This window comes from Xylocopa sonorina, chromosome 11 (assembly GCF_050948175.1).
Source record: "Xylocopa sonorina isolate GNS202 chromosome 11, iyXylSono1_principal, whole genome shotgun sequence".
Lineage (NCBI taxonomy): Eukaryota > Metazoa > Arthropoda > Insecta > Hymenoptera > Apidae > Xylocopa > Xylocopa sonorina.
Window position 1 is genome coordinate 3,665,318 of NC_135203.1, and position 1,091,912 is coordinate 4,757,229.

The 1,091,912-nt window shown below is 46.2% G+C and overlaps 13 protein-coding genes across 23 annotated transcripts; 3 read left to right on the forward strand and 10 right to left on the reverse strand.

Annotated features, from left to right (window-relative positions):
- Nucleotides 1-3,236: 3,236 nt before the first annotated feature.
- LOC143429416 (uncharacterized) lies at nucleotides 3,237-27,765 on the reverse strand. Of its 3 annotated transcripts, none has more exons than XM_076905078.1 (4): nucleotides 27,486-27,765; nucleotides 8,754-9,004; nucleotides 4,540-4,790; nucleotides 3,237-4,000 (listed from the first exon to the last, which is right to left on the reverse strand). In XM_076905078.1, exons 2-4 carry the CDS (start codon nucleotides 9,000-9,002, stop codon nucleotides 3,997-3,999), a joined length of 504 nt encoding a protein of 167 aa, XP_076761193.1. In that variant the 5' UTR covers nucleotides 9,003-9,004; nucleotides 27,486-27,765; the 3' UTR covers nucleotides 3,237-3,996. The 3 variants fall into 3 exon arrangements, with proteins under 3 accessions (XP_076761193.1, XP_076761191.1, XP_076761192.1); XM_076905076.1 differs by lacking the exon at nucleotides 27,486-27,765 and adding an exon at nucleotides 12,826-12,965; XM_076905077.1 differs by lacking the exons at nucleotides 3,237-4,000; nucleotides 27,486-27,765 and adding an exon at nucleotides 12,826-12,965 and having other exon boundaries at nucleotides 4,536-4,790.
- An 11,978-nt stretch (nucleotides 27,766-39,743) lies between these two features.
- Vps20 (vacuolar protein sorting 20) lies at nucleotides 39,744-40,879 on the reverse strand. Its single transcript, XM_076905072.1, has 4 exons — nucleotides 40,709-40,879; nucleotides 40,520-40,629; nucleotides 40,016-40,449; nucleotides 39,744-39,923 (listed from the first exon to the last, which is right to left on the reverse strand). Exons 1-4 carry the CDS (start codon nucleotides 40,772-40,774, stop codon nucleotides 39,877-39,879), a joined length of 657 nt encoding a protein of 218 aa, XP_076761187.1. The 5' UTR covers nucleotides 40,775-40,879; the 3' UTR covers nucleotides 39,744-39,876.
- A 12,414-nt stretch (nucleotides 40,880-53,293) lies between these two features.
- Nucleotides 53,294-773,956, reverse strand: Rbp6 (RNA-binding protein 6). Of its 5 annotated transcripts, XM_076903949.1 has the most exons (16): nucleotides 773,185-773,956; nucleotides 770,482-770,522; nucleotides 477,036-477,117; nucleotides 356,261-356,345; nucleotides 326,749-326,790; nucleotides 263,571-263,663; nucleotides 185,333-185,381; nucleotides 103,098-103,180; nucleotides 102,213-102,297; nucleotides 95,246-95,278; nucleotides 93,983-94,063; nucleotides 62,755-62,859; nucleotides 60,952-61,017; nucleotides 56,021-56,298; nucleotides 54,430-54,494; nucleotides 53,294-53,619 (listed from the first exon to the last, which is right to left on the reverse strand). In XM_076903949.1, the coding sequence occupies exons 1-15, from the start codon at nucleotides 773,247-773,249 to the stop codon at nucleotides 54,453-54,455; spliced, it is 1,230 nt and encodes a 409-aa protein (XP_076760064.1). In that variant the 5' UTR covers nucleotides 773,250-773,956; the 3' UTR covers nucleotides 53,294-53,619; nucleotides 54,430-54,452. The 5 variants fall into 5 exon arrangements, with proteins under 5 accessions (XP_076760064.1, XP_076760067.1, XP_076760065.1 ...); XM_076903952.1 differs by lacking the exon at nucleotides 56,021-56,298; XM_076903950.1 differs by lacking the exon at nucleotides 62,755-62,859 and having other exon boundaries at nucleotides 773,185-773,955.
- A 37,732-nt stretch (nucleotides 773,957-811,688) lies between these two features.
- Nucleotides 811,689-813,086, forward strand: LOC143429271 (phospholipase A1). Its single transcript, XM_076904801.1, has 2 exons — nucleotides 811,689-812,001; nucleotides 812,283-813,086. Exons 1-2 carry the CDS (start codon nucleotides 811,689-811,691, stop codon nucleotides 813,032-813,034), a joined length of 1,065 nt encoding a protein of 354 aa, XP_076760916.1. The 3' UTR covers nucleotides 813,035-813,086.
- A 2,763-nt stretch (nucleotides 813,087-815,849) lies between these two features.
- On the reverse strand, nucleotides 815,850-824,129 carry LOC143428812 (T-box transcription factor TBX6). The gene is made up of 5 exons (XM_076903954.1): nucleotides 823,774-824,129; nucleotides 822,259-822,409; nucleotides 818,346-818,655; nucleotides 816,463-816,609; nucleotides 815,850-816,356 (listed from the first exon to the last, which is right to left on the reverse strand). Exons 1-5 carry the CDS (start codon nucleotides 823,871-823,873, stop codon nucleotides 815,880-815,882), a joined length of 1,185 nt encoding a protein of 394 aa, XP_076760069.1. The 5' UTR covers nucleotides 823,874-824,129; the 3' UTR covers nucleotides 815,850-815,879.
- An 8,624-nt stretch (nucleotides 824,130-832,753) lies between these two features.
- On the reverse strand, nucleotides 832,754-886,039 carry Sytbeta (Synaptotagmin beta). The gene is made up of 9 exons (XM_076903968.1): nucleotides 885,765-886,039; nucleotides 840,052-840,115; nucleotides 839,161-839,404; nucleotides 837,392-837,628; nucleotides 837,129-837,224; nucleotides 836,035-836,308; nucleotides 835,608-835,841; nucleotides 835,123-835,287; nucleotides 832,754-832,933 (listed from the first exon to the last, which is right to left on the reverse strand). The coding sequence occupies exons 1-9, from the start codon at nucleotides 886,029-886,031 to the stop codon at nucleotides 832,754-832,756; spliced, it is 1,761 nt and encodes a 586-aa protein (XP_076760083.1). The 5' UTR covers nucleotides 886,032-886,039.
- Nucleotides 886,040-920,044: 34,005 nt separating this feature from the next.
- On the forward strand, nucleotides 920,045-973,796 carry LOC143429184 (uncharacterized). 3 transcript variants are annotated; one of them, XM_076904670.1, is made up of 15 exons: nucleotides 920,045-920,325; nucleotides 966,559-966,688; nucleotides 967,954-968,050; nucleotides 968,200-968,333; nucleotides 969,480-970,655; nucleotides 970,742-970,958; nucleotides 971,033-971,140; nucleotides 971,211-971,305; nucleotides 971,383-971,449; nucleotides 971,533-971,858; nucleotides 971,957-972,089; nucleotides 972,170-972,424; nucleotides 972,592-972,711; nucleotides 972,820-973,033; nucleotides 973,484-973,796. In XM_076904670.1, the coding sequence occupies exons 2-14, from the start codon at nucleotides 966,609-966,611 to the stop codon at nucleotides 973,000-973,002; spliced, it is 2,991 nt and encodes a 996-aa protein (XP_076760785.1). In that variant the 5' UTR covers nucleotides 920,045-920,325; nucleotides 966,559-966,608; the 3' UTR covers nucleotides 973,003-973,033; nucleotides 973,484-973,796. The 3 variants fall into 3 exon arrangements, with proteins under 3 accessions (XP_076760785.1, XP_076760783.1, XP_076760784.1); XM_076904668.1 differs by lacking the exon at nucleotides 973,484-973,796 and having other exon boundaries at nucleotides 972,820-973,148; XM_076904669.1 differs by lacking the exons at nucleotides 920,045-920,325; nucleotides 973,484-973,796 and adding an exon at nucleotides 966,327-966,387 and having other exon boundaries at nucleotides 972,820-973,148.
- A 5,823-nt stretch (nucleotides 973,797-979,619) lies between these two features.
- On the reverse strand, nucleotides 979,620-980,280 carry LOC143428917 (uncharacterized). Its single transcript, XM_076904193.1, has 4 exons — nucleotides 980,204-980,280; nucleotides 979,960-980,123; nucleotides 979,751-979,882; nucleotides 979,620-979,624 (listed from the first exon to the last, which is right to left on the reverse strand). Exons 1-4 carry the CDS (start codon nucleotides 980,278-980,280, stop codon nucleotides 979,620-979,622), a joined length of 378 nt encoding a protein of 125 aa, XP_076760308.1.
- A 231-nt stretch (nucleotides 980,281-980,511) lies between these two features.
- Nucleotides 980,512-982,005, reverse strand: LOC143428817 (uncharacterized). The gene is made up of 4 exons (XM_076903961.1): nucleotides 981,751-982,005; nucleotides 981,375-981,532; nucleotides 981,138-981,314; nucleotides 980,512-980,736 (listed from the first exon to the last, which is right to left on the reverse strand). The coding sequence occupies exons 1-4, from the start codon at nucleotides 981,933-981,935 to the stop codon at nucleotides 980,579-980,581; spliced, it is 678 nt and encodes a 225-aa protein (XP_076760076.1). The 5' UTR covers nucleotides 981,936-982,005; the 3' UTR covers nucleotides 980,512-980,578.
- Nucleotides 982,006-982,613: 608 nt separating this feature from the next.
- On the reverse strand, nucleotides 982,614-984,592 carry LOC143428815 (uncharacterized). The gene is made up of 3 exons (XM_076903958.1): nucleotides 984,216-984,592; nucleotides 983,305-983,634; nucleotides 982,614-983,027 (listed from the first exon to the last, which is right to left on the reverse strand). Exons 1-3 carry the CDS (start codon nucleotides 984,423-984,425, stop codon nucleotides 982,626-982,628), a joined length of 942 nt encoding a protein of 313 aa, XP_076760073.1. The 5' UTR covers nucleotides 984,426-984,592; the 3' UTR covers nucleotides 982,614-982,625.
- A 389-nt stretch (nucleotides 984,593-984,981) lies between these two features.
- LOC143428816 (uncharacterized) lies at nucleotides 984,982-985,971 on the reverse strand. 2 transcript variants are annotated; one of them, XM_076903960.1, is made up of 3 exons: nucleotides 985,667-985,971; nucleotides 985,489-985,570; nucleotides 984,982-985,325 (listed from the first exon to the last, which is right to left on the reverse strand). In XM_076903960.1, exons 1-3 carry the CDS (start codon nucleotides 985,940-985,942, stop codon nucleotides 985,027-985,029), a joined length of 657 nt encoding a protein of 218 aa, XP_076760075.1. In that variant the 5' UTR covers nucleotides 985,943-985,971; the 3' UTR covers nucleotides 984,982-985,026. The 2 variants fall into 2 exon arrangements, with proteins under 2 accessions (XP_076760075.1, XP_076760074.1); XM_076903959.1 differs by having other exon boundaries at nucleotides 985,489-985,609.
- A 26,621-nt stretch (nucleotides 985,972-1,012,592) lies between these two features.
- Rhogap102a (Rho GTPase activating protein at 102A) lies at nucleotides 1,012,593-1,035,908 on the forward strand. Of its 2 annotated transcripts, XM_076903942.1 has the most exons (12): nucleotides 1,012,600-1,014,609; nucleotides 1,019,487-1,019,643; nucleotides 1,020,681-1,020,797; nucleotides 1,025,343-1,025,524; nucleotides 1,030,012-1,030,227; nucleotides 1,030,615-1,030,765; nucleotides 1,031,683-1,031,873; nucleotides 1,032,333-1,032,559; nucleotides 1,032,999-1,033,110; nucleotides 1,033,704-1,034,031; nucleotides 1,034,423-1,034,711; nucleotides 1,035,352-1,035,836. In XM_076903942.1, the coding sequence occupies exons 1-12, from the start codon at nucleotides 1,012,732-1,012,734 to the stop codon at nucleotides 1,035,692-1,035,694; spliced, it is 4,191 nt and encodes a 1,396-aa protein (XP_076760057.1). In that variant the 5' UTR covers nucleotides 1,012,600-1,012,731; the 3' UTR covers nucleotides 1,035,695-1,035,836. The 2 variants fall into 2 exon arrangements, with proteins under 2 accessions (XP_076760058.1, XP_076760057.1); XM_076903943.1 differs by lacking the exon at nucleotides 1,034,423-1,034,711 and having other exon boundaries at nucleotides 1,012,593-1,014,609; nucleotides 1,035,352-1,035,908.
- Nucleotides 1,035,909-1,042,165: 6,257 nt separating this feature from the next.
- LOC143428814 (uncharacterized) lies at nucleotides 1,042,166-1,080,605 on the reverse strand. Its single transcript, XM_076903957.1, has 6 exons — nucleotides 1,079,160-1,080,605; nucleotides 1,052,400-1,052,507; nucleotides 1,051,659-1,051,823; nucleotides 1,050,532-1,050,629; nucleotides 1,044,839-1,044,998; nucleotides 1,042,166-1,042,655 (listed from the first exon to the last, which is right to left on the reverse strand). The coding sequence occupies exons 1-6, from the start codon at nucleotides 1,079,350-1,079,352 to the stop codon at nucleotides 1,042,411-1,042,413; spliced, it is 969 nt and encodes a 322-aa protein (XP_076760072.1). The 5' UTR covers nucleotides 1,079,353-1,080,605; the 3' UTR covers nucleotides 1,042,166-1,042,410.
- Between the last annotated feature and the right edge of the window lie 11,307 nt (nucleotides 1,080,606-1,091,912).

Below are 1,091,912 nucleotides of genomic sequence, written 5' to 3' on the forward strand. Positions count from 1 at the left end.
TTAAGCCATTAAACGTTTAAAGACGTACGTGAAACGTGGAAACCGCTAAGACGCTGCTTCTGCTAAAATTGAAAAATGGAAAAAAAAGTGAGAAACCGACGGCTAACTTACTTATAAATTACCTATCGCGTACTTATTACCGCTAGATACTATTATTACTACGTATCGTCACTGTTACAACCACCGAGATCGTTTTTAGGACTAATCCAGTCATTATTATTATTATCCTTATTATTATTATTATTATTGATTATGACCATTATTATTATTATTATTGCTACCACTACTCTTACTACTGTCTGATATAGGATTATAGCGACGAGTATACCGACGCATTTATATAATATTATCAACGAGTCTACGAAAAGCTGAAATCGATGCAACACGTTGTCCATAGTGTGTATATAGTCGACAAAGACAGAGAGAAAGAGAGAGAGAGAGAGAGAGATTACGAATATTATAACGAGCGTTCGGCGAAAATCGCTGATCCACTTGGCTAATTGTGCGCGGAATGATCGATGGGGTAGAAAGAAGAAGACTTTGCCGCGGGAGAACCTCAAAGTGTAATAACGACACGGATGCACGCGAGATCGATTCGTGTGTTCTGTTTCAAAAAAGAAAAAATGATGTCAATCGCGAGCTCACGGTGTATTTATCGAATTTCCAGGCGTTTAAGGGTGTGTCGAGGGTTGACGGAATTCGTGCGACCGCGAGGACTGTCCTCGATCCTCGTGCTCGTCGTGAGTCGTCGATCGATCGGGTCAGGACGAAGGACACTCGTTCTTTTGTGCAATAGCTTCGAAACGTTCTGCGTTCGCGTTTCTTTCGTTAAGCAAACCTCTTGCGTGGTATATAAAACAGAATCGAGCGGGCACAGCACGATCTCGAGGCCACGCGAATTGTTACGCGTATAATTTTTGTCGACGCTTTCGCGTCCCTACATTGTAAGTTGGCGTTTTTTCTTTCCTTTTTTAACGGGAACCAAACATGTAAATATCGATGCGTTCCCGCCAGCAAACATTGCGAACCGATGGAATATCTTCCGCCTCTTGGACGCTCCGCGATCGAGGACTCGCAAAAGGGGGTGGTGCGAATTTTTCTAACGATACACGCGATCGAGAGTCAACGCGGAGTGTCGTTGGTCTGTTCTTCTTGGCATCCATACGTATACGAGAAAACGAAGGGAGAAGTAATCGTGAACGTTCATCGAGTGACACGAGGAACTAGTTTTAGAGGAACAGGATAGGAAAGTACACGAGACGGCCGAGAGGGGACGAAGATATTTTTCGCGCAACCCTTTATTGTTTCGCAGACTGAACCAATATCGTCGCAGTAGAACGAGACAGTGTATATAATGGAGGGACGAGAGATTGGAGATGGAACAGGGAAGGATCAATTGAGCCCGTCTGTTTCGTGGACGGATAGAGTGAAAGGTACCGTGGGAAGTGGTATATACTTTAACCGAACACCGTGTAGTGAGAGTAATAATAAATTATAAAGAAAAAAAAAAGTATAGCGATAGTCGGCCGATGATTACGATTAATCTCGACGTTATCATTATTCTTGTCATTGTCATTATCATTACGATTATAATTACCATCGTCACTGTGATTAGAAGTATTATTTTGCTCAACACGAATCGAATACGTACGGCGGGGGGTTGAGACGAGCGTTCGCGATCAACAGGCGGCTTGTTCGTCCCGCTGGGTTACCATTCTGACTGGTATTATTGCTATTATTGCCATTACTACCACTATTGTCGTATTGTTACGTTCTCGTCATCATTACGATTATTATTGTTGCCGTTGATAAAGTTGTACGAATATATAAGTTCAATGACATGCTTTAAGTAAGTATAAATGTTACTCCGATTGAATAAAGGGTATTTATCGATGAAACCTAAATATATATTAAATATATTCATTCCTCGAGGAAAAAAGAGTGATATCAGGCTAGCTTTTCTAGGGAAACTTGCAGCAATTTCGATGTATTGTATCCAATGTCCTATTTCTTTAATCGATCGCCAGAGATGATCCTTGTAATTTTCCACCATGATCGAAGTGTGTATTATTTATCGTGGATTTCCTTATTTATTTATTCTACTCCGTCACCACTTTGCGTTGCTTACTCGTATCTATTCTCGAGAGGAAAGCTTCCAATTGAAAATTCTTTTTCTATACATAGTATATACTATTCTTATAATTCTTCAGTCGTTTGTTGAAAATTGGATCTTCAAACTACATTTAGAATTCTTTCTGGACATTTAAGATTAAATTTTACTTACCTCAATAGCATTAATTCGTTTATGATCCTATTCTGAAGTTCTACCATGCGTTGGATTAGAGATATAAGGATTATTATTTTCTTCGATATGTCTGTGTTTTTGTCATTGATCAGAGATAAATATCTTTTATTTTCTATTTCCCGGTTAATTTATATCACTGTTGTTAAGATAGCATTATATAAATGGATGAAAACAAACGAAACATCTTTGCATATCTCACTGACTCATTTTATTTAATTTCATTCTGATTCTATCTTACACGCTGTCGTTTTCCTTAACTGGAGCGAGCAGTTTTCCTCATTCTTTCTTCTTCGTTTGTCATCCTTTCCTAGTTCAATACCATGAAACGAGCTGCTTCTTCGAACGAATGCTTAGTTGTAATCGCAAAGGAAATAATTATGTGAGATTAATTTCCTCAAGCTGATACTGAAATAACTAGCTGATACACTGTCCAATTAAAGATTAAGGAAATATTTAAATTGCCTGCCTGCAAATTCAATAATACTATATCTAACATTTAATAACTCCATTGCTGTTATCGTTGTTGCGGGAGGATGGGATAAGAAATGGTCTAGAGGAAAAACTCGTTGATTAAAAGTTGCTTATCGGTATATTTGCATTTCCGTTATAAAAAAAAAGAGTCTTGTCTCACAAAGCAATGTCTTACTCGACACACAGTGACGTATCATATGATATCTGCATCATCATATATATCACAATAAAATTGGACGTGCGAACATGTTTCGCATGTGGTATGTACATCGTGTAAAACGACAATCATCGAAATCATATATGGCAAGCAAACGTATCTCCTCTACTTTAAAAGCCGTACGATTGTCTTCTAAAGCGATGACACTCGAAACGTGTCCCCGTTTCAACACTCTAGGGCCTCTCTACATTCCTCTCCCCAGCTCTGTCTCTCTAAAAATCACTGAAATCCTTCGACACCGAATACCTTACTCCTCGTTAATAATTAGAAACACGATTACTTTGCGTATAGATAAAACGTATTAAATGCACGAAGTGTACCGAATATCGACGACTCGTATCCGCTAGTTTAGACTCGCTCTAAATCAGCCGAACGAAATTGACAGATGTGCTCGTACGAGTCTATGGGCGAATACCACCGAAGCTTCGTCATCTTCTGGAGCTTCTTATCGAAGTAATGAGTATTTCGTGCATAGAATTAGGCTCGTGTCTCTTCGACGAGGCGCTCTACGGAAGGCACAATGGTCGTCGCGTCTCCACCGACTCCCTTAGGCTCTTCGTTCCACGAATTACTTCGGCTCTTGAACAATCCGACGATTCGTCATCCCCTCGTTAGACGTGAGATCCATCAATCGACGCAATGACTAACGTAGTACGCTCTATCTTCGGTTCTAACTTCGATCGTGTCGTTGTATCGGTTCAGTGACAAAAGCGGAGTCCTGCATGGAGGACCATCCGTTTGATTCTTTGAACACAAACATTTTTTTTTAGTCGATCGAACGAGCTCGCACGAAGACGGACAGCCGTGCGTCGCGTGCGACCCTTCGACGACTGCTACCGTCACCGACGGCGCTTCTGTGGCAGGTATTAACGAACGACGGAGTCCTCGCATCCTCTTCACGCTTTTGTACTTGGTTGGGTTTTCTTTTGTATCGCAATACGCTGGACATCCAGCACGCCGCAAGTCTCTCTCGTTGCGATCGTGATTACCTCTGACAAAGATCTCACCTGCAACAGAAGATAATCATACATGTGAAATCTGAACAGAATACACGAGCGTTAAAATTCGTTAGGTTCACAGAGGAAGCGTACTTTAGCAATAATTAAAGAATCATTCTTGGTAATTCTATTCAAGGACTAAATTTCTCGTCAAGGTACATCGAAACAAAACTTCAACCCAAAATTAAATCCCACGCGTAACGACTAAGCTCTCGATTCATTTCGCGTCGTGACATCATCGAGCTTTATATAGCAACCGGTAACGTCACTGAAAACGAACCGGGAAAGTGGAATCACGTCATAGTTCCACCACGTGTACACAATCTATCGACCGTGATGTCTCGCCCCTCTCTGTCGCCTATGTGTTCCCTGTCCATCCTCCACGACCACGGCCAGCCCGAGTAATTCTCACGAACGAGTTCTAAACGAAGCTGTACGTCGGACGCGGATCTTTTTATATCCTCCTCGCGTAGGAATCCGCCTACGTCGTTCCAGCGGGCGAAAGTTTCATTCAAAAGGAAGCGCACGGGTGGCGGGCAAAGTGTTACCTCGCGTACGGCGGCGGCGGTGACGGCGTCGGGTCCCTAGAAACGATCTCGACGGTCCTAGGTACCATATTGTGCACGGTTGGCAGCGACAGCATCCCGCTGTTATTCGGCCTAAGTAGGTGACTAGGATTCAGCTTGATGGCATCGTCGTAGCTAGGTGGCGCGTCCGTGACCGCCTCGTAGTCTGGCGGCTTTTGTCTGGATCCACTAGATGGTTCCTCAATGGAGATTACGTGAATCGGATCGTCTATCTGCAACGTGCAGAATTTTGCCAATCAACGGATTGAATTAACCAGACAAAATTATTGGAAGTAAATGTAATTATAATTCTTAAAAGAAAAAGAGCAAAGACTCGACGTACTTCGTTACATCGATTTATAGTAAAACGTCATCGCGATCGTAAAAGACACGCTATACATTAATAAAGATAAATTGCGCATGAGTCAGTCTACGATTGGTGTCTTAGCAAAAGTGATACGTACTGTACAACAGTTTCGAGAGTAAAGTATTTCCAGTTCCCTCTGCGCGCGTGTACGAATGACACGTATGATCCATCCCCGCCCGTTAGAAATGGCCCCCCTCGTCGCAAACCGGCTTCTGTCGGGCCTGATACTTTACGACGACATTATGCGACCGACCGCAAGGATATTAACCCCGAAATGGTTATTCCTCTATATATATATACACCGCGGACCGTCTATAGATACCCACCTACGTGTTCGCCTCGACACTCTTTAGAAACTTTATAGCTGGCCGGATCTAAGTCACGAAAGGGCGCGCGTTTACCGCAGAGCTCTACTGTACGGCGGGCGCAGAACAGGATGAAAATAGCGCCGGTTATTCGAGGCTATAAAGAAAGCTTCGCGGAAAATTGCATAATCGTTTCGCCGGACTGAATCGCGCAAGGTGAATGACTGAGAGAGCCGGGCTGATTCTACTCCTCGCCAGAAACGCCGGTTTTTCCATCCGCCGCCGGAGTTAACCGCATCGTACGCGCCGCGCCGGTTTCGCAACGCTCGCTAACAGCCGTTTCGGCGATGCTCGTTTACGTTTTGCCGTTCGTTTCGTTTACAATCGGCTTCTTTACATATTTTTTTTTTTTGTTTGCCCAGAACACTCTTTTTCAATCGAGACACGGTTAACCTTTCGCCGCATGAATTACGAGCTGCACACGCCGCAGAGGAGAGATTACGGCTGAGTAATTCAATTGTGGTTTCCGTTGGGGGATAAAAAATCAAGTAGAAATGGAAATTTAAGAGGAATGGTGCACAGAAAAATTTAACGTGCTTCGTACTGTAAATATATAATTTAACCATGTTAATATACTGTTATTAATATTGAAATGCAGCCAGCAAAATTTCCTAAGTATCTCTCAGTTACTACCTCGTTATCGTATCGTTTTGTCCTGTATTACATTTTACGTTTTATAAATATTCAGTTTATTGGCGTTCGTGAAAACATGATGAACGCATCAACGTGTAAAGCGACACAGACATCTGTGCATGGAATTTCCATGGTATGTCCAAGATGAAGATTGGCAGCCACGTTACGCAGGCAAACATGTCAACCGCGGTCCGCGATGTGGCAAGCAATGGCAGAGTAATCGAAGGATGGCCGTCGATAAATATAGATACGTGCTTCCGGGTGAATATCCTTACGGCAGTAGATAAGTGCGCTGTTACTACCGGCGACCTCTTTTATGCATCGAGCAGCAGACAGACCCCTCGCGTTTCTATTGTTTCCCCGTGTGCGACGAAAAGAGGAACGCCTGCTATTCTCAGCCACGCGACTATACTACGCCTACATACCGTTTTAGAAACAGAACGGACGAAAAAAGGAGAGGAAAAAAAAAAAATGTGAAAGCGATGAAAAGATGGGCAACTTCGACCAACTGTCTTTTACGTTTTTCGCGCCAGAGCAAGATGAAAGCGTATGCGCGTACAATGCCGCGGAAAGCACGAAGGGGAACCAAGATGAAATCGCGGCACGATGAGGGAACGCGTGATAAAGAAACGTTCGTCGGATGGCAATTAGAATTCTCATCGACTGGTTCCCAGTATTTAAGCGACTCCTGGGAAACAGAATGGGATCGCATCCTGTGGTACGCGAGGCCAACTTCAACGCTAATTATCTTTGGAGTAACTCTTTTATCCTTGCAAATTATTTTTCGATACTCCCTATGTTTCATGAAAATAAAAAACACGAATTGTTTTCTTCTGACTGTATTATAATATAATACAAATATCGAGAATAAATTATGAAACGACGGAAAGTAACGGAGCTACTTCGAGCCATGAACGAATATGCCATGATGTTACGGCGCGGCTGAGAACGATTCCTGAAATTTATCGATCCTGGCGGATCCGCCACTCAACCAGGGAGCCCGAAACGTCGCGCATAAATTTTCACCTCGGACAAGGCCGTCCGTGGCAAAAGTTCGAAACAATTAACGTCGATTTACGAAAGGCCGCACGACGCGTGTTAACTACGACGACGTCGAGCGTCTTGCGACGCGGTTCACGGGGTGAGGACATTCCGTGGCAGCGAATTCGATCGAAGTATATTATTTTTATCACGCAGCCTGTTTACAAACGTCAGTAATTGCGGCTACGTTGTATACTATTACCCGCTCCTAAGACGACCGGTTCGCGGTCTATAATAGGGGGTTGACCCGGATCGATCTGAGAACGTAGTAATCTTCGCCGGGTCCGACCAAGAGCAACGGTTTCGAAACTCTTAGGCTGGCGCCACGTTTGCGTTTTGTCTGTACGAAGGAGCCGCTTAAGTTACAGCTGTTCGCATTTGCCATTCGCCGTTTACGTTTGTCCGCGCGAAAGAACCCCTCTTTATTAAACCCTTTGATGTACGGACAACGCGTGACACACGGTGGACTCGAGAAATATTGCGAGGTACGTGTATCTTAACTCGAGAATTGTGTGAGTTCCGTAGAAAACGGAACGTTTGCATTAGCGGATGTCACGATATTAATAAAATGTAATTGAAGATAATTTGGAGAATAATTTTCGTGAACCGGTCTTCAGGTTCGTCTGGGGGTTGATTTATTCACGAATGAATCGATTAAAAATTGATCAGTTTTCTGAGAATAGAAACGCTTTAATAGTTTCATTACATTTCTTCCTTCTGCGATTGTTTCTGATAAATGTCAGTATTGGTTCGAAGATTTTGCAAAAGTATATTACGGTATCTACTGTCCTATGAGTCTCGAAAGGATTATTTAAAATTGTGTTTGTGCGACTAACAGTACATGTTGTACATGGATTTTCAGGAATGGAAAAGAAAATCGATGTGCCACTTCTCGCAAGAGTTAGAGTCCTGTCGCAGTAGACGCGAACGAATAGCGAACGCGAGGCCAACTTTAGAGCGCGGCGAATTTTTGCTACTGGTGAACCAGCGGCGGAGAAAATGAACCCTCTGGCGCGTGAAATGGAGTCGCCAGGTTTAATTACTCACTCCGTTGATGGCAATTATAGACGGTTGCTAAGTACTTGGATCTTGAAACGCCACGGGAGAAATACTTCAAATATCTAGCAATTTTTAAGTGATCGTCGCGAAGTTTTAAATGCACTTCTGACTTTGGATGGTATCGAACAATTTTTATCTCCAGCAATTATTTTCATTCTTATTCGACAGTTTCCGTCTTATTTATCTCCAACAGTTATTTGTCGGCTGAAACTTGAGGATGTTATTGAACGCGAAACATTTTAACTGACCTAAGCTATTGTATTCCAACTTATGTGCGCGCACAGCGTCGGGCTAAAATTTTCTGGCACGACTGTTTTGGCAGAGACTCGAATTCTACTTTTCACCGGTCAAATAAAATCACGTAACGCGTTCATAAAGTGGAATTGTAAACAATATTACATTTTAACACGCCTTCATCGAGTCGTTTTCCGTCTCGAATTAAATTCACCCCATCCGTAAGAGATCGCGCGAGACTCTTACAGAGTTATTGCATTAATTTTCATTCAGCGTCGCGCTTTCGGTCGGTCGCCAATTAATTTCGTCGAAACAAGCCGACGACATTCAAAATCTATTCCCGGACTCGTTTTCAATGCCCCCGAATGATAAATGCGTCTGCCAGACCGGTCTGGCATTTCACGATTACGCGAACACATTTAACCGCTCTCTCCTTCTTTCTAGTTAAAAAAAAGAAAAGAAAAAAATGGGAGAAAAAGAAAGAAACGAAGACTTACCTGTGCCGTGATCGGATGATTCGTGTGTTGTGTGTGCATGGTTGCCCTACTTGGCGGTGCGTGCAGCCAACAACACATTGCGGCACATATGAGAAGAGCGCCTGCGATTATGCAAGCAACACCGACATATCGTACCGGTTCGACGTAGTTCTCCGCGAGACCTAACCAGTTTATCAGCGCACCGACGCAAAGGAGAACCATCCCGTACCTGTACGGACGCTGCGAACGCCGTGACTCCTCCAAGGACATTGCTGAAATCGCAAACAGAGATCAGTATCGACGCTGGTCCGCGGGGCTTTCCTCTCGCGTGCATCTACCGCGCGATGGACGCGACGATCGGTCACCGTTCCGCGAAACGATCTACGGGAAAAGTCGCGGTACTTTCCTGGAGATTCTTGTCTAGCCGTTGCGCAACGATACTTTGAAACGGCTGTTTCAGAGAACGGGAGCGACGCTCGCGATCTAACAGGAGAGTTGAAATTCAAGAGCGTTCGAGCGAAGATCGGTTGGAACGAACGACGACCATCAAAGTTACTGGTCTTGAACGTTAAACGATCGCGCGATATATTTGCCGATCCCCGCTGCGAAGTTTCCTTCTCGCGATTTCCGATCGCTCTTCTGTCCTCGCCGTGGGATTCTTCCGAGAAACCGATGACGGAACTCGCTCGAACGTGGAGTTAAAATTCCCAAGTGGAGATAGAATATTTTCAAGTCGAATGTTCAAATGTCTCGCGCACGAAATTTAGTACGACTCGCGTGGATTTTCAAGAGAGCCGTCCGTTTGTTCGAGAAATAGAGGACCCTGTTAGCAAAGACGAGGAGACAGGAAAATCTCCCAAGATATAGTGGCATTTACGCTATAACGCGAGACATAAATGTTGGAGCTTCGAAATCCCTATTTTCAACAGAATTTCTTTCAGGCACGTCTCTCTATAAATAAACGCGGAGCACGGTTCGCAACGAAATGAAACGGGCTTAATTATTATTAGCCTGTACGCGGAAAGAAACGATTTCGATGGCGGATAAGGCTTTAGATACATCTAGAGACTATTCCTGGATAATTTTCCGTTTCCGTGAGTCGATTAAATTGACGTACCCACGCGAACGGTGAACACTGATGTGGCCCTCCCATTAATCGCTGCTAAATGAATATCAGACGATATATTGTTTATCGCGAGATCTCAGTTCCGCCTTCGTTTCTATACGATAGAAATTCTGACCTGCCCCTCTAACATCGAGCTTCTTCGACGAAACGTTATTCGTCTCTCTTTTCCATCTCACCCTTGTCACACGTACGTTCACAGCACACACACACACACACACATACGCTACACCTGCTATTTGTGGCGTTGGTCAATTTTAGAAAATACGGCTATATATAACTGCGGTCAGGATATTGCCACGTACTTTATTTCTAGCTATACGGTATTGATTGGCGTGGTACACGGTGACATGCGAGGAGAACACTGAACTTCTCGAACCACGGATATATCTTGAGCAAATAGAATTGTTCAGAAGTACTTTTTCACTCCTATTACGTCGCACTTTTTCGACACGAGGAATAAATTGAAAGAATGCTACGTTAAAGATTTTTTTTATACTAAAAATGCGATTGGTACAGATGGTAAGAATTTAGAGGTTTACAATGGAATATGATGTGAAAGGATACGTTTCGTTTGAATTATTCAAGAGATATATATATTCTGACGCGGCTGCAGGAGCTTGGGGGCATTTACGTATAGGTTAATCGTTATTCAGGCGTGAAAATGGAACTCGATGGATATAAGTGGCAGTAGGATCATTAACGCTCCCGCGTGTTCGACAGGTAAACGGGACGATCCTCATTTGACGAACTGGGTCATTCGTACGTAGCAATTCTCTATTCGGGGTCATAGTAAGTGACGTCGAATAAAATTGGAATTACACGGACGATGAATAACGGCTTCTACGTGCGAAGAACGAACATTGGAAATGCCAACGATCAGACTGACGTAATCTTAATCGACGTGCTTTCTCGGTTCTAAAATATTCATGTACGTGCGATATGTTATTCTATTTTTGTACTTCTGTAATGTATGCCGTGGACAATCATTGTGCAAAGGTCTTGGTAGTCAGATCACTCTTATTGTTCCTCTAATGTTGACTGTAACGCATAATTTTAGAAGTATGGGGGTTGTTTGGTAAATTCTACTGTTTTACAGACTTTTATCGTCAATACCACTAATTTGTCACTTGTATTTCACTCGAAAATGAAGTTTTCAAACGTGGTTTTATTATTTTTCACGTAGATTTTATTTGAGCTTCTATTAACAATCCTTAAAATTTCTTCCAGATGTGGCAAACGACCAGAGCAGTGTAACACGCCCAAATAAAATTCGAAATATCATCAGATAATTTTTGAAACGAACAAGTCTCTCTCAGACCTCTGTTATTATCATTATAAAATACGTGGAGTATTACTCCGAACGAGTAATGGATCAACGATATCGAGGAACGAGATAAGCCTCTCAAATTGATGGCTCATGATGGCACTAAATGCCAAACGGGCTTATCGCAAAATTAATCTCCAAACTTCATTCTCAGAATTTAACGACGAGAACCCATGCGTTAACTCTTTCCTAAAATAACGAAACATTTGTTTGACGATGGGAGATGACCTCAGATTTTTGTAGCCGATTCGATATATTATGCATCGCGTACATAAATTAACAGCAACTCTCGCGTTTCCACGACTCCTTTCGATCCAAACCAGATCCGGAGTTAATTACGCCCGGTGTTTAAACAAATGTTGCAGTTTGTTGATGAAGTTCAGTGACGCTGAACGCGATCGCGGCGCGGAACGCGCGTACACGGCGAAGGATATAAATCGATCACTGGCCAGTTTGTTTTGAATGCTAAAGAAATATCCTTGCGCGAAGTAAAAGTCTATAAATATTCCGCGGCACCAGCAGAAAGAGGAGCGAGGGTGGATGAAAACGAGCGAAGGAGAAAAAAGAAAGTAGGCTACGCGCGAATGAACACACCGCGGGGTTAGGCCATCCCTGTATCGGCAATCACGTGATCGATATCTGTCAGTCCTTTGCCGCATCGCATGCTATTTTAGAAATAAGAAGCGATCAAATATTAACGCGGCCATTTCGCTGATACGACCGCGTCACGGCAGAAACGCGAACAATGTCCTGCAATTGGGTGCACGTAGCCGTACCCCCGCACGAAACCGACTATTTCTACGCACGATCGAGAATAACTGGAGTGGAATTAACTCTGACGGATCTCTTCGTGTACCGGGAAATTTATGCACGCCTAAACACGTGCGATTTAATAATGAACACGCGTTGTTTCGAGAAGTGTGTGACACCCTGTCGCTTGCACGCGAACAGTTTTCGCAACGCGAGACCGAGGCGCAGTAAGAGTATTACCGCTAGGCTCTGATTACAAGAAGACAACGTTCGGAGAATCGAAAACAGAGTTATCTAAATATCTGCAAGTCATACTTTATGCAACTTTTACGAATTCAAATAGAAAATGTATTCATAGTCTACGTTTTTTTTGGCTAAAAAGGGGATGAAGGGCCCATGGGAACACAGCTGAAGTACCATTAACGAAAATAACAGAATTGGCACAAAATATAGGTATTGAAGAGACATTGAAAAAGGTGTTGAAAAGTGTGATCGTGTATTTAAAGGAAATACGAACAAACTTTTTAGCTATGAAGGAATCGAACCTTTAATGTCTTTACTTTCTAATTTCCCATAAAATGGAGGAAAGAAGTATGTCTTCGGGACGAGAATAGTGGCAAGAGTGTTCACAAGTAAGGGTGTCAAAGAAGGCGAGGATAAACGAAATGAAAATCGGATATTATAATTTAGAAAATTAGAGAATCTGTCGCGAATTAAATTGCGAAGTTGTGACACGAAACACTTTGAAATACGTGTACTTTTGACAGGTGTCGACTTCAGTACGTTGCACAACCGATATAGAATCGCCGAACAATCTGGTATTAATCGGATTTAGCGATTTTAAGCGTGAACGAATTGTTAAGACTCGTCGAAGTTCGGCTCGCAGAAATTACCATTGATCTCGTCCATGTCCTGATATTGCAGCCGGACACTTGGCAAGTTCGAACTTTGATATGCATCACACTTCCCGAATAACTAAAATACCTATCCGCGGCACACAGAGTTACGTCTTTATACCTCAGGATTACATCTGATAACGAGGCAGAAATCATAAAGATAAGGGATGATATTTTTGAAACTTATCGCGCTCCGCTCGTAAATAAGTTTGCATATATCCACGTGCAACGCTTAATAAAAGTCATTCGCTTTGCTCGTCTCCCCAATGGAAGTAGGCGTGTTTTCTTCGTCGCTTTGCACGTGATTAATTTGAGACGGTAACGTGACCAACCTCGATCAGACGAAATTGAACGAATGAATCTCCAGATTTTTAGTAAATTAAAAATATCGATATTCGTACTGATACACGTAGTACAGATCAAACTTGAAAACCATTTACATTTTAATCGTAACGTTTGGAAGTGCGAACACGGATTTTGAAATCAATTGAAGAAGCGGAAATACAACTGGATGTATTTTAAAAATAATTAAACACTGACACTTAAATGAAAGAATTCAGCCAAGCAGTTGTGATATATAACTGCGAAAGCAATTTCTTGATACACAAATGGCATCAAACGAACACCTAAAAATAGAGTACATTCCAGCCATCTGGTTTCTTCCAGTATATCCAACATCAGAGTAGTTTCTCGTGCGGTAATTACAAAAATCCAGTACGAGAGAACCGGAATTAGTAATGCGAAAAAAAGTGGCTACCTCTCCTTCATCAACCGCTAACGAACGCTTGCCGATCGCTATATCGATGCGAAACCATTAACGATCAACAGTGCATCAACGATGCAGCTATGCGATAAACTTTCAAACAACACGTGCGATTTATGTGCAATTTACCATTTATCCTTGTAACATGTTTGTAGGTCGTGCGATAATTTGATGCCAATTCCAATTAATCTATCGTTCAATGAATATTGCGCGAGAAGGAACATCGTAACTATCGTTTTCTGTAATCAACGCGATTTCCACGAGGGAAACGAGCAGAAAAAAAATCGCTTAGAAGCGAGTCCTGATTTTAATATCGTGCACACGTGGCGCTTTTCTTTATTTTCGCGCGAACAATGAAACGATCCCCGTGCATACGTGTGAATATTCCCAACAGTAGAATCGGACCGTACTCGCCAGACAGGCCTCCCGTCACGTTTTATCACCGTTCTTCCTGCTCGAAGCGCAGTTCAGCCGTTATTTTCGCTACGTTGCAGACTTGTCGGGGGATTATCGAACGAGAGAGTGAGAGAGCGAGAGAGAGAGAGAGAGAGAGAGAAGGTATTTAATCAACCGTGGCCACGTTCATTTATTGTTTGAATGAAGGATGTTTTCAAATTGCGCTGATAATATTTCGATGAATAATAGCGGTATCGAGGCGGCGATACAAACGGAATAACGAAGCTGAAACAGCAGAATCTGTTTAATAATACATACATTACAGGAGGAGTGTGCGAATAAATTAACTTTGTTTCAACGCTCTTGAAGGGAAACGATAAATCATCGTAGCTGAATCGTGTGTTAGTTATAGATGAGCGTGTGTTGCTTGGATGTACGTGGAAGGTGTACCACGAGCTACCGTGTTTTTCTTCTTATATCGTTTTTTAAATATATCTCTGCTAATGTTGTTTCATGGTAAACCATCTTGAAGATTAATAAGTTTAATACTACAGATGTGCGAGACAGTAGTAACAAATAAAAGGAGAATCGATTATTTACGCGTATGGGTGAGGCGTCGGGTTCAAAAGAAGCGAAAAGTATTCGCCCGCGTGACTCATCGATACTTTTGTTTCCCTGAAATCACACTCGAGAGAGGTTTACGAGTTTTTCTGACAATTTGCAGTTCTGCTAAATGATAGGTGAATAACCATTTTATACGTATCAATGGACAAATTGAATTATGTAACGTGTCGTTAAAGAAATTATCAATAAAATGGGGAATAACCGCGTTTTAATTGGCTGTAAATAATTCAGTTCTTCCCATGCGAAATAATCTATTCACGATGCAGAAGGGAAAAAATGGCTCTACGAAGAGATAGCGCGCGATAGTACGCAGCAAAGATAAAGAGGAGTATCTCTTATCAGCAAGAAACGTAGCAGAAACACGTCACGCGTTCCAGATGATAGACATATCTAGGCGTCACGACGTAAGTGGAAAAAGTGAGTCTAATTTAAGATATCACTCGTGGATGCAACTCTACGCAAATATTTGCCGGTCTCACGGTGTTTCTCGTTGAAACGCCCGCTCCTCTTGTTCGCCCCTTCGCGACCTGTCGCATGCTCGAACACCTACGAAAATCGATACGCGTCGCTCTGAGTTAATCCTAACTCCTCGATTTAATCCACTCGATGCGGATCGCGGGTTTGCGATATCGCGTCTCGATAGATCTCTACTCTAGATTACTTTTAATTGCCGTTTAACCTCAAATTGCGCGAAGCGTAGGACGCTTCGCACGCGTAATAACTTTATTCACTTTCGTGATATGCCATGGAACGAGCCGTGATCAGAAAGTTAAACGTGCGGTTCCGTTTCTTAGCGAACGTTCTTCAAGTTCTACGGGATACAGTTTTTTTCTTAAGTGCCATTAACAGTTTAACATCGACTGAGTCGATCGGTACGATATCATTATAGCATGAAGAATAAATGTTATATATACATCCTGTCTGGCTACGCGAAACGAAAATTTTATGCAGCTACATCCGGACACCTGCATCGCATGGATGAATGACTTTAAGCATTAGTGCATATCGTATCCTTGATGGATCGAATAAAATTATAATATTCCTAATTTTTATTCGATATTAATTTGTAAAGTCAAATCTGAAGTGTTCTCTGTACAAGGAAAATTTACTAATCGCAATTTTTAGCGTACAACTGCGATCGATTTCATTCTTTAATAAACGAAACTATTTTTACAACGTTATCGAGGAGACTTGATTTGATATTCTGCTATTAATTATTTCCTGTTTCAAACTGCTGATTCAATCATAGAGCTCGTGCGATTTTCCTCGTGCACTCGTGCAATATGTAAAAGCAATAGTCGTTGTCTCTGCGTGGTATTTATAGGAGACAATGGCGTTTGTGTTATTTTAAGATGCCATTTTAATTATCAGAGGAATGTTAAAATCTGATTAGAATGCAGTGCGGTGCATTGAATTAATAATGCTCGGTTCTGTGGGGCATTTAGTTGATTGCAAAACAATGGGCCAACGGCGCGACCGGCGCGATGGAAGATAAAACCTTGAGTAATTGCGCGACGTATAGGCAGCCGTGATAGATTGAAATGAATGAAGTGCGTTTATCGTAACGACGCCGATGTAAAGAGGAGCAGAGAGGAATTACGTGCGTTCGCGTGGAAATTGCAATGGGACTGCGGTTAAAAATACGCCTTTCGAATCGAAGTCAGAAGCGCAAAGTCCAATATAAATTCAAATGTAAAGTGAAATTCCACCGCGGGATATAATTACATAAAACAGTTCCTTTCTAAAAAAAATTTCACTGCGTTGCTTTCCATACGTCTGACAAATATCGTAACAGGAAGAAAATTAGTTCAGAAATTATTTCATCAATCGTACACTTATTTATATATTCTTAAATGCATTCGAAATAATTGTTGGTCTGTTAATCTCCCAACACACGAAGCTAGAGTTCTCTCAAACTTTAAGTAGAGTTATCTTGTTCGTATCATTTGATGACACGTACTTACTACATTATGCGAAATTGTTTCGCTTCTCTCGCTTTTATCTACAATTTGAATCAACTCGTGTATATGCATCAAGAAATGTAAACTCATTCGTACATATTAAACACGATATTTGTAAGTATGATCACGATCTGTACAGGAGGTAACTTCCTCCTACAATTATGTTTCTTTTTAACTTGCGTAAAAGAAGAAGGCAAAGAAAAAGGATACTAGTTTTCCTCGTTCCAACAAGATCAAACATTTAAAGGACAAACGATGGAAAATCATCGTGATTCGTGCAACAACGTCGCGAGCAACAATAACACGCGTGCCACATAGTAGTAAATGCGATTCTCGATGTGAGAGGCGTGAGCACAATGCGCGATTCTTAAACCGAATCAAAGTCTGTTTCCATTCTCGTTCCCGTATTTTAAATATTTACCTCGCAATAACGTGTTCTTCGACAATATATCATAAAATACGATCGTACAATCTTCGATTATCATCGTATTATCACTCTTTGACGTAACAAAATGCTCTTAAACAAAAATCAAATAATCCGTACCAGTACAACCTGGGCGAAAATACGAAGAAAAAGTGCGATACCGAGATTATCGATATTTTCAGTTTCCAAATGGCGCGCGTGACAATCACGCTGGCCAAGAAAATTCCCACGTGCACGTAAATTATTAATCCCATCCACGTACACGCGAACAGCGTGATTAGAGGTATATTTTTGCGTTGTTTCAGCCAGATCGATGAGTACCTGGTACTATTACGTTGGGGAACATTACGCCTCCGATTGAAAGGAACATACGGCGCTCGCAGCTGCGTACAATTCACGTCTGCGAACTGTACAACTCTCTTCAGGTATACTTGTACATAAACAATTCTGTTATTCAACCGAAACGACATTCGTAGACCTATCGAACGGAATGAACATTCTCAAACGCACTGAGAGCACAGTTAATCGGATCGTCGCGCATAATCGTCGACTGGACATCCATCGCTTCGTTCCGCCTCGCGGACAAGGTACTCGCGTTCGTATTCGCGACGAACTCGCGCGGCTCGCTACTATTCCTCCGAGTGGACGCGCAGGAATGTGATACGGGCTGGGCACGTGCACCGTTCGCTTCTTCTCTTCTCAGCGATCGTCCCCTCGTTTCGCGTCGCGTTCGCGAGCGGTTTCCGGCAAAAAAATCGATCCGCCGCCTCGAAGTCCCTCGGTTTCACGCGAGGCGACGCGTAATCGCGTGCTGCGCGGCGAACGCGTCACGTTCGAACACTCTCCTCAGCGTTCGACGCGCCGCTGCGCCACCCTTCCGCCTCCGCGTCGCCAACCCCCTCGTGAATTATGCATGCACGAGGCAGCTCCATCGTCCGCGCGGACCCGCGTTTTCGACGGCCCGATCTCCGATCGCGTCGACGTGGGCTGCGACTGGTTGCACAGCCGACAGGGCCGGTTGCGCGGCTTAACCTTAACCCAATTTCTCACCTCGCGCCGCACGAGTATCGTCTAATGGAGGAAAAGCAAACGATCGACTACAGAGTCAGCGGAGTACGCTCAGCTGGGACGCTAATGGACCGTTTAGCGTTCGAGAGATTGCTGTTCTTTCCTGGTCTGTTGGTGTTCGTTGGTACGTCGGAATGCAGGCCAGAAAGCGTGCCGGATTTAATGTACGATTGTTTGGGATCATTCAGGATATTCCAAAGGGTTTCACCAGGCATTTGGAATGAGAGAAGCGATTGGGTTTGCGGTGGAGCGTGTGGTTTGCGAGAGGAGTTATTAATTTTGATGCTGTGGGCGAGATAGGAAAGTTCGCGTTCGATGGGAGGGGATTTATAAGGTGGTACCGGTCCACTGAGTCATATTTATATTTAGTTAAATTTCACGTTGCACTCTCTCTTCGAGAAGTAAAAAGTTTTAAAGATAGAAAGCGACGGCAGAAAGTTTTACTTGCACGGCGACGATAGGATCGCGTGTATTATTTAAATAGCAACATTTAAACTTCGAATGTGGGAACGCTTTACGCAAATAATAATTCAAGGCCGCAGAGGAAAAACACGACAATTTTATTTATATTATTGCGTAATTAGATGGTTAAAGTGAAGTATTTTAATGTGGCACGGTTGAAATAGAGGAAAATTGGCTAGGTCACAAGATAAGAGTGTTCTGAAAAATAGAGGAAATGATGTAATACGTCCACGAAAAACATAAAAACCATTTACTCGGAATATTTACCGAAAATGAACAATATTGATATTCGTGTAAATTTAATGGTATATGAGGTAATTATATGGTAGATTGGATACAATTAACGAATTGCTGAATATCTAAAAAATATCCAGGTGTGGGAAGGCTTTATTTTTATTCAACGACGACCTGAATGATAGAGGCTTATCGACAGTTAATTAATTTCCTGGCTGCGACCTTCGTATCTCATGTGGGTCCTGCCATTAGATGTTTCATTGACGTCAGCAGATACGAGCGCACGTAATTGCTCTTTTATTTTATCGGGCAATCCCTATGGGTGGCGATGTGTAAGTGAGAAATCCTTATTACTTTTGTATGTTGCATACTTTTATTAGCGGAAATTTTTATTCCAATAGTCATAAAACGTTATCTCAAGGCTTTAATGTGCGAACTCCATTCTCTCTCGGTCTCTTTATTCTTGCCTCTACTCGCGCTGCAACTTTTCATTGACATTGTTACCATTTTCATTAAGGTTTTGAGGACACGCTGATGAGATCATTAACATCATTAATTCTTTATAGGTCGTTTGATCGTAATACGAATGATTAATCACTGACCGCTTCTAACTCGACGCTAAAAGTTACATCTTCGAATAAATAACCATAAAGATTTGAAACTTCCTCAAGCACAATGAAAAATAAATAAATTGCGCTTATTGTAAAAATCATTATCACTTGTTAACGCGTAGCAGCTTCCTCTCGAACGAAGTCACGACTTCGTCTCGAATATCGATAGGAATTTTACGGATGTGGTGAATCATCAGGCCTACGTGTTTTATCGCACCTAAATTTAAACAAATAATTGCTGGCCACGGATAATCACTCAGCTCCCGCGAATTCCCGCTAAGAAAGCGGATTCAGCGCGGGAATACAGAAACGTCGTCGCAGCAGCCTGTTGGAGGCGCGACGGATAATTGCGCAAGCAAACACCCTCTTGATTATTCGAGTATCAATCTTCATCCTCGCGCAATAAGTGCAAGGAATCCTTTTGAACTCTGACCGGTGCGAGGCCACGCGGTTCGAGACAGATAGTAACAGAACGTTAGAGCATCGTCTCGATGCTCGCGACAGAGGTCATGGGTACCTAAACACGTGACGCGTAACTCCGTAACCATCGAAGCACCTTGAAAGTACTTCCATTGAAGAAGCTAGCCGAGCAAGTGGTAAAGGATCAATAACAATTGTTATTACTACGCGTTTCAATCGTACTGGCGATGAAAAACGAAAGGATTAAACGTCCAACGATGGAAAATCGTAGATAGCTTGTTACTCTTAAATCCAAGCTGATTTTACAACAAATTCGAGTGGAATTGTAGCAATGAAGTGGAAGCAGAAAATGTTATAATTAATTCTGAAGGTAATAATTGCTGTTGCTCACGAATTCTTACAATTCCGAAAGGATTAAATACCCAACGATGGAAAATCGTAGATAGCTTGTTACTCTTAAATCCAAGCTGATTTTACAACAAATTTGGGTGTAATTGTAGCAATGAAGTGAAACAGAAAATGTTATAATTAATTCTGAAGGTAATAATTGCTGTTGCTCACGAATTCTTACAATTCCGAAAGGATTAAATACCCAACGATGGAAAATCGTAGATAGCTTGTTACTCTTAAATCCAAGCTGATTTTACAACAAATCGGAGTGGAATTGTAGCAATGAAGTGAAACAGAAAATGTTATAATTAATTCTGAAGATAATAATTGCTGTAGCTCACGAATTCGCACGATTCCATCGATATCCCACGCGTCGCTATAAAAAATCAACGAAAACGACAGGATATTTTTGAAAATGTACTTACAATCTCAGCTACAGCACATATCCACGTATATACCGTGTATTATACGAAGAGAATCTCAACGTATCGATCGATAGTCAGCTGCTATAAATAATTTACCGTCTCGCGAGTGACATTACGTGAGCGGCCGAAAAGAAGGCGGCGAAACGAACGTTTGCACACTAGGGGCTGTTGGTTGTCGCAAGAAAACAATTTGCGTTACCGATACCGCGAGAGTTATTGCCAGTCTGTAGACAACAAAATCGACCGCGCCAAGATTTCACCCCTCGCCTTCGAGCTTCGCGTTCACGTGCCAATCGAGACTTTCAGGGGATCACGAGCGGCGGGCAAGTGAGTCACGGGAGCGAAAGACGAAACGGGGAAGCAGACTTGGCTGCTGTCGCTCTCAGGGAACGGACTCGCACCAAAGACGCTTTGTCCGTCGAAGACGTTTTGGCATCCGTAAGCCGTTCTCGTGTTTATCCTGGGGAAAATACTCGTTGTTATTACAATCGCGTTTTCTTCTATTAACGTAAATAATCGCTGCGGATTCAGATGTCCCCGCTTGTTTGTCAGTTCGCTCCTTTTGCTCGAACTTTTTTACTCAACGCCTCGGTGGATAACTTACGCAGGTAATAAAATGGTGTTTTCTTAGAACGCTGCATTCCTATGTAGTAATTCTACAGTTTTGACTGATGGTTATACGTTCTTGTTCTTTCTTTGAACAATTTTTTGTACGTCTTTTCTAATCTTCTCTAAATTACATTAATTTTAGTTGGGTCAGATGTATCGTATTTATTAGGGTAACGACGTCAGTTTTCAAGAAATGGTACATCAGAGATACCTCCTCGCCTATCATGTTCTCCTCGTACAAAGTCCAGAAATCGAGGTCTCGATCGAAGAATCCGAAAATTGGCATTTCCTGGAAAGCGACGTCACTTCTAAGAGTTGGTGAAATTCTTGGAATACCAGTGAGTTCTTTAAAGTGAGTCATTTTCCATGAAATGGCGCGTCACGACTATCTCCTCGGTCATCATGCTCTCCTGATGCAAAGTCGAAGAATCTGGTCTCGATTGAAAAATTTGATTTTGTATCAGAAGAACATGACAGTCGAAGTAGTATCCTTAATGTACCATTTCTTGGAAAATGTCAATTTTTCGGTCGACACTTCGTTTCTTTAATTTTTTCTTTATGCTTGTACAATATATAATTCTTCAGCTTAACATCAGTAGTTCATTTTCCAGTTTATGAGAGGGGTTTTCCAAAAGTCTCTTATGGAACTGTGCGCCTCATAGTGACGTGGCGTTTGGCTACTCTGCGCATGCGTATATAGGAGGCTGCACGCGAGGCTGCGAGGTAAAGAAAGCACTGTCGCTCGCGCAGTGTCGACCCTGGCGTGTTAGAGGAAGGTTGCTCCCATTCTACTCCGCGTGTGTCGTGCTTAAAACTCCAAATATGTAAAAACTAGGATTTTATCAAGTTTCTGCATAAATTTTCTTCTTATACATGTTCATTTCTATCTGCATAATTTTCAACCAAAGGCTAAACATTTTCTGATGCAGCACCCCCATTAATTTTAGCCACGAGGCGCCACTACTTCTAAGGCCTACTAATCATTCCTACGAGTATCATTTCAGCTTATTCTAGATTTCATTCCGTAAATGTTGATTACTGCCAATATAAGAAAATGTGTCCAATATTTTTAATTAATTTACAAGGGTAATAAGTTTCAATAGAAACGGTGAGTAATACGAACGCAAGTTTACTTGTTAGACGAATGATTGTTCGATTATTTTAAGCAGTGTGTACGTACGCGATGATTCTCTGGTCGATTCAGTGGAAATTACATCATTTCAGTTGAAGATACGTAACTTCATCGCATTTCTCTCACTTTTTCTAATCATCTAGCCTCGTAACGTACGAAGTAACATTAAGCAGAATCCGATTCCGTACACGAAGAACTTGGTTTCCTTAGAAGTGGAAGAGAATGAAGCTCAAACGAAGTATCGACACGCGGATATCTAATGACCAAGGCTCGAGACATTAACGGAGCTCATTAACGTGTTGCGCGACTCACAGCGGAATTCCCTGAACCACCAGCGACAACGAAACAATCTTATTCTCGTTTTGCGTCGCGTTGCGACGAAATGCGTTATCTCCGGGTGGAAAAATTTCGCGCGAGGGACGTTACACTCTCTTCACCTCTCGACGAGTCGCGCGATGCACGGAAATATTGGGCTGGCGTGAGCGTCATGCAAATTCGGCGCTTAAGAAAAGTCTCTCTCGAGCGGGAAAGAAAACAGGCCGTGGCGAGGAGGGGGTGAAAGATGGGAGGTAAAAGTAAACTGTCTGGTTCCCTGGATAAATGAAGGATTTAGATGCGAGACGATAGCGACGGAATTTCACTGCAAAATTTCCTTGCTAATTTCTGCGAGACCACTCGTTGGGGATCCTCGTTTTAATCGATGACAAATATTGATTACAAACATTAAATCTGATCAATATTTAAATAGCTCAGGTATTTTGGTATACTGTACCGTTAATCCCCTGTGGCGTTTGCTCTTTAAACACAGCTGGTTCGACAGACGGGGCGTTGCAGTTAATTACATTCAATAGTGGCGACGTTCAATGAAGACATCAACAGAAGTCGTTGCCACTGTATCAGAGTCGCTAGATAAGATTAAATTCATTCCTCTGTTACTAGTAGCACATGTGGCTGCTTAGCTTCGTCCGCGAATGCGTCGTTAGCGCTAGTCTAAAATGGCACGGAAATGTTTGTCAGCTTTATACGAAGCGAGACAGTTTATACGTGCGACCTCCGGTATACAAACATCGAAATTACAGCGTACAATGTTCGCCAGCGTGGACTGTTTGTCCACGCGAAAGAGTCAGGTTTCGAGTAAGCTTTAGTCACTAAGTCTGTTTAATTCAATCGAGCAGTTGCGCAAGAAGACACGCATCAGCCAACAAGTCAGCGATTCTGAAGCTATCGATGTTCAAGAGGATCTACATTGGGAAATTTTTCGCCTGACATCGATAGAAATTGGAGCACGAACAGGTAGGTAAATAGTCTAGTGAAAGTCGTATCGTTCGATCGAGATAAATACGTTTTCCAATTGGAGAACATATGTCTTGGTTAAAATTGGAGCATTTAATTAACCCTCGAACTGCACAGTTTGAATGTGCACTTAATTATTACTGTGGATGATTTAAATTAGACGTGTATGAAATTCGATAAGAAAAATTTGGTAAAAGCACGTTATTAAATATTTCTGTGGCATTTTCGAACGAGAGAACGATTTGTAACGCTGACATTCATTAGTGCTCGGTCATTACTGGTGTCTTACACTAATTTCGATCCGCTATATTCCAAGATCGTGCAACGACATAGAAATTGTGAAACAGTGAACGGTCTCTCACGATTCTAAAGTCAACCTCGAGCAATTCTTGTCTGTACCCAGCAAATTTCCGTTTCAATTAACCAAATTGCAAATTTCATTCCGACTGGAGTTCGAAATTAACTAGTTTTCGACGAGAAAATTAATTAAGATTAATAACGACATCGATGGTAATGGTAATTTAGTTACGGAAAGGGTACGTTCTAAATAATCTAAAAAAAAGTATGATTTACAGCTTGTCGTCGCGTAGTTCATGTGCGACAACAGTATTTGCTGGCTTAATTAAATTAGTATGCCCAGTCTAATTTCCTTCGGCAATTTCGTACCTCGGAACGTGATTAGTTGCTAACAACAAGATCAAATTTGCCGCACTTAACGTGTGTTTTACCGTAGGTACAATAACGGCGATTTATTAGTTAAATAACCAACGATCGCAATTTTCAAATGTACCCAAGGCTGTTGTAATCGTAATGTTACGTATCACATATACTTATTTTATGCAGACGAAGTTTATCTTCGTTACTTGAAAAATCGAACGTGAACGTGAGCACTCGTTTTCAAATTGTGTCGCTATTGTTACAACAAGAAAGCGTATGCGTGTATTCGTGTGTTTGCCACGATAAATAATTAATTGTGACAAGGAGGCAAGGTTAAAAGAATTCGAAATTTAGATTTTCTTTTTTAAATACAAATTGTTGCTAAGACTATAATTTAGATTCACTATGTTTATGGTGTATATCACATCTCTGAGGTATAATTATACTGATACGATAAATGTGACTTTCGCATTTGAATTCGTAAACAAATTAAGCTTGAGATAGTCCACGGTTTCCTTCGAATATTATTAAATATCGTGTCTGCCAATGACAAAGAGAAACGTAGCCAATAATAACAAAGGACGATTAACAATATTTCTTTCATCGATGAAATTCTATTATTATGAACTAATAATATGTTTCAAAATATCTATGAGGTATACAAAAAAATTAAATGAAATCGAACGTTAATTATTCAAGGAGCGTGACACGACAAATTACCAATATCATTTCGAATAAAAGATAGAACGAAGGATGATTAATTGGTATTTAATTACTTTTAATTGTACATCTATTGTAGACAAGCAAATGTGTGTCTCTAAGTGCACCAAACCATTCATTAATGCTAATCTATCATTATTAAATTACGATAGAATAAAACTTCCTTCTATTGAATACAATGTAGGAACAGAATACGAAGAAAACATCCAGGACAATGTAATACAATCAATAGTCGACTACAGAAGATAAAAATTCCAAATTAATTTCATTTCTAAAGAAAGAAGCTGAATAAATTCCTTCGAGTCGTTCGACCCTTTATGTAAAATTAAAGAATTTCGCTTTCGATGTAATTCGAAGTGACCAGGATTATTAATACTTCTATGTAATTTTATGTGAGTACAGCAAACAAAATCACGAAGAATCGCGGGGTATTTCCAATCATAAACATGTGAGGAAGGTGTGCCGTTAATTCATATTCGCCTATTCGAACCGATTCGTAATTATACACGTTGTTAATTTTTACCTGTGTTTCTCACTACGAAATAACAATCGTATTTGTACGCGTTGTTCGACCAGAATAAAAAAATCATTATGAAGCATACGTGTAAAATGTTGATTAGTTACTTGTAGTTATAATGCACCGTCGTGGCCACGACCAATCACGTTCATCTATTCGACTTGCATCGATCCACGCCCTCGAAACGTTTTTCTTTTTTTCTTTTACTCTATAACTTACTTACAAACAGCTCATTGGAATATTCTTTGAATTTTTCATTTTTCACTACAGTGTGTTAGTTAATTACCGTATAGATAATGATACGCTTAATGATTAATGGATTTGTGTATTCGAACGGTTCGTTAGAAATCGCCACGATTATTGATCGTCTCATTGTGTCAGTAGCGTGCATATGTAATTTGATGAATTATGGATATTAGCGATCGAGCGTAAAATTTAGTAGCATAATTAAGCCTTTCGAAAGCCAAATCGATTAATTCCGCTTTCTATAGATCTTGTCGAATTTCGCAGAAATTTAATCAGACGATTGCGCAGAGATGATCAATTCGGATCACTTTGCATTTGATTTTCGAGGTAAAAGTGCTCGAGATACTAATTTAATGTAGTCTTAATCAATTTCAGAAATAATTTCTCTGTCATCAATCGCAAATAGAAGTTTAATCAAGGATCGTGCAACATTTTATAACTCAAAGTCCTCACTTTTATTCCCGATAAATAGTGTAATTTTCTAAACAATCTTTGCAAGCTAAACAGAATTGTTTTTGACCACAGAAATTGCACCAAAGCGAATTCCTATTCTGTACTTCCAATCTAACCTGCTTCTATGAAAGACTTTCATAGGCATAATTCAAATAAATTGTATTTAATCAAATTGCGTAATCAAAATACGTACATATTTTCAATACGTTCGCAAGGGGTGACGCGATGTGTACTCTAATTTAAAACCAGTTTTATCCAATGCGAGCACAGCTGATCGATTTAAAATACGGTGTTACGTATACGCGCAATGTCGAGCGTGGAAGAATTTTTACTTACGAACAGTGTAAAGATTAATTACATTATAACGCGGCATAAAACGGTGGGCGAAAGAGAAGCGTTCGTAGCATTTCCTCAATTGAAAAGTGGATTTGCATATCCACGTTTTTTGCATACAAATCGACGTTAGTTACCGATACGTCGTCACGATAACTGTTGATGTCGACGAGAAATCGTTACACTATTGAAATTTTACTCGACAACCTTCAACGGTACTTTACTGCACGTTTTAACAATTTTTTACGCCGACGGATGTACTCGATCTTTGTTCAAGACGTTCGACAATCCGTATGAAAAGAACAGCACTCCAATCGTAGATGACGATATGTTTACAGCTCGATATTAATTATCAGAATGTGATTCGTCGCCTAGGAATCTATCAGTAAAGCGCGTAGATGCCTTCAGCAGTTTAGAAAGTGTTTTTAATAGATAGCAATCTGTTCGTAGTAGCTCCGTCTATCGCGTCCTAGTTTGTTTCGCTAATAATAAGTTGTTTTCATTCGTTTTATTACACTTTTTAATAGATAAAAATAGCGTTTATAATAGGGTCTCGTGCCGCTTCAAATAGATGAGCTCAAGTTATTGAAACAGATAATTCTAACCAAACTTTGACTAACGGGTCTTCAGAAATTCGTTCGCCTAAGGGTCACCACGACTTTTTTCAAACAAATTCAAGGCTCTACCCGATACACTCTACGCTCTTGAAATTCTGTATATTCAGTAATCGATCGATTCTATCGCCACTTGGAACGGTATATCATTTAAAATGGAGTTGATCTTCAGTAGAACGTTCTTTTTTTTTTTTTTTTTTTTTTAAATAAAATACTTCACGAAACGCCACTTCGAACAACACGGAGGCTACTCGAATATCTGCGATCAGGGTCGCGAGACGGGAGAAAGAACGCGAAACACCTACCTCTGGACTGAATATGGTGGTTTAGCCGCTGCGTGGTGACGGTTCTTGCCTCTAACTGTTCCTCTCACAAAAACTGAACTCACTGAGCCCCGTATGCTTGATCGCCAAAGCTCTCGCCTCTCCTCTGTGCATCTGGAGCCTCGTATCGCACGGCCACCCTAATTAACCGCGTATAAATCAACCCCCGCGCAATGGCACCAAGAGAGCGCAGCTCCCGTACGGAGAACCCAGCGCGAACTGACGCGGTTCCCGCCTCTGCGGACTGTTTAACCCACGAAGCCACCGGTTTTACCGCTCGAAGCGGCTCTACAGGACTATAGCGCGTGTCATTGATGTGAACGCAGACCTGCGGTTGCGTTCAACATCCCCTCTCTTAGCTGTTCTTGAACATCGTGTATATGCGCTACGTGCAGACCGATCGAAAGCATTTTTTTTCTTTTCCACCGCGCTTTCCCCTCCCCCGCGGCCCTTGCGTTCTCTGAGGCACATGTAGCAACGTTTGTTGATAAAATTATGCAAGTATGTTGTGATTATGACGAAACGGTGAGTAACGCGGATCGCACTGTGTCAGACACTGGGGCTGGCAATGGCCAATCTTTCTTTCACCGCTGTCGATAAACCATCTTCTTATGACGCGCTATGGATGTTAAAAATTACATTTTTTTTTTATATGTAAACTGCAATAGGAGAGTCGTTTGAAAGAGTTATATATGGAAATCGTAGGTGCCAAGTGTTAGACGCGAAAGTTTGAACGATTTTTAGGGGATGAATTTGAGAATAGACAACGTCTAGACAATTTGAAGCGAGCTCTTGTTTCGTGTTGTGAAACACCCTGTACCGTCTTCGAATGCGAGCTGCTCCGTTTTATTGCTATTTAATCCTAAGTAGATTTGCTGTTTAAGCGAGATAAACACTCTATTGTGTATAGCTACTGGATGTGATTACATGTAAAGGCGCGTATGATACATGTCTGACTTCGGTCTTCTGAATCTACTGAACGTCCTCGACCTTTTAAGAAGCGATCAGAGTAAGGAGATACGCGAACTTTCACGCCAGATCATTTTGTATACCCATCATAAAGTTCATTTATGCGATCGCAATTTAATCGTTTCGTTTAGTCGGTATATTTACAGAAAAAGTAAAAAATATATCTATCACGTCGAATCCACGGAACACATGAAATTATTACGAAAGAATTCGTATTACTGTGAACAGATAAGACACAGTTCCGGATGATCATTCGTTCAACAAACTGGACGTGATAATTCTCTTGAATATTCTCAATTGCTCGAAACTTCACCTTCGATTTTCCTCCGCATCGACCATTCGTATATTTACCCGCCTCTTCCAACATCACGTGCGCCTCGCTGTGCACACTCACATCTGCAAGTATGATTCATTTGGGTTCTCTCTTTTTTCTTTCTTCTCGTACCGACAATTAACTTTCAACCAGGCCATTATCTCGCGAACGATACAAGTGGCGTTCGAAATATTTATCTGGGACTGTAAATAAAAGTCGCGAAGAGATAGAGGAACGCGACGGGTCCGCGCTGATCCGGCGCGCGTTTTCTGCGTTCGTGCGCAGCGGAGGCCCGCCACCGCGACGAGAACGCAGACATTAATTTCAATTCATCGTCTATTACCGCTTCTCAGTTGACCTGTGCCATCTAATTGAAACGAAAGACACCGAGCGTTTCTCGCGCGATCGAATCGACGAGGGGAACGAAAAAAACGAACCGCTGAGAAAGACGTGTCCGAAGCGATGGAACTCCCCTCTGGATCTCGTCGTTTTTTCATCGTAGACTCGTTTCATCGTGAACAACGTCTCGAGCAACGGTACGATTAAGCCTCTGTCGCACAAAAGAAAGGACGCTGCAGCGAGCGTCAGGTTTGGCAGATGTCGTGGACGTCTTTAGAAAAGAAGACGGACGAGCGAATGGTCGATACGACGAAGCATCCGAATCACCTCGTACATGATTCATTACTTCGTAATTCTCGAAAGTCTTCTTCGTGAGTTTTGAGGGTTTAATGCATGCGCGTGTAACTTGAAAATGGTGATTTTCTGGGATACAAGTTTTGCAGAAGAGCACTAGATACCGGAAGATATTCGTGGCAACATCCGTTACTCGAACGAACGCACTTGTGACCGAGGCTTTAACGTTCTCCAGTCGAGATGACTGTTTCGTGTCTGGTTCTATTCGCAGGTAAAATCACGTCGATGTATCGGCTTCGTCGCGCCCCAATGCACAGCTCTACGATGAGTCAGCCGATTCCGCAATGTGAGCAATTTTTGTAAGCCATTAAACGTTACAGAACTTTACTCGACTCGTTACCAGACGCGCGTAATACGTATTTTACGTGTCGTTAAAGAAGCGCGGTGTTTTAACGCCATTTCCCAGCCTTGAAATTTGGTCTTAAGATAATCTCGAAAAAGTCCTCGCTCGAATAGAAGACGACGGTGACATTGCCATTGCATATTTCACTGCGACGGTTAATCGTTCGAGCATTCAAGGAATTTGCGATTATCATGATATGAATTAAAAAAAACTCGCATAATTGCTTTAAAATTAGCAGTAATTGAAAAAAATGGTGGAACGCCGTGATTTTTTCTAGTATTATGGAAACTGCAAAAAATGGCATAAATTAAGATACAGTTAAAAATAGGAAATTTCCACGATGCTGAGTTGTTTTCCTAATGCTAATTAAAAACTTCTTAAATGGTCGGATTTTCTTCTTCGCTGTGTTTTACAAAGTCCAAGAGCAAGATATCGAGCAAAACCTGGTAAAACTGTTTTTGCTCTACTTACGTACCAGTAATATCTTTCTCAATTTGCATACGTCTAAAGGATTACTATACGCATTTCATTTCGCCAAGCTCGAAGACAAAAGTTTGCTACTTTAATTTTGTCCTTTTATCGTCTAACGACAAAACGATGACGTCGAAACTTGTTATAATTCGCGACACGGATTGAGAAAGTTCAACGTATCAAATGGCTGCGTTACCGCTTGTATGTTGCAACGTTACCATTCGAACAGGCTTCGTGGGTCGCCGTACAAGAGAAGATATATATCAATCTTGTTACCAGAACCGCAACTGTGAAAATATCGTTTCCGGCGTTTTAATCAAGCTATTTAAACGCGCACGGTTAATTCGATTCCACAATCGAATTCTTCCACGCGCTCATTCCTTTTTATTTATCGAAAATTCTCATCTCAGGCGTTTGTTGCACAATTATGCAACTTAAGGATTTTAAATCCCTTCACTTTAAATGACGTCTCAGGCACGTCGCGTTATACTGAAATATTACTTCGACTGCAACGGTAACCGGAACAAATTTATGCGCTTTACACTGATTTGGGCTAAGATAAGTTACGTAAGGTGTAGTACTGCGTACAATACAGTGCAAAATTAGTTAAATATTATGTATGGCAATTAAATAATATCTTAGGATTGAACGAACGTGGTTAGCTCCAATTTGGAAATAAGAACGAGCCTCAGACGAGGCGCAGAGTAAAATAGAAATGACGTTTAAGAAATGTATGACACGTCCTACTTGGTAAGGTGTCCCCTTACGGAGGTGGTTTCTATAGAATAAAGAGTTAACAAAGTCGCTTACTTTGCTACGTCGGGTGTCTCACCTTGTACGTATAAGCGTATGACCCACATTGACCCGTCATACAACGCCTTGCGCCATTGTTCTTCCTCCCAATTAAAGTATTTTCCCCTTGGCCTTTTTTTGCTGGATTCAACAATGACTTTCTTTGACCATTTCTCTAGACTACACTGCAAAACGACGCTTTCTCTTCGTCATCGACACGGATAAAATTATATTTCGCAATATATCAACTTTCTCTATCGTTGAATATCACCGAGAGGGCTATCAATTTTGCTTCGAATTTATTTTTATGCAGAGGAAAATAAATCCCATCTCGCCTGGTGATCTTTGAAAAAAATCTTTAGCGAACAGCAGAAAAAACACAGCAGCGGACAGAATTATTGGTAACATATAAATATTACTGTGCGTGGCTTTCGCATTCCTATTATTCCATATAATTTACATATCCATGATGAATTTACTGTTGTTATTTTCCGTAAAATACAACTTCTTCCCTGGGAAATTATGATGTTTCTGTATCTGCCGCCGTGCATATTTTTAGAGATGATTGCTCGACTATCATCTACAATTCACCACAGTCGAACGGTTACTTTAAATTTCATTTTTTCCTCGTGCCACAGCGTTCGAAGCAAAATATTCGGATAACATTTTTGATTAATGTCTAGTGAATATTTTAAACCGATCCTGTTCGCAGTCAAGGATAAGAATCCATATCGAGACATAAAAGGGTAAACACCTAAAAAACGTAACCGTTCAGCAACTGGTAATAACAGGAACCTGATTTAAACACTAAGAAATCGTGTCTGAAATGAAATTCGATCAAGAGCTACAAGATGAAACGATGGAACAACAAGGAAGGCTTCCACGATGGGAGTCGCTCGGTACTCTCCCAGAAGTTTATTAGTTTCGCACTAACGAACGTGTACTTGAAACTATTCCTCGCGTATTCTGTTGCGTGAAATCGTACGCTCCTTTTGATACGCACAATTTAACCATGAACGAACTGCTTCCGTCTAGAGATGTTACGAGACAATACGCGATCTCATTGTCGCGAGAAGATCAATTTGCAATACGTATCCAGTTATTCGAAATGAAATTAATCATTTTATATCTCTCGCAACGACTTCCGCAACGTTCGAGGAGTATATTTACACGTGATACTGTTACACATTGTATAAGACGCGTAATTTGTACTTGAAATGAACGGGATAGGTTTAGGTGTGGATTCAATGTGAATTCAACGGAGGCACACAGACGAACGCGAACCGATGTGCCCAGTGTCCTTCTCGCCTCGCAATAGCTCGGTTTAAATACGATACGACGCTTTTGTTGGTAGAAGAATTAGAAAATCCTTGGAGAATAGTGTCGAAGCTAAAAGAGGTAACGTATAAATTACGATTTCAATTTAATTCTCATATTTTGACTCTGGTTAGCCTTCCGCTTTAGATTGAAGCTTAAATTCATGTGTAAATTTTACTTAGAGTTCTGTTTGATTGTACATTGATTCATAAACTACGATTATTGAAGCTTTAACTATCAAGAATCAATGCTGCCTTTCAATTTCCATTTTTACGAAGCAGGTTACTCTATCCATCATGGCGGCCAGTGGTTTCCGGGGTGCAATTCCAGGTAGTTCTACCGGAACCGTTGCAAGCGTGTCCTTAGGCCTATGATGAGTCAGTGATTGTCGATTAAGAGAGTCAGGGTGTTATAATACGTGTCCCTGCAAATTGCACGGCAATAGAACTTCGAAGGCACCAATAGCAATATTGGTTTGCGAATACGTCGTAAAATTTCTCCGATTCAAAGCCCTGTAAACTAACGGATCGCAGGTATTCGAATTACAAAGGCGGTCTTTAGAATCCTAACAGTAAAAACATAACGCTAAGTGTATAGAGCGTAAGAATACAATGTTCCGCGCGCAACATTGTATGCAAATTAAGGCAACGAGCAATTTAAGTTAATTGATGCATTGTTCCTGTTACTCCGACGCGATTCGTTTTCGGGTAAAAGTAACAGAAGGCAGGGAGGGACGGTACGATCTTGATGGAATAATGGACTGTTTTTTATACAGTGCCGGGCATGGTTTTGTCTAAAAATAACGTAATACGCCTCCATGAAATAGCTCGCGATGAAAGCTTCGAAAGGAGACGAAAATATTTACCTCGAACTCGATTTTAACGCGCAAATGCAACACACAACTCACAGGTTGTTAGGATACGCGATGACTAAAGCTGATCTAAAAAAAATGTAATCTACGTCGTTTAACTTAATCAAACTTGGAGACCAGACGGTGCTATGCGGTGGCTGTAAACATGTACACGAAATGGTCGTTCTCGCGAGAAAAAGCAGTCAGGTTTTTCATTTAGTGGCAGCGATTTTGATATGAGACAACATACAAATCATTTTTGACAGTGCTACACAATAAGTATCGAAGAAGTTTACGTAATCCGCACAATAAATAATTGTGTTTACGGACTAGGTGAGCAAACGTGTAGCCTCTCGGTAGGGAAACACGTGTTTGCTTTGATAAACGGAATTTAAAGAGGTCAGACAGCAAAGGAATTAGTAAGTCGAGCGCAATATGAACAATATGAAAGTTTTACGTGCACGGTGTCGCGTAAGGAGGCTTAGATAAAGTTTATCTATGGTACTGCCGATGAGCTAATAGATATATCTATTTCTGTCTAAGAAATATATATGCAACAATGATTATACAGTAAAATAAAATCTTAACATGTGAAGCTATTTACAAACGGACGCAGACGTCGTTATGAAACTTGGATTCACTTTTCAATTTTGAAGTAGCTTGAAGTTTCCACAATGACTGCAAAAATTCATTTTTTCTGCAGTGAAGCTTGAAAAAGATTTGTAAAACATAAGATTCTCGGACGTGATACAGAAAAAAACTGTACACTAATCTGTTTTCCGATCACTGAAACTCATTAGAACACGTTAGAGATCTAATATATTCCTTGCTCGAAATGAAGCAAATATCCCACGTAGAACGTGCCTATCCGCATTATCTTTAATAAGATGTTTTTATGAATAGCAAACAGAGACTGATCCTGCATTTCTACCTGAAACGAACAACGTCGTGATTCGTCCCTTGACAAACAGGAACGAGCGCTATATTTAAAGGCGTAAATCATTTGACAAGCCTTCGCGTTATCTGCAGAGAATGCACGTCGAAATTGCGTCTATCTTGTTTTCCGCGAGTTTCGTGCTTCGTATCGTTCGGTACGGCAACGCCATTGCTAACAGACAGAAATTCAACGCTAAGTAGCAGGATTGACAGCTTCACAGGTTCCCACCGTCGTTTCCAAGCGTGAAGAGCTCCCAGCACCGAACACGTAAGAAAGACGCGACTCACCCAGTGCATTTTCGTGCTCCTTGAATTCTCCGCGGATCCGCGGAAGCGGAAGACGCAACCAACCCGCACGTACACGGGTAAACGCATTAATAATTCATTTTTATATAACGTATGATTGAAGTTATGTCAAGTATAGAATTTGGTAGAGGCTAATGAAGTTAACCAGCAAGCACCAAGGAAGTAGTAGGTCATGAACGGTATCTGCAAAGGTGTTTGACAGGATTTATTTGATAAAAAGTAGAATTTTTTAATTTCTGTAATTTTTGCTTCGAAATGTGGAGAGGGAACCTGCGAAGTTTCTTCTCAGATTAATAATTCAAAAGATAGGATACAGGATCTTATAAGATAGATGCTTTAGCCACATACCTCCTCGATGATCTGTGTATCATTTTTGGACGATGAAATCACTGGGAGACACTCTAGAAATCACGAGGTGATAAAGAAAAAGTGACGATGATATAATTGATAATAGATATCAGACACTGTGGATGTGATTGACAGATCGATAAAAAGAAAATTACACGGAATTTCAAAATGTTACTTGTTCTATACGATCAAACGAATAATCATCCGTAACATCTACTTAATTAAGGGGGGTAATCGCGCGAACGTCTCTGAAAATGAGCATCTTTCACGAGTTTCTTTTTTTTTTTGCATTGAAAAGTACATACACTTCACGCTTCACATATTAGATTATTAATACGCTACTGACATTAGCGCATCGTTGCATCCAACAATGAAATATATGTACCTTATAGACATGTTAATGAGAAGTCACTTTCAGAAATTCATTCCTCGCGTTGACGTAATTGCGCTTGTTGTAATCGTCAGAAATAGACACATATAATTATTTTTATTTTATCTCTTGTTTATTTCGCTGATTGTAGACGAGGAAAAAAAAAAGAGGTGATCGTTCAATTAGAGGTCCAGATTTTATGTAAAATGTTTTACTCTAATTTGATGATAATAGAAGACTGCAGATATTTATACCAACAGTTAAGAAATATCGAGAACGATAGTCCTTCCAGATGATAGTTCAGGTATGATATTTCTTTTATATGTAGTACACATTGCGTACAGATAGATGTTTCCATGTACTGGTAGATAGGCATTTTTAAATATTAATTGCTCGCCTTGATTCTTCTTTTTCTAGGTTTTCTATGAAATAAACTACATTTTGCAAAAATATCTGCTATTTAAACATATACGCTCGGTACGATATGTTTTATGCATTTAGAATGTGGTAGTAACAACGGAGGAAGTTTATATAAAAGATCTACATATAAGTCTGTGTTAATCTACTTATCATTTTCTGGGAAATCATGCCAATCAACTTGAAAAGTATCGTACATTCTAGAAACTTTACTCCAAGTTTCGTATTGCATCTTTTTATTGCTAGATGTAAGCTTAACTTCAAATCCGAGTAGAATGTTCTCTCAGAATTTACAGATTGTTGCAGCGCACAGAATACTTTTACAAACAGTACACATACGTTAATCAAACATTGGACACGTAGAAGACGGTCTCTTTCAGTTAAATTCCAACGTCAATATCGGAATACCATCCATATCTTTGATTAAAACGATAAAAGAATGATCATTTCCGTTGCGCAGAAAGTTTCTATCAAAGTTTCCGCTACCACAGATCAAATTAATCTTGACGTAGCTCCGTGGGTTTCTGTGGTGGGATCTTTTCGATAAGAGATAGACGTATAATCTCTTCCTGATTATGACTCTGTGTGGGTTCTGGCCAGCTCAGAGCAAACAATAAATACGTGCGTCCTTCGTAATAAATTCTAGACGAATATCTGCTCTATTTTTATATTTAGAAAAATTACCCATTTTTCGTGAGAATTAAACACACGCGATGATACCACCCAACGAGGAATCTTATCATTACCACGAAGTATCACAGCTTAGTTTAATTAAAGCAAGTTTCTACTGATTACATCATCGATTTAAAATGCAATCAGGGAAAGAATAAGGAAAGGAATTACGTTCCAATTCTGTGACAAGACTTCCTCAAGCACTAATGACCTTACATAGCCTACCCACGAAAAAATGGTGATCTCAGACGCGTTTCAAACGAACCTCTAGGTCATCGGGAACGCACCAGCTTGGCTGTTATCTGGAAGGTCCATGGCTCACCAGAGTCACGAATATATATTCACGTAACAACACTTTGCGTTACGCATTCTTTTTTCTTATTATTAAGAATATACTATTTACGTGTAACACGTACAATAATAACAAGTAAATAACAAGTACACTCATACTTTAATCTCACACATAACTATAACGCTGAGTTCGAATTGAAATTCACTGAATAATTCTGCATTCGTAATCAGTTACAATCAGCGCTAAAAGGGGGATCCTGTTTTCCTGCGACGCAGCGTCTTTTGCGTGCGATATTATGCAACGCGTGACGTCAGGATTCGTCTATCAGTCGAACGGAAATCGTTGAACCTGCTGAAATATACGGAGAGGTGACCAACTCGCGAATAAATCGAGCTACACCGCATCTCCGGCTCGGTAGTAGAAAAAGAGAGAAGAAACGAAGGTTTCGCGGCCGGAGGTTAGTCAACCGGATACCGTTCTTCCTTTCACATCGTCTCCCTTGTTCCGCGAAGGTCATCCGGTTTTAAATGCGGAATCGCTGATCCGCACAGGCGTCATTTCGAGCAACAAGAGGCTGCGATACTTCCTGCGATTTACCTTGCGCCAGGATAAAACCTGCGCAGATGGTTCGCCAGCAACGCGCGAGCGCCATTTCGCGTGGCCACTTTCCTCCGTGTTTCCCAGTCTTCCTCGATGTCCCAGCGATTTCACGATCTTCCATCGTTGACCCTGCGATCGACGTTCGAATCGAGCACGTGAAGATAACAATGATCGATGTAACTTTACATTGCTCATGAGGTTACAGTTTATTCCAGTTGGATATTTTGCTGATGTATTTCTATTTTTTCCGCCGATTTCTTCAATCTCGATACGTTCATCGAAGCTATCGATATAAGGGGATTTTGTAGTGACATGCGTTTAAAAAATGTTCCAAGTCCATAACTTTCGATATGTCACGTGAACAGTGAACTCTATAAAATGCAGTTCCAGTTGGTTTTTGCATTTTCATTGATAGTCAACTACATGTGAATTAATGTAGGGGCGGAGCTTTTTATTAACTCGCATATAAGAGATTGAACTCAACTTTCGTTTCGTCTAAAGTTTAACAATTCATTGTTCACTTTCTCTTCTCTATATACGTCTAATTCGATTCGTTTAAGTAATTACGAAACGATAATAAAAGCTGAATCATTTAAATACCTAACAAAATGTTACTCTCGATTCGTTGTTTTTACAGCCGTGGGAATGATTGAATATTTAAGACAGACCATCGCGAGCAAGCGGTACGACAGGCTGACTAATGAACGTCTGAATCTCCTTACAGGGGACAAGATCAGAATGTACGTTGAATTGATCAGAATTGGTACGTTGATTACTAGGCGTGAATCTACCTTTGCGTGGACACATCGATCATCTCGATTAATTGCCGACAATAATCAATTGATTATCAGTGATTTCTCGGTAATGACATACAAATTACAGTATCGCGCCACGATCGTCCCTGACCATTGAAATCGTGTTAATCGTAGAACGGCTTCGGAATCGTTCCACAAGCGCCGTACGATTTGTTAAAACAATTTGAACGTCGCTATTGGCGCCGTAAGCTGGTCTTATCTGGATTCGACAGACCAAGTTAAATGCATCATACATCGCCGATTCGAGCGACGTTTCCCGCAATACAAACGCGTCTCGTTAAACCTAAGTCGTGGCGTGTTAGCGTTGTTCGTCGCGAGGCGAGGAGTGCAAATATAAATCGAAACGGATGCATCATATGGAATAATAAATAAACGATTCGTAATTCGATTTTGAAATGGATGTTTCGAAATTTTGAGAAAAGAAAGAGGCTCTCTTTTGATTACAGGTCCTGTAGAAGTAACCGAGTGCCCCAATCTTGTAGATTTATGAAGCACCACGCTGTTGACCCCAAAAAGGGAACATTAATAAAGAAGACATTTTTCTAACTCACATAGACAATCTTCACGATACTTAATACATACTGTTGCGAAGTGTTTGTCTAATTATGTAAATTGCGGTGAAGCACACGGGTCAAATTGAATAAAATTATGACGTACTGTAGGATACTCTCATGGCCCAATTTATAGAGCACTGTCTACGAACTTGACTAATTTACATCATGAACTAGGTTCTGAATAACAAACTTATCGAGTGAAAATATAATGGTATAAATTTGCAACGTATTATTGATGTTCTGTATTCAAAATTCTTCCAGATCGATTGAATTCGACGAGTGGAAGCAACCTCTCGATTGTAAAGTTAATAAATATAACGGGTTACTTTCTCCTTCGACTTTTAAGGGAAGTGTTCAATATATGCAAGTGGAAAATATTTCGAAGAAAGGTAATAAGACGTATTTAAGTATACCTCTGCGGGTGGTTTATCTTATCGGTCTCTGAGTAATTTTCGCTGACTCGATACACGTGACCTACTGTTTTACGTTTCTTACGGTTAAAAGCAGAAGACCGTGCAAGTTTTTAGTTGCGAGCGAAATTAAACTCAGTCCTTGAACAACGAATGTGACAACATACAAATTCTTTTTATATTTTTCCTCGCGAAAGAAAGGTTTCGACGTAGCTACAATTATCAATGACATTGCGATAAAAATGCAAATATAAGTACGAACTTGTGACTGCGTTAGTTAATACTGTGCTCTCCATTCGAAAATAATATTTACAAAAGTGCAAGAATCGAGACAAATATTTTGTTCCGTTTCAATTCAAAACAGTCTCGCTTGCGTAAAAGGTATTACGATGTTTACGAATTTATTTTCCGACTATATATTTACGGGGACTTTTATATAATTTATTGTAGGATTAGAAGTTTAGTAATTCGTGCGGCACATTGTAAATAAACGTATATTTATTAAAAGACTTTAATGCTTCTGTACTTCTTGTATAGCTACACGTAAGAGAGAGGCCAATGATACGATTGAAAGGTACTTGTACGTACAAGGCAGTACAAATATAATTAACATTGTTAAACGTACATGGCGCGCGTGTAATATGCGAAAGGACAATGTATACTTGTCTGATTTACGTACCTACTACACCCGACATCTTTGTTCACTGCATCGGAATCACGCACTTCGTGATAAGAGGGAATAGTCTTTGATAGTTAAAAAACCTCTTCTTAATAAAAATTAACTTCCATAGTTTATGATCACCAAATGGAAATAACTCATAGACAATGTACTGTACATATATACACAGACCTCCACGCAAAGTTATAATGGGGTACAAGTTATATTAATAATATTTATCACCCTTTTATGCCTCCAAAGCGACAGGCTCGCGTGCTTTTTCTTTCGTACGTTCTGTAAAATTAGAAAAGAAAATCGGCTCGTTAAATAAGTTTTTAAATATATTCCATGTCTCATAAGAACTTAATTCAACAATACAAAGTTACCTTTTTTCTTTTCTGGTAATTCCTCTGGCACCTCTGGCAATGTTACATTCTCTGGTACCTCTGGTAATGTTACATTCTCTGGTACCTCTGGTGCATTCTCTTTGATGTCTGCCGCTAACAGAGCATCAAGCTCTGCCTCAACTTCACTCTCATCTTTCTCCGTAAGTTCTCCAGACAATATATCATCGATTTCTCTTTGTTTCTCGATCCCTTCTCTGGTCTCATCCATTACCTTCTCGATTTCATCAATGGACAACAAATCGTGTAGTTTCTTCAGTGCTGCATTGCCCACCTTTAGGCCATCTATAACCTTTATTTCTACTTGTGCGTACTCTAAATCGTGCACCATATGTTCTAGGTTCTCTAACTGTCCATCAGTCTTCGATAGTATTTGTTCTTGGAACTTCTTCTTCCGCAAAAGAAGTAAAGCACGACTGAAAGAAACGTTGCAATATGTAATAAATGTATTAAAATGGTACGCAAGTGAAAATATTTGACGCTTACTCTTTCTGTTTGTTTTGTATAAGTTTCTTCGCCATTAACCTCTCTTTCTCGAGATTTTGCTCGATTCTTCGTTGGTACTGTTTGATTTTATCCCTGGTTTGCTTCAGTTGCTGCAAAAAAGCATCAAACATAGCAATTAACGTTTAAAACAATAGTGGTTGAGGTTAGAAAATTTCTACGACAACTTACCAATATAGCCTTGTCCTGTTCGGTGACACGACTCGGTGGCTTTTTCTTCGAAAACAAACTACCCATTTCGTTCTAAATAATGGATAATTTTATTAATCAGATCGTCATAGAACGCTCGCGAAATAATACATGTCACGTTTGACAGTTACACCTTATCAGAAGGATGGACGACGCCATGTTCAACTAATCGACTTTATCGATAGTCTCGTTTTCAACTTAAATTCAAAATTTAAATGGCAAAGTGTTTTGCCGCGCCGCGTTTTTTACTTCTATCGATTGCAGAGTATTATTTTGCGAAGCGAAGTTTCCTGCCGTGAAATTTAGCAACGAAAACAAACGAGCAATAGTCATAAATAAATATAGAATTACTTTGCTAACATTTTATGTTATAATTGAACTATACAAGCAAGAGAATAAGATGATCGTAAAATCATATTTATTGCAATTTTAATGCACTTGATTACAGAGGGAAACATCTAAAAATAAAAGAATATGTATTTAAAGGAAGTAAAGGAAGCTTAATAACACGGAACAAGTGTTTCTAATGGTACGAGGATCTGTGATATAAGAGCAGAAATAAGGAAAGAGAAACAACAAAGACGTTGGATTGAATTGAACAATGTCCATTATATTATATATTTTATTCCCACATACACACGGCACGTTGTGAACCTTTTCTTAAATATTAATAATATTATCATAATAATAATAATAATAATAATCATCATCATCATCATCATCCTCGTTATCATCGCAATGATAATAATTTTAATAATAATAAGTAAACAATAATAAACATAATAATGTGAATTCATGAGATATATTTATATTTATGTATATATATTTATAATAAATCATATAGTAATATATATATAATCATCGTATTATAATATATATTTGTATGTACAGAGGGGTACAATGTTGTTATTCTTTGTTAGTTTAATATTTATAATCGCAATATTATATTTATTTTTGTCTGTATACATACACAATGAATTAGATTATCGGCCCTTTCTTACGCCACACATCTGCAGCGGATAAATTCTCTCACTTTCTATCTTTTATTTCTATTTTGTTTCGCTTTTGTTTATTTTTTTTTTTTTACTTTTTTTTACTTCTTTTTGCTTACTTCTCCGTCTTCGTTTAAATTTCAAGGACCGCGATTTCGCCCTTCGACGGCACATCTGTCGCTACACTCGAATATATTCGCGGAAGAAAAGAGCCGCGGTATCCGTGCTTCCTCTTCGTTCATTTTTTTTTTTTTTATTCCTTTTCTAACTGTTTTCTTTTTCATACTCCTCCATCGAGAAAGACGTCGTCGAGTTAATTCGAGCGATCTCGAATACGCAATCGACTGTGCATTTCTCTGAACGCGATCTCAATATAATCCATGATCGTTTTGCTTTATCTTACAAAACATCCATTATAGTCTGGCCGCTTTTGGATAGAGAGTCGCGCGTTTGTTCGTTCACACCGTGTTCGGTGTTGGAAAATTTATCGACGACTCCAAATCACGACCAATTCGAACAATTTTATTGATTACGTGTGAAACGTCTACCATTTGTCAATACGTGTTTCTCTCTTTTTCTCACACCGTTTGTTCTCGCTCTCCCCTCGGTTTGTCTTGGTTATCTTTTTGTTTTACTTCATAATTTTTCGCGTTCGCGACTGACGAACACAAAGAAACGCGCGGCTCTTTCGCCAGCAGCGAAGCCTTTTCATAAATATTCTGTACAACGTTATAATTATTATAAATCATCATTATATCTTATATAGAGCCTTACCGTTATGTCATTATTATCGGTAGTGTAAAATTGAAACTTTTACGTACTTATGTAGATTAGACATTACCGTCTGCGCGGCGATACTCGCCCGCAGCCGTACTGTTCTTTTTTTTTTGCATTTTAAGTTTAATAATTATTTATTTACCATTTTTTTTTTTAATCTGCTCTTTTAAATCGATACATAATCGTATAATTCAGTATGTCGCTATACGTATTGTAATCGTTTACGATTAGTAAGAATATGTAAAATTGGTATTTCGTCTTAGTTCTTGGCTTTTTTTTGCTCGTTTAATTCAATAAATCTCATTAAGCATCCACATAATCGTTTAATATACATGGAATTAAAAGTGGCTTATTTATTGCTTGTTTATATTGCAAGTTTCCTCATTGCAAGCTGTACCATACCGCCGAGCTTCCGTTCGTTCTATCATGCTATTCACCAATCCGCCATTGCTCGTCCTAATCCTAGGCGCGAGGCGTTGTAAAAAATATTCTTAAAAACCCTTTCGCTCCGTTCCATTTCTAGAAAGTTCCGAAAACAGAATCGCGGCTACTAATAATGGCTCCCCTAATTTGACGACGAGCGAATTCACGACGAGACTCCCTCGGACTCCCGGGTAATTCGTAACAACATGCCGTGTACACAGAACACTCGGTTTTGTTCCTCGCGACTGATCCACGCGACAACGGAAATACGTATCACAAAAGTAAAGGGCAACGACGAACAGGATAAAGCGAGAGCGTCTTCTGAGACTCGTGAACTCTTTCTTATTCCTCGCACACGCGCACAACGATCGCGATGCAGTTTCGATAGGAGGCCATCGATCCAGCGAGATCGACGTCGATCTCAGACTTCTTGTAATTTCGTTCGTTCGAATTTTTACTGTTCTCTATTTTCTCTTTTTTTTTCACGGGAAAAGACGAATGAAATTGTGCTCGTGTGGGGATTATGGGTGTTACGTTCGTACGATCGTTCACGTGATTGCGAAAGAAACTAACAGAACGCCGCGAAACAAATCGATCGACGCATCAGCCAATGGGGGAGAAAGAAATTCGAAAGGAGGAAGAAGTATGCGGGCCCGCGAAAATCGACGGTCAGTGGACAGACACGACGCTAAAACGCGAAACAATTTTTAGATCTCGTAGATCGACACGATATGTAAATTGGAGAACAAGCAATAAATACGTTTTGACGAAGTAAGCTCGAATTAAACGGTTGTGTGTTACCGATCGCTACTGTTACGGATGTTTGGGATTATCAACAATTTCGAATGGCAATCGTCGGGCTGTCTATTGGATTTGTTCTACGAACGAGTATTTAGAGTGCAACAACTTTTGTTTCGTCGATTCGAACACACTCGTGCGATAGGAAATAGAATCGAGCCGAGGAGCGAGCGGTACGGAACGTTACATAATGGCCCCTATCGCGTTTTCTTTTACGAGTTGCACAAACGGGAACGTTCGCAATAAAACTGGGACGATGGCATAATAGCTTAAACGAAGAACGCCACGATAGTACAGGAAACACGAAACCGATATCGTAAAATAACGCAGTTAAATAACATTTCCAGAATGTTTATGCAAATTCCTATTTTTATAAATACGCAACTAAGGAAATGGAGTTCGAATGTATTCAAGTTATTCCTCGAAACGTAACCGCGCGCGTTCTCTAATTATTAACGAATTTAAATTTCCCAAGGACGCGTAAACATCGGCAGTAAAAACATTATCGAAATTAAAAATATACGCAACGGAATAAATACGAAAAATACACGAAACGAAAACGCTCGTAACGTCCCTCGATGCTCCTCGCGACTAAATCTTCGTTGATAACAGAAATTCGATCGTGAAAATTTCAACCCTCGTGACAATACTTGAACGTATACACAGAATTTAGTACTTAACTGGACGTTTTATGATCGATCGTTTGCACACAACGATCGATGCATAAAGCATTGAGTTCGACCGTTATGAATAATTATATTCGAGAAGAGTAATTAAACAATTCGATAACAGTGGGCAACGAACTGAGAAATGGTATCCTTACGGGTGTTAACTCTATATACCGTCATTAGCAAAACTTCGTCGAAGCTCGTGGCTGTAATATCCTTTCTCTGCACGTAGGAAGTATATCAACAGATTATTTGTAACTGCGCATCCGAACGTGTGCACGTGTAATTACATGATTATATATACTTATCGTAATATCTTATGCTTTGCGTACGCGTATATATATAATATGTATATATATAATATGTGTATATATATCTCTATATACATATACATATATTGTATGGGGTTCTTCACATTTCATTTAAAGCAGCGGCTCGAGAGAATCGGCTGGACGTCCGTTCAATTGGCTAAAAATGGTTTCTAACGCGAATTCAAATTTACACAGACAATATCTCATCTCGATCTTGCGAAACAGCATCGGTATCGTCGAGCAAGGTGTACTTCGACTATCGGATATGCTGGAACAGAATATTCCAGCTGGTATCTGCGACGCGTTGGCCGATTTCCTCGAGCCGCATCTCTCTCTGTTCAATTAAAAACTCGAATTAAACGAAATGATCGGCTCAAACGCAACGACGACGCGTATTCGTGACGCAGCGGTTTATTGCCGTCGCGACGAACGGAAAATGATAATAAGGACGCGTTGCGATAATACTAAACGACGATAACGCGGCTCGACAGCGATCGAGCCGTAGCGATAAAAATCATATCGTTACAATAGAATATCATAAGTCAACAGAAAAGGAAAACAAGAAAATAACGATAAACTAAGCGAGCACGCGCTTGTTGGCCCGCCTGTTCCCGTGGCGCCACAAGGAAAATAACTCCTAAAGTAGGATCCTTTAGCCTACATACATCTTTGGCTGCGACGTACCATAAAAAAAAAGAAAAAAAATACACCGATCGAGCGCCACGATCGCGATCGATCGATTATATTACAACTGACTTGAGTCTCGATCCGATCGAATCGTGCACTCGTTGATGCGCCTCCCTCTGCTCGCCATGGTTTCAAACGAACGCGGCTTCGAACAGGCGTGAAACTCGAAATCGAAACTGAGGTTAGCCAGCTGGTTAAGTCCCGATCAGTCAGAGGGAGACGCGCACAGACTTTTTCGTGTCAGGTCGCAGCAACGATCTTCTCTCGTACGCAACGAAAACGTTGTTTCGAAAATTGTCTATCTATCTACGGACTTCTGCGAGTACATTGCATACACTCTTTCGCTCCCTCTCTTTCTCTCTCTCTCTCTTTCTTCTGCTTTTACTCTTTTTTTCACAATCTCACTCTCACACTCTCACTCTGTCTCTCTTTCTTACTCTCGATCTATTCGCATCGCGCGCAGAACGACGGGGGTTGTTTCTTATTTTTTCTTTTTTGTCTATTCGCTCGAATCATCGTGCCATCGTGTCTCTCCGGCGTTTCCTCCCCTATTTTTTCGTACAAGACGGAACGCATCGCGCGTCGTCCGTCGCGCCAGCTTTCACTTGAGGAAACCAAAAAACGGAAATGCGCAGATTCGTGTCGCACAGCGAAAGTACGCTAAACTAGCCGTTCTAGGAAACATGTATTCAGCACTCAAGAAATAGAGGGTGCGTAGAAAGTGATCGAAGGATCGATATCGACGAATCCGTGAGACGAAGTGAAACATTTTGGATCGTTTCTGGTTTTTCTTTTTTTTTCTTTTCTCCTTTCTTCGCCTTGATAGTTTGTCTCCGTGTGTTCGTTCGTGTTAGTATATAACGGTGTATATTATTATTTAATGCAAGTTTTAACTTGGACGAGATTAATTCAATACGTGTGTATAACAAGTGTTCTCGTTAATGCTGATGTGTAGATACGTTTGTTTCAAATAGTTCTCGTTGTATCATAGGAAAATCAGTGAACAATTCGTGTCTCTGTATGTTGTGTACGTGTTTGCGTGTACGTGTACGGAACAATTGTACGGTTTAGAAGGTGATATAATTAAAAACAGTGTTCGTAAAGTCTAACGTTTGAATCGTTACTTGGGCCGCTCTATTTCGCCGATTCCATGTACGGAACCCGTTGTATCGTTATCACTAAGAGAGACTGAAACGCGAAACATTACCTCAAAATGATGAACGATCATTTATTTAGACGCGAGCAACTATTGCTGTTGGGTCAAGCGCGAACAGATTTGACTCTAAGTGAACGTTAGCGTCGCGTGTTCAAAAGTCCGCGTACCTATCTCACGTATGAATATTTCGCGTGTATTATCATCTGATCGCACAATAAATAGTTGGTTAATTGCAAACTGGTTTAAATGCGCTTGATTTACGAGTCGAATTTGCTCGCCGCGGTTTCGTTAACAAATTATTACTCGACATTGCTTTGTTCGCTTACGAAATATCGTACGATCGAACGACGATCGCGATACCTTCGACTTCGTCGAACGCGAGGCGGTCGAAGCCGGAAGCGATCTCCACCGACGAGAAAGGAAAGAACGATGTGTAATCTCTCCACCGCGTGTAACGAGGAAAAAAAAAGAGAAAAAGAAAGAGAAATTAGAACAAAGATTCTCGTTCGCATTCTCCTTTTGCTCTCACCGTAGAAAAACGATATTCTCACGATAACGATAGTCGTCAACGATAACAAGAACAACGGAAACGCTACTTATTGACCGCTATATTGCACTCGAGTGCCGATAAGACTTAAGTATCGTAAAATGGCTGCTAGTTCACTGCACTCATACTCGTATCATTTGTACACGCGTCTCGCGTATACCTACATCGCTCTGTTCTGTTCAGTTGTGTTCTACTAATTTCAATTTCGCCGTACAATCACGGAATGACAATAATCGATTATCCAATTGATTAACATCTTCCTCGCACTCTCTTTACAAATTGTTACCACCGTTCCCTTTCCTCCTAACATCTCCTCGCTGATGTATATTATTTATATATATATGTACTGTATATATCTACACACGTATACATATACATATGCATATATATAATATATATATATATATATTTCTTTCGATTATCGTAATTATTACTTATCATTTATACGCGTGTATATTTATATTTATATATTTATATACGTGTCGGTGTCTGTACGTGTGTTCATTATACGTGTACAATGTGGAAGTGTTCGTGTGAGCGTGTTAATTGCGCGACGAGTGGTCGAGCTCGGTCGATCAGCGTGTCACGTCTTCCAAACTTTTTCCCCAATCGTACCCCTAATATTTCTCCTTCCTCCTACGTTCGAATCATCGGCAACGATTCGTCGCGAGAACCGAATCCCTTCGTGTAAAAAACGAAAGATCATCGTAAAGTGTGAGAAGATCGGGACTGAATCGCACAACGAGCTCGCCTCCCTCGCGTTTATTTTCCCTCCACGGCGCCTCTCGCGTCCCTCTTCGCGTCTAATCATCGCCCACCCTGGTTAAACCCCCGTTCGGTTCCCCTCGTCCCCAATATGTACCCAAAAAAACCCACCCACCCTCCCCTCCCCTTATCGATCATCGATGGTGATCATCGAAAAATTGTTCAGTACAATATTATATTAGCTTTTAAAACATCAATAACTATATATTATATACAAATGCATAAAACAATGTTTCAATATATCTGTTCATCTTCCATAATCCTCATATTCTTTTATTTTGTCTGGTAGTCGCCTTAATCAATTATTATATATATATATATAGCCATAATATATTTCTTGCCTTTCTTAATCGCGTTCAATATGTATATTTATATTTATATATATATTTATATTTATATTTATATATATATATTTATATATATATTTATATTTATACTAGATGTAGATATAGACGTAATATTTCTCAATATTAATGTAATTTCATATTTATAAATATAAACGCGTGGACTGTACTCACATATATATTTTGTTTGCTCTTGTTTCATCTTTTTTTCCCCCTACGCTTGTCTTTACCCCCTATCGTTCCCCATTTTTTTTTGTTTCTCTTTGTTCACGTTCGCATTAACTCGCTTGTATATCGATCGCATTTTTGTTTCGTTTCGTTCTAATTAATAATTGATCGTAGATCTCTTTCGAATATGTATATATTTATATATTTATATATAATTCTCTTTCTCTCAGAGGATTCTCGTTAAAAGTCGCTCAGGTTCCTGCGTTGCGATATCTTCGATTTACTCGTGAAAAGTTTGAAAATCAGTTTGAAAAATGAACCGGAAATTCTGTATATTTTATTCAAGGATGATAATAGGTATCACATTGTTTCATTATCTACGCTGGAAATTATCAAGTCGAAACGATCCGTTAACAATTAATATATTGTTTGCTTTAAGGGGTACAATAAATGATTATCATCAGGAACCCAAGATCCTTTCCACACGCTTTTCACTCTAACTGCGAAAAGTTACAACTTGTACACTTACATAATTATAACTGTCATCCCGTTGCCTATTTCCTGTGTACGAACGCACCTCGCGTATATCCTTATTTCATCCCTCTCCTACCATCTCACGCCTCAACATCCCTTAAACCTACGTACGACGAATCTCATTATATGTTACGTTCTTTGAGCTGGTGTTTCTCGTGTATGTGTTTCCCGTATTTTTTATTCTCTTTCCCACCGCCGCTTTTCGTCCGCGGGAATCCTCCAACTCTCCGTCTATTTGAACAATTAGCGCGGTTTCGCGATGCATCAAGCGTCCGACGCGACTATTTAACTAGCTCGTTCAACAACTCATTTGTCTTTTCGCCGTATCCAACGAACGTAACGGAAGAATAAAGGCAACCGAAGGTGTTCGCGAAGCTACGACCATTGAGTGCACCCTACTCCCCGTCTTGTTTACTGTCGTGTTTCGTTCATAAAACCCCCGCGTAATTTTGCGTAAACCTGGAGAACGAATCCTGCGACGATCGAAACGTAAAAACGTAGAATCGAATATCGTTTCTTCGCGCTCGTTTGAAAGCAGCATCGCTCGGTATGTATCGCTGATAAAATTTAAGTTCTTTTCCTTTTTTTAGTGTGTACGTGTGTATCTTTTCCGTGATTTATTGTTTCATTTGAAATTTGCTCCACTGTTCGGATTACTTTTCACTGGATGCCAACCGGTTTGGTCCGATGCGTACACGTCCGTTCTTTTTTTTTACACGCGTTTATCTTTAGTCGTGGGGCGTAACGAAGCAGCTACCATTTTGTTTCGCTTGCAAGAAATCGGCATTTGCAGCGATGAAGAGACACGCGACCGCAACTCGTCCAACCGTACGCCCCCCTCGTCCAGGGCTGGTGATTCGTTCACGTTCTACATTTTTTTGTCTTTTTTCAGTTTTTGTTTTTTTTGCTTTTTTTTCTAGAACGAGCGGGACCACCCGTCACGCGCGTACGCGTCACCAACTTAAGGGTACATGTAATTTATCCGCGATATATCCGTGTACATAATTATTACTATTATTATTATTATTATTAATAGCTTTCTCCCTCCTTTTTTTCGTTCATTATTTGCCATTTTTATTTTTTGTGGTCATGAAGAAGTATTGCTAACGTTCGTAAGAATTGACTCGTTTATTCATTCGTTCTTCTTTTTTTTTTGTTTTTGGTGTTCTTTTTTTTCATTGCGCGCTCGCACACCCGCGCATAGGAAAACAAAATGGCCGCCGTTCGACGTGACACGCGTCCCAATTTTTAAAGCAATCCTTATTCCTCGAATTTCACTTTTTCTTCTTGCGTTTTTTTGTTTTACCCTGTTGTTGAATACAATAATAACCGTAACTAGAATTGTCGCGCGTATATCCGTCGTGTCGCAATTAATTACGATTAATAATCGCTCGTTGACTCTTATTTGGCGAATCCAATAATAGCAACAATTGTATCGTACGAAAACAGCGTTGATCAGCGACGTTAACAAAAGGCGAATTACAGTCCGCGGAACAATTTTAAGCACGAAGACGGTCCGTCACTGTCTCTCTCTTTTTTTCTCCATTCTCTAAAATACTTTTTCCCCTCTCAGATGCAGGGAGCCCTGAATCGAACGTCCTCTGGTAGCTCGACAAGGTTTCGCACGAGCTTCAAACAGAACTGATTCGAGGTAAAGTATCTCCCTCGTCTCGCGCACGATTATTATACTTCACGGCAGATTTAACCTAGATCAATTACGAATGGAACATCTCCGTTCTAGCCTTTCTGCTTATCTAATCAGCAAAACATGTACTTCGAAGCGCGAAAGAACGCAAAAAATTCTTGGTGTCCTTGATGTCCCATGATTAAGGCTCTCACGTTTACGTCTTTCCATGCTAGCCCGCGATTAAACTTTACGCCTTTTTTTTCTCGTTTTAATTCGGGAATGGCATTTTCAGATGACCGTGTTGGTAAATCCTAAAGAATTTAATGACTCTTTCTCACCATCTCTCACTCTCTCCCTCGCACACGCATACCATCAGGTTCTCTCTCTCTCTCTCTCTCTCTCTTTCTCTCTTTTCTCACATACACCTGGTGTATATAGTTGACGCATGATCTATCTCGATTTACGTCGAAGTATCATTCTTGTCGCACGCGTTCCTTCAAATCGGCGATTCGCAATCTCGCCTTTTAATTAACGGTCTGTACATATACGGATGCACGGTATAATAAATTGCATACATGCGTACGTGTGAGTGCGTGTGTATATATATATATTTTTTTTCTTCTCCCGTTTTTCCTCGCAACGCATAATTTCTGACGTATGATTAATCCTGGTGTTGCCTGTTGTGTCTATCCATGTTTATATTGTATGTATACTTATCTCTGTACATGTGTGTTCATCCGTAAGTAAAGGGTGATTCGTTTAAAAAGTCGGCGTGTGAAAGCGTATATATCATATCGTGTTTAGAACGCGTATTCGGGACTGTGCACATGTCGCGCGTGTACGTAGGAGTGTGTCAGTGTTTCATGCGCGTTTACAGCGAGCCAGTGTGAAATGCGTGTCGGTGAACGTTGCCTGTGTTTCCCTTGCTGGCTCCTCTACAGGGTCATGCATATACGCCATTATGGTAAATCAATGATACAATAATTCGCGTACGGGTAATATGTGTGTATGCGCCGAGGTTAATGCAAGTAATCGATTGGACAGCTGTACAATAGCCGATTAAATTCAACGGTCATCGTTTCGGCATTGAATGAGGCCAGACATCCGACGACGCAACGCTCGGAGCTCAGCGTCCCCTCAATCACGGATCTCGCGATCCTCCGCGTCCAACTTCCCCTTTTCCTCCTCTTCCGCTCCCCAACAGCGTTCCACGCAGCTTCGATGACTACCTTCCTCCCTTCTCATCGACGAGCGCCGTCTCTTAAAGACGAACGGTGTCTCGCATCCATCTTCCACTGGTTGTTCTTCCACTGGGTGTCTCCGTTTTCACCCCGTCGCTCTTCTAAACCGCGCAGAGCTCCGCGAGCGTTCTTCGTCTGTCGATCTCGTACCCGCAGCCATCTGCGTTCTCATCCCTCCTACTCTCCCTCGGCTTTTCATCCCTCGCGCGATAAGCAATGCAAACAGCGTCACGTCATCCGTGTAACACGCGTGTCCTACGTCTACGTACGCGATCTCCTCTGCCCACCACGCCTCCCGTTTCGTTCTTCATCCGTCCTCTTTGCACCCCGGTTGCACACCCGGGAAAAGGGGGAAAAGTGTTTCGACGACGTCAGGGGCGAGAGAGAAGTGCCATTCCCGGCATTCAGTCGGCGAAGAGCACGCTGAGAAGTGGCGGACGCGAGTACGAGCGCGCGTGCAAGAAACAAAGAAAAAGGGCGAGGCTCGCTCTTGGCCAGCCTGGCGCGCCCTCGTCGTCCACCCTTCTAAATCTCCCGCCCCCGTGGCTGCCGTTCGCACATCCGCGTCGGTTCCGCGTCGGTTCCCCGCGTCGTCGACTCCCGCGCTGCTCCTCGAGAATTCCTTCCAACGCCCTTCCCGATTCTCCTCCGCTCTCCTCTCCTCGCCCACCCGCTCGCATCCGCCTTTGCGCGCCTAAAAAAACCCGAAAGCCCAATCACCATGGGGGAGAGGTGCCTCGTTTCCCGGGTGCGAACCTGTTCAACGCGTGTAATATCATAATAATTATATTTTTTCATTATTTATATTTATATCTTGTATTTATATTTATATTTATATCTGTTGTGTGTTTTTGTGTGTTCTGTATTTATATTTATATTTATATATTTATATATATTTATATATGTATATTGCGCGCGTGCACGCGGCGCGTTTAGCTCGCACGGCGTACACGGCATCCACCTTTTTTTTTTTGTTTGTTTGTTTGTTTGTTTGTATTTGTTTGTATTTGTTAGTTCAATTAGAATCGCCATAATGTTATACAGTAATAACCATTAATCATAATAATAATATTCGTATATAAGTTGGTATTCTTCCCGTCACTTTTCGTCTTGCTTAAATACTAAAGATCCATACGTTATCGCGTCTAATATTTATCAATTATTTATATATATATATTTATATATATATATTTATATATTTATGTATAATATTTATATATGCTAGACTTAGTCGCTTAATTATTTAGCAATTAATAATATTAATTTATTTCATTATTATTATTTTATTATTATATTATTTTTTATTAATGTCGGAGAACGGGCATTAATACGCAGTTTCGGCCACATCTAGCTTCACGCAGCTTCTGCCCCTCGCGTTTTCCCTTACTTTCAGCTTATCCATTCCCTTTACCACCCCTCGTTTTCTCGCAAAACCATCTGGACGTGTATCGCGATTTACAATTTCTAGATATCCCTGGTCTTATTCCCTCGTGCCTTCTATCCTCGCTTCATTCTTCTTTCCTTTCCGCTTTTTTTTTTCTTTTTTGTATTTTATTTTAGTCGGCTTGTTTCCATCTAATGCGAGCAACTTTGGTTTCTTTCTCGACGTTTCTTTGCCCGCTCGAAACTCGCAGTCGTTCTCTTTCGATGGATCGCGTTCGCAAGCTCGAAAACCCCTCGCCGTTGGAAACCATTATCCCTGTACCTAAATCGCGATTCCTCCGTTTATTGCTGGTAATGGTACGCGTCCTCCTCCGTCCAGAGATCGTTCATCGTGGTAAGCTATCCCAAGGCATTTTTACATCGCTCATTGTACCGTCAGTCGACCGCGCTGCGCTCTGCCCTCTCGTCCATCCTGATGGGAAGAGAAAAATCGAGGTCTCGTTAGCGATTAATTATGATAAGCGAGCGACGAACACGCTGCGCGTGATTCGTCAAGTCGGAAGCCATTATATTATTCGTGGCATCAGCGCAAGCGAGTAGTGTTACTGTTGGAGTATTCAAAAGTAAATGGTAACAAATCAAATATCGTTCTGAAAGATACAATCCTTTCGTGAAGTTTGTACAATCAAGGGTATTTAGTATTATTAATATCCATGCTGGTAAATTTATCGAAACGGACGATTCACGTATCGCTCAATTCACGAAAGCATCTTAACTTTTCAGCTCGCTATTAATCGTTGTCACTAGTTGTCACAGTTAAATGAATTAATGCAATTAATCTCAGACAGCATACTAAATTGAACCGTTGAATAAGAATCTCTGTAAAATATACTTGAAACGTAGTGTTTCTGTTATATTTATTTTTTGGTGAACGTGTTTGCATTTGCTACAGAAGGATGAAATTAGTTCGTTACCGTACTCGTACGATAATGCGCTAAATACGAAAAAAACAATAGGAAGTATTATAATCTTTGAATCACTACATATTAACTGAGATAAGGTTTGATGAGAGAAAATGATGATAACAGTTTTAATTATACACCGATTAAGCAATACGTATGCATACTTTGCGTGCGAAATTTAAATTCGATATCATTAAAGTTTCAGTACTAGCTGATTACTTTCGTTGAATCAAAATATTTGCTTAATATTAAATATCACGAAGCATGAAACACTTAAGAAGATGATTTAAAAGCTAATGCCTGAGAACGTGACTACGTACCTGTTATTAGGTCTTAACAAGGCTCAATGGTAGCCATTAGTGAACGCCGCTGGTATTAGAGGACCCTAAAATGCGAAGAGAACGATTTCATCAAAGTTTAAGTGCGATGGCATTAAAAACGTAAATTGAATAAATTTTCTAAAAACGCCCCAAAAAACTACGTGCAATTGCGATAATTGATCCTGGAAGTTTGCATCGATCAATTTGAAACCTTCATCTAAATCATAAAGGAAGAGATAAAAATTGAAGGATCGTAGAAAAGAAGATAAATGAAATGATAATTTGTAACACGGGCAAAAACTGTGAAGCTCAGCGTTGAGAGCTGCTTTGCGATCGAAGCTGCAGCAACATAAGTTACAAACTCGAATAAAAGAAAAACTTGCACCACACTTTCGAATTCCTTAAAGTTTTCTTTCTTTTTTTTTTTCCTTTCTTCTTTCGTTCAAAATATCTTTTCTGAAATACATTCAATGGCAGAAGAAGTATCACAGACAAGTTTAACAATTCGATGCAGTTAGTATGGTTAGCTGTTGGAAAAGTAATTCGTTCAATCTGCCTCTCTCGGAGTGAAAAGTTTAATTGAAATCTATTCGCTCTTTACTAACGTAGGAGTAAAGGAAACCGTTAAATGAATACCAATTAAATCAGATCTCTTGGGGATCAAAGGCAATTTTTAACTCCGTTCAAGAATCCGAAATTCATTGCTTCTGAGATATGATAAAACATTCCTCCAGATAGCAATATTATCGAATACAAATATACAATGAAAAATATCACGGTTACGATAATCAGCGAATTGATACGTAACTATATTGAACGATATTAAAATTAAAATAAATATGTAAATAAAACATTTATTATTAACATTTCAATCACGTTTTGGACAGCCTCTTGCAACATTTTATATGAAACGACGTATTGAATTATTTGAAAATACGATGGTTTACTAATACTATTTCTAGACAGTTACGCGTGCTCAGTAGTACAAGTCAACCATTTCCGACCTTTACCTTTAATTTCCACAAGAATTTACATAAAAATTCGAAAAATTTTCGTTAACACTTCTATTACAAGATTCAATTAATAGGATTCTTCCCTGCTATCCCAAAATTTTCACATTTTTTCACAATACATCTCCTCTCAACGGATCCCTAATAATCTACTTGTACTACTTGGCATCAAGAAGACTGAACCCTGGAATACTAATAGGTCTGCAAAATTCTCAAATACCATCAATTACATTAAAACCGAACACTACCAATGTAAATCATATACTCAACTACATTTTCAAGCTAATCAATTTGCAATAAGCACCATCGTCACAAATACTAATCTAATACAAATCTTTTATCTTCAACATCCCTATTCTTTTCGATCGCAACAATCAACGACTCAAATCGTCGCCTATTCCCACGCCATTCTAATCTAACAAAGTCTGAAAGGACTTGACAACAAAAATATTGCATCCACGTTAGGATCCCAGGGCGAAAACAAAATCTCCCACTAGAGGATTACGTCGTGGACCGGTGCAAACCCCCTGCGGGGGTTTCTACGTCGTCGTTGAAGGAGGATCGTAGCCGGATAGACTTACGGGACTGTAGTTGAGCGGGGCACGGGACACGGCGATCGCAGGGAACGCGGTCGTAGGGGGCTGCGGGCTAGCTGCGGCCTGGACGTAGCTGGCGACTGCTGAATCCGCGGCTGCGGCTGCTGCTGCGGCTGCGGCGCTTGAACTATACATGTCGATGGGGCCCGGGGAGTTGGCCGCAGGAAATGACCGGCCCTGTGGCCCACCGTGCCCGCCGGCCGCGTGCGGCGACGCCGGCGGAAATCCGGCCTGCGCTGCGGCCGCCTGGTAGTTGTTCATCACTGCAACGAACGCGCCGACATTTTTATCATTCCCGGTTGCGCGCTGTCACCGGCCGTGAACCGGCCGGCCAATTAGAACCGTGTTGCTGGTGCGCGCGTCCTCCTCGCGCTGTCGCGGTCGCGCGCGTACAACGCTAACGAACCGCGTCGCGGTTTGGCGAGCTAGAGCCGTCGATCCGCGAGATACCCCGCGAGATATGGTCCAGGTAGAGAAAAAGTGTCATTGCGTGAGACGTGCGAACGGACGAGACAGTCGAGGATTTCTTACTCGAATAGAATATTTAACGCTTCGATTTGTCTCGAATCAGATTTTAGAATTGTTGGATGTGATCTCTTGTGAGATTCTCGACTGTCTCGTTGGTTCGCATATCCAGTGAGATGTATGTATCGTGTAGCTAGATAATGTTCGTCTATCTGAACATATCACGGGACTATGGGTATCTCGCTGTATCAGATGCTGAGTAAAGTATCCACGTCTGTTACAGTTGAAAAATTAAGGGGATGTGATAGGGGGCGTGTCTCCGAGTAGCGATTCTGTGTGCTGTCCCAATTTCTTGGGAGCGTTTCGTTCCCGTGTAAACGGGGACATGGTCGAGTACAAGTTGTTCGTCTTCTCTAAAGGGGTGAATTAATCGCGAAACGAGCCGGGATTGTACTCGTTCCGGCGACTTCAATTTTTGGTACAAAAACAATCGGATCTACCGTAGCTTTTAAACGAGACAATACACGAATAAGAGTACATTACTTAAAGCACAGTGAAACGTTTATGCTACGAGAAAGTATGCCTCACGGCTATAGAGAATACATAGAAAAGGAGAAAAGAAAAGAAGATACACAGAGAAGAGGAAAGAATTTCGAAGGTATGTACGTTTAATTAAGCGAGACAGAAAAGGATGTTCGCAAACTCCGATTGCTTTTGAATAATTAAATGATATATCGAGATCTCACACAGTATACATATTTGTAGAGTTTGTAACAGCATGCTAGAAAGACAAGTAGATTGATTGACTTATTCGTAATCATTCGCACAAATAATCCTCACCAAATAAAATCATCATGGTGGCCGTCGTAATATCACTATGCGTTACACCTATATACGTTTGCACTAATGACAAACATATTAAGACTAATCGTGTGTCTCTTAAACAGTACGACTATACTATAATTAAAACACGCTTTACAATGTCAGCAACAAACTCACGCAGTCAGCGCCACGACAACTAGCATTTCTGTACATGTGTATATCCCGCAGCACATGGAACATCCCGATCGTACAACAAGCGACGCATTCATCGCGTGAAAAATAAACATCTGTACCCCTTACAAAATGTTAAAATTAAAGAAAAAAAGAGGAACCAGACAGAATATGTTCGACAGTCATCTACGTTTCCATTGTCTCTCGTGTCGTTAATAAACGAGAATCAATTACTGGCGATACACATAGAAAAAGAAACAGAAAAAGAAATAAAGGACACGTGAATATTGTAAACAGACATAGAGAAGGAGAGAGATAGACAGATAGATAAATAAAGAGAGAGAGAGAGAGAGAGAGAGAGAGAGAGAGTGAGTAGTACAGCAATGTCGTCCCTGTCAGTGACAAATAATCGTGACACGCGTAAAGCGTGGCAGAAGCAAATAAAAGGAGACACTCAATAAGCGGATTACAAGACAGCTTTTGCGCGTAATGGAACAACAGAAAACCTCCGGAGCACGGATACGACGACACAGCGACGCGCGTCGCCAGGACAAGCAACGCAATCGCGCGAGACAGTAACGGGCGGGCAGCGCACAAAAGAACTATCGTCGAGCGGGTGCTTTTTAGCTCCAAAGTGACTCGGCTGCTCATAACCGCGCGCATTTTCTTCCCGAGTGGAACGATTCCGCTCCCGACTGGCGTCCTGCGTGCTCTCGCGGCTGATGTTAGTTCGGTTACGTCAAAAAACGAAACGACATGCTACGAGACAGACAGTGACAAAAGTGTAGACAACATGAACAAAAAAAAAAAAGAAAAAGAAAGAAAGAACAAACAGAAAGAGGTAAAACAGTATTGCTCTCATACGTTCCACAACAAGACAGAGTAAAGAGAGAGGACACGAAAGTCGAGCGTACAGCGATCGGTTTGTAAAATAATAGCCACTCGAGAGCGCAAAAACGAAACTGATGCGGCAGCCGACCGTACGCAGCGATTCTGGATAACACTTAATCGGTTAAAAGTACACGGGAAACGATTCTCGCGGGACTCTCGATATAACGAGGTGAACGAAAGAAAACCGCGATGTGTTCGATCTCGAGGACTTCACGAGCCATTCATTCATCGGTTAGATACCCGATATCGCCCTCCTGTCTATGGCTACCACCGCAGACGGATTAAAATATAACCTGGAATCGTTCGCGCAACGTCCACTGGACCGATGAATAAATTACCAAGTTGTCATTCGTGCGTTCGCCTGGAAAGCTGTAGTTCAGGTACCGTCTGACTGTACGAAGCGACGCGAGGGATAAATTGATACGCGCCGCCATTTTTTCCCTCAACACCAGTTCGTGTATCAACATCGACAGTTCGCAGGCGAAAAAGGAAGAAGAAACGGCAACAGCTCGCAAGTGGCGATGGCGGGAGGCGAAGATAACGGAAAGATTCCGGACAGCGGTTGAAGAGGAACGCGCGAAGAATTCGAAACTCGCCGGGGGTTGAAACGGGGCGGGGTGCACGGAGTACGACAAACCGAGAGCGCTCGATGTACAATCTAAAACCCCATTCAGCTTTTAAACTCTTGACAATGGCGGCCGGTTACAAAGTTTCCTGCCGGATTCGTCGATGTGGAGCGTGGGGTGGCCGGGGTGGCTGTGGGCGGGTCGAGCGCGATTCAAAAGTTTGATTTATTTGAGAGAAGATTGCGGACGGCAGAGGGGGTGGGATCAGGCCACGTTCAGGCGAGATCGTCGAGGGAACGCGTGGAAGAAAGTAAGAGAGAGAGAGAGAGAGAGAGAGAGAGAGAGAGAGAGAGAGAGGAAGGAGGGGAGAGGAAGCGAATAAAAATAGAAAAAGAAATAAAAAAATAAAAAGGGTTGGAGACTCGCTGGGTGTATTTCGCTGCCGGCATCCAGCCGTCCTACATGTGTGACACTTTTCAGAATTCCGTGCCGCCTTTTCTTCCACGCTGTCCGGATTGCTTCGTCCGACCCCCCTCGTGAGCTAAGAAGAAAGTCCTTTCACGGCTGGTGTCGTGAAAAGCGCTCTGAACCGTGGCCATTCCCGAGGAATTAGCGCGGATTCTGGGAGGGGAGGATTTTACGCGGAACTGCGACGGGGTTTCTCCTTCCCCGGTTCGGAACAAGAATCCCTCTGATTAATCTTGCTCGCGTAATTCATTCCAATTGATATTAATTCCTGTTAGAAGATACGGTTGATTGCGTTCCTTGAATCCGGCACAGTTTCGTAGCGGTGGTGTAATTTATGAACTACACGAAACACGATCTTTAATTCCTCGGCTACGATATTTCATCCCCCTCGCGAGATTCGAGCGCGACAAGTTGGCCAAGGTAACGAAGAGATGCGTCGATTGGAGGGCAGGAATTTCATGCGTCGAAACGACAGAAGGAACACTGCGACAAGATAGCAATCGAAGAACCAGAGAGAGGGTACAAACACTGCCTCGAACGAGGAGCAAGTCGGCCGCTGTTAAACGTATCCGCAGTTAACCTTCGTGGAAGTTTGGTAGCGGGCGGAGGCGGGGGCCACTCGAAGTATACGAAGGAGCCGAAGGCAGCCTCGCAATTTGCCATTACGCCGTAATGCAAAGCTTGTTTCTGTTAAAACTCGAGAATCGAATCACGAAAGAGGATTGAATTACACGAGTTCCAAGTCCCGTTGCGAGGCGCGTGGCGTCGTAATACCGGTTCCCGACCGGCTATATCGTTACGTCTCGATCTAACAATCACGGAACGGGCCTCCGTGGTAAGAAGCAGGCCAGTTGTCCGTCGTTATTCTCTCTCTCGTCGTTATTGCTTCTATCGCGTGACTCGATAATGAAAAGCCATCAAGAATCGAGAACCGTGCTTCGTTTTCGGCGAGCCTGTTGGCCGTGCATTTCTGATCTGCACGTACGCAGCACGTCGATAAATAACGGGCTCGACGATACGGTTTGATCGAGCTTCGATTATATTCGTAAAAATCTCTGGTTTTATTCGATATATTTTCTTTCAGAGTTAATGCAACGCTGAACGTGTTTAATTATGTATAGATAAATGTTTTTGTAGATTTACTTCCGGTACTGTTTAATTTAGAATTCATTTGCCGCCTTTAATAAAATTTCTATCGTTCGAGTATGCACATCTACTGAGGATATAAATAGCGATATGGAAAACAGAACACCAGAGACCTGTTTCTACGTTTAATTGCGTTTAGTTTTGCATTAGTGACTAAAGAGAATACCTTGAATAAAACGAACGATCTTTACAAACACAACTACAGAGATATCCTCGACCCCGTTACTTCTCCGACACACCGTGTACGCGTGAATGCTAGTAAACATGTAATAACGCATATAGAGACTATGTACGTGACCCTGAAGACCCTTTTTAACAAATGCGAGAGAAATGAAGAAAGCGGCAGGTAGGATCGAAGCCGAAAAGAAAGGAAAACTTTAGACGTACCAGAAAGAGCTTGCGTGAGCAAGGGCGTGTTGTTGTTGGGGGTGAGCTGTCCGTTGGTTAGATCCACTGAAACATAAAACTCTGATCACAACTGCTCCGCGCTTCAAGCTATCATACGCGATACGTGGCGCTTTTTTTTCGCTACTCTTCGTTCTTTCTCGTTTACGCTCTGCCGCTTAGACAGAGGCAGAGGAACAGAGAGAAAGTGAGGTAGTACTGTCTGTGGCTGATTAAGGGAGAGAGAGAGAGAGAGAGAGAGAGAAAGAGAGTGAGACAGAGAGAGAGATAGAGAGTTATAAAAAAAAAGAAAAAAAGAAGTAGAGAGATATCGTATGACGTCAAAGTGACGGCCGAATGGAAGACAAGAGACGTGATCTTTCCGTGTGTGTTGCTTTGTCGCTGATCCACTCTGTACTCCGTGCGACGACCGAGCGAGCACGTTTTCCTCCTGCCTCGTGACTCTTTCCCGCGATCCTCGGATTAAACGTCCCCTTCCTTTCATTCTTTAGCCTCGCTGGACCCCTCTACCACTGGCCCTGACTGGGTCGAGGCGATTACACTCGCAAACTCGCCGTTACCGTCCATTCTGGATGCGCTGTACGAAAACACTTCGCAGCACAAAGAGCATGGTATGCTTCCTTCGTCGACCGCCCATCCATTTGCACACCCGTTCACTCCCGTTTTCACGACCGCGTTGCGTTACGCGCGCGATATTTACCTGAAAAATGTCCCGTGGAACTCCTCGCGGTCGCGTCGTCGCGAGCGACTGAATGACACGTCTGTATAGGCGCGTCTGGGGCCATTTCGTTAAATTATATCTGGCGCGATAATCGACCCTGTTGGGCGTCGATTCGCGCATTGGCTAGAGATGGATGCTCGCAATCGTCGACGCGAGCCTCGCTGTCATTTCACTCGCAACGCGGGACCGACGAGGGGGCAGAAACGTACGAATCAATGACACGGAACTGAGGAAACGGTCCCCAGCCGCGGGAATCGTAGAGTGTGACGATAGTGATGGATGCGTCGCGAGAAAGTGAGACGAAGATGAGGCGGACCGTACCGCGGATGTACGATTGAAAGGGAAAGCGAAGCGGAGAGACGTGAATATTAAACGTGCTGTTAACAATCGTATCGACGTGTCATCGATTATTCGATATGGTAATAATATCATTGAAATATTAATTTCAGCTTTTATTGTATAAGCGATACGATAAAATCGCAGCTGCGATTCTGACAGCGATGGCCTCTAGTTTTTGGTACAAACGCGTGGCTGTCCGATTGGATACGGCTGCATCTACTGTCGTCACTTCTCGTCGAATGGACATGGCCATCTAATGGAACTCTATCCACTTCTAAGTAGATCGTTTCTTACTGGACAGCCATTGCCACGCGTTTGAATTACCGAGGCTAACAGGGTCAGAATTAATGCTCTCGTTCGTACTGATCAATTCGAGTGAGGCGAACGAGCTACCGATTCTTAATATGAAACCATTCATTACGGAAATACGGAATTTACTTTCGTACGTTTGTAGATACGTTTGTATGGAAGCCAACGAGAGCAAAATTGTGTTAAAGATAACGCTTGAGTTTAATTATTAATAATCTTAATGATATTATTCATATATAGTACATCTGACAACCTGTCGATAATCGTTATCAGCACTTTTCTACAGCAGAGATGAGCGTGTTAAAAAGAAAACCGTAGAAACGTAGGGACAGACGGACAGACAGTTAAGAGAGGGAAGAGAAGCCGTGATGCTTATGTCTTTCCACAGTCCAAAAGTGAATGTGACGACTTCATACATTTCTTCCGGAGCGCAGCCCGTTGGACGTGTTGCATCGGTGCCTCCGTATACGCGCGGCTTGCGTTCTCGCTTCCTGTTCCGTGGTAGTACACTGCCGGCACTCCTGACATTAATAAAGAACAAGAAGAGGCTGAGAATGTGGGGAAAAAAAGTAAAAAAACGGGGACGATTGGTGGCGGTGATAGATAAATAAATGAGATTAATGTCGGTGGGCGTCGCTGGTTCGATTGTGCCAAGTACAGAGATAACTGAAACGACAGTCGACTCAAGATGGTAACAAAATTGGAAAATGTCATTCACGTTGCACGCTATTTGGAACAAAGTATGAAATTTAAATCTGGACAAGCTGATAGCGCTAAATGGTCGGGCTCTTTGGGGGGAAAAATAAAATAATTGCACGCTCAGCGGAGAGTTGCGAATGGTCCGTTGGGGATGACGGTAAATGCAATTGAAAACGAACGTTACAATCAAATACTTCTAACTAGATAAGAAAGTTTCAAGATATAAATTGTAAGAATTACTTTTCAATGGCGAACAAGTCTCTAATTACTCTAGCAGCAATTTACCATCGCAAAACGAATGACTAAATAATTACTCAAAGCCTTACTTTTACCTTCAAAGATATCATCTCTAATCTTGTACTCTCATACTTTAGACCAATATCGTTAAAACAATCGACTAAGAAGAGAAAATTCAAGAACTGTCAAAGCATCAATGAACTCAAGAATCACGCTAATAAGACCAGACGTTAATAAATAACCGAGCGATATTTGCAACAGAACTCTACTGAACAATCCCATGGAATAGGAACGCGCCAATTACAACAATTTTCGCGTGTCGATTACTTCAATTCAATCGATATGCCGCGGAACATGTTTCGCAGGGCGAGCGAGAGAAAACCAGGAGAAATGCACGAGGGTGGGGCGGTGGCGGAGAAAAGAAATGGGGAACTTTCATGGCAAGAACGGCCGGCAGAGAAAAGTCGGGGATCCTTTAAAACCGTTCAAACAAACGGCTTGTTTTGTGCCTCCCGATGAATGCGGATGCACTGACGTCACGCGCTCCCCGTCATTTTTTCCTCGAGCTCGCCGTTCCTCGAAATGAACGCGGCGCCTACGCGCGCGTATTACGCTGGCCTGGGCCATTTTCCGTTCCGGATCAGAGGAAAAGGTAAGGGAAAAGAAAAAAAAAGGGAACAGAGGGGGGTGCAAAAAAAAATATCGCACAAAGGTCCGTGTAGGTAAATGGTTTAAAGTCGGGTAGGTCGCAAAGGTGGTCCCGCCTTCACGCGGAGCGTAACGCGCGGTTAGAGCGGCGCGTGGAAAGCGGAAAGAATGGACGGGGGTGCCCGAGGAAAGACGGACGGTGAAAATGGGAATGCACGCGGCGAATCGTGGCGAACGTTGAATTTATGCTAGCCGGCGCGTTCACGGGGCTGGCTCGTTCGAAATTCGCGTGGACTCGGGTTTCGAGGGGGGTTGAATCGTTATCGATACTGAGGGTAAACGAAATGGAAAATAAATCAGGATGGCGCATGGGTGTTCCGGACAAGTGGGTACCGATTTGTAGCTTGAAAACTGGTGGAGATGGAAGAAAATTACTGAGCTGTCAGTAGTACTCGCGTAGGAAACGTGAAACGTACAATTGAGTTTTTAATTAAATTATGCGCATACGGTGCATTGTTTAACATAATTTGTTACTCAGTTTACCGTAACAGTATAAAAATACTGATTTTAGAAGTCTAATGAGTTGAAATAAAATTTTCTGTGGTATAGCATTATGATAAGTCAGACTGATAATAAATTTTAGATTATACTGTATTGTAAAATGTCTCAGATTGTTCTAATTATTTTTTAACGTAAAGATGGAAAGTTGACATTGTATCACTATGATTTTCACATAATTAAATAATTAAATCGAAATCAAGCTTTGTGATATCTATTTTCTTCAATCTCCAATTGTTTCAAGGCTACAATTCAACGATCGAATGATCACTCAGAGATAAGCGACGAAAGTACAGAACAAATTTCAAGACAGAATTGTGGACAGTAGCTGAAGGTCTCAGCGCAAGAAAAAACATTGCGATACGTCGCCAAAAGCCGGTTCCAGGTTAATTGGGTTAGTGGCTTCGAGTGCAGACAAATGAGTGAGCGAGTCTACGGTAGCTAAAGGAAATATTGGGAGCTTCGTGGTGATTGAAGGGGAGCTTTAAACGGATTTCTCGCGATAATTGAACGAACGAACAACTCGAAGAAAGAGCTCGATCATCAAAATAGTTGAAACCATAAATTTCCGCGCTCATCAACAATTAATCTTCGAATGTATAATATCAAATCAATTTGAGTCGCTACATAACACTTTGTATTTCCAAATTAAGAGTCGGTAACACCAAGGAAATTGCAATGTTCACGGAAATGAAACTTATCCTATCAGCAGTCTCGAAATGATGAGCCTTCGAACTTAGTGGGGTATCGAAAAAATTGTCCTCGTGACGTCGAGTTAACGCGGAGGAGAAGAATCACGGGTCGGACAGCGTGAAAACAGAGCGCAGCCGGAATATGGAATCTCGTTTCAGGGACGGTAACCGGCGGGACTGATAACGCGATAGCGTGAGAGGGTGAACGGACCATAAATCGCGGATCGACGTGATTTGTATGGGGTATCACGCCGCTTAATGGTGTGGCCTTGTCTCTATCGGGCTTGGTCGGCCTCCAGCCGGAAGTTTCGAGCCACTGCCTGGGCTGCAGAGGAATATTCGCCGCGTGTCTCTATCCCGTCACGATTTACGTGACTTCATATCTTTTTCCCCGGCCGTATCCTCGGCTATAAATGGGAATAGCGCGGCCAAGACGCGGTTGCTACATGGGAACGCGTTCGTCACTGGATTATAGTGGACAATTCCGGAGCGGAAACGGTGGACAACGGAAATAATACAAAATCATTGGGCGATTTTTCGCGAGCGCGCGTTCACTAGAGAAGAGAGATACGCTTTGGAAATTCGAATCGTTCGCGATTCGATTAGCCGATAGGGATTAAAAATGTTCCGTTTCACGTTTCGAAGGTACGTGGTCCAGTCTTGGTTACAAAAACATGGAATACGTAATGGAATGGTGATTGTAAGATTAAGATTATTGTTGCATGGAAATTTCATAGGTATTGCGTAGCTGTGTTCCTTTGCAGAGATCAGATTCATGTCTCGTGACTCTTTTAACGAACACGAACGATGTTCTTCTTCTTTAAGAACATCACGTCGATTATAACCGATTATAATAGAATAAAATGCAATCCCAATCTTACGAATCGAACCAGGTTCCTTCCAGTGGTAAGAAGGACGCGCATCGAACCTAATGCAAGCGGTCGAACAATGGCACTTTTGCGAGCGAGCGTGGCATAAGGGATGCGAGGACATAAGAGAAGTAAAGGACGAAAAATCGGAGCGCTGTCAGTGGCTGGTGACGAATGAACCGCGGGAACCTCGCCTGCAGACGTTTATCGGACGTTTCGGTAAAAAGAAAGAGGCCACGTGTCGAGATGGCTGTGGCTTCGAGCTTCTGGTTTCCGCTCGCTCGCTCGTTCGCGAGAGAAAGAGAGAGAGAGATAGAGAAAGTATCGATAGCGCCTGGGGGTCTTTTTGGTATCCAAAAAAGAACGAAGGAGGAAAAAATGGCCGGCTACGTGCACGCGATAGAGCAGCGGGCGTTTGAAAAGCGCGAACACTCGGTTGCACGCGCGACAACGTCTGCTAGCGAGATTCTTCGCGCCAACGAAGTGATTCGATCGTTTTCATCGAAACGACGGACGCATAAAGATCTGGGCCAAGAGTTCATCTATTTCGAGTGTATCTCCAGCTGACGTAGATGCGATCGAGAGTCTGGATAACCGGGGCTGCGTCACGAAATCCATTCGTAGGATATGAAATATCGCGGCGAGGAAACTTCGACGTCCTGACGGACTTCGAACGATTGCGCCCCAGCTGGGACGCCAAAGTGTTCACAGAGGGCAATTAATTTTTCGATACGTTTAACGCTGAGGAACAGCTCGAAGAACGAGAGCTCGAATTGGTGATTGCAGTGATTGCAACTGGATGAAATTTACGTGGACGAAGAAACTCAAACGTTTCGAAGATAATCCTCTTCGTTTTGATCTTGATTTTGAAAGAACCAGGAAGCTTAATAGTTCACTATAACTTCAAATTATTATAAACGAGCAATGTTAAAAATTTTGCAAATAGATCAATTATTTAGAAACCAACGAACATTTCGTGAACTGGAACAACTAATAGGGTAATAGCAGCTACAGAGGCGGATACTGAATCGTCCAAGCGATAGAAGCAAACGATACTTCAGACAGAAGGAATGAAAATCGAAACTTTATAGTGTTCCTTGATTCGAATGAATATTGGACTCGTAAATATCGTCCTAAACTGAAGAGTGGAAATCAAACGGGCCATCTATCTGGCTATACGTTCACCGGGGAACGAAACTATTCCACGGATCGATCCGACGCCCGGCAATTCTTAGAATGGGCAATAACACGCATGTGTTTCTCTAACAGAATATTTCTGTACGCCTCCACGTACGTATCTCACGTGTTACGTTAGCACCAGCGCCGATTCGTTTCCTTTGGACAGGATTCGGCGCAGGAAGACATATATCCCCGGCCGCTGATAAAATACGTCTCCCCTGAAATATTGGCACGGGTTAAGGCGGGCGTTGTTGGGTAATGTATGCGGTGGAAAAATAAATATGACGTGGTTTACGGGGCGATAAGAGGGATAGAAAATGGTGATCGATTAATGAAACTTACGCGCGACGTGCGCGCGATCTACAATGGATGTTTCACGGCGTCCAGGCATTTAAGCACGACGAGGGAAGTCGTTCGAGGGCGACTAGTTCCGCTCGTGTTTAATAAATGCGTTTAGTATGCGACTATACCCGGGCCTGGTAACGTAACGCAACGTGATTCCGCCGTGCGCCGTTTATTAATGCATGATTTAAGCGTTCAGCGATCGCGACTCGATCGTTCGCGCGGCGAAAAAGCACCCTCGTTACACCTGAAAAATGTTGCAAGCGCAGAGGCGATTCTCGACGAAGCAACACACTGGGACGGATCACGCGCTCGATCGACAGTGACGTCGATGGTCAATAAGTTGATTAACACAGCGGGCTTGTTACTTCGGTTGCTTGCCCTCGTGCAGCGACGAGAACGCGAAGCGTCAACAAAGGGGAACAAATTTTAACATGGTTCAATCTGCACATCCTAAACTACACACAGGTATCAACGAATAAATATATACCGATTGATGGTCATCAATCTTCGAACAAGTATAATAGTATAGGCATAAAAATTGCGGTGAACGTGAGTACGTACAGGGTGTTTAGCCACGTATGAGAGAAATTTCGACGAGCGATTCTGCGCGCCAAAACGAGACGAAAGTCAAGAATAACGAAATTGCGTTCGAAGTTCCGTTTTCGAGGAAGCGGAGTTTAAAAATCTGTGGGATGCGTGTGCACCGCGATGGTAAGAGCGTATTGAAAGCGCGACGCGAGCTCTTCGCAGACTTTCGACATCGGTTTTCTCGCAAAACGAAGGGTCAAACGCAATTTTCTTGTTCTTGATTTTTATCTCGTTTCGAGCTCCGGAATCGCCCGGCGAAATTTCTTTCAGAAGTAACCGAACGCTCTGCACATATCGAGTACCTTAAACGTCGAAACTGTCTAAGAACTACGTACGCGTTCAAAAAACTGCGTCTCACTCGGCTAATATTAACTAAAATATAATCAGCGTTCTAACACACTAGTCAAGTAAACTCCAACGGTATTTAAAAAACAGTAACAACGGTTATCGTAAGGTAACAGGTATCCAAGTGCTAAAAACGTGTCCAAAAAACATACTATTCGCAGATACAGCAGGTTGGTCAGTACAATAGAAAAAGGATAAGTAATGTAATGTATATATATATATATAGATATGTACGTATTAAAATGTACGGACAGTTAAAAAATCTGCGGATATACACACGACACACAAAAGAAAGGTTTCACTCTCATACTATCTACGCACTAATCTACTGCTCTATGAAATTGTTCTATGAACTATGAACTTGGACGAAGCGTCGAGGCCGTGGATCTCTGGCGATCGTTCGTCTTTCATTTTCCTTCGACCCGTCGACGATGACGATCCACGAGCTCCAAGCTCGCCTTTTATCGTACTACTGTGTCTATAACCATTTAATCAAACTGAGACGACACTTAAAAAATTCTCTTTCAACGGATAAAGATACTGTTTACGGTCGGTCGACGTGTTCTATTTTAAGTCGAAATTCTGACTAGTATAGCCTAAACACCGCTAAGGCTGCCAACTACCCTTGTTCCCCGTTTACACTTGCACGCGCGTCTCCTCGTAATTCAGACAAATTGGATCGGTACTATTTTGGCGGTGGAAATTGCAATTAATTCGTGGCGAGGGTAGGGCACGCTCCGTTGGCAACCTTACACTCTAACTAGATCAATTTACTGTAAACGTTAAATTACAAAAGTCAAGTTGACAACGAATCTCTTTTACTACTGACTGCTTCTAAGTAGAGGCTATTTATATCCGTTCAGCTCGATTCGTCTAAATAGTCTACGTTTTCGTGCCACCACGGGACGATCTCCCCGTTGATACAATAACATCTTCGTAATTACACAATCATAATCGAAGAGTTCAACGGATGAAGGGCTTCTGTTGCAAATACTAAATTTCTTTGATCTACCAGTTACGTCGGTACAACACCTGTAACGTAGATTACGGTCGAAATCAAATATGGACGTGCTGCATTCGCAACAAGCTTTAATTACAACTCCAACGGTAATTACAATTTATACAGCAAAGAGGATTACTAGATGCAAATCGCGTGTAATATATACGACACAGAATTAGTGCGATAAATACATAAAGACAAGGAGTTAAAGTTCATCTATAAATTCCGCGACATCCGACGCGATCCATAAAGTTAAGGAACGAGACCTTCACCTCCCAAGCTCTTCAACCGCGCTACCCATTTTACCAAGCCAAGCAACAAGATTAACGAGACGATGGCAACGATCGTCCCGCGGTGGCCACGCTAGATCTGATTACTATGAATAATGTATAATAATAAAAAACCACTGTATATACGACGACGTTTCTAAAGAGACAGTAGGTTTAGGTAGATGGTAGATTACTCGCCCCTAGGTGACTGCATCTTCGGGGTAGTCTTCGTCATCGGTCTCGGCAACACAGTCCTGTCCCAGGCGTCTGCCCTCCTCATTTTGCGATTCGACTCGACTCGAATTCTAGCCGCGCGTCTCACGCGGTACAAAAAAGTGACCCATAGCCGGTGCAAACGCGGCGAACAGAACCAGACGCGACAAATTCCGCCCGCGTATACGGAAGCTGGCGGTACCGCGAGGCGTTTCCGCGGGGCGAGAACAATGCCTCGTTTCCGGGGGTTTGGTTTCGAGGGTGGGCGTGGGCGGCAGGCGTGGGATCAAAGAGCGAATAAACCGTGGCGCGAACGATTTCCACGGCAGGAGAAACGATGTAAAGAAAATTCGCGCGAGCTTCACGGTTCGATACGCGAGAGACGACGATTCCAGAACGGAAGGAAGCGAATCGAAGGTCCTCGACGACTTCGTCTTCGGCGCACTGTCGTCTCTGGCTATGGGTCGCGCGGCCAAGGAAAGAGCTTCGGTTTTCTCGTTGTCAGTTTTCACTAGAACTACAGACATCGAAATCCGAACGCATGCATCCGTTCGATTTGGAAGTAGCGTCGATCGAGAGGTGTTCGCGAACGAGAGAGAGTCGGGGCCAGACCACGTCCGATTACCGACGAAGGTCCTCCCTCCCCTCCCTTCTCACGGACTTAACAATCTTTTCGAGAGGCACTCGAAAAGCCTCCTTTCCTTCTCCATGCTACACGTGTGCATCGAGATTTTGTACACGCGTGTCGTACATGTACAGAGAGAGGTCTCTCGCGGTTACGTTTTCGGTTTCGCGGAGAGAGTGAAAATAAACAGTAGAGAGAAGAATAGGTCTAAAGACGTTAGGCTAAGTTCTAGTGAAAACTAATGGCAGCGGTTTAGGCTTCTTTACTCATTACGAATAATTAAACTGGAAGTCTTGGAAAGTAACTATGTACTATGAGCTAGGCAGTCATCCAACATCAGTACGAGATACGGGAATTAATGTATATATGTATAAGTATATATATAGATATGTATATTTATACACATTGGTTAAATGTCTCTCTGTTACCATTACTTTAGGCTATTCTAAACACTATGGAGAAGAATACCACACGTAGAGAAGTAGAATATAGGAAGATTTACAGCTCAACGAAGATACCTTACGCTATCTCTGTTACTTTGTGGAACGACCATCTTCTCTTACGGAAGTACACCACGCGAGTAACAACGTGTCTAATCGTTGCAAAATTAACTCGATCGGGATTCCAACGCGTACGTCGCATCTGCGACCACTTTGGACTTGGGGCGATGCGCGAGGAAAAAAATTAACAAATTTCATTAACCCTCTATAGCCAGAATCCCATTTACTTGAAAGCAAAACGAAAAACGTGGTAATAATGGTAACGAAAGTACCAGAGATAAGAGAAGAAATATATTAATACGTGAACACGCGAAATCGCATTCGTAATTTCCAACAATAAATAACATAAATTCATAGAGGGTTAACGCGCGATATTGAACAAACAAAAAGGGGAACCGTACGCAATTTATATTCCTGCACGTAGGATTAATCACGTCCTGAGACGTAATTTATTTTCGAACGTGAAATTTCATTTATTTGGCCGCGATGGACTATCAAAGAAGCGGAAGGGATACGACGTCAGACGAGCCCGTGAAAGGGACGTCGAGGCCGAATGGAAAGTTTCGGAAATCCTGTATCAATTCGGGTAAATAGAAATCGCTCGGAGAAACAGAAATGTATTACGAACAATGGGGACGGCGGAAGTAGGGCGGGAAGCGAGGAAGGCGAAGATTGAAAAGAGCCGAGGAAAAGTAATTCAAACTTTCGACGCACGGACGGAGCCGTTCGTTCAAGCGACCACCCCCTAAATCGCTTCTTTGATACTCACCGCTGCCGGAGCGCACGACTCTTCCGTCTGAAATACTAATTACAGCGACGATTAAGAGGCAACCCGATTCAATGGCTGGTGTCCCAAAAATCAGTCCCGTTTCGTGGTGAATTTCGCCGATGTTGCACACCCCAACGTAAACGAAACTATCTACACTAACGAACCAATAACAATCGAACAATTTAAGGGGGATACTCGGCAGGATACGAAATCTTTAGTAATACCATGCAAAATATATTCAAACGAGCTTAAATCTATATTATGTTTGAAGATGGTAATGGATATCCGATGAATACAGTTTCATACGTTAGAATTCCAAATTTCAGTAAAAAATACTTGTTTTTGGGTCTCTTGGAGGTTAATCGAGAGGAAAATACGGGACTAATTTTTAGGACGCCATTTGCGAACACCAGTTAGGCGTCAACGGGTCGCATGATTTATTTTATCCACGATTTTCTTTATTCCCGTCCTCGATGACTCGACGAGCGACCAACGTATCGCGGAAATTGTTGAAATTCACGGTGATTAATCGACAATTCTATTCGCCGCGCGTGTCGAATTCTCATTCCGCGTACGTCGTACGTAGATCACACTCGAAATTCCATTACGTTCCTTTTTTTTCCAGTTTTTTTTTTTTATCACCTTTAATCGTCGATACGAGCGAACGAGAGCGTGTTATCGTTTGAACAGACCCATGGGCAGTCCGAAAAACAGCCAGTCGACGGACTTCTCAGCGAATTAAATTCCGTATAACCGCGCGCGTAAAATATGTGTTTTTCCTTCGACGCGGACGCGATCAGAGAAAAAAAAAAAAAAAATAGAAAAAGAGGATACAACCGATCGCGAGCAGATCGAATTGAGAAGACGCTTTCGACTCCGTTCTAATAGGTTCGATATTAATATTGCCGGAACGCGACGAGGATTTATACCAGCGAGCGTTCAGGATTTTCCTCGCGTAAATCAACGAAACGGTGTAATCCAATTACATTAAAAAACTGGAACGGCCCGGATTCTTTTCTATCATTTTCCCACACCCCCCCACTCGCGATGTTCCACGCTCTTTCTGATGTTTTCGAGCCGACAAAACGTCCGGGTGTCCGCGTTTTTTCGTTAGATTCGTGTCAGGGAACTCGGAGCGTTTTCTCGGGTCGACTCGATTCGTTTCTCGGTGAATTTTTCAAAATACATCGTTGCAGTTTAACTACGCGAATGCGTCGGCAGCAAAAGTGATCGAACATCGGTTCTCTTTTGAACGCCTAAGGTTTACGCCTCGAATAAATATGCAACGATCGACAAAAGTGTATAACAGTGCACTGTGAAACAACAGTTTTGACTCTGCTCTTTATACGTGCGATATGTAAAATTTTATTTGGTCGATTGTTGTTTATTTATTCAAAATATAGGGTTCAAAGTGGTACTGATATATTCGATTACTTTTGCGATCGACTATCGTACGCTTAATCACGTCTTCGCGACGACACGGATCGTCCGTCTCGCTGACGAAATGGTTACAGGCGGAACAACGAACAAACGGATGCACAACTATAATAACAAATACGACGTTCTGTCTCCTAAGCATTCCATAAGAATATATATAATATTTATATATATATATAGCAATATATATGTACCAAAATTCCTACCAATTCAATATAAAACACTATCGGCAACAATGCTCGAACTATGGGTTACCTAAGACAACTAAATTGGTAACAACGACTCGTATCCAATTAATTAAGAACAAGTAAACGTGGACCGTGTAAGGGTTGACATGTTTCTCGTGGTTAATCCGGTGTGTGTAATGGCTGCGAATGGATCGGGGGGCTGTGAACATCTGTTCGAATTTAGAGTTCAGTGACCCAGCAAACGATTTCGGTTGATTTCTAAGCGGCGAACACGATTCAGCATAGAGCAGACACGCGTGTATTTCCGCTGACCATTGGTTAAATCGAATCGTTAGTTCCAGTTCGATTCGCAATCTCCACGGATACTCTGTTGTTGTTTAAAATTCGAGTAGAATATAAAACGAAAATAATAGGACAGCTCTATGTACAGTGTACTTTAAATCGCGGCTGCGCGCGATAGAACGAACAGTTACATTCATTTCTCTGTCCTTCTTTCAATCTTTTTCACTTCGTATTATTCGTTTTTTTATTTTTTTTTATTAAGGGGGAAGCTACTCAGACGTGTCTTATTTAACGGATTTTCCAACCGGATATCGGAACGGGATTCAAGCTCCGCGTGCGCGCATTAATTACCGAACAAAGGCTTGTTTAACAACCGCTCGTATTCCGCAACGTGATTTTCATACAAACGAAAAATAACGTCGTTATAATTTCAGCCGACTAATTATACCCCGCATTTCGACGATCAACTTGGCTCCCATTGTACTTCAACAATTACCGTATCGATCCGGCGACAATACCGTTGTCGCTTGCCGCCGCTCGTACAAATTACTAACATAAATTAAAAAAAAAAAAAAAAAAAAGATAGGAAAAGAAGACGAGAGAGGGAGAGAAAACTTTTTAATCACCAGAACGGTCGTCTATCAAAACGACCCCGCGGAGTCGAACGTCCGATTCGAAACGCGCGGGATTATCGTTTAACCGGGTTCGAGTCGATGATTATCAGAAATTCACGGTGTCGGGTGAGCGTGTTGTATCGTGGATGAATTTCGATGCGATTGCGTTGGGGGTGGACGTGTACGTGGACGTGTCTATGTTCGTATACGTGATATTTGGGTACGTGCTACGTACTACGGATTACGGTTACCGTCAACACGAGCGAGAACACGAGAACTTGGTGGAACAACCTGGCACTTTGGGGTTGAAGCTTACCGGTGCAACCCCCGCTGGGGCTCACGGACACTCGGCCTACCCTTGGCCCCACTGCGCGGTACACGACCGCTCCTACCCAACAACAGACATCACCGATCTTACATTATGCACACTTTTCACCGGGGCATCGCGATTATGGAACTTTAACATGTATTACGTTATGGTTACATTAAGTCTAAGTTCGTCGGAGTTACTGTTCCGTTGCTGGATTAAGCCCCATAGGAGTGTCACATTTTCACACGGCTCAGATTCTAATTTTCTTCTTTAGTTGCTGTCCGTGCGGGGAATCGTTCCAAGAAATTTGCAATCTCAGAGTGTCTATAAACATTCGTACAATTGTGTGTACGGTGGTACTATAGTTTTAGATTCCTTTCTGTCGAAATGAAGCATACGTTAACACCTTGCGTGGCCAATACAATTTTAAATATAATAAATATAAGTAAAAATACGTAATTGATTGTTAAATATGAAATAATTTAAATGCTATTCAGTGTATGCGCGTCCAATCAGTCAATAATTATTATAGGCTGGTCACGTAAGGGTTTGATCAATTATTCACGTTAAGTATACCCGTTAATCTCAAGTTCTTTTAACGAAGAAAGTAACGCGCAACGCGTGCTTGATTAAAATGATCATTCGAGGAACAATTTTTTTCCTGTAATTCAACTAATGATATAGAAACTGAATTATTGAAGTTCCTTGTAATTGGTAGGATACAAGTTGCACAACATTCGATATTGTTACGTCGACGAGGCGCTTAATCCAGCATCGCAAGTTTCGAGCACCTCCTAGAAAATGCAAGTCAAAGTTGTTAGCTGCCCTCAAATCAACCCGTAATAGCAGAACTGCACTCGTTCGGAAAGTACGCGATGCAATTGATTTTTGCTGGGAGAAGTGCAGTGTGGTAAAGCTCGACGGTAAATTTCATCGTTCTACGAAGAAACTTTATGTCAGATGATACCTAGCTCATAGTAATTCGAATTGAGAAGCATTATCCTGTATTAGAAGAAACAGTTGTCGTTCGAATTTCGAGTAACCATCGTCAGCATCCTTTGATTGCGATACTATGTAATTGAGATATTTTCTTCTAATACGAGATGCGATAGATATACTTTCTCCGTCTCAATACCATCGGTTTGCGTGGTAATTTTTATTTATTACAGACATTCATTATTTATAATCCTTAATCATTATAATAATAGAGCTTCAGCGAATTATTACATTGTGTCGTTAATATGTACGCACGTGTAAATAAACTTGTTCTCTCGTTTTGCTTCAGAGCGATACCTCTGATGGACATTAGATGTTACGTTTATTTTCTTATCTTTTTTTTTGCTAGTTTTTCTTCTTTTTTTTGTTCATTTTACCGAGTACCCATTGAAACGTTTACAAAACTCTCGTGACTGCAGATTTCCACTTATCAATCATTTTTTTTTTTTGTTCTCTCGTCTTATCGTTGGTGTTTTTTAATAAATTGCCCGAACCCTGATTGGATAGTCTCGGAAATTCGGTAATACCTTTACAAGAGCATTCGTTTCCAAGGCGCATCGTCGTTAGAGCGTAGAGTTTCAAAAAGGAAGCGTTTCATTTTCTTTGTTTCGTATTTCTCCCCCTTTAAATTTACATCAAGAAAGATATATATATACGCGTATGTATAATATACAATTCTCATCGGCCAATGAGTCGAACGTCGTCTGTAAGCATGGGTAAGAAAACTTGAAGTGACTTCCTGAGAAGGTTTCCGTTTAAATAGCACTTATATCAACACGTAACGATAAAAAGCAAGCATCCCTTCTTCTGTTTTGCTTAAACGGAATAAAAGTACAGATATCACAATAATAATAAAGTTATCCGTAACGACTGTTAAAATATATATATACATACGTATGTACACCTCAAAAAACAACGACGATAAAACATTTCCGATCAAAATTTATCGAGTAAATCAGCAGATATGAAACTCTCGTCTCATCCCAACGCAAAGGTCCTCGTGTTATCGAAATCTCTTTGTTTTTTTTTTTTTTTTAGACAAAGATTTCACGTAACACAAAGAGGGAGAGAGAGAGAGAGATTGAGAGAGAGAGAGAGAGCGATAGATCAGGAGGGGCATAAAAAATTGAGAATCAATGCACGAAACGCTTATTCATTTTTCGATCGTCATCAGCGACTTCTCATTTAAACATTTCAACATCATCATCATGGACGGTATAATGTTTTGAACGTTTCCCCAATTTCTTTTTTTTTTCTAACTTATACGAGTTGACTTTGAACGACGCGTGTCTTCAAGTATTCTTACGGATGCCGTGCCTTATTTTTTTTTCTGCCTGTTTCCAAGCACTTCTCTGTGTACTCGTCGTCGACGCAAATAATTCGGGTGGATAAAGTGCAAAAAGGCGGTCGATCGATCGGATTCCGGATCGGGCAACGTATTATAGAAACCCACGCGCGATCACAGCGATATAACAACAATTCTTACGAATAGCAACAATCGGACCATAGCTCGATAACGTTAACCACGCCATTGCTTGCGATCGAGGTGTATCGAGGGAGAATTTCTTTTTTCTTTCGACCATTCGTTCCGTTCGCCTTTCTCACGTTTCTTCTTTTTTCTTTCTCGATAGCGAATGATAAATAGCAACGTTCGACCGAATGCACGAGCACGGTGATAATGATACATTCAAAAGCCCCACTCGATGCCAATTTTGAGCCAATCATTTTAACCGAATGAGACCGATAATCCTATTTCATTAACAGAAACGACACAGTGGCAGTCGTCCAATGGAAAATTTCGATTCAAATACGCATCGTGCACGCGAAGTTACGGTCTGCCTCGAAATGAAACTTTTGTATACACCATTATTTTAGTAGTACGAATAAAATAGCAGTATATAGCAACTGAAATAAGTATTCGCTCGCTGCGAACACTTGATTTCTACTGAACGTATCTCGAACAGGGCGATGTCGAATCGATCAATAACCATTTGTACCATTGCGACTTAGAAAAATGAAGATCTAATTCTTCTATAGAAACGTATCAATTAAATATGCATGAAGGCTTCAATTTTGTGTGTTACAGAAAGAGATGCGATTGAATAGAAATCATGAGTCCAAGTGTACGAATACTTGTTCCAGTTACACGGTATCTAGAATCGAAAGTACACGCAGAGTGACAGTGGCGAACAGTTGTCTGTCTCGCTTGCCTTAATTTTTACCTGCTGTTTTTCTTTTTCTCAAAGAGGACGGTGACGTTAACGCGAGCGAACTATAGCCACGCATAATAAAAGTATCAATAATATTGTTTAAGCATCGTGTCGTTAACATATATGTATAAGCTCAGGACAGATGTGTCTTCTCTTTGGTATCAGCTTAATTAACACCAGCGACCGATTTCGTCTCTCTCTTTCTCGCGAGAATCCTCTAGAGCCTAGACGTCGGCTAATTTCCATCCCTCCTTCCTTTCTTCGTCCCGTGTCTTTCGTTTAACACCCTTCATTTACTGCCCGTCTCTCTCTTCTATACGATGCACGTCGCTGGCTCTATCGAGAAATGATAAGTTCATGCAAGCGAGCGTTTAAAGACCTGATTCGCTCTCCTCGTGAATTGCTCGTTTTTTTCTCCACTTAACGACGTAAAACGGTACAAGAGACCGCCGGGACGGACGACTCGGTCCGTGTCCACTTTTTGCTCTCGCGCACGCAAACCTCGAGGTTGTACGTCGCGCGCCCGTCCACGCGGGTCGTTCGCGCGTGAACGCGTTGGTGGAACGCTGGCTCGCGACCCTCTGCGGGATTATCGTTCCCCTTTTCATTCTCTCAGCTTCCTTATTACTATCACCAGTGTTCCTCGAGTTTTTATTCTGTCTCTCGTTTCTCATTCATCGACGACGAAACTCGCGAAAAAAGGAGCACAACAAAGAATCGAAACCACGGATCACAGCTTTCGCGAACGCATACTACCTCGCGCAACCTGCGTTGGGGAGGGTTTCGAGGGTGGTTGCGGGGGTTTAAAGTATCGCGGGTAGGTGGGGAGCGGGATCGAGAAAGCAAGGCTCGAGAAAGGACTCGACGGAGACGCGGATTTTTTCGAGTCTTGTCGCGGTTAATTAGCATCGTTGAGCCCTCGCTCGTTGGCTGCATCGCGCTCTCATCTGTCGTGAACGGGCCGCAGGAAACGGTGCCGGTACGTGCTGTTTGCTGGCGTTAATGCGATATCGATGGTCCCATTAAGGGGCCACGGTTGGGTCGCGATTGTTTTTGAAATCGCCCGCCGGGGGCTGAATATAATTACTCGACAAGCGCAACAATAAAACCCACGGAAGCATTAAACTGCTTTATTTATCGGATCAATTGAAATCGAGCCTTAATTACTAACGTGCGTGTTTCGCGATCGTTGGTCGGCTAAGTGTTCGTGCTTGCGAGCGCGACAAGCTCACAGGGCGTCCTTTCTCGTTAGCGAATATACAGGGTGGTTGGATGGCTACTTTCCTTACGTCCCAGTTAAACACTGGAGATATGTCCAAATAATATTCGAAAACTGTTATTCGCTAAATGATTTCGAGTCCCTTTGGAAATAATCTAGATAAATTTTGTTTCGAAATTCATCAATATTCTGTGCTTTGCCTGAACTTCTGGTGTCTCTACTTAATTCTTAAACGAAATCGTACGAGAAGCTGACTCTAAGGAAACTAATGTATAATTAAACAATAAGCTATCTCGTATACTTTGAGGAATATGAAATTTTCAACTTAGAGTAACTTCGTACCCGCTCTATACATAGTTGAAGTAAAGCATTACAAATGGAACGTGAACGAATTAACCCCACAATACTGCACCCCCGTGTTACAACCTCTTAACACTCTACTCAGAAGACACAAAGTATACTCTAACTATAAAAATAAGTAACAGCAGTGTTTAACTGGTTGAAAGACACAATCGAGTGTAACAGAATACAAACAATAAACTGTTACTGTCTCTTAAAAATAGCAAATGAAAAAAGTGAACAGCAAATGTAGCACCCTGCTATGATATTCCAGGGTTAAAATTGCAACACACGAAGGGAGACGTAACAAAAACGTGGCAATCGAAAATTCAACGTTAGTAATTAAGGTACCAAACGAGCGTACAATTCACTAGACAAGTAATTATTGCTTAGAAAAAGAGAAAAAAGGAATGCGAAGCACAGTAGCAGCGTGTGTGAGGGAGGTCTCGGATGCGTCTTTCTCACGACGTCGTCCTTGCTCTTACGTTCCGTTCTCAACGTTCGACAGGAAACCAGCGGAGGGCTGTAGATAAAGGACATCGAACAGGCGTGGAAGGTAAACGGGAGAGCGATACAAAAAGCACAATCTTCTCGTTAACTGTCTTTTGGGCGGTTTGCTTCGGTGCGGTAATCTCTTCTACGAGGGTCGGTACTCTCTTTCTTTACGTTTTCTTTACTCTCGCCTAAACTTAGCGGATGCCTTACTCTACGTTTAGCAATATGTAGTTTGCTCTGGATAAGAGACAGCGGTATCGCGGCTTCGGCATCCTGCCGATTTTCAAGCGACTCTCCGTTCCCATCGATCCGTTCTACGCCTGCAATTAATCGCGAGAAGTAACGCCGATCGAACTGAATTTTCAAAATGAACGTTCTATACAAGAATTTCGAGTGAAATAAACTCTCTCTCTCTCGCGCGCGCGTTCAAGCATCGTGCCTTCAACATTTATATTCAATCCATCCAATCAATTAAAGTTCTATATTCAATTCATCGGCCGTGTTCGAAAGCACGAGACTTACGTTCGAAACGAGATCCCTCCAATTTGAATATACAGGCTCTATACAGTGGTTTGGTCAAAGCTTCGCTAGAAATTGCGGCGCGTCCGATTAAGCGGCCGCTTATTCCACTTATTTTAAAATACCGTTTCGAAACGAACCATCCCTCGATACTTCAGAATCGATTATTCTAAATAACAAATTAGGATCGCGAGCGGTTCGATCGAGCTCCCACCGCGTCTCGTTTGAACACCGGCAGGACGCCTCAGCTTGAACACCCGGAAACGCCTATACTGTTTTATATCTATACGACCTACGCTAAGTGTTTTCGATTAAAAGTGTTTAGCTTAGAGATTACATAGAACGTGACTACATCTCAACCACTACAGAGATCAAACGACTACAAGAGAGAAACACGTTAAACTTTCTTCCAAGGCTGACAGGGATCAGTGGTGACAGGAATGGACGTGACGGCGGTGAAAAAGGGAAAAGGACGTGTTTTGGGGGCTGAAGGAATGGGTATACAAGGAGAAGAGACAGAGATAGAAAGAGAAAGATAGAAAGAGAGAGAGAGAGAGAGAGAGAGAGAGAAGGGACTGAGGGTATATCGTAATCGTAAACGTCGATTGCGACCTACGCACAAATTCTCCTCTCGGTGTGAATCACTTTTACGATTATACTCTTTTTCTCGCACAAGTGTCTACCCCGATTTTCTGCGACTACCTACGTAGCGTTGTACGTCTTCGAACGGACTCGTTTCTCACTTCGTTACAACTTTCCCACCCCACGCATACGCGCGCGCAATAACGAAGGGGCAAGAATGATCTTGACAGTGATCTCTTGATCTTTCTTTATTTCTCTTGCGCTAGATCGTCGGCTTTAACCCTCTACGGGGCTACTGTTGGCTATCAGCTTGGCTGGCTGGCTGGCTGGGCTGTCGCGCGTCGTCGTTGACATTCTCATTGGGAAATGGCACTTTAACGCTCGTGTTCAACTTCGATTCTTATGACCGTGTTGGCATTTCCAAAGAGACACGCGTAACTTTAATCTCGTATCAGTTGGTGCGATTATATTTTCTTTAATTCAAAGTTTGGAAAGCTGCGAACAATTGCAGAAAGGGTGGGCTTTCTCTCTTCTCGTTTCGAATTTATTGTTCCAACGAACGATTTCGCGCAAGCCAAACGGCAGAACGCGCGCCAACCCCGCCGTTGGGCATCCTAGATTCGGACGTGCGTTCATCTCTGTACTCTTTTTCCGTTTCTCTCGTTATGGTTTTCCTCTCGAGGTGTGACGGTATATAGGAGAAGATACACGTTAACTACCTACGGCTCTACTCGGTGAGAGAAGAAGAAGAAGTAGTAGTAGTAGTTGATGAAATGGAGGAGCAGAAAAAAGAGAGAACGTCGGGTGTGGGGTGGTGGTGGTGGTCGGGGGTTGGGGGCCTCGATGCACTGGCGAGCCGGATAAATCGCGCGGCCCCGTCTCGCGCGCGAGCGCTCGTCGATTTCTCTCTTTTCCCTTTTCTCGTTTCGGTGTTTACGTGTTTTACCCGTTTTCTTCCCTTCCAGGGACTTTCCTTCGTTCCTGTCTGTTCGAACGTGAAACTTTTTTTTTTCTGCGGAAAGCAGCGCTGCACTTTCGCAACTAATCTTTCTCCTCGCATCGCAGCTATTCTCCTCTGTGTGTATGTGTACGTGTGTTTGTGTATGCGTGTGCACGTGTGTACGTATGCGTGTGTACGTATATGCGTTTTTTTATGACATACGTGATAACATATAGGTATCGACAAACGTCGCGCGTGTATGCGTATAGACGTGTTGCGTGCGCGTGTCTCGGTTTACTTTTTCTGTTTTCTGTCTTTCTTTTTTTTTTTCTCTTTTCGATATATCTTGTGGGTTTTAGCAGTACCTAATGGAATGGGGGTAGAGGCAGACGACGCTTTGCTTGACGAAGGACCACAGAGTTTGCCAGCCATGCGTCTGTGAACATTTTCGTAACTTCCAGTCAAGAGATCCACGTGAGAAGCGGGTGTGCATATTTTATATACGTGTATGTCTTTTTTTTTTGTTTTCTTAATTTTTACTCTATCTCCTCTTTTCGTTTTATATTTTCCGTTTCGGTTATTTCTGTATACGAGGGCTTTAACGGATATACCAAAGCAATTAAGGGGCTCGGTGGTTCGTTGTTGCTCAGCGTTGAGGAAGCGTGTAGCTGCGATTTTCGCTTCGCTCCGTCGTGAAAAATATTCGGCAAACGAGCGTGCAGTGAAATCCCCGCTTGTTTCGATGCCAGGTCTCGCGCTTACGCTTTCCCAACGCTGTTTTCTCGGCTGGCAGAAAAATCGTGACCCATCGACGCATGGGAGTGTTCGACCGCAAAGGATCGCCAACTTTTCAATCACGCGCAGCTTGTTACACGATACAATAAATTCGTTGTGTTTCAGGTCGCACACGCTGTGACGGCCGTTCTGATCGTACTAATATGATTAACAGGACCAAAATAATTGCTCCCACGTGTTCGTATCTTAAGACTAAATTTTTTCGAGTGACATTCGCACGCGTTCAATTATAATCGACAGAAGAATTGGAGAAACACTTGATACGAGAACGAATCGCTGTCAGACATTAGACTCGTTCAAGTGGGTTAGAATATTTAATCGGTATAATGGACCAAGATGCGAATCGAGGATCTCACGCGTCGATCAGTCACGTATCCATCGATGGCGTACACACGTCTCAAAGATATAGATAGAAATGGAACAAAAAGACAGCTTTCCAACGAGACAATACGGTCGTTTTTACCGATTGGCGAGCGTGTTCGAAAACGTGGCCCGAGCCAATCGCGGACGAACAAAAGCCGGCTTGTCAGTCAAATCGTTCTTTGTAATTAGAAGCGTCGCAATATCGCGTTGTTTGCGACAACAATCATTGTTCGACACCCGAAACACCCGGCGCGGTATAAAACGGAATGGGGAACGAAACAAGAAGAGGCGGAACGCGCACGGAATAGAAAAAAAAAAGAGAAAGAAGTGAGAGAGAGTATCAACGATCGTGTTACCGGTGGAAAAAAAAATACGAGAGGTCGATCCGACGAATAATGTCGCGTATTACAGTGTTGCGATACTTATTGTATTTGATCAATGGCGGTTGATCGTCGTCCTGTAGAAATGTGTAGTAATGCTCGATCGACGATCTATATACCATCCGTATTTCAACAAATATGAACAACATTAATTTACATAGTTCCCTTTGTATATTTATATATATATTTATATTTGTATGTATATAATTCTTCTTATTTATATGAATCGTGTATATATATATTCTTTTTATGTATATATATAAGTATGTATATTTCCGCGGGTACGCGCGTGTACGTGTGCGTGGATCGCGCATACATGCGCGTCGTCGAGCTATCACTGGCCATACTTTTGTAAAAATTTTCGCGCTACCATTATTTACAATTTTATATATATATATATATACTTCGCACAAATTACTTCCAATTGATATCAATTTGATTTCAGTTTACTTCTGCAGGGACAATCAACCAATGTAATTGAAATCGTCTGGGTATGGCCAGTTCCTCAACTTCAGCGGCGTGTAAAGCGCACCCTGCGCACCCACGCACGCACCCACCCGTTCATAATTAACTGTATAAACGCGCGTATGTACACGCTGGTTCGAAAACGGCTCACGTCGCGCGAGCGGCGTGCATGGCCGCCTTACGAGCCACCCCCGCGTATTCCTGCCATCTCGAACGTATTTCTATCGAACACGTACAAAGACGCGATTCCGTTCGTCCTGAAAACGAGCGGACACCGACGCGCGTGCACGCGACGGTGTATGGCGTCGCGCGTGTCGCGTGTAAGCCTCGGATACTTGGGATTCCCAACGCGAAACCTCGACCCACCCCCCTCGGTTCACAACGCTCCTGCTGATGAAAGCTACATTGCGCAATATGTACAACGGTGTTTTCCGTCCTGCACGCGTGTATCCTCGTTCGTGGCACGGTGACACGTGAGAGTGATGCGACGGTAGACGATGAAACTTCGCGGGAAAAACGAAGAGGAAGACTGGAGTCGCGCGAGCGTACGTTCGAAGTTTACTAACGTGAGTATAATAATGGAAAACGCGAACGAAGATGTGTGAATCGGTGTTCGAAATCATCGAATAACATAAGGATGAATAAAGATACAAAATAGTCAACGAAACAACGAAACCATTCACATCGAACTTAATATTTACACCTTCTACAGGTAAATTGTGAATGCATTATAAGTATTCGCTAAATCTGATGTGAATTTTGGTACCATCAATTTTCCAGGATATTCGAAAGCCTGGAACAGCAAGAACCCCGAGGTAGGCAGTCGACGCCGCGCTACGCCCACCGGAAGTGGAAAACAAAGTTTGCCTGCCGGGGCAAACGAGAATGAATCCAATATACAAAACGAAAGGGAAAAAGAAGAAAAGGTGGCAGGCGGAAGGGGAGAAATACCATACGTAACGTCGGGAACGCGCGTGCACGCATTCGCAACCCAATCATCTCAAGTTTCGGAATCGAATTCCAGCGCGAGACCATAGGGAGCCCAGGCGGGGCTCGATTTCTCAACGAGGCGCCAGGTGAGAACGGGAGAAAGAGAGGAAAAAGAGGTTACGATTGTTACGAACAGATCGCGTCGCAGCGTACGCTCGAGGGCCGATACCAGCGGGCGGGGGTGCGCGGCGCCACAATAACCCTAGGCCACCCCTCGAGCGCCACCCCGTTTCACCCCCTTCGCACCCGCCGTCCATGGTAACGGTAACCGACGATTTATTGCGTGGCGCAACGAGCGCGCACGGTAACACGTTACGGTAATGACTGTGAAATACGACGGTGCACCTCACCCACTGTGCAGCCCCCGCATCCTCAACCCCCGTTTCGCTACCGCCGCCCCCCCAATGAAAGGGCGGGACTTCGATTCAACGTGCGCGCGTAACCCGCGCCGCGTGTTACACGCGTGTACAGACCCGGGTCGTGCATCGAACTGCCGTGGAAATATATCGCCCGGTTGAAAGAGTGTTCTCGGAGAAACCCCCATCGATCGCGAGTTTATAGCGTTGGCCTATCGTGGCTGCTGCGCGTGTCCTGCCTGACGCTAAATAATGCACGCGTGGAGGTGTCAATCGAGGAGCACCTGTTAAGCCGGCTGGTATCATTTGCGGGGCTCGCCACGGTTGAAATTGTAATTGGCTTTCAGAGTTCTTTACGAGGTGGGGCGGTGGTTCGATAAATATTGAAATCAATGGTAAATAATTTGATGAAATTTTTTTCTAATTGGAAATGTGCTTTTTGTGGTTCGATTGCGTGGCTATAAATCTTCTGACACGCAAACGTAAACTATCGTGACATTTTTTTATTGGCAGAGGTCAGTTAAATATTGCGTAATGTTCGTATAATTTTTTCGAACTTGATGAATTTCTGATTGAAAATGCGCGGTTGGCAGAGAAAGGTATTAACCGTAAATTGAAAACGATTATTTGTAGAAGAGACAGTTCGCAGTCCTTCGCTGGGATAGAATATAATTTTGAATTCGGCGTTTAAGAGCGTTGATTGTTTGAAAGGGGCGAGGGATGTGCTCTGATAAACAGCACGGTAGAATATTTCGCTGCTTAAAGCGCTGTATCTCGTTGTTTATTTAACGAATCGTAACGGCCATTAATTTGCTATTTCCCACTGAAAGCGGAAATTTCAATTAGCGCGAAGATTATAAGAATTAGGTTAATACGTGTTCACAATTGAAACCGATTAACTCCAAATTTAATCAACTCTCGACGTTCACCTTGCATTGCGTCGTGCATTGTACATTATGCGTAGGGTAAACACAAAATAACTGTCCATCTCGAGCTGCGCTCGCAATCGCACCATTCAGGACACGTGACTCCTACCGTACAAAACGATCAACTCAAACGGCAACGTAAAATCACCAATTAACTTATAATACTGATAAATCTAATCAACTAAGGGTAACGAGTTGCGCGCAAGAAAGAAAACATATGAATATCTGAAAGAACAACAACTGTATTGTATCAACGTAGTGCATAATAATCCAAACAATAAATAAGATAACAAAAGTTCGCAATCGGTGTACAATTTAGCCGTCGACGCGAGGACGTCGCGTGTACGCGTGTACGCGACGTGTACCTTCGAGACTACACCCACATTCAGACACTTTCCGCGTCGCAGAAACACCAAGGAAGCTGTTCGACGTCGTCAGTATTCGCGCGAAAGGAAGGGATGAAAGATGAATGAAGTTCAGCGTTCAGAACGAGCGACGGAGATGCCGCGCGAAAGAGAGAGAGAGAGAGAGAGGAAAGGAGCTGAAATGAAAGGGAGAAAGCGCGGAGAAAAAGACGTCTAAGCTTGTGTCAGCGTTCCGTGAGATTTCGTGGAAATTCATCGAAGCCACAAGACGACGAGGCGGGGTGCACGTTCGAGGCTTCTTCCGCCTCAGAAACGCAAAGGTGCTCGAGAGAAAAGAGAGAAGGAAACTCGTTACCGCGATTATGGTCAGGAAAGTCATCGTTACGTCTGTCTAGTGGAGCAGCGTCGACCCTGCGAGAGGCACGAGGTGGCTCTGTGTCACGTTATTAGTCGGGGATGGAAGGGCACGGTAAGAAGAAGCGGTTGACGTCAAAGGGGAACCGGATCTTGTTTCGTCACGAACGGAGAAGTACGTATTCCAGTTGCTCGTTTCTCGCAACCCTTTCCCTGTCACTCTCTCACACGACCTATATTTCACGCGATCTAATCTATTTCGTTGTTCACGAATCACAAAACAGACCGACGTAGTTTTCACAGAGTGGTTCACCTTGTTCGACGCGTTCAAGTTACTTGTGAATTATTTTCTGCAGACAAAAATTGCCACCAAAAGGAAAACCAAAGGAGACACGTATTGAAACAATTATTCGTTTCTCTTCTTCTTCATCAGAATCGAAATAGCATTTAAAGTTATGCGCATAATTGATAAGGCAGGATAAAATAAGAAGTTATTCAGAAGTAGTTATTCAGAATGATATTTGCAATGAAAGTTTATTGTAACGGTAACTATTTTTATGGCTTATTATTAATAGAAAGTTAATCTCTAACAATGTATTATAAAGATCTATACAGAAACGCTAGCGAAAAGTGTTTAAATATCGTTTACTAGGTCCGTAGATATCTGTATCAGTATCGCCAGTAGTACAAATCAAGCATTGATCAGCCCAGTAGTATTTCTATGCAATATCACTGTAGACATCTCAATAATTACTTATCCTAGATGCATTATGCCTTAATATTTGTTTAATCAGATTTAAATTATCTTCCAATTTCCATAAAAAATAAGACAACACAATTATTTAAAACTCTCTAAATATAAAAAAAACAAAGTATTGTCATATGTATCCTGCTCAGAATCAAACAATTTTTTATTCCATACAGCAAATACTTCACGAATAATTTAAACCCGTAAATTTAGGTGAACGATCTTGTATTCTCATTAATAGAAAAAAAGAACAAGCTACGTCCATTGCAACCCTCATGAATTCAACAACATACGCGCACCCCTTTTTTATTGTCTCCTTCCCATTTCAGGCATTTGTTCATTAAGAAATTATCACGATTACGATTACACGCCACTCCTGTCGATCTTTGTACCACACACACACACACACACAGCCACACACACTCGCAGGCGTTCCACGATTTTACTCGCATCGGTCCGATCTCCCGTTTCGACTTTCGTTTCTGGGGCTCATTGTTCGGGAATGATTCTGTACTCTGCGGAGAAGCTGTGTAGCGACGTGTCTCCGGCTGATAGGGGCGGTAGTCCCAAAGCACCTGAAAGTACCACCAACCCCCTCTGAGTCCCATGGTCTCACTGGGCGGTCACACGTATTTTTTTTTAATTCGTTTCTTCCTTTCTCTCAGGCGACTCTTTCTTTCGCGTTCCTTTCCTTTCTCTCGCAGCCCGCGACGACACAATCTCCCCCGCAGCCTTTCTCCCTTTCTCATTCCTCGGTTCCAGTTAGAAACGATCGTAACGTCATAACATTCGCACGGTTCCTCAGGGTCAATACGGAAGTTGTCAGGGAAGTTAGGTATACCCGACAGCTGGCGCGCAGCACACCGCAGGGTGACAAAACTAGCGCTAGACGCGACTGGCACGTCGTTACGGAGAAACTGCGAGCATGGTGCCCCATGCGCCCGGCTCGGTTGGTTATTTGCTCTGTTGAACTCGATCGCGATCGCGCCTCAACTTCCCACCGTGTGCATCGAGTCCACGGAGAAACGTAATAGTTTCTGATAACTACCCGCGGCAATATTATTCCCACGTCACTGAATTAGACCAAGTTTCGAGCGTCTGCGGGCGTAACGTCAGTCACCGGTTCGGTTGTTTAAGCGTCGACGCGACTCTACACTCCGACCGATTAGGCGCGCGGATGTTATTGTTTCGCAGCGACACGAGAACCGGATGCCCCGTAATTAATAACAGATCGCGTAGAAGAATTTCAATGGACGCGATTCGATTGAACGGGTTAAGCCGGAACACTAATCAAGCGGAGCGAGAGTACTCGCGAAATATGATCGCGGCGGACTAGCGCATCGTTCAGCATCTGAGTTTCTCCGCGGGACAAAGAACTAGCCCTGGCACGAGGAAATCTTTTAATCTCCCTTGATGGATCGGCTGGGCGAACAAACGATCGCTCCGTCGCGAGCGATTTCACGCGAAATCACTAACATCACTCCACCCGCGCGGAGGGTGAGAGAGCGAGACGGCGGTGCCTGCACGTAACCCACCCCTTCGCGCAGCAGCGGGCTTCTAACGCGAGTCTAACTGCCGCCCACGGTCGAACGAGAATTCCTCCCGTGAATGCAAATCCCGACGCGGCGCGGGTTCGACGAGATCGAACCCGGAAAATATCCTCTCCTGCAGGAGGGAATTCGTTCTCGCGCGCGCCAACCCTCTACCCTGTTCGCCTCGAACTACGTCCAAGTGAGAGAGAGGGTGGCTCTGTCGACGAATGTTTTTCGGACATTGGGAACGTGTATGTATATATACACACATACATATGTATATATACGGACGGCTTTAAGGCGGGAAGGTTTTCGTTCGTAGTGTGATCAATCATCGGTGGCTGTTATCCACGTTTTTCCGTCTACCGCCATGCCTCGTGAACCATACGCAAAAGTACGAGAGAGAAAGTATAGGGGAGGGGAGGAGCAGAGGAAGACGGAATTAGTCGAGGATAGGGTCGTGTTTGGAGGAATGCGCGATCGTCCTAATTTCTGGACGAGTTTCTATTCGAGTACGTTAAATAGCGGGCTGCGAGAGGAAATTGGGTACGATTTTCGGGTAGCATAGATGCGAGGTCTTTGGAGGATGGCAAAAATATTCCGGGGAACGATTTCTTTTCGGAAAAAGGGCCGAGGGGAACGACTAGAGGGTGGACCAGGGTAGGATGTTCGTTTTGAGGGATAAGCCAACGTCCGAAAAACATTATGCATTATTTATGAGTTCCCATTCTGCCCGTTCACGTGAATTGTTCTTCTCGTTCGAGTATGTATAGGCGGCGCGCAGAGATTACGCGTTCTCGGTTGGATCGGCGAGAAAACGCGGAACTCGAGGATCGTTCGTGGTCTATGTATACATGTGTTTCTATATACATCGCGTGCGTTGTTGTCGTCGATGCACGTACGATGCTTTTAGCCCTTTTCGCCCACAGAACGGTGTCTACGTCTCTTTATTGGTCGCTAATTTACGTCTGGTCCGACGTGCGGCATGGGACACCTGTCGCAGTTTGTCCGCCTCTATTGGCGTTATACGTTACTCGGTCTCGCTATCTTCGTGTCACGCTTAAACGCAACGTGAATGACTGTCGCGAGTCGAAAGGGGTGAATGGAAGGGGTGCGAGCGCAAGCGGTGGGTCGAAGAAGTTCGAACTTTTCCCCTCGAAATTTCCTTGTCGAGGTGCGCTCGCGGGTCGTGAAGTGAAGAAGAGAGATCAGCCAGAGAAAGAGAGAAAGTTAGGGCGATAGAGTGTGTGTGTGTGTGTGTGAAAGAGAAAGAAAGAGAGACGGTGAAAGAGCGCGCGGAGAAAAGACGAGCGAGACAGACAAATGGTCAGAAATGGACGATAGAGAAAGGAACAAATGGGCTAGTAAGACGTGTAGTGAGAGCAACGGCCGAGCGGCAGACAGAGGGCAAGGGTGAAGTAGTTACGGGGATCGAAAGAAGCTTCTCTGAGACTAGTGTTACGTCTACGGAAGCCCACCACGGAGGACGTGATTAGTGTATTGTACCTCTCTGTTTCCACGACTTCGCGCGGACCTGTTCCCCATACATCTTCCCCCAAACTTCGACGCAACGCCACTTACAAAGTATATATATCAAAAAAGAAACAAAAATCAAACGAAAACAGATGGAAATAATATATATAGAATGGAAATAATAAAAGGCACGGGTGATAAAGTAATAAATCGATGGAATCGTTGATGATCGTTCGAAAAGCTCGAGAATGGTCTCCGTGTCCCGCGAGCCGATCGAAGCGGATAATAAGCGTACGAAATCCCGTCTGATGGGGCCGTCTGGCTATACAGCGACACGGTCGAAACTCCATAATAGGCGTCTTCGTTCGCCGCGCAGCCGCTGATTTTCATTTCGAGTCCGAATTTCGACATGAAGGGCGCTTGACCCCGAAAACTTTGCCCGCAACTACCTCCAATCAACCGGTTTCGATTTAGATCACAACCGATACCCGAGATACGGACGCGTTCATTTTCCCCTATTAATTGCTCTAGCCAGCGCCTGTGTGCGGCGTGTGTATCTACGCGTGCAGGGTCAACCGCGATGAGGTTCCCCTCGCGTATCGTTCGCAATCGATACCAAACTCCCCGGGTCCCGTCCCCCCTCCAGCCTGATATTTAACAATGACATTTTACCCCGTCCCGCGACCACGCGATTAATCTTAAATTACGATCGATCCGGTGGGCTGTCGGCTCGAATGGTATTCGGTTGGAATTGAAATCCGGCCGTCGTAGTCCCGCGCGCGACGTCCGTGCACCAACGGCCACCAACTTCCACGAAGGTGGTTTTCCCCAGTGGTGTATCGCGGCGAATCGTAAATAAGTAGATCCGTGCACCGCGTTACAGCGGCTGGTTAATAACGATCGCGAATTTATTCAACGACGGGGGTGGTGTTCGCGTCGCGGTCGTACCTTTAACTAATTCCCTGAAATTTTCATTTTGTTCGTTGGCTGATCGCGCGGGTCGGTTCCGTTCGAGTGATCCGATCGATCGGGTTCGATTTACTTTTTAACGATCACCGCGGGTAGAGATAGATAGATAGAGAGGGTGGGTAATTGAAATTGATTAATCGATTAGCGGAAGCAATTTTAAAGCGGTTCGCGGATCGCAAAGCCTTGGCGCTTTGAAAGAAAATTCTCCGTGGCAGCGGGGGTTGTTTGTTATTGACAGTCGAAGGCATGCGAGCTGGTATCGAGCGCGGACGGTAAGAAACGCCGGCTCGGTTTAACGGCGTAACTTCTACTCATACATCAACCCCTTATTATCTTGTCCTAGTTCGACGGATTCAATTTTTCTATCAGCATATTTACGTCGCGGAAGTTTGCGCGAATATTTATTCGGCTGAGCCACGCGAATTGCGATCGCGTTCGAAGCTCGCGATGCAAATTGCTTCGAGAATAACTTGCCCGTTGCAGCGTGTTATAATTAATTGCTTGTCTCTCTGGCGTGTCCGGTTCTTTATCTGATACACGCGACGGCGAGTTTCATATACGTGACGATATTCGAAATGTAAGGGAACCTTTGAAACTGAAAAGAAAAACTGTTATCCGTGTTACGTATAAAAATTCGATACAAACTGAACGGTGCGATTAAGTGATATGTCATGGGGTTAATGGATGCTTTTCACAATTTTGCGCTTTGCCAATGATGGTCATCGCAGATAAGTGTCACCTGCAGAAAGCTTTTAAGTTGAAAGTATCCCGCACTCAAAGAGTTAAAAACCGGCCAAAGTGGACTCGAAACGTTCCCTCTGACGAATAAACACAGTACAAAAACGTAACGTCTAACGCACGGTCCTTTTACACGGAATATATCAAACGCAAGACTTTGCGAACCAGCGGTAACAAATTTATTACACGCCAAACACTCGATCCCGATTACGGTGGCCGTAAACCATCGAAACGGCATCGTCGACTGGTCTCGAATGTCGCGGACCGTAGAATAATTCAAAGGGGGCCATTCGACGAGAATTCCTGCGCGAATTCGACGAACACGAGGTGCACAACGCTGTACACGGTCGATCGTTCGTTCGTTGAAACGTACCGTCGAGTAAACACGGAACGGGGTAGAAAGTTGGCCAAGAGAGTCTGGCCACCAGCTTATCGCTATCTTAAATCTTAAACCTCGACGAGATTATACGCGATACGATAATTCCTAGCGATTTTGTACAACGTTTCACCAGTGCATTCGCGTCGAGTGAGAGACCGGCTGTCGACGCTGCGGCGATCGAGACCTGTCCCGGAAGTCGCTGATCGCCGTAGCCCGAGCGTACGTTGCTCAATAATGTACAGCGTCCTTCGCGGAGGACGTGGAGCGCACAACCGCACCGTTCACGACTGAACGTCTGTCCGCGACGCGTGTCGTTTGATCGCTTTACTCCCCCGAGTGTCCGTCCAAAGATAAGCTCCCCCGCGGAAACGGATTTCCAGCAGTTTCTATAATACCATAAATAACCCGATAATCATCCTGCGCATCGATTTTCGCACCCATTTTTATCCTCGACGAGGAAGATCGATCTCGCGGTCGTCGTTTCGCCTGTCAGAGATCTCTGAGCTTCGCGACCACCTCGAGGGCCGCTTCGAGGGAGCACGAAACGTACCACCCAACGCTGTGTGAATTTGTCAATTGTCTAGCCTTGAATTCAGGGAGCCATTGCTCTGGGAAACGTGTTCTCGAAACAACGACTCCGCCCTTCGAGGCTGTTGTGCGCACGAGGTCCGTACTTACAAATCTGTTCTCCACCCTTCGAGCGGAACACGTTCTGGTTACCCACTACCCACGCGCGAGTACCCGCTCGTGTTCGATCGACGGCGTGACGCTGCGGCGGGCAGCAACGACGAGTAACGACAGCGAGAGCACAGTTAGTAAAATGATGTATATAGCAATGGGTGGCGGGTTAGAGATGTGTGCGCATAGCTCGAAGTCGAGTTCTTCTTTTTTTTTTTCGTTTTTCTTTTCATTTTTTTTCTGCTTGTTTGTTTGTTTTTGGTTACTTCAGATACGTATGTAATTTAGTTAGTTCACAGAGGCATGGCGTTGTAGAGGTCCAAATTGGGATGGTAGAAGAGGGGTGTCGGAGTGGGCGGGTTATGGTGGGGCGCAGGCTGTGCCTGTATCAGGTTCAAGTTCAGGTTCAAGGGCGCGATGTGGGCCGCATTATGGTGGTTAAGGTGGTTAAGGCTAAGGTGGTTACCTGTCGGGTAGGGCAGTCCGAAACTAGGGTACCCAGAATAGCCGCGGCTTGCCGCGTATGCCGCGTACGCCGCTGGGAAACCTGTGAACAGAGCAAAAGAGTTGGTCAGCCTTTTTCGAACGCACGGGGTCACCTGCGAGGTAGGGCAAGTTTTCAGAGGCGAGCGGTTGCAACGGGTTTAGAGTGTTTCGTTCACGTGAATCGTAACCATACGTGTGTAAATGGGGGGGTGTCGAAAGTTGATAGATCAGTGTTCGTCATGGACTTCTATATGTTAGAGACTGATCGATATGGTGTCTAATATTACTCGTGTAGTAACGTTATCCGTTATCTTTCTAGGTAATACAGAGTGTTGAAAGCGTCTCATTATAGTATGGTAATATGAATGTACTCGTACTTATGCAATTAATTAAATGGAATCTAAACAGAGATTTATTACATCCTCTACGATATCTCGAATATTTAACTCTAGAACACAGGTGAAAACGATCTCTGACGTAACAACCATGTTACCGATGCACTTCAAATACTGTACAAAGTTACTCAGTTTAGTTAACATTAAAAGACTGTCTCGAATGATTACTGTAGATGTTGTAAAGAAGAGAAAAAAAAACAGGGAAACGTCGAAAAGTGTAACTCAATCAGTAATATCTATCTACGAAATACGTTCTCTACGAGCTACCATCTACATGCCTCCCTTGCGAGAGAATATATACACTGCATAAAACATTTCCCAAGTACGTACCCGTGTCGCAACTACGAGGGAACATTTTGAAACGGAAACGCGATGAAACGACCGGCCGAGCGATTTACCGCGGACAAAGATCCTCGCGAGTTTGCCTTTAACGTAGCAATTTTAATACGGACGCAATTAATAATATTGTAGCGTCCGCGCGCGCACCCGGCGTATCTCTCCCGTGTAATATCGAGTGACGCGTGACGAGTTACGCGTTTCAACCGAGTAATTACATTAATGAACCGGCGTATTTTCACAAAGGCGAAAGTTTACACGGCTCGCGCGATCCGGCCGTGTGTCTCTCTGTGAATCATGGATGGGGCTTGGGGGTGGCCCCGGCTCGCGCGAGTACGCGGGCAAGTAGCAAATACGGAATTTCGATTCCCTTTTATGATTGATCGCCACGTGAATATTACAACGACGGTATTACGTCAAACGTGATTGAACGGTTGTTACGGAACGGTGGGCATGTCACTGGACATCGGAGTCGTTTTCTTGTACAACGCTCGTGCATATTTCATACTCACCATCAGGTAATGCTCCCAGGGACCACATAAAATCTATAAGGAAAAACAGATCACATTAATACCGGGCCGAGATTGATCAGAACGGGTGAATAATTGCTTTTTCTTTTCGTTTTATCATTCTTTTCCCTTCACGTTTAATCTATTCTTTTTTTTTTTTTTTTTTTTTTCTTCCTTCGATTGCCTCGATTGGTTAGTGCAAAATGGTATCGTAAGTCTGAGTACAGAAATTTCTGCAACCAAGCACGAAGAAAAGTACTGGGACGATCGATGCGATCCGGAGAACAAGGCTGTTATCAGATGGAAACATCTGAGGGAGGATGATGAAAAATAAATACGCGTCCAGGACTGGTGCGAGTGGAGCGAATGATCGATTCACGCGCGGCCCTAACCGGGACCGGTGACCGTGTGCAATATTTTTCTTCGTGCAGGCGAAGGTATGCGTTAGACAATTAAGATATGTACATGGAGACAAGTTAAGTAGAAAGCGAAGCGTTGCAGAAATTCGTCGGTATAGACTGTTCGAGTGTAACGGATGACTAGGTTTCAAACAATGAGAGAATGGTGTAAACAAAATTAGAAAAAAAAAATAGTATAAAATGAAATAAAATAAATGTAGATATAAAAAATAACAAAGAGACGAAACAAGAAACCGGATTAAAAGCGTTCTAGGTTAGACAGAGAAAGTATGAGAGAGAGAGAGAGAGAGAGAGAAAGAGAGATAGAAAAGGAAAAACTGAGAATTATAGATAGAAAGGCAGAAAGTCAGAGACAGAGAGACAAAGACACAGAGTGTGGAGTATATAGAAGTATAGATACAGAGAAAGAAAGGCATCCATGAAATTTCATAATTTGATACTAATTTAAAAAGACCACACAACTAAGATTCTGACTATTTATAGTATGTATATCGCATCGACTATATAGCGCATCGACTAAATTCTGTGATAAGGTACTAGTAACTACGCGCGGCCGAGGTGTTTCCAATCTACGACAAAATAAACCCTCCTATGATCTATGGTTATTGTAGCCTTCAAGGTATTGGTTAATCATTTACCGTTAAGTAATATTTGCTAGGCTGACTATGTAGCTTATTAGATATTGACTAAGGGTCGTTAATGTGTCGTGCGATCTCGTGGATGATCGAGACGTTCGCGAGATTGCCTCGAATCCCGCCGCGTTGGGAAATTCTCGATTCCTGATGAAAATCGGACGATCAACGGCGGTACGTTCGTTAAAAACGCGTGACACATTATCGACGCCACTACCACACTTAGATCGACGATACAATATTGAAAAAAAACACCGACCACAATACTACACTACTGTTTCACTATTCTAGTGTCCATATTGACGCTGCTCTCACAATATACGCAGATGGAAAAGTATAAGAGCATTTATTCTAGCCATTAAAAGATACACTGATACATATTAATAGTATTAGTGGTTTTTCGTACCTAAAGTCTCTCTACCGGGCTGGTTTTGATTACGTCAAGCACGCAACACAACTCTAGACATATCATTTCAGTGCGACATCGTTTTTTCGTTTCTTTCGTTCTGTCTGTTTGCTTTCTTTAATGCTCTTTCCAGCTTTCTCTGGTTTTCTCTTTCTGCGTTCTTTTCAATCAAATGTCGCTCTCTTTCGTTCGAAAATCCGCTCGATCGACAAAATGAATAAAGCCTCGCAATTGTCCCGAACAATGTTCTCGTGTTTATTTAAACACCATTGACTTTACCGTCGTATCGATATAGATGCATCGATTGACGTACGATACGTAAATATAGATTCGACTATTAGACGTATATATTATCTATATATATATAATATTTATTTATATATATATATATTCATTTATTTATATAAGCATTTTAATATGCACACTGAAACGCGTACCGTACTTTTTCATGATACTTGACAGTTGTAGCGACTTCGTGCATTATATGTATAATATAATAACAATGCTAATAATAGTAATGGTGTAGTAATAATAGTAATACAATATAATATACGTGTACTTTCTCAGATGCAACAAATCGATTTCACGTAGAGCAGACGTTTACGTACGACATTAACATTAATAGTCTCTTACAGTTTCGAGGAGCGTATAAAAGCTCATTCCGCTCGAGTTTACGATCGAGTTGCCGCCCGATTAACATTTACGTCACATCGATAGCTCCGGCAACATGGAATCCCATTGAGCTACTCTTTCGGAATTTTACGGATATTTCTTTGATCCTTTCTCGCTGCTGGATATGTTCCCCAAGAGAGAAAGCGAGACGGAGAAAGAAAGAGAGAGAGAGAGAGAGAGAGAGAGAGACATGAACAGAATGTTGCGAGAAACACTTGTCGAGGAACGCAAACATCTGTTCCCCTTTTTTCCTTTTTCCTCGATATTTTCTTACGTTTCTTTCTTTTTCGTCGTGTTCCTTGTTTTCTCTTCCCATTATTTGTTTTTTTTTCTATTTTTTTCTTTTTTTTTTGCTTTCTTTTTTGCTTTGCTTCATCTTTTTCTTCTTTCGTCTATTTCGTTCGTAGTTGCGTAGTGCGCGCCCATCGATCATTACGGGGGTTAAAAGGGAGACGCATATAAGATAGTGTATGTACTAAATCGGGTTCTCTGTCTAGATAAAGGCGCAACGCTACGTTCCCCCGTGTACGTAACAAATCAAAAACCGGCCCAACAAAGCACATTACAAAGGTATGAACAGAAAGATAAAACCGCATGTTAAGATCTGGTCTACTTACGAAACTGACACTGTTGAGCCTCTCGGGCAAAGTACGTACTTTCTAGGACACACGTCTCACGTATTATTATTAAGGTAAATGATGCTATATAGCTTAGAAGAGTTAAATACTATGTAACGAGTAATAGTAGGTTCACGTGGGCGTGGGAGAGGGTGGTACGGTTAGGGGTGGGTTCCGGTTCGTAAGGTATAGGTGTAGACGGGTATACGCACGATATATATTTTAAGTATATATCCTATAGAGAGGTATAATATTACGTGTAACGTAATATAAACGTACTATGTAACGTAGCTTGTTAAGTAATAGGTACATTGTAATAGGTCTCTTTGAAGCCGCTGGTAATATGCATTCTTCGTGGAAAACGCTACGGTTTCTCTTTCTTCTTCTTCTTCTCTTGTCTCCCGCTTATTTTCTTTCCTCTTGTATTATATATATATTTATATATATATATATGTATTAAGTTTATATGTATTTATATATATTCGTTATTTTATCGTAGATACGTTGCGGGTATTTTAAAAACGAGGAACGATGCGAAAGAGTGGACTAGGGTGTCTTCCACGAAGAAACACCTAGAGTATATTTCTAAACTAACGGTATCATAGTGACTTCCCAAAAAAGCTATAGTTAACTAGTAGTCTCAATGGTAGGAACGTATACATAGTATAATAATTCGTCAAAAATTATATTCGCTCTAGCTAATTCAAACCTAGTTTCACCTAAAAAAGTCTCATTAAGTAACTAAGGTTTTTAACAACACAAATGTTTACCTAATTACCTAAATATATATATATGTATGTATAAATAGAGAGAGATATATATATAGATATGCTCCGATATGTATAATCTGTAGGTCTATTACAAAAACTAGAAGGTTGTAATGCGGCTCTCACAAAATATATCGATATCAATATCAAATACTATATGGCGTTTTACCAAATACGTAGATACAAAACAATATATAATATATGTATATAATCTGCTGTTATCTAGAATGGATTAATACTTTTTGCACATATCATTTTTTTATCATTTTATTATCCTTTTCTTTGTTTATCTTAACGTTTTCTTTTTTTTTAAAGGTACGTACCGTATATTCATATAATTATATACGTAATATGCGAACGAGTATTCCATGTATATGTATATAGATTCGCTCGTGCATTTATATACATATAGATAGCTTTTACCACGCGTCCTTTTTTTCTTTCCTCGTTTTTTTTTTTTTTCTTTCTTTTCTCTATCGTACACGTGTACACCGTGACGGTGCACGTATGTACCTCTTCATTTTCTCGACATTATGAAATTTCATGAAATTCATTGCGAAAAATACTCTGAAAGGCGCGACGAATGAGAAATGCTTATCGCCGACCATTTGCCGCGCGCTCTCGACGCGCTATCCGCCCCTCACCATTCACGATCCACGGCTTTATTTATGCCACTCGACATATCATCCCGCGCAAATCAGAAATTCAACTCCTTCTGGGAATAATACACGGCGTGCCGCTACCTGGGAATGTACTCTCTCCATCCACCTTTTCTCCCGTTCGATTATTGTATATTTCTCATTTTCATTTTCATCTTTTTTTTTTCACTCTTTCCCTATTCCTTTCGTGTTTTCTGTTTCGATGAAATTCTAGCACGATCCACGATTTCAACGACGACGGGCGACCTCGCTCTCGACATCGAACAGCCTTCACCCCCGTGGAGAATAAAAAGCGTCGCAAGACCCGACGACTATTCTCCTCCTCGTACCTGCCGACGCCATCGCCGATTCCTTCGCGATCGCCGTTCGGATCGAATCCGTTGCTCAACAACGCGAATAACCATAGCGAGCGCTATATTAAATCTTCGATCGAGTTGCTACGAAATTATCTAACGTCTACGAATCAATTGACGTGTTGTCGCGAACGCGAAACGTTCGAGGCAGGAATTTGTATCATTTTCAATTCTTTGACCGTCGAAAACTATCTAAACGTCTGTTTGGTATCGTGACCTGATTGCCTTTTACTTGCGACTATTCCCTCCTCCCCTAACAGAAATATCGCCCGTGTTCTAATTGAAGTGTGTACGCGCGTTACTTTGGCCATTCAAGATTGATTGTCTTTTCTCTACTGTTTTTATACTGATTAGTTTGGTTTCAAATGTTACACTTGTTTAAATTCGAACGTGTATTGGAACCAGGCCGCGAAAATTAATACGAGCGCGATCAGTTTTTGTATATTTCGATTCGATTGCGTACAAAATTTGAAATACGAAATTCGTTGTAAAATAAATAATTGTCTCTAAAGAGTCATCTCTTGGGATTCGTTTCTAGGCTGGTCCCTTAATTTAAAGCGCGATACATCGATCGATGAATTACGTTTGGAACGATGTAACGTTTAGCAAAGGGAGGAGTGTCTACTGCAAGAGGTACGTCCGATTGTATGAGCCTACTATCGAGTGCTGCTCGCCGAAACGAACTCGTTCCTCTAAATTTGAACACTTTCTTTTATTGTCCTACTAATTCTCGTGCTAGTCGACGTCTAAATCACTACCAGTCTTTTTGCGATTCAAGTTTGTTTCGTTGCTATATCTACGTAAGTGCTACTCTTTGGCTACGAGGGAAACGAGGCCACATAGGTAACTAACCGAGTTCTGTCGAACAGACCTAACATCCGCCCACTACTTCTATACTTTTCTTCGTCTCTTTTTCTTCTCTCACTACGATCACAGTTTTACTGAACTGAGCCTCTCGAGCAGTCTCGCGAGAATTCGCTTATTCCCGCACTCGAATCACGGGAATAAAAAAAGGAATGGTTTCGTCTAGGCTACGTTATTGCACTTCTCGATATGTCCTCGATTCGCTGCTACGACGAGTTTTAAAGTCAACTGCTAGTACTTTCTGATAAACGAAGGCGATTAGTACTAATCGTGGAATGTTCGACGCGCCACGACGGGCACGCGGTGTCTTGTTTAAAGAAGAAAAACCGTTTCTATTTACACATTTAACACAGGATGCCCCGATTTGAGCGATGAAACTTTACTTGAGCTCTGAAGACGACTACAAAGATATTGTTCTATCGAAGAAATCAATAACGAGAGATACTTGTACGATCAACTCTAACAGTTATGCTAATTGGCTAGCCTCTACAAATTCCTTCAATTACTTTCGTCTCAACTGAGGCATCCTGTATAAAAATGGTTCCTTGTAAATATAAAGAAAGTAATAAAATAGGAATTGTAAATATAACTTGCAAAGAACACAACGATAAAACATACGAGATACCAACACGTCATCCAACCTAAACGCGACCACCTACAAGGTAATATAAAGGAACCAAATGCCCGCTCAACATCCTATGAAACTATACATCTACACCTCCAAATTTGTACGATTTTAATTCCTTGTAAATACATCAGAAATATCCGACCTAAACTATTCTCCTCGACTATCCCTCAGACAGATCCAAGGCAAATCGATATTCAAAATAAATACATAAACAAACAATTCCTTCAAATACATCCAGAGAAAACTAACTACCATATCAACCCAAATTATACTCCAAATTATATCCTCCAACCAACATCAAACGTTCTCCATTCCACTTACACCCCCTAAAAACCTACCCAAACTCAATTCCACTTAACCATCTCAAAAAACCAAGAAACGAAACGAAAAACCAGAATCCAAAGAACAACCACCGATCGTCAGAAATGCCAGTGCACCCTAACCGAACCTTCCACCCCTTCAGACCCTCGAACGACGATAACCGTCTTCTTATTGCGGTCTGGAAAGGGGCGTGAGGATCGTTGGTCATAGCCCAATCGTCGGTATCGGATGGTAGACGGCGCCCATGTCGAGGCCCTGGACGCCCAACAGGTCGCTCATGGAGTAGGTGAGAGTGGCGGCCCGCGAGGCCGCCGCCGCCGCGACCGGATGGGGCCTGTAGGAGGCGGCAGCAGCGGCTGCTGCCGCGGCGGCGAGGGCCCGTTTCACGTCGTAGACGGCCGCGGTTGTGGCCGCGGCAGCGGCCGCAGGGGCGGTCGCCCCCGCTGCGTACTGGTAGGTAGCGGCAGCGCTGGGTGCGGCGGTAGCGACTATCGGTGCGAGCAAGTGGTGGTGCGGGGTGCCGGCGGTTGCCGCCGCAGCCGCGTGTGCGGCCGCGGCGGCCGCCGTCGGTAAGGGATACGGCGCGTAACGATAGGTGGTGGGGGTGGGTGTCGCGACCATCACCAACTCACCGTATGCGCCTCTGTTGGCCGCTCGCGTCTTCGCCAGGTTCGCCGGGAGCATCACTTCCTTCGGCTGTGCTTTCTTGCATTCGACCTTGAAACGTGAAAGAGGAACCTGGTCAGTTTGGTCGCGTAGGGGTAGCTGCTGCGGGCGCTCGATGGTTTTCGGGGGTGGAGATCGTTAGATGGAAGTCGGTGGAGGCGTGGTTGCGGAGCACTGGGAGCTGGGTTGTAGATCAAGGTTGAGATGGAGGCTGATGATGTTTGTACTTTGCAGGAAATTTAAATGGCTGGAGAGGTATGGAGGTTGTATTGTGGGGTTGATTGTATAGAGTGTATTTTGATTTTGATTTTGGACTTACTTAAGTTTGTGGATGTAGGTAATTAGGAAGATTTATATCGGTGGGAGGTGTTATCGAATTGGCGATGAGATGGAGATTGTGTATGTTGGATGGATTTATTGGTACCGAGAAGTGGCATCGTGGTAAATCCCTGATCGACGTCGACGAAATTTTGTTGGCGATAGACGGCAAACAGAATTGTCTATTGCCGTAGAACTTGTGCGATCTCTCTAGCATGACGGGCTTTCCAGAAACCGCTTTTCATCTTCTGCTAGGTGAACGCGAGCGCGCACGTGTGTGCATGTGTCACATGCGTGCGTGTCAAATGCAAATAACCGCGGGAGCCCTTCTCAATTATACGGAAAATTAATTCCGCTCGACGCCGTATCCGCAGACGGAAAGCGGAAGGCAAATACCGTTTGATACCACCTCTGCGGCCACGTGGTCGTGGGTACGAAGGGAATGCAGTGATGGAAAGAGAGAAAGAGATAGAGAGAGGGAGTGTGCTCTCTTCGTTCGACAAACAGGCTTTGTTGGCCACCCAGCGACTCACCATTTTGTTGTTGATTTCGTGGAAATGAATCTCGCAGACTTTGTCGACCACGTCCTCGCTTTGAAACGTGACGAAGCCAAAGCCTGGAACAGAAAGAACAGGTGTCGTTTAATAATCAATAATGGAATGTGCTCCGTTTCGTGCAAACAGATACTGTGTAATTATGGGAGAATTCAATCGAAGGTTGGTTATCGAGGTTCTGGGCATGTTATTAAAATGAAACGGGTTGTAAAAGATATATAAGGGGATATCTGATTACTAAAAATGTCACGACTCAAACGGCGCATAGTCTTGATTAATAAAATCATTAAAAATGGGAATACTAAATATGACTCCATTAAAATGCGAAACCCGAACGTTTCAATTCTAATTATTACCAGGACAACCATTTCGCTACGAGGTAAATACTCTTCAGTCAGCGCCTAGGGGATTACCAGGGATCGGGAGCGAATCTAAACCGACACTTTAAATACGTCGCACGATTCCGATGAATGCCTTTTATTCACCGTAATTCGCCCTGCTTAAAAACCGCCCCGAGTTAACGTAACCTCCTCGCGTTCACCGCCGCGAAGATAACTATCCCGGCCGATCTTCCATTAACTCAACGGAGTCGGACGAGTTTCGTTTCCATTCCCAACCCCTTCTCGTTCGAGGGAGAGCGAGCCCGTTCCACTCGAACGCGGTCTAAGCATTTCTGCTCGAAATTTATTTCTCGCTCGAGGACGTACGGAGGAGAGAAGGTGGAGTCGAAGGAGGGACACCGAGGACGGTGAAGAAGACGGAGTAGAATAAGGGCGAGAGGACGATGAGCCGGCGAAGAGTCATAACTTAATCAAGCATCAAGGGTTATTAAAAACTTTGCATTGGTCTCCAGGTGATTTTAATCTCGCCCCGCCGCGTCGCTTACTTTTCTCTCCCCTGCCCCTCCTCATCATCCCCTTTCTCCTTTCGCCCCCTTATACGCAAAGGGGGGGCGTAGTAATTCAGGCTCAAGTTATCCAGCCGGTGCGCGCGAGTTATACGAATCCAGTGCCGCGATGTCGCTTAAGATAACCAGGAGTTAGTGCTTCCGCGATGAAGCAAGTCTCCGCGAGGAGCGGCGAGAGTACGCCAGGCGACTCGTAATTAAACATAGCCGATGGATACCGGAGCCGAATGCGAGCCGACAGCCTCGCGATTCTTCGAGCGTTTTCCCTTTCTCTCGCCTCCCTTCTCCTCTGTCTCTCTTAAATTTTACACCGGAAATGGAACGGGCGCGCTGAATTAAATTACATTCGAGTGCACACCCGCACAGAACGCCGGAGACACCGACAAGCCGCCCTCCCTGCCCCTCGAGCAGTTCGAATAATTAACGTCGATCGATTTTTGTTTCAATTCCCGGCTTTTTACGTCGATTAATATGTAACAAAAATTGAAATTTCTCTGCCATAAATTTGAAGTCTTTATTACCGTGTCATAGTTGTGGCCATAAGAAACGCGTGAAGCAAGTTTGAACAACTCATGCTGCTCTTTCTCAAAGTTATCTACCGCTATATGATTTTTATAATATAGTGGCCAGATGATAGAATTAATGATAATAGTATACAGGATCATTTTTATTCCACCACTGGTTGGAATGATAATGCACTGGAAACTGCGGCCACAAATTATTTGATTTCCCACGGAGACTAGCTTCACGGGGAATAGAGGGCGGATAAATTTCCCAAATTGATGAATGTGACATTCGCAAGGAAGCTTAGTCTGGCACTTCATTTCGCGCGCGAACAGCGGTGTTTAATGATTGGCATAAGATACTATGCGCTCATAGGACCTGCCAATAAAACGCGCAACTTGTTCCATCAAACCCGCGAACCACGCGTGGTCCTAAAATCCACCGCTTTATAATTTATTGATTTTACGCTCGCTCACTTTATTCGCCTTTATAAACTTAACCGGGGCTATATCCAGGCTAAAGTACGCGTTACATTTAATATCGCGAATGGCCTACACCGAGAGAAGTAACGACGGCAATGAAATTTAATATTCCAGTTGTACCACCACGTACTGCAGAATTCAATATCGTGAAGAGTGTAAAATTAATAGGACATTAATCAAACGGGAGGTGGAATAAAATCAATGAAACCCTCCAGTGAAATTGACTGATAATGTTTTCATTTCTTCTGATTCTCATCGTTTTCCCATCGGTTGACCTTTTATATAATTATTACGTCCTTGGAAATACTTGGAAAATCTACAATCGTCCGATCTCAACTGCCCTTCGTTTCTTCTTTCCCACGTCGAGCCAGCCCTCCGCAATCGCTTTCGCCAGCGTCTTACACTAGCGGTCCTTAGACCATTAAGCTCCTCCGCCGGCATGAAAAGCACGAGTGATTAAGTTATAAACTTGGCAAGACGTCCGTTTGAGTGAGGAAGGGGCTTATTTCATTTATGTAATTTATAGTACTCTGCCAGTCAGCTAACTCCATGGAGACCGTGCACTCTCTCCCTCTGCCTCCATGGCACAAAGGCTATGGTGCCCTGACACTGGTAACATTTAACTACTTCCTGTCGGAGTCTACCGTGGCGGTGCGCGCAGCGTCCGGACAGAGGGACCAAGCCGGCGGTATTCACCGTCCCGATATTATTCGTCTCTTAAAGCGTGCTCTAATATCCTGCAGGATATTACAAAGTCGTCCTCCTTTAAGTGGCATTAAAAAGTTATGACAGACTGTTCACGCTGAGCCCACGTCCTTCACTCACTTTTCCGCGGGAATAAAGTCGGCGCGGTATGCACCCGGCTCTACGATGTATGCGAAATATCGCATGAATTTATAATAGGACCGACACCGTATAAAATACTGCTCGGAGGGCCGTGCCACGGCGCACGCGTGAAATGAAATTACATTGTTTCATAAATTCCGCCCGCGTTACCCGGCTCGATGATGGTGTTCATTAGCGAGATAGAATATACTATACCCTGTATCGGCTGTAAGAATGTTTTCCACCCATTCCACTTCCAACATTTTAGCCGAGGATCGTGGAAACGTCTTTCGTCTTTTTAGTTTAAAGCGCCCGCTTCCGAATTGCGAATAATTTATAGCCATTTGCATACGAACTACGGCACGTCGAAGCTGCATCGACCGATCCAAGGGATGATCATCGAAATAAACTTCGAATATGTTAAAACGGTGAAATACAACGATATCCGTGTGTCGTGACGAGGAAACAGAATAAAGTCCGGGGATTAACAGAAATTCCGTAACACGTCTCACCTCGTGAAACGTTTTACTTTACGCGGTTGAAAATGTTTCACTTTACGCGTCGCGGGACAGCCTCGTTCGAGCATATCGGCACGGCGGAACGTTTACTTTTATCATCGATAAAACACGATTATACCGCGGCACCGCGTGCGTCGTTGGGAACGGTGGTCGGTCGAGGGTTACGCGTTTTTAGGGTCCCGATTATTGGACGGGATCACCGGGAACGGGGTGTGAAAGAGGAAAAGAAAGGAAGGTAAGGTCAGCGCGGTCAGCGATCCGCGAGCGGTCTAATAAATTTCGAAAGAAAAACTAGCCCCGGTGCTCGAATTTTCATAAGGGGATTTATTTCCACGGTCGGATCCAAAGGTCCACCGGGGTCTCCGGAAACTCTCATTCTCGCGTCGTCGAGGTAACTGGCCGCCACCCACCCCCTCGCAGGGGGTTGGGAAACGCGGCCAGGAGGAAAAAGTGCGTGCTCAGCTGTCCGACCCCTCGTTGGACGCCAGATGCTCTCATTTCAATAAAAAACACACCCCGAAATATCCTGCGCCCCTACCCCTGCCAGCGTCCTCTTATCCTCTTACCTCTCGAGAGTTTCTTAAACGATCCATAAACGGTCCCGCCGGTGTGAAATTACTGTAGAGTCGGGCCCGGTTATCTGACTATTTTTCGCTACCTTTCCGCTCCGTAGAATTATGGCCGGCTTTATCAGCCGAGGCCAGCGAATCGAATGAAAATATGCTTCAGATAACGTTGCCTCTCAAAGATATGGCTTTAAGGAGAAATTCGGTTCGCTTTCGGTACGCTCGATGAAATGAGTGTCTCGACTCGACGTTGCTTTAATTGATTCGATCTATTAATGGTGCATTCGTTGAATATAATAAATTCATTTTTGTTTTACATTTTGTAGGTAATGCTTTCTTTTGGAATTACTCGCGCTAAAACGTTTTCTCCAGTGATGTAGATAAATTTTAGCCACGAAGAGAAACCGATCGGAACGCTGTCTATTATTGCTTGGAACACAGCGAACCGATACACCGTGAAACGACGCCTGGAATCACGGCGACGAGGTTGGACAAGTATTAGCGACTTTCTAGTCTAGGGTTAAATTCCCTTGACGAGAGGAAAAATGGAGCTTGATGGCTCCAAGTGGCAGGCGTTGACGGAAGAGAGCAATTCTTCCTCGTCCTCCCCTGCGCGTCTTCGTCTTTCCACCGGTCTTTTCCTTTCGCCGTCGCTCTCTCTCTCTTCCCCTTGTCTTCCCTCCTTTCTCGCCCCGTCCATTCCACCACTCGACTCTCGAGCATAATGCGACCCCGTCATTGTACCAGTGGCCATGTTAACGTTTAAAAGCCACGCTGTCGCTAAGCGCGTTTCAGAATTTTACCGTCTATTGAGAATGGTAAAAGGTTTCTTTCAAAAGCCTCTGCCGGCAGAACGATTTGAAACTTGTAAATGGATACGGCTTAAACTTTCGCTGTTTCAACCGTTTCGTCCTCCGCGTCTCCGCCCTTTCTGCCGTTTTTACGCGCCTCCGCCGTTTCTATCTGCCAGGCGGCCGACTTTCTCGAAAGCTTGTTTGTCTTTGTTAATGCCAGCGTCGCGCGATCGTCGAGGGTAGTGGCGGCTAGCATATAGGCACTGTAGAACTGCAACACCCCCTATTTCTGCTTGATATTATCGATAACGTTTAATATAAAGAGTCTTGTCTTCTTTAAATCTTTCTTTATTCTTGTACAATATACAGTCCTTTGACTTAATGTCAGTAGTCATCCCCGAGTTTGTGAAAAAGATAAGAAAATCTCTGTATGAAACTGTGCAGCACCCCCACTAATCTTAACTGAGAGTCGTCACTGAATTTCACGAGTCACCAAACGATGGACCTCGATGTCGTTCGGCCCAGCAACAGGCTAAGTGGAATCGGTCGTTAAATTTAAAATTGCAGAAAATTTATAATCGGTTCCAATTAGACTCGGTGCGCGACGGAGCTCGTAATCCGTTTTGCGATCATTTTTTCCAAAGAACACTTGCGAGCAGTTGGCGCAAACGGTGGCTGCAGTAACGTAGTGCTCTTTCAGAGCGGAAATTTTCATGTTGCAACTTCTTTCGTTCTTATTTAAACTTGGAGAGCTGTAAGACACATTTTACGTGTGTAGTAAAAATGAATATTCCATGGAATGCGAATGTAAGGAACTGAACGAACACGAGGTGTCTGGCGTTAACAAAAATCTAGGGAAATGAACGACGATTGTTTTAAGACGAATAGAATATCGCTAGCAAGCCTCGTAATAATTATATAGTTCCTAGGAATCGCTTAACGGCACACGTATAAGTCCAGGAATATTTACTTTAATATACATCTTTCGAAATCGTTAATCTCCGTCGTACGACCTGCCCGGTTGTTACGAATTTAATGGCCGCGACGTAATCTACGTTTTATGCGTCCAGCGAAAAATCCAAAGCATAAAAGTACGATCGTAAAGATTGTAATCTGTTATCAAATTTCCGTTTCTCCGCATTCGCAAACTCCCATACTTTCACGGAACGGTTATTAAAAAGAGCGAGAGATATGACGAACACCAAATTCGTTTCTGCAGACTTTTTTTTTTACAGAAATTCAAAAAAATCATTCTCCTTTTTTCTCCAAACTTTCTTTATCTCGTTATTATTGCAATCATCGTTACCACCCTCGTTACATCGATACTAATCATTAGAATTTCGATTGCGATAAGTAGAATTGGACGTCGCGAGAAGACAAATAGTGTATTTCAGGTGTCACGTAGCGCGCGCGCCGAACGGATGCCAGCAGACGCCATTCACGCCACATAGATTGTCTCTACACGTAATGTCGTTATTATTATAGATTGATGATCGTCCTAGATTATTGATTAAGCAGTTTAGTGCGTGCTACCCAATTACCGATCGGAGTGCATACCAATAAATCAAGACCGCGATATACGGGTGCGAGGCCAATTTGTAGACCGCCCTCCATACCGTTTCGCCCCCGTCTTGCGCTAAACCTAATCGCCTCTCCCGGTAAAGCGAAGATGACCAAAGTTTCAGCAACAGTGCTCACGGAGCCGGCCGCGATAACATCGTTCCCGAACCGTGTTTTCTTCAAGTCAGACGCAGTAACGAGCGGTGTAAACTGCAATCCTATACGGGAACTGATCGTTATCGATGGAAAGTTCTCCAGCAGATATACGGTTGTTAATTGCCTCTTTCAGAGTCCATTGCTCGGAACTGGTTCGCTCGTGGCAAGATTGCCGATCTAAAAGAAACGCGAGGCCCGAAGGAGTCGGAGAAACTGTTACCGTTTCAATTTTAGTGCTCTGTGATTGCATAATACTGTATTTTAACAGCTATTCCCGTTTCGATTTCCACCTGTCCTATAATTTACGGTAGTACACTCTGTTTTATAGACCAGAGTTCTTTGCGGTATCACGGAAGACGAATGGAACGCAGAAACGAGTTCAACTTCTTAGAAATGTGTCTTGGAATTCTATTAATCCGCGTTAAGCTTCAAAACTGAAACGGAAAGTCTCTCGCGTCGACGTAATCGCTTCAAGCCGATTTCACGACACTTCGCGTGGTCGCCGTCAAAAAGAATTCCGTAAGAACTGGGAAATCGATTAAAGATCACTCTTCGCATTTGAATTTCGAGAGACGCGCGAGCTGTGCGCGTTCGAACGAATAAACCAGCCCATCCGATTTTGCGACGCGCTGAGTACGAGAAAGCGCGAGACGGAATCGTTGCGAGGGAGTGGAAGAGGACAGCCGTGGACCGATCTTCGATTAGCCTTCCAGCAGAATTTCGCGATGTTAGAATTTCCAAGCGCTCGTTAGCGCGCCAATCGCAAATTCGCGATCGCGAATTTCCGGCGCACTTGCTCAGTCTGGCGGTCCGCGTGGCTGCCGGGGGTGGGATTCGCGCCGGATTACCGGAGCGGACGTGCTCACCCTGTTCCTGACCAAACTTTCCGCGCGATAATGCGGGAAAAGCTGACGTTAATTTTACATCGGACACGCCGGGACGCGTGATTGTTATCGCTCAGCCGGCTCGCCCCGTTTTCAATCGCATTTGCGGCGGGCAAGGGTGATATTTTTGAGGAAACAGACACGCGTATTTCAGCAATATCGAGTTTCTTGCTTCGAGTGGACGGGAATAATTCATGCGTTCAATTCTTAGGATCGTTCGTTCGTTCCTCAATATTTTTGCACATTAATTGACAGAGAAATTTCGTGAATTTATTAGTCGAGGAATATAGAAATATTTTGATTTAATGTAATATGAAATATTAGGTAGACAAAGTATTTGATTAGGGAAAATGAATCGTATATTCTTCATTTTAAGTGATTAATTTTTATCGTGTGTGTCTGGACTATGATTTGTTTTATTACTATATGAAACTTTATACATCTCGGTAGTTTTCAGCGGGAAATATTAAGGAAGAGGCATCGTTATCTTGTTCCACATGTCTTAACTAATATTACCGCCTGCGAACTGAAAACAAGTTGTAATTAACTCTAAGTACTAATTTAATTAGGCCGTATCTTCATCTCTGCTACACGACTCGATTCAAGTTTGCCATTATCGAGTTTGCAAATTAGCAGAACGCAGAAGCACCGAGTATCGTTTTATAATCTCATCGAACATGGTCTTGCCTTGTAATACGCATACTGGAAACAGTAATTAGAAAATTTTGAGCCAGACGAATATCATTAGTAATACGTCTCTGTGGTAATAGTACAGCAAAAGGGTTAAAAAACATTGGATAAAAAATATATAATAGAATCTATTTAGTATTCAAGAAAAATATGTATATGCCTCTTCGATTACACTTTCTGCGCCGTATAAAATTAGTGGTATGAGATAGGAGTAGCCAGACGCCAATGACAGGGCGCTACCATTTGTCTGGTCGCGTCGTTAGGTCACGATGGTTTTTTTAAGAAGTTTCGAAAAAGGTCAGCCAGTAACGATTACTGCCGAGCAACGTCGAGCTTATCCGGGAAGGTAGTGGCCAATAAAGGCCAGAAGAACGTTGCCAGTGACCCGAAAGTTAAGACACCCTCGGTTCCACCAAACGTACAGCCTTATCTATAATCGATTAAAACGTTATCCCGTTGCTTTTCATCGCGCGCGCTTCCAGCGTCGTTGAAACCGCTTACCCGATGCTTGAACGTTTATAGCAGAGTAGCCTCAACTACACGACGGCGTCGTAAAACAAATGAACTTTTAAAATTAACGTATTCGAATTTCCACGAGGAGAAGCTGCGAGCCGCAAACTTTAATTACAGCCTATATTTTTCTGTCGAGCTTAGGGTGCGAACTCATTTTAATCCACGGTATCATTTAATCTTTCCGCTTTAAATTTCGCTGCATCGCGCAGGCAACTGTTTCCGTTACATAACATCGTATTTGAACATGAATTCGGCATGGAACGCGGAATCGAACGTCGAAATATTTAATGCCGTATCTCGAACACGTAATACCATGATAATGAACTGAAATCAGTAATACACCATTAATCATGATACCGCTAATAGCACGGCTATAGTATTATTATAATTATTACGCAAATTATTCGCGCCGAATGATACCGATTTTCTTATGGAATAGACGAGTGTACACGCGAACGCCCATCTCGGAGCCTGCGAAACGATCTCGCGATACTTTCCAGCTAATAACGCCGCCACGCGATCCTGTTAATACTAGCGTACGATAGAAATATCTTCGTATATCGATTGGAGTTCAGTTAAATTCCACGCGACATAGAACGTCGAACCGATCAATTTGCTTAACGAAACAGTGACGCGCGAAGAAGCAATTAAGGTTGACAATTAGAAGCCTTCCAATCGCCATCAGATCCAGCTCAAACAAAAAGGAATCTCATTTACAATTCTGAAAAACAGACTCCACCATTTAAACAAACACAGCTGATACCCTAGGATACGCTTGAAATGATGCAAAATGATCGATATAACGAACGATTTCAGGTCGCACGGCTAAACAACCTCGCTAATATTTATATCCCGAAATTAGTCTCCTCGGGAGCAGACTATTATCCAACTGTTGGGAGCTTCATTCGGTCAGATGCGGTCTCAGTTGAAGCAAGTAACGGGCATCAACTTGTTGATTTATAACGCCAGCAAGGGAACTGCGGTCGGGGCTCCCTTGGAGAGCCATCACTTCCTAATGGCCACCCTAAAACTCCCGAACACCCGATGCCCCGTCGTTCCGTCGCGTCGACCTGTTCACCGAGCGAACTCGCGAATCCTGGCCAGCGCCGGGTCGTTGTTCCCGCGGAAGTTCGCGGACACGGGTTCCCTCGCGTCGAGGGCTGCGATCGATCGATCCGCAATTTCCTCGTAGCCTCGCGGAAAAACCCGTGGACCGCGTTCGCGTGTGAAGGCACGCGAACAGCCAGCGCGCGCGAACCACCGTCGGCTCGCAACGGGGCAATTAAACCGGGGCTATGAATATTTAAACGCGGTAACGCGATACGGATTTCCAGTTTATTCTATAATCGTTCGATGGGATCGGTAACGTTTGATCCTGTTCTCGCCGCGTCAAAACACGGAAATTAGCTATTATACAAGTTAATTGCGACCAAAGCCGAGAATAATTGGGTTAAACGGGCTGCGTCCCGTTAAAATCGTCGACTCGTTATTAGAGGGTTCGCGTACTCGGTTAACGCAAGTTCAGAGAGAGAAAGAGAGAGAGAGAGAGAGGGTGCTGGAAACTTTTCGACATCTTGGTGGGCTCACGGGGGACGCTTTGGCACGCCTCGAAGTAGGACTCCGTCGGGCTATCGATGCTAATCAAGCCGTTAATGCGATTTTTATACGCAGGCAAGGACGCCCGGGCCGGAGATGATTCTGGGGTGAAAAGAAGTTTCGCCGGCGTAGTTTCAGCCGAGTTTTAAGTGGTGTCGTTACGTTATTTTATCTGCGCGGAGCTGTCGAACTTCTGGCTTCGTCGCGGCTTTCCTGCCCCCGATAACACTCGATAATGGAACGGGTCGATTAATTATTTTAAACCTCCGCCCGCTAAAGTCAACGAGGAACTAAATTGAGTTCGAGCCGAAGACTCTAAATATAGTCGGGTACGGTTGTGTTGGTCAAAGTGTAGTCGCGTAATTAACTTCTGTGTACAGTAGTCTGATCATTAACGGGACAAGTTGAGGAATAATTAATTTTTTCCATCGAAATATTCGAAGCGTTCGATATTACTTCGTCAGGAGTAGTTACTCGTCTTAATATTTAACATTACTTCGTACCTACTTTCCAACGTCACTCGTTACGTTATACAATTACAAATGAAACCCACTTCCATTTAAGAATACCGTTAGCATATCCGCGCAAATGAAATTAAGTTGGAATGTATTCACGAAATTGGAGAAACTGTATCGGGAAATTAATGAATCGCTGAAGTTGAAGGAATCGCGGCCCAAAAACTGCAACGAGGCCCACGATGGGAACGTCTCCGTTCGACGATCCACGGGCAACGAGCGCGGAAAACACCGGGAACACGCGAGAGATTTAATTAATCACGGTAAATGAGATGTAAGCTCCTTGGCCTGACTCGGCTCCTTTTTGCCGTACAGCTGACAGACTTCATCAGAGATACGCGGAACTGCAAACTGCACTTTACCACGTTTTGCAATTCGCTTAGCATGCAGCCCCGCGTTGCCATCAGCCTCCGCACGCCCGCCTCTGTCCTGTACTTCCGTCTTCCGTCTTCGCTCGCCCGGAGTTTCGTCCTCGCACCCCCCCTCGTTCCTCGCGTGCAAAGCAGATTAAACGAACGAACCAAATTGAGGTACTTAAGTCGTCAGAAAGCAGCGGGGGATAAGACAGGACCAGGGAAAGAGAGAAAACGGGGATGGATCGAGCGAGATAGGGGGAGATTAGGCGAAACTGTGCATTTAAGTCGAGCTGCTTTATGAATGGATTCATCTGACGCCTGAAACTTCACTGTCTTCTCGTCGACGATCAAACGAGCCACGAGAAAGAACTTAGAAATCGCTAAACAGCTCGAGTTCGTCGCCCTGCGAGCCGAGTTTCAAAGCGGTAATAAATTCCTCCAAGATTAAACGCGCATTACGAATTTCAATTCGTGTAACTATCAGCGCTGGCTATTAATTCAGCAGGTATATGTTTTATTATTTAAACGTTGGTTAATTGAACGTATGAGAGATACGTTTATGCGTAGCCATGAATAGAGCAACGCGCTAATGGTAAGTATCTGTGCAACAGAGCTACGCGTATACGTGGTCAAATAGGATTTCGTCATACGTCGCATTATCGCGTGGACGTTATCCATTAGCGCATGATCGACAGGTTCTCAAAGTTATTTTCCTCTGACGTAACGTTCCAAACGTAGCTTCGTTATTCTCAATTTTCATTCTATTTCACGTTGCTATCTTAAAACCAGCTCGATCAGTCATTCGACGGGAATGAATTACTTCGAAAGTTTCAACTGATTGTCAGCACGGAAAATCACACATCAAACTGCGAACAACCCTTCGTTCCACACAATGATCACACCCTAACTGACAAAACTTTCCCCCTTTCTGTCTTCCACCGACTTTACATCGCGTCGCGCGGTTAAATCGCGCCATCCAGCCCCAGATAAATCTCCATCTCTGCCCACTTCATCCCCTCTGCTTTCTTAGACCTGCCTTTCGACTTTTCTTCCCTCTGCTTCATCCCGTCGAACAGGGTTTCACCCGTCGAAAATCATGGCGAACGTGACGTGGAGATGAGCGAGCAGTCTCGAACATTATTGTCCAGAACATTGCCATATGGTATAATTGAACTGAATCTCTTTCTATGAAATACGACCGTCAAATGGTTGCACCCTTTTCTCCAACGATCGAGGAGAGAACAATTCTGAAAGTCTTTCAAATACTAACACAAAGCAAATCTCACGAATTTTGGAAATTGTATTTCTAGAAAACGAGGCCTCTCAAGTTCCTTCATAACGATAACAACGAATCCGTTGTATTACAGCATCCGTTATATTAGAACACATCAGCATAACGTGGCATATCAGCGTAAAATCAGGCTGGCCGACAACTCATCGAGGCTTTGAAAAGCTTCCCCGTCCCGAATGAAATTCAAATCGTTGCGAAACTTACGACGTAAATTTCGAAGCGGAGCCCATCGGTACCGTTGATACGCCCCGCTCGTAGCCCTGCTCCCGCGGCGCGCCCTTAACCTCGGGGGTACCCGCATTCCCGCGCGAGACGTCCCGGAACGGTTACCCGTGTATCGTATTTGTCAGACGCCGTGGAAAAGAGGGCGAGAGCCTACATTTCGTATGTAAGCCACATCCCCGGCCCTATCCACGAAATTGTGCCGATTTATTATCGTCCCTTCGCCGAAAAGTGGCCCTCCACGGGCGTACCTAACTGTTCGCCTCGTAATGCGAGTTGCCTACCTTGATGGATATCTTTGCTACTTTCCTTTTTTTGTTCCCGCGCGGCTCTTTCGGCTGTTTCGTGACTCCCGTTGATGACGGCACCGGGGATCGTTAGAACGTGGAACGCCGGATTCCGTGATTTACAGACGAAAGAGGGTGGCGGGTGGAGGGGGTTGCGCCGTGAAAGAGGAAATGCGTCGGGAGTGGATAGCGTGGGTAATTTGGTCTACTTCTGGGGAAATTCCTGGTAAAAATGAGGCGTATTTCAGTGAAGCGCTGACGATGTTAGCTTTATGACGGACATTAAGTATGGAAATGCCCGATGCGATGTGTGCGTGCGTCTACGTGTACACACGTATCCTAACTCTTGGCTTTTATATATCGCGTGACGGTGTTTCAGTTTTCTCGATAAGAATATATCCTTGCTGCTTTCTGATTATTATTGATAAGCTCTTTCAGCTGTGTGACCAACGACGACTGAAACCACTACGCCAACGAAACTTTCGATGAAATCAGCCCGCTGTATCTCCCTGGTTTTTCGACCAGTTTCATAATCGAAGACGAGGAACGCCTAGGAGAAAACACGAGCTCGACAAATCGAGCGAACATTGAACAAGAGCCATGCGGCACCTTGAAACGTCGAGACGTTCGAACGACTTGGTAGAAGTATGCAGCCACCAGGTCTTGGCGCGACTGTTCCTATTGTAGCGCGTTGATTATGAGCAATAACGAGGCATCCCCGTTCCTTAATCAAGCTGGCGGGGTCGAGCGTCTCTGGGTTGTCGAATCTCGTGCCAAGGCTCTCGATTCGGGGGCTCGGCCGCGAAATAATGAGTCTCGCAATCAGCGCCCCCGGAGGAAATGTTTACGCTGCAATTACTGCCGCCGCTAGGTACCGAGTCAGCTGTGAGAAAGCGGGCCGTGCCGATTCCGCGTACATATGTACGGTAGCTGAGTCGCGTATATACCGAACTTGGCGACAAATTGAACGGCCGACAGGGAGGAACGCCTTTTCGCCGGTTTCGAGCAGCTCGCGTCTTCGTTCGAACGGATTTCAGTGTGACGACGCGCTGTTAATGAAAGCCAGGCTGGGCACCAGCTTTTCGACGCTCCTAGATTTTTAATGGCGACATGGGACTGCTCGCTGTTTGAATTCTAGTATCTTCTATGACCGCGAGATTCATGGAAAGGATTCGACAGTGAGTAAATCGAGAAGCGACGGGTACGTTGATGAAGCTTCTTCGTCGGATGACCTCTGTTGCACCGCGAATTCGAGGACTCGAAGTGATACAATAATTCTAATATGAATCTTCCGCGTTCCAACGCGACGTTTTTCAACTGGAAATCTTTCCTCGCGCAACTGAATTATTGCGAGGCGAGCTGAAAAAAGTTCCCAAGTATGTACCTAAAGAGCGCGCGCTTTCGATAAATCAGCCGGGCGTCGGGGAAATTAAAAAGGGCGCGGGTCTCGGGCGCATCTTTCGTTTCATAAATCGCCTGGTCCCCGATAAAACAACGCGTTCAGAGTTTTCCCGATAGTTCCTCCACGTCCCCGTTCTCCACCCCCATCCCGGAACGGTCGAGTCGTTCTCCCGCGAGGAAATCGACGTCGCGACGCTCCGCGAACTTTTCCACCTTCGCCAAGCCAGGATGGGATCCCCACGAAAGAGCTGAATACGGACGAAAATCAGCGGAGTATCTTCCCGTCAGATTTGTAAGATCGTAAACCCCCGACCACCGTGGACCTTTATCGCGCCGCTCGTTTCTTACCCTTTTTCTTCTTATCCTACGCCGTATTCCTCCGCAACCCTCCCGCGTTTCTTCGATCCACCGTCTATCCGTTTCTCTCCAGGCTCTTCTATCGACGCCAGGCAGCGAAAGTTTTATTATGAAATAATAAAATACGTGAGAATCCAAGTGCTACCCATGTGGCTCGTGCGCGCAACGGGTTAGCCTTTGATTTACAGCCGAAGTTTTATCGTATCGGACCACTGAGGGTGGAGAATGGCTGCCTCTGTCTAACCTGGTAATATCGCACCCTGCATTTTGCATTAAAAAGTTCAAGCGGTTCCGGACGTCGTCGTCGACGACGATGACGGCCACAACGGCGTCACGAACTGTTCGAGGAGCAGTGAAAAGTGGAACGCCAAGAGTTTCGCTTCTTAACTGGGCTACGATCCTTGTTTCATTATCTACTTTGAATACTTCGTTTCCTGGACGAGTCGCGGGCCAGATCCCGCGTCAACTTTTCAATTGCGAGATTCGCTCGCCGATGAGACGAGCAATCTGCGACGATCGGTCCTTTCGCGAGTCTAACGAACGATCAATTTCACGGGGTTTCTGTTCTTTGAAACTTTATCGGAAACGCACAGTATCGGAATGGGAGTTTGGGTAAACTGTAATTGAATTTTGATCGAGTTAATGGAGCTTTTTCAGGTATCGTCGTGATATTTCAATTATGGTGATAGTAGGTTGTTAGCGATTTAACAAAATATTTTGAAAGTCTAGCACGTGGATTGCGAATCGATTGCCACGATATTTGAGCTGGTTTTTTGATGGTTCGTAAAAAGTTTATTGGTATCAGGGGAGGTACATATTGACGCGAATAAACGGTGATATTTTTGATAGATGCACGTGCGGGAGATATGTAAAAGTTAAATTTTATTTTTGAAATATCTGTGTAGAATTTGTAAGACTATTCAAATACCTTTGTAGAATTTGTAAGATTATTCAAATACCTTCAGATAGCTCAATTCTTTAAATCCTTCAATACAAACGTCCTTTTCTCTCAGAATTCATTAAACTGTCCATTGGTGCTTTAAGAAACGCGCGATAAAAGAATGATTTTCCATTAACATTCTACTTTATTCACGATAAATATTTTACCCGAAATCGTCAGCAAGAGTTTAACATAAATAGAATAAATTCTATCAGAGTCACGAATTAATTATCCAAATCCTTTCATTCCTTAATCAACAGAAAGTTAAGAGCAGCTTAACCCAGTTCCGATAAAACCCACATCTCTAGTAGAATTCCCTCGGATTTTATGTATAGAAACTCGCCGGAAAACCACTATAAAATTACGCTTTCGAAGAAGTATCCAGGTCCGATAAATTAGTTGCAATATCCAGCCAGCGTCTCCGCCCCGCCCCTCGCCGTAACTTTCCGAACGCGAAACTGAATTTTCATCCCCGGTTTCTTCTCGAAGACAAAGAAAACATTAACACCGCCGTTTCAAAACCGGGAAACGAACGCGGCCCGTTTCGACGTGATTGATCGTCTCGCTTCGGTTCATCCGATTTATCAGCGAGACCATCCACGGTATGCGTGTTTTCTTGCAGCATCACGAGATTGCCCGCTTACTTTCTCCCTCTGTCCCCTCCCCGTTCGACCCTCCTTTGCCTCCATCAGTGATTCTTTATCGTCCAGGCATTACCAGGCTCTCGTGCGGCGAAAAACCCGCTGGTATCCATCGGGAGGATCACGAATCGAACGTAGCGCCGTACAACTCGATTACATAACACCGTAAAGAGAATAAGAGCGTGAAGGGGTGGACAAGAAATGAAAGGGTGGCGCGCGAGTGGTGAGACGGGCGAAGGAAAAGAAAGACAAGTACCCGGTTCAATTATCGGTCGGTGGTAGCGAGAGGACTTCTTTTCTTCCTACTGCTTCGCCGCACTCTGCTCTTTGTTTCTCTGGGCTTCGAGAGAAGAAGAGAGCTGATTTCGAGAGTCGCGCTAGCCTCTCGAGTACTCGTTGCGCTGTTTTGCCAATCAGAGGAAGAGTACCCGGGATGAGGAAGGTGTCTTTAGGTCTGGTATCGAGCAGGATTTAGGACGATTGGCAAAAGTATGTCAGTAATTGAATTTGTGATTCGTGAAGGAAGAGAGAGAGAGAGAAAAATTGAATTTCTTTGAGATCCTTTTTCAACGAAGTAGTAATTAGAATTGAATTTAAGGATACATTTTCCAAATGTAGACTAAGCGTCAAACATTTTGCGTGTTCTAATTAAATATTTTGATATTCTTCATTCGCGAAGTGTCTCCATACCTGGCATGCTCGTTATAAGCATAAAAGAAAGACGATTGCGCTGACAAGAAATGCATACATACGGAAGAGTGCGCGAAAAATATTTCTTTCGAAACTAGATTAAAAGGAACGTATGGGGGTGAAAACACCGCAGACAAAACAGAAACTACACCCACCGCATAAAGGCAAGTTAGCGACGAATAACCAACGAACGCATAGGATGCCATGCGAGGACAGAAACTTTTTATTAGGATAGAAGAATTCAGCATACAAACGGCCAGTTTCGTAGCAAGGAGTTTCCTTCATGAATGCATTTAAACGACTTTTACGACTGCCTGGAATTACGAGACGCTTTATGAATATTGTGCAATAGCATTGCCACTTCCAACCCAAACATTTACCGAGCCCAAACCTTCGATTCAGCGTGCAATGTTTCAGGTACGATTTAAATACCTGGCCTATACGAAAAATATATTTCGAATTAACAAAAAGTTCGTTAAAAGGTGGAATTATCGATGAGAAATATTGTAACGCGATCTAACACGACAATACCAACAGTTCTCACTTTACGACGTCGTGTATCTAAATTTCCACACTTCCCACCACGGTGGACCAATCAGAGCGTCAACGACACCCCGGTACACCCCAATATTTCTCGCGGCACATAAAACTTGCCCTGGCGTAACGGAACGGTAAGAAGGAATCGTCGAAACGAGTAATGATCGCGAGCGGCAAGAGGTTCCTGGCGAAAAAAGAAATATCACGTGCGTGTGAGCGATGAGGAAGCGGTTGCGAGGGTGGCGAGGGCAAGTCCGTGGGGGATTTCGAACGTAATAGAGGCGGATACTCGAGCAGCACGCATTATTCTCGTTACGGGGCTGAGGCTGAGGTTTATGGCGTGGATGGTTATAGTCCGTGATAGCGGTTTATGCCCCGCATCGCTGCTTTCCACGGGCTTCCAAAGTCGACTGATGCCGCGAGTTAACCTCCTCTATACACCGACCCTACCGCGCCCCGCCCTGCCTCCGGCCCGCTCGAGATTTCTTCCTGCCTCCCCCCTCCGCGGCCTGTTTCCTTTTTGTCCTGGCTGCCTGTTCGTCGTCATTTTTCTCGTGTTATCGCCGCGACTGCTGCAAGTCATACGGATATCCTTCCTCTACGTGGCGCAATAAAACGGGAGGACTATCGACCGTTACCGGCAGAGACCACCCCCGTGCGCCGGCCAATGCGTTCGTCCACGTAATCGGGGGACGTGTACGATTTTTTCCCCTCTTTCGTTCCCCCTTTTTTTTACTCGCTATTTTATTACCAGCCTGAGGTGAATCGTCGTGAATCGTGATCGCGATATCCGTGTGACTCCTCGCGGCGCGATCGATCTAAGAGATAGAGAGGCAGTAAGTCGGTGAACGGTTTTACTGAGAATTCTTCTACTGTGCCCCGTGTAATGTGTGTTAATGTTTGAAGGAACGAAGAGATGTAAAGGTAGATTGAACGATGCGGATGGTTCATCTTGATATCGAACGGACAGTGTTTTATCAAGAAAAAACTGATTTATGTCAGTGTTTGTCACATTTCTGTTTATCGCTTGTCGCTTCGATCTTATTTCCAACTTTGAGATACGTACAAGTAATTGTTATATGAATCTGCTCAATCTTAATGATAATTATTGCAAGTAACTCGGCTGACGTATAAGTGTGATAAAATACAATGCTCGAGAATCGCGGGTAATAAACCGTGGAAACGGCCAGGCTCCGTTGCGCCGTCGTTATTATTCCCGATCACTGGCATCGCGAAACTAATACACGCCCGTAATTCACGTAATTTGCGTTATTAATTGGCGCGAGACTGCACGCCCGCGTATTCCCCGCGTCTCGCCCCCAGGGCGACGCAGCGGGGGCAGAGCGCCGCCGGTTCGTTGATAATTTTTCCAGCCTCGGTAATTTCCGCGCACGACCGATAAAACGGTCGTACATATTAAAGAATTATAGGTAGTATCGAATAATAAAAGCGCGCGCCTAAGCATCGCGCGATTATTAATTACCCGCCCGCCTGACTACCGCCGCCGGTTAGATTACACCGGCGCGCACCCTGCCGATGATAAATCAGCCCTGCCGATGTCCTACGTTGTTTTTCCTCCTATCGAAAACGATTAAAACCGGGCCCCGGCTCGGGATTATGATTGGTGCGCGCAATAAACCGGTCGCATAATTCTCGTGCTTAACGGGATTTCTCGTTTTCGAAGATATCGTCGACCGAAATAGAAGGATCGCCGGTGCTATTAACGAAACGCTTGCTCATTGTCGATACTACCTTTCTGTGGTATCCCCTCTATGGATCTCTCTTCTATATGGACGGCTCTCTTTCTCTAGGCGACCTCTCTCACCCTTATCGTCACCCTCACCCTACCTCTTCTCCCCCTCTCTCTCTCTCTCTCTCCTCCTCCTCTTGTAAACGTCTTCCTACCAGCATCATTGTAACAGCCCGTAGGGCGGCATTACATTAGGCCATAGTAGCCGCAGTAATCTCAGCTATGTGTATCCATTTAGCCCCGGGCACATAGTACGGCCTATCCAGTGTAATCCGAGCTTAATTGCCCGCCGAATCAATGCCATCCCCCGTGTCCCCCTCTCGACCCTCTTAGTGCTGTTGCACTACCCCTACCTGCCCGCTGGTACTTATTACGCATTGTGCGTGGGCCATGCATGCGTGGCAATCGGGGGTGCCCTGATACGATCGGGAGGAAAGAGTGTTTCCGGGGCTTAAGGAGAATTGGTTGGTACGACGGCGGGAGGATGCTCGGTGATTGTGCGTGTGACGTGGAGTGATTGTCGATTTATTCGCATCTTCGTGTGTTAGTTCGACGATTTAAGGACACAATATCTGTTTATCCTGTTAATCAGAGATAACTCGATATCTCTGAAATCGACATCTCTCAACTCGATATCTTTGAAATAAATACTGAATATATGCGAAAGATATATTAAACGAAATTTGGAGTTTGTAATGTTAATTTGGAGATTTAAAGGAAAACAGAATTTAAAAAGGACGCTGATTTTGTAATCTGACTCGTAAAACTCGAGTTCTGCTGATTAATCGTCTAGTCCAAGGTATTCCCTCGTTCCACGGCGATTCTTTTTCTTGTCCAACCGGACACCTAATTTAAAATAGAATCTCTCGCGTGAATCTTGCCGCGCGAAGATTTCTTCGATACTTGTTGCCCGGCTGAAACGTCGACGAATGGGAACAACACCTGTTGCAGTAATTAATACCGAGTTTTATCAGGACACGGCAACATTTTTACGGTACGGCTTGTGTAATTGCGCTCGGCCCCCATGCTCGGCAACGTTATTAGTAGAGAAGCCAGGCCGCTCTGATTAAAAACGTGGCTTAAGGTGACGTTAAGGATGGTCGTTAACGTCTCTGCTGATGTACTCGGGAGGGACGAACGAAGATGGTAACAACCCCTTTGGGTGATACGATCCTTTAAGCACGATAATACCCAGCAATGAACTACCCGACGTACCTGTGGGAAATTATCGTATACGCTGCTCCCGATGATGGGACAAATCTCATCCGGGCGATCGGATGCGGATATGGATACCAATTTGCGATCCACTCGGATCGATCGCAAAAATAATGCAATTAGAAATGATTCCGCGACGGGAAATAAGAGAACCGTTGATTCGACGGTATTATTTTCATTCGTTGAAAACTTTCAACGATTTAATTTCCAAACGTAACGATTCCTTAAGAACGATGACTTCGAGTTAAAATAAAAATTGAACAAGAGAAGTAACATTTTCTCTATCAGCAGCCGCGGCCAACTTCGTTGAATCGTAACCTGCGAGACCGCACAAAGGAAAAGATAACAACGTCATTCGGTAAATATGGGTAGTAAATTCCAGACACGGGCAGAGGAGGGTGGGGCGAAAGGGGTGGTCGAAAGAAACGAGCGTACCTTTCGGAACTTGACCTTAGAAGCGGTCAGGTTTTTCGCGGCGGGGTTCGCAGTACGGAGCCCGTTACAGTCGACCCGAGTTTATCGCTCGTAAAACGAAGGAAATGAATAAAAGCGCCAGTAAAAGGCGGGAGGCTGTATCGCGGCAGTCGTACGGCCGTGTCCCGCTTCATCTTTCCCCGGTTTGTCGTCGTGCCGTGTACATCGTTCACTCGGGGACTCCGCGGAATTCTTAAACGTCCATAAACGATAAATAAGTGCCGTTAAGGAGAACAGCGGTAACAGCGTCGCTGAAATTCCCGGTGCGCGGTCGCGAACGCGCGTTTGCGATCGTGCAAATACATTTCTGCGGCGCAGCGTACCGTCCGCCGATAGGATCAGTCGTTAACTTCACAATCGTTCAATCTGAATACAAATACCCTCGCTCGCCCAGCCAGACGTTTGTTTTGCTATTTTCGTTATTTGTTGACAATTATATTTCGCGTTTCGGTTATTTGATTTGCGAAAGCGGGCAAACAAAATGAAACGACGCGCGATTTCCCTCGGAAAATAACGGAGCCCTGTAAACTGAACAGTGAACAGCCGAGATGACGTTGCTGTTGATTGTGCCGCACGGAATGTTTCGCGGCATTTTTTATCGTCCCGCGAACAAGCTAATAGAGGGGCTCTACCTCTGATTCGAACGTATTCGCTTCGTCAATTTCGTTTAAATTAGAATTAAAATATAACAAGATCGGTGTACGCGTATACAGCTTTTATAATTTTCACAAATCTACTTGTAGTTTACGAAGCGCAGCGTTTCTGATGACTATCGAAATACCCTCTGAGACTATTTTTTATCGACGATATTCGTTACACAAATTTTAAAGTATACCTCTTGTACAAAGTAGGTAATTATCTTTGATAAATTGCTTGGTTAGAGATTGCGTTTATCTTTTTCTCTTCGAGCATCAGAAAATTATTCCAACCCCATATACAAACACTACAGGATAAACAACAGGAGCAACGCGAAATTTTGCAGGATAGCCGCGGAGATGTATTAGTATCGATTGATTTACCGAGGCCTATACTCGGTGGTCCGCCACTTCGGGGATGCTTTCAATTAACCCTCCGCGCAGCCAGTGATGGACGAACTGGAATTCCACCCGTTTCTTGCCTCGCCTTGACAAATGGCTCTCTACCAATCAACCTCATCCCACCATCTGCCCCCTCCTTGTCCACCGACTCTTCACCCTCAAGAGCGAAGGGGTTGCGTTCGAGGCGCGCACCACGCAATATCGTCTGCGTAGCTCCGTGTGGCGAATCCGTTTTTCCATCCGCGGCGCAGACGCGTCGCGTCTCTCTTCGAGGCTTTTTTCGCGTTTTAAAATCGTGTCGGAGGTATTTCTGCCGCCCCTCTCTCTCCCTCTTCTTCCTCCTCTATCTTTTTCCCTCGACGAATTGGTATTCGCGCCCGTGCCACGGCGAGAGTATTCGCTAATTAGCGACATTCATTCGTCACCACTGACAGACGGAGTGATTACGTCGTCTGCTGGAATCAGCACGATTGGGCACGACCAATCTGTCCGTTTCTCGCCGCGGAGGAAAAATTGCTTGGCTACTGTTAACCCTTCTAATTAATTTCGTCCCCGATCCTCGGCGAATTTTTGATCCGATGAATGGCGCACGGCTGGTGGCTCGACGCTTCGCGACGATAGAGAAAAGAGAAAAAAACGAGGGGTACCACGGGGCGAGTGTAGGGGATAGAGGGAAAAAAATACAGCATAGACAAAGGGCTGGACCGTGAAACGGTATTATATTATTCCCTTTGATGTCTGGCTCTTTGTTAACGTTAAATCACTCCCGGACCACCAGACAAGCGCGTTTAAACGGAACGATTGTTTTCACGAGTTTTCGAACCCTCGACCAGGGGGTTGCGATGCCGCTAGAAGAAGGATCCCTTATTTCTGACGCTTCGAAAATAGCCCCTCCACGTGCTACGGATGAATCGGTGCCCGTTTTTTAAAACCCTCGCCAGCGCACGAATAGTGTAATTAACCTAAATCCTCGGTATCTTACGGTTGCATTGCATTTTACTTAGAGAGGCAACTCGCTCGAGCTTCGTTTTTTGCAGGCTGCGCTTCCACCTTTAACGAGCTTATTGCTATCGCTTTGTCTCGCGCGCTTAGCAGACTTTCCGTACTCGTTTCCCGTTTATATAAAGCACACCCGAGTATATCAAAGGACTGGAATTTTCTGATACCTTAAATGGTACGTGAAACTGAATGAAAAAATAAACCCAATAAATCTGCAATTGCTAATACGAATATATAAAACGTTTAAGGGATATATTAATTCACGCTCGTGCAATAATTCTTTCGATTCGTGCGAAGAATTCAAACGCTTACTTCCCCAAAGGGGAAAGAAAATTGCGAGGACAGGTATTTACCAAAGAGAATGAAATTATTTCCCAGCGAAGCTCGCGGCAGAAGTGCTAACAAACGTATCGCGAAGGAACGGAGGATATAACGCGTTAAAGATGAAACCCAGGAAAAATTCAGTCGACGTTATTAAATTCCACCGTTGGCCCCGCGTCGGACGCACCCCGGTAAATCGTCCGCCGCGGGGGCGGCGATAAATTAAAAGCTCGCACGTCGCCAGGCGCGGCAGACGGCGAGGAGTCGCGCGAGGCAACCGAAGCGGGATCTAACGTTAACCGATATCAACAGCGCGGAAATATTTGTCGCGGGGATTACACGGGCTGGCTGTTGCATCGTCGCAGCCGTCATGCGTCCTCAGACGTCGGAATTATTCATGGCTACGAAGGAGACGGTCCCCGAGTGCACCGCGGCGGGCTACACGTGACTGAAATGCTCAGCCAAATTGAAATTCGGTCGTGGCACCTTCGGGAGGGAGGCTGCTCCCCGTGTCGCAAATCTGGAGCACGCCCGTGCACGTACACGACACGCTCGCGCGTCTACAAACGGACAATCTTGTTCCTGTTTCACGCGCAGTCGACTGCGACGAAGGTGCATCGCGACGTCGCGCATCGCTCATTTAGCGAGCGGCGAAATGTCAACGATTAAACGTCACCCGCGCGAGCTGCTTTACGTTCACGACACGATCCCTTCGGGAGCGATTTCTTCGTTATCGCTCGTCTAGCTGGATTCTGTTTACTTTTTACGGGACGCTGTTCAACTGGGCTAACTATCGAGTGAATGGTGAAAACATTCGAACGGGAATAAGTGGTTTAAGAATTACAGGCGAGTAGTAACGTTGGTTCGTTACTGAACGAGAAACGACATTGTTCGAGGAATAAGAAAGGTGTAATAAAACTTCGCGACTAACGTTCGCTATTTGAAGCAACGTTGTAGAAGATTTAAAAAACAGGTTACTACGTCTGAACGAAATTATTAAATTAGCGAGGGACGTAAGATCGTTTCTGCCGCGCGGCAGAAAAGTTCCAAGAGAACGTTTTAGGGTGGCACGAGTGGCAAGCTGTCAGGAAATTAACATTTTTTTCCATGCATAAAAGCCGCGGAAGTTAGCAGCTCAAAGGACCGGAAAAGCCGTCGTTGATGCCACTTGTCGTCGACGTCGGTGTCAGCCGTCGTCGTTTCTGACGTCGATGATGCTCATTTTTGCTGGTGTAACGTCCTTAAACCCACACAACAATCGCTCGTTTCACTTTAGCCAGCGTGTTCCATCGCTAACCGCTTTCAAAGAGCTTCGTCGCTGCTTGGCTGGGCTCGGAAAAAATTCATCCATTTCGACACACAGTTGGTGCGTATTTCAAAATTCGTTGATCGTTCTCGATCGCTGACACGCGACACCGTCGATCGCCGTCGTTTCCCTTCGTATTTTTCATCCAACCGGTGGAAGATATATTTTACAACGAGCCAGTCTGGTCGCGAGAGATTAATACCGCCTTCGTACGCAATTAATTTGATTTAACGCTCGGACTAGCGCCGCGAGTGCTCGACAATGGCGCTCGCGCGTGCGGCCGTATTAACGATGCAGAAGTTAAACCGCTTTTAACTGTTTGGAAAAAGTCCCGGAAACGAGCAGCCGGCCATACATTCATCGGACGCGCGGCAGCCACGGCGAACGCTCTCGCGTAATCGCATTGTGCGCATCCTCTATAATTAAGCGCGTCCAAAGTGATAATGCGATTCCGATAAGCGGCCGCCATTCGCGCTTTCTATTAGTTCTTCGGGCTGATATCGAAATCGAACTCGCATAATTGAATGTTTTGCGTAACACCCGGCTATTTCCGGGATCCGTTTTCGTACCTCGAGCCCGATAAAGCGCGGCGATTAAACTTCGGGGCACGCCGCGCGAGGTCCGTAATTTCCATCTCTAACGAACGCCAAGCGAACCCGGCTACTTATTAATGTATCAGAATTCAAACGCGCAGATCCTCCGACCGATACTTCGTTCCTATCAAACATTCAAAACTGTTCGACTAAAAATCCTCGAATCGACAAGCCTTCGAACAGTCCAGTTGTTTCAAATTTGCAAACTTTTCGATTATCCAAGCCTCAGCATCGTCAAACGTTCGAGTCGAAGTTCGCAGCCAACAAAATACTGAAATATTTAAGATTCCAAATTCCCTACCATCTATCACGTTCCGTATGCACTCGCGAATTCATTTTAGTCTCAGTCGTGCTCGACGAAAAAGTACATAGACGAACGCCAGATTCCCTCGCGTTGCCCTACACATGGAACACACGCGTATCCAACGACGGAGCTGAAAAACTCGTGGGAAATCGCAGCGAAAAAAAAAGCTGGAAGCGGGGAGAAACTTGCGGACCAGGGTCTCGGAGCGAGAAGAAGCCTGAGACCACTCCAGATGACATAAACCGGCGAGATGTCCGGGGATGGAGATCGGACAGTATTTCGCCTTGTCCTCAGGGCCGTTTCCGCTTCGAGTGGAAGAGCGGTAGGCGGTCGAGAAGGAAGAGAATGGGAGGAAGCACGTTCGATCGTGTTTCCTAACCGTGGCACCTCCAGATCCCCGGGATTATGCGGAGCTGACACGAGACGTTACTATACGGCTCGGCTGGCGATATACGCGGGGTCCGACTCGAAGGACACTTCAGCGAACGGTACACGCCGCTAAATCCAACCGGATCCCTGGGCCGTACCCAAAAACCTTCGAATCCCTACTCGGAACACCGCAGGAAGGTCCGACTGCAACTGTACGGAACCGTTGTTTAAGTGGCTTAGAATAAGTACTGCGGACTATCCCCGGTCGCTTTCAGCTAATGACTTTCATGGCCCGCCATGCAGGCGGACCTTTAAACCGAAATTGTCTACGTAGTTACGCGGATGGTTAGGTGACGAGTTATCGGCGGTTTCGCGTTAGCGGAGTTTCGTTTCCCTCTTCTGGCGCTCCTGAGGAAACGTGGCCTTAGAAAAACGAGGTACTTGCAGTGGCGCGTTCTTTTCTTTCAATTTTTCGAAGGATCATCGAGTCTTTGTGATATCGATTGCATATGTCGATTTAAAGAGTTCGATTTCCTTATTGTTTTCCTCGGTTAGAAATTAATTTCCATCGTGTATGACTGATGACATAGGCGGTGCGATAATTTCGAAGAAGAATGGCTAACCTTGTAATCAGAGTCGTACGCGAAACTACCAATTACCGTTATTCCCAGAGTCGTGATTGCACAGAAGAGGCAAATGCTTTTAAAGTCAGTTCTTATCAAAACATTAAATCCTTTCCAGCGTTGCTTTTCTTACTCCCACTCTGAGGGGCCGTACTTACACAATCTGTCCTACTTACGGTACGTGCTTTTTGTTACGTACATGCGAAACGATAGAACTCCTTGTTTTCATTGTCCCGCATACCGCAATAAATCGTGGCTAATGCTTGTGACGTGAAATTGGATTCCGGTACACGAGACAACTCCATCCAAGCGAACGCAGCGAATAAGTAATTATTTTTACTTCAAGTACCACGGAACACCGCTCGTTCATTAGCGTAAGTGGAGATACGTTATTTTTCGAAATAACGGCGAGAGGGAGAGACAAAGCGAGAGAGAAGTTCGCTGCGAGGTGTTTCACGAATATTAAAACAGGTTCCTCGAAAATTCACGCGAGGAACGCGCGGAAACAGCTCGCTAGGTGACTACGGGACGACTGGCACGTTCGAATCCACTGTCACCGATCTGACAGCCCCAACTGGGAACGTTTCAATCGACACCCTTCCGACAGCGCGGAAAACACCAGCCGCTGGTTTGCTTCGAATATTCCAAGGGAAGCACGGACCGAAGGGCGAAATGGAAATCACCTTTGGCCCGTGAAAACATCTCCAGAAGGGGCAGGGAGCTTGAACAAACACCTTGTTATACGCTCGCTGCATATCTATCATCGTGAACAAAGGCACTGCTATCGCGAAGAAACTCGCTGGAATGGATGTTACGAGTCTAGGAAATTCTCCGTATGATCTCGACGATCGATCGTACGTGGGTGTTTGACAGTTTCGTTATCTACATGGCTTGTAAATATTAATACGTTTATAATAATTCTGGTTTTGAGACGCTAGAGAATCTGGTTATTTGATAATATAAAGTACTGCTTAGTTTATTTAGTAAATTAATTAAAAACTTTACGTCCACGACTAGCAGAAGTTTCAAATTCAGTTTACGCGCGGTTGTAAGTAGAACATCTCAATGTGTGGTCAAGACACGACGTTCACAAATTCAACTGCATACATCTCTATTATTATCGATCATAATATTTTTCATTTTATCGTAATTATTTCTCCATTTATAGATATTAATTTTGATATAACAAAATTGTATCGTTCGAGTTCGAATCATTAATTTTCTTTCATAAATATTTAACGTGCGCTTAAAATGGATTTCAGTATCGTCTATGTGTTCCCTACTTTATAATATTTGGACGAAGAACGTTTGTTCGCAATTTAGGGGAGCTTGTTTCGCACACAGCGGGGAAACACTGGTGGAGTTTTGCAAACTTTTTCAGCACAACAGACTACGTAAAGCGTTGGCAGCCGTTCACGGGGCATTAAGCGAATCATTCAACAGCTGGCACTGGCGTCGGATAATTTATATCCGAGTGTAGCAAGATGAAGTCCGCAGCAGCGATACGAATGAAAATTAATGAATTTTAATTAACGCAACAATACGGAAATCGATACAGAAGACCGTGCGCGGCGGCCAGTTTTCCTTCGAATTACCCGAGACAATAATGCCTCCAGTATTTGTTTCAATCCGAACGATTTGCGTCAGCAATCGCTCGCATTCTATTATAAGAACAAAGGTATTATCTACGAAATACCCAGAAATACTACTCATACAATATTCAGAACAACTCACTCGTTGAACTTTGCGGAACACTTTTAAAACCTCTTGAATTTTTCATCCAAAAAGGAAAATCGAATAACCCAATTCCAAATCCACAAGCGATCCACAAAATGTACAAATTTAATGCGGATATGATATTTGCGTTGCTAATCCGATTTACGAACGAAATACCTAAGATAAAAACCCAAAGTATGACAAAATGTTCCTAATATTACTACATACATTAAGAAACCCAGAAACTGAAAAGAAATTGGAATTTCATTATTATCCGAAGAAACTCTTAATCGAAGAGTCTCTAAAATAAAGAAAATTATATTCCACGTTTAACCCAAGCTTTCCACCATTCCAAGTTTAAGAGAAAGAAAAAACCTGATAAAATTTCGGAACAGAGCCTCGAAACTGTGACGGTAGATCACGCAGGGAGCAGTAAATTAAATAAATGTTCGTACGTTACGAAGCAACGAGTGTCAGTCGACGACATTTAGCCACAACGGTAGAATAGGGCGACACGGATTCACCTATTCAGGGTCCCGGGAGTCCATCAAACGAAACGACGTCTGTATCGTTCGAGAGAGGGTTGGTAATCGGTCCCAGTATCACGGGCCAATCCAACGTCATTTAATATGTTTGTCGTGCAGGGGAGGCGAACGCGCCGCTCTCAGTTATGGTTTGTATGCGAATTACAGCCGGGGGATAATGCGAGTAGTCAGCTGTTACGCCAACCCTCGCTTTATTGTATAGAGCACGGCGGCTGCACGTTCTACGATAGGATGAACAGTACCCCAGAGCTCGACGAAGGCGGGCCCTTTCGATAAGCGAATCCGCGATAAAGATTCATTACGATCTCTTCCTTTTGCTTCTTGCTTTCACTCCGTTTTTATTCTTCACCCTCGAATATTAGACAGTCGTTTCTCTCGTTACGACTGCGCGAAGGAAACATTGATGGGAAATGTTGTTACCATACGAAGATTTTTGCGTGGAAATGTAACGTAATAGTAGCGTATCGAATGTTGTGTTAGATTTTAATTAAAAAATTCAATGAGAAGAGCCTCGTGGTTTCCGTTTCCATTTCTGTAAGGGAAATGAATTTTTATATAAAATGTTATTCAACTTAACTGTAACGAGGTATATTGATAATAACTTTTCTCAAAATTCGAACAGTGTTCGTTATTGATAGATATCGCGTACGTGTGTAGCTATACTTTTGAAAACTGTATCAAACTGTCTATAATATTTTTAATACACCACCGGTAGCCTTTCATTTTATCGACACTTGCTCGAGAAGAATCAACGACCATCGCATCGAGTCACGAATTCTACGCCATAGTGCCGAGAAATTCGAACGTTTATTAGAAAAACAGCCCTGCTCAGGGCGCGGCATGCTATTTCCGTCAAGCTGTCGGAAGCTGTACAGGGAACAAGGGAAGCTGACAGAAAGGCCAATATAAATAAAGACAGCTTACCGTGAATCAACCACGATCTGGGTGCTCCCGAACGGAAAGACGGGCGAATAACAAAAGTTAAGAAGACCGTACCCAGCTACAAAAATCATTCTACGAGCATTAAGACACCCACGCGATGCTACTATCTGACTACGACCAAGAAATTACGCTCTCCCCGCTAGCAACCCACGTTTCCATTTCAGCTCGTCGTTAAATAAAGAAATATCGTGCAGATTAACCAGGAACAATCTGTTAAACACGGATAAATCAATAGTTAAACATCGTATTTGCACAACAGCTCTCTCCTCAAACATTGAAACACCTACGCGTTATCGTTTTTCCGGATCCTTGCCTAGTAAACAGACGTCAAACGTCCGTGGAGAAAATAGAAGACACTCGATGAACAATCGACGAGAAATCCACGGTAATTCTTGCCTTCGGGAACGTTTCTGCCAAATTGGACGAGTCCCTTGAAGCGTCCACGGGTGACGCGCTATCGTCACGTATGAAGCGTAGAGGCCACGCGTGAACGCGCTTTGGGGGTGGATCTCGACGCGGAGGATCGTCGTTGGCGCTAGTGGCGGAAAAATCCCCGTTGTCAGGATAGCGTAATCCAAAATTTCCGGCTCTAAGCTCGCCGCTGGCGACCAGCCACTTTTTCGGACGGGGAGAAGGGTCCGTTCTACCTGTGTGAGCCGCTTACACGTCCACGACAAAGACGTTCGTCTCTCTGGCTCCAGTTCCCTCTCTGAAACGCGAACGGTCTTATCTGAGGCCATCGCGACGGTGGCCGCCTCTATCAGCGGACGGAGATGTATCAGTTTTTGCCAGCGCAGTTTATCCCCACTGTGGACGTCGCGGACGTCCGTACAATGGAGACGGTAACAGTTTCTTGTTACCACTGTTATCGAGTATTTCGGTTAAGCAGTTCGGTGGATTCGCTTGCGTTTCACATTCTATCCGTTTCTATCTGGTTTTGGTAGCTGTATCGACTTTTTTCGAATCGCGCCTTCTTATTCTGGCAAATTGAAAGTGTCACGTTAAACTGTGACGAGCAATCTTTGTAAATTGTTTCATAAACCGCGAGCTGTTAAACTGGGAAGATTTGTTTAAGATGATTTCACGACTATGGAAATGGGCATTTAAAAAGTAAAACAGAGATGGAAGTGTACGTTAATCAAGCGAGTCGTACTATTCCAGTTAAGAGAAAATACGAAAATATCCAATTTAATTTCCCGCGGACATAAAAAAGTTATTCCTGTACCTTCAATTTACTTTTATGCAAGGAATCATTCCTTGCTACGATTTAGTATCCATCCTATGTAAAGTAGGTCCTCGTAGATGAGTTGGAGATTCGCTCCCGAAAAGTTCCCCGAAAGTTTTTATAGGTCGACTTAAAATGAAATATATAGAATCTACTCAAAGGTATTGGGTGAAGTTAGGATGAATGAGTAAGAGGAATTTCATTCTGAATTCCGGCAACATTTTCGTTCCCTCTGAGAACGTACAAATCATTCGCGTTACTCTCAATCTTGAAAGGATATGAAATTAAAAGGGTCGAAATCGATCCAGCAGCAACTATCGAAAGAGAATTTACCTTCGACGGCCTTTTATGCTGTAGATTATCCATACATTTATGCATACAAAGCCATCCATGTTAATTGACTTGGACTTTCGAATCTTGGAAGCTTTCGAGGGTTCCACGATTTTCGAACTCTCGAAGTGTTAACGTTTCAAACTCCCTCCTTCGAATTTTCACGCTATCGAATCTCGAAGATTTGAAATTTCCATCTTTCGTAAACTCCAAGATAACAAATTGCTGCGCCTCTCGACTTGGCGAGCTTTAACTCGATTCCGTCGAAGGGAAATGCACCCAGCGGAACCTTCCAAGAGTGCGCGCACGTTTGTGCGTAAAAGGCTATCAGATAATTGACTTACGATACCAGCGGGGACAATTACAGCGGCGGGCAAATATTTACCTGGAACAGACAAAAGCAAACGTCTCGGTGAGTAAACGCGTTAGAGACGGGACGGTTGACGGGGCGCGTTAAAGCAAATAATTTCATTTCGCCGCGCGAACTTTAAGCCGTGGGGGGTGGTGGGTAGAATAAACGGATTAGAAGGAACGGCCTTCTTCGTACGGCATTTATCTAAGTCCGTTTAATATCGAGGAGATATTCCCCCCGTTTCTCGAGGAGTTCTCGTGGATAGAGGCATTTATACCGATCCGACGGTTTCGCAGTTTTCGCCGAGAGATAGATTGTAATCCGATAAGACCAAAAGGGCTACGTGGCGCACTTACTATGATTAAACTCGACGTGCAGCTACATGGATACGCGCTATCTTCGCGCTCATGCTCGAAGAGCGTGGATCTTATATCTACACAAGAAGAGAGAGAGAGCGAGAGAGAGAGAGGGAAATCCTTGCCAACGATTCCGTTGTTCGCGACCGTTATCGCGATTAGATGCTAAAACGGTCGTCCGTTTGCTGGGTGGGGGAAATACTTTTGGTGTATCAATCGTTCGTTCCACTTTTTCGAGACCGCGCGCGCGGTCTATCTTTGATATACCAGTTCAGTCCGCAGAGGGAAATATGGGTCAACGAAATGAGATTCTCGCTGTTATCGTGGAAACGATTTCACCTCCCTCCATCTGGGCGATAAACGCGGTAGGGTTTCTTTCTTTCCTTCCCTTTCCTTCAACCATCCCCCCGCCAGTTCGAGATCCGCCGCGATACCGAGTGACACTAATTGTACGTGTCGTTCGATGTAAAAACCTCGAGACATGGAACGAAAGGGACATTTCTCTGTCCCTTTAATAATAGATCAACGTAGACGTCGCACGGGGATGTTATCGATTATGCAATTAATACGGGGAGGTAGGTGGTGAAATGGTCGACAGATCGAACAATACGATTTCGCGACGAATGACGGTTGCCTTCGTGAGTAGAGCTCGATCGTTAACCGACGGAACGCGATCGGCGCCTCTGTTGCGTTCTAATGGTACGAAATGTTGCTACGCTTTCCAGCGACTAATATTAAAATATTCACCGACAATAGCGAGCTACGCGAGTGCTAAACGTTCAATCGCTCGATTTCGAATTTCTGTTAAAAACCAGCCAGCTAACAAGTCCGTGTCTTGACCCAGAAAATGGTACGGTTAAACGAGTGGCTGGAAGAATAAAAATTTTACGCGCGTCGTAAATCCTTCCATCCCCTGAAATCAGCACAATCGATCGGGGGGAAACGAGAGAGATACAAGCGACGAAGAAAGCGGAGGAGGCGCTAAAGAAGAGGATCCGTGTACGCGAGACTCTTGACATAATTAGGGAGCGACTCGGTGCTAATGACGTGAATTACACACTTGAAAAGGTGGCGATCGATCGACCTAAACGAACGTACGCCGCGTGTTAAAAAGTTTCTCGCGCCAGCGCGGTCGGTGCCGAAAGAAACGTGCGCGAGGGGTGGCGGCGGTTGCGAAATTAGATGGACGGGGCGGCGCGGGCAGGGCGGCGACGTCACGAGATTCGTGTGCACGGTTACTTAAATTAAATTTTCACCGCGAACGGCTCTCTGCCACCGTCGTCCGGAAACATTATAAACGTGTCAAGCGGCGCACGGAAACAAAGGGAACGAAGTTGCCCGCGCAATCGAACACACCTCGCGGGGGTGAAAGCAATCAAATTAAGCCACCGCCGATGCTCGATACGCGGAGGCGGGGCGAATTTATTCCCGATGATGACGCGTAACTTCGTACTCGATACGTGTCGACTCACCCGGACCCACCCTTTCCCGCGTTTTTACCACCGCGAAATCACGATTAGACGCTTCGTTGATCCTCGAACGACGCGTCGACTATGCCTCGTCGTAATTCAACCGCACGCAGAGATGTGGAACGAATTTGAAAGGAGTATTAAAACAGCGAATATCCTTAATAATTCTTGATCCTTTTCAGTTTCGAACCACTTATCACGTGGCCATGAATTGAACAGGTATTTCAGAGGAACTTAATCTCGTATTTCGAGTTCCAATGTGACACCAGACATACGAATCGATTCACAATTTGTTAGTATAAGGAAGGAGAAGATCGCGAGAAGGGAGCGAAGCAACGTTTCAACTGTCAAAACACGTAACTCCACGATTTCTCGAAATCAATCAACGAGAATTGGCAGCCAGAACGGGGGCTAGTTAAATTCGCAGAAAACCATTTAATAATCCAGACGTCGACGAGCCGGTTCTCGAAGTACGAGGAGCCCCGTGCGCCTTCGCATGATTCGATTTCGTTCACCGACAGACGGCGGGGACCGTGCGGGGCAAGCAATCAGCGGGAAATTTCAAAATATGGCCAGACACGAAGGGGAGACAGTTGGTCAGGGTTATCGTCATTTCCGAGTCGATTTCGATAATCGAATAATCAATCGAGCCTGGAATAGGACACGCCATCCTGCCAGCTCTTTCCGGTAATCTCTGCTGATCGGAATTCGATGAAAAATTAACGGTCCACGCGGATCTTTGCCGCCACGCGAATCTTAAGTCAATGCGCACCAGCGACGGACGTCATTGCGCGATCGTTTCGATTTGTCTCGACGCTGCGCATATGAAATGGAAAGCAGAAATTGAAAATTGTGAAAAATAATTGGACGCGTAAGAGACAATTAGAAAATAATTGAGAGCTCGAGGGACGATGGAACGTGTCGCACTGACGCGGCTGGAAAATAAGCCCAGGCCACTCCACGCCGAATAATCTAAGGCGTGGGATTTCGAAATCGCGAGCCAATCAAGGTTTTATTTGGGGAACGAAGATAAATGAGCGCGCCCCGCCAATTACCGGTTCGTTAGAGGAGCGACGCCATAACGCTATCAATTTACCCTCTGGTATCCCCTGTCTCCCGTCGATCGTCTTTCGTCAATCTCGCCGATTTCCTCTTCAGATGCAATTTGCTTTTATTCCCCGGATAATTGCAGTTTCGATTCGAGATCGAGGAATTACTGGTCTGGGCGGATCGGTGATCGATGAATTAATGAGGAACTGGGATGTTTTATTCTATTAAGTTCTGTCGTTCCGCTGGTTGTAATTATATCTTCACCTCGCTAATGTTTCAGTAGAAATGTTTAGCTCGCTTTTAACGCGGTACTCGAGATCGTGCTGTATGCATTATGGTTCAAGAATTAATAGAATTATTAGACGAACAGAAATAAAGGAACTGAATTTGTTTTACTCGATAAACTGAAAGTAGTTACATTAAATCTCGCGATTCTTACATAATAAAATTGGAACTAAGAATCGAACTTCATAAACCCTACGCTCGGAATTAATAAAACCATAAAATTCACGGGTACAAAAGTTTGAGAACCTGGTACTATTATACGTTCGCAATTACAATCGAGCAAATTCCCGAACTTCGATCCGCAATCCCAATCTGTAAACCGAGCTTGCATTTCCATCGGAGCCCCTAAATTTTCCCCTAACTTTTTACAAAGTAGAAAAGTCGAACACGAAGTCACGATTGCCAAACTTTCGCCTGTAACGTACTAAAAAACTTGCTGAAAGTTCCTGCACAGCCCTGAAAGCCAAATAAACGAAGCGCGGGACCGTATACACGGACCTGTTACGAATACCGAATTAACTATTGAATGGACCGCTGACCATTACAGTCGAGAGGAAAAGCTCGACCTTAACCTTGCCGGATTTCAGATGGTTAACGAGGTTACCGTTATGAAACGAGGTCGTTCGAAAGGGAAAAGGACAGGGTTGACGCGCTGGCCTGTCTATTCGAGGGGTTGCCGCCGGGAGAACGTGGCCGACGGGTGTCAATTAACGTTGACCAGGCATCTGGTTGGCTAGAAAAATGGGATAATGAGCTTCTCCGTGAACGCGTACGCGAATCCTGACACATCAGACTCGCCATCAATATCAATTACACTGGCACTGATCGAATTATCGCGTACAAATTACTTTTGTCCCGTTACCTATCGATTCTCGAATATTTTCACTGCGTGCGAGCTCACGATTCGATGCATCTTCGCGGTGACTGGAGCATGATTAATTCGCGACCTCTCGAGAGCCTTCGTTCTGCTTATTACCCTCCATGATATAATTTACCGCGTTATCAAGATCGCGCGGATCCGCGGAGCGGATGCGAATTAAAAGAGACGCGGGACAAACAAACCGTACGGTTTATTTTAATTACCAACACTTTCCGTGTACACTGGAGGCCCAACCGTGTTCGAACACTCCAATTAACCAGCGCCGATACAATGTAAGATGAATGGCGCCCGGTTCGATTGGGCGTCGCGTTCGTTCGGTAAAACCAACGCCGGCTTCTATCTGGGTGACATTCATTAACGCTACTCTCGTTAATTAACACCGTCAATACGAGGTCGTCATTACACTCATTGTGTTTTGAACAACCGTGGCTACGCGATATCTCTCTTATCGAGCGCAATGGATACGGAAGCTGGTCTCGGGGGCCATCGCGTCACTTAATTAGCCCCCACCCCCCGTTCAGAGTGGGGCTCTAGAGAAAGGTGTCGACCGAATTATCCGCGGCCCACTCCTGACCCCGCCGCATTATTTGACCTCGTCGGGGGATTCTTCGCGCGCATACCAAAAGCGAGAGACCGAGAAAAGGGTTAGGGGCGCGTGCGGAAAAGCGAGTGATCCGCCAACCCCCTCCTCTGGCTGTTCGACGATGATAATTGTGACCCAGCCGAACGGAATCTCTCTTGTCTCCGTGTACAGGCCGTCGAAAGCACCGAGCTCGACAGAGGCCGGGATAAGTGAGCCACATTGAAGTCGGACGTGACTCTGATCAATCGGCTCGGGCCGATGTTTCCATAGAATTTCGAAAGCTACTCGAAGTAGTTTTCGCTTTGTGACTCTAGCTCGCTCGACGCTTGTTAGGGAAACGTAACGAACGCATTGTTTGCTTTTGAGACGCGCCCTCTTTTCTGGCTGCCACCCCCTACCATCGAGGAAGTCGATATCGGTAGATTATTTCTTCTCGTCGGTGTTCCACGACGTGGCAACACGCCGATGAGACGAGAATCTCGCTTAACAAACCTTTCATTTCATCGTTATACCATTGGCGCGCGAAATGCACCGTTCGCGATTGAACGGGGGACACTTCAATTTTTGGAATACCCTCCCCCTCTTCTACGTGCTTGATTTTTACGAACGCTCCTGTGAACCGTGAAAATCACTATTCTTCTTTACTATCGAGTGAATCAATCGCTTGCTCACCGTCAGACGTGTCGAATACCGTACCCTCTCGAAACGTTATTCCCTTTCCTGGCCATCATTGTCAGCTGTTCGAGCGTTCGGTACGGATCGCGGTAATATCGAAATGCGAGTAATTATTGTAATACCCTCTGCGATTGCACGATCGACCACTATATTCTGCTTACGTAGCTTTATTGACATGTAGGCCACAAGTTTCAACAGTTACCACGAGATGGCATACGGGACAAAGCAGATTTGCATAAATTCTATAGATTCATCCGTACGCCATAGCGGCGCGCATCCCCTTAATGATAATACCTACAATAACGATAACGAAACCGCTATGGTGTTCCGATAAAGTTATCGTCGAAAGTGCTCCCGACTAATGATCGGCTCTGAATCAACTTGAGAACCATTTCCATTTTATAACAGAACCGATCGCCATGCAAGCGTTCCAGCTGATACTAATGGAAGCTACAATATTGCTGTATTTACTGCTGACAAGCTGCATATCCTTAATGAAATTTTATCGTACGGCGTTTCTAAATTTTTTATCCGGCAAAAACTATGCAACGCTGAAAAAACGAATTGGTAGAATTTTAATTAAAATACAAATGTATGGCTATACGCGTAATTCGATGAAACATGAATATTCAGGATCTTCCGAAATTCATTTGCTCGATAGAAAAGGATGGCAATGCGTATTTTGGAAATAGGTACGACTGATACGAGCTCGAAATTATTACGAGAGCGACGGATTTACGTAACAGGGAATATTATAATGTAAAATTTCGCGCATTACGATTTAACAGCATTAATGTAGTAGGCGTGGAAAATTGAACCGAGACCTGTCAATTTCCAGCGATTAATCCACGAAAATCTGATCTCCGCGCGCGTGTGTAACTTCTGATAAACATTTCGCTATTTATAACGAATAGATTAATTGAGGCTTAAACTGTCCTGCAGCCAGCGCGTCCCCGTTCCAGACATATTAATTACACGATGCTCTTTCCGTGTAACGTCGATTTAAATCGATCGATTTTAATGTTAATCTCGGCACTAGAACGCCCGTGGATTCTGTGTCACGCGTATTTCCGCGCGTCCTCTGTTTTATCTCTTTGTAGCCGGTTTTATCGTAGATATTTAATCACCGCTAGCATCGTCGCGCGTCGACGGCCCTTTTTTTTTTTGCGTCGCGTTACTACTAAAATAAGCAAACCGATAAATACAAGTTCCCATCTATATTTGAGCGAGGGCAATTAGCTGTTCGTAACTAAATTTACGACTGAACGCAATAAACGTTCGCGATTTGTCCGCGTGCAGAAACGAGAAACGTTGACAAACTTTTCCACGGTGGAAGATTGAATTCCTGCTAAAATCCACGATGCCATAACGTTTTTGTAAGGTATCAAGGGACGAGCGTCGTGAGGGATTAAGAGACGTCTGTAAATCACCGTTTCGCGTATGTCTCAGAGCAAAATGTTTCGGCAATAAAAGGCATCTTTACGTCATCATAACACTCTCAACAATAGCGGAGTGTGGGAACGCGTTTATCTTAACGCGGGTACACGCCGCGCAGCGTCGAACGGAGAAAGCGAACCGGCTCGAGATCCTCCTTCGGCTACGAGGAAGGAGCGTTTTATTATTATACATTATATTGCGGCCCGATGTACGTAACATGTGCTCTTAATCTCCCAGTATATCAGCAATAATGGGCCTGGAACTCAAAGGGATATAACGCTCTGTAAATCTCTCGTGAAATCCCATATAAACGAGCAAGATGCTATCCCGCGCTATCCTCCAGAAAATGTTCGCCTAACCCACTGGTTGATCGTTAAATAATTCCGCGTAACTCACGCCAGGATAACACAGCAAACATTATCTCGCGTTACGTGTGATTTACCGTTACGAAACAATTTCCATTTAAGCGGGCCGATATTATTCCGATAAGGCGATAATCAAATTTCGACGCGCAAGAGTGAAACAAATGATCGCGCGAATTAGCAGCGAGCTGACGGAGCGACGAGCGAATCGAGTGTAACTTATATTAATTACCCCGCGTTTTCTATGTATTCACGAAAACGTCTGCTAACAGACGAATTAAACGGAGTCGAGCCATTAATTTAGAAAAAAAGGTACTACTATAATCGCAATGAAATCAAGAGAGATTAATTCCCTCTCGAAATGAATCGATACCTATAGATAAAATCCTACTCTGCAGCGACATTCCGATACGAATTCAATGAAATAATTAATACATTCTCCGCTCACCGTATTTACATAGCACGCCACGCAAGTTTACGTTGAATTTGCATATATGCAAATGCGTACGCGCGTGTATACGTACGCGTAAACTGTAACGGGAATAGGCAAAGTGATTTATACGTACGTACACTCGTAGCCAAACTGGTAAACGATAAATGTAAAGAAAAAAACCGATCGACGTGATAAAAATTGCAGAAATACGTTCGAGAAAGGTTCGAGACGCGTACCAGTCTGGCCGGGACCGCGCGATACCGGGTCCGCTTCCGGAATAACGAAGACAGGAAGCGACGAACGGCCCCGGGGGAAAGTTCCGGGCACACGCAACGCCTCAGGTGGTCTAATGTCTTATCGATGGCGAATGTAACTCGGATAAGCATCCGAACTTTCCGGTATTAATCGCCAGGTGGCACGTGATGGATGCGATAGCGGCCGAGAAAGTCTCGGGGTACTCCCACGGATGGTGCCGTCAGAGGCACCTAATTACAATACCGATGGCCCGCCGTCGTCTCTCCACCGTCCCGCCTATATTCAAGCGAGCGTGTTATTAATCGCCAATTACTCAACCCGGATCTAATCTAATCCGACGTTCGAAACTCGAGAGTCATTGGCAAAAGCTAGGCCGTCGTTGATAGGATAACGGGCCGCGGCGGCCGATAACTTTGGATTTCCATTAAGGTTACGCCGTGTTCAGGGATCGGAGCCGCGGTCGTTTCTTCGAAACACGCCTGACAGGATCCTGGTAAGAGCGATTGGAGAGCAGGGAACGGAGAACTTCTTGCTGTTCCTGGATTCTGCGGTCTGCGCTGTCTGCTCGTCTGCTATCTTCGGTACTAGATTACCACTCCGCGAACCGAAGAAACGTTCCAGGGATGCTCCATGAGTTTATGATAATTCTCGATCCCGTGGAATCGCGGTTTGATCGAGCTGTCGGGTGATTTAAAATTTCATGTATCAGAGAGCGAAGCTAATCGATTCTGAGCGTAAATGATCGAGAGTGATCGTTAGTCTCGTGTGAATTTTCGAAGGGGGTTGTTCCTTCAAGCGATTAGCACGATTAGCAAACTTCGTCCCCCGTTTGGATTAGACTGTACTAATCTGCTATGTAAAGACTGGTGTGTTTAACCAAGTTCTTGAAATTACGAGGTTTACCGTGATCTATTGTATAACCAGGTATTCGTTTGAACTATGACCAAAGGAAAAATTAGGATTTCTAACGGAGGCAATAAATTGAATATTTTTCGGTGAAATATATATCTTTTTTCTTTTTTTGAAGTAGACATTTTTTTAACAGAGAGAGATAAAATTTTCACGAAACGGAAAGATGAACTTCTCCTCTGGTCGTGAAAATTTATGTGTGTCCGGTAATAACGAACAAATTCGTTCCGTTTTACTACTCCGTGACTCGTTCCACGGGGCCAGCAACAAAAAAAAAAGAGAAATAAAAAAATGAAAAAAAAAAAGGAACAAAGACGATTACGGCAACGGTTCGAAAATCGCCCCGCAGTAAATCCCAGGGACAAGTTTCGAGTTTCTAAAGAAAGAATCTCTTGATTGTTCCGCGAAGTATTGTCTCGAAACTCGTTTCGCCGCGTCGCCGCGGATGAAAAACGGTCCCAGGTAATGAGCGTCGAAGTTCGCCTGGGAATAAAATAAACTACAGCAAGTCTGAAAACTGCTGATCGTCGCGAGGCATTAACGTAACTTCGCGAAATCGTTATCGAGTTTTAATTGAGATTTCGTAACGATCCATCCATCCTGGCTACGGGCTGACGCGATACGTATCGAACTTGGACGGCAATTAAACTTCCCGGTTGCCAGTTTTCCCTTTTTCTTTCGGTATCACAAGAATCTCAATGAACCCGATACAGAAGAGGAAACTTCTCGCGAATCACATCTTCTCGTGCAATAATAGCCAGCTAATTAAACGGTATAATTCGTAGCTAGGAAATCTCTCCTCGAACTCGTCCGAATCTGAGGCGGAGATTAAACGAGCGAATTATCCCTGGCCGAGGTGAAGCGAAACAATTTATCGCGACGGTAAACACGTAGCGGAAGCACTCGGACGATTTCAATATCACACGAATCAGAGGATCGATGGAAACGGCAGCAGCCACGCCACGGCACGGCAAAGACGGGGCGCTATCTGTCTAGCGTCGAGAGGAGTTTAAAGAGGCCATCCAGTGTGAGGGATGCGACGGACGAATGCCGCAAAGCGGTCCAGAAAGGGGGGATTATTCGAAAGGCAGGCGATAATTGATACCTAAATGGCATCCCATTCCGGAACGAGCAGCCGACGATAGCTGCTAGTCGGTCTGTACTGTGATCGCGCACCGTCAATCAGGCGGCTCAGTCGCACGTACAAATACATCTACCCGCGTCCCCGTCCTAATCGATTCACACTCTCGAGGACAAGGCGAATTTACCAACGCTCCGCCGGTTGAACAGGGGTGGCACAGGCATCGCCGGGTACCATCAGCACCAGCGGCGGATGAGCCAAGAGGCGAGAGAAACACCGGTAGAACTGGTCGCGCCGGTGACTAGGCCCTTAGCACCCATACAGAGGTGAAGGTAGGGAGCCAGCCTGGCTGGCGGAGAGCGTCAGCCAGCTGGTGTTCCCCGTCGCTGATTGGTAGTAGCAATTAACGTCCGGTCCTGATCTAACGGCCCTGTGCTGCGCGCACCAACACGGAAACTGGTCGTGCTACATAGATCATTGTTGCACGAGATGCCATGGTTAGAGGAACTCCTCGTGATGCACGAGGAAGCTGCGGTTTCAATAGATGCCTGAACGTTGTAGCGGATTAGCATAGTGGCGTCGACCACAGAGGAAACTGGGTTAGGTTTTAGGAAGCATCGCTCTATGTATCCCGATGAGGTTAGCCGGGGGGTGACGGTGGATGGGGCGCAGGGCCAGAAAGAGAGGAAAGGGACCCCCGTCGGGACCGCCGACTGCCTTGTCAGTGGATAACGAAGCCTTTTGCTGGAATTTCACCGTCCCAGACCACCCAGGCATTCACCTTCCTTCATTCTCCGCTTGTGGCTATTCTAAATTGGGGCTCCAGGGGTGCGCACCTCGATGCAGATCCCGACGGACACGTCTACGGATCTTCTTGATGAAGTCCTTTCCCGGTGACCTTGACTAATGGCCACCGCAGCCTTGAACCGATTGACTTCCTGCGTGGTCTGCGAGCGAGTAGACCTTCGAGGGTCCATCGCGGAGGGATTGGAATGAAAGTTTGTCGATTGGGGCTACATTTGGGGAGGATCGAAGGGTGGAGCGTTATGAAACTGTGGTTCGAACGTAGCTTCTCTCGAGAGCTGTCATTCTGGGACTAGAAATATTTCCAAGATGATGAATAATTTTCAGTTGTGAACAAGAGATAAATAAATGTTGTGTAATGTACGAGGTAGAAATAAGGTAACGTTCTACAGTTAAATGAAACTCTTCCAAGTGCGCGTAAGTAAATTGAAAGCCGCGCGGTCATAAAAGTAACGTTCGAAAAAGTGTTTCGCGGCGAAGACAATTGCGGCTCGAGAGAAGAACCAGGTTCCGCGAGAACTATCGCCTCCGACGATTACATCCTCCGCGTGGGAAACAAAAGCAGGGAACAACGGTTCTGCCGAAGAATCGGTTTCCGAACGAGCCCCGCTCGAAAGCTGACGTTAACGCGAAGCGTTGGCCCGCGATCGCAAAAAGCTCCGTAACAATTAACGTCGGGCCGGGATCGCCGGCCGGAAGTTCAAATACGGGCGGAAAAAACGCTGAAAAGAGCCGAAACGCTTTGCCCGTCGCAAAGCGGTCGCGGCGCTCTAATGCCGTTTGAAATTCATTCCCGCAGTGCCCCGAAGTTGGGAAATCACCGTCTTCGTCCTCCTATTTCCCCGCCCACCCTCCATTTTCCCGCCCTCGCCAGGGTACGCTCGGCTCACGGTAGTTTTAACCCGGTTCGTACTAACGAGCAAACACAGCCCCCGCCGCTCGTTTGTATGCAATCGCCTGACCCACTGACATGTCCCGGATGAGAACGTGTACGGGGTTGGGGGGTGGTTCGCGCGTAGAACGTGAATGGTGGGACGGGCCTTCGATAATGACGACAGTGCCCGGGACGCGGAGGACGAAGCTTAACCAGCCGGAGCCAGAGATATCGAACGAGTTAACGATACGTTAACGATTCCTGGCCCCGTCGCCGTCTAACAGAGCCGAGCTAACAGAAGCCAGGGGACGAAGATAACGCCAGCCGTGCGCTGATAACGCTGCGGACGAGGATTAGAGGTCGCCTGACGTGCCGATAAGGAATGCATCGACGTTTTACAGTGACCCTCGAGCCATGCCCAGGATACAGCGAGGGCGACCTGTCGGTACTGGCTGGACCGATCGAGTCTCCGCTTGATATCGTATTCGACCAGGAGTTCCTTCAGCGGAAAAGAGATTCGAGTTTCTGGTCAATTTTTTGCTTTTTTAATGCAGTGTGGGGAATATGCTCGTCGTCGTGTTTTGGAAGTACGTGGAGCGTGGAATTTTTAGATTTTCTTTCAGGGATATAATAAGAGACGCGGTGATGTGTGTAAGACAGGATTAAAAGCTTTTTGGGTTATACATAAATTAGGTGTATAAAAAATGTCAGAGTTTCGTAATGGAATTGTTTCACTTTGGACGTTTTCGTGGCGTGCCGGGGAAACGGAGATTTTTCAAGAAATATAGAAGACTATTATGGGAAACGCGAGGTATTAAGTATGTAATTTAATGGAAATATCGTACTATATTTTATTTTATCTATGCTAAGAGCAGTTCCCAGACTTGTATTAAGTGAACATTTTTTATTTACGTTTACGAGTACTATACGCTGTTAAATTATGCGACCTCTTTCTCAGATTACCCGGCATCAGCGGACGTGAAACAGTTTTCGTGCAGACCGGGTATTTTATTAGAAAAGGGGCCATTAATTTTTAAATATGTAATGAAAGAATTATAGCGAGATGAAATACACGTAAATTGCCAGTCACGTTCCCGATAATTTCAATTATTATATCATTCTACATTAGACAGACAGTTTTCACGCATTATTAAAAGAAAAGTTCAAATCTGGCCTCTGATGATTATAATAGTACGATACAAGGATACATTAAGAAGCGATGCAGAATATAACCGATCACCAAGTCAACCCAAGTCAAATTGAGGTGCCTGTACAACGCACGGAGATTAAGCGTCTGACCAGTTTTAGCCTAAGCTACTTAACCGCGTCAGTTCAAGAACCTGTTGCGTAGGGTCCAAAGGGTCATTGCTGATCTTATTCAATGGCGTGTGTAATTACTGATAAATGGGAGATGTTTATCGGGTACGATACACAATACCGACTGCGTCACGATACAGCATTTCATTACCATTTCTTCGTCGCGTTAGCCTTCTGCGCGATGTCACTCCGCGATAAGCAAAATACCAACGAACGTTCCATTTTCACGAAACGTACAAATGGCTGCAATTATTATCGCAAAGCTCTCGCGCGTTTCAATTCGTTCGCGTTCACTGCGTCCATTTTACGATTATCAATCAAGCACCGTCGCTTTCCGCGAAAAGAATCGTTCCCTGTCGCGAAAGGACATCATCGATCAGTTTCTTGCGCACGGTAATTAGAACGGCCGGTTTCTCGTCAACGCGAGCGGATCGGTAATGAAACCTGGCTGTTGATACGCTCAAACGCATCCATGGAAAGTTTAGATTACGATCCGATGAAAGTAAGAGAGCGTACACCGTCTACACCTGCGAACCCTTCCAGTTCGCTGGCAAGTTTTCAGGTACACGTCCCTTTCTCTTTCGCCGTGGCTGATGTATCCCCGTTCTCGAAACTGCCGCGATACTTCGACGCGGTTAATTACCCGATCGTTGCGCTATCCGAGAGTTCTACTCAAACACCGGCGGAAAGTAGTGACATTGTTAGAACGTTGGTTAAATAAGCTCAACTTCGGGTATAAATTGAAGTTTGCCGAGCCCGGCTCCGCGGTAAACTTTAAACCGTTTACTCGGCTATCAGACTTGATATTTAAATCCGCGCAACCAAAGGTTCCCGATAACGAGATGTAAAGCGTTACGAGCGAAATCAATTTACGTGGCTGTTTACGTCGAGATTAATCTTTCCTGACGTCCGTTTGATCGTCGCGACGTCGCGGTCTTTGAAAATTCCTTCCACGGTTCATTATTAACGCACCCTCAAAGCCGGATGCCCTCGTCGGAATCGAATTTCCATCGACACCTCATAATGACCAAAGGGGGCCATCCACTATTCATCAAATAATTGCCTGTTTCCCCTTTTACGCGTCCCCGTGTCCTCGAAAACAGGATGACACACGCCCGCCTCGGCGAAAAAGCCCGACCGTCACCGAGATACGTGCACGGCGTTAATTATCAAAGGATCCTCCTTCATCCAATTAGCTGGCCCCGCGAGAATGACTTGGTAGCTCGCCAAAGTCACACGGTCGGCCATCTTTGCCGCGCACGACTTTGAATTTGCATCATCAGCTTGCACAGCTTGTGACTGTTAGCCTTTATTCGGCACTCGTGTGCGAGACGCGCACACGGCGCGAGGTAGATGGTTAGATGGAAAGGGGTGAAAAGAGGGTGCTACGGGAGGAGAGGAGATAAAGATAGTAGACAGAGAGAGAGTGAGAGAGGAGGCGAAGAGGAGGGACTTCCGTGCTGAAGCCGTAATCCTTTGCTCTACGGCTTAACGGTACGGTGGAGCAGGTCAAATGGGTGGGGCGAAGGGTGGCTGGCGATGCTTGTAAACAGCTGAAACAGCAACCACCGATACCGATACCTCCATCCACGCGTTATACCTTGGGAATCGGTGCTACCCGGAACCGAAGTGTTCCCATAACTTTCGCGCCTTTTTCCCTATCACGAGCCGTTCCTCTGATCGTCCACGGAATGGCTATTGCCCTTCTTTTTTTTCTGCCCCAGCTATTCTCACCGCGTTAACCCGCTCGTCAGCTTTTGTGGGACTGTTACGTCGCGATTATGCGCCAAGTACTTTGGCGGAAGCACCTGCTTCGCGACGAATCGCGAATGATTCCTCGATCGAGCGAGTGGAGATTATTTCGTCCGTACGTTATAGTCTGGAGGCGAGAGGGACGAAAGTAGAATCTTTGGTCAAGGTTCCGAGCGTTATATACCGTTTGAACCTATCGGCAACAAAGTTTGATCGATATTCTACACGATTAGCCCGGAAATTCTGGGAGCAACGGCAGGTGTGTACCCGTATGACTAATGTCCCAGTTCGAGACGATATGAACCGATGATGCCTGATCAATCACGTCTATCTACCCATCGGAATGGTCGATTTCACCGATTTGCTGTCCCCAGTAACGTCAAACGGCCCGACAATCTAAGTTGAATTATCGTCATTACGTCGCTACGTCGTCCGACACGCGTGTCTATCAATCCGCCTGTATAAATATTACATCCGCCGGGCGTGTGCTGCCTCGTAGAGTAAATAACAAGTGGAACAACTTTATGAAACGCGAGACGTACGAAGGAGTTCGTTCGAGTTCCACTTTGGCGAAGTTTCGAATTAATATTTCAATGCGATATTGGAAGAGAAAGACAGAGAGAGAAAGGGAGAGAGAGAGAAAGAGAGGTAGAGAGACGCTTCGATTCCCTAGCACCGTCTATACGTAACGTCTGTTTAATCATTAGCGCGGTGTAATCAGCGTGTCATTAGCGAATATTTCGGTCGAGCCGTGGTTACATTCCCGTAAAAGTCACTGTGTATTATGCAAATTCTAATTTGGAACTACAACGCGGATATACAAACACGCGCGACGCCCGCCTCTCGTTTCGGCTGGTGACGATAAGAGTGCGCGGCGGAAAATACGCGATAATTAAGTTAGCAATGTCTGTCGCGAAATAGAGAGGAGCTGTTCGGTTTAAACTAACTTTCAGCAGAAGCTCCGCCGGCGGTGGGACGCGTAGGGGTTGGATATGGCCGGAAGTCACGTTCGCGTTGTTACGTCGGTATTAACATATAGATAAACTCGCCGAGCGGATTCTAGTGCCACCTTAGAAGGGAGCGGTAACTTTTTTAATAAAAGACAGAAACTTCGACAGCATCCGGCGTTCTCGCCTCGGAGAACGACTATCCCCCTCCGAGCATGATTAATTATGTAACAGGTAAAGCACTCTTAATCGTTTGGATATGATCGTTCTCCTTGCTGGCCGGCTTATGGGCTTTGCATTTGATAAATGTTAACGTCGGGAAAGTTCAGCGAGTTGCCTCGGAGATTGAAACGCGTTGGAGGAGCCGCGATTGAAAAAACAAAAAGAAAATCACGTCGAGCCAAAGTTGGATATTGTAAACACCGAGTCGTTGAAACGTCATTAATTAAAATTTAATTATTTCTCGATAAACGGAGAGTGGGCACCGTAATTACAGTATACTTTTCGACTCCGTCCTTTTGTCTATAGCGATACCATTTTCGTTTACTCTGAAAGGATGGAACAATACTCACAGTTAAATGGAAACTTCGGTTATCAGAGTATAGATCAAATGAAAGTATTGCGAAATTTCCAGTGCCTTTCTCATGCAAAAGTCAGAGTTGTTCAATTATCGGGAAAATTCGATTACTCTAACGGCGTCTGCCACAGGATTGGCCCGGATAATCGAGGGTCTACTCGTGCCTCATCGGAATGTTGATCTTACATTTTACATTCAATTCTGAATTTCCATAATTTATCAAATCACGTATTCACGGCGCAGACGCAAGAGATTTTACCTCTGTAATTCGTCAACTGTAACGAACAAGAAAACAACAAAATTGCCAAATTTATCAACAGAAGAACGTTCTCCATGGTTCCGTCCGTTCTCCATCAGACTCTCCTTCGAACGATCTGGCCCTCAGTCGAATAACTCGATCGTATCGGCCGCGGGACACGGAATGTCCCGCAAAGACGCGAGTCGCTCGGATTTCTAGCTCGCACGATCCTCGAGGCAGTCTCGTGACACGAGCGCCTAGGAAAGGGCCCTGTTATCAGCCAGGGAGGCGCGTGAACACGCACATTACGTTTAATGTACCTCGCGAACGTGCGTACGATAAGGGTGCTTGCGATCTCGAGGCCTTGTACTACGTGCAACACGTTGCGCGCGGGTCTAACATTGTAACCGAGCGGCGGTAATTGGTCAGATGCACGTAGACCGCGTGCAGGTGCAACGCATGATCGCCGTTATTTATTAACGTCCGGCGCAACGATTGAGATATCGCGTATAGCGACAATTCAATCGGTTAATGCGCGTAATCAACTAAATTATGCTCCCTGCTTCTTGAATAGCTTATTCCACGCAGCCCGTTCGTTCTGAGCTGTACTTAAACAGACGTACGGCTCGCTGCAAACGATTGTTCGAGACTGTTACGCTGTCTCATTGGTTTTCTTAAGGGATTGTATTCTATGCTTCGATGTGCATACGATTGCATGAGATAATTATCAATGAAATTGATGTTTGTACGTTACATTGTTGGTTGAAAACAGTACTGAATCTTTCGTTACGTGCTATTTCTTACGTTGTAATTAATTGTCAGACGTTATCCAAAAAAATCGTACATCGAGTAGTTTTAACCAGGAGACCTGTTTTAATTCCAGGTATTGGTCGAATGAAAAGGAAGTCGTCGCAAGATGCACGGCAATGGGAGGGCGGAATGATCGATTCCAATTTCCCAATGTTTCAATAACTTGAACGTCATCGAGGAACCCGGGGCGAACCAATATTTGCGGCATTCACGGCTTTATCGACTGATGAAAAGTGTCTCTCAAATGTAATCCAATGAATCGAGCCATTTGCATTATATTGTCCCCCAACAATTCCGCAATACGAGACGCGTCTCTGCTGACAGGTGAAACGTTCGAGAAATCGACAACGCCTGGCGATCGATTCGAAACGCAAAAATCTGCTCGAAGAGCCGATCGTCTTCGCAGAAGGGTAGTACGATCGAGGAAAGCGACGATGCGGAGTGATAAGTACAAAGTGCAAAAGAATTTAACGACACAATCGCGGCAAACGGACCGCCGCAGATAAATTCGTTCGATCGCGCAATTAACGTCTTTCGTCTTTGATTAAAAGAGGGTCCTTCGTCTGCAGCGTCGTCGCCCCGAGAGTTCGGCTTGCCACGCAATTTTTAATCACCCTTATCGTTCGACCGAGCGAGGAGAGCGGGCTAAGGAAATATCCAAGACAATTTGCGCTACAAATAGGCGGGGAATGGCGTAACAGGTAACAAGAAGAAAACTAAGCGATCGCATTAATTGCGTCCAAGGAAGTCTGGCTTCTTTTACCTGGCCCCTCCTCTGTCGGATTGCTGAGGATAGAGAGGATCGCGAGCGATATGATTTATTTCGTTTCTCCGTTAACTCGGTTGAATTCGTACCTCGTCGAACTGCTTCGCGTTCTCGTTTGATCCTGGCAAGGAAGCAACGCTTTTCATTAATCCGCGTCCGCGAGAGGAAACGTTTTCAATGCTTTCAATTTAATTCCGAAGCGATTAAAAGTAATATCGGACCACGAAATTTTCTGTGACTTGAATCAATGTAATCAACATTTCTTTTAACTCGTACAGCAATTATAAACGTTGTCACTTGACGCGCGGTATTTCGAGCGTACGTTCCGTTGACGCGCAGGTGCATACGTGGAAAATCCGAGTCATGGGCAGACGTTAAAAATGATCGTCGCAGGCCTGATATAAAATCCGGTGGCTCTAAAGGGGACGGTCGATGTCACTCGCTTCTTACAATCGCGATCCGTTCGAACGCTCGTCGATAACGATTTGACGACGCGAAACCGAGTCGTCACGATTTTTCATTTGTTCGAACCGGGGCGCAATCGTTCGCATCCACGTTTTTCCGGCGTTTCATGCGCGCCCTGCGATGCCGTACGCCGCAGCCTAATACGACGAACCGACATGATAAATCGATTTTTTCGTGCTGTCACGGTAGCTACGCGGAACGAGATCCACTGCGATTCTATCTATTTCACCCTCTTTCTCTATCTCTCTCTCTCTCCCCCCCTCGCTTGTGTGTACGGGAGCGCTTTAATGGGAATCGATCTGACAGGAGAACCCGATTGGAAGCCGGCCGAGGAATCACGCGATGGATTTCACGGTGGATGTTCGCCATCCTATCGCATTACGATTAATATTTCAATAGGAAATAGCCCGGTAATACCTGAATCTAGGTGGAGACGGCGCCCTCTCGCTCTGACTACCCCCTCTGCCCTTTCGCGAAGCCACCAACGTGAAACCGCGTGTACGTTAATTGCCTCATTGAATATGAAACACGCATCGATTTGCATGATGCCGATTGAAATTGAATATTATCGCCACGGTCCTCAGAACCGCCGCACGGTCAGCCAGATATTCATCCCTTCCAGGGACGCGCGCGCTTGTACGAGCTATCTGCAAGAGATGACGATCGGTTCGACCTGATAAAGAAGTCGACCCGCGGCAGTCTGACGCGGTGGACAAAAACGTGCTCGATTCGAATCGAATTGATTGGATTCTCAAGTTCGACGCTCGCGAGAGATTCGATGGAAATTCTATGATTTTGTACCACTGATAGCAAAAATTTGTGACAGTTAGATTAGGGTATTTAATGTGTATTTGTAGGAAATTTTGGGAACCATTTATGGTATCTATCTGATCGTACACGCGACGTAAATTCTAACGAAATATGGGCTAGGAATTTTTCCATCGATCCTTCATAGAATCGTACATACCAGCAGATAATCCACGTAAACGACACTACCATAAATATTATAGACTCCAGTCACTCCAGCTACGCGGCAGACTGTCAACCGGCTTATCAGTAAAAACTTGAAACGCGTCGTTTCTCCCACGAGATACGCTCGATGCCCGATTCGACGGACGTTAACTATTTTTGCGTCACAATCCACCCGAAGAGTTCGCTCACAAACACACTGTACAAATAGCGTTAAGGTTACTCGAAAGCCTCTACGTTTTTGCACGTTTTTTGTTTCAGAAAAAATCTTGCACGATACGAACGCCAAGCGAAAAACGGGGGGATGTTTTCGAGTAATTTATGCACGATGAAAAATCTCAGCTAAACCTGAAGACAAGTACCTTTTTAATACTCCCAGAAAAGCTCTGCGTTAAAGAATATCGTATCGCTCATAAACGTGCAGGAAGAGCGAAAAAAATAGTAGCGCACTTTACAAGGTGTGCTAAGGGAATGTTTATAACGTCATTAACGTCTTCAAAAAAGAAGAAAAAAAAGAAGGAAGATAAACCTTTAAACCCTTTTCATAGCTCCCGCAAACTTTTAAATATCTCTCGAGGCCTTTAAGACATTATTTGTTCCCCCCTGAAAAAAGAAGCAACGCGCAATGTTAACAAGAAGTTTCCCACGGAATAATTTCACTCCTACGCGGCGGCGGGGAGATACGAGGCGTTCCCATTGGGAATGTCGTCCGTTCTCATTTCCGAAGAAATTGAACGTCCATCGGAATAAGTTTCCGCCGCTCTCTCGACGCGTCAATAAGTAATATAGATTATTATTTGAATAAGTTATCCCGCGAGAAAGCGAGCCAGCCGGTTGGCCGTGGCGAGAACTCCCGAGAAATTAAAAAGGGCCGAATCCTCTTCCATCCGAGGCACCCCCCGCTGCTAATCGCGAACATTTCCCTCCGCAAAGTAAATTCTATCCGCGAATGCCTCGTCAGCTGGTCCACGGCCACTTTATTATTTCACATTTTACGACAGGATTTACCTACTTCGCCTTTCCGCTGAGAATGGGAAATCTCGTTTCATTCCGCCGCTGAACTCGCCCGCGCCGGAACGAGAGCCAACAATTAGCCGTATTTATCGAGAAAACGGACGCGGAGGCGAATCCCTGGGAAAAATCCGGCCTTTTCATACGTATCCCCCTAATTGTCCATTCCTTCGAGGAAACTACCTTTCAGCGGACGTTTAATAATGTGCCAACAATAACCGTTGCCCGCCGAGTTTACTCTCCAATTGTCAATAACAGCAACCAGTGATTTAAAAAGCCATTTCTTGTATCCTATATATATATATATACATCCATTTTAATTGTTTACGCTTTTGAATTCTACTATACAAAATTGTTAACTGGAACCCTTTTCAAGCCCTTCAAAGTATTGCATTCCTTCTCCGTTAAAATGAAAACTACCCCTCTCTCTCCTTCTACTTTCGTATAATTGTTTCATGGCGAACGATCTGCGCGCATAAAAAAATTTCCCTGCCGCAAAAATTATTGTGAAAACTGAAACCACCATCGAGAAAGGGGAAAAGAAAGGGGAAACGGGGCGAAGAAACGGTGGCACGAGAATTCGCGTTTCCGTGGGACCGCGGTTACGAATCCGTAGGGCGGGGTGGTGAGACGGGGTGGTAGAATCGGCGAATTGTTTTAATAAAGCGGCCGCGGTGCGCGCAGGACGGTGGTTGGATCCGGTAATTGACTTGGAAACTCACGCCCGGCCGTAGAACGTGCAGGGGGTTGGCGAGGCGGCGGGGGTGAAATATTTAAATTCCTTCATTACTCGCCCAAAGAATCGCTAATGCTAGATGGAATCGCGCGGAATATGATTATTCTACTATTTTAACAGCCACCACCGTTCGCCGTCCACCGCGTCGAGTCGAATTACCCTTTCGTAGAATCATCCGAACGTTGGGGTGATTAGCCAGTGTCCTTCGTAGAAACCTTGAGATTAGAGTTATAGGGTGCAATGGCGTTGCATCGCGTGGGAATTTCAATTTCGAGTAAAGAATTTTTTACTCGATTCTACGAGCGATACGGTGATATAATTTTTAATTCACCCACTAGTACTCATTTGTACCTGATAAATATGTACCGTACGATTAGAAGTGATTCGTGTGCAATTTCGTAGTGCCAGAGGAAATACTTAGCGAACCTAGCTACCTGCATTCAGTTCGCAGTAATCGCGCTCAGTGAACTGCAATTTTCTTAACCGTGTTTCCATTCAATACGCGTCGCGTATAACAACCGGTGAAAAACATGGCGTGCGAGGGAACAGTGTGGACAAGTAGGAAAGAAACGCGAAGGCGCAACCGCAACAATCAACCGGGCGGAAAGGCAATTTGTTCCAGATTAACGGGTAGATACCAAAACCGCGATGGTAAAAGAGCTCCATCGTCGCGATTAATCGCGCACAATGGTCCCGCGAAATCCGCGCGAATCACTCCCGCCCTCCGCTCCGGTTACACCTTTACATTAGCTGCATCCACGGGTGCTCGCGTCGGTGATTTCGCCGCGAAACGTTCAGAATGAAAGGCGGTGCGGCGTACGGACGCGTCGCGAGTCGTAGCAATTTGAAAAGACGAGGAGCCGCTCGCAGGGGTAGGAATCGCCGCGAGTGCCGCTCAGCGAAACCAGGTTACAGTAAGCACCTTTGTTTCGCCATTTTGCACTCGTCACCGGGCAAATATCAAACGGTTAACGCTAATTGAACTGCGTCCGCGGGTCGCGAGCCTCCACCTCCTCCCTTCTCCCCCTTAATCGTAGTACTTATTCGACTTTCTATGTTGCGCCCGCTGTTGCGCGACCGAGGGAAATCGCGGGAGAGCCACTCGACGCGCGGGGCAAGAAGCAAAGAAAAGGGAGGGACTGAAAGAGTGGAATTGTTGGAAATATAAATGCGTCGGGGACGAGCGTCAGTCGGCTCGACGATCGATGCCCCGCTCATTTCCCTGATATCCTTAAGCTCGTTCGCGTTATTATCATTGTTATCGTTATTCCCATTCTTGCCGGGTCCCGGAGATGAATAGCACTTGTGGATCGTTCCGTTACGAAGGAGGAACGGTAGGAGCGCCCTGATCCTGTTTTAATCGGGTCAACTGTTTTTCATGCGGCTCGACTCGTTTGCTACCAGCGGCGAATGCTCGACGCGTACGCGTCCGGATTCCCCTGCTCTCAGCCGTGATACGTACGGATGAATCGCAGCCGCGCCACGCGAGTGCTATTGATTCTATTAATTTCACGGAGAGGGCAATCGATTACGGTGTATCGGAAAGTTAATTAAACTCGAGACCCGACGCGAAAAATGAGAACCGGCTCGAGTAACCGGCGATATCGACGGTGAACGAGCTTCGATTCGTGGGATGATAAAAAAATGGAAAGATAATTGAGAGATTCCTTTGCCAATTGCGCGTTGTTTGTTCGCTGCGTTCGAGTAACGTTGGGAGACCAATTTGCGATTTTTTTCTAGCGATACTTGTATCAACATTTCTTCGTTCATTCCCAGAAACGTGGAGTTCTCGAGGAAATCATTGCTTCTGCAATATATTAGCGTTAATGAGAACAGTGTCGTAAAGTAAATGGTGCAACACTTTCGGCGAGAATCGTTTAAATATTCAGCTCCGTTGTCTCTCGATATTTAACTATCGAAATTGTTCGTTTTCCATGCGACTCGAAATGTCAGCGAGAATTAAATCCATCGAGAGAGTTGATTCTTTCGAGTCCACCTTCCGAAACGAATTCTTCGAATCCGCTCGAAGCGCGCAGCCATTTTTCTTCCCTTACACAGGGGACGTTCGAGCGGAATATCAATTTGGATAATTTCGAGCAATAACCGGAAATAAATTTAATAAACTCGAACGTGCGTCGCGTGGATAATTGGAACCGCGATTATTCCAGGTGAAACTGAAATTCGCCCACGATGTATTTTACCCGCGGTTATATTCCTCGCTCCTCGGACGCTGGAGGAAGAAAGGAAATCGCGATCATCATCGGGTCTCATTTAATGCTCACCGAGCCGAGTTACCGTCGGGCTCTAGCCGTTGATTTAACGCGATTTATTAATTAAACTCGTATCGCGGATATTAAAGGTGGTTAACCGGGGCGAAAATAATGATGAGGTATGAAAATTGAGTAAAACGCGGCGTAGAACGAGATCGACGGCCGGACGAAGAGCTACGGCGGGAGAGAAACGATGGAGAACGAAACGGTCTCGCGAAACGATCGATGAAAATCTATTACCGACGAAATCCGACGTGAGCGCGACAAATTAGAGAATTAATTGTATAAATCCCTTGGCCCGCGAAGTAGCGCGAGGGATGGGCTGGGTAGGTCGAAGGGGGTAGGACAGGGTTTCCACGGCCGTGGCAGGGAGTGGTAATCCCTTTTCGAATTTCCACGGACGCTCTCGTCCGCAAATTGCCGTACAAACCGTCGGAAATCGTTCGCGAAGCGTTAATAATACAATTTAATTTTAATAACCAGCGGCATCGGAGCGTTCCCTTACGAGAGACGGGCCGCAGTTTGTCCGATTTATCGGCCGCCGTGGAAAAGGAAACCGTTCGAGGAGCCTTTTGTTTAATATCCCCTTGGCCGTGCGCGTCTTTTGTGCGCTTCCGTAAATATATCGCGTGGAACCGAGTTCGATCGTTCCCAGGGAAAAATGAGGGATGAAAATTGTCGACGAGCGGACGACAACTGGTGGCTGCAGCGGAACTTCGTGCAGTTGTGCTCAGCTACTCTTGCTGTCGTTGAATATTGTTTAACGATTGGTAGCTTCGTAAAAATTGTGCGGCAAGATATTCTGTAAACTTTGCGTCTTAGAAATCAGCAACGAGAAATATTCAACGCAATAAGAGATACGAGAAGATGTAATAATAAAAATACAGAAACGAATGTATAATTTTCCATGTATCGTCGCAATTAACCGAAGTTCGACAGTAGCCGTCGAGACAGCCTTCGATTCTACGAGTTTATCTCACGTCAAACCTTCGAAACATCGATCTGGAACGTATTTCCCAACGACGATATTTCACCGTGCTTCTCCCTTACAATTTCTCAACTTCCCCGAAGTCAGTACACGTGTACAGTTCCCACATTTTACCCCTAAAACGAACGCTCCTTGTTCTTTCCTCCGACTGTCTCCGGGTGCCGAAATTCGAGGCGAGTTCCAAACAGATGGGAGGCATTAATCAGAAAACAACAATTACGAGTATTAAGTAACGTGCCTCTGCTCTCTCTCTCTCTCTCTCTCTCTCTCTCTCTCTCTCTCTCTCTCTCACTCACGTTTCTCCGTGGCAATCAGTGTTCTCTGGTCCCGGGTCTCCTTCACCCTCGCGCACGTTTGGACACGAAGGGAACAGCAACGCGGGGACCGGGATGGAGAATTAATGCGACAGAACTTCAAAGCCTCGCGTTTTGACTTGCCGGCTTAAAGCGAGCATAGGCGGGAGCTAACCGATCGTTGGTAATCAGTGTGCAACGTGTCCGGATTACCGGCACGAGTGGGACCGGGCCGCTGTAGCGGCGGGTCAAACGGGTAAGGGGTTAATTTGAGTTAATTCGCGTAATTAGTCGGGATAATTAAAGTCGTGAACTCCCGGCGTAGAAATCAAGCATTTCGCGGCGACGCTTTGCGCTGTTCGCGACACGCACTTTGACATGCAAAACCGGCTCCCTTAATGTTTCTTCGCCAAATGTGGAATGAAGTGGGTTAACGGGCGGGTTTATGCTAATGCGAAAATGTTGCAGCGTTGCCGGTGCCGACCGACGGTTGCGCCGCGAACGTTCCGCCGTCGCGTGATTTCGGTGGGATAAATTTAATTAAGGTTCCTGGTAAATTCGAAACGAAACGTGTGATTGATTGCGTATGTAGTTTGTAATTGGACCGAGTCTGGTACTCCAGCGAACCCAGCCATGTACCCGATCTCGAACGCTAATCACACATGATACTTTGTACTAAAAATATATCAGTATATCAAAACAACCCCTATTTTATTATTTGCATCTATCGATGTCACAATCAACGAGTTAATTCAATTAACTTTTTATGTCCCTTGGAAGGTAATAAATTACACATACTCGCGTGCGCGAATCTAAGAAAATACCTTAGAACATCACTCTTAATCTCAGCACCTGGCGCTCGATCCCCAAAACCAGTCCAGGCGCCACTCGAACGAACAATCTTTAATCGATCGTACAACTTTAACTGGGCCAGCGGAATCTTGTCACGACCTAATGAAAACCTTCGAGAATCGGCTGCTTCTAACCTTCCCCTTCGCAGAGCCGCGCAAAATGACTGATTAAAACTGCCCGGGTGCCTGGCGACGAGCTCTGGGGCGCGGACCAATACGCCAGCAACGGTTCGATATTACAATGTCCGCTGACAGGGCACGAGCGGACACTTACCCTTCGTTGCCCGCGTCTTGGCTAAGACCAATCGTTATTGCGGTCCGTGGAATTGCTCTTTACGGTTAATGCGCGCCCGTAAGGGCGTGAATTCGGCCCTTAATACGAACGCACCCGGTCGTGTAGACGCTCGTAAAATGGTATTATGAGTTACGACCCGGCGAGATTAAGCCCCGATCGCGTTTTCGTAATTCCGCCGCGGCTGGTGACGAGTGCCGCCCGCGTTTTAACTGCATCGTAACGACGATCACGCGCTGTACATTGTCGCTGGTGATTCGTACGATGGACGGTTTAAATATGAACGCGCCGTTTTACGACGCTGCGGTACTGTGACGCGCGAGAATGAATAATAGCGAAAGATGTTGCTCGTGGATCGTGGCGAAGTTTGTCCGCGGAACTATTTGTGTTAACGTTTCCCTTGTTCGTGCCAGTCGCTCGATACTACGGAGCTTTCGTCGGTGAAGTAAAATACAATTTCCGCGTCTCTATTTTGAAATAAAAAATACGATACGCCAGGCAGCAAAGAGCAGCGCATCCAGTGAATCAAAATGTTGGGACGAGAGACGAACGCCACCGTCCAGATGTCCCAGAAAGTTATCTCACATAACTCTGTTTCCCGACGGTATCGTTAATATCGTCCCCACGTTCTTTGAGTTTCTTACACCGCATTGGGAAACGGGCGTGGAACGTGTAAGATCAAAAAGTGGACGAGGTATAAGATCAGAAAGATGAAGGAAAACGTTGGACGCGTAACGGTTGAACAGTGAAGCGGAATGAATTGCTTCCGTGCAGACGGTGTTCTGTAACTGATAGCTCTGTCTTCATTTCTTCCTGACACGACAGCCACGCTTCCTCCGCCCTTATTGTCTCCTTTGACTCTTTTCCACCGCCCAGCCACCCCCAACGCCCGCTCCCCACACGATTCTGTCCGTGTTTCTTCTTCTGTACCGAGGGAAACCGAAACGCCCTGCGACGAGCAGGAAGAAAAGTCGCGCCCAATGCTCGGGCGATCGTTTCACCGTGGAAGATTAAATTTTTATCCTGATTGTTTATCGACCAGTGGACCTGTACTAGTTAAATACTTCCACGACTTCTCACTTGCAAAAAGTCGACGATACATTTTATGAGCCTCGACTCTTCTGTCGACAGACGAATTTTTTATATTCCAATCGACGAAGAAATTGTTTAACATTGTTCGTGGTTATTGGTCGTATCGATTATTTTCTCCATTAATTACAGAACATATTGAAACGAACTATACTAGAATAAACGTTGCTCGCGTCGAACGAAACGAAAAACTAAATTGTGATATATTTTCCAATACGCTTGCTACTGCTCCGTGCCAGTATTATTCTGTCGCTCGTTTCTTCGAAATATTCCCAACGAAACTCAATATGTTATTTAATAGGTAAACAATTATATCCGCGTAGCAATAATCGGGCAAGTATACCCGGGAACCGTAACGGTTCGCGGAACAACGTCGAATCGAAATACCCGCGGACCCGACTAATTGACTTTTTAACTAATTGCATTAATAACACGGCCGCGTCCCCCAACGCGCGGGCGCGAGTTTGCACAGGCTGGCCGCAGGAAAATGAACCACGCCGTGGTCCCGGGAATGAATCATGGATACGCATATAAATACTAGGCGGTCCCTGGCTTAGAAAGGAGCGGGCAGCTCGGGATGCGTATTTAATATGCAAATTGAAGAAATGGGATTGCAGCATGCTGTACGCGAGCCCGTGATATTTCGAGCCGGACCACCGCGAGGATTATATCCTTGCGACCTGCCTATATTGATATTATGCAAATCCACGGGGCCGCCCGCCAATGTATCGAGTGCTTTTAATGTCCCTTTGTTCCGCCCTCGGACGCTGCCGTCCCGTACTTTTCGATTCCCGATTAACTGGCTGGATTATTCCAACAGTCGATCCAACTCGTCCGGCACGCTCAAATATTTGCCCTGGTAATTGAAATAATTATTAGCCACCGTGGGCGATAGAAAGTGGGGGGATATTAACGAATTGCCCCGCGGTTTGTCTCGCGACAAGTGGTGGTCGCTCGATATTCCCGCCAGAGGGGAATTTCGAAGACAATTCGGGTATTGCGCGTTCTTGCTTCCTGTATCTTTCTTCTGAACAATTCTTCCACTTCTCCTCTGCTTTATTTTACTATAGTCATGTTACTGTAGTTGTTTAATTCCTGGATGATCTACGAGGAATTAAAGTGTGTCATTTATTGATAGAATAAGAACATTGAACTGACTCTATCGAGAAGTAATGGTACGAAGCGGATGATGTGGATAATCGATACAAGAGAGTTTGAACGCAGTGTCGTTCAAGATTCGATGGCGGACTTGAGCGCAATAAAACTGTTTCATTCGGTTCTGTAAGAAAACGTTTAATGTCTGTTAAAGATCGTAAACCTGAAACGCGTCGCGCTTCCTCGCCCACCGAATTATGCACTCCCGGTTTACGACCGTTGAACAACCGGAACGAACGTTCTTTCTAAGAATTTTCACTAGCGAAGTAGTAAACTCTCGCTGTTGATCAATGTTTGATTAAATTTTTTGAAGATCGCCAGCAGTAAAACAAGATTTCAAGAGCAATAGATTTATAACTCTTTTCGTATCCGTCGACGCACAAATCGATAGTGGACCGGACTTAACACGGAGCACGCTCCTTTTTATTACCATCCTTCATTATTCTATATCTCATGCACATCCATAAAAATACGTGATCAATTTGCGGAACGAGCTTATAAAAGACGAGAATAAAAAAGTTGCTTCTCATTGCTAAGAATAAAAGTCTGTAGCTTCAAGCAAAAAAAAAAAAGAAAAAGAGAAATTTACGATTATTGCCAGCGACGATATATCCTTCCGAGTAGCTGCTGCGTAAACTTCCACCCGCAGCATAATAAGTTTACACGCACACGGGTGAATGGCAAACCTTAAACCAGAGAAGCGATGAAATATAGCGCGGGAAAAAATGAGGGGGGAGGAAAGTTTTACTCAAATTGTATCGATGCACCCAGCCACTGGGAGAGAATTAAAATTCCGCTCGACAATCCATCCGCGCGCGTTCTATTCCTTATCAATTTCCACCGCCTTCCGCTCCGCCCCCGCGCGAGGATAAAGAAAAACGAAACGGTGAAATCGTCACGTTGCTACAGAAAATCGGCTGCTGTCGCTGGCCTATGATTTATAATCCCGTTCCTGATTCGTATCGCGCGACGCGCGGCAGTGACAAATGTCACAGGTTGTACCAAAAGGATTCCTCTATCCGCGGCGGTCGGGAAAGCGAATCGAACGGCGGGCATTCGTCTTTGTCACGGGGCAGCGCGGTTATTTCGAGGCGCGCATCGGTCAATGAGCCGAGTCACGCGCTCGAAGAAAACCGGGCCCAGGCGAATTTACGCACGCCGTTCGCTCGTTTGGAACGAGTGTTCCCGCATTAGCCGGGCCAAATGGGATTATTTCATGACGGACGGAATTACAGCCACGCTCTATTCAACAGCCTCTCGTGTGTTCCTCGGTTCAGACGCCGCTGAAACACGTCTACGCTCGTCGTTCCGGATCGATCAACGGGGGAGACGAATCTAATCGAGTCGTTGGATCGCTGGTGTTTCTAATCAGCGACGAAAACGGCCCGCTAATTTTAATGTGCATACCATGTCGCGATATTTTACAGGTTTGCTGTGTTGAAGCTTTAATTATTTTAAAGACACGGCTCCACGTGTAATTCTGACGAGCGATAAATTCCAGTTTCCCCAGGTTCGTATCTCTGGTTATTCTAATAATTATGAACGTAATTATGATTCTTGGGTACGCTGCGGTATTAATATATTTCTAAAAGTATCGCTGTTAAGATATTGATTGGCGAACCGAGACAGGTGGTACCCTAATTATTTCGAGCGTTCTGCGTATTATACAACGAACGAGGAGAATAGCTCGAACGTCTAATGACTGCCCTAAATATCTTAAAAATCTAAAATATCCTATGACGCAAACGGCTATCCCCTGAAATAGATACTAAAGACCCCAGTCTTCCTATATCCAACGAACCTTAATATAAAACTACGTGCAACCATCAGTTATTCATAACCATTCTAAAACGAACAATCACACGTTCCTGACTTCCCCGGAAGACTTTACCATCGAGTTCCACTAATTGTTGGCTAAATCGAATAAATAAGAACTACTGCCAACTCGAAAATAATCACTCGCGCTTCTGTGCCGCGCAGCAATCCGTCGCGTAGTTCATAAATCATAAATACTTGGTAACTCAAATGTTTCTCCTGCAACGAGAGAACTCCCAGCGATCCTTCGCACGTTCTTATTCACAATTCAGAGCCGTCTTCCGGCGACAATGCCGTCGTGACCACTTACAAACTTAATTACTCCCGACCGGCCGAGCCGTGCTCGAATTTCGCGGCCGCGGACGCATGCAGCTCGCAATCAGGCCTTATTAAAATCGTCGCGGCGCGAAAAGAAAGGGCGCGCCTGTAGAACTGGGCAGACGTGCGCTGATTTAAAGGCCGCTCCCCGGGGATCCGTCGCGACCTTAACTTCGTTCCAGCCGGGAGTCAGGTAACGGCACGCGCGCGCACTTGGCCGAATTTAATATGTACCCTTGGAGGGCAATTTGGCCACGGGACCCTGCGGACGTCGTGGACGCGGTTACCGTGCGGGGACCAGAATTTAACTCGCGAAAAGGTTGCAAGGATAAAACGATCGTCCAGCTGGATCCGCTTGCGACACTCTTGGGCTTAGTTTAGATGGATGCGTGGAATATCCCTTTGCGCTCGACGAATTCTTCGGTCAGGCGGTGCTGTGAGTTGAGACGACTTCCCGCGTAAATGAATTTATAGAAAAATTAACATATCAAAGTGTTATATTTTCATTGAAATTCAAGTTCTGTAGTTGCGTTTTGTGTGATGTTTTACAAAACACTTACCAAAGCATTCTGAATTGCTAGCATCTTGTGGATCATCGCTGCTACTTCCGGATTCACTGTCTATTACTTTAATTTTATCTATTTCTCACACCTGATACGTCGTCACTGTTTACACTTGCTCTACCACCACCTTCATCGTGGACAGATAAGTTTCTGATCAATTCTAAATCAAACTTGCTTTAAAACTTTCAAACGAGTGGTGCAAAATTTCGCGATACGTGTGCTCGCTACGATCGTCGAAACTGTACTAACGCTAGACACATCGTATTCAGGACTACAGTCGTAGAAGAATTTTATCTTAATCCTCATTTGACGTCACAATGTCACTTTCCAATCGAAGACACAAACAGCCTAATACTTCGCTTCTATTAACTGGAGATAACGAAATTCAGCATAAACAAAGTTGCCACGCGAAATATCGTGGCGAGTGAGAGTCGCCATTCGACCGCAAAAGGCTAATTATAGTCGTGTTCGAAAATATTTGGACACATGCTTAATTACGATAATCCATGGGGACTCGTAACAGAGGGAGTTCGTCCTCCATCGATGGATGCAACTTGGAGGATCGTAAAACGGCAACCAGGATGATTAAAACGCAACGTTCTCTCCCTTCCCGCGGTTAAACGTGCCTCCTGGACAACAGAGAGGAGAAGGCGCTAAGTATTTAATCGGTGATCAAGAGACGCTTCGTGAACCCTCGTAAAATCACTCGATGGATGGACAGTTTGATCTATCGAAGCTGTCCGCGGAATAGGACACGTGTGAAATGAGTTTGGAACGACTGCTAGGAGAACCAGTAGCCAAGTATTTTACGCGATTTAAAGAAGAACGCGAGCTAGAAGGGATTAATAAAGTTTAGAATCGCTTGGCTGAGTATAATATGGTCGCTGAACTGCAGATTTTACGTCTCTTGTCAAATCTATCCGTCACGATTTCAATTCGCTCTCGTTTACGATGTAATACGCATTAACATCCGCAGTAAAACTTTTTATATGGAATCAGATAGTAACCGTTGAGGTACCTAAGTAGGAGAGAGATGCCAGTTCGAGGAATGATAGAATCGACGCTATAGGATATTATTTTACGACCCATAAGACGCGTTTCATAACGCTGGGAAATCTCACGAAAGACGAGAAGATCGCAAACTTATCGGGTGACTCTAAGTGAAAATTTCAAGTCCTCTAATGCAGACTAACACTCGTTCCCCTTTTCACGTGGAACTGTCTTTACTTTCTTCGAGGAGAGGAACAAGCGGCAAGAAGCCAGAAGAACAGGAAATTTATAGGGAATCTTTAGGGACGTGAACATCTAATGACAAGTTAACAAAACGACCTCTATTTCGCTGAGTGGTAAGCACGGTTTTCGATGTTTCCACTGGAAAGCTCTCTCGCACGAACCACCGCTATCCGTCTCGTTCCCTCTGCTCTCTTTTCCTCTCAATCTTCTCCCTCTCATAGCCGCGCTCTGTCTTGCTCTCCGCCAGTTCTCCATCCCGGCGTAGCAGTCGAGTAATCCAGGAATAATGAACAGCCAGCTGTCACTCGCAATACCCGCCCTTCCAGCAAATACGACCCTTGACGAGTTTGCGCAACTTCTGGCCTAGCTGCTCCCCGACGGGGAAGACGAGAAGAGGGCGAGATATCCGGGCGGAGAAAAAAACTGCTGACCTATGATCGCTGCGAAATCAAATTTACTTTCCCGCTGACTTTTTGAATATCCAACTTCGGCTATTACTTCGCGTCACGAGCTCCGCCGCGCGAATGTCGTCCAAGTCGCAGCCACGCGATCTCACCGTCACGGGAAAGTTTTATTGCGCCCCCGCGAAACAATCAAGATTGTTTGAATCGTATCGAGAAGTTCCGTTCGCAAATTTAAACGTTCTTTCGACGCGATTTTTCCGGCTCGTTCGAGCGTTTTGCTGTCGCAACCATTGCAGTGCTGTTTGGGATATTTTCTGAACAGTATTATCCAGCGGAAATGTGTCTTGTGCAATTAAAGATCTTGCGAAGGGTGTATCGAGGATGGAGGACTGTGAAACGGCTGCTCCATCTTCTAACTTTGACAAATTCTAAGTAATGAGGAATACAAATAACAAATTTTTTAAAATTTGACTAAGAAGTTGCTCGTTGATATTTCAGTGCTCTGAAAGAAACTAATTACGAAATAGACACATAATAAGCCTCTGAATCTTGCGTGAACGTGAAGCATGGAAACTTTGTTTCGAAACAACTGAAAGATTTGTCAAGAAACATGGGAACAGAAATACGCCTCGAAACTGTTTTTAAGCTCTGCTACCAGGCAATTAAATTCACCGTTCTCCCTCGCTGCCTTCGCGTTGATTCGTCTGTTTAGCAATTAAAGAGCGGAATTGCGTCCGAAGATATTCTGTAGCGAGGTTTCATAAATTTTACTGATTAACGCGTTTCAATGAATCTTGCGCAACTATTCGAAGCAATTTCCTGCTCATCTTTGTTCGCGCGAACCGGTCTAATCCGGGCTATGCAGTTTTGCCGACAGTTAACAAAGTTTTCATTACTCCCGCTTCTGGCAACGTCGGCAAATTGCTATTCTCATTTAGCCTTTGTTCATTTTGAAATTCCGAACTGTACACTCAGCCCGCGTGGCCCCGTTAATATCGATAATCGTCCCCGTTGCGAAACCTCCAATTACCAATAAATATTAATCAGGTGTCCCGGGCTGTTGCACGCGCAATTTTAATCGTCGCTTGTTATTTTTCGTGCGGAAAATCGCTTCAGTAGAGTCTTGATTAAACTGCTCTTTCTCAGAAGTAGGTTAGCGATTAAATCGAAACCACGTCATTAACGTTCGCTTATAAAATTGTCCGGCAATTCTTAATACTTTCAACCATAAAATAGCTCCGTTCCACTACAACATCAACGTTAGATTTAATAAATTCATGTCGCGTATGCAATTACCTCATTCCAATTACCGACTCTTACATAAAACCTTAATTTTCCTTCTCACTCATTTTCTATTCGATAGTTTCCACTCAATCTCCCCTAACAAAGCTCTCTTAATACGTACATATAAATTACATACCCGTTTACCAACAAAAATATAAGTATTAATTACACAAATGATATATTGTCGTCATTGAAACCTATTAAAAGTACAATAACTTTGATCTCGCATATCTTACAATCTACGCAGTCTACGACAATCATACGTGGATCGTAAGAAGCGTAGAAGTCTGCCCTTTAAAATGCATCCTGTTTCATCTCGATACGACTTACCGTTCCCGAGATATCGTCGTTCATAACCGAGCGTAATTTTTAATATTTCCGCTATTTGCCTCTCGCTCGCGCGATCGGGCCTCCTTCTCTCGCTTTCATTCACTGACCTGCCCCAATCGCTGCGCACGTGCGCTGGTCAATGACAGCTGTTAGACGGCCTTGGTTTTTACTATTACTACTAGCGCGTACGCATTTCCAGGAAAGGAACTGGGTCACGCTTCCGGGTTTCATTCATGGTTTGCGTTTTACGCGCGAAACTTTGAACGCCTGTATCTTCGGAACGGATTGAGATATCGGGATGAAACAAAAACTGTTTTCATCAGGGCGGTGTTCTCTATCGATTCATGTGTATTTTGTATACTGTTATTTAGTTATTTTCTACATGTATTTTTGTGTAACGTTACGTTATTAATGAGGCAATATAACGTGTATAATATTTGTATGTGATTGGTATGACGTTGATCATATCGCACAAATGTTTTGTAGCATCGATGTCACACGAACATTGCTTTAAAGAAATAACGAAAGTTGAGGAAGTGAATGTTAAAACGGGTTTTGTCTATTATAAAAGGCATTACTTTGGCATTGTTAGAACCCACTCTCGCCAGAACGTATCAGTTTTTATTTAAACGTGGCAATTATCTTTCTCTTTTATGTCGTCTCCGTGGCGACAGCCGCCGCGCTGTTACACAATGGGAGACATTACATTTTTAAATACGTGCATAATTTTTAAAAGGATTTAAATCTGACACCTTTCAACGTTTTAACGCGATAGAGTTTCACAGAGCTCTATGGAGCTCCTCGTCGACTTTAAATCGAATCCATGTATTATGATAATTATTCTATTTTATATTCAATTACGAGGTATATCATGGTATACCTTTTGCTTTTTAAAGTTTCATTTAGATTGCAAGATCCTACTTTAATTATCTATTAAACGTAGCTGCAACAAGGTATTTCCAAATTGTTGATATATCTTCGTCTTGTCGATATCTTCTGAAATAATCCTGTATGAAATTAATCTAATTCGATACGGTGCGTATCAATTCCTCGTTATTCCTCGTTGTAATCGCTGGGAGGGAAGGGAAATCCATGAACGCGACCCTGTCAACCGCATTATAAAAGAGCGTGTATCGTGAAATCTGGTCGCACGGCAGGATGGCGCTTTCTAAGCTGAAAATGATTGAACTGCTATCGCATATTGCATCCAACAAGCATGTCGAGGTCTCGTCAAAACCTGTTAGGTAGTACTCGGAACTCCTCGGGATATTCTCATCCTCGTGGTACGAAGCAAACGATTGATCGATCTATTCCGATAGGTAAGCATATCTCCGATGCCGAAGATCGAAGAGCGCGTTTTAACAAAGCGCTCGCAATCTCGAAACACGATCTCGAACTCGGGATATCTGTTCGAGGCTTCGAATTCAAGGGGCTATGACTTTCGAATGTCATCAATTTTTCTACGTATCTGAATAACATTTCTCTCTCTTTCTCTCTCTGAATTTAGAGGTGGCAAGCAAACACCCGCGAATCGAACACTTTGGAATCCATTAATAGTATATCGATGATAAATCTCCTCTCGCCTCGACTCGTTATTCGAAACTCGTGTATCTCATCTATTCGTAATCTGCACATTATACGATTCATTGATGACGATTAATATTTGTCTCTACAATATCTATTAATATTATACTAATTTAATTCGAATCGGGTTTATATCCGCTTAATTAGAATAATATTGGTTCAGCAACCATTAGTATCCTGTAATAATCGTTCAAGTCAAACATTCGCCGGAATAATGAGAGCAAAACGAAAGAAGAAGCGTATCGATCGTCGGCTACCTTGCACGAGGAAATTAAAACGAATCCTATCAACCACCCGCAGAGTTCGCAACTGGTTACACCGCTCCCTGGGTGAACTTTTCTCTGTCCCTCCATCGCGCTCCCGATATTTCGCGTAGCAAATTTTAAACGCGTATTATCGAACAATAAACAAATATACTTTGCAATTTTCAAGCTGAGTGACGCGCGGCTACGGCCGCGGCTAGCTGCACAGAGGAACAACGCGCAACTTATAATTCACGGTGTCGTTTGAATAAAGCATGGCCGAGCGGGCGAATTCCACGTTTTACAACTTTCACGCGGCGGAACGTCGTCCTGTGTTTGGTAAAACGGAACTGGGAAACAGGATATACAACGCCTGGGCTAACTTTTACGTCGCTCCACGCGTAGGCGACACTCGACTACAATAAGCATATTTTCCGCGCTGTTTCGAGAGGATTCAAAGGCAGTGCTCGTTTCCTGGCCATTTCCCCGCCAAAACTGCCTGAATCTGGTGATCGATACGACGCTCGTAGAATAAAAAAACGCGCGTACATCGTGGTTCATCGATTAAGCTAAACTTTCTATCTGTACTCGGCTAATTTGCGCGTTGATCGCGACGCGACGACCAAAGAATCTCCTCCAACGATAACGACGCGATAACGTCGAGAACGACCTGTGCAACTCGAACGAGAATCGGAGCCTCTTACTCCAATTCTCCTCTGCGCGCGAGTCGTTTTCAAACTCCCGAAGTGTATCGCGAAATTGGATCAGTGAATAATCAGGAAATTAATTAACGATTCGCGCAGGGTCGCTGTGTACAGCCTATCTTCATCTCAACGGTACATTGTTTATCCGTGGAGAAGAGGGTGGAACGAAGCGGAGAGAGAGAGAGAAAAAAAAAAAAAAAAAAATCGAGGTGTGTCCGGGCGCAATGGAAGAGGCGCGCACCTATAGAGAAAGGTAGGAGAAAGAGCGGCAGAATGAACGAGAGGTAGCTACTAGGGTGGGTAATACGGGGTGGAACGGACGTAACGAACATTGCGCTTATTTATCCGGCTGTTTTTCATCCGCGGCGCTCGGGTTACTTCGATACCTCGACAACGGATGGCTCTACGGGCCCTGTCTGCCGCGCGCTTGACACAGATACACATCCAGCGCACTTTTTAATTCTGTTTTAATCTCCGAGTTATTGCTACTCCAGAGCCCGCCGCGCGGGTCTCACCAGCCATTCATCGGCCGTGTATCTCAAATACACCGCGTACCTATACGATCTCGCTTCGACGACGGGAATAATGGACCACGGATACATTATAGCGCACCAGTATCGCGGCTGACGTGGAATACCTACGAACACGCGCGCCTTCGACTTTTCACTTCCTTTCTATCGTGTTCCATCATGTTCGAATTTTGTACGACGATGACGACGACGACAATGGTCGCGCGATGATCAATTCGTGAAATTTCGAGGAAACGACTCGACACGGTACTTAGTCTGGTACCGTTTCTCTTTACCAGTGTTCTCTTCGCGAGGACAATGCATCCCTTCCTTTCTATCGTGTTTCGTCATGTTCGAATTTTGTACGACGATGACGATGACGATGATCGCGCGATGATCAATTCGAGAAATTTCGAGGAAACGACTCGACACGGCACTCAGTCCGGTACCGTTTCTCTTTACCAGTGTTGTCTTCGCGAGGACAATGCAGCGCGTCGCGGATGGCGCCGCGTCTGTTTGATTAAAAAATATATCGCGGTTTCTTCTGCCGCCAGGACCTCCGCTCGCGATATTAATATTCCTGGGCGGTAGCAGGGTGCACGCGCGCCACCGCCGCCACTCCCGTCGTAATTGTCCAAACGCGCGGTATTGTCGAAGATTAATGTTACTCCTGGGATCGGGTTAACTCGGCGCAATGTGAATCTGCGGCCGTGCCGCGGTTTAGCGTACGCGTAACTACTTTGCGGAACACGCTCGAAGAACCCGGGCATTAGAAGTGCGCCGGGTGGTTGTGTTTTGTTGTTGCCGGTGTTTGATGTAATTTCGCCGGTTCCCGTGGCCGTAATGCTTGAGTAAAAGCGTATCAACTTCCGCGCGGCGAAGTCTAATTCAAGTGAAACGTGTCGCAGTCGCTGAGCATCCTACAGGATACCTGCTACTTTTAATAACGCGGTGCAACGGGTATTCACGCGACCCGATAGATCGAGCACTCTATCAGCCAAACGCTCGCGTGATTGATTTATCGTACGCTTCCTTTAAACGAAGTAACTCTACGACTTCCGTGCTCAATTTATAATTCACAGATCGAAAAGTAATTTCTGACTTCCCTTGAATTGAATTCGATTCAATTCGAAATTGATTAACCCTGAAAAACAGCGATTACTTTCGCCCACATAAAATTCATTTCTTTCAATCTGGAATTAAAAAACTGGCTTATGAATTTTTCACGTAGCGCCAGAGAGTGAAAATTAGAGCATCTAGATGGTCGAAGCTGTAAAAGCGTCGCGGTGTCTATGATTTTTAAAACGATCCGGCTATCCAGCGGCGATGTAACAGTGGCCACGGTGCGCGCGTTCAATTTCCGTCTGGCGTAACACCATCGACGATCATGACCGTCTCGTCCTGGACTTTTTCCCTCGTCCGGCGTTAAACACGCCGCGGGCACACAGAGACGAGCACTCCACCCTTCGATCAACAGAGCCCCGGCAGCCAGGAACCATTCGGTAGAAAGGGGCGCGCTCATACGTTCGGCTGTTTGACAGCGAAGCGTTTAAACGCGAAATGCGATCGGTTAAGTGTGCCAATCATTGGCAGGGCGTTCGAGAGAGTCAAATAGAGGTTCGGAGCTCGAAATCGCGCCGTCATACACGGGCGTAGAATTACGAGCCTCACTCTGGGGGGATCGGTTATGGGGTTGGCTGATAGAAGAGGGTGCCGGATGGGTCGAGGCGGATTCGTAATTCTGTCGCGACTATCTCTGCAATCACGAGGCTGCTGCAGTTTACGAGAGCGGAGTGATTCGTGTTCGAAATCAATTAATGGAAGAGCAATTTTAGCAGACTCTGCAATAGTTGGTAGTCTTTTTTTTTAGGAAGGAAGTAAAGCGTAACAATCTTTAAATAGACTCCAGAATCGACGAAGCGAACGCGTGCGAAGGGAATACATATTCCGGATTAGCGCAGTGCGCGTGGATTGTTTACACGTTGTATTAGTCGGTAATTCCACTGTATACTCTTCCATTCAATTGCGTTCTAGCGGCGAACCTGGAACTCCTACGAAAATCCGGCTCCTCGAGCGATTCCCTGTTGTTTCTTCGATTGATTAAGATCAACTTTCCCCAGCACTCCTGTTCTAAATCAACAGCAAGTTACGCAAGATTATCGCGTCACGAGGTATTTGAGTACAACCAATTCAATCGAACAATCAGATAAAAAATACACTAAACGTAGAATATACAATTTTCTAAATCAATAAACTCAAATACATCGATTCCTTCACCGTACGTCTCAGCCACAGAAGTACCGTTATTCGCAGCAACTGCAAGAACGCTCGCCACAACGATAACCCCAAAAAAGAGGCGACATCAAACCACGATAAATCAAACTAACCTCGACAGCAACAAGGATTCATCGCATCCCAAACTGTACTAGTTCGCAAACGGTGCACCTCGCAGCCCCCAACGACGTGTGCACCGCCAGTTTCCAAGGCTCCAGCCAGCACTAAAGACCACGTACAGGCAATATATATGCCGGATCGATACTTTCCTATCTTCATCGTGCATGATACGCGCCATATGTCCCGCGCGGTGCATGATCGAGAACCGCCAGGCCACTTGGACGTCCGCGTGTCGCCTCGAACTCGTACGAAGGTCCGCGTCGGAGGAAACTTCGCCTGGGACGTTCTCCGTCGGTCGCTCGATCGATTCGTCGATTCGAACGAGGCTGGCAAGAGTTTCGAGGCGACAGCGGCTAGCCGCGGGCGCGGTAACAGGACGCCTGCAGTCAATGCGAGCAACTCCATTCACCTGTACCTTGCCACTGCTAATCGAGCAACTCCCCCGTGGCTGCTACCCCGCGCGCATCCCCCTCCGCAGCCCTATTATTATACTTCCGAACGTCTCGAGATGCTGAGCTGTTACGCGCGCGGATAGTGATTAAGCTAACGATGGCCACGGCTGATTCCGTACGCGCGATCTCCGCCTCGAGTCCGATCGGATAGGGGATGCTCTTTATGCGTTTGTGACAGTATCGTTGCGATGGCTCGCGAAATTTGATCGTTTTGGTAGCCGCATCGAGACAGTTGAGACGCTGAATGGAGATTGCGCGGGTTTCTGAGTTTGGAGCACGTGCTTTGTAGGGGAGATTAAATCTGAATGGCCACTGTTGTGCGTTCGACCGCGGGAGGAGGTCTGGTGATTAATTATTGTTATGTGTATCTGAATTGGCGGTATTATAATGGTAACGCGATACACGGTGGTGGAGCTGGGATAGATTGTATTTAAATGAGCGATTAGTGGTTCTATCTTTCTTGAGAGAGATTTAGAGAGGAGCATGAGGGTGCATTTTAAGGTATGAGTATTTCTTACGAGCATTGAACACTTTAGTTAAGCAGAGTAGAGAATAGTCATCGTTCTCTACTAACCCTATTGCTTTCCATTGTATTTGCGTTCACCGAATCGAGCAGATCCCGTTGAATAGTAACGCGTACAGGAACGGTATGTTTGACAATGAATATTTATCGTCCCCCAGATCGGGCTTAATGAGAGGGCGAGAGGAAATCGCAGTCGAATCGGGGATGCAATTCGCGCCTGTTCTGCATGTCGCTTTTCAACTTCTTCCTTTGAATTATTTAAAGAAATTTCATTTACCAGGGCTTCGAGCATCCCCAGCGCCTCATCCCTCATTGCATTCTATTACCCGTGATTACTTTTCAATCTACCAAACAAGCTGTTACTTAGTATTCAAGTATGAACGCACGATTGTTTCTACAATCAAATGGATTTCTACTTCGCAGCGAATTAGACGTTTACGGGTGTTATCAAAAACATCGTTTCGTATATTCCATTCGTTCTCTACGTTCGTTGGCTTAATTCATTTCCGGAATCTCAGCAGCTACACGTTTCAAGGCGGGATTTACCTCGAAATAATCCCAACACTAATTCCGTCAGTCTCCCGGCGTTTCTCCTTCCTCGTCCGCGACACTTTTTTCCTCCGCCCGGTGGAAGCGAGCCGTGCGCGAGCTGCGGGGGCTGCAGCTCGAAATGCATGCATCTGGAACGACCACGCCTCGAGGGTGCCGCGCGACGGGCTGCGACGTAGGTTAGAAAAGAGGGATCGCGCGAACCAGGACGACAACGACGACGACGACGACGACGACGACGGCGACGACGGCGACGATGACTACGACAACGACGACGACGACTCGAGAGGGCCACTTACGTTTGAATTTTAAATTCTCCCCTCTGGATGGAAGATTTTCCGGAGGCGAGGCATACGGATGGCAAAAGGCAAAAGAAGGAGGACACCACGGCGATGGATTAAGCTCGCCGAAGCACGAACGAGACGAAGGGGTCAAGTTGGTACGGATGAGACCAGCATTCTGGATAGAGGCGGGCACAGACGGACAGAAAGCGAAGAGGACGGGAAGGAGACGGAAGAAAACGACGATGGAAAGAGCTGCCGCGCGATAGAGCTAAGGGAGAGACACTTCGCGACCTTCCGGTCCTCTGCACACCGCTCGAACCGATCTACTCTTCACTCTCTTCTCGGCTACAGAGAGAAATCGGTGCCCTCCGTTTCAATCTTCTTTCCTGGGTTCTCCGTCTCTTCCACGCTTCCTTCTCCGCTCCACGCTTTGACGGAGTGCCTACTCTTCATTTTCTTCTCTCCTTTCTCTCTTCCTTTTTCATTCTCCCGTTCTTTCTCGATTACATCTGACTACCGTTCGGATTCTATCCTCTGCTTTCTCGCTTCGACTCGATACTCGCAACGGCGTTGTTCTTATCTGGCGTTCGAAAGACAGTCCGATAGACCTCGAGCTGAGAGTCGCGAGCTAACGCTCGATCCGGCGCAGGCCTACGAAATTGCAGTCGGAGCGGCTCGATTGAATCGCGCGAGGTACCTCGCGCGTAACACCCCCGGGGTACGAGGCAGGAGGACGCGGATGGGCGTACAGGGAGGCACGGGAAATACGTTTACGTCTATGGGATCGTGGATTATGCGGCAGACGGGGCGGATCCGACGATAAATATGTGCGACTGTGCGTGGCCTGCTGCGAGACGGTGCGAAATGCCGTTAAGGATGAGATTCGGGGAGGAAATTGAAAGGTGTAGATTGTGCTGCTTTATACGTTGCTTGTTGAGTGCGAAAATAGAAGAGCATTCGTGTGCCCGGGTTCCGATGTCAATGCGAGAATTTGTAGTCTACCTGTTACAGTTTCCGACATATTCTCGATGCCATTACACCTACACTGAAACAATACAAATCTGTAAAGACATAAATACATTTTCAATAATATTTTCATCCGACATCACGAGTAAAAGTTGTTGAATTTAACTGGAAGTCTTCAGATATCGATAAATATATCTTTTCCATGGCAGAGAAAATATTCTATTATTATTCAGGCAATTATTCTGAAACAACAACTCGTATCACTCAACGTGGGAAGGATTAAGAAAGAGGGCGGAAAATAAAGCGAGCGAGAGTTAAACGGCAGTATCTCGAGGATTTCATATCGAGGAGGCGGGCCAAACTCCGATGCAATCGCGCGCGAAATGCGCGCTGCGTCTGGCAGTCGGTTAAACCGGTGTAGCTCGAAAAAAGGGACGCGAAGAAAATGGCACGGTTGGAAGGGGTGGGTTGTACGGGAAGGAAAATCGCGGCGGTGGTAGTTCGAGGAAAAGTGGCGGGACCGTCTTCCGCGTTTCAATATTTCAGAATCTCCTTGGCCCATCCCCTTCGTCTACTCGCGTCTCTCTCTCTGCTGTTGGTCGCGCGACGATTCTCTCCGCTCCGAATACAGCGTGACGGACGGTCGTAATGCAGGTGGCAATTGGAGCGTGTCGATGCGCCTTTCTCCGACGGATCCTCGATCGTAATAGAATGGAAGGGAACCGCCCCTCCCTCTGCGCGCGGACCTTTTTCTTTTCAACCCCGAAAACCGTCCGGATTATGTTATGCATGCTGGGCGTCGCGCGTTCCCTATCTCGCTGATAAAGATTCCCTATCTCGTCGGTGGATCTGGATTTAAGGAAATCGCTGGAAGCCCACCCGGACGGGGACGTCCGATCGTCGACGCGGAAACGCGGGGATCAGTGCTCCTTCCCTCGACAATGGTATATTGCTTGCGTTGTTTTTCGGTTCAGACCTTTCGTTCTCGTCGGAAATGAAGACACGGATATTTATTGGTTAATATCGACGGTCGTTCTTCTTGACTTCTGAGTTCGATGCGCGAGCGTATACGAAAGGGTGCATGAAATATCGTTGAAAAATGCCAAAAGTTCATCGTTGAATTTTGAAAGAGCTCCTGCTGTTAATAGTTAAGGTGAAGATGTACGTATTCAATGTTTGAAAAAGTTCGTGGGGTAAAAGGAATAATTATTGAGAAGCAAAGATGAATATGGTGGGAAGGAATTTGTATTCAACAGAGTTCTGATTATGTATGAAGAGCAGATGATTAATATTTATTTTGGTTATAGAAAATGTATTTTCTTTAAGTTCAGCTACACGAAACTTCAGTTTTCTTTGTTAATAAAACTTCGCACCGTGGAGGAGCATTAAAACGAACAAGTTTATATACTCCTTTTGTAACTTGCACACTGTGAACTTTGGACATAAAGGTAGATATGCTATGTTACTCTTCTAACTTTCAGACTCTTTTGAATCGTGTCATTTATGATGAAAATAAGAACCAACTCCATTATTATTGCAATTAAAATAAAAATAAAAATTTAACGATGGCGTTACAAATAAATGTTAAAAATAACAATTGTTTAAAAATTCCTAACAAGAGAAACGTAATGTTACGTGCGTCAACTAATTTCGTAAAATAAATTGTAACGAAAGAGCGCGTTGTACCACGAAGGCGTAGGAGTTTCCGAGATCCTTTATATAACCTTTCCCCTCCATAGAAAACGTACGAGCGAAGTTCAAATAGAATACCCGCCTACTCCAGTTACACTCGTATACCAATTTTACATGAAACGTATTTACCGTAAAATCTCACGGAGAGCCCTCGACTCGTAAATCAAGGAAAACTGCTTATTTCTCAATCCCGTTTATCGCAGTGTTGTACCAATCCTTAACCAATTCCAAAGACTCCGGCCAGATCGACGATCAGATAAACGAACCTCGAGCGTTCCTCGCGCGCTCGCCGATAAGGCGGTCCGCGTTTCCATTTGAAAGGACCGTCGGAGTCCGCCTCGGCCGGCGTCGGCTCTCGAAATAGGAAATCGTCGATAACTCAGGGCGAAGGGGCGCGCGAGGGTGGAATGCCGCGGCGGGGCGGAACGGAAGCAGCGTCGCGTTTTAGGCTGGATTCGGGAACGCCGACCGTGCGCGCGCGATCCTTTACGTAACATCCGTGACCCGCGGACCATCCATCGTTCAGGAAAGTTTCCGTCCGTCGGCTGGTCGACTTCCGCCGCGCGGAGTTTTCGAAAGTTGCAACGACGCGCGAAACCATCCTCTGATAGCGGCGGCTCCGAGGGAGAGATATTCACGTTGCTGGATGCTCCCAAAAGGCGATGCCTTGAGAGTTTCTTTGGCCGACTAAAGCCCGGCTACCCGCCGGCAACGGAGGGGAAAAATTTCGCCTCGCGACGCGGAGGGCCCGCGGATCCTTCATAAAAGACACGATATTTTCATGAGAGCGCGGCATCAAGCCCTGTGCACCGTGGGGAAAACTTTTCGACACGCTTCGCCGAATACGGGAATTTTTTAAACCCTCCGCAGACCGATGCTGAACGCGCTAACATTCCCGTAACAACGTTTACCAGCCTCTGTGCGGAATTTATTTCCAGGGTATCTCGTCGTGTTCCCGACGATACTCGAGATTTCTTCTTTCCTCAATTTTTTTTTTACAATAATATGCTCGCTTTTTCGCGATACGCTATAGGTTTAATTTTTCCGGCTCGTCGAGTCGTGACAAAAAACCTTCGTACTTTTACTTTTACACCGAAGTGGAAGTTGTTAATTTTCGTGTTCGGAAATACCGCGTTAAACAAATATAAATTCGTAACAAAACATTATTGTATTAATTACGGGCACTACGTAAATTGGCAAGTGATACAATAAGTACTCCGAGCGCCGCGGAAGTCGTACGCGGCTACTAATTATTTCATTTGAAAATCTAGCCGCAAAAAGGTCGTAGAAATAACCCGTGCGCCAGGAACTCCTTTCATCTCGCAACTTTTCTCATTCATATCGCCGAAAAATAAACACCCACGACAGCGGCTACGCTTTCAACCCCTGCGACACCGTCCCTACAGATCCAAACTCCCTCGCATTTCCGTGAAAGGCGTACGCACCAAAATCGCCGGCAACGCGGCGTGAACGTTCCGTCGCGACGCTCTCTCACTCTCTCTCTCTTTCTCTCTCTCTCTGTCCCTCTCTTCCTATATACGCGTTCCATGGGGTTATCGATCGCGGTCCCGCAATTACCAATCAAGAACCAGCAACGCGGAACTCTCCCGTGGAAATCAATCTCAGCTTTCCGCTCGACTACGCGCGTCGTACCAATTCCGTGATGCTGTGCGGACAGACAGAGACAGAGAGAGAAAGAGGGAGAGAGAACACGAGATATAGATAAAGAGATAGAGTGAGAGAGAGAGAGAGAGGGGTGATCTTACGAGTTACCTTAGTACGAGTTACGCGCACAGAGAGCCGTACGGTAACCGAAGCGCGAGTGCTAGAAACAGCTTCGAAACTATTTCCAACCGATCCGTGGGCAGAGTTGCGAACCCAAGCTGCAACTATTCGAAGCGATGGGTGCGGCTGGGTGCATACGTGAGCGCGAGTTCGAGTCGAAACCGGAGGGTTCGCCGCGCGTCGCGCGAGTTGGTTAGAGTCGCGAAATTCCCGATGACTCTGACCCCGGAACCGGAAACGGCACCCATGCCATCCGATGCCACAGCGGCGCGGGGATTACCGTCAAACTGGCATAACGTATCCGGTTGGCCCGCTGACACTGGCCGACTTGCGTAGCCTCAGCAAACTTCTCCCGTCTACGCGGAGATTCTCCCTGACCAGCGAGGAGGAAACCTGGAGACAGCCTTGGGTAATTGCGTCCACCGCGGACCAAGCCGCCACTTCGAGACACGTGGGATTCTCTAGCTTCGTTAAGTCGAGACTTTGCGACGTGCCGCGTCCGCCATGATTACACCGTTCTCCCCCGTTGGACGAGGTGGAGACGTCGGCGGTGGCGCTGGTCTGCGTTGATTGCGAAGAACGAGTTGTTTCGTCGGGGCTGGCGTGAAGTATTGCGATGAGAATCTTGGACGGAGACGGCTCTTGCTTTGAACATTCGCACGGTCTGTTTTAATGAATCGTTCAAGTCTCGCCAAGTTCTAGTCACGTACAGATTGATACGCAATTTGCTGGATACGAAAGATTCGAGCTATTCTTTCATCTAAAATTTTCGAGATATTTCTTTTCACTTCACTACCTACGCACGTTCGAAATGATGAACGTCGAATTGCTGATAAGAGATCCATCTGTACCTCTGTTGGAAAAAAGACAGACCATCAGGGGACTCTATAAAACATGGAATTAAGGATCCAAGCGCGATTTCCTTGAGGCCCGTATCCTATCTACCCGATCATCGCCGATGCGCGAACCGAAAAGAGAGGTTCGTCGAACGATCGACCAGGCTGGACGCGTTCCTTTGACGCGCGTGTTCACGCATGAGCGGGCACGTCCTTCTTCTTTTGGACCATCGCCGGTAGGCAATCAAGGAGGACCATGGAAGCGGTCCTGACCGATGCAGGAGCGCACACACCCCGTCCAGAAGCGATGCGCCAGCAATTTATGACAAGGTACACGCGCAAACGCACACGTACGTACCCCTAGACCGTCTATACAAACTCGATCGCGTGCACGCGCAAACATACACACGGGCAAGCGTTCAGTTTGCTCCCGTCCGCGCGCGTACACGTACACCTCTGTGTACGCGAGTGTTGGCGGGGTAGCTACGGAACCGTGGCGCTCGTCTCTACCTTATAGGTGCCCCACCGCCCCATCATCCCCTTCAACCACCCTCGAATCCCACCGCGTAAGGGTGGAGCTCACCAAGAGAAAATCCTTTGGCCAGCGAAGCTTGGATAATCGCGCCTCCGAGCCATAGTCGCGCCTCCGAGCCGGAGAAAGGCCAGCGCCGTGCAGAGGGAAGACACGCTTTGCTGCAATTGCAGCGGCTGCCCATCCGCGTGGAAATCATAGCTCGCTGCGGGACTCGAAATTGTCCGGAAACGCTCGGATTCTTCTTTCAACGGTGGCGCGGTGAAACGGGCGGCGGTGGCGATGCGACGGCGATGCGGCCAGAGGCGAGGCGACTCTTCTTCGGGGATTTGAACGTGAACGGGTCGCGCCATCGACCACCATGTCTCTCCGCTCTCTCTCTCTCTCTCTCTTTCTATCCCTTTGTAATTCCGACACGGGCCACGACCGCTGTTCCGCTTCCTGACGACCTCGCTCGCGTTGATACGCAGTTCCTCCGTTGATCGAAATCGAATCTGGGTTAGGGAGCGACGTTTTAAACGACCTTGAACGAACAACCGCTCGTTCCTGTCACTGGGATGGCTGTCGGAGAAATGGTGTCGGATAGTCGTAACCGTGACGTCTACCATCGTCCCTTTACACGACCATTCACCAGCACATTCGTTTCCTGATTCCAGTGGATGTAAGGGAGACGTTTTCTGGATTGTCGCTCCTCGCGTTTGAATCCTTCTTGGTCCCACCTTCGAGTGGGAGATGCAAATCTCGAGTATCGCTTGAGAACTCTCCTCTTACCTTTTTAAAGCTCTTGTAACGATCAGAAGTAAAGGAAGATGATTTCATGTTTCTGGCGAACACGAAATATTTTTTTCTTTCTATGTCAACATTCAGTAGATATTTTCATCGCGTTAAACACGAGCTACGTATTCTAATGCCGATTATTCACGCTCGAGTATACCGCACATTTTGCCACAGCCGTGCAGCCGAAAGGGGAGTAACGAGCGGTAAAATAAGATCCATCGCTGTTTCCCTTGATTGCGTCCGAGTGGTTACTCGCGCGTCGTTCACAGAAAATCCGACGATAATCCCCTTAGGGGTCAGGGACCGGCTACGGAAGTGCCATATTGTGAAATCTGCCGGAGAACAGTGATGTTCGAGGTTTGAGGTTCGCAGACTCGCCCGACGGGGGATGGTATTGGATGTCATCGCGAGAGAGATTACGCGCCGCTTTGAAAGAGCCCCCGCGCCAACCCCCTCGGTTCTTCTCTTTCTCCTTCTTCCCAGCCGGTTTTTTCCTCCCCTTTTCCCACCGTCCCTCGCCTCTCTTTCTCCGCCAGAGGTGCACACCGCTATTTCACCCGCTCCTTTCCACGGTGTCGTCCGTTTGCTCAGACGCGCGACGCTCGTCTCGCCCGCGCCAGCCGTCTTCTTCTCTCACCCCCTCCGAGTCGAGGCGGCAAGAAACCCCTGTGGCATTGAAGGGAGCCAGCTTTCATATCCCATTTGCCCCTATTTTTCATAAGCGATATTAGAATCTATCACCGGGACCCGGCAGGCACTCCACTCGAGAGCAGAAGGGATGAAAACGAATCGAGGGCCACGGGCGCCGCGGTGGGGTTAAAGGGGCGACGGGGGGCGGCTGGAGGACGCGCCTCGGATACCGTTAAAAAAGATAGAGAGCCGCGCGATTATCGGTCGGGTGGGGTACCTCGATCGCTGACGATTATCGACCCTATTCAGCCGACGATGTGAATGGATCCAGGGCTCGCGACAGCGAGGCCCTTGCCATTCGTATTCCCTCTCTCCCTTCCCCGCGTCGTTCCCTGAATCTCTTACTATGTCTGTTCCTACCGCCAGCAGACGGAGGCGGGAGTCGAGCTGGCGCATACATTACACTAGCGGCCTGATATTTCATTCATCCTAACGCTCGAGAGTTCGACTTTAGATTGCCGCATAGATTGAAGTGTTTCCTATTTGGTTATTCAAGATCCTCCGCAGAGGTGTCGTTAAAAATATTTCACGACATCCGTGTAGCGTTAGAAGAGTAAGCTTGACGGATGTTTGAGAAATTTTTGATAACCGAAAGTGTTTGCGCCATGACTTGGAAACGTAACGACTGCTTACTAATTAATTATGCCACGTGTCCTTCTTTCGAGTCTTGGTGACAGTTGAATCGAGTACATCTTTTATTCGAGACGTACACGTGCCTGATAACTAATGCATAGGAGTGTACTCAATTTCGCTGAATCGTCTCGAATCGAATATCGTATCAATCATCCGGCACGTCCAGGCCAACCGCTAATTTATACTGACCTCAACGAATTACCGATATTAAAAGAAAATCCTTCATAGCGCCCACCACCCTCTGCCAGGGAGTCCGAAACGGGAACTAGTTCCCTCTATCGCTCGGCTCGTTTCGTAACAATTTATTCATATCGCCTCGTTTATCTCTTAATCTACGCTATCGTACCGCTAAGTCGGAAACGTAGGGTGCCGCGCGAAACATTCGGAGCGACCTTTGCCAGCGCGGAAGGAAAGGAAAAAAAAAGAAAAAAAAAGAAAGGAAAGCGAACGATAACAGATGGTGTTATGCTAATTTTATAGGCCCACCCACGTTCTCGCTCCACCCGTTCCCGCCTCCCCACCCTTTTTCGTCTTCTTTTCGCCCGGTTCCTTTCGACTTCTAATCGAGCCACGATGAATTTACATTTTTCGTATTTCCCTCCGCGGGAAACGGAATTCCTCCGGTCGTTTGTACACGTAGTACGCGCGTCGGATGTAAATGCTCGGCCGTTTCGATTCCTGGCACGCGTCCCTTCTTTTATTCTTTATGTTAATAGCACCTGAATAAAAACCCGCGTAACCGACCGCCGCGATCGGCCCATTGTTATGCGTGACGCGATCCAATGAAATTCAAAGTCGCCGCCGCGTTTATGCCGCCCTGCAACTTCGCGTAGACGACATTGATAACGTTACCGACATAATATTTGGGAACGGTTGGCTGAAGACAATTACCATGACGAAGAATCATGTCCGCTCAGTATAACTGCTGAATGTTTCAACCAGCGAACGAAGTCGTTCTCCTTGACATAAGGGGATGTTCATCGAAATGATAATTGCTATCGTTAATATTTAATCTCTTGAAAATTCATGGAATTTAATTAGTTACCATGCTGATTTTGTATCGCTGGTTTGTACGGAATTACTGAAAAAATATTTCACCAGCGAACCCTCCTCATTTAGCGACCTATATTTTACAAATTTGAGGGATTTTCCAATTTATCTCAAAGTTTCAGCTATATTTGAAGCGAGGAATTTATCTGGCACACGGATGTTCCGATCGAGCGTTCATCGGGTTCGATGAAAAACGCCGGGAAATTTCCCCAGCCGGCGTCGCCCGATCGGAGAGGGTTGGATCGCGCGTCGCGTCGACGAAGTCGCAAGAAAGGCGCGCGTTAACGTTGAATCACGCAATCACCGTCGTGATTAACGGGCCGATATAATCGATCGCGGCGTCAAATTAATGTTATTTATCTTCGGCCGCGCCCGACGCTGGCGCATCGGCGTCGCGCGTATCATACGTAATTACTAATTATAGTTTCGAGCCGGCTCGTTAATTACTCGTGCCCGTGATCAGCGCGAACGAAACACGCCGGTGTTATTGACTCGCTAAACAGAGAATGGTCTCGGCCATATTTTCAGCGTATTTGCGAACACGGGGCGGACTTAGTCGTCGCGCGTGCACGCGTGTGTGCCGCGCGCGACGCGCGAACGAAATTTCGACGCGCGATGTCGCCGGTCCTCTCGCGTAACAACGATCGCCGGTGATTAAACAGCAATTAACCGAGCCACAGGCATCGAATTATTATATCGCGATAGGAACAGACCGGTTCCCATAGACTGGAGAAAATTGTAAATTTCACTCACCTCTGTGCCTGTTGGTCTGCTTGTCGAACATCAGCATGGCATCCTCGATCTGGAATTCGAAACGAAAAAAAAAAACACGTCAATTGATATTCTCGTGAGGATTAATTTCGACTAACTTAATTTATTGTTCGTTAGGTATGTTGGAACGCATATGGAATTTAATTTAATTTTTTTTTCTCTAGATCCATAGAAGGGTGGTAAAGAAATATGATAATTATATGGTAACGCATATGTGTAATTCCAACAGACCTAATGTATAATCGTTTCAGTATTCCAGAGAGCAGCTCGTAATCACGTTACAAGCAACCGTGGTAAATATACAGCGTAAGTAAAGTACAAGTAAAGCTCAACAAGACGTCAGAGTTTAACGTCATAAATTAGTAGCGACCCTTGCTCGATGTTACTGAAAAAAGCAACCCCGTCTACGTGTCAGGAGTCTAAAGTGCTCCGTTGAAAGCGTTATGGATCGTAAACAACCCTGTGGAAACAGCGTACCAGAACTTGGGGTAGCGCGACAAATTTTTGAAGGGCGATCAGCTTTCCTCCCCGAGAAAATTAGAGTTATACGATCCCGTACTACATAAAAAGTCCAAACCCTTAATTCTCTTCCCCTGCACTATTTCTTATCGCCACGATCTCATCGTAAATTAATCTCTTATCCTAATATAAACTATCTCCACGAATCCAACGATGTACCAACATCCTAAACAGTTCTTGTTTCAATAAAACATCGAAGATACACATTGCCACTTTTATTCTTTATTATTTTCCACGCGAAAGAGAAAATAATTTCCACATCTTTCCGCGATCACGTTGTAGCAAGTTGCGAGCAAAACGAGAGAAAATTCCAAGCGCTTCCGGATCGAACGTTAACCTAACTCTCGAGCGATCGTCGCCCCGGCGAAGGGATGAAGCCCCGATCTCGAATCGTAGATAGGATCGCTTGTATTCTTCCCGGAAGTACATGTGTGCCGTAAAGCACAGCTGGACCGAGATTTACGAAGCACCGTGGCGAGAAAGGCGTAACACGGGGATCGAGAATGGCGGGGGAGTTTGTAGCGCGGGTCGGTGGGGTTGCATGGGGGGTGGTGTGTTGTCGGTAAACGAAGTGCGAGCGGCGGAGGCGGGAAGGCGACGCGGCTAGTAGGATTTATGGGACAGTAGAAACAATAGGGATTACCTTTACCCCCTGCCAACCCCGTAGCCCATCTCCCTCCCCCGCTTTGTTCCTCCCTGCTTCCTGCGAAAGGACCGCAAGCACGAAACGATAGAAGTAACGGTCGCCCCGTTACCAGCTCGTGAAAACGCCTTGAAATTACATATTGCAGAGGAACGAGGACGCGCTCCATGCCTTGGAATAAGCTCATCATTGTTACCGTTGCTTCTCGCGTTGTCTCGCGACGCGTCGACTTCTGGTTCGCGCTCGACCATTTTGCTGGTCACGATGAAGAACGTAAGTCTACTTGCAGAGTTTTCGTTGGTCGATTTTACTGGCTACATCTGACAGAATCGAACGAATACGTGTTGTTGATTTGTGTAACAAGATCGTAAGGGGTGAGGGCTCGCTAAAGCCAGATGACATGGGTCAAGTAAAGCGTAAAGTACTTGGAGACTGGAAAGAAACCGTAACGTGGTGTACGTGGTAACGCTGTAGGAAATATTAGATTATGCGATTAACATTCGATGGACTTCGTGTCGCGAACGCGAGGGGTAGTTTCATCCCGTTTGCATCTGTCAACGGCGACGTAATTCCGTTCGCCGTTTCGAGTAATACGTTCAGCGGTGAAAGTAACATCGGAGGGGCGTGTCCGGTTAGGGTCGCGTTGATTTAGGGCGCCGTTCGAAAATGTTGGTCAGTGGAAGTAAAAGTAAGCGGACGGATGGCTGTCCCTTGTCATGTGTGTTGTCGCACAAGCGAGAGGTTCGAAATCAACCCTTTGCAATTTCCACTTTGTTTCCCTATGAGTGCGAGAAAAATTGTAGTCGATCGCAGTATTCTAATTCGATTCGTGCTTGATGCTGATGCAACGGTGTAGCAATGAAATATAATAATAAAATCATAAGGAGATAAAACATTACGTATCAGCATTATAGTGGATTAATTGCAATGGGAAGAATGCGGTAGAAATTCGAGTGGAATTCTTTTCGACCTCATTACTGAAAGTTCCGCAAACTCATTGATAATTACGAATAATAACGTACATTTTAAATCCATCTCTCAGAACAACGTTACGTATTCCACATCATTTTCATGCGTTACCATTCAGTCAATTTTATCATTTAATTTATTATTGCACGAACGTTCGATATCTCTCTTTCTCTCTCTGAATTAAATATATTTCCCTTTGTAATCCGTTTTTCTTCTCCAGGTCCGTCATGTTTATTACGCGGATGAAGATTGATACCAAAACATTCATCCGAGGTATCGTCTGGATTACGAACCGTGGTCGTTCTCGACACAGGGAGGTTTGTTTGAATATCGTTAACTGTTTCATAGTAGCAACGAGAGGGGGTTTCGAGGGGCGGCGAAAAAAAGCTCCGACCAACAGGCTCGCTCCTTCAAGACCCGTTCGCTCAAACTAACGAGAGCGCAGTCAGGTGTAAGTTTTGCAGACGCGGCGGCGTCTTCGATGAAGAATGATTCAAAGCGCGATCGTTTTATCGCGGGACCCGCCCTCCCTTTCTTTCCTCTCGTCCCTCCTCTTCACCCTAGCCCCTTTCTTTTTCCTCTTCTGCCCGCGAAAGAGGAACGCCGCGGCGGTGAATCGATCTTTTAAAGGCGAGGAAACACGCCCGCAACGGCGTGCACACCTCAGGGATGATGATTATCCATCGAAATAATTCACGTTCCGACGCTTTGAAACGTCGCACGGAACACGGCAAGGAATTGAGTCTCTTAGACGACATTCGCCCCGTTTTTCAACTTTCAAAAGAACGAGTAATATTATACGACGAATGGAAAGGACGATGAGCGAGAAGGATAAAGGGAGACGGAGCGAAGCTTTTAATGAAAACAGAAGAGGCAGCGCAGCGTAAGACAAGACTGACACCAGGGACCCTTCGCCATCGCCAAGTCTTTTACACCTCCCATGTTTTTCACAAAGTGTACGTCTTTCCATTATATTTCTCGTTCTTGGTCGCTCTCTTTTCTTCTCTTTTTTTTTTCGTCCACACCTTTGTTGCGGTACGTGATACGCTTCTGCCAGTTAAATCAAAGCCTGAACAGTCCTCGTTTGATGATCCCGGTCTCGTTCCGTCGAAATATTTTTTTCTACCCGCTGGCGAGGAAAGATGCCATCAATTAAAACCGGTGTGGGTAACGCGTACGAATTTCAGAACGCCTAGTCGCGACCATATTCAATGGCAGGTTTGCCAGGGTTTGCGGAGTAAATGATTCGTGGGTGGACTTGATTCGCGCTGCAGGTACAAAGAGACGTCTGAATAATCGATAGGCGTGGGACGCTGGGCGAGGCTGAAACACGAAAAGAGGATGATTCGATCTCTGCATTGAGGGAAGAGTAGATTCTGCGGATACATTTCAACCCGATGAAAGCCTACAAATTGCGACGGTGGACGGAAAATAAAGGATAGGGTTCGCAGTGAAATCGTAGCAACTTCGAACAGCGAATACCTTTATGATTTAAGATCGATTTCTCGATTATGAAAATTGCTTGACGACCGTAAATTATAATGACATGCGACGGACGTGTTAAACTATACGTTTGGATCCTTTTAGAAAAAAATCTAACGTGCTCTGGAAGGTGTATTTCATCGTCCCCTTGACGAAAAGTTTCCATTTGTTTAAAATTTTAAGCGGATCGCGTCGAATTAATACGTAACTTCGTGATATATTAAATTAATAAAATGAATAATTTAATATTGTTAAAATTTAATAAAATTGTTCATTTGGTATTATAATTAGCAACGTAATGCATGTTTTAACACTGACTTCTCAATTATGCAGTACCCTTTATCGAACGCAACCTCTAATCGCGCATAAATAATTTATTAAACGCTTTATCCGACCGTTTACTCGAAAATAATACCGTCCGCGGAGCGTGTTTTATTTCTTCGTTGTAAAAGAAGAAACGCAGCGTTTCCACCAATTCAGCCTGGCTAAAAAGTCACCAAGAGACAACAAAGTCTATCGGGTATCAATTATATCGAGCATTTCTCCCACAATCCTTTTACTGAAAAATAATATACCTCGCAAAGTATATTTATCTTTCCCTGGCGAAGAGAAGACCATACGGTTCCCATCGATGTGAAATTTTAAAAGGATCAAGAATTTCACGGTTTCGTTCGGACCTCCTTATACCCGGTGTAATTAAAAATAAACACTGGAAATGAAACAATATAAATTCTTAAAAGAACCCTCTTGGCCCCCGGGTTGATCCCTTTGATCATTCCAATATCTGGCTAGTCGCTTACTGTTCCGTTAAACAAAGAAGATTGTACCACATTTCCCCGTCGCGGAATTATTTCAACTTTTCTGCTCTTTTGCCTCTTGCTGGCCCGCGTAATATCCTCGAGGCAAAAGAACGGCAAAAACCCTTCCCGATATACTTTGATGTCCTCGAGTTGTTCGACGGAATCAGTCCCCGGCTTCGACTCGTGGAATCGATATTAATCTCCCTCTCGGAGATTCCTCGCGGTTTTCTTTCCTCGAGCGCGAAAATTATTGCGCTCCACGTCCGAGCGACGATTATACGAGGCATTTCACTTTCCACTGAATGCTCGAACCGAAAATATTTGTTCTGCGTTAAGAGTAACAATTTGGCCAGCTCGCGCTTTTCGACTGAAAACGAACGATATCAACTTTCGGGTCTGCTCGACGCGTCAATTTCCTCCGCGCGATGCATTTATGAAACGCCCGTTTGAAAATATAATTTTCAGCAATCGACATCGCACCAGAAATCGAGACGATTATTATTAACTGACATCGGGATAGTGCGAATTGCAAAAATGATTGTACCTTCGATAGATAGATCGTTCCGATCAAATTCATTTGTTTGCTTGATAATTAATTTTAATGAATCAGTGAAAAATTAATCGAATTGGTTGAACGCGAAGAATACGTATTATTTGAATTTATTTTAACCATGGAAATGTTCAATTTTATGCGGATATCGATTACCATTTGGTATTTCTAGAAATTTTTAAGTAGTAACGATCTGTTATTGGTCAGACATCGTGATAAACTCCATTAGATTTCGCGTATAGATGAATTTATATACAAATTAACATACGAAAGTGTTATATTTGAATATATTATCTGTGATTACATCTTGAAGAATATAATTATCGGAGTTCAAGTTCTGTAGTTGCGTTTGGTGTGATATTTTACATAAGCATCACTGCCACTTCCGGATTCACTGTTTATTACTCTAATTTTTCTATGCCTCACACCCGATACCACATCAGTATTATGGATAGATACGTTTCTGATCGATTCAAAATAAAACTCGCGTTAGAACTTTAAAACGAGTAGCACAAATCTACGCTATACGTGTGCTTACTACGATCGTCGAAGCTGTACTAACGCTGGATATGTATTCAACACGAGGACTTTTATCTTAATCCCAATTTTACGTCAGAATGTCACTTTCCAACTGAAAGCATAAACAGCCTAAGGGACCTATTCTCGAACCAATACTTCGCTTCTATCAACTGGAGATAACGAAATTCAGCAGAAACAAAGTGACGAGTGAGAGTCGTCATTCGAACGCAAAAGGTTAACACCCGTATGGAAAATTCGCAACACTCCTCATTCAAATATAAATTAAAATCGCAACTGTATATAATTTCCTATACAATCGCGTTTAAAATAACTATTGCAAAATTAATTTTACGGCTAACAATCACCATCCATTTGATCCACAACTGACCTGTATCACAAAACCGAATTCTAACCCATACATAATATCAAATTGCTACGAACGGCGAACAAATCTCTCATAGTTTATCCCGTCGAACAATATTTCAGCCCGTTTTCATTTCAACGACGATCGCGCAAACAAACAGAATTAATAACAGGAAACAGCGGGGCCGTATAGTAGGATTCAAAGCAGAAGTGGCGCTTTTCGACGGGTTCTCGCGTTCCACGCGTAGCAGACCCGCGACGGACGAACAACACCGAAAGGTTGTAGGAAGGTACACGAGCGAAAAGCAGACGCGAAGCAGGGTTGTTGTCCCTGCGGAGCAATCGACTTCCGGCGAGTGGGCGAGGTGTACCTTATTACAAGTTCGATTCTAGCGGCGTTACAGCTCTCGGTGGACCGTGTTGTAGATTGGTGTCTTACGAGCCCTGCCCTTTCAACCATCGCCAGCTGTTCCCTTTCCCGACGGCGCACCTCCTATCACTCCTCGCGGCACCTTTTTATCCCTCTGCCCGTGCTCGCCGTCTTGTTTGGCGAACTAATCTAAAGGGCGCCTGGAACTGGGTCAAGAGTGTACCCTTTGCTCGAGCTTTTTGCATTTCGCCTTCCCTGACATTTATAACAAAGTTCTCGGGCACGAGGAACCCCGTGAATCGGTCATCCTCCATTATCATCGGCCAGCCGGTCAAATTATACGTTGACGTTGAATTATGCGACTCGAGGAATGAGAAATACCGGGGATGTCTTGGTGATGATGTTTTATGATGCTTGTGTGGGACGAGGCGTGGTTTGTATGCTCGATTCTAATAATGATATAGCGTATGGTATTTGGAACTTGACTTTTGTTAACTTTGATGAACGAATACCTTGCGAACTATTCGGTTAAAAATTTCGAATGAATTTAATATCGATGCGCGTGACAGCTTGGGGTAGTGTAGAAATAAGAGCACGAGCAAGTAGATACAGACAAGCTGAAGCTACTTTCGTCCTACTTTTGACAAAATATAGAACTTACTCTATGAAACTTGCAAAAAGTCTACTTCACTCGTTAAATTGTACGTGTAAATAAATTTACTTGAAACAGTTTTACGAATAAAATGTTTACGATGCGCGGTAAAAAGTTAACCGTGAAATGAAGCACGGCCAAGTGAAAGAAACGACGTATGGTCAGACATGCTCCACGTCTCAATGCACACAGGATTTTATTCGACTTGTAAAAAATCTATTTCCTTCTTAATACGTATCTGTAAGTAGATTTTACTTGAGATAACTTCTGATACAACGTGTAACTCTGTAGTGGATCGTAAACGTGCCAGTGGAGGAGGACGGTCGATGATCAGACGTGATCCCTTTCCCCAATAAACACGCGGTTCTTTCGCGTGTTTCTCTCTGAGAAAAAAATGCATATCATTTCTTTATACGCACGTCTTCCCCTTCTCTCAACCGATAACGTTACAACGCAATCTGTAATTCGTATCCACGGCGCTGTTTATGCCCGCCCAAACCCAGCCGAGAACAACATTTCAATTTAAATTCCCGCTTGTTCAAGAAGCCGACGCGTCCGCGGGATAATCTAATGCGATAATCGATTCCCGCGGGGAGACCGTAATTGCATTTACAGAGACGAACGAAGCATTCTAAAATAAACACCACCAGGCGTAGAAACGGCTGCGCGGCCGCGCGCCCTGCCCGTCTGGTGAAAGGTTTCCCGCTCTTTTCTCTTTTCCTTTGTTCGTTTTTTTCTTTCCCTTTCCCCTTTCGCTCTCCTTGCTCCACTGCTAGCTCGTAAAACGACGTGGATTTAAACGAAACGATACCGATTTACCCCTCCGGTAACAGAAGCGCCGCTACAGAAGCAGCTCTAGGATTTCCAAAGAATGCCGTGCGCCTCACCCCACCTCGTGCCGCGTCTCGTTCCTTCCTGCTCGCTCGTTTCCTGTTTCGTTCGCCTTCTCCTTTTTTCCACCCCCCCCCCCCCCCTCCTTTACTCCGCCGCCGTCCCCGCCGCTCCATCAACCTGCCGCCGCTCCCTTTACGGACGATCGAGGGTAAAAGCGAGCCAGCAGCCAGGGACTTCGATGAGACCCCCCTTTTTCTCCACGGCCATTTCGCGTTTCGCGTCGCGCGCCCTATCGCAACCGCCGCTACTCTCTCTCTCTCTCTCTCCCTCGCAGATTTAGTATGCAGCGAGCTGTATTAAATCTCCGCCCGTTCGAGGGATTCCGACCTCCCGCTTCAGCCTTGTTTCTGATTCCGAACCGCGTTCTATTCGCGACAGAGAGAGAAAGAGAGAGAGAGAGAGAGAGAGAGAGAGAGAGAGAGAAAGAGAGAAAGAGAGAGAGAGAGGGAGGTTTTCGCTCGCACAAGCCGCGTTACCAAGCTCCCACGGATTTTCGCTTCCCCCCGTTTCACGCCGGGATCCGTTTCTCCGAGTGCGTCCGCGATTGTCGCGCGACAATTCCGATTGAGTGTAACGCGCGACGATCTCGCGCGCTCAGTCCAGTTACAATGGCATTAGTTTAGCCGGGTTTACCGGGGACTATCAGTCACGTGCGCCGAGTTTTGTACCAGTTAGAGTTTGGACAAGTAATTTATAGCTCGGCTTTACTCTGAATAGGAACGACGGAAGACGCAGCGTTTTGGTATACGGCATCCTTTCTGGTTCCATTTTTTTTTTAAATCCACCAGGATATTATTCCACGGACGTGTATCGTTTAAGGAAGAACGTACGCGAATTTCAAGGACTGACTTTCCTGAAGATCGATAAACCCTCGATAAACGAACGATCGAGGAAACTGGCCTCGCGGAAAAGACGAAAATCGGCGAGCCGCGCGGAATAATTTCAGGCAGCGCGAAAGTTTGGTATCCGGAGGCAAGTAACCCGGGCATGGGACGAGAGCAAAGTTGATTCTGCGTTTTCGAAATTGTCCCTTAGCGGCAGCTCCCGGGCCATGAATGTTACAATGAGTCGCAGCTATGACAGCGAATAATTCCAGCCGGAACATCAGCTGCGACGACACTCGTGCACAATCAAGCGAATTCGGTTAGCTACACACTTTTGATGTGACTCGTTGATGAAACGAGAATTTCACTATCGCCTCCTCTTTGCTCAGGATTACTCGAAACGTTGTTAGGCACTAATGGGATAAAGTCCAGGCCAAACGGAACGGGGATGAGTTATGCTGTGTACAGGGGGGGATGAGGGGGGGGGGGGCGAACTTTGTGTGTAGTCCAAACACCAACTTTCGTATACACAGCGACAGATTCGGTTCGGAAAAATAGTGCGAACACCGCCAAGTAACGTAACTCGATTTAACCGCGGATACGTTCGACGCTCGCAGGTGTATTCGTGCCTTTGGATTATAATTATGTTCTCGTTCTGTCTACCCTAATTGGAATATTGTACGTTCTCTGATGGTTTTGATTAAGAGCACTCGAACGCTCGCTCGCGATCGTTCGTCAGCCTTTATCGTCTGAAGGAAGCTCGAAGATCGGCAGATTATTTATGTTACCTCGTTCAATTACGCGCAGCCTTTGAAGGCCATTAGCGTTAATTGAATAAAGTTTTCATCGAGGTACCATTAAATTAATACCGTGCAATTAAAACCAGCGTACCAAGTGTTTCCGTTTCCTACTGCGAGAACCGTCTGTATTTCGGTAACCCATTTCGCAATTGCCTCTCGCGTGAGATTCGAGCACGTCGACGTTAGAATTTTGCGTTCCCCCGTCGCTTCCCGTCGACATATTTTATCGACAAATAAACGAAAAAAAGAAGAAAAGCAAAAAACAATGGCATTTTATTTCGCCCCTGTCCTTAATTCTGCAAGGTTATATAAGAACGGTATTTAATCAATCCAGCTGTTTGTTTCAGACCAATGGACCTCCTTGGCATACGAATGCTTTCCATTTTTCTCTCGTTCCACCCCGGTTTTTTTTCCATTCATTTCGTCCCCCCAGGTCGTTCGCTGTTCGCGTGAATTATAATTGGCCGGCACGATTCGATTGATTGGACCGAAACAGGAAATAATAGGTCCGCGGACGGACACGAAATTTCTCGGTTCGCTCAATTACTCGCGGCGAAGAGGCTAAATATCGCTTAACGAATTTATTTTCACGGTGAACCCGATTTCGCCTCCCTCATTCGCGCTCTCTCGCTTCTCCCCCTGCACCTCCTCGTCCCGCCTCTGCGTTTTTTATTTCTCTCGCGATTTCCTTCGTCGTCGGTTAATAATTAGAAATAATAATTATCGACGGATGAAAGAGGCTTTGGCTAGAAGCCTGGGCGTAAACCGCGGCGCTCGGAATAATAATAAATCGCCGCGACAGGCCTGAGGGAAAAACCGGCGCGGTCGGGTTAATTTGAGAGGCGCGCCAATTAGAATTTTTCCGATCGCGTCGGTAAAAACATAATAATCGTGAAGCACGCGGGTGAAAGAAACCCCGCTACCTGATGCAGTTTTAATGAAATATGTATAATATATCGTGGCCTAACGATTAATTGCTATTTCGCTTAATTATTTGCCTCTCAAACTACCCTTAAATTCGGGGGAAACGCGTAGCTCTGAAATAACTAACATTCGTACCGAAACGAGAAACTGGGAACTACATTCGTACAAGGAAAATACGAACCTTGATTCAAGCAGAGATCTATCTCATCATCGCAAGAAATTCCCAGTTTCACAATCACGATTATTCCTTGAACCTTCGCCTCGATGTTCGTCGCGACAATATCCAACTCGCACGAGAAACTCAAAGAAAAACGTCGAGAAAAGAAATGCCAGATGCACGTTAAACGCACCTATATAGCGCGCGCACCCTTTCACCGTTACGTTACGAAATTTTATTTCCCTCCCACAGCCACGCTCGCTCCAAACATCTCGCGCGAGCCTAAAAAACGGGCGCGCTGGCGTACATCCGCGCGGCGAACGACGCGCAGCGGAACCGAAAAAAATTCGTCTAGCGGCGGGTGCGCATTCAAGAATTAAATAGAAACGAGCCTGGGCTCGGCTCGCAGCCGTGATTCTTCCTTCGCCGCCGCGAGAAAAAAGGGTAGACAGGGGTGAGAAAGAGAGAGACAGAGGGAGAGAGAAATGGAGGGCGTCTGGCTACGTCAGGCCAGAGACTGTACGCGCGCATCTCACATAATTTTTCGCGAAAGTTTCCGGCGCTCCGTGCAGGCATCGTTCAGCTTAAATTCATTTTTGAGCACCGGGGCTAGGCAGCTCGGGTTTCCGCGTTTGCGTGCGCGGAACTCGTTCCGCTTCTCCCTACCGTCTTGTCTCCCTCGCTCTCCGTTCCTCTTCCGCTGACTTCATCGCTCGCGACTTGAAAGGTAAACTCCGCAGTTTCGCGGACGACTTTTTCCATCGGAACGCGAACCTTTTTTTTCACCCTCGACGAACGGGAAATAGTCGACGGGGGTCTGGTTACCCGCGCGCATCCGCCGGAAACTTGGGATACGCCCGGTGTCGACGCGATCTCCGATCTCTGAATAATTCGTGGCGTTCAAAGGATCGTCGTGGTTCGTCGTTAGGTAGATCGGTTTATTATTAGTAGATTTATTTCCGCTCGTATCGGTCGACTTTCGTCATGAAGGAAATATAATGGAATTAGGTCACGTTTCATCGTGTTCAATGTTTGACAGCTACGAGGACACGTTCGTGACGATTATATTTAAGATTTATTTTCTACTAGATACGACAAGTATCGTATATCTCGTTCCAATTTAGCGCTTCTGACACAGTTACGAACTAATGTTAGAGAATACAAAATTTCTCTGGCTTTACCTGTCACTGAATTTCTTCATTGTATAGTCTAATTCATTATACAAATTTCCATACTACTAATTATATAGTGAAATAGGTTACAAAAGGTCATAGCATCAAATTAGGGAGTTACGAAAGGTCATGGTGTCAAATTAAGCTGCGCGATATAATTTCTCTAATTTATACAGAGAAGGAAAGAGCGAAGTTTCTGGCTGACACACCACAACGTACTCTCACCCAAAAATTAATTTTCTAACATACTTGCGATAACAAAATATTTTACAAAAAAAAAACCACCTAAAAACCCTGCGGAAACATTCAAATTTCAGTCCCACGTTCGACTGTCCATAAACATTCTTCACTCCATTCCTATTGCCCTTCGAGGGGACAGAAAAATCGTTTAAACAATCCGACTGACCAATCCCAGGAACTACGTGTTCTTCGTGCGAAATTCATGCGACATCGAGGCTGCCCATCCCGCGGGCATCCCAGCGAATAATGATGCGGAAAGACGAGGGGACGGGGTTGCAGCGGCGGGCAAAGAACTTAAGTAGTCTCGCGAAGAGACGCGAGCGCGCTGGAGGGTTGATCCGTTTATTCAGGGACACGTAAGCCGACTCCTGGTTCCTCCGTCTGCGCGAGGGGCGCGTCCCGTGGTAAACTGTCACGGAAAATTCGATGTTTCGTGCAAACAAGCCGCCGCTGCGACGACTATCAATACACGTCGCCTGTGTTGGCTGTCGTTCGATGCTGGATCGATAGCCGGTACCGTTGTCCCGGCAGTAAGAAGTCCTACGCCGAGGAGCGCATCCCGCTCGGATAGGATGCTTTTTCTCGCGGGGATTACTTTCTTCGAGTCGAAGAAACGGAGTTGGAAAGTGGACGAGAACGTAGGGGGAACGAAAGAGAGATACTGGTGGATCGGTTGATTAATTTATCAGACGCTGAAAGTAGTCGATGGTCAATTTGAAATAACAAATCGTAGTGTAACGAAAAATAGTGGATTAAAAAATAAGATACGTATGATTGCAATAGTGAATAATGATGCGAATGGTTCTGAAGTGGGAAGGATTGAGAAAGAATTTGGAGAGAGTTGGACAAACGGAATGGAGACGAAGAGAAAAATGGTTGGAGTGAGAAGGAGAGAGAGAGAGGAATTCTAATTCGAGCGTTACTGGAACGAGCTCCGTCGAATCATTCTGAGGGGGTGATCAAGCCTTGACTAATTATTCCAATGTAATTCCGAAAGTTTATACGAGTGCTTAAAGACGTGGCTCCTCGGTTCGTAAAATGGGTTCTCGGTGTTTTTCGTATTATGTGCGCGAGGCTGGGTGCGGCGGTGAGCATTCCCGTTCGAACGTTCCCAGTAAATTGGAGAAGAAATTTGACCAGTTGAGTCGAGAAAAGTGGAAGCTTTCGGAGACAGTGATGGATTTTAACTCCTCCAGATACGGAGGTGGAGTTTTTGCGCCGCTTCTATTTCACGATTGCATTGCGAGACGAGAAATATATTGGAAATGCAGGTATTCCTCTAAAAGAATAGTACATAATCACGTACTTACGTCTCAGAGAAAAGAGGATGCCTCTTAAATTACAGAGAGACTTTAATTTACATTCTATCGCAAATTTCTCCACGATTTAAGACTGCGCCACGAATCGTGCGCTTTTCGTCGACGAAACATCCTCGCGGATCCATTATTAAAGATGCGACTTCGTTTAAGCGAGGGAAGGCAGCGGTGGTTAGGTGACGGGAGGATTGTCAAGCAGAGCGCGAAGATTTAATATCGCAGCGGATTTCTCGACGAACGATGGGAAACCGGGCTCATATTTCAAGACTTGATACATAAGAATTCTATAACGAGCCTTCGTCTCGCAGCTGGCACCGCGCGACCCGCATTACCATATTCCCTAACAGTAATTGCTGCGAGGATATTTCTTTTTCAGATAAACAGTCGGTGGTTGAACGTTTAATCAATCAAGCTGAATTAACGTCTCTCACGACTGCTAGCTATAAGTCAAAATACTAATAATTTTCACTGCAAAAAGACTGAAATGCAATTCGATCAAAGAGGCGCAAGTATTCCTCTGTGATCGCAGAAAACAATCGCGATCAATCAAATTTGTATAAGAAAGTCATTCGCAGAGGTCTAAACCGCGCGTTCAGAGGCGTGAAAAGGTCGCAATGAAAGCAGATACCGAACCCATACTACTTACTACTTATTTCTATTCACGGTTATACATTATTCACCCTTTCACAGTTTTCGCGCGGGGCTTCCACGCGTTCCGCGTAATTTGCCCGGCCTCTTTTTCGACTGTCAGCTTGTCGCTGGCACGTGCATAAATAAAAGCCGAACTGGCTGTCCGTAGAATACGAACAGTGGTTTATTTATCGACAACGATCCCAGTCCCATTTATGAAACGCCACCCTCTCTTTTTCTCTATCGCCAGGTTTTTCTCCGCCGTTTCTCCGTCGAGGTAGTTTCGTACGGCTAGATAGCGAGTTCGTGACCCTTGACGTGCCAGGCACGGGTAAAACCATCGTGAATACGCGGTATGAGGCTGCTGTCTTATGTATCTCGCTTGGTCCTAGCCAAACGACGCGTCAGAGTCTTACAGAACTTGTTGTCCCAGCTGTTGTTCTTTCCATACGTTGTATCGGTATTTTCTATCCGTTTTGCAATATTACCATTTAAGTAGCTAATATAAGTCGTACAACTGGTGCAAGTAGTGCAAGTAGCGTAAACCGTTTATGCGGTAACGCGAGTAATCTTCTGACAAATGAATCGAATGTACTTTTCTCAGAATCGTTGCGATATTATTCCGCTCGTAGCACATTCTTCCAAGCGTATTTTCATAGATGTTAATCTAATCGCTCGGATCGAATACGAAACACATCCGCAAACTTGCCTGCGTTTTCCATAAATTTTTCCAGCATTGTACGGGGCATAATATCGGCGTCACGTGATGCCCAGGAGTTCCGCGGAACGTTTGATTCCGTGTTCCGGCCCGTAACAACCCTATCTTTCCCCCGTACGGTCGCGGAATATTCAAATAGCCGGACGAATTCGCGTGTCATTCGATGCTCGTCCGCGTGCACACACGCCATGCCAGGTGGCGTGCACCGGAAGATTTACGTTATCGGATATCGTTTTCCGATTGGCTTTCGGCTTAACTTCCGACGAGAAGTAATGAAAGTTTGTCAGTCGGAAGTATCGTCATTCGAATGTTCCTTGTAACTCAACCGGTTCGTTCTCCACGCGATCTCTAGAAAATTTTCGACGATTAACCATCCGTTGCTTCGGTCTACCTTCCCCTTCGTTACTTTCGTTCGATGCAACGAACGCCGCAAAGGCAGCAATAACACTCGAGAAAGATGAATGGAATGTGGTCGATGATAAATTAAATTTAGAATTAAATAACGATATCTCTGGATTTACTCGAAAATGAGATGTAGAACCAGTATTGTAAAGTCAATTTCAAACATCACAACTTGATAATCCAACGTGGTTGGTTTTCTGGTGATTTTCAGAATACACTACCCACAAATAACTATCTCTCAAAAATAGGAGAAGAACGAAACAGATAACTTTGATATTTATTTCTTTTCTATCGATCGTTATATGTGGCTCTTGTCCAGTAACAAATCGAGCAATTTTTCATGGTTACTGATGAAGGATTTCGGCTAAGAAATTGTCGTCAAATATTAATATACCATGGTAACCGTACCGCCACGGTTTTGTTGGATGAGATTAATTATGGACTTCGAAATGGCTCCGCAAAGTGGACCGACTGTACATCGCGCTTCGTCTGTTCACAAACTTCAGCGAACAGTTTAACCAATGTATATTAAGACGTTAACTTTACCACCAATTTGCACAAAGTGCTCGTAAACTGTACCGGTGGTAACGTGGCTGCGTGCGGATCCGATGGGCGTTGCGCGGGAAAAATCTTATGGTTGTCTCGATGGCGCTTGGAAGTTCCTCGAGTGATGTAATTAGGTCGGGTGAGAGTAATTGGTAACTGCGTTCAGGTATTCTCCGCCGCGTGGATAAGAAGGCACGACGCGAAGTTTAAAATTGCAATATCGTCAGCAGTGAACTTCCGAAGCCGGGAGTTCACCAAGTTCTCAAGATTGCGCTGAATATTTAATTGAAAAACACGATGATCGGAGTAATGGTTAATCAGGTAATCGGGATATCAGTTTAGCGCGAAAGTTCCACCTAGTCAAGAAGACTTCCGCCACATCCTTGCTTAAAAATTGAATCTGGACGTAGGAATAAAATAATAAGAGGCCGTAACAAAGATACCACCCTCTGTAACCTCTGAAAACTAAGTCTCCGATCCCATTCTTGCAAACGGTCGTAACTTCAAACGTTACGTCAGACGTCCGCCATAAAAATTTAATAAATCTCCGCACCAACTCCCATCTTTCATCTCTTAATATAACGAGAATCATATTTTACAAATCAGTAGACCTTGAGAGGGACTTCATTCAACGTCCCCCTAAGAAATACTTCACACGTCGCGCTTCCCTTTCTCTTTCCGCCCAGCGTCCTTTCAGTACACGCGCGCCTCTTTTCTCTTTCAGATCTCCAAGCTCGCGAGAGCAAGTCCGTTCGTTAACTTTAATGGCGCCAGGCATTCGAAGCCAGATGCGACCAGGTGATTATCCGGCCTCGACATCGCCGCTCGCTACCAACGATCCACCGCCCGTCCTGTGTACAACTTGATCGGAAAGAATCTGATTCCTCAACCCTTATAAGATCGTCTTACGCGGACAGGGAGTCGGATCTGGTTAGAGAGGCGCAGACAATGGCTCCACGGTGAAGTCGTCATTGTCGTTGTCGCGGTGGTAGCGACGGTGATTTGACTGGTCGTGGCGAGGCGGAGGGTGGAGTCGAACAGGGTCGGGGATGGTCGGCTAACAGTTAGGCGGCTGCCGTCTCCAGCCTTCAGGGGCTTCTTAATGCCATTACTTCTGGTTTCGCCCGTTGAGACCGTGGGCCGCGAGCTCCCATCGAGTTTCTGATAGCGTGCTCGCGCTCTCACCCCTTTTCTTCCGCGAACCGCGCGGGGGATGCTTGCTCCCGATAAACGAGTTACGTGGCACCGGGAACGCGTGTGTCTCTTGTCCGGGGACTCGATTAGAACTTCACTCTCCGTGCGTTAACGGGGGATTTCCGCAAATATTAGCCGCTCCGCGTGTTTTTCCACCGGGGAGCCAGAGAACTCCGGCGAAGTGCTCCGCGCTGTTCGAAATCTTCGTGTAAAGAAAGTTTCCGTCGAACGATGTTTTCTTTGGTTTAACGTGCTGGTATTATTGTAGGGTTGAAATGGATTCTCGATAACAGGATGAATTATACGTCGCTCCCGAGGGTGAGGCGGGAGCGCCGCGAAACGACAATGTTATCGATGGCTATCGATAAATTGAATTTATCTTAAAGTCTTATGCCTGTCGTTTCTAATCGAAACGTCTTGTCTATGAACTTTCATTTTGTACAACGCGAGGTTACACGCAAGATTATCCGTCGAACGTTGCTCTTTGGAGAGGGCGTTTAAATATCGCGGTGTTACCGCGTGGGGAAAAGGGGGCGCGAAAGATTCGTATCTATTCAAATTTTTATTGACGGTGCCGCGTAAATTCCGCGATAAACGTCAGACTCTTTACGCATCGCGGATTTATCAGCGCGACGATCGTTCGTTGGTCTCGCGTTGCGCGCAATTCTGGCTGGTGATTTGTTGCCGTGGAACGGCCGCCAATTCTCACTCTATTACCATTGTTATTATTATTTGCTAATAACTTAACATTTATATCAATTATCGGGCAGCGCGGCATATATCATTCATCGTGTCCGTTGAACCGTGCCATTGTCAAATGCGGTTACGAAACGGTCTGCTGCGAAATTTACCGCCCCGCTTATAATGCATTCATCCCGTCCGGTTAAATATTGTAAAGAACCGGCCATTTAAACGCGTCGATTTCTATATCAGATACACTCGTCCCGGCCGCGAATTACGATTCACCGAATGGAGACGTGAAATGGCTGATTGTTCGAAACCGGGCCGCTGGAAATAGTCGCCGTGTCAATTCCAGCTTGCCGAGTTAACGGTGAAATAATAAAACGTTCCTCTTATTCAATGATTAACGAAACGCTGTAAAAAATGTATACGTTGCATACCAATATACCGCGATTTTTTCCCGATTTTTTCCATTAAACCATAAATCTGTGCCACGTGAATTCTTATAAAAAAAAATGTTCAATGTCAGTTCGCAAAAATATTCTACGTTAAATTGTATCATTGATGCGGCTCTCCAAATAAGCGAGTAAGAAAATGAAAATTTCTCAGCTAACCGAAAACGAATCACGAACGAGTGTTTATCTGATCTCGTCTTCTATCGATCGATAGTCGAAGATGCAAATCGAGTCCGCTCGTTCTTTCCGCGTTTTCATTTTCTTTGCTCCGACCATGGTTTATTCAGCATAAGTCAACCTCGTTTGCCGGCCCCGTAACAGGATAATCGTGTCCCAGCCAGACTGCAGCAAACACACGCGTTCCCGTTCCGATGGATACCGAGGCATGAAGTATTCAGCATGCGACGGTGCCGTATGTCGAAGCGAGGCATCGCTTAAGTAAAGAGTATTACAGATACTCCGCCAAGAGAGAGTGAGAGAGAGAGAGAGAGAAGGAGAGGCGCGTTCTTCCGACGTCCACCACCCGCTGGTGTCCCTGGCTCTGTTCTAACTCCCCTGCAAACCCTATCCAGAGAACGGCGAACACGCTTTGGGCTTGTCACGCTAATGCCGTCTCTAACTCCTGAGTGAATCGCTCGTAAAGCCGCTGCCTAAAGTCATGGTCGATCGATAACTCGTGGTATGCATAGGTGCACGGTTATCCTCTGTGCCTACACGCCGTGTGGACTTTACGCGTGGTATATACGCGTGCTCGCGTTATACAGGGCGCCCCGTGACGGATGGTACAATAAAACTCGAAATGGGACGATTTTGTACGATATTTTCGGTGGATCCGTCTGGTCCGCTCGTGAATGTTATACCTCTCTCTACTTCATGTGGTATTTGGCAATTTTTCTCGAATTGAAACATTCGTTTTGCTGGCAAGCGATTGTAAAGTTGTCGTTGGTAACAGATCGAGTTGGGATTCTGTGAGAATTAATAAGGCAAACGTAAACGAATGTCATATTTTGGTACAGGATCATGCAAATATCTTGTCTTTTAATATCTTTGTCCATTTGCATCCTCATTTTTGACTTCCAGTTTCGTAGAAAACAATTTCACACTTCAGGATCGACTCAATCCTCGGTAATACCACTGCGGAACACCCTGTACGCGTTTACGGGTGCGTAAGCGTGGCAATCGCGTACACGCGTCGTGACTTTGCATCGAACGGGCAGCTCCGGGCAATGGCCAGCCGGAAATCAAGCCACGCTAATAACGATACCGATATCACCGCTCTGGACAGCACCGTCGTGTGTGCGCGTGTGTGTGCATTGCGGCTGATCCCAGCTCGTGTCGCGTGGATCATGCGCGTTTAGGATGGCGCGTTTATTTGCTAGCAGGGATATTATACGCCGAGTCGACGGACGCAAATTGAGATTCAACGACGCGAACCGCCGAGGCCAACAGGTAAGAATCGCTTGTAACGAGTTCATTACACGCGTCGACTTTTCCACTGGATTTTTCCTCTCCTCCCTCGTTCATTTATATCCCTGGACGAGCTGCAGGTGTTTACCTTGCATTAGCGTTATCGAATGACCGCGTCTGCGAGCTATTCATTCGCCAGTTTCATGGAGAGTAACTCTGAGAGGCAGTCGAATTGTTAGACTCGCGGGAAGAAAGTGAATGATCGCTCTTGGTTATCGTGAGAAAGATTGTTAATTGAAGTTGATTTTGAAAGAATGAATTCGTATGATGTGTGAGTTATACCTTAAGTATAATAAGGTTCATCGATATTCGATGCATTTTAATTTTCAATTCGAACGCAACGTATGCATGGAAGTCCCCGAAGTGTGCTTCGCTATTAGCTCTGTGAAGTAACAGGATTATTGATGTAACAGGTTTATTTTCCGCATCAATATCGCTCTACGTAGTTTCCTCGTTATCCCAGCTGAGAGCCTAATAAAAATTGCCCCCGACGTTAATGGAGGAAGTTGCGGAGGCGAGGTGTGCAATTCTTCGCGGCGGAAACTCGTGACAGAGCACTAATCTTCGATTTTACATTTTGCTGCGCGGAGCGAAGGCCTCGACGGGCGTTGGTCGTGATTTGAAGATGGCGGGTTAGCGATCGTTTACGATCGATAATCGATACTTGGTCGCAACTCGGGCGTGAAGTCGTATAATAGTTAAATATTGAAATAAGAGGAAAAGTTCGACGAAGGCGGCGGCAGCGACGCTGCCCGGAAAATATCGCTGCCAGGGATTAATTTTTACTGCGTCGTAAAATTCTTAGATGATAAGAGAAGTGCAAAAGTATGGTGATTTATGTATGATACCTCTGGATTTGCCTTCCCTAATACTTTTCAAACCGAATTTCCAAGAAGTATGGGACTTGGGAATTTATAGCCGACGGCACTCGCTACGCTTGGCGTTGCCGTGAAATTTTTAGAAGTAATCAAACCGAGCACCGTGGACTTCCAGAACAAACACGGACCGTTCGAACCCACGATGTAATAATAATGAACTGAAAAACAGGAACGAACGAAACGCGAAGTTCGGACTACTTTATCATCATCGACCGCCCACAATTTCTAATCAAAGTTCAATAGTATTCCTTTGAAAAAATATTATCGTTACAGTAGAGCGTATGAAAATTTTCGAACAAATAGTCAGCGATCTTTTTCAATTGTCCCGATATTCGGGTCTCTATCGTATCCGCTTTATGTGCCATCAGATTTCGACGACGATTCATTCGGTGACTCGACGAGTTCGTGGGACGTGAAACTATTGTAAAACTTGGTTCTCGCTCGCATATTATCTGAAACTATTAGAACAGGTCTGAGCGAAAAATACGTATGACACTTTTATCCCGTGGTCCCTCGCGGTAACAAAGTACGCGCGGTCCCGATCCGAACTTCTTTTGTAGAAACGGCCAGAGAAGAATTCAATAAAATTCCGGGTGCGCGAGGGCGTTAAGTCGAGCGTGGAACCACGATTGTTCGTGAATTTCAAACGAACGAGATACAGGGAACGTCAGAGGTCGTGGAGGCGATAGATTAACGCGCGGTGTAAGGTATCGACGAACGGCCATCGCCGCGAATTCACGAGCGAGCCATTCGAGAACGGTCGAGTGTAAGTGGACTCGAGGGAGAAACGCTGCGGACGGGGAATTCGGTCTGGCTCTGCACCTCATAAATTTGAGTTATTCTCTTGGCCCTCCCACCGTTTCCTTTCTCTCTTTCCGTACCGACTTCGCCTAGGCGCCCTTAAGGATTCTCCAGGAGGTGAGTTATCGCCTCCGGTCCGTGGCTGCTCTCCGAGCCGCTCGAGCCGTGCCGCCGCTACGAAAAATATTAGCAATGATACGGCTGATATTTTACTTCGCGGCTTTCCGGGGCAAGCCGTACCCGTATTATCGGCTCGTGAACGTCGCTACGCCGGAAGACGAATATTACGCGCGGCTGATGGCTGCGAAGGATACACGAGAGAGGGATCCTCGTTTCAATTTGAGGCGACAACGCCAAGAGGATCCTTTGCGTGTCGCAGGGTGTGAAACGAGGCTCTGACGTAGTTGCGACTAGATTTATTTCGAATTAATTTCGTCACTTGTATTTTAAATGGAAAATGAGGATCGCGTTATCTTTCGATGTATATTTTTGATCGTGATTAAATAAGAATCGCTCAACATCGTAACTTAAGTTATACAAGCTGGAGTGGAATATATCCTCCACGAAATGCATCGAAATTGGTATGTGTATGAATATGTAAAATGTCGTAGCTCAATGTAAATATTGCTTGATTGTATTCCAGACGTAGACTTGCGATAACTTAATCAATTTTGCGTAAATTAAACAATAATAGAATTTATACTGCTAGATGAGAATGTAAAAGATCGGGATAAAACATTAACCACAACGTTCTGACATTACGGTTCGTCGTTCCATTAAAATATGAATTACTAGCTGAATCGAAAAATGAAACTGATATTCAGAATAAATACGCACGCCTGATATAACCGTTAACAATTGATACCATCGAGGGAAAAAGCTTAACGCGTCCGTCGTCGCATCGTTACGGCGAAATACGTCTAAGGAAGATGAATAAGCCAGCCGTTCGTGTACATTGGAAGCGCAGTTTCATCCTGAAATATGTCGCAGGTGTCGCGTGTTCGACGGGCCGGGTGATTCCACGCGAGGCGCACATTTAAATATGAAAGAGGGATTCTTGGGAGTTTAAGATCTATTTCTTGGGCCGTGACGCGACCGGCGAAATATTCCGCGAAATATTGGTCAATGGAAATCGTGAACGGACTAAAAATATTCCCTAGAGAACACTCGGTTCCGCTCGCGTCCCGATGTTCGTCCAATTAAAATATTTATGAAAGTTCAAAATATTCTAGAGCGAACCGTTCCCGTTTCCCCTTTGCTCTTCCCGTTGTTACTTAAAAACGCGATTGCTTTCCTTAGGAATTGAAAATTCTCGAGAGCTTTCAAATTTATAAGGGCCACGCTTGAAAAGCGATTTCCTACTTCCCCCTTCCGGCGATTTTTGTAAACATCATGGTGCACCGAGGCGAACGTGTTTCATCGAAATTAATGGACTCGAGATTTCATCGGTGTCTAAATATTTTCTAAATACCCGTCGACAGAGATATTTAATATCGTCTCACTGCTAGCTAAAATTGATATTGATGTTACGCGCGAGTATGAATATGCATTCGAAAACGTTTGAATCTCGGAAGTGAAACAGAACAGAAGCAATCTCGTTGAATTTTAAACGGTGTCTCCTCACCGAGTTTCATATCGAATAATTCATATGCGACAAACAAACTCGTTTGCAGTCCATTAAACTCGAGCAAAAAGTGAAAGTTGTTAACGACACTCGAGAAATCCATAATGCAAAATCTTGGGAGGAGAATCGTCGCGTCGATCGGCACCGCCGCGATCGTCTGCGCGCGCGAAGAATAGGATGATCGCGTGTGCGTACGTTCCTCCGCGAGACGAGCGGGTTGAACCGCCTCGGAACGGAACGGAACGAAAGTTTCGCCGAGTGGCGAGCCCGAGCAAACAGCAGGGAAAGTATTACGAGGTTAGAAGCGTAAGAAGGCACTCGGCTTCGGTGCAAGTCCCTACGGCGCGGGCGTATCTGGCCGTCCTGTTGGCCGATTGGAAGACAAACAGAGCCGGCCGTACGACCAAGTAAGAAAAAGGCTTCGCGAAGCGCCAAGTTAGGCCGGCTGCGAGCCGTTCGCGCTGCAAACTTTCGCAATCTTTTTAATTGTATTGCCGGTGAGAGTCGGTGATAGAAAAGTTCGCTCGCGACCCACCGTTCGTTCTGATGGGATCTCCGCTCGGTGTATGTATTTCTCTTTTTATCCTCTTCCTTTCAACCGTAGTACATATATATATCTCCACCACCCGTCCCATCGGCGCTCGCGTGCAGCCCCTTTTTATACCCGCTGCTCCTTCCGTCTTAACCGAACGGAGCGCGTACCGGTAAGTGTATACCTGGCGTACAACGGGTAAAATGTCCCGCTAATTTTCAGAGTACACTGTAGTCTACAATACGTTAGGTACAGAGAGATTGGGGGGAGCGGGAGGGGGAGGAGGACGAGGAGGAAGATCCGATTTGAGCGACGCTAAGGCTCCTCGGAAAGTTACGAAGTTGCACGTAGAAGCGTACCACGGATCCAGCCTCGCTTGGTGGCTGTTCCCGTTTTCTAGAGGGCAGCCAGCTCGCTCCCGGCCAGCCCTCGACTGCTTTATGAAGATTTTTATTACTGGATGAGCTTCGTTAACGTCGAGTACAGGGAGCAGCGGGGGGGAATGTGTCGGTCGCGCTTACTTACCCTTGTCGCTCGTCGCACAAGGACGAGGCACGAGGTGTATATAGAGGAGCGGGCGGTGGGCCGGGGACTGGAGAATCCAATCTCGCGGAATGCGAATCCGCCGCTGTTTCGTAGGATGAGTGTATCTCGAGGGTAGCATTCGACGGTAGCGCGCGCGTTCCTTTGTCAAGATGGCGACCGACACGGGTCTTATTCAACAGCTTCATTTCGCCTCGTCTTTCTAGCGTCGCGTTGGCTTATCTTTCGCGTTTCCGTACAGTTTCCGGTTAACGAGCATCGAAATTGGTTTTAGACGTTTCCTGTCCACCCCTCCCCGCCCCCTCCCTCTTTCTCTCCTTCACTCTTTTTGCTACGCTTGTTAACCGTACGGGCGGGGCAGAGCTTTACTGCCGTAGGTCTCCGCCGGTGATTCCGGTAATTGAACAGCAAGGACGTTTCAACGCTTTTATTGTCGTCGGGGATAAATAAAATCTCCGTTTAAATTGGATGTTGATACATTGAATGAATCCGCGAAAGTGGAATTCAGTGTTTCCTTCCTGTAGCACCCCTCCTCCCCCTCCCCGCCACCACCCCTCCCGGACCCGGCCACCTGCGGATCCCTGCGGAAGTGTACTATTCCGAGGGAAATTAAAAAAATTCCCGAAGCGAAATCGTGATTTCGTTTAAAGTTCTAACGAGCGTGTCGAGGAGCCTTGAGTCTGTCTGAATTCAGGATTTAATTGGTTCGCGAAATTCTACGAGAGTTCCCTCGGCTGCGATGCCGCGATGTAAAAGTCGAACAGCGTTCCCGGAATTTCCGTCGGGATTCTTGACGCTCGGTCTTGTTCCTCCGTTCCCTCCGGTGTACAGCCGGAATATTTCGTTCGGTTAATCGTGCAATTACGGGAATTAGAAACGAATTCTTCAAAACTTCGCTCTTCTTCGATCTCACGACTGACATCGAAGCAATAAAACAGGCTCGCTTCTCGCGGGGAACAAATCAGCGGACAATTAACGCAGACACCATTGTTCCGATTTTGTCAACGAAGATTCATTTCTTTCTTGTTTTGGAATTCTTAGTTTCGCGCGTGGAATGTTCTCGTCGTTCGTTCACGATGTGTAAATCCGCGCGAGAAAGCAAGAATATCTGCCTCTGGACGCTAAAAATTGCGTACGAACGTGACTTCTCGATCAATTTCGAGGGGCTGAACGAAAAACGAAATCCGGAACTCTTTGCAGGGGTTACAACGCCTTTGGCAATACATCACGTGGCAATTATAGCGTCAGCCCTAGCGACGTTTCGTCCCTTACGCGTTCACTTTTCTGTGACTCGATTCTCCCCCATCAAGCAGCCACCGCCCCTGCTGCCAATTTCGTCGTCCAATTTATCCGCTCGTGAAAATCTCGCGCCGGAGGCTCGATTTCGTAGGAAATTCTCGTTCGTCTGCGATGACGGCGCCGATAATGCCCAGGTAATTTATTCTCAATATTGCTCATTGATTATTTCCATAATCGATCGTGTTACTCGGGGCACGAGCGAAGCGATTTGCTAATCGTAAGTGACAAATACTTGAGTCGATCAAACTTTCCATTGTTCGAGAACTGTAAGCTCAAGTTTTATTCCAGCGTTATCGTCACACGCATTCGCTGATCCCTTGATTCACACGTAAATTTACCTGGAGATATGTTTCGCGTGCAAGTACGAGGTATAAATACTTCCTTCGTTTACATTTTTTGTAACGCGACGTCAGTTTCCTGCAATCTCATTTCGCGCGGTTAAAAAATTACTTTCCGCGGTACTTAAAATTTTCATACGAACATGGAATCCAGTTCCACACGAATTCTTGCAATGACGAGAATAATAACTACGAACGGATTAAAAGCAGTAGGCTGGTTGCCTTAGAGCATCGCACTGACAGCCGTAACGAATAAAAGTTAAATACGTTTCCCTGAACTTTCATTACTTATTGCGTGCGTGCAAACATGTGATATAAATATTTTTACAATATGCATGGCTCTTTTTTCTATTTCTATTTTTTTTTTCCCCTGTGATAAACTCAATTTATATGCAGTCCACCTACTGCATACGTGACTCTGAACCACGTAAAAAAGAGAGAGCGCGCGAGAGAGAGAGAGAGAGAGAGAAAGAGAGAGAGAGAGAGAGAGAGAGAGAGAAGGAAAAATACGCGTAATAAAAACATTCCATCCGAACCACGAAACGAGCGTACTCGCATCCGACAAACATTGGCATCGACTAGACAAAACGACCGAACCCGCGGCATCCCTCTCAAGACACCGAATTCCCAACCGCCTCCCGATTAATCAAAAGTATTAATTACTCCGAAACCAGAGGCGCTTCCGTTCGAATCCGACGACTAGGCGGGATTTCCGTCGCGAAAGTTTCTCGCGTGACTGGCGAGCACGCACGCGGGCCTCGTCCGTGGTTAATAAACACGAGCACCGGAACGAATTCGACGACGCGACGTCGTCGTTAATTCAGTTTACCCCGTCGCGTTGCGGTGTCGAACGTGCCCCTTCTTTCCGAAGCCCCGCAATCTCCCGGAACTTTCGTCAGCGAATTTCACTTGTCAGACGAAGAGAGAGAGAGAGAGAGAGAGAGACAGAGAAGATTCGCGACGATACCATCATTGAAAACGCGAAGGGGGTGCGCGAGACGAGGCCGTTCTCCACCCTCCTGCTGTAGCGGTAACAGCCATCCTAGCAACACCTGTATCTGGTCGACACCTGTAGCGCACCCCAACGACGATCCTTCTCCCCCAGCTCCCCATTTCCCTTTCTCCCTCCTCCAGCCTTGGCATCCTCTTCCCGTTCGCGAGGGTTGAAACGAGAACGGGTTACCCTGGAAGGGAGAGAGGCGACGTCGTCGAACGAGAACCGAGCGAGAGGGATTACTACCGTGGAAACGTTGAAGGGGAAGGAAGGTAGGAAGGAAGGGGAGGGGGTATAATAAATTGCGACCACGAGCGGAGAAACAACAGGATAATGGGAGAATCGGAGGATTATACCGAGGGCGGCGCGAAAAGGCCATTCTTATACCTTTTTCGATCTCATATTCTTTATAGCCCCGCGTTATACCTGCAATCTCTTCGCCTTCGTCTCGGTCCCGTTTCTCTATGGATTTCTGCCCGCAGGCAGGGAGCTGCTGGCTTAGACTTGGCGCGCACCAGCGGATAGGGTTCGTTCTGCTGATGCGCTCGAACCACGCTTGCGATTTCAATTATTTTCTTCTATGTTCGATTGAATTTTCGTAATCGGGGCGTGCGTGATTAGAATGGTACGTAAATTGTAGCGAGCTTACGAATTTTTTTAATGAGAAATCAGGCAACTGTACTCTGTACTTAAGAATACTTTCAACTGGAGAAGAAAATAGGCACGTACGTTGATGTGATAAATAACCGTGTGTCTTCGTTGAGGCTAGCACAAACGCTAGAATCTTTCAATTAAAAATAATCTGCTTAGTCAAGTAGATAGAGCCGGTTTTAATTCAGACAACTGCGACGAACGTTTATGCCAATTATTACTAATAACGCTAGCCGTGTGGATGACACTGCAAAACGACGCGTGTTCCTTGCGTGTACCCGTGCTTCGCATAGCGCTACTAAATTCGTGTAAGCCATAGAACGCGGGTGGCATTTAACGACGTGCACGCTCGCTCGCTAAAGAGATCGTAAGGGACTCGTTAATCAGTGTTTGAATGTAATTAGAGGGGACGACGGTGTATCCTCGTCCCGACGAGCTAATGAACAACGACGGGTGAAAGCTTCGCGAGGAATTATTCGGACCAAATTAACACGAGAAGATGCTGAAGATCGCGACGCGGCCTGACCACGTACATTGCTACATGAGACGTCTCTGTGCCATTTAACGCTTCATGATTCGGACGCATCGCGCAGAACAATTAATTAAATGTCTAATGAAACAAACACGCGGAAAATTTTCCGCAATTTTATACTTATTAATAGCAACGTGTTAAGAACGTGTTATCGGAATGTTAAGTATGTGAATGGAAAAGGATTACAGTTGGACATTTGGTTTTTTTTAATAAAAACCTTGCAAGGATGCAATAAGCATCCCTCTTTGCTAAAAAGCAAAGAAACTGTCCTTATCAAAACCTCGTTAAATGTTGCTCATAACCATCTTGTAACGAGAAAGAAGCTTAAAAAAATATTAGAGTCCCCTTTTTCTTCGAGAACGGATTACTCTTGATTCGAAAATAAACCGTGTGTTTCTTGTCACGTCGAAACTATCGTGGCATAAAGTCTTAATACAAATACGGCTGATAAGTGAGAAAGGCTGGTCGAAAACGGGGAGGCCCGAGAAGTAGCATGATCGCGCTGTTCGTCAGTCATAACAACACACGTCGAAAACAGAGTAACAAATCATATAGTCGGATATACCGGTGACCATTGGCTGCGGCGAATAATAGACGGGCATGGCTGATGTCGAGTATCGATGCGCCGGACAATCGAAACGAAGCGCGGCACGGACCGTGAAAGCGGACTTGACCAACCCCCTGCTCCACGGACAACAGACTGGGGGATTGCGATCTCCCTTCTGTGTCCTCCACCCACGTGGAACGCGATTCGATTACGAAACGTTATTCGCGTCCTTCTCCGTCGGTTAGTAACTATCCACCGCAGCGTTCCTCCCTTTCTACCGCGTGTTGCGTGTACCATCCCTTCGCGTCGCGGTACTTACGAATTAAAATTCACTCTGATCGCCTCTCGATTTCGATTCTTGCTACCTTACGTTAACCGTCGTCTCGTCTTTTTTTCGTTCGTCTCGCTTCGTGGATAACCAGAGTTTCTCTTACCGAATTTTGCGCTGTTAGGTTAATTAACAGTACGGCGCTCGCTGCCACTCGATAGTATATTGTAATAAATTTTCGCAACAATAATTACTCGAGGTTTACGTTTGCTTGGCAGTGATTTCAAATTAAACAGTCCCTCGTTGTTGTTATTTAAGCTACTGTATTGTATGAAATATTCCGCTTTGTGCCGGCACAGAAAATACCGGAACAAAATAAATAATCCTTTGGAGCCGACAAAAGGTACATTCATTGCTCGAACGTTTTTCGAGCAACCTACTTTGCGCTCGCGGTATGACTAAGCGACTTCATCGTTTAATAACTTCCAATCCTCTTAGTTAAATTCAAACCATTACTCACGACAGGGCGTCCAGCGTGTTTCAACGCAACGAATAACAAGTGCTTACCTGAAACAAAAAGGAAACAGGAAATAGGTCAGGCTCGATGTAATCTAGAACGACATGACGTTTTAAGAAATACAGCTGTTTAAATCGCTGTACCGCCAATATATCTCGCACGCACCTCATTAATCACCCGAGTCGTTAGCTTGTAATGTACTGTAATGATCATTACGGCGATATCATTACGCGAGCGACGTTTTTGAGGACCTTTATTGTTCGCTAAGGTGATTAACAGGAGTGAAGTTTTAATCAAGAGACTAATCACGTAACATTACTCTTTACACACAGCATAAACGAGTCAACAGAAATTACCACCTATAAATATACCATGAAAGTAAGAGAAAATAACTTTTCCAAGAGAAACTCATCGTAGAGCCATGATTACATTCTCATTCTAGCACAAGGCGGCTATTCTATCGCGCGGAAGTCTCCAGAATCGAGAGCAAAATCCTCCAACGAACAATGGCCGCTAAATTGTAACCCTATCCCTACAAAATTGCTGATAATCGACGTGAAAAGGGCCAGTAGCCCATCGAACCGGTAGGGTAGGCTCGCGCGCTGCATTCGTCGCAGCCCAAAATATGCAGATGTTACACCAGGCGAGGGGCAGGATATATGTAGGGAATAACATGCATAACCTTCGCCGCTCGACAAACGCAGAGTCTGGCGGGAGCGATTCCCCGCGAACCAGTTAGGTACGTGTCATTCGTTGCATGATTAATCGTTTAATTAGCGGCAGTGTTATGGCAGCGTGGATCCAGTTCGTTCCCCTGTCTCTCCCTGTCCTCTATCCCCCTTGTTCAGCCGGCCTCCGCCGCTGCAACCACCGTGTCACCCCCCTCCGTGCATCCCCTTGTCCCGCGATGGAGCACACCGAACCCCTGGATCGGCTGGCTGCTCGTCCTGGCCTGGCATCGAGGATCCAACCAACTATTAATCGCACGGTACGGTCGTAGCCGCTTCCGGGGCGGAAGTTGGCGAGGCTGCACGACTTCCAAGTCGCGGCTGCCGCCTTCGTAACCGGGTATAAACGAGTATCCGCAGAGTCGTGGAGGACCAGGACGAAAATCGAGAGACTCGCTGGAGGCAATCTTTGCACCGGCTGACCGGCTGCCTTGAGTCCAGGTTCAATTAATTGGGATTTATGGTAATGAGGAGGATAAAGGATTTCGTTCGAGAGATTACCGGAATTGCCTCCCAGGGACGTGAATGAGATCGCCGGAATGGGCGGACGGCGGCGGTCGGAATCATGCGGACGAGATTTACGTACGCTGTTGACTGCGTTGATGACGCCGCGATAGGAGGGTTAACTCTGTTCGACGATCGATCCGAGCGGGACACTCGCGTTTGCGGGAAGGACAAGTGTCTTGGCTTGCGGAGATAATAACGCCCGGCTGAATTATATACAGCTTTCAATTTTATAAATAGCACGGTGGTTATCCCAAAGGCCTGAGCCGTGGCGGTTTTTTTCCTGCCTGTATATGCGGACGTTAATATTTCAGGCGTGTGTAAAGACGATGTAGAGGCGCGAGGGCGTGCCGCTGTCTGAAAGTTGCAGGCGTAGGAAAGGGACGATTGAATTCGATCCTGGAATTTTCGACGCGTGTAAAGATTACGGAATGGAGATTGTAAAGAATGGGTAACGTAAACATGCAACTTCGAAAGCAGAGCTTTGTAGAAGAAAAAAAAACTTTGCTCGACTTGTTTCTGTTAATTCTATATCGCTGTGCATATCTTTGAAGTTCTAGAATTTGTTTGGTAATGCTTGCTTATATTTTGTTAGACAAGGGGATATTACAGAAGATAAATTAAATTTTTGAATTTAAATAGTTTGAAGAAACTAAAAATTTAATCATGAACAGTATGCACCATGGCTCACTCGATTATATCAAATGTTTCAGAAATAGCTTGGTACTTTGTTTGTAGAAGCTGAACTGCATCGATTAATACATTAAGAAATACAGATGGCATTCAAACTTAAAAAACGAAGTTGACCTTTGCCCCTCGTTAATCTTTGCCAACAGAATGAAATTACTATTGTTACACGCTTGTAGCTCGGGCAATTAAAGATTTTTTTGAACGAATCATTCTTGCAATTATAATAGAAACGTTTCAGCTAGTAATCTTGTTAAAAACAATAAAAAAAAAAAAATACGTTCGGTATACGCGTTTCGTTCTCGGATTTTCATCGAGGCAAACAAAAATACGGAAATAGTCACCAAATTGAGAATGGAGCGGGCGCAGGGGTGTTTGCGTAGACTGCCAGTGAAATCAATTACAGCAACGCATTCGTGTGATCAAACGCGAGTCGTTGAAAAAGTTTCGCCCGTTTAACACTCGCTTTCGAATATCGAATTACGCGAAGTTCAACTTGCTCGCTGACTACGCATCGATGAAACTAAACGGGACTCGTTTGCGCGATGTCAATAGAGAAGAGAGGACCGGAACGGTAACTAAACGTTGTAAAAATTTCTGCGCTTCCTCGTAATCCGTAAAAAACAGGCCGTCGGCGAAAAAGCGTACAAAAACAAAAAAAAAAGGAATCGAGCGTGTCTACTAACGTTGATTTTTCGTGAAAATCACACTCGTTGCTTGCCAGTGTTTGAACGTTATTAGCTTGGATGAGCTTACGGAAGCTGACTATTTAAAAGAAAAAAAAACACACACACACAGTAAATGTACAGCATTTTGCAGTACCTTGATAACTTTCGTATTAAGCGATTCGTTTAATTGACATGTAACGTACGACTCGTAACGGAAACCTACAATTAAATGTATTTTGATTACGATCACGTGTACCATCATCTACGATGTTTCTATGATGAAATTAAAAAAAAGTTGAAGCTTTTAATCAAGCTATTTCGAGGGATAAAAAAATAATTTATCAGACTGGTGGATATGATGGTGGTTTACACGTAATCGTTGGAATTTTGGTCTCCGAAGCTTATCGAATTACGCGGATGCATTTAACAGCTACCCTTTGTTCTATTATTGGTTTCTGGTTTGTCAAGCAACGTTCGATCGAGCCTCGTCGACATACCATCCGTTTGATTTCGTGGTTTCATTCGGCACTGCACACTTCAATTATGTCTCGATTTACCAAAACATTTTCGAATCACTTCTTCAAAACGCTACATTGATACGATGTTCCATTAGAATGCTTTTCATCTCACTTAATAGCATTGTACATTTCTTATCCCTTCTTCATATTCATCTAGCTTACTAAAAAATTGTAACCCTTCTTTTTCTGTTTTAATTTTGAAAACAAATAGAAAAAAACTAATTTCGTGTCTCGAAAATTCCGACCATCGGCGTAGTTACACGTTCATCGATTCAGCTTATTAATTGACGTTTCCTTAACAGTTGTTGCCGACATATATGCCGTCGAATATGCCGTTCCGGCTTCCAATAATCGTCGATGCTTTAATTAATATGTATAAATCCAGCGGGTGGTCGAAGAGCTTTAGTCGAGCATCGATTTTTACGGACGCGTCGAAAGAGGGTGCCGAAGGTGGGGTTTCGATGGCGTTCGAGCGGTCGACTCGTCGTTATGTCAATAACGGGGGTTAAATCGGCGCTGCTGTGTGTAGGTTCCGTGGTCGTGCGAAAAAAAAGGTGAAAAAAGGAGGGAAAATATAACGGGAAGAAAAATGTGAATCGTCGACGTTCAAAAGGACGGCAGACCCACGGAATTTCGCAATTAATACTTTCCTCTGACGCGCTATAAAAAATGAATCGATGGAACAAAGAAAGAATGTGAACGCGGCAGGGTGTTCGGAGTCGCGGGGCGAATCTCGACTGTTTGCGCCGGCGGGAGGATCGGTATTTTTTATGTTACGTTGGTGAAGTTAACGAGCGCAGCCGGTGGGATTACTTGGTGAACGAAAAAAAAAAAAACCCCCCGATGAAAGAGCGCGCAACTGAACATCTGAAATTCGAAATTTCAGAATTCGTGCTCCGAAACTCCGAAATGAAAAAAATGTTTGATTCGAAATATTTTAATTCGCTCTCCAAACTTCGAAATTACAAACCGCTTATAATCGTCGTAACTGTTTCATATTTAACGTTTTCACGTTGAATTAAAATTTAAATATATTCAGCTCCTAGCCATAATTGTTACTAATTGCTACATTATCGCAACGACTGGAATCCATGAAAGGAAACAAATGGGCAAGGTGCGCGAAAAACTGCTTCACCGCAATAGAGTTAACGAGTAAAAGACAAGTTGGTAGCTCGTGTTTTGTCCAGCAGAAAATTCAATCGACTTTAAAATTCGTCCATACCACCGGAAAGGCAGGAAGAAGTAAGAGAGCAGCAAGAAGCAAGAGGGTGGGGGTAGGGGGTTGGAGGGTGGATGGGAAAAGAGCGGAAAGTTTCCATCGGCGAGGAGAGCGATCGATTGGTCGGGGAAAAGGAGAGACGGCGAGCTTCGAAGCACTTCGAAAATGCGTGGGCCATTTTTCCGTGACGACGACACCGGCCCACCGATAATAACGAGAACGAGGGACGCGGCACAATGGCGATTACGATCACCGTGCTCATTGTACGCCGGTGGTATTCCACCTCCGCGAAATCGTTCCATTTTTGTCATTGCACGGTTACGCTCGCCGTCCTCTTTAACTCCCCCTTCCGTTCGCGCAATCTTTCTACTTCCTTTCCCTTATGAAAGCGCCTGACCATTCACGCATACAGCCTTCGTTTTCCGATAGACCAGCGAACGCTCCTGGAGTGAAACAGTCTGGTACGCTCTGAGAAATTGTACGACCAACCAAGATTTACTGGCTACAGGGATAAATTAACCGAACGATTCGAGATATGTAACGATTGCTTTCGTTTTTTAATGATAAAAAAGAATTTCATTTTACACAGCCGTTCTCGAGAATCTGAGTTAATCGAGTAGTTTATTCGTTGTTCTTGCATTTCGCGAAATATTTTGTCGGAGAAGACGACGAAGAGAGAGTTCAAAGTTGCCTATTTTCTAAGTCGAGCTGGGAAATTGTAAACGATTATAATTCTTTTGTGTCACGGTTCAACAAAATTTTAATTATAGAGACGTCTAAAATGTTAATCTTTCAGTAAAATTGTTGTATAAGGAACGTTCGCTTTGGAACGACCGGTCGATGAATGTTGCAGCTAAAAATTAGTACAACTGCGCGTATATACTGCAACAGAGCGCGTAACACTCGGCAACTGGCAAAATCAGATCCACGACTTGGACTGCCACGGCCTCGTGGCTAAAATTACCAACGATCGATTCGATTGAACGTTTAATTTAATCGCGAGCCGCTACTCGCGGCATACTTCCGCGGGAATCAAGAAATTCCCGTCGACCAGAAACTGCGCAACCTGAATTCCACGCCGCTAACGCAACCAACACCCCAAGCATATTTTCCAACCAGCGGAAAAACAAGAAGAACCAATCCAGTGGGAGCGCAACAAAGAGTAGCAGCAGTTGCCAGGAGGGAAAACGAGAAAGAGTTGACGGACCCGGCTGTCTGACCGCAAGGGATGCTTCCGTTGCACATAAAACCGAGTAACACCGGCGCGTACCTCGAAATGCAACAAAAAAAATAAAAAAAGGTCTTACAGCGAACAGGTGGCGTTTTATCCGCGCGCGCATGAATATTGCACCTGGTCGCGTTACCTTCAATTTATGTCACCGTTACAAGCCGAACTAATTTCGGTAACAATCGCACAGGGTCAGATCGAATGAGCGCCGGTTGCCCCCTGGGAATCCTCGACGCTGTCCAGCCGCTGCTGCAACCGGAACCGTTGCCAACGGCGGTCCACTCCGCTGTCTATGTTTCTACTTTCCTCTTCTCCGCTACTTTTTTTACCTCATCGTTTTTCTGCACTTTTTTTTTTATTCCACGTTCCATATTGGCGAATCGAGGGGCAGAGGGGGAGAGAAAGAAGGAGCCACGAACGTCCGTACCGAACACGGTCCAATTTTCATATTTTATTGAGCTGCGTGTCGGTGGTTACGGTCACCTTTTAACTATAGCCGTACGTAAGGGGAGCATTAACGTCGATGGATTGACGCTTCGACGGCGGTTGAATTTAAAAAGTTCGCCCGTTCATTCGTTCACGTCGAACCGGGAGTGACGTTTCCTGCGCGGCTCCGGGTAATAAAAAGCGCAATTACCGGGGAATTAAACGCGGCCGCGCGAGGAAACTTCCTCGTTTCTATTATTTTCACGGACAGCCTTCATCGCCGGCGATGGAACGAGCGGCTTTTGATTATACGTATCGATCCGGGATTTATTTGCAATCTGTAGACCTCGTGACTTCCTTCCGATAGGGTTTCCACTTGATAAGTTGTTCAATTTTACGGGTAACGAGAATGAAATCGAAGTTACGTAATTTTAACCTCTTAGTGCCTGCTACGGGAGACTGAAATTGTACATACTAAATGCCTGCACTTTACGAGAACGGATTTACGAGTTTAAATACAAAAAAAAGGAAAATTAGTACAGTGATATACAAAGAATATTCTGTTACATGAAGATAAATAGAAATTCTTGTCGCATCGTTTTCTTTACAAGTTTCTGACTCTATTAAAAAAGTCTAGAAATAAGTTGCAGAATATTTCTATCTTTTACATAAGAATTTCATTGTTTAAACGTCGAGAAAGAAAAGAAGCTTAGAAATTAAGCAAAACCTAAGCAGAGCGTTCAATCTATTAGAATATGTAATAACTTCCCGTAGTATTTTTTGTATGAATTCTTTAATATAATCCCCCGTTTTCCTAGCACCATAAAAGTTACCCTTACTGCGCAGCGATCGTTTGGAACAGTTGAACAAACCTCGCGCCCATTAGCATTTTAACTAAGCGACCAAGCACCTCGAGCGTTGTTCATAAAAACAATCTTATCGCGAGCCATTTATATTGCTGTACGCAGTATCTAACCCGAGCTAAACGCGTTCCGTTCTCCGCTATCCAGCGAGTTTTACCATCCCCTCTAAACTTTAACATCGAACCGCTTGAAATCTTCCGTTTACACTCCAATGAAAATAATTCGAACGTCACTCTAGAACCAGTTACATCGCGAAATGACTGTTAAAATTAAAACGTGCACTCGTTTCTCGTTCTTTTGAATAATTCCATCACGCGTAACAGTGCCCATTCACTTTTGCAGTTACCGTCCACAAATTACTTCTATAACTCTCGCAGGTTCCAATTTCTCAGACTGGGGGCGCATTAAAATCCACCAAATACGCTTCCAACGGCAAGCTGAAAATCTAGGAGCAGAAAAATTGCCCGGTATCATGCTGGTACCATAAACCACCGCGCAAACGAGCCGTTCGAGCGTATTCAATGGAATAGAATCATTTCGTGGGTCCTGCGAGATCGTCGTCTATGAGCGTAATTACGCCGGTCGGTGGAGCTATTTCGATAAGCTATTCCGGCCGGTTAAGGCGATCCAATTTTAAGTTGCACGGAATGTGAAATGCAGCAGCTGGCGCGAGAAACGCGTACTCGGCGCGAGCCAAGTGCCACTGGCACTGATTCTCTCTGCCTCTGTACTTTGAAACTTGATAAACTCGCGGGCTCGATTATTGCGGCCATGTTTCTGACGAAGATCGATTCGCCCGGCCAAAACGGCTCGCTTCGTTGCACAATCCACCCGGATTAACCGGGCATTCCTTCGTTAAAGTCGAACAATGAATTTCCTACACTTGTTCGAGGGAGGCGCAATTAACACCGCAGGATGTGTCCTTTTATTTCGCGGGGTCAGTTCGCCAGGGGATGGGAAAGCACGGTGTCTCGCAAACGATGACGGATTGCTCTGAGTCTTTGAACATGTGGAGGCACAACGAATGATTCTCCATTCGCTCTGTACACGTTTCAGGGTGAAATTAATCTCTCGAATATTCTTGAAATTCGTGGATCTCCTTCCTTTAGGTATTAAGGATATTTACTTTGTAGTATTTAAGCTCTGTTCCTTACGCAACGACTTTGATTCAGTGATCGTTCTGTCCGCCTGGTCAGCGCGGAAAAATTTTGATTAAACTTCCAGCTCGACCCGACGCGTGTAATTACACTGTTTTCTAGACGCAATTATCGGATATTTTCGTTCACAGTGCGCGCTTATGCAGCAATGATATCGACCTCTCTCGCGAAGAGTGCATACTACTGCTTGAAATTTAATTACAACGCTGTAGAGGTCCCGCGGGCTTATCGCGGTGAAAAAACGCTTAATAAAATCGCACGGATATACGAGGGCTTTTACTACGATGCTAATATGAGGGCTGGGCACGGGAAGAGATTGAGTCACCGAAAGGTGGAGAAATCTGGTAGCATTCGGTCGTCGTTTCAACTCGCATTCAACGCGAATGCATTGCAAACGGATCGCAAATAAATTCTCCGCTTAATTTCACGGAGACTAGATTCATTTTGCACGAACGCTTTCGCATCTACTTTTCCTTTATTATCAACGAAAGAATTTGCGGATTAAGTTGTTAAAAGATATATCCAATGTTTATTTATCATCTATTCGAGGCACTGATGCACTACGATCTTTCAATTTCTTAAGTAAAGGAGCCGTTTGATATAAACTATCAGTTCGTATAATTCCAGTCGAGCACATTACACCTTTATATACCTAGCCGTGCCGTTTTATTGGGTTAAAATTCGAATCGATTCCATAAAATCGTTCTTAATATGGTTTATACGCAGTAATAAGCGGTTTGGAGTTCGACGCACGAAGGGGTTCGCGATAACAAGGAGTAATTTCGTTCGCGTGTAGTAACTCGAAAAATTTAATGTATCGATTGCCGGTGAAATAAATTAATTGCGACCGCTCGCCCTCCGCCCTCGTACTTTCTCGCTTTCTCGATATGAGGGTAGAAATTGCCGCTCCATGGATTTAATGGAAAAACGAAAAACCGAGGGCGAAAATGACGATAATAAAAGTAACTTCGTTAAAACTAATTTAACTAGAAAGTTTGGAATAGTACGGGTCTTTCCGTTGTTTCTCTTCTGCCTCGTTTCTATTTTTTTTCTCTCTCTCCTCCCCCCCCCCGCCCTCTTTTCTTTTTTTCGGAAAATTCCCCGTTAAGAGCTGAACTTTTTAGCGGAAAAAAATGTGGTTCGGACTCCAGTTTTAATTTACCGGAGCTCTCCTTTACTTTGTGAACCAATAAAGCTAAAGTTATAGATTAATAATGAAGAAACTTCGTCGTCGTTGTCGTCGTTTTCTCCCTCCTCTTCTTCTTCTTCTTTTGCCTCCACCTCTTCTGTACAATCTAACATTGTCAATTATCGGGCAAGAATGAATTACCGTTATTTTTCACCCTCTTTTAGAAGTTCTCCGTGTTACTTTAACGAGCAAGTCTTCACCTAACGAGTCCCACAAGATTGAATAAAGAGCGAAATCGTCCTTCGAATCCAAATTCGATATTGCAAGCCAAACCAGGTACTGTCTGAACTGCAAACTCGCATTATTCCACCCTTTCCCCTCATTTACTTAGCAAATGAACCGTAATTTTCTATCTGATATAAACGTTCAATTGAGACCCCGTAGTTTCTAACAGAAAAAACAGACAAGCCAAGACCGAAAGTATTCCAATGCACGAGGAAAAACTTTTAACACTTTAAAACCCCAAATACGAAGGCACATTATCTTCGCCGCGCTTCTTTTCAAAAAGAAGTGAAGAGGTGTCATCCGCAAATTCGTCAAGCGAAAATGCATTATAATTTTCAATAAAAAGAAAATTAATAAAAAATAGTCGACTTGCCCATTTTTTCTCGACCACTAAGAGGACCGTCGCGTTAAACAGGCGGCTGGTCGGTTCGCGTGGCGGTCTCGGTTCGTGGATCCATCGCGTCGAGGTATTTTTACACGACGAGAGATATCGTTCGACGGCGCGTCCGCAGGTCGGCTCGTTAAGTAAGCGACCTTCGAGGGGGCGACACGTGGGACGGCATTCGATGGGTATCACGGAGCCACAAAGTGTCCTAAAATATCACGGGCGAACGCGGGGGGGGGGTAGCGGCGGCGCGAGGGCCGAGAATTAATAGCCAACGACACAAATTGGACGGGGGGCCTGCAGCGTCGCGGAACGACTACGTGATTACGGGTTAATCAGAATTAATTAAGTGCCATGGCATGCGCGTCACTACTTCGTTACTGTGACGCGTCAAGTGGCGCACCCCGCGCGCGTCCACCCCGGGGCCCCACCCCCGTCGCCCGGCTTAGTGTGTGATCCTAATGAATGATATGCGCGTGCATGCTTCCGTTGCGAGGCTTCCGAGGGTTTAGCCGTAAGTAAGTCTCTCGCTCATTTGGAGGTGAGCGGCTGGAGCGAGATAGGGAAAGAAGGACCGAATAAATGAGCCGGAAGGGATAAGCAGGGGTATCTCGAAACGAGCGGAGAACCAAGCGATTTTCTGCGATTCGACAGCGCCTCGCTTATTCTGACAGTTAATGGGATGGAGTATAGCGAGCTGTTGTCGAGCTGGATCGATGCTTGCTCTTCTATGTGTATCGTTTGGATGTTTCATCTTGGGGTGGGAAACGGTGGATTAACGTGTCGTACGATGTTCAAATTTCGCGTCTGATATAAAATTTTCGAGAGATACCAGGAATATTTATTATTCTAGCACCGTGAAATGTGAATATATCGATAATCGAGAGGACCAAAATGAAGATATTTTCAGCTACTTTAAATCTGCAGCAGTTTTCCTGGAGGGATCACCAGTGCTCGTTCGGATACTTAAGGGTTAATTACCAAAGTATTATCAGCAACTTCACCCCACGGCATTATTATCAAACTGCTTCCAACTCGTAACTTCGTACCACCGTCGCGACTTCTATGCTTCAATTCTGGGTATCTTTATCATTCCCCTGAAAAAGCACAAACTCTGCCAGGGAATAGAAATCTGGCGCGACTAATTTCCATTTCGCCTCGATATCATCAAGCGGAGGACTTTTGATTTCCCCTTATCACTGGCTCCTATTTACACCGAGGAACCGGGTATTTATCGTCGCAGAAACGAGGCAGCCGGTGGCGGCGGTACGAACATCGTATTAAAACAGATAGGCGAATCTCGAGCCGCTTAGAAGCCGCTTCCGTGGAAATTCGTATCGCCTGTGTCGTTGACTACGCCCGGAAATTCCCAGATATTACAGTCCGCGAAACAAGACGCGCGGCACAAAGTGCTTTGCGACGCATTCTTAACAGATGATCCGCCACAATTCTGGCGGCGAACAGACCGGGCTTATAAAGTTCCCCGCCGTTTCCCTCTCAGCGTGACCCGCATTTCCATGCGGCTACGCGTACACGTGCACGCTGCGGGCGTAATTCCTTTTCAGAGGCAGCTTTTCCTTCCGGTCCCACCCCGTTATGGATGTTAATCGAGCGCCACCCGCAATCAACGCAGCCAGCCGACGGCTCGCCGCGCGATTCATCTGATTGATTAGACCGGTTTTCTTCGTCTCGGTTCGTGAATTCGCCCAATTAATTCGCTTTCACGTGCTCGATCGGGGAACGAAAGAAAATTAATCGTGCCAACCATGGAGCGGAATCGGGACGAGCATGTTTTTTTTTTAGAGTACATTAGAATTATTAGAAAAAAATGGGGAGTGATTGTGATGGGATCTAGGCTGAATGGTACATATATGTTCGTTAAATGCGATATTTGATGAATTATTTGCCAAATTTGTTGAATTACTAATTCTTTCAAGTATGTCTCGCGAAATGTGCGTAAAAATTATTTTAATGGTTTAATGGTGGAACATTTCAGTTCGGGCATTTTAATTAAAAATCGTCGGTTTTTCAATTTTAGTTGAAATTCTCCTAAAATTCGTTTATTTTTCACGGTAATTGAGAACGAGTACGAAAAATATCAGTTAAACGTTGGAATGAAAATCTGTATCAATCAAACTGAAGCAACATCAATTATAGAATTCACTTTCATCGCGGAACAAGGAGAAATATCGTGTTCCTTATTGGCGGGGGGTGGTTGGCGTCTCATCGCCATGGTTGTCGAAATTCTGGCTGCGAACGGTATAAACAGGGACGAGTAACGAGTGCTCGCTGCCGGGAACTCTTCATTAAACGACTCTAAAATTGACTTCGCCGTTTCCACTTGAGAAAGTACTCGAGCACCAATAGGGGGATGCGCGTGTACATCGCGGCGCGCGCCATTAGAATCCCGGATTTCTACCAAGACCAGGATTATGGGATTCGAATCGAGTCCTCCGGGGTCAAGAGTTTCGTCGTGCGTGAAACTACGTTCCGTTCCCGGCGGTGAAACCAGCCAAGAAACCGGAGCAAACATTTATTCAGCCGCGATTACAACAAAGTGAGACTGAATTTCTCTATCGAGGTGAAAATACACGATCCAACTTCGATGATCCCAATTCAAATTAAGGGCAAAGCGAACGATATAATTCAGTTTGTTCTCTGCGCCTTCAATTTTAATTAACACGTTGACGCTCACTCTGAATTCGATGATGGACGTTCGATGAAACTCACTGAATAAAATTATTACTTTATCTAACAAATTCTTGTGAACATAGACAGACGTCTACAGCCGTCATTTGCGTCTACAATCTCAAGTATTGGACACGTCTGTAGATGGCATTTACGACAGCGTGTTAATCAAATAACTCATTAAAAGGGACCATATCCAATCACTGATGTCTGTAGCAACTAAAACGAGGGAAAACGTTAAGACGCAGGGGCCGTTAAAAAGCGGCATAATCCAGAGTCGCTCATTGGCCAGGGGCCAACTTGAACACGTACAGGGTTGCATCGAGGATACAGCGGCGTGGACGAGTACCACCGGGGCGAGTCGCCTCGACGATGCCTAACAATGCCGTCGAAAGGTGTCTAATTAAATAAGACGTCCGGAAATACGCGGATCTCGCCGGCTAACAAGCCGTTTCTCTAAGTGCCCGCGCCATCGTTGACTTTGTTGGCGTTGTTGTTGTTGTTGCCGGGTCAACCGAGGAGGAGCCGCCCAGAAGGGCTATCCACGCGGAACCTAGAGGTTTCGTATAATTGTAGTGGCGCGCTTAGAGAGAGTGGTATCTCCGCGATGACGGGGATACTGGCTTCGTTCCTTATTTTCATTCTTCTCTTGTGGCTTGGGAATGGAATATCTTATAGGAAAGCAAAGAAACCGACTTTTCCTCAGACATTTAATGTACGATGTCTTTCTTAAAACAAGCTATTAAATTGTAAGAAAAAAATTAAACTTTTCTGTAAACACGCACAGATTTCTCTGCATTGCTACTCGGCGAAGATAACGTAGATGATGCGATTTTATTTTAAACAACAATTTCAGACACTCTTTCGCGATTTTTACGCGATATCGATTTTCGAAATGGTTCGAAGCCAAAGCAGAAGAACCATCGAAGTTGTTAAAATAACCGAAGGACGCGGCCCAGAAATCGGCGCGATAAATAAATCAGGTGTTACGAGATGCCCCGGGAACAAGATCGAATGAATGGAATCTCGTTTAACGAGCGAGAACAGCGATACACAGCGCTAATACCGATGTCGCCGCGTCCCCCCTCTGGTTCGAGCCGTGGCTCTTACGTCGAGCGGAGATTGCGAGCAGGGTGGATGGAGGAAACGTTTTCCCCGAGGGGTGAACTCGATACGCGGGCGGCGTCGCGTTTTTACCGTTCGTCCCCCATCGCGCGGTGGAGTGGTATCGCGTCTCTTTGTTTACCCTGCTTTCGAGACGTTGCGACACACAGCCGTGGAAGCGCGCGTGCACGCAATCACGCGATTCCCTTGTCCGTCGGAAGCGAAATCACGATCGCGTGGAAAGCTCGGATGGCCGACAACGAGAAAATAGCTTAAGCGTGTCATCGTTGCGTGTCCCGGGCGAAATTAACGATACTATCGACGCCAGGTGAGAAAGAAGCACGCGTTCAGATACAGCCGCGATAGGGTGACCTATGGTTTCTTCTGGCCGATCTTATCCGGCACGTTTTATCGCGAGTGATTCGAAGACAAATTTCTAATGCCATGTAAAATTGTATATACGTACGCGCTGCGTAATCGCTGTTGCGTGTACGTGTCGTTAACCAACTTCCTTTATGCGCATATCTAATCAAGCTTTTCTACGATCAGCCGTTGTTCCAGAGAATTGCACAGTTTCTACAATGTCAAGGATGATCGATGGTATTTAAAATCATCACTCGCAGCGTGCCACGAATTTAAATAATCGTAACTAGAGAGAAGTCTCATCGTTATCAATAGGCAACAAAATGTAAAGGAAGGTCGAGGAAGAGGTAACCACGTTTCAAGAGATCGTCTTGAAAAGGCTGAACGGGGATTGCTCGCGGGGAGCACGCAGCATGTCAAAGGAATAAAATAAAACGGCGGACGATGACGTTTAAATCGCGAGAACGGCGCGCGGCGCGCGGGGCGTGGAACGAGGCTAATGCGATAAAAGGAGAACTAGTTGGATATAAGTTCCTAAGGGGATAGGAAGCACTTTTGAGGAGCAGCCACCGATTCTAAAATCCGACTGGTGAAAGGACGGTCGTGTTACGGCCACTTGCTACCGTCTAATTCCGCAAAGTGACGTCTAAGCCTGCTATATGCAGGACGAAAGCCGAAACTCGACACTGACTGAATAATGCGAGGGGATGTAAAGCAGAGAATCGTCCGGGGCACGTTTGCGGGGCAGGGGGGGAGGGGGGGAGGTGCCACGATCGTGGGACGCGGTCTGTCATTTGGATTACTTAAACGGTCTATCGCGAAGATCGATGATAATACCTTGCCAGCGTCTCTGGTCTCTTTCGATATTCCACGGGGATTTACGTGGCATAAAATTCAGTTTCTCAGAGGATGACGCTCGAAATGGTTATGGAAACGTAGCGGGGGTGGTTAAAACGTAAGAGTATTCTTCGAGACTTGAAATACGACGTAACGTTACGTTCCACGTGCAACGAAACGTCATCGTGCCCCGACTAATCGCTTAATCTATGCAACAATCACTTCGAAAACCAACGGAACCTCTGCCAGTCCCTAAACAATCAGCGAGGCGCAAACACATTCCCGAAAAACGACGTCCTACGATTCCAATTCCACCGCGTCAGCCCCTAGCCTCCTCCTCTGGTTTGGGCAAACGATTGGAAACACCGTTTCGGGTGCCGTTTCGTATGCATGGCATTTTGGGAAAAATTTCAGCCGGCTACGTGAACCGAATCCAACAGGCCTGTGTGGCCACCCTTCGTCGACGCAGCAATGGTCGCGAAAATAAAACGCGCCAAGAATCCAAACAACGGCCAGTGTGACGCAGCGACGCAACACAGCCGCACGTTCGTCGACTCGAATCGAGGAAGATTTCCGTAGAAATAGAGCGAAACGCACGTGTGATAAGCAGCGTCGATGGGGTTGAAAAATGTTTGAACGTTTTCTAAGTGCTTGGGAACACGAAAAATAACTATCAAAGCGAAATCGATTTGTTGTAGAACGTGTACGAGGTTTTTACGTGAACACTGACAACTGTCTATAGCGAAGTAGAATTGATACTATACGAAACATACTCAAACCCCTTTCACAGGCAAGTAGGTCAACGAGTGCTACAGCTACGGTAGCTTGTACTTTTGCGCGGCTTGTGAGCCACGGTTCGCCCACTGTCTTGTTCACAACCTTCTACAATCCATATCCGAAACTTCGTATTACACCATTTATCATTCCAAAAGTTTAACCCGTATATTTTTAATCCAGATTTACTATATCCCGCCCTTTACACCCAAGCTATAATTAATATTTCCGGCTACCCCATTAATCTCCCGCTAATCAATTACCCAACCAACTTCTTCCCTTCCAAATACCCTTGCTTGCGGCTGTTCTACTTACAGGCAGGTATCATTATCGCAAATTACAAAAGGAAAATTGTACACAAGTAAAACTCAGATATGTTAAAAATGACTAAGGCTCGCGAGCACCTATCAAACTACCCCCCAAACTTCAGACCATCGGATTATTTCTATCAATACATCCTCGAACTCTAAACAATCCAGTGTAACTTCGTTACTTGGCAAAATACGCGTAACGAAGCACCATCTGGCAATATCGAAACGCGACGTACATTAAACTACCCCACGGATCCGCGAGCATCCGTATTGAAGTACGATCTTCACCGTGGCCCGTCGCTTCCGGCGTGAAGTCGACTGAAGTCTGCGGCCGTTGCGGAACGCCCTCAAACGAAACTGTCCCCCGCGGCGGCGGATTCCTTTGCGCCGTTGCTGAAATTCCGTGCATCCGGTAAATACGGTGAAGGCGTCGCGGTGGAATTCAATCATTATGCGGGCCGCCTCGCCGCGGCCGCGGTCCGTGCACGCCGCTTTACTTCCCGCCTATGCGAGCCGCGTCGCATTGTTGGCCAGTGCCTGCGAGCGGATCCAGCCGGGTGGATATCCCCGTCGGTGGCGAACAAGCCGTACGACCCTCGTGAACGTCGCTTGGCATTCACCGCGGCGCTACGTGCTCGGCCATCGCCGGACCATGCAAACGAGGAGCGGGGGCCTCGTCTGTTTTCCTTTCTTCTCCGTTTTTCGTTTTTACTCCCCCCTCGCCGCCAGGTTTCCTCCTTTTTCCTGCGGCATTCCGCGCGTTCTCGCGCCGCGCACGGAAGTCGAATTGCTTGTCGAGCCGTGTTACCGGGCTGCCGCCGCGCTCTCTCGGCCTCTGAGGTCTCGCATGAATTTTTCGAACCTGTTTGCGGTTTTTTCGACGCCGGTTTCCGACGGTGTTGCGAACTGGGATTTGGATGGACGTTGTACATACTTCTAGTTGAGTATGTAACAGTGACATGTACGTAGCTTAATGTTTGTTCTAATTTAATGGATACTTTAAACGGACAGTATGTAACTGTTTGAAACTGGAACGATTCGACACCCGTTTCTCGCTTGCGTTTCCATTCATAGAGCACCAGAATTTGAATAATTTCCTACGATAATTCAAGCTAATAATGAATCAGAAAAATGGTAATTCCAAGACAAATCCCTTCGATTTTCTCTACCAGCTAATTAAATTCAATGTAAATTTCGCGATCATTATACTCCAATAACATTATCTATCTATGTACCTTGTAATACAGCTATCGTGTCGAACGCTACGGTTAGACGTTCCAGGCGATTATCATTTCCGCGTGAGAGCTCGTAACTTGCCGCAATGTAATCATATCGACGGAATATCGAGAGCAAGAAAATGGTACGGTTCGAAGAAGCGGCCCGATGAACGGGAATATTTACGCGTTCTGGCAGCCGCGTTTCATAGCCACCTAGGAACGTGGTCGTGATTAACGCGCTCTTCCATTCTCGGTCGGGCTGTGTTCCAGCATTGCCTATAAACCGCGGTTTACAGTAAATCCAGCACGCGTTGCTAGCAGCAGCCGGTATAACACGTTTGCATTAAGGCTTTGCAAACCGCCCGTTTCTGGGAACGGCAGTAAATTTTATTCTACGTGTTTTTCTTGCCGCGTCGTCCCGCGTCGCGCCGCCCTCGTTATCGACGTATCCGTGTCATAAAATTCGAGAAGAATTCCCAAAAAATTCTACTCTTCGCGGATCCGTTTCTGTGTCGCGATAAACGACGAGAATTCTGCGATTTCACGCCAGAAAACTTAGCGCATAGTTCAACGCTTCGTTCGAGTTATTTTTCAATTACCCTGACGTAATCTTGAGACTTCCACCTTTACTGTAACAACCACTGAACCTTCTTTTTGAATACACATACTTTACTAGTAAAAAATAGCGAGTGTACATCCACAGTCGCGAAGATTGCAACGACGGCATAAAAACCGGTAGTCGTTCGGTTCGCAGGACCAAGTAAACGGCGACGCTCCCTCTCGCGGGTACAAACGATATATCTGCCGGCTGTCTAAGCGCGGGATGTGTACACGGGTGGCGAATCGTCGTCCGTGCGGCTCTATTGACATTGATGGGGTGACAAGCAACGGCGATGGGTGCCAGGCAAGTAGTCGGTCGACGTCGAGAACCGGGGCAGCCTGTATTAGTGGCGGCGGTTAACGGAGGAAATGGAGGGTGTTGCCAAGTCCCGACATGCCTCGCTTCGATTAATCAATGGGAATGGCATTTCGGAGAGGTGTTAGGCAAAGGTGACGGCGAAGGAGGTGACGCGAGCACTCGAGGAACGGGCGCTGAAGAGGCGGCTGCGATGCCTAGACGGATTGAGCGCGGAGGAAAACGCGAAGATGAGGTCGGCCTGGACACTTTTGATGAATGGTGTCTATGATGGACCCCCGTAGGCTTCCGTTCGGTCGTTTCGACCCCTCCACCGCCACCCTTGGCCTTCCGTCCTGTCTTCCTCGGTCCCGTTCGCCTCTAACGTTTGCCCTCGCCACCCCCACCGGCACCTATCGTCCTATCCCACTTGGGTATTCATATCCTAGCGGTGAAACCGCTGAGACATCGAGAAGCTAAGAAGCCGTGACGTGAATTATCGTCCTGTCCCTTGTACGTCGGCAAACATTAGGATCGATTCGATGTAGGCCGAACGAGGAAGGGTATAATGCTCCAACAGGATGTTCGATATTGTTTAGGCACGGGACGTGTCCGTGCTTACACGGGGATAAGTAACGGGGGAGACAGGATCCCAGGTACCTTGAGATGCTGGTTGGCTCGAATCTGGCCCTGTTAATTGAAGACGTTCAGAGACGCTCAGATGGGAATTTAATAAAGCAATTAGGTACGGCAGATATCGCGAGTCGTATCATCTACGATAGGGTAGAGGGGAGATTAGAATGACGTTTTCTGTAAAGAAAAATGTAGCAGAAATGACGTTAACACATGTTTAAATAGTTCGTTTATACGTACGAGTAGATCACCTAGGAATATTTGATAAGACACGAAGGTTAAGGTGCATAGAACTTTAGGATAGGGTTAGCTTGTTTGAGTAGGAAGTGTACAGTTTATGGTAACATGTGTCACGAAGTTAAAAGATGATTAAGAGCAAAAGACTCATGTACTTGAATATTAACTTGATCGCTTAGACGTTCCCAAAGAAGCATCTCCAGCAACCAGCATATTACAATGCACGGTTCGGTTTTTACGCTTCCTGATTTCACGAGCGACTCGGAAAATCCCGCCGCGGTGTTCCTCCGACATCGGTAATTCACTACAACGACGGAGATTCGGAGCTTTCTTCCGAAATTACCTTTTCTTTGGCTTATTGCCTTCGTCGCGGAGGACGGGGACGATTCTAATTCTTCGTTAATTAATGGAACGACATCAGACGCCACGTAAGAAAGGAGAAGGGTACTACGCTTCGAGAGTTTGCTGAAAGGTGGCCTCCATTTATCACTGTCTAGGACAGAAGCAGACGGGAGGAAAATCGATCCCTTACGTGTCATCCTTCTCTCCTTTCCACTCGGTTTCACCAAAGAAGACCGGGCCAGCTTTCGCGTACGCGTACTTCTTTCCACGTTCTAACGCTGCCCACCCCTTCCGCACCGCGAGCAAAACTTATTTTATATATATTTTATGATAATTGCGCTGGCCCGCACCGTCGATTCGACGGCCAGGCATTCTTCTATGCCAGTACCACGTTATCGTCCCGAAACTTGAGGTATTCCCCGTCTGCTTTTGGCTACCGAGCGAGCGTCCCATTTGAATACCTCTCTCGTTGTCTTGTATATCATGTCGTAAACAGGGAATATCGGCTGATCGTAATTTTATTCGAAAACGAGGGCAGTTAAACGTTCGAGGATGAGGTTAAGTGATAGAAACATATCTGGCTGGTAGGAATTCGCTAGAATTCTTAGCATGGAATCTACGCGATGCATGGCGTTTATTAAATACTCAGAAACGACACAACGATTCTCTGTCCACGTGGAAACAAGCTAGATCGAATTAAAAGCCTGATGCTCGACGAGCAATTAACATCGATCCCTCTTGGTATCGACAGGGCCGCTTTCAGCTAGAGCGGATCCGTTCTGACGCAAAAATCGCCTCGATCCGCGGTAGTTTGCCAGTTTCCCAGCCAGATTGCTGCAGTACCCACCGACAACAATATGGCCCGTACAATGAACTCCATTCTCCGAGGCAGCGAGCAAGTGCAACCCGGTTCTCATCCTAGGTTCGCGCGCAATAGGCAACAGCCGTTCGCGTTTCTTCCCTGTCCCATCTCTCCCTTCGACGGACTCTCCCCATCGTCTTTGCAAACGCGGAGAAACGCGCGGGATGAACACACGGCTCGGCTCCATTTTCCTTCGTTCACGAGTCGCGGTTACGAACCCTCTTCGGCTGGTTAACCGACCGCGCCATCAGGGGATACGAGCGAAGGTCGAAAGAATGGGAAGGAAGGCGCGCAACAAGAACGACGAAACGCGGATTGAAAACGGGCCCAGGGATAACTGCGAGCGGGTACGTGTGCAGCGTCGATTCGAGAAAATAAGAAACCGAACGGTGGATTGGGGTGAAAGTGGGAGGGGTACGCGTTATCGCGAGTTTTCCGAGAGTTATCCGGACACCCCGACCGAGGGTGTTAATTACCAGCCCGTTCCAGACCGGCGAAAGGGTGTACGGGGTTGGGGAGGGAGAGAGGCAGCGCTGGATGGGCGGAGAGTGGCTGCCTTAAGCTATGGAAACGGGGCGAGGGTCGGCGAGGCGGCAGGCCCGCTGTTAGGAAAGGATGGAGACTCCCGGGTGCGAGATAACGTTTTCAATTACCTGCAGGATGTGACGTAGTTATGAGTTAGCTACCTAGAGAGAGAGCGACGGGAACTCTAGCCAGCCAACTGGTTCCAGAAGATGATGAACCAAGATGGGCAGAGAGCGGCGAAGAGAGAAGACGCTGCGCCGGGAAATAGACGCGGATACCTAATGCTTGTACAGCACGTGTCCTCGCGAGATAAACTAAACCTGATTAGTACGTAGAGAGCGGTTTGGCGCGTCGAACAGGAGCGTTATTCGAGTGCCTGTCGGTTAGTCCTGTCCCGTGGTACCGCTGGTTTTTCGACTGGTTTTACGACGGGTCGAAGGAGAACGGCTGTGACGAGAAGAGTCCCGGAGAAAAATGAGAGGGAACAGGCGCTGGGACAAGGATCCAATTAGCAAACGACCTTAATGCAACGAAGGTGGAAGAAAGGGCCGGCCCCTGGTAATCCTCCGAGCCTCGTCTCCATCGTTCAGCCACCCCTCTCGCTCGCCTGACTCGTGGATCCTTCGAATCCCTTCTCGAAGGATCTTCGAGGGTATCGCGAATGAATTTGCCGGCGGTAATTTTACGGCGACTACCTTCGGATGCGTTTTAGGAGAGGATAAACGCGTCACCGTTTCCGAGAGGAGGAAGATAATCGCGGCGGATAGCGGCAATGGGCTCGGAGGTCGCGCCGGAACGGACGAGGGAAAATATTGTCGGGCTCGATGGATAATCCTTGGGACGTCAATTTTTTAGGGAGCTTTGCCAACGTATTTTACGACACAATGAAATCGCTTCCTCTTTCGCCTACTGCAAGAATAAGTTCAAGCATCTTTCGCGGTGAAATTGCTTGATTTTTCATTTTAAAGAATCTAGGAAAAAAACTTGAAATGAGTTCAGAAGGGTCAATTACTGTTGATTGATCGTGTGAATAATTCTTACAAGTATTTTTCAAATGTTAATCTAAACAATTTCAAGCACGTTACAGACAATAAATGGTTATTTGAAAGTTAAGTACGAGCCTTGGGTTTCATTCTGCATTGAATCAGACGTAGCAATATATTAATTAAGCCGTATCTGTTGGATCGAAATACTCTGTTATCTTGATATCGCCTGGAATGATAAATTTCCATGGTTCGCAGGCGGACGGCGAGTTAGTCAGGCCGGAAGACATACTTTTTCTTAACACATGCACGGCATCGTTGGCCGCTGTCACTGACATCATATTTATCTCCTTAACTGCACGATTATAGCGTAAAAACTGGCAAGAGAGGAATGCCGTGACGCCGTTGGCTGCCGCTGCCATAATGTATTATAATGTATACAACGGGAAGTTCAGGCCGTTCATAATAATGCGAACGAAAATGATGCATCGCGACTGCCCCGGCAGTTGTTATTAATATACGATATTTGGGGATAAATCTCAAAGTTTCGGAATACGCCTCTGCACGTGAAATTGCTCGCAGAACGTTCTGAACGCGAGGCAAACAAGTTAAGTTAACCATGTCTCCTCGCCATACACCAAACGAGGACAGAGAAAATTGTATGTTTGAAATGAACGGAGATAAAGAAGAAATTAACGATCACAAGTTGAGAGATTCTGGATGTTCTCCACGTTCTCGCGTTACTTGGACGCGTTCTTCTTCGATTCTATTACAAAAGAAAATTGCAACAAGACTCAACAGACACGATATCCATCACAACAACGAGCCTGCATCGCGACGACCACGAAATCTCGCTTCACCTCAGAAAGAATCCCAGCATTTACGAGTCGCGTTATCGACTCCGGAGGAGCCACGCTGGCGTAGATCGAGGTCGACATCTTGCCTCCCGTGCATCACCTTAATCAGAGAAAAAGCGACCGCGGTGCAAAGTAGCGAGCGTCGACCGGCGCGGCGCGGCTCAGGCAGAAGGAGGCGAAGTGATGTACGAGGGAGCTCTTTTCCGTTTTCCGGCTGCACGAGTTTCGAGTTACGCGAGCGCCAGCAGAAAACTTTCCGCCGCCCTTGCCCGAGGGACTTCGGCTCGCGGCCCTTCTCTCTCTCTCTCTCTCTCCCTCTCTCTCGCAATTTATAACCACCCTAACTGAATTCAGCGTCGCGCCCGCGCGTACACGCTCTTGCGACCCGCTTCCCTCCTCGTTTCAAGCCGCGTGTCCGCCGCCTTTAATCCACGCCCGCGCGACCTATAATACTCGCTGGTGCCCGTGCAGAACCGGAGACCTTAATCGCCGCGATGCTAACTGGAACACGCGACGCGTCTTCCACGAGTCCGCGGCTTCCGCTCTTTGTTGCGTTTCCGCGGGAAATATTTCGAATCAAAATATGTACCAGCCGCACTCTCGTTGCCGCGGCCTGTTTCGGAGTTTCGAGGGTGTGTGCTTCAACTTTCGATGGATATCTCGTATTTACCGCAGCGGTTGGTTGCCGCGTGCACGGTGCCGTTTTAATTAATTCCACGAGGCTCTTTCGGGTTGAACCGCTGCGGCTCGCGGGTTTCATTCACGGCAGGAATTTAATAATAGAGCCAGCTAATGGATGTCGATTGTCAGCAAATGTTTTCGCAAACGTACGAATACTTTTCGCGAAGCTCCCCTGTATCTCTACGGCTGTTGCAGCTGGTGTCGTAAAACGATCAAGAATAATATCGAAGTCGTGCGAATTCGAATCCGATTCGAACGTACTGCTCTGTGAAATTTATAAAATTACCGTAACCGATATACCGCGGGGTCTCCGAATATCTCTCTGAAAGAGCAGTCGAATAAATTGGAATTCATCCGGGCTCTTAAAACGATTCGCGAGGGGGTGGAGCGGCTATCCGGTAAAAACGCGCAACGATTATCGTCGGCCGTGCGAACGTTTCAATATCTACGAAATTATGATCGGTCCACTATTGGATCGTCCGCGTTTCACTTATCGAATTTGCAGTAATTTCGATGCGGAAGAAGGGTGGGTGGTAGCAGGGGGTGCGCGCGGGGCGGTCACATTCCGACGGGATCGAGTGCAGTTCGTTCCGTCGGCCGCAGCCTCACCTCGGACGCGCAACGTGATCGCAATGTTCACGCCATATTGATCACGTAGCGCATGCAGATGGCCCATGCATACCGGCCCTCCGCTTGCATATTTACAAACACCAGGCCGCAGCGCTACCACGGGCTGCAATAATAATGGCCCGTAACGAGTCGGAACCGTGGCACGAGCCCGATCTCCCCCGCCGTCCAATCCTTCGCCCCATTATTAGAAACGTCAGTTGGAAACCGAGGCAAACATTTCGGGGCCGCTCGAGGGAGAGGGTTGATCGGTCAATTCGCCCGTGTGACAGAGATCCGAACCGTGGACAGTCGCTGAGCTCAACTATTTAGAGTCCTGGGTTACAGGCTACGCCGTAACACCGTGGCCCGTTATGGGGCCGTTGAATGGGGGGTTGGATAAGTTGCCACGATAGCGGGCGAATGCATTAGTCGGTGCTGTTTGTTTCTGTCCCGTCACTTTTCTATTCCACCCTTAAGCGGAGATTATAGATTGGCAGGTTTGCAGGTTTTTAGAGGAACGGTGAATATTTGTTGGATGCTATTAGGGACGGAAAGAAGTTTGCTATTTATTCTTAAACGCAGAAAGGCAATATCAGTGTCGCGCGTTATCGCAACAGAAAACTAAGTTTCGTATTAGACCGAAGTATATAAAAATTTCATTTTCTACGGGTCTAACGGAGAAATATTCTGCTCGAGCCAATACATTTGCTTCCTACTATAGTCCAGTCACGAGCAACTATTTCTAGAGCCGAGAGAGATACAGGATTCCCTTGAGTAGACCACTACAGCACCAAATATCCAGTCCGAAAGCTATCAATATATTCTCGTACTGACATATCCACTTTCCCTCTAAACTCGAAAACCCATTGTTCACTTTGGTCTAACAATACAGTAGATTCAACTACGTTCAAACATATCTAGAAATTCTCGTTCAATGCGAGACTTAAATGCAACAATTCGTTATCACATTTGCCATATTTGCAATTGCAGTTTAATCTTCCACAAAAATTGTCGCCAAATGTTAGCTGAACGTCTGAGAGTCGACTCGAACTGCCACTATGTCCAACGCACGGTCTACCGCCAATGTCAGATAGCGCAATTACCTTTATTCGATGCCACAAATAACGATGGTGCTTCTGGCTCGATCTAGCCCATCGAACAAAGCGACCGCAACCACCTTGGTTTTCATTACGATCGCGTTTTCTCCGCTCAGCGTGGCGATCCAGGGCTACGCACTCTTCCGATGCGTTTGGAATGGCCAGATCTAAAATTTATCCCCGTTTGCCGTGTTCAAGGGTTAGGGCGGGGAGATGTCGCGGGGAAAGGAACGAAGAAGGACGTCGCGTCCTCCGCATCTGCATATTTGGCTAAGGGTAGCTACTGCGCCAATTGGAATTGCAAAATCGCAAATTGGACTTGTTCGCGGACCGACCCTCTACACAGTTCCCACCCTAATCCGACGGAGACGGTTTTCGTGGAAAAGTATTCCCGGGGAAGCTTTTCGTTACGCTTCTCGTGCGTCCCTTTCACGTGTTTCCCTTGTACACGGTGTCCCACTGATTTTGTCTGCGAATTATGCGACGGCGGTTGTTTGACTGGGTGTGGCAAATAAACCACCGGTCTAACGTTGCCTTCCTTCCTGGGGCGTATGTGAAACAAAGTTTCGTCGAAAATACAGAACGACCCAAACTGTGGTTAATTTTTTTTATCCCACAACCGAGAAACTTTTTAATTTTATAAATTTGTTGTAAAAATTCAATGAAATAGAAACTGTGATATTCACGCGTTTCATAATTTTATTCTACTTGTCAGAATCGTCTCTCTTCGTCAGAATCCCGACAATTAGAGGGGTGGAGAATGTGGATGATTAAATTCTACCTTTCTATCTTGAATTCTTCTCTGGAAATCTTCGCTCGGAGGTATTCACACTCGACTGACGTCGGACTAGATTTCCAAATAACGAGCAGCACGATTTCGCCTCCGTGGCGAAAGAAAAATGACGAGGATCGCCTACATTAGGGGACTTCCTAATAGCAGGAGGGTGGCTGCACAAGTGGCGGGGGCCGAGCCAGGAAAGAGGGTGGAAGATTTGTCAGGCTGACGACTGCACGGGTTATCCCGTTAATGCGCATTAGAAAAACCGCCTCAGTGTCCAATATTCCGCGTTCGCGGTTTCCTCGTCTTCCCGTGGATTGATGAAGATTTATTGAGAGCTTTTCACCGTGTCGCCGCGGCGAGCCACGACGGAAGCGCGCGCGAGGGAAACGAAGTTCGCTTCGCGGCTGCAAAAAAAGTGCACGCGTGAAGAACTCTGCTGGCACGTGAGGTTCAGTGCTGACTCTTCGTTGCTGACGGTATTATTAATTAGAAATTGGCGAATTCGTTGCTGAATTAATATAGAAGTTACCCGTTTCGACGAATGCTGCGTTGCATTCGCACAAATGGCGAAAATTAACCCTTAAATCGGTTGCATACGAATATCTATTAGTACAATTATTACTCACTTCATTCTGTCTCACGCTTAGATTGTAAAAAGCGAGCTCCCTCGCGTAATTGTAAGATATCGCGACGAAAATCAAACTGGGGAAGCTCGCGCATAATTGCGTAGCTCATCAACTCGGCGCAACTAATTTCCAGTTAAATTACTTTTGCTTTCGGCGTCTTCGTTATTCCCGACGTTTTGTACTATCTCGCGCGGTACACAAACTTGTGTAATAGAAGCTGAAAATGATGTAGAGAAATACGCTCTAAGATTATTAAATATCGCGGAGGCTGCTGGCCCCATCGATAACCGTACCTCCAACTACAAGTCGTATGAAACTCGGAAATTGATTTCAACAAAGTTTGATGTCTCCCGCTTCCGCGGGAGCTGCGCTCGCCCAGCGAAACCGGCGAGATGATCAATTTCAAAATAGACACTACCATCTCTGGAAAGTCTCCGGTATCCCTTTAAATTCGCGAGTTATCCCGTTCGTCGTTACGCGAATCGTTACAGGTATCGAGGATTTCCACGATGCGACGAATAAACAAGCCGGAAGTGCAACGTAAGATCCTCCTCGAACAACGACGAAGGAGAGGGACGCGATGGATCCTCGCGTTAGTCACACTCTCGAGCCTCTTCAGTGGGCCGTGCTTTTCGGTGACCCAGCCACTTTAAACTTACTAGCCGCGCAATATCAGAGTCCGGGGCTCACCGCCGCAGGCGTTTCTCCCGCTAGTATCAAAATATTTCAATATTATGCAACACATGTCGACGTATACCGAGCGCGGTGCCTGTACGGCTTAGAAAGCTGCTCCGCGTCGGAAGGAGCCTGACGAACGGCGCGAGGGGGCGAAGGGGGCCCGGCGAGGGGCTGCGAGAGGGTGCAGAGGCCATGCAAATGGAAAGTTATACTGCAGAAAAACGAATATTGAATCAGCAGCTGGGTCGGCGGAGGGTGAATCGAGCCGATGCTTGCTTTTCATTCTTGGACCAACGTCGGCGGCAGGATCTCCACCGGAGATATGCATGTGGATATGTTTGCGGTTTTACATCGACCTCCGCTTCCGCTCCCCCACCACTTTTAGCCCCTATTCGTTACGGCCGCAATCGACGAAACAGCACCGAAGTGGATATCGTTTCTCCTTCGATATCCGAAAGGAGGACCGCCGGTTCGCCTCCGCCGCCCCCCCCCCCCCCGCCCTCGGCCAGATACAAATATTTGCCCGCCGGGATTTGTCGGATTTGAAATTCTAACTAGCAGACTCGCCGGATCCGCAGCGATTGTTGATTGAAATTGTTTTTCCTCCGCCAACTAAGAATTATATCGATCCGGATTTCAGGCTTTTCAGGAGAGAACCACGAGGGGGTTGAAATTCGCCGGAAGGGGTTTATTGAAACGGTAGGTCTCTGTGTTGACGATGGAAAATAGTATCTACAGTTTCCGTCAACAGCCAGCGGAAAGTTTTCTCAACGTATTGAGAGCTTAATTTATGTAGCGATAAGTATACGTCCAATTTAATTTCTAACGCGTTGAATCCTTTGAAAACAGAACGCGTCTCGCGCGGTTCTACGAAGTGAACACCGTGCTAACCGGAAACTGGCAGAAGGATTATATCGTGCGACGAAACGTCGAACGAGCCATTCAGGGAACTCCTTTTCACAGCAGCCAGTGAACGATAGCGTCGCGTAGTGGAAGGAACCAGCGATGATCAGCCCGTACAAAGACGCGCGAGGGCGCGGAGTCAAATAATAATTACCACCGCCGAATTGGTAGGCGGGGGTTAACGAACTAGTGCGTTCATTTAAAATCGCTGGTGTCGCTGGCTGGCTTCCTAATAAGGTTCTCTCTTAATGACGGGACAAAGGGGCCAAAGAAGCGGAACGGCGGAGGACAAAAGAAATTCAGCCGAGTCACGATCGAACGCATGCGGCAGCCTAGTTATTCTTTGAAAAACAATAGATATATATACGATGCCTGGCTTGCGCGGGCTGGGCTTGATCGATCGATCGCAAACACGACCCAGCGGGTTAGGCAGCCATTGTAAAGGCAGAGCGAGCGAGCAAGAGAGATGAGAGAGAGGGAGAGAGAGAGTTTCGCAAACGCGTGAATAATGGACACCCGTTTGATAAGAGAAGCGCCCGTTCGCGTGAGCTCGTCCGATTCGTTGAAGAGAAGGACGGGCAGAAACACAAAGAGGGATACCAGAGAGTGGTACGCGAGGAAGAAAGGGAGAGTGTGAACGAGAGAGAGCGAAAAGGAGTACCGTGGAATGAGAATGATAGCGGAGGGAAAGAAAAGAAGTGGCGGAGCCGAATTATTTATCGGCGAAAAGGTCGAAGCTAAATAAACGTCTGGGGTAGCGGCGCCGATTTCCACGCGGAGCTTATCCGCGGCACTGGCTGACGCGTTACCGCGATCCCTCGATCCATGAATCACTATTATCCCCCACCCCCAGCTACGACTACTTTCGAAGGTGTTACGAGGCTCCAGAGTGGTTTCCATCGTCGGTTGAAACTAATCGAAGGGACTCGTCGGGCTTCCATCCCTCGTCGCCTCCTTAAATAATTGAAATTCAATTTTTCCGCCATTGGCCGCGACGTTATTATGACCCGTCCAGTCTGGCGGCATTTTCCCAGCAGGAATCGCGAGTGGAAATGGGATCGCGCGGGATCGTTTCAATCTGGATGGTGGGAAAACGCCAGCGGTGGCGTCCGCGCCGTTTTCAGAATGCAACAGCGCCCGCGACCTTTCGAAACGGAGTTCGACTATAAATGAACTCCCGTGGACCAGTGACCTCCGGTTTTACCTGACCTGAAAGCGTTCTGTCGTCGAGCGTCCTCCTCCGCGTATCGACTCGGGAGACAGCGCGATGGAATTTATAAAATATCGAAGAAGATGGACGACCGATGTGGGGCAGAGATATCCACGATTAGATCGTTCCACGATCTTCGTCTGGCACGTAAGAGCTTCCAGTTGATGTTGAATAAGTTAAACGATTAACAAGCACTCGTTCAAGCGTTGCACAACAAGCGGACGAATCCTGAGTCGAAGGTATTTCAACTGGAAGCCGCTCTTCTTCCCTCAACAGGTCCTTCATCTGTCAAGGGAACAACTATCTATTCTCGCTTCGTGTGCCACTCTCCAACGTCCCTCCACTTGCCTTTATGCAGTTTTCATGGTTTCCCCGCGGTCGTACATTCTCCACGACGAGGCACGGGCCTTTCCAAGCCCTGAATATACAGCCAGATATGACCAAAGACGACCGTTCCCGGCAGGAACCGAGGAGAAGCGAGAATGTAAGGCCTAGGCCCCGCGACTGGTGTCGCGCCACACGCTGCAGGGTTAAAGGATTTTCCGAAATTTCCCGGGGGCCCTCTGTCTCGACCTTCGCCATCCCTCTTCCTCTCCAGCCCAGCTTTCTCCGCTCCGCTCTACGCGCCGCTAACGGTTCGTTCTCTCGCAGTGTTCCGGCTTTTCCGCTAATATTTCATCGCGGCCGCACCAGCGTGGCAGCGGCGGCCATCTTGCTTCCGGGCCCGGGCGCGCCGGAAGCGGCCGGATGTGCCGCGACAAAGCGCCGTTGCGGAAAAATCACGGGACTATGAAGCGTGGATAAACAGAGAAGGAATAATCTCTGTTCTAGGCGCGCCGCCTCGACGCCGCGTCGATGAAAAACATCGGCGCGAAACTATATTTATGCAGCCCCTGCCGGGATTTCGAGCGCGCGCTCGCCCAAACACTGGCTCCGCGATCTCTCGCCGATCGAACGACCGATCTACGAGCGATCTCCACAGAGTCGCTTCATATCGCGCTGGGATCGCCAGCGTTATCGCCACGTGACGATAATATCGATGTTTTCCAACGAAACGCGGTGTTTCCTCGCGTTCGATTTTTCAAAGGGATCGCGATGAAAAAGGATCTGGTCAGCGATTAGTTTTACTATCGTTGTTATTACCGATTCGATCGATTTTATCCCTTTCAAATTTTTCTTCCTTTTTGGGAAGTGCAGATGTGTGAATGAGAAGTGTCAGTAGTGATACAATTTTTCAACACAAATCCAGGTACCTTTACTTAATCCTATTAGCTAGCTGTGATAATGAAGAGTGATAAAAATTGCACGCTGGCTGTTGAAAGAGTTGAATTTCGCGAGGCGAAGTTCCGTGCGCTCTCGCACCGCGTTCCTTCGAGTAATTTCATTAAACACTGCACCGAAACCATCATACGAGCCATTTCTCAACCATCAAACGGAATTCCTCCCCGCCCAGTAGAATCCCAGAGACCAAACCGGGACGCTATTACTTAACGACCGGTTCCGGTTTAATTTGTCAAGGATTCCGCGGGCTTTTTCGTCGGGACTCAAAGTTTCTGGGTCAACGTGTGCGAAAAAAGAGAGACGACCGTTGCGCCACGGACGAGCGGACGGGGGCAGGAAAAAGACGGGGGTGGAAATAAAAATAAAAGACTCTCTTAAGGTAATACAGCGCGGCCGGGTGTAATTTGCAGTATCCCTGGCTCGCGTTAATCACGCTAGATTTAGCGGCTGGCAAAAACGTTCCGCGCGCGCACTTATCGTCTCCTGTTTCTTATCACTTTCGCGTCGATGCACCCATCGTTAGGCGAGCGCAATTTTTACGGACTCCTCCCCCAACGCCTCGTCCGCGCGATTTATTTAGCGAGATCGTTGCGTCTTCGTTTTATCCCCAGCGAAGACAAACGCGCCGGGGCGACGGGAACGCGCGACATTATTTTCCGCGGCGCGAACAACAGACGGAAGTTGAACGAGGGAGACGGAGAAACGGTGCGAAATGGAGAAGACAGAGAGCAGGGGACAAAAAACGCGTGCGCGTCGTTTCTCGATAATAGCGGATTCTATTGCATTATCCCGCACTTTCCGACAAACAGAGGGGCTAGTCAAATTTGTACGGGTGAGCGTGTATCGGTTCAATTTGCTCGTTCAGTCGTACCTGGCTTATCACCGCCGGTTTTCCCGGCGGTTTTCAATAGCTACAAATTGTTCCACGGCCTCTCTCGTCTGTGTTTGCTCAATCAAGACGGTTATTAAATTGTTACGCGTAGAGAAAACTCGCGAACGATACGAGGAGAGATATCCGTCCCGTGTTGCACACGAATCTCAGCTGCGTCGCAGTGCGAATTGTTGTACCTGCAAGGTATGAAAATCGTGGAACGGAACTTCGCGCAACACGCTGAAACGATATTCCACTCAGTCACCGTACCAGTCTACAGCGCGGAGGCTATTATGCAAATCGTTCGACAGGTGCACGCGTCTCATCGAAATGATCGAACCCAGCTCTCTGCGACGAGAGAAGCCGTGGAAAGATTCTACATCACGTGAATCGTAACGCGTCCCACCGAAAGCTTTGGCTCCAAGCACCTGTTAGTAACCTCTCTTTGATCGTTACGAACTTCAGCGTCTCAAACGAATTCAGATTTCGCTAAATCACCACTTAAAGCGTCCTTTTCTTTCGAGCATTGTAGAACTCGCGAAACTTTCTACCGTCCTCCGACAGGAAACCAAACGGAAATACCAAAGATCCAATCCGCGCTGCGCTGGCAACGGTTCAATTATCGAGTCGTCTTGGAAGAAGGAAAAAACACACGGTTTCGTCACGCGACACGCGGCGAATGATCGCCAGGCGGGGCGAAAAGTGGCACGAAAAATGGAGAATTAGACGATCCTGTTGTTTACCGTGTACACTGGCGATAATATAATCCGGGACGCGTAAATGCGCATCCTGGCTGTTATTACGCCTGGGAACAGAAACATTCGAGGCGTCTCTGATGAGCACGAGGAACTGCTTTGTTTGCAAGCAGAAACTTAACCCGACAACGAGTCTTGAGAAGGCTCAGCTGCGGGTTAGACTTATTCAAAGGATGCCAGCATCAACGGCTTCCCCCTCTGCTCGCGTGAAATCCTGCCGGATACGCGTTCGTGTATATACGGAAATTAGTCGTTAATTAACGACACGGAATTTCGACGCGCTCAGCATCTTTTCGTCAACGATTCTGTTCAGACGCGAGCGAATCAAATGTTCGATACGAAAGAGCAATCTTTTGGATAGTGAAAAGTATAACGCAATAGTTGAAAGGTAGAATGATAGTAGAAAGTTTGAACGAACTTCCTTCGATAAGAATTCATACCTCTCGCGATACTGAAAAGTCTGGTTTTACGAAGTAGAATACGCAGAAGTGGCAGAAACTTCTATGCAAATCAGGGACGTTTGAGTGAAGGCGATAGTACGAGAAGAATAATCAATTAGAGGATCAAGCGGTGAATAGTTAACGATAAAACGAAGTATGGAAGTTGAAGTGCTCCATTGAAATTCCCGCAACATAAATTCACGGTAAAGCAATCTTCTTGTTTCAATTCCTGTAAAATTCTGCCAGGACATCTACGCGACTGAAATATGTTCGTCTTTCCTGTTTTCCTGGCCAAGAATTTTTAAGGAAGTCCAGGAATAAAGAAGCAATTACCGTCTGCGTTTCTTTCGTACGCCAGACCGCGTAGAAGCCAAGAGAGAACGCTTGTCGGGAGGAGTAAGGATATGCGAGCGGAAGGATAAAAGATTTTCAATCGGGACGCAAGATTGCGTTTCAAGAACGCCGCGCACGAATCCGCGACACAGGGTAATCAAACTCGTTTCGCGATGTAAAATCGAGTGACGCGAGGGACGCTGGCGCCGGTCCAGGAAAATCAAAATTTCGTTGAGGGGCGCGACCCCATCCGCGCTCGTCTCCCTCCTCGGGAGTGTACCGGGGCCAGACTATTAGATTTTAACCTCATCTTCGTCGGTGGCTTCGATTTCGCTCGACGAGCACCAACGCTCTCAGAACGTCATATCCCCGGAGGAAACGATTTTTCGGCGTGGTAGGCTCGCAGCCTAAATCGAGCGTGAGCATTGCCAGAAGAAAATTCCTTTTCTGCGCGACGTTTTAAAGCCTGCTCAGCGTGGGAGCCGCCTTGCTCCAAATACGGGGCGGATCGGGCCTGAGACTTTGGCCGACGGGGAGGAAGTTTCGCGTTCCCTCGTTTGGTTATCCCAGATCGGGAATGGAATTAAATTTTTCCGCGTTATTGGCGTTCAGATGACAACTTCCGAGCCTCCAAGGGAACTGTTTGAAATATTTAAAACGAATTTCAAGAGAAATCTGGTGAAAGCTTAAAACCATTGTCGATGAAGTGGTTATTTCACGAAGTCATTCCATTAAGGAAAACGAACAATATTCGAACGAATATAGTACACGTTTGTGAAGATTGAGAAAAGTGTCTTTTATAATAGCACTCTCCACTCTAAGCGCTCGTAAATAACAGCAATAACAATTTGTGAGAAATAGGTCCTTCAATTTTCATAAACGTCGTACGTACACAATAACTACCCTCGTTTACACGCTGAGCTACCCCTGACCGGCTCAACTTCGAAGGCAGCCCATCTCACGGATGATAGAGAGATCTCTTCCTGGCGGTAGCTTTATCCCGAGGACACAATTTTCCCTGTCATGAAACCATAAACATTCCCAGCCCACGGGCATACCTTAGCCGTGCCCTGCTCGCTCCCATAATCTGGCCGCTACTCTAACGTTGCCCCCGCGTTTCTAGCGCCATTTAGATAAACTCGTAATCTAGACGCCGTTTCCTACGGTGAAATATTCCCCTGAGGGTGTTGCGAGCCGCCACGGTCCCGTCTCCCTGTGCACCTACAGCGAGCAACCCTGAGCCAAGGGTGCGAAACCCTTTCGCGTGGAGAATTTAAAATCGATCCAACGAACGATAACGACGAGCTGCGGAAATGTTTGATCGTAATTTCACCAGTTTTCTATCAGCATTGCGAAACAGTGGAATTTCAGATTTTAGAAATGGCGCGGATTTCGATGAGCACGCGTCGAGGTCTCGAACGACGACGAGTCGCCGGTCGAGGCGATGCATCAAACGCGCACCAGGTTTAATACAAGCCTGGAAAATATGTTTCGCCGCCCAATGTGATTCACGGCAAGTGTAAATCTGTCGGTTTTGCACCGGGAAACGCGTGCCTTAATGTTGACGTGTTTCATTTGTAGCTGAAACCAGCCGCACGTGCGTCTTTCCCTTGCGAATAGAACGTCGTACGTCGTTCCGTTCGTTTCGAATTGTTCACAGTGTTCCTGTTCTTTTTTTTTCCTTTTTCTTTTTCTATTTTTTAATTCTTCAGTTACAACGAGACCCGCAAAGGGGGAGGATTTCATTTCGAGGGCGACACGCGAAAGACGGATGAGTCGAAGAATATGACTGCGTCGCGGACGTCCCCATTTGAAATACAAATGGACGATGGCAACGCGGGAAGAGAAAACAGGCGGATACACCTTCGCCGACTTTGTCGCTGCTGCGAATTATTTGCATAAACAAATTTCGACGGAGGCGAAACTCAACGGCGCCAGTAGTGTTCCGCTGTCCCAACTATGCAGAGCAGCTTCGTTCGAACCGCCCGCCCTCGTCCCATTTCCGTCCGCATGGCCCCTGCTGGCGACGACACGTAATGATTTCTGGGCTTGTTACGTTGACTTACGCGTGATATTTTGAACAAACACGGCCAATTTTATTTCGACAGCCCCGCGACGCGAGTTTCACGCGCGCGTTCTTCTTGTCTACCGTACAAACCGTCGCACCAAGCGTTGTAAAACATAAATTCTGAAGGACGTTTGAGGTATGAAGCAATGTAAATATAAAAAGTACGAAATATCCTGAAATTATTCCAACGCTGTGCAGATCGGAAAAGAAAAGAATCCCATTGGCGGGTCTCATCGAATAGTCGTCACGTGCAAGGGTGAAAAGGACGCACGATCGGTCAGGATTATTCTGTCGAATTATCACAGTCGAGGACATGCTATCTTGTACCGTAAAATTGCTCGTTTAGTATCGAGACCCAGGTTTAATCGGCCGGGGATTCCACGGGTTGTATCTCTTTTTTCGATGGAGCGGACCAGGAAAGGGCGGAGGGCGGGCGAAAGGGACGCAGAGGTGGAGCGGGAAGGAAAAAGCGTCGTCGAAGCGGTGAAACGCAACGAGCGTCCGGAGCAGACGGTCGAATGGACAATCAACGATCGAATGCCTCGTGCGGACAGACCATTATTCGCGTCCAATCGGCATTGCAACATGAAACACCGACAATTGCCCGGTAAAATCATTATACGCCTCATTACTTGTCAGCTGCAAACGCTCGTTGTCTGCCTTTTAATTTACAGCCGGCTACGTTGATCGCAATTTCAACGGTGCCATTGTGCTTGATCCCCTCCTTGTTCGTGGGTGCTGGAGCACCTTAATAATTTTCAACGGTGACAATCGAAACGACTGTTCTTGCTCCCTTGCTCCTGTAAGGAGATTAAACCTGTCTGACTAACACAGTCTTTCGGTGCCTTTGCGCTGGTTGTTCTCTTGTTGTTCCCGCAACTCCTGCTGTCTGTTTTCGCGGTTACTTTATTGCCGTTATTCCCTATCCGCTACATGCATACACGATTCTTCTTCTGACTGCAATAAAATTTTATATTTTTATCACATCTCTCTTTGGTGCTTCACCACTGAATCGATTAATTTGCTCGATACTTCAAGGCAGATTGTCACCGTATAGTCGAAAGCAAGCGACCAATCGAATATAAAGACGCGCCGTGTGGTTTAACGAATAATTGGCCCAACTGGCTGGCAGATTCCTGTAGAAATAAATGGAGCAAATTGCCGCGACTCGTTCACGTCTGTGTCGCGATATTTATTTATTCAGCCGGCGGTGGTTACGCGATAAATCAGCGCGCGCTCGTCACGAGTATTCAGCCCGTCGGCGCGGGACGTGAAACGGGCCGCGTCGATAACAGGATTTCAGGGCGTACGTTCCAACGATTCCGGCCGTTATCCGGCCCGATCGAAGAGATCGCACCCCGTCGCCGAGCCGTTTAATGTACGCGCGCTGACAACGCTCGCCGTGGCGATGTCCCTCTTAACCACGTAACTCGTAAACCGCAAGACACAATGCGTTCATTAATCGCATTAATGGATTCCACGCCCGGCACGTAATGTCGTCATTGAAATGCCGCGCGATCAACGCCCGTCCACGTAGCCCCATTGTCGTTTCCGATTTGCACGCGACGACAGCGTTGAAAGCCGTGACGGGGGGGCCCCGCGGCCGCGGCGAATAAAACACCGGCGTTGATGATGGCCGTCGAGACGATGCCCGCGGCGGTGTTTCGCCCGATAAAGCTTCGGTTAATTGCCGAATGAAATTAAACAGCAGTTAAACCCTCGAGTCTTGAGTAATTATAAGAAGTTATAAGATGCCTCCCGTAGTCTAACTCTCCATCGCGCCTCTTCGCAGCCTCCCCGTCTGCAACGCTCTCAGCCTCGCCACCTTCATCAACCTTGCCCCGCAAGCCCTCCCTCCCACCCCTTTTAAAGGCACTATCCCTAGGGGCCGTTAACTGCAATCAAAGTTAACCCGGAGTTATAGGGGAAAACTGCAGAGCGGCAGTTAATGTTTAACGGCACTGTTAAATGCAGGCTTTCTCTCTCGCCACGCCTCCCCCACCCGTGCCACCCTCCTCGCCACGACTCCTTTTATCCAACCCTTCCACGAACGCCACCCTGTCACTCTTTCACCACCACCACCCCTCCTCAACCCGGCCTCACGATCTTCCCGTTCCTTGCGACCATTCCGCGTCAGACGTTTAGGCCATTTCCGCTGGCGGACGATTCGACCAGGGGGTCTAGATTCGACTTTAGTGCTCGGACCATCCTGTCCTTCCTTAAGTGAACGGCCATTTGGAAGATTGCACGGCCCTTACTTCGGCTGACCTACTTCGTGATCCGATTCTGTTTGACACAATGCCACCGGCGGCTCGGTCCGTGCCCCAGGTGGAGGGACTGGCTGTTCGTCGATTAGCTCGTCCCAATGTCGCCTATCGAATCCAGGCGAATCGAACCTTTCGTGGCGCATCGGACGATTACGTGGCGCGTTGCGTTGCGATCGAAACGAGTCGCTGAACGACGGAAATTTTTGGCTCGTGGACTCGCTGTGATCGCACTCTCTTCTCGAGAGTTATTAAAAACTGCTGATAATAGAGATCTATTTACATCGAAATGAGTTGACACGGGCTGCGTTTCGATTAATTTCTTCGTCTCATACTTCAGCTTCATCTTGAATTCCCAGAAATTATCAGTAGTTCTCGCCTGTTAGAACCGAGTGAACTTCGAAGATCGAGAAACAGGAAGTAACAAGAACAGGACGAGTGTACTCTCACCTCGAATGTCTCGCGAATAAGCACCAGCGGTATCCGAGAATTGGAATACCTCGCACTCCAATAATACTCGATTCTGGTTAAACTTCCTTGACCTTTATTTAACATTTACTACCGCGGAATCTCGTATCAGACCGGGGAGGTCTCGCAAAGGGCCATCTCATAATCCGTGGAGCGTACCCGGTCTCGCATCCGCCGATCCAATATCAAGACGCTCGGCACGACGTTCAGAGGGCCAACGGGAATATCGTCTCTGATAATTGCTCTGTAACTAGCGGAACGCTGCTCGCGATTATTATACTCGTCGCTTAGCGGGTCCTGTTTTGAGGCAACTTTTCCCGCGCGAAACGCCAGGAATTCGGGCTGGTAACGATATTTACGGGGCGTTCACGGGCTCGTGCGACCCTGCGACGATTTCGCGATGCAAAATTAACGAGGAAATAAGAGACGAGGGCGAGGTGGGGCTCGAAACGGGGCGAGCTTCGTGCACCGAAACGGCGCGCCGCGGGAAATGGCCTGCGCGCCCTAAAACGACCGAGCAAATACCCGGCCGCGATAAACCGTTCCCCGGGAATGCAAATGGCCATCGTTTACGCCTTACTCGACCTATCTACGGAAGTGAAATCGGGTACGAATCAATTCTAAGCAGACTGCTCGAATGGGGTTGAAAGAGGAGTATCTCTTCGACTCTCTCTCTCTCTCTCTCTCTCTCTCTCTCGTTGTTCAACAATTTCAGCTTTCCGCCAATTTCTATCAGAGTTATGGAAATAAAAGTAAATTCGATTGTGCAATTGGTAGGTCAAATATTACTTAGTTTAAGTTAATTACGAAGGAAAGAGATGGATGTGGACAATAATTGTAGATAAAAATACGAAAGAAGGAAGAATGGGTGCAGCGTAGCCAGTGACAATTAATTAAATTCACGTCGGGTAAAGGGTGAAACGTGTCCTTGGCAATATTACCGTCAACGCGGCGCAATTATGAATCGTCGTAACAGATAATTATGGTAATACGTGATTACGAATTAGCGGTAACGTAACGCGAATTTATGTAATTATTACAGCAATGAATCTGCTGGGCAACATGACTAATGCAACGGATTTCCCGCAACGGACATGACAAATACGTAAATCTGTATCACGATAATTACTGTAATCAAGCAAGCCTGTTCAGCCGCCTGTATTGACGGCGTGCCGGCACGCAAGACCGCGAGAAGTCGTGGTCCGAAAATTCGTCCACGCGCGACACGCGTGCCGAAATATTTTCCCTCTGCACGCTTCGTTCTGACGAATTTTACGCAGCAAACATCGCGCAGCGAATTAGAGAAGCGTTCGCGGTTTGCTGTTTAAACAGGGGACCAGCGAAGGGCGCGTAGACTTTGTCAGATTAAATTTCATTCCCTTCACCGTTCTACGATCGATCAGATTTTCGATGGACCACGATTGTAGCGCGCCTGTTGCCATTTCGGATTTTCTATTTATCCCGTTGTGTTATTTTAATCCGCTGTTTCGGAAGAATTCGAATATCTCCCGGCGTGTCGGTCCCGCTTTATTGTTTCAAAACTGCGCGTTTTGACGCTGCTAACATTTTTTGTCAATTCCCCGGTCGGTCAATGTTGGCTTAAATTTCAAAGCGTAAAAACCTTGAATAGAATTTTGCGAGGTATCAATTATTAAAGCTTCCCATAAAGAATGAATATGAAAAAGTATCCATTTGTTCTGTGTGGAAACAAATTTCATCAATTTTCCTTTCGATATCGATAGCATTACAGAACGAGCAACGAGACAGCTGAAGATATAACTGTTAAAATCAGTACTATTAATATTTAGAGTGTTCAGTTTCTCTTTTCTAATCTCACAATATTTGCAAACCAAATGTTTCATTTTAACGCACAGAGAAACTAAACGAAGAAAATGAATTGCCTGAGGAGTCGAATCTGACCACCATAAGGGTAGTTCGGGCGCTCGATTTTCCACAAAATGAACGTATCGAAACGTGAGTCATATTTTACACGAGACGAAGGGAAAGCTGCGTTAATGAGAAAAATCAAACCGTACGATTCCCTGGAACAGACAAAACAAGAATCGGACGATTCAGACGCGACAACAGCCACCCAACCCTCGGACCATCCTACGCTCGCGCGTTACCCGTGGGGGAATCGCTCCTCTCCCGTAAATTTCTCCGCGCACGTACTCTCCTTTCGCGTGCACTTCTGCCACTTGCCCTCGCCGGTTTTTCCCTCTTGCCGCAGCCGTCGCGTCTCCGACGGAGGCGCGATGCTTTTTTTCGTCAGCTACTGGGGGGGTGCTTCAACCACGGCGCAACGCAGTCTGTTGGTGATTAGTGTGCTCATTACGCCCGACGCTAATGATGCTTGCATCGCCAGACAAAAGCTGTGACAACCGAGCATACGAGTTGCGAGCCGCCGCGACGTCTGTCGTACTCTTTCTGTTCCCCTTTCTCCTCGTACGCGGCTGTTCCCTTTATTCCACAGTTATTCCACGCCTTTTTTTTCGTCGAGGAACCGCGAAGCTGCACACGCGGCTGACGCCTTCGAACGTGGCTTCGCCGTGCAGGGCTGCTCTCCAGCGTCACTTTGGCGTCGTGACGCGCGCGGTTGCATCCCCGAGACGTCACTAGCGACGCCCACGCGAACGTGTGGGCCGAGGGTCGTACTTGACCCACTGTTGCGATTTTTTGGCTGGCTTTCAGCCTCACGGAAAAGGAATCGCGTGGAGTTGCATTTTGAACGATCGATGAAGCGGGTTTGCGAAGAGGTGTGTTTTTAAATGGTTATGGAAAATTTGTGTCCGTTTAGCGATATGTAGTTTCGTAGTAACGTGGATTGATATAAGAAAATAACTAGTGTACGTGTAACTAAATATCTACTCATTTTCGTTGATCAACTTGTTTAACTACTGCTGCCCCAAATTCCATGAGTTTACTTTAAGTCGTTTGGATTTAAGTAACTTGATTTCTCGAGTCTCTGCTTATCATTTTGAAGTTCACTTGAAGCGAGTGAGGATACGTCGAACGAGTGTGCTGGAATTTATTTAGTAATTTACAAAGTCTTGAAATAATATAAATTTCATCGAATTCTTGATCAATTTTAAGAAACCTAGGATTGTGTAACTTGACTAACATGCCACGAGCCTTTAAACGAAGGTTAATTAAACAAATGGGAGTGAAGTTCGTTTATTATGTTTATTCGATAGATTAAAAGCCGACGTGATAAGTTTTGCGATGAAAGGAAGCTGTAGATGTTGGCGGGGGGAGGAAATTTGAGGTAAAGAGCGTATTCCATGTGAAATAGGTATTTTAACAAACGAGTAACCGTCAAAGTTAATTGCGTTCCGTGAAAAACGGATTTGCGACGCGGTTTCTGAATTGCAACGCGAAATAATGATTGTACGAAACATTGGGAAGGCAACGAACGGATGAAGAATCGCGCGCGAAGAATCGGGAGGGCCGAGATAAGGGTTCGAGGGAATTAATAGAACAGTGGTTCGATTATACGAACTAATTAGAGAGGATATGAATGCAGGCGAAGCAAAACGGCCGACGCTTTAGAGCGTGACACATTTCCATTTTGAACGAGCAACATTTTAATTACGACGCTCTAGAACGTAATTAGGATAATGTTTTTAATTTTTCGGCTGGAAATTTTCTTGCCTCGCCGCGGCTCTAAAACGGGTAGGCATTTTTAATGAAAAGATTCGTCGACAATAGAATATTTTAATCGTTATCGAATACGTCACTCTTTCCTCCGTTTTGTGTTAATTTTATAAATTGTTCTTTCATAGAAATTTCCCGGGAAATTGTCGCTAACGCGGCAATTACGTGACGATTTCATAGTCGCGAAATTGTTACGAAATAATATTTTTCTCTCCTGGCCAGCTGCAGTTGAATAAAGAATTTTCAAAAGCGATATTAAATTGTCTTTTCAACGCCATTAATTTAAAATTCTTTCTGAACATGGAACGAATATTTTAACCGTTCTAATTGGTTTTACACTATTTCCAAGAGTCGGAAGATTAACGCGAAAGTGAAAATTATCAATGCGACAGAATTCCTCAGTTAATCATGCCTCTAGCTACGACTACATGTCAATTTATGCGATAATTCAAACGAAAGTCTGCGAAACGCTTCAAACTGATAACGCAATCTCGTCAGCAAAAGGGAAAAGGGGCTTAACCAGTTACGAGGAAAGACGTTCAACTTGCTCTGAAGGCGATCTCTTTCTCAAAGGGTGGAATAGGCCGCGCGAAGGCGGTGGTAACCGAAACGCGAGGAAATTAATAAATTGCTCAAACTTAAGTCGACCCCCTAAACGCTGGAATAAAGGACCTTCATAAATTTCATTCCACGCGCCCCAACGCCCACGCTCGGCCGGTTCCCTTCATCCCCGAAGAAGGAATGCTCTCGCCTGGTCGCATAAACGCGCGACGTTCATCCCCCCTGCCTCGTCCTCGCCCGACTTTTCAGTGGGCGAGGGCAGGGCGGTAGGAAAAAAGAAGCAACGCACCGGCGAAATTAGTTCCAGCCGTCCAAGAAGGAGGCAAAACACACTGGACGAAACGTCCGATCCTGAAAAAGGGTAATCACTTTACACGAGTACCGTTTAAATCCTCCAGTTACTTTCTTCTCGGTTCGCAATTAAATTCTCTCGCCCGGGTGCGGCCGCAAAAAAAAAAAGAAAGAAAAAAAAACGAAGCAATAAGAAACCGGGCCAACGAATTGTTTCCCTTTCCAGGCGATAACGTTTCGGGAACGGCCGGCTGGAGAGTCGCGTTCGCCGCTGGGGAGAAACAGACGGAAACAGGAAGAGGGCAGGGGGCTGGGTGGGGTTGGTAGACGGTGGTACCCGGCGTCCAAAAATGTTAATGGTAAAATCGATGCCAGGCTAGGCGTCTCGCGGAGCAATTAAACCGCGAGCCGACCGCGATAATAGCGGATTTATTGCGAGCCATTGGCAACCGACAGATTCCCTCGTTACACCGCCACGCTTCAACGAAGGTGGCAATTTTTCCACGAATAACGGGGCTCGATTGTTTCCACCGAGCGGATCGACGAATATCCCGCTGGCCCGTTGGTAAGGTCGCCATCGAGGATGAAGCGCACAATAACCCACCCCCAGCGGGCCGATGATTCGCGCCTTATCGAACCGCCTTAATTGCGTTTTTTTATCGCGATAAAAAATGAATCGTGAAAATGACAGAGTGCGAGCCGTGCGCGCGCTATCAACGACAACAGCCGACCAACGGTGGTTGGTTGGTTCGTACGGTTGGCGTTGGTCGGACGATGCTGGTGTCGGGCGGATATAGAATACGGGGGGAGTTGGCGAGCTGGAGAAGGGCGGCGAGGGTGGATGGTTGCAGAAAGGGCGAGAGAGGAAAGGGGTAGAGCAGAAGGGGGGCGCGACGGTTGGGGGCGCCGGAATGAATAGCAACGTGAAACAAAAGCACCGGGTTACAAATGGCGTGTATTCGCGACGGCATTGTTTTAAATGGCTGTCAGACGCCCGGAATTTATCCCGTTTTGCTACGTGACAAGCGCCATTAAATTTATTTATTCACCCACGCAGGCGCGTCGACCGCCGCCGCATTCGAGAAATCCCGCTCTGCCCTGAGCACGACTTGGCTGGACCGTGTTCTACAGGTGAGAGAGGGCCGAGCTGAACAATTATTAGCGATTCATGTAAATGACCTGCTGTGTGTATATATACACGTGCGTGCGTATATTGCGCTGCTCGTGTTATGTCAGCGACGTAATTTCCGTGTGCCTCTCGATGTTCGTGCGAAAGATTATCCCCTTGCAAAATGTACATGGTTTGAGATACGTTTTTTGAATTATTGTTAAGACAGAGCGCTGTTTGGTTCTTCGTCGAATGCTTCCTGGAAGAAATGTGGGAATATATTTAATGGTATACTAAATAGCTTGCTTGAAACGAGACTGAGTTTTCTAAATACATATATATATAATGAAACAGTTAGATTGTGAATATTTAGGAACGTGAGAAAGTTTATTTATGATGATTTATTTATTAAAGATGAAATCTTCATTTCCGTTGCTTTCTTCCTCTTGAATTTGTAGTAATAATCAAGCGATGGCGAATCTAAGCCATCAGAAGTTATATAAAGAAACTTCAGTTGCAAGAAGTATTTATTGGAAAAACAGAGGCAACACTTTTAACACGACAAACATTCCATAAAAGATGCGAGGTAAAAAAGAAAATAGGAACAAACGAACGAACGAAGAGCAGATAAGCTAAAGCGTAAACATTTCGTATTACCGCTTCGCGTCTGACCAACAGAGTCCCCTACTACTCGCTGCTGTCTCGAGCAACCGCCGTTGTTCCAACCAGCGGGAAAACCGTTTCCATAATAAATCTCCAGCTTTCTCGCGTAACACGCAATTATAAACTCGACACTGTCCGAGCAAACGAATTGATCCACGGCGATAAGTAAACGCAATACATTACAGGAGGAGTCCAAGTTCCTACCGAGCGTAGCCCCGGTGAAACGAAGCAATCTTCGTGCCTCGAATCGACCAATCTCGGTGACGTAATTGTCTTTTCAGCGGGCTTAGGGAGGCGAAGGGTAAACTTCCCGGAGGCTTCCAAGGCCTGGTCGGGGCCCTTCATCGATAAACGATCGCGCGGATGCGAAGTTCGCTTTGCGGCCTGGAATTAAACGAGCTCGTCGAGACGATCGCTCGAAGGGGGCGAGCGCGAGGCAGGGGAAGAAGGAAGAAGAAGCGGAAGAAGGCAGGAGGAAAAAAATAGAAAGGATTGGCCGACCAATCCCACGACGCGTTAATTCTTAATTTCTTAATTTCGAGTCGTCCGTTAAGCACCGCGTCTCAAAGAGATCCGCCGCGCCAACCGCGCAGCCGTTCCGTTCCCTCTTCTCGCGCGATCTCCGCTCTAGAAATTATCGAACGAAGGATGTCGAAGACTTTGAAAGCGGACGCAATTAAGCCGAGCCTCTTCTGGGGATGTCCATTCATTTTTCGAATACCCTCATCTAATTTTCAAATCGTTACTTTCTACGAGGTACCGTGAGTCGTCCAACGGTGGCCGCGGTCACGATTTATGAGAGGCAAGTTAATTATGCGCGACAGGACAAATTATTGAATAGAATATTTGAACTGGGATATAGCGGTACGGAATAATCGTTTCTCTATTTTATCGCTGTTCTAGCTACACGTGCCGGAACTTGAAACATTTCTTCGTCCTTGGTACGATTAGCATTATCGATTGCTTCGAAGTTGGAAAGAATTCTGAATCCAATGTCGGGAGGAAATCGTCGGTTATTGATCGCGAAAGGAGTCCCTATCGCGCGGAAGTTGCTACGCTCTGCTTGAGGAGCAACGCGATGTGCAATCGCGTCGAACGAGTCCCTGTTTAAACGCGAAAAACGCATTACGCTCGATATAAGACGGCACTAATCCGTGAAAAACGCGCTTGTCCCTTTCGCCGATCGACAGGGTGGATTTATAGGGCAAAACCGTGATAAGGTTACGTCCGCGGAGTGATGTCTGTGTTTGCCATCGACCTTGGGTCCGATACACGGCTTCTTTCGCGTGAAGGAACTCCGTGGAACAAATAAATATAATGCATTTACTGGAAATATCATCAGCTCGCTCGGACGACCCATAGTTCCGTCGTTTCAAGGATAAGGATTTATTCTCTCCGTTCTTTTTCACCGTACCGCCTCTCCTTATCTTCCTTCGTTTCGACCATTTTTATCGAACGGTTAGAAACGAGGTTAAGGAACAAAAAGTTCCACGAGATGACGCGGGACTGTGATAGAAAACCGAATGGAAATTGGTTTACTGCGCGACGTGATATAAAAATGCCGAAACCACAAAAATTAACCGCACTCGCGTCGTCCTCCTGAATTATGATAGCTTGTAGTTAATATTCTGAATTTACTTTTATTACGGCCATTAAAAATTCCTGGGCGAAATAATTGCCAGTTATGTAGTAATTTAATTCTCGAATTAAATAAAATAACACTTCCTCCGCAGCATAAATTTGTTAGAAAAAAAAAAAGAGGAAGTATAAAATACAATTCACCTCCAATTGTAATCAGCCAGAATAATGCATCAGTTGGATTCGTAACTGCAGCTGGTTTAAAAAATCGATGTAAAGCTTGATCTCGAAAGCATCGTTCGTCGAACTCAGACCAGCAACCGTGCAGCAACATTAAAAATAAAAATTCGCTTCCCCTTTTCTACGAGCCCTTAAAATCAACGGCGAGCTAACTCGAGCGAGGGAAAATAGAGCCAGAAGAAATTCGTTCAGGAGTTCCATCCAACGGTATCGCGAAGAAACTGAATGTAACAGAATGTAAGCAATACCATTAGCTTTATCAGCCGACTCATGCCGCGGCTATTTCATCGTGGAAGACCTCGGTCTCGCCCTTTTCGTCCATCCCCAGCCGTGCGAGGGATACCAAGGGTTGCCTGGAATTCAACTGACCTGAAACGGGCAGCAAACGATATAAGGATACGCCTGAATTTGGCCTGCAGTTCGTGTATTTGCGAACCGAGCACGGACGCGGCTGTTTGTACAGCCGTGTATGATCGACGTGGCGAATTTGCGAATGCGTGAGTGTATTACTCGCGCGTCAGTTGCTGACGGACTAGCTGCAGGAAGAACTGCTAGGTTTGATCGATGATAGTCTGTTTAAACTAGCGATCCTTGGATTGCTACCAATACCAGATAGAGTTACGGTATAATTAAGTATGCGAAATGTTCTCAATGCTCTCGTTGTGCTACCTGTCGGCTATTCTGAAACGTACTGTTTGCTATACGAGCGTGGAGGGAGCTATTCCAATCTAACCAAGAGTTCGACCAAGTGCCTACAAATGGAAATTCTTGCGAGAATATCTTTTAATCGTTCGTAAAATAAATAAAACGTTTTTTATATAATATTATTACCAATTCTTAGTATTTTATATAAATCACTTTACTGTAATTACTGACATCCCTCTCTATCGGATAATGAAATAAAAATAGCTGTCGTAATAATCAAAATTCCGTAGCACTATCTAAATCTTTCGCACAAATTCAATTTATTCGTCTCACCGCGATACAACTTTCCACCGTTGTCTGTTTGCGATCCTATAATCGAACAGGCCAACATACACACACACACACACACACACATACACACAGACCGCGGTGCACTTTTGTGCGCATCTGAACGCGATGTGTGTCCGATCCTATCTCCGTATGTGGGTCAGGCACACAAGGGAGGCGAGCACGAACCGCCTGCGAGCAGGAAGCTCCGCATTCGAAACCGGACGGGACTTTCAACGGCTGGCGAACGAAAGAGAAGGTTGGAAAAAGGGAGAGACTCGGGCCGCGGTTGGGTTGAGTCAAGAGGCCAGGCCGGAGATAGCACCCACGGCTCTGATATCTCAAATCCATTTCTGGCTCGTGCCACCGACCGCGGACAACCGTCGACCTCGCCGATTTTCCCTACTTTTTTCTCCTCCCTTTCGCCCCTCCGGCTCTCCAACGTGTCCCCGGCGCTTTAACCGCGCGCGCCCAACCCCCTGTCTCGCACGCAGCTTCGACGACACTCTCGAGAAACGTCGACCGAGAAACGGGAACCTTTGTCGCGTTCAGAGCGAGCTTTTTCCCGTGGAATATCCGCGTCTGTCGCGAAATGCGATCGGACGAACGTGTGTTCCCGCGAAATTTCCACTTTCGAGTGGTCCCCGCGCTCACGACGGACGAGAAATCCTTTCTTTGCTCCCGCGCGACGATGTCCTTAGCTTCGACGGAAATTATTTAGCCAACCCGTGGAGGATTTGGAAGCAATTGGATAAACGAAACCTAGATAGAGATTTACTTTGTCTTTTAAATATCACTCGCGATGACATTCCACTACTGAAGATATTCTTGCGTCGTATACATTAATGTTAAAAAATCATATTAATATTATACAAGTACTTTCGATACTTCAAATTTTTCATAAATTTCCAGACATCCATGGTCATTATCCACAACTGTAAGATTGAGAAACATAGTTATCGATTTCGTAATTGTATGTGCGTGTGTCGTTATGGAATTATTATAAAGTCGTAACAAGTCTGGCGGAGATAGAACTTTTAGTAATATTTTAAGTAAGGACTGGATCCCTTTAGACGAACACGGTGCATTACATACTTTAATGGATTTCTCCGCTTTGTTCTCAGTGAGATAACCCATTCTATTTTCACGACGGTCTACATTGTTTCACTTGTACACGGTTTTCTTTTATTAATCTCGTTACCGCTATACCGTCGTATATTCCATGTCCTTTATATTATCATAATAACAGGGATTCCTCGCGTCGAGAAATCTTTCAGTAAATCAACGCGCGCAAATGATTTTACATTCCACGCGATATTAACCCACTAAACGAACTAAATCCGAATAAACGAAATCTAAACCGTTAAATCAGTTGAATTCGTTCATTACAAATTCATAGCGCATAGAATCGAACGAATAATAATTATCTTCGTACATGCATTATAATAGCCGAGAAGATAATTCGAAATTAATAGCGAAATCGAGTATTGTTCGTACACGCTAAACTCCACAGCCACGAACGATTTTCTATTGTCTAACGCTCGGGTGCGTTAGACGGGTGCGTTCACGAAACATCCTCCGTCGTGTGTAAAAAAGCAAAAGTGCGAATCGTGGCTGTTACTATCAATTACCAAACCGTTATTTCTATTTACGTTATCGGCAGAGACGCGAAACGATTTCGTTCTAGCGGCATGGCGGCCATAAATCAAGCTCAAGCACCATTATCTGTCTCATACACCGAGGACCGATGAATCGCGACGGCTATTACCGCGGCTGGTCGAGTTCGGAGGGAAGTTCGCACAATAACGCGTAATGGTCCACGGCAGTCTCGCCCAAAGGTCGATAAAGGCTAATTAGCAGAAATCCTCGTCTCAGGTGGTCCACTTCCACCCGATTCCTAATCACTTAACAGCCGGCGGGAGCGGCGCGTCTCGAGAGCGTAACCGGAAGCGCACGGCCACGCCGTTCGGTTGCGATGGGGTTTTAACGCGACGTACGTGATACGCGGGCCACGTTCAGCTGCCAAAATTTCGATTGGCCCTCGACAGCTTGCCGTTCCCACCGTATTTGCCAACGATTCGACCGTGAGACAACACGCCGCGACGAATATCGAGAGATTGCTCGTTCGTCGTGCTGCTCGAGATCCTCACAGAATTATCACGGATAATAAAACAGTTGTTTCCGTTTGAAGGGTGAAAGAGGGATTTCAAATTATTGAGCCAAAGTGAAATGTACATTCGAATTATACGCTGTGGAAAGAGGTTAGTAACCAGAAATAAAATAGGAAACATTAATTTTGAAGATATAATCATCAATAAATAGAATAATGTATTAAATTGTATCGATGCGATGTAGAGTGAAGAAATATATCACAAAACGCACACAAGATCGAAATAATAACGTCTACGGTAGATAAACAATTTAGAGAACAAACTGTCACAGTGGTAACGCGATAAAATCGGACGTGAACGCATCAGGAACGATTCGAAGCGATGAACGCGCGGAATTACGCGAATCGCGAGCCCTCCACCCCCGTTGGCGCTGTCAAATCTCGCGCTCGGCTCGAATTAGGGTGCCGCGCGAGAAATAAGCGAAACGCTGAATCATATCGACCACGGGTCCCGCTGAAAATAATGACTGCTACGGTCTCGCGACAATGATCACCAACAGGCTGTCCGTTCGGTAATCGCTCGATGATTCCGCTCGCTCGCGGCTCCTCTGACGCGCGACAAACTGTCAGTGATATACGGCCCCCGGTTGTCGAATGTTTGTCACGGGGTGCGTAGCCGCGAAGCACCCCGTGATTTACGCGTAACGCTCGTTAATCAGCATCACTCGTTGCATGTACTTACCGGGCCGAACTGTTCGAAGTAGTTTTTCACGTCCTCCAGCGTCGTCGGTGCCGATAGTCCACCGACGAATATCTTCTTTGTCCTTGTCACCATCTAGAGACAAAAAGAAAAATGGTGGACTTTAGTTACGATGTCGTAGAACGTGAGAGCTTGAATATATCCTGTGGAAACGTGTCGATCAAATTTAATCGGAGTTTAAATATCGTCCAAGATATATAGAAATTTATTTATTTAGCGATAATATTAGTTTAACACCCTTGATGATTCCATTCGCGGAATTAATTATACTCCATGAACGACGTATATGTATGCTCGTGTTTTATAATGTCGATATATCATCTCTTTTGTTAACTGATACGGTGTAATATTGGACGTTCTCAGGATATAACAGCGTTTACTCGATACAATTACGTACTGATAATTCCCATTTTATTTGTGTGATTAAAACTGAGATGCGTTTCTCTGAACGTTTCTCTTCACTTTTAAAATTCGCAGATAAACTGTTCGTTAAATAGATGCAGAACGTATGACATCGAATTAACTAGAAAGAAGGTACAGCTATGTGATTTTAAATAATGTAAAATAAAAATATACATTTACCTAGGACACTATCGAGCGATGGTACCACGAACCCGTGCTACGCATGTTCTCATTTTCATTCTGCGACTAAGTTCGATGTGTAAGTGTTGTAGAAATTAGTGTACACGTCTTTCTTGAAGCTTCGCAATATCGAATAAATACACTGACCCTAGGATTCTGTTTTTCTTCCTATTACCTTCCAGTCGTAAATAATGTTTTCAGACAAGCTTGCTTTTCAACGTGGATATGATAAAATAGATTTATTATACTATTAATTGATGTTAAATAACAGTATATCACACTATATAACAATAGTAGAATTTGTTTATTGTCAGGTAGAAATTTTCTGTGGGAGATTTTGTTTTTTTTTTCTTTTTTTGAAAAAGCGAACAATGTAATTAGATTACCTTTCACACATCGTACCGTGAAGGTTCCTAAATGTAAAATCCGAATTTCTGGACACGTATAGACGGCTTTTATAAACAGCTATTGATCGATACCCATATATTTACGTCAACGTGGCCGCACACAGCACCGGGCAATCGTACGTGTTCATATTTGGCATGAAAAATGGAACGTACAGGAAACAGGAACGATATTTATTTCCTTCGCGAAAACGCATCGAAACTCGTTATCATATTTTCAATAAGTTTTGTTAACCCGATCGACAAAATACATTTTGTAAACGGGGCGTGCATTAAAGCAGCCGCGCGAAATGATGAATGGGCGAGCCCGTTCGCGAGCCGTTACGTAGAATACCAATTGTCAAGAAAACAATATTCGCCGAAAATTTGTGTCAATTGAAAATTCAGCGAATTCTATTCGCAGCCTCAAACGACGCGTGCGATTTTTCAATGAAACTGGGCGAAGGGGGGGAGAAAAAGAAAATCGTGGAATTTAAAGAGGAAGAATTGAATGCGCCCGCGCGTAACAATTTATTTCTCGCGGATCCGCGGAGAGTTCTCGTTTCTATCGAACTCTTTCAGCAACTTTCCTGTTGTGGTTAATAAATTCATGCCTTGGAAACTCCTGAAAGCGTTCCACCATACGCCGCGAAATATGTTTACTTTGTGGACTAGCGGGCACAAAAATGCTCTGTTGAATGTGTGTTTTGGGGGAGAAAAGAAGTGGTAGGCGACGGCGCACAGAGGGAATGCCAGGGACGACTGAGAAATGGTACGGTCGTGGTTAAGAAATTGATAAGGAGCCTGATAAAATATGAATGGCCTCGCGTCGGGCACACCGCGCCGTTTCCACGGGAAAGATCCTTTCATCGACGACATTTTTCATATTTGTTCGAATCGGTAATGCCGATTTTGATCGCCGCTCTACCAACCCGTTTCCTATCTCCAAAGTGAAAGGGCCGTTGCTCAGCGTCGTGGAACGTCCGATAAAATAATTAACGCGCAGCACTTTGTATTACCCAGTGAAATAATTCGTAGGAAATACTGTTGCACGTGCGTGAATTAAACCAGAGAGCTTTAGTAGTTCCAATTCATTAACGAGCGCATAATATTTCGAAATAACTATCCACATCGCAAACCCATAAAGACAGCAGATATTGAAGAGTAATTATAATTTTATGAATGTTATAAACGCGACTGCGTTTCGCTAAAGTTCATAGAATCGTAATTTCCATTGCGATGCGCGTAAAAGAAATCGGTGCGGATGTAAAAGTATAACAAGCCCTCAAGTTTAAATAATGTAGAATATTAATACAGGATTACCTCTCGGTCACGATCGCAAAATCGAGTGTGACGTAGCTTAGAGATGCGAAGCGAGAGGGGATAATTTTCAAAGTAAATAAACTACGACGCGTTCTATTTGTGTATTGACGCTCGAGACACAGAACAATTGCATGAACAATTAATAATATATATTTATTGGAGAAGATTGTCCTTTTTTCATCTGATAAATGATTTAAGTATAGATCGATAAATAGAATATATCCCTATGTCCCAACCATTCTCGTTATTCACTGTGCAGCACGATCGCCTAACGACCAAGAAGAAGAAGCCACCCCAGATACATCGAATTGGCCAGGAGTATCGTCGCATAAACGACAACGAGGAACCATTTCGGTGGAATCACAGCCGGAGAAACGTTCCACGGTGGCGAAACTAATTACCAGCGGCCGTTTTAACGAGGCGGAGGAAAAAAGGGAGAGGGAAACAGGGTGAAGCGGTATTCAGACGGAACATCTTAATAACACGATCGCAATGTAATAAAGCTCGCCTCGTGGGGAGAAAATTTCGCAGCGGAGAATCTACTCGACGCGCAGGGAAGAGAACGGGAACGGCGTACGGCGTTGTGGTAGAAAGCGCAGGATGGTAGCGCGCGCGCGAAAGAGAGAAAGAGAGATAGAGAGGGAAAAAAAGCGAGAGATCTGAATGCAGCGGAAACAGCGGAAGAGGTAAACTCTGGTAATTTCAGTGATGGCTGGGCTTAGACCTCTCTATATCCGGTGAGTAATGCAAACCCCTTGGCGCAAGTCCTTCCACCCCGTGGGTCCCTGAAACTCGACCCGTTCTTTCTCTCTTTCTAATCCCGTCCCACCGCTCGGCCGCGGTTCGCGCTCATCTCGTGGGAGGGTGGCGGATGGCTCGCGAGCCACCGGGGCTGCCTGGCTAATCAGCGAAGTGTATAAAGTCCCGGGGATGAAAATAAAACGGGCTGGATCCCGAAAATTAAATAAATGACTCGGCCCCGATCTCGTCTCGGCGGGAGAACGCGCCTCTCGTGAAAGAAACTCGAGGGAGAGTGACAGACGAGGGGAATATAGCGACTGGAGAACGGACGAGAGCGTAACGAGACGAAGAGAGCGAGATAAAGAGAGAGAGAGAGAGAGAGAGAGGAAGAAAGGGAGCCGAAAAGATCGGTGGAGGGCTAAGCTGGTGGCGGAGGATTGCCAACGCAGAGGGGGGTTGGAAGAAAAAAGGGGAAAAGACAGAGAAGCTGCACTGGGTGGACGGACCGTAGAGATAGAGACGCGGATAAATAACCAGGAACGAGGAAGGTGGATGTACACGAGGCGAAAAGGGAACCACTTATTCGAATGAAGTTGCAGCGGCGGTAGCGCGGCCGCTGCCAGCTCGGCCGGAAGTGCCGAAAGAGGGAATTGAAGTTTCCTGATATCCAGCACTGGACTACGCTCGCCCAGCCTACGGGAGCCGCGCCTGCTGAGCTGCTGAAATTTTATTACGCTCCGCTACGCTCGGTCTCGTTTCGTAATGAGCGCATTGTCGTGCAAACGAGACGCTTCAACCGGGGGCCAGAACACGGGGGTGTCTCCCCCTTTACCCCGTTCGGCTGGGAGACACCAGTCAGTCACCTCTTCTTTCATCGCCGCGAACTCTTTTGTCCCCGTTACACGGACGGGAAGTCGGATTGGCCGCGGATGCGCGCTAAGGAACGAGGAACGCCGCGGACTTACCCCTGTAATTGCTTCGTGGAAGTTTCACGAGATTTCGCGACGGAATACCAAGTTCCGCGGCGGGTGCTTTGAGCTGTATAGGGAACGGAAGGGAACGCGGGACAAGTTTGGCGGATCGGGGAGTCGAGTGGCGAACAGTGAACCGCGCTTGTCCCGCGTGAAGAATAGGGTGGTGAAATATAAGTCGCGCGGAGGTTGAGGAGCGAACGGGGAACAGTAAGCTCGAGTCGTTAGCGGAGATAAGGGTGGATAGCGGCGGAATGGTAATGGAAACTCGGGGAGTTCCACTTATTATGCCGTAGCATTATGTAAATACCGGAAGACTATTACAATTTTACAACTTACTAGCGGCTGGGTTTATAGTTTCATCGCTACGGGGGCCGTCTCATTCGCGTTCTTCGTTCCCAACTTCCTGGCGGCCGAAACCCACCACCGCCTCCCGACGACTAACGCCGCGTACCCACGCCCTCCTGTCTCGCTTCTCTCGTTTACCTCGCCCTTTCTTCGCGGTTACAAAAATGAAATTGTCGCGCGACGGAAGCCGGATCAATTTTCTCCGGGCTTTAGAAAATCCCTCGCGAGAGAACGACCCGGTTTTTAGTGATTTTTTAGTAGCTGGTTTATGGCTGAATCCGTGGTATCACTTCGTGGCAAATTAATCTTTAAGATATCTTACGATTAAAATCTTCTCGCATACCCGGTTCGCGATGCAACTTCGATTTCTGTCCTCGAGGAATGCTGAATAACTGGATGGCTTGTGCAACCAGATTCGGTCGGTTTGAAAATCGCAGATGCAAGAAGGAACGTAAGAGGTGTTGGAAGGGATGAAATATCTCTGAGAATACTGTCAGCGTGTACCTGCGTCACAGTTCTTAATGTCAACCGGTGTACATGCATTCAATAAATTCCAGTGAGAGGCAATTTCCTTCTGGCAGCCGATTAATCTATCCCTTTACCAGCCGCACTCGAGCAGCGTGTGGTCATTTTTTATCATCAGTTCTTGAAACTTCGCGGAGATAAAGCGAGAAACTTCATCCCGACCGGGGAGGCTATCCATCATGTGGCTTCAAATTTCAAAAAACTACGGGAAATTGTAGATGCTACCAAAGATTTTAACCTTTCGAGAGGCGCTATCAATAAAATATTACCCCCTTATCGTTTCCACTTCACTTTACGCAAGCCTGCGCAAGCAAAATCAATAAAATATATTACCATTGTCCATTCTATCGCATTAGACTATCATTTAAAAAATTCCAGTTACCAGTAAATGAAAAGAAGCTTCTGAAACTAACACCTTAATTGAACTGAAAATCGCAGAATCCATAAAAAATAAAATCGAGTCGAGGAACCTCGAAGGAGAAGCTCGTTTCTTTAAAGCATAAATCGTGCCAGGCATAAATCACGTTGCTCCTCGACAATGGTCCTCAAATGTTTTTACACGGCGGGAATATATCCATATTAATCTCATAATCGTCCGCAACGCGGAGGAGAGTGCGGGGCGCGAGAAGGGGAACGTGGCTGTGTTGGAACAAGGGAAATGGGTAAAATAAATATTGGAATAAATGTCGGTGAGTGGGCGTGCTAGTTTGAACGGGCCCAAACCGTTAAATCTGCCTCGCGAGCGAGCGCGGATATTGTCGCGTGGAATGGCAAGGAGAACGCTTTGCTCGTTCGCAATTATTGTGAAAGTTTAATCGGCCGCTATACGCCGCGGCTGATGAGACTGTGTGGGTGTACCAGAGGAGCGAGAGAGCGCGTTCGACTGTGTGTATACCGTGTCCGGTATATCGTGAAAACTTTCGGTACCGTATCGTTCAGAAAATGTTTCGCAATTTTTGTCCCCCTATCTCTGCGGCAGAAAGTAACGAACGAAAGAGAGAAAAAGAGAGAGAGAGAGACAAGGAGGAGGACGCGGAAAGAGTGGTTTTAAACGACACGATATATTAAACGGAAGGCACATAAAATTATATCCAGCGATTTTATTTCCTAATTTATACGCTTCTTAAGCATGCTGACCTCATAATCGCCTGGAATGACCACCATTTTTCGTTTGTCCGCCTAGATTACCTTCGTACCGTTTAGTGAACGGGGAAAAAGAAGTGCAATTAATAGTTAGGCAGTCTCTTAAACGGCTAGTTGAATAAATTTGACGCTATCCGGTATTCTATTAATATCGTACGAAGATGATTACCGAATGTACACGCGCGCAACGTTAATAGCGATTTGGAAAATTTATAAAACGCTTGAGTAGTTGCGCGTGCACAGAGATTTGTCTGAATATCAAAGAATTATATACCTTCGGTCAACGATGTTAAATATTACGTATGTACGCGCCTTTTGGTATAATTTCGCGAAGGTTGATCAAATAACGTGTGCAACCTCTGCTATTTCTGGGTGACCACCTGTCGTAACTGGCGAACGATTACGAAAAGTCCGTAGTGGCTCTTGGAAATTCTGAAATAAGTTGCGGTCGAGCAAAAAATATTTACGCAAAAGTAGATCCTGTACAAGAAACGAAGATCGTTTTGTCGCTCTCCTCTGCGAAGTGCGGTTTTTTGCGGACTCCACTTTACCGGAGAAGGGATGACGTCCGCTATCTTCGTTTTCCAAAAATTACGGGGCCGCAGAAACGGAGCCACGGTAACAGGGTCGGGCTATAAAAACGCGCTACTTTCCACGGAAAAAGCGAGACACGAACGGCGGTCCAAGATTAATACTTCTCGATGGTTCAAAAAGCGGCACTGAATCGTTCGAGGGAGCGCGAAGGATTGGAGGAGGACGAAGAAGGGCGCGCACGGTTACGGCGGGAGAAGAAGCTGCGATGGAAAAGTAGGGCAAAAGGGCGGGAAACGGGTAGGACGAATCGTTTATCGTCCAGAGGGTTACGAGCTTCGTCTTGGACGTATATTCCGATCCCTTTCGTCCCTTTTCCTTTTTTCTTTCGCTCCTGTGCTGCCCATTTTTTCTCGATATCGACGTATCCACCGACCGCGGCCCCACCCTCGCCCACGTCACCCCTCCAACCTTTGCTCGCGCGATGGAGAACGAAATTATCTCTCATCATGCGATTTCGACTCGTTATTGATGCGTTGCTTTTATGTATTCCTCGTCCGGTCTGTGAAAATTACCCATTCGAGTGTCTCTTTGGCGTGCCGGCCATTGGTAGCGGACGCAGTTGCATAGATGTTAATTGAAACTTCAACTCAAAGGGAATAATAAAGTTCGAGGCAAAGAAGCTGGCATGATTACTACTGGCGAAGTTTCTCTCAATTTGTACGGTGGTGAGGGTAGTTTTTGAAAGAGTATGCGTTGGTACAATGATGCTCGAGCCTGGCTACATTATTCTTTCTGGATACTGAATGATATAAAAAATAACAACTCTCATTAATTTATCTGATTATCGTATTGACAGAACTTGAGGTCGCAGTTATCCTCGTCTTGTTCTACTTAAACACCTCGATTTCCAATTGAAAATAATTGGATCTAACAAAATTACCCAGCTGGGGAACGCGTGCGATATCCACGCGATATATACGCTGGCTGTTTTATATTTATCCCTAGTTCGACCGCGCTCGAACATACGTCATCACTTTGCAATACCTTCACATTCCCCGCATTCCGCGCAACTAGCTCGCTGCCATTCCGCATTCTGAAATGCAACTCGAACGAAAGTGGGACGAGGAGCCCGCCAAAAATCCGTGTCGCTCGAAAAACGGGGTACCCGAGTAGAAGCGAGCAGAGGGGTGGCCCAGGCGAGATTAAACCTAGAAACATCAAATTCCCCACCGTCTGTCCGCGTCTATCTTCCCGGATGCGGCTGCCGCGGGTCGCGAGCGGCCACGGTGCTAATTTCTCGCGCGTCCAACGTTTTGGAATTCAAGTTACCGACCATAAATACCGAAAAGAGGTTACGGCGCGGAATGGAGGAGGTTATCAGCGAGCGGGGACGGTAAGGCGCTCAACATTGGTCACAGTGGCCCGGGTCTATTGCTATCGCGCTGTCCAGCCCTGACCCTACCTTACTCAACCCGGCTTTACACGGCCGCGTTACACCCCGCTTCTACAAATTCGCCATCCGCACGGTGCACCCTCGCGTAGATTATACGCGCCGCGTGCATGCTTCATATCGTCCAACGGCATCCCGGATGGCGAGCCCTTTTTCTGCGCGGTTCAACGAGCGAATGTTCGTTTCTTTCTGTGCAACGTGGTTCTTTCACTGCGAAGGGGTGGATTTTCGTTGAACTTTCGTGGATTCTTAACTTTGGGTGCTCTTTGGTATCACAAGTTCCTATTTCTAAATGTTCAATTACCAAGAACATCCCTGATATCCTCTTTATTTGAGAAATCGTATAACGCCGGATTCCATTCGCCCGGAGGAAGAATTATTTCTCTCTCTCTCTCTCTCTCTCTCTCGCCTGTCTTTTTTTTCGAAAGAGTTTCAACGTTTTGTCGGCAGGATCCTCTCTCCTATTGTTAACGTCGACAAAGACTGATTGCGACTGGACCAGTCGGCCGTGGCAGAAGTTTCGATCACGCGGAAGCGAATCCTCGGGAAATACTTTCCCGCTACAAATGACGCTGATGTAATAGATGTCGTTGCCTTATATTAAATGGTCAGGGATCTCTTTTCCTCGTTAGCGTCGGCGCATCCTCACGGCCCCCAAAACAATGAACGCCCGCCCGTGTTGAATGGGAGTCTCGTCCGTCGCGCATTGTGCTCCCTTTGAATTGTAATCATCGTACATCTGCTCGCGCGGTAGAACGTGAATGGCACGAAAGAAAAGGAGCTCCGCGAGCCACGAAGAATAAGTATTTTGAATGGTATAGCGTTGGTTCAAGGCTAACTAGATCGAACCCCGCCGCCATTCTCACGAGAAAATCCCCGTCATCGTCGTGCAGTCCTTTTTTAAAGTCACAAAAGAGCCGTGGCGATTCGGAAACTAGTTTCGGGACCGCGCGTGTTGCGACTGTGAATCGGGGCGCTTCTAATTAGGTCGGCTACCGAGAGGAACCAGTATTTAAGTTCCAGTTCAAATTCTTCGATCCCATATTGAATATAAAATATCTGCTTCTTATATTCAATGGGAGAAGTGATATCACAACATTTCACAGTCCGTAACGCAACAGCTCGAGTTTCAATGGAGCTGTTAAATGATAGAACTGCTTTTGTTGGTCCCTCTGAGCAGATGCATGCACAAAGTGCTATAGAAAAAGTGAACCACAATTTAGCAGAATTTCTTCGAAACGGTGGCCTGCGAAAGTTAACATCAGAGAATTAATGAAAAAAACTGTAATTCTTCAAGTAATGGCTTCTCAGTTTCATACGCGAGCGAGTTGTTTCCTTCTCGCATGACGCGGTCCGGTTAGCGACGAAATTCCCAGAATATCCACGCGACCATGATTATCTGGTGTGATTAAACAGAAATTTAAACCAATTCGCACGCACGAACGAGCGACTAATTATAATCTTGACGCGTCAAAGGGAAGCTAGCCCCCTACCATGAAAATTATTCCCAGGCTCGAATTCCTGTTCCCTAGGAGCCTCGTGAAACGTTCGTGCGCGGCCAGGTTCAATTTAATAACCGAAAGTTCGATACACCTTTCGCTATCGCCCTAAATCCAACCCATTACATTCACCAAGCGGTTGCGATTCACCTCCTTCCCCTTAGCTACTCCACTGACTTAAACTGTTGGACTTGCGACTTTAGGGGATTACCAGAGAATTTACCGAACTCCCCTGTTCGGCGAACTCCCGCCGTTTAAGCTCGCTCCGATTATTTCCGAATTATCTTTACGCGTCCTGCGTTACGATCCCCGTGGAAAATTGCGTTATTTAGATAACCTTCTTTAAACAGGCTCAATTAAATCGTGGAAAAAAGTCCTTCTATCAGTCGCCTTTTATACTTTCAATTACGTTTAATCGGGGGGAAAAAGTTCGAGCCAGTGGCTCGAAACGAGAAACGTTAAAGTTCGCAACTTCGGTAATGCATTGGAAGCTGAATATTTTCATCGGAACGAAAAAAAGGAAAAAGAGAAGAATACTTTATTTCCTTAATCCTTTCAGAACTCCGAGCGATATGCGTTTCGAGTCGAGCTTTCTAAAAGCTGCTGGGAATATTTGATTTCGAACGCTGACGTTCATAACCTGCATTCCAATTTGAGAACGACAATAAATTTTTTTTTCTTCCCGATTCAAGTGGGTTACGTTTTATCGCGCGTGATACTCGTTTACAGGCGGGTTCATTCTACTGATTGCCGTTCGATTATATCTGGATGCGCGTTTCGAGATTTTACGGATCACCATTTCGTTCCGTGTCGAACGAAAAACGATAGAAATCGATCTTCCTTCTAATCTCGAAAATATTACTGCGCGTCAACGGCAGCGTGTCGTTGCGCGCGAGCATCGAAAAATCATCAGCTGGCGAACATTTCGCAGCGTCGAAATGTCCCCCGTTGTCTGGTTCTCCTACCGTTTGAACCAAAAAGGGAAGAAAGGGAGAAAGGAGATAAAAAATAGGAGGAAAAAAAAATGGGAAAAATGTGTACACGTAGAAATTCCGTTCTTTTGCCGGAAATTCGATGCTGATGTGTCGGCTTTCGGCTGGCGCACGATACATTTATTGATCCTGTGGCATCAAACGTTTACGAGTCGCTCTTTGAACGCGAAGATGAAAGCATCGACGCCCGACAAGTGCACGCGTGGCTTAAGCACGCTTCTCTATTTTTACTCTGCACGCCTTTGATGCACATTATCAGGACTCACATTTTATTCAGACGCCCGAAATGCTCGCCAGGTCTTTTAAATTCGACGATATTCCGCGAGCGAAGTCGTGCACCTCTGTTATGAGTTCATATTTTTCCCATTGTCGAATATGTTACAAAAACGAGTCGTCGATATCGACTTCTGTCAGAAATATCGTACACGAAACGCGATTATTTATTCAAATACCAGCGAACAAATTTTAACAATTATTCGAACCTCTCATCTTTCTCTGTATCTGAAACGTCCAAGTGGAGAAGTTCGAAGAAACACTTGTTTAGTTCATGCTACCCACACGCTACTGCACTCTGCTCCCACTCAATCCTCGTTTCCCTTAGAAAAGGAAGAACTTGAAGAGACTTCTCAAACGAACAGGTACTTATTCGAGTCTAGAAAAGAATTTTGAGAATGTTGAGAAATGTGAAACGACCATGCTATTCTATTCTGAAAGGTTTTGCAATTTCAAAATTCAAACTCGTCCCACTTGTCCCTCCAGTTGCATCATCGACTCTCTTCAGTCCACGTCGAAACGAGCTCGCGTCACAGGAAATACGTACGAGGACACGTAAGAGCGATAAAGCGCGTACGTCTCAGCTGTGACATAACGAAACGGAATGGCAGGCTCGCAGGTTTTCAGGGCGGATCGTTCGAACGCGATCGGTCGTCGAATTACGAAACTAAGACGTGCGAAACCGATCGCACGTTGGGGAATTATCATCGTCCACTTTACTGGCTCGTTACCGCGAACTTATCCGCGGATGTGCGTTTTGATGGATCCGCGCGCGCGAACGATGATTGAATCGATGCTGGCAGCGGGAAGAGACGGAAAATAGAATCGAGATATCCCGGTGACCGAGTCTCACGAGTATTAGGTAATAAAAGAGGGTGCTCGAGCCGCTGTCGAACGGTTTTTATCGAGCTGCATGCCTGAGATTTCGGCAACGCTCGTAAAACTCCACCCTATAATCTTATCCCCTCCTCCTCGATGGCCAGAGCTATTTCGCGAAATATCTTCGAGTATAACGTATACCCTAAAGTTATCCCAGGGAGCACTGGTAAGTTTCTCTACGACAGGGTTCAGCTAAAATTGGAACAAACTACGGGACCTGCTACGGAGGACCGATTGCGTGTCTTTGAACGCGGGTACGTGCTGATATACATATGTGTGTACGCAAAGATCGAGCGAATGTCTCCAATCAAGTACGTACGTAGTCCAGATGAGTTTATTTACTTCCAAGAATAGTACATTAGTGTTTAAAAGCAATTATTTCCTATCTTCTAACTTCTACACTTCTACATTTAACTAAATTTAACTAAACATCAAATGTTTCATTTTAATTACTTCGTGTAACACAAATTTGTATCGTGTATACTTGAAAAATTCAAACAGCAAAGAAGCCAACGAATCAGCAGCAGTACAAAACTGATTATGCAAATGGACGCCTGTAAAAGCTGACGTCACCATTGCAGATAGTAAAAAAGCAGTCGTCACCAGTGGAGGGCCAAACGATATTCAGAATTTTACGAGACCCGATTCAAGCATAACCAGCGTGGAATTAAACAGCAAATGGCTGTGGATCGTGCGACTGAACGATTTCCATCTCGCGTCACGCTTGAACGCCGCCACGCGTACACTCGTTCGCCTCGAAGACGCGGAGGCTCGCATCCGGCGGTGTCATTTAACGGGGCGGGTGAAAGAGCGTCGAACGGAGACCCCTCTAATCACGCGTCTACCCCGTTCGAGCACGTAGAAATTCAATAACGACGTAAACTCGATCAGAAGACGGTCAGAACGTGGCGCATTCAACAGCCGTTTGCCGCGTCTCGAAAACAGGACCGCCGTGGAGGCGACGACGGCGGGGAGGCCGAAACTAGGAGGCCGCCCCCGGATTGAATCGCACGTAAGGATACCCATTGTGATGTCCCATTCAATCGTGTACAACAGAAACACCATTAAGACCAGTTTGCGCCGTTTCAATTAAAACGTAAACCACCGGCCGAGACGGCATTGATTCCGGCGTAACGCCGGCTGCAATTAGCCGCCTTTGATTGCCGCTGATTAGAGGGCTCACGGCCAAAAATATTCATGGCCGGCGGGTATCGCCGTAGAATTTCGAGTTATCATCGATCTTACCCGAGTATCCCTGAACGCGGCAAATCGTGTAACTGATTTGCGATTCAATCGAGTCTGAACGTTTTACCCAGGCGAATATTCTAATCCAGCTCCACTCTCTCTCTCTTTCTCGCTCTCTCTCTCTCTCTGTCTCTGTCTAACTTCCCCTGATTAATTCCAGCAATCGCAGCGCGCAATTTCTAAAGGGCATTGTCGTGTGAATTCCAGCAATTTCTTGTATTAGACGGCGGGCTCCTCTGTTCGAATGAACGTAACGGATATTTAACGGGAGTTTATGCGGCGCTCTTGTAATTGGACGTTTCATATTTGATGACCGTCCCGGGGTAAATGTTAAACAGAGAACTGAAGCGCGCGCCGCGATTGAAGTGCATCTACGATTTCTAAAGGGTATTGTATAAATTTCAGCAATCTCTTGTATCAGAAGGCGGGCTCATCCGTTCGAATGAACGTGGCCGTAATTTAACGCGGAGTTTATACAGTGCTCTTGAAATCGCTCGTCCCGTGTATCGGAAAACTATTTCAATTAAACGTTGAACGCAAAACCGGTGCATCAATTCGGCTGCTTGAACCGCGCGACACTTCTAAAAGTGTCGTTCGTATCTTGGGATGCAAAACTCGGAGACGATCGCGCGATTTGTAACAGCCAAGCGTCGAACGAAGCGAGTAACGATTTATCCAAACGACCTAAAACCAACGCGCCAACGGGGACCCCGCAATTTTCGAAGCAGACAGTGTCAAATAAATTTTGATTCGCTCGCGCGTGGCATTTACACGGACGTGCAGCTGCAGTTTATGAAAAATTCCCGGCCGATACGTCGGCGCATAGAACGCGAGGGCCGAGACATTGTGATGCGGCCGATGCTATCGCGTATTAACACGTCACATCGGAATAGCGCGGCGTCTGCCTTAAATGAGGCACGCTGGGGTTTGATGCAATATGCATTTCCACACATTTTCCATCGATCGCCGGTAGAGGAACACGGTCGAGCCGCCTGGCGAACGATAGCGCGCGATATCGTTGCGCGCCGCGGGTATAAATCACCGCACAATGCCTCGTGTCACTGATCGTTGCGTTAATCATATTCGGCCATTTAATGGAAACAAAGATTGAAAGTAAACGTTTCCGTGACGCGAGCGTGCGCGGCGTTCGTTGTAATCAGGGGAGACCAGCGTCGGCTGTAGCTTCGCGCGCGCATTATGCGCGGACCTCGGGTAAAAATGCTCGTCCACCGACGGAAACGTTCCAATTCTGAGGGAAGGAATGCACAAGAGGGCGAATGAAGGGATTTATATTGACGCTCGTTCACTTTTCTCGCCTTTGTCGATTAATACGAGTATGTTCGTGAGAAATTTATTTAACGTTGTTCTTGTTATTGCAACTTTTAGTTCTCTTTTATATATTTTACAGTATCTGCAGGTATCTCTTGTTTTTTATACTTTCATATCAGTACTGCGAATTGGAGGATAGATTCGCGGAATTGTTGTGTTAAATGGATCGATGATTATTTTTATTACACGATCAAACCGTATTAATTAACCGAGAACGATTAAGAACGCTGACGGTGGATCTTGCTGCGAGCAGGGCTTAAACAGCCGCGAAAAGGACGTGTATTTAAACGTGATTTAACGGTCAAACCTCTGGTTACCTCTGTTAACGCAGATCTTGGGTGTAGCGTACGCACAGTAACGAGGGATTAATTAACGACTCGTGTACAGCACGGGGGTTGAATGCACGTCGACCGCCATGTCTGTGTTCACCGAGATAGAAACCTCAATTCTCTGTCGGCCATGTACCCCCGGACAGCTGTGTAATCTTCGTCAAGGAGTCACAGAAAATTCATTCCGCGCGATGGAAACCGCATTATCTTCGATTATGCTACACGTCGGGCCGTTGCGTATCGCTTCGACTACAATAATCGCGCTACGAGTTGATGGATACGCTCAGACTGTTAACCACAGAGCCTCAGTTTGCACGAGCAATTGTTCCGAGGAACGTTGGCATTCGAAAATTCAGTTGGATGATCTCAAATTGCGCGATAACAAACGCGAAATCATTTTTGCGCTCGTTTATACGCGTAAGATGTTTGCACGTCGCGATGAGGAGTACCAGGAAAATTTTCTTTCGCAGAGCACGTGTAATTGCATTGTGATCGCATTCCCATGTAAATGTTATTTAGCGAACTTCCCTTTGACGGTACACCCTCCCGTGAGATCGAAAACAAGGTCGCCTCTAAATCAACTCCCTCTCTCCGTGGTGCGCGCAGAATTTTCCACATTAAACATCAGTTATCGTTAAAGTAATCTAAACTGAATGTAAATGCATTGTAATTCATGAATGTCCGCTGCTGATTTAATTCACCGTTCTGCATGGAAAATTGAAAGAGGAGCATCGACAAATTCAATTCGCCGGGATGAAATTGCGTCAAAGTTATGACTCAAGTGAATTCGATGTGTCGCCGAATTAACCAGCACCGTGCGAGTACACTTTCGTCGAGTATGTCTATAAACGTCGTGCTTTAAACAGCAGCCTCCGTACCTCTCATTTTTATCTCAATTTACAAACTCTCTTTTAATACCTGCTTCGCGCATTAAACCAAGAAGAATATATTAATGTTTCTCCTCTGCTGTCACAATATCTCTCTACCATCGCGCAGCGCAAGACTCGAAACCTCCAAAAACAAAAGCAGCTTTATGAACTCGTAACTGGAAACGCGCGAGCCGTGGAAGCCTGAAAGTTTCTCAATTTCAGCGTTAAAGTGTTTAACAGACGCGGGGTAGATTTTCTCGCGCGTTATCGCTGATGCGTGGATTTATTGTACAAAATCCAGCAGGTGTTAATTAACATCGTCGGCGGTCCCGATCGCGAGGCACGCGGAACACGCGCGTCCGCCGTGGCATCGCGTGCACGCGCGCGCCGCGCGTCGTTCGGGAACACCCCCGTTTAACCCGCCGCGAAAAAGGAAGAGGGCTCGAGTCTTGCGGCGCGCACGCCGTCGAGCGTTCGCTTTCGAAGATACGAGCATCGGGTATTGGGAAAATGTTTCCCGTTCCGCGTTACGATAAAACAGCGCCGTGATCACGTCCCATCTATGCTCTCGTTTTCTCCCAACCCTCGTTGTCGTTACACGAATCGCCGCGCGGTCGCTTCTGAAAAACGTTCCTCATAATTGTCGCCCCGTCTACCCGCGGTATCGTCCCTCGCCGTCGTTAATGAACGGCGAAACGAGCGTCTCGTGATTCTCGTGATTTTCGGTCCAACAACTTATTCATCGGAACGATGCTTATTGTTTTCGTTTTCTGTCTTTCGTTCTTCTTCTCTTTCATATTTTCCTTTTTTTGCAGTTATATATTTCTCTCTCTCTCTTCTTTCCTTCTTCAATGGATAGATTTTGAAAATTCGTACACTGTTCGTTACGAATCTTATTATGCGAACTAAAGTGTATTATTTATAAAGGGATGAATTCACTGTAGAACACATTAGCTCGTCTATTCCTACTTCGTCTATACGCGAATGGAATATTATCTCGTCTAAGTCAGTAAACGAACAAACGAATAGTTTCAGATGGAACAGATGCTCGTAGCTTGCATAGAAAGTGAAATAGTAATTCCGAAAGCGCCAGAAGGGTTGGAGAGGAGATGCGCACGATGGCTGACGTTGCTGACGAAAGGAAAGTCTTGGAAAATTGATCGTTATTGGGTGGGTCGATTACCGTGGAACGGACAGCGTGAATAATTCAATAGGTAATCGTTTGATTAATAATACAAGGGCGATGTCGACGTTTCTGCATTTACGGGAAATTAGGGGCGTTCGTGCGGTGACGCGGTATTATTCGGTATGAATAGTAATTTTCTATGAAATCGAGAATACAACCAGCTATATTTATAATTGATTAGGCGATTAACGCGATAATTGCAGTGGCAATATTGCGGTACCGATTGTATTATACTTCCCGTGATTTGGCAGGCATGCACGTTTTAGAGAATCACCCGCAGAATTAGCTTTTTAAATATTCAATCGGTCAATGTGATTACGAATTCTTCTAATTTCAAACAATTTCCCAGTACAGCCGTGCGTCAGTTAGCAATGGACAGAACGTCCTGTCGTAACACAATTCCACCGGCCGGAAATCCTGCCAAAATGGTCCCGAAAATCTAACTCCGCTATCGTTCCTTATTCAAACACCTTGGCAAAACACAGGGAAATCCTTGAATCCCATTTTCAATCTCACAAAACCCTCCCGAAAGTCTTATCGACGTGTTGCCAACGTATTCACCAATCCCAGTGGAATTTCACGGAATTACATTTCGCGTTTCGATGTGAACAGGGTGCAGTGGCGAGAAAAGAAAAGAGAAGAAAGGAAAGAGAAAAAAATAAATAAATAAATAGAAGAAAAAATGTCAATCCACGAGCGTCGTGGAAGGAAAATCGTGACAAATATCAAACAGTGGGAGCTGCGCTGGGTGGAGACTTCGAAAGACTTGCACTCTGTATTTGCAGCGAGGCGGTACGAGAACCGTGCATACACACGCCTAGCTGAACGCGGGGGATGAAAGTGGTCGGTCCGAGTCACCTACTTTTGCATCTCGCTCGTTTGTCAACGGGGTTCGGAGGGTGGTGTGTCACGGGCTGCACGGATCCTCAGAACGGGGCTGGCTCGTCCGACGGACTCGAGCCGGCCGGGATTTAAAAGCGTTTCGATGTAAACAGCCCTGTTACTCGCGAATTCGGCCACCTAATTCCTTCGAACGGTGACGCGTGATCGCTCCACCCCCATCCTTCCGCGTTCTATACCCGCTTCCATTGGTTTCGTTACGGCGGAATCTTGTTAGGAATCCGGTTTCGGTTCGATCGAAACGACAGGGAGACAAATGAATCTCGTTTTCGCTGCCAGCTTGATAATATAAATCTCAATATTCATTTCCCAGTGATTATAAATTTCAACTCGTATCGTGCGCGCGCGTGTGTGATCGAATATCAAAATTAATCTAAGCGTAGAAGCAGATGATTAAAATGGCCAACGTTCAGACGAAGTAGTATCAACCGCTCGGCTCTGTAGTCAGACACAAGAGCGAGACTGTAACTACTGCGTTACACGACCAGGATTTTTTTTTTAAGTGGAACCTAAAACCAAGGGGTAGCGTTTCCACTTCCGCAACAGAGTTCCTCGCCTCTGCGCGAGTAATCTTCCACCAGTGCTTGCGAGGCTTCAGACTTCTCCCTCTAACTAGTTTCTTTCAGCAATATCAAGACCCAGCTCTGTTCTAAACAACGTCTAGATCTTGCTTCAGTGGTTCCCAAAAGAATGTTCTGCTACGGCGACGGCACTTCGCGTCGCCTAAGTTGTCTTCAAAATAGTAAACAGTGCCTCTTACACTGACTAAAATTAATAAACGAGTTGTTCAAAATAACGTCCGATTTTCTGATGTAGTAGAGACATTTTAAAAAGCTTGAATTTAAGAATGTCGTAAACGTTCATCGCCGCTGATCACGTAAAAAGCTAAGAAGCAACGAGGAAGGAAAACACAACAAGTTGACGCAACAAAGACCACCCCTCTGCTCTTCATCCGATTATCATCGATATCAAAGTCCCGGAGTACGCGTGCCCCGCGTAAGACGGAGCTAGCCTGTAACGGTCCCATCGAATAATTACTCGCAAAGCGGATTAACTTCCCTCGCGCCTCATCTGGCAGCGACGAATCCCAAAGTAGCTTGAACTCGCGGCAGCGGGATTCCGATTCCTCGAAATCTTCCACGGAGGCTGCTGCCCGCGGCGTACTGTTTTAATTCGACCCCTCGCGGAATAACGAGCTCCCCGTCCGCGTCGCGTTTCCCCAGTTTGCCAATAGCCAGACGACCGTCGCGAAATCCGCTTACCTCCCTTTTGCTCGCGCAAAGCGGCCACGGAACGAGCAAACCGAGCTTCTTTCCACGGCGAAATCCGGAACCGCTCAGTGTCTACGTGTACGGGTGCGCGCAACAGGAGTGAATACAGCGTTCGTCACGCTGTGGCGAACTTTCGCCGCGTTTCTCCGCCGCGTACAAGGGTCGACGGAGGCTTTCGAGACGCAGGGGGATGAAAAGAGAGAGAGAGAGAGAGAGAGAGAAAAAAAATAACAGCCGACAATCGCCAGGGTTGTATCGCTTCGAGAAAAACTCCGACCCTCGAGGGCGGGCAAGTTCAGGAGACTGCAGTTCAGAAGCGTCGTTCTCCGAGTAATAATACGTTTCGCCGGCGCAACGTTTAATCAACAGCCAGTGCCCGCCCCTCGATCTCTTTCTCTTCCACGGCAACCACCGCCTTTGAGGAAACTTTTCACGCGGCCCGATGAAAAATATTTATTGCGTCCATACGTTCCACCTGGCTTCGCGTTGCCTTTTCGCTCATTCATGGCGTCGCGTCGCGGGGCTGTTTCGCTGGAAAGACGCCTCGGTATTAAAGGGTTTTTCTCTGATGAATCGATGGGGTGGTCCGCGGGGGTATGAGAGACGGCTAAGAGCGTGTGGATCTGAGAGGATTTAGCAGTGGGAGTGGATGCTGAATACCGATCAACTGTTGCTTGCGATTATGGTTCAATTAGTGATCCTGTTTTCTCGTAGCTTTTTCACATGTTTCGTTCACTGGTGAGTGAATATGATCGATATTATCAAGAAGATCCTGAAGAATTAAAGGAACAATTATACTTGATTCTATTAAGGATATCGAAAAAGCAAAGTATAATATAACTGGTATGTATCACTCGATTCTGTTCTTCGTCGCAGCGAATCTACAAGGTACACGCTGTGGAGTAATAAAAAGCTCGACCCAAAGGCGAGTGTTATCATCCACGTCATAAGGGGAGACTGTCGTGCATCTGGCCATAAATTCCAGCCTTCGCGACCGACAGCCAGGTGTCTCGGTTTTTTGTTTACGCGTGATATATGCCAGCAAATCTACCGTGGCCAGCGATACCACCAGAAATTCGTCGCTGTCTGTCGTCGATGAAGCGTGACCGCGAAATTAAGTTGATCGCGATAGAAATCGAGCTTCCGCGATGACAGAGAAAGAGACAGGTAGGAGTGGCGTGAGAAAGATTCGAAGCCAGCGTATCATCCACGCAATCATCGAAGTCGATACACTCTCGACGACGCGGTTCGCTCGGCGTAATAAAGCGGAATGAAAAAGATCGGTCGCGACCTAAATCTCGGGGTAGGTTACAGCACTCTCTCTCTCTCTCTCTCTCTCTCTCTCTCTCTCTCTCTATCATTCGACGCATCAGCGAGCTCGTTAATGATCGTTTTAATACACCGCGACGCGATCCTGATACGCGAGCGCGAAACGTGTACCTTCCGCCCTGCGAGAAGGAATTAATTAAAAATCCCATCGAGGAGATTGTGTACTTTAAATCGAGGAACGATTTTAATCGGCGAATAAATTGAAAACGACTGAAGGAACGGCTGTCGTACTTGTCCGAGTTCTAGTAGAACGGGCGGGGGTGGAGGGGGACGCTCTGCTCGAGATCAGACAGAGGGAAAGCTACCTGTACAGAGGAAGTAGGTTAACGTATTTAAAATCTCGACACAAAGTGACTGCGGAATAGGTATGGCCTAGAAAGATGAGGTAGGGCGCGTCGCGTCGCGTTTCGAGAACGTAAGCTCGGAGCGAGCCGCGGGGGTTCAAGGGGAGAGAATCTTGGAAACTACGTTGGAATCCGCACGAGTGACCCGTTGAAAGGGGAAAATAATAATTATCGAGCGGCGGCCGCGAGGCGGGAACTTCGAAAGTAACGATCTCGTTATCGTTTCGCTTGGAGAGCCGAAGGACTTAAGATAATAAGTTTGCTTGGGAGGGTGGAGAGCGTAATAAGGAACTAGAGTGCGCTCTCCCCCGTTGAAAAGGAAATAGTACCCTCTCTCTTTCTATCTATCTATCTATTTCTCTCTCTCTCTCTCCCACTCTTATTCCCTTTCTTCTTTCTATCTCTCTCTCTCTCTCCACCCGTCCGCTGGACCACTCAACTTATTAATTCCATTAATAATTCCTTCATCCGATTTGACGCATCAGCATGGGAACCGCCGCGACTCTCAAAGAGCCGCCGCGTCCACGATGAAACGAAAGCGGCGAGCTTTCCTTCTTTCCTTCCTGTCGAATCCTATCAGCCGGCATCTCCGCCAGACGTCAATCGGTCGAAGGAACTTCCCGTTGATTCGCGAGCGAAAGAAAAGCCGGCGAACGGGAGCGAAGGAGGACTGGCACGGGGGATACGGTAACAAAAGAGATAAACCGTCAGGGTGATGGAAGCGATCGAACAACACACACGACTATGAAAAGGCTATGAAAGATCGGACGCGTCGAGTCCGACGATGGTCTTCGACGGAGGATTTCGGGGTAGCAGTTCCGGGGGTGAACTGAACTCGCGGGGCGGGCGAAGCTTCGCTCAAACGTCATCGTGCGCGAAACTTTTCGGTCACTGCACATTGTCCGGCGAAATAAACGGTGCAAGAGATAAAGGGACAAGAGAAAAGGAGCAAGTCGGACGGGAGATCCACCAAGCCGGGTTAGTACGGATCTGTCCGACGGATGACATCCAGGATGAAGCTCCACCCACACATACGCCTGCTGCACACAACGGTATATTAGCCACATTCGCGCGTATAGGCATTTACACGTATATACGTGTGTATGTACGTGCGTATACGTAGAAGAGATAGACGTACGTGAACACGTCGATACACCCACGCGTTCACTCGATACGCACAATTATCCAGGGGGGATGATCGCTCGTCTGGTTTCACCCTCCGCGAATGATACATATTTAGGATAACGGTTATGCGAGAAAGATTTGAATGGGGCCACTGTACCTTCTCTGGGGTGATGAGCGGCGTGATGTACGTGGTGACCGCCGTCGTGTACACTTTTCGATGACTGCCGGGTGCTGCAGGTCACTCAGTACTGCCGCGAGTACCGAGTGCCGTGCGATCAACGCTATGGCCTTCCTCCACGAGAGGAGAAAGAGACGGCCGTGAGACCAACGGTGTCTCGTGTCGCACACGCTCGCGCTTTCTCAGCACACGCGCGTGTATCTTGGTTCGCACGGGTTCCAAGGGACGTGGACGTCGCGAACGCCTCGAGACAGCTACCGTTGGTCGATCTCTCTCCTCGTTCCGGCTGACGATCGCTCGTCAGGCTCTACTGCAAGGATTACTCTCTCCCTTCCTGGCCACTGTTAACCGACGACAATCACAAACGATGAACGAAAGCGATGATCGAACGGGCCGAACTCACAGTAGACTGGAACAACGAGGGTACGTACGGATCCTCTTGAATCTCGACGGCTCGGAACGACGGAACGGCTTACATCCGCGCGCGGTACACACTTGTCACGTTAATCGTCGTGCGCTGGCTGATCGCGGAGCACTGAGGACCGGAGCGGGCGAGCCGACGGGCTTCTACTAACACGCGTGAAACAACGGATCCAAACAGTGACACACCGTCGAGTGGGTCGACAGAAATTTCTCCGATTCTACTATTTCTCTCTTCTACTTTTTACTGTTTTCTATCGATCGACGCTCACTCCAAGCGATATCCCTCGACTGGCACGGCGGTCTTTGCGCGTATATTTTCTCTGGTATCTCCTGAGAACTCCTGCACGAGCGTGTAATCGCAACCGCTGGAACGGTGGTGGTTTATCCCGTGGCTATCCTTTCGTCCTGTTCTCGCGAGCAGGGTGCAGCGTGGCACACGCGGTGACCGTGGGCGACCGAACGGGCTGGCGGGTAGGTTAAAAACGGCGAGCAAGAGTGACAGATCTCGGAGTAATCCGTGGAGAGAGCACAGAGAGAGGCAGGTGGTCGTCGTCGCGCTCCTTGTCGCCGTGCGTCGAGTTCAGTGCTGTACGCTGTGATGCCGAGAACGGAATGGGGCGACCGTGGAGGCCCGGGCAGTGGAGCCGTAGCGAGGGGAAGGTGGAGGAGCCGCGCGGCACCCGATGGTGGGGTGCAGAGTTCGCGGAGCGAGGGATAGGGACTAGGGAGGGGCCCCTATCCCCTTGCCTTTCAGGTTTCTCACCACTATCAGGGAAGAGCACTACCCCTCCGAGGCGCGCAGGCGCCCCCGGGGCGCTGGCGTCGCTCGAGGGGGATATAGCGCCTCTCGATTCCACGGCCGTAGACAGCTGGTTGGCGAGACTGAGACAGAGCGACGGAGAACCGTTGGAGGAGAGAAGGGAAAGGACCCCACACGGTCCTCTCTCTGTGTACCGTTTCTCCTTCTCGCTCGTTTCCTTCCTTCCTTCGCGGAGGCAACCCCAGCATCGACCGACGCGCCGCACACGCCACGCCAGGCCACGCCACGCCACGCCACGCCACGGCACGGCACACCGCGTCGCGCCACTCCGCGAGCTACCCCCTCGCCACGCCGACCCAACGGGAATACTTAATGCCAGCGGAGAGCCTGACTGCCTGACTGCTCCTCCTCGCCACGCCACGCTCGCTTGACGGCGGGATAGAAACGCGGTAGAGGGAGAACGCTCGAGTGGAGTGAACACGTCAGGTGAGGGGTAGCGACGGGGATGTAGGGGTGAGGGTGGTGGTACGACGCCGGATTCTGACGCTCTCGCGTGAGGGAGAGAGAGAGAGGGGTAGCCGTGTTGCACCCCGATGCCGAAACGGCGCATTTTCGGTGCATGACTACTTGTTACGCGTCCGCGAGCTAAACTCCTCGCATCATGCGATATTGAATGAAGTGTTCCTTTGCTCGCGCAATACGGCCGACCCGTATCCGCTCTCGGACGAGGCATCGCGTACGAGATATCGTGACCGTGTTCAGAGGATGTATAACACCGCGGTGCCGACCGAGGAGCGGGTGGGCCTCTTGAAAAATCCAATTCCGCGATGCATCGCGGTGCCGTTCGCGCGCGGACCGCTACGTACGACTGTGTGAATCGCGATGCATCCAGCGTCACCCTTTCGACGCGATGCATCCGGGTGCCATTGATGCAACGTCTCATTGATGCGAGCAATCGAACAGCAACGGACCGCGTTAAGTCTCCAAGTGGTACGAGCTCGCGCTTAAGGAGCCCTCTGCCCGACCAATATTGACCACTACTACTTCCGCCGGAGCCGAAAACCAGCTACTTCGCCCGAAGTTACCGCTCTCTCGCTCGCACCAAGGCTGGCCCTCGGCCAGCCTCCTCTCTCGCGCGGCTACCGAGTCAGTGTAAACGTATCCTACGCTTAACGCGGAAGGAAGGGGCTAACCTAACCCAGAAAGATTTCATTGAGCCGCAACGTGACTTGGCTCGCTGCCATTACTATGAACGGTACGCACACCCGCTCGTTCCCGCGGCACGCGGCGGGGCTCCGTGAAAAAACAGTCTTCCAGGGAATCAGAGTCGCGCGATTCCCGTCGCACGTCGCTGTTTTCTTTCATCGTCGCGGGAGGAAACGAAGGGAAACGGCCAATTCCGTTCGTTGCCGCGACGATCGATCATACCTACGCCGCCTCAATGTAAACTGCGGATCCACAAATCCACGGAACTGCGATAACAACGGTGAGCGCACGTAGAATTGCGTACTCGACGTTTCTCGAGTGTGGTATCCGAATAGACGCGGAGGTGCTTAACTAAGATCGTAATTTAATATAAATACGATTTCCCTTTTCAATCACGATTTTTATCACCCAGCCGATCGATCAGCCGAGAATTTATTTCGAACTATTAAACTTCAATTTGCGGGGGAAGCCTGCGAGGAGCCGATAACTTGTTGCAGCGGCTGAGAGGCTCGCCGTATTAAATCGCTTAAAAAACTTGTGAATACCGCTCGTTTTGCCTTTCACTTTCTTTGTCGTTCGAGCACAAGCGATCCACGTTTCCTCTTCGACTTTCCGGATGCGTTGACCACGATACTTGTCCACAGGGTGCGCAGAATTTTGCCACCCCTTTTCAGTAGTGAAATTCGAGAGAAACAACGAGGCCAATAACTTCAGTCGGATTTGACTGTCGCATTTAGTACGAAGTAACGTCTCGCGAGCAATTGCTCGCGAAATATCGTGGAATAGGGCCGTGACCCGACCTTATTACACCCCTCGTGCTGTTTGTTCCATATAAACGCGCGAGACCAAAGGTGTTAGCAACAACGGGGACATCAACTTGCCATTCTGCGATGATAACAGTTAGGGGTGGAGGCGAGCAGGAGAGGTGGGAGGTGCTGTTGTATTCGGTATTTGGCTTATATCCAACGCAAGATGCTGAATGAAGTTGGCGGGAAAACCGGGCTGGCGTGTGCTTCCTTCTGCTGTTCGAGCGGCGCAACTACAAGTGACGTTGAATACCTTCTTTGCGATGAAAGGTACGCTTAAGAGTTCGAGACTGACTGTGTACGTGTTCGATCGTGTTATATACCGTTGCGGGGTTCTGTAGATTACTTCGAATGGCAATCGTAGGAATTTCTTAACACTTTCACGACATTGGAGTGATTTAGAGTAATTGTTGCAAGGCATGTTCGATGAAATAAACTTTGGAATCGGATATAAAATAAATATGCGATCAATGTATAATAAATTTAGAATACGATGTAAGCTGGTGACGATCAGAACGAATTAGAATTTCGTTGCATCCAAAATCATCGAATTAGCGATAATATGTCCAAAATTCCAAACGACAGCTTCAGACACCCAGTATTAATATTTCTTTTAAACATTCGCACGCAATATGAAACGAGAGGAAAAAAAGCAGAACGACGAAATTTGGCCGATGTGATTTCGAAATTTTTGGGGTCGCGACAAAATTATCACCGGACCGAGTGCAGGAAACGAGGAAAGTTCTCTGCGCGGCGCGGGCATGCAAAAAACAGGAATTCTTTCACGAACAGCGTTACGTCACGATATTAAAGTAGGAACGTGCAGCCGTACGTTTTCATGGCCGTGAGGAATTAGCGTGCGAACGTCGCGGGGCAGAATTCTCGCCGCGGCTGAGGAATTTAAACGGTCTACGTGATCCCGCGGCCGTCCCGGCTGCTCCACAATGGCCATTTTACACGGGAGATTGTCAACTGCCAAAAGTGACGTGTAATCATGATATTGGAACGTAACCGAGTTATCAGGGCGTAGGATGGGGTCAGCCGTTTCCCCCGGGGTCCCGATCGGTCAGCGTGCGTTGGACAAGTTTCACGGACGCATCAACACACTGTTTGCGCGGGCAGCAACACGGCCGACGTTCTATTAGAATTAGAGCGTACAGCGTAAAACGATAAGCCGGACTGCCGGCTCCCTAATTGTTGCGCGGTGATTATGATAGATGTTGCCGATCCCTGGCTACGCGTTGTTATTTGTAGGCACCAGTTAAGTTCTAATTACGCTCGCGTTTCAGGAACGCCGTTAGAAATTCTACGCTATCGCGAACGGGGAGAAGCAATTACAGGTAGAACGACTTAAACATCGGGGATGAAAATCGGCAATTTTCAGACCGAAGAACGGAAAATCCTGCGCTTCGATTATAACCGAGACCTTCCTCGAATTTAAAATTTAATCAGAAACTTTAATCAAGGTAATAGGGCAGGTACGTTTTAAGTATTCAACTCCCATTCCCAATTTAAAGTTCTAAATAAGGAAAGAGCCCTGATTCGGGGGACTTAATAAATTAGAGGGAACGCTCGAAACGATTACCATACGAAGCAGTTATATCGTTGCTGAGATCCTGTTGTTCGATCGACGCAAGACTGTTCGAGGGAGGCTTCGGATCTGTCAATTTCTACATTTGATCGCTGACTGTAAAAAAACTCACCCCTCATACCCAGCGAACGTGCGATCCCGCGAGAAGCCGCGTCGCCAGCAGACGAACGTCGTTTCCGGCAGAACCAGCCAAAGGGGGTTCCCTTTCAACCGCTGCGTCCGCGATCGAACAAAAGCCGGCCAGTTTAAACAGCTAAGTGCGTTACAAAGCGCGCGGCAAAAACCGTGCTGGCTGTTTACGTAACGGAATCGATAAAACGGTGTCTCGCGAGCGTGTGCTCCGCGAGCGACATAAATTATAAACGAAAAGAACAGTGGGAAAGTTTCCACCACCCCGCGATCAGTTACACCACCCCGTTGGACCAACGCTGGCCACGGCGTCGCCGCCGTCGGCTTTCAGTGCGCACGGTATTTGTCTCGACGACAGTACAAGGGCAGCGTGTTTTCGTCTGCGACGAGGAAAACAGTCGGACGGAGTTTCGAATCCCCCCGCGCACGGGGGTCGTGCACGAGCGCTGGGTAAGCTCCGCGAGGATGGAAGACGGGAGGAGAGGATAGACACTCGATTGGACCGGCTAACTGCAGCGAAACTCCACGACGTCGACCCAGTTCGTCGTTTCCCGCATGACGTTGCTGCGCCAGCCGGGTTTTCGCTCGCGATTTTCAACCCCGATACTCAGGCGCGCCCCGCGAGTACGACTCGTTCCTCTCTCGCTCCTTTCTCCGTCTATCCTTTGGATACGCGAGCGGAACCACCCTTTCGCGTTCTCCCCTAGGTCCGTTTCCGCGTCCACGTTTTTGCAATAAGCTGGCGCGAGAGAAGGCCTCGCACGCGAAGGTCTCGTCTCTCGATCCGTGTCGGAGAAGTTCGAGCGAAACGGGCCGGAGGGAAAGTTTTCTAAAATATTGGATGCGAACAGCTTTTACGTATTCGAGGGACTCAACGGAAATCTGTCTTCTTTGATTCTTTCGCGTGCCAACGTTTGACGTCCCTGTTCCCCGCTGTTTTTTCCGCTTCGAGGCGGATTTGTACCTCGCAACCGACTCGGACGCTTCAACGAGGTCGTGGAAGGGGTGAGTTCGGAGGCAGGGTTGAGAAAACTGGCGGGCGGATGGGTAAATAGCTCGAATCACGCGAGCTGGTTCCTTGGTAATTAATAGGGAGCACGAAAACCAGATTCCACGACTTTCTACACCCTCGACCTATGTTTTGATGTAATCCACTGCACCGTATAATGTTACGGGACACTTGTTCCATGGTAAATTCGGAATAGTTGGAGTTTTTGGAGTTCGCCAAGCTCGCGAGTGTGTGTCTAGGCAGAAGAACTTTAACTTGACAGAATAGAAATGAAGGAACGATCGTAAATCGTCAGATGAACAAACTATCAAAATTTGAACGAAATTCTTATATAATACGGCTTTCAGTGAAACCTGAAGAAAATGAAACGCATCAGAAATCATTATTTAACGAGACACGCAATTAATACTCCAACGACGAAATAAATTTTTCTTCTGATCCACGTTCGATAAATTATAAACCCAAGTATCCGCGCTCTTGTAAGTAGAATAAGGCTTCGTAATTAGTCAACCGCGCAGGAACGATACAATAATACCGCAATACCTTCGCTCGATTTTTGACGGAGAATTTCGAAACAATTCGGTGAAGATAACCGCGCGATCCTTCTTCGTGATCCTTCTCAAAGAGGTTCATTAAGTGACGAAGCCATTTACTAACGAGGGTAAGCGGACCGCTGTGAGATTCGTCAAGACGTCGCGAAGATTTTTCAGGTCACGCTTCGGCTGGTCACGATGTGGAGGACCGACCGTTTCGCTGATCGTCGTTCCGCAAAACACACGGAAGAAAAAGAGAAAGAAGAGAAAGGCAAAGAGAGAAAGAGAGAGAGAGAGAGAGAGAGGGAGGCAGGCGCGCAAGACGGAAGAAAAGAAGCGTAGGAAACGAGTTGGCTCGGTGCTTGAAGTAAATCAAAGGAAGGAAATGAATTTTTATTGAAGAAAGGGCCACGGCTCGCCGGAACCCCGGCTCTTACTTTCGCGGGCTAAGTGAAAATCTGTGAAAAGTTGCGTGAGAAACAATACGGCCCGAGTCGGTCCCTTTTTACTGCTTACGCTCTTAAAAAACTATCCCCGGAGGAGTAGTCCGGGTTCGGTGGATTTCTTGAGTCTCTCCGTCCGCTCGTTTTTATCCGAGCCCTTGTTTTTCCTCTTTCCACCGGCCGTCTCCACCCCGTTGAATCTTTATGAGGTGATTAATGGTATTAATAAGAGGGTTACCTCTCCTTTGCAGCAGTCTGCAGCTCCGGGGAAACGCGTCGTTCTTTTCCGAACCGCGTCGATTTGAATACTCGCAGCTTAATGGCTCCTTCGCCGGTCTGGGAGCACAAGAGCGAGCCCAGACCGTCTTCGAACTCTGTATTTACATGGTTCGCATGCTCCGGCTTTAAATCGCTACCGCCAACCTCCGTTTAGCCATTTCGTCGAGTTTCATTTTCACTCCTTCGTCGCGCGAGGATATCGTTTGTATAGACGCGTGTTTCTCGCGATTATCCTGCGACGTTCCGTAAACGGGTTCACGTTCTTTCGTCTGAATCAGGATACTCCGGTTTCAGGACGTTCTGCTTGTTTATGGCGTCGCGAGCGAGAGATTAATGAGCGCCAGCGACGGTAACGGATGTGTAACGCGTAGCTACAGCGGTACACGACGTGTCGTTTGTGTTCGCAACTGGCGAAGGAAGAGGCGGGTGGCGCGTAATGTACACGCAGGTGTGTATCCGCGACGGCATCGCTAGTTCCGCGGGAAACACCCGTAATGACTGTCGCTCGTTTAGATTGGTTCGCATCGTAATGCATTTGAGGGCGTAATGGCGCGCGCCCGATTAGTACGCGGCGCTCCCCCGTATTACTTTTCGAGTTATGGCCGGTTTCCGCGGCGAGATTCACCCTGGCCAGCCGATTCTCTCGACGCGTACGAATGCACTCGCGAGGAGGCGCCGCTCGTGATCTCGTTTCCTCGATTTATCGAGCGATACGCGTTTCCGCGCGGCATTAAAAATCGCGAACCAGGAGTCTCGCGGAGGCCAGGCCGCTTGAATTTATTTCTATTGTATTTTTTTTTTGCAGTCCTTCTTTCAGCTTCAATAAAAACATAATGGAAATTCTCTTTCACGTGCATTTGTTTTAAAAACCTCTATGATCAGGTATTTCATGCACGCGCAGGTTTTTTAACGTTCATCCGGTAAACGTAGCGCTGCAACTGTGCCATTTAAATTCTGTTTATTTATATTGTATTTGCAATCTTGTGACGTAAAAATGCGATGAAAATCTACTTCCTGCGCATTTGCATTTGTTCGGAGCCCCTATAATCGAATGTTACATGCGTGCACATGCTCGCAACGTTTGCGATGAACGTAGTCCCGCGCGCAGCTTTATTCGCGTGTGTACTTTATCATTTTGTAATAAAAATTTCATGAATATTCCCTTAAAAAGTGGAACGTTCGGTGGAATATCTCTTAAAAAATGTAACGTTTGTAGAATATATCGGTGCGTCGAATCTACTACGGTTTGCGAGAAATATTGACACGTGACATTTCAAGCAGCGCAACGTAATATCACAGAGGGATGACTGCTGGGTATAAAGGCATTTGATACACTGCGAGCCTCTGACGAACACGAGGCCTGACACGTTAATTTCGATCGATCCGCCCTTCAATTCGCACACCAATTACGGAAAGAGCTGGTATTCAGCTCCTTCAAAAGTGCACTATACTTCTCGGTCTTTTATCCGCGCGATCGTCCATACGCGTTACCCGACAAGAACTACGCGAATCGCGTACGGGTAATCAGCGGAACGTAATCAAAAGATCGGATCGTTTGAAAACGCGTCAGGAATTCCCGCGCGCACCGCGTTCTCGTCCCGATAATTAACTGCGGACTACTCAGCGACGTTGAAAATTTTTGCGCGCTGCGAGATTTTTTCAATTCGACCGTGGCAAGTCGTATCCTTTTTCTCTCTCCTCTTTTTCTCTTTTTCCGCCCCAACCGAACTTTGTTCTCTCCAGAGGGCATCGCGAACGAACGATCGCGAGAATACTGCTCGAAGTGAGTCTAAAAACTCAACTGCGCTGTGTTCCACAGCGGCATATATCGTCGACGAACATTCCTCGCGTAAGGTAACGCGTTTAATGCACTCGTAAAACTATTAACCGTACCTCAAAGCGTTAGAGGGGTAAACTATTAGCTTCCATTGGTTTGGTCAGCGAAATCAAATATTCGTTGGATAGAAATAGTATTTACTGTAACACTTCTCGGAATTTTGTTACAGTTTCTCTGAAAACTTCAGCACAAAATGTCGAAACCAATTTTCAGCCAGTATTATTCCACGTGTCGTCCCGTATCGTCGAAAATTTATTACCAAAGATAGTGCCGCGATACATACGAAACCAATCAGCATCGCAATCTCCGACAAAGGAACGAGAAGAGGGTCAGCCTGCCTAATATATGATATCAGATTTATTTCCACCCCCGTCCGAGCGAGGCTTTCCAGAAAACTCTAAAGGAGCGAGAGGAAGAGGAAGTCCCGTCTCGGTTCCTCGCTGGTGCTCTCGTCTCCGGTTTTGACGCGGGCACGCTCGGAGCCTCTCGAAAACCTTTCTGCGCGACACAAAGGGGACACATCGAGGGGGAATGGGAGACGGACGGAAGCACGGGGGCTCTTTTCGTAAGCGTAATGAAACTGCCTAGTAATCTTAGAACCTGTGTGTACATCCTGTCTCACCTCGCCGCGGCACTCGGCCGGGTTAAATGTCTTGAAATGGATATTCCTGCTGGTAGCAAGCCGGAGATTCCGGACTCGGATTGGCGCGAACGACGAGCTGCACAGCTTACCGTTTCGGATATTACCGTGTTGGTCCGCGCGACGAGAATTCCGCGCCGTTTGCGAAGTCGCGTTTCGGAACTCGCAGTCGAGTCTTCGCGAATTTTTGGATTTGAGTGTCGAGATTCGAGTGTTTATTGTCTACACTTGAATGAGACCTAAGATTTTGACAATTCTTGTTTGGACGATATTCTGGCGCGTGTCTGATTAACTGAATTCGTGTCTGACTCTAACTACCTATTCTACTGTCAGTCATCGCTTTTGTACGACAGATTGACTAGTTTTTTTAAAGATATTTATATTTCCTACGAACGAGTAAATAGCTGTAAAGTTTACCTATCGTGCCATTATCCTCGCGACCGTTTCCTCTCTCCACTCGCCAGCACAAATCGTGTCGATAGTCCCGACAAAGACGGCGAACGCCTCGCGTGGTACGAAGAGAGGGCGTGGACGACATTCTCATCCGGCTGCACCACTTACGTCAGCGCAGATAAGCGCCTCTATTTCCAGGATTAAGGATTTGACTGACGTTTTATTTTCGATCGCGGTATCCCCGGTTATCGGTGGCCGGCGTCGGAAAACAGGAGACTCGCCTCACCCCCGTGGTGTGCGCGAGGGGGTTCCTCGCGGGAAAAGGGGTGGGGTACAAGTAAGAGGCGGTGCCGTGGCAGTGGCCGCGAGGGAGGAGAAAGAAGAACGATCGAGCTACCCCGACGAGACTCACGAAACATTATTTCTAGCCTGAACGTCACGCAGCAGTTAGATCGATAGATAGAGACGTCACTCCCGTCAGCCAGCCGTTCCTCCGCGTCGAAGCGCCGTCATGGTCAAACTCGAATTCAAATATAGAAACGTCTGGCCCAGTGACATTTCGCATCTCGTATCAACCCCCATTTGGGGCTGAGAGAGGAGTCCGCGACGCGACGCCCTCGTCGCTGATAGCGGAAGTGAACCGCGTTACCATTTTTACCCGCGCCCGTTCCCTCTCCACCCTCTGCTGGAGATCATTTTTACGTGAAAGCGCGAGGCGACGTTCTCGACGCGATCTAGACAGGGGTTGGCCTCCCCCCCGTCCAACGAATCCGTAATTAAGAGCTTGTCGCCGCCTCGAATGGCTCTCTGGAATGTCGTCGGACGGGGCGAACGGGGCGGGGGTTGAACGGGTGTTCGATTTAGAATCTCGTTGAACCACTCACCGAATCGACGAACGCGATAAAGACTATCGGGCGACGAACTCCGCTCGGTTCTTACCTGCAACAAGAAACGCAACAGACATTTTAATTAAACCGGCAGCCCCGGCAGGAAAGAAAATTGGTGGGACGGGGGATGATTTACGAATCGATGTTTGCCGTGGGAGTATCTTTGCCGAGCTCTCGAAGGCCCGCGCCCCTTCCCCCTGTACCCTCTACCCGGGACTGTTTCAGCCAATTTAGCCGCGCACTCGAATTCGCAGTTTTACGGCTGACTGTTTCAATAACGCGTCTTTCGAACTTCCTAAGTGGCCGTCCCGGCGAGAGGGAATCTTTCTCGACGCTTCCGCCGCTCTCTTGATTGCGTTAACGAACTTAGCGGGGCGCTCGAATTGCATTCGCTGCCGTGCAGATATTTGTTATGGCGGAACATCTTGTTATACCAGCGAGCGGCAGCGGGACGGAAAGGAGCGTTGCGCTTCGATCGAGTCAATATTGTCCGATTACTGTTCTGGATTGATGCATACGGAATTGCTGATCACGGGTGACGTGACGTTCCTTAGTCTGGTTGTTGCATCGAGAGACTTCGGGGGCTTCTGTGATAGGATGAATACGCCACGTCGTCGAACTTCCAGTATAATTGTGTCAAACGAAATTTAATTAACTGCTTCTCAGTTCATTTCACTTCATTTCTCCTATGCTTGTTTAATAGCTTTATACCACTGCATACGAAGTTCTCTTAGATAAATTGCAACACACATCTTTACAAATATGTGACCAAAAGTAGCTCTGGTCAACGAAAAGCTCGCCAAACAAGATTTCACTCCGCACCCTTCGCCTATTTTTACGCGAGCACCCTCCTCACCGTCCCGACGCGCTCTACGACGAACGACGCGTATTAAAAATATCCGTGCGGACCGAGTCGCATTATCGAGAGACGCGCGAGCGTGATAGTCGTCGGAGGTTCGCAGACGAGGTCCGTTTATAACGGTTTACCAAGGATCCGGCGGGTCCATCGTGGCGCCAGAGCGAAATTTAACCTTGCCACGAATGGGAAGAAACGATCCGCACACGTCGCGCGTGACTCAAGTGCGCATCTATATTCGGTGCGACGACGGCGGCAAAAGTGCACCGGGCCGAGGCGAGCCTCGCCAAAGCGCGCTGTACCCAATCAATCCGGTAAACGCACGTATTTATCCGCGCCCGTCGTCCAGACGACGTGGACGCAGTCGTTACGGTTGGAGATAAATTCGCCGGTGTCCGGTTAATCTGATGTCCGCCGGACCAGCGGTGTTCGACTGGAAACCTATTGCGACCGAGCTTGTCGCTCGGCCCGTGCGACCCCCTGCCGCTATTATTTCTTTGCCTGGCACCTGCTTTCTTGACAGCGAGACACTGGCGGACGCTGCGATTCCTTTGGCTGACGCTGCACGGATCAGAAGTTTGGTATATCGAAATAGATCTCCTCGAATTGCGAAGAAACGAGAACTGTAGTTTTTTAAATTAGGAATTTTTGTGACATCGCCTCTTGTGTTTGTGATTTCTCATTTTTTTCCTGGTCAGTTTTGAATTTATATGTAGATGCGTGTCTTGTGAAGGATCGAATGTTCGAGGAAAATGAAAATGTTTGGGTCTTTTAGAATTCTCAAGCATTTCAGTGGAGAGAGATTGAAGAGTCGTCCGACGTCTGACTTATGTTACGTTTGTACTACTGATTTTCAACGTAACGCTCGATAGCTCGAGAATAAGCTTAAATTGTCGCTTTTGTTTAAGACGAGAAGGGAGGAGTGGTCTGTTAATAATAGTAAAAGGATTATTCTTTCAATTTTTTAATAGTAGTTTACTTTTATCGTCTGTACGACAGAATAAATTCGAAGAATCCTCACCCCCAAGATGAATCTGGTTTTTCTAAAATGATATGCTCGCATGCAATGCAATCTCGAGATACTTCTTTCACCGGATACCGTTCAAACTTTCTACGTATCGAACTTCCAGAAAACTAAAGTTTCGTTAACTTCGCCATAAAATGTCGGGATGTATACCACGGTACAGGGGAATAATAAGAAATTCTTCAAAAATATTTTCCTCCCGCAATTCCAACCATCTGTATGCAAATACGTAATATCAAATAGAAGAACGAGACGTGTGTGCGTACACATACACGTGTTCCCAGAATTTAAAATCCTTCCTGCTCTTTCAAATTCGTATTCCATTCAATGCGAACGAACACCACCTACTTCGGAACACGAATCACATTCGAACAACTCGTCAACCGAACCAATAACGAGCCTCCTGTTTCGTACACGGTCGCGAAAGGTGAGCAAGTCTGTAACAGAATGGAACTCGATACTATTCCCCGGCAAGTGCCGAATTATTCCCATTAACAGGCGAACGGCGAGCGGTCGAAGGCAGAAATCGCGCAAAGACAGACGCAGCAGGCAGCGTGTGTCAGAAGTGTCTGGCGGTCTCCGCGGAGTTTCGATCAAACGATCAACTAATAACCTGCCGGGGCTCCCACTGGCTTCCCCGGGAGCCAACGTTCCCGGCTCCCGGCATTGGGAACGCGCTCAGTTTCAGGATAATCCCAGCTGCATTACCTTGATGAGCTCCCGGACTCCATCTTCGAACCCCGGGCTAAAGACTCGTCTATCCTCAGTGTAGTCGTCCGTCGCGATGTTTTCGGTGCACGTATATTATACGTGCAACGACGAATCGCATTGTCGGCGTTCACGAGGCCGTGCGAGGCACCGCGGGTACGCCGTAAGGATTTTTAATAAGAACCGGCGGCCTAGGCCGGCGGAACTTTCCGCGGATGGAAAGTTGAACGCCGCGAACGTTCCATTAGCACACATTAGGGATATTGCGGCTTGGAATGTTGAATAAAATAACGGATGAATTCAGCGTTAAACAGTTACCGAATCTCGACCATTTTCGTCATTACGTGCATCATCGTAATGCTCGCGCGCATCTCTTCTTTCCTATCAGAGAACGAGACATCCGTTTCTATCTTTACTCGCAAACCACTGGCTTACTTTAGATATCCCTAGAAACATTTCGGATATTTATAGAAGATCATTTACTGTCAGCGGTACCATGAACACGCTTACTCGCTCCTGGTTTCACGCGAGATTCCATCGCACTCGCGCGTGCAACACTTGCAAGGTGAAGTTCTCGTAGAGCGCACGGTAATCGAGAAACTATCGCTTGAGATTTAACGCTGGCGACGTAAACAGATTCCCACGTCGAAATAAGGACGGAACAGTCCGAGGGAATATTTCACCCCCGCAGAATTAAGAAGCGCTCCGGATTTATTCACGCTGCGTTCGTCTGGGTGCGCGTACGTATACATCAAGCGGCGACGTGACGTCGGGTTTCGGGTAAGGGCGGCAAGAGAAGAGTAACGTTACATCGCGAGACAGGTACGATATCTCGTGGGAGCCGGTCCGTTTGGATGAGGAACGATAGAGAAAGAGAAACAGCGCAGCAGCAGCAGCAACAGCACAACAGAGGAGGGCCCGGGTGCGGCCCCTGCGCGCTCTGACAGAGCTAATTTATCCTATATTGCTACTTAGCGAATCTACTGAGATTTCAGTCTGCCGTGGCAGAGCGAGCCGGGCGGCGAATCGACTTCCGGTCAGACAACACCTCCTGGGGATGGGATTTCACGGAAATTACTCTCGGTCCAAACAACACGGTTAATCGATTCGCGGGACGTTCGATGTAACGAGCGAGCCGGGGCTGCGAGAGAATCCGTTCGCTTTCTTTCCCTTCGATTTCCTTTTGCTCCTCTCCTCTCTTTTCGTCGGTTAATCACGCGAATCGATTCGACGGATGGCCACCGCCGAGGCCAGCCGTTTCCCTTCACGAGCCACTTGCTCGATCGCGGGGAGATAAAGCAGAGAGATCCTCGGTACGGGGGGTGGTTCCGCGAAAACGCTTAAACGAACGGCCCTCCGCGTCGAGGCCACGGTCGAAAGTTTGTCTGCGGCGAAACTTCGTTCCACGAAGACGCGGCAGCCGCGTTGGACTTGACGAGCCTTCTAATCTTGGTGAAACAGCGGTCGTTGGAGCGAGAACGCGCCCCGCGAAGCGAGAGAGGGAGCGAGAAAAGGGTTGCGAAATAGGAAACGAAGGGGAGCGACGCGGATCAGAGAGAGAGAGAGAGAGAGAGAGAGAGAGGTGGACGTGGCGGGGAATAGGTTAGCGGTGGAGGGTTCATCTTAGTTGCTCGACTAAATCTCTCTGTAAGCAGCCTCTGCGAGCTCCAGTGGCAATTCGTAACAACTATTAGCGAACCGACATTCATCTCGTTTAACTCGAGTTAGCAGCCGGGCCGCGTAAACCAGGCCCGGCGAGCGTGTTAGCGTGGCCACGGTTGCTTAATGCGCGCGTTGGCAACGAGAATCGCCCTACTAATTTATACGATGCCGGGCCTATTCACACCGGGCGACACCATTAATCAATATCGTTCATTAGATCGATACGACCGGCCAAAACAGCCTGTTTAGCCACGAACCAGCCCTTATAGATGCCCACTGTTCCGACGGCCAGAAATAATTAAACTGTTCCCGTGGACCCGATGATGTCTGGCTTGGTTCATTCGGTATCGATCCGGGGTAAATCGAGCACGTTACCGATACGATTATACGGCCTGAGCTGAATCCTCCTAATGACCCGTCCACCAATTCTCCTTTCTCTGTCGTCTTTGCATTTATCGCTTTATTACGCTCTCTCTCTGTCTTACTCTCGATTGAAAAGTGCTCGGCTCTCGATACCATAACGAACGATCTACTTTCTGCTAAACATTTTTTTATTTTATTACGTATCCGTGAGATGTATTCATTGTTTCGCAAACTATGGTTGGAATATGAAATAGGAGGAAAAGGAAAATGAGAAAGTGAGGAGGAGGAAGTGTAGAGTGAGTGCGACAGCAAAAATTCTAAGTATGGTGTATTAGCGGATGGAATATCGAAGGCGACTGATACATCATGGTGCAGCGTATTTTTCAAATACAAATTGCGCACGTCGAACACTGTATCACGTTATTATCCAAGACAACGAGCGTGACGCGATGAAAAGCGATCGAGGAACACCTAAGGAACCTGCCTCCCGAATCTAGACCGCTGACTGTTTTCTGGTTAGGGGTGGATAAGCTGGTTAGAGAGCGAGCAGAGTAAACGAGCTAGCTTCGAACGACGTTAAGCGTCTCTCGATAACCGTGGCAGTGAACGGAGCACCAAGTGAACAGCAACGTCTAACGAAGAACGTGATTTTATAATTGCCTCTCGGCCGGTGAAACTCTGAAAGGCGAGTGAGACATTCGAACTCTAGCGGCGGTACGTCGTCGAGTGGATTTCTTGAATCGAGTCACGACTTCGAATTACCGACAATACACATCCCCGCTCGTCCTGCTCTCTTCCTTCCCGACCATTGGCCCTCGCTTCTCGATTTTCAATCTACCGAACAAGAGCACCCCTCGCAGTAGATAAAGCCTAATCCCGTTCTACTCCGCTTTTGTCGCAACTTTCTCCCCTCGACCACCCGCCGCGTCCCCGTTCCTTTCTGTTTTCCGAGCGCCGCCTCTCGCTGTGTTCTTATATACTTATATCGGTAGCTTTCCTTGCGCCGTTCGAGATCTTCGAGACCTTTCGCCGGCACTTCGACGGCAGCCCTTTTGGCAATCTACAGGGATAAAGGTACGAGGAGCGCGCGGCTTACAAAGCCACTTTGCACGGTATTTGTTTCCCGTCTAAATATTTTGAAACGATCGGGACGCACGAACCGCGTCAACCCCTCTTGTCGTTGCCCGCGCCTCGTGTAAAGATAAGGGTGAGCGTGTTTCGAGAGAAAAAAAAAAGCTGCTCGACACTTCAGCGCGGCTGGAATTAGCTAAAACGCTGAAGATATCCGCCGGATGAAATATGAATGATAAAAGAAAACGCGACGCGCGCGAGCGCGCGCGCGCGCGTTGAACACGATAGCGGGGCATAAATTCGTGAAATCTTGGCGAAACGTGCACGTCCCGCCGCGATAATGCCTGGTAACACATTCTCGCGCCATTTAATCAGCGGCTGAACGCTATCTAGCAGCTGCGTGATAACAGGCCCGGCCACTTAGAGTTTTCTTGCGCCGCGTTTTAGCGCGCGCGGTCCCCGTTTCGCAAATCTTTATTAGTAGGTCGTTTCGTCGGTACTTACGATCCGTCGCGGCGACGACAACGTATCGAGAACACACGCGTCCGTACGCGGACTTCGCGCTACAAATTCTGCGATTTATGCGACGAACAATTTCTCGTGGGCTGACACGCGGCAATTATCAGCGCGGCTCGCATGCTTTCGTCGCATCGTCCTTTTAATTCCTGGTTAAGCTAGAGATGCTGATAACACGAGGACGAATGGCTGGTGATACTTATTGGAACATGCACAAGGTGTTACATCTGATTATACTCCTTTATCTCTCAGCTTTTTTTAGAAGACGAATAGAAGAAGTATTCGCATAAAATTTCAGGGTACGTTGTATAGTATAATTAATGAATACTGAATGAAAAGAACAGACTTGCTTGAAACCTTAAAGGGTCTCAGAATGATATCGAGGGATAAATATACGAAATATGAAGGTAAATATGAAGTAGCGTCGATCTGGAAAAACTTTTATGCGGGGTCTTATTTGACCCAGAAACAGGCTACATACGCTCGGAAGGCTTGTGGCTCGCAACACCGTGAAATTTTTTTATTCATACACCTGAATCCTCTTTTGATTTTTTCATGCGCCCATCGTTGTGAGAAATAACGTAGAATACGTCTCTGCTTGAAGTTACGAGCAACGTTGCCGCGGTAAATCAGCGTAACGGCATTATATTCCCCGTACACAAATTCGCGCAAACTTTCTTTAAAAGTAGAATGCGAAAGGAGCTCATTGAAATTTTGCGAACGTACAACCAACTTCGCAAAAGAGAATCGCACCGGAGGAAGTTTAATGAAATTAATGAAACGAGCAGCGTTCTCGAAGCAACGTGCGATTTATTGATAAGACAGAGTACTCATTTTTTAACAACGGTGGCTACGTTAAATTTCTATAATCGCGCAGGAAAAGGGACGCAACAGTGTCCCAGCAGTATCTCAGGTGCCTTCGATAGTTTCGTTGCGTTCAGAGAACATCCATGCGCCAGAAACTCGAGCAAAACTTCCGAATGGACCTAATAACAGTCGGTACAATCAACGCGAAGCCAGAGGAACGGTCCATTATACTTAGATCGCGAACTTTTCGATCCAGCCTCGTATAATGGCTGAATTTACACGTTAACGAGAACGTTCAGGATCAGTTGGTGTACTCTTCAGACGCGAGAATTAATCGAAAATAGCCGAATATGGCAATACCATGTGGCTCGTATATCCAGCGTCGTTCCAAGTCTCCGCCTTCGGTGCAAGAAGCCGAACTCCATCCAAGTGCTTGTAATTGGTCGGTATTTTCCACCGCGGTGGGGCCGCGTCATGCACCCGGTGGCCCAATTTAATATAACTTATGCATATTCAATAGTTTCCCAGCGGCGTCGCCGGAAACCGGAAGGGGTTATGCACTCACCGGCTCGATTGGCTCGAGATGCACCGGAAGGACAAAAGCTGGCCCCGCTCGGCAATTCCCTCTGTGCAGCCCAGCCACGGCGAAAAGTTACGCGCGGCAACTTTCCAGCAAGTCGAAGAAGATCGCGCCGCGATTTACCGCGATCTGTCGCGACGCGGACTTCCGGCTGAACTTGCGATAGTCGCGCGTCACCTGGAACGCATCGGTGAACGACGCTGGTTGGTTGCGCGTCACGAATCGAGACTTGTTGAAGCCGAATTGTTCAAGTGGATTATGTTTTGTGTAGAAATCTTCGATTTTTTCTAAGACAGAGCCAGCTAGGTAGCTTTACCAATGAGTCCACTAGCAGGACGAATCGTTTTTTCCTGTATTTTCTTTCTATTCTCTCTCGTTCACATCTACAGCAATCTGAATCAACGCGTTTCGTCCTGAATGATTATTTGAAGAGAAACGATAGGACCAAGACACTCGTCTACCGCGCAGACAGCGGCAAAGTTGATATTATCAAGTGGATAGAGCGTCTTCCACCCTTTGCGCATAGTCGCAGGGTGTCGGTGCCTCTAGCAGTCGGGTGAACGAAGACGAGAGCGTCAAAAGAGAAACATCCTTTCGCGCAGCCCTTCAGAACGATATCGACTTTCTCTAGGACAGCGTCACCGGCCAGAGGAATAATATTCCAGCAGTGGTGAACGCCGGGTGTCAGGCGAAAGTCTTGACGAAAGCGGAAACATAGACGAAGACGAGGCGTTCAGTAACTTTTCCCTTTATCCGCTCATCCCGACGTCGTCTGCCGGGACCCGACAATGAATGGATGTCAAAAACGCAGCAATTAATTCAGCCCCCGTGGGGAACAAAGGCGTAAGAATACCGTCGGTTGTCGCTGGTACTCGAGAGAAGTTCTTCCTCAACTAGGGACTCGGCGAACTAGAGGATGGAAGTGAGGAGAACCACGTGAAAGAAGAAAAGAGATAACTGGCAGTGAGGTAGCAACGGACGGGAGGGCACAATGGTTGGATCATCCAACTTTACTTTGCTTATTGTAATTCAATTTCACGGGGCGTCTGCCTGGTTTCTCTGTCTGCGTATGTCTCACTCCGTCCCGCCCGTAGTCGCGCCACCCCTCTCGCCACGACTTCATCCCGGTGTCCCTCCTCATCCCCCGCTCCGTTGCTCTCTTTCCATCCTGGTCTCTGTATAATTTTCGTCAGACCGTGCCGAGAGAATCCCTCTCCCGCCCCGCACTTCCTATCGACCGAAAATCCAAAGGGGTGGACTTGACAACTGTTTAACATCTTTACTTACAATTCTGATTTCGCGGCAGACGTTGGTTGATCCTTGTAGCTACGCGAACTTCCACGGGGCCCGCGATACCCGGGAATCCGCTTTGCGTAAGCGCGACTCGCGCGACGCGGCTGCCGGCTAACTTTTCAATATCTGATACGATACGCGTACCACGCGCGAGACAGAAGGGAAGAAGTTTCCCTGTTACGCTCGCACGGAGAACCGTATAAGCACTCGCGGAAGCACTTCGTTCGCGTACGTATCGTTCTTCGAGCAGTTTAAGCGGAATTATATGGGTACGTATGGTTCGTTAGCATTTCGCTGGGAACTCGGGGGAGATTCGAAGAGTAAACACGTCCGCGGACGAGATGCATTTACGATATTGAACTCTTTACGAGTTCCGTGGAAGTAACGCAATAATCACGATCAAAAGTTTTCCATTCCTCCCCACCAAGGCAGCCGTACTCTTAAGCGACACTCGAACTGTCCAACTTCCACGCGCCGCGCAAATTGTAGACCGAGGTTTCGCAACCCCCGAAAAGAAAGATTTGCGATGATGTTTTTCGTTAGCTTAACGAGGGGAGATCTATGGAAATTGAATCATTTTGGAACAAATCCACCTACCCTCGCTTTCGAACTGTTCTTTATGGATGTTGGCAAATGCGAACGGAATTTTGGCCGAAGGGACTGGTTCCTCGCTGACTTATACCACTGGGAATCTGAAGGAAAGTCATCGTAACGGTAGAACAAAAATCTTAAATCAAAGAATCCACGTTTTTCTTCGAAAGAGATTCTCCTCGCCCTGCCAAACTCTGTTAAAGAAACATCTACGTCGTCAAGCTTCCTCAAAACTTTTGAGACGTAGTAACAACTTTATCAGATAACTCTGCGAACTAACTTAGAGACTGCTGTTTTTACCAGCACGCAAAAATCTCTCTCCAAAAATATCCACTGCTCACTCCTCGCATTGTATTCCTCTCTCCTATCCCTACGTACCAAAGTACTGATTCAAGATCAACTATTATCTCCCTTGGAGTAGTTCCCAGTACTAAATTCAATTTCAATTGTTAATATCGTTCGATCCAATACTGTATTCTACCACGTGAATCTTTAAGCAACAGCCAAATGTCTCGTCGCGAGGTGCAGTTCTGTGAATTCGCGAAAAGATCAGCGGAACCGATGTTCATCGAATGGTGCAGGTGCAACCGGCTCTCCGTCTGTCTATCATCGAGCCAGGTAGAGTAAACATCGGTAACAGTTGCGGGCGGCAAAGGGTAAGGCGGTTGCATTCCAAAGCAATATCTTGCACCAAATTGTGTGCGGCACGAGGCATCCCTTCCTCGGTCTTGGTTCGCCCAACTGGGCTTCGTCTGGATGGCTTCGCAGCGATGCCACGGCAAATACGTGAATGTTGACTCAGCCAGCTATCAGACCCGCTACGGGCGCGCCTTATTCGAGCTGACTAAACATGCCAACTTAGATTGCCATAACACTGCGCGATGTATATGTCGTCGGAATCTTCTGCTCCCTTCCCGCCGTCTCTGTGACCCGTTTCATCTCTCGTCATCCGTTTCGAGCCCCTTGAAACCGCGCTGCCTTTAATTACTTCGTTTTACCCCCTTCCAGCCCGACGACCCCGCCACCCTCCCTGCCCGCGCACTTGTTGCAAGCGTACACACTCGGGACTCTGTGAAAATGATTTCGCATTATTCGCGACTACGTTGGACGACGATCTCGAATACTTTTCGTGTCGTAGATTTAACCGCGGGACAAATGAAAATTAATATCCTCCAATGAGATTATTTTATGTACGCATCGTATCGTATCGAGAATATTATTTCGTTCCGTGTTTCATCGTGACGGTATCTCGCATTTTAGAATCAACTTAACGAACAACTTTAATCGCCATTTCAATGGCACCGAAATATATTACCGGCGAGTGGAAACAACCTCTGTAAATCTCCGGAAACCAAGCACTTTATCGGACAAGGAGTATTTGGCCAGGCTGGCACGGAAAGAAATAATTAAACGCGGAAAGGAAACCATTAATAGCTGGCAGTTTGATATATCCCGCGGGCCGAGAGGATTCTTGCCGTGTCATTAGATTTCAGAACTAATCCACGTCCCACTTCAGCCTGACGTTGATTCATCTCGGCCCGTCCTTATCAAGCGGCACCGTTTTGACTAAATTCAGTGTGACGATTATCGTGGACGGGCACAGTTGGCTGGACTCCAGGAATGGCCGCATTATGTAAACAAAGACGGGTCTCGCCCGTCCCAATATGAATCACGTACGACGTTATATCAGGAATTACAGGAGCACGTGACCAGCGGCACAGCCACGGGACTGGCTGGTGACGGATGCTCCAACGAAGCGTGTCCGTTTTTGAGTTCCACCCCTCACTCCCGGAACTCCATTACGCCCTTTGCTAATCTCTCTATCCGTGCAAGTGCATTCTACGCTTCGCTGGCCACGATTCGAGTTATCTGCGTTACACTTCAATCAACATCGAAACCAATCTGTGCATTTCGGTAGGGGAGGGGGCGGGGGTGGCCGCACCCTTTCCTACCGATACGCCGACGATGCTATCCTTATACGACCGTGCCTCCTTTTGAACGTTGATCGCTTGTGCATCGGCCCACGGAATGACAAACAGGCGGCCAGTGTCCTTTACGAACTTCGCGTTACCCTCCTCTGATTTTATGCTACCAATAAAGCGTCCTTCCGTTTCAGGAAATACGTTATGCTGCGATCTCTTTTTTCTTTTAAATCGATCCCCAGAGTTTTGTTAAATTTAAGAAAATTTTAGATGCTCTGTATTTTGTGTAATTAAGAATGTACTGTGCGCGACAAGAATTAATTGCCACGAGCGTTCGATATCTTTAATTCGCCTTATTTCTTCCCGTCAGACTGTTACAACTGTGCTTCTCTCGTGCTGAATTCGCGTCAGATTTTCTGGTCCCAGGATCGCGGTACGTTCCAGTCGCGATCGACGGGGAGGGAATAAAAAAATCCACGGGCGTACGTGTGTGACCGATGCACTCGGTTATGTTCAGCAAAAGGCGACTGTAAGTACGCGATATAAGATGTCGAACGGGCAGTCGTAAAACCCAGCGACGAACAGGAAGAGACGTGGCTCGCTTTATTATCCGGTTTACTACTTTAATATAATATAACTCGAACGAGCACAGTGACCGACTCGTTGCCCGTGGAAATCTCGACTTTATCGGTTCGACTTGCCAGTGGTAGCTCGCACGCTGAGCTCTTTACCTCTTCACGCTCGAAAACGTTCAGCGTTGCCTTTCTTTGTATTTCGAACCCGTTCTCTAATTCAGAAATCGACAAAAAATAACGCACGTTCGATTTAACGTAATTTGATTTTTTCAGAAATTTATACTTCTCGGCTAATATCGAAGAAACGATTGGACGCTTTCATATATTTTTTTATTTTCTCCAGTTTCAGTATTGCTGTGCATCGAATCGGTAGTTCGACGAAGGAAATAAGTCTGGGAATTGGTTGCAGTTTTTTCTTATACTTTGTCAAGACTCAGCTACGATTTCACCCCCCTGGATTCACTTTGAGGGCGCCTTTCTTTCCATGGAAATTGGCGAGGAACGATCTCGCCTCTCACGGATTTTGACCGTGACGCGACGACAGAGGTGTCCGGAGACGCGGCTGACGTTTCACACGGGCTGTCCTTGTCGTGCGAGTACACGCGAAATCCCAGACAGTTAATTGCGGTGTCCCGCAGACAAAATGCGTCCCAGCTTCTGTACCCGACACCGTGGAGCAAACGGATTTGGACGTTGCTCAGCATTATTCGGTCAAACGTTTCCGATTCAATTAGACAATGGTCCCGTCGTCTTGTCATCGCGGAATAAAATCTACCGTAATGTGGATCTAGAGAAATTTGAACAGCATAACTTCCTTGCACTAATTAAAATCTGCCTTCTTCTTCTGAGATTAATTTAATTTAAAAATTGAGACAATTACTAGCACAGCGACGAATGCTTATGAAATAAAATCTGTGTCATTTGAATCAATGTATGATGATCTTATTTGTCCCAAAAAATAGCACAAGCAAGTAGTATTTTCTTAAATACTACGCACTGAAAGGAAAACAATAGAAGCAGTTATTTCAGGGATACTCGATCGTCCACAAGTTCCTTCAATTTTCCCAACACGTTCACGAAACTTTCCCACCGTTCGAGCCGCATCGAACTGGTTACCTCCCCTGGCAACGGACGCGCACGTTTCTCGCGGCGCAAAGAATCTCGTTACAATTCGTCAGACGCGTGTCTACCCCGAAATAAAGCAAAGGTAAACGTATTCCGGCAAACAAACCCTCGAAAATCCGCGCGCGTGCGAACGTTCGCGCCAGAGAAAGTGAGCGAGGGAGAAACCGCGTTGGCTCGAGAACTGCTCGCAGCTTGTAGAGGAGAAGAATTCCCTTTTCCTTCCGCCCCGTTATTCCTTCCTTCCTCTTCTTCCTTCCCTCTTTTCAGAGGCTGCACACAGTGTATATTTCCTTCGGTTATTACATGCACATTCTATTACCCCGTATTCGTTCCCACCCCCTTCGCCCAACCTCGTCAAGGCCTCGCGGTAGACCCTGCGTCTACGCCATGTTACGCTCCGCATGCAACTTTAACCCCTTTCCGCCCCTACCTCGCTCCTCCGCGCCCTTCGCGATCCACTCGAAACCCTCCTCGTTCCCTCTCTTTCTCACATCTATCGGTCTGAAACCGAAACTACTGGAGATTGGTGGTAGCGACGAGGGGAAGGGGGCCACCTCTGGTCTACGTGGCCCACAGGGAAATACAAGGCTCCGCTCAATTAATTCCTCGAGATCGGAATCTTACTTCGCGCATTTGTGCCTCGACTTCCAGCCGCCCGCTAGACCGAAGGAAATCACGAATGAATACGTAATGCGGATCCAGCTGGCCGCGGCCGCGATCGGCTCCGTTGTTTCATGCCGATACGTGCGCGCCACGAGCAACACGGCGTATTTCTAATGTATAAGAAGGTAATGACATTCGTGCCGCGATTCAATCGGGAATTGCAAACCGGTTGATTCTCTGGCGCGGGGCCGTCTGCGACCAAGGGGAACCGCGCGGCTGTTGAACAGGTGAGCGGGACAGAAGCGCGCGTTCCGGGAACGGCGAGAACGTCGACGCTGTTTTTTAATCGTTAATTGCTAGGCGATCTATCGTGTTCTCGCTCTGGCATTTTTGTGCAGTCGTCAGCGTGAATATCGATTTGAAACGATTCTCGAAGAAAAGATGAGCTTGCGAGGTTGCACGGAAAGTTTTTAATTCAAAATGTTCGTAATTGGCAGACACTATTATTAGTAGCTGCGGTTGTTAGTTTTGAATTATTGGAAGATTCTGTGCGATACAGTTCGGGAAGTGATTCGAAACTCTTGGCTGCTGGTGCCAACTCGCAACTATTCGCTGCTGGTATTACATAATAATTGCCTGGAGTTTCGGTAGCAAACAATTTCTTTACGCGGTTTTCAAGCTAGCACGATACACGGATCTTTATTCGACCATACAGCTCGTGATTATGGGTTGATTTTAGTAAATATACAAGGCAGTTTAGCTTGGTCAGAAAATTGGGTTAACGAGCTTGTGCTGGTAACGAATGAATTATTATAACCTTCACCCTTCTTTACACATCCACCGGCTACTATTTAATTCACCCTGTTCTATTACAAAACGGTATTACTCATCGAATCTACAATGTAGATCACCACCCTGAAGGACAGCCCTAATCACATTTCCAATCGGACTCATCTATCACGATACACATCTACGTGACAATCAATTGCAAATAAATGCTAGAAATCTAAATATTTGAGGGGATATTATAATGTCTTTAGCTCGCATGTTCCGTAGCGTTAAATCGGGTGAATTGTATGTATCAGAGTTCCTCTTAATAGTGTTCTTCATTTTGATATATCCCAATACGACTCTCTTACTAAGATTAATGTCAGTAGTTGTTTTCTTTACATCGTCAGTTTAACATATTTTTGGGGGTACTGTGTACTCAGTGATGAAGTGCATTTCATAAACTGTGCTAGCTGTTTGTATCGAAAAGTTTTCTATTGTACCCCGTCGCTGGTCGCAATATATTTATAATTAATCACAGCAAAAATTCGTATAGCCAAATACAACTTATCATACGCGCACACTTTAACATCCAATCATACGAGCTACTAAATATTCTGTTTAAATATAAATAACACTTGCCTCCATTTTAACGAACAAAGTAATTTATTTGTTAAGCTGCGCTATTATTCAGAACTAATATCGGCAACAAATATTCCAAACGCGGCGCTCTACAATTTCTAGAAAATATTCCGATTCCCTCGCAAGAACGTTTCCTCAGCAACCGTTCGCCGAGTTTAAACTCTCTTCCCAGGTCGAAGTCTCACGGTTTCTTTCCTTCCCTTAGAAACAATGAAGCTCCCAATCGCATTTGCGATTCCCTAGCTTCGTCGAGACCCCGTTTCACTCGTCTTTCCACCCGTCCACCCCCGCGCCCCTCCGCCACGCCGGCTTTCTTTCCTTCCATCTCCAGCTCGTTTCCATCCACGCCTACCGTTCCTGCCTCGAAAACGGCTCGCTTGTGAATCCTTTTACATTTTTATAAAGCAGCTTAATTCGCCGCCGGAGCGAGACGGGGCGGGCGAGAACGGGAACGGGTGCGAGCGCGAACGAAACGAAATAGGAACAGGGGATGGCAATCCGCGCCGCGGCGGGAATCCGTGTAGCCTCCCCGCGTGCTAGCAACGCGAAATTTTGACGAGCCATCGATCATTTTTTCATATTCGGACGCTCGTGTTTCATCGATACCGTTCCACGTTGTTTTATTCATGCATTTGACTTGCAAATTATAGATTGGCTGCCCATAAATCAACGATTCCTTCTTATCCGACGATCCACGATTCCCTTCGTCGTTTTGCTTTCGACCCCGGCTGCGTGGTTCCTTTCGCCCGATCACCCGTTGCACCCGTTGTCTACGAAATTATTTTTACTATCAATCGACTCGCGATCTAACAAATGGCCGCGATTTATTTAGAATTCGAACCACTTTTATTGCCCTGAAAAATGTTCTAAAATACCTATTAATATTCTTATACGATTTTTAACAGATACTAAATTCAATTATGCTACAGCGTAGATGTAAAACAAAGAATACAACTTGAAGATACGATCAGATTCCAAATGAACTCCATTTGTTAATGCAAGTTTTCCCTCAAGATCGATCTCCAGAACATTCACACACGAATCTCTCTGTGAAGGGACCCCGTGGAAAGAAGGAATGTCGCCGCTGAGATCGCGCGAGGGCAACGCGAGGGCGCATCCGCCGACAAAGGGAGACCGGAAGGCGGAAGGCGCGAGGGGGTGGCATTCGAAGCGCGAACGTGGAAATGATAAATCGCGGCCAGTTAGGTACGTTGGCTACATACGGCGGCGCCCAAGGAGAGAATTATTATTGGAGAATTTATTTCCCGGCCGAGGAATTATTGCCGCCATTATGCCGGCGAGCGGACACGTGTTCTAACCGGCCCCCGGGTTAGGCGAGGCCGTGCCACGGACATAATGGTCATTCCTTGGAAGCCTCGCGACCGATCGGCCTCTGTCCCCGCTCTGCCCGATCCGCGCTCGTTGCGCCAAGCTAATCGCACATCCGAGCCGCTTCCTGCGGGTATTTTCTGATCCCGTCCGCGGAAATTGGGCCTCGCGCTGCGTTAAGTATCGTTGAATAATGTCCTCCCGTGATTTGCTGGCTGACGGGGGTTAATTTCGTCCCGCGTCTCTGGCCAGCTAGTTGCGCAATTATATTTGCTCAATTTATTGGTTGCGCATTAGTAGAAGCCGCGTCTGGTATTTAGAGACGACGAAACGAAAATTTATCGCAGTGTGCTATTAATACGAGTACACGGAATTTATATAGAAAAATTATTGACGAAACTTCGAAGGTATTCTGTTTTAGTAAAATTTCTTGCCCAAGAAATTGTTTCTATAACAGTCAGACGTGGTCTCTGATTGGAAAACGCATCGTTAGAGAGTAAAGTGTTTCGTTAACGTTTACGCAATTGGAACAGAAGCAAACCGTTACGCCAATAATTGCACAGAAATTACAGGGGCGGGTAGTAAATCCAAATTACCGTGTGTGTCAAGCGGACACACGTGCGTTTAAGACGATACGGAAACGTGCCCCTTGCGTAACGACTATACACGCGCGCCGACTGCATGTACAATCTCGAATTAATTATTCACTTAGATAACGTCGATCGATACGTCATATTAATCACAACGGCGCGACTAACGTGGTTAATATTAATCAGCCGTCTAGAAGAGGGTCTACCGAGGGGAGGCGTGGCGCACGCGGTGCGGAAGGACTGCCACGAAAGGATAGACGCGCGTATATCCACAGATTCTAATTACTGATTAGACGGGGCAAGCGGCGAAAAGGGATTGCCAGGGGGGAGGGGGGAGGGTGGCGCGCGAGTAAGCGCGCCTCTTGATAATCAAATTCATAGTCTATCGCCCGCGATCCAATTCCGAAAGTTTCAATATTTCCGTGCCGCTGGAATCAACCGTTTCTACTCGAACGATGCCAATGGAACTTCCATCGGGGATGCAAGCGAAGAAATTCAATGAAGAATTCTGTCCGCATTACCGTTATTTTGCATCTCGTTCACCAACTTGTACAGATCGTGATTTCTATTCCAGCCACGTGTATTTACCGCGATTTTTCGAAAATACAAAACTCAACGAACGAATTAGTCCATTTGTAGCCAACGTTCCCCAACGAGGACAATTATAGATAATTGTATATTCTACAAAATATGTTAAATTGGTCTCCACGAACGTGTACAAATGACAAACCGTTATCCAGAGAACACTAAAAAATTCCAGGTAGTTCTCTCTAAATACTTTTTCGTATAAGTTTTCCTTTCATATATTCAGTTTATAGATAGATATCGATAGAGGGATATATAATTGCAATTGTTCCCGTTTGCTAATATTCCTTTCTACAGTGAGACAGTGAAATATCGTTATTTAACTCTAATCGGGACGATCGAAACACGTTCGAATTCTTCCATAATCGAATTCCTCCCCGCTGGGCGACAATCGAGTTAACCATTGCACGCGTCGCGATCATTGTCCAATAAACTTTCATCCGGGGAAAATTTCCATCGGATATTAACGCCGGCCGCGTAACACGGTGAATCGGTGAAAATTCAGAGCGGCGTTAGCTATCTTATATTCGAGCGAGCAGCCGGCTCTCCCATAGAGCCCGGGTTCCCGCGGCGGGATGGCTGGAAGAGTAGATTTCAAGCTTAATCGAAAGCGCGCGCTCGTCAAAGTGTATTCGACGGTGCTTTAGAGAGAGGGGCCTCTGGCACGTCGTACCGGTGGCGTCTGTTCTTGGGAGAGAGTCGGTACGGTTCGGCAGTCGCGGTTTTTGAAAGCCCTTTGCACAAAACAGACGCGAGGTTGCACACGAGGCCGAGGTATCCGCAACCGACAGCGCAGTAGAGACTGCGGTTACCAGACCGCAAGCTACTACCACCTACGCGAGAAATACAGGAGGGGGCGAGATGGAGAGCGAGCGAGAAAGGGGGAGAGATAGAGGGCTCGGACGAGGCACCGGTGATGCTGTAAACCCTCTAACGAGCTTACTTCCCCGTAATATCTGGGCGTTTTAGTTTAACCCGGAGCGTCAAAGATAAATTCGTTTGCGATTAATTCGCCCGTCCCGCGCGCCACGCGGCCAGGAATTTCCTTCCACAGAGAACGAACAACGACTGGCATCGGCTCGCGACGAGACACCTCGGCATCGGCTGTAATTTCGTTTCAACGAATAAACGTTGCCTCGTTCCCCGCGCGTTCGTCGAAATTGATTTTGATATCGCCTGGATTATTTCTCTTTTGAAATTCGTTTGCATTCTCCACGGTTTTTTACAAAGGATCGCACGCATCCTCCCCCGTCGCTCTTGCGCGATACTCTCGAGATTAAGCTGAAATGTTCGAGCAGGTGTCCTTCGTACTCGAATCAGACCGCGTACATATTTCAACTGAATTATATAGCGGCGAAACACGCGCGGCAACATGTGCTGGAAACTAGGTTTAACGCGAGGCGATTAAATAAGCGTGCAGCGGGTAGAAACGGAGCACTTGCAGAACGCGGAGGGCGAAGGAATTCCCCGTGACGGGGGGTGGGGAAAGTTATTGTTCATTAACGAAACGCAACGCTATCATCCTCTACGATCGATGGAAGCGACTTTTCTCAGGCGTCTCCGTTCCGCGATCCTCGACTGGCGAATTCGGTTTCGAACAGTCGCGGGAAAAATGAAAAAGGACGAGGAGAAACGCGGCAGGGAACGCGCGCGAACTTCTTCAAGGAACCCGCAGGAATTCATCGACGATAGATAGACGGGAATCGACGAGATCAGGTCGTGGGTCGAAGTGAAAAATGTCGACGGTGTCTCGACTTTTCGTGGCCCCAGCCTGCGATTCGTTCGGCCAGGGTTGAACCCGTTGCATTCGCGTGCAACGGGAAATTGGCCGTGGAATATTTACGAGGTGGTCTCGGCTCCTTCACGAGCTCGAGCATCACCGCTGCGCGCCAATACCGATCCACGAGCACCGAAGGTAGGACGCAGCACCTTTTGTGACCGTTCGAGAGACGATCGCAGGTGTGCGAGCGCGCGTGTGCACTGCACTCAGATTCAAGATTCTGGTACGAGACCACTACGGGAACGTACGAAGATAGCGGCGAACAAAAGAAGGACTCTTCGTTCTCTTTCGCGCAGCCACAGGGACGCCTGGTTGGAACCGTGCGCGTGTGTGCACGTGTGGCGAACACGCGTAGAGACACGTGCACACAGCTCCGCGCGTCGTTTGCCGTGGCAAAGGGGAAAAGTGGCTCGCTGAAGGCAGGGGATGAAACGCGATGGTGAAGAGGGCGGCGAAGAACTGAAGTTGCTGGGCAAGGAACGCAATCGAGTGGGATTAAACCTTCTCGATTGCTTCCAACTTCACGCGAGCTACCCCCGTACCCTCCGCCTCGTTCTTTCTCACGCCCTCCACCGCGGTCACCCCCTCGCCGGCTACCCTCTTCTTTCTCTCCTGGTTCCTAGATCCCTCGTTGCGGTGAAAAGACGTCCGATGGCACACCGGAGGGGGAGTAGAGAAAAAGTCAATTCGAGTCGATTCTATCCTCCGAGCTCCTCGGGTTAATTGGACATTTTTTATTGTCAATTTGTGATTGAGATCGCGGCCGCCTTTGTCGCGCAATCCGAGCGAAGTAGAGGAGGAGCCGAAATGGCGCTTTGTCGAGGGTCTCGCATTAGGACACCCTTTGTCCGTTATCGGGGCACGACGTACGGGTCTTTACTTCGAGCAGCCGTTCTCCGTTCGATCAATTGGAATGTTGGACCGCAGTTTCCAGCCGTCCCTGGCAAATGAACGCGCTTTTAATCTATACTCGCGTGTTCCCCGCGATTCCGCGCGAGCCTCTTGATTCCATTTTCGTTCGCGCGTAATCTGTCTGGCTCTCTATCTCTCGCGTTGCGAACCCGACAATTTCCGCGGGAATCATTCTCGCAGAATTCCACGAGGCCTTTCCGTTTCAAACCCCCCGCCGTCCGCCAGAACCCGCCCGCCATCCCTTTCACGGTCTTTCAAGGCGGTTCGCGAAAAATTGTCCGGCAGCCGAAGTTTAGCTTTTCTGGCTGAGGGAAAAAAGCGGGCCGGGAGCGCGGCGGCAAAGGAAAAGTAAGACTGAAGAGAGCGACAGGATAAAGGCGGCGGTGCGGCGTGTGCGCTCGCGCTACCGTCGCGAGAGGAACGAGTTTCCGCTTTGCTACTTTCGTCAGTGCATCGCAAACACCGGGGAAGAAAGAAAGATATCGCGGTGAAAAGAAGGAACGGGACGGTGGGGGAGTAAAGAAGGGCGGCGTGGGTAGGGGTGGGTCGCGCGGGTGGTATGGGCGTCGACTGGCTCGCTTCACAGGGCTAAATCGCGGACTTTTTTACATGCTTACACGGAGAAAGCCCTGAAATATTAAGCGTGCAATTACCAGACCCATTCACCGTGATGCAACGCTGAGACACGCGCGTCGCTAACGCACAGAGCGACGGAGAGACAGGGTTGGGACGGGGGTAGGCAGGCACGGAGAAAGAGGGCATAGCCAGGCCGGGTGCAAGGGAAACGAGGCGGGAGTAGAAACCCAGGCAGCAGAGGATGTCTAGGAAAGGACGGATAGAGGCGCACGCACACACGCCGTTCCGTTTCGCTTCCTCCATCCCCCTTTTTCTCTACACGTCGATTCAATGCGATGATAAAAAGCGCGCTAGGCAAAAACTGAAAAGCTTTTTGAGTCCGCCTGGCTCGGATGAGGCGCGCGAGCGAGACGCAGAGCCCCGCGAAACCTGTGTGCCGTCACATTGTTTCGAGCTTCGTTCACGATGCGCCGCCCCTCTGTTCCCGCCAACCCGCCATCGCCGCTGAATCGTCATTAAAAACTCCGGCTATTAAGTATATTAGACCAGCGCGACCGAGCGCGGCGTCGGCGAAATGTTTCGCGGATATTTATTACGGCCGATAAGTAGCGGCGGATTACTGGCTGAGAAATCGGCGTGAATTTATAACTCGAACAGCCGATGTAATCGTCGCGATGAAATGCGAGCGAAAGAATTAAAAGAATCAGGGAATAAATAAGCCTAAAGGCTGGGAGGCGTTCAACAGGTACAACGCGCTAACTTTTTGAATATTCATGAGGTGTGTCCATTAAACGGGGGTGTAATTTGTTTTCTTCGTAGAACGCCGTCTGTGCACGGGAGCTTGATCTATTTGTACATTCGTATGACGTATTCCAGTTTTGTATCACGTTTTACGTGAAATTCATTTCTACTCGGTTAAACTTAATCGTACATTATTTCTGCTACGACAACTGTCGTTCTAAGTCTGATCCTAGTATTGATTTATCCCACTTGCTAACTCGAGCAGAGACTATTATTTTTAATTCGTATCGGTAATTTCCGTAATTTGCCAATGTGTCACGCGTCTTTGATTTATTTAACGTGGACGTTGAAATTATTATACCGTCGAACGTTTTCGTTGAAAAAATCTGGAAGGAATACGGGTCACCCCGAAATGAAACAGCCTCGCGCATGTTACGAGTGATCGAACAAGGAATTTGCATTCCATCGAGTGGAATTTTTCAAAGAACTCGTACGTTGTAACGGGTCCGCCCGGCCACCGTGAAAAATTCGAGTCGCGGCGGATCGTAAATCATCGAGGCCGAAACGTCGACGCTCAAAAAGTTACGGCCACGGAATCGAGCATTCCAATAAAGCTGCAATTACGCCCGGTGAAAAATGATTTCTCGCGGTTAGGCCGGTTTTTGGGGCCGCGATACGGGCGAACTTCTGACGTCCATGCTAATGGACTGCCTCCACGGAAACGCTGTTTTTGCGAGCTCGTCGCGCGAGGGAAGTAGAATGTAATCCGGTAGCGGTTCGAGAATTTCGAGGGAAATCATTCATTCGGCGAGCTGGGGAAAATTTTTACCAACTTCTTCGAACGTTCTACTGAACGCCCTACAAAGAATTCGAACACTTCGAAAAGCAATTTATCAATTCTACGTAACGTTTCGAATTACTTTCCCAATCAGACCAAATAGAACGACACATACCATATTATACATCCACATTAATTATCCCTTATCATCTGTAACATTTTTCTAGCCCAAATATACGTGACCCAACCCAGTCCACCTAACGATCGTATCAACGCTAGATATCCAGCGCGTAGCAGTAGACACGAAGACAAATACTCGCGCATTACACGTCGAGCGAGCAACGGCGCGTCGCTCGAGTCGAGCGTAAAATAACGCTTTTAATGACGCTGCGGAGACAAAAGCGCGAGGCGACACCGAAAAATCCTGCCGCTGTCGCTCGTCCCAGCCGTGCCCGCTGTTTCGTTCCACGAAACCGCAGCTAGGTAGCAAACGAGTGAAGTGTCGCTTCGAAAATAGCTGGGGTCTCTTCAGCCGGGAAACGGGGGCTACGTGTACGCGCGCGAGCAGCCGTGATAGAGCGGGAACGAGCACGCGGAGGGTAGCGTAAAAGTGGTGTACGCCCTCCTCGCCAAACCCCCTCGTCGCCTCGCGTGTGCGTGTGTGCCTCGAGCCTCGAGCGGGTGGGTAGGTGAGCGCTGGGTGCGCGTCACGTATACCTATACATTATCTAGCAGCCATTTCGGTGGCATCATGGCGTGGCTCCCCGAGTTTACGGGCTGCTCCATCACGCGAGAGCTTAGCTTATCTCAATGCGACACAACATATCTGAGGCTTCCGTCTCCCGACCAGCAGCACGGCTGAGAAACTACTGTCGCCAGCGACAGGTGGCAGCCACGCTGGTATTCGCGGTCAAACGATATCCCACGGGGACCAGCAGCCCACGGTTTGGAAAGTTCTGTCGAAGATTAAACCGGCGATTTATTCGGCTGCCCAGGGACAGTAGATTCGCCCTGGTCAGGATACCCGCGTCACCGCTTTATGCTCGGGATGTTTGAACGGTAGTTAATCGAGCGATACCGTGATAACGTTTAGCGACATCAATGGGAGCTGGTCGTCGCGTCTTTCGTATTGTGCGACTCCCTTTCAGACGTTTTTGCCATTGGTTAGAGAGAGAGTCTTGCTAAAGAGAGTCACTGGCTAGGGAAAGGGTTAGATGCGCGATAAGTCCCGGGTTAATCAAGCGTTCGGTGGGATTGTTTGCGAATGGATTTAGGGGAAGCGAGGAGGAGAAAATTTGCTGAATTAATGAGAAATGTTTGGGTCACGGTCATGGACCATTCAGTTGAGAGTATTTAATTTAGATGAGCGAAGGTGTTATGTATATGGAAGATTTTATTTTCTGTCGTTCGTTAATCTTTGAGAATTAATTGCACAGCGAGGGATGGTGGGGAAGGTTAAATTTTGTCGACGATCGCGTTTTGATTCGCCTCGTGGAGAAGCGAAACGCTTCGCAGTTGAAGGAGCGCGATGTTATTTCGTATCAATTGGTTCTAGAGGACACACCGTTGAATCGGAAGCGGCGGAGTTAAATCCGGATGTTTTCCAGGGGCGATTGTATAAGTCGCGGAAAAGGAACAGCGCAGGGGCGAGTAGGGCAATAAAATTGATCACCTCGAAATCCGCATGATAGGAAGAAAAGAAGAGGTGGAGGCGGGGAGAGGGACGGAGGCGCATTAAAGTGCTTTGCGCTCGGTCGAGCTACGAATTTCAATCTGGAGCCTCGAAACGATCGACCCCCCCAGACAGAATAGACCCGGATAAAAGAGAGATTATCGGCTCGTACCTTTTGAAAACTGGAGATACCGAACTTTTCATATCTCCAGAATGTGATGAGCTAGTGACCCTGTTAAGTGTCTACGATCGTAGCGAGGAATTCGTCCGCGATAAAACTCGCTCGCCTCCGCTGCAGGAGAAGCGGAACTGGCCACCGTCGAAAATACTTGTCGATGCTAGAAAACGGAAACAGGGGACGACGTTAAAACTCGTTTATCGGAGGAGAAATTTTTACAAGATTCCGTCAGTTCGAATAAGCTCCCGGGCGAGGAGTTTCTAAAGGCATCGCTCGCAGCGTGTAACGATAAGGGGCATCACCTTTACTACCGCCGTTACCAACCCCTTCTAGCCTCACGTTGCGCGGTGTGTTTTTCTAACAAACGATAACATTACACCTCCGGCGCTCTCTCTCCCCCGTTACCTCTGCTCGTCCCGTGGACGCTGCCAGACCATAAATGCACTCGGATCCTGCGGTATCTGTCACCGAATGGCGTGTATGATCCCTGACTCCGGCTGCAGAAACCTTCGGGGACGTGGAACGTTGTACAGACACTGGACGCCACTTACGACGCGCAAACATCCCTCTCGTGGCCCCGACCCCTTTCCTACGACCTCTCTTTCTCTCGTTCTCGGTTACACACACAGCCAGGAGGCTATATCTGCTCGAGAGAAAGTGGACGCGCTAACGTGAAGTAAGACGGAAGACGAGGGTGAGACGAGGCGAGGAAGGGGGTGGCGTTGGACGTTTCAGAGGAAGGTTGCGAAGGTCCTCGGGGTTGGACTGTGTCCACAAGGGTGCCACCGTGGTGGAACCGTCGCAGGGTGAAAATAGGTGGAGGGGGGCAGAGGGGGACTGAGGGGGGAGAGAGTGTTCCAGTGTACACACCCGGTATAAGTAACGAGCCGTCGCTTTGAATGACCTGGCCGCGTATAAAATGCATGGGATTTCTCTCTAATGCCGGCCAGGGAGTTTGCCAGGGAGCGTATTTAGTCCCGAAAGATGAATGTAACAGGTCTCTTTTGACCCGCCCACCGAGAAAGGAAACGGGAGAGACCGAAAGTACCTAAAGGATTGTACATGTAGCCGTGGAGTCCTTGCTCTACTCGGAATCACAAATTGGTCTTTCGGGAGAGCTCGCCGCTCTGTCACGTGATCCTTACCGATCCTTACAACCTTTAATGCTTTGACCTCGCCCCCGAGCGAATCTCGAGAAACGGTCAGGTGCTTATACACGCTTCGTGTCATGAATATTTCCGTCTCCGTTTAAACGGAAAGAGGAACCAGGAGAACCGATCTCGCTCGTGGCGTCCGCTAAATACCGATGGAAACTGGTCGAAACGAATCCACGGAATGCCGATTAACGAGATCAATTCTCGACGAGAGCCAATAAGACGGGGGCGAGCAAAATCGAGCGGCGTTGTTTTATTCGCACCGCGGCGAGGTGTAACGCGGCGGATCGGTGAACGGGGTGCGTTGATACACCCGGGGAACGGCTACGACCGCCAGCCGACTAGCCCGGGTATCTCTCACTCGACGAAGAAAACAAAACGACTCCGCTGAAAGAAGGTACGTGGGTGGTTGCGAGCGCGCACGGAGGTGGAGATGATACTAGACGAGGAGACGAACCGGGGACGGGGTCTGAACGTGGAGGAGCTGAACACCCTGGGGAGCCGGCAGCTCGTTACGCGAGACGTGGTACCCGGCTCTCTTTCTCCCTTCTATTCTCTCTTCCTGGGCTTTCCTTCGCGCACCCCTATTCTCCCTTTCTCCCCGACACTCACCCCCGCCCCCAGCCTCTTCTGCCCCGTGATTCTCTCAAACCTTGATCCTTTTGCGCATCTATCTCTATCCACCCGCCCCTCGGCCCCGTAGCCCTCTCGACGCCCCACGTTTTCGAGGTAGCGCCGCTCTGAATAATGTCCCACGTACACGGTTGTCTCCTCACCCTATACACGCCTCGCGTATATCGCTACTCAGTAACAAGTGGATATTATGCTGGCGCGGCTTGATGCCATTGCTACCCTGGACCAACGTTGCTCTTGCTTAAGGGGACGCGCCTAGCGTCGACGGCAACGCTTCGGGCCTCGAGGCGCCGCGATCGTTTACCGGCTACCCCGGCTACCGTTCGAGTGCAAGTTTTTCTGGTCACGAATCGCGATTATGGCCCGCTCGTTTCAGAATATTGGCGGGCGTTCCTCTTCTATTATTTCACCCCCACGTCCGTTTCGCCGAACGCTTTCAATTGTCTGCGCAATTTTTTCCACCGCCCTGGCTCGCCCCGATCATTCGATATTATGTATCGCCGGGTTACACGTAGTTCGCGGGAACTTCGGGAATTGGCAATTTGTCGTTGCTCGCAGTAGCGGGGGACCGCGTTTTGTTTTACTTGTGTCGGGTAGTTCAAAGCAACGACTGCTGAACGGGAGTCTTTATAGAAGTTGCCGAGATGGGTGCTTGAAACTTCTGCCTCGCGATAAACAAACCTACGGGAAGTTTATTGAACAAAGCACAGCAATAACAATTCGCGCGATGCTTCGCCGCCCTGAACATCCTCCCGTAGCAACATTAATTTCACGTCGGATGATCCCGAAAGTTGCCGCGTTGCTCGCAACGTTCACGCAAGTCCTTCTAACAGGAACCAGTACCGCATCTTTTTTTGCGACACGAGCAATCATTCCGTGTATAAGTTTTACTATCTCTCGCGACAAAATCCCAGGAAAAATTCATTTAAAATAGTCAAATATAAATAATGCCAACCAGAAACCTAGATTAAACACAGTTGTACGAACAAAATTTAATTATTTCTCACAAAATGTTAATCTCATCGACCTTTTCTCTCTCAGGTTCTATCCGACGATTGAGTGGCTCGCGGACAACGAGATTGGCAATAGGCTAACGTGGAGACACAAAGGAGAACGACCGATGAGAAAAAGAAGTAGTTCGAAGCGTTTCTGGAAGGCCCAGTAATGACTGTCGCTATTTTTCCGCCATGTCGGAAGCGCATTGCGCCATTTCCGTTAGCCCGGAAGTGCGGTAACAAAGCGCTTCCGTCACGCGGACTCGAGGAGGTTGTTACTTGGGGGGAACGGAGGGGAACGTAGCGCAGGGACACCCGGTGACATTTCAATGAACTTTGCGGCGCGGCCATTTTCTCCGTAAAGTTCATCTGGTTTAACATGTGTTTCGCGGCCGGGGGGGTTGACGAACTTCTCGCGCCTGAATTTCCGACTTCATCGAGGAATTAGAACCGTGTAATATCGCGTCCGTGGTTGCGGAACGCGAGCTGGAACAACGGTTCCGCTAAACCGCAAAATGCCCTTTCCTTGCTGCCGTTAACCACGGAAAAGGAGAAGTTTGTTCGAATGAAAATATATCGGTTGCTAAACTTTCTCCGCATATGCGTGTTCGAGCTCTAGCGGAGTCTGATCAATTCTTTCGTGTCGAATGGTACCCAATACTCTGTAATTTTTCATTTCTGCTCTACGTTCAAATGAAACGAGGTTTCTTCGAAATAAGTGGTAATGTACAACCGCTTAGATTAATTCTACGACAAAATTGTAGGTCAGAGAAACGGAAGTAGATAAAGTTAAGTAAAGATAATGAGGAAAACATGTTACACGAATGACTGGGAGCACGGTCTTGTTCGTACAGACTCGAACGTAATAGAGGGGTTAATGAAGGAACGCGAGCCTATGTTTCCAGATCGAGATTTTCTAGATCCTAACGTATATACTCCAGCAGTGATTATCGTCGCGTGCGGCCTGAGATTTATCCCGCGTTTACGTCCACTTCGGTCAGCCGGACGATACCATATCGAAATAAAAGGGCTGCCTCAGAGAATGGCTATACGATGACATGTATTACAGCATCGAATTATCGCTAAGTGGATCGCGCCAGACGTGCCAGTACCGTACACGCGTCCCGGAGCTGGGCTCCTCTGGCAACGCTCCCAAACTCGAAACGGAACGCGTGCATTCGTATTACTTTTTCGAACGAAGAAGGCCGTAGGAACACGAAGAGGGGGTGGAGACGGGGAGAGAGGGTCGAGGTCAGTGCAGCCACCGCCATTTTATGAAAATTGCACCACCCTCTCCAGCTGCCTCGAGCGTTCAGGCGAAATATGTTGCACCCATCTCGCGATTAATGGTCGTTATATTATTTCGAGTACCCGAGCCGATGGAGGAGGACCAGAAGAGAGAGAGACATGCTTCCAATTGGCCGCCGCATCTTCTTGCGTGAAACGCGAGGGGATTCTGAACTGAGTTCTTTATTGGGCTGTAAGCTCGTCTTTAAAGCTTCTACATTGACAGGATTGATTTGATTCAAAATGAGAAATTATCGCTTAACAGTTTCTTAATTTTTGTTAGTAATATGTGAAGTATGGTTTCGTGAAGTGAAATCATTAAGTTATACTACATACAGTTTGAAAAATACAATTTATACACGTATGTATGTACGTTCTTTGCAATAGTGTTTTGCATAGTAATAAGTAAAAGATGTTATTAATTCCTGATGCTCGTTCAACAACCTATTCAGAAGTCAAACCGATCGACTGAATGAAACTTATCTGTTTGATTTCCTCTGAAGTTCTGATATTAAATTTGAGAAATTCATCACAAGTGGAATTCTGATTCGTATACCTTCTGAGTGACTCGAGTAACGTAAAATAATTTCTAGTATATGTTGGATATTATTAATTTCATCGAAAAAGAGAAATAACAAAGGCAATTAAGTACGTCCTCCTACAGTCAGCGTTTCTAAATTTACCAAGCGAGAACATCCATGTATGATAATCCATTACGCACAGACCACCTTCCCATTTACAAATGAGATAGCAATACGTCATACAACGCAAAGCGAACGTGACCAGCTATAGGACAATGCAAACAAACCTACTGAAACTCCCACTGAACCTCCCACGCCTTTAGATTTGTATGCTCGCACTTCCTTAGCGCATCGTACCGATCAATAACCCTCACGTGGACACTAAAACTGGATCCCACCCTGAAAAATTCTCTAAATTATCTATAAAAGCAGCTAGACTCTTCTGTTCTGTTCCCATCGTAAAATAGCGCGGATTCGAACGGCCTGTAATGGTCAGTCGGCGCGGTTGTAACAGAAATAACAAAATTTTCATCGAGGCAATCCGACTGATCGAACGCGCGGCTCGTTAATACCCGCTGGATACGTGATTACCGTCGGTGGCGCTGAATCGAGATTTCCCAGTTCGCGTCATAATTTATGCGCTTCCGGCTTTTGACGTCGGAACGAGAGAAAATTGGAAGGCGACGTTACCTAACCGTACGCTTCCTACCTCTGCAAAAGGAAGATAAAAAAACGGCAAGAAAAGAGGAATGAGAGGGAAGGAAGGGAAAAAAAAACGTCGTGACCTGTCGAACGCATGGACGAAGGGTTGTCAGAGGATCCCGCTGAAAGGAGCCTGTTCGAAGTGCTACAACGAGTTCGACAGACATCGAGCGAAACGTAGATAAAGGGGCGCGGCCGCGAGGGGCGGTCGGTTAGGGGTTAGCGAAGAGGGTGGGAGAGAAAAGGGTACAATTAAAATTAGCGCAATTCAGTCACTCGCCGGTAATTCGCGTGCCTGGCATTTATATTATTAAGCCGCGCGAATTTCTCTCGCCTCTGGTACCGGTGGTACCGTGCGAGTAACACGCGCGTACACACTCTCGAGCTCGTCGAGCCCCTCTTCACACGCGCTACGTGTATCCCTTGTCTGTGCGAGCCGCGCGGACGTGTGTCGCGTTCTGCCTCTTTCCCTTTTGATATTGTTCCGTCCTCGTTTCACCGCGAGCGGCGGAGCTTCCAGGCCGCGAGAGCTTCGGCCGTGACTAACGGCCCGCCAGAATGGGAAGAAAATAATTCCTGGTTTTGTAATGAATTACATCTAATTGCACTTATTACGGGAACGAGAGGGCTTTATTATTCCCTCTTCGGTGGCGTTCCTCCCCGCGCGCCATCCAGTTTGCTCTCGCCCGTCCGCGCCACGCTCTTTGCATCCCCGTCCCGCGAACCCCTCCTTTGGTTAGCCGACTCTCAAAGCTCACGTCTGCCCCTTAGCTACTTCCTGTCCGCAGTCTGGCTTATCTTTTAGCGCGTGACTCTCCGCGCGCAAAGGAGTTTTTCAGGCGCGAGGGAAACGAAGTTCTCGCGGCTGATTCGAATGGGCCGATTGTCGTCGCGCGTATTTTAAGGGACTCTGCTACGACGCCGGAAGATCTCTTACCTTTGGATGTGTCCTCCTGGGAAACGCTACCTTCGGATCGATCTGCAACGAGAAAAGAGTGCGAGTTAATTAATTGATTCGTCGAGAAACTGACAAATTTTTTTCAATAACTAATTGGTACGTGAGACGAATAGAGCCATCGTTTATTTAAGAGAGAGAGAGAGAGAGAGAGAGAGAGAAGTTATTTTTCAAATGTATTTATTCAAATGTTAAACAAGATGAAACGTTTCGCCATTTAACAGTTAAATAATCAAATAACTCGGAGCGAAATTAATTTTCAGTCAAACAAGATTATCCACGTTTATAACTTAAATATACATAGTAATCATTTTTAAGAAGTATCTCACTCAAATAACGTTCAACTTTGCAAAAGAAAATTCGTTTCAAACGTTATAAATTCCTATACAAAGTATTAAATCTAATAATAATAATAATAATAACATAGAAAAACAGCGGATAAAGAATGTGTAAGTAGGATAATGAAAATCTCCATAAAGGAAGCAGAAAGAACAGAAGCAAAGGGACCGTCGAGTTCCCAGTCGAAGCCCTGGTTACAATTAATTACCGAGTAATAAAAAGCAGACACCGGCACACTTTGAATAGATAGCCGAGGGACACCAGCGAGAGAGGGGATCTCTCCAGGCGCAGGAACTTGCCAGCTAGCCTAAGCAACCAAACTCTCGACCCTTTCAGCCCTATCGTCCGCTCGGTTCCTTACGCTCGTCCTCGGGGAACGCGAAGCCAAGTCGAACGTAACCGCGCCTTACGCTCTACGTGGCTAAAAAGCGAGAACCCATCTCCCCTAGCCCTGTCGATGGTCCTGGGCGGGTGGCTGGAGTCCTCGCGAACCCGTGGAATTCCCAGTGCAGCCGCGACGTAAATTGTCGCCGCGAAATCGAGCCGTTCGAACGTTCGTTCCGGCTTCCCTCGTGGCCTCCGCCACGGAACTTACGCGCGCGTAGCTACGCGAGAACGTACGTGACCGCAGAGGCGTCGTTCGTGCGGCCAGCCATTCGAGAAGTTCAACATTCGACGGCCAAATCTTTGGGAACTCTCGGTACGATCGCAGGGCTGAACGCGAGCCGAGCGAGTCACCTCGAGTCGCGTATTTCGCCTGCGTACCGCACCGTGAACGCGATAGTGGGTGTACGCGGCGAATAATAATCTCGCGGAGAACGGACCGCGGACTGAAATTCGCCCGGGGGAGGGAATCGGGAATTCTAAATTTCGGGCTCGCGCGTTACCGTGGGAATGTGATTCAATTTCGAGGGGATGCGGGTTATAGAGATTAATTTTAACGCGCGAGATTGAAACGGATCGTGATTTCTTCCGCCGCGTTAAAAAGATTTCTAACGCTTCGTATCGAACGATTTTGTACCGCATTATAGACGAGGTTAAATTAAGATGTATTTTCTCCGGGAAGTAATCCGGTATACCGTGCCCCGTCGCGTCTGACGTTGAATTATTAAAATCGAAATTAGATTTCAATTTCAGATCCCGATATTTTCTAAAGTAGGAGCATCGTTTAAATTGAAATGCGATATCTACTTAGATGCCATTAGAGATATTGTCGCTTACGCGCACCGCCAATAACAGAGCTCCAGGCATACATTAAACATTTAATTTCCGACCGATCGCGGGTAGTGCTGAATCGGCGACTTTTTATCAGCTCGGAGCTCCGCGTCGTCTTGCCAAAAGTGGGTCAGTTTTTCTTTTTTTTTTTTTTTTTTTGTTTTTATCGTTCAGAGTCAGGACGCGGAACTAGGAAATTTTTTATCGCGCCGATACTCTAGCTGGCTGCCGGAGTCGAAAACATTTCCTTTATTTACTCAGCTCTCAAGGTTTCATGGAGAGATTGAATCTGTTTTTATGCCTAGAAACGTCGCGTGCAGCTCTTTCTCGTATTTTATATCGCGCTCCTCCGTCCTGACTTAGAGTTACGTAATCTATGCGTGTTTAAAATGGAATATGGTTACGCCGACAGATTACCAGCTAAAGAAGTTTCACGATCCAAAGGATGATTTATGATAATCTCAGTTCCGCGACCGATACTTTGGACTTCAATTTTTCACTTCAGCATTCCTTGGAATCAATTACCAGGAAATTCATCCACTTTGTACGTGTTACTCGTAATATCTATTCAATTTGCCGGGGGACTGGGTACCACGGTATCGAGTAATCAACGGTTTTTACAATAAATCCTTTGAAACATCTTCCGACGTTCCGATGCCGCGCCGTAATTAAGATGAATGTCTTTCAGATAATCCGTAGCGTTAAAAGACACTTCATCTTTCACATCGTATCTTGATAAATGAAATGAACGGACGGAGTTACGTGCGGCTGTATTTCACGTACAGCTGGAAGGAATATGCTACTGAAAGGAGCAACGGATGCCTCGGTTATATTCATGGCAATATTTTCATCTTAATTTATATCTTAATAATTCTTCAGGAGATCTGTAAAAAGATAATTTATATCATTCTGTTTGTACCACTTATAAAATACATAATCCAGAAAAAAAGTCATTTAGAATGAATTAATCGCAATAGAGCACAGTGAAGCTCTATAAGTGGTATGTATCAGCATATGGTCAGACGCAGGAGTTTACATTCGTCTTTTTAACATTCCACGTACTATACAGAATGCATACGCTCAAATATTCATAAACCAGAGAAAGATTATTTATTACCAACATTTATAAAAATATTATCCACTTTTCACAAAACCATCTAACAAAAAAATGGAAAAGGAATACATAAAATTATTATACAACGCTCTGCACGAAACCGCAACTAGTCAAACAATTACCAAACTATTGGCCGCATTTTAAACTCTCCGCTCCCCGCGAGTTCATCCCTCACGATCTTGCTCGAGCCGCAATTTTTCCCGCCGCGCCACCGGTAATCAATCACCGTTTAATCGAACCGCGCGTCTCCGGGGACAATTTCCCCGGCGAATTAATTTCAAACAAAGATCGGGCGCGTCGTTCCAGAGAGAAGTTCGGCTTCTTCGCGAGTGCTCCGGCCGCGATAGGCAAGAGAAAACGCGGCTGGTAGGCGGGCGGGTGGAAGCCACCGCGAACGTGGTAATGACAAGCAAGAAAACCCGCCTCTATCCGCTCCGACGACGGAGTCGTCCCTCTCTGCCTCTGCAGCCCCTATGTTTTCACCCTTTCCCGCCTCGCGCGCCCTCCGAACCCCCGCGTCCCGCGTCGCGAACCACGCCGTTTGCATAATCCCCAACGGCAAAGTTCACACCGGTCGCTCGCACGCCCCCGGATGCCCCGGAGCACGTCAAGCGGCCCGACGTCGACAGCTACAACGGCGAGGGCGGAGAGAGAAAGTCTTTCGGCTCCCGTCTTGCCTTGCTCCTTACTCGCTGTCGCGATTCTTCTTCCTCCTCGAGAGCCTCGCCGCCTCTCCTCGAGCGAACGAGAAGAAGGAGGAGCAGCCGCCGCGCGGAAACTTCGCCGCTGGACCCTCTCGAGCGAGTTGCGCGATGGAATCTGCGGCGGAATTACCGCGGCTCCTGCTGGTCCCCCCCGCCCGTTAAGATTAACCGTTTCGCGGCCCGTGGATTATCAACGACAACGTTGCGCCCGTTAATTCCCCGGTTCGACGACGGGGAAAAAGTTCTTTCTGACGGAAAATTGAGTAGTGGTCTCGTCTAGTGGTAAATGGGACAGCCGACGCGGGGTATCGTGGCTTTTGTTAGGAACTTTCTTGCGCGCGGTGTTCCGAAGTTTCGAAACACCGAAGGGATATAAATTTGTCCGCGACATGAAATTCCCAGGAAAAAGCGAGTAAACACTGTTCATGGTTTATGGTAATACGAGCCCGGCTGGCTAAATTAACGTTTTGTTTACCGAACAAATTTAACGGTACACTGAATACTTGTTTAATTTATTGATTATTAAGCTTGTATCGATAGATATGAATAACAGTTTGGATAGCGCAACGTAATACCGAAATGTACGATAACGTTCCGATGTAAATCATATTCATGTATCTATTAGTGTCTTCTATTAACAATAAGTCCGTAAATATCGCTTCGACTTAATAACGCAAGCGACGCAGTTGAATTTCCAATCCAAATACACCTTAGAAACATCATTACAAGACTCGTGGAGCCATCCTAAACGAGACAGCCAAGCAAGTTTTCTTATTACGTGCGATCGTCTCGAAAGATACTCATCGAAATTTGTCGTCGAATTTGACCAGTGGATCGCAGCCGAGCACGAGTCGATCGACGGATCGGTTTCGACGTTCCGGTTATTCGATTCATTCCACGGAGCCTCGAACGGCCAGAGTATCGGTGGCGCGCTAGGACAGAGTCAAGGGTCGTTCTGGGGCGGTGGATGAACGAAGAGTAGGGGGCGAGATCGGAGGGAGGCATTACGGAGAAAAATGGAGAGGTTCAAAGCCCATTCTCGCAAACATAACCCAGTTACCCGATATCGCGCGAAATGATCGGCCGGCAGCCATCGGCTACGACCGCGGGGGTAGTCGACGTGGCCGACAACGACGATAGAAATTCAATCTGGTTAGCACGGCTGGAAATTGGAAGGAGCCAGCTATCCTCGAGGATCCGGCTGATTCCGGGACGCTCGTCGCGCGGGCGTAAAAGCTCTGGCTCGTATCGGCCACATTTCGAGAAGCAATCCGCAAGGGCGTCTTCCCGTTCGCGGCGCTCTCGACTGGCTGGAGGGCCACGACGGTGTCTGCATCCAGCACGGATAATGCGAACGAGAAATTTCACACGCGAGTTCGCGGTAATTCCGGCGGAATTCAAACGCCAGCGCCGGCCGACGCGCTGGTTAAATCGTAAGTTCGCGGAGAGAAAGGGACGCGCGAGGGGGTGGATATACGCGAGGTGGCACGCGAGCGAGAGTATTATGAAACTTTAAATTATGAACGCAACCGGCGGAACGATTAAAAACGCGTGGCGTCAGCGCAGCGAATCCGAAAGTGGTAATCAAGAATTATGATCCCCGTTGATGTCGCCTGGCCGTATCACCCGCCCACCCTCGAACCACCGCGCCACCGCCACCCTCTGCCGTTATCAAACTGGATTTCTATGAACGGTGTATCGTAAAGGGGCGTGAATAGCAAATGAATCTGGGAACTTTCACGATAAATATTCCGTGTTCGCGCGCGCTTTATAGCTGATCAGAATGCAAATGGATTTTCGGAACTTGACTGCGCCACGGCGTTATTTAACGCGACTACTACTTCGTTATATAGCGGGCTAATTATTTCGCATATACGGATGCTGGTTTTTAACCTCTTGGTAGCGGTCTCTGTACGTTCCACAAATTATGTATTCACGCATAATGACTACTAATGTACTTCGTTCAACTTCAAGTAGTTGATCAAAGTATTTATGCGTGCAACGATATTTTATCGAGTTTCACATTTCGACGGTTCGTAGTGTCAACGTTTCGATGTTCCATTCGAACGGTTAAACGACTTTTCGTTGCGAGATTTCAGTCAAGCAGTATCCAGCGTCAAGGGGTTAATTATGCTTGGCGCAAGCGAATTACAGTATAGCGAATTAAATTCGAAGGGGCCTGGGCTACGGTGGAATTTGTTTTTCAGGGTCGATTCCGTGTCAAGACTCCTCCAACACTCCATATTCGACGGGGTAGGTTGAAACAGATGGATAGAGAGAACGGTCTGAGTGTCATTCAAGATTTAACTCCAGCCTCGGTAAGATCGAAGTAAATATCTGCGAGCTACAAGTGGGAGATTTTCCCACACTCGAGCAATTCTCTAACCCTTCACGGCAGCGTTCGTCTCCCTTCACGTTTTCCACCCCACCCACGACCTTTCCGCCGCCCTCTCTAATTCCGTCTATCCCGGCTCCAACGGTTCGCCAGTTTCCGAAAGTATCGAGTAGCTTCGCCCGCGTGCAACGGCGCAACCTGAAAGGTTTTCACCGGCAGAAAACTTTCTGATTGATGCATTTGTACCCTTCTTCATTATCCGCAAACTTTTATATTCCGACAGACTTCTACGTCTGTTATTAAAATTTGCGCGCTCGCGTCGATGCGTGAGTCCGCTGGAAAATGTGAAACGAACGCAACAACGATCGCGAAGATGAACTCCAGACGCACGCACCCCCCACAATTTTTCTTAAAATTTACATAAAATCTCCATCGCGCACAAAAATAGCTGCAACGGCAACGAGTCGTAAACCATCATACGCGACACGAAACTTTCGCCAGACAACGAGAAGGTTTATCACCGCGATATAGCCTCGCGAATGAACATTTCTTTATCACTCGCGTCGCTAATAACGTGTAAGGAAGTTGCAGGGACATTCGAGCTCGTCTTCGTCTCATTCGCGAGACGGGAACGAGGCGATCTCTCCCAGACCTGGCAGATGGGTCGAATATAAAAAAGCGCGGCGAAGGATTCCTCACGTATAACTTAATCCGTTTGTTCCCGGTTTACGTCAATAACGCTTGTTTCGCGGATGCTGGAAACTCACTCGAGCCCGTCTTCGCACGCACGGTGAATTTTAATCGCGCGCCGCGAAGCCCACCCCTATTGGGGGGAATGCCAAAGTAATGAGTTCCACCGGCGGCACGGCGTATCCATAAAGAAATGTAGGCTACGCCGTGCCCGTGGAACGTTACAATTTTTATGCCAGCCGTGCTCGGCTCAGGTAGCGCCGGTATCAGCACGTGAGAACGAGCACGAGACCCCGGGACCGGCCTAATTCACCGCCGGAATACCACGAAGACAAACACCAGCGAATTGTCGAATAAATCGTACCGCAATTTCGTTTTATCTCTTCGCGGGGACGCGCAGTTCCTTGCGGGAATGGTTATAGTAATTGGTTTGGTAACACGAGCTGATTACTTTTTTAAATTTCATTGTCTCGGATGAACCTTGAATGCGTTTCGAGGATTAGCTACGTTCCGTCTTCCTCATTGGACTGTTGTTTCTTCGTGTAGGATTGTTGCTGCGAGTTACACTTTATTGCATAGAATCGAGAACGTAAAAGAAGTAGTTTTGAATATTTTGCTAAGGTAAATTTCTTGGGATAAATTGTTAAGTGACAGTTGTGGTATTTAGTTTGAAGATGTCGGACTATGTATGGAGTAATACTACTAGCGTTGAGAAGTTTGTTTTCGCCTCTTCGCGGGTTATTTCAATGAGTGATTGTAACGTTCTGCTCATTTTTAGATCGTTCGAAAGACATCAAATATTGTATTGAAGAATAGCCCATATGAGAAAATTGTTAAAAATGATATATGTTTTAATAAATGCGATTATAAGTAAGGTTACTAAAATTTCATTCAGAGAATACATCTACTTATTGTAATAATAATTGAGATTGAAACAATGTGGTAAGTGAAACGATAAAAAATTACGGTATCTAGAGTAGAAGATCAGCCTGCAGTGAACAAAAAATATGATTTTCATTCAGGAATTAAATGTAGTTGTATATTTTTGCGCCCCTACTGTTAGCTTTTATATTCTAATTAAAATTACCATATTTAACTTTACGCTAGAAGGAAATTTCATCACAGTGACGTCAAATATTTTCATAACTTCTTTAATAATTTATATAGTTCTCGATAAAACATTGCAGTATACGTAGAATCTAATTTCGAGCTTACATCCCTTGAATATTGAAACGTTCAATGACGAGCAATATCCAAAAATTCTCAGACATCAACCCTTTAATTCTTCATATAATCTCCCTCATCAAATATCAATGTCCACTTGTGTGTGACTTTATTAATATAAACTATGGACCAAAATATGCATTTATAGTTAATTCAAATCTCCGCTACAAATTTAGTATGTGTAACATAATATTATCATTCAGTCATATTTCTTCCATTTTCTTTTCTATAGCGTTACTCAACGCCAAATATCCCGCCAAACAATCGCCTAATTCGCATCGCAAATTGGAAACAAATACGCAACAGCGATTTCTACGACTAATCATTCCATCAGTCTCGCCTTCGCCAGTTTCCACACCCTCCAACCCCCTCGCCGCCATTATTTGTTGCTCCGGCGTCGAAGCGGCCGGCCCTTTGACAGAGCGCGTCTTTGTCGCTTATTTTAAAGCGCAGTCGTCCCCCTTTTCCCTCTCCCCTTTCCCTTTACGAACGTTTCCCTTCCTGCCAGCTCGTTTTCCCGCTTTTCCCGCGAGCCTCTCTTGCGCGTGTCTCCGCAGCGGCCGATCTCGCGCGCTCCGATTTCACCGGTCCGCGAGATAGAGAAACGGCGGAGGGGCGCGCGGACGCGGAAACGGGCGCGTTTGAAACAGAAAATGGAAGATTTCATACGCGAGGACTGAAGAAACAGGGAAACGGAGCGTCTAAAAGGGAATCGGACATCGAAAAGGTCTACAAAGAGGAAAAAGCGCGGGAGGTGCTGTGGGAGGGGCGCGGGGCTGGGACAATACAGTCATCGCCATTGAAAACTGGGCCAGAGACAATAAACCAGCGCTCTCTGGATAAGAACAGAAACCCCTTTTTCTTCTCGTTATCCTTCCCTTTAGCGATAATTGAACCGACATCAACTCCGCGGTAAATATATTGCCCTTGAATTCTTCCGGGAGTTGCGGCATAGATGCTGAAGTAGATTTAAATGCGAAGATGTAGGAATATACCATGAAAGAGAATATCGCGACGAGAAGACTTTCAGACTCACAATCGCCAATAAAAATTCTGATATACGACCGTAGTTTCTGTCTGTCACCTTAATCCTGGTTCAGTCAGTAAGAAATCCAAACCTAACGGAAGCCGCCATATTGGAGAACCCGACGAACGTCTCTGTATTACATCGTGGAAATCGTTCGAAGTCTCGCGAAGCGCGAAGACAATAAAAGGTTCGACGATAATGTTGGTGCCAGGGTAGCGTGAAAAGGGCGTTCGCCACTCATCGACCGCGTGAAGATTCCTCTGGCTGTTTGCGATGATTACAATAGCTCGCGGTCGTCTGGGCACCGCGAGGATACAGCGCTTCTTCGTCCGCGCGCGAATGCACGGCCAACTTCAACGTTCTTGCAGCGGTCGTAAAGTTTCCACGGCGTCCTCGAAACGGGCCGTAATGGCCATCTCCACTGTCATTCCACGGTAACTGGAGATGTCACCGGGAACACGAAGGAGGCTAACGTAATGTAAGTTATTTGCTGGACTAGATTACGATCGGACGAGGCAAAAAGGAGCGGAAAGTTCCCCTCCCGGCTGTAGCTCGTTCGTCGTAGCTTCTTCGTTTTATACTTTTAATTGAATGTACGAGGCGGATCGCGGGTCTCGGAGGACGCGGTGAACTTGAAATTTATCGAGTGCGTCGAGAGTTTCCGCGAGTTCAGAGGGCAGAAAGCTTTCTCAGTTCCAATCAGAAGAGAGGAGGAAGGCTGAAAGTGCAACAATTTAAATTCTATACTACTTAAATTTCTAATTTCATTCTACAGCACTTTTTATATTCAACCATTTCGAGATGTTCAATTGTAACGAATATTCCGATCAATCCGCGAACGCAATATAGAAGGAACGAAACGCGTACGATACTTAAATCGGTCGCGAGACCACGGCAATCTCGCAGAGCGACGCTTAACAACTCCATCGATTAAAAGCAGCGATTTCCACGCCGCATTCTCGCGGCGCGTAAAAAAGGCTGTATCACGTGAGAACTATATTACCGGGGCGAGCAAGCGCTTGTTCGTTCCATTTCGCGTCGTACGTCACCGTCCGTCAAGATACAATTCGTTACGTCCGCAGGCCACGAACGACCGCCGTAAATTACCGTAACTCGCGGAGAGAACGCGGATTTATTATATCTGCAGGCAGATAGGCTCGGTCAGTTATTATGCGAACTGACCGATTGCCTTTAATATTCGCGCCAGCTGCGCGCCCCGGCCCGTCGTTCGTTTCCCGCCGTCGGTGTTCCTCGTCGCCAAGATGTATAGCCGATAAAAATGAACTCACTGACTCGTTTCGATTCGAGCCGCGTTATTATTTCCAATCCTCGCGTCGTCGAGCCGCGCACGCGGACAGAGGCTTCCTCTCTGCCCGCCCGCTCGATCATTCACCAAATAAAACACTCTATTTCCGATATAACAATTGCGAGACAGAGTTACTTGTTGCGTAATAGTTTGCTGGAATTAGGTACAGCTTCTGCAACAACTGTAACAGTCGTAAGCAGTGAACACTTTTGTGTTCGCACTGAGGTACGATAGAAATTAATTGGAGACCCAATCAGGATGCGCAAATTTAATTTTCAACACTTGGACGATTAGATGGTTCAGTGAGAGGAGAAATTACGTGTCACTTTTGTGCGCTATTCAAAGAGTCGTACGTCGGTGCGCGTTTCGCTTCTCGAAACGCACATATGCCATTCGAGCGACGCGCGGTTTCCGTCCATCTCGCGTCGAAACGCGAACGAATTTCCGTTCCTTCGCCTCGGTGCGAGGCTTCGCGGCCGACAAGAGGATCTCCGTAATTTCTGCCGATTGAAAGGCTCCCTGGCAACGAGGGAAAAAATAAAAAAAAAAAAAAGGAGGGAAGGCAAAGCGTCGCGGTAATCCGGTTTTATCATTTAGCAGCGCGAGCTGAAATTTCTGGCTGGAACTCTGGAGGTTCGGCTGCGTCGGGGTATAAAGCGGCCCCGGATATGCGCCATGTTCCTCTCGCTGGCTCTCCCACTATCCCCTTTTTTTATTTTAGTTAGTAGATTCGTCGTGCGGAGGATAGAAAAATGGGAAATGATAAAATTTCGCGCACGCGTTCGCTGCCTTGCAGAGCGAACTTTCTCCCCCTTTTTATTTCTTTTTTTTCGCTGTTTCGTTGCGAACGAAATGTTACAAGCCCTGCGATGATTCGATTTGTTATGTGCACGTGGAAGTTTTAATGTCTCCGTTCGGAGCTCTGATATAGTGGTTCGAAGTTCAAACACGTGTCGATCTTGTCTGCGATGTTGGACATTGACGTTCGAAGTCTTTAGAACGTCATTTCTTATGATTCGACAGTATTGGGTACCAAGTGAATATTGTATAAATAATGTATTTGAAAAAGAGGCACAGAAAACTGAGATTAACCACAGAAAGGAACGAACCGATACGATTCCAATCAGTACACGGTTCTTGGCAACCGATTCGAGGGGAATATAAATTCTTAAATCAGCGCGACAGGTTAATAGGGAGAAATTAACCGCGATTACCGGCTCGCGAAGCTATTTATAATCGCCGCTTTCAAATGTCAGCCTTTATCAGCCCAGATTAAAGCGTAATTGGGTCAGTCTGATTAGAACAAAACATCCCGTTGCGACTGCACGACGGTCCTCCGCGATTGTGCGTAATTATAACCGAGTGGACCAACGTCCACCTCTTGCATATGCATTTTCCGATCCCTCGAGTCACGTGGCTCCTCCAACGTTATCCACGGGACACGGATCGAAGCTAACAAACAACACTGCCAGCGTGAGAATATCGTGCATGGAAAAATAATGATAATCAACCGTCGAGGTGGACGGAAACCCGTGTCAGAAGAAGAAACGAGTGTCACGATGAAGGTACGCCCAAATTCAACGCTGACAGCTTTTCACAGAATTTTCGCTCGGTTAGCAGAAAATAAATCGCTGATTATCGAACACGTAATCACAGCCGAGTATGTTTAGCCTGTTACGTGCAAAATCCCCGGTTTATGGCACCGATGGCGCGATTTATTCCACGGCCAGCGCAGTCTCGCGTAACGCTCGGCTGTTTCGATTTTTCCGCGCTGCCAGCCGGCGTACAACCGGCAAGGGAATTTTTAATAACAACGCTTGTCAGAAATCTTCTCGACAACGTCACCGGCATTCGGCGCCAGCCAATATCGCGCCACCCAGGCCAGCTCGAGCGTTTTAGCAGCCGGCATCTGCCGACACGATGAACTCCCTTTTTACGAACGGGAACCCAGCCGGGGACAGCTCGAGAAACGAACGGACGGATAACGACGGCCGACCATATCCGGTCGACCGGGAGAAATTAAACGCCTGGCAGGGGAAAAGCGCGAGACGCGAGTACGGTAATCCGACTTTATTAAGAAATAAAGGCAGCCAGCCCACTAATCGCCACCTTTTTCATTCGTTTCGTGTATTTGCCTCCCCCCATTGTCATGTAAATGCTTAGCCTCGCGAGTCGCCGCGGAGAGGAGAGGGCGAGGTTTATTAGCCCAATGATATTTCAACCGAGATTAGCTGGCACGAATATTACGAGAGCACGCTTGCCACGCGGTAGCGCAGGGATTTTTTTAATTAACTATTTTCAGAATAAGAAGAGATATTATATGCGTATAAATAACGCTGGGATTTATGGCTGCGTTCTCTGAAATTTTTCTATTTTTTTTTTTTTTCTTCTTTCTTCTTTTCTGCCTTTCGACGATGTCGCGGTATGTAAGCCGATTGGAGGCATTAATGGCGATCTACTTTGAAGTGCGTTTGAAATTTAAGAACGTAAAGGACTACGAAAGCATCGATGAAAAGTGGAATAAGTATGGAATGAAATTTTTTTTTCGTCGCGAGTAATAAATGTGATTATGTGAGAGGGAATAATAATTTTTGCATCGTGTCGGATATTAATTTCGTAGGCAGGTACGTATACACGATTATTAAGGAAGTTGCAAAAGCTCATTACAGAAATATGGAGGCCGTATATAAAACAGGGGAAACCAGTGACTGCGACGATAATAATTCCCTCGTGGCAATAATAATTTTTCCGCGAAATTATTTCAGTTGATTACAACGCGAATATGCGAATCGCTGTATTTCTGTGCCAAGGAACCTGTCAGGGAATCTGGGCGAAATGCACGCGTATCCAGACAAAATGGAGCGGCGGACAGAAATCTGCGATACCATTCGTCCCGCGGAAAAAGACAAGGAAATTCTCGCGCGGCAACGTATTCTTGACAGCGAGTGAGAAATGCGAGTTACGCCGGACAATTTAATAAATTTCAAGCGCGAGTTGCGCCCTGTAATATATCTCCCCTTTCCTAACAATTTCCCCCGTAATAATGTTTATAAATATGACAAAAGCAAAATATAAATATCCTGTCGCAATAAACATGTAGGCGCGCGCACTGTTTTTTTTTTCCCTTTTCTCTCTCGAGCGACGTTCGCGAGCCATATAATCAACGGTGAATTATTATATGGCAGTATGTTAAAAAAAAAGTTACCACTTACACGGTCGGACGTGAAACGCGCGCGTTAAATTGCGACCGCTGTCGTTCCAAGCGTGTTCAACGTTCCCGCTAATTGAATACGGTCCTCGGATTTGTTGAAATTCAGATAGCCCGTGCCTCAGGTTTGTCGCGCGCCTCGATGAAAAGAATCCCCGCGCGAAGTACAATGGGCGTGGGTACACTGAATGCTCGCCGTTTCGGAACTTGGAGCTTGTTCGACGATATTCCCCATCTTTGTTCGCGCGCGCTGTTGTTCCTGGCGGCAACGCGCAAGGACCGACGAATTTCCCGAAATGGACGAACCAAATTGAAACAACTGCGACAGGAAATAACGCAGATTTATTTGCGCAAGTAATGGAACGAAACGCGACTAGACGGCGGAGGGGAAACAAAGCGAGAAATAAAAAAAAAAAAAAAAAGTGGGTCGCGGTCGGGTGACAAATTATCGAGGCATCGTTGCGAGCGTGTTATAACTCAAATCGAGTAAAAACGTGAGAGAATTTTGCAAACACAAACAACTCGTGGTAGCGACGCGAGGGAAGAATTGATCAGTATGGACAGAAGCGTAATCAAATTGAATTAAGAGCTTAGCTGTGGCAATTCTTTAAATAATCAAGATATTCTGAGAAAAATGTGAAAGTATTTGAAAAGAATTACAGATGTATGTTAGAGTAAATCCTCTGGCACAAATTTTCCCTCGACATCTCCATTTTTGTAACAAATCAGAGTACGCTTCGTTCAGTCGTTCGTGAAGTAAAAAATAAATCGCGAGCGATATGAAAATCCGGATGGATCCAATCGAGAGTCCAAACAGTGTCCTCTCAAATTGAAAGCTCGATGTCTCTCTCGAATTTTAAAGAGCGCATACACGTACATAAGGGTACACGTCGAGCGTGTTCCACGGTTTAACCGCGCTCTTACGAAACCCATCAGATCCATTCGCAGTAAATTCGAGTGTTGGTGCGCGCGGGACGTTAGCCAGGCTGAAGCGAAAATTTTCCATCCGATGGCCCCAGCAAACATCTCGCGGGGAATATTATCCGATCGACGACTCGATGATTAAAGCGTCCGCGGAGACGGTGATCACAATATAAAATCGATGACGATCCGTAGTCGCCCGGAGGAATCGGTCGCGGGCAGCCAGCGCGGATTAAAGTTTGATTAAAAGCCTTCCTTGAAGTAGCGATTGATCCGTCGTTGCCTCCCTCTTGCCTTGACAAATAAAGCAATCATTCTTAAGGAGCAATGAAAAGCCCGCGATTCCGTAGCCGAGGCATTCATAAAGTTGGCTTCCACTTACGGGATTTCGAAATCTCGAATTCCCAAGATTCTTCCCTTATTTCTTGCCCTCCGCTCGGCCCTTTACTCTAGCCCCACCGTCGACTTAATGAAACCCCTAATATTCTTCCGTGCTCGCCCTCGCTGTTGCACAATCCCCGCTGGTTCTCACTAACTCTCTCGATTGTTGTTTTCTGGATTTTAACCGCGAAATCGTTGGCTCGCCGCTATCGAAACGACTAATACCAATTGGTAATTATCGTTACGGTTCATTAGTTTCGACCCTTGCGTACACCTACGTACATCATAACGCGTTTACTATTTCATTGGACTGTTGTAGTATACCGTTGGCAATTGTGTTGATCAATATTGCATCGTATAGAATGTTTTTAATTATCAGTATTTGTTTGATTAAATTGGTTCGATCACTTGTAAGAACGTGAAGTAAAAAGTAAATTACAAGGGAATCGCGTGGGATTTTTGTGGATTTAACGAGTTAAGGAAGCTTTGGGGTAACGGGACCGCATTATTCTATCGATTTTGCGTGGATAGTTTATTCAGATAGCATCGTTCACTGAAGTAATAATGATTTAAAAGGGGTCGAATAATTTTCTTACGGTCTTCCTTCATACTCGTTCAGATAACGATACCGACAATTTCACGACGTTCCCGAACTTATCAGATCGATCATAAATCAAGTTAGGCGTAGACGTCCCTTTCCTAAAAAAGGGACCTTTACTTGTGGGCGTATCGGGTAACGAGCCAAGATACGTATGGTGTATTTATGCGGCACGGTAATAATAAGTTTACCATGAAACATGCAAATCGCTCCACCTATTTACATTTAAGGCAGGAAATTTATGTGGAGGAAATTTTCGTTGCGTAATGATTTATGGTGCCGTTTTGATTTTAGAACAGAGAAGACGTCGTAATTTAATCATCGCGCGGTTAACGAAAATTTCATCGTTTTCAAGGGTGTCTGTTACCAATTTGGATGACTCGCGTACGTCAGAGCTGGAACACGTTTAACCTTTGAAATAAACTGTGCTATATTAATGCTTAAAAATATCGTAGAAAGCAATTCCGTGTTCCATTTAAAACAGCTTTCTACCAGTCTATTCCGAGAAGTAGATCAGCTTTTCACAGGTCACGCACATGGAATGGTCATAAAAACCGTGCCATTAAAATTATTTCAAAACTATTTTTTAGATGAGGCTGTCTGAAAATATTTTTATCCCAGAAACCTCTATCTTTCTTCATCAACAGTTGAGAAAATATTAGGTCAATAGCTTTCAATTTAAGAAATTACTTTCTCATTTTCCGTACACATTAATCCAATTCATTCATCCCCCTCTTTTATGAATATTAAATTACGATATATTTCACGAATTTCTCAAAGTTATCCGACTTTTCCTTCGACTAATCGATTTCTGCGAGTACCCGCACCAAAAACCATCATCGAAGTCCACGGAAAAACGTATCGCTGGATGCAACTCGCGCCACCCCCTGGCGCTTCGTCCACCACGCGGACCTCTACGCGCGAAAAGCGTATTACCACAATTCCGGCGGTCGAAACGCCTTTCGACGTGCTCGGGACGCTTCATAAATATGCATCGGCTGGCGAGAAAAGCGAAAAAGGTGAGGCGGCGAGCGCGTCGAGAGGGGCAGCATCGAATTGATTTCCCTGGGCGTGTGAATAACTTAAGCAACAGTTATTCCTTGCGGTCCATCCGGCGAATCTCCGTAGGCAAACAATGGTGTCCCGGTATCGATTTTGCTAACGTTAGAATCCCACAGATAACTTGTCAAGGGGTAAGCCAGTACTATTCCAGAAACGATCCGGAGCATTCGAGGAACTCTACGACAGGGCTGCCAGGCCATAACGGAGGCAACAACAGAGGCAACCAACGGGAGAGATCAGTCTCTCTCCCTCTCTCTGTCTCTCTCTCTCTCTGTATGTCGTTGCTAGGACCAACAGACTGCGACGAGGATGACAGGGAAGACGAGAGAACGAGAGAACGAACGAGGCTACGAGGAGGGGTGAACAGTGACAAAACAATTAAGCAACTCATAACTGCCTCGCACAAGCACCCTCTGGACGCCGTGCTCTCTGTCCGGAGTTGTGTCAAAGTGTCACGGACAACGAGGTCCAGCAGACCGAACTGAAATTGCAGCTTGCGAGAGCGTGCGCTGGGCATAATATCCCTTCACGAACTCGCGGCTACCCTCGTGGAAGGCGCTGCGAGCCCCGCGGATCCTCGACTTGTCGAATCGTTGCGACTGATTGCGCCACCCAGTACTCCCTGCGCGGTGGCGAAGATCAATTATGGGTTGGCGATCGTTTTATGTATCGTAGCTACGAGACGTATTATTGGAATTAAAACGAGAGTCGATTAATTGCACGTTTCGTAGTGTCATCGAAACATTCAGTGAGAAGAGATTGAAGAAGTGAAGTGTTGAAGCGAGAGAGCACACCTCGATTAAAGTAGTTTACTTATACAGAACTGTTTAAAGATATTAAACTCGCGGCGGTGGTACACGAATTTAAAAACGACCCATCCTCGCCTGTATACGCGGGAACGCGGCGTGGCACCGGTAAAACGAAGGAAGAAACAGGACTCAATTTGCCTTCACTTTGTTCGCGCCTCGCAGAATGCTCGTAGGAGAGCGTTCTGTGCGAGCGGAACGAAGGAATTTGACAAAGTTAAATCGAAGTGAAAGCGGGTAGTCTCGAGCGAGCGCGGCGCGAAGACGGTGGGGAGAGGGCCCAGGACGAGGGAGAAGCGAAAGGAGACAGGGAGAGAGAAAGGCCACCACGGAGAAATTACCGCAAGCAGCGTTTCGTTCCCTCTTTTTCTCGCACGCCCCTCTTACCCTTTCTCGGTCCTTTTCACGCATGGGCCGCTGCTCGGCTGGCACGTCAATGCTTTCAGGCGATAAAGTGCTTTTCTTTACGAAACCACCATCCGTCGCACAAGCGCGGCCAATCAGGCGACAATGGCTCGTAAATTCGAGCCAATCAGGAGGGAAGCCGAGACGTGACCGCGGCAACGGTGTGATATTGCTTATGAATTATTTAAGCGGCCAGAATAACAATGTCCTTCCTCCACCTTCGCTGCAACGTCGCTCCTTCGTCCTCTGTCCCCTGCCGCGGTATTTTTGTACCATTCCGTCCCGTTTTTCGCGTGGATGTTTTATGGTAATACAGAGAGGATTGTTTGCGCACCGTTTTCGTTTTCGTTCGGTGTTTCAGGGTCGCGTTTTATAAGCGCGCTTTCGTTCTCGTCCGGACCCGCGCAGACACACACCGCGAGCGTCGCCGCGGTTTAATTTATGATAATCACCGCGGATCTTCAAACAAGGCTTGCAACGTCTTATCGGCTTAAGTGTTTCCAATAACACGGCCGGGGACAAGAAAACGAACTATGCAATTACCTGCAAGCCTTCGACTTCGATAATCGACAACACCCTTTCGAGTTCCCAAGCGTCGTGCCGGACCGCCGGCTGATTCCGAAGTCCCTAACTACTTACTCCGTGGGAACGTGTACACACTGTTCGATTCCTGCTTCCGATCATTGCGCCTCGACCGTAATGGAACGCTGTTTGGGTGTGTACGTTTGCGAAATTGATTCCCTTGGAACCGCTCGTGTCCCGTTTTTCGTATAATTCGCCTCCTGAACGTTCGTAAACGCGTACTCCACCATTGCTGATATTCAAATATCGATGCAATGATAATCAATGAATTGTTTCAAGAATTTTCGCGACACTCTCCTAATGAGATCCCCTATTCAACTGCAATGAACCATCGAGAACGACACGACGGCACCGCTTATCTTCCTCGTGCCTCCGTCCCCGAGGGTGGGACAGGTTTGCGCCAGCGTCCGAAATAAAGAGCGTCCCTTATCTCCATGCCACGACGATACTTGATTTATTATGAAACGCGGGCCCCTCCTCGTTTCCCCTTCGACGGAGAGGCCTTGCCGTCTTTCGTCGCGTGTCCGTGGACACCGGATTCGAACCGTGGAAAAAAACCGCCCCGTGACACCGTGGTGACGGATTTCCCTGAACGAGGTTTTGAACGAGCCCGTAGACGAAAACGTGCCTCTTTTTCTGAACCCTGTCTCCCACCCCTGGCACTCATGCGCAAAACGGGACAGATAAGACCCCACGGTACACCGGGACGGCGGGACAACCGAGGGGGTTGCGACGGAAAATAGGGGCGCGTCCTCGAACAGAGCGAGACGGCGTCTCTTCTGTGTACCGCACCAAAGAGTGGAGTTTTACGCGTGTTTAATCTGGGAATGGATCGCTCGAGAATGTGGCTCTATGAGGCGAGTTGAAGGGACCCGAGAGTTAGCGAAAGCACGGAGGGGTGAAGTGGCGGAGGTGGCCGTGGCGGTAGGGCGGGGTTCTGCTCGAAGGGTGGAAACACCGTGTGTGCCAGTCAGTGGCGCGTTATCTGTCTCCTCGTCGTTATCCTTTTTTCCACTTGTATCGTGAAAACTGACCGGGCCCGGTTCTCTATGCACTTTTTACGCCACGCACCCGCGGAATATAAGCCGGCGAAGGGGACAAAGTGATTTAATTGTCCCGTTCAATTTCATCCCTGACAGCATCGCGTTGGTTACCTCCAGCGCTGATCAAGCGTTGATTTCCTCTTAACAGAGAAGGGATTCGAGTGGAGGGTTCTGTTCGATGTTCGAAGCTACGTTTGCTTGGTGAATTTTCTTTTTGTAAAAATTATACAAAAGGGAATACTGTTTACATTAATCCGCGAATGAGAGATTAAAATGAATTTTCCTCGCGAATTCGCATGTCTCGACGGGATGAAATTCCAAAAGAGGAAGAGCCACTTGAGAATTATTGTAAGGGAGAGAGCCCAGCCACCGCGTGTGCTTTTAAGGGCTCGCGCGTGAACCCGAAACGTGATACCACTTTTCCCCCGCGTCTGCTTTGAATGGACCAGCATCGCGCGTCTCGATTTTTTCTCTCACGCGATTAATTTACCACCTTTGTTCCCACAGCAGCGAACTTTCACGCGTCACCGTCCATCCGCGATTATTACACGCTAAACGTTTCACCAGTCGGTTTCACAAAGAAACACCGACTGGCGTTGCTAAATACGGTAATTTCTAGTCGTTCCTCAGCGCCCAGTGACATAATCGTTGAAACCAGCGTGTAACGGGGAATGGAGGAAAAATGCGGTAGCGACAACTCACCAGGAGAAAAGGCTAAAATTTATGCATACACCTAACACAATAACGGCATCAAGAACGAACGCTTCATTTCCATGAAACTATAGTTAGCATAAAATATCTAAGGTAGTTAACGACACGTGCGAACAATGAATTGAACCAGAAACCACGTCCCCCCTCCCTTCCACTGTACAGAGAAGAAAGAACTTTATATTCCCGACAGGAGCGGCCGATTTCGCTGCCATTCCCGCCGCGGTTTTTCAACGCGTAAGCGCGGCAGCGCGGAGTTATCTATTTTGGCAGCAATTTTCTCGAACCGGGCGACATAAATCGCCCGGTGGAAAAGCTAATTTAGCGGATAAAATGTGGCCGGTCTCGAAATAAAGCCGTGCGGGTCACGTCGATATATATCGCGGGCTGGCTGCGCCCGGCCGCAGGCGGCTTATATATCATGCTAATTATTTATATTTCATGCACCGGTACGGCAGGTACCCGCTGCCTACAACGTGTACGCGGTATTTTACACTCATGATACGTCAACCATATACCACGCGCGGCGTGCAAACTCTATCCAGCTTGCCAGCCGGTCCGTTGCGGACGTGGCGTCATGAAAATATCGTCAAACTTCTGGCCATCCGGATCAGCCAGCGTATTATTACGGCGTATCGTATACGCCGTTGCTTAAATTTTAACGCCGTCCGTCGAACGGTCGATCATTAATAACCACGTGCCCTGTTATCTAGCCAGCTGGATTATCGCTTATCTAGCCGCGCTTTTTGTTTATGCACTCGTGCCGTGGTAAAAACGAAAAGGCTATCGCGACAGTTTGACGGCCGTATTCGACGCGATTCCCTTGCGTTTCCCTGTGGCGAGGCATTTTTTTCCGTTTTTTCATTCGTAACGATTTAACAATCGCGTGGATGTGTATTTTATATTATTCGAGTATGTTCGAAAAATAGCTTGTCTTGTTAGGTGAACGCAGTAGGCTAACGGTCGTCCATCAAGATCCGTTCGCGCAATTATTTGCCCCGTTGAGGATAAATTCCTCTCTGGCGAATACGATTTTCTGCGCAACCCATTCGCGTTCGACGGTACCCTGAATGTAATCAATTAATTAAAGTTCCGATTGCGATTCAAACTTCACTAAGATTATCCGTTAACGACCGGACCATAGAAAGCGCCTGGTCGAAAGGACTGGACAATTCCGCGGGAAGTTTAATTAGTCGCGTCGCATAAAGCGCGCGGTGGCTGTTCAATTTTAAAAGGGGGGCCGGTTTCGCTCGAGATGCTTGCCTCGGAACCAGCCAGCCGGCGGCGGCGGCGTCGTCGTCGTCGCGGGACGCGTCCGCCGACAGATAGTTCGAGGGAAAGGAAAAGTTTCGTCGTAAAATATTTAAGTCCCCGTCTCGATGTGATTTATAACTAAGGGCAACTTTTCCGGGATAGAGCCTCTCCGTTTCGACTACTCGACTGACAGTGACAGTTTGCTCCTTGACGAGGAAAGGAATTGGACGGAAAAGTTCCTGTTGATGTTACGCGCTATTAGGGGGATCGTGTTTCCTGGATGCCGGAAATCAGAGGGAACGGTATTACGGCCACGAAGGGGCTCCGCCCGTTTTATTTTACGCCCGGTTACCAGATATCGCCAGAAAACCCTGCCAACGTTGACTTACGCCCGCGGTGCCTCGCCGCAAGTTTCGTTCCCGTTTCTTAATTATCGAGAAGTTCGCGATTCAGCATACCAGAGTTTGTGACACATTTTTCGTGCTAGTTTCCTTCATCTCGTATTATCGTGAATATTAAAGGAAATACTCATTTTCCTTCGTGGTGAAGTAATAATATTTAGCAAGAACGTTGAAACTTTCACGAATCCTTACGATAATCACATAAATTGTAATTTAAGTAATTATTTTCGTGTCCTCTTTCGATTTCACTTTCTCTACCCCTCTTCTTCTCGTGACCGCCATATTTTTACTCGCTTTCGTGGACCATCGCACGCCACCAACTCGTGCAACCCTCTCGAGCGATTCTAATGTCCATCGATCCGTTGTCCCTCATTTCGATAGCAATTAAACGAAGCACACATCGCCGCGTATAATATCGTTCGGTTTTTTCTCTCTTTTTTTCTAGAATTCCCGGATTGCCGTGCGCGCGGCGCGCACGCAAAATCGTGAAACGGGTTTGTTAAACCGTAATCAAAAATCTTCGCCGGGCGTTATCAGATTCGCGCGCGCGGGCATGAAATATTCATGCGCCGATATTTCGTGGCGAGTTTTTAGCGCATTAGGGGAAAAAATGATTTGCGCCGCCGACTAATGGAGGCGGGGCTCGTAATTTCGGTTCGCTCGTTACGCAGACACTCGTCGCGCGGGCCAGACGCGGCCGGACGCCGCGTCCGTCTGCGCGCGTATCGCGATGCAAAAATTCTACAGCCTTCGTGGCTGGGCTCGATATCAGCAAATAGAGGGATAAATCAACCGTGGAATTCGGGCAACGGAGACGCCTCCGCGAGAGATAACCGGCCCGGGTTATAAGCGGTCGTAAAACGTGACGCTCGCCTTGATTTAGCCGTGCGTCCTTGATATGCATCTTCAGCGTAGGAAAGAGAATGTTGCTGCGTCGTACATCGAGCGTCCCAGTTCTCCTCGACCCAACTTCCCCCCTGTACCTCATGAAATCTATTAAAAAACATTCCCTTAACACAATATTCAACGTTTTTATCGCGCAACTTCCTAAACGAACCTTCTATACACCATTAAACTTCTCGCTAACATTATTCCACGTAAACGTAAAAGGCGCATAAAAGATGATACGTTCACGTGGTATTTTTTATACTGTCAAAGTTCGTAACAAATCTAGACACCCTGTATACGTGTACACATCTCCTCGCCCTATCTCCGCGGAGTTTAACCATAAAAATGCCATGTACACGAAAGGGTGAAGAGAGGGGGAGGGGAAAAAAGGGGGAGCAGAACGAGTTTCAAGTTGGATGCAAATGAGACTTCTCGAACAAACTGATGCTTAACAATTAGAGTAAATCATGCGGCCGACGGCGATCTCGTAGCTGCTAACTGCGCGTATGCATGCCAATTTTTCCGTAATTTCATTCCGCGGCCGGCGAGCGATACCGTTCGTCCTAGTTCCCGAGTTGTTTTGCCACCGCGCTGCGATTACAACAACCACCCCCTCGCGCGCGGGGTCTGTCGGGCCGCGAAAGGAGCGCTGTGGGAACGAATTAAACCGCGAGTCCAGCAACAGATGCCACGGTGCCTCTGTTTCGCAGTTTAATTCGCGGCCGTGATAAGCGGAAGTTACTCGAAAGGCGGGGGAAATATATCTTCGGGAGCCGGTGCCGGGGGGATTAAACGGGGAGCAACGCCGGGGCGGACGCGTCGTTCAAATTGCGGTGAATCGTGCAAGATTTTCGGGTGCGCCGGTTCGTTCGAACCGGGAACAGTTATTGTTGTTGTTGTTGCCACTGTTAAGAGATTACGGATAGCGGCGAACGGTGGCTGCTATTACGGCAGCGTTTTAATTGCTCCTTGCGTGTTGGGAAGCGGAGTTTCGAGTCCGGTTCCCGCAATGAAATCGTCGACGGTGGATAACGAAGTCGATTCGTTTCGTTAAGGAACGTCAGGAAGCTCAGAGTTTCAACGTACGCGATCGATTATTAATATTTAACATGACGGACTAACTTCTTCTTGGAACTTCGATATCTAACTTGGGATATTAATGACATTATTGGTGGTACGTCAAATGGCGGGGAATTAAAATAAAAGCAAACAAGGTCTGAAGGGGTTAATATTTTCAACTGCACGTTTCCTTGAGATAATTTAGATTCCAAAATTGAATCGAACGAGTATTCAAAACCGTGGCAATGTTTTCAGAATTCTTCTGTCGTCTCGCGAAAACGGAATACGCGGCAACACCAGCGCAAGATGAGCGAGACATTTGAGGTAGAGAGAGAGAGAGAGAGAGAGAGAGAGAAAGAGAGAGAGAGAGAGAAAAAGAAAACGAGAACCTAGCAACTGCAAAGGAACTTGAAAAACGAGCAAGGGACCGGGTACGCGAAACAGAGAAAATAGGGGCGACGGAGACGAGGGAAAGATGGGAGAGACGAGCGCGGAAAGTTTGAAATCGAGAACGAAGAAAAAATGCAAGTGAGGAAGGCTTTCGGTTGGAAGGTGCGCATGCACGATGACGTTGATAGGTTGCGAAGGAAGGGGTTGACGGTGAGAGCGGCGCGGGAGGCGGGAGGGTGGTAAGGCAGACGGTTTGTATTTCAAATTTAAAAGCATTCGACAATGGACGCTTCTCGTATTGTTGACTCACTCGACGAAGGAGAGAGGAAAGAAGAAAGAAACGCGCAGAAGTGTACGGTGGAACGTAGAAGGGCAGAAGGGGTTGGCAGTGGAGGGCGAGAAGGGGCGCGGGGTTGCGGGGGTTGGCGTAAAGGAGGTTCAGGGAGAGGAGAGCCAGGGGTGGCTGGAGTTTTGTAAAGGACTGCAGACAATTTCCGCAGGGCTTAGTGGCTTCAGGCTCTCCAAATAAATTATTCCGCGAATAAGCGACGCTGCTTATTTTTCACCATTTTCTGCTCCGCCAGCAATGGGTGCTCAAGGTGTACGTGAACCAGTTAAGAAGTATCGGAGCGAGAGGAAACACGCGCGGCTCGAAAACGCGAAACGCCGTTCCCCGTTTATCGAGTGGGAATAGTCATCGGTGACGCATCAGGATGGTAATAAAATCGCGATACGCTCTTGGACTTTGTCCAGATTGCCCGATCGACTTGGAAATCAATTTCCTCGCGACGTCGATTCCGATAGAATTGTCCAATGGTACTTTGTGGTATCCGGCTGAGAAAAATCGTTTCTTAACCAGGAATCTCGTGCCCGCTACTGTACTTTCTAATACGAGTGTGTTGTGCATCCAAGAATTTATAATGGATAGAAATTTGTCGATTCTATCGAGCGACATTTTGTCTTTTCTATGCTTCCATTCGACGCTGTATCGCACGATTGTGCCAAAAGACTCCGAACGAGTTAATTTCGCATCGACGAGCGGAGAGATGCACGGGAACGGGAATCGCACGTACTCGATGGGTGAAACTCGACGAGAACCGATCGAGAGTACTTTCGACTGTAGGCACGTATATACATCACCTATCGATCTCGTTTTTTTCCCTCCTTCGCCCCGGCGCGATGCTCTCTTTTGCCAGGCGGCCGTTACGTGAAAAGTGAGTCAAAGGGGTTAAACCCTCATTCTTCTCTCGGCTAGTAGCTACCCCATTTATTCGTGAAACAGGAGACGAGGAAGTGGGAGAGGAGCGCTGGCCACCCTCCGAAGCGGTGTGTCGCCGTTGCTGGCGTCTGAAATACTGGAAGTCGATTGAGGATATTCAGGAATGCGGGCCATACAGACATTTCTAAAGACCTTTGACAATCTCGCGCGTCTTCAGCCCCCATCTTTCGCGCGCGCCCTCCGCCCTCCTCGTCCACGAATTTACATAGCATCGTTTCAATCGATCCTTGTCAAACACTCGATTTCTACGTTCCCCTATATCCCTCGTTTTTATACGACGTCTCATCACTATTTCGCTGGATGTTAAAATATGGTGAATTTGAAAGTTTGACGTAAATGCAGTGGCAGCGGGGGTAGTTGCATAAAATGTATGATATTACGGTGTCATGTTCCTTCTCTTGAATATATTATATTTTAAATAAAAGATTTCCTCTCGCCATGATATTCCACGGGGCTGAATTTGAACTTGAATATATATTGTGACCGTAAAAGTGTGGTCAAGAGAGAATATCGACAGCTCCTCGGGGGTGTCACGTTCTTAGCTGGGGCTGCGCGATATTCTTGCGTTGCAGATCGAAAATTCAAACGCGGAAGTCCACGGAGCTGGTTTATCGAGGAAACTTCATCCTCAAAAATCAACTTGCAATATTCAACGCACAAAATATTCTGCAAGAATCACACAATGGAAAAGCTAGTTTAATAAACAATTTCTATTCTTGCTACGCGATTTTGAATTACACTTCATATACAGAAACAACTTACACTGATTACGATCATTGATATCATTTTACGGTTCGATCGATAGTGTTCATAGTTAAATGATAAAGAAGCGAGATCGTCGATAAACCGAAAAAACAATTCGCCGTCGAATTTCGGGGTTTCATCGGATTTCTCGCGTGGCGTGCACGCAGCTCTGCGATTTAACCATCGGCGATGCGCGTGGCGCGGATTAAACGGATGGCAAATGAGGCTGCGCGCGGTCGCGGCACGTGCGATCCATGTATTTTTTAATCAGAGCCCGGGCCCGATTAAGCGCAATCTGACGGCCATTCTGATCGGCGGTAGGCACCGCGGTGCGGGTGCTTACGCGGCAGCTTGCGAAATCATTGTGTCCCGGGGACAAATACAGAGAGAAATGGCCGCGTTGCCGTAGCATCGGTCCGCAGAATCGCTCTTGCGTGCGTTCCCGTGTGATTTTCGATAATATTAAACGTACCGGCCGTCTGTCGATGACACGCGGAGCCACCCCTCTGAAACCGGACGACAAAAATCCCGTAACCGCCCACGCCCCCTCGTCCCTGTGTCTTCTTCTGCTCGACCGTGATAATTCGATGGGTAATCGTTTATCATTTGGTGTCCATTCAATCGCTTCGATTCGGCGGCTGAACTTCGAATAACGCCGGAGCTGGTTCCGAACGGTGTGTTTTAAATTTCTCGTACAGAAATTCGACGATTGAATTTAACGAGACGAAGAGAAATTTAATTAGTTGCTTGAGTTTCTTGTTGTTGGCCTAGTAAAGCAATTGTACATACTTTCTAAAATAGAATTTATAATGTACTCCTGTGTGTGAAACTTAAAAAGAGGTTTACACTGGATGCAAATATTATTGTATTGCTCTGTCATTTAATTTACATTGCTACATCTTTGTTACGCTGGAAAAGAATTGTAAGTTTCTAACTTAGGGACTTCATCATTTTCGTAATTCGTAGAGATCAGACGATGCCACGAGACCAGAGATGATACGAAACGAGCGGAGAAAGTGTCCACGGATGAAATAGAAAACTGATGAAAGTCGACGAGGTAATCGTGAACGGAGTCTGCCTGGCTGCAGCGTCGCGATCGAGCGGTTTCCTCGTCGAAACCGTCGATACGCTTCCAGCCAGAGGCAGCGAGGATCCACGATGGGCGCGGCGTGACGACTTCCGGTCCCCGGCTGAACCGAACCGCCGCCACTCCTACCCTTCGCTTTGTTTCGTTTATTTTGTCTCGCGCGCAACGCGACGGGCCAAGGACCTCTCCAGAATTACACGAGAGCGTTCATTAACGCGGCCGGAGACGAACGATCCGCTAATTAATGTGACGAAGCTTGTCAGTGGACGAGAGCGCAGCGCGCACTCTACCACGGTTTCTCCTTCGCTTTCTGCTTCGTCTTGCATCGTCAAGAACGACGAAACGCAGGATAGACAAAGGACGATGAGGTAAAGAGAGGGAGGGATCGATGAGCAGAGGATTCAGGCAATCCTGAATTCGCAACTGTTTTATTCGAGATTGTTGGTTCCAGGTTTGCGTGAAGCGTAAGATAGATTATCAATAAAAATGATATCGTAGATAATTGTAAAAAAAAGCAAGCTTCATAAAGTGGTTCGAGAATATAATCCAAACGTCACATCGGAACGATAATTTGCCAGAAAAAAGCAACACATTGAAAGCGACCGCTATCAAAAACGTTTAATCTACCTGACGATGATCTCCGTTCAGACAAGCGACTCTGTTCTTTCTCACCGTATCCACCTTGAGCTACCCTTACGCAATGAAACCGCAAGAAAGAAGCGAACGCGAGGGTCGCGACAGGAGATAAAGACGGTGTCTGGCCGGGGGTGCGGAAGGGACGACGGAGACCTTAATAGGATGCGGCGGGGTCGGCACCGCGCGCTCGCTCCCGCTATCTCGTTCCTCGTGTACTATCGAGGAGGTGTTAGACTCCGCCGCAGCGCGCTCGCAATTTGCATTAGGCGAGCGAATTACGCGAAATTTATGTGAGTCTGGATATACCCCACGGTAGAGGCAGCGCCGCAGCCTCTACGTCGTGCCACGGTTAATACGTATTCGTAGTACTTACGGAACCGGCCGCGCGGTCGTCGTACTTATGCTACCGTGGACAGCTAATGTCCGCAACTATTTCTCTCTGTCCGCCCTTCTCTGCTCGGCCCAGCCGCCTTACGATATTATCCGCGGCGCGCATTGTCTCCTCGCAGCGGCGCGGGTAGGCCGGACGGGTCGGTTGAAACGGTATTCGCCGTATTCGGTGACACGTCCGCGCCGCTGGACGATTAATCACTGCCAAAAGCATCGTTCCGGTCAATGCGGCCGCGCAACGACGCGTGCACCGCCGCCTGATTCGCCGCTAAATTGTCTAAGCGCGCGTGAAACGAGCCACCGGAAGTTTCGCCCGCGGAAAACGCTCCGCCGTTCTCTCTTTCGATGGAACGCCGTTCGACCGAGTTACCCGCGCGAACTCGCGGAATTCGTTTGACTACGCCGTCCGCTGGGGTCCCTCGTGGTTCGCTTCCTCGACGAATGTCGGGAATTCGACCGGGGGTCAGAGTGTTTCCGCGTCGCGCAAAAGCGGTGACGAGACCGTGCGGTTCGGATGGGTTCGACGGTTGTCGATTTGCGGCGATTTAAGGAGCTGTGTACTGAATAGTTGCACGCGGATGCGGGGATTTTTGTCTCGATCAAAGGTGAACCATGAATTCGTCGCGTATGGATGTTATGGATATATGTTGGAGTGCGTGTCTTTTGTAAATTTACTGGTAATTAATAACGGCAATTTGCTCGGTTTTGTTTGAATTAATGTTACATTGCAACGATAGATAATTTGTACGTGTTCGCGACATATGCAGGCTTGATATATTATAATTTGGACTAATTAACAGATATATGTAACGATCTGTCAAACAATGGGTAGCACATTTCGACGAGAAGATGTTTGGAATAAAAATTTAATAATATCAGGTAATAATCACAAAAGTATAATAATTAATCGAGTTTTTAACCGAAAACACTTCCAGTCGTCTGCCATTGAATATAAAAAGAGATACTTGACTCGTGTTTCGTCAGACCTAACTTCCAACCTTTAATGAACTACCCGCTCTCCTGTGCTCTATGATTTTTCACCCATTTTCTATCCCTCGCCATCGCGTACCCGGATACGTACGTCCAATAATCAATCAATTTCTTGCGCGGCCAGACAAATGCTGGCCTCAGGAATCCAGACACCGGCAATATTTATCTATCAAGCGCGATCAATTAACCTCGGCCGTGGTGTATCAATTATCTCGATCAAGAACTGCGCAGCGGTTAATTGCTCTCGCGGTACACATTCGATCCTGACGCTCGTGCGAACCGATTTTTCTCGCGTCCTGCTGCGTCGAACGGCCCTCGCGTCTGCGCTCGAACGACCGTTTCCGCTGACCGCCGTGCTGCTTCTCATTACCACTTTTTTCGCTCCTCGCTGGTCATACCACGCGTACCTCACAGCTTCGCGAATGGATATCGATGGCTCTAAGTAGTCGTTACACGCGGGGCACTAACGATCACCTAATTAGTGCATAGCCGAGCGACACCGTAAAGATGTGGTCGACTCTAACGACTTGTTCGATAATCATTCCGCGTTGCTATGTGAAAGTGGCGCAAATATGACGAATAAGGGAACTACGACTTAACTATAAATAAATTTCTTGACACTGTGAGGAGCACAGCGAGCTTAAAAATGTGTGACAGAAAGGTAACGCAATCGATAACGCGGTGTAAAAGTTTTGCTCGACTACTTACTTTCTTGCCGTCTAACTCGTGGTTACCCTGTGCCAGCACTTTGTCTACACTCGCGGGATCTGCAAACGTGATGAATCCGAAGCCCCTGCAAAATAAAACATAGAATACATTAGTATTATTCCAAGAAAAGTAACAAGTTACAATGATCACCAACAACTCTGATCAATTTCAAATAAAATCCTCCACTTCCTGCCTGCAAATCACCAAAAATTATCCATTCACTTTGTAACAAATTAAACATCGATCCATCAACGATCTTTAGTATCCTCCAAATACGACAAAGATAGTTTCCAAGTCTCGAATAAATGCCAAAATTTCCGCGAGCATGCCTCGCAGTCGATCATCGCGTACCCTCGCCCCAATCCTTTCACCGCAACGTCAATCGAAAAGAGTAACATCCCCGCGGTGCAGAATTAACAGCAACCTATCCGCAAGAGTCACGACACTGCATACACGAAATTATTTCGTCCCCCGTGGCGGCTCTTTTTCCGTGGTCAACATATAACTCCCTGGCGTGGTTTAAGGCGAACCGTGAGAGGGTGGAAAGAGAGGCGGAGATGGCGCGCGGGGGTGGCGGTGGGCGAAGTGGGACGCACGAGTGAAACAAATATCGGCCCGCGTCCGGTGCCATAAATTTCGCGCGGGACACCGTGTACATATACAGATATATTAAAAGATAGTTTGGCCAGGAATACGGAAGAGCCGCGAGGAGGGTGGCGGACGATCTCGAGCGTCTCACACGGGGTTGGAGAAGCGTTGCACCGTGCACGATAGCGCGGCTACCGGACGCAAAGCGGTTTGCATTTTTCATGCTGGGGCTGGCTCTGCAGTTATTGAAAATATTTACATGTTATTTATGGGCCACACATGCTTCAGGAACCGAACGCGCCAATTCCTCTGACGCGTCTCGCCGCGTGTCTCTCTGCTCCTGAGATGAAAATACGTGGGGCGCGCCTCGCTCCCGGGCAACGCGCGGTTCATTCGACGGAATAAAGCGAGGAATGGAAATTAGAATTCGGTTGAACGGTCGAACGGCAATTTGTATTGTTTACCTTCGCTCACGTTTCTGTTGAACCGAACGCGTTGCTCCGCCAAATTGAACCGCGTATTTTCGCCTTCAGACGCTGACGCGACGTTTTCATTTTTTTCCCCCTCTCTTTTTGCAGCCGCGAGTGGAGAATTTGGACGATGCGCGAGATAGGGTGGCGTTGTTTTTGACATCGTGTCATTTATTTCTGCTGAGATTTGTTTACCTCCTCGCGTTTTTTGGAGGCTGATATACGATCGACGATGTAGAGACTTGGTAATGGATGAAAAAATTTTGCAACGAGACAACGAAATTAATTTCTAAAAGGATTACGTACGTTTTTAGCCCATGAAAATTGAATTTCATTTACTGAAAGCTATCCAGGTTTTTCGAAAACGTACACCTTCGCCTGTTCCCGTTCTCCGAGGAATAAACGCGGACCCGTGACAGGTCCATGCCGTCGCGAAAATTCCAGGAAACGTTTCGCGTTACGAGCTCCCCGGTGCAACCCTTTCGCAGAGCCACGAACACCCGCGCGGATTGAATTTTTGATAGGGCCCAGACCCGTGTCCTCTGGCTCTCTGTCTTTGCTTGGCTTCCTCGTCCAGCCGACTTTTCGTGCGGCAAACGAGCCGTCGAACCGCGCGTGCGGACAGGGTTTGACTCTCTCGGACACGCGATACGCGAGACACTCGAAACGGTCCAAGTGTTTTTGGCCCCGTGGACCCGGTGTCGCGTGAACTTCGACCATTTTTGTACCTCGTTTGCGGGGATTTACGAGCCACGGGATACAGTATCGTGGACTGGCGAAATTGGCAGATTCTCCGGCTTGTTTGCGGAATCGAATGTCACGCTCAAGCGGCTACCCGGTACAACTTGATTTACGCGGACCGTTCGAAAGGCGGATAACGTTTTCGACTGGATTTCTGTCCCCCCGGCCGGTTCGTGATGTGTTTTCAGAGTTTTGGCCCTGAATTTTGATTAATTCCAAGCCCGTGCTCCACGTCGGAATAACAGAGAGTTTCTGTCGGTTTCCAAGTGAACCGTACGAGTAATTTCAATATTTCTTTATTGGGAAATTTTAATTGGTATGCATGGATACGAATGAATTATTTATTCGCCGCGCGCCTACGCGATCGCTGTAATTAACCCGTAGAACTAATATAATAAATCTTACCGTTGAAACTAACCGTGTGCCCGCGATAGTTATTGCTCGACGGTTCCAATTCGTTACATCGACCGTGGCGAGTCGGACGCGGCAGCGTTTTATCAATCATATCGTCGCGAAAATTGTGTGGAAACGTTATGCAAATTTCCGAGCGACGCAATAAATATCCCCGGCACCGTAAGTTGCCACCGATACGCCAAACAATCGGCGCGCGTAATTTTTCACCGCTGGGAGTATCATTTGTCATCGAGAAGGATCCCCGCGCGGGATCCGAATAGACCAGCGGAATCTGTCGGCGCGCCGTAGCGATTGTTTAAGCAAGCGTCGCCCCAGCAAAATTTCCGCCACGTGCAACCGAACTGGCTTTCATATTCAAGCGTTTACTTAGACTCGTACCACGGTCGCGCATATATCTCCGCTATTCAGCTGCTACATGACAGCTTCATAGCTTCCATAGATCCCTCCTTACAATAACAATACGGGGGCCGCGTACGTGTCCCCTATCGAGCAATAAATCTATTAGCCGTAATAAACCGAGAGACCAGGCGGGGGGGTGCATCCGCTGCGCCAGGGGCCATTAACGTCAAATGTTTACACGTTTAACGCGTTTTAGCGCGGAATCAACGCGATGCGCGCGCGCGCGCGCGACGGAATTTTCACGAGTGCATCACGATATTACGGTGAACCTCGCGATACTCGCGAGGAGACGGGATTTACGAAGGCAGAGAGTAACGGGAATTGTTGCTCCGGTACCGGTTATAGACGATCGCGCGTATCTTTGGCCGCGGTGCAGAAAATTATCGAACAGTTTGCGGAGACGCCGACGCGATAACGTCCCGCTGAAATTGGTAATTGTAATTCCCACGATTCTGTTACGAGCGTTGCGTGACGATGTTGCTAATTTAATTTATTTAGAACGATACCTTTCGCCGCTCGTTAAATTCTTGCTGTAAAATTGAATGAACCGCTGATTGAATTATGCGCCATAATAAAATGGCAATTTCGAATCTCCGGGCACTTGGTACGGGCATCTCGCGCAATCGTCAAAATTGATTATCCTCTGTCAGCAATGGGAACGCTATTATTCGACACGGCTGAACGGGCGATAAATTATTCATGCATCAAGTACATTGTAAATTATTTAATAGCCTTTTAAAACGATACAACCGTGCGTGAATCATGGCCGACGGGAACTTAAACCCGGACGGACATTAATGAACCATAAACATCAGAGTATCTGCGGCACTTTTCGAACTCCGCCGCTTCTACCGAGTATATAACCTCGCGATGCTCGATTGTATAGATTATAAATAAATAAGAATCCCCGGTATAGAGAGCTAAAATCGTGGCTCGACATTGCGAAGCTCGACCGAAAAGAGATATGAAAGCGTACCTCGTAGACTCTCAGCGAATCCCATTATATCACAAGAATCGTGGCTATTCGCGGGAGCGTCGTATTACTCCGCTCGAATAGAATAAACCCATCGACGCTCGCGATTTCGCTGACAATTCACCCGTTCGCGGTTACGCGCGCGCTCGCGTGTCTGTGCGCGTGCACGAGGGCGGTGTAGAATTTTGAAAATTCTCGCTCGACCGCGGCGCGGAAACAACAATCCTGGCAAACGAACGTCGGCTGAATCGGCAGTCGTCCAATCAACATTAAAACACCAAACAGCGCAATACCGAATAAGGGGTGAAAAACACTGACCGTCCGGCGTCGACGGCCATGCATTTACATGGACGCACCGAACCGTCCGCGCCCGCAACGGGGAGATCCTCCTGGCGTGTTTTACGACTTCGTGTTTACGACGAGCGCGGAATGCTCGCGATATAACGCGGAACATTCATCGATCTCGTAATTCGATATACGCCGCATCTGTTCCTCGTTGAATTCTGAAGTGACAATGCTCGCCGCGATGCGTCCTCTCCGGCGAGTCGCAATCCCGCGTCGAGACGAGTGCCTCGTCGATCGAACGCTAAGAGGATCTGGTATTCCTTTCGAAGCTTTGGCGGACGTTTAATCGTGCACCGCGAGAGTGCAACCGCATGAGCGATGCGGATGGACATTACGAGAGACTTGTAAGGTGATTCGTTGCGCTTGATGGTCGTTGAAATGGGTGGAACGAGTGGGAGAGGACTGTTTAGGGTTTGGTTTCGCGTGATTAGTTTGTGAAATTAACCCTTTGCGTTTTGATGACCTTTTCGGTTGGGTGGTTCAAGTTCTGCGGTTGCGTTTGGTGTGATATTTTACAAAACACTTATCAAGGCATTCTGAATTGCAAGAATGTTGTGGGTCATCGTTGCTACTTCCGGATTCACTATCCATTACTCCAATTTTTCTATTTCTCACACCCGCGATATGTCATCACTGTTTGTACTCGCTCTACCACCAATTTCATCATGGATAGATAAGTTTCTGATTAATTCAAAATCAAACTCGTCTCAAAGCTTTAAAATGGATGGTGCAAAATTTCGCGATACATGTGCTCGCTACTATCGTCGAAACTGTACTAACGCTAGACACATAGTATTCAGGACTCCATTCGTAGAAAAATTTTATCTTAATCCTCATCTTACGTCACAAAGTCACTTTTCAACCAAAGACATAAACAGTCCTTCGCTTCTATCAACTGGAGATAACGACCAATACTTCACTTCTATCAACTGGAGACAACGAAATTTAGCATAAACAGAGACTGTCGCCTCTCGCTCGACGCTCGAGTTGCCACGCTAAACATCGTGACGCGTGAGAGTCGTCGTTCGATCGCAAAAGGTTAACGCGATAATCTGTCGGGATGTTGGCTCTAATTTCTTGTATCGAATGCTCGATGAACAATATTGAAATGAAAATTAACTCGTCTCGTGATATATGAAGGAACAGTGCAAGAAGGAGAGTGCAAAGAAAATTTTCTAGCTCCGTAAAAGCGATCTCCTACCGCAAACAGCTTGAAAATACTGTCACTCTAAAATCGATCGGTTCGTTATCTTCCCCGGCACGTCGCTTCGGGCCACTGGCTGCCGCGCGTGCAACAAGAAAAAGAAGATCGAGATTTCCCTTAGTGGCTAGGATAAAGGAAGGGTAGGGTAGGGAAGATCCACCGTTTCGAGCGGCGTGGCCCGCCACTTGTCACTCGACCATTGTACGTGAATAATCTATAAAAGGCTGAGTAGAAGGATGGCGGCTGACGTGTCCCTTGTCTACTTGAGCACGGCTTCTACGATCCTCTACTTTTCATCCTCGTCTAGCTGCCGTGCTGCTCTCCGCCTTGGCCCGACCCTCCTGTGCTTTACTTCCACCCCCTTTGCCGAGGCAACCCAGCCACGTAAGAGTGTCACGCCGGGCTGACGCGGTGCATTTGTTTGTCACATCCTCTCCATCGCGCGGAAAAGAGCTCTCGCTGTATAAGGCCAGCCGAGATGGATTGGGGGCGGAGGAGAATCCGCGGTGAAATCAGGTGAAGCCGTGTTTATCCGAGCCCTAACGCGAGCGTTTCTCGCGCGGAAACGCTCGACAAAAAAAGGAAAGACGCCTAGGAGGCGGTCGAAATGTCAGTCAGACGACGCGTCGAGGGGACGAACTATCGTCAGCGTGCGCTCATTCAATTTTAAAAGTGAAATCTTTGGAGTAATTATAAGCGAGAAGCGAAGAACGTTCTTCGTGAATTGAGAGCGGTAGAAGGAAAGTGGAGTCGCCTCTCTGGAGTTAATACGGATAATCTGTAAAGGATTTATGGATTAGCTATCGGTTGATCTTTTTATTAAACGAGCTCGCGGGGGTGGATCTTTTTATCGAGGTAATTTATGTGTAAGTAGATTCTGGCGATCGGTGAAAAGCGTAACAACGACGGGAACAAAGTTCCGCGATGGTTAAAGGGTACTTTGTTTGGGCCTGTTGAGGTAGACCTCGAATGGCGACCAAGGTGAACGGGATAACGTCCGTCAAAGTGATGCATTTCCTTTGGAATTATTATCCGAGGGGAGGGACCGTAATTTTTGTGCGCCAATCCTTCTTGCGAACGCGGGAGCATTGGACAAGGCTTCTCGATGAACCGTTCTCGAAGTTCTCTTAATGAATCACGGGGTACAACGAAATCTCTCGACGTTTATATTTCTTCGCACGCAAATTGGAATCGCCTCGATTCTGGCGCATAAATTTCTGATCGACAGAATTTTAATTTGATCGGCCCAAGGAAGGTAGACGGCGGTGTTTTCTGCGTCACAGGGACAAAATGATGAACGGATAAGTACAGCGGGCTACGATGGAAGGATAACGTCATAATAAATCTGCAGAGTAATCTTTACGCCGAGATAATGAGATTTTTTATCACCTTTAGTCGAATGGAGTCTTTGTCAGAGATAACGAGCTCTGAAGCGACAGGAAAAATTATAGTCTAAGAAAAGAAATTTTACTTTAAGTTCACTAAATGTGAATGGAGAGAGTCTTCGCCCGCCCTCGCGAGGGGATGGTTTTGTAGACGCTTTTTAATCTTCAAGTACTCATCGCGGAGTTTGATGCGGACATTATTCAAACAAAAAGTCGTCCTCCCGTCCCCTCTTATTCCCAACGTTATCTTCGTACCCACGTTAAGTAAAAAGTTTAAATTATAAATGGACAATAATATTTTATTTACTCGAATAACTGTCTCCCCCGCGGCAACATCTTAAAGGGAACACTTTTGTCTCCCAATAAATGCTGAATTTCGAACGAAATTCCACCAGAAGATTTCCCCACTTCCCTTTACAATGAAAAGATACTGCACACGTCCTCAAGGCTAAGGGAACCGCTCCGATATCCTTATTGGTGTTCTCGCGCTCCTATTTGTACCTATAGCGCTTCTTTCGGAGCGAGATTAGTTTCAGAATGGGAGTTACTCTGCAGCTTCTGAACGGAACACTCGGAGTACCTGGTCCGCTGGAATTGCAAGCCTTGAATTAATAGAAATCAAACTTTCAAATTTCAACCTTATCAAAAATTCATATTACGATCGTAATACATAAAAATGAAACGCGTGCAACAAAATTGGAAGTCATAAAACACCCTCAGTGGTAGACGATACGTACGAATTAGTTCGCGTTATCATCCAAAACTCTGTACAAACACTACAATACAACCCCCGAATCCCACCCCTGAACAATCTAGCAGCGACGCGGAAACGAATGCCCGGCGACAACGAATTCCGCGCGTCACCCCATAAATTCCCTTGCACCGCTTAATACCGATCCCACGCGTTTACACTTCGGCAAGTGAAAAAGAAAGCGATAAACCACAAGAAAGAGGCAACAAGCGGACGCGGGGCGTGCGATGTCGTATCGCGGCGGAAGGCGGCGTCGCGGCAGCAACGCCGAGGGAATTTACCGCAACGAACGGTGGATATAGGGTATATCATGCACGCTGGCGAACGAACGCGACTGGATAGGTAACAGAACGGCGGCGGGGGCCTTTGGGGGCGGCCTGGGTAGCGGGCTAGAGGAGAAGGAGGCAAGTGTATTAGGTGTATTTATGTAGGCGGTCTCATTGCGCGCGAAGTTACTGTAAGTACCGGCAGTTACTTAACTCGACAGTTTCTGCTATTGCAGTAACCGTGGCGGTGGTAGCGGCAACGGCGGCGGCAGCCATATACCTACTCGAGGAGAGCTGCCTTCCTTGCCTTGGAACTGAAGCTAGTTATGGACGTAGCCAGGGGTAGGAGTAACTCCGCGTACCTTCCGCCGGCACGATTCAAGAAACCATCTCCTTTTCCACCTTCCACCGTGCCCCGTGAACGCTCTCAACCCTTCTCCGCCCTCCCTTTCTGTCTCTCCATCCGCCTTGGCTCGTTGCTTCGTTGCTCAACTATATGGTAACTGCTCTTTAACCAACCGCCTTAATCCGCTTTTCTCTCTCTCCAAGGCGAAGACAATCACCCGACCCGTACCAGCCAGTCCTTCGATCTCCCGTCTTTCGTCGATCCTCTCTTTCCGCCCTTTCTACATCGTCCACCGCCTACCAGTTCCCGCTTTCTCACTCTCTCTCTCTCGCTCTCTCTCTCTCTCTCTCGTTCTTGCTCGCGCCTGTTTTCGATTTACCGTCTGGATTTCCTCGCCTCGTAGACTCCTCGCGTTGGGTGCTCCGGCGGATTTTCGACGTTCGATAAGTGGCCACGCGAACCGCTCGCTTTGCCGCGATACGTTTTCGCGTGGGATCGTAACGGTGGATGAATTCGAGGGGCGTGATTATCCAGTGGAGCGAGCGCGAGAGGGTTGAAGTGGTAGGTGTTCGAGGCGAGCATAAGGAGGCGAAGTGCGACAGCGAGGTTGTGTGTCGCGGAATTTCTTTCTTAATTAAAAGTCCGCTGTTTCGTTCGGATCGCCCTTTCGTGGGCGGCGGAGGATACTGGAACTTTAATTAAATTTTTCGCGCTAACTTTCCACTAACAAATATCGGATTATTGAGAATTCCGTGTAACTCATGCGAAGCTAATGATATTTAATACGAACTGATTGAAAAATGGAACGTACCAATAGTCACCGTTCTATGAATGGTTAAAAGAAAGTGGAAAATTATGAGGGAACGAACTCGATACACTTTCGCGAATTGAATTTTTAATCGGGACCAACTAGCCCGAAGTGAAGTTCGAAATCGACGAAGATACGAGCCGGCGGACAATCAGAGCGTAATGCAATCCTCTCATCGCCAATTGTAATTGAACAATGCGATTCAACACACACGCTTGTTCAAAGCAAAAAGATAGCCAACAATGTTAATAGGGTAAGCCTGCCGGAGGCGGGCGCAGCCGCTATTATTATCAGGCCGGCATTTTGAATCGAATTACAAGAAAACCGCGAGGGCAGGCGCAATAACGCTCGGCTCGCCGTCGAACTGCACCGCTTTTATACACCCCCTTTCTACTTTCCGTAGCCCAGGCCCGCGATCGTACCACTGTCTTGCTCGCCTTAATGACCGGCTGAATATTTATAAAGTCGACATCGTCTAGGTGGTCGGTAGCAAGGCCGTGAAAGCCACCGCGTCCCATGGAGTTTCATTGTAATTGCCCTGTTCTTCTTGACTTTTCCTTGAAACGGGATCCCGTTGAATTGCATTATGCAAATCGCAATCTCTCTAAGTCACCTCGTCCGTCCGCTGCAGGCGAACGGGGCCGCGCGGCACGAAGGGTGAAGAGGTGCGCGCACAGGCGAGGAGAAGAAAAGGAACGAGTCGTTTCCAGCCGGAAAAACGAGCAGGAAAATCTGGCTGATCCGTTTTCCCCCTCGCGATAACGACCACGCCGCTTCGACGGTCTAACGGCGAAATTATGATCCGCATGCATAATCGCGGCCACCGTCCGCGAAATATTCCGATTCTCGCGGACCCGATCTCCCCTGGACCTGTAATTAAGCGCCAAGTTCGAAAGAAACGGCGGACGGGGGAGCCGGGTGGGAATCAACCAACTTATTTTTTGTCGGAATTGCTCGGGACTGCGATGAATGGCGGCTGGTTTCTTGCGACCGCGGTGGAAAATTGGAGGAGCTGGTTGAAGTGCATCTGGAAATTGTATCGCGGTCTTTGATGAAACGACTCGAGACGCGAGTTCGACGAAGAGGGTTTTAACGCGTTTAGGGTACAATATAAGATGCGTGGTCATTTTTCTATCGCGTCAAGATGCTCAGAGCATCCCTGAAGAATAAATTTGTAATATTAACAAATAAAATTTATGTAAAATAGGTATTTCGTTTTTCAAAGTATTTCGTGTACCCCACTGAACCAAAATATAGAAATTTCAGAGCCATCGAGATAACGTGAATGATTTATCCTTTTCTGACGCGTTCATAAATCCCGCGTAATATCGCGGAATTTATTAAAAACTACGATTGTTTGGGGGAAGTAATTAAAAAAATTTATTTCGCTGTTATCCGCGGCTCGCGAAGGAGGACGCGGTCGAAACAAAGTTAGAGGGCGAGAACGGCGGGGAAGAAAGGGAAACGGAAATTCGCAGCATTCGCTCGGAATGATGGGCGGACGTAATTTTCTAATTTCATTACATTTTTAACTCGCGACAACTTTTTCTTGCCTCGGGCGGCGGCCAGCGGGAAGGGTAGAGGAGGGGTGGAGCGAGGGGAGGGTTGCGCGGAGGATAGCACGGGCAAGGATATGAATATTCATCGGGCATTTAGGCCGTGACGTAACTCAATTAGCGGCGGAATAATTGTCCGCTGTCCGACACAGAGTACAGAACGAGCTGCTACGGGGAGAGAAACCCGGTCCACCCTCTCTCCCTTTTCTCTTCCACCTCGTTCTTTCTCGCGGCTCTATCTGATTTGCCGACAAACTTCTTGAGCCGGTGAATCTCAAATATGATTTGCGAAAAACTCCGTGGGAAAGTTGTGGGCCGCTCGCGCGATTGTCAAATATTGCGCGTGCTACAAGGACGAAATGAGGGACGTGAATGCCCCCACAGTAGAAGATAGCTTGGATAATAAAGTACCTGTCCATCGATGCGCGACTAATTAATGTCTAAATAAATTTGTGTATATCAAATGTAACGACAATTGTTAAAGGGATTGAATTAAACAACCACGTCTACGATTTTATATAAAAAAATGTTGAGGGACTGTTCGTTCTTCCGTCGACCGACACTCGATAAACAATTTATCCTCGGTATAAGGCATTACAGCAATACGTCGCGAGGGTGGAAAATTAATTTCATTCCCGGATTGTCACGCACACACCAACCGTAGTCCAGTCGATCCCTTTCAAGTCTTGTCCGTCCCGGTACGCCGGAATTCGTTAATATTCATAGCCGCAGGGGATGGTCGGCTCGGATAACGCTTATCTCGTCGCTGAAATAACTCGATAGCCGCGTGATCCTGACTCGGCGCTTTTTCGCATCCACGCTTCAATATTTTTTCTCCGCGGCGCGCAGACCGGCGACGCGATCGCCGGGGATCAAACGGTTCCGCGTGTCCCTCTGCCCAGTGCTCGGCGTCGACGGAATTCTTTTTCTTTCCCAGCATTTATTGAGTTTTGAACTCTATACGAAAAATAGGGGCTCCGCAACGAGATACATCGTTCACGTCCGCCCGTCAAAGATCGCTAACTTCGTTTTTTAATGAAATATCCGAAGCTGCTCGAGTTGTTCAAATTGCTGTGTTGCTTAAAATGACACAGGGAATCGTGTAAACACAGAGTACAAACATTTTCAAGAGTTCCTTAAGCGATTTAATTACTTGGAGCATTGCTACTTAAGATTAAATTAGTAAATTAAGTAGTACGATCAAATATAAGTCAGTCATTATGATAATCATAGATATTACTCAAACATGAAAAACCTGACGAAATCCTCAAGTACTATAAACACTTATAGACTCGAATTTTACACGCAAATCAATGGATCAAGTAGTATAACCAACGACAAGTGAGGCCTGCCAAATTTTTGTACCAGATAAGAGAAACTTATTTTCATCCCTTTAAAGTCTCGCGCGATTGAAGATTGCGCGTTCCATCAGTCTGCGAGAAAAAAAAAAGACAAGCCTGCAAAGATTCCCAGACAACTCGCGAATCACGCGGTCAGAGAGATTACAAGATTCCCAGGATCCTAGTCGAATGCCGAGGATACCGTGAGACGCGTAAAGAGGCGAGGGGACGAGAAAAAAAAAGCTGGCGGATGACCACCTGTTGATGCGCTGCTGAATATTCGTCCTGCGTCTTCTCGAGTGGTTATTGTAAATTTTTTCGTACGTCCCGGCTAAACGCTCCTCGGCTACCGTTTCTTGCCAGCGACGCGTATCGCTCCGAGTAGCGGGCAGAGAAATCGCTCGCGGATATCGCGCGGGGGATGATGAAACTTGACAGGCGGGCAGGTCGGTATCGGTTTTGCTGGTGTGTCGCGGAGGATCGCAATTTGATCCTCGTACGCGGACGCTCGAGTGGAGGCGAAGGATTGAGAACGTTCTCAGGAGTACGGTCGAGTGGACGGATCGTTCGTTCTATCCTCGCCCCGTGCCTTTCTTTACCCCCCTCTGGCTCCTCTGCTCGCGACGCCCTCTTCAAGTCTCGAGCAGACACGAAGTAGCCACTCTCACCGATTCCGCCTACCCCCGCTTCGAATCCAGCGCACCCTATCCACGATGCCACACCACTTTGATCTCCGGCTCCTCTCGCGAGGAACGTGCCCCGACGTGACGGCCGCACTTACGTTGCGTCTTGCACCCTCGATCCAGAGACACGGCGCTGGTAACGCGAGCCGATTAATGCCGCGATTTCGACGGCTTCCATATCGACGCGTTGCGTTAAACTAAATACAGAGTTTGTAATGTGTGCATGGTTTATCATCGAAATCCAGAGTTTTTATTTCAAGTTTTAGTAATAGAAAAACCTGACCACCTCCAAAATTTCGCTTCAACGTTCCATGCAGCTGTTAAAGGTTCGAACACTTTCCCTTAAATTGAAACGCAACAACCATCGAAGCGAACCTTCGAGCATCCCAATCTCACGTTCCGTTATATCGGTCAGCATCATTTTTCACGTGGTCCTAACGAGCGAGCGCACCCTCGAGATCGTCGACGATTTTCTTTACCGCGGGCGAAACTCTCGACCGTTCTGCTGGTAAAAAGAATTGGTAATGGAGCTCGGACCGAACGAGGCGGCGGATGAACGCGAGGATCCGTGCGGCGACGCGCCGTTTGAGACGGGAGAGAAGAGTCCAGAAGGGAGGACGAGACGCGGAGGAGAGACACAAGGCCGAAAGGAGAAGAAAACAAAAAAAAAAAAAGGAAAAAAATGGTGGGACGCCGGAGAAGAGGTTGCAGGACGGTGCAAGAGAATCACTTGACGCAAGAGAGCGAGACGTCGGGTGCTTGCATCCGGGGAAATGGAAGGGTAGGCTCTGGCTTCCGCCTGTCTGTTGCCATAGCGACCTCGGCCGCCCTTTGGCTGAGCAAAAGGGCCACAGGCGGTAAATCTCTTGTACGTACAATAATCCTGCGTTGCTGCGGCTTGCCATTTTGCAATCCAACTTTCCGTTCTATCCTGATCCCATCGGGCGTGCTTGAGCGTCGTTGCACTTCCGCCTCGGTGTTTCTTCCTTCTATTTCATCGCGCGGACAAGGTTTCCGTTCAACGACTAGCTGCGAATTCCATCCGTCGTACACTTGACGAAGGTTTAATCGTTTTTTTTTAATGAAAAACTAGCAATCCTACCAATATCTAATTGAAATAATAATTCTTTTAATTCTTAACCAGTAGTTCCTATTCCACAGTGTTCCTATCGTTGTCGCAACTCGCGAAACGTTCGAACAGTTCTCTGACGCGAACTCGTCCTACTTTCACCCTGGCAGAAGCGATTTCGTGAACGAGGCATCGCCGCTTAGCTGGTCCATAAGCGTCAGCAACCTAATTCCCGTAGGTTAGGCCGGTCTAACCAGCGCTAGATCGCTGTTCAACAGCACTTATGCGGCCATGGAAAACCGTGCAGCCGGCCCGGATGCCAGGAATGCAATTTTCAGATTCTCGAACGCACAAGTGCTCCGCGTCCGCTCACGGGCCAGGCCGGCGCATAAATGCTCGCATAGATTCGGATAAGGACCGCGCATTCTGTCACCGGAAACCGGGGCTGGCGAGGCGGGGTGAGGCCGCCGGAACTGTAGCAAACTCCCGCGCGAGAGCTACGAGCTGCATTAGCGCATACTTGGGAGCGCGACACGCTTCCTTCCCCCGCATTCTGAGACGCCCAAGCGCACCCACCCACCCTCCTTCCACGGTTTCTTCGTTCAAAAGACGATGAATACCGGCAACAATTTCGAGCGTTTTATCTGACCGTCCTCTATCATCGTGCCTCGCGAGCATTCGCCGAGCGCCGCGTTAATTGTACGTGTACGGGGATTTATACAGGTCGGAAAGTGAATAAACCGGGGCTGCAGCCGGCCGACTTGCATATTCCCGTCGAGCGTAATAGCTTAAAAACTCTTTTGCGGAAATTCCGTGGCTTTCGACCCGCCATTTCCTGCGAATAATTCTTTCGAATGTTCAAACGCAAATATGGTCATCGATTTTCCGCGGGGATTTTAGCGCTCTCGGCTCGTCGTTTAAACGCGAACGAACATTAAAGTGCGTTTAGACAGAGGAGCATTTCTGGCGGTTGTTTAATAGGAACGTCTGACTTATCGCGACGCGAACTACTTGCGGATAGGTAACTGATCGTCGTTGCTGCTTTGTCTGCAGATCACTTTAAACTTTGGAGATATTGTAATTTTATCTAATTGTGCGTTGAAACAAAAATGGATGAACAATTGTTACGAAGGATCGAGCTGGCAGACGAAAATCAGGAACTGTTGGTGGAAATAAAAAAGGGCTGCAGAAGAGTTTAGCACGAGGTAATCTTACGGGAGAAAAAGAGCCGTGATGTGGACGCATTTACGAGGCTCTCGAGTATCATAAGGGCGCGCAGAAGTTTCGGTCGATTTGAGAAAAATGTGATTTCCATTCTCCCCCGGCTAGTGGACGATATTCATAGACTGCGTATAACGGCCGCGCGTATACCCCGTCCCTGTCGTTTTAGGGAACGCGATAACAGCGTAGCGATGCGCAGAAAAAAAGAGGCCGCCATAAAACCGGGCCCGTACGCAGCAACGGAAAGCTAATGTTATTTCTTTTGGCCCGATGACTCCGGTTATTTCCTTATCCCGCGGTGCATCGTTTCAGCGTGGAGTGTGCCTGAATATTTCGCCGCGCGAGTGTTGATACGCAACGATAAACATAATAATATCGCTTCCGTCGTTTGATACCATCGTTGAGGGGAGTTTATTAAAATTCTTTTGTATGCACACTTTCAGAGCACTGCGACATGCTGCCGCGCGGAATTTTATTGAGTAATATAACATCGTCCTACGCATACAGGTTATGCGAGAGCACGTTAAAATCTTGACATTATATCAAACCAATTATTTATCTTCTACCAGCGCGGTATAATATAGCTCTCCCCAGCGCTCGCGAGTTCTTACGAAACGAGAACACTTTTATACCGCAATTTCTCGGATTAATTTTAATTAACCACGAATCGCGGAATTTTAAGAGAGTAATACCGTTGTTTTTCAATCCCGCGCGATAGGTCTATCAAAGTGGAGCCGGGTGGAATCAGATTAAGGAGATGGATTTAATAAAACCGAGGTAAGATCAAGGCGGAACAAGAAATGGGTTACGGAGAACGAAGAACTTGATATTCCGCAGACTTTCATCGAAAATGGATCATGTTAAAGGATCGGATGGAAGGACGCCGCGCGTTCATATATCGAAGTAAACTTTTCCTGCCTCGGGCATCCAGGATGCACTCCGTATTGAGAGGTACACGCAGAGTCCTTTTAAGAGGAAAACATTCGTGCGACACGTGACAATAACGTGACACGACTGTCAGGGACACGTGTGCATTTCCAATGCGTCCGATCCCTCCTCGTCTTCGACGATAAACAAGATGCGCCGTCGCGTTCCTCCTATTGGAAATAATTTTATTAACTCCTCCAGCTCTGCCACACTTTTCCGTTTTTGATTCAAATTTGAAACGTGCGTCGACTCGCGCAATTCTACTCTATGAACAACGATCCTACGTCATAGTACGAGCTCCTCGTTACGTGCTAAAAAATATCGTTTCCCGTTTCCCGTCGTAATCTCACCCCATCGCGAGTGGCTTCATCAGAAACCGTTTAAAAGTGGCGCGGCCCCGCGTTTGCGCATCGTTGCGCCGCTGCGGGCTTTTATTAAAGGACAACCGGGTATTATTGACGATCAACAGGGTAGAAAAGCAACGGAACACTTGACGAAACGGTCTCTCGTTCGCGGCACCGTCGCAATCGACGCACCTTTCATCCCTCCGCGTCGCGTTTTCCAATTTACCGCCGTCGGAATTATCTTCGGCATAAAACTGTTTACGATCGTTAAGTTGGTAAAGCCCTCGTTACACTCGCTGCTTAATCCGCGGCGAGAGAAAAAGGGGAGGAAAAAACCCAATTACCGCGTGCAACTCGTGGGGGAGACGGCTGCCGCTCGCAATAATTCACGTGGCGCACTCGCGACGCGGCAAGTAGTAACGGCACGTTGTTAATCAGCCTCGCGGCACCACGCGCGGTAACCAGCGTTTACGTATGAATAAAAGGCCAGGACGCGAGAAGAACGAGCGTACGGTGGCGCGGCGGTTCTCCTCGAACGAATCGCCTGGTTTCGCGAGCGAGCGCGACGGTAATTAGGAACGAGACCAACCGTATTGCTACCAGCCTCGAAACTGACTGAACAGCATCAAATATCTCGTGGATACTATCCAACGAACATGAACCATCTGCTCACCTAACAGCGGTACTAATAAAGATAGACAATGAGAATAATTAGGATAAGAATGATTTTTGTAAGGAAACAATATTTAAATATCACGAGTAAAGCGGAGCTTTAAATTAAAACACCTCAACTCGATCACTTGGGTGCTTTAAGAGATTTTTTAATTAAGATCTCCAAACAGCTCATCCGTTTCTCCCACCTATGCTCGCAATGCTCGAGCGTACTCCACCCCGTCCCAGCGAGCGTATTCCACCCCAGTAATCGAGATTTGCTGAATAAAAGCTGCAACCAGCCGAGTTACGGCCCCCCGCGGATATTTCGAGTCATTTTTTAATTACGAGCACGAAACGACCAGGTTTCACCTGCCCTCCCTTCAGCCGGTTCCTGCGTCAGGTTCCCTCGCGGCGTAACGCGGTCGCCGCGTCTATTCGCGTGGCCGGAAGTGGAAGGCGCGCGAGGAGTCACGGAAGCAGACGCGGTGCCCGCGATACCAGTCGCGGCGTAAAGCATTCTATTTGCATTTTATTGTTTAATATAAGTTTATGCCGGACGCGGAACGGCCGCGTAGCCGCGCGCGGGCAGCGTTTCGCGCGGGGATCCTGCCTCGACGATGTGTTTTCCATCTCTGATGTGTCTTTGCCGTCGTAAATGGTGAGAGCTGCGCTATAATTTCGGCAAATAAGAAGTTACTGCCGCGGGCGGCGCGTCGCGCGGCACCCGCGGAAACCCCGGCTAAATAACTGGAAAGTTAAGTACACCCCGTGCGCGCGGTACGTTGCGAACAGATAAATGCCCGCGGAGATTTTTCGGCAACGAGATTTACTGCTGCCGTGGACAGTGAAAGATGCGTGTAAACCAGAGCCGGGTAAATTTTACGCGCCTTTTTACGCGTCCCGCGTGACATTCGTACGTTTCTCTTAACATATTAACACGTCGAACTTTCGCGCTGGTGTCTGGCAATTTATTTTTTTATTTCGATACAAGTTTATGGAGGAGTAGTTACTTGTCACGGTGGTAGAGTCGATGATTCAATTCGTACGTAGTTTCTGGATTCAGTGATTCTGTTCTATCCTCTCGCGTCGAAATTTATTATTATTGTAATCGTATTTTATGATCAGTAGCTGCAATAGTAACGCACACACGCAACGTACTAATATCTTCCTCGATGCAATCGTTCTCCCACTTCACGTGGCCAACGAGGCGGAACAAATACGCAGACCCTCCCTCGCCGATATTCCGAACATTCTGCAACTTTCAACGAGGAGGAATCCGGTGTTTCGATGTTCGGAACACGGCTCGACCGCTGCCTTTTGATCTCAACCGCGTCCCACTACCCAACCACCGTATACAAATTTTCATATTTGTGCAAACTTCTGAAGGGAGTCTAAAAGGGGTGGCCCGATGCTGGAGGACTCAGACTATGGGCTGGCAGCCCTCCTAAGGCAACTATTTTTGCCATAAATATTTCAGAAGCCTCGTTGTAATTTATATTCGCATTAATATATATTTGAAAAACTGGCCTCCAGCTAAATTTTCAAACTTGTTCTATCCCTCTCGCTCGTTCAAATAAATCGTCCGAGGTAAATAAATTATAGTAGGATAGATACGCGATAGCTCCGACCGAAGTAATTTTAAAGGGAAATTTCGCGATGAAAAGCGAGAAGTTCTCGCAAACGGGCGCAAGCTTAGCGGAAATGTCGGAATCGCATGAAAGAACGGCCAGTTTATTACACGCGTGCACAACGGCCGTACGTGTCAGCGTTAACAATGTGTCGGGGCGGGCACGTGAAACGTGTTCCACTGATCATCGTAAAAAAAAGGGTCGCGATAATGTTGCAATATAGACGTCCGCGTAATGACGTTCTTTTCACAGTAAATTAAGCGGCAAAAGAAGGGCCACGTCCTCGGCGGGAATACGAGGCGCACGTGTTTGCGTCTGTGCGCGGCTGGGGACGCGTAAAGGTGCACGTCGATGTCAGCGTACACGCCAGAGGAGCGAGAGAACTGTTGTACGCGCAAGCTTCCTTAAGCGCTGCACAGGGGCACTTACAAGTCGCTTAGAGTGGGCATTACGAGGCACAATGGAACTGAAAACGAAGGCTGAACGCTCTATCGCCTCCTGAGCCACCTTTCCGACAGAGGTGAAAGGTGATATTACCGCGAGGGCGTTGAAAAAATAATCTCACCCCCTGCGAGCGTCTCGACTTCTTAGAAGTTGAATTACTCGCTTATTATACGCGCGTGAAAAGAATGTCTCGCGGTTAGAACCACGCTTCCTAATTACGCCCAATATTCTGATCGACTACGAGATTTTATTGCTACGTATAATTCGCTTCGATCTCGTGGACAAAAGTGTAAGCGCGTATCGTAACGGAAAATGGAGAAGAAAGACTTGTTCCCTCGGAGGAGTCGTCGTAGCTGGCAATATACTTTTTACGTGTACACGGATTTCGCTCTGCATTGATATACCCGTCGGTACAGCAACGATTTCACTTTCACGCGGATGAAGGAGAGAATTAACATAAAGAAACGGGCCGGTGGGAACGGTTTTTGTCACGCGGAATCATCCGGTTCAGGCGCAAATACCGGATAGAGTAGTCCTGGCTCGGTGCTCGTCGAAAATTGGCGGATTTACCTCGCTCTTCCCATCTAAATCTGCCAATTTCCAATGGATGCAGCCAGGGGTGGCACGGCGGAATCTTGGATGTTTACTCGACGCCAACGTTGAAAAGCGACGATGTCGGTAATACAGGGGAGAGGGTGAAACAGAAAACCGCGTTGTTGCAGCCGCTGAGAAAGACGGTGACGCGAAACGATGAGGTAGACGGAGGTAGAAAAAGAGAGAGAAAGAGAGAAAGGGAAGCAACGAGGGGGATGAAACAGGCGAGCTGGAAAAAAGGAATAGAATATGGTAGGAAAATAAGGAAGAAGAGTCGGCGGGGTAAGAAGAAGACGAGGGAGAGGAGGACGAAGGAGAAGTAGAAAGCGGATTCGAATCTTTACCAACCACTCGGCGAGACACCTGCGGGAGGGAAAAATCTCCTCCGCCTTTGAAAAGCGAGGAAGTGGAGAGGTTTATTGAGTCCTGGGACACGTAGTCTCCCGAGGAGATGCCGGAAAGTGCGAGTGAAACCTCTTCCTCGCCTATTCGTCCGCGTCTCACCCACGCACCTACGTACCGAGGACGCCAGCGGGGCGAGAGCCAGGTAAAGTGTATTTACTGCTCGTTGTCGGGGAAGAGAGACACCCCGAGAAACTTCTGCCTCTCGCGATTCTAAGAAAATACGAGCACCCGTTTGGCGTGCGATTTAAAATAGAAGGGAAGCCCAGGGGCTGCTCCGCTGAACGCGAGATCCGGCGAATCCGGAGGGAGAACCGTGGTTCCTCCGCGCCACTGTGCGATTATTAGCTGGCGAACGTGGAGCGAACGCCTCTGTGTCTCGTGGCCAATTTAAGGGACGCTACAATAATTTTAAGAGCGGAAGAAATTTGATGGGCGAACGTTTGAAAAAGTGTCTTGATATCGAATACGTTAAATAGGGGTTGTTAAGGTCTCGTTCGATAAAAATTTGTTAAACTACCCTTAAAGATTGTAATGATCGTTTCTCTTCTGTCTGTTTCTAGTTCGAACATCTTAAATCTTGACTGAGCATATACGAAATGCCTGGAAGCTTTGGATTCTAAAGAAGATCATCAAACAATAATTTTAAAAGTAGTTGTCCGTTATGCCTCAGGTGGTTAGGTTAAATCTACAATTCCAGACGTCGTTCAGGGACTCCTCCTCGTACCGCTTGTAAATCTGGCACGAGAAACGATCGTCGTTCGCGGAAATCGTCGGAAGTCTACGCGAGACGGCGCGCAAAGCACGAAGAACAGCACGACGAGCGCAGCGTGGTAAATACAAGCGGGCGAGCCGAAAGTTGTTCCTGCGGTGGTGTTGGCTGACTGACTGGATGGCTCGTAGGGGCTGTACGAACGTAATTGGATATAATTTTTGCGGGCCGACTAACCGAATTAGACGGCGGCGTGTTTGCGTTACTGGCGGCGGTGCTGCTGGTGCTGGCGTCGCCGTGAAACGGGTGGCGCGAGCCCGAGCAGGGGATTGGAAGCCCGCGGGGTAACAACCGCCGCGAATTATTAACAGAAGCAGCGGCGCCTCCGTGCGCGCCCTTCGAGTCACGCTGCGCGGCAAAGTAAATCAGCCCAGGGCGATCACGGGAGAAACGGAGAGATTCGCCTACCTTTTTCTCCCTTTTCTCCCTCGAATCAATCGGAACGGTCGATGCTCCGCTGTTCGCGGAAACGCCGTGGGGCCGCGGGTTTGCGTTCCTCGTAAACGCGTGCATTTCGCGAGTGGCCGGATTTATTTATACTCGATGGAGAGCAACAAAAATTGGTGGCGATGAAAAATATATGACCCGCGAACCCGTCTGAAATCTAATTTAAACGAATCCGTCCGCGTTCTACGGTTATCAAACGCGCGCGACGTGTATTATGATTGGGAGCCGCGGAGGAATTTAATTACAATTTTACACGTTAACGTGTAAAACGTCGTGTTACGTTTCCCATAGAATTTCCAATTAATCGAACGGTAGCCAGATAGAGCAATCGTTGCGCTTGCATAGCAAATACAATGGAATTATCGTGTCGGACGAAAAATTGCGAATCGAACGTCCGAAACGGTTATAGGTTCGTCGATTCAGCATTCAGACACGTCGAACAATTTTCATTTTATCACGGGCCGAACGGTGGATTCGTAAAAGTTTAAACACCACGGCCGGAACGATCGCGCAGGCAACTGCCGCGGAATAAATTCCAAATTTACATCGCCAACGGGGGCTGCAACTTTTCTATCATTTATTCCGGCAGGTAGACTGGATCTTCGCGCGATTTATCACCGGTAGAAATTACGTCCGTTCGACTGTTAATTCCTCGCGTAAATTGCGTCTTGAAATGTTGCGGAAGAAAGGACACGACGTAAAAAAGAAATGCGACAGACAATCAACGTACAGCAATATAACAATATTAAATGCAAGAATTTGAGGTTGCATCGCTGTATTCTCTATTTATTAAATATTTAAAATCTCAGAAACATTTAAGTGGAAAGCCAAGCGTTTAATCCTATAAAATTTGTTTCGAACAACTCTGTATTCTATACAAGAAAAATATTAAAATGTACCAGTGGAAAATGACAAGGGACGCATGTGGCGGCGTGTACCTTCGCACAGAGTGCCGCTAAATATTTTTAACGTAAAGGAAAGCTGAAAACGGAGGAGAGAAAAAAGGGAACAGGAATTCACGCTCGGGCTCTTGTATTTACGCGAATGTAAAATGGAATCAGTTTATGGCGGGAATTAAATTCCCGTAAAACGAAATCGCCATCGCCTGCGAAGTTATCAAGCGGAGTTACGGGCAGAAATACAAACGACCAATGAGACGGCAAAAATTTATTGCGTGTACTAAAGGAAATACTTTCCGGGAGCAAGACGTCAGCCTGGCAACGACACGGCTGAATGATAAATGAAATAGGAACATTGCGCGCCCTGTGTCTTTCCTTCATTCTTTATGACTATTTTTATGTCATACGAGGCGATCTTCTAAGGACGGGAATTTAAGGGCAAGCTTTGCCCCTCGACAATGACAAATATTCGATGATACGCAAGAAAAGTTACGTCCTCCTTAAAGGACCATCAAGAAGCTACCCTCTAATAATTTTCTATAATTTTTCTAAAAAGAAACAGAGAAATGTAATGGAGTTCGTCAAGCTTCTTCGCAGCTTTCTTTGAAGCTCGTGAAACACCTCGAAGAACGTCTGTTCTCGCACATCGTATCGCAACTAGTTTAGCTGCGAAAAGAGAATCTCCGCCCTCGTAACGGGAGGGCGCAGCCACAAACATGGAAACGACGCGCGACGACGACGACGACGACGAGGACGATGTTATCGTTCCGTTTTAGACTGACACCTTAGACCGTCATAAACGATTCCCCTCGACCTGTGGCTCGGCTGAATCAACCTTATAACACGTCGCGTAATCTGGTTGGCTGGCTGGCAATATGCAGCCCCGGGATCGGGAATATCTAAACTATGCGCTGTTCCGTCTCACGACTCAAGCACGGAGGCTTGCGATGTCTCATTCCGCTCGGCTTGTGTACTTTTCTTTAAAGGGCTTTCCAGCGCGAAACGACCCTGCGAAAGCTCGTATCAACGTCGTACCGCTATCTTTATTGCTCGTTCGGCCCCGCTGTGATCACCGGTTGATGTTCTACGCGCGTGGATTTAGGTAAGACAATCGATTAACGCGTAATGCGATTGCGCTGCAATTTTAATTAAATTTCGAACAGCGCGCAAAGGTCACGTCTCGAATTTCCCTGCAGCGAGTAGAAATTTCTATACGACTCGATCGCGAGGGAATAAATTTTCTTTAATACATTCTATCGAAAAATTTGATCGCGACCGTGTTTATGACGTTCGTAAAAATTAATCGAATCGCTTCTGAGGCGAGATTAACGCGCGTGTAACGGCTGGCAAGAATTTAACCAACACAGACAGCGAGCAACGACTCGCCCCATTCCTCCGCGGCCTTTCTTCGCACGAGGCAATCTCGGTCAGCAGAAATTTAATTAAGAGGCACGCACGTTGAAGGAACGCGCTCGGTCATTTCATCCCCGCCGCCCTCTCGCCCGCCACCTTTTCCATTCTCTTTTCATTTGTCAGAAGTCCGACCCCTCGAAGGCGCAATCCGTTGATTGGAACGACTGCCACGATCGGTTTGTCCCCGAGGTTATGGCACACTCGCTCAGGCCTTGCGACGTCACCGTCTCTCCTCGGTCCAGCTACCACTTCCGGACGGAGTTTTATAGGATTCGAAACGTCCTTTTTCTGATTAAAAATTGTCGTTCGAGGCGAACGATCTCCTAACACGTCGATTCGACGATCATGATTCTCGTTTTATCCACGGGAACGTTTCGAAATTGAAATTCCCAGCGAATTGTAAGAGGCATTCTAGATTTGTTTTTTATTCCACACCTTCTCGTCTTTCTGTTAATCCTTAGAGAGCAGTCACCGAGGAAATATGAGACGCGTTTCCCCGCAGATTCTCATCCAAAAAGGAGAGAGATTTTGACCAGCCATTCGATTAATAGCCAACGCGAATAGTTCGATCGCGCAGCAGTTAGAGGCGGGTGTATCAAGAACGTAGCTAAGTGAATCCTGGCCGGCCATTCGGGGTAATTAGCGCCTAAATTACGGGAGTAGCATTGGCGGCTGGCAGATAGGCTACGATGCCTGCGGGTACCACGATGTTGTTGGTAGCGCGGGAAGGGGTCGACGGGAACGGGGCGAGGCTGGATTCTGGATGGAAACGGCGGAAAGAGGGAACGCGAAGAGGGTGCCCTCCGTTTCTGCTGGCTGCTGCTTCTACCTGCGCCTCAATGTGCATTGATTGGACAATGCTCGGCATTCGACGACGTGCCGCCAGTCTGTTTCTATCTATTTATCACCGCTCTCTTACCTCGCCCCGTGCAGCCACGTTCCTCTCCGTCCGATTCGAGACGAAGCGATCGAGTTAGGTCGCTTTAAGGGTGGTGTTTTCGTTTCTGATCGAGCGGAGGATCTTTACGTCTGTTTCGAGATCAGAGAATAATGGAATTGTACCTCGATAATAGAAGCGACGATGTTGCTCTTCTCTCAAACGAAGGAAAGAGATCTACGACGGTCTGATGTATTTAATGTTATTCCCAGCACGGTGAAATGTACGCGGCAGAAGGGCGGACATTCGTTATCCGAAGATTTCCGCGAGAAGACGGCGCGTCGAGTGTGCAGAGGCAAATAAAAGCGACGCGCGTCCACGGACGCACGCGTGGCTGTTCTTTCTTGGTCGGGCGTTCATAGAAAACACCTATAAATCCACGGAGCGGTCGGTCGGCCAGTCGGACGGCCGGCCATCCGTGAGAGGGTGCATCTATCGCGGGTGGCGATATATAAATCCGCATCGGCGGTATATCAGCTTTTATGGCCGCGGTAGTTATTTACGCAACGGATAAAAATGCACGTGGAAAACGGTCGTAAACGCGTCGAGGGGGTGCGCTGGCGCGCGCGATCCGGCAGATAGGGCTGAAAGCGGATCGCCCGCGGGGATCGAGGAGGAAAGAAACACGCGAATAATGCCGGGATATCACCCTTCTCCACTTTCTTCTTTATGAAAGGAGAATGGTGAAAGGAGCTGGGGAAAATAGAGGATAAAGGAGGATAGTAGGAGGAAGCGGTGGTAGCGGAGGAACGGAAGGGTAGGGGGCTGCGATAGAAGGGAGGATGGAAGAGGGCGAGAAGTAGAGGGAGAGAGAGAGAGAGAGAGGTGGAGGCTATCCGCGTACGTTTTCGTTGGTAACAAATTTATACGAGTTCGCCTGATTTATTGGCCGCAAGTTTAACAACGGCCGACCGGGGCCACCCCTTTCTACCTCAGAAAAAGGGGTGTGGTGAGAGAGTGCCTGCCGATAGGAGGATTTATGACGCGATCCTATGGATCCCTGCATCTCCAAGCAACTCGACGATCTTCCACTGAGATACTTGATACAGCGGGCCAATCATTGATTCGCGAGCGAATATATGGGCTTCGTTTCGGGGCATGCAGTGTATCATAAACGTTTTACGTGGACGCGGGCTGAGGCGGGCATTTATCTTCCTGCGCTCACGGAATTCCTGCGGCAGATGGTGTCTACTTGAAACGTTGTGCCAAAACTTTTCGCCTGTATATTACCAATTGCGCTAGTGGAAACACGTCGCGTATGATTGTCCATTAAACGTCCGGGGTGGAAGAAGATTTAGCGTCATGGATAACGTCGGTTCGTAACTTAATAAAACATTCGCAAGTTTCTAATTTTCAGTGTTTCTAATTTTCGAATCATTAAATATCTCAATACTTTTGCTGAAATTCTTAACGTGCCACGCTATTTCTTCCACGATAAAAAAAATGAAAAATCAACCAATGTTTCTCGATAAAACTATCCTCTCTGCGAGCTTTAACGGTACAAATTAAAACGAAAACGATCCAACCAAATATCGTTAACAATCTCGCAGCTGACGTAGCGTGTACTCGTATTCGGAAAAAGAAAGGCGCCCCCCTCGCTATATACAAAGCTTCCTATTCAAACACTGTATACGGTAGGAACGAAGTTCCGCGGAGAAAAAGTGGTTCCAGCCACCGCTGAACGTGACTTCATGGCGAATAATTCCCTCCCCCGGCGTCCTCGAACCGGGACCGTTTTGCAAATAAACGATCCTATGTTAACGGTGAACGAAATTGGTTGTTGGCTCGCCGGAGAAATGGCACGGCGCGGTGTTTGCGGGATGGGCTAAACGAAGACGAAAAAAGAATTGCCTCGGTTTAAACAGTCCGGAGCGAGGTAAGTAGATAAGGCGAGGCGTGGCCAGGCGAGTCGAGGCGAGGCGAGGCGAGGCGGAGGCCGGGGGACGCGAGTTGTTATTTCAGACTCCGGGACGACGCCGAGGTTCCTAGTTAAGAATTAGCAAAGTAATTAAGAGTCAGGAAATGGAGCAAAATAAGGCCGGGCGAGCTTATATCTGGAACTTATACCGAACTTGCCAGAGGGGAAAGAGTCTAACTTAGCCTCGTCGTGGCCAGTGGAACGTGGGTATGGCTCTTTTCCGTTCTGAGAATCCACTGGCCCTTCTCTCCTCTCCCTTGCATCCCCGCGAGTCCACCTTCCACCCGCTTTTAGCCAATTCCGCCGCTATCTCCTTTCCGGTCCGTTCGTTTCGTACGAATCTTCGACTAGAAACGTCGGAACTTTCTTTGAAAAACTCCGTGAGGACGGCGCGGAACGCCGACGGGACGGGTGAACGACTGGCCAACAAAATTACCTGACGCTTTTCACCCTATCCGCCCTATTTCTTTGGCCCGCGTCTCGCGTCTTCGCGACGCTCGCCCCGTTTTATTGTTAATCGCCGCCGGATACTTGGCGGGCGAGGCTCGCGATATTTCGTCGGAGACGCTGAACGACCGATATCGGATTCGCGAGACATCTCGTCGGGAATAACGAAAGGGTTTTATACAGTCGGCCACGGGACGGTCGCGCGAGTTCCCGTTGGCGTTTCGTGCAACGATAAAATCCCGATCGACGAAACAATGCAATTTCGACGGCGATTGTAAGTTGGCATGAACAGGTTATTTCGGAACGGGGAAGGAAACCACCCGCCACGGACGCCAGAACGGTAAATGTCAACCGGCCATTTTATCGCTATTTGTTTGTTACTTTAAGGGATGTCTGAGCCGGTATCGCGAACGGTAAAAATGCACAACAGTACGATTATTTATTCCTCATTTCGTATGGAACTATAAAATCTAGCTTAACGCAATCGCTACAAATCATCTGGCGGTTTTGATTGCTGAAATACATACGCTTTATGTATACGATACACAAGAACGTAACTTTAAATATACATCGTAAAGGGTTAACGTCCGTTCCATACCTTGAGAAAAGCTTGCACTAATACAAACCTAGAAAAAGATTCGGTGAAAGGTGCATACATTACACCACTTATAACACGGCGTACAGTAAAATTGATTAAGACTTGGAATTTATACACGATGAGGAGAGTAGTCGTGGGGTGGGAAGTAGCGGCATAATGAAAGGCGGCAATCTATTAGAGAGCATTAAAAGCAGATTAAAGGAGCGAAACGGTAGACGAGAAACGAGGAGGAAAAGTGGACGGTCGAAGGGCAAGAATAAAGGGGGATAATCGGAAGAGACATCGATGGCCAGCGGTGGGGCCGTCAGAGACATCTGGTGGCTTTGTCTCCGGGCCAAGACACGCCTCCTTTACGAGTTGGCTTAGCTCTATAAACGCTTTTCTTAGGAGGCAATCGGCTCCCTTTTGCGATTTACCGTCCATCGTGGACGGTTCCTTGCGCCAGACAAGCAAAAGGACACCGAATCGCGACGCGGCCTTCCGCAGCCAAGAATGTCGCGTGCTCGAAAGGAGAAACGACCGTGGGGGCTATTGGATGCAGCTAAACCGGAGAGGACCTCGAGCGCACGAGGGGGTGGGCGCAAAAGGAAGAGGGGACACCGGGCAAACGGATGCGACGTGAAAAGTGCCGCCGCTCGAAAACGGAACGCGTGATCCAACCTCGTAAGCTTACAACCGTTTCCTCGTACTCGCCATGTTAAGTGGCTGACTCGTGCACCGGGAGACTTTGTCGGCTAACTTGCAGCAGACGGGGCTGGTTTCATTGCCAAGGTAAATAAAGAAGGAGCACTGCGGACGGCGTGCTACCTAAGGCCAGCCAACGCGCTATGGGGAAACTTGTGGAAATTCTTGTGCAAACACGATGAAACGGACTCGTATGATAAAATTAAGATGCCTCGCGTTTTTAGATAATTGTTTTCAATTTAATTTTACGAACAGCTCGTTTTAAGCAAGTTATTTCTTTCGCAGCATGCATCGCAGCGGAACGTTCCACGAGTCTTACGTCGAGCAGGACTTTCGAAAGTGCTTGGTCGACGATATCAGGGGAGCGTTTCGAGGCAGAACGATATGCCCTATCGCGCGCTCCGGGAACTCGAGAAATTTGACCAAGTTTGATTGAAATTTGGCACCGTATCTTGCGACACGCGCGACACACGGCGAACTGTCGCGATCCGATAACGGCGATCGTTATAAGACAGCGTTGAACGCGCCTGGTGTCCTTCGATTTTCCACCGTGGTAGTCGACCACTCGACGAGCGCAGAACCAGAGCCAGGGTGTAAGTAGAAACGAGTGGCGGACAGAAATCGAAGAAACAGAGTAGGGGCACGTGAACAGGGTCCAATCGTCGAAGCGAACGACTTTCGAGATTTGAGAACGAGCTGCTCAAAAATTCGATTACCCGCGTGAAGGCACGCGAAGGGTCCGGCGACGGAAATGAGGACGCGTCTTCTGATTGGTCGAGCCGAGAGGAAATCGCCTCGAGATTGGTTATTATTACCCCGTTAACGCAGTTACCGTTGCCACCAATCGTGCTTCCAATCATCTTCGTTATCGAAATACCAGCGACGAAATCGCCTTCCCTCGCCTGTTCTCTCACCCCCTCCCTTTCTTTCGCCAGCTCGCCCCTCGCGTCTACTTTGTCGCGCCCTCGCCCTTCGCGCCCTGTTTCTCTTTCGTCAGCCTCATTTCCTACCGTGTCTCCGTTCGTTCTGTCGACTTTCGGCAAGCTACGAACGCGAAACCGAACGATTGATTATCGATTTGCTTAGAGACCAGTCCGCGCCTCGTCGATGTTTCGTCTCGTCCGTTGCGATTGGCGGAGAAGCTTTAAAACTGTACACCCCTGCACTCTGAAAGCGTGAGTCGAACGTTTATGCGGTACACAACGAGGATTATTCCTGGTTTGATGTAATTAGACCGTACGAATCGCGAGAACTGGCGCGTCTGACTATAACGTGACTGAACTACTTACTTGGTATCCAAGAACGCGATGAATCTTTGCCTCTTACTACTAATGCAATTTTTTTGGTACTTTCTTTCATGTTTACGGTTGTATCGATCATTCGTGCATGAATCACTTTGTAATTAGAGAATAAAAGGGTATTTTAGTTGTTCGATAGATACTAATGAAATAAAAACATAGATTGTAACAAGAACTAGTATGCTAGAAAGAGTCTAACAAATTTTATTGAAATATGCTGATATGAACTATCGTCCACAGTTCCTGTAAAAACCGGAATTTCCTTATACGATACGAAATCGACTTCGTTACGACCTCGTTGACAATTTAAAACTCGCCACGTAGCCGTTCTCCATTAATATCGAAGGGCTCGCGTTTTCGTTTCCCGTCGTGCAAACGACTAAGAGAGAAAGAAGGAAATAGAGAGAGTGTGAGAGAGAGAGAGAGAAAGAGAGGGAGGGAACGAGATTTATGCCCAGCTACGTGACAAAAGGCGACCAACTCGAGTCTAGTTTACAGGCGGCTATGTTGGGACGGAAATCTGAAATATTCAGGGGACGGCGAAAGGTATACGTGGGAATTCGAGTCTGTCTGCAATGTGTAATAAATTGAAACGTGCATATCTCCGGAGGCAAACCGTGGTCGTGGTATACCAACACGAACCTGGGCGAGCGCAGATAAGCAACGAGGCGGTAATCCTCGGACACACCGTGTGTAAGTTAACGCCGGTAGACCTTGCGTATTACATTAACGTTCAGGCACGTCGAGAGTGAGTTGGTTCGCGTGCGAAAGGGGCCACGGAAAGTAAAGATAAAGGATAAGAAGCGAGAGAACGAACGGCGAGAAGAATGCAAACGGGGGTTCAGAGAGAGGGTGGAGAGAAGGTCGGTGCTCGGGGATAATTCGCAAGGGTTACCAGTCCTAAACGGAGACAAGCTACTATCCAGTTAAAAGGTGGACCCGTGCGGTTAAACGGTCGGCGTGGTTTCAGGACCAACCGTTAAAAGGTGCGAATAGCCGACAGCTTAAAACGTCCTGTCGACTTTGCGAAGCACGAGCCGCCTCCGCGAGCTCGACCACCCCCTGAAGGTATCCAGCTGCGCGCGGTAATAAAGTTAGGCCAGTGTTCGGTGGCGATGAGATGATTGCTCGAGGATTGGAATCGCGGGACATCTCGCGAAACAACAGCTACTGGGAACCAAAATCTGCCAGTTTGTCAGAAGAAATTCCAGGAGAAGAGAATCTTCGTATCGAAAAGTAGCGTTCGCGTTCCACGATTTTGGTACTTAATGCGTGGTAATTATTGGAATTGCAACGAGAGCTTACTGGTCCGGCAAAGTAAGGCGCCGCGTGTAAATCTTCCGAAGGCTCCTTAACGCAGAGCACGCCTCGTTCTCGCTTTATTCTCCGCGTCACTCGTTTCAGATTTGCCGCATGGATTATGCGACATGTTCATTACGTCCGTCGTAACGATCGCAAGAAGTTCGTTAATTTCACGTTCATTAGTTACGAAGTATCCAGGGGAAGAACGAAGCACGCTTCACAGGCGCGAGCGTGTGCATAATTAAAGCACGGGTTCCTCGTCGTTAATTAAATTTCGTTGCGCGACGACAACGCCGGAAAGAGAAAGAAGAAAGAGATGGTAGGAAATATACATCGATATACGTGTCGTTGATTTTGTTCGAGGTCGTAAAATTCGTAACCTGTGACCAGCTTTTATTGTCCCCCTGCTAAGGATTTTCTATCGTGCCAGAGCGAAGGGCGTGCAGAGAAGGGGACGAAGGTTTCACGTTTCCACGGTGAAATGACAAGGTTGAACGTTTCGCCTGGCTACTAAGAACGCAAATTTATTTGCCTGTTAATGACGACGACGGTTCATTGTTTCGATAACAGGTTTCAGAACACTCGGTTGCCCTCGTTACACGCGAGCAACCAGTCGCCGTTTTAAGCTGCGTTCAACCTGCCGGTTCCTTGCATTCCTGCGAAATGGACTTTAAAAACCAGCCGATCCGCTGGCGATTTCATGCGGCGTAATTTATTCCGGCGTCGAGGCGTTATCGAAAAACATAACTAATGCCCTCGTCATCCGCAGCGAATTTTCGTCGATGCCGTTGGAGAGGAATAATAAAAAGCGCAGGGAGAAAAAAAAAAAGAGAAGCGTTTCCGACCCTCCCACGACCCCTTTAAACGCGATACACACGGGGTACGAGGGCACGTCGTCGGCTTGAATCGATATCCAACGATGTCGTGCCTCTCCTCGTGGCAAAGTCATCCTAAAGAAACGTCCGACGTCGGACAATTAATCATACGAACGCCAACGCGGCGGTCGTGATAATAAATGCGCGGAAGACTCATGGAGCTGCGTGTGCGTGCGCCACGAAGGAGATAGAGACGCGAACTGGTGGGTATGAATGAGAGGGAGAGGGAGAGATAGAGAAGGAGGAAGGACCCATGGGGGGCCTGACACTTCCGGATAGGGTGACAATCAGAATGACGCCGCGTATCCTTTGTAGACCAGTAATTAGTTTCCTCTGTCCTACGTGGCTGTCCTCCACCTAGTTACCTGCAGTCGCTGGGAAACCGGCTGATACGAGACCGAGGAGAATCAGACGTTGCGCCACGGCCACGACAGCTAACATTTACCGATCCTCAGGATCTGCGTACGTCTGTGTCCTGTGCCTTTCGGCGTTTGTCGTGAAAGATGTTTTATTTTAGAATTCCCCCATTACAATATTAATTGAAAAAGTTCTTAAACGTCCTGCTGTTCGTGGAAATTTATTTTCCAGCATTTCCTATGTTCGATTTTTATCGAGTAATAGTAATTCCTCGACAAATGAATTGTACGTCAGTTATAAGTTTCTATGGAGAATATCCATCGCGTTTATGTTGCGCGAAAAAGATGGTATTCTCCAATAGAAAGTTACTCGTTGCACGCAGCATTTAAACCTGGTATTAATGGCGTCGTAACAGCTCGCAGAAACGGCGAGAACAGTAAAATCGCAGGCTCGTCGCGCCATTACGGTCTAAATATGAGTGGAAATATAACCCTAATCGGGTCCGCGAAACCCGTGGGAGGTGTAATAATCGGGAACGGTTCCCGCACTCCCATGAATTAATTCAGAGCGGATAATTCTCCATTATTCAAGTCGCGAAATGATATTTCGATTCCAAAACGTAGTCGATCTACGCGAACGAGATTCTCGTTATTCGCGCACTTCGTTCGCCGTTTTCGCGCGCGACTCGCGGTATAATAGCCCACCCGATAGTTCCGCGTAACACTCGCCCAGATTGTATTACGCGTTTTGCGCGAATGGAACTTTTTATTGGCAAATACAAAAAATGATGTTCACTTCGAATCGAATTATTTGCATTTAATTACCGCGCGATATTGGAGATTTGATTAAATGTGCGCAAGGAGTTCGAAAAATAAACACGGTCTTCCCGAAACGCTGGTATTAATTTATCTGCAACGAAATAAATTAGATAGGTCCGGTGTACATCCAAATTAGGTACAGCCGAATAAATTTTTGGACAAACATAAAATCTGAAACAAATAACGGATAATGCATCTGATACGATTCTTCCGAACGAGAACGGTCGCAGAAAATACAAAACACGATGCGAAATTATGTCCTACTAAAATTGCTCCCTTAATTTCTCATCCGTAATTCTTTCGAAGCAATGATTTATTTACACGCGAAACAAAAGCCAACGCAATATCTCAACATCACCGCAGCAAGTGACGAGCCCCGTTTATTTAACGAAATCCATATTTCCGCTACACTTCAAAAGCTACCGTCTTCGCAGAGTCTCTCGTTTCACGACCGCAGCCACTGTCGATACAGCCACCTGGGCGAACGGAAACATTTTAATACCCCCGCTTTAATTAGAACGACATCCGCGGAACGCGAAAACAAGCGCAGCCGGCCGAAAGAAGGACGAGGAGGACGCGCTGCGTCTCATAAAGCGTCGACGGTATTATGCTCTTCGCGGTATAACTTTTCCCAAAAAGCGTCGTTGCAATCAGCGATGGTACGCGCGCGACGCCCACGGACAAGGGTGCAGGCACCAGACGCGGGGTCGTCTGAGCCTGGACTGGGTAATCGCGGGCCCGAACACGCCAAGGTTGATAGGGGTGACGCGGGGTAGGGAAGGGGCCGAGATAAATCTCAGAATTTAATATCCTTCGAGGAGGTATGTAATATCCTCTAAAAGCCTTCGTGGGCTTTCCCGTCGGTTTCGAGCTTCTTCTCCTCGTGCGAACGCTGCGTGCACGTTCCTGCCTAAAATTGTCCGACGAGCGAGCGTCGATGTGTTACGCGTGTGAGCCCAAGAGAATGCTACCGAGGATTTCCGACGCCATTGTTTTCGTGCTTATGAAAATTCATTGGTTCGCACGAGAACGGGTGTGTCGGAGTAACCGACTTGGTCGCAGAGAGGAAATAATGAAATTATAAAGTACCACTGGACTCGAGTACGTATACTAAATCATTTCAGTGGTTTTATAAAAAAAAAATTAGAAGACGCCTGCAGACGAGCTAACCTTATCAACTTGTCCATAAATCGACGGTAGACCCATTTCTATTCCACTTCGCTATCGCAGTCCCGACCCCAAGGAAAGTTCGTTTAATGGCCTGACTCAAGCCTAGAGACATCCAATAATTCTAATAAAGATACAGCGTAGAGATACAACCGCTCCACGACGGGTTTCGCCCCCTCGAAGGGTTGGCTGTCCGCGCTGCGCGACGCGACACTCCGCCTGGCTGGTGGCGCGGAGAAGACGGAAAGAACGAGGAAAGATTATTGATGGGCCCCGATAGCCAAGATGAAGGCAAGCGAATCACTGCCGGTGTAATTACGAAATGGCTGTTAGGACGGAACGCCGCCGTTATTCCAGCACGAACCGATCCATCATCCTCCGTCGCAACTGGGTGGCGCTGAGCTGTAAACCCTCGGCTACTCTTTTTTCTTCACCCCTATCCCACCGCCCCCACGGCACCCCCGCCGTCGTCCCGTGTTCTCGGCTGATTTCATTCGCGCTTTAACGCCTTCCAGATGATCGGGGGATTGCCGATGTAATTACCATGAAGTGGCTTTCACCGAGCTGCGCCCATTTGATGCTCTTAAGGTGAATTCATTGTTCACGGTGGCCCATCCGTCCGTATTGGGAATCGATCATAGATCACCGATGACACCATCGCGCTGGAGCGTAGCCGAGAGCGACGGGCAGCTCCGACGGCTATTTTGCGCGCCGCTGGAATCCTTTTCCGGGGAGACGGTGGGAAATTACGAGCGAGCGCCGCGTCCGGACGTTTTAATTTATTTACGCGGTCGCGGCTAGTGGGCTGGCTTGACTTTGACGATAGAATATCGTGAAAAGTGAGCTGTACATCTAACGCGTTACGCTTCTGTGCTTGGCAGCTGGGAGAAGAGAAGGGTGGAGAGGGTTGGATTTAATAAATAATCAGCTTGGATTGTGTGGATGCGATACGATCAGTTGAAAACGGATTGGAAGGGTAAACTTGAAAATATCTTCTCACTTGTCATCTGCGTTCGTTATTAATTCAGGGATGTGTAACAAGAAGAAAAGCTCTGCAACTCGTCTTCGATTTCTTCTTAATTAACCCTTACCCTTCTCAACCTCGTCCTTAACCCTCTTCTTAATTAACACTTGCGCTAGGTAAGAGGAATTTCTTACCTTTCATGAAACATATTGGACAGTAGACAGTTGATAATAATAAATTCAAGTGTCGCAACCCCATCAGCCGGTACGGCTCCTCTGACCAATCATGGCGCGCTCCTTTTTCCAAGGAGCAACAACCAGAAATTCTCCGCGTCGACGAAAACCTGAGCGTCGTCACCCAGCGTGCGTCACAAAGTAAACGGAGTAGCGGGTGACGTGTTATTTACAGCGTTGCTGCAATCTCAGTTCGTCGCCTTTCGCCGCAGCCGCCCTCTCGCCCATCCTCCCCGTCGACTTTCTTTTCCCTCGTCGCCTACCCCCGGCTGTCCTCTCCAACCCCCTTTTTCCTCCGGGCTTCATCCACTTCCGCTCGTCGCGCCGCTGACGGTTAAAAGTCGGCTTCTCGTCACTCGCCGCGAACTCGTCGCTCGCGCGTATCGCCTCGACGATCTCGCCTCCCGTCCCGTGTCTTCCGCCCCCCCCCCCTCGCTCGGCACCTCTTATTTCCGTTTTTCCTCCCTTTGAGCGCGGTCGAACAACTTCCGCGGGGACAGAAGCGCGGCTAAGTTGTACGTGGAGCGTCGCGGCAGGACGAAGAAGAGGGACGTCGCTGGGGGTAGGAAATCCTGTATCAGCCGGCGTCAGAAACAAATAATTTCTCATCGCTGAGAGAAGAATGGCTCTTGCTCGGTTTTTTTCCCTTTCCTCCTCGGCTATAACGTTCTGCGAGAGATTTTTGGACTGCTGCCCCTTGGATCTCCCTCAGTCATCGCAAGAACGACGTTAAGTGACAGGAATTACTTGCGACGAGATAAATCTCCTGGGGACCGTTAATGGTAAATGGCATTTGAAGTGGAATGGTCGCGTTAAAAAAGAAATATCGCGTTCCCGGAGAGAAGGATAAACTGTTATCGCCGTGGCGTGTTTCTAAAGTCGCTGTAGACACGGTTAAATATTTTATCCCGTCGTCTTTGTCCAAATACTCCAACTATGATTACTTTGTCTACTCGAAAATGTTTTAGGATTAAAGTATGATATCGTACATTCGTAGTTCGATTTTTCTATATTTTTCTCTGCTTCAATAACTTGAAATAGTATCAACTGTAGCGTTCTTTGATATATTTGCTGAATTCGATTCAAACAGTCACCCCTGATAACGAAATTTCAAGCTTTTCATCGAATAATCGTGACAAGACAACTCAAGAGATCTTCTCAAAGCTAGATTTATATAAATTTCAGAAGCAACCTGTACCCATTCGAGATGAACATATTTTTCGAACACGGGGGTCGTCTGAAAAGCAATGCCTCTCTTAAAATGTAGTATAAGAATGAATAAGCATGGCCAAGAGATCTGAGAGAATTTTCTATTTCGATATTCGGCATTCCCTTTCTCTCTCTCCATTTCTCGTGCAACCGTTCGATGCCAACGAAGGGCAGCGACCAAAAATTCATACTTCGTTAATTCTTGACAAAATTAATCGAGGACCGGTGAACGTAACTCGTCGAACTAGTTCGTTCCGTTCGGGAAACTTTGGTGACACGCTGGTCAGCCGGATGTCAATTTTCTAGAGCGTTGGCTCGGGTCATCGTCGAGAGAGGAAATGGAACGAGATGGCGGATTCTTTGTCGAAGTTTGAAATTTCAACCAGGAGCGGATTTCCTAAAACTGTTTACAGTCGACGCGAATGTTTCCAAGCAAATAGCGGCTACACGGAAAAATACTCGGCGCGTCGCGAAGATTAAACCACCCCTCACCGCCGCTCGTCTCTTCTGCCGGAATCTCAATAAATATTTTTAACTCTTTCAAAGTCCTGCCTGTGCGCGGAAACATCGCTCGTCCCCGTTGCGTTTGTTTGCCTAACGGAGTGATTTTTTTCCCCTCCTCTCCTCCCCGTTCGACGGAACGACGTCTTACTTTTACGGCGACGAATCGCGAGGAGATCGCGGAGATTACATCAAAGGGAAAGTTTCCTTTCGAGGAATGCCGGATGGAGGCGAAAGCTATCCATTCTTTAGAGTCCCATTTTTATGAAGGACCTAATGCACTTCTTAAATTCAGATCGTACTGTAGCAGGCAACTTTCAAACGAATTCAAGGTACTCTAGAGAATTCTCGCAGACAATTAGTTTTACTGCAATCGACTACTAGAGTTCCTTGATTGCCGTCGATCTCTCAAATTGTTTACTAAAAACATCAATTTGCGTCAACAGTATTCTATTCTTGCCTATCTTGTTTAAAAATGTACCGTTTATGGTTCGCCGTTAAATATCACCGAGATAAAACATTAATCATGGAGTACTTAAGCAACTCGAACGCGATTAATCCAGAGATCTATAATGAAACTGTACGAACAATTTTTTTATTTTTTTTTTTACCCGTTTTAGCCGATACTGCACGCTTCTAAATTCTCGCGGAACGATGTTAAGCTCCCCACATAAATTTACCCTTCGTCCCGAATGGTTTATCCCGAAAATTCACGGCGATATTTCCGGGTGGGTGCGATAAAATACAGAACGACGATCTTGCACGGTGCCGATATGGTTCCGGATTTAGAGCGTCGGCGATCCTGCGAATTTGCCGTGACGTCGAAGATTATAAAGTATTAACTGGCGCTAATGTTTTAATGGTTAGCCGGCGCTCTGCCTCGAGGATCCGCTCGGGCACTGGGAGCCATTCGCTAAAAATTGCCCGATAAAAGCGCCGTTATTGTTGTCCGGCCGAGCGTTAAAGTTCATCGGCCATACTGCAACAGTTTCGCTTCCAGGGGGCCGGCATGGCCGTTCTCAACGGTTTGGAAAATGGATTCGTTGTTGCCAACCAATTTTCCCGCTCTTTCCCTTGTGCGGACGGCCGCGTTTTTCCATTTTATTCTCCTTTTTTCTTCCATTTCCCACCCCACCCCTTTCCCTTTTTCATCGTTTTTGACAAATTTCGAACACATCGCGGCCACTCGACGGGAAAGAATTCGAGGGACGACGCGATGCGCGCCGTTACCGCAAAATGTTTGCGTTGTTTCTTCCCTTTTACCCGTGTCCATGGGAAATTCCCAGCTATCTCGCAGTTGCACCCTGTCGTGTTATAAATATTTAACGCCACGCGCGTCCCCTAATTCTCTCTGCGGGGAATCATATCGGATTTACGTTCATTATACGTCGAAACCGCGGTTGACGGGTATCAGAATCACGATCTTTATCTTCCCGCACATTTCAATCGTAGTTTCAATTACAATAATTAACTTGACGCGTCACTTGTTGTCGAAAAGCTTGACGATCCCGTTATACGACGATTCAATGTTTCCAATCGTCAAACTCCCCTCAGATCGTCCACGAGATTCAATCGTTTCAGTTTCACGGAGCAGAATCGGGCCATTCTTGACCCGTCCCGTTCGATCGGTTAAAGAGAAGTACTTTTAAAGCATCTTCTGGCGATCCAAAAAGTGCTGCCTCGAGTGGGAACGTTCTGGCTCTCTTTGAAAACGGATACGCCGGGGATAATTTTTAAAGGATATCGCTTCTCTTATGGACGGCACTCCATATCGGGGCAGATTCCCCGATATCAAAGAAACTCAATCGAAACCGTCCGCCTCGGCAGTATCAGGAATCAAAGTTCGAGCCGGGTGGCGCGGGGGGTTAGCCGGCTCGTCCGCAGTTCCGAAGTATGGCAATATTTTAAGCCGCCCCCACCAGCCCGTAACTTTCGAGTTAGTTCGATTCAGATTTCCAGCCGGCAATTCGTCTATTTCTGGACGCCATCACGTCTAAACGATCTCCGCGGCGGCGCGCTCCTCTCGCGGCAGATTAATCGCCGATCCGTGGCGCGTCTGCGGGAGGAACGCCCCGCGTCGAAGGAACCGGTCGTGGCGGAGGTGGATTCCGGCGAAGCTTTCAAGGATACCAGTAGGCCAACGGAGGAGGCAATTATCCCCGTATCGAACGTACTCCTTCCGTGGCTGATTGTACGCGCGGCCGTACCAAGATTTACAACCCCTAAATCACTGCCCCGGAGAGAAAGTTCGAGAGGGCCGAGTAAAAACGATGGCCGGTAGAAGCTCTGAAAACGGCCACCAGGAGGGACTGGGAGAAGTCGAAAGAAAGGGAGACGGTTGTAATAACGAGAGAATGTGAGTGTACACGTGAAACGTTCCTTTCTGGCAATTTCTCGCTTAACAGAAATAGCGAATTATCGTATTTATACATGGTAGTTTTTATTTGATTACTGTCCTCGAACCCTATGTCAAATGTCGGATTTTTAAAGCCGTACCTGATCGTCGATGAGCCTTCGTCTGTACTGTAGTGTCGACTTCAATAACCAGTGGCCCCCAACGTTCTCGCACAGGAAGTAAAGGAGATTATCGTATTTATATACAGTAGTCTTTATTTTATTACTGTCCTCGAGTTTTATGTCAAATTTCGGATTTCTAAAGCCATACCTGATCGTCGTTGATTACTGTAGCCTTCGTCTATACTGTACTGTCGTTTTCAATAGCCAGTGGCCTCCAATGTTCTTGCACAGGAAGTAAAATGTCACCACTGTCGCTGTCACTATTTAAAGTATCTATCGAATCGCTATTTACGATGTTAGCGGAACTATCATCATCTTAATCTACGCTTAACACTCTTTTTGAAGATATTTGTTTTACTACTTATTATTTGTATTCGACTATAGAACGGCGCACCGCGTCTTTCACGCTTGCTGTTTACGTTCAGTCTGATCGACGTACTACGTTTCTCACCGCGACGTTGTATATAATGGTACAAACACGGAGCGTCGTTTCGACTGTATCTGCACGTCGCACTCGCAGCACGCTGACTCTCGCGAGCCTGGCTCTTCAGTTACAAATATTAATTCCCGGCTTCGTAGAGCCCATTTTCCTGGTTTCCTCGACGGACAAACCCAGGGAGGTGTTCCGCCGGGGCATCGAACGTTTATCACCATCGCTTGTGTTCCAAGCGATACCGGCTCCGCCGCACATAAGTCAGGATGATTAACACGCGAGGCGTGCGTGACTGGGTCTGAACGACTCGAATTTATTCACTTCTCCCTACCACGGGGATCGCGTCTGCCTCCGTCCTCCTCTTCCACTGACTAAACCCGAAGAAGACCTGTTCGCTTCGGTTCCTCTACGTTCTCGTTATTCCCTGCTTTCCTCGCCGCCCGTCCTCCCCTGTTCACCCTCGTTCCAGCCTTATCCACCTTCTTTTACGACCTTCCTGCTCGGCACCGACACACAGGCGGCCAGTTAAGGTCACGAAGTTTAAATCGCCACATGCTCGCAGACTCGACGGCCAATTAAACTACCCTTCTCGCGTTCAAGGTTCACGGACTTGCTGCAGCACCGCGATGCACGCCTGGTCCATTCATTCGCCGCGAGTATTTGTTTGAGACGAACGATCTGGTCGAGGATTGAGTCCTCGTTGCTGGTGTTTCATTTATTATAGTCAGTTCAGTTCTAGTTATTCTAGTTATCGCGTGGAATTTAAGCGTTGCACACGATCTGCGCCTATTAACTTCCGTTACTCCTCGTTCCGTGCATAATTTCCTCGAATCGTCGATATCCTCTTCCAACGGAGGAACGATGAGCAAAGGAAAGAGATCGAAATGAAACGATCGCGTATTCGGAAACCTAACCCAGACATCTCCATAATCCAAATCACTTCCGGGAACGAATCACGTACGGGACGAAGGGAATCCGGGCGTATCAATCATGAATAATTTGGTACTGTCGAATTCGTCGCGGAGGGTCGGCGAATGAACCTTTTTAATCGCTTATACCACGACAGGGAATTCTAATTCCCGCACAAAGCAGCTCGTGTGCGAATTGATCGGCTCGAATTTGCCGGGGATAAATCGGTTCAGCTGTCTCTAAGCCCGAGTATTGCCGGTGTTTTCTCGGGAAATGAAATCTCGTTCATAAAACGGCTTGCTCCCGCGGCGAGCGAGCCCACTCCTAGGTGAATATGGAATTTTTTTCCTTCCCCCCTCTCTCTCTCTCTCTCCCTTTTTTGCCATTTTTTCGACGGCCATTTCGATAACCGTTAATGGCGTACGGCACTTCGCGGCGCGCGGTATTCGTTTCCATGGCATTTTCCGCGTCTACCGTTCGAGCACGAGAATTTCCTCGAGGTACACCGCAGCCGAAGCGGGGGCGCGCGTGCATTTCAAAGGCTTTTTCAGACGCGATGAAAACGGATCCTTAGCCGCGCAAATGCGACCTGTCTCGCGTCTCCTGACGCCTCCCAGCTACCGATTTACCGCTAAACCGAAGAATGAGCCCGAAAAGTGGAGCGAAATTTTTTAACATTATTTAATCCCCCGTAAAGTAGAGCAGGTCGTCGACGGTGCAAATTCAATTTCGCTCTGAAATTTCTCTAAAATGGAGCGAATCCGCTATAGCGCTGTCTGCGATATCGAACAATGCAACGGGACTGGTAGCGTCGCTCCATCGAGCATTTTTACCGATCTAAAATAATAAGACGGCTCGCATATTAGCCTTAATTTTATTTAAATAAGAGTTTACGCTTCGCATATTTATTCTCCTCTGAAATATTATATTTATCGACAATATTGGAGATCTGCACCGGGCGGGAATGTACACCCGCAACGTTGTAATTAATTATGCCAAACCATGTATATTTAAATATCGCAGCGTACTAAACGTCGTTTCGTTGACCTATTTCGAACTTAAATTAATGGAACAAAGTAAACTCCCGGTTGCCTGTGGATTGCGCACCGAATTACCGCGGATGTTTATAAAGGACACAATATACGTATTGTTCAATTTACGTTCATACTTGTCAAAAGTAATTACAGAAATTCCCGTAATCCCTGTAATTAATATTTAATGCGATACCCAACGGATGTTCGTTTAAAAGCCCGACGTCACGCAGCCGCGATCCCTTCTTTAAACAATTCGAGTTATATCAATTCGTACCTTTGTCGCACCATCAGATGTTATGAAAAATAATAAAAGGTCTGCTAAAGTGAAGCTGCATTCGTTTACGAGTTAGAAGCTGAGGAGAGGCTCCATCATTCGATCTCGATTCGCGCCATCGACTTCTTCGCGAGCAAAGGAACCGGAACGATCCTGGAGGACACGTGATGCCGGAGACGCGCGTGTTCCCAGCGAGTTTTTATCATCGTTTTACGTGACTTTTATACGCGCACTGTGCGCAGCAAAGATTTGGTGCATTGTAACAGGCACGATAAAACCGTGGATTATATCGTTTCGATGATAAAGCAACGCGCTCGCCACGTGAATTTTATACGGGAAACCTTTATGGCGCGCGTCATTCTTATTTTGGAAAACTAAACGCGAGCTTTTATATCTTTGAAGAGGGAATGGCTTAGATGAGTTATGAGCAACGTTCCGTTGAAAGCGAAGTTTAGTGAAGTACATTTTTGGGAAAGTAAAGCTGATTTGTGTCGTTCTATGTTTTAGAGTTAGGTAGGACAGAATTTAGATATTCCAAACGAAATAAAAGAAAAAGAGGTATACTTTATAAAATCTACGCATACTTGATCCTTTACATTATTAAATTATGAATACTACAGTGCGCCACATTGTAATAGTTATTATATTACCTCTATTATTCATTATTTAGAACATATAATACATCGATCGACTATGAAACTGCACCAATATCTCGACTCCCTGATTTCCGACCAAAACGCTGAATTAAATCCCAAACTCACTTCAATATTTTACGTCCTATAATATCAAACGCGTTTCTTAATTATTTACAAAAACTCGAATTTCAAATTCCACTACTTTCCCTTACCCAAATCCAACATTGAAATAAAAAAAAAAAAAGAAGTTCCGTAACATTTGCCATATTTTTCAATCACTTGCAACGGAAGACAGCACTTTTTTCTGAAACACTCATGCCCCGCGTGTACAAAAATCAGAGGCAGACAGAAACGAGCGGGCGCGCGATAATCGCAATCGAATTCCGCGGATATCTACGAGCGACACGTACGATCTGGTCGGCTCATCCTGCCGCAGAATATCTGTCTGGTATTTGCTTAATGCATAAGCAATTTCCGCGTCGGAGGCGCCACAGACAGCTTCCTATAATAACCCACTTACCGAGTCGAGGATCAACTATTGTCGATCCTCGAACCAGCCGGGGTATTCTCGTGTCCCTCTCGAAGCCGCGCGCGAGATCCGTCAACCGGCTCGTGAAAACTTTGTTCGCCGAAAACATCCAGCGGAGAATTGACAGGCTGAGCGAAGCAGGAAAAAGGAACAGCGGAAACGGATTCCACGCGACGAACGCCGTCGCGGCTGCCTCGAGGGAATCGGGACGACAATACCATCCCAGGATCGACTCGGAAGGATACGAGCGGAAGTGGGTGGCGATATTAGGCCGCATTCCGCGGCTGGTGCACCGATCTGCGACGAGGTTTGATTGGCATTTGACTGCAGTTCAATTCATAATAGGCTGGGCCTTGTATTATCAGATTTCTAAAGCGTCGAACGCAATCCGCTCGCGGGTGCTGTTCATCCAGGCGGTTTACGCTGGAATTTCACCCGCGAAACTAACGCCCGCAACGGATCGCCGGCCGCAAAAGATGGAATAACGATGTTCGAGGCGCGCGTTGATCGAACAGCGAGGCGTTCGCGTTAATGAAGTCTCGAAGTGTGGTTTCTGGTGCCGACGATGGTCTAACCAATACACCCGGCTAGACTACTCGCAACACGCGGAACCGCGGGAACGGAACGACGTTACGAATGATAATAACGCGAGTTTTCCTTTTCAATGCAATTTCCAACGGCGCGTTCTCGGTATAATAATAATTCTGTATAAACAGCGGACCGTTTCGTTCGAAATATCGTATTATACGAAAATACAGAGCAATTTGCGGAAGTGGCGAGAACTGATGCCGGTTAGAGCGACCGTTACTTTTTTCCGTTGTTTCACGCTTCCCGAGCATCGAAGCGCCGCAATTTTTTCACCATTGTTCCATAGAACCGCCCACGGAATTATTTACAGAAAGAAAGCGCCGTATAACCCGCAAAGCCAGCGGATTTACCGCGCAGAAATTATTCCGCAATTTATTAACGTGCCTGCCCGCCGAATTCTTTCAATTCATCGCGAGCGTTCCGCCGTCAGATGTATTTCGAATTGTTCCGCCAAATACGCTTTCGCTTAATTGCCAGCTGACGACTGCGTCTTCTCGCGTCTCGCGATTCTCGATTGCTCAACGTCGTCCTTGGGCCAAAAAAAAAAAAAAGAAATCCAAGCAATATCGATGGCTACCCTCCTCGTTTTAATTCACCCCGGCAATATTCGTCCCCGTAACGTGTCCACAACGCGGCAGCACGCCGATATTCACAGCGAGCCGAACGCCAACAACGCGAAATCGAGCTCGACACGATTACCCACGACACCGGAACAGGCGTGCAGCTACATCGGTCCGTCGATCTCGCGCGATAGCGCGAAGCGCGCATCCCATCGGCTGGTCGCGATCCAATGAATCCGGATTATTCGCGGGAGCGAGAGATCAACGGTGGCTCCTTCGGAGCGTGGAGGAAGGCCCGCTGTATCCCATCAAGGATCGCTTTCACGGGTCGTTGCGTTTCATAAATTGGCCGTCGGTTTCATTGGCTTCGAAACCCGTGACGATCCGCGAGTGTACGCCGCCGCCACGGCCACGCGGGACACGCCGACGCATTTTCACCCCGTTTCGAGAGCCGGATGGAAAAGAGACGGGACGAGCGGCAGAGGGTAAGGGGAAAAAAAAAAGAGTCCAGCGCGGTGGTGAGTCGTTGAAGAGGGACGAGGAGGGACGAGGAGTCAGCTGGGGCGAATAAGGAAAACCACGGAATCACGATGAGCCGTCGTAATCATCGGCGCTCTTTGCATATGAAACCCGACCGACTATCCATCCCTGCGGGTGTTCATAACGCATGGCTAGCTCATCAGGTAAATGCACGATCGATACAGCGCGCGGCGAGCGCGGGGAATTGCAACTGCTATCTAATAACCCTGCAAATATCGTATCTTAACCTACCATCCTATCGCTTACTCTTTCCCTCTTTCTGCTCACCGATCTGTCCGCCTTTCTCTGCGATCCTCTCTCTTTCCAACGTTTCTCTCCCTCTCTCTCTCTCTCTCTCTCTCTCTCTATCTCGCTTTCTAGCCCTGTCTCGTTGAATATATGTATGAGTTCGTCTGCGAGTGTGCGGGCGAGCAAACGAACGCGACCATCGTGTTTGTTCGGCCGACGTGACTCGTGGATAAAGGCTGGCGTGCACAGCTAGCCCGCGCGTAACCATCGATACCAAATCGATAATCAATGAATCGACAGCCGGAATGACATCGTCGATGTTATACGCGTTCTCGATCCTTCCGCCGGCGCGCCGCTGTTGAGCGCCGGAAACGGGCCAGCTACGAGGCGCGCGGATCATTTTCCTTTCGGCTACCAGTTATGTACGAACGAGTTTCACGGGGCGTTGGGATTCGCCGGCTCGACCGGATGAATTAGTTTCGGTCGACGAATTAGTGCTGGGGTTACTTGCTGGGGATGATCGCGGGGTGGCTGCGTTACTTCTCGAGCCGGTTCGACGATTGTTTTCTGGCCAGCGATGATTTCGTGTTCCCTTTTTACGATAGTTTAAAAATAAGCGAAAACCGTAATAAATTTCGCGTTGTTTCGCGAGCAACGATTCGATTTACATATTTACACGCGTTGTTGAAATATAAATTTGAATAATTCCGTAGGAAAACCTTTCGAGTCGGATGGAACGGGGAGGGCAAAAAGCGAATCAGCCATACAAGTCAAACCGTGCATCGAAACATCGCACATTATTCCCGCCATCGAGACGCGTCGAGTATCAATTAATGAGGGAGCGTTAATTAGCGCGAATAAAGTTTCGCGCCGCTCGATGGATAGTCGTTCGTACGTTGATATCAATTGTTATTTAACGACCACGACGGCTGCCTCTGTCTACCGATTGATTATTTTTAATCGACGCGTGAAACGATCGAGGCACGCTCGTGTTTCGTTTCGAAGCTTTCCCTCGTCTCGCAGCGACGAATCAACGGGTCGAGGATACGTCACCGTGATTTCCCCATCATCAGACTGCTGGCCAGGCTATCACGGCGAGCGTAACGAGAAACGTAATCAATGAATGGATAAGTTTCGAACGCCGCGGACGGAACGAGCGACCACGCGGACAGTGCTAATCGCTCTTCGTAATAACAATCGTTGTCATCGTGTTATCCGCGCCGGTTATTATCCCATGATAATCACGGCCGTGATTATGGCACAGATTCGTGCACCGAGTAAATTGCTTCGTTGCGGTGTGCATGCCCCCGTCGATGGCTTAATAATTTCGTAACGGGAGATTGTTGACGGCAAATAGCAATATTATACTATAATAGAAGAAGATTTATAGAGATTATCGAGCGGAATTACACGTTCGATTGTCTGGCGAAGGGTGTCCGTATTTTTGAGAGACGGGAGGATCGATCGAACAACTGTGATACACTTCGGACAGACTGCCGGAACGTAGGAAATGGATATGAATAATTCCATCTCCTTGGTCACTTTCAGTTTCGAAAGTTCGTTCGCCGATTAATTATGCACTTTAATGCACGCTTCAGCCGGAGAATTATCACGGAGTTACATGAAATGGGGAGTTAAACGAATCTTGCAGTTTAATGCGAGACTCTCGTCAAAAGGATTAACGTAACATAAAATTAAATCTTACTGCGACCAACGGTAATTCCATCCGTACCTTTCCCCGTAAAATTTATTTATCGTCGTTACTCGATGCGAATTAAAATATCTCCCACGAGCCCCTCCTTGCGATGTCAAAGACACCGAGTAAACACTTTAATTTCCACCGTTCAACAGAATTTCCGTAAGCCACGCTTCGAGAGCGAAGCGTCAATTATGAAAAGTAACGTCACAAATGAAACGATGCGCTACAGCGACCCTTAATTAAACATCGTATCGTTCGATATTTAATAGAATCTCACCAGAACAACCATGGCAACTGCTCGAGACCGTTTTGCACGGCGGTTTACGACGTCCGAGTTCATTACGACAGCCGATGATACCGCGTCGCGTACGCTCGAACGTCCGAGTGGCCCGTCCCAAGGGTGGCCAAGCACTAGAATGGGGGTGGGTTGCGCGTGGGCCAACGATTGCCGCGGCCAAACGCGTATCCCCGTGCACGCGTTATGATATCGCAGTATTATGCTAATTACGCGGCTCCTACTCACGGTCAATGGTACATACTAATGGCGGTCCGCTGGTGCAACGAGTTCCCGTTGCGATTGATCAAAGCTGCTTCGGTTATGCTAATCGCGGTCGAAGCCAGCGCGAGAAGCAGACGAGGCGACGAGGGTTGGATAACGAGGGCGTTAAGAGAATTCGTAAAATTTCTACGATCGGAAGTTAAACGCCACGGAATGGAACCTGATGGATCGTTACGTGTAATTCGGCATGATTTTCATGGGCGATAAATTCGGGAGGACTGATTGGTCGCCTTACGCGCCGCGACCAAGTGACAAGTAGGTGTTCTTGAGCGATATAATTCAACGCTGCCATTGCACGGAATCGTTACGACGGGATGGAACCGGATTCGGTGATTGGTTTCGCGCGTTTAATGAAACTGAGGATGATTGATGGGTGTTTGATAAATAATTTCTGCGCGATCTGAAGTATCGAGGGTTTGGCAATTGCACTGTGTTTGGGGGTGTATGAATCGGTTCATAATTGATGATTCATGGTTTCTTAAGGCGTCGTAATCGGTATTCCAACGTTAAACGCAATATGAGGCGATATTACTCCACGCGTGGCTATCTTGGGGATTGCAAATGTATTAATAGATGGGGGACACAGGTAATCCAATGAATTTATAGTTGGGAGTGGGCAGCCTCTGGCGCATCCCGAGCACTAATCCTGAGCTGCGTTGCGGTCATCCTTGTGTACGCACCTGTCTGTCTACTCAATCGTTGTTAAATCTCAGGTCCAACCGCAAACGCAAATCATTCGCTTCTTGAAGATTTTATGGCTCTGAAAATATGTACTGCATCGCAACGTGAATAGAATTAGTATTCCAAGAATACAGTCGATATTCGTATAATTACATTTAGACGATGAATATCAATGAAATGAATTTTCTAAGATTCGAAGCCGATACTTAAGTAAGTGCTCGATACCAAGAAACATCAATCTATTCCACGTGGCAACGATGAAATAGTTCCTCTAATAAGATTCCCCCTACGACGAAAGCAGGTCAGGAGAACGTGGCAAGCTGCCTTGAGAGAGACATAATGGGGTTGGATGATAAATAATCGTGATTTCATTTGTCACTGAAGAAGCGGGAGCCATGAAGACCTGTAAAGGGCAGAAAGGGATAAGGCGGATCGTCGTGTCGGCTCTCGACTGAAAGAAAGAAAAAAAAAAGCATGACAAAGTAGCGGCACGGAGGGGAAAGAGAAAAATTGGCTGAGAGTTTTACGCGATCGAAGGGAGAGGCTTCCGTGAAGAACCAGTGACGCCAAAGAGCGGTTTCGCTCGGTGATATCTGAATTTTTAATTAGCGTCATAGACGGGAGCAGCTTAATAATTAATAAGTCACTCGACGAAGGGCAGGCTGCCGCTCGATGAACACCGCGGTCGCCCAGTCATTATAGGCTAATTGAAAATGATGATGACAGCGGGGCGAAGCCACTCGAGTCGAAACAATGCGAGGCGCCGGGGCCTCGATTCCTCCCCGTTCGCGCGGCGGTCGAGGCGCACCCTTTCGAGCCGTCGAGCGCGCCCCTCGCGCAGCCTCCTGTTCTTTCCTCCTGGAGGAGAGGACGCGCACCGCCGCCAGTGCAGACGAGAAAGAACGGCCCCGATGATAGCGTCGAAGGAGACAAAAGATGGGGCCGACAATGAGAGTTGTCGTCCGCGTTCGAGTCTGAACAGGGCAGGGGATGTGTTTGCGATTCGACACGTGGCCCCTTTTCCGCTCGCGCGGAGACACAAAGAGCGCACGTGGATAGAGGAAGCTCCGTTCGAGCCGTTTCTAGGACGGTATTGGGGTTGATGTAAGGTAGGATTATTCGCAGTTTGAATTACTGCACGCGGATCCTCGAACGGACTGAGAAATCGAAGGCTGCGCTGGGAAATTTATTTCTGCGCTCACGAAAAGTATTGCGGTCTTTTGGATCGTAGAATCGAACGCTTACATAGATGGATGATTTTTTTTCAACAAGAATAAAATTATTCGATAAAAATACTAAGAAAGCTGAAACTTCCATTTAGTAATGATACGAATATAGAAGCGGAGTATCGTTAACAAAGAGCCCGCTTAAAGTGTATCGCGAATAAATTGGAAACATGGCTAGTGGATTAAAAGCGGATCGGTCCTCGTGGCGTTCCGACTGATCCGGCGATTGCGTAATTTGAGAAAATTCACGGGACAGCCGGATCGATGGCCGCTCTTACAGGGATTTCTCCAGCAGGCGGATAGCTCAGTAGTATACCCTATGGTCGGACGTAATCGCGTTTACGGTCGTGGCCGGAGTTCGCGGGATCGGGCGGTAAATATTTGAAACGACCCGTCATTAGGCATTAGCTAAACTCCGCAGGCGAGCCGCTCTTAAGCTTCCGGTTTCGAGGAGGAAATCCCAGCCTTGCGAGCGAACGCTATACATCCTGCGAAGGGTCGGAGGGATGGAAAGTGTGGCGCACGTGCGCGCAAGCGGTCAACGATACTAATGTTACCGTGGCCATTTAAGGGTAGTTACACGTCGAGAAGTCAATATCCGGCTGGGAGTAAAATAACTTTTGGAAAATTGCCGGCCGTTTATCCGAGGGCTGGATTGTTCTTCGCCCATTGCGCTATGTGATCCACGATTCAAGTGGAAATTTTCATTGAACGTGCAATTGAATCTTTGGGAGAATTATAAGACAAGTAATGCTTAAATTAGTTTAGATTAATTTTTTCTCAAAAAATAATCTCTTTGATGCCGTAAAAGTTTGATATTTTATTGGTTACGTCGCAGAGAAAAATGTAAGTAAGTATGAAGTTATTTATAATGAATTTGTTCAACAGCAAAGGTATTTATATAGAATATTATCGAGATGCTTGAAATGAATTGTGCTTTCAAGTGATAATTATATTGTCCATTAATTGCGTACGTGTCCGCGAATTGTTTGTTAAAAAGACTTCGGCAATGGTAAACAGAAGAATTATACGCGATAAACATATCCGGAAGATACAAACGATCATGTAAATGTGGAAAATATATTTTCACACCCGAGCGGTCGCAAATAATTTACATAAAAACACATTTCTTTATTGTTGCCGTGTAATATAATATATTCACATCCATGCGATACAAAGAATACCTCGCATCGTAAATTATAATGCAACAATTTAAGGGTTGAGCGTTAAAATGATGCTAATGCAATCTCTGTTGCCCTCAAAAAAATGAGAATTCAGAATTTCATGTTAATCGATAATTTAAGATTCATATGTTACATGCAGAGTACTTTAAAGAATATGGGCGATAGCAAAATTATCTTTTCAATTAATAAATATTCTACGCATATATTAGTTGTATCGTTGAAAAAGAAATGTGTACGGGGAAACGAAGATTCAACGAGGATACTCGAAGGGAAGACCAGCAAGTAAAAGGAAGTCGCGAGGAGGAAGAGCCAGGAAATAGTCAGAGGGAGAAACGAGAGAGACAGTGAAACGGAGGTCGAGGGTTAGACTGTTCTTGCACTGTCAATAACACTCCCCTGGGGCGTGATAGATTGGCCCACCCTTACTATCCAGTCACCATTTATCTACTTTTTGTCCCACACTTTCGTTTCGTGGCCACCGTAGCGATCGGCCGGGAGTGTTTACCGTCGTGGAGAAGAGGAAACCTGCTCGTACAGCCGCACTCCCCCTTTATATTCCACTTATATCCCCGACATCCACGAAATCTCTGTACTGACACCCGTAGTCTATTAGAAAGATCAGGGCTCGCCCACTGGGGCTTCCACGAAACTGTTTTACATTTTAATACGAAGCTGTCTTCGAAAAGATACTTCAAACGAAGGAATCATTAATTTCGCTGCGTCAGAAATAGCGAAGCGTATTGGAAAAGTGAAATTTATGGTCGCTGACTTTATTTCGAGCGCAACTGAAGTAACGCTTTATGCACTGCAAGCCAATTGCTTTGCAATTGCAGCTAAAAGAAGTAGCGGCGCGTTGGTGTCCATATTTTCCAATAATCTGCTTACTTACACGTTCTACAGATTTTATTTCTACGATACCAAAGCTTTATTGTAGCATAAAAATACTATTAAATGGTAACAAATTTATTATACTCCAACTTAATTGTGGAGCATGTTAATGTTAAAATGAAGGCAATGGTGTGCCATTTAAGCTTCCACGAAAGCTGTGACACGTAAAGTCAGATAACTTCTACGACAGAGTTTCATTGCAACAATCATTCAGTTGTCCACGTGCCTCTCGAAGAATCTTAAAAAATAATGGAAATAGTTGACGACCTTCTGATATTATATCGAACCGGTATTCTCAATCAACGCCATCAAATCGAGGATAAAGGTCGTCGATTGAAAAAGTTTACAAGCTCTCCTACAAAAGGTGAAACTTTCGAGGGCGCGGACAGATATCGCAGGAACCGTCGACGGTCAGCGCGGTGAAAAGGAAAGCTCGCTTTCGAGGTGTGCTCCTCGATGCGAAAGGAAATCGAGCCGCATCGACGCGAGCCGTACAATTATATTTAATTAAGAATAACTGACTCGGGTCAATTCGAGCATCCACCTTCATCCCTCTTTATTTTTCGTTTAGTCCGCCGCTGTCCGCCCTCGTTCCTTCTCCCATTCGCCGTCCGCTGGGGACTTTCCGTATTCGAACTTCCAGCACCCCCCGCTACTTGTAGTTCGCGTTGCATTAATAAAACTTAACGAGCCGAGCCACCGAGGTATTGCTAGCCAATTACGTTATTTTCTCCAGCCGTGTCCATTCCTCTGCCCTCTCCACGCTATCCGCCACAACCTCGCGTGTGTTTCCTTTCCACGCGCGTTTTCCCTCGTTCGCTCTCGCTACTTGTCATGAAAAATTAGGGGGCTAACTTCTTAGGCTGCATTTGTGGGTTTCAATAAAATCCAACGACGATCAAAATTTCTCTATTTTTCAAAGAGTACTTTGTGAGATACATTGACTACGGTGATTATCTCTAATATATTTATTAACGATGAAATTGCAAGATGTGATAAGAAATATCAGCAAACCTTTGCTTACCTCGGATTATTTACTCGTTCAATTTCATCGAGCATCTTCAATGCTAATTAAAATAGGCGTATGTGTGTCAATCGTCGATGAGCGTCCCCCGGCACGATAATTGGATATTTGTGAAACAAAGATACGTAGTTCCCGAGCTGGGACAATTTAATGGATAAGAGAATGCTCGCAGGCGCAATTCATTGAACGAACAATAATAGTGGGCAGAATTACGCGAGGACCGGTTGAATTTCTCTATAGCAAATTTTACGGTGAGCTGCGTAGACTTAATTAACGAAACGATTAGTTTCTATGGCGCGGCTGTTGTCGGAGAAAAGGGACGAAGGATGAGATTCATAGCGCAGACAGTGAAAACGGGCTGCCCGTTGTCGGCGTACCGCCAACTTGATAATTGGAAATTCATGAGATTCCTAAACTAAGTTGTTCCGATCTATTCGGCTCCCCTATGGTCACCTGATCTTTGCACGCAAATACGCGCAAACAGAAGCACAAGCGCACGAGAAGATCAGCGATTAGAGTCGTCTCTGTTATTCCACTTCAAGATCTGCAAAATTGGATCGCTCTGAATTTCTGATAAAAATACATGACACGACTTTTACTGTCGCAGAATCTCCAAGGATTAAAATTGAACAATTTCGACGTCTCTACGTTCGTATGCGTTGCCTTCGAATTGTAATGAAAGGTAGATATTACGAAAAGAAATCACTGCTACTTGCAACTGGAAATAACGAACGCACCAAGGAAATTTGCAAAAATGTATTTTCCTAAATTCTTGACGAAATGATCGCGTGAAATGTATCTGAATATTATCACCGTTGCGTTTTATTACCAGCAATTAAAAAGCGTTCGAAAAACCAGTTCCACCTCTAATCAGATCAAGGATATCGAGACACGAAATCGTGCCATGAGATCTGATTATTGCGACGCGATTAAAACAGCTGTTCCGTATACCAGATCCAACGGTGCGATAAAGGCTGGAATTTTGAAATTTTCTCCGCGGAAGCATCGACCTCGTCGAAGTTAAGAACTCGAGGAGCATGCTGCAACAGCCAGCGATAATCTCGGAGATAATGGAAGGCCTGAGACCGCATTGTGTACGTCTTAGCCTGTTCGCGATCGAGAACAATAGGGTGGCCACGGTTAATGATCAATCTCTAGAAACGGGGCAAAATTTCGATAGTCCGTGCCGAGAGATAATCGGAGGAGTTGTGGCACATTTCAATGGACTCGTGAAAAATTTGCAACATATAGCAGAATTTCTGCGAAATATTAATATCCTTCAAATTACTGCGAGACCAATTCGAAATTACTATTTTTGTAAATAATAAATCCAATAGTTAAGAACTCTTTCTCTTGCGGCTATTGCTATTCGAGAGACGCGTGGAAATTATTCCACGAATATTTGAAACCGAATATGGAAAGTATTTGTTGCAGCGGAGTTAAATACGAATATTATTATAGGCTTTTTTTCGACGAGATAGTAAATATTTTACGTTCGAAACGGAATCATAAGATAATACATTTTTGCGATATAATGAAAGAGATATAGATGATAACGCGTTTAATATTCATCTGGCGCAACGAATATTCCCAGTATTGTGAAGCTAAATGAAAAAGCATAATTTCCTCTGCGCAAATATCATAGAGGTTCGTGCAACGGAATGCCCGGCAAGTTTCGAGTGCCCGTTGCGTAAGTTTATTTAAACAGTTGAATATGGCCGCTTGTTAACAAAACTACCAGTCGACAACGTAAACCGCGATGACAAAAAGACGGGATTATTCTGCAAGTAGTCCGCCGCTCTGTAAACTCGGTTCCGACGCTGAGGCGATTTAAAAAGCATCCCCCGTAATAACAGCAACATTCATACTGAAAATTCCAACTCCCGGTTCCATTCTCGTCTTGACCAACTGCACGGTTAAAAATTCTCTCGATATTTACGCGTACACACATTCGACGTGACGAATATTTTCATTACAGATCCAGACTTTTGTCTCTCGACCGTAAAATATGAGAAATTGATACGACGAGTAAAAGAGAAAACCACGAGCATGAAAATGTAATTAATAACTCGTGGTTTACGGTTCGAAAACGAGTTCGCGTCGTTTCTTGGGTATTCTCGATCATAGACGCGCGACAAGGTCTCAAAGGTTCCTTGGCCGAATGAGCTAGCGATCGTGTAATTAAGCGTTTAATCTAGAAAGTTCTTGGTCCGAGCCGAGACCAGTCGGAGGGCGAGGCATTCGGACCAATTACAGCTAGGTTATCGTCGCGAAGCTTCGACAGAAGGATCCATGAGTCAGGAACTCCTTCGCGTCCTTCGTGTCGAACGGATCTTTCGGATAGGAATGGTCCATTGTGCGGAAACTTCTGAAATGAAACTGGACAGCGGTTGAGCCCCGGGGTAGGGATTTAATTGAAGTACCAGACGTCGACCTAATTTTCTACCGGGTGCCCCACCAAATCCGTGGCCGCACTCTCAACGAGTGGCTGGCGTTTATAGACCATACCATTTACCCTTAATGTTCCGCGGCAGCCTCTCAAGAAACTCGCGAAAACGCGATTTACAGTGCCAACTTCGGATCGACTCCACCGCGAGTGTAAACAGCGAGATGTTCTATATAACACGGTTGCATTTCGGTTTTAACGTTACGAATCATTGTATCATCTGGTTGACTTTACGAATAGGTGGAACGAGCAGAAATCCTCGTGTCGTTTCAAGGAAATTCGAGAATTTAATTCTACAAAAACATCAACACGCACCACCAATTTAACTAACAGAACCACTATTAAATCAACGTTACATTGGAATGATTTAGATCTGTGAGTTCTAATTTAACCGAGAGCTCCGGCTGTGGTACCAAAAATGGACGCAAGAAAAGGAAATGCATATAAAGAGAGTAACCAAAGAGACGTAACACGTCTCGTTAAAACGATTCAAGAAATTACTAATAGCTTATCGACAGCTGATCGACAGTCCTTCGACAGACAGACTCCTCGACGCGAAATAGTTATAGCAAAGAAGAATTTCTCGAAAGGTGAAGAAAATCTGAGCGATATCGGTTCATTAAAATTGGGGAGCGAGCAGTGGGATCGCGTGTTGTAGCGTCGATTCCGTCGGGATGGAAACGGGTCTCGGTGCCAGCCGGTGTTCCTAGAACGGTTCGGAGTTGCTGCCGGGCCATTGGGTATTCATGAAGCCCCCCGGTCGAAATTGAGAGACACAACGAAGCGTTACCAGGATAGGCGACCTATCGATTGTCTGGCAGTTACTTCGGCGAATGCGCTCGTTTACTCGACCTTTCTTCCCTTTTTTCTTATTTTTTTGTCTCTCTCTTCCCTCAACCGTCGATCGTGGTCGTCGTCGGCTGGGAAGAAAAACTTTGTCTCCGTAGGGCTAGCAATGTAACGAGCGCGGGCCTACAGACATTTCGTGTAAAACGCAGTGGTACCAACGAGCATCGACGTCTTCTCGTCGATCGTTCGATCTTCGTCGACGATTTTTCTCGCATCGATTACCCTCGCGACGAGAACACGGTTACCGGCGGCAGATTGTTATGCAAAACGCGACGCTAATGCTCCGAAGACGAGTTTGCATGGTCGCGTGCGGACGTGGGCGGCGCAGAGAAAAAAAGGTAAAGCGAGGCTGATTATTGAATAAATAAAGTTCGGGCTTTGAATATGGATACGAGATCTGCCCCGGCATCCAGCACGCGCCCGTGGAACCGTACGGCTGCGACCGGGTTGCAATTTTCATATTTTATTAATTTTCATGCCGCACGCGAGTGAACGGAAGAAAGGTCAAGCAAAACCTGTGCTTCGGCCAATAACGACTACGACGGGAATCGTGCGCCTCTTTTGTAATTCGCCCAGCGATGTTTTATGGCGGTTACGTTTTATGAAAAATGCCGAGTGTCACGAGAAACGGAGGGATGACCAAACCGTATATATCGTACGAGCGATAGAACGTACGATGTGAAATACTTGAGAGTTTATAAACTGTTCGAATGGATATGGTTTCGCTCTGTATTCGAAGGAAAAAAACTTTCAATAGAAAGGTATAATAAATCTCTCGCATCTCGACGTTGCTGGAAACTCCATTGAATTAGAAATTAATATGCGCTAATTGGATAGTTTCGACGGACTAGCAATGAGCAGAAATTACAAGCGACAAGAGCGACGTTCATGCCCCACGAAGTAAGCAAGTGATTGCTAGCAGCTGGCGCTTTCCCACAGGAGAACGTTCTTATTCTGCAATCCGGATGTGACATTTACTATCAATTTACGACGTCGCGGGCTGTTAACCACGATCTGTGCAACGATATATACGCGGGGCTCCACGGCCAACACAAATGTTACGTAGCTACCTCACCTTTCAACACGCGCGTTTTTCTCTGCTCGTGTTCGTGCGCGCGCGCGCGCGCCTGTGCACGCTAGTTTTATCCGTGGCGAAACACAGGAGGCTTGCATAGGGCCGTTTATATTTCTGAAAGATAACGCCGCTCGTTCTTTTTACCGAGACGTTCGTTGCACTGGCCAGGCGATACGCCTGAAATCTGGCGTGTCTGACCAAACAACGTCCGCCACTACTTAATTTCTCTGCGTCAACAGCGGCTGCAGTATTGCCCCGCGATTACATTTGTCTTCGAGGGTACGCGGTATTTCCGTCTCGTGACACTCGCGAAATCAATTTCGAGATACGACAACCCGTATTTCAGCCAGCCCGGTATCACAGTTTAGATTGTGTTCTACGCGATCTACGCTTTAGGCTCTCACCGGTGCGCCGCGTTCGAGGAAGTGGAGGCCATGATTGGTATCGGTTCAGTCGCTTACCTGGAACAAACAGAACATTCGTAATGTAGACGCGTGACTGGTATTTATATTATGTGACAGTTACAATAAATATTTGGCATAAAGTAAATGGTAATTTTTCTAAGGTTGAACTGACTGTTGTACGACTAGCACTCTATTACCTAAATTATCTTTGTCGATTGCGCGGACCGACAGCGTTTTAAACGAATCGCTTGATTAACACTACAGTCGTACAGCGGCGGTGCTATGTAAATGAGGACATTATTGCGATTAATAATTTTTTGAAATTAATTATCGCCCTCGTTCGGGCCGCGCGCGATTCTCCGCGTAACTGGGCGGCAGTGATTGATGGGGCTCCATTATGAATCGCGCTGTGAAATTAATCGCTCCCATCCCTCCTCCCCCTTCAGCCCTTTCTTCTGCCCTTCCACCCCTTCGTGGCTCCTCTCTCTCTCTCTCTCTCTCTCCTCTCTTCTCTGCACGCTCGTCATACCTCACTCCTTTACTTGACCACACAACGGGTTACGAATGGAGCGGCGATGAATACGTGATTTCCAGGTTTGCGCGCGAAACCATCGTGCTGTTGACACCCACCTGCCTTCCATCGCGGATACCAGTTTTTCTTTTCTCATTAAACGTTCATTATCCCCGTTTCGATGGCTGTGTGTTTTGACGTTCGCGTATGCGGAATATTTTCCAAGAACCTGACAGTGATTTATTCGACGCGATGCGATTAGAACGTGGAAAGTTACGTTCTCGAGTGGAGCGCGATGTAGTTGGCAAACAATGATCTGAAAATTTCAGCAGCCGCGTCTTTGCGACGGGTGAAAGTACATTAACGCGCGGAAGGTAAATGGCAAGCCTCGTGGGTGTTCGACTGCAAAAGGTTCCAGTTTCCGCGCAACTCGAGGCAACTTGTCAAACATCGCAAGTTTGTATTTGACGTGTCAATTTCTAACGCAACTGCGGGACGTAAGTTGTAGAAACTCGAACGTTCAACACACCGCAACTTTCGTCGCGAGCCTCCAGTGTAACGCAAATTGTATGCTCAATCAGACCCGCCGCGAATCGACGCGGCGTTAATCAGCATAACGTAAAAAGTCCACGAGCGTGTAAATTCCGAGCAAACGTTACGTACAAGAACCTCGTTACATTCGCGTATACCATTCTCGCGTCTGCAATTACGCAAGTCTCCCCTACCAAATGAAATCTTTTGCATGCAGCTGCACGAACTACTTTATTTAACCACGCTCGAATACCGTTCAGGTGCGCGCTTATCAGAGCCGCGCAAGCTTATCGTCGCACATTTGCATGCATATCCGAAACTAGTCAATCGATACGCCGAATGGAACTAGACTTTCGTTCCGCTCCTCTCGCGTCGATACTTATATTTGCATCCAGTGGAACTCCATCCGAAATGAGAATACTTGGATGATCACGTGCGATGCGACGCGTTTCTATCCCGCGATCGTTACCCGCGCGAAACGCGACCAAATAACGGCAAATAAAAACCTCTCCTAAAATATAATATCCAATGAAACTCTATCAACTTGACGCGAAACCGCGAACAAACATTACCACGCGAGGACTGGCCACGGCGTGGTCGAGCGTAAGCTAAATACGCGACGCACAGGTGTCTACCGCGGAAGGAAAATAAATTTAAACCGAACAAGCCTCGCTGTGCAGCGTTGGACAACTTTTTATCAAATTTTTTATAGCCAGTCCGTCAGTACCGGTAACGATAACCCTATCCGGCTCGCGCGGGTTTCGTTTTTGGGACGGTGGCTGCGGCGGCTCGATCTATCGCGATACATCCACGGACCGATTCTAGCCGGACATTTGCAGGACATCGAAGCCCCTGGAGGGCGGCTGTCCATCGTGTCACGGCATGGGGGCGAGTAGGCGGCCAGCGAATTTCGAATAGGTGGAGGAGGAGGCGGAGGAGGAGGTCGGACACGAGGGAAAAAGTGGTGGTAGGACGGAGGGTGGTGGCGGCGGCGGCAGCGGCGGGCATCGAGGGGTTGCGGGACTTTGGGGGGACGCGAAAGCATTTAAGCGTAAATGGTTTTTGTAACTGGGAGAGCGTAAAATTGCCTAACCACCCCGTGCACCTCCTGGCGCTTTTGGACGAACTCATCCGCTGCATCCCACGTCCCCTCGTTCCCTCCCTCCGCGGCCCCTCCATCCCTCCTGCAACTGTCCGCCCACCGCCCTGGTCCGTTCCCCGCGCGCCACCCCCGTATAACCGACTCCGCTATCGCCGATTTCTACCGAACTATTTTGCCGCTGTGGTTGCAGGGTGGACAGATTGGCCGGTATTTTGTCGCTCGTAAAAGCGGCAACTGTACCCCCTCGCTCGCCCCTTCGCGAGCCCCACCCCTCAGCGGGCGATAAATGAAATTCGAAAAAAGGCAATGCGATGAACGCGCGACTCGCTGCTCGTTACTAGGAGAACGATGACGTGCGCGACGATGCGAGGTCGAAGATATTCCGCAATTATAGGTATATCGATATTGCTATTGGTTATGGTTATTTCTGGCACGCTAAAAGGGCTAAACGTTTTCAATTTTACTACGACCGATTCGCCAGACGTGTATTGCCAATTTGGTATAATTTTCAGATAAAAAGGCATCTCGACTGAAGCATAGTAGTAACAATTTCAACAGAAATATAGAACGCACTTCCCTCCTTTCGAAAGTGGCATTCGAACGATCAACCTTCCACCGCATATTCCACCCCGAAATTCATCCTGGGCATTAATCGAACGCATTAATCAAAGTCACCCAAGTCGATCGCGGCGTTTCAACGGAAGCACCCCCTTGTGCGCGGCCGACACGCAACGGCGAAGAACCATCCCCCAAGAGGGACGAGGCGCGCGGGGCAGCGGAAACAATTTCCAGAACGTAAGCCCAATAAAAATTCGAGGCCCCAACGAAGCTAAAGCGGGCGTATTAGATAAATTCCAATCCGGATCGTTGCACGGTCGCCGTACAGGATTACGAAAGACGGCGTTTCGCGAGCCAATAGGGAACATGACCGAGCATTACGAATTGCGAGCCGGTTCACGTTCTCCGTCCCACCTACGCGCGCCTTTCCCGCCACCTCGTTCGCCGTCTCGCTTCCCCACGCTGGATAATCCGGCCGATTACGTTATGCTTAAATATTTATCGGGCTGCATTAGGGAAACATGAGCCCTCTCTATGCATGGGAGCGCAGCACGTGGGATCGTCATCCCTTTCGCGCACTCCGCAACCAACCCCGCCGCTGACATCGTCGGTACACACCCGTGCGCGGGGGTGTGTTATCCCTGTCTCGCTCGCACTCTCTTCGACCCTCTCCTTTCCGTCTGCCTCCCGCTGCCACCATCCACGACCACGGTCACCGCCGCGCGCGTTATCAGCACACCGACTATCCAGCATCGACAACGACGTCCCACATGGACGCGCGCACACGGGACGGGCAACTACCGCGAACCGGAAACTAAATTCTCGGCAACGAGCCCGCCGAGCATGTTCCCAATTACGTGGTGCTCGCGGTACGAAATTGAACGACCGCGACGTTTTTCGACTCTTGCGGTGACGCCGCGCGATCCTCCTCAGGCAAAAAAGGAACGCCGCGCAGTGGCCGGGTCTGCGTATCGGGGAAATGGGCTATCCTGGGGACCCTTCCTCGACGGGGAATGGTGTCGTAGTTAGCTGGGGTTCGGGCGGGATGAAGTGTGCTCGATCGGTTGATGGTACGACGGTCCATTTGCTCCTCGAGAGCTTTTCTGTTTTTTTTTTTTTTTTTTTTTTTTTTCTAGTTTCTAGTTCGAATTTTTGCTGCGATAGTTCGTTATTTTGATACAGTTCGCTCAGTTTAACCGAGACTCTCGACTGGGACAGATTCTATTTTCGAATTCGAGCAATCTGTATTCCAAACGTTAGCCTCGGCTAAGGGCAACCCTTTTATCCGCGATGATAAATTTCCCGAGGAAGTAGATTATCCCAACGCTATTCATTAGTTCAGTTCGGAACAATGTATCCAGTTTAATTAAAACTTTTCATTATATGCTTCTACCCGACTTTATTTCCAAAAACGTAATCTATATTCCACACGTTAGCCTCCCCGAAGACCGGCCCTTTTATTCGCGAAGATATACGCAGAACGCTGTTCTAAATCTCCCAAGAAAGTAAATTATCCCAACACCGTTCATTAACCACAAAAGCATCCCCCGCGATGCGACTACATCCACGTCTGGCGGAGACGTCGGGACCAAAGCGCGCCGCAGAGTGCGCTCGAAACAGATTACGAGTTCACTTTCACCACCCCCACGCACGGTTGCGATCATTTTCCAGAAAACACCGGAACGCGCGAGGGCCACTCGATGGCGGTGGTGGATACGCGGGCAAAGAAAGAAACGCCGACAGAGACGAAGCGGTAAGGTCAGTGTACCGACGTGGTAGCTACTAGCGTGGTAACGCGACAGCGAGAGAGAAAGAGACGGAGAGGGGAAGCGATGGAGGGTGGCACGAGAAAGCACGCGGGGGAGGGAAGCTCCTGACTTATCGCCCCTCGTAAAGGAACACGGAGAACGGCGCGGCACAAATTCGGGACACAAAGCGGCGCCATTTCTCGAGGGCCTTTCTTGCCGCCGCTGCTGCAGCGCGATGCCCCCTCGTCGCGCGGGGCTGGAACGCGAGGGGTGCCTTCACAGAGGGTTCTCATAGGCGCGACAAGGGCGGCCGTGGAGAGGGTGGACGACTGGTGCAACGATGTGCCTTACGGTTCAGGGGGTGACCGGAGGGAGGTGACAGGGGGATGGTAGACGCGGAAGGAGAACGAAGACCGGGCTGTCGGAAGGGTGCGGGCGCAAGAGGGACGCAAAGAAAGAAAGAGGGATGTGCTTTGACCGTAGGTATTCATGAACGTAGCCCGCCTGGTGGATTAGCATGTGAAAGAACGCTTTGCTCGTCGCTTTCCACCCACCCCGTGCGCCTTCCTCTCCCTCTTTTTCGTTCAGCCCTCTCACCTATCACCTCATATTTTTCAAGGGGCCTGAGGTCGCTGGGGCCCCTCGTATATTCGGCTGGGCGGCTGGTTACCCTCGCGACGCGTTCCTGGTCCCCGTCGCGAAGAACGAGCACGCAGAGGGAACGCGGGGAGGGCAGCGAGAAAATTCCTGGCTTCGATCAGTCGGCTATATCTCACGAACGTAGTGATTGGCCATCGCGATCCTTTTCGTCGACGGGACGTCGGACATTTTACGGTGAACGCACAATGGGCGATCGGAATCGCTCGGATTCTTAACCTGGTTACGTCTGGTAGAAATTTATTTGATATCGAGGATGGGAAGGCACGAGGCATTTACTCGTACCTGTATGGTAAGTTGCAACGTGGCCTGCTCGTTTTATCCAAGATTTAACCCTCCATAACGGCATGTAACTTTCAAGTTACAAAGGCACGCATCAGTTCTGCTTATCGCGGTGGCATTATGTTTTATCATTGTATCATTACACTGCCGGCAGTTAATCTGTTTGTAGCAATTACTCGCTCCTGTTTCCCTTATCACGGTCTCCTTTTCTTAATCAACTGCATGCGAAAGTGCATGACTGTAAGCCGTCAGTTTCAGTCGCAAAAAATATTGGTTCTGCAAACACCGACCAATAAACAAATGTAAAAAAACCACCCCAGACTTCATTATGCTCCGTTTTATCACAAAAAACACATGTAGTTGGAAAAATGTTGTTATCTCGATATTTAAACAACCAACTTCTACGAGTTAACATGTAATATCCCGTACGCGTCGACCCTAAAAGGGTTAATTCTCGTCGCGCGCAAAACCGATTACGTCTGTCAAACGATGCTTAGAAAGAAACGAGCCATCCCAGAGCAGCATCGAAGCGGACAGCGGTGGAACGCGGTTGGAATGCAGATGAAGCCGAAAAGAAGACGCTCGTACGGCTTCGCCGCGGCGTACCGCTTGCAGGTGCCAGCCGTGGGTGCCCTCGCGACGTCGTATCCTCGACATCGACACCTACTCGCGTCATTGGAGTTTTAATCAAATTACCACCAGGGGCTAAAGAGTCGAGGGGTGAGCTCGCGCGCCGCTAAGCCTTCGCCCGGAACCTAATCGAATGAGAAAGGTCTTCTGTCTACGAGGCGGCCTACGCGCGCGCCACGACGTCGCGTAATCGCGAGAGGAACGCATTCGCGCCGGCTGCGGCACGATTTGGCGCGCGTGAATATCCTCGACAGTCGTAGCCGAGGAATGGCACGGCGAGAGGGGTGACAGAGGGCGGGGAGGCGGTGCACGCGCGTCCTTTGAGGATATTCATGAGAGGATTACCATGTGAAACGCCTAGCCGGAGCTTCTTCTCTATCCGCCGGCTCTCGATGCGCGGCTAGTCGCTCCGGCTAGTCGCTCCGGCTACGAGAGCCGTGTTTCTTTCCCCCCCGCTGGCGCTGGGGCCGTTCGTTCCTTTTCTAGTCCTGCGCGGAGCCCTGGGAATTTAAGCTGTTCAGTCACCGAGACAATTTACAGCTCCTCGCGAGGCTAGGCGCGCTCGCCCGTCTTTTGAACGGCCGCTCGAAGCCACTCCACGATCGACTCGATAAATCGTCGAGTATTTATCCCGGGGAAAGACCGCGATGACGTCTGCATGGCTTTCTTTCTGTCTCTTCCTTTACTCGAGTCGACGAGCAGGAAGGAGGTGGACGTACGAATGGGGATCGAACGGTCGTCTTGAATGGGGGGACGATGGGTATCCCTGTTTGATCCAGCTGTTTTTGCTTCACTTGACTTATCAATTGAAACACGGGCTTACGGCTTCATGTGCGATTCCAGCGAGGTAATTAATCTACTGATACAGTGTAGATTATAGTTGAATAATTCGAAGAAACTGGATCTTGCCAGATATCCAATTAATTGAACTTTGGCTCAACTATTACCGACCTATACTACTGTCAAATGTAATCTCAACAAGAAAACTTGTAGATAATGAATTTCTACTGTACGATGCGATTCGTTTAAGTTAATGTATTACTGATGAGGCAACTGTGTATCTGTTTTTCATAGCACTGAATAAAAAGGACTCGAAGTATTCTACAAGGTGGAACACGATTTCAACCAGTCCTAATTAACCGAGGACAAATGCAATTTTCCCTGAACAATCGTGTCCGCGAAATGCACCGCGGCAACGCCAATATGGCGCGACAAAGGAAACAATCCCCTCGAAGAATTTAATGGCAACTCGAACGCGGTAAGTTGAACGGAAACGAAACATCCGTTACCCGGGGCCGACGACAGGAACGCCAAGCGCAAGGCACTCTGTCCCGAACCCGTAACGTCACGTTCTCCCTTTATTATTCCGGCACGCGTATAACCGGCGCTCTTAACTTTCTTTCCCCGCCGCCGTTGAAACTATAAATAAACGTTTATACGCTCCCACGCGGCGGCGACTGTTCCTCTCCTCTCTATGCTAATACCGCGCGCTCATTCCTGCACGCAAAATTGCCGCACTGGCCCATTTTAATCTCGCAATGTCAGCCGTAACTCCGCGACGCTATAAAGGCCGAGCCGCGAATATCGCGCGGCCTAATATCGTCCGGATGTTTATCCGCGAACGTTAATTCCCCGCGGTTATATCATTACGTTCATTGTCTGGCCCCATTCTCTGGTAAAGGCCGGTCTTCCAGGGGTAGTTCGAGCGAAGACGTGGCAGGGACTCTCCGCGATCCATCCCTCTTCCCTCGTCAATCACTACCCCTGGTGGACCAGGAGACTGGCGAGCGCGTCGCACGAGCAAAGAAGATGAATAGAACAAGCAGGGGAGGACGAAGAGAAAGCGAAGGACAGAGAGGCGACGTTCAGTCGATTCCGTCGTGATGAACGACGAGTTCTGGCTGTGCTCTCCCTTATCAATATGCATTAGAGGAGGCTGGCCGACTTACCTACTCCCCGTCGACCGCTTTTCGAGCCACTCCGCCGAGTCACCGTTTTACGGCCCTCCCTTTTTCGGACGATATTCCGCAGCCCCGATGCCACCCCTCGCCGCCCACCTTGCTACCCTGCTTCACCCCGTCTAATGAACGTACACGCGAACGTGGCGATATTTTAAGGGTGGCGCGAGAGAGCTTCTTAAACGGCGAGCACGCTCCCGTTACGATTCGCCCGGTAAATTACCGCGCCGTGGCTGGAAATAACGAATCGCCACCGGGGAGTCGGGGACGTGGTACGTCGAAATTGTGGGTTATTATCTGTAATGGTCTCTCTCTCTCTCTCTCTCTCTCTATCTCTATCTCGCTCTCTCTCTCTTTAGGAATCGTACGTAACGATTCGCTTCGCGGCGTAATGCGCTAAATGGAAGCCAGCGTACGCACGTACCAGCGCGCGGGCTGGAGGGACGTGGGGGTTGGTGACGCGACGGGCCGGGGTAATAGAGTGTACAAATAGTGGCTGGAGCGCGCTCGCGGAAACGATGCTCGCGCCGAAAAATGAAACTCCCGCGGGCAATCGCGGGGCGCGCCGGATGAATTTGCTTTTTGAGTGGAACGTGTTGGAAATAAAAATGGGGTGTCGATTTTTTCGAGGCAATAATTTCGTGGCTTCCACGCTGATATAGAGGAATGAATGGCAATTATAGGGGTGGGTGTGGTTATTGAAATGTTTGAACGAATTATTCGCTGAAACGCGGAAGCGATTTCATCAATAAAATAGTACAAGCTATTCCCTTTAAATTGAGTCCACGGCAATAAATGAATTCGTCGTCCTAAGTCCTTTATTTTTTATAAAGTTCGTATAAAGCATCTTGCAAAGCATCTTATGAAAATTACGTTACACCTTTGTCCAGCAAGACAACCCCCAATTCGAGCGCACCTAAATTAATTCCAAGAATTAATTATTCCGCAGACAGAAATTCTCCCCCACGTTGGCGCAAGAGTCGTTTGAATAAAAGAAACGGGAAGCTGATCGCAGGAGATTACGTCGCTCACGGTGAGATGGGTCGGAAAAAAGCGGCGACAATTCCTTAGAAAACGCGCGCGAGGCGCCGGAATTGGAGGCGAGTTTTGCGGACGTTCGGGTCCTTATTAATATGCATTAGACAACTCGGCTCGATTTACCCTCTCATTGTCCGTACGCTTTACTGTCCGATCGGCCTCTTTGAGAGTTCGATTTGGCTCTTATCACTCGTTCCGCGCTCCTTTTTCCATCGTTCAACCCGCGCCCCGTCCGGGTCGCCCAATCCAACCCCCTGGCCACTTTGTGCGCCGCTCTGTATTATTTTTCAACGAAAGAACTGGAACGCTCGCGCGACGGAAATTTGCGAGCTAAAGGACCCCGGAGCATTTTATTGAACGTTATAAAGTCAAATGCGAGAAAACTTGCCTCGGCTGATTTAGCGTGCCTTTTTGCCCCTTTCGAACTCGCACCCCTTCTATTATGGCTGATTTTTCATCGAGATGGAACCTCGTTCGAGGGAATAAACGCGCTAGATTTTAGTAGCTGTATATTTTACATATTCTATTTAATTACTCGAATGCACGTAAATAAAATGAGTGTGCGTGTTTTATTATGGTTAGCGAACAAATTTATACCTGCGTTCAAACAAACGTACCCCTCGAGACGTAGAGAAGCTCTTTACGAAGCGTTAAAGCACAAGTAACGAAGGTAACGTCGGAATCAGATTCCTTTTCAATTTTGTAACAATTCAGTCTCAATGTTTTATGCTTTACGAACAACGATTAGGATTAATTAATATTGGCACGAGTTATTTTTGCCATGGTTTGATGATCATTGAATAATTCCGCTTCCTTTCCACCCGCGCATGAGGCATCTATATTTCATGCACGGTACAATAAATATTCCATATCTGCGTGCATCTGCGGCTTGATTAGCGACTATTAATTACCTCGATCAATTATTAACCGGATTTAAATTGCTTTTGTTGCGTCTAATGCCGACCACTCGTTAGCGTTGCTGTTTAAAATTTCATGCCTTTTTACTTCTGTTTGAAACACGAAAATCGGTGTACCAATAAATTGCGATGGCGAAAGAAGTATCGCCGCGCCAGCTACCGTGGCGGAACGTCGCAGGTCGCCAGGTACCGAGCCACGTCGAAAATCCAATGACGCACGGTCCCTCCTCGAGGATCGAGGGTGGCGGCGGTGCAGCGGTGCGAGCATAGTTGGAGAACGAAAACGAGAACGATCATCGGGAAATTCCGAACGCCCGGGAAGAGATTATCTCGAGGGTGGAGGGAAGCATCTCGCGGTGGCGAGCTGGAACTCCGGAAGCCTGGGCGTACATCGTAGCGCGGGGCCCGAACTAACAGTTTCATTCCGAGCGGCGGGCTAACGATCGAATTCCTTTTGTTGGCCGTGGAGCGAGAGAGCACGGCGTAACCGCATTCCATCGCTTTATCCGGACGACAATTCAAGTAAAAAGATCCCCAATCCTCGGGGCAGCAGTTTTCACTAACGAATTCCTTTTCCGATCGGTTTCTCTCCCACTTTCGCGCCCTCCGTCCCTCGCATTGTCGTCCTTCGGTGGCCGGACCTCGAACGTACTTGCGCTACTGCCTCCACCTCCTCTACCACACACTCTCTCTCTTCTCTCTCTCTCTCTCTCTGTTTCCCTTTTTCTCGCGAACGCGCCATCGCGTTCGCCCTTATCCCGCCCGGAGAGCTTCCACTCGAATCGTTCTCGTGTTCCCTCCGCTGGCCACGTACTGAAAAAACCTGGCAGATTAAACCATCGAGAGCTGCTGCGACAGCTACTAGCTGCCTCCACGCAGCCCACATCCCTGTTCCACCCCGTGCCTCCCCGCATCCTTGTCTCGCCCGCTGCTATTCCTCTGCTTTCTTCCCTCGTCCTCTCCCCTGAGGTAGGTTAGACTGAAACTCGGGGACATATCACTTAATCTGTCCGTTCGAAAGACGGACTAAAGAGAGGGAGAGAGAGATAAAGAGAGAGAGAGAAGTGAGGAGAGAGTAGAGTAGAAGTAGAAAAAGCAGGTGGAGAGAGACAACGAGAGGAAAAATCGAGGTGGATACCTCGAACGATCTTCAGTTCGACCTAATCCGCAGACCTGCTTCCTCTGCGAGAAGGAAAGAGGGGGTGACTCGTTTGGGGATGAAAAAAAAAAGACAAATAGTCGAGAGGGAGGAAAGATAACGCCACTGGTCTTGACCTCCAGTGGGTAGCGACGGGATAGCAAAATGATCATGGGGTGGGTGGGGAGAATTAAGGAGATAAGAGCGTTCCCGATCGCCGGGACCAACGGAAGAGGAAGATTTCGAAACGACTATGTCGGACATCGAGCGATCGACTCGTGAACGCTCCAGCTGCGTCGTGCAATCGACGCGGCGCAATATGCCCGTAGGATACCGTGGGAGCCGGGGTATAACCGTAGACGCTCGGACAAGGAGGGTGATAAGTTTGCAATTGGAGAGGCAATTCACGGTTTTACGGTATTCATGGAATATTCGATGCCGCGGGTATAATCTGGGATATGCTTCGTCTGTGCTCGTGTCTTCCGCTTCGCGCTGACGGCAACGTCGACAGTGGCTGTCGGTGTACCTCGTTAATCGTTGCATTATTCGTTAATTTTTCAACGCGTTTTACGATTTCACGTTCTTCGAAAGCAGTGTAAATTAATCGCGTTCATTCGCGATAATATTTAGCAATCGTTCACTTTAAATCGTTCAATAAATCTTACGGAAAGTATCTGCTCATAAAGAATACCGTCGACGGCAAGAAAAATATTCCGGAGTCCAGTCCGGAAAGAGTAAAAAAATATTCCAGTCTCGGAGCGGTTGCATTTCTTCCGTGGCGAGCGGTTCGGGATCATCGCGAGCATTCTTCCTTGCCAATTTCACGAACGAACGAATTTTTCTGCAATTTCTCGCGCCGAACATCCAGCGAAATCCCTGACAATCCCGTAGAGAAAGGTGGCCTAAGAAGTGCTTCCGGCGTGCCGGGAAAATCCTAAATATTTATGTGTACCGTGGAACGTCCCCTGTTTCGCGCGTACACGCGCCCACACGCTCCGTCGCGCCCCTGCGATTGCACGTACACGTACCAACACTAACTCCGCGATACGTGGGCATGTACACGGGTCCGTTGTGAACGGTCTCAGGGATATAGGGCGGCACGTAAGGTCAATCCTACCGAATGGTTCCAGCAATTTTCACTTTGCTCCGGTTATGCCCACGTACGTTTGCCCCAGCTTCCTCTCTGCTTTCTCTTTCCCATCTCCGAACTCCGTTCGACTCGCCTTTCTTCCCCGTTTCCTCTCTCTCTCTCGCTCTCTCTATCTCTCTTTCTCTCTCTCTCTGTCTACCAGGCAGCCTCTTCCAGTGGAACGTATACATCCTCAGACGCGATCCAAGACGGGGCTGGAAGGGGCCAGGCGGGAGGAATGGAAGGAGAAGGATAACGAAAATTTACTGACTTCAAGAATCGCTCTGATTTTCCACCCTCGTGAAATTGCCTCGGCTGCGCACCTTCTCGACGATTGACAGCCACTCTTTCTACCCTACCCCCCCCCCGCCCGTCCGCCCAGGCATCCTCATCTCCACCGTCCCTCCCTCGACAATCTTGGTCCTTAGCCTGCTCTCGTTTGCCCTGGCTACGCTCTCTCCGTGCCTCGTTTCTTCAAAATTGGACGGCCCGACGAAATTCGCAGTTCGCCACTTCCATCGTCCCCTGCGTCTCTCCGCCCTTCTAGCCACCCCCTCTGTTCGTGGAAGCCCCGCACCAGGTCAGCCTCTCGCGCGTGTCTCGACGCCCCGCAGCCAGGACTCTTCTTCTTCGCGTGTTCCCTGCGGGCGAAATTTTGGGGCACGCGTGCAACGACGCTGGGAGCAGCGAGAGGAAGAGCAGTATAAAACGTTTATTAAGTCCCGATGAAACGAACTACGGACGCGGCGCTCGCCCAGACGATGCACACGGGAAAGAGGAGGCAGCAGCTGGCTGTCAGACGATCCTCGAACTCTTCGGGGGCTGTTTCGCCACCCTCGCTGGGAAAGTTTTCGGACGCCGACGGCGCGGCCTGGGTAAGAGTTATCGACTAATCTGCCTGCTACGGCGAACTGTTTCCGGACCAGGGGGCGGGACAGAAAGGGCTGCGGATTTTGACGCAAACGATCGTGAATATGCTGCGAAGGACGGCGATAAGGATGTCGTGCGTTTGCCAGGTTTGCCATTCATTGTTAGATGAATTCATTGATGTCGGAGCTACACGAGGGAGAGCTTTTGAGTTTCGAACAGTAAGATGGAGTCTTACTGTATAAGAAGAATACAAATTATGTTTATTAAGAGAAACTGATTAGAATATCACTAACTAATCCTAACTGACACACATATGCATATATGTATAAATTAGTTTAGATACATTCCACCATTTTGGCTGAAGACAGTTTCTACGAATTTGAATATCAAAGAATAATGTAATATCTGACACAATTGTGTCTCTCAAATTTCGATGCAACAATTTTGAACTTGAAGACATTTGATTTGTAATATTTTTGCTACCTTTCGATCGAATCGTTCCCATTCAAATTCTGCGTTATCTCGGCGGAGAGTTTCCGCCTCGCGACGCGAAAGAAGGAAAGACTTGCACGCACCAGATGTCTCGTTTCCATCTCGTTTGCATTAAAGCGCGAAACGGCGAGCAAATATTGGGCGTTTCCGTTTGCCCACGTTTTGTTTATGTCTGAAGCGCGTCGAAGAAGCACCGCTGGCCGGTCCAGTGAACCCGGCCGGATTCGGAGCGCGAAATGAAAAACTGGCGAAACTTTCACGGACCGTCTACGGTCGCGGAAATTTCACTATCTTATTAATGAAAGTCGTCTCGAAAGCCGCAACTTCTAGCGTGCGGGGAGGGAACGGCTGAACAAACTCCGTTCCGCGCGGTCGTAAAAAAAGATTCAAGTCCAGATAGGCGCCGCACGGAATTCTGAATAAAAATAACTCTTCCGTTGAAAACTTCTCGCTTTTTCTTACAATCGTAAGATAATTTAGGGGAGATAAGGTGCGGCAGTGAAAATGAAAAGTGCGAGATTGCATTTTGGTCGAGCGAAAGAGTTTCTGATTACACCGCAACTGAAATATTAATTGCATCGCCCCGCGATTTCAACGGTCGAGGAAACGTAAAACTCGCGAAGAAAAAGAAAAAAAAAATAGAAACAGAAGTCCGACAAGCGGTACCAAAAGAAAGACGACCCTTAAAAATCCCAAACGTCGTCGGACGGCGCCACCCGACACCTGCACGTCCCCCACGATCCCGTCCGAAAAGGGAATAGAAACGCAGCCCCGGCTACTTTGCATCAGAAAAAGATTTCCCGGTCCACGGGAGGCCATCTGCTCCCAGCGAATGGAGGCGTGTGCACGCGTATCTCGAGGTGTCCAAGGCAGTCGTCAAGTTTTCCATTCGATTTGCAACGCGGGCCACCGGGCTTAAAGGCGAATCCTCCTCGTGGAAACGAAAGATATAAGGAGGCTGAGACGTGCGGCGAGGGTAGAAAGGGAGCGGCGTGGGTCGTCGAGCGTGCTCCTGGTAGACGTAGGAGGGTCAGGGACGCCTGCAAAAGCGTCCTAACGATGCCCCGTCCGGGGTACGGGAGCACGAAGGAGTTGCAGAAGGTTCCTGGAATAGCGGTAGGTGGAAAGGCTGTAGGAGGAAGCGTATTACCGAGTGGACGGGCCGTAGAGCGGCGTGGCGTGTCCCTGGGGACGCACGGTCAGGAATACAGGAGGGTAATAGTGTCGAGCGTGCGCGCGCGCGCGCGCGTACCCGCGCTCCGCGTCGGACGCGCCAAGAGTCTGGCATCGTGCCCGGACATACAGGGCCCTTCCTTCGTGACGAGCTTGTTAAATTTATCGAAAGCGTCAAATTAGGAGAGAACCAGACCGTCCTCTACTCGGATGCGCCGACCAATCCCGCCACCGCTTCGCTACCGCCTCGCGTGCTCCGCCTACGACCCCCCGGGTGCCGGATCGACGTTCGAACACCTCTCGCACCTTCGCGGACTTGTACTTTTCCATCGAGACGAGGCGAGGAAACGGTCGATCGACGGGAACGTTCACCCGGTGCCTGGTTACCGATCTGGCCTCGCATCGGTGCAGGTGTACGCGCGACGAACGTCATCAACGAAAGTGAACGGGGACTTTTCGTATGGGAACGATTGAGAGGTGCAGCTCTGATTTCATCTGCGAGTATTGAAATGGGACTTTCGCCAATACCTTATTGTTTGCGGATGGTCGAAGTAATACGAGGAAGAAGTAGGGAGTTGAGATTGCTATTGCGCTGAGACGCTTCGTGGTAGATTAGGTGTGAGGTGTCTTGCAGTTAGATATTACTAGTTTGATAAGCTTTGGTGATTCATTGATGAATTGATATTTTATTCGTTATTATTGTGGCAACGGTGGTAAATGGAATACGATTTTTGCGAGCATCGATCGTACGAACGATCACCTCGAGCATAGAAACGAGGCGCCCCTTCTCGAGGTGGGTGGTTACAGCTTGTTCAACTACGACACGCCTACTTTTTATACCTTCAGTTACAGAGGTCATTAAATTACAGGAACGTCGCGGGAGAAAATAAAAAAAAATAAAAAACGGAGAGAAAGTAGAAGGGAAACATAAAATACAGCTGATGTTTCGTTTTACGCTTCGCTAACGAACACTGACCGTTCCACGTTCGCCTGTGATTTATGAAACGTTCAACAGAAAGAGTGTGCATCGCGACTTTAATAATCAGTTTTGCCTTTTTCGAATTCTCGGCACGCCGCGCGAGATCGGCGCGCCACGGAAACGATCTCGCCCGCGTCCGCCGTTCGAACCGATTCCTCGTAACGTTGATGTTAATGTTTAAACATTTCGAAGCTCGACGCTCGCGGAACCCTTCCTATACCGCGTGGTCGTTATTTTATAAATTACAAAATGTCACGAGCGAGTAGACAATACAGGTTACCCGGGGGCTGGATCCGCGTCCGCCCGCCGCGATGATTTATAATAATAATTACAGCTACCGCTCGTCCATCAATTTTGGCGTCGCTGTGTATTTTTAATGCGGATGGCCCCGTTCCAGGTAGCTGCACCGGCTCGTATATCACCGACAGTTTTGTGCAAGCTGTTACGAAGCGGCGCGCAGCGAAATAAAATTTTCCCTCCATGGAAAGTCGCAGTGTCGTAGGAACAGGCGCATAGGTCGCCTCCCGTCTTTCTCCTACCTTTTTTTCTTTCCCATCCCCTCGCTGTCCCTCTCTCTCTCTTTCTCTCTCTCCATTTTTTTTTGCTCCTCGTCGGACACGTTGCATATTTAAATTCTGCCGAGCAATAACTTTATCGCGAAATCAAGGAGTCATCCCTGTGACGAGGAAATCGTGCTCGTGTAGCGTCACTTTTATTACACGGCCTCCGTTTTTGCTCGTTTTGTCCAACTTTTCCAATTTGCTTTCCTCCCTCCGTGATTATCTTTTTACCTCGCCCCGTCTATCTTTCTTTATTTAATAGATACAGTTTAAATATGCAGCTTTCACGGCAGGGCAACACGCGTGACACGTGTTACCATTTCTAAAGGGTTGACGTTCAGCCAACCGATAATTTCTTTAAGCCACGATCGTGGACATGGTATTCTCTTAAAGCGCGTAGAATTCGCGGTCGCGCGATTAAGCAGTGACCGTAGATGCGAATACAAATTTCGTGGGGGATCCTCGTTGATTCTGCAATTGAACAACGACAGCCTGAGACCAGAAGTATTGGCAATTCTTGAGCAATTATATGAATGCCAGTCGCTGGCCATTGGACGAGTTTTTGCTGAGATACGTGCGACTCCGCTCGATTAATCGTTAAAAATACGTTAGCGGACTAAACGATCGAATACAGGCTTCTAATTGGATCGACAGCAATTTAGGTCACGCGGAAGAAAGGCGTTATCATCGGTGGGAGCGAATGCTAGCCTTATACGCCTCGTCCCTCTTCTAATGGCAATGTTTCATGGGAATTCGCAAGTGACTGTCGATGAATTTTAAATACATGCGTGAACATCGTATCATTTATCGAACAAATTGAATAAAAAGTATGTAACATATTCGCGTGCCACTCGAATATTACACATCACAAACTTACATAAAAAAAAAAAGAGGAAAAGCAACGTTTCATATACGATACAGAACAGATGCACGCGAAACCTGTTAAGTATGTTATTAATTCCTGAATAAAGTGTTGAAAAATGCAAAAACGCGAAGCGCGCCCGGACGGCAACAATTTGTCAGGACCATAAAAGGCCCGTGCGGCAATCGATCACGGGATAACCCAATTACACTGAAACGCGCGTTACACCAGCCTAATCGTATCCCCCCACCTTTGGCGGCCGATCCGGCGAGAGAATCGTATCCCACGGATCCGCATTAATTCCCTATCATCCCCCTGGCCGGTCTCGAAACGGAAAGGCGATTGTTCCAGCCGGCGGTGCGACAATCGCCGCATACCAGCCAGCGGGAAGAGTTGCCAATAGGACGTGTCAGGTCGGCACGCTCGGCAATCACCGGGCCAGGTTGATCTTAAATGAAATCCACGGTATCGTAGACGCGCCGATAAATGACCGTGCGAGCGGCGCAACGGTTGAATCGCTTAATAAGCGTTATTCCGTGACAAATTACCGGGTCGTGATGCCTGGTATGCCGAGGTCGTCGTCGCCGTCGACGTCGCCGCTGCCAACAGAGCCGCGCACAGAGAACGAGCTGAAGGGCGAGAGGGATAGAGACAGAGAGAGGCAGAGAGAGAGAGAGAGAGAGAGACAGTGAGAGAAGGGCTGAAGAGGTCGATTTCGAGGCTGGCTTCGGTAACGGATCGTCGTGTTACTGGCGCGCGGTAACATACAACACGGAACCAGCCATCAAGATCCACCACGGGTCGGAATGACAATAATTGATCCCCCCTCCTCCCAACGACGCCACTTTCCAACCCCGTTCGCCTCTGTTCTTCGCGTACCCGTCGTTTCGACGTCTTTCCCTTTTCATCTTGTATCGCTCTCGATACTCGCCCAGCACCCACCCCTTTGTTCCTCGTCGAACCTACTCCATCTTCCTCCGTCATCCGCGAAGGCCCGCTCCAAGGCGACATTGTGCCGCTCGCGCTGGTAATTTCATGCTCGAACTGACAGGGTCGATGGAAACCACCAGTCAGAGGGATCTTCAGCCAAGGTGACGGCGCGTCATCTTTCATCATCTCGGTTAGAGAGCAACACCTGCCGCCAACATTTCCGCCGCGGAGGCCTTGATTTAGAAACCGTTTCGTCGCCGGGGAGATCGTGACGCGGATGCCACGCTGTGAGGAAAAACGGTGGGACGGAAGGAGGGCGAAGGGATATTTTTGGAACCAGGAAGAAGAGCTGGCTAACGCGCTCGTTATGGATTACGGTGGAAGGCTGGAGGATGGTACTTTGATGTTTTTATAATTGGATACGTGTTAATTCGACCTGATTTGTGTTGATTGCAGCAAAAATATGATTGTCAATTGTGAATCGAAGACACCACCTTTGGTAGATCGAGCGTTAATGTAAGGATGATGGGTCGCGTGTTTTTTCATTCGCGCGCAAAAGTGCCGCGTTATTGCGAGGAATTAAGCGTCTGGTGCAAATATTTTGCAGCAGTTGCAAATGGCGGCTAAAAAGAGGGCTGGTTAAACGTGGACGCGTTTTTCGGATGGCGAAACGTATGGAATTGCTCGCTGCGTGCGCGGGTGCGCGAGCTGCGATACGATTATGTGCGATTTAAACCTCGCAAAAAGTCGCGAGCTAGCGTGGCGTTACTTTTGAGAAGATTAAAAGCTGGTTCGCGTAACTTCGTAAACAGATTAGAGCGGGCAGCTTTGGCGCGAGCAGGTGTATCGCTCGCCACTAATCACTGAGGGCATTAGAAGTATATTCAGCTTGAATCATGCGGTTTCTACTTTCCACTTCGTACTCTGCAAGCTTTCACTAGAATACACTGCATATGTAAAACCCGATGGAACTTTAAAAATATAAGTTTTATAATTTCAATGCAAGCACAAATCGTACTCGACTGTGTAATAAATCAGACGGTAAGTCTTCTGCTCCTCTTCGCATGCTCCATCGACGAACACCAAATTACAGTAGAAACCATCGAAGAGGAATTACGACAAAAGAAACTTTCCTTTCCGCCGCGTAACAAACGATATCAATCCCAGTGGATGCTCCACGAGAGCGACGCAAAGTGTTTGGCTACACACGGCGGGCTGGCGAGCGGCGGCTAACAAAATTTCAGAACTCCACCGCGATAATTACGAGGATAATTTGGCCGGGATTAAATTTCTGGCGCCGCGTGCGGTTCCCAATCCGTTGTGTTGCCTCGAAGATTCGATAACGACCGAAGGGCGCGCGACTTAGGGAGGAGCCGGCCCTTGGGGAGGCGCGGTTCCAGACTTCGTTCTGTCTGTCGGCGATACACCTCGTTACGCTGGTAATGGCATTGTCGATTTTTCCTGCACGACAACCTGCTGGGACGCGAGATCGCATGGCTAGCCCGACGGGAACCAACGAGGATCAAAGATCAAGGAGCTGGGGACCGAACAGAGCCCTGACTATGATTACGGACTTGTATTATAGAAAAATCCGCAGACCCAAACGATAATAACAGGTTTACCAGTTTCCGGTACACTTGGGAATCCACGGGAGCGATTCAGAATCGATAGAGCCTGACGACAAGAGGTTATCTTTTCGTTAACGAGACCGTAGAGAAATTGGAACGACGGAATTAGTTGTTGAAATTTTATTTCGTGTCTTCCAGTCTCGCGTTGAGAAGAGAGGATGAAAAACATTCGTTCGTATCGCCCGTGCGTTGTCAGAATGCGTTGGATTCGATTAAAAACGGTTAAATATTCATACGAGCATGTTGGTTCGAAGCGAACAGCTTGAAACCGCAGAAAGTTTCGGAGGCGAGCTAATAGAATTGTGTTTAAACACATCCGCCGACCGCTCAACTCAAAGAAGACACGTTACCGTCATAAAACACAGGAGAGACCGGTAATTCGCCGCGTCGTGCGGCTTCGCGTATAACTTTACGCTTCAAACTCAGTTAACGCCCGTGGCCAAAAACCGTGCCGGATGGCGAACGAATCGACCCCCGGTCGAGCGACGAGTTCACTAAAACGACGAAATATGGGAGCCCATTAAGACTCGCGACTCGAACACTTTGGAGAACTCGAAGAAGAAATAATCCTTCCTATTAAGCGAACAAATGGTCCACCTTTGAAGTTTACGCGTCGAACAAGTGGTCGGTCGAGTCTTGGTACCGGCTCGGCCGATCAGAACCAGGGATCAAGGACAGATCGCTCGAATCGACGGTCCCAAAGTCTGGTCGGAAGAGGAGAGGCGAAGTTTCATCGTTGGTCGATTTATACCGATGGCGGATCGATAAGGTCAGGAACGTTACTCGAGGTAAGTAGCGACACGGATTTGTCACGGAACTTCCATTTTACGCGTATAATACGTCAGGGTGTTCGTGAACGCGGTTGCCAGAGCCTTCTCAGCTGGGATCGTTTCCCGTTGGGGGCCAATACCTTAAAAGCATGCCTCCTCGCCCCGCTTAACCCCGTAGTAACCACTGAGAACACCCTCCGGAACAGTCACTATCAGATTCGAAGCCCCGATGCAAGATAATCCTTCTCTTACATCCGCCTCCGACCCTCCTCTTCCCCTCCGCCCCACACTCGTTCACCCTTCGTCCACCGTTCGACTCTCCGCGTGTATCTCTTTTCATCCCTCGCTCTCATCATCCCCCTCGAACCTCGCCCGCCCGAGTGTGAATCGACGATTTTCGCTATCAAGCCCGGCTTATTCGCGAGAAGGTGAATCCAACCCCTCCGCCAGAGACGTGTATAACACAATTTTTCTACTCGCCAAGCCAGCTTCACGGACGATCGGTTCACGATGTCTATTCCACGCTCCTCTTTCTTTTCTTTTCCTTTTTTTTTTTCGCTTCTCCACCCCACGAGGACGGTCTATCTGACCGTTTCGTTTCTCTCTCGTACACGTTCTTCCGCGGCTTATTTCACCCCGTCGACCGTTTCACCACGGTCGATCTTTCTCTCCTTAAATTCCAACCCTCGTCAGAGACGCTCGTCGTATGAACAGCTTGTATCGAGCAACGTCCCGCGACTCGTTTATTTTTACCATCCGCGTGACGAAAATCGAGTTCCATCTTCTACGTGATACGGATTGCTTCCGATTTAATGACACTTGAAAGATGATACTCGATTACAGCGGTTTCGTTTGGCTCTGGAATTTACGTCGACTTTAATTATATATCTTTCTTTCCCGATAAAATGCATCCGGTGTCTTGGTTCAAGTATTAATATGTAATGATTTTCTTTTCCGATAAGCGACTATTTCAGATGTAATACTGGAGTAGAAAAGAAATAAGATACGTCAGCAGCAGAAGATTAAAATTAATGTACGATCATTCATTTCTGGATAGAATTAGATGTGTAATAAATAATCAAGAAGAAATTAAATAAGAAAATGAATATTACGAACAACGCTCGTATATTGAAAAATTTTCTGTAAGTAGGATCATCCCCTGTCTGACCAAACGTAAGCTCCCACCGTATATCACCCAAAAAACACGATGTAAATCCAATATTTTCCAACCGACTACGATGTCATTTAGCAAACAAATTGCAATCGTAATAACTATTTTCACTGAAAATAGAAACAGTTACGGAATAAAAGTGATACCACGTGAAACGAATCCGCAACATCGACTGGCAATTGTTTCGCGCACCTCTGACCCATCGAGTCGATTGTTACTCGATTTCATCGATCGAAAGCGTACCAACAGCGCGAAGGTAACAAGCGCGTTAATTAAATTACTTGTACACTCCGCTCGCTAATAAATAGCGTCTTTGAGAGGTCGGATGGCCGGCGTTAAATTTTCATCGAGCACGAAACGAAGACGGTACCAGCCGACAGCGATCGGTCAGAGAGGAGGCTCGCTGAATTTTAGATCGATAACGCGAGATTTGCTGGTCGATGTGAATTCTCATTTAATTGTTGCGAACTCGTTCATGGTCGAGCGACTCACCGCATAAAAGCGATCTTCATCCCAGCGGAACGGGGTTAACGGTAAATTACTCACCTGAAACAAAGGAAACAGAAGGATAATGATGAGTGATCAAATTACAGGGTACGAGGGAAAATAAAGTAACATCGCCCGATGGGGGCTGGGGCGCATTAGTCGTCGGCTCTGCGTGAAACACGATTGCGCGGGATTAATATTTCCTTTAATTACGGCCGCCTCTGAAGGGACGTTATTAAAATACCGCGAGCGAAGAAACTTTTCAATAATGTATCGCTGGTACAACAACGTTGGTTAATTACGCGTTAGACCGCGCTAGTTCGAGAGCCGCGCACGGAAACACGGGTACACTTTTATGATGAATGTTGAAACAGTTGTTAACAGAGGTGCGAGCAATGCTCCGATTTATACCAGTCTAAATCGCTTTCAATTCGTTTAACCTAACGTTCGTTTTTTTTCAGCTAACAAATATATTCCCTGCTCGCGTTACTGTTCGAAATTTAACGAATCTCGAAAGTGTAATATCCGAAGGAGGTTCGAAGGAAGAGGACCTGGCAACGCTCTATTATCGTCACAAGGTGGAAGGCAGCATCTCGAAAGGAGAAATCAGTAAAAATTGCTCGGGCAGCGAAAAAAAGCGGGATCGCAGCTGGCATTAAAGCGCGCGGCGCCGCGACAGGGACAAAAAAGGGGTAAAGGTAAGTGGGTAAAAAGGGAAAAGGAAACGTCGGTAGGCGTTCCGTAAGCGCGGTTTAATGACAGAGCATATTTCGTCGGCTACAAATTCAGCTTTTCCCTTAGACGACGTCGCGGGGACGTTTACTTCGCTCCACCCACCCCCTCTGTCTCGCTTTTGCGTTCGCGGCGGCCGTCCGCGGCTCCGCGAGGAACTCGAAGCTATTTTTATCAAAGGAACGGGGCGAGTGTCGCGAGACGATAAATCATTCGACGGTTCCACCTACTGTATCCACCCTTCTGAAGCAGCCTCGTCGTCTCGTGGCACCGAAGTAACGAGTAGCTTTCATTGGCCGCGCGGGACGTCCCGGAAAAAGGTAAGAACGATTTTTCACCGTTAGCAACACCTGCGCTAAATGAATACGAATTGATTCAAAGCCGCGCGTCCCGAATCGGTCTGTTTTATTCTCGACGAACGTTTGTGCCCACCCTCTCTCGTATACACACGCGTGCATACGTGCCGCGTGTGCACACTAGCCCGTTCGCGTTCTCCACACCCCCTTTTCCCTTTGCTCTTTATGCCAGCCGGAGAGCCAGGCTACACAGAGTATCCAGGCCAGACCTACATTTCCGCGACGCGTTTTTCTTTTTTTTTTTCGCGAAAACGCGTTTTCTGTGAATGTGCCGCGGGAGAATGTGGGACGCGATCCGCAATCCGGCTATATTAAAATTTCATACCGGATGTGCGAAGGGAATTAGAGAGAGCAGACGCGTCGCACGGACCATTGAGGCCGTCGACGAATCAAAGGGCGCGCGCCCGGTCGACAGTGTGCAGGCATCTTTGGTCGAGCTAGGGGTAGCTGCCAGGCGGGAGAGGGTATAAAAGCGAAAAGTAATGGCGGAGCGCAAGGCGTCGGATTTACCGCGATACGTCCCAGAGATATGTTGGTACGCTTTTCAATCACTTATACAGCGTACAGCTTTCTCCCTTAAATGCGTGCAGCGCAGATTTATTGAATAGTGAAATGGTTGCCCCGAATCAGTCGTGGATTCGCGAAAGTCTAAACGGATCTTGAGAAAATTCGTTTCAACTGTCTCCAGGGTGGTTCCAAGAATGATGTTTAAAGTCGAGGAACTAGCACGACGTAAGGTTACTCGAGTGACGGCGAACGAGCGAAATCGCGCGGCGCAAAATACCCAGTCGCGGCGAAAGAGCATTCTTAAACGCGCGAAACGAAAAGCCGTGGGAACTCGAATTCGCAACTAGTTCCGGTCGTATCGCATCGCGTTTTTGCAGCACGTCAAAGTGCGCTCGTATCCGGGCCAGCGAAGCGCGCGGGCGCACAAGGAATAATAAATTCCTGGCTAACGCGGGTCCCCTTTTCATAAAATTTGAAGAACACCTCTTACAATCTCGGCTAGCGAGCCACGTACCACCGTCGAACGGGGCTCCTCCTTTTTTTCCATTCTTTTTGCCAGTAATATCCACCGAGGGGAAATGTTTAGTCAGCGTTTCCGAGTCGACCCGCGTTCACCTAACTCGCGAGTCACCCGGCCGGGAAATCAGGAAAGGATCGTCGATTCGCGTACGACAACCAATCGCCGACCCCCTTTCGTAACGACTCTCGCGGATGAGTTTCTCCTGCCCTCCACCCTCCAGTTACTTTTAATCAAGAACGCGAATTTCGTCGTCGCTTTCGTTTTGATCGATCACCAATTCGAGAAGTTCATTATAAACGCGGTTGCTTAAACTGTGCAATCCGCGGCGAAATGGTTTTGAAACCTGTAGAAAAAACCGATTCATAGCAGGGCAACACGTTCCGTCGACGAAACAATCGTCACTGGACGCCCGCGACTGTCGACTGAACTTTTTCTTTTTTTTTTTTTTTAATGCGTACCCGTACGAGGAATAATTAAAACGCAACTGGTATGCGCGTGACGTTCGAGGCTCGATAAATCAGCGACACGTTGCGCGGCTGGCTCCCGTAAAATCCCGCGTTGCACGCGTACGCGCCAGCGACACGTTCCCTGTAATCAAATTGTTCCCATTCGATCTTGCGGTGCGAGTGGTACGCGCCCAGTGTCCAGTGTGTCCAGCGACGTGCCGCTGCCTCGCGAATGGTCCCGAGCTGGTGATGCCAGATGGAGAGAAAAATTGCGTCGATGGATCTGATGGTACCCGTGGTGGTCTATTTTAATAACCGTTGCGTGATAGGCTATAAGTGTTAATAGCGGTCTTATGTGTCGCAGGCTGTATGCCAACGTAAATGACTCGCGAGTATGACACTGAAGGTGAGTTAAAAATTGAGTAGAAGACTGAACCGCGTGGAGATAAACTACAAAAGTGACACGAATGTTGTAATAATTACGATTGTTAAATACTTTGATGTTTCACGCTATTATTTTCTGCTTGCACCGATCCCGCATGTGTACACACGTGACTCTGTGTTTCCTACGCGATCCCTACAGTAAAGCTTCCACAGAGTCCTTGTTCAGAGATGCGGAACGGTTCCACTAAGTTCTAGCGCCGCTGGTTTGGTCACGGTGTGCTAGAAGGCTGGTTAAAAATACATCGTAGCTCGTTTCCAGGGTTAGTTACTTGCTCGTACGGGGTGGACGGGAAAAGGACGCGTTAATTGTCAGCTTCGAACGTACTAGTATCATGGTCTCCACGGTGGGAATGGTCCTGGCCAGGTTAGTTTGACGTTAAATAAACTGGCGGCCTTTGACGTCCAAAGTTACGCTGCGGACCGTCAGGTAACGAGGACGAAACGCGACCGTCGAGTTGTGTCTCGTTAACGAGGCGTTTCTTATTTTTACTGCGCGCCATTTGCCGTTTCCTTTGACGGGCAATTCGATGGAAACGCGGGGACCTGTGGCGATTAGTCGGGATCGCGATTATTGCGAGCGAGAATTCGGTTCGACCGCCGGACGTGAGAGTGACGTACGGTTGGACAATTTCGCTTCGACCAAGTGTGAATTCAGCTGGTTTATTTGAAATGGTAATTGAACGTCCGCGGTGGAAGGAAGCAAAAACGTACTCGATTAATTGGGTATTACTTGATTACAGATACCGGAATCGCTTTCGCCATTTTTGCGTTCGTATCTCTCGTTCACCGCGAGTTTATTTTCCGTGCGCGCGCGCGTGTCCTTCGCAGGATGCAAGCTGTATTATTTACGGAGGAAGACTGTGGACGTTTTTTCTTTTCCTTTTCCCGCGTCTTACGCGGGGGTCTGAGGCTTTTTATTTATCATACGTTTAAGCTTCTTTTTAGCATCTAAACGGTTCCTCGCGATGGTATCGAGAGGAATATTCATACGCCTGTGGGAAAATAACAGATTGGCGGGGCGTGCTGGAGCGAGGCATCGGAAAATCTGTACGCGCGTTCAACTTTCATCGCGAAAAATTCGCAAGCGAAGAGCTGGCTGCCTCTCTTACAGAGATTTACCCACGGAAATCACCTTATTTTTAATATTCGGGAACTGCCGAAAGAAAATCGACGGTACCGGGAATATATTAAAATTGAAAACCGCGATTCTCTTGAGGTAGATGCTTTTTTTCACCTTTCCACGGAATCGTTTCACGGTACATTGCTCACGCTTTCATGGTTACGCGTGCTTTCAATTTACCGATACGTGCCTCGCTCGTCTTTTAATTTCATTATTTTCACGTTTATTCGTTCAAAATGTTTAAATATCACTCGACGCTGGGAATACAGTTTCTCTTCGGGAGAACCGATGTATTTAAACTCCGACCACTCCAAGGTGAAACCCCTCGATCAAGATGGCCTCGCAGAATACCGGATCCTGACAGGTGAAATCATCCGTGGACGTGTCGCGGCCAACATAATTTCCCCGTCATCGATTATTTCCGTGGAACGTTTTCTGGATGTGCCGCGCTAGCGTATCTTGCGGTATCCCATAAATCATCGTGACACGTGCATAAACGTTTCCTAACGTCCAACCCCGGCAAACGAAATAATTTGATAACTAATGGCCGTTGGATTGCCGGTTGGTGCCCGTCATCGGCGGTGCGTGTGTACGCGTGCCCGTCCGTGTACGCGTGTAAGGAGAATTTTCGTGCGGATACGGCGAAGGATGTAACCGAGGAGCGGATAGATCAATCAATCCGGTACGGCGCATCGCGAATTCGGTTGTCATCCACGGCCAAAGATGACTGATGGAGATTGATCAGAAACGCTAATGACGCGGACTCGATGATCGACAAAACATCCCTTCGTTAATGGATATCGCGTTACCGATACTGGCCACTGGCCTGTCCGTTTCAAGAAAGTGGTTCTTGCCACTTTCGAATAGATTAGCGAGCCTCTCGATGCCATTCACGAGGAAGTAACTCGCCCTCTGGAAGGATATCGAAAGCTCAGGATTGAACGACGCGGTTTTCTACCCTGTATCGATTGTTATTACAATGAAAAATTCCAGCTACACGTCTTATTAAAATTTCTACGATTCTCAGGAATTTAAGCAGCAAATCGTTTCTACCTTTCATCGCTCTCGCCCAGTTGAACGCGCATTCCGTTCGACCCGCGAAACATTACCGTCCCACGACAATAAAGCCATTAGAAACCCCTCGAGATTCTTCGCCTAATCTAATCCAACCCAAAAAAAAATACAAACTCCACTTTGAGTTACGCGAATGCCAAAGCATTAAATCAAGAAGCGAAGGATGCGTATCAATTTTCCCGGGGTAATTACATCCCGGGACCAAGTACGTGCACGTTCGAGCGAAACTTCGCAGGCTGGGACGTCACGAAACTTCAGATTCCCAGGATCATGGTAACACGATAATAAGAGTCTGATAATACACGAGCCAGTGGGGGGGGGAGAGGCTGACGGACGAAATACTCTATTAGGAAGGAATTACGACGGAGGGTGACCCTGTTCAAAGGGAACCCGTTCGCAAGGAAACTTGGCCTGGCAACGGGCGATCAAAGTCGAGCGTAGCCGAGGCAAAACAGCCATTGTTTCGTGATAACGCGACGGCTAAGGTGCACCAATGGGCGCGCGCGCGCGCGCGCGTGGTAGCTACCAGCCGTTTCGCCCTATCGACGGTCCAAGCAGCTCGACCGTGGCCGTTGTTCCTCCGTCCGTGTCTCAGGTCGACGGGAACACGGCCAGAGGATCGGGAGAAACCCGGGGACCAGCTAGGTACTTTACACATTCATGAAGCGGTATCAAAGGCCGTCAAGATCACTGCCTCCGCGGACGCCCCGGCGGGAATCGAAGCGGATCGTGTCCCGTGTGTTTGCGGTAACCCTAAAACGATCGATCACAGCCCGAGCTCACGAGGTGGCGACCCGAGAATCGATGTCGCGCCACGATGATACCGCTGCACCAGCGTCCTCGCGTTTGTGCGCGAGTGACGCTGCAAACGCTCGTTCGTGGGCTTTTTTAATTGGCCACTGAGTTTATTCCGATGCGATGGGTCTACATTCGTGGACAAAATTTTATTTCAGGGTCTTTCAGAGATCCTGATGTATTGTATTCGCAAAAGTGTAGAAGGCGAATGAAAATTCAGTGATTCTAATTAGGATGATGGTCTAATCGTGATGCTTTTGACTGAAGCGCGGCGATGATCGCAGGCTGATTAAGGCTTTTTTTAATTGATCACTGAGTTTGTTCTGATGCGATGGGTCCACATTTGTGGATGGAACTTTATTCGAGAACCTTTTAGAGATCTTGAGGTATTATAATCGCAAAAGTATAGAAGGCGAACGAAAATTCAGCGATTCTAATTATGCTGATGGTCTAATCGTGATGCTTTTGATTGGAGCGCGGCGATGATCGCAGATGATTAAGCACCGTTAACTTGCGGTGTCACGTATGAATAAATCATCAATCAGTCGGTTCAGAATCTGTTGGTCATCCTGATCAGCAGCAGGAAACTCGTAATGGTGTTTCATCGAATCCTTTATTCCAACTAATCAGGAGTCTTTCGAAAGCTGCACCTACTCGGCCACGCCTAGCTTTTACTTATCACTTTGCAGACTTCACACGTGCACGCACGTCGAATTTATAGAATTAGAAATGTTAGTGTTGAATCAGTTGGGATTATTTGAACGCACGTGCTGCGAATTCGTTGTGCTACGCATTCGAGTTTTTTAATCAAATTACTGCGACGTCAAGTATAAAGACTTAAGCGAATAAAGACATAGAACAACGAGAAAATGCGAAATTAAGGGAGGAGCAAAAATTGTTGGCGTTCGTTTGTAATTGTTGGTATTACAGCAGTTCGTAACCGATGAACGTGCGGAAGAAGAGTAAATAAAAGAGAAAGGGAGAAAAAAAAAGTGATCCTTCACAGTAGAAAGGACTACCGCCAGCGAAAACCGCAACTAGCATCCGCAATCACATTTTTTTTTCCGTCCAACCCTCGCCGCGTTAGGAATTTCTCATCGAAAATTCCACGGTGGTACCCGGGAGATGGGAGTTGCCAAAAAAAAAAGAAAAAAAACGAGACGAGAGGCCAGAAAAAAGAAACAGCTACAAAGGGGCGGAGATAGGCCGATCCGTGGTTCCTTCCAGAAGCATTAACGCAAAAAATTCGTCCGTCCGACGACGTAGACGAGGGAGGAGCGCGAGGATGCCGCGGGAGGGGTGGAGAAGTTGGAGGGAAAAAAACATCCCGGCTGGAAATTGCAATCGCGCTTAGGACACTATCGCGAGATAGTCAGCAAAAAACAAAGGCGTTTCGGACTACGGCGGTAAGGGGGAGGAGGAAGAGCGAGGCTCGTCAGACGCGCGGTGGCTGCAGAAATGAAAACCGGTGACAGGGGGAGGACGTCGGTGTCGACGACGGTTCCTACGGGAACGGAATCGCGAGGGTTGCCGTACGGATGTGTGGATAAATGAGCGCAAAAATTCGGACAAAGCAAACCGCATACCGCGAATGCCGCGTGGTTCCTTCTGTCCTTCTTCGAGGATACCAGGCCCACCCCCTTTGTCGTCGCCCGTGTCGACAGCCGGGGAACCGCGCAGACGATGGTAGGAACGTAAGAAACCGGGCGAGGACTCCGGTCGAAATAAACGTCCTCTACTTTGGTCGCGTTGCGCCGCGAAACAAACGACGACGAGAAAACACGCCGGTGAAAAATATTCCTAATAAATTATCTCATTGCGCCGGGGACGTCGCGCAATGTGTTCGCCAGTCAACACGCGCATTTTTATCCTTCCTCGGCTGGCAACTAATCACGTTGGATGCATTTTTCTGCCGCGTGAAGCGAACGAAAGATGCAGTCCCCGAACGACGTGTTCGAGGGACGGGAATTTTACGGAAAATTCTAAAATAAATCGAAGCGAGCGACGAGTAACAATTCCTGCTTCCTCGCACGCATTTGTTCGATAAAATAGATCACCATCTCTAATAGAAATTTGTACGATCTTCGTGCAACGTTGCAAGAGGAATGTGATTCTAATGGCGAAGAAGTAATGCAAGAGACGCGTTTATGGTCGTTTCAAGCTCAACTACTACGACTAAAGAGGAATATAATTAAAGCTTAACCGGGAGTACTAGTTTGATGATCGATAAAATATCGAGCAGTAACGTGGATCGCGTATCCGTATTTTTCGTTAGCCTTAAATCGCGCGAAACGGGAACGCGTGACTTGCATATCCGTCGAGCTATGTACGCTTGGAGACAGCTCGTAATCGATGGCGCGGAGGTGCACGCGCGTACCTCTCCGAGTCGACGGTATCAGCGTGGAGGAGCGCATAAAACAATTTCTACGAACAGATCGCATAAAGTCTCACCGAACTGCCATAAATTTCTTTCCCGTGGCGCGCGCGCCGTTGCGATGCTCCTCCAACTTTCAACCGTTTCTACTAAAACCTTCGAGTCCCTTCGAGCGCCGTGAGCTCCTTTCGGGCTCTCTACCCTCCGCGCGGATCGATCCATCGGAGCATTCAAACAAAAATTATTTTCCCCGGAAACTCCTGGTAATCGTCGGCGAGGCGAGCAATTCCGGCGATATTTCCGAGGCTTGATTCACCGACAGATAGAAGTTCGCTCGGTTTCTTTGCGATCGTACGAAGTTCTTGCCTCGGAAATAGGAGGAGCCTCGCGTTCGAGGTAAGGACGGGATTCTCGAAACGACGAGACAAGTGGTTGCTTCGCGTGCTCGCTTATTTCGAAAGACCGCATCCTTCCCAAAATATCAACGGCGATAATAATCGCTAATTCCATCCCAACGATGGCGAAACAAGAAATTACGATCGATCGGTTACACCATCGCCATAAAATTGCTAACCAAATTCCAACGTCTCCGAGAGTCAGCCTTAACGACTTCTCGCGGCGACAATGCTCGCGGAAAAACGCTCGAGCATTAACCAATCCCCCGTAGATATGTTAATTACCGTGGAAGAACCCCGGCGAGTATCCGCAGCAGATGTTGCGTCGAGCGCGATGCAACGAAGCGCGCGAAAGTGTTCTTATCAAAGACACCTTTGCATACTTCGCTGGGGGCCGCGATCGTTCTCTTTTTCGTAGTCGGGCACAGCACCTGGCCTAGGATCGTCGTTTCGAAACGACGGGGACGAGTAGCAGCAGGAGGGTGGAGGAGGGGGGTTAGAAGGACGAGGACGCAATATTCAGAGCCCTTAGCTCGGAATCCGTAGGCGGCGCGCACCCTCTCGAACGCTTAGCCCGCCGCCGCCCCTCTTCCTCTTAGCTCGTTCCAGCCGTGCCGTTCAGGGCTGATCCATATGTAACGCGAATGAATATTCAACCCCGCGCTACGAGCCTGCACACCCACCGCCATCTCCGCCGTTTCCTATCGCCACGCCATCGTCCTCAACGACGTCGACGTCGCAACTGCGAGGCCCGTGGTCCCGCTCGTTCCTGCGCGGCTCGCCCCTACGGCAACCGCGACCTCCGCGAATCTCGAACCGCTTCTTCGACCCTTTCTTCTACGCGAGTACCCCTCCTTCGCCTCTCAGGACCGCGCTCCTTACCCAGCCGCAAGATCTTAAGTGCACTGATAGCGCAAACGACGCGCTATCCGCCGGAGTTGCATCCTTTCTCTCCTCTCCTGCTTCTGCGTGGCATCGCGACGCGCACTTCCCGCGCACCTTCGCGTTGTCTCTTTATCCCGGCTGTGTACCTAGCTGGCGGTTGGATAAATGGGAACGGCTCGCCGGGAGGGAAGAAAAGAAAGATTGCAGCCACGGTGGAAGAAGAATGGAGAACGGAAGTGAAGAGATTGAAGGGAAAATAAGGTAGATAAGGGTACGAGGCGGAAGAGAAACGGTGAGTGGAGGAGAATGAAGGGCGGAGCGTAATCGCGAGAGCAACGCGAGCGCTCGGCTAATGGAATATATATTCGCAGGCCGGTTCAAAGGCGACCGCGAAACGCAGATTTTCTGGAATGAATCATCCGGACGCGAGGCTGATATCGAGGGTATCGCGATTTAAAATTATAGGACTCGCGCGAGGCTCTATCTCTCGGGGAAGACGAACGTCTAGGCGTGGTTTAATTGATTTTTTGCAACGGAGAACCGTCGCGCCCGTCGCGTGAACCACCTGGCGGCGGTGGTACGTTCGCCGCGAGAAGTTGAAGTGGCGTGCTTTCGCCAGCGCCGCGGCCGCGCCGGAATTTGCATTGGTTTGCAATTCGTCGCGAACGCCCCGTAAGAGTTTTCCTCTATGCTTTCAGCTATGTAAATATTTCTTTGCCCGAGAAGATACGAGATTTCCTCGAAGGCGCTCTCCTCCCGCGCCAGGATAGCGGTTGCTGGGCCTCTTCCTCCTTTCTCTCTCGGTCTAACTACGTCAACGGGGGACACGGTGGGTTGAAGATGAACAAACGCTCTTACCGTTTTGCCTAAGATTTATTATTTTTGCTCGCTCTCGCTCTCGCCACTCTCCCTTAATGGCGTTCAACAACTTTGTTACCCGATATCTCGGTGAACTTCTTTCCCGTGGCGCAGGTCTACGAGAAGAGGGCGACGGGACGTTCCCAGGGTGGAATACTACCTCTTATTGGTTACGTCTACGTGAATGCGTTTGGAGAAATCCTCGAATGATACTCAGTACGAATCAACTGCTGGTATGCAAATGCTTTCGAATTGTATTATATTACGAAAAGAAGAAAATATATATTTTATAGAACACTTTTAACTTTCTGAAGACCTGTGGCGACCATGAAAAGGTAGTCTTTCGTTTTACAACAGTTCAGGTTAATTATACGCAGATTGAATTAATTTGCCATTAGAAATAAATGAAACGAAGAGTGTAAAATCTATAAGATCGTGACATATCAAAGTTTTGTTATCGCTTCAATAACTTATCGCAGGAAATAGATCAAAGTCAAACGATTGATTCGAATCTTCACTTTTGAAATTTTATTCGAAGCTTGCTATCGGCTATCAAATGATTTTCCGACTCATCGGGCTCGATCGCTAAAGCTTTGTACGACAACTATTCCTGTATTTGACGTGAAACGATAACACGCGGACGGGAAACTTCAGCCACCGGCGAACGAGTGGCGATTCTGAGAAATGGCCGCGATTTTAGATGACGATTCCTCGCAGAAGTTTCGCGGGCGTTGTTAACGCGCTTAAGATGCCCCTATATTGGTTGCGCGCGAAGAATCGCAATTTTCAAGTTTGCCAAACTGCCGCAGCGATGTCTCATCGTTATCATCGAACCGTGAAAGAATCGACTGCGCTTTAATCGCACTTGTTTGGCTTAGAAACGATAAGGCGACTACTAAACGGTCCCATACGAATGTGTTTACCCGGAAACTTCCGAGTGATATCCCAATTTACATCCGAACATCGTTTTCGAAACTCGCGTAGTTGGATTCCACAAAGAAGATGCCTCCACGACGCGATTCAACTAACCGTATATTCAATCTAACGTTTGGTCTCATCTCGCAGTCAAACGATTGTTTTAACTTTCGTTGCCCCGTTTGGTTTCCACGTTCCAAGTTTCGCTCGGGCTGTTCCATTTCATTTTCAAGCGGAAACTTGTTCGAATACCCGAGGACGATGCTTGCTTTCCCGTGCGCTCGTTTCGAAACTGCTCCTTACTTTTATTTACAGCCGATACATTTTCCATAACTGTCCCTCGAAGCACAAAGCGAGCGAGAAGCTGTTGGATCGTTTCAACATGCCAACGTGGAAACAAAAATGTATCTTGCGTTGAGAAATAGAATCCTGGATACAAACAACGAAAAAGATCTATCGATTCGAGCGAGCCTCCAACTGTTCATATCTAAGGGTCTCAAAAAGAAAACCACGTACACACTTTTCGTCGTCGTTACCCTTAAACTAAAGAACTCCAAAATTTTCCGTCGAGTGTTCTCACGGTTCATACAATTCTCATATCCTCCAAACACCCAAGTTCAAGAATAAAAAATGTCACTTGGAAGAATTATAAGTAACCTTTGATTCGCGCAGCGATGTCCAACAGAAGCAGTCACCTGCAGACCAGAATCGTCATCGTTGATACCCCCATGGACGAGCAACAAGTAATCAACAGCGCAGCAACGAAAGGACGACGCGTAGACACGCGTGGAGACACGCAGTAATTAGCGCTGGGGTATAAATTTCTGGCGACAGACAATGCGAGTGTAGGTAAATTCGTTTAGGCTCGAGCATCAGCCGTGTCGTTAGTAGGTACGACGGCCATGACTGTGCCTCGATAACGATCGAGAAAGTTAACCGGTATCAGGAGCGGGCTAAGCCTCGCGCTCATAAAGGCACCTCTCGTTTCTCCTCCGGTTGGACGAGAGGCAATAAAGCTACCGCGCTTAACGCCTTATAGACGCGCGGAATGTTTAGAGCCTTCTGCGGCCTGATCCCCGTGCGCCGCGAGGCGTCATTTTATTGCTTACGAGCACGGCCGTGTCCTCCTCGTCGTCTTCATCGGCTACCTTCGTTACAGGACACGCATACACCCAACGCGGGTCGTCAATTCCGTTTTACAGCGGCGAATTTATCCCCCCGCTGAATTTGCGTGCCGCGCGTTTACGAACCACCCCTTCTATCTGGACGCGTTCCACGAGATTTTTATCCGTTTTACTTTAGAGAGAACGTATTGTACACGAGCGTGGACTGGTGGACAGTTTACTCTTCTCTTAACGATAGAACTCATGAGGAGATTTCTCCAAGCAATAATTATTCTTACATATTTACTGTGAAAAGATTTCATATTTGAAGACGGTTTTGTCTTGTGGTTTCGCTGGTTCTGAATGAGAGTAAAGGATTTTGTGGTTCGAGATGCGATAACTCTTAATTATCCGATTGTTTAACCCTTTAAAGGGTTAATTTATGGGGATGTAATCACTCTGCAATAATCACCAGTGATCTTGTAGTATTTGAACAAAAAGTTCATCTTTGAAACTACCCTTATTAACCTTAAACCGGTGCTCGATGAAAGGGGTGCGTAGCAACCGAAGTATCAGCGAGAAGTCAAACAACGCTTCCACTTTCAGAAGCGGTATAGCTACTTCACAGATGGGGGGTGTGACGCGTGAACTGCTTCGACAGCTGTCCCTCAAATTGGCGTAATTAATAAGTTGAAACGTAGAAGGATTATAAGCGTACGGATAAGTAGTTGGTTCTGTGGGGTCTGCGTGGGGAGGGGGCGAAGGGCAGAAGCGAGAGATCGAGGGAGAAAGGGAAACACAGAAGGGCGAGTGGAACAGGGGCGAATCCGGAGAGGATTACGAGACGAGGGACGGCGCCCTGTCATTAACAGCCACCTATTGACAAATACGCGAGCCATCGTACTCGACACTAATGCCATATCATCTTCAGGCCTTATTGTAGTCATTACTACCCTTCTTTGCGAATAAAACGACTGGTGGTCTGCTCGTGGCGAATGAAAGACGAACGGTCTGCCCTTAAAAATGATCCTAAACACCATCCTGCGAGAACGTGTCCCTCCTTTACTTTCACTTCTTGCTTGTAGAAGAACCACGAGGAGATTTAATGAGTTCTCCAAATATATAACCATAAACGTATCGTGCAATTTATTAAATCATACACGTAGGGAAGTTAAAAAATTACTTTCAACGAGGAAAGTTTATTTCACGGAATCTCCAGATGAGAAAAAAGGTATAAGATAAGTAGAGCAGACGTTCGAGCGAAACGGGAGAAATCAAAATTCTGTTTGCACGCCGCAACAGTTATCAGGGAGTCATTGCGTCCATCTCTGAACGGTTCGAACGCTCAAAGAAGGGAATCCTTTTCGCTTAGCGGCCATTTCGTTCATTTCCGGCCCCGGGATGCGGAGGAGATCCATTTGCTGGCCCCCTCCGACTACTTCTACCGTCTACCTTCCAGGCATCGAAAGCCATTGTGTGTCCCAACCCCTTTTCGGTCTCTTCCTTCGTCCGCCAGTCAGTTTACATTACTAGCCGTACCGCGGGCCCGGTGAACGAAAAGGATTGAGTGCTCGTCCGTGTTTAAAGCGACCATTACGCCCCTGTAATTATCGCCTTTCGATTTCAATTTGATTCATAAAAGGCGAACACCGTACGATGTCCTCGTTCCGGGATATAAGGAGGACCTCTCTCCTTCGAGATTTGAGGACACGTCGTTTAAAACTTTCGATGGAGTGTCTTCTTATTTTATTGGCAGATGCCTGGGATCTTTGGTACCGGAATATTGGACACGGAGCCGTCGAACGTAGATGTATTCTATTTTAAAAAGTGTGAAGAAGATATTGAACATACAAGTAAGAACAGAATATTGTTCTTCTTTTGGTTCTCGTGATCTGACGTCTCAGTGATTGCATCGTAAGATACATAATACACCAATTATATAGAATGGAATAAGAAAAACGGCTTTATTGTAAATATTTCTACCGCGTTCATTAAATTCAATAATTTTTTAAATCTCTCACTCTACACACAACGACGTTAACATAAAAACTAACAGAGGAGTACAGTTGTACTACACGAGCCACGGATGTCTGACTACGAACGAGTCACTTCTACTTGCCAGCTTGACTCGACGCATACGCGTTAATCGTCACGTTTTATCCTACGTAATTGTCGAGTGTACTCATTGTGCAACCATAAAGCGACACAATAGTCGAATGGCGGCTTAAACATTATACTACCGTCGTTTGTTTCCCCTAAATGCTTCCTCACACATTTCTACGCGAAACCAAGCGATAATTTAATAACGCAGGGGTGAGAATGGGTGTCGTTTTCCGAGGAAACCACCGGTTGTAAATTATAACGTAATCTTTTCATCGTGGCCGATAACCCTTGCACGCGGCCTTTTCACATCGACGTCAGATTAACGGGTTGCACCCGGTGACCCCAGCGTTTGATCAAACGTCGCACCCGCGCACTTATCGGGGCTGGCCCCTCTCACCACCCCCAGCCACAGTAATGGAAATTAGAGTGCGTCATAAAATTTTAATTTCACACCTCGGAGAGGCGGAGGGGACGCGCGCGTCACGAAACGCGACGATTGTAAATTAAACAACCGAAACGTTTACTGGCGACGCGACCGCTTGCGGCGCGTAAATTAAAATGAGAGAGGGCCATCGTAATTGCAGCATTACAACTGGTTAAAAATGAAATTAACGGCGCGCCCGATTAAATACCCGTAGGAAGATCAGGCTGGCATGCTGTTAATTGAAAACGACACGGGGGAACGCGAAATCCCATTTTTTTTTTCTTTTTTTTCGGCCTCTATTTCTGGTCATGTTGAATAATTCTATCGGACACCGAAGTGTAGCGTAGCTGGGTTATTTTCAAAGAGTGGTGGAAATTGTTGAGGCCAGAAAGTGTTACGTGAAACGTTACATGAAATTTTCAGTACTTTATTAAAAAAAAACAGATTCTCTCTCTACTATATTTATTTTTTGATTTAATAAAAATCTAATCGTTTTATAAACACCGATTGAACAATCGACAAGCATCAATCCACTTCACACGCGGTTTAACGTATCACATTGGTTTATAAAATTTCTTCAAATTGTCAAATCGAAACTAATACAATCACGCTTCTCGTATAAAACGAATAATTGATTGTATCTTTAAAAATTACATTTAAATCCGCAGTGATTACTTAATCCCTTTGTAGGACTACACTACTGACGGAAAACAATACCGTAAGGAGGAGCAGATTGCAATAGTTCAAAGGGTAGCTGGAAAAAATTCCAATAATTTCATCAGCCCGATCGCGATTTATTAAATCGCGTAATTATAACAATTACACGTTATTAAACAACAAAAGCGCGGAGCTCTTTGCAGGTTCAGATTGCCTCGCAACCCGTCGGATGGCAGCACTGGCATCTGTAACTAGTTGCCTTATTTATTTTCCACTCCGGCTAACGGACTGCAGCTCCTCTTTCCCTCCACCCCATCGCACCCTCGTCTTTTTCATCTGTGGAACTCTCTCGCTTCAACATCATCCCTTATTCCTGACTTTTGTCTACTCGAGCTCGTGCATGCGTTCCTATCCGCTACCTACCCCGTTCTCTTTCTCTCTCCTCCCTTTCTACCCGCCAACCTTTTCAACCGCCCCTCTTTCTTCCACCCCTTTTGAGAACTTTTCACGAAACTGTTCAACTTTCCAGCGTAGGAGCCGCGGCGCGTTCGCGTCGTCTCGCTTCGAGCGTACGAACCAGGCGAAACACGGGGGGGGAGGAGAACGAGGAGAAACAGCAGGACTGGATGGTCCATCTTAAGGGTAGTAACGCGCTATTTAAAACGTCCTTTGTACGCTCGCGCACTAAGGGCAAAACGCTGGCGTGGCGTTGCGTCTCGAGGTAAAACGAAAAAACTCCGATTGTCATCTTCCTCGCTTCCTTCCCCTTTAACACCCCTCCCGTTTCGTCCGCTGTTAACGCGTTCCGCGCAGGGAATAATTGCGCAGCGAATTTTAAGTCGAAGCGAAAAAGTTACGCGAGAGACCACTTGATTAAGGAAAAACAATTATTTAAATAATATTTGTATCCGCGTGATGAAAGTTTTAATTTTATCGACCATCGTGGACTACGAGTGCCACGCGTAATAGTGAACGTGTTAGAAGAGGGCTGCAGAGGGAAGGACACAATTACGCCTCTGCCACACCTACCTGGCTATTTCCTCTCTACTCATTGTGACGGTTCTGGGGAAAACGGTTCTGACCAAGTTATTTAATTTGTTTTTATATCAGCTGAAACATACGCGCGAAAGGGGCAATTGGCAATGCTCTGGAAAATTTTTCGGCAACAAGTCGCTGACAATATCGTGTCCGCCATGTTTTCTCAGGGTTCTTCGTTGTACTCCCCCTCGAACGGTTTCACCCCTCGTTTCTCCGTGGTTTCTAACGTCTCCCTGCGAATTACACTCCCCAGTCATCGCGTTATTGTACGTCAGATGGAAAGGATCGCACCGAGGCATACTAATTCACAGTTTTCTGCGTCGACGACCAAAATGTCGGGGAAAGGATCGCTGGAATTCTTTCGCTCCGTACCAGCAGCGTGGTCAAAATTTATCTGCCGTAAGTTTCTTGCGAATCGCACTTTGGCGCGGATTATGCGCATTCGTGAAAGAGAAGAGGGTACCGTTGGTAGAGCGGAGAGGATGAACAGAGAGAGGGAGAGGGAATGATGGACGAATAAGGGGCGAGAAAGGGTAGAGGTTCGAGTTGTTTTCAGGGTGGAGTCTTCCGGCGAAGGTTGGCCGGGTAGCGTATTTTCTTGAAATTCGAGGATGTTCTGCAGATGAAACGGGATGCCTGTATTTTATTACCGACTTCGCCCTGGCTCTCTCAAAAATGCCGACTGCGTTCGCCAACGGTGGATAAATTTTGCAAGTATCTTAGATTATGTTTTAGAAGTATAAATGAAAACGTGAAAATTACTTCGCGTCGCGGCGTCGAGTACATTCATAAAAGGGGTTCGTTAAGGGAAGTTTTCTGGCATTAAAAAGAAGCACATCTGACCTCTCGTATTAATGCCGTATACCTCGCTACCACCACACGCGCCATTCGTTATTATTCAAAAAGTAGTTAAGCCGATTTCGCCGTTGTGTTTCACAGAAGACCGTAATACCAAAAAGTACGCACTGACCGCCTCTCGGAATAACTTCCGTCACCGGCCGCTTTTCTATTTCGTACGTCCCCGCTCTTGATCCCTTAAATTGCGACGCAACAAAAAGCTCCAGAATTATGAAAGTTCACCGTGGCTCTATTTTCTCCCGAAACAGGTTCAATTTTTAATTAAAATTCCGCTCGATTTTCGTGTAATCCCACCGCCTACTAATACTTCCGTCGACCTTTGCACTTTAATTTCCCCCAAGCTACGATCGTATAACAATTAATTACGGTAAAAAAATTCCATTCTCCAACGTGCAATAATTTAATCTCGGCTTTAACTGCGCGTACAACGCCAAGTTTAAATAAACTCCCGTATCGATGAAAGCTAAACAGCTCTCTTAAATAAAAGGAACGCTCGATCGTGACCATAATTCGTTGGAAGCCCTCGAACAGAATTCGTGAGGACGCCTGGCGTAACGATCACCCTACTTTTGCCAACGTTGACGCCGCTACGAAGGGAGGGTGGTTTCGAAAAGGGAGCGCGCGTGTAAGAATTCGCTACAATCAATTCCGCGGCAGCCACCCCTCGCAATCCCTGCTTTCGACCCTTCACGTGAAATATTAACTTGTCCGCGTGTACAACCATCCCACCCTACTTTTATCTCCTATAAACGTATGTTCCATAGGCGCGTGCACGTGTGTACGTGCAACGAGCCTGTCTTTATCCGTTCAACGCGGGTCGACCTACATTAGGTCCGCGGTTGCATTTTTGCAGGACAGCGTGAAATTGAAGGAAATACGGCCACGCTACGGCGAGTCCGTTAAATACGAATTTGCATATAATGCGACGGTAATGCGAGTCGAAAATTTTCGACCGTCTCCCGAGAGGAGACGGCGATATCAATTTGCATGAAATTCCGAAATATCGCGTTACGCTATCGAACGCGAAACCAGCGGCACGGCGGTGTCGTGGCGCGCGGTGCTTACCGCTTCCGGTTGCGTGCGAGAAGGGATTTTTGGTGATATACGGAAAGGGTGGTTCGGACGTTTTGATTGCACTCTATATCGTACGAAACTGTTATTTAATTACCATGGAGAAATTGCGAATACAAGGACGAGTCGTCGTTTTATCGCACCATTTTACGATGTACAATGAAAATCAGAGAAATTACGCGCAGCGAAACTTTAATCAACGTACATGACTCGCGTGCCATTTTTCTGAAGTACTGTAAAACTTTGTAATACATGATTTAACTGAGTCCTCGGGGTCGACAAATGCTTATTAAATGAAATAATCGTTTCGCATCACTGCGCAAAGCGGGTTGCAGTTATAAACAGAAACGTAGCAGATATAAGAAAAGGGTTCGAGGAAAAATTTCAGAGAATAAACCTATACGCGATTCACAGACGGCGTTTCTAAATCATCTTTTGTTCGACACTGAGCAACACGATTTCTAAAATAAGTATGTGGTTCGCGGTACGATTCCTCGCGCTCCGCAAGAGAACATAATAACAGTACGCTCGAGTTCCTCATGCGATTCGCTTATTAATCACGCGGAGGCGCCTGTACGCAAGAACGGCACGCAAAAATTGAACGCAATATCTTACAGATTCCCCTCGGTCCGTCATTTCGCTGCTATTTTCTTCCGCGTCTAGCTGCGCTCCGCGGCGCGGCCGTTCAACGCGGGCCTATAACTCACGCAGTTGTTTGGCGGCGATTAAGCGGGGGCCCGCGACAAAAAGCAACGCGGCGCAGTCGATCATTCCGCGCGACCTCGATCATCCAGTTACAAAATTCTCCCGTATCACGCAAACACAGCGCGGCAATTAATCTCTCGCGGCTGGGCGTCCAGCAAATAATCCGCTCGCCGTTTCTTCGTGCCCGTTGTTCACGCTCGAGCCACGCGCCTGCACTCGCCGCGCTCGCTACGACCGATAAACTTGTCCCGTTGCACCCCGCCCCGCGACCCCCTCGACGCTGTTCCTTTTTCGACGGTGCACGCGAGAATTATTTCCGCGTCGTTTCCATCCCCCTTTCCAGCCGCTGGTGCCAGAACCGTGGACAAAACGACGACAATGACGACGCCAGGGGAGGGGCGAAAAAAAAAAAAAAAAGAAAGAACAGGAGGATCGTGGACGGGAGGAAAGGAGACAACGGGGGCAAAAAATATTTTTACGCGCGCAAGACGAGTCGCGCGTACGCCATGCGTTTTAATTAGTTTATCGTAGCGACGCGGCCCAGCTTTATTTCCGCGCGATGGCGCCGCGTGCACGGGACGCGGGACCAAAGCCGCGCCTTTGGCGAACAGCTGCGTCGTCGTGGTTACGCAACTGTTCGTCGTCTTAAGCGTGACTTTCGCTGCGCTATTTTCAAGTAATCCTCCTTTCGTTATTGCACATCAGAGAGATTACGTTAATTACCCTCGACAAGTGATCTCTCTGGTTATATCGAGCGAGCAACCATAACATTTGTTACCAGATCGTATCTAAATCTCGAAGAACCAACCGGTAACTTCCTCGACTGACCCGACATCCTCACTCGTGATCCTCAAAGGAGAAACAGTCTGAAAATATTGCCACGTCCTTTCGAAATACCCCGGCAAACCCATCGATCGTAGCGAGATATCGCGTCCACGATTCGCCGGGCGAGTTGTTCGCGGAGCAGACGCGATTATTTCACTCTCTATGAAGCCCGTGGAACACAACAATCCTTTTGAAGCCGCGGTCCACAAAGGATGTTTAAGGAGGAGAGGAAGAAAAATGTTCCGGCGTTAGCGAAAACGATCGCGCAAAGCCCGAGCCGCGCTGGAAACAATCGTATTCCGTGGACCATATAACGGACATTCGACTAGTACGGATTTACGTCCGTCGCGTCACAAAGGCGAGGCGGGCAAGACCCGTGAACGCGGTGGTTCCGGTTTCTTTCGACGGATCCCGCCAGAAAAGGGGAAATTCAAACGTCCTTTGTAGACAGCCCCGCGCTTTGAGGATTCCGTAAGCCAGGGCCCCCGTCGTCAAAGCAAGTTAAATGCCGAGCCGGTGGGTGGGCATCGATGGGATCGGCTTTTATTTATCGATGAGACCGAAATATCCACCGGACTTAACACTCGCGACGATGCGCTCGCCCTCATTGTAAAAACGACGAGCCAGAATTTTACACCCCTTTCTGCGGTCTTCGAAACTCACTGGACACTTTATGACAGTGGCGAACGATGTATGAAAGTTGAACAGGACATCGTAAGAAGAATCTAGGTATAGCGTTCGAATCAGGGTGATAATTACGTAAAATTGAAAGTGCTGGAATAAACAATTGCAGGTTTAGAAAATTCGCTTCGCTGATTAACGTAAAAACGACGAGCCAGAATTTTCTACCCCTATCTGCGGTCTTCGAAACTCACTGGACACTTTATGACAGTGGCGAACGATGTATGAAAGTTGAACAGGACATCGTACGAAGAATCCAGGTATAGCGTTCGAATCAGGGTGATAATTACGTAAAATTGAAAGTGCTCGAATAAACAATTGCACGTTTAGAAAATTCGCTTCGCTGATTAATGTAAAATCGAATGGAAACGATTGAACCATCGTCCAAGTTTCAATTCCTCGCATTTACATACGAAGTGACGAGACGATCGTCGATATATCGATTCGGTTTCGCGTAATCTCGCCGATAAAACCGAAGTACCGGGACGGCGAAGAGTCACGAACGATTTCCCGGGTAAACGGAGCTCGGCCAAGCGTCGAACGTGAGGGGAATCATTAAAAAGAAGCGACGCTTACCGAAACGAAGTTCGAAAGCAGCCAGCGTCGCTCCGAAGCGCGTAAATCGCCCGTGGTTTTACGAGTTGCTCGCCGAGGCTGTAAACAAACAGGTCCAAGAGATATGGCTGAACTTCAACCGGCGAGTAGCGTCGCTGGGCCGCGGAGCGTTACGCGTACGAGTAGTTAAACGAGAAGTTTCTGCGAGCGTGTGTGCCGAGCTGTGCATCACGGGACGCGACGAGCGCGTCGTGCGAGTGTGCGTTGGTGGATGGTACGGGGAAACGAAAGAGGGATGGACGGGGCGAAGTCGCGATAAAAATAAAGATAAGACGGAGAGGATGGGATGGGTGACGGTGAATAAAAAGAAGGTTGGGAATTGGAAAAGTTTCGCTGCGAGAGGAAGGAGCAGGAGAGGGTACGTATGTACGTGGTGAAATTCTTGGTTAGTTTTGGGAATTATTCGTGGAAGCTGGTTCGACTACGGCGCAGAGAGTATTTAAGATCAGCTTCTAAAGATTGCTAGCTTTCGAGAGATCCTTGCGTTCAGAAGTAATAATAATCTACAAGAATTTAGAGGTTTAATTCGTTTTTATCGCTAGTCATTTCGATAAATAATTATTACATGGCACACTGAACGATATACAAAATAAGCGATACAACCTAGCGATCCCTGGAACCACGAAGAAACTGTTAAAGATCCAGGATCAGAGCTAGCCAAGTACCGCAAGTAGAAGACTCGATCAAAAAGGAGACCGTGCTTCTGGACGCGGTGGAAAGCTAGATAATTGAACAAAAGGGACACAAGAATTGTAGATTGGAATTTCCTACGGAACTAGGGAGGAAGAGAAACAGGGGGAATTTAGCCGAAATAAGAAAAAAGAGAGATCAAAGGGACCAAGGAGTAGAGAGAGACAGGAACGACAGGGACGAGGTAAATACCGGGGGAGCTACAGAGAACTGGAACGAGGATTAGAGCCGAGGTACGGGTACGAGTAGCGTCGTGTCCGCGCCGCGGCCATAAATAATGTCGAGTCAAAACGACGTGACGCGTCGCGGAACATGTGGGACACCCTGTATATTAGATAACGTGTACTATTCAATTCGCAGTGAATTTATCCCAGGCCAGTGGCAGGTAGCTGGAACGACTCCGGTTTGTAGCGCTATAGTGCTCGCGTAGCACCCATGTACCACCACGGACCACCATGCACTATTCATGACCGGTTCGGCCAAGGTTCACCAGAACGAACAGCCCTTTGTGTACGTGTGCGTATGCACGCGCTAGGGGCGGATGGGCCCTGGGTGGAGGGGATGGGACGACAATAGGGAAAGGTGATTGTAGCTGGTTTCATAGCTGCCAGCGTGCATACAACGCGGCACTGCGATGGTGTACCGTTGGAGAACGCCAGTAAACAGATTATCTTGGCTAATGAAACTCCATACGCGCTTCGACGATGTTTATGATCGCTGGAACCTCTTCCCTTGCGGTGGAACGTGCGTCGCGATAACTTTGGAGGACTCGCGTTGCTGGAATGATCGCGGACTGACGAGGCGGACGTTTCGATTGACCGTTTCTGGGAGCCATTGTCGATGCGTGACAAAGTTGTCGATAGATCGAAGAAACCTTCCAACTTCCTACCCCTCGATGCATCTTTCATTCGAGCTACGTTACCGAAAGGCACTGAACGTGAAGTAACAATAAGTCGATCCCTGCCCAGATCCCCTGAGAGGGTTAAAACGCGCATGCAAAGCCAGGATGGGAGGAATCAGCGCAGTCGTCCCGAATCAGGTCACGACGTCTAAATTCCCGGAGTCGCGACTCGGGAAACTTTCCCATTTACGCGTCGCGGGTGTTCGCGAGAGCGGGTTACGTGAACGAAAAAACTTGTCTGCGAGAGGCGCGACGGACGGTTCTCTATCTTAAAGAAATTCAAATCCTATCCGATATGAAAGTTCGCGGAGCAGAATCGGCGACGCGATGGGTGGCTGCCGGTCGCGCGAGGGTGCCCGACGGGGGATGAGACAGGGCGCGACGCATCGGAAAAAGAAGCTGACACGGTTGAATTGCGGAGCCAATCGGATAAGTGCATTCCTATAGAGCCGAGACGTCCCGTCCAATCAGATATACCGTAGCGTAGTCTTTGACGTTTCTCATGTCGCATCGCGCGATCTTCCGCGGCCTCCCTCGTCGTTCCATCTTCATCCCCCCTAGCCGTCTATCTCTATCCAACCACACTCTCTTGCTGGTCCTCCTTCCACCGGCTCCGTCTATCTTCCTCGCCACCCCGTCGCTAGAAACACGAACCCTCCCGCGGTCGTCTCCTCTCCCCCTTGCAGCCCTAGCGACTCCGTCAGGGAATCCTGACCGCGGCGCCCGCTGCCAATCCGCAGGGGCTCTGTGTAAAATGAGAAGAAAAGCCACGGGAAATGAATCAAACGTCTCCGACGTTTCAATTATTTCTTACAGCCTCGGCTGGCCCTTATCTGCCGCCTTTTCGACGCCCACTCCGGCTCGCCGAACCGATGGCACTGGCTGGCTTAACCGTGCAAATAAAAGGCAATCCGACGTAACGGCCGTTCTATTCTCTGAACAAATGCGTGGCTCCCCGGGTTCGAGAGCAGTTCGATGCGCGCCGGCTTGAAAAGTCCCGGAGAAGAATGGCCGGGAGAGCGGCCGGGAAGTAGATTACTCATTTGAACGGGGAGGACGCAGGGTGAAAGCGCGGAGAGATTTTCTAAAACGATTCCATTACTCTTTTAAGGAAATTTCCGGGCGGCGGAGAATTTTTGCAATTAAAACGGTTGAAACGAGCGAGAAAATCGTGGGGGAGGAGAGCTCGTAGCCGGGAAAGGGCAGATAAAAGTCTGTTGTCGCCACGAGGTGCGCCGTAACGATCTCGCCGCAAAAATAGAGATATACGATCGCGCGCTAGCAACGCGTTGACCCGCCGTCGAATCCCGACGTAAACGTGTAAGTCTCGCTCGTAAGGATTCCTCGATGCCCGGAGAAAGTTTCCACCTGCCGATACACTTATCCGCGCGCGACGTACGAGCCGCAACGTGGAAACGATCGAGCTCGATCGACGAACAAGGAGAGCCAACGGTGAAAGTAGAAAGCGGCAGCGCCGGACGGACATCGTGGCGCTCCGTAGGTGGACTAATCGGATAATTAAGTTCCGCGGATTGGCCCGGGGAAAGCTCTCGACAGCGGCTACGCATCATCGCTGTTCCCTAATTAACGTCGCTAATCAGAATCGGCCGGGTAACGCGATTATTCCCCAGCCAGACGGCTGCGACTCCGACGTAGCGCGGATCGACTCTGATCGAGCGAGCCCGTGCTGCTACCAGTGACGTCATAGGACGGCTGTAACGAGCCAGAATCGTATACGATGCTGCGGCTGACTGGTCCACGGCCTGGACTGATCGCGTAGTCGTTAATGCGGACGCCCATTATCGCGCTAAGCATCGCGTACGATACCCGCTGCGTAATCGTATCTAACCGCGTTGCATGACTACCGCGAGGAGTTCTGAACGAGCTTCACCGGTCGCTTAATGGCGGCCGTGATCGCGTCTGAAAAATTGTACCCCCCTCGATCGGACACTGGACGCCCACCGTTGCGGTTCGGCGATGCGTGTTATTGGCTCGATCAATGATTCCCAGTGTTGCCTCGCGGTCCTTAACGATATTGCATCGATCGAGGAGATACGCGTACGTCCTTACGTGGGTGTAGTCGTGTGCTGACGCACGGTGCAACCGGGAATGCAACGGACAATGGGTTCGAGGGATAACAGAGGTTGTGTAACTGGTAAGACGAGATTAGTCGGGGAGATAGAACAACTGTGATTTAAGTAGATGTACTTAGTGTTTTATGGATCGATCGAGATCGCGTCTGGTAGCATGCGACCATTTCTGGGTTAACAGACTTAGGAAATAATAAATTGTATAGTAATCCTGTGTTTTTAGTAATTGTATTTATGATGAGTGCTCACGGAAGAGGAAACCATTACAGCGTTGATATGAAATATTTGATCGCCCTTTCCATGAGCGACGGAATTTTTGCCAACAATAATTCCCGACAATTATTACCACATTTCCATTCATTCGTACGAAAACAGAAGCGAATATTCGTCAGCGGAGGCTCCGAAACAATTTGCGAGCAATTTAGGAAAAGGAACAACGGGAGCCGGTTTATTCAGAAAAACGAACGCGAGCTAGGCGAAAGGCAGAAAAATAGGACGGGATACAACCCGGGCGCAACGACCAGTTTAACTTGACGTACGTGTTCCGATGCAGGCGTAGCAGAAGCGAAAAAAAGGAAAAAAAGATATTTCATAAAACTGTGGCGCGATGTTTGCAAATGAACGAGTCTATAGATCAATAAATCGTCCTGCGGTGCGATAGCGAAATTCTCGAATAACCGAAAACGTTCCAGCTAAAAATCTCCGACGTAAAAATGACCGCAGTAAAACAAAACAAAAAAAAAGAAAAAAACGAAGGGAGCAAGAAAAAGTGTCGCGCTCCACTGTGTGCACAGCGTTCTGTCCTTTCGTAATCGTCGATTCGAGCGACCGCGTCGGTTTCTCGTTCCGCCACTTAACCCTGGCTGCAAGACATAAATCCCGCGATTGACAGGAGGCTCCGTTACCACTGATCGCCCTCGAACGGCGCGTCGTGAATTTCGTTCGAATCCGCGATCGATATTCGCCGTGAATTCGCGGCTTGGGACTGTGGACCGACATTGCGGCTGTGCAAAAGATAAAACGAGTACAAGAAGGGGGGTGGTGGAAAAAAAACGCGGGTGAAAAGAGGGGTTAGTAAAAAAAATAGAGGCGCGAGAAGTGAAACCAATGCGCATCCGCTGCGTTTGCTCAGTTCGGTTTGCCTACCATCCGTTGACACAGACCTGCGCCCGATTCTTCCTCTATCGCACGCATATGGAAAAAAAAAGAGTTCATTTTTCCATACAGTTTGCCCTGGCACGTTTAATTTATCCGTTTCAATTTCTCCTGTGTTTAAAATACATCTCTCGCGTTGCCGCTCGCCGGCTAGTTTTTAATAGCAGCCTGCAAACGCGCTACATTTGTTAATTAAACGCACCGGACACGGTGACGTGTTATTCGTGCCCAGCGCGAAGTACCGGGTTTCAAGCAGAATTTGAAGACCTGCTGGGAACACGCGTCCATAGATTTTTTGCTTCGTTTACGGATTTAATAATTGTTTGAAGAATGCGCGATGTCTGACGTGCACTGGCGATAATCCTGCGCGCGATTTAATTAGAAAAATCCTGCAGAAAATTATATGGTAACTGAAAATCTGCTTATGCACACACGCGATCATTATTTCTACTTCTCTGAAACTACAACGAATCACATCCTAAGAACGAACGAAAAATTAAAGACTGAACGAATCTTTCCAGAATCGAAACGCTACAAACCTGTCGCGCACGAATGGAGTCATTCTGGAGAGCACGATGAAGCAAGGAAGCAAAATAAAGGCTATAAAGCCAGACGTCCAAGGAGACAGACATTGGGGGATGCTTGGATCGTCGGCGATCGTGAATCAGGGCCAGAAACGCCACGGTGGCTGACGGTTTACGACCACCGTTAAGTTTCTGCGCGGTTTACGCGCGTAAACAATATCACGCATTTATGTCCGTCTGTCATCATCGCGCGCGACGAACTCGTACGTTGACCACGGCGGCCAACGCGAATTTCCTACTTCCCTGTCGTGTGGGCCAACAGTTTGCAACAGCGGCGCGAGGGTGAAACGGCCGCCGTGGCGCGCGAGGTTGAGCAAAGGATCAGGGGGTTGGTCGGGGGTTGGTAAGGACGCTATGACGTATTACGCTGTGTCGTTGCTACGAAAACAATGTGATTAGTTACTGTAATTGCGCGCAACGTGGGTTTATGCGCGGTAACCAACCGCCGCCGTGCCACCCTTTATTTCACCCACTCGACGTCCCCCACCGGCCTCCCGTCCGCCCCTTCGATCCTCCGTGACGCGGGTTCCTCCATTCATCGCCGCGTATAATAGCGCGCTCATCCATTTTCGCGTTGTCTATTGTCCTTCGCAACGCGCGGCGATTTCTTTTTTCTCTTCTCCTTTTTTCGAATACTGCACGGGCGAAAATTTTTATTACGCCCTACGCGCGTGTTTAATTAATGGATCGGCGCGAGCGCGAGCGCGCCCGCGCGATTTATCGCGCGGCTCGATTTGGAAAGCATTTCAACGGCGATCGCTTTGATTTCGAAATTTTTTTTGCATTGGCAGCGGTACACCATCTCGCGGGTTCTATTTTTTTTTCTTTTATTCCTGTTTATTTGGAAACGAATGAGCAGAATGTTCGATAGCTAATACGAGCGTCGAGCTTATAATTGATGTCCGAATGAAAATAAATGCGCAAATGGAAAGCGTTCAACTGACGGTTTTTACGTTTGCGAAACAAGAGCGTTTCGATATTAATTGCCTCGCAATACATTCTCTCGTTCCATTTATTAGCCAGTAGTCGATTGATTGCATTCGAATGCCTTGAAATTCACGCGATTGTTCGTTAATTTTGCTACGTTTCTTGTATATCCCGATACACTTTCCCTGCCACTCTCCACAACTCGATAAGTGTTCGAGAACGCGATTTACGACAAGTGCATCGTTCATCGGTAGCCGCATTCTTCCGATTCCCCGTCGCGTCCCGTCTCCACCCCCTGCTGATTTAATTAGCAGAATTACGGGCGGTACAACGGCGCGAAACTAACTTAACAACGGGTCAGCGGCGATCTATCCGGCGTGCAAGCGGGTTGCACGCGCTGCCAACACCGACGGACAAAGACGAACGTGCATAAACACGCGCGTGCACCGGCCAGCCGAGGTAGTTTGCAAATAGCTGGATGGAAGATAGTTCTGGACGGTGGCTTCGGTGGCACGGGCAGCGACGCGCTGCCTGGCCAACCGGTTAACAGGCTAGGCCTGCACCGGCGCTTTGCAGCTCGATCGTAATTAAAACGTTCACCCGAATTGACGTGCCCAATTTTCATTGTTCGACCGTGAATTTTACGCTCGCTGCCGATGGATAAACTTATATAGGATTGCGGAGGATTCCAGGATCGCAGTGGCGAGAACGTTCAACTGTGTCGTGCGATTTTCATGCTCGAGCTAGCCTAACGATTTATTCGTCGCGCAGTAGTACATGGAAACTGGTTCATATCTTGCATCGAGGGCTAAATAATTGTTATTCTGATAAGGGACATGCCAGGGTTCACTGAAATTCTGAGAATATGTTAAAGATACGAACGATTAAGGACAGCTATTTGTTACATTCGTTGTACGAGCTACTGCGATTACAGTTTTTGTCAAAGGTGCGAGGAAATTTCAGGGGCAAAGTGTTCGAACATTAGCGGAGAATTTAATTACTGGGCGTGGTGTAGAAGGGTTAAGAATTCTCGGTCCAATGGGCGATCGATCGATCACGGGAGTTTTCGGATGGCCAGGAGCGGAACATCGTAAAGACGCGAGTTGTGTGTAACGCGGAAGCTGGCCTGTTAAAGTTCCGAAGTTGTCGAGTATCTTGCTCTCGAATATGTTCGTAGCCCGGCACAATGTTCTTGTTACGCTTGGTCAGAAATAACGACAGGAGTCGTTAGAAGTTGTAGGTACAATTTCCGGCGTAACTTAGCCGCCGCGTAGCGCGGTAACGTCCCATCAGTTCTTGGGGTCTACGCGAATAAATTGCTCCGTAATTAATTTTACAGAACTCTTTGCATAAATAAGCAAAAGAAGACTGAGTCGACGTTCAAAACATTGAGAATTATTTCAACGCTCTACAAATTACTGATCGTGATCTATTGTAACAATATTTACACCCTAAAAAGTCTCAATTATCCGATCGAACGCTGTATAACCAACTGCTAGCGAAAAAGTCTCATCAAAAGCAGAAAAGATCGGTCCTGAAGGATTAATTCATCCCCTACCGCAAGCCTACAAAAACGGCAGGAAAGATAACGAACGATGGTGCTCCATAAATCGCTTGGTAACCAGCAAAAAGCCGCCATCGTGCGATTCATCGCTGCGCCGGGTACTCGTACCTGGCGGAACTGGCGCGGATCGCGAGAAAGGGAACGAGGAAACGAGAAACCGCGGTTCCTGGCATGCTCGATGGCGCGAATACCCATTAAATTTCAGACAGACCGGTCCGCATGATTTGCTTAATGACGTTGCCGGCTGCGTTCGTGCACTCGACGCGTAACGACGCCGCGAGGGTTCGACGACGCGCGGCTCGTATATATTCAGGGAAAACAGAGCTGGCAGGTGCTCCCCGGCAGGTGTTGCGGAATCGCGGCAAGACGCGTCGATTTTTGCAGACGCAGACCACTTGAGGCGCGATTCCAGCCTGTCTGCCCGGCAATTCCTGTTTCTACTGCGCCCCGTCTCGACCGCTCGAGCGCAGACACGCTAGGCGTGCGCTAATTAATATCGCGTGCCTCTAAATATGAAACCGCTTGTAGGAACGCGGTCCCAGGTGTAGCCTCGATGAGACGCGGTCGTTTCATCGCGGCTTTCTGCTCCTCTCGCCGCGAAATAATTGATCCCAAGGAATTCCGCTGCTAGATTAATCCGGCAACGAGAGGAGGTTCCACGGGAATTTCGGCCGCTCGTTCAAGAGGACCGCGTTATTTCTTCGTCGACTGCGATGCGGCGATTAGTACGCGTCGTGCTGATAAGTCGAAGCGTAAATCAATTCGATTTCAAAATCTTCTCCACCTCCAATTCTATCTTACTTTCTCTACGATTAGAGTCATTGGAACAATTCGCGTGTCCAACGCGAAAGGAAAAGAATCGTTCGAATTTTACGCGAACGAAAATTACATCGCGAGATAATCGCATCAACACTTTAACGTTTTTTGGTTCGTGTACGTAGAAAGGTTGAGGATGGAGAGGATCCATCGCGAGGAGAAAGAGAAGGTTCGACCATTCAAATGGAACGGCCGCGGATACTCCAAGAGTCTTTTACCGCGGTTCTATTCCAGAGATCCTTAATTTATAATTGGATTTGCGGCATTTTCCGCCTTAGCGAGATGTCGGGTATTGAGGTCGACCGGGTCCGTTCCAGATTTCCGGTCGAAAATAACCACTGGAATCGCCTCACAGGTAACTGCACTCTAATTCGGTTTAATTAGCTTAGCGGCCGCGACTGAGAGTTGCAATTGTTGCGCCAATCGATTTCCTTATCACTACAGAAGATATACTTCCCCCACGGACACCTGCTGCAAAAATATTGAACTGTGCAAAACCGCAGAAAATTATCAGTCACCAATTACACACAAACTCAATTTCCCCTGCAATAGAAATCGACCAAAAAAACTCTCGCGCTTGCACCAGCGATGTAATTCTTATCATACAAAAAAAAACAAGTTAGAGATCTCTGAAACGATCTTTATGGAACAGATAAAGGAGTGGAGGCTATTATAATTACAAACAGCGTGTTCCGCGCAGTGTTATTCAAATCCACGGACGCCTCCTAAGGCGAGTAGCTCGACGGAAGAATTCACGCTGAAATCGCGTGCTGGCGAGCAAGGCTGGCTGCTCGGCGATTAACCGAGGTAAACTCTTAATTTCCGTAGGGCTAAATTTAACGGCCGATGCGTGCATGCGTTATTAAACGCCGGCACATCCGCAGCGCGGCCGGTCGAAGAATAAATGAGGGTGGAATGGAAGCTCGTACGTAGGCACGCCTGGCGTGGCTCTAGATAGCGGGAAAGACGGCCGTCACGTGTGTTGTGTGTGCGCGTTCACCGGTCAGAGCTGCGGGGTTGCGGGACACGGAAGGGTGGCGCGGAAGGCGGAGGTGGGTTAATGCGAGTACGCGCGAGGACACCCGCTGCGCCCTGCGGGAGTTAACGCGGGAATCGCGTGTTCCCGCCACGAAACACGGAACCAGCGTCGAACGAAACGGGAGAAAGAGGCGTCCAGCCGGTCGGAAGACCCGAAGAAACAGCTTAGAGGCGTACCGTACCGATCTTCCGTGATTTCCACGTGCAACAGACCGCCGTGGGCTTTTTTTCTCTCGCTCCGTGATACGTGGACGGATGGAATCGATACGATCGTACGAGTCGCGCAACTAAGGGGGATGATTAATGACTGTACCGCTGAAACGTTCGAACGGTCGCGTAGATTCGAACGACCCGCGGATATTTTTTAATAAACAGACGCTGGAGGGGGTACTTCGTGTCCCTCGTTAGAGGAAGGATCGCGCTTATCCGTGGCCATTCGCTGCGAAATGGAACGAATTAGTCCGTCGCGAGGCTGTCTGTCGGCGCACAGACTCGTACTACTGGCAGGACTTGACGCGGAAACGTATCGCGCGGGGAGTATCAGTTGTCCCCGGGTGTTACGCTCGCGAATAACAGATACGAAATTTATGACGTTCCATTGCTGTCGCCCAGTTATCTATGAAGATTATCACGGCCAGTGCAATGGGGATACGACCGCCCTCGGGACTCCCGCTGACCAGATAAGACTTCACGCTACGGTGATCCGCGAGTTTACGGACGGAGAACGCATACCATCGCAACCCACGCCTTTCAGACACCCTGATAAATTACTCAACACCTTCCTCATCCATCGCTTGCGCGCTAGTTTCGACCGTGCGCGAGCCTATCGACCGGGAAACCTTATAACCAGCCCCCTTCAACCTCGTTCCCATTGTGAAAAACACGGAAGTGAGAAGATGTCTGATATACGAGGGAAACGGGAGATACATTGTTTAGAATAATTCTATTGTTACCAAGATACATAACGCGTTGGAATTGTTCTCAAATAGTTCGCAGGAATTTAAACGTTTCATTAAAGAAATAAATATATTTAAATACTTCGATAACTTGGACAAATTTACAATGAAATATCAACAAGCCGAATAAAAGAAAAATCCCCAAGTTTCCTTCATCTTGATTCCAAGCAGATTTCGCGATGGAAAACCCAGAGAGATGCCTTCGAAAAGTAGAAACAACAAAGTCGATTCGACCTATCGGCGAGAGTTTTCGCCTGAGCGGCAGTCGCACGAAGACGGAGGACCGGAAGTCCTCCGCGGCGACGTTTTCATCGGCGATCGGCTGGCAAGGAAAGGAGCCACGGAAGATACGGAATAGGGAAGGAAGATCTACGATCTAGCAAGGACCTTAATAATCCCGATTCATAAAGCCCAGTATCCCAGCCTCGATACGTTGGTGTCGACCACGAGTGGCCTGATAAAGAATGACGATCGTAAGGGAAGAAAGTTGCAGGCCGCTTATCGCCCAATAAATTCTACTTCAGCCGCCCGTCCCTTCTACCCCGCCGACCTCTTTCTCACCCCGTTTCTTTCCGCCCGTTTTCCCTTCCGTTCCATCTCGTCTCGTTTTCAACCTTCGCTGCTGCGAAACCTGTGTAATTATCGCTGCTAAGTTCCAACTAAATTTTCCGCTAACGACGATTTACGATCGAATTAACAGATTGCCTGCCGGGAAGACACCTCTCTACCGGGTGCTCGCTAAACCGTGGCTGGAAAATCGAAAGTTGATCCCATAAGTCGAACTGAGAACGCGAAGAATAACGAAATCGGTTTCGATACTTCGTTCGACACATTTTCATAATTTATCCACGTCTTGTACAGCTTTTATTTACTTTCTTTCCGTCGGATGATAACTGTTGAATTTTTGACAAGAGATAAAAATTTTGTCTGTAACAAGAGAAGTCAGACGAGCGACTGTCGACGAGATCGCGATTCGGATTTGGTATACTTCGTTGCGACGGAAATCAAGGAGCTGGGTAATGGGATTCTCTGCAAGTAAGACGAGGAAGGTTGTGATTGAAGTAATCGGAGGAACTATCGGGCATTCGTCGATTTTAAAATTGCTTTCTTGCTGACGAACGCTCGGAGCATCCTCCCCGATTGCGCGATTACTTCGTGTCTTGTCTATTAAATTTATTACGAGAATAATTAGATTGCGTTTGGAAAAAATTTGTTATACGACTGTGATTCGTTCTTACACTAAACTCGTCTATAGAAAGTCATTTTTTCGCGTCTTCGTTCTCGAGTGGACCGATTTTTTCCCGTTAGACGTGGTCCAATTATTTCCCAATCTCATTTATTTGAATTCTCGTTCGAGTATTTTTCTCTCTCTTCTCTTTTTTTTACGCCACTGCGTACTTAGAAACTGGAACAAATAGAACGACGGACCAGCTTGGCCGCTCTTGCTCCAAATTTATTCGAATTCGAAATTCTGTCCGCCGTTTCGACCGGGAACGCCCCTTTGTTCCCCGCGTAAAGTGGTCCCATTCGATTCCTTCTAATTCGAGTACCGAACAATCCGCCCCTCTATTCGCTCCCCTTTTGTTCCAATAAAATTCACCTTTGAAAACTGGGATACGTCGCGCGCGCGCAACAATGCTCACTCAAAGGACAATTTCATGAAATCCCATTTCCCGCGGGATCGCCTCGTTAGCCCCGACGTGAACGAGCGACCGGCGATCTTACGTAACGAGCGTGTGTCGTCGATCTATTATAGAAACCGCAGAAATTGAAAAAGGTAGAAAAACCGCGCCGCCGACACGTCTATTTTCGACGCTGAAGGGCACCGCTCGAAAGTGGACGGTTTCCAGTTCAGACCGCAACGACCGCAACGGAGACGTAATTTCCAACCGGTTCCCTGATAAAGCGGCCCCGATATAGACAACAGACAGGCCATCCTGCGGGGCGAAAGAGTAAAAGTCGGGAGAGGTGCGCCAAAATTGGAGCCAGCCACCACGTAACGGATACATCGCGCTGGAATTGAGATTGGTTATCGAAGACTTCCAACCTTCTTCGGGGCTGAGCGAGCTGGAGGAGAGAGCGTGGCGAGGGACGCGGTTGCCAGGGTTTCTAGACGGTGGTGAGGGCTCAAATCGGATAGTTTGTTCATTAGAGATATTTCCCGATCGCGGGAGACCGGCTGATAGAACGGCCGAGCGTGTTCACCGTGTATTTGTCTTGATAAGTTCGAAGCAGGAAATGAGACTGTCGATAAGGGAACGCTTCGTTTCAACCCTCTCGGCACCCTTCCTCATCGCCCTCTCGTATTTCACGGCGGTCTCGTTCAGGAGATGGCTACGGGGGTGGCGAGTAAAAATCGCCAGAAATGAGGACTTCGATTCATTTAACGAACAGAATAACGGTCGCTTGCAGGTACTTGGGTAGTAGTACCGTTCTGGCACCGAAGTCGACCGCCTCCAGATGGTATTGCCGTTCGATGGCGGGCTCGTAAGATCGTCTAGACTGCCGCGGAGGACGCGAACCGATCGTAGAGCTCGTATAATTGCGATTTAGCAATTCCCTGACCGCGCAACAACAAAATCGTTCAGGAGGAGGTTGGTTCCCGCGAGGGGGAGGCTATCGAAGCGTCTCGTGGAAAGAAATCTGTCGAGGCGACTGCTTTTGGACTGGGGTACCCTCTCGCTGATACTCTCCCGTCTCGATACAATTTGTCGGCGACAAAACGGTGTAGAGCGCGTAACGATCGTTCCACGGGGAGAGCTCGTTTCCACGTTATGTCGACAATCATCCCGGGGCTCCGACTGTAAAGTTAACTGCCCTCGAATAGCCAAGCATCGGGCGTCGATCGTTCCCCAGATCGTCGGCCGTCTCGACTACCCCAGTCGTACTCTCATAAATCGTAAAGGTGATCCGCGTTCACGGCGTTTGCATCTCAAAGACGCGACCGCCGCTTCGATCTCCGTGCAAACACTTTGCCACCCTCGAATATCGATGACGGAATAGATAACGCGTGAAATGGACCAGCGGGAAAGGGCGGTGGGTCCGTCGCTGGGCTCTCGTCCGTGACGGCAGACTCGCACACACACACACGCGCGCGCGCGCGGGGGCATACAGAAGTAGCCGCGTGGACAGGAGAGTTATCGATTTTCGAGCGATCGAGGAAAGAGGGAGAGACGGTTTTCGCGAGGCCCTCGGTATCACCGGGCAAGACCCGTTTGACCTAGCACACACGCCGCCCATAGATCAAGCAGAACCCTTAGGACGAACCAACCCCCCGTACCACGGTCTAACCATTAATTTACAACCCGCAGAGTAACCCCATGGCTCACCCCCTGCATAGAGGATCCACGTCCCTTTGCGGCAGATATGAGCTACGACGTGGCGCTGAGGGATTCAACCACCCTTGTTCCCGAACCCTACAGCCAGTCGACGTTCCTCTATTTGGCCCTCGTCTGTCGTTCTCCCTGGCCCTCTTTCTCTCCGTCTCTCGTTCCGTATAGCCGCGCTCTAAGCGGCTTCCACCTGCCAGAGAAATTTCCCAGATCTCCCGAGAAGAAATTTAAATCTATCGAAGACACGTCTCGGTTAATAACGCGTAACGTGACTGCAGACGGGGACACGGTTGTCCGAAAGTAATTGGATCATATCCAGGGAGACGTTCCTGCGCTCGTTTAAGGTTCGATCATATTATTCCGCGACGACCGTCGAACGCGATGGACCCTGTTTTTAAGGGGACGGGGAACCAGCAGTACATTTTGAGATGAATTTCATTTTTTTTTTCTATATCTTTCCAATCGCAGATTGAATAAGCAGGAAATTAATAGCTAATTGTGATTGATCCGTGTATCGTCGGCTCGTAGGATATAATAAGAAAGCAATATGAAAAATTCCTGGCTACACAGGATTAATAAATCCACCCCTTCCGGGACTACAATCACTGAATAGTTTCACCTTGATCGTCGAACGTTCGTCGTGCTCAAACGCGTCCGCGAATAAAGCTCCTTTAGGAACGCCGAAGAATGGAATTCCTAATTGCCATTGGACCCGAGGGTAACCCCGGGCGAGCGTAGAGGGGTTAGAATAGAGCGAACGGGAAAGTAAAGGGGGACAGAGGGCCCTGCACTTCGATTCCACGGGCTTTATTTCCGCATAATAAGCGGGTGTGAATAGGCCCGGCTGTTGCTTCTGCTTTATAACTCGGCGCAAGTAAGTTGTCCCGTGTTTCGTTTTGTTGTCCGGCTGCGTCCTGCCACCCCCTCTCTTGGGGAGGCAGGAGGCCACCCGCCCTCTCTCTCTCTCTCTTTCTCGCGGGAATGAAAGGAATGAATAATTAGAGAGAGAGTCGAGGCGGACGGCTGAAAGTTTCTGGCCAATTAATTAAACGGGGAAGAGCAAGAGGCGGCGGAGAGTAACCGGCGTTAGAGCAAACGGGACAGGATAATTTAAAGAGTCGCGGCGACAATTTAACTGCGATTATCGCTGTACAATCCCTTTAACAACACGCCGTTATAGAAACGTGCCAATTAGCAGCGTAGCATGGCGTTAATGAATTTCAGATACCGTAGAAGGCAATAGAACGGCGAGATAAACGGTCGCCGGGAGATAATTCAACGCTCGCCTACGTTGCGGATGTCGCTGGCTTCGGAGGAAACTAATGGCCGACGCTAGCTCGTGTATTATTGTAATTTCTACACGCGTTACGTATGTACGCGCTTCTACGAACGCCTGGCCTTTGCTACTTTCTTGTTCGCCACTCCGGTCGCGGGGTATTTACAAGTTCCCCTGCAACCGTCTCGTGTAACCTACCGTTGTAAAATTAATGCGCGCGCGCTCGTAAAAAGCCGAGCAATTTTCCTGCTTCGAATTCGTTATCTGAAATTATTCAAACTGTTACACTTAAAATTAGAATGTAGCGAGTAATAGTTCACAGTGACGTGTTGTTAGAGACACGTGTACGCGTCTGTAGCACTCGGAGTTACGAATCTACGATGACATCTGTGGTGACAAGGAGCTACCCTTGCAACACCGACCGCGTGCATTCCGACTGCAATAAAAAACCATCACGTCAGCCACTAATTGGCAACCGAGTGACAGAATTTCGAATCGTAAGCGGAAGTGTCCGCGGACACTGTTGACAGTCGTCGTCGTTGCCTAATTTAATATGAGAGTGTTTTAATCGAGATGAAAGGGAAACCAGCGATGACACGATTTCCACGTTGACACAGTGACACGGGCCGCGTCATCGAATCATCCCGAGGCTACTCGTTGCCCTTTTTATTCCGGCTGTTCAGTGTCAGGCGATCTGTCAAAGTGTCCGGGACTTAATTCCCCGACCACGCGTGGCAAATAGTAACACGATGGTTTCGGCGCGTCGAACATTCCTCTCGCCTTGCATGTTTATACGTTTACTTTGATCACGAGCAATTCGAGGGCCAGATCAAAAGGAGGACCGGCTCTGCCTCCTACTCACGTAGGAACATAGCGTAAATCATGAAAGCGTGCCACTTCGCGGGGTGCGTACTTGCCGTAAGCACGCCATAACGAACGTAATGAATTATCGAGGCTACTGTGTCAACCTGGAATCCGCGATATTACGAGTTGATCTACGAGTCGTTGTACTGTCGAAACGGAATAATAATAAAGGAGATAAACGACTAAGCAGGCGCCTTGAGAGAAAAGTCGTCGACAGACGCTTGATTGTAGAAAGTACTGTCTAGTAAGAATTCAGGGCAGTTGGGATACAAAAGAGGCTGTGCAAATAATCGAAATCTGATTTAAAAAAAAAAATTAAACAAGATATTGCATTTGGTAATAATAATCGAAGCTAAAAAGGAAAGCGTATTACTTATTTTCGTCAAAAAAGTTAAGGAAAGTGCTGGCAATTATTTTTTGTAAAATAAAGCGGTTGAAAAGTGTCGGGCGACACGCGAATTCAGCGAAATTGCTGGTATCCACTTTTGAAAAGCACTTTGCACTTGAAATTCGACCGCTTCCCCTCGGCGCAGAGCCACCTGTGCCGGCTCGACGCACCCTCTCCGTCGATCTCTCGCCCCTTCTTTTCAACCCTCGTCGACGTCGTGGTCGTTGTCGTCCCCTCGTTTCCTCCACTTAAAAACCGGTAATTACTCTGATGCCGGCATTTAACGTTCGTAACCGGCGCGCGTGGATTTTCCGTTTGCGACCCTCGTCGCCTGTAACTGTTGCGCGATTTCACCTCCAGGTGGAAATGGCCATTTTTGCACGGGCGCTCCGCGTCGCGGCGGAACGTCTGCGCGCGGAACGGTGTCGCGCGATCGCGAGGTTACAAAGTCACGACACAACAATTACACTTGGAAACTTGACTGAAACTTTGGACAATTTGCATCGGCTGCTAAGATACAATTAGAGGGAAACTGTGGCAATTGTATGAGAATCTGACTTAATAGAATGCAACTATCTCGGAAGGAGTTCAAGCGGTAACCGAGGCCGCTTGTTCTGCGAAATCTTTGCTTTTTTGGAAGGCGTTTGTCCATTAACTTTGACATCCTTGCTCATAAAAACTAAGGCTTGTATTTTACCGAGCGATGTTTACGTGGAAAATGTCGACAGAGTGTTTGATCTTTGGATTTGTAAAGTTATTTGCTACTGACGGTTCCTTTTGCCGTGCATCCTTTGAAACGTGACCGCTATCGCGGAACAATAAACGGTGGAACGTAAGTGGAAAGCAAGGAAGAATAGCGAGTGCACGGGCGCTGGCCAGAAGAAATCGAATAACCGGCGCAGGGCGTGCGTCGTTTCGCGAGCCGTGTCACGCGAGACTCTGTAATGAATACGTTAATGGGGTAATAAACGGCAGAAACCTATTCCGGTTCCGGATAAAGTTCGCAACCGCTGAAAGGGAATAAAACGGAATTAGAGTTTGAAAGACTACGAATCGCTCGTAAGTATCGAAGTCTAAGAAAAGTGCCTAGCGCAAGATGTTATATGCAAAACTACGGGAACTCTGTAAAACTCTTTGCTATCGATTTAACACGTCAATTTCCACCGAGTTACGCTCCAATTTTTATTTCGAACATTATTTCGAGCTAGCGCCGAGTAGATAAAAACTAATCGACCGTTTGAAACGATACTACCCTTCGCGAACTTCAGATGAGAATATCATCATCGTAGCTTTAATTAAACACCGCTTTCAAACGTGACGCGAGGGAACCTCTCAAAGATTTTCGATTCTAAACATCCTAATCTCCAAATACTCGCGTTCTCGAACTCTCATTCGATCACGTCACAAAATTTCACGTACCCGCGAGGATCACTCGACGACGCAACGTAACGCTCGTCAGCTTCTCGAAACGAAACCGATGCAAGTGTATAAGGAGACGTCGAGATGTGTTCGCTAGGAAGGCTCGATTATTTATAGACGTGCCAATCTTCGGCTTGTCAATCAGCCTCGTGCCTTTCCGTATTTACCGGGGTTCCCGTTGCGAGAAACGACCGTGTCGGAAAATTCTGCGCGATCCTGCACGTGGCGACGACGTCATCGATATCCACGATGGAACGCTCGTGGATTATTTCGGTTTTCTCGCCGAGACTCAGAACAAATATCCGCGGGACGCTCGAGGCAGGAAGCTGGGGAAACTTATTAAAACCATCCATAAATTCGCGTTCGCCCGTGCACGCCAGTAACTCTTCTAACGGGGCTTGCGTACTCTCGAGCGTGCACGGTGTTTTTCCATTCATAAATCTCATCGTCTCGCTGACAACCGAGCGGATTTACACTTTCCGCTTGATTCCCTCGAGCGTCTTCATTCGACAGGTATATTCGGACGGGTGGCGCGTAATATTTCGAGGGGATGCTGGCGTCGAGAGTACGCGCGTACCGTTCTCGGATACGACACGCGTATTTCCGCGTTCTGGAATTAGAACGCGCGCTGGTAGCTTTTAAGATCATCGCGTGGACGCGTGGTTCGCTTCTCGCTGACAGAGCAAACTCACGCGTTCAATTGGCTTTACTTCGAGTCGCGTGAATCGAAGTAAATTGTAGCGCGTTTTATCTTCGTGGTGGAACCCTGTGACGTGTACTTGACTCGAAATGCTTTTTCAAACGATTCGACTATTCGTTGACGTTTCATCGAACGATAGGTGACCGCGAGGGTGAACTGAAATGCAGAGACTCATCGAGGCAAACGATACGCGTGCAAGCTCTATTTCGACAACGCGGCGCGCAACATTAATAATGACACGCGCGCTTATAGGCATCGAGCACGCGACACGTATTCGAAGATGGTAGGCCAAGATGCGCCGGCCAAGAATAGACTTATCAGCCAGACAAATGTGACAACGAAAGGGAGCTAGCTAGCTTTACCTGCCCGCAACAGACGCGGCCGATCCCAAGCGCCCATTATTTCCTCTCGCTATCTACCGCAGATGTATCGCGCTTACCAGCTCGCCTTTAGCTGCAGCGAATAATCTGCTCGCGTCTACGCGCGAGCTGATTTCGTGTCCGCTACTCCTATTCCCGTAACTATCGTGGGGTATTATCATAAACAGCCTGGCCGTGGTGAAAATAGGTTATCAGTTGGCCTGAGAATTCCATTGGCGATCTATGGAACGCTTTAGCTTCCTATTAACTTTATGAACCTTACATCGCTTCTTTGCTTCCATCAATTTTCAAGATATTTTTAGTAAGATACAAAATTATAATATATTCGTGAGGCTAATAGAGGATTAAGAAAATGTTTCATAGATTGCTAATTGAATTTTCAGACCATCGACAAAACAAAATCCAAAGTATTCATAAAGCTTGATTAACATCGATCATTATCACTGAAGTATGTGTTCCAGCGAAACTAAATTCCTCAGTCACGTTCTATTCACCAGTTAACTGCGTTCGACGTGTATACACGTCGAACAAAAACTTTATTTTCTTGCGATCAGTGAGTATAATTCTTGTCAAATAATAATGTAAAAGCCTTCCTCGTTTAACTTTTTTCGTGAAATGTATAATAAGAGTATTTGCCTGCGCTTGACGTGTATTCTCGTCATTGCTTGATTTTAATTACGCGCTTTGTAGACGATTTCTAAAACAAAATTCCGTAGTTAACTGGTTAATCCTCTCTCGATTCACACTACCCGGCGGTGACTGGCGCATCAACAAGTTTCGTGACCGTTTCTTTTCAATCACTCTCCAAGTGCCAAAGCCGATCATTATCCCACGTTGTAAACTCGTAAATGCATTTCTCTGGCCGAACAGCCGAGCCGTTACGATCGCTATTAACCTAGGTTAACAGCCGGCCGATCCGATGGATCCGCGGCGAGTCGCCCTAACGAATACCGATATTATATGCATATTCGCGGGCAGTTTAATCGAGGACGCGATTAGCATAATGCGCAAGGGTAGAAACGACGCGGCAGCCGGGCTTGCATGTCCGCGGTCGAAAAGGAAACGCGAGCACGCGAACGCGGAATTCCGCGGCGCCGCTAATAAGGGGTCTAGGAATCTACGGTCGGCCCGTCAAACGCCCCCATAACTCAGGATCAGAAGGGAACGACGTCCCATAAAACCACGGCGTAGATAAGCGATCGCGGATACCCGCGTCGCTATTAAAACGCTGGATGACTCTTGGATCGCTATCGCGGTGCATAAAGACGCGAAGATAAGAAGAGGTACCCGAGCGGTCGATAAACGCGACCCGAGTTCCGTGCGGCACCGGCGTACGACCCGGTGGTCGGTTTCTTTTTCTAACGGGGATTAAGCTGTTCGTTTTATAAAACCCTCGCTTACCTTGATCGTCGCGTGGTGGGATCTTTCATGACCATGACTTCTGTGATGTCCCCATACTTGGTGAAGTACTCTCTGAGGCTCTCTGAAACCGACAAAACGATTACCCTCACTTTTACGAATCGTATGTAACAAATTATTTTTTCATTTATAATTCAATCATCTCTCGACAATGTACTCGAGTGGCATTCGTGCGTTAATGGATATTCAAAATTTGTCTAAAAAATTCTAGAGAAACTCGCGTAACTTTCTTCTAGTCTCAGCAAATGGCCCACGCGATTATTAAGCAGTTAAGTGCGTTCGACGTGTATACTCGTCGAACCAAACCTCTACTGCGATGCGTTTGACGTGTACACTCGTTGTGTAAAATAAAAAATTACCATTCACTGTAAAAACTCGAAATCTCAATAAAATGTAATAAGAATATTATTTAGTGGTATGTTCCCTTTATATACATAGCTTGAAATTTTGTAAATTACTTTCTTATTTTCCTTGCTTATTCTTGCTATCTTCAATTTTTCTTGTTCGCGTATTTTATTATTTCTTGACAATTCTCAAGCTTTTAGTAAGAATAACGTATTCAGAAACGAATTGTAAGTTTTTTTGACGAATAAAAATATAATCCTTCCTCATTTTTCGCAAAATGTATAATAGTACCATTTGCCCTGCGTTCGACGTGTATACACGTGGTTGCTTGTTCTTAATTCCGCACCTTGTGGTGATCTTTTGAAACTAAATTCCACAGTTAACTGTTTAACGAAAATGCATGTTAGGGGCGGAGAAAAAAAATAGCGGGTTGGAGAACATTTTATCCGCGCGCCATTAGTAAGAAAACAACGAACGAACTTCTCGACGAGCCGTCCGTGGCAGATGATTTATTATCGGGCGGTATCTCCGCGAGAACGGTGGGGTCCATTTTCGGTACGGCCGTACCCGCGGCCCTAGTCACCAATTACATAGAACATAATGAAACTACCTGACCGTTTCGTGAATCATATGATACGGGGAGAATTTACGGGTGCCCGTTTCCTGTCGGTTATCGGCAACACCGTGCTCGTTACTCCCAGCCTAAAGAATAATTTTGCCAGATCAGTCGCTACACGGGCTTTTCGTTCGGCCGTCGTGCCAACGGTTGAACGCGAGGAACTGAATTTCAACGGTGAATAATCGCGAGCCCCTTATCTGGCTATTCCCCGTTGGAGAACCGTGGCCTCTCCCGGTCTGCGGGCTGGGAACCTTCTGTGAATCGAACTAGAAACGCCGAAGCACGCGAACGGGTTACGTCGCGCTCGAAGGAATGGACAACTGAACGGTGAGTAACGTTAATGGGACACGATAGATCACTTAACTGGCTTGTACGCCTCGCGATTTGTCCTACGACAGCCCGAAATTCTCTCGAAAACGCGATAAGATCAATCTGGGTTACAGAGATTTCAATCAGTGGCTCGTGTGCAGGTTATTTTCTGCGATCTAACACGTTTGAGACAGCGTAAAGAAGCAACGATGCGATCAAGATTCTGATCTATATGCCGAGGTTATTTGAGATATCAACTCTTTCTCTGACGCGATATTAAACGGCTCGAAATATCGACCCGTTTCCGCGGAAACATTCGTAACTCGTGGTTTCGTTCTGTGCGACACGGAATCGGGAGGAAGGGTCGCGTTCGTTATCGCTAATTAGAATTACTAGATAACAATGTAAGTCGACAGTACCGAGCGTAATCCCTGTCATTTATGAACACGCTGCGTGCGTCCATGAGAGAGCTTTAGCTTAGCTTAACACCGTAGAAAATTAATTGCGCACACTTGACAAGTTAAGCCGCAACGTGTAATTAAGAAATATCTGATATCAAACTTTCGCCCCGGTATGGGATTTACAGCGGGGCCGTTACGCTCGAAAATTTATCAACCGCGAACGCAAAGATTCGCTAAGCGCAAAACCGATATCCGAAGAATAACAAAATGGAACGATGTACAATGCTGAGGGAACAGCGAATGCCTTTCCGACTTACGTCATAAATTATGTACGGTACTCTTTATTGGTTACACAGTGCGCTCGAAACTTGAAAGTCTTCCCAGAGTGGCAGTGACGGAGAGCAAGTCATTCAAGATAAATCTTGGAAATTTTCTGCTCTAGGGATTTCACCTGGCTCGAATGAACGTGAAATGTTTAATTGCCTTCACTGGAGCGCTGCAGATAGAAACCACTAATTCTTTTAATCCTTTTCCCTCGAATTCATTGAAATCCTTTCTTCGAGGATATACAAAACTTCAGGGTACTCAAGGTCTGTTAAAATTCTAATGGAATTCTTTGCAGTGCGACAAAATTGTGCTCCAGAGATACTCGATTTAAGCAGTAGAGGATCTACGAAACCTTTTAACTAAAAAATTCAACTGTCAGGCATAAAATTTTGCATTCTCACGGCGTCCGTTCGTAATTCCGCTAAATTCGACACACTTTCCCATCCTTCCGTTCCGCTCGTCAAAAAATTTCCGCTGCCACCGTTAAGAGCTACGAAATGGCCACGTAAACACGTGGCGGGCTGCTCGCTGGCCTCGATGAAAATTAAATAACGACCAATAATTTATGACAGATTTAATCAGCTCGTAGGACGCGAACATTGGCGAACGCGTTCGCGCTGTATTGCTCTGACGCGGAGGCACCCTCTTGACCTCGTTTGCGCGTATATATCAAAAGGGTGAACTCTGGCCGCGGGCCAACATGGACACGCTCCAAATATATCTTACACCCCATCTAATTATACGCTATTTTATCCAGATCGCTGTGAAAACCTCGTAATGCTCGGTAGTTACTTGCCTATTCGGTCGTGAGCGAAATGTTCAGTTTTCGACTTCGATAAATAGCCGATCCGCCATCGCGATACGCCAACTACCGCGGACAACATTCGAAAGGGAACGAATCTGTTCCTTAAATAACCGATGGACTCTTAACTCGGAACTAATCGTCTTTATTCTCCACTTAAAAAGGTTGAATCGAGATACGATTAAGATTTAATAAGACCTTCTATTAAGGTAATGTTTTCGGTGGCGTGCTGGAAAAGTATTAAATTTCCTTCGCCGCTTTTCAGACGGCACTCGACTAGCCTATAGCGAATTGTCACGATGTCTTATTAAATTTGATTGTTATATCCTAATGGAAGGAGGAAAGGGGAAGGGTCGCGGTGAGGGGTGAACGCGGTGGGGTGGCAAAGTGGAACGCTTATTGTTTATTCAGTAGACGGCGTTAATCAATGAATTATTGGTGTTCCCAGGTCATTAACCGCTGAATACCACCTGTTTGGTAACGAGCTGTTCGTATAAATTACGTCATCCTGTGAAATTAATTAGTGATACTTAATTAGTATTCTCGGAAAATTAAGGTTGGCCCTTCTTTGCCAACGACCAACGGCAGGTAATTTGGACGTTACTGTTATTTGTGCGCCACTAATGACGCGACGGTGAACGTCTGGAAAATCTAGCACCGCCTAATTGTTTTCTTTTTACGTGGAACATTAATAGCGAAAATCTAGTGGTGAGTAACAAGTAATCTTTGGTGTTAAATTTATTGGTGCATCCATATTCTTCGATGTGCAAAAACAGAGCATTTTAGTTGATTAAAAATATTGTTTTTACATTAGACCACTTTACATATTCCTCGTTTCCGTCAAATTATCGTCGAGAGCTGCCTGTTTCCGCCGTCCGTTGGTCTATGGGAACGTCGTTAGATCCAAACGACGCTATAGCGTCATTCGCTGATGCTCCTTTAATTTATCTGGGCGCAGATTGATGGAAGCAATTACGTCGTCCACGAGGAGACACTTTTAAAACGTTCCCGTGACTTACGAAAATTTACGGACATAATTTCCTTAATTGTTCCCTAGAAGAAGCTATCGTTTACGCGAGGATTCACCACCGGTGCGCTTTTTCTTGCGTGATCTCATTCGACACCATGAATCTTGAAAAGTATTGTAATTCGTTTGCCGTCAGACGTCGCCTCGTACCCTGCGGTGCAATAAATAGGTATAAATATTACCATTCAGTCAGTGATTTTAACTTCCACTCTGTTTAGGAATTATATACGATTAAATCTATCCGCGCACTGGCGATGCAATAACATTAATTGTCACGCATTTAGTGTTGCGAAACGGGCATTCGGAATGAATTTCAATAACACTTATTAGCGATAAATCACTCGTGACAAATGGATTATTGCTTTATGCCATATAATGTTATTAATCCTTTCTGGGAAATTACTCAAACTCGAAACCCGTTTAATGTCAGTATTAATTAACGTATCCTAAAACAGCCAGAATTATAGAGCGCCAATTTCGCTGTTTCGATTCTATTTCCATTTAATTTTATCAAAATACCTTTCTCCTCCCCCACTTTTGCTTGACTAAATAAAATTTTGAATATCTTTTACAAAATTTCAGTAACAAAAACGAAGCGCAACCTATTTTAGACTGCCTAAGTAGTATCAACCATCCAGGTCAGGCAAAATACGAAACTATTCCATTCCCTACGGAAACAAACGACAACCGTCCAACTTTTTACCTCGTATACAAGTATATTTCACTTGATACTGCCTAAACTATCTTCATTCACATTTTTCATCCCTAAAATTTCAAAGCATTCTTGTATTCTACTAATAAAACAAAACCCAACACGTACGCATACTCTTCACGAATACACATTTCAATTAATCAACCGATTCCTCCGTTTTCCTGAGTTCTACTGTCATCTCCAACGTTCCGGACAATTGAGCAAACTCTTTAGTCGAATCAAAGGAAACCACGAGCGATCCGTCAGCTCTCGACAATCGTCCGACCAGAGCGATGATGTCTCCTCGCGTAGGAAACGATTCGAGAACGTTGATCCAACGCGCATTAACGCCTCGAGCGTACACGCGGCTGGCATAAATAACTCGACAGGGAATTATTTTATTACCAGGGACGAGGAGCCGTCCTCGACGAAAACGATAGCTTGGAGCAAAACGAGCGAAACGGGGACGCCGCGAAGAGGCCAGTAAGAGGATTCCCGCTTGCGCGCGATTACCAAAGATAAAGTCAATCGCATTACTCCCCCCGGAGCACCTGGCGCGTTCAACCGCGCGCCCCTGTTAGCCGACGACTCCGCGTATTCGTCAACATTCATCAGGTCTATCTTGCCATCCACGATGGAATCCACGAAATCGCGCGCGAAAGAACGAGCGAGAGGGAGGAGCTCGTAAATTCGCGGACGGATAGAGGCCCGCTGGACGGAGCCAAATGGTGCCAATTTACTCGAACGGCGGAATTATGCGCGAGAATGCGCGGCGGGAATATTTCGTGGCTCTGTCACTGGGCAACGCCGCGTATCAAGTTAATTTTGCAAATGTATGAACGAACGAGAAGACGGCCACTCTCTTGGCGCTTCCAGCTTAGAGTTGCAGCGAAATTCCAATACACATGTCGCATTTCTAACGCTTTAATAAAATGCTGGTTATCAAGACGATATAATCGAACATTTTATTAATCACTCAAAATTTGTCATTATGAGAAAACGATTCAGAGAAGAAGCTGTGAGCTAAAGAATAGGGAAGAGAAAATTCAGACAACGTACTCGACTCCATCGCAACGGTATTACCGGTCTAAAATGATCGCGTGCCGACTACACCCGCTCCCTATCGCCATCCTCGTAGCTTCTTTCCCCTCCACGATACGGGGCGAATTACTTTAGCCGGGAAGTGCCTTTTCCGATCCTTGATTTTCGGCGTGCTCATGGTCCCTGTGAAATAATTTAAGCTCCCTCCGTGCATCTCCGCGATCCTCCTCGCGAGAGCAAAGGCTGCGGCAGCGTGGGCCGCGCTGAAATATTCAGAATCGAGCGAACTACCCGTGTCTCTTGGCCGCGGCGCGCGCGGCCGGGTTACCCTGCCGGCAATCCTGCGGGAACTGGATCCGTCCCGAATGGATTCCCCCTACCCATCCACGCAGGTGCACCGGCTTTGTTCGCCTCCACCTCGGTTTTTCTTTTCCTCTCTCCACCTTTCTGTCGTTTCCCGCCTTCCGCCCACACCCTCCTCGCCACCCCACCTCCGTCCACCTTCCCCTTATTAAAAAGCGGACGCTGAAATTCGCCGAACGGCGGGTAGCGACTTAAGGAAATTACGCGGGCGCGGATTTGGATAAGGATAGTTTAATATTTCATGGACGGGGACCAGCAGCGCCGCTGGAAGACGTAAGGCTTTGCGCCGGGGGTAACTTCATTTTCAGAGTGCTCGCTCTGAAACCGTGGCTCGTTTGGGATGAGGATGCGTTTCCAGGGCTGGCGAGTTTCAATTTGGGCCATTGCTGAGAGAGAGAGAGAGAGAGAGAGAGAGAGAGAGAGAGAGAGAGAGAGATAAGGGAGAGGATGGTTCGAAAGGTAGCTGAGAATTTTACGTGTGGGAATATTTTATAAATGAAAATATTTCAGGTGCCGATGCGAGGCGCAAAGAGGGGACAAGGCTGCAGTTAATTGGTTAATTACTATGCGATCCGCGAGCAGAAAATTAGTATACCTCTTATCTGCCTCGTTAATAGTAACATTATTATTTTATTGCACTTAGGGTAGTTTGAAGGTAAAGAGAATTAGTACGATGTGATGAGCGAGATTCGGCAATAATCATTTAGGATGTTATCAGATTTGACTCGTTTATACTTAGAATGTATTAGAGGAATGCATTAATTAAGGGATTAAGAAACGGTGCACAGTTGTCACAGCATTTCCTTATCAGCGGTTATATGACCATATCTGCATCTTCTCAGACAATCGAGCAACGTAACCACGGAAACAATTCCGTGTCCATTCGCACACAATAAACGCAGAGAAAAGGAGCAGTGCTCGATTTACTCCTCGTCTTCTCTACGTTGGCGAGTAGCAGTTATCAATTCGAGGGTCTCCGAAAAAGATTGCCCAGTGAAGGAAATTCAGAATTACCATTCAGCCAGAGAACGTGCCCCCGCAATCCCTCCCACTCTTCCTTCCTTCCTTCCTTCCTTCCTTCCTTCCCTTTTTCCTTCCTCCTTTCCACCGTCTTTTTCGCCTGTTTGGCCACCCTACCACCGTCGAAAGATCTTCCGTCTCGCGTCATAGAGCCCTGGCTATGTGAAATCGAGTCCTCGGAACATATTGGTCGGTACCGTCGGGTGGATGCAGCCTCGACTACCGGTGAGATAGTGAATAGGAGAGAAAGGGACGCGCGACTAGGCGGTGGGTTTCATTCAAATGAGATCCAAGGCTAGAGAACCCCGGCGAAGGGTGCGCGTGGAAGGGTTGCATTGCGAGCGCGAGGGCAATAGCGCTAGAGAGGCAGTGGCAGCGGGTAAGGTAAGAAGACCGGCGGGAAAGAACGGAGAGGGATAAGAAATGGAAAAAAAAGAAGCGAGACGGCAAGCGTTGGTCTCCTCGAGTGTTTTTCTATTCAGAGAGGACTCGCATAAAGTTCTATATACCGAGTTCTATCCCATTCTATAGCAGGAACGTGGATACCCTAGGAGAGTAGCGATAGAGGACGAGGAAAGAGGCGAAAGGGGGATGGTTCTCACATTCCAGAGTGCCGTTCATTGAAACGAATGGCCTTATCCACCTCTCTCCCTTCCGTCCTTTGTCGCTCCTCTCGCTCTCTCACCCTATCATCGCCATTTCACGTCTGCTTCCAACCGCTGTCTTTCTCTCGCCTTCCCACCTAACCCGCCCCCCTCGCGAGCCCTCGAACGCCTTCGTTCTTCTTGATCTTCCTCCACCACGCTTCCACCCGGCTCCTTCGTTCCCGCCGCCCTCGTCTCTCCCGCGGATCCACCAGGATTACTTATCCTTCACCAAAGGTCGCTCAAGGATCAACCTAAAGCATCATTTGAATAAACGCGAAGTTACTGCACCGTGTTACGAGCACCGGCAGTCGACGAAGGGGGCCGCCGCCGTGTGCCACCGGTGTATTAATGGCCCGCGATATCCCCGGGTAAAAAGGAGATGCGTTACTCCGTGTTACGGGAAGACGAAGCTCCCCGTTACGACTGGCGTCCCTGCGATAGTGGATCACGCGGTTTACAGTTTGACGAGGACGGTTCGTAATAAATCGAGGGTGCCTGGTATCGCGGAAACGACGCCTCGGAATTATCTAATAAAATATTCAATTCACAAGCTTTTCATACCTTTGATCCGCTCGATCATCTGCATAAGGAAACGCATTCATAGCTCCTTTTTTTCACTTACCAATAGAACTTTATCCTCGTCGAATCGAATGAATAAAATAAATAGACTGGTGCATGAGTGATACTTCTAATCGCCAGCAGTTACGTGCGAATGCCTGTCACATGAACAGATCCAGTTCATCAGGTCTGAAGCTACATCTGATTTCGATAAGAACGCAGGACGAGTCGACGCCAAGGAAAAAAACGAGGAGATACAGATCGAAGAGGCACGTATACAGGAGAGCGAAGCTCGATGAAGCCGCGTCACGACCTGTCGCGTCCGAGAAGTTCAACAAACCCAAGTCTGGAGTGGACTGGGCAGGCATGCGGCGTTTCGTCGAGTTGTCCGCGGTGGACGGACAGCAATTACCCGACGACGCCTGGGTGTCGTGTACACCAAATAAACAAATAAACACCGGCTGCTGGCTGGCCGGGGGCAGGAACGCGCGCGGATCCACTCTGCGGCACCCCATCCGTTCATCTCGTGGCTATATCGCCGCGATGAGGCCCGCCAGCGGGGAGGTAAGCGCGGCCAGCCGAGAAACGGCTCTCTCTCGCGTTGCTCTCGTTCGCGTGCCGGTCTATTTTCGCGAATGCACAGCATCTCTCTCAAGAGAGAGGAGCACGCGCGCACGCACACGCCGTTCGCTTTTACGGGCACCGCCATTAACGGTGCTGTAAGTATAAACTTAGGACAATCCAGCGGCGTTCGACGACATCGCTCGCCGAAATCTCGCCACGGTGATTCATACGCCGATCATTGAATGGGTTCATCGGGGACCAGGGTGGTTTCTAGCGACGCGGATTGAGTCATTGCTTCGTCGCTACTGCGATCGATATAACTTCGGGAGAATCAACCCTCAGCCACGCGATTTTTACGATAAATTAACACGCGTTTTCTAAAGTTAAAAATAATAAAACGAACGTGAACTTCACCTTTACGCTAGAGCAAGTAGATCCCCAACTAACGCGCATCAATCATCCCCCAAACTTCGCGATCGAGGATCCAACCCAGTTGGCGAGGGTTCGTTTAAAAACGCGGACATCGTTGAACTCGGATCGATGGTATTTAAAATAAAAAGAGGAACAGTCTCCCCGTTAATATCGGTAATGGGGAAAAATTGCCAGCAAACGGACACCGCAAGAAGATAAAAGCATTCGCGTGTGCTTCATGCTCCGCGGGTTTTGGTGAACCACGACGAGGAAGACATATTAGTTAGTAATTTTCCTCGAGGGCCGATCTGCATAGCGGCTCGACGATAGGGAGCGCGGGCCAGGGGAGGGTTGGTAGACGAGGGGGTTGCTTGATTTCGTAGGCGCATATAGGCTGGAACGTGGTGACGTAGGAGGGATGACAGAACCTGGAGCTTACCTGGCCGCGAGCCAACCCCACTCCTACCATCGGTGGTAGTGCATATTCGGTGCATAGTGAGAGTGCATAGTCGGTGCATAGTGGGTACCCTGGTCTCTGCCCCTCCACTCAGTCGCATGGGTGCCCGCATTGCAGCTATGGCCCACCATCCTAATGATGGCAACCACGCAGGTACAAATCTACCCACCCCTTCAGACGCCATCTCGTTCTATCTCTCTGCCCTGCCGTTCCTCCAGCCAGCCAAAACCTCCCCCTTTCTTTCCTTCTTTCACTCTGCACGGTTACTCGCGCGATTTTCTGCTGACACTTTGTCCCGATACCGCTATTTGGCGCCGCGACATTTCCGTTTTCGCTGATCGTACCCCCCGTCCGTCCTCCTACGCTTCTTTCGCTCACCCCTTAACCCCCTTTCGCCCAACTTGGTGCGCTCTTTCGGTCCGTCCGCCAGCCATCGTGCAAACTCTGTCCCCCTTTCCCGCACAATCGCTATCCGTATATCCATCTATTTAGCCATTCGTCCGCCGCTATTCGCGACTGTTTCGCGGTTAACCCGCTCTCGACCTATTTCGCTCCTCGCGCGGCGCAAAACGATGATGAATGCCTATGTTCGAGCGGAGCTGGCAACGCGGCGGTACGTTAAACCAAGCCAACGGACGGCGGTCGGTCGTTGATGAGATTTCTATTAAGTGGTCTCGCTGTATGAACGATGAAATAGTCCCGATGCTGCCGCGCGCCTTTTTCACGAACGCTCCCATTGAAATGCGAGTTTCAACGATTCGAGTCTCCGTTCGCGTATTAAAGATCTAGTCAGTACTTAACAAGGAGGCTACTACAATCTGTTGGAAATATCGAGACGATAATGCGACGTTAATATTGAATCGAATCAAATGAAACGAATATTGCGAATTTCTTCGCGACACCATAGAGAGAAGGCACGCGAATCTCCAAGCGAACGTATCTCAGCAGATCCACCGAAATTCAATTCTCCCCGTCATAGATAATTCCGTCTCCGGATCGGATTGCAGCAGTGACCGAGGTTAATCCTATTCGTAATGAGACGGCTAAGTACCCGGGGCGATTCCACGGGGGCCGAGCAAAAGTGCCCTTCGAGAGAGAGAGAATGGCCGCTGGTGGAAGGGAGAAAATGACGAGGAAACGAGAGGGTCGAAAGGAGAAGGCGCGTAACGGCGGAAGAGGGACGATAGGGAAGATTTCATTCTTGTTACTCGCGGGGACATCTTTAATTCATCGAATGCGGATTGCGGGCTGAATCCCTGATGAGTTTTATTCCACATCCGCGCGCTCGAGCTATTGGATCCGATGAGAGACTCTCATACGATAATACTCGACGCTAAGCCAGTGTTCCGCGTCTCTCACTTGTACGATCTTCCCACCCCGCTTTAGCCGCGCCACTTCTCGCGGCGACTTCGACTGGAGAACCGCCGACTTTCATCCACCCTCTCGACGACCGCCGGAACGGTTCGCTTTCCGGCCGAGCGCGGACGCCTCGCTCCAATCTCGACGCCCGCCTCGATCCTTTCTCGTTTTCTCGCGGGAAATCGCGCGGAAAACTAGCCAGTAAAGATCCTCCGGCGTCGCGCGCGCGTCTCTCCGTCCTGCATCGAGACTTCCGGCTGGCCTCCTCTGTCCCGCTTAACCGGACACTATTAAGAGACCGCGCGTCGCGCTTCAGCTTTTGATGGGGATCCTAACACGCTTTATCGCGTCTGGTCTCGTTGAATAATGACGTTCTCAAGGATCGTTCAAGATGGACGATGGGGGATTCGAATCCTCGAATCCTTGGGAAATTATACCTGATTTTTCTGTGGTAGTTTACCAATTGTTGATCGTCTGTCGCGGGATCCGATGTTTAACGGATTAAATGGATCTTTTGTATAACGACGCAACGATTCGGTTGAATTTTAAAGGGAATTTTGAACGGGATAATGTAATCGTAACAAACGCTCTTCTGGTGTATTGGCCAAGATAAACGGACAAACGATGAATAATTAATGAGACTAAATAGGTACCGCTGTCATAACGTTTAACGCTGAATTTGAATTAAATTGATGTTGCATAATTGTTAATTGATTATTATCGTGTCGTTCTGTTGTAAGCTCATTAGTAAACAATATTGGAATAAAGTTATACAAAATTTAATAGGCGCGCTGTTACCTTAAACTTCTGTAATCAGAATATTGTTTGCTTGTAATAGCATTATAAACAATACAGCATTACAATTAATTGCAACTTCGCGCTTTAATTTCGAACGTATTGTGCAAAATAGTGATTGTTGCTAATGGCCCGTGTTATCGCCAATATAGCAATATTGCATTAGCAAAATGTTAAAATAACAGAGAAACGAAGTACGAAATGTAGAATATCCACAAATGGAGGGCGCGTAAACTTTCAACCTATTTGCAACGCAAGATTGATCGTACGCGTATTCTATAACTAAATTACGTTACATCCGTTCCCTCTTTCTCTCGACGAGGAAATCAAAGGAAATTCCCATCACAGAGGAGTCACTCTTAATCAATCGCCAAACTTACCATCGATTCGCGCGACAACGCGTAATTAATATTCATAAAATGATCGCGTCGTAACCTTATCGGGGCTGGCAATACGGTTTTCATTGTCGCGTGTTGGATCCACGAGCCACCGTAAACAAAAGGGCCCCACCTCCGATCAGCCGCGATTCAGCCGGCGAGTTTTATGGATCCGAGCAATTTAACTCTTTCGCGTGGACGATTACGGATTAAAATCGGAACAACGAGCGAGCTTTCGCTGATCGAATCCGTCGACCGATAAAAGCACGACAAAAGAACGATCCTTCCCAGCCGACGCGGCAATATTTTCCAATTTATTTGACCGGGCCAACAAACCAGGGCTGGCCTCTCGCGTAACCCTGCCCGCGGAAGTATAAACGAATTATTACGAGACAATGCAGCGTGGATCGTTCGATTTCGAAAACGCGCACGGCGTCCCCGCACAATGGCCACGGCGTAACGCGAAATACGCGCGACATATTATACCGCGACACGGCATTAAACGGTTCATCGTCGACGAGTCCTGTTCCGTTCTCGATATTCGTTCCGGTTCGCCTGGGCACGTCGCGCCCGTCGCCGGAGAACAAAACGAACCAGTCGCAATTAAATCCGCGTGGCTGAACGATCACTGCTGACGATGGCAACGATCAAAAAATGTGAATCGAGGTTGAGGAAAATTGACGAGTAAAAGATGTAATTAATTGAGATCCTTTTGGGAATTGATACGCGTCAAATTCATTTCTTGCGTACTTGCCAAAATCGTGGCAAATCCAACATTAAATTTCTATGTAAACTAGTGAAATTTCTTTACAGAAACACTGTAATGTACTCCTTTGTAGTGATTAATGGAGATACTTTTAGGAATTGATACGCGTCAAATTCATTTGTTGCCTACTTGCCAAATTCGTGGCAAATCCAACATTAAATTTCTATGTAAGCTAGTGAAATCTCTTTACAGAAACACTGTAATGTACTCCTTTGCAATATAAAGTACACGTTGCTAACAGTTCACAAATTTCTCATTCCGGATTGGAACAGAAACGAAATCACAGCGGTAAACCGAAAAAGTAATTCGCGGTGAACTGGTAAGACAGGTAAAAGGTAGGTAGAACCGAAGGAATAAACGATTTCTGCCGATACACCGGATTCGATGATCGCGGACGCGAACGAGCGTCGAAATAGAAACGGAGGACTTCCGGAGGATATATCCGCGGCAGCGATATTATGGCCGTCCCAGCCGTGGAATATCCAGCTCGGAGCGTCGAGCGTTTTTCGATTTCCAGCGCCGTGAATGAACCCCGATTGAGACCCCTAACCCGTCGCTCCCTCGAGGAGCCGAGGGTAGAACCGAGACCCGACCCGTGTGCTCGTCTCGATACCCGTACTGTGTCTCGCTTAAATTCTCCTGAAATCGACGATGGCTCCTGCGATCCTGCGAATTCCTCTTCCTCCTTCTTTCGCGCCGCGGCGTCGATCACGGTTTCATTTCCACTGCCGCGGATACGATATTAGCCGCGTAACTGACTTCGAAATCAGGGGAGAAACAGAGAACTGGGACCTGGTGATGGAATCAAATCCGATTGACGCGAATTTTGCGAATCCATGACAATTCTAATACCAAACTTCAGTTGTCTAGATTCGAGATTTTATTCTTGTTCTTAGGTTAGATTTAATGTGAAAATAAATGACGGTCACAGAGGTACCATTTGTATTATTAAAAGATCCATCGAGTGTGTCGATTTCTAATGTCCAAAACGTGTAAATAAATGTTTAGAACTGTTTTACGAGATTCAGAGTTAGTCGTACGTTGCAGTTTGGTTAGGGTGCATAAGGGGATGGAAGGAAAAAGGGGTACGCAGAAGGTAAGACGCATATACCAGCGGCCGCGATTGCAAAGAAGGTCTCCGCGCCCAAGGCCAGGCTTAATAATTCAAATCTCTCAGTACTCGAAAAATTGAATTTAATAATTCAATCCAATAGGAAAGCCAGGACCGTTACGAGCCGCGGAGACCACTCGACCGGCAGAACCCGATCAAAAATGCAATATCCAGGCTCGATTTCTTAATCCGATTTCACTGGCGCGGCGATTCGTTTTTATTCGCGTTTTCCCAACCCCCCCGTTCCGCCCCTTCCGCGTTGCTCGTTCGTCCGTCGAATAGTCGAACGCGCGACGACGGTGCGTGCGCGATTGGATAATTGAACGTACCGCGCAAGTTAGATCGGTTGAAGTGTTAAAAGTGATCAGAAACGGCTACACTTGGATTACACCAGCTCTTTTTTTTTTTATCGTAACGCTCGTGATCGAAATAGAGACGACCGCGCGCGATCAAAACTCGACGGGGTAACATGTGCGCGAAACGTTGAAAAACGCGTGACTTTCACCGGTAATCTGTTAACGGAAACATCGATCGAGAATTAAATTCGATTCGACGATTCTTCTCGCTTTGAACCCACGCTGGACGTATTTAGAGACGCGAAAAGGAAATGATATTCGTCTCGTGTCACGATTTTCTTGCAACATTCGCCAACGACTCGCGCCTTTAATTACGGAACCACCGCCGCTGGCAAATCTTCCACGGGAATCCGTGGGACACGCGGCGCATCCTCGAACCCATTCAAACCGACCATTTCATCTGGCACACCGCCGTCTATTTCGCAGCAGCGTTGCAAAATTCAATTTCTCAATCGTAACAACGGCATGCGTGTCGCGCTGCGCGGATCCTCATCAGCGCCGCGTCGAAAAGGCGCAGCGCGCGTATACATCTTCGTTGGCGATATTTCTCGAAACACGGGCTCGGTTTCACGAGCATTTAATGGCTCGCGCAGACATTCGTACCGATACGCTCGAATTGAAGCGACGTTTTGACGTCACCGATACATTGAATTCAACGAGACGGTACAGCCAGGGTTAACGGGGGTTAATTCGAACATCTACGCACGGGCTTGGCCTCTCCACATTTTTTTCTCATCGCCCTGCCCCGACCCCTTCCGTCGTCCCATTTCATCATCAACGATTAGCCTTAACATCGATATTGGGACCGCGTTCTCCGGGGTAACGGGATGAACAATCGGACTCTGTTGCGTCATGTATTTCGGTTGGCTGTATCGTAATTCAGACGCGAAATTATGCGAATGATCGCTTGTATTCTAATTGTCGATATATTGGTATTGTAGGGTGCGAGAAACGAAGGAATTAGTGTTTAAATTAAATAAGATGTGGACGTTTATAATTGCGAAGATGTCCAGATAACCAATATTCAATGGTATTCTAAACTTTATACACAAGAGTGTGTACGCGAGCTCAGTTTAAGAAGAGTAATGGTATCATCTATTGAAAAATAGCAGATCTCAAAGTTCATCGTGTTCGAAGAATCTTTAACCATAATCGAATACAATTTTCATAGGGCTTATGAATTTGAGAAGCGAAAGAACATATAAAGTATTAAAATTTATAAGGATCGAACGCTTAGATCGTTCGACGTAGACCAACTTAATTTAATTCTCCTTAACGCAGCTAGCGATACAACGCTCGAGGACAGATGAACGATATTATTTATAGTCCATACCGATGCAAATTGAACTCGCCGGTTGAACATCTATCGAACGTTCGACGCGTGACGCAAAAGAAACCTTACCAGGGTGCCGAGGACCTTACAAGTATAATTTTCCAATTAATTTAAGCGGCTTATACAAAACTCGATTCCATTTGCCGCAACGGCAGAAAGAACCGGCACGAGGGTTGGTCGCGCGGGGGTGGGCGGACGTCGCAGCGGGAAATTCGGGATACGAACGGGGGCAGCCGATAGATGTTCGGATCCTCCCCCATTTCCATTCGCCGGTATGAAATTTTCAAGTCAAATTTATCACGGTAATCGCCCGAATCCTGTCTGGTCTACTCGATCACGTTGATTCGCGGCGGGACGGAACAATCGTCGATCGTAATTCCGCCGGTATCCAATATAAATTTCCATTGGCGAATATCCGTCGAACGGGGAGGGAGGAGGACAGGGACTGCGCCCGTGTCGCGAGGACGCGCTCAATGAGAGGGAAAAGAAAACGGTACTGTCAATGCCAGAAAGTATCGGCCCCGGTGTCCAAACATAGATCACGTATAATTAGAAGCTAAGGGGAGGCCTGAACTCGCCGCGTCACGAGCAGAGGGAAACTGGTCGAGTGCTTGTACGCGCTCTCCAAGCTCGCTCGGCGAAACCATGCCAAGCACACTTGTGCAACGACACTCGCGATCCGTTAATATCTGTTACGGGAACGGGACGACGTCGACTCGGAACGAGTGGTCATCTTTATCGAAAGCGAGCCGCGCGCGACGATATCCTGGCGATTTCCCTTTCACCAGATGGCGAATGCTGCGAAATCGAACCGCATTCAATTATACGCGCCACGCGAATTCTCTTTCGCTGGTTCATCAGAAGCATCGTCATAGAAAGAAATTTATGAATTCAAGGCAAACACTATAAATTATCACTGCGACTTAATTTCTTATTTAGAAAGGAATTAATATTGCGTAGTATCTTGCGAACTACGAGAATCGTTCGAGTTCACGTAAAAGCGCAAAGTATTTACAAGACGTGCATTGGGAATGGTTCATTGAACACGGTGATCAGCGGAGAACGCGCGGACGAAGCGACGAGATTCGTCGCTGAATAATCGAACGAGGGAACTGTCTAAAGCTCTGCTGGGAATCGTCGACTCGTAAACTATTACAGAGCGACGAGTTTGAGGGCCGTGGTAGACGTGGAAATCGGCGCGGAGCTCTGGTAAACGATCGGCTCGTAAGTATAGGCGGTGTGACAGGCATTACTTTAAATAATTCACGAGGCTCGAAGCGATTTGGCAGCGGTAGAATTACGGCCTTTATATATAGAGGCCGGGATCCGTTGATTAAGAATCGTGATTAGTATTTATTTCGGTCGTGTTTGGGCTGGATTCCGCGCTGCTAAACTTGGCGCGGCTTGGTGGCCAGCTTCAACCTACTCTATTAGCCCCGATAACCCCTTCGCGGCGTGATAGTAAAAGGTTCCCATCTAGGCATTCGTCGAATTTGATGTTAGGTTGCTGGGTCGCCGGACTGTGGCCAATTTCGAGGATCAAAGGCATACCCGGTAATTCCACTGTTCGACTCTTTACGAGCTCGTTGGAGTCGAGAGGGGAACTGCTTTTGGAATGTAAAAAGTAGGGCCGTACGATGCGCCGTTAGAGGAATTACGTTCGTTTCGAATTCCTTCCCTTAATCCACTTTATTCTCTACAAGACTGAAGCGTATGTACAAAAAATTAGGAAGAATTTCTGTCGCAGGAAATAGCAGAAATACCTAACGCCTTGACTACAAAATAAATCGAGAATGGTAATTCGAAATGCATATGTACATTTAATAAATTCTCAGACGTTTAATTTCCAGGATCATGAGAAAAGGCGATTCTTCGCTGCATTGATTGATTGCGAGGAATTAAAACGCATAGCACTGGAAAAATTAAACGAAAATTATTGGTCCGCAACGAACTGCTCGCGATAAGCACTCGTAAAAAGTTGCTGCTCGTAACAGGCCAGCGGGAGAGGCTGATCGAAAAGCAACGTGTATATCGCAATGGGACGGCGGAGAGCAAAATGTTTCGGATCATGGATTCCCAATTCGCTGAGCAATTATCGTCGTGGAAAACAAAATACCGGGCTCCAATTAACGCATTGCGTTCAGTCGGCCGTTCGCTACCTCGTCTGCGGTTTGCAAGCCTCTGGACTTGGGCGCGTGTAAACGAACAAAGGAAATGATCCCCTTAAGGGCACGTAAAACAACGATAACGGAAGCGGAGGCATGGGCGGAGATAAAGCGAGAAAAATGTCCGCTGCAAAAGGAGCAAAGGTTGGCTGAAAGCGTCAATAGAATAAGTATGAAAAGAGTGGCTACAAAGTGTACCAAGAGTTAGTTGGAAAAAAGTAAGCAACGCGAAGAACGCGAAAGTGTTTAACGCGGACGCGGAATTATTAAAAAGCATTGATTAAAGTATGATCAAGGAATCGTTTAAAAATTTGTTACAGTATTCAGAACGATTGGACGCTTCGAAAGTAATCGCGGGATGAAACCAGTCCAATTTTTCAGCGACGATGATAATGAAAATTCAAGAATTTGAGATGAAGATGGCATAAATTTGCGTCTGATGGCAAGCTTTCGAGAGAGAGCCAAAGTATTACACTTACAACGATTACATTTAGGATGTCTGAATAGAACCGTGAACGAGGAGGCGCGCCAAAGGTCAATCCATCGAACATTGCGACACTTCTACGCGAGGCTATATATTCTCACCTTCGTTTCGACCTGTTTGCCCAATTCAGAACCACTTACCGCGCGAAATGGAACGCGATCGCGGCCATTTTGGCCCTGTGATATCAACAAATTGCCATTATTAATCACAGGACGGTAAATCTGTATTTTGGACACGCGGCCGTGAGACCAACTTGAATATCTTCGAAATGACGAAACTCACCGGAGAATAGCTGATTTATGTAACGAAACTGAAATATGGAATACCCTTGCGTTAAAAAGTATACACACGTGTACCTTCCACTGTACAGTTTGAATATATAAAACTTGCGATTTTTCACGTGATATTCCTCCGATCGTTCTCTCATTCATTTTCCCTATTCCATTCAAATTAATTGGCTGTCTGGCTGTCTCTGCTACTGTCTGTGTGTCTCTACTACTGGAGAAAGGAGAAAGAAGAGATGGATCGCTTAGCGCACGACAATAGACACCTCCGAATTGTACCAAGCGTGTCATAAAGATATATATGCTACTATCAATAGAAACGGAGATATTCTCATAGCGCGCTTATTTTGAGTCGTGGCTGGGTATCCGGAACCACTCGCCAACCACGTGTCAGTACGCCATTTGTCACTGTTCAAAAGAAACCACTCTCAAAGTCTAAATTCCGTCGGTGGAAACGAACACGGCCACCAGATCCAGGTCTATTTTTCTCTTTAGCGGAACAGAGATATTTCCGTGCTCCAATTTTCATCTCAAGAGTATTCGACCGGCCGCGAATGCCACTCGCGTTCCAATATCTCGAGATTTCTAGAGAGAACAACCGCCGCCTCTCGATGTCGAATCGCTCGCGGGAAGCGATTAACGCCGCGCGGAGAATCCACTGCTCGCTAGCAAACCAATTCGCGAAACGTTGCAACCGCGTCCCACTCAGAAGGAGACAGGCGAAGGAAACGGGGAAGCGAAAACGAGGAGAGCCAGCGCGTTTGCGTACAAGCAGTCTTAATTTCCAACGTATATTTAAACTCCTTAAGCTGTTTTTGCTAGTCGACTCTTAACCCCAGCTGGTCCCCGCCCCTCGCCGCCACCCGCGGCCATTTTACTTTTTCCCCTGTTTCCATCGTGTTTGCCCACTTTGGCCCGCGGCGAGCAAGAGACAAACTCCTCCATACGGAAAAGGAAACTTCCGTCCTGTCGGCGGAAATGAAACGTCGAGGCACGACAACCTCTCCCGGCGTAAACGCCACTGTTCCTCCTCTTCCTGCTGGAATTCTGGCTGTTCAACGAAACGCCGGCCCGACCCGCACCGCCCGTCCGCCGCCGCGCGTCACGATTTCAGCCCCTAGACGAGGGAGCGGCGTCGCTCTAGCAGTCTATTAAAGCGGAGGAGCGGAGAATACGGCGAATAAATTGCGTCGTTCTGTATTATCGTTCGCTGGGGGTTGTTTCGAATGAAGCTCGAACATCGAACCGTGGGAACTGCGCTCACGATTTACATAACGGCGGAACGTTTTGTGCCACGAGCGTGCCACTCGGAAAAATATTTTTAAGCTCTCGCTCTCCTGTTGTACTTTCAATAATTTGCTTCTATTGTGGATAATATTAAGTGGATCGCTTGGAATCTAACTATAACTCTTCGTAAATAAGACTTTTCGAAATGTGCGTCAAAAGGAAAAGCATCGAAAGTATTTTGCACGGTTGTATCTTGTAGCATTCATGGAGTTCGGCGTTATTCTCGCTGACCCTTTTCCGGCGTGCAAACGAATGAAAAAAGATTTAAGAAAAAGAAAGGAAGAAAGAGAGAAACAATCTTGCAACCGTAACGAGACCGATGCGCTGCAGGATATTCGACTTTTAATTAGAATTCCAATTAATACCAGCCACGGAGGAACAAACAGCCGGGCAAGGAGCAAAAGATCGCGAAGTTTGAAAACGCGCGGCACGACGACTCGCTAAACTCGTTTCTAAGACCGGAACACTTCGCTCCGCGGAACGAAATTCGATGAAAAGAATTCCTGGCCGCTCGTCTCGCGATTTCCTTGCCGCGAGAAAAAGAACGGTCAAGAGAAAGGAGCGCGAGGAGAACGCGAGAATAAAAGAGAAAAACCAGAGTGCGAGAGAGAGAAAGCGAGGGAAAAAGATTCGAAGCATTACTCTGAAAACGAGGAGGCAGGAAAAGAGCGAGGAAAAAGAGGGCAAGAAGCTGCGAAAGCGGAACAGGGGCAACGACTAAAAGCCAGACCTGGATACCGTGTATTCAAGAGGTTAATTCTTTCGTCGCGGTTTCCTAGTGGAACGAGGCTGTCGCAAGCGTAGCGCCGCAAGTTCGAAAGCTGCGGCCCTCGAATAATGCAACAATCGTGTACCAGGGACCCGAATCCCGTGTCGCTGGCACGACCGCTACCCCCTGTCCCACCCTATACCACGGTTATCGTGGAAACACGTGGATGCAGTCAGCAACGGTGCAACTTAATGTAACCACCTTTGAGGTAGCCTCGAACGAGCTGGAATCCGGCACTATCCGCCAGTTTGCGACCAGACACACCGGATCCTTATTCGCTTGTTCTTCGTTCCAGTTACGAAACCGCAACCCAGCGCAGCCCCCCCGACACGAAGTTGATATCGTTCTGTTTGCGCCAGTTTCTTCACGGTGTTTGCCCCTTTTCAGTAGCGGACGCGACCCGGCTGCTATTTTTCTTCCCGGCACTTTGCTATTTGTGTTTCCTCGGACTATTTGTATTGCGCCGGATCAAAGCGGGTGGGCTTGACGCGGTGCTCGTGCGCTTCGATTTTGTTACGACGGGGCCAGGCTACGGGCGAGCGTCTTCGCGAAACTTCGCGGAACTGGGTTGTTCCGCGTCAAATTCCGCCAGCCATCCAGCGCCGAGCGAAACGCGTCTGGACCGTGTCTCTTCCTCCGTTCGCCGCCCTTTTTCTGCTCCATCGCGAAGGATTTTGCAGGAGTTCCTGCCGCGTTCTCGCGCTGCACGCTCCTGCGGAATATCCGAGGGAAAAATTCCTTCTCGCGTGAGTTAGGTTCCCGGGAATTTCGGAAATCTTCCGCGTTCGCAAGCGAAATTTATACGGATTGGAAACGACGGCTGATTTACGCGTCCCTTTATCGCCGTGAAACGGTGAATCTCCCGCGGATTCGGAGAGACAAATTTCCATAATATTTCTTAATTTCTCGTGAAAACGTCTGCCCGCAAGCTTGCGCCCGCGGAAGAACAAGCCGCGTCCTCCGTGAATCTCAAGCAGCGGGAAACTTTCCCCGTGGATTTCTCTAGAAATTAAGTTTCTTTCACGTTTTTACGTAATACTTACTCGACCGTGCAAGTTTTACGGGAACGGTCCAAGTCCGGGGTTTAATTATTAATTCAACGTTGCGTTCTAATTTCACCCCTTTCTTCGCGCGCCGCGTCCCTCGCTTGCGTACCAAAGAATAAATTGTCCCGCTCGCTTTCGCTCGAGATATTGCCCAGTGCCAAGCACACGTGGAATACGCAGCAACGAACGCTGTTCGCGAACCGAAGAGACTAGTCCGCCCACGACCATCCGCTAACAGCATCATTCGAGCAACCCCCGCTGAAAGGAAACCATCGAGGATCAAATTGTACGAGGAAAAAAAAAAGGATCTCGCGCTGCTTCCCAGCAGGGAGACACGGTGGATCGCGTTCTCCAGTCGGATCGAAAATTTCATTGGAACATTCAGCGGGACCCGCTCGATTTGGCGGTGGTTTCCGTCGAGCCGCGACGGGAGATCGCGGTCCCTCGCGGATTTAAGCCGCCCAATGTTCGAACGAACCGTGGTGGCCAGTCGGCTCTCGCGAAACATACGAAATGTTTCCTCGTGACCCCGAGCAGCCCCTCGAACTGTTACCTTTCAGCCACCCGCCGCGCCCTCCGCCAACCTTTCGAGTCCTGCGGCGGAACGGGCCAACCCCTCGATTCGCCCACAGTTTTTACTAGCCACGAAACCTCAAACGTACAAAGGCGGCAGTCGAGCAGGAGGATCCCGAAAGCGCAGCGCGCGGCTTTGACTCAGCTATGCGGGCCGCAATTCCACGGCCATCCCTCACCCTTTTCAGACCGCCGTTGCCTGCCTGGGACTCCTACTTCCCGGTCTCTGCCCAGGGTGTGTATGCACGCTCGCGTACACACGGAGGGTGCGCGTACAGACGCGAGCGTGCAGACTGCGCGTTGCTGGTGTAGTGGACGCGGCAACGATTCCGGATAGTCCGCATTTGGCCCACGGTCGGAAAGTTTTTCCAAGCAACTTTTGTGCCCGTCCACGGTGCTCGCCCACGCCGGCAATGCGGAAAAACACCAGCCAGAGAGCTGCTAGACGAGCGCACGAAGCGGTAGACAAGCGGCGACAGTGTGGCAGGCGAATCAGCGAAAATGGATTTTAGAAAGTAGACGCTGCCCGTGTATTTATTTTCGCATCCGACGAGGGGGAAGTTCGATCGGAGATCCGCTGGTCTTTGTCGTGGTATCGACTATGGTAGCGTTCGCAAACCTGTCGTGTTCGCGTCGTGGGATATTAACATTGTTTGATGTCATGTTTTGCAGGTCGAATGAAATTGTTACGTGCATTTGTCTGTGATTCGAAGTTGTACATCTCGTCTGGCGCTCGCTATTTGTAATTTCGTTTTTCGAGAAAACCGCGAGCAACATTTGGGTCACGTAGCGCGCGCGTGCACCGAGCATGCGATATTTGAAGCGTCTTGTTAATGTCGTGTATGCGCAACAAGGTTTGTACGTACATGCGCCACGTAAAGCAATCACCGGCGAGTAAGATACGAGTGTTTATTGCGACACTGATTTCTTTCTACCCACCTGTTCTGCGGTTTTTTGCGAATTTTCGCGATCCTTACCCGTATTACGAGATACGCCGCATTTTATATGAAATATGAACCTTTCGCAAGCGTCTTTTATATCGTACAGTCCAATTTTAATAAATCATTCCACTGATATCCTGTTTTAACGTTTGTTAATTATCGAAGCGGGTAAAAGACATTTTAACAAGCTTCTTATTCCGTAGAATACATAGCTACGAGCTCTAACGAAGAATGAAAGTAAAACTTTCACTGAGAGATTAGTATCTACAGTATTGAATAGAAAAAGTCGAATGAAATTGTTCGTGAAATCTGGAGATGTGTAAAGAAGCTAAAATGTATAAAAATATTTGTCTGGACTAATTCACTTCCAGCTCGTATCACGGCAAACTCCGTATCTCTCAACGGAACCATTTTCTCCGAATAATTTCGCTCCGTGCTACTGTTTACGATCTTCTCGCAGCCCGAAATAACTCCACGGCGCGTTCGACGTGACACGGGGGCCGCAGACTCGAGCGGATTCGCGCTTCCTCCGCCTCTGTTCCTCCCCATTTCCATACGTAAACCCCCGGTATCCTCTCCTGGCCATTTTTTCCCCCTCAATTTTCTTTTCAGTCGCGCGCACACCGCGTATTTCAGCCGCAGCGGCGTTCGACGTCCCGGCGATACTCCAACGCGAGACACGAAATGACATTTAACCTATTGGCCGTTGAATACTTTAAATTTTAAAAACCAGCATCTTATCACTTTCAGTCATCACTTTCAAATGATAGAAAATTTGATAGGATTAGATAAAAAGCGAGTATTAACAATATTTTAGCAAATGGTTCGTTCCATTTTTTTTTTTTTTTTTTTGCAGCTGTGTCATCGTTTTCCCGGAACAGCGATAAGCGGCCACCAGTATTCGAAGGGCTAAACGACAACCGTGGTCTGTATAGTTGAAACCAACAACAAGGGCCGCGGGAACGGAAGTGAAAAACCGATGGAAATGGCGTGGAGCTGTCAGCCAGCGGAGAAAGATAGGCATACTGCGCGCGGAACGTCACAGAACGGAAAATACCGTGGATTGAAAAAGGCCAACGAGGCAAGGAAGCTCAAAGGGTGACGATAGAGCGAGAAAGGGCGCGCGTAGGATAAGCTCGGAGAGAGAGGAGCAGCGAGAAAGGGGTGGCTCTGCGCAGCAATTGTCGCTGTGCAAACCGAACCCTAGCTGTCGCGGATATTCGACTTTTGTTCTCTCTGGTCAAGGTCGAAGGGTGACGGAAGGGGGATTAAAAAAAATAGAGGGGGTGGGAAGCGAGGATGGGCCAACCGCGGCGCTTGATCCGATTAAATGGCGTTTGATAAATTCGCGCGCGCACAGGACGGGTTACATCGACCGCTGGCGTGATAATTAAAACGTTGCGACCACTCCCACGAACATAACTCTTATTATTCCCTACGGCCGTCCGCGTGGCTCGATTTTTATCAGCCTCTATCAGCCGAGTGTACGCGTACACACGAACGAATATACGAGGCGTTCGTACGACCCGATGAAATCGTTGCGCAGCGGTCGAAACTGTTACGGATGAAACGCGAGCCAGGTTACGGTGTCATACGATTCGAAAGAATCGTCGTGTCGAAGCTGAACACGAAACACGAACCTGCAGATACTTTATCCGAGGCGTTTACAAATTACAGACTTCGAAATTACTTTTCACCGGATACGAGCAAAATTTCAACCATGGATGATCGAAGATCTCGACGATTAAAATTCCTAAAGTGTCCTGGGTCTTCAAGAACCATCATACGAATCACTATATTCCATCGTCTCACTTTATACCATCTATGGACAGCAATAACTCATGCGATAAGCGGACGACACGAGCTCGCGACAATATTATCAGCGTGCCCGCGAGTAAAAAAAAAAAAGGATCCAGCGATTCCAATCATCGTTCGTGAAAGCGACCAATCACGAACATCAGCTAATCGCGTCCGCGTAAATGCAAAACGACCGAGTGGCAAGCCACGGGTAAACCATTACGTCCCGCTGGTCAGCAAACTCGTGGGGCAACGCGGTCTAACCGGGCCTCTACTTAGACGTTTCCCGGCCCCCTGGACTATGTTTAACTATCGTGACGCGTCCGATAATCACGGCCCTCGAAACGTCTGATTTACAGCGAACGGTGGGAAAAGAAGCAAAAGAGGAGAGGAGGCGAGCGTGATGAACTGGCCAGCGTCGTTTCCTTCACGTGCTCGTTTCTCGTACAAGGGGCACAGGAATAATTTCAGCCGGGCAATTTGTCCGGGGGAATGATTTACGGGCTCGTCGGACGGTGGACGCGCGAAGGGGAAATTACGGCCGATGGTATCGATACGGATAGCGCGGCATTGTTCCCGCCGGGATGGAAAATGCGGATGTCGATAGAAATCGCGCTTAAGAAACGCGACGGTGGCCGGACAACGTTAACGACGCGGGCGATACCGAGTGGAAACTGCAAATGGGCGGCTGGTCGTTAAAAGGGAGGGACGTGGATGCGAGAGAGAAAATAACAATAAGTGTGTAAATGCCAGACAGCGGAGAGGAAGTCGGAGAATTATGGCCGCTGTAAGCAATATACTCTTTTTTTCTTCAGCCTACCGTGGATTAGCATGGTGGAAACTCGAGGAAACGGCAAGTCCTGCGTAACGCTTCAACTGAACACTCCCGCAGGCTATTTTGATCAGCGAAACTATTTCTATTGCTATAGCTAACAATATAGGTACACCTAAACTCTCTCATTGGAGATAAATTTGAGAGAGAAATTCTGTATTTCTTATTTCACGTCTATGATTGAATAAAATACTTCTCTGCTGTTCACAGTGTTAATTAGAACAACTAAATTAAAGACAACAAAACTCTTAGCCAAGTGTCCAATTCTACTAATCACATTAACCGCAGATACAATCCTCCCTCTCCCTTTCGTCTCCCCAAATAAGAACCAATATCACGACCACCCACCATCTTACCCTGATCGATGAATCTGCACCGGTTGATTACGAATCGGTCCGGTTCTCATTTATCCGGCGAATAGATCAGCGGAGTAAGTTCTCCGGAAGGAAAAAAAACGGGGGGAATCTCCACGGTGGCCATAGTCGCGGCCACGAAAAGGGGACGAAGAGGACGACGATCGAGAAGACAGATTGGCCTGGAACAATCGTTCCCGGGGTCTCCGCGGTGGCTTTCCATCTCCTCCTGCCCCGTTCTTAACGACCGACGTTCTCCGACTTAACGTATCGGCGTAACGAGTCTAATCTGTCGGGTCCCGGTCCTTTCGACGATCGAAGCGCACCGCAAGAAAATGAAAGAAAGGGACCAGCCGTCCCGGGAGGACGCTCTGAATTCATCGGGCAACCTCTAATCTCGATATCATCGATAACAATGTCATCCAGCGGACAATGGATAGAGAGAAGGTACGAGAAGGGGGGGACGTTCGTCGAGGCAGCGAGTCGAATGCCTGGTCCCTCCACTGGTTAGGATCGGGGCTTCCGTCGGACGGGGTGGTTCCGTCGTTCCAAAGAATAGGAGACGTTCCTCACCTCAGGCTCGTTTCGAGTGGCGATTGTCTGAGTGCGACCCTTAAAAAACGGAGGGCTGCCGCGCCGTTCCGGCGGCTAGCAGAGGCTCCTTTTCTCAGGGCGCGAGTCTCGCTAGCAGAGCGCAGGGAAGCGACGGCAGCACGTGCCGAGAATGCTTGAAAAAGTGGATATCCCTTGGTCCGCGGGGCGCGAGCACCGGGGGCAGGATGAGAGTTCGAGAGAAATTTATAAAGGCCTACGTGCTCTCTCGGCGACTTGGCCGCCGCGTGATACTTTACCGTGGTGTTTTGTTTCTACAGCAGGGGGCGGAAGCGTGGGGTGACTGGGCCCTAAAGCGACGCTCGCAGTCGGTTTACAGGGTTCATAAGACGCGACGTGAATTCGGCTCCCCTTCTCTTTTCCTCTTCCTCTATCTATCCTGTCTCTCTCTCTCTCTCTCTCTCTCCTTACATTTTGTTCTACTCCTGTTCTCCCCACCTTCGTGTCCCCGTGCCTCGCGTTGCCGTTCGTGCCACGCAACGAAGAGCGACACGAGTTTATGGCACGTGCAAGATTCCCCGGGCTCCGAGGGGATGCTCGTTTACGTCCCCCGTGAAAAACAGCGCGCTGCATTCCTTCGGGTGCGCTTGTAAATTAGTAAGTCCTTTTTTCCTCGGACGTACGCCAGCACCGCCGCCCGATGCTGGCCTCTTACGGGCCCCGTGTAAACAAGCGGCGGAACGTAATTACGCAGAAATAAGTGTCCCCGGCAATAAGGGGTGAAGTAATCGCGCGACGTCCTACGCTCGATTCGTCTTGCTCTGCTGCGAGTCCAGATTATGGTCTACTACTGTCGGGAATTTACGTGCACGGGCTACTGCAAGCTCTTGTAGTACTACGAACGCTTCTCTTTTTTTGCTTCCTTCTCTTCCTGGCGGTGAATACGTTTCGCGTGTATACACGGACTTAGTCTACTCTTCTATTTTTCTTTATTATAAAGCTTGCTCTCTCTCGATCTGAACCGACAAAAAGAAACACGTGTTCCGCGATTTAATTGTGTTCAGTTCGAACACGATTCTGGCGAATAAATAAGTACAAAAATAGCAGGCAAACTTCCACGAAGATCGTGCTGGTTGTCTTGGAAGCTAGTTTAAACAGGCGCAGCCCTGTGAACCCGCGTCTCCAACTTCCGAACGAGCCGTTTAGAATCCATTCGACGAGGATCGATGCAGCCTGGCGGACAATGCGCTAATTATACCGAATAAACAAACGAAACAGATCAACGCGCGGAAATCGGATGAAGCCGTGGCAGCTATCTCATCCCGTCCCAGAAACTGCATTCCCCCGTCCCGCGACGAAGTAACTTTAATACGGGTTATAAATCTCCGGCTCTTTCTCATGTAAATACGGACCTAACCAAGATTCAACCGGGCCAAACTTCCTTCTACACCGCCCCCGCCCCCCACGTTCCCCGTCGTCTCTTTCTCCACGGAATCACCGTCGAATATCGTTCCCGTCTCTCCTCCTCTATTTTCATCCCGGTCGCACTCGCTACCGCCACTCACAATTACGCAATTTAACCAAGCATTAAAATGATCCTCAATTCCCCAATCTACTTAACTTCGTTCGTCTACCCGCCATCAGACGCGGAACCAACCCTTCTCCGTAGATCCGTTTCCCTCCTTTTCCCAGCGCGACTGCTAAATTCTCCGTCCTATTCCGTCGTTCCACGAAGCGCAGCGGTGAAACCAAGGGTGTGTGCGTGTGTGTATGTGTGTGAAAGAGAGAGAGAGAGAGAGAAAGGTGGAAGGAGACGGATCGAGTAGGACGAAGGGAAAACGACTCTGTCCGCAAAATGAATCTCTTTGATGCAATCTCGGTGTCATTGATTATAACGATGCCATTCTGTACAAAGGGTAGATGTCACTCGCCACCATCGCCAGCCGACCCCCTGAGTGGAGATAACCGGGGTTTTATCTGGCCCTAGCTCGATCTGGCCGCGTTTATGAGACGCTTTGCGTTGATTTGTGGTAACGATAATACGCCGTTCGACGGGTGTAGCAAATAGGAGGGAAACGTGGCCCAGCGGCAAGTTTCGGTGATCTTTCATGTTTAGTTTCTTGCGGAGGATTGAAAGGCTTAAGGGATGAAAGGGCTGCGCTGTAGATACGCACGTAGGAACTCGTTACACCCGCATTTTGTAGCATATAATTGCAACCACGAAATTGAAGTTGCATCGTGGTCGCATCGCGTAAAGAATATCGAAACGTGGCTAGCGTTTCGAAGCTAAAACACGGAAGGATCGATTTATTTACGCGGAAGACCGTCTATAAAAAAGCCATAAGCGAAAGCGATTCGGCTGAGTGTTCACAGACAATAAAGCACGCAACTGTCGCGAGACAATCTTCGCAATGCTCTTCGCGGAGCCGAAAGGGGCTGAAAACCGGGTCCATAGAGGATCGACAAATTCGTCTTCCGTCGTGGCGCTCTCGGTTCTTTATTTTCCGCCTGCTAGAGCGCGACACTTTCCACTCGTGCCTCTCTTGTTTCCGTTGACGAGAGCAGTCGAGCCATAAATACACGACACTCGAACCCAGAGGATTCCCTCGGTCCTTGTCTCCGCGACGGAAAGAGAGAAAGGGAGCGGGAGAGAGCCCTCCTAATTTTGCACGAACGTGGGACACTCGCGCTAGCCAAGTGCAGCGAAACGCGTGGCTATCTGTCATTCGTGGCAAACGCCCGTGGGCTGAAGAAGGTTCCTTTAGAGACGAGAACAAGGAGCACAGCTGCCGTCCAGCGGAGTCACAAGGCGCACCTAGATGTAGCGACGAGAGCGATACGAATCTCTCTCGTCTTCCTCCACTTTAAAGAACTCCAATAATTCCTTGGATAACTCGAAATACATTGAAACATATATTTCTAATTGAACACACCAAAAATACCCACGCAAAACGAGCTGAAAATGTACGCCAAGCGTCCAATAATAAATAGATGCACCTGTTTCGATAACTATAGCTCAGTAGAACTAAGTACTACGGCGAGTACACATTCGACGACTTCCATCCAAGTACCACGCAGCGTATCGTTTCAGTGGATCTTACCTGAGTCATTCCACCAACTACCATAAGTACCTCTGATGTTTCATTGTCACGAATGAAATACTAATTCAGAAGTAGCACGTCCATCACTGCCTAGATGACCAGATGAGAATCAGCAAGGCACGGCCCACACGGCGGACTAAGACTAATGGTACCGTGAATTCGAGCGTCTCAGGGCGGAGCGCGTAATTAGAAATTGCTAGGCCTTACAATGTATAGAATCCGCCGATGGATTTTAATGATTCGTTTAACAGGGATCGAGAGACCAAGAGGCCCGTGCCCCGTCTCGCTCCTTGAGCACGCATAAATCCCCGGGGTTTGGACCGTCGCCATTAAAATACCGCGCGTTTCGTGCGCTTTGCGTAATTAAACTAGGATCCGCTCGGTACGCACCCGCGTAACGAACGGAGCTTTGGTAACTGGTGGCGTTGTGCGTTTAACGACGCGCGATTTTTCACGTGCGCTGCGCGCGACGAGGAACCGACCGTGCGAGGATGCGCCCGTCACCGGAAACTGCGCCACCGCGCCATGATTCCGGCGTGCCCCCGACGAGGTGCTATAAAAACTGGAACCAGACGGTTTTAGTTACCAAGCGTCGACAGCTGCTGTCATTCGTTGTCGTTTAAAGATTCAGAAATCTAGATCTCCCCGTTACGAGTTAATTAATTCGCGATAGCATCTCGAATTAAATTTCTACAAATACATTTACCCATTTCTACCAAACTTAACTCGTTCTCGATGGACAAAACTTGAAAAATGCTGCCAGTGTTCCACAGATGCAAAGTTAAGTGCGAAGACCTCCGCGCAGAATTCGCTCTTCGATTACACCGTAAGAAGTCTCGCGTACGAACGTCTCACCATGGTCGAAAGGTGGTAACACCGCGGCAAGGTCGATCAGTGTGGGATGGAAAAACGCGAGCGTAACACGGTGCAAGCTTGGATTCCATTCATTCCCGTGACGGAACATCCGTGGCAGCCTTACCAGGATCAAAGGGAGACTACCAGCGGTGTAGCTTAACAAGGCATCTGGCTAACGTAATGGTTTTTGCCATCGCAGCCGCTGTGCTCGCCGGAGCGTATCCGCGGCTACTTGTTGACCGTGTTCTGAAACCGTTGCGACTCCGACCGCGCCGCTCGATGAATTATCATCCGGCTGCACCGGAGGTCCGGCTATCTCGCGGGCGAATCTGCGGAATTTATAGCCCGCAGCCGCGAATGATACGTAATTGCGGCTCTTTACAAGGGACACGTCGAGCCACTGCAATCGCGTACCGGCAAGATTCCCTGGCCGGGTTGATAACGCGTATCAGCACTTACGTTCAACCCCGAGCATTTAACATTTTTACCTTAACGACACGACGAAGAATTACTATTATTAAGCTCTAACTTTATTATCTTGAAAGCTTCGTAAAGACGCGAGGCGGTATTGAAGGCGATCGAATTTACAGCCCTTTTACCGTCCTTAAGTGTCCATCGCGCGCTCCTCCGGAGTCTCGCAGTGACGAAAGCGGGATGGCTGCTTCGAACAGTCGGAGAATCGCTTTCTCATAAAGATAAGGCCCGCTCTTTCTTCGTCCTCGCCGCGAACAATCCTCGCGCATCGGGGAGCACGGGATCTTCCTCGATCGTCCTGTTAATAATCGCGAAACTGCAAGTTGTTACCACACGTTAGACCGTCCGTTACACGACTGCGCATGCGATGGTACACGATAACCGTCAAATTGAGACGTCGAGCGTATTCAAAGATGCTTGGTAATGGTTTGTGGCACGGTTGATGGTTTGTCGGGTTGCGACGGCCATCTCAGATTGGCTGAGTTTGATCCCGGCTCGCTGGTGCGCTCGACACGGGCAACTTAAACCGATTTGCGTCGGATTGTTGTTAAGTGTCAGGAAGATTTATCGTCGCGGTTGAATTAGCTTTCGTTTGTCCGCCGCTCGTCCCGTGGGCATCGATGAATGGGTCAATTTAAGGATTCTTAGGAACGACTGCCACGATAGATTGTTTATTAAACGGAAACGATCGTTTCTATCATCTCGCTCGATTATTCACAGATTCGAACCACGTGGCTGATATTCAAACAAATGAAACCAACTGTCGCCTCTCGTTTTATCCGAAAGCTCTCTCGTCTCCCCAAAACAGCACACTTAAACATCCCTCTCTCTTCCGCGTGTCAAAAGTTAATGAAATTACACGTACGACCACGCGAACTCCATTGCTCGCCATGATATTGGCCATCGACCAAGGGGCTCGTCGATTTTTCCCGAATCGCGAGAGCCAGATATCCGAAGACGAGCGATTAGGCCAGCCGATTGCATGCATTAACGTCGACTTGCCGTGGCTACGAAATAACTCGCAAAGCTCTCTATTCATCCCCGCCGTAATTCCGCCATCAATTCCGGGAGTTATTCAAGGCTCGCGCTCGCCGCTTTATCCGCCCTCGCGATCGAGCCGGGGTGGTTCTCGCCCAGGTGGCTCGAGAAGGCGCGAGCGCGCGCGCGCGCGCGAGCGTGCGGTCGTTAGAACGTTTCTTATCGCGCCAGGCCAGTCGCCGTGCTATCAGTCGTCCGGCTCTTGAGCATAATAAAACCAATTAGGCGTGCGCGACGCTCGGAGAAACGGGCCAGCCCGAAAGGTGGAGAAGAGGGATACGCGCGCGCGCGCGCGCTCTCGCCCTAGCGATTGGCGCCACTCCAAATCGATTTAAAAGAGCGGTTCTCGCGGTTCTACCCCGTTCCCGTGGCGCGCATTAATCGCGAGGGGGTTGGCTGCCCCACCCAGGCTCTCCGCGCGCCGCGAAAATCCTCGTGGCGGCGAGTCATTATCGCGGATCGACCGGTGTGTAATGACAAGTGGAAAGGAGCCAGAACCGACGGCGGGGCCGTAGGAACGGCCGGTGTCGGTGGCGGAACAATTAAACTCGCTTCATAATTTCTACGCCGCGCGGTTTAATGAGAAATGCGCGTTCACCGTGATGGATCGATCTAACCGTAAGCCTGGGCGGGCGTTCGTCTCTGATTCACCCGCGACTGGCCTCGCGTGCGAAACGAAAGAGAAAGGTGACGGCGCATGGGGGTAGGTGTTGCGTATCCCGGATGGCGTGCAAGCGCCAGGAGACAAGGTTACGACGCTGGTATCGCGCGCTCGCGGAGGTGGGAACCTACGAAGGTTACGTATAAGCAGGGTTTTATCGAAAAGTTCGAACGCGCGTCCGTGGAAACAATTTCGTCGGTTGCAGCGAGGCTTTCGAGCGGTTTAATGGGAACACGTCCGGCGTGCTGGACGAGCTGACTGACACTGACGAGGCGTTTGATTCCTCGCTCGCGGAGAAAGTTCCTGGCGATTCTATTAACCTTTCGATGTTTCTTCTTTTTCTCGTTCCCAGGGAACGTCGGTTACTTTTCTGTTTCTTGCTCGAGGTTCTACTTGCAGATTCCCTATCGCTGGTATTTGAATAATGAGGTAATTGGACAATTTCGCGGCGTGTAACGTCGGGGTATTTGAAGTATCGAATGTTCGACGTGTTTGAACGGGTAAACGGTGTGGCTAAGTGTGACTTGACGCTGCGGAGGAACTGGTTGGTTGAATTATATATCCGAGCATAATTTACGAATTCGCGAAACTATCGTCGGTTTCACGAAGCTATAAATTTCCCGTCCGCATGAATTCCGTTGCCTATTACATCCCGCTACGTCCGTCTCCTCTTTCCACGTGTCTATTCCACAGCTCCATTTATGATTGCAGTAAAACGTTTTTACTGTAACCTCCGTGTCCACCGCGGCAATGAACAACACTTTAACGACCGCAGTACACGTTCGATCGTGTGGTCTTACTGTCACCGCAAGCTACACGAAAGAACAATGAGACATTAAGCAAGGACCTCGATAAAATATTTTAAATAACGAATCGCCAACTACGTGACCCACTTGCTGTTCCGTTTCACCCACGACGATGTGTCAAGAGTTCAACCCTTTCCATTAATTTCTCCAACCCAGTCAACAACGTCTCCTCTCATTCAAAATTTCGTCGATCGTCGAAATCAAGAAGAAGAACAGAAAAGTTTTCAAGTAACTCCATACACGCTAGACCACAATCGCCGCCTCTGGCATCAAGACTGCGGCCATTCAAGAACGAGGAATCGCGAAGGGGACCAAAGGAGGCCATTGTTCTTCGAGGATAATTTACATGGGCATTTTTTATTTCTCTCCTGGTTGGCTACCAGTGGCACAATGCTGTCCGTGGTTCAGTCGCACGGCGCGACAAAGACGGAACGAACTGAAGACGAGGGAAACGCGGAAAGTGGACGAAGGCGAAACGACGAGCGCGAGAAGAGGCTCCGCTGAAGGGAGGCAGAGTCGAGGCAACAAAACCACCGCGAGCATCGAGCCGGCAAACCAGCCGACCAACCTAGCCAGCCAGGCAGACCGATTGCTAAACTGCGAACCCGTGACGCTCGCACGCGGCTAAGTTTACTGTGTCAAACTTTCCCGTGTGCCCCGCGCGCCGATCCGCTCGGCAATGACGCTTAAACTTGACGCGGTACATTAGAACCGCCAAGGCGGGAAACACGAGCGCGTCACCCGGTGGCGGCGCGCGTTACGGACGCGCGAGTGCGACGTTCTGGCAAACGCGATGGACGAGCGCGTAATTGCGAAGAAAGTCGTCGATGTCTTTGCGCGGTGGCCAGAATTAGAATTCAGTAACGCGTCCGCGTAGGTAACAATTTTCGTGCGTTGAATACACGCGTTGGAAGTGAAACGCAATCCAAACGGTGAATCATCTCAAAGTATACGATACCAAACGATAACGTAGGAGTAAGAAAGATGTTAAAGCTGATTTACGACGTTATTGTCAAAGCTGGATTGGCAACGCGAGGCCTGTTTAACAGTAACAAAGGAAAAGCAGTAAAGTCGACGAACAAGAAGAGGTGAACGCTATTAGCGATCGACTTGCTGGAATTTCATGTTCCACGATTGCGTAAGGGTTACAACAACTGCACGAGTACGGGGGGGTGGGCGAAACGGAGGCACCGGAAACCAGACGAATCGCGGTTCTATTTACAGCTGCGGGCCGCGCGCGATCGTTACTCGCGGGAACGAGCCGCAGTGGGCGATAAACTGCGGCGAGTCGCGCGAACGATCGCGCGAATTCAAGCTGATTGCGAGCCTCGTCGACGACCGGGTCACCGTCGTCTCGGTTTCGATGCAAATCCAGCGTCGGGCTTCCCATTTCCATGGCACAACGAGAAAGGCGGCGGGACGGGAAAGGGGTGGTAGACACAGAGGCAGCCGTTTCATGAGTCCTGGCCGCGTTTTCCGGTGGCGCACACAGGGGCGACGCGTGCAAACACGCGAGCAACGCCGCGGCGGCGGCGGCGGCGGCGGCGGCGGCGGTGGTGGCGCTGAAGCTCACGAGAAATGGATTCAGCTCGCTACGCAAGCAACACGGCAATAAACTTTATTGCGGGAATGCATTAGATCGAATACGTTACACACCTCAGTGCGACGCGGTAAGGGGCGAGGAAGTAGAGGGGTGGAGCACCGGTTCAGAGCTCAATAAACCCGACTGAGTACACTCGGAAGTTAACGTAACCCACCCCGGCTCGTTCCCGAGCGGAGTCGAGAGACACGCCAGGAAGCGTGTCTCGTGGCAATTCTACTTTTCTTCGCCCCGTACTCCGCCGCGACCCCCGCCGTTTTTGTCCCCGTAGCTTCTTTAAGCTAACCCACGCTGCTGCGGCCCATCCTGCCAACCCCCGAGCATCGCCGCAGGATATACGGGGGACAAGCGTTATCTGGCACCAACGATGCTGACTTCGGTGTCCCAGGAGCGCGGAAACGTGTGGAAACGCTGTTTCTGCACGAGCACCCGGAAGGACGTGTCGAGAGCGTCGAATTGGATCGGGTCCACGGTACACTTCGCGACTCCTCTCCTTTTTCCACTACTGAGAATTACATGCTCGATGATTATTAATTGGCATTTCCTGGGTAACGCGGTTAGAGGGGTGGGAATTATTTTAGTATCCACTTTGTGAAGTTTTGTGAAATATCGAGGGTTCGATAGGCAAGATAGAGGCAGAGTAATCGTTTCGAATTTCTCCGGTTGGCCCAGTTAGTTCGTTCTTAATCCACCCCTCGATCCTTGAACCCACCGATCACGAACAAAAGATTCCCACGATTACGTTCAATCAGAGGATTCGCGTTTCGTTCGTTCCGAACTTCCGTAAAACGTATAACTACATCATAAGAGAAAAATTTTACGCGATTCCATAAAATCGAAGAGGTATTTCATCGAAACGATTTCCCCTCGCGGAGAGGGTAACTACGCTTGTAAATTCCTTTTGTAAGAAGAACCATTTTATATTGGATATCGATTCCGCCGTGAGCTTGGATTTCTAAAGAGCGTGCCGTACAACAAATCCGATCCCATTTCTGTCACACAAGGCAAAAGAAACGAAAAAGACACACGCACAGAGGAGAATAAAAAAATTATTGAAAAGTGTTCCACCCCTCGAGGATCGCGGAGAAAATGAATAGACGCGCGAAAGAGGCGAGCGCATATTTCCTCCGGTCCTTTACGTTGTATCTGCAGGATCGCGGAGGAGCAACCGTGGCATAAGTAACCGGGTCCGTCTACCGGAAATACAAAGCATCATTCGTCGGCGGAATCCACACCGGCGGTGCGCGGATCAAGGTACGAAGTGGAGGAGATATCGAGTGGAACTTTATCGTCGAGTGAGAGATGGAATTTGGCGATAGAAAAAAGAAAAGGAGGGCGCAGGCAGAGCGAGAAGGGGGGAAATAAAAGAATGAGGCGGAGATGGAGAGCTATGGAAAGGGTGTTCTCGGTATTGGGGGTAGGTGTAGGTAGGTACTATGTCGGGGCATAATAGAATAGATAGCGGATAGGCGGGAAGCCAGGCCCGACGGTGCTTCGGGAATACTTTACCGAGCGTATAAACGCTATTTATGGCTGCATAAAGCAGCGATAGGGGATATATAATACAGTCACACACCTACGGGGGCCACGGTGCTTCGTTCTCCAGGTCGCGGCTGTATCTACGTGTATCTGCACAGAACGATCGACAACACGTTCCACCTTCTATACCCCCTACGCCACTTCTAGCGCAGCCACCTCTACTCTGCATTGATTTGCATGAGATTTCAAGCAGGGTTCCTTCTTATAAATCCTGCCGTCCTCCGCCACCCTAGTCGACCGCATCGGGAAGGAAAAGGAATCGACTTCGTTCTCTTTCGCTGCCCCTCCCCTGTCCCGCTACCTCCTTTCGCCTCTTCTTTTTTTTTTTTTCTTCTCTTCATTCTTTATTCCAGCCCTCTCCACCTTCTTCTGTGGGACAATTCGATGCTCTCTTCCCAGCTATCGCCGACGAAAACCCGTTTCAGAACTCCTCGAGCGCGCCACCGAAGGATTCCAAGGGTAAATCGGCTGATTTAAGCCCTCGGACGATGGGACGAGCCCGCAGTCGAGGCTCGATCCTCCGCGTATAATCGTCCCGCATCGGTGACCGATTTCAATCACCGCGCCGCCCTCTTCCATACGTTCTACGATGGGATTTCTTTGCCAGAGCCAAGCGGGACCGCGAGTCGTTAGCCTCGGCGCGAACGAGCCCCATCCGGCTACAAAGCAGAGGACCAGCAGGACCGCGGTAACGAGGAACCCAGACGGTTCACCGATTTCACCCACGAAATTCGTGTAATCTTCACCACTTGTCGGTGGTTAATCAAAGAAATTAAAAGGCGTCGGTTCACGGAAACTTTCTTCAAAATACCAAAGAAACTTTCGAGCGAGGAGAAAGGATTTTTCAAGTTGTTCAACCCCTACGAGTCTAGCTATTTCGAGTCAGAAATCACTTATCTGCGGATGTTATCGCGCAACGATTTTAATATTTCTCATCGCGTATCGTAGATCACAGATATCTGTACCTTCAGAACTATTCGAAATACTGAAGGCTATCGTTCCTCGACGATCATCGAGAGATCAACGGAATTGATGCGAGCGTTGAACGCCGCGTGAATTCACGGAGACCATCGCGGAAGGATTCCGCGAGTGGCAGTTTAATTCTGAGCCGGGCTAGGTCCGCGTTGGCAGAACCGAGGCGGAAACGAATGAGGGAGTTTAAGTTCGGCACGCGAATGCGGCTCTCATCAATCTATCTTTCCGAGCCGGCGTCTGACAGTCGTTTCGAATGCATTTAAGCCCTCCCCGTCCGTTTCCCGACCCCCGTCCAACCGACACGCGCCTTTCCGCAAGAGTTCTGGCTTCTATATAGCCCCATGGAACGTTACTCGGTTCAATCCTCTCCTTACATGACGAAGTGAACTCGCTCGAGGAAATTACTCCGCCTTCCTGCCATCCGGAGACAGACGGTTGCCGGATGATTTGTCGAAAAATTTCTACCCGGCCCAGGGCTGTCTCGCTGAAATTGAGTGGGATTTATTAAGACGAAATTACGTTGATTGTGTTGCGCACGTGTGAGCGAGCCGACACGAGGCGGCCGCGCGGTGCAGCGAGCTGACTTTGAAGGAAGAGCACGGCTGCGTTACAAAGCCGTGGCCATAACGGGGCAACGACTTTCTCTTCCTCGTTGATCACTTTTTTACCCTTTCTTCTCGAGCCTTCGTACTCTCTCTCTCTTTCTTGGTTCGATGTTTTGCTCGGTTTTCTGCGTATTCATGTATGCCAGAGAAATATCTTGTTGTGCCAGGAGATTTAAGACGTTCGCGGTCTGGCTTTATACAGTTATCCGTGTTAAAACTTTCGAATGTACGCCGCGTTCTTGTGGAGGAAGAATCCTGCTGACGTTTCTATGTCTGTCAGGTGCGCTGCTCCATTTATTTCGATCAGATTACCGCAGTGCTTGCGGATCTGAGAACCTGTACATTTGCAAATCGGTTATTTGTCGTTAGTGTGATTAAACAGCCAGAGTATTAACTTCGAAAGGAAAGAAAGAAAATTAGTCGAATGATAAAAATGGATTCGAGTACAGAGTAGAAGGCTGAAGAAAAAGATTAAACTCGGTCAGCGTCGGTGGAAGCTAGTTAAATAAATCACGCGATATGATAATTAATCTATGTAGCAGTGATATAAGATAACTCTTTATCTTCATTCCACTTCTCTCCCCGGGCCCATTAATCCGTTTCGCGCAATTCTACACACCAAGCTTAATGCATTACTTCGCGAGGGCATGATTGAATAAATGGGCGTAACGAGAACGGTCTGCCCGATGGAAGAATTCCAAACCACACATTCTTCCCTTCTTTCACTCCAATTCCTCCGTACCTTCCCGCCATATCACTAATCGATTTCATACATCCTCGACATGAGCACACGCACGTGCACACCAGCCAAGCTGGGTAACAAAAAGATGGCCGGGTACAACGCGAGAAGTTGAAATCACCAGCGAAGGATCGTTCGTTTCGAAAATGTTCCTCTTTCTCGCGATACATTCTCGTAATCGCATGCAATACCGTTCGAGATCGTATCGACCTCGCGACGAGAATCGGGTCAATTCGATGCGAAATTCCGGTTACCGTATTACGCCGATTAAAATCATACGTTCTTACAATTATTGCCAACGCGTAGCGAGGGGTTGATATTTAAAGTGAAACAGATAACGAGGAATAATACGGAATTAAATTTTTAAGATACTAGATGCAATCTACGCTGAGATTTTCTTCTAAACGCTATTTCAGTGGCAAACGAACGATGATTCTCAAGTTCCTTGTGTAGGGTGTGAATTATTTTATTCTAACTGGGTACCCGTGGAAACCTAAGATGTAACTGTGAATATTCTCGAGTATTGAATATTCGAAAATGTATAGGTGTGTATGTGAATGCCTGAAGAAACAAGGGAATGAATGGAAATCCAGGCAAAAGATTCGAGAATGTTCAATGATTTCGCCAAAGCCTTACAATCTTACATTTACGAACCCAAGATGAAAAGAAATATGAGAAGGAACAAATCGGAAAGTACAAGTTTCTCAAAATATGGTGCGACTGGCATTCATCGATACGATTCGTAGTCCCTCGAATGATTCGCAGACGGTTCCAGGCAGACATTCCTCGCCGCGTGGCTCAATACCGATTCAACGCGATTATAATACCTAATTAGCCGGTCGCGAGGCTGCGAGCATTAGTCGACGATTGAAGGACTAGTTTCGCGTCGACGAGAAACTTCCACGGAGGAGCCGGGTCGTTGGCGAATTAATTATTTCGCGTCATGCCTCGTACCCCCGCGATGTTTATAGACACTTAGATGCCGTCTTACAAACCGTCCATGATGCACCATTTTCAGTGCACCTCTGCCACCTTTCGCGAGGATCCTCGCCCCCTCGTTCCCGGTTTACACCCTCCCAGAGTAACCCCTTTCTCTTTCTCACCCTCTCGCGTCCTGCTCGCTTTAATTGTATTTCGCGACGCTTAGGGCGAGCTAAAGAGACATCGAGATTCGCCTGGGTCCCTTGACGCTCGTTTCATCGGGGAATCTGTTAAGTCAATCATGCCGAAACGGAATGGGGAATAGCGCTTTCGGAACGTGACTTTTTTCCTTGATGTTAGTTGGAAGTTGATTAAGATTCTTTTCTACGACAATCATTTTCTAAGAAATCCTGTCAGTCTTTGAAAGAAGATTTCGTGTCTTCTAATGTAGCGTCGAATTACTGTTCGATCAAGATAAATACATTTTTGCATTTGTTGATTAATCGTATTCTGATTCTTGGCATTCTTGGCATAATCGTACCATAGTTTATGCTTTCTGTCGCTTATCAAATGTTATCTCTCGTGTAATTGTTTCACTGCAAATTAAAATCTTTTAAACCTCGTTAGCACAGAACGAACAAAATGCTACTTGTCTGGTTTTGACAGCCAGCTGGTGATATGTTAATTGTTAATTATACGAATTATGCAGACGAGATATTCTACTGCATTTCGTATTATAATTGGATCTATCTACAGCGAAAAATCTACCTAACCAGGGTTCATCTATCTTAATTATCTCCTCGCATTGTTTGTATTGTATTTCGAAATAATAATAATGTCTGGTGAACTAGGAAGAAGATTAATCTGTTATGCAATAACGGGCTTCCATGTTACTCGAATATTTAATTACCGTGGGGATTGATAAAAATCATACCAAGTTCGTCTGGCTTTGAACAACTATGTTTAAAATATGTATCTACCTCCAATTTCTAATCAACATCCTTTTATAATTGTAGAACTTACGCGAGTAAACGAGTAGCACGTTGCAATTAGGATTCGTTAAGATCACTCACCTGAAACAAAAAGAAATATACTTATTTAATACATTACATACAATAATATCCTCATACATAACACAATAAAACATTTTATTATATTAAATACTAAAACAAGACACTAGAAAATTCTATCGACTATCTAGTCTGACTCTCACACGCTAATTCTGTCCACGCGATTATTTCCAAAATTCATTTAAAGCTTAAATACCCGATATTTCCGCGCGATCCACGTGTCACCAGCGAAATGAAACAATAGGGACTGGGTAATTTCCCCAGGAACGTTTAATCGCGGCTGTTCGCTGACGAGTCTCGCGGAAACGCGCGAGCGTAAGGACGCTTTAATCCTGGTGGCCACTTAAAAACTCGCCGTATAGATCGCGACCCTATCTCGACTGCCGGATCGGCGTATTCTAGGAGCGGAATAAAACTTCTATGAAATTTAATAAGTTCCGTGCGCAGCGGGTCGTAAGTTGGCCGCGGTGCGATGGAAAGGAAGGCGGCCAGACGGACCCAGCCAAGCCTCGAACCCGTGAGGGTACGCGCGCTCGCTAAATTTAGGGTCGCGTCCCTTTGCATCCGAGCCACCGTCCAATTTATCTAGTTTACAGAACCTATTAAATTGGGAACACGATTACTTCGCACGGACGCGCTTTACATAAAACGCCTGAATTAATAAATTTCGGTTCTTATCCGTTGCGCGAGTTGGGTCTTAGTCTCAACCCTTCGATCGCATCCAATCCACGTCCGTTTCGATCCCGTTAATGGTTTGCAAGTACCATATCGAGACGAGTTAATTGGAAAAATGATAGAGCTTCCTTAAAAGAAGTAACGTCGCAAACGGGGCATTTAAATAAGTTGGAGAAATCACAGGAAACGCTGACACAGACACTAATTAATCGGTGACGTGACAAAAAGTTTAAGCAGTACCCCGAGTTTCGAAACGAGTATTATGGCAATTAAATGTTCTATTCGGCGCTTAGCTCGTTCAGCGATAAATTGGTTGTAAAATACCGCCTTCAAAAGGACCGGGGATATTACGTCGTTAAAGTGAAAGTTAACGGCGGAAAAAGCACCCGGTAAAGCTAATACTTAATACTGAATTATTGATTTAATCGTCGCGAATTCTCCACATAAATACCCGACGAGTAATTAGCTTTTGAAACAGAAACTCGATATCGCATCTTGACGCTGCTAGCTGGCCTCGCAAGGAGGGCGAGGCAATTAGTCGTTTAAAATCTGGCGAAATTTCCGCCCGCCCAGAGAGCTTCTTCGTCCTTGGTCGCGCGAGCTAATTCCTCGCGCGCCTCCAGAAAAGAACGAGCTGGAATAAATAAACGCGGCCGTGCACGGGACAAATTCGCGGACGAGCATAAACCGTCCCGCGCACGTGCTAATGGAAAAAGGTTCCGCGAAGCCGGGAAACTTCCGCTGCGCGAACTTCGTTGGCACGTTTTGGTGCTTTGGCGAATACCTCAGTGAAGGATGTGGCAAAGTTTAAGCACATTTGATGCAAGAAACCAGGGGGACCGCGGAAGCAGTTAACCGGGAATTAAGATAGTTGTCGAGCGGCTCCTGTTTTTAATAATAAATTTCCCGGTCCTTATCCCCGTCCTTTCTTGCCGCCCCTTAAACCATCCCCAGGCTACCACCGCGCGGGCGTTAAACGGATCGTGGCCCCGCGAAATTTTTTCCAAACTCCTTCGCGATTAACTTCCCGATGAAAATCTCGCCGCGATAAAAATGCCGGTGCCGCTCTTTGCAGAGGTCCCATTAGAACTTCATCGCCACACGAATGGCCCGACTAATCCGCGCCCGGGGAGAACGATATTTAGCGGGACGACGTCAAAAATTATATTTACTCGCGGAAACGACGGTGATGAGGGCGAAATTAAAATGAAATTCGAGCTTTTATGTTTGCCAGTAAAACAAGAACTTTTTAAGGGTTCGCAGATTTTTCCGCGCTTCGCTGTGCTCGAGTAACGAACCAAACGACGCTATAATAATTTCACGGGGGGGTAGTTTCCAGACGCACCGCGTTCGACGCTCTGAAGCCGGCTAATTTCCAGGTTCCACGCGTGTCAAACCTTCCCATTTTCTCATCGACGCGAAATTAATCGTTATTTTCGATAATCGTACGATAATACGATTACGATTGATCTTCTTGCTCCTTGGAATTTTTGCATTACCGGGAACACGTAAAAGTTATTAACCTTATCAACCTCCACTTATCGTCGGATAACCCAATAAACCTGTAATTCGAAGGCGTCCCGTGTATCCCGCTACCTCTCCAGGCGGTACAAGTATCAATAAACCGCAACAACACGCCAGGCGAATACTAAAACGAGCAGCCCATTCCCATAACTGCCGGCCGACTGAAAGTTCCGGCGAAGTCGCCCGCTAATCCCGCCCGCGACCCTCCGTTTAATCGATTTCAATAAGAGTCGCGTAAAAGCTTTATGCCTGCAGCGGAAGTATCGGCGGTGCCCGATGGCGGGCGGAATTCGGGATCGCGTCGCAAAGTAATCGCGCGGTGTAAACTCCCGGTGCATGGCTGGCCATCTGACGGGAAACAGAACCTAATCCCGCGGACGCGCGTGACCGGAATCGCGCTGCGACCCTTTCGCAGGGACCGCGCGACACGGGCTGATTTTTCCCCCTCGCCGTCCGTTTTCCCTTAACCGTTCCGACCCCATCGCGGCGTGCAACCCGGCAGCCACTTCGTCGTACTTCACCCCAAAGCCGATTCCCGACCCCTCGACGTTCGCGTTCCCCCAGCCCTTTATTTCTATTGCTGGCAAACGACCGGCGAATCCTCGCCTGTTATCAATCGGTGCTCGTCGCTGCGCGAGAAGTGTCTCGCGACAAGCGTGCCATAATGATTTACACCATCGTAATTCGAAGTGTTCGTCGTCACTCCTGCGTTCGTCATAGTTCGAGACATAAATACATACGTCTTTTAAGTCTCTAATTTTGTGAGCACTTTGAAAATTCTAATTGATACGTAGCGATAATAAATCTGTAGAGTGAAGTTTGTAATGAAGAGTTATCTGCTTCGTTGACCTAACCAAACTGAGGTTCAATACACGAACAATTACTTTAGAAAAGCTGGAATACTGCTTTCAAGTACGTAGATTTTAATCTAGAATTTAAGAGACTACGAAAAATACTTTATTAGTAACAGTAAATATGTAAACGAGTCAGTGAGTTGATATTAGTAACCTGCGAAGTAACGCAGGAATATTCAGCTCTAACAAGCAAGTAATCTACTAGAATTTAATTCATGGCAGCCACTCGTGGTACTCACGGCACGATTATAAATATTAATTTGATGGCTGGTTGGCAATGCTCGACGATAATTCACGGTAGTTGATGGCCGCTATATGTAGGAGACATTTGTGTATTTTGCTCGGTAAGAATTGGCACACGGGACGAGGAGGAAAATTCGAGAGCGTCTTTCTCTGTTTTCGTTCCCGGTTAGATTGGTCTATCGTTCGTTAAGCTCGCGATCGAGCAAAGAGACGATTGCGAGCGGCTTTAATGTCGCTCCTTTAATTCTCGACTGCTCGAACGGCGGAAAAGGAACAAGATGAAATCGATAGACACAGGGGTGCAGGTGCGCGGCTCGATCATTTCGATCTTGCGACTGGCGAGAACTGTAATCAGTATTGGTCGGCGGCGAGAAGTAAGGGATTGTCGACCTGGTTTTTCTATGTTGTCCTTTATAGATCAATGAATCGCGGATGTGTACAGAAGAAAATGGATCAAGTTCCTATCGATTATGTGGAGTATCTGCGAAATGAAGTGTCACACTGCAGGCAAGTGTTTTACTTGCTACTGTGACCGGTGAACCATGATACATTGATTCATGATTCACGTTGAAGTCGTCAAAATTAAATTAACCGCCCACGAGAAACAATAAATGAATTGTCTAGACCTGAAACTCGATTCGTATGAACGACAGAAATGCTGGTAAGCGGACACTGCTCGATTACCAAAATATCAAAGAGCGTATTACACGTGACACGAGTTCACGGGAGAAGACGTGAAATCACGAAAGAAGACGGTAGGCGAGCGCGCCAATTGCGTTAGAGCACGAGGCGCTGTAAAGAGAAAAAGCTTGGACGGGGCAGGGGGGGTCTCGAGATACGCTATTCGCGGCACGATCACGAAAATAAAGCATACGCTCTTGAAATAAGATCAAAAGGCACGGTCAGAAAATTTCTAACGTGTCCAGATATCAAATTTTCTTCGTTTTCGTCTGGATATACATCGGCGGATACCCGGGAGAGGTCGTTTCTTGGCTCGGGACCAATCGCCACGCCGTACCACCCGAATCGCGATAAGGTTTCTGGCTGTGACCGCGTACCGGGGGCCTCTGAGTGTCCTGCGGAGTTATTCTGGACGTCACTCGTCACTTCCGGGAGGTGTCCGCAGACAAGGTACACCTGTCACCCCGTAATTGCCGTTCTTTGTTAAATCGCGAGCCCGGCGACAATGTTGTGACCAGTGATGTTCTAATTCGTTTCACTATCTGCCGGATTACTGAGCGACGTTGAACTAGTATATCAGTTTGTACACACTACTTGGAACGATTTATAGTATCCACGGTGTAATTAGTTTTCTTTACGCGCATTTTAGAAAATTTATATTATTCCTGACGGATATGATTGACATTGATACGAGAGATTATATTATTGGAGTAATTGTAGCGGATTTTCTGTTAGAAATTCATACTAGAGTAATTATAAGGGATAATGTAGGGTATGAAACCTAAGATGATGCATTTATGAATATCCTCGAATATTCAATATTATTTTACTGTAATATACAATTTAATAAAGGTAAAAATAAAACGTCCAATCTAACATTAATGTAACGAACAAGTGAATTCATTCGAGTTCCATCGACGTTGCAACACTCGAATCGAGTGAATGCATTAAAGGTTGCGTAACGTGGATCGACGAAAATTTCTTACGTAACATATATCACGAGGAATGAAAACTATCCACGAACATCGCGGCACATTTTCTTTCACGCCAATGCGTTTGCATTCTAATAAGCGGCGCGATCTAATTGCCGGGGCCGTTGCGAGGCGCGGGACCGGCTTCAGTTAATATACGAATTCCAGCTTGATTTATCGATGGCCTCTGCCACCGGGTATTCTAAGAGCACACGGGCGCCAGAGGTAGCAGGTACTTTATCGCGCGACGAGTGAGACCGCTATTTAAGACAGTCGAATTGTAAGAAGGGTTCGTAAATCTCATTTAAATGGCCACCAGGGTGGGATAGCAGGTGAAATATTAAAAGTTGCACGTTAAGAGTAGATTTACCACGCGGGTCCGCGGTCGCTTCTCAATGGGATTAAATATCGACGGGGCTACTTAAATGCCCCCGTTCTAATGAATATCTGACCAGCCGATATTTATCGCGCACCCTGACCGTTTAACGTGGAAGCACGCCAAATTGGAACATCTTGCGTCGCCGCAATTTGGTCAGCGTTCCTTTCCTTCTAATTGAACACCGCCTCTCGCGTCACGCCTGTACGCGCGGTTACGTCCAGAATCAGTTTATAAATTACGTAAACGCTATTATTAAACTACAAATCCGCCTCGATTTATATCCAGCTCGAAAACGATCTCTCTGGTAAATTGTCGAAATTGTTTACGCGTATTATTAAATTGTTTCTGTGACTAGTAAAAGAATAAACGCGCGTTGTTCGCGCACGCAAATCGATCGCAGCTTCTCCAGGAGCTTCTAAACGGAAACATCGTAGGGTGAGATCCGGTTACCGCCTGTCCTCGACGCGATTCCCTTCGGTCCAGCCAAGAACCGTGGCTCGACTGCTACGGTTTACGAACTTTTTCACGGGTCCTCGATCCATAAAGCAAACACGATTTACGTTTCCGTCTCGCGCCGCTAAGTATCCGCGCTAATGCGAACTAAATATTTCCATTACGCCATCGCTAATGCTTCCCGCTCGGTTACACCTGTGCGCAGCCCCGTCTCGTTTGAGATATTACCCGCGGCAAGACACAATAAATTCTATTTCATTTCCGTCCGCAATTTTCGCGGGAAACAGAGTTTAACGCAACGCAACAACGGCTGGGGAAAAAGAGCAGCGCGAGGAGATTCCGCGACACGCTTGATTTACGAGCTGCTGGATGCGTCTCTCCCTCTCTCTCTCTCTCTCTTTCTCTGGTTCTACACGCTTACGAAGAGTTTTACGTAACCTTAGGACATGTATCTTCTCGTGTCGCAAACGGATTTTCAATTACGGGTATCGCGAGGGAAAGTTGAATTCTCTCTTCTTCCACAAGGTAATACGCTATTTGCGGTTCGCTAGTAGTATAGACTTAAATCGATTCCTAATTGAATTCCTCCTTTTAAGTAACAAGCTAGTAAGAACATAGAAAACTATTTCTAATATAGAAATAGATATGGTCAGACTTAATTATCCATTAAAAATAATTTCATGCAATTTAATATATTCTGTACATTACCAACGCGTCGTAAATTCCATTAAGTCGCAACAAAATACGCAAGACCATTCGCAGCAGATAACACAGAAAACCCTTGGTTAATTCGAAATGATTTATTATCATTTAGCAGAAAATCCGGAAACGTAACAGGCACACCATTCAATCTCGCGCTCTCGCGCGTCAACTTGCGGATTTCCTCGGGCAACAATGGCCAATCTCGAAGCTCTCGAACGTGGTAGAACAGTAGCACGCCGGTGTACAACGGCGGTTTTATCAGCACGATCCACTTCTACCGGGGGCCTTCTTAACGGGATCTTTCGCCCGGCTCCTCTTCTTTCGATTCGAGCCGAGGCGAGGGCGAGGCGAGCACGCGGATGGCTGGTTAAAGGCGGGCCACCGATTTCAATTAACGAAAGACAGTGGCCTGACGTTAATCCGGGAACAATCGGTCCTCGGGGGTGATTGGGCGGGGCACGCCGAGATCGGCTGGCCGCGAACTTTGAATTAATTAAATTCCCGTAATTTCGTATCTGCTTTCCGCACACGTGCCCCCGTCCCCGGAAATTCGATCGTGGAAAATATTGAACCGACGCAGTGGCGATGGAGAGAACCCGTATCGCGGTGCCTCGACGAAATTGAGCCGTATCCGCGGAAAGGACGCGTCGGAAATTTCGCGTCGCTGCGGAACGATGGAACAGGATCCGCGACTGTGCTCCAAGGAATTTTAAATCGACACTGAAAGACCATTACCGCGAGCTTCTATGCCAGCTGGTTCTCCGATCTCGACCCATTGAATGGAAGAATAATCGTCGGCTATCGAGAGGTTCCCGCCTCGAAAATGAACCAGCGATAAATTAATTTTCGTGGGCGGCTAGGCGAGGACTCGCGGTACAATCGAACGTGGCTGGGTCTCTCTCGCCGGCGAGGTATATCTGAAATCGAGGGGTTGTTTCGAAAATTCGTAGATGGACGCGGCTCGAATCGGAATCCCCGACAATTAAGCGGAAATCGAGATTTGAATAATTTCACGTCGATCGCGGGATTAAAGAATGATCATCGGACGGGGAACGAAACGCTCGTCGCCGTGTAATATTCGATTTACGGACTGTCGATGGAAAACGTTTTTCAGCGTCCGCTCGCGACCCTCCGCTCGCTCCCTGACATTTGTCAACCCCCGCCGCCGCCGTTCCGCCTTCCCGTTGGACGGTTTTGAAATTGCCGCGAGGAAATCGATTGTATCTGCGAGAAATAATTCCGGTGCCGTGGTTGTTACAATTTTGATGATCGTTTCTATGCTATTCTAAATTACGGTCAGCGGTGCGATAGATCCAAAAGTTATTCGTACGAATGTATAAAATTAGTGCTATCCACGTTTGCGTGGTCACAAAAAATTGAGAGAATCAAATGGCAATATAAATAAATATATACGATAGTAATACTTTTCGTAGCTACTGCATATTGCGAAATTTCACAGGAAGAAGGAACGCATCCTTAATCATTTTTCTAGAGTCGCGTATCAATTCAAATCTTCCACGAGACCATAAATCGTGGACCACGTGCGAATCAGAACTAATGCGTCGAAAAAACTAACGCTCCTTGCATTGGAATCAACGTAAACTAATGTCCACTTAAGCCACGTCACAAAGTAACAAGCCTCTCTCTCGCAATTTCCCATCAGGTCTGCCTCCTGTTCGTATTACCATCACGTCGACGTCGGGGACGCGATGGCCGCGGTTGCACTTTCATACAGCACGACGGCGTGTGCAATTTATTCTTTCACGTGGCCCGACATCCACTCCGGTCCCCGTATGCATCCGCGTCTTAATTTACGTAAATAACGTGCCCGTGCACGCTCTTATAGGTTCCCCGAAGAGGATTGCACCTCGTTGCGGATAATTTAGCCGATGTTATTCCCACGCGAGCCTGAGTTTTATTACCTCCGCAGAAATTACACGGTTACCAGAACAACCCTCTTCCTTTCGCCTGGCGAAAAAAAACTCTACCCTTCCGCGGCATCATCGCCGTCGCTGGTAATCTGTCGCGTTACCATCGCTACTGAGACCCTCGTCTGTTCCTCGTTATGCGATGATGCGCGACCAACGTTCGTTTCTTTCCACGGAACTTTTTCTGGCCACGGCAATTTCGTCGTACCGGCAGAAAAATGGCGAATTAAATGAAGAATGATTACCAGTTTCGCAGTCGGAAATTCTGAGAGATCGCGAATTTGAAAATAATTATTGCAGTGGACTTCTGTAGGCTTCTGTGAGAATCGTTGAAGTCACTCGTTTCGTGAACAGAATGTTAGCTTCGATTGTGAAATATTAATCGACGTAGGAAATCAGCAGGCTTGTTTCTGTAAGAACAACCGCGGTTAACCCGTTCGTCGCGTCAAACGCTCGTGCTTCGCGCGTCCTTTATATTCATATATATCGGCCAGCATTTTTCGTCACGGCCACCTGAATTCCGCGAATTTGCTGCATTTCTTTCAAAGGAAGTTGCGGAACGCAGGTACATTCCGGCAGGCACTCAGACGTTGGAAAAATCACTCGGTCGAGGGAAAACAGAATCTACTGCGCGCTTTGCTATTCGCGGTTGCTTTCAATCTAGGCCGGGCAAAAACTTTCGAGAATTTCTCAACGGCGCCAGGCTGTCCCTTTCGTCCGGAGAAGAAAAGTGTTTTGCCTCAAGTTTGCGACAAACGTTGCTCGTATTAAAAGTAACCTGTGACGTATCGGTTCGCATCTCTCACTGCGACGAACGTTATTACGTTCGAGTGGAAATTGTAACTTTTCTACTTCCATTGAGAACCTCAAATGTACTCGTGACTAAGTTTTGCTCGCGTCGAGACTCCAATTTGAAAAACACAATTGTTATTCGTTAAACCATGAAATTTATCAGTCATTAACTTATACCTAATTACTTTTATCTAAAAATATATTGAATAATTTCGTTGCGACTGGCTATATGTGAAAACTTAAGATGTAATTGCGAATATCCAAACTGTATTCATAAGAGTATGTGTACGCGTGTATGTCAGTGTCTGAAAAACCAGGGAACGAATGGAAACCTGGTCAAAAGAGCGAAGAATGTTCAATAAGTGAATGTATATAAGTATAAAAGCAACAAAGTAGAGTATTTAACAGAAATAACCAATCAATCCCAATCGAATCACAGAAATTTCTAAAAGAAACGACGACAGGATCGTAAAAAGAGACTTAAAATTTTCCACGTAAACGTGCACGAGAAACTATTTCAAGTTACCCGAGATTAGTCTCCAACTCTGAAGCAACGCTTTCCATCAAGTCCGAAGAATTCGCCGACAGCCACCCCAATTAGCAAGCCCAGCCTCCTAACAGCCGAACGAGCCATTAGACATTTCAATCTACCCCTACCGCCGCGGCGAGCCGGTCTAATTTCGCGGCGATTCAGCCAGCGTAAATTCCCGCGCAGCTGATTCACGGATCCCATACGTTCTTGCGCGGCGAATCTTTTCAAGCAATCCGATCAACCCCGTGGCGAACGGTTCGAGGGACAAGCGCAGCTGAAAACGCGGCGTAAACATTCGCGCGTTGCGCGCTCGATGCGGTAATTCCGTCGACGGGGCGTCGATCCTCGAGGCTGGACGATCGCGCGGACGGGCGGAAAACGATTTCCTCTCGAACGCGCCATTCTTGAGTTATAAATACTTATGGCGGCAGAATGCACGGTGCGCATGGATGAGTAGACGCAAAAGAAGAGGAAGGGGGGAGGCTCGAGAAAGTAGATGGACGACAGAATGGAGAAGCCACGCAGCCGGCGCACACCTGACCGTGTCGCTCATCTCATTGAGATCCTCGTAACAGCTGCACCGGTCAATGGGGAGATCACCCCGTGGATCGGCCAATTGTGGGACTGGTTTAAATTAGCCTGGCCAATGGCGACGGGGCCGCGTTTCACGCGAGCCAACCGTGCTCCGCGAAATTGTCAGAGAAACTCCGGTCACTCTACAGCGCGTTACCTCCCCGCGCGAGCGAGCGAGCGAGCGAGCTGGCTCTAGCTGGCGACACGCTCCGGAAAATTCATTGGAATCGCGACCAGCTCCAACTATAGTACGAAGTTGCCTAACGATGCTCGATCCGGTTCGCTGCATCGGATGCGCCGCTCTAAACGGGCATCCGTGAATATTAGAGAGAGAGAGAGAGAGAGAGAGAAAGAGAGAGAGAGAGAGAAAGAGAAAGAGAGAGAGAGAGAGAGGGTGAAGGAATTTTATGAAGAACCATTCGAATGGGAAATCGCAATCCAGAGATTGCAAACATTGGTATATAGAAAGTGGACCCGGGAATAAAGGATAAATTTTGAAGGAAGATCAATTTTTTCATCCCCTTCCTTCTTTTTTTCGAGAATGCTTTTGACGATTGTTGGCTCGTTTGTAATTGAAGTGGAGTGGTTTTTGGATTGGATTAAAGTTGATATCAAAAGAAGTGGATACGAATGGTATCGCGGAACCGAATACCATTTTTCTGAAGCGAACGATCGTCCTTTTTTCTGCCGCGTGCCGTGCTCGAAAAAGTTCGCCACGGCAACGGGACGGGATTCAGTTTTATAAGAACGAACGTTCGCCACGAGCGCAGCGATGAACGAATCGATTCATAAAGGAAATTAGGATTGTATATCGGTCCAAGTTTATGCAGCCGGAAAAAGAGGGAAAAAAGAGTAACCGGCGGTAATTCGCCAAGTGTGCAACGACAGCCATATTCTATCCTGCATTTCGATATTGCACTCCAGTCGTTACTAAAAATAAGCTTTCTATTACTCTCATACGTTTTCCCGAATAGCAATCGACCTATTTTCTAAAGTGCTCGAAAAGTAGTGAATCTTCGGAAGAGCTTTTCATCACGCGGGAATCGCTGAAAATTATCCGGGAATATAATATCGGGAATACAATAAACCATCCATCTCAATAAAGCCATTATCAACGACCTTATTTCCTAGCAAATAAACCGGCGCGTACTTCGAAAAATACGAGAGCACAATTTTTATTCCGTACACACCCGAAACTTTTATCCACATCCTCCATTCTTCGTTCTCCGCGTATAAACTGCGATACTTTCGAAACGCCAAAACTCAACGCACACTCGTGCACGTTACATTTACGATCGACGAAAAATCGTACGCGTTGTTTCTTTCAATCACGTACACAAATTCTCTATGATTCCCAAAAACGCGAAGAGTCGCGTTTGAAACGGTCAGTGGATGGGTTGGTAACGAGACACGGCGAAGACGATGAATAACCGTGAAATCTGCGTCCGGTTTTGACCAGGCAGCGACAATTATCAGAGCTGTTCGAGGAGGATGCGGAACGAGCCGGGATGGTACGCAACGGAACGCGACGGAAGCGTAACGAACGGTGCAACGGGGCACAGTGTTGTATAAATGCAGCGTTGCTAATGTTAAATCGCCAGCCTGGTAATTACATGCAAATAGCGGCGGCCGGTGTTTAAACAGCGCCACGCCTGCAGTCCGACGTCGATCCTCGTTCACGTTCCGACCGACCGCCGAAACGCGTTGCTTCCGTGCTTTTAAAAAACTCCCCCCTCTCGTCGACCACTACCACCGTCACCCCTTTTTAACTACTCAACGGGGCTCGTTTTTGTCCGTAAATACGGGCCTCCGCCGTGGAACGGATTAACGGTGTACACTAATTATGAAAAGTTTAATGGCCATCGGTGCTCCTCGAAATACTTGACATTTTTATTCGAACGTTCATGCGAATGCCATTTGCAATATCTGTAAGTGATAATTCTGATGATTTTTTTATATTTCTCTCTTTTATGCTTTTTTTTTTTATTGCCATCAGAGTGACGATGATTCGAAATTTTTTTTTTTTTTTAGTTTAACGCTGAACGGTCACGGAGAGACGACTTTGTTAATTCTCGTGAAATTTTAATTCGATGGCCCCGAAACCACTTGGGAAGTTGTGCCGCGCGGCAAAAAGCTTGATAATGTTGACTGCGTATAATTTGAATCGAGTGTAGGGGAAACTCTATTATCCCGGCGGCCATTATGCGAATACTTCATTATATGAATATTTTTGCCGCGCGTCCGGGTTGACTTTGAAATAGAAACGTTTTACGGCAAGTATATTATGGGATAAATAACGTAATAAACGGGAGCACATAAATTTTTGTGCTAATTGGTAATCGGATTGCATAGTGCACTCGAAATTTCATTTCACTTCCCGTTACATTATCGTCCTGCTAAAACGTGCTAGTTAAAACGAAGCGTAACATTTTACGAACGTTATCGAATCATTTTTCGCCAGCCAATCGCTTTCGAAATTTCAGCAAATTGATTACCTTGTAATCGATTACCACCGGTAATACCAGTGACGATAGCGATTAAAAATATTTCTGCATCATACATGGCTACGCGAAAGTTAATCATTAAATAATTATTAATTCCAGGAAATTAATGTATCCTCCGCTTAAACAGAAAGATGATTTCGCGTGAAACGCGTAAAAATACGAGGACAATTTCCACACCGTCGCTGACAGAAAAACTCCAACAACAGCAGCGACGACAAAGTTGTTCTCAGTACGAACTAATAGCTTTAACACGCTCGATGCGTCCGTTTCACCGAACCGTTTCAAAACCGATCTCCTGCAATTATCCTCGACGAGGCCATGTTTTTCTCCGGATGAGACGCGAGTCACGAGCGAACTTTTACAACTCCCGTTTTTATGTTTCTTTTTTCTCTCTCTCTTCTTTTACGGGGCCGCGTTTCCATAAAACATTCGCGAGTATAAACATTCACGCGGACGCGAGAAAGCGCGCGACAGCCAATTAAATTTGTTCAGAATCATGCCGTGGCCGAGAATTATGCATCGCTCGGAATATTCGTCTCTTTATCCGAACCGGCCAGCCAACAAAGCGACACGGTAAAACGAATCGCGGCATATAATAACGCGCCATAAATCTAACCAGGCGGGCCAGATACCGGGACAATGGTGAAACAGAGAGAAAAATGCGAAAGATACAAAGAACGCTAGTCTACAATGGCTAAACAGACCGAACGCGAACGGGACGGGGAGGGTCGACGAAGGTAAAGGGCGGAGAAAATAACGGAGCGGTCGTGAAAGGAACGAAAACCGCAATCACGCGTTCGTTTCTTCTATTGGACCTGCGGTGCTTGTACCGCGATGCCGCCAGTGTCGTGCTCCTCTTTTTTACCAGTTAATAAGCGTCGCCTTGTAATCTTCTAATTTCTTCTGGCTCGGAAATAATTCACGTGCTGACGGACTTAATTGCAGTACTTACACCGTGCATCGTACTCCTAGGAACCTTTCGAAATGAGAACGATACAGTTGATAGTAGGTACCATTAATTCCATTCTATCGTTACGTGTCCGAACGACTACGACAGGGTAGCCAACAATAGAGAACGGTGTGTCCATCGATCTAGTCTGACGCTGGAATTTATATACTCTCGATATTATAAACTAAATGCACCGTATCGCAGCGAGAGAAGTGAACTGTATCGTGCGTGAGAAAAAAATCTTTACTTCATTTTGGACCGGATAACCTCCGCTGCTAGCGTGACTGATGGTCGTGAGGCAAGGTGTTAAAACCCAAGCAGCGAAAGAAATCCAGTGCTAAACGAAAAAAGGGGGGGGGGAAAAAGAGAAAGGGAAGAAAAATCACACCAGCAGAATCACCGGATAGCTGGCAAGGTTTGTGATGCGCCATAGCGGAATGGAGCCATCTACGGAGCGGGCAAATAGCGGGAATTTATAGGAGCGTTAGCATCGCCGCGGGTGAACGCGATATTGGCAGCGAACCGGCGGAAACCGCGTTGCGGCCGGCCACGGTAAATAAATGGACAATATCATCGCCGTCGTAAAAATAATTGCTGGCCGCGCAGCCGAGGCCGCGGCCGATTATTGCCGGTCGCGGCAATTAGTCGTCGCGAGTTGATGCGGCCGCGTAACACTTTATTGCCGCTTACTGCGGATTTTTGCACAGAATCCGACGCGCCGCCGCCCTCCGTCGACCGACAAGTCCCGCACCAGCCCACCCTCTTACGCGCGTTATTGCTTTGCCGCGGGATTTCGCGGAATGACCGCCGTTCCACCGCGATAACGCTCGTCGCCGCGATCTTGTCGCGTTGGATTCTGCTGGCGACGGAAGGTTCGCGAGAAGCGGCTTTTCACTCTCCTTTGAAACTGGCGATGGCTTATTTTCTAGTGACAACGAGTTGGACAGCTTGTTTTTGAGAGAAAAATGTTGTGGATGAGAAAGGTTCGAGGTGAACGTGAAAATTTCCATAATGTTCCCTATGGAGAGCATTGAACGGGTTCGACTGTTACAGCGATTTATATCTGTTACGGTGGAATGTAAACGGCGCGTTTTAATCACGCGGCGTGTTCGTTTCCATTATTCGTTCGTCAGCAGTGCGTTTAATTTAATTCCGCGCCGCAATCGAGTACGAAACGCCTCGTTTTTGGTAATTACGTATCGGTATTAGTTGTTTCTGGGGAAATTACGTTTGATTTAATTGACGTACTTGCTTGTGGAACGGTGGACACGACCAAGGATTGTCGCGCTAATCGACTTTAATGTTCCCAGCGAGACCCTTTTCGTACCCGCCATCCCCTTTTTCGCGCGATATTGCCTGCGCGTTTAAATGCAAATTGTGACGCTAGACAAATTAACTTTCTCGATTTCAGAACGAAATAACTTAAACGTGGAATATCAACAAACTCTGCAACCCAAAAGATTTAGATTTACCCAAAAAATATTACACTTGAAACGTATACGTGTTCGAAGGGGAATTTATCTCCAAACAATCCCTGCCACTGATCATATCCGAAGCTAAGCCATGAATTTCAACAACGAACGGATATCAGATATCGCGAGTCTCGCCAGGGCAAAAGGCGCGAATCAAACAGCGATCCAAAGTGATCAGGAACGGGACGCAAGATCGCACGGGTTGTATCCGCGGTGAGAAACCGAGTTCACCTGGGTGACGTCGACGTTGCGACGGGGACAAAGCGCAGAGGATAATGGACAACGGTGACCATAGTTTACTCCAACTGAATTAAACTCGTGCCAGACGTGCCGAGCCTCGCCGCAATTCGCCTTCGGTCGTCGCGAAATCAGGTGGAATCGAACGTTCCACGGAGCACGATGTCCACTCGCCATAAATCGATCATAGCCATCGCAAAGATGCCTGAGGTTTCATCCCCTTTGTTTCTCATCCGCTAAACACTTCGCGGGACTTTAAGGGACGCGTTAACTCCGAATCCCTTAAATCTTCGTCCTTTGGATTTCTCTGAATTAATGACACTGTTATTGCGATCAAAATGCTTAGAAGAATACCATATCGAGATAGAAACAATTCATAGGAGAATTCTTCGTGAAAATAATGAAATTTCTAACGCAAGGAATGTGAGTGCAGTAACGGAGAACGTAGACACGAATGCTTCAAAGGAATCGATAAATGAGCGGAACTTTTATGACCGATGCTAATCGTGGAACGAGTGCTCGTTTCGACACGCATCACCACGGACCCGGGATTGATCGTAATGGCGCAAACTTGCCTGGGCGGTGGAAGTTCGCGCAAAGAATTTTCCAGCAAGAGCGCCGGCATCGAAGATACAAGATACAGCCAGTCGTAATTCGAGTTGGGCCAGGAATCGCATGCACATAAGTCGAGTCAGCGATTCCCTTGTGAAAGATTACAACGTAAGGGAAATAACGACGCAGATAGTATGGATAGCGTGGAGTATGGGTACGGGGCGTTGGGACGGGGAGATATAATGGGTTAAGTTTCATCGTCGTGCTTCGACGAATTTCCGGGTCGAGCTAGCGCTAACGCGATGCTTCCAAGGGAGTACCAGGGGCTCTTCTTGGGTAACCAAGTTAAGTTGTTAATTTCCACGTGCATGCTCCACGGTTGGCTTGAATTTCTTATGCGTCCTTGATACCAGACGCATAGCTCTGCTCCTCGAGTATGAAAAATGTCGTTATCCGTTTCCCCTCTCGCGTTCGATCATTGATTTCTCATCGAGAAACAATACTCGTTTCAAACATCACTTCTCACTATCTCATAAAAATTGTATTCTCAAAAACAGTCGCAACGAAATTGCACAACTCCGCTGATTACCACACATCTCGAACCTTAGAAACAACACAGCTTCATCCCCTTACTCGAACAAGATTTGAGCGCCGCTCACGCGTTCAATTTTACGAGCAACTAAAAACTCACTCGAAAGCCTATACGCACCAGCAATTTGTACCCCGCCCACGTGTTTTATAATCCCTCTCAGATTCGTTTCACGGACGAGTCTCGCGAGCGACGGAACACGTCCTCGTTCGGGTACCTACCTCGAGATCGGTGGGCGATCGTTCGAAATCTGGCCAGGCGTTACAGGCGCCATCGAGGGGTTCGTCTCACGTCCATCGTTAACAAGATAATAACCGCGCGATTACACGTTTAATTCCCCGCTCTTAAGATTCGCGGCGGCGATAAGACGTGACAAATATTGGCCATAACCAGGACGTAACAGCCGCCCACCGTGCTGACAACCGCGCGGGGACGTGATAAAACGGCGCTCCGGGACGGCCAAGATGCAAACGGGGGGTAAAAAAAGTCCGCGGTTACGCGTGTGCGTTCGTGCGTGCACGGCGAAGGGAGACACGGCGATGCGCAAGAGCGGTTAAGTGGAGAAGAAGGACAGACGTGGGGGAACCTGTTTCACCATTGAGACGCGGGTGTCTGGCTCCTGGGGATCGTTTTTCCATCGTCTACTACCTGGCGCGATTAAAGGATACGGTACGCAGATGGGAGAACCAGATTCGCTAGTCTGGAGTCAGTCGGCTTTGAGATTCAACTGGAACGAAGGGGGTGTTCCGACGTGCCCGGATCGCTTTATTCTGAATTTCTCAGTGGCTCTTCTCCCGCTTTGATTTTTTTCTCTTCCTCTCACTCTCTCTCTCTTTTCTTTTCCTTTCTTTTTTTGGAGGCGAGAGGAGCTCTCCTTTGACGCTTGATTCGCGTATATCGATGAGAACGAACGAGGTTCCTTTTTTGTTTCACGATCCGTTGGAAGTTTGATGCTCGCGCACGAGCATTATCGCTTTGATACGTCCGATCGATGGAGGGAATATAATATTCGCGCGCTTCTAGCTTCCCTACCGAATCTCGACTATTATTTTGTTCGATAGAGTATTCTCGAGCCCATCGCAAACAACAGTATTCAGAACAGCGTCGAAATATGAAACACATGCTCATTGTTATCCTTGGCGAGCGCGAGTAACGTCTGTCTCCCATCCGTCCGCTTATAAATACACAGCCTGTACGAGGCGCGACGTTTCCGCGTCTGACCACCGACAGGGCCATTCTAGTCGCTCGTTATCCACGCATTACCCCGAAAAAGTATCGTGTTAACCCGTGAAACAGATTTAGCGACGTTCCACCGGATCCGAATGGCAAACGACGACGCGACAGTCCTCTTTTCCCGCCCCTCCTGCCTTCCCTCCTGGGCTGGAGATGTCGCGCGGCAGTATCCGCTAATACCCCAGGATCGGAGTCTGCAACCCCTTCCAAGGAAGACAACGTGATCCGATGGCAGCGCGGTAATTGGAAGGCAGAAAAACGGAGAAAATTAATTTGTCGAGCTCGACTCCGTGGAAACTGTGAGGACAGGTCGTGAAGAGGAGGAGGAGGAGGAGGAGGAGGAAGGGTGGGCAGGATGGTAAGCGAGGAGGACGGTTGAAGAGAGGCAGAAAGAGAGAAAGAGGACGGAGGTGGGGTATGGTCGGATAGCTTCCATTGATTATGAGGCAAGACGAGCGTCGTTAATGGCTGACGGCGACATTTATCGTGTCAATGGACGCCGGGCGTCTATTCCCACGTGACGACCTCCGTTACCCGCTATAAATATACCCGGTGTGCCTGTATCCTCGCGCTCTCTTCGCCACCATCCGCCGCTATTCGCGTCCGTCGCCTAAACATTTTCAGAAGCACGTAGCCGCGATAGACTTGCGCCAGCACGATTTCTCTGCCACGCTATCTCGACTACGTTAATGACGGGTAAATGCCGCGGCCGGCGAAACGAACGCGTGACAGGAAAATTGGATCGGCAACAGAGGGATAGAGAGAGAGAAAGAGAGGAACAGCGCACCGCGAGTAAAAAGGAGTCCACGATTCCTCGAGTTTGTTCGCGGGTATAGGCAAATGGAAAACAACCGTGACAAACTGCGCTGCGCTCGTTGCGCAACTCGAACGTTGATCGTTACTTCTCTCCTTTGTCGACATTAACTCCTGGGAAAAGGTGGCCGCGAGATTCTTTTATTTTACCAACGAATTTGGCAAAAAATTCACGTTCACCCCGCGCACGGGAAAGCAATTAACGTCGAAAATAGCGACGCGTTAAAATTGAATTAATTACGAGCAATCGAATACTCCGGTGGTTCACGGTGCCAGCGAATATTAGACAAACGTGTATGCACAATACGAGTTACTCGATGGTCGGTTGCACTGATTAGTGACAGCCACACTGGCGAACGCGGGGCACAGGAACTCTTGGTAACTGGTTACATCGTAAACCAGTCGCGAGCGCGATCTGCAACTGCGTTATGCTGCAGTCAGGTACGCGGTGTGTGCGCGCGCCAACGAAATGTATATTAATATGTATACGATCCATACACGCCTGATATTCCATAAGACTGCCATCACGATGAAATTGTGTGCATCCGACAAATATCATATTATATCATCAAATATTACAAACGACGGTGTAGCAGCTATTTCGTGTATGACGTGCCAATAAACACGTTGCGACGAACGCCTGAATTATACGACGCGAATAAATTCGAACGCCAAAAGCCTCTCGACTCTCTTTTAATCGTTCGATTGTTACGAGTCCCTGTAACCTGTAAATTCTCAAAGAGCATCAAAGAAGTGGCGACGGGGAAACGGCAGCCGCTGCGAACGGCCGCGATGTTTCAAACAAAACCGGTTGCAGCAGCAGGAATGTTTTCTAAGTGAGTTAACGGAAACTCAATTTTCCCTGTTCTTCATTCGCGATACCGTCGGCTGCAACGAAAGAGCGTAGCTGGAGCAGCGAAGAAGTGACGCTAACCGCATTTCCACTTAATTTTTCTTATCATAAGGACAACTTTACCCCAGCGCGCAGAGATTCGTGCCAACTGAATATTCCTTAATAGAATTCCACCTACTTCAAAGCAGAAGGAGATAACCCGTTTGTTCGTACCGAAGCAAGATAAAAAAACACAAAACGCGACGGGATTGAAAAACATCCGTCACCTAATTTCATTCTGGACCGTTCATCATCTTCTTACGTTCCATCCGGGGCCACGTGACGAGGACACAAGGGCGGACAGCTGCAGCTGCCGCCAGGATTTTTCTAGCTCGGTCCTTACTGAAGCGGGCCATGCGTAACGATGCTACAGTAATTAAAACTAACTCCCCCTCCGCAACCCTGGTCGCGCCCACCCCCGTCAGCCCCGGTGGGCCGCGTCGCGACGCGACGCGACGCGTCCCGGCTTCTGCCCGTCGCTGAAGCTCGCCCGGACTGTACGCGCCGACGGTTTTTAATTGAAAAAATTTCCAAGCCAACTTTTTTGCGGACCCTGCGCTCGGTGGTGGTGGTAGCGCGGCGGCCACCGACGCCTTTCACGCGGGGCTCCGCTGCGAGAAGGCGCGTGCGCGGACTTCAATTAAAAAACAAAAACTGCCTGTGACGGGACGAACGTCGAATATCGTCCGATTCTGTCCGACCCTCGACGAACTTCCACGTTAGAGAAACGGGATAAATCGTTGCGGTGAACTGTCGAGGTAAGGACTCTCGTGCTGGTATGCGTCAATCGATTTGGGTCGTCTTTCTTTCTAAGACGAATCCTTTCATTTCCATTTAGCTTAAAAGTATACATTACAATTTACAATAGAATTCTATTGTAAAATCCTAGGAGAATGAATGACAGTAGATTAGCTGTCACTCGATCTTTATAATGAAAAGGGAACTAGAATATCTCTAAGGGTAGTTCTATTATAATAAAACAGAGATCGTTCCATCCCCTCGTCAGGATCCTCCGCGAAATCGCTGACACCATCGATCTTATCACTTACACACCCAATCGCTTCCGGTATTATCGATGCTACTCGAAAATCGTGGAGGAACTTCCCACCCCGCCTCTGGAACGCGACCGAAAAGAACGTCGAGTAAAAAAGTACACCCCTGACGGGTACTTCGCGCCACGGTTAATTGTTTCGCGGAGCAAGGGCGGAAATTTCAGTTTGCAAAAACACGGCTGCACCGACGGTCGAGGGGAAAGACGCGGGGGTAGATGGCGGTTGGAGGTGGAAGGCAAGATCGATCGGTGGATTAAACCTAACCGGCGTGAAGCGTATCGATCGCGCGGCATCGTTCGACTGCAATCCGGTTTCTGCTGAACAACACGGCACACCCGGTGACTCGTATTTCAAGGGAGAAACGAACCGCGTCCCGGGCACGACGACCGCGATAAAATCGGCCGTAACGACGAGCCAGAGCTCGCCCCTCGCCGTGCCCACGCCATATCAATCCCATGAACGAACAAGAGACCTGGTGCTACGGCTACGGCGACGCTTCGTAAAACACCCGATGACAATCAACGCCGCCACCCGTGGACCTCGAGCTTTAATGGGTCCTCCGTAGCGACGTCTACCGCGGGCGTAACAACCGGCAACGGTGAAAAATCCGCGCCCTCGTCGCCGCCGCTGCCCCCGCCTCGGCTTCCTTCGATTTTTCATAAAACACAGAGGACGCGACCCGGGGGCGGCCGCGTAAAACAATACGATCTTCCAGCGAGGCGAACTTTTATCACGTTGTTGCTCGGATTTCGGTTTCCTCTTTCGGGGGCGGTGATTGTTTTGGGTCTTGCCGGTGACGCGAGTGTGATTGCGAGTTACGGCGGCGAGGTTGAAGAGGGGCTGACTTCGTCGTGGTTTCTTTCGTCCTCCTTTCTAAAAAATGTTTTCTGGTGTCTAAACCATTGCTCAAGAAGGTACAACACATAACTACTGTACGACAAGCATAAGCACTCGTTTTTTATTATTCGAAGAAGAATTGAGAAATTCGAAGTAGTTGAGACAAATTCGTGAGACAGCACATGTATATGTATGATATCGAATATTAAAGAGAATATTTCACTAATCAATCGTCATCGATCACACAGTAACAGGAACGAATCGAGACCAGCGAAATAAACGATTCAACTTGATTTTCAACGTGATCTGAAACGCGAAAAAATGACAAGAGTTATTCCCGATGTTCCAGCGAGTAAGACAGACGGCGACCAGCGCGTCGTGTTCTCCGATGATAAGGTTTTAAGGTCTTAATCCATCGAAGCGAAAGGGAACAGCGGCAGCGGGGCGAAGAACATTTTCAACGATCGCGAGCCACAGATTAGCCATGGAAACGAAGGAATAGTAAAATGATAAGAGAAACGGTTCGCGATAGACGGCGGACGAAGAAGCTAGACGAAGACTAGCGAAACGAAAAGGTTGGAAAGGCATTTGGGGCGCGAGCTGTGACGCAAAGCGGTGTCGGTCTAGCAAAGGACGGAGAATTTACTTCTCGACGACGAGTGATTTAGAATTGCACGGGAATCGCTGCATCGATGAATTATGATGTGACTCGAGGCGAGCATGAGATGCCCGTGTTATTAAGTGACAGTGCGCAAGCATGCGTTCTTCGAAAATTTATCGACGCCACAGCGAGTGTGGAAATTACTGTTGCGATACGTTCAGACAGACGACGTCTTCCATTATACAGCCTCACCTGACAATATCTTTGCGAGGGATTTTCTTCGCGTACAATTTTCTTATTCTGTCAAGCATTTAAAAATATTACACATCCTATTGAACAGTGTTCTACGTAATATTAAAATATTAACGAAAACTTCGCACAATACTTAACAAGTGACAGTCACGGATTCATTAACTTCTGGACGCTAAAATCGTAACAGTTGTCAGCCACGTTACAAGAGATACGTATTTCGAAACAGGCAAATCCTTTAAACGAATTTCATCAGAAATCAACGACGTATCACCGAAAATCGTGCCCATGATTAACAATTTCGAGTCCGTCGGAGGCGCGACGGATCGTTAATCCCGGCGTTGATGAAAACAATTTATATCGTCGAATTACCGTGCCGTCACTGTCGGTCGCGTTCTACACGCGGCATAATGATACACGCGACGGCCTACCAAAAAGCCCGGAAAATTGATGTCGCTAGCAAAACCAACAGCGATCAGGGGATTTTCCCGTCCGCCGGTTCTTTCGCGTTCGGCTCGACGGTCCGCGCGTCGAAGATCGATGACGATCGACGCTGCGCGCGATGATCTCGCGTCAGTGGACCGTGTTAGGGGTGCCACGGCACCGGATTTATGACGTTTGCACGCGATCGGGGAAGAGAGCCAGGACAGAAGTCGACGTAAGCCTCGATTAGCTCCGCGCGTATTATAATTGGCGAATTTCGACGTGAAACGCGAATCGGTTGCCAACTTAGCGAAGCATAGTGGTGGAAGTCTGATATAGACAGCCGGTGAATTTAGGTTGGCGTTAAACTATACGTGTCTCGAGTGTCTGATAACCTATTTTAAAGAACGCGTCAGAACTTCGCGTGGTGATTATTTCTTTGCGATAAATAAGAGTGGCAGGATCAATTTTAGCCCTCGACGGTGGCGAGCTTGTAAGCGTGGACGTCCCAATGGCCGAGTGATGCATCGTCGCGAGTATTTCACAGGAAAAGGGCCGTGCAGTACGAGAATCGTGGCGACGAAATCGCGCGCTACTCCAGCCGAATTCCCAATATAAATATTTGAACCAGTTGAATTTCGCGGCGGATCGCGCGATCGACGCGAGCCCCGGAACGAGGGCTTCGCTCGTTTGCCTTTCGAAGTGGAGAACGTGGCCTCTCGGTTCGCGTACTTGTAATTCGTTGATTACTTTTTCGATTGAAATCGAGACAGTGTCCGTCGCGCTGAGAAACGTTTGGTCACGTGGAAATATGCTGGCCAAACTTAGAAACGAGGAAGGAAGATCTTCTTTCGACGCTACATTCTTAGAGATCCCTTTGTGCCACGTTACGAGACAAATTGAATGAGTATACTTCGAGGCAGCAACGCGATGCGGCAAAAATCTGAAGAAGCCAATTTCTTGTAAACGTACCAGGCCCAGGAGTACACCTCGACGCTACTTCAGTCCCCATTGAAAAGGATAGAATGCAGCGGCAGGCTAGTTGGCCCGCATCAATCTGCCCCGCTACTCGACGCTTTAATTTAGAAGCTCTCCGTATCGCGGGTATCTCTCTACCTACGCCCTTCAAGATCCGCATCAATCCAGTAAAACGACCAGCGATCGCCAAACGGAATCGTCAAAATTTTCCGCCAATTGGCCGCGGAGGCCGTCCAGCGTTATGAATCAACGTCTCGAGCCACGACTAGGCTCCCTCTACCCTACGACGGATCCCGCGCCACCCTTCTGGCAACCGCGAGGCGCACCAGATTATTTTCAAGGTATTCCCGGCCGTATCCATCTTCGAGGAAAGCCGTTCCGCAAATTGGCGTCGAGTTATCCGAGTGGCCGCCTGACGACCAGCCTGTGGGGCGAGTCGAAGCCAAGGACGAGGCACAGGGAACCAGAGCTGAGCCCAGGAAAGAGACGGAAAGACATAACCGCGGTAGCTGCCGGATTCCAAGAGGGGGTCGAGTGGATGCGGATACCACTGCAGTCGGCCAGGTTCGATTCCGCCTCGACGCCGAGTGGATACGCCGTGGATCCAGCAACTTCCACTTCTACAGCGGCTTGCGCCGGTGTACGACTAATCTGGGGTTAAGCCTGACTCGCGAGACGAAGAGGAAGAGAATAAGAGGGGGGGAGAGAATGGGCGCGAGAGCGAGGCGGGTGCGTCGTGTCTGAGGGGTAGGGGCTCTGGAAGAGGGTCGAATTAAGCTGAACACCCGGCTGCGGGTTCGACCCATAACCTAACTCGCGCTGGAGCGTGCACCCGGAGATGCACTAGCCTAACTCCACTTAAATTAAAGCAATCTATCCTGCGGAACTCTTGCGCTAAGCCGGCAGGTTAAGCGACCGAGTACTATCGCGGCTGGGAGAGGCAGACCCGGTGTCGTTCTCGTAAGCTCGTAGTCCGGCCGCCACCGTGGAAAACCGCTTTCCTTTACTCTCCACGTGAACACGTTGTCGCCTCGTCGCCAAGGATTTACTCTCCCAGGTCTGATTTCTACGAACAGTCGTTCTTTTTTGCTTATTCCGTTGTTACTTTTTCGCGTAAAAACGTATCGAATGATAGCTCAGTGGGGAGACAGAAGGACGCTTGCTTAAATGTATTTGATCGGGGGGTTGGTCGAGAGAGCGACACACAAACGAGCAGAAGCTGTTTCATAAAGTATGCAGAGCGATATGCACTGTAAAATTGAACAATATTTTTTGATACGGGTTCTTTGTGCAGTTCATAATAATTGGAGCATAAAATAACATTATTATGGATGTTTTGGAAAAACGTGGTGAAAGTCGATTGGCTCGATGCACAAGCTATAAAAGAATTAAATAGAAAATTGTGTTGCGGCGGTAGCGTGCGAGCTGGCCGTGCTTTTCGTTTCAATTTTCCTTCGCTTTGTCGCGGGGAATTAGAATATTCTAGTTGGCTGGCGATGGATTTTTCATGTATCGCGTCAATATTGAAATGTCGCGAGCCGATGGGAAAGAAAGCAATTTTTTTCGTTCTCAGCGTATTGGACGCGATGTTTATTCGTCAGTGTCGAAAAACGCGGCCGGAAAGTAGGGAAGAAACAATGGCTGCTTTTTTGAAAACAGTCCCAGTGCCGTGTGAACGTAGGTATCGGGCGTACCTTGTCGCGCTCTGTTCGCCCTTTGACATCGTCTTCCTCTTTCGTGCAGCTAAACAAAGGCCCGTTTGATTTTCATTTCCTTCTGAAAGCCATTTACGGCTGGTGTTTAAACGAGCTCTCGCGTTCGATTGAAACGAGGAACGAGTTTGCACCGTAACTCGTAACATCCCGCGGCCCTTTCATCCGCGCGTTTATTCTGCGCGACCGTTGGTTATTCGATGCATGGCAAACATAACGAATAGAAATTGCGAGCACGATTGTGAGATCGCGACGGTGTGTAATTCGATACATCCGCGTCGATTTGGAAATTGTTTCGAATACTTTCGCATTAACTAGCGATAAACCGCCAACGATTTTATAACCGCGCGTTAAAATCGTCAGTGGCCGCTCGCGGAAAAGTATAGCGATTAAAGTGAACGACACAATGCAACGATCATCATCACCTCGAAATCACTGCTGCTTTACGAATTAATGTAATACACAAGTGTACATTTTTGCAAATAATAGTCAGCGTCAAATTATACAAGGACCAACTAGAGTCAACTGCACAGATTTCAAACATTACTTAAGAATTTAGAGCTGAATTTCCATCCGAGCAACTAAGCAAGACAAATCAAGGACGCAACATACACTGATCGATCACCAAGAAAATTGATTCCCATCCGAATGCTTTGAAAGATCAAACAGAGTCGATGCGTAGGGATCTCAAAGTCTGGAACGGTTTCTCGTTAACGGAGGAACGCGTGCAGATGCTGCGGCTAATCCAATCGTGCGAGTTAGCCTCCGTATCGCGTGCTGCGTGTACGCAGGTATCCGTGCTCGTTCGCGGATTAGTTGGCTGCCGCGCAGAAATTCGGAAATCAAGTTAACGCCCGTTACGCGAACCGTCGCGACGCGACGCGTCGGGCTAATTCGCGGCTAGGCGCGGCGCGGCTTAACGCGATGTACCAGAGAGAATATGAGTGAGAGAAAGAGAGAGAGAGAGAGTATCAACGGAGACGACGTTGAAGCGATTAAATCGCGGCCGAATGCCGATCTGAAATTACACACGGTGCACTGGTATTACTGGATCGCGTCGTGTCGGATTACGGCTGCATTTCTGTCTTACTTGTCTTACCCGCGACACGAATACAACACGGGAACAAGATACCCCGGTAAAAGGGAGAGGAATGGCCATTTCTCTTTTTTCACGAGTCTCACGAACGATGGGATATGGTGAGTATTGTTATTAACGTTCGTCGCAGCGACTTTTCGAGCTCTAATCCAAGGCAGGGATCATCGAAGTGGTCCATATCGACGAGTGGAGGACGAACCAAACATTGCTAATCTCATCAAACATCATCAAGCACCCTTTTTATTGCTTCGCGTAAAAATTTGTTTCTATCAAAATAGAACAAATAATTTTCAAAACACGTAAGTTTCTTCTTTAACATTTTTTGACGGCTTCTGATTTAAGATATCTCACTCTTTGCTACCTCGTGTCCCTCGTTTGACTTTAATTCTGGAGCTTCTGCTACTTTCGACTCATTTAAGACAGAAGCAGTATTACTTATTTAATACCGATACTGCGATTACAGAATGGTACGGCAATAATTGGAAGGGCAAACACGAGGAAAAGCGGGGGGTAAGGTTGGCTCGCGGAGCAAATGGAAAGCGGTGAGATCTAAATGAAGAACTTAGCTTGTCCTAACTGCGGTTGAATTACGCGGCGGCTGCTTAACGCGTCTCCAGCCACGTTAATTACGTTAAACTGCCGGCAGGAATTAATTTCGCAGGACGGAGCTTTATCTTGGAGAGCGTGGACAAGTAGCGGAGCGTGATAAATCGAGCTCAGGGTACTCCTGCTGCCGGGCGAAATTGTTTGATTCGTGTCGCTTTAAATAAGAAAGGATTAAGGACGCCGGCGTGAGAGCCAGCCGAAAGGAAAGGTAAATGAAGATAGGAGATTGCATGTATAATAGAATTTGGTGGCGTTACTCGAACCAGAAAAGGGATAGCTTGTACTTGAACGTAGTTAACGACTCGATAATACACCTTCGAAACAAAATGTTAACATCAATTTCAAATAAATCGATATCGAGTAAACGTCCACAATTCTCAAACAACAAATCAATCTCTTCGTATAAACCAGGTACAAATAAATTCTCCATTACATTCTCACTTTATTATTTAAACTCGCAATACGATATATAAACACCGACGATACTATAAAATACCTGATACATCATCTACTGTAAAGACATCATTGAAGAGTATCAAATTAACTACAATCATCAAGTTCGAATCCAAATAACTAGCAGAAGAAATAGAAAATATTAACCAGAAATACCCCCAGGGTATAGAGAAAAGCGTACTCTTGAAAACGCGATTGGTTTCGAGTCGATATCTCAATCCGTTCGGAAGATACAAGGGATTATACGCAGACGTTGCGAAACGCGAAAAGGGCATGAATGACGGCCGAAATCCCGGAAACGGCGCGTGACCCACTTCTTTTCCTGGAAATGCGTACGCGCTAGTAGTAATAGTAAAAAACGTGGCCGCCTAGCATCAGTCAATGACCAGCGCACGGGCGCAGCGATTGGGGCGAGTTATGAATGAATGCATGAGAAGGAACTGCGGTCGCGCGAGCGAGAGGCAAGTAGCGAAATATTAAAAACCGCGCTCGGCTACGAACGACGATATCTCGCGAACGGATGCTCGTATCTTGATGAAACAAAACGCGTTATGACGAGTGAGGTTGTCGTTTCGCACTGTGTGACGCAGAGCGGGAACGCTTAAACCTCGAAGCGACGAGACGGGAGGAAAGAAACGTATGCTGCGACTCGAAACTTTCGCTTCGTCTTCGAGGATAACGATGGATGTTTTTGGAAATTTCACCTCCTTTCGCGTCATTCAATGAGGTTAATTATGAGAGAGAGTAAAAGAGCTATTTTTCTAGTAGTTTTCAGTGTTTTCGCACGACACACGTCCTATTATAGTTGGCTCTGGGTTGGTAGCTTCGTCTTGCGTAATTGCTCGGTTGGAATACTGAAGATAATTTTTTGCGACGCTTTAAATGTTGGATGAGTGTTCAATGATATATTAATCAATGGTTCTTAGGATGTTCCTTGACAATTAATTGCAGGATAACAAAAATTAAGGTCGAGGAGCAATGGTTCTAATCGCAAGTCGAATATCCGTTTATTCTGCGACGTGAAACGAAGAATGCAAAGGACGCGCTTAAACGAGAGAACAAGAGATGCAAGAGGGGACCAAGAATTCCGTTAAGACGTTGGATTTATTCGTATGGGTTATATGCCAAGAAAATATGCTCGTAGATCAGACCGGCGGAATCGAATTTTGCGTAAGAAATCAAATTAAAGTCACGGCGGGGACAATTCGATTTCAAAAATCGTCTTAGGAGAGCCTCGATGGCTATTTCCATATAGATAACAAATGTAACGTCCCCGGAATCGAGTTACCCATTTTATCGATTAGAGTTTCGGTTTAAGTTCCTGCCAGCGCGAACAAAGTACGCGGAACGTCTAAAACCCGCGGTCCAATTTCGACGATCGCCGCAATCGATCAAAAGTATGTGACCAGCGTTACGTAAACCAAAACTATTTCTATACCTCATTCCGTGCACGTTTCACAATTTTGCGAAAGCAAATCTCGCGGTCTTTCATTACCAAAATCTGCGACGAAGCGATTTAAACGAGGTTCTCGAATAATAATTCTGTCCACTGCACGTTAGATTTATTCTCGGACGCATAAAGGCCCCCAAGGAATTTCTAATCCTTTCTGACGGAAAGACCGAAGGTAAGAAAGCCGAACTAACAAACGATCGACCGTGGAAGCTTCAAGGCGATCAATCATGCAAATCGCGCTCGTTGGAAAAGTCTCGCGATTCCGTGTGTTGGTTTCCATATGGTAATGCTGTTAATATCCACCCAGTGTATCGAGATACACACGTATACACAAGTGTATGTACACGAATGTGTTCCATGCCGCAGTCACAGGCTCCATATTTGAAACAAAGGACGAGCGGCAATCTGGCCGGCTCCAGCCGTGCGCCATTGATTATTTATTAACGATTAATTGGCTGGTATTGATCTTTGGACGCGGCTACGCGAGCTCGCGTTATTGCAATGTCATTTCGCGCGCGATCATCAAAAAATGATCGCGCCAATTCGGGTCAAACAATCGTCGCCAATCACCGTTCGCCGAGCGGACAGAAAATCGGTTGTCGCGTCGTGGACCAGCGACAACGCGGCGGATCCGATAGATTTTTATCAACGTTGAACGTCGACGGAATTATTTTGGCAATCTCGCGGATTGTCCGCGGGACGAGGTATAATGCAGACATTAGGCGAGCGGTACGGGCCACAGTCGATTCGAGCCGGTATCGATTCGTTGCGTAACCGAAAACCATTATTTTCGACATAATATCGACGAGCGAAACGAAATGGCCAGTTCATTCCAATTACCCGGCCAGACAAATGGAAATTCGCGAACTTGAATCGAACAGAAAGGGCAGACGCGGCGGAGTTTGTCATTTCGCGGGCGTATCGCGCGACGCACATAATCCGGCCATTGGAAAATTAACAACAATACGCTCGCGAGAGGGTTTCACCCGCGTCTAACGCGACGGCGTTACTATTAATAACAAACGAAAAACCATGCGAATTACGTAATTTCTGAATTACAATGCGACCCCCCTCGCGTTCGCGATTATCATGTTCACTTCGAACGAGATATTGTTCGAGCTAAACAATCTGACGCCATTATCGAATGAAATGAAGTTGGATTAAATTAATTATTCGGTGTTGTTAAATCTCTGGATTGTCCCCCTCCGCGGTGTTCCATTATCTGGGTTAGGCGGGATAATGATGGTTGATTCGACGATAACGATTTTCGTTACTGCGTGCCGTTAAATAACCGTAGACGCGCGATTTCTTTAACACTTTTTCATCCCTTTAAATTTAAATTTCACTACATCCCATCCAGTAGTATCGTGGAAAAGGGCACTAAATTTCTTTAGCGCACAGTCGTCTTTTACCCTCGCGATGGCTCTGATCTTATTAATTAATAAGAATTCAGAATTCGAGAGACCTCGTCGTGACGTTCGACTGTCCGACAGCAGAACGCGCGAATCCAGTGTTAATTACTGCGCTCGAGTAATAAAACGTGACTCGAAAAGTCTGTAATTGGTATACGGCGGTGTGGAGGAAGAGGGAAACGCGGACAAAGGTGCGTGCGAAGCGTGACAGCGGGTGGGAGGGGGTGGAAAATTTGCAAAACACCGAATTTCAATTATCAATCTGTGCAGTGGGAGCTGGGTGGGTTTAAAATACGCGAAGGGTGCGAGTTATAATTACTAAATGGCACGAGTGGGGCGACGAGGCGTTCTCGAAAATTAAAGGACGTGGTGGGAAAAAATAGCGCTCGCAGTCGAAACGACTCCCAGCCTTTTAATTGAGTCATTACAGGTGCTCCGCTGCGAAATTCTCTCCACTGGGCATAGCGGTTCGCAAGGGTTTGTAACGTTGTCGCGGACCACAGTTATTTCCAAATTTAAGGATTTTTTACTCTGTTATTACAAGGCGTTTACTGTGGAGTCTAACGTTAGTACTTTCGTAGATTCGTGACAGATTTGGTGAATTAAAACTGTCTGCAATTAGCATGTTGTACGTTCTACGTAAATAACATTTAAATTACACATGTCTATGGAAACTCGTATTTTTTATTACATCCTCTAATATTATATCACCTGCTTTTATCTTGGATATTTTATATATTTCTCCGTGTCATGTGCATTTAATATTTTTTCGTACATATAAATTCTCCATAAATACATAAATATACGCAGCCTCTAATGAAAGTAGATTCAAAATTATTACACCTATACGGAGGAATTTATTAGCGACGCAAATATATAAATATCGCTAGCCTAATTATTATTAATATAGTATAACCTTAGAATTAGATATATGAAGAGAGATGTGACAAAAAGTGACATGTCAGGAACAGTGAGCAGGAAATTTCTCATGCGATGTAGGAAACATGGAACTTTTTTAAAACTCAATTCTATCTTTAATAGTTCACTATCTCTCTTTGTCTATAATGATAATAGTAATGTCTACGCATGGAAAAATCGCTGAACAACCCTCTCGAAAAGAATCAATCCCCTCGCAATATCCAAAATTGTTCCCAACTTTCGAACGATGCCATAATCCCATCGCTCTCCCCTTCGAACATCATTTGTTACCCAAGCTTCGTTTCCGTGTCGCAGGTATTATCATCGAAGGAAGGGATGAAAAGCGGCCGTTTGATTGTAATTGGCGACCTAATTGCCGGCGCATTGTTCGCCCCGGTTCCACGTTACACGATCGCGTACGAATGTCGGCCAGCCGGTGAATTTTCGATGACCATTCGTTTTCGAGCGGCGCTACGCGAAATACAGGATGACCAGAAAGGGTGTCGACACTTTATTTGACTACTTACTGCGAAATGCGGCAACAACAGCAGTCGTGATTGGTGTCCAATTATAAAACGGAACAAGGAATTTTTATTGCGATGAACGGACGCAAAATAATAATTCTATCGTGACAGCACGCTGCCAGTATCGTTCGCAGTACCAGTTACGAGATATGCAGACTTTACGTCATTTTTTCTGGGCGAGAGGACCTCAGATTTTCTATCGAGTGTCCTCACAGATCGTAGCGTACGAACGTCCTTTCGAGTCTAAGAATAAAAAATAATTCGTGTCGAATCAATGTGCTAATACCTTCGTTGACTTGAAGAGCGCGTACCAGATGAAGAAGGCTCACCAATTCTCATATCTTTGGGAATTGTAAATTTTTTTATACATATATCAAGTATATTTTATGGTATTTTAATCATAGATGCAGATGCTTTTCTTGATCGCTGTGCACCTTGTGGAGAAAGAGTAGGGTGACGATGAAGTATCCTTACACCCAAACAGTGTATCGAACCGAAGGCACGTACAGGTCGATCTAAAAAACGCTATTTCTGTTTGCGTGCCTGACCGCGGCCAATGCAGAAAAGTGATTTATCACCGGCGAGATTTTGGCGAAGCAATCGGAACTCGGGGCAATTTCGAGGAGCCCCGCGTTCGAGACGTCTAATCGTGCTGGCTAATGATCAAACGCTCACGTGTACGTGTGTACGTAGAGACAGGGCCCCGATATTCCATGAGGAAATACGTGTAGCTCGAATTTATATGTAATATCTGAGTTACGTTCAATTTCAATGGTGAACGAGTAAAGAAGTATTACTGTAAACAGTTCTATTCATACTGAACAGTGTAGTCATTCTTCTATTAGCATAAAACACTGAATTCAATTATTCATTGGCAAATTAAAGTTTTATTCGTCCTCGTTGTTAAACTCCAAAGCTACAATTTTATCTTTCATTAATTCGAAATAATAATCGGTTGTACTCGTAGCTAAAAATATTCAGCTCGATATAGCATGCCATAATGTTATTAATAAATGTCAAAGAAAGATAATTTTCTAATCACGTAAAAATAAGTCATTTAAATAGCGATAAATCTAAAAAAGTTCTGCATAAATCTGCATTAGAATTCAGTTGCGTAACGTTTAAATAATTTAATTATAGTAGTTGTTTACCGTGCGACGTATCGAAACGCACTCGCGTTGAATCCGTATTTTCCCGTTGACGAATTGTCAATTTTTAACATCAAAGTACATAAGTCTCGCGCTTCTTTTGGCCGAATTAGTCCCGTCGTTTGGCGGGAACGACGCGACGCGTCTCGGTTCTCAAAGTAGTCGCTTCCTATGGAGGATCAGACAATCGGTTCTGGCCGGGTGCACCGAAAGCGCGGCGCAATTGCGAGGAGGGGAAAAAAAGTATTCAAGCAGCTTTTAAATCCGAAAGCGTACGCTACTGCCATCTACGCGTTGACGTGGAAAACTGGAATCCAGCGAGAACGAGGAATTCCCTGCCTCGCGTGTGTGTACGCGTCGTAGAGGAGACCGGATTTCCCTCGAGCCACCCCTTTGTACCGGAAAAACAACCCCGAGATGCACCGTGTAATCGTCACCCACCGCCTGTCATCGTTTCAATGCGCGCGCCAAACTTTCGAACACCCTCGACATTCGTTATTCTTAATTTACAATTATTACCCACTCTCGTTATCACGACTGATTATTATTACGTTTAACGACCAACGATTGCGGTTTAACATTTCCCTCGTAACTTTTTACTACTCACCTACTTTACGTCAAACTTTCGCTTAAACCGCTCCGTGTTAGATTCGAGAGTTTCTTACCTGAAACAGAAAAGAGTATTAGGGGTTGGAGATTGTTAATGACTGTTTTTTTTTTTTATATTAGGAATGATTTAAAACTGTAAACATCTCGAAAAGGGATTTTTATGATAAATATGCTGACTTTGAGGTTTCGAATGCATTTAGAGCAATACGAAAAGGTCAATGTAACGATAAACGCGAAACGATTTTCGCGAATTCCGCGCGAAATCCAGAAGCTGGCAGCTGCTTTATAACAGCAAGAATTACGTCGACGTTCGGTGTCGTAAGTCCGCCGCAAATAAACATGCCGGTGCATACAGTAAGGAATTTATTCGTCACGATAAATTTCGATGCGAACCATAGATAACCGTGGCCAGAATCCCCGCTAATCCGATCGCCTGGAATACCTGTTAAAATTAACCAAAGCAGTGGTACAATGTCGTGCGCGTTCGTCACTTGTAACCATCTCGATGCGAGTAATAAAGGAGAAACGAGAGGAAAAGTGACGGAAATATCGGTAATCCTCGAGCGAGATCAAAGTACGAGGAGTACCGTGCACACGAGATTACCAACCCCTCCATCGAGGTAACTTAATGGGAATTTATTCTCCTGTTGCTTTTATTCCTGCGAGACAACTCTGAGAACTTTTCTTATCCGCGCGCATCGATGTTTCAACGCGTTTCGAGCAGCGCTTTTTAATGCACGCGGATTAATCCGTCCGCGGGTACGAACAATGGCGAACGTTTCGCGGGAAGCTCTGTTACGAAACGCGGGCTAATTAGCGAAAAATGTAATTTCATCCAGCACTTGAAACGTTCACCTTTACCATCGATCTCTATCAACGTTATCCACCGATCCGGTCCATTGTTTTCGCGGCGGATCGGTGAAATAAAATCACCGCGATCACAAATTAATGCCCCGACGGTGTCGATCCCCCGTAATACGCGCGCATCGGATTCGTCTCGAAACAAGAACGATCGCTATCCTCGAGTCTGTCGTAAATCACCGGCCGATTCGATCGCAGCGAAAAGCCCCGCATCATCCGTCTCTGACAAAGTGTAGACCTGCCAAGGGATCTTCCGCTGTTGGGAACTTCCGGTCGTTATTTACGGGGTCTAGATTGGTGGAACTTCGACCGAGTTTCGGCGCGAAACGTGAGGTCGAAATCGCAAATTGATCTCGACCCGTTCCAGAGGCGCGGCCGCGTTTTTTATCAAACGACCCCCCCGCTTCGACGCTAGCCCTGGCGAAAATTATTTTCGCGGGCCATGATTGCGAGCTACGTGCCTCAGATCCAGGATCCCGCTGTCACCCTTTCCCAGGAACGATTTATTTTCCCCACGATCTTCGAGTTCATTTATATTCCGTTTACGGTATCTGTAATTATAGGGAGTCGCTTTAAAAGGAGGGTGATTTATTTTATTCAATTGAAACGCGCTTAACGAACATCCGCGAAGTGTCTTTGTCGAATGTTTCCGTTTTAGACGATCGTCGAGCGACTGTGTCTCATCCAGAATTTCATCGTCGATCTATAAATCACAACTTAATATCTACAATCGGATATCAGTTTCGCTCTCACTATCAGTTTCACTTTCGCTCGTATTGACAATTCAAGGCTTTCTGTTATTGAAAATGGATACGTGAAAGAAAATCGTGATAGTAATTTTTTTCTACGGAAGTCTTTGTTATTAGGCGTCGAAGGACGTTCGAACGATACGAGAGCTATGCAGACGGTAAGGTCGCTCGACAGAAAGACTGAAGTCCTCTCGCTTAAGAAAATTACGACGCAAAGTTTGCATGTGTTTTTCTTCCATACCTCAAGGTGTAAACAGTAGACGCTCTTTCATAACTTACTTCCAGGAATCTAATACAAGATACAAAAGTGTTCATCGTAATACAAAATTCATTATTTTTACGTTGACATATTGAAATAATTCAACATATATATGAAGGATAATGAAATAGTTTTTACCGAAAGTTGACCAATAATTAAGGTTTCAAACGTTATGTGTGTAGAATATTTTAAAATGCAAACGAAAACGAATATGCTGAATAAATGAGTATTTCCTATGAATGTTTTAAAGTAACGAATTAGTTGTTCATCAGCCGTCTTAAGAATAATATCTTAGTTGTAGAGAAATATCCAACGATTTATAAAATCCTGTAATTGTTCTTAATTAATAAATATCTTACGTATATACATATATATTCCACTCTGTTACATGATAAATAATAGATACATATTAACGACTACGTCTTCGACACTGAAAAGCGAACCTTTTCATGCACTTTCGCTGCACGTTGTGGCTGCAGTTTCTTCGAGTTCAGCTATCCATTGTCCTATCGGATCTGCAGTCATCACTTGGCTTATCAATTCGGGTTTTCCCTCTGTCATGGATTAGTTGATCGAATCTAGCTTCCCCTTCAGTTCTTTCACCTTCTTCTCTCTTCTTGATGAACTCACAGTCTCTAATACCGAATGACGCGAAGCAACGACGTCGCACAGAGGCTATCCTTTGCACACAGCACTGTTTCGAACACTTCGCGGCCACGCATTCAGTAAATATTAGCTGCACTCGCGTCGTATTTGAAACTGACGTCAGATGGCACCCCCAAAACGCATAGAAAGAAAGGAAATTTATTTTATGCAACTGAATCGCGCTCCGCAAATATCTATGAACCACCTCTGTCGAACTTCTCCTTGAGACTGACTGTCGTAAGCGATCGCGAGCGACTACGCCTCGTCCGAAACATCGTAATTCAAACATTCCAGAAGCTTAGCTTGAGGGCAACGACATAAACAGTCGTCGCTATCGCATTCTTTACGTAATCATTGCAGATGGAAATATTTCGAATTATATATATTGAAATTAAATGTTACCACGTATCGCTTTCTACGCAAAATTCTACCTCCATAACGGAGCGTATACAATTTGAGGTACTAAAGAAGTCTTTAGGCCAGTCTTTTTTAAACTATTCTTGTCGTGGAATACTTGTTAAATTCGACAATTTTTTAGGGACACTGAAGTAAATTTGAGTTTATAGTTATAATAAATGACAACGGATACATTAAATAAACAAAATAAAAGTTTATTTCTATTTTTGTATCATATCTTTGAAAGAAACCTATTTTAATTTTTAATGATAAAGCAGGCAATGCTTTGTTGTTCTTTTGACTATTTGCGAAACACGGTTTGCGAAATTGTCCCTTAAACAATTTCATAAATCTTGAGAGTATATTTTTTTATAAACTCAAGATCGTTTCTATCGATTCATTTATTGTACCTATCAAAATCTTGTTTCTTAACGTATTTAAGGAAACAGTTCACAATTCACTACAGTCGACACTTGAAGAGTACACGATTAATTAACGCCTAAGGCTCCATCCACCTTGCCCTCCGCAATCTCAAAAATCCATGAAACGTGATCGAACGGGGGTAGTTCCATTCGAGACGCCTCCGATTCCGCGCGCGCATAAAACCGCTGTCAGGCGCAATCATCATAAAAAAATGCCCAACCTGAGGGGAAAAAATGAAAATCATAAACACGCGGCGGTTCGCGCGGCGTGTAATACCATTAGCCGGGCGTATCACTCCAATCACGACCGAGCCTTAAAAAATATTTCAATAAACCCGCGCGACGTCCACGGCGCAAGAGGAGGACGTAATTCAAGCGGGTTTTATCCGATCGCGTGGAGGCTCGATCGATTTTCCCATAAGCCAGCGCGCTGTGTATCGGCCCTCTAAGAAACTCCCTGGCGAAGGCATAAAACTTTCATTGGCCCCCTCGACGGACGAGCGGGCCGCGAGCAGGAACGAGTCAACGAGCCGTCCGGCTGCGATATATATCTCAGCTAATATCGGACAAATGAAACGATTACACGAGCGCGAATCGATGGGAGCAGCTGGAGCGAGGAAGTAAGCAACGGCGCGCGCGCCTGCCCCGATGGCGACAGTGTAGGTCAGACATGAATTCTTGATATCCGCAGCTCGGACTTAACCGCAGACACTGGGTCCCCCGTGTGCGATCCGCAGTGCTGCCGACCACGAACACCTCGCTGACAATACCGCGGTGTGTTAACGTCAGTCCACGGCCTGTTACCGTTTCTCCCCTGCTAGGGATTCGTGTACGCGTGGGACACCGTCGAGAAGAAAATTCGCCACGCTCGCTGAATGTTTGACGACGGGGTACCCGGACAATTTCGCGGACGAGAGGATTAATTGTTTAACCGTCCGGCCACCGCAGCGCGACTGATTTCAGACGTTCCATTGTCGCTAAAAGCACCGTTGTTTTCGCGTGATTATTTATTCTGAAAGTGTATAAAAATTGAACGCTGCAGAGGATGAAAGAATACCACTGAAGTCTCTATTGAGGTATACCTTGTATTTATGAAACAGGAATCATTTTTTGAGAAATATTACTGGCTTGAAATCATAAGATTTGCAACTGTTCCATGAGAAACTTAAGGGGCGGTTAAAAACTAGATAAACAACTACTAGAGATAGTATCTGTATTGTTAATGATCGATGACCTGGATAGTTTCGACGCGGGGGTCTGATTAATCTGAAGCCCGCAGTCCAGTTGGTCAACCGTGTCCTCCGGTCTATTACAACTCGAATCTGTCAATAATGTTTGCGTGAATGAATAAAAATGTGTAACAGATCCGTAGCTAATTAAATCGAACCAAAACACATGCTTATCGTATATACCACATCTATAGTATCGAACCAGAACAAAATTCCGTGGAAGAACCTTCGTATCCATTAAACAACCCTCGACGAAACTTCTCGCACACCCTCGTAGACGCGCGCCCTGGTCACGCAGCGAGGCATCGGTTCAGAAGGACCTGGTCGCGCGATTACCCGATCGAGGGTCTCGATCCAGCGGCAATTCGTCTAGCTGGACGCTGGCGATCGGTTCACTGGCCAGCCGATTGTACCAGTGCTGCCTGGTAAGCTGGAGGCGGGCATCTCGCAGGATCCCGCGTATATATCAGCGACGCGATTGATATATCATCCTGGCCGGTTGGGGCACGCGCGCAATTGCTCGTGCATCGCGTTTACACGGGGAAAATTCGACGCCGCCAGATCCCAACCCCCGTCGATCCGTTGTTATCGTCGCCGTCGCCGTTGCGGCGCTCTCGGCCACGTAACGGGGAATTATATCCTCGAGACTGGAAGATCAGTCGCCAATAATCCGCGGCACGCGCATTTACATCGGGAACGAGGTAATAAATACGCCGTTTACACGGAGTTCCGGGGTTCCACCTGCGCTACGAACGGTGGGTGCACGCGGAGGGGCGAAGCAAGGGACGCGGAGGGCGCGGCCGGATAAATTCCTGGCCACGGTCCAGCGTTTCGAGTTCCCGAAGCCGTTTTACCGATACAAATGGACGCCGCTGCTCTGCTGCCGCGCGCAGACACCGAAGCCTGGCCGAAACTGCGAAACTACCGAACTACCCTGCTAAATGAACCGACCGCCGTCGAAAGGATTTCAGAGAATATAGAAAGGCTGTGGGCACGGGCGAAAGTAGAGGAAATGAGGTACCCAAGGCCTGTCCGGGTCGCCGGGTGTCCTCCGTGATCGATGATTCGCGGGTTTTTGCGGATCGCGGGGCTAAGCGAGAGAGGGTTTAGCGAGTGTATCGAGGTGTCCCTTAATGGAGAACGTGGATGAATTTATGCGGCACCAAGACGTTCTTTCTAGGGGATGTACTGTATTTTTAAGACGTAATACCTTCGCGAATGCCTTGTTGCAAGATATGACTCCTTCCAGCTAGGTAATATACAGATGTCTTATAGATTTCCTAGAGAATCCCTCTAGGATTTCAAAATTTCTTAAGATATTAGTTGTAGACGTATTACAATACTTCGACATGTATGTGATTATTTTTTCGTGTTATCCAAAAGACATGTTTGCGACATAATCAACTTTCGAACGAAGACAACTCGAAGCGCCTTTAAACGGTGGATCGTCGAGCTGAAACGGCAACCTGATTACCTAATTAGTTAAAGTCGACTTCCGAGTATAAGATATCAACCAGAGGTGAGACAGCCCCCGACGTATACCCAGTGTAGCTTCATTAACCCGTTCCCTAAGTGGCCGAGCAGCTCGCTAATATTCCATCCGCATCGAGTCGCATGCGCCACCCGCGCTATCGATAGACGCAATCGAAGCCGTTCGTAAATAGCTCGACGTCACGAACGTTCGTAATCAGCGAAGTCGATACGTAATAAAGATAATAAGTAACAGGATAATTAGCGGGGAGCCACTTAGCAGGGTATTAATAACGTAGAGCGGAATAACTCGCGAGCCGCCGCCGGGGGTGGATCCGCGGTACCACGCGCGGAAGACCAGCCGGAGAACGGACGTGCTCGCTCCTCGCTCGTGTTCCGTGCATCGATTACGATTTATCGCCGCTGCACCGGCCACCGTGTAATTACGCGCGACTTTACGATGCGGAGAAACGCGTAAAAGGGACGGGCAGCGGTGAGGCGAAATTCCCGAGATTACACCTCGTCGACGACGGAACGGTAATTAGGCGGGCGTATTATGCGAGCCGTTTGTAGGAAATTGCCGCGCGCTCGCGACGATTCCCGCGACAAAGTAATCTCTCCGGCTACGAAATTATTCGATTGCTCTCCGATTCGATGGGACCCCCGATTGAGCAGTTCATGCGTGTAATTCCAAGCGGCGGCTGATACGTAAAGGCGTTCTTTTTTTTTACTGACGAGCGAGCCTCTGTGCATTTACGCTTCCTTTTCTACTAATTAAAGTTTGTCTGCGCGATGGTAGATAAGGTAAGGGTTTGAATCGCATGGTTATAGAATAGTATTCCGTAGCATGTAATGGAAATATAAATGCAAACGAAACGTGAAAGTAACTGTTATTTCTTACAATTTTTATAATTATGTAAAAGGATTCGTTATCTCGTTGATAAGAATAGTAGAATATACTTTTCATGCTACAGTTTTCATTAGCCTTAAATAAAATCTAACGTCTTGCCGTCACGCGTACCGAAACCAGAATAAAATACACCTGCGATCAGCAAAAATAACGGCGTGAAAAACCTCTTAATTTCGACGCGGCGAATGAAGCGAAAAAAAGCAAAAACGGAATTAGAAAAGTTTAAACGCCGGATCAATTAAAAGGTATCGCGCAATCTGGCCGACTAGTATCGCGGGAAATAGAAACGGTCGAGGAAAAAGCAATTAAACGAGCCATCAATTATTCACCGCCATTAGATACCGCTGGAAACGGTGTTCACGGATCGAGTAAAATGTATTTATGACTTACGATAAAGCTAGATTACGATGGAACCGCGGTGAGGGAAAACAGTGGATTAGCCCAGTGGTGTCAATGCAACACGCGGGCGAGGACAAATCACGGCCTGCTCGAAAACCTCCACAGGCCATTAAACGCGGCTCTTATCAACGCGTAAAAACAATGACAACCCCGTATCGGCCGCCTGATACCCTCCGTCCATCCGACGATGTTAGGGTGCCTCGCGTGTTGGGTGCCCCGCTATCTCTTTTAACGCCTGCGTGACGATCCGCGATGATATCGCGCCACGAATCGAAACGATGCGACCAGAAGACACGTTTCGCGTGCGAGATGACACCGGTTTTTATATATTTTTTTGTTCACCAGTCTATACTTGGAAAGTTTCGAGACACTTTACAGGGATTTCACGATCTGACACGCGACTAATCAGCGGCTCAAGAATATAGCTTCCCGTCGTAGGTCTGCAGTTAGGCGTCATTAACTTAATGGTAATTCCACGTATGCACGCGCAATTAGCGTCGCTGGCGACACTCTAGCTCGCGAATTTCCATTGAGTCGGAAGTTTAACCAGAATATACAGCAAGAGTGTGTTTCATTTAAACCCTCTCTACAACTTAATTTAATCCGTGTAGCGATACGCGTGCCGTACTGCATCGCGGATTTAAATTCCCGTAAGAGCGCGGACGCGTCGATTAATTCTAATTACAATAAATTCAACGTTATAATATCTACATTAGCGTAACCACACCGTCGAATCGTTCGAATCGGTGAGACGACGGAACGTGTTATCAAAGAGCAATCTAACATTTTCACGTGCGCGCGTGCACACAGAAATAACCCCGCTATTTCCCGCGACGGCGTTCCCAACCGGTCAGCCACCAACAATCCCGTGCCTATTTACAATTCGATTCCGTTTTCCATCGAACAAGGGAACCATCTTCCGGCGGGCGGTTCGCGGAACATTACACGTGCCGGGCTCGGGGGCAGAAAAGCGCGCGAGAAAACGAGGAGGAAATACGAGGGCCTGGAATGGAACGGGTGGTCCGTCGGACGAGAGCAGAAAATAACAGAGCGAACAATTTGAGAGATTACAGAGGCCCTGGTGCTGGTTTCCAATCGGTTGAACCCGGCCGCATACCTTGTTGTCCGCCTTTCTCCGTCTCTGCCTTCCGTCCCCTGCCGTCCTGTCGCTCGCCACCGCTTTTTTATTTCCCTCGCCCCTGCCCGCGGCCTGTATCGCGGCCTAACGACGCCGACGTGGCCGTTTTGCATTTTCTGTCCCGCGTTTTGCCGCGCGCGAGCCGCGCGCCGACGAAATCTACCGTGAATAATGCGCGTTCCGCCGGGCTGCATCGCGCGCGCGGTGCGCTCTCGCTACCGGCGGCGCGTCGCATTGCGGAACCCGTGGGGTGCCTCCGTTGGGGCTGGACGTGTGTAGAACCCGTGGACGAGGTCAGGCGGGCAGATCTAATATTTTGCGGGACCGAGGCGAACTTTTGCGTACCAAGCGGCGCATCAATCTTTCATCGAGGGAAAGGTCGCAGAGTTTATCGTGTCCTCTGTAATTTCGAGGGACGAGTTTGGGAATCGCATTCAGTAAGACTTAATAATAACGATCTTCTTTAAAAAAGACAAATGTACATGTATATATGTACAGTTTTATCTCGAAGTTCATGAATTTCTAATTCCTTCATAGCCTGTAAAACTTCGTGACACTCGATATTTGAATATCGACAGAAAGGGATTTAAATGTCGACCAATAAAATAGCCTTAATTAATTACGAATGGGAGCTGTGAAACGAATAGTACCCAAAGCCGCTTATATAACAAAATAGCGTGTTATACGACAGATTAAAAGGCCAGCAAGTGTTCATTGCTCTACACTCGTGGAGGCTAGATACGGTGCGTGATTGTGCATTCGCAACACGTGCATACGTAATGCGGTCCGGTGCGACGAGGTATATCCACGGGGCTTTCACGGCGTGTCGCGTATACGGGGAGATCCTATAGGTGCATCGAAGCTTCGTCTACCCTCGCGAACCCTTCGCCCACCGACCCCTGTCCCTCCAACAACCCCTCCGCCTCGTCGCTGTTCCCTGTAACCAGTTATATATTTGCGCGCGTACACGTGACCGCGACTGCACGCACGTGCACGCGACGCATCGAGCCGCAGGCTCTGACGTACGAGGATTCCAGGCTGATCCGTCTTGATTTAGAAGCGGAGTACGCCATCCCCTTTGGCCGTCCACGGCTGGATACCGTACCGTCCGAATTGAATGCCGGTTACGAAATTAATTCGAGCCGCGTCTGTTTGATCGCGGTTCGATTGGATTCGGGACCCTAACTCGCCCCGAAATATTACCACCGCCTCTGTTTAACGGGCTAAGATTAGCGGCCCCGCGATTCCGCCCGTTGCCAGCTACCAGGAATATGTTTCGAGCGCCGCGCGGTATTTCGGCGAGCCTGGAACGCGAGCTGAACGATCCGTCGGTCTATCGACCATCCCAAGAGAGAGAGAGAGAGAGAGAGAGGAGCTGACTTTCGTAGACCGTCACTGAGGGATGAAAACGATCGAGCTGCCGCGAAGGGCGGCGCGTCTCGACTAAATCTTATAAGACTGCGCGGGGATCGGTAGTTATTTGCATACTACTTGAACTGGTATCCAGCGCGATGCACGCGGAATAGCAACGACGCAGTTATCCCCTTTGCTGGAACAAGAATTAAACACGCGAGCGAGACACGCGCAGACACCCGCTGACAAGCCTCAGCCACTTCCTCTCGCGAGGCTAAGCGATGGAAACGCTACCCCGCCTCGGCTACTGGAGGAACGAGGCGGCGTGGAAGGCACCGCCCGCGGCCAAGGAGGAGAATAAACGTCTGGCGAGTGGTTCACGATTCAGCGAGATCGTGGAACGCGAGACCATTTCGTCAACGTTTCTGGCAGCAAGTCGGTCGCGAGATTTCCATCTGTCACGGAAGGGGATGGTCGGGGGTTGGCGGAGCGCATGGAAGAACGGGTCGAGCGCAGAAGGCGAGGGGGGCGAGAAAACGTTTTCAAACATCCGGCGTAGTCTACGTCCCGGGCGAAGTGAGACGTCTTAACCCCGTAGACGGGGCGGACGGTCGCCGATGCGGAAGGCTGGCGCGGCTGAAAACGGAGGGCGGCGTTCAACCTGCGGGACGGCGGTGGAGGGCGAGAACGAGGCGGCGAGGGATGCCTGGGACGAGCGAGGAAACGAACGGGCGAGCGTAAGACAGAGAGGCGGACGCGCGTTAGGAGCCCAGAGGCCCCACGAGAAAGAAGCCACGTCGACTACCCGACGCCGGGTAGTTTATTTGGACACTGATTTGAAGCGAACGCTCGGAAATTTGACATTCCCGTGAACTTTCCGCGGCGCAGACCCGGCTTACCGTATGCCCCGTGGAGGGCGGCCGCCCCGCTGGGAACGGGTTACCATCCTGAGATATTTCGTATTTTCGCGGAGGCCAGACCCTCGCCCCGGCAGCCCCAGCCACGAATACCTAAACGGAGTGGTTCCAGTGAATTTTAGAGAGTCGCCGCGCGCGCCTCGGAGTGGCTTCCGAGTGTTTCCTCGGGGCGGAGAAACATTTTCTCGAATTTCTGACGGGAACCGGTGGCTGATAGCGTTATAGCTTGACGCGGGGGTCTTTCAATTTTTTTTTTTATAGCTTCGAACACAGCTTTCTTCTCGGATATTTAAATAGCTATTGGTATTCGTTCGAGTAAATAATTTAAAGAGCTTTTAAGGTAACTTTGGTTTAAAGAATTCAAGATAGGTCCTTCCTTGCGATAACCTAATATTTCCGCAATGCACGAAAAGAATTGGACACCTGGAACGCGAGTGAGTCGCGTGATTCTATGTATAAACCGAGTTCCGTTTCGCTTTGACATACCCCCGGAGAACGGTCGGGTGAAGGGGGCAGACCTCTTGACCCGTCGCATCTTTATTAACACGCGCAATCCCGATTTATTTCTGGGTCGATTAATCCTTCTGCACAGCACGCGAACGCCTAGAGGAAAGAAAACGAAAGCTTCACGGAAGTCTGTCCGTACCACGGGGCTACATTTATAGCGGCCCGCTAGGCCCGTCACGTCGGATACCGCATCGTCGTTTTATGCTCCGGTCACTTACGCGGAAACACTGAATGGAATAACGGATAGAAAGCGTTTTCGGCATCGGAAAGTTACCGCCGCGCGGACAGAAACGTCGGAATGCCACAGTGACGGCTTGGAAATAAATTCTCGCGCGAGAATGGATGATGGAACTTTTCTTCCTCGGAATACGATAACTTTCGGCCCCCAGAATTTACCGAACGCTTCACAGGAATATATTAAACCGTTCTACGTTTCACTATGAATACCAAAAGTCATATTTTATTTTTAATTATTACCGCAATCCTATACGTATATTTATTATTGTTGCCAAACGATCGATCGTACCTGTTTCTAATTTCTCTGCGAATATAAATTTGGTAGAGATCACTTTTGGCGGTCGCGTAATCCGTCATTTCGTTTCCTAACTCCTACAGAAAACTCGTGGAGCGTGACGCTCGCGAGATAGTCCGGAAAATAGTCCGAAATCGTTATCGGCGTTGTTGCAAACGCGACGGCGTCGATGATTGACTCCAGGCTCGGCTCATTACCGAGCCGACACACACGGCTGCGCCCTGATAACGGTATTATCGACATCCGCGCCGTTTCATTCCCTACACACCCTCGCCACTCTCTCTCTCTCTCTCTCTCTCTCTCCCTCGTCGATAGTTACACGACGGCGTACCTCGGAAACCTACCCCCCCGGACGATTTATTTTTCCTCATCGCGCCGCGGGAGAAAACCGTCGACCATCGACCCTGACACCAGCCGCGGCGCTCGTAACCGAGATAAAAATGAAATTTCGCCCGCGGGCCACGATCCTTTTTGATATATGGACGGCGTTCAGCGTGTTACGCGAGACGCCAAGATTATACGCCCGCGAATTCGTGATCCGATTATGCGCGCGGCCGGAATTAATTCTACGGCTGGTAATCCGCGCGCGGCGCTTCGAATTCGAAGGTGAGCCTCCTGGCTGGTGGACGATATTATTTTCAGCCGCGTAGCCGGGCCTGGCGCCCGTGGAACGCGGCTAATTAAAGAGTTCCGTAAACTGGCCGACGCTGGAACCTGCGACGAGAGCGCGCGAGGGGTTGCATACGAGCGATCAATCGTAGATTTACTCGAGAGGGGTCTCGAAAGTGACTCTTTGGTGAGAAATAGAGCTCGAGAGAGGTGGATTCAATAGTTCGAGATGGTTTCGTAGGGGAAATTTAAATATCGAGGGATTAATTTGGAGGAATTTATATCGAGCAATTATTAATTACGGTGTAATTGATAAATAGGAAATTATTTTGGACGGCTCGTGTATCTGCCTCCGATCGTGCGTGAAAGTTCGGCAATTATAAGTTAAGAGAAAGTAACGAGAACGCGAAAGTTTGAATAATTCACATTTCTCACGCCGGGGAAAGGAACAGCACGATTGTACAATATATCGGAATCGTAAACGCGAATTCGAGGGAACTAACAGGTGCTCTTTATTGATGTATGTGTAGGAACGAGCCAGTTACCAATTCTAATGCATTCGATGGCACATCGAACCGATACTCTACACGAGGGGGGGAAGAGCGCAAGTTCGCACGTTCGACGCGTATAATTTTGAACTTTCCCTACCTCTGCATAAATCATAAAGGCTCTATTGATTCGCCGCGAGTTTTCGTAATTTATAACATTAACTCGGATAAAAGGATCCTCGATGATTTCTAATTAACCGTCCGCGCTAAATCGGTGGCAAACAAACGCGCGCCGGTATATCATACCACGGTCGCGCTATATAGCGAAATAACGGGAGGAATTGTCGATTCAGCGTGAAAAATCATCACGGTGCGAGACATAACAATTTCCATGAAAAATTTATTCTTGCGCTCGACATCGAATACGATGGTTTCGATAAAAAGCAGTGCGCGTGGAAATTTAATATTCCGATATATTCAAATATTATTTTACCCGTCATTCTATCGCGAAACTCGATCGTACAAATAATTTTCACTTTCGAACAGAAACACACATCTCCCACCCGCAGGTACGCGCGACAGAAAAATTCGGTCATTCCGTTATGCCTTCGATTCTCGACAGAGATGCGCTCAAACGTTTTCCCGCACACATTTTCCCCTGGTCCCAGCGTATGTTTTTCAAAAGCATTTGCTTTTCTCTACCAGACAAAAAAACTCGAAAAACAAGAAACAGAGAAGACATAAAAGTTGAAAAAGTGTGTAAAAAAGAGGCGAACCATACGAACGAGGAAACTAGCAGGGGAAAGTTAAACGCCAGTCGAATTTACAATAAATCTCGACAGAGCTTTTAGTAGTTCAGCCCACAGATAAGGCAAACGCGTTAATGGACTTTTCCAGCGGCGCTCTTCATCCGTGCTGCGTCCCAATCGTTCTCTGCGCGCGTTACACGCGTCGCGAGCAAACACTATAATCTGCTTCGAATTGGCTTATCATCCCTTACTTGAACGTAAACATTTCTCGTCGTCAGGTGCGACAGAAAAAGTAAAAAAAAAAGACCAGCAAAGGGTAAAACAGGGATAGAACCGACGAACTCGTCTCGTTCCGTTCCAGTTTACGAAGCCGATCGCGAGGAGGGCACGACGGGGTGCGCTATCGACTGCAATCACGCGCACGTACACACGGACGAGTTCCGCGCTGAAATCTCCGGGGAGGAAGTTCGTATCGCAGATTGTGCCGCACGGCGACGGCATCGTGAGCGACTCGAACGGTTCCAGAACAAGAATACGATGACGAAATACGGGTCCGAGCGAGCGAGGAAAAGGGAGAGTGAGAGAGGGATGGCAAGGCGGACCGTCACGACCGCGTCCTTACGAATTCACCGCGCGAAACGGTCTCGAAAAGGGGTGGAGTAAACGGCGGACAGAACCGTCTGAGGATAAATAAAGAGGAATAGAGGGAAACGGACGGTGGAGAAAGGAACGCGAGCAGCTCGTCGAGGTACGATTTGCGAGAGCGTTCAGCGTGCGACGAGGCGGAAGACGGTGGCCGGACAAGGGCCGACGAAAGAGCCCGTTGCTTCACTGGCGAAACAATCAATTATCAGGGAAAGTTCTCGAGAGTAACCGGGATTCGTTCGACTGTTTCTCCTCGACTCGAAAGTCGATTTTTGCGATCAGTTTCGAAAGGGCAGGGTATAAAGATAAGGAACTGAGCGAAGGGTTGAGCGAGGGATGGGGCGGATGAAAAGGAGCGAAGGAGAGGGAGAACCAGGCGAGGAAAAGGATCCCGGCTACTTTAACCAGAACTCGTGGAAAAGTTTCCCGTACGAACGGCCGTCCACTTCCTCTGTTCTCGTTGCATGCCCCGTACCCTCTGGCCAACGGGCAGGCCGCCACCTTGCGACCCTCCAGCCAAGGGAATTGATTCGTGTTCCGTACTTTGCGCGATTACGACGACCCTCGAATATAAATCGACGGTCCCGACGGACTCGACAGAGATAGCAGGTTCCAGCTACGGGGTGGCGCGAGCGCGAGACCTCAGGATCGAACACAGGGGCTGAGGACGGGGGCGCGTTTAATTGCGGGACGAAAAAATTGACAAGCGCGACGTGGAGCAGCGACGCGGCGACTTGAACCACCGTTGGAGGAAAGCTCGAGGCTTTGGACCTTGCTGCGTGCGACAAATGAGTTTCGTAAGGGGATGGGGTTGGAGAACGGTCGACGAAGAGATTTCCCTCGGTCCGTTACGTTGATTGTTCGAAGTTGAGACTTCGTATGTGGATGAAAGTTTCTGATTTAAGTGTTGCTAAATGCGAAAGCTCTGTGGATTGGAAAATGTACGGGGGTGGAAACGGGGTAGAAATTTTCATTATTGAAACCTTCTACGGAAGATATCGATTGGTACAGCGTTGGGTACGTCTAATGAAAGTAAGATCGAAATCGCGAGTTATAATGAAACCGAGTAATTAATGGCGGAATTAAACGGCAACTCTGAAAAGCAATTGTACCGCGCCGAAATAACGCGGGAGCTCATTAACCGCGTGGAAACTCGACCGCGGTAATTGAACAACAACTTCGATGGCGAATTGAACGAAAAAAAAAGGGACGCGAGACGCGGCGGAAAGAATCTCTCGCGGACGTTTAAACCAGAAACAGTTTCGAAACAATGAGCCACGGAGACGGGTAATATTCCGTTCCACGGTGTCTAGTTCCAAGTGGATCCAGACTTTCTTGGTCGGCCGAGTTTATTAGCGAACGTCGTTAGCGCGCCGGCGAATTGGGACGCCTTAATTAACATCGATTTCTTGGCGGTGGAATTTCAGGAAACGGAAAGCAGCCAGGGGCGAAAGGATACGGTCGAATATGTGTTAACGAGCGCGCAAATAGCGCCGGCTCGCGGATGTGCGAGCGCTAAGTGGCCCGCGAGAAACGATCCTCCAGCGAGCGTAATCGAAACCGAGGGTACGTGCTTCCGAGTCGGGGTGCGCGTTGAAAAAGGGGTCTCGTTAACGTGGACAACCTCGTCGAACGGTGGTTCGCGACGTAAAACTGCGTGAAGACTGATCTGGGTAACTGGAAGCGTTCGTAAGCGTTTCTGCGAGAGACGGAAAACGAATTTTGCCTTCGCAATTCAACTAGAAGGTAGGAGCTAAAGAAATCGTTGAAGGATTGCCACGAAGCCCGCTAAAGTAAATTCTATCGCGGATAGAGCGCTGTTTCGATGTAAAGAGCTCTTTCATCTGTTTATAGTACAATTGATTGTTTTATCGATGGTGTTAAAAAAGGATTGAATATCAGCGAATAAAAATTGTAGCGCGTTAAAAATGTGACAAACTGAATTCACGAACGATATGCGAATAATAAAATACGCACACAAGATAAGAGAGAAACAACCCTGTCGCGATTTAAAGGGCTGCGAATCTCTCGTCACAAATTCTTCCTGATCCCGATCCTTCTCTTATTATCGTTTCAATTTTCTCTTATCAATTTCCGCGAAGCTCGAAAGCGTCCATTCAGTTCAAAGATCGCCTGGCAGTAACGCGATGATATTGGACAGCCGTATTAGCGAATTCAAGAGCTGCAAATAGCGTTTAAATTTGTCGCGGGGAGACGTTTATTCGCCGCTTTAAGTCGGGCAAGAATCTCCAAGGACTTCCGGCCCGCTCGAATGGGACAGAGAGAAAGAGATAGTTAGACACACTTGTTCCCTCGTAACACCACTCGTTACACGAGGCGTGTCCAAAACTAAATTTTGCCTACGTGCGCTGCGAATGGGTATGCACGACGACATCCAGGCCCTCGCACAATGGGGGCTACAAAATCAGAGATAAGTGGCGTCTGGCGACGGAATTCCGAAATACCTTCGCGGCCAAGGGACAAGGCGTTTAATATGCGTGGGGAGAAACGGCCAGGGCAGAAACTCCCTTCGCCCTTACCTTCTAATTTATGCAGCTCCCTCCGCCGCCCCCCACCGGTTCAACGCCAACCCCCAACCACCGTTTTCCACCATTGTACCGCCGTACACGGTATATCTGGGTTAACTGCCGCCTCGCGAGCAATCTCGACACTCTGTTCGACCGCTACTTCATTATCTGGTATTTAGCGAAACCTCTGACCAGATTTTGTAAAACCGTGGCCAATTTTACCAAGTTCAGCTTTTAATGATTGCTTCGAAGTCACGTTTGATATCGCGAGCGTACCCGGCTCGTTGACTTCGTTTCGAGTAATATGGAACAGCTGCGGTCTCGAACGCTGTATCTTCGAAAACGAAATTTCCTAGTAATAAAGAAAGACTAATGATTTTTGTAACTTCGTGGTGGTTCAGCGATTACGGTGCAAAAGTGATTAAGTGCTTCCCTTGGGCAGAGTTTTACAACATTTCCATCTCATTTTTCGTCAGATGCCAGAATTTCTCTCTGTAAATCTCCATTATAGAAAGGATTCCAGAAATGTTCGAAACGGTAAAGAATTTGCTAGAAATTCGCCCGATCGAATTTCGAGCGTTTCACGCGGCAAGCGTCGAGCAGAGCTTCTGAATAGCTTCACGTGTTACCGGAGAAGGTGCGCTACGTGCACGGATCAGACGCCCACGCTTCGATACTTCGGAATAACTTAAACCACGTAACTGGATCTCGGAGCCGTACTTTGAAATCCAGCGTGGAAGAACGGGCTCCCCTTTGCGCGATAATGATAACCTTCGGGCGGATCGAGATTCCGGGCGGCGTCTCCGCCACGGGGTAAGGCGAGTCTCGATTTCGACGGATCGATTTTCTGGAATGTCGTGTAAATCGGCTGACATCGTAATCGATATACAGGTAATGTATGTATGTATGTATGTATGTATGTATGTATGTATGTCATAACACCTTGTTTACGAAACACGATCGCGCGTCTCGGCAATGCGAGCGTTACTTTACGCCGTCTGTGACGTTCATTGCATTCGCGTTCTCCTGTACGGCGATTCTGATCACTCGACGAGTGCACAATATCGTACCAGCTAAAGTTATGCCGCAATGTACCAGCGGGAATTTGATTCCTCGCAGTTTTAGTGAAATCTGAGAAACTGTTCAGCATAATCTTCGACTATAATCTGAACGGTACAGCGAGGAATAAAAATGTGCGCAAACGGGATACGATAGAATGTCTTCCTGTTGATTTTATACTCTTCTTTAGATGCTCTTTTGCTTTAGAAATCAGTCGCTGATTATTTGAATAACAATAGACAGAGAGAGAGAGAGGGTGAATAAAATTCTAAAGTTATCGATGAAAAGTCATTGGTCTGAGAAAGACGCTTTACACTTGGAGAATCGATAGCAGGGATGTACAAGACAATCTTTGTTGTCACAGGGGCGGTCTGTTCGTTGCCGGAGTGTTTTCTTTGGCAGCGTCATGTTAATAAAGGCCTCGCCCGGGCTTTTCGGCGCAAAAAGGCGAATCGGACAGCGTTTAATTAAGCCAATTGAATCCCTTCACTTGGCGGAAAGTTTTGCTGCCGGGCGGAGGTGAATTAGTTTCGCCTAAAAAGTTTCGAAAAGGCTGATAATCAACCGTCGAATGAACCCCTTCTCGTTTCGGCTGCCGTGGAACCCTCCGCGCTGGCTACAATGGCCGAATTTAATTTAAAACAAGTGCCACGGACGATTCCCCGCCCTTTACACCATCCCGCCAAGGAGAAGATAAAAATCGACTGAAATAAAGACAAATGTAAATAAACGCGGGAGAAGAAGAGAGGATGATAATAGTGTTAATATCGCGCGAAAGGAAACACTCTCATCCTTTTAGCTCGAGATGAACCCAAAAACTGAAAGTACATCCATTCGCTACGATCCGCTAATTACGGAACTTAAAGAGGAGAAAATTCACGGGGACTCCCGACTAACGCGGACACTTCGATGAAGATAACCCGGGTTAGCAAGCCGGCCGAGGGTGGATCTGTAACCGTCGACGTAATCTCCCCTCGTTAGGGGACGAAGGACGAAGAGGAGAATGGATAAGGAGGGTCTCGTCGAGAGTGCAAGGAACCCGGGCTGGGAAGTGCTCGGCGATCTTTCGAACTCCGGGGCTCGCATCAATTAACGCCAAAACTCTGAAGGGGACTTCAAAGGAGATGGCTGGTCCATTATTCGGCCATCGCGGCCCACCCTCGGCTGCTGTCGTTTCCGGTCCGGCTTTATCCGGCTGAATGGCATCCACTCCGCGGAGGAGAGTCGCTTTAGACAATAATCCGAATCTGCGTCCTTTTACGCTGGGCCTATCACGGCTAACGATTCGCTCCTCATCATCGGACGGAGGACACGCGGCGGCAGACCAGCCGAACCGAGGGCCATCCGAGGCCAAGCTCGAAGACGTCATTGTTTCGAACGTAGCTGCCGTTTTGCAGCTGGTACGGGGAACGTGCTAATTGTCCGGCTTTTCTTTCGTTCGCGTTCTTTCGCGATACGCTGCGGTTGATGAAAAGGGTGGAGAAAGGATTTCTTCAGGCGGGGGTCGATTTGGTGCACGAATTTGACTGTTGCCATATTGATTGCTTAGTTGCTTTTGACAGAGGTTTTCTGGATGGTGGACAAAATTATCAGCAGAATCAAAAAGACTCGTCGATTACTGTTATACATTGTTACTTACTATGGTAGGAATATGTAGCCTTTACAAGTAGAAGCAGAGGAAAGTAAAAGGTTTCATCCAGTGAGAGCCTAACGAAAGTGCAAAAATCAATTGGCAGAAGTTGCATCGCGTGCGATAAGAGTATCGCCACGCGAAACACACCCAGGAAGACTATCGCGGAATCGGTAGCTCGCGTGCAGGAACAGCTCTAAGAAAGCTCGCCGCGAGAATCGACTTGAACGAAATGTCGCACGGCTGACCATCGCGACGACGATACGTACGAGAAGCGCAGACGGTGTCGAAGGCAGAGGAGCAGAAAAGGACAGGAGAGAAACAAACGAGCCAGTCAGACAGACAGATGGATAGAAAAACTGCAGGGCGAGGGAAGAAACGGAGGGGCGTAACACGGGTGCCAGGAAAATCGGCCCGGCGAAAATAAGCTTAATCTCGCTGAGTGAAATCGCTGCCAAATGTAATGCGTCTCCTGTCGATGAGAGAGCCCATCGCGAGCCTCTGGCCAGCTCCTTTTCCCGATGCTAACGCGGATCGCTAACGTAGAGGAACCGAGCCGACCGTTCGACCCCGGAACCACTTTTTCTTCCCTCCCCTCGCGATATGTGGCCCAGCCTCTCTGTCTGCCCTCTTGGCGACCCTCAAACCGACACGTACTTACTCCGCAGACCAATCTCGTATCGGCGGATTAACGGGTGGCACTGGTAAAGGAAAAAAAGAAAGAAAGAAAGGAGGGGGTGGAAACATAGCGTCGAAGATGTAAAAGGGGGTCGAAAAGTAAAGGAAGGACGGCGGCGCGGAAGGGTTGGTCGGACGCGACGCGAACGAAATCCGCAAGCGGCGCGTGTTTCAAATATTTTATTTCTGCTTGCGTTGGCAAAGCACCGCGGACGTTACACAGCGTTCTCTATCAGGCGTTTCTGTATTTCTCTTTTATAGGTACGTATGTACCGGCGTGCACCGATAAAATTCGGCCGCGTGCGCGTCGACGGAAGCGGGAGGCGGCTGCTGGCGTCGATCTTTTGATCGGGCGGAATCTCGCCAAAAAAGGGGGATACGCGACGGCGTGCTGATGCTCACTCTATTTACGTTCTGGTTCATTCCAGGCACGGACACTTTGATCGGGCTAAAGATATCGAACGTTGCCAGCGTACGTGGGCACCGCGCTGATTTCTACGTGCGGTGGCCGACATTTTTCCAATTTAGAGAATTAACGATCAGAAAGATGTTCAGTCGTACCCGTTTGGAGGGTACGTACCATCGAATGGATCCGATTATTATTCATTTCGCGGGTGCATATGAAAACGGGGATAATCGAGAATAATATGATACGTCTCACGTGTGCTCCTATTTTGTTTGGCGTCTATAAGCTGTTGCCTGGCGGCATCACCTGCCAGTCGATCGTATCTACTAGGAAACGTCGGGCGTTGCAACATTTATACCCTTACGTCGACGGACGATATAAATACTGCACGATCTTGCTATAGACTCGGAGACCTCCTCTATACCACTATTTATGGCCGTGTGGACGCCGCAAAGTGGAATCGTCATTATCTATGAACTTTGCTCGCGACCTCGATATGCAAATTTGCGCGCGCATATATCCGGCAGATCGGAATGTCGAGCAAATTGCATCGTGAAATAATGTAGGGGTGGGTTCTATATCCGCTTGGATTTCTGCCTCGAAAATCGTACCGGTTTTCTCTGTCTTCGTGTATCCTTACTCTGTTTGCGTCTACCTCGATAAACGAACCGCATTCCAAAATGAAATCAATGCGTTATCCATCGTTAACGTTATATTTAACGGACAATATTAATGCCAGGCGTTAACGACGTGCTCGTCGTTAAGAATCGAATCGACGCCTGCGATCGTTCTAATATTTTTGTTCGCGCAAACAAACACGGAATTCGTGGCGGTAATAAAATCAGACGAGCGCCTATCGAGCCGTAAATCCGTCGGCGCGCGCTAACGTTCCATAAATTCAATTACGAAAATGCGCGCGAATTATTTACATCCTATTAAATGTTCGATAACGCGCCACTCCGGCTAAGCCGACGCTGGCTCCATTATACCGTCGTTTAAATACACCCCCGTGGGGTGAAACGCCCCGCGGAAAAGAATCCTCGCCGTCCGCGTAGGCGCGCGTTTTATACCGTGTATCATATTAATTACAGGCCGCTGGGGGACGGGGCGTAACGTGTAAATTGGAAACGCTCGTGGTGCGCTGGATCGCATCGAAGATCGCGTGTTCCGGAAGAGAACGGCGATCGCGAGGCTCGCCACCGTTCGAACACGCGCGATTTCGATCGCCTCCACCCGTCGTCGATAAATTAACGAGAGCTGAGGGGGATTTTCGCGCGCGACCTTCGCCATTTCTTCGTGCCTCGAAATGTCACGGGTTTATTTTCACGCGCACGATTCCGCGCCGGCCAATTCCGACGGTCTAGATAGAGAAATTTGACAAGAGACACGTTCGCGGACTTATAAACGCGATCGAACTCACCACCGCTGTCATATATTTTAAACGCAGTCGAGATATAATACGAAAAATGGGAACGCGATGCAAGCTTTCAATACGCGCCATTAAATTCTGATAAATGTACGCGTTACGATATTTATTTAATTTTACGATTTATTCTCCTCTCGGCTCGTTTGCGAAAGATTCTCTGCATAATTTGACTCGAATAACTAGAATTATACACGGACACTGTAATTTCGTTGGAATTGAAAACCAGGACGGAATGTCCATTTCGAAGATACGGTTGATTCTTTTATCATCGTCGGATAATCAGCGCCTTCATTTTCCCCGTGCAAGATTTATCCAATTGGCCGGGGCGCGATTCAGCGATGTTTGCTCGGTTGCACGATGGATCGTGGAGGATTTTCATACGTCTCCGAATGGATCCACTTGTTTAACGAAACCTACATGCGGATGAATAGTAATTTTGGTCTAAATAGAACCCGGAAATGAATAGAGTCAGCCAGACACCAGTCACGTCAGAATCCGTGAGCGGGATGAGCTAGAACACACTATTCAAGTGACGTGTATGAATTTCATGCAACGGGGCACGCGGAATGTGCCACGGCTGTCGAGTTCCACGAGCAACGAAGTAACTCGGTATTATTGAGCTCCGTCTAAGGAAATTGTATCGTAATTCCGTGGATAGAATAGCGATCCCTTCGATTATAAGCGCATCTGTTGATGCTCGACCCTGATGTTTGGCGATATGGACAAATATAAAAGCAATGGTTGCTAATAAATGCACTGGTGTAGAAGAAAAAGAGAAAGAATGGCCAAAGTGCGCCAAGTAATATTGGTACCTCAAAATTGAGCTTGAAATTGACAGAAAATAATAACCTGAGAGGCACAAATTTTTTTCATCATTTATTGAAAAATAGAAGAGACTGGACCTCGATCGTTTCCACCCTTGGCCTTCGATAATCAGTTCCCAGTAGTTTCTTGTCTTTGAACCTGAGAGAGCGACGGGTTATCAGAATTCTCGATCTCTTTTAAAAACTCATTTCTTCAACGTTTCCGCAGAAGCCGGCGGGAGTTCGAGAAAAAGAACTCCCGTAAAACAATATCGCGCAAAGCTTCTCATTTATGATCCAATTCTCATTTTCCGCGGAGCGAAGTGACGTCGCGTTCGCGTTTGTTTCTTTATTCTAACGCGCGAGCTACCCGCCCCCAACTCTGCCGCACCCTCGCGAAAGAGCAAAACAACATTTTTACCGGTATCATAACAGCGGTAGAGTCGCGCTGTGGCGCAACCGCCCATCTTCCGCGTCCCAGAAAATCCGATAATTCCTCCCGCAACGCGGTACAGACAGTGAGAGAGAGAGAGAGAGAGAGAGAGAGAGAGAGAGAGAGAGGGAGAAAAGGGGTTGGAAAAACGCAGGAACGAGGAAAGGGCGCGAGAAAAAAGGAAACCGCCAAGGGACGGGTACCAGGGGGCTGAAGCTGGGTCGTTCTGGTAACAACGTAGACGCTCGTTACACCTTCGCGCGTGTATGCTCTGAATTAAAACGAGAAAACGCCGCCATCGCGCCGCATAATATTGTTCCCGATGATAATATTGTTCTCGGGGGCGGGTTATTGCGATGATTAAACCGTTCTGCGTGGCCCGATCGCGCGGTAACTGGAAAATAATTACCGTTCCGCGGTAGCGCCGGCGCGGAAGGATTCGATTTAAAACTGGTGAAATTTTCATTTGCGCTGATGGCGGACTAATTCGGAAATAATTAGCGTAATGCAGCGATGGATAACGAAAGGAGTCCGATTTAATTTGCGCTCATGTAAATTGATGAAACGGACGCAACTTTCCGTTCCCAGGATCGGTATCGACGCGACGGTACCGTTCGCAATTTACAAAATTCCGATCGTTCGAAAAATAACGCATAATCGATACGGTTACCGTAAATCGAACATTCCAGCGTACAACCAGAAGAAGAACTTGTTGGTTATCGACGTTACCAACGCTTACCCTCAAAGCGCAAGTTATTGACAGTTAACCTATCCGCAATCCATCCGTCCCTACATTTCCACGGCTACAAATCCATAGACCGAGCGTGTATAACCGCGCGCGCATCCGAAGAACAAACCGGAGGCCGGATCAAATCCCTTCCGATGCGGAATTCACGCGGGGCTCGATCGTCGCCGATCATCAATCACAACGCCCCCCTCGTCCCGCGTCGGGGCCGTGCAAACACAGGTGTACGCGGCGCTTAACGTCGGAATCTCTTCGAATAACTCCAGAGAGCGTTCTCCCCATCCGGCGTTAGGGCGGAATACGTTGCGGCTTCCACCGCCTAATAACCCGCTCGTCGATCGCAGTTCCGTGTAATTATGGATCCACCCGTAGACGCGACATAGAGGCTGCGTCTACGTGCATGCAGCGCCCGCGTACACGCACACGTGCACAAACCGCCAGCATCCCTAAACGCGGCTATGCGCATCCCCGAAACCGCAGCCGTTCCACGCTCGCGAACCGTGCACGCCGCCCGAGGGGTCGCGCGGAGTGGAAACCGGGACAGAGGCACCGTCACGACGCGCGTAACACGGTGCCTACCACCCTATCTCGAGAGCAGCAGACGTCGCTGAAGACGTGGCACGAGCTGGCTCGAGAGTTACCACCGGTTCATTTGCCGGTATTGTTGCTCGCCCGTACCTCCGCGTCGTCTCTGCACCCTCGCGCGCGACCATCGCCCCGTCCCAAACCCCCTCTACGAGCGATGCAACACCCCCTCGGTCTCGCGTTCCCCGACGCCGCTGCACCAGTCGTCCTGCGCTCTACGACAGCCTACATCCAGGGGGCATTAAACGCGCGAGCCACCCTCGTGCTGTGTGCACGCACACGAACGAACGAGCGTCACGCTCGCGTCGACCTTACCCCGCGTGCACACGCCGACGGAGGGATACATGCGCCGGTGACTCGGATACCCCGTTGTCACGCGGCGGGATTGCTGGAGTCGATGCGCTCGCGAATCGTGTCGTTAACGGAGGATTTAGCTGTTTGGCGTTTGATAGCTGGTGGGACGGGGGTGGGCGATGATGAATCGTAATGGGGCGAGGGACGCGATTTATGGGTGTACCTTAAGAGTCCGCGGTTTGTTTTTTCCGTTTTTACGACCGCTGCGGTGACGCTGGTTGGTTCTGGCAGTTCTTGTTTATATACGCGAACGTTCGAGGGTGCTAGGCGAAGCTTTAACGCGAGGTTAAATACAGGATCGACTGATTTTTTTTTTTATTGAAAGCTTGAAAGTGTGAAATTGTCTTAGTTACAGTATTGTGAAGGGGTATATTAATTTGATACACGATTGAGGGATGAAAATCTGGGCAAGGGCAACGATATTTCAACGGTGTGTTTGAGAGAAGCGTCGACAATGGGACGAGACAAGTAGCCTAGCGTTGAATCGCGCGGCACTTGAGCAAACTCTTCGAATCTGTCAATGTAAACCCCGGAAAGAAGCGCGAAACGAGGTGGGCGTGAAGGAAACAGAAACGGTGGGTGAGAAAGGGCTTTAATTAGCGACAATAATTGGCACGGTAGTTGAGCCGCGTGTCAAAGCGTGCATTTCCAGTTCCTGACTGCGCCGCGTGGATTTCAACCCCGTCGCGCACGCGACGCGTTCACCTTTTTCAAAAGGAAGCGTCCTCGAAAAACGGGGGGAACAGACTCGCGAGCAGTCGCGATGTGGAAGCCAATCGCTGGATCCAATTGTTGCTCACCGCGAGGAGTTCGTCGCGAGGAGCTGGGCGAATTTTCGAATCCATTTTGGTCCTTGCCACAGCGCAGTTGCGATTCGAAAGAAATATTCCAGCGTCGACGATCATTGTTCTAAACGACTGTTCCAGTTCGTTTCATAAGATGCCACGTATCCATCCTAATGGACGCATCGACTGAATTAAACGTCGTTTCAATTGCCCCTATATTTGGATTACGTAAATTCGCTTTATTGGCCTGTTTTGGTTTGTGCGCCGCGGACGCTGCACACAGCGCGGCTTATCTGAATTGGATCCTAAGCCAATGTGTCTGGCTGTTATTGTTTCTTTTTTCTCCTTTTTTTTTACTCTATATGCATTTCACGGCATCGACGCGGATTCATTTATGCATTTATTCACCATTTTCTGTTTCAGCTGTTCCCGCAGCCATGCTGGACGCGTTGAACAAACAGCGGTTTCGTACGGTAAACGTAGAAATCCGTTCTCTAAGCTGCTTACTTCATTTCAATGTAAACAGGTAGATTAATTGCATTTTCCAGTTCTTTACGCTTTATCATAATGTTTTCGAGCGAGAAACACTTTGGCTTGCTCGTTTTACTGGTAAACGCTGTTGCGATCAACGCTGTCAGTGATGTAAATCCCTGCACGAGTTACGAAAAATTGTATTCATATTTAATTATGGACCATGATCGATGTACAAAGTTTTATCGTCAAAAGTGAACAAATATTTTACAGCGATAATATATCCAGCTGGAACATAGCACGAGAGGAGTAAAGAGAAATCATAAACATTTTGATCGCCAACAGAAATTATACGAACGCAATTTCCGATCTATTCGTCAGACTTTAGTTAAAGAACAGTCGAGAAACACCAGGTTCGAGCGTTAAAAGGACGGAACAAAGTTTCAGCGTGGCCCAATCGAAACGATCCCGCGGGAAGCGCCAGCGAAAGGTAAACTACACGGGCCCTCGTAACATTTTCCATTATCGAAACGGATCGTGCCGCTGTAGAAACTCTAAACAGCTGGCTGGAAAGTGTCGATTCGTAAAAGCGTCGACAAGCGTGTACGCCGTGGAACGCCGATTCCTCTGCGCCGGACGATGGTCTTTGACACGCGCCAAACCAACCCTGCCCCGGCCATTTGCAATTAAAAACAATTAATTACACTGCAGCTCGTTGTCGTTCCTCGACGTCGTTTTTTTTTTTTATTTGTACAACCTTGCCTCTTTGTGTAAGTCCTTTCTCTGTGTCTCTTCGTTTTCTCTCTTCTTCCTGCTTCTTTTTTTTTTTTTGTTTTCGTGGGTATACACAGCGAGCGGAGCACAAAGCCGACGGAGGAACGAGAGGAGAGAAAAAAAGAGGGACGCGAATCGCGCGACTTCGTCCGGGAATGTTGAAGATACTTGAGATTCTTTCGAGCGGCTCGGGATCCGCGTTCACGCGCTCCAGCAAACCTTATGAATGCCGGGATTCTTTTTCCACCGCGAGAATCGCGGCGTTTTATTGCGTAGTTTGACTTCCTTCGAACGTTGATTCCGCGCCCGATTATGAGTGCTCTCGAAACTGTTTTGCGTCCCATAGTTCGTCGAGAAAAAGAACTCTCCTTCGCCTCGATATTTTTAATGACGCATTGAATCTAATTCGGTCGTTCCAATAAATCTAATTCTACTGTACATCAAAGAAGACTTCAGAATCTGCGATTCTACATCTCGTTGCATTTCAAGTTGCCAATTAATTTCTTGTAATATTCGCTGTTTGTCGATTATCGATACACAGCCCTTTGAGAAGTCGTGATTTTCGACTGGCATACTCGTCACTGTTCTCAGAGCTCGTCGACGCCATCCATCCAGCGAACGAGCGAAGAATCTATGCACAGAGCATCGAGGAAGTGACACTGAAGAAATGTCAGTACGACAGGCGGGAAATCCGTATTACTTTCAGCGGCAAATCGTAATAATCCATTCCACGGGTAGGGAGACGCGGACGATGGATGGCACGCGTACCCCTCGGCTGGTAGGGGCGCGAAATCGATCGAGATCCCGCGGTTACACGATCCTCTCGTCCGCATTGCCGGCGGAACAACGGCATCGGCGGTGGCTATAAATAATTCATGAGCAAGCCCCGATAACGAGTTTGCGAAGAATCGGAAACAGGGACAGCTCGAGGAAAGCGGCTCCTGCGAATCCGCGTGTCGACTCGTCGAAAGAATCGCGAAATAGATAACGATTAGGAGACGGGAACCGGTGGGAAATCTTTCGAGGAACGAATCAGCGATTAATAGCTGGCTGCGCAAAAGTTTCAGTAATATCTATTGGAAGCATTTAAATTAATCTTGTGGGACTGCGAGATGATATCACGAGGGGTTGGAATAATAACGACGAAGCTAATTGCTACATCGAAACGCAATATCATTCGAAAAATACCTCTAGAATTGATGGATTAAGGCACTACCAAGACGACTACGTACTCTTTCCTTAAAATAGCAGGCTAAAAATGGAATAGAACCCGATGGTTAAGCCAATTACCATTCATATTACGCGACACCCTTTTCTTAACGATCGTAGGTATTCCGTAGGGTTTCCTTGGGTCCTACCTACCGTACAAATGCATATCATCCATCGAGCGTATCCGACGTGGTACACGAGCGGAACACGTGTTGGCCCGTGTTTTATTAGCTTATGTCTGTCCAGCGCAATTTGCAGGGTGGGTCTGCGAACGTTGGATCAGTCGCTGACGAACGAAAGTATACCGTATCACCGTGAGATGGATTAAGGGAAACTAGGTCGGAATCTTAAACGAGATTTGCCAGCGACGAACCAGGTCCTCCTTGGTTATCGTGCTCTGAGTCGAGGTGGAATGAAAAACGTTGAATAGAAGATTAGAACGCTCTTGAGAATTAGTACCTCGGCAAAAAAATAAGAAGAAGAAAAAAGAGAGCCGTTAATTGGTCAAAGATTAATGACAATAGACGTTTCGAGCCTCCTAATTGAAGCGAGACCTCTCGCGAACGACGAGGCGTTAGAGACGTTTATTAACATCGCGTTGTCGCGCAGCTATCACGAGTTCATCCTCGCCTTTGGTTTCAATTATCCTGGTTAAAATCGAGCCCCGTAGCAGCCGCGCACCTGTACACACAGAGATCCCCTCGACTCCCAGCCGTAATTGATTTTATTGATCTACCGCCGCTTACGTATTGATTAAGCCTCGCTAATTGACACCCGGCTTAATGGGAGGGTAAACCGATTAACGATAACGACGTCAAGGAAAAGAGGTGTTACTTTGCCTCGATTAGCCGTGGCGCGTGTTCCACGCTGAAGATCGACGCCTACGCGTTTGCACGTGAAACAGGCACGCGTCCACGAAGCGTCTGTCCGCGTCGTTAGAAACGTGCACCCGACTCGTGAACTCGTTCTTCCATCGCCATCCTCTCCCTCTTCTCGCGACGCTTCGAATGCGGCCACAGTAACTGTCAGTTCCCACTCGTTTCACGCCTCTCAGCCGGAAGATCGACGACGCATTGTGAGGAAAATCACCGCGCGAGGAAAAAACCGCGACAGCCACGCCGGTGGTAATTAAAAACCGACTCGTCCTGATTATCTCGAACGCAACGCTTTAGACTTTAACGACCCGTCTCGCGGCTTCAATACCCGAGGCGCGTGAATGATTCGCGAAGGTCGGCAGACATTTTTTACGATCCATTTACTCGTATCCATTGGCGATCGTCTGGCTCGAGACGTGCGCATTAAACGTTACATTGAAGCACGAGGAATGCGAATTCTTTACAGTGTTCGTAGCGTTATGATAAACGGTGATCAATTACTGTTGGAATACCTGGAAGTCGTAGAGAGATGTCTTGTAAAATTGTGTGAGACAAGTGGTACAAGTAGGAAGTGCGCGGGAATTACAGAGACGCGAGCTAATCGTAACAAAACGTATTCGAGAAATGATTGACATGAATTCCAAGGCAGTTAGAATGGAAGGTTACTCAGATGCAACGTTCCTATATAAAAAGCAAGTAACTACGTGTATTCAAAGCCAATTGATTCTACCTGAGCTACTTGCATTTGAAAAATATAGTCCAGTCGATAAGTGGCTACCTCGTGGGACCGTGGTTTAACTAAATTATGCATTTCAGTCAATCATTCCGGCCAGCAAGCAAACGAGATTACGATACCTCGCTGAATCGATACCTCCTTTACATTTCCATCTATAATATGAATAATAATTCGTATGACAATTTGACCACATTTTCTGGAACAGAACGAATTCGCAGCAATTTCAATTTTGCCACGATTCAAATTATTCCTTTACTATTCGCGAAGTAGTAGCAAACGAAATAAGTCAGACCACGCCTAGAAAATGCAATACAGAAAGAATGTAATGGTACTGCAGCATTTTTTTTTTAGAACGTAATGATCCAGGATTAATTGCAATCATTAAACTTATAGCTTCGAAGAACAGATAACTTTCTGCGACGCGATTCGTGGTAAACCATCGCAATGAATTTTTCAAGAAATCGGTTTCCACCCGCTAAATATTAGCGTTGGCGGATTCTTGTTACACGTGGCGATAGAAACGCGTACGGATGGAATCGATGAATTATTTCACCGCTTAATTCGACTTTGATCGACCAATCGGATGCCTGCGTGATTACTGTTCAATTCACGATACCGCCACCGTGGAAAAACATTGATCCATCAGTCCTGTCATTCGTTGTCGCGCGCATTGCACGACGCGATCAAGTATTCTGCTCGAACCTGCCTAATTGAATGGTTGATGTTCGTTCCGTACGACAATTATAATTCGACACCACGGAAATTTAATCGTTCGTGAAGAAAAATCGTTTCTAAAAAATTGAACTCTTCCAATAACGCAATGGAAACCTTTAATTAAACGCGAACGGTAATCAGACAATTTTCTCGACGCAAAACCTGTCCGAATAAAACGCGTTTCATCGTTGAAACATTCAACCGGACACGGGAAATGAATTCACGCGTTCTTCATTAGACTTCAAGCAGGGCGATATAACGGTTTATGCTTACGCATATAATAACGATAAATCATCCTTATTGCGGCGAGCGCGACGATGAAATGGACGAGCGTCAGCAAATTGCCGTTCTGATATCAAAATCTACGAACGAATGCCAAAATACACTATAAATCGAACGGTTAATTACAAAACGCACGAACTGAATTAAAAAAAAAAAAAGACTAAATAATAAAAACAGGAGAAAAAAGCAATTGAAGAGGTGAACGGAACGTTCAAGTCGTAGTCCATAAACTGGAAGATCACTAAAATCATAGTACTGCGTGCATACGGTTTAGTACCACTTCACAAATTCACCGTGAACTCGGTGGAACGCTACACGCAGCGATATCCGCGCAGTGCCTGCTAAAGTTCCATCCATCGCTCGATTCCGGCGCGTAACACGGGAACGCAAAAGGAGAGTCGCGACGTGGTCGCACCTGCAGCGTTCGAAGGTAGGCCGCCGCGTAAATCAGCGATAAAGTCGGCAGTAAAACGTTAATAAAGCTCGCTCGGTGGCCAAGCTGGCCGTTGTTAGCACGGAACTCGCCGGATACGCGAAGGGAGACGAGCGAAAATGGGTCAGAGGTAGCCGTAATAAGCGTGTGTATACGCACGCGGCTCGGATCGTTACGCGGCGAGGCTCTGAAAAACTCGCGCCCCTTTTATTCCACCGCGTGTTTTCCTCGCTTCCAACCGGGCGCTTCGTTTTCGCGTTGTTTGCAAAAGTCGCACGGCGTTCTCTCGGCTCGCCCTTAACAGCCGCCTGCTTTCTTTCGCCACTTAGAACGCGGAGGAACAGACCCCGCCTGTGGAAGCCACGAGTAAGTGGAACGACGTTGGTTCCGCGCAGACTGCGGTCGAGGCTCGCTAGATCCTTCGAGGGTGAAATGTACGATCGTCGAGGATGGAACGGTGGGATTTTCAGTAGAACGTTTGAATTAGAGGGAAACTGGATTTTAATCTCGCGTTTAACGTGTAAAGTCTGGACGAACAGTCTTGGGATAGTCTATGATTCAACGAGGTATTCACTGAACATCTGAAGAAACAGAAAGTTTGTTATCAGGAATGGAATAAGTAGAATACCGGAAGTCAGACGGAGGTCGATTTGTTGGAAGAATAGAGCAGAGATTAATGACCACCTCGTTCGAAATGGAATAATTTCGAATAAAAAGATCAAGGTTAAAGGTAGCGTACATCGTGCGCGGTGGTAATTAATAGATTCTCCAGGAACTTCGTATCAGTGTACGAGATTAAACGACAGGGGAAATTTATAGTTCGCGAAGAAAAATCGACGGAACGTTCGAGTGCAGTGTAAATTTATAGACAATGAAATCGAGGTCTGGTACATGTATTGTGCGTCACCTCGAAGCTATTTAGACTTGTAGTGCGTGCCCAATCGATCCTATAAATAATCCAATAGCGGCCCTATAAAAAGCAGTCGCGCTTCTAAAACTGTCGCGCATGAGGAATAAATATTCGTCCACGCTTTTCGCGTATACGATATCTGTTAGCCCTTGAACGAATAAAATGCTACAATTTCGAAGCTCGACCGAGCCAGCGAGCGTCTCGTGACGAATGTCCGTCGCGGCATTTCGAAGCACGAAGTCGAAAGAACGTCGTGAAACAAACTTCAAGCGAGAATGTCCGGCTACGCGTGTTTCAACGGCTGTCAGAGAGAGTTTGTAGCTTCAAGAACCGTCCGAGCGGAAACCTGAAGTTTCTGCTTGTTACCGATGCCATCCTTTTGGCAACACTTTCGGGAATTGAAATATATTTGGGGGAAGCTAAGCGTATTCTCTCACAGCGGCGCCAACTGACATTATTACATTAATGTACACCCATGTGCATTTCTAAAATTGTTCCCAACTATTTTCTAGCACAATTAAGATCGTCAGCGCTACTGGCGACACGATTCTAAAACCGTTCATCGAATTATTAACGCTTCGATATATTTTAAGACGCGCAGACGTCATTTTTAAAAATACAATCGTTAAATCGCCAGCGTTTCGCGGACAGCTTCGATTTATCCAACCGTCCCACGAGATTCTATAATTTTCAATTGCACGACCGATAAGATCACCGCAAATTCCAAGAGCCGACTCCAATCGAAAAGTAGCAAGAAGCGATAGGCGACCGCAGAGACGGAGAGAATAATAGATTCGGTAGGAAGTTGGAGCGTTCGCCAGGTGAAACCAAAATCGGGGATCAAAGTTGTCGGAAGATGGAGATGAAGGAGGGTGGAAGCGGGCACCGGAAGTGGCGAGGGCGGACCGCGGGTATGCGTGGAGCCAAGGCGAACCTCTGCTACTACGCTCGAACTGGGTAACTCGACGCGGAGAAACTTGACGGGTCCTGCCGCTGATTAGAAGCGCTCCGACGAGTTTCACCGTGGAGGCATCGAGGATTAGGCAGAAATGGCGCGCGGTGGATGGAACAAGCGATGGAGGCCGCGAGTCGAACAAGTTGCGACACGTAAACGGGTGAACTGTTATCTTATCAAACTATGCAAATCGGCTAGCCGCGTCTGTCGAGTGTAATCGTAAGGTTTATGCTGTTTACGAGGCTGTTTAACGCTGTAAAACGCGGAGGATTATTGCGATGAATAGCAGACAGCTTTCGACGGTTCAAGAACGAAAGAGACGTTGGTGAAGATCGCTACTCAAGTGGCATTTAAATCCATACTCTCGCGCATCCCTCTACGTTCCTTTTTAAAATTCAAGGTGGATAGTAATCTTGTTTGAACATATTTCCTCGCAAGCAATATCTCGTGTACAGAGAGAGAGAGAGAGAGAGAGAGAGAGAGAGAGAGAGAGAGAGAGAGAGAACTAATTGCAACAATAGATTAGAATCCTTAGGTAAGAAACTTGCAGAGTAAGTTAATAACTCTCCAACTATTAAAGGGATCAGAGTGAAGCATGAAATTACGCGAAAGTTGTAAACTGGATCTGTGCTTGTCAGTGGCTTAACAAAATCCATGCCCTCACCCCGAAACGGTACACCAATTACGAATGCCATAAAATAGGAGAAGTATATAAAACGGGGGCGTAATTGGTTCGAAAAGGGTGACGACGACAAAACGGAGTTCCGGTTACCGGCTCGTTATCGATCGCAGACGGCGGGAATGCCGCGAAGAACGTGCGTTACTCGCGTTTTAAACGAGGAAGAGGATTCTTCTATACCGGGACAGAGGAAAGTTGGTAACAATACTTCTCGCACGAACATCAAGAATTCATTAAGAAATGCCCCCTCTCAGGCGGGGAGGAAAGGAAAAGGGGACAGATGCCGGTTTAATTTGTCTTCGCGGCCGAGCACGACTTGGCACAGCTTGTAATTATCGCTCGAAATTCCAGTGCAGTAAATTCTCGAGCGTTAAGCGGCGGGATTTTATCTGTCGCGTGTACCTACGGGTTATGGTCAATCTCCGCCTTCTGTCTCCCGTGCATCGCGTCAAACGACCGGCTCGAACACCGATATCGAGCACGGGCGCCTTTTTTTTTTTAATAATAACGCCTCGTTTTTACAGTAGAACGACTATTGACGCGCGAGCTGTTCAGCCGTGATTGGGCTATTCTGGGGGCCCAAATATAGGACGAAAGTCAGGAATAAATTGACGATAAAAATTGCGTTCGCGAGTAGTTTTAGGCTCCCCTGAAGGGAGGACGAAACACGATGACAGCATTCTATCGTAGTTGCGCAAGACGTCGGTCTTAGCGTTGGAAAGCGTCCGTTTGCATGCGACAGGGATTACGCAGCGTCACGAGAACGATAATAAGCATCGAAATTTCAGATCGGCAGAGGTTGCTCGACCTGTTAGGTAACGCGTTCCACGAGGCAGAAACTTTAAATTGCAGGGACGATTCCAGCGTGGATTACAGTGTTCTGCTTATCGTGCTCGGTGTAATTGAAGCGATGGCTTTGCTGGCTTGTAGAAAGTTGAATTTAATACTTCACCGCGATGCCACGAGAACCTATTAATGCCCGTGTGCGCGCAGTGTTACGTTAATGCTCGCGTAATGTACCTTAATGCTGTTTCCTTCCTTACACACGAAATTCTGAAGTACACCATAGTCCAAGCAAACACGCGTTGACCGTTGAACGCCATTTCTCTCGGTTGCTCTTCGATTTTCGTTCCCTGCAACTTAACCTTCTCCCATATTACCAGCATATCAAAATCAAAATATGAGCATCCTCATAAGTGAATCCCATCATTAAAAGAAAAGCACGAATTGCTCTATTGAAACGGACACGCTAATTTGTCTAGATCGAACCACCGCACGCATAGATGCTCCTTAACGGAAACGCCACGAAGGAGAAACGACCAATACACTCAGCGTTCGCCATAACTCCTGCCATTCTTCATCTAACCATCTCTCAATACGCGTACAAAAGCGTAGCATATTTCAGCTTCTAATGAGATCGTTCATAATCCTCGGACAGTGAATGCAGCGATCCAAATGCTTGAAATGGTTTACAAAAACCGTGGCGAGCATATATCAAAGGCGAGTCGAGATCATTCCTGGGTTTAATTACGCGCCCGGAACCGTCTCCGAATGACAGATCTAGTTAATGATCGTCAACCGTGACAAATAGCAGGAATTTTCGGTTTGCAACGGGTTAAATCCGAAGTCGCGTTATTCCGCGGCCGATATTCATCCTCGAGCCGCCTGTCTCAGCCGCGATACAAAACGTCCTCATCCAGCCGCCTCGAACGAGCCACCCGGCACCCGATTAAACTGATATTATATCTCGTCGAGCCGCCGTACGCCGATTTATCACGTTCTAACGAGCTGCGTTGGTATTTACGGGCAACCATAACAGTTCCGCGGGACGGCTCCGTTTATTTACAAAGTATGTAAAACAACGATGATCCCGGCTGCGATACGCCCGCCTTATTTCACGCTGATTGTCCCTCGTCTAGCCCCCGGGAGGGAATCCCCCGGAATCTCTTCTCCACCTCCACCAACCGGATCGTTAATTCGCCCGCTGGAGACAAATGTGCCGTGCACGTGTGCCTCCGTGAATGAATTGCAAATCGATGCATTAGAAGCTGGTAATATTATACGCGAAGTAATTCTGTTCTCGGTGGCGCGGTAACCGTTCGTCTCTGCTGGATGAAATATGCTCCTTGGGGCCAAGTATAAATGACTTGGACCGTGTATTTCATATCTCCGCATTTTCATCTTCCCCGCTGACTTCGCGGGAGCGCGCAAGCTGCCCCGCTATAATAACCCGCTTAATTTCGTCTTCTTTCGGTGACACGACAAATGTTTCGCTTGTTCGATCGTCCTCGTCTTATCGTTGCGATAGTGATTTAACGTGGGGAGAATAAAATTTTACTCTCGTTCGTCTTCGACGTCCGATACTACAGTCCTCCGCTCTATCCTTTTAGGTTTGCGTTAATCATTTCTTACTCGACGCTAAGAAAGTTTCTTACATTATCAAATTGTCAAGTCTCATTAATACACTTTCTTCATTTTCTAAGGTTGCAATCTCTATTTGAAAATGATCAAGTAGAATATCCACGGATTTCTAAGAAAGGAAGACACTCGATGGTACCACTTCCAGCTCTCTCAGCCCACTAAAAGCATAATTCGTCATCCCATCGTTAAACCATCCATGTGCGTCGTGTTTCATCGTTACGCGTCAGTGTCTCGGGGTAGCACCGGATCGGTACGGCCCCGACCTCCTCTTCCGTAACACGTCCCCGTCCAGTATTAATGGCGGCGTTGCGCATAATGCCCGTCGACAGGTTTAATCAACAATCAAGATCCAAAGTGACAGTCTCCTTAATCACCGGTTCGCTTTGCCCGCACGGCCATCGTCAATACAGTTCGACGACGGTTCCGCCCAGCGAAGGGGTGAAACGGTGGGCTGGTGGGCGGGGGCGGGTTACCCAGTCGGCGAGGATCATCCTAATTTCGTAGTCCTTGCCTTGGATAAATGGAAAAGCAATCCACGGACCGACGAGCCGAGGATTAGGAGCTATCTTCCGCCGTTACGTTTCAATTCTCATTACCGGAAGGTCGGAGCCCTCGGGGAGAAAGCCAGGGAGCCTCTCGTGAGGCCGCGGCCCCTTTGCTCGACGAGCCGTGCTCCTACCGATAGACGGTTATGGATTCCGCCTGGCATGGAATAGACCGTGCCGTGCCTTCGAAAGGTTACAGGGCGCTGCGGGAAGAAAAAAGGGACGCAAGAAGCCCGTATTAAAAGGAAGTAACGAGGGAACCGGAGTATCATTGCCTGGAAAATTTCGAAACGAGGGGATTACTACGGGGAAAAGGGGCAATTATTGTGAAATTAATAGGACACGATGTTTTCAGCGTTACTTGAGTAGTATTCTGAAATGGTCGACGTGTGCGTTAATGTCTGAAAAAATGGTTAACCAAAGGCAATCTTGTTTCTAATTACGCTTCCAACGATCGGAATTAAATATATCGGAAAATATCGACAGAAATTGAATGAAAATATTCAGGGAACACCTTTCATCGAATCATCGACTAATTGCATAAAATTCACGCGAACAGAGAGTACTCGTGGATATCGGTCGAATTCGTCGAGAGCTCGAGGGCAACAGCTGTGACGATCGTGGAATAAATCACTCCGGTACCAAGCTGGCACGTTCGCTGGCTGTCGTACATTTCAAATGTGCGCCCACGCGTATTTTTTTTTCTCCTTTTTTTTTTCGCCCCACCCACCTTTCAAACAGTCGCGAACTATGAAAGCCGTTATATAAGTTTCGGTTAAGTTGATTGCTCGACGTCGATCTTTTCTGGGCCAGCCAGTAATTAAAATTCGCTCGGTTTTGCGAGCACCTTTCACCGGGGCCGATCGATATTAAGTGAAAATCAATGGGCGCCCTGTTAAATGGGCGCTCGGTCATTCCTATCGCTTTTTTTCACCCACGTGCCACTCGTCCGTATTTCTCTCTCCTTTTTTCAATTTCGCAGCATTTAGGAGCCTCGAAATTTTTCATTTCTGCAAACTGTTACGTTCCATTTCGAGCGATCTTTGCACCATGGATACACGCAACTATCCTCCTGCATTTCGACTGTTTATATCGTAATCTGCAGTGTCTGAGCTGCAAAAAAGAAAGAAAAAGAAACGCAACACCGATGCAACTTCGTCGCCACTGCGATTCGTCCAACTATATTCAAAGAAACGAGAAAACTTGTACAGCTCTTGGCCTATCGCAAAGAAACCTTGCGTCTGACCCAGTAGCGCGGCGACGAGCGTGCGAGTTTTACAAAAGTTCCCGTCGGGAAGGCAAACGGAATCATTCATCCCTGAAGCGAATCGAAGTAAAGGGACGGGGGAAACGAGGATATCCCGTGGTGGCCCAGCCACGTATTCGAGATAGGACCGGGTAGCGTATCGAGGTCTCAATTTCGTTTCAATCTGAAATAAAAGCAAGACTAAACGCCGACACGCTCCTCGATCGAGAGTGGATATCGCAGCGTGGAAAATTACGGCGGGACAAGAGGGCACGTACGAGATCTGAGAAACGTCCAAGACGAACAGCCAAGGGGGTTGGGGGCCGCGGCGAACGGAACGGGAGGATGAAAGGGAACGGCAGGGAGGACGCGAGAAAAAGACGATAGCCGGGAATCCGACGGTGACAGAACGGGATAAAACGAAGGTACGCTCGCTCGTTTCTATCATCTTCCCTTCGATTTCGCCTCCTCATCCCCCTCCGCGAGCATCCTCGTCCCTCTCCCAGTTCTTATACATGCGACGCGCAATCTATTGTGACATGTCCGCTCGAGACGGGTATGGTTGTTGGGGATATAAGGTGGCCTGGTCCATCGATCTACCGATGCGTACAGGCTGTTTCAAAGTAGAACCGTTTCACACGATGTTGGTAAATTTTCACGGATCGCGAGCGCGAAATATTCCTCGCTTATCGAGCGACAAAAAGCGTGGACGCTATTTTTGCCAGGTACCATTGATCCAGTCAGCAGTCGAACCGGAAAAATGATAAATTCGTATTTATTTAAAATCCTGTCCTACATCGGGGCGCGAAATCCATCAAAAAATTTGGTCGACGGTGTTCAGAGAGTTCTTCATTCTGTCAGGGATCGTCGAGGGTGGGCGGCGCGGGTGCGATCGATGGAAAACGAAACTCTGATTTAGCGTCGGTACAGAAACGGGCGATAAACGCAGACGGAACAGCCTCGTATTTTACTAAACTTCGAACCAGTTAGCGCGACAGAGGCCGGGGCCAGGTCGGGAATGATCGTCGATCGAAACGGCGACTGGGCACGCTTCGCGGGGTTGTTTTCATAAATCAAAAAGGCAGCGAGACCGGAGCGACGTGCCCGGGAAACAACGGGGCGCGAGCGCCGCCGCGTATCAATCACAATTTATAATGGCTCTCGTTCCGATGACAAATGAGATATCGCGCGTATCGTCGTGATCCCAGTCGGAAAAATGGCCGTGGTAATTTCAGCCTGGGAGTAGGAGCGTCCTTACGTTCATTAATCGTCGCCACCCTGATAATTCCGTTTCACGGTAGCCAGCGAACGGAGCCAGTTGCGCGGTCCTTCGCCAGCGGGGGGAGGCACAATGATCGCCCCTCGAATTTTTCGTCGGGATCAACAGGTCCGCGGGTGAAAGAGCCGCGTCATCTCGTCGTTTGTCTCGCTCCCGCCCATTCTCGTCTTCCGTTCCACCCCTCGCGCGCGGGGCGACAGACGGATACGAGTGCCGAGCGTGGAAAAAGAGGTGGCTCTCGCGAGGGGATGAAGCGGTTTCCGGGACAGATTCGCATTAAGATACTCCCGCGTTCGATGGTGTTCCTCGACGGAACCTTTGTTCTTCCCTGGTGAATTAAAGGGACCTCGCGTTTATTAGAAGCGCTAGGGAACCTCGCCTTGTAATTAGGTGGGAAGTGAAACCTTCGAAAAATATTCCACTTTCCTTTTAACCTGCTTCACGGGCAACCGAGTTTACTTCGCCAAGTACGGCGTCATTATATCATACCCGTTTCTGTATGTAAGTTCCCCAGCAAGAACAGTTAAAGTTCTATAGGTCAGTAGACGCAACGCACGCAGAATAAGGAAGCATTCTCTGCTGGCATGATCGACGCCATTCACTCGAGAAACTAGAGAGCCATTACGGAGAACGGTATATCCATCGTAATCCATTATTCACCTATCATTACCCGCGAACTGAAACGAAACTAACGAAACTCAAACAGTGTCTGATATTCTCTCCGAGATTATCCTGAATCTTTCAATTATCAAACTGCGCCACGACTGCGTCGAACTCGTCGCTCGTGTGCTCGAGTGGTGTATAATAAAGCGATGGCGCGACCGTCATTTCCGTGTGACGCGATTGACGCGATGACACCAACTGGCGGAGGACAGGTCTAGATTATCCACGTAGGAAAGTGAGCGCGGCTAAGCGCGACTCGTGACTTTCGGCGCGGCCCGCGGTCATTACCATTTGCATAAAGGCCGTCGAGGCGCAAGGGCGGCAAGGGAGACGCGTACGTGTCACAGAGGCGTGTGCACGCGGAGAAAGGGGCTTTTCGCACGTGCGTGCTCTCTCATTACGGCGGGATCGCGATGCGAGGAACGCGTTGCAGAAAAACGTGAGGGGCACGCAAATCGCAGGTTTCACGTGTGCCTCCTCCACCTCTCTCTCTCTCTCTCTCTCTCTCTTTCTCCCTCGTTCTACCTGTTTCCTGGCCGTTCCTCGAAGGGCTTGTTTCTTCACCCCGCCGCCGGCTCCGCGCTAGGTGTTTCTTAATTCCGTGACCGAACTCCGCTCGAGGGAGACGTTAATTGATATCCCTCGGTGCGCCTCGAACGTGGAATTTCTCTGGCAGAAATTAGCTCTCGGCTTGGGACAAACGCCCCGTGGTTACCGTGAATTGCGGACGAAACGAAAGAAGCGATAATTTTCTGTTTCGTATGGAAGTACTCAATTCCGAACTCGTTAAAGGGGTGGTAATTTCGTGTCGGTGTAATCAATTGGGGGATCGTCTGGGAGGGGATAATTTTGTGTTCCGCCTCGACTCGGTAACAAAGTTATAAGAGAGAAGTAATAATCTCGGCGTTGAATTATAAACAGCGTATCGATTTGCATCATCCTCGACGGGGCCTCCCTCTATAATTCAGCTAAACTCGCACACTGCAGGTAGATATCGCGTCCTTTTATTCAACTTTCCAATACTCGACGAGCGTCTACTTTCGTGGCACGTGAATTTCTACGCAGCGGAAACGTTCGTTTCTTGTTTGATCTTCATTTTCTCCGCGTTCGTACGTACCACGCGAGGAGCTACACGGTAACCGTATCGAATATAGTTCGAACTCGACGAAAATACAGATCGTGAGAAGTATTATTAACGATGTTCAATTACGATGGAAAATATGCAACCATAAATTCGCGCCGCCACATTTTTCTCACCTCAGTCAGCGAGAAAACGCGTGCACTCTAATTACCGGCCAGTCACAGAGCGCGGATGATTATTTAATTACTTGTCAGTCATAAATAACTTCGCAGCGGACTCGCGGCATTACTAATCAACCCTATCGCTCCAAATTAACATTGCACTCGGAAATAAATCACCGACTCACTGTCGCTCGGTTTCCCGCTTTAAAATAATCCCTCGCGGTAAAAAGGGCGCTATGTGTGTCATTCGTCGAGGCAATCGAGGTAGCGCCTTCCCGTCCGCATCGATCCGCGCGGCCCTGTAGGATTAGCCGGTGCTCGGAGATTAATAATTGACGCGCGCGTCTTATCCGTCCAACCGGTCGGCGCCGGGTGATCGTTATGAAATTGGATTTGAGAGAAGTTTTAAATCGACTGACACATAATCCAAGTTGAGTAACCGATGGTCGATGCACAGGGAGCAGCGCGGCGAAACTCGAGCAGCCGGGCAGCTGGAAATTGAATTATGCAACGCGCGGACATTCCTATCGCGTGTTGTCCATAGATGCGTGAAGAATGGAGCGACAACCCCGATACGTATCGATCGCGTTATAAGCACGGCGATTCATGGGGGCGAGGCACGGAGGACGGGGGCAAAGAAAGCCGCGTTTACAAGTGTACTCATTATACAGGCCGCGACGCGGACTGAATAAATGGGCGCCAGGGTGGCATCTGCGTGTCCGCAAGATAGCTTTATCGAGGTTTAACACCGAACAACCGGTGGCATCCTGTCGTACGGTAGCTGGGTAAGGACATTTCGCCTGACATTCACCGCTCGCTCGCGGTTGGGCTCGAAATTGCTTCGAGATCAGACAGTTAGAATTTCAACGGGGGTTATTAACGAGGGGGGGATAGAGATGACGATTTTGCCGCTCGATCGAATTGACGATTGCGAATTAAATTGAGCGTGTACAGCAGATTACGCGGTCGAAGATGACGCGACGAAATCCGCGTTACGTGCAGTTGGCTCGGCTCGCAAGGTTTTCGAGCGGAGAATCGCGTGGACGAGATAAATCAACTCGTTAATCGAGCCGCTACTATTTCAGATATCGATCCATTAGTTATGTGTAACAGCGATCTTTCTAATCACTGGCATTCGTTTGCAACGTGTAACGTATCGCGAGTGAAAAACTTCTCGCGACCGCGAATGATTGATTTCGTACTCGCGGTAGGTGTTGAAAAAGTAGCGGAAGGATTAAGAAATATGAACGCCACTCGAGCGTTCGTCTGGAACCGCGGAGGAATATCCAGTTTCCGAGGAGGCGGCCGGTAAATCATCGGGGTAGTTCTCGAACGGGCAACATCAATTAGCAGAACGTCCAATTAGAGAATCTTTATCGAACCAGTTTCTAACGCATCGTTCGCTGCGTAGGTCTTTTCTCAGGCGAGCGTTACGCATCGACGAGAAGACTCCACGCGCCGATACATCATATTTAATGATTCAACGGTGGCGCGCACACGGACACGCACACGATCTACCCGTCTCTCGTCTTCGTTCTATTATTAACGTCAGCGGCTGTATTGCTCTATTAAAGTGCCGTGTAATTTATCGGGACCGCCACACGCGTGTAATCGATTAACAAATCCTCGAGTCGAACTTTCGATCGATCTCCCGTCCCTTGTAATTACTTCCCCATCGGCATCCTTAATTACGGTCTTATCAATGAAACCGCTAATAAAACCAGTCGGATCGCGCTTAAAGCGAAACCAATTACTATTCCCTGTACACAAAAAGGAGCCACGTTCCATTCGGAAACGGGACCGCGCGAAATCGTTCCAATTAAATCTCCATTATAATAAATCAATATCCGTGGAACCAGTTTACAGAGACATCCGAGAGATCGCTCGTCCGTCGCGACCGGTCGAACCAGATGAAATCATCGCGACGGACATTAGCGAGCATCCGGAAACGGAACACGGCGTTCATAGCAGCCACGAATTCGCACACGTTAACGCGATTCAACCGCCGCGCGAACCCTCGACGATCCATTCCGCGAACCTGTAAAAACGTTTCCTTGGCCGTCCTCCCAGGCGTCGTCGTTGGAAATCATCGAACGGATCGGTTCGCAGGGAACGCGGAATATTTCTCCCCGGTGAAAAGCCCGCAGGATTACCAAGGTCGACGATTTCCCAGTCTGCGGAAGGAATAAGTCTTCTCTCTCCTCTTCGTCTCGAGGATCTCGAGTGGGACGATTATCGTGGCGAAAATCTCAGAAGGAAGCCTAGGTCCAGGATTCTCATCGACAGATTCTATCTATATCCCCGGTAGCCTGCCTCGATCCAATGGCCTTTTCTTTCCCTCCTTTATGCCTCCCTCTTTTATCTTCCCCCCGTCCCTTTCGAGTGCGTCCATCTTTTACCATCGTTCGCCCCCTCGCTGCGTCCTCCACCCTCCCTCGTTGTCGTCTCGCTCCTCTCTCTCTCTCTCTCTCTCTCTCTCTGTTCCTACCGCGTGGATCCTCTCCTCGTCGTGGTCCTTTTTACCGCGGCTCGATTCTCCGTGAAAACCGGTAGAACTCGTTTAAAAGGATACCGAGTGTGGCGAAGCGGGAGACCGGAACGGAGCGGCGGAGCTGCGCAGAAGGAAGTGGAATAGGTACCTCTACGCGAACGGACAAGAGGGATCGAACTGCGACCGCGAGAACGAAACGCGAGACGTCTCGGATGAAACGCTGGCTGCGATTCGGAACACGAACGAGTGCCGTGGGACTCTCTCTTTCATCGATCAACTTTTTAATGATTTGTATGTCGTAAATATTTTTGATACTTGTCATTTTTCATTAGATATTTCACTGCGCTTAAATTGAAACAGACAATTGTACATAGAGCAATCTAGATATTTATGATAAGTTCTTAGTATTGGCATGTAGATGGAGTTTATATGGATTTGTAGATTTGTAGATTGCAATTGAAATGCTGACTGAAATACACCACTCGAAGAAACATTACTACCCCGCGAGGGTGAAGCGCAGGAATCCCCAGGAACAGCAAAGAACTAGGCAAAAGAGGAAGAGGCGCGCGAAAGGAAAGGCGTCTAGGTTCGACGAGCAGGCGGGGCTTATATTATGCAAAGCATGTGTTCCGCCGTGGATTTATGGTCGGCCGTTTCGCTAACCAACTACCGCCACGTACCGTACCTCGCGTTTCGAGCCTCCTCCTACTGTTTTTGCCGCTGTCTTCTCGTCGTCTACCGAGGAGTTTCGTCGAAAAACTGGGATAATCCGTGGCGAAGCTCACCGACTGGCTAAGGGAAGATTAATTGGAATGCTAATACGGTCGATGCATATGGATGCGTGGGATTATCTTTCTCTTTCGACGCAGGGGTGGGCTGTACGGCGGTTTTCGATGGATTTCGAATTCGCAGAAGTTGGACACGCGTTCGATGGAATTTCGAGGTTACGGTTTGCTGGATTCGCGAGCTCGTAACCGTCCGAACAGAATGAATTTCGATGAAGCCACGAGTCCAAAGCGAGGTCCCTACGACGCGCCACGCCACCCCATCGGGGCTGGGAACAACGGGATATTGAAATTCGGCACCGTTTCAGGAAGTGGGTCGAAGGCGACGCGGCGAGGAAACGCGGTTCCTCCGAATCGTGTAATTTATGTAATGTGACCATAGACGCCTAGCGGCGCGAGGCATTGTTTTTCGAGCTACGACTCCACGGAGATATTATAAAGTAAGAATAGGGGAGGGTGGAATTCACAAGTCCGTGGAGCGGGTAGTTTTCGGTTTTTAATGCGTCCCGCGGAACGTTCTGGTTCTTGGAAACTTCCGATTTTTACAGCCCACGTTATTAGTGCTGTAACGTGTACCGGGACGGTGTAAAGGATCGTTAAAAGTTCGTGTTAATAACCAAGATTTTTCTATTTTATTTGTTACCTTTCACGAACTTTCATTTATTCTTGATTTTATTGAGTTTTTAAGCGCCGCGAACTTTTGCCATTCTATTAACTCCGCCACGGTTCTCCGAGTTCTGCTGGTCTCCCGCCTAACTGCGGAGAGGTAAAAAAAAATCTGCCCAACTTTCCCCGAGGAAGATCAATTTCACTTCTCGTCTTTAAAAAGATTAGCGAACTTTTGAGAAATTAGCTTTTATCAGAAATTTCTGTCGCGAAACCGTGCGTATTAGCGACAGCTTCAGGTGTGAAGGGCGGAACGATGGTACCCACGATCTCTTCGAAACGCAGGCTCGCCTCTGCGTTGATCGAATCTTTCAGCCGCAGATCCGTTCGATGAGGCGCGTAAATTGGCAGGATTATCTAATGAAAAAGCCAGTCGACGCGGGGCGCTTAACGAACGTTAAACGGGTTCCGCGAATTACCAAGGGGCCGTAATCGGAAAATTAATATCGCGGATTGATCAACGATCGCGCGTGACCGACGGCAGGTGTAAATCTATTCGCGGGGACAGGCCGCGATTATAAATGTATTCATCAGAAACTTGCAACAAACGCGGCGTATTTATACGAGGCGCGGCAGGCGCGCCTGGCCGCGGCCCAACCGAGCAATTTGATTATTTCGAATGGCGGTCGTCACGTAATCCGTTTTGTCCAGTTAAATGTCCCATTAATCGTTTTAGAACGAGTCGTCAAATATTTTCCATCGATCGAGTCCTCGCAGTTATTCACTCAAATAAACGGCGCATACGGAATTACAATCGGGCCAGGCGCGCGATGAACACCCGGTTGTGTTGCAGTCCGTTGTAACGCGCTCGTGGAATCCCAATCTGCTCGAAACTTTTATCGTTTCGAAGCTTCGAGTCGCATTTTGTTTTTAGATACAGCGTTTCTTTACTCGATCCCGGATCGAATCAATTATCACAAACAGGATATTTTTTACCGACACAGCGACACATCGATACGGTGCAAAGTTAAATTGTTGAAAAACAGAAGTGTACAGTTTGAAGATATAAATATAAATTAGCTGCAAGCAGAGGAGTTCGAAACATCGAAGAAGCTGCGCCAGAAATTAATATAAGTTAAAAAGCAACGTATCGTGAATAATAAATCACGTTTTTCTTTAAACTCGATGGAAGAGCTGCTCGTTGATTCAGCGAATTCATTGCATCAGTAACCGCTATCGATCTTCGGATCAATATCGTCAAGGCAATTTCAATTTGCGTCAGAGTCCAATCGTGTGACCCCTGTTTAAGTATTCCAAAGCGAAACTCTCTTCGATAGGATAAAGAAAGAGCAAAACCTGCGCAACTTCTCTTCCCATCAATTTTCCGCCAAGGCCGCGGAAAAATCGTACTCCTAATGAATACGACAAAAAGACCGTGGAGACAGAGGAAAACAGAGAAATAAATAAAGGTAAGCGAGCAACGGTGAGATTAAATCGGTGACACTGAGCGTCGAATTAAGAGATTCTTGCTTTCGGTCTCGCTGACTCGCCGCGCGCTGGAAAAACATTCCCAACTCCGCGGGGTGCCGTTTTCACGATCGTGAAAATATGCGAACGGGGTGACGTGGGTGGTAGCGAGCAAAAAATGAAGCTTCCAGCCGGCGTCACCCTTTTCTACGGCTGAAACGAGACCTCCAAGAGAGCAGAGTCGACGAAGAACAGAGAAAGAAACGACGACAGGGAGTGGAAACAGAGAGAGAGAGAGGGAATAGAGGGGGAGAAAAAAGACGAAAAGAAGGGAGAGAAAGGGAGCGGGTGGGAAACGAGAAAGGAAAAGAACGACGCGTATTGTCTCCCGCAGCCCGTAATTAGGCTGAATGGCGCTTTTCATGGAGCCCAGGCCCTTTTTGAAATTAATACGGGCCGGCGCTGCGGCAAAATATTACCGAGCGATAATTAACGCGTTATCGCGTCAAAACCGGCCGAGCCGCCGGTGAAAATTTAACCGTGCGATTAACGAATTTCACCCGGAGCCGTTGGACGTGCCGGCCAGCTGAAAATGCGGGCATATTGCGCCGCGCGAGAGCCAAGCGTCCGCTCGGCCGAGCGGTTCCGCGCCGCCACGGCGTCAGCGATAAATCGCGTTCCGTCGATCGGTTACCGTAAATAAATTATTGCCGTCACGGTAATTAGTTGTAAATACTCGTGGGAAAGGGCCGTTTTAGGGCTGACGCGCTGTTCAAAATTACGCAACGATTGTAGCTATTCAATTGTTAAAATCAGGCACGAATAGAAGATCAAGGGATGCGTATGTAAAAATAAAAAGATAAAAAAACAAATTAGCGGAGGAATCCACAGATTCGCAATCCTACTAAAATCTACAGAGAGAATTGATGAATCGTTCAGCGTTCGAGAGTAATTGATTCGAATAGAGCTTCCATTCCTGTACATCAGCAATTTCCAATTCTGATGGTAATCTCTGATAGGAAAGCAACCCCAACGGGACACCTAGCGACGACACATAAATCTACCATCGCGATCAACGGAAAAACCACCGAACGACTTAATGCTCCTCGATCCTCCTCATTAGAGAAGCCACCCCCTGGGGCACGAGCAACAATACCGTCGCCGGGGCCGCAATGTCCGTCGAAAAACAGGACAATTTGTATCCGAACGAGCCCCGGGAAGTCGGAAACGCGGCAGCGGTTCGACCTGGCCGAGCCATAAATCGGCCTGCTCATCTTTAAAATATGGGGATGGAAATATTTGGACTGCGCGCGCGTCGAATCGCCGTGGTAGGACGGCGTAGCGCTGTCGGGTCGCAGGGGGTGCGGTTGGCAAAAGGGGTCGCGTAGGCGAGCAAAGCGACGAGCGAGCAGCCAGTCAGGCAGGAAGTTGCAAAAGGTCGTAGTAAAGATGCCATCTCCCTGCCGCGCGCACGCTGGTGAGTTTATTCGCAACGTGCACGAGCGGCTGGTAAGCCCAACCGACCAACCCCCTGTGTGTGTTGCGGGCCTCTCCTCCGAGCCGTCCCCCCGCGCCTCTGTCCCTCAACCCTTTCTATCCGCGCTCCGCTCGTCGCTTCCAAAGCCAGTTCTGACGTCCGCCGCCGGCCGTCGTAAATTGCACGGCAAATAATTGATAGGCGAAGGCGATGTTTCTATTCCGTTGGCAGCACTTGTAAAGGAGCCGCGATTTATTCCGCCTCACCGCCTCGCTGTCTGCTGGCCCGGTATAAATGGCCCTGTCGGCATTCGCGGGGGGGCGAAGCGGCCAAATAAGAAGGAGAAAGGGGTGGTAAAAAATAGAGGAAGAAGGAACAACTTGGCCCAACGGACGCGCACGTTGGAACGGGGGGTGGGTCCTCGAAGAGGAGAGAGAGCTGGTAAATGGCAGTTTTTGGAATTCACTACGACGTACCGGAGTTGTTTGCTCGCTGGCATTATACGGAGCAACGGTGGCAAATATTGTTTTCCACCCTAATCATCGGGCTACGGACGCGCACCCTTTGGCTCCGCGTGCAAACGCGGCGTCGTCAAACAGGGGAAGATTTATATTTGGAGTTCTGCCACTTTCGCGCGTAATACGACCGACTAGGCTCCATGGACCGCTTTAATATCTCATTCAAGGCCGTCTCGGCGCCCAAAGACACTTAAAAAGGGATAGTTCGATTCATCCGGGGATCTCTTTCAATCGATACCCGGGACCTCTTTAATATCGGTTACCGTACCGATCCCGTGGATGGTATACCTTAATCAAAAAGGACTTGCGGCCAAAGAAAGAACAAACGGTCACTCCTCTTTGTCGGTCGAGAAAGGGGTGACGTTCCTCTTCTATAGGGTAATTTCAAGGAAAAGCTACGGAGGCCTCGACTTTTACTGCTGCTCATTTTACGTACAGATGGATACAGTATAAAATAATTGTCATAAATTTTTTCTATAATTCTAAAGTATAACAAGTACAACTATTAATGCGCTGTATACCTATCCAAAAATAACCAGAAATGTACATTTTTAGATGCTAACGAAAATCGCGACTACATCTTCCGCCATCGAGTGAAATTTTAAAACATCCAGTTTAAACGTGATGTAATATTAACGAAGCGACACGAGTCTCAACTGGCTCCGCGTTTTTCGTTTTGTTTGGCTGTGTTTATAAAATATGGAAATTTCAACCCCTGTCCGTGTTTCGCTGATTCTAATTAACCGAGCATTGTTGCACCTCTTAAATCTTCCACTCGACGAACAAAAGTCTCCGCAAAAGTCCTCTCGCCAGATTAATGGCGCTCCACAACGAGAACCTCACCACGGGAAAAAGAAAGAAATTGTTCAATTTCATCGGATACCTGTCGCTTATCGCAGCCAGCGATTAAACTGTTTCACCCTCCACCCTCGTCGCGCGGCGACGAACAAGTCGGTTCGCCAGGACCAAGGATCGGGCGACGGACGAGCGTTCTTTTGTCTGAAATTTTAAGAATCATCGCTAACTGTAATTTCGCGAAACTCTCCTCCTTATCTCGGCTCCTCGGATACGGCCGCGCCACGCGAAGCGCGTTGCCCCGTTTCTCGCGCCTCGTCGCGGAGATTCCGAAGACACAAAGGGCGCGATTTAACGAGCGCATTTTTCCCTACCCGGCCAGCATCGCCTGCCAGAATTTTCATAACGGAAGAAACGAGGCATTAAAATTCTTTCGCGCCTTCTCTACACCGCGCCGCGTCCCCCTTCCCGTTGGCCCTCTTTTCTCCCGCGCGGATTCTTACAAACGATCCACTCAGCCGCTATATCTGCTACAATGCGGTCGAGATTGCGGAGAACTTCCGGCTTCTATATTCGCCCGTCGATTCAAACTGCGACTTCGCCGCACTCCACTTCGCGCCCGTTTTGTGCCCGTTTGGTGCCTTTTAACGAACGGACAGTTGTCCGGGCTCTGTTCGACGTCCAAGAACTCGTGTAATTTCTGCTACGAATTTGTTACTACATTGGTATCACTCTCGATAAACGTGTCTGTAAATTACACGCGTGCAACATTTTCTTTGGTCTCTAAACAGCGGCGAGAAGAAAGTCGTGATGAAAGAGAGCAAGAAATAGTGGAGCAAGGCTGGCGAGAACGGGAAACGAGAACAAGGCGAGATCGAACGATTCCTCGATTCCGTGGAAATCTGGGACGGTGGATGATGCCAGCGTGGAAGTGAGCGCGCGTTTGTAAATAACGGTAATGGGCATATTCGCAATTAGCAACGGTGCTTCGAGCAACGGTAAGGGCGAAAAAAAGAGCCAACAGAGATGCCCCGCTCGGCGCGCCCATGGGTTCCGCGCTCGCGCGGTCCGCGCGTGTGTGCGCGGCTTCGCGAGCCGAGCCAAAATAGGAGCGCCTGGATGGCGGTAGTGAGGAACGGGCCGAAGGGAACGGAGAAGCGTGAAACAAAAGAGAAAAAGGGGGATGCGGCCGTTGTAAATGAACCGAGAGACACGGGGTAGGAACGGTACAATAAGAACGGTGACAGGGAGAGGGTTGAGGGGTGGCGATGGAATTGAACGCGATAAGCAGACTGAGGATACACGTGTCTGCTCTTATGAGAAATTTTAATACATAAAGCATCTCGAATTGTACTTGGATAATATGTTAAAAGTCTATTGACAAGTCAAGTGATCATCCTCTGACAGAAAACTCTTAACAAAACACATTTTGTCGTGACCAAACAATTTCTTTCTGCACCAGGAATTCCAGCGAAACTCCTCTCGCAGTGGCCACGAGAAACTAAACGCTCGACAAAAACAACGCGTGGAAAAGTCGTAACAACCGGAAAGAGTATGAAGAAGGGACGAAACGACGTACGGGGAAACAATTGCAAATAAAATACGGGACGGGTAAAATGGAGCGGAGGAAGGGACGTGCCGGGAGTAACTAGTTAGAGAAGGTGAACGGCGGCTCGGCGTAACGGACAATAGCCTCGTCGAGCGGAGGAATATTACGCGTGGAACATGTGCGCGGCATGCTCGCGAGGTTTATTTGCGTTATATCTGCAAATACGTGCGGCAATGCGTGTTCGTTGAATGCTAATGCGCGGGGGTGAAAGAGAGGGGGGACGAGGTGGATGTGGGCCTCGCTTACTTCCACACGACCACCCAGTCCCGTGTCCCCGCCAGGGTGCACGTGCGCGTCATAATTGCACGCATATGCGGGCCAGAGTGCGCGAGCATGCACGCCACTTGCTTTTTAAATGTGCCTAAGATAATGCGAGCTCCAATCGCTTTTTATATATCTTCTCGGAATGCAAAATTGTTCGGGGCACGCCACGGGGGTGAGTTTGAAAAATTGTCGCATGCGATGGTACGCGCGCTGCAAGGGGTGAGTTACGAAACGCGCACAGTTGGACGAGAATTTGAGCGTGATATTTGGTGAATACTTTGAGCGAGTCAGAGAATTATTCGGGAAATATTACATAAGGGATGATTTTAGCAAGGTGTTTGGTATTCTCCGAAGAAGAGGGATTGTTTGGGAAACGTTACGCGGAATAATTAGGAAACGTATCATAATACGGTGGTAAAAGGTATTGGAAGGTTTAAATGTCTGATGAACGCGGAGTCGCGATGTTCCCCTCGAAGACATAACGGGGTTGCGAGCAGCAACGCGCGCTCGACGAGCTTTTGTCTTCCGTCTTTGAGGAACACGGTGAAGTTCGGAGAGGTATGTATATCCAGGCGCTGAAGATGGGGCCTTCTTAGAGGTGAACAGCGCGAGAAAATATTAAGCGAGAGGGTAAGAGGGGACCCGTTTGAGAGCGTCGAGCAACACGGCAAATGTTTGCGTCTGTATAATAACCAGTTTCAGAATCGTTCGAGTAATTGTGCAAGTTCGTAGCTTCTATTTCTCAACCGTCTCTCGCGTTAATTCCGGGGATGAATATTAAAATTAACACGGGTAACAAAATTTCGCCTCGCCCTCCATTCCGCGGAACAAACGCGAGCTCCGACTTCCAAATTGTTAAATTATTATCCGAGCCAACTTGCCGCGCAACAGGCGCCTCTTAATTCCCAGCTCTCCATCAAGCATCCCGGAACATCGCTAGCCGGAGTCCAATTCCGCGACGACGCTTTTCAATCACCCTCGAAAGGGGCGAAAAAAGTAAAATCCGGTAACGAGGATCGCGAGCTGAACGCGAACACGCCGCTTCCTGCGGACCTTCATGGAAAGGTGTCGCGTGAGCGCGATCGGAAGTAGACAACGCCTCGCGTGTTCACAGGCTTAATGGCGATGGAGGGCGCGCGTGTACAGCAGGGCTGACGGTGAATAAGAGATCTTCGAACGGTCGTTGCGCCCGTGTGATTGATTAATTTTCGAACGGGCCGGTCTTGGGAAATTGAACAACAGGGGACGAGGTTAACCGTGCGGTTGGAAGTTTGATGTCTATGGTCGCGCAACCCTGTTCCGCGAATAACAGAGTTAGGTACTATGTTGCTTCTGCCACCCATTTGCGGTCGCAGTCTAGCGATCTGGACGCACGATCGCTGGTCCCTTCCAAAGCTAACACTTTTCTACCTGCACATTTTTTTAGAATATCTGAGGATCAGTTATTTACTGCATTCTATAATTCTGTGGATTTCGCAGAGTTTGGTAACCAGCAGCGTTTTTTTTTTTTTTTTTTTGCATTATTATTGATACTCGTTATTGTATTATCTACGTTGAAATTATATATTTTGGAAAATTATTTTACGCACTCGTATATCGTGTTGAACGCGCGGAAATTTGTTACTGTGGTTGATTAAAATAGGTCGCATGAATAATTTATTATACGCCACGCGGGGTTGTTCATCGGTGTATTAAAGTATGTATTCTCGTGGCACGAGCATGACACACACTTTTTGTCTAAAGTGCGTGAATGTTCTATATCAAGTTTAACATCGGTTTTTTTTATATATTGCCTATGTAGAAACATTTCTCTGTTTAATGCTTAAAGTCTTATGAAAAGAAAGAAAAACGAATCCTATAATACCACGACGAGTAGAAACAATAGAAAATCCGTTCGTCCGTTGATGATCTAACGCGAAAAAAAGTCTTTCTAAAAGCATCTTCAAGTTGGTCGCTGGTGAATAATCAAATACGACAGGGTAGTTGAGGGATAAACGGTTCAACGCGAGTTTCAAATACAAATCGCATTTTTCCCGTGTTTCAGCCGCGAGCGTTCGCGGGGGCTGACATTAATTGCAACCGCCGCGAGACCATCGTAAACTTCGAAGATGACAGCGGGCTGGTGGCTCGCGAAGGATAATTAACGCGGGAAAGGCAACATCCAGGACAGTTACAAGTCTTTTCCTCCTGTTCGTAAATCGAAGCGGCGGCGCGGTCGCGCTGGTGCACACGCACCGGGGCTGAGTCGAGGGTGGGTACGCGGCAAGAGAAATAATCGCGAAACGAGTAAATGTCTCGTGAGAATGTGACAGAGGCGGAAAGGAGGTTAGAAGTCGCACTCGCGATTCCTTTTCGCAGGGCGTGCTTAAAGTTTCAAGACCCATACGTTTCCCTCTGTGCACGTAATCCCTCGATCGATTTCCTACGGACTCGACCTACTATTCTCTCTCTTCCCACTTTCAATACACCGGAACAGTCACGAAACGCATCAATCTCGACTCTCATAAGGCGCGATGGATTTCAGCTTGGCCTCTTTATTTCTCGCGCCTTCCACTCAAAATTCTCCCCTGTCTACGTGGAACAGACGGAAATGGAAGAAGAGATGGATGAACATCTGCGATTTCGAGGAACGTACGTATACCTTTCGCAGAGGTGTTACCGTGGGATACACGGATCATTGTCTGTTTTATTATTCGAATGAAGTCGGAAGAGAACTTATCCCCCTCTGAACGCCTCTCTGTAATTTATTCAAATTTCCACACTTTTTATTGCCATTCCTTTACTCTCTTTAACAATAGCGGAATTCTAATCGCCCCCGTCCCTCGACTTCGTTTAACGCAGCGCGAAAAAGTTACGAGCGAACAATTCTAACTTTTAGAGCTGCTAGCTTCGCGAGAGGGGGGGATTATCCGTAACGTTGTTGGCAGTCAAATGAAAAACCCGACGCATCTCCAATTCAATTAGAATATTTTAAATAAAACGCGGATCATATAATTCCTCTCGACACAATGGAACGGAAGTACTCGCAGAAATGTTCTTTAAACACAGCGGGACGAGCTCGTGTAACACGCTAAACGAGTTTACAGTCTCGCGACAAACTCTTTTTCCCAACTTTATTTTCTAAACAGCACACCGGCACTGGATGAACGTCAAAAGAGACGCGTGCCGCAAGTAGAACAACGGAACACATTTCATCACGACGTCTGTGTGTTTCGAAATGGAATTTAAAAAATATTTTACAGCCACCGCGCGAATCACACGAGACAGAGAGCTGCTCTCACGGCGGCGTCCAATAATCCTTTCGACGGACCTATTTGAGGATCAACGACGGAACCAGCACCCCATTAACGGCGTGCCTCGAAAAGAGCAAAATTCGCGCAGAGACACCGGGGCGGCTCTATTCCTGGCCCGTCACCAAAGACAACAAGCTGAATTACGGCCTGAAAATAGAGTCACGAAGGGAGAGCGAACGAGACGAGAGGGATGGGGCGGGCGTGTGGGCGAGGGGAGGCGAAGGGCCAGCTGGATTTATGTACACGGTCACCTCGAGAACACGAGTCCAGTAAATAAACGTCGCGGATAACGGGGGCCCAGGGGGCTGACGTGCAAGGGCAGAAACGAACGCGAAAGAAAGATAGAGAGAGAGAGAGGCGGGCGGTCGAGCTCGCGCGCGCGCGCTCGCGTTCTCCAGGAAAGACTTGTCCGGCCCGTAATCGACCGGAAGAGACCTGCTCGCCGGTGGTTTTAAATTAAGCCACGGCACGTTCGTTAGCCGGCTCGACACCATTGTCGCCCGCCGCCGTACGAAACCATAAATTTGTACGAGAACGAATGGCCGCCGCCCCTGGCCCGTGGGCCCCCGCGATTCCCGCTTCTGCGGACGTTTTCACGGCCGTTTTTCGCGCGCCCGATCTGCGACATTAATCGACGCCCGCGACTTCCGCGGAAACGGCCACGGATAGCGTTGCGAGAAAAGAATCGCTGGAAACGATGAGACATCGACGAAAAGACTCTCTGACAAGATTTACTCGGCGAAGGGTGGTTTTGGAATTTCATAACGTACGAATAAGTTTTTGAACTTACAGTTATGGGGTTCTTGGTGAATTTGAAGAAGGAAAGCATGATCTATTGGTATAGTATTTCGTCAGACAAGTGTATTTTGCACCATGTGCATATCAACTAAAATCAAACGTACAATCGTTGAACATTCGCGATATTCATCAGAGGGTGCAACTGTTCGCGCATCTATTCCAACAGCGTCCAGCTCGCGCGACGAAGTCACGATCCGTACAGCGAGAGGGGTAGTTTCGGCGAGCGTAAACAGCAATTACGGCTCTCGTGACGTACAACGATAAACCTAATACGGTGTTGGTGGAAGCGAAAAGTCGTGGCGGAAAGAGAGAAATCACGGATGGAAACGTGGCGGGTATGAATCAAGCTAAAAAATAGCTACGGGTCTAATCGTCGAAATTAAAAAGAAGCGCGAGCTCTCCGCCCCGCGGAGAACGTACGATTATTCGCCGTCTCGTTCTACGGGCGGCGTAATAGGATTGCTGCAGCGCACCGACCGGCCAGAAAGCTTCCGTGACGTATAAAGTCGTATCAAAAGCGTGACACGAAACGAGATTACGCCCGGGACCAGGCGCGAAACGAAAAATCAGCGAAAAGTAGCAGCGACCGAGTGCCGGTAACGACCCTCGAAAATGTGACTTGCTAATTCTGTGTACCAGCTAGCTTTCCGGACGTGGCCACGATGTATGCGCTGACGCTTCTACGTGCACAGGGTGTCTCGCGTGCCACCGCAACATTTCTAGACTTCTTTCGCCGTATCGAGCGAAATAATAGATATACTTCCACTGTAGGAGAAGTCAGTTGACGTCGTGGCTACACAGAAAGAAATTCCGCTACGATACCAAATTTATACTTGTCAGATTTATCACGATTTATTCTACTAGGAACAAGATTAAAACTATACTTGCCAAAAGATGAAATTGAAAGAGCATCGATTCAACAAGGATATACACACTCGAACGTCGTTCAACTTTTCGTCCGCCACATTTTTCCATGAAACGCAAGCAAGAGTCTAAAATTTTTCTAACGACACCCTGTATGCATACGCGTGTGTACACGCGTTCTCTCAGCCCAGGAACAGAGAGGCAGGAACGTCGAGCTCGCGAGAGCGTTAAAGAGCAAAAAGAAAACGAGGCAGGGCGGAAAAATGCGCAACGGGGAAAATCGGCGAGGCGCGAAAGAGAGCAACGCTGGCGCGCGTGACGGGGTTTCTGGAGGGAAGGGCGGAAGATAGAAGGGTGGAAGGTGAAACACAGCCAAGAGCCCGTCGTTTCGACGTGCGCCCGCCAGCGTACCAGCGCGCTTTTATTACCAACGGCGGCGAGCAACGCGACCGGCAGTTTTAACTAAGCTTATTATCCGGTATCAATGGTAATCATCTGGCGAATCCACACGCGCCCCCGCGGCCTCGCCTCGAAGGGAGCGCGCGTCACCCGCTCCAGGCCAGGATGCAAAATAACGAAACATAAAATCCAATTCCGCGGAACCGACCGGTTCTAATTAACTGCTAGTTTAAGGTCGTAATTATGCCCGCCCCTTGGGAGTCCTCCTCGCGTTTCCTGTGTTTCTTTCGATCCTTCTTCTGCTCGCGTACCGTGTTTCTTTTTACCTCCACCCTTTCCAGCTTGGCGGATCGGTCTGTTGGTCTCTGTCGTTCTCCTCTATCGATGCAGGGGCTTGTTTTACAATCATTTCCTTTTCACGCTCTAGTAACCCTCTCAAGCCTCTGGTGCTCGGAGCTTGTAATAGCCGCGTATGAAAAATCCTTTTAGAAAACGCGTTACCGATGGAACTACGATACGATGAATAATAAAGCGGGGCGAGTTTAAATTGCAAACTTACGCAAATCAATTGATTTCCTTCGACTGGTCTGTGTACAGAAACTACTTTCAGAGATATTAAAGATAATATTGCTGGAGTACATTGTTTTTGCAGAAAATTATGCAACGCAAGCCGTTCTGCGTTCGCGTTCCCATTTCAGCGAAAGTTAGAACCGACATACGGCATCGAACAAGACCTCTGACGATCCTTCGTTCCTCTTTCACGTCTATTCGACGATCGTCAGAAGTGGCTGCCAGTAGGTGGATTCGTTTCGTTGCCTCTGCGCACGAATTTCGATGGACTTTCCGAGTAAGACAGAAACGACACGGGAACGCCTATCAAGTCAGCGGCGTTCAGATGCAATCAAGTCTCGATTTCGACAAACTTCTGAATCGAGGTTGGGCGAGAGGGACCAGGTTCGCGCGCGTACGCCTACTCCGTCTGGTAACCGGCCAAGGAAAGTTCGCGAAAAGAGTTTTAATCGTTGCACGGAGGGCCTGGCGAAACTTTTGATGGATCAAAATCCACCCGTCGGCGGTTTTATTCCTCGACCGATTAATCAACGAACGCGAAATGAATCCCGCCTGCTGGAACAGCCTCTAAAGTGCCGTCTAATGTATTCTATTCCGAAATCAAACGCGATGATCGCACGGGTTCTAAATAGAACGAAAAGTAGCCGCGCTGTCCTCTTAATGGACGCGTCAGGTTTAAGCTGCGGGATCGTTTAAAATTAGAGGCGCGGGGCTGCTTGAAGAAATCGATAAATTAGACGGTGCACGAATGGCATGATCGATGACCGTGTATTCCTGGAACCAGCTACTAATAGAGCACCTAACGTCGATCGACAAGTCGGTACGCAGTCTTGTAATTTCCGAACGTTTCATTTTCCACTGACGAGGGAATCGAGATTTCGTGGCGAATATTTCGTTCGATGAGCGAATTGCTCTAACGCTATTCGGGTCAATTCCACTGCGACTCTCTCTCTCTCTCGTTCCGGGCTCGGTGAATATTTAAAAACGGTCGGCCGTCACCTACAGTTCGTTTCTACTTGCTACACAGTTGGAGCGCTATTGAAATCTCTGAGCTATGCCGGGGCCTTTAATTAGTCAAGGTAGCGTTGTTCCACGAGTAAAGTTTTCTACTTATCGCCAGTCTCTCTGACGAAAGTAGAGAAATAGCCAGGTAAGAAGGTCAAAGGCGAATCGAGTGTAATTAAAACTAAAAGTCTGATCTATATTTACCTGCACTCGTTGAGCACCGTCTATAACTGGAATCAGTAAAATCCGTGCGCGAGTGCGAGAAAAAATTGTCTGAAAAAATCTTAGTTCTCGATACGCGCTGTTCTCGAGGCATTCCTTGGACCTCCGCGAGACCCTCGTCTCGCCTCGCATCCCGGTGGCGCGATAAATATTTCACCGGACGCTAAGTGCAACGCGACAAAGATGCATTCTGCGCGACACGGCTGACTGGCCCGAGCGAGGAAAGAGATTCAATACATAATTAATAAATCCCGGCGAGGCTGGCAGGAGTTTGAGTAACTGCGGTCCGCGGGCGGGCGCGGGCCCAGGGAAACGCGGGAAACACGTTGCGAACTGATTACATCACGAGATCGTGTTCCACGGGGGATAACGACGAAGAAATTAATATCCGCGAGCGAGCTAACTGCGACGCAGCCCGGGATGGAAATAGCCGGCGGCCGAATTAAAATTCCAGCCGGTCCCGCGCGGCGCACCCGGCCCCTCCGACAAGGAATATTAACTATTTGCCGCGCGGCGCGACACTTCGAAGAAAAGTTTAAATCACCGTCCGCCCCGCGGACAGAGCGAAGAAAATTATTTTTCGACGGTCCCGCTCGACGGCGCGCCTCGGATCGTTCGTCTTAATTAAGCCGTTATTTACTAATTAGGCAAGAATGCTTAATTTGATTCATGGCGGGGAGGAGCGGCGGCCAGGATCCCCCTCGGACCTACCTGAACGGGGGAGGACTTGTTATCAATTTGTAATTTCGCGGCCAGTAGGGAAACGTGCGCGTCACTGCGAATCGCGGTGCATTTCGTATTAGGTGTTTAAAGGGGTGCATTAATGCGAGCTGAGTAATTGATATCGCGCGTGGAAACGCGAGACCGTTTACGCAGGGGTAACGGCGGTTGATTCGAACGTAGCGGGACTCATCTCTCACTTCTATCGCTACAACTAACATACGATATTCATTCCGCTGGCTATAATTATCAGACAAAGCTGAACAAGAATTCCATCCACAAAATATCGAGAATGAAAAAATAAAACAATATATTTTCACCCTCTACGAGGCTCATAGAGCGACCTTTTCCGCAAGGAATCATCAAAACGCTATACACTCGGAATATCATTCGTTGCACTCGTATATCAGACTCCGTAATCGTCCGATTCGCGAGGTCCATCTCGTGGACCCCTGGAACGGGTCTCGTAAAACCACCCCCATAGCGGTGGCTTCCGAGTGACAGTGAATTTCCGAGCGCAGCCACGGCGGGGGTGGCGGTCGCGAAGAGCCCCCCCGATCCGTCCGCGTTTGCACGCGCGTCGCCCCCGCAGTGGCTGGATCGGGTCCAACCACGCCTCCGAATCGGCCATAAAACTTGGATCGCGGGGGCAAGATTTCGCGGTCCACGGGGCGACGCGCGGCGTGTTCGATTTAATAAAGGTAATATAACGGTGGAAGGTGTCCGGGCGTGCCCCAACCCCCGCGTTCCCGTCCCGGGCTGGTGCGTATAAATCCCGGAAACGTAACGGCGGGATAACGGCGCTCAGCGTGGAACGGGCCACCAGGCGGAAGGTTAGCGGAGAGGATAATGGAATGAGTAGCGACGGAGAGGGTTGAATGCCGATAGGAATATGTGGCGGCGATTGGGCGGCTATCCAAAAGCCATCGTCGACCAAGATCTCCATCCTTGAACGAAGGAGAACTGGAGACTGGATGAGGGGGCGGGGTGGTGGTATAGGGTGGCTGGGAGGGGGGATTGGGAACGCTCCCTCCAACCCTCGAAGAGGGTTCCAGAGCTTTTGGCCCAATCGGTGGCCGAACTTTTTTGCACCGCGGTTTAACGAAGCGTCCCTAAATTCTCCTCGGTGCAGATCGATCGACGACGACGGCGGCGCTGGCGGGGGTGGGGCAGGGAGGACAGGGTGATCCCGCATCAACGACGATTCGTAAATCGTCCTTTGGCTAGCCTGCAATGCGGGCGCTAGGTGAAGAAGCGTTCCCATTGGCCGAGCCTTTTTCGCGCCTCGTCTTTCGAACGTGGTGCGCTTCGAAGGGCACGCGGGAACTGAGCGGAGCGGTCACGATGGAGCTACGTGGCCTTGTTAGGGATATGCAGAGCGGTGGATAGATATGGATGATTCTCGTGACGAAACGACGAGTGGAAGTGATTTAAGAGTAGGAGGGCTTCAGGAAGCTAGAAATTTACAGGGCACTGCGTTGGATAGATCGATTCGTTACTCCTGGATTGACGCAGCGATTTCTAGCGTTCGTTTATAGCCAAATAGCGCAAGAGGTGCGTGTATGTTGCAATATTATTCGCTCTTTCGATAAACTCGTGGCGATTTCCGGCTTGCTATATCGCGTCATTGCTCTGGACTTAATATTCGTTTTTCATTCCAGAAGGCGAGCTTAATCGACGTTGTAAAGGTCAGCGAAGGAAGAATTGCGATACGATTGCAACTACGATACCTAGGTATCATTCGAAAGAAATATCTGACGGCTTATTATGAAATTGATACGTAATTATACTTCGGATATTGGTATTCTAGGGTACACTTGAATCGTCGTAGCGTTATGAAAGATCGATCGTTCTAACGAAGCGAGTCCGCGCTATTGTCGTACAATTAATCGCTCTAATCACGAGGATAAGCGTAACTGGTGGTCCCCGACAAATTATCCCACGGCAATTCAATTAGCCGCGCGACATTAGGTCCCTCGTTCGTTCCAGTATCCGAGTGATACGAATGAATTTGTCGCGGCGGCTGGTTCGATGAAGTGGGCCGAGCGGACCGGTGGAAACATTTTTCATTAAAGGAATAACACGAACGATTTGTTTGTCTCTTGGAAAGTCCGGCGGGATGAATGAGAGCAGGTCCGTGGAATACCAGAGAGTCTGGAGAAGGAGACAGGAGAGAGGAGGAAAAGAACGCTGTAAGTTTCTCCTGGTTGGTCTTGGGTAACCTCAGCAACTAAAAGGAAAGAGAGGCGGAGGGCGAGACGAGACGGAGGAGGGGACGTAGATCCTCCGCGGTTTTCTCCACGTCCAGCAAAAAGAGTAAACGAAAGAAGAGACCGAGTACAGAGGGGGGGATGAATAATTGAACCTACCGAGTTCGAGCAGCAAGGCAAACTCGAGGTTCGCCGCTGGAAACGACTGGAAAGCGGTCCTAATGCCTAAATTGATAATTTCACCGGCTGGAAAAACACGCGAGGATTTCGAAGCGTCGCGAAGCTCGGCCGCCACTCTCCAATTGCCTCGGGAAGTTTGCACTTTTACCTACTTCCGTGCATTTTTCCAAATTAAGAACGAGAGATCGAGTCGACGTTTTATCCCGTTGAGAACGGACCGCCCTCCTTCCACGTCCGCTCGAATTACCACCGTTGCCTCCTGGATGTAACGACCGTAGTGTTGTGGGTCAAAGAAAGGATTAGAGTTTAATTCCCCGTTCCCCCGCGCGAAATCGCATTATCAGCTTTCGTTGCGTGTTCGAGGCGCAACGATCATTTATAAAGCGACTACGTAGATAATTGTGCGATCGAAAATTGTACAATTCTCACTGGACAAAAAAAAATTAACTCTCTGTTTAAGCAGTTGTGTCAGCAAAGCGTCAGAGACTCTGTAAAAGTTCTACGTTACACCAAACCGAGTTAAAAGTTCTACTTCTTCTCATTAGAGTAAAAGTACATTTATTCTACAATTACAAAGACCATCGTTAGAATTTTCTGATAACAATCTACTTTAGATAACTACAGACTAATACTACTTATCGAGCTAAAATGAACTCTCATTCTCATCCTTCTCATCCCAGTTCCCTAAAAAGCAAACAACCGACACTGCCTGATTACCGAACTCGACCCTCTCGAGCGGTCCTCGGAATTAAAATCAAACAACAAAATAGCCCGCGTAGAATGGGAAACAGCCGGTTGGGATCAAATCTGTATATTCCCGCAGCATTCCTACCCCCTCGAAACAGCCTCGATCCGTACATTTATTCCCAGCTATAACAAATGGCGTCCTGATTCTAAGATTCGCCTCGGGACAGTCGAATCGATCGTCTCTGTCGACCGATAAACGCCTCCGGTTCCCCTGCGGGCACGTATCTAACGTATGCGCATACATGATTCATCATCCTCGTAGGCATGGTTGGCGACAAACGAACCTTATCCCCATTCGACGAGCTGGCTGCGTAAAGTGTACACCGAGCCACGGACGAACGGCGTGTCTAAACAGAACACGCTCGTAAATGACACGCGGAACGCAGCCGCGCGTCTTTTAACCGCGCGCACCACGCACGAACGGATGGTCCAGCCGAGAATAGAGTCGACACGCCGCGGTTCTTAATACGCGCGAGATGCGCGCTCGTTCGAGCTCTACTTTGTTGTTGCCTCCCGTCGTTTCAGGGTGACGAGATACGAAAACAGGACGGGGCGGATGAATTAGAGGCGGTCAGCGGTTAAGCCCGCTCCCTGGAGCCGTCGCGCGGGTGGCAAGAAACGAGCCAAGTGAAACGGTGACGGCTGTGTCGCCGTCGAGTCACGTGGGATAACACGAGGGAGCATTAAGAAATGAAGAGGAAGAAGAGGCGAAAGAAGGATGATCCGTGTCGAGTGTTTCGTTACGAATCTGCAACTGGAGGGAGGGACCAGATTTAGGTGTTTGTAGGTTGACTTAACGTGCTGAGGTAACACAGAGTCAAAGTGAAATCGAATGATCAAATGAAAGGAGTGGAACAACGAGAAAGTGACGCCTGTACGTCGTGGTAACGCGTTATTCAATCCCTCGTAAAGCTAACTGTAACGTCTACGAAACATTTGTGATTACTCGTTGAAAAGAGGCACGGGTTTACACCTGAAAACTTCGCCAGCGGCAACGGCGAGAGTAGCATAGTTGGATGAAGAGGGCGCAATAAGAATGCACTTTTCATCGTTCGATGCAACTCTTTCAGCGAAAGTCGAGAAGAAGCGAACGATCAGGGAGAAAGGGGGTCGGTGCGACGAACGGTTGCTGGAGGACGATTCCCTGAAAACGGAGACTGAATACCATCCCCTCACCCCCTGGCCCAACCACTCGCTCGCTCGCGCGAGGATACGCGACGCGCGTTTTCCAGCAGACACGGTGAAAAAGGCGACGAGAGAAACGAGGCAAGAAGAGAGAGAGAGAGAGAGAGAGGTAGAGGGGAAGCCAGCGAAGGAGGGATTTGGAGAACGATTCCTGCCTTCGAAAACGGGGGCTTTCATGCTTTTCATCCTACAGGCACGCTCTACACCGTGCCGAAAGTACCACTGGACCTGGGCCAGGTCCGCCCACTTGTCCGTTCGAATTCGGGATTATTTGGGACACGTTCCTCGTAGACGTGCTCTCGATCTACGTCCAACACCGATGCACAACCCCCGCGAGCCCCTCTCGTGTCGCCTCACCCTCCTCCTCGTCCTCCGCCTCTTCCTAGGCCGTAACGCGGACAAAAAGGAGCGGGACTAGCAGTCGCTTACTTCCGAATTCTCCGGATATTTTCGCGCACGTCGAGCGCCGGATGATTTAAGGGTTCGCGAGCGACATTCCCGGCTGGCCGCAGGGGTGGAGGATGGGCTATTCGGGCAGCAGTGGCCAGCGTGGACTTGGGAATCGCGCGGTGCCACACGAACGTGGCCACGAAGGGAAAAATTGTTTTTGCAGCCACGAGGAGATACTACAGGTTCTGCGACCCTCCACGTATTCCTGGCTATATCGCTTTAGCGGCGCGTAATTTATGGCCGAGCGAAAAACCTCGCTCGTTTAACGCGTTCGCGGCTGAATTCGCGGGTCCTCTGAAAGGGACCACCGCGACCAACCCTTTGAGCGGGCGTTTTTCAACCCCCCAGATCGATCGGATCCGGTAAAGGAGAGATTCAGAATGGGCAGCGTGCATGGGAACGCAGGAGGGGTTAAACGTTGAATGAGAGAAGTTTCCGGCTTCTTCTGCTAACCGATTAACGCGGTTAATGTCGTGCGCGATGTTTAGGGATCCTATTTTTGGGGATCGCTTAGAGCCGGATTTAGGGAGCGTATTATAAAGCGTAACGATCGTGTAACGGGCGTCGTAAAATTTCGCAGGCGGTCTGAAACGTTGTTCCAAGGGGGATGAAGTTTGGGTCTGTTGCTCATTGCTCTAAAGCGTCCGTAACGCTAAGCGGGTTTTAACGCAATTTGTTCGGTTTTATGGGGGCATGCATGTAGGTAAATGAGTACTAACGCTTAAGTGGACTGAGTGGAAATAAACGATTCTTGGAAAGTTGGTATAACGAAGAGAAAGGCAACGGACGATTCTAAACGATATTAAATTAGCGCAACAAGATACTCTCGCAGCACGCGTTGCGAGCGTGGTGCGAAATTGAAAAGAGTGAAATTACACTCTTCGCCGACTAATCTCTACCACGGGAAGAGGCTGCGGGTAAATAGATTTTAACATAAAACGATCGACGCTCGATGATGGTTTCACCCGGCGATTCATTAATCCGCACATGCCGGAAGCATTAATATCTTGTACACGCGTAGAACGTTTGAACGTAAGCAAAAACGGCTCTTCAGCTTCTTCCGCTTTTCTCTGCGAGCGATGTTTTCGAGGGCGCGCCAGGCGGTTGCTCGCGCACGGCGTATAATTAAAACACGGTTAACCGTGTACGGCTGAACGCCCGTTTTACACGCGTTACAGAATAAAGGCTTTCGGATGGTCGCGCTCGATTCTACGATGTTTAATTTATGTATAATCACCGCGGGCGGAGAGGAAACCAGGCTGTAACGCGGCCAAGCTTTTCCTCGCGACCGCATATTTTCCCAGCCCGCTCTACGATGCTTTCAAGGTATTACAAGTCAGTTCCCAGCGATGTTTTCGGCCACTTTTAATCTCGGATTTATATTAGCCCTCCATCCGTTCGGCCTGCCTTCGCCTTTCCGCCTTTCTTCACCCCATTTTCCGACCCTGTTCGCCGATTTTCGTTCGTATCTACGAACTCACGTACCCAGCGAACTGTTCTTAACCCTTTGCATCTCGATTTTATCTCTCTTCGACGCAATGCATCGCCATTTTACGCGAGAAATATTTATTCCTCGTGTAAGTTCTTTCGAAGAACTCTGACCCACTGAAGGAAACGATTCGAGCTCGCGTTAAAGTAGGAAACCCTGAAACGAACACAAGAGAAACACCAAACGCTTGTACAGAGGGTGAGAAGAGGTGTGCTTTCCGCTGTTCGTGACAGGCGCGATCGAACAGCGGCAGTTGTTCAAAGTTCAATCGAGTTCAGTTCTGGGGCGATGAACGAGATCTTTGATCGATAAGAGCCGCGCTCTCAAAATAATCCCGTTTCCTCCGCAGCCACGCGAAGAACCGCACGTCACGGTGCGCAAAAAGGGGCAAACGAACCGGGAACAGTAGCGAGCTAAATAACGGCTTCGGTGAAAACCGCTTTAAAGCGGCTGTCAGCAAGGAAAATGACTAATGCCTCTTTCCTGGGACAGAATGTCGCTCAGAATAACACTGTTACGACCTAAGTCGTTCTCAGATCGTGTCGCTACCTCCACGTGTACGAACGCGTCCAACGTTCTCCGTTCTCGAAGATCAGTCGAGAATTCTTCTCTGATTCCCTCTGTAGCGCTTCCTCTCGTTAAGAAATTACCAGGATCGAAATTGAAACCGTGCTCTGACTTTTCTCGCCAGGCAATTCGTCTCACTCATCAGCGAACTCGATTAACCGGCTGGAATATACCAGTTCGTTGAATTACGCGACCGCGAAAGTGTTAATTGCGCGCGAGGCAGCGTCGCATCCCTCGCGATTCCACCCGCAGAGAAGGAAAGGTCGTTGGTTTTCGTAGGCGCGTGGGTGGACAACGCGGGACCATCAGCGAAAACCCAGACGACGCGTAATCGAATGATCGCCACTCGAAGCGTTCGAATGCGGTCCTACGGATGGTTTAATCGCGTTAAACGCCGGTTAAATACGCGAGCGAGCTTTATGCCGACCGCGGCAAACGCGCGATACGCTTTTGACGTCAAAGCGGGCCGCCGTTGATTTCGACGGTGATTAAAGGTCCGCGGATTGAAAATCGACCTTGAATAATGCATCGATGATCTTGGTTTCGAGCTGCGGTTTACGAGCGCGCCTGGGAACCTCGCGAGCGGACCGCGCGAAAGTGCGCTTTCGTAGTCCAGCGAATTTAATCAACCGTCCCGTGATAAGTGACTATAATTACTTTCAGATGCTCGTTTCTTGGCAGGCGAAGAAGGTTCGTCGGTTTTAATGAGATCGACGTGAAAAAAGGACAGATTTCGAGGCAAACATCAAAGGCGGTGATGAGCAAAGGAAGAAACTCGTCGGGGCTCGTTTCGACGATAAATTCTGAGGCGAGAGCAAACTCCGAAACGTCGAATTTGTTCCAGCGTACGGTTTGTTAAAAACATTCACTTCGAAATCCGCTTGAAATCGATCTGGTAAAAGTTCGCGGAAGTTCCTCGAGCGCTGGCTTCAGACGATCTATTAAAACTCGTTTAAAATTTCGCGCATAGAACCGTCCCAGTAGTCTGGCTGACGATCGACGGGAAGCTCTAGGATTTATGCACTCTGCCATCGTGTTTCTGTAATGAATTTGTTTTTACTCGCGCGTGTTTTGCCAGAGTTAATATTTCAATTCAATTGCGATTTAACCTATTACTTAATACTTGGCTTGTAAAAATCATTCAGAGAATCAGGGGAAAAATTTCACCCACGAAGCGGCTACGATGAGAAATCAAATAACTATAGCGCAACGTCCTTCGCAGGACCATCTTCACCAGCACTTTTTTACAAAATACAAAGAAGTTCTAATTGCAGCATAAATGCAATTTCCCCAGCCTAAGTGGTTGTAGTCCCACTCGTTGTGGAACCACCAGTGCTGCGTTTATTCCACGAATGAATCTTTCCATGAAATTAGTGTCTTTTATGCGCCGTAATTTCGTGGGCCGCACAAAGGGCTGCAACCGGGTTAAGATAGAATTTCCTTGCGCCGTACGAGTCGTGCAAATCGCCGTAATAAATAGGTCAGGAAGCGTTGTCTTGGGCGAAAGGGAACATAAAAGTGTCAAGGGTTGCGCTCCACCGTTACGCGATGCTCTTAATCGAAATATTTTAAGCAGTACAGTAATTAAGAAAGCTGAAACACGATGTGTACCTGGTACCATAAAAACAACAATGCTTTCGTAACACACCTCAGAGTCTAGACTCAATGCGAAATAATAGTCTTTTGGGTATGCTCACATTAATAAAAAGAAGATCCTTATAACAAAGCAACTATTATTCACCCTAAGAATCGTCATCGTAATCTAGAATGCAATTATTAATTTAACTCTGCGACACAGCTCACATACAAGTGTCATGGAATCTTAAGCTACGTTCAAAAGTAAGAAGGCCACAAATCACCAACGCCCAATGATTCTCCATCGAATCAAACTCAGATCTAGAATCTCGAGGAGATTCCTCGCGCACGAGGGAGGAGCCTTCACCCCCTGTCGGTCCCAGCAAACTTTAATCGTCGAATTTCCGAGCTGGCGTCATCGAAAGACGAACGAGCGTCGCCGTGCACGGCGTCGCAGATGCACAGAGGGCCAGGAGGACGGGCAGAATTTGTCGGGGCGGCGAAACGCGTGTAAATCACGGTATATTAAATAGCACAGGAAGCGGGGCGCGAAGACCCACCAGGCGGAGGTTCTCGCATGAGCCGGTGCAGTTCGGAGCCTGTCACGAGGCCTGCAGCGGCCCTCGTAAAAGCACGCGAAACGGGCGAGTTTACGTGCCATAAATTCAGCCCAGCCTTCGTTACCCCCGGCCAGTGCGTGGCCGAACGAAGCCGCGCGAACAACCGTGTTCCTTCGATCGGCTGTTGCAGTTGTACGCGCAGCTCGAACAGCGCGAAACGCGAGCGAGAATCGCGCGAAATTCGCCTGGCCGCTCGACGGAAGCGAGTATCGTAAAGCATTTACGAGGATTTTTTGACTACCACGTTTCGAAGCTCACAATTTTCCTTTTTCTGTTTTTTTTTTTTTTTTTGGATGTTTGAAAACACTTGAAGTGTTTCGTACGAGAACAGCGATGGCGTTCGTGTAGGTTTCAGAATGCGTTTGTTAAGGGTAAATTATAATGCACGATGGAGTTATACAGCGAAGCACTAAAAGACGTCTTAAAACGAGATGCATAAATCAGTACCCTATAAATCTCCATCATGAGTACCTAATATAATTACAATGCCCTGAGTATACGATCCTTAATGCGCAGTCTTCTATATTAATGACGCGAAGTTCCGTGGAAAAAAGCTTTCCAGGATAAATGACTCTATATAGTCGTAATTAATGGACTGATCGAACAACCCTTAAACTTGACCGATCGATCATAAGACAGACTGCTGGATAATTAAGAAACCTGGAAAATTATGAGAGTTTCTCTATGGGAACTCCAGAATTCGCCATCATCGACCAGGAAAATCGGCATCGACCATTTCGAGGAGTAAACATCTCGTAGCAATTAAACAGGTCACAATCCTTTTCAATTAAGCAGGCGTTTATGGTTGAATCGCCTCGTTCGTGGGTCAGGCTGTAATACGTTGGACTTATTTCCACGAAGCTTCGTTAAACCGATCGCAATGGCTGCCGTAACGCCCATTCGGCATCGATCGTAATTATCACTCGCGAGGCTTATACGAATCGCGAACCTTGTGATGGAACGTGATGTCTTCGTTGATTGACGTAATAGATACAGGCGACGAGGAGTGGAAAAATGAAGCATCGACGGAAGGAGGGAGCGGAAGATTTCTCGAGCTGGCGAGATAAACTGATTTCGAAGCGAACAAATGAACAGAGCATAGGCGACCGGATGGGGTAGGGCGAACGACAAGCCCTTGTTTCCGTGTTCCGGTCTGTTACGAGTAATTAGATTGAATCTCCGTTCGTTTTCTCTCCTTCCTTCCCTCCACCTTTTCATTCCCTGAGCTCTGATGCAGCGTTGCGATTACGAGGCCAACGGTTTCTAATTATCGCGAAATATCGTTCGATGGATGTATCGCGAGCGTTACAAAATTCGTTCGATTCAGCGCTGCTGATTTGAAACGTTGCGAAAGAGCGAGAAGGAACTCGAATAAATTTCCAGAGACAATTGCTTAGACTAGATTTCCGCGGAACGTTGTTCAGAGATTAATCGATCGCAATTAGTTTTCACGGCGATTGGCAACGGTCGCGGGATACAAAATCAATGCTCCCGTTTCGTGGCGGCGCGCGTAGTAGAAAGTTGCGTTCCGCAATAACACATAAATTCTCTTCTCTTCCTCTTCGAAATTCGTATTTGCCAGAGACGCTTCGCGCTGGTGAACGTCGAGCGATTTCAATTTGCAGTAGCTCGAAAACCGTCGAAGATCGTATCTGCGGGCCAAAAACTGCGTCGGGCAACGGTTCACGGATCGTATCGAGATGCATCGCGGTCCACGATCAGCTTCCTCGATAATAATTGTAAACAAACTCGCGTGCGCGTCGAATCGCGTCGATATTAAATTCCGCCGGCGTTTACCAACCGGACGCGCGTCCGATATCATTGAAAATTATAATTAACTTCTGCTCTCTAACCGATAACGTATTATCGCTGACCAGAAAGTAGCCAGCTTCGCGTTGCTAGCTTTTTAATGAACACGCCGCCTCGCGATGGATACGAATACCACGGGACGGTACAAAACAACCCCATAGAATATCCACTAAGTCGATAAATACAAACGAAACGATATCAGATGGAGGACAAAAAGTGAAATATCGAAAAAAAGAATTTAATAAGATACGAGGTATTCGTAATTTCGGAATAAAATAAGATTCTTTCGCTAATGAAGCTTGTATATTAGTATAATTACTAATTGGGGATGTAGCGTGATCTGACCAATGAATGAGAAAGCTGTGACGTTTCTCTTATTTTAAAACTCCTTAATTGATGATAGACACAGCAATCCAGATTCTGTCACGAATAAAAACCGAACGAACGATTAAAAAAAAAAAGAAAACACCTCGACTGGCCCCATAAAAACGTCGTGACCGAAGGCTTTTCTCTCAATTAAAAAAATGATTTCATCAACGTCAAACGGGGAGCAATTGCTGACAAAATTTTCACGCGAGTCGTTTGCTATGCCGCGTGAAACTGACTGGCAATCCGGAAGGGCGCGGGATTTTACAAGGGGTGAACGCGACGGAACGCTGGTAGCCGCGTGACAATTAATTTGCCACAGGGGTCGCCATTAGAGGGGCGGCAAATAGCTTTCTGCCGCGATATGCTCGCGTACGGCTGCGCCTCGCGCAAATTGCACGCGTAACGTGCCGGGTAATGATTTGCGGTCGGTCGATCGCCGTGCGACCGGCCCGGGCCTCCGCGCCCGGAAAAACACCCCGGAAAATGTAAATTGCGATCAATCATCGTCAATCATTGCTACGCGTTAATCACGCGTGACTACAAACGGGCGTCCGCCTCGCGAAACGCCTCTGGAATACCAAAAAATCACCGCCGTACTCTCTGTCAGTAATGCGGAAAACTGTCCACCGCCATTTTTCCGTCTCGTAAATTCATTCGCGAATTCACTCGAAGGGTGAATCACGCATCCGCGACCGGTTTCAATCGACCTCTGCGTACTTGATTTTTTTAATGCGGCGTGAAATTAAAAAATGATCAAGCAACGAGGATATCGAAACTGTAACAAACCGTGATAAAATGTAGCACAGAAAAATTATGCGTACGCTGTTGACGTGGAATAATTGATGGCCAACCTGTAGCTCGTCAAAGTTGTTTACGCGACCCTCTTTGATAACCTAAACTGTCCCTTTTTTCATTTCACACGATTTATTTATGGAATAATTTTTAAAAAGCCTGCAATATAAACGCGATATCGTAGATCCACCGCTATTTACAAGTACCCGAAATGGCAATAATTCGTGTCCGCGCAGGATCGTCGAGTTAATCTCGAGATGAAAGAAACTACCCCTACAATTGGAGCGCAACAGATCCAGTTAAAGCCGCGTCACGTGTTTCCATAACTCTGTTTCCTGTAAAGAGCTCGCCCCGTAATCCACACGGCGGATACTAATAACACCAGGTATCGGACGGGGGATGCTGGACGAGGGCAGGATAAGGGGGTGACGCACAAAGCCCTGCGCGATCATCGACGGTGACAAAGCGTGATTTGCGTACGCGCGGCGAGAGGGCAGCGATAAATGGCTTTCTGGTACGACAAGTATTACAACGTTTACACGAATCACGAGGCTGGGGCCACGGGCACCGGTCTCAATTGATAGTCGAGCAGACGATACAGACCGATCGCTTTTCGTGCGCCTCGACTCCGCGTGTAAATCACGGAATCGCGTCGCAGAGCGCGGGCACGCGGCGGGTGGACGCGTATACCGATGATTTGTCCATCGGCTGTTTATCATCGCCGATACAGCTGTACGTCGCGAGCTGAGTAAACGTGACAGCGAGACTTGACAAAATCCCACCGCGGATCGATAACCAAACCACCCTCTCCAACCCTTCGACGGAAAATCGTGGACTCGCTGCTTGCTTCGCGCGATCACGCGAATGCCATTAGAATTGACGGAAGAACCGTTGGACGAGGAAAATAGAACGATTGGTGTTATAAATGTGTACGCAATAAGACTGGATGACTCGTAAGGAAAGGTAAGACCGTGATCCGCGGTCAGATCTGAAGAACCGCAAAACGGGACAGCGTCACGTTTAATGAGAGGGCTGAGTGGACGCAATAAATGTTCGTTCCTCGTGGTTAAGAGCGATGGGAACACAGTTCAAAGAGCTTGTTGCCTGAAAACGCTTCTTGCACGTGTGCAACTATGTGTATAACTGTACGAGGCTCGAACGGTTCACGGTATTTATAGACGCGATACAGAATGGCCAGCAGGTTTATAGCCCCGACTAATTGGTGGCATCGCGGCTTTTGTTGGCGTGAAAATATTAGGACTTGAATAGGAGACGCATTGTCAAAGGGAGTTTAAGAAAGGGACTGCTAAGACAGACCACTGAGACGCTAATGTGAGCTGTTACAATTCGAGAAATGATATGAATTAAGACACGCGCACACATAGAAGTGAGAACTTGAGAGCACCATCTTGAAATAGTGCGAAAAGAAACTGGAAATTTATGCGATTTGATGGATCGTCGAGAAGATAATGATAACGATCGCGATACGCAACGCGATAAAACGCAGTAGACATCCAGTTGACGACAATTTTATTATTGCCACGCGTGGCTGAGTTTTATTAAAGAATACAAGGGGCCGGAAATTTATGCGCTGCTCCAGGAAGCGAGTAGATCGCGTGTATCATACAGATGGTGCGCGTTACGGATTTAATAGGTCGAAAGTGTTGGTAAGCGAGACCGATTCCATCGTTTACAGAGGCTGCACTATAATCGAGGCGAGCCCATCAGCGTAAGAGGATTGAATCATTATCAATACGCACCTTTTGCCAACCCGCCAATCGATAAAGTGGAATTAACCGAACGTAGAAACGCTCGCTGCGATTGGCGTGCTACCTTTCGTTAATCGCTGTTAACGTGCTTGCAAATTGTTTCACGATAAACGATATTATACTAAATTAATTCTCTACTTAACGCTTTACAATTACAATCGCGTATCCCACTCGGAAATAAACTTAAGCAAATCTTCACGAAAGTTGAATTCTTCACGCGTAGCAAGAAAACAAAAAATAGATCACGCTGCCAACTGATCCTCCTGCCAAAGACGCAACAAAATCAACCCTTGCGCACTTTCTTTCTCTTCACTCGACATTGATTTCGTGTAAGAGTTCTTCGACCCGTAGAACGAAGAAATTACGAAAAGACTCGCATCGAACGAGTTGAATCTAGGCTTCGTACACCGGAAGACTGTTCCAACAATCGACATTCCATCCTCTCGTCCTGCAAGCCTAATATTTGGAAAGCTACGACCCGGTGAATCCATCTCTCGACGCGGCACGGGATCGATCGACACACCGATGGAAGGCGAGCGTGCACGATCGACACGATCTGAAAACACGGATTTCTGTTCCGGATCGCGACCGTAGGCTGGACTAATATCGCGGTTCGAATTTTGCAACGCGCAATTTCGCAAATAACGGGGTGTCGCGGGGGTGGCGATCGCGATGATCCGAGCGTGGAATCGGGATTAAACGGATCGCGTTTCGCGGGTATCGCGTTTCGCGACGCGAAACTTAATCGAGGCCCGTGTCCTGTTCGAGTGTCATCCAAGGAACCCGTGTCTTCCGCGGTCCCCGCCTTTCCTATCCGTTTAAACGGGGAGAAAATGCAGGAACGGAGGAGGTAAAAAGAGCCGTAGTCGACGTAGGACGGCCAGCTCGTAGATCAGGTCTAAGTACCCTTCGGGAATGCCCTCGGCGAGATTAATCACCGCGAGCGATACGCGAGAGCGGATAAAGAGACGGTGGATGGCGAAAGAAAAAGGAATCAGACTGGAGACGGGGCGGAGAAGCAGTAAAAACCTGGAACGAAGAATTTTTCTCAAATAGAAACGCATCACGAAACTATTACATTATCATTTTTCTTCGCTCTTTCGTACAACTGGGAGAGAGGAAACATCGAAATCCTGGTTACTGTATCAAGAGTTCCTTATTGATCTCCGCTGCTCGATGTTTGATCGAATTTACGTGTCACGAGCTCGTTCCACGAAACAGGGATTAGATAAGTACATCACGTTACTCCCGCCTAGCATATGAACACATAATGGACTGATAACGATTATCATCGAGTAGCTAGATTGTAGAAATCTCGCGACTCCGTCGAGATGGAATTTACACTAGCCCCGGTGTACACCGATAAAAGATATTGTTAGACGACCAAACGGCACACGTATAAACATCCGCTATCGCCGCAAACATATTTTTGCGTCGGCGAACAGCTCTCGTACCACTTGTTTGCTAACTCACGACTCTCCGCGAGTTCTGTAAGAACCCCGTGCAAGAGATAAACAAAGGGTTAAGCAGAAGAGCGAGGCGGAGGCAAGAAGTTAACAGGAGAAACGTTTACCGCGAGCCAGGAGGGAGGAAGGAAGAGGAGATACGGGTATAATTCACCACGCTAGGACGCGGGTGAAAACACGAAAGCGACGTCTGTCGGTGCAAACCCACCCCCGCGCGTTCAGCCTACGCCGGCTCGAAGCTCGCTGCGAGTGGACCACCTACAAACCGCGAGCGCGAGTCGAGGCATCAGCCTCGGTATCCGGCGGAGTTTCCGCTTTAAAAGCCGGCAAGTACCCGGGAAAAGTGACTAACTAGACGTAGACACGCGGCGATCGTGCCTCGCGGGCCTCGCGGCGGAATCGAACGGCCGGGACACGAAAAGGTGGGTGGTAAAAGAGGAGAGTCGAGTGCACAGGCTCGTCGCGGACGAGGAAAGAAATCGTGGCGCGAGGGAGAACGACTGCGAGGCAGAATGCACGGTAGCCGGTCGGTGCACGCTCCTGGCGCATTCCACAATCCGGAATACTGCTCGCGCATACATATTTATGCTACATCCCCGGGCGATAATTCAGCGATCATGCGACGTGGTCGTGCACGTCCAACTTGGCTAACCGTTTCCCGCGTCAACCCCCTCGTCGTTCTTGCCTCGCCTCGCGCCCCTTCGCAACCCCGCCTGCCTCTAACCCTCTTTGTGCCACCGCGACTCCTCGACTCCTTCGCGTCTCGCGATCTTTCCTCGCCTCCGACACGCTTCAAATCCGTTCGAGCCGCGCGGACCCTCCTGATTTATTCAACGCGGCCGGGAAAAATAAGGCGGGCCCCCGCGTCGGTTCCGCCGTTACAACGAATCGATTGCCCCCAGTGCTGGGGGCGTGCGGAAATTTTGTTTGTCCTACGGTTTTCACTTGACGGGAGCGGAATTTATTCGCGACCGAACCGGTGGCAATTTTTAACTCACGCCCGCGCGCAGGTTGCGGTCCGAGTTTACGTTCCGCTGTTCGTTCGTAATTTATACGATCCTCGCCGGGGAATTATTAAGCTGTAACGCGCGAAGCGTCTGTTCACCCGCGCGGCGAAACGAATGTTTCCGCCGCGTTTCGGTTTCGCGGATATTTTACGTTTTTAGGGTGACGCCTGTAGAAACACGTAAGACGGATAACGTAACGGTTACAAATTCCGTATACAAATTCGTGCGTGCGGTATTGTTCGCGAAACGCGTGCGCGATCATTAAGAGGAGCATCGCATCAGGAGGGAAACACGTTGGAGAGACTCCAAAACAATTTCAAATCAAATAAACGTGACATAAAATAAGATTAACCGTGCTGATGCGTTACTGTTGTTATTACTACTCGATGCCAGCACTGATTTACAACGCGTGCAGAACAACGAGGAACGTGTAAACGGACGAAGATATTCGGGGGCGAGGAGAATTTTCGACTGGCTCGCTTTTCTTTTTTTTTCTTTTTTTTTGAGCTCCGTGAAGGCATCGACGATGCATCTTAAAATCGGCATCGGCGTTTCTTGATGTAGTCGAGGCTGTGTCGTAACGGTTACGTGAGAAAGCAGCCGATGCCCCGGTTCTCAGGTCAAAGGTCACTCGATGCCTACCTCCCGCGGTGGAGGATTCAGGACTGGTTCTTGATTCTGGTTCTGGACGTGCCGTATCCCAACGGCATTCGATACATATACGAGGTCAAAACTCGATCGATTCGAGAGAGCTCTCTCGAACAAAGGTGAAATTTTCTGCGCACGCGATCACGTTTGGAAAACGTAGGGAGCGCCGATAATCGTATAACGAGCTTCAACGACGAACAGAAACCGTTTCTCGTCTATTTTTATCGTGCTCTAAGCAAGGAAATTAAAGCAATTTTAGCGATCGCTTCGTGTTTGCTTTCCAAGTTTTCACTACGAACGGAGTTTCGCGTATGGAAACGCTCCGCGGGCCGCGAACTGTATCCAATAAAAAATAAATTTCCAACTATCGATGTTTGTCGAAGAACACGCGGCAAAACAAAAACCGTTCGAATCGGATTCTGTCGTTTTCACACCGGTAAATTCGAATGTTTATTTTGCCCGGTATTTTAATACGCACTGCCTGATCGGCTTCGAATCGATCTTTAATTGCTGGACACTCTGCTCGCCGAATTTCGTACTTTCTACCGATTTTCAATCGCCCGCCCACGTCTCTTTGCCACAGACGGCTGACAACCTAGTTTTCGAAACGCGCCTCCTAAGCCTTTTGTGGCCTAAGCGATCTCACGAATGATGGCCATTGTTTTAAAAATGGGCCACCATTTTTCACTTTTCCTATAGGGGGAATTCGCGCGTATCCACCAACCTACATCGAAATCAAGTTTCTAGACCAATGAACCCGACATTAACTCGGAAATTATCTACCAAATAAAAGAATTCGTATGGAAACTTCAAAAATTAATATCTCCAAGGTGTTACGCTATCAAAAACCTGGTACTCAACCAATGTAACAGTTTAGAAAAAAAAAGAATGCAAATTTTTCTGCATCAAGAATTTTAGTAACATCTGAATATAACTAATAAATAGATAATAACTATAATGAATCATAATGAAAAATTACAATTTTTCCTCCAAATGGCAACGAACATCACTCCATTTTTTCCAATCGACGTTCTCGCCCCAGAAAAATCATTCGTTACGGCAAAGGTCAATGGAGAAAGAGTTGTTCGAGTCGAACGAGCGTCGTCGATCGAGCTGATCGATCCTCCCGCGTCGAAGGAGGAAATTGGTCGGTCTAGGCGTAGTAACGAGTTCAGGCAGGAAATTAAACGAGTCACGTGCTCATAATTATGATCGTTCCGCGTGGAGGCGGGACGCGAAATGTGAGGGCGATAAAATTGCGAATGTCGCGGGGTTAAGAATAATAATAATTGTTGCCTCGGACAGGCCTGGCGAACGTGAGACGAATATCCGTCGGAATGCACCGGCGCAAACCCGCAGGAGGATAATTCGAACGAGAGGAACCGCAGCGCCGCTATGGTTCTCCTTCTCGCGCGATCCTTTGCGCCTCTTCCACCGCCTCGCGCAGCTCTGAATGCCCTCTCATTAGCGCCTCTATTAAGATTTGATTAGTCCTAGACGCGGAGAAACGCGCGTCTCCATTCACTAAATAATATCCCTCGTATTCCGACGTGTTTCGAAGTTATGCTCCTCGTTCTGTTGGACGAGTTTAACGATATCTGGGGTGGTTGCAGCGTGGCTGCGTGTATTCCAAGGACATCGTTCCAAAGAACTAGTGAGAAGAACGTTAATGTGTTAATGTATCGAACGTTAATCCATTCGAGAATAACTACAATAATATTCTGGATTAAATCGCGATTGCAGCTATTCAATAGATGTAATTCGTAGTTTCACTCGAAACAAGTGCTTGAAGAAAGATCGTTAATAAATATAGTTGCGCGCAATTTCGATCTGATTTAGAAAATACCAATAAAGATTTGAATAGCAATTTATATTAACCGTAATAGCCGGTTCGGTGGCAGGTTTTACGAGTCGATAAATTATACATGCCGTGATAACGCTACGTAACGTTTACGTGGTTTTTATTTGCCGCTGCGACAAGCTGTTTGCAATCATTCCCGAATTTTTCATTAAACCAACCTTACGTCCGTCCGCTTAGCGCGCGCGAACGGTTCAACCTGGCAATCTTTTAATGGCACTATAAAACTATTAATAAAACACTGTACCGCGGACGTTTAAGCTGCAATTACTTATAAATAGATACAAGCAATTATAGCCATTCGATTGCCGCAATGCATGGTACACTGCGGCGACTGCAGTGAAATTTACGATATATATAAATGTAAGAAAGACCGTTAGCGCAATAAATTAAAATACCTCTCTCCCAATCTTCCTACACGACAGTGATAATTATAACACCGATTGTAAGTGCCATTAAACTCTATCACCTTTTAAAAACAAGAAACAATTTTGTCAATAACGTCTTCACACGCTTAGAGATTTAATTTTTCATGATCCACTAGAGAAGCAGAGGAACATTCCATCGCTGATTTCAAACGCCACGAAGCGAACGCACGAAAATGGTAACGCGCCTATTTTCATTCCTTCGCATCGACGATAACTTATCGAGGAATCACGAGGGAAGAGATTATATCGGGTGAACGCGATTGTTAATCGGCCCGTTTCCCACCGTTTCGCGTTGCTTTTCAATACCGCTCGTTCGTGCGCGCCCGAACGCGGAATATTAAAAGCTCGTCGAACCGAGCGAACGACTCCGACGGCGATACCCTCTCGCTGCCTTCGAATTTCTTATTTCGCCGGGGAAACGTTAAATAAATACGGGAGAGAGGAGACTACGTTCCGGTCAGATCAAGCGGACGGACGTTTTACTGCTGAAGGAAATTTCAGGCTGGCTCGTTCGACCGTAAAGCCCGGCGAGTTCTTTTGTACGTCGTGTTTGGCTGCCGGGGAATAAAGAAGCTAAGCCTCTCGAACCTGGAGAGGCTGTACCTTTTTTTACGATACCGTGTCGAGTGCGACGAATCACTCGCGTACACGCGGCTGAAGATGCTCCTTTACGATTTCGCGCCGCGAGCCCGGCTGCTTTATTGTCGCGCGAGGGTTCACCGGGACGGACGTTTGTAAATTCTGAAACGCGAAACACTTTGACACTTTCGAGAAAGTTTCATGGCGTCGAGCAAACATTCTGACTATACTCGTAAGAGTGCTTGGAAATAACGAGAAGTTCGATGCGCATTAATGGACTAAGAGTGCGTCTGTTAAGTGCAGGGGGTGGGTTACTTTGATTGATCTTCAGACGGTAGAAAATTATAGAATATAACGCAGATCAGGCGTCGTAACGCGGTGAGAAACGACACATAACACTGGTCACTTTTTCCATGACTCGACAAGGTTCTAGCGATCCTCATTCACAGCGTTCCCTTTTTTTGTCGCGTTCGACCAGCGGAACGGATTTCGTCAGGCCGGAAACGGAACTGCCGGCGGAAACGTCGCGGCGGTTCAACCGGCCAGAAGAACCGTGCTGGAACTACCTGTGCCCACCTGTCGTTCGATCGTTTCCAATTATTCGTAACATGTTTCTAACTTCTAAACAGAGATACTCGTCTCAATCTATTTCCCCCAATTTCTGCACCATTCAAGGAAACCAAGAGATCACTGCACTTCCAACAGTTTCCCTCCTCGCGAGGAAAATAATACGAAAACGTAATTTCAATCTCTGCTTGTTGGACGGTTAACGAGATCCAGCTGGCTTGAAATCGAACTCGAGTCGAAAGCGTGGAACGAGACGAGGAAACCGTTCGGAAACGATGGAAAAGCACCGAAGGTGATTCGAAACAGCGTGGCAGGGGGCGAAAGAGCGGGAAAGAGCGGGACGATCGCGATTCCAGTCACGGATCCTCTCTCACAATGCGCAACGAGGTTGCACCGTCGCGCCGGATGCAGCGGGACCGATCGTGTGGCCCCTAATCCCTCTCCTGAACTCCGCTGGAAACGGCCCCCGGTGCCCGTTCCGCCTCCACGCCCTCCACGCTCCCCGGTCCATTCTATACATCGTCGTTGGTGGGTACAGTCGTCTTCCTGATTTATACACTGCCACCGGCAGCAGTCGACCGCGCAGGGTGAATCAGAGAAGCGTAGAGCTCGCGCGCGCGAGCGAGAGATGGAGAGAGAGAGAGAGAGATGGAGGAAGGGAGAGGGCGTGGGTTGCGAAGGGAGAACGGTTCCATTGTTTAATCGAGACCAGCGAAACGCTGTTCGTCGTCGGTAACCATAAAAACACTATTTTATGCGTGAACACGGGGCCCGTTTGTTTGCCAGGGACTCGCCGTACACGGCTTGATCCGTGACGCACGATAACGAACGACAGAGTCGGGATCGAATGCCTGAAACGCGATAAATAAGTTAGAGGGAAGAGAGGAACGCACCGCCGTTTGAAAGAGTTCACGATGGAACGACGCGATCGGGGTTGAGCCGTCTCGCGGTGCCACGCGGTTGGAGAACGACGTTCGACTCTTAAGTAGAAAACGGTTAACGCTCGACGAGCGTTTCTGTGCAACCAGGAAACAGGTTCCCGTTGGTCAACTCTGCTGCTTATGGATTTTTCGCGACGTTCGGATTTCTAGCGTTCCTCGGATGGTTGGCACTCAGACAGTCTGTACGCAGTACATCTTCCACATTTCAGAATAAGTAGCGACCTAGCATAGTAGTAGCGGTACCGTTTGAAATTAATTACAAGAAAATTGAAGACTGACCAGATGATTATCGATAAATAACGAAGTTCGAGTTTGATTTTAGCAAAACGAGGCTCGATCGAAGAGTGCGTTGTAAATTCATTTCGAGCGAAACGAACCGCGAAACGCTGTTGTTCAGTAGCGAGAGTTTTACGTTCAAGGGAACGAGTAAATATTCATAACGCCGGAACGGAAAGTTGATTGTTGTCGAATAATGAAATTTATGCGCGACACCGTTCGTTCTGATTAACTAATTTACATCGGCCAGGCGTGGCGATTTTTGAGCGCGCCTCGAAAGTTTAATCATTCCGCGCGGAATTCTACAATTCGCTCGCGTCTAGCCGCGGCGATAAACCGGACGTGTGTACCTTTCGCGCGTACGTGTACACCGTTGCACGTGTGTCGTAAGTTTTCAATCATACGAGACGAAAAGCGGCGCGCTGTTTTCCAGCGGGACGCTCTTCGATGTTTTGTTACCAGCCGTCCCGAGCCAACTTCGAAACTCGTGCAAACAACAAATATTTTGATGAAATTCTCTTCGCGGTATTTTGATCTCCGATGGCGCGATAAAACTTTTTTTTACAGCTGAGCCCGGAAAAAATGTTTCATTACTTTATTATTGAAGCGCCAAGTGAAATGAGACACAACATAGTCAGACTCGCGTTCGAATGCGCACGTTCGCTTCCTCGTTCATTAAAAACCCCTTCTTCTACCTTGGAACACGCTTAAAGACTATGCTAGACGTAGCAAACAAAAAATTGATCAAAGACCAAACTAAAAACACAAACATCCGCCACGCGATATCTCAGTTGATACAGATGAACGTGTACCACAGCAATTAAAGTTGAACAATTAGCCAAGGAAACATCCAACCGTCCATCATAGAAAGGGTTGCGCTCAAAGAAAAGCATCGTCGATTCGACGAAGCGCGAGGATCCCCGACAGACGGCGTCACCTCTTTATCACTCGGTTCCTTCCCCGTTCCTGCGGGCCAGGTCCACCCGCCCTCTTCCTGTTCTTCTGCCGTTGGCGTGGTGGCCAAAGGGGGAGAAAACTACTGGCGGACCTGTTGCGGGGAGCACGTCGTAACTCTTGCGGTGAATGCCCGTGTACACGTGCGGGCCGGGGCGAAATCACGCGGCTCCCTCAGCCGAAACACTCGAAGGTACGTGTGTACGCTCGGTCAACGAGACGGACGCTCCCTTGCACCCGGCTAGGGGTGGCCTGGGAGCGTGTCGCACCCGTTGACCGACGCGAATCCCGCCGGCAAGGATCGCTCGCGCGGCGCGTGACCACCGTTTCTGTGTCGCGCGAACCGTACAAACCAGGAGGAGGCTGATTCCGCGAGACAAAGGGAGAGAGCCAGACCGTGCGAGCCGAGTAACAGTACCGTTGGCAGTTAGCGTTGGTAATTATGGCGCCTGGTTCCCTAGAGACTGAATACAGGCAACGGAGTAGTCGTGCTACCGGGTAGAACGAGGATTCCAGGGACACGTGGAGTGGAAGCGAAGCTTTGGGGGACACAGCGTCCTCGTGTGCGTGCGTTCTACACGCGTGGGTCTACGCGGCTCGCAAGACTCCAGGGGGAACGATAGCGACGCGATAATCACTTTCGTCACTCGGCCACCCTAGTTTCGTGAACTTTCCACGGGCGAGTGCTGCGCCCTGTCGATGGTCTCTCCGCGTCGCGTGGCGACGGACGGTCCTCTCTGGCAACGGTGGTGGTAAGTATGTAAGTTGATTAGCGTGATTAGTCCCGTCGCTGGGGAAACGAGTCGTAACGGGCTGTTTTGTTCGACGGAGGTCGGACGGTTGATTAGCGGGTAATGTTTGGCGGACGGTCTGGTAATTGGTATCGTGGTGTACCAAGAGGCGGGCTACGAGCGATGGTTAAGTCGCGGTAACGATGACGGAACGAGCTTAATTAGGGGGGACAGTCTTTGCGCGAGATTTAAAGCTTTCTAGGTTTAAATTAATTATTCAGACGGCGTTGCGTGGACGGAATTCGACGGGATAGATTGGAGAGAGAGAGAGCACTCGCGTCCGTTCCTGGCGAAACTGATTGCACGCTCGTTAGGCAGTGCCTCGATAGAAAACACGGTGTGGGCAGGGTAAAAAGAGCAGGGACGACAAAACGAACGACGGTTAAATGGAAACGATACAGGGAATTGTGAATACTAGCGCAAATACGGCTATTTTTCAATCCGCCGCCGTGACAATCGTTTAAAGGGCGGAATAGAGTGCGCGAACGGTTAACGAGCGAAAACAGTTATGGGACACCGGTATCGCTGGAACTTTACAGCTTGCAATCGGAATGTTACGCGACTGGCCTTTTAGAGGGAACATGGAAATTCAACTCGACGCGATACCCGCTATTGGCATCGGGCAAACAATCGGGGAATAGCCTTGCTCCGGAGACGCGGGTACGTGTACCAGGCGTGTGGCGTTCGTTCGCGTCCGTCCGCCATCTTGTTACGCGGAACCGCGTCGTCCAAGACGCGTCGCGAATGTGTGGATCCGTCGTCGACGATAAAACGCGACCAATACGTCGTTTATTCATCGATCAGTCGCGTTTTATCGCGCGTAAAAAAGACTCGAGGTGAAAGTATTGCGCTGGATACGTAGCAGTGGTACAATTTGAATGAAGCCAGGGAAATGATCGCCGGAGAATTGTCACGGGATGTATAAAAAAGATTATTCGAATGAATTGAAGTTACGCGACCGACAATCGCAGGATTCAGCGTTCTGAACGTCAGAGATGTTCGTATTTTCAATTCGTCATCCGTCGGTTTTTAATTTGTACTTCGACGTGGGTTTTTTTTCAGGGAAAAACACTGGTGTTTTTCTAGGGAACAAAACGCGCGGGTCGGATCGATGCGAAACGGGACTGGCGTCGGATTAGCATGAACGATTTAGAGGGAATGTAACATAAAGGGCAATTAATCGTTACAGAACGAACGCGACAACTGTTTAACATGCTGGTTACACGAATGTTTCGTGCAGATAAAGTGTAAATGATGGCTTCCCATTACCATCGATATAATGGGGAATAATGAAACGTGTACATTAATTCCCTTTTCTAACGATTTAACGAACACACATGACGTACCCGTAATTCTATTCGACGATTCATTCGCAATTAGTAATCTAACGTCTGATCGTTATCAAAACCCTCGTTAAACCCTCGCGACCTTTTTACCGTATCATCGTATAAACTACGCCCGCTGTAACAGCGCGTACAAACGCGCGAACAGTCATCTCGATTTCTAAGCACGCGGAACGAAACGATTAATTAGTCGCGCGATCAGCGCGTTGAAACAGAGCGTCGAAGATTGTTCGCGGAAAGTGGAATCGATGGATTAGAACCGAGCAATCACGCGAGCGTTATTTTCACTGGCGATACGCTCGTTCGTGGATCTCTGGATGGGACTAATTACCATACAAACGGAGAGGTAATAACGAAAAGAAGAATACGGAAGTCGTTTTCCAGCTTGCGCTCGCGTCTGAATTACTAAACCGCCAACCTGGAATTAAACGTCCGTTCTCCGCGCAGAAAGGAACAAATAAAACGCGACGGGGGACAAAACGCCAAACACTACTAGCTGGCGTTAAAAAAAAAAAAAAATAAAAAAACGATGGGTGAGAGAAAGGAGGGATTGTCGAAAATATCGTCGTGCTCGAATGAAAAATCGACGTGGCGCGGTCGAAATAATGCGGCTCTCCGTAATTGCGTTTCGCTCTGGAAACGTTCGCGTTGCATTCCCACTGGTCGGATTGTTCGCTGGCATTTGAATGCGCGACAATCGAGTGCGCGTTGTCTTCGAAAATTCGGGAAAAAGGAGCAAAACTGGGACAACGGTACTCGTTCCAGCCTACTCGTACCTTAGATACTTTCTACTAAAGATCGCAGCAGTAGAAATCGAATCTCTCGAATCGTTTCAGATGAAACCACAAATATTACGCACTGTATAAACGCGGGAAAAGGAAAATCGATGTGATAACTCGCGTTAAAATAACGCGCCTCGATCGTTTCGTTTTGAAATCGCTCGCATCTCGTTTCCGCTGGGCGGATTATTTAACTGGGATCGGAAAAACGTGACGATCGTGTTTAATTTGCCCTCGCGAGGACCTGGTAACGATCGAGGGCAAAAACCGCAGCTCGACTAGGTTGCGCAGGCACACACAGGATGTCGCCTCCATTAAACGGTACCCAGACGGAATTAAGAAACGGTTAATAAGTAAACAGGCCAGCCATCGAACAATGGCAGCGATTACGAGTCCCGGTTGGGGTTTGATTAACGGGAAACGCGTGGCGAACGCGATTCGTTTCGTCTCTCTAAACTCCATCTGTCTTTCTCGAGTTTCTCGCACACAATTAGGAGTTGGCTTCTTTGGGGGCTGGTAAACGACCGAATAAGACGGTGTACAGAAGCGTCGGCATTGACGTTTAGTGTCTCGACAGCGCGCTCGTAAATCCTCTTGGGAAATGGTAGCCGAGCATAAAATGTTTCCTCGTGTTTGCCAATCCCATAACGCGTGGAACTTGTTAATGCTTGACGGCTTGCGCTTCATGTTTGTGTTCCTCGATGTCAGTTTGCGTATACGTTTATCATTGTCCGCGCTGTCTAATATTTTCGAGGGATTCCTACGTACCACTTTTCGTCCCTTTGACTTAGGAATTTGCTTTGCTACGACTTTTAAATGCTCGAAGAGTCGACGACGAGAACCACGATAAACTGTACAAAAGTCTTTGAAACCATGTGGATAATACTCCAAAAAATAAATGGCAGAACAGTGGGTGATAGCCATATTTATGTTACCGCGATATCGTACTTTCTTTGCACTGCGTTTTCATCAAACGGAATTTTCATCAAAAGTATGGAATTAATTGCCGTGAAGTAGCGCGTAACCCCAGATAGCTGGATTATTTAGAAACGCTCGGATGCAGCGATCGCGCGCGCTATCCGACAATGCACTTGACGGAAGTGCAGGTGGCACGCGGAACGCCTCGTCAAAAGTTTCACACACTGGAAGTTTCATCAGCGGCAGGATAGAACGCGACACCGTCTACTACCCACGAGAAGATGTACGATCCGTGAGCGCATTTGTCTGACAGAGTTTCACTTAAGCTCCCTCGCGTCTACGAATATCGAAGTTAGTTATTGGCGACTAATCAGATTGAATACCGTTAAATCACCGTCGAGTGATCGACGTTCGAAATTCTGTGAGTTTAATTGCGATCTCGCTCGAATTACTCCTCTTGTTTCTGCGTTCGTTGCATCTCGATGTTCCTTCATTCGACTACCCTGTCACGTTCATCGCAACATTAACAGTAGCGACTTAATGGAAAAACAGCTAGAATCGCGACACGATTGTATCGCGGACACGCGATCAAGTTAAAACGCCTAAAAGATGCGCGGAAAGCAGCAAGTAGCTTATCGAAAATTCGATTACATCCTAAAATCCGCTTTAGAGTCCGGTGTATTTCAACGCTGAACATCCATGGTGGGCATTGGATTAATCGATAGAACCAGGCTAGCTGTCCGTTGGCAACGAGTCGGTACGTACGGATCGTCCAATCGATATCCATTATATCAATCGAGGATCGATCCATCGTCGGGGCAATTGCACGTCGAAAATCGCGAAAAGCTCCGACGGAGCACCGCGCTTCAGCGTAGCCCCATTATGTAATTGTCGAGGATGTAGGGTAAATGTGCATTTGAGTCAATTGGCAGGGCCGAGAGCGTGTCTAGTTACGTTGCTGGTGGATGCGTGCGTGCGTGCATAGATGCGTTTACGTGTGACCAGAATACTCCAGCGCCACGTGTGCGCTCCTCTGCTGCCGTTGCGCAACCTTCGGTGCAAGGCTGCTCGCAATAGCGCTCGCTCCGGCTAAGCCTCGCCTCTTTCCTGTCGCCAGCGTCAACGAGTGACGCGCGATCCCGCATTTGCATACGCGTGAAAGAGGGAATATCGAGGATAGGTTTGATCTTGATGGATCTGGGTGTACGAAAATTCGTCTCTTTCTCGTGTCCTCCTCGACATGCGAAACGTGCGATTTCAGTGGGTCTCGGTGAACAGAACCGTGGCGATGGTTCAACAGTCGTTGCGTACCATCCATGCGAGATTAAGCGACGTTAGTAGCCTTTTCTTTCTAATCTCGTCACGAAGAGTGTGAAATTTGTTATTCCACGTTTACACGTAGACTCGAGATCGCTGAAGAGATAGAAAGCAGTGAGAATCGAGACTCGTACGGAAACATTTCCGTGTCGTAACGAGCATCGAAGCCAATTATCATTGATTTGAGAGGTAAAAATGCGATCGCTTAAACACGCGCGTTCAACGGTATCAACGAATACGCGCATGAGCGGTGCACAACTCCAGAGCGCGTCTGGACTCTTCCTCTCGAGAAAAAAAAAGCGAACATCGAAGCTGCACGGACGCGCTTGTTTTATCCCATACCAATCTGACGGCCGTCAACGAGAATCATACGGTAGATAAAACAAAGCGCCAGGGCTCGGGCTGTGAGAACAGGTTCCGCTCGTTTCCGATTCAAATTAGCGGGCCGGCTCGGTTCCTGGGGTTGTTCGCCAGCGGAACGCGAGCCGAACGAGCGAGTGCCGCAACGCGACGCGACGCGACCGCGTCGTTCTCGCAAAGATAGTACTTAGCATGCGGTGAAACTTAATAAATCCCTTAATTTTACGAGCAATTAAGCGCGACTCTCGTCCTATCGGGCAGTGCTGCGCGCATTGTCTCGTGAAACGGTGAAACTGTTCCCCGTGAATACGAAGCAGGAACGCGCGAAGTCCACGGAGATAACTCCATTCTATGGCACCGAAGTGACTTGCAATAACTGTTGGCTAACCGCCATTTCATTCCCCTCAACCCCCAAAACCCTCGCCGTCCAACCCCGCTCACCGTTATATCCCGTGCCACTCGTCCGCCACCTTTTTCTTCCTCGCTTCTCGTTCGAACTTACCTGATCACTTTATAGAATTACTTCCATGAAAAGGTTCCAACGTTGATGCAGAGAGAACCTAGCCAGAACATTGTCCTAAGAGGAAACTCTGTGGACCTTTCTGCGAGAATCGAATACAAGGGGAACGAAAACTACCCCTGTTTGTGTGCAAGCTACCCCTTTAAGTATTTTCTAATTGCCTTGGAATAAACCACTGTGAGGAGTACTCGATTTACGTGACGTAGGAAAAGGGGAAACGAATATTTGCTGATGTCGAATTAGAACGTTCGAACGTTCTTTGATTATGCACGGAAAATTTTGAAACGAGCACACGTCTGCGTTCGATCTGTTCGGTTTGTATCAGAGGAAGAAAACTCTATTAATGTAATTTGCACCAATGAGAAGGAGCGAAGACAGAATGTATGCCATTCGATTTGGCAAAAACATCGCTGGTCAGAATTAAGCACGGTTCATTTGAATTTGGCATAGAGAGCCAGCTTTTGAATAGTACGATTTCAATGAGCCGCCTGCTGATCTATGCCACTCGAATACACTGGCCTTACTCGGTTCAAACCGAGCCGTGCTCCACGCGGATGCATAATTACGATGCTAAGTTCCATCGACAAGTCCCAATGGAGGATTAGCTCTTTGTTGAAGTAGAACCGCGCGAATAAGTTTGTACAAGTTCGTATCAACTTCAGCGGTGCATCGAATAAGTTCCGCGCGATATCGATCTCGCACTTCGATACCATTTAAACAGCGTACAAAAATTTGTTTCACAATCCGTCTCTGCGGAACGCCTCGCTTTCCATGAATTATTCAATAATTCTTTCGTCTCGTGCAAATTCAGCCTGACTTTGTACCTGTTTTGCAAGCAGCGATAAACAGTGGCCGTAAAACGTATACAGCGTTAAGTCACTTAATAATTTGCATATCGATGCGTATCGATCGATTGAAACTCGAGCGTTGCCATTCAATTTCAATCCAAAACACTCTCGCGGACCATTTGGAAATAATTTCGGTGGTTCGTAAATGAAAGGTGGAGCCGGATGAGAGCAGCCAAAGCGGTTCGACGATATTCGTACCGACAACAGGGCTGACGGTTCGCGTTCCGATCGGTCCTTACACACGTATGATCTGCTCTCAGGATTTCGATTCTGGCCAGGCGAAGCAAACCGAAATTCCAGGATAACGAAATTCCAGGTCGGTGCCGACGCTGGCTGGTGGCGCACTTTATTGGCCGTCATATCTGTCGTCGACAGAGACAGGCTTTCGAACGATTAATTATAAACAACCGGCCGCAACAATGGCTCCGCGTAATTAAAGCGACCGGTCGCTTCCTTCCCAGCCCCCCCCGGTAACCGCGCCGCAAACCTTCCCGTCTGACCACTGCGCCCGCTTCCACTGTGATGTCAAAGCGGACCCGTTGTCAATCCGACGCTGCCCATTCCTCGCGACGCTTTGATCTATCTGGATCCCAGACTGGACGCGAAACAACGACCGTGGACAGCGTCGATTGGATTCGTCTATTGTTCGCGTTTTCGACAGCGTTTCTCTGGCTGTTGCGAGGAGGAGCTGGGTCGAAGACAGTGTCTGAAGGATTGTCATCGAGTGCCTCGATCATTCTTGCGCTACGTTATAAAAACACGTGTAGACATATCGCGATATCGCGCCTCGAACATGATAAAACTTCGTAAGGAGAGCAGCGTGCACCGAATCGCAGCTCGTAAATTAGAAACCAAGGAACTCGCGGTATCGATAAACCACGGCTAACGAGCCATGAGTCATTTCGAAGCAACAGCTTCGACCACCCGTGAAAAGAATTCCGATTAATTGACACCGTCGAGACGGTCTTAAACTCTGCGTAACTCGGCTCGTGCGTCAATCGCCAGTGGAAAAACTGTTCGTTTCGATAATTGATTTGCTCGGCTCGATGGAATGCCACGCACTATGACGGGGCGTTACCAAGAAACAACGCAACAGCGAACGAAACGGTGGCGTTCGCCAAGGTTATCAGATCGCCTGTAGAGCTCGAGCAATCGTAAAATGATACAGATTCCCTAGGAACGCTCGTCGAGGCTCGTTCCATTTCTTACCTCTCCCGTTGCTCGGACAACCGGTGGACACGCGTGGAACCTGGCCGACGTGATAAACGACGCGCGGATCTACGGACCAGGTGCGAAACGGCGAACCGGGCGCCGATACCTCGCTTCTAACGAGATTGCGTTACCAACTGTTTCGCATTTTTCCTCCGTTCTATTTTCTCCTCTTTACCCCGTTTATCGCGAACAGCTTCTTACCTGGAACAGAAACAATACGAACTTTGTTAGGCGATCGTACGAGGCGTCACGTTCCGCTTACGTGCTAAGGCGAACGAAAGAGTATCGCGCATGACGTATACACTGGCCACGATCGGGGCGTACCTAAGACTAAGATTTATTCGTCGAGAGTTCGAGGGGCCATAAATCGAGTTTGGAAATTTCTGACGCGAGGCTCCGATCGTTTGCGACTCTGATCGAGAGTGGTGGAGAGCGAACCTCGCGATATGATGGAATAACCGAAGTGTTTCTCGTGAATTTAGCATTAAAATGATTTGCTGAGAGAACGTATTAATACTTTTGAATCACAGTTTGTTTTAAATTAAGTTGTAGATACGTGCGTGTACATTTTGTTTTAGGTAAATACTGGAAGAAAAGAAGACACGAAGCGTTTCTCTTGGATCCACGCAACAGTCGCGAAAGTTAAAACGACTTCTGACCGGAAACGGTTACATATTCCGCCATAAATGTCTCGTTAAGGACCGGCAACGGCGGAGGAACTCGCGAGATTAACCATTCCCGGTTTGTTCTCCGAAATGGAACGCATTCTCTTAACGCGTTCGCTGTTGCAACTACCTGAAAAATTGTTTATTACCTGAAGTAAGTCCACGAATTTATTGTCCCCAGAATTTGCACGAGAACAACGAATATTCCGTTACAGATCTTATTTAGTGCAAGAAAAGTTCCAGGAAAAAATTCTGGCCAGAACAAGTTGATTCAGAAACTGGTACAATTAACCATCTCAGGATGAATTCCAACGATGTCATTATCAAGAGAAAATGAATTCCAGAGTAATACGTGACGACTCGCCCCGTTTCTCGTTCATTTAAAAACGCGAACAAGAATATCCGTTCTGGCACGCAGACGCATGCCTTTATGGACCCACTTGCGCCGTATTATGTCAACATTTTTCTCATACCCGAGGACGGCAAACGTATTTACGAACTCCGTCTCTCCTGGCGAGGCGTAACGCGGAGATGATGCAAGCTGAGAACTTTCGATTTTTATATACCAGGGAGTCGAGGCACGGTGGCCCTTTGGGGACTCTTAACGGAGCATTACGCTCGTTAACGTCAAAACACATGAGCATTCAATAAACTCGCGCCCCTCGCGTACGTAAATCAGACGGCGTGCTATCGGTACGCAAAAGGGGTCCCTCTCCGCTCCCGTGCTCGCAGCAGGCTCTTTTCTTAACCGGTTCGCCAACGACCCAGGTCGCATTATGATCGTAATATTATCGTTTCGTCTCGGGACCTGCTTCCTGCGATCGACTCCCCTTCCATACGAAGAGCGTCAGCCAAGTTCAAGCAAGAGTAACAAAAAAGTTTCTGAATCAGAGACTCGCAGTCACCACGCTCTCGCGTTTTGAAAAGCGACAGAGAAGCATCGACGAACAATCGAAGGTTTACTTTAGAATTTCATAAGACGCTTTCAGAATTTTTTTTATAGCTTCGCAACGCATCGCGAATGGACGGAGAATACAATGGATAACTGTTCTTAATTTTCATGATAATGCAAGACGATTTTCGTACCGCGATTGTATGCACGATGGAAAGCGTTAATCGTGCAATCTGTTCCGCGCGAGTCGCAGGGAAAAGTATAGCTGGAAAGTTGCAGTTTCACGATCGTTAATGCGTTAATTATTCGCCATGAGAACGTGGTAACTGCAAGTGGGCGTGCTGAGTGTTCGATGAAATCATGCTGAAATTAGAGCGAGAAAACGACGCGTGTCTCTCTCGAAACGAGCCTACGAGTAGATGGAGAGGTAGCTTCGAGACCAGACGTCGTCGTGCGAACCGATGAAATTCCATCGATCGCATTGGAAACACGGAAGAATCGTTCGTCATTGCGAAGCTGACTCGTTCGACGTGTCTGCTGACCGCGGTTTCTCTCGCGCCGATCTTCCGGATCGAATCGCTTCCTCGGAGCGGCGTGAAACGACGCAATCTCATCGACTGGGTCTGGCTCGCGCGAAGACCGTCGTGGAACACCTGCGGTAGGCGCGTACGTATGCAAATCAACCAGGTGTGTATACCTGCCGCGGCGGCCGCATCGGACACCGATCTCACCCCTCGCGCGTCACATATGCAAACAGACACCGACGAAGATCGGGTACGCGGGCCCCGTTCCGCGTGTGCCACGGCCGATCTGACAAATTGCAACGTCATTACTGCCAATTTGTTTACACGCCACCGGATAGCCGGCAACACGGAGCGAACACCTTCGCCGACGCGGCTATCCACGAGATTCCGCGGCTGTCCACCGGTTCTTCAATAATTAACATCGTGATGATAAATGTGCGGTGACTGTTACGAGATTTGAGCCAGGCAAATTAGTCAGAGGACCGTGGGTGAAGAATGTTTCTCTGAGGGTAGAATTTAGCCGTGATATGTGACTTCTTCCTGTTTTCTAATTTAGTGTTGTAGACATTTCTTGATTCTCGATAATAATTACTCTGTTGTGAATTCGAGAAGTGTCTAGTGGACTTCTAGTCACTAGAAGTTTGGGACCAGCAAGTGGTCTCTGCAGAACGGTTGATCAGACTGTTGCCACCACCCTTAGGATCAAGAGAGCTTCTGAAGGAATGAGGAAATTATATCTAAAGGAGTATTAAGATTTGGAGTCCAGAAAGCAAAGAACCATAGTAAGGTTCGACGATATTTTTTTCAGTTGGGGTGATTTTTCAACAATTTGGCAGAGCCGTAGATGAGAGGAACGGTTTCACGTAAATTCGGGGCAATTCGAAGAATATATTGTTTATAATTCATCTGCATAAAGTTCCGGGGTGCAGGTATTCTTAATAATTTCAAACGACATGCCCCGAGCGCCAAACTCAAGCAAAGTTACTGAATAATTGCAACTGATCCGAACTCTTGTCCAAGTTCCATTACACCAACGATGCTATAGACCTGTATAATTCACTGCGCCATTCTAACCGCCATTAACAAGTCATTAACACGCAACGCAGATATCCTGTAACATCGCGAACTTATCGGAGCCATTAAGAAATGAACACGCTAGGGTAACTGTGCTTCTTCGGCGTGCAGTTCTAATTGAAACGGAAAAAGAGGTGGTACAAGCATAACGGAATGGTAGGAACCGGAATAACAAGTATTATATTACTTATACTGCTTGTATCGTCGTTAAAGAAATTTGTACGCCATATGCGCGTGCGTTTGACGCGAACGTCCAGCCGCGCAGGGGCTGCAAAGAGAAATTGCGAGGAGTGGCACAAAGCTCTTCATCTGGAGTCGTTAGCCGCGTTGCCGTGGGGCTGGACGTTGATCACTTTGTAATTGAATAGGAAGGAAGCAACGGGGGTGGTAAACGCGAAGTCATTCTTTTTCGTTCCCGGAATCTCGATTCGACTACCGTTCCTCTCCCAGAAAGAGGGAGAGAGAGGGCCAGATTCATCAGATACGTATACCTAGTGTCTCGAAATGCATGTTAACATGGAAATGCATTTGAAATCACTATTGATATGACAAAATCTAGTCTAAAACCTTTAAAACGCTTTCTACATTTTTTTCAAGCATTCTTGATTTCTATTTTGAGCTACCCTTCCTTCCTCTCTCTCGCACCTATCCGTGTCTCATCCCTCCGTCGATATTGCCGATTAAGCGGATTATCAAGCTTCGTTCCTCGACGAAGATTAATTTAATACACAACCTCGCGCCTCTCACCGGCTCTCGAGACCTCCGGGCGTTTTCAACCCCTCAGACAGCAAGTTTCGGCGGCAGAACCCGACACTGGCACAAAAAGAAAGAAAAAGAGAGAAGAGCAAGACTCTCTGACGAAAAACAGCGTGTATATGCGTTCTACCTTAGCGTGACGACTCCAGCGAAGGGTATAATACCCTTGCGACGAGCGACGACGATGGAAAAGAAAGTAGGAAGTTGGGAACGGTCAGAAACAAGGAGGGGGATGGAGGAAAAAAGAGAAACGTGGCGTCGCGACTTAGCGACTTTTCAGCCAACAAACTGCAAATATCTAGACTGCGGCTGCAGGATGACGTTAATTAATATCGCCGACGGTACAGAGTGTCTAGGGTAAAGAAGTCCGTCCGCGCCGTGGGATAGAACGAAGACAGAGCTCGATGGGCAGGGGCAGTGTCGAAGGACAGAAACAGACGAAGAGGGTAGGGCTGTAGGCGGCGATGGTAGAAAGGGCGAGGGAGGTCTGATTTTTTATCATCTCTCCCTCTCGACTCGATTCAGTTAAACTTTGGAATAACCCCTTAATGAGTCTGCCGTGCCGAGTAGACCGGATGCCAACGAAGCTCCCAGATTTTCCTCTCTTTCTCCCTTGTCCCTCTTTTCCCTCTTTCGTTCCATTTCTGTCGTCAACCGCCCTCCGCCACCCTCCAGACCGCGTCACCCACTGCTACCCCCTCGTACCTTCGCGCACCACCCTGTCGCCCCGTTGCGCCTCGGTCAGGGCTCTGCGATCTCGATTATTACGGGGCTCGTGTCGTTTTATGTATATTCGCTTTATGCACCCTGCCAGCTTAAACTGCATTAGATCCGCGCGCGACAAACGCGATTTCGTGTTTGCCTTTCAAGGCAACGACTGGCCAGGTATTCCCGCGGGTGGGAAACAGACGACGAGGGGAGAGAAAAATCGATGACGGCTCGAGCGACGGATCGTAGTTGCGAGTAATGAATATTAGTCAGAAGAAATCGGCCAAGTGAAACGTTCTAGAAGGGAATTCATGTGTCAATGTCGTATCTGTCGCAGAGGGAAAGTTGTTAACCTTATCGGACGAATTATGCGTGGGCAATAGTTAATGAAAGTTCGATTTATCGTGTACTTGAGCGAGTTGTAGCACGGCAAAGTTGTTTAATTAGACGGTCGAGATAATTGTTAGAAAAGTGGTTGCCTTCCACTGGCCAATTTTTCGTTGAGAGTGTAACAAGGTATCTTACCTTTCTCTCTCGCTCCCCTGGAAGAGTGAGAAAATTATGGGACCGGAGACTTTAATTGCAATCGCGTTCGTCTACGCAGCGCGTTACGTTTCTTTTATTCCCACTGTTCGCCCTCGGAAATAAAGTAGATGGTTGGAAAATTTCGCGCGTAATGCAGTTAAGCTCCGGCCAGTTACGCGACTTAATCACCATACCACTTACCGCGGCTCGTCTTTTTCTTTCATTCCTTCGAGGGTTACTGGCGAAAGAAAAACAGGCAATTTGAAGGGAGCCGAGCTGATTTAATCTATTAATGGATTTGTCACTGAACGCGCGGTTTAACCGAGATCTCCGATTTATAAACGAAACTTACGCGATTCAGATTCCGTCGAAGATTCGCCCCCCGGATGGTGGTTTAAATTTGTCCGACTTCGATAAATTTCGTCGTAACCGCGCAAAGCAACGCGACAGTGGACAGCGAGAGGACTCGCATTTAATTCAGCGGACGCGCGACAATCGAAGGACCGGAAACGGGGAGAAAAGACAAAGATCGTGGCCGCGCGTCAAACACAGAAAGCCCATTAAGTAGGAAGCTCGCGTGTCCAGCGAGCGACTCTGTAACAATGCGGCACTCTTGCAGGACAAACAAACGTACCGGGCAACCCCTCCGTTTGCCGATTACGTGACCGTCGAATCTTCGAGCCACCACCAGCCCCACACCCTCTGCGCCCCTCGTTCAAGCGTCTCGCTAGATCACTAGCCCTTTATCGCCCGGCTATATCAATGGAGCACGCTCTGAAAAGGTTAAGCTCTACAGATAGGGTGCTCGTTTATAACCCTTTTGCGGTTTAACTCACTCACTCTCTCTCCCTCTTTCTCCCATTGGGAGGCCGGTTAATCTCACTGGGGTGAATAACGTGGTATTTCTGGTCGAAGGTGGGATTTAATTTCGAGGTCGTAATAAGTTTACGGGACTGCGAAACCGCTTTACGAGAAGCACACTATTAATCTTTAATGACATTCGTTTCTCGGATCTCTGAATATGGCATATCACACGGTTGCAATGCTTTTAACACTTCGAACTTTTCTACGATTGAAAGTATAGGGAAACTGTTATTATCATCGAGTAATATAAAGACGAGTAAACTGCGTCTGCATACAATTAAACGGCGCTTATCACAGTTTTAATTACCATCGAATCGGAGGGCCCTCGATCGAAAACTGACACGGCCACCACTAACGGCCGTGCCAACATTACACAGCGTTACATCAGCGTTACAGATTACCAAACAGCCGCGTCGAATTAAACAAACATACCCCACCGTCCACCTGACGGTGGCACACGTTGCTAATTCAAGTGTAAAACCCTTCCCAATCTCCGTATCAGAACAAACAGCGGCACCAATCCTCCTGCGAAATGTAATCCAACGTAACGCCCCGCGAAAACCAATTTGACCCACAATTTACAAGCCACCATATTTGAATTACACGGCCACCAGGGGCAAACGTATAAACTGGCTCGCGGCCCGGCCAGTAAACGCGCCAAATCTCCTCGCGTTGTTGCTCATAGTAATGCGCCGTCCGTCGCACCAATACACACACACGTTCGAACGGCGTCCACGGACCAGCCACCCGGCCCGTGCTCCTCACCGATTCTGTCTGTACCGGTTACCATCGGCATTGCTTTGCATTAATTAGACGGAATCCGTGACGACGTGGGTCTGATGGGTCCTCGCTAATGGGCCACTGATTTAATTACGCCGAGTCCTTTATCCCCTCATCCGCTGCGCAAGGATCGCGAAAGAAGGCCACGAATAATGAACCGCTCCCGCTCCCTCGACTGTTCCCCAAGCGCAGAGGGGGACACGCAACCGGAGACTCGGTGAACACGTTCAGCGAACAGGAACTCCGATGGAAACTAGTCGACACACAAGGCGTACGTGCGGTTATAGCCTGGATATAGATGAACGCAGGAGATAAGGGTGCCGAGTGACCGGACTACCTGATCGTTATGACGTGTTGCCAGCCGACGAGGATCGAGAATTCGCTCCTCTTCTTTTGCGCGCGGGACGGCCGAGTTATCCGATGCGATGCTCGACCGATACGGCCGATATTGGACGTTTTATGATGATAAGACCGTCGGATTAATGCGCGGCACCCACTTAACGCGTCAAGGTCCGCGATTATGGGGACCGTAAATTATTTCGCAAGTACGCTGCTTGGTCAGCGATACGCTCCGTTCGATGTGGGTGAAAATTGAATTTGCGATAGAGAGTAACAATGCCTGCGAGAGGATAGGAGTGATGAAGTTTACTCTTTGCGCTCGACGAATTTTTCGGTCGCGTGTAAATGAATTTATATTCAAATCAATATACGAAAGTGTTATATTTGAATATATCTATGTGTTTACATTTTGAAAATAATTATCGGAATTCAAGGTCTGTAGTTGCGTTTGGTGTGATATTTTACAAAACACTTACCAAGGCATTTTGAATTTTCAGAATTTTATGGGTCATCGGCTGCTACTTCCGCATTCACTGTCTATTACTCTAATTTTTCTATTTCTCACGCTAGATTCTATAGCACTATCGTCGTCATCGTTTACGCTTGCTCTACAGCCAATTCCATCATGGATAGATAAGTTTCTGATCCATTGGAAATCAAACTAACCTTAGAATTTTAAAACGAGTGGTGCAAAACTTCGCGATGCGTGTGCTCGCTATGATCGTCGAAACCGTACTAACGCTAAACACATCGTATTCAGGACTACAGTCGTAAAGGACTCTTATCTTAATTCCAATTTTACGTCACAATGTCACTTTCCAATCGAAAACATAAACAGCCTGACGGACCTATTCCCGAACCAATACTTTGCTTCTATCAACTGGAGATAACGAAATTCAGCATAAACAAAGTTGCCACGCGAAACATCGTGGCGAGTGAAAAATCGCCATTCGAGCGCAAAGGGTTAAGAATTAAGATTCAAAATACGTGCAACTATTCGAAACCGACTCATTCTGTCAGATCTGATATCGAGCGTGATTCCAAGCATTTATAAAAGACCTCGTCTTCAAGATTTCCTCGCCATCGATTCCTTTCTCTTCGAGCCATACAAACATCTCAAAACAGAGGTCTTTAACGCGGTGCCGAAAATTTTAACGATCGAATTTAATGAGAATTTCCATCAGGACTTTCGTTAGTCGTTGATATCAGGATCACGCAAGGAGTAAACCGAGCCCATAATCCACCTCTACCTTTATTTAAGCCTCTCCCTTACTTCCTCGATTCTCCGGTCTACCACTGTTTGGAGCACTGTTTATTGTGCACCGAGGGGAGAGGCAGGAGAGACCCTGGCCCAACCGCCAACGCTCCCTTCTCAGGCTTTATTTGGCCCTGATTTTTGTTTTGTCTTCGCAGCCACGCTGGAAAACGAGAACCCTCGACTACGAGCGTAACCAGCACCAGCACAATCATCGACGAGCGGCCCGCCCGAGAAGGAGGATCATGGCAACGACAACTCTGGCAATCGTCGACCAGCCTTCTCTCCCTCGGGCGCGTTTCATTTTGGTTTTTGGCAACAGAAGCCGGCCTGGCTAGTCCCTTCCTTCCTTCTCTACGCTCGCGCGTTTTTCATCTTTTCTCCTTCCTTCGCCCTTCTCTCCTCCTTTTTTATCCCTTTGCATGCAACCCTTCGTGGCTCCCCGCCTCGTCGCGTACACGGTAGCCAGAGTTCGAGAGAGAGAGCAAGCATTCCAAACGGATAATTGTATATAAATATTTCTATTCGTTTCACCAGCGCGAGATATTATCAACAATATCTCAGCGCGAGGTAAATATCGTTCGACTGTTTCGCGAAGTAAAAATATAATATTTATTAACGAATGCTCTGTTCAGGGAAATGCAGCGTATTTCCGTACAATCAAATAACTCCGTTTCCGTGCGGGAGCACGGATCGTTTGCTTTAGAACACTACAAATATCCAATGGAAAGTTTAACGACTGACTTCGACCGATCGATGCTTCGATAATATTTCCAATGAATACTCGCGCGAGTTAAATCGTTATTTTCGCTCGCCTACGACTCGCTTCGAGTGCATTTCCCGGCTCGTAACGAAAACGGCGTCGCGGGGAAAGAGAGAACACGCGAGGACGCCGGTTATGCGGCGGCGGCGACGGCGTCGCCCCGCGACTCGATCTAACGAGCTGCTCCGCGGCCGGAAACGGAAGCGCCAAGTAGCGGCGGAGGTAGTTCGCGTCGCGCGGTTTTCCCGAGGCCGCGCGCATGCAAATCGAAGCCAAACGCGGCCGTACGCTCCGAGTTACGCAACTCCACTCGGCCCACTCTAAAATACGCCCGTGAAACGTCTGTCTGGGTAATACTGAGCTGCTAACGGCACGAGCGCCCGTTACCTGCTTCCAGACGCTTCTCTCCAGGCCGCGTCCCGACTCTTTCGGGCGATCCTCGGGATCTCGTTCAACGTTAAACGTTACGATCTATTCAGAAAAGTTTTCGTAAAGTAACAGCAGATGATCGAGTGTTAGAAGATTATAGTTGACGATGAAGGTCTTGAGTTATATATCAAATAGTAACAAAATAAATGATTGATAATAACAAGAGAGAGTATGTATAGTGATTGCCAAGCATTGCTAAAGTAAAATTGGATGACGATCTTGAATTACGAATTGAATAGTAACAAAATGAAAGATAGATGATAACAAAAGAGAGTATGTATAATGATTGCCAAGCATTGTTAAAGTAAAACTGGAAGATCTATTCGAACAGTCATGCAACGACTGTCATTAAAGTGGGGAGTTATCTACCCATTCGGCTGGCTAAGTGTCAATTTGGTCAAGGTGATGTGAATTGTTAGATTTGCATAACGTAACGATAAATAGTTTAATTCTATATGCGATGTCTACGTACAAATCCGTAGTGTCTGATAGTTTAGAGAGATAGAAGGAACTGAGGGTAAAATATTCACGGATGAAGTGTAGAATAAAAAATGTTCGCTATTAATTTTATGTGGAATGTAGTGTATTTGAAGGTACCGATGCACCTTGAACCGCACTTCAGCATGTCCTCCTAATGTCAAACACGTCTGCGAGTCAGACGCACGGGGCTAGATATCTGACGTGAAAAGGGTGACGAGGAGAAGGCCGTGTTGAAGGGAATCAAGGCGGAGGCGGTACGACGAAGGAGGTGCGGGGGAGTATAGTGTATAATCAGACTCAAGGGCGTCTGGACCGAAAGCGAGATTCGAGAGAGGAAAGTGCATCAGTGCCAGGCCAAGCGTTCCGTGATTCCGTTTTGCCCCGAAGGTGCTCAACTCTTGCTTTCGAATACCTCCGCAAGCGTGAATCGAAAGATCTATCCTTTATTAAAAAATCTTTCGACAAAAAACGAAGCAAATCGTTCGTCCACGATCGCATCGAGAGATACTCCTCCTCGTCACGTAATAATTTAAGTCGGTTTATCGAGAACGCGCTAGATAGTTTCGTGTAACAGCGTAATTAGTTTTATTTAAATCGGTCGAGTTCCCTGCTTCTTTTGTCCCGTCGCGACAAAAAAAAAAAAAAAACGAGCCCGGAATTTATTGTAATTACCTTTACACGAGTTCCGACTATATCGCGTTACGGAATGCGTTTTGCATTTAAATGTCATGCGGGAGAAAGAAACATTCGTTGGTACGGTGACTCCGTTAATTGCGAGCGCGGTTCCATTTGGAAACCCGGGACCGGAATCGGCGGCGGTCGCTCGTCGTAGGAGCAGAAATTTAAAAGTCTAAATTGGTTAGAGGGTCCCGCGTTTTGTCGCGCACTCCAGGGACCAATCGGTTCCTCCCCGCGTCCCGCGGACCGTGAACAAACGGATTTTCAACTTGCTGGCCTACAATAGGAAATATTGATTGTAACAAATGCGAAACACGCCGCAATGCAGGCACCGTGGGCTAAACACACGAACAGTTGCCATGAAACGATCGGGTGGCATCGCGACACAGTATCAAAAGTGTCACGAAATTATCCCTCCACCCCTTTTACTCGTGTCTGTCAACATTTTTGGTGTATTTTAAAACGTCGAACGTATTTCGTATTGTGTAACATAAATGATTCCTTCTCGCGAACGTATGTTAATCGCTGACGCAATCTAACAGAGAACGTAGATTCAACTTCTGTAAAGTAAACGAAATAATTACACCCTCTGCCGCGAAGCAGAGACGCGATCCGCGCCTCGAGAATGCACCGAAGCGTGCACTGAAATGCACATTTTTCATTCGACACTCGAGCAGCTCCAAACGAAGATTCTCCGCATTCACAGCGCGCGAACGTGCTATTATTATCCTTCTGGGAATATTAATTAGAGAGTACGACGACAACGTCACGGAACAAGTTAACGGACACATGTTTCCGAGGAGTTACGCGTTTATCATGCTTCCCCTCGCGTGAAGATCTTATCGAGCCTCGGAACGGAATTCTTTTATCCGCTTCTTTCGAATAATTTCACTTTCGTTCTCCATTCGGGACGCACGATCGTAATTTGTAGCCAACAGACCTTGGCGAAACACCTTTGTGTACACTTCGAAGGAGATCACTTGCACCGTGATAATGGTAATGCACCACACGCATCGATTAGAGCGTCGTTAGCGAACGCAGAGAGTTATGTCTGGCCAACGTTCTTGGTTAACTATTTTATACGCTCAGCTGTTCGATAATTTACTCGAACAAATGGATAAAAGGTCCACCGTTCTTTGGTCAGCTATTTTATACGTTCAGTCATTCGATAATTTACTCGAACAAATCGATAAAAGGGACCACAGTTCTCGTAAAAAAATCAGAACGACGCGAACTGGCTTTTCACCCACCGTCCAATCAGTCACCCCAATAAATCTGGTCGAGCATCCGCGTTCGCCATCGGACTTCGAACGAGGACGCGGAACGTTCGCCGAATCTACGGGAAACACACGGACGAGACTCGAGCGCCGGGGTCGAGGCGAACGCGTCCGCCGCCATTACGGATGCAAATCTGCGTACGAAGCGTATAAAAGATTTGCAAGAACAAATACACGCTGGAAGAACAGCGAAGAAACGCTAAGACGGAAGAAAGGCCGAGGGGAAACGCGGATAGCGGAGAGAAAGGAGAAAAAGGAATATCGAGGCGGGGAAAAGAAGTAGCGAGGGAGAGCGAGCGCAGTCCCGATGGATTCAAATGAGGATAAATATTTATAAAAGAGTGCTCCGATAGAGGCGGCCGTTCGAGACCCCTCGGGATATAAAGCCTCGTCGACGTGCGAGCGGATGGTCCGCCGTGGCGCGAGGAAATATTGGCTCTCGCGCGACGAAACGCGCGGGACCAACAGCGGAGGCGGAGAAGGCGGCGGCGGATTGAAACGCGTCGGGAATATTGGCACGCGAGTTTTCCGTTTCCGTGGCCAGAGAGAAAGATGGTGCGCTGGAAATTCTAGCTGGACGCGATACGCGCGCGAGTGTCCCGCCCGCTAGAGGGTGGTCATCGCTCTGTGTTTGACCAGCTCCGTCTGCCAATTTGTATTTGACGACTCGCGTTCGCCATCCTGTCCGCCACTCTCTCTTTCTCTCTCTCTCTCTCTCTTTCTCTCTTTAGACCCTGCGTTGCGAAGGGATTTGCGGACGGAGTATTATTTTTTTCTCTTCTCTTCTTTTTCTTCGTTTCGCAGCCCGCGATCAAGTTGGAGTCGCTCGCGTTGCTTGTTTGGAATTCTTCCACGCGTGAAATTTGTTTCCCGGGCGCGAGAACGGTTTTGCTTTTCGTTCTTCATCGGATACGAAAATTAAAGGTTTTCGGTCGGGCCGGGTAATATCCACGAGAGGATGTTGCATTAAATTTGGGGATTGAAGTAGAACGTGGAATTGTTCGCGGGGGCATTTCATGCGGCAGCGATTTTTTAATTATTTTGCTTGGGGTAGTTTGATTGGAATTTTCTTGATTTTTTTTTGGAGGTAGGGTTTCGAAAGTAATTGGAGTTGAGAAATTTCGTTTGATTTATGAAAATTGAAAGTGGTATGGTAATTTGAAAACTTGCAAACGGTGTTTGAACAGAGAGAGAAAGAGAGTAGGTGAAAAGGAAACAAATTTCCACTCTTTATAAACGGTTGGATGGATGAGAAAGATAGTTGAACCAGTAAAAAAAAAAAATCTCCATAGGATTTCGCGTGGGGAACTTCTGCAATAACGGGTACACAATATAAACACGTGGCTAAGGCGGTCGAATGAATAACAGGGGGCCATATTAAGCGGGACAATAAAATCGCATTAAACCGATATTAAACATCTACTTATCCGTGATTCTCTGCAAATAGAGGAAAGTTTAACGCGGCAAAGAGAGAAGGGATTAAACGTATCGCCCCATTATATTAATAGGGGCCCGGCCGTAAGTTCGCTAAATGGAAATGAGAACGAATAGAAAGTCTACCCCTTAAATAACAGAACGAAAGAAATTTATTGTCCCGTGCATTTTACAACAGGTGCTTCCACAAATGGCTCGTAAATTTTCGCGGAATTCAATTAAACTTTAAACTTCCCTCAAGAAAGAAACAGCGCGTTCGGTGCGTGCGTTAAGGGGAATTAGGCGAAATTGCGTCAGCGTACACGTGCTTTTAATTTCGATCCCGTGTACTCCAGGGCCGATTCACAAATTTTACGATGCCAAGAGAAAGCATCGATAGACGTTCGTCTTTTTTCTCGTCTAACACGATCGAATTTATCAAATTTTATTTAAAAGCGTCGAATCCAATTCCACCTGAAGGCGAGCCAAAAAATGGCACCCCTCTCCGCACACGGAAAGCGGCTCGAGTTAACTAACATAAGCGTTTAGCTCGTTAGCGGAAGTAGCCGCGTTATTATCAGAGTCACGAGAATAACATAATATTATCCTTCCTCCCGCGAAACGAATGAAATCAAATCCGCTGCTCCCTCGTCGAGCCGCGGAGTTAAATAACGAGCGCAGCGGCGGTGGTGGCGGCGGGTTTCAAGCGTCGAGGGTTGCACCAGGAAGAGGGAGGAAGTGCAGACGATCGTGGAAAGAGAGAGAGAGAGAGAGGGGGATGGGTCGCGTGGACGGGTTTCAGGGTGGAGAAGGCAGCAGGGGGTGGAGATATCCCGGCGAGTAAATGCGAATGACGTTAATGGGGGCTAAATAATTTCCTTTACCGTCTCGCACCCTCCGTCAACTTCGAATACTCGCGAATCTTATTGTTAAGAGATCCCGTTTCCACGGCTCGAGCGAATCTCCGCGATTTACTCCTCGCGATAAGAAACGATCATCCTTCTGTCCCCGACTTTTATCCGTCCCGATCGAAGACCTCCTCGCCACCCCCCGCTTGTTTGTCGAAGGTGAATATTAAAAAAGTTAGCGGGACAAGTTCCGCGTCCCGCAGGGGATCGTCTTTCTAAACTCTCGAACGTCAGGATTCCGGGGATTCGAAAATTCCAATGGGTCTTCCACGTCTAAGAATCTGTCGTTTGTTTTTTTTTTGCACGCCGCCGGCTCGTGTTTATACGAAGCGCAGGAATGCATCCGTATATTTCTAAAATGTTTGGATTACATGAATTTCTGAAGCGGGGAGGACGCGCGAGTATCGAGGTCCTCGAGCAAGCCGGGAGACGTGATCGAAAGCAAATGTAGGCTATTTGCTCGAGGCTTCACGGTCCTGAAACAAGGTCAGCCATGATTTTTTATCACATTTTTCACGTGAAAAACTCGTGCTGAATATTTCTTGCAAACCTAGCGATGTTTCACGTTTTGCTTCAACAACGTTCGCACCAGTTAAAGTGTTCTAAAAAATTATGAACAATTCGAATCGAGACCAAACGCGTAATTTTATATACACCAATAAAATCTATCAACAACGATAACTTATCACCTCGTTTTTACATTCGGACACATCGATCATATAAAACAGAGGATCAACGCAAACCCACCCCGCTCGCCTGTTCGTCAGAGACAATTAACCTCGAAAAGGCAGCAGCACGTCACGTAAACGGATCGCGGGCCATAATCCAACCGGTCAGCGGACGGATGGGACCAGCTGACACTATAAAAAACATTCCTGCCCCTGGAATCGCGGGCGTGCCCGTTCCCCTTTCTTTTCCTGTCGCCAGCTCCCTTTTTTTTTATCCCGCGAGCCGACTCTGCGTCGAATGGCCGGCCATTCTTCGCAAAAGCATCGATCGTCGCCCGCGAATTCGAGAAAAACGAGCCAGTCCCTATTCTTCGCCCGGCAGATACGGGCGAGCAGGTTCTAGCCAGAATAGAAAGGGTGTCGGCTCGCGTTGGCAGTCGTGGATGGTTGATCGAACTTAGCCGGCGATCGAGAGGGTGAAGGGAAATTTAAAACGAGAGGAGAGGCAAACGTTTGAACCTTTCTCCGTGTGTTATTGGTGAGATTTCTAGCGTCGCCGCGCCTGGTGTTGGCGCGCAAGACCCGAAGACCACGGGAAAAACGGCTTCCCTCCATTGTCAAGGGGATTACGATAATTGCCGCGACCTGGAAACCGACACGCCGTGTAACAGGATTCGAGCGATCAACGAACGGAACTTTCTCGTGGATGAGAAAAAGTCGGGAGAAATTAGGGAAATGTCAGGGGAGATGTTGGTATTTAAAAAGAAACTGCAAGAATTAGAAGAAAGTGTGGTATAAAGTATTTCAGAAGTTCGAGTACTGAGCAGTAATCTTTGAAGATTTACTTTATACGTATAGTTTGTATTTTCAAATAAAAATTCTGTGACTCGAGCATGGCAATTTTCTGTTTGCGTATAAAATGAGAAATTAAAATTCTGAAATCTCAAAAGGAGGAGGTAACAGAAAAACAGCGACATCGTGTGTTCGTATCGTAATTTTTCATCCATTCGAGGTTGTTGCAGTCCACGATCGTTGCGCAGCTGCTTTAGCCACTGTCGATCGTCGCAGAAACGATAAACGAGCTTTAATTAAATCGAGTGACTCACGGTTTAGTGTTTTATTAGACGAGACGTACAAAGCGTGCGTGCTGTTGAAGTCCGCTCGTCAAAGAACAGAGAAATGCCTCTGAATAGATTAAAAGAGATAACTTGGAGCTCGCAACATTTAATCGGCGCAATGTTGCTCAAAACGCTGTTAAATATGCAAATATTTATGCGTCCGATATTACAAAGTCAAATTCTCCCGCAACCCTTCTCCTCAGCTTCTTTCGTGTTTCCATTGTCTACGATAATTGAATATTTAAAATTTCCCCTTCTTTCCCAATTAGAAATTATTTATCGTCAACTCCGCGTATACTAGCTACAAACTTACAAACAATAGACCATTAATCACCTAAAACATTAAAGAAAGATTTATTAACCCTTCCAGTGCGTTGAACCCGCGTATAAAGATCATAGAATCGTTCTCAGTACTCTGAGAACCCGTACACGCGGCCATAAGTAATCAATCAATACGATAACCGCAGAAAAGGTGCAGTAATATACTGTATTTTGCACTCAGCGCTTGATATACGTTCCGTTCATAAAGAAATCCCCATTTGCATTTCGATTCGCGAATAATTCCTTGCGCAACGGATACACCTCGCGTTACATGAAACATCGCCTCGACTCGACCATTCTGCAGGTAAGCAAAGAAATAGTCGACTGCAGCCCAGTTTCGCTGCACGTACTCTTATCCTCCAATGATCTTCGTATAAATCAAACTCGAGCAAACAGTTCGACGGAAAAACCGGTTGAACGTCCGCGAAGGGTCCCAATCAAGTCAGTCCTCGAAAGAAGCGTCCTCGCGCGAGCCCAATGGTCCCGTCGCGAAACCAGGTCGCCCAGGGACCGAGAGACACGCGGAAATGAAAAATCCGCGTGCCTGCGAAGACGGATGCGTTCGAATCGCGGGGGCGAGCCAGTCACAAAAGGCGAACCACCCCGATTCCGTTATTCTTTCTGCGGCTGTTTGCCTTTCGTCCTCCGCCTACCTTCCTCCTCGTCTCTCCACTGCTGGTGACTCACTCGTTCGACTCGCGTTCGAACAGCAGGCCACGGGACGGACGAGCGAGGGACACGTCGAACGGGCGTAGAAAATCCTGGCGGACTGCGAGAGAAGAGGGACGGGCCACGGGATTCTCACAATACCTGGCCAGACAGACACATACCCCCGGCCCAGAGGCAAGAGGAGCCACGGGGAATAACAAGATCATTTGTCACCGGCCATTTGCATACGTCGCTCGCGCTGTTCCATGGGCCGGCGTGTAAGGTTCAATTGAATGAACCTTTGTTGAATATTGGATGAAAAATAACGAGTGTGACGGCTATCCTCTTGTCCTGCCCTTCTACCTACCCCTCTCACTCTCTTTCTCTTTCTCGTTCCCTCTGACACGCCTTCTTCTTCCAGCTCGTACAACTTCGCTTTGTTCTTTCCCTTCCGTCCGCGGTGGCCGGCTCTTTCTCCAGGTTGGAAATTCGCGTGCGTGTCGTGCTGGCTCGTTTTTATTCATTACGTCCCTTTTTCAGGTTCCTGCGCCGCGGCCTCGCTAAAGAGACGGGAGGGTGGCGAAAGGGTGGAGGAAAAAGGGAGCCCGGGTAAGGTGAGCAGGAAATTACACGCGTCAATCTGATTGTCCGTTATTAAATCTCATTAGGGGCCTCATAATGCCGAGCCGCGAAGCCAGGGAAGTATTCGCCCGAGGAGCGAAACTGACGTGACCCGGTGAACTGTGTCACTGCGTTGTAGTGTTTCACTTCGCTTGGGCGACACCGTCCGACCAACTGTCAAAGGGGCAGAGGAATAACTAGGGGGGAGGGGTGGAAAGAAATGGGGTTTTAATGTTCGTCGATACGTCGTCGCGTTGGTATCGTGGGAAAGATAAGCGATAAATTCATCTGGCGACGCGTTATTTTTACGCGTAACCGACTACAGCGTACGATCGTGGCGATGGTTAAATAAGGGCACGAGATATCTGCAGCGGGGAATACAGAAATTGCGAATCGAGGAAGCGGAAAAGAAAGATTACGAATGCTCCACCCCGCATGAACGGCAACGTTACGAGCGACCCTTTCCCGCGAGCGAAATAACCGGAGGAAATTTTAATATTCGAGATACCGCAGGGGGGGCTGAACCGGTCTCCGGGCGCAGAAAGAAACAAGTCACCGTAAGTGGATAGCAAATAGATTCTATTTGCATAATGTCGCCAACTTTCACGAAATCACGGTTATGCGCGCGCGTATCAAAGCCAGAATATCAGGCTGGCAACGCAAATTCATGTACGCGGTGCGTGCTTGGAGATACTTATCGGGAATCGACGGAAACGCAAATAAGAATGAGAGGCGATAAGAGATACAGATGAAAGTGCAACAAGTCTAACCGAGCCACTCTAATGATAACACGCCAGCTACGTCTTCCGCGAGTTAATATAAACGGTGCGAGTAAATATCGACGACGGTAAATTATGTATATTAATCGAATCCACGTACGTAACTTCGAGTACGTACAATTTTAAACGATTAGAACTTTCGTGCACGCGTCAGCCACTGAATATCACGGCTCATTATTGTTATTAAGCTTGTTAGCATTACCATAAAGAATCGATTTATCTCGTCCAGGCTCGAGTCACGTGTTTCATACAGAATACCGTATTACGCAAAGCGGATCGTGCCGCGTGTAAAACGCGATGCGCGCGAGCCAACGATCGTCTACCCTTTCGATATCCTAATTTCGCCTTCTCACCCCCCGTGCTTTTCCGCCCTGCCACTTACGTTTCGAAACACAAACCGTGTCGGAATTTAATTCTCGAAAGTCAAACACGCGAACGATCGATTCACTCACCCACTCCACTTCACTTTCTCTCTCTCTCTCTCTCCCCCTCTCTCTCTCCCTGTATTTCTCACTGTTACGGTTACAAGTCTTGTCGAAGCGCGTGCTCGCGGTGAAACGCGCTGTAATGGACGTTATCTCGGAAACAGTAGAATAACTTTACGATCAGCCAAGGTCCTCGTGGAAACGGATAAGGAATTCCTTAAATAAAAAGTAAAGTAAACCCCGTCGCGGGACAGATAGAACTGAACACAGAGGGGGTGGAACTTGGCGAGTGTACGTTCCGGAACGCGTAATCAACATTTCGAAAAAAGATTGCCAGTGTTCCTTGGCGGGATTAACCGAGCGCGTCGTTCCTCTAGCGCGCGAACATCGCGCACCATTCCTCTCTTCACCCTCCCTCTGACCACCAGCATCGCCGCCTCTCGATGCAAACTCGCGGGCAAAAACCGCGCCGCGATTCCATCGAGGAAATAAATCCAATCCCGCGGACCACGTTTGTCGGCTAACCGCACGGATATACTAATTCTCGGGAAAAACAAGCGATCTCCGATTAAACCGTGTACGCGATCCAGGCAAAACGCGCCGCGGTTCGATCGAGCCGCCCACGGTCGGACGATGCCGACGATACGCGTACAAATTGCTCGTTCGTTACGGACTTGAAGCGACGGAAGCGATCTAGAGTCTAGCAAAGAGCTACGTAACGTTTCGATGAAACGGTATATCTCGATTACAGCCGCGAGAAGAGTATCCTCGAATCGTGGACTCGTCGAGCTAACCGATCGCGTGAATTCAGAAGGGTCTGGGACGGAAAAACGTAGAATCTCGACGGTCCACCGGTCATTAGCTGTTTGCGCGTCTTTTTCCCCTGCGATGGGGCGGAATGGCGCGCGGCAGCGGGCCGCTTTCGAGCTAATAAGCTCAACAATTCCCTGGACGGGCAGCCGAGGTATCTAACTAGCCTGGCAACCGGCGCGCACTGCCAGGAACAATGGCCCGCTGTGGTTACTGACACGCGGCCCGCGTGAACCGGTCCAGGCTAGTTCGGTCGACAGCGCATTGACAGAGATATAATTAATGCGACACATATCCGCCGGCTGAATAGAGGAGCACGATGGGGGCTGACGCGTATATCCCCAGCGTGAAAGCATCTCTCGTGAGAAACAGAGAGAGAAAGGGAGAGAGAGAGAGAGAGGGAGGGAGTGGGAGAGAGAAGAGGAGGTTGGACTCAATAAACGGGCCATCGAGAGCCTTTCAACCCTTGACAATTCCTTTCCAGTCCGCCGTGAAAGATTATTGCCCTTCTGGCTGGCTGGAAAAATTCGTCGCGACCAAGCGAGCTGGGGATGCATCCTTGGGAGGCTTCAATCGACTGCGGTGAATTATCGATCCTGGGGATCGAGGGACGAGTTTGCGTGGAAATGTGAACGCGAATTTTGCTGGGGAACCTTGCGAGTGAGCGATCTTTCGAGAGTTTTTACATGGGAATTGTCCTGGCCTCGTCTTTGGGGTGGTTTTAGAAGAGATTCGAGAGGAAACAATATGGCGCGGAGGAGATTGTGTAATTCTGTTGTTGGGATTCGACTAAGTGCTCGTATATGGATTTATCAGGGTGCAATAATTTAATACCGAGGTTTACAAGAGACATTCGTTCATTCGCAGAGCCCACTCGTGTTAGCACGGAACTGGTGGCAGTAGATAAAGTGTCCGTCACGTCTGTCCTATTCTACTTAAGCGTGAGACTGCCGACACTTGTTTAAAAGCGCGTCTCCTTCGGACATGTTATATCCTGCTTAATGTGGCTGCATATCACGTACGATTTTAATGATCCTCTTTATCCTACAGGTGACCTTGAATTCGAATGACACAACCGTGGTAATCTTCCGACCCTCGAGCGTCATTTTCTTTCATCGGATGTTCAATCGGATCGAGTTTTACATAATTGAATTCGTTTTCTATTAATTATCACTTTATTGGTTCTAAAAGAAACGTATTAATGCAACTTGAGAGAGTATTCTACGAGATGTGATAAGAAATAAATGTGGTCGAATTACGTTTTAATGAACCATGATCTCTAAAACATGAAGTGACTGGTTCCCGAAAGTAAATCAGAATCTTGAATCACAGAGCAAATTCTAAAGGACGACGATTGTCTGCGAAAGTTCGTACAATTTCCAAAAGCTTTATTTCAGAAGTTCCAGAAGTTTGCGAGTGAAAAGTTAATCGCGCATCTGTTAATGATTAAAACGAACGCGCGACGACACGTTGGAAAGCGCTACGGTGCAACGCAGTCGTACAAGTCGGTGACTGGTGAACGTGTCGAGAGGGAAGAAAGAAAAAAACTCTTTGCAGAAACGCTGGCTGAAGTTCGTCACGTCTACCAACTCCGATTTCTGCTTTTGTTACCGCGGTAATTAGCGACCTAGGGACAGCTTCGGAGGGAAACGGTTCTGTTTAAAAATTTCAACGGGCAAACGAGCTTCTTGCGATCTCCGGCTCTTTCAGTGACACCCTTCGAAGAAACTGGAAGACACTTTACAAATGGCACGTTTCAAAGTTCACGGCTCTCTGAATAGCAAATTATTAGCTATGGGAAAAAGCTTTACCATTTATTCCTATAATCAGAATTTCGTTTAACTTTCTAATTACAACTCAGAACCAGAGAATCGTGCGTGATTTACGCGACAGAAGGGTCAAAGAAACACTTCGACGTTTCCTTTCTTCAACCAGAGAAATTCAAGAATGAGTTAATTACCAGGTGGCAACGAGTCTTCGTTAAAAATCGACGAGAACCTGCCGCATCAACGAAGCATCGTACGAAATTACCGTCCGAAGTCTCGACGTTATCGTTGCCGAATGGATATTCGAGTATTATGGAAGGAAAACCAAAGATGGAGCCGTAATGTCACCGGGCGCCTCGGTGCAGGAACGCGCGTATCGATTCCGAGTGCACGGGCAAGACCGATGGCGCACAAAGTAACTGGCGAAGAAAAGAAAAGGAGAGAGAAAAAAAGAAAGAAAAGAGGCCGTGGGCGGGCTGCTTCGCGGATGGTTTATTCGGATAAGGTGGAAAAGAAACGGGGAATGGAAAGGAGAAATCGAGCGAGTGGAAGCGAATCGACCGGTCAAAAAAACGTTAAGGGATATTTCCTTGGCTCTCGCCGAGTGCCTTCCTCAGCCTCGCCTCAGCGTCGACCACCGTTACCAGCCACCCCTGCGTGAATAAATTTCCTACCGATCCTTCCACCCCTGCCTGAAGAACCCCGCCGCGTGCCTCGATCCTCGTACAGAAGCATTCTTACGGATTTGTTTTTTCTATTACTTCAATTAATCTGTCGTGATACTTCTCTCGTCTATCAATCTGTCTTCAATTAATCTTCTCATCATATGTGTAAAGTCTAGAATGTCTAAACGCGGTTCTTTTTCATTCTATTCATCATACGTTTCTTCATTCATACTTGATCGATTCGCTTACGTACTTGACTCTGACATTTATTAAAGAATCTAACTGTTTGGTAATATATAATAGCTGGATACGAAAGACGATGAGAGAGAGAGAGAGAGAGAGAGAGAGAGAGGGAGATATTGAAATTACAATTGAGATATTGAATAATTTCCATGACACGAGGCGAACGTTCGTTAAATGTCGTCGATACTGTTCAAAAGATTTAATTGATGCTGCCAGTGTACGGGCGTGCTTTCACGTCGCGTATACGAGCACGTGCCCATTCATAAGAGGCCTTCGCGCGTATATTGTAAGAGCAGAAGCTCGTTTCTCTCGGCTGGCCATTGTGGAGAGGCCGATCGTTATCGCGAGGACATATCCGTGTCGAGGTTGTCCATAGATTCGCCGCGATCCGGTCTCATAACGCATTGCGTACGGTACCGTGTTCCTCGAAACTCCCCTAGGAGATCGTACGCTTCTTCCCGTTACTGTAGTTAACACGATGCTATAACTATCGGCTATTTTATAAACCGGTTTAATCGTGAACGATTGCAACTTCGTCTGATATTATCTCTAATGCACACGTAATAACTCACGATCATAAATTACAAAATTTCAAATTCTCACTATAAGATGCACGAAAGTGATATTATCTGAAATATCACAGTCCATCACAGTATTTATTGTATTTATTAGCCTGCTCGTAAACTGACTTCGACCACGCAATCGTGCATCCTACAAATAACGTTTCACCCCTTCTATCATAATTCTATATACCATTTTAATCTATTCACAGGCACCATTAATTATTTGAATCATTCGATGTAGAAACTCTATTTCTGTTTGAACACTACTGCTACATCTTAGAACGAAGAAACAGTAGCGTTCACACAGAAAAGAACAGATTCATCACAGACCAGAGGTCCATCTTTTGTAATCATAAAGCGATCCCAAGTAGTGAAGCAGACGATTAAACGGGATCCACGGTTCGCAGAATCCCTTAAGTTTCATTAACACCCTTAGGCGCGAAACGAGCTGGTGGCCGGTCGAGCGATAAATTAGCAGCAGGTTGAACGAGCCACCTTGGCAGCCGCGCGCACCGACCGGCGGCGTTACGCGATATTTCGCGTAAGCGGATGTGTCGTGAGCAACCACGAGATCTTGGACGATGGATGGCCGTACCGATACGTACGCGCCTAGCCCGCCCCTTAACGTTGCCCCACGGCAATAAAGAGCGCGAAATCGTGTTCCAGCCGCGTTATTAATGCGGCGAACTATCGCGACGAGCATCGTTACACGACCAACCCCTCTGCCTCCCCATCGCACCCTCTTCTCTCTTCTGCTCCTCTCGTGCCACCGACGCTGCACCTTTTTCCCGACGTTCTCCGACAAGGGTTTCCCCCGCATCGTACCCTGGCCAGTCGTCGCGATTTATTAACCCTTAAATTGGACCAGGAACAGCCCCTACGTTCGCCAGGTAGTTGCTCGTCCGCGAGAGAGCGAACGCTCGTTACACTGACGCGATTGAAACTCTTTTCGCGTGAGCCACCTACGTCACGTTTGATCGATGTTGCCGTGCATATTATTAAGAACATTTAGTGGTTTGTATCAGGATGACTGTCTTTGGGGTGGTATTTAAATGAGCGCCAACCAGTCGCGTTGCTTTTTAGATGGTACAGATGATTGGTGTCGCCTCGTTGGTTCGCGTTGAAAATACTGAATTATAATACGACAACGATTACTTATGCTTGTTCGAGGGAACACGATGCGATTCTTAAGTATCGCGCAACCCTCTTTATGCAAAACGCATTCGCCACTGAGACGAGCGTGTACGCTGGCTCGAAATTACACACTTCCACCACCGCGACCAGACGTGACGCGTACAGTCGGAAAAATTTGCAATTCCCCATCGCGTCCGCTTTTAAAATCCCGTTCAAACTGCGCCGTGGCAGTCGGAGCAATTCCGTTCCGTTCGAGGGCGAGCACTTGTCGGCCGTCGAGATCTCGAGGCGGGTTCGAGCGTCGCGAAATTCATCGCGGAACTTATCCGTGGAAAGGTTGACGGGTATTTTATAGAGGGCCGCGTGCACGCGCCGTGTCAAACGCGGCTCATGCATATTCACGAAGTTCGCGGCTGACGGGGGCGAAAGGGTGGGCCGTGGCGAGCGGGGGTGGGGGGCGGAATGTCGGGGCACACGGAAAACGAACTCGTCAGAAATATGTTAATGCGGCCAGCCGCGCCTCTCGAAATTTATAGGCCGATTCCGGGGCTTGTCGAATGGAAATCCGCGCGGGGCACCTGCACACGATTAATGTCTGCGTGCCCGCGAAAATAACAAACTCCGCCCGCTGTTATCCCGTGTTTATGAGCCGGCCTGAAACGGTCTATCGCGCCACGTGAGTCCCGGAAACTGGGGATTGCCGCTGAAAAGTGTCCGATTCCCGCTGGCACCTTCCCAACGGTGCCCTTAACACCACGTTTCGAATAAACTGGTAGCTGCGTCAGGTGCGTGAGACGTACCAGCGTCACTCGAAAGGTACGACCTACCATCGGTAGCATCGTCGAGGCTTCCTCCTGATCGTCCGATGAAAAAGTTATATATCCGATTTTGACGTCAACCACGCGTTTGTTGCTATTTCGAATGACGCACCGCTAAAACAGCAGGCGAGAGGAGTTTCGAGGTGGGAATGATGATTCACGTTCGCGTGACTGAAAATTATCTCGTCCGCTCTGGTTAAACGATTAACGTCGAAAGGGTAACAGAAGAGTTCTCATGCTTTCATTAGCTTCATAATCCAGTTACGGAATTGAAGTTCCGACCCACGCGACGAAGCAGAAAAAATGCCGCGTCAACTATCGAGCCCCTGGTGAACGCTGGAATCCAACGAATTCTGGACTTCGAACGAACGCGATTCACGCAATTCCCTCGGTTTCCAAAAAGCTCCCAACGCGGATAGCGATGCTCGTCCAGCAACACCGCCCAACCAGCCATGTAGACACGCGATCGGGTACGCGGAAGTACGCCGCGAGCGCGGCATTCGACACCGATAGCGTCCTCGCGCTGGGACGAACGTTAATTACATCGACGCCGGGTACAACGCCGGCTCCTGGACGCAATTAACGTCGGCGCGAGTCGTTAATAACGCAGGAACGAGGGAGGAAACGCGTAGCCCGGTGACAACGCACGCTCGAGTGTCCGGTGACCCTCCCAGGACGGCGGACGTCATCGAGCGCCGCGTCACTGAACGATTACCGTCACTGGTTGCAAATAGAAGGGAGCCGGAGGAAAGAGGACGCAGAGCGAGCGAGAGGGAGAGAGGAATCGGGGTCGTCTGGCAACGGTAGGTCAAGGGCAACGACCCGGCGCCGTGCACTCTCAAACAGGATGCTCCTGATCCATCAACCACCGCTACCCCAAACTACGCCAGCCGCGGTGTTGCCATGGAATCCCCTCCTGCGTTCGAGCGGAGGACGCTCTTTTTCTAACGATTCGGATGTCCCGTCGTCGTGGCCGCGGTCGGCGTCCTTTCATCATCGGACGACACATGCCACCGTGTCACCGTGGCCATGCTGGAAATGACACGCGGTGCCAATTGGACGTCGCGTTCGAGCACGTGGATCGCTTTCGATGGACCGCGACGAACGACTTCACTCGAGCGAGCCGTGTTGCTGGGTTCGATCGAAGACCACAAGTGGAGGAAGTTTATGAGAGATAGTTTTAATACGAATAAAGAATTTAGTGGAGAGAACCAGTTGATGTACGATTGTAGTTGCTTTATGTTTAACCAAAGAATGTTAAGGGAGGAAATTTAAAACACCTCCAAAAGTGGATACAAGTGTGATATTTACAATGTCAAGAGGTGTCGCACTCGAAGTCTCACGTTCGATTTCGCCAAGCAAACGGTCACAGTGCAACTGTATGTAACTAATCGTCGAGAATTTCGGTGACAATCGAGTCGTAGCGTTGTCTAATTGTCGAGTGGGGTGCCTCAAAGTTGTCAGATTGTCATCCAGCGGATAGATCGCCGCCGTCGCGGTAACCGAACTTCTGGACGGCATCGAAACGGTACTAATTTGTTGGTTAATTAGTTAACGCGACCGTAGCGAGCCGCGGCCGCCTCGATCCGCCGGTTTGCACGCCTCGAAGAACCGATTGGACACGAGAAACTCGTTCGCCCGCGACGAGACCGTGACTGGTTCGAAAGCTGGAAGGTAAACAGGAGAATTGTTCGACGAGCGATTTCGACCACGCGAAACGCTTCGACTCGCAATGCGCGTCGCTACTGCTCTTGCGGAGGGTCGAATGTCTGCTCCAACGAGAATCAATAAAGCAAAATGGATGCAGGATACGTGAGCCGTTCGGAAGCTAAAGTAACTGGCATCGCTTTTACATTTTATTTTACAATTTTCATATCAACGCACTTCGTTCGCGATTAACTCTGTAATTCTATCAATTTTCTGTACCTCTTCGAAATGTAAAATTCTCGTTTACATTTGCTGAATAATAAGTTTATGGATGAGTGCATTGATTTTATGAGTAAAAGCTTAAAGAAAAAAGCAATCAAAATTCCTAGTCACAGAGATATGCTCGCTTGGTATGAAGCACATGGGAATGAACCCTAACAGAGGTACCGAACTGGGCGCGATCGAATCGAATCGATTAAATATAATCACCGCGCGATCGGTAATTACATTAATAAACTGCGTAAAGTAATTTCGCCGTGGCGCGAAACGCCATAATTCTATATTCGCGATGACTATGATAATTGCCGGGTGTCGTCCCGTATTGATAAATCTTTTATTACCGAGACGCGTTAACGCGCGCAGTTCGTTTAATATTTGAAACGGCACGGGTGAAAATTCGTACGTCATTAATCGTGGCGGCTGTGTAATTAGCCGATCAACTCTATAATTTCAAATTAACCGCGCGTCTCAATCCGCTTATCTCTCATCTCCTGCTTCCTCGCGATATTTTACAGTCGATACACGAAGTCTTAATAATATCCGCGCGAGTATATGCTCGTTTGAAATCTCGTGCGAGTAAAAAAATACGTACTCGTATAAATTTCGACTCGTATTTAATCGCCCTCGAAACGACGATCTTCGTTCGTCAACAATTAACAACGATGTTGTTAACGGACGGCAGTTATAAAATTCCGTTACGCGCTTAACAGAGGAGTGGCGCTCGTATCCGATCGACTGGGGCTCGGTAATATCCGTTCGCAAATTGACGACTGCAATTTTAAATTAACCCGATGCAGTTAACGTTCACTTTTACGCGGACACCGCGCGCGTTACATTTCGAGTGCGCACCGAGAGAAACTTAATGCAATCACGGGCGGGGGTGCGCCGTTACGAAATTCACTTACCTTTATTACACAGAGGGTGGGAAGAAGCTAACGAACGTAAATGGATACCAATACCCGATCCCTAATCGCGCATTGACCCCCGCGTAATTTAAAACGAACCCGCAGCAAGTCTTCCACGACCTTACCTTCCAACCCCCGCGAGCGGTTCCTCGCGAAACGAGACCGTTCGCGGACGACCGTGGCCGCCGTTCTCACGCTCGACCACCCATTCGCCTATCACGGGCTGCAAAATTCAATAACACCGTCCGCGATTATAAAATTCAGTTAGCCATTCGGTTCATCCGTGGCGGTAGCGAGCTAACGAACGAGCCGCGGCTACGTTTGTATCCCTATAAGCCGTGCCTCGGGGGGGACCGAAATTATGGTGGATCGAGGATCGAACGGATCCCCCGCGTAATCTACGATCCGACTAAAAATTAGGTTCGTTAACCGGTCGAGAAGAAAAGCCACGAACGACGAGTCGCGAAGGGCAGGGGGAAGATGAGGACGGCGAGGTCGAGAGGGGTGGAAGCCTTTAATTAAATCGCATCGCCTTGGCGGAAGCACCGCGTTAAGGGAGGGGACGGGACGGATGACGGGACTTTCCAGGCCACGAAAATGTTTCGACCGGATCCACGGATCGCGCGGTTCGACCAGTTCCTCGTCTGAATCTCGGCTCTCGTGCTTTTCCACTTGCCTTGGTGGCTGCTTCTGCGCGCCCCTTGCCACCCCGCTCAGCGAGCAGAGTAGCCGGCTCTTCATAACCGAGGCCAGTAAACAACCTCCCCTCTCCGCTTCCCGCCTTATTTCACGCTCCTTATTAATTTATTTTAATTACACGGACCACCGACCCGGCCGGTAATCATCAATTATTGCGCACTACCCGCAGCCGCGTGTCCGTGCCCCCGCGTTACACTCCACCTGGCGCGGACCTAGATTGCGCCCGCTACCAGTTAGACGGTCACGATATCGCCCTCTCCGCCACCAATTACCGCGGACCGAATAATCTCTGCGAGCCTTTACCGCGACGCGGACAGGAGCAGGAGGGAGCGATGGCGCGATTCAATTAGTCGAAGACCAGCTCCCTGATACCGCGAGAAAAACGTTCGCCAAGTACCGCCGCAGGAACAGGATGCTTTGCATAACTCGACGCTGAACTTGAGGAACTCGATATTGGAACGGTTTCTTTTTTTCCGTTCGACGCGATATCGTCGTACTTACACATGGACCCTTTGAGATTGTAATATATAATCGCGTAGGAGTGCCTGTCCGACTACTGCGATCTAAACTACTGCGGAGTACCATTCCAATGTGAACGTCGCGAGTAGTAGAAAAAATGATTACGCGGACTGTTTCTGTTATTGCGAACGATTCGAAATCACGTATATTCCCTCTGATTGTTCGCTGGGAATCTAGCGCTGGGTACTGGTCACCATTCGCGATAAATCGCGGAGGTTGTCTACGCGAATGGTCGCACCTGCGTGCACCGGATGCGGTGCGTCACACGCGAGCCGTCATGGCGGCGTTTCAACGGGTACATCCGCGACGACAGCGATGACAAACGAGCGACGGTTGTTCTTAAATAATTCATCGCGGTCGCGTTACCTTTTTATTTTTTACTCTCCTCTCTTCCCTTTTGCCGCGCGACAACGAGCCCAACGGAGACGAGGGTGGCGCGCGTCTCACGGTGGCCACCGGGTTTAATGCATGGTCAGATCATTATCGATCGTTCTCGCCGGTTAAACGGTCGCCGGTTGCCCGCGACAGGGAAAACGAGGGTCGATTTATGGCCAGATAGATTACGTTTAACTGATTTCGGTTAATTGTTATGGGTCGATGAAGAGGCGAGTTAACCCTTTTGTGTGCCCGCGACACGAATTGGAGCTGGCTGTCGACCGGCCCGGAATTAATTTTGTTTGCCTCGCCCCTTGATGATAAATGCCAGGCTGATATTAAACGGCGTAGCCGTATCGCCGTTTTTCATGCCGCGGTTACCTACGGTCTGTTTGCGCCGCGTAAACGCCACGCTGCGTACGTCCCTGGCAAAAAGCGTCTGAAAGAAGTGGCCACGATGCCCTTCGAGAGAACCGCGGATTGCTCTTATCGATTACAATTTCTGTGGCAACAGATTCATCGCGAACCAAAGTTAACGCGGTGAATTCGTTTGATATTATCGACTGCCATTAATCAACGAAAGTGACGCTTTCGTTAAGCTTGCACAAAGATGTCGTAGTCGACAAAAAAAAGGATTGGCACGGGATGATTGAAGAAATAGACGATTCCTCGGGACATCGACGAAATCAAATCCTCGATACCTTTCAATCCACATCAACAGAGACATGTGATTGGGGGGGAAAAAAAAGAAGGAATGAGAACAGCGACGATCGTTCAAATCGTGCGTATATCCGCGGACGCTGAAACGCGGCTGGCGATGAAACGAGGAAGGCATCGTGCGTGAGTTAACAGTTAAAGACCGAGCGGATGTGTAGGTTGGCCGAGACAGGCTTGCCAATCACGCGTCCGTCGACGCAACGCTTCCGAGCAATTAACCGGCGATCCCGGCGGCCTTCTTCGTCGTCTCGATCAATCTGTCAGCGATCGATCTACTCCTCGCGTATTCCAGTTCAGCCAACAGATCGACCGTAAACACCCCGATGAAATCAACAGGGGAGAACGCGGAGGAACGCGCCGAAAATAGGAAAGGAAGAGGGTGGGAATTCCGCGTACGGAAAGGGGTGGAAGCGGGGCGACGATCGTCGACAACTAACCCGCGTGTTTGCGTAATTCTCGCCGGCGTTCATAATGGAATTGTTTCTGCGTTCTGATTGGCCGTGCACGTACGGAGTTTTACAGACACGCGCGCGAGCATGCAAATCGTTTAGGCGATAATTCGATCAACTATCGGCGAGCACGTTACCGGGGTTTAATTATCCTGCATCGTTCGACGAATTCAATTTCGACGCGCATCAAATTTGAGGACTCATTTCAGGGGCCACCGAATAAATAATTCTAGACGGCTAAATAACCAGCAGCCCCTCCCCTTGCCAGAACGACGGTTCCCGCGGATGTTTTCCAGCTGCCCGATTTAATATTCAAACGCGCCGCTTATAAAGTTATACTCAGCCCCGTGTAATTGCGTCCGCGTTGCGACGCGTTTCTAATTAAATTTAAAAATAACTGCCGCGTATTTCTGGGCCGGGAATTAAAATTAAAAAGACGAAAGTGTGTCGCGCCGCGGGGCGCGCTTGAAAATAGAAGATTGCGGATAGCATTTAGTCGAAGCGGGCTGAACGACGGGACGAGTAATTATAGAGAACGCGAAATCGTCTGTTGTCTACTCAATTTTCGTCCTAACAATTAACAGACGTTCTCGATCTCCCAGAAGAGTAAAAACTGCGAGACCTAATCGAGAAACTTAACACGAGTAATCGTTGCACGAGTATCCTTCTCTTAACGCATAGTCACTAATTGCGAGGAACCCAACAGAGAAGCTAACGATAAGTCCAACGCAAATTACTCGCAGTTACGTGCATTTTCACGTTTCGACTTCCTCGTTCGTATTATTCGCAACGCTTCTACAATTTTACAATCTCTCTTCAAATTCCCTGCCAGAGGTTTCGCAAAGAGGAAGGGAAAAAAGATACTGCGAGGTGTGAATGATTTCATTGGGAATTATTCACTGACCAGGGTGTTTAATAAAAATAACCTATCAATTCTCATTAGAATTACGCTCGTTCTCACCTTGCGAGCCCACGATACTAAGAAATACCAGAAAGTAGTGCGTACCATGTCAGAGAGGTACGCGAAATCGACGATCTGGCGCGAGTATTCGTACAGCGAAGTCAAACGCAGCTACCCAGGATCGTTTCGATCGGAGCGGGGGTACCGAGCAGGAAGGGCAAGAAACACGGGACGGTCCGCGGGCCGAGAATATGACAGAACCCATTAATCGTGCCGTTTTACGGGGGCACGCTGCCGACGGGTGAAAGCCGCACAAAAGGCGAATTAATTCGGCAAATTTATTGCCTGGCAGGTTGGATACCGGTCGGAATCGACCGGCGGCACCGTCGCGGTTCGTCCCGCGGAAGGACGCGCGCACCCGGGCCTTTGCCAAGAAACCTTTGACACCGAAAACTCGCGGACGAACGCTGTGGCGCTGATTTATGATAATTACACGCCGCTGCCAACTGTTTGAAGAGCGTCCAATCAGCTGGCAGCGATACCCGGCATTGGCCGCGTCCTTCTGGCTCGCGCTTAATGATTCGAGGAATCGAGGAGGCCTCCGAGAAGTAGCCGGCCCAGACGCGACGTCTTCTTCGTTCTTCTCCTGCTTCTCCCTTTTGCTCGACGTTTCCTTTCCCTCGCGGCGTTCGTGGTTCCATCGTGTCCATCGTTGGCGAGCGACGCTGGTGCGTCTCGCGAACGCGATAGAGAAGAGAGTTCGGTTGGACGTTTCTAGATGAACCTGCACCGCGTTCGACTGCGAGCACGTCGCATTTAAAAATAATGGAGGCAGCACACCGAGGAGGTTTAACTCCCATTTAGAAGTTCGGTTAATTGTTAACGCGCTGGCTTGTTAACGTCCCCGTACGAACGTAATTAGTGGCAGGAGGGTGAATTAGGCGAACACTTAGCGACCGTCTCTCAATACGCCCAACGCGGCTTAACGGAATTACCACTTGCGCGAATGAAATTCGTAACGTTTGAACAAACAACCGACCATTCTCAACTAGATTGCCCTCTGTCTAAGAACGATCTGTTTATCGAAAAACTCTCAAACATTTCGTTTGGATTCCGTATTCTTTCTTGAAAATATCCACGGATGAGTTGTAGAACCCGCGTAACCAAAAGTGAAGATGGTTCGGGGAACCAACGAGAGATATCAAATTACGCGTTAACGAAATCGTTCAACTGGGGCAACGACGTCCGTCAGAAGCGGTTTCCGCGTCGTCACCGGTCGTTTCTCGCGGGACAGCGACGTCCACTGTTGCTCCCGTCGCTTTGATTTACGAATTCGAGGCCTGGACCGATTATTCAGCGAAGATGAACAGTTTTCCGTGGTGCTCGCGGCTCGATTAACCGGATCGGGGTTCAGTCAAGCGCACCATTAATCTATGACACGATGGCTCGTCAGCGTCGCCGCGCGGACGAACCGACGCGACCAAAGGTGCCCGCGCCACCCTGGCCGGAAGACGGGCCGGTAACGGTGCTGTTAAATCGCCGATTGCTCCTCGCTGGGACCGCTAATGGTTCCCAGAAGTTCCACGGGAATATTCCGTGGACTGGCATCGCCACGACAAGACCGGACCACTCACGGATCGAGTGAGTTACGCTCGACGAGACGCGATGGGGCCTCGCGACGTTATTCGCATCAATTAACGGTTTTATGCTCGACCCGAGAGGTATGATCGTCGAGTTGCAATTCTTACTTGTATTAACTCATAATTGGATGTGCTCAGCGTCCTTACAAATAAACGAGACTGATTGCCGTTTTTTAATTTAATATCGTGGGAATTGAAAAGTCAATTTTTGTTTGGAGAAGCTACGTTGTTCGTTGCTCGTCTTAAATTAAGGTGATTCTTCTTTTAATCTACGGTATTCAGTTTTGACAATTTCTGTCGAAAGATTACGAGTATATAGGGGGAAAAGGGTCGAGAATATCTGGGTCAGTTCCTGCTGGATCGCAAGACTTAATTTCTGTATTAACGAGCGACGTATGGAATTAAAAAAGTAATCGAGGTAGAAATTAAATGGTTTTTCCTTTCCGTTTTATAGATCCACTCTTAAACAGTTCGATGTCGAGCTGGTTTTCAAATGAAAAATTTATATTCGAGCTGAGTTTAAACCGCGAACGCGGGTTTAAACGGCAAGTTTCAAGTTCTAGTTGAATTCTAATTAATCCGTTCGGTACCACCGTTTGTTTGTCGACGGAACAGGAGTGATGAGTGTAATAATGATGAAATTAGCGGTAAACTTTGAAGTGAATCAAGTTTCGCGACTCGACTCCTCTCCCGCGGTGCGCTGAAGGTTCGTTTGAAAGGGCTTTTCCGTTTCTCAACTGACCCATTTCTTCGCGTAACAAGAGCCTGCACGAAATGCAACCTTTCAAGAAAATGGAGACGAGGATTTATTCCGATAACTGGCCCCATCTGTTAAGCACGACGGAACGTTTTGCAACTTTAATGCTTGGTTACTCGTTCCCTTTGTTCCCGTCTCGTCCTCTCTTTTCATACGCTTCAAGTGCGCAAACTAATTTTTATCTCCGGTTACGTCCGCGCAATTCCGAAACGACAGTCAGATAACTATGCAATTTCCTTTCGTTAGTAAATCCTGTGGATCCTTTACGATTCATAAATATTACATTTTCAGATATAAAAGTAGACTTTTCCGTCTGTTTAACATATCATCTACAGAATCTTGAATTAGCTATCCAACTGTTAAATTAAAACGTATGAAAAACAGTAACGCACAAATGAATGCCAAATAAAACGTTCTAAATCCAAAATGAATGCTTCCACTGCTTGACAGAAGCATCCCCTCGATACAACACCTCTCAATCATCCCTCTGAAAACGAAAGAGAGACCCATGCGAGCTCCCAATTGACAATCTCCACTTTTACTTAAAACCCATGTTCGTCTTGGACACCAAACGAGGATTCGTTTCCCGATCCAGTGGTATAATCGCGGAGGGATTAAATCGGCGGGGCGCGAGTCGGACGCGCGTCCTTTTCTTCGCCTTTGGTGAAACGAATCCGCCACGGGGCTGAGGGCGTTGAATGGCGAGCCGGGGCCGTTCGCACGTATCCAATCGCTTCCGGTTCCGGGGCGGCCAATAAAACTTTCGCCCGAAAAGCGGCCGTCCCAAGGAAATCGGCTTCCTTCGCTCGGCTCGCGTAAAAGTGAGCAAACACAAAAAACGTTAATCAACTATTTCCATTTACGCTTCGGGTGAAATCGGTCCGTCCCGCTCAAAGAATTTCAATTCAATCAGAGGATCAACGCCAGTCTAAGGGTGTGGGAGTGCCGGCTGGCGAAGGAAGGGGGCGATGGAGCCGGGGCGAGGCTTTTTTATTTCACCCCTGAGCATCCCCGCAACCCCGTCCCGTATCCAAAGTAGGACGATCTTTTCACGAGCAAACGCGCCAGAGGAACGGCTGGAAAAGCGCGACGGTGAAATTTCTGTCTGTCCGCTAATCGATACGCTTCGCTCTCTTCTGAAGAACAACGCCAGTGATAATAATAATCCGCGCTGGCAGGCGAGCGCGCGATGCGAAAAGGGCAGGCGTTGATTTAGAGCTCGGAAACAGAGTGCTCGATCTCGATGGCGTGCGATACTGCCAAGCAACCGTTCGTATTCTTGCGTGAAACGAATTTCGAGAGCGCAGAGGAACGACGTGGGATGACGCGAGAGAACGAGTCGCAAGAGCATCGCGCATTTGGATAAGATAAACAGCATTTAATAATACATCGGATAGTGCAATGAAAGTTTGTAGCGTTATAATTGCTCGACTATCTCGTAGCGTTTACCGGTGATTATAAATCATCTTTATCGCGTCTATGAAACTGCGAAATGGAAGAGGTTTAGCAAATTGCTGCGTCGACGTTCAATCTTACGAGTAGATGACGAAATATTTAAAAGCTGTTTAAGTGAAATTGAAACTATCTTATCCGCGTGGAACGAGGCTTCGTGCGGATCGATAGACGCTTGTTGGATCGCGGAGGAACCGGTCCGCTGGATCCTCGCGGACGTACAATGGATACACGTCAATTAACGGGTTCGGTTACGCAACGACGAGGCATCCGCGCGAACTTTCCAACTCGTCCTCGCAGCAGCGAACTTCCTCGCGTCTGAGGAGCGACGCGTTACTTTCTTCGTTTAATTTACCTCGCGTTGAACGAGCGCGACACAATGGCCGTCCGTTTTAGGACGGTGAATTATTGCTGCGCGTTATTTATCCGCGCGCGTTATAAGAAGGTGAAGTATTCTAAATGGAGCGGGTCCTATGGTTTGGAGTGGAGTCAAGAACTGAGGGATGGCCTTTGAGCAACGTTAATTGTATTGTCGGTATAGTGTGTACTATTGCAAGTTAATTTATTAGCGGCTGGCAGCTCGTGGGCGTGCGATGAAAAGCCTGACCTATCCGTCAGGAATGAGAAACTAGCGAGAAGGACATGCTCTTATCTGTCGTTTGTAAAAAAAAATATAGAAACCGTACGTTATCGTCTCGTTACGAAAAATCTCGGTCACCAATCCGACTCCGCGGCGCGGATGTGTCACGCCATTTTACATTTCCTACATCTACTCGCGAAGCTAAGAATGAACTTAACGGTTTCACCTTGTACGCGCGCCCACGTTGTGTGTTTTCTCTTCGAACCTAATATTTGAACCTTGTTAGCACTTGCTGATGGATTTTCCACTGTACCAGATACCTTACGCGTAGGAACGTCTAAAATTCCAACAATTTAATCTATCTCTTCGATACTACCTGTCGCGATCTACAACCTGCGCGAAATCAGATCTACATTTATCTAATTACAAATCATTATACAACAAACACAAAGTATATCCAGATGGAATCCTTGAGAAACAGATTTGCAAGCGCAAAACTGAAAGAAGAGAACGTTTCGTTCACTAGTTTCGACAGTTTCCATTAGTCGCTACCTGGACGCAGTAGTAGTGGCACTTAGCACGTCAATTGTCAGACAAAATGGGTTCCAAGCAAGTAAAATGTTCACGCGATGCGTTAACATCCGCGTCGTTTCTCCCGTTTAATTGCTCGTTATCCAACAGGTAGAATAGACCCCAGAAATGTTTGAGAAGATTAACTAACCCCGTTCGAGGTGAAGGTCGCACATTTTTTTCACCCCTTCTAAACGAATTCTCTCGCGATGACAACGATTCCGCGAACGCCTCTGTCCGTGCGCGCGCGTTGCTCTCCGTTCGTAATCTGTCGTTGATAAGCACGACGGATCGGTTTCTTGCCTCGAAGGCCCCCCTTGAGTGATTATCGCAAAAACTGGTCGATCCTCTTGGACGTAGCCGAGGACGCGGCCTCTGCGCGCTTGTTAAGAGATCACCTCTCTCTGGCTTCGACCGTGCAACATCCCGATGCGTCGCCTCTCATGCTAATAACCCCCCAGTTTCTTTGCTCTCCCCCTGAGGACCGCGTCGTATAGCAAGGTCGTTCCGCGACTTCCGCGAGCGCACCGCGGCTCCTCCCGTCGATCGAGTCTCGCAGCAGATCGAATCGAGCTACGTAGTTGCTTCGTCTGCACGAGCGCACGATCTTGTCGAACTTTCCTGCGGAGAAGCTTCCTCGAGCGGGCAAAAAGTATTGCTCGAGCAATTCTACCGTTCGTATTCCAGCTCTGATCGGTTCGCTTCCATTAAAAATTAACGAGACGCTGAACCGAGCAGCCGAGTTTACATTATTCGTAATCGCGCGAGCGATCCTTCCAGGAGCAGCAGCAGCAGCAGCAGAAACGGCTCCGTCCGCGTCGTACATCCTGCGCACACCGTGGCGCGAGCTAACTTTGCATAAATTACCGGTGTCGTGGCTTCAATGCCACTTCCTGATCGAGCGTACGGTGCAATTCGAGGCGAACCGACGTGTACGCGCCGCCGCGGACCGTATCAGGCGACGCCTTTCATTATTCAAATTACCACGGCTAATCCGCGCCATTATCAGGTGCGCGATCCATTTAGAAGTATATCTCGACGGGAACGGTTTAACGCGGCCGGCTTATCGGTGGCCAGTAAATTCGGTTTACGATCGACACCGAGGGAACGATCGGCCCTCGAGATCGACAGTTATGACGCTGCGGTGAACGGAAACGCGACGCTACGAGGAGTCCCGCCGTGTTCCGCGAACGAAACAAAGAGGACACGACCAGGGACGACGAGAGTGGAAGGGGAGTAACAAAAAGGACGAAGAGGAGGAGGAAGAGGCGACGTGGTACCAGAACCTTTATCTTGATGCTGAGCCAAGCGTCATAGGGAGCGAAGCGTTCGACCAAAGGCTCGCGCAACCGTCTGGAGATCGAACGCGGCGATACCACGGCGAGTACACGGCGATACCAGTTACACAATGAGGCCCGAACACCAATTACCCGGCAGAAAAAATGCCCCGCTCCGCGAGTGGTCCCGCGCTCTGGCCCAGCTTTCGCGCGACTGGCCAACCATCGCGTCCTCTTCCTTCCTCTGCATCGTCCGCTTTTGTCCTCCGCCCGCCGCCAACTGTAAATAATACCCGGACGGAAGAGAACGGGCCGTGCGAGCGTCGACATAGGCGGCGATTTTTCGAGGATTAACCGGTTACGGGCTATGGCCACGTGAATCGTGGGCAGCGATACGAGAGACCTCCACAATCATCCTTTCTGTCCCTTCGTATTCGTAGGAATATTCGAGAAATAACATTTTTGTGACAATTGATAATACGAAGGGCAGTAGAATATTTGAAAATAAATTTGAGATTAGTTCAGCAAGGGTGTGTAAGTTAAGACGCATGGACTGTAACGATCTCGATAGGCGAGTCACTGCCTCAGGATGTCGAAGGATCCAACCGAGGTACCGTTAGGTGTCAAAAGCCTGTGGTCATATTTTAACGACCTGATTGATGATGCCAAAGGGTCATCCACTATTGAACGTTCCTAAACTTCTTCTGAACGAAACGATCTTCTGTTCGCCAGTCCTTTCTCAACAGAAAAACGAGATCGAGCTATAGGTTTGTTTCGCAGCTTCGCAAACATCCGCCTCGAACATTGTATTACTACAATCAGTCGATCATCGTCGGGAATAGTATTTAATTATTGTCGTTACACGTTCGAAGCGGTGTATTTGTTTTGGCAAATAGAGCGTTCATTTGTTAAACGAGCAGCCTCGCGAGAGCCAATTTCCCCTCTCTGCCCACCTGCTCTCTGTCTGCGGGTGGTTGGAGCACGCACCGACGGGTGATTCGTCGGGCTGTTAAGAGAGTAACGATAAGGAGGGTGTTGGTTACGCGGAGCGGGCGAACTTTCCGTTGATCCGGTGAATTAGAAGTTCATGCAGCGGATTGTGTTCCCGTTTGGCACGCGTTTAGACTCCGCGACCGCGAACGAGAACTTCGTCTCGCGGTGTTAACGCATCGCCTGCGGCCCCGCTGGTACCGCGGCTCGCGTAATACGTAAGTAATTATGCAATAACTGCGGTGCCGGAGGATATCCTGAGTGTATGGGAAACCGGATCGTTCTCTGACCCGGGACTAAATTTTAATCGACGCTTTGCATCGTGTTAAGGAATTCGCAAGACGGTGAGAACAGAATAAAAAATGAAAAAAACGCTTGTGATATTTCGAAAGGTCCATTCGCGACGACTGCTTCACTTTACGCAACGTTTCCACATCGCGAACGATATTTCCCGTTTACAGTAGCCACGTGCGAACCTTGCGCAACGTCTCGTCTCGTTACACACTTCCTCGACGCGCGTTCAGCCACGAGAAACTGAAAAGCCTGGAATACTAATTCTATTCGAGTTCGTCTAAAGCTCGTAGCGAGCAATATCCAGCGTGTTTGCGTATCGCGGACACGACAACGCGTGAAACGATCGCCGTGTCCATTGTCCCGGACAACGAGGGGAGGGCGAATCGAATTTCCCGGGCGAAATGATCGCGCGCCGTTGGTCCGCGCAATCTAAACCGTGGTTGCGCGCGGTGACAAAGAATAAACGGAACAAAAACGCAATTACCGCGTACAACGGATTAATTAGAGGAATCAAAAATCGCAAACAAATCGGGGCGAGCGGACGCGCTCGACGATGATGGCGGGGGATCCCAGTCAGCCTCTGTTACGCGCCGCCTCTCTCGTTCAACCCCTTCGGGCACGGAACGCCATTGAACTGGGCGGCAGCCCATTCAAATCGTCCCGATCTACGGCCGGATTTAAACGCGCGAAACCGGCCGCGAACTACGCGGGCGAACAATAGCGGCGCCCTTCGGCCGATAATTAAACTGACGCGAGCTTTTGCGCCCGTGGCAAATGACGGAATCGCGTTAATTCGACCCCCGCGCGTACAATGCCCTTCCACTAGCACTCGAAACCCACCGTCCCCCGCCCCTGGTGAACACGTCGCGTCTCTCTGTCCCCCTTTGAACTTGGTGTCGGGGCCGAAAACAAACCTGTGCGCGTACCCGTTACTTTTTCCCTGGGAGAGGCCACTCGTTTCCGGCCGAGCCGCGTGTGAAATAGGTTCCCAGAAGCCGGGTCGAGTCGATGGGAACAATGGATCGTTGATGCTCGACGGGTTTTCGGGCGTGGTATAAGTGAACGAGCGTGACATTGAGTTTAAGTTGCTGATTGTCCCGCGGAGACTTGTTCCGTTCCCTTCACCTGAAATCCCTTGGCTGCTAATTGTTTTACTTCCCCCTGTAGCGTTGGCTGACGTTTACAGTGTTTTTCGCTTACCAACGGGAATTAGGATGCCCCGTGTGATTTGTAGGGCTAAAGTTAAACTGAGATGTCACTTAATGGAAAATGGTTCTACGACGACGAGGTCAAAGCGTCTCTCGCAAATGGTTTGGCAAAGATCTGTGGCGATACTCGTTAGGATGCATAAGAAAATTAGTTAGGAGACTATATTTGTATAAGTCAGGACGATCGAAGGGATGTTGGTTTGAAAATGATGGTATTCGTACGCTTCTTTCTCGATCTCCTTCAATCCCCTTCCGATGAAACACTTCAGCCACCCACGCACGAGAGGGTCATTAATATTCATCGGTTTCCCATTAATAGGCCGTATTTCTAAACGGATTTAATATTCCCCGTCAGTAATCAGCGGACAGCCGCGTCGTCGATCGTTAATTCCACGAGATGCGATCGGGACAAAAATCGACGAGACTGGAGAACCGGTGACGAAAGAGCCGCAGCTCGAGCGGGGAAAAAAGAAAAGTCGCGAAACCAGAATGCAAAGTGAAAAGAGGAAAACCGTGGGGAAACGAGGAATGGAAAGGGACGAGAAATCATTAGCGTTGACCGTTCGATTTTGGAGGTTTTTTTTTTACGCACATACCACCTCCCATAATTCGATCATCGAACGCAAGGCGGTTCATGAATGTACAACAATAGCCAGGGACGAGTTCGATGATTAAACTGCGGTCTCTCGTACTTACGAGTGGCAACGGAATCACGTTAATTCGAGCGTTGTTCCCGCGCGTGCACACAGCCGCCGCTAAAGATATTCAAATTACACGTCAATTTTAACCATCGCCCCGCGGGGGATGCGGCCGACAAACTCGCGGTAGCTCTCGACAAACTCGCGGCATTATTGACTGAGCTAAAATTGATCCCCGCAGACAGCTTTTCCCGTCTGTGCGGCGGCGTACGTGTGCGCGCGGCATTCACGATCTTCGCGATCGTGTACGCGCGCGTCGACAAATTCTGCCGAACGATAAGCCGTCGAGCGATTAAAAGCGGTTACACGGTTCGAGGGGTGGCGCGAGAACATCCCTCCTCCGGAGGATCGCGATTATTCTTGCAGAACTCCTGTTCGTCGAACCCAATTTCAATAAATGAATTTCGTGTTCATAGAAAAATATGCCATTTATATTCCTTCGAACCTGATCGAACGAGACCTATTACGATAATTAATAAAACCTTCGATCATTCGAATGACAGTTCTTTCGTCAAAAACAAGTCATAGAAAACGATAAAGCATAGCGCGTGAATAGAATTCAATTAACTCTAGGAGGGATAAAAAAAAAAGCAAGCAAAACGCCGTACAAAAGAAGAAAGAGCGACGCGCAAAGGGGTGGACGCGAGCACAGGCAGCAGAGCCGCGCGCAAGATCGAATTCTGCGCGGAGTATCGAAAATTTAGCGCACGTAATCCCACGCAGCCGCGGGCAGGGACGGCGTGAACGGCTGGTCGCAAATCGTCGGATTGATACGCGATAACCGGATGCAACCGCACGCACGCGATGCGCCGTGGAGCCGCTCGGCTCGGCTCGTTTCGCCCGTGCAAATCGAATCGGCCCGTGCGCGGATTAAAAGCGGCACCGGCGCGCGTCCCCGGTGTTTGCGCGACGTATGTTTGCCGATACGCTCCGCCCGATCGAAAACGGGACGCGATCTCGAGCGAGCGGACGGTTGGCCCAGCGGCGAGCCGGCATTTTAATTGCCAATTTAATTAAACGCGTCGCGCGACGAGGCGAGGGCTACCCGCGTAACGACGTCCGCCACCCCTTCGTATCGTCCTGGCTGGCACGGTCCCGCGTCGTTGTCGGCAGGTATCGCGGCAATTAAGACGTTATCGGGCCGGGCATTATTAATTAATTTATCGGTGGACGGGGCTAACCGATCGGGCGTCCTCGATACGCGCTTTCGTGCGCGCCGTCTCCCCCGGTCCGGGAGAAATCCGAGATATGGTAATCGCGTTGCGAGGCCACGGACGTATAAGGTCGCACGCGTGATCCGAGGATTTATCGCGAGGGAGAGCAACGAGATGCGCGAATCGCTCGGTGGTTTCTTGGTCTTTTTCGTCGTCGGATCGCTCGGGAGGCTGCATCGCTAACGAGGTTGCCAAGGTCCAGGTTGGATTTTTGGAGTCGCTTTACATCGACGATATCACCGACTCCGCAACGATTCTCAGTTATCGTTATATGATAAAAGAATATAGCATTGTTTTTAAAAGAAACGACGAAGAGTAAGATTGTACGATGTTTAGATTAAGTTAGATTCCTGTGTGATTAAGAATTTAATCGAACGAAATTGCCATGCTTCCATTGGTTTCCTGACAGTAGTCGAGGCGTGGGAAAAAAAATCACGAGGGCGTTGCGAGGGGGTGATTACACGGAGAAGCGGTTCACGGACACGATCGAAGCGTCGTAATGCACGAGGGGGCTCGAACCGCGCCAATGCCCGTTGACAGTCCTCGGCGCAGGGAACAAGATCGAGAAGGTAGTCCACCTAACTCAAACGTACCTACAACGAAAGCCATACTAGGGATGAAAGAGGGAGAAAAGAAGAGAGAGATAGAGAAAGAGGGGCGGACGGTGGACGGGCACGAGGAAGTCCTCAAGGTTAATCGCATCGCGGCAACGGAAAGCTATTGCCGTGGCGGAAAGTCGAGGAGGAGACGACATTGGATGAGGAGGGCTGAGGCCATTTATTCGATTCACGGTAGAGCGAATACGAACCTACGTCTAGACGTACAAACGGCCCCGTCTCTTCCTATCCCTGCTTCTCTTCATCTTCCTCCACCTATATCAACTCCTCCTCCCTTTCATCTACCTCCTCCCCCTCTGTTCCCACTTTTTCCACCCTCTTCCGCATTTCCACCCTGTCCTTCGTTCGCCTTCCGTGCCTCTATCTTCCCCTCGATCGGTTTTTTTCAACTGCCACGAATGCATCGTCATCGTCGTCGTCGTCTCATCGTTCGCCGTACGCGACCCTCCGCGTTCGTCGTGGCGTATCGTAGCGGGAACGCGATGCGGATCAACGGAACCAGACCTGTGGACTTCCGCCTCGTCAAAATTCGATCGACGTTAAACCTGGTCGGGAATTATTATCCGATCTTCGACGGAACCGACCGCTGTCACGCCCGACCTGTGTCCTTGCTTCCCCATCTTCGTCCCTCTCGCTACCTTTCGCCGTCTACCAGCGCTTCTTTTACCTTCTTTTCTTCTTCCGTCCCATTCTGCTCCTTCGATTCCAGGCAACCTTTGTTACGCCGCGGAATCAATCTCGTTAACCTCGATCGTTACCTTCCTACGTCCTCGAGGAGCACCCTCCTTACGACAAACGGCCGTTCTATTTTGAAAAATCCCCCTGCTCGATGGATGTATGATGCGCGTTTGTTCGGCCTGAATGGATTGCTTCATTGAGGGGCATGGGAATTGGGGATCTTGGGGAAGCTTTCAAGGAAAATTGCGCGAGATTACCGACTCTAGTTAACGGTCCCTCGTACGGCCACAGGTATTAAAAGGGAATTTCAATGGCTGTCGATAACTGATCGAATCCATCCTGATTATATAGTAACTTAATTAGAATATTCTCTAGTTTGTAGTTAATATCATTGCGCGATGATATTACAAGAGAAACAAGTTGAATCGAACCAACTGTGGACCCCCTTTTGAAACCACGCGACCACACAACGTAAGTCACCTCGAAGCGGAACAGGATATCCGTAATGGTCGTGAACTTTTACTAGAACAGGAAGAAACGGAGGGCGATTAAGGCTACAAGTAGTTTGAGTTACGATGGAACCAAGATTCGTGAGAAACTGCCTCGCAATCTCTAACCACAGCCGCGCGGGGACCAATCCTCTTCCATCCCTCGCTACTTTATTCCAATGAGAAAGAAACGTGTCCATCTAACCCTTCGAACTCGATATCCACGTGAAGACACGCTTCGCAAACATTCACAGCGTCCAAATTTCTCTGTACATTTCAATTATCAAGATTCAGCTTAGCGAGCAGTTTATCACGTTGGCAGAATACATATTCTCGCTTCGAAAATGTCGAACTGTTCCCAGAAGATTCGAAAAGAAGCAGCGCGAAGAAGAGAGGATAGGCTCGACGAGCAAATACTTGACGATCGTCAAGTCCATCTTCGACGCGCGTTCGAAAACAATCGAAGCCTCGAAAGTGTACACGGGGCCGCGGGACAAATATTTAACGGGCCCCGCCGTCAACCCGGTGAAAGGTTGCGGTTCCGTTCCGTTTTTGCCGTTGCGCGCGGCGACTTCGCCTGGCCAACCCGGCCCGGATCCCCGCGACAAAGGCGAGGCGGCTGTTTGCGAACCATGTCCACGCAACCGACCGCAGAGACCACCAGCCAACCCTCGCTGGTACACGTAAACGTCGTGTCGCCTAATCTACAGCCATTTTTACGCGCTGCACCGCTTACAACGGTGTCGTAAATTAGTTGCGTAGCGGTTGCACGCTGACAGCACTACGGAGAAAGCTGGAGATTTCTATCTCGGATCAATCTGCTCTTAGAGATCTCTGATCTCTGAAGAAAATGGCTGTTCGTGTCTTAATCGATTTATACGGTTCGAAAGTATTCTCATCGTTCGAGAAAAGTACGGATCTTGGAGACACGTTAATTTGTTCTGAAATTTCCGAAGACATTACTCGATAGGATTGAAATCATTATTAGAGAACGATTGCGCGCGGGAGAAAGGAAGGGGATAAGAAACAAGTCGTAACCATAATTATAGACTCGACTCCCGGTTCCACTGACAGGATTTCACCATACCTACGTAACTGCATATTACATCGAGTTATCAATAACTATATTTCATCGTATCGTGTGTCTCGAGGCGACACGAAAAACTCTGCCAGTGCCGTTTTCTCGAACCCCTAATTCACGACTCGCTGCGCACTTCAATGGCAGCTTGAAAGTCAGAATCGAAATCACTGATGAACTTTTAACTTCAATAACGATGAGAAATCCACTTTGAGACTGGCGTGAATCGTCGATTCGGACGAAATCGATGGGAAACGCGTGAGAACGATTACCAGACGAGCGCGGATGAACTCGTCGTCGGGACGCGCGGCGTAAAAACCATGCGATCGTTGGACGCACGCGAGGCGACCGCGGAAACTTCTTCGAAACAACGCTGGATCCCCCCAGGTTTTTACCAGCCGGGAAACGCGTCGAGGAACGAGAAACGGAGGATTCCAATTTACACGTACTCGCGGGGCCCGTCGTAAAGGCCGTGTAGTCACGGAACGAACGAGTGCCCACGCGTTGCGTGACGCACCGTGAGACCGCGCGAAGGAACACGCTCCGCGATCCACGCTTCGAACGGCGAGATCTATAGCCGGCTGCGTTTGATCTATATAGCCGCGCGCGAATCGCAAGAGCTGGTCTCGCGAGAGCAAAAGCGTACGTAATCGTATGCAAGCATGCGGTTCCTTGACGCGATTCCACTTTTCAGAATAACAGAAATATTTCTAATCTCATCTTCCTCTTTTTATGGTGAAATATTATTGCTGTTACTGCAGCGGTTTTCTATCACACGAATGGCGTACGATTTCTATCTGATGCGTGATCAATTTTCTTTTTATATCGTAGATGCAGGTTTTTGTACTTGTTCATTTCGTTGGATATAATAAAGAGAAATGCTTCTTCTTTGGTGTAATAGAAACTTGACCTCGTTCTATAGCAAGGAAGTATTATCCTCCCTGTGGATTCAGGAGAAAAAAAAATGCTTTGTAAGAGTAAAGTGTGTCAAGACTGCTATCTCTGTGTTCATTAAGAACGACACTGTCTTTCTTCGTTCATTACCAAATGCCTTTGTAGATTCTCCATTCTTCTTACGCGGGTCCTCCTTCCTCATTCAATTATTTGCCGTTTCGCGAGGTACAAGTTAATTAAGAACTCGATCGACGAATGGATGCCACGACTGTGGCGAGGCGTAAGTAAAATGCGTCAGTCTGTGATCAGACACGCTCGCTAAAGACAACTCTCTCCTTGCAACGTCCCTTAATTTCTTTCTTATATTCGTAACGAAACCGCTTTGTGAAATAAGAATTCAAAGTTCTCCTTTTACAATCTTCCATCGATTTGAACCACTTCAGCTCGTCACCCTTTCGATCCAACCATCAAACGCACGCGCCAAGTACCGCGTCGAAATAAAGTTTCGCTAAAATAATTCTACAAACTCGTTCGAATTACTCACTCAATTTGCAAAGGAGCGAACAATCGACAGAAATATTTTCGTAACTCAAACGTAACTCTCGAAGCACCGGCGCGAAACGACATGCAAACGCTGATATTTATACAACATTGCACAACTCCACCCATCTAAATATACCTCTGCATTCAGAATTTATTATCACGCATATATACACAGTAGTCAACCCGTTCCAATCTAAAAATACCCAAAGCATCCATACATTCGAAATTACATAGCCAACGTGTCCGATCCAAAAATTCCGTTAAACGATCCCCTCTGATCCGCGTGTGCTCGCGTAACACGCCCACGCGAGCGAACGATCCACGTCCAGCCGCCGTTACGAGATCCACGGCTGTTAATGGCTCGTCCATCAAGCAACATCGTCGTACGTAGGTCACGGATGATGAGGAGCGTTGAAGAACTGTCGCGAGATGACCAACGAAACGAGTGCTGCGAACGGTTCGACGGAAGGCGTTCCGTTTCGCCAGGATCGCGAACGGCCTGTGTGACGAGCAGGAGCAACGAAAGAACGGGTCACGATGCAATTACAGGGGTTCGAGGGGCGGAAGGGGCATCGTTCGGACTGCGGAAGCGAGCAACGGACGGGGTAATCGACGAGCACTCCACCCTGTTGGCCCCGCGACGCGGCGACACTTTGTTTCTTCCCCGCGGACGGTGCACGGGCTGTCAGCCGATAATTGTTTCGCAGGATTATTGGAGGAGTATCTTGGCGAGAGCCGTTCGCTTTCGGGATAACGAGCTTCGAGCCGTAATTTGCGCCGCTCGACGCGAAACAGGGCGGACGTCGCCGCGGCCCGGAATTGGACGATGTCTCCGCGCGACGGGACTTAATGTTCTTTAATTGGGGAATTTCTGACCCGCGGAGGTGTTCGTGACGCGACCAGGACGACGATTGCGGGGATAACGAAGGGACGATTATTATTTTTCTTCTCGAGAATCTCCGATTGGTGGCTTGATTGAGTCGATTGGACGGAGGATTGGATCGTAGATCGGATTGGTAACTTTGCGACGAGTGGTAAATGAATATGAAATCGACTGACCTTTCTTGGTACTAAGGAATATGCAGTGAGGATGAGACAGAAAAATTTGCACGATTCCTCTAGACTGTTGCCTTCTCGAGCACGTGGAGGGCGTCGAAAAGTAACGGAGCATAAATCAGAAATCTGTTGAACGCATGGTCGCCTCGAACCGGTTGGACATCGTTTGATGATCTCTGAAAACGTATCTCACGTTCTAAAAGACGCTAAACAGCGGGGACAGAATGGCCAGGACTGGACAAACAACCTTTCGACGAGTACATAAATCGCGCAACGGGTCCGCTCGCGGACGGACCGTGGGCTTTTCATGCGTTGCCGCGCAAGTATGATAAATCGTTTATATTGTAATCGGCTGACAAGGAGAATTACAAAAGCGGCCTGGGCTGAAATGAGCCACGTGACTTACGAGACACCGACTGGTATCAATGCGCATTGGCGGGATCCGGACAATGAAAATGTCTCGCGGCTCGAAGAACCGCCATTTATCGACTCTGATTTGGTATTCGGCTGACAGGATTCTGCGGGACGTAAATAAAGGTGATTACCTGCGCGTAGCCAGGTATAATTGTATTCAAAACGCATAATAATGTATGCACGCGTGTATATACGCAGTGTACACGGCGCAACGTGAATGCAAATCTCGCTCTCCCCCTTGTTTTCCATTTTTCGCCGCTTTTTTCTCGTTCCCCGTCCCGCTCGCAACCCCGTGTCGTACTTTTTGGTTTCATTTTCCTTTGTCGAACGCGCACAGTTAAAAATTGATCGCACGGGATAAAGCCATTTTTATCCCGATACTGGAAAGCGTCTTCATTGAATCCGCGCGGATTTATTTCCCGCAACAACTTTATCTGTCATAAAGCTGAACTTCCAGTTTTGTAAACATCGCCCGCGGTTATCTGATAAGCTTCCGTTTCATCCTCCGCAAAACCCGTCCATCGGCACCGTGCCGTTCGTACGTTTTATTCCCGCGTGACTTTTTTCGCACCGTTTAATCGCGCCACGCGAATCGCGATGGCGGCACCCTAATTTCGAAATCCGCTATCTCGAAATACAAAACGAGGGAAAACGAAATTCGAAATCGAACGATAGGGTATTCGAACAGCGAGCGAAAATAAAATGTTATCGTCCACCAAGAAAGTCCCTTTCAACCGAATGTCCTAATTAACAAGGACTTCAGCAAGGAATAAAGAACATTCATAAAATTCAACTACCTCATCTGAAAAGATAATACCGCATCAAACAAGTAAAACAGAGGATCGTATTATTCTTCGTGCAAGTTCTCCGCTTAAAGTTTCCCCATAACTCAAAAGACTTCAACGTGGTGACGTTTTCGTCGCGGATCCTCCGCGATCCTCTTAAACGGCGTCCCGTCGCGAGAAAGTAACGCGAGCCAAGATTTTGCGCTACCTTCGAGCCCCAACGATTCGTTCGCCGATCAGGAGCGACTCTTCGCGGTTTCAGGCGTACTCGATCCTTTATCGTGCAAATTCGACGCGACCCGACAGTCTCGCATAGAAACGCGCCGCGGCGGACAATGGCGCTTTTCAGTTTCACGACGCCTCGCGCGCGCGTCTGTACGTGCTTATTAACGACTAGTCGCGATGTCATCCGCATCGAGGAACCGGCCGCCACGGCGAACTGCGGGTGTACACGGGACGGTTTACATTTAACCCTTGTCCTCGATACCACTTCGCCGTTTCTATGACGGTATCTCGGTTAATTGTCGAGCAAAGCGCGCTAGACCCTCTCGTGAACTATGTGCATTGTAACGGTTAACTGTGCGCCTGGTGTTTGCGGATCCGAATGTAAACGGTGCGGATTTTGCACGTCCGGTTAAATTATCCGTCAGTGGATCAGAATATATTTTTGTCCGTCAGGATGAAACGACGAGGATCGTTGATATACTTCGAAGCCTGAATTAATTCCTCTTAACGGGGTTTTGGTACTTGAAAAACGCAGGGAGACTGGCGTGTATCAGTGCCTTTGTAATTCCTTTTCATTCGATCGTCAGCGTGTATGTCGTTACTGTTAATTCCGATATTCCGGATAAAAATGAGAGATTAAAGGTTAAACGGATGCGGCATGAAATAAAGATTGGGACATTGTCCGTACGTTCGAACGAGTCGTATTTGGAAGAGAATAGAGAGGAGCTATGAACTCTCGAATACTGGATCTCGTTTAGCGAAAATAAAAGAATAGCGGGTGCGACGATTGCACGAGGCTTTTTTCGCGCTACAAAATTTCATAGATGAAATCTACCTCTATAAAAAAAAAATATGCAGAAGGAGAGGAGAGCTCGTACGGGGTTGTAAAAATATTCGCTTCGCACGTTCGCGCGAGACCAATGGTAACGAAAAATACAGCGAATCGGAGGTTTGAACTTTTACGTGCGAAAATTATTATAGAAAAACTTGGAAGGTTCGAAGGTGCGAGGAGCGAAAGGGAAGAGGAAAAGGGTGTTAGTTTCCAGCGCTCTCTCGCCGGATGCGATTGTTTTTCATCCGGCCATTTAGGGAATTAAGGCGCGCAATCGTTCCACGTGCTTGGAAGGAGCAAACACTCGAGGCGAGGGAAGGAAAAACAGATGAAACAGGAAACTCGTTAAACAGATAAGCCGCGCGATCTTACTTGACCCTGCAATCAAGCTACGGGCCGGATAAACCTCTCGCGCGCCCGATGCGGACTATAAATACTTAGTTCTAATACATAAATACTAGCCAAGAATTGTTTCTGGATACGAGGAGAGCCGTGTCACTGGGTTATCGCAATCCTCGCGCTAAGAGACCTTGCTCTCTGTTCCTGTTCCGTTTCTTTTCACTGATACATTGCGTCACGTCGCTTTCCTAGCGTTTGAAGAATTCTCGGCTACGCGAGTTCAAAAACTTTTTCAATTGTAATAATTATTAAAAATTAATCAAACACTTATACGTAAATCTAAACGTGAGAACTTGCAGTTTGCGCAGGTTCGAGTGGAAAATGAAGCAAAACGAAGAAAGAAGACGACGAAAAGAATTTTCTGGCCAAACAGTTTCGAAGAGATACGAGAATATTATGTAAAGGAAACGTGGGAAATAAATGTGAGAGAAGGAATGTTGCATTGCCGCAGTTATTTCGCTATAGTCGTCTGTTCGCAGCCACCAGAGTTTTTGGAGTTGCTCTTGGCACGGCGGATACTCTCATAAAGAAGTTTGGAAATTGGATCGGAAATAGTCCAATATTTGAATGATATTCGTTATTTTCTTAAAACGATTCCATTATAGGGCGGATAATGCGAATCGAAGGAACCGTTATTTTCTTCTCGCACGATTTTGGTAAAGGGCGACAGGAAATCCGTGACGCTTGTGAACTTTTACTGGAGCAAGTAGAAACGGAGGGTGATTAAGGTTACAAGTTGTTCGAGATACGATACAACCGGGAATCGTGAGAAACTCCGTGTTACTCTTTTTTCCTTCGAGGCGGTACTAAGCTTCGAAACGACAACGCGTCGAGAAGGACCAACGAGAACGCAGCGAATCGTATTTAAAGTAATCTTTGAAATGGATTTTTTTATCCGCGAATCTTGGAATTTGAATTTAAATCGTTCGATATCTGAATTTTTCGAGCCGAGAGTGAACGAACCGCGGTAAACAATTAAAATTTAAATTCAAATCAAAGTCGATATCGAAACGAGAGGCATCGCGATCGTTCGCGGCGGTCGAGAGCAAAACTCGCCGCGGTTAAAGCCGAGCGAGACTCAGCCGCGCTATAAAGGGCACTCCGAGACACCAATAAACTTGCTAAAGACCAATAAACTGCTCGCAAATCGCGACAGGCAAAGATAACAATCACAAACGTCGAATCTAAAACGAGTCTACATTTTATCACCCCGAAGCGTTCGATTATTTCCCCTATCCACTTCGAGTTATCCACAACCTTTCCCCTTCGCGAAAGTCGTTCCTATAAAGTTACAATCTCACCGCATCCTCGGAACGACTGAAGCAAGAGGGCTCCATCGAATCGATTCTGACTCGACTCCATATAAAAAGACATCGCGAAGTCTACGGGTGCATCGATGTATTCCACTGTAATTACTCGTTGAAGCTGGAAAAATGACGATGAACCGAAACCACGCGTAATATTCCGCAACACGCCCATCGCAAATCATCCGTACCGCCCATAAACCATCCGCAGCGGCAAACAACTTCACGAACGGTACGTCACCGCTACAACTTGCCGCTTCTTCGCGGAACAACTCGGCTCGAAGCTCTCGAAACCGCACCGGCTGCGAGAAAGCCATGTGCCTCTCGTCCAGGGTTCATCAGACTCCTCCTCGGTTAGCCAGCCCGTGGCTGGTCAGTTTTCTCGCTCGTGCTCCAAAGAACAGCCTCTGCTATCCGAATCCTCCTCCTCGCGGTGGCGCGCGGACAAGAGGAGACGAGGCACAAGTGCGCCAAGGCCTCGATGGATTAGGTACACCGTCTACTTCGCCTCGACGAACGTTCCTCTCTCGAGCCGTGTCGAGAGAATCGCGAGGATACCTCGAACGCGACGGAAAGAGATTCGAGAAGTGCCGTGACGTGGGTGGCGTGCACACAGTTTGTCGGATGGCGCGTATGGGTCCTGGCGACGAGGACCTTCGCGGTAGCCTGCGGGGCCTGGACTTTGGTTCGTCGAGTAAACGTCGACTTCGATTTCGACGATTGTCTGCAGTAGAGAAGCTTCGCTCGGACCGAGAGGGAGATAAATTGAAGTTGGATGAAGCTTTCAGTTTGAAAAATGATGTGGAGACGTGGTTCGAGTGTTTGCTGACGATCGAAATCGTGAACGCTAATTGGGATTTTGTATTTTCAGCTGTTTAAGGAGTTTTTTAGGAGTTTTATTCGAAGTTGGGTGAAGAGAAGTACACTAGTTGTATTGATAGGAAAAGAGTTTAATATAGTGGTTATTTCTATGCGAGGATTTAATCGAAAATTGATATTTTTTAATTTTCATAGTGGAGTTTGTAGGTCGGATACTCTATATGGCCCCAAGATAATAAATACTAACATATTAACGCGAGCGTTAAATTGAAACGCGGATTTCATCGAATAAATATTTCATCGTGTTTTTCGAAAATTAATCGTATCTTTGGAATGAAATAGAATGATGTATATATGTATCTACATTGTACAGAATTATTATTTAAATTTCGAAGCGATTAACGATTCTATTACCGTCGACGAGTGAAAAATGCGACGGTTTAACGAAAATTGCAGCGCGAAATATATGTTCAACGGCGATCGATGAGTCATTGTTGCATCCGCGAGAGACAACAACGGCCGCTTTCGAAACTTTTTTTGCAGCAAGTCGAGACAAACGGTCGCGTTTCCACGCGAACGGTTTAAACGCGGCGCGGGTCCAAAAATGAGCACGATACCGACGGAACTATTCGCGTTCCGTGCGCGGAGAGCTAAGTCGGCCAGCTATTAACCATGTTGACACGCGTGGAAATTGTTTTGCATAATTCAAACGCGGCTCGTGCATCTCGCGCGCTCCACGTGAACGCACGCCGGGCATTCGGAAGAATTTCCCGCGCGTCTATGTGCAACGCGTGCCGTCGTAAATCCGCCGTGAATTCGAGCGAAACACGAACGAGCAGGAAAATGTTATCCGTCCGTGGAATGCCGCGCGTTTCGAGCGGCCGTTTTTCCTGCAGGTGCGCGCAGACACGCACACGAACTCGAAGATGAATCCGCTTCCCGGTGGAAAGCTGGCTAGAAGCCTCCAGTAGGTGGCCAGAGATCACTTAATCAACGACTATTAATCAACGAGGAACGAAACGAGGATTTAATTGCATTTTTTTCAGAACGCGTCAACCGCGCGGAATTTGTCCAGAATTTCTTTGCTTTACAAATCTGTCGCGATCGACTGGTTCCCAAAGGCCCCGCGAACACCTCTATTCGTGCGCGACGTTTCGCGCGATCGTCGTTAAAAATTGAAATCCAGAATTTCCCGGGGAAAATCGTTTTATCAAGCGATACCGCCTCTCGCCGGCGTATTTATTAGTCAGAACGATCGCGGACGACGGGGAAGAGGTGGAGAACGGAGAATTGTGGAGAACGCGCGACAATGGGGCGGGTCGGTGGGGGACGGAAAAAGTGGAGCGAGCGAACGCGCGAGAGAGAAAGAGTTTGGGGGCTGCACGGGAACGGATAGAACGGTGTATTACGATCCGGCTGAAACCAGAGTTCCGACGTGTTAAATTTTCATAACCTCTCGCAGAACAGTGTCTTTCAGTCTCCGGCATTCATAATGAAAATCTCTTTACGGAACTCCATCGAGCCGCTCGCATCCCCCTCCTCCAGCGCTCTGGTAACTGTCGTGTCCCATAATAGCCCACCCCGGTCTTTGTGTACCCAAAGTCTACACGGGGCCGCGGTGCCTCGGTATAAATTATAATCGCGAATTCCGAAAGAAGATTGCCTACGAGAATCGACGATTTTCCCTTTGCAGCGGCCGCGGCTGAAAGTCAACGGCGCTGTAAAACGGAATTTTCGTTTCGTGCTCGCTTTTGTTTGCGCGATACCAACCCCCTTGCGACGCGAGGGACCGCCGTCGTGTTTCGCGCGTCTTTTCGCCGCTGTGTACTCTCAGAATATCAAGTCCGCGCATCGGAGCGTGCTTTTCTTAAATAAGTACACGCATTCTCTGTGTTCATTAACATTTTTCGTCTAAAGTATCGGCCTACACTAGTGGCTTATCCTCAAAGTCGAGGAAATTAAATATGGCTACAATGGAGTGGCTAAAAGAAATATTAGCAAACTCGAAATTTCTGTATTCACGCGAAAGAAGTACCAATTGTGCGATAACATTCGTTCGCTTTAAGAATGAAATGATCTTAATGGCCATTAAATCCATATGAACGACTCAAACGATGACAAATTCGAAATTACGTGGTTCTGCGACGCAAAAGCGATAAACAATAGAGGTACGACTGGTTTGTTAAGAAACCAGAGCGCGCCCACGAGTGCGCCAGGGGCATTTAAATTGACAAATGCACAGAGCGGACTGTGACTTTCCTGTAATTCAGCAAAGAAGCCTGCTCGTTGCGCGACACTGTTGCTGGTATCCGGCGAAACGATCCAAATGACACTTTCGCGCGCGCGCGATCGCGAGAAAAGAAACCCGCCGAACCGGTAGCCTACCTTTCTCGCGAAATCGCCTCGCACCGAGTCGCCTATCTCGTTTCGCTAATTACGGCCTTTAATAACTTAATTTATACGCGCGGCTCGTGCTGGTCCCGTGACACGCGGCCTTTAAACTCCGACGGGGAATGTTTACTCCTCAGCTGCCGGGCAATATTTCAACGTGTCTGATGTAACGACTGCGTAGGTGGAGACGCGTGGAAACCTTGCGCTTCACGGTAACTACCTGATGCGAATGGTGTGTACATAACGCGACGAGCCTTTGCGAGCGCGGTAAACGAAATTTAATTTATGATACTCGCCAACGGGGAATATTGAGTCGTCGTTGTAAAGTCATCTGGACGTACGAATCCCTGCAATGTTCGAAATTTATAGTCATTCGAACAGTGATTTCCTCTGGTCCACAGCAATTGAACTGTGATTAGAACTTCGCGAAGAGAATTAGAAGAAGTCGCGCTCGAACGATTCGAACATCCGGAAATCCACCCCTAACGAACTGTGAGCGCGAAACAATAGATAGACGAAAATTGACCGATTGATGGCCGTTGAATCACGATGGCTACAGTGCTGATTGGATAACGTAATCGTTGTTGCCTAATCCTAACTCACGGGGTGTTTTACGGAACATTTTATCTGCTTCTGTCCACCTAATAAATCCTCGACTTTTGGCGATTCTCAATGGAGATTTCCTCTTCCTCTGTTTATCAGGGACCAAATGATGAGCTAGGAAACTTGCCACGAACATAATCGAAGCTGAACGCGAGTGGCTGGGAGAGATGAGAAACAGTAGCAACGTACAGTCGTCATCGAATAGTACCAGCCTCGATTTACGACGTGCGATATTTACAACTTCGACGGTGGGCCAATTTGCGGGCGACGCGCTGGCGTATTTAACGCAGCTTGTATTCAGGTTAACCGGTCCTGAAATATGGAAAGATCGCAGAACGCCTCGAAAATGGAAAGCAACGTGTGGCCAATCGTGAACTTCGAATTTAAGAGTTAAGAATATCACACTCAGATCCCCTCGAGCAAAGTAAAACATTTGCGTTGGAACTGCCTCAGATTCGCGAATGCACGTTGCACTTGATCACCATCTCTAGTTGGGCCTGACGCAGGGAACGAACTGGTTTCCGCCGCGATCCCGTGCCCTTTCTTCCAACACTAGGATCGAACAAACGAGAGTAGAGGTTCCTCGATGACGTATACCCTGGATACCCTACCGGGTGGTCTAAGATTCTCGCAGGCAGAGGGGCGGGAGGGGGGCAGAAAGAGGGATATTCGACCTCTCGGATCGCTATGCCTCGCTGTGCCTCGCATCAAGTGGGTACATCAATTAGCTAGGCCGAGTCTTTGAGGAGTTTGATGGGCAATTTGCAAGGAACGCGGTTCTCGTAGGCTAATGCTGCCTCCGATGCCGCGGAGCTGTGTGTATGGAGGCGCAACGGAGGAGCTTCCACGTTAGTTTAATTGCGATTTAAGTCGTGCACCTGCGCGTTCGAGAGGGATGCGTGCAGTTTACCGTATTCGCGGTTTGTTTCGCGGAGTTTGCCGGAGAATGCGGATTTCAGCCATGAGTAATGAGAAGTAATGACGGTGATGAATTTTAATGATTTCCAGTTTAACGACGGGCCTGTTGCGAATATTGCAGATGCTTTGTGTCGCAAATAATTGCATAGATTAAACGTGAATAGCTAGTTTCGAAAAGATTTCAAACTACTCAACTATATGATATCGCGATTGTCAGAACTGTAACAGTTTATAAAAGTTCATCGATGCGGAATTATTATACAATTCGTTCTCCATGGAACAGTCGAATTATCGACTTGAAGTTCCTTCGCGGTTCAACGAGACCCCAATGGCTTCGCGTTTTCATTTTCATGCTTCCGCGCGGGACTTCGCGAAATTGCCCAAGTTGCGGTTTCGGGAGGGCAGGGACCACCGCGATACGTATCTCGAAGCATCGAAGTCGTTTCACTCCGAGCGCAGTTTCCCCCTCGACTACCCGCTACGTATATATCGATAGAATCGTTCGACGTGTTTGTCTACGATTTCCAGCGGAATTGGAAATAACTCGCGAGACTCGCTTCCCATCGACAAGATCCGAGCTCGTTCCACCGCTCGATGCTCGACAGAAATCCGATGCTCCTACTGTTTTTCGTAACAACTGCGTCGGGGCAACGTTTGACGGTAGACAGCGGCGGAAAATCGAGCACCGCGATGTTCATCGGCTTTAAACGTTACGGATCCCTTTAACGAGCCGATCGTCGACACGTGGATCCGCTTACCTTCCCGCGTTCGCATTCGAAACTCTATTGATTAAAGCGCCTTTAATCAGTTTACATCGCTGCAACCTGTTACACATCGGCCGCGCAACTCCCGCGCCACCCTTATTTTTGTCACGCGTACGCGATTTGATTACGGCGCTAGTTAAGAACGGAACAACGTGTAACATCATACATATATATATATATATATCTATCAATTCATCCCTTCCGAACGTGAACGTCCGCGCAAAACTCTCCCAGCGTTCTCCCCGTTATTACCACGGTTCACGGCACGCTCGCATTCAATCGACACTCCTCTCGGCTCGCGTTACTTCGCGTAATACGCTCCCATTCATTATCCGATCACGACGTCGCGTCGCGCCGCGTCGGTGGGACGAGCGCGACAAACAACGGAGTAATAACCTATCGACGGTCCGCCAGGCGATTACCGTCATCGTCGATTCCATCTTGCGGTCGGAGCGTCACGTCGAGGCATCACGAGCGACGAGCATCGAGACCACCGGATATGACCACGGGATACGACGCCACTCCACCGTGACAGTCCAATTCTCTTCCGTCCGATCTATCCCCGGGTATCTCCTCTTTCTCTTTCTCTCTATCTCCCTCTCTCTCCCCATCTCTCACTCTTTCTGTATATATACAACCAGTCCCTAAACCAACGAAAGGAAAAATCGCTATCGACGCGGACCACCTGGTAGAACCCCGTAACGGTGACCCCGCGAACGGTCGCAGCGCTCTTCAGCGCGAGTAGATCGGTGCCGTCGAACGTTCGCATCGATTTAATCGGCGGCGGGCACCGCCCGTAGGGCGTGTCGGTAAGCACCGTCGGACATCGTTATTAAGCGCATATAAATTAGCATATAAATTGTCCCACGGCCGATGCTCCGCGAGCTAGCGACTCTCGTCGCCTGGCCTAGTACGCCCTGGCGAGGGTAGTCCGCTTGTCGCTCGAGCGCAGACGCTGTCGCGGACCGCGAACGACGGTCTACACCACCGCGAGCTACACACGCGAGTACGCGTCTCCTCTCCACGACCCTCTCGCTCCTTCTCTGTCGCGCCCCTTCTCGACGAGCGTACGCGCGCGGAAACGGAGGGAAACGCGGACAGAGACAGGGACGGTTAACTCTCTGTCTCTCTCTCTCTCTCTCTCTCTCTCTCTCTTTCTCTCTGTTCCTCGGCTCTGCATAATCCGACGAGCTACCTACTATCCTGCGCCGACCGATAGCGCCGACGTTTCGAGCCACCCCCGAAATACACGGCATCCCCTCGCGCGCCACCGTCTGAATGCTGGATGGGAGCCACACAATGCCAACCCCGTCCACGTACGCGCGCACACACCCGCCTCATCAAGCCACAATGGCGGCCATTACCGATGCAACGATTTACCCTCTCTCGTCCGCGCCCCGTTGCCACTCTCTGCACCGCAGAGAGGCCACCCTTACCTCCGTTGTCCTTCCGTTCCGCGCTCCTTTCCACGCGGTGCCCCTCGTCTTAAGATGCAACGGGCTATTGTCCCGGATCATTGACGGGGCCACGATATGGAACGGGGGGGGGAGGGAAAAATAATGGGGAGTAATTGTGGTGGGTTCGACGGTACGGCGGAATGAATAGAGGGTTCACGGGGATCCGAGTTCGAATTGAATGTTAACGTTTCGACGTTCCACGCCGTGGTGCGTTCATTACGGCGTAGTTGGCTGGTTAATCGAAATGGTAACGAGATACGCATCGCGTGTTACTCTACTCAAAACCCATTTATTAACGATGCGCACGATTTCTGATCAGTTCGCTCATTCGCAAATTTCATTAAACAATTTCTGCGAGCATTCTACCCTCTACAAAATCTTGTCAATCGAAATATAAATTCGACGCGCACTCTTTTATATCGAGAAAGGGAGCCGCGAATGAATCGCGCGCTAATCCAGCGTTCTCGCACGGAACTACATTCGAAAGTTCCGCGTAACAAGTTCCTCCGCGTCGCGAGGAGTCGCGGATGGAGGACGGCGTTGATGGCGTGGGAGTCGAGGGGGATGAAAATTATAGGGTACGGCGAGGAGCAGGGTCGTTCCCCTCCGTTGGGAGTCCGAAAATCCACGGGACCGTAGGTTCAAGTTCCCGGTCACGAAGCTCGATGGCGATCGTAAAGTTCGCCGGTATGGATACGACGGTGAATATCGCGGACGTCGAACCAGAGGCTGTCGTTGGCCGTTGCGTAACGGTCGGGTCGAAGCTCGAAAGTTTGCCGGTAAACGGAGCCGCGAGCGAGCGTGAGATGGGAACGCGGAGGATCGCGGGGCGAAGAAAAAGAGACGGCGGAGAACAAGCGAGGAGACGTAGTGGTTTCGTTGAAGAGAGGTGAAGAAGTAAGCGAGGAGAGTCTGGTTGCGAGGGGAAAAAAATAGCTGAGAATATAGCCAGGGTTTTAGAGGAGGGGTGTGGGGCACGAGGTGTACAGGATAGAAGGCGGCGGAAAGAAGAAGCTCGACTGGAGGAGGAGTATAAGTAGTATAAAAAGAAGAGACGGGAGACGGACGACTTGGAGAGGTGCGTGAGGTTCCGAAGAAGAGAGAGCGTGGAAAGAAAGGCAGCGGAAGAAACGAGTTTGGCAAGATAGGTCGAAGGGAGAATAAGAAGCGAAAGGATTTATGCAAAGGGCCCGAGTGGAAGCAAATATGAAGGAAAGAGTGGTAAAAATAGAAGAAAATGGAGGAGGAATACGTGAGACACGGCGGAGCAAGAAATTCGAAAGTTAATGGCGGCAACGCATCGCGGCACGCGAACTGTTCTGACTTTGCGACTAACGAGCCAAGATATCTTATCCGTTTTGTATACAACAAAAAAATTTGTTATCTTTACGAACGTCTGTCTTAACAACGAATAAACGAAAGACACCTGTATCGGACTGAGAAATCGAAAAATGAAGAAGGAACATTTAAAAAGATAGGAACAGCTAACTTGACGAAGCTAAGGAACAGTTAACGTTCTGTACCGGAATAAAAGAAGAAGGGAACCGAGCAAGTGGAGGAAGACGAGTTAATGATAGCGATAAGAAAAGTGAGCGTGGAACAGAAACGACTCGGTGAAGAAGGAGGGAGGCAGAGAGCGAGAGGGATGGGCAGAGAAAGCGGAGGGTTGAAAACTGTGGAGTAACTCAAAAGTTAGCCGCAGCTCGCGATGAGCTCGTGGATAATTATTTATCGCCTTATCAAACTTTTATAATCCCGATGCCAGGCGAGCAGAGGAAGAGAGAGCGACGAAGGGCGTGGGAGGGGAAGGATCGCGCGGAAAGTAGCATGGATCAGGCCGCGAGGATATATAAAGGATCCGTAGGATCTATATCCGTTCGCATCGACCAACTTTTTAACGAGTTTTTAAACGTCATAAATGATCTCGACGCAAAGGATCACGAGGCCCCGGTTAAAGTGGATACCGTTTCCTCATCGCCTCCTTCGTGCCTCTGGCCCCAGCCTTCCTTTTTCCTTTCTCTTCCCGCCAGCTCTTAACACGTGATGAATTTTTATCGCGTCATTTACCATTTGCGACAACCGTGAGTCGCGTGCGTTTTTCCCGCGAACGAGGAAAACCTGCAACCTTTTCCTTTTTCCATATACGATTCTTGCGAACAATCGTTGAATGCGACATCGATCGACAGATGAAGAGTGCATCGCTGCTGGCCAATTGAAAGCTGATACGCGAGAGGAAACAATCGACGGAAAGTGGTCGAAAGAACGTCGAAAATATTATTCCACGATAGAGGGATGGGCGACGGTGAAGAGGAGGAGCGATGGTGAAAAAACGAGCGTAAAGAGAGCACGCGTTAAATAAGAGAATTAATCCGCCGGTTGCCAGGCGAGAGGCAGCTTTTAGACGGTTTAATTGATGTTAAACTGCGCTCCCCGTGGCCCCGCTCGCGGCGCCATAAAATTTCCGAACGGACGTACGAACCGTTCACCCTTTTGTTCTCGCTTCACGGTATAATTTCGCGACCTGCCGACCGCAAATCCCCATAATCCGGCGCGCTCTTCGTGTACCGGGCCCGAGCCGACCGCTTGCACTCGTAAACTCGTGGGTTCGTATATATTCTCACGACCGCGAGGCGTTCACTTTTTATCATTTTTCGCAGCTCGAAAAACGAACGCCCCGTTTCGAGACGGAACGACGAGCAGGTTCGTACGGTCTATGGTGAAAGATCTGACTAAAATTTTGCACATCTACGCGATACCAAGCTAGATTATGCCAAAACCGTGAGAGTGAATACCATAAATTTAAATCTAAGATGAACCCTGACGCATACGATACTTGTATTTCCATAATTTATCGAATCACAGGTACACGATGGCGACGCAGGAAGGGAAATAAGTAGTGGAACAACCCTCGTTAGACTTCTTCCGCCGGGTACAGCAGCACGTGTAACACTTGTAACTGTTTCTCACGTCGAGAGAATCAGCCACGAAGCTGCTCGTCGACACGGTTCCTGGAAAAGACGGACACGGCTGGCGGTTGGATCGATATCGGCTCGAACGGACGGGGATCGCCATTACGCGGGACTTCGTGCTCGCCGCTGTTCCTCGTGGACGTTGCCTCGATCATTGAACGTGGATCATTCGGAGCAGTGACGTTGTTACGGTCACGGGACGGAACACACGGCCAATTTAAATGCGTCTTTGTCATGATTAGCCGCTGGAGAGCTGCTAGTACCGGGCAGTTGACCTCTTTGGGAGGATTTAGAGGGTTAGTCGGAGTCGTTTCATTTAAGTTAAGCGCACGTACGCAAAATAGTTCCGCGGTGCTCCAACATTAACTTAACTAACTATCCAATCAACCCTTCCATGCCATATACCGTATCGAATTAGACAAATCGAAAAGTGGTCGTGCGAAATAGAAATTTTAATTAGAGAAACAATGAACCAATGGTAACGACCGATCTATCGCGTGACTATATTAAAATACAAATCCATCCACGATCTATTGATGAGTTTCCATCGACGATTTTCCAGATATCGAAAACGCACGGATAAATGGCAACAGCGGGGATGGTGTGTTCTAATTGGGTCATTCGCGGTGGGTAATGGAATGCGACCAGGGGGAGACGGCCGATAAACATATTTTCAAACACCATCCGAACAATTAAGATCGTTATTGTCGCTCAGAACGATAACCGTTCCGTCGTTGTTACGCCGCGGCCGATTACAGCGTCGATTTACAGCGTGCATAAAGTACGCCGATATGAAAGGTTCCGTTACGTCCCGCGATCAGGGGTGGAGAGGGCCGTCGAGGTGGAAAAACAAAAACCGTCCCCCGGGTAATTGGGTCGTAATTAAACGAGATCCAATACGATCGCGTGTGTATTTAAAATCGCTGACGAGCGAGCACGGGTGATAACTCGAAGCGAGCAAATCGACCGATTCGCCATGGCCGTGGAGCAAAATTGAGATCGGCCGCGGAAGGGAGCGCGCGCGCGCGCGCCTGAACCCCCTTCAGTAATTAACGCGTTCATGAAGATCGACAGATTAGTTGATTGGCTGTGTCCCGACAAAGAAATATCATCCTACGGGCACGTGCTTCGACCAATTTATTCGATATGCCTCTCTCTAAGAATAACATCGGCGCTTGAGGAAAAGAAGAGGATGCGAGTAGAACGTATTTTTAGACGCTTCTTTTTCACGCCTGTCGTAACAGTGTCTTAAGTGTCGCGTTAAGCGTTCGTTTCGCTTGTGTCGCGTTCATTTTACTCGGATAATTGAGAGGAAATTAAGGGAAACACACTTGTAATGTAAACTTCTAACAATGTGAGGGTGACTCTGGACGGAGCAGCAACCACGGGTCGTTTCTGATACGAGGCGAGTCTAAGCAACGAAAGAGAAGAAAAGTGGGCTCGTGCGAGGTGCGAGAGGACAGTTTTAGGGAGGAGTAGGTTTTACAGTTCGTTTATTATAAAGTATTTACCACTTAATCCTTTATATTCCTGTCTACGAATAAAACCCTACGCAAACGCTTTAATCTGCTGTAGTTAATCTAATTATTCGCCAGTGTGCACCAGGTTCGACGTAATCCCATATTCTCGCGAGAGTTCCCTCGTCTTTTTACAGACATACACCCGCAGAAAGAATTTCAAGCGGACCGTTAACTTTCCTGCTCATCGTAACCTGATCGACTTTCACGACTAACGCCGTCTACCCATAATAACCTACGAACTCGAGAGATCGAGCCGCGGGCGCGGTAACTTTGTTCCAAGTTCCTCCTCGCGATCGTGGATCACCTGAGTTTGGTGAAACCGGTCGCGAGGGAATGTCGTTTAAAGTAAAAGTGGACAAGTCAACGACTCGGCCGTGCACAAAGCGGTGATTCCGCTTGCTCCCGCTAAAACTTAAACCGCGTTAGGCAAAGTCGCGTGGTACGTGGCGGCCGCTGCGATTTCGATCGAAGGTCGCGGAGGAACGATTTATTTCGCTAGAAATTCCATAACTCCGTTCCTCGAGCTTATGAAAATCGACACCTCGTACAAGTGTCCGTCGCAGACGAAGAAGAAGCTTCAGATATTAAAACCAAAGCTCTCTCTCTCTCTCTCTCTCTCTCTCCGTGTCAAATTGCAAAAGAATGAAAGCAAAGAATCGAACGAGAAGAAAAGACCTTCGAAGCAGCGATATTTTTCTATCATTTTCTGCGACGGTAACAATTTAATCGAAACGGTTGCGATAACATTTCAACGACGTCCTCCGCCAAATGAACAGTCTGCCCAAGAGCACCGCGTCTCCAGTCGTATATAACCGATAGAAGACTACAAGTCTCCGGTTAACGACCATAACAGTCGAATCCCGTCAACGCAACGAGAGAAAAGAAAGGAGGCGCGCAAAAGGGATTCGCGATGACGCGCACTCCGATGTTATCGGCCCTCGAACCTTAAACGAACCTCCCCTGGCTGATCGAATCGCGCGTTACCGACCTAACGATCGCACTAAAGAAGGCCAGAGGGGGTTCAGGGGACAGAAACGTCGGCTTAACGATCGACGGTCTACGATTTATCGATGCTTCCTGCCGCGGAAAGTTTCGGCCAACTGGCGTCTAATGAAATTCAAGTTCCGCTGATAGGCGAAACGTACGGGGATCTCTCTCACCGGTAGAAGTCGTGAGCGCAACTTTTATTGCCGCAGATTGAAAGCGACTCGTGGAAGGGTATAAAAATCGAAGTCCTCCGCTGGTCCCCTCGCCCTTCCTCCCAGCCATCGACGTAGACGGATTAGCCTCCGCTTGCATAACTCTGGCTATTAAGTTAATTCATCGAACGACTACGACGATCCATCGACGGTGCGTGTAATTCGTTTTATAATCTTCGTTTGACTTCTACGCGTTCCAGATCTACTTGGCGCTACTTGAACTCGCGCGATCTCGAATGGAAATGACTAGATAATTCTCTAGATAATTCGAACGTTACATGGACGTCTAATAAGAAAATGAGCTTCGAGAAATTAATAATAAAAACATACGTTGTTAGTCACGTGTTTCTGTATCTATATCGCTCAAAATTTCAAGGTACAATTTAGAAACGAGAATGTGCAGAAAATCGACAGATCTTCCGGTCCATTTTCCACTCAAAGGTCCAACACGATGCTCCGCAATCGACTGATCTCCGACGGCGAATCGATGTCCACCGGAAACGCGTTACGAAATTCGTTTACAGACGCGGCAACGCGCGCGGTGCGAAAATAAATTCGAAGATGCGATCAAACGCAATCGGATCCATCCGCGGCACTTTAACGGGGGCGGCGCGAGAACGGAAATAGCGGGCAAAGGTAAACCTGTGCCGCGACAAGTTCATCCGTATAAACCTGCCCCACGTCTGCAAGAGTTGGTTTCAGCGACGCGGGGGCGAATAAACAGGCGCGCGACCAACAACGAGAAATTCAATTTTTCCCCTTTTTCCTTCCCTCTACCTTTTTTTTATCTCTCTCTCTCTCTCTCTCTCTCTCTCTCTCTCTCGTTTCGTTTGTTTGTTTTTTTTTTTTTTTTTTGCCGTCCCGCGCCGAACGAGTCACGCTCGGAATGAACTGCGAAAATACGGGGAGCGACGCGCGGCAAAACCGGCTACGCCTAAAAGCGTATCCGACTTTTTGCCGGTGTGTCGCGCGATTCGGTACACGAGCTATCGGCCATAATAGGGAAAAACAAGTGAACAGGCGATCCAGAAAATACGAACGATACAGATGGATGCTTCTGCCGTGATCATCGCGTTTTTCTTCCGTCTCCCCGCGCGCGGCCCACTTTTTCGCGCCCCGCTCGCCAGTTTTGTCGCGCGTCAGAGGGGACGGGGTGAAATCGTTGACGGTTCACGGGACGCGAGTTATGCGCGTCGATTCTCCAAAGAGCCTCCGCGCGCGTTAAAGCAAATCGAATGAATTCGTTTCGGACAACGAAATCGCGCGAACGTCACAATCTCTCATGATTAAATTGCTCCATCGTCAGCTCGCGACAATTAATTAAATCGTAGACGCGTTCGTTCGCGACGAGGAAAGATCGTCCGAGAAACGCCGCTTAAGCCCGTAAACTCGGGCATTAAGAGACGGAAACAACGTTACGGAACTGGTACGGGACAGGAGCGTCGAGTATCCATCCAGTTATTGCATCACTAAATACACCGGGGCTCTGGGCAACCAGATCGCCTTGCTGGAGAGAGCTGGACCTGCTGCACGTTGGCTTTGATCGACAGCACATTATCGCGTCGTGTCTCGTGCTGTACCGCCCCAGTAACGAGGCAATTATCTCTATCAAGTGCCCCCGAGTGCCCTGCGACCGCTTGCCCTCTGCACCCCAGGGCTGCCAGGTTAGCCCCGCTAAGCATGAACATGGATCCGGATCACGAGACCAAGGGAACGCGGATCCGTCGACTAAACTCCAGACGATTCCAGGAAATTGATCGAAACCAGACTTTTCCATTCGTATCAACCATAACCTTCACGATTGCATTCTAAACAGTCGATTCTTTGCCTCGTTCGTTCCCCTCAATTTAAAATTAAAACTTGTTTCTGTCAATTGTACAGCAATTGCTATCAACTCCACGCGAAGCAGTTCTGACTCGACAAACTAAAACGGTTTAAGACTCGATGGTTATCGAACTGCAGAAAAAAAGCAAAGGACCAACAAGACACCTTCGAAGGAAGTATCGCAAAGCTGCGTTTCCTCGATGGTTTTCCGCACCCGTCGACAGAAAGCGACCGTCTGAAAACACCGTGAACACGATTGGTACATTAAGACGTAACTCCACAGGCGACAGGCACTCCGTTTCCATAGATAAGTGGTGGATAACGCGTTTCACGCGATAGTTTCGCGCTGGCTCGACGCGCGGCACCCTTGCTCGCGAGGAGAAACTAGTCGAGGCTCGTTTTATCGCCGCTTGCGTAAGGCTGTCCCGTCGCGGCGCTCCAGATGGCCGGCGTCACTTCCTTCTTTACGAGGGCTGTGCCCTGTCGCGTCGTCCACGGCTCGGGGTATATTAAAATCCGATGGTAAACGCTCGTTTGGCCACGGGGCATCGAGACCGTCGGCTGGTCCGGGTTAAATTACTTCCGTGACGTTTCAGACGCTCGCTGCACCCGCCGCTGTTTGCAGGCGCACGGTAGGTGGCTTAACGAAGAAAGGAAGCTGAATCTCATTTAGCTTTTCCAGCGAGCTTCGCGACCCGCAAACAACCGCCGCTGTTTCTCGCCTCGCCGTCGATTTTCCCATTTTTTTCCGATCGGTCACTCGCGCCTCGCGATTGCCTCCTCTTCTTTCGTCTCATTGGGCGGGAATAAACTATTGAAAGTCGATAACTGGTGCGATATTGCACGAGGGAGAAGGAGCGACTGGATGGCAACCCTTAGGGGGGGCTGGTCCCGTTCAATGGGTTGCGTGATCCATATTGGTAAGATAGCCGCCCAGGAATAAACTTCTTTGAGGCGAGAACAGTTAAGAACGGGTTCGTCCGTTTTTTTTAGTGAAACAAACTAATCGTAAAGTGATTGCGAGCTTATTTTACTTGTCATCTCCGTTGGTTCTCTTCGATGAGAGACTACGAGGCGTTTGGGTAGCCTCGAACGGAGGGAAATTTAATTAGGCAGGATAACGACTGCAGGACGCGCGATGCATTTTGCAGTCGATGGATTAAAAAAGATTACGATCGAAGCGTGTCGTTTCTCATTTCTCGAACGAGGCGATGGGGTCGCGATTGAAAAAAGTGGGCGGCCTTTTAGGTAAACGATTAATCTCCTGTTGCGGTCGCGCCATTAGCGTCTAATAAGCGTTTCTTTCCCGAAAGGAGTCAGTCTTCGTTAACGTTAAAAGCTGGCTACGTGAGATACGTGTTCGAGCGGCTATCAGTTTATCTGCTCGATCCCAAGCCGAGATAATAACCGAGGATCCAGCCCGTCTCGAGGTCCCACTTACCCAGTTTCGTCGCTCGCGTTTCGACTGCAACGATATCCGCATGGGTATACGTAACAAAATATTACAGGAGCGGCAGAGTCAACACTCCTGGCAACGCAGGAAGACGATGCGAACGAAGATTAATTTGTTTGCGATCGGATTAAGCGCTGGGAGACGTTCGAAAAATGTTCGCGAATTTCGACACCTGTTTATTATACCGTTCGTTCTTAATGCATCCCAGTAATTCGCGGTGGAATAGAAATTTCGACCAGGCGATCTCGACGAAAATTCGATAGCACGTCCGCGACGTTATAATTTAATGGATCAGGCTCCACCGCTGGAATTAATTGGATTACTTTAGAGATTTATAACCGACGTTAAGCTTAAGCGAATATCAAAAGTTTTTTCACGAGCAAACTGTGCCCGATAATCGGACCTCGAACTGTGATTAACGTTATTACGCACTATCTACCGTGAAACCTGACGCAAAGTAGAGGACACGAAACGAGTATTTTCCAGAGGGGGGGAAAAAAATTAATGATACCAGGAAGCCTCTGCCTGCAGCGGTAGGGACATTTCTACTTCCTCCTGTAACAGGACTCCCCATTAATTTCACTCTTCCCGCCGTATCATCAATCAACGGAGTACGAATGTAAATCCCGTGCGTGATCGAACGAAAAGTAGTGACAGCCGTTCTCCGCTGACAAGCTCGACGTTATATCGGTAAACTCCGCGAAACGTATTACAAAATGGAAATCAAGAGCGGAGGATTAATGAAGCTGAAAAACTCGCTTCTCCCTAATTACCATGTATCGGGGCTTGATTCTAAATTAACGGCTTTCCATTGCTCCCGTTATCAGCGTTTATGCAACACGTGTTAAAGGTGGCTACCATATTTCATCGGCAACTGGGTTCATTGCATATCAGAGCGGAGATTTCTCAAGCCTTCTCCCACGACGGACTCTCCGCGAAGCTCTCGATTCACGTCCCTTCGTAATTCTCCACTGAAACGTACCGAAAATTACAAGAAATTCGTCTGGAGTATGAAAATTCCTGCTCGAAACTCTCTGAACCCACTCGCAACCTGTGACGCAACCAAAAGAGACTCAGAACTCTGTAAAGAACGCGTACTCGACTGCGTCCCGCGTCCTAAACCCGCGTCCCAGTCGAATTTCACGGCTCCCATGCTGCGAGCTCGTTGAAAACCATCTGAGACCGTTTATCGCTCTCTCGCTCGCGGGAACACGCGAACGAGGATGAAAAAGCCGGGTGTGCATCGGGATGCATCGTCTGTCGAGGCTGTTACGAGCGATCAGATAGCGCGGCTGGTAGCGCGTCCGTGAATGCTCGCGCGCGTAGCATCCTCGAGGAGAGGATTACGCACAGGCGTTCGCGAGCCGCGTGCACGAGGGAAATTTACTCCACGCGGAAACGCCGCGCGAGAAGATCCGCGGCGGTCGTTCACGAGTAACGGCTCGAGGGATATTTATACCGGGTGCAGCTCACGCGCTTCGGACCTCTTATCGCGGGTCAGGAATCTGACAAACTCGAGCCGCGCGTTGATGAACGTGCAGCGTTCGCGATAACAGAGAAAGACGCCTTTAACGCCGCGCTTCGACTGAAGATGCAGCGTACGCGTTTTCATTGCGGATAGAATATCGAGGCTGCAGAAAAATCGTGAAAAATCGCAGATAACGATTGTCAGAAGGTCGAGCAAATTCTCTCGCGGAGACTAAACATTTCAGCGTCGTGATTAGCACCCGCTTAGAACCCCTTAGACGTTGTGTGTACGAAACGAGCGCGAAAACCTATTCCAGCGATATGCTTCGAACGAGGAGAGGGTTCGTCGTCAAAGCGAGTGGCAAATTCTCTCGTGGTCCGAATAATCCTTTGGTCCTTGGTTGGCGATCGTTGGCCATCGTTGGCTCGCAGTCGGACAAGATAGCCGAACGCTTAGCCACGCTAGATTTCTCTGGCTCGCGGGGGAATGCGCACCGAGTTCCGTAGATCTCCGTACGCGATTTCGTCCCTTAAGCTGCGGGCTAAAGCCCGTGTAACGCGAGACGACTTATAATCAAAGTTAAATGGAGCAAAAATCGCTCTGCGGGAAACACGCGATAAAGGCGCGGTGATTCGCGGTCGGGTATAGTTGTTTGCCGTGGAACTGGCCGAGATTCCGCCCGATGCACTCACGCCGGGAATAAGGGAACGGAACTACGGCCAGCCACGAGTAAAAAGGGGGAAATGAGCTCTCTCGGCTCGCCTCTCGTCTCCTCCTCGGGTCCCTCTTCTTTTTCCTTTCTTTTCGCCCGGCGAGAAAGGACCAGAAGATCTCCGGGTGATCCTCGAACGAAGGGCCAGCGTTGCTCCGTGGAATCGCCTGGGAACGATAACGGGGAGCTGCTCAATTTATAGTATCGAGAGCCTTAAAATCGAACGCCACGGCATTGTTGCAGACACGCGACTCGCTTCGAGGAATGAGCTTGAAATCGATACCGGTGATATCGATTGTCAGACTTCTCCAGAAGATTTTGCGAACCTCCCTAAATGAAATTCTCTCGAGCGACACTTTATCGGACAAACTACCCCTTGGAATAGTAATCGACCCTGATACCGCGTCGCAGTGTTTGACTTTGCGCGAACACATCTGCGATGTCAGGCTGTAAGAAGTGCGATGGAAGTATCGTAGAAATTAGTGAAAAATAATGTGGAAAAATTGCAAAGAGGAGTGGAGGGGTGGAACGTATATCCCAATCTGGGAGGACAGAGCCACGCGAGGAGAAACGAATCCAGCGGCCACGTAGACCATTCGAAAGGACCAGCGAAGTAGGCAATTACGAGTCTTTTATTCGGAAACGGTCCTCTGGTTAACAACACCTAAAAGTGGGTGCGCAGCCGATAGTCGCGGAACACAAGGGGTCGCGTACGGAAATCCAGCGTCGGAGTTAGAGTTGGCCCCGCTCCAACTAATAGTAAACATCTTGACATCTATATTTGCGCCCGCCTAAATTGCGTTTCGACCACCCCACGAACCGGATTCCTCATTTTCTGTCTGTTCAGGGCGGGCCTCTTTCGCAGACTGCGCGTCTTGGAATGAAATCAGGATTTCCATTTGGTTCGTTCGAGCCACCATCCCCGAGCCCAGCCCCCTAACCTACCCGCGTGTATAACCGCGTAATCGCGAGCTCGTTCCTCTCGTGCCACGTGCGCAGAGAGGATTCTGATCGATTTCCTCCTTTTTCCCACCCACGCGTGTCCTCTGACTCGTTCCTCTCGAACCGCAACGTTACGCACACGCGTACGTACACGCGCGACGCGGTTTAACGGAGCCAGAAAAAAGAATGAAAGACTCACCGCCATCCGCGATGTCGTTTGCTCCTCTCTACACTCGACAACGTATACACGGCCAACGTGTACACCAAAACAAAACGACGAACGACAGCGATGTTGCTTACCTGTAACAGAAAACAGAAAAACGCGAAGTTAACAGGGGCTCGAGCCGGCGAAAATCGCTGAACGACAATTAATTAAAGGCTCCGGCCAGTTTAAACCCGTCCAATCCGCGTAAAAGCGTTAATTCGGAAATATGCTCATAAATATCGGCCGGAAATTTGTCCGCGCGCACCTAGCAACAGCCACGCCACCGAACTTTTGATTTACCGTCGCACGTGTGCGATTTAACATGTTAATTTATGTGCTCGTGATTTAACGATAAATCTCTCCAACAGGAAAGCGAGGGAGAAAGACAGAGAGCCCTACACGAGCGTGGACCGCTGAAAGTGAGCCGCGTTACACTTCCGCGGGCGATATTAACAGCCGTAACGCTCGAGCGACACCGAAATAAGAATTGCTCGCGACTTTGGTTTATCGTTGCCTCGATACACAAGTCCATGCGAATTTCCCAGCACGAGATCCGCTCGAGAACCGATGCACCGGCGGCGTCGACACGCAGTCGCGATGGAAATAGCACGGAACGATTTTCCTTCCGCGAATCGCGCGATACGCGATCCGATTCATCGGAAAGCCTTCAACCAGTTCAGCAGACGCGAAATTCCGCGAATCCCCCCACGTTCGCGCGTGTTCACCGGCGATTTTATCCGCTGCTCGGTGTGCTGGTAAAGTAATTACGTCCGCGGAGTTATAGCGGGGCGAGCGCAAACACGCCGCGAGCTCGCGTCAAGGAAAAGTACCGAGGCACGAGCGTGCGAAACCCATCGCTTCGTGACACCCGTTGGCCATGCGCGACCAAGTCGCTCGAGGAAACGCGCACCAAGGTTCCTCGTGAACAAACGAGAGGTCTTTTGGCGGTTCTGCTCGGTTTCGCGAGAACAACTGATTGGATAAAAGGAAAGTGGTTCTTGTCGCGTGGAAGTTACAAGCAGTGTTCGCCAATGGTGTCGATTAAAGGGAGTAGAAGATTCCTCAACGAGTAGATTATGATTCTTCAATTTGTATTTCAACACGATCACTCTGGCTTTATGTTTCCTAAACTATCCATCGAGCCAAAAATCAGACTCGATGGAATTTCCCTGGACGCTCGCGAGGTGCTTCCCTCGAGGGGGTTAAAGTGGCAGGAATTTAGCGGAACCGCCATTCCCTCTAATCTAAAAAGAAACTCCAACGAGAACTTCTTCTCCCGTTGCAATTTAAAATTCTACCGAGATTCGTATTTTCCTCGTGCGAAGCGCGAAAGCAATAAGGGCGCGGACTTGTTGAATACGCCGTGCACTGAAACCCCAGAGAGTCTCGCCCAATCCCTTCCACGGCTATTGACAAAAACGGGATCGATCTGGCGGGGAGGAACGAAATTTCTGTTACTACGACGCCTCGTTCCGGCGGACACGTAATAAAGTCGAAACACAGATAGGAAATCCCCCGTGGAGCGCGTCGCAATCGCGATCACCCCCCGTTCGAGCGACCAATATACGCAAATGAAGCGAGATACGATTGACCCACATCCGCGACGGCCGGGTTTCCCACCGCGACTGAGCACCACTGTCACCGAACAAATGAATGAGTGTGGGCGAACACGTGACTGGGGATCCAAGCATCGCCCCACCTTTGTTGTTTCACCCTCCCTGTCTCCTCTCTCGCTCAGTCTGTCTCTCACTCTCTCTCTTTCCTTTATCATTGTCGCATCCTCTCGCAGCATAAATGACTCTTGGCTTTGTCTCTTGCATTACTATACACCGGACATGCTGTGTACGTTTCGACGGTTAGGCGAGCTTAGAGCAACGAGGAAGAGCACTAGGGGAGTAGATTGCGATAGGGGAAGACTAGAGCCACGGATCTTGCAACGGGAACGCGTCCGACCTTCACGGGGTTTCTCTACTTATTACCTAGACAGAGTGATTTCGCTGTTCTACTTTATTAAACAATTTTCTTTGCCATTCTTTATGTTGTTTATTCGAAGTTTCTGTCTTTTTCTTTTTCCAACGAAATCAATTTTCGACCAGTGAGACTGCAAGTCTTCTATGACGAGATTAAATCGTACGATGTTACACGGAAACCGCGCTATAAGTGCACAGGGTTATATGAGAGTTGATTGTACTTTGGATAGCTATTTTATTGCTTCGACTATTACTAGGATAGAGTTATTACACGCTATTATGCAGTTTCCACCTTGCGAAGGACTGCTGTACGTTTAGCACGAGCACGCAGGATACCATTGGTTTTACTGTCTTAAATCATTATCTACGCAGTATCGCAGCAATTTATCTAAAGTATACAGAACGCGACGTCATGCAGGCCACGTAACTTCCATAAGAGAGTAACCCACCGCGGCATTTCCATTCTAATCCGTCGAACACGTCGCAGGCGACATTGAAATCGCGTCCTCCCGCTCGCGAGCGTTCGTCCACCCCCGCGAATTCTTTCGTGCGGTCCCATCATCGTTTCGCAATCCGCCCACGCCGTCTCGAAAACTCGCGCCTGTCCACAAGTCGTCCAGACCCGAACTTGGTCCACGCGACAGATAACAAGCGACGAGGACGCAGCTGCGTGAAATTGCGCGCGATTACCTGAAGACAGTCTACGCGCCCCCTGCTGTAATTGCTCGAACGAGTTCTCCACGCGCGTTGAAAGAGAAACGCGCGCAGCCACGGCCAGCGTCGCGCGGAAAATCTCGTTCCCAGCGTTAACCTGGATATTTAAAAGCTCGTGGCGCCGCGAGATGATAATGGGACGCGAAATAGCGCGGAAGAGGGAACGACGGTTCAACGTACGCGGGATTCTAACCATTGAAATCGTTCCGCTGCGCTGCACCCAGTGTTAGCCTCCATGGCCTTCGCTAATCACGGACCCAATACACCAGCGCACCGGTTTCGTTTCGCTGCCCTTCGCGACAGAACGCTCTTACAGAGGATTGTGTGCTACGCGAGCCGATCGCAACCGAATAATGAACACGGCGGAGCAGAAGATCCAATATTCGAACGGGTATATTCCATTTTCAGGCAATTATCGGTTTATTTAATCGAACTATTAATTGGACCGGGTCGTAATGTACACCAGCGCGTGCTCGCCCGCTGAATCCTCTCGGACCGTCTACGAGAACGCGTATTAACCCCTTCGAACGGTATACCAAGCGCCGTTCGCGTAATTTTGCACAATACCCGATAAAATTGTACATTATTTTTACCCAACGTATCTGTTTGCTGGTGAATATCGATAGTGTAATTTAATTCGCGAGAAAACGACGTCGAGTCGCTTCGCAAAATACGTAGCTTCCACGCGAGGCGAGCGGAGAACGAAAACGCCACCCTTCTCCGCTTCGTATTCCAATTTGCGCTCCCTTCGAGCACCGGTTTAAACGCGAACGAAAACTAGCTGCCGCGTTATTAATTCCTCGCGCTCGCGATTTATCGAGGCGTGGGCGAAGAAAACATCGTCGAACGCGAACGAAAATCCAGCGCCGGGGCGCCGATAAATCGGCAATTCGGACGTGAAGGCAAACGCTTCGTGTGTAAACACAGGCGTCGATAAAGGCCGTCGCTGGTCGGCCTAAATTGACCTCGAATTTCGGAAAAAAACCAGCGATGGAAAAAACCGTGGGCCGGTGGGATCCGACACGGCAATCCGCGGATAATACGCGCCGTGCCACCCGCTCTCGAGCTACGGAAATTAATTGCTCGCGGCCCGTCAGACGCACTTTTCCACGATCCAACGAGACCAGCTGAAATATCTCGTAACGCCGCGAGACTCCATTGTTGGAAGTCGCGACTCGACGAACGCTCGTGAGTTTCGTCGCTGAATTTTCCCGCCCTACTTGCTCGTGGAACGCGGAAAAGAATATATGCGGATGTGTGTGCAGAATTCGTTGATTTCCTGCTCGATAATCGACGTGCGATTTTACTCTCGACCGCAGTGCGAAAACAAAATGACGAGCATGAGAAACGAGAATTGTAATTTATCGATGACACTGACCGTGCCAGGTGTCGTTGATCGATCGAACTTCGATAGAGAGTGCTCGAGAGGGGTGACAGAGTGTTTCTACGATCTTGCATGAAATTTCTATCCGAGTTCTAACTCTGGTTTCATTAGAACATTCTGCTGAACTTCATTAAGAAGGACCTTCAGGTGTCGATAGACGTAAAGTAATGGAGTGAAACCAGGTAATTTGCAATTCATTCGTCCCGTCATCGGCAGCGTCAATCGTCAATCACCATTTGGAGACGTCCAGGCGATCCGCTGGTTATTAGAAAAATCCGCGTGTCAACAATCATCGTGAGATAATTTTTCAATCAGTCTCCGCATCGGAATCTCTACAATATTAAACTGATAGCAAGTTTAATAAAAATCGAACGCAATGAAACGCGATATCGCTCGATAGAGTTGCACAGAAACGAGAACCCCGATTAATCAATAACTAACAACGATTCGAGGAACCAGAGAGGGGTGTGAGGGGCTGACGGTCGAAAATATTGTTCCCAGGTTTCCCGTGGAGAGGGAAAAATTACAAGAGCGAACTTTTGCCCCGACTCGCGAGGTATATACAGCTCGCGAAAAGGTACGCGGCCTGGTGGAAGTCAGCCTCGGTGAACTCCTCGAACCGGGCGCACGAGTGGTCCTAACACAAACTTGCGCGCATTAGGAGCACACGCACGTCCGTAAAGAGGACGTACGGCTCGTAAAAACGGCGCAGCCACTCGCGGTGAAAAAGGCCGGAGCAATTTCGCCGTTTAACTTTTACGCGGTGTTTCGGGCGTCCCAGGCCCGTCGCGGCCGAAGAAACCGGGACGTAATCGCGGGGCTAAAAAAAACAACAAAAGGCGCGCGATTTATGCGCGAAACGCTCGAGCGTGTCCCTCGATTTCCGGCGGCACGACCACTTCCGACGTAGCTCTCGTCGCCAGGACGCTTGCTCGGTTCGTGACGCGGCGCGTTACGCGTCGCGGACGAAGAAGTTTGTCAAACACGATACCGGTGTCCGTTGCACCGAGCTTTAACGGTTCAACGTCGTTACGTGCAATTTTAATCGTGCCAAGCGCCGTCAGGAAAATTACCAACTCCTTCCGTTCGTGGGAAAAAAGTTTCGATTAATTATCGGACGACACGGTAGCGAAACGGAGGAATAAAAATTGATCGACGTATAAACGAGTACCCTATTTTAGCGATATTTTTAACCAACACCTGTATTCATCGACTACCTATTCGCTTAAAAAAGAAGAGAAAAAAAAAACAGAGGAAAATAGGAAGTAGAACAAAGAGAAGATTTCTGCTCGGGCAGATTTGGAGGTAAAAAATGAATTCATCGTTGAAACGACAGGAATAAGCACCGGATCTCCGTCTATGAACTTCGATCCCCGATAACCGTCCCCGCGGATCGAAGCGACCCGCTACCTCACCTGGCACGTAGCCCAAGACCCGTCGATTCGTTTTTTACCATCGGCATCGGACGAATTGAGTCGTGACGAGTCCCACCGGTGGTTTCAGCCGCCAGATCTCTGAAAATCCCCGGAGGGATCGTTGACCTTCCTCTGGAGCACTCTCAAAGTTCGCGAAGTGGCTGAAGAGAGAAGGTGAAACGCAAGAGGGTGGAGGCGGAGGAGCACTGGCGCGAGGGGAACGGAGGACCGTGAAAGAGAGGGCGAGCCCGTGGATCGAGAGTGAAAGAGACGGCGGGGGGACAAGAGGGCAGAGGATGAGGGGAACATTCCATATCGATACTCTCTCCTGTTCGAGCTATCCTCTCGCAATATCGTGCCGTATATCGCCATCACGTCTGATCGAACTGCTAGTTTATACCTACACGACTCATAACGATTCGACTGAACGGGAAAGGGACCAACTCGGCCATCTGTCTCTCGCTCTATCTCCCGCCATTTACCACTCTGCTATTTCCTCTTCTCTTTTTTTTCTTTTTTTTTTTTTTTTCTATTCCCTCCGAATCGAGAGCCGCCTGTTCTTCCACTCCCGCCAGGTCCTCCTCTGTCCCTCGTTCACGGTCCCGTCCCTTTGATGTTCGACGTCCCCCCACGCTCCTTATCCCTACATCTTATTTCGAGTCTATTCAGAAGTGGCCCTCCTTTCTACCTGGTCAGAATAGACGAACGAACCAATTCGACGGATTTAAATGCAACAATCTCGTGGATCCGTGTCCCCAGTAGCTCGATAACACCGACAATGGTCGCCAGCACAATCCCACCCCGTAATATAGGTTAGAGTCGACGAGATCCGCCGCCGTTTCCTACTACCACCGAGGATCTCCGGTTCCGTTGATAGACGAGACTGTCCTTTTTAACTTTCTCTTCTTCTCTCTCTCTCTCACTCACTGTCGAAGTCTTTGTGATGTCGCATAAAGCGTGAATGGGAGAGCAACTTTTTCTTCAATTTCTGACTTCACCTGGGAGAAAGGGCTAGAAAACGAGAGAGAGAGAGAGAGAGAGAGAAAGAGAAGAGGAAGTTCCTCTGGGCGATCATCCGATAATGTTTTCGAAAGCAACGCAGCAGTCCCTTGAATGGCGCAATTTACAGGCGCTATTAACGTTGCCTTATTTGAGTTAATTGGTTTTAATCTAGGAGGCTGCGTCGCACGGCTGCGACGACGGGATCGTAAGCTGCTTACAAGATGCTCCAGGAACTTGGGCGTTCTTTCGAAACCGTCAATGGGACGATCAGTGGACAAACGTCGATTAATATCGATCAGACTGCGACTTTCTGCATAAATTACCGTCAGTCGTTATTCATCGTCTAATCACGAGCCAACGGACGCGGCTAAAATCGTTACAGAATTAAACTTCCCAAGTCACCAATGACTGTATCGTTCCTTCACGCGTTTCGATAGTAAACACTTTCACTTCCACCGTGAATCATCGTCTACAATGAATCAATCGAATCGAACGAAAGTCATACTGTTCCTCGTCGAGCGAGGACACGCGTAATTAACCGGACACGTAACTAAATGAACCACGCGCGCTCTAATTGTGTCTGCAAATAAAAGAACGTCTCCTCGTGGAACAGCGACGCCCCTCCTCGACTCTCGGATCGTTAACGTTGATCGTAACCAGGCAGAGAAACTGCGAAACGGTATTAATCGTTTCCCCCAGCGAGCGTTAACGAACTCGGCAACGTGCGAGCGAAACACGATTCCCGAGCCGCGTTTCCCATTATTCAAAAATTGGAGCACGCGTGACGGAAAGGAAAGCGGGTAATTTACTCGTCCTAATTAAACGGCGAGGAGGCAGAGAGACGCGGCTGCTGTCGGGCGCAATTACGAATTACATCGACGGTACAGAGATCAATCACGATCGGTTAATAATCCGAGGAATTGACAGCGCGCCATAAATCATCGGTGCTCGCGAGCGTAAAAATGAACCGGTTGCCGTTGGCGGATCCACCCGTGGCACGTCTCGCGATTATGGTAACGGGTTCTCGAGCGCGAATCAATGGGATTTATGCGCAAGAAATGTATCAATGTCGATCGAGACGCGCGTGGAAAAAAGGGTATCGACACCAGGCTCTATTTAACATCGCCTGGAATAGGGGCGAGTTGCTAAAATCGCTTCGGATATCTCGCGTTTCGCCTCTCAATTGCCGCTAATTACCATCAGACTGACACGATTGATCGAATGTATTTATATAAATTCGTATTGCTGTGAATGTATTCGATCTTTTCTGAATGAGAATTAATTCGCGCCAATTTTCGTGTCAGCGTCATTCGGTTGTTCGAACGGTAGCCATTGATTTTTTTTTTCGAGGGACGCGGAAAAATCGAACGGGTGTAAAGAAAAAAAAGAGAAACGAGTAGTATAAAGAATACAGTTTTACGATACGATCTTTGACGGTGAAATTCACTGCTGGCCCCCCGACAAAATATTAGCCCGCCTCGTTTACGCGCTCTCAGCGTCGGTGCAACGTTGCGCCACGTGTCGTTACACACCGCGCCGCCGCTTACATTCCTGTATAAAAGCCGTCCGCGTTGTTTAGTTTCTGACAAACTCGTTCTCGTATATTTGTCAGATTTTACGACGCGATTCTGACCCAGTTCCTCTACGAAACGCGCGGCCAGTTATCAAAACGCTAGAGTACAGTACGGTAACGCGTAGCTTTTCTACTTGAATCAATTCTTGCATCCGCGAATTTTCATGCGTCATCGAACATCTAAACATATTGGTATTGTACAGAATGAATATCTTCGTGTTTCAACCAAGAAACATTTTCATCAGCGTGGAAATACCGATTGATAAAAAATGAGAGTAACAACAACCCAGACAGTTAAACGTTTTACTGACTCCTTAAGAAAAACGCAACGCTTTGATGTTTCCTCTGTAATCCACGAACGAGGAGTTTCTCTTCTCGAAGTTTCGCAGCGAAGTACACGTAAAAACTTGGTCGTTTCTTAATACAGCATCTTATCGAGAATTTAAAGCCAACTAAACCCAACGGAACGACGTATCGTTCTTTAAATTATACTTTCAGGATTAACAATGCGCCTGGAATACTCGCGAAAACTTTACCCTCCGCTTTGGAATCTGACATTGTTCTCTCGGATTCCTCTTTCCGCGCGTTATTTCTCACTGTTTTTCTAATTGCCGTATAACTACGCGCTTCCCTCCGCCTCTCGCACATCCGTCGCGTCGCATTCCTCTTTTCCTCGAGTCTGTGCACGCGCGCGCGGGATACGCTTAGCCTGCTCGTGTCCCGTATTTTTCACGACCCACATCCCGCGGAATATTGCGTCCCCGGGCGGATCCTTTGGCAAATGCTAAAGCGACTCTTTATCCACCGTTCGCCTGGCGGGACACGCCGAAACTCGAAATTCCGCCGCGGTGTTACGGTCGCGACGAGGTACTCCTTGAGTGTGCGCGTCCTCCCCTGGATCCGCGGGGCTGTTTTCCTGCGGAACGCGGGAACACGAGTAGCACCCGGCGGGCGGCGAGAGGTGGCTTCCTTTTAACGAGTGTCGCGTGGAAACGCGAGCGGAAAATTCGCCGGTATATATGACGGGGACGCAAAGCCAAGCATAAAAGGCGTACCCGGTGTAACAAGCTCGGTTTCTGACTTCGCGCGGATAGAATAACGCAGAGAGCGTAAACATTTTTACGCTTTTCTTTTCTACGCTGCATTTTTTACTCCCTCGAGACGGTAGATAACTCCTTGCTTGGCTTCTATTCGTTTAGCCCAGGATCCGTGCTAACGAATATCGCTATCCAACGAGGATCGCGATCGTCCGTGCAACCTATCTCTGTATATCTTTCCATAGGTAAGTTTATCTTCGCCTAGTGGGAACACACGGACGTGGATACAGGCTCGAGACTGATTACCACATCCTAAATAGCTGCTTAACCTCTTTCGCGCTAGTCCGGACACCTGTTATTCATACGAGCAGCCCTCGTCCACCCTCGGCTACCCCTGTATTTGCTGAATAAACAGATCTTTCTCGGCATTTGCAGAAAGGATAACAGATCTTTTCTACCTATGGAAATTCAACTTGAAATGCAGGAGCTTCTTCTGAGCGAGCATTGATTCCCTTTCGTTCGAACTCGAATTACGAATTCACATCTTTTTTTCAAGTTTGATTTGTGGTGGCCTCGCGATACTCGCCATTAGAGGGACATCATTGCTTACAGTTTGACCAAAGTGTACAATTACCTATCCGTTCCAATATATACAACTTCTGACCCATTCCTAACATCCCAGCGTCTAAGACAAGGCCTGCTAGGTAGCCTTACTGATGAGTCCACCAACAGGCTCTAGACGAAACGTTCTTCCCTCTCTTTTCCTTCCTTCTCTCCTCCTTCGTCCGCAAAACCCAAGAAACGCGCATCAGATTTAAAAAAAAGAGGCTTGTTCGAGTTCTTCAGATCGAAACTCAGATACAAAGTACCAGAGGAAGCATCGAGACTCGTCCTCGCGATAATCGACTGGACAGCAACTTTGGTGGTTGCAGGAAGCCATCGAATTAACGAACGCGACCAGAGGGCTCGACTCGCGGTACAAGTAGCCTAATGAATAACACGAACTGCGCGAACGCGACGATTAACGAAAAGGTAGCCGAGGTATCCGCGGAAACGTGTTCAATGGCCGTGCGAGTGCTCGTTGGAGGCGAAAGGGGATCGGGTACCAGCTCGTCGAGTGCGTTCAATAGACGTCTGGGTAGCGGATTGCGAAAGTGTTTTAAATACAGAGCACGGGGGTGGGTCGCGAAGAGCCGGTGCGCGCGGCCTTAATACGCGAGAGACGTGTTCACGCATTAACGCGCACCTCTCGTGGATGAAAAACGGGTCGGAGATTTAGCTGGTTTCGTTGGAAGAGAACGAGGTTGAAGAACGCGGCTAGGCAAACGGGACGGTATGAAGAAACGCGAGAAAGGGGTGGATGTTGAGGGTGAAACAAGTCCAGTCTGGCTATATTTGCGCTTAGAAATATTCGACTATTTTAAGAAACTTTTGGGTCATCACGCGTGAACGTCAATGGTAAAATTAGTAACAAGTTGCTGTAGATTTTCTAACGGGAACGATCGAATTGTTCTAATTTCGCCTGAAAACGCGGTCACAGGATCGATTTGCTGGATTCTGAGTCCGTTGACGAAAGCCTCCACGGATGTGCCTTTGGATCTGGTTTAACTGCACGCTGACAGTACTCTCTTTTTGTCCCGTCTCTCTGGTCGTCGGTTTTCCAGGAAACCGTGTCACGCGAGAGTCATTCATCGACGAAGTCGAAGTATCGAACGGTACAAAGAAAACCGCGGGTCCCTGGTAAATGTAATTGGAAAAGTGTGACGTAAAGGCTCGTCTGCCGGTAAATCGCGAACGTGGCCGCGTAACTCGAATATGACTGCGATGAAATAAAACAGGGGGGGGGGGGGGGGGGAGAATTTCTCAAGAAGCGGAACGACGCTCGCGAGTAAACGGTGAATTAAAAAAGTGAAACGAAATTATCTTATTTCCCTCGAGAAGCGGTCGCGTTTTTTGCCATCGCGTGCAGACACGTTTCCACGAGCATCGTGAACCACCTACGAATCGAACGTTTATCCACGCGGCTAAGCGCTTCGAGAACCGCTTTGATCGTTCCGCAAGGAGACACGGAAGGGTGGTAGATTCTTCAGAAACTCGCGAGTAAGTCGCTGGCTGTCGCGCGTCAATTCGTCGAGCCTCCCTTCGACCTGGATTCGCTAGACCTCGATGGAAAGAAATCATGCTTCGCGAACTGACGACGAGATCCGCGTGCTCGTTGCCTAAATAAATCGCGAGGCAAAATAAAAAATCCTTCCACGCTTCGGTCGTTAACTCGTTCGACGGCAGTCGTTGTGATGGAAATGAATCCGTCGTTAAACAGCGAAAAAGAAAACGAGCAGGATAATTGTCGGGGCCTGGTTTTGCGCGACACGAATAGAGTACGTTGCGCGATAATGTCTCGACAACGACGAACGTAAGCAACGTCGCGAAGCCAAAGGAACAATACACGGCAAGAATTCCAAGCTATCCGGCTATTGTCGATATACGCGGCGACGACAAAAAGGTGGTTTCGACGGACGGATCGACCGCACTAAATCATCCCACGAGCGCGAGTTACCTCAAGTGGAATACTTTTTTCTGAATCACGAATCGACACACGGTAGGTCTCTCCTTGGTGTGTTTTTCCTTTGTATTCATCCGATCCCATCATCTCTCTCTCTCTCTTCCTCTCTGTCTTTCAGCATGCATCGCGGATCGTTCGTGAAAAACATCGGCGAACGATAAAGAGGGACGAATCTCGCTCGAAGCGCAACCGAGGAGGTACGATAGATTGGAAACTACCGAATTAGAATTTCAATGAAGAGCTGTTTAAAAACATTGAAACGTTACCGCTAATGTAACGTAACGCACGATGCATAATGTACAATGCCGCACACGAGCATCTGTGTATTAAATTCGTTCGCTTTTTTTTTCTCTTCTATTTTTACGCAACGCGATTTGAATTTCAGATACCAAAGGATTAGCGACGATTCTTATTATGCAACGATGGTAGCGAGATAAAATATTACACGCAAGAGGAAGGAGCGACGCGAGCGAGTGGTTCCTCGAGATCCCGCAGTACTTCGAATCCTGCGTCTTGTTATGCTCGCGATTCGATCTCCGTTACTCTCTCGAACGAAAGCGACGTATTATTAAAAGAAACGACGAAGCCGTCCGAACGTCCGCGGCTGGCAAAGCGCGTTTCCGAAAATTCAATATCGCGTAACTTCCAACGGCGGACTTGCACGGTTTTCCTTGCGGGACGCTCAAAGCGCACGTATTGTTCGGCGTACTCGCTATCCAATCAACTTGATCACGGAAATATAGTTTGGAGTTCTTCCACGCGTCTACTCCAATCTCCTTCGCTACCAACTTCCGTCCAACTCCGGCACATATCGCATTTGCAATTTCTCTTTTCACCCAACGGGATTTCCGATACTTTTCCGCGCTCGTTGCGTAATATCAGTGCGCGGGAGGGAAGCTGACCGATGCGAAAACACGGTGAAAGTGCTCGCGAGCGTAAGAAACGGACGGAGTGATCGATCGATCGATCGATCGAGACCAGTTTTCGAAGAACACCAGGCTGAGAATTCTGCCTGCGCGTATAATTTTCACTCGAAGCGAGGGCGGTTCGCGCTTTCCGTGAAAAGCGCGGTTATTTCGCGGCGAAGCGTCGACGCGAAACAATCGAACGCAGCGGAGCCCGAGGGTCACTTCAACACGTTATTTCGCGACGGCGAGGAGAAAACTAAAGCGGAAAAACCGATACGCGAGTGACGGAAAAGGGGAAAAAGCGATGCAAACGAATTCCCAACGAGGTTTAATTACGATTATTCGCGCGGCTCCGCGTCCGCCTGGCCCTGGGTACGTTCCGACGCGTAATTTTCGCGAGGCAACGATTAGAATTATTTTCTGCCCGCGAGAGGAATTGAAATGAGCCGCGGGACGAGACGCGCCTGGAGAACCAATTGCAGCACGAATTCCCCGCCCGTACATCGGAAACCATCGCATCTATCGCTAAAATTTTATATCCAAGACAATTTTTTACCCATCGATTCTGTCTGTAGAGGCTACAGGATAGAAATTATAATGATTTACTGAAATCAGAGAATTCTTTGGAATAATTACGTTCAGTTTTTCGACGTAATACGAGCCGCCATTGGAAAATAGCCGGCGCGAAGTCAAGAAAGTCAATAATCCCGAACGCGACGTAAAACCGAGCCCTTTCAGCTGCATATCTGAATATTCCGTGTCAGAGTCTACGTGTACGAGCCACCTAATCTTTAGAGTAAATCGACACGTCAGAATATCGGCATATTTTCTACGACCGCCACCGTTCCGACCCGGGAACCTCATCATTCGCGACGAAATTACGTCGGTCACAGTTTCGCGTGGGTAACGGCGGCAATAAAAATCTGGGCAACCTCTCCGCTGTTTCAGGCCGCGATAAACCTCGCCTATAGGCCCTCGAGTTCAATAAACCTGGCGCTAATTCGGCGATCGCTTCTGATTGAAAAGTATCTGGCACAGTATCACCTTGCGCGTGCAAAATCCCTACAATTTCTTGGTTTTTTCTTTTAATTACCGAATAAAGTACAAAATAGAATCGACGCTAATTTTATCAGTCATTAACTGAAGTCTCAGTTCGTACTCTTGGAAGACACAATATCACTTTGCGCGTAGAGAATCCCTAGAAATTCTTAATTTTTTCTTTTAATTACCCAATAAAGTACGAAACAGAGATTCGACGCTAATTTTATTACTCATTAACTGAAGTCTCAGTTTGTACTCTTGTACTTTCGCCTCGAAGACAGCGTACTTGCGCTGCTTCAGGGTAATGTTTATCTCACAGCTCGATGATAACAGCGAGAATTCGGCTATTCCCACTGATACGAGCGCTTCGTATCTCTCGTGCGGCGGAAAAATTCAAATAGCCGCGCGCGTAACAAGCCTCCTCTCCGTGCAATCTCATGAAAATTGCCGACACGCTTACGAGGCGTGCGCTGGAATGCGCGATGGAATCGGACGAAGGACGTTGCAGCTTAGCAGATGCAACGACCTGTCACTCGCTCTAGCCGAGATAAGAGAGTGACGGAGTGTTCTGTTCCCCCATCGAGGGAGTTGATAACCGGTCTAGCACCGATAAGATTGCTAGGCGGATAGGTCGAACGTGATAAACTCTTAATAACGCCACCGCGAGGGTGGTTGTATGCGCTTCGGTTGGAGAACGACGACGCGATAGCCCGCAGAGAGAGACTAGTGGCGAAGCGTGTTGTTGCAACGCGTCATGGGATCACCACCGTTCAGCTGTCGCTTGTAATCGCGCCCGCGATCCATCAGCCGGCTGATTCGCGGCCACGTTCATTCAAGAAAATCGTGACCCGACCGCGTGAATGTTTTTACGACCGATTAGCGCGAGAGCCGCTGCTCGACGGCTGGATTAGAAAAGAGCGCAGATAGCGGACGTTCGTATGGAAAGCGCGTACGTTATTTATAGAGGAGTAATCGTGTATCCAAGCGCTGAATCGGCTTGTACGCTGAAACATTATCGCGCGCTTCGATTTTATGGAAGAAAGGAAAAATAGCGACCAGGGATCGCACGCGTCTACTTCGTAAAACTGAATCACTTTCACAAACGCGACTTGTTTCATTCATATAAGCGCATTTCGTATACGTTACAGCATTAACGCTGGATTTTTGTATGTTTGTTTTCGTAACGATAAACGTTAACGCATAGCGTGTGAGCATTTTTAAATCGAAGACATCCGGCAGCGAGCTCGCGCGTTATCGACTCGAGTTCACACGTTTTATCTCCTCCACATTCTTAATTCGGTCAGTGATAAACAGAAATAGTTGATTAACTCATCGGAGCCGATGGACGCTTAACGAACTCCTCCGAAATTCGTAACAAGTGGCGCGATAAATTCCCCGCGACGGCGCAATAAAAGCATTTTTGCATAACGCGAACAAGCGCGCCCGTTTCGCTTTAACAACCGTATCCCGTCGCGTTCACCCCTCTCTCTCTTTCTCTCTCTCCCTCTGACACACTGATAAAACTTTTCCCCGGGAAAAGAATCGAGGCCCCAGCCTCGCGAGTAGCAAGCCATCCCAACGTAATTACTCCAAGAGAAGATACCATTACCGGAATAATGGGATGTCCAGGGGAGCCTCCTCGACTGCCGAGGAAATACTGGTCAAACAAGAATCAAAGAATAAAATTCACATCGAGGAAAGACATTCCAAACTATCGTTTCGTTTCCCGCCGTTACCAGAGAGGGTAGCGAGGAATATAGCAGTAGGAAGAGGGTTCCGTCCGTTCCGTTTCCGTCTGTCCGGCTCTCGCAACCCCCTCGAAAGGGGCGCAGAATCGACGCGGAACGAACGATCCAGAAACGATCGAAATAATCGTTGCTTCTCCCGGCAGTTATTGCCGATTAAACGGAAACGAGACTCGCCGCGGCGGCAACGCTACCATCTCCACCCTTGGTCGCGTCGAGGAATGGCGTGGCGAGACCGGTGGCTCGCGAGGGGCTTCGAAAGGGTGCGAAAATCAGCGTCGTCAGCCTCTCGTCAGCCAGCTCGCTGACAGAAGTGGATGCGGACGAACATTTACACGCGTCGACACTGGCGTGCGAAGCCTCGCGTTCCTCTTTCGTATCTACGTTCATATGCACACACGTGTACTCGTATGCGTCTTCTGCGTGCACAGTGTGTACGCGCGCACAGGTACGAGGTGTGCGATTCGAACGACAGCACGCGGAGCGATGAAGAGAGTCGCCAGAAGCGGAGCGCGCGAAAGGGAAGGCTGTACGGCGTGAGGGTTGAAGAAGAGGAAAAAAAGGGGGACGGTGCATGCATGCGAAGCGAGAGAGACGGAGAACGCGTGTGTTTCCGGGTGCGAGCGCGAAGGAGAAGCGAGCGAGAAAGCCGGAAGGCGGAAGCGTACGTACGAGAAAGACGGAGCAAGAGGCGGTGAGGAGGGACAGAGACGATCGCGGAGAATCGAAAGTGGAACGAAGAGGCCGCGAGTCTGGCGGGAAAAATCAATAGCGGTGAGCCGGCGAACCCAACCCGTCCGACCCTATCCTTCTCTCACTCGCTCCTCTGTGCCTCGTCGTGTCCTTCTTTCACTCTCTGTCTCTCTCTTTCCCTCTTACTTCCTCCGTCACCCATCCCCCCTTTCTGCCGTCTCACTTTCGGGGTCGAACAGAAACCCATGCGCCCACACGGCCACCCTGCCGTAAGCAGCGACCAAGCCTAAACCTCGTCCACCTCCTGCGGCGCGGCGTTTCGTCTAGCGTCGACCCTTCACAGAGTTCCTCCTTCCTTAACGTTTCCCTCGCGAGGACCTGCGAGCGGTAGATACGTCCCGATGGTCTCCCCTCGAATCCACGCGGAAATCGCGCAACGTTCGTCCGGGGGGGGGGGGCTGTGGAAATCGATGGGGTGAATTTCGCGCGGCCAAGAACACTCGACGATCTTGTTCTCCACGCGATTGAGACTCCTCCTCGATTTCTGACCGCTGGGCTTGAGTTATAGCTGGGAGGCAGGCGGTCGAAGGTCAAGGTAAGATCGGAGAAATAGAGCAGGAAGAATCGAGGGGAACGATTGGACCGTGTTACCTGGGACCAAATCGGTTCGACGGGAAACTGAAGCAGGAAATACGGTTTCGATGCTCGAGGGTTTTAATTGATTTTGAATCATTATTAGGGACAGAGATGTTGCGATGCTAATTTTATTGCTATTCTTCTGTGTAATTTAGTATATTGCTTCCAGCTGTAGCTTTGCGTACCTGCCCTTTTATGCAAAACAGGAGAACGGAAATTTCGTATGGAAGAGATATGCGATCATGGAATGCATGTATATCTTTTAATCCATTTCTCGTTGTGATACATTGAAATTATGCGCGCGATCGATCGCGATCAGATCTCAAACCTACCGCCGTGACTTTTTTACGCGATCCAATTCCGGTTCGTACGGCAGAATAAATGTTATTCAGGCAGGTAAGGAACGATCGGTTTAAATAACATGTAGAACGGTAACGGAGTCAATCAAGCTACCCCGACTCTGAAACATCCACCTCGAATGGAGCCGTTCAATTTCACCCGTAGCTTCGTCGCGTTAGAAGCCAACGAAGTTCAAAGTTCACCTTAAATTAAACTCGAAACCGCGACCGAGTTACATTTGAAAAGCTTATTTATACGGTGCATTTAAAATTCTTATTTCAATTCACCTTAACGACCGTCGCCACCCCGTTTCGTCGTATCTCACTGCCGATCTACGCTCGTACGCAGCATCGTTCGTCGCTCGAACGAACGTCAGCTACGAAACAGCTGAAAACAACGGGAGACGCGCGCGTCTATCGATTTCGAGCGAAAGCATCGACAGTCGCGGAGGATTCACGGGGTTAGAAACGTGGCGGAAACGCGAGGCGGCTATTTAACCGGACCTCCACCGCCACGAATCTGCGGCGTGACCGCCATGTGCTGCCCCTAGGCCTGGCCCAACCCCTGCTCGACGGTTGTTCCACGAACGTTCCCCGTTCGCGTCGAACGCCACGGCGACATTTGAATACAATGAGTCGTTTCGAATTTTTATCGACGCTCGGCTGCGTACGAAACGACTCTCACCCCCGCGGCAATTAAACGTTACTCGAACTACCGGATCGTTTCCACTCGCGGAACGAGCCGTGACTTCTTTCACGCTAGACTCCATCGTCACTTGCCGTGAATCAATTCGAAGGACAGGAGGCTTTTTTTTTTTTTTACTACCGCGCGGCGAACGAGTATCGCGTGTGCAATTTGCTGGGATTTCTTGCATTGTTACGTGGTATGCGCGGTGGTTACGGTAAGAATGTCCACTGGGAAAGCTAGACGGATGGGTACCTTTCGCGGGGAAGTTGTCGGGAGACGGAGAAATGTTAGTTCGGGTAATGAAAGGTACTGGTGTACGTTAATGCGTTCTGCATTCAGAGAGAAGAAAGGGATTTTATGGAAAAACTTTAAGGATGATGAAGTGGAGAGATTCTATGATTCGAAAAGTGAAATCCTTGAAACGTTTGTAGGAGTTCGTTTGGGTTGAGGTAAATCCAGAATTATTAATCTCGTGAGATTTCGTAACAGGAAGCCCTTTAGTAGACGGGGTTGCTAGCCTCGGCGCCCTACCAGCGCAGGGTCGCCACTTATCGCCTCTTGCAATACACAAGGGGATGGTAGGGGAATTCTGCTCCCTCTACGCGAAAGGAATGTCGTCGCACGCAATTATTTCTATTAACAAAATATAAAGAAACACAACTCCATCATCGGTGCGATTAAATTCTGTGCGAAACAAAAATGCCAACTTGGACGACGGCTCGACAGCCATTCGACGATTAGTCGAGAGCCATGGAAATGTAAAACACATTGTTCCGAGGAAATCTCGTTTGGGAAGGGGGTGGCTCGTTTCATCGACGAAAACGAATCATTTTTCCTGTCCCGCGGACTTATATTTCCCCCGTCCTGTCGATCAACAAGTGGAAAAGTGCTTGCTAAAGAGGGAAAAGAGGAGAGGCATCCCCGTGGCAATTAAGTCGACACCGTGTCGAACGTGCGCGGGAATATTGATCGCGCGAACGAATCGCAATGTAAAATCGGGCCGCGCGGTTATAATGTAACGGTTGATTATTCGATTTAAACGGCGCATTACCGTTTCCCGTGAAATCGCGAAATTATCGACGCACCCCCGCTTCCGGCCGCGCCGCGTCGCGTCGCGTAACCTTTTTTTCTTTTAATTGCTCTCGATATCGAGCGCACGCCGCCGCGATACTCCGTTTCGCAAGTCGTTCCCCGCCGGTTTCGCCCTTGGCGCGTATCGCCGCGGCAAGAAACGACGCGCGTCGATGTAACACGACGAAAAAGTGATTAACGGCCGGACACGTACCGACAGCTCGTTAAATCGTGCTCGCAAATGAATCGCGTGTAACTTATTGAATTTTAACGCCGCGACCTCTTTCCCTTATCGTCCACTATCGCGAGCGCTCGAAATTAGCGCTGCTTGTTTCGCCTGGCTGTCTTTAAATGTCACTTCGCATTTAAACGTCAGACCCGCGGTAGTCGAACGATTTACGGACCGCTCAATTACACGCCCGGGAATGTCATTACACGTAACTCGATAATTGCCGGTTGCTTTATAAATAAGAGAACGAGAAAGCATCGTGAATAAATTTCAGTCGCGACAAGTATGCGCATATTTCAACTGGAAATGATACACGTAACGATCGAAAGTTAAATACCTCGAATACCTACTTACTTTTTTTCAATATCTCCTTCGTTATTCGGTAGTTGTCGAATCGAAGTGGAAAAGCTCACCCTTCAGCTGTCGCCGCTAACAGAGTTGCAAAGTTCGCTTAAATGCAACGGTAACTCGTATAGAATGTTTCATTCTGACGGATTTCGATGGTAGAAACATCGATTGTGCCATCAGTCGATGTTCTACGAATGGAAAATCACCGATCGAATAGTTGACGGAAGTTCGCGAGCGTACATCGGTTTTCCGTCCCGCCATCGCCACCCCTGCGGGAGGAGCTGCACATTTATGAGGTTACCCCTCGCAGCAGCCGGTGCCACGTGCTGAATTCCCGGCCGAATCAATTATGTAACTTTCAATATAGAGAACGGCGAACGGTCATCTTGACGACAAGTTGTAAGGGCTGCGCCACCGTCCGTGTAAATTTACGAACTATCCGCAAACACGATTCCCCGGGTCTCCACTGGAATCCGATCGATCCGAGACGCCTCGTTGGTACGTCTCTCTATCGAATTCTTCGGTGAAATTCTTCGCGACGAATCCAATTAAACGTGCGTGCCCGCATCGAGCGGATCTTTCGTTCGAAACTCTGCTTCAAAGTACCATTGCTCGGCGATTCGAGTCGCGATGCAGTTAAAAAAAAAGAAAGACTCGACTCGTTGCTATTCTCGAGAAGAACTAAATACTTTTGCGTTTTGTTGGTATTTTGTAATCACGCGTAGGAAGCAATGGGTTTTTTTTTCAATTATTCCAGCTCGACGAGAATGAGATCGATCTCGATAAGGTAAGTTTACGAGCAGTTTCACCGAAAACCGGACTCGTACGAACGTGAATTGTAATTTAAATCCGTCTCGCGGTAGAAATGCGTCGATCAAGTGTACGACAAACTATTTCCAACGTGGTACCACCTGGCAACTTTCTGGAGAGCCAAAGCGCTGCGGTTGATTGACAACTGGCACAACTTCCAGCTATGAGACGTTGGATTTACTTAAGAATTCCACGCTTCTAATGAATGCCGCATACCTGATAAGATGTAAAATACGAAGGACTCTGCATCCACTCCATTTCCAAGGACTCCTTGGTAATCCAAATATGTAATTATAACCCGTTCGTGTTTTTCTTAATACGAAAATTAACGCGGAATAATATTGATCCAAGTCCTGCGAACACCCACAGTGCACACACGTGGAACGCGATGCATATTGGAGAAGCAGGTATTTCAAAGAAACGTAAATCATAAACGCAATGTAACTGATCGTGACGTGGTCTTTGATAATGCGAAAAGGCAACTTATGTTGCCTCACCGCTGCTTCTTCGAGCGAATTTCATTCCCTCCTGTCAGCGCCAGTGTTTTCCCTCCTTTTCCAGCGGACTCGCACAGCCACGGCCCGCGATGCATGCAATTATTTCGCGGCTAGAAACGCAATCGTCAGTCAGACGGTGTTTCGTTGCCTGTTCCTCTGTCCGCGATTATGATTACGTTTCCCCATTCGACTCGAAAGCGATTCGTTTCCATTTAAAGAAGTAATACGTGGGCGAGCACCGCCATCAACCTGTTAGATTGCTTCGCGATTAACGTCTCTGGAACCTGTTAAGCGTGTGATTGTTTTCGGCATGAGGAGCTAACGCCGCGCTCGATCGATGCAGAAATTCATTTAATCGAGAATGAGAAGAAGAGACAGCAGCATCTCGTTGAATTAATTGACGGTTAAAGAAAAAAAGAACGCAGAAAAATGTTGATAATAGGATAGAAACGATAATAGGTATTACGAATCGATCGATTGATAATTCATTATCAGAACGCGAGGATCGATCACGCAATGGTTCATTCAAATCGTTCGATACGTGACATGTGCTCCTCAAGGTCTGGGTGTATATCTTCAACGATCTTCGTAACAACGCGAGCTGATAAAAAATATCGCGTGTAACTCGCTCGAATACCTTTGAATTGATTACAGCTACGTGCATCACACGCGATGTACGTGTAACTGCGCATCGCTCGTAACGTATCTTCAAATCGAGCCGTTCGCAGTCCCATGAGAATTAAATTATTATTACTCAACGAATTTTCCAACGAATAATGTCTTTGCCAAGCTCGAATAAAATTCACGTCTCGCTGTTATCCATATCGTTGTGTAACTGAAAATAAAAATCGTTCGAAGTGTCTGCGGTCTAACAATAAACGCCACTTTCGATTATTCATACGATATTATGTTTTCCAGTATTTTGGTAAAAAGTGCCCGTGAATGGTAGCGTATATAAATAACGATAGCGGTTTTAACGTAAACACGTCCGACGGACGCCAAGCTAATCAGCGACGATAGCGATCGACGAGCGGGTGGGGGAGTTTTCTATTTCCATCGGAAATTTCGCAACAACCGTCATAAAGCAATATCGTTGGGATCGCGTGGAAAATTCGTGGCTCGTAACGCTTCAGTCCCGACAACAACGACGTCGCCGACGTCGCTGGGGAACGCGGGGCTGACGAAAACCGACGTGGACGCCGACCAAGCGGAATGACCGACCATTTCCGAAGTTCTGACATAAGAGAATCGTATATTTAGACGACAGGAAGCGACGCTGTAACGACGCGACGGGATCTTTTCAGACGCTCGCCTCGACGGTAGTTGCGTGACGAAATGGACGAGGAAGTGGCGACGCGCGTCCGCGTCCCAGGTTGCGAAAAGTTAATTAAAAGTGAAGAGACGGTATACCATTGTGGAGAGGGCTATTGTGTAACGGTTCGCGTTAGCGGTTTTAGATCGGAATTAATGGACGCTCGATGACTTTAACGAACTGGGGGGGCCATTCAGAAGTTGAACCGATCGTAACCAGTTTTGCGAACGAAAAGGTACGAGAGTCGAATTATTTTCTCGAGCGGAAAAGCGTGATATATAAAAGAGCAATGACATAAAGTTCGAGCACGCTTCGATCGAAATAACATCGCGCTGGATAATTACAAGTTCTCCCATTTCGGTAGTAAAACAGCAAACCGTGAGCCGCGTCGTTAACGCGCAAAGCCCTAAAAGTGTCACCGATTGACACCCGCAGTGTATCGATAACTTCAGCTGCCTAACTAACGATGTTAATCAACAACGGTGTAACCGGTCGCAATTAAACTACGAAAAGCTCGTCAACGAGCTTGGTTCGGATCACGCGTTCACTCGTGCGCGGTGCTTCCATTCAATACTTCGCGCTGCAACGATGATCGCATTACCGATTAGGATCGACATTGTTTCTTATGAAAATGTTCCCTTCTCGTAGAGAAAAAAATTCCAAAGATATGTCCACCAGTTCGAGCTATAAGTCATTACTTTTTCCGACCACGCTAGATAACGAAATGTTTTTCTAGCTATTAGTAACCGATAATAGAATAGATCCCTCGCATTGTGCAACGCGAGCCAAAGAACATTTTTCAGATTACAAACGTTTCCAATTTAAGCGCTTAGGCTGTTAATGGATCTCGTTTTAACTCACGATCCGTATCTTTGGTCGTAAAGCGTAACTCTTCGAGTTTCATTCAATTAATGCAGCTTTGAATACCGTGAAACGGATGCGAGCAAAGGTTTCATAAGTCGCGGGCAAATGGTGACGGCATCGCGTTCCATGGAATTCCCCAACGCGAAAACAGCCAATTAGAATTTCACGCCGGCATCCACGGTGCCCCGTAGTGGAACAGGATCGACTCCGCGCGCGGACATTATTCCTCCGTAATGGCGGGCGTTGCATTGCCCGCGAAATTGAATCGGCCCGTTTATTACGAACCATTACGCGGCCACCCTAATAGCGATGAAGATATAAGTAGAACGAGCGCACGCGGAGGCCGATTTGTAATCCGAACGACGGTGGCTCGTAAAGACCATCGTCATTCCGATTACCGGTGTCAGGAGGCACTAAGTTACCGATTCTGCATTTCCCCAATGGAAAACCAGGAACGCCGGCAGAAACAGAGATCATGCGACGTCGAAAATATCTTTATTCTACTTTTACGACACCTAAAATATACCATGATTAACAATTATGGAATGAAATACTTCCTAAGGAGATTCGAGGAATTAATAAACTTATTTCAAGTGCCAACTTGAATACGTGTCTTTCTTTTACTCCAAATCTCAATAATACGATTGCGAATGAGTAAGCTGAGGGTACAATGATCGCAGACAGGTGAAGAGCAGAGTATAGAATAAGTAAGTGGCTACAGGAGATTAGAAGAGTTGAAATTTGGAAACTGATTAAGATATTTGCACCAGGACGAGTGTTAAGGGTTTTCCATTACGCTGTGAATGTTGACAGAGAGTTGATCGTACGACAATTATATTTCTGCAGAGACGTGCGAAAAAAACCGATGACTTATGAAATCTGCCACGATATATGGAACATCACGGGAACAGTAGCATATAGAAACTTTTATGGGGTGCGACAACTCAGAGGAATTTCCAACTGTCAACGAGCGCGCGCATCGCGAGCTACGGTCGGGAACCCGGTCCGCTTTAAATTCTCTCGAACCGGCTACCGTTCGAGCATTGTTGCAGTCGTAATCGTCGCCATATATCGGTTACGTCCCCTCGCCTAGCTGTTGCTGGGTGGCCTGCACTTCAGAAAAGTGAGTTACGTAAACGGGACGGGGGTGCGAGTAAAGGGAGAGAGGGAGAGAGAGAGAGCTGTCTGTCGCGCGGTTCGAGACACCCCCCAGCTGAAATTGGAGAATTGTTTCTACCCTGGCTGAAATTTATCTCCGCGCCGGGAACGATTCGTGTGTTTCAAAACATTCGGACGTTTTGTCATTCGAGTTTAAACAAGCATAATTCCGTACGGCTACGCGAAAATGGATATTCGCGGATTAATTGCGCAACGGATGAAGCTTTTTTAAAAGACGAACATCGATAGATCAATGGCCAGAGTGATTAAGAATCGAGCGTAATGCGGGCATGGAAACGAGGGATTTCAAGAAACCAAGTACGACTACTGTACGCTTAGAGAGCAAAGATTCCAAGAGCACATATGTACGTCCGTATGTTTGAAAAAGCTAAGTGGATCTGCTGAATGTGTGCACACGTATCTATGTAAGGGTGAATCTTTTTAAGGGCGAACAATGCGTGGCGAGAGGAAGTCTGGAGAGGGAGGTTTCAGAAGGAGAATTCATCGCAGACCTCTCGCGTGAGAGTTTTAACAAACGTACCGTATTTAGAACAATCTTAATTGCACTCGCCTGTCCTCTATTAATCGTTTTCCTTACGAAGAAACGTTAGAAACGACATTGAAACATTACCGTCTAACTCGCGAAACTATTGAAGATCCTCTGATATGAAATGTACGACGTAGAATAAGCGCGCAATACTTTTAAGGAAAACCATCCGAGGCCCCGTTCGATAACGGTTCCAAGCGGTTTCGACTCGCGAGTGCTTAACCCTCGCATGATTTATTCGACAGCGTTCGCGTTACACACGGCCTTGCGTTAAGCTGAAGAAACACGTGTAACCACGATGAAATTATATAAGACCGCGCGCGGTCCCAATTTCCGTAACGTTCTCCACGCGCGCGCAACGCCGTTGGCCGAGTTTACGAGTTGTAATTTCTGCATCTGTCGACGCGTTACCTTCCCCCATTTCCCTGTGCATTCCAGCACGACGTGCGCGCTAACTCGCCCTCGAAGATGCTCCCAGATGATTCCTGAACTTTCTCCCTTTGTCGTTCGACCACTGTGGACGTATCTATTGACAACCATCACACGCCAGTTTCCTCGATCATCAGCCGCTTCTGACTGCGTTCCTCACTGCGAAACGTGTCCATTATCGTACTTTGCGACCACGCACAGCCATCCTCGAAGTTACCATTTTTCCTGGCAATCTCGATTCCGTAACCTCTCGTTCCTTTACCACGTTCAGGTAATGTCCACGCACGGTACGACTGGTTAATAATTAACACTTATCAGGCCAAGTTTCGCCTGCAGTTATTTCTATAAATTTTATTGTACGCCAATCGGAAAAGGAACAGAACCGGACGTTCACCGTGGAACCGGATAATTACTGGATAAATGCAAAGGAGATCTCTGCAGGGCGATCGGTGAAAAAGTGCTCGAGATCGGAACAACCTCCTGCGCAACGTGGTAATTATTAGAGAACTCGTTCTCTAATGACAGAGCGATAAGGAAATCGGCCGTCCGTTCGGACGGCGTTCCAACGGGAACGAGCGACTAACGACGCGGTCGTCGCGATCGAATGAGAAATGGCAGCCGAAATTAGCCGGGGAACAGCGCGCTTATCCCGCGCGCGGACGCGACGCGTTCCACCGCGTTCGCAGTTCATTTGAGTTATTATCGCGGTAATTATTACGGGTTTATCGTTGGTATAATTTCCCGCGCGCTGTTCCACGCGCGATTTAATTCTGCTCGGCTCGTCTCAGCCGCGTCCCTCTCTGATTCCATTGCGCGGAGGCATCCCTGTTTACTTTATGCCAGGCGGATTCGCTGACAAGCAAGCGAGCGGAGGAAGGGGACGAGCCGACCGAACGACTTCTTCGCTTCCTGCATTTATCTCTGCCGGATATCGCGCGCGCCCTCCCCCTTCGTTCCTCGCAGATTTATTTTCACGACGACCCGCGGCTAACGTCGCGGCTTCGACCGCATTGTTTATCGGCTCCCGTCTATTAGCCGCGTTTCGCGGAACGAACGAGAGGGCACTGGCGAGTATTTTTAGCAGAGGGAAACACGTTCGCGCGGACCATCGATCGAAATCTTGGATAAAACGGAACTGAATGGACTTGATAGGGGATGGACAAATTTTAATTGAACCTGAACGTTTTTCACTCGACTGGATATGTGGATAGAAGGTTCTACTGGGAGGGATCGAGGTGTATCGCGTGCTGACGAGTAACTACCCATTCTACCGATGGCTACGCGTGTCTGCCTAGCAATCTACTGATCCGTATCGACACTGCGAATCGGGTCAGTGTTGCAGGAACAAACATAATTGATTAATACTTTCTTTTAAATCTTTGAGTATTGTTGGTGTCTAAAAATCGCTTGCTAACTCTTGGCACTCGAAGAGCAAAAGTAACGGTATTCTTATTCAATAGCATTTGTAGTTCGCCTGTATAATCGTATAAACGAGTTGTCACGATTTATTTCTGACGTTGTGTTACGAGTTGAAAGTTATTTGCATTGCCTCGATCGATACCATCGACGCAACGCAACCAGTGAAGCGGCGAGTAACGCAAAAATGCGGTGAATGTTGGATCCACTGGTACCTACGTCTTAGCTAAGGGACATCAGCCAAATGCACGGTTCCACCGGTGATTCCTTCTAACAGAACAGCGTGCATTTCTCCTAACGGGTGCTTGTAGTTTTCCACAGCCGTCAGCCTGGTAACGGCCGAGCAGACCCCGTTTACTTTGCCCGCTTCTCTTGGCTTGCAATCCGTTTCTCGAGTTACCTCGCTTCTCGCTGCCATTCGTCGATCAGCGAGAACGTTAAGTGACTAAACGACTCCCTCGTTCTACGTTCGTTTCTTCTTGCAGCCGTGTTCGTACGCCCGGCGATTCCGCACAGCCCCCCTCGTCGAGACCTAGAACGCGGTGCCTACTCGACGTAACAAACATCCCGAGGGTATCGAGCAACCACGATGTACACCGTGCATTGTGGCACAGCGCGGATATCGAACGCGAATCTCGTTCCAAGCTTTATTTCGTGGCTCGTCTTCGGTAAATCTGGGACGCTCGTTCGATCGAATCGATACTCGAGTAGTTCGAGAATTATTTTATTCCAACGGTACATTTTCCAGATTTATCTTCCTCCTCTCTTTTCTGTCTTCGAGGTACTCTTCATGGGAGAATAAAATGTCCAATTTTACTACTCGTAAGTTGATCGCGAAAGGCTTTTTATACGACCATCTTGATCACGTTAACGCGAAGTTCTGGCTCGTCAATTTGCTGTTGTTTTAAACAGATTATTGCGTATCGATCGAGGGCGACTCGATTCCCCGCGGTCTACCATCGGTTCTCCACTTTTTCTGCTTCCATTCACCGAGTAATGAGCGCATTAGGCAACGATTCTCGACTTCGCCTGTTCTTCATCCCTCTGATATTCCCCCTCTCTCTTTTTCGCGGCGACTTCCTTCCATTATTCTCGATTTCGATCTCGACGAACAGGTCGCGACCATTACGCTATGTCCCCGGAGCGAGCGTCCCGGAAACGTTCGCGGTTTAGTCCGCGTTCCGACGGTGGAAATGCGGGAAATGCTGGCCAGAATACTTCGAGCAGACGGAACTAACAGCTTAACGTCTCGATGGTGCAGCAGGCTGATGAAAATCAGGAACAGAACCGTGAAACGTGGCTGGTAAATAATTATAAATCGAATTCCGCGTGCGATCGCGTTTGAGCCACGAGTTCTGACATCGATCCAGGCGAACCACGTTTTCTATGATTTGGAAACGATCGTCTGTTTATCATATTCGAGCCACTAATCGACTTAATAAATGGACTCGTGTTCTACTCATTTGGAATTCCTCTTTATCTGGTTCGAGATAATGCGAGAAGAGAGCTCTACTTCCAAAGCGTTAGTTAAGTATTACCTAATACCAATAAATTTCTGTCTACATGTGATACCAAGTTATATCTATGTAAGACCATAGAAAATATTGTATTCGATAGCGTCTAAAATATCTGAGATGATAAGTCACAAGTTCGTTTAAGATACGCGTAAATTCGTCGAAGATAAAGTTCGAGCAAGCCACGGGAAGAAACGAACTCCGATCTCGACTTCTCGCAGGCGTCTCGAAACTGTGAACGCGCTGACACGTAAGTATATAAGCGAACGGATCGGTTGCGAGGTTCTCAAGAATTTTTCATTTACATAGAACCCCCGACGCACTTTAAGAATAAATCACTTGGCAGAGGTCGAGAGCGTTTCCAGTCTCTTTAAAATATCGATCGAGAATGAGTTGTTCGCCGGTTGCTTCCCTCTTTTTTCTCGCTCCGCTGTTGGTCGATGGGAAGAGAAAGAGAGTTGGAAACGGATCTTCGTACCGCGCAGGGGTGTTTGCGGAGAAAGAAAGAAAGAAAGAAAGAAAGAGGACGAAAATAAAACCTTGGCTTTGCTATTGACGTCCAGAGAGGAATAAAGAGAAACTTCAGCTCGCGCGGACAAAAACGAGGGTGTAGATCTCGCTGAAAATGAGAGACTTGGGTGACAAATTATAAACGAACAAGCACAAGCAAACGACTAGAAAAAGTCACATTTCGTTCAAATGCGATCTCTGTTTCCTCGACATTTAAAATCCAAAAGACACATATTACCCCCGAAAGCGCGTCAGTGAAAACAACAATTGAAAACCAGCCGAAGGATCACGGAATCGGATATAAGGAATATCAGTTAAATCCACATTGGTGCGGTGGAACGGCGTTGCGCGTTGCTCCCAGCACGATGCGAGAGTCCTTTATTAGCATATCGAGCTATTCCACCGTCTGGGGTGGCGTCGATAAATTCCCGAGTTATGTCAACGCAGATATATCGCCAGCCGATCGATTAGCATCGATAGTTCAGCCCGTAGGAGCCCTGCTGTTATTGTTGCTCGCTGCCCGCAGCAGCGTTACCTTGCAATCCGTTTAACCAGTTTCTGTACCATTTCGAAACGCGCTACCACCGCCAAAGGGTCGAGCGATACGCGATCCTCCGATAATTTCCGCGAGAATTAGAAATTTCGCTGCGAAGTGCGAACCCAGCGAAGCTTCTGTCAAAATGGCGAACGATAAAACATCTCGTTCGTTCGTGGCGAACGCAAAATCATTCTCTCGCGAGGATCCACGCAGCTGCTGCACGCGACGATAAATCATTCGAGAAGATCCTCGAGCCGAGGTCATAGGTGGGGTCGCGACATTTCCTAATTAGCGAACCGACGCATTAATTAATACTAAGTCCGCATTATAAACTCGACGTTATTGCCCGCTATTTAATCGAGAGATTCGACCGTACGCGGTGCCGACGAGGGGGCGCACAGGGTGGCTGCCGTTAGGGGAGGGAAATTAATAACTTCGCCGCGGCGAGCCCCATTCCGAGCCCTTCCAGAGCGTCTAATCGATATTCAATTTTACGCCATGTGCTGTCTAGCATGACTGGCGTCGCCGTTACGATAGCATCAATTATCCTAGGCATCGGTATTTTGATAGATGGCATAATTCCGCGGCGTATATAATATTCTGGCCCCGGCAGAGAGAAATAGCGCGTAGCCCCGCGATTCATTCGGAACACAACTCGAGCTCGGTTGTTCCGTTCAATGGATATATCCGGTTCAACGGGAATCGAACTTCGCGATCGCGCGTATCGAGCCGCCCCCGGCTCGCGCGACTCGATGAAATTAATGTTAAAACGCGATTCGAGGCAAACTTCGTCCCTAAGCTGCCGCTATCGAGCACGACCCTCGCGGCTAATGTCTACCTGTCGACGTACTGTTCGCCAACTTTCGCGGATTTCGCCCAGCCCGTGAGAGAGTCGAGCTCAGATCGCGGTTGACGGAACGGCGAAATGGTAGAAGCTGTTTGTCCGCGCTCGCGACTTGTTCTACTTCGCTTTGCCGTTTCGAGGGACCAGCGGGGAGGACAGAAGAGTATTGGAAATTGGTCGCGTATTTGGCAGGGACGCTGCACGTCCGGAGGATTAAAGTAGAATGAAAATCCCGCTCGAGAGAATTGCTTTCGATATTCCATAATCACTCTCGAGAACGTTTCTCTTTGTCCCAGATTATTTCATCCGCGTTTCCAATCGGCGAACCGAGAGTTAGCTTCGTAACGGGAAGGAAAAACGCTGGCTACTCTGGCTTTGGAAAATTCCGCCGCATCCGGGCATCTAAGCAAAGCGCAAAGATCCATCAAAGCTCTTGCTTTCCGCAATACTCGGTCGAATACAAAGTTATCTGCCGCGGAAGAGAACTCAGCCAAAGAAACCACGAGCTCTCCCTCGAGACAGAGCCGAAACGTTATTTCCCTCTCTGATCCGGGGATCCGCCGAAAATAAAAGGGGACAGAGAACAAAACGTCGTTCAACGGGGAGCAAAAACCACTCCCTGTTGACTGATCGGCCAGGAACATTGAATCCCGCCGCGAGATCCGCTCGATTTGTTCGTGCGCGACACTACGGATGGCGGTTCCAAGCCGCAGACTACATCCGTGAAAGGGTGGGGTCCGCCTGGGGGCGACGCGAAAGTCAAGAGAGGACGCGACAACCTTTCGACTGGCGCGGAACGACCAAACGACTGGTGGTACCGACTGATTTCCGCTCTAACGATAATCGCGATGACAAGGTTTCAGCGTGTAATAGGTCGCGGATAATTACGCGTAATCGTTTTGCCAAGGTAACAGGGTGGCGTTACAAGCGAGGAGGGAAGCAGACGCGCGACGAGAACGAAAGGGCGAGGAAGAGAGTCAGAGAATTTCGGGTCGAGTCACCCGGACGAGAAAGACCGTGTCGAATGCAGTGACCCTTCGAAACAGGAATCGCGCTATCTAGTTGATGCGCCGTTCGCTGGTCGACGCTGGTGCCTATTCACTTCCTGCCACTGGCAGTGTCAAAGGCTCGCCGCAACCTGTCCGTATTAAACGACTGTTGTCCGTCCTGGTGCAACCTGTTACGTCCGCGCTGCGACTTTCGTCCGCGCATTACTCGCGCCGCGTATCGGATCGCGGTTTTGGCCGTGGATCAACGCCATATTACTCGTTTCGCCGTTCGTTCCTCGTCAATGAACAAAATCGCCCCGTCACGAAAATCGCCAGTGGCGAAACGTGCTCGCGCGAAATTGCGCGCGGCCACTGAACGACTTATCCCGAAGCAACCGCAAACTATTCTCGAAACGTGTTACGCAATGGATGCCAGTCGGAAGGGGGAGCGGAAAATTCGCCGGACGTGTTGCAGGCTCGTTTCGATTCCCTTCCTATACCCGGTCGTACACCGTAAATACCGCGGACGGTTTCTAAAATTAAGCGTGTCCATGCTCTCGAACGGAGTTCCAGCGGGATTAATAAATAGACAAACTTGGGACCAGTTTCTGACCGAGGAGACGACGCTCTACAGAAATCTACCAGCCGGTAACCTTAAGCACCGTCACGACGCGAAGGCATTTACGAACTCGAACGCACGCGAACCATTCTCAGCGTCACGGTTGAGAGAGAGAGAGAAAGAAAAAGAGAGAGAGTACACTTTAGAATTGGACGACGCATCGTTTAAAAGCGACTTCTGGGCTTTATTATAAGACAATTACCAGCGCATCGGAGCGGGTTCCCTAAAACTGCGCGCACAGTGGAACGCGGCGTTGTTCCCGTCCACGATATTTCACGGCGATTTATCACCCGGCTGCAAAGGTTAAATTTCGATCCCCGAGCCGAATCATTTATGAATAGCGGTTAAGACGGCGACACTTTCTCTCCGGTGGCAGGGCTCCGCTCCGCGAGGAGACGGTCCGCATTAAGAACGTCTAATTAGAGGCAGCGCTACATTCATTAAGAACACAAGACGCCAGAGAGAGGGAGTCCCTTAATTCTGCGCCCGCAGTATCGTCTGATTTACGTCCTCGTTGTCGCTGGTGCTGGTGCTGCTGCTGCTGCTGCTACCAGCACGGCGTTCGTACGACTTCCTCTCTGTCGTCTTACCGGAATAAGCCCCCAACGAGGTTACCGAATACAATTCAGTACATGACCCGTCTGCACGGAATCGCTCGCGTACCTGAGAGACGCACCCGACCCGCTCGCTTCTACGTAATCTACGTGCCTTAACGCCGATAACAATCGACCTGCGAGAGTACGTTGGTGCACAGTTAGCCGAAGGAATGCGTAACATCGGTTCTTACGAGCACGAGAGGGGATCCATCGAGTACTTTATAGCGTTTCAGGGCTCACCCTTTCGCGAGCGAGGGAAAGAGAGATCGTTTCCCCTCGATTCGTCCAACGATACCCCCGATTTCGTTTCGAGAATTGTTCTGTGGGACGATAAGCGTGCAGTAATTGGGATCGTGGTTTCTAACCTAATTTTCGGTTTGATTTATATCGAAATTATGTATTATTTGGAATTGGGGACGATATGTAACGAATGAGCGATAAATAGAAAGTGGAATTAGAAAATACTTGTTGACACGAGCAAGTAACGAGACGGCCACGTCGACGCGACAGAGTCTTGCGACGTCTCACCTACTCGAGGCCGTCCGATATATCGATTCCGGGGTCATGGGATTTAGCAGCCCCGCGTGGAGAGCAGACGGGCGGGTGTTTGAGGAAACCTCCCTAAGGGCAGCAATATCTCTGTATGGTGAGCAAGGCGATGGCTGGTGACCCCTTCGCTTGTGTAACGTCGACAACACCGGCTAGACGAGGAATATTTGCGCAACTATTACGTTACGTTTCATCGATGGCGCATTTCGTAACCCTTCTCACCCCCCTCGACCAAGAAAGGACGACATTGGTGAACGAAAATGGTCTCCGGTTACCATCAAGACGAGGGCGGACGAAAACGTTGGACGAGATACGCTTCACCCGCGCATAGTCAATAGACGGCTGTTTGCGCCCCTTTGGAAATGAAGGGTTCGTCCAGGGGAGAGAGAAAAAAAGATGCTCACGGAATTTAATCACTTAATTCCAATCTAGGAACGCGACAGAACGCAGTTAAACGCAGTTTGTCTTCGGATGCATATGCAGATGGAATCTCGTTAAGCGAGCGTTGATGCAAATGCAATCTCGAGGAGGCGCGCGACTACGTAATAGGAGAAGATCAGTTGCGGGGTGAATTCGTGCAATTTGCACCTACAATTTTTCTCGTCCGCGTTAACCCCGCGCCGTTTCTCTCGCCCACGCGGGACTGAACCTCAGCCTCTCCTCGCGATCTTTCAAAACTTTCCACTTTGAACTTTCAAATTGACCGACAATCCGAGCGTGCAAAATTCCACGTAACACCGATATTATCAGTCATTTCCAGATTGCTGTTCTTACTTATCCGGGACGAAGTAACATGCAAATTGGGTTTAACCTGTCGGCTGAGTTATTTCTGAAATAGAAACTCGTTCTAAGCGGGAAGTTGAAAATTAATAAAGACGAATTCGTTCTACTCTTTGTAAATGCAAACATGGAAATACGTTTGCAATACCAATGTAACGAGGCTGCATTTAGAACCTAAAATTCGAATGAAAAGAGACACGTGGTCCCGTGTACCGTAGGGAACATTTACATAAATACAGTTTCAAAGAACGATTACTTAATTTCCAAGAGTTAGCAAAAGGGTGAACTCTTTCGAGCACGTAACGCTTAAAATACGGATTCTGACGAGATGTTCTCGCCGCGTGTCTGGAACGACAACCCCAAAGATTATCCCTTATGAAATTAATGGTAGTACGGCGCATCACTATGCAGACGTTCAGCTGTGGTTTAGCAGGAGGATCACCAATCCCGTAGCTGTGATGTGGTTGAAATAAGTGATCTCCCGGTGAAACCGGTGCGCTCCAACGGGTTAATTAAGTCGCCTTCCCAGTTAACAGATTAACCTTCAATTTCTCAAAGCAGTTAATCCGATTTGCAAAGACGATCCGCGATAGTTCCATTCCGGTGCGCATCGAAATTGTCTAACTTAATTACGTTCATTCAATTATGCGGGAGTATCGCGTGGGGAACGAGCTGAAAGTACAGAGAGACTTGTTTGAAATCGGACGAAAACAAGACCCGTAAACGACGCGTCCGAACGTTCCAGCTCCGCACGTTCCCATTGTGCGGACTTCTTTCTTTTTTCTTTTTTTTTAAAGGGGACGCGACGTTCGATGCGACGCGACGCGAACCCACGCGATCCTTGAAACTTTTTCTCATGACGTAGTCATTTTCTCTTCATGACGCGACACGTGACTGCGCACGCAACGCGATGCAGCGGCGAGTTGCATCGCCGCTGGTAGGCGACACGCGACGATCGATCACGCACACACGCGAGCCAGATTCCCGTGGCATACCCTGTCCCCGTCGCCTGCGGAACGATGTTCTTGAACCAGGTAAACGTGCCTACGCGCGACGCATCGCCCCGTTTCCCTCTGCCGTTCTGTCTCCGCGTAATGACCGCGAGCCAGAGCAGGAGAGGCGACCCGAGGGGAATACGAAAACGGGGCGACGGACACGCGTCCTGACGCGAACAAGTTGCATCACATTCCATAACTCCCAACAAATTGCTCCACTCTCGTTGGGAACAAACTATTCCGATAGGCTTCGCGCGGTCCCACCTTTTATTTTTATTCCTCCCCGCGCGTTTCACGCGACGCGCGCTAGTTACGTCCGATTAAATTACTCAGGCAAATTGCTTCACTTCTGCAACTAATCTTTTTAATACCACCGAGTTGCGTAACTATTTTCCTTGAGTCAGAAACAAGCGTTCTGATACCGATGCGCTCCTTTCTTCGAAGGCTATACAAACATGAAAATGGAGAGCGCAACATCGTTAATGGCAGATAAAAGAAGTATCCTCAACTCGTACTTCGTCTTATGGGAGGTACAAAACAAGAGACGCGAATCAAGTGACAATAAAACCACGAAACCAGCCCTACATACGATAGAACTCCATTTATCCGAACTCCATTCACTGGAGCGAAGTTTTAGTGAACGCACGGTTAACTGAACCACTGTCTGACTCCGATTACTCAATCTACTGCCGCGCGTTGCTCTGCATCCTGAAAAATCGAAGGTAGCTGAAAGAGCAGCGATAGCTGACGCAAAGTACTCAGAGTATACCATAATATTACTTAACGCTCCACATCTAAACAGTTTCAAAATTTCCATAAAACCCTCACGCAGAGAAAATCGCAAATAAAAAAAAATCGCTCGTCCCAAACGACTGAAAATAAATGAAATTCTACACTAAAGGACCAATGCATCAAGGACCACACGCGATGCCCCACCACGGGGATCCCTGTGCTCCTTTATCCAGCCACGATCAGCTCTGTCCTTACATTCCTCGCGGAATCAAAAGGGCCGCGGATATCAGCTGACGTTGGTCGCGAAGACGGACGGCGTCGCATCTTAACGAGGCTCTTCTCCGTCCCTCTTTCGGGCACGGTATCGTGACAGGCATGTGCGTAAGTCCCGTGACACGTGACCGAGCAGACGATCGGCTACACGTCCATCCCTGGACGGTGAGTGCATCGGGGAAACAACGCAACTGCAGCGGACAGCGAGCGGCGAACACGCGACGATCGATCACGCACCGATGTAAACACACCCGTTCCACGGGCTGTGCTCGTCCACCGGTGCATGCCGCCGCTTCCTGCCGCGAATGTCACTCTCCCGTGCGCCGGACGTGCCCCGTTTGCAATTATTTCTCCGTTTCCTTGGCGGATGTCGCGAAACGACTACGACAGATTCGCGCGTTCCGCTCGCAAGCCTCGCCAGCCCTCCACGCTCGATCGTTAATCGTTAGATAACAAAGTCGTCCTGAGAACTGCGAGTGAGTACGTGTCGAGGGTAAGAGGACTGCGAGATAACACTGGTCTGAAGATGAGAGGGAATTTTTGTTCAGGGATCGTGGCAGTCTCTTGGTAGCACGAGAAGTAGTTTGGAACGCTGAAACTAGTTTCGCACGGTCGACGATGCCGCGAATGGGACGAGGTTGGAGTACGTTTCAATCCGCGTTATCGCGTTCTATTTTTCCCATCGAACGCTCGTGTAGTCTCGATGTAATATGTGGGATAATTTGCTGGTGAGACATAGTCAGAGGAGAGAGTCTAAGACGGCAAATAGGAACGTTAGCGTCTCTATAAAACTAATACCCTGTCGCGAAGAGACGCTCGTGTGTCCTGGATCATAACTCCAGCTGGGAAAGGAGAATGTTTATTATACAATTCTCGCGTTTTTTTCTTCGCGTCGCACGGTGGATTGTAGGTAATCTTGCGCCACAGATTCGAGCGCATTTCCATGAATAAATATGCAGCGATCAATTAATTGAACTCCATCGCTGCGCACAGACGCGACGTTCATCTGCAATTATAAGAGGGTTGGAATCCCCGTTAAACAATTATTGACAATTCGGCGCGCGACAAATCGAGCGGATCCGCGCGATAATCTAGCGGTTTGTCGCGACGCGGCAGTGCCGCAGTAAATCACGTAATCGCGCGACACCGCGACGAGAGGATCGTCGCGAAATGATCGTCGTCCGTCGGCTAACGGCAGCACGTCACAGAACGGGCATCGGAATGGTCACAGGTGATGTCATCGCGTGCTTCGAAGGAACGAGTTCCCTCGTCGACGATAAAGGTTAATCACTTTTATTTGGCCCCGCGATCGGTGTGAACAGGAACTCCTCGCGGCAACGCCGGCGGCGCAGCCGACGTAATAACGCGAGAGGGGACGCGATGGTGCACCGAGTGCACACACGGTGTCTGCCATATTGATTGGCTTGCTCGGTATTACGTAATGTCATTAACACGTCGCTTACACATGCGCTTAACACGACCCGTGCCTCTCTCTACCCCTTTGCGAGCCGACGTTCCCGCTCTGTGTATCCTCTTTTCTCTCCTTCCATCGACTCTCCGTCACTCTCTCTCTCTCTCTCTCTCTTCTTTCTGGTGTACACCACCTCTGCCACCCGGGGAACGCGCACACGTTGCATCCAACGAGTGCGACGAGGAACGAGGGAGGAGCCGTGGAACAGATGACTCACAGAGTGCAACAGAGAGAGAGAGAGAGAATAAACACGCGTGCAGACACGTCCCGTGGTCGCATAAACCATCGCAAAATAATGCATGTGACGAGCGCAGAACGCGTGGGCAATAGCGAACGTGTACGCGTGTGCTTCGTCGTTGCGCTTCTATTCGCGGTTCGCCCCTTTTTTTCTTTTTTTTTTTCTCTCTCTCGCTCCATCTGCTCGTTCGTTCGTCCTGTTTCGCGTGCACGCGCGGAATGCCCGCGGAGAGCGTCGATGGGCGTTCTCCAAAACTATGCGGAGAGGTCCTCGTCCGTTGCGTGGGCGATCGGACGAACACGTGACATGGGTTTGCTGGCGACAGCAGGAGCGAGGGGCGCGCGCCCTGCGCCAGGACCCACGCGATCGCACGGCCAAACCGTGTGCAGCGGGGATAATTTACCGTTAATATCGGAATATTCGCCGGCTGATCGCCGTTATTACTGGATTATAAATTCTCCAGAAAGATATACGCGGGCTACGGTGCCGCGGCGTGCTTTGAACGCACCGCGTCCATGAATTATGCACCCTCCCATTTTAATAGGGTCACCAGGGTGAGGTATGCGAACGCGCGTAGGGAAACTGGACGTGATTGTGGAGATACGAAACACGTAGACGGAATTTTTATAGAAAAAACAGAGCGGTTGGGAATTCGTCGGTCCTCTTCGTTCGTCTCCTGCCATTTCGGATGTTTTCGGAACAGTGTGTTTCCACGTCGAAATCAATTTTTGAGCCAACGAGTTCGGCGGAACTTTTATCACGTACCGATTGATGCAATTGATTAATTCGTTAAATTGATTGAAACCGGCGCGAGCCAGCCACGTGCGCGGTTAAAAGAGAGGAAATGCGGCAATTAATGGAATTTCTACGATGGAAACGTGATTGTTTTTGTTACGAGTGTCTCCAGGAGGTTAATCAATTTTCAGTGGAAACGCGTTTCGCGGTCTTTGTGTGAAAATTGTAACACGCAAATGTCCTTCCAGTGTGCACGAAATTTTAACGAATTGGCTTAAATTGGAAGAGAATATTTCTAAATAACAACCACTTCAGCTTCGTTATTCGATTAAAATGAACGAAAGGTGGTTCGCGAATTCTAGCTGCAACGGGGAATTCTATAACACCCGCGATTCGACTGGTATGCAGCGCGAACCAGAGATGCGGCTACGCCTGGTACATCAATGATAGACACATTCGCATTCAAAAATAGTTCAGTGCTCTGTATTTTTAGCGGTAAATATGCCCCACGACGTTATTGAATGCCATGAATACCAATAATGCCGCAGCTTTACGATAGACGGATACCAAGTGGACTCGTGTGCCGCGTATGTATTCAAGACTACAAGCGTCTACAAATTGCTAGCCGCGGAACGACTTTATAAATACGGTCGCGATCGCGATTTCTCCTATCGTTCGGCTATCGTCGCGTGAGAAATTCGCTCGAAACTCGATCATCGAGGGTGGCCGAAGAAAAAAATCGATGAAACGAGATCGCTCGTTCACGGGCTAATGCACGTGTACGTATGCTCGCCTCGACGTGATTTTTACGTTCGATTCCCATGGAGCGTGTCTCGACGTAAGGTTTCAATCAACGATCGAACCTCGAGACATTGACGATGGCAGAAGCGGGCCTCGCGTCTCTGACGCCACATAAATGGACGCCTCGTTGTCGATCTCGTATCCCCAAATAACACGAATTGCTGTTCTCGTGCTGCGTAAATACTTTTATACGTTAACCCTCTCGTCTGCTATTGTGCGCGAAGACAATGTTCGTATCTCGTGGAATAATCTTATCGATAGACTAAACGCAAACAACAGAATTAATTCACGCACCGCGTTATCCTGTTATCTCTCGCGCGAAATGAAAGGTTGGCGGAGAACGGCGCGTGTACGCAACGAGGAGAAACGGCACAGCTGATCGTCAGGTATGACCCAGTTTGCTGGCTCGAACGCGACAAATATTGGCCGCTTTCAGAGATCGACTGTACCCACCTTCCAGAACGAAACCGGAAACAAGTCGATAAGAACCAGTCGCGCAGGTTTCGCGGCGCGGGATTCACGTTTCCTTCGTCCGGTGTGTCCGCCATTACGCGTTCACGCATAATTCAACGTGAAATTCCCTGTTGCGGTCGGCAACGTAGTCTCGTGCTGGCCGCGACCAACACGCGGGCTTTAGCGAATTTGCGGCTGACTACGTGGGCGGCGGATATTTTTGGACGCTTTCATGAACCGCGGGCCAGAAATTTATGTGGACGGGCCGAGAATGCGCTCGCGGAAGAGGCGCGTAGCGTCGCGAACTCGAATCCGCCTGGCGAAAAGGGAAAGAAACGGGTCGTCCCGATAGAATGGAAACGTTTCGCGAGGAATGCACGCATCTTCTCTCTCCTTCGCGCATAATACAGGCTGTCTAACGCCTATGTAACACGCGTGCACAAGAGATAGCCTCGCGTCGAACGGTTTCCTCTGGTATTCCAGTTCCTTCTCTCCTTCTTTTTCCGTCGTCGTCGCTCGAACGCGAGGTCCTCGTCCACGTCCACCTCTGTCTTTCCCTTGGCTTCTCTCATCTACCGAGCTAAGTAGATTACTCAACAAGTGGCGGCCAAATCCTCCGTGGTCGCCAACCGTTACGGGTTTTAACGCCGTCCCTGAGCTGGACGCTACTTCCGGCCGTTCTAACTCAGGAGATCGAGAAAAAATCGGTTATTTCTCTAAACGCCAGCCCCTTTGTTCTGCTACTGGCAAATCGAGGCAAATAAATTATCATCTTCGATGTACACGTGCATCGTTTAATCTTCGATGTTGGTAGATACGTTCGAAATAACTCGAAGAAAACGCGAGCTGTATTAATAATAGAATATTTAAGCTCGTGGTAAGCTCGACTATATAAGAATTGTGTTACCACGGTACGAGTAACGTAATGAGAATAATTTCTAGCCTGCTCTAGAAGCCTGTGCATTGTTAAGGATAGACGTGGAACAGCTTGGTGGCTCGTAGAGCAGCGCGAAACGGTGTGCTAGAGCCGCACACAGCCTGGCTATACACACGTCGAGCGCCATAAACTTTTATCGTGAATATTGTACGGCATCAAACACAGTAAAGATTCCATCCCTAGCGAGGGCAAGGCAGAGTAAACTAGGCCGCATTATCGGGCCTTATAGACCCGAGGATAGATAAAGAAAGCGCCAGCGGTGTCGGAAAACCGAAGATACCGGCAGAAAACGCATTCGTAGTAGCGCTCTTAGAACAAATCTCCCTTTCCGTCTCTCTCATCTGGTCCGCCTCTCCTTTTCTTCCTTTGACTCGCACTTTTCCCCTTTCTTCTGGCCCCGTCGTCGTCCCGCGTCCCTCCCTCGCCATCTAGACCGCTTTCTAGCTGCGCGCAGCTTCTCATCTTCTTATTGTCTCCCGCTTTTTTTCCTCCCCGCCGCCCGTCTCCTGCCTCCCGTTTCCTTTTTTCCCTCCTTTTTGGCCTTCCTTCCACGAGCTCTTCGTCTTATTTCCCTTTGTCTCTCTGGCGACTAAACACCCTCCGGTCCCGCGCGGCCGCAGCCAGCCAAGAAGACCCTGTAGATCTTTTTGCCACGAAACTTCTTCCGGTACAGTCATCGGCAAGACGGCCCAGCGCTTTGAGACGGCGGTGCCGTCCCCGTAACACGGCGATCTCGCGTCGAAATTTTCATTAGCTCGACCCGCTTTCGAGCGCGAAACTTTATATTTCCCCCGATCCACGGTGATTAGTTGTGGCTCGCGGGCCAACAAAGACGATCTCCACGGCCTTTGGCTGCCAGGGCTTTAATAACAGGCTCGCGAAACTTGCTATTGACTTTGCCCGCCCCGGCCCCGTCCCGCTGTCACGCGAAATTTCGTGTTTCTTTAATGCTTAACGGGGATAGCGGGTGCGGGATGATGAAAAAGCTCGCGCGAATTGAACGCGCAACGGAAACGACGCGCGGCTACCGGAACACCGCGTCATGGTGTTCGTACGCGAGCGCAATAAAAGCGTCCCGCGAGATTAAAAACTCCGAGTCCTGCGAAATGCTCGCCACGACCGTGGATACCGTATCCCCGACGCTTGCATAATGATTCACGATGCTCGCGATGGTGCGCCTTCTCGCGATGCGATTCGAAGTCTGCAGCGAGTCTCGTCAAGTCTCTTAAAACCAGACACTCGTGGAACGATCGAATTACTTCTCGATCATCCAGAGAATTCGTAAGAGTTACAAATAATAAAACTCTTTGTCATCTTTTGCTATCTTCATTTAGATAGTTCGCGTGTACGAGTAGACGAGTTCAAACTAGCCAACCCAACGCTTCCTGCCCGCGCAACAGTTACACGCGCGACCAACTGCCTCGTCCAGATGTATCCCTCTGGTTTATCCAATTCAGCTGGAAAGTTCATGGGAACGTACACGATTTCGCGAAGAATACCAAATCGCAGGCGAGGTCGATCCACGTGGAATCTCCCAGCGTGATAACGAACCGTGTTCACCTTCGAGGGAACAGCGATAGCGATTGATAGGTGGTCCCTTCCACGTCTAGGAACCCTGTCGATGCACGATGGATCTTCCTTCGAGGTAGATAAGTGATTCTCCCTCTGGTATGGAAGGGAGAGATAACGCTGCCCCCATCGGGGACAGATAATGCCGCGGTTCGCAGATAGGGATGATCCTCTGGCGAACATCGTCTCTTCGATACCTTCCGCTCTAGCTGGAGGTGCTCCTCGAGCGTTTCTTCTTCGTGCGTGCGCGGAAGCAATTCGATTCGCGGCTCCAACGGGCTTAAGGGCCCCGAGAATCGTATGGATTTTGTCTGGCTAACTGTTCCCGACGCCTCGCGCAGGTGTAGCGTGATCCACGGGAATGAGAGGTGTTAGGCGAGTTCCGATCGAGTACAATACCGTCGGCGAAGATGCTCCAAGATAGATTGCCCCGGAGAGAAAGCACGAGCGCACTCGTGTACTGATTTATAAGCGGGCTGGGTGATTCGTTGTAATCAGAATTAATGCCCCCGGGCTCAGCCTGGTAACGACTCTATGTATCGAAGTAAGACGTTATTTCTCTTTATCGGGTTCAAGCACGTTCCGTCGAGATTACCATCTCCGGTATCCGCCACGATTTATCTAGCCAATTATTTCGTCACACCGCGGGATCGATTCGTCCTCGTGGGTCGTGCACGAGCACGCTGCGCGCCTCCTCTCCAGTCGACTTCCCCTCGAAAGAATCCGGGTTTCACCGTGCCGCGTTAACCACAATTTCAATATTTGCTCGTTCGATCTGACGACGCAAAACGTTCTCCTTTCACTTGGTCGTCGAGCCCAAAACGCGCGTGCACGTAATACATCGTCGTTTCGTTCGATGGAGACACGCATCCACTGTTGGTTCCCCCGATTCTCTACGAAATCGGATGCAAGAAACTTTTTTTTATTTTCCAAACAATTGGTAACCGAGGTTTGCAACTCTCGTAACACGCCTCAACGTTGCAACATTCAATTGCAAAAGATTTATTGCTAAATATGAAACGTAATCTTTCAAACATCGATGGGATTGCTGGTAACACCCTGCTGTCATCCCCCAAGAGAAAGATCCATCCGATCGTCCAACGATAAACAGAAACGGTCCCAGATCGAGCAGATCAATCACCGTTTCCAACTCTCGTAATACGCCACAACGTTACAACATTTGATTACAAAAGATTTATTGCCAAATATGAAACGTAATCTTTCAAACATCGATGGGATTGCTGGTAACACCCTGCTGTCATCCCCCAAGAGAAAGATCCATCCGATCGTCCAACGATAAACAGAAACGGTCCCCGATCGAGCAGCCCAATTGTCGCCAGACATTTTCTCACACGAGCAGCGGCCATTATCCGTCCGTAGCGGTGCGAAAGGGGGTCGATCCGGACAGAGGCGGATGGTTCGAGTACGTGTATCCCTCGCAAAGTCACGAGCGCTTTTAGTCACGTGCCAATAATGCCCGCTGGTGTGTGTGCGCGGCTCCCTGCGAGCCTCGCTCGAAACAAGAGAGACCAGCAGGCCAGGTAATAGACGGGCACCACGAGTCCATTAAGAAGTAACCGTTGTTCGACTAACTGGCTCGATGCACGGACGCGCACGGGGCGGTTTGCCCGTGGGCTGGTGTGCGATTTTCCGCGGCTGACGATCGTGTGCGTGGCCAGAGATCGTTGCGACGTCTATCCAGAGGCAGGGTTCTCCCCTGACCAATACCATCGGAAATGTGACCCACTGGCTGGCTACCGTCGACTAATACGCGCGCTCACGACTTCCTACGAAGTGGAAGCTTCGATAAGTTGGAAACACCGGCTGATTTATTCCGTGGATGTGTGCGGGCGTGCGGCGATAATAACGGGGGAATTGAAATCGAAGGAAACAGAATTAAATGGAGGAGAGAGAGAGAGAGAGAGAGAGAGAGAGAGAGAGAGAGAGATGGGTGGAAAACCGAGCGGGTAATGGGAAAATAAATTTTTCGAGCATGATATCGGGTAGATCGCGAGAAACCTTTCGAAGTCTCGACGCCACGGCGATAGTAACTTCCTCGTGGATCGGTGTTATTAAAGAGAAGAGATTGTGCGAAGACAGTGACTCTCAAAATGGAACGCTGTTACCTTCGTACGATGTAAAAATACCTTTTATGGAACATACAATTAATTCAACCACTAAACACAATTTTACTCTCTCTCTCTCTCTTCTTTTTCTCCAGAGTTTTCTCTAGAAATTTTCCTGCTGAAAATGCCGGAGAAAGACCAGAAGACAAAGGTATAAATTGCGGCGTAGGAAAAGCTGAAACGCTTCCGGAGTATCGCGGTACACGTGTTCGCATCCGGAACGGAGCGAGGCTCGTAACCTTATCGGGATCATCCAAAACGACCTATTGTCAGTCAGTGGTTAACCGTGACTATCTAAATTAGAATCAGTGTTGACGACATGCCGGTGCCCTTCGTTCGCAGCCATTCACGGCGTCGTGCTCGCGACAAGCTGCGCGCACAGAAGCCTCTAATCTTTCCGGAGCGAGGCTTTAGACCGCGCGCGAGCCCTCGAGCAGGGGGGGTGAAAGCGTTCTCCGGATAGGGTGGCGGGTATCTACGAGTTGCGTGGGTCCACGAGGCGCCCGAAAGGCTTCGCGAGCAGCCCAGGAACGGAGAACGCGCGGCTGGAGATCGCCGTGGCAACGTGATAAAAAAAAATAGCCAGACAGCCGTGGGCCAGGATAAGAAAGCGCAAGGTGATAGCTTTTATGCTGACTGAATGCGAGGATAGATTCGGTTACGGTAAAAAGAGACGGGAAAGTGAAAGAGATACGAGAGAATGGAGCCGCTGTAAAACATGGGAAAAGAGGACGAGGGAAAGTGGAGGCGAATTGTTTCATGAACGAACGCCAAGGCATTCCACGCGTTATTTGTAATATAAGATGTCGTGTAACAACTGGCGCAGGCGGCAAAGGAGAGATCCTGTATGGAAGAAACGAAAAGTTTCCTGAACAACGTCATGCTGTAAATTCTATTTGAAGTTAGGGGATGAAAAGAGTACTCGAAACAATCCGAATAATTGAGACTAACTTCGTCGCTGTTCGATTGATCGAGTGTTTTTTTTTCTATTTTAAATATTTAAATAGCGTGGCTAAAAATTTCAGTGCCGAGAAAATTGAACTCGAAAATCCATCGAACCTCGTGCCTTTGATTTTCCAGCGATTTATAATTCCCTGGTCTCTCTCTCTCTCTCTCTCTCTCTCTCTCTCTTTCTCTTCGCAAACCTTGCTAATTAATTAATATTAATTATTTACCAACACATCCTCCCGCGTAGATCGCAAACAATTGTAATGGTATCGATTCATTAGCTGCTCGTCCGTAGCAACCCGGTCCCTATTATGTCGGGAGCCTTAATAATAGAAGCCGTGATTCATTGTCCGTTTCGCAATGCGCAATTAAAGAGTTTTAAATTGCACGGGCGAAAAATTCGATTTGGCCCGAGCGCCGTTCGGACGGGGGAAATTTGTTGGGATTAACGAGCCACTGGGAGCCGGTTCCGGCACGATGAATCACCAAAGGATTAATCGCGAATTAATTTGAGAAAGAGAGTCGGCGAATCGTCGATACACGGGCTCAACGTGAACGCGCGCGCTTCCTTCCAGGAAATTAATCATCGATGCGATTACTGGACCAGCCCATCGAACGCGAAATGTTTACGGTCTCGTAAAAACTGATCAACTGCTTCTGCGATTCTGCTCCAAAGCATGATGTGCGCCATAGCCGTTTACGAAGGCGAGATTTTTCCCTTCACGCGCGACCATTCGACAAATTGTAGAGCGTTACAATGAAGTTATCCGAGTGTCGCAGGCAGGCTACAATCTCGTATGCAAAGCGGATTATCGGTAGGAAATCGAGTTTCATCTGGGCCCGACGTATCGCCGGTAACGCGGCTAATAACAGAGCGGAATGAAAATCTGTCGCTGGTAGCGGCGATGGAGGACAGGATCGACGCTGTCCCGAAAATTTCCCCCGATCTGAACGACGCGGGTGCGGGAAAACGCGCGCGGGTCGTCGTGGCTTATAATAATAAGCGTGCCGCTCGAATGCAGTTCTAGAACGTGCGAGAACTGCCGCATCCGCAGCCCAGAGTCACACCTCAGTGCGGACGCAAAGTGGACTAAACCCTTAATTGGGAACGTCGAATGAATTCGAGCGTAGAGAACGTGAACCGTCGAAGAAACGCGAGGAAGAGAAACAAGGGTGTCGAAAGTGGACTGGTAAGAGGGAAAGAACGAACGCTGCGATGGGAAAATTCCAAGAGAGGATGAAAAAAGCACGGATTGAACCTGAGGTTTGATGTCCCGAGCAAACGAATGGAAATGTAGGTTGACACACGGGTGCCTACGCACTGGCGTGCTATCTTTCTTTTCGCCTCTTTTTTTCACCAAGGACGCTCCAGTTTGCTTAAGATAAGCTCAACCGTCGACTGTTCTGAAATCTGAACATTAGAATCGCACTCATTCCGTGTAGAACAAGAAATCCCGTGCTGATCGCTTTTTACTCGCGCAACCACGAATTACCTTCGCATCTCAGCGATAGCTGTTACGTTGCAGCGTTGAATCCTGACCTATCTCACGCGTGGGTGTCCCCGCGAAAACGGCAGGGAGGAGCCAAGGCGGCAACGCGACTGACATTAAAATTAATCGACGTAGCTCTCTTCTTCTTCGTCTGCGAATCGTTCGCGACTTGGCCACGCAACGATACAGCGCCACGAAAGGGGAGAGAGAGGTTGCTCCCTCGATAAATCGGATTGCAGGGGAGTCCGTTCGCTTTATCGCTTTGTTTGTCTGGCGTTACGCGAACTCATCAACAGGCATCCAGATCCACCGGCTGTTTTTAGCGCGAGCAATTATTGCTCCTTTGCTGAATCGCGAGAGCGGGCGCAGGAACATGTCCGCGAGGCGAGTGGCGCGAAAATAACAGATCAAAGCCGAGCGGCGCAGACCGAATCCCGTCGAGGAGAGAGGATCTCGCGAGTCGCCAACACGTCCAGCCGAAAGTCTATTTTAGTGCGATCTCTCTTGAAATTCCGCCCCGGACACCTTCGGCCCGTGCACAGCCAGTTCCTCCTTGCACTGGCGCGCGTAAACTCACATCTGGCCGTGGCTCGTTGCGCCATTCAGTTCAAAGACGACCGATAACGAACGTTATCGCGCGACACGCAACATAAACATTTATGCGAGCATCAGCGTTATCCTACTGGGCCCCTCTCGCCTCTTTACTTATTCAATTTTCTCGCCTTCCCAACTTTCCTCCGACCGCGCTTCGCTCCGTTTCGCCGCGTTGAACGCCGTCGGCCGCGGAGCTACGTAAATACGGGACGAAAAAAACGTGGAGGCCCATCTGGCGCTGAATACGGCCAGGCAAACAAAAAGGAACGCGCGCCGCGGGCGAAAATCACGGGATTCGATTGAAAATGAAATGATCGATCGAGGAGATAACCGATTTATGGGGTGGATGCGGCAAAACGCTGGAATAGATTACTTTGGCCTCTTTGAGTGTAGGCAAGCTCGCGATTCTTTAAGACGGTGCCATCGATCTGGAGTTTTGCAAGATTTGGTATTTTAGAGAAATTAATTGAAATCTATCGGATAACTAACGCTTTCTTTACAATAATTCGAACAATTTGTACTGACACTGTGTGAGGTTTATATAACGATTCGGAGTATCAGATGAAACACCCACGGTTCTAGCTTGTACGAGAGAGTAAACAGGAAGTAATTCGTGGTACGCGATGTCTTCTGTTCGAGTCGGAACAAATCAGGAGCACGTATCGTTCGAGTGGGGGCATCATTATGGATAATAGCGCGGGTCAAGCTTGTAACCTAGCCCAGATCGAGCAGTTTAAGTGGAAAATCGAGCGATAGTGCCCTAACGATTATTCGCTAACCAGGAAACCGTGAAATCATTTCACGGCTGAAATCCATCTAGCAATCGAAACAGAGCTGGTTACAAATCAGATCAGAATTACAAATTAACCATCGAATTCGATCTTCTTCCGTGAAAAACGTTCGATCACATCGAAGTAAATGAATAAAAAGAGCTTTGAAATCGCACAGAATATCAGCTCAGATTTCGCGATCATCGCAATAATTCGCTATTTCGCAGTTCCCGTTCGTTGAGCGAATGAAAAACTTTCGACGAAATGTGCGCGCGCGTGTGTGCATTTTTTTTTTATATCTCCGTTCAGGGACATCGTTATCTGTTACAAGAGAGGAAGAATAATGGGAGCACAGCGATGCAAGTGTATCGTGACAACATTCCGGCCGATAAGCCGACCGGTACTTGCGCTTACGTACAAGATTCTTCCTTGTACGTGCATTACGTACGAGCACAACGCGTGTCTTGTTCAAGACATGCAGCCCAGCCGAATTAGATGATCCCAGATAAGAGCGTTCATCAGCTACGCGTATCACCGCTGCTGCTGCATACGTCCACGCTGGGCGAGTTAAACTTATCGTCGAGGGTATAAGATACTCCTTTGAAGTACGCGAACCGCTCGGAACTTGACGACGTTTTGCATTAAGGTGAACTAAAATATAATCGGTGAAATCTTGGCTGAGCTACCGATTGTAACCGCAAGAATCACATTTCCAAGCGAAACGGCTCTCTCGTTTTGATAGAATAATACTATGTCGATTGAAAAAATAGACGAAAAAATGGCAATACGTTACAGAGAAAAAAAATTAGAATTCGACATTAACTGAGTTATAATATCGAAACGTGTTTCGCTTTGCGAAAAACTTGAACGGGCTGCCCGTGAAAGTTTAAGAAGCCTCTGGGTACGGAACAACGTGTCCCTTGTTCTTTAAAATCCGCTACGAGTGGAATGAGAACGAAAGTGCTCCTCGCGAGCTAAACCTCGGCTCCTCGCTCGCATAATAATATTCAGCATGTATATCCTGGATGCAACAAGACTGGATGAAACCACTCCTCTATCGACACGTTTCACTAGTCACGTTTCGGAGCCAACCTTATGCTAACTTTGAGCACTCGATGCACGATACCTACGCGGCGCTCGTATCTTCCACGCGGATTGCCTCTTCTGCCGCGACTTTTCGCTCTCGACAGAGCCGCCGGGAGAAAAAAAACAATGGCAAAGAGAAAGCGAGAGAGGAAGAACAGTGGAGCGGGTGCTGAGACGCTAACGAAACGTGACGTTGAAAACGTAAACCAAAACGATGTCACAAGAGTCATTGACCTCCCTTTATGTTAACAAATACGCCGCGCTAACAAGCTGGCTGTCGCGGAGAGGCCCGCAAGCAGTCACCTATGTCGCTGGAAATAAATTAGGCGACCCTTTCGACCTAGTTGCGTAATTAAGGCCCCCTTTAGCGGCTTTCAAACGAACGAGGAAGATCCAAAGAGGGACAAGGACAGCCAGCCAGCAGTCAGCTGACCGATTGACTACCTCTCCACCCTCCTCGCTCCAGACAGCCTCCTACTGTGTACCCTTTCCATCGCGGCACAGTCTGCCATTTAGCTCTTTTCATTCACCCCGTGTCGACGAAAGCATCGAACCGAGAGAAACGCGGGTGGAGTAGACTCGTATACCATTGGACTTTTAAGGTTATCCTCTCCCCGCTTTCACCTCTTCTACCATCTTGAGTCGCGCGAGGTAGTCGAATTAAAAAATCGACGTCTCTCGAGCGATCGAAAATTCAACGACGAGAAGAAACCGTCCAATGGCAGCTCCTCGAATACGATCGCGATACCATGGCTCGAATTTAATATCAGCACGCGCCTCAGAACGAAGAAGAGAACGCATCGAGGAATATTAAGCTGGCGAACGAACGACGCGTGGTGGTAGCTGCACGGGAGTAGCTTCTCAGGTATCCTTAATCACGGATTCGACTACTTCGATGCTTGAAAATCGAAGCGATCCGAAGCGTATTCGAGGATGCGTTTTACGAACATCGACCGGTACTATTTTGTAATCGCGTTTACGATGTAAAATCGGAGCCCCGTATTCGCGGGGGCTTGTTCGAAAAGCGACACACGACGCCCACCGACGCCCCTCGACCAGGCCAACCCTACTTGGTGCGCGGGCTGCGTCATTAGCGACCCGTTAATACGCAACTTAACGCTTACCCAATTCAACCGAGAACTACCTAACGGCCTATTTATAGTGTACTCTGCGGTGTACCGCTCCACTAATTGGCGTTAGTTTAAGAGTGCGTGCATGAGCGACGAGCGGCCATCCTGTGGTCGAACCGGCCACCTCGTTTCGTTCGCCGTGCGAGTTAACTGCTCTGTTCGTCGCACGATCCTACGCTCTAAACGTTTACGCGATAAAGAACATCTAGATTATCGAGGACGAGGCGACATTTACACCGGTGGCGAAACGCTGGATCGTACGTGAAGGGAAATATGAATTCGGCCTTTACGGCTCCCGTTCACCCCGACCCTCCTCGTTTTGTTTATCGCGGCTAACCAGCGACGAAACCGTGAGAGTTTCCCCCTGGCTTGTTCTACGTGTGGGACGCTCACGCGCGCACCAGCGCACCAATGGCAGAAATAGAACCGCGACAGCCCGAAAAAAGTTAGACGCGAGAACTCGCGCGATTCAGAATCGCTCGTTAACGCTGCAACATCCACGAAAGACACGCCGACAAATTTTCTACCGCTTCCTTCGCCCTCGACACATCTCTCTCTCTCTCTCTCTCTAATCTTCATTTACTTTTTGCACACCCGCTCGCCCATTAAAACGGCCGGGTGTGCAATTACGTTTAAAAATAGCGAGAGTGTCGAGGAGAGTGTCTGTTGCGCTCGATTGCATCAGACACGACGACGACGACGACGACAACGACCAAGAAGATGACTACGACGACGGTGACGACAACGAAGTAGGAAAAACGTCAGAACCTTTCGCTTATCCTGGGTATACAATCGTGTTTTTCTTCAGCCGTCGTTGCTAATAACCCTTCCGTCCCGACTTCGATTGCGCGCGATCGCCAGACGACACGATCAGAGTTTATTATTTCGCGTCCTCGAGGAACTAACGAGATCCTTTCGGCAGTTGCTGGAATTTTCATTTCCCTCTACTTCGAGTCCGTTCGCCTAACGTACTTGCTTTTCTTTAATTACTGAAATCCTTCGTCTGGTGTCCTCGCGCTGATTTCTTAGCGAGTGAAATTCAATTCTTCGGGTGCACAATTGCGTATCGATTATTTTATAATTGTTGGACCCTCCTCTCTGGCTATCGTTTCGTCCCATGCGTCGTTAATGAAATTCTTCTCTCACCTTGGAAGCTCGAATATTGCTCGCTAGTAAAAATCCTCCAACGATTAATGTTTCTTTGGTAAGGCAACATTTTTCTAGGGGGTGTAGAGGTTTATGCGGCGCGACGCGTGACACAACGCGTCAAACACCAGCGATCGAGCGTTGCGCTTGTTCGACTGTGTTCCGAATTTCATTGCAACGAGCGGTTTTCAATTAAAACCGAAATATTTCGTCGCTAGCCGGGCGTAACGGGAATATTACATCGTCCCCATTGTCGCGCGGCGCTCGCACGCGGAATAATAAATTATTACACCCGTTCAGAATTACAGAAACAATGCGCGGTGGCCAGGATTAGGGGAGAAAGCAATTTGAGCCGGACGATTTTCACGTCGGCGCAGTCGTTTTTCCCGGGCATAACACGGCATTGTCGTTAACTGGCGCAGAAAGCGATGAAAGTTAGGTGCAAACTGATGCACGTTTGTAAGCTTTAACTGTTGTACCACAATGTTTCGACAATACCTGGAACCCGCCCAAACTGCCAAGTAACCATTGAAACGACTTGAAATCTCGAGGCGCCAAGCAATGAAAACCACGTGCATACAAGAAAAACAAGCTACCCTAGGCGTTTCATTCCGCCTCGCAAACGAAAAAAACTATCTACGCGGAACCTAGATTCACGAAACAAGTTCTGGACGCAGATAATTCGCAACTTTCAACAACAAAACTCAAAGTGCGTCGTAGATTCGAATAATGAGATGGATACATCCACCAGCTGTAATGATGAAACACGTAAAAAACCGTCGACAACAAACGCGATGGCGGAGTAATCGAGTCTCTGGACACACTTGTACAGCCAGTGAATCGAGACGCTGCTACGCGGACAGGTCATTTTCATCTGGCGTCAAAATGGAGGGCCATCGGTGTCGAACGCCATCGCGCTCGAGATCTCTACAAAACTATTTTCGCGTGGCCATGGCGACGTAACCAAGAAAAACTTTATCCCATACGTACGCGCACGTAAAGCACACGTTTCTTCTTTTTTTTATCCGCGAACCACCGTCGAGTAACAGGCTTTACGGGGCGCAGGTAGGTGTACGACGTAGAATTTTTCTGGAATCGCGGAGAACGCGGTGTATTAAGGTAACGCGAGCCGTAATCTCCGCGAGACGGCAAACAAAAGGGTAAACGTGAAACACGGGGCGAAAAAATGGCACACATCTCGGGTATCCTTCCACGCTTAAGCACGTGCTCGCGTTAAACTGTGACGCGTGCACGTACGCAGCCCCGCGCGATAAAATCGTGAACGCTGAGATTATGCCTCGGACCAGCGATAACTCTGGATACGACCGGCGAACAACCAGGCGTATGAAAAATGTAATTGCTCGAAAGCGTGACTGCGCGAGATCCGAGACGTTAAACGACGGAGTCGAGGACAGCCGCAGGATGATGGACACGTCCATCAGATCGTGGTGGATATTTTTTCAGACGCTCTTCGCGGTGTCTTCCGAAAGGGGAACGCTCGTTTCCTATCAGAAGGTTGAAAGGAAACGATGGAGGCGAACAGTTTTAAGTCTGGATACTCTTGGGCGGTGGTTAAACGGTGGAAACACGAGGAAGATTGCTATTAGTTACGTCAGCCGCTCTTATCTTTCTGCCTTTATAGTTACTGCCATGCATAACATTTTGTTACCTTGCATGGTACTGTCATAAACGCGTAATCACCTATGTCTATTATTCGCGTGCAGAGCCTGACAAAGGAAACCAACCGAGTCATTTGCATTGAATAAAAGAAATCTTGTATTTTCTTCCCGAGGTATCCAGAGTTAACCCTGAAATACTAACGTGGCTGAGATTCCATCCAAATGACATTTGGTATTTCACGCGAGTCACGGCTGCGAGATTTTCTGAAAATTTCTAGCGTTCGTTCGATGTGGAGTTTGTATACGTGTACGTTCGCTGGATTCAGAAATTCCCAGACTGCGATTACGAAATCTGTTCGCAATTAATAAAGTCGTCTCGACCGAACGGAGACGGATGAAATTCGCGCATCCAATACCACACGAGGTCTCGAGCTTATTCGAGCATTTTGTTCGCCAGATCCCCGATCAATCTCTCAAACAGCAAACTACACATCGTTTTGAAATCGCGTTACTCGCGATGTGTGCACATTGATACACGCGAATGGCCGACATCGAATCAGGCAAACAGTCCGTGCAGTTAGAGACGTCGGCTGTCACAATGGTTCGCGACCCTTCCACGGGAATCGAACGTAAACGGATGTGCGGTCGCGATTACTACGTTTCGAGCGGAACGCGTCGGTCGATCTCTTCCATGCGAGACCGGAGGTTACGGCTCGACGAAGCCAGGGTCCTTCGAGGGACAGGAGAACGAGAAATCTCGAGAAGGCTCGAGTTTCAGGCTCGACCTTAAAACGTGCAAAAGGTTCGCGCTCATTTTGACAAGGACTACGGCGCGCCCCTCGAGTCGCATCTCGAACCTCCTCGAGAAAATTTCTCGAACGATAGAACGAAGGGTTTCCTGAACAAAGGCTGGTTCTTTAGCTAGGCGAAAGTCTCGTCGAAACGGAATCACGGCAATTCTCGACGGAAAGTGGACCAAGTAGGGTCGCGTGTTAGTACTTCGTGCGACCAGGGGTGCGATAGTCACTGGGATACAAGCGAAATTCGAAATTCAACGAATTTATTCAGCAACGTTGTTTTAAATACGCGAACTCTGTAGCTTGGTCGATTTTACAGACCTGTTACATTCAGAATGCTACAGGATTTCGGTTTATTTGACTTATCCTACCGAAATCCGCGTTCTACCTCCCGTCTCGTGGCTGTCAGGGCGCAAGAAACGGAATAAATTGCAGCGTCGTGTCTGAAATTGGTTCATTCGCTCAAACCGCGGAACAGGCTCCCCTAACTCTTTCGGCTGGAAGAGAACACGCTTTTCGAGGTTTGCTCTGTATCGTTGCAGAATTTATCTAGCTGGATAAACTCGCGGTAATAACAATAACACGTTGTTTAACGAGGGAACGCCGTTTGATATACGGCTGGCAAAATCCGGGCATTTTTCTGGATAGAAAGCGGACTGTCCTCCAAGCGAGCGGGGGAAAAAAGAATGGCTGGAGGCTACGAAACGATCCCAGTAGTAGGCGGCCGTTTGCGTAACGCGCGGTCGACTCGGTACCGGAACCAGCGATTCTGTATTACGTTCCAGCGCGCTGGATTATGCCTGCTCGTAACGCGACACTGTCTCGCGAGCCTCGCGAAACTACGCGCTCGCGAGGATCGCGAGTCGCACGCTCGTCGCGCTTCGAGTCGCCTTTCGTGCACGAGCGACGTGGACGCGGCGACGAAGCGGAAAGAGGAAGAATCGAGCGTTTCTTAGCCCGCAAAAGCCAGCTCTGGCCCGTCCCAGGAACAACTGGGAACAGCTTTTTCGACGAGAAAGGAGACAGCGAAAACGAAAGAGTATCGAACCGCATATCTGATACATACTAATCGCTCGCGCGTACTAGGATAGTTTAATGGGAGCTATCGCGAGCTATCTCGCATTCTGATGCGCGATGTACTGGACGTTTCAAGAGTCGCTAGCGAAAGTTCGAAAGCCGTTAACGCGTTGAGTTACGAACGAACGAACGTTATTGTGGGTTTAATCGAGGATGATTTCGTTTGCGAGTCGATGGTTCGTGTGTATCGCTCGAAGGAAGCTCTTTTGTGCGGATTACGAAACCCGTTCCCATTCTTTAAAATCGGAGCGACCCCGGGAAGCGTTGCGCAAGTTTCTGCGCGACTCCTCGCCGTTTCCACCTTCTCTTTTTTTTGGCATTTTCGCACAGGTTACAATGGTTTCTTTTTCACATCTTTTCTACGCGCGCATCGCATCTCTCGTGTAATGAAGCAAAGGTTTTTAAAACGCGCGATGCCTTCCTGAAACTTTCCAAGTCATTAAAATATATTTCCGAGAAATCGCGCGCGTTTACCGCTCGATCAAATAAACCTTCCTTCGCGATAAGAAAAAAGAGGAGAGAAAAAATTGCATTCGACCAACGTGAAACTGGCGTAAAAATGGTTACTAGAGAGAGTGTAAAGAACCTCGCGACCCGGCTCGATCATTTTTTTCCGCGAATACGATTAATTCCGACGTACTGTTTCAGAAGTAACTCGTTCCATGCTCCGTTGCCGCGATAAACGATAGAGACCGCTCGTAGGCGCTTTCCCACGGTTACCACGCGGCGCGCACCGCATCTTTGTACCTATGAACTTTTGCGGGACAGAACGCGAGCGCAAAACGCGGCTCGCAACGACGCGACGCCGCGTCGTGGCACGGCCGGACGACTGCTCCGCTTTTTCTACTTCAGACACGCTTTCTCGCCGCGACGCCGCGACGAAAGGAAGTCAGAGACCGATGGAAATGGGCCGCGAGCGCGACGCGTCGATCGATCGTCGCTCGGATAGTTCCTCGCGGCGTGTTTCGTCCGCCTCGAACGCGAGTATCCCGTGTCAGACGAATTTATGCCCAGCGCCGTGGAGCGCGAGTGAAAGTTCGATCTTCGAGCAGAAACCGATGACCCTAATGAGACGCTGGAAAAACGTGCGCGCGTGACGAAAAACGGAAGTGACCGACAGCCGCGTCTCCCCCTTCGCGCCTCGACTCCGTCGTATCGCGCGCGATTCTTTTTTTCATCGTTTTCCGTCGCGTGAAATCGACGCACGGGAAAAAGGCCGCGTCTGACAAAAGCGAAAAGCGACGGAGGTGAGGACGAAGCGAGATGGAGTTACGCGGCTTACGTAACGACGACAAATAACGCTAATGAGCCTACTCCGCCTTCGTTCCTCTCGGTCTTTTTCCACCGAGGCCTCTCTACTCCTTTTTTTTTCCTCTCTGTTTTTTTCCCTTCTCCTTTTCACGACGCGAGAAGTTACGAAAACCATTTCCACGCGTCGGAATCGAGAACGAGCGGAACCGGCTGCCTGGCTTCCCGAAAACGTTAACCCATGTGCGAGCGAACAGAATGCCATTGTGTTCGAGCGCGTTACGCAACTGCGCAAGAAGCGTGCACCGATAGTTTATACGTTATTGTAGTATGTTAATCGTCGGATAATTAGCAAACATAAAAACGGTATAGATTAGCATAACTTATTTAAGGAAACGACAATTAACACCGATGATCAGGCAGAGGCGGACATAATAGGAATACAGGGGGATCGATGTTACCATTTCCAGCACGATTACTGCGCGGATTTCATCATTTTTCTTCTTTTTTTCCTGGCAATAATAATCGGGTAACAGTCGATCAACGTGAAGCGTGGTTACTCGCGTGTCGAACTTTCACTTTTTACTCATAAATAAGATGGAAATGTTTCTCTGTTACAGTGAACTTCGTAACACCGACAACGAGCAGTTTCTATTATTAATTTAGTCTGTCTTAACCGGAAGTAATATGCAAAACGCGCAGAGAAACGGTTAGCGAAACACAGTGACATTATGCACGAAAGATTTCGTAGCGTGGAGTATTTTATGCAACGAAAGTACATTGGGCCACGTACGAGGAGCTTGAAAAGCCAAGAAATACCTGTCACGCCCCCGCTGATTAGATATCGCGAGAATGCCGTCGCAACTACGTAACGCGTGCGTTTTCGCTACGAAAATTCCACGGAAGTAGCTGTCCGAGTTGCCGCGATCGTCTCGCAATATCGCTGGTCGCGGTTACGTTAGCGCGATTATATTAATTCGACTCACGCGAGGACTTCGTCTCTGTCCGTTCGTTCTCTGCGCGGTTTGAGAACTTTCGTTCCCGTCGTTTCCTCCGTGGAACGGCCGCGGAACGTCGCGGAATTAGCATCGATTACGGGAAAAACAGAAGAACCGCGGCGCTCGCGTGCGTCACCGCGTTCCTCGCGCGGATGACGAACGGCAACGGGACTGAAAGTAAAAAACGAAAACGTCGAATCCCACTCGGCTGCATTTGAAAGGTTAATTAAATGTCACGTACTTTAGCGTGCATTTTTCCCGCGAAATTCCGCGCGACAATGAGCTAACATTCTTTCCCGTAATTGAATAATTCAGTAGCGCGAGAGAAGGATCGTTTAACGCGAGTAAACCAGGGGGAAACAGCGTAGAACAGCGCGACGTTGCATCGCTAATTATGTCACGAATCTATCTGACTGTAAGTCGGAAACAATTACACTTCCAGCTCCATTGTGTTACAGGATTACGGCCCCGTTATCGTTTAATAACGCGAGAGTAGCCGCGGGCCTCGATTACCTCTGCGAAATTATTGTACGATTAAATTCGACTCGAACGAGATCGCCTCGAAGGAAAACCTGAGAGAAACGACCGTCGTCTTGAACTGCGAATCCTTCGCGGAAAAATTCTGGCGACGAGACCGTTGCTTTCCCCACTTGACGGAAAACGACGGAAATCCGTCACGACCGCAACGCTTATCAGTTCATTTCCTCCTCCATCGTTGATATAAAACGATCGCTTTTTCAGTCTGACAATGAGACGCATAAGAACGCGATCGAGCGCGATTTCTCTGGCCGTTACACATGACGAATGATCGAATCGTTTCGGCACGCGAGACCGTGTCGCGTTTTTCGGTGCCCGTTCGTTGACGCGGCGATTTCTCAAAATCGCACCCGCCTCGCGCAGCTCGCGTTATCAATTATTCCCCTCGATCTTGCCGCGAGCACGCTTCACGCGGCTTAAGCCCGTTTCTTTTTTCGAGAGACACGCGTGACGGCTCGCAGTCGTTCGGTCGCGGCGCGATTATCGTTCCGCGTTCCAGCCTCTCTCGTCGAGGCGTATCTCGTTTTTTTTCCATTCGCTCCCTAAGCCTCTCTCTCTCTCTTTTTCTTTCTCCTTTACATAGGACCGGCACGAGTCTCTTAACGAAGATAAAAGGACTGCTAACTCGAACACTCGAACACGCGAGCAAGGCTCGTCGAAAAGAACGCCTCGAATTTGCACGTGCTCCTCATCATTGCCTCATCGACCACGCACGCTCCTTCCGTACCCTACAGAGCACCGCCTTTTCGCACGAAAGAGCCACTTCTTGTCTTGAATAATTTATCGCGATTTTTTGCAAGCGAAAAAAGAAGGAGGTTCGTTTAATAATAGCCAACCCTATCACTCGCATACATCGCCTGGACGTTTCTGTTCTTGCAGCCTCCTTTTTTAGCGATACATCGACATCGATACGCAACGAAAAACGCGACAAGAAAATTCGATTCATCATTCGAATTCTCGATCATTAAAAAGACGCATAGCAAAGTAAATCTTTCCTCTAATGTGGATCTATATGTTACTTTGCCCTCCTTACAGAAAGACTTATTAGCAGACTATCGATCCAATGATCTATGGCTCGAAGTATTTTATTAAATCGTATAGTTAATCATACTTTTGTTCGTTTAAAACAACTCCAAACCATCAAGAGCAAACGTGAAACAAACCTAAACTCAGCGTCCGCGTTCAACAACGGACGCCTGAAACGGAGCTCGTGAATCTGTCGAGTTTAAATGCCCGCGTACGTTCGAACGGAGCAAAGGGCGAAAGGTTGCGATCGCGGTTATAAAGATCGATATTTCTCGCTTCAGATAAAATTGGTGGCTACGTACCTGGACTGGTCTGCCAAGAGAGACCACCGATGAACATTTTCCTAGAAAAAGAAAGATGAATCCGTCAGCATCGGCGTCATGTTGCGTCCTCGGCAGATGACGAAGGAAGACAGGGGAGACTGCCGGCAGAGGGTAACTTCCGGTACCGCAACCCCCTGCGCAGTCTCCGTTTGTCGACGGCAGGTGTCACCACACATCAACCAACAACTGAACAACTCGCGGGCTTTTCTCCTCTTTTATTTAATCGCATTAATAAGAACTGATCGGTGAACACGTCGTCTCGATTCTCCCGGTACGTCGCATCCGTTTTAAAACAGAAACGAAACGAAAGCACGCGCGTGAGACACAGGAAAATACCGCGATCCCCTCGTTCCTTGGGCGCCTTCTTTCCTCCGTATCGATGATGCCTATCGATCCTAGCCGCCTCGATGCAACGCAACAACGCGTTCCAATCCACCCTCGCGGGACCAAAGTCAACGAGCGCAACGCGATTTTGTTCCCGCTTTATGACATACCCTAACTCCAATAAAACGCTCGTAAAACCGAATAAAATGTTGCTCGCTCTTAGCTCGAGCAATGAATCAAGCCTGGGTTTACGTAGCTGCCCCGGATCGTACTTATTAACCAGTTTACGAGAAGCACTATCGGTATCGTAAAAGCGTTCGCGCGCACCCCGCTTTAGTCACGCGGGCTTACAAGAGCATGACAAGCGCGTGGTCGTAATGCAAATAGATTTTAGATGCGGACTCGTTCGAACGCACCGGCGTTTAATTTGCAGCGGGAAACGCTGGAGAGCGTGCAGAGAGGTTGACCATCGTAAACGCGCTGGTAACAAATAATAAATTTCGTCGAACGATCAAATGTGCGACCAAAGCTCCGATAGTGCTCGCTTCTATTTAAACCCGCGTTTAGCCATTGCTCGATAATTATTGTAGTCAACGTTAAATGCTCGTTTAATTCGACACGCGTTGTTACATCTCCCAACGGCCCAACGATTATATCCTTTCTGCCAGCAGACATCGAAACACTCTTTTGTTGCGACAGCTACGACCGTAAACAACTAACTCGGAACTGCGTTTCGTAACGATGCGTCTGAACGTTATCTTCATAGTAAACACATCCGTTCTATCAATCGATAAATGAATAACGAGCGATCTACTACACGAACCTGTACTCCACTCCGTTCTGCATCGCGTCTTATCGTTAACTTCGTCGATACCGATTTACTTATTAATCAGAGTAAGCGCGAAGTTTGTTTCTCCCTAAAAGCATCGGCTACGAACTTTTCTATCGTTCGCGTTCGATTCGTAGCGACGTGACGCGAGCGTCGCAACGCGGCACCATTAATAGAAAGCAAAGATTATCACGAGGAACGGTTATATCCACGAAGATAACACTCTCGCGTAGCGGACGTAATCACGTGGTGGCGCATTTGAACATCGATTTTCCGTGGCACGATATAACCTATTCTCCTCGCCCACGCATTCCACCCTCTCTGTTCTCTCCCTCCGTCGCACCCGACCCCTCTTCGACTCCTTTCCCTCTTTAGGTCTTTGTGATACTGGAAGAACTGGAGTAGGCTAGCGCACTATAACCCGTTGATAGGTTCAAGAGAATTAATAGGACAAACCATTGACCATACGTCGCTTGGATCGATCGCGGTGGATGCATCGCGGCTACGCTACCAACCCGTCCAACTTTCCGATGAAATTGCTAAACGTTTGTCACCCCCGTGAAACGATTCCAACCGTGCGCCGCGTGCTCGTTTCTCACCGTGCCTACGTACACACACGCGCGTACACGCGATTACGTCCGTGGAAAATGAAACGTCTCGAGGAGTTTGAACCGGTGACTGATAAACGACCCGAGTTTCCCCTCTGTTTTTACCCACGAGTCACGTGGTGAATGCGAGGCACGGTAGCCGGAAAACTTTCACCACCACGTGACACACGTATCTGCTACCCCTTCCACAGGCTTCTCAAAGGGTTTTCCCTCTTCCCCTCTGGAAACTCTCTCTCTCTAACACGCTCGTCGGATCGTTCGTAAACAGGCACATCGGTCACTCGGATTCGACGTCGAGAGATTCGCAGATCCGAAAGGCGTCGAGCAGCGTCGCATCACGCTACTTCTCCCACCGCTTCAACCCCTTTCTTCACGACCCCTGCTATTCCTTCCCATTCATCTAACCTTCTCCCTTCGTCTCCCTCCTTTCGTCTCGACGAGCTCGAAGGGGTGGGTGCACGCGCTGAAAGAAGGCGCCACCGGTCCGAGGAGAGCGCCGCGGCACGCACATTCACGCGCCCGGCAAATATAAACACTGTGTGTGCGTTCCCCGCGACGCGTCCGACGATTTATGAGAGAGGACTCGCGCGAAACCACGGACCGCGCGCGCCGATACGACCCTCGCGCGTTCGATTACGAAAACCGCGATCGCAAAACCGGGCAGCGTCTCGCGTCGTCGAGTGTGTACGATCCGTATCGGAGCCGTGTAAAAACATCAACATAACAAACACTCGCGCGGAGCAGGGCAACAGAAACACAAGGTAACGAGAGAACAACACGAGCGCGTCTTCGAGCGGATCGCGGACGCGCGGCGTCGACACACTTCCCCGGTACGTCTCGTTTCACGCACGTTCTATCTGATTGGTGGTGGATGTAGTGGAGATCTCTGTTTTGGGATCGGGGTATCCTGGTTTCTCGTACCCTGGATCGTTCGGCACCTCGGCTGGCGAGCCGCTCGCAACGATTTCCTGGTTCTGGGGCTCCATAGCAACGCGCGGCGCACGGCTTGTCGTTATGACAACGCTCTCGCGTGTCCGGGGTTGCAGTGGCTATGGTAACACTAGTACCAGTGGCAATGGCAGCCGGTCTCTCCGATAGCCGCCTTGGTGGTGCTCGTATCTCGTGCTTCCGCGTTCGATCACGTCGTCAGCTGAACGCGGGTGCTGTTGCTGCTGCTGGCGGCGGCGGCGGCGGTGGTGGCGGTGGTCGGTGGTGCTACTGCTGCTGCGTTCGGCCTGTCGATCGGCGGAACACCGACTCGACTCGACTCGACTCGGCTCGATCTGTCGCGTGTGTCAACGGCGGGTCCCGATGTCACGGCACGACACGCACTATTCTCACGCGGCTTCAATCCGTTGATCCTCGTCCCTTGTTATTGCGTTTTACTCGCGCCTCTTTAAACTCCACGCTTGCTGCTCCTTCTCCTATCTCACTCTCTCACTCTCTCACTCTCACCCTTTCTCCCTTTCTCGCTCTCTCTTTCTCCGTGTTGTTCACCTGTCTCACTCTGTTCCCCTGGTCGGCTGAGTGCGCGGCGCCTCGTCGTTTTCGGAGGGTGCGCGAGAGGGTTGTTTTACTGGTTGTCGCGCGATAAATTATCGACGACAGGACGGTGGGACACGGGACGAAACGTACATGCGGTACGTCTCGCGGCTCGCACTTCTGCCCGCTTCCTTCTCTTCTCTCTTTTCTCCCCCGTTCTTATTTATATCTGTTTCCTCCTTCAACAACTGGCCGTGTCGCGTGTACGCGTGTGTCTGTGTGCATGTGTGTGGGTGGTTGGTATCCGCGTGCGACGGACGAGTATATCCGCGCGTTGGTCGCGTCGAGCCGGATCACGACGACGACGACGACGACGACGACGACGACGACGACGACGGCGACGACAACGGCGACGACGACGGCGACGACGACGACGGCGGCGGCGGCGGCGGCAGCGGCAGCAGCAGCAACGGTAACGGTGGCACCGGAGTCAGCGTCGACGACGACAACCACGTAGACGTAGAACAACGAAGACGGCGTCGATGACAACGACGGCGACGAACAGTTACCCAGAGATTATCACGACGAACGGGCGAAAAAACGGGCTGTCGACCTCTCGTCTCTCCCTTATTCTCTCACAGTCGGCTTCTCGGCTGTTCCTCTTCCGTTATTTTTTTTCTTCTTTCACTTTCTCTCTCCCTCACTCTCTCTCTCTTTCTTTCTCTCTCTCTCTCTCTTTCTCTCTCTCTCTCTCTCTCTCTCCTCTTTCTCTCCACACTCTCCCCTACTACTGACTACTAAAAACTAAGGAGAAGGTGAGAGGTTACGTGGCTGCGCGGTACGGCGACTACTGATGACGGGCGGCGGCCGGTACTCGGACGTGCGACGCGCTCTGCGAGAGGTTCGACGCGACACTGCGCTCTCGGGGCGCGGGGCGGGGGGGTAGGGGTGCGCGCGGGGGAGAGGGGTGGACTAAACGGCGGCGGCGGCAGCGGCGGCGGCGGCGGCGGTGGCGGCGGCGGCGGCAGCGTCGTCGGCGGTAGCGGGGCGTACGATACGTTTCTCTTCGTCTCTCCAAGTATTTCACGCGGCTCTCCCGTTTCAACCACGGCTATCCCTGTCCCGTTTTAACCCGTTCCTCTCGTCTTTCTTGGTTACCGCCGACCGGGGGTGGGAGAGAATCTCGCGCTTGCGCCGTCCCTGCCCGCCGGGCCAACCAAACCGGGGAGGGGAAGATCGCGACCGCGTACCCGCCTCCGGCCGCGGCCTGCTCGCCTGTTCGCTTTTACTCGCTCGCCGCTCGCTCGCTACTCGCCTCGAAAAAGTCCGACCACCCGTTCGCTCGCACTACTTGCTCTTGCCACCGTCGTCTTACTCGCCTCGCGCGGTCCCTTCTCTCGTCCGCGGGGACAGACCGTCTCCGCGAGCTTTTCCGCGCGGCGAGCGAAACGGAGCGAGCGCGCCAGGCGAGGCGAGGCGAGCGAGCGAGCGAGCGGGTAAACGCGAGCCGTGCCAATAACGTGGAAACGGCTGCCGCCCTCGACTTTCCGCCGACCCGCGTCCTGCACGCGTCAGCGATTTCCACGGACGTAATTCTCGCGTATTACAGCCGCGCGTCGTTCGCAGCCAAACGCTTGACCTTTCATCCGATTACGTTCTTCCGACCGTGATATTTGGAGAGCATCGCGAGCGTGGCGAGCGACGAGTCCGCGGCACGATTTTTCTCTGCACCGGAGCAGCGCTGTCGTTGCACGGGATAACGTACGATGCATTTTCTATGCTATGTAATCGAGACGTTGTTACAGAGTTGCGTTTAGTCAGGGGGTTGTCGAAGTGGTTCGTTACGTCCAGTTATCGTATTCAACCGTTTGCTCTAATTACTCGAAAGACCTTAGCAGTCGCTTCGTGGCTTCGATTCTTTGCTCTTTCGTTGGTCCGCGACCGTGTTAATTCATAGTTCGTCGTAGAACTCGATGGGTCGTTCGAAAGAAATAAATGAAGCAGGGAAATGACGGGATACGTGCTTCGTTCGAATATACTGGAAACTTTTTGGCGCAAAGTAGAATGCTGACGCGTTAAGTGCGAAACTCTTGTACGGAAGAAAATATTGGACTCGCTGATTTACGAGCGCAACGGAGGTTATAATGAGTACCCTTTCGGATCCAGGCTCTCCTTTTGTGTTCCCACTGAAGCGTTTTGATAGTGGAAAGCAGAAAGGGAACACGAGAAATTGAATAGACGATCGCAGCCATCTGTCTGAAATTTCTTTCGAGCGGTAATTATATGCACATTTTAAAAACGCGGAATCGAAGTTCGGGACACACGAAGGATATGAGGGGCTGCTCGAGAGTTACAGTGGCTTAAAACTGTCGTACATCGGTACGAAGGTTAGAAGTGGAATTCCATTAGCGCCACTTTATATGCACTTGAAACTGGATGATACTTAAACGATTATATAATACCACGGTATCCTTCTATACGATGGAATTTGTTTTTCCACTTTTTCCTTCTTTCACCATACAACAGGATACCACTTTATTGATACCATCTTTCTGTAACGTCATACGATACCGTATAATCATGTGCTGCGTATAAATCATGAATACGACTTTATGAACAATGGGATGCGTACTCGGGTATAGTTCCCTTTGCCTCTATTGAGCAAAGTATCCGTAGTTTACAGTTACGCTTAAAAACAAAAGGGCGCACACGGTTTCTCTAAGAGCTCGCGTTAGTAATTTGCTTTGTGCGCATAAATTATGGATGGAGCATCGATCGTTCGATAATGCTTGTTACAACAATGTAGAAAGTAGATACAAACTCCTATTCGACTCTAAATGTCTAAGCAAATATTTGCGACGTACGAACAAAATATGAAGAAGACTGTCAGAACTGTTTTATCAGAGTCATCTGAATTAAAGTAAGAAATGCAAATTTAATGCGGTCTTGAGAAAAGATATTTTTTAAAACAACTTGTCATTGGTATCGAAGTAATATCTGCGCCTCACAGAAGTCAAGAAGATCTCACGACCTTTCGAACAATCGCACGTAAGAGAATTGCTTTCCTGGTTACCGTTACCATTGCTTCAACAACCTAGAAAAACTGTACTGTATTTTCGCGTGATTACAGAATCAACAGTGATAAGCATTTTGCTGGAGAAACTGGTCATTAACGATCGATTTGCAACAGCACGCTCCTCGTGTGCATACATTTCGTGTCGCTAATTGACCGAAGCTCGAAAACCTCGATTTAATATTTCTCAATCCCCGCGTTCCCGCCCTAATGTTATTCATTAAAAAGTCTAATCCACGCGCGAGATGCTACGAAGGCGATCATTATTGTTTTGTGGTTCGAAAAAAAAAATTCGCTCGTCGATTGAAATTGCAATGCCGCCCCCCTTTCAAGTTAATGCACAACTTCGGAACGTTATTTCGAGACTTCGTGCTTCGCCTGCATAACTCTGACGCGTCTAACTTACGTTGCATATTTTACGAGGAACAGTATCATTCTAAAGGATATAAAATAGAATAACGTTACACGATCTTTGTACATGAAATATGCAACACCTGATATTGAAACTTCCTGCAGTTTGCGGTACAAACATTCTTCCAAGAATTACAACGCTGCGTTACGGACAATCCCGTTACAAAATCCTCACCTCCTTCCATCAGCGAGCCCCAAGAAAGTTTCAGAAAAAATTCAAAATTCAAATACCAGGCTTTTGTCGAGGAATTCGACCATTCTGCCTAAATAATATCCACAATTGACTATGTTTCGCGAAACCAACGAGTGTCTATATTATCTGCAGCCGGAAAAACAAATGATACTTATAACAAAATACCCAGAGCAACCACCTTTCGTCGAACAGCAAAATTCAATCCACCTCATCGAACAATACCTATTATCCGCTTTGTTTCCCGGAAATAAATCGAATATCATTTTCTCCGTTGCGTAGTAAAAACATTCTCAAATTCGCAACAGCGCGTTACAACCTTTCCCATCGCAACATCCTCACCCCATCCCCGTCCATAAGAGACCCCAAAAAGTCCCAGCGAATCGCATTACCAATCGGCTCTGGTTCAAAAAATCAACTTCGACCACAGTTTCCCCGAACGATGTCCACGACGATCGACTCCGTTCCAGCGAATTAACGTCCCTCTATCGATCATCGACGAGCACCAATCCGAAAGATTTCTCCACGCGTCCCAGCCGCCCCCGCGAACCGAAGTAATCAATTGCGAAACGGTTGGCGTAGGAGCCAACCGGCCGAATCGAATCGAATCGGCATTCACGGTAGGTAAGAAATGATTCCCCTGGTCCGAGTCTGTCGCAGTCACGCTCTGCCAGTTCTGATGACAGACCCAGAGGACCGTCGGGGACCTGCCAATCGCTATTCAGGGATTTTAGGACTGGCGAGGCGGCTGCGAAGCGTCACGTAACGCGGGGCCGTTCCCCAGCTAGGCCAACGGCCAGGCTCTATCGTCATTAGTTTACCCTTTGCTCGAGTCCCAGTGTCGGATCGTACAACCGGTGGCTGCGACGGATTTGCATAATTCGAGAGGGACCCTGGTGCACGCACGGTGCGCGCGGACGCGAGCGCGCGACGCTTGGTACGCGAATAGGTCGAGTGGGCGTGCATACGTGTACGTTCGCCGCTGCACGCGCGATCGTTCAAGGTCCACCCGGTAAGGCATCCGCGGGAAATTAGATTCTATCATTCTCGGACGGTGATGCACGTGTGTGCACGGTGATTTATCGAGCCTCCTCCTGGCGGAGGGAAAGTTTTACGGCCCCTGATACTGGCAGAGCGCAGGATCGCGAAACTTCATAACAGATACATTTCTAAAGGGAGAAAAACTCTGTTACGCCGCTGTAATAAAGCAACCGTGGAACAGGATGATCGAGGGATTACCCGGTTCTTTGTTTAAAGATCTCGAGAACAATGGCGAACGCTGCTATCCGTTTGGCGCTCGTATTAACTTCGTAACGAGATAATGCATCGCGTAATGCATGTAGAGTTGCCGGGGAACGTTCTCGGACAGAATGAAAACTTAACGACTCCTTTCCAGGATCCAACGTTTCGAGTGGAATAGTTTATGCGATCTGTAGACTGATTCCTTGGCGAGAATGATGGCCAGTGATTTCTTCGATCGCGATTTAAAGTACACTCGTACGCCTCTACTAATACGAACTACTAAACTTTGGATGTTTCTCGTGAGAAATTATGCGACAATCAATTAACACAGTGGTAAATGTTTCACTTGTTAATAGCCGAAGAAAACATTTCTTCGTGAAACGCGCGATCCATGCAGATCTATCGTTAATTCTTCTTCGATCGCGATTTAAAGTACACTCGTACGCCTCTACTAATACGAACTACTAAACTTTGGATGTTTCTCGTGAGAAATTATGCGACAATCAATTAGCACAGTGGTAAATGTTTCAATTATTGTTAATAGCCGAAGAAAATATTTTTTCATGAAAACATATTATCCAGATCTATCGTTAATTCTCTATCGGATCCGCGAGTCCACTTCAGTCTATCCACGCCCCGATCGTTCGCCGATTCCCAACTGCAACTTCGATAGCTGTTCTCCAGTTCCTCCAGCCAGATGTAATCTTCGTAACAGTTCGTAGCGAGTTGGCTCGATTCGAAGGGCATCGATACGCAAACCCAGTGACCAATAAACGTGCCCGTTCCGTTGGTCAAGTGGATCATTTTCGAGGGCCCTCGAAAACCTCGCCACGGGGGACGTGTCGAGCGTTGAATGAATGTAGAAAATATAACGAACGTAGCGCGGAGAGAGCGTGGTTTCCGGTGGAGAGCTCGGTTCGTTTCACGCTATCCTGCAGGGCTCCAGCGAGGAATCGGCGCGGGCGAGAAGGAAAGTGACGATAGGCAGAAAGAGAATTACCGTGGGGGAGAACAATTAGTTAATTGAGTTGATCGATGAATTTCGTTCGCGCGACGCGCGCGTTCCAATTCGACGTCTGATTGAGAGGTTCCATTCACCCCCTCTATGTACGCACAAACTGGCTGGCCCGCGGCATTTCGCACCAAATAAAAGCCCTCGCCTCGTCCAGAGGGGGACGGCTCGCGCGTGTATATTTTAGTATTCCCCGGTCGCGGAGGTGTTCGTACTAATATGAAAATCAATGTCACGGAACACTGTCCGCTCGAAATTCTGATAACGCGACACGCGCGCGGTAGCCGCGGCTCGATTTCGTTTCGCGAACGTCTCCGAGTGTTTCATTGGATCATCGAAAAGCGTAGAGGGTGGGCATGTTTCGCGCGTTCTCGACGCTCGATAACCATCGAATATTAAATCGTTACGTTACTGAAGCGCGAAGCAGTTGCCCGCTGGAATTGCGTCGCTGGAATTAACCCAGTTTCGCCCGGAGGAAACGATCCTCCGTGTCGCAGGGGAGGAACCAAGATACAAGTCCGTCGTAGCTAACGACTTCCGTGCGTCGCCTATTCTTTCCACTCTTGACACGCTTGAGGCTCCTCGTGCGCGACTGACACGTGTCGAGCCGCGCTTAAACGGGACGACAAACAATACCAGGGCATTATCGTTTCGTTCGGGTTCTTTATCTGACTCGATGGAACGTTCGTTAAACGATAAGCAGATTTGAAGATTCGAAAGGGAACTGGTAACAAGCGAACGCGAGCTGAACGACTGCCGGACGACGAGTCAGTCGGGTAAACACGTGTTATCGGGCGGCCAATCTGAAAAGAGTATTCCCACTCAATTCGTCCGTATCTGTGGAATCAGGTACAAGGGATTACAGAAATCCCGACCGCTTCGTCTCGTCGCGAATCCGGCCGAATTTGAATAGTCGATTCGGTAAATCTCATATTCAAACTCGGATAGTTTCTATTAGTACCCACATCGCTTCCGCGCCTCTCCTCACCTCGTCTCCTCCGGCCTGCTTGTGCTCACGATTCGCTTTCGTAGACGAAGATAAATTTGACGATGAAATTACGGTAGGTCGTTGAAGGGGATTGATCGTGTCGAGGGTGGGACAGGGCGTTCGCAGCGGGCACGTCGCCGCTCCTATTGCCGGCACGTCCGGTTAATCCAGTTTTAAAATGCGCTGCAGACACACTAATAAGTTGAAACCAGTCAATTAGCACGCTCGCGCTGGACCGTCCTAAACAAACACTGGCAGGTGTTTGAACGACGTAGACGGGAATGCGGATCGCCGTCGATGCCGCCACGCGTCCGAGGGGTGAAACGAGAATTCCATCGAAAGGGTGCTACCAGCACCAAGTGGGATGCATCCACTGACAAACGATCGCAGATCGTGGCGACCACTCACAAGCGAGAGGCTAAGTAGTTCAAATTAGTAATCAGAAAATCTTGCGTATCGAATTTTTACAGATCTGCGAATCCTACAGCAACCTCTGTGGTAACGAGTTCGCGTCGACGATCTACGATGGAGGCATCGTAATTAATTTCTTAGGTGCGTCATCTCGTCACGCTGACTCGAACGGAAAAGTTTCCCGACGAGCCGCGACAGGGCGAACAGGAGGATCCGGCGGAACGCTCGACGGGTGGGGTAGTGACGAAGGGTTGTCGTGGCAAACACAAAGGCCACGTTTCCCAGCGAGATGGAAAGCTCGTAGCAGACACCGCGGTTTCTCCGTCACGTTATCGGTCGACCAACGCCGTATGGTTTAGACCCCGTTCTCAAGAGAGACACCCTCCGCCAACCCAGCCTTGAGATCAAAGGGATTTCGAAGATCGCCGGCTAAGCACGTTTGACTTTGCGACCTACGTTTTCCGGGGAGTATATCAATTAGTCCTATCATTAAGGCCCGAGACCCGTCCGCCCGAGTCCCGAAGACTTCACGCGTCACGAACGCATCTCGGGACCGAACGATAATCCCATTTAGTTCGCCGCAGAAAGGCGTTTCCAGCTGGGACAAAAGCGTGAAAAGTAGATTAGAAGCGGTTATCGCGTTGGATGACGCCGCATCTACGATGGTAATCGACGTGATTACCCCGTGTCTGTGGTAAAGGGGGATAATCTCCTTGAAATCGTTTGACTAACTCTTCGAGAACGACGAAGAGAATGTTGCGGGAAATTAATTAAAAATATCGATTTGATAATATACCAAGCATCGATCGCTATTCCCCTATCAATTTCCTCGAAATTACACCCCAAAATTTAATCTCTGGTATGGCCAGTGACCAAAGATTGTAATGACAGACATCTACGAAATTCAAGCGTCCGTTACTGCCAATTACGATCACACGTTACAATTAATCCCACGAAGCGAGAAAAATGACTCGACGCGCGAAAATAGTATTCGGTTGAATTATTTCAGGGACGTTCGGTGCGCTGATATTCAATTTACTTCAAGCATAACAGAGCGGACCAAAAATCTACTAAGTCGGGCTTTAAGTAAACGGTGGGAATCAGTGGAGCGAAGCAATCTATTATTCCTGCAACCCTCGAGGGGACTTTAAAGAACAGCACCTCGTACAGCTAATGGCGTCGATCCCTTAAAGGAAGGCATTCCCGAATCTGGTGTTCGAGACAACCTAACGACTTTCTCGCGCTCCAAGAAGGGTTGAGGTCATCGATAATACCGCTCGCGACAGTCTAGCACCACGACACCGGCAGACGGTCGTCGGTTGGACAGAACGTCATTAATCAGAGCTAGCCGAGTGTCCATCACTGTCATCGTGTCACTGGTGATTCGACCACGTGCTGAAACACATTAAAAAGTCGAGAGAAAGCACAGGGGGTTGAAACGGCTCGTTAGAAACGCGATGCTCCTGGTTATGATTCGTACCAAACGTTTCCCTTCCCTTAAATAGTCAAAAATATGAAACGAGTCGATAATGTCTGAATGAAATAAAAGAATTATAGTTGGAACGTGTTATTTTAAAATGAGGGATGAGACAAGCGTTACAGGTGGCCATTGTTCAATCGCATAAAGACGTCTACGCAACGCTTGTATCCGTTTCAGCGCACCTGGAACGACCTATTGTTCGAGAGGAAGAGGAAACGTGCACCACGGGGGTGTGCATGGTGCAAGTGGCGCCATCTTTGCACAGGATACAGTACTGTAGCCAGACTTCGCCTCGAGTGCCTATAGCAATTCACAGATCGGGATCAAGTACGTGCTTTTCATGTATGACATTATTTCACTGCATTGAGCTAACAGGCTCTAGTTGCTACTTCATAATTTACTGTGCCAGCTCTATGTCGAGTGGAGTCTATGCCGTGGATTCTCTCAATTATTCGCGCACCCCCTCGAAGGAAATTCCAAGCCACTTCCATTGCCTTCTTTGAATCGCCATTCTGCGCTGCCTTAGAGAATCCCTTAAGAATTGAAATAATGAACGACGTTCGGCTCGCGTAGCAGCCAATTTCATTGGATAACCTTCCACTACGTTTGAGCTATCAAATTTCATCGATTTCAAAACGCTCGAACGTTTCTAAATTTTTTTTAAGAACGAACGACATTCGAAGACGATGGAGAGCTGAAATTTTAATATCCGTACGGCGTTCTAACGTCGTTTCGATGGAGACAAGTTAGGAGGAACGAGATCAGGCTCCTTTTACCGTCCAGGAGGCAGAAGAAACGAGCACGCGGCAGGGAGGATAAGTGGTATCGGCGACAGGAAAACAAGGGGGTTACAGGGATGGACGGCGTACCGTCGTCGATGGGCGGGAACCGCAAAGCGACGGTTACCGAGACGGAAGCCGTCGGGACGTAAACGGTAATGGCCGGGAATACGTAAGGGTCGTCGTGGGGCGAAATAAAATAAAAGGACGTAACGAAGTAAGGCGGATAATAGGTCTCGTCTCTTCCAGCAGCTTCTCGCCACGGTTACTACGGCTTCTCGGCCGCTGGCGAACGAGGGCGGGATAAAGAAACGGCGGGGTGGCCGTTCTAGCGAATTAATCTTCGAAATGATGCAAGGCATCGCCGCTCTCCGAGCCAGATGCGGAGGGGAAAAAGGAGAAGCGCGAAGCTTGCGGCTTGAGGAAGAGATTTTTAAAGGAACTGGCAAGCCGGCGAGGAGAGGTGGGAGATTGAAATTCGCGGTGGAAGGACGGAGAGGCTGTGTGGAGTGCCGGGGGAAAGAAAGTCGACGGGATTGGGCTTGAGCCACTTGAATGTTTATCTATAAATCTGGCTGGAACGATGAAAATGAGCGGAAAGTGGAGACTTTCTGGTCGAGATCTTGAAAAAGATCGATGCGACGAGAGTGCTCGCTCGTAGCGGCGCGAATCGTGACGATTATTTTAAACAGAATTCTTCCATTTGAAAATCTAAAACTTGCAATCGCAGAAATCGCAACTCTATCTAAACGCGCAGCTTCGAAATTATTTCCATAAAATAGGAAGTCTCTCGTACGAAATTGGTCGCACGTATCCAGTAAACGCCCTATACATCATCCCCTTGATACAACAGTCGTAAACCATCAGACACACGACTATAGATGGATCTTGTTGACAAGGTGTCGAGGAAACGGACGAAATTAAACCACGGACAGGCCAAGGAGAACGTAACGATACTCGTCCGTTCGCCGTGTCTCTCTCCTTCGACACACTCAGCCTTTGAGACGGCGAACGTCCTCCGCTTCATCCCTTCGAGGCTACGGTCCTTCAGGATCCTCATTCCGCCACGGAAACGACGAAATCTCAATTGAAGCGAATGAGCGATCGAGCACATTCCGTGGCATATTCTGGGATTGTAGCGTGCGGGGTAGGGCATCGCCGTCGAGCCTCTCGATGCCTACTGCCGTTGAAATATGTTCGACCAGGGTGAAAAAGAGCTGACGATATTCATAGCCGGCTGAGCGAAGGGCGAGGAGGGGTGGTGGGCCAGGAAAGAGTCGGGTGTAGTCGTAAGGGGATGTCAGGCGTTTCCCAGAGTCGTCAACGATGAAAAAGAGAGAGACAGGCTGGTAGAACGAGAGGGGGTGGAAACGAGACAGGAAGGTGGTGGTAAAAGTAAGAGGCGGAGGGTGCATATCCTGCTGTACTTCACGCCACGGCAAATTCGCGAGGCGACTGCAACGTCAGGCATTTCGTCGACTTTGATGGTGCTCCAAGTTTCGATGAAAAACTGTCGCTAACCCCTTCAAAGGAGCCTCGAATCGTTTTGTGGATGTTGGTTAATTGGCATGGGTTAAATGTCTGAACTCGGGTTGGGCAGAGTTCGCGACATTGTTCGTTCGATAATCTTCTGATTACGTGTGTGATCATCGAATGTATGTATTGCAATTTTAATTCAATTCGCGGAATTATTAAATGTATAATTTGAATAGAACGTGTGCAGAACGATGACATTTTTCTATTTCGATCGATGTGCAGAGTAATGACGAGACAATTAAGGATTATCCTGATAACATTGTGCGATGTATTCTACTTGGAAAGTGAAATTCGGTTACAAAAGGTGGACTTCAAACATGATGAATATAATTAATGCGATAAGCCGGAATTATAAAGTCTATGAACAACGTACAATGCGCGATTAATCGTATTCAAATCGTGCAATAGCCTGCACGAAGGTATCCCCAAAAAAACTCGATGAATATGGAAATATTTAGTTGCAACAAAGAAACGCGGTTTTATCATCTCGTGAATATCGACTGACCTACCCTTTGCAAACTACCCAACCTATCTTTCACCTTGCCCGAACTTCCGACGTAATATTGGAATTAACATCGAGTGAAGACTACGCGCGCCTATAACCTACCTTGTCGAAGCTTTCGACTGTCAGTAATTTTTCATTTCGCAACTGTACGTCGCACACAACTTGTCTCGACCTTCTTCGCGTGTACCTACACATCCAAAAGGACGATCAAATTTCTTAAACCCTGTCAAATTCGAAAATATCACCACCTTCGAGAAACCAATATCCATTCAATGATAACAATATCGTTTCTTTCCTTCCACGATGCTCGATCAGAGCTTCCGCTTACATTCCAGGCACAAGGCATTAGGGTTAATTGAAACGTCCGATCCCCCTAATCCGGATCAGTCGAATAATCCGACAAGCGTGGACGTCTCGCTGCTAATTCGTACGAAACGAAATATTATGGAAATCTCGAGTTCTCCACTGGTCCAAAATCGAGGCTCTCCTCGCCCCTACCCCCAATATTCAAAGATGGCACGGCTTTTCTATCACTGGCCGCAACTCGACGTCGTTCGAGCCGCCGGAAGGAATTCGATCGCACACGTTTCGCCGTCCCATTACACGTAAGATCGATGCCGACCACGTGCCCATAATATTTTCCGGATAAGACACACCCAAACCTAACCCTGTCCTTCTTCTTGTTCGCGGGGGACCCTGGGCGCCGTAGGCCCGCCTTATCTTAGCGTTTCCGGTCCAACGAGCCGGAAATGCGTAATAGAGGAAGACGTAGCGAGGGGTAGACGCCACGGAAAAGAATACGAGCGCCCCCGTGGCGAGGCGCGAACGGAAAACAGCCACCCAATGCCTGTGGTGGACCAGCAACGACTCGATTCACCGTGGCAACTAATTTGAACTACTGCTGGTGAAATCGGTGTCGCGTTAAAAACGGTCCCTGCGCGCTGACTTTTTCGAGTTCCATGCGAATAAACGAGGGGCAGAGGGGCTCGAGGGGGTTGGAACGATTCGTTGCGTTCTTTCTTCGAAATCTTCATGCTCCCTGCTTTGTACCAACGCCAGCCCTTGCTCTTTTCTTACGTTTCACCCTTTGTCCTTGCGCTTTGTCTTTTGTTTCTGCTATCGGTCCATTGTCCCCTCCTGCGCTGTTCTTTTGTACACCGCGGACTTAGTAACTGTTGATTCGTTTTGACCTACTATTTCCGGCGCTACGATATCACTGTCAATCGCATTAGAGCGTTTCGAGACTGTAATTTATTCAGACGAAGAGATCGATACAAAGTGTAGCTTCGTAGGCAGAGTTAAAAACCATTTTGTCGTCGTCGAAGTTAAAGAAGAAGTGCAATGATCAGAATGGCGTAAGGTAAATCGATTCGTTCAACTTTGATAAAGGATGAAAGGTATACCTTTATTTTTTTAACGTGAGGAAATCCTCTTGGATCTCTTGGAGCTGGGAAAGCTTCGCGTGGGGTCCTCCATGGTATCTGAGAGTACCTTCTTCCTGGAAGGGAGTGTGGTCGACGACACACACTCCCCATCTGAGGAATGAGTGATGACTGGGTCACACAGTTATCACTTCCGTTCCTGGAGAACGCGTGCAGTGGTCGATGCGTTTCTTCTCTGGACGACACCCGTGCAAATACGTGGAGGATGATCATCGAATATGGTCCACTTCGCAAGGGTGTCGTCCACGTTTCGGACCAAAGCTTGGCCTGGACGAACTGGGAGCCCCGGATGCGTCAAACCCGATGCCACGACTCGACAAATGTCGAGTTGTGGCCCCTGAGGCGATGAAAGGTACACCTGCGACGATGAATGAATAGGAAAAACGTGTTGCTTAGATGTAGCAAGTAAAATTCAGGACAGAGAGTGGACCGCTATTCGGCTTCGACGATCACGCTCGTCTCTCTTTGCAACACGCCACTCCTGCGATCGCCACCGCGAGCAATATTAAAAGCGTGCATTTTCGCGTTTACGAGTGGCGCAACGTTAATGCATTTGCTTTGTCAACGTTCGTTAACTGCTGTTTACGATTATGACTTTCAAGTGTCGCGTCACGCGTACGGTTAATAAACTTTTTAACTTCGTTGCCGGCGTTTCGTACCAGCGCCCGATTCGCTCTCCCCTCCGCGACGTTATTCCCGTGCAATTTAAGGGGATATATTGCCACGTTAACGCGTGAACAGAGGATTAGCCGACGGAGAGAAACGTTATCGAATTTAGTGGTTACCAGTACATGTTACGTGGATGTACGTTGCAACCGATTATTGAGATACGGATTAAAATGTATCTGCCCGAAGCTGATACGCAATATTGACATAATACTAGGATTGATAAGTTAGGTAACTTAATTAAATCACGTCGCGTATAATCACTCCCGCAAACCGCATGAACAGTGAATTCTATAAGATTACAACAAACTTGAACCGATGACTTCTGCTTTATTTCCTGATTCATAGACATTATTTTTATTCGACCTGGTAGAAGTTCCTTGAAATAGAAATTAGAAAATTAACTGAAAAATTGAGAAATGCCCTAGTAAACAACAGACGAAGCATCATCCACGAAACAGCCTATAAAAATTTGGTCGCATCCCTATTAATGCTTCTTTTAAAAATAGTCGTGGAAGAAAGGCAGTACAAAGATAGCCAAGACGGTGCCCTTGTACCTCGTCCAAGAGAATCCATGAGAGAATAACCGTGGCGCAACGTAAAAATTTCAAACGACGTTTTTCTCCACCCCCGTCTCGGTCTGCGCTGGTCCCCGTCTCCCCCGCCAATAACCACCCCGTTCCCTCGGTAAAACGCCGCGCGACCCATCGTGCCTGGTGCTACGGATGAAAGGAAGTGTCTACCCAGCGTTACGGCATTCCCACAAAGAGAAGATGCAGTCCCTTCTTGGACGTGACCCCTCGCTCCCAAACCCCGATCCGGGTTCTACCTCCGAGTCTCCTCCCGTCCTCTTCGCGGTTCTCTCCATCCACTCATCAACCGCTCTCCCGAAACCCCTTTCCTCTGTCTGTCTTCTCGCTTCAACTTTTACCATTCGTCTCTGTCCGTCTCTTCTCGCTCTTTTTTTTTCACCACCCCCGTCCTCTTCGTCTCTCCGTCGCTCTTCCGTCTCACCCTCCCGACCAGCCACGTATCCGTGTGTCCGCGTCCCTCTTCCTCGAGCTTGTCGACACCCCCGTCCACCCTCGCCAAAAGCGACGCCCTCTTACAAGATGTAGGAAACCGCGGAATTTAGTTGCCATTGTCTCGCAACGTGCCCGATCGCGTCCCGTGCGCTCCTCGTACGGGCGCACTTGCCAAGAGCTGACTAACGGAACCGTGACGCGAATTTTATTCGCACCTGACCGATTACCTGGCTCGCAACATCGTTACCTGGTCCTGGGTTACGTCCTACGAATTACGTGCCGGATTCACCGCCATCGGTTAATTTGTCGCCGCTTTCCTTCAACCTCGATCGACCCTATCGTACAACCGATTCAGATTCTCGTTGGAAGAACGAGCTGAGGCGAGGCTACGGGAACCAACGACGAACTGGACGATCGAAATTCCTATCGTTCCGGAAACGAACACGCAACTCGTGTGTACTCGTGGGCGCGTGGCAGACGTCCGTCGAACGAAAGCGTCGGGGAAAGGGAAGCGCGAAAACGCCTCGATGTCATCTGGAAGACGTCGACCAAGATATTGGGTCGGGCTTAGCTTCAACGTAGTTGGAGAGTGCTGCATAAGCTTATTAAGGTTAGGTGCTTTGCCGCGGTTCCACGTCACCGAGCACAGTGCTTGTGCGCTCTTTCCGTCCTCTTCCCCTTATTCTCGCCGAAGAAGAACCTGGAAAGCGGTGCAGCCGTCGGGAAGAGGGCCGGATAGAACGCTAGAAGAGGGTGGAGAAGAAGATCGACCAGCGTGGAAAAGAGACGAGACGGAAGAAAGCGGCGAGGGTAGACAAGTGAGAGGGGCGGCAGATACCTGCTGTACCGACCAACGTGTCGCCGATGCAACTTCAACGTTGGCAGTGGGGCAAGCTGCCGGATTGTTAGATCGAGGGGTGCGATGTCACCGAAAGGGGGCAACAGCAGAGGTGCCGCGGCGAGGGAACGCCGCTGCAGACTCGGCCGAAAGGGGCCGCAGGTAGGGGAAAATCGGAACGAAGGGGGTGTTAGCTGGGCTTGAAGGGGAGAGGGCGAAGCTGGAGAAGCGAGGAGCCTCTCGAGAGACAATGAGGCCGCTCACGAGTGTCGCAACGAGTGGATGCTCTCCACTATTGCCAACTCAGGCCCTTCAAGCCTTCCAGGCTTGCACCACCACCACCGCCGCCACCACCCTCGCCACTCGCCGTTGTCGCTATCCTGCTGCCGGTTGCTACATCGTCGTCACGTTGCACTACAGCCACGCGAGACGACGAGCACGACGACGACGACGTCGGTGCGGTCGACGGGGGTGCAAGCGAACCTCGAGAGCCGCCTCCAGATCCGCCAACTAGACAACGACACGCCCATGGTGTATCGCAGTTTTTAATTCGCTTACACTTCGAGCCAAATAGTATTCTGTCGTTTGATAGGTTCTCACTTGGTTAGTAGTTATTAACCAAACGTTTTTTGAAGTAAGAAACCACTTCTGGTTGAACTTGTATCGCCTTGTTTCATTTATTGCTCGTTTTGGAGGAACGATATTATATGATCGTGGAATCGAGTGGTTTTTATTGAAGAGAGTAGAATCAATTTTAATGGAACTCTGGTAGAATCATTCTGGTAATTTTTCCGTAATATAATCGTATCGTTTTGCTTGGAGATGCTCTCTTCCACTATTTTTCGCAGCGTGCGAGAGCCATAATTAATTTCTACTCGTTTATGTTTAATGAAACCGGTGTAACGACTACGAAACATACGTAAAACTGTGTTTAATATTACTTCAACAATTTTGTCTACTTTTTCGCATTCTAGCGGATTCATTCTGTGCAAATGAAATATCATTATCAGAGAAATTCTGTTTAATACCGCGAAAGTACTCTCGAAAATTCCCGCTTTTTGTCGGTTGTTTGTGGAACGTTGAAAGCGATGTAGGTTGAAATTTCATGCACCGCTGTAAGGTAACGCAGCAATCTGCCGTCAAATTTGCCTTTTTTTCATTTTCACCGTGCTTGGCGGTGAAAATAGACGTCTGACCTGTTTTCAGAAAATATTCTGACAACCCTCGCCACATCGAACACCATTACGTTCGGTTTTACGAAACGTTAAATCGAGGCGCAGCGTAAAACATGAAGTGTACACTCGAAAAAGGGTAAAATCACTTTCACAAACGTAAACACTTGATTCTATAGAATTCCCAATGGTTTAAAAAACGAAACTCAATACATTCGTCAGGTTGTACAATCACTAATGTATATAAATTCAAAAATATTGCACATTATCTTTGTCGAGGGAACAGAATCAAGTGACCTATATCGAGCGCAATATACCTAGCCATACTATTTTCACTTTTAATATTTAACATCTCAATATCCTTCTGTCATAAAAGTATAAAAAATGAACGCGCACGTGGAAGGTCGACTCAGCGTTCGCCTGCCACAATTTCATAACAACGCTACTCCAATTTTAGCATGCATACTTCAAGCACTCTTCTGGTTACTCCTCCATTTTACGTACAACCGTGTACACAATGCGCGTCGTGTGTACATCTGCGTGTACCCAGCACACTTTTGTTGCACTTCCGCAAGATAACTTTAAGGAACCTCGTAACTCCCTAAATCCCCGTGACAAACCAATCTCCAAATACCCCTTAAGACCAGTACAGTTCGTCGCAATCGAAAAGCATACACGCGGAAGAACAAAGACGATTCGACGATTCATTCGTCGAACTATCTAAAGCTTTGGCACAAGAGAAACGAGGAATTTTCGTTTCACTCGAATTCTCTTCTCGCTCATGAGGGCTTGTCTTCCCTTCAATTTACTATCGTCCGCCATTACTGCGCGTCGCGACCAGGTAATGCATCTTCATCCCGTCTGTACTTAACTTATACGAAAGTTTATCGTCAACTCTGCAAGAAGCGGCCACGAAGGCAACCCCTGATATACAGCTCCATCTCGTTTCACGTTGAGTCAGACGAGGACACCGCCGCGTCTTTCACGGGTGAACCGAGGCCCTTCGACCGGCCATAAAACAACCCCGATGCCTGGCGTCGTCGATACACAATTGCGCGCCGTGCTTTTCCCCGTCGCCGAGAAAAGTTGTTGCGTCCTTGCGCCGGAAGTGTCGCGAATTGAAGCACGACTATGAAGCTAACATTGTCGATGCCGGTATAAATTCTCCGCGACGAAAGAAAGTTCGGGAAAAGGGGTTCCGCGAGACTGAGTTTCTCCTCGAGCCACCCCCCTCTAACTCCTCCTACTCCACCCTCTCATTCTATCTTTGAAGATTGACAAAAAGAGTGACAGGAAATTTTTATTCTTCCTCCTCTCCGTCGGTGTAACTGTTTTCGACACGTTGCTGGTTTTCATGAAGTTTCATTTCTGGCCACCATTTTTGCGCTTCCACTTCTTGCAGTCGCGCGATCGCGAAGTTGGACTCTTGCTTTTCGAGAGCGAGAAGTTGACAATGCTGAATTGTATCCCGTGGTTCGAAACTAAGGAAAACGACTTATCAAAATAGTTGAAAATCTACTGTCAGCATCAAAGCAATCGAAAATTGAAAACTATATTCACTCTATGGAAATACCCACGTGCCATACATATATTTATAGGACGTTTTCTAATTTATAGTACAAGACACATCGATCTCTTCTCTCGTAAACCAGGCCTGGCAAACAATATCAACATACCAATCGATCAGAAACTCTACCAGAGTCTCGAGGCGAATCGCTCGAAAGTATCTCGACAAGTTAACAGAACCAAAATCAGTCCCTCCGCTGGCGATGAACCAGTAGTAAACCCGGCGGGGGATGAAAACTCCTAACATCCACCGTTTCACCCGAGACGTCCATTATACGATAAAGGCAAAACGTAGTTCGGTTATTCTGTTTAGTAAACACCGAGAAAGAAAAAAGGACACGACAAAAAGGAGCTTTCGTAGAGGCCAGGTTGGACATTCCGGGCGGAAACGAGCGACGGGCACTGTCGTCTATTTAACTTCAGCCCCGATTCCTCGCGACTTTGCATCGCGCGCGGCCCCGGCTACCTTTTTCCAACCGCCGATCCCCAAACTCCGTGTCCCGTGGACTCTCCTCGATCCTCACCCTCTGGCGTTTCCTCTGCTTCTTCTTCCTCCACCCTCTTCCTCCTTTCTTCCTCTTCCGGATGGCGCGCGCGCGAGCCCACCTCCCCTTCCTTTCGCTGGCCCTCGAGAACAAACAACGTGCAGACTCACACTCGAATGCTCCGGGAATGGCAGCGACGTGCGCGTCGAACTCCGCCTTTCGATGCACTAGGCCGGGAACTGTTGAAACTTAACGGAACTGTTGGAAACTTTTAAACGCAAATTCCAAGCTCGACTCATCCTCGAGTCGGTGCTGCGACGCGCGGTGCCACCCCGCGAGCCTCAACCACGTATCGTTGGCCGGCCATTTGAAAACATTCCAGGGGGTATGATCAAACTTCGATTATCGTAAACTCCCCGCCGTTGATCCTGGCTGATTGTAAACAGATCCCCGCAGCGACACCGTTTTCACCCTCTTGCGTGTGTTCCGCAGCGAATCTCGAGGATTTTCCGATACACCAGAATGATATTGTAAGCTTTGGAATTCCACGGACACGTGTCTAATACTATTCGATCGATCAGACTAGACAGCTTCCTTATCCATTAGTAAATGAAAGGATAGAATTGGTAACTAACGAAATTCATTAAGAGAGAAGAAACCTACGTATCCCGTATTTCACTGGAGGCACAGTTTTGTTACGTAAGTAGAAAATGGCCGACGGCAACGGAAGCTTGTATCTGTTTGCCGAAACAGGGGGGATTATTTTCCTGTACACTCTGTCGAGCAACTTTTTAATCTCGATGGCGCCTGTTCGGGGTCGGCCACGGTGTAACGGAATAAAAAGCGAATAGGCGAATCTCGTCCGCGCGATCTTGACGGGACCGCTATGGCGGGGCAGCTTCGTAGCTGCCGGCTAAACTCTGAAAGATCGCGGCGCGTTATTTATGGGGACAGCCGATAGCGATAAGGATAGCAAATCGAGTGAACTTACAATCGGCCCAAGCTGTATTCAATTCCGGCTCATAATTGTTAAAGTGGAAAAGTTTCGAGGCATCGTATCATCCCCCCGCCTGTCCCGCCTGTATCAACCCCCGAGGCCGCCCTGCGATCCCCGTCGCCCTTCCCCACGGGCAATCTCCTCGCATTCGTTCCTGCAAGTTCCGACGATCGCGCGGTCCTTTTGCCAGTTCACGACTTCCGCCTCTACAGCGTAGGGGTAAGTTTCTCGATTCTGCCTCGGCAATCGGAAACTGGATGGGACGAAAGGGATCTCGAAATAGAGGCGAGAGAGGAGGGCGAAGGAGAACGATTTCAAGGCGATTCTCGATAAGGAATTTCATCGAGGAATTGCCGAATAAATACTGTCAACCGGTCGACGAATGGATAGCTTGAAGGGGGAGGAAGAGATCGAGAGAAACGATATCGTAATCAATGCTAAGCGTGATAAATATTTTGTTCCAGAGTATTTGGTTTGGGCAGGTTGCTTATTGGTATTGTTTAACACCTGGTGTCGGAAGTTGGAGCGAGTATTTCGATTCGCTCGAAGTCGAGCGAACGTTGAATTTCATCCCGTCCCAGCGTACGAATAACGAAAGAAATTCGCCAAGAGGTTCGCCCGACAGATGCTTCTATCTAGGAAGTTACATATATCTTATGACACAGCCGGGCTCGTATATCACGAAGAACGCCACGCCGCTTCTTACCTTGGCTCCCCCCGCATTTCTTTCTTAAACAGATACTATAACTTAACCGTTTGCCTCGTTATTGACAGGAATTTGCCGGATAAGCGAGCACGATCGGTATCGATAGTCGCGTAGCGATGATTTATCGCGCTACCCTACGCACGGTTTCGTCGATAATTCGTTGAACTATTGACCAAATAACGCGATCCAGTCGGAACGAACGGTTATTACTTGCGCCTCGTTCATTCGGATTTTCCGCGATGAATATTTTATTCGATACTTCCTGTGTGTATCGATCGGCTAAAACTGTACGATTTCTTGGTCTTCTAAGTATATTACGAGAGAAGGACAATAAGGATCGTTCGTAAATAGAAGGTTCGATGGAATTACACCGGGCAAACGTTTGAGAAACCGAATGAAAGGTAAGCACCGCGTGTTTAACCATTTTGCAAACCCGGCGAGATTAAAAATTTTCGAACTTGCAGGGTGTAGATACATAATACATCGAAGGAACGAAGAAAACGATATCGTTTCTACAGCTTTTCGTATTCGCGATCAATCTCTCGATGGAATTCCACGTTCTCAACGGGTTCTACTTGTTCTCATTTTTTAAATTGATATGTTTCCGCCGATATCTATCTTGCTATTCGATTCACTTTAAGCGATTCCCGTAGTTTCTCAGCGCACACTTTCCCGCTTCCAATGCAAACTAAAGAGAAGGAGTAGAACCCTTGTAACGAATTGAAAGTAGGCAAGCAAGTTTGTAGAAGTCTTCACTTGCAATAATCAATATAATTTCAGATCCCTCATTTTTTTTATCAAACTTCCACTAAAATCTTCCACATTCTAGCATGGAATTCGAACTAGAAAAAATACAGGTCAATCGTTCCTACGAATTGATATAAAAAAAAAAAGAACCCTTTGATCGTTCCATAAACATCAGATTCTAGCAAACCGTATCGCTGGCTAGATTAAAAGTCGCGATATTTTCGGTGCAAATGCGCAAGTATCGCAGCCCGCGTGAAAAGCTACTAACGCTACAGCGATGTTTTTTAATAAAAGCGAAGAAAAGCAGATTACGTTGCATCGTCGATCGATCATGATCGCGCGCGGCCGCTTTCGTTACGGTTTTCATTTTCAGGATCGCGGGACCGGGGCCGGATAGCCAGCGAGGGAGCAGAGGGTAGGCGTGGGCGCGAGCGGACATTCGAAAAAGCGATTTCGACTTTTCACGAGCACTCCGCGCCGATGGATCGAGACCGTCGTGCCACTCACGCGAGCGGGCAGCGTCGATGCGAAAAAAAATATCAATTTCAATTGTGGCGAGACTCGATCATCTCTGTTAGAGGAATACTTGCGCATTTCGGGGGCGGGCCGCCTCCCGCGACGGGGCCCCCGCCATCCATTTCGGTGGCTATGGAAAAATGTAGGTGCGCGCGGGGTTATTGACCCGTGGCTTCCATCGGGCCGATGCTCGTGCACCCTTCTACCGGGTGATACGAATCGACACGCGTGGATTTACGATCTCATAGCGACTTCTGTTCGCGGTCCGCGACGCCTACGCCGCCGCCGCCACCCCTTCGCTCGCGAACAATGCGAGCTGCTGCTGCGTCGCGGTATTTTTCATGAAATCCGCGAGCGCATTTGTCCGTTCGAGCGTAAAAACAATTCGAGAGCCTCGCGGAAAAACATTGCGAGAACCTGCCACCCTATTCTCCGTAGGTGTTCGAAGGATAGATGTAAATAGAGAAAGGGGATGATGCGATCGTACAGGGGGATAGGTATGACCGAGTTTACGAGAAAGTTCGCGAGTGTCAGACGTTGCGATTAACCTTTTATAACACACCGTATGACTTGCAGGTTACATACGCAGATGTCTACGTTCTTTTATAGCCAGACATCACATGCGATGCATAAGTGAACCGAATACGGTCGATATAAGTGAAATTTCGATTTATGGCGCGTCTAAATCTTTTCGATTCATGATAATCAGTGTAAAATTGTTCCACTTGTGATCGATTTCTCGCTTAGATTTTCAATAGGGAGGAAATTTGTTCGGCTGGCGGCAAAAGAAAGCGCGGAGTCTACCTGGAGAACGTTCCCAGAGCTCATCGCGCGCACGTGCGCCTCTGTAATCAAATAAACCGTAACCATCGAAACTTGGCGTGCTCCCAAGACGCGGCCGTTCCCCATTTTTGCATAAATCTGTCCGGCCTATCCCGTTCCAATTACGCCTTTGAATTAATCCGATTTTGAGGCGGTAGACACTCGACGGGGGCCACGTTTAGCTCGTTATTTGCAATTAAGTGCACCAATAGGACGCACTCGAGGGTGGTACCAGACTACAAACTCGAGTGTGAAGGCCGAGCTTGCACAAACAACAAGATGGCTGCCGACTGCACCCCTGCAGCCCCTCATACCCCCAGTTGCCAGCCACCCCACTGTCCTCCCCTGGTCCCTATCCGCCAGCAAACCTACGTCCCACGACGCCAACCTGCTCCACGGACGAAGGGGTTGTTTTGCAGGAGCGCGTACCTCGTCAATTCTTTCCGAATGTCTGGCCGTTTGAAATATTGGCCGGCCTGACCTGGCGAGCGTATTCGGTCGTTCCCTTTCGTTGCATACGATCGTTAAAAATAACGAATATCCACGATCAGAGATCGATCCTTTCTTTTTCCCTCTCTCGCCCCCTCCCACCCTTTCCAGCCTCCTCTTTTGCTCCCATTTTTTTCCACTATTGCCCCGGGCGTCGATTGAACGACTGTTTCAATGGGAATACCCTTGGTCACGATGGATATGAACTAACACTTAATTGGCTATTGCTTGCTGGAGGTTACTGTTATTTCCCCAGGTTTAAATATGTTTTCTAATTCTTTTAGTAAATTAATGAGTGCAAACGTTCCCTTTCGCTCTTTAATCATTATTACTCTACTTACTTATTTGCTAATTAGTAATTAAGATGGAAAATTCTGAAACATGCGAACGTCCATGAATTATATATTTTTTTTTCTAAGGTCGAAGAAAATCTGCAAACGATCTCCATATTCGAAGGGGTTATTAACGTCAATACAGGGGCTTCGTCACGATGTTCGTCCCGATTCCATGGCCTTATCCAAGGTATTATCTTTCTTGGCTATACGTGGGACGCATTAGTTATTTGCGATGTTTATCGTGATGGCCCGGTAGCAGGGCGTGTCTTATCTTCATCCGGGGTTATTCTGCTAATTGGAGAAATCTTTTTAGCGGTCGCGCGACCGGGCATTAAGTTCCCAATTACGATCCACCACGATGGCAGAGGTAACAGGGACTGCGTCGTTGATTTACACGGAGATCAAAACCGAGATCTCAATCGAGAATCGACGCCCGCTAAAACGCAACGGGGATACAAAAATGGACACAGAGATTATTTGGGTAGCAACGATCAGGAGCACTGAAACGATTTTATTCGCGATTAGCGGTCGTGTTCTCTTGCAGATAATAATCTGCGATGGAATTAAATCTCGAATCCGTGGATACGATTTTAATTAAGCCCAGTCGATTTTATTATATGAAACTGAAGAGATACACAGTGATAATTGCTTCCTTGGAATATATATATAGTTAAATGCGTTGCCATACGATTGCTGAGATTATTTGAACAATGCTATTAATAACCGTGAACTTTGCGGAATAATGTTTGAAATTGAATCGGTGGGAATAATTTGGCACTATTTGGCAACGGAAAGTTGGCACGTGAATTTCGCATAACGATATCAGAAAACTCCAAATAACTTGTTACGCGCGCTATTATTCTAGTGAAATTCTACAAACTTCCACGCGTATTTAAATTATCCTCTCCGTTTATTGTTAAACTTAGCAAAAAATAAACTACTCCAAATAAACTGGCCTTAAAAAAGATAATAAGAATCAGTGTAGTATTGCCAATAAAAAATTAGTTGAACGTTCTTTAAATAAGTAATAAATCTTGCACGCGTTGCAATGTATGAGTCAGTGAGGTACGCTTAAAATTCACGACCGAATGTGCCACTGAGATTCACGTTCTGACGGCAGATTTAGCGACAATTGCGCCATACGCGTTTGAATACCAAAACCAAGAGGGTGTTGAACGAAAACTGTTTCAGAACGCGCGAAGACTTCGCTACAGTCGCCCAACTCGTTTGTCAGCCTGATTTTAACAGATTGTCGGAAGTCTAAACCATCAGAATTCGTGGGTAAATTTCGCGACTACGCTCGCGAAGCGGAAGGACTTACGTTTCAAACTATAACTCGAACTAGAAGGACACTTATCGCACCTCGATGGAAGTAGACTCTGTACAATGATACAAACACGTTCCCAAATCAGAGTTGAAGAGGATTCGTGGATCTAAATACGGTTTTCGCGATGAGCTGTCACTTGCGATTATTCAAACGATACACCACAAGAGTAAAAATATAATCAAATAATGGATTCATTAATTAAATTCGGACTTTAATAATTATAAAGAGCCTCCGTTATCAACTTTCGTTACGATTTATATTCCGTTTTCGTCTCGTCGTGGAATTACAACTGAAATTTTTTTCGATTACCACGTATCCAAGTGGCAAGTACCACGTGGCCAGCGCCAATTAGTGTACATACAATCTGGCGAGGAAGAAAGGACGAATGCCGATAGATCTCTACAATTAGCTGCGTCGGCCAATCACCGTCCCTTGTGCTCGGCTACGAGGACACAAAAGAAAGCGGGACGAAAGAGGTCGGGAGGGGTGCGCCACGGCTCTGGTGCCTTTTAAAAAAATCTTGGCAACACGGCCGCCTTTCATTAGTCCTGCTGGTACGGCCAGTGTCTCTCGAGAAGCTTAAGAAGAGGGTTGCCCTGGCGTCACTCCCTTGCTTGGGTCAGTGACGGCATTCAGGCTCGAAAGACCCCTGCGCCAACTAAATTTATTCTTGCACGAGAAATCCGACAGAGAGGGATGATTTTAGCGTTTAAGCCACGTAATTCGAAACAAGTGAAACGTTACTAATAACGCAACGCTACGATATCGCGTAGCTACATCGTAAGAATAATACCCACGAGACTATGATCGATACTGGAACGCGATCGTAATAAAGGCGACGTGACTGCCAGTCGCCAATTAGTTACGAAATAAATGCGCACTTGGAACGTAAAAATCGCAGAGGTACGAACGGGTGCAGCCATAGAAATGAAACGAAACGAGGCGACAGTGGAACAAATGCGAACGGACAGGAGGGCTTGACCGAGACGAGAGGAACGGTCAGAAACAATTTGTCGCGCATTAACAAGAAGTCCCACCCTCGACGGGGTCGGAATGAACGGCGAAACGGTGGTTGCACCTTCGCGTTGCTGACGTGACTGCGTCCCTGACGTCACGCCGTCAGCACCGTCAGCAACGTCAGCAAAGGAAAGAGGAGAAAGGAGCAGGTAAATGGACGGACAATCCGCTTGTTTCGAGCGCGTCACTCGCCCCGTTCCTTGCCCCATCCGACGGCGGGGTTTAGCTCTTTTTTCCTCACGGAGTAATCAACAAATCGGCGAAGCCCGACAATCGTCTGGCAAGCGATCACGACAACCAGAATAAAGCAAAGATGAAAAGAGACGAGGAAAGGTAAAGAACGAAGAGTCGCTGAACGCGAAAAGGACATTGAAGAGGGGAGGGATAGAGGGAAAGAGCTCGATAAGACGTCGAATAACTCGATTATTTGTCGAGGGAGTGTCACTTTGCCAGGCCCTGCACCCAAGAGCGAACAAAATTTCGTTAAAGCGCTTCTCCTGCGATCCCCTACCGTCCGTTGCTTGCCTCTTATACTCATCATTGTCTTGTTGCCCGCAGAATTCAAAAGATTCGAAGACAAGCGAAAAATGTGACGTATCTGTTGCACTGTGTCTCAAGAATTGATCTGACTACACTTTTAAGTAGCCTCGATCCAATCTATACACATACAAACACCTTGCAATTCTAAATTACATTCTAACAGAAAAATAATCGCATAGAAATCTGCAGCCAAACTCTTTACAATTTTTTGAACGAGCACAATTTTCCAGCGAAATAGTCGTATCGAGTTCTTACCAACTTCCCTCTCACCCTCTCGTTCTACCATTGAAAGTTGCGCCGCGGAAATTACAACCGTATCAGAATAATATCCCGTGCATAAGGGGAGCTGTTAACTCGTAGATTTTCCGATAGGAAAATATGAGGAACGAAAAATGGGCAACGACGCGGAACATCGACCGCTCCGGCTAAATACGAGCAACAACACGCGGTAAAACGGGAACGTATCGTTCGGGGCGAACCGTCGGGGGTGGCTCTGCGAGTTGTAACCCCGTTCTCGGGGGAAACAGCGGGAGCAGCAGTTTCTGGTGGTAATCGCGGGAATCCGACGAAGAAGCGGCGCGGTTCGTGAAAACAGGGGAGGTTCGGAACGGGTCGAAACAGCTGCGGGGGCTGTCTAATTCGTTGCATGACAGATTATAACAGGTGACCCAATTAAAATCCACCGTTCACCCGCGACATCCAACTGCGATGCAATTCGTAATTCTGTAGCCGAGTTGACGGTGCATCTTGCCTTGGTTCATCCCTCCTGTTCCTGAAAACTGTTTACCCCGTCGTACCCGATATCGTCGCGGAGCACTGAGAGATTTGCAATCGATTTGGGACGAGTAGAAATTAATAAACGCGTTGGAAACATGATTTTGAGCGTTCTTTATAATATGCAATGTCTATCGATTCTATGCTACGTCAATACCTATGTATTTCTATTTGTGATATTATCTAGAAACCTTTATTTTTATTCAACATTTCATACTCGCTACTTATAAAAAGAAGAGTAGTAGTTTTAAGCTTGCATCGTTCGATATCCATTGCAATTGAAACTATCGATCAATTGAATTGTATACAAGATCACTTTGATCAAATCCCACTGTCGACTTGTTTAAACCACAGTGTTCGAAAGATTGGAACATCGGTATTCGAGAAAAATATTAAGTAATTTATTAATGGAGAGGTAACGGGATCAGCGGAAACCTTTGCGGTGAACGTATCGGTTTCCCTAAGAGATTAAATTTGAACCGTATATTCGATCAAGCGCGGAAAGTAGTCTTCGCTTTTGCATCAGGCCATCCAGTAATCCGGAATTTTACTTTTTGGTTCGCAGCACGGTTCTTCGGATGAAGATTGGCTCCCGCCGAGTCCGCGGCCGGAAACCGAACGATACACTCCGTTTAGCGGAATCAAGAGAGCAGCGCGGCAGGGAAAACAGCCGGTCTTGATCAGACAATTGGGTTAAGTAAGTCAAATAGCAGCAAACACTCGGCTCGCGGCGCTGTTACGTACAGTTAGCAACAACTTCCTCTATGTCTCATTTCATTTCGAAGCTAGCTAACAGTTAACCACGTCTATTGCTGCGAACGTTAAAAACTATTTGCGCAATTAAATTGTAACAAATATACGCACGACGCAAACTACTTGCAATGAGAAACAGCGATGATTTTCATGTAAAACTTCACGAATTTTGATAAATTTGTATGTTGATGAAATGTTATGGCAAATATTTGTATTTAAACAAGGTTTTCCTGTAACAAATTTAGTTATATCATATTTTGTAAGATTGAACCAACGCATTCTCGTTCGATAATAAATTGGTACTCCAAAGTACCCTGATGATACATTCCAGAATTATAGTCGACACAGGTTTAATACATTTTACATCAGTGTTTCACCACTACCGTGGCTAAAAGCCACGAGTTCCAATTTCATAAACGATATTCGTTAGTTTATGCTGTGCCCACGATTCTGAAAATATTCGACGAAACTACGAATCGAACTAGCCGCAATTTACTTTAATCTGATACCACCTAGCTTAGCTGGCATCAGCGAGCAATAACATACACCGAATTGTAGCTGCAGCCATTTACAGCGATTGGAAGTTGTTTCCCGTCTGTAGCAATTAGCATAACGTAACAAGCGACTGAAATTTTGCTGGAAATCACGTATTTTGATGAGATAAAAGAAAACAGGAACTGTGCGTCCTTCGTTTCGTTTTATAAAAACGGTAAACATAATACTCTCAGTGAATCAACTCTACATAAGATCGAGTTTACAATTAAAAAGAAAAAAGAAATAAAATTAACAATTAAATATGGAAAATTCACGCGTGATACTTTGAAAAGGTCAAACTTCCTCCATCTGAAGCTCAAACCTTGAACTTTCGAGGAACATAACCGCGTTGATCGTTAGGTCGATGATGCAGATCCCTGTACCGGATGTGCGGACGCGCAGCTCGTGTCGTTGCAGGAGGACGCAAAGGTGAACAATCGTTTGGAGAACGAGAAAGACTAACGACAACGAGGGACAATCGGAGGGACGGTAACGAAGGCGTATTTTATTTTCAACAGGCCGCGCAATACTGATGCACTTCACGGGGATTTGCATTTCCGGATATCTCGCGGGGCTCCGCTTCTGCCCGCTTCCCTCTTCGCGGTGCAATCGCTCCGGCCAAAGCTCGTTGGAACCGCGCCACGCCGCTTCGTTTACCAACGAAATGCAGCAATATGAAATACATTACGTTTACCAGGTAAAAAGAGAACCCGTTCGATTCGGTTGAACCGAGATGAAGCAACGTGCTCGACTCCTGAGCATGTATGCATTCCCTTGTACCTCATGCTATGTTAGCTGTGACGTTTCTTGTCTTTTCTAAAAAAACTTTGCCTTTGGAACGACAAAGTTATATTAAACGAGATACAATGGGCTAAATCCTTGAGATCTTGAACCTTAAATCGGTCAACTTTCTAAGTCTCTCCGGTCTTAACATCTTATATAATTTAGTTATTCTCTTCTATCGTTCTTTCGTGTTGCAATGCAGGTTTTATCGACTCTTTATCTATACAATAGTTACTTGCATAAAAATGATTCGATACAGCAACGATCTACGATCTCTACGATGCAGAAATTAGACCGAGCGCTATTCGCAATTCGGCAAATGAAAGTAAACGATTCGACGTTCCTCCACGCGAAGCATCGAGAGCAGCCTGAATGCAATCTGTTCGATAACGGGAACGCAATTTCTTTGTGCATCGCTGTCGCGATCGAACGGCGGCGAGGGGCACGCGTAAAAGAACGCGTAGTCGATAAAACGCGATAATTAAAATTTAATTCAGCCGGGGCCGATCGTACGCCGTCAAACGCGACGCTAGCCAGACGTAATTGAGGCATTACTTTTCGATTAAACGGGAGGGAATAGGAAGGAATGCCGACAGGTAAACGGGTACCAGCAGAGCGAGAGAGAGAGAGAGAGGGTGGATGGTAGAGAGGAACGATCAGGAGAGCGTCGGAAGAAGGACGGGGGTGGTGACCGTCGACGCTGGAAAGCGATGGTGGCCATGTGATGGGATTTAAATTAGCGGCGTGGCCCCATGCGACAGATGTCGCAGACTTCCATTAAATGTCGCTCGTCCCACGACTGCTACGATCCCAAAAGGAGAAGCTGCGAGCAATGAAGGGTGGCAAGGTGACCGAGCCACCCGAGAGGGAGCAAGACTGGCTGAAGGCGGGAAAGAGATCGCCCCGGATGAAGGAAATTAGTAGCACTCGATAAGAAGCCCTTTACCAGAGCTAATCTGTCGCGCTCGTCTTCCAATGGGAACGACATCAGAAATTAATGATACAGTAGATCGGAAAGGGGCAAAAAACTTTTGCGTTTCCCTGGCTGGAATTAATGAAATGCTCAACTCGTTCGATCGGGGCTCGCAGGTAATGGAATTTAATTCTGCGTTCGTTAGGAGTTTCCACTTTCACTTCGTATGAAGGAATTTTGCGAGAGAGGTAACTGAATATCAATTTGTTTTTGAGGAATACTTGATTAGCGATGAGCAATATGTAATTAATTTTCGATGGAAACACGGCATTCTCATACTACTATAGTCTATTCAGAATAGCTAAAACATTCAGTAAACTTATTGTCTAAATATCTTTATCAAGATAGCTTTTTCCAGCATTAATATCTGATGCACTTCGCTATGAATCGCGTGGATAGTCGAAGCAAGAACGTCCAGGCAGTGGGGAAAGCTAATCGAAAAATCGAGCCGTCGATACTGTACGTTATCGGGTTTCGAGCCGTAGTGACTCGTCGAGAAAATTGAAGTCCGGCATCGATTGCGTTTATACGTGGAAAGAAAACTATTATTAAATTGGATACGACGATTCAGAGCTCGAGACTCGTTGAAGACGCGTTCTTTGTGTTCGAGAAACGGCGCCGAGAAGAACGTAACCGGGCAAGGGAAAAGTATTTTGCGATTTGGTTCGGTCAAAGCTGGACCAACTCGATCCACTCGTTTTCACACGCCAAGTAATCACTAATCAAACTTTTTGCTTGGTTGAAAAGTATTTCTACATCCCTCGGTTACGTAGATGGCAAATAAATATAAGCTTGAAACATTTATAGTCGAGGAACACTGAGTTGCAAACGAAATATTAAACAGATAATCAGAAATCTGCGATTGATAAATTCATTTCGCAATCGTTTCCCACGCCGACTCGTTCAAATCATTAAAATTACCCGGTCGACTTGGCGCCTTCAAAAGCGACCAACGCACCAACGATCGAGCAAGATGATTTAAACGTTAAAACGCGTTCGAATTTAATCACAGACCAATGACCGTGGCTTTCAGCGTAGAACACGTATTATTAATGTCCAGTCGAATATTCGGTACATTCCTGCACGCCATAATCCCATTTTCTGAATTAAGCCTTCGATACCAAAAATTATTTGCTGAAGTTTTTTCAGAAGGGCGAGGATTAACGATTTCCGTTCGAAAGAACGACGATTTCTCGCAGTATCTGAGACGGAGATAACTAATTCTCTATTCTGAGGAGGAAGATTCGAGACACAGGGAAAAAAGAAAACGTACGTGTGTACCGTTTGCAATGAATTCCATCTCAAGAATCAAATATTGCATCGCGCCAGGGTTTTTCCCTCCTCGCCTACCGTGGCGTCGTCCAGCTCGCAATATCGGCGCGTGCACGGAACATTAAGCTTCTTTCTAACGAATGCGCGGTGCAATATTTTTCAGAGCACATATCCGCGCGATAAGAAAACTTGCGCATTCTTGGCCGCCGTCGCGATATTCATCTTCCCTCCTTCTTCACACCGCCACCTCGTTGCAACCTATTCGATACGTATCTGTGGCTACTTCAATCCGATTTGTATTTAGTACACGCGTGTACATCACTTCGTGAACACTTTCGTCCAAGTTGAAAACTCCAAGGTGTCCTCCAACGAATTAAAACCCTCTATTCTCGCTCATTTGTCTACGACGCGTTCCACCAATTTCTCTTTGCTGTGTAAGGAATTTGTTTAAATTTCGCGACGTGGCAAAACGATGCGAGGAGAGGCGAAGAAAAAGTTTCGCGGCTGCAATCTTCATAACGAACGTACGTCGCTACATATTTCAGACGATAAGGAAAGTCTAGCCCAGTTTGCGACGTTCCTCGCTTTTCTACCCCATACCATCGTCCGGATCGCGGTCCTTTATTACTCCCTGATTCCGTGTCGGTCCAGTAAACCGAAAACTCACCCCGCTATCTGCATTCCGTACCCTCTTTCTACTTTTTTTTCAACTTTAACCCCCCGTCTCCGATCGTATCTCTTTCTCACCCCTTTCAACCAGTTTCTCCGTCGTTTCTCTCGTTCCCAACATTCTTTTCCTTCTTCTCCACCCCCTCCTCGTTATTTGTTATTGCAACGAAACTGAGGAAAGAGGCGATACAGTTTTGTGTCTATTTAGTTTTATTCTCTTTGGCATTAATAAATAATATTTAAGAGCCAGAAGGCTCGATTGGAAATATCGTTGCAAATATAGCAAAGCACGTCCGCCGTGATTCATAACGCGATCCTATCCCGTGGAGGAAATATTGCGATTCCACGCCACCGCCTTAACAACGCACAACCGTTCGCCTCTTTTCCAATTCCACCCTACCCGTCCCTCTGCCCAGTTTCTGTCCTCGTCCACGTGCTACTCAACCCGTTTCACCCATTTCATTGTGGCCCCTCCCCGCGAACGTCCAACCATCCCGAATTGGATCCGAACTCGGTGTTTACGCGGTTTTTGCAGCCCTCTCCGCGTCTCGGACGGTTTTTCGCGTTCCCCTGGAACAAAGTGAATTCGAGTTCCTTCGCCGGGCTGAGTACGCCACTTTTTTCATCCTCCTCGCCCCGCCGCGCCAACCCTGCTAAGGGAATTTCAACGGTCTTTTTCGTGAACAAACTTCGGCGGCCAGTATATTGTTCGGCAAGTTATACAAGATTTATAAACGAGAGATCATTTCGTGCAAGAGTTTAATACATTCGAGACTGGCGACTCAAAACGTGGATCTGTATAATCGAGCAACGAGTAAAGCTATGAAGGAAGTGAAACGAATTTTATAAAAAGTTTTACAGAAACTAAATTCTGCACAGTAGTTTTTAAATTCGATAAAGTTGAATCAGTTTAATATACACGCGTGTACAGAAAAATGTTTCATCCTCTCTCGAGAGAGAGACGCCGCAGCCCCAACGTCACGATCAGCGGCACTTCCGTTCGCCGTCGCGAAGACACGCTTGAACAGCGTGAGATCCGTCGCGGAAAATTATGAATCCGGGCGATCGCGGGTAAATTAGTTGGCGGTGAACGAACGGAAGGAATTCCCAGGGAAACGACGCAGGAAATAATACGTGGCGAGAGGTAGGCGGAAGCCTGAAGCGAGCGGGGGCGCGTCGTAAATCAACGAGAACACAATTTCACGGGAGGCTGCGACGGCGACGTGGTCCGTCGCACGCTCGATCGACCGGTGTCTAATTAATGGAGACGTCGATTCCTACGGCCACGGAAGAATGTTTGCCGTCCGGACTGTTCCATCCCGCAACCTATTTCTATCTGGACGCCGATGGGACCAAGATACCATCGGATTTATGAATTACTGCCACCATCCGCAAGACTTGGGTAACACCTAGAAATACAGCACTGTAAAATGGAGAATTCTACCTTGGAATGGAAGGAGGGATAGCTATTTCGTCTACATTCGCTTCCAAGAAGCAATACATACATTTTCTTGACTTGCATCTTCAAAACACTTTCAAAAATTTAACATATTTCTAAGTAGTATGGACTAACGATTAAAATTGAACTGGCACTGTAAAATAGAGAATTCTACCTTGAAAAGGGAGAAGGGATAGCTATTTCGTCCACATTTACTTCCAAGAAGCAATACATACATTTTCTTGACTTGCATCTTCAAAACACATTCAAAAATTTAACATATTTCTAAGTAGTATGGACTAACGATTAATATTGAACTGGCACTGTAAAATGGAGAATTCTACCTTGGAAAGGAAGGAGGGATAGCTATTTCGTCTACATTCGCTTCCAAGAAGCAATACATACATTTTCTTGACTTGCATCTTCAAAACACTTTCAAAAATTTAACATATTTCTAAGTAGTATGGACTAACGATTAAAATTGAACTGGCACTGTAAAATAGAGAATTCTACCTTGAAAAGGGAGAAGGGATAGCTATTTCGTCCACATTTACTTCCAAGAAGCAATACATACATTTTCTTGACTTGCATCTTCAAATCACATTCAAAAATTTAACATATTTCTAAGTAGTATGGACTAACGATTAATATTGAACTGGCACTGTAAAATGGAGAATTCTACCTTGGAAAGGGAGAAGAGATAGCTATTTCGTCTACATTCGCTTCCAAGAAGCAATACATACATTTTCTTGACTTGCATCTTCAAAACACTTTCAAAAATTTAACATATTTCTAAGTAGTATGGACTAACGATTAAAATTGAACTGGCACTGTAAAATGAAGAATTCTACCTTGGAAAGGAAGGAGGGATAGCTATTTCGTCTACATTTACTTCCAAGAAGCAATACATACGTTTTCTTGACTTGTATCTTCAAGATACTTTCAAACATTTGACATATTTCTAAGTACTGTGTAATAAATTATTAAAATTGAACTGTGTAAATGTGCATTGTATCTTTAAGAAAAAAATTGAACTGCTATTGAACGAATGTTCGTATTTCGTAGACGATTAAAGGACATTCGCAGCGCGCCAAGAATCTCGAAAAAAAGTCAAACGAAAAAAGCTAAAATCCCCAGCTGTGGGGGTAACGAACCTCTCGTCACCGATAAATCACACGAGATTACGAGAGCCGCCTAATTACCCCTATGCGAAAGATTCCCGTAAATCAAGCCGGCTGGTCCGCGTCACGAATACGATATTCACGCGACACCTTCGCCTCGGTGGCAAACAGGAAAGTTGCTGCGGTGGTACTTGACCCTCGCACCCCCGACATGCTCAACGATATATCCGGCGACGTAACCCCTGGGGAGCGCGTCAGGGATCGGTGTATAAGGCGCAGCTGGTGTATGTGTTAAAGAGTAGAAATGATCAGATATGGGGAGCTGATATCGGAGATTGTGGAAGTCTTTCGAGCCGTGGACGTCGAGGTGGAAAGAAGAAGAGGGAGGATAAAATTGGAGCGAAACGGCGAGGGGGTGGAGGGCAGAAAGTAGTGAAAGGAGGAAGAAAGGCGTGTAAAATGTGGAAGACGAAGGTGGAGAACGTTGGCAACGGGAAAGATGGTGGTGGAAAGAAGATAAGAAATATCAGAAGATGCAGAATGCTGACTGCTGAGATCTCGCAGCGGTGTTTCTTGAAGGGCACTTGGAATCAATCAAATAAAATCAAAGAAAGGAAGGAGAGCGAAGGAAGAGGAAGAGGGTGGCCAGCGAGATATTGAAAGCTGAAAATTTCCAGAAGTGAAATGTAATTCGAAATATTCATAATTCATTATGAACGCGACTCTATCTGAAAATATACTAATATTCTTTAATATCTTTCCATGATCTCAATGAAAACTCTTTCTCTAAATGATCTCAGAAATAGCAACGACAAATTTAATTTAATCATTGAAATCAATTGATTTCAATTATTAAATTAAATAGAAAACTTTGAATCCCAAGAAGACTAACATCTTTATAACGCTTAAATAAAAATTTCCTGTAATAAAATAAATATTATTTTACCATCACGTGATTCCAAATTTTTGCAGAACCAAAATTTATTCGGCATTTAAATATAATTTTGTTAGACCACTGTGCCTTTTTTAAATCAAACAGCCATACTTACTACTCTAGCGTCCTCTATGCGGTCACTTGCTGAACTCAATCGATGGGGTGTGTGTTACCGACCTGTTCAAATTCGATTTAAAAAAGATAAATGAGCGGGAAAAAACATTTAGGAATAACAGCATGAATAATAAATGAATTTTTCATGAGACACGAAATTCCATATTGTAACAGAACTTACGCCTTGACTATGATAAAAGCAACAATACTGTTAAAATGCCATTTTCAAAACGTTTTCAAAATTTTTAACAGTTACTATTTTACATAACGGATACTTTCTCTTCGCCCACGATTCAACAGAAATTCAAACTTTCTCTTTAAACACACAAGTTCTCCATCCTTCGCACCGTTTGTTTGCAAATGTTGCAACGCACAGATACGTCTTATATAAATCATATCTATACTTTATTAGCTGAGCGCAGACTATTTATACGATACATACTATTCATGCAATCTTTGAAATGGTACATTTACGAGGATTAAACTTTTCAAACCCAATACTTACGTAGATTGCTTAGTATTCGAGGACATTATCTTCGTCACGTCGTGCAACAGTGAATGCAAACTTCTGAAACAGGTAGTCCCTGGCCTCTCTTGCGACTGAGTAAAACTGTATTAAGCAAAAACAGCATATCAGTATGCAATTATACTTGTGCACGCGTGTCATTGTAAGTGAAGCATCAATTTGAAATAAAACAAATGTGTTGAATTCTCATCCTCTTTAAAACAGAGATTGTATTTCTTGCGTAACCATGCTAAACGCGTAACTAACTTTTTGTGTCATAGAAGTCCTTACTTTTTTTTAAATGGTAATAATCTGAATGAAATTCGCATCCGCTAATATCCTTCTCCAACGTGTTACGTAACAAACATATTTTTCTTTTTTGACACGGTACGAACGTTTTGAAGTAAGAAAGAATTAGGCGCATACGAAAGCGGAAGCGTAACACGTTAATCAAGCGTGTACAATTTTAATTGGAGCGCAACATCAATTTTTCGTAGCACTTTCCGTTGAAATATGCTTTAAATTTTGTTACAGAATATTTTATAAAACTATTATTTATGCTTGTAATGATTGTAGCTGAAGTAAAACATATGTAAGTCAAACAAATTATTCATTAATAGTATAGAAATATAAGTAATAGTATATTGACAGCAAAATAAAGTGTTAAGGATGATCAAGAAGATTCCAGGCTGATATATCATTAATACAACATATTCTACGCTTTCTGACAGTGACCTAATTTACATGCAAACTACTCTTCGACGTAGATTTTACTTTTTACTTTTTCACTGTTAAAATTACAGCGGTTGAGTGTGTTTTAAGAGGAACACATATCTCAAGAAGAAAAGAAAGTGCTTACAATACTTTTGTTTGAGTTTCAATTAGACTCTATTACCGACAAACGAAGAAACGAAGAAACAATTTCGTTGACTTCGAGGCAACTGGTGCCAAATTTTCACTCATCAGAATTTCTAAAGGCATTCTGGTGCACTTTCGCAACTTTCTATAGAACATACGTTTATCCTTTGCACTTCCTCGAAATGTTAATACTTAAAAAAACATCAGATGAAACCTACGCTCGATCTAAATCCGCTCTGTAATATCAGTTGTAGCCGTCACAAATCTTACACGACTACACTTCGCCATTCCCCATAACATCTAATTATACTAATTTCCTTCTCACTATAAAATCAACATCCGTAAAGCAAGAACTATGCTAATGTAATAGAGCTCGTAAAAGAAATGCAAATATAAGCGGATGAAAAAAAAAACTCAGAACCTTTAATAGGATAGAGTCAAGTGTAAATCACTTCACTTTCATTACCTTGACTACGACACAGTACCTGTATCTATGATCATCCATAAACACGTGTTTCCATATAAGATACCCAACCGAGAGAACAAGTTCCTTCATTAATCAACCAAATTTTACGCTCCTCATCCGGTCAGTAGTCTTCGACCAGGCCGCCATTACCATACTCGTTACAAGCCTTCCGAATTCGAAACGTTATCGTCAAAACACGCGAGGAACGCTGGCTAATTTATTATCTCGTTCACCTTTATCGTCTCTCGACACGTAATCGATCGTCATCCGTGAGATTTGCTCGACCACCTTCCACGGGATCTCCTAATTCTCTAACGAGCATCGACAGGTGAACCAGGTGGGAGTTCGACGAAGGGCGAAGCGGCGCTCGGAGAATCGCCGTGCACACACGATCAGTTCTCGTATTGTCGCGGCCACGGCAGAACTTTCGACATGCTCGTGTCAACGTTCAGATCGCCGCTCTTTCTGTTCCTCGCGTTTCTCGTTAAACTCGACGAAGCCACGCGGAAGGAACCGTACGGCCCGATACAGGAGGCCATCCAGAACGGTATCGCGGCGCAGTACAATCGCGAAAGTTGCGTCTGGAGGCGAGGGAACGACAGGGACTCTTGTCCGGATCCCGACGTGCGCGTCTTCCTTTACGCGAACAACAGAAAACGGGAACTCGATTCCAGGGAGTCCGACTGGCTGCGACAGGACTACGAACCTACCAAGGAAAACGTTCTTCTTATTCATGGATACGCAGGTGTGCGAATATTTAATGTTATCTGTCTGTTTGTGTTCATTTTGTAATACTTGCGCTTGTGTAGTAAAAGAGGAGAATGATACCTATGAATTCTCTTAATAATCATTTTTACGATTGACAACATAGAAATAGACGAAATAGTCAAGGCTCCTCGATAATAAAAATTCAATGACGCATCGCTACGTCAACGACTATTAAATTTTAAATTCAAAAGCAAGGTGTTATATAGTAATGTGAATTTTGAGACTCTTACCAAACTCTCTTCGTTTCATCGTTTTCAGGTGGCGACGACACTCTGCCCATATCCGTGCTCCGTGACGCTTACCTACGAAACGGCAGCTACAACGTGTTCCTGGTCGACTGGGGTGCCCTGTGCGCTTCACCCTGTTACCCAGCAGCCGTATCGAACCTTCGTCCAGTAGCCCGTTGCCTGGCAGGCACCCTTACCACCTTACGGAACCTGGGTTTGCCAATCACAAGGACGACCTGCGTGGGACACTCGTTGGGCGCCCAAATCTGCGGGATCATGGCGAACTTTCTGCTGTTCAGAATGCACCGGATAATCGGTTTGGACCCAGCAAGGCCTCTGATGCGGCCAGGATACGTCAATCGTCTGGACAGCGGTGACGCGGACTTCGTCGAGGTGATTCACACGAACGCTGGATATTATGGCGAGGGTGGTCGCATGGGGCACGTGGATTTCTGCGTCAACGGTGGCAAAGTGCAGCCGTTCTGCGACGGCAGACCGAATTATCAGCTGTGCAGCCACGTCTGGGTCGTCTGTTACATGGCCCAAAGCATCGACGGTGACGACCACGAATCGATGGCCGAGCCGTGCTCGAGGAGGTGTCCTTCCGGGCCCAGAATCGCTCCAAGGGCTGGCGAATACGTGGCTATGGGACAGCACACCCCTGTCGGTACCAGGGGCTCCTTCTGCTTCACCAGCAAGCATCCGCCGTATTGTCCCAAGTACAGGAACGGGCGTGGCGATGATAGATGCTGCGTGCCAGAAGACAAGCTCGTCAGGTCCTGAAAGAAACGAGAGTGTAAGTTATAATAGGAATAAGACGTGAGGCTGTACATAAAACGCGAGATGAATAATGTAGAATAACAGAAATCTTGTATTAAATAAATTATTAGGTGTGCCAGTTACGATAACGTGCAAGTACAATTACTAAGTCACGATGGATCGTTTGCTTTGTATTCTTTGTATAGGAAAATCTCATTGATCAAAAGCTTCTGATAATTTTCCTCGTGGTAAAGTGATTGTCGCATTGACGCGAACGTAACTGATGAGTATTAAAGTGAGAACTCGAAGAGAAACAAAAATTGTCGATCGAGTAAATTTTCGGATGGTTGTACGTTCGTTTCAATGGGAGGTGCGTACGGGAAATGGTATTTAGATCAGCTAGGCTGTTCTTTATTATTTAAACGCTGAAACGCGCAGGTGCCAAAAGCAAGTGGATCTTCGTACGGTACCGCGACGCGTGTAGACCAATTCCGGAACGTGATTGAGTATTCAAACTCGGTACGCGGTGCCCGGAAAAATCTAGCGTCCGTGATTTACTGACCGATCAATCCCGTTAACCGCTCCACTGAACCTCTATAAACATATTCACCACTATGTCCAGCGCGCGGACAACTGTTTTTCAATCCTTCCTCGCGAGCCATCGCGTGCATTCACTTTTGCAACGCCTCGCACGTCTGAACGAACGATGATAAGCAGTTTCAAGATACCATGCAGTTACATAAAAAGATGTGGTAGCTCTAAAACAGTCAGAAAATTAATAATTTGGTATCACATTTCAGGAACTTGAGTATTTAAAGACAATACATGTAGCAATTCGATAGTGAAGCCACGAAATGAGAAAGCGTCGAACATAATAACACGCAAAGTACAATAATTTGTAATATATCTAACAAAATATTAATATAATAGACTGACACGATATTTGACATAAAACGAAATCGATATGTCGCGATAATTCACACGGAATTGTATGTAATGTAACATGTATATTAACTTAATAAATTATAATGTTAAACGATTAGAATTTTTAACTGCCTCAGTACCCATGCACGTACTTTAGCACGCCACTATTCCAGCAATCAATTACTATAAAAGACGTACTTCAAACCATTGTAACAAACGGTTCCATAAGAAAGCTGAAGGAACCGTCTGTCTGTACGCTCTTCAACTTCCGGCCGGCTTCTGGTTTTCATTCGGGCGATTGCAACGCCGAAGTGTCCAACGTTCTCACGACACGACCGATTCACAAGTGTATTTAGCTGGTGGCATTACAATGCCACGAACAATTTCGCTGGGAAACTCGAAAGGCAAAAAAAAAGGAGAAGGCAAGCATATTGAGAGGATCCATCCATGGCACGGAAGCTGGCCAGTGAATCCAGACGTCGTCGAGTAGCCGACGAACCGGCGCCCCGCTGATTCAAAAGTGTTTCGGGAGACATCGATACTAGAGGATCCTTGGAAAGGCGACACGTAGACGCGACACGATCCTCGACGACAAGAACTCGTGTCTCTACAGATATTACCTCTTGAGAACGGCGGTTTTAGAAATTTGCCTAATCGGCAGCTATCAAAATGTCGCCTCTCCGTGAACCGTCATTGTCTGGCGAGAGAGACCGACTGATTACAAGGCCATCCTGTTTCACGTCCGCTCGATTCGATTTTATGCGCAATAAACAAGCATTTCACTTCCTTCCTTTACAGATCGTGGTGTTCTTTTTATCTCGAGAGGAATGATTTTAAGCGAAGCGTATCGTGAGTTACATTTTTTTTTTTAAAAGCTGTATCTGCGAATGGCGTACAATGTTCGAAGTTACAGGATTTTTCGTAATGAAACTGAGAAACGTGGAAGCGAGATAAAGGAGAGACGCGACGATGTTGTATTTAAAATACGGACTGTTTGTAAAAATGGTAATTTATTAGACCGATAACGCACAGTAGAAAAATGATTGATCTCCTTAAACTATGTAACTTAAGTAACATTAGTGGTAAAAATATTTTGGTATGTCAAGGAGCGTAGTGCATTAGATTTGTGCACGAATAGACACACGCATGATTGATTAACAATTAGTTAAAGGGTAATACAGCGTGTATAATACTGGCAGGCTCTATTTTTCCATATACGCGTTTAGAGCATATCGAGGAACCACGTATCATGATAACAATAATAATTATATTTATCAAAACTATCCGCTGATTTTCCTTTTATAAGGCACTAAACGTTACGTTTATTTACATTCACATTATATTAGTAATATTAGGCACATATTTCCGTCCGGAAATCATAAACGCTTTATGATTATTGCTATTTAAAATTAACTCCTCTGACATCCTATCGTAAAAGTTTCCTTGTCTCCTCATCGTGCAGAAAAATTCGTTCAACTGATCTATGGAGGACATGGAAACCTTTAAAACAGCGAAACATTTGTTTAACATATCTTTGGTCCTCTATCAACAATTGGAACATATGTAGATGAAGATTTAAATATATCCTATTTCTTACATCTGAGAAAGACATCATTTATTTTCCATTTCTTAATCAATTTTACACCTACCAGAAGTGTAGATCCGACAAAACCTCCACGAAACTTCAACACTCTCAAATTTCCTTGCTTACCTCTTCATCCTATACAGCTTGCAATTAAAACTTCTCCTCTCGCCGTTTCTAAGTTCAAAATATCTTTGGTTCGTCGTTCTTGTTTCAAATCGTGCGACATGGACAATCATTTATTTCTTACTTAGAATTAAATCCAAATTAAAGAAAAAAGACAATGACAATCGTCAATTTTGAATCGCAGTTGCACATTCTAAACCCTTTCGAACGAATCTGTTGGAACGATAGTCGTGTTTCCTAATGCATCGTGAAAGATGGATGAAACAGTCGAAGGTAATACGCAGGATGGTTCAAATCGCTGAATCTTGGTGATAAACGTGACAGAGACGTGGAGGGTGAAAATTGTGGAGCAGAATCGACCCAAGGCCTGTGCAATCTTGGCTGTGGCTCGCGATCAGCATCCCTGGACGGTGAATTCTGACGGCCAATCGATGGAAGTGGCGGACTGATTCCTCCGCAACTACTGACGCCGCTGTCGTCCAGACTTCCGGTCTCGCTGGAGGCTGTCCTTGGTCTCTGATTAATCGCATCCAGGTGATTCGATTGTCTGTTCGATTTAGACTCGAAAGACACGTTTTCGTCGTCGTCATCCTCGACGTGGCTCGACTCATCTGTTTCCGTATCGAATTTTCTCTTGCATCGCGATCGACCAGTTACGCGAAATCCCTTCGCGAATGGATTATTGTTGATCTTCAGCTTCGTAATGTTCTCGTTCTGAAAAAATATATGTCTCTTGAACATCGATTTCAGGATTCAATGACCAATTGGTTTAAAAGTGTCAAGGGTTAAATTATTTATCGAACATATGTAAATATCTTACCTGATAAGCTGTGACTGCAATGAATTCTGTTTCGCTGAACTTAAACGACGATGCTGGATGAGAATATAGATCGCTCAATCTGGTCGCATCGTCGCAACGAATGATCCAGATCCGTGGAATGTACTTGTGCATGGATGTCAGGACCACCTGCAAACGATAATTTTGCAATTGTTATACAAAGATATAAGAATTAGAAAATTAGATTTTAATATTTTTACTTTTCACTGTGACACGAGAAATACTTGAGCGTATACAACTAACCGTATATTCAATTGACGCACTCGATAATTATTGTACAGTCGATAAGAACACAAACGCTAATGAAGACAGCGGCTTTTTTTAATTTGCGACGAAGAAGAGATTCCCTTCATTCGGCTGGTGTACGGAGAGGAGAATTTTATTAAATTCGTAATTAGTTTGAAGAATCGACTGAAAGGGCGCCGCTTCGTCAAGATAAGTTGGCGCCTCGCTAAGGACGCCGACGACGGTGGGGACAGACGCGATTCTCGAAAACCAGACTGGCCCTTCAACCTTCCCGGAATCACACACTCTGAACCTATTCAAAATTCTGTGTGAACAGCAAGGCTGCGCAGTGGAACTTCGATTACGAACTCGAGCACTACTTTACCTCGTGGCCGCGCGATACGGCACTTTTCGAACATCGACGCAAGATTAGATCCTAATTACCTTATCTATTTCCCTCTATCTTCCTCCGAAGATATTCACAGCTCTTCTAAAAAGTACATCAACGAAATGAATACTTCTAGTTCGATTAAACTATCGTGGTAATAAAATAAATGGCACTTGAACGTCTCGAAAAGAAGATCGGTTGCAGAAGAAAATTTCGCGCGCAACGGAAGCCTCTCCCGTTTTAATAATCGCCACTTCAGGTATCCGAGGCAACGCAGATCCGCAGAAGTAATTTCCAGGATGTTGGCGAAAATTTGAAAGGACTGGCAAGGGGCGCCGCGAGAAGCCAGCTGCCAGGACTCACCCTGTCGAGGCGCAAACAAACCTACTCGCAGAGAGAAAGGGAGGTATATCGATTACAGGGTGTCGTGGAGCGTGTTAATCTCCGTTCTTCACGGACAACAGCCGAAACCGGGCTACCCGGCACCGTTTTGAGTAGCTTAAGTCGCAGGACGGTACACGAGACGCGGCTTCCCTTTTTCCCTTCGAAATTTTAATCCCACCACGGGCTGGGGATGCTACCGTGGCTCCAGGGACGAAGTTTGCTCACCTTGCCCGGTTAACGGGGCCCCCGTGTTATTTAATTGACCCGGCCCATTAACTGAGGAGTACGGTTTGACTCGTGTCGAGGGTAAAAACGAGGTTAATGATGCTCGTTTAGCCAGGTGAATGGAACTTGACAGTTAACTTGACAGAAATGAATCGAACAGCGATGAAATGAATGAAGGACGAAGAACCAGAGGATCCGTGAATGAAAGTATAAATTGTTGAAATACAATCGCGTGTTATACAACAAGAATTATCCCGCCAAAGAAAAGTTAACAGCTAATTGATGGAGGACGAAGTATCGTTTAGAGCCTCTAACTGTAGGTACCGTTTTTTCATTTTTAACGAGGCCCTAATCGGAAGTGAAACGAGTAGCTCGAAGGGTGGATCCGTGTGTGGCGACCTCCCGCATGCGGCTCGAGCGAGGCGGAGGGAACGTAAATCGAAACCAGAGACGCGCAAAGAAAGAAGAAGAGGCATCCGAGGACACGCCGGCCTGTCCAAACATGGGACATCTAGATAAATGGAATGCCACCGCTCAGTTCCCAGTGAATCGCTTCGCTTTCCCTTCCCGGACTTCCGTCAGAAGCCCTCTCACCCGTTTTAATCGGCGGGGCGTGAACGAGCGGTCGAATTAACACACTCACGTTACTTCTAGGGTCGACTGCGTTGTTGGTCAGCTTCAGTTTATTGAAGCTCAGCGGATGTTGCATCCAGTGCGCGCCAGTCGCGGGACTATCCGGATGCAGGTAAATTCTTCGTTCGATTCGCGGCTGAGGCTCTGCTGGGCCAGCCGATGTCCATCCTCTTGCGTTCCCACAGGCTTTCTCCGTGCCGCCGCCGCCGCCGACGTACTTGTGTCGACGATCTGACGCCGGCTCCACTTCGAGGAGGATGCAGTAACGAGCACGAAGCTCTAATCCCGTGACAGTCAGTTCGATCGACGGGAACATTCGTCTGCAATGAAATCATAAATGTTTCGTTCAGTTGAAACGCGGTAAATGACACTAGCTCCTTAACGAAATCATAAATGTTCTGCTTAACTGAAACGCAGTAAGTGATAGTAGATCTCAGAAATTAGAGTTGAAAAATTTGAGGGATCAAGGAGAATGTTGGAGATAGCAAAATCTGAGCTGTCATATTTTTCCACTCAATCCTTCTTATCATTGCTCGACACGTAAGTCTGTCAAAAGCTAACCCACCCATGTCGTGACGTCGCCATGCCACTTAAGAGTCGCATTAAGCCTCGTTTTCGTTTCGTGCGCGACTTCCAAATGAACTGCAAACGACCAGGAACTCGAACTCATTAGAGATCGCGGCAGAATCGTCCCGCTGACATCGCTAATGCGTCAGGGAAGGGATACAGCGACTTAACGGCGCCGTTTCACGATCAGGCAAGTGTGCTTTTTGCGCACAGGTAGCGTAAGCAAACTGCGGTTGAACGAAGGGACAGAAAATTCCCAGTCATTAACGTCCCGGCGACGAGTGGGCGTCGCCGAACCGACGACTCGAACTGCTCTTACTTCCTGCGAGTCCTCGAGAGCATCGCGACTATCTTCCGATCCCAGCAGCAAGTTTTTCCACGCCGTGCAAACATTTTAAACTCGTGGATAATCCCATGCGTAAACCATCGAAAGTCAATCCCCGAGTGGTTAGGGCTGTTTGCATACCTAATTGCGGATTTTCCACTGTACCGTTGTTGGAACGCATCTTTTAGGTTCTGTTCTTTCTTAGCAACGAAACGATAAACGAAAGTCGAGAAAGAAATTCGATATTCCAGCGTGGACAGAAATTCTATCGTGAATTTACATCGCGAAGATCAGCCCAGACACTTAGGCGTTGAACGCACAAAAGGGGTCATTCGAACCTTCGATTATAAGTGGCGCGTACCTGACTCCTCGGTATTTAAAAGTTAAATCCACGAGAGATATGTATCTGAAGTAATGGACGCAATTAGCAGCGGGAAAAACCGACTTGCGCTTTGGAAGCAGATTTTCGAAATTACCGCTTGATCTTCTAGGATTCAAGGTGCATTTGGAACTTTTGAAACTTTAAGTGAAAAGTAATCTACGATCGTAATCCTTGGTGAAACTCTGTTCGAATTACACAACGAAATCTCTGGAGGGTACGTGTATAGATAGAGAAATAGGTAGTATAAAAACTCTCGTTGGTATTTCCCAATCCTTTAAATGTCTCGATATGAAATTTTGTCGCCATAAGCTCGATTAAGATCGAACTAAAACGAATCGCCACTGAAGGATCCATTTTCACGATTCAGCGATCGACTTGACGCTGAAAAAACATGTTCCGTGGATCGACGCCACGGAACCGTGTCGTTGGATCTATTAAAAGTGGTGGCCTTATAAGTGGAGGATTACGCCGTCGCGACGGCTGCTGGAAGACCCGTGCGCCGATGATTCGTGCGTCTGCTCCTTTTAAAAAGCCTCTCGAGATTACAGTAGAACAGAGATAATGCCTAAATAGTGCGATATAACAACGCGCCACGCAGAGCGGCAGCACGCGCCTCGTCGTTCCTTTCATCTCGCTGATTAGATGGATCGAAAGTCACATGGCGCTGCGGAACTTTTTAAAAAGGCTTCAGGCTAGAGAACTATAAATACGTTTTCGCGTTACCGCACAATTTCGAGTAGGTCGTGCTGCTCGTTCAACCCTGACGACCGTCGCGAACTCGTAAACCCGTGTGGAACGCCCTGCAAAAGATCGGTAACAGGCGAATCAAGGGCGAGACGTGAAATTAATTATCTTCGCCTTGACGAAAGAGGTCCATTGCGAGGAGAAAAAAGGAAGGATAACACGGAGAGGAGAAAACGAGCCGGGTCTTAGAATCGAGCTTCTGGAACGCACGTTTCCTCCTGCGAACCTTTTCCATCGGCTCTGACGCAAGGGCCTCGGCGGTACTGAACGCTGGGGGGTAAAGAGGAGAAAGGGACAGCCGATCGTGGAGAACAAAACGAATCGATGCACGGCAAAAGGGAACGAACGAGTCGATCGTGTCACGGAATACTGATTGGTGTACGCAACGCTCGAAACCGAGTGCACGTGGTTGGCACGTGGTGCTCTCGCAAAAGGAAAAATCGCCGCTAAACCGGAAGGCACGGATACAGGAATGGACAAACACCTTCGTAACCATTGTAAAACCGAGGACCGCCCACGAGCCCTCGATAGTTCCACTCGTTGTTTCACTTATCTCGCTTATTCTTGGTATTCCACTTCTGGCGAAGATCGCACGAGAGAAATGAATCTTTGTAACCGATTGCTCGCTCGTGTATCGTTCAAATGTTATTACTGATGTTAAGAATCGTTGGCGTTTATCTAATTACAGTACGTGGTGACAGATTGGACGAGCTATGCGAGGAATTGCGCGCACGGATACGTGCTGGAGTCGAAAGTGGCTTATTTGTATTTCGTAACACGTAAGCGCTCCAGATGACCGGATGTTACGAAATATTTGAGGAATCTTGACGCGTGCACATCACGTTGGCGTTTCCCTCCCTTTTGATTTCCGCGTTCACGGCGAAACGAAGCCATCTGGCTGACATCAGCCAGTTATCTGGCGCGAGAGACAACGCGAAATTCTTGGTAATCTTATCCTAGATAGCAACGTCTACGTATCTGAAAAAGAGTGAACGGTAGCTCGATCGTTTCCAGTGAACCGCGGCAGGAAGTCGTGATTCGTCCGGCATCCGTCCGGCCTCTACGACTTCTGCCGCGAAATCTACCTTCGTAAAATGATTCGAAGATCGGTGGCGTCGATAAACACGGGCACGTCGTCACAGCCTTACTTTTACGACCATCTCCGACCACCTTCCGTGAAACTAATCGCCCTGTCGTCGCTCGAACGCATCCCTCGTTAAAGGCGTCCACTTGCCTGCCTCTGACGTGTAGCTACGTAATATGAAAACCCTGAACGATTTCGCTCGTCGTTTGTCAACGACGGCAATCGATGCTTCAAAAATCTACCAATCCAAACTTTTTCAAAGGTTCAAGAATATATCTCAATGCTTGAAGAATTCAAACAAATAGCATTTCTGAAGTTGACTCCAGAATGATTCGCACACAGAAACAAATGAAGAATCGAAAGAGAAGTTCGTTTTAAATTTATGGAATGCGCGTAGAAAAATGAACGTTCGTAGAGCAGTTCGAGCAATGAAAAATGTTTGTCAGTTAGCAAAAACTACAATGACCGTGGAAATAATCGAGGGACGGGCCATATTTTTCCAAGTGGCAAGAATTTCGACAGCGACAGAGGGTGTGGTCGCGTATGGCGCCTACAAGACCGTTCCAACCCCAATGGAATTCAAGGTAAAAGATTTTAGCAACGCATATCGGAGGAACGCGGAGAAAATGTGTACGAGCCATTTAGAATCCAAACTCCGCTTTCTACAAATTTTTTTAAGTTTTGCAACACCATGTACGACCAGAACATGCTGTATTATCTTTCATAGAGTTGATCGATCTCTAAGGGACTCATATACTTATTTAGAGCGCAAATACTAATTTATTAGAGACGAAATTAAATATTATAATCTGTACACTCACCGGCCCACCTTCGTAATTACCATTTCCGTGTTCTCCGCGTGGAATTGTTGCCACAATTCCCGATTTCTTAGTTCGATCTTCACCTCTGGAGGCAGAGGAGGTCCTCTGCCTAGACTTGGTACTGTCCACGTATTAGAACTCGGTATATCTTCTGAAAAATGTCCAAATAAAATTTCTATTAATTTCTACGCAACGTGCACACGATATAATATTATTACCATTTACTTAAACCATTCTGATCGATCATTTCCTATTTCACATATCTACTTTATTCATGAAAAAATCTATCGAAGCAAATTTCATCCACGAAAACTAAAATCATCGAGAAACTTCGATAGATTTCCGTCAATCAATCATCAGAAGTCGCGCTGAAAGCGTTCATTAGCACTCCCAACACAGAATTCCCATGAATCTACGGGACAATGACTCCCGAGCAAGAAGAGACAGCCAAAGCAAGATCGTTACCAGCGGACCAAAAGGAGATATCATATTTTCGCAACGAGATGCGACAATACGAATCGTTCACGCAAAAAGACAACGAAGAAAAGATGAAAACAGTCCCCCAGCAAGATCGTTATACCCTGAACGGCTCTGTCCACCTAGACGCTGTCCAGGCGAGTGAAAGAGGGACAAGAAATTGCGCGGATGAGGTAACTCGAATGCCAGGAAGAACACCTTTTGCAAGTGGATCTATAGCGGCAGCGCCGCTTGGTCGCATGAGCGACTCGCCCTGCACTTGTTGCCTCGCGGTTCTGCGGTCGGGGCATTAGGCCCCGGGCTCGGATAATTGCGGGCATCGGTTCGTCTTCTTTCTCTTCCTGCCGAGAGGACATCGGTACCAAGCTGTTGTATAGAGCAGATAACGATTGTCCGCTCGACCGAAAGTCGGCACCTTTCATCTTGGCCCCTGCGAGCCGACTCGCGCGGATCTCCGTCGCCTCCGCGGGCAACTTGTCGCGTATTATACGCAGCTTCCTCTTCGAGGGTGTTTCCCCAGCTCCCTGAATCGTGGGGCCAGATCGAGGAACGAGCGGACGCGCGAAGGTGAAAGACGGTGATCGACGATCGAGACGCTTAAGCGGTTCGCGACTGCATTCCGCGAGACTTTAATTGGACAAATTGAAGACACTGCCACGAGAGGTCGGTAGAACGTTCGTCTCGAGAGTAAGAGAAAGAACTTTTTGTATTTTCATCGCGATTCTTTTAGATATTGCAGTTTTATTCAATTGTTTAGCGGGCATTCGTCTAAACGAAGCAAATACTTGTTGATTAGCTTGTAATCGTTGTAAGAGAAGAATAATACTGCTATATAAGAAGAAGAAATCTTGCGAAACATAAGTTGTACTAATTTTTCCTCAGAAATATAAAATAGAAGATTCTACAATAAAATACTAAAACGTTATCATTGTAAGATGTACGATTTACTGACATAACTTTACGATCGACATCAAATGTCAAGCCTTGAGATGAAAATTTTGCAGAAACAAACGAAGAAGAGGATCGTCCAGTACCAACCTGGTCTATGCCTGCGAAGAGCTATCTGCTGTTGACGAAAGAGCATCTGTTGATGCAGTTGCAACTGCAATTCCATTGACATCGCCATGATCGAATTCATCTCCCGTTCGATTGAACACCGTTGACCGTGTGTACCACTTGATCGCGCGATGTCACTGAAACGCGCGCGGCAGGTCGTTGAAAACTCGCCTCGTCCCGACGTCCTTCGTGTTAAAGCCAAGTGACGACTGAGGATGCGTTTCGGAGTTGCAGAGACGGCTCAGTTGCAACGATCCATCACTGCACTTTCCAGCCCCTCTCGCCATTGGCCGACACTTCTTCCCCACCGCGTCAGCGCCGCGCCCACGCCGATCCTATTGGTCGACGCAATTCCAACTTGCCAACAAGTAGCTGCGAAATATATATCGAAACACGCGCGATGCATTTCCCGGCTAATGAGAACGATAGGAAAAACCGTGGAAAAGATCGTTGAATCAAAATGGACGCCAAGCACTCTGACGAGGGACCGTGTTTTAATTAAACATTCTTTACGTTCCACTTTCCTCTTCTTCTTTATCAATTTTTTTTTACGTAAACTATGCTTGAATTAATATAAAACGAATTTTCACTTCTTTTGCAGAAGCTTACTTTAAAAGGCGAATTTTTGTGCCAGCTTGGATCCACTTAACTCTGTCCAATGGCAAATCCATTGCAATATAAATAACTGCGTTGCTACATACTCTTTCTCGAAAGAAGACTGGTTGATACTATAAAAAAAAAAAAAATTAAATCCCCAATGAGAGGCGTGCGACACGTGCGAGCTCGCGTCAGATCGCGATCAGATGAAAACGCGGGCTTATTTAGAACAACGCGCGCTAGGTCAGCGGATTTTAGGCGGCAGCGCGGCCGCACTGTCTCATTGTCAGCGCGGAATCGCATTAAGAAACGATGCGCCGAGTCGTTAGGTACAAGGGAACGGGGGAATCGTCACCATAAATTACGGAATCCGGGCGAGCAGACGGCCGTTAATAGTTTGTTCTCGAGTCTCTGTAGACGAGACGAGGCGAGAAGATAAAATCAAGAATCCGTCCGCGGTGCGTCGGCGGTCAAAGAGGAACGGGAACGAAACGGAACGCGCCGCGAGATACGAATCTACGCTTTTCTCGCTCCCTTACGCGTCCTCCCTTTTGCTCCGCCACCGCAGCTATACCCTCTGTCGTCGCGTCGCCTTTTTTTTGTTTTTCCTTTTCCTTTTTCTTTCCCTTCCCTTTTTTCTTCTCCCCCTCCCCCCAGAAACCGCTCCAACGCCGCCTACGACGCCGGTCATCGCACTATTGTAGTGGGTTCCGGATTGTGGATTAACTGTAAGCGATACCCACAACAAAGCGCGCGCGCTTTTACCTGACAGCTCGGGCTACCTGTATTTCTACTGCTTTATGGCAGTATTGTAATGCCTCTCGATCGTGTCATCGCGGCTGCTTCGAGGATGCCACGAACTTCGACTCGAGTTTGTCTGACGCCTAAGAGAACGCTTGTTATCGATGAATATCTAAGTGCTTACGATCGCATTCTGTTGATGCGTCGTTCATTTGTCCCTACCCCCCACATTTTTCGTTCGATGGTAATTTACGGACGCCACGCGTGGGCTTCGAGCGTCGATACGGTTCGCCAGGGGGTGAATCAGGTTCGTTTCTTATCGGTTCTACAGATTGGTGTGAATCAGACGTTCCTTCCTCGTTTGAAATAAATTATTAACGACTGTTTAAAACACTTTAATCGACTATTGTAGCAATTGAGGTTACCTAAAGTTTCCTCCTAAGCGATGCAACGTTTTCATGAGCTTCAAGAGTGATTATAATTTATAAGTGACATTTGAGAGACGAATTGTCAGACTACTTCTAAAAGGAAAAAGTCAAAACTCTTTGATTGTACATACGCGTATAGTATTTGACATAGGATAAAGGGTTCCTAATAATGAAAGCCAGCAAATGCTTTGGTAAAGAGATACAGCTGTTTTCGAAAAGGGACAGAATCTCAGTCTGGTGGAATCTACAGTTTATCTAGCAACGAAACGTTTTCTTGCAAACCAACAGATGCATACAAGGTTCCCTTAGTTCTCTTCTAGAGATGAGTTTTTCAAAAAATTAAAAAAAGGTTACGTATAAAAATGTAGTGCGACTGATAACTGAATTATAGATGAGCGATAATATTACCATCATCGTGAGAAATACCGTAATCCCTTTTCAATAATAAAGGCTCACGCCTGCTGGCGGATCGGTTTCAAGTTTGGTCAGTGGGGGGTCTCTAAGAATTTTACGTCCTTCTGGCATCCGTCCATTTTCCCTCGAACGATTAGGCGAACTGTTAAGACCATTCTTCTTATCCCTTTTAATCCTAAGTACCTAATTAGGTGTCAAGCGTTATTACTCTTAATGAAGAAGAGTTACCAACAATTTGGTGAGTCAGTGAGCTCAACCGTGAAGCGCCTCAAAATTATATTTGCCAATAAACATGATGTTGCTTATTAAAATCAATTGTCAAATTCGTGTACGAGATTAATCTTCTTCCTTCTTTGTTTTTTTTTTTTTTTTTTTTTTCTTTTAGGAAAATGCAATATCTTTGACTAATTCTTGCGACTCTTTAATTAGACACGCGACATCGTGTTAATTATTCTTCGTTTTTCACTGGAAGAAAAGTTTTTACGTAAATCTGCGGGAACGTGTGTAATCTGGGTAGGGTTTAAGTGCTAAAGGCTTTTGACGAAGAAAAGAGGTATGGTTAAGGGGGAAAGTGGGTAAGGAGAAGCCGACAAATAGGTTTTACGGCTCACTTCCTGTCCGTCGCACGCGACAGTTATGCGCCCCATAATAAGACGGTGGTTACTTTCCGAGACAGCTTTAAGTTACGAACGAAGGAGTAAAATACAGTGCGCATTCTTTTTGCAATTCAGTCACGACATTAACAGAAACGAGGAAAACGGTCAAGGATTTCCTTGGAAACACGTTTCACGATGTTTCACAGATTCAACAGAAATTGATACAAAGTTATTGTCCCTATTAATTTCTACAAACTCAATTTAAATCAACATTGCCTTCCTTTATAAATACTCTGATAATTCATCAAACCAATATAACCTCAACGATTCATAATAATCCACATGCATCAAGTATCTACTCAGTATCAAAGTTTTAATTAAATCTACAATAGAAACAAATTAAGTTCAATTGTAAGAAACAAAATAATTCTTTAACGCGATATAACCATATTCTAATGATCGCATCGACAATGAAGAAGCATAAACAACTGTCCAAAATCGTAACAGACAGATCCTAGCTTTTAACGGTGAAAAGATCAAGATTGTTTTCTTAAATGACGGGATCCGAAAGGACTCGTAACATCGCGTTGAAGTATTTTCCGTGTAAGATTTTCTACCGTGCAGAAGCCTTTGGGAAGAAGAGATAAACAAAAGGAAGGATAAGTAGACTTTCTATCTGGCGTTAAAGGACGAAAACGTGGGCCTCCATTTTCGAGTGGCCCACTCTGCCGCGAATGTTTGTACACTCGCACGGAAGTCCTGTTCGATCGTTCGATAGCTATTTATTTATTTGTTCGCTACGGGCATGTACTTCACGAATCGTCGTACGACGAGCCTACTTCAACACGCCAGCCAGAAAAATGCCCAAAACTAAACAGCTACTACACGCGTTACGAATGTGCCTACCGTGGCGTTATCTTCGAGAATGGACCTCGAGGAGCTCGATTTTAAATCCTCCGGCATGCGCTTTCGCAAAATGGCCCGAATCACCGAATTTCGAATCGACGCACACCAAATAAACTGCCAGATAAGTTACAACTGTACGAACGGTGGAAACGGTTAGAAGGTATTGTTGTTTCAGGACAGTTCAGGATAAACATGTTCGAGACACGAACTCTCGGCTGTTCGAGATGCAACGAGATAACGCGTCGCGCTGTGAACGTTGCATATAAACGCGACGAAACATCTGTGCTTCTTCGCCTGCAGCCGTTGCGACCGATAGCTCTGCCTTTAATCTTTATACAATAAATTGGTTACGTTTTTGATAAAAAGAAAAAAATATACACGCATATGCGTAAATAGGAAAATGTTGTTGCTGTTGAAATAACAGCGAGAGAAACGTTTTATCTGTATTTTAACAGTAACCGTATCAAGTTCAGTCGGATGATTGGCTTCGAAATGTAATTAGGAATTGCATCGAATTAAAAGAAAATTAAAACGCAGCATGGATGGTGGTTTTTTGATATTTTTAACATTTCTGCTAATTCACGTGTCGCATAGAGTGGGTTGTTCTCGATCAGTGTTTTGATCTGATCTTCATCCTGCGGTGGAGGACCTTCCTGGGCGTTCTTAATCTTCAAAGTTGAGATCACCAGCTTTGAACCTAGCAAACCACTTCCGCGCAGTTCTTTTAGCTGCAGCACCCTCGCCGTAAACAGCGCATATCTTGTTTGTCTGTTGTGTGGCATTTTTACGTTTTCAATGGGGTGTGTCGAACGAGATGTTGCACTTGGTAAAGCTAAAACTGCTTTTTCGTTGATCATTTATTACTGACCACGTCAAAAAGTGTACAGAAGCAGAAGCCTTGCAAGTTCTAAGAAAAAAACGGTTTCCTTTGATAAAAAAAACTGTACGCCTACATTGTAACTCTATATTACATGTAAAAATGAAAATATACGAGTGGTTGTTTTATTATTATTTTAGAGTTACATTGTATGCGTTACTTCTTGCAATAAATTGACAATTCCAGCTGAGCAGAACAATATTTCCATCGTAATCAGCCACTTGACCAGATATGGTAAGTTATGTACAAAATGTCGATACGATTGGTGTTAAAGTTGACTCAAACTGTATCATTAAAAAGCGATATTACACGTAATTGATAATATAAAAAAGAAATTGCGACGAGCTATGCCATAGGTGGGAAACGAGCGTCAGACTAAACACGAGAAAAGTTCATTTCTTGACGATCACGTGGAGAACATAAAGTGGCATTTCCGGATGGACTTTCGCACGTAGGCATCGGCACGCTTTGAACCCTCGCATCTGTGCGCTTCCTGTCCACGTCTTCGCGCGTTCTTTTCACATAAGCCGACTGCAATTCGCAGCTCGGATTCGCATTACATTCCGTCTGCATCGCGTTAACGCGTTGACGTAAATGACGTCTACAGATATCCAATGCTTAGGATTACAGACGCAAATGATAGTTGTAGATGTTCGCCAGTTCTTAGGAAAATCTGTTAGAAATAATAATTTTATTCCGTAAGCTTGAAACACGTTCATCGAACTCCCTAAGAATCGACTGGTTAAAAAGATTTGCTTTCGTCGTCCATCGTCGAATTCAACATGTTAACGTAAGTCGTTAAATAAATGAAAAGAAGAAAGAGACAGACATTTGATTTAGTATCCCTAGTAAATGCGTTATTACGTGAATAATCTTGTAGAAGTCTCAAGGCGGGCAAGAAACTCTTCACAAGAATGTTATAACGTAAATATTTATATTATATAAAACTTAAGTTCTTTGTAATTTATTCTATATTTCATTAGTTTTAATTTATGGTATATTTTACTAATTTCAGTATAATTTCTTGTATACTTCAACAATTTTATTGTAATTTCTTGTATATTTCAGTAGTTTCGTTGTAATTTATTGTACATCTCACTAGTTTTAATGCAATTTTTTTGTATATTTCCCGCCTTAGAGGTAAGAGAGAGAAAGGTATATAAGAAAGCTATAAGAAAGAGTGAGACAGATGATATCGATCCTCTTCGAGAACTCCTGGCACCATCTCTGTAAAAAGTGCTCAAACTGGTCGCAAACAATTATCGACAGCGAAGTAAATTACTGAAAACTACTAGCGCCATTTCTGGGGAAATTACTGAAACTAAGGTCCGACTAGTTTTACTAGTTTCTCAAAGAGCTGGCGCTAGTAGTTCTTCAGTAGTTTACTTCGCTGTCGATAACTGTTTGCGACCAGTTTGAGCACATTTTACAGAGATGGTGCCAGGGGTTCTAAAGTAGAGTGGGGAGCATCTGTCTCACTCTTTCTTATAGCTTTCTTATATATCTTTCTCTCTCTTACCTCTAAAGCGGGAAATATAAATGGCTATGAAAGTGATTTCACTGCGGCGCAAGTAACATCACAGTGCTTACTGTAACTTACTGTGGCAAAGTTGTATTGTCGGGGTATTGTTTCACTGTGCTGTTTTAATTCTAATACGCCAGAAGAATAAAAGATACTCTGACGGAAATAAGTAATTCTTTATTTTAAATCGAATCATATATGTGGATACATTGCAAGAAAATATCGATTACACTTCACATTTAAGATACATTGTACATTCTTTACGACTTAGTAAGATAAGAGACATTTTCGAAACGTTCAGAAAACCAGCCGTGGAAACTGTTTCTCTGCCTTGCTTATCGACCGCTTAATAACATATCGTAAACCTTATTTCTTTTTTTTTCTTCTTCGATTATTTGTACGACAATCATGATCCAACTGCTGTGATCGAGCGGCTCGATCAACGGGGATCGCGACAGGTGCGACGAACTTATTCTTTAGGTTCAACCGTATTGTGCAAGGCAAGTTCAGGTCCAACAACGGAGTGTCTAGTCATGTAAAAAGTAGCGGAAATAATCGACGCATAAGAGGACTCATTCTTGAGATCGTTACGTGAAAATTTATGGTAGAAACACGATAAAAATGTGGCGCTTTCAGGAAGTTCGTTTCGTTATTTATGGTTGGATGCGGAAATACGAATTTCACGTAATCGTTACATATCGTCACAGCTATTACAAGTTTGTTCTCAGAATGTTGAAAGCGTGTACTGTATTAGACACCCAAGATGATTGTTTTTTTTTTCTTTTTTTTTTTTTTCTTTCTTTTGTTAGTACGACGGTATACATATAAGAACATCTTTATATGTATACATATATACGTCTTTTTTAATATAAATACCACGTACCGTTTCTGCAGTACATAGAATATAATAGAAATACTGTTAAGTATATAAGTTAAGCGTACGATTCGGACCACGCTCATGTAGTTAAGCGTTTCTTCCCAACAAACTTTATCAATTTTTCCAACTGTTACGTTTCACGTATTCATATACCATTATATGTATAATATACGTATATATATATATATATTTATACTTATTCATAACATACTTAACGATGATCAACATTTAATTTATATCCTTTCCGCTTTTCTTCAACCAGGTAACACTTGTCGCATCACCGGCACCCTCTTTTCTCCCAGCTAACAGATCAGAAACATTGAATCGCTGTTAATACACGTACGCGTCTAAAATATTTATAAGTACGGCAGGTTCCTTAATCGAACTCTCTTAAATTAACAATAAATAGGTCTAAGCTCTGGAATCTTCAAAATTATCAATATATATATATATGTATATATATGTGATATGATAAACTTTGGTCGGAAATGTTCGCGTTTTCATTCGGTTTTTTGTTTTTTTTTTCCACGCCCTCGTTAACTTTCGTATAAATCAGACTTCGTTAGAACTTCGCGGAGCTGTGCTTCTACTTCTTTTTTTCGTTTTTTTTTCTTATTTTTTTTTTTTGGTTTCTCCGTTTTATTTTCTCAGCGGCGTTATGCCTAGCAAAAGTGTGAAAAAAGAACGTAAAAAATCGAGAATTGCGTGTTCTGTCTTCAGTCGTGTCGGAAGATCCGTCGTCGTTAATACATTTAATCGCTCGCAAGTATATTTTCCACGCGACTGACATCTTGGCGAGCGTCAACGGTGCACATGCGATCTTTTTTTTCTTTTTTTTTTGTTGCATTTTCCGTGTTGCTGCTTGCGTACTCGTAAACGGTTACGACATGAACAACGATAACGCGATTTAGACTATAATATTTATCGGAGGAGAATTGTATTCGTTAGGCTCTCAGTTCGTTTGTAAACTATGTGACACGCGTGGTCTGCATCGCCACGCGCCCCCGCTATACTTCTCTTGAGGTCAGTTTTGTTGAATAGTACAAACTTAGGCCTAGGAAGTACATATGTATACGTACATACCACGTTTCTGCAGTGGTTTCATTTACTACAATAAAAATCACGTATCTGGATTAAGGAAACATATGACTATTTTCGTTTTCTTTCTATCGACAGCATATACTTATAGCACAAATCAGTGTTCGAATGTCTAATCTTGGAATTATCATCAAGAAAGCGATTCCAAGATACGCCTTAAAGGAAAAAGTACAGCTTGACTATCTGCCATCACGCGTACACGTTGCCACGAATGGAATAATCGTGCTGACAGTGTAAGACGCATACTTAATCGCTGGTAAAATCAAATTATACGTAATGTAACATGTAAGTATGTGCATGTGCGTGTAGGTGTATGTTTCTAGTGTACAAACGGAACGATTGTCTCCTCCTTCGCGCGCAAAATCTTCCACTTCCGTCCTCTGTCGAGGTGGTACCCAACAACTGACTACAACGCCACCCCTCTGTTTGATTAACAGACGAAATCCCTGCTGCCTGCCTCTCGCGGTGCAATACCATTTATGTACCATCGCCTCTGGACAGACCATTCGATCGAAGGTCACGGTAAACCTACGGGAAATCTGGTACAGCGAAATATTAATAGGTTCGCGGGGATTGAGGGACATCGATCCTTGACAACTTGCTGGAAACGGGCAACAACGGCGTGCTTTTACGCGATTTTCTTCTTCGTTAATGGTCTCGAGTACATCCATAAAAGCGGTTTCACATATATAACACTGCTACTGTTGCTTACATATACCGTTTACCGATTATTTTATCCTACGCTGTCTGATTGTATCATCCTCCCTCACCCGTGCATAATCGACAAGACAGAAATAAAGAAAGGGAAACGCGTCCGCGTCTCCATAAAATGGCCACGCTCTTTCCTTCCTTGCGAAACGAGTCACGACAGAATTGTCTTCCTCTCTTCTTTTTACTCTTTTTTTTTTAGTGCAACCTGTGCCACATGTCGATGGTTCTCCTGGGCGATTGTGTCATCTGAAGCCAGTGCTCTCTTCCTTGGCTTCCTTCCACCCCTGAAACTACCCCCGTGGCAGGGCCGACGATACAAGAACCGACGATCACGTTTCCACCGATGAACTCGTTGCTGGAGTCCATCACGCATACCTTGCAAAAAAATCAATTCAATCTTTTCATACGTTTTTCCCTTCGTTTCCCTTACTTTTGTAGGCGATCACGAGGATTCTCCAGAGACGGATGCAGAAGTTAATCAGTCGATTGGTCAGACGATCGACGAACGGACGTTACGCGTAACTGCGTTATTACGAACTGGGGTTCAATCCGTCTCTGCATTTGACCTCCTTATTGATCACGATAGGGGTTTGATGTTTCCTTTGGTCGTAGTGAATCAAGGTTTGTTCGTGTGCCACAGAATTGTAGTTGATTACGAAGACACTTCAGTGAAGCTGTACGTTTAATATCTCTTCTTTTTCTTATTATCATTAATGAATAAATGCAAGGTTGTTGTACGTATATGCCAGTATTGTTCGAACAAACGATGAATCACACTTCGATTACGAATTAAAGAAAACCAACAAGCATCTAACGCTAGAAACTAAATACGTTCACTCGTGAATACCACTTTTACTTATTAAGCTTCGACATGTTTATTTATACGTGTAAACTATTGAAAATTTCGAACGAAATATCGTCACTGGTGAAATACAAGTTCTTAACAACGTTCTAGGTTCTCAAGTAAACCAGAAGCGTTCGTACCGCGATAGCGAATTTCATTCTTCAGCTCGATGTGTATTTCCAACCCATTGGGAGAACGATTCATTCATTTCGTGACGATGTTTCGTTCGACGATATCCATCGAGGCTCATCGATATTCAGTCGAGAACAGTCGTTCGTCTACGAAGGTCACCCATTATATCTTTCTCGATCTGTCTTTTCCCAAAGGGGTGAACTTTTCTTTCGAACGCGACGGAACACTCGTCAACCGTCGCGATCGATTCGCCACGGAAACGTGCAATTCCAATGCGAACCGATCTCGTCGCTACGAGCAGATCTCTTTCGTTTTCATCGGTGTAAAATTCTGATAACCGTTACTGTTATTATCGTTCATCTCTGCTTAAATTCGCGGTAATTGTCCCTCGATTATGCCCCTTCGAAGTTGCAAACGAGGTTTCGTAGATAACCCTGTGTAGTCGATCGATAGCTTGTAATGGATGGGACATGTTCACGGCTGGGGTGTTTCTTCGTGCTTATAATGGCGAAATTTTACACTTCTTATGGAAATTCAAGGGGAGAAAAAATGGTTTGTTTGTAGAACGACTTTGAGAAAACTCGAGTTCAAACATTTATAAAACACCGTGGAATAAGGAATGTGTGCGCCTGCATCAAATTATAATAGTGTTTGAAATAATTTATATTTTATCAGTAATATAGAGGAACACGTGGAACATGTTGGATTAAAAATGTATGGACACTCCCACACCATTCGATAATTAAAAAGAAATTTTAATATTTCAAACAGTTATCCTGAAAGCGGTTTGAATACTTAGGAAAAGAAGGAAAAGCAGTAGAAATTTAATGCTCAGTTGTCTTTTACGCAACGAATAAAATTGTTTGGATTTTTTCATCGTCTCCTCTATAATTACGGGAAGTTTAACTTTAGAAAATTAAACATTATTGCCGCAGAACCCAGTTCGAGAAAGCCTTGCGTATAAAGTGCGGTCGAGATTTTCCTAGAAATGTAACCTTTCTAGTAATTTTTATACGATTTTCTCCCCAGTGGGGGAGAGGGAAAAAATGAAAGGGGAATTGGGTTTGACGGCATAAAATCTGGGAATTAAATTTTTCGCGCACCGATGAAAACGCGTTTTACCCCTTGCCAGTGGGCTCGTAGGATGTAACCCAACGGCTCACATCCGCGGAATTTTGTTATGCATATCAATTCCCGTCAATTTAAATAGCGTTTAGAAAGAGCGAACCCGTCGATATTTGGTCGTCTCGCGAACAGAACGTTCGTCTTCGATCCAAGTAATAAGAACCATTTCCGAGTTAATTACGCCACCGGGAAATGGTTATTACTTTCAAGAACGAGTAAAAAGTTTCTAACCGATTCAATGAAAATTTTTCTACCCTCGAACCTCGACAGAAGAATAATTAGTCGAATTGTTGAGACGAAAGTAAATTATTTTCACGATTAGCGAAGGAAAGATTGCCTTTTTTAACTTGTGGAAACCAGATTTAGTTTTTAAGGAGATAAAGGAAAACTGAAATGAAAACTGTTGCATTTATAATTTTTCAAGAAGAAATTACTAATCGTTGTCCAATTCGAAACTATTTACCTCGATTGCTGACGACGCTAGCGAGCTGGCAGGAACATTAAAGGACATCGCCTCGTCCCAGACAGGGCTGGTCGTCGCTTTTCTTACAGCGGTTTTCTTCTTCTTCACCCTCTTCTCACCGCAAAGGAGATTTACTTTCACGAACGAGTCTAGAGTTTCTTTCTCCTGTGCAACACCACCATGGAATAGTCCATCGATATGTTTTTGTTTTTTTGTAACGTAAAAGAATGCAGACAAGAAAATATGAATTTCCATTCGCGAAAAATAAACTAGAATCAAATAAAACGAGAGAAATTAACCAACTGCATTAGAAGCTTCATTAAACCATACGAAACAGAGCAAAATGATATAAAGGCGTTAAATAATTAGTGAAAGAATTGAGAAGAAATGAATTATTTTAATGTGTAATCATAGTTTAAGTGCGGAGCGAAATAAGATTTGTTAAATTCAACGCGTTTGTAAAAATATATGGGCAAGGACATTACCTGCGGTGGAAATAGATTTCTCGCCCTCAGAATCAGGACTGTTAATCGTTCAGCGCTTGGTAAATAAGATAATGATAGTAGAACTTCTTGAATTTGCTCTGGTGGCTTTCGTTCTCGCTCAATTTCACCCCAAACCTCCTCTGTCGACGTAGGCGAGTCCAATCGCAAAATATGCAAGGGTACCTTGACAGAACCTACGATATCGTTCCTGCTGAAACGATCGCTGTCGAGTACCTATAAAATCGAACGATTTTAATTACAATAATATGACAAAGTCTCGAAAAAACTATTTACGTTACTAAATATAACACAAAATATACAACATTCGCCTAAAAAATTAATTTCCACAATTTTACTTGAACTAAATCTAATGAAAATTTCATTTGCCAAAGAAACGAGAAGGTAATTATGCTAGGTTGTTAATTGCCTGTAAAACTAGAGTCTTGTCCTGGAGTTCGTCGTTGCTGACTGGGAATTTGAATTGTTGATCGAAGAACGGGTTCGACTCGTTACGATGCATCTGTGTCTGTCGTTTTTTCGCGTCCACTTCAGGGCTGAGCATCAGCTTCACGTAAGGAATGTTGAATCCACCTTGATCACTTCCAGCCAGATCGTGCGCCTCGATCAGGTGCACATGCAAATCCGACCGATCAAAGTCGTATTTGAATCGCAAATGCAGCCGACCTAAACTCTTCCCGTTTCTGAAATTACGACCAACAGAGGAAGACACGCGTTATTTCGTATATTGATTTCTTCGCGTACCGTACATATTCCTATTTTACTGTTATACTATTGCGACGATTTGCAGAGGAACTGCAAAATATATGTTTAGTCGCGTAACATCTAAGTTTTAATACTCAGATGGTAGAAAAAACTAAAGACGTTTCTCAAAAATATCAATCACTTCCTACCAAATTCGATATTTTCTAGATGTTATATGCAGATCATCGAAATCAAATATTTCTCTGAAGTGAGCCAAAAATCGCGCTATGATTCGATAGCATGAAAATATTAGTGGCACGACAAACAAACGTGTAACAATAATTAGAGTGTAACTGTTGTGAATCGAATGGACTACTGTGGCAACGAGCACAATCGTGTTTTGTTCCATGTTTTCTTTAACAATTGATTTCTGGAACAGTCGTGTCACGAACACGTACAGAACGTTTCAGGAGCCGCTTATAAAGCTTTCAAAGGAAGTAGGTGTAACACGTAAGAATGGTAAATGAGGTTGTTACTGGGGTAATGCAATCCTTTAAAGTCTCCATTAATTTGGGACATTCGTATTCGATGCAGCTTCCGTAAGAAAGAGTAAAGGGTAGTTTAAGTGATACATTACGAATCGTGACCGATCGTATCCGTACATTTTCACTTACACCCTCTTGTATTTTAAGTTTACCGATTAAATGACTTCTATCAGCGATATCAGGAATGTAGTGTGCTTCGATACGCAGCGAGAAAAAGAATATTTATACGCGTGTGTGTATAAAAAGTGCAAATATAAAAACTTGTTATACGAACCCTTGAATTTTTAGATAAATGGGACCGTCTCTTCGTTGATAAAGATCAGGTTGTATAGAACCCAAAGGTGAAGCTGGGGGAGGTGGTCCACCCTCGCTGTCATATGAAAAAAGTATTAAAGTATTAATTAATGTAACGAGGATCCTTCAAAGAAAGTGCACCAAACATCCTCTTCCCTCTTTCATCTGATTAATTACTATTCGTTGAATATTGACCACGTAGCTGATCGAGATGAATGATTACGATATTGAGATTGCCCTCACCTTACGGAAATGCGTGATGGCGGAATAAGAAGGGGTGAAAGACTTCGACCAGCCGATCTGGAGATTCCATGGGTAACACTTATCGAGGAACCGCCACAGGAAGAGCTCACACCTGTTGCCAGAGACGACAGAGAGCTCTGAGAGGGTGATGCATTACTGCTGAGAAGGCTTCCGGAACAACTGGCTGGGCTCCCACAGCGTGCATCTAACGACGCTGCACGACCAGGTGATGGTGATCTGTGCATTTTCAAATCGAGCGCCACGTGTACGTCAATTCGTTTCTATTACCTGATAATGTTTCAAATAAAACTACGTAGCGATCAGGCACGATAGAAGACCTTTTCCTGCAAATAGCTAGCACAGAATCGCTTCACAGCTGATCAAGCTTAACGAAGCGTGCATATATACGATGTGTAATCACTGTGGTGTGAAACAAGCATTGTACTTTAAAAGATGAATTAATCAATACACCTTGGAGTTCAATGAACTGTCGCCAGGATCACTTTGCAGGATTAAGAGTCCATTATAGAGTCATTCGTGCCACGGAACAATTAACAGGATTCCGTGGAAGATTTGTCGAATATCGTTTAATAACTCTAATGGAGACATTCAATCCGAGCCCTCTATTACATACTTTCCATATACCCGGAAGATATTAAGCCGTGCATTACAGGTAGATCCGTGGCCATTTGTTAGACACAGGCCACCGAACAGACACGATGGCGAACGTATCGAAAACAACCAACAAGAGTTCCCGTTGAGCAAATTAATCCTCTGACCCAATTAACGGAGCTACTTTGTCCCTTTACGTAACCGACATTTTCACTATCGAAAAACCACGAATCACCGGAAGAGAGTTACGCGGTTCTATTAAACGTTAAGCTCCTCACATTCGCAGCGTCGAGTGTCGCAGATCGAATCGCAATATCGGTTGCACTTCGCGTTTAACTCGGATCGAACTAATTCGTAATTTCACGGCGAACAGAGCTGGACGGACGAGTGGAGTCTGCGAGACATCGTTTGCGAACGCACGAATGGAATGCTGGGCCCGTCGATGAGCTTGCACGACGAATTTAAAGCGCCAGGCTGTGCACGCGCGACTGCTAACTAAAGCCAGCGACAACGATGCTACGCGAGAGACAGTGCAATCAAACAAATTATGAACTTCGCGGAGGGAATCGTATTTCGTGGCAAATCGTGTCGACGGGATTGCGAAACGGCGAGCTTCCGGTCGAGGGGGCGGGAGATCTCCGGTTCAGCTTGACCTCGAAACAGGCAACTCCATTTTCACGCTGGGATCGAGACACGCGTGCATCTATTCGATACGTAAACTGTTGTCCCGCGATTCACTCAATTACATTCCACCGGATGGAATCAACGTCGACTCATCCTGAACGAAAGTACAATACAGAACAGCAGCAGTTCCGTTCGTTGGATATGTTCTCTCGTCTAAATACCACTAATCACCCATATCTGTGGGGAATTAATCTTCTCTGCAGTCACGTTGTGACATTATTATTATGAAAGTTTTAGCTGGAGGAGATCTAACGCGCGAAACTTTCATCGATGGATCAGGTTCTAGTGCAGTTTTTGATGCGGTTTAATTACGTGGAAATTTAATTTCCATTATGTTAGAAACATGTTAGGGAATATCTAGGATGCGAGATAAATAGGTCCATCATTAAAGATCGTTAATTCTTTTCTGATCGCAGAACGATGGTATCAGATCGTGCAGGATCGCTAATTGAATTGTTTTAATTAAATTATACCTGGAACTCCTACTGGGCGGATACGACGAAGCGGCGTGCAAAGGATCCCGATGATGATGGTATCGTCCATCTGGTCCGAACGGTCGAATCTGTGTCGAAGGGCCGCGATGACTGGGTGGCCCAGATGCTCCTTCCAACGAACTCTGCGAGCTCACGGACGAGTTTCTCGTGAACAATCGGCCCATACTTCCGGATCCGCCGCTGCCGCCCGGATAACTTCGACTTTGATGTGGCAGCCCTGCTGCTATCAAAACGGATTAATCGACGTCGAGCGTGAATATTAAAGAATTATCGTTGTAACAGGTATTCTGTTAGAAGAAGTCTGTTACTTTCTCATATTAAGTCTATCCTTTCGTTTTTCTCCTCTTCTAATAATTGTAGAAGGTGAATGATTTTACAGAGTGTGATTGGATGTGCGTGAAAACTTAGGGTTGGAAAGTAATGAGTAGAGTGACTGCGTGCGATCGTGTTCGAGAGATCGAGATGCGAAAGATGAATACAATTTTGACAGAGAATCGCTAACGTCCACCGTAATTTTGTATCGATCTGAAATTTCAAGGCGTCGAGGAACGTGGATTCTCAGGATTACAAGTTTTGATCGAGCAAAAAGTAATCGCCTGTTACTACATGCACGTACCACCTCTCGATTTTGATGCGCAGCAGCGACCTGGGATTACTTAGCGCGCGTGTGCTACCTGGTTTTGGTCCCGCGATCTTAGACCATGGCAGGGAAGGTGGGATCGGTTGTTAAGACGTCTTTATCGATCGACGATTTCGAGAATAACCGTGGAAGGGAGATTGTGTATAGGACGATTGTCTGGGATTAAAGTGCTCGTGCTCTACAGATTTTCTGATGGATAAGACGATATTCCAGAAGAGAAGAAGCTTTACCTGACTCGACGACCACGGAGGAACATGGCTGCACTGCGTGTTGCTCTTTGGTGATGTTAAATTCCTGAAAAAGCATTATATTTATTAGAACAGGTTATTACTCGTTCGTCTTCATTGCAAACGCAGCTGAATAATATCTTCACTTATAAACAGATATATTTTCTATTATAAATACGAGAAGGAATAGTCCAAATTGATGGATAGTCCAAATTGATCGTCCATTGTTTACGTTACAAACACATCCTCGAAACGAATCGCCAAAGATTTGCGCATGCAAATCGAAAGTAAAACAAACAGTTTCCTTTAACGAGCCGGCTGAACGTTTACCTTGCGATATGCAAAAAGGGGGATTTTGATGTCAAAGTTAACATTACACGCACGTACGTGCCGTTTCGCGAAACAAAGGCGTGTGCGTGTGTGTGCGTGCGCGCGCGCGTCAGTCTGCGAAATCCAGGTCAGCGAAGCGTGAAAAAGGACGACGAAAACGAGGGGGGAAAAAATGAGAAAGGAAAAAATTTCCAGCAGATATCCACCGTTTAATATAGCGGGGCGTCGTTGAAGGAAGTCGCTCCGAATTCAACGCGATTCGTTCAATATCTCCGAAATATCCGAGATACCTGAATTTCTCAGCTATTATTTCTCGATTCTGCATGGCTCGTGTTTGCCGCCCCAAAGGATCCTGTTTATTTCTGGACTCGTAATTAAAAATTGTCGACAAATATGTATTTAGCCGGGGAACGGATACGAGTTCGAGCCCCGGGTCATCGAACCTGTCTGCAACTCGTCTGTTTTTTTCGGATATATTGGCAGCGGATATATTTCAGGCTGGCGGAAGGAAAACATTGAAATTAATCGTTCACCAACCGGCCGCAACGATTGAACGATTCCCAGGCGTGGAAAACGTGTTTCGCGAACGATAAAAACTTTCAGATCCCTTCGAAACTTTCGATTGAACGTTAAAGTTGCGCGAATTTTCGTGCGAAACGAAAGCGTCCGTTTCTTAGCAATGCGAGTGAAGTCTTCTCATCGAGATCGAATAATTGTCCTCGCGCTAACATTTTAAACGTTCGAACATAGTAACGCGAATGTGACCAACCGCAATTTCGTTTATTTATTTAAAGCGAGAGGACCTTTAAAGCCGAGCATTTCCACGGCTACGTAAATATTTGATGCAATTTTACGTTGCACACATTACCTATGCACCTCCAGTATAAATATTGTATCAATATATCCGTTCCCTTAAATTCGCTATCAAGAAATTTGTATACACATGGAAATAGGCGAAATCGTGTTTCGCAGAATCGAGTATCGTTTGCGGATGTTGCAGGAAAATTGCAAAACAAAAAGGACGGAGAGCGTGTTTCTTTGAAATACCCGGTAAATTAAGTTAGCAGTATTTTCGATAAACGTCGACCAAGTATTGAACAGTGAACATGGAACAAGATAAAAACTATAATATTTCCTGCGAATATAGGATAATTATATTAGAAAATGCTGAACTGTATCGTGTCCTTTTACATTCATAAGATATCAACAATATAGTTAGCAACTAAAAAGTGTTATGAATTCAGGTCACAGCTGATTGATGAATCTATCTCATCGATTATCTACACGTCTACTTGGGAAACGCTTCGAAACAAAAGTTTGCCCGTGAAAAAGACCCTGTCAAACTTCGCGCGTTCCCCCTTTTGGCGGAAGGGTTTGGATATTTAATTTCACGCGGCTACGCGTGAAAGCGACCGATCCTTTTTGCTCGTTCCTCGACGAAACCTTTCATTACCACTTTTTAATTTCCTTTGATCATCGGTGGCCAAAGCGAGACGTCTTTTGGTTGTTTTTTCATGGATTCGGTTCTGAGAATGTGTGGCGGAATTGAAATTGCGAGCGACTCGGAACGGTGTGGCGAGAATCGAGATAGGCACGAATGCACCGGTCACGAGAACTCTGGACGTGGCTGTTGCAAAAAGTCTCTTTCACGTTTTGCTGAATCAAAGTGAATACATTTATTGTGCGACTTTATCTTTCACGTACACGCGAAATAATGTTTTATTACAACGACGTTTCTATCTCGGATTTTAATTGGAAAAAAAGTCACCCCATTTTTAGTAGAAACGCTAATGCCGTATTCATTAATTAATGTCCTCGGAAACGCTAACAAATTCCACTAAAATTCAGTCAAATACTTTATAAGACTCGTTAAAAACAGCTGCTGAAAAAAGAAGTTATCAACGACATTATCATAAACGTCGCTTCATTAAATTAATCTCTTCTACCTGACATCTGAAAAAAAAATATCTTAAACCGTCCCCATAAATTATCCTCCGATAATCCTACCTAAACGACTACAACTCTTGAAAACCATTAAACGCTTTTATATAACGAAGAACGGGGAATTTTTCAACCTCGACGATACAAATTAATTCTATTTCCGTAAGCACAATTCATTACGGAAGTTTCTCCTTGTCCAACACAATTCCATGTGCCTCGCACTCTTTCCTAACAACCTGCTAAAGGGCAGCTGTGTTAATGACCCTTACCAGCTGGCCCTTATCACGACTCATTGTGACGTATAATCGACAATAATTTTCATACCTCGCCTTTTGTCTACCTGCTTCGCGTTTCTGACTTTTCTGTTGGGTTTAACCTTGCTCTGGTTTCTAGGGAAAAAAACGGACCGTCGCATCGCGAGGACTTAACGATCGTGGCACAGGAAGGGATGGTTTCGATGCATCGAGACGATAATTAGACCGTTTGGTCGCTGTGAAACGACGTTGGAAAACGACACCGTTCGCAGATTGCCACGCAGCAACAATTGTCAGGTGCGTCGCTTGGGAACATTTCGAACAGTTTCGCAGTGGCAACTTTTGTATCGATGTTTTTAATTGGCACTGAGGTATTGTTCCGTGAAGGATGCTCCTGTATTCCACGAAGAAGCATTGATGATTCCTCGAGCGATAGAACAATTGTATTACTTGTTCGTCGTCTAAAAAGTGTAAACAATGTAAATTTAGAAATTGGATTGACTTATACACGTGTACAAACAATTTTCAGCCGCAGAGAATGTTGAGTTAAATGGAAAATTAACTGGACAGATTTCGAGAGAAGTTGCGCAACGGGTTTCCAGTTGTGTGACAAGCACAACGGACCTTGACTCGTAGAAATTACGCAGCTGACTGTTGTTCCGTGCACGTCGTCTGTCATGTCTCCTCGAAATCCTCTGGAATTGTAGAATAAACACTAAATCTCGTGCCGCGTATCGTTAAAAAATATAATACAACCGAAGACTATTGGAGACATGAATCTCCAGCAATCCAATTTAGCGCGATTCTAAAGTTTTCAATAATTCATAACGACTCTCGTACACAACTTCCATCCAGTCAGCCGAGTGACAGTCGTTAAAAATTGTCCTGATTTCGTGCCGATATATTTCACACAAACTGTCAAAAGTTTGCGAGAGCCTCGACTCCAGGTATCGATGTCGCGATAAGAATCTGAGGGGTGGTCACGCGATAAACCAATATAATATATTACTAATTCACAACAGTAACATTCCTCACGACTCGAAACGATATTGTACCAGAGAAATTCTCTTCCAGCATGATTGTAAATTGTATCATGGAAAAATAGAGAATTCTTAACGCGACGACCAATGCTTCATCGATAATTCTCATTGTGGTATTATCTAAAATGTTCCACGTTTGATATTAATTACACATTAAATTGTATTAGACTTCTACCTGTGCCATTTGATTGACGTATAATTGGTTTCAATTACCAGCTCGAACAGCTATCGCTTCTGTTTGATCTATACTACTTGTCTGACCGATCTCTCTGCACACGCCTGGCTGTACTACTTGCCTGACCGAGCTCGCTGCACGCGCCTGGCTGCACTACTTGTCTGATCGAGCTTGGTTCTTGCGCGTTCTATACTACTTGCATGACGGCTTGCGCTCGTTATACGCTGCTTGTCTGACCAATTATTGAGATCACTACTCATCAGACCAGTACTACTTGCTTTAATTACGCTCACCACACGATCTAATTGTATCCTACTTTTCTCAGCAGACACGGTCCGTCAAACAGAGTCTGTTATGTCTGTCGCTGAACTTAAGCAGATTACACATGATTAATATTGTTGCTATTGACAAATATTGACGATATTGTTGATCATACGCAGACGAATGTTGAAGGATTACAGTGGAAGTATCGAAACTGGTAGATAATATTGTTAAACTAGCTTGATCCGTATTAATAATCCCGTGCGTTCTGTTTTAATTAGTGTATACATTTGAACATGCGCGACGCGCGACACACGCATTCGTGCGTGCAATGTATATTAAACCATACGATGTTGCAATACTAAAATTAAAATTTGCGACATGGTGAATCATAAATTCCATTAATTTTATTTTTACAATTCAAGCAACACTGGAAATGGGACTGGCCATCCCCTGTACCGTACATTCTGCTTATTCTACTTAGTCGACTATACACGTTGCTGCTACAGACAACGAGACTCGTAATATAGAATATTCGTCCTCGTATTGTGTATCGCGCGTCATCGAATGCATTAGCGGCGTTTCGTTTTATTCCCAGAAATTTCGCGGAAGGTTAAAATTTCAACTGTGCTCGGTCGCCCGGTTCAAGACCTATTAAACTTAATTAACTAACACGACCAGGCGCACTTGGCTCGCGTTCCTGCGTATTTTTCCGCGCTCGAGAACAATGCCTCATTGTTTCTCGCTTCGAAAGTCAATGATGGCCCCCGTCCCGGTGGACAACAGAACAGAGGGATCGAAACGCGGTCCGTTCCACCAATTAGATTGAATTGCCAACTTTATAGCCGGTTCGATTTACGTGCACGCGTGCGATCCGCTAATCCAATAGCGAGACCGAGAGCTCGAACCGCGGTAACCGCATCGTTTATCATTCCGCAATTTTCCTTTCACGCTCGCCTCGCCTTTTTCTTTTCAACCACGTCCAGAATAACTCGACGATTAATATCGACGTTCCGCCGCCTCGTTTGGGCAGCGTGCAATAATACGAATTGAACAAAGACTCCATGGAAATGTCGCTTTAATTAAATTGTCCCTCAGATCGCGTTATTTATGAGCGACTGTGAACACTGGTATAATAAAAGCCGATTATCGCGCGGAATATTCAATGATGTTAGTCACCATATATTACAGAGATCGACAATAACTGCGAACTGCAAGAGTTCTTGCTCTGTGGATACTTAATTAAAAATTTTCAAACGTTCCGTCAAGAAACTAATTCTCAGCTAATTAATATCCTCAGAGTGGATCGTAAGAAATCGGTTGGAAAATAATTGATAAAGCAGTCGTCGGTTTTTTACGCGAATGGGGTGGTTAGTTCGTTATAAATGTTCATGAACTGATATTCGATCGGAACCCTCCAAAGGTTGCTTTATATTCAAGCCCCAGTGATTCCTGTGTAAGCGTCCGCCAGGGAGGCTAGAATATTAAGAACGCGATCAGTGTGTTGCTTGCGAGTTTGCTACGAAGTAGGCGGAAATAACGCTTCCTCCCACTAACAATGGGTTCAGGCAAGATCGAGTAGAAGCGTAAACCAACGCGACGCTAGGGGACGCGTTCAGAGCGCAGAAATGCCCGCTCCGTCCTTCGCGATTCCAGTAACGGAAGCACCGCGCGTCCACGTTTTAAATCATCAAAACGTACGGGCGAGAACGGCTATTGTGGTTGCACCAAGATAAATTTCGAGTAACAGAGAAAGCGTGTTGTGAAACAATTTATAAATAGCCAAATTGATATCACAAATAAATATCAATATCTTGCAAGTTTGCGGATCTCTCTGAAATTATTTGAATGAAAAGATAACGAATAATAGAGTTTTAAAAGTAAAGAAATTTTCGGTTTACTAGTTCCGCGAAACTATGGATGTCGTGTCAGGTGGAGATATTAGGACGTGGTATCTGAAACGGAACAATTTTCGGGATAAAAGTTAAGGTATCGCCGTTTGGGAATACATAACTCGCTTATTTCCGCCCTCCAGCAGGAAGCGTCGAAAATTGATGGAGCTGTTTTTGTCCCGGGAAAGAAATAGTGCGAAACAGCACGAACTTCGTCCGTGTCTGAAACAATGAAGATTTACCTTTATACCATTGGAAACATTATTTCTGCTCGCGAAAGAAATACAGCGATGGGACCGATGGTGGGGAAAGTAATAGCTTCGGTGAGGCGATTTAACCAGTGATTTAAATTCGCGAAAATACCGTCGAAAATAAAAATCGAATGGAAACACCGAAACCGTCGAGGGTTAATAAAAAAGATTGTGCAAGTTTGTTCGAACTTCTGTCAGTTATCAGCAACTATTCGTCAATTGTAACAGCGATGGGAATTCCATGGTCGAAAATGGAATATCAAGTTTAAAAGAAATATTAACCAAGACTCCAACATTTTTGTCGACACGAGTTGCTTTCAATTTTCATACGATGCATACGAAATTGTTAATAAAATGCACTATCGTGTTAAAATTCTTTATAACAACTGTACGTGCTTTGAAAAACGTCATTAAATCTGATCTAAGCAGTTTCGACTTGCTATTCACAGAGAATTATTCTTTAATATTCCTTGGCGGAGGATCCAGTAACGTCTAGCGTGTGAAAAAGTAACAACAGCTAAGAGCACGTTTCAACGAGCATTCTTAAGCAGTCTACCCGGCAAGTAAGAGGTTCTTTCGTCAAGGAAATACGATGAGAACTTGAAACGACTGGAATTGCTTCACGCTCGGGTTATGGCTGCGCTCGCCGTTTCGCTGTCGTCACCCGCGATAAATTTTAATGTCTGCTTAAACGTTCTATGTGGAACGACTTTTGTTTCGTTTCCTTGCGGTACGTCTCGAGTTTTATGGCACCTTATCGCGCCAGCCTGGAGACTCTGCTTCACCCCTTTGCATCACAGTTTCAATTTTTAACAATTTAAATGTCGCACAAGTCCAGTCAACGTGGAATGCGAGAAACGTCATATTCGTTAGCAAGGGTAGAGAAAATTTAATTTACATCGCGTAGGCACGTATCACACGCGGTTCAGAATTAAATTGAATGCATGCAGAGTTATCTGAGAGGAATAAAAAGTGTTCGCTCCGTTTCGAATTGTACAGAGTGGATCAGGAATTGTTTGACAAAAATACTCTTACGTTCCATCGTCAGATATCTCAATTTTCTTTTGAAAACGGAGGGAGCTTAGTGAATATTATATTTTCTGATCGTACACAGTTAACTGGCTCTAATAAAGCAACAGAAAAGAAAACACAGATGGCCCAGATTTAACTGATTCTTTGTCGAGTAATTCACGGTCCGCTCTGTATATAAATTACATTAATTACGATCTTTTGTCAGACAAAAACCGTGCTCCACGAGGACAAGGTATTCCAGTATGCTATTTGCACTCCGAGTTTAATTATTTAACATAGAAAACCGTCCCTCCCTTTCCCCAACCGTCGCAGTCCCCACACAATTTCATCCACGTTCTTCTTCCCGGACCATCTTAAAGGGCTTTAATTTTTATACTGTTTCCTTTGTCTCCGCAGCTCGGTTACGAATAAGAGCATTACACTTTTCTTGTTCTTCCTTCGAGCGCGAGCTGCCTCGCCGGCTGGAACCAAGTTAATGCAGCTACTCGAGTTCTGGTTTATTCTTCGGATAAGTCGTGAAAAGCGAAGTTTTCGTTCCGCCAATAACGATCCCGTACTTTCTGCAATAACGTTCCACTGATGATACTGGTTACTCTCCGCAACTGGTATCTCTATTTTCTTCATCGTTCGCGCAGCTTCGATATTACGTATCCAGAGAAAACACTGGCGTGAATCGATGTTAACGAAAATTTGATCGGAAATTAAACAAATCAATGGCGAACGCGGGGCATAACAGACGGAGAAGTGTTTGCTAATCAACGCTTACGAAAATTTCGGACCGTGCGAGTATCAAATTGTTGTTTGCGTTCAACCTGTCGTGTATGCAAATAGGCGAGGCGCGCTACGTTCAACCGCGATTCGGCGCAGCGTAACGCAATTACGCGGCTGCACGCAGACCCGTGAATGTTCGCTAATTGTCACGCGCGCATCGGCCAGTATTTTTCAAGCGTCGAATTAGACGGCTGTTTAAAACGGGAGGCGCCATTCGAGAAGGAGAAGGTGGGAACAGGGTGTTTGGTGAATGTCCAGTTCCTGGACGTTCCAGAGGGACCAGGTTAAAAGGCACGAGGGCAACGCGTCTCCATCCCCAGTAATACGAGTAAAATCGTCCGCTTCGAGATAATTTTTGTTTCACCGACGATTTAATTGCGAACGAGGAATTACGAGCGGCGGAGGTTTAATTAGGCTGTGCGAGAGAAAAAAAGGATTCGTTCTGTCGACAATAACTCTTGGATAGAGTGTACGCTTTAATTAACATCCCTCTCTCCCTGAATCCGGAAATCATCCAGGTGGCGCATGTGAAACGTGCCGTTAAAACGACATACGAGCCCCCCAGTGCCACGGTGTGTACCGTTACATTATTAAAGTCGTAGCTTTCTGAGTATCGTAGGGCTCCCTGGTGTTTTAAGCATACAGAGTTGCGTTATTTAGACACGTGGCTAGCAAAGAGAGACTCGTGATTTCATCCTGCACGATCAGCGGTTTGCCTTTTTACTTATTTCTCTTATCTTTCGTTATCTGGTAAGCGTAGCATAGTTCTATTTAAAATGTAAAGTAGATTAGGAGTAGATTTGAACAATGCGGCTTGGTAATTTTATGGGCATCGCCACTGTGAACGCTGCATACTGGATTAGAGATGTTAGAACGCGAACCATACCCTCTCATCGTCAGTTTCGCGTTTACATCACCGACAAGTTTGCAGTAGAAAAAGGAAATCGTTACGAGCGAAGAACAAAAAGGGCAGAAAAAAAAGGGGGAAGGTCCATTAGCGAACGAACGTTTCGTAACGATATTGAGTTACGAGTACTTCAGAAGGAGAGAGGATACCAGCGCAAACCTCCAGAGGGAGAGCCTAATCCCGTAACGATTTTGTGATTTCGTGTAACTGAGAAGTGGAGCTGGAAATGACTCTAGTAATCGCGTGAACGAGCTTCGCAACAAACTGCGTTGCCTACGCGTCGCCTTTCCTCCCCTTCAGGAGCGCGTCAGGGATGTCCAACGCGCGCGATGTCTTGTGTATCTGAGCGTGCCAAGCGGGAATGCAATTTGCATCATTATATCGCGAAACGTACCACCATTTAACTACGCTGAAAGCTTCTGCTCCATTGTAGACGTAGGTTTTAGTGCAGTTAAGAGCTACAATGACTATCGGATGTCTTGGGTTAATTTTAGGCTCGATTATTGCTGGCCCAGCTCAACCTCGCTCACGATCTTCGTGGAACGAGTGATATCTACATAAGGATTGTAAAAAAAGTTTCATTTACAAGATAGTTATAGAAGAGAGTTGGAATAGTACAACTCTAAACTCTCAACATTAGTAACGTTAATTTTGTCTTATTTAATTTTGTTAATCCCAGCCACTGAAACACGTAGACTAAGCAACGTATATACCCCCTCAGTTATTATCGTACTTCACTATTTTCTGCGTTTAGGAATTGAAATCAATGCACGCTGAAATGTAAATGTATATTTTGGAACGATGGTAGTAAAGTTATTACTGTACGATTGAAGTACGAATAACGTGGGCTTATATTGCTGAGATCATAGATATTTTCGGCTTTAATACGACTTCAGACAGTGAATAGTGATAACTGCAACGTACTATAACAATACCACCGTGCTTTTGCATAAATACCGGCAAGACTGACTATTTTATGAAGCAACATACATTTTCAAACTGCTAAACCTTTACGCGAAACAGTTAACAGGCTGCTTTACGATCGTTCAGCGAAATTCATAATGGATGTAACGTTTCCCCGGATATTTATTACGGTTCTGCGAATACAATTAATACTTCCGAACGAGAATATAATTCTTTCAATTTCGATTGATACTGTCTCTCTCTTTTGCTGATCAATCAAAAGTAAACGAAAGAGGAACGAAAATTGAAATTCACTCGCGATCGCAGCGATACAAATTACACTCGCTGTAACATTTCCCGATACCGCACGTAGATCACCCAACAACGTCCGAGGGAAACGGGAACGCGTAACGTCTGAAATAATTCGGCGGTGGTCGAAAATCAAGCGGCGCTTTAATTACGACGATTGAAATCGTCTCTTATTAATTGATTCGGGACGTCACGTAAATGTCGCGTAATAACGCGGCCTGTTAATAATATTAAAGTGAATTCAGGCCACAGGTAGGCAGATAATGAAATTTTGGATCAACGACCGGTTGGTTGGTACCACCGCGACTTGAATGGGCTGTTCTAGGCCTATGGCAGCAACGATGCTTTCAGCGTACTTAATTGACGGTGGCAATACATTTTGCGTGTGTAATAATGGAAATTACGTTGCGTCGGGACAGCCTCGAGAAGAAGTAGCCTAAAATCAACCCTCGCCTCTCGCGAGAGTGCCTATTACACCCTAGACGATCGCACGAGGGCGACGTTGCAATCTAAAACTGCATCGTGCTCTGCGATTGACGTTAGAACGTGAACGTTTCCTCTGGGTTAATAGGAAATAATGATTTTTGAACGCAGAAATTGTTTGGCACACGTACGCGAGCACGGACACGCATGTGAGTTTGATTGAAAAAGAAGCATTGTAATTAAAAATATTTCACGTTATAGCGTAGGTCTAATTGCTCATTAACAAGATGCAGATGAGCAACGAGGAATTGAACGAGGAAGAAAAAAACATCGACGACTGGCAGGAACTTCTGCCAAGCTAATTACGTTGAAATCACCAAATTAGCGGTACGCGCGTTGCAGTTAATTATGGAGTCTTGCGGCTGATATTAACAGTGGACAATATGCAAATGCAAGCCTGCGTATCGGAATTAGTTGTACGTACATACTGGGCAAACAAGTTCGATGATTCGCGATGCTAAAAGTACGAATACGCGCGTCGCCAGGAATATTAATGAACCTCCGATCGATGCCAGCGTTACGCGTACATTCTGCCGGAAAATGCGGTTTAATGAAAGACACGCTTGTGGCAACCGAGTTTTAATCAAACGAATTAAAAACAACAACAACAGAAAAAAAAAACGAAGAAAATTCGCAGTCGTGCTGCGCAGAATTTTGATCGCAAATGAAATTTGAAATACTTTTCTTTTTTACGTATTTTCAATTTAATTGGTCTGACCTGCGTGCGATATCTTCTACATGCACATTCGAGTGCGTTGATTAATTACGAAAATATTGTTGAAACGTATAGATACAAACAAAATGGGGATATATTCTGTACGAGATAAATCGCACTGAGACAGCGCAATACGGAAATAGTTTTGGTCTAGATTTGAAACAGCTGATGAGAGGGGATAAACATAATCAATGGAATAACACGTAATATCTTGGCTGGCTATCGTCCAATGACAACGACACGATTATCCGTTCAATTATTACTAAATGAACATGCAAATCGGATTCGCATCAACTCGCATTATGGTCCACATATTCAACGAGTTTGCATGCCTCGATTCGAATTGCGGATCCTAGAACTCCGCGCAAGCGAATACCAATTTTAACCCTAGTTCCCCGTGCGTTACCAACGGCAGACGACGGATTCACGAGGATATCAGGGTCCCTGAAATGGAATATTTTCAGGGAAACTTCCAATATTTAGTAGTCTGAAGAAAGAGGATACCTCTGGAAAAGAGTTTTCGATAAAAAACAAAAAAGAAAAAGAGGCAATTGCTCTATCGTATTACGGTTACAAAATCGCGACCCAGATTCCCCGTTTTCCGAACGATTTCTCTGCCGTTTGAGTTATCCAAGCGTTGTAAATAACCAATCTGTGTGTTCCACTTCGGATACGTACAATATTACCGAACGCGTCACGGATACCTGTGTCTCGTACTTCAAATCGAGCATTCGGTTGAATATTTTAAGGAGTAAAGCAATCGCTGAGAAACAGTCTAGCGAGCACTTCAGACTTATAAAAAGAAATCGGCCAATGTTATCAAATCTCATTAACTGCTTCGATTTTACAGGTGCGTTCCGCTGGCAGGAACGTAAATGTCATCCTTTCAAACGAATCCCGTTCCCAGCGACAAAGAAATTCGTCGACTCGCTTGATATAATATTTACCGTGTCAAACAACGTTCGTCGCGCAAAATCCCATTAGGGCGGTGGCGTCGAAATCTCGTTTCCGGGACACGCGAGACCTTGCAGAGATTAATCGTCGCGACGACAGAAAGCGTGTCCTTTTAGCGCACCTTCTCGTCGAGATTCGTTAAAAGCTTCGAATTTTAGGTAACAGCGAAGTTCGACAATAACAGGTCCGACGAATCGTCTACTCGTTCCACTCGCGCGTCTTTTACGGTATAATATTCGCGCTTAGAAAGGGTCCAAGGGTTTGCTCGTCGGGTATAATCGTCGCTCGAGCGTCGCGTCCCAAAGGTACTAACCCAGTGGAACTGGAATTTAATCGTCTTCTGATTTCTCGTTCCGTTCTCGCGACCTTGCGCTTGGAGAACAGGTACGCTTGACCTAGCCACCCAGGAGTCGACTCTGTCTAATTTAAACTGCAGCGCGTCCGGCTGATAATCTGATTATTAAGATTAGGAAGTGACGTGCTAATCGAGCAATCTGTCGGTTAAGGTCACTCGAAATGGACGCGTTTCCACGAGATTTGGCTCGTCCGCCCAGGGGAGCTCGTCGCTGCTCGACAGAAACGGAACTATCATTGTCCGAGACTATCGACATCGAGATTTCATTTTTAAAGGCGACAGAAATAGAGAGACCTCGTTTATTTAGAAATACTGGTAATTAGAAGGACGTTGTTGATCAATTAAATTTGTTTTTATTCGATAGAATGTGTGTCAAATCGATGGTCGAGAAGGAAAATATTTCTATTAATAAATTAATAATTCTCGCTGCAATGAACGTACTGTTTCGAACATCTGACACGTATATGTGTATTGAATGGAAATTTATAGATCTCAGTTTCTCCTCGAGATAGGAAGAAACTCTAGGGATCAACGTTGTCGACAGATTTTATATTGCGTTCAAGTTGATATGTTTTGATCGGACAATAAAGTGAATCCGCAGGATCGCAGGTGTCGTGATTGACGTCAATGGAGAACACCTATCACGCCGCGCTCGCCTCGACGGAAATGCATGAAAAAGTTGTCGAAAAAAAAGTCTAGTCCCGTGGGTATAGAAAACTGAACAATCGACATGGAAACCGTGATAAACTCTATTACTTTAAACACGTCAGGGTCGCATGTTCATCGCCATTCAAGGTCCTTCTCCTTACTATAACCTTTCCCTTCAATTTTATTACTATCACTCGATCCCCTTTCCCTCTGCTCTCAGTTAAATTTAGTTCCACCTAAGTTTATAAAGTTAATTCAACTTTCCAACATTGGTACATTAGATATCGTTCAATTGAACTCCGATCGAACGCAGTTACTTACAATTAAAGCGATATTCCCAATACCGTGTATAATGAGAAATAATTGCTACTAATTAAAGCGTCGAATACTCGACACAAGAGGCCATGAACAACTCGCGGGTACGTCTAATCCACTCGAAGCCTGTTAGCGCGGAACACGAAGAGCGACGATGCGTCCGCCGTTGGGTAAACACCGGTCCCATTCGTCGCCACAATAAAACGCGCCCCGTCGCACTTTCTCGATCGATTCTGTATCAATTACCCGCCCCTTCTCGCGGCAGGCGCTATTTTCCGTTCGGCTGGCAAACGTTGGCCAAGTTCTCCCCCTCGTTTCGAAGTAGACGCTGTACACGCGATACCATTGGACGAGGACGATAACAAAAACGCGAATGCATTTTTACCACCGCGCAGCCAAGTGGTCGCAACAATGATGCACGATAAACGCGTCGTATGTCGGTCTAACGTTCGCTCCTGCCTACCAAACGTTCTCCAGTGACGTCAGAGCGATCGCTTATCATGGCCGCGCGGCGCGCTCGAAAGCAGCTCGCGCATAAAAGAGGAGGCACTGAAAGGCGACAGCTTATTCGTATAATCGATATGGAAAACAGATGACCATAGAAACGTTTGGACAAAAGAATAAGCGAGCAGGTGGCGCCGCGCGCGGGTCTTCCGGGTCGAGGTCGTGCGGTCCACCTCAAAGGACACTTTATAGCAGCCGGTTTGATCCTTTAGTTTCACTGTTAATTGCTATCCTGTGTCTTCGACTAAATCCCCCCTTCTCCTGCCGAATCTTTGGGATGGTATCTATGAAACGATGCTTGCCTGTATCCGTGTCAAGTCGTGCTTGACCTGGGATCAAGGACGGCGAGGATCCTGCAATTTGTGCAGCCTCAAAAGGAATTTGCTTTGATTTTTGCACTTTTTTCTTTTCTTCTCGAGAGCCAGGTATAAGTGTCGTACCGCGTGCGTGGTCGTTTGGTTTCCAGGGATTCCAGTAAGCGTTCGTTGAAGGTAAACGCGAACGGAGACGTTTGAAATTGGACATTTGCAAAGTTTTCTCAGATTGCGAGAATAAAAACGAGGACTCTTTCAGTTTATGTTACTCGCGCAGTATTACGTTACTCGCGCACTCTGAAATGCAGTCAGGAGAACCCTTGATTTTCCGTCCCAATTCCTTCTTGTTTTGTTCTACACGTCAGTCACAAAGAGTTTCGTCGCATGTTTAAATTCACCATTGCGCGTTGCGTTTGTGGGTAGCTTTCATAATACTGTAGAGATTATTTAGGCTTAAAATTGCGTCATCCACAGTTACACGACAAACGAGTAAACCGTTCTAGAATCCTTTTCCACGAATTTTTATTTAAATAGAATGAACGCGATCCTTAATAAATTTTATCCTACTTATTTTCGTATGGTCTCCGACAAAAATGCAATTCCCATAGTGTTCGACGCAGTTCATCGCATGTCCAATTTGCACGGTAACAGATTGCAGGATATTTTCCAGAGTGTGGATATTCATCATTTTTAAAATAACCCTGATCGATCAGTACGAAAGTGAGATGAGCGAGGGAAACGCTCGCAGTACACGATCGAGGACTTTGTAATAAGTTTGTCGCCTGTTTCCCTCGATACTGTTCCAATTCGCCACGCAAATACGATGCATCGTGTATAATCATCCGATCGAGCGAACCGTATTTATCCAGCGTCTAAGTAATGCAACTTTATCCCCAAAGATGCTCGTACATTGACCAGTCTACCTCAACATTTTAATATTCATAGTGTTGTCCGTCGAAACGATGCAATCGACCGAAATTTCTAATCTAGGTCGCCAAAATTTATCGCGATATGTAAAATGACTTCGCTTCAGATTAATCGCGTTGGTCGTGTTCAAATAATTTCGCTGCAGGCTTGCGTAATTTACAACTTCTCTGCGCAGTGGCATCGCAACAAAAATGACTCGTGTCCGCTCATCAGAATTGCCAGATCCATCAAAACCAGCGCGTCTCCGCTTCAGTCCTTCGTTCCTTGCATCGTTGCCTGCAGCATAAAGCCTCGACGACGAGCAACGCGAGCAGCAACGAACGTTACTCTAAAATCGATGGTTGCAACAACCTTCCGCGCCATTACCTCGCAGTTTAAGGCTTCCACCGCGAAACAAAGGCGTCGCAAGTGGCAGTCGTCGATCCCTCGTCGATGGAGTTCCTGGCATTATGAAATTACTCATAAACATGCCAGCAACGGCGAAAAATGGTCTCCGCGATCTACTGCGTTCCATTCTGCTCGACAAGAAATTCCGATACATTCTGCGCGATTCTCCGTCGCTCAAGAATATCGTTTTTCTGTGGAGAATGTGCGAACAGCGTCGTAAGAAAAGGAAAAGCGAGATACAGAGGGTGGAGGAGGGGAAAAAATGAGACAGAGGAAGAGGGGAGAGATGGAAGGAAGGAATAAAAGCAGAAAACACGACGGGAATGTACGTCAGGGCTCGCGGCTCGATCATAAGCGTACCCCGTCAACGATCGTGTTTCTGTCAGCTACTTCAATGCCAATTAACCGCTCTTCCGTTTCTCGCCGAGTGGAAAGCATCGATCCGCGACGCGAATACGGAGTGCATAGTCGAGCTAGGCGGCTGCTTGCCTGGGACTTTAATTAATCGCGCGTGACAATCATTGCCTGTCGTTTTTAAGCTCCCCAGCCCGGAAGCCGTGCTCCTCCGCAACGTCGAAGACAACTTTCAGACGCCTCTCGATTCTACTTCGACCAATCGACATTTTCTAAGCCCGCGTTTCATTAACTGTAATATTTTTACTCGCTCGAGCGCTCGTTTCGTATCGAATATTCCTGAGCAGCAGAAAATTTGCAAAAAGGAAGATTGCGAAGCAGTAAACAAATTGACCACTGCGTGACAAATTAAAATACGACTAAGAAATCTTTTAATTTCTTTTGAATTGTATGTTAGAATTGATCATTCGTTGGCTGAGATGAGTAGAACGTTTCTATTTCTGTATATATCGTTTCGTAGACGCAATGTGCAACAAGTAGTAACCTTCTTACAAAGTGTATGTTCCGCTCCTTTCTCACAGCAAGTTACAGGGGTCTTTTTATTACAGCATTTCTGGCTGTTGGAAAGCTTTATTTCATACGTGTGCTATTTTCATTCCTGTTTCTTTGCATTTTCCTTTGTGCTAATTATAGGATCATCTGCTACTTTTTATGTAATTTAATTCCTAGGTTGTTACAATTTCTTATCATTGTATAGATACGATGATATATTGCACCATATATCCAATTCCGTTTTCTACATTTGTTCTATTCATTTCAAATGCTAAATTCTGAATACCAAACCCTTCCTAATTCCTCTTTGATCATCCAAGTAAAGCTCCATTAAGCATCCTCGGAATTTACATGGCGGTCCATTCGGAAACTTCGAGTCTCGTTTGCATCGTCGCTGAATTAGCTTACATCCATTCGAATTCCCATTAAAGATCCCAATATCGGAAGGTATCAACAACGGGGGGAAGAATTAGCGAACGCGGTTATGCAGATTCTAAATTCCGCGAATGTCCCTACCGCTCCGCACTCCGCCAGTTTCAAGCGATCGGATTTTAACGAATTGACGCTTACTACAAGACGTTCTAACGACGTCTGTAAGGTGAGCTGTAATTTAATCTATCGAAGCATGTTGTCGTCGCTGTCGGGGCAGACTGTTTGATAGAATTACTAACAAGCTATCGATTGACTACGAAACCGAATCTTCATAACTGGGTCAACTTGAATTTGCGATCTTGCGCCTTGGCGAGATTAAACATTTTTAAAAAGATTAAGTAAATTGTAATTATTTCGTTTCGTACGTATCATTCAGGAATTGTCCGTTTTAATATTCGTTTCACAATAGGTCGGACCAAAAATGCAGTCAACCCAATTACCTGCGATTTTCAGCGCAAGTGTGCACGCAGCAGCATGAAAAATTCAAATAAAATTCCTATCGCGACTCGTTCACACGGAACCCACGTTATCGGCTTCATATGCATGTGTATGTACATATATACGAAACGCAACGAATTTCCTCACGAACCCGGATCGCTGAAACGAGTTTCATTGCTCGCGGTTTCGTTTATCTCTACCTTCCTTCGATCTAACCCGTTCCACCCCCTGGAACCCGAATCCGTAACACATTTCAGATCGACTGTGACCTATATGCGTTTTACAATATCTAATCAAAATAACTGGCGATATCGGAAAGCTGGGAATTAAGTCGACGAGAGGTGAAGCAGCCGGCTGGTGCTAAAATCTTTACTTTATATAAAATAAAAAAAATGAATTATATATTTAAGTGTTGTTTTCTGTAAAGAAAGTACAGAGGAACAGTAATATTAATTTTCATTTTGAAAGAAAGTGTAGAAAAATGGAAAGCACATGGTACTTCAAAGTTAAAGTAAAAATTCAGTAGTATAAGTCAATGGTTTCTGAGAACCTTCGAAATATCTCAGTATTCAAGGATCGTTTCAAGATCAAACCACACCTTCAAGCTATTAACTACTTCTACTTTATCGTTTATGTCGCTGAGGTATAAAATCAGTAGTCCAAGTCAATGGTTTCTCAGGACATTTGAAATACCTCAGTATACAAGGATCGTCTTAGAATCAAACCACACTTCAAATCTATTAACTACTTATCTCAGTAGTGCGAGTCAATGGTTTCTTAGAACATCTGAGATATCTCAGCACTAGAGGATTAATCCATAATCAAACCACACCTCAAATCTACCAAGTATTTCTCGTTTACCATTTCCATCGTTACAGTAGAAAATCAGTAGTCCGAGTCAATGATTTCTTCAAATATTTGAAATATCTTAGCAGCAGAGGATTAGTTCATAATCAAACCACATCTCAAATCTACCAAGTATTTCTCATTTACCATTTCCATCGTTACAGTAGAAAATCAGTAGATCGAGTCAATAGTTTCTCTAAACATTTGCGATATCTTAGCACCAGAAGATTAGTTTATAATCAAACCACACCTAAAATCTATTAAATATTTCTCGTTTACCATTTCCATCGTTAGAGTTCTACTGTAATCAGTAGTTCGAGTCAATGGTTTCTAAGGACGTTTGGAATAACTCTCAGCAGTCTGTAGTCACATCCAAATCCAATCACACCTGAAACCTATTAAGCACGTCTCGTGTACACCTACGGCCAAAAGGAGATCAATGTCGCGTGGTCGTTACTCTTGACCGAAAAGTAGGCCAGAGCGTTGAGCGATTAGGGGGGTGGCTCGTAAATTGATTCCGTTTGGCCCCGTCCGTACGACATAATCCGGATCTGAATGCGTCATTACTCGACGCGACGAACGGAACACAATAGTTTCGTGATGACTACCATCGCGGCAGTCATAAAAGGGCCGCTGGCAGATTTCCGGTGGAACGCGACCAGCACACGTGACCACAGCCGCGTAAACATCAGGCGAATTGCCGCCTGACCGAGCGTGATCAATTTGAAAATTTACCGGGCCCCCTGAACCGCGGGACCGGTTGAAATGATCATCGACCGTCTGATACGTTTCTTAATTAGCCAGCGAACGGGGGCAGCGAGCTCGGTTTCACGCGATCTCGCAAATTACGCGAGCGTTCCTCGCTGTTTGCGCGCCAACCAATTTACGCCCGCTATGCGACTGTTGGCCTGGCGAATCGCGACCTCTGCCCCCAGGAACCACCGCGATGCGCTTCCGCCTCAACGCTTCGCGTCCTCCGCCTCTGTTCCAGATATCGATCGTGGCAATTAATGTTGGATTAACCGTTGGGTTCGATAGAAAATATTGATGACATTACGGGGGTGCAATTTTTTAGATGAAGTATCTATGAGGATCTTCTGCAGGGGATGTACAGTTTAAAGAGGCGATTGGTTCATCGAAGACATCCGGCTGTCTGCTCGCGAGGGCTTCGAGACACGCGCGTACCACGATCCACGTAGGCTTCGTTAACGAAGTACAAAATGTAATCGAGGGCAGGGCGGGTGTAGATCGATGACGCGCCGCGGGGGTTCGGCCGCGTACGCCGCTTGGAAGCCGCCAGAGCAAAGGAGCCAATTAAAAAGCAATTTCGGCGTTGTCGTTAAAAATATCGGATCAATCTAATTTCGAGTTCGTTATCTTGGATTTAATCTTTCTCGAGCCGGCAGCGACGTTCAAAAGTAATTTACATGCATATGGGGGAGCGGCCATTAAGTGCACTCGCAACAGCCTGTTCCCGCGAACAACTACCCGTGAAATCGAGACGCCGTAGGACATTTTTCACCGGCCATTTCCACCGCGTACGCGCGTCTACATATGTTTATGCCACGATTGTTGATCGCTCTTTAGCGTGCCAGCGTTTGGCGTTCTCCCAACTTCCTCTCTGCCACGCTGAACGACGCAACGTTTGCATTAATACCAGAAAATGAAAGCAGACACATTTACCAAGTCACAGGCTGCTTTAATTCTCCTCCCCTGTACGCGAGACCACTGAACGGGTTATGCAGCATTTGTTTTATGCGGAATGCAAATACCGGCGCTCTTAGGTTAACGATGCTTGGTTTAGTGGCACGCAACAGTGTTTTGAAGTAAAGCCTGGATCAACGCGGACGGCTAACGGGAAACTTGTCTCTGTTCCAGGCGATTTGATTCACGATACGATTGTGCGTCGAATTTTCTATGAAAACTGAGATTCATCGTAGTCTGTGCATGCGTTTTTTGAGATTCTTCTACCGCTGTGCTTTATCGTTCCACTTTGGTGTTACGCGTCATAGGAGTAGGTTGTAGAAGCGATAACAGTTGAATCGGTAAATGGTATCGGAGATAAAAATTGACATGGCTGTGTTCGAACGAGTGTTATCGACACCACAGACTAACCGTTTCTATGGTTGAAGATTTATTTACTGAATTTCTTAAAAATTTTTGAAAATTTGCTGCAACTTCTTTAAATACTTAATTCAAGTGCAGGCAAACACTCTAAGGCACAATTTTGATCGTAAGTTATCATCGAAATTATTAATTACATAGAACTGATCTAGCTAAGTACATTGCAAGTACAATAATTCTAATAAAAAGTGGAATTCACATTTCTAGATGTTTTAAAACTGATTCAATTTATCTTTCAAATTAATATTCAAATTACAACAGTACTTGATCGACGAATATTAATTGCAGACGCCGTTAAATGGAAAACACTTTCAACATCATTTTGATCAAAGTATTTATCGAAGTATTTAAACGAAAGAGAAATTATTACCGCAGTAATTAGTAAAAGAAAATTTACCAATTTTCGTCACGTCAGGGAAAGAAACATTTTCTCTTTACTCAGCTTTCGATAAATTCCAGCAACGACAAAAACAACTGAATCGAAGAGTAACATTCAACTAATTAATTACTCGCGCAAGTCATAAATACCATTACGTTAATGGTAATTCATTACGAATAAAATCAAAGTGTTCAAATAATTCCTGCCAGAGAAACGTTTCTTCTTTCGTTCGTCAAAGCGAACGCCTCCTCGTCGTGGCCAGTGGAACAAGAGTTGTAAGAAGAGGCATCAGCATCGAGGTGGAAAGGAGGAAAGAAATAAATCATATTGGCGACTTCGTTATCGTCATCGTACAGGGTAACCAGAGTGGTCCCCTTTCACTCCTCTCTCTCTTTCTCTCATTATCGAGATATGATTTACGATCGCTCGTCGGAATTCCATTGATCGAAGACGATTCGATGGTAACACGTGAATTTCCACTCGCGTATACCGTATCTCCAATGGAGCACGTCGTGCTCCTCCGTAATCTGATAAGGAAATCCTATACACAGTAGAAAGGCTGTTGATTGTGCCAGAGAATATCAATCACCAACTATATCTACGCGCGTTCGTGTTGCAGTTAGAAAGATGAACGATGCTGCGAATTTTGCTAAAATATGTCTCGGATGCTGCATCAGTTTCTCGAAAAAGAAAAGAATATGGATGTACTACACATATTGTGTCCAATAGAAGAATAGAAAGAGAATGAACTGGTACGAGCTTTGCTTAGTTTATTTCAATGAAAGTCTACGGAACGTGACCCAATTTTCCATCGATTAGAGCATAGAATTTCCCTGATGACTTTCAAATGAAGCGCCTAAGAGTAACAAGAAAAAATTTCAATTGCAAACCAGGTTTGTAAACCACTTTAAATTCATCTGTGAAAGGGTGGAAAAAATGAAAGGGAAAGGAAAATATATTTTCCTGCGCCACGATGAAAATCTTCCTTATTCTATGGAATACAATTGCAGAAGTGGCTGCAAAAAGTGTCTACTTCCACTCCGGTTGCGCGTTATTTATGCATCGCGTGGCCTCTTTATACGCTGCGCGATTCGTGGAACTTCAGTTCAAAGTGATATCGATATGAATTAATAAAATTATATGTATGCGAGTGATGTGAATTCAAGGTGGAGCACAACTACAGAAGCGATCGATTCGTCGGATAGTCGGTTGAGTCTTTTGCGTGAAGAAAAAGCAAATATTTAATAAAGTATTCCCGATTGACTGCGGTTCAGGGAATCGTGCTCGCGATAGGACAGACTGCGCGAGGCAAATATTTGAGCGCGAGCTCGCGTAATTGCACATTTGAAATATATCTGATAAGATCTGGAAGAAAATTGAAACATTTTCGAAATTGTTGAAATACAAAGAACTGTATAAGAAATTTGCTACAAAACGCTCTAAGAAATTAACCTTTCCGATTAACGATTCCTTAAACGTAGAAAATTAATTCAGACACAGTGGCGGATCAGAGCAAAGATGAAATAATTGATGTAATAACAAAATTCCTGTATCCACGTTGAAATATAACAAACGAAACGTTCTATGTAATCCACTAACAAGTGAACAGGAGTGTCTTCGATCATCGATACCGCGTTTTCTCATCAGACATCGCGTCAAAAGCAGGCGCGCGATATGTAAATGCAACGACCGCGGTAAGATCGATGCAACAAGTGCATTTCGAGCTCAGATACGGACTGCCTGTCCTTCTACGTTCAAGAGTGACGTGGAGAGATTTTGTAGAATTTTTCCTTCGAGATTAAATTGATCGAGAACCATGAGAATTATCGCCTCTTACGATAAAATATTTCACTTTGATCGTAGCTCTCGATTCTTAAATTTGTATTCAGGATGCAAGACATAGAATGGCTAGAAAAAGATGTTGGCATGTGTCCATGCTTTTCAATTGGAGACACTTTTCGACGAGGTTCTAAATTTGATTTCTATGGTATCAATTTCTTGTCGTTTAATTTAATTTTAATGTAATTGAATTGAATTAACCAATATGCAAATGCTTGCATGGAAATCCTGAACGCAAAATGGTATTCCAATATTTTTCACAGCTGATCCTTGAATACTTGAAAAATTAGTACAGCATAGAGGAGAGAGCGTAAGCGATAACCCCTTTTTTATGGCAATGAAACATCGTATCCCGTTTCATCCATTGATATTACTACTGTAATTCTGTTAGCCCCGTACTCTCGCTATGAGAGATTTAAATGTCAAGCGGTATTACTTCGCCTCTAATCCTTTTTGAGGTTTTCGGTCATTCTAGAACCTGAGTGACCTTTAGCGGCTGTCTCTCTATACCAGCTTTGCCAATATCATACTGCACTCACGGTTCACTATTTACAATGCATTTATGGCGCGCTTTTACGATTCTTCTTAGAATTAAGTTCTTAATTCCATGAAATTGCGCTGCACGCACGAAAAGTCGCCCAAAGGATTCCTTGCGAGCTCGTACAACCGTACACCTTATATGCATTTTAATACTCGCGTGCTCTATCAGTTTTTTAATCCTTAAAAAGGAAGAAAAAATTGAGATTAAAGAAATTAAAAATCGTAGAGAAATATTACTTCTTTAACCGTCGGATGCAGTTTCAGCTCCGTGCAAGATTTCGAGGTACGCGTTCCACACATTTTTCTTTCCGCTTTTATTAATATTTGCATCCTTGAAGTTATTACTGTTTTACGCTTTCAAAGAGCTCTCGAAAGTATTCCTCCTCCGGTTATCAACGTCGTTTAGCCTCACCTTTCTGTCAACGGGGAGAAAGGATAAACCTCGTTTTTTCGAATGCAATATCTCTCGATATTAGCGGCGAATAAACGCGCTTTAGTCGAGACGAAGGAACACAACGCCGGAAACACGCCATTATTCCGTATTTGTTCTAACGTTCGAAGACAAATTATGACGTTGGCCAGTATTTGCTGTAATCCGATCTCGAACCTTGTTATCGGGAAACGTAATTGGATATTTTTATGTCGTCCCTCTCGTTTTTCCCCCGGACTATTTTTACGCGGTTATTCTTCCTCCATATCCGCCGGAAGAGCCGCGTATATTGGAGAAACAAATACCCGCGCGGTACCACGGACTCGCAGACATTCACTTACACCTGGCGATGAGGTCACGTATACGGCAAGTAGGTTCGAAATGCTTCGAAAATGAAGAGTGCTACTCTCTGGTACACTCGAGTCTAATCGAGATTGATTAGAAATGGGAACGCTGAATTTTCGAGAAAAATTCCAATTCACAAATCGATCTGCGTTCGAGGATAGAAGTTCGATTCTCTGAAAAATCGACCAACAAAACGATCGATCTGCACGCGTAGAAGGGAATATCGAGCACACACCCTTTCAACGTGCTCTCTCTCTATTGTTTACAAACACATTGTTTTTTATTCCCATTCTCGTCCCGTCAGACGCAATTGACTTGGAAGTTTTCAATTTGTTGGAACGCCTCCAGCGCACGCATTCAAAGACGATGGCAAATTCAAAGATTCAATTACCAGGCGATGACGGCTTCGCGAAATAATATTTTAAACGAAACGCGAATGTTTCTAACGGAGAAATGAGCTGGCTTGTTTTTACACGGTCCGCGGTTTATTTCCAAGATTTTAATGGACCTTTTATGCGAGACGTTTCGCGTGATTCGTGAGCGCTATCATTCAGCTGATTGTGTAACGCGTAATTTATTTTACGATGTGTTTTATACATTTCCAGAATTTATTTCATTGGACACAAATTACGCTCGACACGCCCTTATTTTATTTCCAGGAAAGAGATATGGAATGAAAAGTATTCGTCAGACTTTGAATTAAAATTCTGATCAGCTTTCTGCGTAAATGCGCGTTAGATGGTATCATTTCGTTCAAGGGAATTCGCATTAATTTTCCAACGACAACTGATAGGCAATTTTATCCTTCGTTTCGCATTCTTTTTCCTGATAAATTTAGAATCAGATAAGCACAGGCTACCAGTTGAATACAGCTGTTGTAACCATGCTTTATACGCTGAGAGGCTTTTCGTGTACCCTCGAAAAAAAGTCGCACTTGCGAGCTTAACGCATATATTTTAACAATGAAGGGATATAGTGAAAAATTCAGATGAAAATATGTATATACCCTTTGAACGTATACCAATACCATTACCACTAATGAAATTTCACGAGCATTCATATTCCACAACGTTTCATTCCTCTCACGAAATTGGCGTTGCTCGTTTTAATCAAATTCTCCTGGCACGACCCTCGATCCTCTAGCGTTATTAGCATTTCTTACACTTGTATCTTTCGATACAACTGGCAAGAAATCACGCGTTCGAGGGGTTAAGAGTTAGGCTGGTCTATAAAAACGTACTGACCTCCGAGCTGGTCGAGGTGGTGCTATCCGCGCTGTCCGTGTTCGCCACGGATGAGAGCGGCGACCTGTGGCCCCTCTGAGCCCATTTGTCCCTTATGGTCGCCACCCCAGTGGCTACTCCTATTCTGCTCGCCGCGTTCCCGATCGACGAGCTGCTCCCGGATTTCCCGCTGGCCTCGCCGCCCCCGCCGCTTCCGCCGCCGCTGTTTCCACCGCCGCCTCCACCTCCGCATGCTAGCTCCAGGACATCGCCCAGCACCTCCGACAATTTCCCCGGCACCTTGACGAGGGTGTCCAAGACCACCCGTCGAGAAGAAAGTACTCGTGGGGGCCCTCCTCCTGGGCCCTTCTACCGCCTCCCTTCTCGCCCCTCCTCTCGCGTGTCCCGCGGCGAAGGTCACGATACTCCCGTCGACGTGCGCCGTACGTTTCTTGCGTGTTCACCGTCCGCGATGCGTGGTTGGATCCGCTTACGTGCCGCGGGTCGATCGCGTTACACCCAGCCGACAGCCGACGTTCAACCTGGACTAACGTGAACGCGGCTGGTAAGGTCACCGCGGCGATAAAGCGCAGCCTCGTTTCGACGGTTACCTATCGTCGAATCTCGCGGCGGATACCGGTGTACCGTGACATTTCCTCCCCTCGATGGGCTGGAATCGAGGGGGAAAATGTCAAGAAACCGGAGGGCGGCGGATCGTTTCGCCTCTTCGTTTGCGTGCTGAAGATACCGGAGGGAGAGATAGCGAGGAGAAGAATCGACGCGTTAGTGGACTTGCCAAGTTTCACCCCACCCTCGAGAACTCGTGTTACGAATCGGTTTAGACCGCCGTTTTCGAGAGCCCCCGCAACTGGCGACTGTCAATCGTCGCGTCGCGATGGCACCCAAGGGGTAGCGGTGTAACTACGTATTGGCGGTAGGGTAAATGCCAAGGACGCTAAATGGTCTGGGACATCGAACTGTCACGTGATCAGATGTCCTTTTGTTTTTTAATTCATCGATCGTTCATAGGTTGTTTAATATGTAGGAGTATTATGTGAAAACGAACTGTGTTCCATTATTCATGTACATAAATTATGTAAATGTGTATGTTGTCGTATTGCGATATTAGATAAAGAAAAGAGACTTACTGAATGCATTTTAATGAGTTTGTTGTATAATTTATCAGCTGTGTATATGAAATAATGTTATATTAAGGATTTACCATAACGCCAAAGTCGTATGTTCTCGTTTAGATTAGTCGAATTATTTAAACTCACGAGGTAATTCAACTCTGAACATGCTTAGCGAAATTTTTGACCGATGCTCTACGCTTCGTGGCTGTCGACTAAAATCGTGGCTCGTGCAGAGAAAGTTCAGCGAGGAATCGCTCGAGATAGGCAGGAAAAGCAGCATTGAAATTGCTACCGCAGCGATTCTATCAGGTGTCTAGTGAACTTAACGACCTGAAGGATTCGTCGATGGAACTGTCGGATGCATTCGATACGGTTTGGAGGAATGACCGATTGATGCTAAAAAACGCGGCTAACGAAACGACTGCGTTCAAATGCACATCAAACCTGAAGTTCCATCAGGATTTCGCTCTTCCGCGTCCACCAGTGATCCTGCAAAGCGTTGGATTTCCCTTGATACGATATAACTTCACGCGTTTCTGTTCTTTGACATGTTTAGTTGGAAGCTGGTTTCAAACACTCGTAACGATCTTTTTCCCCTTCCGATGAATTGCACGGGAATTCGCGAAATCGCGAATCGAACCGCGAAACAGGCCGCGGGCAACTGTTCGCGATTCGAAGAACGTCAAAACGATAAGAGCTTCCTCTCATCCCTTTATCTCTGCTAGGATTAAAAATAGTTTTTAATTATTCTGATTCGAGGAGCAGCTGAATGCGTGTTCCACGCGGAGATCAATCAGGAAATAACGCTCGTTTTGTTAGGAAATGTTAGCTCGATAGGAATTCCAAAAATTTCAGTAAATAGAATTATAAAATTGCAATTTCGAAAACTCGGATTGTTGAATATTTGTGCAAAACACACATTTGCAACAAACCTGTCAGAGATGGAATTTTGCAATATTCCCTTTAATAACAATAAAAATGATATTTGACCAATTCCTTGCGATAAATCTGTCAGCAGAATGAATTTATTTGAAGAAAAATAAAAAGCGAGAAAGAAACAAGTTGCTTTGGAACAACGAATGGCATGAATACTCCTCCTCTCTCTCTCTATCCTCCTCTCTTCCCCATCTTATCGCCATAAATTAAAATTCTACCACTTTAATGTTTCACTAAACGCAAGGTCGAAGGAGAAAACTCGATTCGAGAAGCTGGTCGACATCCACCACTATACCTGAACAGTATTAGTCGCGCGACAAACTCTGCGACGGACACCTGGAAAAAGGATGCACGGACTCGAGAGAAAGCTAGGAGGCGGCATCGTCGGACGCGAAGGTCGACACCAGAGTGGTTACGACCAAGCTCTCAGGTCGGTTGCTTCTGTGCATCCCTCGTTCAGAGAAAACTTGGGCACGAAATATTTTAATTAGCTTAACTAACGAGACACCGTGGCCGCAGTTAACCCTCGAAGGACACCGGCACGGATCCTGTTATCTTTACCAGTGACACCGGTCCCTGTTATTATCGATCTTCCTTGAGCCTCTCTCCGCTCGAGGACCAGCGTTCTAGCGAAACGGGAATCCTCTAAATCTTCCGAGCTGGCAACCTTGAGCGCGAGGCTTCCCTCGTGCGCGGGGGGTTTTCGAAAGAAACGCGACGAGCTGGATTAAATTAGCTTTCTCGCAGGATTTTCCCGCGACGAAGACCGTGTTCCACGAGTGTGTCCCATTTCCTTTTCATGTCCCGATCTTCTCCTTTCGGTTCTCTCAAAGGAAGATGATGACCGAAAGAGAAGAAATATCCGCCCGTTCAGTCGCCCTCCGATATTTCTTTACCCCCCTCTCTCTCTTTCTCTCTCTCTCTCTCCCTTCATATACATAATATATGTGTTCGTGCGAGATTCGTTCGAGATTCGAGATAAAATTTTTTAACGGCAGGATAACAGTATCCTTTGATGCAACTAGGTTAACCTTAAAGCGGGTGAATTTGCGAGGCAGGGTAAGAGAAATGGAGGACGGGGTGGATGATGATACTCTAAAGACTTGGATCGAGGACACCGTGCTCGGGGATACATTTTCCACGCAAGCCTGCATCTCTGGTGAGTAAGCCCGGGAACAACGTTTCTTAATTATACAAGCGAACCCGACTGGCTGAATCGGGGCGGAGTTGCGATGGACGAAGCTGACGACTTCGTACGTTCCTCGTTCAACGCTATCGATTGGCCAGGATAAACCGCTCTAATGGCGCTTTTTATGTGTGGACATTTCAAACGCGGGGGTTAAAGGGATTTTTTTCTCTCTCTCTCCGAGTTACAGCGATCGGATAGTGGAGGAGAGATTATTTTCTTCTCGAGGGTTAGACGTGAAAAAGGTAATGGAAACCAGAAGCTGAATGCGAGGGGAAAGTAATTCCTCTTTCGGTAATCGAGATCGATAACATTTCTTTCAAACAGAGAAATGTACCATGAATTATCTGACGCGTGAGATATTTTGATTTTCAAATCCTGTTGAATAAAGCGTTCGAGGAGAACCGGAGGTAATTGTCCTTTAAATAGCCGAGGTCAATAAATTCCTTTGAAGAGCAAAAGTTTTCTAACAGGATTTATAAAAAATACTATGTGTGTAATAAAATATGTATCCGTGTTTCGAAAGTCTAGCCATCATTTTTAATATACTAAGAAAGTTAGCAATTTTAATAAGAAATTAACACTGAACAATGTTACGCTGTACGCTGTAAAACTTAGACAAAATTTAAACAATCTATTATCGAACTTTTAAATATACTACGTTATTTCAGCCATTAACCTCCGAGGAGATTGTAAATTGCAATAACTTTCTATCAAACTACACTCGTTCCTGTAATTATTACTACACTTTATTACATTGGCAAGTTTCATTCCAATTAACGTAGTTATCGCGGTTATTATATTTTACAACGCATAACAATGCCGTATACTTCGCTAAATTCAATTCAACCCTGTGGCTCGAAAATGTGGCCCCAAAGAATGGAATACGCATTAAGGAATAAGAAATTTCCTTAGAAATAATGCTTCGGGAAAAGTACGACTATTTAAGTTCTTCGAATGTCATTTGCAAAATTCATTGCACAACTTTCCGCGTTAAAGGAATCTACGGAAAGTTAATTCGAAACTTAAACTCGTGCAATGTTCTTTCACGAAAATCTATGTGTTCTATTAATACTGACGATCAGACATAATAATTTAATAATTCCATTTCTCTTAAAATAGTCGAAAGAAAAATATTATCGGTCATCGATTAAAACACACGTGTCGTTGTACACGTAAATGTACCACCGTGAACGCGATGAAGAATATTGAAGTATCGATCGTTGAAAAATAACGAACAATTGGAAGGTCCAAGAAACAAATGGGAGTAGCAAACGAAGTTGAAAGTGTTAGGGAGTAGAGAATGGTGAGGCCGATCAGACCACCTGGTCGGAATCGATATTTACCCTAATTGTTGCTCCTGTTCTACCGCCTTCCGCAGCGAAGTCACCCTCTCGCACCTGTGTGCGGGTGTTCTTTAACAATTACCGCTAGCCTCGTGGACCGAGAGATCAATGTTCGAGGTCGAGAAACATCCCAACGGAAAGGAAGAGCAATCGCTACGTGACACAGCGAGAAAGATACCGAATAGTTGACTATATATGAAACAACAAATACATAGAAGAGACCCAATTCTTAATTAAATGATCGTATCATTACACATTCTGATAGAATCCACTTCGATTCTTCTAAGTGCTCTCGAAGAACTTTCATGAATACATCTATGAAATCGTGACGCACTGTGTACATACAAAAATTTTCTTCTCTTTGAACACAAACTTCACCCTGTTCGTTTGCAATGAATTGAGTATTGCTATTAAATAGTAAGGTAATTCAGTGCGATATTCAATGCTGCTTTTCTCTGGGTTAAAGTGATGTTCGTGGCAATGTTTATAAAAATATTGTTACGTTTTAAGTATCGAGAGATTCGAGAGAAGACGCCGATAACTTTCGAGACGAATATGCCAACAATTTCCTTTGACACTCGATCTAAGCTAGAATTTCAGCAAAGCCGACTGAAACGCAGCTCTGTGTTACGAATTTCATTCGTGCTTCACTCTCTCACTCTTACTCTGTCGTACTCTCTGTCACTCTCTCCCACTCACTCACTCACTCACTCACTCACTCTGTACGTGTGTATTTCGTGGACGAACGAACATCGCGTTCCTTTGACCCATCTCTCCGCCGCACCGGAGATCACAATTAATTCAACGCGTCAAGCGCGACCGAGTAAAACGTTCGAGCATTCCATTGTACAATTATGACGCGTTGTATCGAGTCGAGCACTAACCACCGACAGGATCCGCCGTTCAGTAACCTCTCGTTCGATTTTCGGCACTGGCGTTGTTCAACGTTCAACGTTCGTCCGCCCAAAGACGTCTCGTACCACCGAACGAGAATCGAAAAGGGGGGTTCCGCACTTATTACCAGCACCAACAAGATATTAAACAAAAAACGGAATCAACCGATGAATCCTGTCAAGAAGAAAGCGTTCGACAATGGGACAACACGAGTCGCAGCTTGAAACTTTTGAAATCGGATCAAAGGAGCACGAGCAGGGTCGTCTGATCAAACAGCCACTCGTACTACTTGCCGCGACGCGGCTTCGCAGGACGCGGAATAGTTGATTGAAGCTCGTCCAATTCTCGCGATCGAACGTCGTGAAACGAGTTAACTATTACTGACAAACAATTTACCGGATCAACTGGACAGAACATCAACCGATGGAACAGCTACTGGACCTCCTTTTATCGAGTTGAGGACATCGCTTCTCCGTCTCTCCTCGTCTATTCGTCGTTCACCACGTATATACAATCGTTTCTGTATGCACGATCTATCGCCACTCTAAATACGTGTTTCCTAGACGTTATTTGTTATACAGAGGAGTCGTCGTCGACTCTGTTGGCGTAGTGGCCTGGCTCCGACTAAACTACTCTCGACCGTGTACGCGCTCTCCCTACGCCAGGGTTCGTGTGCCACCAGAAAACGGCGATTCGTGGATCGCAGCCGGAGAGCCAGGGGGTGGTGGTTGGTCCCGTTGGTAGGGTGAACGGTGGTGCTCATCGACGAGGTAGACAGAGACGAAACGATGTACGCGCCCCGCGCTCGCGACGAGGACGAGGCTACTGGTGATGTACAAGTGTTTGCCCCGTTGCTCAACATTGTGTGCGTTCTCGCGTGTACGTGTGATGGGTGAGCCGTTGCGGGAGACGAAAAAGGACAGAGAGGGAGTATGCGTGCGCCGCAACAGGTTACTCTCCCCTTCGATACGCTCCTGGAATCCTCCTCGACCCTTTTTCCCCCTCCAGCCACCACCTTTCCTTCGACCTTCCCTTCTCCTCGTATCAGGACGCAACCTTCCCTCCTTTTCTTTCACCAGTTGCTTTTACCTTGTTCCACTTCACGTACGCCCCTCGAAGTTTCACCCTTAACGCTCTACTCCCCCTTTCAGTTTTTCCTTCCGCGTTTCTGGCCCTCGCCAATCCTCCCTCGCACGGAACTACCGTATCCGTGAAAATCTCTATCTATTTATTCGCGTCTTCGTCTATTTATTCACATAACCTCGCGCAGTACTTTCTACAGCCAGTCTAGTTCTCTTTCTGCTCCTCGCTTTCGCCACGACCTTCCGACTGCCGGAAATTCTAATGCATCGAGAACACCGTTCGATGCTGAGAGCGCCCAGTTTCGGTTGCCATGCCAGGGAACGCTATGGCCGATGCACTGGCGAGATCGAAGAAGAAAGGAAGTGGTAGATCGTCGTACAGCATTCAACGAGGAACGTAGGACGTCCTGATTTTATTCGTTCGATGTAAATAACGTGGAATGTCTACGAGTCGTACAATTGTCGTATGATGTACGCGACGTTAACTGGTATTAGTGTTTCTCGTTTCCATGGACGGAGACGATCAACGTCTTTCGACGAGGCGAACCATTCAAACTAATCGACCGGCTGAAGATTACGTTTAATACCCGGTCTGACTTTTCTACGAGCCGTGCTACTTTCGTGGCCGAGGGGTCGCCTATGTAGCGCGACTCACCTTTATGAATGTCTATCACGCGGTGTAATCTGCTTAAGTCGAAATGTAAATGCGAAATGGTGCTCGTTTCCACGACCAATTTGAACTAGCTGCCGCCAGATTAGGGCAAAAATCAATCCTTTATCGCGTTGCGCCAGAAGCGCGTGGCTTTTGCACATCGAGGGGCTGTAATTTAGATAAAACATTTTCTTTCTCAACAGCGTTATCATTCGATAAAGTTTTTCGTTTCATTTCAGATACGAAATTGTTATCGCGAATATTATATAGCTCGAGAGACATTTGCGATAAAGTATTACTCGAGAAAAAAAGAAACGCTCATTTATCTTATCCGATTTATTTTCGGCTATTAACAGTGGCCCTTGCTGAAAGTTTTACAATTTATCACGCATTACCGCGCTTCCAATGCACATTTAATCACGCGCTTATGTTCATTAATTTATCACCGGTGGTATTCATTATCCCTGAAAATAATGCGAGTTTAATTCCCTTACTGACACACTAAGTCATCAAAAATATAAAACCGAGGACCTGGTCAGAACTAGTTAATATACAGTGACGCGCATCGGTTTTTAATCTTAACTAGATTTCTCTGATTAATTTAAAAAGAAATGAATGAGAAAATTCTTAAAGTAATACTCGCAAACGTATACAATGAGATGCATTTGCTATGTTAATACAATATTTCTATCGTCTTCTATTAACATCGATAAAAAAGTTGTAGAGCAACAAAAAATTTCCCCAACCAGTGTCACCAATTCCGTTTCCTTTGAGAGCCAAGAACAAAGCCGTCACATATTGAATGCTTCAGCATGAACATGCAAGCCCTTCCTGCGACTTTTAATCTCGCCCAGCGAAACAGGAAGAAAATTTCATTTTCTGCATAGACTGAGTGATCCAAGGTCAAGGCATGGAATCGACCGTCTTCTCCAGCTAAACGAGAAGGTCGCGTCTCCACCGTTCGTCCCGACCGCGCTTATAACAGTGGCAAAGTTATTAAATTTCGCGGGGAAATTACAGACGCTAGTGGCGGTAGTGGGCGATTTGAAAATTTCCCCGGAGAAGTTATTACCAATTTCGCGAGCCACTTATCGCGGGTACATGATGAGTTTAAACGATTTTTCAAGCGACACCGCAGCGAACGCGAACCTACCACTTCCGGGGCTGACCCGAGGAGACTCCTGAGCGCAACGGTCGAGACGGAAGTAGCCCTCTGTTGAGATAACTTCATAATCGACTCTCGCGTCATTTCGGTTGGCATTCTTGTTTGAATCTTCATCTCTCGTTTTGATTATGCAAAAGATCTACGATGGTGCTATTGAACAATCGATACAGCGATGACATGGAATAAAAAAATTGTTATTGAACGTATCTTAAATATTCGCATCCTGTCTGTTAATTGTAACATGCTTCAATCATAGTTAATTGTGAGGTTAAATTGAATTAATTTACAGAAGAAATATAGGTTTGTCACAGTTTTTAGGCTGCTTGATTAGATTTAGAACTTACTACACAAGTTCGTTTGGTATTCTTCTATGGACCTTTGGTTAAGAACGCATTAATATTGTCGATATAATCACCTTGGTAAACGGCACGATCTCAAGCTCCCAGTGTCACACAAAGACTTTATAATCCTCTTAAGACTGTAGCCGAGGATGTTGCTTAAGAATCTCGCAAGAAACTTCGACTAAATTTCCAGGCTTTTAATATCCCCCGAAATCTGATTAACTGTTTACTCGAGGTAACGCTTAAAACACTTCACTTATTCAAAACAATCGAACGGCACGGCTCGTCTCGTATCGAGCGCACGTTGTCTGACTACACGGGTATCTACTACTTGCTTTACGCTCTACACAGTCTATTCAACCTCGCCACTTCCACGTGCAGCAATACAGACAGGCGTACACTTTCCTCTTTGAATATGTACAAGCTTTTTAATTTATTTATTCGGTGGTAAAAAAAAAAAATCAACTCGCGTGCACGTCTGAGCAGTGAATCTGCATATTTATGACTCTGAAGGAATTCAGAATTAAAGGGGTGGGAGCTGTTGCAGAGGAGAATCTGCCTCTCGAAATAAGTACAGCACGTTTCAAACAGATCGTTCTGACGAGCCACTTCTCAATCCTCTCCCCAAGCTTTCAGGGATTCCCTAAAAATCACCGTGATCTGTCAAGCGGAATTTCATTTCCGGCGACTTTCCTCGTCCGACTGTCGCACCGTTTTCCTACGTTCCCCGTCGCTTCGAATCCCAGCGATCGATCCAAGAAATAAGAAAACACGCGACTGGCATCGAATCGATTCGTTTCGCGAACGCAACAATGCGTTCCGCGTGCAACTCGTGCACGCTAAGCGCAGCCCCCGTCCCGTTTCTCTCGCGGCTCGTTCCCAGCTACGCCACTGCATTATAGATCATTGTATTGCGTTGAACTTGTCCCGACGGATAGAATTTTAAACGAGAAACTTCCGTCACTCACCCTGGCGCAATCTACATTTTCAACTTTCCATCGATCGATACGAAAGGCGACGGAAAGAGAGAGTGGAGGACAGATGTCGTCTCTGTGTGCGTGCGTGTGCATGTGCGCCGAAACCGTCGCTCCTTTTCATCGATCGAACGTCAAGAAAAAGTCGTTTTCCACGCGACCTATCAGTATACGCTCGCCGCTAAATAATGCAGCCTTTTTTGTATTATAGTTCACGCGAGTTCGATATCAACGAGCAACGAGAGATCGCTGGCATCCTCTGGATCGTGTATCTTGATGAATAACCGTGTTGCATGCGAGTTATGCATCGTTATCTTTGGCCAGGTTCTTTACGTAAACCAGGAAATTTAATTAGTTTCAAGAGAACGAACGATGCTTCATAATCGATGCGCGGCTTTTGCTTGCGCAATCTTATTAAGAAAATGTGCTTTTTTCCGATGCGAAGAGGATAGTTTTATTTTGTATATATGTGTATTTTATAATCTACTCCATCGTAGATATTGAAGATTGATTTATAGTATGTTCAGAATTAAGATTAAAAATCGTCCAGCGAATAGTTGCGGTTCTCTTTTTACCAGAAAAACTATCGCAGCAGCTGAAATTTCAAACGCACTTTTATCGTTGCTAGATCCAGATGGAGACTGCAGAAGTTTGTGTAAAAATTTTCCTTTATCGCATTAGCGAATTGCAATGCAAGTCGATAGTAAATGTGAAACGTGTCATTTCACTTGGAGTCTTATTTTAATATTAGTAAAAATTCAGCGAATGAATGATCCTCTCTTTATCTCTTCCTTTTTGCCACGAAGCTATTGTTCCCCTTTCCAGACGACGATAGCCTGACTCCGTTCAATGCATTTTATCAGTGGAAACGAAAATCGATCGTAGCTACTTGTTTCTAAAAAATGCATGGACGAATTGTTTTGTTTGTCTCGTCATTGCTGCAACGGTGGTTGGTAACGGGGAACGTTATGGAAGTTCGCGACGAGTTCTATGGAATACGGACACCGCCAAGTAGATTCGAAGCGTGTCATCCGGGAGCCAAGTTCGTCATAGAATTTCTTTCGACTTTCTCCTTTTACTTGCGAACTTCGGATCGTTCGAAGGAGTGACTCGCGTGATTCGTTGTCAACGCATTTTCTAACAGAGGCATTTAGCAGGGTTTTGTGATATTACGACCGATTGCGAGTATGCGAGAGCATTGGAAAAGTAGTTCGAAGTGTAGTCGATTAATTTTTACATTTGCACGATTAATTATCTCGATGGGCACGTTAAAATAATTTTTGCTTTTTTCGTAGTCTTAGATACTTGGTTACTCGTTCGAGTTGTCTATACATGCTTCCAGAAAGTCGCTGTTTTCCACACCGATTAGGAAAGAGCACCAGCTCCAATTAAAATGCAAATTCCGGTGAGCCAGGTTTTCTTCCTGCTTCAAGAATCAAGTAACTCCCTGCTAACGATAGAGGAACATTAACCTGATTATGAAGCAGAATTCGTCGAATAATCCGCGAGGAAATTTTACTTTCTGTCTTAATTAGAGATTTTACGAATCCGCGAACGATCACTTTCTTCTGATTATAATGAATAATATCAGCGCTGCGTTGGTACTTTTGCTACTCCATTAATATTAATCGTTGGTAACAGTTCGATATTCAGATTCGAATAACATTTCCCTCCTTGAATGGTTAGCAGCACCTGAATTAATTCGAACCTCGAATGCAGTAGGAACAGTTAATACAGATATACGTCGTGTGAATTGCTGCCGCTTTCGTCTTCCGATAATTCCTTCGATATAATAAATTACTGTAACCAATTTCGTTGGATTCTCATTATCACAGGATACACGTGCGCGTACGTTCGTTTTAAACGGTTCGCAAAACGTGCAAAATATTGTTGACCCAATTCCAACACATCCTGTATGAAAAAATTGAGTTTTAAATACTGTAATCGAAACGAGGAATATTTTTACTCTAATTATTCAGGATTACTTGTTAAATAAGAATCCATAAAAACATTTATCCATAAATGTTCTCTGTGCACAGTGTGTGCATCTCTGAATTTATTTGTTCACTATTCTGACTCTAATAATATCGAAGGGTTACTCGAGAAAACCCATCTGTCCATTACCCAAATCGGTATCGAGATCATTCCACCCAGTCCTCTAATCATTTCCTTGTTGAGTCATGGAACAGGATCGTAAAATTGGCACGTGCTATCCTAGAAACCGTAAACGTATTACTACAGAAACAGAGTTACGATCCGAATCGTAAAGCGATAAAAGAAGTTACGCTCAATAAAACAACCGTCCACGTATGTGAACGAGTACGTGCTACGCCCCTGTTCGCGATTCTTTATTAATACCTGAGAACGTGGCAGCTTCGACAATGTTAATTCCACGGGACACCATAAACGTAGTACGCGACAGTTCACTGACGAAAATAGAGTGATCAGAAAAATTTCGTAACGCACCCATGCGTTCTAATCAAGGGGGTGGTTTTTAATTAAATCGTACGCGTAGCTTTGCATGGTAGAAAATGCGTTCCAGCTGAGAAAAAAAAAAGAATTCAAAATCGTAAAAAAAAAAATGTAGAATTCCGCATTTACAATCTATTTCTCGTGTTCGACTCGGTGCGAACAGTTCGTAAATTTTCTACGCCGATAAACTCGTTAAACCGTTAAAAAGCAATATCGAGGGGTGAGCCTTGGTGCGGATCGGAGATAATAAAAATTCGCGAATCTGTTTCGCCCACGCGAGGAGGAAGAATGCGTGGCGCCTTTTCGCGAGCCGTGTTTCGCAGCGTTTCGAAGGCACGAATTCTATCGGCGGTTGTAGAGCGCTGTATCGATCCAAATGCCGGATGCTATACTCCCGGTTGGAACGAGGGTTTTCTGTATCTGCGCGCAAACAGGTAGACACGATAAGGGAGATTTAAATTATACGCTGAGCTACGTGAATTTTCCGATCCGTGAAGAAAAAAAAAACGAGAGGAAAAATAAAAGAGACGGAATATATTTCCCTGTAGGGCTCTCTTTTTGTTTCTCTAATCGAGCTTCCACGAGCCGTTTTGCCAGTGAATTTGATCGAATGAAATTTATCCAAATGAAAAGCAGGAACAAAAGGTCACGAGTCAGCTAGGCATCGGAACAAGTCTTAATAGTAGGTTCATAATGGGAAATTATTCCATAGATTAAATGGAAAGCGCGACACGTATTAGCGATTGTTCGTGGGAAGTTTGAACATTAATTGGGGCGACATTCGCGTAAATTGCTACTCTATTTTTTGACAATTAGGAAACACGAGTTTCCACTTTGAAATGCTGGGAAACTCCTTGCTTTGGCGGTCGTTTCCACGCCAGTTCCGTGGTATCCTTTTTCGTTATTATACCTTACTTTAAGTTTCTATTCCGTGTTACTAAAAAGAGAAGTATAAAAGTATCAAATGCAGTGCAATGCTACGCCTCGAAACACGAAAAAATTAGAAAGATGTGTTAAGGGACCAAAACGATTTTTAATCTAAAATTGACTACTAATTTATGGTCTGCAATTTGAATTATCGATTCAATGTTGAATCGATGTATAATGTGGTCGATATTAAATGATCTATGATAAATTATCAAGCGATAGTACGTTTTGTTATCACGTAAGCGTAGCTAGGAAATTTGTGTTATCAGTATTCGAAACTAGTAGACTGCCTTATCTACACGTGAGCAACAAGCTTTTCCTCGTGGAAATCGATTGCATGAAACGCTTACCGACATTGCAGGGTCGGTATTTTCCAGGGAAATTTTCCCGCAAGTGGTACTACCCTTTACAATGGACGGGACAAACCATCCACCGAAAACACTTTGGAATCATTTGCAACATTACCGATTTAGTATTGACTAGATAGAATTAAAATTAAACGTTAAATATACCTTGTTTGCGAGAGCAACAGAATTATTATGTGACAAATAAGTATACCCATTGTAATATATTATAGCGATGTTAATTAAGCTAAATATATTCGATATCAGTCTAAGTCTGACGAAGATTTAATCTAACATTAAATTTTCAATTAGAATCTGCTGATTTACGGACAATAAATCTTACAAGAGTGCAAATCTAACTTCAAATCAAATAAAATTAACAAATAATTATGTATGCTACTATAACGGTTCGTTAAATACATTAATTTATAATAAAAATATTAATATTACCAATATTATAACTTATTATGAGAGGCGGCAATATATGCATAACTCCCACCACAAACTTAGGTAGTGAGGGAACTCAGGGAGTAGGGGAGGGTAGTAGACCATGAAGAGTGAAGAGTATATAAGGGTAGCGCACGCATGGATCCAGCTTTTCGTCGCTGAACACCGTAGTGCGAAGATCAAAACCAACCGTTGGAGATTGAGGGTTGACAAGGTGTGGAGGTGCTACTGAAGGTTGACTGAAAGTGGAGGCGCCAGTGGAGGGTGGATTATCAGTTGGTAAGTGCACTTAAATATTTCATTGATACGGTCATTTCTTAGTATTGGGCCCCTGCGTAGTCACCTCCACGAGGTGGGCCTGGGTCCTTGGTAACGTTTTCGAATGACCGGTCTTTCGAAAACGATATCATGCTAAGGACTACGCACGTAGATATAAGTATAGTTGTAAACTCGATACTAAAACCACCAGAATCAGTTAATAGATTACGATTTACAACTTTTGTCTTGTAGAAAGATTTCATAAATTTACTATCATTATTTCATTTATTTATTTCATTATCCCACTATTATTTCATTAACTTTGTAGTATATTAGAATAATTTAATCACTGCTGTTTCTAGTATCGAGTCTTTTGCAGTACAATTTAAATGTCTCGAGTCCTTTTCAGGACTTTGGAACTTTAAATTGGATTGCAAATAATTTAAGTTAATTTTAGTGAACATATTTGTACATTCACATAATATAATTTTATAACTGTGTAACCTGAATCCCTTCTATCCTGACCTCCCTAAATTATCTCAATTGATCTTAATTATGGTCGATGTTATTCAATTGATTCGGGAATTATTCTCATTATTTTTTTCTAAACACCATTAGTTGGAATTAGGGTCGTTTAAAACCATCCTGCTTGATCTGTAGTAATTTCTATCTGCCTTTGGTGTTTGTTTTTGACGGAGGGTTGTTTGATGATTGGAAGTCCACTTAATATCTACTCTATTTTAATTTCTGCACTTCTAAGTTTTAACATGAGTTGATCAATGATTTTATATTGATCGATTGTATTTTCTCCGAAGTTGTTCTCATCATTCGATGGTTCGAAATCCAATTCGTTCCTTCTTCACTTCAATTTCTACATTCGACGCTGGATCACAGCTGGATCACCGATGGATCGCCGTGGGATGCGTGCGCCCATAGTTATAAGCACTTAGATTTAAGTAATTTAATTGTAACTCAATTGTAACAAAATTGTAAAGGAATCCATTTTCTTATCCGAAATGAAAAATAGCAATTTCTACAATCGCGTTTAGTCAGTACCGATAAACTTGCGTTACATACTCCCTTGAGCATTCTAAGTTTGTACTGCGTGAAATCGCTTCACGTAGCTTCCCTTTTCTTTTCTTTTCTTTTCTGTTAGTTCGAGATTTCGTCTTCCATTGCCACGCAGCGAAATAGTCGATACTCAATCAAACTGATGTGGTTTTCGGTGCCCATTGAGATTTCGCAGCCCTTGTCGATTGGTACGCCCGTTGGGTACTCGACTTGGGTATAGGCTTAGCACAGTGGACGCGCTCACGCGGGTTCGTTCCGAGTAGCTCCTACCCCGTGTCGCTGGGGTCTTCGGACCTGCTGTAAGACGACTTGGGGCGGTCTGCGAAGTTCGTTCTTGTCGTTGGGCAATGCGTCCTAATGCTAAGCCTCGCTGAATTCTTGATGGTACCCGCATTCACCATTGGGGAGAGCGTGGTATCAACTGTTTCGACGTAAGACGTGGCATAACTTGTTCGCGATTCGCGTCGGGTATGGTTCGCCTAGTGACTGGTGACGAACCATCGGGTTAGAATGCTCTCGCGAGAATCTAACGCAGGTTTATTTGGTACTTGTTCGTTTTGCTCGCGTCGCGAATTTCATTTCCATTCTTACTTGATGTTAGTTTCTCATCTTAACTTTAATTTAACTTAATTTTATCGGAATTTTTACTAAAAGTCATCATCTTAAATATCGTACCGTAGAACACTTTAATTTTCCTAAAGTGTCAGTAGAGTCACTTTACATATTTCACTTTGAATAAAAAAATGGCATTCCTCGTCATTCCTTTCGCAAAAGTCCATGCTACAATTTCTAAGTTCTATAATAGATTTTAGAGAATGTAGTGTGGATTCCGATTGTTTGAAATTTAGATGTAGAGTCAGTCCTCGGTACCTTCTGTACCGAGAACACCTGAATGTAATGGAGGGTGGATGGGATTAGGGACATAGGGATGGGTCCCTGCGTAGTCACCTCCACGGGGTGGACCTGGGCCCTTGGTAACGTTTTCAAGAGATTGCGCTCTTGAAAACGATATCAAGCTAAGGACTACGCACGTAGATATAAGTTTAGTTGTAAACTCGATATTAAAAGTATCAGAATCAGTTAAAAGATTACCATTTACAACTTCTGTCTTGTAGAAAGATTTCATAGACTTACTATCATTATTTCATGTATTTAATTCATTATCTGACTATTATTTCATTAACTTTATAGTAGATTAGAATAATTTAATCTCTGGTATTTCTACTATCGAGTCCTTTGCAGTACAATATAAATCTCTCAAGTCCTTTTCAGGACTTTGAAGCTTTAAATTGGATTGCAAATAATTTAAGTTAATTTTAATGAATATATCTGTACATTGACATAATGTAATTTTATAAATGTATAACCTGAATCCTTTCTATCCTGATCTCCCTAAATTATCTCAATTGATCTTAATTATGGTCGATGTTATTCAGTTGATTCGGGAATTATTCTCATTATTTTTTTCTAAACACCATTAGTTGGAATTAGGGTCGTTTAAAACCATCCTGCTTGATCTGTAGTAATTTCTATCTGCCTTTGGTGTTTGTTTTTGACGGAGGATTGTTTGATGATTGGAAGTCCACTTAATATCTACTCTATTTTAATTTCTGCACTTCTAAGTTTTAATATGATTTTATATCAATGATTTTATATTGATCGAATGTATTTTCTCCGAAGTTGTTCTCGTCATTCGATGGTTCGAAATACAATTCGTTCCTTCTTCATTTCAATTTCTACATTCGACGCTGGATCACAGCTGGATCACCGATGGATCGCCGTGGGATGCGTGCGCCCATAGTTATAAGCACTTAGATTTAAGTAATTTAATTGTAACTCAATTGTAACAAAATTGTAAAGAAATCCATTTTCTTATCCGAAATGAAAAATAGCCATTTTTACGATCGCGTTTAGTCAGTACTGATAAACTTGCGTTACATACTCCCTTGAGCATTCTAAGTTTGTACTGCGTGAAATCGCTTCACGTAGCTTCCCTTTTCTTTTCTTTTCTTTTCTGTTAGTTCGAGATTTCGTCTTCCATCACCACGCAGCAAAATAGTCGATACTCAATCAAACTGATGTGGTTTTCGGTGCCCATTGAGATTTCGCAGCCCTTGTCGATTGGTACGCCCGTTGGGTACTCGACTTGGGTATAGGCTTAGTACATTGGACGCGCTCACGCGGGTTCGTTCCGAGTAGCTCCTACCCCGTGTCGCTGGGGTCTTCGGACCTGCTGTAAGACGACTTGGGGCGGTCTACGGAGTTCGTTCTTGTCGTTGGGCAATGCGTCCTACTGCTAAGTCTCGCTGAATTCTTGATGGTACCCGCATTCACCATTGGGGAGAGCGTGGTATCAATTGTTTCGACGTAAGACGTGGCATAATTTGTTCGCGATTCGCGTCGGGTATGGTTCGCCTAGTGACTAGTGACGAACCATCGGGTTAGAATGCTCTCGCGAGAATCTAACGCAGGTTTATTGGTACTTGTTCGTTTTGCTCGCGTCGCGAATTTTATATTTCTTCAAATTAGCTTCTTATCTTAACTTTAGTTTAACATAAATTTACTTCCATTTTTACTAAGAGTCTTCGTCTTAAATATCGTACCGTAGAACACTTTAGTTTTTCAAAAGTGTCAGTAGATTCACTTTACAAACTTCACTTTGGGTAAGATAATGGCATTCCTCGTCATCCCTCCCGCAAAAATCCATACTGCAATTTCCAAAATCTATATTAGATTTTGGGGAATGTATTATGGATTCCGGTTGTTTGAAATTTAGAAGTAGAGTCAGTCCTCGGCACCTTCTGTGCCGAGAACACATATATGTAATGGAGGGTGGATGGGATTAGGGCCAATAGGGCTGGGTCCCTGCGTAGTCACCTCCTCGTTGGTGGACCTGGGTACTTGGTAACGTTTTCGAGGAACCAATTCCTCGAAAACGATATCATGCTAAGGACTACGTGTTAAATTTAAGTTATTTGCGATCTACTTAAAATTTTGCAACCCCTTTTCAGGACATGAGAACTTTACATTGAATTACAGATGTTATAATAAACTGTGATACCATTTAACCTAATTTTTACCTTTACCACTAATTATATTATTAAGAATTGTTCGTTGAATCTAATATTGATCATTCTACAAGACCAAGAAACCCTGGATGTGAAATTGTCCTACTCACAGGATATCACATCTGACCTTATCAGCTTCCGGATTGGATGCGTTTTCCTACATTTTCCGCTCTAAAGTGTAGAGGGCATTGCAGATCTGATGGTCTCTTGTACCATCAGTAATTCAGAACATGGGATACAATCTTCTGTACAATGAATGGTCTTGTCCTTATACTTAGTTGATTATTCTATCTCTTGGCAAAACTTGAACCTCGATTGTGGTCTTGAGCAGTAGTATCACCAGAACATTAGTCATACACACTAGAAGAACTAATATCATGCTCTTACTACTACCCATACTAAGATCAACTACTTTCAGTCAGCTGTATATTCCATGGTGGCTATAAAACCGTGCGAAACTAATAATATATTCTAACTTTACTTGTGAATGAGTCGAACGCACAGTGATAGAGGTATTTCTCATTGTATCTGGTATAATGGAAAATTTTTCTATGGGACGTTATAGCTCAAGAAAGAAGAACTCGATGGAAGTCGAGAAAACACGGCGTAGCTTGCATACTTTGCATAGAAATTATGTTTGGATTACCTCTGATCTTTGTGAGGCGAATATTGAAAGACGTGAAGACCATTGTAGCTCTGAACCGCACCAATAATCCATTTGTGCAAATTAATTGCCAACTGCAGTTGAATAATTAACGAGACACGTTGTCTCATCGATAGTAGATCGTTATCGACTTTCTGCGCGCATTAATTATCCGAATTGGAATGTTTCAGCGTTACGAAGCTACGAAAATATGGACACGCGCCACCTTTTTATAGATTGAATCAACATGTTAGGGTTGGACAATGGCCAGCTGTAATGCACGTGTGTGTTCCGAGTAAAGAGTAAGGGTAATTACTGTGCAGAAACCAGCGACGGACGCTATTAACCCTAATACAAATAGTTCAGTAATTACATAACGGTTTGAGATGGTTTGAAGTATATTGACAGTGGTTCATTAATACTGAGTAGGCCGCTAATTGATGGCTATTGTTTAGCCTGTTGGGTGATCTATGCGAATTAAAGGCGAACAAACTCCGGTGTCATTAAGGTAGATCCATTATTCACGTATCAATCGATAAGTTTGATAAAACTTTAACTAGTCGTTGGACAATTAAAACATTGCAATTCATAGATCAATAATTAAATGAAAAATTGCGAGGAAATTAATATTACGTATTGGCGAAATTCTATTGGTACTCTTGCCGTCTGTTTTATGCATTTATAAAATCATTAACAACGTCTCACTTTTTCGTATGTTATTGACAGTTAACGAAAGAATTAGACGACAAAATAATTTTATGCGAATATATAAAAAACAGTGGCAGAAGTGATAATTTTAAACAGAAAAGGAGATTAAAATCGTATCGTTCTGTGGACCGTCGTGTCTGACCAGTTACAGTGCTTATCTACTTAGAACTTTGCGTGGTTAGTAAATCTCGTTTAGGTAATTACGGAAGTTACGGTAAAATTGAATTTCTAAATGTTTTCAGACACTTATCGCACGGTAGTGTAAAAAACAAACGTCCTGCTAAATTATTAATAAAAAACGCTAAAATTATTTTCAGAGATTTCGTTCCGTGATAAGCGAACGTTCGAAATAAGATTAGATTGTGTAAACTTCGAGAACTGAAATCTCTTTTTGATACATTCTGAACGTGCACATTAACTATAAGTTAGAGGGAAGTTACTTTCGCGTGGCACGAGGACGTATCAGTTAATCTAAACTCGCATTAAACGCACAGCCAACCTTTCAACTCAGTATCAACGATGGTCTCGATACGCGATCAGTATGAATCTGAATTATATCAGCTACCGTGGAAATTGCTCTAATAAATTGGCCGCTTTAGTGAGCTGGCAACTTGTAATCTCTCAGATGCTACAATTTAACGTACAGACTTATCCCGTTATCGCGCTCGCAAGTATTTTTTTGCGAACAGTAAACGCACGGAGGGAATGTATAATTACATTCTTTACGTGCACGATATTTTCCGCAAAATGAGAGTGGTTTTTAATTTCCCCGAACGAAGTGGTGTATGCTTTCTCAAGCAACTATCCAGTTTATGTAACAAGTGGTATTATGTGGGGACGAAAGAGCTTTCCGAGCAAGAAAATGAATTCGTGCAATAACAAAACCATCTCGTACATACCGCAGTTTGCACAGCGTAGTAATTCTTCTGCTGTTTCCGCCAGCAATTGAGCACGTGCGAGGCCGACGAGTCGTGGCAATGCTGAGGACAGTCTTCCTGGCGCCCTTCCGGCCTTTTCGTGCTCGGTGGATCCGGCCAACGATCTAGATTGCTCCAGTATTTTCCCTTTCGTTTCACCGCGTAATATCGATAGACTACTATCGTCATCGCCACGACCAGGGCCAAACCAGTGCCAGTGGCCGCCCCAAAGATCGCAGAGGAAACCATATTCCCTCGCCCTCCTCTTCCCTACCCCTTGGTGCTTGCCTGGCTCTCGCTTCTTTTTCTTCGCAGAATTGTCACGACGAGTTAGCCTGCCCTCCACCAGCCTTGGGTCTGAAAAAGGTCGGTTCCATTACATCAGAAGGGAAATTTCAAACACGACCATGATTAGATTATTCTCATTGTACCCTGTTATTTTATTTTTCTTTTCACCCTTTTCCACGTCGTTTCTCTTCTTTCCTTTCTCCTTAGAAATTCGTCGGTGCTCGCATTGAAATTTACTGTATTTGCAGAGGATTTCTATTTGAAATATACCATGTTGCACATTGTTTTATTTATTAGCTCGCGATACGAGTTCCGTAGAAGTTCCAACAGGAAGCAACGGTTGCTTTTAATGTTTACTTAATTGATCGCGCGTGTACGTCAGAAATTCATATCCATGCATAATGTCAGAGGCAAAATGATGCTAGTACATACAGTGTAGGATGACAAGAAGGTATGCAAAATATTGACTGTAATTTCCAATTGAATTAAGTATAGGTCAGGGTGCTCGAGATTACACAGTTTTTTTGCTTAAAGTCTGCATTAGCTTGCTATTAATTTAATCGCTATAAAATAACCCCCACGACTTTACTCTAGTCTATCACGTTTGAGAGAAATATCGTTCATTATTTTCTCCAATAATTTGCACACCTTAAAATACGGAAGATATTTTCAGTGGAAGCGCAAACTTTGTTCGCAGTGATACGAACACTTTATAGTCAGACACTCGTGTACTTGTGATTGGAAAGCTTATCTTCCAAGATTTTTATCGCAGGAACTACAATGTTTATTAAATTTATCCTGCATAAATATCTAACTTTTCAAAAACCATGATAAAACTTTGCTTCATCTTCTCCCAGACTCATAACTCAAAAGTTACCTCGTCGACGTTAATTGTTTTTGTTTCAAGATACAGTTTTAATCTCGCACGTATTACACGCAACTTCTAATACCGTATGAATGCTCGTCGGTCACTTTAATAAACCTGTACCAGAAAAGACTGAATGTAGGACGGATTTGCTGAAAAATTCCCACCCTTAAAGGTCAAAGTTTATTATCCGACGCCGACAAGGCGTCAGAAAAAGGGCGAGGTAAAAAAAGAAAAAAAAAATAAGAAGACTTAATACGATTTTGCCGTAGCAGTTGCGTTACGCTCAGGTTTACGATGCATTTAACGAGGAGACGAGAGCGAAAACGACCAACGATCCAACGACTTCGACTTATGCGAGCCACCCTGTTTTATGCTGTCCTCCATTTTTTCGTGTAACCGAAAAACGTGTGTAAGAAAAAAAGAAGACACAAGTAAAATCGTACAACTACAAGATGAAATCATTGTTTCGTTGATTTCATTACAAATGTCAGACTCAAAACGAGAGAGATTAAGGAACATGAATTTACGATATAAGGAGTATCAAAGAATAAACAATTTTGAAGATTCTTAACAAGCTCCCTGATTTAATACGTGTCGATCTGTTCCTGAAAAATTATGAAAATCATATTAGTTCTCTATGGAGTGGTTCTAAAGATGTAAGAACCAATTACGATCACGAAAATCATTGTAAACTCGTTGTGACTTAAATCTCGAGAATCCGCAGTCATATTTCCCTTGCCACATCGTTCGTCTCGCAATTATCGATGAAAAGATTATCGAAAGGGTAACATTAAATGCACAAAAAGTACTCGATGCCACTTTCTTTCTTTTTTTAACCGTTCCACACTTTCCACCTGAGCGTACAGTTATTTTTCGCCTCGAGTAAAATGGCACGAACCAGCCGAGTGAATGGTACGAGTACCATGCATACGATAGTGGGCATCGATCCAGCGATCGATAAAGCGTTCTAACAGGGTTCGCCATCGTTTTTGCGTTGACAACGAGGCAATGATTTCAGTGGCGCCTATCGTGGGTCGCATTAAAATGTAACGTCGCGTGTAATGCATGACAGAGTGGACAGGACGGGCGATATTTCACGGTGATAAATCGCCGCGGCTGATACTGTCTGTTAATCGACCCGACCGAACGACCTGCGAACCGTGTGCGGCTAGTTAAACTGCCTAAGACACGGCTCGCTAGCTGATCCAGTCTTGTTTCGATTTTTCAAGAATCATTTATCGTCTACACAAGAAACGTGATACATTTATCAGTGCCATAAAGCAGTTTCAGTGGCTGCAAAAAGTATTGGTATTCGCTCATACGTTTTCTAATTGGATTTCATTGTTTCGTTTCTGCGTGGCAAATAAATTCGCAAACGAGAAGCTGGTAAAATCGATACGATACACGGTGGTAAATACAGGATTATTTTGAAGAACAGCGTGGATATTTTCAAATGTTTAACCCACTTTTTTCAGCACCAACAAGGGAGACTACGAGGCATAGGGTGCAAGGATATTTTAAGATCGTTCGTTATATATTAAATCAGTATCTAATTGTTAATTCTATCGTAATAATCATGCCCTTTCTGACGAAGTAATAAATAACTTTAAGGACTTTCGAAAATAATTTTCTAGATAAACTGATAAAAAAGTGAAATTAATCGCGATTAAAGAAAATTACAGTAGAAGTTATCCGCATTCCCAGAATATTTGCCATGTTAACATTTTCCTTGATCTAGACGATGGTTAGCCAAATAAATGACCAATCAAAACAGCTCCTGGTTTCATAACAGATGTAGACAAATACATATTCTCCCTGCGAGGCGAGTAAAGGAATAGATCGATCGTTCTTTTCTGAATTCTAAAAACCAATTGAAGATCGAAGGCACGAGAAATATAGTGCAGAGTCAATTGCAAATGAAAACATTTACGTTTTCGATGAGAATCCGTTCAGCGAGAAAGTTGGAATTTGTCATTAAAAACTTTCAGCGAGAAGTTTGCGCAAGTGGAAATTCAATTTGTAGACAAACATGTGAGGGAAAAAAATTGTAAACACGCGTTAAAAGCTATTTCGTTCCCCTTTCCGTGCGACTAGGCCATTAAATTGTTATTATCTCCGCATCGTTGTAATTGCATTTAAATTAGTTCCCGTTGTAACGATATAACGAGTCGGTAAATATTTTTTAAGGATTCGATTAAAATCGTGGCTGCGATTGAAAATGAAATTAAAAGATAACCGGTTTTATTATTCCCTAGAGAGTTACAATTATTTGCGAACGACGTTGGTGCTAACCAATTAGGACGAATTTAATTTACGAACGACCGCTGCCGTTTCAATGTAAATTATAATACCGTAGAATCGAGTAATTTTATGAGAATGCTGGCTTGAAGGAAATACGCGGCTTCCAGAATTGTAACCAGAGGAGAGCAATAAATGTGAAAGCGTGGGTCGTAAAGAACAATCGCCTATCGGGAAATTCCTGATGACGAGCGCTCAGCCAATCCGCTGGCTACGTTTTTGCCCAACAGAGGGTGAGAATGAATAAAAGCAAAGTGGAGACGAATGAAAACCAAGTAAGGGCTTTTTTTCCGAGCGTAAAACCGTGCTACCTCGAGAGTCACTAAATAACAGTGACTTCTAGTCATTTGCTATTATCAATACCAGTTTTTTTATTATAATTATCGTATATTTATCAAGTATATATATTTTTACACACGAACACTTTATAATATCAAATTATATTTTACGAATTAATTCCATAATAGGATAAAATTTCTCTATATATCAATATCAAAGAATAATACGATAAAATTTCACTGTGTATCACAGAGATACATTTCAACAAAGTGGCTGTCAGAACAAGGGTAAGCGAGTCGAGGGAAAATTAATTGAAACGAGGAACAGAAGGAACGCGATCGTCCGCGATCATTTTACCCATTACGATCCCATTCGACGCTACTTTCGACTCGGATATTCGACTGTTCAAATGAGTAGGTATCGAAATTTCCGTCTTCGTTTATCGCGGTGGTTGTCTGTGAAAGGGTAAAGTGAGATATATCGACCCAGCGTTAATTACTGCGACCCGTTCGCGCGCAGATCCCTCGATCTCGGATAATCCATTCCGAAGGCTGAGCCCAGCTTCGTTCATTCTCGCCCCCATCCCCGGATTAAACATCTCGAGGAATTAAAAATTACACCGCTGGGGAGGGGGAAAAAATCGATGGGCGGTAATGAATATCGGGCTCGTCGCTGGTCTGCGAAAGAAACGGAACCGTAATTAATTCGGACGAGTTTGATGCGCGCGTGAAATCGAATTAACGACGCGACGCGACGAGGGGTAAGTTCGGTTGCTGTCGTTTAATATGCTTCAGAAAAGTGCACGCGTTGAATTTTTCTATCGAGAATATACGAAATAGTATGAAACAATTGATATAGTATATTTTCTGTTGTAATTTCTTTTAACGATCATTGTTTTAATTTCTTTTAATGATACGCGTTTTTATACTAAATCGTTTGTTATCGTCGATACGCGTCGCGCAAGTTTCCACAGCGAGGCAATTGTATTGCGATTTATTAAAAATTTTTAAATCTTGCAATTTCGAAGTTTAACAATTTTCGACTCACAAGTCTAATCCGTGAAATTTATATCCGCTCGAATTCGTTCTATAACAAAATTTTACGATACGTTGTAAGAAGTTTTATCGTTTAAATCCATTTTACAACGACGCTCGTTTGAAACCTTACGTCAAGCGTTAAATTTCGAATTCTGTAATTCGAGAGGTTTGTCAACAGACGAGAAAGTTTCAAGCTTTCCCTGGAATCCGTAGCTTTGAGTCTGGACGTTTTTAATTTCAACAACTTCACTTTGTAAGCTGTTGAACCGTGAAATGTCCGTTCAGAGATTCCTGCATTTTCCTTCGATCCAACGAGAACTGAATAACACAAAAGGGCGATTAACTTGTCACGAAAAGAAATCGACGTAGATCCGCCAACTTCCACCGATAAGTTTAATCCGTGCAATTTGTACTCGTACGAAGCGTTTAACGAAAACGCGAGAGAGAAACTGTATCTCGATGTAAAGCGTTCCAACTTTTCTCGATACTTTCATTTATGACGTCCCTTCAGTTTCAGGAAACGATTTCCTTTTTACGTCTCTTCTTTTCCCGTCCGTGCTGTCGAGCGAGGCGCTCGAAGCGTGAAACAGCGGCGCAACTTGTCCGTTTCAATGACAAAATCGGTTGAAGCGTACACCCGTGAACGGAAAAATACGTGGACCTTCAGCCATTCATAAGGAATCCAATTTCTGCCATTATAAGAGATCCGTAGAGAGAATAACTTCACCTCTTTCAAATATTCGTTCCGACGCAACGTGTCTCGAGACCGAACGAAGAAGAAAATTAGGGTCGCGGGCATGCGGCCGTGAAATCTAACGTCATCGATTTACCAGACGTCACTTAAATCAACCGTGAATCCTGTAATGCCGTCAGGAGACAAGGCTCGAGCCTTGGACACGTGTAGGTAGCTAACGAAGATGAATCTTACTTTCGCCAGACTGTCCCATCCATTCTTATTTTAATTTTAATGAAGCTACGAGACAGAACTCTGACAGTTTTCTCTATACGTGTACATTCGTGTAAAAATGTATAATTATTTTGTAAATTCAGAAACCTCTGAAATGGATTTACTTCTATAAGAAAGTGCAAAGGATATTATTCTTAACCCAAGGGTTCGAATAATAATTGTTTCTTAAACCTTTTGTATTAGCCTCGAGGATCTGCATCTGAATATTTAAGCAAGGCCTCAAAGAGGGGCGATACAGTGTGGAAACGCATCTTAGCGTTATTAACAGCTGATGCACCCTGATATTCAATTTTCCTTACACTTCAAATTTAATTTATAGATTGAATAGTTTAATAAATCTTTATCTGATGAAAATCATTGGAAACTTCTTCACGCAGAGAGAATTCTTCATTTTCTAAATTGAATGCAAATAAAATTAGCGACGAAAGCGGTAACTACACGGTATCTTCAATTTCAAAGCCGTTAAACGTACCCCAGCAATACTTTCCTCTCAACGGCAGTATAATTTTTCACGCCAGATAAACGCAACGTAGAAAATTTTTTTAATCTCCCTCGCCACGGTGACGTACTCGTGAAGACGAAAAGTTTCGCGTCGTGGCAAGGAAAGAGGAAGAAAAAAAAATGGGGGAGAGAGAGAACCGATTCTTTCGCGAGCAAAGCTAGATCTGTTCCCAGTGGAATAACCAAGGAATACGTATACGAAACTCGGAACGAAACTTTTTCGACGGCCCCAGAAACGAGTGAACCCCCGCTTCTTTCGCTGGAAACTTAGAATTGCACGAGTGAATAGAAGCGCTGCGCATTGGGGTGGCTATTGGGAGTGTCGATTCGAAAAATGCGTGTAAATTCGGCGAGATTCGCGGATGAATCGACGAAATAAAAGTATTGGGCGAACGGTTGCAGCTGGAATCGTTTCAAGTTCTCAAAGTGATCAAATTTTTGGAGGGAAACGATTTTTGGTCCCCTTTCGTTGGAAGCGCAAGGAAATGTTTAAAGCAAACAAGACACTTTAGATATAAATTATTTATAAAGCTTACAGGTTTTTTAAAGTTGTCTAATCTTTCGTGTATTATGTATTTTTTATCGAAAATGATTACTTTTCTCTCTTTTATTTCATTTTATACTTGTTATTCTTTTAATTAGAGGATAAACGAATAAAACACCACCACACGCTTTTTGAATTACTGCTCTCATTAATAAGAACAACTGGATTTTTTTTTCTCCTCTACCTTTCCAAGAATTAATTAAATTTAGCTATGTTAGCATTTAATACGCTGGCATATATTATAATAAATTTAAAATTTATACTGAAACGAGGAATTTAAAGTGCGTACACTGTACGAATGTTAATTCGTCTGTTAATTTAGTCTTCCATAAGATTAAATAACCTATTGTTAATTTAAGAGAAATGAAGTACGCTCAATTACTTTATTATTAGTCAAAGTTGCACATAAAGCACTTAGCGAGTTTCTCTTTGCTATTCGAGCTGAAGCTTCTTCCCTTCACGAAGATTTCCAGCTGATAGTTAAGAAATCAGTAAAATCTTTTATGGTACTTTTTTATAGCGCTGCTTATAAAATTCTACGCGTTTTCTCGCTACGACCATCGTTTGAAGATCTGTTTAAACGAGAGATAAACGTTGTTTTACAATTCTTTTCGATAGAATTAATACGGGTTCTTTTATCTAGCTGACATTTCGCTACTTATATAATACCTAATAGTGTGTACGAAAAATTAAACACAAGTATACCATTAGGAATAAAAGTCGTCGAGTATTGAATATTGAAATTAGAAATGTCTTATATTTTTAAATAAATATTTGATATCCTTCCTTGGAATTATCCAGAGACAATCAAAGCAGTTAACATTTTTTTTCATTTACGTTCATTTTGCAGACCTTAAGAGAGACCTTTTAAACGAGTTACCGCATATTTGTAACGTTTACTGGAAATGGTACACTTCTCTGTCAGTGAGAAATTCCCAGCTGCCTCCAACTTAAACGAAGGACAAACATGGAGCGCCTGGTAACGTGGAAAAATAAATTGCACGAGATATGGAGGTAGAAGACGTTCCATCGTAGATTCCCATGTGATCCCGCGGAGCCTGACCGATCATTTAACGTACACACCTTTCCTCCTACATCATATCTTATGCATTCACGTTCATTATTAAACCTTGTACATGATGAATAAAGCGAGTGTGATGGTATTAATATGTAGCATAAGCTAACAGTTAAAGGGCGACGAGGGAAAAAAATGGACGAAGAAGTCAGTTAGCGTCCAGCCTCCAAAGAGAATAGCAGATTCGCATCGTTAACCCTTTAACTACTGGAATTTGTAGAGGATCTCGCACAAATAAAATAGAAATAATTAATATCAATATCTAATTTTTTTGTATAACTTTGCGATCAATTAAGATGAAAATAAAAAATAACACGCAGTCATTGACGATTATAGAAAGACTTGTAGTTCAGATAGCGCAATTAAATCACCGTCACGTATCAAGCTTAACGAAAATTGTTATCAAAATCCTACGCGATGTCAGACCCTTTCTCTGTTAGATTAAAGACCGCGGGTTCACCTGTGCCACAGGTGTTGCGCTGGCAGCTACATCGAGTACCCATCCACTTAATCGTTTCTCTCGGAAGTTCATCGAGGGCACCTGGCCAAACAGCCGTTTACCTACGTGGACGGGTCTGCTGTCGAAGTGCATTAATTGATTTAACCCTTGCACCGCAGCGTAACGCAACGTCACCTCAGCCGCGTTGTCACCGAAAATCGACGCCACCTGTAGGGTGGCAAGCGACAGCTAATTCGATTTTTGTCTAATTATACACACGTGTAATCCGTTTTCGTTACACCACAGTCGAACGAGTATTACAATATCGTGCTATTCGTTTATTCCAATATTTACACATTCGACGTTTCTCTTTTTAATTCTGAAATATCCCTCGGATCAAATCAAAATAGAAGGTTGGAACAGGTTAGGAGGGTTGAAGCGTGGTTGGTCGCCAATACCTTGGCGAGTTTATTGTCGAACTGTACAAATCGATTCAGGTACCTTCGTCACGTGCCGATAATTTAATTGACGATAATTTAATTGCTTTCACCGTCGACGGGATTACTTAACGTCGATGGAGCCGAATAACATTCGTCGAGAAGAAAACGCCGCGGCTGAGAGCGACTAAGTGATTTGAATGAGAACGTCCATTAACTTTCCTCGTGTCCGATTCATCGAGACTGACGAAACGGATAATATAGCTTCTGTAAGCTTCGACGAACGAACCTAACATTTGCGTTCGTTAAAACAGACAATATGGTATAAAAAAAAATTTTGGAATTTCCTACAGTGATCCAGTGGCTACTGGAATCTTTGATAAACGTACCCTATGGTTGCGTTCATTGTAGCAAATCCTAGCTGCTGCAATTAAAAACTGGCAAATCAGACGCCTTTCGAAACGATCATTGAACGATTCTATTGAAATCAGATTCTTCGAGTGCATCTTGATTTCGACCAGAAATATTCGTGAACGTGGACCACGAGCAAGCGAAACTGTAGTCGTCAGTCTATGTTAAATTGTTTAGTCGCTGAACCGTACGTTTAATCCGCTTGCCAGAGTCCAGGAAACAATAATGCCCAGTTTCCCCCGCTGGGGGATTATCGGATACCGGGACGCTCGAATGCGACTACGTGGATGGTAAGAAAAAGTGCAGGATGAACTGCAAACTGCTGGAAATGATTTTCCTCCGAAGCATTAAATGGACTATCGCGAAATTGAGAGCGCTGGGATAACAAAACGGGGTGGGATAACGATGGTTAGGCGAGACGTATTTCGCTCGCTTCTTCCTTTTAATAGGATTTTTGAAATAATTTATTTGGCAATTTCGCACTGATCCCATTGAAACGTATGGGTAACAGGATTTCAACTATACGGTGAAACGACATTGAGTAATTAGTGGAATTTTACTGAAATTATAATTACTTCTGCGATCGATTATAGAAAATTATATGATTCGTTTAAATGAATTGAATGGATGTAACTAAATTCGCTGAATCTGACTGGAAATTAAATATCTTTATGAAATTTCCTTCATCCTGAGAAGTGAAAAGGTTTTAAGGGAAGCATAATTGATTTCTCGTTTTCAGTCGATTTAGCTTATCAATCTTAACGCACTAAGTATTATCTATGCGAGCAGTTACGCAGAGAATAAAGAAATTTAATGATCTTGCAATTAATCAATTAATTGATCAGGACCAGCAATCAACTTTTGCAACAGAAAGAAGGGGATGAAGTAGAAGGTGAGCTATATTTTCGAATGATCGAGTTTGCTCTTCGACAAACAAACTGAAATCGAACACACAAAATGTCGTGAAGAGAAACTTCGAAAACTCGAAAGTTCGTCAATCTCACGGTCCTAGTTAGTTTGCACATGCAATTACAAGTTCCGGCTGACACTTAATGCAGTTACGATCAAAGGGTGGGTTTGTCATCCCTTCACGAGCGAGCACATGAAATAAAGGTAGCGACAAAGTGACCAAATTTCGTTCGAGTTAGCCCCTCGTCGCAGTGTAATTGGTAAAATATAATTACCTCTCATCCGATATCATTCGTAACGGTCGCTTCCTCGCACTTTAATGTTCTATTTACGATGTTGTAAACGACGGGGTTTTCGGAATGACATTAATTCGAGTACGATATTTAGTAATGAACAAACTTACGAAACGAACCACCCGCAGGTCCAAACACAGGCACAAGCAATCAACCATCCGTGTGCCTGGAATACGTTCCAGCTGCAAGCGCGGCAAGTTCGTTCACCGGCTATCACGTCGTAATTAACGGTGTGCCGAGCAATTAATCTGTTGATAAAAAACAAACGGAAACCGTGTTGGACGCGGATAGTTTCGAAAGGAGTTAAGGAATAATCGTCTTAAACTGCAACTGTGCGACACCTAACAAATGCTATCTTTCTCCATTTCGTACCAATTATGTACTGTTTCCACATTTTTATCTGGACGTATAAAATAAGGAAATAAATAGAAGGATTGCAAATTTTGAGTTCCTCCGTTAGAAATCTATAATAATTTTTTATGTTAGCATCTCATGCAAGAGATAAAAAATAATGGGACAACAAATGCTATCTTTCACTTTCCACATTTTTATGTGGACATATAAAATAATAAAATAAATAAAAGAATTGCAAATTTTGGGTTTCTTCGACAGAAATGTTTAACAATTCTTTATGTCAGTAAAAAATAATGGGACGTATCCTTCGAGTAGATCTTGTGGGATTTAAATAATGGCCAGAAGGATGTGGCAAAGAATCGTGCAGTGAAATATGACCGCGAGAGTAGGACACGAGAGGAAACCGGGTGATATGTAGGGGACGTTAGCTGGAAATCAAGGGATAAGATCGATACCTTGCTCTTTAATTTGAAAGATTGTTCCACTGGAGCAAACACTCTGATGAAGATCTATTAAAGCATTGTACAACCCGCAATTCCACGAACTCTCCAACTAATAACAATTATTATGAAATGATCGAAAAACAATAGAATGTTCGTCTACTTCGTCTACGTGTTAATTAAATCCGTGCAATGTTGCGCAGGATACCAATTAAATCTGTACATATAGTTTAGCCGACTGGTGACTACCAATTCGATACTTGTACTCGAATTACCATTTGTTATTGAAAACAGGCGTGTCAAACGTACGACACGCGAAAAGAATGGCACCAATCATGATTTACACGATACTTCGAACGAATTTAATATCTTATCAGAAAGAATAATACGAAATGTTAAAACAAAATCGCTGCTTTCCATCCTCTAATCGAGACATCGCATCCAATCAAATCAGAATCATCCACATTGCGAACTTCGATAATTTAATTGATAATTTCCCATTGATAATCCCCAACCGCAAACACACACCGCACGAAGCGTAATCGATTGTTAAACCGCGAGCTGGCCCTCGCAAAAAGGTATCGAGATCAATATAAACAATTGACGCGTCGATCGTTTCGCGCTATTTCCGTCTTACCGACCAATTCACCGAATGAACCTACAAGTGGTTCTGGAACAAGATATCGATCACAGGTCTATTAGCGGCTGATTAAACCTATCAACGGGTTAAGTTAGTTCGATAACTTCTGGGCACCCGGGAATTTGCAATCTAAGTGTCCCCTGCTGATCAATAAATTGTTTCGAACGATAGCTGCTCGGTACCATCGAGATTCCCCGGTTACCAGCTCTCGTGGACACCAAAAACCATATTCGCCGCCATTAAGACTCTCAATTAGACGGGTAACGCGAATAATCTCCGACCTAATTCCAAGCGTCGTGGCACCACGCGCCGCGTTTCCGTTTTCCTTCGCCTACCAAGCGTGTCCTCGAGGTTACACGCCAGGACGGAAACGTCGAAACCAAATTCAACGTTCACCTATTCCGCCCACGCGCTCCACTCTGCCGAGTGTAACGAACCGGCTAATCGAGATCCACAAGTTCCGCGATTTTACTCGAGTCTACGAAGTTCGCTGGGATTTTAAATCAGCCTGAACATAAGTTAATCTGCGTACCCTTCGCCTCGTGCAGCGGCACGTGTACGTCCACGGATTTACCAGAAACCGCGCCACGATAACGTCTTCCATGGCTACGGGTCCTGAATACCAATGAGAGAGGCTGCTGGATAAACAATCTTACCTCTACGAGTACGTAGTCGCTTCTTTTATTCAGCCAGGGTCGCGAAGAATTAATCGACGATCTAGTGAAGAATGAGGACGAAATTCGAGGCGTTTACGACGCGTTTGATCGATTAATTCTGGTGGAGAGCAAATATTAAGCTGAGACACGTGGCTTGGAGTTTTGGAAAAGATGGACTGAAAATTCCATGGCTCGAGTACTTGTCTACAAAGAAGCATCGCTAAGAGCTTGCGAGTTTTATGGAGCTCGATGGCTCTACGACGATCGGATAAGAAGATCTCGTTTGGACAAGCAGCGGAAATGTTTCGCTTTCCAGGAAATTCCAGGGCCAACTGTGTGTCTCTATTTTAGTTGCGAAGTCGCAAAGTCGTGAAATTTTGTAATGAAAAATTGATACAAATGATCGCATAATATGCGACGCTTTTGTAATTATTGACCACGTGTTTCAGATTGGTGCGTCGATTTCGTGGAAGTGTAAATTAATTTCGAATAGAAAGTTGCAGCGTCGCAATTTGATCTCGAGGAAAATTGAAATACCGTAAATTTCAGGGAACTGCTGCACGTGGACGAACGAGCCTCGCATTGGCAGTCCACTTCTCGCGAATTAGAGAATCGCGCAGGGCTTCCGTGAATTGTACTCGAGGGTCGCGTATGAAAAATTCTTTCGCGTACGCGCGTCGAAAAAACGGGGAAAATTCTGCCAAAAGTCGATAGTCAGCTTGCATTTCCATTTACACGTGTCTGCACCGTTCAAAAGCTTTTTATTTACGAGCTATTTACTTCTTTATTACTTCTCTAGTGAGCGTTTAATTTTTTACTTTGTTCTATAGCCGGAAATGCGTGGAGCCAATTTGTTCGCATTTTTTTTAATATCTCTCTACTTTATTACATTCAATTGCCATCGGATCAAAACGAAATATCTGATTAAACCTTACTCGAAGAGGCAATAATACAGAAAAACACTGAAATGAATAATACCCTGTTTCCCAATAACATGAAAAGCGTGGGTTTCGACGATAACCTCTCAGAACAAAGGTTCCTGTATTTTTACCTTTGATTAGACGTCGGATTTCGCGTTTTCCAGTTTTAATCTCTGTGCAGCGTTGAAATGGCCAGCTTCGAACTAGCAGGACGGATATAAAGTCTTGATGAAAATTGCACGATTCGATGGAAAAGCATCAAACTCCGACCATTACGTAGTTCCAAAGTTTTTCTAACAATCCGTTTGCGAATGTTCCGTCTACTAATTTCGATTCACGGAAATGCTGTACTGTCCATTGTGCCTCGATCGCTTTGGATGTGGCGGGGAGTACCGAAGGAGGCAGCCAAGGAAAACATCGAACGAACTTCCTTTCAATTATAAGAATTACCAAAGGTGAATAAATAACTAGGTTGAACAGCTACGGAACAGCGTTTCTAACTGTAAACAAGTAAAGCTGCCGAGAGATTTTCGCGTGAAGTTACGGGTGCAAGAGTGCTGAGGGGATTAAGCACAATCTCGAAAGGATTACCACAAAACTGGCAACGAGCGGGATAGGTACGTCGTACACTTTACCCGAGGGAAAGTTTCGAGAAATCGGACCAGCTTCCCAACTATCTCATCCGTGCCCAGCGAAAGAACAGAGGAAGGACCAACAGGGACTGTCTGAATAAGAATTACTTCGGAGGGCGAGAAGACGGTTTCGTCGCGTCATTGTTCTTTCCTTGCCGCTTCGAACGGCTCGCTAAATAACACAGTGTAACGAAGTTCTTCGAGAGAAAGTCGAGAAAACCTCGCAGGGTTTCTCAGCGTTGAAAAAGCTTAAAATAAAATCCGACCATTTGCAGGGCATTTAAATCTGTGGATACTTAATTTAGTAACGAAATATCCTCGTTATTTTTTTATGAAGCAAGCACTTTCTGATCATACTAAATTTTCTTATATGGTTAAAAGCAACGAAAATGCATCCATAGAACCATTGTGCGTTTAAATCTCGCCATGCTATACGAAATAACAGACTTGATTCTGAGTGAGACAAGTTCTGGCAAACATGATGAGCCACCTTTGATGACGAGTTGGCTATAGTTGGGATCGATTCCTCGAGTTTGGAGCTTCCAATTCCGAAGAAAAAGCTTAGAACCGGTTGCCATCGAGGAGACATTTGTCCAGGAGCTACGAGAGGGTTCGCCAAATGTTTGGTGATCGATAGAACGCCCCCGCGTACAAGGTTGCCCAGGATAGCAGGGAAAAATCAAACGTTTACGTACGGACCATGAACTGTCACGTTTCAGCCTCGAACTAGTCACGTTTCGAGCCTTCGCCAGCCTATACGTGTACATATGCATTAGCCGAAACGAGTGATTTTCAATAAAGGTGCAGTTTCAGATTACTTGATCGACTTTCGTCGCGTTTCATCGCGTATCTCGCATTTCATCGGCCTTCATCGCGTTAATTCTCGTATACCCTTTACGCGCAACTCCAATACTTCGTTAATCATGTCGGTGACGATAATCCAGTCAACATTTGCGCATTCCAACAGTTTTACAAAGATCCAAGACCAAACAATACTCGTTTTTTATTTTACTGATTTTTGTGTTTCAGCTTTTCAAGTGCCTTCACGTTGTACGCATTCTATACAAACGAACTCTGGATCTATTAAACGATGACAAAACAAGAGTACAGTGAAAATTGCAAATCGCGTCGAATTTATAAAGCTGTTGAAACAAATCGATAAGCACAGCTCGTAACATAATATCATATAGTTATTCACAAGCCTGTTAACCGTCAATTTGGTCAATAATCTATCAGAAATGAAAGTTAAAGCAGAGGGAGGCAGGGGAGGGAGGAAGTGGCCAGGCTTTTAAGCTTCGTCCATCCTCAGCATTAATAATGCCAGTGTTAACACTTTAATCCCCATTGAGACGGTCGCGAACCTCTGCTCGCGAGTTAAAATTTAATCTAGCTACTTTACAGACTCGTAATTTCCTCGACAAACTGCTGTTACATCGCGCTGGCCTCCAACCACCCGATATTTGCCCGGAAAATTCGTAGCGACGCGCACAATATGTAATTTCCCGAAGACAATGCCATCCGTGTCCACCAAAGTGTTACGTCGCGCGATTGATTCGCCCTTTTCGGGATTGCCGGTCGTCTGGCTTGAGAACGGACGAAACGCAGCGGTAAAACACATCCGCCTGTGTGCACATTCATCGCGACGATTGATTTCCGATACATTGACCGATGTTAAAGTTGCAGCGGGTATTAATTTGCCCTCGCCTCTGTGCGCGAGCCCACGTTTAAGCGCGCTGAATCGTAGGCATCCCTTCGCCAGGGATAATTCCCGTTAATGAGTTCGCAATTAGCAATCTGACGACCGCCGTCAGCGAGCGGCGAATTTCAAACGATAGACCGTTCGACATCTCCGCGTCAAAAATGTTTCCTACTTATCGAATGTTCGTACTCGTTCGAACGAACGACGCGCATTTCCGTGAAATGAAAACGGCGATTCGCTTGGCGCTTTTTTCCTCATTTAAATTGTATAGCCTTCCAATCTCGACTGGCATTCATGTTCGAAAGAACATGACTAACGTTGAATTCGGTGATAAATTTATTCTCCCCGACGAGAGATTCATTTTCTAAATCGTCCTCGTTTTCCTCGCGCTCGAAACGAAAGGACGGTCAAACGGCAAGTTTAAATGGCTGCGATGAAATTTTCGTACAACTTCGCGTTACGAGTGAGAATCAGCATGTGTGTATATAAGAAGCGCGTCTCGATTTCCTTCGCACGAACTCGCAATTGGCGCTCGTAATTAACTAGAGGGAAACTGCGCTTCGGAACTTGGCTTATGTATGCGATGTCTTTAATGTCTCAGCCGACTTTGCATAATTTCTGGGCGATACGTAACGACTAATTCGAGTCGCGAATCGACGATCAGAGACATTCCTCGCTGTTACGCCAGTTAGAAACGAGCTAGTGTTTAGAAATCGCGTGAATGAAATGGAACGTTCTTCTGAACTTGAATTAATCATCACCAAGCGTGACGTTTAATGATCGCCGCGTGTAACACGCGCGAAATTAAAATTCTTCTGCGTCCTAACACTTTTTACCATTCTTTTAGTCTCGAATCGATCCTCGCTGGAACGACAGAATCTTTTTTCTCAACGCGATTCAATATTGCCAAACCGTGCAACGATCAGTGTCAACAACTTTTTCAATTTTAGATTTCCCGAGATGGAAATTTCTGACCGCGCTCACGAAAAGCGGATAGCTTCGTTTTTGTTCCGTTGTTGTGTTCGTCTAGATTCGCGTCATAATATTAAAATCGAAATGTCAATATTCAACGCTGAAAATGAAAACGAGATACTTTCGAGGATCCCCTTTCGCGGTTCCTTCCGGCATTTCAATTCGCCAGAACGCGATGAATCCTGAATTTGTGTACAATTTATTGTCTGACATTGTCTTGAATTCTCTGTATTCATTTCAGTCACTAAAAATGAGAATATAAATAGTATAATTTTGCTAATTTACACTGTTATAAATAATTTTTAATAAACGTCTTGGTAAAGATCGTTTTTATGTGAAATATGCGTGGAGACATGAAACAGATGGCAAATTTCGTATCGTCATCTTCCTTTGTGATCTGCAAATGCAAAGGAGGAACGACGAGTCTTAATCCTTGCTGTTTGCATATGCACAAAACGTTGTCTGAATCTTCGTGATTGCATGAAAATTCGCAAACTCGCGCATATTCATTGGGCGTCACGTTTGTTCCGCCAACTACGCTAAATGGCAAATATAAACACTTGACGACCATTATAAACTACGCAAGGCGATTAGGGATTCGTCTGCTGCGAAACGATGTGCAGTCGCAGCTAAATGAAGCGCGATATATTCGAAAACATAATGAGAAACTGCGTGGACGTCGAGCAGTTTATTTTGTGCGTCTGAAATGTGCATTTCGATGCAACACATTAAAACTGTATATCTATATTTATTGTTCCGAGGGAAATGCAAATTTATAGTTACCCAAAGGTCGACGTATTGCGCGTGCATCTTCATTTAGTCGCGTGGGAACGAAACTGTACGACCATTACTTATAACATAATGACACTTAACAATTCTTTAATATAATCTTTGAAGAAAATATCAACTATTAATTCTTTAAAATGCTATAAAAATTGTTTCCTTCTTCCTCGAAACTCTATGATTCTCCTTTTGAGAAACTATCTTTTTAATTACAAGAATTATAACGAAAAGAGAGGAGAGAAGGTAGAACTAATTGTATCATAAAATATTTAAAAAATATCGCACGTGCTTGGAAATACACTCCATACCTTTTACTGCCTTCTGGGTTTTAGAATTCTACGTTTTATTCGCACAATATACGCGTACAAGCGGACATAACTTATTCTATACGTGTTCGCATTCTACATTTGTACATTCGCACATATCGCAAAAAGTGTCTCTCGCGAACGTACGAAAGTTTTTACTGGCATCCGTTTAAAAGTAAATCCTCTACAGGAAAGGGATACATAAAATTTACTCTGCTACGGCGGAAGATACATCGGTTTAAACATAAAATTCGAAGAAGTTTAATCTGTGGAGGAGACGTGAATCAATATCTTATATCGAGAAGAAAGATTACCTATGCAAGTTCAAATTTACACTGCATTTCGAAGTTGAATATCATTACTACTTTCCTCGATTCGAACACAACGATATTTAAACGATTTTCTGCTGCGAACGATGCAGGATCAATTATTAAGAAATTGCAAGCACGATCGTCTGACAAAAAAATTAACTTCCAAGTGAAAGAGTGTTTGAAAATCTGAACTTTTTAAACGTTCGAGAGTTTTACTTATTTTTGCACGAAGTTTCATTCACCCTTTAGCTCATCGACATTCTCTGTCGAGTCGGATCAGTCTCAGTTTTCCCGATACCGAGTATTCCGTGGCGATTCTTATTAAATCTGACGGGAACCGTTCGATACCTCGATGAAACGTTGCAAGTTTAATCGTTGTAAAGTTTGAAACGAAAATGAAATTTTTCTAGATATTACAGACCTTCGTTTTGTTTGTAATTTCGACTTAGAGAAATGAGAATGTTTCTCTGACGAAAGATTTCATTTGTACGACTGGAAAGCATCGCAAGGGTTGTTAAGAAGGTTTAGAGGAATCCTTTACGGACAAATGGAATTATGAATAAGTAATAGCAGAAGTAGATGTAAGAAGAGTTTAAAGTCAACCCATTCCTTTTGCCTAAATATCAGCCTTGTACATTTTATGCTTCAGCAAATAAATATTCTTAAAAATTTTATTTAAATATCTTTAAAATTATCACTGAATTCTACTAATACTAAATATGAAAACCGGGCATTTAACTGAGAAATCATTAAAGAAATTTACGATACCTACTTAAATTTCTTATTAATAAAAAGAACGTCTGCAATTCGACTGCATCGAATAAAATAGGACGAAGTAAAAAAAAAAATCGTTTGCTTCCAATTAAATCATTTCAAGCAATTGTTTGAACAAATCGAACAAATCAATTCGTATTATTCCTTTCGGACGGTCTGTCGCTTTGATCAGTTGGCGAAAAGTCTTTTAATTGTTGCATCGATTTTACCGCGGGCATTTGGGGATGAAAGGAAAATCAGAACGATTCATACGTGTGACATGAAAAGGAACGAAACGAAGTGCTAGCTTTTTGTTTTTTTTTTTATATCAGTTATTGTACGTACCGTTTTTTCACTGGTGTCAATTACAAGTGGCACTGCGCGTGGCGTGTGTCAATTCAGTGAATTATTGTTCACGCATGAGCGGCCAAAAGCCCAGAAACTTTCTCGTCCCTGTTAGCGGGAAAGATAATTATGTAATAAAGTTAAACTCGAACCCTTTCGTGGATGAAGAACTTTTACAAATTGCCGACTTGACACCAGTCAATTTAATGTTCATATTAAGTTAGTCATTTATAACGAGAATGATTTGCATTTATAATTAAGTAGAAAAGTACGAACGCGAATTCGATTCCGTTGAATTAAAGTCGTTGCCAATGATTTAATTAACTTTACGAGGATCAATAGTCGTTAGCGTTTCATTTTCATTCCATCGTGGAGGATGCCAGTAAAACCAACAGAATTCTATTAATACTGAATGCTCTTTCATTCTTACACGCATTAATTTGGATAAAAAAAACCTATGATTTATTTAAATATATTGCTACCTCATATTTTATTTACACCCCAGTTCAAATCTCGTTCTAAAAGAAATAATGGAATTTATCGTAGCAACGATCGAGCGTTCCATAAAAGTACCTTCGATTTTATGAAATAGAGGGACATAATTTTACGGAATTCCCTTTGTTGGCCACGCGATATTGTTCGTCTCAATAAGAAAAAACTTTGCAGCTCAAGTTCTAAAAAACGTATCCGCGTCTTAAAAGCAACAAAGAGTGTGAAATAGAATCGTCAATGAAGTATTTGAAATATTTCGAATTTAAACCATTGTATCACATAATCCTGCGTGTTTTATATTTTTTACAGTCAATTTAACTTCGCCACGATAATTCGTACAATTTGACATTTCCAAATTCGAGCCATTCACGCCTCAGTATTTCACCTTTACGCCAAGATGACTATGATAAATGATTAGAAACGGTGACAAATAGCTGTCGAGGAAACGATGGTTCGCGAGCAACGTTTCAGGTGATAACAGCCATTATTTTGTCGTTTCACACTTAGACGATACGTTTTTCACGTAAAACGTGCAGTTTTTAGTTCTACCATATTTACAAATTGAAGCGAGATAAATTTTTACGATTGTAAGAAGAAAAGATGTAAAATCTGATCAAATTTCCTTTGATATAAGGGGAGACGTACAACATTGATTTTTTAGTTAAAATTAAAGTAACTTCAAATGAAAATCCGATATCGTGTTAGAATTTTATGAACATGCAACTGAATTCAACTGTAGGTAATTGTTTTAAGTTACATTTCATCTAATTTCATCCCAATTTCATTCTAGAAATAATTCCCAGACATATCGAGACCAAGAGTCGCACGTTTCTCTGTTGTTTCCTTCTGAGCGACTTGATACTCCACTTAAAAGCAATTCCATGGTAATAACCTTGTGCACAGAAGTATAAAGAATGCCCTGGCTGCAACGGGTTGATGAAATAAAATATCGAGCTGTAAAGGGCTGACGCAAAAGCATTCCCCAAACTAATCAGATTAAATTGCACGTACTAACAGTGTCTCGTTCAACGTTTCGCTATATATCTGTTAAAAAATCTATTGAATCTCAGTCAAGTTTGTTAGAGGAATATGCCAACTCGATCGCTCCACTTCCTGTCAATTATGTGCACTTTTGCTTAAGAAAGATCAGAAATTAAAATCTGTCCATGTATGACACGCAAATTACTTGGTACCTTTAATTAGTTGTTTGTTCGTTCTTCACGAAACTATTTCATCGACAAATTTCATGTATCAGATGCATCAGAAAGGATTATTGTTACAAATAAAGAGACAGTGCAAATGAATAAAAGAATGGCGGAACAAGTTAGAAATTATGCGTTCTACGACCATTAATGCTAGCATTAATTATATTTTTCTACTCAAATCCAAAAGAGTCGCGACACTATCAGAGATGAAAAAAGTACTAAACTGTAACTCGTTATGCTTTTATCTTTTATCTTTCCTTTTGCATGTTTCTCTCCCGTGTTGTGTTCCTTTGAAGGGATATAAAATTTCGGAATTGTAGCCTGCGATATCATCGTCGCAAACGACGATACGCTCTCGTGATTTATTACTACTTCATTTTTATACCTATTTCCTATCGCGAGAGATTTTTTCTACTCGAGGGTCGCGCCCCCAAACTCACTTTACGATTATTACTAGATCAGTAAGAAAGTAAACGAAATTACCTTCCTTGGAAAGGTCAAAAGAGAAAGTTATGCGTGTATAAAAGCGATGAAAAATACAGAAAATCGTAAAATGTACACACGATACAAATTTGAATCCACGTTGCAATTATTACCTCTCCATCCACATTATTACCTATTTATTTTAGCGGAAATGTTTGCATTATATTGCTCTCCAAGAGATATTCCATCGTTTGCGGACAAACTATTTACACAAAATCGATAATAATCTTGAAAGCCCAATAACGATACCAAATTGCTCTCAGTATTGCATGTAACATTTATGTACAGACTATCCACAAAGGAATGCACGCTACGCGAATAATACTTCGTAACTTTATATCGTGAAACTTGTTTCGAAATATCTAGCCCCTGTTATTACGGTACATTACACGAAATTTTAAACTTCGTGGAAGAAGAAATGTGAATTTTCGAGACACCAAAATTCTACGTTAAACAACAACGTGTTACAGCAGTGGCAAAAGAGAGACTCAGTGCAAATATCGTCGCAAGTGCCAGGCACTACGTCGCCATAGATAAAATTGAAGAAACCAGAAATCCTTGACAGAGAATAACACTCGTTTCTCTATGACAGAATTCATCTTTTCGGAATCTGCGACGGATGATTAGGATTGTTGACACAGCGTGCTCGATAAGCGGTATTGATTCGCGTGAAAATTGTGCTTGCACCGCGGTTTGTTATCGGAGAAGTATCGTCCGGCTCTGGTTGTTGAGCTTTTGTACTATCAACATTGGACATCGTCCTATTGCGATGCATTACTATCCCCCGTGACAAATGGATGATCGAACGGGATGGCAGAATATTACGTGGGATTCCTAAAGTAACGAAACGTAATGCACAGTGCATGCGAACGGAATTAGCGTGCCCATTGTGTCCATTTCAGTGTTTAGATGTCGATTAATCAAAGCTGAATATTGTGCATCGAATCTCCTATTTTCGTGTAGCTATTAAAATTAATTAAAAGGTGGAACGTAAAGCCTGATTTAATATTGCCCCTCGATATTTATCCACAATAAACTGCGTGACATTGAGCTAATAAAATATTGTGTTTACAAATGATAGCGTTCTACGTGTTCTTAGAAAATAAGCTTTGTAGTTTATTAACTAAATAAAATATAAAGATCCACATACTGACCGTGATTCAGTGGAGACTCAAAAAGCAGCTGTTCGTCCAACGAGGCAGAGTATAAAAGCACATACGTATTGACTTTCTCCAACAATTGCCAATGTCCAGATGAACTGTTTAGATATCAGCACTTCCGGCCAGTCAACGTTGACGAGTTCGCAATAGAAATCGTTCACGAAAACAAATTGCTCGACTGTCCTAACAAGAATTAAACGACGCGATCCAAATTACTCAAACACTTTTCCACTAAAAAAAAAATAACTAAATAAATCTCAACAACGTCCGTTATTACAGTCTTTTACGTACAACAAAGTTAAGTGAATCAGCAGTTCGAATCAGCCAATCGAAAATCGAAATGTTTCTCTAAATAATCGCCTATCAAAAAGAGAGAAACAAAGACAAGCTCGATCTGCAATCACGAAAAATATCGTTGTAAATAAAATTGAAAACCATAGTGAGTTATACCATTGCGTTCCCAATTTTCCACAGAGAAACTATAACAGTACCTTTTCTCCTTTTCGAGCTGCCAATTCGATAGACTCTACAAGTATCAATAAATTATTGATTACTGTCGGGTAATTATCCGACAGTAGAAATCCTCTTAACTCGGAAAATGATCTTCACTCGTGGATCGTTTCACGCGAGATCAATTTATCAGATTCGACGAACTCGCGAGACCCTCAGAAGGGGTGCCGGTTGCTCGCGTCGCGGCGCGCTGAGAACTGAACACCTTTCGACGCCGTTGGCTCGCGATACGTCGCCCGAAGGAGAACGAGATGGTAGAGGGGAGGGATGAGGGGGATGCGTGGTCGGAAAAACGAAGATCCGAAAGCGGAGAGACAAATAGAACGATGGCGAGTGCGAGCCTCGCCGATGGATCGCGTGTAATCGAGGGGTAGATGCGGATCGAGGAGAGGGACAATCGGTCCCTTTGGTTAGCGCCCTTATACCTGCTGGCCATTCAGCCTTTATCGACGATGGCTTATCGGCTGGCTCTTATCGGAGCGGGTGCATCGACGTGGAAGAAGCGGCTGGGGATCGTATTGCGTGACGATAATTGGGGGTGCGATCAAATTTGGGGTTGAATGATGGAAGCGTGAATCGCGCCTCAAAGCGAAATAACCGAGTGGTGTTTAGATTAGCGCGGGTGTATCTCGGCTGGTGGTTTTTCTTCGCGTGTTTAGAAGATATGGGTTTGATTGGGGTGGAAGTTTAATCGAGGAGATCGCTGTCTGGCTGTTGATGGATTTCATAAAATGTGATAAGCGATCGGGACTTTGTGGATTGTAAAATTGATAATTTTGGCGAACGACAGAGTTAATTGAGAATATTTAATCGATGGAGACATTAAACACAAAAAGATCGTGAAATAAGCAGAAAAGTGAAGAAAAATGTGATATAACGATTAGTCAATGCTGTTGCGAAGTTAAAATAATATAGAGTAGTGAGAAATGAAGACGCATATAGCTTGCATAGAGTCGAGTCTAACGAGGATAATAAAGAAGTAATTACTTTATGCTTTGTGGATATTAAGCAGAAACGATTATTAGAGTTAAGAGAAATAGGAGTTATCTTAAAGAATTCTTAAAATTAGATTTTTCTCTCTCTCTCTCTGATTTCCATCGTTAGTCCATGGAATACCCGCTAGCTGATTCATTTCCCCAAAGGGAGGAAAATTCATTCTTTCGGTCTTTTTTTTCTCAAAGACCACGTGTTCCATCATACTCTAGATTACTTGACTAAAAGACGGGATGTATAAAATATTTAGATTTATTCCCTGGAGAATAAAAATATGGAGCCGCTAGTTTGAGAAAAAGTGGAAACAGTGAAATTGGTAGGAAGAAGGAGGATAAGAAAATGAAAAGCTGGTCGATTCTTAATATTATAAAGTAGTAATATCGTGTAAAATTGTCAATAATATGTTACATCAAAATGTAAGGATAGAAAGCTGAGTGTTTGTTATCGAAAAGTTAATCGAAATTGAAAAAGTTATAATGAACATTTCTGAGCTTCAAATTAAATCTCTTCAATCGATATTCCATGTAATTTTAATAAAATATAGGAACTTCGTGAAGTAGCTGAAGGGGAAAGTAAATTACATGAATGAAATAGAGACTAACGTCTCTTATTAAAGGGCAGCATACTTTGTATGAAGCACAGTCACTAATAATTTATTGACAAAATGTCAACATCATCTATTCCAGAAGTAGACTTCATTAACGTCCTCCTAGCTTCGAAACTGAACTTCAAAGAAACGGGAGATTATGTGTTCTAAAACAATAAAGATAGATGTAAAATAAGAAAAGAGTATTATTAAGTAATAATATCTTCTGATGACAAGAATAGTTCTCTGTTCCACTATATGTTGATAACAGATCTGCAAGAACTTATTAATTCAATACACAAAAGCTAGAACTAGAATCAAATGTGATAGTACAAGAGTGTAAATCTAACTTCAAATTACATAAAATTAACAAGTAATTATCTATGCTCTTATAACGGGTCGTTAAATACATTAATTTATAATAAAAATATTAATATTACCAATATTACAACTTATTATGAGCAGCAGCAATATATGCATAACTCCCACCGCAAAATTAGGTAGTGAGGGAACTCAGGGAGTAGGGGAGGGTAGTAGACCATGAAGAGTGAAGAGTATATAAGAGTAGCGCACGCATGGATCCAGCTTTTCGTCGCTGGACACCGTAGTGCGAAGACCAAAACCAACCGATGGAGATCGAGGGTTGGCAAGGTGTGGAGGTGCTGCTGAAGGTTGACTGAAAGTGGAGGCGCCAGTAGAGGGTGGATTATCAGTTGGTAAGTACACTTAAATATTTCATTGATACGGTCATCTCTTAGTATTGGGCCCTTGCGTAGTCACCTCCACGAGGTGGGCCTGGGTCCTTGGTAACGTTTTCGAAAGACCGGTCTTTCGAAAACGATATCATGCTAAGGACTACGCACGTAGATATAAGTATAGTTGTAAACTCGATACTAAAACCACCAGAATCAGTTAATAGATAACGATTTACAACTTCTGTTTTGTATAAAGATTTCATAAATTTACTATCATTATTTCATTTATCTATTTCATTATCCAACTATTATTTCATTAAATTTGTAGTAGATTAGAATAATTTAATCACTGCTGTTTTTAGTATCGAGTCTTTTGCAGTACAATTTAAATATCTCAAGTCCTTTTCAGGACTTTGGAACTTTAAATTGGATTGCAAATAATTTAAGTTAATTTTAGTGAACATATTTGTACATTCACATAATATAATTTTATAACTGTGTAACCTAAATCCCTTCTATCCTGACTTTCCTAATTTATCTCAATTGATCTTAATTATGGTCGATGTTATTCAATTGATTCGGGAATTATTCTCATTATTTTTTTCTAAACACCATTAGTTGGAATTAGGGTCGTTTAAAACCATCCTGCTTGATCTGTAGTAATTTCTATCTGCCTTTGGTGTTTGTTTTTGACGGAGGGTTGTTTGATGATTGGAAGTCCACTTAATATCTACTCTATTTTAATTTCTGCACTTCTAAGTTTTAATATAAGTTGTTCAATGATTTTATATTGATCGATTGTATTTTCTCTGAAGTTGTTCTCGTCATTCGATGGTTCGAAATCCAATTCGTTTCTTCTTCATTTCAATTTCTACATTCGACGCTGGATCACAGCTGGATCACCGATGGATCGCCGTGGGATGCGTGCGCCCATAGTTATAAGCACTTAGATTTAAGTAATTTAATTGTAACTGAATTGTAACAAAATTGTAAAGGAATCCATTTTCTTATCCGAAATGAAAAATAGCCATTTTTACAATCGCGTTTAGTCAGTACCGATAAACATGCGTTACATACTCCCTTGAGCATTCTAAATTTGTACTGCGTGAAATCGCTTCACGTAGCTTTCCTTTTCTTTTCTTTTCTTTTCTGTTAGTTCGAGATTTCGTCTTCCATCGCCACGCAGCGAAATAGTCGATACTCAATCAAACTGATGTGGTTTTCGGTGCCCATTGAGATTTCGCAGCCCTTGTCGATTGGTACGCCCGTTGGGTACTCGACTTGGGTATAGGCTTAGTACATTGGACGCGCTCACGCAGGTTCGTTCCGAGTAGCTCCTACCCCGTGTCGCTGGGGTCTTCGGACCTGCTGTAAGACGACTTGGGGCGGTCTACGGAGTTCGTTCTTGTCGTTGGGCAATGCGTCCTACTGCTAAGTCTCGCTGAATTCTTGATGGTACCCGCATTCACCATTGGGGAGAGCGTGGTATCAGCTGTTTCGACGTAAGACGTGGCATAACTTGTTCGCGATTCGCGTCGGGTATGGTTCGCCTAGTGACTAGTGACGAACCATCGGGTTAGAATGCTCTCGCGAGAATCTAACGCAGGTTTATTTGGTACTTGTTCGTTTTGCTCGCGTCGCGAATTTCATTTCCATTCTTACTTGATGTTAGTTTCTCACCTTAACTTTAATTTAACTTAATTAAAATCGGAATTTTTACTAAAAGTCATCATCTTAAATATCGTACCGTAGAACACTTTAATTTTCCTAAAGTGTCAGTAGATTCACATTACAAATTTCACTTTGGGTAACATAATGGCATTCCTCGTCATCCCTCTCGCAAAAATCCATACTGCAATTTCCAAAATCTATGTTAGATTTTGGAGAATGTATTATGGATTCCGGTTGTTTGAAATTTAGAAGTAGAGTCAGTCCTCGGTACCTTCTGTACCGAGAACACCTGAATGTAATGGAGGGTGGATGGGATTAGGGACATAGGGATGGGTCCCTGCGTAGTCACCTCCACGGGGTGGACCTGGGCCCTTGGTAACGTTTTCAAGAGATTGCGCTCTTGAAAACGATATCAAGCTAAGGACTACGCACGTAGATATAAGTATAGTTGTAAACTCGATATTAAAAGTATCAGAATCAGTTAAAAGATTACCATTTACAACTTCTGTCTTGTAGAAAGATTTCATAGACTTACTATCATTATTTCATGTATTTAATTCATTATCTGACTATTATTTCATTAACTTTATAGTAGATTAGAATAATTTAATCTCTGGTATTTCTACTATCGAGTCCTTTGCAGTACAATTTAAATCTCTCAAGTCCTTTTCAGGACTTTGAAGCTTTAAATTGGATTGCAAATAATTTAAGTTAATTTTAATGAATATATCTGTAAATTGACATAATGTAATTTTATAGATGTATAACCTGAATCCTTTCTATCCTGACCTCCCTAAATTATCTCAATTGATCTTAATTATGGTCGATGTTATTCAGTTGATTCGGGAATTATTCTCATTATTTTTTTCTAAACACCATTAGTTGGAATTAGGGTCGTTTAAAACCATCCTGCTTGATCTGTAGTAATTTCTATCTGCCTTTGGTGTTTGTTTTTGACGGAAGGTTGTTTGATGATTGGAAGTCCACTTAATATCTACTCTATTTTAATTTCTGCACTTCTAAGTTTTAATATGAGTTGATCAATGATTTTATACTGATCGATTGTATTTTCTCCGAAGTTGTTCTCATCATTCGATGGTTCGAAATCCATTTCATTCCTTCTGCATTTAAATTTCTACATTCGACGCTGGATCACAGCTGGATCGCCGTTGGATCGCCAATGGATCGCCGTGGGATGCGTGCGTTCTTAGTTATAAGAACTTAGATTTAAGTAATTTAATTGTAACTCAATTGTATTAACATTGTAAAGAAATCCATTTTCGTATCCGAAGTGAGAAATAGCCATTTCTATAATCGCGAGTAGTCAGTACCGATAAACATGCGTTACATACTCCCTTGAGCATTCTAAGTTTGTACTGCGTGAAATCGCTTCACGTAGCTTCCCTTTTCTTTTCTTTTCTTTTCTGTTAGTTCGAGATTTCGTCTTCCATCGCCACGCAGCGAAATAGTCGATACTCAATCAAACTGATGTGGTTTTCGGTGCCCATTGAGATTTCGCAGCCCTTGTCGATTGGTACGCCCGTTGGGTACTCGACTTGGGTATAGGCTTAGTACATTGGACGCGCTCACGCGGGTTCGTTCCGAGTAGCTCCTACCCCGTGTCGCTGGGGTCTTCGGACCTGCTGTAAGACGACTTGGGGCGGTCTACGGAGTTCGTTCTTGTCGTTGGGCAATGCGTCCTACTGCTAAGTCTCGCTGAATTCTTGATGGTACCCGCATTCACCATTGGGGAGAGCGTGGTATCAGCTGTTTCGACGTAAGACGTGGCATAACTTGTTCGCGATTCGCGTCGGGTATGGTTCGCCTAGTGACTAGTGACGAACCATCGGGTTAGAATGCTCTCGCGAGAATCTAACGCAGGTTTATTTGGTACTTGTTCGTTTTGCTCGCGTCGCGAATTTCATTTCCATTCTTACTTGATGTTAGTTTCTCATCTTAACTTTAATTTAACTTAATTTAATCAGAATTTTTACTAAAAGTCATCATCTTAAATATCGTACCGTAGAACACTTTAATTTTCCTAAAGTGTCAGTAGAGTCACTTTACAAATTTCACTTTGGATAAAAAAATGGCATTCCTCGTCATTCCTTTCACAAAAATCCATACTGCAATTTCCAAAATCTATGTTAGATTTTGGAGAATGTATTATGGATTGCGGTTGTTTGAAATTTAGAAGTAGAGTCAGTCCTCGGTACCTTCTGTACCGAGAACACATAGATGTAATGGAGGGTGGATGGGATTAGGGCAATAGGGCTGGGCCCCTGCGTAGTCACCTCCTCGTTGGTGGACCTGGGTACTTGGTAACGTTTTCGAGGAACCAGTTCCTCGAAAACGATATCATGCTAAGGACTACGTATTACATTTAAGTTATTTGTGATTCACTTAAAAGTTCCACGAATAATGATTATTATCTAGGCAACACCTGTACTTTTCCCCTTTTTTAAATTGTAGAGAGCACAACAATACCTATAGATTTTGCATAATTAATATTTCTGAGCATACAATATGAAGTTCCATAAAATAATCACAGACGAGATATGAGATACACCAATTGCCCAATTTATCTATGTATCCTAAAGTATTAAAACCCTATTCATTCATCATATCATTTTAGCGTTACTTATATACTATAGAATAATTAGAACTAAAACCAAACATAGTTTTACTAGCCCTTTAACGCTATGAACCCATAGATAGGTGCCCACACTACAATTCCATACTTCCACACTCCATAACTCGCACAACTCAGCCCACAAAGGGCTAGTACTGGCGATCCGGTCAGCAACTACATCAAAGTGTAATGTCTAAAATATCATAGATCATTTACCTCTAAGTTCGAGAGAATCATTACCGATGGTTCCATTTGAAAAATTTATCTACTATAATTAGGTTTATGAAGTTTTATTCTAAATCAATTGAAATGAAGCTAACCTATGGCAGCCATTTGCTTCTAATTATTAACTATATAATTATTGATTGTATCGCATCACTATCTGATACAACTAATAATTATATATTAAATAAATAGAACCCGGGTCTCACCACGTGGAGGTTGCTGCGAATGGAGACCCACCTAATCACCATCCCATCCACCCACCTTTTATACAAGATATTATTAAATAAAACCTCCTTTCAATGTACATTTGCAACAAGCTCGATGTTTGATCACTATGCAAATGCACAATGGAATGAATTTCACAAAGAATTTTCAGAATGAATTGTTACAAACGAAAGGAGGCTCAAATACCGACCCTACACACGACCCTGTGTACCGACCCTACACACGAACCCCTAGCGCCATCTTTGTGAAAAGTGCTTTTCTTTTCTTAATTTTTACCAAGTTTCGAATCATTAAAAAGTTCAGTAGAGTTTAGTATATTAGCATCGTATTCCCTTTTGGGAAACACTTTAATTTTTCTAAAGTATTAGTAGAGTCAATTTAGAATTTTCACTTTTGCTGAGACAATGGCATTCCTCGGCATCCATTTCGCAAAAATCCATACTGCGATCCTCAAAATCTATGTTAGATTTTGGAGAATGTATTGTGAATTTCGCTTGTTTAAATTTTAAAAGTAGAGTTAGTCTTTGACACCTTCTGTGCTGAGAACACATAGGTGTAATGAAGGATGGATGGGATTAAGGCAATAGGACTAGATCCCTGCGTAGTCACCTCCTCGTTGGTGTATCTGGATACTTGGTAATGTTATCGAGAACCCAATTCCTCTAAAACGATATCATGCTAAGGACTACGTGTTAAATTTAAGTTATTAGCAATCCACTTAAAATATTGCAACCCCTTTTCAGGACTTGAAGGCTTCACATTGATTTATAGATAATCCAATTGATGAAGGTATTGATCTAAGAAACTCACAAGAAATGTTGTATAATTTTATCGACTTTGGATTAAGCATAATTTCTCTACAGAGAGCACAGCAAAAGCTGAGCTTTTTACACGACCGGTATTTCAGGGCTTGATACGAAGTCTTATCATAGGTGATGATAAGTCTATCAGCTAGGTAACTCTGAACAACTCGCCTGATACAAAATGTCCAATGCCCAATCGAAAATTTCATTTTATGAACAGCTGGATAAATAGAGACTCTCATGTAAACCGTATACTCCAATTGTTTAAATAAATTGATGTTTCTCCCTTTGATATTTCACTTTTTTATTTTGTCTCTTGTTATCCAGTATGAAATTCAATCAAGTATCTTAGTTTTATCTTAATTAACTACAGTTTATGTAAAAATTGCAACAAATTTGCAATTAACCCTTTGCGCTCGACGACTTTTTTGGTCGGACAGCGTTGCAACTCGAGACAATTTCGGGCGTAAATGATTTTATAGAGGAATTAACATACGAAAGTGTTGTATATTGATATATTATCTGTGTTTACATTTTGAAAAGGTAATTATCGGAGTTCAAGTTCTGTGTAATTGTAATATTTTACAAAACACTTATCAAAGCATTCTGAAGTGCCAGGATCTTGTGGGTCATCGCTGCTACTTCCGGATTCACTGTCTGTTACACTAATTTGGCTCGAGTTGCCACGCGAAACATCGTGGCGAGTGAGAGTCGCCATTCGAGCGCAAAGGGTTAAACGAGGGATGAACGATCATAATTGCAGAGGAGATAGATTTCGTTGTTATTTGACTATTCTTTAATAGGAATAGTACTTAGAAAGAATATTAATATATTTATTTCATACATTTTCATTATTTCCTAACACTGGAAAGAGAGACAATTGTTCTATACTTTCTACAATTCTTAAAAACTGACTGATAACTGAATCATACTACGCACTAAAGGATTAATTAACGACGGCCATTCGTTAGGTTCACTGTTGCTAGCATGCCATCTAAAAATGGTGATTTTTTTGCTTCACCCGTTTTATTGTCGGATAGAATGTTGAACGCTCGGAGCTAGATATCTCTAGGGTTGCAGAGCTAACGCAACGATGCAGTGGCTCGCAGTTTTTCAATTTCGATATGCGTGCTGAATGAAGCACTTTTTATTACGACTTTTATCGGATTTCTTTCTCGATTTAACCGTGCATTGTAGCACGAGATGGGTTCAAATTTACGCAAGACATACCACGGTCTTTGTTAACCGAGCACCGGCTCAATGTTCGGACATATTTTTATTCTTCTTTTTTTTTTTTAACTTTGAAGCCGATAATGGAAATGTCACCCAAGGGGAGTCGAACAGAAAGGGTGCATCGCGCAGAAACGCACAAAGGAAACACGCGTAACGTCGTTTCGTACAGAAACTACAGAAAAGTGCCCTGCAAAAGCAAGATTACAACGATACTCTTATTTGATTCCATTGTTTCAGAGATTTTAATTTTCGGAGAATAAAGCAGTTGAGAATAAATAAACATTCGAATCTTCATTTTGCTTGTAAAATGGGCAATATGCTTTCTGCTTTGTAACCGTAAAGAAAAATTACTTTAAAAATACACGAGCGTTTGAATTATTTAGTGAAAAAATGTTTCTCGAATTAGAATACGTTTCAATGTAATCACTAACATGTATAATATTATACCACTAAAAGATCGTTCTTTATCGTCAAATATAAAAAACAAGACGTATCTATCTCTTTTTTCATATTGAAAACTCGATTGTAGAGAAACGATTTGCATGGTAGCAAATAAACGTGACAAAAGAATACCCTGAAACTCTTCACGAGCTATTTCAATGAATCACCATGCAAAATTAATCTATTCCACTAATAGAAAGTCTAGCAAAGTAAACGAAAAGGAAATTAAAATATTCAAAGGAAACAATTTTGGAAAGACCAGAATGTCGATTCATTAACCCTTAAATATATACTCCCGCGATACGGTAATATACTATTACTTCTGAAAATGACTTCCGTTGGCTCGCGAATTCATTTAAAAAAAAAATGAGACTTCGCAAAATCTGGATGCCCTAAAAGTTTCGTGGCTCTCTGTTTAAAAGATCGATAGATTGCAATATGCTGTCGGTGATTTGGGCAAGCGAAGCAAGATAATACGACTGTTCGTGCCGTCGCCTTTTGATGGATCGTCTGGCACGATTGGCGATCGAGTCGATCAGGTGAAGAGCGGGAAAGCCCGTCAAGGGTAAGTCTAAAGGGGGGTTGGCTGAGGGACGATAGAAGGGGTGGGCGTGCACCTTGAAACGAACGTCTGTCTCCGGGGGGTTACAGGTGGTTGCTCCTGGAAGAAAGATCCCGGAGAAAGGAACACGTCGCAGGAGGTGGCTGAATGAAAATTGCAGAGAAAAACGGGTAGAAAGGGGGTGAGACCTCGCGCGAGATACGCGCAATTTGATTACCGACCGAGCTTTGCTCCACGTAAGCTGAATAATCAAGTACAGAATACGCGCGTAAACTCGTGGAAAACCTGATTCCTTCCACCGTTTACGCAGCAAGCGAACGACGCTCGACATCGTTGCTTCCTAGGTGGATTTTCTCGCGAGAAACGCCAAGGAAATTATCGCGAAACGTGCAGCGGACATCGAGCAGCGGGGTATCAACGCAACCCTCGAACTGCTAATTGCAGCACAATTCTCGAACAATCACCAGCCGATACTCGTGTCGAGCGTCCGCTAAACAACAGTCATAGAGAACGCCCTCGAATCAATTTGACATCTTATCGAAGATAAGAGACGTAACGTACGAGTGGCCCAGCGCGTTATCTCAATTTCGAGCAACTCCAACAAACCAGTGCCGAGCGTAATTTATCGATCAATTACAGTTCAGTCAATAACCATCAATCGACGTCGTACAGCCGTCGAAACATCCCGGAGACGATAAAACAGACAGGGGAACTGCCGATCAAAACGTGAGACCAATAACCGTACCTACTATAATCCTTAATGCCTCTAGATCCCGGATTAGGCTGAGATATTAAGCATCTCCGCAGAATTCCGTGCGATCTCTCGTGGAAACGAATCAACGACCAATTAAAATAAATAAAATATCACCATCCGGTTGGAATAAAGATTCCGCGGGAGGACGAGAGAGCGGCGCTCTGAAATGAAATTAAAACTGGCGTAGTTCGAATCTAAACCGTGCCGATGCGAGGATGCCAGAGCCAGAACTTAACCGCGCGCGCCACCCCGTAGATAAGAGCAGCGCTCGATGATGGGGTGAGCGAAACGGGGGGTGGTCGGAGGGTGAGCTTTTGCAAGCTCGTGGCGCCACTTGCGTGGCCTCCCCGACAGTACCGTGGAGGGGTTGGGGAGGGGTTTTGAGGGTCGGTTGCAAGCCTCGATTCTAGGCTTCAGTCAGTCGTGCGAGGAGCGAGACTCGCCAGGGTCGAAGTCTCGTTGTGGCCGTGGTGGTCACCCCTTCCCGGCAGACTGTTCCCTCGGGACAGGCTCCACCTGTTTATCATTCCGCCGCGTTAAAACAGCAAGAGACCGCCGACGTGTGAAACGAACGTGGGAGAAATGTTGCTAACGTTGATCAACGGGGAGAACCGTGGGCCGATCGAACGATACACGAGATAATCGTCGTGAAAGGGGTGGATGAGTGCCGGCAGCCTGACCAGTGATTTCGGCGTGATTAGCAGCTTAATTGATCAGGTGCGGTATATGGAGCACTTAACTACGATATTCGGCTACACTCTGCTATATACGCGTTGTACACCGATCCAACCCTCTCCTCTCTGCGGCTTTGTCATTCTATCATCGGCGTTGCTCTTTCCTGCTGCATTCTCCTCCTTTTTTTTTCTCTGTATCGATGGCCTCTTTCTGTATCTCTTTACATTATTTTTCTCTCTTTATTCGTATCGTTGCCTGCCTCTATCCCTCTCTATCCTCTCTCTCTCTCGCTCTGTCGTCGTTGTTCTCTCTACCTCTCGCAGCTATGCTACCTCTCGTTTTTTGTTTCTTTCCCTCCTCCTCTTCTGGCTTCCCTGTCTTCCGGCCTCTCGACTGATTAACCGTGAAATGGGGTGATTACGAACGCGACGACACGCGCACATACGTAAATGCGCATACAATGTAACGACAGCAGATGGATAAAGGGGGTGAAACGTGACCTCGTGGCGAATATTCTTCTTTTCGTGCGCGAGTCGGTCGGTAAGAGCACCCGATGAGGGTTGCCAAGCCGATCTCTTTTTTTTTCCCCCCTCACTCACCAGCAGGACGACACTTTAGGACGTCTCTGTACGAATTACTATTTCCACCGAGTGATTACATTTCTCTTTTCCGCTTCTGCGTTTTTACCACGCGAGCCAGACTCGTGTGAATATTCTACGAGCAACCTCTACCTTGGTTAACGTTGCGCTGTAAATTTTTCGTACTTAAAATCCCTTCCTCGTGAGAGCAGTGAGATATGTTTGCGATCTACACGCCTCTATTAACGGTGGAAGTGCGGAAGTTCGTTCGAGTATCTCGAAATATTATACCGTCGAGACGAATGTTAAAGATAGGAATCTCCAGTGTTGTACGAAGGCCCAAGGGTTCTAAAAAAAAAAAACACTGCACTCTGCCATGCGACAGCAATCGAATATAACTGTTTCCTAGAAGCATAAAGGCCATTGTGGACGTAACAGTTCCTAAAAGTGAAGTTCAAGGCAAACATTAATAAGGTTAATGTATATATTCATTCGGTGCTTGAAGATAACGCTATACCTTGAAGCGGAAGATTCCTTCTGCCTCCAAGTACTCTCACAATTTTCTTATAAAATAGTCAGCTAATTGAATAGCTGAAATAGCATACAAGTCACGTTATTGCCTTTAACAACAATTTTTCCTTAAAAAACTAAAAGACTTTGGAAATTTGTAATATGCCAATCTAAATGACGGACGAACAATTTTTTAAACAGTTGTACTTTTCTAAGGTAAATATTGAATCAAAATTCATCTACAGTTGGATGAAATTAAGCGAGAGGATGCAAATATCGAATAAAACTTTTCTTCTCTCGGTAGACCGCCGCTCGTAATCAACCCTTTTTCAGATTCCTCCCGCCCCGTAGTTTCATTTCCATCTTGGCACCGTTCAAAATCTTTTCTATCTCGATCAATGAACTTGGTAACCGAGAGCCGAAAGGTAAGCACACGTCTTACGGAATAGCTGAGTTTATGGCCTAGTGAGAACGAATAGGATCGATATTTAAGGCAAAAAAAAAAGAGAAGAAAAAAGAGGAGCGTACGCGTGAATTTCTGAATTTAAGGCCAGAAAGCGTGCAAGTGTATAGCGTGCGTTCTATTTCCCTCTTTTTTTCTCTGCTTTCTAATTGCGATGCAGCAAAACCCGCGTTTTACTTTGAAACGTAATTCTTCAAATATTCACAGCTGTTTTAACTCGCGAATCATATTTTATTCATCGAGAGCTACTCGACCGCGTACAAAGATTGAAATTAACGGTTTACAACCCTTTCAAGACTTCTTGCCGAGAATTTAGTCCCATCTCTTTGAAGGATATCTTCCACTACGTCGTTTAATGAATCACAACCAAAAAAAAAGACCACGCAAATTTCGTTCGTTCGCACGAACTTCATAAAATCGCTGGATTTACATGAAAATATTTATTTAAATGATACCCGGTGAAATTACAAATTTTTCAGAGCAAGACAAGAAGTCTAAAAATTCTAATTATGCGAACACTTTATTATAGCCGTTGCAGTTGCGCTTATTTTTAAAAATTAATGGTTTCCGTACGCCACGTATCGCAGAACTGACCTACAATTGAAAATTATGCCTCCCTCTGCGCGAACCAGCTATTACCGCCTAAAGTGACGCAATTGCGACTTGAGAAACGTTTTAAAACAACGGCGGAACATCATCGCGATCGTTTTGCACGGTGAAAAATCAGCGGCTGACAAAACGGTTCGGTTAAGCTCGGTCGTTACTGACCAAATAGCGGTGTTTCGATATTCATCATCGATAATAAATTCGTTTCGTACGGAACCGGGTGGCGGGCATTACCAGTTACGCAACACGCAATAACGTTTGTTTGAATTAAGGTTCGATTTAAATGCAAAACAACCCTGGCAACAGAACAGAGGGCGCGCGGCCGTGTTTCCGACGCGAGCGATTAAATTTCAAACCCAATCGGGTGTGGCGCAAAGCCGATCCGTGATTTGAAAACCACTTTTTGTTTTTCGCCCTGTCCGCACCCCCGTGTACGCGCTCGTCAGATGGGTCGAGCGTACGTTTGAGCTCAAGGGTCGTTTGAACTCGATATCTCGTCAGCATGAGTACATCGCTGTCGAGCCGCGACCTAAATGATTTTAAAAAAGAAGAAAAATCCGTCTCGCATCCGGAAGTGAGCGAAGGAGTGCGATAGAGAGATAGAAAGAGAGTGAAGGGGCGCCGCATGACGTCTCGCGCAGCTGGTTCACGTGCACGAGCAATTCACAAAAGGGGTGGAATGCAAGGCCGCGCCTCGTGCCGGTGGAAATTGCGAAATATCGACGAAAAAATACCAGCTTCCAACCGATGCGAAAGCGGAGACCGCACCGCGGCGAATTCTCTTCCTACCGGCCGCCCCCTAATTGTTTGATTAACAGAATCGATGCTTCTGCGTGCGAACTACCCTGCTGACGCGAAAATATCCTGGGATATTTTGCATTTCTCAATTTTCCCTGCTCCCCGATGCATTTCCAAGTGGCGAAGTTCAAACGGCGACTCGATTATCGTTCGCGGATGAAATCAGTCAGTCGAGGAGGAGAACAAAAAAATGATAAGTGAAATAATTCATGGAGCATCGATCAAAAGTATCGATCGAGTCGCATGCTTCATTTTCATAAACACACAAAAACAATTGTTACATGTTACACATTTTCCAATTAACTTGTCGCAAGTTTCCTCTCGCGCAGTAATATTTTTATACACAACCAGGAATTAACAGGAAGCAATGAACGCGAACGGAACGAAAAATAACACGTAACGAACCGCGAGACTGCGAAGAGGCAGAAATATTCATCGGCCGTGACTGTGGCTGTCAAGCTCGTTTCAGAATCGATCGAAACGAATTACAATAGAGACGCGTGGGGTGTCTAAGCGCGAGGGATGATCGTAGAATTCGTCGCGAGGGAACAGCAGGTGTTTTCGATGAATGTCTCCGCACGCGTCGACAGGAAGAACGGAACGTTTGTCGCGGGTACAATGGGCGCGCGGCGGAACGCGTTTTCGTTCAAGTAAAAATTGCGAGGGGGATGATCGACGTCCACGAGGGAAAGAAATAAAAGGGGAAAACAGAGGCAGAGGCGGGGGTGGGTTCGATGGAGCGGTATCGGTGACAATGGATGAAAGGCGGCGGGATAAAGGAAGATGGGAAAGTTGTGATTCCCACGAAAATGCACGCGCTGGTCGTGACGAATGTCGGGCTCGAGTGCAAAGCAACGCAAACGATATTATCCGGACACCCTTTGTTAAGCCAGCTGCGCCCATTTCGTACATATACGTGGGTACACGTATAACTTTGTATATACCGGTACAGCTGGTACAAGGTTGCACACCTAAAACGTGCTGCGCGTCATAAGCTCTCAGTCTAGTGCACCGCGTTTTAACTACACCCACGCGCACATAGAAAAAGTGGTACGTATAGGTACGCTCCGCATCGGGGTTAAGTAGCGGGTCCGAAGAATTTTTCATGATCAACCCCCTCGTGACTCTGTTACACGGTAATCCAAATCTACCCGGTGACTTACACGCGGATCGATGAAATTACGACGCGGTTGGGTTACCCCCGATATCGGGGTGAGATCGAGTGACTCGCGAGTTCAACCCTCGTGAACTTTTCAGTCAGCTGATCGCTCGACGCTAATATAAATAACCGGCCGCAGCATCGTTGCCGGGGCAAAGGCGAACGAGTTATGAATAAAAAATTTCACCACGCTTTGTCCATCCATCGACCTACTGTCTAAACGAGGCGAGCCTAACGAGACCTATAATTGAACCCGTATCGCCGTGCGTGTCGACGCTGATGACAATACAGTTTGCGGTTCTAAAGCGACGCGAATTTTGTGAAAGCACTTTGAAAGGGATCTGCGTCGGAGCGACGAGTAACTCGACGCATTCAATGTCGTTCAAGCCTTAAAAGATTCGTAATTAGATGGAAACGTGGAAGCCAAGGAAGTGGAAGCTACCAAATTAGAGTTCTTCCTTTAAAACGCGCGCTGGTACCGGGATGCAGACTTGAATTCCATCTTCAGTAATCAAATTTTGATTCGCAGAGGAATAATGCGATCCACCGAGCCACTGTCGTTTAACTTGCCTCCGCCCGCAGCTTTCTAAATTCCCTCCAAGATCATGTTTACAAGCGTAACACCCACGACGTGGACGATCCCTTAAATAAAGAGAAGAGAATGTTCGAGTACGAATATTCGCAGACAACTGCGTAGAATTTTAAAAGTACGCGCGCTCGTTAATTCTCGCGGTACATTCTAAACGAACATATAAATAACGGTATTAGTATTTCCCTGAACATTCGAGGGGCTCGATTCTCGTAAAATAAACTTAATCGAACCGATCCGCGCGCATGCATGCGCGTTCACGTCTTTTATCCCTTTCCATTTTTCGTGCGTTACCGCGCGCCTGTTAATCAATATAATCCCTGTGCTCACGCGTGCAGAAAACTTCATATATATTTTCCCGCCACTATTTGCGAGCGTATTGTTTGCGTATCGGTCGTATTTCCCGCATGAAAATCAAAGGCACACTGTGACGACCGATACGCTCGACGTTCGAACGTTAACGTCGCTTTACGACCCTTTATTTCATTGCCCTTTACACAGTCCGAGGAAAAGGCAGGGAACGATCGAATACCAAAGCGTGAAGTACTAGAATTTTGCATGCTTCAAAGTACCATCCACATTAGAAACGAGAGGGCACGAATAGCTGGTCCAGTAAAGGGTATTTTCGCGTTCACGTGTACAAACAGACCGGTTCGTTCGTTACAAATCGAGAGCCATGCTGCTATTTATTTCCACGAATTCCGTTGCTTTAGTCGTAAGTGCCGCACTTGCTTTTGCACACACGAACGTACAAAATGTATTCTGACTTTGTTTATGGATCGAACGAAATCTGAATCCTGCATTTTATCGTGAACGAGCAAAGGAAAATGGTACAGGGTTGCGCGAATAGTACAAATTCTAACGATTACAGATCCATGTAATCAAATTCACTCGAACAACCTCAATCTCGTATACCATTCATCCGCGTACAGTATTCGTCGCTAATAACGACACGAGTGCAGCCAATTAGCACGAAAATTAGCGTAGGATACGTCTTACCAAGCAAGCGGTAGGATCGCGTTGGTAAAGTGATTTCAAGTTACCCGAATGCAAACGATCTGGATCCAAGTAACTTAATTAATCTGAGCAAGACTACGTTTACCGACGCGACAAGCAGCCAGTCATTGAAATTTCTGTCAAAAGATTTCTTACGGCCCACGTGCCCACCATACAAATCCTAATCCTTTTATACCGGAAGTGCGTGCGTACGCCAACGTCGCATTGTGTGGGTGGCCAAGTTCCAATAGGCCGTATTACTCTACGTCACTAAATTATTACCAAGAGTATTCCCACGTACGCGAATCGCTCGTTAATTGTCGATGCGATAGATGCATCGTGCGCAACCATGTATAGATTTTTTGCTCTGTACGCGTGGCACACATACGAGTCGCGTTAATAGTCGTCGTCCATTCATTTACGAAAGTGTAGAACTAGGATTCGTCCCGATATCATTGCAGAGCACGAGAGATCGAGTGTTTACTAATGCCAGATACGTGGCCCCAATCGCCTGCTAGTCCAGGAACGCCTAGTTTCGAATGTAAATCCACATTTCCCGAGACTATAAGCGGTATCGAGCCGGCTACGTTTTACGATAAACTTGGCCCAGTAACAGTGTCATTTACGTGCCTCTTCTTTTTCTGTAAAATCAAACGCTACCACCAGGTTCGAACTCCCAACCAAGCACGACGAAAGGTACATCGAATGGCTCGCGTAGATTTTATTGTACAACACGTGGAGACAGTTCTTGGACATTTGCAATTTGCACGCGTGTCCACAGAGGAGGAACAAAATTTGTCAAGCTGGCTAAGCCACTAGGGATAGCCAATTCAGATATTAAGTCTAGGGAGAAGGGATTCTTTGGCGACCTAAGCAGCTTAAGTGGTTAGACCAATCGGAAGATCTGGATTCCGAACATAATCCACCGGTTCGATCGATTGATACTTTCTCTTCTCTTAAGAATGTCATTCATCCGTTAGTCATTCAAGAATACCGATTGACATCGAGTAAATCGAGCCTGTATTTAAAAAAATATAACAATCGTGCAAGAGTCATTGCTGTTTAATCGAATAAACAAGCGTTGTTTCCAGTTATTGTTAGAATGGTAGAAACGGTACTGCGGTTCTTCTCGCGTGCTCGTCTTCCAGACACGAGGGTCGTAAGGTCGGTAATTCCCGCCAAGTAAATTAATAGCGCATTGAACGAGCAAGTAAATCAAAGTCGTAGCAACTTTGACGTGCCAGCCAGCTGCAACAGTACGAGCTGGTTCGCGAGTTCATAGTCGCGGGGAAAATCGATCAAGATTCGGACAACTTTTATTGCGCTCCAGTTTGTTTCCCGGCTGTGACAAGAGAGGGACGTGAATAACCGGCTTGCACGGAACTGCCGGGGGCTTCACTTTCGTGAACTTCCATGAACTTAACGGTATGCGAACATTGTTCATCCTGTTTCACAGGCCCCACCGGGTATTAACCCATTAACACCCCCGGCCTACATTAACTTCGGTAGCCAAGTATAATTGGCATTATATATCGTAGTCCGTTTCATCCGGCCGCTGCATCGGGCAAGCAGAAATTTAGTGCACCAATTAACGACCAATTACCACAGTGATAATCTTACATTGCCCCGTTGAAGTGGGTTAAAATCACTGCGATGCATTTAATTAAGCACGCCTAACAGAATATCGGTTGATCAGCTGATCGCACATGCGTTCACTCGGTTTGATCAATGAAAAATTATCCAGAAAGAAAAAGAAACGATTCCTTTTTGCATAAAATAATTATATATATGAATGAAAATATACAGTTTATTCAAAGACACGAATGAAAAAACAAAGAAACGTTCATTAATACGTACTGTATCTATTGAAGGGAGCTTAGCGAATTGAATCCAATTTTTTCAAAGTTAATCCTCATATTCAAATGGAAGCACCGCGGGAATTCTTTGAACTCGATATTCGATGGATCAAATCGGATCATAAACGCGATAGCTCCCAGAGAGATACTCGCGTGTGCATCTCTAAGCGTGTGCATATTTGCAGAGTAACGTGGAGCAGAGAAATCCGGTAGATCATCGGGCGCAACAATCGACGTATCCACACGACCGTGGAATAGCAAAGAATTCTGAAATACGGAACGTTGAACGTCACTCGAATTAATTTCCATAGTTTAACACGGCGATTTCACTTGACGACGTTCAACCAGTCAGCGTAGCGTCTCGCGGATTCGCGCGTTTCACCCGTGAAATTAATCTCCTTTGTGGGCGTCCCTGTAAAATATCATGGCGGGGAAGCAGAACGCGGCCCACGCTCTTTTCCATTCGAAACTTTCAACATTCCTTACATACCTCCGGCCCCGTGTCTCGTTATGCTGCCGTGGCAACAATGTTGGACGCCATGACTGCGGTCGCGAGCACAGGAGAAACGTAATGACGTTATCGCCCTGCAGCAGCCAATGCTGAAGTCCACCCGTGCGAGGGTGGCTCACCATCCCTGCGCGCGAATCCTATCGTTGGACGTAGTTTTGCATGCGAGGCAACGCGCAGCAAACCGCGTTTGATGTTGTTATTGATACGGTGTCTCTACTCGACGTGCATGCATACGTGCGTGTCGTCGTCTGATTTCGCGTCGCGCGTTATTTTATACGACTCGAGCGCCGATCGAACGTTAAACGAAAGCTGAGCGACATGGAACGTACGAACGATGGAACAATAATGGAATTTTTGTATTTAAAATACGTGAAATTAATTTTTGCTTCACGAATTGAAAAGCTCGACTCCAGTTCGATATTTTGTGAAATTATATAAACTATTAAAGATCGTGTTTCGTTCAACTCTGACGGCTCTACTCCTATTTTGAAGTTTAATTAACGATGCGCCGGGAAAGATTAAATTTCCTCGTAAAATACAATACGGAAACCATGCGTTGTAATTAATGAACGGAACGGTTTCGTGCTTTCACCCCGCTGAAAAGGTACTTCGCATTATTGGAATATACACGCCCTATTACTCTTTGTTCCTAGCCCACGCGCGCGCACCGGTCAATCGAGCCAACCATTGTTTGTCCATAATCACGGCAATCAAGGTGAAATTACTTTTTTAACGTTTCTTTATCCGAGCATCGACGATCCAGTTCGTTCGACCATCTCAGAAAGTACAACTCGCATTTGCAATTTCGATGCACTTGCCAATACTACTTCCGGTACTCGATGCAGATGTATCGTTCAACAAATATGCAACACTGTGCGTTAAGGAAAAATCAAGATGTCATATAGTATATCAATTTAATTAGGTTTGCGTTCTTCTTTAATCATTGAGCAAAGTCAGACGAGGTGTTCCATGATAAAACAGCTCGTTCCAACTTCGGTCGTTACGGTAACTCAATTTTCAGGGAACATGTTGCATTACACGATCATCCTGTAAGCCGTTCAATTCATTCGAGTAGTTTCAACTTCTCGCATTCAGAAGTTTTTCGTTCAACTTCCTGAAATGTTCATTCATCCGCGTTGCACTCTGATACTAAGCCCACAGGAACATTAGATATCACGGCGAATCGGACTGGGTAATTATGGAGCAGCTTCTCCAAATTAAGGACACATGCCACGTCCCAGTATTACACAACTGCACCCGCTAACAAATCCCCATTGGTGCGCTTACAACCCGACCTATAGCCGCAATTCCCGCGAGACCATTTCAGAAAGGTAAATCAGGATTTACGTGTTAACATTGCCCTTGCGAAACGGAATCATTTAAAGCTCGAAACGGTGGCCAGTGGAACTGTAGCCAAAGTAACGCCCTACTTTCCCCTGTTCTTTTGAAAATTTGCGAAATTTCCATCCCTGCGAAAAGGACGAGCTTGCAAGGAGGGAGTCTTCCCGAAACGTTCCCTAAATTAAGGTCACGTGCAGTGTTCCAATGTTCTACAACCGCAGCCGCTAACAAATCCTCATTGACGGGCTTACAATTCTACCTCCGGCCGCAATTCCCTGGGGACCGTTTTGGTGGAAATGTAAATCAGAATTTACATGCTAACATCATCTTCAGAAGTAGAATTGCACGTAGCAAACCGCACGATATCGTACCCATCTCTGTGCGTCCGTGCAGCGAAGTGTTCTATTTGCGTGAGAGGCGGGAGCTCAATGAAATCTCTTTAAATCGTTTTCCATCGAGCACCGCATTATCCAGGAGCACGATAATCGAAAGATAAATCTCCCAGTTAAACGGCGTCGTTCAGTCAGTCAAGCTTGATCCTGCGCGCAAACTATTTACCACGAACGATCAGGCTATCAGTAAGTAAGGTCCCTGTGTGATTTAATAATACATTCTGACGCGCGGAAAGCTCGTACGCGATATCTCACGATCGGGTTTATCGTTGGCCGATCGACCCCACGCCGCATAATTCCGACCAACTTCACGAAGGAACGTTAATTACCAAGACAGCGTTAATTTAGCCGTACCAGCGATGCGCGCCGCGTATGTACTACATTATAGAGACGTGTGTGGCTCGTGGTCATCGTGGGATGATAATTACAACAATAACAGGAATGGCAATTGCGTTGTGGTATCGTGGAAAAGTCTTAAGCCATATTGCTGAGAATTAGTTCCAAATGTTATCTCACGGTGCGCTAATTATTCGAAATTCTGAAATAACCAGAGCCTCCTTTGGAATATTGTATTAAACCGCCAAGTTTATTAGAAAATTGGAAACTTTTTTTAAAAAATACCCCAAGACTCTTGCATGTACGTGCGATACAATCACCCTTAACCAAACCATATTCTGTCGCGTTATCTCTCGTTCGTTCTTGCCCTCCTTCTTGTCTTTCCTTCACTTGCTACCCCTTTAAAACGGTGACTGCGATCGTGGTTGCATTGTCGACGTCTGGCCTCGCGTGACGCGGTGCAAGCAATTTCGAAAGATCTCGATTGACGACCGAGGTTTCGCATGATCGAGTTCCTCGTGATTACCATCGTGCCACGTTCGTTGTCCAATTTCGTCTGTCGCTTGATACAAGATAGAGCGAGAACGAGGCGGACGTAGGGATATACGGTAAACGCGGACGTATATGTGTTATATGTATATACGGATATACATATATTCGACATCTTCGTAGGGATCTCTGATACGTCTGCCCGCGTACATGAATACGGCCAAGTATGTAAGCATCGTATCAACCCCGTTGTCGATAAATTTAAACCCCCCCTGAGACTGGTTTTCAAGAGAAACACCGGTATGCACCGAAGGGCTGTTCGCGCAGATTTAACGTGAGATAGAAAAGCAAAAAGTCTGGATAAGTGGCTTCAATGTTGCTCGATTTACAGTTTGGATGATTAACCCTAACAATCTTAATTTGCTTCTAAAGAGAACGCTATTAAATCATCGATACAACCGTTCTTAGCTCGATGAACAAATGGTCCCTGAATATTCAAAGACTTTCCTCGAACGTGGTATTTGGGATCAGCTAATTAGATCGCCGCGACCAAATTAAACCGATAGCACCGTATCGTGTGCACGAAACTTGCACGGAGTTTCACATAAAATGGTAACTTCATGGAACAGGGTGAAGGATCCTATTTTTCGAAACGATGGAGAGATAAGAAACGACCAGATGGCTACCCGCCTACAATGTGTACGAGAAGGTTTATTCCACTGTTGCCCTATTATTTCATGCGAGAATTCTATTTCTACGAAATGGTAACAATATTTCAAAGCGCAAATGAGTCATTACGTTAAGAGACTGACGATAACACATCGTATCGTTAAGGGGTTGAAACGAGCACTTGTGTATCGCTCCTGTAATTTATATGTACACGCTCGTAGACATTTAAGTAATGAAGTTATGAATATCAAACGCGCGTAACCAGTACCTGTATAATCGGTACCGTTTAATCCGGCGAATTTATAAACGTATAAATCGCGTCCAAACGAAACGCTGCATGCACGCGCGTCGCGGCTCGCGAAACAAATAATTTCATTAAATGACATCGTATCTAATCACTCATCGTACGAATTTCTAGCGACGAGTCTTTTATTTTTCGTGAACAATTAATTGTTCGCGTGAAAAAAAAAACGGTACAGAAAAAATCGAATGCGAAACGGAACAGTGGATCATACATTTTGTACAACTATTTCGAAACTTCGCAGTTTTTCAAGTGTAATTCCTGAACAGTGCTCGTGAAACGGAATATAAATATGAAATCTTTTAGACTGAAAATTGTTTCAAATATTTGCTTTTCAATTTTTCATCAAAACCCCGAACGCACCGCGAATATTCGAAAATTTTCAACGCGTAACCATTTTCCTTTTATTTGTCTCTTTCAGCCGGTGAGTTAGCCAAATTTAAGCACGTTTTTATATTTCACGTTTTTGCATGATAATTTAATTAAAAAGAAGTTCTACCAACTGGGTAATATACTTCACGTTATGTTTATACGTACGTGCATGTATCCACTTTATAAAGTACCCATAAATACTTTAAAGGAAAGTTATTATTAAACATAGAGTAACGGTACCTATAAAATATTCAATTTCCAGACAATCCCACGGGACAACTTTTCTCTCGTAAAATCTTTGAAATTTTTAACGAAAGAAGCGCTTATTAATTATAGACACCATATAATTTACCACTGCCTTGAAAAGTAATAAAAGTAATTTACATTAATACCTCGGACAGTTCATAGAATTTGTTATATCGGCTCGTACGAACCTCGAAAGGGTAGCTGCGATTAAATTTTCGTGTTCCACCGTATCGCGGAAATTATCCTTACAATTTATGCGCCAATTAGTAACTCGTTTGCGTTATTTCTAGGCAGAATCGGGGACAGGAAAATGAAGAAACACATTGTCGTGGCAAAAGTGAGCGTGCAACGTGTCGGAAAATAATTCTCGTATTTTCCTTCCACCGTCGCCAAATCGTATGGAAATTAATTATTTGTGCGCGCAGAAATATGACGTTAATGAGATCCCGTGAAGTTTATAGTGTACATTGCTCGCAGCGCGCCACGATACGCTTCGCAAAATCATACAGCCGTACTTTCATTTTACAGCTATAAAATCATTAAGCCGCGTAGAAAAGGATATCCTCTTGTCCTCGAAAAGAATAAGGCTAATTAGAACCGCGGCTGGAGCTTAATGCGACGCTTTCAGAACGCGAGCATCTCGCGTGAAAATATCACGGAGTCAGTGAAATCATGCGAAAAGATAAACGGCAGTTACACACACGAGTGCTCGATGATCTCATCGGATGCAGCGAATTCATGGCACGTATACAGGCGTTACTGCAACTCGTGAAAATTATATCCGCGTATAGAGGTATCCTCGTACAATTGCGACTAGTATCCGATTGAATAATGTATGAACGCGTATGACCTATTCATGCCATAAATTTGATCATTAAAACGTTCATCAATAATGATCGAATGGTACATATTCCGGAAGAAGAAGTTACATCGAATTAATGAACAGCCACGTTATAATGCGCTACGTTACGGCGAGTCGAGAATAATAACGAACCAATAAACGTTCGCTGGAAAATGACAGAATCGTAAGGGATGCTTGTAAAGCTTCGCGCGGAGAAATAAAAAGAAACAAGTTATGAAGAACTAATGAAACAGCAGAAGGGACAGCTATATTGCGCCAATGAGATGCAACTTTTTTAATAATATCGCGGTTACGCACCGATGAATGATAATAAACGAGTAACGTTAAAGCCAATATCGCTTCCTTAGCCACCACATCGTAAATTCTTGCCCATAAATTCCCCTCAGGTTTATTTCACACCTGCTAACTCAATTTATTCATAAGACTTCTTTATTCAACCGCGTCCGTGCAACTATTGCGTTGATATTCACGGTGCGAGAAGGGCTGGCAGGATCGACGAAAAAGAAGAAAAAGGAGGGAAAAAATCGTACGTCGGAACGTAAAATAACACGTGTCACCTAACAACGATAACATTTTATGATACCCGAGAATAAGTTTTCCCTCGTCGATGGAAAATACTTTCTTACTCTGTGCACGCCTCTATCCGGCTTTCTCGAGCTTATCAGATGGAGCACGCGCCGCAAAACTACCCGTTCCGTAATAACGATGCCGTGAATACACGTTTCCGGTAGACAAACCGATTGCTACCGTAGAGATTTATACTTCAATACTGCGCTACGAATACTTATCCACTTTAAGTAGTCGCATTGGGACCAGATCAGGGAAATATCTTTACTGAGCATTCAATACACGCGCCATTTTAATCCTGCAACTGTTGAGGACGCTTGCACTCCGCTAATGCAAGCACTGCGATCACTTGGAAATTATTTTAGAACGTAACGCGCAGAGTTTCTATCATCGTATACGTATCCGTAGGCGGTTCAAGTTCTCGTCGCGACAAAAAATATGAAAAATATTCCAGCATCTTTAACCTTTCATAACTGATTAATTAACTAGGTTCGTATTTCCACTACTGGATTTAAATATAAAAATCTCGTCGAATGAAGAACTGCGGATGAAATGTTTTAACAGGTATAAAAAGGAAATAGAAATCGTGGAAGAATATAGAAAAAGTGGGTAAACGGGAGGAGATGGACGTCAGAAATTTTATGCATTCGCCATTGTGTGCAGTTTGATGCTATACTCGCGAATTCGAGCTTTGGCAAACTTTTCCACCGTGAATTTCTCGAATATAACAAAAACAGAACAATTATAGGTGATCGCTACATTTATTAAACAATCAACGCTGGCGTCTTTCTAATCATTTAACGACAATTAATCTCGACGGAATAGCCACTTCATTTAGCTCGAGTCCGTGGTGGAAAAGAGTTCAGCGCGTTCAAGAACTCCCGTCGAGCGAAATGCCGCAGTGAAAGCCGCGAGTATAATTAATGCGTACGCAGAAAAACAGCGGGGCTGAAGAGAATACCCGAGCAAGAACCAACTTGAAATTTTTATCCATAGAATTTCTTTTTTTTTCCCCCTCCATCGCGAGGGAGAAAAGTGAGAATGGTTTTTCTCCACCGACCATCGAGAAAGGATACTCGCACGTGGGCAAGCGTCAAGGCGTTAAACGATATCTGGACTCTTGTCTTTCTTCTAAAAAATTAAACCTTAACCACATCAGTGGAAATTATCTAATGGAAGCGATCCGGTTGAAACGAAGAGAAGGAAACTGCTCGGCTATTTTCAGATTATTTCTCCAAACTATCGTTTATTTAGTTTGCTCCGTTCCGTTTCAGTGTTGTCAGTTTGTCTGGTTAGAATTTAAAACAAGACGCGATTAAATTGTGCTTCAATTAATTCAACGTCGGCAAAATAATCGTCAAATGGGTATTAACAACTTTCGAATTATTTCACTCGAGTTTAATTGAACGTGAGCTTTGTTCTCGCTTTCCTCCACTCTTTTCCTCGCAACACAATTGTTTCTTAACTTTCAATGGAGGATCAAGAAACCTTTAGTCGAATTTTCACTTCTTCTGTCTCATTTTTTACGTCTCCTCGTGAACCGTACTCTAATTCCCAATTTCTATGGCTTGATCTGCTCAACAAAAAATATTTTCTTCGAAAATGAAACGATGAAGTTTGAAATGTTAATGGTGTTTCTCCATTCAAGTGTAAGTTTATGACAAAGAATGAAAACTTTCTCCCCTCGCAATCAACATTGAGACTTCGAACAAGTAACTCGAAGGAAATTCCAAATGAGAAGCACGTTGCAGGCATTGAAGAACAATGCTAAAACTTAATAATACCATCGATGCCTTGCAATCAAACCTCACAGAAAGACCATCAATTGTCAAGAAGAAATAATAGCATTACCTTCCTTGAATATCGATAAGCGTTATATCTGAAAGAGAAATTTTAACTACGTCTCCTACTAATTTACCAGTCCTCCATCGCGATCGATTAAAGCAACTTTTCATCAAAATTACACCAATGAAACTCTCTTGATTAGACACTAAATTCTCATTTTGTGGTAACTGCAATTTTCCAACAAATACGAACAAGTAAGAGACCAGGAACGTTCTAAAATTTAAATTCCTAATTCCTGCGCGCGAGTACCAATTACAGTCAAGCAATCACCTAAAAATCGACAAGCCTTTGAATCCGTTTAAAGGCGACGCGCATCAACGGAGTGGTTGAACGTTAGTAGAGGGCGATAGCCGTCAATTCTTAGGAGATTTGCTGGAGATCAGGTCGGTGCATTCACGCGGTACGTTCACCTGGAAACACCAAGTGCTCGAGGCCACGGGGCTGTCTACCGCGTTCAAACGGTGAACACAGCCAGAGGATTCGCTAAGTGGCTAAATCGTTCGTTAATTAAATCTTCTGCGGCTGGGTAGCCACACGGCTTAACACGTTTGCCAGTCGGACTCCGCCTCGCACTATTTTAACTTACCGCGCGATTTTAGCACCACGCTCAAACGCTCTTACGTCTAACGCGCGAGCCTCCGTCGAGCGCGAGTACGAAACCAGGTCTTCCAATTAGTGAAAACACCGAATGACCTACCAACTGCGATGAGGAGCTGCGTGGCTTTCGTAATCTGCCAGCACGACAGAAAAACGCGAAGACAGTGTACACATTCTCGTATCAAACGAGGAGCTTCTGCATGTTTGCAAATTTCATACACGCTCAAGGTATCGACGCTGTGCTACTCAGATCGTAACTACTAATTAATTAACTCTTGAGGGCCCCTTTCTCTCACATTATATCTGTTTTCACCCCCTTATTTTAGTGTTGAAAAGGAGTCTTAACCCTCGAAGACGAAGAGAAAGTTTGGAATCAAACATACGTTTAATGTCTCCAGTCTCTTCGCTTCGAGGGTCAAGTATCTTCTTCCGCCCTGCGCCACGGGGTGCAAAGACGACTACAGTGGTCGCCACACATGCATCAGTATTTATAGTGTATAGAATACGTGCAAGAATTTAATCGTCGCGAAATTGAATATTGTCTGCTAGCAATCATGTGAGTCGTGGTAAAAAATTGTTCCATTTCTCTATTTAAACATCGATTAGAACGAGAGAGAGAGAGAGAGAGAGGAAACTGTTTTGTCCGTTACGTAGACGTATTCGAGGAAATATGTATTATACGTATATCTCAATCACGAATGTGAATCCAGGGACAGCGTAACAACGTTATCTCTGCACAACAGCCAATCTAGAAACCCCTGGAATGGCACCAGTACTTTCGGTACTCGATGCAGGTGCATTGTTCTCAGGTAGTTTTGTGTAACGGACTGAACGCAAACTGTTCATTGTTAGTCCATTCTGCGCTTCTAATTCGTACAGAAAATTGTTACGCTATCTATTGAAGATACGCACACACACACGGCCAAAGTTCGAAGGGAACGCGAAGCTGTTTTCAACTCGTTTGTTAAAACATTACGCACTTTACAATTTGAATCTGTCTCGTAAAATGCATTGAATCGAATGCATACGAAAGAGGCGAAGAAAGTGGGAAAGTTCAAAGTAGCGAAGAAAGGAGACGCTGAAAGGGGGGCGAAGAAAAGAAAATGTTGAAAAACGTTAAGAATTGTTAATGCCAGGTAGAACTACAAATGGCTTCTTAAGACGTGCACTTGATTCCATTCGTTCCTTTTTCGACAAACGTTTGCTTCTCCATTAACCTGCGAACACTTGCTTCATTATTTATAATTCCCTTCTAGCCGAGTAATCGTTTTTCAGAAAAAGACGACGAATACTGCGAGCCTAATAGGCAAGCTGAAAAATTACCTAAATGAGAAGAGAACTGAATGCCATAAAAAACAAATAATGAGTGCGATAAAAAATTGTCAAAGGATGGTAATAAAATTCTGCAGATAAAATAATCTTAATAGGAATTGATATTCATAGCGAAGCTGACGGCCTTGCAGATATTTTTCTTTCGTTTTGACGAAGTCACTGAAAAGTTAATTAGCTCAGAAACGATTAAACCATCTTCTGAGGACATTCGCTGAACTCCTCCATAAAATTATTTTCTATCATTGACCACATCTTGCTGAGTTTCCACTAATTTCACCAAACACTAATATTAAACTCGTCAAATGATTTGACGAGTCTTTAAAACACGATATCACGAAACATCACAGATGTCGTTGACTTCTAGAAATCCATTACAGTTCCGTCGAGCAAGCGAAAATAAAGTGTTATTTCAGTGAAAAGAGCATTCATCTATAAAACAAAAGCAACCATGCAACTTCTATTTCGACGATGCAAAATCTCACGACATCAGCTAGTAGCTCAGTCACAGCATGGCAATTCGAATCGAAGCACAATTAATACAGAATTTATTCACCTTTGACAAGAGCTGAAGGACTGAAGAGAACTTTCATCCTGCTCGTTACGAGCTTTAACGACGATGATAATTAACTGTTCGAATCAACGTGGACGATAAAGAAAAAAAAGAATTCTAAATGTATTTTTACAGCCTCTTCTTTGAGGATTCGAGATCGCTTGAAAATTAATTTCACTGTCAAAGGAACCGAAAATTTAATCACTTCGGAAGCGTCTAAGCTTGAAAAGTTTGGGAGAAAGACTGCTCTCGGTTTGGCCACCTTTCAATAAGTCCCTTTCCGATATTGCTAAGAATGAGACCTGTTTGTTCGCATTATGGATAACTTCGCTAAGTTATCTGAAATAGCGTTGAAGTCGAGCTCGTAAGATTTTAGATTCTATATTATTTATAACGTTTGACTACGATAAAAGTCCACGCGAAGAAAGGAACGAAGAAAACTACTATAACTTTCGTATGGGTAGATCGAAGTTCAGCTTGCTGCTTCTAACCGTTCTCGCAGAAAGTTTCGAAATTCCATCGACTCGTTCAGAACGACTGTCTCGAAAAAAAAATTCGACGATCTTTCGCGATATCAAAGAACTAGTGGTTTGGCTAACGTAAACGTATCGCACGCTGGCTAACCTAATTTTTTCACAGCGTGCACACACGACGCTTATCACGCGTCGTATTTCTCGCGAAATTAGTTTCGTTCTGGTCAATTTTCGCCGCGGTTCGTGCTCGCAAAGCAAGGTAACGCGGAAATATAAAAGTAGAGGATCTGAACGGAGGGGCAAAAGTTGTGTGAAGCACTTTCGAACCAGGATCCCAAGTTTTTCTAAATTTAATCAGTTCGAAGCTAACTGAAACACTTCTCATGAAAGATTCAATGACTTCGCCGAGAACTACGTCAACAGCTAACGTCGTCCCACAGTTGGGAAAAATATTTTTCACGACGCCGTGGAAATTAAATTAGTCGTCTGAAAACCGATCGAATAAATGGAAATATATTTCGTTACTGTACGTACACAGTTGTCGTGTATCTGTAAAGAATAGAAGATTCTACCAATTCTTTAAACAGACTGAAGAACTACCAAAATTAAGGATCGTACTTTACATCAGAAAGGCGGATTTATGGCCACGAAAATGCATCGCTTTGAAAAACTCTCAGACGCATAAAAAGATTCGATAGAAATAGACCAGAAAGCTCTTGAAACGTTATCGAACAAAAATTTATAGGGGTGATCATCGTGAACGCGATATCGCGCAGAACTCGCTATAACTTACCGCGATTTATATGTGGGAATCAGGTAGCTGCGATTCGGATTGCCACGATTAATAAATTCTCTCGTCTCCGCGATCCCAGTTTCTGCTACGCCGTTCTCCGTAATGCAGAGACGCAAATGAATCCATGAAAGTGGGAGAAAATGAAAAGTTGTTGCGACGGTAACCGTAAAACGATTGTAAACACCCTTTGTTGAGTATCCTGTTTAATCGCCCGCGGGCAACTCGCTCGATTGAATGGCAAAACGCGTCTAATCCAATGGAATGACGAATCGTGACAACGCAATGCGACTGTGCACGGAAAAACGGTGCGATGAAACGAACGAGTAATAATGAAAATCGTGCAAAATATCACGCCCGTTTCCGGATATTCGTATACGCAATTCCCTGGCAAACCGTAACATTTTAAATGCGTACACTTGATTTCGAACGAAATGGGTAATTTTTTATTTTATTACAGACCTTATGGAAACGTTAAAATACATTTAAAACGCATTAAAAACTGTGTTCAATATAAAAGCTCGATCTTAAAAACGACATTTGAAGCTGACGTTAGTTCAAACAATAATCCTGTTCCCTTAGAAATTGCTGACAATAACAGATCTTAAAGAACGTGTAAAAAAACGTCTCAAATAAAAGTTCTTCAGTCGAAAGGGAGGTATAAAAACGATAATATCCTCATACGAGAGGGCATTAAAAATTGTCAACCATCAACACGCGAAACAAGAGCACTGCGACTACTCGGAATTTATAAGAACTTCTTGTAAACGACTATCGCATGCAATTCCCAGCCGTGAGTTTTACGAGGGTGAACGCGAACGGCATTAACACCAGTTACGCTGAAATGAAGCCGAACGGCGCGGGCGGAAAAATTGAAGAAGAAATTGGAATGGCCAGAAAAGTGTAAATCGTGAATGTAACGTTTCGTCCCTATCTTTGCGGATGCGTTCGGAGCCATTCATCTTGGCCACGAACGGCACGGAACCGAAACAGCAATCCAGATTACTGCAGCTAATAAATTCCCTGGTAGCCGTTGCACACTGCGGAGTGCCCGGCCGACTAGAATTCAGCTGATGGATGCACGAAACCAGAAACAAAACGAGGGGAAAGAAACAGGGACGAAGCCCTCAGGAAAAATTACATCGGTACACTTATTATCGCGAAGGTACAATAAGTACCTTTCGCAGTTTTTTTCCAACTTTTAACCGTTGTTATGTACATTATTCTCGAGAACCGGAACAACGCGTAATTCCCGGCATAAGACAGCTTCATAATTCTGAGAAAATAATTCGCGGATCTGCAAATGCTTGCTTGCCGCTTTTTACGACCTCCGTTTATAACAGCAACCATCTCCGGGGGAACAATGCTTTCGTGCTTACAGAAAATTAAAAATATTCATTCCGCTGGCTTACGGTGTATTAAATTCATTGTGGTATCTGAATTCAATAGATTCCCGCAATCTACGATATTACAAAAAAAAAAAAAAAAAGAAGAAAAGAAGAGAAAGAAAATTATTTGATAAATGTTTTTTTAATGCGTTCGATCCTCGTATTATAGGGTGAGATTGATGATAAATTGTTGCGACTGATAAATCGCGGCCCGATTGCATTGTTCATCAGCAGAGAGACACGGTGAGATGAATAGATATTTTAAAACCAGAATTGCGAACAGAAATTTGCGATTATTATTTTACAAATTTCATTGTAATATGGCTGCCACGAATGAATAATCGCCACGTAAAATCTCGTACTTTACAGTATTCCTTTTACAAGGGGTTGGTATACACGGCTCGTATTTTCCGCCAGACAAAAAATTAACTAATCCTTCCGCGCAAAAGTAATCTCGTTATGTGCAAAGATCATAAAGAGATTACTGCACGCAATGACCTGAATATTCAACGCTTAAACTGGTAACAATTTCCTAAGACAGTTACTGAACTCTATTTGAGGTAATCTCTACTACTAGTGCAATTAAAAATTACCAAAAAAGGAAAAAGATTAGCGTATCTAAATAACTATATTCCTCTGTACTGTTAGACGTATGCGTTAATTTTTATTCCAAAGGTTTTTTATTCCACTTCCTAATTTCCTATCAAAAACCTTTTGAAAGCACACCCCTTTCAACCAAAAATGAATTCTACTTATCACGTGCGTATACGTGATACTACTCATAATATTAATTAAAGCACAATTCAAAGTGATATCGAGGACAGCACGGAGTGGCACTTAAGAGGAAAATACTTTCACGAGAATTGTTTAAGCTTGGTCGATACACCGTCCGTGGACGATGTAACGGCAAACACTTTGAAAATTTCATTACATGCTCGTTACTCGTGTAAACGCCTCTACCGTAGGCGTTGCCTGTCCCATGTGCACGGCTAATTTGTCGCATATTTTTAAACGGCTGATAGATGTACACACCCACGCGGGAAACGACGAGGAAATTGCCGTCCGGAGGCGGAACCTTGCGAGTCCTGTAGAACTCTTCCGAAACTGACCGCGTTCTATTCCAAAGATCGACAGTGACGCTCTTTGAGGAGCAGAAGCATGGAAAATTCAACGACGCAGTGTATTGTAGGTGTACGTAACAAGGTACATACCGCGTTTCGTCCTCGTATCCTCTTTTGCTGCACGTGAATATTTCATCCGACTCCGGAAGGGGAGAAAGAGGAAGTAAGAGGAGAAAAAAAAAAAAAAAGAAAAAGTATATCGACGACCGTGTACGCGGCGGACAGAACAAACAGCCGTGTTAGCGAGTTATGCTCCCTCTCTTTTTGGATAAAAACGAGCATTTCCCTTCTGCTAGGCATTATTCTCCGTGGACACGGTCGAAGAGATATAGAAGATTTAACGCGTGCAGAAGAATTGTTGGAGAAGCCCGGGGAATATTGTATGCTCGCACTGGGGAACCTACAGAAAATGCAGAGAGACTGCGAATTAACGGAAATGTACTAAAGAGTGAAATAACACTGCTTACATACCGTCACCACCACTTTTTACCATTCATTCTCTGGTGACATTTCTTAAATACAGCTCGAGGATATAGTTTCATATTTTGTATAAAAACAGTGAAAAGTTGAAACTCAACGTTTCATAATAGACCAGTGTCGCTGAAAAATCGTTCGCCCCCAGGCGTTCTTTCCTCGTTACTAAATTCTGTCCGAGTATGGACGATATACCTCCAATCAATTTCCCCTAACCGTCGGTTCGAGATGAGCCAGCGCGAAATCCCGGACGGCTCAGCTAAGGGCGCGGAAGTATTGTTAATAGGGGTCGTCTGGCGAAAAATCGGTCGACCCTCCCGCTTCGAGCCAATTTTCATTTAACGAGCGTCGCGCATCGGAGGAATCTTGCGAACGGTTCCGTCCGTCCCACGGCTGGGACGGAAATCAATGGTGGAGACAAACCTCCGTAGTGGCGAATTCGATTTTCGAGACGGTCCTGGTCCGACAAGGTCTGGTTAACCGTATCGGCGGGCCCGCGTATACGTGTACACGCGGATATATATCCATATAGCGTTAGGAACGAGTGATGGTGAACGAGCATAGCCGGAACTAGTGGAGGAGGTAATCAGATTTGCGAGAGAGTGATGGGCTTGGCGCTCCATCAGCGTTTACAACATTTCCGTCTCCTTCCTCCTATCATACGGCCTCTCTTTCCCCTATTGCTACTCTATTTCTCTCGCCCTCTGCCAGCCCCGCACCTACGTCGAGGCACATGCTTACGCGTGTGCACACAGCAAGGACGACAGTGACCACCTTCGCATTGCCGTTCCGCGTTTTACACCCCACCCCCAACCCTTTGCTGCCCATTTAATTGCCCTGAAAGCCAAGTGCTACACCCGTTCTGCAACGTCTGTCGTCGACCAGAGAGAAGAGGAGGGAGGGAGGAAGGAGAACACCACTGTTCGCGTCGTCGTCGAACGTTAATAATGCACTTGGATGCACCGTCGTCACCGATGTCGATGAGCTTTACGTGTCTGCGACGAAACGCCTTTCCACCGCTAACTTTATCCCCTGTTTCCTTGACGAAGACGGTCGTAAAGGGACACTTTACCTCCCAGGAGTGCCTAGTCACACGCGCGCTATTGCTACCTGGAGCTTCTGATCTGTTGAAACGATTTTCGCGATCGGTGCTAGAAGATACGATTAATTTTCAACTACTTCCGAGATAAGCTTTTAGGGAAACTTTGGGAGTTATGAGAGAAGGGAGCGTTGAGTGTGTTCAGATTGTAAAATTTTAATAACGAGGGTGGAAAATGGTATCAGCAAATTCTCGAGGACTTTATGTGGGTCTAGAAAATTGTTTCAGATTTTGGAGTCTTGAAAGAACTCTTCCCGTGTTGCGTGTTTCATAGCTAAATGAAACTCAAGTTCGAACATAAATGTAGCACTTCCTTTTTTATTCCCTTTTGATGATCTTCTTCAGGTAATCCTGTATACTTAACTTTCATTGCGGCTTTTATGTCGAATGAAAAATTCAATTTGATACAAATATGATACAAATATGATTTCTCGACTTACGCTCTTCCGATTAACTGCATTGGATAATCATTTAACGAGCAAGAATTAAACCAAACACGGTGATCACTGGGGTCGTACGATTAAATTATGCCGTTGGAGGGAAATTTATTTGTCGCAACGAATTTATCAAATAACTGCTCGATGCGATAGAAAGTGGGGCAATAATTTTTTAGACGAAAACTTCGTTTCCCTCGGCGACTGCGAAATGCTCGCCAGAGAGGCGCTTTATAACTTTTGCCTCTTCCTTGCCTCGAATAAAAACAACCCGTGGCTTTGTGATAATTCATACTCTCACGAAAATTAGTCTAATTTTGAAATACTTCGCGCAACTTAACCCAGATTTTTCAGGCAATAAAACCTTCGAGAATGAAACGTTTAAGCGCCCAAGAGTCTGTAAACGAATAAACTGAACCAAACTTCTCCCGAGTATAAAGTACTCGACCACTTTTTTGTTCGCATTACGCACTACGAAACAGATATGCGCAGAACAAATTGTTAACGTTCAAATTTATTCGCACAACGTGGAACTTGGGCTTCGCTATTTATTTGAATTAATTTCGTTCGGAAGTCTGCAGTTTCGTCCACGCTTATTTAGGTCAAGATATTTAACGTTCAACCCTTCAACTTTCACGTAATCCTCGTCACAAACGAAAGAAGAAATCTCAAGGCTCTTTTAAATATTACCAAGTACAAAACGTTCCTTCTTCTAACCATTCTGACGAATGTTAACATCGCACGAATTAAAATATCTTATTTCTGCGGAAGTTCCAAATTCAATCGCTTCGCAGGTACAGTCGATGAAAGTGCCGCGAATTAAATAAGAAAACATGCATCGATGCGAAAATGTCAAGGACGACGTAAAAAGACTTACGCTTGTACACGATTAATGAAGCTTACTATGAAAACAGTCGGTGGTTTGTTCAATTATTCGATTCATACTTTCCCTTCGGTCAAACGGATTAATTAACGCGAAACGGGAAATTTGTTCGCCACGATGAAACGACTAATTGGTGCGATTAATTACTCATGAAATTCATTTGAAATTTCACTTTTGCCCATGTCCACGGACACGGTTTCGAATGCATCTTTCTTTCGTTCAACTGCACGCACGTGTCCGAAATTGTTTAATTCGATTGACATTTACTGCGAACTCCAACCCCGTACCTTCGATCGAAATAGAAATTTCAGTCAGGGATGACTTATCAAACGAATTCACAGACGAGTTGCGTTGCGGTACAGAAACGAAATTTGTTATCGGAGAGAAACAGACGAAAAAAGAAAGTAAAAAAGAAAAAAGAGGAAACCTTGTATCGTACACTGTTTTGCTGTTACTGGCTATTTTTCCACTGTTTTGTGGTGCATCATATTGATTTATCGAGCCACAGAGTCAACCGTCGACGTTACAACATATAATATGTATATATACGGACTGTTGCATCAATTTAGACCAATTTTCTGAAACTAAAACAAACGTGGCTAACCAAGGAAAAATAATACCATCTGGTAAACCCATCGCATACGTGTCACCATCGCAAAACTGGCCAAAATCAACGTAACATTCTGTGCAAACTCGCCAGACCAGATCGAAAACAAAATGTACTGGCTTGTTAAAAGCTGCGTTTATCTTGACGCGTTTAATCGCAACTCAAACGCGATGGGAAGTAATCCAAATTAATTACGAATCATTGATCGTTCTCCGTAATTTACGTCAACAGCCATAGCCTGGGTTGATCCAATTAACATAACTATTTACGTTCATGTTACTTCTATCAATTTCAATTAGTATACTGTCCATAACTTGTTACGCGAAACCTTTTTAAAACTGAACAAATGAAATTCAGTGCTCGCGTATTTTCGAGCTTACAAAACGCGTTTCAATTATTTTAACAAGTTTGTTATTATTTTCGAGAGCCATTGACCAACTTTACGAGTGGGCATCAAGATTGTTATTTTCACGTTCAATTGCTCTCTCGATAATTTAACACAAAATTGCTTTGAACTGTTCAAAAATTTCGTTATTACAATTACAAAAAAACCCATTCGAACGATTCACGTTTCAAAAGAAAAGAAAAAAGATAAACTTCTTCGAGAAGTAAGATTATCTTTCATATAGTTCCCATTAAACGATAAAATTGTTCGCGCCTTTTAAGTCCACGGTCATTTGTTCTTCAATCATCCATCTCGAATTAAAAGTAAAAAAGGGAAAAGAGAGTTTCCACTCCCTTGAAGTACGATTTCTAGTTGGAAGACGGAAGGAAAGCTTTCATATCACCGTGGAAGGGACGGAATCGAATGTTGGAGTGTTTCTTCGACCACCCTTCTCATACATAAGCCGTTTCTTCTCGGCAGAGTGGTGCGAAAAGGCACTACACGACACGTCGAACCGCAAAACGCGGCCAGTGGCCGATTTCAACCACAGCTACCTACATACCACCACGATACTATGAGCCGAGGTTTCCGAGTGCTCGAACACACATGAAAATGTTTCACCCTCGAAGGGCAGACGTTTTCGTTTGTCGTACAAATTCGTTCCCGTGTCAGAACTGTTCGCACGAAGAAAGCCACGAAATATAGATGTGCCCACGTATTTTCCTCATCGATTTTTCACCGTGTTGCATCGCACGCATGCATAGAATAACACGAATATGAATACATTACACTTTGTAAGAAATGTAGGTATACTGAAATATTTTAAATGAATTTAGCGAAAGTTAAACAACATTCTCGATTTATGTAAAACAAAGGTTGTATGGACAAAAATTCCTATTCGATAAAGGGAGCACAAGTTTCAGTATCACGAGTTTGAAAGCGATTCGTTATTGTCCTACAGACAGCCTTGGATCACAAGTTTTACTCGTGGCTATAGACGTTCGTACAAAAGTTTGTTAGTAGTTATAGAATTGCGGCACATTTCGCAAGTATTCTCACGATTGTAGAGCAATATATTAGTCGAATTCTGTCCTGCACATTAATTATTGTCAAACCCAAAATGACATCCGATGCAACCCCCCGAGAAATGAAACTTTCCAAACCGGACTTAATCCTTCTCAGTCCCTTCATGAAACTTTAAACAGCCCGGGCATGAAACGTTTCTACTCGCGTCGCGTGTCGCGTTATTATATTTGCAATCTAAATCTATTTATAAATTTGACAATTCGATATTGCAGCGGAAATGAATTTCCACTTCCCTCTGAAGAAATTCTATTCAATATCTGTTATGCACTCGACGCCTAGACGTCGCCAAAAATATACTTGGAACGTGAAAATTTTCATAGAAACTCGTACACGCAAACACGTGAAATATTCGATTTCCACGCGTTGAGCAATTTGCGAAAGATTTGCAATTTGCAGAAATTCATCGATCGCGCGAATTCATTGGATACCTCGCGCGAAATTCAATCGCAAATTTTCTACGTCCGATCTTTCGAGTTCCTCGCTTCCGATCAGACTAATTTCCCAATCTGATATCCATAGTAAACGAAGAAATTTTAATAATAGAAAGCGCCTGCTGACTTCGACAATGCTTCGAACTGTACGAAAGATAAAGGAAATTAAACGTCCCGTAGACGCGAACTGAAGAGCAACGATCCTTTTCGACATCGACGGCGTGCGAGCATGCTTTCGACAAGAAACTAAAGTAAATTCAGTTTCCAAGAGGCACGTTTATAGGAACAAAGTTTCACAAAGCCATTATAAGTACCCTAGCTCCGCAAGGCTTGGTCCATGCTGTATCTACAAATCAACGAGATGTACAGGGCTCGTAAGAATATAATTCTCAGACTGGAAATACCACCATAATTCTATTTTCGAACTGGTCTAAAATCGTATCCTTGAATCGACGAACCTCACCTCTGAAAATTTAAAAAATAAGAACAAATTAACACAAGATTGCACCAATTTATTCTATCCTCCAATAATAAACAAGCTATCCACATTAGTACTTGTATTATAATACTGAACATAAGTAATGTAGAACAATATGCTATTTACAAAATTACAACCTTTAAATATACTCCTTACAAACTATTAACACGCCTAAAAGTGAATTAGAAACTAGGCAAGACCCGATGAAGTTCCCGGGGCAAATTGCCGGGAACTTTCGAACAATGATGCAGTTTCAGGCAGTTCAGAGTGCACCACAAGTAACTAACGAAAAGGCCGCAGAAATTTCGATTCATTACTTGTACAACGTTACTTGTCTCCCATTCGACCAAAAAAACTTCTCCTTCTGTACAATACCGACGTCAATCTATTCTGACTTCATCCCATTAATTTAACTTCACTGTTGGATTATCTAAATTGCATGTATCTCTATACCTACGTAATACGAGTTTCTCGAATTTCTGTTGCGATGTGCGAAACAATGAAAGTCAACCATTCGCGAGGCCAATATGAAATAACACGAAACAATGAAAAGTAGTATTCACATTACGTAGCTTCGTCATAGGTTCACCTCTGCTCGTGTCTAATTATTCTGAATGTAGCCAGATGAGACTGTTTTCTTAGACTACGAAGAAGAAAAGGGTTTCCACAGAAAACAGTTACCGCTTATCTCCAAACGGAACGCTCTTTGATTGCACAAAACGCACTAACAATCTCGCGGTGGATACGACGGAAAATTCTTTTCTTTCCAGCTGAATAAAAGTACGAGCTCGATTGTAAATTTTACTTTCGTTAATGGCGCCTCCTCGCAATCACTGAATATCGATATATCTTTCAACCGATTGATTGATGGCGGCAAAAATGAAACGTACAAACGTTCGGAATCGATGCTTCTCGAGCAAAAACCTCTCGTAGAAGCAACGAATTGAAATTGTATACGCGTTTTTACTGTACACGCAGGAAATGTAACACTACGATGGTACAGATAGAAGCCTCGATGCACTAAACGTTTTGCAACTGCAAATCAATTACAAAATACATCCTGGCTTCGATCTAGTACGTTCAGATATTTTTTTACAATATTGAGAATAAATAAAATAAACTTGTGCGTTGTGTATCGAAAACAAGCACTGGGTTTCAATGTTTAAGTAGCAGCAGTTTAATGATAAAATGATTGAATCAGGTGGATCAAGCTGTCGCTGTCAATTAGAATTAATACGAGAGCAATAACTTGCACGTCGCGGCGAACCGTTTGGCAGGATCCGAATAAATTTATTTCAAAGATTCCTGCGGCAAATGACGAGCCAGCGACCGATCGTACTGCGCTGTTACGATACACCAGTATGACCTGCCATCGTGTGTAGGCATATAGCCTGAAGCATGCCAGCTATTGGCATCTGAGTGGGAGATAAAGAGCTTTGGTTCTAGCCGGGTATTGGACTATTGGATTCTCTTCTCCTCTCGCTTCCTCGTCCACTGTCTCTCCTCTTCCACCTGGTCCCTACTATCCTGCCATTACTTTCCCCTTTCACCCCTTCCTCGTTCACCTTTCCCCGTTTTTTCCCCCTCCCCTTTTTTTCACTCGCTCGGCAGCTTCATGGATGCGAAACTTATTAAACCTCTCCCACCAGCTGTCCGTCCTCGTGTCAGTGAGAATTTCAAAGGCAAGAAAACTGAGGTAATGGCACCACGTACGTACGTACGTACGTACATACCGTGGGTCTGATGCTCTCTCTCTCTCTCTTTCTCTCTCTCTCTGTGAAAACACCACGCTATTGCACGATATTCCCAGTCGCGGCTGGTGAAAAACGAGCTACCATTCGATGGTGTAATGAATACCCTTGTCTGACTAGGGATTGATCGAAGTTACTTGTATTCTTCGCCCGCTGGCAAGGCAGCAGTTTCATTTTATGTCAGCCCCCGTGCACGTATGTGATGTATGTTACGGGAATGATATTTCATTTTTTTTTTCACGTTCGCGAACGTAGTTCACCATCCCAACGACGTGTGAATAACGCGCGACGCTTCTCCCGATTCTAAGGGACACTTTTAATTAAACGTGAAACGCTTTACAACTGCTTTATCTTTCTCGATAACATGTCAAAAATTAGCTCGAATCGTGCTTAACAGTTCTGTGCAAGTTGATATAAACAGGATATAGTAAATGGTAAAGAAAATTTTTCATGGTTGACATATCGTTGACTTATACTACTTGATATCCAGAAAATTTACCACAAAATAGTTCTCGGTGTATCTTCTCCGGTATTTTTATTTTTATATTTCATCAATGTATATTCTACGTTGTCTGTAAGCTGCTCGCATGTTTCATACATCGAGAGCCCTACAAATTCTGTGTCAATCTGTTTTTGACAACGTTAATTACATCACCGACAGCAACATGCTGTGCTATCGATAAGTGGCAAGGGAATCGGTAAGCGATGACATAAATCAGAATCATACTTCGTTAAACAACTAACGTGGATGAAAATTTATTGAAAGGTATTAAAATTTTCTCATCTAAATAATTTATCGACAAAAATTCGAGCGTTCAAGTAAAATCTGGTGAAACTGATCCGTAATAATTGTGACCAAGACGAAAATCCAACGTGACTAAAAAAAAAAGTCACGTCTTTATTGATTTTTATTGAAGCTCAGGTATGAATGAAGCGAGGCGACATTGATCGTGAGCTCATTTTTTTTATAGACGCGCGACAACATCTAATGAATTAATTCGCATTCTTTAACGAGCGTTAGAAATAACGAACGCCTTGTCGTATTTTTAAAAAAAGGGTTAAAAATAAAAGCCCGCCGAGCTTGCTGGAAAAACACATACCCTGTGGCAATAATAAATACCCGGAGCAAACTCTGACAAGACGTGAGAGGCACGTGAGACACGAAGTCAGCCGAGTCGACGATGCTGAAGGTCTTTTAAAATCGATCGACCGGGAACACGTACGTAAAAACTGTGCGACACCGTGACTCCCCCTACCCACGATGTTTTCTCACAAATTTTTACGACTTCCTTCCCATCTGTCATCTCAAACTCTAACAATTGCGTCGATCTTGACAAAAAAAAACTGTAGAAGACAGGGATAAACATAATTGCAAAAGTCAAATCATATGAGAGAGTTAATGGATGAACGATGTCGCTGGAATATCCGATCGTTTACGGTATCGATTGCCTTTGTCCATTCTTTTCTCTCTTTCTTTTCCATGCAGCCGAACGGAAGCAGTAAGTAACGTGCACCAATGAGAGACGGAAATAATGGGCAGAAGGCAGCTGTTGGCCACGACCCAGTTCGCCTATTCTCCCTGGGATCTTTCCCCTACCTTCCTTTTCTTTCATTCCCCGTCCGTTCCCCTCCTTTATTTTCCTTTTCTCGTTTTCCTGCCTCCTTTTTTCCGGCGTGACCGTTGAGAAGAAAAGATAACGGGCAAGAATGTAAGGACCATCCCTGTTCCGTCTTTCAGCGTGGAGAAGATCTCGAGGAATAAACTCGAAAGCAGAAAGGGGGAGAGGGAGTACGAACCGTCAAAACGTAGGAAAAAAATATGAGAAAATTGGATTATAGTTCACGTTAAATTGAACGTAATTGAATGGAAAGCAACGTAACTTTTTCGTTCGTCTTAGTTCATGGAACAAGAGTAATTCCAGGGAACAGGTTAAAAAAGAAATCAAGTTCCACGAGCTTATCCGAATGCAGCACGCGTCTGGTGTTCTTACTTGTAAACCAATTTCGTTCGTAAACCGAATACCCACCGAACTGACTACAGGTCATGATTTCTCGATCTAACAGGTTAGACTAGATTGCACGTGCACGAAAAAGCCTCGCTGCTCGTCGACGAATTTTCTTGCGGAACGGTGCAGAAAACTTTCAGCCAGACCGTAATACGATAAAGATGCGAAAGGAGCAGGTAAGCGTTGCCGGGGCGAAAATAGAGTTAGAGAGTACAGTAGTTTCGGTCTAACAAGCACCGTCGAATATCTTCGTAGGAATTTATGGTCTACCATAAAACAGGTAACAGACATTTTTGATGTTATCTCATTAAATAAAATTGCAACAACGAACAGAAACCTTTCTAATATTGCTTTCCGATGCTTTCTTCTGGACTCTCGATCCACTTAAGTTTCTGAACAATTTCAAACTAGTTTCGTACGATTTCAAAGGAAATTAAAAATGCAAATTCTCATCCTATTCATTTAACTCTGCAGATATTCATTGCAATTCAGAACACCATAACCTTTCGCTCTTACTTAACAAATCAAGGGGTTTTCGCTCATTTTACTTCGCAACGAATCAGACGGATTTCGAGCTCGAGTGATTCATTTCCAATAATTACCGTGACGGAAAAGAATAAATTCCGATAATACCTAGCGACAATCAGATCACACTGATTCTTTTCTATTCCTCCCGCGGGGATCCCTATTGTGATCTAGTAAATATATACACTAATGAAACTGTACCATCTTTTTCGAGGAGCTTGTCGATCGTTCCCAAAAAGGCAACTTTCAGATAAAACTGCTCAATGTTCATAATCCTTCGCAATAACGAATAAACATAAAACTTTCAGATAAAACTCCTCAATGTTCATAATCCTTCGCAATAACGAATAAACATAGAATCCGTATCGAAATGGACGTAACGTAGCCTACTTAAGCAAGTGGGACTTATGTCTACATCCATCGTTTGACGTTTAATAAAGGAACAAGGAATGTTTGGTGTACCAGGTGGTGATGTTTGAGGTTCCCACAGTTCGACCTGTGATCGTGAAGCATTTCGATTTCGAACCTGTAATTGCTCACGAAAGGTTTACTCACGTGGCCGTCTGCCAGCTCCTCTAACGGCTATTGTCACAAAGAGAGAAGGACACGAAGATATGACAGAATGGAAGACACTGAAGGAAAGATGAGGTGAGGAGAGGAGAGGACACGAGAGAGTAGTAAATATGCCGATTCAGCTAAGTGCTCGCGCCCTGTGCATTCTCTACTTACGTTTATTATCGTACGTCACCGGCACGGAAGTGCCTTGTCTTTTCTAATCCGCCCATTCCACATATGCGAATCGATAACTTCATTATTACGCAAATGGGTTGAGTGCAATTTTATTTAGCGTGTAATTTGCGTCAGTTGCAATTGCCAAGGCTGTTAATTACATCCAGGAAAAGAACAAGTAAGGTAAACCCGTTCCAAGAATCGGAACAAATTTCTTAGCTCGTACTCCGTTACCCTTCCATAACCACTGTGCAACTTCTTCAGTGGTAACAGTCTTATGTAGTCGGACATTCAATCGCGATTCGCGTGCAATGGTTAGGTGGGTCTTCAGCCCGCTTCGTTTGCAATCCTGACCACTTGCACGTAAAAACAAAGGGCACGAGATAAAATCTTTTCCCTAGGGGTAGCCATCAACATTTGGGCCGGCAGGAAAACTTGCCCCAACCCTCGTACTTGGGACCTCAGGGTCGTAAAGCCCGTACCGTAGCTGACGCGACGGATGGTCAGTCAACTACGGTCCCTGAGGGAGATATTTAACCCTACCGCGTCTCCTAGATCGTCTCTCTAACCCTATCGCATTCTATTTTCTTTTAAAATTTCATACGAGGCAAAAAGAAAGATTAGAAAAGGAATTTCTGCTGTCATTCTGTACTACGTGCAGAATGTTGACTCGAAAGTTTAGCGCTTTCGATTAGATGGTTCCATGAAACTGTCGCTCGTAACAACATCGAGATTGAGACGCGTTCACTCGTCTAGACAGATTGATCCATCTCAGTCAGCCACGGAAAATCTGACTCCTAAGCATACGGAATCGGGATCCGCTAGTTCGAGTAGTTTCGAGCAGTAACCGAGAGTAGACTGCCAATCGGTGAGGTTCATTACTTGTTGAATGCGACCCATTGTCTAACGCCGTTTGCCCTCCTAAATGGATTTCGAAGCGATCCAATAAGACAATAAGCTCGCACAAAGGCGACCACTCGAAGCTCCATTATATTCCCCTTGTACTATCCGCAGGATTTATAGAGAAAATGAGCCGAAGGAAGAAGAAAAAAAGAGGAATCGGTATTCGACCGGTTCGTCTATTCGGTCCAATTTATTTTATTTGTTCGCTTCAATCACTTCCGCCTTGTTCTAACAATATTCTATACAAATCCCCGACGCTTCTAACGCATACAGAGAGAATACTATCTAAAATACTAAAAAAAAAATGAAAGGAACATGTAACTTAAAAAGTAATCGATTAATGTCAATGTTATTCCGTATTAATTGGCAAAAAAAAATATTTCCGCTCTTCAATGAACCTTTCTGTGCTACCACGTTCTTCCTTTTTGCCAACTTTTTATTAAATAGAACGATTCAGTCATGGAAACGAGTCAAGAGCTATGTATCCACTTTAATTCCGTGCTCCTTTCTGCTCTTGTCCCACCAGGAGAAAAGAGAGGAAGGAGAGGAACAAAAAAAATGATACAGCAGAATGTGAAACAAGAGTTTCACAGTGATAACCGTTGAATCCTCTGGTGACGGCTTACGAAAAAAATATCGAAACCGTCCGGTGCGTTTTCTGGCTTCATCGACTATTCCTCGAAAGCGGGGTGTATCTTTTTTTCGCTCAAAAATTGTTGTCTATTGCGTTTGATAAATCAAAGCGATCGTTCCGCAGCAGCGAGGAGAAAATCGTTTGAACCGAATCGGTGAACTTGGGGGTTTGACAAAAAGAGACGCAGCAGAAGCAAAGGAAAGCCGATTGAAAAGCGGCAACGGAGAAATTCTCCGTGAAAACTTCCGTGATAAACTCGAGGTGGAGTTTTCCTTTGCCGGACGAAACAATCATGACATAAACCATACTAGATACACACGTAATATTCCGCAGAGCCAAAGTCTATTTTCGTCAGCGGCTTGAGACGAGTTCGAGAACGAAACTTTTGCAAAAATCTTTTTTGTTGCACAGTAAAACTTGCTGCTTGAAGCAAAAAGAAGTTCTAACTTGCAAAATTAAAATAAGAAATGTACAAAGTAAAAGATAACTAATTATTCTTATTAAAGTAATAGTTTTGGATCATCAAACAACACGTGGGATACATCCCTAGATACGCAGATGGCAGAAACCCCGAAAACACCGACAGAACACTCATTTTTCATTATATTTCATCGTACAAATACACGCTCGAGCTAGTTTTCCCGACAATGAATGTACGTCCTGCTTGTACGTTATTCTTCTACCAACGACACGAATTTAATTAATTAAAACAGCAATCTCCCTCATTCTTCTTCCGTATTTCCGTTTTTCTTTTTGCTGTACCTTTCGCTTTGTGCAATCACCAAGTTGACGGGTTATCTGCTTGTGTGTCCGCAATTTACATGAAAAAGTTCGTGGTTCCCCGAAAAAATATAAAAATGTTCAAATATATTATTATATAACACTTGGCAATTTAATTTACGTCGGTCGTCCAGAAATTAAGAAACTTTTTCGAAAGAAGAAGTTCGATAAGAATGTGTTAAAGACAAGTTTTACGCGACAGCAGCACCGTCCCTATCGATCGGCACGAACATCCTTCTTTTGTGGAAACTAACCACTCCAGAGGTCGGAACTGACTTTGATTAACCCGGAAATCAATACATGCATCGAACATTCGTTACCGCTTTCGTCGACGCGCCCTTGAAGCTCTTTCCGCAAACGGATCCAACCCCATAGAAGGTCAGGGTCACGTTATCCTTGACTTGCTTTCTGATGTACCATCATTTACGCTCGATCGGCACGTACACCTTAATTGCACACGCACAATTCTCGTTTCTGGACCACGAACAGACGAATTAATCAATTCATCAGTTCGTGCCAACTGGTAATTAAGGGCGGTTGATTAGCCAGAAGAGGAGTCGGTTTTTCATCGCGCAAGGGACTACAACCCGTTCGAGTTTAATACAAGATACAATACTCGTGCGAAAGTTTGAATACTTGTTCCAGTGAATCGGACGTTTTTATTCCAAAGGCGATACTCCTTCGAATATATTGCTAAAGTTTTTATTCCGCGACGCAAGTGGCTTTGTAAATTTCGTTCAAACTCTCCGCTATAAAACCTGGAGCCACCCTACATGCGCGACATTTCTTGAAAAGGAGCCGCCTCCACCTTTGGAATTTTCGCAAAGCTCTTGTATGCAACAAATCTTAATTCCCTGCCAGTCAAAGAGTACGAGATTGCGCGCTGTTTATAAACCTACGATGCGAGTTTATTTTTCCTTCAGGAGTAGTCTCCTTTCGTTTCGTTCTCGAGAGGGATCTGCTTGCATAAAATGGAATTCGTGATGCAAATAAAAATCTTGCGCTCTTCTGAAAATCTATTTCAATGCTATCCTACGCGTTAATACAGATTGCATGATTAATAAATCGCCGAGAGATCATTTGTTCGACGAATTGATCAGTCTTTCATTGTTAAACAATGATATCGCGAATTCACGGTGAGTTCACACGCGCGATGTATCTATTGAATTAAGCATATTCATATAGGTAGGTACACAATGGCGTCACTAATTACTGAGTTACCAGTGGATCCCCAAATACCAAAGTGGACGACTATAATTGTTTCATGACGAAGGTTTATCGAATCTTGGCGCCGCACAGGCAGGATATTAACTCGCGGCTGCGTTCTATAAACTTGCCATTATTGGCAAACATAGAACTCGATTCATTATACCGAAACGAGAGACTAACGTGTAGCTGAGCAAAAATTGATATATCAATGTTGTAACACTTTGCTCTATGAAAGTATCATTCTTCTGAACCGTACAAAATAATTATTCAAATTCAAATGCTCAATTGATCTAATAAATATCCACTGAATTCAAATTAGTTTTTTACTTCAGATCAAATTAAATTTTCCAATATGTAACAACTATTTCTATACTCGAATTCATGCTAAAGTAGTATTAATATACTCTTTCGTTCATCGATGTAATCTTGGAACGTCATCAATGGATATTATCCATTCAGTCGAGCAACTTTCACACGTGAAACAAGATACCATTTTCTCTCTCGTTAGATATCCGATGAAACGTATGACGATAATGTGCCAAGCGAGTCCACGTTTCCTGAAACAGGCCCTCGTTGCATACTTTATGAACTTGCGGAGAAAATTCTCTGGAGCCACTGCCTTCCTACCCAGGTCTCCTTTCCACTATCACTTTCATGTATTTTTCCCTTTATCCCAGTAAACGAAATTTGCGATTCTCCCTCTCTCCCTCTGTATCCTTTATCCGACACCGAAAAAGGGAAATAAAATATAGGTACCTAATCCCGTAGAACGTGAGAGGAATGCTCGAGGAGGAAAATCACGAGGCATAGGAGGAACGTCTTACTGATACGCAATCCAATTTCTTGAGACGTCGAAAAAAAAGATCGACCTTGTTCCCTGTCCGTGAGGTCTCGCGGTTGACATTCCTCGGGTTCCTTTCCACCGTCTGCACGTGTCACATAGTCGAGACTTCGTGCCATTTTTCCCAGCCTCGTGGAAAGGATCCATCGCGTGTTGCTGAACGAAAATTCCGACACACGTGCGTCTTTTAGGCGAGGCCCTGCTTCGAACGCGCACGCTTCTTCGTAAACAAGAATGCGGCAGCTCCTGCGAACATCCGCGGAATGCGAGAACCTCGCACGCCGGTGCAAATCAATTTCTGTTCCATTAGAATCTCAACGAGAACCGCGTAACGATAAAACTCAGGACCAACATTGTGTACTTCCAGCAGGAGCTAAGAAAGGGATCGTTCTGTTGCACCGGTTACGTACCTGCGGTTGATGCTCTCGAGGGGGTTGATGCTTCGCCCCCGCGTCTATCTTTTCCGCCTCGCCCCACGTCCCCCTCTTTCTTCGACGTACAGAGCACACAGACGCGTTCGAATACACACGTACGTACACGTTTCTCCTTTACACGCACACCAATTTACGGGCACACTCGGAAGGGAAGGAAGATGAAGCGATAGCAAAAAAAAGGAGGCAGCCATCTCCTGTTCTACTCCCTCCTGTCTTTCTGTTTCTCGCGCTTATATCTGGCCCCTTCCTCTCTTCTTTATATGTCTACTAGGCGTCTCCTCTTCTCTCGCACAATTTCCTGCCTCTTTTCCAGAGCTACCGCACGGCCCGTACGTGCGGCCGTAGGAGGCGGAAAAAGGACAGAGGAAGGAAGCTCGTGGGGAGGGTGAGTGGAGAATGCGGCAGGCTTGGCATTCCACGCGCTCCTAAGCCATATTAAATCCATCTAACGGGTGACCTACTAACAACCGCAAGACGCTACTTTGCTAAACCAGGAGCTGTTAACCGTCGCATCGCCGCGATGTATTTTTCTCTTGCACGCGGATACGATCAGCTCGTATCACGTTACACCTGTTTATTCCTTGCTTCGTCGAGCGATCTTGCCGATTTTCGCAGCGACGCGAGTGGCCAGAACAAGTCTGGCCCTTCCTGGTTTCCTTCGCCGGTGAGAAACGATCGTTCGCGACAGGCTTTCGTTCCCCAGGCTCGCCCTCGTAAACAGACTCGTTTCAGATGGTGTAAATTACTTCGCGTTTGAAATGAAATCTCGCGTGAATATATCGGGACGCGAAGGAGAAGCTTTTATTTCTCGTGAGCCGAGTTCGAGTTCGATAAGCGTCGAGCTCGAGCGTCGGTGTTGTTTGTTGCGCGCTTCGACGATCCAGATGCTCTTCAAACCGAACGGAGAGAAACAGAGAGAGAGAGAAAAAGGAACGCATTCGCAACATCTCGTTCCGCTTGCTCGAAAGGAACAGTCCGACAGGAAGTTTACTCTAGTTAATCCGTCGCAGTGCTATCCATTGAAATGCTTGAAAAAAAGTGGGCAGGGGGGTAGGTAGGAATGAACGATTTATCTCGAGGGAGCCATTAAAGTGGATCACTTGATCGAGAAAAGTTTCCGCGAGAGCCGAGTCAAGATCAGGATCATCGATAGACTGTCAGACCGCGCATTATTTCTCGTTCGCCTTGTAGATTGGTATGGGAATTTATAGTCAGGCCAGTAGAAGGGGACGTACACCGTCAGCCGCGCCAACTACGTGACCTATACTACTGGGACAGACAGCGGCTATCGTGTGAATGGGGATCAAAAAAATTGACATCAAAGCCTTGCGTTCGAGCTCAAGAGTTAATTAACTCTCTGCTGCGCTATAATCCGTGTATACGTATAAATCAGATTCTGGAAACTGTGATTATTAAATCAAATAGATTTGTGTTCTTCCTAAATAGTGCAAAATATAAAAAAAAAATGCATCCAAGCGAATACACCCAATAGCAATTGATGCTGCATGGTTGCAACCGCGACCAACTGTCAACCTATAATTGTGTTCGTAGCGTGAAAGCCTTCTCCTAAATGATTTAGGCACGTTAGTGTAGACATTGATAACAGCGTGTACACTATCGAGACTAAAGTGCATGCATCACGTGCAGGCAGTGTGCTATTCCAAGATCTATCAGCCTTTATCCATTCTAACTTTCTAACAGGACGCGCCTAGTGCGTCTAAATTCCCTATTGATATTAAACTCGATTCACCGCAGCTTCTACATCTGTCTCGAACATTCACCAACGAAGAATAATTCGATATCGACGAGGGGTATTCTGAACCGACGCTATACGCTCGTAAGAACAGTACGATTTACGCGTTTCGTTTAATTGAAACGAAACGAAAGTTGCGTGCAATTATAAGTATCGATTCCGCCAGCAGCCGTAACCTTGCACCTTTACGTCCGCGAGTACGATTAGCCACACGTCTCTGGACCGATTATCCGTACGGATTTCAAGCTCGGAAAGCGAACCAGGGTGTCGTTAATCGGAGTCCGTGCAGAAATTTAGGGCTTCGAACGGCGCTACCACTCGTGCCCCGGATTTTGGGAAACCCTAAAAGCCCGCGCACCCGCCTGGGTTACAGAGATATACCGAACAAGGGACACGCGCACGTACACACGTACACCCGCAGAACCGTGCACAGCCACGCAAGAAAGAGAGAGAGAGAGAGAGAGAGAGAGAGAGAGAGAGAGAGATCGATAGACAGAGAAACAGAGACAGAACGACGGAAAAGGGGAGAGAGAAAGGAGGGGGACGACACGAGGGAGGAGAATTTCGGTGTTTGGCAGCAAACGTTAGAAACTCGAGGGGTGAGCTTCTAGAGCGCAATGCGCCATCTGGCAGCTACCCAGAATTTCCACCCCTCTCAGTCCCCCACTGTCTCTTTCTCTCCTCGACACTGACGCACCCACCTTCACTTTCCTCCCTCTTCCTTTCTTCTTCACCCCTACTTGCCGATGTATGCAAAAAGGGAAGGGATGGAAAGAAAGGAGAGAGACAAAGAGAGGCTCTAGGAGAACGAGCGGGGAGGGTGGATATTCTCTTAAGGACAAAGAGAAGAGAATGGAACAGGTACGCGGATGGACGTATATACGTATATACATAGGGTTTTCTCTTCTCCTTTTTTTTTAAATCTGTTTTTACTCCCTTCTCTTTTAGTTTCGCGTCGAGATAGCAGTACTTCTGTCTCCCTTTGTTCTCCGTCTCTCCCTTCGTTTCCATTCCGCTTCCTTACGCTCCGCGCTGGGCATTCTTACAGCCTGCACCGACTGAACGAAGAAGGAACGATAACATGCTGTGCTCCCGTCTCAAAGCCTGCTTCGAGCCCTTGGATTCCCTGGTGTGTTTTGTTTGCATTTTAATCGACCCACGGCTACGTCCCCCGCGAACATTTCGACCACCTCCACCATCGTCGCCCCTCGTTTCATTATGTTTCGTTTTGATTTTACCCAGATACGTATAATCAACTCGAAAATACTCTCCATTGAATATTATGACCGCACGATTTTCTTCCTGTTGTCCATTCAGCTCGCATCCTGTCCTCTTTTCTTTTCTTCCGTCACGCGTCTCACTTTAGAGGGATGTTTGTCGGTCAACGAACTCGATGTTTTCGATGTCGTAACAACAGCACGAGGATTCCATTATTTTGACAACTCAGCGGAGCAAGTAAAGATCCAGTGGATTGCGCAGCGTCGTCAACTTTACGAAGGTGCATCGCAAGCAGGATCAAACCGTTGCCGCATGTTTTCTCACGTCCTTCCTAAGAATCCCCTTGCTTCCTTCTTCCACTGTAAAGGACGGATTCGTTATATCGTGCGCGCCGCGAGTATTCATAATCCTTCCCTTTCGCTTTGATCGCACTTGCAGGACGATAACGTTCCTGAACGGAAACGGCGAATAGAATCTTCTGGGGATAGTAGATCTCCTCCGACTTTCCAAGTGGAAAATCAAATCTTTTTTCAGCGAAAGAGTCTACTTCTTTTATCGAAATGGGTTTCATAAACTTACGAAATAGAATGGAAAATTCTGTAAAATTGAAATTGAAAAGTTGAATACGAACTAATATTGCTCTTCCAATGAGATGTTAAGATTAATCTTGACAGTATCCGAACGAAAGAGGACCAATTTGGAAAATCAAATTATTCTAAACAATCCAAACATTCTACCGTGTCCGATACTCGTACTCTTTGATCGCGTTAATGCCCGCAATACGGGTGGATATTACTACGCTATGGCGGTCGAAACGATTAAGAATGAAATTTAATTATCGCGGCAGCTTCGCGGAGAGAATGACAGATCCGATGGTGCAGTGGCATGCAGTTTTACGAATGCGGCCGAAAGTGCAACGAACCTGCAGCACTCCTGCAGCCGCGTATACCGACAAACGGGACCGACGACCCGATCGATCGAGACCACTCGATTACGGGTGCAGACGAACTTCTTTTGGATATGTTAATCACTGTTTGGGGAAGGGGAGGTACACATAATTCTGTTTTAAAATATCGTCGCACGTGCAACTAATAGATAATGAAATAATGCGACGTCGTGTAATTTTACATTGAATTAGGAAATCGATGTCAAACTCGATATTTAATAGGAGAGATAAGTCATTTGTTCAGACATGGGAACGGAGTAAAGATAAGAAGCGAAAACACCGGGTAAATATTTAATCTAAAAGTCTGTCCCCCGCGGACACTTTTCGTTGCACTTTCTACGGCTTGCTAGACAAATAAAACCGTCTGACGATAGATTTCGCCAACTTTACCTTCCTCCATACTTCGTCGATTTGCTACTAAATGTTTGGACGTTAAGCAAAATTTGCTCTACCCCTATATTTTGGCTTCCTGCGAAAGCTACCATTCCTTGAACATTTTTATAACCTTTATTTGTTTAATGGATGAGAAGTATCGAAGATAGAAAAATGGTACTTCGAAGATATTAAACGCGACATCAGAATGTATGAAAATTGTTTCGTGAAGTTGAAACATTTATTTAACGAGTTATATCATTATTATGTGAAAAGTTAAGGAATCAATGACTATTTGTGAGACACCTTACATTGCTCGTAAAATAAAATGAGTCGAACCGTGTACGAGCTGCCAACAACAGCGAAATTCACATGTGAATTATTCATAGCGAGTCAGGAATTCCGATCTCGTAACATCCTGAAATGCCTTTAACGATAAATGGACTCGAATATATTTTTTAGAGCCGATGCATCTTTCAACGGCTGACAAAATTTGTTCAAAATTCCTCGTAACGTCATACCAGATGCAGAAAGCTAATATTTTAAGGAGTCACATATCAGTCGCAGAAAATTAGTAGATCGAAAAGCTATATATCAGACATAGAAAGCCAGTAGCTTAAAAACATATTCTTCATGCATCAAAAATTACACATACGAAATATAATTTACTTTTTCACGAAGTAAATATATTTATATGTATTTAAAGAGAATGTTTTATTTACCATTGAATTACTACTGTTCCACTTCCTGTGATTCTACGAAGAAACGAATAATATGCGACAACAGAAACGAGTGACGAAGTTCCTTTTTTTCCCTAATCAACTGCTCTTGATTTGTATGTATATCTAACATCAGCTACCTTGACACAGTGACACAAATGTAAGCAGAGGAAAACCGCTCCGGTCTGACCCAGTTTTGATATCCTCTACTTACCGGTCCTTATTTCGCCGTTCCGCATGCGTTGCCCTTGCATTCTTCACTTTCAAAAGGCACAATGCGCTTTTGCGCATTTGCTACAATAGAGATGCACGTTATCTATGCCATGGGGCACAACTTTAGTAGAAGTGTGGTTAAAAGCGTTTACAAAGATTGCCGTAAAGGATATCAACCACTGTGACGACACTTAATCTTTTCAACGCCCAATTTTTTTTTTTCTTTTTTTGCTTATGGACATAATTTCGTTTTACCAATTATTAATAACAAAAGACGTGCGATAAATATTGCTACACTGTCTTAAAAAAATTCTGTGTAAATTAGTTGACTGCAATTTAATCAACAGTGTGATATCTCTTTGATCGAAACGACAAAATCATCGATTCTTCGGAAAACTTGAACCCCCTCTAACTGATGCATCTCGAACCGAGACTCGATACTTAATATCTGTTGCTTCAAAACAGGACCTTGACAGGAGTAACGTTTGATGGGCGAAAAGTGGATCGATGAATCTTCGAGGGCTCAATTGAATGTACGTTCGTAAAGTAACTTCGTGACCCCCTTTTTTTCCTTCCCTTCTGCGCCTCGTCGAGAGAGCGAAAAAGAGACTAGCCCCTGAATGAATGTACTCGAGAATCAGAGAATCTCTTTCTCTTTCTCTGCGGCCCCGGGCTGAAATCTTACACGCCACTAATTGCTACCATTGTCTCTGATGGGAAAGAGCGAAGCACCGCTACCAACCTGCAACCGCCCTCTTCTTTCCCGCTAAATCTTATCCTACTCGTCCATCTACGTCCCTTCCCTCTTGCACGAAAATCTCGGTTACTTGCTACGCCTGTCAGACAGTTGAGTCGCTAACCAACCATGCCGCAACCGAACCGCTCCATCAAACGTAATACGAGACGGTGAATTATTTTCTTTACTTCTTTATTTCCCTCCTTTAATTCTTTATTCCCTCCCCTGTGTCCCTCGTATTACGATTCTACTTTAAAACTAAACGATTATCGCCTAACTTGTGATAGAGTTTTCATCGAGATCAAGTTGCATACAATCTTCTTTCTGTAACAAAACGAATTAACGATATTAGATTTATTATACAATGATGAATCTTAAATATTTAATTAATTGAGGTACTGAAATCAAATTTTGTTAAGAGACGCATTTTCTTGCGCTACCATTTCCTCTCGATGTCTGCTAACTCGTTAATAAAATATTGAAATTATTAGAAAATGAAAGATATGGGTACATGTCTCGCGTCTGATTATAGGCGTTTTATTCTACTTGGTAACAGCGCGTATAGAGTACTCGGCTCTTCAAATAAATACGGAATGCAAAAAATGGCTTTCATAGGAGAAACGTCGTTACCCTCGCTATGGAAACAATAAAAGATGCTGAAACAATCCATATCTTCCCTTGTTTACTAGCTGCTTCAGCTTGCTACCCTTTCTCATTTCTTAATATAACATTGTTATTCTCTGCTTGCTCGTTTTGCATTTCCTTTACCCAAAGACTTCATAGAGACGATTCTTTCATTCACCATATGCTATTCACGTTCATCGCCAACCCCTTCTTCTCAGCTTGCATTATACATGTACAAAGTAACATTACTATGAAATCTAATAAGACATTCTTTTCGAACATATCTCTTCCAGAAACGATAACTTCAGCAGTCAAACATCTGTGGCGTAATTTTATTTTAGACAAAATCTATTGAACAAACAGGATATTAATACTCTTAATAGAGTATAGACATTCTCTATTTAAGAATACCATAGTGATATCGTATGTGGTTTACGAGTTAGATCGTGTGTACCTCAAAGATCTATAGTACCTCAAAGCGGATTGCTTCTTCGGAGGGGAAACCATCCGGATTGCTGATGTTCGTTGAATACCCTTCGAAGTATCTGAGCAAAGTTCACCGACTCCGCTGGCTTGGCCTATTTTTTCAGACACATGCTGGGAAGCGCTTTCTTCCCCCTTCGTTTCCTCCACCGCGCACCCTGCCAGCACCCCCTACCTTTTTTTTTGAGGGAGCCAAGTGCATAACTACACCCAAGCTAAGCCACACGTACTTTCTGTCAAAACGTCTGAGATAAAACGGTGAACATTACCGTGTGCATAGGAAATGGACGATCCTGCGCACCCCTTCTTCAAATACAGTCGTAAAATCTTCTCCGTATATCACAGATGTACCCTAAACGATTGTTTCTACTACTTAAAGATGTTAGCAAGATATCACACGATCACGAGAGAAGAAATACCAAATAAGATTGAAACTGAAACTATATTCAAGATTTCAAAATTATCTTTGCTGATTATGGAAGTCGCACAGTCTGCGCAATTTTATAGAGAGGAACTATATATATTTTATTGTATTAAGCGTTTAAACGAACGAAATTCTTAATACGAATCGGATTTACGTGTCAGAGAATAATCGGAACAAAAGATACGGTGAATATTTCCGGCGGATCGTGTCTTGCGCCGTCTATTCTTGCCTGCTTCGAGGCAGACTACCGATACGACGTTAAGGGCAGCCGTCTAAGGGTTCTCCAGTCTTCTTTGGTCTAGCAGCTATGTACTTGTACACCTATGCATATGTATGCCTCTACATAACGCATATATTCATAACACGGTCTGTTCGACCGGAAACGGTGTACATATATCTACATAGAAGCGGGCACATCGATACAAGCGACACGAGACGTGGATGCACACATTCGTGCAGAGGCAGTCACGTCGAAAGGCGAGATTAGAGACCCTCCACGACGTAACCAGAGATGAAACCGCAGCGGCGGGGGACTCTAATTTTGCGGCGGAGTTTCTTACGAATGTTGAAAATCCTTTCATGTCGACGGCAAAGCCACGAATCGTCGAGGAACTTTTCGTGGGGAGATTTTATCGCTGGCTGCGCTGCCTCGTTAACTTCTATCGACATTCCCGGCTACCGTCTCTACCCTCCCGTTCTCCGCGAGTTCTACGAAGTCCCGTTTAAATGTTATGCCGCTTAACAATGGATATTGGATGGCTCGATATTAAATAGCTCATAGGGCCAGAGAACGGACGATAGTTACCTCCGCGCGTTTGCATTAATCGCCTATCGAATCGCTTGATCCCAGCCAGAGCTTGTTGTAGTTGCGAGAAGTTACAATGAACAATGATAATGTTTTGCTTTCATTTCCATTTTCTCACTGAGTGGTACACGATGGACAATATGTATCGCTGTTTTCAATGAGATTACGCGTGAACCAACGTTCACCGGATGATCGCCTCGGAGAACTAGTACCGGTCAAAATAAACTGTAATCGTAAATCGGCCCGTTCTTTCAAGATATGAAGGGTGGCCGCAGTGGAGGCGGAGGACGAAAGGGAAATGGCCTCGGCCGTCGATGGCGAAGCTGGAGCGTGTGGCACCCCAACCGTGGACACGACTGCTCTTATAGTGCCAGTGGATGTAGAGGTACAACGATACATGTATCCATGTGTACTTATATAAAGTGCGAACACGTTCACAAAATCGAATTATTGTATACGCCATGGGCATGCGTAAAGATCGTTAATCGACGAGTGATCTTGGTGATGTGCCACTAATCGGATCATGCTCTCGACGGATTTACTCCTTGTGTTTCAGAACCGGAGCCTTCGTCGGATTCGCTGGGCCTGAATTGGCTATCAAGAACGATGGGTTGGATACTGGCTGTACTTGCGGTTTTTTTGGTCGTTTTCGTCGTGGCTGGCGCCGCCCTGGCTCTCTACAGAAGGTGATTGCACCGCGACTTTAACGATCCCATTCATTAAACGCTAACGTATCTCTTAATAGTCCGATAACGTCAATTTCCATTCACCCATATCGTTCGCATCGATCATCCTCTACATTCTAATCCACAAGTTTTTCATATATTACAATGTAGTCCCGTTTTGCTTAATTTATATCTATTCATTTCTTCTGAAATTGTCCTGAAATGCTTATCGTTCACAAGATTGCTCAAAGGACTCGGCTAGGGTTTCAGCAGAGCTTCCGTGTTTCACTATTTTCTCGCATTACATAACACGTATACTTGCGAAGACTGGTAAATGCAACACATGCAACAGGTTAAAGGGTCATTCAGCCACCAATTGTATCAAAGACTCCTTATCTGCCCTTTTCCGTAGCCAGGGTTATTCTTTCTCATCTCTCCGTGCAGAGATAAAGAAATATTAAACGTAGCTGCAAGCGACGCTCGTTGCTAAAGCTTCGCAGGAGTCACGTTCGAATCCAGGGAACTATAATAATCGTGATCACGAGTGAATACCCTAAGGTACCCTTCGAACTGCAAACTAAGTTTATCTCGAGAAAAGTACGAAACTGCAATCCAATTTCAAAAGCGAACACTCGAGCATTTCTCACAAGTGAACTATTTCTTTTTTTTCTTTTGTAAAGTTATAGCAAATGATGGTTCTATTATTAATGTGGAAATAAATGATCCCATCCAACAATGGAACATTCAAATTTGAAAAAAAAAGTGCAAGCCTCTTTCATGCTGGATCCGTTAAATACTGCAAAATTTTATTTTACCTTTAATATCGCGCTTACTAAAATTGATTTTCTCACTGACCCCTTTTGATGAGCGCTCATCTCTATTCACTTAATAATAGCATATTCTCACGTGCTTGTGAGTCTACGCTATTAATTTACCGACGCGACGGTCGAACGCTCTGTATAACCAACTACTTTCCTCGCAATTATATATCGAACATAAAAAGGAAAAAAATTAATTCAACCGATCCGTCGACTACTTTTTATTATAACATAGAGTGACGCAAGGTCGATTATCATCGTAAAAACGATATTAGACAGCAATATATTCAATCGTCGTACATTGTGACCCAATAATCCAATTCCTATGCTATTGTCCGACAACTTTCCCCATGAGAACACGATTATCGACCGCAATATATAGTAAAAACCCTTGAAATTTCACGCGAACCTCGTAGATATGTAACGCGAGTCTATTTAAATATAGTAATGGTTACTTATGCTGTCTAGGTGCATTGGCAGACAATGGGGCACTAGGAAGATTTGGAATGTCTGCGAGGAATGGCGACAAAAGCTATCCTGGTTATGGGCACCACGAGAAGAGAAGGTACAGTAAAAAGAAAAATTAATTTCTTGTGGATAATTCCTGTTATGATAAACGAAATAGTAACGAGAGTAAAATAATGGTCCTTTGCTAAAAGGGAAATAATTTTTGTTAGTGCAACTGAGGAGTGAAAAAATGCTGGTCTTTTCCAGGTTGGTCTGGTGAAAGCACAGCACCCAACTGCCCAGACAATTCCGGGTTTGTATCGACAGCCTGGGAACACATCCCAGCATCTGCTTCACAGTGATAGTGACCTTAGACTGGATGCACAGGGAGCATTTACCAGGTACAATTAATGCTGGCTACGAAATGAACTTCGACGATATTGCGTCCGCATAAATCTCTGAACCCTGGCTAATTAAAAGCGAGATAGTGTACCAAGTTAATTAAGCGACAGTCCCTTTGACGAGGACGGAGATGCGAAAATGACAAATTTTTTACGTTTTTTAACGATTTTAGTATTCATCTTTCTAATGTAATATTTGTTAAAAAATATAGAATCTTCGATCAAAAAAAAATCTATTTAAAACGTAGACTATACTTGTACTTCACTTTTATATGTTACGATAATTTACAAGGTAATCGTAGGATTAATTGAGCGATTGAAACAAAATTTCAACGTAAATTTCAGTGCTATAGCGTTAATCACGGTTCGATGTTGCACGTTAACTTTGTAGCGATAAAGAACAGTGTCGAAGCGTTAGGCCGGTATTGGCAATTTTGTACGTAGCGCTCGAACGCTTGATGGCACGGCAATAACGTTTTTCAGAACGGGCACTCAGAATAATTGAGTAAAACCATTAATAGCTCGAGCAACTTACAAGCGTATAAGGGCAGCGTTGTTAAAAGCATTACGTTTTACTATTTCGCAATTGTTCGCGCGTAAAATGGCCCGTTCGTACATTTATTGCCATCGAATCGTGTAATTAACAAACATTAAAAAGAGCTTGATGAAACAACCATTACAACATAAGTACCACGCGTCAAGAGTAAATCAATTCGCAAGAAATGCCTTTTTAAATACACGCCGCTCGCTCGGTTAACCTATCGATACTAAAACGCAAAATATAAAATCGATCAGCTAACATTTAATATCCAACAAGTACAAAGAATCGTTTGTAACGGATGCTTTACATAAAGAACGAAATAGATTATCAACAAGAAGCTTGTATATTCATGGCACCTACTGCGAAATAATCGTTCGCGGTTCCTTTTAAAAACACCCAGGACCGTGTACATAGAATTGCAATTTAAAAAAAACGAGCATAGAAATGATAAACGACGTTTGAAGCGAAAATCAATACCACCGGCGGAACGGTGTTCTAAAAATTCGCAACTTAAGGGGAAAGAAAGAGAGAGCACAACGAAGCGAAGAAAGAGGAAGAAAGCAAAGTTTCTCGTTTGCAAAGGTAAAACACTGTAATATTTGCAGATTCGAGTCAGTGGACAGGGACCTCCACCCGCCTCTGGGCACTACTACAGGTAACACAATACCGCCGCAGCCTTTGAGACCAGCACCTCAAGAAAGGCCAACCCCTCGTTCAAGGCCGTCTCCACTTCAAACCTCGAGCACCATAGACTACCTGAGAATGCAAGAGTCTGGCCCAGGCCCGCTAACTCCGCCGCCATCCTTGCAGAGGCCGCCAATTCCCTCGAGATCAACCGGCCCGTCGGTCTTTCTATTCCAGAACGAGCCTGCCAAGAATTACGGGCTGTACAAAGCGTCCAACGACCATGGTACGTTTAGATTCGATGCCGAGGCAACGAAGACCATGACGGAGAACATTCAAATGACACCGTACGGCTCCCAGAATCACGCGGACGCGAGGCTGAGATACGACCTGGATAAGGAACGACGAAAGGAGAATAGATCGAGCAATCCTTACAGGCAATTCGACGGGAACGTCGAGTCGACCAGGATCAGATACGGTGTACACGGTGTACCGATAGCTACCCTCGACGATAAGGGGGAGGAGGAGGAAAACACGAGTTACGGCAGCTATGACATCGTCCAGAGGAGTCACATGATACGGCAACATGTCAGGAATGATTCCCGTGGCTCCCCGAGCAGTTTCGGAATGACGAATTCTTCGAATGCCGCCAGCCAGACCATCGTGGGATCGATATACCGGTCCGAGGAACTGTCTAAGATGCTTCAAAGCACTCAGAGCCTCGGCAACGACCTCGATCGCAAGAGCAACGAGATGCAAAGCATCGAGATGACGCCGTTCAGAAGTTCTAGCCTTCAGGAGGACATCGGCTCGTCCTACTTGTTCCGCGAGTCAGAGGGCTTGCAGAAGGTCTCCCAGTACATCCAGAGCTTGCCTGATCTTCCTATTTACGAGACGATAAACGAGCTTGGACTGGGCGAGCACCAGGACGCGTGCTGCACGGATCACATGCTCTACGGCGACACGATTCAGGAATCGATCAGCGCGATGAAGGTCAACAGCGAGTCGGCCTCGAGCCCTGTACCACCGCCACCCGCGCCACCCGATCCTCCGAAAGATGTGCCAAAGAAGAACGGGTTGACCACTGGTGAGAGGATATTTAATGCTCTCAGATTGGTCACTTCGCAGAGTTACATCGACGCCTCGGAATTTTTCAAGTAAGTCGAGTTGATCAACATGCAGGGGGAATGAAAGTAGCAAGGCTGACGATGCTTGTAACGTTTCATCTCTAATGCTATCGTAGCTCAGCAGTTTCCTCGGCACAACAAGTTCAACGCTTCACATTCCCGCCAAGATCTCCTTCTCTGGTGGAGGAGAACACCGGTGACCAGTTGCACGATGAAGTTCACGACATCTACGCGGAAAATGATTCCGATGTGATGGATCGCGACGGGTCTAGACGTAGTTCCGACCTTTACAGCCCTGAACTGAATTTAGAGGCACACAGAACTGCACAAGAGGTACAGTTCTGTCATTCTCGAGAGAAATGGCTCACGCAATTTATTTTTATTAACGCCATGTATTGCTTTGATAGGTGTATAATAGTTTACAAGACCCACCATCGTCACCATTATTAGTTAAAGACCACACTCAAGAGGTTTACACGTATATGACTGACCCTAGCTTCACGAGAACCTCAGAGGTATGAAAATCTTGATACTACATTTGCCATATGTTAACAATTTCCATTATTACATTTTATTTGTTTCCAGGACATCCTAAATAGTATTGAACAAAGAAGGAAAAGTATGGAAAGGTTGAACGGTATCCATGAATTTAACGAACTCGATGAAACTGACTCGTTAAGGTAAACATTTCATATACAAGAATGTTATCTATCTAAACTCAAAAGAAAATCAATTACAAAACCAACTTATTCGACAGAAAACGGAACAATCAAGAGTACTACAATGCACTTGAAGAAATGCAGTTGAAGCGGAAGTTCTCCCAGGTATAGCAATTTTCATTTCCATCTCTACTGTAATTATTTAGTGCCATTAAACGAGTCAGAATATTTATCATTCACTTTTGCAGAGTTTCATTTCGAACTACACGATGAACGATTACAATGAGATCAGCCCCGGAAGTCGTCGTGGATCGCAGGGGCCGGAACCAGAACCTCCGCCGGATGAATCGAACCTGAAGAGAGCAATAAGCTGCGAAAGTGTGTGCTCTGATACTAGCGTAGTGTTAAACGATCTCGAGGAAGCGCCTGTTGTCGGACACGTGTGTATCACTGTCCAATACGACAGATGGGGAGGTAGAGGTGCTGATAGCGAGGGTGGCCTCGCGGTCAGCGTTCTTGAGGTCAGACAACTCGTCACCCCGGATGGACAACCTGCTCAAGATACTTTTGCTAGGTTTGCATTCTTCTGTTGAATCTATCCTTATTGCTGTAGCACCCTAGGCAGCCCTACATAATAAGTTAAGTTCAATTAACCAAAAATTTCATTTTCAGAGTTTGCCTGCTACCAAATAGACAATTTCACGTGAAAACCAGACTATACAGAGGAAGTCCATCGCCTAGCTACCAAAAAAACTTTTTGTTTCCTCTCGACGATGGTCCAACGGGGAAAACCCTGCTCATCGAGGTATACATTGATCTGATAATCCAATAAATCGTGCGAAATCCTTGATGAACTTGTTGTAATCTGTACGTGAAACTTTTAAGGTATTTATCGACGAAACTAGTATCGGTGGCGGTACGTCCCTTCTTGGAGAAGCTAGGTTACGACTAGGAACAGCGCCAAGGGTACCAGCAACTACTTGGCTGGCGCTTATAGGATCAGCTTTGCCCACGCCAAGACTCGGAGAAGTGATGTTCTCGTTAAGTTATTTGCAAACGGCTGAAAGGCTCACGCTGGTAGTTGTGAAGGCCAGGAATTTGCGTGGCGCTAATGCAACGCCTGGCGATTTCTTCGTTAAGGTACCTAAACGCTTACTTCGTTCTACACTGTAACGAAAAGTATCACACCACGTGATTCGAAGAAAGATCCAATGGAAAGCTCATTGGTCCAGAGGCTTTCTCATGAAACTCAGAACCTATCACATGGCGTATCGATTTCTTTAACCAATGTATTCACTGCTTTAAAGGTTTATTTGCTGCAACAAGGGAAAAAAATTCACAAAAAGAAGACATCCGTGAAGAAAGGCGAAGAGAGCCCGATCTTCAACGAGGCAATTATTTTTAACGTTCCCAGTCACATTCTGCAGGTTTGAGTCACCTTTTTTCCCTATTTAATCAACCAAGCTGAACATTATGTTGCAATAAATGAACTTAAAATGAAACACCTATCCACTTCCAATTTTATCGACTTTCAGAATATACAGATAAGACTAACAGTGGCAGAGGTGAACGGTGACCAGGGGATAAATTCGAAACCGTATTCCGTCGGGCACATTATTGTGGGACCCACATCGACAGGTAGAGCATACGTTCATTGGAGGCAAATGTTGGCTGCTCAGAGACGTCCTGTCGCCATGTGGCATCCGTTGAGGAAATAAAAGGAGCACGCAGGATGTAAGCGACGACAATGTAGGAAAGAAAATCTATATAAATTCAAAGTATACCTATGTTAGAGAACGGTAGCACTACATGACATTACGTTATATTGGATTATTCTGTTAGTTCTCGCGGTTTCCAACCATTCGCTTTCAAGCGCAATCCTCCCAGACATCAATTTTATTTCATTATTCATACTAAATCGTGTGATCTTGTACGATCATTGTATGTAAAGTCGACTCATAAATCGTTTAAAAGCAAAGGAACATTTAAGATCACTTGGACAATTATTTGAACGATTGAAAAGTATTCCAGGAACTCTTAGGATAATCCAATAATACACGACACCCATCAATAGTCTATCTCCATGAAAAGAATGAAAAGAAGAGAAACCTACCGAATTTTTTTATTCCGTTCGTCGACTTTACGAAAGTAACAATCGTGTTCGACTCGTCGGAGACATTGCAAACTCGTGAATTACAGGGTGCTGACACATTTAAGGCCTGAACGCAAAACATTTTTCTATTCACGTTACGATTACTTGTAAGTATACCTTCGAATGTCCGGGATTCTCTATCTAACCGTTCTCCCCTATATTCCACACGAGAATGCACGCCTGTAAACGTGTAACGCGTTGCAAGTAGAACAAAGAATAATCCAACAGATCTACGATCAACCGTTTTCGATTCGATGGTATAAAATCTCAATGTCAAGCTCGTATCCTATTGTACATGTACTAAATGGATGTGCATGATATGTTGTAATCATCTAAAGATAAGATTCAAAACGACGGCTCCGTGGTTGAAACTTTTACGGCAACGCGAGACGATTAATTGAAACGAGAGAAGGAGAACAAGCTGTGTAGATACGAATGAAAGAAATGCTCGATCATCGATCAAAACACGGAGCTGGTATCAATCATTTCAGACTGATGTATCGATATCAAAAGTCATCGTCAGGCACAAATCGCTCCACGGGCCCTTTAAACGGGACCCAGATCGTCATTTCATATCGAGTGTCCCTTCGAGAGGAAGGTTCGAACGAACCTTGTGCCGACATCACAAGGTTCCCCATACAAAGGCTCAAATATTTGTATCGATATTTTATATACGGCCGATGAACGTCAAGACCAAAGGGTGCATCGCCACTTTGTCCTTTATTCGTTTCGTATACTCCTGAGACGAATTCGGTGGATTGCATACGAGACGGCTCAAAAAAACGGAAACAAGCACACGAATCGAGGCGAAAGCTTCATGGGATATCGATTCTTTTCAATTTCTTCTCGTTTGCCGAGAGACACGAGAGCGAGTAGATAAAATTCTAGACGACAAGATTAATCGAACCTTCCTTACGTGTATAGAAAAGAAACGCCATCAGAACTTTCGGTGTACATCACGTTGACGACAGTTTTTTTTTACGCTTCGTTTCATTTTTCCTCTTCTTTCGTATCAGACAATCATCGTTTGTGTCTTTCGACGCAAGGAATCGTCGATTGTCCCTAATACGTTTCGTGTATCCTCTGTTTCCTTGCTTCAGCGTATCGATGTAATCACACTCGTTGTTATACAGAGGCGTGAAAGGTAACCAGAAGATGATGACAAAATGAAACACGTTTCGGCAGTTCGCCGCGATCAAAGGACCCATTGCGACGTCGAAGAATTTAGAAACAATAGAAGCTCTGATTCAGAGTCTTGTCGAGATGTAAATGTTGTTGTTCCCAATGGACTGTTAATGTTTGTACAGAGTTTATTAACGGCGTACTCGACGTGCAGAGCGTTCTCTTCAAAACGTGGACGATTGATCTCGATTCTTGATTGCATTCTTCTTTCCTCTGAAGATCAACGAACATTCTGTTCACTCCGACCTTTTCTTCTTCTTCCTTATCACTCGATCCATCTGCATCTGCTTGTTCGTTTACTTTAACGACACCAGTCGTCGATATCGATTTCTTTAGCTCTTCTTCTTTTTCTTCTCCTCTCCCTTCGTGGCGATTTTTGACGAATGGCTGAATTATACATGCTTCGAGCGACGCGAAAAATCTGCCTGTCGATCGTTCATACACGCACTGTACAGTTTAACGATAAAAGAATTCTTGCGTGACTTGATCCTAAAAAGTTTACTCCATAACGATTCCATTGAGCGTTTCGCGGTTTACGACGATACTCGATTATTCCTGGTATAAATTGCACGCGCCGTTACCATTTGATCGGAACTTGTTTTTGAACGTTGTTCTAGAGAAGATTGTAGGGTACAGCGAGAATACAAAAAAGAAACGATAGGGCTAGAAGAAAAGTGTAGGGGGCTAGAGAATGATTTTTGCGATCAGAATTGCGAGATTGATTTTCCTTTTCATTGATATCGATTAGGTAGTGCGTGTATCCTTTTCGAGCGGAAGCAATTTGCCTGAACTAATCATTTCTAATCGATGGATAGGTTTCCAGTTCCGAGAAAAATGGAGGACCTCGCGTTATTTACGACTAACGGGATCGTTAGCGCAAATCGAACGAATTAGATAGCCTTTCGGACCTCATAGCCTATTCTATACCTATAAATTTTGTACCTCTTCGTACACGATAAAAACTTAACAAAACTAATCCTTCGTATACACGTACACATTACGCATACAACACGTGTATATATATACATATACATCTATACATATAGATATATATATATATTATAATTACATTACGAGAGAATTTTACACTCTATATTATACATTTTTTGTCATAAATTGCCGACTATTTGAATCCATACTTATGATCTTATTCAGGTTTTTTCTATCGCCAACTTACTATGGGACTAATATCGCTAAACTCTCATTAACTCCATAAATAATATTTGTAAATTATCCATCGTGGACGATATGTATCTCTGCATCGTTTCGTACAAGGTGGCCAGCGAGAACGACCACGTGTAATTACTTCAAAATGAGTACAATGAACTTTACGCTCGCGACACTGTCCTTACCTTTAAAGCGAATTACACGTACGAGAACCAACTAAACGCCCCTCGACTTTTCGAACTTCGACATCATTTTTAGTCAGTTAATCATCCAACTAATGATCCGAGGAAGAAATCGAGTTTCGAATCGAAATTGAATCGAGCAATGTTTTTTTTTTTTCATTTCGAGACAAATCACGATTGATCAGCAATCAGAAACAGGATGGTCGTGATGTGGAACATTCACGATTCGAGACGTTGACAGAATAGAATTATTTGGATCGTTCTCACGCGCCACTCTGTACACGTGAAACCGTACGTAGTACGTATGTATAATCTGTATACATATAAGTCGGATTACCATTCAAAAAACACTGTTGTACATCAGCACAAAACTAATCTTTTATTCTTAATATCTACGCGGCGCACACGCGCACGCACACACGCGTAGGTGGCATCGTTCACGTACGTCTGTCTGCGCACGTGTACGCGTATGTTACGGATGTACGTATTTACTAAGTTTTACTGTTAAAAACTGGAATATATTAAATGTATGACACAGAGCGTTGGGACAGGAAGAGAACAATATTGAAGGCGTTCAATAGCTCGCTTCTCGTTTACCAGAATTTAGTTTTCTCAGAGGCTAGCAGTAGATGAAATTAAGAAAAACCAGAGAGAGAGAAAGGTAGAGGAGAGAAAGGTGAACGGATGAGAGACTACTTAGAAGAGAGAACGAGAGAGGGTGCGATAGGGGTACGCGAGATGTTGAAGAGGAGCGCGAGTGAGAGAGAGAGAGAGAGAGAGAGAGAGAGAGAGAGAGAGAGAGCTAGAGAGAGAGTGAACAAATGAGAGAACGCACAGCATGCGAAGAAAGAATGGCGCGAAAGGTAAGAACGGTGACACAAGTGGCAGGCGAAAAAGGATAAAAGAGTGATGATGACAATAATAATGCCAATGCGATTCGTACCACAAACGATACAGTTGATACCTAACATGCATCGAATGTGCAATAAAATGATACTAATAGTCGTGAAAAGTTTGATTTTAAAATGCACTGCATCTTTTTTTAAAACGATGATTCTTTATCTTACTCTAATGTTATGGAGATACATCAATCTTATTGTAATTAAACAATGTCGCTTATATTTTCTTTCCTCTTTATGCTTATTTCGCTCGCTTAATCGTATATGTATAAACTTGTGTCTAAGTTTCAGCTGATTAATTGCGATTTGCGAGAATTGTTTGCATGCCTCGAAATTAATATTTGTAATCGAGGTTGTGGGACGAATCGCAGCGCGTAGCCGTTGCATGAGTGTATGATTCATACGAAAATACTATAAAGTTTAAATTGTTTTATATTTTTGTTACGCCTCTCTGTGATATAATAAGGGCACATTCACCTCACCCTGTATATGCATTAATCTTTGTATCTTATTGATTAAGGTGAAAACTTTTTAAAAAACAATCCTTGCCAAGCCCTTCCTAATTATATTTCGGATTATGCTCGTGCGTACCATCGTCAGGTTGAAAGAGAATCAAAACCGTGCAAGCTTAAAACGATCGCAAAAGTATTCGTGCAAGTCGCTGACACTGTTCTACTTAAATGGACTTAAGGGAATTGTTAAAACGTTTATACACTGCAGTACAGACTGGATCGTTTAAAATAACTGCGTGAAATATTGATACACGACGGATACTTATAAGTTTCAATAATAATTATTTTATTCAATGTTATAAGAGAAGCTCCGTTAAAAAAAAAGAGAAACAATTTGAAGTTTCAAGACATAGCCCTTCATTTATTTTCTATTTTGTCAATTTGTATCATTTTATAATTTAAAAGAGTAACATTTACACGCGAACAATACGATTTTAAAAGATTTCCGCCAGTAATTTTAATTGAGTCAGTCTGCAACTATTTGTTTCTAAAAGAACCGTAAGATCAAATTATCTGTATATCATTAAATAGTTCGATTCGATCGTGTGTGTGTACTTTTACTCCTTTGTTTTGTGATCTCGATGTTACATGTCTATTTAAAAGTATAGATTCGAGGAGGGATGAAAGACGTACATGGAAATTTGTCTACATTTAAAATTATTGATTTTTAGCAATAGTAACATATCCCTTAAGATAAGGTACGTTCGAGCTTGTGCTTGTGAAAGGTATAACGTGTATTGTTACACATTACATTATATTATACTAATTATATAAAAGGAAAAAAAAAGGAAGAAAACAACCTTACACTAAGAACTGTGAAAAGAAGTATATTACAAACGAGAACGTTAATCACTACACACGTACTATTAACTATACATGATCATTGTTAATCATGGTTGCGGTTCTATTTACACGATTCGTTTACTGAATAAATTCGAAACAAATATATTTGAAGTAACAACCAATATCATCCACTTCATAATTCTGACCTCAAATCCCTATACAAGTTCCCCAGATATAGTTTTGCAAGTTTTTAAGTTGTATTGCTTAAAATTGTAATCGTTCAGAATAATTACAATTATGAAAATAAAAAACTTACAATAACTTAACTAAATATACTCTCCATTATTAACTCGCCTTATCGTTGCAAACCGTGTTACTGAAGATGCTATTTAGGTCAATTGAAACCAAACAAACCTATGGTAGCCATTAACTTCGACTATTTGCTACATAAGTTGCTGCTATAGCAAGATAATTGATTTCGTTAATTCGCAAACTTTAGAAAAATTGATCTACTACAATTAGGTTTACAAAGTTTTATTCTAAATCATTTTGGATAAAACTAACCTATGGCTTCTAATTATTTACTATATAATTTTTAATTATATCGTGTCACTATATGATGCTATATGAAATAATAATAATAATTTATTGAAACAAAAATTAGCAAAATTAATCGCAATAACAGCCATATTGTGGCACTCTTTATAATTCGCAACACTAATTCGCGGGGTGTGTCAGGACTTTAATTATAACAAAAGTTATACTATACATTCATATAATATATATCATATATAGATATTCTCTAGCTAACTCTCTAACTTTTATTACTCCACCTGTTTGCGAGTTCCAGGGTAAAATAGGGACTATTGATAACTACTGAAGAACTATTAACACTATCTCTTGGAAAACTGCTGAAACTGATCGGGAATTAGTTTCAGGACTTTCTGGAGAGATGGCTCTAGTAGTTTTCAGTAGTTAACTTCCCTGTCGATAATTGTTTGCGACCAGTTTGAGCACTTTTTACACAGATAGCGCCAGGGATTGTTGAGTAGAGTAGGTAACATGTATCTCACTCTTTCTTATAGTTTTCTTATATATCTTTCTCTCTCTTACCTCTAAAGCGCGAAATATAGATGACTATGGAAGTGATATCACGCGACGCAAGACAATACATACATACAGTAAATCATATATGTACAATTAAATAGATAGAAAGATTGCTTCATTTAATTTTCATAATCTATATCTATACACAGGCTATGTTTTTTAATTTTCGATTCAAGGGTATTATTTTTACTGGCGTTTTTCTTTTCATGGTCTTGTATTATTATCGTTGCTCCTGTGCGACAAATACTGTCTTGGTACATTGAAAGGCTTCCGTGTAGTTGTTTAGGTCTCATGTAGCCATTGACTGAATAGATTCAAATGGATTTTAATGAAAAATTAATTTCCAATTCTTTATCCTATAATAGTATAACTGATAGATCTCTAAATAGTTGAGTTTTTAAAACTACTTTATTATATTATATTGTTGAAATCGTTGAAAAGTATCAGAGATTATAAAATCATTAAGAAATACTTTTGCTTACTTCTTTTCGTTGTCATTGGGGGAGCAAGTATTTTTTCATCGTGTGGATTAAAATATAAATCACGAATGTATGCCACTAGTTCGCTCTGCAAGTCTTTTTCCACAGTCTCTTTTTCTTCATGGCGCAGGTCCCCTATACTTCACCGCGCACAGACTTTTAAATAAACTCATCCTTGTATACCCTCCTTTCTTTTACGAGTTATAACTTACAAGGATGTTTGTAGTGGATCTGATAAACAGATCGCAGGTTATCCAAGGTATGCTTGCGAATCAATTGTTCCGCAGCTTTGTCCAGTCGAGTGGGAATCGACGCTGTGCGAGGGTCAATTTCTCCTTCCTCTATACGATCTTCGAAATAATCTTTTTGTACGATTCTGTAAAAAGATGTAACTCGATATCCTAAATGATGCATTACGATTTCTTTATAATTCTAGTAGAATCTGTTTTTCGTTACATCTCTGTTGGTTTTAGCTTGTGCTTTCTATAACTGTGAGTGTATTCTGTGGCAAAAAATTCGCAGGAACTCGGCATTATTAAGCGCTTTCCGGCGCGTACAGGAGGTTTTAAAGAAGTTGGCCTAAACGATTACGACGCGTACAGATAATTTTGTTGCCGCAGTCTTAATTGGTTATGAAACTGATAAGAGATAGCAATCAAGCGTCTTTTCTTCTTATGGACCATCTTTCTTTTTTTTTTTTTAATTTAAATACGTGAGAAAAGTGAACGAAACTATTTGTTTAACTTTATTTTTCTTTATTCGAACAACAGTTAATCCCTTTTTAGAAATTGATTAATTAATAACTGAAATTCCCTTGACAATGGATCAGGATTACAGTGCGCAGTCCCCTAATCTTCTTCGTGACGAAGGTAGCGGTTCCAAATATTGTTGTCGATTTCTCATGTTGCTCAGACCCATTTTGCTGATGGTATCCATATATTCGGAACGACCGGTGAAAGGTGTTTCCCACAAGCTAAAACTTTCTGGAACTACAAATACATTCCCACAACATTATATTATTTCTTCATGCGTATAATTTCATTCAGAATACTCGTATATCTTTCCCCTGACTCATCTATTCTATATTTCGAGATACATTGCGAAATTTTCGAATTTTTAACTCACACTCTATAAATATTCGTTTATAGAACTTTCCTCCTTAAAACGAATTGCGTTTCATTCGAGGACGAAAAAAAAATGTTTCTTCTTCTCTTATCCTTTTCTTTGCTCGTCGAGATGTTTATGACACGCGAGTCGTAACCACTTATTACTAATTGTCTGTGACGCTAACTTCTTCGATACAAGGTTTTACGTTCTCCAAAATGGCGGACGCTATGCTATTACTTTACCATCCAGCCGTTCAATTAGGATATTCAGAAAGATTCCATACCTCCGAGCAAACTGATTGGTTTGGCTGGTTGGATATGCGGTCTCTCGATGGCAGTGAATCGGAATCTCGTAGGATCTCTGTAACCGTCCTTCAATTCAGTGAACTCCGGCGGAAATGGAGAACAATACGGCGAGTCGACCGCAGCCTTTAACTGCCTATACTCTTTGATGGGCAATCCTAAATTCATTCGAGCGAGTTATTTGGATGAACTAGCGTCCCCTCAATGCCGTTTCGTACCTCTCTTCGCGTAATCCGTTTTATAAATACTCTTCATCGTCTCGTCCATTGGCTCGCAGTCGCTGTCTAGCATAGCTGTCGCGAGATTGGTCATTTCACGGTTCACTTTGCTCAGTTGATCCAAAAACTCTCGTTCTTTGTCGGCCAGATACTTATACCTAAGCAAAGTTTCGTATAATTTGTATATTTTTTAATTACCCACGCCCCTTCTGTACCACTCGTACATTTAAATTTCTCATAAACACACAGGTATTCCAAGCCTCGTTATAATTCGTGTATTTGTTTTTTAACACGCGTGCAGATACTAATTTGACGATGTACATGATGCCCTCGTTAGTAGATGTACACGATACAATTTACTTTCTCCTATTTTTACCTATTTTTGTTACTTTGATGGCCGTGCTCGTCGCAAGGACAGTCCTCAGGGTCGATTCTGGGGGTGTACAATCGGATTCCCGTGCTCATCGGTGGTTGCGCCGGTTTCGCAACAAGAGGCACCGGGTACGGCCAATTAAAATCATGATGAGTGATCGTGACGAAATTTTGCAACGCAGTACTCATCGTGTACCAGTAATTTGTTGCAGCGAGAAGCGAGTTAGAGGAAAGTGTCACCAAAATTTACATAGGTTTCTGTGGAGAATGTATTCCGTGGAAGTGTCAGGTTAACGTTTTATACAAATCTCGTATTGTGTTGTAGCGATCTTAGTTTTTCAATATCTCGAGTTACCAAGAATTTTTCGACGGAAACCAGCCGCTATGTGTTACATGATAAAGAGGACTGGGTCGATTCGTTGATGCTCCTGGCGCTACGAAATTTTATCACCTTCCAAAATAACCAAAGTATCGCTTTTTTCAGCAGCATGATCGTGGCAACAACAGCTCTATAAAGCGCGTAATGCAGTACGGCGTTTAAAAACGTGATGCCGATGTGCACGATTACGGAATCGGTGGTTGGCCTAAAATCGTTCATCCTTCGATCCGGGAGGAAATTTCCAGAAGTAAATTTAAGTCTAATTAGTACAATTTACTGGTAATTTATCGACATGTATTCATACTTTTCCATTTAATTACAAAATCTTCGTTGAAAACGATTCTGTTCCAAGTTCACGTTTGTTCACGCTGTTTGATAATTTCATGGTGTTCAAATTTATTTTATAATTTTATTCGCAATATAACACATCAGAGAAATATATATTGTTGTCAATTACACGTGAAAAGTAGATAATATTTAGCAGAAAATTAATTGGCATTTTAATAAGAAGTCACAGTGGTGTCGCTGAATTTTCGATGCGGGGACGCTGGCCTTGAAGTGTGCTCGGTAACTTCCTGTTTCGGCTCGTCGTTCTTCTTTCCATTTTCCACCTCGAACTCCTGATCCTCGACAGGAGGGACTTTTCCGCACACACGCGGGCCCAGGGGGTGTCGTTTCTTCATTTTCCCGCGGTACCTATCCTGTGGCTCCTCTAACGATGAAAACAAGTGTTCCTGGGGATTCGACGGAGTTAGCTTCAAAAACATCTCCTTCTGGGATTGATTGCAATTCTTCCTTTGAACGCGGCCCCGTGCAGTCGTGAAAATTGGCCTGGTCGTCTTTTCGATACACCCACAGTCCAGCCGTGTGATTGTCGTCATTGTGCCGCACGGCTCCAGATTCTTGTCGAATTTCAAACGCGTGGTCGTATTAATATTTTAATAAAGATCGCATTAAAAATAGTTCTCGTTATCGTACGCACGGAAACTTCTTTGAAAAGTGTTCTTTTTAGCGAAAAAATTACTATAATTTCGAAGATTCGACCGCTATTCGGTCAAGATATGTTTGAGATTGAGATCGAAGATTTATCAAGCTATAATTTGACGAGTGTTTCGCCACTGACCAAAGATCTGATGATACTTTACACGCAAAATGTATTAAATAGTACTCTAATAATACTTTGGATGCGTTTCTCAATCTGTCTCCCGAGGACTGTTGAAAACTGGAACTCTGCAATCCGCCGTTGGATCTGAACGACGGTGAGGCGAATCTCGGGCCGAAATAATATTCGCCGATCAGTCGTTTGATCTCCTGCGAGTAGTATCTCTCGGTTAAGTCCCGTTTCATCTGCAGCTCCTTCAACCTTTGCAATTTTTGCAACGCCGTCACTGCTTCTGTCATGCCATGCTCCGAGTAATCATTGAATCGTGGGTATTTGTCGCGTTGAGTGGCGCTGTTGTGGCTTGGGAAGACTTCCGGGTAAACTGGTTCGTCCGGATAATTGTACGACTGCAGAAAACACACGAATAACAATTTATTGATCAACCCTTAACTGCTCTTCGAAAATCGTTGCGAAAAAATTCTGTCGCGATGAAGAGTTTGAACAAGACGCTGTTAAGTTGTACAATGTTCTGCATTTTCGAGACAATAGCAATAAAGTCGTAGAAATCCAATTATATTCTCTAGTTCTGGTAAATATTATATATAGACAGTGTATTAAGATCGTCCATATCAGTGGTTCCCAATCTTTTCTTTAAGGACAAGGATAGAATTCTTTCACTGTTTAAATACAGAATTCTGTTTCTTAACGCAAGATTAATTTTTGCATTCGCGTGTAATTTTAATTTTTCGATAATCAGTTCGAATACGGTCGTACACTTCCGATTTCCGACTACATCCGCGGAGCACTTGTGAAACGGTTACGGAACATCGATGCTCAGTGGGATATCAGTTGGGAACCACTGGTCTACATCGTCAGAAGGGAAAACCACTTGTCTGTGCACTTCCAAAAATTTCATTTTTGGCACTTGCAATATATCGCGTATCCACGTCATAACTACGATACTGAAATAAACAGCGTCTAATCGTACGTTATTCTTATTAACGTCTGCCTCCTCGATCTCGACGACAGTTTCCTGGGAGGTTCTCCCCTCTGGATATCTGATCTCGTGCTCGCTGGCGCAATCGTGATGATAAGCGTCCAAATTAGAGTATCGCGGCGAATCAGGGCACATTTCTCTGGCCCAATTCTTCCCCGTCACGGTCGCTGCCTGTGACAAGATTTTTCGATGATTATCCATCGTTCTTGCTGGCCACCTTCGATCAAAGAACCAGTAAATGTCGCGTGGATTTACGATTTGTCGAAGTAAAGCTGATCTAGGTTAACAGAGATTACTCGTCGAACACTTTGCCATGAGCACGACTCGTAGGCAAGCTTGTCATTTTAATTTATCCCGTGAAACACGTTCCCGATAGGTGTACAGCGTTTTGTGCATTATTACGTATAATTTGACGCACTATTTGTTTGCTTTAGCTCTACGTAATTTGTTTGTCTTCCATGCTGCGAGCGGGCTGATAGTTTTATCGGGCAACTTCAAGGTTCTCGCCTTTGAGAAACTCTGAAAGTAACATTTTGTTTCTTCCCGATTATCTCACAGATATTTTTAAACCGGTAACTCATCAATTTATTCGTCACACCAGACGTTGTATTCTTTTGCTCTTGAGGCGAGTCAAGAGGCGAGGGTAGAACGCTGGATCCCTCTTCCTCTCTAGAAACTATTTCGTATGCAGCTCTGTTTGTGTAACAGATCGAAATAAATGTGCAGAAAATAAGTTGCGTAATCGTGCGTTTTGGATAGCAGCATTTATTTGATACGAGCTCGTCAGTGGTACAATTAATTCTTAGAAGATGGCCATCGCCCAAAGTGGCGCGGCCGTTTTTTTGTGATGAATTTTCTGTTTCATAATCGCCTGACCTACTCTGCTGATACTATCTTGGTATTCCGATCGCCAGGGAGGCAGCCGCGTTTCCTGTGATTCGTCTTCGATCGACTTCCTCCTCTTCGTCTCCTTTTTATCTTTGTCACGTTCGTCCCGTTTAGCTATTCGCCGAGACGGAGTCGAGACTCGACAGTCTAATTCTTCTTCTCGTTGTTTCGGGGCACAAGGTCCCGCGGCTATCTCCTCCATTTGTGCAGCTGCTGCAAATCCAGGAATATTTACGAAATTCTTTAAAAATGAAAGAAACCAGCATATCTTTCGAAGGAAATAAAATTTTGGAGCAGAGGTTTCATAGCAAAGTTAGATACTACGAGATTAATTCCAACATTTGAAGCTCTTTTCTAACAATCTCCAATGATTTACCCCTTTCAGAATAGTCCAACTGGTACGTCGTTTTCAATCGATCCTCGTCAACGCGTTTGATCACCTCGTCTATGGGGGTGCTCTGTAGAATTCCATACAGATTAGGATATTTCTCTTCCAACTGAAACCAGCGTCCCAACGTAGCAATTAAATTACCATCGGATCGTTAACCACTTACTTTTCTCATGTACGTGCTGGGTTGATCGAATCTGGTCGCTTCGGATTCTGGATGTGGTCCAGTCTTCGCGGGATACAGTTTCGGGTCGAGAAGTCGCCCCATGGGACCCGTGCGGCTCCAATCGTAGTCATCCCCACAACGTTCGAGAGGCTTTATTTCTCGCGGACGCTCGCGGCACCCGCAAGTGTCTTCTTTTCTTAGCGCATCTGCCGTATGCTTGATTCTAGTCGATGGCCACGTGTAATCTTTTTTATACGTTGTCAGAAACTGGTCCATGTTACGTTGTCTGTTTATTTCTAAGCGATGTCTTTTAATTCTTAGCGAGACGAGGGTGCGATGTGCGCGACGATTGGTTTTACTGTAGATTTCTCGTTGCGATACCTGGCATTTCTTTCGCTTTAATATTTCTGTTCAAGTGTTCCTTACTTGAAAAATTAATTTCGATGTCTTCTATTTATTCATTTTTTGTACTTCTTTAATACTAGAATTTATGTTATACCACAATTTATGATGCATACATTTTTTACTGTACTGTCATTTTCTGCTGTTTACTTTTTGCAGGATTCATCTTGGTAATTAACTGGATACCAACGAATCAATGAAACTGTCCCAATGTAATTTATGTTGTATACATTTCGCACCGATTTATCGTGTCATGTTTTTTTTATTTTCAGCATTCGTTATTTTGTAATGATATAATCTTGTACATTTTGTCTGGCGTTGACAGATTGGCGGTTCACGTGACGACCTGACGGAAATTTGCCGGTTAAGCGGCAGAATTCTGACAGTCGGACGGAAGATTGGCGACATTCAACCGTTTTCACGTCCCCTGGCCGTGTAACAGTTAGCGGGCGGAAAGTCGGAGTAATTCGCGCCAGTTCAAACAAATGGACGCGACGCTGCGGCGGCCGTACGACTTCCGTTTGGAGAACAGTGGCGGTGCGTATGAATTTAAGTTGCAACGTCGGCTGTGCAAATAAACCTCGCTCAATAAATAGTCGTAGGCCGATACTATTCACGCGTTTTACGTGCAATCGCAAAGAAAGATGCTACGTATTAACACAAGATGGCACCGTCCGTTTAAGATTATTGCCTTTGGCCTAGTGCCACTTTCAATAGAACTTATCCATTTTCCAGGTCAATATTTCAGTCTGACGTAGCGGTTCGTGTAAAAAGGAAATGAAAAATATCGTCGAGAAAACTACCTTCGCGATATTCTTTTTTCCTCGCTTTTTCCAATTCCCTGTATACGCACGTGCGAATTAATTTATTATTTTTTCCATCTGCATTAGGATCCCTGCTTGTCCAAGTCGTTTCCCAAGGTGGACTATCCGCGGCGATATTTTTACGAAACTTCTATACAGGTTTCGTTATTTCGCACGTTAGAGCGAGCACTCGTTTCCGTTCTGCATGGCATCAATCTTATTCTCACCCCTACTTTTTCCACGACGACTGGCCCGGGTCCAAGACCAACAGATAGTTCAATGTGGAGACTAGACATAGGCCACCGACTGCAATCGACAGTACAACCGAAGTCGTGCACGCTTTATTTAGAGATACATCAATTCGAAAGTTCGGTCACTCCGCTTCCGGAATCCGCGACGTCTTCTCGGCCTCGGAGCCGGACGAATGGATGGATTTCATTCGAACTTCGCGTTCATTCCGTCTAGACAGTGACATACAACTTTCCTCATCAGGCTGGCTTAAGCTTCCCTTTGATCGTAGCCTTCGTATAAATTACTCTCGCAAGAGTTCAGATTCGAAGAATTAACATAAGATCGTTCGTTTGTAACTTCTTCATTCTAATGTAATTTTAGGCGAGAGACTATCCTCAAATATTGTCCACCGGTATATTTGATCTTAAAAAACGACGAGCAAATAAATTTCACGGATAGATTCGTCGATTGGAGGCCTCGACGACGCGTCGAACGTATCCTCGGTTTCCGTTTCGTGAACCAGTGACGTCATCGAGCATTGATCGCTCGTACGATGAGAGAATAATGGGTGGAAACGAATCATCTTTGTCGTCTTCGTTCATCTCTCTGGCAAAGCGTTCCCTCCTGTAGGAAGGAAAGCTCGGAAACGGACTGTACCGATGGTTGCTCTAAAGATATCGCTGCGTCCACGCTGCCAGGAATAGAACCGTGACGTCGTTGTTCGTCGACGAGCGAACACCAACTCTTCGGTTCGTCGTACACCGACAGTTTGCCAATGGGATAGATACGCTTCGAGGTCGTATGCTACTCGGTAATTCTGATTTTCTCGCAGACACTTCCTCGTTTTCCGGCGATCGTGTGGCAGCTCGCACGATTTTTCTGATCGTCGAAGGTTCGATCGACCAGGGGACGGTTCTTATCGCGTCTCCAGCGAAACGAATCGTTGCCGTTTCAGGGCAACGTTGTGGCAGAGTACGTCAAATTTTGGGGTTTACCCAAAGATCGCGATTTATGGATAGTTTGTATTTTATAGCCGTCGTATTTACAGTGAAACAGAATTTTCGTGCACCGCGGTAAAGTTGCGAAGAGGTGTGGCTGATCTTTTAAAGGTTGTAATTTACGAGTAGCTTGTATTTATAGCCTATCGTGTTTATATCAAAATAGAATTTTCCCGTTTTAGAATAAAGTTATGGCCAAGTAAGCCTAGTCTCTCAAGGGTTGCAATTTATAGACAGCCTGTATTTATAGCAAAGTAGAACCATCTCCCCTTACGATAAAGTTGCGAGGGAATATTTAAAGGAGACAGAGAATTTTTGGAAACCTACATCGGCTCGTTTAAAAAAGAATCGATTGGCATACCAAAATAATTATCGCGTAATAAAAGACAACCGTTGCCAGGCAACAAAGAATGCTCCGTCCGCGCGAAATAAAAGCTTTCGCGGCGGAGTAGAGTTTTTTCTAAAACGGAAGCGTGATCAAATCCGCGAGGCGGTGAGGAACGGTGACAATAATTTATCGCCGAACTGTGCTCCTTGCTTTTCCCAGTTGCATGCTCTCGAAAAGAGAAACTCGCGGGGGGGGGGGGGAGCGGGAGGGGAGGAAAAATAACAGGGGGATGACACCGGCGCGTACACAGGGCCGATAAAAATCGTTGACAAGAGCCGCAACCGTAAATTTCTTTGGGGAAAGAATTATTGCTGCCGGATAAAGACTGGGCAACAACGACGATCTGACCAAAACCGTGCACGTGGAGGGACACGAACCTGCGGGGAAACGCGCCGTTACTCTGACATTAAGTTACCCGGCGTTCGACTCCTCGTTTTTCCAAGTTCTGCGTTCTTGAGTGCGTGTGACTCAACCAAGGGGAAAAAAGAGCCGATGGACCGGCATGGTGTGTGCCGTCTGACGAAAGAACACGCTGACAAAGGAACTGCAGCAGCATGTTGCAAATTAATCCGTGTATTATTTTCTTGTTAGTCAGAGGGGTTTTTAACCCCGAAACATCGCGCCGCATCGGATTTTTCGTCCCCTGCGAAAGCAATTAGGGAAACAAACAGCCGCGCGATACGAATATAGCCTGCGGTTATTACATTCTTTTATGATTTCGTATCCGTTCTGTTTCCATAACGCTAACTATACATTGTCTTCTGGACCGATCCTCTCGAATGAATTATTAATCGTTTCGAACCTGTTGTTAATAAAGCAGTTTATAAAAATCGATTCAGAGATTTATCGAAGCGATTCGTTCATTAGATTAACTCTAGAACACAAACGTTCCTCAATATTCCTGTAACATAAACGTCCATAAAATTTACGACTTTCTCCCGCTCTCTCTCTCTCTCTCTCCCTCTCTACAGCTTTTTTATGATAACTTAGATAAATAAATCAAGCCTACGTTCTGGTTTATGTCAGCAAAACTATTCATAAATTATGTTTGTTACAACAATAATAATGATAATAATAAATTGTCTTTACTGTGATAATTTAATGACGAAATGGGCGAGATTCAGATTACTGTTCTCACCTGTTTAAACGCATAGATTTTGTTATACTCTATGTTACTTATGTATTGTCGTAGGATTCATCAGTCGAAAAAGTGACGAACCTTTATGCTCTCCAGCTAAATGGAAGGTTAATTTACTTACATAACAGTATCGTATTTATATCGCGAGCGAAAGGGGATGATTCACAGTGGATCGGCGGGAAATCGTGGTAGGCCAGGAGGGCCGTATTCCAAGTATGAGGGCATCGTTAATCAGACGTGACGCATCTTCCAGAAATCCGTGCAATTGGAAAACTAAAATCGTATAGGAACAAGACGGATAGCGGTCTGGCCTACTGTCGCCTACTCATCACTCGAGCAGGAAGCAGACGAACTCCATCGAAATAGCTGCGAACCCATTAGCATTCATTATCACTAAATTCAAACCTCCTACAAAACCCCTTTTACGCTTACACATTACGAAATCTGGAAAAGGGATTTTTATCTCTCGACTGAAAAGAGTACTTCGATACGCGACACCCCTAATTATTCCTACAGAAATCCAGCTAAAAGTTCAGGAATCACAAGAGACACTTATGCGCTGTGCAATTGTTTCCAGTTCAAGAAGTTCACGTAGAATGTAATAAAAACTAGGTACCCGTCCTCATCTACGATGGGACCAGAATTTTTCTGGTCCTTTTCAGATATTCTCGCGAGGGTGCTCCATCATCTCGCGTCAGAGGGTCGATCGAAGATTTCCGCGCTCGTGCTCGCGCTCCACAAAGACAAATTGCGCGGGCCAGGCGTTAAATTAAAAATCATTCGCGTTTTACGGCGTGACAACCGCGACGCGGAGGAACCGACGTGTCTCATTAAATTTATAACGGCGTTCACATTCCCGCCCGGCGACGTAGCACCCAATTAAACGTTTGATATAGGGTGGTCCCCCCCTCTTCTCGCCTCTTTCCTCCCCCGTGTTTTGACTTTCGACCGCGCGCCACACCCGCTACCGGCAAAAATAATCCTTGTTCGAAGGGGATTCGCCGGAGAAGGGAATTCGCGGCGATGTTTCGCGGAACGCGACCGCGACGCGTTCTCTCCCGCCTGTACAAAGCGCGAAAATTACGGGCAAGAGGTAAACCTGCCTGCGAAGGCCGCCCTTTTTCTTCGGCCATCTTAACGACGTCGTTTATGCGTCCCCTGCTCCTTTGATAGTTTTATCACTGGCGGGAATTAGACGCTTTATTCGCGAGCCTTACTTATTCCGCTAATTCGTTTTCGTAACGTCCCGCGGATAAATGTTGGTGATTGTTTTAACGGGTGGAGAATTGTGTGCTCGACCGCGGTTGGATTTTGCTAACCGCTCTCTTGAATGAACCGTGGTTCTGTTTGGACAAATCCGTCTTGGGACGGTGTTTTACGATATTCCCCTGCCTTCCTTTTTAATTTGTGACCGAGTCGTTTCTTAATTGAACACGTTCGTCGCTGTGGCGTGGAAAGATCTTAAAGGAGGATGGATTTTACTTTGGATTAGTTGGAGATCTATTTTAATGACGCGTACAACGCGTTACGTGGTCTCGCATAATCATTGAGCTATCGAGGGGAATTAGATCTTTCATATTGTTGCGAGTCGCGGTACGGCAAATCATAGTGTTTAGAAAACACGGATGTATTTCAGGACGTTCGAGCGAAATTGAGCTTAAGCGGTGGCATTAGCATTACCGTTAATGTATTCTGACCGTTTTCCCTCTCGCGCGTTTCGTACACGGTTCGCCGAGACGAATCGTCGCTATTATTGTTATATAGGGCGAGAATTACGCTTGTTTGTCCCAGTAAACCGTTTACACCGGTGTTCGCGAATTTGTCGGCGGATTTAAAGGCGACAACCGCTTAATTCAGTTGATTTAGAGGGGACACAAGTTCTGTATGGAATCGAGGATGTCGCGATCCGATGCACGAGATTTTGGCATAAAGTGCCGGCGGATCAGCGAGGGCCTTTTTACTGGACGTAAAGTGACTGCCTCGTATCGTTACTGGCGATCGTACCGTCAAATTAATTCGCCGAGGCTTCTGTTCTTCGACCCTGTTTCTTTCGTGTTTTTAGTGCCACGCCGCAGACCCTCGCAGATGCACGCACGTAAACGTCAGCTTCTTAAACGTTTCACTCCCCCTCGTTTCAATTAATAACTCTGAACGCGCACTTTTCCGTCCGTTAATGAAAAGTCGCATTACAAAGCCGAGAAACGCTATCGCGTGCTTTTCTAGAATGTTACGCGGTCTTTGCAATCTTTTTTTTATGAACAAACATTTTCGAACACGAATCGGAAACCTGTACGAAAGTCAAAGAGCATTCAGTTCGCTCGAGGAATGTTTTTTCCCCAGCTAGCATTAAGCTAGATTATACCACTTGTTCGATCATCTTTGTAGAAAGCGCTGCTAGATATTCGAGGCACGTACTGACCTTATTGAGGCAACGAACTGAAATGATTCTTAGAACATTATGAAAGTGTTGATGAACGATCGTCAAGATCGCGCCAGTGATACGACGGTTTGATTGTACATAAAGAATCACTAAAACCGAGCAGATTACACGCGAACGTTCCCCTCGATCGTTTAGTTCGGTAGCTTATTAAATATAAACCACTTGGGACACTGTATCAAACGTGGCTCGGACCTCGAATTCATTTTTCTTGCCTCGTCGAACTAGTTCCCGGAATCTGCTCGATCACTTCCAAAAATATTCGCGAAGACTTCTCCTTAGTAATCTACACCAAAGGTGTCCATTTTCCAGAACGATTCCCGGTTTTCGCGTCTCTGCTTGGAACGTTCGCCGTTTCACGAAATCGTCCTCGAGAGTCGTCGTGTTTCCTGCGACCAGCGGACTGATTCAGATCCTTTGTTCGAGGAAGCTTTCGCAGAGCCGCGGAGACACCGTGTAGGCCGGTTCAAAATCCCAGGAACACGGGTCCGGTGGACTGTGTCGCATTTTTGGATTTCGAGGAACCCGCGAGCTCCAGCATAGTCACGGCGCGGCTAATAGCTTCCTCTCGAAAACGCGCTGGCCCACCTTCGGTGAACGAGCACGTCCGAGGAATAATAAACTCTCGCGGAATCAGGGTTATTGTCCCAACTTGTCGCGTGGACAGCGATCAAAGTCAGGCGGGCGCAAGAAGAGCCCCGGTTGAGGCAGGCGGGGGATCGATCCTCGAACTCGGCTCGCTTCCACGGAGCTGATCGGTTAAACACCGCGTTTCGTTAGGGTTCTTAATTTTAGAGCGGGATTCCGGGAATTTGAAAGTCCACGAAGAAATAACCGAAGCCAATTTATCTTCTTTAAACAGCGAGCATAACGAGAATATAAAATCTAAGTATATACGTTTGTTAAATTTCTCTTCGCGTTAACTATAAAGCTCTGTTGTTATTTGCGACGCTGTTCGAACGCGTTGATCACTGCGTCAGTCATGTACAACTGACGTCATCAGGTTCTTGTACAAAGTATATAAATTTCGATCTAATTAATTAACCAGTAGCAACAGATTTCCGTGGTGATCGTAGGGGTGGTTTGAACGAGAGCTCGACGCTCCCGCGCTTTCTTCAGTCGTTCACTGCGCGTTCACCGCGCGGAGTGGCGCGATTTTTCAATTTAATTAGGCGTGCGTCTGTCGACAAATCGAGCGGGATCGCGTTACAAAGTACGTATCTGCCAAGATCCTCGTCAACAACCTGCTAAGTCACCGCGTCGATGCGCGTCGATTAGCGGAGCCAGTGGCCTGCGCGCGTTCAAAAGGTGGCGCGCGTTTTTCTCGACCGCGAAAGAAAAAAAAAAACGCGTATGAACGCGGCCGGTTTCGTTATTTATACAGTCGTGACATTCTCCGATTCGATCCGTCTCGCATTCGCCGACCAGTTGACGCTTCGCGAGTGTTATGCCGCGCGCAACGCCTGCCAAGAAAGCCCGCCTAACCGTGGCTGCCAGAGTTTACACGAGAGATAACGCGCGTCGTACCAACGGGTCGCTCGCTTATAGAACACTATTTCTATATTCCCATTATAATTAGACTCCCTCTAAATATGGACGTTTAAATGCGAGTACGCCGCATTTAACGGCGGTATTCGCGTGGCGAGTGAAATTCACTCGTTAACGCTGGTCGTTAGGCGACTGAACTTGATCGTGATGGATAGGCTCGGGTATTGCTGTTTTACACCGTCCCACTAACTGATGCTCGATGGTATTCCGTCTGATACGTCCTCTGGCCCGTGTAAAACGGTTCGGGCACGGTGCGCACACCAGTTGAACGGGGCATTCGTGTTCTTGGAATTTATGACATCGTTCGATAGCATGTTTTCCACTGCAACGCCAAGTTGAAAGCTCGATACATCTTAATTGACCAGATAGCGAAGACGGATAACTGTTCGGAATGATATATGAATATTTCACTGTCTTTTATTATTAATAACTGGCGTCTACCTGAAAGGTAGAGAACGTATGTGAAATGTCTTCTTGAACCGTTGCAAAGTTTTGTGGGTGGAGAATTGATTGGTTCGAGTGATTATCTGTTTCGCGAAGATTGGACTTTGATTGCGTTCTCGTTAACAATAATATTGACGTAAGGAATTGTATTATCGGGAATTGAAAAGGATAATTCTGAACTTTCAAAGGAAAGTCTCAGCTTCCTAGTAGCGTCTGTTCTTCCTGGTAGCAAGGGATCGCGAAACCGAACATCACTCGCAATTTGTAGAATCACGCGGCCATCGTTGACTTGACAATCATCACGTTTCGTCGCGTGAATTTGAGGCCTGCCAAGAATCCCGATGACACGGTATCGGTACGAGCTTCGACCAGTGACTCGTTACAGTACAACAAGTGGGTCATTATTTTTATTTCCGATCGACTACCGCTTTGGTCAAAAACAATGGCTATAAAACGCTCGATAAACAATCGCGTAGATACCGCTTGTTATTTCACAAGTAGCTCGAACGCAAAACAGTCGTGCATCATTCATTCTCCTTGCATTAGAATCAGAATCCCCCTTCGCGGATCGCGTCTGAGTTATGAAATTCCACTGCGAACCGGCTAACTTGCCAATGAAAATAAAAAGGGGAACGGAGTGTGAATCACGCTAGCCCTATTCGTCTATCACCTGATTTACGGCTATACGTACATTAGAACTTCCGTTACCAGGAAAACGCTTAATCATCTCTATTACGCATAACATCGTCCATTGTGTAATGGCATAACATCGCAGACGCACGCGTACACAAACGAAACAGAATTAAAATCCGCAAAGAAGATAACGCGACAACACTCTCTTATCCCTGTACATGCGATTGTACGTAGTGTAGCTTCTGTTCGCGAAACTCGATCGTCTTCCACGTAGGAAACCCTCCCCCCGTTTACACGTCACCCTTTCCTCGCTAGGTGGAACAAGAAGAGGTTCCAGCTAGCGGGCCAGGGGGAAGCTCGTTCCATGGAAGCGGCGGGGCAACCCTCGGGTTGACACTTGCCCGCGGGTTGCCAAGAAGCCCCGATTACACGGTACCACGGCACGGACGGCGTTTACAACGAGCGTGCCGCAGGACGGTCGCTCGGGTTGGAAGGACAGCGGTTTTAAAATAAGCTCACGAGAGTCCCAGCGCTCTGCCAATGCCTATCGGTCCAACCTAACCAGTTCGTCGCGCGCTCTCCCTTTCAGCAGTCGTTGATCGTGCACCGTCCTCGCAGCAACTGTCGTGACCGTCGTAGCCGTGGCCAACCAGTTGTGCCGTAGCCGTCGCCGTGGTACTCGCGTCGCGTCCTCTTTCGCCAACTGTGCGTGCTGGCCCGTGCAGGAGATCAGGACGCATTAGCCGAGCGTCGCTCGTACGCGGTGGACACGTTAGTTGGTCGCGCGGTAACCATCGGTGTCGTTGCGGTCTCCCGCCATCGTCGCTCGTTCTCCGCGGCGCGTACGAACGCGCGCCAGCTTGATAGAGACGCGAGAGAGTCGGAGTTATGTGAACGCGCGACACGGTTCAAGGGTTGAACTCGTTTTCGCGCGTGTGTTCGTGCGCCAGGTGACACGTGGTGCCGGTCCGTGTCACAGCGGCTGTGTGCCCGTCGCCAACTCCACGCCACGGGTTCCACGCGGATGATTTATTATAGAGTTCACGGGTACGCGGGTGTGACACCGGGTTAGTCGCGTTTGACAGCGCGTCGCGTTACCGCGGGGCCGCCCTGTGCTCGCTGTGCGTGCGATATTCGGTTACCGTCGAGAACGTGATTTCCTTGAAAGGATACTCCCGTGTCAGCTGTGGAGGCACGCGTGCATGGGACACGAGAGTCGTGTCAAAATACGAGGTAATCAACGTTTCAGAGTAGATCGAGAGGATACGAATCGTTGGGAGATCGGTATCCAGCGAGCGGATGTAGGATTACGAGATTTGATATCACGCGAGGTGTTCGCGATTGGCTGGTACGATTGTTTCGACAATTAGCTTGCGTAGATCGAAGAAAAACTACTCGCATTGGTAATTATCTGTCAGGAGGAAGTGATTTGCCGTCACGCAAAGTGTTTCAGACGGAGTGTACGATGTCTGTTGTTTCTATAAGTAATTTCCTTAGAGGAAAGGAGACTGGTAGTGGCAATTAAAGTCCTCTAAGAACTGGTCTCACTGGTCGGGTGCTTGGTATCGTTTTCTTACGCCGTTTAACGACACTTCGAATAGTTGTTTTAGAAGACAATGCTCGGAGCGCAGCGGGTAAAAGAGAAAAGGAAACGAGACAGGAGAAATCGGTTCCTCGCGAGCGCGATGTTTTATCCGTGTAACGATGTACGTATATATTTTAATGCGGAATGATATTGGAGCGATGCGAGTTTGTACACAAAGGCACGGCTGGTACAAATGGGCGATCAAAGGGGCAATGTTTCCAGTAGCACTTCATTAAACCGCGCAAGCGTGTTTTTGTTGAAACGTTTCCCTCCGCGTCTCCTTTGTTCGACGATGATGCTTGTTATATCGACTCGCATCAGCCACCAAGATTCCCGCGTATTCTCCTATTCTCTTTTCGCTTCTTCATTTTACGTGGACGACGGGAAGAGCCGAAACGAGCATCGACGATTTCCCGTACGTGCATGGCTTTAAACGACCCGGGGATCGTTAGCGCGTGCTACCAGCCTTGATCAGCTTCACGGAACACGTCGCAACGTGTGTTCGCCAGTTTGTATATTGTTCTATTCTCGCTGTGCTCCCGGTCTACGCGCGCTCCTTTACGACTCTCGTACACTCCGCCTTTTATAAACTCGAACAACTTTTATCCCCTGGCCATTTCTTTTTTTTTTATCGGGCGTCTTCGAGCTTTCGATACGCGAAAATTCGCCTGGCGGTGATAAAATTTATTAACCATCGAAATAGATCGAATTCGACACCGTCTGGTTAATAACGTTCAGCGATCGAAAGTTGTATAAATTGCACGCGGAGGGAGTATCGCGTTGCACCGCGTGCCTGACCACAAATATTTGAATTACAGGAAACGGTGGTGAACGATAGCCATTAAAAAGAGAGGGAGAGACAGGCGGAACGGGAAAAAAAAAGGGCGAACCCTCGGTCGAGAAAGCGACGATCGCGAGCCGAGGGACGGTGAACGCGTGCTCGACGCGTTCGTTTAAGCCGCTCACGAGACAAGTGTATCTATTTGGAACGATCCACACGCGGCCAATCGAAAGTGCTCCTCGTAGAGGTGATCCCTCGCTGTGCGAATGCCCACGGAGCGGACATAGTGGAGAAAGTGGTTGAGGCCGGTGCATGGTCAGACAGCGAGTGGCCGATCCTCCAAGCGGTCACGGCTTTCCACGCGTACGGAAAAGTGTTCAGTGGTAAAAACCGGTACGAGAATTATGTGACGATCGAGCAGATGTCAGGTGTTAGTTGCGTCGAGTCGGAGTCGCGATATTCCGCACCCTGGTATTCCAACATCGACGTGGCACTCATGGGAATTCAAAGCACCGCTCAGTTCGTCGAGAAGTACCACCATATTATCGGTGAGATGATATTTCTCTCTACAAATTTCGTTTCCTTTCGTCCGTTTCATGGAATTATTCGAGTCACTTGGACGTAAAATTAAACGATATCATCTTTTTTTTTACACATATTCGATTTTTTTTTTAGAAATTATGGATGTTAACATCGATATAATTGATTAATTTCACTTCTCTGTGGCTCACATGACCAAGAAAAGGGTAAGAAATTGTGAAAAGGATACCGGGGAATCTTTTCGCTCTATATAGTTGAAGTTAAAAATAAAAATAGCGCTTCTCTGTCTTCCACGTGTTGCTATTATCGATACGGACTTGTTACACATTTCTGCATTCAATAACACGTTGCAAAGGTTATAGGATTTTGGTATAATTTCCGCGGGCATCGTAAATCTGCCAACTTAAATGTAGTTTCGCGCTGAAAACGTCGGTCACCGAGGCGCACGTACAAGTGAAATAAATCCGATCGTCTTGCATATACGCGTAGCCCGTTTACACGACGCCGCGGATTTATTTATGAAAATGTAATAAGCCCATGCAATTTTTGCTATGCTGTTTTACAGGCGTTTTACGCGGCGTCACATCGTAAAGTTAAATACGGACCACAAATAACGTAACAGGGAGAATTTCCCTAATGATCGTCTCCGCAAGAACATGTTCGTTTACGCGTACTACTTCCACGATCGATTAATTGATATTATTTTCACAGTTTCTTTCCGCTTATTCTTTCGTGAATTTATTATCAAATCGCAATTAACTATTGCAATAAAATTTTGTTTAATTAAGTTCTAATTTAGAAGATATCGATTTTTTGCAATGCACTCGGTCAACGACCGCTGTTTGGAACCGTGTTAACACGCATCTCAACACGATCCTCAATCATCCCCTCCTTCCCTCGAACAAAGTCATTCACTTATGCGAAACGGAGGATTCATACAAAGAGGACGCCGACCGCAACATATGTTGCCTTAGCCCCACTCTTTGTTCACCAATTTCTCAGCTTCCGCGACATTTTGACAGTGGTGAATCGCTCCTTCTGTAAAACTCGCTTGTAACCCGTAAATCAAACGTTGCCCTGATAAAAGCTCATCTTTCCGGGGCGTTCATTAAAAATAAACGATCTTCGCATCCTTCGTCGAACCCTACGCGGGGACGATCCTCGCGGCCGATCCGCGCGTTTATTCCAAAACGAAAAAAAAGAGAGCGAAAAATACGAGGAGAAAAAAAAAAAGAACTGCGAGAAACGAACACACGCGGTATATCGAAATATCGTGTTTTCGCGGATCGCGGCGAATTTATTTCGAAACGACCGACTCCGCTCCGTCGAGGCGAATTTATTCCCCGGCTCTGGATTACAAAATTTCGCAGTTGTTGCGAAGATCCGGCCGTACCCTCTACGCGTTCGACCCTGGTGAGCGCGATGTCGCGCGTGTATCATCGAAAAAAAAGGATGTCTATAAATACGAGGCGAGGCGAAGGCGAAGAGGAGAACGATAGGCAGAGGCGGAAACTTTAAACCGCACCTGCGAGCCTATCCGCGGGGTTGGCCATCGTGTTTTACGCCCGTTTTCTGTAATCGTTGATGAAACGTGATCGACAGTCGGACAGCGATCGGGGTGGGGTCTACTGGTATATATTTAAAACCGTTTCGTCAGGGATTTTCCCGGGGCCGTCTTGAGTACGTCAGGGAGACTGACGCGTTCGATAATTCATCGACCGTCGAATCGCGTCCCTGTATAGGCGGCGGACGAGCGATCGATCGGTCGTCCAGGACTTCCTCGACTTCCTCCCAACTGTACGCGAGCCCCCCTCGACACGCGATCTCGCCCCCTTGCCTTTTCACGAGGATGCACTGCGGCTAATGAGAAAATCGATTCGCTCGTAACTCGCTGTTTATTGATAGCGTGGCACTCTGGCAACGTTCGAAATGAACGTTACATTCTGCCCGCGCCTCTTCAAATACACCTTTCACTTAATTTCACGTGTTACGAGAAACACACCCTGCGCCCTTTAATGCCGTACGAGCCGCGCGACACGACGTGATTAGAGCCGCGCAAACAAGTGACGACCGCGTTCGATGGGGAAAGGTTAGCCGGCGTTTTCACAGTTTAATTAGAAGCTGCACCTGGAGGAATGAATTGAAAGTGTTCTCCTCTTCTGATTGGTCGGAAAATCTCTCGCGAGCGTGAATCAGCTGTTTCGTAAAGGTGAACGCACCTACGGTAAGATAATTTCCGTCTCGACTTTTCGCGGGTAAATAATTTGAAATCGATGTTTCGCATAACACGGCCGATTGCCTCATCTGTTTTCAGTATGTTTTCGAGATCGAACGGTATTTATTTATCGCCAGTACACACGCGGTTGACTGCAGTGTAGCTTAGATCGAATTAGAAGTAAAACAATCGCGTAGCTATAGTAAAAATGGTGGTAAAATAATAGGTGATGTCACGAGTATTTTGGTACGGAACGCGGGAATTTGCACAATGCATCGTTTTTATTAGGATCGATATAATAAATACAAGTTGGGAATTAGATCCAACGGGTACGTAAATCACAATAAAAATAGGGGCGGTGGATAAAAATAGAATAGAATAGCACGTGATGTAACCGGTATTCTGATGCGGGATTTGCAAGAATTCGGTGAAGAACGGGGATCGATCAAAGCGTGGCGCGCGTCTGAAATCGGATCCGATAGAAATCGCCGATTAAACGCCCCCGTACGCTGGTTGATTATTAATTTATACGATCGAACGCACGCGATGCGTAAAGATTCTTATTTTAGGTTAATAGATAGTACATCGATTTCGCGCATAGACTCAGAGGGATCGCTTTCATGGATTCCTGCCAGCTACCGTGAGCCGTGCACGCCTGCGTGTTCCTCCTCCTCGTACGAGCGAGCTGCACGTACTCGCTCGCGTGAAAACCGCACGTTCGTACAGGCAGACGGCATGCACGATACGTCAAGGAAAATTTCGTAGTTGACAGATGCTCGCCTACGTCACAGCTTTGAAATAATACGTCCGCGGACCGTGCCCGCCGCGAATAACTCGTTTCCGTGAATTTTCAGCCCTGAGCGCCGCGTCGTATCGTTCGCGAATTAGGTTTCGATTTTCTATAATTACTTATTTTGCTGGGCACGCGACAGAAAATTGGACGACAAAGAGAGGGACTATTATTAAATTTCGAGTAAATATTGTTGCATAATTCGATCGAGTACGGACCAATCGTAACGTATCGATTCATAAGCGGCAGGTTTCTAGCGAACGTCCGCCTTACTGCGTGTTCGCGCGAAGTTAGGAGCTGTTCCCGAAGAGACTTTTATTATAGTCATTTCTCGCGAGATGTTCTTTTTTGTATACCACACCTCGGTAATAAAAATGGCTCCGATAAATCCCTCGATTACGCAACGCGGTGTTGACTTTTCCCGGTCATTTCTTAATGTTAACTACTCGAAAAAGGAACAGCTCGCGGAGCAGCAGCACGTGCAGACTAAATTCAACGGCTCCGTGGCGCGTTCGATTTGTGGTCGGGGAGCAGATTTATCATCGCGTGAGTCGTCGAACGGCTTTAGGTTCGATCCGCGGTACACGCAAGAACGATGATGCTCAATAAAACCAGCCGCGGCTATTTTTGAACGATCTAAATATTTTTCTTTCGTTATCCATCATTCCCTTAACGTACACGATCACAACATTCGCGATCCATCATTCCCGTCGCGCACGCACGCGTACGTTATACACATTAGCCGGCACGATCGCCTCGTTCACTGGTAATTAGGGATACCGTCGCGAACCTTTCGATAAGTCGATGGAATATACGAGACGCTGCGAGTTATTGCAGCTTTGGGGCGGGCACGCCGCAGCAAGGTTCTGCCAAATGATCGTAAACGTAACGACGCACGTGTCACAAGAATGTACACCGCATATACGGAGTGGTCGCCTTCGAGTTCTTTCGGAAATTCTTGTTCGCAATTCAAACGTGCCACGCGTATCTCGTAATTTTATGTAACACAGCGATTTTTAGTGCAAATCGACAGGTATTGCGTATGATATTCTTTTCAAATAAATATGTATATCGAAAACAGAATTGGTCGAACCCGAGTATCATACTTGCTTGCAACTACGATTCTCAATTCTACTCAGCAACAATACTGGAGCGCATCGTCCAATTAACATCTGCTAGGAAGCATCGCTAAAAATCGTTTCGCCTACGCTGTACGCCGTTCGATCGAAGTTATTGCCAGTACTCTGTGTACACGAAATTGTAATTCCTATACATTTACAACGATCAGGACAGATCGAACCTGTTTCTCGGTAATCCCCGCGACAGTGTACGACAAGATCGAATACGAGAACGATATATACTTGTACGAGGCGCATAGTATTTGGCAAAGATCCCCGCAGCATGTACAATCCGGCCGGCTGGCATATGCCGGATCGCATAATCCATAAATAAGCTCTATCCACTTCGGAATCGTTTGTACGAATCTCGTCGCGCGTAAACGCGACCGCAGGTAGTCGGGATTAATAGTTCGCGTGTTTCTCGTGTAATCAGAGGAGGAAGTCTGGCGAGGTAGGGAATCAAATATTTATCGATACGATAAGATGCTTGCATGGTCGTCTGCAATATGCTATTGTAACGTGCAGAGCATCAAAGAACCGAAGTCTGTTGTTTAAATTCCATTCAATGAAGATCTCCTTCCTCGAACGATTTCGCATCAAAGTTGATGAATTTTTCTACATATATACCCGTTTTAACGTCTTGAAATCGTTTATTTCAACAAGTAGAACAGGATATCTTTGTACTCTGAAAAGTCGTACGACTTCGTCAGAATTTCTTAACCGACTATACGTCCGAGTAACTCCATGAACACGTGTACGCAAACACGGCGCACTCGACGAAAGGCCAAAGGCCTAACGCTGTTAGGTGGGTATGTTCTAGGATCTATTCCGCGTATTAGAAGGTCTTGGAACGGGGATAACACCGGGTACCACGCACACGTGCCGTGACACGAACATATCTTGCACGGCTTCCCGGCTAGACCTCGTGCGAGCCGGCCGACGACGATTATTAAACTCGCACGAGACACCATGCGTTTAATGGGACAGAACCTTGAGGCTTAATTAGCTCCGCGCTCTCCGGTACCCGTGGCTCTCGGTATTAATCATCCGTCCGGTAAATCTCTCGTGTCAATGTTGGAAATAGCCGGTGTTCCGGCTATTTTCGACGGGCAGTCTGCGGTCGCTTGTTTTATTCGTTGTTCTCGGAAGAAATTTTGAACGGGACCGGGGCCGCCCCCTCGCCGCGCTAAAGTGGCCAGGCGACCGTTTCCACCTTCGCGCCATTGCCACTGCGATTGAGAAATCGCCGCGTGGTTCGCGGAAGAACGGTGTTATTGTTGGTGCATTTGTTGGGATAGGCGCTAGTTCCGCGAACGCGTAATCGACGGAGAGGTTCGCGAGCGATTTTTGTGCGTTTACAAGGGGAAAGGGGGAAGAGCTCGAGGCCAGCTGGTGACGGGCAAGTGAAGTTAACCGTGGCTGGTCAGACGGAGCGTGGTCCCCCGCGAGACGCCATCCCCCGGAAACTTTCGCACGGTTCCACGAAATCGGACTCTCCTAGAGGATCTCGAACGCGTGTTTTGACTATGGGGATCGCGGCTCGAGATTTATCGGCGTGTTGTTTGAGCGCAAGTGTCGCCGCAGTCTGAAGTGCTTACGCACTCTAAATTCGTATATGACATAGCACTGACGATATTGCATGACATAATACTGAAACTAATGACACGAGACGGTACTGCCGCTCGTCGCGTTCTGTAAGGAACGATCGTGTTTCGGTTGTATAACTTGTTTTTTATACATCTTACCAAGTACTTTAATTTTATCGAATCCAATCTGGAATATAATAGCCGATTTTCTTTGAATATTTTACAGTCTTTCCTATACATTTTCTATGTGAAATAATATAATCGTTTCAATTAATTTTTGCAGTTACGATAATGTTAATTTTTCCATTATACAGTCGATCGATAAAGCGTTTGAAAAAGCGCTTCTGTCGGTACACACAGATATTCTTCCGATAACAGCTTTGCAATTTCTCAATTTTACAGAAAATTCGTTGTTACAGTTGTCATACAAGTTCTCCACTTCTATTGACACTATTAACTCGCTAATAGCTATGTAACACCGTGGTACAATTAATCTATTTAGCTGAACGTTACGCGAACACATCATTTCATTTACGTACTTCTCCTTTTTCAATGAACTCACATGTTCAAACGACCCAGTAAAAGATTAATCCTCGTCAGCTATAAAATTTATATTTACTCAATAATGTTAGCAGCAGAAGCGACAGCTGTTTAAGGGAATGGCTCTGAATTGCCGTCAGCGATCAAAGGGTTGACCCGCGTACCGATATCGGGAAAACTAGCGAGCTTGCAAGCTCGACTGCCACCTGACGAGAGCTTTCGTTAAAATAGCCGATGGTGTCTGCACGGTGGCGACTCCGGACGGTCTCTCGGCGAAAAGCAGCGAGCTTTTCGGAGCACAAGCCCCACGGAGAAGGCGTACGCGGCGAACGGGCAAAAGTACCGGCGCGTGCGGCGACCTTGCGATATTTTTGCGTGCCGCTAAAAATAATTCGCACATTTTATAATACGACCGGCGAGGACTGACCGAGCAACGCCGATCGTCGATCGTTCCTCGTCGTGGCCTCTCTGCGCATTTCCGAAAATCCGGACGGCGTGCAGGCTCGCGCGACGCCTCGCGGAGGACCGAGAGGACCACCCCCTCGCTCGCGCTCCTTCCCGGACCTTTTCCGCCGTTTAATCGCAGCCTCACTTTTTGCTGGAAACAAACAGATAAACGGCTGGATAAATAAACTCGAATTAATCGTCACGTCTGCACAGTTTTAAATTCGCACTTTGGAACGGGAGCGGAGCAATGTCGGAGAAAGCAGCTTTACGGATGCGAGAAATGGAGCCACCCTCCGGATAATTTGAAGAACAGACGCTTATCTACGCGATAGATGTGATTACGCGAGGAGTTTATAATTTACCATCGAAGTTAGTGACAAAAGTAATCCGTTCTTGCAACGAAAGATTCAGAGGATTGTTGCTGCGCGTATGTAGGCACTCGGACGCGTGACATTGATTCTGTCGTTCAAGGCTGTTAAAGATTGAGACGTTTCGGGATGCATCTTGATAATTGATTTAATTCACGTTTGACTGTGATCACTGGCGATTGTTATCGATGCTGTCGCGTGTGTCACAGCGCGGTGACTTTTAAAGCGTTCGATTGTATTTCCTGCGGAGCTTTTCAAGTCCCATGTAATTGTATTGCCATTAATCTAAGAGACGTTTATTTTTAGGCCGTGCTCTCATCCAGACGATTCGATATACGATACCTCTCGGATGCAAAGCATTAATTTAATTATTTTATTTTCGAGTCCCGGTTATTTTCGACGTCGATCTCGCCTGTCTAGGTCTCCTAGACAACGTCGCAGACGTCGCTGTCATCTCAAATTAGGGAATCGACTTGACGATACACGTCCTTTTGAAGCGCTCTCAGCTTTACACGTAAACTATCACCGCTTTAGTGACAACTTGATACGATAAATTAGATTAAACTCATTTCACGTTGAATAAAACAACACTGTCAGTCGTTGTTATATTCTGTTCGATAGTTTTTGCAAGCTTTTCATTTTCTGCTGGTAAAATTTAACACAGATCGTTTCTTCCTTTATTCTAATTTACGGTGGGTTGGTAATCTGTCCGTTTCTTGTGAAAGAGCCGGTAGAATGCCGGGATTCGCACGATGTATACGCGGCGCAGACCAAGTGGTGGCGATCATGTGAGCACCAGAACAGAATTAACACGAGGGGGGCTAATCCGGTATTTCTGGCGCGATTGTCCGGCGAAAAATAGATTCGTATAGCGGTTCGGATTAAAAGACGCCACTGGGACGATTATTCTGGCGCTGTTACGCTACCCGTGTCCTTCCGTAATTCTTTCTCACTCGCGCCACCGTCTTCCTTCCCTCCGCTTGTTCCAGTAATGGAAATCATCGTGACATCCCGTCAAATCTTTCTCGACTTTTAAACGACGCCTTTCGACAAGCGTAACTCTACACGTTCCTATAAATTTTTCAAAACGACAGCGCACAATGCATTTCTTACATCCCCAATTGCAACATTTTCTCTGTGGATCGTGTACAGAATGTATTTAAATTCAATGCTTCTAATTAATATTAATTTATTATCATCGTTGATGCATCAACGTTTATTTCTTTAATTTTTTCATATTTCTCTGAGCGATCTTTTTTGTCGAATATGTAAACGTTTATGCAGATGGGAGACGGTGTACACGGTCGATGGGGCTGTCAACGAGCGAAAGTGTTTAACGTCTCATTAAATCGTTACGTAATCATGCATCGTCATGCAACACCTCAGGGATAGACAGGCGCTGGATAAGTTTCAAGGTTCCGGAGGTATTCGGATCTTTCGGTACCCAAGGCACACGGTATTCAAACCTTGCGTCGAAGTGTATATTTATTCTTGCCGCTTACTTTTTACGTTCGATACTATAAATATTATCGCGTCGGGATTTGCGTATACACACTTTTTTCAGTGGTTTGACGTTAGAAACACACCCCTCCCCCCACGCCACCCCGAATCGACGGGCTCCTCAAACGTAACCGATTAAAATGCTTTGTAATGATCAGGCTCAAAGAGAACTCTTCGCACCTCGCGCCGTCCCCCTCGCCTTGCAAACTATTTTTTATCACGAAAGGTAAACACCCGTGGGGTTTCGCTTGACGATCGTTCGATTTTAATTCTTCTCTCCGGTGTGGTCCCCATTTTATTTTTTCATTGGGCTACGATCGACGTGATTTATTCTATTTTTCTCTGCGATACGTTCGATTCTCTTTTTTTTCTCATCGGAGAACGATCGATTTATCGCATCCCCTATCCGTAATATACTCAATTTCTCTTTTTCCAATGAAAAGTGTTTGACTTTCATTTTTCATTTCAGTTTTAATTTCACCTCTTTTTTCACAAGAATGATCGATTTATTGCTATTCTCTCGGGAAACGTATCCAATGGACAACGCGTTAATTCCGCTACTCGTTTGATTCTGTATTTTTCCCTTTCTCAATTGGACATCGATGTACGCTAATTTTTTCCACTACGTGCTCAATATCTCCCACTTCAACGCGAAATATTTAACGCGTTACAATCCTCCTCCGCGTAGCGTCCAATCTTTTTTTCCAATTTCAATGGAAAGCTACCAGTCGACGAGTGTTCGCATGAAAACATCTGAACGAGCTTTGCGGTTGAACAACGACAATGGCTGGTCGAAACGCATCGACCATCCTCCGATTTGAAAGCGCCAATAGTCCCCGTAGCCCGTTGGATAGAATTAATTAACGTGTCACGAGGTTGCGATCGTGCGACATTCTGCTGTTTGTTATGCCGGCTAGAACCCTCTCCCCATCTCTCACGTGGCGGTGCAAATGATTTTAAATAGGCTTGGCCGAGAGTTCGCTCGAAATAGCGACAATCAGTCGATGACACTGCGCGTCGCACTCTCGTGACGGCAAGTTCGACATCGGTCATCAGCCAACTCGTCCTGGTGAATCGTCATCGATCGATGACGAGGACCGCGTGTCACACGATCGAGTTGCGCAGTTTTCATTCACGAGTAGCTGCCTCGTGCTCCATTGTAATTCGTGGAACCGTCACTGCATCGTACAATTATTGATTTCGCGTCGAATTGGATTCCATCGTTAAAGTAACGATATGGTCTTATCGCTTCGCTTGGTTTTTCCGCGAGACGACCGTAATTCCTTGGTGAATCCTTAAATCTCACGGGAGAAGATTGAAAATTTCTCTGAGAGTAATCTGATTGCCAACTTGGTACCAAACGTTGGGAAGATTAGGTGAAAGGTAGATTTTGTCGGCGATTCAGGGGCGAGGAAAGAATTTTTGGTTAGTGAGGTGCAATTAAGGGTACCATAATTAAGTGGGTAAAATTAGCTGATGAAACGTGACAGTGGGGGATAGCTGGCCTTATTATAAGGCACTTAACGTTGATGTTTGATCACGACGATAGTAAATCTCGCGTGACGGTAGCGCAGCACGTTTTTATCTGTGCAAATCCGGCCCGAAAAGGATTAAGAAGATTGACACGATTGCGTCGTTTTTAAGCCGATTATTAGCTTTCCTCTTTTTGTTGCGCCAGGCTCGCTTTCCAGGTGGGAATGGTGTTTGAAAAGAACCGATTAAGGTGTTTCTCACGAAAAGATTACCGAAAATTTATCAGCAATTAAATTACTTTCATTGCAAATGGACGGTGTTTAACGTTAAAACAGTTTGTTTACGATCATGTTTCGCCCTTTACATGGACGTTACCATGCTTTTAAGCGACGAACTCGCGTTGTTTTCCATACTCTCGAACATTTAAGTGTTCCGTACAATTATCGTTTAATGGCAGCTTTATCGCATCCGTCAAGCCCCTTCCGTTTTTTCTGATGGATAATAGCACGTCTATCAGGTTCCATATGAGCGTCCTGTCTGTCGTAATCGTAAACCATCCTTGGTTATCGCGAAAGCGCCAAACCGAGTAGTTCAATTTTACGTCTATCTCTATGTCTGACATATGCGACATTAACTACTTGATTTCTTCGATACCTTATTCGGTACATCAGCTATTTAAATGCCAAGGAAACCGGCGAGCCTTTTACATTCTCTAATTTATCTATTCTCTTTTAAATCACTAATTAACAATTTTAACACCATAATTGATATATAAATTGTTAAAAAAAAAAATTGTTTAAATTGTCGAAAATAGACACCCACTTAATGTCTAAATTAAGAGGTTGTTCCTCGATAGAAATGTCCAACCTTCGCAGCAGACTATAACGGGTTGGCTTGAAATTGCTGAAATAATTGTCTCGCGTCTATATAACTGAAAGCATCTCCCAAAAATAGAGGGTATTCTCAAAATTCCACGCCCTCGCCTCGGCGAGTATGCGTATCATTCGGCACGTTCGGACCTCGTTGCTCTCCTACACGAACTCAACAAATCCGTTCCCATCCACGAGTTTAGACACCCACGGGGCTGTATTCGTAACAATTAGAGCAATTGTGCGATGGAACCAGAAGCTGTCAGCCGGCCCACGTGCATTCTATCATCTAGCGAGGACGCGTCGAGATGGATCGACGCGCTTTCGCGTTTCACGTTCCATCCACGCACGGAACGAACGCGTTGCGTTGTCGTTTGGACGCGCGAAAATCGGCATTTCCCAGGGAGCCGATAAGAAACTTTCGAGGCGTGCAGACGGGCACAGATAAGGCCGGCTGGCAGACACTTCGGCGTCCCGACGAGAAACGCGAACGTAAACGCTAAAGATAGCACGATTCGCGCTTGTCCCCCGCGATTCGCGCCTCGGCCAATCTTTTATCAGATTCCACCAGGCTCCCACCAGCGGCTCTAGCTAACGCGCCGCTGCAACAGCTCTCTGGGATACGTAATTTCAATAATCCGAGCGGTTTAGTCATGCTTACGTCTGTTCTCCTTCGTCCGCGCTGGATGAGTACCTTGAACTGTTCTTAGCGTGAGAGCACGAGATGCTCTCGTAGTATTTCCTCGAGAGGGATTATAAAATAAGATGAAGAGAACGGACGAGATGGTAAAATGGGAAAGGGGATTCTGTGTTCTCCGCGACGCTAAGAAAGCGATCCTTTTGTGCGTTTAAGACTAGTATTTCTGAACTTCTGCATTTACGCAACGTGGTACCTTTGAGGTATTTTTTTAAGGAATCCATTCAATTCCATTCAATCGATTTCGATAAATTTTTTTCGTACGGAATAGATGAATCGAGACGAGACGGATAGTAACGTTTGACGGATCCGCGATGGCAGCCACGTCGGCATTCGTACCCCTCGAGCGGAACGCTTTGCAGCCTAGAAATTCCGGGCGCATTCCTCGATAAATCAGTCGGCGATTTTCCGCACGAAAAAATAAAGAGTCCCGGCGAGCTAGGCCAGCTCTGATTTACGATCGCCGTATAGGCGGCCCCCGAGGTGTGGTCTAACTTGCATCGGAGAATGGGTCCCGAAATAGTCCCGGACGCGGAATACGTCCCTAGGAGTATTAGGCAATCGCCCTCATGGCGATTTTTATCGCCCTACGTCAGTGCTGGCCGCGTATAAAGAAATGTCCCACATTTTCACCAGCGTACGTTAGGTAATCTCCGGCTTTCTCAACTTCCCCTTTCGATTTCTGAACGCCTCGACGGACTTTGGCACGGTGCGCACGTGGATGTCAACATTCGCTGCCTCCATTCTCGTGGCTTCTTCAGTTTCTTCTCTCCCCATTTTTCTTCGTATATTTTCCACCCACGCATCGCATCCTTCAAATTGACGGAAAAGTCAAGACGTTTCTTCATTCTGCGATTAAATTCCAATTTCTATGCTTCGAAATAGTACAGAAGAGAGTTAGCTAGGGATACATTCATTTCTGGATATGAAATTTAAAGAATGGTACACCAGAGGGTGAAGTAGGTACTTTTTCTTGGAAATTGATGCATTCGTATGCATATTTGCAATGTAGCAAGACAAAAGTTCGCGGCAGAGTTGCTTGAACCGACGAATTTAGAAATTGCACGTTCGCCAGGAATTTCTTATAGCGTTTGGCAAACAGAATCGATATTCCCGACAGAATCTGATGCGATTTACCGGACTTTACTACTCCCCGTTGCAACCCCCGCTTTCTCTACTCTGCCATTCTTATTACTCTCGAACGTGTAACAACTACACCAACAAATCATTCTACTACTATTTACAAACAGCTGGTTTTTGCCAACAATTCTTCACCAACGACCACCCGAAAGAATCACGCGCGTTCGTAACATCCTCCACTCTCGTCCGCCTCTCGCGGGCTTCACTTCCTCGCGCGCTACTCGCTAAAAAAAAAAAGAAAAGAAAAAAAGAGAAAAAAAAAGGAACGAGAGAACAAAAAGCAGAAAAAAAAATATTTTCAACGCCGTTGGAGGTTGCCCGTTCCGTTTGGCCCGTGTGCCGTTCCGTTTTCAACTGAATTCTTGAAACACGATCGTCGAACTGGGACGGCGTCGGTCTTACGAAAACCCGCGTCGCGACGCGTCGTTCTGTTCCCCTGCACTCGAAAAAACCAGCTCACCATCGCGCGCGCGGTCGCTCCCCGATCGTTATAAACAAATCGTCGGCCCAGGTGGAACTATCGTAGAACGAGGTACGCGGGAGAGAGCCGCGGACGTAGACGCGTCTCGCCAGAAAGCGGCGTCGGTATTTGGCAAACGATGACAACGTCGTGGATACCACCTCCGGTTAGTCTGCGGTCCCAGGTACCCTAGACCGCAGCCTCTGCTTCTTCCTCGGCTCGCTCCGTCTTCGTCTCTGTCCTCTTTCAACCGCCGCCTCGGCTCTCTCCGTCCTCTTCCGTCTCCGTCTTTCCCACTTCATCTTCCTCATCATCATCGTCATCGTCCTCTTCTTCCACTGCCGTTGCTCGACTCTCGCGCTCCCGCGGTTCGACTCTTCCGTCTTCCTCCCACCGTATCCAACCGTCTCTCTCTCTCTCTCTCTCTCTCTCCGCCTCTCCTTTCCCGTCTCTCGTACACTCAGGTTCTCTCTTCTCGCGTAAGAGAGGCACGAGGAGAGAAGGGGCAAAGACGCTTTTAGACACGGAGCGTCCACGAGCGTCGCGACGCCTTGAGAAGCAGTAGTCGCGTACCTTAGGCAGCTTCCACCTTGCCGGCTCGCGGCCGCACGTAACGTGATTCTCCTCTCCTGTCCGCACGGAGACATCCGCAACATCGGCTGCGTCGCGAACACCGTGCCGCGTTCTGCTCGCCTCGCGCTGAACGTCCTCGCTCCCTGGAGCACTGGGGAACAACGGAGAGGACGCACGAGGAACGGGGACGTATCAGTGGTTCTCAGTTGGAGAACGTGCGCGACCAACCGACCGACCGCGTAGCCGCGGCTACGTCCCGATCGCCCCGATTCCGTTCTATGTGCACGAGTTAAATTTGGGTCGAGGCATTACCTGCCCGACTCGCTGGAAAAACGAGCACCAGGCGATCCCGCCGTTTGTTTTCTTTCTCGTTTTCTGCTCCACCTGTCCTGGGCTGGGCTGACCTTGCGAGAACGATGATCGCGCGTCCCTTCTCGCGGCCCTGAGGGGTTCGCCAAGTGCTCGAGAGGATCGATTTCCAAAGGGTGGACTCTTCGCGTCCTTCGGTGGTGGTTCTCCGAGTTGAGACACGAACGAGGAGGCGTAGAGAAGAGGAGCAGTGGTTAGCTGAATATTCGGCGGGATCTGCGAAGTCTAAATTAGTCTGGAGCCCGTTGTTGTTGAAGTTCCGAACGCGGGCCTGCTGCTAGCCGGCGTAAAAAGAGCGTAAAGTTTCGTACGCGGAATAAAAATAAGCGTGATACGGGGAACCGGGAGAGTTGGATCAGTTTCTGCTCTCGCAGGGTTACGTGTCTCGCGCTGGGAACAACCGATAATTTCCCACTCGCCGAACAAGTGGCCATTCGCCTTTTCTGCATTAGAGGAAACCGATATTCCTCCCTTCTAACATTTCTCCCGAAAACAGACTGAGCTCCCGTACTTTCCTCTCCCGCGAGCAAAACGTATCATTCCGTCCAAAACGAGCAGCCAGCCTAGATTCACTCGAATTCCACTCGTTACCTCTCGCCGTCGTCGTCGTCGTCGTTCTCCACGGAACTGCGTCATTCATCGATCAGCCAGGAGCATCGCCACAATTTTTCGCCGTGCCCGCTGCCAGTATCCACGGCTCCGACGGATTCGACAGTGTGCAAGTGCAGTGCTGCGTTCATTCCGGTCGTAGTTCCATCAACGAGAGAGAAACTACGGTGGCCCCGTTCGTGAGCCACGGATGTGTCTTGGTAATCAGCGTGGGTGACGTCGCCGCGAGTGAACGTCGCGCGTCGCGCCGTGCTCGGTAATGGTATAGTGCGCCCTGGAGCCAGTGGACGACGGTTGGGGTCGTCGCTCGGTGATTGTGCACGAAGGGTAAAAACAATTCCGCGAAAGTGGTTCGCGTGGCGAAGAAGGAGAAGAACGCGACGATGGCGGAGCGTCCTGGGGGTAGGAGACGTTCTCGTCGCGACAGCATGGAGAGCCGCGGCTCGTTACGCGGCACGCCGCCGACCTCGAAGGATCGCAGGACCAAACGGGCGAGCAAACCGTCCAAGGAGCGATGGCTGCTCACCAGGAAGACCTGGCGATACATGGCAGACGCGGGGAGACGCTTGATCCCAGACGGGACGCACAACAGGCCAGAGGATATTCCGAAGATAGAGCAATACTTTCAGGAAGTGTGCGCGAAGGAGCCAAGATTCTTGCTCTGGAGGAAGTCCTCCTATCCGGGGACGTTGAGCTTTCGATCGCAGAGGCGTCGTCGATTGGTGAAAGGTGGCAGTTGTCGAGCGAAGGCCAGCTCGGCTGACGAGGCTGACGATATCAGAGGTCCACCACCGAGTTTTATACTGCAGACCACCACTGCTGGTAAATTTGACCTGGCCAAGGCTAAGAGGGAATGGTTGTTGGCATCGGAGGGAGGTAGCACTCCGTCGAGTCCTGTGGAGCATCGAAAGTTTCAACAGGAGGACTCGGAGACCAAAGCGTTGGCTGACATGCTGCAGAAGTACCTGAACATGCAGAGTGACGTCGCTGGTACGACGAGATCGGTCGGAAGGTCAGAGACAGATGGTCATACTGATGGTAAAGAGGTGTTTAATTACCAGAGCTTGGTAGACAGGCTTCAACAGCATCTGGATCTGATGCTTGCCCAATCGAAGCTTGAGGAACTTTCGATTCAACGAGCTTCCACGGATAAGGACGCGGAGAAAATTTCCAAGTCCATGCAACCGTATCAGGGTGACTACGTGCATAAGTCGTTGATGGAGACCATCAGCCGTTATTACAGCAAGTCTGCGAAGCGGGAACACGTAATCTCAGCTATTCTGACCGATCGAAAGCTTCTGGAGAAGTTGTACTTTGACCTGAGGTGTACCAGGGGGTTCAGAGGGCCACGTGCTACCGGCGCCTACACGTCGCCATCTTCTCGTTGGTGGTCCCACCAACGCACCAGAGCGCCAACGAAGGACTCAGAAGACTGGCTATCAAACAGAAGGGATCATATTTCCCTGCCACCTCTGATAGCTGTGCAAGAACCCAGTACCGATCGTGGCCCCGTAGACGACGGCGTTCAAACGGATCCCGTCCCTCGCGAAGTTCTCGATGCCATCCTCATAGAAAAAGAGAAGGAAGAGCTGTCCAGGGAGACGCCAGTTCAAAAACCAGGCGGTCGCAGACGGAGCAGCGTTGATAACGATGACGTGTCACCTTCCGTGAGCGATACCATCAAACGGTACCTTCGAATGGCCAGAAAGAAATCGATGGACGCGGACAAGGTGGACAGGTTCAAACGAGTGAACTACGACAGGAATCTGAGGAACATTAAGGCGAAAGGAGAGATCACGAAGCTGAGCGACGACGACGGAAACAATAAAGGCTGTCAAACGGACGACAACTGGGCTGTTAATTATAAAGAAATGGCCTCGATGGAGAATCCATCGGAGAATCTCTCTGACGCCGACACGGCTACCTCGCCGCCAAGTAGAAACGCGAGTTCGAGGAGCAGCATCGACGCTGGGCTCGGTTCCGAGGAACCATTGACACCCAAACACCACCATCATCAGTCCTTCCTTTCCCATCTCCTGCACGGTTCCAACGCGCACAAGGATAAACCGCATTCGGCACCGGGTTCACCGGCACTCACGTCATCGTCCGCAAATTCCGCAGGTGGCACAGCGATGCAGAAGAGCAAGTCCTCGAGCAGCGTGGTGCATCACGGCAGCCGACTGGTGGCCAAGAAGATATGGAGGTCCAGGAGCAAGAGCACCTCGAGGGCGTCCAATCCACCCTCCGTATGGACGCCGCAGGTGAGTTCCTCTTCTTCTGAATTTTTTATTTCATTACATTTATTTTATGACTGTCGCATTTTCTATTTTTTATACGTTTTTAACATTTCCATGTCTGGAAATGTTAGTAGAAATTTGTGAAAAATTTTGCTGCGAATTTTGATGAACGGAGTTTAGGACGATAATATTTTATTCGCGAAACGAATCGCAGTTCCATTGATATTGCCTGGAGAACGAGCAATTTTTTCTTCGACGTTCCACTGCATTCTGATTCTGTGCATTGTAAACGAAGCATGAACGGTTTCACGCGCGCTATACATAGAGTTTTGTCTTGCCAAAACATGTCTACGAATAATTTGCTTCGAACCACCTGTCGCCGCATAGCAGGGAGTTGTCCTCTCCGTTATAAGAAAGAAAACGAATTAATGATGTCGCTATTAACATCTGCTACGAAAATAGAGCGTTGCTATTAATAACAATACTCGCCTGCTTCGCTTTCTTAATAGTACTTGTAAATTAATTTTACCCACCGCGTCGAGTACAATCTAGGCAAGTTCGCACGGCGAATGTTCAAAGATCTCCACTGATCTCGTTTTATTGACCTTCTTCCGGGAAAGAGCTTAGGACGAATAATATCCTGACACTCCATCACCTCTTCCGCTTCTACCGCTGTCTTCTCTTCTGTTTCTGTTGGTGCTTCAATTCATTTTATTCTCCGTGTCGAGTTTTCCATTCTTGTAGCGAATAGCAATCTAATTGTCTTTCTGTTTCTTGGTTTCCCCCATACATAGTACATTTCCATTATTTTCATTTCAATCAATATCAATTTTCTTCATTTCAACTTTCACCCAAGTAGATAAAAAATTGTATTTCCATTATATCAAATAATTATACATACAATTATTTATTCTATTTGACATTAACAAAAGTTGAAGGCACCATTCCGTATCCCTAAGACAGAGATATTACAATATCCTTTCTTCCAACATCCGCGAACCTCAATTTCCTCTTCCCCAACTGTCACCCACGGTACCCATTATTTTCCAACCCCCATCTGTTCCCTTATCCCTTTTTCCACCATCTGCTTGCGTAATAACCTGCTTCGCTCCTAATTTCCACGTGTCCACACCCTTCGTTATCACCATCGCTGCCTCTGCTCTTTTTCCTTAGCTTCGACATTACTCGTAGCACTGTCCACTCCCCAGTTTCTACGCACTCTAGTCTTCTTCTCGATTTTCGCGTACCTCAGCCTCCCTTCTCGCTCGAGATCTCTTCGTGTCGCTGGTTCGTTGCGCTGTTCTTCGACGATTCGTCTATTTGTCTGCATTGTCATTCTCGTCCGACGTATCATGTCCACGCGGCGCGACTACGAGTCGTATTCGTAGGACGCGAAAGAGGAAAAAGCGGGGGCGGAGGCGCAAGAACAAGAAGAAGAAGGTCGACCTTGCGGCAGGCGATCTCGTTAAGCGGTAAGCGCGATAACCAATTTAGGGCCTCGGAATTTCGCCGGCGCCGCCAGAAATAGTCAGCCAACGGTGGTGTGTATAAACTATACTTAACCCCTGCTACTACTACTACTGCTATTACTACGTGCTTGGTAACCACACCAGCGTACGTCGACTTCGGCTATCATCAACGTTCGCGTATGCAGTTACACGCACGTGGCCCGCGACGCGTTAATTCTGATCCAGAAAAATTTCTTTTTATCACTGCACGAAAAAGAAATACGCACGAGCATATCTTTCGACGAGCAGGTCTCCTTAGAGCAGGAATAGAGGTTGAGGCGTTGGAATCGATCATGGTACCACTTTGTCAAGTGGTTTCGTTACGACAGGTTGAAGGAAAATTTAAAAATATAACTGGAGGAGCGAGGGAGCGTGGAAGTTAGCTTCCGATGGATGCATTTTCTTATTTATTAACCGGCGCTGGGGAACCCAGATGGGGAACGAGATTCGAGCACGTTTTTTAACTTTACACATTTATTGATGGGGCGAGCACTTGTTTTTATGAAATCTCTTTGAGTTATTTACAAGTTTCTTTTTATAACCACCGCTTTTCCTCGTTCGAAGAAATTTTACTTCGCGGTGTCTGACAGAAGGTTAAATCAAATTTCTCTGCTCTTGCATCCGACGCTTCGGTTCTTCTTTTTCTTTTTAAATTCCTCGGACAAAGTTTCGAAAATCGAAGGACTGAATTTATCAGTGACAGTGTTCGACAGCATGTGATTCTCATGCAAGTCTTCCTTCAATTTCTTCTTTTAAAATTAACGTTTTAGAGGCTAACATCTATTCCTATTAGCAGTTAATTAAACACTCCAGGCGACACCAAAAAGGAGACAGAATCATCGCTAATCCATCATCGTATGCGACCATATTTTATCAGAGTTTTCGTATTAGAGCTAAACATCACCCTTGCCTCCCTTTGCACCCATCCACCCACGTGTCGCGATTTAAATCTCGACTAAAAACAAATTTCACGATCTATCCATCGACTCCTCGTGTTTTATTACACATATCACTCGGCATTTTTAACGTTTTCGCATTTTATTGAAATATCACCGTTTTATGCAGTCCTCGAAATATTTCTGAAGTCAGCGAAATAAAGTAACTAAATCTTCTTAATAGTTTATTTAACAGGAACCTACTAGCTCAAAATTGAATTGAAAATACAAAAGATGCATCAGAATAAAGTTGCCTCGTGTGATCTTGTTAGAAACTGGATGAAACTACTAAACTATTGAAAGCAATATTTATGATTTTCTCACACCTAGAGGCTAATGATTACAGAGAAACATAAAGTTTTAGAAACGCACGTGAAACGTCATCAGATTTCAGGAACTGGCCGGCGATAAATTATCCGAGTCCTGTGCATTCTTCCTGAATATCGTTAAATAAGAGAACCGTGTGATCGTAAATTATTGGACATCGTTGTTCTCGGCTAGGGAATTCGCTCGATGATATTCCTACTCCGAATTGACGAGGAGCCAATTCATTACATCAGAGGCAACGAATCTGTCGCGTTTCCGGGAGCACCCTCTGCGAATGCAAACAAAATTGTTCGAAACTCCGTTCATTAGTTGTAAGAATGTGAATTACTATCTCTACGTCTCAAATTTACGCGCAATAAATTTTATTCGTTGAGATGTGGAATGATAAATATCAAATCCATTTGATCTTTAATCAGTGACGCATTTTAATGATACAATTCCAAATTCCATCGTCTTATTATTTTACAACAACACGCCTCCACTTTGTTCAGGAATAATTTTCAAAAGATCGATGAAGATTAAAATGAAAATTTTTGCGAGAAATTATGTATTCCCTCCGTCGAAGCTTGTTTAACATCACCTTTGATATTATTCTAACCTTTGAAAGAGCGTAACAAGAGGGATAGAAATTTTTGCATGGACTCTAGCTTTTATTTAGTTCGAGCTCGTTCAACAATCGCTCTATTGAACTTTGCGCGCTTTGTACATTTTTTTTCTAACGAGCGAGAAGGGAAAGGAATTTCGAGCTTTTTTTAGAATTGAAGAAGAAATGGAACGATTTTTTATGAAATCGATATCTTTGCTGTAAATTTTCACTCGATATTTTTCACGAATTTAATTTGTTCTTTAGGCTACCTTCGAAATAAAATCCGCTTGCACGCGCACGCGTACAGTAAAAAGCGTAATCGTGCACTGTTGTTCTTTTCCGCTCGTCTGGTAAATGAGGTACACTAAAAATAATCAGAAACCTCGATGTTGTTTGTTTTCTCTTTGCACTGAAATCCATCAAGAATTTTACTTCCCTCGATGTTGGATCGTTTGATTAGAGACGCTTTTAATTGTAACCGGGTATACGCTTACATCGTGAAGCAACGATGAGGAACAAAATTCCATTTTCGATGATATTACTCGAGTGAAATTTAATATTTCTACATTTCAACATGGCTGTAAATTTTTAATGAACTTTGCGATACGAAGAGAGAATGAAAAATCGTGGAGAAGTATCTGCCGTACTTACTTTAATTAAAACTATCACCTCCTACTCCTTTTGTTTTTTCTTTTTTTTCTGTACGGTGAAAGAATATAATAATTCGTTTTTATGAACGATAATATATTTTTTTCTTTTCGCTACAAGTGCCAGGAAGTAATTAGCTTGATTCATTCAGGGAGTATGAAGAATTTTATTATTACTCCTTATTCACTTAATTTCCGTGAAAACGTTTAACGGAAGAGATTTTACAGGAACACGTAGCATGTTTCCGCGAGGAATGCGAGTTCGGTAATAATTTTATTACCTCGATTGCAGCACATAAGAAGACGCCACTTTTACCACGTCACGTCCGGCGCACAGTTTCACAATTCTCACTTTTCCACGTGAACTGCAGTTTTTATATTTAATCCCAGTTTGCTCGTCGCGGCAATCGAGCACACTTTCGCTTCGACCTTGTTCTAGCAAGAACGAAACAATTTTTTTATCACTGCTCGCTAGCTCTTATTTTTCTTCCGCCCACGTCACTCTGTATCGTTAATAAACGAGCACGAATCTCCATAAATATCGACGCGAGCCTCGCGTTACAAGTGATCGAGTTTTCCGTCAATATTGAAACAGGACCCGCGTCGAATCAAATTTTACTGGCAATAAATCGCGAACGTTCGGTAGCGAATATTTGTACACCGTTTCATTAATTCCCGCGGACATTTAACGCCTGTAACGCAGTTTTGTACGCGCGACGATTATGCAGATTTTAACGAGAGCCCAGAGTGCGCATCGTTCGGATCGTTAACGCGACCGCGTTATTCAGTGATAATTAATTTCCCAAGCGTAAACGCGGTCTGACCTTCCGTAACGGGACGTGGACCCAGGTACAGTCGATCGTGGAAAAACTTTCAGAGCGTGCGACTTTAATTGCAGGGAAAGTGCACGTGGGCTGGCACTGGCGGGCGAAGAGTTACCCTGCAGGATACCTCGCTGAGGTCATTGTCAGAGATCGAGAGGAAGGTCCTGCGCAAGGTGGCTGTCGCGAAGCTTCAAGCCCTCAACTTGGGTGTTCACATCAGGCCACCGAGTGGTGAGTTTTTTCCGCTGATCATTTCTACTGAGATCCACCAATTGATCATATTTTCGCGCGAGCATAAAAATATGGTAACGTCGAAGTGAACCGTCTAAGTAATATTGCTTCGTAATTATTTTCGAAGAGCTGTCCTCGCGCGATAAAAGAAATCGGATGGAAGTTCGAGCGATTACCATTTTTTTTTCATCTCTCCTCGGGAATATCGGTCTCTTAAGCAAGTGTCAGGAATGAGATCCCGACTTATCGCTGATTGACGTGTTTACGAACGTAGGGTGTAACTTGAACGTTGAAGTATCCTCTTCTTCAAAGAATCTCGCGTGCACTCTCTTTGAGATTATTAAACATCGTTCACCATCACACGTTCCGAAGGTATCTTTTAAGAATGTTCTATTACCACCCTCGTACGAATTGCTCGTGCATAGACATGAACTACCTCGTCTCGTACGTTCAGAATATGTATAACTAAAAATATTCAACATTACTATAAACTAGTTTCATAGTCGTAAGCAATTTTAATCGTGTACAGAGGAAGCTTCCTCTTACTCGACGTGAACCACTTTTATTTTATACAGAATGTTAATAGTTCAATATCACTTTAACCAGAAAATATTGAAATTCGTCTTAATTAGTTGGACGTTATTAAGCACGCCGGATACGTCGCGTAAGAAACACCCTGTACCTTTCGCAATATGGTGGGCGAATTTTTTTGCGGTACACTCCCGTGTGGTCAATGACGTTACTCAACAATCAAGAAGGGATCGCGTTTCATCGAGCTTCATTTCCTCGTGCTCGTTCTACGTTTCTTTGTTCCACTTCCGTATCCAGGCGGAAGTGAGCCGATGAAACCGCAACGGAGACAGAGGCTACGCGCGAGAGACCCTTTAACGAATTCGCATAAAAAACCACCGTGGCTGCAGTTATCGATCCCCGCGAACAGTGAGAGCGTCGTTCGATGTTGCACAACGAAGAAAAAAAAAAAGACGAAAAGAAAGACGGATCTTTTTATCATCGTTCCGTTTCCCTCTGCTTTTCAGAATCGCTTGGTAGCAGTTGCGTTGTCACGAAGCCAAAGAGAAAAGCCCCTTTGCTCAAGAGGAAAGCTCTCACCACTGGTTTCTTCGATAATAAGGGGAAGGACGATAAGGAAAAGGGTAAGTGGCCGACGCAGAGATACCTGAAGGGTTAAAAATCAGATCGAATCGCCCAGAGGCCCCCTGCCAGCTTTCTCTGAGCTTCTTCAGGAAATATTGTACGCTGCGAGAAATTTATATCCCCAGTGATTTTCACTCGTTGTTTCTTACCGTGCCATGGCGATAGAAATTCGCTCGTAGATAGTGTCAATAATTAAACGCGGTGAATTAAGTGCGCAGTTTAATGTGCGGAAAGCGGCACAGTTAACGATCCCAGATTTATGGGGCGTTTATTTGTTTGGAGAATAACTAGTTCAGCTATTTTCAGGTGCGATTCTGTTTGCAAGAACTCGCTAGGCAGTGTCCCGAACATTTTATACGTTTACGACGTATCACCCTACATATACGTGTTTTGATCTGGCCGGGCCGTGGCTGAAAACAAATATTATCCTTGGGACAAATTTCGGCTGTTCAGCCTCTGTGTCTCCTCGTTTCGAATTCCATCGCTAATAATTGCTTAAATTGTCCGTAAACGTGTGCACTTGTCGGAAATCGGGCATCGTTTTCCGGTTACCAGTTGCTCCAAATCATTTCTTTTATTATACAAATATTTACTACTATTAAATATTCATTACCACCATACATTTGTGTAAACATTATTGGACGATATTCGTTGGATTATAATTTCAATCAAAATTTAATTATTAATATTACGAATACGAGAATGCTATCGCTAATAAATCTCAGTAGGTTTTAAACTTTCCCATTATGAAAGTTGCTCCGCAAAAGGGTCTCGGCTTCTTTGTTCTACCTTTTACACGAAGGAATAAATCCTTATACTTGTCTCTCCCAGATGATACTTTTTATAACCGTTGAAAAGTCTTCCCTCATTTGAATAATAAAATTTCACGCTGTTCTTATTTCCCTCGTTCGTCTGCTCTTTAATTATATCCCGTTCAAAGCGACGCGTTTTCAAAGGTGGCTTTGTAACTTGCTATTTTCCCTCTCGTTCCATATTAACCGGCTTACGTCTATCGTGTGGGTGTTTCGTACTCTTTTATGAGGTCCTTTTCGTGAACTACTCGCCGAGCGATGTGTCCGGATAAAAATCGCGCATGGAATTCGGACGAGAGCCGTAAAAGTGCCGACGTTTGTGTAACCACGAGGTAATTCAATGGTCCACTGACGTACGCGTGTTTTAACAACCTGTATAATAATTACCTTGCTTTCTCGTTGTATCCACAAAACCGTGCATATTTATTCTCCGTTTATACAATTGTTCCTTCTGTTTTACAAATTGAATTTGCATTTCTTCTTCATTCTTTCCATTTTAATACTCCTGGGTATCAATAATTTTATCTCTGCTAACACCTCTTAGAAATATCTTAAATTTAAATATCCCTACACAAATTATTATAATTACTACAACATTGAAGCTCCTAAAATCTCTTTACTTTCATTCCATTAATTCCACTTCCACGTATATTAAAAACCGCAGAATCCCCATTCGATCCTCCCCTTCTTGCAATCCCTTGATCCCAAACCGCGTCTCGTTAATTCCGCGAACCCTCTTGCGATCCCTCGAGAATCCAATTTAACCCCCCAAAAGAACTGTTAACAAATATTTATTCCTCTGTCGCTGCGCAATACATTCCGCTAGCGCACTGTCATACGGCACGAGAATGGACATCCACACCTCGTGGAATTAAATCGCAACGTCGCGCGACAGCTCGGATTCTCGGTGCACCGCGCGTTGGACGAATTGTCGTATCGCGCAAAACCGAGGGGCAGAGAGGAACAATTATTCTCGGCTTTCCGCATCGCCTGGAGAGCAGCTCTGGAATGGAAAAGCGAGGCCCATGCGCTAGCACCAGGCAACAGCATCGGCCAGCCTGGTATGAGACACAATTTCGCCGGTTAAAATTAGCCACGGGGTGCTTGGTGGCGGTGCATATTTCCGCATATACCAGGTTTATTTGCGGTCCGCGGCGGGTACGAGTGCCTTGGGGACACCGGACGTCAATCGGGAACCGGAATGGCCGCGCTACGGGGTCGCGCGCTCGGAACTCACCCCCGTCGAGGGACCGTCGGGACTGTCCGCGAGTTCCTCTTTACCGCGTATTGTTTTCCCACGCTGCTGCGGCGTTACATCGCGAGTGAGGCTCTTCTCGTTTTTTTATACGCCCTCGTCACGCTCGATCGTTCGTCCCTGGTGAATCGGTGGACCGTTAATTGTGACGCGGGGAACAAGTGCCGGGCAGATTGACAATTAATCGAATTGAGGATCGTTGGAGATCTGGGGACTTGGAAATGTGAAAATTCGAGAGTTCGAGAGTGTTGGAAAATTTCCAATTTAAACAGTGGATTGTGTAGAGTTGCGTGATGGGATTAGACGTCGGATATGAAAGAATATCATTATTTCGCGCGTTCTAATTTCAGGTGTGGAAATGTTTAGGCATTTTATTATCGGTTAACGGAATTACGGGGGTGACTGATCGACTGCAAGTTTCTTCTTTTGTTGAATACTATCGCGCGCTGGAGAATTCCGGAATCGCGTTTCCTCTAGCAATTTTGGCGGAGGCTGCTCTCCCGCAAATAAACATCCCCGACAAGGTAACCAGAAAGAAGCGAAACGGTAATAAATACCCTGGATCGAGTCACCATCGTTTTCCAGAGAGTTTACATTCCCGTACCAGCGTTTAATCATCAAAGAGGACTCTCGAAAATTCGATGATAGAATTCCCTCCGCGATCCACGTGTTTGCCAAATCTCTCTTTGCCAATAAAACCATCTTGAACCGTTTTCTTCGTTCACCTTGGTACCACGATGAAAAGAAACGATATCGTACTATTATTACCCTCTTCGACTTTAGAACCGGATTACAATATTATATAAGGAACAGAAAGAACTTCGCAACGAGACGAAAACTGCCTCTACGAAGGGAAGGAAACGAAAGTGATAACGACGAGTGTGGCAAGTGACCAGCCGGGAGAGTCTCATGGAAAGTGAAACGAGAACGAGGGGAAAGGGGATAGTCTAAAAGCGAAAGCCAGGAGTAGGAGGAAAGTGTCGCGGATGATTTTGAGGCTTCCAGGAAAAGGCTCGTTCTCCCATTGTCGGTTTCTGAGAGCGGTCGACGTTCCACGATGAAAGAGGGAGAAAGAGGGAGAAAGAGAGCTCGTTTGGAGAGGCTGGGATGGCCCAGATTGTGGTCTATAATCGGACCGGTATAGAGACACGGTTTGTTGCCTTTCGGCTTTTAGCCTGGCTTCGTGACTACGCCAGGATAGAGGGAGAGAGATGATGGGAGCGAGGTGCCGCGCGAAACTCTGACATATTCGATCATATGAGGGGACGTCACTTAAATGACGTTCTCGTTTAGAGCGTCGCCACGTTTGGGACACGTGAGTCGGGCACACGTGTCGTCCACGGGACCGAAACGCATTTCCTCTGCGTCGTTTCAACTCCAATGGGAATATTAATGGTTGGTGTGGGAATTTTAATCGAAAGCGAGACACCATCTTGAACGAGGAAAATTTTCTCGATTTTTAGCTGTGACTTTTAAGTTGCAATTGGGATGTGCGTCCATTCGTGTGTGACTTAATTAATTTTTTAAAAAACTTTTTTATTTTCCGTTTTCGCGTGTTCTCGTGGATAGCTGAAATATTATCTGTCGTTTATAGGGGTGGTTGAAGGCACAGGGACCTTTGAGAACGTCACAGAAGGTGATCGCTATTCGCGCGAGCATTTGGCAAGGCGGCTAGCAGCAATTAAGAAGTAATAAGATGAAATTCGAAAGGTGGCACGACGTGTTTCCGCGAACTTAGCCGAACAGCGCGCGGTTTGGTACCGAAAATAAAGCGACCGAAGCATTCATGGCCAGCAGGAATATTATCAAACGTCCACGTCGCTGCAGACGACTTTAAAGTAGCATCTGACGATACGATTCCCAATGTTTCTCGTACTTTACTACATTTTACGGACATAAAATATCTGCGATCGTTATCGTACGCTTTCAAATAAACCAGCGAGCGGAACCGATCATTTTATACTTTTCCATCATTCTCGAAGTGTGAAAAACAATTTCGCAGGAAAATTATTGCATGAAAGTACATGTCTAAACGCGGCGGTGATTTTACTAGGAAACGTTAAAAGAGAATTTCCTAATGAATCGCTCGAACGTTACGTACGCGTGTAAATAAGTCGTGTTTACAGGAACGGGGCACAGCTGACCACTCGTACATCAGATCGGATCACTTTCTTGGCCAGCTGATCGAAGCGATCCGAAATTAAATGAACCGCAACACCTGAAATTAGAAAAAACAACCCCAATTTTCCACCCTATAAATACGCGCTTGCATAAACACGTGTTTCTCTCTCTCTGCCTAAAATTCAATCATTTATAAATACGTCAAGATGGTTCACATTTTAATCGATCATCTGATTTTTAACGCCTCGAATCTCATCGCGATTGAATTTCTACGAAAGACAATGTCGATCGCTCCTCGCGCGAGATAAAAGCTGAAGTTATTTCGCGATTGAGATGTCTCTCTCTTTTTATTTCAGATTCGTCCGGTGGCCTGGTATTCGGTATACCGCTGTCACAGTGTTTGGAGAACGACAGGATCGCTAGAATCGCCGCTGGCGAAGTCTCGGACGTTGGATGCTTGTCGAGGAGCAGCAGACACGGCAGTAGGACAAGCTTCACGAGCCTGATCGAACCGACAGTCGCAGCCAAGACCGACGAGGTGAGTAAATTGATCCTTCTATCATTAGTATACAAATTAATCGACGAAATAATCATGCGTTAACATTGGAAAGTTGATCGAAAGAAACGGTATGCAAAAGTAAGTAGTTTGGTGAAAAAGCTTCCCTTAAATTGAAAAACTACTCTTTGAAAACTGAAATTTGTCAAAGATTACGTTTGTCAGTATATTCCGCAATGCGGATATTGTTTTTTAATAACAGTTTAGTTAAGTGAGATGTAAATTGCGTAAATAGTTACTTTTGTTAATCCTCTGGTAAAGGATCAAGTTTCCTTGCTTTATGTTTTTCATATTATTTGCATAAATAATTTTGAAAAAATTGTAGAAAACTACGTATCATATGTATTTTTCATAAGCAGAAGCGTTTCATTTCTCAATAATCGATTCTTTCCAATGTCCTGTCATTTATACGCGCGTTTCACTGCGACCTTTGGTCCTCAAGTAGTACAAGTCAACGCTGCGTCAGACATCGAACCTTCCGTTGTGTAATCAATATTATTACCAATGCTTTTTCCTATCTATTTCTACTAACGATCGAGATCTTCGAAAGCGTCGAGTGATATGTACGATTCTCAATAAAAATCATGACATTTTTGCGAAAATAAAATCGTCTACTTTGTCAGGTGTACGGGCAGCAAAGTGGCGTTTATTTTCACGGATAGGCGATCGCCTCCTGAAAGTAAGAATTACGTAAACTAAAAGTAGACTTTGAAACAAGCTTGGACGGATTTACAATTGGACACTTTACACGACTTTTTCGATGTCCGCTCATAAAGAGACGAGAGGAACGAGAAAAGCACGCCCACGGCCGAGTATCGGAATTCTAGTCACCTGTTTTAGATTGACGTGAACTAACCTGCACGCGGAAACCTCTCTCAACCTATCCGATAGAAATTTTAGTGGCTGTTAATACGAGAATTCGGTTACAGCAAAAATAGACGTGTCGTGGGAATAGCTCTCTTACTATCTTTTTTAAAGAGACGTCTCTGTCTCCTCCTCTTTTAACAGAGAGTAGTTGTTCAATTCGCCGCTCGTACGATATAATTTATTCGACTCTAACCCTGTCAAGAAACAACGTCTGTTATCAATTACATTAACATCTGTGACTGTGTAAAATTATTGAATCGCAAATTTACATTTGAACCAAGGGGGACAGGATGTTAACACGTCAAGTGCCCAGCCTATTTTGCTTGTCGTTTAGGCTACGGTCAGCCATCAAAAAGAATTAAACCTCACAATTGATACGCAAGGCTCGATACACACGGTGGTGTAAAATGAAGTGAAAACTTAATACAAGCACAGAACGGAAAAACTCCTTAAATGTACCAATCAATTCTCAACCTGGTCAATTACAACTTTCCCTATGCACATCTAAACTATACAACAATAAACCCCTTCTTGTGTAACACCCCATTGTGAAAGAACCAATCGAATATCGTAAGCACAACGCTGACACCTGCCATTTAGCTGCACGTAGACACCCGTTGCATCACGATCGTCGCATGACGCTTTATCAAAACGGCGAGACGAGGCGGCGGAGGGTGGTGTTCGAGCAGCTCGTGGTGCTAGAAGACGAAAGGGGTGCGAGACGCGGGACGGATCGCGGATGCGATCATAAACGGCGTCATCAATTGCGTCATGGCTGGCACATCGCGGGTCGCGACGCGGAGGGCGTTTATCGATGGCCACTTTGCGAGTCAGGGGCGCGAAGACGCTCGAGCCACGGGCCGCAAGTGGTTATTTTTTGACGGATACGTCAGCAGGACGCCGGCTTACCGCCGTTTATTCTATATTCCGTCGCGTGCGCGACGCCCGAGACGGGCCGAAACGGACGCGCCCGTTGCCAAATTTTCTTACCGCATTTAAACTAACAGTTCCGTGCAATTAAATGCCAATGGGCGGCAGTGAGACGTGTCACGCTCGAACGTTCCTCGATAGAAGCGACGCGTGTTTCTGCATCAAACGCGCACGATTTGCTGGAGATACTCGTTCCTTCGAAAGGTGGAACCGTTGCGTTTAATTGATTCCATGGTTGGGAAAATTTGGAGACTTTTTTATTAATTTCTAGCTGTTTATCGTTCGATGAGAAACGCGAGACATTGGGCTTCGACTGAAAGCGTGCGAAGCTCGAGACGAATTGAATCTCGTTCTGATTAGTCTTTTTGTTAACTGTGAATTATTAATATGGAATGAGAGTTTGAAATCCTCGTGACGCTTGTCTATTCCGTCTTGTCGAATCTATACCTTTTTTTTTTTTAAAGGCTACCTCTTCCGCGACCGGAAGTAAATGTTTTGATTCGAGAAGCACCGGCGCCACCTGGTCGGGGATCACGAATCCTCTTCTTCGTTTTCTTCTTTTTTACGTTCTCCAACCGGAGAACTCTCGGACGTTCTGGCGTTATTTTAAGAAAGTCGAAGATTCGACCCGCGCCTCTTGATTTACACGATCCGATCTAATTTCCGAGCGTTTATACATTTGCGTATTGATTTCTCGGTTTATGCCGGCATCGTGGGATGATTTGTTCGTGCCTGAGAATTTATTTTAGCCAGGCGCAGCTTTGTTCTAGCGTCCTGTCGCTTATCGCGCGTTCCTCTTCGATAGAACACCATTTAATTCGAGCTAGATCGTATTACAAATTTAATGATAACTTAATCGATAATTGTAGTGATAGTGATAGGTTGCAAAATCAGCGATTAACTGTCGTAATTTTCGAAGTAAAATTGCATAGAGTCTGCAGACGTATTAGTAACTAACGCAAATCGATATTGAATAGTATAAAAATACAAATGTTTTCTACTGTGGCAAGTAAAATCTGAAATAGAAGACCACGTGGGAAGACTATTACCACTATAATTAATAGCACCGGCGATGCATCACCGCTCAATGTGTTAACCCTATCTAATCCATTATTCGCATGGTAAACTCTTACCTGGATGTATACAAAGTGGCCCGATTTATTCTCCGCAAGAAAGTTGGAACGCTCTCTTCGGAATGTAAATAATTGGAGGGACCCTTACGAGCTGGATCGTGACGCACTCCGTCTGTGGGCGGAATTTTTCCAGCACGGCGAGAAATTCCGCCGGTTGCGAGTCAGAAACTAAATCTACCCCGTGAGGTCTCCTTTTTCCGGAGATTTAGCTGTTACATCTATTCACAGTGAGTCTATTGATCCGGGATAGTCCGCGAGATAACTCTGCGATTTGTTCATCTGACACGAACCGTTTCCGACGCGGAGGAATCTTTTATGGAGGAAAATAAAAGGAAAGGAATTCGACCTCGCTGTGCTAGGGAAGAATTAGTTTTCGATTGATTTAAATAATTGATATTTTTTAGAAGGAATTCAGTTTTCTTTCTTAATATTTAAAATTTCAATTTTGCCGTTCGAAATTTCATGATTAATTTCATCGATCGCTTTTCGTACAGACAGAGGAAATCTGAAACGTTTCACTGGGAAATTCCTAAAACTTCCAATGAAAATAGATGATCCACGCATAAAATTGTGAGATATGATTCACATATTGTGGAAGTGGCGTCGATTTATCGTGGCGCCAACTATGACAATGCCACCCTCGACTTCCGGTACCCAATCATATACATCTGACTCGTACGCTAGTAGAATGATGACTCAGCGTACGGTCTAATATTTATTGTTCATCAAATCGTTGGGCGTCATTGAATTATTTCACTGAATTTTCAAAACTCTCGTAACCAAGTTAAATAGTAATTGATGTTTCAAACTTATCCATATCAATTGAAGTAAAAAATAAAATTTTCAAACAATTTCCACGGATTGATTGAGAATCGCAACAAAAATAAAGAGAAATTCCTAAATCAGTCCATGTTGGAAATTGTATTACAAGCAGTTAAAAGTAATTTAGCCAATAAACGAAAATAAAGAATTGATTTAATTTCTCGCTTGATTTGCGCATTTTATTTAGACGAGACCGCGGCTGGAACATTTGGCCGGTTAACTCGATGAAAATGCCACGTGCTTAAATAGCACGATCGATCGATTTAAAGCGATCTCGGGACGCGCGACTCGCGTTGCACTTCCCTTGTCGACGTCACGTGTATCCCGAGCCGGCAGTGACGTCACTGTTCGCGGACGCGAATAGAAACGAGACACGAGAGCGTTAATTTTAGCCGGGGATTAATTAGGATTCCCTAAATATTGCAAGATTTTCTGTCAGACCAGATGGACGAGCACAACGATCAGCCATTAGGAACACTGTACTTGTCCATCAATGCTTAATAATATAATTCTAACGCGATTCATTTTCCAAAAGTAAAGCTTTTAATGGATGTCAATTAGTACCTCTGTTTAACGTTTCCATTTCATGCATTAATTTACGATATTTCCATGTTTAATTTCGTTCGATCGATTTTTGGTAATTCTTCAAAAAACTGTCGTGGTTGTCGAATGTGTGAACGAATTAGCAATGATTGGGGGCGAATAAAATTGTTTCAGGGTGGTTCGTGCGAATCGTTGTCGTCGAAAGGAGGAGCTCTGACAGGAAGCGACTCTGGGGTGCTCGAATTGAGCGACAGCGGTGGAGGAGGCCCTCCAGGGGAATGGGACGCGGTTCCAGGCGTAGTCAGACAGTGCATCAGGCACCTAGAAAACACGGGCCTCCGAACTCTTGGCATCTTCCGGGTGTCGCCTTCGAAGAAGAGGGTGAGACAGGTGAGTCTTCGACGATATTTACAGCTTTGTCATCGTCTAATTCCATATAATTATGTTTTCTCGTCTGATTCTATTTTGTATTTTAAATAGTCACTTTGAACTCTCATTCGCTTTCCTAGTAGAACGAATTCGATCCGCGACATGCATATTGCGAAAAGTGAATCGATGTATTATTTGAATCTCCCTCCAGACTTGCAATTAATTTCTTAAAGTACAATTTTATTGTTTAAGCATGTGACAAGACTGACATTTTTTTTGGTATTCTGTAGATACTCGAAAATCGCCTTCCGTTTAATTAACAATGCAAGTGTCAAGAAAATTATATCTTTTATTCTTCGAGTTTAGAGACCAGCGAGTAATCGATCAGTTCGACGAATATTTTTCTAGTTACGAGAAGATTTCGATTGCGGTCGCGAGACGAAAATCGGGCCCGATCAGTGTCCCCACGATGTGGCAGCCCTTCTCAAGGAATTCTTCCGGGATCTACCCGACCCTCTGCTTTGCAGGGATCTGTACCAGGCCTTCGTTCATACGCAAAGTAAGCCCAAGCTGACAATCACGATCAGATGAGCGTAAACCGCTTAAAGCCGCGGAAATCCATTATGGAAATCCATTTTTAAGCTTGATTAATATTTGCAATTCAATGCGATCGCATAAAGGGTTCTGCGCTACTGTCCCGCGGCGATTAATATTATTACACGAAACAATGGTAGACGAAACAAGAACAGTACAAAAGAAAGTAACTGTAAAGCTTACTTGAACATTCTTTTCTTCGTAATCTATTAAATTTACCGTTGGGAAAAAGTTATTCTGAATACAAAATAATTCTGCAGATTTTGCATGTTCTTGGTGATACTTTTTTAATGAAGGGAAATTTCTCAAAGTTATTTTTAATACTTTTCGGCTTTTCATAGTGGAAGTATGTCTCTTAAAGGTTAACGCGTGCTTTTCTATTTTCTTGCATATCTTGAAATAAACTGGATATAAAAATTGATCGAATAAATACTCGATGGCCTTTTGTGCTCGATGAAGCTTTGCCACTTGACGTCTCTCGCGCTCTACGTCACATATTCCTATTTTACCTTTTTTCTTCCTCCCAGCATCCAATATCTTACTTTCTACATCCCGTATCTTGTGTCACTTTAGACAACCCTTTCTCTACTTCCCCTATCCCACTGCGAACTTCACACTCTCCATAACTCCCGTCCCGTTCTCCTTCACAGATTATCCTGTCTATCTTTTATTTAAAAAATTAATAAATGTTGTACACAAAAATGGTCCAGAAAATTTGCAAAAAAAGAGCCTGATGTTTCTATATCCAGAGCTTCTATAAACGTGCAACGATTGAAAAAAGTTCCTCGAATCCTTCGAGTGCACAAAATCTCCTCATCGCCTAATAATTATTAAAGACTTAACGATTAGGATGTGCGTTAAAGGAGATTCTGTTTCCCACAGAGATCCGGAACCGTCGTCTTCAGCAAGAGGCTCTTCAGCATCTTATTCAGCTGTTACCCACACCGAACCGTGAGACCCTGTGGGCACTTTTGAACTTCCTCAATGTAGTAGCGTCGAATAGCGAGGATCAAAAGAGCGAGACAGGTGAATGGATGCCTGGGAACAAAATGGACACAACCAACTTGGCCACGGTAAGTGCTCGTTTAATTATCCTATCACGAATTAATCGCGAGGAAATTCGAACTTTGTTGACACTTCCTGCGTATAACGAGATCAGAAATAGAGAAACTTTGAGTTCCGGTCTGTGAATGATGAACTCGTAAATATTAAATTTTTTAGAGGAATATCCTTGAAATTGTTCATTCTGACACTTTCAAAATATTAATTGCAATCTCTTTAATTGGTATTTCTATATTAACGGTATAAATTCCATAGAATATTCTTCTGTAATAACTTTTAGAACGAAATCTCAGCGCTTGAACTTTCAGAGTACTTCGCCAAGTTCCCCATTACAATTTAGCCAGAAAACTTTCGCTGAGACGATAATTTACATAACGCTTTTCCACTAGTTTAATTTTTCAGTTCCAATTACGAGGTTTCGCGGACCAGTTAGTCGTAATTAAAGTTAGCACATAATTCTTTCGGTGAAGGTATTCGCGCCGAACATCCTCCATTGCGTGAAACCCGGGCAGAGGTCGGAGGTGTCCGCGGAGAGGGCGGAAGAGAGGATAGATGTAATAAACGTGGTGAGGGCTCTTCTGGAGAACGCCTCTACGTTATTTACCGTGCCAGCCGCCCTTCTGGACGAGGTGTATCTGCACATGATGGACACCCATCCGGCCGATTTGGATCTTGCCCTCTCTCGACGCGCTGAAGAGTGAGTAGCTCAAATAGCCACCCCCTATCTTTAATCTCTAATCTCACCGGGTTCGTTTCTCCTCGAATCTTCAAATAAAATCACTCCAGACATACTGACTATTTGATCTCATTTCTCTTACGATTAAAAATAGTTGAAAGTATTCTCGTGAAAGTTAACATTCTATTTCTAATTTCACCCCTGTTCAAACGATAATTCCATTCGGTTTTTAATTGAGAATAGTTATTCATTTGCGTATTAGATTTATTCTTGCTTCGTTTCTGTTTGTTTTTCGTTTGGAATATTTTATTCGAGACGCTTCGCCTCTACCGAAGACGTTTTATAATCCGTCTCAAACTTCGCGGCCACCTGGCAAAAGGCCAGGGGAGTTCGCGCTTGTATGTCAGTCGGCGGGTCGCGGTGAAAAAGCTGACAGCGAGTTTCGTACGGTTTTTCGCAGGCAATGCGGCGACGAGGCGGATCCGTGCAGCGAAGCTGAAAACTTCTCGGTCGAGGAGACGCTGACGACGTCGACAACGACCACGGCCGGGACGACCACGTCGGCCAGAAAGGTAACCGATCCAGATCGTACCAAGATATCCCTGGGCCATTTCGTGGTATCGCTCTGACGTCTTTGGCTACTTCGAGATCGAGGGAAGATATGGCTCGATTTCAAAGGGGCTGAAGTTTTCTTCCACACCTCCAACCTTCTAATCCTCCCTCTACTTCTCCCAACTTTCCCTTCTCGCTTGTTCAATTATGTACGAACGCACAAATTTCGTATTTTTCTCGCGAAATGAAAAACTTTATCGCAAACAAGGAGGCAAAGACAGAAAAATCTTCTCCTGCGAGAGTATTCTTGTTTTAACACGTCCATTTCGGTCATGTACACGTCCCACGCTTTAAAATCAAATATTTTCGCTTCTAACATGTACTTCACAATTTTCACAATAGTATAAAGACGATAATTATCAAAAAAGAATGTACAGTTTAAAATGCACAATACAAAAAAGCCTGAATAAAAAGGCGCATACGTCCACCATGGCACCTAACGTGTTAAGTGCAAAAGATGGTTTCTTTGATCCCCAACGTCTAATAAAATTCTATATGAAAACCAAGCTTCGTACAAATCATTCTAAAAGTAGATGAATTTTGTCTGTTAAAGGTGTGGACGAGAGAGCAATGTCTTCACCAAACGGCTGGCGTGGGTGGAGACATAGGTCCAAGGCCTAGGCGGCCAAAGAGGCCTGGGAGTCGACGAAGGGAGGAAGGCAGGAGTAACAGCGTGGACAGTGGATCCAGCGAGGATCCAGCTGACCCACGGAGGAGATCCTCGCCCATGGTAATCACCGCTAGTCTCACCATACCGATGTCCGGAGCGTTCACGTTGAACCTCGACGATCCGGACATTCCGTATATCGAGGAGGCACCGAAACAACCCAGCGCGCCGCCAAGAAGGCAGAGGCAGCGATCGATTTCCGGTTGCAGCGAAGGTATGCACACCCTCCTCACCCCCTCGTATTTCACTAGGAAGCCTAAAGTTTTGTTTCTCTCACTGGTTTATTTTGTTTCGCTGTGTTACGTTTTCCTTTTAATGTGCTGGACGAATTACTTTAGATAATAAGACTAATAATAACACCGAATAAAAACACGAAAACTTGAACCAATCATGACACACGTTATTCGAAATTAGCTTCACATCTCGATTAGAAATGATCCTCGTTTCGAAGCGTCACGTGAATGTCGCTAGAAAGAGCGAAATAATGTCCGCGATCTAAAAGTACCGTTGTAAATTCGAAAGAACAAGAAAAAAATAAAGAACGAACGAAACTCGCCATAGACACAAAACTGTACCAATTAAACCATGAATCTTGATCATACCAGGCGGAAGGCACGGAAGTGACAGTGCCGTGGGTTCTTCCGCGACGCTGTCCGGCGACCAAGCGCCAAGCTCGCCCCCGTCGTGGGCGTCGTCGCCGCCTGCCAGCCCTGACAGCGCTGTCACAGCCGTTTCGTACATCCCCGACCAGCAGGCGGTCCTTCAGAGGGTGTCGTTCACCACCTCGAGCGAGATACGCCAGGTGGCCAGGTCGAGCAGCAGCCAGGAGACCTCGAGGAGCACCGCGGCCCCGTACACGCCGAGCATCACCAGCATCGGCGGTGCGGTTTTGAGGTGAGAATCCTGCGCCTCCGCGCTATGCCGGCTTCCGCGTGCTGCTGACAGGAATTGGCCAGATGATCTTGATTCGTGCCGCTGTCCTGGTATTCGCGTAGAACATCTGGGACAGTTCATTCACCCCCCCACTTCGGTGGAATCTAGCGCACCGTGGCGCGTTCACCTTGATATTTCGTTGCATTCGATGGTTGTTAAGTGGTCTGCATTGGTTTTTGTTCCTCGTTAACCGTTTGGCTTTTCTTCTTTTTTTTTCTTTTTTTTTTTTTTGTATGCATCAGTTGCTCCCTGCGTTCTTGTACCTATGTGATTCTTCTTACTGACTTTTACACCGTGCTTTCGCTGCGCGATATTTTCTTTTGTCTTTACTTAACTTTAGAATAAGAAGTCGAACATGTAGCTTCATTTTTGTGAAAGGATCAGTGGAACGAAGATTCCACGCTTTCGATTTCTTTCCTAATGTAGAATAACCTTCTGTTAATCGTACCCTCTTTCCATTATATCCACATGTCGAATGTTCGATCGAAAAAAAGTAAAGAAACAGAGAAAACGTTATTCTACATTCCCATTTTACTTTCTCGAAATCGCGTTATCGAATCGAAGCTCAATTAGTTAGATGGTGCGTCGCGTTACGTTGCAGGTCGAAGACCGCGGACATCGAGAGGATGTTACACATCTCCCGACCGGAGCCAAGCATCGGCTTGTCACAGCAGAGCAAGACCAGCACCAGCACCACCTCGTCGGAGAGTAAAAAGTACACCAAGAGACGTTACACGGATTCGAGGCATCAGACGCGTCATATCCCTGATTCCGAGACTCTGGCGGGGAAAAGCACCGTCGCTGCCTCATCGTCGACCACGATTACGATGTCCTCCCAGTCCACGGTTGTTGGCACGCAGAGCCAGCGAGCCGGTGCTCAGCCGGTCTGGAAACGGCGGGAGCTCATCTCCAGCGCGCCCAAGGACAGGGAGGGATACTTCTGAACATCCCTATGGGCGATCGAGTCGACCACCGAGAGGATCTCGATGGATCGTTGCTCTCAGAGCTCGCGCGAAAAAGGCTCTGCTCGAGATGTTTCATCAAGCGCTCTGTTGGACTTTTCTGTCGATGTTGAACGAGATCTTGAGAAACACGGACATGGGCTCGCTGTAAGCTGATTCATCGCGAATCGATAATCCGATCAGGTATACTCGTACTTAGGTATTTCGATGAAAAAGAATCGAATTGAAAGAAATTCGTATACTTCTAACCAAGTATAATCAATGGATCAGATGTAGAAGACGATGATAAGTTGAAGTATCGTACGCTTTTAGACATTTTTCACACAGCAGACCACAGAAGTGAATTTTATAAATGAAACCACTTGTACGTTTAAAAAGTGGACGATTAATCTCGTACGTTGCTCGTGAATTATTTTAGAGAAATTTTTAAACGACGAATTCAAACGAAACACTGTGCCTTACATATACACGTTTTTCGAAGCTGTTGCAACGGATGAACCATTTACGAGAGCAATCTACGAGTAGAGAAGAGACAGAATCTCTTTCGATCTAATTGTAAGATTCTATTCAGTTGCGTGATAATATATTCACGAGTTCTCCAGAAACGACATCGAAAGGGATCCAAACGGAGCAACCGACTCGATCGCCAAAGTGTCCGCGAAAAGAAAAAAGAAAAAAAAGAAGCAAAAAACAATATAGTCACTGCCGATCAGGCGTGGCCTGGCAAAGTGTTCCTCGACACGTATCTCGCGTTGAAAAGCGAGAATCCGCGTGTTCAACGATAATCGTGGGGTGTCTATTGGTTCCTAGACTACCGTCCTCGCGCTCGTAAAGATCTCCGTGACGAAACGCACGACCCTCTTCTCTTCGCACCGTATCTCTATTTCTCTCGAGCCCTATTTTACTCTGCGCCTCTCCTCTCGTTCCCTGAACAAGACTCGCGATGCGACGATACGAACGAGACGGAGGGGGATCTCTCTTTACCACGCGGTTAATTTATACGGGGGTAAAAGGAGAACGCAAAACCGGACAATTGGTCCGTGTCTACGGACGTAACATTCTAATGTAGTAGCGACGCGTTAGTAGCGATTTGTAAATTATTTTTATTACTCTAGACACGAGGGATTCGTCTCGAGCAAGCGTTGTTCGTTCGCGACTCGGTCGCGCCGGTGGAGTCCTCGACGAGCGAACGTCAAGGATGAAAGACTAGTCTCGAGTCCCTTGAACTCGCGTCGGGCCATTCTGTGTTTCTCTCCCTCTTTGGATCGGTCGAGTGTCGTCGTTCGTTTAATCAAACGAAACAGTGCGTCTCGTTTCTCTTCCGTTGATCGACGAGGCTCGGTTCGTTGATCGTAGACTATTATTTTTGTATGTACAGTCCCTGGCGGTGTCTAACCGAGCCGGGGTAGATTTCTGATCTGACGATAACGAACCAGGAGGAGCAGGACTAATAAAATTCTCCCCTCCTCGTTTATTCTTTTCCGCGTCTCCTGCCTTCTCGCCCTTTTCTTCCTCTCTTCCCACTTCTTAAATCGCTGTTCGTGCACGAGTTGTCTTGAAGGAATCCGTGTACTGCCGTGAGGGAAACGTGGCCCGAAAGACGCTGTTGTTCGTCGTTCAAGTTTTCATTTTCAGTCTGTAAGCTAATAAATGAAGGTTAATTTTTTTACCGCCTCGAGTATCATGTCATTACCCCTCCCTTTGATATGGAGATCGGTTCTTTATGCCGCCAGACAGTCGAGCTTTGATGTACGCACGGTAGATGAATAAATTCTAGAGTCCTGAGTCGTGCACGCGCGAATGAAATACGAAGGAGACGGCTTGCAGGTGATCGTGAATCATAGAAATTCCTTTATTATCGATTTCCTCGCATACAATCCTCGCGCGTCCCGAATTCGTACCGGTCGTTACAAAAATCGTCGGGACGCGCGGACATCGCGGTGTAAGACGATCGTTCGCTTTCAGCGGGTAGCAAAAATGGTGCAAAAGTGGGGAACATGGAGTTTTATCGGTTACATTTACTCTCGCGACGCAAAACCTGCGTTCTGTGTATATGTAATCTCGGTTTCTTATTGTTTAGTATGTTTCGAAAAGGCAGAGTTGAGATATCACGAAGCGCTTTTTTTCTGTGAACCTTTGACTTTGTTTTCAAACGCTTGTTATATGGTAATGACGAATACTTTTGACGGATTCAATTTTTAATACTGAATAATCGAAAAGAGAACAATTTTTGTGGGCGTCTCGTTAAAAGACACCAACCTCGTGTGATTCGTTCCGACTAAGAATATCGAAAATGAAACACAGGCGCACCGCAAACTAATCCACGAAACTCTATACGGGAAATACGAACCGTAAAAAGGAATTACATCGAAGAAATTTTGCGATGAACTGGAAACAGAATCTACCAAATATTGCTATAGAACTCCTATAAGAGCGATCGAAAAGCGACTTTCGATCGAGTTATTTCAGTCTAAATAAATAAGCGTCAACAATAATCCACACACAATAATTCGTACACGTACAAGAAAAAAGAGGAGGTAAAGGAAACTACGAAATTCGCGTATCGACGTTGACCCTCGAATAAAATTCATAAATAGCTTCGAAAACTATGGACGAAAGAAGAGGAGAGAAGCTTGAAAAGAACTTCTTCTCGGAAAAAAAAGAGAAAAAAATTAGTGTTACGACACCAACAGTAACGATAATAAAAATAATATTAATAATAATAATTTCTAACGAGAGTAAAACGTTTCTCTTGTTCGAGACCAATGACACGAGCGAAACAGGTCTCGTGTATCTCGAGTACCGCGCAACATATACATATTTATATAAATTTCATCTCCGCATATTTATATATATATATAATATATTAAAACAATCGCTAAAAAATATAAATATATTTATATATTTATATTTGTATATATAACTCTCGCCGTTTCACGGCTAGCTGCCTACGTAGGGCTGGACGGATGCGACGCAGTAAGTATTTTTATTTATACTTCCTTTTTTCCTCGAGCGAGGAAACGCCAAGTTAATCCTACGATGCGACGAACAAGGAGTGTACAGTGAAAAATGAGGAAGGAGAGGATAAAAAGAAAAGAGAAGAGACAACGGGGGAAAGAAAAGAAGGAGAAGTGAGGAGGAAAAGAAGTTTGGAAAATGTATCACGTATCCTGCGAGTTCCATGACGCGCGGCGATGCTACCACTGGAACGTCCCTCGACTTCCTGTTTTCATTTTTCCTATCTCCTTTGTTTAACGAGTAAGGGAATATTTCTGTAAAGAGGAATATTTCTCGTCGCTCCTACCAGTTGCAAAGTATGTACACGAGTCAAGAAAAATCAAGGGTGGAAAGTAATTGTGTTTCATCGTCTGGCTCGTAAGTCTGAAGCTACCGCAGTTTGAATTTTCCTACGTCTCGAAGGTATTGCTTTCATACCTGGTACAAGGCACTTGGGTAATTTAGTTTTCTCTGTTGAACGTTCGAGGGAATATCTCTGTTCTGGTGGAATATCTCTTTTTAAGAACGAAGGCACGTGTTTAAAGAAATAGTTACATGCCCGTTGAAGTACTGAACCGTTTGAGTGCCACGGGGTTTTAGAGAAATCCAATTGGAAAAGTGCGATGGAGCACGATGGGGCTTCCAAATTTCCGCGTGTTAAAGTTCCAAGCAGCGCAAGGCTGCTGTTTTCCTATTTATCAGTAGCGAATCTTCGAATATCCAGAATGCAGTCAATTTGACTCTTCTCATCGAGTAGCTGACACGTTTAAGTACTGCACAGAAGCAACGTGATTGCACTCTTTGGCACTCAAACGGGTTAAACGACAAGGGAATGAAATGTCACAAAAATGTAGAATAGTTGACAACGAAATGCACTACCTGAGAACTCAGTGGATAGACGTTCCAGTAATAACACGCTCTACCCATTTACGAATTTAATACTATACCTGTAACGATTCGCCAAATCCTCGACTAAGCTTCGATCTCGCGATTCCACGCTTAGAAAAACGTTAATTAACAATCGTATTTAATCTTCTCCTCTCGGTCGCCTCTCAAACAACGCAACGCCCTCACTATCAAGCTGTTCCGTACGTGACGTTAAATCGATAACCGAACGAACGATAATAACGCAACTGTTTGTATCGTCTGCATTTTCTAATTTCACTGCGCGAAAATTGATCGCTATCAGATTTAATTAAATCACCCACGCCGAATACCGGATGTGTCCCGGCCTGCATCGATCACAGCGTCGCCGTTCAATTTTCCTTTTCCCGCTCAGTTCGCGAATATTTAGAGCGACGCGTTAATTTCGATTCAACAATTACACGCGTTGTTAGAACGCTACGCGCGAGTTTGATGCGGTTTATCGTTCGATTAGATCGTTGGTAACCTCTCGCGATCCGAATGCGTATTATGCACGCGGAATGTTTGATTATAGGGTGGTCCAAGAATATTTGGTGAACGCTGTAGCAATTCACGCGATCGAAGAATCGTTACTACACATTTTCGGTAAATTCGTTGAAATTTCAATCTCGCAAACTTTCTCGCAATCAGCTTTTATCGGTTTGTCATAAAGTATTTTAATTTCAACCTCGCGAATTGTATTTTAATTTGATAAAATCGTGAATACCCAAGGGGAAAGGAAGAATATGTAATAGACGCTACTGAGTGTAAGTATTTTAGAAAAATTAACTCGTCCGAGTAATCGATACGGCTTTAAAACAAGCTGGACCACCCGAGTGTCTGTTACGCGAAGCAACCAGACCGCAAAGGGTTAATTTCTTCTCGCTCACGACTGGAACCGCTGGGAACTTAAAGTGTAATCTCACCGAACACGATTGGTTGATTTTCTCGATCATCGAAGGATCGATATCTCTAAATCCGGCAGCATCGTTCTTATCGAGACGTAGACTTCTTTAAAGTGAGACGGAAAAGTCCGCCTTATCAACGTTACGTGTACCAACTAACTCTTCCTCTTGAAAATCGAAATTTCATAATCACGCGTCTTCCCAATTCCTCGCGCACAATTTCGCATCAGAATTTTTAAACATAGTTCAAGTAGCCAAAGATAACAATTTCCAAAAGAACACTTACTTTCGTATTCGTACAACTAACCACAAGAATCTCGTGATTCAAATTTACTATCAACGTTTCTCTTTTCTAAAGAGAAAGACATGAAAAAGTTGTTACGCGTAACCGTTCATAACTGGAATTTTAATTACGTACGATCGAGAGAATTCTGATCCTTTACAGCTCCCTACTCGAATCTGAAATCTAAAAACTAGTTACCATTTTAAGTAGTGACTTGATTGATGCCCGTAGAGTGATGCGCTGATAATATGCAACGCTACAGTAACAAGTAAATGAAATACAGAGCAGCGTGTGAAAGACGATTAAAAGGCGAGTTCTCGACGACTAATTACGTCTGACAAATACTCAAGGCTGAACAACTTCCGCGAGGACTCGCCGGAAGTTTCTGGTAAACGCCTCAGCGACAAAAGTACGCGGGGGTGGCTCGTGGACTTCCTCGGTCCACCCTTTCGAATCAGTATTGTCGCGTTGGTTCCAAGTATCGGAGTGTACGTCAGAGGCAGCCGCCCCGGGCCTTGAGCTCGAAGGTTACAACCCCCTCGAAGACGTCACAACGCCATTGGAAATTATAGCCAGGGCAATTTCCCGTCTCGATTCCTCGATCGCTTTCAACAGGGCTCATTTCCTGCGTCCCCACGGCCACCCCTTTCCCGTCACGCGATAAGACTATCGGCCCTTGCAGTTGAAACTTTTTAATCCAAGATTGTTCTTTCGTGCGCCCACGACGAGGGCGACCTTTCTTGCGGCCGGAAGTTCGCGAATAATTGCACGGACCGAACAATTATTGGAAAACTTCCGTGCTCGCGAGCCCTGGCCTGCCTGCACCTCGTGTCTCGCTGTTCGACTCGAGCCGTTTGATCAGTCGCTGAGAAACGTTGAAGCTTATTAACCTTTTCTAACGCCACGTGTCCACTATTCTCTTTTGAGTGTGTTCGTTTCTGCGAGTGTTAACAGTCGCGCGTGAATAATCGAACGGCGATCTTTTTTCTTCTTTTTAAACTGTACATTGTTCTTTGAGTCGCGTTCTCTATTTGCTTGCTACTGTAGGATTGTATTTTATCAGTTTAATCTTGTATCGAGCAATTCGTCTACGAAAATTGAGGCTACAGTTGAGTAAGAGTCAAAAGACATCTTATCTCTTAATTGTAGGTATCAGATTTGGATATATTTATGCACTGACATTCTTATTGTATCTATCATTAGTCGAGATAACCAATTCTTAATTCCCAGACCCAGATAAAGAACCATAATTAACATAAATTTCTTCTCGAAACCATAAAATTCCAGTTATACATAGACACCCAAAAAATGATCGATCTACGCCTCTGAGACAACCCTCTGAAACACCTAACAATCGCTCGACGCGACGATGCCCTTTTCAACAAGTAGTCGCGATCGTTCTCGCAACGGTATCTGAAAAAGCTACATAGTAAAAAAAGACCGGTGGAATGATCATCCACTCTATCGTCGACGAAAGGGCTTCCTCCCGACCACGTTGCTCCGTTTCCGTTCGAAACCGAGTAACCAACTATCGCCCCGCCTCGGTTTCGTCTCGCAGCCGCCGCCTCTTTGACTTCAAAGTCGACTTCGCGTCGATTCCCGTGGTTCTTCTAGACCTCTGTGGAGTGCGTCTGGATGCGCACCTTTTTCTGCGAGCCGTTCCTCGAGAGGGTTGGGCTGTGCGCGGAGAAACCAGGATTGTGTATACCAAGCGGCTTTGGCTTCTTCAGGGAGCTGCGAAGCGGCGAAGCCGTGCTGGCCACGCTTCCGGACGTCGCAACGGACGCCATCGAGCCGTTTCCGGCACCGCCAACGTAAGGCTTTCCGCTGGCGTCGGTCATCGAGATGGTACCACCTGAAATTCGATAAGAAAAATATTTTCTCTCTCGCTACTCGTTCCACTGAAAATAAACACGCCTACGCGTTCGCACGCTCGAGTTCGTTCTAGCAAAATACACTGGGGATTGGAGCATTTTTTTTAGCGAAAATCCAGAGGGCAACGCAGGGCGTTGCAATTCGATGCACCCGCGCGTCACGTCGAAGGCATGCACCCACGTACGCGCGAGTAATATTTAAGCGCACCTGCACTCTGGCTACGAGAAAATTCGTCGTGACGTTTTAATTCACCGTGAGATACGATCGAGCACGATGCACACGCGGGTGCAATTACTTTCCATGTATGTATCATCCGAACGTGGAGTAATGCGAAAAGCGTGCGCTTCACCTTTGCCCTCTCTTGTTCGCGATCTCTCTGTGTTTCCAATTTTCTCTTTACAACGTCCATTTGCGTCTACTAATGCACCGTTACTCGAATATCCCTAGATTTCATTTTATAATGTCTATCAATTATCATTGGATTCAATAGCATCCAATTTCTCAGTTCAATGAAGATTGCTTTATTCGCCACCCTTTCTCTCTAAAGTGAAAGTAAATTTTTTAGGCGTCTGCAGTAGTCAAAGGATTGAAACGGATCGTTTAAGGTCAGTCAGATCTGTTTCTTTGCCAGCTATTGTCCCTTATATGTCACTTTATACTGTTCCTCGAATGTACGTACACCGCTATTCTGTCTCGACCATTATTTCTTATTTCTCTCTGCCTATCCCTCACGTACGATCAGTCTACTTGCCCTCGTCACCTTGACTCCCATCACGTTTCACATCCGAGGACATTTCTCCAAGGTATATCGAGTTTCCATCAGCTGCTAGGCGAAGGTCCTTCGACTTCCACCCAGCGCGCAGCACCCTTCTCTCAGAGGGGAGAACCAAGAGACGTCTAACACGTGTCGATCGACGCATTCGTTGGATATTTAGCATTCGTTTCCGGTCGAGAAACACAACTCGAAAGAGTCGAAGGAAACATATGGCTCGTATTGGAAAAATTTTGATTTGAATTACGTTGGCTGAGCTGCGTGAGATGAATTTTTATCAAGGGTTGCGCATAATATTTGCATTAAAACGTTCGGCTGTATATCTCTTTATCCTCCAAAGGATTTTTTACGGCAGAAAGTATTTTTTTTTATTTTAATAAAAATAAGCTAGAAGGTCGATCTTTCCCTTTCATTTTTTTTTTTTTTTAAATAGAAGCATACTCTATCGAGGAACAGTATCTTGCTCATTCAAGGTTCAATTACTTATGTAACCAAGTGTTACGTAAGGTAAAGGATGCTTCTTATATTTGTATTTACAAGTGTTCTTGTATAAACGTCATAGTTGCAGTAAAATGTTCGTCTCGAAAACGAAGTATAAAAATCGTTCTCTTACTTTGTCAGTTCGTCGTTGCAGCCTTGAACGTAACCCGTTTAAAACAGTGCACCGAGGTGAAGCCCGTATTAGAATCTAAGTGGATACGATTCCCTCGTTAACCGCATAAATGGCATTCCAGAGATGAAAAGGCTTTCCCTTCGCGTTGAAAGGTTGAAACGCTTTCTCTTTGTCCCAGAGAAATTCACCCAAAGTACGTTATTTACGCGAAACTTTCACGCGACAAGCTACCATAGTATTTCTAAAAATCATTATTGAAACTTCTGAACCGACAAAATTTTAATTTCGACAATGCAATAATTTAAGCGCCAGCACGAGAGCAAGTTCATTTATCAGATTGAAATTTCGTGAGAATGAATAAGGTAATTGGCAAACTCTTTCACGCGCCATTACGACAAAAAGATGGTTATGCGTTGAAATTCCAGACACGTGTTCCTCACGTTTTGCAATACCTTGTCCTTTAATACAAAACGCAGCGCGGTAAAGTCATTGTTGCTCCTCGTTAGACCTTTACTCGATGACACAATTGCGTCAAACGTTTTACAAACGCGTGTGTCCTCGAATTATAAACAAGTAGAGAAGAAAAGAAACGGATATGATACGTTAAATGAATCCCATCTAGTTGTATCTCATCTCTTAATAATATATTGCTCACGCGTGCGTATAATTGAATTTATAATGGAAGTTATAATTCGCGTAATCTAGCTTGATTAAATTTTACGTTTAAATAAAATCAAGGAAAGATTAATTAGCAATTATACGGGTATAACGAACTCACCGTTCGTTGGTTGATGTTCCCGGTAGCCTGGATTATTTATAGTGGCTGCACGAGGATCGCTGACAACCCTAATCTTCGTCGGGTCTCCACCCCGTCGAGCATAAATGCCCTCGTACACTGCGGCTACCAGCACGCCAAAGTTCAAGGCGATGGCGGCCAACTGTAACAAAACAAACGTTGATCGCCCTCATTAATAAATATCTGACGAACCAGGTTAATCACGGTGAAATCGGTTCAACCACCAATTCTTCCGCATCGTCAACCTGATCGATTAACAAACAGAATCGAATCCAACAGGCACGGTGAAATTCTGATTCGATCTAAAAACATGGTAATTTACAGACGATATTTTACGTAATTAGCTGATTTTTTTGAATAACATATTCAAAAAATTATCCTGGGCCTGAGGTATGCTGTTACAATTAAGAACAACGAAACGCGGTATACGTGCACACGTGGATGCTCGTGGTTAAGCAAAGGAACGATCAACCATTTTTACCGGTTATTAAATTAATTACAGAGCAATTATCAGAGGCAGCTTATTGTAGGAGCTGCACGAATGGGACAGCTACGCGACACGTTAGACGTAACACGGTGGTATTGTTCTGGAATTCGTAAGGTCCGCCCTCATTGTTCCACGGGAAAATGCTTGTTACCAGCGCGTTAAATGGCTCTGTTTCCACGAAGCTAACCGATGTTGTTGTCCGTTCTTGCGAAACACGCTCGATCACCGACGAAGAGAGGGGTGGAACGGGTGGCGGAAGAGGAGGAGGAAGAGGAGCTGGAGGAGGAACAGGAAAGGACATAGAAAAGGTCGAAGGAGGAGCGGAATTTAATTAAGACGTACAAAGGGAAGCCATTGTTTCGCCGCAATAATTAATTCGCCGCTGCTTTTTTTTTCTCCCATTGTGCCTTTCCATCAGCTTCTGCCTATCCGGTCGATGAAATGGAAGGGAAGGGAATCGGGAAAGCCAAACGTACAGCTTTGGCGACAAGTTGATTAATAACGCTGTTTCCTGGGGGCTCCTTTTATTGGCCAGTATCCATCGTGGTTGTTCGTTAAGAAGGGTGGAATAAAAACACGCTTGATGGACGCACGATTAAACAGCGCATGCATGAAGACGTTCCGCGTCTTCGTTTGATTGATGATGGTACTTGAACCACCGAAGCGTCTTTTTGCGAATATCCGTCCGCGATGATATCAAGAAAGTTAGAAGAAAAAGCTTTGTTTCTTCCAGCGAACCGTATCGAGCCACTGGTTTCATTATAACGGTGAAATTTTCCCTTTTCCTAGAAAAATCGCCGGCTAACATCTCTCTTTATCGATGTCACGCTACGAGCTATACGATCCTTATATTTCTCCGACGCTTTGCCAATGATATTTCCAACGACCACGAGATCGTCGCGACTTATCATTACGTCGCTACTAAATCGAAGATGGATTTTACCTTGCCCTGTTTTTGTTTGTTCACTTTATCCAATTCGATCTCGTCCTTGGCCTCTCGCAGAAGGCTGCGTCTCTTCTTTTCTATCATCTTGAATTCCGGATTATTGGATACCCGCAACGGCGATTGTCACACGTAACGGGGATAAAAGGCCACTCGTGAAATCTACATACGCCTCACGGCCATTTTATATCCGCGGAGCAGATGGTGGGTAATTCTCCGTCACTAATTTCCCGACGTCACTTTTTACTATATTATTTCTTATTTTTATCTCTGGCGCCTTATATACGTGTATACTGATCTCTTTAATTTTTTACACTGTAATGAAATACTTCAGTATCGGTAAAACTCTTTGAATATTAATTAATTGCGACGGAGGAGGACGATCAGAGATTTTTCAGGATTAAATAACCGTAGAGTGGCTATTTAAGTTGCTCCACCGATTAATCGTGTAATAGTATCGATGGATAACCCGTATCGATCTCGTATTTCACCGTAGCACGCTACCAAACGGTAACCCGTTCAACAACTCCCGACATACGAAACACACAACGATCCTTGCGAAACGCTTTTCGTTTTCACAGCTGCGATGTGCTTTGATAAACCAGAACACGACGTATCAACCGGCGAAATTAAAAAAGAACGTCTGCTCGTTGATAATCCAGAAATTAAGGTCCCCCGATCCGATAAACGTTTCACTATCCGTTTGCGTCTATTGGAATCCACTCTGACCACTGTGCGTAATTTTATCAGATCACCGTGCCAGGGAATGGAAATACCCAGCTGATAAAAAATTCATCGGAAAATCACTCGCGATTAAATGAGCACATTATATAACGTTCAATAATATGTTTTCCAATTTTCAAATTTACGAGAAAATTCATTAGTTTACATCACAAATATCCGGAGCTCGCGACAGGTTTAAACAAAAAAAAACACTCTTCTAACGAATTAATTAATGCAAACAAAGTTCACCAACGTTTCAAACGAGTGTCGTCGATTCACAGGTAAAGTCACTGGCGACTGGCCGATAATCGGCGTTTAATTAGGCCCGCGATCGTCGCCGTTCGAACGAATAACCCAGGAAAGGGACGAGCGCCGGGAGCCACTGTGCGCGACCGTGGAAACGCGGCAAGTTCGACCGACAGAAACGAATGGTGAACGGGGGCACGAACGAGAACTGGCTGGCGAACGATCCGCGCCAAAACGTTCACTGAGGGTCCACCGATGTCGTCTCATTGTTTTTAAAGTGTCCAACAGCCGTGGATGCTCTGACACATACTAACTAAGCCCGGCAGGGGGGCTTAACGAGACACCTGCGAGCTGTTCCTGATCAGGTGGCCTTTAAGTATTTAATTCCCCGATCGTACGGCTCGAGTGTACACGTTTCGCGCCTTGTTTAAAATCTGCGTACGTACACTCGCTTTGGAAAGGGAAACGCGCGGCTGGATTATCGGAGGTGGGATCGGAGGTGGCTGGAAATCGATTCGATCGCCGGATCGATCGCGCGTTAATTGGCCCCGAGGCGGTTCAGAAAATTTGCTGAATGGGCTATCGCGAGCGAAACGAGTCCATCTAGGTTCGACGTAACGTGATGGGTGTCTAATTATGCTACGCTGTTGTTGTGTACCGTGATTACGTCAGCTGATAGTGACGTAAGTTTTGTTAAGAGACGGTGTTTTCGATTCTCGCAGACATCGAGAGGTTTCTTGGACGATAATGATGGTAATTGTACGCGCATATGATTTGGTATACGTGATTCTAATTTTCATTTATTTTTCTTTAAGGTGATAATCAATTGCGTATCGTCTACCGTCGATAGGTTTTTAGTCCGCTCTTCAATTTTATCGGATGCAAAATTCTGTACTTTGAGGCACAGTGTTTTTAATTTCTGTACGCTTTTGAGGACTGTCCATATGCTAATATCCTCTTCCTACTCTAGCGATTTTTCTAAACACGAAATTCCACATTTCGAATACCATTTCTTCAATTTTTATATGTCGTCAAACATTTTTCCAGTGATAAAGGTTAGTGTTCGAATCGTAGAGAAATAATAAGTTTTTGTTCGCCAAGAAAAAACTGTATCCTTTGAATATTCCGTCGATATAATTTGCATCAGAATAATTGAACGGCTATGTTTAGAAATCAATTCTGCGCAAAGCATCACCGTAATTTCACTGGGACTTTCTTTCGCGAATCTATGCGCACCGATTGCTTCGAGTACCGTTTCAGAGTTAAGTGTAACGTGAAGAATTACACAGAAGCCACTCGATGGATAGAAGCCGCCGCGGTTTTCGAACCGTGCGTCTGTCATTCCGTCGATTACTGTTGCAACAACTCGTCTGCGGCCGAGGAGAAACTAGACTCGTCGGCTTACGATACCCGCGAATAGTCGAAGCGTATCGTCATCACGCTTATCGTTTGTATCCCAATAACCGTCATATTTCACTATATTGACGCGCTATCATCCCACCAAATGCAAATTCGCATCCACTCGCGTTTTCGCGTAGCGTGCTAGATCACGAAGTTCAATCTCGCCGCGGAAAAACAGTCTGACGCAAGTGCTGGACTACTATTTTTGTCGATGCGAATCTGCGTTAACGAGTCCGTGAAGCAATTTACTCTGCGAGGTGGAGGCTCGCGCGAAGGAATTTTAAAAATCAATTCCACAATTAAATAGTTAACGAATCACGGAAAACCCCTTCGAAACCACCCCTGCCGATTAATTAACTCCATTATACCCAATCATTCCTCTAAACATTTACAATCCAGCTGTTCCACAGAACTGGACGCAATGTTCTCCTAGAAATTCCTGATTCTTCGAGTGTCTTAGAAAACACGTGCGTGACGCAACGCGACATCGTGGATTCTGATAAGGGAGAACCAGAATCAGCGTAATCGAGACAAACGTAAGGCGGCATCTGTTCGGGAAAGCCACGGGGCTAGGCTGGATCTGCCCACGCAGACGAACCCCGTGGTATCGTCGGGAAATTGTAGTGATAAATCACGCAGGGCTATCGGGGCAACGCGAGTCTGGCCCCTCGACAGGCAGGCCGGACGAAACACGCAACGGTTTCACTTCCGCGAGATAGGCGCAACAGGTTTCGACGTGGAGGCAATAGACGCGGGTCGAAAAACTGTTCGTGGGTAAGTGTATAGTCGGTTCGAAGAAATCTAGCGAGACTATAAACGAATTTATCGAATAATTGTGGGTAGATATGTAGGTATAGATATATTAACATCCATGAAGTTTAAGGGTGTTTAAATACGGCTCGTACCTTTTCGTCAGCATTTTACTGGTCAATATTTTAATTTCTTTTGGTCAGTATTTAAATATCGACGAATCTTGCCCTTAACGACAATAAAATTTCTTGGTTTCTTCTAAATGTCAACTATTTTCCCTCTGCAATATATAGAACTAATTTAACTCTTTCGCTAATTTTACTACCTCACCGATATTAGCTTCTCTCGTTACTATGCTAATGAGAAGGGTCGTAAAGGAACCAAGTCCGATGGACGAGTTAGCGGTTCCCGGGGAAAATTGCAACGGGGTAAGTTCGAGGTTGATTTATTGGCGCAGACGCGAAACGGAGGTACGAACGTAGCGGTAAGTCTTTTCAAGGAAAGAGAGAACGGGGATTCCTTTTTTAATTATCGGAAGACGGTGAAATCGTTGATCGATAACAGCTGTCACTTCGTTCCGCTGTTGAATGGTGTTAAGTGGAGGGGCGAAGGCGCGGGGATGAAAACGGAATTGTTTGGGTCAAATGGTATTATGAGAGGGTTGATGAGACTTCGTGGCTACGGCGTCGACTGCGATTGGTTATTTCCAGTGGAAAGCTGATGGGATCTTGTTGGTACTGAGTACTGTAAGCGAGAACGAAGGGACGCTTATTTGCATGTACGTAGTTAGAATAGAGGTAGGGAATGATGAAATATGCATCGCGGTGGATGTTTAATAAGAGGATGTTATATACCGGATACTAGTTTACAACTTGAAGTACACGAACGTACATAAGAGTTGTACTTAAACTTTATAACTTACATTAGAATACTACATGCGAAAGTCTCGGGTAAGTGTCTCTTCATACACGCCCTTTGATACACCGTTGCCCTTTAACATTCTTATTTAGGCTCGATTTAAAAATCTTGAGCATTATTTTAAAATGTAAATCTGGTGTCCCAACTATGATTATAGACTAAGGATAAAATATTAAAATCCAGGGATAAAGTAGGAGTATACTTTACCTGCATATAAAACGCCTCTCCCCTTGTGATGACAAAACTGCTGGCTCTGTCGTCGGTCTGTAAGGCGAACAGACTAGCTGCTACGATAGCCAACGATGCTGAAAATAAAAAGACGAAAAGTGTTATTTTAATTTCTGTTAAAATGGAGAACTAAAAGATTGCTTCTTCTTGAAATAGGTGTGAGTAGAATGTCTGATAGGTACACGACCGTACAATTTCTAGCTTTATGTAATTATTTTTTAAAAGGTGCAACTTTAAAGGTAGACATTCATTCATCGAATGTGGTCGACTGCACGATCTATGAGTTTAGCGAGTATCGCTTTACAGCAACAAGATCCACCGCAGATATTCGATTCTACGTCTAAGGGTAAGTAGGCCAGTAAGTAGACAAGTGACCAGTAATCCTACCGTGGTCAGTCTATTGCAAAACTTCCAGGCTGTCCCAGGTGCAAAAGGACTTCTCTCGCTTGAATTACGCTTTGGAATTCTCACGGATTTAAAAATCTAAGAACAAAGTACACCCCGCTTTTCACCCTTTCATACTGTAATTTCATTAATACGCATAAATATGTAGGAAAAATCACAATTTTCAAATCCAGAAACTACCTGCTATAAAATTAATTTTCTGTATATTGAATAATAAAAATAAATTTGAAATAAATTATCATGCATTTCAATAATTAACTAGATGACGCTATTTAAATTCCAGAATCGATTTCCATTCAAATTTCTCAATTACCAAGTACGTAAATACATAATGACGTACAATTTCGAACATTCCAATTTCAAACGCTATTCGATCGAATTTTCCAGTTACAATTTCTACCAGTTTATAGCTCCCTTCGTCTCGTACAATTATTTCCCCCAGCTATCTATTTACGTCCTCTGTATCATCTTTGCCTATCTCGATGCCACTACAATGATCAACTCTCGATGACCAGTTTCGCGATTATCAATTATTCAATCAAAACCAGCTATGTACAAGTTTTTTATAACGATCAACAGACGCGCAGAAAAACCAGTCGCACCTTGGAAATCCCGGAATCAATCGATGGAAAAATCGACGCTTGTTTAGTTAAACAATCAAGATCGTTTCGATTATCGTGGTGTTCGAGGGTGATACTTACTGGCTAGCGTTGCGAGGGCCACTTTCCCTATCAGGGCTGAACTGTACGAGATAAGAACTCGTTTCGCGGAGGAAGCCATCGCCAGTTGCAGCACGGCGAGGCCGACCAGGACCGCCAAAAGGGCAGAGGCAGTCGCGGCGGCTAATCCTGCCACCCACACAGCCACTGCGCAGAAAAGGAAGGGAAATTTTATGTCACGGTCGATTCGACGCCCTCTTCGATTGATTCGCTTCGGTAAAAGAGTCTTCCTTGGGATAAAGATTATTACTAAGCTCTGGAAGCGTCTAACCACCGCGGTTATGTCGTCGAAAGATTTTATACGAAATGGTTTTTCAAGAATTTATCACTTCTTTAAGAGACGATGTTATAGATTGTTAATACTGTTAATTGAATTGATAAGAAGTTTAAGAGACATTGATACAATGATTAAATAGTTTTTTAACGAAATTCTAATAAATTTTACATCAAGCATGACTGAGAATATAACCGTGATGGAAGCATGTTAATGGAATATCGTATACTTTGTTATTTTTAAACTGAATTGATAAGAAGTTTAACAGACATTGAGACAATGATTAAATATTTTTTTAACGAAATTCTAATAAATTTTACATCAAGTATGACTGAGAATATATGGAATGTGATGGAAGCATGTTAATGGAATATCGTATACTCTGTTATTTTTGCAAGGGATTTGGTTAATAATACGAAGGGAAATAACGAGATTCAAAGTGAACTCACACACTGGCTGAAACCTGGAAACCCCTTGGCCGCATCTCTCTCTACCGTACAGTAGAAGTTTGCACTGTCTCCACGGACCAAAGTACCCCTTCTCGGCTGCGGAACCAGCTGTAACATCAAACACGCTCGATCAGATATTATAATTACCTTAGTAAAATCAATTTTAGTTAAATATACCACAGCAACCTTTTCATAGTAAGAAATATTAAGAACAGCATATAAAGCCAGATAGATCAAACGGAATAGAGTCCTCGATTATCCTCTGTCTTTCTTCTAACTACCCACCCACGGCTAATCAATATTTTATAATTCTTGCCTAATTAACGATTCAACCTTCGACTATAACCCAAGGAAACTCAGATGCCGACTGGCAGGGGTCAGAAAATCGAATTACAAGTTAGCAGGCTTTCTCGAACCCCGATCAAGCGCCATCTCCTTTGATCGCGAAGTCGCTCGAGCGTCACGCCGGTAAGCAAAACAAAGTCCAGTCAGGTAACGCACGTAGAAGCCATAAAGCACTCGAACGAGAGTGAATCGTCTCTGTTCCGAGATAGGGTACGGTTAACTTCGCTACGTAGGGATCAGTTGGATCGTTCGGTCAAGGCCAACGCTTGCATATGTAACGATCGCAGGATTAACGCGATTGGCTAGTGGATGGGCACGTTCGAATCGTCCAAAGGAGCTTATCACTGTGACGTGATCTTTGTCTTCCTCCTCGTGGTAGTTCGCGTTTCTACCTTTTTCCTTCGTGGTAATAGGGCGCGCGATTACATTGCAGAGATAGAAGCTGCAGCGCCTCGAGGGTTAAACGCGTCTGCCCATCAACCTACGCTACTACTGTACGTGCACGCGTTGGCCTTGACCGGGCAATTCAGATGATCTCTGCCGATGTTCCTTCGCGTAATCGTGGTTGCTTGACCGCGACGAGTTTGTTGAAATACTCCAGTGCGTGGGAACCAGAATATTCTACAAGAAAGACACCATAATGGATCGAACATTAAATATACAATTTTTGATTCTATAATAATATTAGATAGGTTATGGTTTTCACACGTGTCGATCGATTACTTTAATTAAGAAAAAGCTTATCAATACGAGTTTTCCCGAAGATGAAACCTCGACAGAGCGATTTGCCAGCCCAAAACGCCCTTAATCCGTAAATTTCAAAAAAATTTTTAGTGCCGTTTTCGAACTTAAAATATGTACAACTTTTCTCGTATAATAAGATTAAATATTACCACAGCATCATTCAAAAAAGGTACTCGATGCTATAAAGAATTAATCAAATGAACTTCCTGGTCCACGACACGGTACCAAAAGTAGCTTAACACCCTCGAGTATTCGTGGAAGAGGAAAGACAAATGTCTGTTCCCCGAACAGCCAGAGTTCCGCGTTCCCTTACAAATTTTTAACTCGATAAATTGTTCAAGTTACAAGGCGTTACGCAACCGAGGACGAGTAACTCGCTACCACGGGAAAAAGCGGATAACGAGCAACGAAGGAACGCCGTCCTCGGCCACGAGAGGCTTGCGGTCACAAGGGGAACTCGAACAACTGGAAACCGCAATTTCCCAGAGCTCGATTTGCCGTTCAAACTATCCGCAAAGTTGCCCAATTTCGTCGACCCTGTGTACGTCTTCTACTTTTCCACCCTCCGTTTACTTTTTCCCTGTAGATAGAAAAAGGGAAGCGGAAAAGGTTACATCCCGCGTTCTCCATGCCTCGATGGATCAAAGTCGATACAATGACGTCTACAAACGAGAGCGTTGGATGGCTGTGGAAATGTTAGCCAAAGTTCGCATGCAACGTTTCGTGCACCATTGCTGAATTCAGAGACCTGTTTTGTAATTACTTTATGGCAGTAACTAAATGTCTCGACTGGACGAAATTAAATTTCTGAAACGAAACTTCTGGGTCGATCAGATATATTTGGTCCTTGATATAAGATTGTAGAAGACCTATTGCATTGGCGAGCAATGTTTGAAAAATCTCTCGGCTCGTATTTCACTTAACGAGACGCATTTTTTCGTTATTGGTTCGTTGTGCGTTGACGAATGATGCCCGTTAAAAAAATCGTACAACGTAGATTTGGGGCGAGAATGAGGAAGATGGATGAGGAACGCGTTGGACCCATCCCTTTGCGTGGGTGTCCGACGTCGTAGCGTGTTGCATTTAGCGGAATGATAGGCGACAGTGACATATCCCATTGAGGTGTGAATCTGGGGCGTGGGTGAATGAAAACTGGCTTGAAAATTTTTATTTCTGTCTTCGTTTTTCTCACGCGTGGGAGTTTCACACCGCGACGCGGTTAAAACATTAAGAGAGAACTAAATATAAATACACGCGCAGATGAAGAACATATATCAAGTAAATTTCTCATAACATTTCTATATCACACTTTCACACCATTAATACAGGCGATACGATACAGAAATTCAACAGAAAAATACACTTCCATTCTTTATACTGACTGGAAAACGTGTCTGACAATAGGCTATCCGTTTTCCCTTGCTGTCTCATCCCCCTTTCGCGTTCAACAGATGCGTCTCGCTGAAACCTCTGACATGTTTGCTGCTTCTCGCGAGGAATTCCATCCGAGACACCCAAACGATACCATTTCACCAAGAATGAAATCATAGGAGGAATTAACCCTCGTACTCGCGCGACGCTTGAAACAATTTCGTTTCGCGGCCTGGATTCCGGCGGAAAATCGCAAGCTCGTCAAGGCGCGCGAACAAAAATGCAATTTGTCACGGCATTGTGAATCACCGGGCGCGCGCGTTCGTGCACATGCATGCAAAATCGAATAACTGGGGCAGGCAACGTTGATCACGCGCCGGTTGCGAATCGCATTAATATTCCGTCCGACGTTCCCGAAGAGTCGGTCGTCGAGAGCACTGGCCAAGTGAAAACGTCCAGACTGCGTCCCGCCGCTCGTCACAAAGGATGTCACATCCGAAAGTATCGCTAAACAGTGCCAGTTACGGAAGCAGTCACAGTTACGTGGCTCGTTCAGAAAAGCTTTTGTAGCGGTTAACACTGGTAACAATAGGACGATATTCGCTGTAGAAATAGTTAGCACGGTTCAAAGTGTGCAGAACAATTAAGCTATCTTCGAGGAGAACGAACTAGCTTTTAATATTTCTCCACGAACAGTTAGAAAGTTCACAGCCTTCAAGTAGAGAGCTCGCAGAATTCACAGACGTCTGAGAAAAATAAAAATTATCTGCAAAACTTGTGAACTAATTTGTTGAACGCTTACAAAACTGATACCAGTTCGATTGGCATTAAATTTTGTTTCAATTTAATACACACGTATAAATCGTGGAAGACATTTTGTTTGATTAAATTTGAAGTCGTGGATGGAGCTAACTATTCAACGAATGATGGATTCGTAGGTCTTAAACTGGCACAACAGCTTCAAGGTGTACAATTTCCACGATAGGCTCCGATAGCCTTTGAATCATTCGAATTGATTATCCATGACTCACCGAGGATACTCCAGCGAGTAAGAATTTACGACTCGATGATCGTTAGCATCGATCTCCGCAAATTGAAAGCTGGCAAACGCGGTGTACCACGTGAGATCGGAATCGTATTGAATTCAACGATCAAATCACCGGTATCAAATTTACGGGGGATGAAGGTCGCAGACGCGAACCCTCAAAAGTTTCTCGATTCAAAGATAGCCTGTATCCCGTATCAAATGCACCCTATAAATCAGCCATCGCTATCCCACAATTCTATATCGATACCCGGCCTCCCGAGTGTAGCGATGTATACGCGAGACCGCTCATATGGTTGCCAGCTATTTTATATGGCTCCACAAGTCGGAAGTTGCCGCCAAGTCTCCAGAGATCGAGGTTGCTGATACCAAGTTGCTCTCCATCAGAGGCTACCGAGCGTTTCATTAACCGAGAGGTCCACATACGTTAACACAGATATTTCTACTTTCTAACGCGTCCGTGTCTGTCTCAATATTTCATTGAAATATATATTTGATATTAATTGAACGCCAGCTCTGTTCGTACCAAAACGATTCCATAGAAATCGATGTCGCGCGCGATTACCAGACCGCTCTCTCTCTTAAGATCCGCAAACCGTGCACCCGATACAATCGTTCGAGTCACAGTTGCATCAATCTCATCGCAGCCAGCACCCCGCGTCGCGTATTTAAACGAGAGCTAATTTCCAACAAATTGCAAAAACGTTTCCCCAATTACCTCCGCGGGAACGTGGCTGACGCGGAATCAATGCCGCGCCACATTCTCGGTCCCCACTTGGCGTACCACATCCGCGTCCCGTTCGTCTAACGACCGTGGATCGGCTAATTGTTTCGCGACTTCGCGGCTTGTTTTCGAGCCCCACGATTTCACCGCGGGGATTCGTGCGATCGCTCTTGAATATGTATCGTGAGACACTAAGCGAGCACGGCAGCGATAATTAAAGTGGAGATCATTACGCGAGCGACGCGTGAGGCCCGCGCGTCTGGCGAGGATTTCCAACGCGCGGCGATCGCTCGGATCGTTCGCCGATTAGAAACGGCCGCGATCGTAGAAACACGTACGGGTCGTAAACCTGGTCGAAGCCGTAGATTAGATTAGCGAACGAGCGACCGCCTACGCGACTCCTGACAGATTTTCGATCGCAAGCAGGTAGAACGCAACGGTCGCGCTGAAAAATAATTACGAGGCACCGCGTACCGTTTCGTAATACGAGCGTGGGCGTTCAGCAACGGTGAATCGGTTTAAATACATGATTACACGATGGACATATAATTTACGAGCCGGGAAACTCATCCCGTGATAGGCGATGCTAACATTGTCGATCGATTTTCTTGGCTAATCGATACTATCTTGTTGCAATTAAAACATCCTCCTTCGTGAATGTTTTCTTATAATCAGCTTGATCGCCTACCAGCGATCCCTTTTTATTTTATACGTATTAAAATGTAGGATGCGAGGCTCCAATTGAACTTTTTCAATTACGTTTATTATTTCCTGTTTATTAGAAATAAAGGTAAATCGAGAATTGTGTCGATAATTTTTTGTTTAAAAATCTGTACGCGTAGTAAATGAGATGTAAATAGTTTAATAGGGTAGACTCTAATGAGCACCATCAAGTGCTGCGCGTAACTTTAACTAAAATCTGTAACAATGGAAACGCAGCTTTTTTAAGGCTATGAACTCATTGTATTCCACGGTACAGCTTCCACCCGTGACACGTTCTATTCTGTACGCGATTGTTGTACCTGCTAATGATTTTTATCGCCGTTGCAGAAGCCGAATAAAGCGCTCGTTTATTCATGTACTCGCATAAACGTGCGTTATTGACCGTAACCGTGTGCTACGCCAGGACACGCTCTCAATGTCTACGCGTGTTCACTGTTTTTCCCTACGTTCCTTTTTTTATTTTTTTTTTTTCGTCCGCGTACCCCAATAGGCGAATTCAATGGCCGTGCACACCCACGAATCCGGTGAAAATTGGAACGCCATGATCTCGTTTCACGAATGCGAGCGTGTTACAATGGGGAACGATTCGAGTCTGAATCTCGCAATAAAACAATGAAAAAATGGAGCGCGAGGTATAGAAAGATAATGAAAAGAAATGATGCCGGTACACGTTGACCAGCGAAAAGATCGAGGCAAAGAGATCGAATCTCGCGAAGTCATGGAAGAGCGCGAGACGAAGCGCAGACTCAGCCTGGCGTAAGCTCCAAGTGCTCAGGTCGTGGGATTTTAATTTTAAGTTCGACTTCGACGAAGGCTGCGTCTGATGGAAGCAGCCGTACGAAATTGCACGCACCGACACACGAACGGGTTAAATAAACTAGCGAGGGTACGTGTGAGTTACGTAACGCGTGTTTGCAGTGGGTGCAACGCGTGCATCAACGGAGCCATTAATAGTGGATCCGGTGGCAAGGTATAAACGTGTCTGACCTTCGTCCCTAAGGTGCATACAGTTATTAGCATGTTTGTTCGTTTTATATTCACTACTTTTCTTGGACCTGATTAATCGTAGTGATAATCATACGATGCACTCATAAAATGGCAATAAAATCTTATAAAATACACTCCATTACGCCCTTTTTTGGACAAAATTAATACCTACATAGAATTCTTACATTGGGATACGATATATTTCATCAGAAAGTGCTAGAATCGGTAAAAATCTGTTTGCAAGGTATTAGGTATAGAAAAGATCACCAAGCGCAGAGTTAATGAGTAGAAGACTCCAATTAACAAGACGCTGCAATTGCACCATCCATGACAATTGCTCCTATTTGTCGCATATAAAGTCCCATCGCGGCACGTTAGAAAAGACCAAAATTAACCATCGACCGAATTATATTTACTCGAAAGCCAGAAGCATCACAGAATTGGAGAGTCTGCGTTCTGCTCGCGTTGCGTTTATATTAGCTAGAAGAAGAGACGCCATCGGTTGGTCCCAGATAGTTTAACGCTTAACGATTCTTCGGCTCCTATTTCAACGGAATTAAAGAAAAGTTCGACGGTTCAGAGGTGCGAAGAAACGCTTTTCTACGGAAGAAAACGGTATCCATCTTTATCAGATCTATTCTAACCGTGATATACAAGTGATACCCGGCAGCATCCGATACGGCGGATAAACCATCGATCTTTTGCGGTCGCGTGCTCGAGCCGGCGAGTGATTTGCATACCAAGGAAGGATCGACGAACGTTTCGCAACACGATACGCAATTAATGCGAAAATCGCTCTCACGACGATTCGTCTACCGTGTCGACTGCTGGACCGTGTCCACCTCGAGGATCCACGGATCCGCGATCCCACGCAGTGAAAAACGATTCCTCGGGTTCTCCAGTGTCGCTCGTTTCGAAAGATACACGAGGTATGACGGCTCTTGACCGCGAACTATGAGGAACGATGAGATCAGACGCCGAGCTAAGGTCGCAACGACGCTTTCACCGCGGCATTTCCAACACGGATACAATCAATTCTCTCGTGCACCATGGAACGTTTCAAACAAATTTTCAATCGCTGCTCGTTTTATTATCGCGTATTTCTGTCAGCTTTTGTAATCTTCGTACACATCCCGATAGGTTGCATACAAATGGCTATTTATATATAAACAAATGGCTATTATCTGTTATAAAGTAGATACATCACTTCAATTGTTCTCCCTTTTGTTTGCTCCGTGTTTGTAAATCCACGTGTACCAACGGGTTCGACGTTCGTGAAATAAACCAAATTTTTTGTATTGGTAAAATATGAGCTGAATCGATTTTTCGTCTAATAATAAAGTGTTAGACAGCTCCAACGGTCGATGTCCCGGGATAAAGAAACGGAGCAAGCCTAACGCGGCGGTAATTAATGATCAGCTGCGTGCAACGAAAGGGTGCTGACCCACTAACGATCATCGTGACAAAAATTGACTACAGCAATGCAACTTTCACCTTTAACACAATACCGTGGCCGAGGCCAGCCGCGCAATAAACGCGAGCAAGTATATTCAGCTCCTCTCTTCCATTCGTTAGAATCTCTCTCTCGTGAACATATTTAATTAACGATAAACGTGAAAGCTCGCACCGCATCAGCATTATTTACCTATACGCGTCGCGTGTATACAATTTAAATCGATAGTCGCGCCGATCATGCCAATCAGTGTCGATCACATTTAATAGCAGCGCAGAGATTTGACGAAAAAGATCGAGCCCGTTTTTCAGCGTTAAATTTCGCGTTTCTACCTATTTCGACCGTATCGTAGGCGGCGCGTAGCATTAATACTTGCGCCAGTTGACATTCCAGGTGACCCAGCACAGCAATCTCACGTTCCACAATATTGTTCGTCAATTACGGCGTCATACGTTGCGACACGCGGCTGTGTGCACACGATACCTGCGCGAACGTGTAAATAATAATCCCTGGAAACGTCCGCGACAACGGTGTGAATTTAGAATTCTGTCAATAGATTATGCAACCAGCTGCACCAGACACCCGTTGCGCCAAATTAAAAGCCGCCTCGCGTAACTGCACACCAGAACCAACATATTGCTTCTCTCGCGTATCTCGAGCAAACAACAATTTTAAACGAGCCTTCTCCCGGTTCTTCGAGTTTTCCGTCGAGCAACTGAAAGAGCAAGGCGTTGGAGCTTACAGGGGGACGACTGCGGCGCGAAAACAAGGGTTACCATTACGAACGATTGAACGGAACGAAAGAAATTTCACGGACGGGATACCACGCGCGAGGACTCGAGAAGCAATCACCCTTCTAAGCGGCGAAGTCATTTGCAAAAGGAGCAATCGCGGATAAGCGGGAAAGAAACGAGGGGGACGAGGGCGTAAAGAAGAGGAGACGGTGAGCGGGAGTTATTCTCTTACCAGGCTGGTCTTGTCAAACGCGAAATTATAGAGCAGCGGCGCGGAATTTATTTCCTTCATTGTTTAATCTCCCGACGGAAATGAGAATTTTCCTGGAGATGATAAACTTGCCGTGTCTGAGAGCCTCGCAAGGTTGGGACACTTGCTACGGCGCTGATACCCTTTAACGACACTTTAACGACCGTTTAAAGGCAAACAGGATGAAGACTGTTGCAGCGACGAGCGTCTCGGCGCTCTTGCACGCGCGCAGACAACGCTTCCGTCTTTTCCCACAACGCTATTCAATCGCGGACCGTCCCGGGCGTTAATTTAATTTACACTCCCATTGAAATTTACGCCGAAACGAGAGATTTCGACGATACGCAACGCAAACGGACGGCGAGGTAAGATCTTTTTAGCACACTTTACTGCCGCGCGACTCCAGGGATTATGCGTGTACCTCGTTGTATTTGCTTATCATTCCACCGTTGTATCTTTATTAGCATAGCGGAAGACCTACTGGCGACTAATCTAGATTGTAGATCGAATCGAAGGCTGTGAGATATCGTGCGCGGTATCTTTTCAAAATCGCGAGCCAAGTATTAAATTATAATTAACCTTCGAGTTGATTCGGTGCACGTAACGAGCCACCAAGTCATCAGCATGCAAAATTGTAATTTCATTTAATTAATCTCCTCTTCTTCTGCTCGTTTTAAAAAGCTCCTCAACAGATTTCGATCAATCGTTCTTTGATAACACCCGTGTAAAATTTATTACGCATACTCGAGAGGAAGATTTACTTCGAGGGATAATGAAATCGTTATCTTCGTACTTTCAACGACGAGAGGGACTGAATTTATTCCGGCACGAGGAAAATGCAAATATCGTCATTTACATTCGCACGGTCCGCAAATTACACGATCGTGAATGCTCGTTAAAATTACAAAATTCGTCACCGCGCTCGTCCGATTTCATTAGCCGTAAACCACGGACGTAAGTGCACGGGAACGAGGAACCAAACATTTGTCGACGTTGTTGCGATATTGAACTGCGCACGGTTTTGTTCTTGCGGACAATGCAACACGGACGAACGCGTGGGCGATGAACGATACGTGGGCTGCTCGTTCGAAGATCTGTACTATGGTAATTCGAAGCTTATGACGCGATGCGCATTCAATGCTATGCAGATACAAAATTGCAAACTTCATAGACGCGCGTGCTGCAGCTGTTTACTCGTGGCCACTCCGCAGATGGTTTTTCTCCGCCCTGTGTGCAATTTCTTTGGAGCGCACAGTTGCACGGTGGAATAAATTTCGAGAATTAATTGCCACGTACGAGAAGAATTTTCAAGCCACTTTAGAAAATTGAATCCATTAAATTGGAATCGGAGAGGTTGCAGGAGAATCGTAATTGGTAAAGGAGAATTTAATTATATCGAGACTTTCACGGAGATTTTCCACGTATTAGGATCGTCGTCGATTGAGCAACGGGGACGCTAACGAGCGTTGAAGTTCCCAACATCAATGGGAGTTTTATTCACGTATCGGTAGTATCGTAAAAGGAAAGTTACTCATAAACGATTCGTGGACGTGTAAAGACTGGTGTGTTACGCTTACAATCGAAGAAAACTGGTTTCCTGTCTAAACTAAGGAACGACGGAGTTCAATCGACCACAACCGTTAAGCCAGCCGCGCCAACAGAAAATGCTTTTTTCTTCCTTTCATTGGCGCGCCGTGGCGAGAAAAACTGTTCGAGTAAAGTTTCTCATCCGGATACTTTCGTACGATGAATTTCGTTCGATTTAATTTCACAAGACTTTTGCAGGGTAACTTCACTTCCATTCTTCACAAAATACACTTTCCATTTAATAGCTGAAAATGTTAATGGCGCGTCGAATGGAAATACTTATGCTTTACTCTTTTGTTAAAGGAAGCAGATTATCCGATCGAACGCATAACAATATTTCATTTCGAAAAATCGTGAAACGCGACAAACGAGAACAACGAATTATGTCCAGCGTGCGGAACGACAGGCAAACTAAATGAAACGAATGGTGTCCATAAATACGGCTGCTCCGCAGTGCCACGTCAGACGAGCGTATGAATTTTGATAAAAAAGAAAAGGAGAAATCAATAAAATGCACGCGTATCGGTTCGACGTATCTATTCCCATCCCGATATCGAGGTGTGCAGTTCAAAACACGTATCGAGAGATATGGAAATTTCTATATCACACTTTAGAATATACCTTGTAAAGCACGGAAAAATAGAATTGAAAGGCGACGAATAGAAAAGTTTGTGGTAATTTAAAATTAAACATTGAATAGGTAATAAAGATCAAGTTCTACCAGACGACTTTAATTCGATCCGAAGAAACAGCCGCTGTCTGCGTATGAAAGATGGAGTTCTCTCGACGTACACGTATCGAAAGTGGCACACGGTTCCTATACAGGAATGAAATAGTGGCACGAAACGGTAGCGCAGTAAAACGCTACAGCGTAGCAGTCACGGTGATAGTATTAGTGATAGCGACTCCTAAGAGATACTGTTATGAACTTCTCAGATCATTACTCGATACTATTTCGCGTTGATTTAATTACTTCAACGAAATGATGAAAATAATAGTCGTCCTAATGGTGAGATTGAAAATCGAGCAATATATCAATTAACAATCGACAAACAAGTCTTCTCTACAACAGTTTAGACCTCAAAAACAAATTTCTCTGTTAACACTTTGATCGGTTAAAAACTGTTCCACCTTTTGCTCAGCTTTTTATGCATGGCGAAATATACTTTAATCCAGCTCGAAAAATTGAAGTTACCCATAGTCGTACGGTTTAATATTTTATATTAAAGAAAATTCTGTGCAAGTTGGATCTTTATTTTCTTCACAATCGTGCGTCTCAAGGAGTTAATCTAAGAATTTTAAGTGCGTTCACTCGGCATTACAAAGGATCGAAGGCCAGAAACAAATTTCTCCACTAATAGAAGAATCTGTAGAACGAGATAACCTAAGAAACCCTGCATACCGCAGACAAAACAATCTTCCTCGACTCTGTACACTATAAAGAGTCGAATACCAAAAATAAATTTCTCGAAGGAATTTGTAGCGCGCGATGGTTAAATAAAATCTCGCATACTATTTGACGGGATATCAACACGGTCAGCTAGAATTCCGGTACGCACAAAAGAGACGTGTGCTAGCGCAGGGAGGACCGAGGCGAGTCGAAAGGACTTCCGGTGGCCGCCACCCGGAACACGAGAGTCGCTCGAGCGAGGACGCGAGCTGGCCGCACCGGGAAGAAGAACAGAGCAGCTCGTAAGAGCCTCGTAACCGGCTATCTAGCACGCTGAAACGATCAGGTGACCACGCAATCTTCTAACGAGCGAGCCGTTTCCCCGTTAAAGTAGAAACGTACGTAAAAATGTCGCGAGCCTCGATCGTGGAACGCGTCCCTCGTCGCGCCAGCCATTTCAACAGAGTCGCGTGACTCTTCCGCACGCGAAATTACATTCTCCGTTGTTTTTTTGCGTCATTATCTAACGTCATGTCCGTTGAAAGTCCTCTCGACGTCTTTTCCTGATTTTACGGTGGAATGGAAACGAGAGAAAATCGAGGACCGACCTTAATCGTGCGCCACTTCCATTCTCCAGTACTTCTACCTTACTTCTAACGAAAACGTTCTACTAATACAAGCTGATTGTTTCCAGTTTAATCATATAATCCATTCGGTGTTAATAATTTTGTTTAATCTACTTTTGTTATTTTGAATTTCTTTTGCATCGCCAGAAAACAACCCCTGTTTCGAAGCTAGCAGATTCTACGTTCCCACGATTGTTTCCTCGATTCCATTCCACTGTTCTCCCCCATGGATCTCTTAGTTTATACCCGATCGACACGTTTGATCGTCTAGGAACCCTTTTCTTCCATAAATTTCGCGTTTCACGCGTGTACCACCGTACGTGCCGCGAGTCATGAGGAGCAAGCATGAAATCCCGCGATTCTAACTGTAGACCCTGCGATACAGGTGCTCCTCTTCTCGATACACCATGCATTAGCCTCTACGCGGTACCGTGCTGTGTGTGACCAGCTGTTCGCGCGATAACTTCAATGGAGAACACTGGGCGAGCATCCTGCTCGCCAGCGAGGCTGGAAGAAGCATCGCCGTCGGCCAATGTCGAATATCGCCTGGCTTCCCCAGCCTCTGTCCCTTCTCTACTCGAGCTCATCCGCAGGCTTAAGTAGATTACGCCAGCGTAGAAAGATGATAGTGCTTCCTGGGATTATTCCAGCCCCTACAACAGCCTTTCCAGGATTCGTTTTACGTATCTCTTCTGCTCGCGTCAACCACGTTGCGCACGTCTTAGACTTACTTTTTCTTGTCTCCACGTCCGCTCGTACCAGCCTTTCGATCGTAGGATTTCAGGGATAAGTGCAGAGGATGCGGGTTCTGATGGACTTCCGAGTAGTTGTTGGCTGAGAGTTTTTTTTTTTATGTTGGTCCATTCAGTTTCAGAGAATTTGTGTGTCTAAGTGTGGTAGAATTCCGTTTCATGTTCTGATACTCGTACTGATAATAGAGGAGAGTGTACTCGAGAGTCTGAACACGGTACCGATCCTTCAGCTTTCAACCTCCGCGTTGCAGATTCATTAAACAACCTTTTACCGTCTAATCATCGCATTAAATTTTAGTCACGGTATCGCTCTCTTAATTCTCCGTTAATAGCTAATACCAACGACCTCCAATGAACCCAGTGTATCGCTTCACCTCTAGAAACGCTGCTATATACTTCTCGTTCTTTTGCACATCGTCTTGGACGTCTGGTAGCAGGGGAAAATAGACGTAGGAATCGACAAAACGAACCGCTGGTCTGTTGCTATCGTTCTAATGATTAACCATCGTAATGACACCGATCTACGTTAAACACAGGCCATCGCCAGCATGACATCCTGGAGATTCGAACGGCGTCGCGTTACAGAAGTGGCGAACACGCGAGCCATGACCCGCTCGCTAGCGACAGACGCGTTGGATGATGACTATTGCGAAATAAAAATGTCGACAGTTCCGTTTTATCCTGGTCGCATCTGCGCCGTGACGAGTTGTTCGTCATGTAACGCTCGTAACTATTCCACGCGAGAAATCGAATATTTTCTCCGTGCGATGGAGACAAAAAGGGGGATAAAAAAGAAAGATGAAAGAAAACTCGACTCGACGGGATTTGCATTACGAGAGCAATAATGGTTTCGAAAGCTTTTCAATTGCGGAAAAGCGATACGTCCAAGTTTCAGCCCCTGCATCCTTTTGATTGCGTAACAGATAAAAACATTTTTATTGCTAGCATTCGTCTAGCACATAGGAGTGCAAAGGATTTAAGCTGTGGATTCCATTTTGAATGGTATGGTGGGCGATGCAACGTCAAATCCACGTGCAAAAGAGAGTATCATGCAACATATTGCTTGTCTGATAAAGATTTTAATTCTGCGGACTGCCATGGGTTACCAATAATTCCATATAACACCACACGCTTAAATAATCGAAAAATGAATGCAAACAATCGACTAATTCTGAACAGTTCAATGAATTTTATTTTTGAACACCCAGAGCTACCCTTCTTCTGGTTCACGTGACAAAATTTGAGTACAAGCAAGAGGAATCTTCCCAATCACGTAACAGCTTCGTTAGAAATCTCTGTCCTAAATCAAAACGAAAATATTGCATAGATAATTTTATCTTTACGTGACACGGAACAAATACAAATACGGTGACGAGAGAGAGAGAGATATATTACATAAGAGAGATTCGTAGCGAGGAAACGAGTCGCTGATAACTCTTTTGTCTAATGGGCATGAACGAATCACTTTTATAAAACACGAGGACCTGTTGAATGGCCGGCCGTTTATGCAATCGACGGGGATAATTGAACCACTCGGAGTGGTACACGAGAAAGTCATTAAAATCAACGACAAAACCATTCTCTATTCCCGTTACAATTACGGGGGCCGATTTATGGTAAGCAATTCGCGGTCCGAAAGGTCCGTAAACATCGCGATTACGAGAAGATAGCAAAGAGAAAGGGCGTAAAAAAGAGCAGGACCCGATTCTCCTTGAAACGTGCTAGAAACGAGGCGAACGTAACCAAGTGCGTCGTTAAACAATCTGTTTATCGTTATCGGCTTGGGGAAACAGTTTCTTCGGCGATTACCAGTTTCGAGGGAAACGGCTATCGTTCGTCGACGAAGAAAATTACGAGGCACCAAACGAGAGGATCGGCGATCTCTCGTTAGAATCGGATGACGCAAGTCGCAAGACGCGCCCACGGATCTCCCTCGCCTCTGTCCGAAGGTTGCTCGAGTTTTCCACGGCAGAAGACTGGCGAACCTCTCGCGGGTATTTACAGAGGGCAAACGTATACCTGGGAAGCGCGATGAATAAAAAAAAAACGGGATTTTCCGCGAGCGTTAATCCGCACCGTCGTTCGCTCATTGAATCGTTTCCCGTGGGCAGCTGTTCGTTCGCATCGTTCCGTAAATAGCGAGGCTTACGCATGCAAAATGCCGCGTTTTCTCGCTAATTACGGGGCGAAACGCTATTCTCGAAATTGTCCGTGGGAAGGCTGCGAGATAATAGCCCGGCTATAACTGTAATAGAAATATCTCAGGCTTTCGTAACGGAGGTAACAGAAGTACCACCGGTAGAGGTCGAGCCTGGCCCAGGCTAGGCCGCACCTCTGCCGACCTCACGATCGATTTCAACCTCGAAACTAGACCCGTAATAATTCCAATTCGATCCTCTACCCCAATTACCCGATCCCTCCGTATCTGTACCGTGATTGCGATCGGTGGAACCGACGACTGATACCCTCGCGCCCGTTCTTTCCCTCTAAAGGAATTAACGAACGCGCAGCCGTGTTGCACGATCGACCTGATCGCGGACAAGCGTTGCGATCGCCGATCAAACAGGAATCGGGACGCTACCGCTGCTCGTGCATCTTTCGATTTCGTGACTTTCCACCAGTTACGCTGGAAAGTCGGTTTAACGATCGTCCAATCCGTCTGTCTAGTGACGCTACGCTACTTTCCAACATTTCCTCACTTCTAATGGCTCCTGCTCTTCCCTGGACTAGGTACACGCTGGCGGCCATTAACGAATATTGCTCGATTTGTAATTCTAGTGTGCAATAAAGGAAAGAAACGTAGAGATTGATCGTAATCGATTGGTATATCTCTCGATTACTAATTTGGATTAGGAGCATTGGTTGGTCCACCTGTTTCCGCTATTTTCTCACGAGTGACGGGGAGCACGGCCCGGAAACCTCTACCACGTCCTATCCGTCGTTCCGCCATGGTCCTCTCGACTTCCATTAAGTCCCGAGGGTTATTATCAGAGAAGCAACTATCTGTAATTGGTACGAAAGACGAGCGTGCGAGCGAGTCGCGCGCCGTGTGCATACCCGCGGTTACCTTTTTCTCTGCTGCGCTAGACACGCTGTGCACTCCCGTTTCCGTTTTCACGCGCCGGATGTTCAACTCCCAGGGAAGCATCCTGCCGCTGGTAAACATCGATCCAACGGGTAGAACGTTCGTGGCTCGCGTTTTAATTCACGGCCCTCTCGGTTGGATCGTACGTTAACTTCTATCCGGGATGATTCAATTTTTAGTGGCGCTTTCGCCGCTTTAATTCGATTCATTCGGTACGTTTCGAGTGGATCACGTAACTCCTGCACCGTAATTGCTAATTCGGTTGAATCTGCGCGATTCGTTTAATAATACGAGCCCCGTTCGCGGATAACTTGGAGCCGTTTCGCTTAAAAATGAAACACACCAAGTAGTAATTCCAAAGTAATTTCAGAGATAACTAATATTCTATATAAAGGGATATATAAAACATGTATAGCAGTTGGACGTTAACATGTTTCGAGGCCATGCCTACACGTGTTACGGCGGTATAATTTTCGCTAGATGCGTCGAACGTTGCACTTGCCAGGAATTTCCCATGAGGGTATAAACAGAAAATATACCGTTTAACTTATCCGCGATATAATTAAATCCCGAAGGTAATTGAAATACTCATCTATATTTAAATGTTCCGTTTATACGCGACTGCGATGGATATCAATTAATTTTCATGATATTTCATGCTTGTTTAATGGACAAGATCTATCATCCATAAACGACCAGAAAACTTGTATTCCCTTATTGGCAACTAACTATAATACATTTTACTGTCAATAAACTTCGCAAAATTCTTACTTATCGAAGCAGTATTTCACACTATAATTTCCGTAGCCTTTTATATTTTTTACGCTTGTTCGTATCGGCTGTATTTAGTTCCTCTGAATTTCGAGTTAGCTCGCATACGTTCCGACCCGGAGGAGGAGGCGGAAATTAAGCAACGTAGGTCTAAAGACCCCTCTCGTTCCAGATTTAGCGGCTCCTTTCACCTTCTTGAAATTCCTTTCTTCGCTCTACCGTAGAAAGATTGAAATCGCACTACAAACTACCGATACACAACAGATCCTCCTCTCCCTTTTTTTCTACTTCGACTGTTTTCTTGTAACGCACCCTTTCTCTCATTTCGCCTTATCCGTCATCGACTCGCAAATAACTTATACACTAGCCTGAATTTCCCGAGAGCAATCTAAGAGAAACAAGCTGATAGATTCCGTAACCTGATTCCATGAATTTTCCCTTTGTTACGATATATCCCACGGGCAATTAATTGGCCAGTTACGGGGACCAAAATGGCCGGCTTTGTGTAACAAATCAAAGGAGAGCAGGGTATCTCTATCGTTGAATACGAAATATCGTTGTTACATCAGAATCGAATAACAATCGCGCACAATAGAAGATGAACAAACGCTAAGAAGTCCTTGTCTGGTATCCATTTTCACGCGACAACGGTATCTTGCTTTTATTAATGGGGAGAATATCACGAATCGTTGTAACATTCAGAGCGCGGCGGCCCACACGACAGGCGTCGTGATTCAATCGTGAGAACAGCCTCTGTATACTCGGAAAAGAATGTCATGGACGAAACGTACGTACTACGCGTAGATATCTGCTTACCTGATTCCATTGCGCAAGAACGCTTTCAGCTATTACTATTTACGTTACGCCTGTCTATGTACGAGAGTGGCTCTCTTCCTCTCTGTATAATATAGTTATCAGTGCCGGCTGATGGCTATAAAATTACTATAGGGGGTGTTACATAGCTCTATACAAAGATTTTTGTATCATTTTCATAACCTAGAGGATGGCTACTAATATTAAGCTTAAAGAGTATATTATATTAAATGTCATCGATGATATCGAGCGGAAATAGTGGGTGTTACAGTTTCACAGTGCCTATACGCCAGTCACTACTGATAAATATAAATAAATACATTACTGAAATTGAATGAGACCAGAGGAACAGCGTAAAAGGGGGAATGTGCAATCTTTTTCCTGTTCCTGCAGGCCAATCTACCGTGTGGGTCACAGTAATTGCAAAATTGTTAAAAGAGAGTGAAAGAAGTAGAATGACCAATTTGTTTTTATAAGATTTCCAATGTTACTTTTATATGCGAGTTCGTGAAAGGCTAGAAAAAGTGGTTTCCTGAAAATATAGAAAGCGTGGAAAATTCAATTGCTCGTCAACGTCGAAGAGTATCCTCCGTTTGGTAACCAGAGTCTCCTAGCCGATTCCTCCGATGGAAAAGTCGCCCTGAAAGTGGCTACGAAATGGAGATTACGCAAATGAATCGGGTAACGAGCTACGTTACACCGTGAAAGGGTAATTTTCGAGGTGACATTCCGCATGCGAAACGCCAATCGTCGATGTATTGACGGGTTTCGCTGATTTAAATAATGATCGTGTAGGCGCTAATAGACTGTTTCAAGAGTTAAATAAACGAGATGGGTCATTGCTCCGAGAGGAGAGTAAAAATTTGGTGAACGCGTATGCTTTGAACTACGAGCCACTAGAATCGATTATGCTGCTGTCAGATGCAAATTTCTTCTGAAGCTCTTTGAATATTTGATACGAAAATTGGTAAAAAGATTATCCCTTCTGACACAATCGAAAAAGGCTGACGATTTAATCAACGAATATATAGTCTGTAAATAAGTATATCCAGGCAAAGGATACCATCAAAGATTGATACTTATCACCTATATCCGGTCGTTTAATCATAGAGAAGGAATAGAAGTTGCGAGACTTCAGAGACGTATCCGTTCGACGAATTTCCCGCGGGAATTTATATCGCTATCGCGATCTCGCGTTCCACTTCTTTCCCATTGGACAGAGTATTACGGGCTGTTTCTACCTTAAATATAATATGATATAAATTACCCCGTGGACCAGTTTAAAGCAAAACAACTGGACCGTGCAAGGTACACGAGTTGCGGGAATATTATGCAAAACTGGACATTTTGTTCGAAATACGAGCAAACAGGGAATAACTTTTAACGTTGAATACAGTAGGAAGTTTCAATTCGTATCGTTTAAAAAAAAGCGTATCAAAATAGCTACAATAAAACTCTACATTTTTCGCGTTCGAGTACACGTTTAATATATATTAAAGTACGATACACTGCCAAATGGCACTGTGCATTTAAATGCCAGCACACAAACAATGCCAGTCGACCCAACCGCTAAACGGAGTATCATAAACAAGGAACGCATCTGTTGCAGCGCGCCGCCAAGTTAAAGGGTTAACTACCCCATCCAATACAACGTCACCCGGCATGAATAAATTACTCGCAGCCAGCCATCAACCTGTCCAACGCCTTCATTACCCAAACGCGTTCACTTAACCGATTCATCGTCGCCCTGAGACCCTGAGGGGTCCTGCGGGCGATTCGTTCCGCTCAATCGACGCCCGAGAAAATGCGAGTCGGCGGGTTCGATGGGCGAACGCGCGCGGGCCCATTTGGTACCGACGGTGCGTCGTAACGCGGAATATGGCACTGGCCACGTCGACGGTGGATATCCACCTCGGTTCATAATAATGTATCGTGTTCCGTTACGGACGAGCCTCTTCGCGTCGCGGAGGTAAACGAGAGGCTCGAGTTGACTATAACTTTTAGAGGAAGACGGCGTGCGGCGTGCAAAGAGCCCAGGTAAAGGCCGTTGCACTCGACGGCACGGCTCTCCAAGACTTTCCTGGCCCTCAGCATAGCGGTACTTATACACTCCTCGTTCCTTCCACCTCTGGCTGCATGTACGTACGTGATACGCGTGTACGCGAGCGCGAGCGCGCAGGGTGGCACGCTTGTTTTCCCGATGGTAATGGTGTGTTAGCTACGTTGCGGCGCATTGTGCCGTCTCAGGAATCGACAATGACACATCAATTTGGCCTGGCAGCAGAATGCGACGCGCGGGTACAACAGGTTCTCCTCGTGGCCACGTGAAACGGTCCTCGTTGGGGCGACGCCGAGGGACCCGCTTGCGAGCGAATATCCTGGACGACTCGCGATGGTACTATTCAACTTTGCGAGGGAGAAATGTGCGGCAAACTTAGGAAACAGCGTTACGAAGCAAATCCAGATGCCATTACGTGAAAATAATTCACGTAGCATAACTCCGCTCGCTCGTGCGTCTATCTATCCATCCAATCGTGTATTCATTAATCCGGTTATTTATGCCTGCAAATGTTCCTTCTTTCGTATCGATGATTTATAGCTTTATCTGGTTCACTAATTAAAGGAATTTGTTATGAAACGGGTTTAATATTATGTAGAACGAGCTAGAGGAAAAGGAGGCATCGCGTTTCCGAGTTTCTGAAAATAGAATGGTCGGAGGCGTCGAACGAGTTTGAAATATTGAAATATCGTCCAACAGCTTCGAGACTATAAAGACGGCGAAAGACTTTGTGTAACTTTGTATAGGGTCCGGAGCTTCTATCGGCAGACGATGGAATAATGTGTTTAAGAGAATTTTATGTTCTCCGATACCGCCAGGCTAGGTACAACGCGAATGCGCCGAAAGAGAATTAGATACCGCGAGAGGGTGAAGTACGATGTTGTTCGAAAGCATGGCGTAACAGCTTGTTCGTGGGTTCCGTGGATCGAAGATGGAATTTATCGTCGTATTACTAGAGTTAAAGGGGAGAATGAACGTCAGAGGTATTAAAAAACACAATTCACTTTTGGTACGCGTACAAATATTAAACGAATAACGCAGATGTAGTTAATACCGCTTGAGAAAGCACAGTACGGGAGCCATGTAGTCGCGCTTAAACAGCGTTAATTCCAGAGGAAGGCTTGGTCATCCAGCGATTTAATTTACGTCGCGTAAAATCGACATTTTCGAGATTCCCTGTAATCATGTAACTGTGACAAGATTATCGTATAAGCAACAACACGAGCAACGAGTCGCGCGATCGCGTATTTCTAATGACATGCTGAACAGGTCCGATGTAATCCTTAGTGTAACAGGTTCTCCGCGGAGGAATTTTTAATCGAATAATACCCGTGCACACACGCGCGATTTACCACGTAGCAGCGTTGCAATCGCTCGATGCCATCCATTAAGACAACCACCCATCCTGGCTTCCCCTTCGAACGATTCAAATCGACTGGACCCATTCAACTTGCGCCTCTACATACCACCCGACGTTTTCTGTTCGTCCTTTTTCCGCGTTTACGACAGCTTTACGCACACGACCGTTTATCCGTCCTAACCGGTCTTTCGTCGTTTATTTCCATCGTTCTACGCGATACTTCATCGAATCCATTAACCTACTTCAGCCAGTTCTTACACCAGCTCCGACTGCTTTCCGTAATGATCGGAGAGCACCCTCCGCCGACCGTAATCTCGATCTTTTCGCCGTGGTAAGCTAACGGAGACACGGTGTGAACGTCGATCCGTTCGTGATACTCTCACTTTTTTCCACCGAGCGCACTTATTCGCTCATCAAACCATTGGGTCATCCCGTAAACGAGGCAACGATGACCTAACCCACGATTTTTACCAATAAATCATCCTTAATAGAGAGTAATTATATTTTTTCAAACATTATTGTATTATGTTAGAATAACTTTGACCTCTTGATTAATTTTTCTGAAGCACGACGAAAACTCGAAGGTATTTAAACGCTCCACCCCTACTTTCGATCCTTCTGAGAGGGTTTCATCGATTTAAATGCAATCCTAAAGATAGAGCAAAATTATTTACGGTACGACCTAATATTTTTCGAACTCTGCTTGCTGATAATTAATGTTATCCCTTCCGCATGAACGCATAAGGAGAATACGCATGTCCGGAGCGTTTCCTGGCGTAAAAGTACCATGCTTCCGGCTTTGGTTGAACTTCGAGAACAGTTCGTGGCAACGTGAACCACGTTATCACCCTGATCGCGGAACCATTCCGGTGGCTCTCGTTTCTCAGGCTCTGATTATCATTTTTGTGGCACGCACTTGGCCTCTCATTGCTGGTTGGATGAGTCCCCGTCGTGTTTCCTGCGTACGCGTGCGTAACAGTATCCAGAGCCACCTACTTACACCTGTGCGACTGTTATGTAGTAACTGTCGAGTATGTACCTGGCGTACCAACGTGTCGTTCTGCTTCTTTTATGACGGTACACGGGACGTATACTTCACGCTTTGCGTATCCTTCTTAATGGTACCAAACGGAAGTGCACAAATCGAAGAGTACGCAGCTACGTGTCTAGTAGTCAAGAGCATACACAGAGGAATTGTAATGGATGTAATTGAAAGATCGTTTACAGTCAAACGAGTCGAGGACGTACATTTATCACTTGCGCAAGCGTTACGTGAAATTTTAATTGACTGTTCAGTTACTCTTGCGAAATTCCAAAAAGATTTTCGTTACGCTTCTTCTCTGTCTACACTCGGTGGCATTAACGAAGAGAAAAATATCATAGACAATTTTTACGCATCTGATAATCCCCGACTGCATAAACTGGGACCGCCGTCAGAGTTAATATTAGAGTTTCTTCGCAAACAGCGTACGTGTGTTTCATTTTACTCGGCTAATAATTTACAAGCCAACGTGCCATCATTAACCAGCCTACATTGATTACAATCTTGCGTCCGTACCATCATGAATTACTCAAACCACCGTACGGGAAATATCGTTGCCCCCCTCGCGATATCAGAGTTTAATGGACGCCAATTTCCCAAGCCGCTCCGTTCGGTGGCTAAGAAGCGTCGAAAAAGTTTGCCCGTCGGAGGCCTCGCCGCACGTAATTTCGCGGCGCGTTCTAATTGCAATCACCGAGTCCGCGAACAAACGGTAGTTCGCTACTTTATTGCAAAGGCGACCACATTATGCGCGACGTGAATCACGCGAGTAACAGTATTCAAAGCCGCAGAGTCTTTACAACCGAGAGGCGTTGCGCACCCGGAGAAAGCAGCGCCTCGCTTCGCTGTCTAGAAAACAGGATCGATCGAGCGATACCAGGAGTTGTTTGGTCGCGAAGGATGCGGAATATCTGCCGGCCTCTTTCCCCTAGACAACACGCATCGTGTTACGTCGTTATGCAATCCCTTTCTTGGCTAACGAGCGGCCTTTTTCAACCGTTTCTTACCCCGCGACGAAACGATGACGCGCGATTTAGCCGCGTTAGCCACGGAACACTCCTGTCGCGCGTTAATCTCGCAGCACTAACCACGGAGTCTTTCTCAGGGTTTAATTACCACCTCAATGCTGCTCGTGCATTAACCTCTGAACTTTATTGCGGGAGGAATACGTGAAAGTAACGCGATTCACGAGCGAGCGGCCGCGAGTGTGAATCGTCGATTTCTGCGAAAACCTGTTCGAACGAATAAATAATGTGGCGAACGTTGAAATGATGAAATGAAATTTTTGAAATTCAGTAAGGCCAGGTATTAGAACGTAACGTTCACAGAATTATAGAAGCACGAAGATAAGTTTGCCCATAGTGGAAAAGGGCTTACAGGTAGCTAAACACCTGCCACCCTCGTTCACGCTTCTGAGGTCACGCGTTCCCTTTCCATTCTTGCTGCATTCATCGATACGTCCGTACGTGTGAAATGCACACAACGAACGTAGAATCCACGATATCAATGCGAGCATTAATACATCTTATTAAATTGTTACATCTCTCCAGATTCGTTACTATACCGAATCCAATTTGGAGAAAATCGTTTTCTATCGTTTCACTTTTCCATTCCACACCGCATCTTACATCGGCAAAGTTCATCATACGAAAGGAACGCATCGAACGGAACGTCGAGCGAACTCCTCGCGATTACGTGCACGACGCGTGGTATTCAACTGCACTTTATATGCGCGTGCAACCGTGTCACTGTACACGCCATGCACCCTCCGCGCGTGGAGAACGCGCCTTCCCTCAGACAACAAGTAGTAGACCTTGTAGTCGGTAGGCGGAAAGACTGCAATCCGTGGGATTGGGCAACCACGATGCACCTTGATAATCGCGGCTAAGAATGGAACAGATACGGGTCGGCAGCTGGAAAAAAAATCTCTGGTGAACAGCGAACCGTGAAAAACGATCTGGCCGATCACACCTCCGAATCCGCTCCGCGAGCAACCAGCGTTCGCGATGAATAAAGAAACGAAGGGGTTATCGACATCTCCTCTGTTCCTTGTATAGGTAGAATGAACATCGGTACAATGGAGCACCGCGTCGGTGATCCAGCCATCGATTGTCTGGCTGAAGGATTATGCAAACCTCTCTGTTCCCGATTCCTATCCCAACCGCATGATTAAGACTTTTTCCAGTGAATTGAGTTTAACTGCGTTCCCTCTGATTCGAATCTATTTGAGTATTTCGAGTTCTTAACGTACCACAACATGACTCCAAGTCGCTATCTTTTCTGTTTAAGTTAAAGGACATGGAGGGCATTTAAGATGAGATACTTGGACCTTTAGAAGTTCATGCTCTTAAAGAGTTTCCGAGTGCTATCTTTTTTACTTTTAATATTAATCCTTTCACAGCTTTTTACATCATTTTCAACTGAGCTGTGTTCTATTTTTCTTAATAACAATTAAGTAGCAGAGTTAACCCTTTGCGCTCGAATGGCGACTCTCACTCGCCACGATGTTTCGCGTGGCAACTCGAGCGGCTGTATTTATGTTGAATTTCGTTATCTCCAATTGATAGATGCAAAGTATTGGTTCGAGAATGTGGTCCCTTAGACTGTTTATATCTTCGGTTGGAAAGTGACATTGTGACGTAAAATTCCTCTACGACTGTAGTCCTGAATACGACGTATCTAGCGTTAGTACAGTTTCGACGTTCGTGACGAGCACACGTATCGCGAAATTTTCCACCACTCGTTTTTAATTTCGAGCAAGTGTAAACAGTAATGACGTATCGGATGTGAGAAACAGAAAAATTAGTGTAACAGACAGTGAATCTGGAAGTAGCAGCGATGACCCACAAGATCCTGGCACTTCAGAATGCTTTGGTAAGTGTTTTGTAAAATATTACAATAATACAGAACTTGAACTCCGATAATTTATTTTTCAAAATGTAAACACAGATAATATAGCACAAAGGATTAATGGTAATATACGATCAGTATTCATATCGTCGAGTTTTTATTGAATCGAGTCGAATGGAACGATGGAAATTACACAATTGTTGTTCCAATTGAAATAGTATATCTCGTTCGAGGAATGCAGTAGGTGTTCCGAGATGAAAGTCGCAATCGTCCTAAATGGTAAACGGGTTAATAATGGTAAACGTTACGAAAGTCTGAATTAAGATCTCGTTACGTGCGTCCAATAAGCTTCGCACGCGATGCGTGAGAAGCAAAGGATTGCGTGTAATTTGCATTTAGCGTAAGATTATGCAACAACTAACTGACCGCACGCTGGCATTGGGCTTCAGAGTTTCATGGAACAGAGGGAAACAACGGATAATGAGAATTACAACGCGTTTTGTGCCGTCGCTGCAAGGAACAAAACTACGGTACAAGGACAATGCTAACGTCGTTTCCTTTTTTTCCTCGTCTACACTTTCATGCATCCCGAGAGGAGAATCATTTTTTAGTTCTTCTAAGGGCAAAGGATTTACACGGCGCGGGCAAATGAAAAGTTGTTAACATTGTCCACCGAGGAAAGAAATTTCTCCCTCTCATTTATTTGTTACGATTATTCACAAAGCTGAAACTATTCCTTTCCTTAAGTTCGCAGGACGAACGTACAAGTCATTAGTAGAAAACAGAAGTACAATACGAATAAACATTTTCAGTGTCGCAACATACTTCTGAAATAAATTATCTACATTTATAGACTGAAACTAGAGAATGGCATTCGTAAAGTAATTCAAAATCTTTACTCTATGAATACCTGACTAAAAACGATATTATTAAATCACCTAGTGCAGTAAACTTGCTACTTTATCAGTATGCGGAAATCTTTCGTACCAAAGTGTACCAGGAAAAGCTCAAAGATAGGATAAAGAACGACTTAGCAGCGAGCAACCTGCAGCCGTTATCTGAGAAAAGACGTATGGAAATAAGGTGAACGCTGAAAGACACGATATGCAGTAGTTGTAGAAAATATCTGCTGGAATTAATTGGTTCGATAACCGAGAGACCGTGCTTCGAATTGGGTCGAACTGTATTTGCGTGGAGGGGAAGGAAACCTATTTCTCTCTCCGACTTTAAGAGGCTGTCCATGAATGAAGACGTGTAAAAGATACTATCGTCGATAGAGAACTAGACTGACTTACTTTGATTAGAAACTCGAAGAATAAAAGGACGCGAAGTTGGACAACTTTTCACGGATTAAATTGACCATAAAATAATATCAACATGTAAAGCAGTGGTTTGACCAGACAAGACTGTTAATTTGTGTACGAACAAAGACAGGCTGTAGATACACGGTTGTTATACGATGTCCTTGTAATACTTAAAGACAGACGGATAGAGACATTTCAATTGAAATATCATGAAAAAAGCACGATCGCTGTAGCGTATTACGTTACAAGAATCTTTAGTGTCATATCCACGGAAACGATGTAACAAGAACTACAGAGACAACCACATTACGCGATACTGATAGCTCGTGGTTTACTTAATTATAGAGCGAATTAAAAATAACTCATACACAACAAACATCCAAACTTCTATGAGCAATGTTTCCTTCTCTACAGCATTGATATAATCTTAGTATACGCGTGCAACTGTGTCACAATATTTGAACAGAAAATTCTGCATAATTCCCCAAGCATTAATCAAGGAATGCATGCGCACTATTTCCACGCGACTTCTCCGTATCCGATGTACCATTGGTACGCGAGGTGTACAACGAAACGAATCGATAAGCGATCGATATCGCAACCGTGAACCCGAAGACCGCGATTTGACCGCGAGAAAGTCGCAGAACATGCGTAATCGATGAGTAATGGGGTGGCGCGCATCGTAGCGCGACTCGGGGAAATACGCGCGCGTATCGACGGGAATAATTTGAAACGTATGACTCACCGTCAGGATTGGTGAAGTATCCCCAGGTGGGGGTGGCGGTGGTTGCCGATTGGAGGACCACGGCCAGAATACTGAGGGCCAGAGCACCGGCGGCGCCTCGCGCCGCGACGGCGCGCTTTTCGCTTCGTTGCGGATCGGTCGTCGTCGTGGCGACCGCCCTTACACCTTGACGGTTGCTCGAATCGGTTGCCATTCTTCATGCCGTTTTCGTGTCTTCGTCGATCTCGTTTACCACGGAACAATCCAAAGCGAACACTTCCTTTCTTTCCTCCTTCGTTGCCTCGACCTTGTTACTCTCGCGGCGGCTTTCCACGCCCCACCGTACGATCGAATCGACGTATCGTTACCATCTACCGATACCAGCGTATTCGTCGGTACCAAGGCCGACTAATTACATCGGCGACGAACATCTCGTCGACGCATTCTATATAATCGAATCTCTCACACAGCCCCGATACGATGTCACGTAGCACGTCGAGTATGGATAGGCGCGTGCATGCACGCAATCGATAGGCTCGAGGTGGGAGAAGAACGAGACGAGGTAGGGAGAGGAGTGTATATCGGCTTAGGCGAATTCCACGTTCCGTGTCACTCTTTCTTTTTTCCCTCGCGGACAGAGAGAAGCATACCCCGCCTTTATATCGTCGCGTCTCTCCCTCTCGCTTGCTCCCTTTTCAGCTAAAACCCTTCTCGCGTATATACGCACCTTACCTCGTGGCTCGGCCCGAGCAGAGACTCGGAAACCGGTTTTTGCGATGCGCGAACCGGCGTTGGCTAAAAATAAAAGCGCCTCGGATTCTCTTTCCTTCGGCGCTCCATTCGCCTCTCGTAATTTTCTGTCCCCTTGCACGACGTTACCGTGGACGAAACCTTCCGGGAGGGTGGCTGTCCTTTTGTACACGTTGCACGCGAGCACGCACCACCGATCTACATGTATCCGTCTACGTATCGAGCGTTCGATCACGACCGATCGAATCGCCCGCGATCGTCGATCAACAAATCACGTTCACCACCTGTCATCGCGATTTGTCGGCAGGTCAAGATGGCGCGCACGATGGAAATTACTTCCTGAACGGCTCGCAGCTTTTCATCGCCCCGCTCTGGATCCTTCTGCGCTGCTCCTCCGGCTGTGGAATGTTACTTTCACGGCGACATCGTTTCTTCGAATGCTACAAGACCACTTCGATCCGCGAAGACAACGCGCGACGAGGCTTCCAAAGTCCGCTAAGTTAGGTACGTACGCGCTGGAAATACGAACCGCTTGATATTTACCAAGGTGCTATAGTTATCGATCGTACGGGGATAGGCTGGCTTCATTTCGTGCCGCATCTCCTTCGAAACGTTTCGTAACCGTTCTGCCACTCGCTGCGTCCTCTTATCCACATCGAGCCACCTACGGTTCGGAGACGTACGTACGCCGTCCTAGTTATTGCGACGCGTCCCAGCGGTTTCAAAATCTTCCACGCAGCACCGGGGTTTCCCGCTCTTTCGTGGCGCCTCTCGCACTCTCGTTCACCACGGACCGTACGCACCGTGTCACTGTGTCACGGCGTACGAGAGCTCGGCGTAACACACGCACACGCGTCAATAACAGGTTCTCTTGTTAAATTCGAGCCAACGGACAGGCACAATCGCGTGTGTACACCCGGGGAACGCGGTGGAACGCTCTGCTGCTCCCCTCGAACGCTCGATTTTCCCTGGTACGCGTGACCAACACAGAGGGCGAGCGAAAAAAACCGAGTTTATCAGTTAACGGAACGGCGACACGTAAACGCGAAAACAGCAGGCCCGCGGGATGTTTGTACTTGCGTATTCTAGCCGCGCTGCGTACGTCGGAGACAACAAGTGCGAAGGAGAGAGTAAACGGGGGAAGAGAGGAGAACGAGGGAGACGAGAACAGAGAGAAACGATACGCGTACGCGAGCCTGCGCGCTGCGCGGCATACTGAGGCGACCGGCACTGTCAAGCCTGACTCGAACCGCTCCACACCGCCGTAGTTTCTCCCTCCCTCTCTCTCGCACCATTGCCCGCGGCCACTACCCAACGCTCTCCTCCTCTCTGTCCCTCGAACGGGCCCGTCCTTTTCCTTCGTTCGTCCTCCCTCTACACTTGAATTTGCATTGCTGTCGTATGTTTTCATACCGCCGTCCGTGCATATGCCCGTTACAATTGCATTCTTGGAACGAAATGCTCTCCAAGTATGCACACTTCTTTTTTTTCCACGACCAACTTGAGCATTCGGCTGGAGGAATAAATTAGCCGATAATTCACGGTTCTTCGACGGTGCGATAAGTAACGTGTTAACGCTAATTTAATTTGGCGTTGATCGATTGTTGACCATGAATGTTTGTCTAGCATTGCGCCCAACGATAACTGGATTCATTTCAGCTGACAGAATTCGTTAAATTTTATTATTGTTGATTCGATTGATTTTATTTATGATTTTTTTTATGGATAGAGACTTTCCTCGGATGTCGCATGGATCTATTCGTGGCATCCGAAATGCCGTAAAGGCGGCTAGTGGTGCTTAAATGCCAGTGAACAAAGTCTGAAGCGATGATATTAAATTTGAAAATGAACCAAATGTATTGCGCATTAAAAATTCGATATTGCCTTATTTACATTATGTCTGCAGATGACGCACAGTTTCGTGACGTTCGTGTAGAAAATAGTGAAGACTTAATACACTCAGGCACACATACACGCAAGGCGTCACATATTTATATTGTCTATCACGATCAACAGAATGACACACACACACATACATGTTTGCAAAATGAAGAAGCCTCGATATGCACGTAGAACTTTAGAAGTATTACGTTGCAAGGTAGTAAACTTGTCACCAGTAAATCAGTTTATCTACTTATTATACGACGAAGGGTAGCTGAGATTACTTTAAGAAATTCTGAACTTTATCCATACATAACTGCATTTTATTTGGAAAATTTGCAATCATTATTCAAAAGAATTCCTTTATTTCGAATTCAAATGTATGAATATATAGTGAATATTTATTTAACCAATATACTGCATTCCAATGATGATAAATCATACTTATTTCATAACGAGTAGGCTTCCATTTTTTTTTTATTTTTTATTGAAACAGCTGACTCCCTCGTTTGTGATAAGAAGTCTACGCCAAAATTCTCGATCAATTCAACGGAATTAAATGACAAAGGTACTAAATTCAATCGAGATTTTAAATAAAAATTTATTCACAGAGCCCTCTCGTCTATCACAAATGCATTGGGAACTGGTTGTTACATAGATACTCCGTACACGGTTGCATAAACACTAACAAATATAAGGATAATATGACGTATGAGTGTACAGTCACGGATGCGTAATGATATCCCGTATATTTTACACACAATAAAAAGGAAACGCACTGCTATGCGTATGCAATGCGAACAGTAACAAGAAGTTAACGTGAGTAAAATACGCGGTGGCGTTATTAAATATCAGGGCCATTAGTCCATCACCTTAAACGTCTCTGATTTAAATACGTCAAACATAATCTCGATCCTCTTCCTCTCTCTCTCTCTCTGTACGCATACCAAGGAATTTCCGTCCGACTTTAATTTCAATCAAAACTATCATGTAATATAGTACGCGCCATTAACTCTAAACCTGATCATTTTCTAATATTTTACATTTAAATTGTTTCTAGTTAATCACGCGATATATTTTGTGAAACGTTATCAGTAATATTTTCAATATAGATTTCAATTTCGATTAAAGTCTCTGTCTACTTATCAAAATTAATTAACAACGACGCAAAACGTGGACTGTTCGAAAGCACTATAGATTAGGATACAGGTATGATGTGCTCGCATATCAACAATACAGAATACCGATACAGAATAAAAAAACTAATTAATATTTTCTCATAAATGAAACTCGCTACGTGATTCCCTTGCACAGATTATCCTTCGTGCACATGCAGCGAATTAACTAATAATACCGTCCATTCACACATCCGCACGATAAAGGCGTGGCGGAATGCGGCATCGTATCCCCTCAGAAATTATGGCTTTCCTGGCAACAACGATGTTTCAAGCTAATAAACCTAGAGCCTGCTAAAGCGTTACGTGAAATGTATCATTTCACGACCGATCAATTGCGGACGGGATTTGCGAAAATGGGAATGCTGATGGTCGATCGCCGTAAATTCTTCTTCTATACGAGTTCAAGTATCTACGCGATGGCTGCTGCTCGAGTCCTTCTTCCTCTTTTACCTCGTTTCATTGAAATCATTTTTCTTACTCTTCTAGATTGAGTTTTCATTCACTGTCAGTCGATACAATCGAAAGGTCATGTTCCTCTTCGTAATTTATGTGACTGAACAAAGTATTGGAAGTGAAATGAAAGAATTGAATCCATTACAGGTTTTAAGATATTTTTTATGAGAGGGTTGGTGATTCTGTGGAGAGTTGATGATTTTTTGGAGGGTTAGGGTACGTACTAAGAGTCATAAGATTGGGTTGTTTCAGGGCTTGGATGTTTCAGGGTCTAGAGTATTCGCAGAGGTAAGATCGCTCGCAAGATTGGGGCTCGTAGGGGTCAAGGGGATGTTTCAAAGAGCCTCCATTAGCTTTCGAAGCGAAATAGGACGTCACAGAAACGCATGATCCCAAAAGTACAGTCTCGTGTTCTTCGCTATTGCGATTTCTCTTGGACAGCAGTTATACCGCGATGGCTCATCTTATAAATACTATGGTGTCAACTATCTTTTGTGAAAGCAAGTTAATTTTCGGTGTAAGGGTGCATTTGGGAGGTGCCATACGTTAGGCACGTGTCTGCGTTATTAGAAATTTTTCGATTCATGTGAATCAAAAGTCCATAATAAATTATGTGTATTGTTATCATTGAAGCTGATCCATTCTAACGCAATTGATTCCGTATTTGTCCAGGATCCATTATAACTTTCTCCCATTTCTCAATCTTCGCTGTATATATAATACTTAGTATTAACTATCTCTCGCGCCTCCGCACTCATTTCGTATTCACTTGATTCATGGTTGAGAAAGAACTGGCTAACTTTTGTGTTCCCTTCACGAGTTCGAACATAGAATCGCCTCTTCTTCTGTTAACTCTTGGTCGACTTTCTTCTTCCTACTTCGAATCGATACCGTCACCAGAGAGAGAGCTTCATAAAAAAGTTACGATTCGCCACGACGATTCTCTGGCGGCATGAACATTTTCTATGCATTTCTCATCCATTAGAACGTTTTCTTCTCTCCATCAGCGTGACTTTTAACTTCGTTAATTACACAGCAATCCTTTTCCAATCGAACAAGAAATTACTGCCCGTTGAATAGGGGCAACAATGGTGTTCAGATCTATGATTCGTAAATTAATACCACGCAGTGCAAATGCGGTTAACACCGTTTGTAGTTTACGACACAATTAGCACGTTCCATATTGCGTACGCTCTCGATAATCACTAAACGGTGCCGTTCGCAGAATCTAAGTCCACCGAACAAAATTCAACTCCGATCCTCGCAGTGACCGCTCGAAAATGCCGAAAAACGCGCGTCTTGGCCCACATTATCTCCTCCCATCGACTTTCACGTCCCTCGCGAGCAACATCAAGCTTCCCATCGAGAAACAAGACGAGCACAGAATACAGAGCGCTTTATTACTCCCGGAAAGGGTTCACGGATCGTTGTCGAGGCGCAAGCATCTCCGTGGAGGCTCTTCAAGGTTGGCTCGTCCAGTTCTCGCGCGGTATCTTACGCAATGAAGTAACGAGGGTCGAGTAAAATGCATCGTTGGCTTTGTTTTCAGGGGTGTTACTGGTACCAGCACGCGCGAAAACCCTCCTCTTCTCAAGATTCTGTTTTCTCCCCGCGGATTCAATGCTGATTTATCGAACCTGCCGATTTTACGAGCGCTCGCTCGAACGCGGACCACCGTTAACCACTGTACGGTTCTGTAGCACGTGTTTCGAGAGGATCGACCGGTCGCTCGGCTGGTAGAGGATCGAGCGGAATCGCGAGTGATAAATTTCGCGGAATCGAACAGCCGATACATCGCGGGGCTCGAAGAGGAGGATCGCGAAACTCGTTAACCGCGGTTGGTTAAGCTAGGGAAACGGCGTTATTACGGATGCAGTTCTTGCGCTCGTTGGTTATTCATATCCTTACGCGAGACATGCAAATTTCGATGATTAACGAGTGGGCGTTGTATCGGATATCTTTTTGGTTCTGATGCATATATTTATTTTTATTATAATTAGCTCGAATTATTTTATTGATATGAGTTACTGTTACTGTTATTATTTCCTGTCGGATGTATCGTATATCCTGAGTTATTACTTTGTATGAATTTCGTTGGCTTCCTCTTCGATGTATTTCATTTTTAATTATATCTTGGATCATTTTCGAGAATTGTTAGCATTGATAACGATGTTAAATGACGTGGTTGTTGTTTACTGTTATCAATATTCTGAGCTGCTTCCTGGTACTGTTTTCGCGTGTCAGCGTAGAATATTGGCCTCGTTAGTAATTTCAACAAAACATCCCTTTTACACGAGCCGTGCGCGGCCTGGCTCGCATCGAATTTCCATGCACCGCGATATTACTTCCCATTTGGCTGATCTCTGTTTATCCTGCTTTCCAGTTCAATTTGCGAAATGTGACTAATCACGTGAAAGCGGTGTTCCATTACACGGCGAAGTACTTTTGTCAAACGCGTGGAAAGCTGCGAATATTTTAGCCGACGCTCGTCCTCGTTGTACTTTCTCTGCGCGCCACGCGACACTAGAAAAAAAAAGAAAACGCGCGCAAGTATCCAGGTATCGAGTAATTAGATCTTTAATGCCACGTAAAAAGGAGCAAACCACGCCGCTTCGTTACGAATTCGCTATCTCGTTCGAGAAGCAGGAAACATAAGAACTTCCCACGCGTGTGCGCCTCGAAATTACGCTAAAACTACGTTTTCCGGTACACGGTACCTATCCTTTCACCACAGTTGGCTCGATTGCGGAAATCGAGGCGAGCATCTAATAAACGCGACGTAAATTGCGACGAAATTAACGATTCGACCGCAATACGACGATTCCGCCGGGAAAAGGTGTTAGTGGTTCATTGGAGACTTTGCGGAGCAACTATCCACTTTGACTTCAGACTAGTGGTCGGGTCACTGAACTCGAAAGGTCGAGAATTATCCGCTCGGATAAAAGGAGACGTCAAGTGGAACAAAAGGATTTAATTAACTTGTTTGCGACAAATCGTGGTAAATATCGAGGAAAACATCAGCGTGACGTATTCTTGTAAATCGAAAATAACTCCTCCTTCAAATGATTAGCCACCCACGCGGTTATATCAGTCATCGTATGACGCTTCAAGCCTTGAAAAAATTCCGCCCTTTTCACGAGGGGATGCTCAAACGATCGTGTCACCTATCATCGATACGTATGGGTGTCGATTTAGAACGATACTTGCTATCGATCATTATTTCTTGTTAACTCCGACAGGTGATGCTGGTCGTGATTTAGAGACACGAAGGAGAAACTTTGTCCTTTTGGAACCTTTTGATGGATCATTGTTACGTGGGTGGATGTACAAAATCGCATTTAAAAATTTTGCACGAATAAAACTGATTCTAGATCCATCTACTCGAGTTTCGTTTTATTTCAATAAAATTCCACATTTGCGTAAAAGTATCTAAATCTTTCTGAATTTTTCCACTTCTTGTATGAAATGTACGGACTTCGATTCTGTTTCAGATTGGTAAATTGACTTCGTACTAAAGAAGTTGCGCGAGAAATGTAAGTTATGCAGTTGATTCGCTAACCCAATCTACTGGCGCAACCCTTTCTGACCTTTCACTACCTTCAGAATCGGCAGCCAAATGGATAAGCACCGTAGGAGACTGAACTGCAGTTCGATGAACTCGAACTTCGTGCAAAACGTGATCCACAGATTCTGGTTCCTCATTGTGTTCGTGTCATCGAACTCCGTGACAGTGATTCCGACCTCTATACCCTCGCTTTCACTGGTGAACATTTTGTAATCGACAGGAATTGTTTTATGGCCATTCATTAGTCGAGTCAATCTTTTTTCCTCCTAACATTAGAGAAACAGTCGTTGGAAAGAGCGCGAAACTATTTATAACAAACACTTTCAAATTATATACGTGGATGAAATATTCTGTTTCTTGAAATTTTAATCAGTTTAATTGGCAACGCAGTCTGTCTAAATACATTACTTTTAGATGCTCCATTAACGCGAATGTGTACTTAATGATGTCATTACTCAAATAAACGTTACACGTGGGTGATCCAATTCATTATGTTCGTAGGATACGCAACCCTTATTTTTCACGCGTTACTCAGCCGTAGAATTTAGCAGGCATAAATAAAAAATTTATTACGATTTCTTCAGCTCTGACAAGTGACCCTATGTTACTCATCTCTTTTATTGAAACTTGGTACACTTGCAGAGCAATTGCACTCCCTTGCTAGTTCTTAGAAGTGACGTTATTTTCCAAGAAATGGCACATGACGAATACCTTTTCACCTATCATGTTCTCCTGATACAAAGCACAATTTTTGAATCGAGACCCAATTTCTTGATTTTTTTTCAAAAAAAACACGTTATTGGTGCACGAGCTCTCGTGATAAAAAAAACTAGCGGGAATACTCTTGCTGAGACCTATTAATGATTTCTACGAGGAACATCCAAGTTTGGTACCATCAACTTTGGAGGTTGATTTCATTCCGTGAACGTTCAACATTCCCAATAAAAAAAAATACGTGTGCAACATTCTTAAGTACTCTACGAGTACACTAAGTTTCAATAAAATCGGTGAGCAACACAAAGGTAGGTTTACTTGCGAGAACACTTTACTTTTCCTTAACTAGATTATACCAGTCCGTGCAATTATAACAGTCGACACGACCTGGAAAACCAATTGACCCGAGTCCAATAAAACGTTGACACGTGCGTGACGAAAAGTGTGACATGCCCCGTCAAAAGTATCCATCAACCGACGTAGAGCAGTTGATGACACAAATACTCAGGTGATGTACGTTTTTTCAACTCGTTGCAGACTAATTGTTAACCGCTCTTTCCGTTTAAGTTAATGATTATTTATAGATCTATGATCGAACCTTTGTTAGAAATCGTGCGAAACAAGTACATGATGCTCAGACATTCATGCTGTGACATAAAAACGATGAACTTGGATTAAGATCGTGAAAGATAGTGAAATCATGTTTTTATCAAAATCAAATTCATCATCGTACTCGTGATATCAATCTCACGGTACAAGAAATTCTACCTGAAATTAATATTGATTTCCAGAAAACACATCGTAAACTCCAGCAACGAAACTTTTTCAATCATCTCCGTTCCATCGCCTGGAAAAAGATCTTCGCGCGTCCATGGTGTTCGAGCATGTTTCATTAGCACGAGGAGAGATTATTTACTACACAGAGCTGGCTAGGTCGTACTCCGTAGGTCGCCATGGTTCCTCGAGGTTAACTCGTTTAACCTTCTTCTACTACTCGAACCCCAGAGGAGATGAAGAGTAAGGAGATCTTCGTTCTTGAGGAGAGATTCGTCTTCGTTCGATCGCGAGTCCCGACTTCCTTCAACTCCCAGGACGTGAATCCTGAGTACCGATGGAATCAAGTACTTTGTACAGATAACTACCAATTTAAATGGTACATACGATAGCATAGGATATCTTAAAGAAAAGATGCGATACTTTCGTCTTTGTTCTTCGATAACACGATTAACCCTTTGCACTTCGAATCATCGTTGGCTGCGAGAAATGAAAAAACGAGCGCTTGAATTGAATGAGGCTGGGGACGTATATAACTGCGAAGATGCTAGCGTAATTGTGAATATTCAAGGATACTCCAAACTTTATGCTTGTCAATTTCTACGTCTTGAAGTCCCAAGCACCGCGATGGCACTGTTTTTCTACTTATATTCTTTTATAGAGACGCTAGACCTAATATAGTTCATAATATCATTGATATTTTATCGATCTTCAAGTTCTACGAAATTAACTGAAATCCGTGAATACGCGTTGAACTTGGTTCCATCTTTGCAGCTCGTAGCAGCGATATCTCACAAGAACATCGCGATAGAAGTCAAGCGTACGTCACGATCCAGTTACTCGACCCACTCGATCCTCAGTACTCCACCGCCGTCGTTGGGTCGTTCTGGGAGGTCGTTGAAGATTTCAGACAACGTCTCGCTCGCTACGTTTCGTGTTCTGGCCGAGATTCAACTCGTGACCGGCCCTCCGGACAGCACGTCGTGTCCCTTCACGCCGACACTCGTGTCCTACGAATTGCCCCGTTCCCTCGGATCGCGCCTCCGCGTCACGATGCCCAAGCTAATAGGCGCGTCCGTTGCGATTCTTCAACCTTCCAAATTTACACGGGTTCTCGGATACTTTCGACGCATCAACGAAGGTAGCATTTTTCAAATAACCATACGAGTTGTTTGTCAGGTTTGAAAGAAGCAACGCAAGTATTTTCAGATTTTTTTTATTCATTTTTAATTGAAGACCAACGTGTCGGACATGAGGGACTGTCGCATACACAATGAAGGGTTGAGATTCGAAAATTGAACAGTTTCTTTCATTTCGTCTAACACAATACACAGGTATAATCAATGTAACATTTTTGTCAATAGAATTATATTTAAAAGAGGAAAAAGGGAGGTATATTAAATTTGTTGGCCTCTTTCTAAACTCTCCTTGCTTTATAGCGATGACATGGCACGATGGTGACGTAATGATGTATTAGTATAGAAACAGATAAAGCGGTATACTAGGTTTTTTCTAGGTAGCAGTGTTTCTTTACATTTATTACAAAAATTTCTATTTATTTTTTGTAATTTAGTATTCTTTCATTTCTTCCTTCAGAACTTCATGAATTTGTATTTCATATCATGTTGCGTTAATTAAAGGTTTGGATAGATAGATAGATAGATAATACACTGTTTGAGGATTATTGGACGACGGATAGGGTATCGTGGGCGTAAGTAGATTATCCTTTTCAGTATTTGAAGTAGAGGACTCACAGGGAATAATTTATTAGGTGTTCCAGATACCTTGACGTATTTAAGATTGTAATCTTGCATTTTCTTTCAACTTCACAGTTGCCTGAAATACGTGGAATGCATAAAATTTTACTTCGCTACAAGTAATTTCTTCTCTTTCGACGAAAAGAAGAAACGAGAAATAATTTCATATTAATGACAAACCATAAGAAAGTAATTATACAATCACAATCACAATAATAAACATTGTAAATAACAATTCGGGTGAAGAATAACCGTGTTGCCATTAGATATATAATATATATTATATTTCCATATAATATATCGGTACATGTACATCCACCTTCCAATACGATACGATAACATCCATTATTGTAATTTTCTTCATTTATTAATTAGTATGCATAGACGTACGTTTAAAATTGTTGGATAGGGGGAAATTGTCCTCGTGTCCGAGCCGCAAGACTCTTTTCTCTGTCTCTCAGGAATCAAATTTTTATTAGTTGTGCACGATCGTACTACGAACTGGCCGTGACCATCCTCGACGAGCGCACAGTAGCGGGACACTGGCGTCTGATTGGAGAAAGTGGCTAGAATGAACACCAATCAGAGGACGGTATGCCCAAGAAATTTTGAAATCGATCGCTGATATTCATCGGATCCGCCAATTTTATCGTCGCCTGATCGAAGAAGATGACGGCTCGAAGCACCAGAGACTCGAGCTCGACGTAGAACCGTCTACGATCAGTCGTCTCTTGCTTTTTGTACGCTAATTTTATACAACTTTTATTCCCGGTTACATAGCTTATTTAGTCGATTACAGACACGATTATCCGTCTTACTCTAATAGCGTTCTCGCGTCGAACCGAAGACTCGCGAAGATCCACCATTCGAAATAAATTCGCGATGCAAATCTATCGCGGAACAAAAAAAAATCAAGCCGCTCGCCAACTTCTTCGTTTGCATCGATTTAAATAGCCGTTCGTTCGTGAGATTTCCAAGTTTCGTGAGGTTTACACGAGTGGAATTGAAAGCTAGCATTTGCTCACACGAAACAGATATTTGCTCTATCTCGGGTGACTTAACGTTTATTGTTGCATTGTTCGTTCAAACTTATCGTCATTGTTAAAGAGGAAGAACTGGTTTCCTTAAGATATGAATCGCCTCGTATTCCCTTTTTACACGCCTCTTACAAAATAAATAAAGCGAACATCGAGAAAGGTAGCGAACGCTTAGAATTCAAGCTTAGCTCGTTTCTCTTCATCCTCAGCTACGTTTCGATGGGGTTTTTACTCGTTCGCTGGCTGACAGATTGCGCAAGGCCTCGAAGTAGATCTTAGCTTATAAATTCAAAGAGTAACCAACGAACGTAAATGGCAATAAGTACAAAGGAAAGTAAAAAAACAGCCTTAAAAACTATATATAATACAGCCTTAATAAAGTAGAGAAGAATATGGAAATACAAGCTCCAAGTAGAAATTGCTAGTAGAGTATTATATTACGAGAGAGGTAGATACGAGATGTGCAGAAGACGTTAATAAAAGAAAAAAAGAAAAAACGAAGAAACTACATTCACCAAGCTCTAAGAACAACGAAAAGTACCAACCAAGGAAAACAATCTAAAGAACCGAGAAAATCGTACAAAATCTCACCCTCTTCGCAACGCGTACATCCTAAATGCTCGCTGTTTCGCCAACAAGTTTCTAAATTACGATTTCCGTTCATT

Excerpts from the sequence above, each read along its gene's own strand:
- Rbp6 (XM_076903949.1), bottom strand. The coding sequence starts at position 773,249 with ATGGAGCCCCAGAACCAGGAAATCGTTGCGAGCGGCTCGCCAGCCGAG. Across the intron at positions 56,299-60,951 it reads GCTCACGCAAGCTCTTTCTG|TGATGAACAACTACCAGGCG; the intron begins GTACGTCTAAAG and ends CGTTCGTTGCAG. Across the intron at positions 54,495-56,020 it reads CCCCGCTCAACTACAGTCCC|GGTCCTCTAATACCAGCGGC; the intron begins GTAAGTCTATCC and ends TTCGCATTTTAG.
- Sytbeta (XM_076903968.1), bottom strand. The coding sequence starts at position 886,031 with ATGGTTTCCTCTGCGATCTTTGGGGCGGCCACTGGCACTGGTTTGGCC. Across the intron at positions 836,309-837,128 it reads ATTTATCTAAAAATTCAAGG|AAACGGGAAGAGTTTAGGTC; the intron begins GTTCGTATAACA and ends TCGTAATTTCAG. Across the intron at positions 832,934-835,122 it reads TAGCGTCGTCAGCAATCGAG|GTATGCGTGATGGACTCCAG; the intron begins GTAAATAGTTTC and ends TTTTTTTGCAAG.
- LOC143429271 (XM_076904801.1), top strand. The coding sequence starts at position 811,689 with ATGCTCGTGTCAACGTTCAGATCGCCGCTCTTTCTGTTCCTCGCGTTT. Across the intron at positions 812,002-812,282 it reads TCTTATTCATGGATACGCAG|GTGGCGACGACACTCTGCCC; the intron begins GTGTGCGAATAT and ends CATCGTTTTCAG.
- LOC143428816 (XM_076903959.1), bottom strand. The coding sequence starts at position 985,942 with ATGGACCAGTTTCTGACAACGTATAAAAAAGATTACACGTGGCCATCG. Across the intron at positions 985,610-985,666 it reads CCAGCACGTACATGAGAAAA|TTGGAAGAGAAATATCCTAA; the intron begins GTAAGTGGTTAA and ends CGCTGGTTTCAG. Across the intron at positions 985,326-985,488 it reads GTTGGACTATTCTGAAAGGG|CAGCTGCACAAATGGAGGAG; the intron begins GTAAATCATTGG and ends CTGGATTTGCAG.
- LOC143428917 (XM_076904193.1), bottom strand. The coding sequence starts at position 980,280 with ATGCCGAGTTCCTGCGAATTTTTTGCCACAGAATACACTCACAGTTAT. Across the intron at positions 980,124-980,203 it reads AAGCTAAAACCAACAGAGAT|AATCGTACAAAAAGATTATT; the intron begins GTAACGAAAAAC and ends ATCTTTTTACAG. Across the intron at positions 979,883-979,959 it reads GATCCACTACAAACATCCTT|GGGACCTGCGCCATGAAGAA; the intron begins GTAAGTTATAAC and ends GGTGAAGTATAG.
- LOC143428817 (XM_076903961.1), bottom strand. The coding sequence starts at position 981,935 with ATGAGTACTGCGTTGCAAAATTTCGTCACGATCACTCATCATGATTTT. Across the intron at positions 981,533-981,750 it reads CATCAAAGTAACAAAAATAG|GTATAAGTATCTGGCCGACA; the intron begins GTAAAAATAGGA and ends AACTTTGCTTAG. Across the intron at positions 981,315-981,374 it reads AACGGATTACGCGAAGAGAG|GATTGCCCATCAAAGAGTAT; the intron begins GTACGAAACGGC and ends GAATGAATTTAG.
- LOC143429184 (XM_076904670.1), top strand. The coding sequence starts at position 966,609 with ATGGGTTGGATACTGGCTGTACTTGCGGTTTTTTTGGTCGTTTTCGTC. Across the intron at positions 966,689-967,953 it reads GCCCTGGCTCTCTACAGAAG|GTGCATTGGCAGACAATGGG; the intron begins GTGATTGCACCG and ends TATGCTGTCTAG. Across the intron at positions 971,306-971,382 it reads GATGAAACTGACTCGTTAAG|AAAACGGAACAATCAAGAGT; the intron begins GTAAACATTTCA and ends CTTATTCGACAG.
- LOC143428814 (XM_076903957.1), bottom strand. The coding sequence starts at position 1,079,352 with ATGGCAACCGATTCGAGCAACCGTCAAGGTGTAAGGGCGGTCGCCACG. Across the intron at positions 1,044,999-1,050,531 it reads GAGAGGCGTTTTATATGCAG|TTGGCCGCCATCGCCTTGAA; the intron begins GTAAAGTATACT and ends GTTTTGTTACAG. Across the intron at positions 1,042,656-1,044,838 it reads GGAACATCAACCAACGAACG|GTGGTACCATCTCGATGACC; the intron begins GTGAGTTCGTTA and ends ATCGAATTTCAG.
- Vps20 (XM_076905072.1), bottom strand. The coding sequence starts at position 40,774 with ATGGGTAGTTTGTTTTCGAAGAAAAAGCCACCGAGTCGTGTCACCGAA. Across the intron at positions 40,630-40,708 it reads AACAGGACAAGGCTATATTG|CAACTGAAGCAAACCAGGGA; the intron begins GTAAGTTGTCGT and ends GCTTTTTTGCAG. Across the intron at positions 39,924-40,015 it reads ATTACCAGAAAAGAAAAAAG|AACGTACGAAAGAAAAAGCA; the intron begins GTAACTTTGTAT and ends CTAATTTTACAG.
- Rhogap102a (XM_076903942.1), top strand. The coding sequence starts at position 1,012,732 with ATGGCGGAGCGTCCTGGGGGTAGGAGACGTTCTCGTCGCGACAGCATG. Across the intron at positions 1,019,644-1,020,680 it reads TCACATCAGGCCACCGAGTG|AATCGCTTGGTAGCAGTTGC; the intron begins GTGAGTTTTTTC and ends TCTGCTTTTCAG. Across the intron at positions 1,030,766-1,031,682 it reads GGCCTTCGTTCATACGCAAA|AGATCCGGAACCGTCGTCTT; the intron begins GTAAGCCCAAGC and ends TGTTTCCCACAG.
- LOC143428815 (XM_076903958.1), bottom strand. The coding sequence starts at position 984,425 with ATGGATAATCATCGAAAAATCTTGTCACAGGCAGCGACCGTGACGGGG. Across the intron at positions 983,635-984,215 it reads CAGACGTTAATAAGAATAAC|TCGTACAATTATCCGGACGA; the intron begins GTACGATTAGAC and ends TGTTTTCTGCAG. Across the intron at positions 983,028-983,304 it reads GATTGAGAAACGCATCCAAA|AATCTGGAGCCGTGCGGCAC; the intron begins GTATTATTAGAG and ends AAATTCGACAAG.
- LOC143428812 (XM_076903954.1), bottom strand. The coding sequence starts at position 823,873 with ATGAATTCGATCATGGCGATGTCAATGGAATTGCAGTTGCAACTGCAT. Across the intron at positions 818,656-822,258 it reads GTAATTACGAAGGTGGGCCG|ACGAATGTTCCCGTCGATCG; the intron begins GTGAGTGTACAG and ends ATTTCATTGCAG. Across the intron at positions 816,357-816,462 it reads TTGCAGTCACAGCTTATCAG|AACGAGAACATTACGAAGCT; the intron begins GTAAGATATTTA and ends ATATTTTTTCAG.
- LOC143429416 (XM_076905076.1), bottom strand. Across the intron at positions 4,791-8,753 it reads ATCATCCGATCACGGCACAG|ATAGACGATCCGATTCACGT; the intron begins GTAAGTCTTCGT and ends TGCACGTTGCAG.